The following is a 1,153,433-nucleotide window of genomic DNA, read 5'->3' on the forward strand; positions in this document are numbered from 1 at the left end:
TGGGGCGAGCCTGGGTTGGGGCCAGCCCCCCCCTCAGGCGCTGGCGTTCCGTGTGTGGCGGTGCCGTGCGTGGCGCACCCCCGCCACCCAAAGGGCGGCCGGTCGGGTCCCAGAGCAGCACAGATTTAATTTGATTTTCACAGAGCGTCTCAGGAACGAAAACACGGGCTCTGCAGCCGCCGCAGGAGGATGAGGAGGATGAGGAGGACCTCGGCGCCCCCTCGGCAGGGCCCGGCTCCCCGCCGGCACCTGAGGGCAGGGGCCGGGCGGCGCGGGCGGGGCCGGCCCTCACATGCGCGGCGCCGCGGGGGCCATTGGCCGCTGCCGGTCGGCGGGCGGCGCTCCGGGACGCGGGACCGGCCCCCGCCGGCTGCCGGTGCCGTCCGTGCCGCCGAGCCATGCGGGTGCGCGCCGCATGCGGAGAGCGCGCTGCAGGGCGCCGCTAGGAGCCGAGCTCCGCCCGGCCCGGCCCGGCCCGGCTCGGCCCGGCCGCCCCCCTCGCCGCATGGCAGCGCCGCGGGAGTGAGCGACCGCGGAGAAGGAAGGTGCGTGTGTGGCCCCTCGGCGTGCCCCGGCCCGGGGAGGGAGGGGGGGGGGGGGCGGCACGGGCAGCCGCCCCTCGCCGCCCCTGTCGCTGCGCTTCCCGGCTCCCCTCCTTCCCTCGTGCCCGCGGGCAGCCCACCCGAGGCGCTGCCGTGTCTCGGGGCCGCGGCCGCCCCCCGGCTCGTGCCCGTCTCCCCGTTTCCCCCGGTGCGCGGGGGCCGCGCGGCAGGTTGCTCCGGCTGGAAAATGGAGGGCGGCGGCGGCGAGCAGCCTGTTGTGCGGTGCGGCGGGGCTCGGCGGGACTTCCTGTAATGGTGGTGCTGAAAGCGATGTGCTGCCGGGCCCCTGCCGCCGCGGGGAGCCCCCCCCAGCCCCGGCGTGCCGGCTGCTCGGCGGCGGTGTCGGCTTTAAAAAAAAAAAAAAAAAGCGGTATTTTTTTATTTATTTCTTTTTCGACGCGTCTGCTAGCGGTGGTGGGGAAGGACCAGCTTTTCTGCCTCCCCGACCGAAGGTGGGGAATGGCTGTGCCCCCCCGGATGGGGAGGGGGGCGTTAGGATGCGAGAAATCGGCAGGAGCGGCACTGACATTTTGATCCCGCAGACCGGAGCTGCCTCCCTCAAAAGCACCCTCATCCCAGGCAGGGTAGGTAAGTCCCTTTCTGCCTCTCTCCTCCTCTTCCCCCGGAGAAAGCAGAGAAAAACACCTCTCTTCGCATTTCCTCGGCTTTAGAGTAAGGACTGGTAGTGTAGATGGTCGGTGTTATGTTATTTGCCCTTGATTGCCATCTTAAATTAATTCACCCAGCCTTGCTCCGAGGCCAGGATCGTGTTCGGTCTTTGTGATTTATAAATCCCCTGTAAACCTTTTGTTGTTAGTTGAAACTGATTTATGAGGTCCTGACCTAGGAATATGCTACTCCGGTTATATTTTCTGTGCCGTACACCATTTTCTCCTGTGCTTCTTAGGAAGCACTGCCTTTCTAGTAAACTCATTTGGTGCCGTGCCTGTATCTTGCCTAGTGTGAAAACCACTTGTCTGTCATGTCTGCTGGCTCCGGGTTCTCGCACACAATAGCGGCATCAATTTAAATATTCCCCGTTTATTTGCAAGTGAGGTTACTGTGGTAAAGATCCAAAGTTTACAAAGTCTGGATGAGGTAAGGCGGAGAAGGGAGCCGCACCAAGCAGCAATTAGCGCTGTGAGATGCAGATGTGCACAGTAGATACCCGCACCGGTCCTGGCATCTCCGGGGGACGGCAGGCAACCCGTGCGGCGTGTTCAGACCTGGGGAAGGCATTCTGGAGCAGCAGCACCAGCAGCCGAGGAAGCCTGTGAGCTGCTGTCACGGGAGGTAATTAGTAATAGGAGCAAACCGGTGTGATAGCCCTGTAAGGAGGGTGAAAGCACTTAAATGCTTGCTGTGAAGATTAACTAGCGTACGTTGCACTAATGCACGTGAACGTGTGAAATGCAGTTCCTGAGTTCCAGCTCTTTCTCAGCCCTGCCTTCTGTCACCTCAGAAAAGCCTCCCTCTCTCCTGTACCAGCAGGCAGGGAGTGCCGTGGAGATACCACGGCTGTATGTCCTGTGCGTGGGCATCTTTTCTGACAGCATGCCTGGAGAGTGAGGAAAAAGCAAATGCTGTTGGAGATAGGTTGCAATAGGTCCTGCCAGCGACAGGATGATAGGAAAATAAATGCCACGGGAGAAAACGGTACATGCGTTCCTGTGGTCAGAAGCACTTGCGACCACGTGTGCTGTGGCTTGGTGCAGCTCTGTGAGAAGTGACTGCGCTGAGGCTTCCTGTCTCAATGCCAGTTCTCGCTTCCCCAGGTCTTCCCGTTCCTTCGTGCAGTGTGTCGAGGTCCTGTTCAAAGCCAGTGGGTGTAAATGGATTTTGAATTGTGTCCTGTGTTGCTGGCTGAGGCTTTTTGCCCCTCACGCTGCCAGTTCCTCCTGCCGCTCGCTGATGGCTGCCCCGGGACCTCCGGAGGCAGAGTGCTGACTCGGTGCCTCGGCTTCTTCCTGCACCTCCGATAGTGGGGTTGGCGGGGGAACTGACTAGTGCGTGGAAACTGGCTGATCACGAAGGGTTAATTAGCGTCCTGAGGCTTAAACTTTCTTATCAGTGGGGCTGGTGATGGCTGTTTTACTGAAAAGTAGCCTGAGTCACAGATGGTGTCACGGGGAAAGCCAGTAAGCTATTTTCTCAACTGGAGGCAAACAGAAAGGAGTTCCACGTAGTTAGAGCTGCTTTTGCCAAGCAGTGAACTTGAAAGGTTTTTCTCCTCTTTTCAAAAGAACAATCTGTATCTTCCAGTGAATTCATAAAAATACCGTGGATTCCTAAATATTCATAAAACATAACTAGCAGTATTTACCTGATGTTCAAATGTTACCAGGTAAAGTAGAAAGAATAAAACACGTAAAGTTTCTGCTGTTTAAATTTCTCCTTTTTTTGTCAGCATTGAAACTAGACTGCACTAGTTCTCCTTTTTTTTTTTTTTGTCTCTTGGCTGTGGAGAGATCATAACGTGGCAAAAAAAATAATAATAATGCTATTGATATTTTAAGAAAAATGGAAATAATTTTCCCCAGAAGCTTTGCATTTAGATAAAGAGTTGTCTGTGCTTTTGCATAACTGACATTTTAAGCATTTTTTGTTCTAACAAGCAGTGAAAAGTCTGTGGACTTCACCATGCAAAGACTTGTGCATATCACTAATTTTATGCACATGTATGGTCTCGTGAGCACACATGCATGCAAAAGTCTCTCTGGGGCCACAGCAGTGGTGCTTGATTTTGCAAGTATTTATTCATGGCTGTGACGTTGAGCTGCTGTGGGCCTGTACCTGTAAGTATTTGCCAGAAAAGAGCTGAAATACAGAGGAGGATGTTTGTGAGATACGGTTTTCTAGCAGCTTCCAGCATTATATTCCTAAAAGCCAACTGTAGGTATTGTTTTAAAGCAGTTCCGCGCCTCTTACCTCGAGAACACTTTGAGCCACGTTTTTTCCAAGTTTGACTTGCCTGCGTTGGGGATGGGTTTGGCTCACGATCTTTTGGTCTAAGCAAATTGAATGCAATTTTCTTTTAACCATATAACAAAGAATAGGTACTGATTGCTTGCCAAACAATTTTTCCCCTCAGAGATTCCAAACAAATTTAGGAAAGAACAAAGCCAGCATTTCTAGTGTTTGACTTGTTGCGAATCATCTTGGGGTTTGGCACGTTAAAAAGCAAAGTGCGTCACGAGTCAAGTTGGCGCTTTGTAATACCATCAGTAATACTAATTTCCACGTCGTTAATTTTAACTGACACTGCTTCAATCTTTCTCTAGACACAAGTTTCTTTCATTAAAAGAATCGGGGTTCTTTTCAGTTATTTCTGTATTCTTTACAACTGTGCTCTTCCAGTCTTGGAAGAGTGGGTTGCTGGTCCCCTCCAGGAAGCAGATAGGGAAGGCAACTCAAAAGCCCTCATGTAGCAGCTCCCCGAGTGGTGAGGGAAACATCCTTGCAAGGAGGAAGCTTGTTTGTTTGCTTGGACTCAGCCAGCAGAATGCTTCTTTTGCCCACGCTCGGAGGAAAGCAGTGGTATGGGAAGAGAGCACGGCTGCACCAAGGACCTGTTTGTTGGCACTTCTCTAAAAGAAGTACCTCCCCTTTTCTTCCTCCTTTTTGTGTACAATCAGGCTGTGAAAGCCTGTTGTTCATGTAGTCTCAGAACTGTTGCTACCTACAATTTTCCTTCTTTCCACTCGAGCCACTTTCCTTGGAAGTGGTTCGCTCTAAGGCTGAAGTAGTTGTGATGCTCAAGATTTCAGAAACAATCACGTTACAGTGACCTTAGGAGAGGAGGAAAGTTATTTGTTGCTCAGATATTTTTCTCTTCTGAGACCCCTTTTTTGGTGAAGAAGCAGAAAAAATAACCAGGCTCAGAGCGTGTGGCGTCCAGCAGTGAGTGAGGATAGCAGTCACCTTTATTCCCCGTGGTCCTGTTTTGTGTTGTGTGATCAGCAGAGGAAATGGTCTGGTTCTTGTGACCCGTCTTGCTCCTTCGTAGTGTTAAGAACGATCACTTTCCCTATGTGGTCTCTTTGTTAAAAGTTGTGCATCTTGGCTGTTCTGCCTTACAGAGAGAGGTCTCCCTTGAAGGCCAGGAAGCTGCGGTGGAAGATTTCCCAGACCCAAGGGGCAGGCGTAACAGATAACGAAATGTTCCTGCTACCTGTTGTTGTCAAATGTCTCTTTAAACCGATTGCCAAGCATTTACATTTGAAACAGTCGCACACTTCCCAAACCAGGGTTCTAAACAGCCTTAATATAAATCCCTCTCTCTTCACTTGCTCAGGATTTTTCTGCCTGGGTCGTGTCTCCTGATTTTCCCGTGTTGAAGTTAAGGTTGGGGACTGCCTAAATGCTGTGTTGCATGTCTTACCTGCAGCTCCCATGGAGCTGGCAAGTATGAGGAGACCTGCAGCAGACTGTGTCCCTGAGCGTCTGCTGGACCCCTCCCCTATTCCATTCTGGGAAGATAGACACAGAAAGGAAAAAGCACAAATGCGGATGCTGTTCGTAGCCTTTCCAATAAAGCAGCAGGGCAGGCTCCTACCCACCCCCATGCAACCAAATGGCTGCAAAGCCCCAGCCAAGATGCTTTTTTTTTTTTTCCCCTTGGACTTCATTCTTAACAAGTTAGCACTGAGATAAGTTTCTCTATAAAAGGTGTTCTTGATTGCCCTTGGGTTCTGCAGAAGACAGGACTGCCACACCTTTGGTGTTTTCAAGCCTGGCTGATGCCACAGATACCAACATGCCTGCTAAAAGCAGTGTGGGGTTTTTTTTGGGGGGAGACTTCATTTGACAAACTTCATTCTTGCTGCAGTGATTTTTCCCAGCTTCCGATTATAGCTGTAAGGAGAAAACAAATCCATGTGGTATGTATATAAATATGGTGTCTGAATAATCTGTCTGTTCCTCAGCCATCACAGGATAGGAAAGAAAGGGAACTTCTACCCTTCCAGTTGGTGTGAGATCTTGTATGAAGAACACTGGAATAACCCTGGTGTGGGCTTGCAGGAGCTGTGTGCTAGGAACAGAGGTGGTTCTGTAACCTTGCAGTACTTAAGGTTAAGATAGGCTGGTAACACCAAGGAGATCTTTTGTGTACCTTGATATGTGTACCTACAAAGTTGATTTTGTCATCTTTTGTCAACAGAAAGTATGGGTTGTCTGTCTCGAATACGATGATTTAAAAAAAAAAAACAAAAAAAAAAACCAAAAAAAACAGGCTTATACAACAGTGATTTGCTAATCATAGAAAATAACCTTTCAGTTCAAAAGCTCCCTCTGTGAATATTAATATTTTATATAGAAGTATTATGTAATAGACATTTTGTTGCCTTTGCAGTCTTCACAGAAGAACGCGTTCTCAAGATTGTGTCGTTCTGATTGTTCTGTAGGAATTTGTGCACTAAACCAATGCAAATGTCAGTGAAAGATTTTGAAAAGTCCATCCTGCATGTCTGTACATGGTGCTCATGGAAAGGGAGGATGGGAACGAGAATCCAGGGGTCACTGCATGAAAACTTGAATAAGTGTGAAAGGCAGCACGCTGTCCTGCTCTGTTCCCCGGCTCCAATACGGTTACCGACCCTTTCCGCGTGTATTTGCAATTGCCCTCATCCAAGATGCACAGAGGAACCAGACTTCACACTTAATCTGACTGGTGTTTAAAAATACAGACTCACAAATCTACATACAGAGTTTCTCTCAGTGGCTGCCATCCAAAAACTTTCATGTGCTTGCTTTCTGTCTAATTAAATTAAGAAATAAAGCCTAAACTGCCTCAGCCTAGAAGAACTGACAAAAGGGACATGAAGCTTTTTATGCATGACTTTTTTTTTAAGTAACGTTTGCTGTTTTATAATCCGTACTAAATTTCTTCACTGTTTTACCTTGTTGGCATTGTTAGCAGAGGGAAAGGGAAGGCAGCTGATAGTTTTGCTCCCCACCTTTCCTATCCCTCTGACAACAAATCCATTGGCCCTTGGAACAAGGAAGCGGAGGAATGCAGAGACACGGGGCTCCTCGTGCTGCAGAGCCAAGCGTGCTCAGGGCGAGTCCCCCGGTGGGAAGCAGGCAGGAGGGTGTCTAATAAGAATAAGGGAAGAAGAACAGCTCTTGGAAACGAGAGTAAACTGAGAATGAGACAAAAGTGTACTGACGAAAAAAAGAACATGAGAAATGCAGCGATTTGGACAAGACTCTATTTCCAGTGGTTAAAATTCATTGTTAGATTTGGTATTTGTTTGTTTTTAGTGTAATTTGATTTAAGATGTACCTAGATTGAAAGATAAAGTTATGAGGGTCCTTATTAGCATCAATCAGTTTAAAGAAATTGCTGAGCAAGTCTTGCAGAAGAACAAAAATGGTAATGCATACAGTGAAGCCAGGAAATAAAACCGCTAAAGAGGCGTGCAAAAATATAAAAAAAAAGAGTAACAACACGGCAAAGGCAAGGAGGTAACAGGATTGTTGAGGAAAGTACGAGTAAATATAAAATAAGGTTTTAATGCACTAGGTGGTACATGCTGTTGGGCGCACAGAAAGTGCGTGCGTCGGCTAGCATGATGAGGGTGGTCTCCTCTCCAGACACAGGCTGTGCATGCTCCCTGTCCCTGTGGCCAGCTTCTCCTGGCTGAAAACCAGTTTGGAAGCACCTTGTGAAGTGATACAGACCCGTGCGTGGTCATAGGCATCTGTTACAGCGAACGTAACTGGCACCTCTAGGCTTCCAGGCTGGACTGGTAAGAGCCCAGCCTTGCAGCTGCAGAGCTGTCCGTGTGGGTGAGGCCGCAGTGCTGCTCCTCTGCGGGTGGTAGCTGCCACCGTCACCCCCTCCATCGGGGGCTTCTTCAGCCTCTGATTGTTTACCTGCTTGCTGCCTGAGTTTGTGAGATCCTGAGCTTGGCTTGCTGTCTGGTAAATCATATAATAGCAGAGCTACCACCAGCAGCTCCCGCTCTTGCTGCCTCTGGGTCAAAGAACGGGTTGCCGGTAGCACCGGGACATCCTGCCTGTGGGGAGCACCGTCGGGCCCCCGGGGCTCCGTGGAGTGGGAGCAGTGCCTAAGGCATCTTCCAGAGGTGAGGCGGTTCCAGGCCCGGCTGGGGCAGACCCGCTCTGCCCTCCTGCCTGCTTCTCCCACGCAGCTGGGGACAGGGCTGGGGCCTTTGAAGCTCCCGGGTGGCCTCCAGTCAGCTGGAGCCGATTGTGAAACCTCGCTCGGAGATAGCAGCAAAATCTGGTATTTATCTGGTTAGGTCGCATGCTGCTTTTGACAATACTTCTGTAGTAGGTTTCCATGCTGGCTTGGGGGTTTTCTTCTCTCTTGGTAGCATGACATTTTTCTTGTGTGGCGGTTTGTTGTTTGTCTTTCTCATGCAGCAACAAGGGAGGAAGATGGCATTTTAACCAAAGCGATTGTCAAATGTCGGCGGCTGGTTGGGCCCTTGGAGATGTATGTGTGTGGAACTGAGAATTACTTGGTTGTCCTGAAACTAAACCTCTTGATGAGTGACACTGGTTCATTTATAGTTATTTTTTTTAACCCCCCCGAAGATCTCTACTTCTTCGGCAAAATACTGTGATTTCTCTGCATTTTCCTCTTTTTACAGAACTCACAATAATTTGCTCTGCAAATGTCATCTGGTTTCTTTTTTATTTCATTCTGTTAGCAATGATTGCTTCCATGCTAATTGCAACAGAAATAGTATTTTTAGTAGTGGAAAAAAGGTTTGATTGCCTTCGTCGGTGCAGTCACTCAGCCACACGTAGGCTACGACATACAGGATGTGGCGTTTGGAGGCTGCATGTGTTTTGCCAGATGTGCCAAGTGCCTGGCCTGATGCCCTCACCCCAATGTACCTAGGGTGTAAGGCTTCCCCTGTGCTGAGCAGCCTGAAAGCACAGCAAAAGACTAGAGGGAACAAGAGCTGGAGGAGAGACGAGGTTATAGAAATGGTACATGTGCTCCCTATTTAACCTCCTTCACACCAGCTATCCCACATGCTGGTGCTGTGGAAGAGTGGGTGTGTAGTCTTGTATTGGAGCAGATGTTCCAGTAAATAGGACGTTGCTTTGTTTTAGTAAATTGAAGTTGTCACCTCAGAAATGAGAGGGGGGAGCAACTGGAAGAATTCTTCAAACAGGGCTTGGAACAGAATCCAGGGGAATTTCTGTGCAAGGACTGCAGGGAAAATTCCTTTGCTGGCCTTGTCTCACTCAGCACAGGCATTTCCTTACACACTGATATGATTTGTACGAGAATTTCTACTCTATTATTATTATTTTTTAACCAAAATCGTATTCTTGAGTGCTTTATTTTGTCGTTTGTTTCCCTCAGCCTCTCCTCCAGGGATGTTCCAGTTCCTGTGCTTGGTCTGCCCTGGCAAGGGGAGGGTGGTGGTGGAACTCAGCAGGCTTGCAGACTGAGATAGTGCCCTTAAAGACAAGCTGTCCTTTCCTTCCATGCCTCACCAGTGTGGTGTTGGTGTTCGGTCTCTCCTGACACCTCTCCTTAAAGGCTGATGCGTTTTCAAAAAAAAAAAAACTAGCCCTCTCGCTTTGGCAGCAGGAGCTGCCTTCGCCTTCTGTTCTCAAGCGCTGGTTGTTGACTTTGGGATGGCTGCAGGGGAGAGGCTGAGGCATGGCAAACCCTGCCCCGGGCCTTGTGCGGCTCTCTGACCTCGCAAGGGAAGGTTACGGAAACAGCCAAGGTGAACGGCCCTGCGGCTATCGGAGCGTTTTCTGTCAGCGCTCAAGTACACTCCAAAGGTCTCTCCTGAAACCTGCTCGCAGCAGACCTTTGTAAAGTACCCAGTCAGGGCTTTTTTTCCTCCCCATGCATTTAAAGACAACAAGCAGGCTCTGAAGCCTCTGATTTCAGTGCTGTGGCCTGCGAAGTGATTGAGCGCTCCCAAGAGACCTCTTGACCACTGCTTTGCAATCCCCTGACCCTTCTTAAGGAAGAAAAAGAAAAACCCCTTTACTTTAAGATGCGCTTCTTGTTTGCGTGTTCGGCGGCGCCTTCCCCATCTGCTGGCCCCGGCCTCCCCGCTGCGGAGGCGGCAGGCGCGTGGTGGCGGGCCTGGGCTGGGGGCGGCAGGGGGAGCCGCGGCCGTGCCGGGGTTCGGGCTCTGCAGCGGCATCGGCGTGCCCAGCGGCTCGCTCGGTGTTCGTTGATTGGAGGCAATTACTGTAAAATACTTGATTTATAACGAGGCGTACTTCATAAGCAGCAAACTAAAATAAATACTCGAGAGTAACCTGTCGGCACGTGGCTCTTGGCTTTGCTGAGCTGCTGCTTTCCGTCTGCGGGCTGAGCTCTGCCTGGGCGGCTGGAGGCGAGGGGAGGCGTGCGGGGCCCCGGCCGGGGGAGAGCCCCGTTTCTTCTCCGTGTTATTGTCCCAGGGATACGGGCGTGAGGTTTCCAGGCAGCCTGTGGGTTGCTTGCCCAGCACGCGGCCGTAAGGCAGCGGTCTGGGTGGGATCAGCGTGAAACTGGTCCGGGCTGGCTGCTACGGCGTTGTGGGGGGGGCAGCGTGGAACTAGCGGTGCGCTTGGTGGCGTGTGGTGGGGGAGCTAATGCGTTCAATAAAATACGGGTGAAGTGGCAAATTGCTAGTTTGAGGGATCTTGGCTCTTTAAGACAATTCGTTTAGAGTGTTTCTGAAATTATTAAAATAAGGGTGTGCTCAGCCTTCCCCCAGAGACCAGGCGCTGGTGGTAAGAGGATGACTAACTCTGCTTCCGTGTCGCAGAGCGGCGTTTCTCTGACACCCCCACAAGAGCCAATACTTCACTCGGCTGCTTTGATTCACAGCAGTTTGTTTTTACACAGGAAGCGTCCAAGGCACTTACCAAAATGAGACAGTGACCGCCAGCACCTGGCTTGGAGTTCCCTTCACCGGAGCCTCCTGGAGCCAGAGCTCAGCCCAGCTGCAGCCAGAGGAGGAAGGAGGAGAAGCACAGCCTGATCAGGTACTGAGCCGGGAGCGGGACGAGTCCTCTGGTGCTGAGTAACGTGGAATTGTGAATGACTGTTGATTTACAAAAATAAATATAGAATTCTGTTTCTTAAGAAGTGTTGTGGGCATGCATGATGTGCCTGTGGCTCAGGAATGACATCTTCATCCCCTGTGTGCCCAGCGTGGGTGTGTGCTGTAAGCTACTACTCTGGACTAGACCTGAGGCGAACATAAACGGATGCAGCTCTTGTGTTTTTTTGGGTTATTTGATGTAGACATTCAGTGTTTGATACAGCTCAGTGCTTGCCAGTACCCAGGCTCCACGTGGGTTGGAAAGAATTGGCTAAGAATACTCTTAATGAATGTTTGAGTGTTGAAGAGCAATTTGATGTGTTGAAGGACAGATATTTTTCTTTGTTCGTATTGGGAGTCCTAAGTGCCAGCTTTCAAGAAGCACGTTATGCGGTACAGAAAGGTAGCAGACTGGTGAATTTTAGGACAAAACCAACTGGCAGCTTGCTAACTGTGTTATTTGCTGAGATTCCTGTAACTGTTCCTGGAAACTGATGTTTATTCTTGTATGCACATCTTTGGTTGTTAGGCTCATTTTAGATGAAGACAGTCAGAGAAGTTCAAGGTTTTGCTTTATTGTATTAGATTTTGTTCCTTACATAACTGTACTTCTTAGTTGATGTGGAACTGCTCTGAGGACCATGTTCTGAAAAGACTTGTGCATATTTTCTATGCACCTTAAAAATTCCTTAAGAATTTACCACTGTGCTCATCCAATACTTGGGATGACAGCAGCCCACAATTTACTTCTGGAGGGAAGTCTGTTTGGAGACATACAGTATTTTTCACCTTGAGTGATACTTTGTCTCCAAAAATATCAGCATCTGTCCCTCAGGTTGTCTGAATTTATTCCAGTCACATTTTAATGCTTTTATTTATTGACCCAGGTGGAAAAAAATGAGTTTTTGTTTAGATTATCTATTATGAAAAATCTTAATGATTTGGGGGTAATTTATAGCTCAATCTGATTATATCTTTCCTCCTGTAGTTAGGAAAAGGGATGTCTTTTTCTAGCTTGCATTTGTAGCATAGCCTTCACTATTTTGCCCTGGGGAAAAAAAAAAATCAGCATTTATTTGATTCAACAACCGGCTTCCTGCTTCACAGGAAGAAGAGACAGTGGCTCATTTGCCTGCAAACATCCCTCCTGTGGAGAGTCTTTGCCAGGATGTTAGAGGAAAGCTAGTAGCGGCTGTTGAAATAGCCGCATAGCAGGATGAGGAGGGATTACTGAAGCATTACTAGAAAATGTATGGCTATGTGCGAGACCTCATGTACTCCGCAGACAGGCTGACCTAAATTCTGCAGCCAGGCCGTACTGGCTTCTGCATTGATGTGATGTGGCAGGCTGCATAACCTGCAGCAGATCTGGGTTTAAAAAAAAAAAAGGGAGGGAGGGGAACACAGAGATTTATATTTGAGTAGAAACGCAGACAGGCTGTCTTTATGACTCTGCTTAACCCGTCTAAAGCTTTTTTGTTGTTTCTTAACCAATAGTTGTCTACTCAATTTTGAGTACTTTTCATGTAGTCAGAATGAGGCTGCATTGCTTATTAGGAAGAGTGAAGATGAGATATTCTTTACTCCTGCGTGGAGAAATGTATGGATGGATTTACCCATAAGAGGCTTTTACAGGTGACTTGGAGTTGTGAGATAAGTTTTAGCAAAGAAATGTTAATATTTATCTTATCAGCAGTGAAACAGTTAATGGAACTGACACTTAATCATCTGCTGGGGGAAGTGTGGAATAAGATTAGTATCCACTTGACATAATGGAATAGCTTGCATGTATGTTTTTGGGCTCCCTTAATTTGGGAAGATTACACATTATACACAAAATATGACAAAAATCCAAATAGAAACCAAAATGAAATCCAAATCCAAATGGACACCATGTCAAAATAAAGTTGGTGATTCTGACCTGTGTGCAGACGTCTGTTGCCGTTACTTCTTGTGGCAGGATTTTGACTTTGCAGTTTAGTTTCTACTGGCACAAACCTGGTGTGATGGCAGTTACCACTTCCTCCCTTTTTCTGTGGATGTAAGCTGTGCTGATGCAATGCTCTCCTTTTCCTTCACCCCTCCCACATGCAAGCTTTTTTTACCCTGTCTCACCACTTCCTCCTGAGGTGCCCCTACAGCAATGAGAGGGATTTTTCTGCTGGTGCTGTTTAAACCAGGTGCTATGAAAGGAACAGTTTGTGCAGGCAGAAGAAAATTCGCAGCCACTAGAAAGGTTTCTACAGTAAGTTTTTGCTGGCAAGAGAGAAGACGGATTCTTGGTTGATACAGCTAAATCAGCAACATGCTAAAGTGTGGCTAGGGGCTGGTCTGGTAACTGGGGTGAAATGTGTATGCATAAATATAAATATATAAAATTTATGTCTAGAAACCCCTTTTGAATTTTTTAAGAGGAATTTCGGCAGCTGCAAACTCATGAAGTGCCAGGGGAAATAGTGATATCCTCAAACACAGCTCATTTATTTTAAATCACATTTCACTGATGTGGTTTTGATAAGTTTTAAAAACAGCTTGTCTGTATGAGCTATTTGTTTACCACGTGCATGCAGCAAGTGGCAGTGCCGACCTTCTAGAATTAGAATGAAAGGGACCTGAGGAAGGCAAAGATTTGCTTGGTTATTTTCTTCTTTGATTTCTTGTGTCCTGCTGACAGGTGTTGCAGCACGTTGCTCTTTTGGTGGTGTAAGACAAAACATTAGTTCTCAGGTTTTTCCTTCTTAAATATGCGCTCACAGAGGTGCAACCAGCGTCGCCTGTTGGCCAGCAGTGGATCCCTTTTGGCGCCAGCTGGAACGTAAATCTAATGCAAGGTGAGCCTGAGGGGGCTGCGGCCGGTGGAGGAAGCACACTGGCCCCATGTCCTGCACTGCCTCACCAGAGGAACCAGGCACAGCATGTGGTGAGGGGACTGGAGAGCAAGGGATGTTTTTCCCAAATGAGCATGTGCGTGCATTTCTTTCAATACCAGACATGGTAGTTAGAATTCAGTTAATTTGCGAGTAAATTAAATTGAAATTCATCCCAAAACAGTAAACTCTTTTATGTCTGCAACTGTGTTATTGTCAAGGTTGTCTCAAAACAGAAGAACATTTTTTTCATAGGTTTCAGCACAGATTTTATTTCAACTGCTTCTTTGCAATGAGAAGGACCTCTATGTACATCGCTCCAGGACTGCTACTTCCATGTCACGTTACCTTTTTTTTTTCTTTCCTACTGGTAGAGTTATGTTTGTCATGCAGAATTTTCAGTGCTAACATTAGACTCAGAAACTGGAAAATAACCTTACTTTGGTGTTTTTTCCGCTGTTTTTAGCTTTGATGCTGCTTTGAATAGACAAAAGGCTTGTTCATCAGTGACAACCAAGGCCAGTCCCCACAGCCAGACTGCTGCAAGCTGAGCCGCTTCTGGCCGGCTGGTTCTTCTGGGAGTCCGGACCTGGCCCCCCGCTGTGGGCAGCAGTACCAACTGCAGGACCTCCGGGAGGAAAGGGTGTGGAGTATGGATATTTGTCAGCAAACTTGCTTGTAGCATAGAGTGTGTGACAAAGGTCAAAACTTAGCAGTTCTTTAAACCTTTAATGGAGTAATGTTATGTGTAATGCTTTCATCTGTATAGACCTATATTCAACTAGACAGAAAGCAAATTCAGTAGACTTTAGTAATCTTAGCTATGTGTTTTGACACAATATGATGTCATTTTGAAATGCTTATCCTCTGAATTCTCCACTGGAATCTCAGGAGGTACGTTATGGATAGGTGGAAGGAGCTCCTCAACTTGTCACTCTCTCAAGCTTTGTCCCTCCTTTTAGGTAGGTGATGCTTTCTTGAGTAAGGCAGCACCATCACTGTGTTTGTTGTCTTGGAGGCTTCATGCTCCAAGAGCATGAAATTGGTGTAGTGAGGCTGACTATCAGGAGTAAGGTATGCCTATCCTCAGCCAGACCTTATTTAATCTTGCTGGGAAGTGAAACACTTCCAGCAGTTAAGGACAGTAGAAGGGATTGGGATGGAAGGGTGAAGTTTTCCTTTCCAAGATTTGATTTTATGTAGATCTGCTTAATATTTTGTATAGTAATGTTGTACTTCCACTTCTTGGTGGTGAAAAGGACATACTATAAAAAGTTGGTGACATTATTGTCTGGCACCTCAGACAGTAAAGATGAGGGGGGGGGAGAGGGATTTGCAGTGGAAAAGTAAACAGCTCTTTGCCCAATTATTTCAATGTTGCTGTGGTTTAGTTGTAATATCGTGTCACTCTGTTCACAGCTCTTTATGAGTCCTTTTAGATTTTTTTTACATTTGAATGAATAATACATTTCTTTTATTATTTCAAATGCTAGAGTTTGTTTGCATTTGTAACATTCTACTGCATCTGGTGATTGAATATAACAAACCTGGCTGTTGTTGTTGAGCTCCCAAACTTCTCACTTATCTGACTTTGCATTTCATGAAGTAGTTCTTGCTCAGTGTAATTGGAAGCTGTAGAAAAGTTTTTTCTGCATAATTGGAATTGATGTGATCAGTAAGGCATCAGTCTCTTTCCCATTCCCTTAACTCATATCTTCTGCAAGAGCTGTGGGAAAAAAAAATGTAATTTTCTGCTGCTAAACTGAATCTGCCACCTTTTGAAGTAAAATGTTTCTCCAAGCTGCCTGCAAAGCCCATCTTTCTGGTCAGTTCAAATTACGTAAGGAACTTAGTGATTATTAATGATGTTGTGTTTGAAATATTCAAAAAAATAACAAAAAAATTGCTGCTTGCGGAAGGACTGCAGCTCAGGGTCTGCCTGTAGTTTGCAGCTGGAGCTGGTGGTCCCCCGTGCTTTTCAGCTGCAGGGAAGTGCTCTAGGATGTGGGTGAGTGTTTGGGGTGGCAGAGTTGGGTGGGTGATGCCACAGAGAGGCATCAATAGGGGCAGCTGTGTGGAGTAAAGAGCATGGGTAACGTATTGGTCCACCTCTGGGGGCTGTGCTTTCCTGGTATGAGCATTTAGATCAAGACAATCTGGAATGACTGACAGTTAGCTTGGTGAAATAATCAGGGTGCATAGAGCTCTATCATCTTGTTAAGCATCATTTGAAATTTATAGTATGTTCATTCCTCTTTAATGCAACTGATTTAAGATATGCAAATGTGTTTCTAGCACTATGTTTGTAGTTTTTCTCCCTACAACTCCTGTAACTTCAATACTTATGTATTTCTTGGTTTCATGCAACTTCTGTCTCAACCAGTGTTCAATCTGAAAGTAACAATAGAGGAACTGTGACTTTCACTAAAACAGTATGCATAGATTGGCAGGGATGAGGCTGAGAACTGGAGCTCTCATCCATAAGCATTTAGCAAAGCTTATTTCAAGTACTTCTTCTGTCTTTGTTATAATTACTGGAGTTACGCTGAACTAAAAGCCCCAAGCATGCTTTGGTTTGACATTTAGCTAAATCGTACACTCATTTAGGTTGGAAAAGATCTCTAAGATCATCTGGTCCAACCTTTAACCTAGCACTGCCAAGTCTACCACTAAACCGTGTCACTAAGCATTACATCTACACATGTTTTGAAGACCTCCAGGGGTGGTGATTCAACCACTTCCTGGGCAGCCCATTCCAATACTTCACAACCCTTTCAGTGAAGAATTTTTTCCTAATAACTGACCTGAACCTCCCCTGACACAACTTAAGGCCGTTTCCTCTTGTCTTATCACTTAGTGCTTGGGAGAAGAGACCAATCCTCACCTCACTATAGCCGCCTTTAAGGTAATTGTAGAGCCTCTTTTTCTCTGGGCTGAACATCCCCAGCTCCTTCAGCCGTTCCTCGTAAGACTTTTCTCTAGACCATCACATGAAATATCCTAACGAGGAGAAGAATTTCTTCTGTGCACATTGAATAGCACTTGTAGCTCTTGTATGTTGGATAACACGTACGTAGTTGGTGGAATTTGTGGCTGGTGGTTTTTTTTTGCATAGTCACAAGTTTCTCTTGTTTGTGTGGGTTGCTCACATAGCTGTTAGTGGGAAGAGACAAACACTTGATATAGAAAAAGATGATGAGGCAAGGGCTGTCATGTATTATGTATATATCCTGTGCCTTGCATGCTGAGGCCCTGACCTACTTGAGGCCTCTAAGTACTTCTGCAATGTAAGTGTTTAGTAATGATAAACTGCAGCACCTGGCAGAGGGATTCAGTGTGCACAAACAGCACCTGAAACAACCTTTTATCCTTTCTCTGAAATGAGCAAGTTTAAAGGTTTCTGTTCTTCTGGGCGGGGTTGGACGAGCTGCTTCCTTGCGGTGTATGCTGACATGGTATTCAGCGGCCAGCACCTTGGTTTAGTACGTGTCAGCAAAGTAAGGTGATAGAGCTGCCTTGCCTGACCTGTGTTTTTCTGCATGTGTTGCAGTAATTCTTGGAGTGTATATTAACTTTTTAGAAGAAGTCAATATACCGAGAAAAGCCCCAGTCACTAATAACATCTGAAAACAAGGACAGCAACAGGAAAGCAAAAGACCAGAAAGCCCCCATCAACAAAGTGAGCTGTAACGCGGTCAACGGGAGAGCTGCTTGGAGCCAAGGGCACTCATCGAAGGGGAGATGGGTTAGGAAAACCTGAAAGCTGTCTTTGCTTTTTCAGTGAGGACAGGGTGGGGCTCTCCAACTAAATGCTCAGAGTAGCTGTGTAACTTAGTGTTCCTTCCAGCATCATATCAGGCTGAGTGTCACAGCTTGTCACAAAAGGCCTTGGGGCATATTCTTGGCCTTCTGGATGGTCTGATCAAAGATGACGGAACTAGGCGGGCTAAGAGGTCATGGCATTTTAGAAGGAGAGCTTCTTAAAAATAATTCAATGACCTTTTTCAGTTGGAGGTATCCCCAAGATAAGTTTTTTTTGATTGATCTGAAGCCAGGGCTTTGAGTGTTTCCTGCTTACTGGATGCATTGACCGTGGATTGATGCACACAGGGTTAAAAGGCTGTGTGGATCAGCACTTGTTGAAAATGTTTTCTGAAGTTTGAATGGGTTAAACAATCCTGCTGATGTTTCTTGATACCTTTTTGAAATATCACCTACCAAATTAAAAGCGTGTGTATGGGAAGGGCTTGTTTTCATTCTGTATAACTGGAAATCACACCAGGAATGTGCATCTTGTTTTTAGAGCAGTCATAGACCAGTCCTCAAGAGCTGACTCATTGCTGTTTTGTAAGCAGGGTTTGCCTTTCTTTCATGTGGTTCTGCATTTTTCCATTCCCCAGTCCACCGCAATTTAGATCTTCCCTGAGCATGCTGGTGTCAGAAAACCTAGCGCAGAGCGTTGTCCTGTGTACCTGGTTTGTACTCAGCCTGATTTGGCAGTGGCAAATGTAGTGTTCGGTTGTTTCATTGCTTTCTAGTTGTGCCTTTGTCAAATTGTGCTACAAGGGCACTTTCCCTGTAACTGTGTAACAAGATGGTAAATAAAAGATTTTTAATCATTTGGGGCGGGGGGGTGTTGTGTTTAGTCTGCTATTGTTATGCTGCCTTACTTTTATGGGCCTGCTTTCAGTTTTTTCCTACACGATGATTGAGACTTTCTTGAGTTTCAGATTAATCGACTTGTTCAGCTTGTGTATTTTTCCAAGCTGCTCCACTGGGATACCATGGTGGGGTAGGACTGGGAAAAATGGGCAGCTGGCAAGAATCAGGGGAAGGCCAAGGCTCTGTACAACTTGAGCTTTCAAATCACAATTTCTAGTGTGGAGTGCACCTTGTATTATTCCACTGGATTCCACTGTTGACTTTCAAGATCGCTGAAACTTATTCTTACACCTTGGTAACACGTTATTTGTGGCAGATCAGGTACCTTCCTGTGATTGATGGTAACATTTTTTTGCTTCCTTGTACTTGGATCAATGTACTTTTTTTTTTTTTTGTGGCAGCTTAGGAGGAGGTAAGGTGCCAAAAATCTGCAGCACTGTCAGCATTTTTTTTAACCAAAAGCTTTTCTGAAAATAGCTGCACAAATGTGTAAATCAAACTCTTCCAACAGGTCTGCTACCTGTAAATTTTTTTTTTTATGTAGCTTTGCTAGGGTAAAAGAAGAAGGTCTGATTGTTTTAAGTGATGTTACTGCAGAACTTGTGTGGCTGTAAAACTGACAAGTGTCGTGTGAATTTCATGTTACTTCTGTGTGATTGAAATCAAGGACAGCAGTGTGGGTTGCCAGTGGAAATATTCCCAGGGAAACTATACTTGAGACTAGGGAAGAGCACCCAGCAGAGATTTTTTTTTTTTAATTTTTTCCTTCCTATTCCACTGTGGCCACAAGGCTGAACATAGTGGAAGGGGAAAAATGGAAACCATCCTTACGGAAAAAGGGTGGAGTGATATCACTTTTCTTGATAGAAGAGAGGCTGCGGAGAAGGGAGAAACTATAGGAAGCTTTTCATTTCCTGGGAGGAGTTTCACATTTCCCACTGGAAAGTGGGACTGATAGGAAGGCATCAGGCCGGTAGAAAGGCAGCACCTTCCCCCGGAGCTGCTGGACTTCAGTCCGGGTGTTCCTGCAGCAAACTCCACCCTCTCATTCCCTATCTGTCTGGTATGTTTTCTCAGCCTTGGTGCTGTTGTCATGCTATTGCTGGCAAAAAACCCTCCATGTGTGTGGGAGATATGCAAACGTGTTGTAACGTTCTGATACAACTTTAGCGCAGGAAAAGAGCAAGCTCTGTACGTAGGTATCTCCAACTGAGCTCCAGTCTTGCAGCTGAATTCACAAAATAAAGCTGCTGACTCTGAAAAGAGGTTTAGGTGGCTGTGGGGTGTAGGATCAAGTCGTTCATTTTGTAAGCTTAAAAAGCACCTCCTTTCAAACCATGTTTCCATAAAGCTAAATTCCTTTACAGGCAGTACGAATTGTCTGCATGAATGTAAAAGCATTGGATTATTTAATGGCATTTTTATTGAGGATTTCTGGTGATGTGAATTTTCTCATTGCTTCAAGTACTTCCATCACCAGAAGAATGCTGGTTTCGCTTATTCATAACTGAGGTGGACTTTATCTTCTTTCTCTTAATGTAAAAATCCTAAATATTGTTTTTCCTTCTGTTTTTTTTTTGTGATATTCTTTTCAGGGTCAATGAGAACATAATCTTTTTTTGGGAGGGAGGAATGAACCTATTAAAATCCTTTCTCATATGCAGGGTTAAGAATTGCACTCAGGAGGGTAATGCACAAGTGGAATTGCTATCTTCTCGTAACAGTTTAGACTTTGGTAAAGAAAGTGGATGAGTCATTGCAGGGATTTGATGGCTGAAAAGATTGATTAATAATTAATTCAAAAACAAGAAGGCCTTTCCTCTGTGTCCCAGATTTCAACCACTCAAAAGATTCTCACATGTAGTTTAGCATTTGAGTGCTATGGACATATTTGTTTTGATGTCTTTGCTTAAACTGCAAATGGTGCTTTCCCTATGCTTTTGTTTTCGCATTATTTATAAAGATATAAATGTCAAATTAATTTGAAGTGTTCCTAGGAGGTTATGGCACCTTGAAGGAGTCAAATATTCCCATTATTTTGGGTGCAAATATGAAGGTTTATTATACTCGTTTCTTAACCTTTTTGGGATGTATTGGCGCACTAGGTGCGTCCTGAATAGCCATAATCCCCTCTTCAGTGTTCGTGTGCTCCTGCATACGATTTAATTTGCTTTTCCACAACAAGCACATGTCAGTCAAGGCCTTATATTTCAACAGGTTTGTGTTTCAGCTGGGGGTCTTAACGGTAAACCCGAGTGCCATGGTGCCTTTATGCATTTATGCTGGGTTAGTGGTAAAACTGAGGAACTCTGCAGGCTGCAGTGTGACCCTGACAGGATGACTCAAAACTGGCCCTTTGAGTTCAGTTAAATTAGCTTAAATAATCTCTACTTGAGTTTTTCATCTGCAGTGGGCCTAAAACAAGGGGTCGATCAAAACCAATTCATGAAAGGTGCAGCAGTTTCAGCATCCTTTTGATATCCTGTAAGATGTAAATTGATGTGCTCTGAGTGCTTCTGCCTGGGGCAAATCTTTGATATGAGGCACATCGTGTGACTCTGATCCTTGAAGAGGTAATAAACTGAGTTTTGTCTTTTTATTAATTAAAATCATGCTATGCCCTGTGCTGGGCATTTTTGATATTGAATATTGAATGTGTTTTGTGCATAGTGAATATAGCCAAAAGTGTTTGTTTGCTAACAACGTACAAAAAAAAACCCCAAACACTCTGATCTTTTTTCACTTTTACTTTATTATAACCATAAATGGTAAATGAAAATTTGTAATATTTTTAATTCGGGCTGTCACTATAATTCATAATTTTCACCTGAACTGCTTCACATTTCCAGTTCAACGGAGTGTCCCCCTTTGTAATTAAATTGTCAGTTCTGTCTAGGCTATAGCCTTCTCACCATGCTCCTCTAAAAAGGAGACGGCCGTCAGATATTTGGCACTGAGATGGAGCTACAACCTTCTGGTGCTGGTATTTATGACCGTGCATCTTGTCAGATACACAGGGTGCAGCAACTGAACCTTGCACTTCTCAAGGCCTGAGTCTGTAAAGAGTTGTCTGAATCTTCCAATGTGCAGGCTGAGATACACTTTCGCCTGCTTTAACCATGAACTTTAATTTACCTTAGTCAGAAGTTTAATTTAGTTGCAGTGCCGTGTGAATTCTTCATAATGTGTATTATGCTTGGTACGGAATTACCATGAGTAGGGTTTTTAGAGTGGAAAAGGAGAGTGCAGGACTGCTCTGCACGCATAGCGTTGGAGCTAAGCTCCAGTTTTGTCAAAGGAATCGTTTTGCCTTGGTAATAAAACAACCACTCATTGCCTTGATGTAAAATATGAAAGGGGAAGGCTTTTTTTTTTTTTAATTTGTGTTAAATATGTTGAAGGTGGGAAATGTCTAGAAGATGAAGAAATCTTAGCTGTAAGGAGGGATACTCGATTTTGTGTGTGAAACTAGACCTTGAATGCTTGTTTTCCTCTCGCACAGCCTCCTTGATAAGTGCCACGTGCTGGGCTGAGTGGGCGTTCGGCTGCCGGGCAGCAGAGGACAGAAAGCAGTTTGCTTTTCAGGGGTGCTGGGGAGAACTGGATGGCTTCCTGGCTTCATGGAGATAAAACTTGCTCTGGCAGCAGTACGGGCAGCGAAATTTGACAAGAAGTGGGAGGGGAGAAGGATGTGTGCGACAGGGCAATTTTTGCATTGTGGAAGGAAGAAGCGAGGCCTGGAATTTATATAGCCTGACATTCATGAGCATGCGAAGCAAGCCACGGAAGCCAGCGGGTGCTGGGCCGTAACGGATTCGCTCCAGTTTGTGGAGTCGGTGTGGATAAGAGGAAAGCAAGGAATTGCAGGGCTCTGTTGTAACCTCAGAAGCGACAAATGGTGTGACTGCTCTGGTCACGAGGAGAGGTCGCAAGGCGCCCCGGGCTGCTCTGGCTGCTGTTTGAGGCTGGCGCAGTGTTCGGCTCACAGCTCCAGAGCCGTTTCCCTGGATCCCTGCCGTTGGAAGCCTCCTAACGCAGAGAAGGCCCTGAGCAGGCCTAGTTGCAGTTACATTCGTTTTTCCTGTGGGATCAGCTCGGAACCCGTGGGAGGATGAGATAGGGGTCAGAGATGACCTGTGTTTCCTCCAGACCTCAATGTTTCCTACTCGCAGACTTGTGTGTGGGGAGAGATGTGTGGTTTGAGCAAGAGAGCTGCAAGGGCATTGCGTGGCAAAAGGGGATGGATCTGGCAGCTGAAACTTGCCCAGAAAAGCGGGTCCCACCAGGGTAGCTTGCCTGGTACGCGTGGTCCAGAGAGTGTAAAGCAAGAGTTAACATTACACGGTAACTGGCGAGACAGTGCTTTTTTGCTGTAAATCTTGGTAACTTTTGTAACAGTGCATCCATCTTCTTCTAATTACTTCACTTCTGAATGAGTGCTAAGGTATGTGTGGGGCTTGTTTTTAATTATGAACTGCAAATAGTTCCCATAGGTTTTCAGGCCTGGCTCCAAAAACATTACCTGTCATGTGATGTTGCATCAACCAGGAAATCCCCAGACAGTAAGCCTGCTTGGATTTTCTGACACTTGCCTTTCTTCTATTCTTGTCACGCTTCTTACAGTTATAGTGCTGAGAAACCTCCTTTGAAGATCATTCGGACTGACTCCTCTTGTGTGTCTTGGTTAGGGGGGTAACTAAGCCTGTGAAACATGACTCTATCCATGAAAAATAATTTTCTAAAATATTACTTCAGCTTTTCTAATAGAATCATTTTTCACTTGTACATTTGCATTAATAGCAGTCGGCTTCTAGTTAATAAATACAGTGCTCTATGAAAATAATTGGTTATTAGGATTGGATTGGTTCCTACGGTGCCCTTGCTGCAGCTTTTGCTGGCTAGCTGTGACTTTGCTTGTGTGCACAGCAGAGTTGTTTACATGCCTGGAATATGCTAGAGGCAAGGAGAAAGGAACGGCTTTAATGCGATGCAGCTAGATGCTCTGTGGGGGAGGCCGCAGAGTTGTTCATAACAAGATCAAATGTTGATCAATGTTTTGGGAAGAATAAGGTTACTGTTCATGAGAAATGGAAGAACAGTATATTACGTGCTTTCCAGCCATCTTTAAAACCAGGTATTTGTGATGCTGCCTAGGAAAATGTCCCTCTCCTGCTGTTGTTTTGAACTCCGAGTATCGGTGGCACCGAGGCGAAGCATCTCTCCAAACCGCTCCAGTGTGGCCCCAGCTGCATCTCAGGGCTGCCTTCGGTGAGGAAACGAGCAGTCACCGGCTTCTTTCAGCCCCCATGAAAAGCCTGATGATCGTGTTGTTGAGGTGCTGCTGGAACATTGCGGCTACTATTGAATTTGTTTTAAAGGCAGCTGTGGGGATTTACAGTCTCTGTAGAATAAGAAAACAGCTATTCTGACATTGAGCTGTGAACATGAGAAAATGGCTTATCCCATATTACAAGGTATAAAAGCTAGGAGAGGACAGAGGGAACAGCTCGAGAGGAATGGAGAAGAAAACAGCTGAAAACCTCCTCCTCTCCCTCCAGAGCTATTTTTTGTCAGTGACAAAACTGTGGGATGAGCAAAGCTGATTTGTATCTGCAGCAGGTCGTGGCTGGGATCTGAAAATGTATCCCCAGGAAAAAACAGAGCAGGCTGAGCTGCGGGGGCGGGAGCGCACGAAGCCACGTCTGCTGGCTCTGAACCCGGAGTTCCTGTTCGGTCTGCTGCTTGTTGTCTTCCAGGTGATGCCTAAAATCCCACAACAAGGGCCCGCAGTCGCTGCTGTGCTGTGTTAGGCTGCACACAGCATCGGCAGGCTGGGGTTTCAGCAGGGCAGGTTTGTGAAAGAGAAGCTGGGGGATGCAGCTCGCAGGGAACGGGAGGGAGGGTGTGGAGAAATCTTGGAAGGCTGCGTCAGAATAAGAGGCTTTAAACTAAGGCTAGGTGCCTGTCAGAAATCCTTATCTAAAGCAAACCTGGCGAATACACAGTCATGAATTTATTTACCAGAATTCAAGCTTTTATGGTTGTGTGGTTTCTTGCATTCTTAGATGTGTTTGGTGTTGAAGCAGCATCGTGATGCACTGTGGTGTCTGGGCCCGTCTCCTGAGGGGGATATTTTGAACAGTTAGTCCCGAGTAAATCCCGTGTGTGGTTCTGGAGCTAAGGGCTTGTCTTCACATGCTGTTGAGAAATGATTCGAGTCAGCCTAAGGTGTGAATTTCAAGTGGATTGCTTTACATCTCTGAGGAAGAATGATGGAGAGTTAGTCAGATTCTGGAAAAGAGTGTCTGGAGAGGGTCCCAAGCAGTTTAACCAATCCATTTTTTAAATTTGTATGGCTTTTCTCTCAAGTAATCTGAAATGCCTTATGCAGACAGAGCCTCAAAGTGGATTATGTTATATAGGAAGTCTGGTCGTAAGGATTTCGAAAGGTTTATGTGGATGCAGAAGTATTAGTAGTCAGGAATAGCACTTGCATTTTAAAATCACTCTGTACTTTTCATCTGAATTTAATATTCAAGCAACCCAGCTAACCTTAAACAGGAATTATGAGAGGAATGTGGACTGACTTCAGTGTGCAATAGACTTTTGAAGCATTGTTATGGCCTCCTAAAACTATAATTAACTGTGTGATCACTGAAAGTTTCAGTAGAAACTTCTAGGTCTCATCGAATCTTTCATAGTCAACGGAATGCACTTTTTTGGTGGGTGAAGTCTGTTTGCTGGTTTCTTGTGAGAATTGTCTAAGCTGATGGGGAAGAAGATGGAGGAAGTTGGAGGAGTACAAGCCCTCTCTGTAGGTCTTGGACTTGCAGCCCAAACTGAGATTCTTCCCATCCCACAGAAAGATTTTTAGGTATGTGTACAAAGCAGAGAACTTCAGCAAAATCTGTGTAGTAAAAAAAGGGGCTGAAAGTTTTAGGAGCTGAGGCTTTTGGTGACCTGCATGATAATGTTTACCTCCAAGCCTGAGAGCAGGGAGCAGAGGAATCCAGCCCAGGGAGTGTACACTTCACAGCCTGAACTGTCTGAGCAGAGTGATGCTTTCAAATACTTGCTGCCTAATTTAGGGGTAATTTGTTGCAGAACGTATGGGCAGGGCTCTCCCTTTTGCTTTTTGATGTACATTTACAGTCCATTTTCCCCTCCTTCGCTTTCCCTCTCATTCTGGTGCTTTAATAGGAAGAGTGAATGCCTAAAATACAGTATGTATTTTTCCTCAGTCAGTTTTGGTTGTGCAAAGTGAGTGGCAGCGTCTGTGCGGCAAGTACCTAGGTTATTTCCTTTTCAGCTACTGAATGTAGACTCTTGCTAAACATCATAATGAATTTCTGCTCTAACTAAATGCATGTACGTAGGTGCTTGTAGGTGCCATGTGGGACTCTCTTGACTGTAGGGAGAAGTCCAGGTGTGCTGAAGTGCAGAATTACATCTGTAGGCTGGTGCCAATGTGCTTCTAGGACGCTTAACAGTTCATGGCATATGAATCGTGAACATGTTTATTTAAATCAAGTTATGCTTGAGATTGGAAGGTTCTCAATATTTTTCGTACTGGTGTGGCAATTACAAAACCAAATGTTGTGGTTTTCTTGGTGAATACATCGTTTTGTTGCCCTGGGAAAGGTTTGGTCCTCGAGGCTAAGGATTGATTCTTTACTAAGGCTTAATCCACCGCATGTGCAAATCCAGGTGGAGGGCGGATGCTTCTCCCTTGGGTGGATGAGGAGTGTTGTATCTACATGCAGAGTGCGTGTGCTTTGCATTGCCTTTTTTTCTCTGATGAGACTGCAAATAGGTCTGAGGCCAGTTCCTTTCGCCTTGCCTCATTCATCCAAAAAGCAGCAGATGGCTGGTAGCATGCACAGGCTTTTAACCTGGCTGAGAGTCAGGCTGATGAGGAAGAGCCTGAATGTGTCCTTTGTCCAGTTTTGGCTGACTCATCAAATTGGTGGCTTGGTGAATGCCTTACCTTTAAAGTCAAAGAACAGGAGAAACAAATACAGATTTTTTTTTCCTAAAATGTTTTTTGTAGATGTCCCAAGTGGCTAATCAGCAAACATACAGGTTTGCCTCCCGTAGCGCACTCTTGTTGGTTTTGTTTTGTTGACTCTGGCCCAGTTATGTAAAGGATGGATAAACAGAAAGCAATCCCAAGGAAATACATACTTGATGCCTCAAAAGACCGTATTTGTCATCATGGAGAGCTTAGTGAATGTTGTTGCAGGAAGAAGAGTGTGAATGGGAAATGGTGATCTCTAAGAACATTTCAAGTAGCCAAAACACTGAAATTCTGGTTTAAATGGGGGAGGAAAAAAAAAAAAGACAACAACCAGGCTAACAGCCCTCTGGCTTGGGACACATCTAGACATTTCAAAGCAAAATACAGCAATTTAGGGGACAATGAATACATGAGAATTAATGCACATTAGAAGTAAGGAAATAAGTTAGGGAATTAACTACACATATATTTTATATCTTAAGTGTTAGGAAACAAATAATCCAAGTTATCAGATGAAGATAATGAAATAGGTCATGCAAGAAAAATAGAAATATTAATACTTTCCTGTATTTGAGAAGGTGCAGAATTTGATACCGTGCCATTCTAACAGAAGATGATGAATTTATTTGAATCTTTATTAATTAAGGATTTAATAATTTCTGGGGGTAGACATATGCAAACTAGCAGAGTTGTAACTCAGTTGTTAAGAAGAGCTTACTGTGAAAATTCTGCAGGCCTGCAGACAACAATTTTTAATAACTGTTGACATAGAGGGTTGTAGAATTAACAGTGCCAGAGAAGGGAAGGGTGGGTGACTGTTTTAGCCCTATTCCAGATGGGGTGGCATTTTTCCTCACCAAGATACTGGAAAAGTTAATGCTGTATTCAGTCGATAAAGACATTAGACAGACTAATGTCAGTGTGTTGCAGGTCATGGGAAATGCATCTTAGCAAATGCAGTGACGTGCTGGAAACCAGGTTTGACTTGGGAGAGGGATCTGCATGAGATGCAACGAAGCTATGCCTGCCAAAGGCAGCTGTGCAGCTGCAGGGGGGCAGTCCTGCCTTGCAGATGCTGCCGCTCCCTTGCTCCTTCCGTCTGCTACCTGCGGTCCCTCCCTGCCTCCAGCGGAGGCAGCCAGGTAGGACTCTGGCGTACCCTTCTGGGACTCCTGTCCGCACACGTTGGTGCTATGTGGTATTGCAAAAGCGCCTGAATTAAGAACTGAGTAACTGACGTTTACAAGTTAGTCACTGGCAGTGAATCATTATCAACTGTGAATGCTTCTAGACATCTGCTTTAAGGATTGAGGTGAGGCCAGATTCTGTTGAACATTTTCATCGGGTATCTGGAGACAGGGTCAGAATCTGAGGCGCAGTCGGCAGGCAGCGTCGTGCTAGGCAGCGCGGTAAGTGAGGGCACGGCACTGCGTACCGAACAGTCTGGGGATTCCTGTGAGCTGTATCAATCAAAAGTGTGTTTTAAATTAGTCTGATGCAAGACCACGGGGCCTGCAGATGTCGTGCTGCAGCTCAGTGACCGAACAGGAACCCAGGGAGAAAGGTCCTTAGGGGTGCGGTGAGTAAATAAGACACGACCGCTCTTGCTTCTGCAGGGCGGTGCGTGAGTGAGTAGGCGCAACGCGGACAGGAGGTGAGAGCGGTGCTGGAGTGGTGTACGGTACGGCTCTGGGGCTGGGGGCAGCCTGGTGGGAAAGGGAGCGAGCTCAGAAAAGAGACAGAGGAGATATTTGAAGGCTGGGTGGTCTTCAGCTTCTACAAGGAGAGCCTGCAGAGCTCCTTCTGCTGCTGGGTCAGCCGTTTCTTGATAGGTAAATGGGGCGATTTGATAACCGGAGGCAAGCACCTTCTGAGGGAGAGCACAGCGCGCTGGATGCTAAAAGGCTAACAGAGACAGGCATAACACAGAGCTCACGGCTGATGGCTGGGAACTGAAATTGGGCAATTAGAAATAAGGCATGCATTTGTAACGGTGAGAGAGAGTAAGCACTGGAACAAATAAATGACGAAGGGAAATGGTGGATTCTATCCAAAACATTCCCAGGGCTTGAAAGCTTCTCTGGAAGTGTTATGTTAGGCAAACAAAGGTTTGGCTTACAGTTACGTACAGTCCTCTGGGCTAAATACAGCAATAATAGCATATAGTGGTCTGCGTTGTCCCCCGGCATCAGTAATTCATAGAGAGAACTATGCAAACCTGAACTAATGTTCCTCATATGCTGAAACACTTGGGCACCAGCTGGACTCGCTGATGGAAAGTATGTAATGCATGTATGTATTTATACATGTGGAGCATATACAGGGATGGTGCCTCCTGGCCGGAGAGCTACTTCCTCTTAAGTATTCTGAGAGCGACAGAAGATGTTGGAGTCCACAAGTGATTGTGAAGAGTTTCTTAACCATGGGATTCAGCATCTCAGATACTCTTCAGCTGGAAACTGATGGACTCAGATCTGGAAACATTTCTACTTTGTTTATGCTAGGTAGTAATTCGGGTCTGCAGGGCGGATTGGCTTGTGTGCAGCACTGCTCGAACTCTGCTCTCCTGTACCTGAAACTGGTGGTCTTGGCACATAACCAGTTTGGGTATTTTTGTGCTGCTCTTCTCTTGCCGAGGTAGTAGGTCAGATCTTTCTGCTCCTCTTGTTGAAGATGCATCTGAAGAAGTGACAGGGACAAGTAGAATGGATGGAGTAAGTGCAATGGTACGCTCTTCAGTAATGAGTTTATAAGCAACATGTTTTTTTGTTTTTGTTTTTTTATAGTGGACGGTTAACCTCTGGAACTCTCTGCCACATGATATCATTATGGGTAAGAGTAAATGTGATTCTAGGAAGGATTAGAGATCTCAGGGAATTTAACTATTTAGTTTAACGTGAATCTATAAAATCCCTTGTTCTAAGGTCTAAAAGCATTTTGTAGCAATGGGGTCTAATGTAGTGGGCTGTTTATTCTATAACTGTTTACTAGGAAACGTATTTTGCTGTAACATCTGTTTCTAGCTACTTTTAACAACAGGAACTGGTGATTCAGAGGTCTGTTTCTAAATTTAATATGAGAAGGAGCGTAGCACTAGCTGGAGGAACACCGAGGGTGTGTGTATCAAGGGGAGGTGGTGATAAAGGCAGAACGCACCCTGCCTGCTAAAATGTGTCATTGTGCCTCTGATTGCAGGGCACAGATGCTGATACACAAACCGAGGATACATGCGTCAGAGTAACAAACTGGTTTTGAGCATTCAGCTTTTCAGGGATCATGCTTGTACAGTGTCACTCCATTGTATTTAAAGGAATTGACCTGCAGAGAAAATGCAAGGCCTTTATTTTGGGGATTGATGTCTTTATAAGTGGACAGAGGAAAGGGAGTGAAGCAAGGAGATTTAAGATGTGGAAGGAAGACGGCCTGGCTGTGTTTTTTCGATAAGCAAAAGTCTCCAGTTTCCTTTATTAGCTACCTCCTGACGTGTGTGTTGGAGAAAGCTTCTATCTGCTCTTACATTGAGTTTCAAGTGTTTCTAGTTTCATTACTCTATTTTTCTCCCTCCATTTTTTTCCCCTTCCCAAAGATATGTGCAAGCACACACATGCACAACCATAACTTTACGACACATGCATCTGGTAGCTCCTAATAGACAGAAATCCTTGACAGGCAGGTACGAGTACAGGCTGTAGGCAGTTAGGCAGGAGCGGCTCAGCCAGCCTTGTTGGCACCTCAGTATGCTCCTGAGGTATCACCTGGACAACAGAAAACTCCTCTGTGTTTGTTGCTGTTTGTGTCCGCACTGAAACACATGTACGCGCTCAAAGAAACCCAGTCCGTTCCTGGTCATCTCTCGTGACCCATGTATTTGCACTCTCCAAGAGTCTGTGTGGAAAAGAATCTGCTGATTTGCAGAGAGTTTTAAGCAAAACAGAGGGTTTTAACAAAAGTTTTAAAACTGGAGCAAGCGCAGGAGGTCAAGCTCTTTAGCTTCTCTGTCCTCCCAAGTACAAATGGTTATCCTGTGGTCGTTCCATTCCTGGCCCAAAGGTGGGACCAGTGAGTGGACTTCCTTTGATCTGTGCTAGGATAAAATTAGCAGCTTAGTGATACCTCCCTGGGCTGACTGTTTACCTTGATGCAGTACTATGGCAAAGCAATCAAGTAGGGATACTGGAACTTTAAATAGAGGAAAATACAGTGTTAAAGTCATAGATGCTACGAATTAGCTCTGAAGAGCTGCACCAAGACACAGGATAAGCATGATAATTTGTGGCTCTTGTATGAAGGCAGTTTCTCCCTGCATGCAGTCACTCCAACACAAATTCTTTGTTGTAGAAAACACTAAATATTTGGGAATGTTGAGCCTGAAACACAGATGATATACTGCAGCAGAAGACTCCCATGGGATTTTTTTACGAGACAGATTTTATTTGTTAAATGAGTTTTCAGTAGTTGTTCAGTACATGCTATTGTATTGCTTGCGTGATGTCTTACAGTGACACTGGTCTGATCTGGACTGTGATGACTGTGTAAATTGCATCACTTACTAACTGTGGAAAGATGGCTTGGTCCGTAAGAGACATCTGTGTATGTGTGCGTTTATATTGTAATCGTAAATCATAAATTAAAGACGTTCAGTTAATGCCACATAGAAGCTGTATTCACAGCTCTTGCTGTTCTTGTCTGCCCACAGGAGTTCCAGGAGTAAAAACTGATCACAGAGGAAACTGAAGCTGCTTTTGTACTTTGTTTGAGGGGGAGGAGTAATAAAATAAGTTATGTAGTCTAAGACATCTTGAAAATTTGGACCTTTAAGTGGTCTTTGGGCTTTTACCAAGGAACGTGCTTTGGCATTTTGGTTTTGTGTATTAGAAGACACTAGAGATCCCTTGGCTTTAATTTATAGCAGCAAAATACAGTTATTTCTCTATATTTTGGCCATATTGGTTTGTAACATATGGTTGTGGTAATTCATAGCTGTATACCCGGTGATTTTCAGTGACTTAAATTACTAAGAAGAAATAGTTTGGCCTGTGGTGATCGGTGGGATGGTGTTCTGGCTGGCAGGGGGACCTTGTCTGGGAGCTGGAGGATCGGACCTGTGGCCTGTTTGGCTCTGACGGTGACAGCCGCCTCAGAGGAGGCCAGCACAAAGCCCCAGCAGCTGGCTGCAGCAACGTGACCTGGAGATTCTCAATTTCCATCAATTGTCCCTGGCTGACCTTTGCCTTCGGTGTAGAGCTCCTAACTGTAAAGCTTGTATGCAAGTCTAACACTGAAAGTTTGAACTTTACATGTTAAGCTGCTTATGCTTTTGCTCACTGCAAAGATACTGTCATTGTAATTCTGTGTTACACAGTGAGGGGGTAGAAGAGGTTTTATTCACATCTCTGTTCAAATTGCAGCTATTCACAAACAGCAACTCAGAAGAAAAGTTATTTTATATAACTGGCTAATTTCAAGCGTGCCATTACACAATTTTTTGGTTAACGGAAGGCAGTGAAGATTCCTTAATAAAATGACTCACGGTCACGTTGTTACTCATATTCATATAACTAAGATCCTGTAGTCTAAGTCTTTTGGCCTTTACCTCCATGAGTGTTCTGACTTTTGATGGGGGGTTTGTTTTTGTTTTAAAGCCACTTCATGATTACTCATTTCATTTGTTTCTTGTACTTACGCAGCCAGTTGTATCTTCCCCCTTTAGTGTTGGAAGTACAGCTCTATTACAGTCCATTCTCTCCTAACTTGACAGAACAAGTATCAGTGACTACGACCAGCTTCAGCACGTAAGTCTCTGCAGAGGGCTAAGAAGTGTTATTATCAGATTAAGTGCAAGTAGAAACCTCCACTGTGCTCCCTACTTGGGATGCACGGCAGTAGCCTGTGAGGCCCTTGTGCTGCTGAAGACCATACACGGTGTCTCATAGCTAGATAAAGGATCCTGGTGTGGTTGGAGTGAGTGAGCCACTGTCTTAGGCTTACGTTTGAACCATGGGGAACATACAGATCTGAGGAAGAGCGCTGATAACAGAAGAGAAAAAGTGTATTTGTGAAAATTACACGTATGTGGAAACAGCAGATTTTTCTGCTATTTTATATTTTGCGATTATATCTTTGCTAAATCACTTTTTGAAACGGAATCACATGATAAGGAATAATTGCAACACACTGCTAATACTTTTAAATTCTTTGTGGATGTCTTTAATTTGTGACTCTTCCTGTGGTCAAAATGTTGCTAATATAGCAGATAAAAAGAGCTTAATTCTTGTTTCAAGTCCATGGCATAGACTTGAAGTTTTTTCCTTTTACAGTTGGTCAAGCTTGAAACTATTGCCTTCCTGAAACACTCAGCCGTGTTATGCAGTATGAAGTCTGACACAATTCAACTGAATTTTGGGGCTGTAATCTTTTTCAGACAGGGTACTTTGATTACACAATGTACGATGCAGGAAGGCCTTAATACAGAATAGGAAGTAGAATCTTTTGTGCAATATAAGTGTAAAGTGCTAGCAGAGTCTAGGTGTTTGTCCAGAAGTCACAATCTTTTTGTTTGATTAGCAAGGAACTCTGACCAAGACCCAGAGCTGAGTGCTATGCAAGGGGCTGAATGAGGAGCACAGAGCATACAGTGCAAGCGTTGTGAAAGGTGGTGGCATCTGATGCATGGTGTGATCAGACAGAGAGAGGACACCCCTAATGAGTCAGGAGCAGGATTGTCATAATGGTCTGTCATTTAAAAAAAAAAAAAGAAATTAACCCAAGGATAGTTCTGCTGCTCATATCAGAGCAGGCAGCACAGCAAGCCATTAGCCCTATTTTGGGACAAGACTGCAAGTTCCCATCAAGCCTAAAGAAAGATGCTTGTCCGACTGCCTGTCTGACAGCTGTCCTACTGGCCCTTCCCTTTCTCAGCTCCAAACCAAAACAGCCTGCTTGTGTGTGGTGAACATAGATCCAGCTCTGGTATTGGTGCGAAGTCCGTGTGGTCCAGAACCAGTTCACTGTGGACATGGATATGGCTGCGTCCACGTGCAAAAACCTGCAGCTTACAGCAGTAGCTCGTAACCTTCTTCGAGTCACCATTTGGGGTCTGTTTTGCAAGGTGAGTTGTTGCTGTGTGGGTGCCCCAAGGTTTGTGATGAGGCAGAGGGTGGTCCTTCGCTTTGGCTTCCTTAAAGGAGGGGCATTCAGTGAATGCTGAAAGGAAGGACTTAGTAAGGTTTGGTAATCCGAAGCTGGTTGCTGGTTTTACATCTAGGAGATCAGGTTTATATTATTAGCCCTTGAGGAACTTGAAACAGAGATTAGAATTGCTGTTCAGCCTAAAGGGGAACAAAAACTATGGCAGTGTTCTGGGCCTTGATAACACTTTTCTTTTTTTTTTTTTTTTTACAAAAGATATGAGACATAATTTGGCATACAAAATTTCTTGGTCAAAAACAGGCTGTTGCAAAACTTTTATTATAAATGAAATGAATGGTTTTGTTCATGTTTTGGTCTGGCCATGACAAATCCTAAGCTTTCAACTGTCAGTTTATGGGAATGTAGTCATATGTATATTATTGCTGTACGCCCACGTTCGCAGGCAGCCATCCAAGTGTTCAGATGAGATAGCAGGAACGTACAAATAAAGCAGCTGGCTAGTTGTCCTGATGTTCTTGACTAGATCCTTGTTAAGATGCTGCTAGTCAAACTAATGAGTAGATCTGGCATATCAAAGACTGTTTGCATTAAGCTATACGTGGCTGGGGTTACTGTGGGCACTTTGGCCATTTTGTGTTTTTGCTTTTTGTCAAGTCAGTAACCTCAAACACAGAGTGAGCGCTGAATTAACCCCTGCGTGTCCCTGATAGTTGCAGGTTGCCTCTAGGCTGTCTTGTACGAGGTTGGGGGCTGTGTCCCACCACCCCATCACCTGGGGAGTGCCAGGTAAGTCTGTGCATGTCTGGGGGAGAGGAGCCCGTCCTGCCTGCCGCCCTGCAGCTCCTCTTCTGGGCCCTTATGAGACGAAAGCAGTGTTGGCTCCATTGCTCCTGCTTTGCATATATGAGTAGGTGATGCCCTGTCCTATGGCACATGCTTCTAGAAATACCACTGGAAATGAAGCTATGGAGTAACTTGCCTTAGGACAAGTCCTGAGTCTTCACCTTGTTCTGCACAGGACAAGGACAGCGAGGGGCTGGCTCGCACCTCCCTTGGATTGTGCCTGGTGGAAGTCAGAGCCAGGGCTCTGAGATCAGCGGTGAGATACTTACATGAGCTCAGGCTTTTCATTTACCCTGCTTCTTGAAATCTTGGCATGCTGGGGGAAAGGCTAGAAGATGATTAAAAGGAAAGAACCCTTCTCCCGGGTCAGTCTGATGCTAATGCTTCGTTGCGAGCTTGCTTTGCTGTGTACCTGAGCTTTACTCAGAGCCTCCTGGGCCTGCTGGAGGATGTGAAAATGATCTGGTTTGACTGCGTGTGGAAACAGTGGCAACAAAACCCTGACTGATTTGTTTTCCTCCAGCGACAGGGCAACTCTCCTTTTATTTCAGAAGCAGCTGGGGAGCGGCTGTTGTGCTGTTTTACTTGCCAAAACTAGCTCAGGTGGCAAGCACGTGGGGTGAGGGGGAAGCACTGCCTGCACAAAAAGAAAAGCTTCCTCCATGGACTGGTTCACCCATTTGGCCAGCCAGGCAGATTGCACGTCAGTTGTAAAGCCCAGACGGTGAGATGGTGCATGACTGGATGTCTGTGAAGGTGGCTGCCAAAAAAGTTATTACGAGTATGTGGTCAAGGCTGTAGTAATCGTGGCGAGGCGATAAGGTCTGGAAAGGGAGCAGCAGTTGCAGTGGGCGATCTTTTCCAGGAGGCATGGATTTTATGCTCTCACGTGTGCTGAGGAGAGCATGCGGCTGGATTTCCTGCTGGAGCTGGAGTGAGATCTGTCCATAGATGAGGTGGAATATAATTTCTCTTTTCTATAATCTTATTTTGGCTATTTGAGTTAAACTGCAGTACATACTCATGAATCTTCTTTGTCAAGACAGATGTGACTGGAAAAGGTAGGTTTCAAGAGCTGTTAAATTTTGTGCCTTTTTTTTTTTGAGATAGTATCGTTCTCAAACCAATAGGAAGGAGTATATAGGAATGTTGTAACTATGAATGGATTTATCTGGACATAATGTTAAGACTTTTCAAAGATATTTCATAAAATATTAAATTTGACTATGCTTTTAACCACAATCTTATTCCACTTTTTCTGGAAGCCTGATGGTTTTTGTTTTCTTGCTGTAAGTTTTACAGCCATGAGCATGCTTATCATCACCTAACAAATAATCACGTAGATTGTAAGCCTTCTGGGGCAAGGGTTGTCTGCCCACCCTCTGCAGGAGAGCCCATGGTGCAGAGGTTACAATTCCAGCTGGAACATTTGGGTCAAATCATAATATAAACTTAACAATAGTAAATATTTAAATTGGAGGTCGTGTGGGTATGTTGGTGCTGGTGAATAGCAGCAAGCAACACAACTGAGCCTTACTGAACCTTTTTGCAGAGCTGGAAGCTCGCTTGTTAGGGCAGGTATGCTGCAGTCTCAGGAAAGATGGCAAGTCTTTTGGAGCGCTTCATTCTGTTTTTAATGCAAGATTTTGAATGGGGTTTGGGGAAAATCCAGCATAAAAACAAAGGAGATTGTCTGGATCTGAGTAAAATTTCAAAACTCCAGCCTCCAAAAGATGTGTGGTAGCATAATCCCTTTTTTATGCTTAAGTACTGAGATTGAAGTACACACCCTGAACCAGACAATTATGGGACTAAATGGACTTAAGTAAATAGCTTACCTCTTACGGAAAGGAGCTTAAGTTTAGACGAGGAAAAAGAAATAGAGTAATCTTAAATCTCTTTGAGGATAAACACTTGAGCTGCAGGCATTTTGTCCTGGCATGAAACCACTGAAGATTCAGCTATTGGAAGCCTGGCAGGAATGTGGTAACATTAATAAGTCATCCTTCATCTCTTCAGAGTTTCAGAGAAATCATCGTTGTTACCCATCTGACAGACATCTGAAGCACGGAAGATCTCCTTGCTCGATAAGGAGCAGGTAGGGTTGGGAGCAGACTGTCAGTAGGTGTCCGGTGTCTGCCTGGGGGACAGGACAGGGACACGGCGTGGCGGGAGGGGGATCAGAGGCTGCCTGGTAGTTATCCTGAGTGGTTTCTGTGATGTGGCTGTACAGCTTGAGTGAGGAAGTCGCCCCTTCTCCCGGGGGAGAGAAGAAGCTGCATGATGTTTGTGTGCGAGCTTAGTCTGAATTTTGTCCCTTTAGAAGTGTGCTTGCACATCCTGGTTCTCAGCTGCGCTGGCACACCTTCACTCTGCTCTTGCCACAGAGCAGATCTTGGCAGAAATGAGGAACTTCGATATGCAAGTAGGAGGCTGGTGTTTACATGCAGCTTTTTGTGTCGCTGGGCGCTTCTCTGTGTGTGTTTTAATTTGCCTTTGTTTTATTATTTTTTACTTAATTTGTGTGACCTCTCATACATCACTTTTAGCTGACGAAAGTGTCAGTGGGAGTACTTCAAATGCAGTATTTCATCTGTGGGCAAATCGTCTGTACGAAACTTCTGTTTAATATGTAACCCAGTGAGAGTCACTGTGTTTGCTGTTCTGTCTGCACAGATGAACCAGCGCAGGTAGGGAACAGTGGACCCTGTGCTTTAGCTAAAGGAACTTTGTCTGCTCTTGGCCCTCGATCTCCATGAAGGTGCTGTAAATGTTCCAGAGCAAGGTTGCTGGCACATCCATTACAAGTGGAAAAAAAGGAAAGTAGTCACTGAAAGTAACTGGCTTCAGTTACTCAGTAAATTTGCTTACTTCATTTCTAAACCATATTCCCATCAGAATGTAAACCTAGATTTTAAGTACCATGAGTCAGGGTGGAGGGGTAGCTCCCCTCTCAAGAGGGACTTTTAAAACCTACGGCAACGTGAACTGCAGTGATAAGTCTTGTTTTCTTTGGACACTCCTTCCTATTCTTGCTGTATGTTTAGGGTGTGTAGTTAAAGGTACTAATATCTCCTGTAGTAAGATTCATATCTTCACAGGCTGTGGCTTAAAATCACCAAATGAGCAACTCATTGCCAAGTTCAATTTCTTACAGCTTTTGAAGTTGCCCCAGTTCCAAGTGAAATTCAGAACAAGATGAGACAGAGGCTGGCAGCGTGAGTTGCTGTGTGCTGTTTCTACCCAAGATCAAGTAATTTTATATAATGATCTTCATAGCCATGTGAGCTTACTTATGTTAAAGCAAATTTAAATAACATCTCAGGGTCTAAAACCAACATTGAACCGTTCTGCTTTTCAGATTTCTGAACTAAAAAGGAAATACAGTTTTAGTTATTTTTTTCCCTTTTTGTCCTCCAGTCTGCTTAATGACTTCTTAAATTGTATCTTTTTTTGTGTGTGTGTGATTAAAAGCAGGCTGTAGGGACTGGAATTGCCAGATGTGCTTTTATTTTGGTGCAGTTTGCTTTTGCATCTTGATAAATTCCCCAAGTGCTCTGGTCAGTAGAAGCACCAGATGTTTTCTGTGTGTTCCTGCACTTCTGATAGCAGTTGTGAAAACACTGGAGAAACATCACTGGCTACAATATAGGAGAGCAGCAGATTTTGATATGGCAAAGGGATTAGATGTCTAACTCTTGAGTGCAAACAGCCGTTATAGTTTATTGTGTGGTGTAACTTCCAGTTACGTTGAATGCCCGTGTCAGCACAGGTTAAATCAGCTGCAGGAACTTTGCGTTGTGTCTGTCTTTGAGAGAGCTTTGTTGGACTGTGGGTCTTGAGCAGGCGAGGCAGGCTGCCTTGTGAGGATTACTGGTTGGGATGTGCCTTAGGAATTATCTGCAGTGGGGTCCAAAGTGTCTGCTCCCTGCCTTTTGCTTTACTCTGCTTAGGTAAAGGAGAAAACACCGCTGGGAATTTGATCACTGTGCCCCACTGTTGCTGTTTCCATCGCTGGTGGTGTGTGTCCTCGGGTGGACCAGTGTGGTGTAACGACAGTGCTCCTAGCAGCGAGCTAGGGTTCGGGGTGCCGTCATCTGCGAGGTCCATTTGTTACTCTGCTCTAAGATTTCTGTCTAGGCAGTTGTGCATTACAAGATTCATGTTCTTCCGGAGAGGAGAAATTGCCTGTCTACGTCTGTGCACTCATGGGCTATTGCTTGGAGATATGAGTAAGTTCGGTATTTAACCCTGCTGAGGTCCAGCCTCATTATTCATACGTCTGGGATTCCTGCCTGTCGCCTTGCTGGGTGGCTAGCCTCGGAATGGTAAGATCACACGTGGTTATCTGACTTGAACCGTATCGAGCCTAGTTATCGTAGCAAGCTCTTCAGCAGCCACAGAGACCTCTGCAGAGGGATGCTTGAGGACCACTCTCCTGTCCACTCTTTTCCTTCTCCTATTTCCTCTCTCACTCCCTTTATGGTCTCTGATGCTACTGACTTGCGAGGAAGGAGCACAGCGTCGCTGAATGTTCAGCTTGGGATCTCTCTGAGCTTTTCAAGGTCAAAAATTGACAAGTGGTATTCTGGAGGAGGCTGAGCCCCTGCACTACATCCTGAAACCTGGGGATAAATGTGAATAAAATCTTAAGCTTGTACTTTTGGTCAAAGCAGCACCTCTCGTAAGAAAATTGCTCTGGAATAGCGCAGCAGGCAAGCGGGAAGTGGTTCGTTTTCTGTGCTCAGTGGAAATGGAGCTCGCATGTGGCAAACACCGAGTTAATTGTGTTAATAGCCTCCGGGTGCCTTTTGGGAAGTAGTCAGAAATGCAACGTCGGACTTCTATCTTGAAAGTCATCCTTAAACAGACCTCTGGTGATTTACAGCAAGGGAAGAATGATGTATGATTTGAGAGTTTATTGTTAGGGAAATTATGGCTGCTAATACTGTTTTTTAAATACCACATTGATTACAAAACCATCTGTGTAGGAGTGATGTATAACACTAGACTTCCAAAGAGCTGATAAACAAGGAAGATTCAGTGTAAACACTTAAATAGCAGGATCCAAAAGTAGGTTAGATTGTTATACAACCTGAAAAAGACCGGTTTTGGAGGGCAGAATTTTTGAAGACTTAAAAAAATAAATAAAATTATAGAACATTTTTTGTAAACGAGTACTAATTTGACATCAGTTCTATAAAGCAAGAATCTTATTTTTGTCTCCAGCGTACTGGAGCCTAACACGTCTGTATGCAGTCTGAAAGGAACTAGGTTTTGATAGTTTTTCATTTACTGAATCACTGTCAGTCTGGTCAATATTGTTCATAAAGATGCTGACTCTCCAGTTGGGGAATTTATTTGCAGTCTATATCAGAGAGATTTTATATTCCCTTTAAGGGAATGTCCAGAATTATAGTCGTGCAATTTGAGCAGTGGGATGGAGGAGTCAAAGAGATGGGTTAGCTGCGTGTGTTGTCTTCTGTTTCTCAGTGAGTGCTAGTTAGTCCTTCTCCTTAATCGCGTAAGTATCAAATAACAGCAATGTATTTTTCCATGTGTGTGTCTGTGTACGCACGAGTTCTATGTATACTTAAAGGGCATCGTGGAACTGTTGTTCTTTAGTTGGAATGTTTTTCTCTATAGGAAATCTACTTTCAGCTTTGTTCTTGTTGCTTTCCCCTTGTTCAGTTATCACCAGTTTTGTACACAGAACATCTTGCGGTACGCCGTCTCTAAAATTCTACCTTTGAGTTGACATGCAGTTAATTTTAAGAAACCCAAATAAATATCACATCCTGTAGAAATTTGCTTAGCCTAAAATATAAAATAGGTCAACACAGTAGCAATATGCTCAGTCAAGGGGTAGCCAAACAAAAATAAACGGGCCCATGTCTTGCAAAGTGATCCACAACTGGTGGATTTGGTAGATAGTGGATGTTTTAGGCAGTGGCTTTAAGAAAGTAGTAGTGAGTAGGAATTCCTGTCATTCTAATTTGCTGGGGGGTAAAAAAAAAAAAAAGAGGATTTTTTTCCACAACAGGTTCTTTATGTGAAATCTGTCTGATCTTCCTGACACAAAAGCACTAACAGGGAAGTATCGGATACCACAAGCCACACTGTAGTCCTTGTGCTCTGATGTCACGTATATTTTGCAATACCTTCAGCTGCTAAAGGAGCAGCAAAAGATTTCAAACAGGAGGTAAATACATCTTTAAGAATATGTATGTTGTATTTTATTGTGGAATGTTTATTGGATTTTTCAGGGAACAGAGGAACTCAATGCATAAATCCATGTTTAGCTGAATTTTGGGTTTTGTTTTGCCAGGGTGCTTACAAATGGAAGAGAAGCTGTAGCCGCAGTTATACTGGTTTTGTAACTTGAGTCCTGTCACGCAGAACAAAACACAATAATCCACTGTGGAATAAAGCAGCAGAGTTAACTCCTTTTTCTAAAACGATCTGCTGCTTCTCCACAGCTATCTGGAGGCAGTGCCTCAGCAGCATACAAGGAGCAGCAAACCAGGCTGCAAAGCTGTAATATTCCGGGTTACAGTGGCAGGGACAATCTCCATCCATCGCTATTAGATCCCAAAGTCTTCTGGTGTCTTGGTTAAACCTCCTTCAGTTTGTTCTAAACTTCTTTTATCTCAGGAAATGAATAACCAATGCAGGTAATGCATGTGTCTGTGTGTTCAGGAAGCATGCATTCATTTAGTTCCTTTTGTGAATGCTTATATGCATTATTTTACATGGGCTTTGGGGCTCCTTACACTTCTTTCTGTGGGACAAAAAGAAAAAGAAAGGATGGTGTCATCTTCTTGATTGTTGCAGGTTGCCTGTGGATCCACTGATACTCACTGCGCCCGGGCTGGGATGCCGTTCTTATCACATCCAGGGCCAATTGTCTTAATAGGATATTGCAGAAGTAGAAAAACAAAGGAAGTAGAAATGGCTAGTGGAAAGAGATAATAAAATATACAGAGGAAATAAATTTAAACCTATGGTGGCTTGATCAAAAGCAGGAAAGCAAAGCCTTTCGGTTATGGGAAAACTTTTCTTCTCCTTAATTTCCTGTGGGAAGGGAGCAAATGCGTTTGGTCACAGCAGTATTTTTTTTCTTTACAACTAGAAATGTTGTGTGTGGGCTCTTTGTTGTTTTGTTTTTGTTTTTAGTTAATTCTTGACCAGTTGCAGTGACAAGGCTAACTCAAGAATCCCCTTGTTTCCCGAGACAAAGTGGGCTTGTTCAGAGTCTTGGGAACCTGAGGGTAAAACGAGAGGTTAATGTGCTGTGATTCTGGTTTTGTTTGTTTTAATTTTGAAGTTGCTTTAACTTTAAATACGATGTTAAAATAGGAGTGCCAGTGAATTACAGGGGCAGACAGATGAAGTTTTTATCAGTAAGTACAGGAAGAAGTAGGATGTAAATAAACGTTAGAGTGACATACCAATCTGCTGCTTCCTTTTCCTCTAATTTCTGTATTTAAGCTAGAATGGTTTCTTAGGAAATAATCCCAATGTACCCACTTGGTGTTTCAGCATTTATAGACTGAAATTTCTTAGAGCAATTCAACAGGTTAATCACATTCTGAGCTCTACCATAGCTTTTCCTTAAGATTAATGAAAAAATTATAATTGGATAAGAAGTGTGATTTAATAAATTTGTTATTAGCGTTGCTGACTTAACATGGACCTGTGACTTAGAACAATTGTATTGTCATCATCAGTTCTCACTGCAGTTGTTTCTTTCTATAATGCATTTATATAACTGCAGAATAAACCTTGTGGGTTTGGTTCTAGAGCTCCATAATGTTTTAGCAATGAAAAGGAAGGTAGCACTCCTCTGCTTTCAGAATTTAAGCTTTTCTACCTTTGGAGGTAGCAAGAAGCAGTTGAGCTTGGAACAGTTACATGTGCTTACATCACAGCAATTCTTTTCTCAAGAGAGAAACCACCCAATCGATAGCTGCAGGTAATGCATCTGGAGCTAGGAGAAGTTGATGTTATCCTAGAAAGTCATCTGACTTACGGGACGGGAGACAAGGGTTTGAGGGGAAAGAGGATCATTTGATCCTCGTGCTCTGTTGAGGCCCAAGGTCCACTTGGTGCCTTTTGAGCTGTAAGGGCTGAAATAAATGCATGTTTTTAACGTGAAAAATCAGATATTTTGGCTTTTCAGCTGCATAATACTTTAAGGCGGCAGCTCAGCAAACTGAAGAATACAGTTCTTTGTGTTTTTTTCACTGGTGTTGTGAATGGAGCCCACACTGGCCTCAAAGGCAGAAGACACAGGACAGTGAGTCACGGCTCGTGCCTGCCAGATATAGGCTGAAATTTCCATCTGTTTTTTTCTTGCTTAGCCGTCACTACGGCTTGTCATGAAACCCCAACCCCAATGTGGCACCCTTGAAAGGAGGTGAAAATTAGCAATGAAAATACATAATACCTAATCCAAGAAATATTCCAGACAGTGGACTTAGAAGGCAGGTTTAAAAAGTTTTAAATAGTTTAACTTTGGATAAAGTAGCCCCAAAGCATTATAACACTTTTGGATCTGTTGTTCTGAGTACCTCTTAATGTTTTGACCTCTCCTGGGCATGTGCAAGAATAAAACAAAAATCAACTTCTACGGTTAGTAATTTAGTAAAATCAAAGACCAATAAATGTAATGATGGATTTAAGGGGGAGAAATACCAATTTTATTTGCAGTTTGTCAGTCAGAGCGTGTCTTTAGACTGTGTGTAGGTTTACAGTTAGCGTTTTGGTTTTTAAGGCTCAGAGCATTTATGTATCTCAAACATGTGAGGAGGGAAACCTGCTTTCAGCTCCTGGAATTGATTTTGCTATCTAGAAGAAGGTCTGCCTCTCTTCTATGATGCACAAGGCTTTAGGCAGTAATACCACACAGGTTTTTTTTTTTAATGTGTTTTGTAACTGCTGATCTCTGCCAAAACGGCAGTTCCTTTGTGAGTACCGGTAACTTCAAGGAGAAGACATGTTCAGGGCATTGAATGTAAAGCTCCTGTTGTATCATGCTGGCTACAGCCTAACGAAGAGGATTATACCAGCTCTGTCGCATTTCCTAACTTTTTTTTTTAATTTTGTGTATGAGGAAAACAGAGGTCTGATAGAGGTGATTTGTAGTGGGTTTTTTTTGTTGTTGTTATAATTGCTCTTCCTATGTCTCTAGCTAAAACCACTTTGTGCTTTCTCATTCTTTCCCATTATTTCAGCTGCTTGGAGCAGGCAGGTTTGCAGTGCTTGGGTTTCAGTGCTTTATCCAAGTGTTCTCGTGGCAAAAGCAAAGAAAAATCACCTTCATTTTGTGAAAGGAGTTCTTGCCAGTTGTCCCAAACTGCAGCGCCATAACTTCTACCACAATTAGCTAGGGCAAAGTTTAGGAACGGGCTAGCCCAAGAGGAAGGCAGCAGCTACGGATGTGTTACAGCAGTCACCCGCCACATTGCTCGCTGCTCTCCGTCCTGCCACCTTTCCCTGCAGGTGCTGTGTATGCCGGGGCTGAGGCAGGCATGACTTGTCCTCGCTGGGTGCTCAGCTCTGCCTGCTCTCCTGCTGAGCAATTGCACGAGCAGCTGAGCGGAGGGCGGAGGGGAATTTCGTGTCGATGTCCAGGTGGGCGAGACCGCGGTGAAAACAGCCTAGAGAGCCCTGAGAGCTTGCGAGGAAAAAAAAATCCATGCAGGAAGAAGGTGCTGCCGTTTTGTGGCTCACCTCCTGGGCAGGTAGCAACTGTGCCTTAGGAGTTAGGAGGGTCCTTTGATATCCGTCCGTTATGACTAATGCTATTCTTTCGCCCACAATTGTTATAGTTGTTAAATGTCAAAGGTAGCAGTTGCAGGCCAAGCAGTCACGCCGTGACTCAGCCTAGGTAAGCACCGGGAGACATGAATGAGAATGGGGAGTTGGCAGCGAAGTGGAGCAGGGCAAGGTGAGGCTCTGACAGCTGCACTGTGCCCCTCGGCCCTGCTGCGGCAAGCGGGGAAGGTTTGGGGGCCATGCTGCGTGCAGGGAGGGCAGCGAGACCCCAGCAGCTTGTGTCGCTGGTGGGGGAAGAGTATTGCACGTTCCTTTTCCCACTGGAAAATAAGTAAAGAAAGATCTGGAAGTTCCTTCTGCCCGTTTCCTGAGGAACTGGAACTCTTACGTTTCACAACCGTGCGGAGATCACCGGTGAGCCGAGTGCTGCAGGGAGACGACAGCCTGTCCTCGGGGCTGCCCCTGCCAGGCCCCACGTCAGGCAGGTACACGGCTGGTAAGAGCTCGTGGGAGCCGAGCGGGGCTCTCCCTGTGGATCCCAGCACTGTGAGCTCTGTGCCAGGGTCTGATCACGAGAAATGTGTGCTAGAATAATCAAACCGTCACGCTGCATATTCATCGCCTGTGGCACTGTCCTTTAGGGTTGGTAAGGTGCAGGTCTGTACCAATTGGTGTGCTAGAAGTTAAATGTAATAGATCTCAGGTGTCTTTCTACCCCCTGCTGTGATCTTGTGTTCTGCTAAGCTGTTCTTCTGTCAACCAAAGGGATGCAGACTCCAAGTGATAACGTACAACCTGTCTCCTTCCCCACTCCATGTGTGCATACAAGCTGCCTGTTTTACTTCAGAAACGGCAAATTTGGGTCACAAGTTCAGCAGTTAAAATTATGATTTTACCACATCCTGCTTGCACAGGAAGCTTTAAAAAAAAGTTGAATCCTCTAGATTTTGTCAAAACAAAAAGCAAAGCTAGCTATTTAAAGCTGTAAAGAGGTTTAGATTCTCACCCAGTTCACCACTTCTGTCTCTCAGTGCATACATTCACATTAAAACATTAAAGTGAAAGCTTTATAGCCTGTTCCTGTGCTATCTTAGGCTAATCAGCTCACCATCACCAGGCTGTGATGATAATCTAAAAAATATTTTCCTTTTAAAGACATTAATTTTCTTCTTGGTTAACTCTTTTGTTGTGGGTTGTGGTGTTGTTGGTGTTGGTTTTTTTGTCTGAAGAAGGGTTACTTCATTGACTGGGGGGAAAAAAGATTTTTATGAAGTACTGGTAAGCAGGTCATAATGGTTTGTCACTGTAAAACATCCAAACACACTTTAAAAAAATGAAAATAAAACGTGTGCCAAGTTTTCACATAGTAACTGCAAGACTTTCACTTGTGTGCTGGTACTTAAAGACAGGGAGACGATCCATCTGTTAATCAACGTGGATGCTGAATTGCAAGGAGTGGGAGATGCTGACTGTTACTGTGTTAGACAAAAAGAAATGAGAGACCTTGCTCACAATGTAATGAGAGACCTAAAATGCACTGTGCAAGATGAGCAATGTGCAGAGCATCTAACAAACATCGTCTACTCTGTGTATAAATGCAAGGTAATACAAAAAAAAAGTAATGCTGGATTTCACATTTTCAAAGACTCGAGCAGTCATTTTTACAGAATCGGATTTTGTGCAGTGGATTCAGTTGTTGCTGTTCATGTTGTTAACACACATAAGCTGCGGCACTTATCTTTTAGATGCTTCAGTTGAACATAGCAGACCTTGGTGCTTGTACTGTGAGGTGGCAAAGCTACATAAATATCATCTGGCCTGAAGTGAGAAGCCTTCCTTCAGTTTTGATGCTAAAATAATGTGCTGTTTCAGTATGTATCCTTTGAGAGTACCCTGCTGAATGGAGTGATGGACAACATGTGACATGCGACAAAACCTAATGAAAACTTAAACCTTTTGAAGATTTGCATGTCGTGGTGTGATTGCTTTTTAAATAGTAAAGTAACCTGCTCACCAGTCAACAACATTGATTTTGGTTTTGTTTTCTTGTAGGAATGTTTACCCTTGCAGAAGTTGCATCGCTCAATGACATCCAGCCAACCTATCGTATCCTGAAACCATGGTGGGATGTGTTTATGGATTATCTAGCGGTTGTTATGTTAATGGTTGCCATTTTTGCTGGAACCATGCAGCTGACCAAAGACCAGGTGGTCTGCTTGCCAGTTTTGCAGTCTACTGTAAATTCAAAAGCACAACCCAGCACATCAGGGAAGGCTGACTTTACCACTGTTGAAACAACCACTGGTCAAGGAGAAGACGCGTCAATGAGAACGGTTTCCTTTGGAAGTGCCCCTACTGTAACACCAGATGTACCTCTGAGCAGAGCTACCTCTTCTCAGTATCAACCCACTGAATCAGGTCAGGAGCTGAAGAAGGAGCAGAAGGATTCTTCAGGCCGTAAAACAAATCTGGATTTTCAGCAATATGTATTTATTAACCAGATGTGCTATCATTTGGCTCTTCCTTGGTATTCAAAGTATTTTCCCTATCTTGTTCTCATCCATACCATTATTTTAATAGTCAGTAGCAATTTTTGGTTCAAGTATCCCAAGACCTGCTCAAAAATTGAGCACTTTGTGTCTATATTAGGGAAGTGCTTTGAGTCCCCCTGGACTACAAAAGCACTGTCTGAAACAGCATGTGAGGACTCTGAGGAGAACAAACAGAGGTTAACTGGTGCCCAGTCCCTGCCCAAGTATGTTTCCACTAGCAGCGATGAAGGAAGCCCAAGTGCCAGCACTCCCATGATAACAAAGTCTGGCTTCAAGTTTTCAGCTGACAAGCCGATGATCGAGGTCCCCAGTGTCACTATTTTAGACAAGAAAGATGGAGAACAAGCAAAAGCGCTCTTTGAGAAAGTCCGTAAGTTCCGGGCTCATGTGGAGGACAGCGATCTGATTTACAAGCTCTATGTTGGCCAGACTATCATCAAGACTTTCAAGTTCATATTTATTCTCTGCTATACCGCGAACTTTGTCAACACCATTAGTTTTGAACACATCTGCAACCCCAAAGTGGAACACCTGATTGGCTACACGCAGTTTGAATGTACACACAATATGGCTTACATGTTGAAGAAGCTGCTGATCAGCTATATTTCTCTCATTTGTGTCTATGGTTTTATCTGCCTCTACACGCTCTTCTGGCTGTTCCGAATACCGTTAAAAGAATATTCTTTTGAAAAGGTCAGAGAAGAGAGTAGTTTCAGTGATATTCCTGATGTGAAGAACGATTTTGCATTTCTTTTGCATATGGTAGATCAGTACGACCAGTTGTATTCTAAGCGATTTGGTGTCTTTTTGTCAGAGGTAAGTGAGAACAAACTACGTGAAATCAGTTTAAACCACGAATGGACTTTTGAAAAGCTGCGGCAACACGTGTCCCGCAACGCCCAGGATAAGCAAGAGCTGCACCTTTTCATGCTGTCGGGGGTCCCCGATGCAGTCTTTGATCTGACAGATCTGGATGTGTTAAAACTGGAGCTGATTCCTGAAGCGAAAATCCCAGCAAAAATCTCCCAGATGACAAATCTTCAGGAGCTTCATCTGTGCCACTGCCCTGCAAAGGTCGAGCAGACGGCCTTCAGCTTCCTCCGGGACCACTTGAGATGCCTTTATGTGAAGTTCACAGATGTTGCAGAAATTCCTGCGTGGGTGTATTTGCTCAAAAACCTCCGTGAATTGTACTTGATAGGCAACTTGAACTCTGAAAACAATAAAATGATAGGGCTTGAGTCTCTCAGAGAATTGAGACACCTTAAAATTCTCCATGTGAAGAGCAATTTGACCAAAATTCCCCCCAATATCACAGATGTGGCACCACATCTAACAAAACTAGTCATTCATAATGATGGCACTAAGCTCGTGGTACTGAATAGCCTTAAGAAAATGATGAATGTTGCAGAGTTGGAACTGCAGAACTGTGAACTGGAGAGAATTCCTCATGCCATCTTCAGCCTCTCTAACTTACAGGAACTGGATTTAAAGTCAAACAGCATACGCACAATTGAAGAAATCATCAGTTTCCAGCACTTAAAAAGATTGACTTGTTTAAAGCTGTGGCACAATAAAATAGTCAACATTCCTTCCTCCATTACCCACGTAAAGAACTTGGAGTCTCTTTACCTCTCCAATAACAAACTCGAATCCCTACCAGCCGCAGTGTTCAGTTTACAGAAACTTAGGTGTTTAGATGTAAGCTACAACTCAATTACAGTGATTCCAATGGAAATAGGTTTGCTTCAAAATCTGCAGCATTTTCACATCACGGGAAACAAAGTCGACGTTTTGCCAAAACAGTTATTTAAATGTGTTAAGTTGAGGACTTTGAGTCTGGGACAAAACTGTATTACCTCAATCCCAGATAAAGTTGGTCAACTGTTGCAGCTGACTCATCTGGAACTGAAGGGAAACTGCATAGACCGTCTGCCAGCCACACTGGGGCAGTGTCAGCTTCTCAGGAAAAGCGGGCTTGTCGTGGAAGATCACCTCTTTGACACTTTGCCCTCGGAAGTTAAAGAGGTATTGAACCAAGACACAAGCATTCCCTTTGCTAATGGGATTTAAGCTGAGGTGAAATGCTCGAGTAGCTGACTTCCAAACAGCAAATGTTGAAAAGTATGGCTGTTGTGAGACCATGCATTTTTAGAAAGCAGAATTCCTTGGAAGGCAGGACTACCAGCAGGATTGTAAGAGATGTAACCGAGTGTTCAATGTTTGCAGTGTTTTAAAAGATTATTTCCAAATTTTTTGAGAGGATAAAGAACCTTAATAATCTCAATTCTTTTTTCCTTAAATTGTTTGTAACTTGGATGCTGCCGCTTTTGAATGTTTACAAATTTGCTTGCCTGCTTAAAGTAAATGATTAAATTGATGACCTTTTCTTACTATGCAAGTTATTCTTTAAGGTCTGGATTGATCTTAGTGCATTACGGGAGGAAAAACAAAGATAAATGTTGTATACGGTGTGGTTCTTGCAGCACTTGAAACACGTTGGTGTGTGGTGTTAGTGTCAGCAAACGAAACCGGTTTGGCCGTGCTTCAAACTGCAGCAGAACCACCATTTCCCTGCACTAAGGTATGTGGTTTGCATGAGGCCAGGTGTTTGCCCTCATTCTTCATCCTCAAGGCCTCGTGGTTTTGGATGAGACTTGCTCTGTAATCCGGTGTGACTCCTTCAGAGCTGTGAGGCCTTGTCCCATCCCCACAGCTGATCTCCCCCAGCTTCCATAACGCTCCTCTGTCCCAAGCAGCAATGGGTGGTAGAAGAGAGAGTAGTGCCACTGGGCTTTCAGGTTGGGGATAGTTTTGACGCTTGAACTGTTCTGCATGGTGGCTTTGAGAGTCATTAAACAGCAGGTGACTTCACTGCTCATGTTTCGCTCCTCTTCAGAGTTTTCATCGGGGAAATTCAAGACATTTTACAAGAGTTGGTGATTGTTTTGTTTCACAGCCCTTGCTTAGAAACTGGGCTGTCTGCTCTATTTTCTAGACTAATGACAGAGACATAAGACTTAGAATTTACCCAAACATGATTTAGCTTCATCACCTGTTGCAGCCTATCTTCCACTTTAACTATAGGACCACCCTTCTCCCCCAGCCCCAGTAATTTGATGTCTTTGAACACTTATGCACTATTAGAAAACCCTAAATGTGTGCCAGATAAGTCATCAAATAAAGAAAAAAGCAGACAGCAGTGAGCGTGGGATTTTTTTTGTTTGTTTGTTTTTCGTGGTGTTTTTTTAACTTGAGTTTGCATTGCCAAAGCCATTAGAGAAATACAATCCATTAAATCTGCAAAATCATCAGTTGTAAATCTTGGCCATTTACATTCCATGTGTGCAGAAAAGAAGTACTATGCTGGGAGATGATTACGCGATTGCTCATAGTTTAAACACAATTCCCTATTGTAGTGTGGTCAGGACTGAACTAGTCTGTCATTCAAGAGACCGTTCTCACACAGAAATCCTCATGCACAGCGATTTCTACTGTAACTTAACCAGAGCTGCCCTGACTTACACCACTATTAACGAGGGGATAGTTTGGGCCTCGGGGCATTGAGCAGTCAGAAGCATTTTAAAAACTGCTCTTATGAATCTTGCACATTTTATTGTCAATCATTTACTGTTAGTCATGCTGGGATGACTGTTCTTAGCTGTAGGCAGCAGTCTCTGAATACATACCTGCACCATATGTTTATGTGTATCAGAAGACCAGTTTATGAACAGTGGTTTTCCCACTTCCTTTGGGGATATAGTCTGTTTTCTCCTTGCCAGCTGGTAGTAAACTTGGGATGCTGACGGTTCTGCAACACCAAGTCACAGGTTTGGCAGAGTACTCACAGTTACTGATCTCTCCTCCACTGGGAAATTTTTGTGCTAATTCTCAGATTATTATATATTTTTTTTTAAGTAGGAGTTGCTAAGGCTGCAGTGAATTTTTCTGTTTTTAAGAAACTCGTGTTTATTTTTTGCACATAGATCACTTTAAAATTGCTGGACTATTGACTCTTAGAAAAACTGTGGAATATAATATTGGTGTATGCCTTGTATTTGCTGTTGACTGTCATTTCAGCTTCCTAGAAATTTTGTGTGGGAGGGAGGAAGAGTTGGAGGATGACAGAGTTATTAATATTTAGAAAAATAGTTCCATTTTTCATCTTTTCTTATTTTAACAGCAGTGTCACACAGTACGGCCATAGATTGATCCTACTTTTTAAAGCTTTTTTTGGTGTTTCTGATGCTCCTACTGTCCCTACTGATGTTCAAAAATAAGCCCATGTTAATATGAGTATGGTATAAATAATTTAGATCACTGTTTGACTAGTTATTAGCCAATTGTACTTCTTTAGACAACTTCCTCCAAAATATGTACATTTTAAAGTTAATTTCAGGCTTGTGATGCTTACTCGGCATAAACTCCCTTCTTGTTTTTAGGAGAATTTTCTCAGAGTGGGGAGGAACTGCTCATCTTCCCCGGGTCACCTCCCTCCCCAGTCCTTCCTCCTTTTTGTGACTGTTTATAATGTTCCTGTTCCCTGCGTGTCCACTGACACAGTCTTGCTTTAAGGTCTCTGAAGTTCATCTCTTTTCCATGTAAGGCATGTGAAACATATTTTGCATTTCTATTTGATTTAATAAATAAGATGTTTATATCTTCCTCTAATCTATTTTTTTAATGGGGAAAATGTGTTTGCGTAGTAAAGTCTCTGATTTCAAGTGTCTTATGCTGAACTTGCTCTTTGGTGCCTGTAAATTTAAAGAGGAGGAGGTATGAGGAGCTGCTCCTAGTAAATCCTGTGGGTATGGTTTCTAACTAGAGCACAGTGTTACAGAATAGATGGGATTCTTTTTTCATCTACATAATGTAAATGTTCTCCCACCATTTTTACTTGACTAGTGGAGTTTTGCACAGTATCTGCACAGCCCTGGAAGAAAAATGGTTGTTCCTTTAAATGAGGGGAAGTAGGAGATGCCCATGCCGTTTGCCTCTGTCGCTGCAACTTATTTCTGTGAAGATCCTTGGGTTTTCCAATAAGTTGTCCTTTTGTAAGATGCTTCCTGTGATGCAAAACGAGCTATTGCTTTTCTGGGCAGGCATTAAGTCTCTGAGTATACAGGAGGATGCTGACACTAATGAAAGGCTTTCGGCTGCTAAATAAATGGCTTTGCAGTCCTGAACTGCTTTCTTGTAGCCAGGGGAGAAGCCCAGACACTGTAGGTCATGTCTGGTCAGGGGCAGTCCACTCTTCCCACCCGCCCCTGCTCCACCCCAAGTATCACTCACTGGACTGTATATTTTAATCTTACACAAACAGCTGTTCTGTCTAACGTGGTTCCATGTGCTCAAAAATTATTGGCGTTATAGTTGTGTGAATGCAAGGAGTTAGACTTTCTTTTACTTGAAGTCAAACAAATGAGGTGCTCCTACAGGTATAGCATTGACCATCATCCCGTTCTCTTGTAGGATTTCAAATTTCCTCCATTCTCAAGACAGGGAACTGTGTGCAGGAACATAACAATCCTGAGTAAATCTGTAGCATGTGTGAACATGCAAAAGGGAGGCTTCTGTCAGGTGTGTGCTGTGGTGTGTCTGTGGGTGCTAATGGTGAGAAAAAGCCTTGAATTTGCTGAGGCATTCCAGTGTGGATGGCAGAGCCCATAGGGTGCAGTGGCAGCTGAGGGTGGCTTCTCAGGGCTGCTATCGCTCTGTGTGGTGGGATTACTGCCCGTGCAACTACTGGCATTGAAGATAACACAGAGCATGGCACGGCTGTTCGGTCCTCGTTGAGGAGGGAGGCTAAAGTCAGAAGAGCGCACCCATGACTTGGGACCTACTTCTGGTTTTGCCCCAACCTTCACCTCGGCTGGGGGAACGGACATCAAAAAGATTCACATTTCCTGTCTATAAATTCGGGCTTCTTTAGTAAATGAGAAATACATGAATAATTGTGAAAAGCACAAGTGCTGTGTTAATGAGCCCCAGTTTTGTTACAGGTGTAATGCAAAAAGTTGCATTCTCCAGTGACAGCAAGGCCATCGGCAACCATGCTGGTTTATGGCTGGTCTGCCTCGCTGTAGGCTGAAGGCTGACGTTAGTGAGCTTCAGAGCCTGGGTGGTCTGTTCCTTCAGAAATAAATCTTAGGGAGGCACCTAAATAAAATGCTTATCGAGGTGCTTTTCTATTTTTTTTTTTTAGGAACATGCTAAAAGGGTGGTCCTTAAGGTTACCGGACTTGAAAGAATTGAGAAAAAATCTTTAGCGTTTTTAACCTTGGCATTAACCCCTTTTCTACCATGGTGAATTGTTAAAATCGTGGCATGGACTACCAATTAGTTCCCAGGGTACCCTGAATGATTGGTGATTTTATCAGAAGCATTCCCAGTCATTCCCAGTTCAGGCTGTCCACTTGTGCTTGTACAGTGTGTTCAGCACTTAAACTAAAGGCATCGAGCACTAATGTTGCAAAACCCTGAGGGCTTATGCTGTGACCAGTTTCCCAGGACAGCAAGTCATTCCTCATGCTGTTAAAGGGAGGGAAAGCTGTGTTACCGAGTACAGTTGTTTCTGTAGCAGAGATGAGGCTCTAGAATTAAGCTCAGAAACAGATTTTCCAGGCTGATTACAAACATGCACCCATTCCACGATAAAAGTCATGGGAGATGTTGCTTCTGGCAGAGAGATGATGAAAACCGCTCCTGTGATTCAGCCAGGCATGGGTGCAGAAGTGGCAGCTCTGTAACTGTACACATCCACACAATGCAGCTGATGTGGGGGGGTCGCTAAAACCACAGGCACTGGAGTTGGGCCAGGCTGCATCTCTCTCCCTTCCCTGAAGAGAACAGCCCCTAAGCTCTTTTACAATTGCTAGAGCCAGGACCTTTGTTCTGTCTTGCCTCCAACATCACGTTGCCCCTTGATGCTGGAGGTAACGTAGGGTTATTGGTTTAATAATGACTGTTTGGGAAGAATGCCATCTTCTAAATTAACACCACAGTCTCTTGCAGGAAGCCTTCCAGCACAGAGCAGGTCTGTTCCCATGAAATGAACATGTTGTGCCCATAAACAGCAGAATTGTGGATTGGGATTGGGTTGCATAGACCATTAGGAATAAATGTGTGAACACGTTGCTGTTCTGGTAACCAGTTCTGGGTAGTTCTGCTGTTTCAGGTGGTTTTTAGAAGTGGATTTTCCCTAACACCCTCCTGCCACGTCTCTGGAGCCGAGATTGCAGGCATGGGGCAGAGGGGCTGGTTGCAGGCGATGCTGCTGGAGCTGCCCCAGCAGAGCTGGGCTGGGAGAGGGCTGGGGTGCCACAGCCGCTGCCAGCGGGGCTCCTCGCTGCTGCTGGACTTACCTCGCTCCTCCCAACGCATCATCTCTGGGAGATGCCACCTGGGGTTGTGTCCCCAGCTACGACATAAAGGGAATGCTGTTGAATGCAACGTGCTGCCAAGCGATGCATTTGGTTTGGAAGATGGGGATCATGAAAACAGCAGGAAATGCACAAAAAGAAAAAAAAAGGGGGGGAGGGGTCATCAACAGTCCTTACGGAGTATCCACACACACAGAGCATGAAATTTCAGAAGTTTTGGAAAGACTGCACGAAATCCTGCCTGCTGCTCCTGCCTAAAGGCAAGCTCAGTCACTGGACAGCCTGAGATTCTGGTTTTCATTTTATCTGGGATTTTACATTTCTCTCCCCTCTGTCTCTCAGGGCCTTTGAGTGCCTATGTGACTGCTGCTTGCGTGCTTTCCTGCCCCCCTATCTGTGATAAGCTCTGCCCTGCAGAGCCCCTAGTGCTTAATGCCACACGGCCGTAACCCCACAACCAGGCCGGGGGCCACCCCCATGCCCCGCAGGGAGACCTCTGGTGCTGTCAGGGCCCAGGCCTGATGCGGGAGCTGCAGCTTCCCCTCGTGAGGGGATTGTCCCCGCCCCACCGGGCAGGCAGTGCCCTTGTGGGGCAGAGCCCTGGCACCCAGCGAGGCCGCAGCTCCCACCCCAGGGAGCGCTGCAGAAGGGCACCCACAGGGCCTGGGCGCCCACAGTTCTCACAGCCCAGGGGAGCTGCTGGGAAGAGTTCCTGTGGCATCTGTAGGCAGCAATTTCCACAGGCTCCCACTGTTCTGTGTCCTAAGGGCTTCCCCGATGCTTGTTGGAATTGGGGTTGGGCATTTCTTACCCTGTTGTTCATGACGGGTGTGGCGAGCACCTGGTGACTGACCTCGTCACAGCCCCTTCAGCAGCGAACACATCCTGCGCTCCTTGGATTTTTTCTTTGCCCTAGGTTGAACCCGTTCCTTCAGCCTTTCTTCACGTGTTGCTTGGGCGTGTTTGTTTCCTAACACTCGCCACTCCTGCTGCTCCCCTGAGCTCTGTCAGTTTATTGAGTCTGACAAATTCAGTGCTGCCTCTGGTAGGGCCTCAGCTGCGGCCTCCCTGGGGACAAGCAGTGCAGGGCCACTAAACCCCTCGTGCACCTCTGCCGCCGAGCCTTCCTGCTTACCCTGGGCTGGGCGGCCCTGCAGAGGCCCTTGCTACACCCACTGCCCGGCATCCCCGTGGGAAGGGCTCAGACCTTTTTTTTTCCATCGTGACTTTGGCCTGAAGATTTGCAGGGAAAAGAACCAGGGTGCTGCACGCCTCAGTGCCTTCGCCCAGGGGCAGGTGACCGCTACTCGGCTTTGCTCTTTTGGTTTCTCTGCAGTGCGTGGGACATTCCTGAGGGGGGTGGCCTCCAGGCTCTCTGAGCTCACCTATTGTGAGCGTTTTGTCGTGGACTTCTTTCCTCACTGCAGTTGGATATAAAATACTGTGCAAGTGGAGGCTCTGGGTATGTGCCCGGGTTTGCAGGACTGTAATGCGTGAAATAACTGGAAACCAGAATGCCTCCGAGGACCTCAGGTTTTAACCTATTAAAATTGGGAAACGTACTTAACGAAACACAAAGGCAAACTCACACGGAAATTGCTCCCTGTCACTGTAGCTATTTATGTGTATTTGAGATCTAAGAAAATCTCAGCATGCTTCTACCCCAGGAGAACAAGATACTTTCCTAGGCTTTGTCCTAAAATCTGGTTAAGAAATTGTCTTTAAAATCGAGCGTGTTAAATGTGTGTGAAGCCGTGCTGTCCCTGCTAGCCAGCACTACTGTGGGTGAATAATTCACGTGCTTACCGTTTGGGAAAGCTCCTCAAACCTTCAAAGCTATTTTTGCTCATGTGGAGACCAAGTCTGCGTCCCTCTCACCACAGCGGTCAGCCTTCACACACACAACGTGGCTGGGTTCGCCACGTGCCGGGGGTCAGAAACCGCTGTGATCCCGTGCCTCAGCTGCTGCCAGGTGAGCCCGTTCCTACCGGGCGGAAGAGGAGCACCCATAGCGAGAGGGAAGTGCACCTCCCAGGTCGCCTTCCCGCCCAGGCAAGGTCCTTGTGCCTGCGGGGCTTTGCTTAGCTTTGCGCTCCTGTTGATCAGCCTCAGCCACATGTTTAACTCTGAATGTATTCGTTTAATTAAATGCTTTTAACATTCATTACGGGGCTCCTAATTGCTGACTAACCCAGAGGAGCTCAGCAGCAGGCATGGGGTGTGAAGCACCGGTGAGCAGCCTGTGTTGAACCACACAGTGGTTTCCCAAAATGAGTGTCTTGGGAAGAACGTTCTCGCTGGTTCTGTGTCTAAAACCAGGTCTCTCCAGAGCATGGTGCACAGCAGGGCCCAAACGTGGCTCCTCCATCTTGTGCCGGGGCAGTGCTGCGGCTCCAGGCGCAGCCAGCTGGGCGCTTCGGAGCTGACTCCGAGGTGCAGGGGTGCTCCCGTGCCTGGAGCAGTCCCTGTGTCTGGGGACACGGGGCTTTGTTCCTCCTCCTCACTTCTCACACAAAAGGTAAAAGATGGGGGCTACATGGCTGTCATAGTCAGGGCTGGAAATCTCCTGTTTCTAATGTCGTAGAATTGAAGTCAGGCACAGCTTGTGAGATTAATGCTAAGGTTACAGGGAGCTTGGAATCGGTCCTAACACACCACAAAAAGCAAAGAAACCCTGCAGGTCAGCCTGCTGACTGTTCACAGGGCTGTTCAGCCTCTCCACCACTGAGTTTTTGAAGCTCTGTCGTATAAAGCGTGGGGTTAAATGAGCTCCACTGAGGCCATCCTCCAGAACACCTGGGGTGCTTCTCAGAGCCTGATCAATAGCTGGGGTGGAGGTAAGCTGCTTCTGCTCTGCCCCCTCTTAATGGATTTTTTCTGTTCCCAAGGTGTTTATTTTCCATTCCTTTGGCTTTACATCCAAAGTGATTCTGAGCCTGTTTTTTCCAGATGCCTCTTTTGAAAACTGCTCACTCGAGCCATTGTACACGGCAGCTCCTATTTCAATCCACTGTAAGTTTGACAACAGTCTCTGCTGTCTTTATTTTCTCTTCCCTGTGGCTTTTTTTTCTTTTCAGAAATTTCTTTGTCACAGTCAGGTTGACAGTGGCCTACATCTTTGTTGGTTTAAAGTACATATGGTATTTGGACTGGTCTTTTATATATTTCTGAATTTCAACTACTTCCCTTTAAGAAACTACAGGCTGTCCTGAAGCTGCTGAAATAAATCACTTGAGTAAATGCTTTTTCTTCTTTTCTGCTGCCACTTTGGAACAGTAAGGACTCTGGCTAGATCCTTCCTCCCTATTAAAATCCAATGCAAAACTTCCACTAATTTGGAGGAATCATTTTATTGCAACACCCTATTGACCCATGGGGATAATTTTTTCCTGAAAGGATTTTACTGTATGTTTATGCTAAGTTTATCAGAAAAAGGTGCCCTTTAAAATTCAGGGCTGAGACCCCCGCTGCTTTGGAGATGCTGCCGTCCTTCATTAACTAATTTACTGGTTTACTGAAACCACAGACTCGTGGGGAACATTTCCGTGCCAGGCTTTCTCAATGGGCCGTTTGTGCAAGTAGGTGCTCGGTGTTGTAAGAGTTGCACAATCCAGCCCTTCAGATCCTGTAAGAATATCCTTTTACAAGCTCTAATATCAGAAGTACCTGCAATATTTGTACCTCTGTGCAGGTCTCTGTGGAAATGAAGGACTGTGTGTATGTGATGTTTACTGGGCAAACACCACGGCTTTAAACTCCTGCAAGTGAAACTGCTGTTATTGATTTTTCACTGTCCAAGACATGCCAAGAGCAAATACAAATACCTTACAGAATCTGGTTCTTACAATGCCATTTGGGTATAAATGTTTACAAGGACATGAGTAACAGGCAAAGAAATACGCGTGTGCCCAAAAGATGTCAAAGCTCTGTGTTGTCCCTGCCTTTGCTGATCTGGTTCAGCCAGGGAAGGAGCAGCGAGAGGCTGGCCACGCAGCCCTGCCCTGGTGCCCGGATCCAGGAGTAGGAAGAAGCCGGGCGTGGGGCTGAGGAGGCAGTTTGTGCTTTGTATCCGCTCTGTGTGCTGTGCACAAGCTTCGAGAGGAGAGCCAGCTAATGCTGTTCACTGTGGTGGCATCAAGATGTGTACGCTAGCCTGCTGGGAAAAGGTCCAAGACCATCAATTCATTTTCATTTCCCATGCAGCAGTTAGATGGTGAGAGTATCGATTTAATCTGAGAGCCAGAATTGACAAAGCCATATCCCCAGCTGCTGATCTGTAGCCATGTCCTTCGTGAGACAAAAAAGCACCTGGGAACTAGCTTTAAATGCAGCTTGTGTGGCTGCTTCGAGGAGGACGACGGTGAAGGTCAGTGCAGAGACAGGTGCTCTGGCGCAGCCCTCGCTGGGCTGGATGGATCCTGGACAGGTGGGGCATTACCTTGATTGTTGGGGTCAGCATACAAGAGTCTTTAATTTGGTCAAGGAATCAGGCCTGGCAGGGCTATATGACTTCAAAAGCAACTTTGGTTTTCTTCTTCCCTATCCTTGCTCAAATCCTCAGGTTAACATGATCTGAGGAGACGTGAAGTTCTGATTCAAAGCCCCACATCCTACAGCTGACATCCTTAGCGGCCCTGTCCCACGTGGAACACCAGTCTGTTGTCTGTGACGTGAATAAACACGTGGGGATCTCTGACCTTTCACTTGAGACACGCGTATGCCAGGGGAGAGGACAATCACAAGGCAGGGTGATGTCCGGTGCTGCCTTTCATTTGGCTGGTCCGACTGGCAGCGGCACGGGCGTCAGCAAGGAGTGTTGATACTCTGGGTACTTCAAGTGTCTGTACAAACACCTTCACTAATGTGACTGCACACACAGGAACCCCACCTTCACTTGCTGGGAGGTGGCTCCCATTCCCCCTGCCAAGGGATTTTGCAATTTTTTTTGTGTAACTTGGACAGAAAATGGTATTTTGTTTATTCTGTGATTGGAGCTTTCACTTTCCTTCCCTTGGTATACATCTTGGAGAGTTTATACATCTTAATGAAATTATGCAAAAGGGAGGGAGGGGTTGCCCAGAGGAAACAAGAAAGGAAAAAAAACACAACAATATAAGCATCTAGAAATAACATGGGAAAGCAGAAGTGTGAGCTGGTTTAACCCCCATGGTTCATGGGGCAGCCATCTTACAAACAGCCCCCAAAACAGAGGGAGCTCAAGCAGGCCTTTGCACCTGGGTGCGAACGACCCAAGCGCTGGGGTCCGGTTTTGGGTTTTGCACATGGTGTGTCATCTCCAGCGACCGCAGCAGAGGTACTTCAGTGACATGGTGGCAGCAGCACGTGGTTGGTTGTGTGGAACACGCTATCTGGGGGCGTTGTTCCCTCTTATGTGCCTCTTCTTAGCAAAAGCAGGTGAGAAAAACTGCCTTTGAAGCCCCTGTCTCCCCTGGTGCTCACTTCTGCCTTTCAGGTGGCCCTTTCACGGGAGCTGATTCAGCGACCCGTGTGGCTGCGCATAAACTGCGTGACAGGGTGAGAATTTAAAAAGCCCTCCAAAAAGGCGTGTGTGCACAGAGGTGCAGAAAGCCTGGTTTGTGCATCTGTACTCCTGTCTGTGATGGCTGCTGGAGGAGGTGGGGTGCACTTAATGTGCTCCTGCATTGGGACCACAGGCAGCGACGCTGGCTCAGGAGGCACATGCCTCTGGAGCACGGAGCTGAAGGAAATCCATGTTTCACTGGGACTTTTAAGAGGCAGCCAGCACTGCTTTTTTTGTCACCTTGAATTGAATAGGAAGTGGAACGCGTGCAGCGTGAGCAACAGACTGCCGTTATCTCCTTCTCTTCCAAATTCTACAGGATTCTGCATAAGATCCATAATTTTTTGCAAAACTGTGCATTGGTTCCCCTATTGTAGCTTATTTCCAGTAACCTGGAAATAAACTGTTACACGAAGGTTTGACTTTATCCCACTGGGTACACACTATACCATAAATCCGGCAAAAGCAGATGACAATTTTCCCTTCCTGCATTATGGGAATATTCCTTCTGCAGACCAGCTCCTTCAGGGGTACTTACAAGCATAACACAATTTAATGAGAAAATGCTGAGCATTGGCATGGCGGGATATATTGAGCCACATGGAAATTGTTCTTGAAGCAGACTACATTGGAAATATGGGGAAAAAATATCTGAAATGTTATGTCAACCAGTATGTTGACATTCTGGTGATTTTATCATGGATCTTGTAATACCTAGTATTTGCTGAACACCTCTAGAATCTGACTCAAGAGAGCACAGAAACCTGAGCTTTAAATAACAATAATAATGATAAGTTGAAAGTGAGAAAAATGTCGCTCAGAGTCACAGAGAAAAGCTCAAGAATGAAACCCAAGAACAAAGCTTCAGAAAGTGACATTCGAGTACAAATAAATATACCATTAATTTTCTTCTCTTTTTTTTACTTATTTTTAAAGTTTGTGCCTTAAAGGCAGTTTTGAGGATGGAGGCACAAGAGCATGGGCAGCTCTTGGCTTTTTGAACAATTATTGGAGGGAAGCCTACATCCTAAAATCTTCTAAGCTTGTGGCAGCATGGAAGAAAAGCAGCTATGGTCTCTTCTATCCATTTCCCTACAAAACAGCAGTAACAAATATGTTATCACATGCCCCTAAATGCCCAGAGAGGGAAGACAGGGTGTCAGACTGAACACTGCAGCCTGCTGTAGGTTTTCTGCTGTTCCCATGGCAGGAACGAGTTTTCAATTTCTGAACAGATCTCTTGGGGGAGATTGCCTGGAGAAAGTCCCCACCCATCTGGTGTCCTTCTCTTCAGACTTCTCTTTTTTCTTTCTGCAACAAACCCATGGATTCGTCTATAAAACCCATTTTCACAAGGAGGACTAGAGACCAAGATCTTTGGTCTTAAACGTCTCAGCCACTTGAGCTGTATGCAAAAATCAGCCAGTTTATTTTTTTGCTAGAAGAAGACAAGTGCCTTCACGGCTCTTGTGTTCAGCCTTCTTGTCTTCAGTCACAATAGCAGTGTCTTAGTTAATGGTGACTTTTATTTTAAAGGGAAATGTATATAAGCGTGTTTTTATATTCCGAGATAAGTGTCTGACTGCTGCTGTGTGCTGCAAGTGTTATTTATCTTCATGGTTTTATCTTCTTGAAACCTCACAGTTCCTTGTACATGCTTCCATCTAAAAAGTGTTTCAAATGTATATGGTCAAACTTTCTAGGAAAACAGTGTGAATGAACTCTTGCTGTGAATGGCACATTGCTATGTCAGCTACTCTGTGTGTGAGAGAGGTAATGTGCACAAAATCTGCTTAAATGCAAAGTTTCTTGTGAGGGAAAAGTTACAGGGTTTGTGCCCTTTCTGGTACGTAAGTACATACACAGAAGGTTTGAAAAACATTTGGTATGGATATGTATGCTTGTGTTAGTTATGTCTTGCTTGTCTTTTGTTGTTGTTGTTGTTGTTTTTGAAGGGCGGGGGAAGTATAGGCAGAGGTATGGGACAGGCATCTCTAATGTGGGAGTTAATAGTCCGCTGGCTGAAGTGCTCCAGGATGTTGATGGGCTGGCTGACAGTGCACGGACAATGAGCAAGGACAAGTCTGGTTCTATCTTTGCCTAGGGTACTTATGCAGCTGTGAGTTGCCCGGTGTGGAGCATATAGGGCAAAAAGCCCAGCTGAGTCCTACCCACCTTCAGCAGCACTCTCCTGCAAGATTAGATAACACTAGAGCTGGCCTCCAGGGAGGGTAAAGGAAAAGTTGTAAACCTAAAAAGCAATAGGCATAATTGCTCATAAATATTTGTATGCAAGAAAAGTAAAGCACTTCACTGATAGTTTGCCAATTACTAATAGGTTGCTCTGCAAATATCCTGTTTCCCCTAGGGATGTATGATAATGAAGCTGGTATCCTCTTTTTCCAACCAACCAGCTGCTGGAAATTATGCCAGAATCAAACCAAAGCCTGAAGTGGGTTCTGCTACCCTCACTTCTGTGTGTCATTGTGACCCCAAAGTTGCAGCAATTGCTCTTTCTGGTGAGTGCCTGCTGCTGCTTGAGAGGCTGCCGAGGCACCGGCGGGGCCATAGCAGCACATGAGCTCCAGCAGGTCTGTGCTATGGCACATCTGAAAGTTTCTAGTCGTTCCTGTAAAGGGGCTATGCGAAGAAACTTGTTAAGTTAGCTTTTCGTCTGTATTCTGAGGTGTTTTTTGTCTGTTTGTTTGTTTGTTTTCTGTAGGTAATGAGTAACGTGATTAGGACATTTCTGGATGTTTCCGCTCCCTCCTGCTGAATTTTGGGACTTTTTTTTATGCTTGTGCTGTACGATATATATGTACAGAAGCCATAATATTTCAGCTTCGGAAATATCATAGTATGGCTCTGATTTCTGCTGTGATGACAGACATTAGAGCCCACTGAAATCAGCGTGGCTCTGGATGGTTACCATGGTTCTTCAGCTAGGCTCAGATGGAAGGATCTGCTTCTGTGTTAACATGTTAGAAGAAACAAAGGGAACTGGATTTTGTATTCTATAAAGAATCAACAGTGTTCTCATGTTCCTGTCCTGTTCCCCATTGTCCTAAAATGCAAAGAAGGCCGTCTCCTGAAAATGTCACGTGTCAGCATGTATTTTAATATGTATATAAATATATTCCACTGCTGTGAATGCTGTTGTAGCACCACTGGGTAGGTTGTAGAGATGAGTTCCTGTAGATTTAAACATTATGTCAATCACACCTCCTCAAAGCAGAGTTAAGAGACAGACAGCTTTCATCAAAGGCCAGAAGAGCATCTCCCTATACCAGTACTGCCAATAAGATTTAGATCAACTCCACTGCATTGAAATACAGTGGATTTGCTACCATGGGGTCTCCAAAATTGCGAGTACCTGTTTGCTAGCCACAGTTAGCTGCAACTGATAGGTAATTTACACAATTTCCTTAGGTTTTAGACAATACTTTAAATGAAAGGGTAGTAGAAAACAACACTTGGAAAGAGGAGGAGAGGGAGTGGGTAGTTACAGTACCGAACTACAGAAGAACTTTATTTCACAATAACCGTGCTGCTGTGTGTGGATAAATCACTGATTGTTCTCTTATCCCTGTACTGCTATGAAGAATTTACCAAAAAAAAAAAAAAAGCCACCAAACCAAACCAGAAAAACAAGGAAGCAGCAGAACATGAATTCAAGAGCAGAATGGGATTGCACAGGGAGATTCTGCACTGAACTGAAACATTCATGTTTTGGACCATCAAGAACGAATGAAGTACAATACAGTTCTGTTCCCTGTCTCTTTTTATGTCTCCATTTTGTTTGGCTTTGCTTAGCTTAGATTTTTCCTTTTTGGAGTCCTGCAGGGAGAAAAGAAGGAGCCTTTGTTTTAAAAAGACTCAGACCAACAGTGGGCCATTGATCATAATTAAGTCTAAAATAATACTCTTTTGCTGACCTGTTTGTATTGAATCCAAAGAATTGTATGTTATACCTGCTGTAGCCTCGGTCTGCCCCCAGATCCAGTTTCTTCTCCCTGAGCTGCTGGTTCTGGGACAATAACTTTAAAATCCCTAATATATCCGTGTTTGCAGGGTTGCATGTGAAAGCACCTCCTCCTCTGTCTGATGTCTGGAGTGCTAATTTGGTACTAGAACGATTTCTTCATCATCAGATGTTCTCCTTGTCATGTGCCCTCCGTGACAGACTGCAGTCCCCATAACAACCACCTCGGTTGTCAATAACTTCCTCAGATGGTGAAATGACCCATAGGATAGCAGTAATTCTCATAATAACATTTGGGGGTTGCGTACAATTTATATGTAACCGTGCCATAATGTGCATTGACCCAATTCAGAGCTTCCTGAAGTCTATATGAATGTCTGTGCTGATTTCGGTGATCACTGGTTTCTTCAGGGACTACACCTAAGCTTTCATAGCCAGATTTTTAGTATAACAAAATATAGAGGTTTAACCCTGTGACATTTGGCAGTAAGCAAAAGAGAAGTATGTGTTCTTGTAATTTGATTTTCAGTTATTACTGTTAATGTCCTGTTGAATTTTCCTTAAATGTGTTTTGCATCTCCTATTGCATTTATTTTCCAGGATGCTCTAATGAGTAAATGTGCTGATGGATTAGTCACTGAACAAATGTGCTTTAGCAGAATACTGAAGAGATTCACAAGAAGATGCCTCTTTTGGCATCAAGTCCTACAAATGGGGAGTGTTAGGTGCCTTGGTCCTACTTTTACCCATTTTCAGTCTGTCAGGACACACTTAGTGCATTCCTTAGCAGCTCATCTTGCAGCATGCACGGAATTCCTTAAGCAGAGATGAGTCTTTAGTTTTGACTGTTGCTTGTTTCAGGCCACCTGGGAGAATCAGTTTATTCCCACTGTATTTGTAGTGTATTGTTACCTAGGATAGCTTTTGGCTTCCGTGCACATATATGCATTTGTTTAATTCCTCACATTTACATTATTTTGCATAGAGCAAAATGTATACAGCTGTGCCCTTGCATTTTCTTGCATGGAGAAAAAATCTTCAAATTTCGAAGATTGTGGTAAGGGGTTTGCAGGCCTTTGGCAGGCTTACTAAGACAGACGGCCCATGGCACTCCCTGCAGGTGCCCTCCAGCAAAACTGCTTGTACTGTACATCTGTGCACAGATCTGCTCATTCCTGTTCACGAGCACAAGGCCACAGATCAGGCTGAACAGCTAGTGTCTAGTAGAGCAAGAAAGGTTGTAGAAAAGGGGCTGCTATGTTGCAAACATGAGACATACAACCGTGAATGTAAAGGAAAATTCCCACTGTGTAAACCTCATATTGAATGCAAGAAACTTGTCTGGTTTGCACAAGGGTGCACGTGTAAAGGGATGGGTGCACAAACACGTCTATATGTGGACTGTTTGGCCCTAGAAATCACTCTGCTGTGCCCAAGCATAATGTATCCTTGGCTGAGAAGTCAGCGGTGAGGCTGGACGAAAGATTTCCTTTGGCAGGGAATAACCATTTTCTCTGCGTGTATTTCTCTGGTGATACTGAGGGAGAAACAGGAGACGAGATTTAGCAGAGGAGAGCTCATCAGGGAAATCTGCAGGCTACAGTGCTTTTTGCTCAGCTGTATCCAAAGTCTGTGGCTCAAGTATATTCGCATCTGCTGCCATCCAGAGCTTGGGGAGGGAAAATGTCTGACTGCTGTGTCAGACTCAGGTTTTAGCTTAATAAAAAGCTTGGACTCTGGACCTACGTGAGTCAAACCTTCCTTTCCCAAAATGGGGCTTTTATTACTTTTCAGATGCAGAGAAATTGGCAGGTTTTGATCCAAGCCTGTTAGCTACCGAAGAATGAAGGAAGACCTGTTTCCCTGACAAAATCAAAAATCAAGAGGTAGTGACTTTGCCCACCATTACAACCAGAAAGTGTGTCTCTAGCTTGTCCTCAGAGCCAACTCCTTAGTTTTTTTGTCAGATCTGCTCTCTGCTGCTCTCTCACATAGTCCTCCCACCCCCGTTCAGGAATGTATAAAACATTAAGAAGCTACAAGGAACGAAACATTTCTCAGCATGTGAGTCTCACAAAGATCTTTGGTTTTTGTTGCATGATGTATGTATTTGTTTTTTTTCTTCTCTCAAACCTTTGGCTATGGGAGGAGAAAAGTGGTGTCTTACAACTAGCTTGAATTGAATGAAGCCTGTGTTTACATTTAGCCTGTTTCAGCGTTTCAATGCAGCCTGTAACAGAAACTACAACAGCTTGTCCTGGGATTCACGGATGAATTGGTGTTAACGGTAGGTTGATCGAAGGGGACTTTTACAGGGCGGATACTGCTTAGTTGAGTTCTGTTGCCTAAGGAAGGCTACACTTCAGCACAGGATTACTTGTGTTCGCTATTTTGGGAGGAAAGAGTGAATATCGAGGCCTATTCATAGCTATTTATGATGCTCTTCCTGGGGAGGCCTCGAGGCAGCCCAAGGGGCCACTGTGGGTGGTGCAGCCATGTCAGGAGCCAGGACGAGGGGACAGCGCAAGTACTCCTCTGTGTAACATCACCGAGCTGCTTCCCAAATACAGCCATGTAAGAGATGGGCACAGCCATATGCTCACACAAAGCAGCAGCAGCCCCTGTTGTGGGCTGGCACAGGACAAGGCTCCTCACTCCGCACCGCTGTGGAGCCGCGGGGAGTCGCTCCCGCCAAGCACTGCCTGGCTTCCAGCTCAGGGTAAGGGCACAATTTGGTCCTCGTGTACTGAGGGCAGCATTTGCTGCCGTCGCCCCTTATGTTTTCGCCGAGGCCAAAGGGCGTGTGGCAGGAAAGAAAGCGTTGGGACTACAAAAGGCGTGGCAAAGACGCGGCTGTTTCACGGCCGATAACCCCGCTGCGCCTTCAAGCCAGATAAGGCCCGCTGCCATGACGCAAAATGGCGGCTGCCAGCACCTAACATGGCCGCCGCGCAACCTCCTCCCTCGTGACCCCGCCGATCCGGGCGCCGGGCGCCGGCGGCTTCGGGCGGCCGGGGCCCCTTTCTCCCTTCGGGCCGCGCCGCTCACGTGATGCGGCGGCCGGGCCAATCGGCGCGCTCCCCGGCGGCGCGCAGGCCCCGCCTCGCCTCGTTGTGGCGGAGGGCGCCATTGCCAGCCGCGGCCGCCAGCCGCCGGGAGCGGGGCCCGCCGCCATCATGGACTACGGGGAAGGTGAGCGCGCGCCCCGCAGCGCCGGGCAGGGCCCGGCCGCGTCTCCGCACGGCCGCGGCCGCCTCGCTCCGCGCAGGGCGCTCCCCCTCCCTCCCTTCCCCGCACACACCTCCTCGCCCTCCTCCTCGCCGCCCCTCCCGGGCCGGGGGAGCTGCGGCGGCCGTCGGCGGGCGGGCTGCGCGGGAGGAGGAGGAGGGCAGAGGAGGGCTGAGGGGCCCCAGGGGCCCTCCCGGGGCCGGGCGGGCGGGCGGGCGGCGAGGGCGGGGGGCGAGCTGAGGCGCCCGGGGGGCGCGGGGCGAGCGGGGGGCGAGGGGGAGGGGTGCGGGGGGGGGGGGGCGGCGGCGGCGCGGGCAGGGCCGGGGGGAGCTCGGGGCGAGCTCCGTGAGGGGGTCGTGGCAGGAGAGCCGCCAGCAGGGAGAGCCGCCTCTCGGCGCGGCTCCCGGTGTCTCCCCTCCAGCTCTCGCTAAGCACTAAGTCATTCTCACTGACCCATCCTCTCCAGCTGAAGACAGAGATTGGAGGTTCCCAGATACCCCCATGCATTGTGGTGTGAACATGCCCAGTGGGTCAGTCTCAGGTATGAGCTATAAATACGTCTAACCTCTAAAAAGCGTTGGGGCTGAACGGTCAGTGTTGCCAAAGATGTTAAAAAGGGTTATTGAAAGTACGTAACGTGGTGTGGCTGCACATGTTGTTTTCTGGAGGAGTTGTAACTGGCGGGGAGTGAGACTCGGTTCTCGTCTTGGGCATGTCAGCATGAGCTCCTGCACATTCCGAGTCCGAACGAAGAGGTGTTGGAGGAGTGGGGATGGGAGGGAAGGCAGACGTCACTTACGATGTTGCTGTTTGCATACATCGGTATTTTATTTTCTCATGGACTACTATATTTGATTCGTGCTGCTTAGATTGAAAAGAAAGCAGCAGAAACGGGGTCAGAGAATGTTTCCCTCTCCCACGCGGGCATGGGAAAAGAACCTAGATTTTCTTTTGTAATTTACTTTAAGTAAGGGTGTGGGAAGGAATATAAAAAGCATAAAAATAAATGCGGTAGAGCAAATGTTAGCTTTTGTTTATACGCTGTTAAAATACCTGCAACTGAAAAGAATACAGATTTTATGGGTAAGGTTATAAACTTAGCAAGACTCAAGAAGTGTTTTGAAATCTCTTGTCAGCATGCAAACAAGTACCAAAAGGATGTTAATGTATCAATATAAAACTTTTACAATAAACTGTACCTAAGCTTTATTTACAGATGTCACCAAATAAGTATTTGCTATTGGATCTCTTCATACACTTGCTGGCCGTTACATGGAAATAACATGGATTACAGAAGCATCTGTGATTGCAGTATGACCGTTTTCGTGATACACTCCTTGAGTCTTAGCTCTTTTGCCAACAATAGTGTTCTGGATTTATTTTTTTCAGAGTAAAATAAATAATTAAAAACTCTGGACTTGTTTTTTTAAATCTTCTGTATTGATTTCTAATTAAATGTCCTTTACGTATTTAGTAGAAAATAGTAGATTCTTCTTAAGTTGCAATTTAAATTCTTATTGGAACGTTAACTGTAGTCAATAACCAGAACCTGCTTTTCTGATATCTGATGACAGCAGTATTAAAATGAATCTAGGCTCATCCTATGATAAGTAAATGAAACATATTGTACAGGTAAACTATTACTTTCATGTACATCTGTAAGAATCTTTGTGATAATTGTTTTATGTTATTTATATTTATTCAACAAGTTTAATTATGATGTTTGCAGGTTGAAACATTTGATATTAACGTTTGTGCATTGCATGTACGTTAGTAAGTAATGGACAAGCCTTTGTTTTACCCTGATTCTGTACAGTGGGCTAAAGGCTATTTTGTAGAGGTCCAGTAGATGGCAACAGAGGATGAATGTTGAGCGTTTTCTTCTTTGCCCAGTTCTTGGCTAAGTTCTTCCTAATGGAAATTTTTAGCCGATTTGAAGTGTGCTTTTTGTTGGACGGCTGATGGTGGCTGTGATTCCACCGTTGTCCCTTGCTGATGACTTGGTTTGAGGCACAGATGACATAGCCTGTAGAATAAACTTTGTGACAATATATTGAGGTTTTGGTTACTGTAATCATTGTTCATTTAATCTGGAAAGGAAAATGGCTTTTGCTGCAAATCCTAAAATTCATCTAGTTGTTGGATTGGTGCCTTGTTTTGCATGGGACTCAGTGTGTTAAATCTTCTGTATGTATTGACAAAGTTGGGATCTTTAGGTAGGCATAAATTTTATGAAAAATGCAATGTGTCTGGAAAAAATGCAGCTTACAGTTGCACAATGGATCCTTAAGTTTGTTGTTGTCATAAATTACAAATGAAAAATATTCTGGGCAACTATAGCTTGTTTCAAGCCTGTAATTCTGTGTTTTTTTTTTTCAATTATTTTGAGATTGATAATAAGTTTTACTAAAGTTTTAAGTTTTTTTAATTCATGATTCATTAATGTAAGATCTTTCTCCGTTCTTTCATCCTCCTAGGCTTCTTACATGTTCCATGTGGAGAATGCTATTGGAAATGATTTCGCTTCTTGTGCTGTGAATGTTTTCAATATCCTCTAATCTTTAGCTTTTTCTTTAAAAGTGTCAGTGTCTCATAGAGTCCTCTGTACCAAGGGAACCTGATTCTTATCTACTACGTTTAACTTCCTAGTTCTTTTCCTAAGGAAAACAGATTTTTCTTCACCGTATAATGAGAAGTCATCTTGCAGCAATTTTAAGTGATCTCTCCTCTAGATCAGGCTTTTTCTTTTTTCTTTTTTTTTGTTAAACTTCAGGAATGCATATATGTTAACATTTTAATTTGTAAGTTGATCGCTTCTTTAAGTGGCCTATGTTTTTTGATTTTAGGGGTAATATATTTTTTCCCCTTTGTCACAATTTTTCTCCCTTTCTCCAAGAGCATTTAGATATGGTTTAGAAATGGAAAATGGAATATTTCTGTTCTGTTTCTGTACTTTAGTTCAGCAGCTCGTTCATCAACACTGTGTGCAAGAAGCTGCAGATACCAAAACGTGATTTATTCCTTTAACAAACTCTTTGTTTCAGATACTTCAACTGTGTCAAAGATTTGGTTTATTTTAAACTTCAGGAGCAACTATGAACCATTTTTTTTCCCTCTCTGAAGTATTCATAGATACACAGGATACTTCTTCAGAGGTTTCTTTGCTGAACAGTTACTTTTTAAACTTCAATGAAACAGAAGTACCAAACTTCTCAGTTGTTTTGGGTTCGAAGCACTGCAATACAATTTCTAGCTGCTTTTTTCCTAGCATTTGAGTACACATTCTCTTAACGTGTGAAATATTTTCACATTTAGTTTGAGCAGTGTATGCAGTCATCTTCTGTGCATCTCCACCAGCAATGAGAGCCTGAGCTAACACAGAAGTGAATGGGGAGCAGGCTATAGGCTGAGAAGATTGTTCTGTACAGACACAGCTTTTTTTTTTTGTGCTCCACGTCTGTCTCTCTCGCTTTAGTGAGTAGAAGAAGAAGAATCAAAAGTGTGAAAGAGGCCAGCGCAAATAGATTTGTATGTTGGTTGTCAGGTTTGTGAACTAATAGGCTATTTGCCTTGAGACTGTAATAATTAAATCTGTGCAAGTGATTCTCATTCAGGTATATTCAGTGAACGCTTATTGCCTTCTTGTACATTTATTTTCTCTTTTCCCCTTTTAGAATAAAGCCTATCTGGAGAACAGACTGAAAGTAAAGAAAAGCTCTACTTGAAGAAATATTACACTGCTTATTTGAATGCAATATCTTTGTCAAGTGCTGGGCATGATTCATAAAGTCTGTAAATTTTTGACTAAGTTTGCAGCTGGCAAAATGATCAAGTGGGAGGCCAGTGGTTGGGACAATAGGTTACTGCTCAGCAATCTGGAACAGTCAATGAAGAAGTTGGAAGATGATGGTAAAACCAACTCGATTAGGTCAGGTTGTAGATGCTTCTGTTTCCCACCTCACCTCATGTGTGTCACACTGTCCGTTTGGGGGTGTGGAAGGAATAGTACGAGTGCCCCTTTGGTATATTTAAAAGTCTTGGCTGATTAGTTGCGTAGGGACTTTCTGAGCTGCAGTCGAAGTCTTAGTGTTTGACATCCTTTGAATGTCTTGTCAGTGGATTTATCCAAGTCCTTTCTTAAATCCACGTAGGTTTTTGATAACATCTTGTCACAGGGCAGTGCTGGGACTTGGAAATCTATTGTGAAAAAGCATCCAGTTCATTTTTTAAGCTTTTTTTTTTGGAAGTTTTGTTTGCTACCTCTAGTTTCTTGTAGTAGAAAACCACAGGTGTAATAGTTTGTCACTTTGTTCCTGTTGTATCCCCCTGTTAAACCTTTTCTAAGAGAAACATACTACAGTGTAGGTAAATGCAGTGCTGCGAGTCTGGGCAGGAGGAGTAAATTGGTCAGTTAGGGAACAGGAATTGCTGCGCTAAGGGCAGTGACTTGAAGATTAAGGGAATGGCAGCCACACTGCTGATGTTACAGGTATCCTTGCTGATCCAAGAGTAGCACGAACCTTGGATGAGTAAAGAGAGCATTGAATAGAAATAGACATCAGATGCTGTCCTGGGAAGCGTATTTTAATATTTGTTTTTGTGCTAAAATTTTTAGAAAAAAAAAACACAGCACCTTTATTTGAAGCTATGCTTCAAACCGTTTTTTGGAATAGTTCTTTTGCATGTGAATGTGAAAGTTGGTGGTGTTCCCTCCCCACACTCGTCACTCACTGTACTAGAATCAGATTGTGATGGCAGTGATCTTGACAATGCGTTTTGTTCTTCCTTGTTGAATGATGTGATTAGCCTGTTTAACCTAATTACCTTTGTGCCATCGCAGGGCCTGTAGATAATAGGGAGCAGGATAAACTGAGGTGAGTTATTGGTCCCCTTCAGGCGGTTTTCAGGATGTCAGTGTCTTTTGATTTGATAAACTGCACTTAAAAAAATACTTCGGATCTGAGATGAACATAAGATCAGCTAAACTTAATTTTTGCAAAGCTCTGGAATTCTTTCTATTGACTACTTACTCTTCTTACATGCCTGCATCTTTATGTAGGCAGTCTTTAGGGTATTGTCCTAGATTAGGTGGTAGATCACTCACACCAGAGGGGAATATTAGATACTCGTATTAGAAGGTTCAGCAAGTTCCTTAAAGAGTAACATCCTACAGCTTAGACTGATATCATGTGATGCTACATGATTACTATTTTGAGAAGTCTTTTCTACTTTGCTCAGTCTTTATTGTACATCCCAAATATGGGGTGATGCAGTGCGACTTCCAAGTTCTAGAAATACCATCCTCAACTTTTTAGAAAGTACCTATGGTCACTAAAAGGAAAACAAACAAACAAAGCAGCAAATCTTAGTTGGAGATTCTATTTGAGCTTGTTAGGGACATCTGTAACAGTGAAATACTCAGCGAAGTACCATTTGCAATTTTCTTTGCAGATGTAAGAAAGTAAATTGCAATGGCTGTCTGGTCTAACAAAATGCAGTTACAAACGGGAAATAGTGTATATACTTGCTTTCATCACTACGGTTACTTTCACAAAACTAATAGGCACACAGAATTACTATGTTTCATTAAGTGGGAAATATTTTATTACTTTGAGTGGGCTTATTGTCCTGTTCTGGAAAAGCCTTGGAAATTTTTTTTGAAATGTAGGAAATAGTGGACAAATCTTCGTGTGGTTATATTTTTATTCTTTCTGTGTTCACTGATTTTCCTTCTCTACCTTACCTTTTTAATGAGGCTTGACTTGACAGGCTTTCTTTCTATTACCCAGAAGTTAGTGTTGGTCAGTTCTGGGAAACAGTTATGGCCACTAGAATGGTGATGTGGTGCAAAGTGTGCATGTTACAGGAAGGCTGTGGGTCATGTTCCTTATGCGGATCTACGTTGTTGTCTTAGAGCTTTGATTTGTTGTGTGGTTATTTTAACCATACTTTTATATAGGACTTAGAGCGTTGAGGAGAAACTTGGTTCTTTTGGCAGACTTCCTTACTAGATACAAAGGTGTCATGAAGTGACATCAGCTCAGCTATGACGTACCACCACCTTAGTAGAGTTGGTCACCTGCAACTCAGTGGTGCTGTGGTGGTTTTTTGTTGGTGCTAGAAGGGAGAGTTTGATTGGAGCCTGTATGCAGCGTCTGCATTGCAGCGTGACATGGGTTGTAACCTTGAACCAGTGTCTCTGTCAACTTATGAACGTTTTTTTTGTGGCATTGTTATAGCCAGGTGTCTGGACTGTGTGTGTTATCAAAGGGAGGAAGTGGTCATCATTCTTGACTAACTTCTGATGCTCCGCATCAGGCTCTTTCCATTTAGTTGTCTTAACCTGCGTCTGAATTCCAGCTGACAGAACAATAATCCTGACCTGTCCATTACTGACAAAAAATGTCATCTTCATTTCAGTTAAGAGGTTCTCTGATGATGACAAAGACACACGGCTTCCCTCAGCACATTGTTGAAATTGATTCACAACTGAGAGTGCTGTATTTTGTTTGTAAGCTCTGTGGCAGGTTAAACATTTTACTTAAGAATTTAAGCTAGAATACTTAATAAGACTTCTCTCTTGCTTTCTTTATAAACATTTTTCTGCTCTTTTTTAGACATGGACCGTGATTATGGGCATGGAGGCTATGGTGGCCCACGATCCATGGACTCTTACCTTAACCAATCCTATGGGATGGAGAGTCATGGAGGTGGAGGCGGAGGAGGTGGTGGTGGTGGTAACAGGTAAAATAATCCTTCAGTTGTCCCAAGAATTGATCAAATACGATTTAAGTTTCACTCATTCTGTTTTCTAACTTAAGTGTTCCTGAGGCATGTTGTTATGATTTTGTATGAACACTTCCGTTCTGAGTCTTCATGTTCATTAACTACTGGCAAATCTTAAACTGTAAGAGCTAGATTATTGTAACAATTAGCATTTTTGTGGAAAAGTTTGACACTGAAACAATATGTCTGTGACTGAAAATGGAACAAGCTTTATTTTTTGGTAACGGTTAGTAATTTATAACTGATTGGCCTGACATACTGTTTCTGACATAGCAGACTAGACCTAATTGGTTTAGTGGCTTAGACTGAATCTATCAACATTCCGTTTTCAAGGAACATTTAGGGTATGTGCTCTTTGGTTTGAATGTGCAGTGCTTAAATGGTCTTGGTATTGAATCTGAAAGTCATGTCCAGATTATTTCTTTGGCAGGTACTGATTACACTAAAAACTGTGTGCATGTTCTGGGCTGCTTTGCAAGATGGTTTAGTCTAAAAGTAAAATTTCTGAGGCAGTGGTCTTAAAGTTGTGTATTTAATGCTAGGATGTTATTCCCGTTGCTCTTTCAGATAAAAACACTAGGGAACAGCTGATTTGATTTATCTTTTAATATCACATTTGAAATAGCATGCTTTTCAGAGTAGTGATTCTATCTTGGAGGAAATGAAACGTGAAGAAAACTTAGGTAACCTGATGGTTTTCTTGTGTGCGCCCTTGAATTCTTGTCTGGCTGTAGCCAGACTACTGTATGATTCTTCTTTGTAGTCACTGTAGCGCAAGGACAGAACTAAGTAGGGAGGCTAGAGAAATGTTGTGTTTTGCTGCATGGTTCTGTTAAACATTTTAGTTCATTATAATTTGTTTAATGATGAACATAAGATTTACTTGAAAGTCTGAGCAGAGATTGAGGAATGAGCTGTACCTACCATACAGTAATCTGCATATGATTGAGTTTCAATGACTACTTGAACATGGAAATGTCTCTTGCCATGTAATGTTAATATTGTACATGGACTCCTTTAGATAGCACTATTTTCTGTTTACTTCTCGGTCTTCCAAGACTAAACATATTTTAAAATGAAGGCATTCAATTTATTATAGATCCAGGCAGAACTTTGAGTCTGTTCTGGTTTATATTTTATCAGTCAAGGGGCTGTCTTTCCCAACTCCTGCTCAATTACCTGTTATAACCCTGTAGGAACACTAATGTGTTTCCCTTCTAACTGGGTACAAATACTGATGATTTCCAGCCTGACTCCTGCTAAAGTAAATCAGACTCATAGTAAATAGCTAAAGATTTCAGCTCCTTGTTACTATACTTAGAAACTTCAAGGACTGTTTTTGTTTCCACTGTGCGTGTATTGAGATAGACTTTCAAAATCCGGAGTTTCTAGACTTAGTGGTCTGCAAGGAAAAGATATATGTGCATCGAAGATCACAATCTCTGATTGGGTGACTGAATATTGCAGGGAAGATGATTTCCAAAAAGTATAAACATGCATGGAAGAGCACTTACGTTTTCCTTTAAAATTAGAATTCTGGGGTGTTTAAGACTCACAACTGTACCACTAAAAATTGATATTTTTTTTAACTCTCAGTTGAGAACTAAGCCGCCTTTTAACTGCTGTTTAACTGTTAAAATATGAGGGCATGATTTTGAAGAAAGGACAGTTTGACTAGCCTGTGAATGTCTGCAGGTCATTATTTTCGTGAGACTAGGGCTGGGCTCTAATAATATTTTAGTAAATGTTGCTGAAAATTTTAATTGAATGAAGTTCAGGCATACTGAACTTTAGAATTGTTTGTAGAAAAAATGGCTCAGATAGCTTTCTATCTGGTCATAGTGTCATTTGCCCAGCCCTAATCAAGATTAAACAATAACACAACTGTACCGACCAGTATAGTAATAAATTGATTTTAGTTGATAAATGTCAACTGATAACTTGTCTTTTTGAAATGTATAACATTAGTAAGCTTACTTTTTTTTCTCCTCACTGTGCAACTTTTCCAGGTTTGGACCTTATGAGTCTTACGACTCCGGGTCTTCTCTGGGTGGGCGAGATCTGTACAGATCTGGCTATGGTTATAATGAACCCGAACAAAGCCGCTTCGGAGGTAGTTATGGTGGTCGATTTGACAACTCCTACCGGAATAGCCTTGACTCTTTCGGAGGTAGAAACCAGGGCGGGTCTAGCTGGGAAGCACCTTACTCCCGTTCAAAATTGAGGCCTGGGTTTATGGAGGACAGAGGAAGAGAGAGTTACTCTTCCTACAGCAGTTTTTCTTCACCCCATATGAAGCCTGCACCTGTAGGCTCTCGGGGGAGAGGAACGCCTGCTTATCCTGAAAGTGGATTTGGAAGCAGAAACTATGATGCTTTTGGAGGACCATCAACAGGCAGAGGCCGAGGCCGAGGAGTAAGTACAGAATCTTTTCAGATTCTTTTCACTAGACACTCTTTTAAACCCTTTCAAGACCACTGCTTTAAAATTAATACACTGTTCAGTACAGTGTGGTTTTTTGTCCAAGCAAACTATCATGGTTGACAATGTTGTTTACCCCCTTGAAACTGTCTTCAAGTAGAATGCAGTCTCTCTTTCGCTCTTGAAAGTAATGAGTAATAGAAGACTAGTTGATAAGGTTTGTTAAATCTCTCCTTTTGTTTGAAAGGCGACGATCAAAGTAATAGGTTTGGTCTAAAAGGGATTAAAAGGACTTGCATTTTTCCTTGTAAGCACTAGCATCCTTGTTGCTGGTGGGGAAATTCTTGAATATTGTGAAAGTTTAATTCAAAGCCATTTGAAGTTTTTAGTAGGTTAAAGGTGCAATGTATATGCAAAAAATAAAACCCGGTTGTGAATGCCAGAGTAGCTTTCGTTTCCTGTAAAGGTAAAACTTTAGCTAATTCTTTAGTATGTTCAACACATGCTTTATCAAACATCAAGTCTTCTCTTAAACTTAGTTCTTACTCTGACTTGTGTATCGAAAGAGTGATGGGGAGGAATTTGCAAAGGTAGGTGGCTAGCAGTTACAGTGATTCTTATTTAAAATTAAAGCATGATTAAAGGGGCATCATCAACTTGAAATCGAGTTCTTTCGCAAACTTGAGATTGATTTCCAGGTAATGTGTCTAGCCCTATGACTTGTATTCATTTTGTTTACTGACATATCTTCTACCTCTTTTTCAGTGGATTCCTTTCCAGTGTAGGATGTAAAAACTGTCCATATTAGCTGGACACAAAATAGTAGATCACAGTTTGGAGAAGTTGTGCTTAATGTTTAATGAGCTAGGGAAAAATACAGCAGAAGAGAATAAAAAATAATCCTGACAGAAGTACTAACTTTAAGTTGATGGTGTCCCTTTACTTTGGTTTTATAATCCCAATACTGATTTTTTTTTAAAGTGGAAAGAGTTCAGTGAACGCTTTTCTGCCTATGCCTCTAGGTACAACTTAACTTTTAAAATTCTTAAGTGTGCCATATCTCTTTGGGAAGCAATTCTTTAATGTTAAACCATACAACTTGCTTGTAGCTTGAAGTGTAGATGAAGATCATTTTTTTTCTGGGTCTTTGAAGTGCCTAATTGTCTGGTGGTCTTGTTTCAGAAGGTCTACTTTGCAGCATTCTTGAATACTGTAGTTGTCATATTCAAATTTTAGCTCAGATTTGCACATGGCTACTAGCTAGCATGTAGCACGGTATTAGAAATAGTTTAATCTTTATATTTCTCTGCTTGTAAAGCTGAAAGTGTTTGATTCTTAAGCTTGGATGCCATCCTTTCAGAACTCATTTGGATCTGAAAGTTTCATGCAAAATGATGACCAAGCAGCCTTATTTCTGTTTTATTTTTGTTTTTGAAATCTATCTTTTTAGTCTTTTACATTATCCTTTATTACATAAAGGCTAAAGTACTTACCATACTTAAAATGCATTGCACCTTTAATAGATACTGTTTTTAAAAAAGTACTTGAAACTATTCAAGTGCCTACTTCGTTCCAAATTTGTAGACATACAATGTAAATGTACATGCTAGGTAGTTCTGTAACTGTCTCAACTAAATTAATTAACGTGGAGATCTTGTGCATGGACTTTTGATTAAGCAAAGTGCCTGTTTTGATGCATTCAGTCTGTCATATAAAATCTGCTAATAAAATGGGTATCCTTTTTGTGCAAAGTATTTTGAAGTTATTTTCATGTTCTTTGATAGTGTAGTACTAATTCTCTTCTTATGGTGACACAAATATTTCTGCTTATCCAATTCATCCATCCAGTTAGTGGGCTGTCTTCTGACCTTTGTTAATCAAATAATTGAGCTAATATTAAGAAACGTGTTGGTGCTTTGAAAAAAATGCAGCTACCTAAGTTCTCCCTCTTCAGATTACTCGTTTATTCCATGCCTTCAGAGAGGTTGCTTTCATAAACAGGTGTCCACCAATGTCTGTACAGCACTTCAGAAGTAACAGAAGGATTTAGTCTTTCAACTGAATTTTCATTCCTGTTGCTGACATGGTTTTTGTATCAGTCCCTCCAAGCCCAACTTCGGAATTCACTGCTGCGCATGGATTGATTAAGTAAAAGAAAGACTGAGCTTCCTTCAGTTAATCACTGTTTCACACTGAACAACTTTCTTTATTCAGTTTTCGAATCACTGCTAATTATTTAGCGTAAAGAAGTCTCTCTTTCTCTCTCGGCTGCTAACTAGAGTGTAGGAAAAAGTAGTTTGGTTAGCTCTGTTTTTTCAGCAAGGGAAAAGTCATTCATCATCTAGAGAATCTGAAGAGAGGAGCCAAAATGTTAGGCTGAGATTGAACTTTGACAGGCATGTTCATCATCTGGACAATGGTTCTGAATAAGCAGAAACACGGTTTATCCATGTGTGTTCTACTGGACAGCCAAAAAACCATTGCACAAAACATCAAAACTGGGAACTTAAATTTCCCCCTGCATTTTGTTCCAGAATGCAGATTTTAATATACAGTTTAATTTTAAAATAAACACTTGTGCCGAGTAATTGTTGTATTTCTATTGATGTCATATACTAATACCTTTTTCTTGATTTCCCAAATTTCCAGCATATGGGAGACTTTGGAGGAATGCACAGACCTGGAATTGTTGTTGACTATCATAACAAACCCAGTCCTGCAGCAGTTGCTGCGAGAGGAATAAAAAGAAAAATGATACCGCAGCCATACAACAAACCTGGTGGGACATTTATCAAGAAACCCAAAATGACAAAACCTATTTTGAAGCTGACTCAGAAAAAATCACCTAGTAAGTAATAAGTGCCAAAATTAAGTTAAAATTGCTATTTTTTTAAAATTAATTTGGAGTTATTTTGTTTTAATATTTAGAAAAAAGGCAGTGCTGTGTTGTAACTTTTTATTTTCTACCTTCAAAGTAGTCTATAACAGACCTTTTGAAATTACTCTTCTACTGCAAAGATAACTTGCTGAATGAATGTGGATATTTTGATGTGTTTAAATATGTACTGCTAAGGACTGCTTCATCTAGACTTCATAAAGATACTTCATGGGTGCAAATTTTTACCACTGAAAATATTACCAGATTTTGTGTACTGTTAATTGGTGATGGCTGACAAACCTTAAAATGTGCACTTGTATAAGACTAGGCCTGGTTGCCCAAAGATCTTGATGTATATGTGAAATAGAGCATCAACAGTAGTGCAGCTACAATAAAGGCATAAAGTGTGGATGAAGAGGAGAGAGAGAGGGAGGTGAAATGAGAAAACAGTGGAAAATAGTTCTTTAACAGTGGAGGGTAGACGAGAGTTGTTCTCGTAAGTGAAATTCTGTAGTGAAGGCAAGAACTTTAAAGATGATAAACTGGAAATATAAATTACAAAGCATTAGCGACACTTGACTTTTGTAGTTTCCTTGAAGATGTCCTAGAACTCTAATAATTGTTGTATTGCAGCCAAAAGTCGAAGGTAGAAAACTTGCTAATACAGTTTGAATAAGTTATTTCCTTTGAGGCAATGTAAACTTCAGTTAAAGTATTACAAACAGCATGTACAGTGGTCGAATTTTGGTTTTGTGTTTGTCGCTTTCTCAGTGATTTGTATCTGCGATGTTTTATATAGTTTTATTATAAATCACGCCTGAAAAACGTTTAAAATTACTTAAGCTCAAAGCTAGCAAGGTAAGTGTGCAGACTTGGGAGAAACTTTGATTTTTAATTCTTACTTGCTCTATTTTATATTAAAAAGCTGTTAGCTTTGAATTCAAAGCTAAGATAAAATTTTCAACAGGTGGGCGTGTAGAACACATTAATATGCATTTTGCACAGGGACTGTAATATTGGACTCACTAACTTTGGTGTCGTGAAATAGGTCCATAAAATACACATCCAAGTATCTCAAAAGACTTGCATGTCAATGGTTTCTTCTCTTAGCTCTTCTCAGTATCTTTGTAGGTTCTACTTTCCTAATCTACCTTCAGACAGAGCACTTTTAGTGTGTTACCTGTTTCCATTCATTAATTTCCACAACCCAAGGACTGTTCTATACCATGTAAGATTGAAGCTATGTTAATGGAGCAGATGGTGCCCACTAGAATGCACTTTTAATCAACTTGTTCTGTGGTTCTGAGATGGGTTTGTGCGAAGACTGAGTGGCTTAGTACAATTTTCGAAGACTTGAACTGAAAGGTGCTCTAAGCGGTATTGTGTAGTTGAAAACTAAAAAGTGGATATCAACTAACAGGAGAATGTGGATGTACACAATGTGCAATATATCTCAAAATGTTTTTTTATTGTTTTTAATGTCTCATCTATCTCAAAAAGTCATGACTGTCCTTTTAGTCATGACTTCCTTGTTTTGTGGAGTTAGATACCAGTGATTGTTTTTGAAAGACTGGTTAGTTTATATTCCTAAGAATACCTGATTTTACGTTTAGTGTTATTATTAAAATATGATAAATTGTAGATCTAGACTGTGTTAGGTGCAGAATAAGTTGACTTTTTCCCTGAATATTTTATTGCTCTAAAATTAGTAGATAGTAATATTAAACAGCATTTTTTTATTATTTCTTTCTTATTTTATCCTTATAGACATGAAGACATCTTTCCAGGATTCTACTATAGAGGTAAAGACTCTCAGAACTAGAAGATGCTTGATTCTTTCACAATTTGAATGGTATACCTTAAGACAAATAATTATTACTTTAGAGGTACAAAAACTAAGGCTTAACTATGTAAGTTTTTCCAAACTTGATTTTTTTTTCCTTTTTATTTGAAACTGTCTTATTTTAGTGGCAGTTTGAAATCTTACTGACTTCAAGTGAAAGGGGTAGCTTATGCAAATAGTCTGGAAAGGGAACTTTCAAGTGTATTTGTACACCTACCAGCTATTTTTGTAATACACGGCTGTCACGTGAATGCTTCTCACGTCATAGGCAGTCAACTTGATTTCACATACCAATAACCTCTGGCTTGGGTGGGTTGAGAAATTAAGTATAAAATGACAGAGAAATTACAGCAATGAGGGAGAATGGATAGATGAGATGTCAGTAACATTAAGGGGAGAAGGTAAATGAAAAGAGAATAATTGTTAACAGATGTTCTCTGTTAAGGTGCAAAGACTAGTTCCCACCTGCAGAAAGATTAGTTGCCAACAGCATGCAAGAATGCGATTATTAAGATAAGCGTGTATATATCCTTCTTCCATGTTAAGAGATTGAAATGTTTTTTCCTTGTCGTTGAGTGGAGGTATTAACGTATTCTCAAGGAAGTATTTAAGTCTGAATTGGCAGTCAGAAGGTTTATGTAGAAGACAATGAGAATTTTGACTTTGAAACTAATTTATAAAGATATCCTGGCATGAAAGATAAATGCATAGTTTGAGGTGATTTTACATTGAGTCTTATGTGGTTGCTCGTTTCACTTTTCGTCCATTGTCATATTTGATTAAAAATAGCAGGTAACAAATTAGTGGAAATAATTCACATTGTTTGCTGGATTTAGGATGGCATTGTTTTTTCACATGAAATTTTTGGTTTTGACTTAGGAAATTGAAGTGGACACAAGTGGTGCAGTTGTTATATATGAAGACTTTACAAGAGATGCTTATGATCTTGGGTATCAGACTTTTGGAGGTAAGTCAGTTTGCTTTGTCAGGTAAGGTTTTTTAGATACTGTATTTGTGTGACTTTGGGTGAATAGATTTAGTATGCATGTATGTATGACCTCTAATAATTATTGCACAGCGTGACTCTTACTTTTTTAACACATTTTATGAATTTAGGCAATGGAGAAGGAAATCGTTTGTAACATCCGTTGTGTTTTCTTTATTACATGGTTATTGTGTCTGCTTTGTGGTTATAGGATCTGCTTTAATTCTGAATTTCCTTTCTCTTATGCATGTAATCTAGACCACTACCTGTTTGAAACAGGTATTTAAATTTGTCATTTGTAATGGAGGAAAACGAAAGAACTTCTATGGCATTTAAATAAGCCTTAAAACAATGTTGATGTAGGATCTGCATTTTGTGACTATATAAAAGGTGTTTGTGGAGGAGACAGGGAAGACAAACGCTTTGCTTGGAGAGCCAGATTTTTGGGGAATATAACACTTTAAAATCATTCTGTGTTTTAAGATGCCAAAGGAGAAGTTAAAAGTGAAGAAGAGGAAAAGCGACGAATTGAGGCCAGAAGAGAGAAGCAAAGGCGTAGAAGGGAAAAAAACAGCGAAAAATATGGTGACGGATACAGGTTTGTGTTGTAACTTGTCTCATGTGGTGTGGTTTTCTTCTGCTTTATCCTTGCTTTGTAAGAATATACCTTCATTCCTGAAAGGCCCTTATGGACTGATTTCAAAAGAAAAATAAATGAACAAATGAGCAGAAATGAACAGCACCCTAGATGTTCAGCTCTGGGACCTGCAGCATAAAGAAGACATGGACCTGTTGGAGTGGGTCCAGAGGAGGGCAGTGAAGATCATCAGGGGATGGAGCACCTCTTCTACAAGGACAGGTTGAGAGAGTTAGGATTGGTTAGCCTAGAGAAGAGAGATCCAGGGAGACTTTATAATGACCTTACAGCAGTCTGTAGGCATTGAAGGGGGTCTACAGGAAAGGTGGGGAAGGGACTCTTTATCAGGGAGTGTAGTGATAGGACGGTGGGTAACAGATAAAAGAGTAGGCTTAGATTAGATATTTGGAAGAAGTTCACTGTAAAGGTATTGAGACACTGGAAGGGGTTGCACAGATAAATTGTGAATGTTGCATCGTTGGAAATGTTCAAGGCCAGGTTGGATGGGGTTTTGAGAAATCTGATCTAGGAGGTGTCCGTGCCCGTAGCAGGGTTGTTTGGACTATGTGATCTCTAAGGTCCCTTCCAACCCAAATCATTCTATGATTTGCATGACATTCGCTGTATCAGGAATGCACGAGTTACTTGCCTCTTCTCCCTGACAAGTGTATCAGTGCACACTTGAGAAGCAGCTTAGAAGGGTACTGCTTTTGAAACTCATATTCCAGTGAAACAAATTCATATTCAGGTTGAGCTAAGTTGTTAGCAATTGACCTGGTTCAGTTTTTTTGTATGTATGGTGAGCTATTTTGTAGTAATAGTAAGTAGATAGTTCTGTAACTAACTTCAATTTTGTCACAGCCAAGCAGGCTGTTGGCCAGGGCTGTACAAAGCTATTCTGCTTTATGCGAATGCAGTGTATGGTCGTAGCATTAGTGCCTCAGTAGTACTGAGGAGGCCATATTTCCTCGTAAGGATTTAGTTTTTATATGGAAAACGAGCTTTGGGTGAGTTCTTTTAACAGTTTGTAGTTAGTAAATCATTGGCTTGACTTTGATAAGTACTACAAAAGATAACACAAAATGGAGAGCTATGATAGATAAACACACAGAATAATATGGTTTTATGATAGCTAGCATCTGGTTTTAGTAGTTTTTCTTCTGCATAGATAATTTACTAGTCTCAGACTAGCCTTTATTTGGTTCTTGTAGCAGGTATCTTTCCTAATGGTAAAATAGATTTTTTTTTTTTCATTCAGGCTTCTTTAAAGAATGCTTTTCTTATTACTTTTCTGGTTAGGTTTGGCAAGTCCTCATTGTTTTGAGGGGAGAGGGAAGAATGTTTCTTTAATTGTAATATTATTTATTGTATTTCTCTTGGTAGAATGGCATTTACTTGCTCATTTTGTAAATTTCGAACATTTGAAGAAAAAGAGATTGAGTCCCATCTGGAGAGTGCAGCTCACCAGGAAACATTGGATCATATCCAGAAGCAAACCAAATTTGACAAAGTAGTGATGGAGTTTCTTCATGTAAGACAATGGTTTTTTAAAATTTATCTAATGTTTTTACATTAGAGTGTAATTAGAAGGTATCATTTAGTCTTCAAAATATGCTTAATTTATCATCATTCCTTTTGGAGAAGACTTCTGGTGCAGTGTGTATTGTTGAAAGTGAGACAAATACAGAGTCATTAAAATAGTGTTGCAATTGTAACTTCTCACAGTTACAATTAAAAGTAGTGCTTTAAAAATGCCCAATTAATTGCTATTTATTTTTGCTCTCTTTTCCAACAGAGCTATTCCAAGTAATAGTTTAACTACGGGTTTCTGTTGGAACATAAACGCTCAAACATCAGCCATTACAATTTATTTTTTTCTGATTCTCTGTAGGAGTGTATGGTAAATAAATTCAAGAAGACAGCTATGCGTAAGCAACAGACAAGTAACCAAACAGACAATGCTCAAGCTGTTGAAAAAGATATAATGGAAGGTGAGTAATGATAGTGCATACTATGGAGATCAGTTCCCACACCTTTTTTCTACCTGGTTTGTTTTCCTTGACTCATTTTGATGTTATGTGAAATGTAAGCAGAGATAAACTTCAGATTTCCTGCCCAGGTAGCCTTGTCGTAAAACAAGATAATGTTTTGCTAAGTACTTGACAAACAGAATTATGTAGGCCTTGCCACAGTCTTATTCAGTATAATCCATGAGGAATGGCAACAGGTGGGTGCAGTTAGATTGAAAAAGATCACTTTATTAAGTGGTAACATGATAATGATCAATGTGATGTTCAGGAGCTAGATGATATCAGTGGGATAGTTGTGTTTTTGAGGCAGACTGTGACAAAAGGAGGACTTGGAGCACTTTCTAATCCATGGCTACCCAATATGCATCTTGGCCTTGACTTACTGTTTTTTCCCCCCCTTGGCTGCTCTACAGACTGTTTTCTAAAGGCATTTGTGTCCCTCTGCCTTCTTGTGCCACATCCCTCTGCTTTATCCTTTGCTTGAGAGCTTTCAAAAATGCACTAGAGCCAGAAAATAAATCTTTGGAATCCCTTTACTTCAAACAATAAATGTATTTAAGTATTGCCTTCTTTTGAATTTAAACTTTAGAAGTTACTTAATGGATGTAACCAACATCTCACATTATTTTTATGTATTCTTCTTAAGTACTGGAGGGCCTGTTTACCTCTATGATCAGAATGCTCTGTTGGCAAGCTGGCATTTGAACTTGGAAGACATTTACATTGGATTCATACAGTTTTTCTTGGTGTTGAGAAATTGGGAGACAAGGAAATACATTAGGTGTTTTTATGAGGGGTGAAGTTAATTCAGCTACTTTGGTGAAAAACAGGGATTTAAGGTTTGTTTCTTGTATTAAAATGCATATTATTAAGAATATTGGTCATTGTAGATTTTAAATAGCAGACGTTTTGTACATTCAATTTATGATTTTTTTATCATTTTTATTTCCCTCTATTTAGGCAGGTAAGGTGTTCATATATCATAACCTCAGGCATCAAACATAATTGCTTGAATCTCATACATAGTCTGTGGAATGAAGGAATTGGAGTATCAGGTGAAAAAAAATTCTCTACCAACATTGTCTTCAGCAAGCCTAGTTCTGATGCCTGAATTTGTGTGACTATTCCCCTGCAGTTCAGTTTGACATGTTTACCAATTGAGAGCTCTAACTTCCTGGTATAAAACATCCAATCCCCTCTCCCGTTCCCCTGGTATAACACTGTGTGTGTTAATGATTTTTTGCATGTTCTTTGGCAGGGGTTACTGCTGATGACCACATGATGAAAGTTGAGACTGTTCACTGCAGTGCTTGCAGTGTGTATGTTCCTGCGTTACACAGTTCCGTTCAGCAACACTTAAAATCTCCTGATCACACAAAAGGAAAACAAGTAAGATATGGCATATTTTAAGAGATTTTTAAAAAAAAAAAAAAAAAAGGCATGGTTTCATAGTAGGTGAGAAATGTTGTGGTACTCAGTGTAAATAACTTCTAAATTCTTATCAACACTATTTATTCTGTAGATATCTAGAATGTTCTCTGTAAATAAAGTGCCAGCTAGTTCATGAGACATTATAATGCCCACAGTGAATGAAAGGTGGTGTGTTTCATAGTTGACGATAGTAAATTCTGAGAATGTTACTAGGAATAACTTCATTTTTATTTTAGGGGAATTTTGCTGCCAGTAAGTGCCAGAAAGATTGTTACTCAAATTGTAAAACATAATACATGTGTTTCCAGCAATTTAACAATACTAGTGTTCTTTTTTTGATTGGCTGTTATCCTTTTAATATGAAGAAAAGTGAGTGCAATTTAGAGTTAGAAGTAGTATGGAATTGGATCCTGTTACAATTCATGATACTCATCCAACATTTCCAGCAACATTAGAAGCATAGTATGAATGAAAAAAAATAATCCAAGTTGTCATAGTAAAAAAGAGATTTCAAAAGTAATGTTTTTTTATGAAGTTCTATAATTATGAACCATAGGCAGTTGTGGAAAAGCATGGGTATTATCTGTAGGTGAGAACAGTTAACTGTGGGAGTAGATAAGTGCATGGTTATATGTAGTTCATTATATGACCAAGACCTGAATATATATCTTAATTAAACTAAAGCAACAAACTATAAACGCTATCAAACTTAAGTCCTAGAAGTCCTAGCTGTGTAAAAAACTGAATTAAATGCCAAGAATGAGCATTTCATGCATTATTCCTTTCACAATTTTCCTTACAGAAACAGACTACGAATTCAAATATGTGACAGTCAGAATAGGTGTATAATAATTATTCACTGTTAAATCTGTTTCCTAGGCCTACAGAGAACAAATAAAAAGGGAGAGCGTTCTTACCGCTACCAGTATCTTGAATAATCCAATAGTCAAGGCACGGTATGAGCTGTATGTGAAGGTAAGATGTGAAGAGTACAAAACCCTTTACATATGAGTTAATCTTCGGTTAGAAGTGAGGGTTCCTGCAGGTGACTTTGTACTGTAAAGTACAATACATGCAACTTGTCTAATTTTATTTGATAGAATTTCTAGGATTTGTGGCAGCACACAAACAGTGGAAGCTTAAAACATTACTTCTCGTGGTCAGAGAATTTAAAAGATGTGGCAGCCTGTGTTACAAATTCACAGCTTGAGAAATATGTGAAATCATTTTGGCAAAGTATTTTTTCCTTTTCTGGGCCAGATATGTGACTTTCTGTAGTAACATTTTCCCTGTGCCTAACCAATAGATAACTTCAGAAAAAGCAATACTGTATTGCAGAAATATGACAAGGTGTCAGCCAATGCAATATTTAATTGTAATTTAAAAGGTTGAATTTAGTCATGTTCTGCAGAATTATGTACAATTGGATGCATAATTCAGTTTCAGATAGCTCTTCTATATCTGTTAAGAAAAGATGGCAAATTACCAGCTACCACAGCTTAGAATATTTGACTCTATTTTCAGCTCTCTGCTGGTATTCTCTATGGCATGACATGCATGTGCATTGTCCCTTACAGCCCCCTAGTGGGAGACTGGTGAAAGGGGATTGGAAATGTGCCGTTCACTAGTTGGAAAATTGAAGATTGTCTTCACAAGGAGGTCACTGCCATTTTCAGAATGCTTACCATTGGTATTTCCCAAACACAATACACTTTTAGCAGCACCTGCACAGTGAGATATATCTAGCTTCTTGGTTATGCAAATCCCTCTCATAATTATCTTAATGTATAATCAACTGCAGACTGAAGGAGTCCAGTAGTTTTTATGCAGCATGTGATGAACCAGTGTATGTATTTGGTGTCTGCAGTTTTTCAAGAGAGTAGAAAATCCTGCTGACAGCTGAAAATCAGTTGCTTTGAGACTATAGGCAGATTGGCTTGAGGAAACAAAAACACACACACAAAAACATTCTTTCAGAAGGCTTTGTGTATGCAGCATGTGCAGAGTGGAAAGAAGAAATTTGGAACAGGGAAGACCTGGCAGGCTGAGTCCTGGCTATGTTGACTGCCTGGCTCTGGCAAATAGCAGGCAAGCAGTTTTGGGGATATTTGCTGCCTTTTGCATTGTATAAGACTTTTCAGGGTTGAACACTCTGGCTAGTGTTTGACTGCAAATTGGGGGTGTGGACTGACTTCTGGTCTGGAGTAAGCTAACTGACAAGCAATAACTGTCTTGTGGAGTCCGTGGCTACTTTTGAGCAAAATGCCATTTTTTTCAGCAGAGGCTGAACTGTATTTTGGGGGCTCTTTGTTAGGGTTGTTTTCAGATGGGACTTGTGGGGCCTAGCTCTGTCCCCACATCACCCAGGAGAGTCAGCTGCTGTGGGATGAACAGCTTCAGGGAGCACCTTTCCACACTGAGCCACGGTCAGGGTTTGGAGTGGTGCTTGCCCTGGATGCTGACGCTGTGGCCTTGGCTTGGGAAGGCACAGGTGTGCCTGCCGCAGAGCTCTGCCCAGCAGCAGTGAGCAGGAGCTCACCGGTGGTCTGGTGACCGGGCTCAACATGGTGACAGCTCAACGTGTGACTTACTCCTTTACCTAACAATTAATGGAAAATCTTTTCTGTTCTTTGATTTAATCTTCCTTCCATGTAGAAAACTATTCCACAGGTTGCGTGCTATATGTACAAAATGAAATAAAACAAACTCAGCAGAAGGACTGTTTGTTATACATATGTATAATAATATATCATATAATATATAATAATAACTAATACATATGTATTAGTGAAGGCATTCTGAAGTTTACCTCTGAGGTAGGCAGACTGCAGTATCTTTTTGGATCAGGTTTGTTAGACCTGTTATAATTAAATACTGAGACTAGTTTCTGGGGTCAATTGAATCATGTACACATTTGCCTGTAAACACGGCTTTAGTTTCAAGCTTTCTGTGCAATTTAAATATTCTAGAGACAAGGAGCTCAAAGGATGCATCTCCTGGGAAAAAAATACTTCCCTGCTTACATTCTTATTTTCCATAGATGTGTGTGTATATATATTTAAGCCATCTGGGAAGATGGGACCAGTGTGACTGTCAAAATCAACTAGTATCAAAATTGTTTCTGTGTTGGATGTGTTAAATGCTACATCACTGGGAAAAAGAGTGCAATCATTAGGATCTTCCCTTGAGGGTAGTAACTTTTGCCTTAGTTTGAGAACTTAAAATGCTCTTTTTCTCTGAAAAAACAGTAGCGGGGGGAAATCTTTTTTTTTGTGGGGGAGGAGGGTGATTATTGTGTAGAGATCTGTTCAGCTAGAAATAGTGTGCTGAATCCAGTTCTTGTAGGTTAGTTGTAAGTTGCATACTGTTTTCACAGGAATGAACAGTAAAAATTTTCTGTAGCTTGTCCCCAGGAGTCAGGAACAGCTGAGTTGTCTGTGGGAGTGTGGAAGTAGTTCTTTCAGAAGTACATTCTTTAACTGCAATTCATCATCATACCTACCATAGACATTAGAGGATTTTAGTCTTTTCCTTTTGTATCAGATCTGTAGAAGTACTTATAACATTCTTGTGAATCTGTTACAGATACAAGCCACGTTTTTATTCTTGTACTAGGAAACAATACTATTTTCTAACAAAAAGCTAATGTTAAAAGCATTAAAAGCTTAAAGATCTTAATGTACCTACCTGTTTTCACTCTAATGTTTACTGTTGAGCGCGTATTTGAAGCTAATCAGGTGGAGTATTCTTAACTCCATTTATTTCTGTGCCCATCTTTGGAAATCCTTGTTGCTATGCCCAAATGTGAATGAAAATACTTGCTTGAGCCCAAGGAGGATAGTACCAGAGGCTTTGTAGTCAAGAGGTCTTTCTCACTTCTATCCGGAAAGGAAAGTAGATGAGTACAGTTTGGAGAGTTGCACAAATACCAGCTGAAGTAAGGTTTGGATGCTTACCTTTTTATTTCACAATGCTTTCCACTGATGCTGGAGTTAAACTGGTTCAGGCATTCTCTTTTCTTTCACAAGCCAGTTTACTGAGCTAATAGGTATCCTTGGCATTTCAGTGTTGGACAGTGTTACAGATTGGGTGAAATAGTTCTTGGTGGTCTGTAGCCTCTCAGCACTTGCATAATAGTGGTTCACCTAAAAAGTGGCCTGAATTTTAACGGTGAGATTTGGGGTTTTCTTGTTTTCATAGGTCTCTTAAGTTGTTATACCGGCTTTCTATGTACTTGGCCCTTACTTTTGAGAGTCTACTTCTAAAAAAGCGAAACGCTAGTATCTTAAATTTAAAAATCTGCCTTATTCATGGGGGTTTATATGTGGCAACTCTGGCTTTGATTAGCCAATGAGTTGATTGGGCTCAGTAGATACTACAAACTAAGAGCTTTCCAATCACTGAAATGATAAAACATTATTTTGTACTGTTTGAAAAAAATATTTAAAATGTTTGTTTTCTGTTTTTTCCTCCAGGGTGAAAATCCATTTGAAATTAATGATCAGGCTCAGGAGCAGCAGACAGAAGAAGAGGACAAGGCTGATGAGCCAGTTGAAGGTGAGGAAGAAGAGGAAGAAGAGGAAGAAGGAACTGAAGAGCAAACTGACTTCACCTTAGACCACACTGAAGATAACTAAGTGAAAGAAAACACAAATGAAAACAAATTAGGGGGGGCAAAACAGCTTTTTATTTCTGCTCAAAAGTGGCCAAGACTCTTTAATAGTCTCAAATGAGAGTTGTTGAAGATTCCCCACCCTATGCATGCATTCCATTCTGTGGAGAACTTGTTTATATAATTCCTCTGTGTTTCTGATTTTGTTTAAAATGAAATTAAGACTATTTTAGTTGAGCTTTTTATAGCAAACTGACTGTTAAAGCTGATTAAAACATCGTGTTGTATATTTTTTTAAGCATCCTATTTTTTTGGTGTGTGTACTGAAAGTTGGATATAATAGTTTTTGGTCTAATCAATTGAAAAGAAAGGCTGGTCTGTGGGGTAAATATTTTAAATGCTGTATGGCATACGCTTATCATATTTACCTCTCAATATGGAATGAGTAAACTTCAAAAATTGTGCTGTTGAGTGTGGCTGTTTTGGGGACTGCATTGCACTCTGTATAATAGAGTATGTGTAATAGTATGCCTTGTAGCTTTTTGTGATAAGATGTACCAATTTGTAGCAATAAAACACTTAAACGTTATTGTTTAAAGTGTCTATGGTTAAGTATTTCAAGTATTTCCCTCTGACTACCAAATTTGTTTTGAATCAAATCTTAATTGATGCTATGATTATTTAAAACTCATAGTTGCATCTTAGCAACTCACGTTACTTCTTTTTTGTTGTTTTTTGATATATTCAGACTACATCTACTAGGACAGACTTGAGGTACTGTAGCCTTTATGCTGTGCCTGGGAAAGCATGCTTTCAGTATATGTACATGCTGTTTACTGATGGCTGTTTTACAAATTTCTTATCAATGCAGTGTCTTTTTCAGTTCCTTCTAATCTAGCTTTTGACTAATGGGAACCGGAAATGTTTGATGTAACTTTTTCTAACTACAGCTAAGTAATTTGCATCCTTTTTCCCTAAATGTGGCAATGTTTAATAGAAGTAACTGCAGTCTCTTTCAGCAATTATGGGAAACTTTTTTCAAAATCTCATCATATGTGTAATTTGAGCACCTTTCCCTTGGAGAACATTCATGTTAATTTGTAACTATCACTGAATACAGGTGGTCTATGCAGAGAGTGGATAGAAGTTAGGGAGAACAAAGATTCTTCAAATGTAAACCAATTTTTGCTTTTTTTGGTGATCTATTGTAGAATTAGGGAAAGTGAGTGTGGGGGAGTACTTGGTTTAGATAATAGGCCATCAGAAAGACTAGTAGTGGTGGTCAGCTCTGAAAAATGTGTATTTGCAGTCTTTTAGCTGTTGTGTTTTGGTGTAGCTGGGAGAGTAGACAATACAAGATTGAGGGAGGAGATAGGAAACTAATATTTGTGCCTTGACTTCTTGTTTCATGCATAGTTTATAAGTTCGCATTAAAAAACCCCACACATATTGCATTATGTAGACTTGATTGTTATATTTGTAAGTGGATTAGCTTGAAACTAGTTAGCATGGGTTGGCTGAAAGATGTGTTGAGCCTGAAGCGGGTTGAACAATATTGTTTTTGGATATGTAAGTTTAAAATAATGAAGTACTTCCTAGATCTCTGAACGTTCATTCTCCATTTTAAGCTTAGGAATAAGGTTCTTATTTGTAATACTTTTGAAGTATAGTCTTCCTTCTGCCTTACAAAGTAGTCATTCATCTATTTGTGTTCTATTTGTAGATCTCTTGACGTACAAGAGGAGGATGCTGATCCCTTCCCAGACAGTTTAACAGGAACTGTAGCAGTGTTCTAGAAACTGACAAGTTTTAGCATGAGAATTTTTGTGATGGTTAAGAGAACCGAGATGCTGCCCAAATTTCTGCAAGTGTATTTTTTTTTAATTGCTCTGTAATCTCAGGACCTTTGAACTCTATTCATTTCTGATTTAACTGGTAACCTAAAACATAACTTGATTTCTTCTTTATACTGTCAGTTCTAACTGACGTTAAGTGATAGCTTAAATGACCTTTCTTTTAGGCAGCTGCTAACTATAATGGACATAATTGCTTTTTTCTTTAGGCTTAGAAGGAACTTTTAATGGAGCTATGGGTTCCTTTTCATCAAGTTCAGTTAAAGAAATTTCTTACATCAGTAGCAAACTGTGGAAATGATTTCAGAGGGAGAGATAGAAGGCTGCCCTATTCCAGATGTCAGATTGCTGGTAAGCCGTGGGGTCCGTGGCCTCGGCAGGAGTCGGCACCCGGGGTCCGGCACAGGATCCGGTGGCTCGGTGGGAGTCGGCTCTGGGGGTCTGTTGCGGGGTCTGGGGGCTCGGCGGGAGTCTGCACCTGGTGTCAGCAGTGGGGTCCATGGCCTTGGCGGGAGTCGGTGCACTGGGTCCGCCGTGGTGTCCTGGGCCTTGGCCAGAGTCGGTGCCTGGGGTCCGACCCGGCGTAACGGGCCACAGTGGGAGTCTGCATACAGGGTCCTCCGGGGGCTCGACTTTGCAGCTGGTACCCAGAACTAAATGTCTCTCAGGAAGAATCCCCAACATTTGCAGAAGCTTCCCTCGAGGAGGCAGTGGTAGCTACCAGGCCTGCAGCTACCTCCAAAGTAGGGCCAAAATTCTTAGAGTCCGAACCCGGAGGGATATTCATTTGGTATTTACAAGCAATTCTCTATTTGGTGCTAGCCAAAAAGTTTTGCACAACAAGATCAAGTAGAGGCAAGAGAAGCTTCAAGGCATCTAACTCCCTCCAAAATTTGCCAAAGTTCTTGGATATCTACCCTGAAGCTGTCTGAGGACAGGATCCACAACTAAATCTCCATCTGTGATTCTGTAACGTGGCTCTTACCTATAAGAAGGGTCGGAAGGAAAGTATGGGAAACTACAGTCTTCACAGCCTGACCTTACTGCTAGGGAAGTTTACGGAAGAATGTTATCTTGAATGCAGTCACACATGTGCGAGGCAGCCTGGGGATCAGGCCCAGACAGCATGGGTTCATGAAAGACAAGTCCTGCCTGACCAACCTCATCTCCTTCTATGACCAGGTAAGCCACGTGGTGGATGAGGGAAAGGCTGTTGACGTAGTCTACCTAGATTTCAGGCAAGCCTTTGACACTGTCTCTCACAGTATTCTCCTAGAGAAGCTGTCAGCCCGTAGTTTGGACAGGTACACTCTTGCTGGGCAAAAAACTGGCTGGACGGCCAGGTCTAGAGAGTGGTGGTGAGTGGAGTGAAATCCAGCTGGTGACCGGTCACCAGTGGTGTTCCCCAGGGGTCGGTGTTGGGGCCCATTCTCTTTAATATATTTATTGATGATTTGGATGGGGGCATTGAGTGCACCCTCAGTAAGTCTGCAGATGACAGCGAGTTGGGGGAAGTGATGATCTGGCAGAGGGACCTGGACAGGTTGGGTCGATGGGCAGAGGTCAATGGGATGAGGTTCAGCATGGCTAAGTGCTGGGTCCTGCACTTTGGTCACAACAACCCCATGCAACACTGCAGGTTTTGGGGCAGAGAAGCACTACAGGTTTTGGGGCAGAGTGGCTGGAAAGCTGTGCAGAAGAAAAGGATCTGGGAGTGCTGGTCGATGCTTGCCTGAACATGAGCCGGCAGTGTGCCCAGGTGGCCAAGAAGGCTAGCGGCATCCTGGCTTGTGTCAGGAATAGTGAAGCCAGCAGGACCAGGGGGGCGATGGTCCCCCTGTACTCAGCTCTGGTGAGGCCGCACCTCGAGTACTGTGTTCAGCTTTGGGCCCCCAGGTTGAGCTCATGCTGGGCTTCAGCCTTCCTGATTTTTCCTCTGCATGTGCTGGCAACTTCCTTGTACTCTCCCTGAGTTGCCTGCCCCTTCTTCCACCAGGCATAAACTCCCTTTCTCTCCTGGACACTCAGCAGAAGTGCCCTGTTCATCCATGCCGGTCTTCTTCCTTGCCAGCTCACCTTACGGCACACAAGGACAGCCTGCTCCTGAGCCTTTAAGATTTCCTTCCCGAGGAGCGTCCAGCCTCCCTGGGCCCCTCTGCCGTGCAGGACTGACTCCCAAGGGACCCTCCCTACCAGTGTCCTGAACAATAGGACACTAGTGTTTTCAGATTACTCTAAAAAATGCCAGTGCTATCCAGGCAACCTGCCACTCTGTGAGGTAAACTCTGGATTAAATCCAGTCACTGACATGCACACCCCAATACATAAGAATCTTAGAAAAGCTGTTTGGCAAATATTACCGGTGACAGGGAAGATTGTAGCATTTGCTACAAATATGAGTCAGAGTTAACTAAAACCGACCCAGGGTACAAAGACCTGCCAGCAAGGGCACAGCAGAGAGTTGGTAGAAATTAGTGAGGAAAAATTACTTTCTAGGTTTGTCTGTTTTGTCTTCTTGTAAATGAAGTACCATTAAAAAAAAAAAATAATAAAAAAAAGCTTGCTACAAGGAGAAGTTACAGAGATCCGCCACAAGGTGGAGTCTTATGTCTGTCATGAAATGCTCACCGGCTTAACATCGATGGCAGGAGAGACACCATGCTCCAGCACCATGTCCTGCGCAATTTGGGACAGTCTTCTCAACAAAGAACAAATTAGGCCTGATATCAACTATCCGCTGTACATAGTTCTTCAAGAACTCCCTTTCCTGCAGACAGAACAACGTATGGCAATTAACTAGAGCAAACCAGTCTGGAAAAAATAAAATAAAATGCTTATTATTACTTTTCTCATTTATATATTGACCTTTCCTACAGAAAAGGGAAACCAGCTCTTCAGAAAACACCATCAGTTTTCCGTTGTGCACATTTCCCCACCACCCAGTTTGTCAGTAGTTTGCTATATGCCCCAGTCAGGCATGAGGGCATGGTCCAATGACTGTCCAAATGTGGTGACTTTGCTCCGGTTGTGGACAGTGGATGGGCTCCTTTGGATGTTTACGGGTGCCTAGTGCTAGGAGATGGGCATACAAACAGGATTTTCTTTCATAACTCCAGCCACCTGCGGTGGTAAAGCTTCTGTTCTTTGCCTGTCAGTATTTGTTTCCTATCTTATTTATTTGTTTCTTTGGTGCTGCTTTGATACAGGGTTTTTATAGCTGCAAGTTGGAGGTTCTGAGGAATATGTTACTAAATTTGGGTCCAGGTCCTTGTTATTCCTGTGGGTTTCTGGCTATTGTGCCAGGTGGGTAGAAAGCTCCTGTTGTACTTCTGCTTCTGTACGCAGGCAGCAGCATGGTCCCTTCATTAAGAAGTCTTGTTATGTCCCTCAGTGAGACTGTAATTGAAGTGAGCTGTTTTGTGAGTAAGTGAAATCATGCTTGCTTTGCTTGGGCAGGGCTCCAGCTGAGTGCCAGCATGAGTTTTGTGCAGATAAACAATTTTTGACTGAAGTGCTGAGGCAGATAATTACTGTTCCTCGCTGCCACTTTCATTGAGTCACTCACCATCCCTGAATCTGGTTTAATTCTGTTACTGCTGCTCTGCTGATGTACAATATTTCCATCTGCATATTTTATTTATTACAGTTTGCTTCTACATCCCACACTGTTTTGTCCTCTGTCAGTATTTCATTTTCTTCTTAAATTACTAATGACTCATTTGCTTTGTTTTCCACTTCTCATTCTATGCCAACTTCCATGTATTTTCCTGTGCTGGAGCTCTTTCCTGGTCCAAGCCATTGTGCCGTTTTCATTCAGATTACTTCTAAAGATTGGCTTCCTGACATCAAGAATGCTGCATTTGTCATTTTTCATGTTTCTGTACATTTTTTGGTGTTGATAACCATGCATTGCAACATAATTACGTGGCAGGGGTGAGTGTGTCTCAAAAAATGAAAAGTGCATTTGCTACCTAACATAAAAAAGACCAAGTCTGAAGCAGGGAGTGTTTTTCTTGGGGGAGGCACACTATAAGAGAGTTATCACCACCTGGAGGTTGATGATATTATTAGAGACAGTTTTAAAAAGCTGTAAATTTGGGGCAAGGTTCTGATTTGTTCTGTCCCCGCTGGGGTGTCCGCGTGATGGCAGTGTCGCACGCTGGAGATGCATTGCAGTTTATATGCTTGTTGATCAGGGCAGTGGCCTGAGCTCTGCTTCAGTATGTTGAAAGGGATGCCACCAGAGAGACCTGTCATTTTACATCTCCCTCTAAAACTTGCTTTTTTTTTTTTTGGTGGTTTGGCCAGTTCCAAGCCCAGCAAATTTTCAGTCTTTTCAACTAACAGTGTCGTACCCTTACAGGATGGCACTCAAACCCTGAAGTACCCCATTTGCGGGGTGTGAGCTGCACCAGCCTTTGGCTCCTTTGCCAGTACCATCCACATGAGCCTGCTGGGGCTCATGGTGAAAGGGCTCCCCGCTCGGCCTCTGCAGGCTTCTCTGCATGCACATAGGGCAGTGTGTGCATATACATGCAGGAGAATTATGTGGCTAAAAGAAGTTCTCCTCATCCAGCTCTCAAGTAGTAAAAATTCTGTTCCCATGCACAATATTATTTGATAATATTGAACAGTGCTGTAGTATTTGTCATCTTCAAAATAGTTTATAAATCTGACCAAGTGGTTAAAATATAGACTGGTGTAAGTGGTATTTCTGCTGTTTAGTGTCACGTTGATCCTGTTCAGGGGATGCTGCTAAAGTGGCCTCTGACTTGTAGGATGCCTCATTTGTCACAGTGATCCTGATGCATTTCCAGAGATAGTGGATGCTGCAGGCTTTAGCAGAAGTTAATAGGTTTAGATATTCCTGAAATCTGGAATTTCAATGGTTTTAGGCTGTGAAATCAGAAATAAAGGTACTCCAAACTCCCTTTTGGTAGTTTTCATCTTGACTTCAGTGTTTGCAATCCTTATTTTTTTTGGGGGGGGAAGAATTTTACCAGGTCCTGGTACCTAGTTTTGTTCTGTAGCTTTCCTAGTGATTGTCTCCAGTACTTCCCATAGGCATCAAACAGCTGTAAAGTGCTTTGAGAACTCTGAAATATGTGCTAGACTGTGGTGCTGTACGTGGTGGTGTATAGCTCATTCTGTCTGAGGCTCTCTGTCCTTTAAACAGAATACACCACTGAAAGCAGGCAATGCCCATGTAAAAGCAAGATATCCAAACTATTCTTTTGCTTCATTTGGTTGTCCCACATGTCTGAGCAGAAATCTTGCTTGTATCTTCTCTAATATTAACTTTTTCAATACATAGCCCTTCGTGAGCCTATATTGCTGTTGCAGATCCTCAGAAGAAATGCTTAATTTTAAATATGCTGCATGGACCTAGGAGCAGGTCTTTTAACACTTGAGGTCCACGAGGAAAATACCATCTTCATGTTCATCTATCCATTTAATTGTGTGAAAACATTGTCCTGATACAGAAAGTCACATGACGTGGATACAGTCAGGAACTCAGAACATACGCTGAGGAAAGAAAGACACCCCTGCCCCCTGCAAAATGTAACGGGGAGATGGGAATATAATTGTCATTTTTTAAAAAATAGTTTCACTTACTGCTAAAATGCAGCCGTGTCTGGGGCAGAGGGCAGTAGCTGTTTAATAGTGCTCCTCAACATGGCATAAATGTTCGCAGGAGGAACTGGAGAGGAATGCTATATCCAGTTAAAACCCCAGGGGAAACTTACGTGGTTGGAATGTAATTACTCAGATTGGAAGTTAGCCAGATACAAGCCATATGTTGTGCTCCTAGGGGGGAAAAAAAAAAAGCATGATGATGAGGGCCATACATCTTTTTAAATCCAAATATTAGCTAAAATCTGATATTTCTTCAATATACAGAGATACTGATCCATCCCAATGTGGCCAGTTTGGAACTCAGTGGTCTGGTACAGGTTTTACTGATTTCAGCTTGGGGTACTGTGGTTTGTGAAGATGTCTTTTGGATGCAAAGTTGCATGAAGAGATTAAAGCCTAACGCAGTAGTAGGCAAAAGCTGTTTTTCTGGAGTGTGATTGTATGGAAGTGTAATCTTTCTTTCTTCCATTGACTAAAACATGATCTACTCCCGTAGTCTGATACAAGTGCAGTTCTGTTTGTGTGAAGGAATGTGGTGCTTCCCCCCAGAGCGCTGCCCTCTGTACAAGAATGGTTCCTTTTTTTGCTGCTGAAATACGAGTGTTGAAATTCTGTTGCATTTCTTAGTACGGCTTGGTTCAAAATAATCTGTGTTGGAAAGCATTTTACACATGACTTCATTCAGTAAGAAGTTTATCTGAGTTCAAAGTACAGAAGAGTCACATGGTCCTTAAACAGCCAGAGACCTGAAGTTCTTGTGCAGTTGTAAGATTTTAAAAAGAAGCAGCAGAGAAAGCAAGGGAAGAAAGAGAATGTTCTTCCAAACTGCTAACAAACACGTCCACGCGGACCGTGTAAACCTGAGCTGTTGTGGAATTACTTGGCTCTGCACTCAGCAGGCTGATGTTGATTTGACGTGTTCAGATCCCTGGTGCTGCAGGAGTGCTGACTCGCATCTCCCCAGTGGAGCCCTGGTATTTTGCGTTCTGCCACCAGTCCATAAAGATTAACAGGGATTTAGGTCCCAAGCTTGGAACGGTTCCCGCTTGAGTTTGTATGAAAATCAGAGCCCCACACAACTGTTCCACCAACTTCTCCTCACCTCTCTTGTCAAGCCTCAAAGTGATTTAAGTTATCAGCTCAGTTCCAGAGGTTTTGCAGAGTCCCAGGTGCTTGTTTCCCTTTCTCTATCTCTACATCTAAAAAATAAGTATTTTTCCCTTATTCCTCTATTCAGAAGGGAATGTGGAAAAAAAAAAAAGCAAAGTTTGGCTACATCTGAACGCTTCCATACAGGGATCAATTTGTGATGGAGGAGCAGTGGCTGGCCTTCCACGTCTGTTAGGTTGGCATGTCAGTCAGCCGAGGCGCTCATGAGCGCTACCTGCGGGGAGCGCAGTGTCCTGCTGAGCCAAACTGCCCCTCGTTCCAGGGGACGTGGTCAGAAAGCAGCTCTGAGGTTGCAAGGTACTGCTGGAGCTTGTGTCCTGTGTCCATCTTATTGATCCCCACCTCCTTGCCTGGAAACTACTGCTGGGTTTATTGGCATTCCGTATAATCTCGCCCCTAGCACCAGCCGCAGGGCAGAAAAAGGTGCTGGCTGCAGCGAGTTTCAAGCCATGCAGGTACAGCTCAGCCGGTGGGCAGCAGGTAAGCCACGCTGGCAAATTTTCCTTAGTGGGGACGCTTGCTTTGGTCTCCATTTGTTTGCTGATATTTCCAGAAGTTAGTAAGAACTCAGCACATTAGTGACCTCTGCTCATTTCTCAGGTGGGTTCCATGGGCTCACATGAGTCAATGAGTTCAGAAATCACACAGAACAGAGCAGAACTGGGGCAGGAAGACAGCAAGGCTACATATGCTTTGTTTATTTAGGATTTTAGGCTAATAACCCTGCAGAAACTGGAAAAAAAAAAAGAGGAGAAAAACTTATTTTGTATCAGCTTAGACAGAAGGTCTCAGCATGAATTGCCAGAAAGCTGAAAATAAAAAAAAAATAATGGAAGCTTTGCTGCTTCTTTTTGAAAGTACTGTTGATTTGTTGGGTACTAAAGCACTACACATTACCATCTTACTGCCAAATCATTCTTTGTAGCTAAAAATCACTTCCTATGTGCGTGAACTTTAGAAGGGATAAACGTTGTGCTAGGGGGGTGTACACTGAATGTACTGGGAAATGTAAGCTTGTGAGAGCCGAAGCGCGGAGGTGTAGCGGCCTGGGAGTGTGACCTGCAGGGGGCTGTGAATGACACCGGACAGTTAAGCATTTCAGCCATGGCATTTTTGAGGAATTAGAGGAATTGAAATTGAAAACGAAGCCCCTTCACCTTGGCATCAAGCTTGGGAAAACCTGTTGCACACTGTGGATGAGACCTTGCAACTGTAACACAGGGACCGTGATCTTGTAGCTCATATGCCCTTAGTCGGAGCAGCTACAGCAGGCAGTGGAATAGGTGTCCAAGGAAAGGAGTTCCATCTGGAAGCTGCACAGTCATGAATCAGGAAGACCAGGCAGTCTTAGCTGACATCTCCGGCACTCGTCAGACTTCTGTGCTTCTCTCCAGAATCCATTGCACCAGTTCGTGGCTGGTTTTCATTAGGTAGGTACGGGTGACCTGGAACGGCCATTTCACAGCATGGTGCTTTTGGATTAAGCCAGGATTAGCAAAAATAGATGTGCAAAATGCTAGACTGGCTCATGAGCTGCTTACTCTTTGGTTCATTTAGTTTGCTTTAACTAGTCTATGTAGATCTCTATTCAACGTGGTTATAAAAATATCAAGGCAAATGGCTGTAACTGGTATCAAAGTGTTTTCTTTTCAAAGAATTGTGCTGTTCCTCTTGGTGCTTTTCACTCCCTAGCAAATGAGCAGACATAGGGAAGAGCCCTTGAAAGACTTTCTGGGCTGGAAGGCACACATTTGAGCATAAAGCCACTTAAGAAGGCATTGTGAAAAATGGGAACCTGAAAACACAAAGTGAAGAAATGTTTATCGCATTTATTTCAGACTCTGATTTGATTTGCTTGTGAGAATTCTAGGCAATGTCCTAATTCTACTAAGTCTACACATGTGTTTAAATTAATAAGTACAAGGGCTTCTGCTAATGGCACTGGGACTGTTTATGTGCATGAAGTTAAGCAGATCTGTAAATCTTTGCAGATGAGACTGGAACAGTAACAGCTGCCGAAGATGTTTTAGTTACTGTGTGAGGGAATGTACTGGCTGCAGAGAAGGTTGGTTAATGCTGGAGGAAGCTCATCAAATTGATACCTGCTGTTAGTCTTACAGATACGAGTCTGGGTCAGTATGTGGTTGGACAAAAAATGTAAATAGTTGTTAGCAAAAAAAATATGCTAAATGACAGCTGCAGATACCACATTTCTTTGTATGTTCCTCAAATAAATTAGGATCCAGGACTTGCACTGGTACTGGTGCCTGTGTTCAGCACTTCCTGAGGCTGGGATGAAAGTTCAGCCCCTTTTCCTGAAAGAAGGGCTCATCTGCCTTCCTATACCAAATCTTTCAAACTTTGAAAAAGCTTTCAAAACTGGGAGAAGTGAAAAGCACTGGGGTGCTTTGGCAGTAACCTGATTGTTTGCCGGAGTCCTATCTCAGGGGCCAAGTGTGAGCTTTGCTATCTAAGAGGGATGATTGTTTGTACTTCATGTGTGTTCATCTCTCTTTCAGGTAGAACAAAGTTCTTAAAGCATATCCGTGGAGAAGACTAAGGTGTCCAAGGTAATTCTGCATTAATTATGCCTTGTTTTGGTGTCTTCTACCCACGTTTCCTCCTGCACAATGCTGATAGTCTTCACTTTTTCCCTTTTGTCTTGGCTTCATTTGCAGCAGTGCAAAGGATCCGGTACTCTGAAGTGCCAGGCATAATTCACTACCTTGCTTTATCTTGGAAAACCCCACAGTTTTGACTGGGTTTGGAGGAGATCCAGCTCATGAAAGTGTCAGTATCAGTTTTCTATTGAAAAGAAGAACCAGTTTCTTTCATAACATTGAACCTGTTTCCTCTTTTTGCCAACACAGGTGAGAGGAAGGATGCTAGTCATGTTGGTGAGATTTGTGTGGGGAGGTAGCAGGTGCCTCATCCTGCAGTGTGAAGCTTGATGTTACATAGTTGTCATGTGCCACCTGCTGCTCAGGGTTTTCCAGTCATCTCTCTCCTGTATAACTTTGTCTTCCTGGCCACGTCATGCTCCTCTCAACCCCTCCAAGGGCTTTGGATTACTTTAGCTTTCAAAAGAAACGAGCTGTGTTTTAAAGAGCCCTGATCCACAGTATCTTGCTGTCTTAGTCTTCTAACTTTTGTCTTTCATTCCCCCTCTTTTCAGAGAAATTATTCTTGCAGTTTCTTTCTGTAATCTAGCAGCAGTGCTCCAAGCAGGTTTCCTGGGTCTCTAGGGGGACGCTCCTGTGGCCTTTTTTGTCCCCTTCTTCAGGACTTGGTGAAGTATTTATGCTCATGACTGCTTCCAGCCCATCAGCAGGAAGGGGACATTCATATGTGCATTTGCTTTCTGACTTTTACTTCATTGGCTCTATCTGTAGGCAAGGGACGGATTTCCTAAGTTTTCACTCAGCCTTTCCTGGCTGGCCTACGGCTTGCACACTCTGACACGGGTGAATGATCAGAACCAGACATTCGTGTACTCAGGTTTCAGGGAAGCATGTGGGTACAGTGAATGAGAGTTTTTTGCCTTATTTTCCTGTATAATAATTTCCTTAAAGGCCATCATGTTTCCAGTTTATGAAGCTATGAACATATATATGTCTATCTATTGTGCTAGAAAAATACTGTCCTCAAGTCTGCATTCTTCTAGGGAACAGAAAATGCAATTGCAGAAATTGATACGAGGGGTCTCATGAAATTATGTGCAGTTCTTTAACTGGAGACTGCCGAAGAACATGTGCTATTGGCATCAAAGGCAGAGTGAAACATGACATGTTACTTATCAGTATCCTCATTTCTGGAGGATACTGGTACTCTTCTTCTGAAAAGAGTACAAAATGTCAAGTTTCACCAGACAGAAAATGGTGGTGGTTTGGCTTTGGTTCTGTTTTGTTTGTTTGTTTTCCTGGCTGTTGCTTAAGGATGGATTGCTGAAAGTTTGGTTAGTGGTTTGCCAGTTTCTGTATATAGTTTGTATGTTGCAGGAGGTTACTTCTGTGCTAGCATATGGGGAAAATCTGGCCCTGTTTTGATTGTCTTCACAGACTTAAAAAGTGTAACCAAGTAGATCATAAAAATGAAAAAAAAATATATTCCATTGTTAACTGATTAAAAACTCCATCTGTCAGATTGTTTTATATATATATTGAAAAGCAGGCAAGAATGTTATTTAGAAAGATTGCAATTGTCTGAATTGGGCAGAAGTAAAACCAGAGAAAATGAAAGACAAATGTTTTCTGTCTTTAGAATACTGGCCATCTTAAATAAAGCAGGAAACTGTTGAGTCAAGAATAAGCTATAAGCCGCAAAGCAGGAAAAGCCATTAGTCTTCCTTCACACTTCATGGACTCTTATGTAACCTTGAGATACACACCGTCGCACCCATTTGGGTAAACTAGTGAGTCGCATCCACCCTCCTGACGCCTTTCTCTGCAAGACTCATTTCAGCACTCTACCAATGCTCTTCCTGCTCACCGTCTCGGGACAGGCATGCAATGCCCTCCTGATGGCTCTTTGGCCAGCTGTTGCTCAGAAGGTGAATAACAAATAAGGGATATTTAAGTGCCATAGGGTGAATGGTTTAAATTTTAGGATAGTAAGAAACATGAGAAAAAAAATATAGGGTCTTGTTTTCTTTTTTATTATTAAATATATATATATATATATATCCCCTTCCTCTGAGTGTGGTCACAGTACAGATCCTAGGTTGAGAAATTCTTCCATACTGCTTCCTAAACTGTTACCAGTATGCTTTGATTTTCAAACAATTGGACAGGTTTCCTCAACCTGTGAACCTGTGGAAACAAACAAACAACGACAAATAAATGAACTTGCCAAGAGAGCCTCTGTAGACAGAAAAGGAACAAAATGTAAATTTAGACATAGAGAGGAGACGTCTTTTTTTTTTTTTTGTTAGAATACTTTTGAGCTTGGTTCTACTTAACTGTCAGCTTTTATAAGACTGAAAAATGAAGCAAGTCTACCGAGTTGGCTGCCACTCTTGTGAAACACATAAAGCATGTAGAAAAAAGACATTAACAGAAAATATGACTGAGAACTGCTATTGTATGGCACAACTGCTGGCACTATGCCACCTTTTGTCTTTGTTCTGTTTAAAATGAAGATGATCCTTGGACTCAAAGAGCCGTATTTCATTCTTAGAAAATACCAGTTCAGAAAATAATTTGAAATTAATCATAGAATGGTTTGGGTTGGAAGGAATCTTAAAGATCATCTAAATTCAGTGTCAAGTGGTTATCATGTATACAGATTTGCTGCAGTGAAGATCAGTAGAGCTAGGCTGGTTTTCAGAAGCATGGGGCTAGAGAAAATTTTACAAACTAGTTGGGTAAGTGTCGTAAGACAGGCAGAAACATTCATTTGTATTTTTGTATGAACGGTGTACATTTTCTAATTGCCCCAGTGTTCTGTCCTGTTCTGATCTCACTTCCACTTCTCTAGTTTAGGGCCACTTCTTTTCAAATAAATGAGCTGCACTGGCATGAAAGTGTTGTGAGTTCTGACTCTGCTCCGCTAACGCTACAAACTAGGCACATCAACATTAGGCGTGCAGTAAGCGGTGACAACACCCGTCGCCTCCCCGTCCCAAACCAGCTCAGAAGGGGCTCAGATTGTTGTTTCAGGCAGGTTGCATCTCTAATCTAGTCATTAAAACAGTAGAAGAATGGAGAAAGTCACTACTTTTTCTCTGTTTAGTTGACCTATGTTCTTTCAATGTGCAGAGATGTGCTGGCTAAATAACATGATTCAGAATCTGCTGGTCTCTAACAGAATAAGACTTTTTATAGTGTAGGAAAATCTGCTTTCAATTTCTATTGTAAGGCATTATTTTAGTCAATGAAAACAAAGTGTGCTGGGAAGCTGCCTAGAAGACGTGATTTCAAGGCATTGCAGTTTTCTTTTTGATGAGAAAAGAGCTAGCTTTTTTCTTTTATGCCTTGGCTGGATAAAGTGATGCATTCAGTGTGGATGATGGGAATTCGTTTGGATTCCTTTGATATGCGTAGGGCAGCTCTACGTGGCCACTGATTAAATAGGGGGAAGCTATTTCTGCGTACAGCATTGAGCTCTCTTATTAGGGCTAATTACAACTCACGTGAACTACCTAAATTCTGTTAGTCATTTTAAGGTCAGGTTAAAATTGCAAGGTGAATTAGTAACTTGTTCCAGATGTGTGCACTGTGTTATTTAAGCTGGTCCTTATCGGAGTCATTTAGGAGAGAACCAGGCATTTCATGGTATCATTGATGGTATTCAGACAATGGGAAGTGAAGCTTGAGTTTCATGTTATTTGCACTGCTGACAAGCTTGGGAGGCGGTGGGGAAGTAGAACAGGGAAGTGGATGAAACAAAGAGAAATGTGGGAATATTTCTGGCTGTGGAGTGCCTTCCATTCACAGGATAAAGGACTTCCTTTCTCTCCCTTTTCTACTCCCTTCTCCCTTTTGCCAGCGTTAAGCTGCAAGAATCTCATGACCTCATTTTGTTGCTTACGTGATTTCTTGACTAAATCTGTTGAGGTTTCCTATGTTCTCAACTTGGTGTCTTGTTTAGTGGTGGTGGGCGAACCTCAAAAGGTTCAGATTGCAGATGTAGATCAGATAAGCACGGAAGTTATCTATAGAAATTAAATCTCATGGGTCTGAAGTCTGGTTCTTCCTGCTTCTGGTTACATTGAAAATACCTCAAAGCCTCGGTTCTGGTATTTCTGTCCATATATTCCAGACACTGTAGAAGGTTTAATGCTTGTTAGTGTTTTAGATTGACAAACTTGTAGGTAAGGAATGTCTTTTTTTTTTTCTTTATTCTGAATGAGATTATTTCCAAAGCATTGATGTCCTCTCATGCTATAAGACCCTTGTTTCAGGACTTGTAAAACTCTTACAAATACCGATGGAATGGGCTACCCATTTCTCTGAGCTGTGTCTGTAAATCACAGTACCAGCAGCGTTCAGTGTCACTGAGAATCCCAACCCTTTACATTCACTGTGTAGAGCAAGAAACAGGTGAGTTACTGACTAAGCCAGGAAAAGAATCCATATTTTTCCAGCTTTGTGTCAGCAGCAAGACTAACTTTCCCCAGAACGGCAGTTTCTTCCATTGCCCTGATGCTCGCGTGTGCCAGCTGTTCCCATTACAAGCCAGGTGTGCTGTAGCATGAGCCAGAAGTAAACACAGTTGGTAGCCTTCTCACATCCCCCTAGATTTGGACCTTATAGAAGTACATCAGAGATCTCTGTCTGGATCGGCATCATGTCTGGGGGGAGGGGGAAAAAAGAAAAAGACCAGTTTCAGCCACTTTGGAGAATCCCAGCCTCCCATGTAACTTGCAACGTCAGGTGGCAGTTCCTGCCCCAGGTCCGACAGCCCATTTGGTTGTCCTTCTAACCTGCATACTGCAGGTTTGATTTAAATTCATATAAATGTCAGATTCTCGAACGAAGCTTACTGGTCCTGCTTGCCGCAGCTTTGCCTTTGCATGGAGTCCAACTCGGCAGCAGAAAGCATGGTGTGGGTTTTTTCCCTATGTATACACACTTGTTTGTTTGCTTTTAATCAGTATTTCTTTACACAATTTATTGTGTTTGGATGTTTGGGGTTTTTCATTCTGTGTTGCTGCTTGTGTAAAAAACAGCAGCCTACTTTTGTTTGCAGGTATTGCACTGCTGGCTCCCGGGAGTGTTTGCAATGCCCTGCGCAATGATACAGAGGTACCTCCGCCTGCTGTATACAGTGACTGTGCGTGCGGTTGATTGCTGAATGTGAAAAGACAGCCAGTGAGGCGTAAGCCCCTCACCTAGCGTACAAGGGAGCATTGGTGAGCTGGGGAGATGTGCTGCTGATTTCCTGGTCCATTCACCGCAGTCCCAAAGACTGTGGCCTTTTGGGAATCTGCCTCAAGGACTCCATTTCCTTGTGTGCGATTATTTTCTGCAGGCACTTGCCAAGGGGAGGAGCTGCATGCTTTTCCTTTCTGAGTGACACCACAGTGCTCTCCTGATCATATCCTACTCGGCTTTCAAGACTGTAGTTGGCAGAAGCTCTGCAGAAAAGAAGGCTCTGATCTTTACTGCCTTCCTTGCTGTGGCCAGCTGATGCATTAGCAAGGTGGATAATAAGTCTGTGAGTGGAGGACTCCAGCCTCTTGTTTCAGGAGGCAGGAATTCAGTTCCCAAGTTAGCATTTGGGCTTAGACCTCCCTTGACACTGCATGGCATTATGTACATGGAGCACTAGCCTGGAAAATAAAACCTCAAATTAACATTGCTTCAGCTGTTAGCTCCTAATGGCTGTTCGGGTAGGAGCATAAAGATCTGAGGCCAGAGGAGTATGACTGAACACCACCCAATGCGTGGTTTGTGTTGTGGTAGAAAAGCATGGCTCCTTGACTGAACCTCTTGGCTAGGGCAAAGAATGGCACATCAGCGTTTCTGGGATTTATTCCCAGCTCTCGCACAGAGCCAGTCTCTCCCTGTGTCTTAACTGCCAGGATTTCAGTTCCTGTGCCGTAACATTCATCCTTGCAACATTTCATTCTTGGTTCTTAGAGAATTGTGGGATGTTTAATCCAGTAAAAATCTGTAAAACGTGAGGAGACCTGATAAAGGATGTAACAAAAGTGCTAAACGTCAAGAAAAAAAAGCAAGTTCTAAGGTCCCAAACTGTGCTGGAGTTAACAGTGGGTCTTTTGTGCTCGTATGGTTTGCCTACCAAGTCAGATCATAATGGAAGGTAATCCATTGTTCTGTACAACCCTTTGAAGCACTTTAATGTGAAGTGTAAAACCATATCCCTCTAAAAGAGAAATTAAAACAGATTTGATAGAGAAAAATGTACATCCGGTATTGCTGTGCCTTTTGCAAAGAGCTGAGACTTTTATATCCCAGAGCAGGAGAAAAATCTTGCTGGGATCTAGGAAATGCTTAAATAACTGGAATTTTCTTTTTCTTTAGGATTTCAAATGTTTTAGCAGGGCTGTGTCTGGATTTCTCATCAGCGCTTAAAAATACCTTGGGTAATTCATAGCAGCACTTTCAAAGACAATGCAGAGCTGCTTGTGTGTGTCTGTTAGGTGTTGTTTTGATCCTAGATTTTATTTATATATAAAAAAATATATAAAGGTTGCAGGTAGGTTTTGACAGATGCGGATGCTACCTAAATGATCTCTTTTATCCCTATTTTAGGTACAAATGCTTGATAACTCAATCTGTAAAATGCTGCGTCTCCATTTTGATACCAGTTTCGAAAGCACTAGATGAGATATTTTGCTGCCTCTGAGCTTCTGGGCTTGCATGGTGTATTGCATTACTTGCTGTGCACAGGACACAGGCATTTTTTGGTCTGTAGAGTTGTAACTCATTGTTTCCCCTTCCATGGTTGTAGTTTCTGCTAGTACCCAGAGTACAGGGTAGCTGTATGTTAGGGAAAAAAAAATACTTATATTCTCCAATTCAAGTTTTTGGGGATGGGTGTTTTTATGGTCCTATACCGGTGATAATTTTCTCTTCTTTGTTCTGCTCTTCTAGAATGATTTTTTTCCCTTCTTAATTTAGCAGGAGAAAGGACACTCTAAATATCTGTCTACTTTTTTCACTAAGAAATACTGTTAAAATGATCTTGTTAAAATACTCAGTGAAAGTAAATTCAAAATGCCTGATGATAAAATTTGTTTTCAAAATAAAAATAAGTAGAACTCTACATGGGTGGCCTGGAGCTGTGTTCTGTTCTGGGCCAGGCACCGTACTGAGTAATCGAAAACCTAGATTTCCGCCCAATGCATGGTTTGTGTTGTGGCAGAAAAGCATAGCTCCTTGACATGGCAGAAGACCTGCTCTTTTAGTTGCTTTTAATGATTTTTAATATTTATCTCTGTAGTACCTTCAGTCTGGCAACTTCAAAGTGCTCTACAAATGGGAACTAAATTCTTGGTGGGTGAGAAAAGTATTTTTGTTTGTTTATAAAGTGTCTGACACAGGGTTGGTTTTGCTTTATGGAGTCCATTATAATAGTCATTAGAAACAAGAGTATTTTCTTGGTGAGAATGAATGAGAATGAGATTTCTTTCTTTGTGGGCTCATGGCCAAAGCTGAAGAGTGACCGTCTTGCAGGCAGAAGGATCTTTGGGAAAACAAACTTATTTTGTCTGGTTTGGAAGACAGAAAGGAAGGTGGATGACCAGACAGGATAAATATGCGCTTAACTGTGAATATAAATGGGCTGGTTCCCTATAACTGGAAGTTGCCAACAGATGGTGTGTTGGTTCGGGGCTGTAAACTGCTGTGAGTCGGCCAGTCTCAGTCTACAGCCCTGTTCTCCTGGGTAAGCCTGAATTCCAGTTCTGCAAAACCTTGAGAGTCTTTAATTTGACTTTTAGTTGTATCCAGAGTCAACAGTGTCCCATATACCCTTCGTCTGTTTTGGTCAATATTTGGTCAATCTTTTGGTCAATTAAAGTGACCAATCCTTCTTAAAGGTTTTCTAATTTTACTTTGCGCCAAAACATTGTCTCATTTTGCAACAATATTTTTGAATTCTCTCTAATCTCAAAGCAGTTTTGTTTATTGGCCTAAGCAAGTGAAGATTGAGTGTACTTTCTTTTAGCCTGCAGTTCAGCTGAATCCCAAATCACGTTCCAGGTATCAACTCAGCTTAGCAGCATGGTAGGGGTTCCCCAGGTAGTAACGCAAATGTCATAAAATCAGTGCCTGGGTAGAGAAGAGAATTTCTTTCATGATCCTGCTATGAGAATGGCTTCCTGCTGAAGCTCCAACGTTTCCTCTCCCTTTCCTCCAGCAGCTGGTGTGAGCACACTGGTGGAGCAGTGGTGGTGGCCGTGGGGCCTGGCTACAAGGCAGGGGGTTTTGGCTGGGCTGTGTGGGAAAGAGGACATGATCGGGGCCTTGGCAAGTGGGCTGGTGTCGGGGGAAGGGATGAAAGGACTTCTGCCTCAAATCAGTAGCAAACAAAGGTTCATTCATTCTTTCCATCGTAAAACTGATTTGTTTCAGTTCTTGATGGGGTTTCAAGACAATGAAAGTCTTCCTTTATCCCTCACCAAACCGTTAGTCACCTAGACTAATGTAAAAGGTTGGGTAGTATCATCTAGATGTGATTAGTGATGAGACAATCAGAAAGGTCACCTTTCCTTTAAAGGAAGAAGGGAGCAAAGCTGGGGAAAAAAAAAAAGGCAAGGCTGGAGTGTTATCCATTATCAGTAAAAAACAAATAAATATATATCATTGTCTGAATCCAGTTATCAGCCTTGCCTGACTTCCCTGGAGATTTAGCTGTTGGGTCTCTTACAGAGCCCAGCTACGATCTCAGATGCTTTGCATTTTGAGGTTTAAATGTGAGGAAGTTAGCAAGTAATGTACAGATTTTCAAATTAAAGGCCAAGAAGCAGCCTGATTTAGAATAGCAGGTCTTCATGGCTGTAATCCTTGGATTAAATGTTGGCTTTCTCTACACACATGAATAGACGCGTTTCCTGGGGTTGGGGGGAGGAAAGGATAGTCAAGACAGTCTTGAAGCCTGGGGAGATGTGGTGATGGATAGCCAGCATGGCTTTTCTACAGAGCAGAAAGGGTTTAAAGTAAATCTCTTGGTGTTCAGATTAAACTGGACAATATCCTTCTGTGTCTGAACAACAGCTGTTAGGATTACAGCCACATAATTATCAATCCCATCTGGTAAACTCCCCCTGCTCCCCTGTACAAGGGTGACATGAACACAAGACTTTGAAGATAATGAAAGTGTTATTTTTTATTTTCTAGGTGTTAATGGAGTTACTGGGGGAGCCATGTTCAGCTGTTGGAAGATAGAAAATTATTTGTCTTTAAATGAAAGTCAAGACTCTCCAGGGAATAATCAGGAGGTTCTTCAGGGAAAATGCGAACTAGGATAAAATAATGATGTATTGCAAGGGTGCTGCCTAGATAACTTCTATCAGGACACATATTTGGCCTAGAAAATGTATACTCTAGCCTCAGCACATCAATCAGGTGGTGATGCAGAACACACATTTGTTGCTTTGTGTTGCTGTTGGTATTTGTTAGTGCTGAAGGCTGGGTTCACGCTCAGACATTGTAGTAGCTGCTGCTCAAGCCCATTGCCCAGGCCATCCCTGCACAATCTTTGCAACAGGTCCACTTTTCTCATTAAAGCTGTTCTAGTTGCCACTTGATAGGAAGCTTTTTCCACAGCTTGGTGATTGTTGGCTGGGGTTGTTAACGAGTTTTGTGTTATCATGTGAGACTGGATGCATTTCTTTAAAAAATGAGCTGAAAATAACATTGTACAAAAGTCATCACACATTTCTTCGTCAATAATTCTTTGTTGGTTTCAGCCTCTGTTTGTTTTTGTGAGGAACTGTTCCTAGGCCTTAATGGAGAATAGGAAGTCACTCCAGCTGTTTTCCTCGTGTTGGCACTCTGTGCTGAACAGGAATTGCTGAGCAAAGAACATCATTTCCCCAGAGAGGTTTGCTGGGGTAGCACAAAGGCAGTCTGGATTTTTTTTAATTGAAAGTTCCTGCCAAATACTATCATCAAGGGGTGGGGGAGGGAGGAAGAGAAAGAAACACATGAAGTCTGGAGTCCACTTGGAAGAGCAAGAAACCTGCTTGGGAAAGCAAAAGAGCAATGTTTTTCCCTGCTGAGCTCTTGGTTTTTAATATATAACCACTTACCCAGAAAGGAGGGCTGTTTTTTTCTTCTCTTCTGTGAATCTTGATTCTAAATATTGCCTCTCCAACAAAGTTGGAGGGATTGTGCAACTTTGCACTTGGTTTTGGACTGGCTAGTGGAACAAAAATAAGCAGAATTCTTTCTCTTAACTGAGCGCCAAATTATCAACTGACACATCACGCACATTATGGTGACAAATGCACGTCTGGTTGTGGATTGCAGCAAGCTTAAATTCTCTTTTCTTAAAAAAAAAAAAATTAAAGATTTTAAAGCAATGGCTTTTTTTGCTTCCTTTTTGCTTTGCAAAGGAAAGGTTAAGAAAACAAGCTGTAAGGAATGCTTGACAAGTATTTTGGCAAAGAGGAAGATACAGAGTCATTTCACTCCTTACTTGCTAGATTTCATCCAGGATAAATCTGCAAAGACTGAAACATGCTGCTACCTTATACTGTCTGCTCCTGGATGGGAAATGCATCTGGTGGCTTATTCCAGTCCTCACAGTGCTGGTGACAACCTTATTAACTCCCTTATTTTATTTGATGCTTTCTGATATTCTTGCTGGCAGTGTTGCTAAAGAATTGCCTTGCAGTTTGAATAGTCATCTCTAGCAAGGCAGTTTCAGGTAAGAGATTATCTTTGGATGACAGACTGTATGTTTAAACTCATACTTTGAGGATCCTGCAAAATGCCTGTGATGTGGAAGGCAGCTGTAGCTATAGCAAGACTGACAAATTGCTTATGCAGTGCATATATTGCTCCCATTGTGGACAGCTATGCAGTAGCTATGCAGCCTTTGCGGAACAAGTTCCCCCAAATTCCAAGTCAGCGTTCATCTTTTGTTGTTGTTTTCAGTGTTTTCTAATATAAATGCCTCATCTTTAATTGTCTGTTCTAGGTTTTTATTTTCCAATTCAGTTCGTCTTCCTGAGCACAGTAACTTATTGCACAATTAATTTGCCATTTGTAATACTCCCTTGAAAAGAGTATCTTCCATCCTGTTTATTGGTGTGTTTCCAGCTGATCTGTGGAGAACAAAACAGTTGGTTTGAACTTTTGTGTTACAGTCTTCAACCTCAGCCAAGTTTGAAGTTTTTCTTTTTTTTCTTTTTTTCTTTTTTTTTTCTCCCTGTGGAGAAAGGGTGTTTGACTTCAACTGGGTCTTTGTCTATCTGAAAACTTCAACATACCTCATTTGTAATGTCATCCCAATACAACGGCTAGGGTTTGAATTTGCTAAATAATGCTCCGCTGCCAGTAAGCTGGGTGATTGTTTAGAACAGGACAAAACTTCCTGCAGTCTGGCTTGCTTGTTGGTAGGCCTTCTTACATTTTCTCTAATACAGCTGGCTTTTATGTTCATGTACTAATGATAGTAGTAGGCACGTATAAACTGAAGTACATTTCACATGTGACCCTGTGGTGGTCTCAGAAATGTGTTCAATCTGAGGCTTCATATACCTAAAACTTGTTTACTTTAAAAACACCAACGCTAAGTATCCTGTTAGTGTACCCATCACAAAGCACACAGAATAGTTTTTGTTTTTTGATTTATAATTTTACTTGGAGGCAGGCAGTGGAATTTCTCCTAGTGGAACATCGAGTCATTACATGTCTTTTTACTGTTGTGATGCTGTTCAATTCCTCTATTTATATAGATATCTTTTGTCTAACATAATATTCTAGACCTGGATTCTCTCTAAATTTTTCCACTCTGCTGGTATCTGAATGCAAGAGGATTTCCCCTTCACAGGGTTTTGTTTATGTTTTTATTTTGCTTTTTGGACTTAGCAAAGATCATCTGTAAGAGAAATGGGGGAACTTTCAAAACACAGGCTGTTTCCTCTCATTGTCTAGAGTCTTAAGCATTTTGGACTTCCATCTCCTTCCTGTCTTTTGTCTCTGGGTTGATAATGTTGTCTTTAAATAAGTTCAAATAAAAATAGATGTAATAGAGCTGGAAATAGAAACTAGTATCCCTAAATGCATGTCTTTGCTGTCTGAGCACAATGCTCCAATAATAATAAAACAACGTAGTCCCAGAGGGTACTAAAGTATTTACAGACTGTGGTTCTAGTCCTGTCACCTTTCCCTTGCAAGTAAATTCACCAACATCCCTATCAGCACTTCTTCAAGGAATTTTTATAGGTACTACAGCAGCAGCCAACCAGCCAGAACACAAGTAGCGGGGGATTTCTTTTTAGCTGAAGAAGCTTCTCCCAAAAGTTCAAAGAACTTTTTGGTAGGCATTGGTAGGCATCCAAACTTGTTTCAGTGCATTGTGCTGTAATAATCTACACCAGAGTGGCATCAACTGGCATGACTGTTGGATATTGGTCTCTCTGGATCCATGGTATATACGGTATATATGGTGTTTTGTATTGTAATAGTGCCCGAAGGTCACAGCTAGCCATATCATCTTGTCCTGGACCCTTTGCAAGTAGGTGAAAGTCTGTCTTGAAGAACATAATGAAAATGAAAAGGCAGTACAGGGGCAGAGCAAGCAATAGGAAAGATGTAGGGCAAAGTATGAAGGTAAATGCTGGCAAGAGCAAGTATTTGTAGATCACTAGTGATACGCATCAATTACAGGTCGCAAATCTTTTAATATTTGTTAATAAAAGGAAATATTGTTCCTGTCCCACATGTACTTTATGTCATTGTTTTGAAATGCAGATGCATATTTTCGGGTCAAAACAAAGGTGTGTCTTGTCTCAAAGGTGGTTTTATCAGTTTGAAATGGATACCAAGTGTTTATTAGTAACATGCAAAAGAGAATTTAAGTTTAAAAAAGCTGCTTAGCAGTGAAATTGACCATTGGGAGCTTGTGGTAGGCACTGATCTGTGAGAAGCTTCTAAAAGGCAAAAATGAGGAGAGTCAGTTATCAAATTCTGAGAGATCTTAAAAGTGGCTATCAAATAACTGAATGGGAAAGAGTGTCTTAATGCTGCAAATGCTGCATTTTGACTGATCTAGGGTGTAGGAATGTGAGCTGTGGAAAGCTGAGTTTGCAGTAGGCAGAAGAGTAGTAACAGCATAAAGTGAAAAAGGTTGAAGCTGAGATATGCTGGTAAAACAGGTCACTTTGACAAGCATGTTTAGTACCCGTTTTCTTAGTCTAGAGGTGTCCTGGTCAAGGAAGTCTTAGCATATAGCATGTGCTAAGCACGGTAATCAAAAGGGAGAAGTAGAAATGCTACATAAGAGAGCCAGGAATGGGTGTTGGGTGTACATGAACATGCCAGCAGCTGTGGGAGGCTGGCGCTGTGTCTAATGTGTCTAATGAACAGCACTGAGCATCCTCCTTTATAGATAATAATCTAATCCAACTGTTGCATTTCACAAGACAGAAACATAATGGACTTTGAAAGTAAATGCAGTTAAAAACTGCCTTTCCATTGTTTTCAAATAGGTACAGAGCTCTTCCTTCAAGTACCTGGTTCTTCACAGCTTAAGTAGAAGATAGTGTAAGAGCAACCCACTTGAGCAATGTCTGGGGCAGAAGTGTCTACTGACTGCAGAAGGCAAGTCACTGGCATGTGGACTGTTGCATCTGACTATGAGATATTTTAGAGATGGAGGAGGTAAAAACATTACAACAAAAAAAAAGCAAAAGCCCAAACCCTACCCTTCCCCAGACTGGATTTTACTGCACTGCATTATAAAGATACCCTTTCTGATTTAGGGATTTCTGTGTTTAAGACTGTGGTAGCTAATAAATCCCTCACATCTGAGTTCTTGGGAAGTGGTATGTATGGTGAAACAATGCTACGTGTTTGCCAAGGGATCAGTACATATATTTCTAACCTTAATCGTTCCATATTTATTTACTGTTCTCTTGTTCCTTGCTTCTGCCTGCAAATCTAAACAGTGCTTAAAAGAAAGTTGTGGAGTAGGAGTCAGATTTAATGGTGCCCACTTGTCTATGTTGCAGGGCTATAAGAGGGTAATAAAATCCTCACAGGGTTTGGTGAAATCTGATAGGATGAATGCAGCATTAGAAAAAACAAGGGACCCATAGATAAGCTGAATTCTTGCTTCACTTCAATTATTTCCTTTTTAATCTAATGAAGAGAAGAAAAAAGATGACAACTCTGGCTTACTGTTTTTTGAGCACTAGGAAAAAGGTAGGGTCAGTAGCCTAAGCCAACTGGAAAATTAGATTCTTTCTCACATCTTCACTACAAGCTGAATGGGAGCCTGTATTCTGTTTTCTGTTATGCCAGTGGGAATCCCTTTGTTGGATTGGATTAACAGCGTTGTGATCTGAGAGCAGAGAATTGCACAGAGTGCCTGTCTTACATGAAAGCCTGCAAGGATTTGTTTTAGATTTGGCTGAGAAACCTTTCCGTGGCGTTCAGCAGCCTTCACCATCCAGAAGAGCTCTCTTAAATGACAGGTATTCAGCAGGCTTCTTAAAATGGGGTCTGAGAAGTTCTGAGTATTTTAAAATATGTCCCACAATACAGGGGGCCGTAGTTTTTAAGTTTAATATGGGTAACTTAGATTGAAATAGAAAATAAGATAAACTACGATAATAATACAAACATTTATGATTATCGTTTTCTTATTTTAATGACCTCTTAGAGGTTAGCAGTGTTGTGTTTATGCATAACTTTCAGAAACACCAAGCTTTGTTTTGGGGTTCACTACTCACAAGACAGTTTTATGGTGATTTTTCCTCATGTTTTAATTCTAAACTATGGAGTTACTTTTCCAGGTTTGAATTGTGATGTCTAGCGTATATAATGCCTTTGAAAACATGTAATTACTGGGATTTGCTGTAGGAACAGTATTTAAATTGAAATTCTTCATTTACTGTTTCTGGAAACTATGTATGCATGAAGTGAATGAGTCAAACTTAAGACATGCCATCTGATTATAACTCAATGGGTGGGAGGGACAAAGTCCTTGTGCTTTGAACTAGTTAGATATAAATACAGAGCTAGCTGGCAAAGGTCTGTTCAGAGGAATGGGAGGCCCCAGATAGAGTGGGAAGAACTTCCAGTATCCTAGATAATAGACACTCTCATATAATTATTAAGCCTAGTGTCCTCTGGGGAGTACTTGGATTAAAGAACACCAGAGTGATGCAGACTCATAGGGGAGGAAATATTTCTTTTTAAGAGGTTAAAATGAAAAAAAAAAACAAAAAAAACTATAGAGTGAAAATTAAGAAAATCAGAAATCCCGATAGTCAACAGAGGTTTATACTGTTTAAACATACCGTTACAGGGCAATAAAAGGCATATGTGCAGTATATCTGCAATCAAAGCAAAAAGAAACAGCAGAAGGCAAAAAAAAGTTAGGTTTGTAAATGGGAAGTTCTGAGAGCTCATTTAATCAAATCATTAGATTTCTTGCTCTGGAAACTGAAGCTTGCTAGAAAAGAGCATGAAGTACAGCAAATAATTTGGGAATGAGGGGGAGGATTGCGTAACAACTAGCTAGTAGTATAAATTACAAATTTGTAAATGTATTGAAAGTAAGAAGCTTCTTATGGAGAATCAGGCCATAGATCGAGATGAGTGCAGTTAGAAAAATAAGAATTTTGCTAAATCCACCCAATATGTGTTTGTACTATGACCAGCCAAATTAATAATTAAACCTTAGGTAAAAAAAAAAAAAAAAATATGAAAGGCAGAGAAGGCAATCCTTTGAGTGATACTTTGTATGAGCAAGCCATTTGATCCCCAGTTGAGTAAAGGAGTTCTCTGTCTTTCAGCTGATGGATACACAATAATCCATTCATATCACAATGTCTGTAAGATTTTTTTCTCATATTATTTGACTTGTTTTGTGATGCGTTGTAAGAGCTGTGGCAGAAAACTCAGTATTTGCAATATTGATGATACTAAAGAGAAAAGCGTGTGTGCAAGTGTAAAAAAGATGTGAAAAACCATCTTTTCCCAAAAAAAGGATGACATCAGTGAGCTTCCCCTTAGTGTCTTCTCCTTTGCATGCACACTTACCTATTCCCCTTTGAAGTAATAAAGGAACAAGGTCCTATTATTTACAAACAGAGCAATCTCAACAGCATAAGCAACTTTTGCTTCTTAATGTGCCCTGGCAGCCAGGAGGGCCAACAATATCCTGGGATGTGTCAAGCACGGCATTGCTAGTCGGTTGTGGGAAGTGATTGTCTTGATCTACTCTGCGCTGGTGTGGCCTCACCTCGAGTACTGTGTGCAGTTCTGGGCACCACAGCACAAAAAGGACATGAAACTGTTGGAGAGTGTCCAGAGAAGGGCCATGAAGATGGTGAAGGGCCTAGAGGGGAAGACATATGAGGAGCGGCTGAGGTCACTTGGCCTGTTCAGCCTGGAAAAGAGGAGGCTGAGGGGAGACCTCATCGCGGCCTACAGCTTCCTCACGAGGGTGAACGGAGGGGCAGGTGCCGATCTCTTCTGTTCAGTGACCAGCGATAGGCCCCAAGGGAATTGTGTCAAGCTGCGACAGGGGAGGTTCAGGTTGGATATCAGTAAAAGGTTCTTCACCAAGAGGGTGGTCACACACTGGAGCAGACTCCCCAAGGGCGTACTCACGGCACCAAGCCTGTCGGAGTTTAAGAAGCGTTTGGACTGTGCTCTCAGTCATATAGTCTGAATATTTGGGTAGACCTGTGTGGTGCCAGGAGTTGGACTCGACGATCCTTGTGGGTCCTTTCCAGCTTGGGATATTCTATGATTCTACTAATACCCCTCTTTCCCTCAGGACAGTTTTGTTTCAAGCACTGTGCAGTATCTGAATTCTTCACTCATTACCTCTTCAGAGCTAAACCCTTGGCTTGGTAAAGCTGTTCTGTATCATCTTCTTTACAAAGAATCACAGAAGTGTAGAATCATCTAGGTTGGAAGAGACCTCCAAGATCACCTAGTCCAACCTCTGACCTAACACTAACAAGTCCTCCACTAAACCATATCACTAAGTGCTATGTTTAAACGTCTTTTAAGGACCTCCAGGGATGGTGACTCAACCGCTTCCCTGGGCAGCCCATTCCAATGCCTAACAACCCTTTCCGTAAAGAAGTTCTTCCTAATATCCAACCTAAACCTCCCCTGGCGCAACTTTAGCCCATTCCCCCTCGTCCTGTCACCAGGCATGGGGGAGAACAGACCAACCCCCACCTCGCTACAGCCTCCTTTAAGGTACCTATAGAGAGCGATAAGGTCGCCCCTGAGCCTCCTCTTCTCCAGGCTGAACAATCCCAGCTCCCTCAGGTGCTCCTCATAAGACTTGTTTAGTCTTATGACTCAGTTATAAATTACTGAATGAAGCATCTTACCATGTGGCATTATATTTACTTTTATTTTTATGAGATATGATTGGATTACCATGAAAGAGTGGTAATCTCAGCCAAATCATAATCAATTCAGGTATAATTCCTGTGCCTATGCTACCGGCTGAGTGTGAATGTGGGCTATGGTGATGCAGGGACTGCTGCATAATCCAGATCTCTGTCAGGCTGAAGTCACCAGCTTGTCCTGAAGCCCAGCTGCATGCCAAGATCAGCCCTGTTTGACCGTGGCTTGGGAGGGCTAGTGGGGAGCCATTGTCCTCTTGAACCTCAAATGCTTCCAGAGTGTTCCCTTTCCACCATTTTTCATATACTTTGTGCCACGAAGATTTTGTTATGAAGCTTACAGGGTTAAACATTTTGGTCTGCTGTTTTATGGTGCTGTATATTTTGTCACTGTACATACCCATATCTGATGTTTCCTGGATATATAGGCCTTCTTTTTTCAGTCTTCCATAACTTTTTGTTGGAGGAGGGAGTAATAATTTTTATTAGCTCTCTGTAGGCATTGGAGTTGATTCTGGTCACAAGACAATGTAAATTGGGAGAAATGGAATTGACGTCAGGAGAATTATCCACAGTCAATTTTGTACTTCTGCAATGTCTTTTTATATGATTAAAATATTTATTCTTCGCAGAAAGTTTTAAAATTGTTCAAATGTAGCCCTTGGACTCTGCTCAAAGGTGAATTTTTTTGGAAAGTTTGAGTGAAAACATTTCATCCATGTGTAAGTATGAGGAAAGTGGAAAACTATTTTTCCCTTCCATAAAGACTTTTTGCTGCTTTCTTTTGAACAGCTCTGCAGTAAGTGTGGCTGAGGCCCATATGCCAAAATTTGGCATTGAAATAGCCATAGCTGTGAAGTGTCTTAGTTTTGGCTTTGATTTGACTGAGTTATGGGCTTTAGAAAATCATGTACTCAGCATGAAAATCAGGGTTTTGTTTCTTCCTGCAAAGGTTGTGAAGGGTGCAGTCAAGAGGATTTGCTGTGAAGAAGCACCTGAGTGGCTACACAGCACAAAGCCAGGGAAAGATAGCGCTTAAGAGTAGCAGGGACATGCTGGACCTGAGAGAGGAGCAGAAGGATTCGTAAAGCGTTTACAGCCAAAAGTAAAGTTTTGGTGCGCTTTGTGATGTGTGTTACCGAGATTTGAGTGTTCCTGCTCCTACAGGTCATTTCAAAGAACCAGATCGGTTTCTGCATGCTAAGTAGGGGGCAGGCTTGAGATCAGACTCAGAGACGCTGCAGCACAACTTATGCTCCTCTTGAGTCAAAAAGTTCAGGGTATGTGGAATAAAATATGCCAGTGTTTCTCCATGTGGTGTTGCAAGTGGTGTTTACTGGTGATGTGACCGCAGTTTTGCAAGCAACATTGCTTTGAGTCTTAACAAATGGAACTCTATGCACTTGCTCCTCTTGAGTGGAACAGATATGCCACCAAGATCTAAGATTATACAAAAAAATCCCTACCCTATTGGGCAGCATAGCTTGTGAAACAGTGCATGCTTATCTAATCGCAATCACATGTGAAATGAGAGGTCAATGGAAGGCTGCGTGTGCTTCCTTAACAACATAATTTTTTGACTTAGCATTGTTAATTAGGCAGCCTTATGAAACATTAATGTAGTTTTATATGGGAGCTCTGCTGCATTTCCTCTGGCATTTTACAATGAAGCTGGTTAATATTTCCAATTACTTGAAGGCCTCTGTTTAGTTCTAGCGTCAATGAAGACGGAACATGATGAACTTGCATATCTGGTTCTTTACTGAGCTGCTACTACATTGTCACATCTTTTAACGCTGTGCAGGGCAAGTGTGGAACATTGTTTTTCCCTTTTTGCAGAGGAGTACGGATCACAAAGGTTGCAGACAGTGGAAGATCAGGCATTTGGTGTGTAATATAACGTTTCTTTGATTAGTCAGTGGTTTGAAATTAGAATTTAATTTTTGATCCCAATAATTTTTCTTCCTGGTTGACACATTGTAACAGCGCATGTCATTCATTTAAATAATATAAATATGCAAGTTAATTTATTTTCAAATGAGGAAGACAGAGGACCTGACTTACCTCTATTACCCTTTACATCAGCACACGGTATGCGCAAAGTACTGCTGCTGTACTGATGGAAATGACTGCGTGAGATGTATGGCAGAGAGCTGCTTTGTGATGTAAAGGACCTTTAGTGTAGGTAGGATGTAGCACATGGGATGTTAAGTGGATCCAAAGGATCCTCTGGCAAACTGTAATCGACAGGAAAGCAGGAACTCAGGTGTGCACAGTGTAAAGGAATATTATCAGGTGATTTTCATATGGAAGCTGTAGTAAAGAGCTCTCTGCAGCCAAGCTACAGGTCAGAGACCACAGTCATTACAACACAATATGAGACTGGTTTGTGTTCACATTTCTGTAGTCTCTGCATTGTGTAGCTTTTGTGGCTCACCTGCATGTGAATTTTCTTAACTTTTAAAATAGCTTCAGTCTTAAGAACTGTAGTCTGCAGCACCTATTAATTATCAAATTGAGGGTATGTGCCATAAACAGAAAGCATGGACTAAATGTGGTTATAAAGAAACTAGACCAATAATAATTAATGAAATAGCATTAATAGTATTAATAGAAGCAGTATTTATTTCCTTTTGTAGGCATGCACTTCTAAAGCACAATCCATCACAGGGGTGTCTCTTTGTACGTGCTTTATTCTATATTATAGACTCCGATACTTTCTATAGGATGAACACAAAGATTGTCTTGTGAAATCCTCTCCTCCGATTAACAGTTGCGCATGTTTAGGTAGTGCCCTTGAAGTGGTAGCCATTGCTGCCTTTTTTTTTTTTAAGGTAATATCCGAACAATGTTTAAGGGAAATATCTAGCATATCCAACATACAAACAGTTCTAGCCCTGGCACAATCAAGCACCCGGGAGTGCAAACTGCTTGAGCTGGCAGTGCCACTGACAGGAACATAGTGAAACTTATGGTTTTGTAATGCATGGGGTGTTTGCCCTTTTTTGGATGATAATTTTCCAGTGCCATTAATTTGCACGCGGTGGTCTGGTACCTGGCTTCTTTCCTTTTAGCCTACACGATGCATAGCTTTTCTCGCAGAAGCTGCCTGGTGCGATTCTTACAGCACCTGGTTACTTTGTCCTTTTCCTTTGTTCTCCTGAATGTTTTCCTTTTTTGGGTATCTCTGACTTCTGTTTCCTCTTCTCCTTCTGCTAGGCCCCTAGTAAAAGCAGTAAGACTAGCTGTTCTTTATTTCCAGCTGGTTTATAGGTCTTTTGCTTTGTCTTCTCATGAAAGCGCCTGCGTGCCAGCTGTAGCAACAGCTGAAAACAAGGAAAAATCATCACTCTGTGTGACTAACTTATTGCTCTGTGGACAGTCAGCAAGTTCTGGGCTGTAAGTGGTCAATGATCTGCAGTTTGAGAATTTTCCAAACCCCAAAGTATTTCCTTGTATAATATTTCACTGTGAGAAGCGTAAGGTTGTGTTTACAAGTGGATTTGTATTTCTTTCTTGTTGCGAGGGGGAAGGAATACATGCTCAGATCTTTGAGAGGAACAGCTCTGATTCAGTAGAAAAGGCAGACACAGGGCTTGATTATGACAGGAATGTAGCTATTGCATGCAAACATGATTTGGAAAGAACCAAATATTTAACACAATGTTGACCATGAGTGTTTTTTGTGGGTATAGATCAGTTTCAAGATTAAAGTCTGCTGAAAGAACAAAGCAGCAGTTCTAGTAACCCAAGTTGCAGGCTGTTCTTAGACTTTTTCATGCGTCCTTCTGTCCTTGAAACCTTAACAGAACATCTTTTAGATTAATCAGATCCTGCTTTGTCTTCATGTTTTCCTGTGCTTTCTGATCCCATCTCCTGGTCTAAAATAAGCTCTTGAACACTACATAATGGCCTTAGAATGCAACTAAATGAAAGTAAAGTACAATGTATGCTTCCCCCCCTTTTTAGCATTGAATAATCAGTCTTTGGATGTAAGGCACATTTTTAGGAATCTAGACTGAGCATACTCATTACTCTCTACAAGACCAAAATAAATACATATATATGCATACACAGACATGCATGTTTTGGTAAAAGCTAATGACAAAAACTTCCTAGAGTATGGAGCTAAAATGGGCCCTTCCAAATTTATAGTCAGCCAGCACAGTATGCCTCATTTACTTTGAAAGACTACCAGTCTGAGAGAACTTTCTTATATACTTCACATAAAAACATAGTTGGATCTATGAGAGCTGATGATATAACTACGGGCAAGGTCTGTAGAAGATATAGTATATTATACATACATATAATTAAAGCGTTATATATAATATGTAAAATATACATTAACTTGACCTCTTTGTTTAGCTGGAAGGTAAGTAAATGCTGTGGCATAAGAAAGGTACACCATGTTGGAAAACATTGTCCCATACCCTGTCAGTTGCTTTAATGAAGATACCACCCAAACCTACAAATATCCTTTTACCGAATGAGACAGTTATCAATAAAATCCAGACTTCCAAGGAACTAGAAAACTGCAAATATTACAGTTGGCAGATGATTTGGATAACCAGTTTTTCACTGAAAATCTGCTGAAAATGTGATTTATGGGCTTTCTGCAGTGAAATGTTTGACGTAATTCTTGTGGGGAGAAGACTCAGTCCCATGGTGGATTGAACCTACAGCTCTTTCTGAGTTCAGGGTCTAGGCTCCAGTTCATCAAAGAATCTTAAAACTTTAGTTCCTTTGATGCAAATGTTTCAGCTTATGCTAAGGTAAAGCCAGCACTGACATGCTTTTCTGAGCTGGTATATGCGATAGGGACTAAAGTAAGATGAAATGAATTTGTCAGGCTAAGTTGTGCTGTGTGATGTTCTGGTCCTCTTGCTTGCAGTTTTCCACTCCGAAATAAAGCAGTTAATGCAAACAGTTTCTAGAAGCTTAATCATGCAAATTGACTTAAGGGGATAAGTAAACAAACAAACAAAAAAACTAGATTCTGATTTCAATCAAGCAAATACTGACAGCAGTTTCCACAAAAGGCACATGATTTAAATACCAGTGTGATTTTTTTTTTTGCTTTGCCTCTTCCTCAAAGAGCAGTAACTCTTAGCGTAGACAATGATTTTTTCCTCCAAGCCAATTCCGACATTTCCCTCCCTGATCAGCTGTCTGAGGACACGACAGAACCAAATATCCCATTGTATATGTATCATCTTAAAGTCTCACTCTGAAATCTGTTGAGTTGGGAAACAGCTGCTTCTAAGATGTTTCTACTTTTATGCATGAGTTTACTGTCCATGACAGCAAAGGGTGGATGATGCTGGAAAGACCCAGATAACAACACTCTGCCTTTATTCATTTATTAGAAAGGTGTGTCTGTGCTTAATGTTACAGAGTCTGGGTTGCTAAAACTTATTTGTTGCTAAAAATTATTTAGAAAATAGTCGACTCTAAGCATGACTAATGACAAGTCTAGTTAATAAAAAAGGGTAGCTTTTTAGCTACTTGCTAAACTAGATGAGTTAATCTGGTACTCCTTGCTAAAAGAGCCTCTGTTTGTCACTTGACAGTGACCAAGAGGATTTGGAAACATCATCCGTGAGAGGGCTTATGCCCTACCTCAAATTAAAAGTGCTGAGCTTCTCTCTCCATAAGAAGGTGTTCCATAAGGACCCAGTCTGAAATTTTTAGTTCAGCAGAAGCTAAATTGGGTCAAATATGTGGGCTTTTCCCAGTGTATTAACTTGCTGCCATTTTCTTGCTTTTAGAGAAATAGTTAGAAATAGTAGCTTTTTTTTTATTGCCATCTGAAGTTATGGTTTTGGCACTAGTGCACTTACTGTGGCACCCGAACATCATACCGTGAAAGAACTTTCATTTCAGTACTGGGTAATTATTTGGCTTTGCTGTTATATTCCTTGTAGCTGGATATCCATTTTCATATGCTAACATATGCTTGTCCTATTCAATTGCAATTTGTTCTGAAACGGCTTGCATGCCTGCTGGGCTAGCTACATGAATTCAATGCAGACTCCTTTTTTGCACCTAAGAATTATTATGTGGAAAACAATTTGCAAAATCTAAAGCATTCTAAAGGCTGTGTACAGTTTTACAGAAGCCAAGGGACTTTGGAAAATCTAGACTTTAATTTGTGTGCTACAGTAAATTTTAGATTAATAAGTTTGTATCTTCCTCAGCACATTCTGGATCACTTCAGTATTAGGCAAATAAACTAAATGCACAGCCTGTAATTCAGATCTGTTCACCCGTAACAACACAGCTCAAGCTTAGTTTCATAGCTTAAAATACTGTTTCTTACTTTCATATGCTTCCTCATGTTAGCAGCTGCAAGTCTCTCTGAACCAGCATAGCTCCTGACATAATTGGTAATAACACTTATGTATAAATACGTTAATATGCTGCTTGTTGGAGCTCAGGTTGAGGAAATCTGAACTCTGGTTCAATTCTTCCCTCTTTCACTGACTTGTACAATAATTTGTGCACTTAAAATTTGTGCACTTTTCTTTGCTTTCAAGTCCAAAAAACAAACAAAAAACACACAAAAAAAAAAAAAACCAAAGATGCCAGCTCAAGAGGCATCTTAAATTAGTGTTTTTAAGTTGTTTTGAGATTCTTGTGTTACCATGCTGATGTCCGCAACTATTGCTTGTACAGGGAAGACAGTCATGTTATATGCAGGCTTGTCTGTGAACAAGGGATGCCCCATTAGAAAAATAAGGATGTTTTGATTTTAGCCTTTATCAAGATGGGAGGTGGGAAATAAATAGACAGCAGTCTGTTGATTACAGAATCAAGATAAGAAGTTTTTCTTGTTGGGTAGTTGACAGGTACCTCGGAGGGAGGCTGAATTGAAAGCATTGTTTTAGGTAGCTCGATCTTCCTTGCACTAGTAGATGACAGAAGCACCAAGGTATGGGTCTCATGCGACAGCACAACAGTCAGTGCCTTCTGCCGTGCATATTCAAGCTTAACGTTGTGCTGGTGTCCAGCGGACTTGGAGAAGGTCCAGCCAGCAGCTTCTTGGAGGGCTGTGGCTGCTGCTGTGATGGTAGGCCTCATGGCTGAGCGACGAGGAGAGGCTGCTACTGTGTGTTATTACTTTGCAGGGGCAGGAGTAGGAAGGGGTTTTTGTTTTGTTTTGGTTTTGTTGGGTTTTATTTTTTTTTTGAGGTGAGACAGGTGGAAAGAGCCAGGATTTGTTTCCCGATGTACAGGTCAAACGGGTAGGAATTCCTTCCCCCATCTCCTGTTTCCTGTCACCCTAAAACTTATCTCCCCAGACCAGGAGCTCAGTGCCATTCCCCTACATCGCTGCCCACGCAGCCCTCATCTGCTCCACGCTCCTCACGACCCCGCTGTTTATCGCAGTTTTCTTATCTTCTGTTACGCCCCTCCTGCATGTCCCCCGGCCCCTCTCCTTCGGCCTCCCTGCTGCGGGGGAGCGGCTGCAGGATGGGGGGTTGCGGAGGGCTGCGCGGGCCTCGAGCAGCTCGAAAATCCCCCTGGGGGACTGAGGCATGGCGCCGGGCCCGACCTCAGCCCTCTTCGTCTCCCACCTGCCGCCCTGTGGCCCGGACTGCCACCCCGTGCCCCCCGCCGACGGTCCCCGGTGTCCATCCCCCCCCCCGGGCCGCCCCGCTCCTGTCAGGCGGCGACCGGCGGGCAGCGGCCGTCCCGCTCGGTTCCGACGCGGCTCCCGGCCCGGCAAAGCCAAGCGGCGTCAACTTTCGGGCCGGGGCTGCCCGCGATAAACAGGAAGCCCCTCGGCGGGGCCGGGGCCGGGCTGAGGCGGGGCCTGGCGCTGCCGCCTCCCTCCCGCGCCGCGGAGCCGAGGGGCCGCACGGCTCGGCCCGGCCCGCGGCGGCGGCGGCCGCTGACAGGGCGGAGCAGGGTTGGCGCCCAGCGGCGGCAGCAGCAGCAGCAGCAGCATGCCCCGTCGAGGCGCCCGGCGAGAAACTGAGGATGAGATTTCTGTGGAGAGCTAAAATGGTAACCGGGTGCCGTTCCCCCCCCCCCCCACCCCGCGGGGTGCCGGTGTCAGGCGGGGGCGGCGGGGCTCGGGGGAGCGGGGCCCGGCCGGGCCGTGTGGCTGCGGGAGGGGGCGAGCCCCGAGCGGGGGCCGGGAGGGAGCGGCCGCTGCGGGGCCCCGCCGGACACCCAGCGCCGCGCGCTCCTTTGTACGGCTGGGAGCCCGGGGGGCGAGCAGTCGCCCCAGCACGCGTTAAACTTCGGAAGACGTTGGGCTCTTTTTTTATATTTCTTTCTCTTTTTTTTTTTTTGGTGAGTTTTAAAGCCTCGGCTCTGTAAAGTTTGCGTAGCTTGAAATAATAGGTTTTGGGAAAGCAAACCGCAAGCGCTTTAGATCCCTCCTGTCAGAAGAAATAAAGGGTTGCTGTATTTTAGGTGCTTGTTAGCTTCGAAGTTTAAAGGCTGTCTGCGTAAGTAATTCAACAGTCTTAAAAAGTGCAATTCCTTCCGTAAATGAAAGGCCAGAGAGATTAATTGCTTTAGAAAAGAGGGGGTGGGAGGGAGAGGGAAGAGAGACTGCTAATCAAAACCAAACTATTTCCTTAGAAAAGACTTTATACAACTATTTAAAATATGTGCTAGTCTAGGAAAAATAGCTGAATGGAAAGTCAGGGTATCTTGATACCACAGGAAAGGACAGCTTGCCAAGAATATCTATAGTGTTCCCTCACTCTAAAAGTATCCTGCGTTGCTTTGATTGTTGTACATACTTCGTGCAGCCCATCTTCTGCTCTGAGCTCTGTGTGAAGCAATGGAGCACCTGGTATAGATTGTGGTTAGCAGAAGAGGGGAAAATGTTCCTTTCTCTCTCTCTCTCTCTCTCCCTTTTTTCTCTCTCTCTTCCTGGCAGAGCTCAATTCAGGACTGGGGTGAAGAAGTAGAAGAGGGAGCTGTTTACCATGTCACCCTGAAAAGAGTGCAGATTCAGCAGGCTGCCAACAAAGGAGCAAGATGGCTAGGGGTAAGTAATGCTGGCGCAGTGGCATTTTGGCGTCGTGGACTTTGGAGCCTGCTCCAGGGAGCTGAATTCCACGTGAATTGCTATGATTTTAACTTTTAGCACTGACTGCTCTCACCATTTAAAATAAAAAAACAACACTGATGAAGTTGTCCATCAGGGTCATCTGAAGGAACTCTCTCCTTGTGTTGGCTCTTCCTTTTTTACTAATGTGTATAAAAACGATTTGACCAGTTGTGGCCATGGATCAGATGATACTTAATGCAGAAATAAGGATCTTAGCTTATGGTTTGATCTTAACAGTTACTTCAGAGTGGGCTATGGCTCGTTTCTGCTGCTAGGAATCTGGTTTGAGTACCCCAAACAGTCATGGTATTTTAAATAATGAGAGTCTCTCAAAAATCAGCAGAAACTTCTTCAAAATTTAAGTGAATGTGTGTTTGGGTCTTATTTCAGTGTTGCTTCTTCAGTCAGATGAGATTGTTTGTATTCCCTTTTACTGGTCAGCATTTCTGCAAGAAGTACGGATATGTGCTGTTTTTCAAAGGTATATTTTAAAGCACGAAGGTTTTGTGGTGAGTGAAATAAGCTTAAACTCACACGCAATTAATTTGGCATGCTGCTGAGTGCCTTCACCTTGTCAGGCCAAGTTCCTGGCTGATATAAAATGTCCTCACTTCATTGGAATCAGTGCGGCTGTGGCAGTTTGAGCCAGATCCTCAGGAGGTGGCTATAACTTTGGTACTATTTTATGTTAATAGATTTTCATCAGGGTCAAAGGCAGTAACGTAAGAGCTTGGTTTGTGCTAGCATCCAGGTTGGTATTGTAAAGACTTTTAAAACTACCCGGGGATTTATATTAAATAGTTTTCCCGTGAAGTTCCATGACATAAAGTGATACAGAAATGCTGAAACCACAGTCAAGAAAGATAAGCAAATTTTGTCCTGCATACAGATAGTGCTTAGATTTTCCCCTTTCCATGTCTGCAAGAAGTACACAGAGTTCTAATCAGAACAGATAATTTCAAATCTGCTTCCTTGGAGTGGCAGATTCCCCATCTCTGCCTCCTGTTTTTACCAGGAGGTGGGGGAAAATACTAGAGAGTATTTTTGAATTCCTGTAAATTTCCCAGCTAGTGGTTTTGAAAGAATCTGAGATCATTGTGAGTAAACTTGTGTCCCATAAGCATACTTTAGAAAAATAGTATTTTTTCCTGTTTCAGAGGTGGTGTTCCTTCTGTGTAGCAGGAGGTTGTGAAGTCTTGGTCATACTTGCAAAGTGAGAGCGTGTATGTGTTCCTCAGACCACCAACACAGCTGATGGTGCTCATCTTCCTAAGAAGACAAGGGACTGCAAGGTCATGGAGATGACTTTTGACTTTCTGTGTGTAGTGCTAGGTTCTTCAGGTCAGAATTGAGCCCTCTTTGTGGGGAATGGGCAGTGTGCAAGAAGTCTGCACCTGTTCTGCGCATAAATGGGTGACTTCAGTTTCTGAGCTGGCGCCTTTCATGAGCAATAATCTCATGCTCATTATTTAAAAATATTTTTAAACATATGGGCTTTTTGTTTCTCTTAAGCTCTTCAGAACATAAAATATTTTAAGCTGTTTTAGTGATCTTGTTTTATTACTGGCTTTACTGTGGTCCTAAGGTCAATAAATAGCCTATAACCCAGAACGTTATTTATGAATAGGCTTTCCCACCTCCAGCAGTTTTGCCTTGAAAAGCATAACTGTTGCTTTTATAATTGTCATCAGGTGAGTTTTTTAATCTGGAGCTTACAGGGTTTTATGGCGTTAATTTTTTTCAATGGTTTGGAATTCATAGCACTAAATTAAAAAGCTGTTGGATTTATCAATGCTGGTCTTTTTTGATGTTGCTGTAAGTCAAGCTAAGGTTGAAGATTCAAGGTCAGCTGAAGAATATGGGAATAGTGTATTTGTAGATCAGCAAGTATGGAGCCGTAATGGTGGTGAATATAGTAACTCTGTTACTGATTATGTGTATGCGTGGATTAACTTTAAAAACCAGTGACTTACTCAGTGTCAGTTTGTATCCTGCAAAGGCCTACCTAGTTTGACCTTCTTGAGTCACTGAGGTTCTGGTGGTTTACTGTAGCAGGTCAAGTGCCCTGTGACTTGAAAAGCTCAAGTTCTTCAGAAACCTCAGTGTTGCTTGCAGATATTAAATACTGTGTGGTATCAGAGCAGGGGTTTGATCCAGTGATTCCAGAGTAGATTGATCTTAGTGGTGCTGCATTTGTAAAGTGCTTGCGAGAGTTTTCAGCTGAAAAGCATTAGACGGTAAATTACCTTACATGTCTGAAAATTTCTTACAACCTTTGTTAAAGGGAATATAAAAAGTCTGATTTGTTCCAAGCGTGTTGGTGCTTATTTCCAATCTTTAATTGCATAAAGTCTTGAAATCTTCCGCAAATACATTCTTGTAGAAGCTCCAGTAAGTGAGTGACCCTAAATTTCTTACATTTCAAGAGGTCTAATAAACTTTTCATAAAATTCTCCATCCTAACAAACCATCCAGGGTTCTTGAAGCACAGGCCCTGTTTTGAGGGAATGGTCCATTTAAAAGCCAATCGTAAGGTTACAGTTTAAGCACTGCGAACACTTGCCTATTTAAATGCAAAAATGTCTATTTTCAAACTTCTATAATTAATAAAAAAAGGAAATGAACAGCTTGCGATTTACACAGTCATCAGCAGTTCCATAACTTTCGAAACTGTGAAGCTTTTGTATAAACACCGAATTTCTTAGCTTTAAATTTAATATTAGACATCAAAGGATGCCAACAATAACTACTATTTTTGTCACTAAATATTCAGTGAAGGTTAGGATTTTAGGCACTACAGTATTAAAAGAGGTTGGAAGCCCTAGTAATAGCTCAGGGCTGTGATAGATGCTGCCCAAAAGTGCTAACCTGACCAAAAAGAACTTACTAAATATCAAATAAGGCTTGTCTGTACACATATGTTATGTCATCTGATGGTTGGTATCCAAGGCAGAGCTATGAATTTCCCAGCAGTCTGATGATGTTTTTCAAGTTATTTGTAAACGTCCAGGCAGCATAGAGCCATAAGAAAATTTCCAAAGCCAAGTGTGGAGATGTTTAAAGAGAATCCCTCCCAAGCATGAACAGTTCAACAAGAGAAAGGACGAAGACATTTTTTTGAAAATGAAGTGGGTGTAGGTGTCTCCAGAATAGACCTGCAGTAGGAGGCAGGGTCTTCAGCAAGATGGCGTGGAGATTGGGAGCAGTGCATGAAGGCTGTGAAATCACATTGATTTTTTTTTTTTTTTTTGTGCGAGAGAAGGAAGTAGAAGAGGAAAGGGAAGAGAAGGGGAAGAAGAGAGTTACATAGATGGACGGCATGGTCAGGGCAGGATGCGAATGCTTCCTGCAGCAGCCTTTTGAGTTGACATTCAGCATCGTTTTGAATGGGATTACATCAGACTAGAGAAAAAGGCGTATCAGTAACTGGATTAGAAGGTTTGAGAGTGCAGTAAAGAATCTTAATGATATGGCTAGAAAGAGAAGGTTGTATTTTAAAACCATGACCCAGAAAGAACCCAAAGAATGAGATCCAGCTTATGTCTGAGGTTGTAAAGACAGCTCATAGGGAGGCTGGCACTGTGCATGTCAGACAGGCTGGTGCTCTTGTCTGTGAAGAAAAGGCAACAAAGCAGAAAAGACAGGTGAAAAGTTTAGAATTGTGTGGGGCTTTTTGATCTTGAACTGGCAGCGATGTACCCATGAAACAAGACTCAGAGAGCAGCTGAGTCATACTGTAGCCAGAAGCAGATAAGAGGAGTAGAGCAGTGGCTCTGCTGATCAGAGCCTTGGCTCTTTAGCGGTCTAAAAGTAGATCAGCTGCTGAACACCTGAATTTCTGTTGCCAAGTGCAGTATGCTGAGTATGAATGGTGTTGGAAGAGGTGAACTCCAGTCGGTGAGTTACTGTAAATCACAAACAGAAATGTAAACAGGGAGTTGAAAAGAAAGGAAAAAGCAGGGAAAGAAGTAAGTGGAGAGAGTGAGAGGGAATTTTTAAGAGGTGAGAGTCTGTAAGAAATTTTGACTGGAAAAGGAGAGTGGGGGGAATAGGGGAGGCAAAAGGTATGAGAGGTACAAGGGAGTGGGATGGGATGGGATCTGTCAGAAAAGTGACAGGATCAGAGGAGGAGCACAGGCAAGAAACTTCCGTGCTTTTCACACAGCAGAAATGAGAGTCGTTCAAGTGGTCCTTTGCAAAGAGGAACAAGGGCTGGAGAATTTGAGGGGCCAGGACTGCAGGTACTGCAGATGAGATTGAAATATTGAAGTTGCTCGACTATGGAGTGGACAAAATTGAAGAAAGGGGAGGGGAGAAAAGGCTTTTCTAGTGAAGATAATAGGCCTGGTGGTTGTGTTTGTGTTTGTGCCAGAGGCCAGTGGATGCACACAGTGAAGGTGCACCAGGGCTCAGCGAGAGCAGGACGGACCTTACAGTGATGGAAAGAGAAAGGAATGAGTGATGTAGGACAGTAAGGCAGGAAGAAAAGGAATGACTGTGTAAATAACAAAGGCGGGGTGATTTAAGGCTACCTCAGTGGATGAACATTCTTGGCACCTGACAAGAATTGAACCAAAGCAGTAGATATTATTGCTACCTGATTCCTTCATGAAATATGAGTGATCCAATAAGAGATGATGCTGCGTCAAGGGGGTTGCCTTATGTCAGTTTTCAGGTAATTCTTAGATTCAGTAGGAAGGTACGTAGAGGAGGTAGGTCTGTGAGATGCTTGGTTTTGCAGTGGCATACTTAGAAACTAGGGGAAGTATTCAGTGAAATCAGGTAGGAAGTTCAGGGAACTGAATGTGTGAGCTTGGAAGTTTGACAGTCAAAATTGCAAATGCTACACTGACTTTGAGTTTAAATGGCAGGGGGAAGCCTTTCAGAGAAATGTGTAAAAATAATCATTTAAAAGTTTTTTTTTTTTTTTTTAAGGAATTAGGTTTTGACAAACTGAGAAAAGCTCGTAAGCTGAGAAAGTTTTATCTAAGGGTTAAAATCAGAGTTGCCAAAGTCAAGCCTTGCAAGGCAAATGAAAACAAGCAGTCAAAGGTTTGTCAGGCATATAAAACCAGCAGCAATAAAAAAAGTCATCTTCACAGAGAGAATGAGATAGGAATTACAAGTAATCTACATATAACTCAAAAAACTAAAGTTTTTTTTTTGCATATTTTCTGCAAGTGTGATAAAGGTGACCCTGAAGGTTGATGGTAATGATGGCACACGAGCCTTTTACATGTCTTTAAGTTTTCTCTTTGCCTAAGAGCTTGATGTGCCTGCACTGGGCAGCTGCTGGTTTCCAGCCCAGAACTAGAAAGGAACTGACACACAAAATAATAGTTGAGCAGCAAGGAGTTTGAATTCATTTGTCAAGTCATAAATAGCATTGTATGACTGGAGAACAGGAAACGTGATAGCTGTATTTGGGGTGGGATGGGGGGAGATGTGATGCGTAGGCAGAAGATATTTGTCTCACAAAGATAACTGATCTTCTGGATTCAGAAAAGGCTCTGGGTTTAATCTGTTTTTGTTTGAAAATCTAGTATTGAAATCGCTCAAAAAAAAAAGTCTCAGGAGAGACTAAGGAATCATAAGGTCAGTAAAGGAGCTGTTGAAGAGGAGGTGCTGCAGCTCAAGCTGAAAGAGGAACTGCTGGTCTGGAGACAGGTGCCTACGGGAGTTCTGCGAGTCAGTCCTGTGGCTGAACTGTTGTGTGTTCATTAAGGCCAGTGACATAAAAGCAGAAGCATGCTGACGAAATCTGGTGGTCTGGCAGAGGAAGAAAACACCTGGAGGATGGAAATATCCTACAAGGCTGACATTTGGGATTAGTGCAACAGAAGTAGGTTGAGATTAAGCAGCACAGAATGCAAAGGCATATTTGTGAAAGAATTCAAATAACTTCTGTCATAGGCTGATACTTTTGTCCTCTTTTATCCCTTCCAACTTGGGGTGTTTTAATCAATCAAAGGACATATGACCTGCCAGCGCAATGTAAAACAGAAAAGGCAAATGAGATGCTTAAATGTTCTAGATTATTGCCAGTAGAGATGGGAAACGCAAGCCCCTTTGTATGGTGTTATGGGTCACTGTGTAATTCTGGTCGTTTTCAAGAAAAGTTGGTTTAAACTGGGAGACAGTAGAGAACTTTTGGGATCATCAAGAAAACGATGTGTGTCTGGTTATTATCTGAGCAGTACAGCATTGTTAGCTTAACAAAATGAAGACAGTGATTAATACCTATAAAAAATCACGAAATGAGCACAAGGGAGGGAGAAGAACCATTCGCACCAGGTATAAATTTACACTGGCATAGACCTTGCTAGAAATTAGAAGAAAGTTTCAAATCATCATAGCAATGAGATAATGGAGTGGCACTCCAGGAAGAGTGAAGGAAGTAAAGAACCCAGCAGCATCAACATTGGATTTGGATTAGTTGGTGAAAAGGATTATAAGGTAATTTCCTTTGGTAGCAGAACACGACATCCTCCAATTGTATGTTTCTAAGTGGAAATATAAGAGCAAGAAGGTGTGCAGCTAGGGCAAAGGTTAGGGTAGGTCATTGCTACGGAAATTTTGGGGGCAAAAGTGTGGGAGTTCATGAAAAGAGAAGAAAGGAGATCCAGGTTATGTGTAGAAGATGAAGGCGAGAGGAGAGTCCAGAGGAGAAAAATTAGTACAGCTGCCTTGCGGTAGAAGTCCCCATTGTCTTACTCGGGCTGGTGAAGAGAAGCCAGGGTTGTAAGGCCTTCCTTGATTCAAGGTAGGCAGCGGTGCTAGTCTGTCCTGGTGCTGGAGAGACTGAGATGAGAAGAGGAAGTTTTATATTTACAAAACACCAACACAATTTTACTTTGGAGGTTGTTCTAGAAGCAGTGTGAGAGGACTACTTGTGGGGAAGGCAGGAGGGGACAGCAGTGAGACGGATGAAGAGTGCCTTGGCGGTGCAGATGTCTGAATATACTCTGGCAAGCAGAATATGGGGAAGCAGATGCAGAAAAGTATCAGAGGGATGATAGAAATTGTTGGAAAATACTGGTGTGGAACTGGAGGAGTGGGAATGGTGGCATAAGAACAGAGTGGATGCACTGCTGCAGAAAATGAGCAGTGAAAGGGATGGGTGCGGCATGGGCAGACGGACAAGATTACAAAATGAAAAACAAACAGTTTTTGAAGTCCTGTGAACTCACTTTTGTAGACCTCCCTGTCAGGCAGCTGGAGTGCTTTATCTCACCCTTCCAGAGGTTAGGGAGGGGTGGGCGAACTGTGTCCAGCACTCATGGAATCAGGGGAGCAGAGCGGAATGAGTCTTTGAGACAGGAGGGGCTCCCTTATGCTTGCGAGTGTTTTTCCTGTTGGAGTGCTTTACTGTGGAAGGAGAGAGGAGGAGACCTGCGCTCTGCCTCTGGAGTTTTTACTGGGGCAGGTCACAGGAAATGCAGCCAGGAACCGGAGTTCCCCTGAGCCTCTGTGTGCTGGAGGAGCCATACAGAGCCTGTATCTCCACATCCTAAATGGCTGCTGAGCTTTGGGAGCCAGTCCTCAAGTCTTAAGTTACTTGCTGTGCTAATGGATGCCACAGACTGCTCTTCTTTTGTGTCTTAAATATCCAGATAATGGTGAAATAATAAGCTCCCTCATACCAGTGCTGCCTGATTTAGTTACCCCCTCATTATATTTCTAGAGCAGGTTTTAGATATGCATTTATTTATTTATTTATTTATTTATTTTCTGCTGACTTTTTTGGCCACAGCTGGAGTTCTGGCTCTGGGGTTTATTCAGTCAGAGATTGATTCAAAAGATTACTTGTCTCAAGGTGTCTTTAATGCTACAGCATTGGGTGTACAGCTGAACATGTTCTTCAAAAACTATAAGTGAACTTCTGTGAAAGGGTGCTTTAAATGTTTTCACAATTCTGAGACGGGGAAAAGGTGAGAAGTACCGATTCTAGCATTAAATATTTTAATGTTTTCTTTGCACTGATAGTATTGGATAATAACCTTTTCTGAGAACTGCATGTCGTTTCAAAACTGACTTTTGAATAATTGTCTTGTGTAGCACACTGCATATGACCACATGTTTGGCTTCTAAACACCTCTACAGTCACATACATTGGCAGGAAGCTGGTTTTGGAGAGTTCAGTCAGAAAAACAGTTCAAGAACTTCTAACTAATATGTATCCCAGTTAGGACCTAGGACATATTTTTCAAGTCAAAGAGAAGGCTATGTCAGGAAAGAACTTTTAACTTGGATTTCTTTTCTTTCCAACACTGACCTCCTAAATACAGGTTGCGATTTAAATGGTGCCTTGAACCATCAACATTTTAGGAACATGCAAAGCCTCAAATTTTCTCTGAGCCTGCTCTTGCCCTCCTGTATGCCCTTCTGAGCCAGCTCGGTGATTTCTTTTTATCTTACCCTTAGGTCCCAGATGTTCTTGTCATGTGTAGTTTCCTGCGCAACCAGTAGGCAAGGACTTACCGATCTTTGTCCTTGCTGCAGCTTGCTGTTTTGTCTCTTGATTTATAGCATATGTTGGTCCCTTTTGGCTAAATCAGACTCTTTCGAACCAGGTTCCTGCAGCCTGTCCTGACTACCCAGACCAAGGCCAAGGCACAGTTCTGGCCATATGCTTGGTGGAGGCAGAAGAGCAGTTCCCAAGGAGCTGACAGGCACCCTGCAGAAACCAGACTGCACTATTGTCCCACTCCAAATGCTGTATTCTGAAGAACTATCTTGGAGATGGCGAATGAAGGAAAATGGGCACTACTCATGTTGATTTGGTGGTGTAAGATACCTGCCAGCTGCTGGAGACCCGCAGGGAAGACGTATAGTAGATTTCAGAATCAAATGATTTTACCTATAGACAGGTACATAGTTTTCAAAAGAAAACCCTGGAGTCTTCTTCAGCTTGCCTTTTAGTTCTGAGTAGGCTCTTTCCTCCTGCCCTTTCCTTCAGTTGTGGGCATAATCATACCGTAGCATCATGGCCCTTATTAATGACTACTTACGGATTTTTTATTCTTTACTTCCTGGTTTGGGCACACTTCTGTGCTATAGGGATATTCCAGGTAGCATTCTTAGATGCAGTCATCAGCTGGGTAATAGATGCTGTCTTTGGAACAGACAATTGAAAATGAAACCTGAGCTGTTTATGAGTTTTAAAATTGAAGTCTGAAAAATTACCATCTTTTACTTTCCCAGTCCCAAATACAAAATGCATAAATTAGAAGGGTAACTAGCTTTGCAGCATGATGTCATGCTCTCGGTTGAGTTTAAAACCTCACATTCCAAACTGTCAAAGGGTGACAGGTTTGCAGTGCTTTAATCTTGCATGTTATTAACACTGAGTGAGGCTACAGGACACTTGCTTGGCCACAGAGAACTAGGGAGAGACACACAGGAAGCCTCTCTTCCTACAGGACTGTGCAGAGTGCATCTCCTGCTAATGATTGTTATATTAAGTGGAATAATGAGAGGTAAGGGAGGTCTCAGAAGAGCAGATGTTGCTGTGGATTGCACTGTTCTGGCTTTTTTGCACTGATTGTGTGCGACTGCGTTTTGGAAATCTTTCAGCCAGTCTACTTATGTATGAAAATCTGCTTTTGGCATGTTTCAGTTTACTGTGACACGTAGAATATAACAACGCCCCATACTATTATTCTTCTCCACTGGGAATTCCTTTCATAGCCAGGATCCATGTCTTTTTAAACTGTGCTTCTTGGATGGTAAAGATTCTCCCTTAAATATAGGATCTTAACTATCCTGCTGTTGACTTCATTTAATTTTACTTTCCTTGCTTTTCCAAGAAGAAATAAGTGAAAGGAATAACGAAAAATCAGCTTGCTCTGAAAAGAAACTGGCATTTTCTTTCTGAATGTTGGAAGATCTAGGTCACTTGTTGGGTTAAAGAAGTGTTGGCAATGAATGTGGCTATGTGTCATCGGAAAGCCTGGGAGAAGTAGCATATGAGCTGGACTGAGATGCTGTAAAGAGAATAGCCCTGGAGAAACCATTAGTTTTACAGTTTGGGTTTTGATGTTTTCATTTAAGAAACAGGCTGAAGCATTGCAAGCATGTTAGTCACGCTTGGATTTAAATTTAGCCTTGGTAAAGCTAATTAAAAATATGTTAAGTGACAGTGTGTATATGCATGCTTTGAACTTGCATCTTTTACTACTGCTGTAGGAATCTATTTTCTAAATATATAGCTTCCTGTAGCCAGTGTTGTAAGGGGGTACAGCTGTGTGCAGAAACGATCACAAAGCAATCAGCTCATGGCCTAGCTCCTAAAAGAAAAACGGGTTTACCTGGTGGGAAATGGGTAAGTGAATGCTAATGCGGTGGGATTCATATTCATTCATATTCTTGCTTGGCTTTGTATAGCTGGTGTGTAGTATCTTGCAGACCAGAGGCAAAGTAAGTGTGATGTCTTAGTGTTGTTTATTACCCCAGTAAGATAGTATCAGAGCTTGTAAAACATCTTTATGCATAAATTTTGGTGTTGTGGTTTGTTTACACCAGAAAAACAGAATGTACGTCTTGCACTGACATGGTACGTCCTTTGTGGGTTGCTCAGCCAGCAGTAAAGCTGCTCTTGCCCAGTGGATGTTGGCCAGGCTGACAGAGCATTCCTTGCACGATGGAATGGTACTTCCATACGTGCTACTTACAAGTTTTTCTGTACACTTAGCATGGATGCGCCTAGACCTCATCCGTAAAGGACCCAGTGGCTGAACGGTAGTTATCTCCAGGGAGCTGTCAGTATTCTCACCTGCATTCTACCAGAACTTCTTCTGCCTTGATTCTCACCAAAATTCAGGTTTTTTTCACGCTCAAGTGGCCATACGAGCTCTTGAGATGTGACCTGTAGTTTTCCATAAGTGCTACACCAGCAGGTAGCTCTACATTTAGGGCTGAAATATAAAGTCTGTCATCTTTTTTTCCAGGTTTTTACACTTGGAATAAGAATTTTCTTGAAATGTGTGAGAGTGGATTTTTTTATGGAAACCACTCTGTTTTGGACCAAAACGAATTCTTGCTAGTGCCTGAATACAGCTGCTTTGGAGTTCAGTACCGTGCCACTGATAATTCACCAGAAGGAAAGTAAAAATACATCCTAATGAAATGATAATGATGCATTCTTACAGCATCTTTCATCCAAATGGCTTTCAAAGCACAGCCACAAATTTTCACAAGACAGGCTATGTGAAGTATGTTGTAGTGTAACGCAGTACAAAACTATGCGTTTGGGTGGGGCTTACAACTCAGCAGCAGTGCTGTTGTTTGGATTTGGGATAGTTCTCCTTTATTTTGGGAGGTGGGGAAGAGAGGAGAAAAAAAGCATTGCTGGGATGATCTGACTTTTAAAAGGCTTTTTTTTTTTAAGGTTGTTGAAGAGTTTGAAGCATTAGCTGTCAAAGTTGCTCAGCAATATTTATATAGTGGCTTCATAGCTTTATCAGTTGGATATCTTCTCCACATGTGGCATATATGCAGCAAGGAGCAGCTGGCTAACAACGCACAGCTGCACACTGAAACAATTTAGGACCAGAAGTGAACTGATTAGAACCACCTGGGGAGAAGACCTGGCCACCTGAGAGCCCAGAGTTCTGTGGAAGCGTTCGCTCACCACCAGTTGCGAAAGCAACTTCAAATCTTAGGCTGTAGCAGGCAAGGAGGGAATGGAGTGGAGCTTAGAAAGTACTGCTATGGAAGAGATTACAGTAGTATCTTTGCTGTCCTTTATTCTTGTTCCCTTATCTCTGAGCTGTGGGAACTAGAAAAGGGATCCGCAGATGGGATACGACTGTAGGCATTTGGAAACACTGGAAAGGTGAGGGCTGTTAAATTTGAGTCTTGGTGCAACTAGGGCTGACATGCAGGTTTAACAGTAGGTGTGTTTGTTAAATGTTCACAGGCTCAGGGCCTGATACTGGAAATGAATAGGAGGATACAGCAAAGGCATTTCAAATAGTGAGTGGAGTAGGAATGCTTCGTCTCCAGGGAGTGTTTGGTGGGATAGGAAAGCAGTGTGTTGAAAATGAGGGGGAAAACGAAACTTCCTTTTAATTGTATGTAATTAACTTGAAGGGCACTCTGCTGGTAGTAACCGAGTCCAGTGAGTCCATTCAGAAAGGATTTGACATTTATGTAAATAATGAGAACAAATACATGAATACTACATGAAATTTAAAATAGAAGACATGTAACTTGTTGCGATTTAGGTTTAAAACAAACACTTCCAGCAGTTGAGCAGAGTCTTTCGTTTTAGATTGGTTGTTCTTTATGTTATGGGTGTTATTTCTTCACCTTTCTCTATGGCATCCGGTCATTGTCAGAAGGAATATACTCTAGTTTAGTTTAAAATGACAATTAGTATGTGTTGCTGTTTATAAAGTTCTGTTTTCAATTTGTTTGCAGCAAATATTTAACGAGGCAGAATAAAATTGAACACAGGCACTCATAAAAAGAATCATGAGAACTTTAATGTCCAGAAGATGTCAGGGCCATATTGCAACATAATCTGTGCCTGTTTTCCAGCAGTCCCACAATTTCATTCTGGTCAACAAGAACTTTGGGTGCTCAGATCCTGCCTTTCTTTTTGTGTGCATAAAACAAGTGTCCGCATCCTCACTGTTTTAAACTCTGTGAAGGTAGGAATCGTGCGGGTTGCCCTTTGCTTTACCCCATTCAACTTCATAATAGCTGCTTTAAAAATAAGGTATTAAGCTATTAAAAATAAGGCAGCTAGAACAGAGCATAGTACTCTACATGTGGTCTCATCAGACCTTTTATGCAGTGGAGGAATAATGTCCCTCGACTTGGTTCAGTACCCTTTATTTATACTTTGCAGAATTGTTTGCTTTTTGTTGCTGCTTCCAAGTGCTGTGCTGAAAGATTTAATGTTCTACCTCCTCTAGCCCTTCAGATCTTTTCTCTGATCTGGGTGTCACACTGTGACCTTTGAGGGTAGTACTTTCAAAAGACTTTTTTTGCTGGCTTCTTACGTTTCTCTATGTTTAGTTGCATAAGCCTCTGTTGCCCATTGGAGTGTAGCTGCCCTTAGACAGTTCTGGCAACCAAAATGAAATCTGGCAGCCTCCACCTTAGGTGTGAAGCTTTCTGCCCCTTTGCATGGTAGCAGTTTCCAGCCTTTTCCTCTGTCACACTACTGGCTTGCGGCCTGATGGAGTTTTGACTTATTCCTGTGTGCCACCCGCTTATGTCCAACTACCAACTTGCGTCCGGATTTTTGCAACCTCTTTGTGCAGCTGAGTCCTGCGTTAGTGCAGAAATTGTTGTGTTCTTCAAACACCAGTGAAATTCGTGGTGTTCCCATAACTGCTCTTGCTTCACTTGACTCCCATTACTTAAGAGTAACAAGAAATCTTCACAGAATAAACTCACTGCTGCCTATTATATTGAGCATGTTAGTTATTAAGTTATCTGCATCATACCTATTTAACGACAAGTGTGATACTGGATTTGAAAAGACACGGCAGGTCCAGAGTCCCGTTCGCAGTATTCAGTAGCTAGTGCCTCACCCTGTAATTTGAACTGACCAATTCATCTTTTGGGGGGTCAATTTTCTCTTCTGTAGCATACTTACTGCTCGTTTTGGGATCTAATGATCTGAAGACTGTAGAGGCAAACTGCTGTACTTTTATTTAACCGGATCGTATTCGAACCTGTGAGAGAGAAAACTGTGACACTGCTGGAGACGTGAGAGCTCTCTAGCCCTGCATGGTCCTCCTGATGCGCGCTCTGACCCCGCCGTGCCGCTTCTCCCTTGAAATGTGGAGAGCTCCACTCCGCTGCTTACAGACTCGGGGGCCTGGCTCTTCGGCCCTTTCTGTGCAGACGAGGGGCGTTAGCTGGGCCACCGGTGCTTCTCCTCCTCCCTGAAGCCTTCCCGCAGGACCCCAGCAGTGCGGCACGTGGAGGGGCGGGCTGCTCGGCGCTGTTTGCAGGAGCTTTCGGTGCCGCACGGGTCCCCAGCTTGTGCCCATGGGCTACAGCTGGCAGTGTCGCCACGGGGCGGCAAGAACGCTAATAAGGTGTAGGCATTTAAACTGCTTTGTCTGAGTGATCCTGTTACTATATTCTGTTCTTTCATCTGTTTTCCTCTTATGTTCTTCCCACCTTTCTTGTTCTGAAAGCAATTTAAAGGGTTGTTTTCTTTTCCCCTCCCACCCTTTCAGCTGCTTTTTACAGTTGCCTTGCTCCTTGCAGAGATTCAAGCTTTCTCCCAGTCAAGAGCTGTTTCTTGGGGAGTCCATGGGGTCTTCGTGCAAGTAGAACAACATATTTTTTATTATAAAGTGGCTTTTTCTATTCAAAGGTCTTGGAATGGTTAAACGATAGGAAGGGCTGAATGTGTTGAGACATGTTCAAATTGTCATAGCTTCAAACTGGAGACCTGTTGTATATTTTATGTGTTAGCTTAGGCTTCCTGACCTCAGTAGCTTCTTCTGACACTTAAGAAGTCAATGGCTTAAACTTCCAAGTATCTATATATCCAAAAGTAGAAAGACCATCCCATATTAAACAGTGGTGGAAGGGGTTATTTACCCCTAGACACAGGGGAAAACAGTTTATGCCCCCCCACATCTTGGCTTGTGTGCATTGAATCATACTGAGTTGCTGTTTTGGCTCAAATCTTTAAGTGCAGAATGTCCTTCAGCTGTTCATAGTACTCATGTGGATTGAATTTATTAGATGAGGTTGGTAACATTTCAAAGCTTCAGTGGTGTTGGATGCAAATGGCAAGGCACTTCAGGATTAACCATAGTCTTCAGTGCAAAAGAGATTAGTTAACCAAATGCTGCTGAGGTGCATTTGGAAGCCAGCTCATATATTACAAGCAAACAGAACAAGAAAATGATTAGGAAGATATATCTACACATCCTTTTTTTTTTTTTTTTCTGTTTGGTTTGTTTATAGTAATCTCTGGCCTTACCTGCAGTGCATTTTGTATGTTTTAGAGTTGAGTCCCTTTAGGGCAGGAATGGTGACTTACGTTTTCACATGGCAGCCATTGTGGTGCTGTTGGAAATGTTTCATAAGTAACATTAATGTACTTCATTTGGAGGTCAGGTCTTACACTTCTGTGTTCCTCCTGTTGAGTGCCACAGATTGATCCTGGCTGCGCGATCAGCCTGCTGGCTGCTCCCTGTAGCATATGAAACATAAATGAACTCTTGCACACTTACTTGAACCACGAAGCTTGCATTCTTCTTCATGGAAAAACAGTCTTCTTGTTCAGAAAACTTGAGGTGGTCATAGAGTTAGAATAGGACAGGGAAGAAGAGAGAGATGCTATTAACTCCTGGTGCGTAATTAAACAACACACACGCACAAAAGACGGACAATAATGTGGAGGACTTCTGTTTTATCTTACAGCCTGATGTTTTTTGCTTGCTCTTTCTCCTTTACTTGTAAGCTATGCTTATTTGGGTCTGACTCAATACTTCCACATAATTATGTGCGTGTGTTGATTTGTGTCCGTTGCCCAAGGATTTAAGTTCAACTGCAACAGCATTCTACAAACAAAGTACAAACGGCTGCAGCAGGTTCAGCGCCAGCTCACGCAACCAGTGCTGCTTTCTGCTATGTCAGAAGAGGTGGGTTAAGAGACAGATGTTGTAGTTACAAGAATGCAGTCATTTATACACAATATGCTTCTTTACCATAAGCTTATGCTGTTTATCTACAAAGTGCAGAATTTGTCATAGAGAATAGAGCTATATAAATGGCACAAGGATGTTGCCGTCACAGGTATGGTACAAACACATATCAGTACTCATAAACGTGTGCGTGCAAGAGAAGAATCTTAACAGACTCCGTAATCACATCCCCTGGGATATCTAGATAACATAGTAAAAATGCAGTTTGGCCTGAACTACTGATTGAACTAATATTTTTGGACTCTGTTAGTACTTCAATAAAAGTTGAAGCTAGTAACTTTCAATATTAGGTAATGTTATCTTACTATTACTGCTTTTTATGCTCAGGCCCCACCCTGAAGAGATCCCTTAGTTTCAAAACAAAGGGTAGTAAAAAGCACAGCCATTGAAATGAGGTTTGTAATACAGTTTAGGTATGTATTCATGCTGTGGCCATGAAAATGGTTTACTGCTAACCTATTTCTGTTTTAAAATATTAAAAAAGCTTGGCAATAGAGATTGCACATAGTAATTATTATGAAACATGTAACAACATTTCCTTGATTTTTTTTTTCTTCCACGAAAATACTGTATGCTTCCAGTTCAATTTATTTTAAAATCTGAATCACTCTTCTGCTAAATGCTTTCTCCTCTGTCAGAATGCACTTAATCTCCCCACACCTACGGTTTTATTTTCCATCATACTGTTAAAATCTATCACTCTTGCCTTGTTTTTTATACTGAGTGCAGTAGCAGTTTACATTTATTTCCCAAGTCAGTATAATTTTAATTTCTGCATACTGTTTGAGCAAGCTTTATAGTGTGAAAGGAAAGCCAATGATACAATCAGGATGAATAAAACCATTTGGGATTATGTAATGTTTATTCATGTTATTATGCAACAGAATTATTACTTCTGGCATCCTTAAATCCATTTTGAGTTCAGCAGTGTTGCCTGCTGTCTCATACAAGACTTTCTTTGTTTCTACTGACTCAGCAGAAAGCAATGATGAGCTCCACAATTAAATTAAATTACATTCCTGGATGAAAAAAAATGGTGCGACTTTTCACAGGAAAAGCATCACAGTCTTTGACTACCAACAATGTAGGCACTGATGAAAAATGAGCTTTACATTTCTGAGTGGTCAAAATTCATTTTTTTTCATGTTGACCTATAATTTTCATCAAATGGCGTGACTTTTGCCATATTAAGAGTCTGACTATGTAAGCGGCAATGTCAAACATTCCTTCTCTTTGCTATACTTGGTGTTTATTAAAAAATCCCAGCATGAAAGAATTGTGGCAAATTGCTTCACTGACCAGTATTTCACAAACAGAATTTGTATAATAGATTTTCTTAGGGTAAATTTAAAGTTGTTGTCATCTTTAACATCCAGGCAGTGTATAAATAAGAGGATAATTGAGAATTTTCAGTCGATGTTGGTGGTGATGTACTTGGGCTGATTCTGTAGCAACATTAAGTGGCGTCAAAATGCAGTTGTACTGGAAGTAATACTGTGCTGTCTAGCCTTGTGTCAAAGTAGTCAGGGGTCATAAAACAATAAAATAGGGAACTGGGGAGCTGGGAGGGGACACAGCTTTGACAGTGCAGTTACGCAGTAGAGCACAGGCATTGAGCTGGACAAGACCAGGAGCCAAGTTTGCGGAGACAGGGTTATGTACACAGACTGGAAGGACACACAAAGCTCTCAATCTCAAGGCAGGCTATAAGCTATTTATGGGCTTGGAAGATGATGTTAGCAGCAGTACCTTTTTTTTAATATATATATATATATATATATATATATATATATATATGGAAGGATGTTGGTGTGGGTGGAATGGGGAGAAAGATCCAATGCTGTAGGCCTTTTAAATCTAGATTAGTTTAAACTAGCAGAAAGTATTTTGTGTAGAGGCCATGTTGTTGTGGCATGTCATTGAATAATGCAACCTGACTTCTAGTTTATGCAGCCTGCCACATATGAATTTCTTAATAGTTGCATACAAAAGAAGTCCTGGAAGAACCAAAAGGGACTAAGATGTGCTTTTAGCTCGGAAATTCAGCCTAAGCTGCTAAACTTGTTAAATTAAAGGTGTGTTATTATGTGTGCATGGTTGTTAGAAATGCTCTTAGAGTTGGGAAGTTGACATAGTCGTTTGTAGCCATCTATGCAACACTTTTGCAGTTGGACTAGATGATCTTTGAAATGACATTTCAGAGTTTTTTTAGCTCCTCTGTAGGAGATTTACCCACTAAGAAATGACTGTCCTTGCCACATGCTACAATGTGTATTTGACCTGACATCTTATAACGTGTATCGGTGTGTCATGTAGTTTAATAGAAGCATCGCCATTTTTTTTACAGTGTTCTTTTTTCAAAGTGTTTGCCCATACGTGGGTTTGTACTGTTCCTTGCTTGCTGTGCCCTTAGTTGCTGGCTTGGGACGGTATTCTGCAATCGCTCTGTAACAGTGCAAGAGCTACGGCCTTATAAAGGTCTCTTTGATTGAACACTTGGGTGTCTCAGCCCTACATTAAGATCCAGACCGACTGGCATTGCATGGCACTGGCAGGAGATTCCTCCAAAGACAGGAAAATGGCTGAGGAGGTACTGGGGAGTAGTTTTCCTTATGGCAGGAGTCCATTTGCTCTCAAGGAAACCTTACGAAGAAGTGAGCTGGAATCCGGCCTGTTGAGTCGAGTGTATGGGTCTGTCACGTTTTCAGTTGTTGTTCCTAGCTTCCGCCATCTGCTCGTTGCAACAACGTGAGGTTGGATTGGTGGTCTTCTACACCGGTTGTGCGGCCTCTGCGTAGAAACGATACTGCTTAGCTCCACAGAGTATGCCCCCTGTGGGCTCCAAAGTACATCCCAGAGCAGGTCAGTGTTTATGTGCCCGTCTGTGGCTGGAAGGACTGCGGCATCTGGCAGGTACCAGCACCCCTGAGGTGGAAGGCACGGTGTACCTGGCATTGCAGTCTGTAGCCAGGATTACTGGAAGCCATTTCCGGGTCAGAGTCAGGTGAAGTATCTGAGCTGGCTGCCACCTCTTGTACTTTGTTTCCCTGCTCAACATCCCTTCCTTTCTCTTTTATGCACGCTGGTAAGCAACTCAGCCTGGCATCTGTAAGCAGGCTTTAGCGCCTACAGGCTTCCAGGACAGGTTGGAAGCAGTGTGCGTGGAGAGGGAAGGGGAGGAAGAGGAGTTAAGACAAGGGATGTTAGCAGAAGAAAGAATTACTACTTACTGCTCCTGGGGCACAGGGGAACTGCCCCAGCTGCCTGTTTCCCTCTCTCATGGACTCCCTATAATCCATGCCTGTGAAAACTTTTATTAGTTCAGACAGTTTTACGCAAGTCCAAAGACTGTGTGGAGTTCTTCCCTTGTGGAGACACTATGTAGCATTTCCTTCATCTACAGAAGTCAAAATATTTTACAGAATGTCCTGAGTTTACTGCCAAAATGAGGAATAAATCCTATTTCCTCGCCTTCGTTCTGGTGCCCTATTCACTTAGCCATCCGTTATTTCTAGTATTAATTTATTGCTCAGTTTGGTGACTGGACATTTTGGTGTTCCTATGCACTGAAGAGAGGAGGATGCCAGGTTTTATAGAAGTAATTCTTCTCATAATATGGGACAGATTTGTTTGTTGGGTTAGAAAAATATTTCTAGCAAATGTCATCTGATGACAGCTACATCTCAAACAGTATGAAACGCACATGACTAAGAGTGCTACCTGACTTACTGGTTTCTTTTTCTTGGTTTCCTATTTTAAAGTAGGAACTTGCTCAATTTCTATGTCCAATCAAAACCATCACAAGGAATACTTGTGCATCCTAACATATTATGAAAATAATGTCACTGGCCTGATGCTGTGAGAGAACCTGGCTGTGGCAAACTGCAGGTCTGTGAAATGTGTCAAAAGAAAAAAATAAAAAAAAAATAAAATAAAGAGTTGAACTAATCTGATATATCAGCTTCATTTAACTCAGTGAAGACAGATAAGAGGGTGGGAGGGCTTTTCTTGATTTTGTTAAAAGGCTTAGCAAGACGGATGAGAGCCAGAATGAGAAGGAGCTTTTTGAGTGTAGGAAGCAATGAGAAGGTACGTGTGTAAATCATACAAGATAGCTGAAGATTGGGACTACACCATTGGGGCAATTTTTAGACTCTTTAAAAAGCACGTGTACTACATAGTGAACCTGCCAGAGGACTTGATTCTCATTGAATAATGAAGCCACATTCCTTTGTGTAAGTGCCTCTAAGAAGTGGACCAAATTGTGAGGAGGAATTTATATTTTCCCTTGGCAGGGATTTTTTTACGCTGTTGTTGGACAATACCGTTTTAATATAGATCTCTTTGAAGATTCAACCGCTTTATGGGCTCGCTTAAATTCCTTTATATGCATGCAGCAAGAGGTGATATGTAAATTAGGTTTCTTTACTTTTGCTTTGATTTATTTAGAGCTAGTTCCACATCATTCTTGATAACCAAATGAGTCTGAATTTGCATAACTTCAGAAGGTGTGAGAAGCACTGCTCAGTGCCTTGGTATGCACGTTGTTTATTATTTTCCCCTGAGTGGCTTTAAGTAGCTGCAAGGTGCTTGAGTGAAAGGGTTCTAACTGAGCAACAGCATTTGTGTAAGGCTTTTTTTTTTTTTTAACCTCTGAATATGACCCACAGCTTTTGTCACTGTTAGCCAGATCTTCAGACAGATACGTGCCAGACTGTGAGCTTTAAGGATATGAGAAAATGAGAATGCCTTTTGAACAATGATCATGGAATTAATTGGTCCTGGAAACTTGGGGTTGCTGCCAAGAAAGGTTATTTATGTGGTAAGAAAGGAAGGGAAAAGGGTGGAGCTTTGGAAATCCAGGAATACCCCTAGCCGTCAGATCATAGGAAGGAGCTCAAAGTTATTTTGGCTTCTGAGTTTGGTGCAGTCAACAGACAGAATTCTGATTTTCAGCAGCATCTGCAATGAGGAAATGGGAGTTAGCAAAGGGAGAAAGCTCTGCAGAGAGCTCTGAATTCATTTTATTTCCAATTGTGCGGCATGATAAAAGCAGCCACTCTAGCGAAGGAAAGCACCATGCTGCCTGGAGCCTGCAGGCTGCAGGAGATCCTACCTCTGGCCTCCCCACTCCTGCGTTCCCAGCCGTGGTTTCCTAGAGTGGAAATTCAGCTTCAGATTCAGAGTCTTATCTCATGTGATCTATTTTCCAGGCTGACGGTTCTGCAGCACAGAGGACAAGGACAAAGAGGACAGTGGTGGGATACAAGGCTCCTACGTGCTGCCCGAACCACAAAACTGATCGCAGGAGGAAGCATAGATGTATACACCCAGGGGCCTATCCTGACAATGCTTGAAGCCTCGGGCTTCATTTGATAAACTTAGTCCAGTCACTGATCTTTGTAATGTACGCTGCTATGTGGTATTGTTAGTGCAAAAATACCATTTTTCATAGTTTTTTTTAATGATCATGTGGTCTGGACAGGGGCAGTAGGCATAATGTGCCCAAGTTTGAGTCAGTTCAGCATGATTGTCAGCTGCTGTGGATTTTATGTCTATACACACATGAGAGAGTCTTGCTTCCTTCCTTTTAAGGGGAGCAGGTCCAATTATAAAGTTCATTAGAACCAAATAAGTTGCTAATATCTTTGAAGTTGTCTTTTACAAAAATACTTGACCAAAGTGAAAAGAAGTTTTACATAGCATCTTGAAGCCTTATTGCTGCTTAAGTTCTGTGTTGTTTTTTTTTGCCAAGGAATACGGTTGTTCTTCAAACAACTCTGTTTTAGCTACTTTAAGTGATGTGTGATTGCCTGTTAAATGAAGGATGCCTCAGTATTTTCTTCTGTCAGACTAGTGTTATGGATGATTGTATTTCTGGAACTTTTGAAGCTTAATCATTCCATGATTTAAAAAAATAAAATTAAGGATGAGTATGGATATTGTAGGCTTAGGCTGGAGAGTCTAAGAAGCATTATCAAAAAATTAAGGTTAAAATTACAAAAAGCATTTTATTCCTCCTTTCAGAAGGTTAAAGCTGATTGATATTTAGGCAAACACTGAAATGAAACAGTCACTCTTTAGATTAAAGAGACTTATTTTTGCCTAACATACAAATGACTGCAATTTTGGGCAGTTTTAGTCCAGTGTAGGGTGTCTGTCCAGTAAGTTAATAAAAATAACTAGAATGGAAAACTACCCATCTGGAAAAGCTGTAAGCTTCATACGAAGTCAAAAGCATTTAGAAATCTAACTGTCAAAATCAATAAAAATGGAATTTAAGAGGCACTAGTTAGTTATGTGCTCTTGAAAATCATTTTTTTGCAGAATTTTTAAATAAAACAAGTCTTTAGTAAAGTGATAATGTTTTAAATGACTAAACCTCTAGTATTTGATATCTGATGTACTTACTGTTCATGCCATTTGTTTTCTTCAGTATTTTTTTAGTCTGCTTAATGAAAAGTGATTACATTGATTTCATTCCATGATTCTCACTTTCAGAATTGTAACAGACAACATTTTCATTGAAAAAAGCTGCAGATTAGTGGGTTTTGGGTAAAAGAGATTGTTTCCAGTGACACTTCTGAAATCACGACTAGCAGTCTCTATGTCTATTTGGGTCGCAGCTTATTTTTGCACTGTTCAGATTTTTAACTGTTCTTTACCTTGAAGAGCCTGTTGTTCCTATTGATAGGAAGTTTTACTAACTGAGGAGTTGAGGAATTTAATTTATAATGCCATTGAAGATTAACAGATAGGATTTGTACCTCTGACACACGAGGCTGTGACACCAAGAGCTGCATTTTGTCTGTTAAGCTGAATGAAATACCTGGTGACTTTGGGGCACGTGGAGGTGTTGCTTTATTTTTCTCTCCTCAGCAGACAAAATGGCAAGAAATTGGTGTATCATAGTCGGTCCTTGCAAAGGAGGCCTGATGGGAAAGAGAGGCGGCGGTTGGAAAGGCTGCTGACGGTGTGTCCGCGCGTTCAGAAAGGCCCCTTGTCTGTACTCACCTGGTCGTTAGCCTTCTTGATTACAGGATGTCGTAACCTCGGACCTGCTTGCTCAAGCCCTGTGTTGGGGCCTGCTACAGACAGACCACATCTGTCGGCTGTTAAGATGCTATGCATCTCTTCCTCATCCTGCAACAGTGTGTGCAGCTGCCTTGCACTCTCACAAAGCCTTGGTGAGTGGGACTGAGGGCGGGTTCAGGAGCCAGCCTGAAGGGGCAAGGGCAGGGCTGGAACTGCGGCCAGCTTGGAACCAAGAGACAGCTCCTTCGGCACCAGGCATCTGCAGCTGCGTTTGGAGGACCTTTTTAGCCTAAAGTGGCTTTCAGTTTGTGCAGAGCTCTCCTGTTTCAGCAGGAACTGTAAGCACGGATAATGTTTCCTGCCCTACAGCTGTAGGACAATGCCCTTAGCAGAAAGCTTCAAAACCCTCTGAAGGCACAGTGTTGCAGAGGGTCAGTGGAGGTGTTGCGGTGATGCTAGGTCAGTACCCGCACAGTCTGAAGAATAAGGAGTTGAAAGGACATACCTTAGTCCAGCCTCTCTGTGCTTGCTCTTGAAAGATGTCCTCTATGTGGTAGGAAGTTTTTTGCTCATCACTACTCTTGCAGATTATCGGGGCTGTAATTCTTTGCCTGAAAAGTCAAAGTGAGACTATTTAAATATATATATGGCATTTTATATTTGTTTGTTGATTTTCAGCCAAGAAAACTTGCTGAATCTGTGAGATGTTGGGGTCTAGGACCTTTGTTAGGCTGCTGCATGTGTTGTTGATGGAGACAAAAGGAAGGAGAGGGAAACAGAGCAAACCTTCTGGTGGCTTCAATTGGTACCACATAACAGCGATCACCGTGTGCCACTGTCAAAACTTGCAAAGAGCTTTAGGAAAATCTTTTAATAGCAATAGTTACAGTATGCCTCTGCGCAGGCAGTCAATGCAAAAACAAACACAAAAACTCTTGCCTTTGGGTAGCCTGCTTATGTCAGTGAAGAGATGGCCTCTTGATTAAATCCAGACTGAGCAGTTTCCTGTTAGCATGCTAGCTCAGCCCACAATGTCTTATTCTGAAAGTCTGCCAAGTCCTTTTTCCTTTTAAACTTACAGGCAAGCTTACTAAAGTAATACAAATACAAACAATCCCTAAAAGTGTCTTAAAAGGATTTCTAGCAGTTTCATGTCTTGCTGACAAACTTAGTTTTAGATTTTCAGGATTTGGAGGGTTTTTTGTTGTTCGTTGTTTGTGTGTAGGGTTTTTTTGTTGTTTTGTTTTATATATGTATAAAAAAAAATAACAAGCTTCTCCTAACATGATGTCTTCGGCAAGTTGCAATTAAAGGAGAATTTAAAGGAGCGTGTATCAATCTTGGAAGCAGATTCTGTCCTTGCTTAGTACACGTTCACATCAGTGAATGAGAGGGGAGGAGAAGACAGCCTTCATTCAGCCTGTCATGGAGCGGGGAAATCTGCTGGGTGAAAGACTAATGGCAAAGTGCTGTGGTGCAGACTTTATTCTGTGTTTGAAAGAGGTTATGTTGTGTAACTAGTTATTTTCAAAATGATGTTTTAATCATAAGATGAAAGGTCAGCAATAGATTTTTTTCTAAGCAATTTTTGCTTAGTGGAAATTTGAATGGAGGTGTATAGTGATAGTAACAACATATCCTTTTAGGTGTTTCTGTAATGGTGGGGTTAGATATAATAATATGCACACCTTTAAATGAGATATATAACGTTATATACCTTTAAAACAGCCACAGGACCTGTGGAACAGAATTTTGCAAGTTACTCTGGTGTAGTTTCAATCATTCCCTGTGGGGCTGCATTGACGTTGCTGTGGGTTTTGGTGCAGCAGGCTTGTGCATTGCCCTGTCTAGTTATAAAATGCATGAATCGGTTCATGACACGAGACTGTTACCCAGCCTGTAATTTTGTTGTTGCAGAGGTAAACCTGCAGCGCTTCCAGGAATTGTCTTACTCCTTGAACCCAAGCTCATTTTCACTATGCTGGCCTATGTGATGCTGCAGCCATGGGTAAAAAAGGTTGGGCAACTGGTCTGGGTTATGCTTGACCCCACCAAGAGCCATGAAGGGCTCAGCTTTAGCTGGAACACTTTTGTAGCCCAGTTCCTTGCGTGGCTGCACGAAAACCAGCTCAAAAGCATGGCAGCGGGTGGGCAGAAGAGGGCCCCCGGAACGGCTTTGTTTGGTGGCACAGACCCTCTGTGAAATGGTGCCACCTTACTGCTGAGATATGGCTGCCTCTCCTGGGACCTCAGCTTGCCAGCTGAACCAGTGGTCTTCACGCTCTGTTGAGAGGTCCTGGTGGCTTGGTCCTACAAGATGCTCCCGTATAGTCCACTGCTTCCTGCACACACACAGGCACTTTTCTACTAAAACCTAGTGTCTGGAACCATTTCTTGCTAGGAGGTCTGGAACATTGTGGGGTACTGCTAGAAATAAATAATTATCTGTAGTATTTAGAGATGCAGAAGCTATTATGCCCATTTTTTTCTTCCATTTTCTACTCTGTTTTAGTAGGTTGTATTTTAGTGTTATACCGAGAAGTTGCTGGACCTTCTAAGCTGGGAAATGTCCTAGTGCAGGAGCAGCAGAGCTTTAGACTCATTAAGGATGTCTATATTGCTGAAGAGAAGAAGGGTTATCTGTGATAAACAGTTGAAAAGCAATGGAAGTTAGTGCTATTAATGTGAAATAGGCTATCCATTCCTAATTACTTCATAAATAGCTTACTTCTTTTTCTTTTTTGTTTTGCCAGTATACCAATCCAGAGTCTTTAACACCTGTAAGTCATTAATGCGGTATCCTCAAGTCTTTAGTCTAGTACCAAGGTGTTGTTCTAACATTTAGCCTCATTTCTAACTCATCCCTTATTAGATAATTTCTGAAGCACAATCTCTGGTCAAAATGGCCTTGTGCCTGAACCTCATATTTAGCCCGGGAGGCGATTCTTCAGGGTGAATTTGAGACGTGTTGTCAAGGAGCCACACAGAAACCCAAAACATGTCTTAAATTGTTACTTGGGGGAGTATGTGGCATTGATCATTCTGCTCCCATTTGAACACGGACTCAATATTCAAAACCCAGAAGAGCTGTTAAATTGTAAAATGTTACTGTAAAGCTTCTCTGGGAAATCTGGCATGATGATATGAATCATCATCATCTTCAGGATGCAGAAGGAGCTGTTAGCTGGGTAAGGAAGGCTGTGATTCAGGAGAGCATCATCACAGCAGTCCCAGCTGAAAGCTTGCTGTGAGTGCACATATGAGAAGGAAATCTGCAGAGCAATAATGCTACGCTGAAAATGGGTTGAACTCCTTGGTTTTTGTTCTGAGACTGAAGGAGAATTGATGACACAAAGACTAAGCTTGGTTCTTGTCTGTTCTTGACAAGTAAAAGTTTATGTCTTGTAGTATTTTTCAACTGATATAATTAACCTAAACAGATTTAAGAATCGGTTTTCACAATCTTAAAATATTTCATGATGACATTATTTTGCCTTTGTAAAATCCTGTTAATCCTAGATACATACGTATTTGCTTTGAACAGAACATTTTCTGAGCTCAGTGAATGTGAACAAGTTCATGTACAAAAATCATGGTGATGTCTGGGGATCTTTGACAGGGTTTTTCTTTTCGTTTGTGATTGCAAACCCTCAGGTAGGATGAGGCCATCTTTCTCTCAAGGGAAACAGCTTTTTTTTGTTACAGTATTGGTGCTGTGTGATTACAGTGATTAAATAGTCATTATGCATGTAATTGCCATCAAGGTAGTGGAGCAGGTGCGTCACAGCATGTTCTCAAGCTGAGGACAGTTTGGTTCCTGTTAAATAACAGCAGCAGAAGGGAAGCTGTACTATTCCTGATGCTGCCTCTGTAGGGCTCAGCCATTTCTGTATCAGTGGTCTTGTTGAACATTCCTTTCCACAGATAGCCTATTCAACCGCTAAAGAGAAATTTCCTCTTTTTTTTTTGGTGTTTATTTTTGTTTGCTCGTATAATTTATAATCCTGCTTTTAAGGCTTTTCGTCAAGATAAGTATTTAAATCAGTCACAAACATAATTTTTTGAATTGTCCTCTAAGTAGGAATTCTAAGGGAATATTTCTTGTTCTTTCAGATGTGAAGCAGGCTCTAAGCAGTAAAAGCAAATGCTGACAAAAAAAACCAAAACCATCCACCCACCCCCCCGCAACAAACAACCAAGCCAAAAAGCCCAAACGTGTGATTAGTTGACAAGTACTGTGACAACCAAGAACTGTAGGAGATAACTGAAGTGTTATAATGGCACGTTTGCAAGATGTCTTTGATACTTTCTTTGCCCTCATGAAAGGCTTAGTGTCCGAATGTGCTCATGACCTTAGGTTTTGTATCAGCCCCAAGCTGGTATTTGCAGCAAAGGAATCACAAGTTCTGACGCTAGTTTAACTGTGGTCAGTTTTAGTGGTTATTCAGAAGTTAAGTGAGACTGTGAATCACCACTATTGTTTCCTCTAGCAATGTTAATCTTTGTGGGATAATGAACTTTCTTTTACATAATATATATGGTGGGATCACAAGATAACTTGATAGCAGTCAAAATATTGAATATTCTGTGGAACATGTCAGAGAAATCAACTTACTAAATAACCTCTGTTATTTGATACAGTGTTTGGTGAGCCCAAATCTACAAAATATAGTAACTAAATCTACAAAAAATAGTAACTAAAGATGGGCTACCAACTAACTGTCCCTGTGAAAAGATGAAATTTAATCTGTTTTAGTGTGATGACTGTGTGAGGGATTTGGCTTCTGTCTGATTTGTGTGTTTTGTCTTTGCTTTAACTTTGTAGGTTGAAGGGGACCAGTTACCTCCAGGACATACTGTCAGCCAGTATGAAACATGTAAGATCAGGACAATAAAAGCTGGAACTTTGGAGAAACTTGTGGAGAACCTTCTGACAGCTTTTGGGGATAATGATTTTACCTACATCAGTATCTTTCTCTCAACATACAGGGGCTTTGCTTCTACTAAGGAAGTACTAGAGCTTCTCCTTGACAGGTAAGAGCCAGTGGATGGTGGAATCTGAGCTGTCATTTATGTGACAGGGAGACGTTGTCAGAAATTTCTTCCATTACTTTCGTTGGACGTGAACTGAATAACCCAATGGACAGATGTCAAGAATACTGCAAGATTCAGAATTCCAGTGTAGATATAAAATGTGTAAATGTATGCTGCTTATATTCTAATTCTCATCAAAGCCTGGTAGGAAAATATTCCCATGTCAGGAAAATGTGCCATGTCTGGCTGCTAGGGAACCAAACTGGGACCAGCACAAGAAAATTAACCTAGATTTAATCACACACACACACACAAAAAAAAAAGTGTGCTGCAAAGTCATACCTAGCATAGATTCATATGTTTTGCTGAGCACTAGCGTTTTCATAAATAACTCTCGTTTTTTTGAGGCCTACTGATTTGAAACAGGGATTGTAAAAAAGTAGGCAAAAATGCACCATCCACTTCTGCTACTTCATATGAACATGCAGTCATGATTTTTTGGAACTCCTTGTTCCAAAAAGGAACTCCGTGATGCCTCAGTAGTTTTATGGCAAGGCTTTTAAATCACGTCTGCTATATCTGTATAAAAGCTTAGAACATTTAGCATTATTTTTCTCACCTGAAATTGTAATTGAGATGTGGCTAGGTCAGAGGTGATTTTTTTAAATTTTTTTATTTTTTGGAAGTATCGTATCTATTTCATTTTCAAAACTGAATGATGGACAGAAACAGTTATTTTGGCATATAGCAGTTGGAGGACTGGCATTAGAACTCCTAGGTTTTAATTTTCTCTCTCCCACTAGGTAGATAAGGAACAAGGCATGGATAAGTTATCTGTGCTTTTCCTTTATGTCTGAAAAGGAGCATAATACCACTTGTTTTGTAGGAATGTTATGTGGCTCAATTAATAATGTTATTGAAGTGCCTAACTGCCAGGCCTGCTGCGATTGTAATAATAACTGTGTTTGCTCAAATGCAGCAACTTCACAGCCAGATAAGAAGTCAGATGAGGAAAGAGAAGCCATCCATGGAAGCAGACTGTACAGTTAGATATACTACAGTGAGCTTTACTTCTCAGTCCATATAAATTGTGATGTAGGACATAAAAAGCAACAAAAATTGATTGGGCATATATGTAGGAATAAAAGGATGCTGAGGGATTCCTTCTTTTGAATGCGTTATTCTTTCTATACCCTCAGTTTTGGGTTTTATGTTTTGGACATATGCGTCTTTTGAAGAATAGCATGTGAAAGGCACTGAGGTTGTGCAATTCTAGTAACATTAAAGCAGAGCTGGATGGCTGAATGACAATGTGTCATGAGAATCTCTGACTCCATAAGGATGTTAATTACCAAGGAGTCTCAAATTTGTCAGAGAAACCAATAGTTGTATGCATCTACATTGTCACTTTCAACCAGTAATGTTTCCTATATAATTTAATTGAATTATTTTTTTAAAGATACGTTTTTGACAGAAGAAACTTTTTAAAATTTTGAATAAATAAAATAATAGCCTTTGCAATTATGTGTTGCCCAAAATGGCGATTTTAAATACTATTCCCGTAACAATGCCTTTTTTTTTTTTTTTCTCTGTGTTGCTGGATTGCCATACAGCTCTTTTGGGGTTCTTATGTATTGATTGATATGCATCTGGGGAAATTTTCTTTCTGTAATCAATGAGAATTTGCAACTAGCTTATATAATGTGAATTAGTCAACAAAGGTGGCTTTAAACCTGAAGCTACACACATCTTTTCAATTAAAGGCTCTTGCGTAAAACTCAAGTAACTTATTTTGTCTCTGGAAGTGTGTTCATATATCATGTTTAAGTGCTCAGAAAACATCTTTATGTGTGTTTGCCATCCAGTTCAACAGAGTTTTGTTTTGTTTTGTTTTTTTGGTGATTTCTTTTCTTACTTGTCTGTTAGTGAGGTATTTTGGTAAGGCAAATAAATATCCCACCTGAGACTGTGACTTCATTTTCCAAATCACTCTACAAACATGCCTAAAAGTGTTTGCAACAGCCCCCGCCCTGAAGCCCCTCTGCTGTCAAAAGATTATAGAGACAAAGAGGGAGAGGAGTAGACTGTTAGGCGGATGTTTAGGAGCGTACTGAGGCAAAGAGAGAAGAAGGGTTTTACCCCACATGACAGTTTTGGAGTTTGAGCTTGTTTTTTACATGTCCACATCTGGATATTTTTCACTCTGTTCAGGAGGCAGCAGCCTGCTACACAAAGAGCAGTACAAATATGGTTCTTATTTACTTGGCATAAATTATAAAAGGCCCCAATTATCTGACAAGCAAATTCAGAATCTTTCATCAAGTCTGTTAAGCTGGGTGACCACTGAAGTGATGGATTCAGGGAAACGTTCTTGGTCTGCGGAGGCTGCCTGGGCCCTTGATGGAGGGCTGGCTCTTCGGTGTGCGTGAAGCCCCTGCGCACGACTAGGAAAGGGCTCTCATGGTGCTGGCCCCGCTTGGTGTGCTGCTTGGCAGAGGACTTAGTGTAGGTAGCACTCTTATGGGACAGGTGATTGTTTCGTGCACGAGTGTTGTTTCTCTGCTGGAGGCCTGATCCTGCTGGGGTCAGTGGGCATTCTGGGTGGCTCTGCCAAAGGCCAAGCTGCTGGAGGGCTGGGCTAAGGGGTCGGTGTTGGGGCCCATGCTCTTTAATATCCTTATTGATGACTTGGATGAGGGAATTGAGTGCACCCTCAGTAAGTTTGCAGATGACACCAAGTTGAGGGGAAGTGTCGATCTGCCAGAGAGTAGGAAGGCCCTGCAGAGGGACCTGGCTTTTATCAGGAACAGTGCAGCCAGCAGGACGAGGGAGGTGATCGTCCCCCTGTACTCAGCTCTGGTGAGGCCGCACCTCGAGTGCTGTGTTCAGCTTTGGGCCCCTCACTACAAGAAGGACATCGAGGCCCTGGAACGTGTCCAGAGAAGGGCCTGGAACACAAGTCCTGTGAGGAGTGGCTGAGGGCACTGGGGTTGTTTAGTCTGGGGAAGAGGAGGCTCGGGGGAGACCTCATTGCTCTCTACAACTACCTGAAAGGAAGGTGTGGGGAGCTGGGGGTCGGCTTCTTCTCACAGGTAACTAGTGATAGGACTAGAGGGAATGGCCTCAATTTGTGCCAGGGGAGGTTCAGGTTGGAAATGAGGAGACATTTCTTCTCAGAAAGAGCGGTCAGGCATTGGAACGGGTTGCCCAGGGAGGTGGTGGAGTCACCGTCCCTGGGGGTGTTCAAGGAAAGGTGGGTGATAGTGGTAGGGTGATGGTTGGACCAGATCATCTTGGAGGTCTTTTCCAACCTTACTGATTCTGTGATTCCAAGGCACGGGAAGTGGCTATCGGCTGTGGTGCCGCTCCTCGAGCTTCTCTGCCTTTGTTTAATAGGAAGCATCACTCTCCAGAACTGTCGATTCAGCCCTTGAAAGAATACTGAAATAATTAAATAATCTCTCTGTAATTGAGGATTGAAGAATTTTAAACTTGGGATTGGGGACAAAGGGGGTGCACTGAAACAACAGTCCATCCTACAGTCAGTGAGCCTTGTTATGCTTTTGATTGTTTTGTGGTATTTCATCACTAGCCATTAAAATGTTCAAAATCTGCTAGGCTGCATGGCTATAAGGATGATGAAAAGTCTTTTGGGAATCCTGCTTTTGCACTGACATTAGTAAGTCCTCTAGATAAATGGTTCTGTTTTCTTTCTGTATTTTCCCCTAGAGAAAAGGATCATAGCAAACTAAAAATAGAAATGTACAAAATTAGTAAAACACCAAAGCCATAGAATCAGATACTCAAATATCAGGAATTTGAGCAAGGAAAGAAGTCAAGATCATTATGAAGTTCATGCATCATGTGCTTTAGTTTCTACTTCTATGTAGTTTTTTGTTTTTGCTTTTTTTTTTTTTTTTTTGGAAATGTAGGCATTAATGATAGGATTTTAAAAACAGCCTGGAGAAAGTAATTACTCATTCTCTGAGAGTCACTGGTCATGAGACACCTAAAATCTTTGGGCTCCTGTGAAATGTAGTAAAGGTAGCTGTAAATTGTATAGTTGGTGCAATTTAGCTCAGTTAACTCTGCAATTAAGTTCTTAATATTTTCATATCTGGGCATTACATCTGTAACATTACAGTTAGATTGCAGCACAAAAGAAGTGGCATGTCTAACTTAAGAGTCTTTCTTTCATGTTCTCAGGCAGGTATCAGAGGAGCAAGAAAACCAGCATTGGTTAGGAAAGAAGTTGAGCAGACAGGACTAATTTCTTCGACAGAATTCTTAGCTTTGAAATCTGTGCATGGCTATTCTGTAATGGATGTAATTTGAGCGTTCAAGCAGAGAAACAGGAAAATACGAGTCTTCTTCTGAAGATGAGGCCTTCACTATTCATAGCCTTCTTGGCTGTTGATTGAGAGGAAAGATCCTGACCCGATGTTGTGCACTGCTGTGTCCTCATGGTCTTCTGGATTTGAAGAGATTGAGCTCCTGTCCCTTCAGAGCTTTTGGTAACACACTGCTGTGGCAGCAGCTCTGCTTTAAGAGAACAACAACCCTGTGGGGTTGGCTTTGAGGGTATGAAGGGAGAATAGGGGAAGTTCAGATTGTTTGGGCAGTCAGGTTGTTTAGAGCAGCAGCAAGTCAGGAGGATAGGTGTCTGCCCTCCTCTTCCAATGTGGATTTAAAGAGGTGAAAACGTCATAAGAGGGAAGGAAAACACAGGGAAAAAAATTATCCACAGAACAGAACTTACTTTTCCGAGCCCAATTCTGATCTCTCTCTGGCTTATATACCTCTCAGAGCAAATCATAACGTAGCCATCAGAGGAGGGACATGTAGGCTGCTTGACCTTGTCAGTGTTATCCCCAGCTTTTTGTAATAAATGAAAGAATCCTCAGGAAATCCTAGGAGGTCACCACTTCCTTCCCCTCTCACAAATCTCAGGAGTATAATGTTTAAGAGTCCATGGATGTTTCTCTTGGTTTTTCAAATATCATGGATAATCCAGACTTCTATGGGTTGGGACAAAAGATAGACTCAATTTAAACTGTAAAAGTTAGAATGATTTACATGCAGCTGTGGAATATGAACCTGCAAAGAAAAACAGATGTTAAAAGGAAAAATAAAAAGAGAAATGGATAGTCATTGAATTTAACCAGCTCAGTTCTGGTCTTTATATTAGTGTAGAATAAATATCAAAGGGTTTACATTTTTGCAACTTTCTTGTTAGTAATACTTCTTAACAACAGTACAGAGACAAAGTTGGGTGTCAGTGCATAATCTTTGTTTATAAATACTTGTATTTTCTTCTCCAGTGAAGTCAAAAGGGATAACAAAGGCTCTCAGCAAAAGCAAGTAATATTTTTGGCATTAGTTGTCAATTCGAGCTTCACGTGGAGAGCTTGAGCCCCGTTTCTTATTCCTGGTGATAGAGCAGGCTTGTGGTGTAAGGGAACAACTGTGGCTGGCAGTGCTGAGCCCTTGTTTTTTGTTGGCATTAGGAAGAACAGCAACGTGGCCAACTCCAAAAAGGCCCATCCAGCTTTCTACAGGGGAGCAGCTCTGTGACACAGCGTGGGAGGGAGCAGCACCCGCATCTCCTAGCTGTGGGGTGTGCTGTCCGTGGGTATATATGCATTTACAGACTTGCCCAGAAATTCCTGTGGAAGCTGGGTAGCTCTCAGTGCAGTCAGTTCCCTTTGGATGTGCTGCAGATGCACCCCTTGCTGCGAGTGCCACAGGGGTGTCTGCACAAATTCTGATTAAACAAAGAGTCCTGGGGCTCTTGGACAGGTGTCCTGGGAAGGCTGGATGTTTTATACCCTAAGCGTGGGGAAAAATACTCATTAACCATTTGATGTGGTCTGCAGAGCATCCTGACCAAGCAGTGCAAGCATTAACTGAATTTGGGGCATGAAACATTTATTCTGTCCCATAAAGCTGAAATGCTCTTGTCTGAGTGATAGAGGTGAATAAAAAAACGTGCTATATTTTAGATAAACTTAAGTATTAGGACAGGAAAAAAAAAAAAGAGTTCCGTATAGGTGTGAATAATTCAGAATGATGTGCTTTCATTAAATAGGTTTGCACTGTGGGGATGTTTTGTGAAATCTGGGCAAGACCTTTTATCCAACTTGGGCCTTTCTGTGCTAAAGCAGTGGTCAGCTTGTAAGTATGTGAGGCTCTGCAGCCATTCGTGCTCGGGAGGAGACTTGCTGGGCTGCACACTGCTGGCTTCATTTCTGGCCCGGCTGTGGAGGAGTTGGCAGTTATCTCCCTCCCAGCACGGCAGGATGAGGTAAAGGGACACGCACGTTGCTTACAGTGCCTTAATTCCTCTTCACATGACATAGGGGGCCAGTAGGAAGCCCTCCCAAAGCCAAAAACACATGGGTTCAGTTAGTGTGCGGCAGGAGTCACACAGTTGCATGGTGCTCCTGCTTGCGGTGTCTTGGGCTCCCACATCCTGTGCTGCTGTTGTCATCACAGAAATGCACAAACCGCCTGGGCAGAGAGAAACGTTTCTAAAGGCACCGCATCCAGTGCAGTGAGTAGAGACACAGAAAATGTCAAGCAAGGCATATGAAAAGGTTTAAAATTGTTAAGAGAAAGTTCACAGTATTTTTAAGACAGATACAGTTCCCCCTGTATCGCTCAGAAGGGGCTTACTGGATTCTTAGAGCTTGTGGTAGTGGGCTTTAAATCGTGCTCTTTGGTAATTCCTGTTCTTTAATATAACCAGAGATGTGCTATTTGCTCTCTGAGTAACTTCTAGCATTTCTTGGAGACTGTGAATATATCTGTTCTTTTTTTTTTTTTTCCCTCCGCATGGCTTCAAATTAAATTTTTGCTTTTTATTAAATTTGAGACTGGAGCTCTCTTCATTATTTTGGCTTCATTCAGTCTATAAAGGTGTGTTTTTTAACGTAGAATAGAAGTCAAACTAAACAAAATCTTGGTCATTGGCAGGGATGTTGAAAAGTGAGGGGGATGACTTCTATTTTCAGACCTATTTAGGAGTAATTGGACAGCCCCATCCCTTTAGTATGCATGGAAGTTTGGCATCTAAACACACTAGACAGCTTTGAAAACCTGCCAAGTGTTTAACACTATGCATTCTGATATGGTCTCTTTGGTAGGAGTTGGTAGTAAAGTTAAAAAAAAATAAAAAAAAATCTCATCAGCATTTGGATGTGGAAATGCAGGATGGAAGTTCCTGGAAAGAGGCAAAGGGACTGGGGAGGCTGAGCCAGGAGAAGATGAGCTGCTCCGGGCACCGGGTGTAGGAATACGGCCGGGTGCCCTTGCCCCAGCCTTCAGTCTCCCCCCTGCTACTGGCTGGACTGTGGAATCCAGCGCTCTCGAGTGCGATGGAAGCCAAAGGGATTTTGCTGTCCAGATGAGAGCAGATGCAAGCCAAGTTCCTCCCTTGTGTATTTTATTTTGTCATGGTAATCCTGTTCCTTGCAGCGGTGCTTAAAAGCAGGGCTACACTGTGCTTGCACAGTAGCATATAAAGTAGCCATCGGTCCCTGTCTCAGGGGGTTGACAGAGAAGGGAATCAAGGCTGTTCGGTGGGGAGCTGGAGCTGGGTAAGCCTAGCAGTATAATGGCAGTAAGAAGTTAGTTTTACATTTTCTGATCATTTCTTTTGCTAGAGGATGGCTTAATAAGAGGGTAAACAGAGAAGAAGGTGAAGGTGGAGAGTGGAGATGGGCTTGAGGAGGACCTGGTTGGGTAGGACAGAATAAGGAGGCAAGTGTAAACTGAGGGCACTGCACAAGCTGGGGAGTGTCCTTAGGCCACTCTGCACAAGGAAGGCAGAAATGGACAGTCAATAAAGTAAGAAAAGGTAAAGAGAACTCTCCCAAAGCACCTGCTTTTGCTGTTTCTGTTTTTCCAGGCTCTGACATCTCTGGGAGGTTACTTTCCAGTTTGTACCCCCCAGCCCCTGGCCACAGGTAGGGTGAACTGATCCATTGTGCCCAGCTTTCTCTGGGGTGTTTGTGCCGTGTCTCCTGCACGATTCTCCCGAGGAGGAACAGTCTGAGCAGCTCGCCTTTCCGTTCCTTCCTCCAGCACAGCAGTCTCTGGCTATGTCCAGAGCTTCTTCCCTCCTCATGTCCACCACGGTTTAGGAGGCACGCAGGGACAGGTCCTTCACTAGCAGATCCAGGTATTTTAGGACAGTAGTTCCATGTGGCATTAGACTCACTGCTGTTGTAGCTTTTATTCTTTCCTCTGTTGTTTTCCTGTATACCAGGTGGTTTGTACCAGCTGAAGAAGCGACCTCATTTCCATGATTCTGAATGTATAATTCAAAACACTTTACAATTCTTGCTGAATATCTGTGCTTCCGGTTATTTACGGCTTGCTTTGATGCTTACAAGCATTATTTAGGGCTTTGTTGGGCACTTCTGCAGGGAATCACCTTTTCTTCTTATTTCCTAGTCGCTCAGAGTATTTTCCTCCCTCTTGTTCCCTTCCCTTCTTAACAGAGATACAGGGGTGTGCTTTCTACTGTATTTTTCAGTACTTAAATATTCAGTACTGCCCATTACATTCTGGTCTCATTTGCTTAGTCAGTTCTTTTGAGTGGAGACTATAACTTCCCAAACACCAAGCAAGGCTGAAAAGTTCTGTGCGCTACAGGATCCTTTTGTTTCTCATGTCTCTTTTTGTATGCAAAGCATTCATACGAGACTGGGTAGTGAATGGCTCTTTGTCCAGGAGCTGGTGAGAACACAGCAGTGGAAGTCTGCAGAAATACTGTTCTTTGCATCAGATGTATCATTAACTCCTCCTAACCCATATTTAATGGCCTGTTGTTCATGCAAAGCCCTTTTGGTGAGAGATAGGCAGGGGTTTACATTTGGCAAAGTGACAAAGTGTTATATACTTCTCAGGTTTTGCACAGAAAATTGCGTGCTTTCTATTACTGTGTTATAAATTTATGTTGCAAAAATCAGCGTGGGTATCTCTAGTGGGATTTAGATGCAAATGCCTAATGTTCTACAAATACATATTTTATATTTGACGCAATATTAGGATGGTGTTACTCTGAGTCATCACGATAAAGTTTGCTCAAAGAACTGATGACAAGTTTTGAAAAGAGAATATAAAAATGTAGTTGTTATTCAAGAACTGGAGCTTTCCTTGCTTGGGGGAGGGGGGGTGGGAATGTCTTTTGTATTGGCTAAGATCTCTTTTAGTCATTTTTACCTAGCACGTGGTAGTGGGGAGTGAAATCCTCTCCTTTGAGCAACAGGACAAGAGCAACTGCCCCAGTGTGTGATGCACATTGTATCAGCAGCAAGTCTCGGTTCTGTCCCGGGCAGTCGTCACTGAGAAGGTGTCAGCAGAGTTCTCTAAATGTCCCCTGCCCCTTAGCCCCCATCTTTTTGCACCTTTTTGTTAAGATAGGTCACCCAGTGTTAAAGTATTTGGAAATGCAGGGCAATCTACAGACCTACAAGTGCAAATATTGAAGTCAACAGAGTTAAATAAAAATAGGTTGAACTTTATGCTTCAGCATAGTGAATTGATGGGCTTCATGGAGGTGTTTAGCAGCATTGTTCTAAGGCTTCTCTGATTTATTTTGTCCTTGCAGTAAAGCAGTGGTACCTCAAGCAGTGAATTGCATTCACTTTGAATTGGAAAGGGTGTGACTGGGACCTGAGAGAGGCCAGGTATGGTTTAGTGGTGAATTTGGGCACAGTAGAGTCAGAAAGAAGAGGTCTGTTCAATTTTACCTTTTCAAGAGTGCTGATCTCAATAAAAGGAGCATGGATAGGGCATGATAATGCTTGGGAAACACAGAAGAAAGCGGAGAGGACATTGATGCACCAAAATAATTCAGAACAAAATTGACATTCGTTCTTCCACCAAGTAGTGATTCCTCTGTGAATGCTTCTGCTAGGCTTCACTGTGATCCTGAGGAGATCAAGGGGTTAGTCAACATGTTTAGAAGTGGATTCTTACCCCATTGTCAGTTTGGCTAAGCATGTTTTTCTTTAGATGTTTGGATTAGATGTGTAAAATCACAATGGTGAAATGGCTTATCCTGTGTGTACCTCCACGGCTGAGGACCCTTTCAATTTTTAGAAGTCCTTAAAGCCTTCTCTTGTGCTGCTGCGGTCCTACAGGATCAGCAGGATTGTTTCTTTATAACTGAGAAGAATTTGTGCCCTTCAAAACCTAAGCTTGCAAGTTTTTATGCATATGGTATGCTTTTTTACCTGGGCAGAAAAATGTTGTGATATCTGAAGTCTTCGCCTCTGGTCTAGGATCTTGCACTGCATGAGGGACAGTGTAGTGGTCAGAGTAAGCTACTGGGGTCAAGCAGCCATGGTCTTGCTCTCAGCTTTGCTACAGATACACGGTAACAACTCGAGCGAATCCTTTTCTGTTATGGCTACCTGCAGTGTAGCTGGAGATGCAGGGTCTATTTTTAAATGATGCAAGTTGTCTTACCGCAATACTCTCAAGGTTAAGTAAGCCCAAATTGGCCTTCTTACAACTGTGGCCATGCTGCTGCTATCTGAGTATTATTTGTTTATGTTCAGTAGTTTGGGTTTACGTTGTGATACGCTGGAATGAGCAGTGTATTCAGACCAGTGATCTCTGCCTCAGCTCCCCATCCGTAGTGGAATACTCCAACATTAAACCTTTGTCATAAGATTGTTGAAACTTCGCTTATTATTTTAAAGTATTGTGAAGTTTTGAGATTGAGAGGGCATGACAGGGCAGAATATCAGTATGAGGGTGGGGGATGGGGATGCTAAAACATGTTCTTTACAGTCTTCCTGTACTGATCTGCAGCTCTTACATATGAAGCCTTAGACTGATACTTTAAAGAGCATAAAACGACCATCTCTTACTTCTGTCCTTCAAGACAAAAGACCTTGGATGGATTTGTTGCAGTTCTGCCATGAACCTTCCCTATACAAACTAACAGCCCCCTGTATTTTCTTTGTCTGATGCTCCTAGAATGTTGTAGCACAAACAGTTAAAGCTGCACTTGTTCTCCTAACTAGTCAGATTAATTGCGGGTGCCTGACTAACACAGTTATTCAAGCACAGAATGTGTAAAATCAGCTCGTCTTATTCTGAACTGGGAGTAATTGTGCCTCCGCTAAAGCTGGCTGTAAGGAGTCATTAAATTCTTTATGGTGCTGTGTATCTGAAGCAATAGGTACTCCCATTGCAAATGAAGTGCATAATCCTGCCTGCAAGGCACACGCGTTACGTATGTACATAAGAGATTTTGCTTTATGCTGTTGGAGCTGCACCTCTGTTTTCTTCTTTTCCAGTGGCATTTTCACAGAGCTGTGGACCATTCCCCCTCATGGCAACTGTGTCAACATTTTTGGCACAAGTAGGCAATTGCCACCTAGAAAAACTTGCGTGAAATCACACCTGGAGTTGGAAGGAATGGCAAATACTAGAGAAACAGAAATTGAGTCAGAAAAAGTGGTTTGTACAGCCTTATTGCACACTGGCATATCACTCTGGGAACGGATGGCATGAAAACTGACAGAGAGGGTCTTGGAGCTTCGAGCAAAGAAATTGTTTTGGTTGCTTCTTCCCATGTGCAGGCTTCTTCATATGAATTAACAAGTTAGGTTTGAAAATATTGGTCGTCTCTTTAGGAACTTTCTGCTCCTTAATGAAACAAGCTTCAAGCTCCATAGTTTTGCCAACTGTTAGATCCTATGTTTGTAGTTCAAGCTAGAAACACTTTTTAGTTGTTTGTGATGATTGTGTAAGAACTATATTACTTGGGCTTTGTTTTTATTCAGTAGAAGTTCCTCTAAACACCTATCTCATTTTTCAGGTATGGTAACCTGGAGACCTTAAGCTGTGAAGAAGTTGGGAGCCAGAATTCCTCCGGATCCAAAACAGTAGTCAGGAAGTAAGTGTGGTTTTCACTGTACCGCGAGCCTCAGTCAGAAGTCAGTATTGGAGGAGGATGTGGGCAGCATAGCTGTTGTTTCATTTGAAAATTCACAGTACTGTTTGCTTGCTTAAACAAGCTTGTTTAAAAGCCAAATATCAACAGTCATATGGAGACATATCAAATGGTATAACCCAGAGATTTGTCAGTCAGGGAAATTGTCTTGTATTTGAACAAGAGAGGAATGTATCCAGGCCAACATTTTGTTGATTAAACAAACAAGGAGTGTTTGTTTTCCCTGCCTTATCTGTAGCAGTAAATGGTTATCGCTTATGACTGATTTTATTGTGCATTACAACGCAATAGTCTGCATCTGCAGACTAAAGCTGAGGTTGTTTCGAGCAACTTGTGTATGCATGCACCTTCTTCATTAGCTCCCCTATGATTTATAGGGTTGCTTTCTGAGTGAAATTTAAATTCTGATGTCACCCTATGTTGCAAGAAAAATAGCAAAGCTCTTTTGGAATGTGGTTTAAATGGAAAAAAGTGGTTTGGTTATTATCCTCCTAGCATCATATAAAACTGCATTTTATTTTTAGACATTGGGTGTTGAATTTGTACTTTGACATCTGTATAATGTGTGCTTTGCATGCGCTGTGGCAATAAAAAGTATCTAAGTGGTTATGTTTGATTACAGTATGTGGAGAAGCTTGATTCTTGTCAGCATCACTCACGATTGTTTTCCTATAATTCTGTCTCATCTTCTATTGGATTAAAAAAAAACCAACAATCTTTTCTCAGTGCACTGACTTGGTAAGGAGTAATTGAAGAAGAGGCCTCAGAACTTTAGTTTCTGTTTGTTCTGAAATAGGAGAAAATGTTGATTTGTTTATTTTTTTTATCACATGAAATACACAGTCCCGTCAAGACTGAGAAATACAGTGCAGTATTTTCATTTCTAGGATTCAGGCAGATTGTTGATTCAAATCACATCCTTTCCTAAAATACTGAGCCTGCCCTTCACACTGCTTACCTCTCTGCATTTCGGATGGCATATGTGTTTTGGACAGGGAGTTTTGAGTCTGGTGTAAAATGGTTCCAATGTCCCCAGTCCAGAAATTTTCCTTTAACATACCCAACACCTTCATGTCCTTCACTGTCTGAATGCAGTGGTCAGACAGTAGGGTGACTTTGCCTTCTGTCATCTGTGTAGAAATTGTTTTGTTTAACCACCATGAATAAATTGGTAAAAGCCCCCTTGTCTGTGAGTGTTTCAATAACTTTCTCTGAAAACACAAGCAATTATGCTTGATTGACTGCAGAAGAAATGTAGAGCTTAATTAATGTTTATAAATGATAAAGGATTCTCAAAAAAGGCTTTAGTTAGTCTAATGCAAAATATTAGTGCTTGTTACTTTATTTATTTATTTAGTATTTTTAACACTGCAGACACAAAGCTACAAGCTCTAATGGTTTGGGCTGTTCATCTTGCTCCATGAGACTCAACACCGGAGCCCAATTCTCTGATTGTTTCCTGGTTGGCATAAGAGAGAGCTGTTAACACTTTCTTCCCATTTTGCCATGAAGAACCCATCAAGGAACAGGTGATAATTAAATCTTGGTCACAAGATCCAAGAAGGCAGAATAGGGCTGTAGGTGAAGGAAATAATAGCCAGCCAGCAGGTTCCTACACTGTCATCCAAAATAAACTCTTAAGGACTCTTCCTACTTTGGGCAGGCCATTTGACTTCCCCATATTTCAGCCAGTCCATCCATAAAATATGAGCTAAAGCAGTACCTTTCTTGCAAAATAGATTAAGGATTTATACTGAAGATGTGGAAGATGCTTTCACCAATATAAACCATGTCAGGATTAATCCCCCCACCTTTCCACAGACTTGAAGGAGCTTGATTATGAGATGGAGAGAAAACAGGTGGAAGTAATCGCGATGTTAGTGTCACTCAGGCTGTGGGCAAAACATCAATTCGATGTTGTGTCTGAAGGTGAGGGCGCAACTGAAATACCATTTAGTAGGAACATATTGTCTGTGTTTGTTTGTTTGTGCTTTTATATTTTTAAAACAAAATTGTTTTTCTACTGACATGCACGTAGTCAGTCATTCACCCCGGGCCTAGCTGCTTCCTGCTGCATCCCTGCTGCCTTCCCTTTGTCATGCACCATCTTCATGCAGTCAGCAAATGACAAAAGTATGGGGTATGTCTTCCAGTTCTCACAGTAGCACAACTTCTCGTGAGTTTATCTGACCCAATTTTCATTAATATATTCATCACAGCTGATGAATCCTTTGGCCCTCATGAAAAATCTTTATCTTTTATGTCTAAATTAGATACCTGTTACCCAACTACTTGTTTATAGAAAGCTCAATAATGAAGTTATCAACAAAGTAATTTACGTGTCATGTGCACATTTTAACAGATCCTGTATAAATGTGAATTCACTTTCCTGACCTAAAAGTCTCCATTACCTGTCAGTTGCTCTGGCTACTTGTCTCTTAGCTATGATTAATGCTATCCGGAAAAGAGGCTGGCTTTGTAGTCCTGTTGTGAAACACGTAGTTCTAGTAGTTCAGGTTTTCTCTTGTCTGGGGATAATTCCAATAGAGTTGCATGATATAGGTGTGTTCTCAGTTTTATGGGAGTTGGAGAAATGTTATTTCTTGCCTTTAACTCTGCATTTCTCAGAGGAAAAATATCTCTTCGGAAGTCCCACAGTCTGTGGCCAGGGCTCTTCTCCATGCGTCAGACTCCCATTGTGACAATTCTGGTGTTTGAATGCTCCATTTGAGGCATTAGAAATCTAAATCATTTCGACTGGTTTCACACACACACACACACACACACACACAAAGCTACAGAAATGAAAAAACAATGCTGGGAAGAGAATTCGTGACTCTAAATATCTCATGGAGCTTTAAAAAACGATAGGGGTTTCTGCAAAATCTTATGTATGAGAGGATTTTTGTCATATTTGGTATACTGTAAGCCCACTGTTTACTACTTTCTGTGTTGAAACTCCCTGTTCGTTTTGTACTTGTGGTATAGAGTTATGATATATTTTGAGAAGGAAAGTGTCTGATGTATGTGAATTTCTTTTACCGTTTCATTATTCCACCCAGTGCTAATATAGCTAAGAACCTGCAAGCCCTACGCTAGGGCTTGAGCAGGCTTGTGGCACAGTACCGTTTGAGAGGCTTGTGGGAGCTATAAACTATCCTTGTGTTTCTAAATTCTGGGTCTGAGCCAGCAGTTACTTCTCACACTTGTTTCAGTGACACAGAGCTGTTACTGACCTGAGATGACTTCCGCTAGGCTCGAAACCTGCCTTCTGAGGATCCTTTCTGCCACGGGGATTTTCTCCTGTGCACATAAGCATCATTCCTATCATTTTTGGGCCACAGGAGTGCTCAAAGATTTATTTTTTTATTCAACAGGGATCTGACTTAATTATGTTTAACACACAACGTCTTTTGGGATTTTTATTATTACTGCCATTTTCTTTAAAACTGTATTCAGTAGTATGCAGTTAAAATGAAAGTACAGTAGTTCTGTAACTTTAAAAAGATCTAAACAATGTTAGAATGATGATTAAGCTTTGACCAGTGAAATATTTTGTGACCTTAATAAAACTGCCTTGCATGTATTTTTTTTAGGATCAAGTCCCAGCGTAGATTTCGTGTTCAGTAGTTTGCTTTCCACAGTTCTCACTGCTCTTAGTCAGCCAGAAAGTTTGTGATCTCAGTATGAAAGAATACAGTTCAGAAAGGTCGCATCCTCCCGTGCATTGTCTGAGTCAGACGGACTTCAGCCCATGTTCCCAGAAATCCGACGCTGTGCCTCTCTTATTTGTCTGATAAGGGAGTTGTGAGGAGTAACTTACTTGACCCTCTGTCTTCTGTTATTAGCAGTCCTTTTTGTTATTCTTCCTTGCATCATGTAAACAAAACCTCCTGGGGCTAATTCGCAGGTCAGGGTGCCTTTGTGTCGAGGTAGGACGGAGTGGCTTCCTCGTCTTTGTTGGGTGGTCCTTGTCTTTGGAGTTCCCTCTCTTCGTTGCTTGCTTTTTAGCTGAGGATTCCTGCTGACTTTCAAAAATAAATAGATATAACAAATCAGAACACACAGATCTAATACCTAGATATAACACACCCAGAGTAAAACCATGCATGTGCTACATATAAATGAAAATTTATCAGTGTGATGATGGGAAATTTAAATGAGATAATCATGTCTGAAAGATTTCAAGCCCCTTGACATGTTCTGGGAAGGGAATCAGCTAGGCAAGCAATTAAGGCCGTTTGAGGACTTCAGTCTTCATGAAACTGTTGTGCGTGTTGCATGTGAGATAGTTAGAAACAATGCTTTTGGTGATATGGCCTGATCACTGTAATCTCTGTTCCCCATAGTAGAAGAGCTCCTCAGTTAACTTTTAACTCACTGCTAAAAGGTTGAGTTTTCTGTGCAAAGTGTTCTGTGAAGAACTTGTGCCTTGTTTCCATCCCCATACTAAAAGATGGTGTTAAATTCGATTTCTGGGCAATCAGAATGCTGGCAGACGACTAACAATTCAAGGAGTTGGTGTACTATAGGAGCAGAACACTTCTTTCCCATAAGATAGGTACTAATACCCAGATGGAACTGGAGGAGGGCAGAGAAACAACCCTAAAGCCTTTGAAGTACAAAGTATTGTAGCAGCCTGTACCTCTGGGGACTTGCCTGTGCAGCGTTATAAAATTTAAAGGGGAGGATTCTTAAAGTACTCAGATCAGCTGACTGGGAAGCAGGAACAGTAAAAGAGATTTAAGGCCTCAACCTCTCTTTCTTCTACAGTCCCAGGCACTGAGGTGGCTGAGTCCTGAGGCTTTTAAATCCTGAATGAGCTCAAGTAACAGTAAAAGTCCTTTCAAGCCTCCTGTCGAAGCATAAGGTTATGGTTTCCGTTTGCTACTGGCTTCACTTGGCTTATCCGGAGTGCATTGGTTGTGAATGACAGGCCACAGAAATGAATCAAAATACTTGGGACTTTTTTGTTGTCTTGAATGTCATCTCCTAGTTGCATCTACTTTATTATCAAAATGTGGAATTTATTTGTTATTAAAACTTGGAATGTGGCATGTGACTGGAAACTACAGACAAAGCAACTCAAAGCTAAACTGAAATCTCATTGTTTTATTCCACAGCAATTGGACAAAACAGTTCAAATAAAGAAAATTAAGGAACTACTCAGTTACCACATGTTTATTTACCCTTGCATGTTTACCCTTCTGCTTCTTCATTAAAATAGCAAATACCGAAACTTAAAACGTCCTACTGCAGTATTTGGAGTTTGTCAGAGGGATAAACAAACCTTGTCCCAGGGCTTCTTGTGCATTTAGACTGTTCTGACAGAAAGCTCGTCTTTTGCTTCCTACTGAGGTTAACAGCCCTGTTGGAAAGCAGAATGCACAGTTACAGTACTGCAGAAATAAAAATGGGCCTGAAACTTTGTACTCCAGGAGAACAGACACCAAAGGAATGCGAGACAAATGGAATAAAAATCGCTGGAAGTTTCTGATGCCTTGGGAAATCCATGGTGGGAAGCAGTTAAGATTCATTTGGGAGAGCAACAGTCAGCATTCATTCCAGTAAAGCCAATTAAGCTAAAACAACAGCAGAAACCAATGCGGTTACATGAGAAGCAGTCAAATACAGGGCAGTATAAGCAAAGGAAGAGGGGGAGAGTTATGAAAACAACCAGAACCAAGCAAAAAGAATAATTAAAAGAGCAAAGAAAAATAATGATTGGCATCTCAGTTAAAACAGAGTAACTACAGAGCTGTTCCCTTAGTGACTTCATGTGTCCCACAGAAAGACCCGCAGTATGCTGTTCAGCCAGACATTCTCAGATCAAGAGAAGTGCAGAGCATTTGCTACAAGCCACTAGCAAGTTATTTGTAAACAGGCTGGGTGGGAGAAGCTACCATTACATCAGCCTTTGCATAGAGTTTACGTACATTTTACCCCTTATTCAGAGCTGAAATTTAATTCCCTGTGTTTAATTCCCTGTGTTTAACAAGCAAAACTGAGAAAATGCAGCTGGCTTAATTTAATTTCTATGAGCAAGCCTGAAAGCCATTGTATGGCGAGGGGAGGAAATCACCCTCTGTGAGATGATTCCACTGCTGGGCTTCGCTGTGCGTTTGGCAGGTCACGGGAAGTGTTGTCCGTGCTCCTGTCTGACTAACTTCATAAGGCACTCATTTAATCTCTTCTGCAGCCGAGGTTCTCTGTGTTCTCCTTAGTCATTGAGGTTCCCTTGTACTCATTCTCTAGAAATAATTGTGGTAGAAAAGAAAACACCGGTGTTCCCTTCTTGCCAAAAAGTGTTCTGTTTAATTCTGATGCAGACCTCTTCAGGCCCAGGGATACAGCTGTCTTCCCATCTGAGAAAGGGCTATGCCCAATTTCCGTGTAACCTATTGCATCCCTTGTGGCTGTGTGATATGAAGGGCTCCTTCTCCACCTCCTCCATGCCCTCCTGGCTCAGCTTAAGAGATGTTAGACCTGGAGCTGCTACAATCTCATCCCATTTCATGGCAGCTTGTGGGCAAATGTAAGTGGGTGAGTAGTTCTGTGTTTCCAGTTCATAAAGCAACAGAATCACATACGCACCTTCCAGCTTCAGTAGGTGGGTTTTAAAGGCTGAAACGTTCAGAGATGGGTTCTAAGCAAAACTGATGTGGAAACTGGAAGATTTTCTGATATGTGCAGAATTTGAAGGTATCGCTGAACAGAGCCCAGAGTCCGTGGTTGGCAGGACAGGCGTTAAACATTAAAAAGTTTTTTCCTTATAGGCTGCAAATATTGGAAAGGAAAAACTTATAGGTCATAATTGAACCATGAAAAATGTAGTCTTTTGAAAATGTTTTTCTGTCTGAGATCTTGGAAGGCTCCCATTGTTATCTGTCTCTGGGGCTATTGAGTACAGGGTGTTTCTTCTCAAGGGCAGCAAATGTAAAGCTACTGCAAGATACGGGCAGTTTTCCAGCCTGTTTTCAGAAAGCTTCCCCCCCCCCGACACACCAATTAGGAAGTCAGGCGATAGGAGGTCAGTAGGCCATAGTGTACCTTTTTACTCTTTCCTATTTCCCCTCTTGCCTGAAATTATTTTGCTAGCAAAAATCAGCATCTGTAACAGCTGTGAACTCTTCACCCTGCTCTGGGAGACTGGATCTGTGTTAAACTCTGTTTATTCTTCAGCTTATGAAAGTGGCCATCAAGCAAGCCTGTGGAAATTGAGCTTAGTATGTGAACAATATCAGTACAAGAAAGTGTCCTGTGGAGAGGCTCCTCCTGTGAAATCATTGCTGAACTGGTAAATGCTCATAAGAAAAGAATACCCAACATATTTTTGGCAGTGGAGCCAGTAGGGGTGATAGTGAGTTTGTGATGTGGGGAAAAGCAGTATACAGCAGGTTAAAACACACAGTTAGGGCCTGGAATGAGTGTTTCCCTGCCCGGGGCAGAAAAGAAATGAAATTACTGCAGGCATAGGGCAGTGGTGTTTGTGATGGGCTTGTGCAGGGCTGGAGGGGACAATGGAAAAGTGTGGGCAGACAGGAGAGTGGAGCGAGGGCTTGGGAGTGTCGTGCGGATGTCTGTGTCGTGGCCGTGCTCCCACCTTGGGAACTGGAGCGTGACACCTGTCCCAGCTGAGGGGAGCGGACCTAGAGCCCCCCAGGTAAAAAGTTTTGCACCCACTGGCCTAAACAGCAAAGCCCTGACTGGTTGCATGCGCAGTGGAAGCTTGTCGGAGCGGAGTTGTGAAAACCCAGTCCAAAATGGCTTTCAAATGTGAAGAGTCTTCCTCGCTGCACCATCTGTTCCATGTTTGCAGTGAAACCTGAAACCCAGACTGTGTTTGCATGTTAATTTTTGGTTGTAAGTACTCTTCGTGGCTCTAAAATTGTAATTGCAGAGTTTCTCCTGTCAGCTAGCCTAACCAAACAGTATTACTGACAGCTTTCCAAATACTCTCAATAATTAGAAGTTTGAAGTTGCCACAATATCAGAGAAGGAAATAGAAAAAACAACAGACTAAACTGGATGGGACTTGGAAAATGACATCTCTATGGGATTAAAAGTTAAACTGAGTTTTGAGGAAGAAACAATACGCTTGAGCTGAGACCAGGCGAGCGGGAGAGGCGATCTTTACTCTTTCTTAACTATCAGCTTGTTCTGAGTGTCACTGAGCAGCTGACTTAACCAGATGTTGTTGTAGTTCCCTTTCTGCAGAGCAAATGTACCGGCATCTGTGTGCGGCTCTGCTGCAACAGCTTTCTTGGCTGGCTTTTGGGTTCTTCATTGCACAGGAGTCTGAATGCGAAATCCATGTTCGTACTGAACTCTTCTCACAGGCTCAGAAATTGAGGAGAGATTGGTCCTCCTGGCAGGCTTGTCCCTGGGTATTTTGCAGCTGTGAACATGATAGACCCAGAGCCACTGCTTCGGTGTTCTGTGTGTTTGAGAATCTGAACTTCAGAAGCCAAGCGCCTGACTGTCGTGAGCCCAGAGCCCAGGCGCTCGCTGGGCTGACACGGGGCTGTCTCAGACTGGATACCCTAAGATAGGGGGGTTTGCTGAAAGCATAGCCCAGTGGAGCTCATGAGAGCTGCTTCCCTAAAAAGTGGCATTTCTTCTCTCCTAAACATCTTCACCCAATTTCGATGAAAGCAGGAACTGTAGCTCACCTCTCTTCCCTGCTGCAGCCCTTATGGCTGCTGGCTAGAAGAGGTTTGAAATACAGGGATGGTTTCAGTGTCCTCGAGAAAATCTCCAGGGCTTTCTTTTCTCTGGAAGCTTGATGTTAATTGCACGTTTTCTTGTGGAACGTGGTATTTTTCTCTCGTGTTACATCCTGTTCTCAGTACCACAGTAGGTGATCATAAAGCAGTGGCCTTGGCTGGTGTGTCAAGTTATGTGACTGCACCCAACGGTTATGGTCCCTTAATCCCTCTGTCAGTTCAGGTAAACTAAATTCTCTGTTAGAAGTATTTTCATATGCCATCTGTGACTCCCCAGCTTGTGGTTTGTGCTGTGGTCAGTTCTAATTGGTGCAGCAAAATATACATGCTGATCTATTGACACACTGCTATGAAGAATCAAAGATCTTGTAGTCTTATCTTTCCTAAACCACTCCTATAACTTTCAGTCATTCTTTCCTTGCACAAGAGAGATATACAGTCTTGTGTGGTATAATCTGACGGCACCTCCTTGTCTTTGGGCTAAGGGTAAAATCCAAATTCTGCTAATGTGTTTTTGTTTTGCAGTTCATACAGTTCATACAAAAACAATCTGTCTCCTGGGTTCAGCTCTCTCTGCTCTTCAAGCCTGGCACGGAGCACTGGCAACATAGCGCTGCCCAGGCTGCACATGCCACGATTAGCGTTTTATCTTCACAGACATGGTAACCTCGCTAACAGTCTGTGCCCTTGGGGCTTAGGATCAGGCTTAGGCTGCTGTTTTGCAGCATACATAAACCCCAAGACTCGATCAATGGGCAGTCTCTCTACTAAGAGAGCAGACACGTCTGAGTAATGTGGGGTGTGGGACTACACAGCTTAGGATTGAGTCCCCAGGCTGGGCGGTGGTGATAGATGAGAGGAAGGGCACTGGAGGAAGTATTTGATTTAGCACTTCCACTGGGAAGCTGCTGCCCTGAAGGAACCACGAATACCTTGCTTCCTCCCTTGTATTTTTCCACAGCATCCCAGGGAGCAGTAACTGAGCAAACATTGCAGCCGCACCAGGCCACAGCTTTTCCCACTGGCACAACAGTGAATTAAGAAATCATGTTCTGCTTTTGGTTGTGTGCATGATGTCTAGTATTATTCAAACATGGACGTAGTACAGCTAAGCAAAGATACTTCAGCTATTCAAAAAAAGCGTAACTCCAAGATAATTTGCAAGTCTTGCCTTGCTCGCTTGACAAAGGCAAATAATGAATGCCAGTGACAGAAAATTACTTTGTTGTATTCAAGGTACTGACTTTCCATGCTTGGTAGGGAGTTATTTCTATTAGTTATCTTAATTGCTTTATCTATCATTACTTGGTATCCTGAATTTAATAGAAGGGACTCCATGTAGCTTAAGTGGATTTGATTCTTCATTGCTACGCATTTTGGGGCTGTAATTGGATCCACTTGCAGTAGTGTGAATCAGCAGCAACTTCACTGAGGTCACTGGCAAAATCTGAGTGGTATCTTAATAAGATTGCATGCATAATAAAAGAACAAATGCAATTCCATGCTCATAAGCTTCTTCATAGTGCCTTGACGAGGGGTGCGAATGTCTCGGTGTTTTTATTTTAAGGATACGTGCAGTTGTATTGATACAAACTGTATGCAACCAGCGTGTTCTCTGTGTATTTGTTTTCAGTGCGATAGCATCAATCTTGCGAGCGTGGCTCGATCAGTGCTCTGAGGATTTCAGAGAGTCGCCCAACTACCCGTGCTTGCTGAAGTTGCTGGATTACCTGAAGAGGAGCATGCCTGGCTCTGACCCGGAGAGGAGGGCGCAGAACCTTTTGGAGCAGTTCCAGAAGCAAGAAGTGGAAAACGACAGTGAGCTTCCTTTCCTTCTTTCTTTCTGTTTTCCCAGGCTGTGTGATACCACAGGGATTTATGTGGAGTGCATTCATTAACGCTCATCCTAATTGTAAGCAATATTATGAGGCTCACCAATTATTATTTTTTTAATCTCTGAATGAGACTGCAGGTTCTGTGTGAACAGTACAGTGCAGTGTAGGTGCCCTTTCTTGCTCATTCAAAGGAGGACTGGGAGTTCCAGCACTTCTAATATTCAGCCAAAGTCTCAAGATTGTTACAGCAGTCAAGTAGCTAACTGTCAGCATATTCCCCGTGTCATTGACTTAAAACACACAGGTGCTCCTCAGGTTTTCTCACTTAAAACCCATCCCCAAAACAAACAAACAAATCAATTAAAAAAATAAAATGAAAAACTCATCCTACTGGGCTGCAACAAAATAAATCTTGAGTCACAAGCTGTGTTGCCATGAAGCTTTTCTTCCTAGTTACCATCATGTCAAAGGAAGTGTCTGTGGCTGTTTTTTCCTATTTGAGTGGCTGGCTGCTGGTATCCAAGGACAGAGGAAAAGCTTACGTTATTGGGGGTCGCAATCTACTGAAACAATAGTGAACTGTAGTAACACAAATACGCTGTGTGCAGTGTCAAGCCTGACACATAGCCTTATCCTGGTCAGAAAGTTTCCTGTGGCATAAGCTGAAAAGTCCTAGGAACTCACACAGTGTGTGAATGAGAACTAAAAACAACTTCCAGGTTTGGCAGAGGGGCAAGAGGGAGTAATTCATGAAATAAAGGATAAAGGAAATGACAGAAAAGAAACATTTCATCCCTGGCATAAAATCTTGTCTGCCGGATGTTCCAGAAATACCGTGTCAATGCATAATTATGGTGAATTGCCAAATTAACACTGCCATCAAAACAAACATAAAAAGGAGTACTGCACAGAGCTCAAGTGGTCTCCTTACTGAACACAGGTAAGTGAACAAGGTTGCTGATGTGTGCCTATTGATGTTCTTTCCTGGGTTTGGTTCCCACATGTCAAACAAAGAGGGCCTAAAAGAGCTATATTTAGATTCATCTGTTGTTCAAAGCGAGCACAAGTTCCCAGCAGCCCGGCTTCTGCACTTGTTTCCAGAAGTAACAGTTGAAAAGGCTCTTTTCTGAGTTATGGACAGGTCAATTTGAATGATAACATTTTCCAATTTGTGGCAGAACAGAGGCTGTTATTTAGAATAAAAGAAGAGGAGGGGAATGCAATTAACCTGAGGGTTCTACAGAGAAGAGTTTTAGAGTAGTCACTTATTTTATTGATGCTCTATCTTTGTTCATTTCAGAGATTTCTTGCAAAACTCCTTATGTGTTGCCTGCAATCAGATTTGAAGATTAGCTGATAATTATTGTTCTAAAGCATTCATATTGTACTGTAATCTTACAAACGTGGTCCTAATCCTACAGTTTGGTTTGCGTAATCAAATAATCAAACCTCCATTCAATGCTGCTATCAGCCATCCCAGTAGATTAGATTGTAGTCCCAGATGCATAGATAAAAGCTATTCCCAGCCTCGGTGCTTCCAGCCTGAGCAATACAAAGCAAGGTGAGCCACAGACTGCAGTTCTGACAGGGTGCATCGTCCCTCTCTGTGAAATCAAGAGTTCAGAAGGTCTTTGAGAGGGCTGGCTGGATCAGAGAGATCTGAAGAAGTGGAGATACTCTGGTGCAAGAGGGGTCCCAGCTTTCTAGGAAGTAGGGAGAAGACTGGTTACACATCTATGAAGGTGAAAGTGAAAGGAGAAACAGGCATGAAAAAAAAAAAGGAAAATCTTGGGTTGCACTCAAGGACCTAATTTTAAGGCAACAGTGAGTTTTTGAGTAGGATTGCAACTCAGTGGTGGGGATTTTCAGATGAATTTCATGAGCTGAAAGAAGAATGAGGAGTTACGTGGCCAAAATGTGTAACTCTTCTAACAGCTGAGTAGAAGTCCATTTAACTATTCATATTGTTATGAAACACCCACAGAAAAATAAGACTGAAACGGAGGTCTCTATTTATCACATTTAGCTCTGTCAATAAAATGTACAGTTGGAATGGACAGATGGAAATCTGGATACAGCCAGTAGTTATAACTTGCTGTATCAGAACTGTAGCAGGTTTTGATGCTCAGGTTTTGCAAATGAATGAAGAAAGGAAGAACAAGTATTTTGAAAAACAATGATGAAGAACCACTATCTGCTTTTATTGCTTTAATGTTTGTTCTGCTTTAATTGGATACGAAGTATTGCATAATGTACTGTGACATGCACTGCTTGTTTTCGTTAATGGAATTTCACTGGTAGTAAACTCAGTACTTTTGTTGTTCATCTTCAACAAGAGGGAAAGTCCCATTTTTTTCGTTCTTTGGTGCTTACTGTTGCCCTCCAGTAAAAGGGATTAAGAAGAGGATTTATTTTAAGGATTTTCTGTTTGACTTCCTCCTGTACCATGGGAAATAAGGGCATATTTATTTATTTTTTTAATGTAGCTTTGTTCCATGTGGGAGCCAAAAGGTAACATGGGAACATCTGTGAAATCCCTTCCCTTCGGCACAGGATCTGGTCCCTTGGTGAGGAGAGCTGTCCTCTTGCACCTTTTTGCTGCTGCTCAGTGCAAACTGAAAGAAACATTCAGCTAAATGCTGTAGATGCTCAGTGTATTCCCTTTGGTGGGAAAAATTCCCAGAGAGGGACGATGTCCAATGCTGGAACAGCCTCTCTTTAATATTGTCTGTGTAGTCCTGTGAAAGTGTAAATGGTGCCAGTAAAATCTTGTGTCTCCTTTTCCTTCTGTGTATGGGAGAAGTAATCTGGATATAAGAACATTCCTAATGTAATATTTTGAGTATATAATCAAGCTCTAGTCCCTTTGCCAATTGATTTTTTTCATATTATTAAAAATCCGCATAAATACTGAAAAAGAATAACAAAATTCTACAATCTTAATAAGATTTTTTTTTTCCAAGGATGGGGGCAGGGGGGTGGAGGAGTTATTTTGTTGGGTGGTTGTTTGTTTTTTCAAAAGAATGGTGGGCTGAGCCACTGCGCAGCTAACAGACCTTGGGCAGATCATTTCTTCCTAACTTTATTTCTTTTTCTTCCACCTTTTTTTTTTTTTTTGCTTAACTTACTCTTCTGGTCATCGTTTTTCTTGCTAAAATATGTAGCGCAGTGGGACATTACATCATACAGAACCTTCTGGGGGTTCTACTATTATGTATACTGTGAAGTTTGATGTTTTGAAATAAGTTAACAGTTGCTTTGATTTACTGTTTGCTTTGTAAATTTACTAAGCCATATTTTCCATCCTGAACAGATGGATTCCATAGCACTTCCCCCTGTAACCTCTATGATGAAGAGGAAATAGAGATTAGCAGTCCAGAAGAATTCTCTTTTTTCCGAGAAGATCTTGTGGCAGAGCAGCTGACTTACATGGATGCAGTATGTAGAGTATATGTACTACTTGAAATGCTAGGGGAAATAGTGCTGGGCTTCTAAATTTTTTTAAAATGATCTCAATATAAGTATAGTGTTCCAGAACAGGTTCGTTTTTGGGCCAGAGAACACAGCTCTGCTTGGTTATCCAAACTTGCTTTATTCACAGGGTTTTTTCCTTCAGTCATTCTGCAGGTTTAAAAAATTTAAAAAAAAAAAGTTTGAATGTATACTATGTAGTCTTTTTTTCAAAGTTCAACATTTGACACCAAAAAATACCACATTCCATATATATTGCTGCCTGGCCTAAAGATGTAGAGGTACTCTAATTGTAGTACTCTGATTTGGTTTGTCTGTATCATTTTGCTTCAAAATATCACTATATAATTTTTTTCCCCCTTTGTCATGCAACTTGTATAAAGACATCTCTTATTTTCCCAGGACTACTAAGCTGGCAATTCTTCTAGGGCATCAAGCCTATGAAGAGTATGCCAAAGTGTATATTTTAATCTAAGAGAAAACAAATATTTACATTGTAATACAATATTAGATCTAATTTGTACTGTGAACATGTGTTTCTTGTGGACAATAGAGATCTAGGAGAATCCTGCTGACTTAGACACCTCTATTTCACTCTAGAAACTCTTCAAGAAAGTTGTGCCCCACCACTGTTTGGGATGCATCTGGTCTCGAAGGGATAAGAAAGAAAACAAGCACCTGGCACCTACCATCAGAGCCACCATTGCTCAGTTCAATGCAGTTACCAAATGTGTTGTCAGCACTATCCTGAAGAGCAAGGAACTCAAAACACAGCAGAGAGCCAAGATCATTGAGAAGTGGATTCATATTGCACATGTAAAGCATTTATTCTAGACTGTTGATGTTCCTTGTGCAAGTGCTTTGGAGTAAGGGAATTTGTTGGGAGGGGGGAGGAAGGGGTTGTATGCGTTGGCCCCAGGCCAGTGAACATCTTAGCTCCAATTCTTTCTGGTTTGGACCAGCTTTCTCGGTAATAGGAGATGAAATATCGCCACTCCTTTCCCTAGTTCCTCCCCCTCTGTGGAAATGGGATTGATGCTGGTCTCTGCGCGGTTGGGAGTGCTAATTAATTGATGAGACAGATACTGTGCCCTGCAGATGGAGAGTGCCATCAATATAACATTGATGGTAAGACGGGTATAAATTCAACCAGTTCAATTCCCTAGGAAGAAAATACTGCTTGTATTAGTGAAAGAAGTGACGTGGTGTTTGATCCCTGTTACACTCACTTTATCAGACAGTGTAGTGACAGGACAAGAGGTAATGGTTTTAAACCATTGTTTAAATGGGATTGTTCAGCCTGGAGAAGAGATGGCTCCAGGGAGACCTTTAGTGGCCTTCCAGTGCCTAAAGGGAGCTACAGGAGAGCTGAGGAGGGACTCTTTGTCAGGGAGTGAAGTGATAGGACAAGCAGTGATGGCTTTAAATTAAAAGAGAGTAGATTTAGATTAGATATTGGGAAGACATTCTTTACTGTGAGGGAAGCGAGGCACTGGCACAGGTTGCCCAGAGAAGCTGTGCATGCCCCATCCCTGGAAGTGTAAAAGGCCAGGGGCTGTGGGCAGCATGGGCTGGTGGGAGGTGTCCCTGCCCATGGCAGGGTGTTGGAACCAGATGGTCTTTAAAGTCCCTTCTAACCCAAACCAGTCTGATTCTGTGATATCACCCAAATGTTAGGGGAAGGTTGGACAAGAATGAAGAACTGGCAGTGGTGCAGGCAGTAGGCAGTCAGAATGAGCTTTGCACTTTATTCAGCCTTTGGCCATTAATATTCAGTGAGTGAGCGTCGTGCTCCCTCCCCTGCATCTGTGAGCCCTGTTGGAGCTGAAATCAGAATGGTGGGAGATAGCACAACTGTTTGTGTTTTCATACACACACATTTATATATGTGTGTATGTTTATATGAAAGTCAAATAAATACTAGATTTTAAGTAAGTGCAGACAAAACTAACTTCGAAGAAATAGTAACCTTTTTAACATGGGAAAAATGAAATATTGTTTGGACTGAAGAAGTTTCCAGAACAAAAAAGTTCAAAAAGTCATTTACTTACTGACTTACTCACTGTTTACATTATATATACAAACGAATTGGGGGGGAAGGGGGGGAGGGGGGGGAAGGATGGAAGGAAGGGAGGGCGCAGAAAGAGGTAGAAACAGTGACCAGAAGGAACAAGTAGAGGTATACTATGGCACCAGTCTCATCTTCTTGCTTTTCTGCTTTGTCATTGTCTTGTATTTCTCTTTAACAAGTTATTACTTTTTGCTTCAATTCCTTTGTTTTATGAGAGATTCTGTGTTTCATAATCTTTGCACAAGAGTTTAGCACACCTTTACATAACTCTAGTTTGCTAAGTTTGCTAATTTCTTAGATTTTATCTCTTATATTTCACTGTAACCTTTTTAACTCCCCTTCAAAGCACTGGGCAGCTGGCACTAAACTAGGTCTCCTTTATGGAAAGAACTTTGAAGCACTTTAATATGGATGTGTGTTGACTTTGTTTTAAGAATCACATGGATTCTTTCAAAGCTATACAAAATAAGCAGTCGTAAAAAGCTCAAGCCAGACAGAGGCCTTCCAGCCTTGACAATGCACTTCTATCCTTCCAGAGGCAGCATTGTTAGTACTGGCACCTAAGCTCTGGCAACTGCATGGTTCAGGAAACTGGTATGGGGAAGTAGTCTTTCACCTCTGTTTTGGCACTTATGCTGACTCGTTTTTGTTATCATCTGATGCCTGCTTTATAGTCCGTGTGAATGGATTAGGGAGTTTGGTTCCTATTTTCTGTGTGCAGATCTCCGGCTTGCAGAGGTACCAGCTACAGGGGTCTTCTGGGGGCACGCTGGGCTGCAGTCTGGGTGAGCCAGCATGGGGCAGCTTCTTGCTCATCATGGGACATCAGGAAGGCCCAGGGAAGCCAGGCCAGGCATCACGCTCATGGTCCTTGTTCTGTGAATGGAGAACCTTGTTCTCCACCTCTGTTAAGCCAATACTTCTCCCTTTACTTAGTTCACACGCATAATTAAATTCTCCATCTTAGCTAAGCACATGAAAAACGCATGTGCATGCTATACAAAATAATTACATATGTAGAATAGCTACTTGCAGATATACTTAGCTGCCCAATTCTGAAGAAAGTTGCTTGCTTTGTGCATGCAAATGAGTGTTTTGAATAGTTAGTAGCCCAAATTAGAAAATAATCCACTCATTAAAGTGCAGTTATTCACTGACAACTGACTGTAACTTAGCAGCATGGAGTTCTACATTACTTATCTGTGACTTCTGGACTGAGTTTCTTAGATTACAAGGAAAATTGAATAAACTGCTAGCTCTCCCCGTTCCACCTACCTCTAAGGTTCCTGAGCAGAAGCAGCCAATTTTATGCACGCAATATTTTCTTTAAAAATAAAAAGTAAAAATCATTAATATCCTGTTATGCTTAACTTTTAAACTCAAGTTCTTTTTGAGCACTGTGTAGGATTCTTTCTGGTTTTCCTCTTGTGAAAGACACAGCATGAAACAAAGTTGTTCAAAGCAGTTTAAAAAAAAAATATATGAGTGGAAGTGTGGTGAAGTTTAGCAGTGAGTTAAAACATTGAGAACATGAAGTCCAATATTGAATTCCTAATGAGGTTTTAATTATACATGCATTTTAAGTCACAGTGGATCGAACTTGGAGCCTTTAGTCCAAACTCCTGTCATACTTTAAAAAAAAAAAAAAAAAAAAGAATTTGTCTCTGAATCCATTATTCTCCCCAGCCTGAATTTCAAGTTGAACATGAAGAAAGAAGGGTCTCCTTCTTGCATGTGTCTGTCACCCAGCAAGAAGAACTGTTATGTGGCTTTTTTGGCTCCAGACCATGCAAGAACAGCTTTCAGGTCTTGGGTGTCCTGCCACATGCTCTTTAAGTTGGTCTTTATCTAGCCTAACTGCAAACCTGCTTCAAATAAAGTCTACCTAGTCAGTCATCTTCTAAGCCATATTTTGTTAAATGTAACCTCGTAAGTTGCACAGAGTTTTAAAAATATATATGTATTAAGTAAATATATGAGAGTAAAAATACTTCCCTTAGTTGTTCTGTCAATTTTAATGCGACTCATGAGCAGAGTTACTGGTATATTAAGGTCTGACTTCAGTTTATATAAAGTTTGCTCTACATTTTTTCAGTCCTGTGCAGAAATTGCTCTAAAGGGAATAAATTATGTCTATTTTCACTGTAAGGACACTTGACATAATTAGTCTTATTAGTGCAAATAATCAGGCCCGTAAAAATTTGCAAAATCAGAACTGTAGTTTGAATACAGTCATTTACGTGCAGCAGGCAAGTCAGCATGTGTTTTGTCTGCTTAATTTGCATGTACAGACACCTGTTTGTGAGAGCTTATATTTGCAAGAGTTGTCTTACATCTGTGGCACCCATGCTGTGGTTCATGAACCACCGATGGATTTGCAGGAGTCCCTTGAAGAGTTACAGGCCAGACTTTCCCCCTCCTTGCTTCCATCTGTTTTAATGGGAAGCTGTGCTCTTCTTTTGGAGGACGAGGTTTTTCTGTGTCTTTTTCCACAGGAACTTTTGCCATAGAGAAGCTCTATAAGAAATGTCTATGAACCAATCTCTGTCAGGATTTGAAACTCTGGAAAAACTTGGAAGGTTTTCTCTTTAACAAGGTGCACATACTTGAATAACAGGTTATTCCTTTGCATGTCTTTTTTTTTTTAATTGACATTTAGATGATTGAAGGTTTATATTTTAAATGCAACAAACAAAGAGGCAAAGCTTGTTTTTTCTCCCTAAAGGGTAAAAGGGATTGGTAATTATAAAGGGCTTTTTGAGAAGTGTAACATTTGTGCTCTTTAGCCTGGCTTCATGGGCTCATTTCAACTTTTATTTTTTATAGAACTGGAACCCGTAACACTGCAACATCACCACAAATATGTGAAAGTGAGGAAAACAAGAAATAAGTGTCAAAGCCCATAAAGTGTTCAGTGAATGGAAGGGGGGTGATATTTTTGATGCTCAGTATTTGTGCAGCTGCCTGCTTTGGAGTAAGAATATGTAGGAAGCATGACACTGGTCAAACAGAAGAGTACTAACCTAACCGTAATACTGATATTTAACGCTCCCGTACTTCTAACCACTCCTTTCACAGGAATGTAGGATCCTGAAGAATTTTTCCTCCTTGAGGGCCATCGTTTCAGCACTGCAGTCCAACTCCATCTATCGGCTAAAGAAGACCTGGGCGTCTGTTCCAAAGTAAGCCTCCCCCTCTCCCCTTGCTCCTGTGGCTAGCCCCAGACAAAGACAAAAAGTTCAGGGCTCTTTCTTTTCATCATGTTCTTCTCAGTCTTCCCACTCTCCTTTGTGAACATCTGTTCTCTTTCAGAAGAACCTGTCATTCCTGTGAGGCTCAGAACCCTTTTTTGGGTCTGAATGCTTTGAGCTCCTCTTTGATATTGAGAGAACAGCCTGCCTTCAGGGGCAGTGGCATATAGCCACTTTATAGCATATTGGATCTTCCACAGCCTATTTTGAAAAATATGGGACTAGCTGCTTTCCCAGCTCATGCACACTGCTCTCAGGTCAGCAGAATGGCACCACGATAGCTGCCTGTTGTTTTCTCTGCCATGAAGTTGGAGGAGGTGCAGGTTCCTACAACCTCTCTCCTTATCCTGAGATTTCCTTAAAATATATCCCCAAACTACAAAATTCAGATCTGTATTTAAAATAATATTCCTTACAGTGGAATACCTTTTGGTGCAATTGGAGTATTTACTGCATGCTACCAGAAATCTCTGTGTAGGAAAGATGTTGTTCTGCTTATTCTGTTGGGAAGAATAGATTTCTCTCCTTTTTCTTCAATAAACAAAGAAAACTGTCACCCTGCCATGAAGTGTGCTTCTGCATTTCCCCAAAAGAGAGCTGTTTTTTTTCCTTCCACTGGATGTTCAAAATGTTCCACTGAAATGTTCAAAATAGTGCTGTCTTGAGTTTGTAGTGCTGGGCAATAGAAAGGGACTTACATAGTAAATTCGTATAGCTCTACTGAGGGCATGAAGCAAGGCGAAAATGAAGTATTTGGAATACAGATCTCAGCTAGTATTCTGTTCCTTTGTGTATCTATTTATCCACTTTCTTACAAGAATTTTGTATCTTAGCGTGATTGAAAATCCTGCTCAGAGTTTGAGTACCTATAGGTTTTATGACACTGTCAAATAGAGCTCAGGCTTTACTGAGAGCACCAGGTCTCAGAAAGGTTCCTAGGAGATGTGCAGCATCTCCTTGAATGCATCATGGTGTTGTTATCTTTTACACGCTTTGCTGTTACCAGTTCATGAATAAAAAGAGCTGCACAGTAATATGGTCTGATTTAAAATACTAATAATCTGAATGATTCAACTCTTTTCCTGTACAGGGACAGGATGCTGATGTTCGAAGAGCTGTCTGATATCTTCTCAGATCATGACAATTATCTGACAAGTAGGGAGCTGCTAATGAAGGTGAGAATTAGCTTGAGTTGCAGGGTTTGTAATCGCAAAGCTCAAGTTAGCCACTTTTCCAGCCAGCTGCCAAAGCTCATCTATTCCTAAGCTACTGTATGCAGTGCTTCAGGGAAGATTGGTCTGTAGCTTGTAAGTTTGGGGTTTTCTGCTTGGATAAGAAGTGATTTCATTGTCCCTGAAATAATGCTATACCAGCATTAGCCTGTTGAACTTGGATACCCACAAACAGCAGGCTGCAGCTGCACAGATCCTGTATTGATTTGTTCACAACAAAATGGGTCAGGACTGTCATCACTCTTGGAGCCCCCCAGATTGAATGTCAAGCTGCTGTGGTTCAGTGGTGGGTCATGCTCCCTTGGGCACAGCAATGTCTAGCTCAAGGACAGCTGTGTGTGCCGCTTTGTACCTGTGGATAGCACCAGAGCCACAACCAGAGTTAACAGGTGCTGCACAGTGTAATTTTATTGAGATGAGCTACAAATTAGCATGTTCGCTTTGTAGTGCTCTGTACAGAGAGACGAGCTGCTAGCTTATGCACCCTCTGAGCAGTTCTGGAAAGGCTCAAGTCTGCACTGATGAGTAGAAAGCAGCTCCAAACAACTCAACTGGGTTGCACCACTGTAGTGCCTTTTACTTCACTGGAACAACGCCACTGAGGAATTATACTAAGATGTTTATCCAACTATCCCGTACCTTTCTTGGAACTAGAAAACAGGGCTGGGAATCTCGAAGGAACAGGCTTCCTGCTCTGTGTGTGGCCAGATGGCCAACAAAGCAGGCTCTGTCTGAAACAGTGTGACTTGTATGCTACCCAGGGCAAACCCCAACAAGCTCAGGAGCTTGAAAGGGGTGAGAAATAATAGCAAGGAAAGGTTATATTATCTGGAAACTAGGGAATGTGTCAGTGGCAAAGTTTTCTTTTTACATAAAAAATTTCTGTAAACCAGTTAACTGGTTTACTTTTTGGCAGTTCTGTCCAGTCTGTTTGGCATTTGTACTTTACCCCGTTGCCTTGATATCTGAAACACTGTATTTTGCTCAGGAATGGTGAGTGAGCGCATTCAAACCTGTCAGTCTGTTGTTTATCATCCACTTATGATTGACCTGTAGCTTAATTTTAGAAATGTGTGTTTGGAACAGCTTATAGAACTAAATATTAAAAAGAGAGAATAACAGCCCAGTCCAAGCCCAGACCTTCTGACTCCCACCAAATCACTCTCTTCAGCTGCTGTAAGTAGATTTGCCAAACATTTTGAAAGCAGAGGAGGAAAATTCCACGGAATTAGCTCGCACCCCTCTCCTAGTTCTCATCTTGGACCAATTTATAATGATTGGAGGATTAATGTCCACTGTATCCTTAAAGTCTTTGTTTTGTTTCACTATAAATAGTCTCTGCAGGGAAGCTGTATTTGATCTTGCCTATCCAACCTGCAAATTAAAGTGCAGAGCAGACAAAGCACCATATGAAATGGGTTGTCCAGCACAGAGGGAGAGCTCTGTTCTCTTCTCCCCAAACAACGTCTCTGCTGCGAGCTGCAGCTGCTTCTGGGCCTGCCTGCCATTTGCTGCTGCTAGGGAATCTCATTTACCTGTCAGTATCTTCAGGACATTGATATTCCTTCTTCATTTGCTTCTGTTTTTCAGCCGAGGAAGGAAAGGCAGAGTTTAATTGATCTGTTCATTAACTGTGACTGAGAGAAGTAAGCGTAATGAGAGGCTCTTTACAAGTGCAGGCTGTTGTTTTTTGCAAGCTTAAAAAGACATTGATGATTCATGCCACATCTATCTGGCCACTGGAAAAAATAACAGTAACTCGCAGCATCCCATATGGATCCAGGGAAATAAAGGGTACAGATCTATTGTGAAATAGCTCATCCATTCATAGGAATTGTGGAGATCAAAACCTATTACTTCAATTTCCTGCATGTTTTTGGATTAGTCAATAAGCCACAGAGGTTAGTTGCTGGATCTCTGTGTTGCGGCATAAGAAAAACAACAAAGCATTACGTAAGATAGAGATGTTTACTTGTAGCAGTCCTGATTAGGAAATTAAACAGAAATCTTGAGCTTGAGTGTCAGGATGGAGTTCAGAGAAGCATCTAGACACCTGAAGTATACCTAAGCTTCTCTGATTTAAACTCTTAGGAGATTTGCAATAGCATTTAGATTTGGTCAGAGTAGAAGTATTTTGCAGAAAAGTTCCCCTATGGTCATCCTGTGGGATTTTTCCAAAATTCCCAAGCAGTGCTCGAGACACAGAAAATCATCACGTGCACATATACACACATTTACTTGCATAGCAAATAGTTTTGCTAATCTAGCTTGCCTGGTTAAATGCATTTCCAATTATTTTACACAAATGCAGTTGCCAGCTTACCACTTTGCTCCTCCATTAATTGCCTTTTACTTCCCTTACAGGAAGGAACATCCAAATTTGCAAATCTGGACAGCAGTGTGAAAGAAAATCAGAAAAGAACTCAGAGGCGACTTCAACTTCAAAAAGATATGGTGCGTCTGGTGTCCTTTTCCTCCCCTTTCTGAACTGGTAATGTGATTAACCCTAGAATTGGTGAAATGAGAGAAGCAAAATCTAGGTAGATATGAGGGAAGCAAAAATCTAGATATATGAGAAGCAAAATCTGGAAAGGTATTTAAGAAAGCGAGTGAGCAATAGGTAATGCTCTTGAATATGCCTTCTGTTGTGCAAAGCAATTGCTAAAACATCAGTACTGTTGATTAACTGATACTAAGCAAGTGAACTGAAAAGTTTAGACTGAAAAGGCAGTCAAAATGTTTGTCCCTGTAGATATATGCCCAAAGCTGTATTTCCCTTATGCCATGGATCATAGTAAGCAAGTAATACGTACTGTGTCGTGTGTGTGAGGTGTGAGCAGGTGGGCGACCTGCTCAGCCTGGTGGCAGAGCTCAAGGAGGAGGTGGAGAGGTTGAGGGCCATCAGGGAGTGCGAGCGGGAGATAGACAGGTGGAGCAACTCCCTGCAAGGCTTGAAGGAGAGGTAGCAGAGTGAGACACCCCAGACAGTGGTGGACCCCCTGACCTGTCGAGCAGAGGGAGGGGACCTAGGAGATGAGGAAGAATGGAAACAGGTCCCTGCTCGACGTTGCAGGCAACCCCCCTCCCTACCGGCCCTGCCTTCCCAGGTGCCCTTCCACAACAGGTTTGAGACCCTGGAGCTTGAGAGATGGGTGGGTGAGGATGAGGTGAAAAGTTTACCCTGGAGGATGCCTAGGGTGAGGAAGTTGACTCCACGCCTCAGGACTGCCTCCACTAAGAAAGAAAGAAGGGTGATCACTGTAGGCGACTCTCTTCTTAAGGAAACGGAGGGCCCTATTTGTCGACCTGACCCTACCCGTAGGGAAGTCTGCTGCCTCCCTGGGGCCAGGGTCAGGGACACTGCCAGAAAGCTTCCTAACTTGGTTCGCCCCTCTGACTACTATCCTCTTTTGATAGTCCAGGCTGGCAGAGATGATATTGAAGAGAGAAGCCTGAAGGCTATCAAACGCGACTTTAGGGGACTGGGGCGATTAGTAGATGGAGCAGGAGCACAGGTCGTGCTTTCCTCCATCCCTACAGTGGCAGGGAAGGGTACAGAGAGGACCTAGAAAACCCACCTGATAAACACGTGGCTCAGAGGCTGGTGCCAACACAGAAATTTTGTTTTTTTTGACCACGGGGTGCTTTACTCGGCACCTGGCCTGCTAACTGCGGATGGGTCCCACCTGTCTCTAAGGGGAAAATGGATGCTAGTGCAGGAGCTGGCGGGGCTCATTGAGAGGGCTTTAAACTAGGTAGGAAGGGGGACAGGGAGAGAATAAGGCTTGTTAGAGGTGTGCCAGGGGGAACAATGTCAGGGTCTGGGGAGCAGGCAATGGCCCAGCTGAAGTGCATCTACACTAATGCACGCAGCATGGGCAACAAACAGGAGGAGCTGGAAGCCACCATGCAGCAGGCTAGCTATGACTTGGTTGCCATCACTGAAACGTGGTGGGACCAATCCCATGACTGGAGTGCTGCAATGTCTCACTATAGGCTCTTCAGAAAGGACAGGCAACACAGAAGGGGTGGTGGTGTGGCTCTCTATATTGGAGAGTGTTTTGATGTTGTGGAACTCGAGACTGAGTCTGGGAATGATAAGGTTGAGTCTCTGTGGGTTAGGATTGGCGGGAAGGCCAACAAGGCAGCCATCCTGGTGGGGGTCTGTTACAGACTGCCAAACCAGGATGAGGAGACAGGTGGGGAATTCTACAGGCAGCTGGCAAAAGTTGTGAAATCATCGGCTCTTGTCCTCATGGGGGACTTCAACTTCCCAGACATATCCTGGAAATGCAGTACAGCTCAGAAGAAGCAGTCTAGGAGGTTTCTGGAGAGCGTGGAAGATAGCTTCCTGATGCAGCTGGTTATTGAGTCTACCAGGGGAGGTGCCCCGCTGGACCTTCTGTTCACAAACAGAGAAGGACTGGTGGGAGATGTGGTGGTCAGGAGCTGTCTTGGGCAGAGCGACCACGAAATGGTAGAGTTCTCTATTCTTGGTGAAGTCAGGAAGGGGATCAGTAAAACCGCTGTCTTGGACTTCTGGAGGGCTGACTTTGAGCTGTTCAGAACACTGGTTGGCAGAGTCCCTTGGGAGGAGGTTCTGAAGGGCAGAGTAGTCCAGGAAGGCTGGGCACTCCTCAAGAAGAAAATCTTAATGGCTCAGGAGCGGTCTGTCCCCATGTGCCCAAAGATGGGCTGGCGTGGAAGAAGACGGGCCTGGCTGAACAGAGAGTTGTGGCTAGAGTTTAGGAAAAAAAAAGAGGGTTTATGATCTTTGGAAAAGAGGACAGGCCACTCAAAAGGATTATAAGGATATTGTAAGGATGTGCAGGGACAAAATTAGAAAGGCCAAAGCTCATCTGGAGCTCCGTCTGGCTACTGCTGTTAAAGACAACAGAAAATGTTTTTATAAATACATTAACACGAAAAGGAGGACTGAGGAGAATCTCCATCCTTTACTGGATGTGGGGGGAAACTTAGTGACGAGAGATGAGGAAAGGCTGAGGTGCTTAATGCCTTCTTTGCCTCAGTCTCTAGCGGCAAGATGAGTTGTTCTCTGGATACCCAGTACCCTGAGCTGGTGGAAGGGGATGGGGAGCAGGATGTGGCCTTCACTATCCACGAGGAAATGGCTGGCGACCTGCTACAGCACTTGGATGTACGCAAGTCGATGGGGCTGGATGGGATCCACCTGAGGGTACTGAGAGAACTGGCGGAGGAGCTGGCCAAGCCGCTTTCCATCATTTATCGACAGTCCTGGCTATCAGGGGAGGTCCCAGTCGAATGGCGGCTAGCAAATGTGACGCCCATCTACAAGAAGGGTCAGAGGGTAGACCCGGGGAACTATAGGCCTGTTAGTTTGACCTCAGTGCCAGGGAAGCTCATGGAGCAGATTATCTTGAGTGTCATCACACGGCACTTGCAGGACAACCAGGTGATCAGGCCCAGTCAGCATGGGTTTATGAAAGGCAGGTCCTGCTTGATGAACCTAAGGATCTATGACCAAGTGACGCGCTTGGTGGATGAGGGAAAGGCTGTGGATGTGGTCTACTTTGATTTCAGTAATGCGTTTGACACCGTTTCCCACAGCATTCTCCTCAGGAAACTGGCTGCTCATGGCGTGGACTGGCGTACGCTTCTTTGGGTTAGAAACTGGCTGGATAGCCGGGCCCAAAGAGTTGTGGTGAATGGAGTGAAATCCAGTTGGAGGCCGGTCACTAGTGGAGTCCCCCAGGTCTCAGTACTGGGGCCAGTTCTCTTCAATATCTTTATCGATGACCTGGATGAGGGAATCGAGTGCACCCTCAGTAAGTTTGCAGACGACACCAAGTTAGGTGCGTGTGTCGATCTGCTCGAGGGCAGGAAGGCTCTGCAGGAGGATCTGGATAGGCTGGAGCGATGGGCTGAGGTCAACTGCATGAAGTTCAACAAGGCCAAGTGCCGGGTCCTGCACCTGGGGTGCAACAACCCCAAGCAGAGCTACAGGCTGGGAGATGAGTGGCTGGAAAGCTGCCTGGCCGAGAAGGACCTGGGAGTATTGGTTGGTAGTCGGCTGAATATGAGCCAGCAGTGTGCCCAGGTGGCCAAGAAGGCCAACAGCATCCTGGCCTGCACAAGAAACAGTGTGGCCAGCAGGGCTAGGGAAGTGATTGTCACCCTGTACTCAGCTCTGGTGAGGCCGCACCTCGAGTACTGTGTTCAGTTTTGGGCCCCTCGCTACAAGAAGGACATCGAGGTGCTGGAGCGAGTCCAGAGAAGTGCAACGAAGCTGGTGAGGGGTCTGGAGAACAAGTCTCATGAGGAGCTGCTGAGGGAGCTGGGATTGTTCAGCCTGGAGAAGAGGAGGCTCAGGAGCGACCTTATTGCACTCTACAGTTACCTTAAAGGAGGCTGTAGCGAGGTGGGAGTTGGTCTGTTCTCCCACATGCCTGGTGACAGGACGAGGGGGAATGGGCTAAAGTTGCACCAGGGGAGGTTTAGGTTGGATATTAGGAAGAACTTCTTTACTGAAAGGGTTGTTAGGCATTGGAATGGGCTGCCCAGGGAAGTGGTTGAGTCACCATCCCTGGAGGTCTTAAAAGACATTTAGATTTAGAGTTTGGTGATATGGTTTAGTGGAGGACTTGTTCGTGTTAGGTCAGAGGTTGGACTAGGTGATCTTGGAGGTCTCTTCCAACCTAGATGATTCTGTGATTCTGTGATATATACATAAGTGTGTGTGTGTGTATATGTATATGTATAGGCCACCTCACACATGCAAACATCTGGATGTATAAACAATTACAGAACTGCATTGGTGGTACACTGCTGCGTCCAGCACACGCTGCGTGGCCTGTGCCATGCTGCCAAGCTGTGCCAGCTGCGGGTTGCAGTGCAACCCAGCTCTCCTTTTACTGCAGTAGTGCCTGCCTGGTATTGAAGTGCTGAAGGAAATGGCTGTGCAAAGCATCAGCAGGTCCAGTGTGTTCAGTAATCTCATACTGAGAAAACTCCAAAATTTCAGGATTTGTTGGATGTATGTGGGCACCACAGTATGTTCCCTGGCACCAAGCTTCTCCTGTTCCCTGACAGGGGATAAACGGGTGCTACTCCTGTCCCGCCTGCATTTGTTTCACATCCAAACCAGCTGGTCAGGATGGATGCTGAGCCAAGGGTTGGCTTAGTTTCAGGTTGCCCTGAGATTTACTAACCTTGTCATATAAAAGAGTAACAAATGATTGATGAATATAAACATGTACTCATCACTTTCAACTGTCTTGTTTCTCTCCTACAAGCCTATCAACTACTCCTGTTATCCTTCAGAGAGTAACGGGGGAAAGCTACAGTTTTCATTTAGTAGAAGATGTAATGTAAATAATGGGATCCTTGCGATAAAGAGAATCAGCTCTGGCTAGAGCAGAAGTCTTGTTTACTTTTAAACAGACTCATGAAGCTTCTGACATGATAGTTTGAAAATTATATGGACTTTTAAAGAGATTGCTTTGTAAAATCTGCTTTCCAGTCTGCTGGTGAAAATGGCTTTTGTCTCAAAGTTGGCAAAGATTTTAAAGGACAGGGAAGAGAAATCTGGGATAGGGAGGCAAAACTGCTGAATATGATTTTTTATTTGTCTTTTAGTTTGACTGGAAAAAATACAGATTCTTTTGGATGGTAGAAACAGGCATTCCCTTCACAAGTGTAGAAACAGCCTGAACTGTACAACTGGTAGCAGACTAGAAAGTTAAAATGTGAATGCTAAGTAACTAAAATGCAGGGAATAGCAGGGGAAGAAGTTCATTTTTCTTGGACAAAAAAAAAAATCTGTGACTCCATGTGACTGGACTGTCATATGCTAAAGCAACATCATTAAAAACCCACTGGATGAAGCAAAAAGAGAAACCCTACACACAAGCTAGCCAGGACCATTCCCCGTCCCTCTCTCTTGTAGCAGGTAACTGAGGAACGCTTCCACCAGTGCTCAATGCTCCTTCCACAAGCCAGGTTTCCTCGTGATCATTAAAAATCAATGTATGGTGACAATATTGCAATAGAAAGGCACTAATGAGAGCATCCTGCTTCTCATTAGGATTTCATTTAAATTCTAGGTTTGATACCAAGGGAATTACAATGAAAGAAAACTTCATTTATAAGACCACTGTTTTGTTAAACAAACTACTTTAATTAATTAATTTATTTTTTTTATACAGTAATATTCTAGCATTCTAATTATTACCATTTCTCAGTCAATCCAACATTGCTCTGATCATTTCCAGGGAGTAATGCAAGGCACAGTGCCGTACCTGGGTACCTTTCTCACTGATCTCACCATGCTGGACACAGCCCTTCAGGACTATATTGAGGTATTTTGAGGCAATTTTTTGAATCCTAACTATTCTCCCTGCCTGCTTGGCATTGACTGCATGTATTTGTGTATCTTCTGCGGTGTTGTCTGCATGTGTTCCTGTATCTTTTACTGTGTTCTTGTGTGGTTCTCAAAACTGGAAGAATCTGGTTCCAAAAAGAGGAGGGAATATGCATTTTTATTAGCACCAAGAACCTTGCGTGAATTTAAGAATGCCATTTAATTCAACAGACAAGCTCAGCATTGCATTTTGTCTTATCATCTTAGGTTAGAAAATTTGAAGAAAGAAAGAAGGTGGCATTCCATTATTCTATTTTATTTTTCTAAAACAAGGTTTTAGGTGTAAAAATGTCTGTGAAGAATTGGTAAAGCACACAGAATCACAAATCTGATGCTTCAGAGGGATCGCTGAAGCGCTTCAGTATTTACTCAAATGTATTTGAGCCCTAAAGTGGTTAAAGACTTTTCTTTTCTCATTTCTCTTTAGCTGAACAAGCAGGGGGACACCAACTGAGCACAGGAAGGGAAAAAGGATTGCGAGGGAGTCTGGTCATTTAACAGAGGATTTAACTGAGGATGGGGCCAATTTTCAAGTGTTTGTTTCAAAGGTTTTTAGACACCTTTGAAAATTGGGCCCCAATTAATGCAGATACGTGAGGAGCCGTGTTGCAGGCACTCAGCCTTCATTGGGCTGGTAGTTATGAAAGGAATGAGCAAATACACTTCAGTCTGAGCTGGTAACTGTTGATGATTTGTTTGTTTGCAGTTTGTTTTGCAGAACTGCAGTAAGGCAGGCCTGAGTAGAGTTGCTATATATCCATTTTCTTTTTGGCAATTTCCCATTTGTCCGTGCTTTGTGTTGAGCCGGTGTTCCTCAAGCCCACTGGAACACTGCTAAACTTACAGTATAGGCAAAAGCCCAGTTTGTTTCTTGCATGCATTTTAGGCACGAGGACAGATATTGTTTGGAGACTCATATATATATATATATATGAGTGCTGTGGCTTTTACCTGATTGGGAAACAGGTATTTTTAGAAGGTCCTTGCTCAGGACAGGTCTGTGCTTTATGTTAGTGTAGCTACTTCATCCTGTTTGTGATTAAATTCAACCGAGCACGTGCTCTTCTACTCTGATCCTTTCTCTTTGCTTCCAACAGGGTGGCCTGATTAATTTTGAGAAGAGACGAAGGGTAAGTTGAATGTTCTGTGACTTTTAGTTTACTGATGCCCTCATCTAGAGAATTCTTTTGGTGAGGCCTGTTATCTTTGCTCAGGTATATACAACAGCTACTAATTTTAATGGAAGTTACTTGTACGTGAGGAAAGAATAGATCCCTGAAATGCTGTGAGCCCACACCGAGCTGTGACAGGTGGTGCAGAAAGAGAACCTTGTTTTCAGATCTGTACAGTACAAGGAAGAAGAGCTGCAGGCCACTTCCATGGTTTTAGATCTGGGGCATACACATTCCCTCAGTTTGATGTTCATTTCATGGGATTATGTTCTACGTGTATGCCTGCGCCCTATGTGTCACAAATGAATCAGACCTGGTAGCACGAGACCTTTGCTTTTCAGAAAATACAGTTTGTAAACATCTTCTGTTTACTGCAATAAACTGTTTTGTAGGTAAAAGGCTGCAGAGAGTGAACTAGGTACATGGGACTGGGAAATGCATGGTATTAGTCTTTTCTTTCAGCCTGATCCCTGTTGGTCAGAGAGAAGTAATGCTATGTAGGAGTAGAGGTACTAGGGTCACATCTGTCTGAATAAAGTTGTGCCAAATCTCCGTTCTGGGGCCTGAAAGCAGACTTGGATTTGGCTACGATGGAGTTATTTCCTTCCTTAAAGGATTCCCAGATGTTTAGACCACTTCTTGGACTTGTCTTTTACGTATAACAGCACAGCTCAGGATATCAGTGGTGCGATACATGAGCTTCTCTTTGGTCATCAGTTCAGCTTCGTTCAAACCAGCAGCAAAGCTGCCCTCTGAACCATGCTGCGTGCTCAGCTCCATTGCTGTATCCTGATCCTATAAACCCCTCTGACATGAGAAGTTTTTAAGAATTATTTTGGCAAAGTGTGTGTACAAATGGAGTTACATAAGAGTGATACATTCCATTCACACACATCAAGGGTAGCATTTTATCTTTACCTGGTGCAAGTGTGAGCGCTCAAGTTCAAAGCCAAGGACTTGACTTTCATCACAGGCACCCTAATTGTTACCCCTGCTCCCTGGCTGAGAACCACCCAAGTACAGAGCTCTTCTCTCAGCCCTGGTCCAGCCAGTGCAGGGCTGAGATGAGCAGGTGGGGTAATTTGAAGAACTTGTGACCTGTGCTACCCTTGCTCCTGGAGGACAAACTGCAGTGCTGCTGTTTGGCCAGTTTGCGCTGATGCTGCACTTGGGTTAGTACTTGGGAAAAGGTCTGTGGTGAAGTATGATTCCATGTATTTGTCTTCTAATTTGTGTGTCTTTGATAAAATGTTCATATTTCAATGCATGTTAAGGATGCTGGGAAAAAAAAAGGCAGACTTCATTGTTTGTAAACTGATTGTTGAAATAGTTACTCAACTGAAACTGAACCTGGTCATACTAAGTTTCTCCTGGATCTTGTTGTTGCATGTGTTTAGTATATGAATGAGTCTGTTTTTATCTTGTTTTCTAAATAGCATTCTTGTTTGTTTATTTCTTAGGAATTTGAAGTAATTGCCCAAATTAAGCTCTTGCAATCTGCATGTAACAGTTATTGCATGACACCAGACCAAAAATTCATACAGTGGTTCAGGAGACAGCAGCTTTTAACCGAGGAGGAGAGGTAAGGTTCCCAATCCAGCTGGCAAAGCAGGCTTTTCTTACCCCATGTCCACCTGGATGAGTTACGTCAGCTTTTAGATATCCTCATACAGGAACTTAAATATACTGCTGCTCCCAGATAGTGGAAATATGGAAATACATCTGCTTGCTGCTAAACAGTTGTAGAAAACCTGTCCAACACTTAGCAGGGTTTAGTTTTGAGATTGGAAATGTGGTTTCTGTCTTTGAAATATGAGTCTGTTGTGTCTGGCCTGTCTGTACTCCCAGACGCATACTCAGAAGGTGATCCCAAGGGATGTCGAGATGCAGTCCCCAAGCACTGGGCTGGCGGATGCAGATAGCAGGTAGCCACGGCAACACAGACCTCACTGAGCACTCACCACAGACATGGATAATGGATCCTGGGCACTTGGGCTCGCTTTTGCAGTCCTGCTGAGTTCTGTGCTATTGTACACACTGCTAGACGAACCTAATACAACTTACAGCATTTTAATACCTCCATCAAATATTTGAATACCATGCCGCTGCACTGTCTTAAAGAATAAGCACAGTCTTATGCATACTGTATTGTACTAAGAGTTGTGGTCAAAAACCAGGTCAGCTTGTCCTACATTCATGTTAAACATTTGTTTGTTTGTAAGTTTTGGTTTTTTTGTGTGTTTTTTTTTTTAATAAAATGATGAGCGTCACTCAAAAAAAGTAGATTTTTAGTTTTTAAAACTATTTTAACAGATTGAAATAGCCCCTTTACTGTGGTAAAATGTGGACAGAGCTATGTTCCTCTTTGAGGGGTTGCAGCCTTCTGTAAAGTGGAAATAACTGAAGACTTCTCAAATTTCTTGAATATTGCTACTTTGATATACCTAACTAATGGTATTAGCTGTAAAAATTAACCCATTGGCCTCTGTTCTGCAGCTACAGCCTTTCATGCGAGATTGAAGCAGCTGTTGACACCAGCACCACGTCACCAAAACCTCGGAAAAGCATGGTGAAGAGGCTCAGCCTGTGAGTATGACTGGGCTAGTGGCCTCTGGTGGGTTAATACAAACCAGAATAAATTAAGCAAGCAGTACTCATTTCACCAGCTGAAAAACCTGGTCACTGCATTACTTTAAGGAGACACCATCAGCTCTAAACTCATAGTTCTGTCTGAAGTTGTCCTTTTCTATTGCTATAACTAATCATAAGGCTTATTAATGATGAAAGAGATTAGAAACAAATAAGCCTTTTTAAAGTGTCAAAAGAAGGAACAGTTTTAATGGTGGATTATAAATTCAGTATCTGTTGTGTAATAACTTCTCTGAATGCAGTAGCAAAACAGAGTTAATGAGAATGAAGTTTGGCCTATCATTAGTCGAATTTACTACACACATGCAAAAACTTCTTGCAGGATTTTAATGTGATAATTAAGGTTGGCAAAAAGGCATTGATAATAGAAACAATCAGCCTAACTGCCTTCAGGTTAGAGAAGGAAATAATCATAGGGCCATGGTCCAATTTAGTCTAATACCTTAAAGATTCAGACAGGAGGTGGGTGAAGAACAGGGGCATGCAGCTAAGCAGACACAGGAAACAATGGACTAGCAGGAATTTAGGGAAAGCTACAGGCAATGAAAGCAGAGATCAAGAGCCAAAGGAAAAATATCTTAAAGGTGAGAATTTTGAACCTGTTGTGAGAGGAGATATAAAGAGACTCCCATGTATCAGTGGCATCATCAAAATGAGGGAGAAAATGAATTTAAGAGCACTTGGTTCTTGTACCTGGCTTCCTCATAAGAACGAGCAGCCATTCATTTCAGAGCAGCACTACTGCAGGTTAGGCTCTGAAAGAAAAAAAGCTTTTTCGATCAAGAGTTTTGTGTTCTGATCTGCAAAACAGTAAAAATGAAACGTGGGCAGCTGTTTGGAAAGTGTTTTGTTTAGTCCATGCAAGTTGGTTGTGATAAAGACCATGAGCTTTGAAAGCAGTGCCTCAACTCTCAGTGGCCTTGCACAAGTCTCTCTTTTGGTGCATGCCTAAATCGTGCGTAACAATCATCCCTGCTGATTAGGCTCTCATTTCTGACTGTGTTTCAGGGCTCTAGTATTTTAATTTACCGTACTATCAACTTTGTTTGCACTGTGCAGTCTTTGTTTAAAGAACTGTTTCATCTGCAGTCTGAATGTATTTTGCAAATAAATAGTGCAGAAAAGACTGACATAATTTATCCTGGAACTACCAAGTGACACCACTCTAAAGTGTTTTAAATAATTAACTGCTTGCTGACATAATATCCAAGTCACCTTGTTTCTCTACCTTATATATTATACAAACTTGTTTCCTTTGACACTCCTTTAAAATTACTTGACCTGCATTTAGAAATGAGTTTCGGAGAGGGCGAGCCTGTAATTTACACTTTCTTGTGATCTCCTCATTGTGTACATGTCCGTTTAGACAGAGAGAAACTGGTATCTGTGGCACCTTAATTGAGTGAAAAAAATTTGCAGCAGAGATGAACCTGCCTTTTGAAGACCTTTCTCCAGTATATGGCCTACATTACCTGTCACACGCTTTTTCAGTTACTTGCAGCATTGAGTATGTCTGGAGCTGACCTGTGTCAGAGGACCAGGGCTGTGACAGCAGCATGCACAAGTCGGTAAGGCAGAGCGAGCTGCCAAGCCTCTTAACTAGGTTTGTAAATGGACGACTTACAATCAATCATTTTCTGGCAAGCGAGTCCAAAATTTAAAAAGACTGAAAAGAAGCCTCACTTACGATATTAAGGCATTAGCTCTGATTTTGGTCTTGCAGCTGGAACTTATGGTCAAGAAAGTATTGTGTTAAACAAACTCTCTTGACAAACCATATAAACAATGTAGAGGAAATGAAAACAATAGGCCACTCAAGACAGAAAAACAAAATGGTACAAAAGATTGTGAACCAAAGGACAGCTTTGTTCAGCCCAGCTCCGTTCCACTTTTACTCACTGACTGTTATGCTTTGTTTTCTATTCTAGACTGTTCCTAGGATCCGAGGTGATCACCAATAGTACGCCCACCAAAGAGCAACCCAAATCTACTCCAAGTGGGAGCTCTGGTGAAAGCATGGACTCGGTCAGTGTTTCGTCATGCGAGTCTAATCACTCGGAGTCTGAGGAAGTTTGCATCACACCCATAGACACTCCTGATGAGCCTCAGAAAAAGGTACAGTCTGGCACTCATTGCTGGCATACATTACACCAAGACAGCCTGTCCATACTGCGGGCAGGAACTAGATGTTTTCCCAGGCCTGTTAGTCCTGACTAGAGTGCTGCTTTTAGTGGAATGGAGAGAGTCTAAAAATAAATGTGTAAAAATGGAAGCAGTCCAGTCAGTTTTTGCATGATCCCTTTTGTGTTGCCAGGATACAAGGCAGACTACAGTTTTCCTTCCCTAAAACCATATTTTTGTGTGGTTCCTGATGATGTTTTTTTGTTTTAGATGAGGCCCTGGAAGAGCATGAGGTTAATTTTTCTCTTAGACCCCCACCACAGTGTTTGAGAGGGATGGGGGCAGACTAGCAGCATTTCTACCTTGGAGCCCACAGGAATTGGGGTGAGGAGCCTGAGCATCACGCTTGCAGATGGCAGCACTTTTCGCCAGCACACAGCAGTGTGACGTTAGCAGTGGTAGGGACAGGAGGCTTTATAAGCTCAAACAAAAACAAAGGAAACACGAGCTGGGATCATCTGAATATGAGTTAAGAGCAGCAGCTGCTCATTTTCTCCTAGGATAGCTTAAGTGTGACGAGTTGCACTGTGGCTATCAGCCTGCTGCCACATTCATCATGCTGAAGCGGTTGTATCTGGGTAAGCCCACATGATTTTAGCAGCTGTGTACTCCCTGAGGAAAGCCTGCCTGCAGTACAGATCTGCCTGCGCTCTGGCAAAGGTGGTGTCTCCAGGTGGGGAGCTGGTGTGTGTCAGCAGCAGCCCTGTAACCCTGTAACCCTGGGGCAGCAGCGCAGCTGCGCTTGGCCATGTGATTGGCAGAGAGGTCACAGCTCACCAGCCTTTTTATTGTTGTTTTTTTTTAGCGGGGGGAGGTTGGCAGAGCCCCACACCCTGCACCTTGGCAGCCAGGACATCCCCCAGCAACACGCGTGTAACGATGAAGCTGTGTGTCCATGCTGACAGCAGCTGGGCCAGGCGTGCTCCATTTTATAAATTATAAAGGCAAATTATAAAGGCAGGAAAACAGCAGACAGGATCTGATGGGGGTGATCCACAACAAGGTCTCTCCTACCAGCAGATACTTCCTTTTTTGTACTAAAATGCTTTGAAGACTGTTTTAGGGGTGTTTTGGTTAAGAGTGGTATATTGGGTTTTAGCTGATGAATATTTTAAATTAAATTGCACTTACTGTTCTTAAACCAAATGGAAGATGAGGTTCCAGACATTGGCATACATCTAAACTATTCAAACAGTTTAGCTGATGAGTTGTTATGGTGGATTTGATGATCAAGTTGGAGAGGCACCATCCTGTCAGCAGGTTTTGAGCAAGGCAGATGAAGGGAAAGGTAGTGGTGGGGGGGACAGGGAGGTGGGACAGTGTTTCATACCAGTTTTGAGTCCAGTTCCCCATGTAAAGGCTGGGACTCGCTGCAAAGCAGCGGTGGCAGGGCACTCTGCTCTTCCCACATCTGTCCCCAGCTGGGAGCCCACAACTTCATTTCAGTCGTTGTTTCTGCTGCCACCTCCTGGCCTGCTCTTCCTGAGAGCAGTGGGAGAGCAAGCAGCACACAGTGCGTCCAGTACACAGACCTGGAAGCAAGTTTGCATTAAAACAGTGAAATTAATCAAGTTAATTTTTTGGAAGTGTTGAATACCCCTGCCAGCCTGGACAAAGTGCAGATCACTGAGGTTTCGTACGCACCTCCTGCTTTCTCAGCTTCTTCCTCCAGAATGACGCCCTGCACACACAATGTCAAGTTTCTGTGTTTTTTCTTTCTTTCTGTTGTACAGCTCTCAGAATCCTCCTCTTCCTGTTCCTCCATCCACTCCATGGACACATCTTCCTCAGGGGTGTCATCTTTAACCAACGTAATTTCATCCCCTCCCTTCTTGTCCTCCAACCCCAAGATCCACAAGCGCTCTATCTCCGTGACATCCATTACCTCAACAGTACTGCCTCCTGTTTACAACCAGCAGAACGAAGACACGTGCATCATCCGAATCAGTGTAGAAGACAACAACGGCAATATGTACAAGAGCATCATGGTGAGCAGTGTGAAACAGCAAACTACTCTTATCATGCATTAAGTTTTTCATTCTGGGTGACTGCTAAAACACAAAGTGTTTTTTTTAGTTTTGAAAACACCGGTTTGCTGAACCAACTAATCAGAACTGGCTTGAAAGTAAAAATGACAAATGTTAAAATTCAAAATATATGGAGCATGGTACAAACAAGAGGTTTGAATATAATAGAGTATCGTGGCACTTTCTAATCTTTAAATTAGGACTCTTCCTGGCCCAGGATGCCCCTCTGCCCCTATTGACTGACACCCTCACTACTCCCTGCTGTGAGAGGGAGGCAGTGCTGCCTGCAGCTGTGAGGAGTGGCTGAAAGGCTGCAGCTGTGGGCACACAATGCACCAGCTCCCACCTTGCCCTTGATGTGGTTCCACGGATGGACACTGCCAGGGCCGGGCCAAGAGCAGGGAGAGTGCAGGGCCTGGGGTGACATGACTTGCCCACTGCTGATCTCACCAGACAGAGATTCAGCTGCTGAGCAAATTCTCTTGTGTCCCTCAGGCCTTTGGGGAAAAAAAAAAAAACACTTTTTTTCCCACATTCAGCTATTATTTCACAATTTTAATGGTCTGACCTCTCCAAATGACAAAGAGCAGTTCCCCGGGGGCCTGACACATTCTGCCACCAAGAGCCAAATCTTCCCTTTTTGGAGCAAGCCTTGTGTCTGCTCTGGACACAATGCACCTCCACAGCAGACAGCACACTAAGTTACAAGGCCAAAATTCTTTGCAGAATGTCAAAGAAGGTATTTAGCACATGACACTCCAGATTAATTGATGTCTGCAAACAACAGATGGGACAGTTATTTATGTGGAAGTTTATGGCTAATAAGAAAAAAATCTCTCAGAGTGGTTGCTCAGAGGAGCAGACACTGTGATTTAGTGCTGTGCCTGCTAGTACGGTATCTGTTGTCTTGAATTAGAAAAAACACCACCACCAAATGTCCCACATATCACATCTCCTTCATTACTGATCCATTGTAATTTCTCAGTTCCCTAAAATCTTTTGCAAGACCAAGTGGGCTACAAAAAGACAGGCCTTTACTAATCATTAAATCGTTATATAATAAGTGAGTAAGCAGAATTTCTCATTACAAATCTATCTTTCCAGCTAACTAGCCAAGACAAAACTCCTGCTGTCATCCAGAGAGCTATGTCGAAGCACAACCTGGAAGCTGATGCAGCTGAGGAGTACGAGCTTGTACAGGTCATCTCCGAGGATAAAGGTAGGGAAGCGGAACTCTGATGCTGCTTGAAACGTTGTGCTTCATTTTGAAGCAAGGGGTAAAATGTGAAGCAACTGTGGAAATGCCACAGCCATGTTGCTATAGCTGCCAGTGAGAATAACCCCCTAGATAACTGATGCGTGGGGGTGGTTTCGCACAGCCCGTGTCAGCGCGCCACTTGCTACAGGCAGGCCCCTGTGTGTGTGTGCGGCGGTGGCAGAGCGACCTACTGAAGCGCAGCTGCTCGCGCTCCCTGAGCAGCGTGGCCAAAGGGGCTGCTGGCAGTCAGGGCAGGCCCAGATCCCTGCTGCGCTGTCAGGCCGTGCAGACAGGTAGTTTTTGGCACAGCCTCCTCTGGGAGTGCCTGCCAGGGCCTCAGCCCAGCTGGACTTGGTCTGGCCTCTGTCTCTTGTCCTCTGTAACTCTTCACCTGCTTTTTTTGTGGCACAGCTGAAGAGGGGCAGCAGAATAAGGAGGGGGGCAGCACTGCCCCAGCTGTCTGGGTGCCCATCTACTCACCGGCTTCCCTTTCTTCCCTGCCTTTCCTTCTGCAGTTTGCAATGCCACAAATTCACACTCGCTCTTGTCCCTTTTTTGCAGAGCTGGTGATACCAGACAGCGCCAACGTGTTCTATGCCATGAACAGCCAGGTGAACTTCGATTTCATCCTGCGGAAAAAAGCTTCAGTTGATGAGCAGGTGAAAATGAGGAGTCGGTCAAGCCTGACCCTCCCCAGAACTGCCAAACGGGGGTGCTGGAGTAACAGGAACAGCAAAATTACGCTCTGAGGGGGAGCAAGGCCACACTGAGGCGAACTGAATGAGGACTGTACCTTTGCTACCATCCAGTATTACAGAATTGCAGCAGATGAATGTGTCAGTATTCAACTTTGAAAATATTTGCGACAAATGCAAAGTGAGCATTTGGCAGACCTACAGCCAGAGATGTGTCTCCTCCCCTGGAGCTGGACAGACATGGATTTCTGAGACAGTCCGGACTAAGATTTTTGTTTTGTTTTGCACATTAGCCTAGGAAGGTGAGAGCCCCATTTAGAGGGGAAAACAGGACTGCAACATTTGTCTTCAGAACACCACATACGCCTAACTTTTCTTGTGAAAAAAACATTTTTGTTGTGCCAGTATTACACAGAACAAGAACGCCTACATTTATTTTTGTAAAACTGGAGAAGAAAAGCCACAATGCAGTTCTGCCAGAAGAGGTCCCAGCCAGCCTCCAGCTGCCGGAGGGGAGCACTGGTGTGCGGAATGTGTGGGTGATCTGGGTGCCACTAGCCACTGCTGCCTCCGGAGGCGTTTGCATTCATGAAAAAGCAATGTGGGTATGTCCCCAAAATACTCATCGCTGGAGAAGGAAGAAGTAACTGCAAGTGCGCATATTGCTGTCACACTGCTGGCACCCTTCTTTTTTGCACTTGTTCAAAGCCAGAAAATTACCCCCCTTCCCCCCCCCCCAAAGAACATTAAGAGAACGGACCGCACTTGCTTTCAGATGAATGTCAGGATTTGTTAATGAACAAGGCAACAAACACTACTTGTAGGGATTTTGGGCTTGTCTTAATGCCACTACGGTGCGGTTCTCCTTTTGCTTTGCTAACCCATTCAACAGAAACCGATGCCTTTTGCATGTACTCTGAAATGACTGATGTACCTCTTTGTAATGTGCAATCACTCTTCAGGAACAAAATTTTGCCTGCATTAATCCAAGTTTCATTCCATGAGAGGCAACTACAAACCCTTTATTTTAAAAGTGGCTATTGAGAGGAAATAGCCAGGTTTTTAGCATTACCAACCAAACAGAGATTTTATATAGTTGTAGCATTATTATGCATAATCTCCAGCCACCTCTCTTGCTCTTTATACACATCTATTAAATGAATTTCCTGACATGGTACATTCTTTCAGCTGGAATAAAGAATTTAAGCATCTGCTCTCTGTGAAACGTTAAGTAACATCTTTCTAGAGTCTCTTCCCAGAACACAGGCTTCCTTGAAAGGACAGAGGTTTGATTTTAAAAAGCCATAAATGAGACAATGGATTGTAAACAGCCCTTACAGAACAGGCTGTCTTTGAGATACATTAGTATGAGTTAAAATAAACTCAAATACTGAATTTTACACATGCCTGAGGCTTTTTTTCCACCAGTTCTGTAGCTGCCATTTTCAAAACTGGGCTCAGATTACTTTAAGAATCAGTGGTAAACTCATGATACAAGCAGCAGTGGGTTGTGCTGTGTTCTGCACTACACGAAGATGTGACTACACAACTGTGACCGCTAGTCACAAGCAGCACCGTACAGGTCATAGCCTGAGTAGTTCAAAAACTCAAACTATTTCTGGTGAGAGGGTGAAGATGTTGAGTTTACAACTGAGCCTTAACCTTTGCCCAGAGTTAGCACAAGTTTACAAAAGAAGTTGTTTTCTTCGCATTATTGTATAAGCGTGCATTGATGTCTGTACCGTATCCTTTGTAAATTACAGCATTGCTAACTCTGAGGTTGTGTGCCCATATTAAGCTGAAAGTGATTTTTAAATGACAGCCCCCGCCAAAAAAAAAGGTTATATATTTTTAAAAAAAATTAACTGCTTATCTGTAATCTTTATACAGTAAGTATATAAACATTTTTTCACTAATAGTTGTCTGAAGTTAATCTACTTTCTTCTCTTAGATTTTATGACTTGTGCCTTTTTTTTTTTTTTAACGTTTCACACACCACCTTCTGTCACATCTTCAACATCATCACATTTATTGTTTTAACTGTTCTCAGCTTCTTCCAGCTCCCACAACCCATCTGCCACTCACAGCCCTGGGAAGAGAGGGTTTCAGCTTATTCTTACCTTTAGCTGTAACTTTTTAGCTACAATCTTCCTTCAGCATTGTTCCACTCTTTGACATCCCCCTAAGTAGCAGTTCTATACTGTTTGTGACCACCACCAGAATCACAGCAGTGCTTTAAAAAAACCCACCACCTTACAATGACAGCTTCTGAGCCACCGTTCGCCCACCTGCGTTGCCCACTGAGTGGCAGCAGCTGCACATGAGCCCTCCATAGTCACACTGCAGGAATGCAAGGAACTTGCTGAGGGCTAAAGGTAAATGTCAGCAAAGCAAAAGCCATCCCAGCACGTCCATCACAAACACACCAATCTGCTGCTTTCTATGGAATATTTTATACTGTTTCCTGAGCTTTCTGTTTAATGTTTCTGTTGCAGCTAACTGGGGAACACCGACTATGCACAAATTTTACTTTTTCATTACCGCATTCTCTTTTGGGTCACTGAATGATTTCTGCAGCAAGTTAATACCAAAAAAAAGAATGCTTTGAGTGGTCCATCTTTGCCCCTTTTTACCACCATGTCATGTTTTCTCCTGGCCTCACGACCCTTTGTTGTTGCCGCCTGCACAACAGTACAAAAACGGGGCGTTTGCGTCACAGCTGCTTTGCCTCTTCCCCTCGTGGCCCCCCTGCAGCTGACCTGCCATTCCTCATCGGGCAAGATGCGTAAAACTACTGGCAGTCATCTGCCGCAGGCTGAGGTGGGGAAGTTGTCTTTGTCACTGAAGAGCCACTCACGTGTTGCAAAGCCAAGGCAAAAGAAGGAATACTCTCAATTTATGCTGCAGCTTTTTTCTTTTTCTCCTTAAACAACCTAGGGGTGGGGGGAGAGGGGAGATGGACGCAGGGTTAGGAACCAACAACAGCAAAGCCTGTTCGGCTTCCTTCAGGACATACACACTATATTTGTGAACTACGAATTTCGTATTGCCCTATTTTTCACTATAAACAGCACTTCTTAAACAAGCAAAGACAGAGTCGTTAGGTTATAAGCAGTCTTATTGCAGATAATCATTTTTAGGGCCTGTCATTGTAACCTTTCTTGCAAACAAGCTGCTTTTTTCAGCTGTCATGCTACCTGTTCTTTGTCAAACTTGTTTCTAGCTTCCTCTGGTCTGTCACCAGCCTCAGCACGGTAGGCACTTGCTGGGTGGTTTTCATCAGCTGGCGCCTCCTGGGGCTTAGCACAGATGTTCCCCAGCAGAGCAAAAACCCGAGGTGAGGAAGGGAGAGAAAAAAAAAAAAGCCTTCCTTGCTTCCCCAAGCTGCCTGGCAAATTCCTACCACTTAAGTTCTGCTGACAGAAACCCAGTTTCAAGATGCATAACTGGCATACAGACAACAGGGGCTGCGCTCTCCTCACCCTGCAACTTCACACGCTGCATCCCGAGTCTGACCACATCGCCTGCCTGCTCTGAGCCAGGCCTCCCAAGCCCAGGGCTGCACCACGAGGCACCCCTTGCCCATGCAAGACGCAGCAGGGACACCCCTTTCACGCGTGCGCCGTGCCGCGCCCCAGTGTCCTGCACTGCCCATAGCAAAGTAGGGTCTCAGCCAGGGCCAGGAGGCTGCTTCAAGCTGGCTCCTGCTTCCACTCGTTTTGAAGCTCAGGATATTAGGCAAAAAAATAAGTACGTGAAAAGTGGAAAAACAGCAGAAGTGTTTCGACTGGCTCCTATGTCTCCAAAACACAGCTCATTCTGAGTAGGGCAAAGCCTGAGCACCACCTCCCAAGGAACCGAGGCAAGGAAAAACAGCAGTTGTCATAGCAGGCAGAACCACTGCCATCTACCACATCTGGCACATAGAAATAAAAAATTGTGCATGTACACACACACGCAGGTGTCTATAGGTAAAATAATAATGAGCTAGAGCGAGACCAGGTCTGCTCTGAAATGGATGCATTCACTTAATTCATTAACACACATTAATTCATAACTATAACTTTCATTCTTAATTTGTTTCACTCCCCCTCAAAAATACCAAACTCCTGTGCACGCACTTCCAGAGTCGACTAAAAGAAAATACACACAAGAAATACAAAAACAAACCCAACCCAGCTGTCGTTTTTTAATAAACTGCTACTGCTCGGCTCCAGGAAATCAAAGTTAAATAAAACTAAGCTTACCTGAGCTTCCAAAGCACCTCCACCAGCAGCACCACTTCCAGACAGCACTAGCCACGCTTGCCAGCCCAGCCGCTGAGAGGCAGCCGTGCCCGAGCGGTGGCACAGCACCTACCGCTGACCGGAGCCGCCTCACCCGGGCGCACGTCCTTTCCCCCTGCACATCAGCAGGGCTTGCTGTGAAGCTGGGGAAGCCCAGTGCTCCAACACAAAAGGCTGTAGTGGTGATGCAGAGAGACCTTTTTTTTTTTTTTTTAATCATTTGAATGAGCTACAGTAAGGTTAAAAAAAGCAGAGGGGACCCAACCTCGATTTTTTTAGTCCACGATACATTTCCTGCCTGGCCAGCGCAGCAATGGCTTCACTAGCTGCCTGCTTGTGCAGACCTTCCTCAGACAACACTCCCCCTCACTATGAGCTACAGGATCAAGCCCCCACGGAGGCAAGAAACCATCCTCTCTCCCCGACACACAGTGATGCTCCTGCTGCGCGGCCCCGAGCCTGGCACCCAGGGAAGGGGCGGAAGGAAGGAGAGCTGCCAGGCTCTGCTGTCCACCCCCCCTCGAGCCCAGCAGGACCCCCGCCCAGCGAGCGGGTCTGGGAGCTGGGATGCTGCACGTGCCCCCATTGCCAGCCCCCTCCAGCCCCCACCACGGAGTGGAGAGTACCGTGAGCAGCACAAGGTATGTTTTCAGCCAAGACGTTCATGGAGCAACTGCTTCAATATGGTCATGAAAGGTCAGGAGAAGAAGGGCTGGCCAAAGCAGTGCTCACAGGGGTAAGTCACTCCCATGGCTGGGGGAAGACGGGCCTCACTCAGACACAGATGGGTCCAACACTGACCAAAAAAGCACACGAGGCTGGAGGAGATACGCAGCATAACTGTAACAAACCTTTGAGGCAGCCACAGTTAGATTAGGGAAACGGCACCAAGACACAGGCACTCACCCATCCCACACTGGCTCATCCCCACTGTTCTGCCAGTCTCAGATACGCACGCACAGTAGTTAGCAAGGCTGCAAGCCCACAGGGAGTGACACCAAGTTGGGGCCCTGCTCCTCTCGTGCACCCTTCCCAACACGGCTCCAGCAGCTACCCAGCTCTCAAAAAGCACTACCAAAGGCCTGAAGGAATCGGCCCCAGTCCCAAGGGAAGCATGACGTAACTGAAAAACTTCATAACACTGTACTCTTACACATCGCGACACGGACAACACGCTGGGTGCTCACCAGCTCAGAGATCTACTTCTGAAGGCCATGTTAAGCTTCTTACCAATGTCTCTGGGATCGCCATGGTCAACAACGCTTGAAATGGGTCGGAGTTGCTGCTGGTAAAGCAAGGCCTAAGGAAGAGGCAGGAGGGCTTGTCAAAGAGGAACAGTCCAGGCTATGCATGGTGGCACATGGCAGACCTGCCCTCCATACTCACCATGTCGCAGGGCCACCTGCTCCATCCTGAACAGCAGAAGGAACACGGCTTCAAGGCAATAGCTGCAGTACAAACAAATGGCCAACAACTCCATGGTACAGTAACATAGCTGAAAGCACTCTTGACTTCACTAGCTTGGACTTCAATGTCTTCCCAGAGCCAGAGCAGGCTTGTTGGAAACCACTTCACTTCAACACAGCTGAGCGTGAGCCAGCCCAGAGGCAGAGAACTGGCCTCCCCAGCTGGGGCCTGCTCCCACCCAATGAAGAGTACACACAGCGGCTTGTCTTGCACCAGGTTCTATGTATTATCAGACCCGCTGACAGGTAATAATAACATGTCTTCTTTAGCAGAAAGCACAACTTTGATCAGTAATTATTAAAAACAAACAACAATAAAAAACAAACAACCACACATACTCAACTGTACAGAATAGCCAGCAGGTGAGTCTCCAGTTTGCCAGTGCAGGAGAACATTGTCCCCTGCAACAAGAGCCTGCAGGTTGAGACCTGTGCCAGCTAAACCTAAGCAGTGTAGTCCACAATCACCTGGCCTCTAAGAAACCTTTAAAAAAAAAAAAATCACACTCTGCTGACATGCTAGCCAACAGCAAGTCAGTTTGCTCCTCACTTGAAAAAATATCAAGACAAGTTGCCTTTCCGTCCTGTAACACAATTCTATCAAGGCTGTTGAGAACAGTACAGTTGACAGCACTAACATTTTGGTCGGTTGTTCTATTAGGATAGTATAAGAAGTTTGTAACCAGAACTATAAAAATCAAATTTCCTAGAAGTCTTATGCTTGTTTTTGTGGCCTACTTAAACAGGCCTGCAAAAAGGTTGTCAGGCTTTCTTTTCCCGAAGGAATAAATTGAAGCAGGGAGAAAGCAAGGCATGTTCCCTTCAGACAGTGCAGAGAAAAACAGAAGGGGCAACCACCACTTTATCTGCTGGTTTCCAAGATTCCAGACATGCCAAGGTATCAATTCCAGACTGGCAGACCTACCTGGATGAGATCTAGGAAGTCTTTAAATTTAGAGGGGAGTCAGAAATGTTATTCTGCAGAAGTGCGATGAAGGAGAAGACACTACACTGGAGCACCGCTCCAGCGCACTGAACATTTTTGGAAACCATCTTGATTCTGACAGGGATTCCTTTGAAAAACAAAACCAAATAACCCGAACACTTGCCTGCAGTTTCTCTCAGCAAACAGGGTTATAAAAGCCTACAAACCTACAAGAAGTAACAGTTACACAGCAGCCCAGTTACAGCTATCCAGAAAGGTATTAACACTTGTACACCTCTATATATTAATCTTTATAAATACAGTATTCTACACAATGTACTGTAGAAAGACGTCGTTCAAGGTTTTTGTTTTGTTTGTTTGTTTACAAAAGCTTGCAAAGGCTTTTGTTCAGATCTCTGCCTTTTTTCAGCCAGTTTGGAACACTTTTTCCTCCTTCCTCTCCCTGCAGTCCTGGAAAAGCAGCCTGGTAAGTTGTAACACAACCAGGTCCAACCACCCTGCTTTGCCATTCCAGGTAGCAGGAAGGAGACCACATGAACAGCTGCTCTACAACTTTCAAGGGTGCAAAGCAGTGTGAGGCAGGTTCAGCTGTCAACAGAGCCCAGGGGAAGCAGGCAGTCATAGCTCATCCCTGGAGGATGGCGTGTTGAGAGATGACTGAGGAGGCAGGGCATCCTTGTTCTGGGCATCGCTATGGATCTTGCCCTGCTGCCGGGACTTCCAGGAGTGTGTTCGGTCCCAGTCAGTTGACACGGTCTCATTGTCCCAGATAGTAGAGGTCTCTGTGTCGCTGAGGTAGCCTGGCTGCCCTGTGTAGTGGGTGGGGTAAACAAGCAGTGGTTCTGCTGAAAAGGCTTTCAAGTCTCTGGACTCATAGTATTCCATGTACTTTGCTCTAAGGGGCGAGAAAAATCATCAGAAACAGAGTGAATGTTCATCAGTGCCACTGGTTATAACTTTGAGATGCAAGTCAATCCACTGAGCAAACAGGTCCTGGGGAAGGGAGGTAGTTGCTGGGGTGGGTCTAAAGCAGGTCTGACACTCTACAGCCTTACAACCACAGACACCTTACATAAAGCCTCTCTTGCGGACAGTCACATGTCTCAGAACCAGCCTGCAAGCCCTGCACCGGGTGGGCAAAATAACCCCTCTGCAGCAGGTCTGTCACCTCTTTTGACCTGTGTCAGCTCTGCTGCAAACAACCAAAAAGTACAAGGATTAGCCCTGTTCCCCACCGCCCAGGCTACAGAAGTGAGACACATCATCAACTGGTTTGAGATCATTCAGCAAGACCCAGCTCGTGTCAACCTGAGCAACAAAGGCATCCTACTTACACAGGGTGCTTGTTGTACATGACCGGCAGAAATTCATCTACAGGCAGCATCTTGCCGAAAGGCTCAGCTCCAATTAGTTTCTGAGCACCTTGGAAAGAGATTGCATACCCCAGGGTCCAGTAAGAGTAATCAGCTTCCACGAGGTTCATGACATTGGGAACTGCTTTTTCAGGCTGCTGCACCTGCATCCTTTTCCGTCCAATGTATCTGAAAGGGTGAAAAGAACACAGAATTTTGAGCTGAAGTGAATCTGCAGCGATTACAACCACACAACTGTTTATTTTGACCTGGACAGGGCAAAGAGTCAATTCCAAGAAGTAATCCCCGCCCACAGATTTCTGTCCAGCATCACTGTCAGACTGGGTTGCTGTGGCTGTGCTAGTTGGTAGCTTGTGGTGCAACATCAGATGGAGGGTTTCTCTAGGGGCACCATGTTACCAGTGCTCAGCCTGAAGGATATTTTCAGGCCTGTTCTCACTGGCTCTTGCAGTCTCTCCCAGCTGAGCTGTGAATTTGAGAGTGAATTTGAAAGACTCCCTGAGTCTTTCACAGCTGTGCCTTAACCCAGCGGCGGCACAGCTGTGAAAGACTCAGGGAGTTGGGCTGCCACTGCCCAAACCCCAGGACAGGGCTGTGGCAGCTCCCCTGTCACAGCAGCATCTCCGGACTGCCCACAGAGGGCAGTAACGGTACCCATTACAGTTCGGTCACTTCAGCAGTAGCCTGCCCCAGGAGGCAAATCTCTCCTTGTGGGAAGAGCCCACTGAGAAGCAACTGTGGCTGGCACTAACCTGCATCTCTACCGTGACACAGTATGTGTGCCCAGGAGTTCCCAGGTGGCTGAGGGCCAGTTACTTACATAAGCTCCCAATCTAGCTGTGCTTCTTCAATGTCATCCATCAGCTTCATGAGCTTCCTTTTAAACTGGTGTTCAAAGCGCACATCGTCCTCGATAACAAGTGTCTTCTCCAGTTCTCTGTTCACCACCTGAAATGAGAGGGTACTGAAGTGATCACAGCAACCCATTTGGGCCACTCCTTGCACCCTGACCTTGCTGGGGTCATCGTGACCTGACAGTACCTTCTAGACCTTGCCGGCAGGGAGGCAGGAGAACCACTCTCAAATTCATAGCTCAGCTGGGAGAGACTGCAAGAGCCAGTGAGAACAGGCCTGAAAATATCCTTCAGGCTGAGCACCTGTAACGTGGTGCCCCTAGAGAAACCCTCCATCTGATGCTGCACCATGAGCTACCAACTAGCACAACCACAGCCACCACCTCCTGCTGACTGGGAAGGGGGACAATCCAGCATTTCCTAACTCTGACCCTGACCAGTTAGAGAATATTGATGCAATGCATCCTGCATACTAGCTCCCGTTATTATCTGACTGTTAGTGATTTGGAAGTCTCAAGCCCAAAAGCTCAGCCTGCCTTGACTGAGGTCAAGGCAGGATGACTCCTGCTGGCCCTAGGCTTTTCAGATCAATGCCCTGCCCTGGGGAGATGTGCTATAACTAAAACCTCTGCGTGCAGAGGGTTGTCTCCTTATACATCCATATAGGACCCTGCACCAGCAGGTGCAATCCTCACTGTCAGATCTGGACAACCACTGCCACTGCCCATTCTTCTTTTATTATCAAGTCTTTCTTCCTGCCTCCACCACATCTCATTGACGCAGCGTCCCCTGTTGATGTCAGGACATGTAATTGCAGCATCTCTGACCAGTGCGGCCCGGATTTTCTCGCACATCACTCCCCAGGTGACCAGGGACAGCCAGGAGACACAGCTTTTACTACCCAAAGAAGATTCTCCTAGCTCAAGTAACAGAGGTCCCTGCTGGTAAGAATAATTATAACACATCAACTTGAAAAAGCCAGTCAGCAGAGCCATTGGAACTTGCTCCAGCACAGATGTAGAAACAAAGACAACAACATCAACAACAAAAAAGATAGAGAGGAGTTTTTTAGTATCATTTGTTCTTCAAAACCTTCCAGCCTTTCTCCTAAACAAATTTGCTTCAAGCATGCTATTGGATGGTCTGCAAAAACAGTCATGAAAGCATTTTGATAAAATCCTTCAAAGCCGTTGGCAAATAGAATACAGAGAAGGGAAAGCTGAACATGCATTCAAGAAAAACTTTGTGTATGATCCTCTATAAACTGAGGAAAACATTTCCATGCTATGCTTCCAGAAACCTATACCATATTTGATGCTCTGCCTTAAGACTAGCTGTGTACTTTCCTATTATGTCCTGCAGGAACCCTGAGCACCCAAAAACTTCTTACCTCCTTCCAGATGTAATAGTGACTAAGGAAGCAGCCGATCTCTCCCCTGGTTAGTGGCCTGGAGGAATATGGGTCACGGTAACCCGGAAGCATATCAATGCTGAGAGCTTTGAGCTGACTCGTGTTCAGTGCTCTGGGAAAGAGAGTATCTATCACCATTTAAAAAAAAAAAAAGTCAATTACAAGTCAGACACAGAAGCAACACAGGAAATGCTGCTGACGTTCAGGGAAAAGTCTTATGTTGTGGAATTCTTGTATTTGTTTTGCTAAAAAACCTGAAGAAAAAAATCTTAATTTACATTTCTAAATCTAACTGAACACTGAAAATGTCTGAAGACAAATGTCCACAGAAAGCTGCAGCCTTCCAGCAGCATTCCCCTTCAAGCTTGCCTACCACTGTGAAAGCCTTCACCCCAAACAGCCACCCTCACTTTCTGTGACCTAACTGCTTTGAGACTACCAGTGCTGAAGCTGAAATCAGATCAGTCACAACCACTTTTGCTTACAAACTGTTTCCCTAATATACCGTGTTAGAGAAATCCACAAGGCAGAGCACGACCTAAGGACAGACAAGTCATACCCTTAATGTTGCCAGTAACTTCTTGTGGGACCATTTACTTGTTAGTTGCTTGGCTTAGAATATTTTTCTAAGAGGTCTTGATGGGTACCCAAGACTCAGGACCAGTAGATGGTTCCTAACCACACCTGAACCACACTGTCCTGGTTCTCTCGTGTAGAATGACTGATTTCAAGAGAAGGAAGAAACAGCAGAACTGCCTCACTTAGACCATCAGACCCGTGAATAGAAGTGACATTCACCTCTCCCCTCAGCCCACCCTTCCTCACCAGAAGGAAGGTCAGGGCATCCAAGGAGATGGTGCAAAGCACTTAAGCACAATCCACGTTTTGCAAACTTCAGCAACCCCAGCTGAAACTCACTTTCCATCCACAGCCTCCACTATCTTGACTGCAATCTCCTGTTCATAGAGAGTCCGCAGCATCCGATCCCGTCTGTCTTTCCGACGCTTCAGATTGATCATGAAAATCTAGGTTGAAGAGAAAGACATTAGCATCCGGGTATGGGAGGGAGTAAGAACAGGAAGTCCTGATCCACTCTTTTCTAGCAGCCCCATAAGAAAAGCGGATGTTCTGAAAATACCAGCTGTGTTTTCATTCGAGACTGTTTAGAATTTGTCAAAAAATTAGGATTGGTTTTGAGCTGAAAGGTTAGAGGCTTGTTCTTTGTCCAACAACTACCTTTTATGGAACAAGGGAAAGTTGCTCTTCAGTGATGAATAAAGATGAGAGAAGGACAGCTAGAGCCAAGCCTGTATTTTCCACAGATAAAGGATGTTTTGATTTTTATTAAACACAAAGTAAAATTTGGTTTGCCAGCTCCAGTTCCAGAAGAACGTTGACCCATGTGTCTTTCCACAAAGATGCAATTGCCCATATTTAGGATTACCAGCGGGGTCACTATAAAAGTACAAAGACACAGTAAAGAGAACATTTTTGTAATTACTTCAGGCATTGAAAACGCTGTTATCCTTGCCAGACTAGAAAGCCTAGCGAAAAGCCAAGACCTGGAACAGAGATGTCTGGGTAGGGCTCAGTCCAAGCCTGGAAGAAACAGACTCCTTGGTGGAGGGCTGAGGACTGAAGCCTCACTTGCAGGTAAACTTCAGAGGGTCAGGGATATTTTTCAGTCACAGACAGACAAGTACAATCGAAGCCTTGTAGGTTGTGGAGCAAAACCTCATCCCAGTAAGAAGCAGATCAAATTCCAGCCCAGTACAAATGCAAAAATAATAAATTGGATAAATAAAGTGCAGCCACAAAGGACAACATGGAAAAAAACTATGCCAGCTGTGTTCTAAACACAGACACTCAAACACACATAGCCAAATCAGGTTCAGACTTCACTATACAAGTCATATAAACAGATGTAGCAAAATAAGCAATGAAAACAAAGGCTCCCCTGATCACCACAACTCCCTCAGTCACGGTGCCACTGCAACCCTGGCAGCTGTATACACAAGGGGGTTATGGCTCTGTGAAAAACACGGACACTAGCTAATCGCTAGCACAGCAGATCCCTGTCCAGCCCTCTCCCCTCAATGCCTACTCTCTCCACAATGTGAGAAAGAGATGTGAGAGGAATTTCTGCAAGGTCTTGGGGGCACTACCAGCGTCAGCAATGATCTTTCTAGATATTTTTTACTTAAGGCTGTAGCAGAAAAATGTGGCAATTAAACACAACCGGGGGACAGCTGCCACAGTAAGGTGGCCACGAGTGATCTTCATCTCTCATGGACATACTCAGCTTTGGCTAGAGCCTAGCTCAAGGCCTGTCTCCCTCAGCTGCTCTGGGCTCTACAACGTGTCTCTCAGGTTACAGAAATCATTCTCCTCTGTCACTTCAGAGCAGGAGAGCCTTCCTAAAAGACCATTTTTTATCACAGAATGAAGGGACTGCCAAGCTGCTCTGTAGAGTCAGATTTAGAAGAAACAGGACAAGAAACGTGGAGGTAGTAACCTGCTTTCCACCCTCGGTTCTGCCATCTTCTTTTGTCTGGATTTAAACATCCACACCATTAACAGACATGAATCCCAAAGATTTGCTGGGCACTGCCCCTGCACACAAACCAGCACTTTTAATCAGAAGCCATGCAGCGGGTGCTAAGTGCTCACAGACCTGGCTGGCCTCATGTGTGCTCAACAGAACTTCTCCCCAGATAAGAATAGCTAAGGATAGCTTTCTCCTTGCATTAAGTTTAAGTCCAAAAATGAATAATTGGGAAAGAACTAATTGTGTGAAAAGATAATATACTCCAAGAGAAACATCTGGAAGCTCAGCTACCTGGAGAACCCAGGTCCTCTAAGTAATGAATGGGAAAACAAGGACAGCAAATTAAGTTTCTTACTTCATCAAATCCCATCTTGTCAGGGTGCTTTGGAGGAACAGAGACATACTGAGAAGGTTCAATGGGAGGACGATCAACTGTAAGAGAGGAGAAATCCCAACCATCACTTTGATGTATGCGCTTAATTGATATAATGTATCTGCATATGTCTTCATCACTGGGCCTAAAGCCCCGGGAGCTGGGATGTGCAGTCAGGGCAGCAGTGGGTGCAGCAGAAAGCATCCACACTGCGCAGCAGAAGGGAGCACCTATGTGCCAAACAGACCTCATGATAAAGACGAGGTTCTGCAGCATCCTTTCCCCATTAAAGATGCAATTTTGCAATTGATCTGGGGAAGCTGAGGGGTTTTGTGAACGGAGTTGACCCAGCCATGATTACACCTCTATGTAGAAAAGCTGTGGAAATCGGAAAACCTGCATATCAAAACTGTGTGAGAACAGATCAGGATGCAAATTCTCCCAGACTCCCAAGGGGAAGAGCTGGGCCACTGGCAGGAGAGCTCTACCATCATTAACTGGGGAGCTCCATCACAGCAGGGCACAGCGACTTACTCATAGCTTCAATTAACGTGTGCACAAAGTTCTCAGCTTCTTCTTGCAGCGTCTGATGTGATTTCAGGGGCATGGGAAGGAAACCATAGTGCTCACGGTTGCAGATGTACATCTGAATTCCTGAGGATCACAGAAAAACAGAAAACAGAGTCAGGTCTTTTGTCAGCAGATTTCACTGCTCTGTTGATATATAACCATAACCAAACCTACGCCTGGACCTCAATCTCAACAGGTTCTGCTTCATCAGCAAACAATTCAAAAACATTCTGCACCTGGGATGGAGCGACCCCAGCTGTACGTACAGATGGGGGACGAGAGGCAGGAGAGCAGCCCTACAGAAAGGGATCTGGGGGTTCTGGTCGATGCCAAGCTGATCATGAGCCAGCAGCGGGCCCTGGCAGCCAAAGGGCCAACCGTGCCCTGGAGGGCCTCAGGCACGGCCCTGCCGTCTGGCTGGGGGAGGGCTGCTCTGCTCTGCTCTGCCTGGGGCGGCCTCACCTCGAGCACTGGGTGCAGCTTTGGGCACCACAACGTAAAAAGGACATAGAGCTATTAGCGTCCAAAGGGGGGCTATGAAGATGGTGAAGGGTCTAGAGGGGAAGACGTGTGAGGAGCGGCTGAGGTGCTTTGGTTTGTTCAGCCCAGAGCAGAGCAGGCTGAGGGGAGGCCTGATGGCGGCCTGCAGCTCCCTCACGAGGGGAGCAGAGGGGCAGGCACCGAACTCTGCTCTCTGGGGACAGCGACAGGACCCAAGGGAACGGCATGGGGCTGGGACAGGGGAGGGTCAGGCTGGGTGTTAGGGACAGGTTCTGCACCCAGAGGTGGTTGGGCACTGGAACAGGCTCCCCAGGGCAGTGGTCATGGCACTGAGCCTGCTGGAGTTCAGTGAGTGTTTGGACAATGCTCTCAGACACAGCGTCTGGTTTTTGGGTGGTCCTGCATGGAGCCAGGAGTTGGACTCAACAACCCTTATGGGTCCCTTCCAACTTGTGATATTTCATGAGTCAATAAAAATCACTGTGCCATTTTCTGTTGTACCGTATGACAGCAACTGGCCTCTCCTATGTAAATAATTTCTACTTGCTCCCTAACAGCAAGGGTTTTTAACTGCAATCAGTTTTCTCCTAGAAGAGACTGGGAACCCACATCTTAGACCAGAGAAAGGGCCTCTTCTGGCTGTCGCCTTCACAGCATAAAAGCAATCCTACAGCAGAGGGCAGAACTGGCCTTTAGCAAAAGCAGTGACTGATAAACTCTGTAGGACTACTGTAGAAAATTGGAGAGTACCACAGAAACCCCCATCCCCAAAACCACAACTGCACTGCTCACACCTGGTACCTCACCTAACACGATCCCCTCACAGACCCAGAGCCAGAAACAGGGTACTGGGACAGGCTTTCAACCTCTGAGTAAGCCAGCCTCAGGTGATAAAATGGCTAGCACAGAAGTCAAATGGGCTTCCGACTGCAGATGTGCTAAAGGAGAAGCAACAGCGAACACATGGCTTGGAGCCTCTCTCCCTGCACAGATCCAGGGCTCAGCAACAGCCTCCAAACCAGGAGCGGGAAAATAGGTCTCAAAGACAGGAAAAGCATGCAGGATTCAAAGCTCAGGATGAAAGCATTTCTACTCATGAGTGGGCAGGACTCCCCCTTGAAACACAGGAGGGCTGCATTTGTTACAAACCTGCACAGGGTGAAGGGGTTCAGGTGAAAGGGAAGTAGTCCTATTGGACACCCCACCTCTCTGTGGTGAGAGGAGGCCCTGCCTGGAATCATACAGGATGAAGTTGCAAAGCCCAAGCCCAAGGTATCAGTATAGCTACAGGGTTTGTTACTAGCTTAGCAAGGAAATCAGTCTGAGTTTTGCAGTCAAATATCTTCCCGCTTCTGCGTGCTTTGGCTAGAACATAAAAACAAGATACTTTCACCCGTGTTGGCAAAGAACTCTGAGGAATATGTTTGATAACCATCTTGGAAATGTCAAGTCTGCCACCACTCTCCTCTCTAGGAATACTTTTTAGAGTGGCCTGAAGATGAGAGGAAAATCATACAGAGAGGTACCAGTGAGGAGGAAAGATACTTTCAAAAAATTGATAATGTCATTTCCTTCTACCTGAAAGCTTTCACAACTGCTTGCTCAAGGAGCTGAATCTGAAGATATCCAACAAAGAGAGTGAAATCCAGCTGACGACCGGTCACAAGTGGTGTTCCCCAGGTGTCAGTGTTGGGGCGCATCCTCTTTAATATACTTATTGAAGATTTGGATGAGGGAATTGAGTGCACCCTCGGTAAGTATGCAGATGACACCAAGTTGAGGGGAAACATCGATCTGCCGGAGGGTAGGAAGGACCTTCAGAGGGACCTGGACAGGTTGGATCAATGGGCAGAGGCCAGTGGGATGAGGTTCAACATGGCTAAGTGCTGAGTCCTGCACTTTGGCCACAACCACCCCATGCAGCAGTGCTACAGGCTTGGGGGAGAGCAGCTGGAAAGCTGTGCAGAGGAAAAGGATCTGGGGGTGATGATTGATGCTCGCCTGAACATGAGCCGGCAGTGTGCCCAGGTGGCCAAGAAAGCCAGCGGCATCCTGGCTTGTATCAGGAACAGTGCAGCCAGCAGGACGAGGGAGGTGATCGTCCCCCTGTACTCGGCTCTGGTGAGGCCGCACCTCGAGTGCTGTGTTCAGCTTTGGGCCCCTCACTACAAGAAGGACATCGAGGCCCTGGAACGTGTCCAGAGAAGGGCCTGGAACACAAGTCCTGTGAGGAGCGGCTGAGGGCACTGGGGTTGTTTAGTCTGGGGAAGAGGAGGCTCGGGGGAGACCTCATTGCTCTCTACAACTACCTGAAAGGAAGGTGTGGGGAGCTGGGGGTCAGCTTCTTCTCACAGTTATCTAGTGATAGGACTAGAGGGAATGGCCTCAATTTGTGCCAGGGGAGGTTCAGGTTGGAAATGAGGAGACATTTCTTCTCAGAAAGAGTGGTCAGGCATTGGAACGGGTTGCCCAAGGAGGTGGTGGAGTCACCATCCCTGGGGGTGTTCAAGGAAAGGTTGGACGTGCTGCTGATGATCTTGGAGGTCTTTTCCAACCTTAGCGATTCTATGATTCTTAGACCAGAGCCCTTTGCAAGGGAGAGACCCACCCACTGCTGAGCTTCTTCATCGGGAATGTCCCAGCAACGCATGATCAACATTGAGCTCTGGCAAGGTCCTTTATTAATTAACCACCATCTTAAAGCTGCTAAAGCCCATTCAACTGGCCAAACAGATTTAAAATAAATAAATAAATTCAAACCTGGAAGCTTTTCTGCATTTTTTTCCCCTATTTAATGAAGCAAGCACAACCACTAACCTCTCTCTAGAAAATAAATGAAAAGCAGACACTACCTGGTGTATTGATGCTTTCATGTATTGGTCCCCTTAATCCCTGGTATTTTTAGCAGAGCAGAACTGTCTGCATTACAACTCCAATGTTTACACCATTTTAAGTTCTGCAAGTAAATTGCTGGCTGCACTACTTGCCAAAACACATTCAGCTGTCAGCTGTAGTTTAGGTAAATGGCAGAATAAAAAAGTATGACCTGCTGACATTAATGGATTTGGCACTGATCTAATCAACTCATCTTATCTGGCTCACTGATCTCTGTTCTTATCTTCCGCTGGCTTAAACACAGTTAATCTGTGTAGACTCATACCAATATTTCTGTTCCTTCTGGGATAAAGGCTACTTCAAAATAGTAAAACTGCCTTAAAACAGGGAGGGGGACTCACTCTCCAGCTCTGTTTTTTTTTTCTGATAAAAACAACTACTGCTACAAGGGACAGAAAAGCCACAGATTATTATTATAGTATTATTATTATTATAGTATTAGCCTTTGTGAGGCAGTGACCAAATCCACAGCCATACTCAGGCAACCTAAATTTCCTCCCCACCCCTGTAACTGGACCTTCCTGCTGGCTGGCTTTAGGTCCTCAGAGCCTGAAAGGAAGCTCAGGAGATATGACTGACAAAATGATATCTTGCAAGTGCAAGCAGCTCTACAGTGTCAACCTCCCTCTGTTCTCAGCTGTGCCTCTCACACCTTTGCAGGAAGAAGAAAGGAAGAAGAGAAAGATCTCTGATTGTCTCTTATTCTCAGTATGCAGGCCCATCACTCAACAAAACACCTGCACTGAGCTTTGTTGCAAGTCAGTAGTCTCATCAAGGGCCACGTCCTCTCAGCAAAAGTGGGACAGTCTCCCTGGAGCATCACGGAACAGCTGTGTCAAGCAATAGATTCACTGCTGAAAACTGCTGGTTTGATATATGGTGTTAAATGTAGTAGTTGGGCTGGACAAAACCCAACATCACTGTGACTTTAGTCAAGTAAGTGAAATTCCTCCAAAGAGAAATTTGCCTCACAGTCCATACATTTTGCACATTTCTGAACTTGGATGTTATCCGTTTATCCAGGGTGCAAAACTCAGCCCAGGACAAAAGCCAACAATCTGAACAGACTGACGGGCCAGAATACCAAAGCACTGGCTTTCATGTCATGGGTCAGTACTGGAAAAAATTAAAATGTTCTAGAATCAAAGGAAAAAATGATGGGTTTAAATCCCTGAAATATTTCTTAAACAGCCGGAGCTACTGCAATGCAGTTACCACTCTCATTGGATGGTACATCTCTGGGAAACCTGTCAGAGGGAACAAGTAGGGCAGGTAGATCTGAAGGAGCCCGCTTTGCTATTCAGACTTCTCTGGAGCCAAGGTACTGAAGTCCTGACTCTCAACATCAGGGCTCCAAAGGCCCTGCAGGTTTAACTCTCACTTCCCCTATCTTCTTCTGTCTCCCAAGGGTTGTAATTTCAGCTCTTGCTGCCACTCCTCTATCATTTGCCTTTCTCACTTCAAGCCCCTCATACCCTTTTAGCTAAGTTTTAAAAAACCCTGCTTAGTCTGCAAAGACAACACCATCTTTTGCAGTGCTGTCAAGAGCTTCAAACCAAAAGGATCACTAAAAGAAAAGCTGTAAACAGCTGGTGGATGCTGTGCTGGTGGGAAAAGTGGCCTGCTCACCCTGTCTGTTCTTCAGAGGTCACTACCAACAACACGCTATTCTTCTTCACTTTCTCTCCACTTGTCTGTCCCACAAGAACAGCCCTTTCTTCTCACCGTAACTTTGCCTCTTTTGCAAAATAAATAAATAAATAAAGGTAACACCAGCTGCATGCCCATCACTCAGAGGACCCACAAACAACTTTTCTCTTTTTTAAAGCCCCATGCTGTGATGAGGGAGAGGGCTGACAATACTATTTCACCTCAGCAAGCCAGCAAAACTAGTCATGAAGCTCTGGATAGAAGTGCATTTCACTGGTGCTGCTGAAGTTTCTTCAGTCCCTTTTATCTTACAAAGCCTTAAACTTTCTCCTTCCAACACAACAAGGCAAAGAAAAGTACAAATAGCCTTTAAAGACATAGGCTTTCCAGGAGCAACCCTCAGCTCTGACACTGCTACATATAGGCCTGCTGCTACCCAGGACATTGCTGGAGGCAGAATACTCATCAGATCCATTCTCCGAGAATAAATGGGACTTAACATCCTCACCACAAGTACAAGCAGCAGTAGCATCTTGCATTTTAGAGACACAACATTTCCTCTGAGACACCTGGAGCTCTTTGCTAACACCAACAGCCATTCCTGAACAAGGATGAGGACACCAAGGTTGTGGCTCAGCCTAAAAGGACTCCTGTATTTCAGGTCCAACTGACAACCTCCCACCGTCAAAGACCCCAGTATCAGCCAGAGTGGTGCACATTCTCTCTCCACTGTGCTCCAAGGGTTTCAAGACAGCTCAGCGCTTGACTGGTTCTCCTCATATACCAAAGGAACAGTGCCAACTATGCAAAGATTTTACTACTCACGAATCAGCTCCAACCCACCGTTGCCTGGCTATGATTTCCTCTCAACACAGCCTGAAAGTTGCACTGGCTTTGCTTTAAGACAAAAAAATCCAACAACTCATGTACAACTGCTGAGCTGCCATGAACCAAGGCCTCATGAGCACTGTGGGTAAGCAACTTGTTTTTTTGTTTGTTTTCCACAATGACTGCTACATCTATAGAGTCTCTTGCCAAGTCTCCCTTCCTCAGGAGTCTCCTGAAGTGGTGACTTTAGATACCTTACCAACAGACTTCCACTTTCACAGCACTCACCTGTGTTCTCTACTGCCTTGCTGCAACACAAATCAAGGACAGATGCCACACATTTAGACTCTGAAACACTGCCCCCATCCCAAGAGTTGCTCCCATGGCCTTTGAAACTAGCTGTGGTTTGACACTGCATTGCCAATCACTTGTTGGTTATCCTTGAGTAGATTCAAAAGAGCAAAGGAACAGGGTACAGACTCACCACTGAAGTCAACACATGGCTTTTGGCCTCTAAACTCCAAGAAGAGATCTGCATGTCTACTAGTGAATCCTCCCCAGCAAAGGTTCCAGACATACCTGCTTGGCGACTGGAGAAGGCAAAGACCATGATATCATCAAAGCTCCAGGTGTAGTCCTGGTGGGGCGGGTAGAACATCAGCTTGGTAGAGGCCTCTTTCCTCAAGTCAATGAGGAATGTGGAATGAATCATTGGGACAGCAAAACAGCCTGTCCTCTTCCATTCCCGAATCAGGGGATAATCCAGGGTCCTTTTGTAATAGCCCTGCAAACACAATGAGCAGGCTGCTTGTTACAAGAGATTTGTTTCATAGATGCTCCCCAGCAAAAGCTCTCACCGTTAGCCCTCCCCAGCAGGGATGAATCAGTGCCCAATTCTCAGATTTTGAAGTATACCCCATTTGAAAAGGGCTCAGTCAAGTATTTATAAAGAATTCCCATCTCAGAAGGTAAAGCTTGACCCTGTCTTTTAGTAGTTAATGGAAATCCGAGCCTCTCCACTGCAAAATCACCTTGTAATAGAGCTTCAAACCCGGGACTATTTTACCCCAGCTCTCCAAAAACATTTTTTGCACTCAGACTCTCAGGTCTGATCCTGGAGGCTGCTGAGCATGTGTGGCATCCCCCAGGTTCAACACACACAAAGGGCATTCACAGTCTCTCAAAATAGGACCTACAAATTATTTCTGACTATGACTTCAAAAAACGTTTACTTGACTTCTGGGAAGACATCATCTGTGTCTCCATCAGCTGTGTAATAATCCCTGCTTCCTCCATCCCAAGGCAAACAGGCTTAATACCAACTCCTGAGCTCTCCCCACAGAGTCATTCTGGGGAGGCACTTCAGTCAGCTCCTTTCTCTGGACCCACAAGCTTTGCTAGCCTTCCAGCCCTGTGGGTGCATCACCCATAGTGTGCAGCTCACAGCTGGTTTTGCAGGTGCAATATATCTAAAGCTATCAGTTTTGGAAATAAATACACAGAATTCCTTCAGAAAGAAAGTCCTAAGGCACCAGTTAGACATATGAACACGTCCGACAGTTGAATCCAGAGTAGACACTGGTCTTTACAGAAATGATGAGTCACTAAAATAAGTTGATGTTATTTCTACGTTACATTTTCCATGAGGATTCTAGAAACAGCAGCCAAGCAGATCGCTGCAAAACCACTTTACCCTGGTATTGTGTAGGACAGTGGTGCATCTGTTTGTTTATGCGTCTGTGGTCCCCCGTCTCCCCTTCAAATACCTTCTGACCACATTGTGAGGACCAGGTATCTCAAACACAGCCAGCCTGATTTGAAAAGCGAGCAGGTACAGACCTTACTAGCATTCTCACCGAAGGAAAGATTAAGACACTGAACCTTTAACAGACATTGGAGACTGTCCACTGGTAAAAGATGCTGGAAACTGACCTTTCTTCCTCCAATCACTCACTACAGGGTTTTAGGGCTTTTCACTGATTGTAAATCATGTGTAATCAAGACAGACTCCAACTTGTCAGCACCGTTGCCCTGCTTTCTTAAGGTTAGCTTCATGACAACTAAACATTAAGCTGTCTGGAGCTGGGTTTGGCTTGTTGTTGCTCAGTGCTGCAGGCCATGGTGCAGGGCGTGTTCCAGCTGTTATTCCCTCCCCAGCTCCCCAGGGAGAGCAAGGCTGAGAGAGAAGAGCGAAGATGTGGGACTGCAAGCACAGAAGCAAGCCAGCAGCAACTAAAAGAATAAGAATGAGAGAATGAGAGGAGAATGAGAGAATGAGAGGAGAATGAGAGAATGAGAGGAGAATGAGAGAATGAGAGGAGAATGAGAATAAAAGTGGGAACTTTCCTTTTCATTTGAGCAGCTTTTTCTCCTCAAATTCTGCAAGATGCTTTTGCTGCTACTTTTTTTTCCCCTTCTTCTCTTTGCAGCTAATTCAATTAGCTAATGCTAATTGATGGAAACTTACTATTGAACAGGTGACACTAGGGGCCAGGGCTGAGGCTGGTGTACACAGGCAGGGATCCACTTCAGTCTGTGAAGCAAAGCTGATTTACATATTGTACAAGCAATGCAAGCAACCCATTTTCTGATTTACAGAACAGTTGCTATGTTTTCACTTTGCTTGTAACACCAGAAACAATTATGTTTTACATCAGGTAAATGCAAGAGGGGAGCGTGCTTCATTCCAGGAATAATGACAATTAGTATCCAATTAGCTCTCCAGAATAAAGCAAGAGGAAAGGGAAGGTTAGGACTGTGGATCCCCTCTGAAGTACTCATATTCACATGCCCCAGGGTTGTTTAAAGATATATCTGCAGCTCTGGCTTAAGCACATTTGTCTACTGTATTTACAATGAAGGAAAGACAAAATTTGGGGACGGAAGGAAAATGCAAATCCTGAAACTTTCCAGGGCAAACATGAGCAGAAAAAATTCTCGCTAGGTTAGGAGATACACAGATCCCATCTCCCCAAAACATGACAAAATATATGATGGCAGCCGACTGGAGAACAGATCAAAGAAATCATCTCGTTATTGAGGTTTACCTGTGGCCTGGGAGAAAAAAAGCACTAACTACATTCCTTATCTCAGCTTCAATGTCTTGGAAAGCCCATCTAGAGCTTAGTCAAAAACATTGCAAAAGAAAACAGTAGGGAAAAAAAATTTAAAATGACTGTGGTGATAGATCTGCCCCTCTATATAACTGATTCTCTTATTAAAATCCTTTGATAAACAAGGTGACTGTACTGGGTTTGACTGGGATGCAGATTATTTTCTTCACAGAAGCCCATATACTGCTATGTTTTAGACTGGTGACCAAACCAACGTTGACAGCGCACCAACGTGTGCTTTGGAAAAAATCTCCCGGGGGGAGATTTTCCAAAGTTTATCCAAAATTGCTCAGGGACCGGCTGGGCACTGTTTTGCTGGTGGTGAGTTACTGTTTGTGCATCGTTTGTTTTATTTCCTTCGCCACTTATAAAACTGTCTGTATCTCAACCCATGTTTTATTCCCCTCACTTTTGCCCTTCCAGTTCTCTTCTCCATCCTGCCTTGGGGGGAGTGACTGCAGGGGGACTTTCCTGCCAGCTGTAGTCAGCCCACCACAATACTGCACAAGCAACTTACAGGTGACAGCTTCACCTCATTCTGTCTCTAAAGAAAGAATGCTATTTCTACTAACACATTTTTGTATCTTATTCTTCATGTAGTACATGTGATTTGAAAAGGTAACACAAAACTCTTATTTCTAGGCTAGGCACTTCTGTCCTTTACATATGCACTTCAGCACATACACACTCCATTCAAAGCAAAGGGTGTTGGTCCACCACATAAATTTCGTTCACATGTGAGAAAAATAACCTATATAAAACAGAGAGCTGTAGTAAGAAAAGCATATTCCTCTCAGATTAGCATCAATATACAGGAAAGCTGGTCTAAAATTATGTACCAAGAGTTTTAAGGCCATTACACAAACATATGGAACCACCTCATATAAATACTGGTGCGATTGTGGGTATCGTGGCTTTTTTTCTTTTTTTTTTTTTTTTAAACATAATTAGTGTGATTGTATCACATCCCCAGACTTTTGGTTAGGAACAACATCACTCAGATCAAGCTCAGCTTCCTCCAGATACGGCTTTTTAAAAGTGAGGAATCTCAGAGCAGGAGGCAAACTTGTCTGCACACCCAATGCAGAACATGTATTGCTTTGCTCATACATACAGCTCAGTTAGAAAACAAAGCGTGAAAAACAATTATAGACTGCAGTGTCCCCTCTACTTGTATTCCCAGACTCCCCATAAACGTACGGTCCTTTCCCAAAGATACCCACACCCAAGGTTTGGGTCCCACCACTGAGAGAGGTGCAAGCTTAGATGACTGTGTGACACCGCTATCCTCATGACATGCCTCATAGCAACAGCAGCTGCTTTTCAGAAGAGGGAGCGGTCTATATTACAAACACAGGTGGTAAATTCTACAAAACAGAAACTATGCCCACTGCTTCACAGACACAGCACAGGAGCCTCTGAAAGCACAGCTTACACCGTCACCTGTCACCATTCATGAGGTCACTTGCCTGGGGGGTGATGCCACACCAGAAGTTAGAATAGAGAAAGCGAGACTCGAGCATTGGTGCCACCAATGTCTTGTTCTCTGCTATCATCAGGTTCAGGGTTTGTGGGTTGGTCAGTAAGTTATCTGTATCAACAAACTAAAGAAGAAGAGGGGAAGAGAAAAAGAAATTTGTTATTAGATGAAACAATATGCTTCCCATGACATTTTCTTGGGAATTAGGTGACCAGAGGCATGAGGTATTGGCAAAAACCACTGAGCTGGTGGTTTTGATACCACAGTACATGTCTGTTATAGGTAAACGCAGGAGTAGCTGCCCCTGGGACAGAAATATGGGATGGGAAAAGATGTGGAGCTTTCAGAGGACTCCACAGAACTACTCCAGCAGAGGGCACGGGAGATGCAAGGGAAAATAACAATGCTGAAAAGTCAGCTAAGTCTATTCTGTGAAGAGGATCAGGAAGAACTCTTGAAAAAACAGGCCCCACACCCTCACCTTCTTCAGAGGCTGCAGAAACACCACCATTAATTGCTGCTGTAGTGACCAAAAGGCACACATCTTTCCACAGCTTTTCTGCTCATCTATTCCCCTTATATTTCACCAGAAACAGGCAACGTTTCAGTCTGTGGGACTCTTTGCAGGTACTTACCCACCACCCAGACTATATTCAGTCCTGACAAACACAGCTTAGCCTGCACCCCTAACCCTGTGGATAAAGCCTTTGGCTTACCCAGGGACCTGTCCCTCTAACTGCAAAGTCTTGCTCATCAGAACATGAAATGATACAAGGCATCTCACTGCATAGAGCTTTTACTTTACTTGGGGCTGTCTGAAGGTTTCCTCTCCACGTATCAGAGTGACTGACTACCTCAAAAGCTTTTGCCTGAGGACAGTTAATAAATCAAACACTGTATTTACCAGGATGTAGTCTGACCACTTCTCTCGCGCGGCACGCAGGGCAGCCTGTCGGAGTTTCATCACATGGGTGAACCGGGAGCTTGGCCAATGCTTTGGCCCAATTTCTTCTGGGTAAGACCTAGCAGAGAAAGCAATCAAAAAAGTCTAGTTCCCTTACTGCCTTCTGTGAAAAAGAAAAGCAGCATCAGAGTCACCTCAGGCAACTCAGGAGAGGTCAAAACAAAACAAAACAAACAAGCAAAAAGTGGTTCTGAGGGAAAATGATTCCAAGTTTCACGCTGGCATGTGTACACAAGACAGCAGAAAACAAGCAGCATTACAGCATTTCCTGCTGACCAAGTGGCCACAAGCAAAACTGCACTATGAAAACCAGCAGTTTCTCCTGCAGCAGGCAGGCCCTCACCTGAGGTAAGCAGAGGTTACCCTCCTAAAATGAACTGAAGCTAATTTACCTCATCTGACCCTCTGGTAGAAAGTCTCTGTCCTCTGCTAGGCTTTAAGTCTATAAAGACAGCAGAATCAACACAGCTGAGGATGTGAATATGAAGAGCACTTTAGATTCCCTCAGGCTCTGGGTATTATTAGTAACTGTTAACATATTCTGGTAACACCTCTTAAACCAACAAACACCCAACACCCAAGCCCAGGGGCCCAATCATGGGAACAAAGTTATGTGAATCTCTCTGTTTTCAGGATCAGGTCCAAAAGCACAATCTTTGCAACAGAGATGGAAGGAAACTTAGAGACAAATCCTTATGTGAGATATAATTCATGGCTTTGAAACAGTGCCAGCATAAGCCACTGAAGGAGCTAAGAATTGCAGAATTTTTTTTACAGAACTTAAAAAGAAAAAAAAAATCGACAAGATTAAGAAACATCAATTGCAATGCAAGGATTAAAAAAAAATAAAAAATAAAAAATAAATCAGTAAAACAACCAGTTCCTGTAGGTTTGCACAACAAATGTCACACCACCACACTAAAGACCTTGAAAGTAAAAGCAAGCTTAAACCAAAGGGAAAGTATAATAAATAATATTATAAATAGAATAAATAGAAAATAGAACAAGACCAAGGAACAGCTGATCTTAATAATAAAAACCTAAACATGTTTCTTCTACTTCAAAATCATGTATTTAAGTAGGTGTAGTCCTTAATTCCCTGAAAGAGGATTGTCTTTAAACCTAACAGTATATTTCAGAGGAATAATCCTGCAAGTCATATGCAAAGGCATAATATGCTGAATTAAACATAGTTCCCTGGCTCAGAATTTATTGAGTGTTTGATGCCAGGGACAGAACTTTCACAGAAACTATGGGAATAGGCTATGATTTCTCTGCTCCCTTGCAGATAAAGAATAGCAGTTTTTAATCCCTGTAGCTTTTGATGTGATTTCTTTACCATGCAAAGCGAGCAACTGCAGATGCTGTATAAGTGAATGGAAAATGCTTTTTTCTCCAAAGTTCTGCATGAATTGCTTCACTGAAATCAAAGACCTTTTTGTGTGTTCCACCAGAACAGTTTCAATAGAACAGACCCCACCAAAAAAAAAAAAAAAAAAAGAAAAAACCTACAAAATTTGATATATAGTTTAAACAGCTTCAGCCAGCCCCTCACTGCAGTACTCACTGCGGGTCTTCCATTGGCCTCCACTCCACATCATGGTAGAGGTTCTGCACATTCTTCAGCCACTCTCTAAGGATTGCTGTGGTGTTATCAGCATTGTGGTCAGTGGCTGCCCTAGAAAAATAAAAAACACAAATACCACTGTTCATACAAGATTTAGGCACGAAGAGTAGTTAAATCCCTGAGTCTGCCTGTTTGCAGTGGCCTAGGATGGTACGAGGAAGGTTATGCTCACAACCTTTTCCCAGGTGGTAAATGAGTTGAACAGAGAAAGAACCTATTTCTTACAAGCACTTCCAGCTCCCGGTAAAACTCATTGCAGCTCCACAGATGTTAAGGCACACAGCAGAGCCCCACTCCTGCAAAAACACTCCTCCCTTGACGAAGGCAACCTTGCACACCACTCCGCTCTCACTGGTCCCCTGCCTCCCTGGAACCCCAGCAGCTTTGTCATTAAGCTGGCACAGGTCTGAACTCTGCTGGTAATGCCCACGTGCTGAACTCCCCTTGCTGACTGTCAGGATCACATCCCTTCAACTGCATTCAGTTCATCCTCTGGAAAAGACAGGACGGCATCGCATGACGAATGAACGGCCCGTGGTGAGCCAGCCACAAAGGTCGCAACTTTGGAAGCCCCAGGATTTTAGTCTGCATGCTGTACTGCCCTGCAAGTACACCACTTAAGCTGCACGGCATGCTCCGCTGCCTCCCACCTCAGGAATCACTCTTGTCAAGATGGAGGCTCTGCTGAGACACACAGCAAGTGAGGAGAAGGAACGCCTTGCCTGCTGCTCAGCAGCACAGGGAATGATGGCCTAGAAATCCACTTGCCTCCGGCCTGCAACCTGCCCAGCCGCTCACAACTGTCCCCTGCGTGGTCAAGCTGACACGGAGGTGGTGGGGGAAGGCAAGAATGCCTGACCTGATGTACAGCAGGATCAGGAGCTTCACCCCCAGCTATAGCCAGCAAGCAGCAACACTGAGGCTCAGAGAGGTATCTCGCTTTCTTACTGTGACACAGAGGTCATGAATTTGTACAAAACACCCAGAGGAGCTTTGTGCAGACACCACGTTAAAAGCCAGTAACAGCACTCCATCTCAAACTACGGGATAGGAGAAACCTGCCTGCTTACCCTCTAGCCTCTGCACCCTCCCAGAAAGCAGCATCCAAAGGATGTTATTTCCGAGGGGTTGGGTAGTATAGCTTCACAAACCGAACAGGATGCTCAGAGACACATCCTTGAAGGTCATCGCATGGAAAGGAGCCCTAGGAGCCCCAAGCTCATCTCTGCCTGGGAGCCTCAGGGTCACAGGGGGAGCGAGCCTAGTCACCTCCCAGCTGCTCCCTCCCAGTATGTGCTTCCCGGGGAATGGGACCTCTGCCACAGGACATCCAGCAACTCCCACGGGCACAGCCACTCCCACAGCTAACTCCCTTTAGCTGAAGGGCTGCTCATTTTTCCTGGCCGGGAGGCAGGAAAGCACAGCTCCATGGCAGGATACAGCCGGTTCGGCCACAGCTCTGCAAACTCCATGGGGAATTCACAGTCCCTTTATATTCCTTTGGGAGTACAAATACTGGTTTAAATTCAAAAACACAACCAAGAACTCAGATTTAAAGCTTATTTATAATCAGAAGAACACAATAACTTAAGGACAGGAAGCTTATTTATTGACCATTGATTCCTGTTTATTAAAACAATAAATAAGGAAAGTTCAGCAAGCGAATGGATGTTGGTTTCTTGCTCCTATCAACTGTTCTCTCCTGACAGAGGAAGGCTGGGTTTAGTTATAACTGTGGGATTTGCTTTTTACCAAAATCTTACTTAGACCCCACTGCAAATCTAGTTTTCATGGATGTTTAACCAGATGAAAACTGCCAGTCACTGCTGACTGAGTAGAACAGACTACCCAAACTTGTCCCGTGTATTGTATGGATTTCGGATCACTGACTCAGACCCCTGGCTGAGGACACTTGCTTGGGCGTCCCACAGCTACTGCTCACTTCATCAGTCTTATTCTGCTTTCCTCCTACACTCCAGCTGCACAGGCACTGAACAACAGCTCCAAAACTCCTCAAATTCCACAGAGAACTGAGAAAAGGGCTTTTTGTTCATGGCTATCATGGGAGCGGCAGTGCATCAAGAAGCTCCTGTTATACAGTGGGACCACAAAGCAACTGGGCATCATGCAAACCGAGTGAAGATGACAGGAGCCATCCTGAAGAATGATGGAGCCCAGCTCACTCCATGCTTTTTGCCACATCCAGGCTAGTCCCTTAAAATAATCACACAGCTCAGCATGCGCACATTTCCCTCAGCAAACCCCATCCCAGTCTCTCTAGCTCAAAGAAGCTGAGGTGGGAGATATGGAGGGGTTTGCTAAAGCCTGGAGAGGAAAAGGAGAAGGTGGATGGATGGGTGAGTCATGTTAGTCCTGGCATTGTGCTGGCTGCTTCTCTGTCTTGGCCTGGAGATTTGTCTTCATTCAGCACTGTACATGCAGCTGGGACTCTCCATCCTGCCCCTGGTGGGGCAGCGTGCCCTTGACTAAGCTGTCCCCCGAAGACCCCAAGAGCTCACAGCCTCCAGCCAGAAGTGAGACATGTGAATGGCAACCCAGAGGAATCTCTAGAGCTGCCTACGAGGGAACTGCTAGAAGGAAAATGGCATTTCACTGCCCAGGCCATAATGGTGGTGTTAGCTAGAAGGTAAATTCCCAGCCCAGCAGACCTTTACAAAGAAACAGATGAGAGAAAGCTCTGACAAATAAAGGACTGTTGCCTTCAGGGCTATCCACCCAGCAGCGTTTCTAAGCCCAGAGTTCTCAAAGGCAATACAGTTTGTCACACCCTAGATAAAACATGCCCTATGACTAGCAATTTGGCAAATGTTTGTTTTTCCAGCTTTAAGGAAGAAACAAAGAAGAAAAGAAAACCCACCCACATTCGAAAAGGCAATTATTACTATTAATTTCAGGACAATTCACATTTAACTTGAAAAGAAAATCAGCACTTATGGCTACTGTAGTACCTGAGCCACTACAGTCCACCTAGTCCCCCAGAAAAAGTAGCTACTATGGTGCTTGCAATACCACTGCATGGGGAAAAACAAGCAAATTTATTTATTTATTTATTTTTAATGACAACCTCCACACGAGGAAAACAGGCCAATAAAAATATGAGCAGGACTTCCCACTGGCAGCAACAGCTTCTCAATCTGTAAGAGGCTCAACAGGATATTCTGTCAATAAACACTTCTGTAATGGATGATCCGTAGGACTTGAAGTGGCTGAGTATCACAGTCAAAGCTCCAGTGCTCTGGCTTGGTTGGACGGACCAGTTGGATCCTGTTCATTCTTAAACTCTTTTGATGACACTAAGGCCACCTCTGCTGTAGATATCACCACCACCACCACCAGCCTATTGTCCACGGTGCATACCTCCCCAGTTCTGGAAACGCATACCTCTCCAGTTCTGGAAAACTGGCTGTCCTTTCCATGGGTGATGACAGTCAGGAAGGACTGAGACACAGAGAGAGCAGCCAACACTTTGCTGCATCTAGTACAGCAAGACAGGGCCACAAGATTGGTCTGTTCTTGTGAAAAATCAATGGTAAGAAAGCATCGCAGAGCTGTGCTGGAAGTGTTTGAAACGTCTGTGCAGTTGAGACCAAGCAGGAGCTACAAGAGAGTCAGAGGAAGAGAAGATACAGAGCTGGCTGGCAAGGAAGGAGCAGTACGATCCGTACCAACCATCCTCCAACCCCTCGCCATCTTCATGGCTCTCTGCTGGACTTGTTCACACCCGTCAACACCTTTTTTGCATCAAGAGGGGCTTGAAGCCAGACACAGTGTCACAGATGTGGTCAAACAATCACATCTAGCAAAAGGGGAGCAATCCTTCCCCTTGACCTCCTGGCTGTGCTTCTGTTCAGCCCGCCCAGGCCGCAGCTGGCCTTTGCCTGCAGGGCACACAACTGGAACATGTTCAGGGGTACACCATAGCCCACAGAGCCCGAGGCCTCCCAGCAGAGTCCCCTGCCCACATGGTTGCAAAGGGTTCTTTCATCCCAGGAACAGGACTTGATGAAGTTCAAGAGATTCCCCGCAGGCTACTCAATTGAAAGCCAATGCACTCTGCCTGCAACTATTAACTGAAGATTTTAAAAGTGAATTTCAGTAAAGATGGACAAGTTACATCAGTGACCTTTGCACTAAAAGAGAGGCAACTTCATGTTCAAGAGCTGATTAAAAATAAGTCAAATTTGATTAAAAAAAAAGGCCTCCTGTAGGATTTACAACCTAAAGCCTGTGTGACGTAAACAGGAAAATCTGGCAGAACGACACGAAAAAAAATAAAAATCTCCTGCCACACTTTTCAGAATAAGAAAAGAGTAGTAAAGGTAGAGTAGACCTCCAGAAGAACACTTCTATTCAAGTAAGACGGTAGCTTTTCCACTCAGATTTAAACCCATTTCCAATAAAAAAGTTTAAAAAAAAAAGTTTGAGGAAGAATTTTCGTATAGGGGCATATGTCGGCATAACTATAACCACTTCAATATTTATTTTGGCTTTTAACAGGAGTCTTACCATGGGCACAAGCCCTCATTGTCCACACACAGCAAAGTAGCCCCTCCCCAAAAAACTCAAGTACCATAAAGAGTGGAAAAGTAAGCGCAACATTAAGCGCCTACCGTTTTAATTAAGTAAAACGTGAGTAGCAGCATATGAGGAAAAATGTGCCTTTTACAGACTGCTTGTATTTTTAGCCTGGTAATGTCTCTTCAAACTCTATGTTTACAAGAGGGAGTTAATTTAGGCTCTGATGGTTCTCCTATTTTCATCCCCAAAATAAAAATAAAAAAATCACCATTTTTTCACTTCTTCACGTCCCAGTGTGCCCTCCCAAGCTATTTACAGTTTATTTACACCTCAGGCACTGGGTCAGAGATTTTTTTAACCTTCACCATCACTAGAGGAAAAGTACTACAGGACAAAAACAACACTGTGCCCCTAGCTCAAGAGTACGGGTCACATTGTGACACAAGTTTTGGGAAACTCCATAGCCAGAGGCTTGCAGTAATTTTCCTACTGAGCTTAACATTAACAACTCTACCCTCTGGCAAACAGCTAGGGGAGAAGCACTTTGAACACTGGTAAGTATTTCATATTCAAAATCTGCACACCACAAAGCAGAGTTAAGACTGGAGGCAGCTGGTTTGCAAACATTGAAGCTATGAGGATCCCTCTCCTTCCCTCAGTGCTTTGAGGACTGCAGGATTTGAGGGTATGGGGTTCTCCACCCATCCCAGTGTGAAGTAATACAGAAGAGAGAAGCGATCAAGCATTCAGAGAGAGGTTACACAGCAAAACAAACAGTGATGGAGGTTCCCTTCTGTCAGCTGCAGAGCCCCTCCCTCCATAGCCTCTCACATCTGAAGCACTGAGAAAGGATGGGAAGCAGGTTCACCGTGGTCATAGAATCATAAGGGTTGGAAAAGACCTCCAAGATCATCTGGTCCAGCCATCACCCTACTACCAACGTCACCCACTAAACCACGTCCCTAAGCACCAGGTCCAACCTTTCCTTGAACACTCCCAGGGATGGTGACTCCACTACTTCGCCAGGCAACCTGTTCCAATGCCTGACCACTCTTTCTGAGAAGAAATGTCTCCTCATTTCCTCCCCTGGCACAACTTGAGGCCATTCCCTCTAGTCCTATCACCTCCTAGGCTGCTTCCTCAGGGCTGTATCGTATTTCCAGCATATGTCTGGGAAGTTAAAGTTGCCCATGAATACAAGCTCTGGCAATTGAGCGATTTCTACCAGCTGCTTACAGAACACCTCATCTGTCTCTTTATCCTGGTCTGGCGGTCTATATCAGACCCCCATCAGATGTCTGCCTTGTTGGCCAACCCCCTGATCCTTATCCACAAGAACCTTTTCATTCCCAACCCCAATCTCAATGGCATCAAAACACGCTCTAATATAGACAGCCACGCCACCGCCACTCCTTAGCTTCCTGTCCCTTCTGAAGAGCTTGTAGCCATCCATTGCAGCACTCCAGTCATGGGAGTGGTCCCACCACCACATTTCAGTGATGGCGACTAGGCCACAGTTTGCCTGCTGCACAATGGCTTCCAGCTCCTCCTGTTTGTTGCGCATGCTGCACGCATTGGTGTAGATGCACTTGAGTCACACCATTGCCCTCACCCTTAACCCTGAGACTGCTCCCCCAGGCTCATCTCTATTGAGTCTTATTTCCCCCCGTCCTCCTTCGTACCTAATTTAAAGCCCTCTCAATGAGCCCTGCCAGCTCCCAAGCTAGAGTCCGTTTCCCCCTTTGGGACAGGTGGGTCCCATCAGTAGCCATCAGGCCAGGTGCTGAGTAAACCTCCCCATGATCAAAAAAAAAAAAAATAAAATCCTGCAACAGCACCAGCCTCTCAGCCATGTATTGATCAGCTGGGCCTTCCAGGTCTGCTCAATGCCCCCCCCAACCACTGAAGGGATAGAGGAAAACACCACCTGCACACTCATTCCATCCAGTAACCACCCCAGTCCCCTGAAGTCCCTTTTGATAGCCTTCAGTCTTCTCTCTGATATTTCATCACTGCCAGCCAGGGGTAATAATCGGAGGGGTGAACAAGGTCAGAAAGTTTCCTGGTAACATCCCTGACCGGGCCCCATGGAGGCAGCAGACTTCCGTATGGGTAGGGTCCAGCTGACATATGGGGCCCTCTGTTCCCCTCAGAAGTGAGTCACCTATGACCATTACTCTTCTTTCCTTCTTGTTGGAGGAAGTCTTGAGGCATGGTCCCCTACTTCTGTTTCATTGCAGGCAATTACACACCCGCAAGGAATGTGACACCTCAGGCACGGCTCTCTTTCTGCTTAGATTAAAGACCGGCATGGCCACTTAGCCTGCTACCTTCCAGCATATTAAGAAACGTGGAGTTCTACGGTCATCCAGAACGAAGCCACCTCCCACCAGCACAAACCCTCATCAGGAATCTGGCTAGTCTCTGGAGAAGCCTGAGAGACCCAAGTGCCGCTGCCGAATGGCTTGCTCCAAGCCAGCAGAGCCACATGCCAACAGGCCTGAAGGCTGTGGCCAAAGACACCTAGGAGATGCTCTGAGAGGGCCTTAATGCACAGCCCTTGCAGCAGGGTTCGGCGTGCTCATGACGGTTTCTGCCCTGGGAAATAACCCTGTAATTCAAACCCTGCAGAATTAGAAAGGCCATGCAACTTCAACAAGCCGTAGCCATTGCTAATGAGGTGCTACAATGGTTCACACGTGGAGAATGGAGCAGGGGGCATGAATTTAACAGTTTAAGCTGAACTAAAGGGAAAGCAGAGCTAGGGAAGACAGCAAGGTCCTTGAGTTTGTAAGACTTGTTGAGTCTCTGACTTGTTTGGATCTTGCAGCAAAAGCCCACTGCAGCTTCCAGTCACCTTTGGCAGCTCAGAAAGAGCTCCCTGGTCTGAGCAGAGAACGGAGCTCAGTGTCAAAGAGGCTATCCTGACTGATGACAGAGCTTATTCTGGGCGGGAATTCAGCCCTGCCAAAAGTAACTGAAGAAACAAAATCCAGCAGTAGAGTCCTAATGTGAGTCAAATACAAATATGAACACAGATTTCCCAAAACAAATGGTAAATAAAGTAACAGAAGAGTCATTTCTCCCTGTCTTTTTGTTTGAACACTGCCAGACTTAGAAAATGAATTCAAAAATACAAAAACCACTGAACTGGCAATTTCCACTGTGAAGTGGAGATGAATTACCTTGACTAGGAGGCAGTGCAGCTGAGAGAGACCAGAAGAGAAGGTATGGATCCTAAAGGGGAGGAAAAAAACATTCAACACAAAACTGAGGCAAAACACTTTGGAAACCCAGTGAAAAAGCAGTCTCCCTCCCACCCCAGTGCAGGTGGCTTCCACTGCCTCTTGTACAACTTCATGTGTAGGGAAAGAGCTGTTCAACATCCAGTTAGGCAACTCTAATGCTTCATTTCAGCTGTGAAAACATCTTTATCTACCAAAGAGAAGAAAGTGGAGTTGTTACTATCAACTACTTTGACAGTCTCCTGCGCAGGATCTTCTCAACAGCACAGTGAGCCAAACAGGACTCACTACACCTTTCAGATACTGCCCCATTTACAGAAAAGTATGGCTCTCATTCACTCAGCATCGAGGGGACTCCGCTAATTTTTGTTTCATTAGAAATGCTCTGTTGCTTTGTAGACAGTGGCACTGCTCGGTGGACTGCCAGCCCTACCTTGCAGCGATTAACCTGCAACAGATACCTCAAGTCCCTCTGACACCAGTGGGATCAGATAATAACACAGCCTGGGACCCAGCCAAGCCAGCTCACAACAATGCAGTTCAGAGACTGAACAGATGTAAACTTTTCTTGCCACTGCTAAATTTTGTACAATTATGCTCACAACACTTCATTAGTAAGGACTCAACATTCAGGCCCACATTCAAAGAACTGTTTAAGCATTTAATGAGGTTGCTAAAAATTCAACTGTGTTCATAAGACTTCTTGGCTCTACAGGGAATCACCATATGTTCCAGGGTTTTCCTTAATTAAGGACAGGCTTTTTGGCATACCTTGTTTTTTGATCTTGGATTTTTTGTATTTTGTTTATGGTTTATATTCTTCTTTTCTTTTTTTTTTTCCCTCATTTGAACTGGGTCCTCAGATGTGAGTTCCCAGTGGAGAGGCAGCTGGGGCCTGGAGCCGTGGCAGGGAATGGTGGGAGCGTAAAGCCAGTCACAAGAGCAGTGAGGCTCTCCAGGCTGGGCAGCTGTACAAGAACAGGACCTCACAGTACAAGAATGCAACAAATGTGTCTCCCCTCTAACTCATTCTCCTTGCCCCTCAGCAAACTGTGGATAACAGATTTTGCTGGCAGCAGCAGTGATTCCTTCAGTGATGTTCCAAGCCTAAGTGAGAGAATGATTCGCAGATGTGTATAAATGTACACATATGAAAAGGCACCAGGGTCTTTGCTCTTTCCACACTACCTCAATAAATCTCCCAGACATTCTCGGCTCTCAACCCAGAGCAATACAACCACAGAGAGGCATGACACAGCTCTACGGCTGGATTTAGCATATAAAGAAAGAAGAGATTAAGTACCTGGAGACTGACCTCTGAAGTGCAGTTTCCCAGTCACACTAATGTAGTCACACTGTAGGACATAGTAGTAGTGTCTCCCTCCCCCAAATTCTGGGGTTGCTGCTAATAGCACAGTGCCATGACAGATACACGCTTAAGCCCAGCGGACACAGTCAACAGCCTCTAGAAAGCACATGAGGGAATCAACATCTCCACAGAAAAGCCATCAGACTAGGGCTGCTCACAGCTGCCTCAGAGTCAGAAATCCATGTGTAATGGCTTCTCTGACATCCATACACGAGGGATTCTTCTGCAGTGCAACAGAAGTTCCAGCTACTTCATTCCCAAGTCCCTTCTTTGTCTTGCTTTAGTTCTCCCCATGATAGCTTCAGCATGGACAAAGCTTTCAAGCATACAAAAAGAACATCTGCATCTGGCCTTGGAAGTGTTTAAACCAAGCAGACCCAGCTTCAAAGGAACAATTCCCATGAAGAAAGCCCAGGAAATCCCATATGCACAGGATCAGGGCTGTGACTGGCCTCTGAAATCAATTTGCTCAAATAAGGAATTAATTGCAACAGTTCCATAATTTCTGAAGGGATCGCTTGTTCCCTAGCTAGTTAGATAGCTTGCTCCTCAATGCTAGTTGAGGCCCCAGCTAACCCAAGATTAATGAAAGTGTGTAAACACCTGGGAAGGAACAGTGATATTTAGAAATATTTTGGTTCTGATAACAACAACAAGATAGATTTTGAAAGTCAGAATCTGCTCAAATGCCCAGTACTGATTTTTCAATAAGCATGTTGAGCCCATACCCCCTTACCAAGGGTTCCCCAAAACAGGAACATCTGAAAAGTTCTCAGTCCCTGTACCAAGCTTGCTTAAGAATGACTGCTAGGCTCCCACTGACTGCCTTGACTCCAGCAAAAAGCCTCAGACCAGGCACCACCAGATGCCTAGAACAGGAGGGAGAGGCAGACCCAAGTCACTGCACTCAGCAGTTTACTTTCATATTTTTTCCCCCTTACCATCCCCAAGTTATAAGCTGGTCCTACGTATAGGAGAAAGTATGCAGTGCCTGCCCCCAGCTCCTGTACAACCCCATTAGGGCTTTCATCTGGAGGTACGTCTTACACTCTTCATAATTCTACATATACATTATTCAGACTTAAAAAAATGTAGAAGTGGGTTTCGCAGTGTGCCAGGAAAGAAAACCAAGTATCCCTCTCCACCAAGGTGTGTGGTGTGGTCGACACTGGAGGGAAGGGATGCCATCCAAAGGGACCTGGACAGGCTTGAGAGGTGGGCCTGTGCGAACCTCATGAGGTTCAATAAGGCCAAGCGCAATGTCCTGCATCTGGGCCCGGGCAATCCCAAGCACAGACAACTGAAGGAGCCACCAAGCAAACATGATGATGAGAATCCCTGATGCTCTTGAACTGGAGGGACATGCATTCCCTGCCACCAGGTCATCTTCTAGCCTTGTTTAAATAAACAAGGCCTGCTCTGCAGCAAAGCAGCTACTTTGTCTTAGCTGTCTTTCAACAATCCTAATGGAGATGAAGCAACAGTAACCATCACCCCAACATACTTGTCTGAAGCTAGAACACCAGCCAGACCCTGCACCTCTCTGGCGGACCCAGGAAATCCTTCGCTATCGCTGCAGACCGAACAGTACTGTCAATAGAAAAATAGCACCAAGCCCTCCGGGCCTCATCTCCAGCAAGCTGCTACCTGCCTACATACTCAGGTGCACAGAGACATGACAAAGAAAATCCCAACAGTAAGCCTTTCATGTCTGTGCAGTGATTTCTGGAAAACGTGGCACAAGTACTAAGAGAAATCTTCCAGTTCAGCAGGTTTGGAGAACTTCATGGATTCACGTACACGCTTGCTGTGCTACAGCCTGCAAAATATCACCTCTTCAGTCTTTTGGACAGCAGTCATGTTGCTCTGTACTAAACCTGCACAGCTGAATGGAGGACCTGTTCTGCAACCAGCCCCACATACTGGGAAGGCTTCCTTGATCGGCAGCCGCACGGAGCTGGAAGAAGCTGAGACAGACACATGCCCCATGGGCGCACATCCATTCTGCCAGGCACAGCCATCCAGCTTTGCCTGCAAAGGCTTGGAATAGGGCAGAGACAGGCAGGAAAGAAGGCTGGACTTGGTCACCACACCAAGTTCAGGGCTGGCCAAGAGCAGCACCCTGAGCGAGCAGCCGCCCAGTGGCAATGCAGCCACCGGAGAAGTATCCCATCTAGCTCCTGAGGAGTGGGCTGTTGGAACATCCTGTTCCTGGGGCATGCAGGCTGACCAAGGAAAGTATTCTACTTCAGTTGCACCATACTATGTAGCATCTGATCAAGACAGATGCCGAGACAAAGCAGAGCACACAGCGTTTGGCTGAAGGAGGACAGGCTCCAGGAGGTGAGGAGCAGCCCGGGGCTGCTCTGCCCACCAGCCACACACACACAGCTGCTCACCGGCTCTCTCCCCCTTCCAGCTCCACAGAGCTCTCTCCCTCGGTAGCTGCTGAAAGGAAGGAGCTTGGCAGAGCCTGCACTACAAATACACCCCCTGGCCAATTTACGCTCAGAAATATGACTCTGCATTTCTCCTTCATGAAAGGACGCACTGTTTGGGGAGGGAGCGGGCTGTGGTAGGAGCAGGCACCAGCTGAACAGATCACTAGAGTCACAGAGAAATCTTAGCCCTGCTGTCAGAGCGCAAAGTATTGTTGTCAAAGGCAAAGCTCTCTTTTTGCCATGCTCTCCCACGGATAATTTTGCCAAGTTTAAAAGTTTAGACTTTGATGTAGAGCTCCAGATTTGCTTTGCACAGGCAAAAGCACTTCCAACAATTAAATTAACATTTATTTCCTCTTATTATTTATGCACAGGAGTCTTTTTCCACTCTGATGATCTGCAATGGACCAGGAGTGGAATAAAAATACAAACTTGAACCCAGTCAGGAAGGGTAATTCCTTCCTGATTCTTAGAGCAGATCAGTATGAGGTACCTGGCTGTACTATATCAGGCATTAGACTTACAGAAACAGCCAAAGTCAGTAAGACTTTTTCAAAGGAATACATCTTCACTATTGCTCCAGAGCAGCAGTTTTCAGACTGTGATCAGCAGACACCTGGAAATTATTTCTTATGTGTTTCTGAAAAGTAACTTAAGAGAAAAGCATGTCTAGTGTACATAAGTCAAAGTTTGCTCTACAGGGGTCTGCAATCCCACAGGAAAAATGCAATGGGTTTGCACTCAGCCCACAAACTATCATTCCTCTTTCACTTGCTCTAGAAGAATCAGTATCAAGACCCTTATCATAATCAATGCCTTTATTTAATCTTCATTATGTGATCCACAGTGTAATCTAAGCAGGCAGCAAAATTAATCCGTGTACCTAGAAACTCATATAACTTCTGTCACTACCAGTAATGCAAGTTTATTCTTACAGTGCCAGATAACTGGATTAATGCTGGCATGGGCATGTAGTAAACACTCCTGCTTTCCTGGGAGGTCAGGGAATTACTCTCTGCCTACAGGCAATCTAGGCAAGCAGAAGGAAGATAAAACCCCAGGTGCTTATAACATTTAGTACAAAGGAATAAAAACAGAAATAAATTTCTTGGCTGTTTCCCCTGTACTAGCAAGTCAGCATCCTGTGGGATGTTAAGTGTTGTCAGAGAATATGCTTTTAAAATGGAGGTACAGCAAGTAAAAGTCAATTAGGGGGCTCTAACAAACTCCTGGCAGGAAGGAAACTTGCCACAGCTTTGTCTTCCCTTCACACGAGGCCCAGCCACAGACGTAGAAGGCTCTCGTCTGCACAGTGCCCCATCCACAGAGAACCAGAGGCAGAGGCATCAGCAGGCAGGCCTTATCACCCTCCCACAGGGCAGAACTGCCGGGGAACTTGCCACAGGGGCCTAGAAGCTCCTGATGCCAGCTTAACACTGGACACAGCACTGCTCCACAGCTCGGCCAAGAGCTTGGGATGCCCCACGCATCAGAACTGATTGAGGATTTGTGTTGTTTATCCATCATGTGGAAACATCTGGCATTGCTGTGTGCTGAGGCGCATCCTTAGCCATTCGGGTACACGGCTAGTGGGAAACAGCACAGCCAGCTGTGAAATCACAGAGCTAACACCTCCCTCCACCGAAGGAAAAGTTTCTGCTTTTTACAACAGGTCTGAATCTGACTCACAACATCAAAAATAAGCTTCAAAACAAAATAGAAAAATATTAGCAGTGTATTGGATGCCCCTTCACAGTAGGAAGGGAAGACTGAAGCATGAAATCCACCCACCACCATCTCCAGATACTTCCAAAGACATCCAAGGTGTCCGTGACAGCTGCTGCTGCTGGAGAAGGCAGAAAACACAAGTAGGAGGCCAGCCACAGCACGAGGCTGCTCCTGGGCAGCTGCTCCTAAGATGTCGCTGCCTGCCACATGGTGAGGAAATGAGAAGGGCCCAACATGTGCAGGCCAGGGCAATCTGTCTTCAAAGCAAGGCATGTGCACTGCCTTTACTGCTTGCATGAACATTATAAAGGGCCATACAGTGAAGGTAGTACAAGAAAATTAAAAATAATTCAAGCATTCAGCAGAACTCCAACTCATTAGTTACTGTCTCCAAAGGGTAAGGCAGAGAATGGCTACAGAGCTGCCCTCTCTGCAACATGGAAGAGGTTTTCCTGGTCAGCAGAGCAGCCCCAGAAGGGCAGGTTTGCTCTTTAGCTATTGCTCAGTACCCACCCGTAGATAAGCCTGCACCTTATGTTATATTGCACTCCCCATTCACACCCCCCTTCATGGGCTTTACTCCCTGCTTTGAGGCACTCCACTGGCTCCAAGAAGCTCAGTGTCTGCCGTACAACATCTTCATGTGCTATCAACACAGTAAGACCGGCAATCTAGGCCTGACTCAGTCCCTGGGGGACACCACTTGTAACAGGATGCCAGCTGGACTTAGCTCCATTAACCAATACCGGGAGGGCACGGCCCTCCAGCCAGTTCTTCACCCAGAGAAGAGTGTACCTGTCCAGGCCACAAGCAGCCAGTTTCCCCAGGAGAATACTGTGGGAGACCATGTCAAAGGCTTTGCTGAAGTCTAAGAAGACTACATCAACAGCCTTTCCCTCATCTACCAGCCTGATCATAGAAGGAGATGAGGTTGGACAAGCATGACCTGCCTTTCGTTAACCCATGCTGGCTAGGCCTGATCTCCTGGATGCCACACAAGTGCCGTCTGATCTCACCCAAGATGATTTGCTCCATAACTTTCCGTGGAACCAAGGTCAGGCTGACAGGCCTGTAGTTCCCCTGGTCCTCCCTATGGCCCTTCTTGTAGATGGGAGTCAGCAAGCCTCTAATCCTCTGGGACCTCTCCAGACAATCATGAACACTGATAGATGGTGTAAAGTGGCCTGGCAATTACCTCCGCCAGCTCCCTCAGCACCCTGGGGTGGAGCTCCTCTGGTCCCATGGACTTGTGACATTCCAGATGGAGGAGCAGGTCTCTGTCTCTTCCTGGATCGCAGCAGGTGATTCTCTACCTGAATTACAGGGGACGCCCAGGTCAGGGAGTAAAGTACCCTGAGGATAACTGATCTGACTATTAAAGACAGATGACAGATGTAAAGAAAGCGTTGAGAACCTCAGCCTTATCCTTATCCTCAGTGATCACATTCCCTGCTGCATCAAGTAAAGGACGGAAATTTTCCTTGGTTCTTCTCTTGCTGTTAAGATATTTGTAAAAGGATTTCTTGTTCTCTTTTACTGCAGTGGCCAATCTGAGTTCAAGCTGGGCTTTTGCCTTTCTAACTTCCTCTCTGCATATCTCAGCAACTTCCTTGTAGTTGCCCCAAGTAGCCTGTCCTTTCTTCCAGCAGATGTAGACTCTCTTTTTCTCCCGGAGTCTCAATAAAAGTTCCCGGTTCATCCATACCAGTCTTCTTCCCCTCCAGCTCGCCTTACAGGACACAGGAACAGCCTGCTCCTGTGTCTTTAAGATTTCTTTCTTGAGGAGCGTCCAGGCTTCCTGGACCCCTTTGCCCTTTGGGAGTGACTCCCAAGGGACCCCTGCAACAAGTGTCCTAAATAGGTCAAAGCCCGCCCTCCGGAAGTTCAAGACAGCAGTTTTGCTACTTACCCTTCTGACATCACCAAGAATAGAAAACTCTGCAATTTCATGGTCACTCTGCCCAAGACAGTCCCCAACTTTCACATCTCCCACCAGTCCTTCCCTGTTAGTGAAGAGCAGGTCTAGTGGGGCACCTCCCCTGGCAGGCTCTTGAACCAGCTGTGTCAGGAAGCTATCTTCTACACACTCTAAAATCCTCCTGGACTGGTTCCTCTGCGCAGTATTATACTTCCAGCATATATCAGGGAAGTTGAAGTCTCCCATGAGAATGAGTGCTGATGATCATGTAATTTTTGCAAGCTGCTCATAGAATGCCTCATCCACCTCTTCATCCTGATGAGGCAGTCTATAACAGACCCCCCCCAACATGTCACCCCTACAGGCCTTCCCCCTGATCCTTATCCATAGACACTCAACTTTATCATTCCCAACCGCAAGCTCTTCAACACCAAAACACTCTTTAACATAAAGAGCCACACTACCTTGTCTATCCCTTCTGAAGAGCTTGTAGCCATCCATCACAGTACTCCAGTTGTAGAAGTAATCCCACCATGTTTCAGTTATTTCAACTAGGCCATAGTTAGTCTATCTCACAATCGCTTCTAGCTCCTCCTGTTTGCTGCCCGTGCTGCATGCATTGGTGTAGATGCACTTCAGATGAGACATCTGCCTCACCCCCAGCTTCAGCACTGTTCCCCTAGGCACCTCTCTGGTGAGCCCTGTTTTATCCCCCTCCCCATCATAGCTAGTTCAAAGCTCTCTCCACAAGTCCTGCTAGCTCCTGCACTAGCTCCTGATTTTCTGGGATTATCAGAGCCTTGGAGAGTGCCCTTGAAGAGAACACAATGAGAAATAACTCATTTAATCTCCTATACTCCAGGATCAAGGAACGCACAATAAAAAATCAAACCCAAAGCATTAATGCTGGAGATAAAACTAGCCCATCCCACCCAGCAAGGCCAATCCCCGCCCTCCAGCAGCCCAAGCAATGCATAATTCCCATGAACATACAAGATAAGGTTAACCACACACAGTATCTAATGACATCAGACTGTACTTTTGTCTTGATCTATCGCAAATTCTCAGCAAACTAAAACATAGTGCACTTCATTATCCTCTCACTGGCACAGGTTTCACTTGGTAAAAAGTACTTTACACCAAATTTTGGTTTCACCAACATTAAGCAGTCATGACTAAGTTATTTTACAGTTGCACTTTGCAGAAGCCAGCATGGAACTTGGGACTTCATAATTTTGGCCTAACCTTTAAGTAGCCAGTTAGACTGGAAAAACAGAACTTTTCTGAACTACAGGGAATGGTACAGGGCTTCAAAATGAATGGATTATGTCATATTTGCTGGCAACTGGCTGAAAATTATTTATATATAATTAAGAGATTAGGAAAACAACCACTTCTGCCAAGCTGGAAAAAAATATTCAACGCTTGTGTATGAAAAAGTTTTGGTGGATGTCATCTGTAATTTTGTCCATCATGTTTTAGATGAAGAAACAGCTGGAAAGGCGACACCTTCTATACTGAGAGGGTTATGAATATAAAAAAAAGGCACAGCACTGTGTGAACAAGAAATAGTCAATGTATCAATTCAAAACTTTCTGAATTTCTACCAGAGACAGATTTTTACAGTTTCTCACTTTGATGTCTGGGTGTACTCATCTTCTAGGTGCCTCTGGGAATTAGGCAACACGAATCAGGTGGGTTAGAGGGCATGCCTAGAGGCCCCTGAAACCTCCAGCAAAGGTCACAGCCTCCATGGGCACGGCACTGAGGCAGCATTAGAGCTCCATTTTGCAGAGAGGGAAACAAAAGCAAAGAGATTAATGGATTTTTACAAGTCACAAAAGATGAGTGGGTGTCAGGGCTGGGAATGATAAACCAAGCCTACCCTCCCTTCTGGTATATACACAAATAAATTACAAACATTCAGCTTCTGTAGGGCTGTTTACTTAACACATTCACAGAGTATTTGTCATTCTAGTGGTAAATTTGCAGCCATGGCAATCTCAAGAGCAAATTTTCCTCCATGTAGCTTTCACGAATCTCACAGAAGCTCTAAGGCAAAGCCCCCCTACCTGCTCAAGTATTTTGCTTTCATCACTGAAAAGAGCTCTAGGTTTTTGGAGATGTACTTCTAGATTTATTTTTTAAAGCAGTGAAGCGCTTGCACTTAGAGTCCAGCACCCGCAGTGGCATTACTCAACATGACTTACTACTCTCTTAGCATCTCAGTAGGGCACCCGTATCTGCCGAGTTCATTGGTCACAAGACCGCTCCCCTTGCCGACCTTGTGATCTGGCCCTGGTTCCATCCTCACAGGCTGAAAAGACGCAGTGGGCTGCAGCTGTGAGGTGGTTCATTAACTGCCTCACGTCTTTTTGTGCTTTGAAGGTCTTGTCTCTAAGCAAGCTGTCCAAGTGGGCAGCGAAACCTGTTTTTAGTTTTGCCACTTGAGTTTGCCCAGCTGGGCAGGACTGTTTGTCACCTCAGACACACACCGCAGCACAGAACATGCTCTGAGAGCAGATCCTCCAAACTACGGCTAGATAATCCACAACCTCATCGTGTAACAGGCCAGTGTGCAAGCAAGGCACTTCTACTTTAAAATTTTAAATACTTTGGGGTAGCTAAAACTTCTGAGTCTGAATCTCTTTTATTTGTCATCTCATATTTTGCTCACACATATAGGAATCCATATGGCCTCTCCTATGGAGGGAGGCACAGACACACACATTTGCATGATACATGGCTACACCACGTGTGCCATACTATGGATTTCTGAGTTATAACCTGTTTTCTCTGGGAAAGGTCCAATTCTGCACTCAAACTGATGGAAGGTGATGCTACACTGATGGCTAACTTAACTCTAAAGAGTGAAAGAAACACAAACAAGCTCACGGCATTTCTCTAGTCTCATACATAAAAAGGAATGCAGAGTAATATGAGAAAAGCTGTGTCTTTCTCATTCCCAATAAGGAAATGGGATTGTTTAAATTAAGTGGCATTTAAACAAAGCATGGGATTGTTCCCATTATACTACAGGACCTTACTCCATGTGGCCATTCTCACTCTGCTGGTCTGCCCTCTCTGTGCAGGTTTGAGAGTAGAAGAATGTGCATGCCCCATTTAGTCTGACTTCTTAAGGCTTAATCCTGACCACAGAGACACATTCTGAGGATAAATATTTTTTTCCCCTTCATTGTGGGGTTGTAAATAAAGAAAGGAAATGAGCACTTAATCTCAGCAGCCACTTATTACTGAATTTATTGGATAATTGGAAGCTCCATAAAATACACATTTACCTTTATTTTGCCGAGTGTGCTTTCCATCTGTGCCGCCACCAGTGTGAGGCATTCACAGCATTAAAATAGCTATAGCCAGGGAATGAACTGCACAAGATAAGGGCAAAGACAGAGCTTTCTACCATCACTGGAGAGACTCCCACACACATCTGCAGGCATCAGATCCAACAAGGACATGCACTGACCCAAATAGCCCTTGCTTGTATCACGGTACTTGTTCAGCAGCGTCCTTATGCCTAGACATTTGAGTTCCCTAGGGCTCTGAGGCAATTTCAAAGGCTAGAAGTCTAAATTTTTGGAACATCTGACAAGCTGATCACAAGGCACTGCTGGGGTTGGGATGAAAACAAGGAGAAGCGTCAGCTGAGTGTGTAGGAAGCCAATCCCAAGCTCGCCCTTTTAGTGAAAAACACCATCCACACCATGATTCCAGTACTGCAATACAGAACGGCAGACAGCATAAAACAATAAAACAGTAAAAACAGACAAATCAAGTATCCTCTTAATGTAAAATAACATAGGGTGCTTTGGGTTTTAAATAGCAATGTGATATATAAGGAGACATAAACTGAAACCTAATTCCTTATTCAGCTTTTCTTTACCAAGTTGCTTAGAAGTTACACTCCAAGGTATCCCACAGAACATTTAACCTGCCATATACCGCAGGCAAAGCATCACTTAGTGTCACCTTAAGTAATTTGAAAATTTTAGCATCACCTGCTTGCCACTCAAAAAAAAAAAAAAAAGGTTTCATCTGAAACCGGCTCAGGCTCTTTTTCTGAAGGCTTTCATATAAGCCATCAAGAGTTTCACCTGAAATCCATGCAACAACAGCAACTGATGTGTCACATGGTCTGCAAACTGCCAACGTGTCATGTAAGTAACTGGCCACTAGAGGGATTTCTTAAATAAATGAAACAGAAGTAATCAGTTAATTTCTTCATGGAAAAACTGAGACAAGTTTTGTCTCAGTTGAAAAATCATTTGGTCTCTCCTAAACATCTGCCAAGTTTCTCGCTCGGCCTCTGTCTGGGAGAACCCAAAGAACAGATAACAGGTTTCTGAGCTATCAGTCTGCTGAGGATGTTTTCCAGTCTGTAGCCCTTTTTTCTCATGCTCCAAACTTAGCATCTGAGGCAGACAGCAGACACCTTGCAAGACCATTTCAGCATAAACTGTTTCTGCCCTGTCACGATTAAGTAGACCGTTTGTGCTAAAGAGTTTCATTAGCCCATTCAGATTGAGTAACCTGATATAAGATCTAACAAGCTGAAAACTCAGTTTCTTTGGCTGCTTAGTTGGTCTCTTCCAAGCGTATTCATAACTTCCATGCCAGAGTTAGCGCTGCTTTATTGCTCCATTTGTGCTGTCAGTTCAGGAGACCTGGAGGAAATGTATCTTTGTTGGTCGAGTAGATCTGGAAGAAATATGTCTACCAGAGCAGAAAATGCTGGGGTTTTGGTCTATGTGCTGTGTGGTTGAAAGCTATGTGCCCAAGCTCTTATAACCAGATGTTTTTCTTTATCTGCAGGCTGTCCCAAATCATATGTGTAGTAACCAACTTGGCCACGCACTCTGCAGCCGCAACAGGAGCTGGTCAGATTTGTCAGGCGGGCGATAACTGCTCTAATACGTAATTGCTTTCCCTCAGAGTTCTCACTCAACTGGAGAGGTAAAAAAATAACTGAAAAAGACTTGAACCAGGTTTCCCCTCAGCAAGCCTCCTCCATGGTACATTGAATTTATGCTTGCTAGCATTTGTGATTTATATCCACCTGCTCTGCAGGGGCTGGGCAGTCTGCATTCAAAGATGCAGTCTGCAGCCCGAGTGAGTGCAGCAAGAGATGACAGTCCACGCAGCACCCACCTTGCAACAGACAATCGAGCAAACTCGAAGGTGAGTGAAGCTATCTGCAGGTTGAGTATGTGATCTTTGCTACCAACGTGGATGCACCAGGTTTGCAGCTGGCTAAGTGTAGGAAAGAAGTGGCTGCTTTACTTAGCTCTAGCCTAGCTCTGAACACCCTTTCTTTATCCTTTAAACCTGTATCTATATTTATGAAGACTGGCTGGTCCAAAAAGGCAGGTGTGATGTTTGTAGTCACAACATGAGGAAACCCCACCGATAGCAGTTTGATTCTTGTTCTGTAAAACAGAGCTCCCTTCAAGGCCCAGGTATTCAACAAAAAATCCTGGCAACAGCCTTAGTTTGTGTGAAGAAGTCAGAGCAGTGTTCTGCCAGCAGACAGCTATGAGCTCACTAGTCTGAAATAACAACTCATTGACAAGACTTTTTGTGGACACAACTCACTTGTTTGTGAGAGAAATAAGGATGGGGGGAGGCGAAGGGGTGAGTGCATCGGTGCTATGAGAGATTAAATGTGTAACATAAGCCCACTCCATGGTTTAACGATGATAATTTATATTTAAATCCTGCTTTACATTCAGAAAATAATAAATTAAGATATTTAGCAGCAGTGACATTTTCAAATTCCATTCACACACACTGAACTCATTTCAGATTAATGTTTTGAAAAATAGTGTAACCAAAGCCTCCAACAGCCAGAGCTGGAGGAAAAAAATATCTGAAGAGGCAGAAGACCCAAAAGCAATTATTATTCTCTGCTAACCTATTTAGAAGAGTCGGGGTAGGCTCCTCCAGAGCCCTGAGGCCAGTCATAGATGACAACTAAGTGGAAACTTCACCCAGAACTTCCTACTGACAACGCATGCATCATTTGGAGCACACCGGCTGTATCCAGAAACTGATTTATGCCAGTGAGTCAAGTAAATCTAATGGCACATTACTGGGAAAAAGAAGCATGGTTCTGGTCTACCACCCTGCTGTTAGGGTGGTACCACCCTTGCTTAGGGTCTTAGGGTACCACCCCTGCTTAGGTCTACCACCCTTGCTTAGTTACAAGAACTGGCTGTGCTGCTGCCTCTTCCCAGCAGTCACTAGGACTGCCTGTTTCATTTCAGGTCCAAAGAAATTTCTTTTGCTTTGTCAAGAGAACATCAGCCCTCAGCCCATACCAGCCTCTTCCTAATTTTGTCAGCTCTACAACATTCTGGGGCCTGGAAGCTCTGGGCTCCCCAGCCTTGCCCTGAAAGCAGATCACAAACAGGGTACATACACATCAGGAGCTGAGTGCATCATGCTTGTCTGTGCTATCAGCAACAGGCCTCTTTCTGAACCTCTGGGACGTGAATATCTGCTGGTACCTCAGCCTGCAGCAGCCTGCAACTCCCAGAACCCAATCCTGACCCGAGCTGTTCCACGTAGCAAGTGAAAATAGAAGGAACTCACCTCTTCCAACATCCCACCTGACAGCACCGAGTAACGCAACCAAGACAAATCACAGAAGCTACAGAGTTCCAGGCACATGCACAGTCAATGCCAACCTTCTTCCTAACTCTACTGGCCACAGAAAAATCCAGCAGTAAATTACAATTTCCAAGTCTTACCCCTAACCATACTGCCCCTCCCCCAAACCTCAGTTCACTCAAAAACATAAGATCATAACGCAAGTGCTCCACCAATACAAGCTCCTCTACATCTATAGGTTCTGCACGGGTGAGAAGTAACTGGAGTTCAAAGTCCCAAGACAAACTCAGCTCTAACCCTAACCAAGTAAGGGATGATATCCACAGCAAAAAAAAAAATAAATATCTATCAGACTTTGGCCCCTCACTGACAACTCCCTGACTTTTTAAGCCTGTGCAACCCATCAATAAAGCAGGTCCTTGAATATTCAGATTTCAAAACCCGAAAGCTAACCTCCAATCTATTCCAGCTGTGCCACACAGAGGTCCCTTGTATACATCAAACCAAAAAACACTGCTACCTGCTGACACCAACTCTCTTCCCATCTCTTCCTGCCGGGTTTTGCAGGATCTGTGCCCATATCTAACACTAGCCTCAATTATAACTAGTAGATCCATTCAAAACAAAAAGAACACATGGCACTGACAAAGAGGGAGCTAAAATAATTAGAAAGGCTATTGCTTGTAGAATCCAGCAGCAAGACAAGGCTTTTCAACTAGGATTTGTTTGGAGTTTGTAATAGAAATATTCTAGAACTAGAAAACCCCACCAAACTATAAAAGAACAGCATACAGCTTTGGTTTTCCTGGACAAAGCTCTCAACTTTGCAGAAGCAGCAGAACCCAGCAGTGACCTGAGTGTCTGAACTTCCAAATTTCTCAGCCATACTATGAACTACATCATAAAAGAGAGTAAGGTATTACCCTCTTGCTGACCACAGACAAGAACAACCTTAGAACTCTACACTCCTCAGTCATAAATCTAATCCCCAGACCTACTCCCAATCCTACTCGTACAGAGACCAATCTCTCAAGTAAAATAGAGCGTAAGGTACCATGCCCACAAGGCAACTGCCTCCTCCTGAAAACTGTGGGCCCTGCACGATTAGCAATAAACATGCTTCTGAAATAAAAAAAAACTTCTACATCCAAGTCCCATTACATCTCACAGTAAGAGAATTCAAGCTCCTCACCCCACTGCTCATTAGCAGCAGAGATCTCTGCATAAAATCTGAACTTTACCCCCCTCTGTTTTTGTGACTTCTCCAGTTATGCATAGAGAATCAATCCTATATTAACATAAGACAAATACTTTGGTCCTTCACAGCAGCAGTTTTCTAAAACAGTGACTGCTCGGACCTTTTTCTCCCAAGCGCTAACTGCAACCTCAGCTCCAACCCCTTGTGATCACTGTGGTTGATCTAAAATGATGGAACAACCACAGCCTTTCATGTCATCTTTCTAGCCAATCCTAGACAAGAATTAATGGAAAATAAAACATGGGCCATCGGTTCCTGAAGACACCAGTACTCATTTTAACTTCCCAGTGTACAGAAAAGAGCAATAGTGCAGCTTCTGTTGTTTTCCAAACCACAGACGCCTTTGCCCTAGACATGCAGTTCCCACCCCGACCCTTCATCCTTCATTATTCCCCTTTTGTTAGCATCCCTGCAGTGACTCGTGCACATAACTGCTGTGCTTCTCGCTTCTCTTTAGATCGTTTTTGTCACTGCCTTTACGGGTTATAGCATCTGTTACAAATTCTTGTTAGACTACAGGAACGGACACTAATAATTTAAGAATTTTTGAGAGCAAACACACATTCCTCATTAAACCTCTTGGGAAGTTAATAGCATTAATATGCATCCCAATGCTGAAACTCCCTTGAGCAGCTAATCTGCAGCTAAATGTCAGGATCGTGGGATTTCATACCTGAAACAGCTCTGAAAGCAGGCACCCCGGTGTATTACTGTATCAGTACACCTGCCTGTGCCTCCATCATGCCTCTCCGGGGGCTGTGTCGCTGCTGAAGAATTTATTTATCTTCTCACACAGAGCTGCAGCTGGGAGACATAACTCCCCCAAACAGTCACTTCCCTGCTGGCAGGACACGAGATGAGGCAGCCAAGGACCACACTCCAGCACTCATCAGGGAAAACAGCTAACTAGCTACAGCAGCCCAAGTCAGTGCAGCTGAGGTCAATGCTCTGCACCTGTGCTCCTCTTCTCTGCCACAAACATTTTTAAAAAAATGAACCAAAAAACCCACATTGGCTCCTCTCCAAAGAGTTTTTAATCTCACTTAAACACACTGATTTTTTTTTGATGCAATGCTGACTTAATATCCCTGCATCCTTCCATAAACTGGTTAAGTGCTGATAATTAAAGGAGAGAGAAAAGCCCTGCTGCTGCCATTAACATTAGCAAGACTTCCTATTTCATGTTTCTCAGAGCAACTAGAGGAACAAAAAATTTCTCACTACTCCTTCTGGTTGCCTAAAACTCAAGCTTCCTAGTTAACCTCGTTCTAGGACTGCGACAAGGTGGCTTTTGACTAACAACACAATTCACTTACTAGTCTGACTACAGGAACTTAGGTTTGTTTGGCTGAAGTCTGGTGGGGAATAATTCATGGCTTCAAACTAATACACGGGGAAAAAAAAAAATCGGTGCTTGCATTTGGCAGAGTTTAACATCCACGTCATAATTAGCAGTTCAAAATATAAGTGCTGGAAACCAGCCTTTTCCTCCAATTTTGTTAAGTACCTTTTAAGGACAGGAATGATTGAAAACACTGAGGAAATAACGCAAACAACAGCTCTGAATTCCTGGGCTACTCCCAAAGGCTCAGTGCAGTTCTCTCTTTCAGGAGCAGCTGTTGAGCCACAAGAAGATTCTGATCTGCTAACAAAAGAGAGCCACCTGCTATCAGCTTCAAGACAAACCAACACATCACACTTAATGCAACCTAGTTTGCCAGTGGGAAAAATTCAAACCATTCTGCAGCCATACATAACCCTTCCCCTGCAGAGGGATCAAAGAGCAAAAATAAGTAAACAATCCTTTAATAATGAAGGGAGATTGAAAAATCCATTTCTTTTGGAACTAAAGACTTTCAAAACTAACATGAAAGAGTTTTTGTGAGCCCTGCCAGCGCATTTCGGTTTCCACGGACTCCCCCCCGTTTTCTGCTTCAGCATGAGTTTAGATCCTCCTAAGTCCTAGGGAGCATGTGGGACAGTTCCAAGCTTAATGTATTTTCTGGTCCAGTTCAGGATCTGCTTATGCTTATGAAGAGATATATTATTCCTACCAGCACATGCAGGCAGAACAAAAAGTTAAGTTAGAAACTTGTTCAATTTCATGTACCACATCCACATGGGCAATAGGAACAACACTGAAGCAGACACCTTCAGCACTTCCAGCATTTGAAAAGTCCCTGGAAAAGAGCATGGACAGATTTTGGCAAAAACATATTCCAATCCCAAAATAACACTCATTTTTTATGCTGTTTTACCTGATTGCAGAGTTACGTATTAGTAAGTGGGGAAGACATACTGATCATGTAAATAACTGGTGACACACCAGCTTTCATTCCTGAATCCCCTCTCAAAGAAAGTGCTTGAGCACAACTCAGGCCCTCTGCAGTGAAACTCCTATTGCAGTCTCATTAAGCCATTTATTCGGCAGTGCCACATCTGTCCAGATGGAGATCAACATGTTACATTACATTATCAAACATTATCACAACCAAGGTGGTTCTCAGAAAACAGGGGCAACTAAACCCCATGTGAAAGCAGGTATCAATTCTAGTCAGCCAGCAAAAGTTCAAATCGCCACTTATTTGCTAGGCCCCCTGTTAGCTTCCCAAGAAGAAAACCAGAGTCATTCTACAGTAACAGTGGTACTCTGGTCCCATTACTTCAAGCTTGGGAACTTTTATTTTATTTATATACATAAACGAACACACAAACTCCAAAAGCAATTATTTCAGTGTTTAAAAACTGGATTCTTGTGCTATATGAAGCAAATAGTGCATTTCCATTTTTAAAAATGTCCTTTTTCTTTACTGATGGGCCTGTTAGCCGTGCCACATGATTGTCTGGAGAAGCTGGGCATTTTGGCAGATGTGGAAAATACTAACATTTTTTCTTCCTTTCTTTAGCCTGAAATTTTGATGCATGTGGGCCCCATTAGCCCTAATCCACCTTTGAAGATGAAGCTAAAAACATCATCAGCATAAGCTATGCATCATTAAAATAAAGGAAATGAAATGCACACAAATAGGTTGAAATAACACTAAGTCTGAGACATCATCCCACAGGAAGGAAATACCAGGTTCTGACAGACACAGTACCCTGCACTCACTCGTCTCGGTCCTGCCTCGCTGCTACAGCCCATATGGCCTTTCTGGGGGTCCCAAGCGACTGAAGGACGACAGCGAGTGCTGGCAACGGGCAGCTCCCAGTGCTCTGCACACCATGTGTATCACTGATCTATTTTTAGAAAATCCTGACACAGTACATGAAGGCTTTCAGTCTCAGGGGATTCAGATAAATAACTGCAGGTGCTGTGGTACTTTACATAAAAGTTAAAAAATGCCTTAAATAGAGAGTTCATCCTGATGAGCAACAGCGTAGCTGCCCTGCTGCCCCCTCTCAGACTTCTGAAGAAGAGATCTGGCACCGTTCTGAAAAGTAGGCATGCTTAATGGAGCAGAAAGAGTAAGCAAAAGGGGGAAAAAATCCACTGGAGCAACAGTCTTCATGCAAGTTTGTCTTTCCCCCAAGGTCTGCCACCCTCCTAGACTCACGCTCAGCTGATAAAAATTTCCAAGACGCTTCTTGCTAGTGCTTGGCTCCCTGGAACAGGTTGCCCACAGACTGTGGAGTCTCCCTCCCTGGGGATACTCAGCACTTGAAATGAAATGCTACTGGGCAGCCTGCTCCAGCTGAGCCTGCTTTGAGCAGGAGTTGGGACTAGATGACCTCCACAGGCACCTTCCAACCTTAACTGCACATCAGCCTAGGGAGCAGGCTCCAGCTGGCGGAGCAATGCAGAAGGGAAGAGGTGTTTGTCCTCGTAGTTGGAGGAGGACAGCAGGAACGGGGCAGACTTCGTCTGGATCATTCCTAACTGATCCATACTTCCAGATTCACCAGAAGTTAAGGAGCTGAAATAGCTTGCACGCCAGAAATACACAAATGAAACTTTTTTTTTCTTTTTTTCTAAAGAATTAACTCCAGTACTTTACAGCCAACATTGGTTGCAGGTGGTTCACCAACACTCCCACAGCTGCCTCCCACTTCTCCCACACTGCACAGACTTCAGAAGACATGACGGTACAAAACCCTGACAGTCTGCAGCCTTGCCTAGACAAAAAATCCCCACTACGGGGAACTTCAGAGCCAGCTTGACAGACAAGGCATAATGTGAGATCCTGCCCTGGGCAGCAATGAACTAGATGACTCCTTGAGGTCTTTTCATCCCTACCTTGTACCTATTAAAAAATATATATCCCTGACCTTTGAAAGCATGCAAAAGCTTATAATAAAAAGCAACAGCTGATAACAAACTCTCATTTTCAAAGACACAAAGTATGCAGAATTTAGACCAAAACCAAAAACAAACACACTGTATTGTATTAACTAGTTTCACAGAACATTTATGCATTTCAAGATGTCATTTTTGTGTTATAATTCCCTCCCTCTTTCCCAAGAGGACTCATTATTAATTTTTATGTAAAATCCCGGTATTCAAATTCATGTCTAGCAGACCCTAATAAAAGATGTGGTTCACAATGTTCTTTAACACAATCAGAGGCATCATAATCTGGCAATTTAAGAGCACAGTGGGAAAAAAATAATACAGAAACTGCTGCTACCCAGCAAATGTTTGCCATCATACAGCTGATGCTTATTGTAACATTTCTCTGCAGCACTGCAAAGTGTTTAGCTGAAGAGTAGATAAGTCTTGCTGTGCAGACCTCGGTTAGGCACAGCAGTCACTTTCAGCTTCCCTTCACATGCTTCCATTGAAGGATTTTACGATGTCATTTGCGTAAGTTTGCCAAGACTTATATGAGGGAGGCAGACCCAAAAGACAAAAAAAGTTTCTGTGGATATTGGGATAGGATCATTTCTTTAGTCTTCCCTGATTTTCCATTTCTTACATAAATTTACAGGACTGAAGCGTAAAAATGACCTCACTAAGAAAGAAGTTTCAAAAAATGTCAATTTTGAATATTGTCTCTGGTCCTCACAGATCCAAGAATCTTGTATAGGTTACCTAACCTTTCTTCCCTCATTTCCCCAGCTAGGAATTAAAAGCATTTTACTCCCAGTCTTTCTTTTGATGTTGTAACTTAAGTGCAAGTTCTTTGGAGGAAAGACTCGACGTCCTGCACAACAAGATAATCGCCCTCTATGACTATGCTATTAAAGCTAACTAAAGCTATCTAATTTTTTAAAAATCTACAAACATGAATGGGAAACTAAATCCAGTAGGTTTAAATTGCAAACCAAGTGAAAAGTCAATTTGATTTCTAAAACTTCAGTTTTAATATTGTGATGTGCAAGTCACAGCACAGGTGAGCGATTTGTAAACAGGTACCAGACATGGGTGGACAGAAGGAACGCACACAGAGCCGGGGACCAAAACTTCAGCATTCCTGAGGGATTGATACTGACCGTAAAGATAAGTGTGGCCTCGTTGCACAAACAGACACAAGCACAGAAAACACAGCACATTTGAAAGCCAATGCTTCCCAGTGAGTAATAACGCCATTAAGGTCTCAAATGATCTCTGCATCTTACCAGAAAGTGGCTTCACGTAGAACTTCTCACATGTAAAAGTAAATTGTTGAAGAACAAGAAAATATGTAGCTATAGTATCATGAGCTAGTTGTAGACTAATGATGTATAATTATGAAAGTTATCATTACTGTACTGATCTCATCAGTTTCTATTTTTGGCTACAACTAGCTCCTTTAAGTCTAAACCATTCACTCACTGGGAACAGTTACAGAACATCCAGCGCTCTATCATCCAGGATCTCTCCCAGCTCCCACCATCTGAACTATGGCTCTTGTTTTCATTTCTGAAGTGTAAGCATGTTCTAATCAGCAAGACAGGCACAGATTTTTCAAGCACAAAAGAACCTAATTATTGCTTCCAAGTACCAACTCATTTAGGTAGGTACTTAAATCCCCAGGTTAGAAGGCCCAAAATGAACAGGTATTTAAAGACGGAATTACAGACAACTTTCTTTGCTACACTGTCACCTAATCTGGGGGTAAGGAAAAGTGTAAACTGACATGATAAACTGCTAAATACACACACTTTTAATTTGCTTACTACAGCTGAGGTGCTCCTTAACTGAGTGGAGCTCAATAATTAAATAAACAAATCTCTGCACTGCTACTCTTCAAAACGGGAAAAACACCCCAAACCAGCTAAAAGAGGGGTTGGGGCATGCTCACTGTGTAGCTCCTTGGTCATTCTTGTCCAAGACAGAGGAACACACTTCCCTCCCTCTGCAGCTCTCCTCTGACCCCAGCGCAAGATTGCAGCAAGTCTCCAGAACGTGCCCCAGTCTCCTGCTCGGCTAGGCTGGGTTCACAGCACAACGCCGCTGACTCGGCCCTGAGAAAAGCTCAGCCCACCCCAGTAAACATGCCAACTGCACACACACCGGGAGCACATTAGAACACCCCCCAGCCAAAAAACAGACTGATTTGGATCCAAGAGCCTTGTTTTCCTGAGTGCTCTCCAGTGTCGCAGGTCTCTGGCCTGCCTCTCGCAGTGCCACGCACTGGGGAGCCCAGCACCGGAGGGCTGCAGGAGGCCCCCGCTGCCACCCCCAGGGTGAGCCTGAGGCAGCCTCACGGCTTTGGCCTGCCTGGGGAGCGGGCTTCTGCTGCTAAGGCGGGGACTTGGCAGGTCCCAGGCCGGGTGGTCAGCACCAGGGCTCCAGACAGGCTGCGGGCAGTGCAGACTAAGCGAGGCCTGGTCAAAGACCTGAGTAGTTCACAGAGGTCCCCGCCACTGCAGCATTAAGGCAGCCCTGGCTGGTGCCAACCAGGCTCCAGAAGACAAGGACAGCTGGGGTTAAGGCAGGCTAGGGGCCATTCCCAACAGACCTCCTGACTCTTGGAGGGGGAAGGAAGGAAGCATTTAACTGAACGGACCCGGGACACGACATGCCAGTTGGCCCCAGACCAAATGGCCTGCTCAATGCATTAGGATGCATGTGGCCAGCAAGTCCTTCCTCACAACTACAGACGCTGAACAAGTCAGAATTAAGACCAAAGGGAAGAAGGGAGTACAGGACTGTCCAGCATGCACCCTTCATTTGGTATCAGGCTAACAAGGATTGAGACTTACTGACGCAGGATGCTTACAGAAAATTCAGTGTCTGCTTCAAACTCATTCACTGTCTCTTGACCCATCTTTGCTGTCAGTAATAAAACTTCCTCCAAGAGATCTGTCTGAGAAATCCACTATAGAATTTAAGCCCTCAAGCAATACAGAGACCATATGGAAGTTAAAGAGATTATATATCTTTTTAATTTTCACTCTCAAGACCTGCATTTGCGCATTTTTAAATGCTGACTTACTCAAGAAACTGTTAAGTGGAATACAAGTGGCAGTGAAGGAATGCAGCTCTTTAACAGCCACCACTTCACTGCCACTCCAACCAAAGTAGCCCCACAAGCCATGGCACATGGACACAGGTAAATCTGGAATTCAGCTATTGAAAGCACTGTCGGGTACGGAGGCTGAAACACAATATGCTTCCAGAAATTGATTTTATTGTTTCATTCGTTCTCAAGAGACTTGACAGATACAATCTGTAAGCCTTCTCTCGGTGGGTGCTTGTGTCCCGAATGTCCGCAGGTCTGAAAAAGCCTGTCACTGGGGAGCTGAAGTGACCAGGACTAACGTTCACCCAGGAACTGGTGCCGCCTGGCATGTGCTGCTCCCTCTCCCTCTGATGCAACTCACAGGGTCTACAGAAGTCCCTTTTCAGGTGCCATGACATTTTAGTCATTCTGATTTTCAAAAGCCTGCCATGTTCAACAGCAGTTTTTCTAGTTTATCCACTCCTTGTGTTTGCACACAATCCTCCTAGGGATACCACTCCATTTTAAAAGCTGTAGAGGCAGTTAATGCTTTGCAGGACTTAAATACGAAATCAAAGAAAACACAAAACCAAACACTTCTGCACTTCTACAGTGAGAAGCATTCCAGGATCTGCCTTGCTCTAGTGAACAGGTCTATGCTTACAGACATTCAGGCAAGCACACTTTGCTCAATCACAGGCTGTATATGTAGGGTCTGACAATACCTACTCATATATATCTTACAGAAGCACAGAATCATTTAGGTTGGAAAAGACTTCCAAAATCATCCAGTCCAACCTTTAGTTCAACATTTTCATGTTCACCACTAGACCCTAAGCACCACATCTACACATTTTTTGAAGACCTCCAGGAATGGTGACTTTACCACTTCCCTGGGCAGGCTGTGTCAATGCCTCACAACTCTTTCAGTGAAGAAATTTTTCCTAATATCCAACCTAAACCTCCCCTGGCGCAACTTAAGGCCATTTCCTCTTGTCTTAGTACTTAGTGCTTGGGAGAAGAAAGCGACCCACATCTCACCATCACCTCCTTTAAGGTAATTGTAAAGTGTGATGAGGCCTCCCCGAGCCTCCTTTTCTCCGGGATAAACAACCAAAGTTCCCCATAAGACTTGTCCTCTAGACCCTTCACCAGCTATGTTGCCCCTCATCTGGTACAATGAAATCCAAACCAGCAAAACTCCTACTGACAGAAATGAAAGCAGGGTCACATACCTACACACAGGTGAGTCTTGCATTCACCCACTACTAAACATCCACTTGTAACTGCACAGCCACCTTGTCTGTGCAGCACACCATGTCTGTGCTGCTATCATGACATTTTTTTGTGCGCACTAAACTTAAAATAACTAAATAAATAAAGCTGTCGCTAATTCTCTGTAAAGACCCACAGAGGACCTGAGGACAAGTAACAAGCACGTTCCTGGAATACAGGCAGAAACATCTAGTCCTGCGGACTTAATGCTACTTCAGCGTCAATGAATGACCAGGGGGTGTATGGAGGGTACGTATCCTCCCTACATCCCTTTATGCAAAGACACGCTTTACTTTATCAACTCCAAGTTAACAGGAGTCTCCCCACTGACTTCAGTGATTTGTGATCACGCCCTACACCAGCATTTCCTATTTTTTACACAATTTCCACGATTTCCATGCCTAAAATAATGAGACTATTTTGGACCCATCCAGGCAGGTCCCGTTGCTCCCCTCATTTATGTCAAGTTGAGAGGGAAAGAATTTTTTTTTAATCCCTACAGATAATGACTGACCAATTTCCAAATTGGTCTAATTCCTCCGTCCCGACACACGCTTCATTGCCACAGCTGCCCCCATGCTGTGATTTCTGAATACATCTTTGAATGCGTCTTTCAGAGGACAGCCTTGCAACAATGCTCCTTTTCAATGCCCCCCAGCACCTCCTCAGCACATCCACCCTGCAGCCCTGGCAGACCCCGGCAGCCTCCCCAGGCAGCCTGGCATTTAGCAGCCAGCAAGCAGAACTAGCTCTAGCAGCCCGGCTCTCCGTACTGAGTACCTGGTGTCTGCGGGTTTGGACAAACGCTAAGCGCTGAAAGAAACACAGGATCATTAAGGTTGGAAAAGACCTCCAAGATCATCTGGTCCAACCGCCACCCTACCACTACCTTCACCCACTAAACCGTGTCCCTAAGCGCCAGGTCCAACCTTTCCTTAAACACCCCCAGGGACGGTGACTCCACTACTTCCCTGGGCAACCCGTTCCACTCTTTCTGAGCACAAACGTCTCCTCATTTCCAGCCTAAACCTCCCCTGGCATAACCTGAGGCAACCTGAAAGCTCCCCGGCTTCAGCCAGCTTCACCCCCAAGCCCCGGGGGCTCGGCGGGGCGGCCGGGGGGGGCTGAGCCGAGTCCCTCGCCCCTTCCCAGGCACGGCCCCGCCGCCAGCCCCCCGACCCCTCTCGCCCCACATCCCAGCGGGGGGGACGCTCGCAGCCCGCGCGGCCCCGGCCCCCCGCAGCCCCTTACCAGAGGGCGATCCGGCTCTTGGGGTAGCGCAGCCTCTCGATGCAGCCGAGGAAGTGGGGCAGCGTGTGCGCCGCGTTGCGGGCGATGATGGCCAGGAGCACGGTGGGCTCCTGCGGAGCCGACTCGGGCAGGGGCTCGGGCTGCAGCTGCGGGCTCGGCGGCGGCGGCGGCTCCGGGGGCAGGCCGGCCCCGCAGCCGCCCGGCAGCAGCAGGAGGACGAGGAGGAGAGGACGGGGGGCGCGCGGAGCCATGATGGGTGCCGGAGCAGAGCCGCGGGGAGGAGCGGTGCCGGCCCGGCGCCCCCAAAGCCGGCCTTTGTGGGCAGCACGGCTCGGCACGGCTCGGCACGCCCCCGGCAGGCCGCCGGGCGGAGCGGAGAAAGGCGCCGGTATCGGGCAGCGGGGGCTCGGCGGGGAGCCTGGGCTGGAGCCGAAGGCAGCGCCCGGGCGGGAGGCTCACCCCCGCCGTGCCTGAGGTGCTCGGGGCTCTGGCCGGCGCCCTCCAGCTGCAGGAGGGGCAAGGAGCGCGGCTGCCCGGGCTGCAGCCGGGAAGGTGAAGGTGTTCCCCGCACCGCACCGACACCCGCCACGCAGCCGCTCCCATGCGCGGGGAGAGCGTTGCTGCTAAGGGGCAGGTGACGGTTTAACAACGAAACATATAAAACACGTTACGGTAATTAAAATCATTGGGCCGTCATCTTAAAAGAGGCATAATAATCACAGCGCTCTTAGAAGTTAATAGGATTTGGGCATGTTAAACCCTTTTTGAGACGAAATCCTTCATTAACTCTAAGGGCCCCAGCACGGTGTCTCTGGGCCCTGCTGTGAGCAGCCAGTGCCCCCGAGCCGAACAGAGCCAGCCCAGGCGGGCAGCGCTGCTGCCTGTGTGCCGGCAAGACTCAAACGGGAGGAAACGTCCAGCAACCCAATAACTGTCCGTTAATTATCCATTGTCTCGTTGTGCATGGTCTGCGGCTCAGGCAGCATACAGCTAACTCATGTCTGCACTGCTCTTGGTTTATGGAATGTTATTTATCACCCACACGCAAAAAGGATCACCCTGAAGCTGAACTTCAATCAAGAATCTCCAGAGGTCGCATCAATGGCACTAAAATTCAGGAAGCTTCTGCAATTTGTACGTGTCCTCCTGACCAATTAAGGAGAATATATTCTACCTGCTTGTCCTTTACAACACCTTTATAATTGTCCTTCTAGAGCAATACATTAATGAGGCTTTCATGGCTCACTTGCCACATGTTGCTTTTATGCTCTGATTCATTAATCGAATAGAAGGAACAGTGCTGTAGTCTGCACAAAGTGATTAGGGTTTTTCAGGAGCCAGGCGATTCCACACGCATATAATACCACTGTCACCCGCAGGACCACTTGCATTCGGAAGATGGGGACATTTGGGAAGGCAGGGTCAGCCATGCCCCCATACTGCAGAGCCAGCGTGGCCAGGTTAGCGCAGGATCAGGGCCAAGCACAGACAGTTTTCGCCCAGAAACAAGGGAAGACGTGGGAAGCAGACTGCAGAGCCACAGCTCTGTCTGATGTGCAGAGCTGAGCACAAAGGTACAATCCAGCACAGCCTTAGTGCAGTTAGCATGCTTGTAGAAGGAGGAGTGTACTGTCTAGCCTGTGCCTACTCTTGCTGTCTTCAGTGAAATCTAAAGTGGTGTCAACGCTTTTCAGATTGCTCCTTTCTTTTTGTTTTGTGAACAGCATCAGAACCTTAACAATTTGCTGGAGGCAAATAAAATGCCCCCAGCAGCATCCTACAACAAGTAATTTTCTCTGCAAAATGACTTTCTCCTCACTCGTACCAGTCACTTTGCTGACTTCCTCATGTTGGTACACAAAGGAAAAAAGTCCTTCCATACCCTGGAGAGGGGGCAGCAGATGCCTGAAACATTAGCTGTTTCTCAGCGCATAAGAGAAAGGAGTCAACTCAGCTTAATTTTCTACTCCCAACCAGGTGAAAGTTTGGAAAGTTCAGGTCAACAGTAAGCCTTACAATGCATATAATTCTTACATCTATAAATGCATATATCTTTACAAATATATATATAAAAATATGTATACACTTTTAAGTTATTAGTAGCCAAAGTTGTATCCTGTGTTTTTTTATAAACCAAGACCCAGTCTTGCTGTGACAGAACAATTAACCGCCCTGTGGTGAACTATTCTAGCTTCTGGGGAAGAAACAGCTTTTTGTAGAAGTCTCACCGAAATACTTTTTAGGACATTTGTCTCAGCCTCCTCTAAATATCCAGACCAAACAAGAATAGTCCAGCTGTGGAAACTGTCTCCAGCAGCAGCATACTCCCTCAGCGAGGCAGGTAACAAATTCTCTGAGGCAACTTTCTTCTGATTCAGACTTTTTTTTTCCACCCAGCACTAAAAAGAGGATCCATCTTTCTAACAAAGCACAGCATGTATATGCCTAGAAGAATCTACAGACAAGTCTATTTTCTTTCACTTGCATTTTCACCTCTGAGGTCTCAAATCCATCCAATTCTTTTCCAAGCAGCCAACTATGCCACCATTGCCAACCCTTCCATGAAAGTCTCAGAGATTGGAATTTCTATTTTTAATTTTGTGCCCAGGGAACTGAATGCTGGCTAAAACTATGCTGCTTTTTGAAGAGGCCAACCTACTCAAAACTTCTTGAGTAAGATTGGTTCCAATATGCCTCTGTGTAGCTACAAGCCACACACCAGCTCAGGTACTTGATACATATTGATTTCTTTTCATTGATGCTTTACTTCTAGGCTTAATGATTATAATATACTAAGATGGGTTAAAGACTGTTCATTTAGGCCCTGCATCAATTTGATCATCTCAAGATCATACTCAGCGCTTCCTCTCATCAGTGTAGTTGTTGGCCTGTTTTCAATGTCAGCCAGATTTTCCTTGGTGTAGCCTGATTAAGAACAAGCACAGTGCACTAGGAGGGGCTTTGCAGTTTCTCATCTGCTGTGACAACAAAATGCTCTAGGTATCTGTTAAAAGCGCATAGCTTTTTCCTGCGTGGACACCAGCTTGAAGCTATTCATAATGCTGTAAGACACAGGCCTGACTTCATTTAAACTGGTGTCTGAATTTACCAAAAGAGGCACCAAGACAGATAGAGCCGATAAGCCAGACCAGCAGTTGTATGTATGCATGTATGCTTGTACCAGCAGTCTGAGACATTCCTAAATAAAGCAGTCTGAGATGCTTTTAACAACAATACCTTGAATCTAAATGTCTTAACCAGTCTATAAAAACTTTGGACGCCATACATTAATAATATAGTATTTGCTTTTGTTCCTGTTTTGCTCCCTGTCGTGCTCCCCTAAAACTTCCCCAGGCTCCACATCTCTGCGGCCTCCTCTCGCCTCGGGCACCGCTTCTGCGCTCCCCCCACCGCCGGGGGCCGGAGCCGGTTACTCGAAATCCCCTGCCTCCCTTCTCAGTATCAGGCCTCGCGAGCGGAAAACCGGGCCGCGAGAGGCCGGCCGAGGTAGGCGCCAGCCCGGCAGCGGGCGAGGCTGCTTGCGGCGCCCCCCGCGGCAGGGGCCCGGCCCCGGCGGAACGCGGCGGCGGCGGAACTGCGGCGGCTGCCGGGGAGAGCGCGGCGCTGCGGCGCCGCCCGGAGCCGAGTCGCGTTGCACCGGGGGCAGCATGGAGCTGGAGCCGGAGCCGGAGCCGGAGCCGGAGCCGCAGCCCGGCCGGGCGGAGGGGGGCTGCGGCCCGCCGGGGGGTTCCTCTGCCGGCGGCCGGCGCTGGACGGGAGGGGCCGGCGGCAACTGGATGGCGGCGCACCCCGTGGTAGGGCCCGCGCTGAGCTCCGCGGCCGGGGGGGCCCGGGGGGGCCCGGGGTGGGGGTGGGTTACAGCCCCCTGCCGGGGGGAGGCGCCTCCCGCGGCGCTGGGCCGCCCCCAGCCCCATCCAGCCCGGCCTGGGGCACCCCCGGGACGGGGCAGCCGCGGCTTCTCTGGGCAGTGGGTTCCAGCCCCTCACCTCTCTCTGAGTGAAGGATTTCCTCCTAACACCTCATCTAAATCTCCCCTCTTTTAGTTTAAAGTCATTCCCCCTTGTCCTGTTGTCATCTGCCCAAGCAAAATGTTGCTCTCCATCTTTTTTATAAGCCCCCTTTAAGTACTGAAAAGATGCAGTGAGGTCACCCCGGAGCCTTATTTTCTTCAGGCCAAACAGCCCCAGCCCTCTCAGCCTTTCTTCCTAAGAGAGGTGCTCCAGCCTCTGAGCATCCTCGTGGCGTCCTCTGGACCCGCTCTAACAGCCCCACATCCTTCTTGTGCTGGGGGCCCCAGACCTGGATGCAGGACTCCAGGTGGGGCCTCACAAGGGCAGAGCAGAGGGGGACAGTCACCTCCCTCGACCTGCTGGTCACACCTCTGTTGGTGCAGCCCAGGATGCAGTTGCCCTTGCAGGCTCATGTTGAGCTTTTCATCCACCAGAACCCCCAAGTCCTTCCCTGCAGGGCTGCTCTCAGTGAGTTCTTCTCACAGCCTGTGCTTGTGCCTGGGATTGCCCTGACACAGGTGCAGCACCTTGCACTTGGACTTGTTGAACCTCATTAGGTTCACATGGGCCCACTTCTCAAGCTTGTCCAGGTTCCTCTGGATGGCATTTTCTGTTACCTTGGGCCACCGTTGCTCTGAGGAGCATCTTGGGTACATCTTCATGGCCCTGGGGCCAGTGAAGCTGCCAGGTTACCCTTCCCTCACCAAGAATTTGTGCTCAGGGAGGGGGGTTTAGTCTAACATGCTTTGGGGGGTTTGGGTCAGTTGGGGGAGCTTATCTCCTGGCCTGTGATGAAAGCCAGTGGGGTTGTGGGGGAATGCTGGCTTTAGCAGGGGGTGAAGTTTTAGATGCTGAAACTGTAGCTGGAAAATGCAAATGTAAACTTTTAAATCCATCTGAATTTTTAGCATGCTGAAAACATGGAGGTATTTAATTTGGCCGTCATCTTGTGTTGATGTGCTGCAGCAAAAATAGGTAAAATTCATAGGTGTCCACAAAGCCAGTTCTGTTCCAGATATAGTTGCATTTCCTCTGTTGCTTATTTATTTGGCTTGCTTTCTTAAGTGCTGAAATAGGGGGGATGTGGCAAAAAACTCTTAAGATATTGTCAGAAAACCGCTCCTGTCTTTTAATTCCCTGTTAGTCCTTAAAGCTGGTTTCAGACTCAACAGGTTAGACAGCTGTATAGATTCTGGATCAGGTCTTTGTGTTTTTAATGTAACTTCATTTTCCTTTGACCAATGTTGTCTTTTTGGTTTCAGTTCACAGAAATGATGTCCCTTGATATATCTGACAGTAGTCAAATCTATGCTGCGTTTCTGGTATACCTGGACCTCTTAGAAGGTAATTCGATGAAGTGACTGGACAGATGTACCAAAAATGTATTAACATGTTAGGCGTTAGCTAAGGTTTGTGTACTATCAGAGCCTTTCCTGCAAAAGTCCTTGGCATTTGCTTTAAAACTTCGTGCAGCGATGGTTACCTAAGAAACATGGTATTTTAGAACCAAAGTTTTCTATCGTGTGCCTACCCAGAGCCTTTACAAAGATTAGGGCCCACTTCAGCCAGCAGTCACAGTTACAGGTGCAGGCCTTCCAGAGCAAAGACACTTGGCATGGAAAAAAGTAGAAGAGGAGTAGGGGAAGAAAAGGGGATATAGAAAGGCAAAGTTATAAGTTCAGTGGTTGTACTGGTAATAGAATCCTCTTTTGTAGGTTAATGTCAAAGCTACTAAGTCATAGCATCTCCCTAAGATTACAGTTTAGAAAATGCCTGAAGTGTGCCAGTCTGATTAGGATGCTGGTTTCTGGAAGGGGCAAGGATTCCTGTAGGAAAGAAGACTGCTTAGAAATCTGGTGACAGTAATTATGACAAACTTAGCATAGTCTTCTGATGCCTTACAAGAGTGGAATAGTGTTATGTGATAATAAACCTCTGCTTGCAATTCTCCCAGATGGGCCCTATTTAGAAGGGACTGCACATAGGCAGGCAGCCAGCCCAGTAACAATAATGAATTTCTCTTGGAGGCTGGTGATTCTCAGTGTCAGGGTATGGGGGAATATTACAGGCCAGAAAGCACCACATCTGTTATAATTATTGTTAAACCCCTTAAAGAAAATGTCTTAATAAGCTCTAAGAGAATGCTCCTATAGTTACGCAATGAAAACTTTTAGCCTCATCTCTTCAAGCAGAAGGGAAGAACTGTGTGTCATCAATAACCATGCCTGTAGCACCTGTTTCACACAGTTTTGGGTACTGATAAATTTCAGATTTGGTTTACAGTTTTATGCAGCAGGTGACTAAAGATAAGTTTTTGTCTTCTTTTTACCTTTTTGAAACAAAGTCTTGTCAAACAGATCCCCAGCCACCATCCATCAGTGTAGCTCTGAACTCAACACAGTAGTAGTGCTCCCACAGGTTTCTTTAGCAGGTTTGTTTCTCAGAAAACTTGCCAGTTGTATAGGGTAGTTGTCTCCCCTGTAAGGAGAGGAAGGGATAACAACAGAAGATGTTAAATTGAATTTGAAACTTGATACTTGAACGATTGGAACTTGTGTTTTGTGTTCTGGTCCATCTCATCGATGACAAACCTTTCTAGGGAGAAACTGGCATGAAGTGAAGCATGTTGGATTAGCAGAACTGCAGCTCATATGCTTACACGCACGTGAGAGAGAGCAGGACAGTCTCCAAGTGATGGTGCCAGTACCTGTGGACATATCATTAAGCCACGAAAGGTGAGGCTGTGGTCAGTGTTTGGATCCCACTACTAATAAGACAAAAAGAAGAGCAGGCTGCTGATAATTTGCTTAAGGGGGAAGTGGGAGAAAACAAGGAATATCACAAGAAAAGTAATATCTCAGCCCGTAAGCAGAATTATTTTGGATGCTGCAAACATATATTTAAAGGTGAGATTTCTTTCTTTTTCTAAGCTGCATCAGTCTCTGCTTCTTCTTCTCTGGAAATGGTAAGCTTTTGATGTCAGCTTCCCACAGCAATCGACTCCTTCTGTTGATAAACACTTCATATTGTTTAGAAGTTGCATTTGCTCTAGCAGGTAACAATGGATATCAAAGTATGCATTTGAGGGACAAGGTTAGAACTCAGGACCTTCACAGGTTATGTTTTGAACATTCTTGTGTTGCATATTTGTAGTCTGGGAAATCTAATGGTGCTTCTTTATGTCAATGGGCTTTCAAATACCAAATAGGAAAAGAAATCCCCCCAGACCTGTCTAAGAATGATTTTTTTTTTTAATTGTTGAATCTCAGGGATAAGCCTGGTGGTGTGTTTCATTTGTTTAGCTTTTTTGGTTTGAAAATATGATTTGGCTGCTTTCAAACGGAAATGCCTCTTACTTCCCCAGAATCCAACATATAACTCTCCTTTGAACTGTGATTGTGATATAGCACGTTTTAGACATGCTATGTTTGTTTGCTTTTTCTTAGGTTTTAGAAGTGACAAGTCTCTTGCAAATAGACTTCCACCTTAATTCTGCTATGTGTTTTCCCAAGAGCTTATGTTCAGAAGCAATTCATTTGTGAGGGAGAAGAAAATGACTTACTACATATCGATGGATTCACATACTATCTAGTTGCTGAAAAATCTTCCATTTGCAAATACTGGCGGTCAGTCATTCCTGTGGGCTTAGTTTTACAGAGAAATACAGTGTGATAGAGTAAATCTGCTGACAGGTCTTCCAGGATGAAATACTGAGCATCATTCAGCATCTCTGTGAGCAGCTGATTGCTGTATGCGTGTGACAGGGACACGCTGCTGTTCACACTGTTAAGAGTTCAAACTGGATTTTGGATGGGAAAAGACAGCAGCAAATTAGGATATGGGACCTTTGAGAAGTAACTCCTACATGATGAATTGTGCTTGTTTAATGTAGTAGGTTTCCATCTAGGCTGGAAACTTTGATTCCTGGTGTTGGGTCAGTGCCAGCAACTATGTTCTAATCGGTTTTTAATGACAGGGAGATACTGCACTGCATGTATGTCCTATCTTTTACTGTTTCATTGGGGCTTTTCATTTGGAGCCTCTGATCTTGTTTGTACTGTGGTGATACTGTTTGCTCTGTTTCTGGCACCAGGTGTGGATGGAATCCATTACTGGAAGGATGTGTGTTAGAGAAGCACAGACTGAATGCATCACATTGATTAAAAGTACAGTCTGTGACTAGGTTTTGCTATAGAGCAAGTACATAGAGCATGTTGTCACTAAAATGAGCTGAATACAGTGCTGTGATGCCAGGTGAGTCCGTTAAAGCCTGTATGTGCTTGACACAAGCGTATACTATCCTTGTGCCTCACAACAGCTTTGGGAATTTGTGTTGTTGTATGTGCATGTGCATATGCATGCTTGGAATTTCATTAGTAGGGCAGTGCTGATCAGAGAGGCCTGGTCTATCTTATAGAGAAAGAATCAACTCAGCTCCTTTGCTGGAACAGGAGGCAATAAAGGGGGTAGGGACGATAACCGTGCCTCAGCCATAGGCAGTGCAGAAGGGAGTTCATTAAAAAGGCATCCTAAAGAAGGAGTAGAAAACACAGTGTCACAGTGCTACTGCCTCTTTGTTCTGACAGCTGTGAATATTTTGTTGTTGCAATTGTTGGTAGCAGGAGGCTTTGTTAGGTATCTGATGTCTTAATGTTTTCTCATTTGACTTACCAAGTTGTAGGCAGACAGGAAAGCATTCATACTTAGTTACTTTGCTATTCTGTTCAAAAGCAGTGTGCTGGGTTTTTGTGTTACTTGCTCTAAGTAAGAAGTATGAAGAAATGCAGCTCAATTAACATTGAAACATAAGCCATTGGAGGTGGTTGGGAACGTGAAAATATTTTGTCCTCATTGCTGGGCCTGGAAATGATGTGCAGCGGTTGGCAGCATTTATGGGCAGCATTTCCTTGCTTAAACAGTAAGGCCTGGGTAGGAGCTGCAGGGGTGGTTTTCCTCTCGAAGCCACTTCAGCAAAGACCTGCCACGCGCTGCCTTCCCAGGTGTCTTGTGAAGGTTCATGTTTGGCCGACACTCAGAGGAAAGTGTCCGTAAAAGGCCATAATAAAGTTGATATGGAAATTACCAGCAAGGTACTAGAGCAAAAGATAAATCAGAGTGCCATAAAAAAAACAATCCGCTCTATGTTTTTTAGCCTGTTATAAGATTTCATTGTGTCCAACTTACACATTACAGTTAACTGCTTAAGGCAGAAGCTGTTGTACTTACTAAGCTCAGTGCCTTCCATAAAAAGCGTGATGGAAGCTGATCATCCTGAGCTGCTGGCACGCATGGTAGTTCACTGAATCACAGAATTATGGGGTCTGGAGCAAAGTGACCACTAATGCAAATGATAGTCTTGTGCTTTGTGTACCTGCTCTTAAAATGAAGATTGGTGAATCTTCTGTGAGTAAAGACCTGGAGAATAAGATGCAACTTCTTCCTCTCTTGGACCGCTCTCCCAACACACGAGGTTCAGAGAACCTTGTGCACGTATTCCCTTGAATTCAGTGACACATACTTGCAGGAGGAATCCAGAGGTCCATTGGGTGGGAGGTGTTTCCTGTTCCTACCAGAGACGACATCTTAGTGCACAGGGATTATCTAATTGTCGGTACGTTCCAGAATTGAGGCTCCCCAAAGGGGTTGAAGCAGTTAAATACAGGTAGCCCTGTTTCAAAGCCAGCAGAAATTACTTGGATAAACCTAGCTCAGAGAGTGTATGAGAGCTTGTAGCGTTGACAGCTAGATTTGCTAGATAGCGTTAAAAGCCTTGAGCCTTCCAGGATCAAGGAATTAGGTGCTGGATCTAATGGAATTAGGTGCTGTCTATCCTGGACAAATAACATTGTCCAAGCAAAATGTCTGTTACTAATACACCATTAGATTAAATGATACGTCACTGTCCTGTTTGTTCTTTGTGTGCAAGAGTTGGAACTGAAGAATGAAGTTGGTTACATCAAGATTGTGAAGTTTGTTTCAGGCTAAGAGGGAAAGGATTATTTCATTAAAATGGTAACTTAATTTTGGGGAAAAAATGTTTCATTTTAGAGCTAATAAGCATCCTTAGAAACAAATCTGGCAGTTGGAAGTGGTTTATCCTCTTCTAAGTCTGTACTTTGTATGAAATAGATGTTCCTCTAATCTGAAGTGATTTTGCTTATAAGCAGCACTGTTATTATAAATGCACTGGGAGTGTGACGTGCTCTTCATCTTGCAGCCTTTTCACAGTTTTGTCAGTAGTTCTGCTGTTAGCATTATTTGAGTTTTAATGTGTGGTTTACTGTACAAATAAAATGGCTTCTAAGTACAAATTCTTTATCAATAGTTTAAAAGTGATTGATGTGGCTTACAGAACTGAGTTAGGCACGCAGTACTACCTTTGAACTTCCTATAGCTTGTGTACCATGTAGAATTTTGCTGAACTCCAGTTCCTCCCTTTTGCATAATTCATCTTGTTTTCTTTTTCAACTTCCGTGGAAAAAAACGACTTTATATTCCTTGGGGTTTCAATTTCCTTTTCTGACCAGTGAGGCACGTGGTGTTTTCTTTGGTTCTATTTTATTTCCCATTACAAAAACATGATTTTTTTCTAGCATCTCATGTTCCTGTAGTTAGGAAGCAAATCACAAGAAACAATGGTGTCCATTTACACACCGTCTCCCCTGCCCCACACCACATGTTTCTTCCCCTATATTTCAAGGCCCTAGCTTCATCTAACTTCGGGGCAGGCAGCAGCGTCTGGAGCAGTGTTTTCCTGATGGTGAGCAAGAGACTGTACTGCTCTGTTTGCATACTGCTGGCAAAATTCAAGGTATTGTGCTTTATAGGAGGCTTCCTCTGCTTTGATTCTCTTGTCAGGGGGCCTATCTGAGCTGGTCTGGCACAATGGTGCGCACCCGATGCAGAATACAGAGACCAACTTGTATTGACTCTTCAGCCCTGCCTTGCATGGAGGGGAGGGAGCTATTCAGGCCGGCCAAGCCTGCAATGAATTATTCATCCCGGTACAAAGGGCAGATTGAAAGCCTTTGGCTTTTATGGTAAGGAGGGCAGCAGTTCCATTTCAGCTAAATGGAGCACTATGCAACCTCCATAAAACTACTCAGAGCTTCCAGTATTTCCTCTGCTTCTCAGCAGTACTTGCATGGGATACATCACTGAAATACTTTTGTTCAGCACAAAACTTCCTGCACATTTTCTTTCCTTTATGATTCTGTTCCCTTCCAGGTTTTGGACAGTCAGTTGAAGATTCAAGCCACAGTTGCCCGAAGTTCTCCAGTCGTATACTGGTTTCTTTCTCTGGAACAAAAAGGGCACTATCACTTTGTTAGGAGCAAGTCATTAGGAAATACACTGTGGATTTCTAATATGTGTCCAAAGGCCTGATACAAAAGCCTCCTGGTCAGAACAAGATGGGGGAAGAGTAGAAAAATCCCCTCTTCTTTTGTGTGTGTGTGTGTTGCTTTTGTTTTTGTGGGTGAGGGGTTGTTGTTTTTATTTTGTTTTGTTTTTTAAGGTGTTAGTTACAACAGTAATAGAAGACCAGGTGAGTTCCCTGTTGCAATTTAGTTTGAAGGCAGCAGTAAGGGCAGATGCAGGCTGACATTAGTAGTGATGTTACCTCGGCTGCAGTGGTCCTTGCATGATGTTAAGTAAGTTGTCTGCTCTTTCAATTAATTCTCTTGTAGAAAAATAGCAATTATTGCTGAATGTAGCTTGTAGGTATCTGGAAAGCCCCTTTAAAGTTTTCTGAAGCGAAAGACTTCAGCAATGCCAAAAATTTACTTTTGTATAATAGTGTCTCTTTCGTATGATTGAAATTAAATCCCTTTCATCTTCTGAAATGTGAGGTGAATATGAGGTTGCTTCCTCAGTGGAAACTGAGGACTTCATCCTACTTGGATTTGTCTTGGTGGGAACAGATCTTGGCTTCCACTGGACGTGCAGACGCCATCAGTGTTAGCGATGGGTTTCCAAGCCATTCTGAGAATTTCTTACTGTGTGATCTACAACTGAGAATTCATATTTTCAAAAAAATGTTTAACCTTACTCTATTTACGGGACTTAGATAAAGCTTTCCAGTGCTTCTTGGGGTGCCTAGCTTTACATATGTTATTTTCCTTTCATAAGGCCTTTGTTCAAACGTACCTTTTTGTGGGGGAAATGTAAAGCTTCAGTGTTGCCTCTTTTAACATTCAATGGCTTTTCTTCCTGGAGAGGGGGAGAGGAGGGAAAGGAGTGGCTGCAGAATATTTTGACTTCTAGACTTCCCACTGTGTATGCAGCAGCACACGTGCTTGATCTTTGAGCTCTCTTGGGACTCCAGATGCCTTTTAATTTTTACCAGATAGACACTGGTGTAAATCCCAAGAAGGTGGCAACATGTACAGAGTATCTGTCCCTGATCTTCCTAACGAGGCTGAGCCTGTGGGTGAGCTAATCTGAGGTGATGAACAAGCACATGCATTGCTTTTAATTTCAGGAGGCCAAGAACACGTCTTGCCCTTTTTTTCCCCCTCCATATAGAGCATTAGACACATCAAAAAGAATTTTAAAAATAAACTTTTCCTGCAATATTTCATCTTTGTATTTGTGGCAGGTAGCAAGTGCAGTGAAATCAGGGCAAACCCAGATGTTCTTCCCTGACTCCTTTGAGAGGTCTGATGCTGCAAAGAAGCTTTGTGAGCACACTGGATGCAGAGGCTAACAAGGATGCCTTCAGGGGAGGGGAGAAAATGCAGGCGTCTGATACAGACTTCCTGAATTCCAAAGCTTATTCTTTTAAAAGATACCTTCCACTAATCTGCAGATGTGCTGGTTGCATTATGGCTCATTGTGGTCTGTACGAACAGGAGCTCTTGCTTTGGTGCTGCTTGTATCTAGAAAAGCGGGTAGCGGAGAATCTTGCATTTGCAGTTCTAATTCTGTAAGCTGATAGAGGCTGATCCTCTGTTTGCAGTGGAGAGCACTGGGCTCCGTGGCCAGCAGTGTTAGCAGATCATCCTGAAGCAACGGAATGTCCTTGTGCTCTCTACTTAAAGCCTGAAACTCAGTCCCATGAAAAGTAGGCCAGGGACTTGAAGAAGTCTCATTGATCCGTTGTGAGGACCTGACTGCTTTTGTGATCATGGCGCATCTTCTAAGCCGAAGTGCTAAATGGCAAGAGGAATAAAGGTTCATGTGTCTGTGCTTGGCATTGTAAGAAGAGATCACAAGTGATGGGAAACATAGATCTGAGGCCTCGCTGTATCTCCATTCCCTGAACAGAGTAGGGAGAGAAATGGTGATAGTTATGAAGGAAATTGTGAAGGAGCTTCTGTCCTGGCTGACAGGTAAGCGCAGACCACACTCAACACAGGTTTGGTTTCTTTGGGTCCAAGAATCTCTCTCCCAGGTAGCTGTACCCTTTGTTATTTGACTTTTTAATGATAGTTCTGTTTCTCATTCCCAGGCTGGGGAAGAGATTAACCTCCACCGCTACACAAAACCAATAACTAGCTCTTTCTTAATGGTATCTCTGCCAGGAGACTGGCCCCACCACCAACTTTTATTCAGAAAGGCAGAAGATGCGAGGTGTGATGGGTGGGTTCTTGCTCCGTACATGTGTGGCGCGTCCGGAAGGACGCCTGCAGTCCTTTCCCAGGTCCTTGTCAACCACAGGTGCATGCCCCTCTTACCAGGTAGCGCACCACTGGCAGGCCTTGGTGTATTTGAGGCATTGCTCATATGGGGATGCATTTCCTTGCTCTTCCAGAGCACCTCAACCCACGGCTTGCCTACAGCTTTGGAAGGCAGGCTTGCATCTGCGCTCTCCTGGCTACGCACAGCGCTGTTGGTGTTCCCACAGCACAGCTGCAGGCTGAGGCACCAGCCAAAGAAACGTGCCAGGACGGCAGGGAGCAGAGCAGTTAGTGTCACACTGCTTGAAGCAGGAATCTTTTGCAGATGCCTCTCTTCTGACGGTGGCCAATGCAGTATCTTTCCTTATTTTCTTGTTACAAAATCTGACAGTAGGGGGACCAGAATATGGCTTTTCACAGCCTCAGTATCTCTGCTACATAGTCTGACTGACTGCACTGGATGTCTTGCCTTGCATTATACATGGGCCAGCAATGAAAGGAAAAGGAAAGGCACTACTGACTTCAGCAAGTTGAGTTATGACCAGTTCAGAACACAGATGGGTACATAAGAGGGCCATGGGATAACTGCATGGGCTTTCCAGGCTGCTGCTGCTTCTCTGCCACTTCCCATTTGGCTTTTATTAAGGGATCAAAGTGGTTTGGAAGGGAAGGTGATGATTAAAGTTTGAAAGCTGATGCATTTAGAAAGAGCCTTATTTTCAACTACAGTGCCCAGCTTCAGAAATGCATTTCTGGGGGAAGAGAGCTCATGGGCACGTGATGTGAGGGGTGATGTTTTTTTCGCAGTGCAGAGCTGATCTCTCCCCACTGCATACCCTCTCTGGCAGTCCTGGGAGAACCCTGCAGTACCTGGACTCCGGGTGAAGGAGGAAGCTCCCCGTGGTGATGTTTGCTGTGGGGAGTGCTGCTTTCTGCCCCTGGGCACCACGCTCCTTCAGTGCTTGTGCCCTGCTCAGAACAGTAACATGCCAAGACTCGATGTTGTTCTCAGCTCTGAACTAAAAAGCAACTAGCCTGTTATTCTTAAAATGAACTGCACAGGAAAAATTGCGTAACTTTGTTGTGAATTTTTAAGGAAGACATTATTTATGCAGACTTTCCTGAGGAAGATCGTTAGTCTTGTGGCTTCTAGTCTAGACGGGGAGGTAGAGAAACCTGGCTTTGGTTCCTGAGTATTCCACAGACTCACAGAGAACTGTAGCACACAGACTGGAAGACTTATCTCTACAAATGGAAGATATCTCTTTTTTTTTTTTTTCCCCCTCACACATGGTGTTCAATTAGATTATTTTATTCTAATGAAAACAATGGCCGTTAGAGATCACCATGCTCTGATTCTGGTGGTGAAAGGATGATCGAGGTATGTGCATAGTAGTACAGCTAAGGAAAGATTAGAAGCTCATGTTGAACTATTTGCAGCAGAGATGTATGCATCCAAATGAATTTTTTAGGAAAAACTAAGCTTCACTGTTATTTAAGAGATTGCTGCTTGATTATAGGACTTTGGATTTTTATTAGAACAGATGTTACACTTTCTTTATCCAATAAAAAGCCTGTTTTTGTCTTCACTAATCTCTTCTTCTTGCAGCTTTTTAAATAGCAGTTGTGCTAAAGCCCTCTTGAAAGGCTCAAATACAAGTTTCTAATTACTCCTCCATCCTTCCAAGCTTTGCATGAATTTTCTTGTGCTTTCTGGGAGCAAGCATGTTTTTTATAGGCATGGTATTAAAGATCAGAAAATAAAATAGTATGTAAAAACATCTCTCAAGTTAGAGAATCCTACATGACAGTATGAAAAACTGTTTTCTGCTTTGAATGTCATCAGTGTCAAAACCTACAAAACCCATCAATACTGCACTTGTTCCTTTGTGCCATCAGTAGGGTGTTACGGAGTCCTTGCTAACTGTTTTTCTCTTCTAGGTTAAGAGAAATCATGAAGAAAGCTTCTCTCTCATGTGACAATCCTGACACCCCAATGTCAGTTACCTTGGCCATAGTTGAGTCAGATTCTACAGTAGTCTACTACAAAATGACTGATGGCTTTGTAATACCAGAGCCTCCTGACAGTACTCAAGATGTGGACAATAAACACTGGAAGAAGAAAAGAAAGAAGCTTTCCAAATAATTAAGACAAACAGACATTCCTTGAACTACTGTCCTCAAACCAAAACAAATCCAGGAACTTACGTATGTAAATAAGTAGTGTGTAAAACTCTGTGTTCTGCGTATCAAGTGTATGTTCATGGGGAATTGAGTTTTGTGCAGCTGCACTGTAATAAAACACCATTTGAAATATGAAATGGGTCATGCTTTTGAGACAGATTGCTCCTAACTAATAATTATACCTGTGAGAAATTTGCAGTGCTAGTCTCTGATTGATACCTGTTTGGGTACATAACAGAATAAACACATCCTTACCTATATTATAAATAATTATTAAAGGTAAATATTAATGGCTTCCGGCAGAAATACTGTTACTGATTTAAGGGCTTTGTAGTTTACAGAGTTCCTACATCTTAACACTGTTGAAAACGCTTGTGCTACCTCCCAGGTTACATTTTTGAACACTTAACCCTCTCTCCCCTGCTTTTTGGAGAAGAGATTTTTCTCCAGAAATACCTTATTTGAAATTTTTATCTGTAGAGGGAAAACTGACTACTGCAATACTAGAGGCTACTAGAACAAAGTGTAGACTAGTAAAGAGGAGGCCCCAGGTCTGCCTCAAGAACCTGTGAGCAGAGAGGCTGGCCCTTCCTGGGGAGGTAAGTTGTGACTGGATCAACCACGCCTGGAAGCGTTGACCCATGTAGTTGAATGCACACAAGGTAAAGGTCACGATCCCAAAGCACAGGCAGGCTCTTATTCCCAATACAATGTTGGACAGCTGTCCAAGAACTGCAAGTGCCTTGTGTGCATCCCAGTGCGATGAAGTTGGCTAAATGATGCCCTGCCCTCTCCTTGGGATTCCTGACTGAAATAGCTTCAGCACACTTTTAGTGCTTCACTTTAAGGTAGTGCTTAAAATCTCTGAAGAGGAGCATGACAATGGGGCACGTTTTTTGCCATCACTAAAGCATGTCACCACCTACGCTATGAGTGGATGCTAGCTGTTATCTGCATAACGTAGCAAGCAGGTTTCAAAACCCATTGTTATTTCTAAATTATTTTTTTTAAAACATAGCTTCTGGTAGTTAAACGGGCTGCTCGAGATGATTCAGCTAGGAGTAGCTGAATGGCTTTCAGTTTCTTCTGCAGGAATTTTCCACGTCTTTCACATAACAGTCTTCTTCAGGTTAAACTTAGCATTTCTTGGCAATCAAATGCCATCCCAGAAGGAGCTTCTTGAATACAAAAATGTCCATATGACATTTATGTGGCCAAGGACCACACATTCAAAATTTGAAGCACAAGAGTTCTTTTTTTTTTTTTTTTTTGCATGGGTTATAAGAATGGGAGAGAATCCAAAAAATCAGGCTGGACGTGAAAGGTCATTAAAGCATTGGTATCCTTACAACAAGAGTGGATGTTTTTACAGTTGTGGAGCTTGAATCTATTTAGGCCAAATATGCTGGGAGGCAGGGAGAGCTCAGGGCAGGAAGGCCCTCATACCACGTGTGACATTTCGGTGTAGATTCTGCAAGTGTCTTGCAGCCGCCTAGTCTGGGCCAGGGACGTAACTCCTTCACTGACTCGCTTCGCCTTCAGCCCTCTTGGGGTGTTCCTCTGCTTGCAGCACATGTTGAGCCCTCCCAGCTTTGCCAGCAAAAGTAGAGGAGGGGAGAAGGGTGTGCTGACATCCAGAGCCCTGCATGGCGCCCTTGGACGGAGAGGAAAAACATTTTTCTCCACTTCGCCACCAGCACCAACGTCCAGGGGGACCATGCAGTGCTGACTGGGGGAATTTGCTTTTCTGATCTTTTTATTGGTAATACTTCTTGCTGTTGTAAGTTATGACCATACAATCTTAATGATTAGCTCTTCACATTTGGGCTGTGGTGCACTGAGGTAAGAGCTTTGGCAGCTAATACCGGCTCAGAAAGGTTTGCTTCCTGCAGTTTTTGTTTTCAGCTATTAATCTGATCCTGCACAGGCTGAGTTTGGATGGGATACAACGGTACCGATATGTACCCTGACCTGGTAATTGGACAAACCATACATGAGGCTGTGTATATTCTGATGCAGTCAGAAACAAAATGGTGGTTGTTTTTTGTTTTGTTTTGTTTTGTTTTGTTTTCCAGAGATCAAGGGGAGACCATACCTCTGTGGGCTTTGGCCTTCGAGAAGTGCAAAGAAAAAAATCTCTTCTTCTCAGTTTTGCTCCCTTCATGGAGGAAAAATGTAATTTTATTTTGGTCCAATGCCACGCTGCCTTAAAAGGGTACCTGTGTGTTGACTCCTGGCATGCTCTGTTTGACCTTACCATCTATATTTCATGTACTCTACTACTTATTCCATAAAGCAAATCTTAACACTTTGCTAGGCTACATACCATCAGGTAAATCATCCTTGTTATAAGCTGTTATGCTTCAACCCCAGCATGAGTGTGTGCAGGAAAAGAGTATTTTTTTTTGTGAAGAAGGCTGTAACATACACGTTGAAGAATTTTAAGCAACACATGCTTAACTCCACAAGCAACGTGCTTTCATTTCTAGAAAATATTGACATTTTGTAGTTTGCTGTGTGACTGATGCTAGCTTTCCTCCCTTCATTTTATAATTTCTAGTCACAGAAAGAGGAGCATAATTTGAGCCTTCTTTTTTATATACTGAAAACTGCTTACCCAGTCTTCAGGAGCTTTGTTGGAGAAACTGTCTGAAGGCTTTGATTTCTGCCATGTGTCCCACAGAAGAATGATGATATAGGCCTTTCTCCAGCCTCCTTAGATTGCAGTGGTTCTTTATTTCTGAGGGAAAAAAAAAAAGAAGAGGTAGTATCATTTCACTGTTTGTCCCATAGGTATTACAATGTGAACGTGGGGATTTTTATTAAATTCAGAGCCAGCTGTGCTGTTCCTTTACTGAAGTCTGGTATTATTTCTCTGTGTCAACTCAGAAGCACACAAAGCAGAGCTTCTGTTGTCCCAGGCACTGAATGAAGATAGGAAGAGACTTCCCTTGGTAGTGTATCAGTTCAGAACAGTAGCGCATTAAAATTCCTAAATCCATAGGATCTTGGTGCTGTGCCTAAAGTATTCAAGTGTTACTCTATGACCTGTGACATCCGGCCTCAAAGCTTTCGCAAATTCAATCTCTCCTTTCAGTCCACAAGATTTTACAGGCTACATCTTGCCATCCTTTCATATTTTTTTTCAAGTTTTATTTGCTAAGCACAGCTTGATTTGTTTTACTGATCCCCCTGACCAACAGAAGGCATGTTTTAAAATCATACAATGAGAGTATCACATTCTGGTAGATTATTGTTTCAAGTATTTTTTCTCTTCAAGGGAGATATTTGCATTGAAACTTCCTCACCAAGTAAAGAAAGATAGAAAAGCACAGTGATGTTTTTGCGTGGATTTGATGGTGAGACTTGATGCCCAGTTATATAAGTGTCTGCTTTTGTTTATGCAAGCTTCGTTTCCTTGAGGCATTACTGGCATCATTACCCTAGCTGTCCTGTACTCAGTCTAACCATATGCAATGCACACATAGCATTTTGTGCAAAAAAACACTGGTCAGGAAGCAGGAAGCCTCATCAGATGCAGAAGGAGGGGCTGTGGCTGCAAGAAGCGGCCAGGAACACGCACTGCAGCAGAGGGCTGCTGAAAGTCAATAACTACCACAACTCTCCACATCTGCGTGCTGAATAAGCAGAGGCATGTGCGTGTGTTTGGGCGGTGGGCTCCTCCCTACGTGCCCGTGGCTGCGTGTGGTGTGTGCAACCTCAGCATGGAGCAGCCAGGCGAGCGAAGGATGGCTCGCGATCCAACCCTGCTCGAAACGCCCTTACACAGCAGCGGCGCAGTGCCTGGCAGTGCTGCTCGGCACGCGGTGAGCAGGTGAAGGCTTGTTGCTTCCAAACCACACCCTGGGCAGGATCCCGTGCCCTCCAGATTGGGCCTCAGCTTTCCTACAAAACAGTTCTGTTTTTCAGAAATCATTAGAAGAAAGACACGGTCTCCTCTTGTAACTCAAGCTGGGCAAGGTTTTCCACAGGATCTTTTGCTTGCACACAACATGGAAACATCAGTTACATTGCTAACACCAAATGAGTTTAATCTTTCCCGTTTCTTGGTCAGCAACCCAGCAAAGATGCTTCTTTGTTTAATTTATATATTTTTTTTCCCCTAATAAACAGCCATATGAATTTACTAAGCATCCTACTAGTATTGCAGATCTGTAGGAATTAGCTGTTTAATAGGTTGTCTCAGTAGTTTTCAGGAATCTAAACTCCATCAGCTATCCTGTAAGTCCTGGTTGATATAAATGGGCTTACTATTAACCCCCTCTGGTCCCCAGGGATGTTCCCGTCTTCCATTACAGTCCAATAGTTTTAAACTTCCTTAAGTCATTATCCAAAGCAAATAAACTGGGATGAATTCAAGCCCTACTAACTGAAATTTCTCAGACTGAATAGCCTTTCACCTCTACTTTTCTCATTCCAATTCTACTTCCATTTTAATCATCCCACCAATAAACCTTACTTTGCAGGGCTGAAGCAATTACACCAAACTCCAGTCCTTCCCACCCCTTCTGTTAAGAGTTGTCCACTTTCTTCACCTCCCTCCTGTTTTGCTTTTTAAACAGCTTTCTTACCACCGTTCATATCACTGTCACAGCTCAGCACTCCCTGATTTCGCAGGACACCGAGCACTTTGGTGCACCACTGGTTTGTATCCTGCCTCAGCAGACCCAGCTACAGCAGGTACCAGCCCGCGAGGCACTGCTGAAGATCTCCGACCACTCCAGCTGACAGCAAATTGCCACACCAACAGGCAATCCTCATCCAGAAATTAAATTATGAGCAACTAGGTTTGCCTAACTCCTCAAAAATAGCTGCAGCTGCACCTCATTTTTCAGAGTATCCCAGGGAGGTGATCTCTTTTTCATTTTCCTTCCATATTTCTCAGATGCTCCCACTTCCATTGCGCAATGAGCCTGTGGAGACCTGGACTTGGCCACTACCGTCAGCAAACCTGACTGACAGCCCATCTGCTTGGGCGAACTAACGAACGCTCCAACTCCTTGTTAGCTACGTGCTGTCTGTTGTCTTCTCTGCACCTAACTGACGTAATTTATAGCCCTGATGCTTTATCTCTCATTAATCACCCTTTGCATCCACACCCAGCTACCAGCTTCTCCCCACATTTCTTGTCTGGCCACCAAGCTTTTTTTGCCAAACCTGAGTGGCTCTTCTGAGCCTTTTTTTGCAGCTTTTTCCCTTTTCTGGCACATGTTTCATAAGTAACACTTCTGCCCTTTGTTACCCTCAAATTGATCTTTTGATGCTGTTTGCCCTATCCAGACACTCCCCTTTCTTTCCAACCTTCCTGCTTCCACTGTCTTCTGCTGGGGTGCCCGCACTTTTTCTAAAAAGCCATCTACGCCACTTCCTTGTCCTAATCCAGGTACCAACCAGGCATCTCGATTCCACCAGACCAACCCCAAAACCTCAGCACAACTGGAAGCCAGCTCTCACCAGCAGCATGCCGATGTCCAGCCTGCAGAGGAGGCCCTCTCTCTTGCAGAGTGTTGCCTCCATGGTCCAGGGTGGCTGTGACGCCCATCTGCTCTCCGAAACACCCAAACAGACGCCCTGTTTGGAGGCTTTCAGGCCAGCTGCTGGGTGAAGCTGTGGCGTGGAGTGGGTTGAAGCCAGCCAGCTGTATTTGCACCAGAGGGCGCTTACAGACTACTGAGCTGGAGCCCTCCTCTTCTGGGTGCTCTGCAAAAGGCCCTGCGCTGCTGCTCGGTTCCTGCAAACAAAAGGAGGAAACAAAAACACCCCGTAAGCACACATCCTTGGCAGGGAATGGGTTCGCGTCCCTTCCCCAGTGCAGCGCTTGTTCGCAAGGTGAAATTCTGCACCCTGAGCTATGCAGTCCACAATACCTCAGTTATTCTTATGACTTTAGAGGCATTCCTGTAATATTTTTGTATTCCCAGACAGATGCATTGAAAATTGTGGAAACCAAATGCTTCCCGAGGTATCTGCCTGTGCTACCCATCAGCACAGGAAGCCTGTGCCCAACCTGCTCGTGGCCTGTGCCCCCCCCAGCCCTCCCCATGCCGGCTGGTATTACCTTCTTGTGGTACCACCAGCCAGCTGGTGGATGCGGTTTTCTGTCACGTCTGACTTTTACATAATGGAGTGAAAGAGAACATGATTTTGGTACTCTCTGGAGGCTCAGCTAAGCCTCCCTAGTTATTAATTGCATTACACAACTTAGTTATGTTGAATGGTACAGGGTTCAGGACACTGACTTTTGCCCAGTCCTCTATCTCTTAGACAATACAAGAACAAGTCCCTGCGGTGTTCAGATCCCTCCCTACTGTCTGGATCCTCTGCAGCTGATCCTCCCACCCTGGTGCCTCAGCAAGGGAGGCAGGGTGCGAAGCAAGGGCAGCTTTGCCAAGCTTTACAGCAAAACACCAGGAAAGGGTCTTTAAGCCAGCCAGCACACTTTGCCTCCTCTGTTTGCGTGTTAGATACTGTAGTATCCTCTAAGTAAACAGTCAGCATGGTGAGCTTCTCAAAACCCGCCCCAGTCCTCACTCTTTCCCATCTCATCCCCCCTTCCAGCAAATATGAGCTACTTCTGTCCTTCTCTCTGGTTGTGGAGAGATTCAGGACCAAATTTTCAGGACGTAAGCACTGCATTGATCATCATGATTAAAAGTTTCTCTCCACAAGTGAATATCCTCAAGAATGACACAACATAAAGTGTTATCAGTTGTGACAGCAAGTTGATGCTAGCAAGAGAGTAATCCCAGCTGCCCACCTCCTGTGTAGAGCTATAGGAACACTTCTAGGTTTGTGCATGCGTCTTTTGAAAGCTTTGAATAGATATCCGGAGGGAAAATCCAGCTTGAATCCTGTCACAAAAGATCATATTTAATGTAAAAGACTATAATGCAACATAAATAATATACTGCCTTATAAAATAAGTGGCTGAGAATAGAAACGCACTGTTCTTAGAAATACGGTACATTTTGCAGAAAAACAGCAGAGCAAAAGAAAAAGTGGTCATTCTCCCAATAAAATTTAGTTTACTGAAAAACAAAACAAAACAACAACAAAATTGAAAATAGAAAGAAAGTAATAAATCAAAGATTAGGAACTCCAGCACTGAAAACATGTTGCTTATTTTCCTTAGAGCCAGCTTGCTACTAGTTATAAACATCAGTGTCCTAAAAAGGGATGGGCTCAGCTGATACTCTGACTAGCCTATTGCTAAAGCAAAATTACAAAACAGAGAGCAATCATAATTACTGGCTAAATGGGTTTGGAGCTGAGATAGAAAGCTAGAAGAGAAACTGTTTAGGAAATAAATCATGAGTTGCACGCATGTATCGTGGTAGAAGGAAGTTACTCACGGATTTGTCCAAGGGCTGACCTTGGATCTGGTATTGTTCATTCTTACTGATGGTCTTAGACTAAACCCAAGGACAATGCCAATTAAGTGACAAGGCAGCAAAAGATACAAAAGAGGAGGGAGAGTATCATGTGAGGAGGAGAACATGACACTGAAAGACAGAAGAAAATACCTCTGTCCATCTGGCAGCATTGCACGTCCAGGTACAAACCTATGCTGTATATTTTGGTTTACCAACAGGCTGATGGAAACCAGGATCTGAATGTGTTAGCCAGACTCAGCGAAATGCCACCAAATAGCATGGCTATGAAAAGAGAAATGCATTTTCTAGGAGCTCTCAGGCAAACTATTTGAGCAGCGACATGTAACCCAGTAGTTACCAGCACCGATGCCACTGAACAAGACACCTGCCCTATCTCTGGGATGCTGTAGGCACTGTTGGGCATCCACGCCCCATCAGCCAAGCTGGGTGCTGGTGGATCCCTCCTGGAAGAGACGTGTGAAGGAGCTGCGATGGGGATCAGCGAGCGCAAAATGGGTGCTTAGACAGGAGGCTGAATGTGCTCAAAGGCTTATTTCCCATCTGATCAGAACCAGTTCTCATGGAAACATAGAACTCTTCTCCACCAGGAATATTTGATTCTGTGCTAAGTTCCATGCTTATATTATTTTCTCCACCAAGCCTTTAACATTTCATCTGACCAGGACTTCTGCTGCTGTGAGGACCCTTGCGGATGGAAAAAATCAAACTTGCGAATCACTTGCAGGTCATGGCATCTTCCAACACATTTACTGTCCAGAGAGTCAGACCCATCCTTGCACAGGAGCCCAGGAAGGAGCCCACCTGAAGCACGTTATTACGCTGCAGCGAGGGCGTCGCGTCAGCCAACATTCAGCTGGCCCCTGCTGCTGCTGGAGAAGGAGAAGGTGCCTGGAGGATTACACACACACAGACCTTTGTCATGGTGGCAGAGGCCAGAGAAAACAGCTCCTGCATGCACACCACTTCACACAGTGTGGGTGTTATGTTGGGATTACGAGTTTGTTTTCACAGGAAGGGAAATGGCTGGCGTACATGAATGAGCAGGCGAGAGGTTTCTCCTCTTGGCTCCCGCATCTCGGTTGGGCTGTATGGGCCTGGTGAGGGGAGCTTGCTAGGGAAGAGGCTCAGGAGGGTGTCTGCATTGCAAGACCACTGGGAGAAACACAGGCTAGAATCAGAGCTGGCTGCAAACATTTTAGAATTTTTTTTTGTTGTTGTTTTTTAAAACCAGCTGTTAAAACGTGTTGTCAAAGCAATGTATTTGGTTAAAAGAGCTTACACTGAGCAAAGGGAATTTACACAGCAGCACAAACCCCCCCAAAACCTCTGGGTGGTAATTTCCCCCTGTCAAAGTAATTCCCATCTAGCTTGTTCCCCAGCATCATCTTTAATTGCTAGGGCCTCACAGAGAGGCCTGTGTAAGGGAAGGAAAATAATAATTAGCCTAGCTTTTCTCTCATCTTTGCTGTCAGTCTGCAGGGACTGGCCTTTTAAACATTTATTTGCTTAAATAATGTTGCTCTGGTGGATTGTTAGAAGGAAGAACCCAGAGGGAAGAAGTGTTTGCATTGCACAGTGCAGGCACAGGGGGGAATCACGCTTCTCTTGCTGCCTTCAGGGAGCTGAATTTTGTTGGCATGTGTCAAAGAAAGGCTTCTCTCCTGTTCCACGAAATCATGGGTTTTAGGAGTATGAGAGGAGACAGAAAAATCCTGGTGTTACAATTGGGCACACTGGGAAAAGGGCTGGGGAGAAGACCTGGAACAGAACTAATCAATCAGAAAGGCAGAGCAGAGCAGTGGATGGAGTGCTCTTCAGTCACAGCCGTTCTCCCTCTACACCACCCATTCAGTCCTCCAGAGGTGCTCATTAAACAACAAAAAAAATGGGGAAAACCTCAGTAACTTGGGTATTTTTTGACTCGGTTGTGAGACAGAAAGCACTAAGGAGAGCCAGGACTGCAGCCTGCACAGGAAAGAAGTGCCAGAGGCTTTGGGGAAGCCTGCAGCTCTTTTGCAGGAGCCATCCCAGTGATCACGAGCAGTAAAAATCAAACTTCCTCTGAATCCTTTCAATGTGGGGGCATTAAATTATCTCCCTGACCTGTCAGATCGGCAAAGCAGTAGATCTGTAGCACAATACAGCCATCAAGGCTGGAGGAGACCTCAGGAAGTCCCTATCCTTCGGGAGTGTCTGAGTGGGATCAATGCACACAAATCCATGGGCCCTGACGGGATGCATCCATGTGTGCTAAGGGAGTTGGGAGAGGTGATCGCCAAACCGCTCTCTATCATCTCTGCAAGGTCCTGGAGAACAGGAGAGGTGCCTGAAGACTGGAGGATAGCCACTGTCACTCCAGTCTTCAAGAAGGGCAAGAAAGAGGATCCGGGAAACTACAGGCCAGTCAGTCTCACCTCTGTCCCTGGAAAGGTGTTGGAACAGCTTGTTCTGGATGCCATCTCCAAGCAACGTGAAGAGAAGAAGGTTATGAGGAGTAGTCAGCATGGATTCACCAAGGGGAAGTTGTGCTCGACCAACCTCGTTGCCTTCTGTGATGGCATCACCAGCTGGATAGATGGGGGGAGAGCAGTGGATGTCATCTACCTTGACTTTAGCAAGGCTTTTGACACTGTCTCCCACGACATCCTGCTAGCAAAGCTGAGAAAGTGTGGGATAGATGAGTGGGCAGTAAGGTGGGTTGAGAACTGGCTGACTTGGCCAAGCTCAGAGGGTGGTGATTGGCGGCGCAGAGTCCGGCTGGAGACCTGTGACAAGCAGTGTTCCCCAGGGGTCGGTGCTGGGTCCAGTCCTGTTCAACATCTTCATCAACGACCTTGATGAGGGAATAGTGTCTGCCCTCAGCAAGTATGCCGATGACACGAAGCTGGGAGGAGTGGCTGACACACCAGAAGGCTGTGCTGCCATTCAGCGAGACCTGGACAGGCTGGAGAGCTGGGCAGGAAGAAACCAAATGAGGTTTAACAAGATCAAGTGTAGAGTCCTGCACCTGGGAAGGAACAACCACATGTATCAGTACAGGCTGGGGTGCGACCTGCTGGAGAGGAGCTCTGTGGAGAAGGACCTGGGGGTCCTGGTGGACGACAGGTTGACCATGAGCCAGCAGTGTGCCCTGGTGGCCAAGAGGGCCAATGGGATCCTGGCGTGCATTAAAAAAGGAGCGTGGCCAGCAGGTCAAGGGAGGTGATCCTCCCCCTCTACTCTGCCCTGGTCAGGCCTCACCTGGAGTACTGTGTGCAGTTCTGGGCTCCCCAGTACAAGAAAGACAGGGATCTCCTGGAAAGAGGCCAGCGGAGGGCCACAAAGATGATACGGGGCCTGGAGCATCTTCCCTGTGAGGAAAGACTGAGAGACCTGGGTCTGTTCAGCCTGGAGAAAAGAAGACTGAGAGGGGATCTTATCAATGTTTATAAATACCTGAGGTGTGGGAGACAGAGGGATTTGGCCAACCTCTTTTCAGTGGTTTGTGGGGATATGACAAGGGGCAATGGCCACAAAATGGATCACAGGAAGTTCTGCACCAACATGCGAAAGAACTTCTTCACGGTGAGGGTGACGGAGCACTGGAACAGGCTGCCCAGGGAGGTTGTGGAGTCTCCTTCTCTGGAGATATTCAAGGCCTGTCTGGATGCCTACCCGGGCAGCCTGCTCTAAGGAGCCTGCTTTGGCAGGGGAGTTGGACCCGATGATCTCTTGAGGTCCCTTCCAACCCCTACAATTCTGTGATTCTGTGATCCTGTCCACCCTCCTGCTCAAAGCAGCTCAGCTCTGGGGTTAGACCAAGCTGCTCGGGGCTTGAGCCAGTTGGGTACTGAAAACCCCCAAGGCTGGGGATGGCAGAGCCTCTCTGGGTGACCTGTGCCACTGCACAGATGAGCACAGCTTGGATCAGCACAGCTTGGATCAGCACAGCCCGAGCACCCAAGCACTGGCTTTCATTTCTGGAGACCTCCTGGAGGGACAGATGCTCACCTGGTGCCAGCACCTCCTTCCTTACCAGGATCTGCCCAGGCTTCACAATATCTCTGTGGCACAGCGCTGCAGGTAAAATGCCCTTTTTCGCTAAACATAACAAAATAGTTGGATATCCAGGGTTATTTCTGCAGCAGCACAGATGGATTGTTGGCAACCCAGAGCACTTCAGTGACCATAATATTTTGGATTGCTGAGAAAGCCGCACTTCCAATTGTAGTGGGTTTACACGGCAAGGTTTTGGTAGCAGGGGGCCACAGAGGTGGCTTCTGTGAGAAGAATCTAGAAGCTGCCCCATGTTAGGTAAGGGCCCCGCTGCTGACCAGAGCCGAGCCAATAAGCGATGTTGTTTGCGCCTCTGTGAGAGCACATTTAAGAAAGGGGAAAAAAAAAAAAAAAAGTGAGAGGAGTGAGAAACAGCCTTGCAGGTGCCAAGGTCAGTGAAGAAGGAGGGGGAGAGGTGCTCCAGGCACCGGAGCAGAAGTCCCCTGCGGCCTGTGGTGAGGACCATGGTGAAGCAGGCTGTCCCCCTGCAGCCCATGGAGTACCACGGTGGAGCAGGTGGACCTGCACTGATGGAGGCTGCGACCTGTGGAGGGTCCCCGCCAGAGCAGGCCCCAGGCCGGAGCTGCAGCCTGTGGAGAGGAGCCCACGCAGGAGCAGGTGACCTGGCAGGAGCTGCTGCCCGTGGGGGACCCAGGTTGGAGCAGTTTGCTCCTGACGGATGGGCCCCGGGGTACGGACCCATATCTGGAGCAGTTCTTGAAGAGCTGCTGCCTGTGGGAAGCCTACGCCAGATCAGTTCGACAAGGATGGCATCCCGTGGGAGGGACCCCACAGCACAGGGGACGAGAGTGACCCAGAAGAGGCGGCAGAGACAAAGTGCTATTGACTGACCATAACCCCCATTCCCCCATTGCCCTGTGCCACTCAGGGAGAGGAGGTGGAAGAGGGTGGATGGGGGGGGAAGGCGTTTTTGGTTTCTTTCCTTTGTTTCTCGCTTCTCTAGCTTGTTTGTAATAGGCAATAAATCTCACTATCTCCCTGCTCTGAGTCTGTTTTGCCCGTCATGATAATTGTTGAGTGATCTCCCCATCCTTATCTCAACCCTTGAGCCCTTTGCATCGCATTTTTCTCCCCCTTTCCCTTTGAGGAGGGGGGGAGTGAGAGAGTGGTTGTGGTGGAGCTCAGCCACCCATCCGAGTAAAACCACCACACCAGTCTTGTCAGCATGGTGCGGTGGTTTGGACTGTTAACCACCAGCATTGAAAGCGGCAAGCAAAAACCAGCTTATTGCTTGTAGGTGGCTGGCTTCTCCACCAGTTAGCAGCATCAATAACAATAAAATTAAAATTAAAACAGGAGCAGTATAATCTGAAGGTCAGCTCACAAATTGAAAATTATGCAAGAGCAAATGAGGCTAGTGCTTTGCTAACAGGAAGAACTGGTTATCAGACTGCTTCTGCAGAGGCAACCTTAAAGAAAATTTGGGGGATGACATGCCACAAAGGTATTTATTGTTGTATATTATTACAGCTATATCCCAAAGGAGGTGATGTAACTAAAGTATGGCAAAAGCTTTTATGGGGCATGCAAAAAAATAAAGGGAATATAACAAAAAAAAAAAGAATCAAAAGGATGAGGGGTTGTGATTTCTTGTCTCTTTTTAACAACTAAGAAGCATTACTTACTTTTCTTACTTCTACAAGAAAAAGGAAGGTCCACTGCAAACCTGAAAGGTAGCTGATCCAAAAGGAAGTTTTGAGGAAAGCAACCAGGAAGAGTCTTTATCTCAGCTGCACTTGGAGAAGCTGCAGGGCAGCTGGGATTGGGCCTGGGATTGAAATCCATTCCCCCATCCCAAAACCCATCCCGAGTGCAGAGGTGGGATCCACTTAGTTCTAGAGACCACAAATGAGACTCAGCAATTTGGGGTTATACTTTGAACAAAAACAAACAAACAAACAAAAACACTCTTCTTTTGTTTTTCAATAGCCAAGCCTCAAGGTGCCTGCAGCAGCGGGGACAGTGCGTCGGGCTAAGCCCTGCTCATGCTGCTGAAAAGGCATGCTGCTGAAAACCCACATGGAGACCGGGGCTGGATCCTGTGTGTAGGTAAGCAAATAACTAAGATCACAACACAGGAAGAAAAAGAAGGCAAAATTGCAAATTTTGGAGAACAACAGAGAATTAGAAAATGAACGTTGGCACCAACGCGCATAATAAAACATGACAGTTCATCGTAGACCTGTCTGGGAAGGAAGCCGTCAGTGAGGATAAAAACTGAACTAAAATCAAGACTTTTGGTAAATGGAAAGACTGAGGCATCCTGATGAGAGCCTTTAGAAGTTACCTAAAAATAAACAAACAAATAAACCCCTAAAGATCTGAAGATTTCAGCACCATCTGGAGACGCTGGGAAAAGAGAAACAGCTTGCTGCTGTAGGAGGTATTAAAGAACGGGGTTTACATATATATGTGGAGATGTATATCAGAGTTCTACACGTTGGCAGCAGAGATGAAGCCAAGGCTCAGAAGTCGAATCCAATGGGAGATGTCTGAAGCTACCATTCATTTGGATCAGCTCGCTGCAACACACACCTGCGGCAAAACTGGGCTTTGCCTTCTGCCTCCCCTCCATCAGTGCTGGGAAGGTCTTATGGAAGGAGAGGGGAAAGCAAGCGGCATTTATCTCACTGCGACACTATAGGGTGATTTGGGGTGCATGGGGGATTTTTCGGTGTAGAAGCAATAACAGACCTGAGCAAAACTGCATGCAGACCCCAGAGCAGCCACCATCTGAGCCAGGTACAGACAATCCAATACAAACCCAGCAGAGCTGGAAAGGTCTTGAGAAGCCCATCAAGATTTGAATATACTGACAGAACAACAACCCTATGAAAAAACAGATGTTTATGCCAGGTTGGGTGCTGAGAGAGGCAACGCTCTGCCGGAGCCCAGCGCCCCTGCCCACACACAGTGAGTGCCAAGCCCAGGCAGGAGACCATGACCTGTCGCTAACTTTACATCGCTTAATGCACACGGTTTGTCTCGGAGATGAAAAGATAATAACAGAGGGCTTTACCAGTGTGCTGCACTTATTTCAAAGTGGCCTTAATGACGCTGGAGTCTTCAGGAGAAGAACCACATTACATCCCAAAGCGGTGGGAGCGCGTATGAGCCACGAATAATTCCCCTGCCTCTGTATCTTGGTTCAGCTCCCTAAAATGAGGATTACTTCAAGGTACAGAGAGTTTCAGCTTAGCTATTGCTTCCATGGCAGGTTGAACAAGTGAGGTACAGTTTAATTGCTAGGCATGAGCAATTAAATTAAATTAAATTAAATTAAATTAAAAAGTTAAGCTCTCATTATCTGAAACTGAACGCTGGAAATTAATAGACACTTACAGCCTTAATCTCTGTTCCTCAGATCTCTAGCTGCAAAAGGGAGCAGTATCACCCCTGTCTAATTTCCTCAGCTAATTATATAGGATTACAATGCTTGCAGCTCACTAATGCTTGTGCATTGTTTTGATATTCTGGTGAAACACCCCAAAGGCAAGAGTTCTGTATTCAGTGCTGCTGCGTCCCGACACTGTTTGATGGATAATCCATAAGGTGACACACCGATGGGAAGGATAAGAAGGATGATTGAGTGACTCTCCATTCACCAAGTGGAACGAAATAGTATTGAAACCTATAAAAAAAGACTGTTTTAACACTTATCCACAAGAAAATCAAACTTAGGACATGCACACGGCCTCAGTTCTGGGATTTCCTAGTGCTGGGCTTTGCAATCCTTAAACTTCCCATCACAGACTCAAATTCTCTCTTGTGGCATGAGCACCTTGCGTGGACCTTGTGGAGGAGAGGGCAGAGCTCTTACGGCTGCCACAGCTGACTTACAGCTGCCTGTTAATAGCCAGCAGACGTGGTGAACCCCAGCCCAGCTCTACCACCCGTGGCTTTGTTGGGGCCATGGAATGCCCACTGGCTACCCCATGTCCACCCTCCTTTGCCTCTGTGCCTTGGCCTGGGGAACCAGCCCCTGCAGCTGGAGTTTGGCAAACATACTTCTGTAGGGAAGGCTTTTTTCGAGGGTATCGCTGAGAATCTCTTTAGATAGCAAAATTATCCATTTTCCTGGTAAGCAGACCCAGCCACAGCAGCATTAAAGGCACTTTTGCCTTTGGTGTGGCAATTTCTTCTCAGATACTAACTACAACAACAGAATTTTCCTGTGTTTTCTTCAGTGTGAAGAGCCATTTTGTGACCTTGTTAACCTAGTGCAGCCCTGAAATACAAAGCATGGCAGCACACTTGGCTAGGATTTCAGGTTGCAAACAGGATCTAAATCTCCTATTTCTTTCCACATCTTTCATGCAAAGCCCTTCAAAGACTTTGCTGTGAGAGGTATTGAGGAAGATGCACACCCTGCAAGACTCCTGCAGCAAGTGAAGCTGAGAGAGGAAAAGCAGAGAAGTGACATCTGAAACACCAGCATGCTTCTGGGGTTCAACGTGGTCCTTCTCAACAGAATATCAGAGGAATAACAGGATATCAGAGCATATCAGAGATATCAGAGCATATCAGTATGGAGACACATTTTAGTTTTTTTTGTTGGTTTTTTTTTTTGCCATGAAGAAGGAAAATACCACGTGGGGCAGAATTTGCTTGCTGCCTCCATTATTTCAAAGCCAACCTCCAGGCCCATGGCAGCACAATTCGTACCAGACAGCGCAGTGAGTCACCCGACATATACAAATGGTGCAGTGCCATCAGGCTTGGGCACGAGAACCAGAGAAACCTGAAGCTAAAAATACAGCCCAGCACTTCCTCCAGGCCCTCGCACACGCCTGCCATGTTGCCAGTATCCTGGCTGAGCCAAACCGAAGGCTCGAAGTGGAAGAGCTGCGTTCAGACACACAGTCTATTTTTAAAAGCTAATTCACTTTTTGTAGCTCGCAGTGTAAGTTCATTGATATATAAAGCACATGGATGTCTCTGAAGATGATACATTTAACCCAGTGTCGTCTGGAAGCTTTATTTAATTCTTAGTGTTTTTACATGGGGACTTGCTCATGAGAACCAGCAGCTTACTCAGGAAGTCATCCTCCTCCTGCTGCACTTGTGCTGCCGGCAGGACACCAACTTCCACCTGGTCACTGATGGCTTGTTGCACTTTCCCTCTTGCCATCTGGCTTACCTGCAGCCTGGTCTAAAAATCGGAGATGAGGAGGAGCAAGCAAATTCTGCCCTGCACAGACTTTTCTTCCTTTTTTGCAATAAACTCTAAATTCTGTCACAATATCTTTTTCAATCTCTCTCTGAGATCAGCCCTCTGTGAGGTACACCCTCTTTAAGTATTCCTGAATCTCATCACTTATTTGCTTCAATGGCTTTCTCCTCCCTAAATTATCCCTCAGGCCTAGGACCATTTCTGTCACCCCCTGCTCCTTGCAGGGCCCAGGGCGCACACAGGCCGACCACAGGGTGAACACCCTGGGCGTGCAGTGCTTTCCAGCATCCCCATGACCAGCACGTGGCAGACAGCCAGGTCCTGTGTCTGCTGCAGCCGCACTGGGGACCTCTTCTCAGGGCATCAACAGGCTGTGCTGGCCTGGAGGAGCCCTGTCCATAGCCTCATTCCCCGCCCCCCCCCTTTTTTTTGTTTTTTTTTTGTGCACAGGGGTCCATCAGCACGCCGCAGAACCAGCACAGTGGGCTGATGGCAGCAGACCATTATCATACAAGGGTAGAGCAGACACAAGCGTAGTTACCTCAGCCTATGCTTGAGATAGAAAATTGAGGCCATACAGACTTGATACATTTTTTCAGATTTCCTGCCCCTGCCATGAAGGCTGCTGAGCCACTTCTCCCACACCCAACAGAAAGAAACTCTACTTTATTTGAGCTTGGTGAGCAAAATATGGAAAAGCCAGAAAACACCTCATAATATAACACTGGAGAGTCCATTATACCTTTTCCTCCCAAATAAATGTCTTTCACCCCCTTACTTCTTTTCTTCAGAAAACATTTCTTCTGATGCTATTCCAGGACTGATACCAGGCTCCTTTGATGCACTGAAATTCCCCAAAGAACAACACTCAACTTTTGCAAGCAACCCTTATCTACATGTATATATTCCTCCTCTCCGCCTCCAAGGAATAGTTTCCTATGATCTTCCAATATTTATTTAGGTCATTTTTGTCTTCATCCAATTTTATCTTTGGAGAAGAAAGTCTGCATATGTTTCTTCAGATGTCACTCTCCCTCCTGCGCAGTCACGGTAAATACACAGCTATGAAGTCTTTCCTCCATGTAAACAGATCTGGAGCAAGCACCCTAGTTATCTTCAAGATTTACCCTTGGCGTAGCAGCTCCCCTTGAAGTCTGTATTAGTTTTAGCGTTCTCTGCAATTAGCAGCATTAGGCCAACACTGAGACAATTTCCAAAGCCTCCACCTAAGTTTCTGGTATTGGGATTTCTTCTCCCAAAGCCTCTGAAGACAAATTCTGCACAAGAACCACAAGCACAACAATTCACGGTATCCACTGGAACTTGAACAACGCTTTTTACAGATCTGATTTCTCCTCAGCTGAATTCAGCCCTCTGGATATGAAACCATTTGGGCGCAAGAGCTCCCTGCATGGGGCAGCATCCCCTCGCTTAGACTGCACCAGCCACTACAAGACTGCAATGGAGGAAAACAAGGTCGTGTTTTGCCTAATTACCAGACAGTGAAAGCTATTCTGAGGCTGCCAAGCCAGTGCTATAGAGCGCAATGAATTTCGTATGGTTTCTGCAATTTGTCACGGCACAGGTATCGCTCCCTCACACACACAGCTGGCTTGTTCTTCAGTGGAACAGCCTGCAGCAGCACCCGGCTCCGGGGAAGGCTTGCTTGCTGCCTTCCCAGCTCTGAAAGCCGCAGGACCTGCAGGGGGGTGGGCTCAGGCCGACTTTCCCCACGTGGGATGAAGAGGACAAATAAACGTCTTTAGGATTCAGCTCACAGGCATGGGAGACGGGATGCTAAATTCCTGCCCAGTATTTGCTGCTCTTTTGTAGGCACTAATCTGCTGACATGGCAACTGGATCCCCTTGGGTGGATCCTTGAATACAAATTTCCATGGCAGGAGTCTGCGTGGGCAAAAAAGCCCCTTCATGCCAAGGGAGCCAGGTGCCAAATTTTTCTTGCTGTAATCTCCTACAAGCTCAGTGAAACCACTTATCTGTAAAGGCAGGAGGAAGCTGGCTCCAGTTCCTTCCATAATTAAAGGGCTGGTGCTCTGGGCACGTACCCTTGTAGTAGGAATATTATTCTCCCACTTCTCAGCTCCCAAGGAACCATGACTTGGGTAGGGTAGCTTGGAGAGGTGTAGATCCAAGAACTACTCATCCCTTGCTTGCCATCTGAGAGATCAAGTACGAAGATGCACAAAACAGCAAGAGAAGTTGCTCAGCTAAATACATCCAGCTCTGCAGGAAAAGAAAACTCTGTGATCATTTACAAGAGATAAGTAAGTCTCTGGCTGTCCCCGGGGACGCATACAGGCTCTGCTCATAACCCAGTTTGTCCCAGGTCCCTAGCATGGCATTGCATCTCTAAAATGTAATTAACAAAACAAAACAAAATAAAAGCAATGAAGATGACAAACTAGAAGGTAACAAGGTCGCATCTGAAACTTTTCTGTTTTCCTGCACAATTGCTCCCACAGCCCAGGAGACACATTTCCCATTGCTAATACCAGCACCAGGCTCTCACAAACCCTTTTCCCCGCCAGCACCATTCCCTACAAACAGGCTGGCTTTCAGGGTTAGACCAGTCCACCCCCAAAGTACAAAGGCAGCTCACCCTCTGCCAAAATTAGCCCAGACCAGTTGGTCCCAGGTGGACGAAGGTACCTATGTAGTGGAACTATGCAACAGCCCCAGCCCCAGGGACATTATACATTTTGATGTTCACAGCCATGCTAGCGGGGGCAGACCTGCTTTTCCAGCCATTGCTATGAGCCCATGAACGAGTACTTACTTATCATGTGTTTTAAAAACAGTTTTAAATTTTAGGAATAAATAGATCTATATTCATGTATATATCTGTGTGTGGGTGTGCATAAAAACATGCAGGTAGAGATGAGAGAAAGGGGTTATTTATATCAAAAGCAGACTTTTAATACGCAAAACAAAAGTACATCTGAATATCTCATGTTTCATTAAGGCTGCTCAGTGGCTTGCTGACAGATTTTGCTGTATAAGTTATTTTTTTTCAGCTGGAGAAAAGCATTTATCTAACCAAATCCCTGGACAGAATAAAGGTTGTTCTGTCTTGCTCACAAAAAATGACTTAAAAAATATTTTTTATTCCTCGAGATCACGTTTGATACTCTTTTTTTCTTAACCTCCCATTTGTAACTTCTCACAACAATGAGAAAAAATTTATTTTTGCTCTGCATTGGAAAGAAAGGCAAACTGTTTAAGCTTAAATAATAAAAGCTGGCCCTAGCATTGTGTTATAGCCCTGCTCAGCTTCACGTCATGGGCTCTTAACCTGTTCTCATCATTCTGCTTTGCTATTCATACTCCCTCTTTTTTGCACTTACTCCCCCTGTGAGGGACATTCCTGCACTTTTTACCCAGTTTCTTTAATTTTCTGCCCAGAAGCTTTTCCAAGAGCAGTTCCGGAACCCTGGGTTTCTACCAGCCTCTGAACGGGGCTGAAGAAATCAACTTCCACTTCTGCTCACTCAAAGCAAACCAAGCCCTGAAGAAGTCGATGGAGAGAGGATGTTAAGCCTCTGTCTTGAGAGCAAACCTGAGAAAAGGCTGCTGGGCATCCTCTTTCACCTCCCCCAGGAGAGTTCAACTAGAAAGAGGAGGAAGGAATGCACTCCCTTCTCCTAAAAGGACTTACATGCTGGTCTTTCAGCCTTGCTCTGCTGCCTCAACACTTCTTCTTTCTTGTGGTTCTTCCTCAATTTTATCTCCTGCACTGTTTCCTTGCTGCATGTCACACACTTCTGTATGTGTCCAAAGGAAAACCCTGACCTACAAACCGCCGCAAGTTCAGAATGGAGGACTGAGCAGCTGAGAAGTATGAGCAGCCACTGACGTGTGCCAAAATTCACAGTGCCTTTAGAGAGCCATGTTGTCTAGGCATCTTTTGGCTCGGTCTCACTGGAGCAGGTCCGCACACCCACCGTAGATTCAGAGTGAGGACCTGACCAAGCTGAGCCAGCGTCGCCTGTGGAAAATGGGGCAAATGCTCAGGCCCATTCTCATCTCCCTGAGCTCAGCAAGAAGTTCCCTGTAAGCTGGGTTTATACAGCTCTGAAAGGAGAGCTGCTCCACAGTTCCTGGCCACTGCAAACACAAGTGCTTATGCTTCTGCCTATGGTGCTGATGAACAGCCCACATAAACTCACTCAAGCAGACAAGCTATTTTTTCATCAGTAACGCTCAAACTCTTGACAGGACTGAAAGTCTGACTCTGCATCCAAATTGGGTCATAATTTTACTCCTGTTTAGCTTATGTTTGGACACAGCTGCTTAAGGATGTAGCTATAGGATCGATGTTCAGAAAGCAGCAAGTTAACCAACAATTCATTTATAATGTCAGTTCTGTCTTGAAAAAATCCTATTATTGTCAGCGCTGGAACAAGTCTGATGGATCAAGTGTGCGGAAATGCATCTTCTGTGATGTTTGATCCAAGCTGAGGCACTACTGGTAGCAGTACCAAAAAAGCACTATCACACCCAGTGACTGACTTCTCCTGGATGATTTTCCCTTCACAGCATGGTATCAGCATATCTGTGCCAGTGGTGGGGGATGGTGTGAGTCCTTGACTCAAGAGTCAAATTCAGCTTTTTAATAAACACGGCATTTCCATCCCCGCGGCTGCCAGCACACAGGGATATGCTGGCATCACATATACAGGACTGGGAATCGGAATCGGACGGGGCAACCTGCAGCAAATTACTTGTGTCATACCTCACATACCTGCAAATAGACTTCAGGTCGCAGCAGAAACACAAGACTTGGCGATGGTTGGTGGAGAGATCACATTAACAAATGCAAAAGTGTTTGAGACCTTGTGCTTGCACTCTCTAATCATAGACCTGCGGGTGCTGGCCTTTCACTGACCTACACCAAATTACTCAGGGCAAGGCTTGAAACCTCATCTTCTTGGGCCACTTTGTGGAGAATGGAGAGCATGTCCCTGGTGTTAGTGCAGGTGTAGGTGGTTGCAAATGAGCTGAATCAGTCGAGTTATCAGCAGGGAATGGCCAGCAAACAGAGACATCAACTCAACTGACAGTCAATCTTGCTTTACACAACCTAGTCTTCTTGACTGGTGGCTCACCTTTGGACTCTGTAGTCAGTTTGGGGTCTTCGCCTGCATTTACCATTGTGTTTATTAACAGATGCTGATTGCAATGAACTAATTCAAGCTCCAGCACAACTCATCTAGGTGATACACCAGCCTGGAGCGGGAAAGCATCTGTTTTATGAACTATCAGCAGATCTAGGTCGTGCTGTCCTTTCCCTCGCTCACTCTGCCATTTCTTGGTCCCGTTGATACAATTCTTTGGGAGAGCATGCTCTCTGGCAGCATGGGGCTTCCTTGTTTAGGTCTGGATCACTTCAAAAACACCAGCTGCACAGAAGGGTCAGGACAAGGATCCTGGCTCTTTGTTTGCAACGCCTTAACTATAAATCCTGGGGCAGACTGGTTGGCAAAGCAAGGCTGGGCTAGGAAAGGCCATGTCTCACTGAGGGCAAAGCGCTCCTTGTCAGGTGTGCCACCACTCACTTTGCCTGCCAAGACACTACAGACCAAGCATGAACTTCTAAGCTGTATTTTGCATGGGACTCGCACGAATGCTTGCATGGTTACACTTTCTATTGACACACACCTATTAGGGGTGCTCAAACACGGTCTTAACTGTCTGAGCAGAGGAAACGGTAGTCCCAGCTGAAAAGCACTTACAAACACAAAAGACCAAAAGAACATGACAGTACTGGCCAGCAGAAGAGGCTGCTGAGCACTGACAACATTGCAGGCAGCACTGTGAAAGGGGCAATGGCTAGAAAGACCTCTGTGTTACAACATCCCCTCAAAGCCCCACAAAGGTGAGAAGGAAAGATATGTTCAGCATGGAGATAAGGTCATGGCAAAACAGGCCAGGGTGGCCAGGCAGGCCTGCACAACTGCATGAGGTGGGAATCCCTCCATATTAATAGCGAATATGCAGTTTCCAATACCCCTCAATACTCTCCTAATTAAACCTGGCTGCCTCTGTGGTGGCTTGCAAGGTTTCACCCCACGTATCCTTTTCTTTGTAAAAGGTTTTCTGTAAAACCAGCAGGTCTGGGAGGTACCACCGGCACATACAGCAGGGTAGTTCAGATCCTGTTGTAAATCCGCAGTGCTGCCTGTTTACCAAGACTAAGTATTCGTATGTCAAAATCAACACTCTGTGCATGGATATAATATATATATATATGTATTTAAGGTTATTCTGAGACAAATATAAGAAAAATCTTATAGTATAACAGGTCAGCTCCTATTGACTTCAGAGGGAGCATGGATGCAATAGGCACTTAGCAGGGAACTCAAGATCATCCCAATAGTATTTCAAGCCTATAAAGCACCTTCCCTCTGACTCCAATAGCCTTTACAACCTTTGCTGGTTAATGCAATGTGGTGCATTACAAATTATTTCTGTCTTCCTGTTTGGTAATAAAGGAGCCCTAAAGCACTTTGAGCTGCTTATCTCCAGCTGTATAGCTTGTGAGCTGCAAGGTGGTGAGAAGCAGCCCAGGAGAGATGACAATCTCAGCATAAGAGCTCAAACTGGCAAGTAACTTTCTCAGCTCTGGGATGCCATTACTGGATGGAGGAAGAACCAGCAGAAAGGCCCTTACAGCCGTCAGCATGGGAATGGCTCCAAAAGGGGATACTTAGCTGATAAAAGATGTTTGTTTTCATCGTTGTCTAACTTGGACATGCTAATCCACTTTGTCATCCCTCAGACTTAGACATGACCATATAATAAGGTCTGACAGGGAAACTGTTAGAAAAACAGGCTAGCAGACCTCTGCTGTCAAGCAGATGGCTTCCAAGTCCCCTTAGGTCTCCATTAATTCATTATTATGCACTTTTGCAATCAGTCCTTTAATCCAAAGAATGGATGACATGAGCTTACACCACGTGAACAGGTTTGGTTCAGTCTAGTGCAGCCATCCTCTGTCAGCTCAAAAATCACACACTGCATACGTGCATACCTTCATGAATAAATCTAAAGGGGTGGCCATGTGTAGGCAGTAGACACACAGTAGTGTGCATTACAGCACAGACTCCCTGGAGGCAGTGGAACAAACGGCGGTTTTACTCCAAGAAAATAGATAGAAGCCCTGGCAGCTTTTCAGGGCAGGTATACTCCCTTTTCTTGTACTGAATTACAGAGAAGTCCCCAGATGAAACACAATCAATGACAAAGGTTTTGCCTACCTGTATTCCAATTAATTCTACCCACGAACAAGATGAGTTTGGCCTGATGAGTTCCCATGGTTATTTCACTACTACTTGACCTGTCAGTCTAGAAAGGTCTGTCTCAAGGTGACATATTCCTCTGCTTCTTTTGGTCTTCATAATGGCCTACTTCTTGGTTATTTACTGTGCTAGGGCCAGAAAAAGAGAGACATTCCCAAAGTTGCCCACAAAAGGTAGAGCAACACCCCTTGGATCTGCCCCTCAGATCTCCCTTTCCAATGTCTCACCCATTCGCAAGTGACATCAGTTTGGACCAAATTTAGTCAGTTCTATTACCCTGAGAAGTTCATGGATGGAGCTAGAAGTTGACATAAAATGTCAATACTGTTATTTAGAAATAAAATTTTAAGAAAAAAAAAGAATGCAAATTTAAGATTTTCATTAGTCCACTTCCCTGTTACATCATGGCAGTAGGGTACAACTGCCACCTGTCCATTTTTTTTCCTCTAGTAGACATTCCAGTGGGAACTCTGAGCAAGCTACAGTGAAAAAAATAAATATCTTACATCTGGCAGTGATATTTATGTTATGTTAGAGATTGGTGCACAAACATGTTTTAGAGAAAGCAGTCACCTTTGATTCACCCTTACTTCAGGGTGACTTTGCCTCTATAGTGAAGATGAAGCTTGGAACAGGCCAAAACTATGTTTCAGAAGTGGGAAGACATCCCTACCACGCTGTTGTTAGCATGAGTTTGAAGGTGCTTCTATCCACAAGTTGAAAACACAACAGAGAAGTAGGTCAAGTCTAATGAGCCCTGTGAAAGCTTTGTAGCACCACTCAGGGCTTTCACATATGCTACACCAGCTGTGGAGAAACACCTCCATAAGAAGTGTGCATTTTTACTTTGAATTTGTTTTGTTTTACATAGCATTTGAGTACTTAGTTTGCATGCTGTAAAGTCTGAGCCAAGTATTCGCAAGGGTTCAGTAAAACCACCTGCAAAGAAAGAAATGTCCCAAACAGCTTCTGAATAGGACTTCAGAGATTCCCAATTCGTTAAGAATCAATGAAAAGTAAAACAAACTTACAAAAACCCACTTCTGATATTGAAGTGTAATGTTTCTGTGATTTAATATCTCTTTTTCTGGTGTCAGATAAGAAAGCTCCCCAATGGCATTGAGCATTATCTCATTAACAGTGATGACTGGGGATGTACATGACACCTTACAGGTGATTTTGTTTTCAGCTCTTTCAAATGCAGATGTTGGCAACACAAGGATTTGGGGCCAGGCTGGCTTTGGAGGAAATTTGTGTTCTTCAGCACAGTACTTTACAAATATGGAATACACATTTTGAGAACCCAGAAAATTTGTAAAGTCAGACTGTGCCCCACTGAGGATATGCAAGAGATGAAAATCAATTCTGTGAAAATCAAAGGTGGTGATATGTGCATTATTCATCATATGGATTGATACGTCCCAGTGCACACGGCATACAGATGCAAGTGATCATCTACATTTCATTACAACCTCCTTTCAGCTCAAAAAAACTCACCAAAGCCCATGAGATCACGGCTGGAACCTAAACACTAAAAAGCTTTCAGAAATGATAACACTTAAAGAATGAACTTTTAAAGAGCAAATCAGGAGAATGGAAATTAGACAAGGTTTCCTTCTCACCACTGCTTTGATGGGCAGCATTAGCTTGGAACATGCCTCATTTCCGTATCTTTCAAAGCAGAGCTTGTGGAAAAAGCAGGGTTTGTGATCTGAATTCTCGGCAGCTGTTCTGTTCAGCCATGCTCAAACCTCTCGCTTATTCTTTGCAAGTCATCTGTAAACAGTCAGGAAAAGGGCTTTTTGTTCTCACAAAATGTTTGGGAAGTGCCTCCAGAATTGCGCATGTACAAAAATGTATTTATTCTTAAGTTTGCAGAACCTTCCAAACATCATTAATAGACAGCAACCAGGGTGACTCTGTGCTTTGAAAAATGTCACTACTGAAAATGGCTTTTAGTTGTTACTACCTGCATCCTTACAGGAAGGTACATTTCAAGAAACTAAAAGGAGATCTGTAAACTAAGTTGGTTTATTTTGGTCATTTGCATAACTGCTTGATATTACTTCTATAAAAAACATAATTTAAGGTTCCCTGAGAGTGTAATGCGGAGTTCATCTGCTTGCAGGAGCATTTCAATAAATTCATCAACTAATGTTCAGGTCAAACAGGTGCTCTCATCACTGTACCCATGCCTGCTAACATTACTGCTGCATCTGATTAGCGGTGTGTCACGTTATAACACACTGGTCGTCATCATCATCATCACTGGAAGTGATGCTGTGTCCATTTAGAAATCCGAGCCTATTTTTTAAATCCAGTCATTTAGGACATCCTTCTCTACAGATGTTTTACTAATTGTGGTGTATGTCACCAAAGCAATTGTTCAGTGAAACCTGGCTGAAGTTGCCAGTGGTGTTACTGACCCACTACTTCTGCACCTCATCTGTGCAGAGCAGTTTGAATGTTGCAAATGGGATATGAAAACCCAGAGTAGATGCAGGAGAAAAACGCAGCTCATCTACATTTGTGCCTCCTTTATTCTTCTTTGTGAGCATAGGTACCCTTCTCCCCCGCCTTTAGGGAGTGCTGCTGCACAGCCTGATCTATTCTCATGCAAATAACAGTGCTCCATGGATGAATAAGCAGAGATGTTTGGGTTTTCCTCCCTTTTTAAAGGATTCAACCCATCTGGAAACAGAAATGATGTTACTTAGATGATCACACAGGGCAGGAAGAAGGAATAGCAATAGAGATGTGTGTGAAAGCTGAAGGAATGCGTCCAAACTATTCCACATGTACTTAAAATACTAATTAGCAAGTCAAGATGTAACAAGGACAGCAGTTAAAATTAAACAAATAATCTGGCTGCTAATGCTGCTGGGCTTGCTGTAATACAAGCAGAGCCTTTGTATTGCACCAGACGAGAAATCTACATTCACATCCATGCTCTCTCCCCATCCCAGTTCTTATATTTTTCTGCAACGTGATCCTGTTGGCTAATTGTTAGAACAAGGGGAAAGATGTATCCTCTCCAAAAAAGCACAGCTCTATTTAAATAATACATAGCCCTTCTTTTTCCTTTACCAGGGCACAGAAGGCACAGAAGCAGCAAGAAACTTGCACCATGAAATCCTGGAGCAGTGAGCTGCCTTACCTGTGCCTCATCATTGCCTTTCTGATGTGTTTCCTGGAGTTTCAGAAGAAAAGCAAAATAAAAATTTCCACTAATAACATTTTGTTTGTATTGCCTTTTTCTCTATTTGAGGGGGAAAAAAAGGGGAAGACTCCAAAACAGTAGAAAGTTACTTTTTTCCCAATCCATCGAACACAACATTGGAATAGTCTTTGCTCACTCACAGCGTGATGAATCCCATCATGCAAACAGCACAGGCTGAACAACAACTTTGCCACAAGTTCACCAAAAGCCCCAGGTTAGATCAGCCACTTGAACCACCTCAGCCTGTGGTCTCACAAAAGGCTGTCATTCCTCTCTCCTATGGGCTGGCCACATTGTCCTACAAAACTGCACCAAAATGGCAAAAAAGACCTGTAAAGATATTCAGAAATTCACTTATCCCCTATTTGTGTTTGGGGTTGGTGGGAACTCCTGTGCATGTTACCCACAGCTGCTGCTACTGTGCACCTCTAATTTGGAGATACCTCGTCTCACTCACTACAGCCAAAAGGATTTTAGAGCAGGAAGAGTGCTGGTCTGATTCAATGGGGGGAAGTTTCCAGTTTTGTGTAAGGGTTTGTTTTTCTTGTCGTTGTTCTTTTATATATACATCTTCAAAAAGAGCTGTCACACCCAACGCAGCTTCTCTAATGAGGTCAGGGTAGAGGAAAAAGTGAGCATTGTCAGTGGGTTAGTTGAACCATTTTCTGCACCTAAAATCACCAGTGAGCAGCATATGACGGGTGAAACCATACCATGTAAAGAATAAACAAAGGCTTGAACTTGTGTCAGGCACTGACTAGCCACGCTGGGAAACAGAAGATGTTTGCCATGTCAACAGATGTTGCAAAAGAACAGACACACTATGCAAGGGGAAAAATCCTTCTTCCTAAGCCAGAGCCCACCTCAAAGTGCCCCACTATTCTCAGCCAGTGCCCTCCACTGTAGTATGTGGGTCTCATACAGCAAACCTGGACTTCCAGTTTCCTCTGTGCCATGTGAGCAACATTTCCCCTGCAGTATTTTCTGCCTTTTTCTGTACGGAAAAGGGAGGAAGCCTGCATGTGGGTTGGGCTGCAACCCATCTCGGCTCTGCTCCAAGATACTGTATGCACCAAGGTGCTGCCCCATGGAGCGCAGCCACTGGAATCAGTGAAGATGTAGTTACAAGACTAGTCGCACCCAACCTTGCTGCTGCTGCTCTCTTATGAGAGGCCTTGGAGGAGGCAATTGTTCCCCTTCTGCATATGTCTCTTTCTCCAGTTCTATCTGATCTTACAAATAAGGTCAACAAGGACAGTAGTTAGCTTTACTTCTGAGCAGAGAACCTCTTTTAGCAGTTTTTTTGTTCAGATTTCAAGGATACCCATGGTCCTGGTAGCTTTCCTTCATAGGAGACCAGCTTCTTGGTAGTAAAATTCAGACATTTGGCAGCTCCTGTACTTGTTTCTGGGGTGAATCCCGCCTACCTCCTTCGTTATGGCATCAACAGTCCTGTTCTCCAGTTCTCTCTCCTTGGTTTCCCTCTAAATAATGAGCACTGGTATAACATGGTGACCTGCATCACTAGATGCAATAAAACTTCTGAGTGACATCTGAATAATGAACAGTTTCTGATAGCTGGTTCCCTCCTCATCCTCACGAAGGTGAGGAGATGTGCTGGACACGCTACCCCTGAGCCACATGCCATCCCTGGTACCTGCACAACGGGAGCAAATCTGGAGTCTCAGGAACTGAGTGAACATCTCTGCTTGGTATTTAAGGACGGCACTTTGACAACTGAACTTGCAATAGCCACCCGGTTCCAGGAGATGTTGCTGTGCTTTCAGCTAAAGGCCTGGAAGAGATGCAGAGCATGGGAATTGTGAATAATTAGTGGAAAATTGTGAGTGATCTTGGAGCAAGTAGCATCAGGGAGTGTGTGAGTATGGGAACCTGAGCAACACCCTCCTCACAGCTCTCAGCTGCATGGCAAGGAAGCAGGATTTGACCAGCTTCACAACACCGAAATCTTTCAAAGAAGGACTCCACCGCAAACCAATTGCTCCCCACAGGGCAGCATTATCTGGAGCTCAGCTCTTTCAGCATTCAGTCTGAAATTTAACCCTAAGTGCTAAAATAAGTACATTTTCCCTGTCGGTTTTTCAAAGTGGGAGAGAAACCAAATTCTTCCTCCTCTCTTACTCCAGCAGGAAATCTTCCAACCTCCTTACTCACTCTGACTCAAGCACGTAAATCCCAGTTACCTTGATCATCTCTCAAAAGAGCAAGGACTGCATGGCCTGGTTCCCAGGTCACAAAGAGCTGTGGGACACTAGCTAACTATTGCTTAAAAAAGGCAAGCGTAGAAAAAAATCCCCAAAATATTTACTGCTGCCTTTCCCATCATTGAAGCACCTTCCATCTGTAGATGGGGTAGTTCTGCATTTTACAGACTGTGAAGCAGAGACCCAGGAGGCCTCTACCAAAATGCAAATGGGCAGTAGTGCCAAGAATTGGACCCCCCTTTCCAGACATCTGACATTCCTCAGACTGCGTTGTCTCTTCATGCTTGCTGATCTGATGCCACGCAGAAGGCAGGGCACTGCTCTGAATAAAAATTCAGTTCCTCTCAACTGTTTTCTGAACTATGTTAAGAAAAGCCTCCCAAGCCCATCTCATGGGCAATTAAAGCATAAGCCTCTAGAGAAGAAGACAGCAGGAGGTATATACACTTCTTCTAAGAAGGATAATAAATCCCTCAAGGCTAGGAGTGAAGTCCCCAGGAGCTCACAGCAAAGGACAAGGCTCAAGTGCTGTGTGAGGGGAGGAATCACTGACTTGCCCAGATTTCCTGGTTTAACTGGGTCCATCCCAACATGTCAGTAAGCTTAGTCAGAGCGCTGCCTTAGGGCTTACTCAGGGCACAGGGCTTGTACTGTCTTCCATCACCCCCACCCAGGCTGCAGCCCTGGGAACCAGCTGGTTCCCAGCTCCCCAGCAGGACCGCAGGATCGCAGGGTCATTACCCATGCATGGGGTCACACGGCACGACCCAGCCTGGGGGGCCTTCCTCCTACATTTGTTTTTAAAGACTGGCCACCCTACAGGGAGAAATGAGGACAATCAGAAGGAAAACAGGAGCATGTCGGGTTACTTTGTTCCCATGTCTACTCTGCATGCACCGAAGAAGCTCCAGCATTGCATTGTCAATACCCAAAAAGATGTGCAGCCGCAGGCCAGTTCACACTGGCAGTTCACACTGGCTCTGTTGGCAGACAGGAGCATCGTAGTGAGCAGTTTGATGCTTGTTTGTCCTTTCTGTCTACCATAGCATTTCTTATGCTCTTTTTCCTTCCAGGACCATGCAGGACGGTACCTGCAGTCCTCCTGATGGTGAGGAGCAGCAGCGGAGCTCAGCACTGCTGCAGGTGCTTTCTTCAGCCCAGACACACGATCTGTTGGTAGAGCTGTTCCCCTGAGCCACAGCTTCATCCATCATGAGCTGTGGAAGCCAAAATTCCTCTGAGAGCAATGAAGAGGGTGTTCGGGGTAATTAAACTCTTCTGGGTGAATTGCTTATTTTATCCACTTATGTTACAGCCACGCCAGCAAAACAAATAGGATTGTTTGATCCAGGGCACTCCAGACAAAATGCGCTCCCTGCCCCAAGGAGATTGCCGTATCACCGAGGGACAAACAGAAGAAGTTAAGACAACATGATGATAACAGACACGGACACATGGGTTGCTCAGAGGGTTGAGTCAGCACTCATGTGCCCACAGCACAGGGGATGGGTACACTGAAATAGCTCTTTGAGAAGCCAACTGCACTCCAATGCCTAATCCCTTTTAAACTCTACTTAATTTGTTGCTTGTTTTCCTCCTCTCTCGGAGCAATGAGTTGTGCAGCTTAGAGCTAAGGAAAATTCACGCAGGATTTTCCCAGCTAAAGAGGGATCCAGGCTGTCTGCTTCCTCTTCATCCAACCACTTGTGTGTGAAGTTATTTATACACATGGCCAGGGTCATTGCTATACAGCCAAGTACCTGAAGCATACATTGAACATTATTGTTACAAAGCATCTGAGTGCACAACTAATAATATATAAAAAAAAAATGTCTAGACATAAGTCTGACAACAGCAATTCAAGACTGCCACAGAGAGGAAGCAACATGTCAGGAGCACAAGATCCTGATCAGTGCCCAGTATAATTGCTTACTGCAATTAAGAAGTCTGGGCACCTATATGCTTTGCACTGAGCTTTGATCCCTGAGAGGTAAGCACTCCTCAAGACAAAGCTTTACTGCTGCTGCTGCTTTTCTAGCCAGCCGTCAAGCTTCTGGTTTGTACTATGAATATGTCAAAAATAGACCAGAAATACAACTTGAATATGTCAAAAATAATGGAGAGCAGGGAGGAAATGAACTCAGTTTTCAAAGCACTCCATTTTTGTGACTGAAGCTGATTGTGGGCACAAGGAATTAGATGCCTGCCAATCTAGTTTATGATTGCAAAGGCTTGAAGTGTTCCTTTGCTGTTATTTCTGCCCCTTCCGAATGGCCACATCTCAGGACGCGGACTGGTGCCTAAGTAGAGGCTGGCTCCAAAAGCATGGCATTGGAAGTATTGATGGAAATAAATACTTTGTGGTGACCTCTGCATTTGCGTGCTCTGAAACATCAGCTAGAAAAGCATGACATAGAGGAGGTGGGCAAACACCAGGGCAGCCTCTACTGCCCTGGTGTTGAAAACTGGGGTACGACTGAAGGCAACTTGACTGGGGAGGCCATTTAAAAAGCGTCTGTATGCACCAAAGTGCCTTAAAATACAAAACAGCTTTCAGGACATTTCAGAACTGGAGCTGCACCTCCAGAAGCTCTGAGTCTGTACCAAACCACATAGTTCTAATGAAATATGTTCACAGCAGGGGCTGTTTAGTCTTAGTGAGCTCCTTGGTAAGGTTTCGTCAGGCACCAGCTAACACTCTTCCGAGCAACACCTGGTTGCTGGGAGCACACAACCCTGGACTAACCCCAGAAGGCAGTATGAATAAAGTCTCCATGTTTGGGGCAAGAAAGGCAGGAAACAGAGCAAGGAAGGAAAGTTTAATGTGGCAGACATGGCCTGCACAAAACCACTTGTCTTCAGGATTGTCCAACAAGCCCCGGGCTGTCTCATTGAGCAGCATACATGTGGCCGGAGAAACTGCAGATCCCCCCCAAAGTCTGGAGAATGAGTTTTTGCAGACACACAACTGCGTATATCAAGCTTGGCCAAGGCACAGCCTAATACCTGTTTTTCAACAGAACAGCTCCAGTCAATACAAATCTTGCGGATAAAGTGAGAAAAATCACCACTTTCCAGGGCTTGGCTCCACTTTCAAAAAGAACTATCACAGCTATATAAAACAGTGCTCATTTTTACACTTTTGTGTAAACTTTTCCAATTTTCCCAGCGTCATGTTATGGCACTGGGAAAAGGCTACCTCAGATTCCTGGAAAGGCGTCTGCGCAAGCACCACGTGCCTCTGAACAAGCTTGACAGCCCCATACTGAAACACAGATGGGCAGAGCAGAGTTTAATGTTTAAGATGTAGCCCCCGTGAACATCTTCGATTTGCTCTTCAGAGAGCTGTGCTGGGTGCAGTTACAGTCCCTCCTACGGAGAGGTTTCTCTGCTCCGAGGTTCTCTACGAGTCTCAGTCATGTGGCCTCTGTGCACGGGTCTCTTCCATCACTTTGTTCTTTTCCCTCCGGCCTTTATCTTCTAACACTGTGGCAAGATCACAGCATAAATCTGCTTACTTGCACTGAGTCACAACAGAGATATATTTGGGCAGTCAGATTGTCAGACCCTCCATCACTGCCGAGAATACTAAAATGCCTAACTTGAATGGACAGCTTGAAAGCACCTTCCTAACCTGCTGATGTCTCTTTGCATGCACGTGGGCACCTATACATGTAAGAGACATTTTTCTCCTTCATTTGTGAACAAGTGAGACAATTCATGCAAAAGCATTCACTGCTGCATACATATGGAGGCTTACAGACATGGATTACACCATCAACACACAGTAAAGGTCTGAAACAGATCTGAGGCTAGAGACTACTTACATTTCTGATAATCATTAAAAACTGGGCAGTTTACACCAGAGTCTGGCCCATGACATTTAACTTACATGACAGAAATGGAAGTGAAGCATCAACTATTGAGAATAGATCCTGATGTCATAGAGTTTCAAATTAGAAACACAGACAAAAGGGATGAGGATTTTCTCTGAAATCATATCTACCTCACAGCTCACTCCTATTTTGTTTCTTCAGACTCTCTAATAGCTACTATTTTGAATTGCATATTTATACCACAAACTATTTTTCTCTTTTTAAGCAGACAGAAGTGAAATCAACTTGTAATATCTCTACATCCTTTTGTGAAGGTGTTGAAGTAGCTGCCTGCTCATTTTTTACTGTTTTTAAAAAATGTATTTTAGGGCTGCCAGGAAAAAAAAGAAAAGAAAGAAAAAAGAAAGACTTGATAAATACCAGAGAACTGATAAGCCTGTGTCTGTTCCCAGCTGGGAGATCTCAATGTGGATAAGAGAAGAAGCCCAGCTTGCAAGCAAGGAACAGAGCTCAAGGTCCTGACCCATATGAGCCCATGATCACTCTTGCTTTCAATCCTTCATAAATTTGTTTTAAAACCCTGCTTTGGCCCAAGTTCTAGGGACTCTTCCAAGTCACACTGGACTGCTATTTGGATTTATTAAGGTTATATACAAGAATACGTATTTGTAAAATTTTACAATATGCTGGGCTTAATGAAAAGCCTTCTCTACATCCACAGAAAGCAAGAAAAAACAGTTTTAACACAACAGTGTCTCATCTTCTGCTGTTTGACTCAGCACCAGCCTTTTTCCCTCCTTTAGGAGGAAGTTCTCCTGGGGTGAGGACACAGGTCCATCCCTTCGTGTTACTCAAAGCAGACCCATCTCTGCTTGCACTTGGTGAAGCTCAGGAGTCCCCGTCTGACCTGTGCAGGTACAGATGCACCTCTCATTAAGACAAGGATGAATCAGATCTCTTTTTTGGCTTTCGCGTAAGTCCCTTGAGAAAGAGTTAGGTTAGAAATCCCCTTGTACCATATGATATCACAGGTGCAGGTAAAAATGCAATCAAGTATAATTCATATTCTGATCAGTAAGAACCGTTACATGTAATGGTAAAAGACTCTCAGCTTGTTTTGGCTGATTAAAGTGTTTTTTTTTTAAATCAACTAATGTATCACTGCTTCAGAAATATATATATATATCTCCTTGAATGCCCAGAAGGCTCCTGTTATAGCCTGGGACCAGCTGTAATACTGACTTTAGGAGCCCACATTTACAGAACTGCTGGGAAACTAAAATCCATCTAGCAGGACAGTTCAACAGGGAATTTTGGCCTTCGACAATTAATAAACCAGCTTTGGAGCTGCCTGGGTTTATGTATCATGGTTTAAATAAGCCGGGTACTTCCAGGTCAGAGGTTTTCTTGAGAAAGCTAGAACAAGTTTTGCTATGCTTGGAAGTTCAATGATGATGGTATGGCAATATTGGTTGTACTGCTTTTTTCAGGCTTGCAAGAGCTGAAGCCCCTATCTTCACCTACCAGATCTTCAAGGTAGATCTGGGATGATGGAGGAGAAGAAAGCAAGGCAGGAGGAAGCATCCTCCCTCTCATAACCCTCAGTGATGAGGGAGAAATGAAAAAGAATGACAAAAAAGAACAAACAAAAAAAAACCCTACTACATTAGTTTCCAAATTCCAGTTTTGTTCAATTAAAAATCCAGAAAGCACAAGTTTTTGCCATATTCCCCACAAGTTATAAACCTTATTCAATTATCTTAAGTCAGATTATTACACTGGAGACTTCTGTTATACACTGAAAGGAAAAAAAAAGAAAGAAAAAAAAGAAAAACCAATTTGAAGGAATGTTTTAAGGCAGTGATAAGACTCTTTCTGGAGGTGTTTTTTTGGGGAATTAGCTAATTAATAACAAAATATCCAATGTAAACACAACATACTTGCAGAGCTGCAGGTAGCTGTAGAGCAAATGGAGAAACACTTCTTTTTTAAAATGCCCTGTAGGCTCGGAACTTCAGGAAATAAATCTCAGAGGCACTATTTGGATACCACAGAGCAGTGCAAAAAATTAAGTATGTAGAGCCTGAAAATCAAGGAATAGTGGAAATGCAAATCCCAGATTACCTGGCTGTGGGCTCACTTCTCATCCTTTCCAAACTGTTTGCTTTAAAGCAGTCATTCAGCTTCAGAGAGAATCCAAATTATTCCCTAGCTTTTTTCAATGGAAATGAGTGTGCAGAAGCCAGCTGACGGCTATTTTCTCTTCATCCCTCCTGTGCATACTGAAGCAGATGCTACTCTCTTCTTGGTTGTGAATAAGAAGAGGTAGTCTGTTGGGAGGGCTGTGTACTGCAGGTTATTGTTCCTGCTCAAACTCTAGGTATGGCTGCAAAACTCAGCACTTTTTCACTAAGCAATAAGAGCAAAGTCTGTATGTAATTTGTGTGCACCAAATGTATTTTAGAAATGGACGAGGATGCTAGTACAGAAAAACCCTGTCAGCGCATCTTCCATCGTCAAAGTCCTCCTTTCAATGATAGAGGTGGCTAGAGAATCAGCCTATCTCCATCCCTTCAACAGAAAAACAACTGGACTTGTAAGCAAAAACAGTTGTATATAATAGGCTGTTGGCACTGTCTCCTCTGTACCGAACTCCCCTATTTCATGGTCACTTCAGGCAAGGCTGCTGTAGCTCACCACACCTCCAACCTGTTCTTCCTTGTTAGGGAACAGCAGATCCAGCTGTGCATCTTCTCATTGCAGCCTCGTGCTAAGATGTTGCCCAATGCCTTACAGAAACCTCCTGGACTGCTTGTGTACTGCTGTGAGGAGCCAAGGGGTTAAAGTGCCTAGAAAGAACCAGCCTCTGACTTGGAGGGTTTCTCAAGTTGCTTAAGACTTTGTGCTCTGCCCGACACGGTCGTCTGTCTTGTGAAGTCCCACCATGCTCTCCACCAGCTCCTCCTGTAAAAGGGCTCCCTGCACTTGAGCTGCTCCATCATCAGCTTGATGAGACTTTTGGCAAAAACGCTCTCCCCCAGTGTGACCAAATGGATGATTTCTGAGCCCAGCAGCCCTTGTTCTTTCATGGCAGACCAAAGCCATAGCATTACACACAACTTCATGCAGTCAGCTGTGTACGCAGAGGATGCATTCAACCCTACCGAAGCCCCGCTCCTTTGCTTATAGAATCAGGGAGAATAAATACTACCTCGCCACCCTCATCCTTCACTGTTGGCCACAGGGCTCTGCAGTCACCCGCTTCACTCCAGGTCTCTCTCAGTGGTGACACTGGTGCCCACGTGGAGAAAAAACAAAGGCTAATGATTGAAGAAGTGGGTAAGCTTCAGTCTCCAGGATGCACCCTCCAGCGCCAGCTGGGCAGGGACTGATCCACGTGGCTTTGTCACCACTCTTGCTGCATTGTACCCTGTGGTGCAAGCAGTTTCTGGTCTCTTTCACACCCTAGCCCTGCTGAGAAGGGAAGTCGGTGGTGACCACGTTCCCCAGCTGAGACCAGCACACATCTGCACAGAAGCCCCACACTCCCTGACCAGGGGGCAGACTAGGACCAAAGGCCACGGCCTTTTTAGGTTGTATGTCTGACAAGAAAGAGCTACAGAAGATAGCAGCCACAGAAGCCACTTGGAAGCTACCAAGAACAAGCTGACATTAAGAATAACAAAAGCTGAACAAAAACAAAAATACCCTCATATATAGCAAACCCTACAAAGAAACACACACACACACAAAACAAACAAACAAATCTCACTCCCACAAAAACTTGCCTGTTCAAATAATTTACAAGTGGTCAAAAAAACAAACCAAACCAAAAAACAACAAAAACAGAGAACCACCCACTTGCCCAGACTGCCAAAAATGTAGCGGAACGACAACAATAACAAAACCAACAACCATCCAAACAAACTGCCCAAACCCAGACACAGTAACCCCCTCCCGCAAACATGCTGAAAAGGCCAACAGCAGTACTGTTCCCTGCTGAAGAAACTCCCTCTCAAGAAAATGTAAAAAAAAGCACCAAACAGTTGTTTGCTGGTTTCTTGGAAATATTTATGAACAATATTCATAGGAAATGTTCTCAAGGGGAAGTCACATAAATGAGTACAGACATGGGACATAGATGGGAAAATGGATGGATCAATCTGGCTCTCCAGAGAGGAATTCTGGTGCCTAACGAGTCCAAAGTCATCAGTTCATTCCCACCCAGCACATACATCAAACCTCTAACAAAGAGCAACCTTGTCGAACAACCTTGTGTGTTAACTACTGACACTCCTGATGAGACACTTTAACTGGCAAGGGTTTGATTTATTAACTTAGGAGCTGACTGATGCTAGTAAGGATAAATTCACTCAGTTTTCAGAGGGTTTCCTAACCCATTCTTTGGTTTAGTTGAACATTGAAAATGGTTAAGTAAATGCACATAAGATGGTTTGCTGTTAATTGTCCTTTCATTTTTTTGCTTACAAATGAGAAATTTGCACCAAAGGATCATTTTTGCACACAAAATTACAGATTATCAAGGCAGATATAGATAGGTTAGAATAAACTTTTTTTTAAAAGCAATAGTTATGATTTCTGCTATATGTAGAACTGTGTTACTCTAATGTTTTATTTCTTACAGGTGAGAAATATTTATTTGCCTCATAAGAGGATACTACAAGTAGAGAATCTCCTTCATGCATACACCAAATACACCTTCTATTGCGTTACTAAACAATACTGACACTAAAAAACTCACTGGGAGCTTCTGAACAAGCACAGCCCTTACCCATAATGTGCACAAGGGACACAGTATGTGATCAAGAATAAAACGTTCACCTCAAGTAGTTCTTCAAAGTCTGTATTGACACCCATAAGGTTTTCTGCAACAGGCTACTGTTAGTAATTAGTGGTGCTGCTCAGCATCTCCATTACTTTTTTTTTTTTTTTGGAGGACTAATCAGCATCTTTAGCGCTTACAACCAATTCTTCAGTCTGAGTTTTGGAGGCTGAGATAGCAAGTGGTACATGTTCTGCAGTCCCTCCAGGATGGCACAGTTGCTGGGGCCATGCAGCTGGAACATCCAGCATGGTTTTCACACCAGACAAGGGCAGCAAGGTGTTTCATTACACAAACAAGCTCTTTCTGAAATAACTTGTGCCCAGCTGGTAGAAATAAAGCTGAGACTGTCTTTAGGCATCTCTAATTTCTGTGCCAGCAAAGTGAAGCTCTAATAATGTGAATACTCAGCATCCGATGGCATCTTCCTAGCTCTGCTCAGAGCAAATGCAGGTAACATCTATTTTTGCAACTGGATCTGAAAGCTCTTGCTAGTTTTTCTGAAAAGTTAATTGCCAGCGAGCATCAGGACTAGCTGCCTTTGCCCCCAGGACAGCTCAGCATCCTCCTGCAAGCAGAGGTCAGGTACCGTGGTTCACAAGACACTGGCACACATTGAATATAACATTTTCCAATATGAAAGAACTGCTTAAGGGATATACCAGCTTGCGTCACATGAATTTGTAGACTTGTTTACAACTAGTAAACCCAGTAGACCTGTTATGGACATTTATAATACATGTCACTGTACTGTGCTATGCCAGCCCAGTCCAAGAGCAGGGACGCAGCAAGTCCTGCTCAGCAGAACATGCTGTCCTCTGCCCTTCTCAGTGTGCTACCAAAGCCCTTAATTGGAATATGATATCATTGCTTTGCCCTACTCTACATTTATCTTTAGCAGAAGAATAGCACAATTACATGGGTCATGAATGCATCTAGACAAATGTGCTGTTTATCACTGGAAATATTTGATTCAGGACTTCATGCCTCACATATACCCTCCGAGGAAATTTAAAAAAAAAATCCAGGCAAATCTCCATGGCCCCTCCATATGCAGCCAGCCAGTATTTATTAATCTTAGGAGCCGTTTAAAGTTTCTTCAAGAATAAAAAAACGGTTTTATATACAATTTAAATACTCTGTATGTTTGATAACCTACATAAAGTTTGTAGGCGACATTTGCACTATGCTAATAATCTATTATCACTAAGTAATTCCCATTTTTCATTCACAATTTATAGTACTATTGAGTCTCCCACAGCATTTTTTTAAAGTTCACCAAGTGTTTAAGCCAAGGAAGAAAGGAAGGTCAAAAGAACATAAGCAACTTGCTGAAGATCTCTACAAAAGGCAGTAAAACGCAGGTGTCTTTGCATCGGCCCAGCACTCTTATAAATATAGACTCATTTTACAGTCATTCAAAGATCAAAGACACAAAGAGTTTGCAAAGAGAAAATAAAAATATATGTACACAGAAAACTTCACACACCAAACCCAAAGACACATGTATCTTTAAAAGGTCTGAATAAAAGCAATATCACTTGCTGACTATCAGAACCTGAGAAATGAACCGTTACTCCACTGAGAAAAGTAGCACCAAACCCCTTGTCTCTGAATCCCACATTAACTTTTGACCAAGACTGATGGGAAGAGAAGTCCATGACCCCAGCAAATTTCGAGCCCCCCAACAGAATGCTCCTCTAACTGTGATCTCTACTAGTGGCGCACCTCTACCATCTGCCTTGCACCTTGAGAGCTAGGAACTTCAGAGCTTTATTGGGATTGCACCCTGCATTATACAAAACTATTAGCTATTTTTCTCACTAGTTGAGATGAGATAGGAAATGTTTTGCTACATCAGCCCAATAAAAAGAGATGTCACAAATCATTATTCTAAGCTGGAAGAATTTAAGGCCCTTCAGCACTGAAATGAGGTGGTCTTTGAAATAAAATCCTCACCAGAGGGTAAGAATACAGATCTCATTTTCTTAATGTCAGAAGGGTAATATCACGAGGGAACAAATAATTTTGTTTCTCACTGATATGCACATACGGAAAATGACTGCCTTCTCACTGGATAATCAAATATTTTTCGTTTAGAGAAACAGAAGTTACCACTGCAATGTGATTTTGGATTCCAGCTTGCTCTTAACCTGATGTTCATTATGTGTACTAACACTGAAGGATTTGTCTAAGATACCTCAAGAGTTGTCTGCACAGACGTTTCCTAGTGTATTTATACATTTAACCTCTAGTACTGAGGTATTCAGTGCTGAAATATTTAACAGATTGTCAAAATCCGGGTAAAAAATGGGTTAAAATGTACTAGCAAACATCTTTGTGAACACAAACACTTACTGCTTCTCAGTCTTCAACTCTTCCAGTACCGTCGCACCTGGTTATGTCTCTGGCAGATTCTCTCTGCTGGCTCTTCATTTTCTTTCCAGATGTGAAACCACGGAACTTCAGTGTTCATTACTGTAAGAGTTAACAAATACACATGCTTTGTTTCTCCACAGGTGAGATCAGAGTGATCTTGTCTTGAGAAACACATACACAGATCATTGCCATTTTAGATACCTCTGGAGCATCTGGAACTTTACAGGTGTTACACCACAGGTCAAACATTGACTGGATGAGCCACTACAGGTGAATGAGGAAACTCAGCACTTCTGAAGCCATCTTAATGATTGCTACTATGTTTGAGTAGTTGTCTTAAAAAAAAAAAAAGAGAGAGAGAGAGAGAGAGAAAGAGAGAGAGAGAGAAGTGTGGCTCCTTTGTTGGTGAAAACAAAAACAACCACAAATGAAAGAAGTCAAAAAACCCACCTTACCTTTGAGTCACAAACCAACTGTAACTACACTCTGGAGAGAACCCAAGCAGCACAAATATCCCTGTTCACCTCGAGGGGCAATACCTGACAACGCCTGTGAAGCAGCCAGGCACAGGAACAGAGGTGAGGAAGGAAAGGCAGAGTGCTTTTAGAACTCAACAGTCAGTGGCTCAACCTGCTGTCAGACAGCAGCAGCGTAAAAGCTCTGGATATCCAAGAGTCCAACAGATGAGGGCTAGGACAGTTTTCATCCCAGATGATGTGTATCTTGGCCCAAATCTCCTGAATCCTCATGAACTTCATCCAATTTTATTTTAATTTTTTTTAGCACTTCAGGAAAGACTAACAGAGTTTTTGTTTTTGTTTTCCCTCCTTGTCCTTTCCCCATCTCTTCTCCCATTCACCCTGAGCTGGAAGAGAACATCTCCCAGCTGAGGCAGCATCCCCAGCCATGGCGAACACCCACGGTCAGCAACAAGAGGAGGTCAGTGCACAAAGTCATTGCAGCTGCTTGAGTCAGCTCTTGGTTTTCCAAATGAAAGCTTTCTCCAGACATTAATAATGCTTCTCTCGGCCCAGCTGCTCACAATCACACAGTCTAATGATGCTGCTGTTGTCACACATCACATTCACTTAATCCTTCCTAAAAGCTGCACAAATATTTGAGAGCAGGGAACCTGCTGCCCTGATGAGTTCCCATGAGCCCTGAGCTGTAGTACCAAGACCAGCTCTGAAAGTGGTGGCTCTCCTGATCCTCTCACCCTTTACTCTCCAAAAGCTATTTCGTCACTGAGGAACATTAAAGCTGAATGTTGAGGTGCGTCAATTCTGGAAGAAGGTAAATGCAGCTCCTGGTATTTGACAACACAACCGCTGCCCTGTATGGTTAAGCATGGTTAGTGTTTGGTGCAGAGATTTAGCTCCAACTCCATTTTTCAGTCAACTGTCCCCATCCCACCAGGCTGCCCAAGAGGGACATGCCCCAGGAAGGGGCACACAGTTTGCACTGATAAATAGCAACAGTTGCCAGTGGGAGAGATTAAGTGTTAAGGTGCTAGGGCAGTTCACCAAAGCACTGTTAAGTGTGTTTGATGAAATCTGAAACCTTGGTTTCAGCACCTCAGTACTGAACACCAAACCCTGGCGAGAGCAGGAAGAAGCACAGCTCACGCTGGTTTAGAGATGCACAGTTTCCTCAACATAGAGAAAGTTCCAAGAGATCAGCTTTGAAACAGTGATTGATGGTTAAATGCAACTGCGACAGCTGATGAACATGGTTCAACATCAGGTCTAGATGAGTGCAATGTACCTTCTCCAGAAGGCTCTTTGCAACCCGAAATTTTCCATAATTAAGGACATTTAAGGGCAGCATCTCACAGAAACAGATGAATTTTGAAACACTTCTTTTCTTGATGTTGCCTTGCAGAGTGAAGGGAAGAACAGAAGCCTGGATGGTTTCTGTTCAGCAACTTTCACTGCATTTGAAGTCTTGAAACCCGTGTGTGTGCTGGCACCTGCTTTCCCCTGCTACAGCTAATCCAACGCCTCACTCAACACACCAGTAAAGCACGGTCCCTGTGTTCCTGCATTCAACGTGCTTGCTGTGGCTGTTCCCCACCACTCTTGTGACAGAGCAGAGGGATAAGTCAGAAGTATCAGGTTTGAGGAATGGAGGAGTGAATTGTAAACGGAAACACATGTAGCATTACTAACATGGCTAAAATGTACCCGGAAGTTTCCCATGACTTGCATGCTTGCCTTCCCTTATATATATTTTTAAATAAAGTTTGGCAGCAGTTCAGCCCTAGGATTAAAATAACCACTTAGTGTCATCCCAAGGAAAAAGCAGAGGACAACTCTATGCAGGGGCAGCTGCTCTGCCCCTACTGAAGGCACAGTTTTGTGCAAGATCTGGAAAGAAATAATCTTTTTTATAGCCATCATTCAGAGACATTCATGCAGCTCCTCCTTTGGACATGCTGGCCTTGGTTTGGAAAGCTCAGTTTGGGAAGATTTTAAAAACTGCGATCAGTGCCTAATGTCAGCGCTGATAACCTGTATTATGCACAAGTCCAAATAAGAAGCAACATTTTAGGTGGTAGCATAAGAGTGCGGAAATGTTCAGTTCAAAAAAAAAAACACAAAACAAAACAACAAAAAAAACCTTGCAGTTAAAAATTGGCTTCTATTATGCTGCTATTGCAAGAGAATCTGGCTTTTCATTTAGAAATAGATTTCCTTCCACAACTATGAGGGCCTGAATGTTTGAGAACAAGAACTCAGTGTTCAGAAGCCAGTAAGCAAATAAAGACCCTGAGGTTTCTCTGTATTTAAAAAAAAAGTTATGACTGAGGCCTGACTCATGATTTTTGAATTCTTGGAGGTAGCAAAGTTAGTAATTCTGTAGTCTCTTGTGGGTTGGGACTTTCATGAGCTTCTTTGCGCATAGCTAACATAAGCTTCACACAAGCTTTTCAACCCCTTAGCCATACTACACTTAAATCTGTTTCATTGAATGTCGTCCAGGAAAAGCTGGTCTGTGACTTTTACAGGAGATATTAATGAATAATACATCTAGCTGTTTTCAGCAAATTCAGTTCTCTAATGAAAACCAAAGGCATACTTCCAGTCTGAGCTCCACTGAGCATCAGTCAGATCTCAGTGATGTAAATCCATGTCCAGAAACAGTGTAGGCCTTCAGCCTGACTTAGCCTGAAGCACATAAAAAGACAAAAGCTTTGCATAAAATGTGATCCCTCACCTTTTTAAAAAGTGATTTCAATGGATTGCCTTACACTATTGGATACTATCTTCCAGTTCAATCACAGCACCTCTGTAAACTTTGCGCTGTATAAGTAATATTTGTGTACCACTTCAAATATCCAAGGTCATTCAGTGCACAAGCAGCAAGAGTCTGAAAGAGTTTCAGACCTACCCCACATGGTCGAACACACTAGGCTGGGAGTGGCTGAGCCTCCAGGACTCACACAAACCATTAACCACGTATAATGGTCACCGCTTTCTACGCTACACTGTCAGCCAGGGCAAACAGATAAGCCTTGCAGTGTGATCCCAAAAGCAGGGACTTGTGTCATGTGGTGCCGACAGTGGCAGCATGGAGTAGGCTGGGCTGCAAGGCCTCTCTCACGAGAGAAAGCAAGAAGCAGGGTTGGTAGATTTGCTCTGCAGTAAATGCCAAAGCTCCTTGCCTACGCTTAGGTATTACCATTCGTGCTGTGGGCCATCTCCATTTCCCACAGTCCGGCGCTCTCTGGAGCATGGCATGCTGCGCCTGCGAGTTGATAAGACTGCTTTATGATCTATGGCAGTTGGTTTTAATTAAAGCTACCTCCTCTGCATTGCTTTTAGTCTTGTGCAGACAGGAACACAAATGATTTCATCTTTGCTGATCTACCAGCTGCCAAGCTCACAATTATGAGCTGTAATTAATAAGGAAGGTTCTTCCACTGCTCCTGCTGGCTCAAGTGAAGTCAGAGGAGGAAAACTAAGGTAAAGATACAGAAGCGACAGCAAACGAAACCTCCATGTTACTACACAGACTGAGCAGAAAACTGATTAAGCACATTACCTTCAAACCTCCCCACTTTGAGAGCTCCTGGAAGGCTGCAGCAGAGCATAACGAGAAGCCAGCCCAATGAAGCCACTCTCGTGTCTGTCTGTCTGTCTGTCTGTGTGTGTGTGCACGCGCGAGCACGTCTGTAGCTTAGGAGTCCCGTTACACTTGGGAGTTATCCTCTGCTCCTCCACAGGTGGGAGGGAGCAATTAGCAGGGCACAGAGGGCATTAACGAACCTCGCTTGCCCTGATCAGCCTCACCTGGGCCATGTACCATCTGCTAAGAGCCATGCTTTGGCTCAGGCTTCAGCTCCCAAGCCATGGCTGAGCTATGCCATGGGTTGTGCCTGGTTCCTGCTACTCCTGACACACTGTCTGACCCTCTTGCGTTGATCTCAGCCTGCACCTGCTGCTCCGAATGATGGTGGGGCTCTCAGGCACCTGCTGCTGTGGCCACCCAGCCCTGTCACCTCGCCTAGGTGCAATGGGTCAGCATAGGTGCCCTCACCTCCTGCCTTGTGCCCCTTCCCGCTGCCCTCTGGTGAGCAGCTGAGGCCGTGTCAGGCACTGCGAAGCCTGGGCCCACCGTGACTGGTCTGAGCTTCAGGGGAGCCCCCGGGCCTGCAGGCAGGGGGAGCATGGAGTCCAGCTGGAGCTGGCCTAGGGCTGCCCTGCAGCACCTCGAGTCTGTCTTGCCTTGGGTACCCCTGCAGGATTTCCTGGTCCAAGCAGCCTGGGAACCTCATCTCCGTACCTTCCATCTCAGCCAGCTCCATCTCCTACACGGCACACAAGGTGGGAAAGCCCCAAGAGGGCTGGTGGATGTTGGGGGTCTGTGGCACGTGCTGTTGAGGCAAAAGTGACATATTGCCTCATGTCAAGATAACCTGAAGAAGTTAGAAAAATACACAGTTTTTGCAAAAAGCCAGGCTTAAACCATAGCTTTTGGTGGGCACAGAACTCCTACGTCACGTTCTCCTCACCCTTACAATATTTTTGAAGTATGCAAAGTTCAAGCAAGCTAGTTTATCTTCAAGGCTACCTTATGGAGAAAAAAAGAAAAAGCATGAAACTTCTGACTCCATATTCCAGGTGAGAAAGTCAAGCAGTCAGACCTTAGTTGTAGGACCATATTTGGCAGAGACACTATTTAAACTCTGTTGCACCAGACCACTGATAAGTAATACTCTCGTCAGAATGGAAGATTGTCTTCCCCATGCAACTAGAACAGCAAGAGACAGGGCTGCTTCCAGCCCTCCTCAGCTGCCAGGTCACTTCTCCCAGCCTCCCTATATTTGAGGGCTCTTAAAATGTAGATTGGAGGCACCACAGCTACAGTCACCTCAAGACTCCCTATGGAGGGTGATGGTGGCAGACATTAGTCTGCCACAGAAGTTACAGCAGGCTCAGTGTGCCAGTTCCTGAACAGTCTATGCTCTGCACCAAGAAACCTTAGTCACGCAAACACACAAACAAGGAACATTAAACCTTTAGGTCCCAGAGAATTTTTTATGGTCACTTCAGGATAGCAGGGACTTTCATCTCTTTAATGTGTGGGATGCATAGTGTGTTATTTCTTGTACATCTCCAGTGTTGTCATAGAAGCAAGTAGCATATTTTTTTTTGATACAAACCTAATTTGGTACATCCCAAGCTGGTACATTTTGTGCTGAGTTTCTGTCTCCAGAAGACAAGAACAGCAATCTCAAGCCTATTTAAACTTTTAGGGAATCACAGCAAGCTGTGTTTTGAAAAGGACCTGCGGTATCCATCTAAAGTCAACACACTTAAATTGCAGGGGGCGGGTGGTTGTACCAGACAAGGACACTGCTCAATAGTTTTTGACTGTTAATGCAGAACTTGGTTATTTATTTGAAAATATCAGGTATTTTTAGAAATTTGTATATTCAGCCTTTAATTTGGGTACCTTTCAACCTTTCAAGAGTACCATTGACTTAGAATTTGACTCTAATGAAAAAACTGAGCAGGCTCAATTCCACGGCTGATTTTTTTTTTTTTTCAGGAATCAAACCCTCCAGCCTTTGCTCAAAGCTTAATTTTGTGATGACTCAAAAGTGCATTTCTGCTGGCAGTCTAGCAGGAATTGCATATCATGCTTTCTGTGTATTGTAGGTGAGGGCTCAGAGCAGGGAGCATTTCCATAACATATGAAACTTCAATCCATGTTTATAATGATGCATGCCATTTATGAGAACAGAACTCCCTCCTATCTAAAAAAAAAAAAAAAAAAAAAAAAAAAAAAAGACAACAAAAAACCACCACTCAGGAGATAAAGTACTATTCAAAGGTATTGCAGAACCAAATGTTTTTCTTCCCACAGAAATTGAAGTCCAGAATAAACAGGACTGCCAGCCTGAACACAGGAATCCATTCAAAATCCATACAAATTGAACTTCCTGGCTACCTTCCTTCTTTCTCACCCAGGTTCCTTGTGTGAAAGCATCAAAGCGAAGAGTGAAAGCATCAAAGCAGTACCCAGCTGGTCCAATCTCCTTCACCAGGAACATCCCCCCATTTTGCACAGCCACCTCGAAAGGTGATGGATGGCGACACTGTCCCTCTCTGAAGGTAAAAGGACACTGTATGCATGTAGCATATGCTCCAGGCTGTGCATGACCAGATATGTGCAGTCTAGCACCAGTCTTCCTTCTGGTACCCTCAAGAAGACTCTTGTTCCCCTCCCACATCACTGCCTACACTTGATGGTGTCTCAGCAGGCATCTACTAAGCTGCAAAGTCCCCTCGTGGGCACATCCTGGGAAAAATCAGTAGTTCTTATTGCTTTCTCTGACAAGAGTCCCTGAATAGTTCTGGTTTCCACTGTCTGTCCTCATACATCTCTGCACCTTCCTGACCTGCTGAGGCTGTGCTGGCAGCTCCACACACTGCTGAGAGCACCAGCTCCCCCAAACCTCCTTATTCCTGCTGAAAAGCAAAACAGGATGCACCGGCCCTTGGAGGTGGACCAGGGGCCTCCTGTGTCCGGCTGCAGCCCAGGATCATGTATGTCTGGGCCAAGTTCTCTGCAGCAGCTTTGGGGTGAATCCAAAGTCAGGTAAAACTGCTCTTGCTTTTTCCAGGGGAAACAGAAGCAGATTTTGCCTTGCAAGTAAAATTATTTCAGATGATCTGGCAAATACACTTTGTGCTTCCCTCTGTGTAAAAGATTATGACCAGGGCTCTTGTGGAGTCATAAATTAAATCTAAAGCTCCAGGACATCACAGTGCTCTCTGACAACAGTGCCTTTGAGGTACTGCTACAGGCAAGGCAGCCTAACAAGACTCCCACCATGTGATTAGCAGGAGTTACCCAGAGGGGCAGCAAACAGCCGTTCAGTAGCAAAGCTGCCTTTTGCTTATATGAACTAGCAGTAATTGCATGCTAAAAGCAAAAGCCATGCACCTCAGTGCAACTAAAGGTTACAGTTCCCATTTTATAAAACAAAAGTACTAAAACTATTGTAAGAGACAAATGCGATAAAAAGCAGACAAAGAGTAAATCTGATGTACAGTGAACATGATTGCTGTTCTCTCCTCCTCGACAAGACAGCCTAGCAGGAATGCAGGTTAATTTGGACTTGCCCCCGGGGAAAGACTGTCAGAGGCTACGAGTGGTTTTCAGGTGCCAAACCAAGAGTACACCATGGGTAAAACTCAATTGCATACTTCAGCACATCAATCCTGTCCTACCAAAAAATGCCTGATGGCAAGCAGAGGTTGCGGAGTCTCCATCCGTGGAGGTATTCAAGCACTGTCTGGACATGGTCTGGGCAACCTGCTCCAGCTGATCGTGATTTGAACAGCAGGGCTGGATCTCCAGAACCTCCTGGAGGTATCTCCAACCTCAACTGCTCTGTGACCTGGTGATCTTTATTGGTTTTATTTCATCCTTCTACTCCTGAATACATCATTGTAACTTTCTTGAAAGGAGTTACCAAACTTTTCAGTAGCACATGGACATGCTTTCAGATCTTTCTTGACTGAGGTTAAGGGAAAAGCTTGACCCTCCAAGAAGCCATTGTAAGTGTGCTCCACCACTCTCTGACCCTTAAGCAAAGTCCTTCCTAAGTCTAGTTTGCAGTTTAATTTTCCATTTTTTGTGTGTGTGTTTTTTTTTTTCCATAAACTGATGTCCCAGTATATTTGTTTTCATTCTTCCGTGTGTAAGGCTGACGGCACGGGTGGCAGAAGGCAGAAATTGGAGAGGACAAAAGCCAAGCATGGGAGAGCTGGGAAGCAGCTTCAGAGTCATTGAGTTACCTCAGGTTGCTGTCACATCCATTATTATTCATTACAATAACCTCCTGCAGACTAACGAACACGTGTCCTATTAGTTCTGCAGTCACCCCAGGGAAAATAAAAAGCTTTGGACAGTGCTAGGAAGGGTTTCAATTTCGAGCCAATTTTATATCATGGACTATTTTCGGTCAGTACTTCTCATTCAGGTCCTTCTCAGAGCTGCTGTTACGGGAAAAATAATTCTTATAGATGACCATCTCTCCTTGTTGCCTGTGGCTTACATCTTGGGTGATAAAAGCACAGTTCATGCCTCTGTTTTCCTTCACTTGATTTGCTCTACAACAGCACCCGCGCAGCCTGATCAGAGCCCTGTCAGGCTGGGTGCTGTACACATCAATAAGAAGTAGCAGACTTTTGATTTTCACCTGCTAAAGAAAGTGTCTCTGAGAAACTGAACCCGCATCTGTTGTGCAATTATTTAAAAATACAATCTAAACTCATTATACTCATAAAGGAAAAATATTAAATATTGTACCAGGGACCTGCACAGTCTAGCTGTTTCCATCCCTCTACCTGTGTCAAACCTTACGAAGGAGCAGGTTCTGTGAAACCATCATCGCAGCCTGGCTGCCTGCGTGGCCTCTCCACAAAAATTTCATAGATTTCATGAAAGCACAAAAAGCTGCTCCTTCCAGTCAGTTGAAATTGAAAAAATAAGGCCACCTGGTTCACTGCAAAGCCGCTCTCTGCCCACAGTTTGACTCCTCTCTGATAAAACACACAACTGACAGCAATCCTTGGTATGGATGCTCCCTTCACAAGGGTTGCTGCAGCACCACTGGAGGAACTGTATAAGATTAAGATCCTTTTGCTATCTTGTGGACCCTCCTTCCATAACCCCTTTCTGGATTTGCAGCCCTGGAGACCAGCTCTTTCCCTTTCCCCACCATCCCCAAGTTCACTTCTGTGGTCCCAGCTTTGCTCATGCTCCCTTTACTGGGCCAGCCTTCATAACCCTGAGCACTGTTTTGTTTCACAAAACACATTTTAGCAAGCATTTCTGTACATTTCAGGCCTGATTCTGACCTGCTGGGAGTTATATCAGTGTCACAGTAAAAGCTGACACTGAACTCCAGCAAGGTCAATAGGGCCAGAATTAGTTAGCATCCCTTTAAACAAAAATACGTATTTGGGAAACCTTATTAAAGACTATATTCAGTCATGTTTTAACATACTTTTTTTTTTTTTTTTAGAACAGAGGTTTTTTAGGGAAGTTAAGGCTTCTGTCATTGTTCTGCAAAGGTAGCTGACCTAGTGTTAATTAACTATGCTTGTGTCACACAACATCACCTCATGCTAAGCAATACAATGACCAGTCTATAAATAAAATAAGAGCTACTGCTAAAATTCACATTCTCGGCTTTAAACTCAAAGATTTCCATGGGACTAAGAGGTCACTTCACTGGCTATATTTATCTCCTTAAAATTAACAGAAAGGAAAAAATAGGCCCTTTCACCCTCAAACTAGAACATAAGGTCAGGATCACAAGCGGTGTTGGCAGGGCTGGGGGTGTCTGGCCGTGTCCGCAGCTCCTCAGAGCTCAAGCGATCTCCATCAAACTATTGGCACCGCCCTTGGCTCCGATACGCTGCACTGAGTGGGATGGAAAACAGTATTCCTCTCATGTCCTGAGCCATCTCCCTGGTGTAGACAAAGTCTTGATGAGACTCAAAAAAAATTAGTCAGTCTTTCCTGTCACTTCCTGGCATGTGAAAGTCAAAAACATCAGGAGAAAAATACTCACCATTTGTTTCCAGAAACCCTGGGGAGCCAGGACGTGAAATCTGGGAATGACTCAGTGGCTCTCCCAGAAAATGGCACTTGTCGCACTTCCAAATATTTCACTGATCTTAGAAGCTGCTACCAGCAAAGGGGTGAACTATCATTTAAGGCATTTACCTACCAAGGGATTTGGCCTGACCTCTCTTTGCAGGCATAACTACTATTAATAGCCATGACGGGAGCTGTGTTGTGCTGAAAGGAAAATAGATGCTGTGCTATTTTGGTATTCATGCTCTCCTCTAGCAGGGCTGGTGCTAGCCCACTTCTCCAGGGAAACTGGTACGATGTCCACTGAAACAAAACCTCCCCTGTGCTCTGTCCTCCTGTGTGAGCCTCCCTTCAGGTGCTCTGCCTGTGCGTGGCAGCAGCGTCGTGCTGTAACAACAGTCGGGTTGGTGCTGGAGGGCCAGTGCTTGTGGAAAAGGCAACAACGAGCTCATTCACCATTTTTCCATGTAGCCAAAGACTCCAAAGGGTCTGGCAAACTAACCAGAAATCATCACGGGAGCCCACATCCACAAAGCAGCCTTCTGTTTTCGGTGAGCACTTTGAAATCTCTCAGAGGGCTGCGGGTGGTGCCTGCAGACGACTCTGGGGTTCGTCTTTTTGCTGCTCCCGTGGCCTGTTTTTCTGTGCTGGGATCATGCACCAGCTAAACCATCAAAGCGGACTTAGCTGGAGAGCAAATAGCAACTTAGATGTTGCACCCCAAGCCAGCACTTGACAAAAGGCTACTTTTTTACTAATTGGAGTCTTTGTTTAGGCAGTTCAAGCATCCTCAATGCTAGAACTGACAATGAAATTATTAGAAAGAAAATCTTGCTTTTCTTGTAATCTGAATGTCCAGTTAAATTATTTCTATAGCTGGAAGATAAATGGAATATGATTTTCTCACATGAACACCTGAAACAGTTAATGAAGATGAGGTTTATGTTCCGCCGGCATAATATAATCCCAAAGGCACAGATAATCCCAAAGAGTAAAACAAGTCAAAAGGCCTACTACACCATTTAGAAAGAGACTTAAATGCCAAGGCAAAAGACCATACTTATTCTGAAGCAAGAACAGCATTTGGTATAGCTGCTTTTGGTGCTATAATCCTCCTCTACCTGTAAACCTTGACTGAATATCAGATGAAATATCAGATGAATATCAGATGAAAACCCAAAGTGATTGGGAAACAGCCAAGGGAAACAGAAAAGATGTGGCCTCAGAAGTCTTTGACACCAGTTATAAATACAAGTGAAAGCAAATCCGAAAACCAGATAAATCTCATCCTTAAGAAACAGGGACCCTGAATACAACCCTTTCACCCCTCTCTAGAAGCTGCGCGGTTGGATTTTCAGAAACACTCCTGCTTAATTCGTCCTCACTAATTCATCCTGGGAGCCTGCCAGCACCCTGCTCAAGTCCGCAGCCATGCTGAGCGGGCTGCAAATTCCCCATCAAGCAAGCGGTCAGTTCTCGCCTGGCTGTGCTCAGCAGCTGCAGTGCAAGGGGGGAGCTGAGGAGGCTGAAGCCACCCTGTGTGCTTTCTCCTCCAGCAAGTCCAGCAAGTGCCCCTGCTAACCAACACCTTTGCCTCCAGCCTTCAGCCAGCAAAAAGGACCATATTTGTACCAACAAACAAGAACCGTCAACTACGGTCTTTGATCATCCTCAGACTAACTCCCACAGAATAATTTTAATTGCAAAAGTCAGTCATGCAGACACACTGCTTGGATTTGTCCCAAGGCCTATGAAATTTGAGGACACTTATTTTTTTCCTTTTTCTTCTTTCTCGTGAAGAAAAACTTGCCATGCTGGTCAGATATACAACATACCTGCGATGCCTCGGGCACTCGGGGCAAGCCGAAAAACCCAGGAAGCGCATACACACACAGTGCTGAGCTTCATCAGCCTGTAAATAGCAGCCATGGTTCTGAAGCTCCCAGAGGAGCAGAGGAAATAAATACCCCTGAGTACCACTAGGCTAAAACAAAACTGGGCTGCCCACAAACTCTTTTGTTTCCAGAGCTGATGATCTCCCAGTGCTATGCCCATACAAAGCCAACGTCCCCAGCTAATTGCACTCTCAACCAGGGTTTGCACCACATCAAATCCACGCAGCAGCATGTGTCAGCAAACCAGTGAAAAAACAGCAAAACCAGTAGCCACAAGACTATTTCTAAAGCTTTTCCCACCCAAAGCAGAGAGAGCTGTGCTGCCCAGATGGGACACAGCCTCTGCGGCCAAGGCAGTGGCAGAAGCCAAAGCTCCTGCTGTGGGGTGCGGTGCGGCCGTGGTTCCCCACGGGGCTGTGGAAGAGGCTGCTGAGTTTGAGGCTGCTCAGTGGAATCTGGAAGGATTTTTTTTTCCGCCTACGGAAACTTCTGTGGCAAAAGGAGTTAGAGAGGGAAAAGCCAGTTAAACTTCAGCCATCCTCTATGGATGGTAAACTTAGAAACAGGAGTAAGACACATAATTTAGAAAACCAGGATAAAAAACAAGCCAGCTGCTTCCCCCAGAGTGCAGCCCTTCCCCGACAGCTCAGTGTAACTCTCCTATTTACTTTTCATCCTCTCCCAATATTTATTTTTATGATTATTGCTTACCAGGACAGCCACATGGACTAATTGCCATGTTTTGAGCACAGTCTTTTATGGCTAAGCCATGAAACTCACTGAGTGTAACTTCTGACCCTGCAATGTGTCTTTCCAAAACCAAATTTGAGGGCTCAAAAACTAGCAAAGCGGGAAAGAATGGGATGTGAGTTGCCAAGTATTCGTGTGCAGACAGACTTTGGTGACTAGTAGTATCTACATTGTGGTGTGAAGAGACCTTTGACAAATATTTCACCAAGGTTTTTGGGACAAGAGCGCACCAGGACCTGGTGAAATTGAAGGTCCTGACGTACCAAAGGAGCTATGATTGCCTATGCAACAGTGAAAATTAATATACCCCTAATTTGGTCTCAGTCTAAACTAAACTGAAATGAATGCTGCAGTCTCATCTCACCCTAGACTGGCTTCTAGTTGACAGCTCTGAATAATTCAGTAGAAAGCCTCTCCTGACAGTTACTGCTGCAGACAGCTCCCTGTGAGACCGGCCCATGCGATACGCACACTGCAGATCCTCACCCGGCCCGGCAGCTGCTGCCTACGCAGGGCAGCGGGGAGGGCAGCGCTGCTATGGGAAGAGAGGGGCTCGCATGGTTGCCTTGCCTAGTAAAAAAAAAAAAAAAAAAAAAGAGTTCTGTTTTTCACGTTGATTAGGCACTTCCATGTGATAAAGGGAAAAGGCAACAAGCCACATCTACACGTGCATCCTTCTTCACTGTCTTAAGAATAAACCCTGTCAGTCAGTGCAATGTGTAGCTTTAACAAATTAATTGCTGTGGTTAAAAATCTCTCCTACTGAGCAAGGTTTTGGTTAATAAGAACAATAGAAATCAATACATTTAGGAAGATGCTCTCCTGTTTCTTACAGCATCTCTTCCAAAGAAGACGTTTCCTGTAAACAGAGTTGCAAGAACGTACTGGGGTGTACTGAAATAGCTCGGGTCTTCAGTCACGTTTTGTTCTGGGGTCTGACAACAACCAAGTTCTCCAGGCACTTCCATCATACTGTTACACACTGTCCCAGCTTCAGGAATAGCTGAGACCAAGCAACGAGCTAGGGGAGATCTTGGTCTAATGAAGGAAAAACCATGGGGACCAGTGGAGCAGGAGAAGCAGGGGAAGGAGGAGATGTATCAAGGAGTGGGGCAAGGGAGTTGGGCTGGCATGGGGTGGAAAAGTTTCGCAGCAAAGAATAGCTGATATACGGCCTCCATGGTGTGCAGAGAGTGAAGGGTATTTGCAGGGGTGTTCAGTCTAATAAAAGAAAACTAGAATTAAGTGGGCAAGAAAAATGATCCAGACTGAATGGTCCCAGCTCTCTCAGTCTCCTCATATGTCAGATGCTCCAAACTCTCAGTCGTCTCTGCAGCCCTTCACCGGACTCACTCCAGCATGTCCAGGTTGCTCTTGTACTGGGAGCCCAGCACTGGACCCAGCACCAGTGCTGAGCAGAGGGGAAGAATCACCTCCCTTGACCTTGCAACACTCTGCCTAACACACCCCAATTGGACTTCATGTTCAAGTTGTTGTGCACCAGGAACTCGAGGTCCTCTTCTGGCAAGCTGCTCTCCAGCTGTTTTGCCCCCAGCAGGTGCTGGTGCAATGGGCTTGGTTCTTTCCCAGGTGCAGGACTTTGCATTTCCCATTGCTGAATGTCATGAGGTTCCTGTCTGCTCAGGTCTCCAGCCTGCCCAGGTTCCTCTGGATGCCCGCACACCCACCTGCTCTGTCAACTGCTTCTTCCTGCTTTGTGCCATCTGCAGACTTGCTGAGGGTGCTCTCTGCCCCATCATCTGGGTTATTAATGAGAGTGTTAAACAGCATCATCCCCAGCGATGACCCCTTGGGTACACCACCTGGCCTCCAGCTGGACTTCATGCCACTGATCACAACCCTTTGACACTCATGACAAAATCACCCGTGTTGGTCTGCCCACCCATTCTGACCCCTAAGTTCCCAGCTGGCTTATCTCCCATTTGCAGGCAGAACTCCATGCTTTCCCCCTGCTCTCTCGCTGCCCTTCCTGAGCATCACGTACCCATCCACCACAGCATGTCGACTGTGTGAGCTATCTTACCATTCCTCTGTGATGCCGACGAGCTCACAGCACTGCAGTTCATGCAGGCTGCTAATTCCTCCTGTTTGTTCCCAAGCTGTGTCCATGCCTGGATGAGCAGGTTCCCCTCCCCTACATCTCTTCATCCATGACCTCTTCATTGCTTTGCTGCCAGCAAGCAGCTGTGAGGGCCAACGTCCAAGTCCCTCTCCTCTGAGAGCTGCTTGACACCGACTGCAATCAGCTACTCCGTGAGCACAAGTGCAGAGGTTTAGGCACATGCTGAAAGGTTGCAGCCTTGGTGATGGTCCAGGAAGGTACTGATCAGCATGGAATGGGATTTCATGGTATGGCAGGGAGCTTGTCTTGAATTCCCAAATAACGGAAAGATCAATGTTATACTGGTGCTGTTAGATTTCCAAATTCAAGTGCTCATATATCCAGAAGTGCCAGCATTAAAGTTTCATATCCAACTTAAATCTGTTCTCTCAGCCATTGATCACAAGTTCACACTCACATTTTTTTCCCCGAGGAGACAAAATTCTTTCAGAAATGTGGTTAATGTGTGGTTTGATGGGACATTGGCTTCGGCTGCAAGAGTACTTAAAGGTCCCAAATCCTTCTACGACCAGCTGCTAATCAAGAACCGCATCTCTGCAACAGTTTTTTTTTATTCCCAAATTGTGTCAGGACAATGTTTTTGCGACCAGGTTGTCAACCCAGTAATGAAATTGGTTTGAAAATGAACATATTTGTCCTGAAATGCAGTATTTCATCGGGTGTACTGGATGGGTGAGCTTAGTGTTAATGTTTGAATAAAAAGGGTTGCATAGGGATAGAAACTGTTCTGTGGGACCTATTCTTTGCTGTAGAGTGAGACAGAGCCCACAGGAAGATAAAGAGTAACCTTACAGTCCAGGCAATGGAAAGCATCTCTGGGAGAACAGCAATTTGGTCCTACAGCTGCCATCACTGCCACTCTTACTTAGGTTTCTTACAACACCTTTTTCAGAGACAGCAGCTAGCTAATCACTCCCTAGATTTCTGCTTACTGACTGGAGATCCTCCTTGGTCAAGTTACAGATATGTCCATCATTTGTTACTGCAACTACAGCATGAGAGCTTTGTCAGTACTACTGACAGTAACGTAGGATTTTTCTGGAGAGTCAGAACCTGGGCAGATGGACATTCAAAACCAACAGAGAGTTGTGACTTTAATTTTAGGAGCTATAGTTCCTTATCCATAAGGCAATCACAATCCCAGTCCCCAGCTTCATGGGGGGTAGTGAGGATTAATGCTGGTGCAGCACGAGGCAGTGGACTGAGCAATGCCATTCACCAGAACGTGAAGGAATGAATAGCTCTGTCTCAGATCAGCCTTTCAATCTTGGGCTGAAAACAGAGAATGGGATCAGTCACCAAATAATTAGAAAGAAGCAGGCTGTCACGTTGACTTGGCATTAAGTGCTCATCTAAAGATTAAAGAAAGGGTTCTGTTTAAAAACTGGATGAACTTGCAAGGGAGCTGGAACGAAGTTGTGATATGCCATCCTAATACCCTTTTCTAACTTCTGAGTGGCTGACTTTTTCAGAGTGACTAATTAAAATAAGTCAAATGGCCTGTAGCTAAGTTTTGGTGACTCCTCTTCACTTAGGGACCAGTTAGTACCAGATCAGTGTAATGAGCAGTCAGTGTGTGTCATTCCTGTACACTTCATCCCCACAGAGATTTCCTGCCACTGCTGCAAATATGTTGTTTGCAGGGAGATCAATGGCCTTAACAGTTCGCCTTTAGGCTCCATGGGAAAGCAATTGCAAGGGGAAACACAGAGAGGTCTTCTTTTGTCAGACAGACTCTGGCAGCTTTTCAAACTGGCAGCTTCCAATTACAGGCAAGGAGAAATCTTTTAACCTGTTTTCCTGGGGAAACAAGGCTGATATGATCACATTGTGTGCCAGTCCTCCTGCAAGACCTTTAGCACCCCTAATAGCTTCAACCAAAGCTAGCTAGCAAGCTGGCATAAAGATCTTCAAAAAACGAAGCTTCTCTAATTTTCATAAAAATAGAGCAGCATGTAGAGAAAATTAACACTATGAATGCTCCTGCAGGAGAAAAGGCAGGAAGAACTTACCTCCTAGCTATTGTCTTCAGCAGATGCCGCTGGCCATGGATGTACTCGCCAACTAATCCGCAGGTATGAGGCTCCAGGGAACAGCATGTGCTGTCTTCTGCCTGGGTGGCACTAAAAAAAAAGAGACGTGATTACAGTGGGGGCCACAGGTGACATGAAAGAGTAACTGCACAAGGAAAGGTTCAGGATATGATAAGAGGAGAGTTCGATCTATTTTGCACAGAACTTTGTATCTGGGAGCCCTGTGATTGTGTATCGTGGAAGGTTTGCTGTGGTATGGCAGTGTAAGCGGTGTAGTAGTGTAAGACAGTCTGAAGGAAACCAAGTTTCCACCATTCATCAAACAGCTTGGATTTTAGTTTGGTTGTTCTTGTTGTTTTCATTGTAGGAATTCATAATACTCCTTCCTGTAATTTTCAGCTGTTATTTTCTTTTTCCTTTCTGAGGGAGAATTAGATCATATGGTTTCAATCTAAGATTTAAATCACTCTAACATAAATTTGGGCTGTCTGATTATTAAGCAGAAGAAAAAAGATATGCAAGAGTTCTTGCCCACCGTGCACAGAGTGTTGCAGCTTCTTTCTCAGACCGTCCTGAAGGTAGACAATAAGCCTAGCAACACCGAGAACCAAACTGGATCCCACTGGTTTAGTTTCCATGCTGACAACCAAAACCATACAGTTATACCTATCCAACAGATTTCAAGGGAAAAAAAAAGTCTTCCTAGTATAGTACATGCTTTGAGAAATTTTTTCTCAGGACAGGTGTGGAAGGACACAGCCTTGTAACAAACATTTCTGCACAGTGAGTACAGCTCCCCTATTCATTCAGAGGAGGTCTTGAAATCTTTGGATTATGATAGCAAATACAACTTTACCAAAGCTTTAGAGCCAGTACCGTTCTTCCCATACCTGTGTCACAACCTCAGCTGCAACTGATTATCTAGGTGCATTGGCCTCAGTAATGATCCAGTACATCTATGGCATTGCCGTGACCACAGCATGAGGAAGGGCCGTTTTCTGTCCCTGGCTCTCAGCGCTGGCAAGTGCGGATTCACTGCTGAAGGCTACCTTCTCAGTAAGCAGACGGGATTCACATGAAGTTATGGTTGTTGTCTGCCTGAAGAGAAGATAGCAAAGACTTTCTCTGCTTTCTCTTGTTGTCCCAGCACATTTAGTACCAAGGGTTGGCAGCTAAGAGGCATCAAACTGGATTTTCTCCTGCTCTGAACCTTCTCAATGGTACTGAAGCTAATGGGCTGGAGCAGGTAGAATTGATCTTGCAGATACAATCTTTGTAATGGAGAGGGTGACTGAGAAGCAGTAAGTTGACTTTTTAAGCTAGCGGCTAGAGAACAGCATCAAAGCTTTTTACTTTTAGCTGAGCATGTTTAGTACAGCATGGCAGACAGGCCAGGGAAGAGCCCGTGTTCATTAATCAGAGAAGGACAGCACTTAAATAATGGCCTCTCACACAGAAAAAAATAGTGTTTAACAGCTTCTGCAGTAATTTTTGTGCCACAGATTAGTGTTTTTGCAGAGAAAAGGGACAGAGAGCTGAGCAAGCTGTTCATTGGTCTTCCTGTTTCAGCATAAATATGTTCTCACATTCAGCTGCACTTGGCAAACCAAGTCGTATTTAGCCTGTAGCTAGAAATGTTTATAATTTGCTCCTGAAAACAGCCCTGAGCATGTCATTGCACAGGAAAGAGTTCAGCTGGTGCCAGCTGAAGTATGGGAAGTGTGCAATTCTCTTGTAAGGAGTTTGCAGATTCAGGTACATTTTGTATTAAAATACCCACCACTTGGTTCAGACTGGCCCATGTGACAGGCTGAGCTGCTTTGCAATTTATTTTTACACATGCTTGGGGTCAAATCATCTCTGTAAAGGAAGATTTAATGACAAGTACTGACAGAGACCTGTCTTGCTCCTCCAGCTATTTTACGATGAAATTTCAACCAGCATCTCCACGGCAGACAAACTCACTGGTCAGCCCAATTTAGTATAATCAATATTTCTATTAGGTTTACATTAAAACCACTTGGGATTTCAAAAGAACTGGAGGATTTGGACTGGCACTTGAATACCCTGGCTAGCAAGCATTGTCCCATAATGGCATCCCCTAAAGCCACTGGTGCAACCAAGTCAGCAGTTAAGAGTTCTTTGCTTCAGGAATTGTGCCAGGTGAGGAGTACAGAAATAGTTTTCTGAATAAAAGAGGTCAAGCCCAAGAAATTCACCAGAGAAACATTTACCTGTAGCTGGGCTTGCAGCAGAAACTAACCAGAAAACCTGCTTTGAAGACCTGACCATCTTAATGCCTGGGAGGAGGCAGGAGCATGCAGGCATAGTCATCTGTCTGCACTAAGCCATGGCCGTGGGCTCTTTAGCTCTAGTTACGGCCAATAATTTTGTAGGCATCACAGAAGAGGGATGGGGAGAAAAAAGTTGTAATTCCAGCAAACCTGTGAAATTCTCCAGCCAACTACATTTAGAAGCATCTTTAACTTAAATCTCTGAGCCTTTAAGGTGGTACCCCATCCCTCTTCTACCAGGAGATAGATAACATGTTCTTACTAAAAATGAGGGCTGGGATGGAAACTTCCAGCCTCTCAGGACACGTGCCATTGAAACTCAGATTTGAAGTTCAAACCCATCTTGAGTTAAAAGGATAATGACCAGCACATGCCTTAAAACAACTTGTCCTGGGCTCTATCTTTTGTCTCAAACAGTGAGCAGCATTTTTTGCAACTTTAACAGGTGTCAGATTATGACATAACAGATTATGATGGCAGCTTTCCATTTCAAATGGTTAATTTTAATTGAAGAGATCAATCTCTACAGAAATTTCTTCTTTCCAGGTGCTGCAGATAGTAATGATTAGAATTATTAAAATATTAGACTGCAGCTTTTCTGTAACAGCAAAAAAAATATATATATATATATATACATATATATATATGGAGTATCAGAAGATAATGCCAAGGTGGCTGGGTGTTAGAGGCTTTTCCTGACATGCAGAATTCATATTCCTAGCCAGGTCTTCATTTAAATTAGGTAGAGAAATTGAAATTCTATTTTATTTGAAGAAGAACTTGTAGGCCTGAAAGCATGAAAGCTTCTTCTCCCTCTACCTACCCTAATAAAGACATTGCTTCTACCCAGAGCCCTTGTCTTGCATTGTCTAGCCAAGTAGATAATTCTGAAAAGCCATCCAGACCATGACTGCTTTTACTGTTCATGACAGGAGTTTGTGGCCTGAAAGAAACACTCACCCAGGGTGATATACCTGAATGTTTCCATTTTCTTTGATACTATTCTTACCTCGTGAAATCATTTATTCTCACCTATTTTTCCATTTACAGCTTAATATGGCACAGGTTTACATTGTTTGACTTATTATCAGTGTGCAGGATTTTCACTCTGTTCTGGGCAGACATTTTAATTTCTATCAGCTGTCATACCCTGGGAAAGATAATTAAGCACTTTTCATTTTCCATTTAAAATGGTACACAAAAGCTGGACATTAAAACCAGAGAGATTTCCAAATCAGAACATACGAGTAGCTTCAAACTTTCCTTTGGCAGAGAGCCAACAGCAAGGTTCAGCAGAAGTTCACCATTTCCCATTGTGTAAGGCTATTTGTTTAACATTTCTTTTGTCTGAAGTGGCCTTGTCAAATGAAATCTCCACATAATTTTCATTTGGCCCTTCACTCACATCTGAGCTGTCACTCCCACAGCAGCAGTTTGACTTTGGGCTTAACAAGAATGTAAGCATAAGTAGATACAGTTTTTAAAAATTTACATAACTTTTCAGCTAAATCGTAAAGTCAACTTTCAAAAACAAAGGACCAGGCAGCCTCAGAATCTTATGGCGTAAAAACCCAAAGACATTTCCAAGGACCAGGATTCAACAGCTTGGCTCACTTCACGTTTTTAGGCAGGCTAGCCCAAGTATCGCAGCCAAACTCAAATCTCTGTAATTATATTTTGACTAGATAAAAAAAAGAGCCTCACATTGTTTTGAGTGAGGAACATATCCTTCTTAACATCCTGTTCTGTGCTGTGTAGCAATGCAGCTTGTCACCTTCCCCTCCTTCAGCATGAAGCCATCCATGCGTTGTAGGAACACAACATCTGCAATGCCCTACAGGGTCCCTCTGACACGGTGCTTTCTCATGAACATAGTTCACGTTTGCTCTATGTACGTGATACAATGACATTCATTTAACAAATTAATGTCATCTCCTGGCAGGTGTATGTTTCAGAGTTTAACTTGGGGCTGAAATCTGAGCTGCTGTTACTGTTTCAGTGCTGTGCCATGGTTGTACACACAACTACCAAGATCAGGGTTTTCAGCTAGGGCATGTACCTGTCTGTGTAACCACTGACCTAGCTAACGTTGAACCAGTATAACAGTATTTTCTCTCTCTTTTTTTTTAAGACTATAATAAAAATAATATGGAAAGAGATCTTGCTGAAACCTTTTAAAGTGTTATCAGTGGATATGGAATGGGCTCGATGGCTGCACCCAGAGAGCAGTGGTCAGTGGTTCTATGTACAGGTGGAGGCCGGTGACGAGCGGTGTCCCTCAGGGGTCTGTCTTGGAACTGGTGCTTTTCAATGTCTTCATCAGTGACATAGACGATGGGATTGAGTGCACCCTCAGCAAGTTTGCAGATGACACCAAGCTGAGTGGTACGGTTGATACCAAACAAAGAAGAGATGCCATCCAAAGGGATGTGGGCAGGCTGGAGAAGTGGGCCCATGTGAACCTAATGAAGTTCAACAAGTCCAAGTGCAAGGTGCTGCACCTGGGTCAGGGCAATCCCAGACAGGAACACAGGCTGTGGGGAGAACTCACTGACAGCAGCCCTGCAGGGAAGGACTTGGGGGTTCTGGTGGATGAAAAGCTCAACATGAGCCTGCAAGGGCAACTGCATCCTGGGCTGCACCAACAGAGGTGTGACCAGCAGGTCGAGGGAGGTGACTGTCCCCCTCTGCTCTGCCCTTGTGAGGCCCCACCTGGAGTCCTGCATCCAGGTCTGGGGCCCCCAGCACAAGAAGGATGTGGGGCTGTTAGAGTGGGTCCAGAGGAGGGCCACAAAGATGATCAGAGGCTGGAGCACCTCTCCTATGAAGAAACGCTAAGAGAGCTGGGGACGTTCAGCCTGGAGAAGAGAAGGCTCTGGGGTGACTTCATTGAGGCCTTTCAGTTCTTACAGGAGTCTTACAAAAAAGATGGAGAAGGACTCCTTGCTTAGGTAGATAATGATAGAACAAGGGGGAATGGTCTTAAACTAAAAGAGGATAGATTTAGACTAGACATTAGGAGGAAATTCTTCACTGTAAGGGTAGTGAAGCACTCGAACAGGTTGCCAAGAAAAGTTGTGGATGCCCCATCCCTGGAGGTGTTCAAGGCCAGGCTGGATGGGGCCTTGGCCAAACTGATCTGGTGGGTGGGATCTATAGTAGGGGGGTTGCAGTTGGACGATCTTTAAGGTCCTTTCCAACCTGATCCATTCTATGATTCTGTGATTATATTAATAGGTAACATCAATAAACATTGTACAGAACAATCTCTACTAGTATTTGATATAGAAATGAAAAAAACAAATCCAAAACATGATTGCTGGTACAGAATCACGCAGGTTGGAAGGGAACTCCAGAGGTCTCCAACCTCCTGCTCAAGGCTGGTCCATCTCTTTGGGCAATCTATGACAGTATTTCTCCATCATCATGGCAGAAAATTCTTTTCTTCTATTGAATTGCAATTATCGGAAAGTCTTATACAATCAAAAGGAAAAAAAGTTCAGTCCCAGCTAGTTCAAGAAGGCACACACATTTCTGGCATGGTTTTTTCAGCTCTCAAAATTTCTCCTTCCTCCTTAGCATTTTTGAGCTGCAAATAAAATTACATTTCTCACCAATCTACTCAATTGTCTATATACTGCATTTGTGTTCTAGAAGCTGCCAAGGCCACATCACATTTTAATTCCCTGATGGCCTTGCTCAAAGGCCTGCTGTCACTGTATGGAAGTCCAGTATACTTAAAAAATTAATTACAGAAAATTACACAGTTACTGAAGACTTCCAGACAGCTTCTTTGGATTCATTACTAAAGAGTTAAATGGCTGCAGCAATAGCAGCTGCAATCAGCAGAGTTGTCTTTTTAAGGGTCTGCAACACAGCACACTGCAAAGATCACTGCCCTCCTAGGGATGCATTGCCCCCTGGCCCCAAGAAGTCACTGCTACTTCCCTTTTGCTGATCTCCTGTGGAAGCAGGGAGGAAATGAGTTCAGCTAATGCCCTTGCTAACCAGGAACAACAGAGCATACTCCTTATGTGATGGCGTATTTCATAATTTGCATATCTTTAATTCGGAGATGCATGTCTCATTATTAATAGGACTGGGACTCTGGCTGGTGCAACATGCCAACAGCTAGCACTGTACTGCAAAACCGCATGCGAAAGGGAGCCTCAGCTCAGCCTGATACTCCTGGCAAAAATCTCTTTGATTTTTTCGGTTGCATTCACCAGACTAGCCCTCACTGCTGACACGCAGCACTGCAGCAACATCTTCCTGATGCTTCATCTAATCTACTGCACTTTTCCTTTGCTGTCTGAGATACAACAATACTAATACATTACACATGAAATGTCAGCTGAGAGATGGGCTGTCCCCGGAAGGAGAGCCATTTGAACTGATAAAAGATGAATGACTTGATGTGATCAGAAGAATTAACAATACTAAATATGTCTCTGTGAGGCTTTTGACAAGCTCCTGACTGTCACATATGTTTGACTAGCTGCTCTTTGCCACAATATTGTGTTTTTTGATATCCTTGGATGATACAATACAATGCAAGGTACTTGTATGTTTGCCTTACATTGGGGATGCTTCAGCTTTTCCCTCTCTTCATCATTGACTGATACATACCTAACCACAGAGTATTAATCAGAAAATTTATATCCACAATTAGAAAGATTTCTCCACTAACAAAATCAAATGCTCCTGAAAAGTTGCTCTATGATGTCAAAGAGTTGCTGCTTACCATCTCATGAGAACCTGTAGCTCTGCAGCAGGAGACATCTAGAAGTTTGTAAATTAATAGGTATTAACAATTTTAGAATTAATTCAGAAAAAAACTATTATGAGATTAAAAAATATTTTTTTTCAATTACTCAAGACATTGTAAGAGAGTTTTGCCTAATCCCTTCCCCACACCAAACCTCAGCAGCCACGTTCCAAAAAGCTGTGGTGGCATGGCAATAAGGAGGATTCAGATTTCAGAAAGAATGTGGAAATGTTATTGAAAATGGTGGAGTTTAGTCTTCAGTTTTCCAATCAGGAAAACAAAAATTAGGAAAAATGCAAAGACCTATCTTTGACATAGCACATTTTTAATTTAACAGTGAAAATAATGAAATCATTTTCAGCCCAATGGAAGGAAATGCAGCTATTTGCACGGTATACTCATTTAGGCTCCCTCTGTGTTAACATGCACCACAAGCTGCAACTATTTTAATGGTTTTTAGCTACTGCATTCTTATATGTCATTGAAAACATCTGGCTTTCTATGAAACAAATTTGTGTTCTAATGAGGTATTTGTCTGGAGTATCTGTTCCTTTACACATTATCAGATAGGAAGTTTGAAAATGAAACAATGGAATACACACAAGCCAGAATTCTTTTCTGGGTATCAAGATTTATAAATGTCACCTCATTTGCCCCAAAGCAGTTTACTCTTTTACAGCTTTAGAACTGGAAGAACTGAATATGTGCATTATGAATTTATTTAACGTCCTTCTGCTTTGACCTTCACCACACTTTCTTCCCAGAACTGATTTTCTTGTTTATGGCTGGTTCTATTTTCACTTGACTTCCTACTAGGTCATAACTTTATGTGTATTTTTGCTCTCAGAAAGCAAAAAATCCCACCTGTGGTTACCAGGAGGTGCGGGCACCCCTGCACACTTCTCAGCCAGCCAGCCAGCCAGCCTTACCTCCCCTGGGCACAGAGAGAGCTCAAAGCACAGTCGCTTCTCAGATCGCCTACAAAATGGTTGGAAATTTAGTCATTGTACTGCTCTCTCCATGATCAGAGTTTTCAGTTATCTATGAAACCTCACACAAACTGTCCCTGTTATGTATTTGCTGCATGTCGCCAGAGCAGTCTGCAACCCCTTCTTCCTTATTTGTACACTACCTGAACTCACCCTCTCAGCTGCATTAGATGCACTTTCAGTGCTATCTCCTTTGATGTCTAGTGTGTTGTTTTGCTCTTCTAAAATATCACTTCCCATATCACCTCTCCATTATACCCAATAAAAGGTCAAGCTACTAGTTGCATTTTCTCTTCTAGCCCCAGATGATTCTTCTATTCGTAACATGCTTCAGAAAGTAAAATTACAGAAAAAGGGCATTTTTACTCACCTACTTACTCCTGCAAATTGCCACAGCATTTGGTTAAAAAGCTATAGCTGACAGGTATGTTTGCAACCCGCCTCACCACATTTGCAAGGACTACTCCAGGCTGTTGTGAGAGAAACTCTTGGTCTCACGTAGAAGCACAGTGTACCAATAGTAAGGGCTGAGTATAGAATCCACAGGACTTTTTATTTTAAAACCTAGTTAATTCCCAGTTAGCAAGCTGCTTTTCAGCTGCCTTCAGCCCTTACCCCATTCCTGGATATATGCTTTCTTCTAAAACCTCCTCCTCCTCTGTGCTCACTGACTTCTCCATTCTCATGTCTCACTCCTGTGGGACTGTCCCAAGTCTGTACTCACCTGAAGAGCATAACTCCAGTCCCACGTCCCTTTCTGGAGAGCCTGGTGTCATAGCTTTGTTCTTGATGCAAAGCACCTGTCTTCCTTGGGGATGTTTGTCATGCTGCCTGGTTTCATGCATCCAACTTTGGTGCCTAAGGAGACATTAAAAAAGGAGAGGGAGAAGTCTTCACCAGAGAGCACAACTCAGATGGACTGAACCAGGCTTGAACGAGTCTCCAGTGACTCTAAGTAGAGCCAAGGTGAGTCAGCTTTCTAATGTGCACATTTAAATTGGGCAGTAACTGCCTGCACTGTCACTCTAATGAATTTCCATCACCTGTCCAGCACTCATTCCAAGTTTGCCATTTGGCTTTGATACAAACCTCAGTGTGATGATGTGGGAATTACAGCTCATCTCCACGTAGGGAAGTACAGAACTTCATCATGCTCGAGATGAATGCAACTGCTTGGTTGTTGTAAACCAACATCATGGTACTGCTAACAACTTCTTAGGACAAAAATGACATTATGGACTTTTACTTTGTGTTGTCTGAGGAACTAAAGGAACTAAACTGTATTAAAACATTTAGTTTTGGTGACAGCCTTGTAATTAACCCAAAATGTAGTTTAGCGAGGAACTGCAACAAATACACACTGACATTTACAATATCATTCAAGACCTTTTTGCATGCTGAAGCAATAAAGCTAATTCAACGTGCATTTATTTTTCTGAAGCGATTCTTTCTTTAGCTCTCAAAATATTTATGACTGCCAGTCCTTCTTTCCTTTTTTTTTTTTTTTTTATATCTATGCAGATCATCAGTTTCTCCCTGAAACTAGCTGAAGCTAGCTTGGGTATTTGCCAGCTTCAAAGCATCAAGTTCGCTATATATCAGACTGCTTTGAAGGATGCCTTTCATTTAAAATATTCTGTCCTTTAACACTACATTTAACCTACATTTTATTGGACTAGCTACATGAAGGGTCTTTATTTCTAAAAGTTTATTTCACCTCCCATTGGCATCAAGAGGAAATTTTATGGCAGGGCTGAGGTAAATTAACTGACTCTTAAAGGGGAGGGTTATTTTTGTTAATAAAATCAGTAAATGTCTCTGTCAGAAAGTTATGAATACCAGAAAGGACAGTTGTTTCATGTCAAGTAGAAATAGTGTGTTACACGTATTTATTTAGATAGCACATTTCAATCCACATTCTGGGCAGTGGTCATCAGAGATGTCAGGGCACAAACAAGGCACTGAGAGTGCTCAGGAAATGGTCTGGCTTGCACAGAAAAGGTACAGCTTCATGAAGATGAGGGAAGCAAGCAATTCTCCTCTACACTTTTAGCAGAAGATAAAGAACAGCAGCAAACTGCTGCACCAAGACCTGCACTCTGGACTAAAACACATAGAAATACAAGTTCCAAAACCACAAGTGGCTACCTTATGCACAAAAATAACCTAGCTTAGATCTAATGCAAGGTTGACAAGGAAGTTCTTTAAGTCAAGCAACCTTCCCTGCACGACATGACCTGAAAATGAGTAAGAAATACTTTCCAAACACAGAATCGCTGAGTTCCCTTTTCCATATGACTATTACACTTCCCTTCTTCTTTGCTCTGGGATTCAGGCAAAGAGCAGAAAAGATGCTGTGTAACTACATCTCTTCTCACAATCTGTAGCCCACATAGAAATAGGAGCTATCCGAAACGTCCCAAGGAAAAACATACTGGTTCAAATTTCACTTGGCTTTACTCATTCCTATTGAGCCATTGTACTTTTGGGTACTTATCTGCACCAATGTACTGTAGCTCAACCAGTGGCAGAAAAGGAAGACACGGGTAACTTCCTTGGATACTGGAAGATAAATGCCTGGAGATTTACTCATACAGTGCAATATTTCTTTACCAAGTGTACCATGAAACCCCAGTCCCAGTTAGATAACAGTTGCTCAGTTAAGTTGCTGCTAACAGGGAATTTTCTTCCTTTCACTAAGACACACTTTGTTCTTGGTTTTACACATAGTTTTCCCACTAGCAGCACCAACAAGTGTATCCCCTGAAAAACTGAGAGTAAGCATCAAGTGATGCAGAGGTACATGTGTGTTTTGGTGGCTGAATAGAAGGTTTGGAGCTAAGAAGTTAAATCATCATCTTGGGACTTATTTGCTACTCTCAACACGTGAAAAACTATCTTAGATGAATTACAGACTTGACCCAGTATAGATTAACTTTACTAAATTCATAGGAATAGTCTAATTCCTTTTGCAGCTCTGACCACCTAAACCTCTGCTATAACATCACTATGCAAAACACTGAATAATAAGAACTCTTAGGAGCATGCTGGGAGGACTATTTAGCCATCACTTTTAGAGATAAAAAATATTAAATCATGCACGGTATTACAAGAAATAGCAATAGTTTAAGCAGAGTAGTAACTTCGAGTACAGCAATGATGGAAAACAGCAATGGTTACTAGCTAGAAATTGAGATTTTTCAGTAGCAAAGCAACTACTACTTTCCAGTGACCCTGTCTTGCAACCTCTGCCGTGAACAGAACTATTGATCCAAGAGAGGTTGTTTTGCTCTGAGGTTTGAATTCAGATTCCCTGTAAGCAGGCAGCTCTCCTCCAAGTGTGCTGCCCAGCAGTGCACTCAAGCCAAGCAGAGATGACCTTGTAACACACAGTCTATTTTCTCACAGATATGTCCCAGCCCAGCCCAGGTACTGGTTACCCTCTTGGCCGCATATGGGCTGATAACTTCCTGTGAGTCATTTCAGCAAATACAGTTCCTCTCTCTCTTGCATTCATCCAGAGTTCTGGGAAGCTTTCACTTGCCTTCTGATTTTTTTTTATCATCTGCAACTGAGTCATCTTCCATGTTTTCTGCAGTCTGGATTAATTCCTTCTTTGGCATATGGGATTTCCCCTCCCACTCTTCTTCCACAAACTCTTTGAGCAAGTCATCTTGCTTCCCTGCCTTAGATTTTCCACCTCTAACACAGGAATCAGTACACCTCCCTTCCTCAAAGCTCTTTTAAGAAAAAATCCACTTCTATCGGCAAGATACTGTGATGACTACCGCAGAAACTATGTAAGCAGTATGACCCGTAGTGTGCTTTCACAGGAGTGTCAATGAATGAATAAATGTGCTTCTCTTTTCAGCTAACCACATCTTTGGAACAGAAAATTGTAGTCACAGCAAGCAGATGCTGTCAAACAAATAGGAGCTGTTCTACAGACAGGGCTGGTGTGGAAGGTAAGGGGCAAAAACTGGGGTTTCTCACATGGAGTTAAGGATTTAAAGGTGGAGCAGAAGGAGGAAGAGAAGGTGCTTAATGGACAAAGGACAGGCAAGCTGGTTTCTGGAACAGAGACAACCATGATGAAGAGTAAAGGTTGGAGGCACTTCCAGCACCTAATTCAGGAATCAGCCTGAGGTTTTAGCAGGCAGCCCTACTGACTGCTCTTCCTCTGCAGCCCTGGTCTCGCTACAGTGACAGAAAACACAGTCTCCGAAGAAAAACTGCAGCAGTATATACAGTGCTGAGGTTAATGAAAACATCATCCAACTTTCCACTCGGCGCTGGAACTGTGCCAATACTGACCAAATCGCTGATGTTGTTAAATAGACTCCCTTTCATTTGAAATGCCAACAAGTAAATACTAGTGCTACCTCTAATGAGACTTTGAGAATGCACATACCAAAATAAAAATGTTCATTACCCCTACATACTGCTTAGATTGTACAAAGCGTTTGGGGATGATGTACTACTACAGCTCAGACAGACTAGACTCAATGATACGAAAGCTAAAAGCAGAAACAGCTTGCAGTCTACGCTGGACACTGGTGTGTGAGTTGAAAATGATACCTAAATATTCTGTATTCAGGCTTCTTCTGTATTTTTTTCAGCTCAGAGTTAAGGTCTAACAAGCTCCCCACACATCACAAGCGTGCGAGCATACTGCAGAGCTCTCAGGACAGCCTTTTCTGAGAAACCTCACAGGACCAAAAGACACCTGAACGCTCAGCTTCCAGAGATGCTTTAATTTATTTTCACAGTCACACAAAACCAAGGAGGATCCAACCCTGCCCACTTTATGCTCATTCTTTGCAACAAGTGTGGACTCCTTCCTTGGATAGTAAATAAAATACTTGTAGTCTATAAATCTTGGGAAATAGCTGTCTCTTTCAGCATCAGATCTACTTTCCTGGCTTGCTCCAGGGCAGATTGGGTAACAGTCTCCGACTCATCTCTCAGCCCAGAAGGTTTATGCATTTATAGAGCATCCTGGAAAAAGATTTTGTAATTTATCTGCTGCCGGAGAGGATATAGAGCGCTTCTCCTACAACAGAAATAATATTCTGCATATATTGTTAAGAGAGTCCTTTGTAATACTGCTTTGTAGTACACAGTGGGGTTTTTTTGTTTGTTGGTTTGGTTTGGTTTGGTTTGGTTTGGTTTGCTTCACTTACATCTGGTATGTTTTATGGGCTTTGGACCACTCACATTTCTGAATCATTTGCATTATTCTTAATACCATCGTGACTGAGATGAGAGTTTGGCTTTTATACTGCAGTTTACTAGCAGGACATGCATGTTGAAACAACTCGTAATGCTAGGGATTTGTATCTTCAAATGCTGTTCAAATACAGCATAATAAAACTTTGCACTGCTCAGATGAGGAACCAAGAAGTATTCTTTCTCTTTCAATCAGGACTGAGAAACTGAGGCACTAAAGTTGATGCCGTGCACAACCAAGGCCAGCGCAGAGCTCAGGCTGGGTTCCCAGCTCTCCACCCAAAGCTGATTCTCATCTAACTGCCCTGATCATGCCAAGCGAAGAGAAGGCTCCTTGTTCTTCGCAAACAGTCACAATCAAAGAAGCCCTAATCCTCTTTTGACCCTTAGGACCTTGGTGCATGGCAGGGGAGGGGGTATTCCCACTCTGTATCGAAGTTACCAGGCTAGATTGCTCTTCATCCAACACCGCGGAGTTTGGCCGAGAGGGAACCTCCTCCAGCACTTCTTCAATTGTACAGGTAAACATCTAACAGGCTCATGTATGGCATTCAGGCTCCCTTCTGGTCACAAGATAACAAGAATAGATAACACTTAATATAGTAAAATGGGTAAGATTAATGGAGGTAGCTGTTTTCTGGAAGGAACACAGATGGTGGCTATGAAACTAAAATGAATATTCCTGTTCCCCAATTACCGTGATGTACATCGAGACATTTAGGAGCCTGATTTGGTCCTCACTGAAACAGAAAAAAGAAAAACACTCATTTTATATTATGATCCTCTCCTTGATAACTAGGATTTGCTCAGTTTCTTGTTTACTGTTTTTTTGTTCACTTAATTGTTCCACCTCCAGATAGAGGTGTCCGCTGAAGAGAGTACAAATTGGTCAGTCTTTTCCCTCCACCTTCATCACATTAAATGAGCTAATAAAATATCTAGTCCTGCTCATCCAGATACCTCAAAGCCTGCTGTGGAGCAGGTCAACATAATTATGTATATTTGAAGACAGAGCAACAAGAAGAAGGAACTGAGATGACATCCGTACAGATCACACAGCAACACAAACAAGAGGTGAACAAGGCCTGCTACTGAAGTATGCCTTCAGACACACTGCTTTCAGTCAATGATCAAGCTTCAGATTTAATCAGATTTTTCAGACCTTTCAAAGATTATCTAGGGAAAAGAGTTACGGAGATGTACAGGGACAAGATGAAAAGTACTGAACAAAACTGATGCCGCAATTTTTGTTAATTTTTGAAATGTTTTTCTAGGCTGACACAGAGTCTCTTCTCTTCATGACACAAATTCCTTTAAGACATCAGACCACTCACTTTCAAGTTTCAAGCAGTAGACAATTAGGAGGAAACCACATCTACAGCTAATCCACTTGAGTTCAGCGGGGTAAAACTTCCTGGCTGATCTGATAATGAAAAGTACAGCCCCCTTTTTGGTCAATGGTAGAAGTCACAGGTAACACAGAGGTTTGGGTTTGCTCCATACCTTTTAGCTACCAATAGCAGCTCATGGGAGGGAGAACACAGTCCCCCTGTAACTGAGGGAGGAAATAACATTTTCTATTTCTTTATCGTTGCAGTGCAAAGTGAGGAAATTGCACATGACCATTGCAAAGACAATGAAAAGCGAGGTTTTAAAACTGGATGGAGAGCTCTACTTCTGAATACTAACAGACACTTGTTTAAGTACCTTTAAAGATCTATCTATCTTTAAAACTGTCGAAATCAAACTTTCCTTTAGCTTTGCACCTGGAACTCTGAGTCACATTGAACTTCAGAGACTGGCAGGTATTCCCTTCTGCCCCTCCTCACCCTTCTCAGAAGAGCACATATACACACACAGACACGTACACAAAACAAAAAGCAAACCAAGTAACAGATGTTTGCAACATGTCAGGCACAGTATGTCATAAAAAAAATTACACTGCTATGATGCTTGGAGGTAAGTTAATATTTAGTTTGGCTTATAGTTTCTTCAGGAGCAGAACCCACCTTAGGGGAGATTGCTACTTCTTTTTGGAAGCCTGGATCACCCCATCCTACAAACAGCAGGCTGCAGATCTTGGAGCTGATGTAGAAAGGCTGCAGCTTTCCCTTCCTTTCCTTTATCATGGGGGGTAAGACCTTCATCTCCTGCCTCCTGCTCAGAAAAGGATGCATTATCTCTATATTTAGCTCGATCAACTGGGTGGGTATTAATACCACATACTTCACACAGTAATGTGCCTGACTTCTGCCTCTGCTGTGGCTTCACAAACTATAGAAGCTGCTAGTGAACCTCAGCTAGTTTTGCAAAACTGTAACAACGTCCACCAACATCTGTTTGTAGAAGAAATTCTCTTTTTTTTCCCCTCAGGTCAGATTGCCTTCCAGCCCCAAGGCCAACAGTGACAGACTTTCTTGTGGCCTCACATTGGGATGTGTAAAATTTTTTAGCTGAACATTGAATCAGAATTTCTATATCCAATCCAGTCCCCATTGTTTGGACATTAGCTCAAAATGATGGAGAGACCAGTTTTTCGTTCTGGTTAAACATGAGTAAATAACAGCCAAACTGTGTCACATCTTAACACAGTTCAATGGAAACACTAATTCTGATTTGGCCTCAAACCAAACTCAACTTATCTAGAGTGAACTCTGTAGCAATTTTCTATTTTTAATCACCACAATTTTCTATTTTGACTTTGTTGCAGATTTTTTTGAAGTGTAGTCTCAGATACCTGCCTTTTAATTCCCCCCTTTTCCTACCATAATCAATTAAAGCAGAACTAGGTACAGAACGTGCTGATTAATGGGACTCCAAGAATAAATCAAGTCCTTTATGTCACTTCTTACAACCCTGCAAACATGACATATACAAAGCATTATTTCTACTAAGCTGTATGATTAATTGGTTCTGTTAGGAAGTACGCTAATACCTCTCTGTTCCACAACAGATACCGTGTAAAGTCGGCAATAACCCACTGCTCCAATTCCTCTCCCTGCCTCGAAGCTACAAAGATCACTAAGAAAAGACTGCTGGCAACACTCTCCCTGTCTTTTTTTGGAAAGAACATCCTTCTTTCTACCGACTGTTTTTCTTCTTTCTCCAAGAGAGAAACTTTTGGGCAGCCTAGGGAGCAAACAAGTGTGTTTTGATAAAGAACTGAAAGCACTTCTTCTTCGAGTAATTACTGCTGAAGGGGTAGCATTTCCACGTATCTCTGCGTTGAACATATTCCTCCTCTGGAGCAGGAAAAACAAACAAACTCTAACAAAGCAGGCAAGCAAAAACGGCAAAACAGTTTACTTGTCTATTTAGAGAAAGCTGCCTAAAATTACAATGGAATGATTGCCTTAATAAAAATTATAGAATTGATCCCTGAGGATGGGATTCACCTCATTCAGGTGAGACATCACAAGTTAGATGCCCGTGTTCAAGCTAGCTACCTGAACACAATGCAAGCCTCCATGAGGTCATTCACTTCATCTCAAGATACTCACCCAAGAAAGTCAGACAAATCAGCCTTTGGAGGTCTTTATTTCTGTCCCTTACTATTTCTCTCCATTGGCTACAAAAGGAGCCATGGATGACTAGCTGTAACATGGACATCTAACTTTGAAATGCCTAAGATGAGGGAGACAAATACTACACTATAGTTCCCTATCGTAACTTATATGTAAAAACTATAATCAAAACACAATTGTGATTAACCATATATCCTTATAAGTTGTGAAATTCAAAGTAATAGTTCCCTTATTGATTATAATACATACATTCCATCAGTTTAATATTTTCTGTAAAGGTGCATAGTAACAATCATTCCAAAATAGCTCAGTGTTTTGGACCAAGTTACAATTTCTAAGGGAATCATAACTTTGCCTTGATTTGAATTCAATTAAATTCTCTGCCATAATAGCTGCATAATGGCATAGAATATTTTTTCTTTATTTCCTCGGCTTGGAAATTAAAAAAGAATAACATGCAATGTTGCACAATGAAATAGACCTTCTCTCCCATATGGACAGCACTATTCTAAAGTCAGTATAGTTTCCTTTTGGTACAAAAATTAAACAGACAAATCCATTTATATATTTCCTTATAATATCCATTTATATATTTCTTTACAACACCCACTTTCAGTGCATAAAAAGGAGGAACTCATGCTAGCTCTTAAAACATGTCCTATTAGCCACAGCTGGTAGCTTTTCTTCCCCAAGTCTGTGTTCTGTAGGCTACTCACTGACTCATTGTTTGTCCCTGCTTTTCCATCTGTGTAAGAGATGTTGGAACCTGAGACTCTGATCTAATAAAAGTTGTGTACATGTTCAACTTTGCACATGGTGCACAGTTCCTTACTGAAATGCTAATAAATGTCTGGGGTAATACACAAATGATAACTTCACCCATCTTGGCTTTTACTGTATGAAGCAATTTTTCATCTGGTTAAAAACATGGAATTTTATTTTATTTTTTGTCTAGCACATTAAAATACATGAAAAATCCTCTAATTCTACACTATTATTATAACCACTAGTTTTTGCTTTATGTTCTTGCTAAGATTATCTTTATGGGCCCTGAAAGATTGATTTGCGTAAAACTTAACAATGCGTATCTCCTAAAATAGCGGTCTCAATATTCAACATCAACAGTTAAAAGATCTTATCATAACAAGTAAACTGCTACTGTTGTATTACAGTTGTCCCACCAAGGAATCATTACATAGCAACTCTTATCTCCCATCATACCAACCCAACTATTTTCCAAATACTCAGACAGGAAACTCAAAATAAAGTACCCTGTATGAAGGATGGCTTCCAAATAACCCTTCTCATTTAAGCCACAGTCTTGGGAGCCTCCTCCATGACATTTGCCACAATAGCACGTCTGAATGCGACCTACAGTCTGTATGAGCAGGCAGTGCAGATCCCAAAGTACTTCTGGACGGGGTCTCCTTGTGGGACAATCTCTCTTTTTCTAACTAATGGGGTCTGATTTCTAATGCAGACAAAACTGTGTACATTCCTGATGGAGAGGGGAGGAGTGGGAGTGGATGTGTGCCTTGCAAAAACCTGTGCCAGAAGGAGAACTCACTGGTGAGCAGAGTGTCCCTCAGTGCTCCCAACAGGAGAGTGCCACCTTTCCAGATCGGGAGATGGAGCTGCTCACCTAAGTGCTATTTAAGAATTTAGTGTCAAAATGAGCTATGTTAGCTTAGGAGGAATAAACAGAAGACATGCTAGCCTGTCAAAGCAGAAGTGAGAAGCAAGTGTAGACTAGAAGAAAATGTTCTCCACTTTTGGTGCTAACTCAGGAACTAGCATTACTCAGCATGAGCTTTGGATCCAGTTCTGCACAATAAAATCAAATGGCTTTTCTGCTGGTGTCTTAAGCAGGAGCACAGCATCCAGTCCTCGGTTGTCACTAAATTCCTGTATCTTCAGATCATGTACTACCTTGTTAGAGGATTATCTTATTGCAGTATAAGCACACAGCCTATAACTCCCATCCCAGGGTGAAACACATTTTAGGCTAACAATCTCAATGTATTAACTTCAGCTGTATCCGTGCTGTGCCAACAAAGTTGAACAACTGAACACTACAGTTCTTGCTTGCTTTTTCCTCTCTGCCTTCACCTGCAACTAACAAACAGCTTTCCTAATTCATTAATCTGGAATCAGGACCTCGGAATTGGATGCTCTGACACTGACCTTTATTTTCATTTATACAGCATCCAAAATGTTCATGGCTTATCTGAGAACTTATCTACCTATTTTGTCTTGTCTTATCTTGCCTAATTGCAAGGCCAGGTATAAACAGAATAATTTAATCTGAAGAGTAAAGAAACAAACATTGCACATAAAACTGTGATCAGTAAAGCTTTTCTGAAAATTCCCAGGAGTACCTATAGGTACCTCCTACAGCTGGGCTTGCTTTCGGTCCCAAGTTTTTAATGCAGGCCCTATTCTGTGATGACAAAAACGTAGACAAGAAACTTCAGGAGTATTACTCAGCTTTAAGTAATGCAGATTAATCTTTGACTCTTTTTAAATATTTCCGTTGCCATCCTGCCCTCCGAACAGGTGTACTACCCAGTGAGGTGAATAAGAGCAATCCACATTTCCAAGGGCATTATTTACTCTAAAATAATTATTTATTTGTTAAAATGCATTCTCTAATACGCTGAGAATTTGCAATCCATTTTTTTCTTTATTGCAGATTAACACTATTTCCATTTTAATGACAGTGAATGCAATGAGCAGGGCCAGATTGTGCAAAACAAACATGCACTAATTTGTAATCATTTAAATATGTAAAGCTAGACTTTGATGTTAATGCACCATTAAAAAGAAGCCGGGGAGTTCACGCGTCTGTTCCTGCATGGCTTGTCAAACAGCAGAACAGCTCAAAGAGCAGCTCCTTGATTTACAACATCAAACCCACTTCAGCAAGTTTGCCATCTTGTACAAATTTTTGTAAGTGACATCTGTAAATTTTACAGGGCATGGAAAATCCATGAAAGGAGACTAAATCTAGATAGCCTGTGCATTTCTGTCCTCTCTTCCTTATCAAGCAGCACCAGCAATCTCATCCAAGTGAGCCTGGCTCTGATTCTCCTCCTGTCCTTAGGGACAGAGGAATGGCTTAATCATCCTGGCTGTCAGAATCCTTTCACGGTAATTGTATTTTCCAACCTTAAAGATTATGTTTACAAAGACCTTTGAATATCAGCATGTTTAGGTAATAGTGCCATGTTTTGCAACTATTATTCTTAAAGGGAAAATGAATGTGCTGTGGTTGAGGTTTACATTAGCATCTCCCAGGCAGGTTCTAGACACCTATCGGTTAGAACCTTTAAGACCAACAACAACTTACACACATTTTAGTTTTCCTCTCAACTATCATTAATTAGGAAAATTGTGTAGCAATTTCACCTATTTATCTGTAAGCTGGGCCATGACTTCTCTAATTTTTCCTATTTCTGAAATACAGAGCTTCATTAAAGTATCAGGAAATACTGACATTTCGATGCCAAATACTTTTTTTTTCTATAAATGGGCTAACTCAGTGTTTCTAAACCACCGTTTTAATTACCCTCTTGCCTTTTCCAACACTCCCTTTTACATTTTATATCTTTGAGGCTTGTTCAGCACATATACCAGCTGCAACACTTAAATCTCCCTACATACTTAGTGACAGTGTACTGAAAATGCTCGTTTGTGAATGTAAGCATGCTATAATGTGAGTATGAGCATAAGAAAACAGGCACATAATCCTGCCACAACTGCATCCACACTGGAGGTAATATATAGCAGCCAGGGTAAAAACCATACTCCACTAAAGCAGATTTATCAGAATAGAAAAAACATGTCGATCAAGCCAACAAATAATCTATCATAGTGTAAAATTTCAATCTGAGACACAAATTCACCAATTTGTGCACAACTTTAAAGCCTGCTGACTTTGTTGGAAATTAAATTGCACACATCCCTGTCTGCTCCAGCTAGTTCATTGCTGTGTCAGGGTCAATATGAACAAACCTCCCACTTACGTCAGACGTAGCCTCACTTGGTAACAGCTTCCCGATTACAATCCTATTGATTTCAGTGGCACACAAGCTATTGTCTTAGAGAAGAAAGGGTTCTAAAATCTAGCACGGGAGAATTTAGCCCGGAGTTGGAGCTTCTTTCAAAAGAAGACTATCAGTTGCAGTCTGGAGCTATCGACTCTCTTGATATTCATTTCTACCCTCGTTCCTCTCCTTTCAAAGATTTTTGAGTGTCTTGCAAGTTTTTTTTTTCTTTTTCTTACATTAATCCTCTAACCAGAAAAGGCTGGAAAGAGTTTTTGTCATTGCAAATTTTATCTCTGGCTACTCTTTAAGTCCCTGGATACCGCACTCGAAGTCAATTCATTCCCACAGCACCAGGAGCACTGAATCGAGAAAGCTGGTTTCTTTTTCTTTCAAGATGAAAGCTGTTGTCTTCTTGCAGAAACAACCCCCTGCCCTGCCCTTGGTTTTGATATTAAAATCATAATTTGTTCTCAGGGTAATGAGCTAATAATCGGGTTCAGGCACCGCTAGGCAGGGGCAGAGAATCAGGTTCAGCTGACACTTGGTACTAAATACGTTCTGGAGATCAGAAATTGTTTACACTACTTATCATCTTCCAGCTTCTAAAAACAACTGCCCAGTATGCTGTGTCAAAAAATGAGTAAATCAAGCATGAGAAAATAGGGAAATAAGTATTTTCTTCTTTTAGAAGTAACATTGACTACACTACAGTAGTATACAGAGTTGATCAACAAATTTGTGCATGGGGAAGTAGATATACATGTAAGTAATTCTATTATGAACGTTAACTAGCAGCATGCATCACAAGGAAAACATCAGAGAGGTTTGTTCATGGAAGCTAAACAAAATATGTTTGCTTTATGCTGCTCTTTTTTGGTCATTTTTATTGGAAGCACAGTTACAGCAGCATAGCAATCATGTATTTTTCACTGTGAAAGCTCCATGTGTCTTAGGATACACTATCAGGCACTCTATAGCAAACAGGGTAAAAAGCTAAGTTGGCCAACTTCAAACTTGTCAACCTAGAGTTGAAAATATTCCCTCTTCTGGAATCTCTTGATGTTGCTTATGTCCACCTTTCTGGTAGTAATTTCCAATTCGGAGAAAAATAATTAGATTGCTAGAAAGAGGAAGGTAGCAGTGACTGCAAATGGGATCTTGCCAATGATTTGGCAAACAAACTGTTATTTATCTTAACATTTTCATAATGGTGAAGGAGAAATGTCCTTAGATATAAACATCTCTGCCTGGTTTACTGGAAGATACTAAAACTGTAAATGATAAGAAAAAGTATGCTTACTAAAGTCTTTCTAGTTCACATGGTAGCACTTCTTGGCAGAAACAACCTGAAAAAGCTATATAAGCCTCACCCCAGCCTCCATTTTTTCAGTCGACAGTCATTTTCATGAAAAACTATGCCTCCATACCCACAGACTGCTTCTGTGAATACAAAAAAAAAAGTTTTGCCTGTGAAATTTTGAGCACATGCTGCAAAAAAGCTAAAAAGGATTGAATTTTGGGGAAAAAAATTCACAATAAGGTAGAGAACCGCTGTGGTGTCCCATTGCTGAGTGGGAGAAGGACACCAAAGGCAGAGGAGTCTCTGCTTCTGCATCTCTTACCCTATGTAGATGTCTGGTGTATTCTCACCCCAACACACTGAGACTCCTGCCCTGAGATGCTCTGGGTGCTGGGACGTTCTCCAGAGCATGCCAAGAAGTCCATCCACAGAGATTTCTTCTCTGTCACAAGACTTTTAGGTCAAGGAGTGAGAATGAAACAAATCCCTGCCCTTGTGCTCACAGGCACCCTTTCAAAGTATTGAACTGCTCACACAAACACTGCACATAAAATCAGAGAGCATGTAACGACAGCTTGACCTGATAAAGTCCTATCGCTGCATGACTGCCATCCCTGGTGTGCAAACAAGATTTCAGTGAAGTAATTAAAAAGCAGAGAGTAGATAATAACTGTAATTTTATTTGTAACAGTCAATGGAACAGGACAAACTGGCTAGCGGGAAAATTTTTAAAGGATTTTCAAAATGACTATAAAAATGACACAAGTACTTTACATTACCCTGTCTGATTACTTGTGTTTGACACAAAGCATTAGAAAGGGGGCATTTTTAATACTAACTTACTACTGTTAAATGGGCTCTTATGAGGCTCTTCACTTTAATTAACGATATGTTCCTATTTTAAACATCTTCAGAATCTTAAGTGTGATGCATCTGTTTCAAAATTACAATATAGCCAAGACAGAGAAGACAATGAGTCTGTGCAGCATTCGTATGCCTTCGGGTTAGGGTACTTCTGCAAACAAACCTGTACTCTTATGCAATGTAAATAATACCCATCACCAGATGATTTATCTGTGAGATCTTTGGAGGCAGGAAGCTATGCAGAAATGTCTCAAAGCCATAGTGTGAAGTAGAGAAAGTGTAATGAGATATTTAGCTAATGTTATCGATAATCCTACAAAACAAGGAGGAAAGAATGGCGGGGATACAGTTGCAGAAGGGAATGGTGTTTAAACTTAATGCCAAAAGGACCCGAGCTTAAAGGGGTGGGGAAAGGATTTCCAGGGTTCAGCCTTACTGATAAATCTTTGCCCGGTCCAGCCCAATTGCCTTCATTTAAGCAGAAACGGGGACGTATTTCTGTATATTTACATGGCCCCGGTGTGTCCTTACCCAACATCAGGGTGACAGAGACGGCCACCAGGCCTCCAGCCCCCCGTCCCTGCCAGGGCAGAAGGTGAGGCCAGGTCACTGCCGGTTCAGCACTTCTGTAACGAGAGCCCACGCACAAATTCTCATTAATTTTAAAAGCACGAAGCGCTGAGCCCAGCCCGTGCAGCAAACCGCCCCTGCGTGAGTCAGGGCCCTGTCCGACCCTACTCAGCACATTTAGGCATTGCTGCTTTACTGGGAGCTTACCAGAGAAACTGGGAGGACAGGTTACGCTAGCGCATCTGCCTTTCTCATCCCATTAGAGTTTGGGCAACTCCGAGTCAGGGATTTTCGCCGAAGCGCGACAAACTGATACTTTGGATTCGGGAGGATGTGAGGCGCTGCAGGAGGAGACGCGGCCGCGCAAGGCCTTGCACCCTGCCATCCCTCTGCCCTGAAATTTCGGCGGGCCTGGTGGCGGCCAGCCATTGCCGAGGTGCGGGTCGCTGCCTTCGCCTCCGCCAGAGCTCGCAGCGCAGGAAGGTGCCGGTAAGAGGCTGCCGCCAGCACCGCGCCTCGCCCCGAGCCGCCACCCGCAACGCGCGCCTCGGGGGGGGCAGGCGGCGGGGCCGGGCAGGAAGGAGCCGCTGCCCCGGCTCCTCGGAGGAGCCTCGAGGGCGACCGTGAACGGCCGGAGCAGGACAGGCCGCCCCCCGAGCCCGGCGTCACCCGGGGGGGCCGGGGTTCGGCCCCAGCGGCGGGAGGAGCGGGCGGGCGGCTCCTCCTCGGCTCCGTCCGCCCCCCGCTCCGCTCCGCACCGCCCCGGCCCCGCCTCGGCCCGCCCCGGCTGCCCGGAGAGGCCGCTCCGCGCCCGGCTGCCGCCGCCTTCGCGCTCGCACGCTTCGCCGGAGCCGCCCGCTTCGCCCCGCGCCTCCCCGTCCCTTCTCCAGCCCGCGGCCGGCGCCCGCTGACGGCTCTCGGCGGCGGGGGAGCCGCTGCGGGGCGGCGGCGGTGCCTGAGGTGAGCGCCCCCGGGGCGGCCGCGGGAGGGGGGCGCCGCTTCCCCGGCGGAGGCCCGGGCCTGGGCTGCCGGGAGCGGGGCCCAGCGTCGCCCCCCGGGGCGGGAGCCGGGCCGTGCAGCCTCGGATTGCCTCGTTCCGCCGGGGGCCGACCGCCGAGGCTCTGCGGGCGAGCCTTTATTCACGGCCGGGCTTTGTGCGGGCAGCGGCGCCGGGCACGGAGCGGGGCCGGGGCCCTCCCCTCAGCCGCAGGGCTTCCCGGCGGGGGGAGCAGCGCGTTTTTCGTGTCAAAAAAAAAAAAAGAAAAAAAAAAAAAAAGCAACGCCACGTTCTCTTTGAAGGGGCTAGCGCCGGGCGGCCGAAGCCGGGCGGCACGCCCGCCGCTGCCCGGTAGGTGTCAGGCTGGCGGTGCGGCTGAGCCCGAGGGAGGCGACTCCCCGCTCGCCCCCCGCTCGCCCCTGCTCGCCCCGGTCCTGCCCTGCCCGGCGCGGCGCTGCCCTGCCGGCCCCCAGTGCTCCTGGGGCGGCCGGGGCCGTCGGGGGCCGCGGGGCAGGGCAGGGCAGGGCCGCCCGCTGGCCGACGCCCGGCGGGGTGAGTGGGGGAGCCTGGCGGTGAGGCCTGCGGGGAGCCGGCCGCGACCCTCGGGCGGGTTTTGTTCGTGCTGCCTCTTCGTTCCTCGGGGGCTGGTGGGAGGTGAGGTGCCCGAACGCGCTCCTTGCCCTCTTTGCTTTCCCTTTCGCCAGACCTTTTCCGTCCACATGCCCCGTTCGCTTGGATCCTGATGCAAGGATCCTGGCCCCAGCCTGCTGGGAGTGATCCGTGCGGTTCGGTTTTGCTTTCTGAACTTGCTAACCAGCAGGTTTCTGAGCATCTGCCACATATAGGGGCCGGAGGTGTTTGCCCTTCAGTACAAGCTGAGCACATTGACGCTGCCTGACGCTCCTTAACCTTACGTTAGCCCAAGTGTTGTATAATGGGGCGGCAGGATTGGTGTAAGACTTGGTGGCAATGTAATACAACGCAACTACAAATCTTCCCGTCGTCTAAAGACCCTTGAAATGTTACTCTGTCTCGGGAGGTGCCGTGTCTGTGTGTGTTTCCGGAGGGGTGCGAGGCCTGGGGAGGGCAGGGCCAGCTTGCCACTGCTGACTGGAGATCTCACGTCTAGGCGGCAGAGAGGCTTTTGTGGGACCCGCCATGAAAATGATGCCCTTTGTTTGTGTACACGCGATCGCTTGTTTTGGAAATCCGCTGTATACACGCTGCATAGTTTGCTTAATAGCCTATGTGATAGCTGCGAATAAGACATAACAGGGTGTGCTTTAATTGCGCAACATTGTTTTCTGGTTGCAAACGTTTCACATTAGCTTGTGCTAGCAGCTTGGACCAGGTGTGAAGTTATTACGCCGCATCTGCACGCTGCGATACATCTCATACTGTAGCCAGCTCTGAAAGCAGTAGCCAGGTGCTTGGATTTTCTTCTTTCTGCATTATCTATTTCACTTTGGTTTTTGTTTTTTTCAAAAAGCAGGGTGCTGAAATGAGTGATTTTGACCAATCTGTCCTGGAGACTGCAGCCTAGTTACTTAAGGCTGCTGTAGTTTGTTACGCAATCAGATTAACAAAGTTGAAATGATCATTCAACTTCGGGTAAACAAATGATATTTATAACATCATAGGTTAGGTTGACTGTAGCCGAGAGAGGTGCTGCAGTTAGCGCATTGCATATATTTGACCAAAACGCAAGGGATGGACACAGTGACGTAGTAAATATGTCTTGGTAAACTTCTCAGTATTATAATGTGCTTACTATTGATTGTCTGTATTCCAGGAGCTTCTGCAGTGCATTAGGCGCAGCCCGCGTGCGTGGGCAAAGTTGCTTGCAGCTTCATTTAGGTGACGAGCAAACGTCTTTGTGCCCAGCCCGACGCTGCCTGGGGTGCTGCGTGGGCTCTGCTTGTTGCGGCACAGGTGTTGCGTCCAAGATGACCAACGCTCAACTGGAAGCTGTGTAAGAAAAAAGTCGTTCCAGACGTCTTTGCTGAAGCTGGCAAGCCCCTCAACCAGTCCATTATTAGTTGGCTGTTTCTCCTTGTTGTCGTGGAAGCAGCGTTGCGGCAGGAGAGATTTTAAGGCTCGTCTCCCTGAATCCACTCGGAGAGGAGGCGATGGGGCGCGGCTGGGGTGGGATGGGCTGTGTGACGCAGGCATCAGCAGCGCCGGCACAGCAAAGGTGAGACCGTGCCGGCGGGTCTGAGAGCTGGGAGGCAGGAGAGGGAAGCGTGCGATGTGGGGGAAGAAGCTGGAGAGGAGGGAGGCGTTTATCCGTGTTACGGCAAGGACCGCTTGTCTGAGTCTGTCTGTGCAGGGCCTAGCTGGGGACCCCTATCTGTGGTCGCAGCTCGTAGTGCAGCCATCTCGTGTGGGCTGCGGTGCCGTGGAAGCGCACCTCGCTCTAAAAATACTGTAGTGTGAAATATGCCCACTGGTATGACGGTGTGCAGTGGCGTAGGGCGTTTGGGGGCAAGAAGGAATAACTGACTCATGTCAGTCAGATGGCCGGAGGCCTTTGCATTGACGTGGAGCTTGAGCCCTTCCAATCTGCCTCTTGTTCAGGGAAAGGTAAGGTGCTGCTCCTCCGTCTTTCTGCAGAAGATGATAGAACAGCACTGTATTTTGTATAATCATTCAAAAAATATTCTGGAAAGTTTTTTTTTGTTTTTAATTGTTGTTACTTATTTCCTTGTTGCCTCTGTTTAAGCAGGCATCTTAATTGCAAAGGGATTTCATAGGCACTTGCAAATTCATATTACTATGCTACCGGCTTATCCTTGTGCTATATTACATATTTGCAACTAAATGTATGCAAGCACATTTTGGGTGTACTGGAGTCTAAAAAGGTACTTTTGGCAACTGGAAATACCGTTCAGGCCATATTATTGTAGGACGCTCAGAGAAGAGGTGGTGTGTAATGTGATGAGCAGTCAGTAACTTTAAGACCATGTCTTCTACTGGTACTAGTCTACTTCAACTCCAATTTATTGACAGGTCGGTGTCTTCTTCAGCTTCGTGAGCTGAACAAGATCAGTTGCTCTCGGGGAGACCAGAGCTCTGTCTAGCTCAGTGTCTGTCCTCTGACGGCGCTGCCTAACTGCAGTGTTGTCGCTGTCCTGGTGCAGTCTTCCAGCAGTCCCTGCTCTGCGAGGACTTTGGGCTGGCAGTTCCAGTTGTGTGTAAGAGCTGCTGATGGACGGGCTTCTCTGGAACAGTTGATTGCGTTTTGAAAACCTGTTAGTGTTCACAGCGTTAGTATTCACGGTGTCCTGTGCTGGTGAACTTCCAGTGCAGCTGTGCACTCTGAAAAGTATTTAAAATCTTTTTGTTTGTTTGTTTTACGGCCAGCCATTTGAAGCACCCGTCTTGTGATTTTATCTGAGGTTTGGGAGAATATCTTCCTTTTTAGATTTTTACATGGAAAATACTATGTTTGGAGATGTTGACAAGCCTTAGAATGTATGTGAAGATAACTGCCACGTGTTTGCAGTAAGGTATGTTCCCAGCAACACTTTCAGTCACCTTTCCTAGTTATGTACCATTGCAGCTGTCACATTTAGGTGACTGTATGCAAAAAAATATGTTAAAACCCAAGAAGTAATGAGATTTCTGCAGCTATACATCCTGTACATAGATGTCAGTAAGTCTCAGTTCACGAACCATGCAGACTACAAAAGAGTTGCTGTATGCCAAGCAGTGACTTCAGCAATGTTGTTTGAAGTTCCTGCCAAAGTAAATCTTTGCAAGGTATTTGGTGCAGCAGTTTAGGGGATGTGGAAGGATGCGGGAAACAGCATTGAAAAATAGTATGAAACAGCTTGAAGTTAAGAAATACAGCTTCCAAGAAGCGTGGCATCACACAGCAAAACCAAGGACTGGCTCCCTACGTTGGTCTTCTGGTTAGCTTTCACCACACCATCCCAGACCACTTAGTGAATGGGTGGGTGTTGAGAAGTTGCCTTTTAAATCCACAATTTCTTTGTGTAGCGGGCAAGTGGGGTCTTTGGACTGTGAATCAACCTACGGTAATTGCTTTTGTACTGGTGGTCCAGGCGTCTGTGTGGGTTATAGTGGTAATGGCAGTTAGGTTTGGTTTATTAAAAGAGGCCCTCCAGCGGTCCGTTCATTTGTTCTTTATTATTCTGGCAGTTTCTGAGATCCTGTTGTTTAAAGTGGGTCAGACTTTCACTTTTTAAAGCAAACAGAAAGTGTTTGTCTTGTCACTTTATACTGCTATTGCACCCTCGAGCCGGTGAATTTAGGATTAAAGTGGGTGGAATTTCAGTTTACCGGTTTACGGATGGGATAAGAGTAGAGAGTGACCTGGCAAACACTTTCTGTTTGTTTTAAAAATAGAGACACTTACATAGCGATGCTATACAAAACAACTGGGCGTGCATATGGGGAAGATCTCCACAACAGAGTATTAATCCAACAGCATCTCCTGCATGGGTGTCTGCTGTAGCGTGCCTCTGAGGGAGGTAGCTGTGGAGTGAAGAGAAGAGATGCCAGTGCCAAGTGACTTCACTGGAATATTGGGCAGCCCCTGGACAGGGCTCTTCTAAGCTCGTTGAGCTCTTAATGCATTATCTAAACCAGGGAAAAGCATTTGTTCTGCCTGCCTCTTCTGTGGAGCACTGTCTGCTTTAGGTACGTGAGCTGTGAGTTGTTTGCAGAGGCTCCTCCTGACGGGTGGGTTGTGCTTAGGATGACGGGCCCCGCGTTTGGGAGGGGAGCTCAAGTGCTGCTGGTACTGAAAAACCTAAACCACTGAGCATGCCTGAAGGAGCCTCAGGATCACGGAAGGGTCTTTCCTCTTACTAGCAAGTGGCCTCTGTTTTTCTTCTATCTGCGTATCTTTAACGGGAAGCTGTAGACATGATCTTTTTCCAAAACCGGTGGGTAAAAAGCAAGTTTGCTTGCAATGCGTATTTAATAGGAGGAGCGTGGCAGGATCTATATATACAGGTGGGCATTTTCCCAGAAGGGTGTGTTGGGCGGTTCGGGCCATAGCTATGTTGTTGCTGACCAAAATTCTAGCCCTGAGCGTATCTATAAATACCATCGCCTCACCCCTTGGACTCCGTGAAATGATATTTAGCTGGAGCCCAGGCATACGTCAGAACATAAAAGGACCTTGGTGATCGTCTGCTTTTATAATAAACAAGGAAAAATGTATCCAAGTTGCCCAATATCTGCACTGTCCACACAAAGACAGCTTTCTATTTGGTGAAGGGGAGGCACTTACCTTTTAAACTTTTCTCCTTTGTATTTGTATCTCATCTCATCTCTTTCCAAGTTTTTATTAATAAAAGCATGACAACTTTAATGTAATTGTGCATATTTGACAAATAGACCTGTACGTTTTCGACTTGTGGCTAATTAGATTTGTGGAGCCTGTGCAGTTTAGGATATTGGGCGGGCAGATTGTTTTAGCAGGAAGGCAGGGTCAGGAGCACATTATTATTCTTGCCTTTCTTATGGTGGCGCAGCACTTTCCGTGAACCCGGCAGGTTTCTAGATGGCATGCTGGTGTTGATGCCCTGATCCTGGGGAAAAGGGGTTGAAGTTTGCCTATGGGGAGAATTCCCACTACATTTCTGTGAACGGTTAAATAAAGTTCTAAGTATCGGGTATTTGCACGTCTTTGCTAGAAGCAGTCAGAGGAAAGAATCGCTTGGTAAAACAAAGCCAAGGCTGCCTTTGTAGGGCTGGCAGTGGGCTGTAAGCCCATTTCATCTTTCGCTTTGAGGGCTGACTAAGATGTTTCTCTCTTCTGGCAATACCCAGCTTGGGCCCTGCTGCTTCATTCTGCCCATGGGCCTCCTCCTCTCAGCCACGCTGTCGCGTGAAGGCAGCGGAGGCGCAGTAAGCGTGGCGAGGGTCTCTCTGCGGGGCTGGAGGTGCGCAGCACTGCCGCCCCGGGAAGCCGCCCGCGGCAGCCGGGTGCCCTCTGGAGCCGGCGCGAGCGGTGCTTGAAGGTGTGGTTGTGATGCTGAAGGACCGAAGGACCGGGTGCTGTTCTTTGCCTTCCAGGGCAGTCGCGCTCCTTACGTACGCACGTGGCAGCTGTGGTCTGGTGGATGCCCGGGGGCTCAGCTTTCTCTCCTGAGCTTTTATTTTTGCGCGAATCTGAAGTGGCAGAACCGAAGCTGCTGAATGAGCCAGGCCAAAGCCGGGGGAGCAGATATGGCTGCTCTCCCCTCCACCCACTGCATAAATGCACAGAGCAGCAACTGGTACGAGTATTTTGGGGGTGAAAGAGAAAGCAGCCGGGGTTTTCTAACGTTGTCTCTGTTATTTTTTCCACTCGGGGTTCTTATGAAGATAGCTTTTCCTTATGATACATGTTTTTAATTACTCCCTAGTTGTCAGGTATGGGGCCCTATCATTTAGAAGTGGCTGGCCTGCACTAGCCAAACGAAAATCAAAACCTCCCAATGAACAAGCTTCTGAAATAATTTCTGTCGGGTTTTCTCTGTTTAAAAAAAAAAAAAAAAGTCGTATCCTTTCTGCTTTGGTCATGTCATACGTGTATCTTTGAGGTTGAAACTTCCCTGATGCTTGTGGGAGAGGGAGCATTTATTTCTTTTGTCTCATACGCTGCAGTGGTGGATACTAATTAAAATCCAAACAAACTGGGTTTAGGAGGCAGTCTTCCTTTGCCCTCACAGTGAAAATCATTTGTTTGGAAGAGCTGTGAGAATTACACCTGCAGGCGTTCATATAGAGATAAATTAGCCCCTGGCTGCCCCAAATCTTGCTGTTTCAGTCGGCAGAAATCTGCCAGGAAGGCTTTTGAAATGGCAACAGCCTGTCTGCGTGTTCTGGAGCAGATTGTGTACCGGGGACCACGGCACAGCCCTGAGCAAGGACGTCAGCAGCGACTGGCGTCCCCAGCACGAACAGACAGACTCCATCAGCCTGACAGACCGGTGAGGAGTGGCGCAACCCGAATGGACAGATCGTGATGATTGCCAGCTGAGAGTAGAGGGTTTGTTTGTTGTTCTCCCCCAACGACAGGAGCTGACGCTGAGGTGGATTTTCCTATGACTAGCGTTCTGCATCTCTGATGTTTTGGCAAGAGTGAGAGTATTTCCTAAAGAGAAAAAGAAAAAGAAAAAAAGGAACAAGAGGCCTCAGACTTAGTAACAGCATTTAGGAGAACAACAAATGCTCGGCCTTGTCAAGCAATGTTTCACTGTGCATTTATTTGGGGATCTTTACAAGCATAATGGAAAATTATGAGCTTGATGCTTCACTGAGTTGCGATGGGATTTGGAGGATGTAATTTCTCTAAGATTTTAAAATCCTAGGCTTCGTGATGCAGTTTTTGTTTGCCTTTTCGTTTCTGTGCTAGTCTCCGAGCCTTTTTTCTTCCACAAGAGATGCTTGGGCGCTTTCAGGGAAAGAGCTTAAAGGAGAATGAATAGAGTGCAAACCAGTCAGAGCTTCCTAGCAGGTGTGTGGGGACTGGGGCGGGCTGGGTTTGGCCTTAGGGAGAAGCCTGTGGCAGAAACCAGCTCGAGCGGCTGGCTGGAGGGAGGGCTGCACAGCGTGTCCTGCTCGGCGGCGTCTGTGGCACCGCAGTCCCTTCTTCGGCTGAAGCCCAGGGGTCAGGCCGACGTCCTGGTGATGGTGTTCGCCTGTGCTTCTTGCCTTGCTTGTCCTGCTGTGAGCCAGTGCCTTAAAAGAACCTCTTGAGGTGAGCAGCTTCCCAGAAAGTTGTTAGAAGCTTAATACTGCCGTTTAACGAGGTTTGCGAGTCACCTGTGGCACAGCAGTGCTGACGACTGCTTTTCAATTATTAATTTTCGTACAGCCTGTTTTGGCCATTAAGATTGGTTGGCTATGCAAAGTGGCTCCATAAAATGGAAATTATTAGCTTCTATGTGGGTCAGAAAACATTGCGTGCTTAGCGTAACTCTTGTAGTTAAATGGCCTCCTTTGTTAACCAAATGATTTAAGCACCGGTTGACTCTCAGCAGTGTCAAAACCATACAGTAATTCTTGCTGAGTGTAAATAAAGCGTTTCAGCTTGGAGTGATGACTGCGGGATTGGCTTGAAAGCTATTTTCGGGCCAGAGGTGCAGCCCAGAGCAGGGGGACGGCCGTGGCTCCGCTCCTGGAACGGCGTCAGGACGGGGGATGACTCAGTCACCGCTGCAACTTCCTTGTTGCTCCAGAAAGGTAGCGATTTATTGCAGGTCTGTGTCAGCAGTCAGCAGCCACCCGCCCGCTGCTGAGTCAGCTCCCGAAGCGGTGGGTAAGGCTGCGCGCCCGGTCTCTGCCCGCCGCCTCCTTCCCAGCTCCCTTCCCTCCCGCGCCGAGGGTGCCGAGGTTGAAGCAAGAGCAAACGCGGTCAGGTCAGATCATCACAGAGAGCTCTTGCTGGTGGGCGGGAAACGCGTCCAAACCCAACCAGGCCCTTCCTTTGTAGGCAGAACAGGTTGGGCAGCAGCAGGGCACCGGAGGAGACGCAAAGCAGAAGGCGGAGCTTGCTGAGGACGTTCACTAGGTGCTGCAGTTTGAGGGCTCACGTTTTCTGGGGTTTTAGGTTGGCTTGCAGTAGCCAACCTAAAGGAGGAGGAATTTCTTAGCTCCTGATGTTATCAGATGATTAACTGGAGTAAGGCAAATAGTTGTATTGCTGTCTTTCCCCTCCGGCCTTCCCCCTCCAACGACAGGTACAGTACTGCCTGGCTGTGAAATAAAGCTCTTGGTGTCAGGTATAGGAGCGATCTTGTGCATATCAAGGGTAAGGGTTGTGATGGAGAACACCATCATAACGGGCACATCTCATCCTCTCCTCCACCCTGGGGAAAGCACATAAAGAACCCGCTTGCTATTTCTTGCCATTGCAGCCCTTTTCTTTCTAGAGGAAGGCAAATAGTGGAATAACTGTTGTGTTCCTCTATTTTTTTGCCTGAAACAAAATGCAGAAGAAACAAATCTCTTGTTGGGCTTTTTTGCTTTTGGCGCGTGCTTGGGAAAGGCATGTTAGAGTGGTGCCAGTCGTGGTCAGTGTTGCCCACTTTCCGAGACATGACCTTTCACAAGGAGGCGGTACGGTTTTTGTATGGCAGGGCTAGGGCTGAAGGTCACGGGCGAATTAGCCATGCCAAGGAAGCTATCCAAGACCAAATCTGCAACGGGTTTTCTGAGCGTGTGAGATGAGCCCTGCTTTTGATCTTGGTTGTGACTCTGAATATCCTGAGGAATAAAAGCCACAAGTAAGGAAGGAGGTGGCCCTGAAGACTCTTTGTTTCTCCTTTGATGGCTCCTACCGGGTGAATCGCAGTGTCAGAGAAGCCGGCAGTCAACAGGAACGAGCAGATCGGTGACCTCTGTGCTTTCCCAGGCATCCAACGCCCTGTTCTTCTCTTCCCTCGCTGTAATCTTCTCGTTCTTTCTCTGTTCCTTCTTCCAGTCCCGGTGATGGCTCATGAACTTGCTTGAAATGGGACCAGGTTTTGTTGCTCTGACAATGCTGAGGGTGCCTGGGTATGAAAAAGTCACCTGTGAGCTTCATGGTCTGCTGCTTTGTGCCAGGACCGCCAGAGCTGCGTGGGTATCGGAGAACGCCGAGGGAGCTGGGGCACGCTGCCCGTGGGAACGCCAGCCTGGCCCCGGATCCAAGGAGACACCAGCACCCTCCTGTAGCATCAGACTGCCCGACTGGTTTTGTAACTCAATTTGAATGCTGAGGAGATGTAAAACAGGAGGCAGGGGTTACTTTCGCCCGTGAGGTAGCGTGTGCCTCCTGGCGCTAGGGGTTGCGGGCTGGATTACCCGCCTCTGTCTACTCGTTGCCTCCCAGTGATCAGCCAGCACGTCTGGTAGGTTTGGCTGGTCACTGGAGATAAGCTGGGACAAAGTTTAATACTGGTTAAAATTAGAGTGCTGTTTTTGCTGTACTTACCTGGCAATGTCACCCCCCTGGTGCTGCGTGCAGCTGCCTTAAACAGTTCCCCTGGGTTTTATCCCATTTGCTACTGGGTTATAGATCTGTTCCAGAAAGGCTTGGACGAAATGAGCGCCCGCAAGGAAAGGTTTAGAGAATGTTGGGAAGAAATATAAAGGAGAACAAGCACGCACCAGAAAATCAGCTTAAAAGTATGCAGTAAGGAGGCAGAAACGCACACGCTTACGGACACAGCTGGAAGGGTGGCGTGGTAGCAAGCGGTGCTCCGGGGGGGAGCTGGGGAACTCAGCTGGAGCTGCTGTGCTCGGGGCCCTCTGGGTGCCTGTGTGGTGCCAAGCATAGTAGGACTGTGGTCTGTTTTGTGCCTTGAGGATGTCAGAAGAATAAAAACAGGTCCCTCTGCTTAGTGCGGAAACATTTCTTTTATTAAATGGAGTGAAATGTGGATTATATTTCTAGATCCCTTGATGAGCTTGAACCTCAGTGTCTTAATTCAGTTCTCCTAACAGATTTGCTTTCCAAATACTATTTCTAAGTTCAGTTGTGAAGAAGAGCATTTCCTCTTCCCGCCATGGCCAACACTGATGCTCCCGACGCTGTCCCGGGGCTGGGGTGGCTGCTGCTGTTTCCTGGGGGCTCCTGGAGCTGCTCTCTGCAGGGCAAAGGCAGTGCTACCTGGTGGAGGGTTAATGCTGCTGCTAACTGTAACCGAGCAAATCTGACTCATCGGTCATGGAAGACAGGAGTACAATCAAATATTGTGGCTATATTGATTTGTTTACATATAGCAGAATTATGTAAATATCAATGCAGATTAGGTTTAGGCCCTTTGTTTGCTTGTATTCGGTACCCTGGAGCCAAAACCCGGTACTGCTGAAGTCACGGAGAATTTTACTGCTGAGCTTAGTAAGTATGGGATTTAGTTTCCGAGCATTTAGAGATACAATGGTTTTTAATACTGTTAAGTGCTTTAGAAGAAGGATTTTTGGTGTTTTTTTGTGGCTACTACTATGAAAGCCATATATGCAGGCATATGAAAGGACATCTGAAAGGTTGGTTTCTCTTCGTTTCTGGGGTAGGAGCAGAGCCTGGGCCTGTTTCTGGGTTGTCGTCGTCAGGAGTCGGTATCAATGAGCAGAGAAATGGTGTGGAGAGGGGGAACTCTACAACTGTGCATAAATGCATTAAAGAAGGAGGTGACAAGGTGGACATCTGGAGATGAAATGCGAAGAGCTAAACAGCTGATGGCACGAGGCTGGAAACGTGAAAAGGAGAAGATAAGATGCTGACTAAATAAAACCAGGATGCACTTGCTGTTGGAAGGAAATTGTGTTACAGCCCACACATGGTTTGCGTTACTATCTCAAGGTGTGTGGTACCCAAGCAGGTAGAAATGATAAAAGGCTTCCTTTGCTGTTCTTTATACAGTGTGTAGTATGGATAAACGTTTTCTGAGTGAGAGGCTCAGAACCAGAAGAGTTTTTGGTAGGCTGTGATGGCAGGGTGCTGGCCTTCATGGTACTTCTTCTTGTCAAAGTGGCAATGCAAGAAACGAGCCTGCCCAAATGACGAGGATAGAGGCCGTTCCCGGGCGGTGGGCTGCAGCCAAGGGCAGCGGTGTCGCGTCCTGAAGCTTGGTCTTGGGCGGTCACCTCCTGCTGCGTATCTGTTTCCATACGTCCCCAGCTGAGCTTATAGGAGAACAATGATTCTGGAAAGCTCAGGATCGTAGTGAAAGGTTGCTGTTAACTTTTTTATTTTTTTATTTTTTAAAAAAGGCTTATTTATGTGGCACAGTTAAGACCAGAGGGCTGGAAAGGCGAAGCCTTCTTTTGCCTGTGCAGTTCCGCTTGTCCTTTGGTTTCATGTATGTGAGATAATATAAAAATGCAAACCACCTGTACAGAGCACACGGTGGTTGAGGAGTAAAAGCTCAGAGAAATTGCAAGGTATTTCCCCTGTCCGTAACCAGAAGAAACCGCTCAGTTGTGTTGCGGGGTGTGGAGGGGGTGTCATCTGTCTTTCATTTTTTACAGGGTTTTCTAGTCTGCCTCTCAGATGGGTGCTAAAAGAAGTGCTTGCATGTCTTCATTCTCCAAAGGGATGATGGATTATCATCCGATAAGGAGTTGAATGTCCAATTTAAATAGTGAATTTTGAGCACTGTGAGACTGCTCTCGCTCCCTGCATGTTGTTGTTCAGGGACTGTGGCATATGAATGCATGCTAGTGTAAAAACTCTTTCTCGTGTTTATACTCTCAATGGTTTATTTTGGTAACAAACTTATTTTTAGATTCTCTTAAGCCAGCAGAAAAATGAACCTGTGGAGTTGGTCATTTTTGTTTAAGATTGCACTTTTTCCCCCCCCCAGAAGTCTTCATAAAGCACTTCTCCCCAAGTTTTCTGCCTGCCCACCTTATGAAATCAGGATACAGTTGTTGTGTCTTTTTTCCCCCCACGTTTAAACTTTCACCATAAACTTGCACTGTATTCTTCGGTTCTCTTTCCTTAGCTGAGGACAGCATGCAGGGACAGAAGTGATGAGCCAGCAGCACTTTAAGCACCCAGGGTTTGTAATGCCCAGCCAGCTGAAATGCCTCTGTTCTGGAGGTGAGTGGGGGCACCGCAAGCTGTTACTGGTTCCATCTTTCAGTGTCTCCTCATAAGCTGTAATTGCTACTAGGCCTGGCTGAGGTTTTATTTCAGTTTATATGACAAAAATGAACGTAGGATTTGGAGATTTGGGGTTATGCCTTTGTGTTGGGTGCGTGGTTGAACTAGTGTGAGCCTCATGCAGCATTAGGGCTGTGCTGTTTCTTCTCTGTTTTTGTTTTTCAAGCAAGTTCACATCAGCTTTTTTTTTTTTTTAGTGAGTTAATGCTTTGTAAGCTAAGTACAATGTCTTTTTATTAATTCAGTGTGGATACGAGCAAAAATACTGAACAAAAGACGAATGCAAACATTTAAGAAAATACCTATAATAAAGGTTCTTCTGACAAGAATTGTGTTTAAGCGAATTGATAACACTCATTTTCTGTGTGTGTGTGTCTGTGGGTAGACGCATATATATTTTTTGCATCTCAGAAACTATCCCATGTCGTTTGGTAGTAATACAACATGGTATTTGACTGGGTATAAAAGGCAGCAGTGGAGGGCCATCTGTTGTGCACCACTTAGTAGATGCAGGCTGGTGGCTGCAGGCTCCCATCTGCGGCTTCCAGCCATCTTGCTGCTCACCCGGTGCCACGGGACTGTGCAAAATCCAGCGGGTAAGAAGACTTGCACAAAGCATTGATTGCTGCAATACCAATTTCTCTCTTACTCTACTTAGTCATGGTATCCGCTGACGCAAAAGAAATTCCATACTCTGTGCAGATGTGAGAGCAGTGATAACAGAAATGCATGCACTTCTGAAAAGTAACGCTGCAGAAAGGCATGTGTCCCTACATGAGGTGTATGTGGTAACTGGCAGTATATTTACAACACCCGTAACTTTGTTTATTGTAGCTTTTAAGTAACCAGCAGGAGGCATGACAACGCGGAAGGGCAGACTGCAGAAGAGGCCCGCTCCCAAACAAATAGCCAGCGTCCCCAGACTTCCCGGAGGTTCATGGTGGTGGCAGGCGGAGCCGCGACCTGGGATTCCAGGGTTGGTGCCTTTTGCACCTCATGCGATAACTAGCAACGTACGTGCAGTTGGAGTGGATCACAGCGGTTACTGCGGTATATGTCCTTAAGGAGCCGCGTACAAGCAAGTAAAGATTTCTGGAGAAACAGGTCAGGAAAGTGCAAATAGAGCATGGCAGCAGCACACACCCAGGCCGTGGAAGCAGCGCACACCAAGCGGTGCGTTTGTTTCTCTGTTGGCTCCTCTTGCTTCGCCATGTGTACTGAAGACTCCCTTTCCCTTAACTCACTCTTCCCCCCTTTAAATTTGTTAATTGGCCTTTAGTGAAAAGATGTTGCTGCTGAGGGCTTCAGAAGTGAAAGCCAATCTAAACATTCAAGCATTGTGTATAGTTATGCAGCACTTTGGGTGATCTTAAGAAGTGTGAAGTAGCTACAGCAGTGGATCTGCCTGAGCATCTCATGTGGGCTGGGTTTTTGGAAACCTGTTTGAGTTGTGTTTTCAGTGTCAGCAGCTGCACAGCTCCTGGTGGCTATCCACTTTCATTTCTCCTTTGCCAGCTTCGGGGGGGAGCAAACTGGAGGCAGAATGAACAGATAAGTGGGGGCTGAAATGAATATTTAAGCGCTTCTAGATTTATTTCACTGACAAATAAACTCACTGCTTGATTTCTGCGGGAGGAGTGTTTGCCAAAGCCTTGCCAAATGCTCCAAAAAAGGAGCTGCAGAATGTTAAACACAAACCCCACAGCATTTGATGAGAGTTTATTCGGTTGTTTCGGTAGTGACTCATCTCCAGAATGATCCATCCGTTTCCCTCTTTGCATGTATATGTGGGAAAAGAAATCTGGCAAAGGTCTTGGAGCCACCTACGGAATCCAGCGTCCTCTTCAATTATTACTTAAAGCAACTGAGCACCTTAAGCCTTTCGGCAATTTTGAGAGTTGTGCTGGCAAAAGGTGTTTACAGTCAAATCTCGTTCACTTTTGTGCAGCGTATCCTATATTTTTAAGAGTGTGGGGGACAGAGCAGAGGAAGAAACAGTACGTATGGCTTTCTTTTTCTGTTCTCATTCAGCCACGAGTTTTTCCGCCTGTGGACAGGATTGGTTTTGAAGCTGTGGTTGTTAGGACATCACTTTTTCCTTTCTGTGCATCACGTCTTTGGCTATCTGACCTGCAAATTAAAGGTCAGCAGTCAGCGTGTGTGTTACTCTGCTTCCTGACGCGGCTGTTCAGAAAGCCCAGCGCTCTGTCTGAATCCTTCTCCTTCCTCCACTCCTCTGAAGGCAGCAGCGAGCACAAAAACAGGAAATGGGGATGATAAAGTGTGGGATAATGGAAGTGCTGAGCTAGGGATGGCAGAAGGAAACAGCTTTCTGGTGGCAGCGTTGCTTGTTGTAAAAAATAAACCGGGGATGAACTGACTGCAAAAACTTAGGAAAAGGGAGTTCTCTTTTTTTTTTTCCTCTGACTTCTTTCTACAGTTTTTTAAGGCTGTGTAGTGGAAAGAATTCCTGTTGTCTTGAATGGATGCTGGTGCTGGCATGTTAGTGAACACTTAGGCAGTGTATGTGGACTACAGTAGCTAAAGGATTTGGTAATGCGTTGCCTGCATGCAGAAGAAAGTGATGATTGGGATGGAGGTTTCTTAAGAACTGAGTGGACTTGGATCCTGTATGTTTTACTTCTACATGCAAGAGCTGCTGCTTTTGCCTTCAGCCTTGTTTTTTCCTGTTTTTCATTCCCCAGATATTTTGCAAATTGATTTCTTCCCTAATGTTCTTCCCCCATGGAATTGCTAGAAAAGCAGTAGAGCATCATATGGCAAAACGTACCGCAGGCCGGGAAAGCACGTTATGGCTTTTCTGCCCTGCCAGAGCTGCAGGCCTGCCCCGAGGGTCTGGTGGGGCTGGCTGCATCCGTCACCCTCACACGTCTGCCCCTATCCTGCTCATGGCGGCCAGCACAGATGCGCTTTTGGCACTTCCGTACGGCACTGACGTTTCTCTCCTCAGGAAGAGCGTGATGCCGTGGAGGAGTGGTGTCCGTCGGCTCTTCATCTGGGATTGGTTGGGTCAGCTCAGCGGCACCACCGTTAATGAGTTTTGGGGGCAGGAGGGAGTCTTGCAAGATGCAGGGTTTTTTTCCTTCTTGTTGCCTTTTTTTTTTTTTTTTTTGCTGTTTCTGGTTTCACATCTCAAATAGGGGAGAAACAAACAAAAGCCTAGGGCACGGAATTCCCAAACTTTTCAGAAAGGTTGTTTGTGTTGGATGTCAGTGTGAGGAGAAGCTGTGCACCAATTCCTTTGTAAAGGGAAGTTTCCTAGAAATCCTGTCCCAGATCCTGTTCCAGGCTCGGTGAGTACCAGCGATCGGGCATGGACAGTGCAGCAGTTTTACAGGCTTGTTCCAAGCCAGGAGAGAGCGATCCTGAGGCACGGACGCTCGCATCTCAAAGTCCTCAAAGTTCAGAGCTTGCGATGGAGCAACGGGCAGTGTGCTCCCGAGGGCAGCGGTGTTTGAGCAAAAGACTTCGAAAGCAAACCGCTCAGTCTGTACCCGTTCTGCCTTTCAGTGTTGGCCTGGTCCCGTGCGGAAGATTTCCTGGAGGTCTGCACGGTGATACAGGCAGGGCTTGTTTTAGAAGCAGGATGGAAGAAATGGGGTGAAGTGTTGTATTTGACTACAGTTTGTCATGTATCAAAGAAAGTATGTCCTAACTAAGGATAGTTTTCTACGAAAAGGAAATGAACTGTCAGGAATTACAGTAAACATTTGGGAAGCTTTGAAATTATTTATTAGGAGCAGCGTATCCTCTGGGTTTGCAAAAAGGCTCTGCTTTTAGCAGGAGAAAGTTATATTTACCTGAAGATCAACGTGATTTAATGGTAACCAACTGATTACAAGGATCTTTCCTTAATAAAAGAGCTGCCGGTGAAAATGCAGAAGATTAGGATTGCCTCATGGAGGATTTACATTACTTGAATATAAATAAGTGTATCCTACTTCTTGCAGAAAGTGCAAGGAGTAATTTGTGCCATGTCCCCGCCATCAGCAGTGGAGCAGATTGCCTGAGCAGTTGGAGGCAGATTCGGTGCTTTCCTTTCTGTCTCCGGGTGTGCTTTTCCTGGCCCGGAGACCAGAACAGAGCTTGTCCAGCTTCTGCTTGTCCAGTTGTGGACATAAAGAAAAGCTCCAAAGCCAGTCCCTTCCCCAGATGCCAGTGGAAGTTATGCTTTAGAAAAGGATTAGGTCATTGTTACTTTTTCCCCTCTCTCTTTGTTTTTTCCTCCACAAAGAATGTTCATTGTTCATGAGCAGGTCCTTTTCTCTCTGTCAGCTGCCGTGTGTGTTTTTTGTTCGGAGGGACTTAACATCTTTTTTTTTTTGCCTATGTTATTTACAAGGGACTTAGGAAAATGTATAGAGATGCTTGCCCAATGCTTTTTGTGAAGTTTATAATGCAAATAAAATAGTGATGGAGTAAAAAGCCACCTGTGAAAAGACATTGTTAAGAAACAAGTTGTTTTGGAGAAAAGTTAAGCAATACTTTATTTGATTTTGTTTTGCTTTTCTTTGCTTCCTTGGCTTCCAAATCAGCATTGAAAAATACCTGCCAGCTGTAATTATCTTACTGGAAGCTTAATTCAAGGTCTAATTTTACTGGAAGCCTGAAGGACAGGAGGAGGCCAGAGCTGGAGAATGGCATCTTACGTTGACTGATGGCTGTGTCAGACGTACTTAAGGTAAACTTAATAAAATAAACACGCCGTGCTGCTTCTGGCCCAAAGTGGGCAAACTGCACTGAAGCACTCATAGCAAGTCGTCAGTTTTTGTGTCCGGTCCAAAAGCCTTTGCTGGTGGTTTTGATTATCTTTGACCCAAACCTCTTGGTGTGCCTATAACTTTGACTGTTCAGTTGATAGTGACTGAAGTGTGTTTAAGTACTTTAGCTGAAGAGAAGATTAGAACTGTTTTGAGGCCAAATGATAAGGAGATTGAAAGTAATAAATTGCTTTAAGTGCTAGCCTTCCGTAGTGGGGCTCAGGTTCACTGTTTCCTATTGTTAAAAACTCACTATCCTGCCAGTATTTCTCCATTAGGGAACCTCCTGAAGCACTTCCAGCGTTTCCAGACGGGTCTGTTAACACCTTCATTGTCCGGGTTTTCTCTTAAGAAAGAGAGAAAGGAGAGGGAGCGAAAAGAGCAAAGTTTCTGAGTGAGTAAACCCAAAGGGCAGAGAAGCATTACATTTTGTCCACATTCTTGACTTGCTTCCATGGCTGGGGCATCACAGATGTGCAGGCACAAAGAGGGAGCTTGTGATGAGCCAGGTGAGTTCTGCCTGATGGCTTTGTGTCAGGCCAAAAAAATGCAGTGATTTATCTCCATGCCTTAGAGGAAGGATCTCTTCCTTGTTCTTGCAATCATACATTTGTTGATACGATTCTGGTCACTCGTCTAAAATTCTTCCCCCTGGATTCAGATCCCCAAATCTTTTGGGTAGCCTTCATCAAGAGTTCACATGGCGTGTGTGCCTTTCTGGTTTTGCTATCCATTGCAAAAGCATGTGAGGAGTTGTAATGCAATTCTGATATTTGCAAAATATTTCAGTAAGTAAACAGATTGTAATAAATTGATGTTTCAGATTTGCTATGTGTGAAGTGTTTACTGAGCAGAAGGGTTGTGGCAGGAGCAGTTAACTATGCATTCTAACAGTTTAGGCAAAAGTGCTTTGAAACAACACAGTGGGAGATTATTTTCCTGTTTTCAGGGGAAAAAAACAGCCATCCGGTGTGCACTGGGCTGTACAGCGATAGCACTGCGCACGACTTCGGTTTTGGAGCGTGCCATGAGTGTGAAGAAGGATGGATGGGCTACATGGGGAAGGGGACTCTCTTCTCCCTTGCCTGCTCTTAATTTAGGAAAAAAAAAATTCTCTCTTTACCTGAGAATTGAATAAATAATAACTTAAAATAACTTCAAAAGTTATTATAAACCACTGGGTTTATCTGCTTTGTCCGGTTAGGCAAATCAGCAGAATTTATTTGGGGAAGGAGCCAGGGAGGGTATCTGAGCCTCACTTTTAAACTTAAATTAGAGTCTTGGAATTAGAGGTTGCTGCACATCCCCTCCAGCATGTTTCATGCCATTTGGTATTTACATAGTGAAAACCTGTCTGGACTCTTACCAGCGGTGTTTATTGTGTGCAGTGTCAATCACTGCGTGTCTGCCTGTGTCAGTTTGTACACAGAGGATTTATTCTGGTCTTTTTGCATCTCCCTCACTGTTCATTGCCTCACCCCTTGGCCCCACAAAGGTGCTTGTGCTGGGATCCAGCATCGTGAGCAGCAGCTTTGCCTCTTGTGGCAGGGTGTCTTCAGCTCTGCAGGCATGCTGCACAGAGCTTGGGCTGCTGGGTCAGGGTTTATGCACCCGTCCACTGAGCCCAGAGTAATTCATTGCGTGCCAGGACTGAAGCCCGGTCTGTTTTAATCCGGAACCTGCTGCACTCATAGGCCTGATGCACTTTCAGGTTGTTGTCGGCATGCCTGGATGCGAAGTGGGATTTGTAGTACTCTCCATCTTCTGAAAAACAGCCCCAGTGCCTGCTACGAGCAGCGTTTTGTAAGGACTGGATGATAGCAATAGTAATGTTTATTGTTAAGCTTTGTTTTCATTTATTTATTTTTAGTTTTCTGGTGGGTTCAACCAAAGCAAAATGATTTTCAATAGGAATTTTAATTCGTCTTCTGTTTGACTTTGTGCTAATGTTTGTCTTCTATCTTACACTTAAACACAGGCTTTTTGGAGGAGGCTGCTCTTGCTCTGTTTGCAGTGTCCAGCACAGTGGGAATCTTTTCCATGCTACTCCTACATGCTACAGATATTTAAGTAATAATGAAATTGCAGGCAGCTCTCTCTCCTCTCCTGCCCACACTGCTTTAAACCATTCAGCTCGTTCTTTTGCCTGTCTCATTTCAAACCCTGTGATTTGTGACTAGAATTGTACTGAGCTTGTCAGAGCTCTCTGCTGCCTGTTTGGTAACAAGCAGCACTGTTTACTTACGTGCTGGTAAATCCTGTGCATTAAACAGGAGCAGAAGCTGTTTCTGTGTTCTGAGGACTTCAAGAAAACTTGAACAACAAACAGTTTTCCCCTTTTCTTTTCTAAACACTGAAATATTTACTTCCAGTCTTGATCTTGCAGAGACATTCCTCACAGAACATGTGTTTAAGAAAGAGGTGAATACAAAATCTGTAGGCAAGGGATTAGAAAGTCAAATCCCAGTTTAGAAGGTAGATATATTTATTCTCTGTGTTCACATTGTTTACAGCAGATTACAGCATTTGGTTTTGTCTGTCTGTTGCTTCTTCTGTAAGCGCTTTGCATATTTAATTAACGGTTTCACATTTGAATTATCCCACAAGAAATTCTTGCTTCCCATTATCATTTGCTTTTCTTCTGCTGTCATCTGAAACTATTCCTTTAAGATACAAGAATTAAGCAAACACCAGAGATCTTGTTTCTGCGGATGTTTGTGAATGCAGCTTTCACAGTATTAAAAGGCTGAAAACCGCAGCTGGTTTCTTAATAATTGTACAGGTGCCTTGCCTGTCCTTCTGGGACTGAGCCCTGTGAAATGCGGCGTGTTAACCTGTGCATCCCTGGCGAGGCTTGAGAAAGCGCTTGCTTAATTTCAGATATCATTGGCCTGTCTGAAAGTGCTCTTCAGACGGCAGCGTGTAGTACTGCAAGGAAGTCTCATGTTGCCAGTGCATCTGAATTGCACAAGATGCTGCTTTTTATGACTGGCTGAATGTAAAGGCTGCCCGCAAGGACTGTGTGTGTGTGTGGTGGGGTATGTATAAGGAAGAGTCGCTCTTCCCTTGCTTATAAATAAAATGTATGCACATGCGCATGGAAGGAGGGGGTGTTTATTTGTTTGATGGGACTGAAAGCCTACCAAAGCAGTAATAATTGGTTTATTGGCTTTTTTTTCCATTTTTTTTTCCTTTGCTTGTGTTCAGGTTGTTCTGCTCTGATAAATTACGCTACCTTTCTCTTCCCGCCCTGCTTCCCCGTCGTTGGGTGCTTTCCCTCTTTTCCCTGTCCCGCGCTGCCTTTCCCTACCAGCCTTGGCTGTGGTTTTCTTGATCCATGGCTTCATAGTTTCTTCTGATAGGAAGAGGCAGACCGTAGGGCTAAGGTTTTGTTTTCCTCATTTAGATATTGTAGCCTGTGGTCATTTGGCTTCACTGAATTCCATACTTTTAGAAAAGATATAAATGCACTATTGACATTAATGATATGAGTGGTCTCCTAAATACCTTCGTACGCTGTTTTTGTATGTCGAAAATGCTTAACCTTCATTTCAGAGGTCTGATGTTCCTCTAGCATTGAACTGAAGTGCATGGGAATATGCTCCCTGTAAATACTGAGGGGTGCCCTGTTGTAACAGAAACTCAAGTGCTTGTTCAGGCAGATGTATTTTTTTAACTTTAAAGGAGAGTTCACCTGAATGTTCTCCCGAGGGAATGCCAGTTCAGTGAGCAAGTTGGTTGACTTGTAAGAATTAAAACATATCTATCAAAAAGGCAGCCCTGCAGGATGTAATGTTAAGGGAGGATGCCGAAAAGGGTGTACAGGTTTTAGGATTTTTTGAATAGGCGTTCGCTCATATAGGAAAGTTTGGTCTGAGGCAGAAAACTAAGGTAATCCTTGATCAGGTAAATGAAAGTACAGTAATGGGTGCTTATGTAGTCTAGACCATAGGTTGTTTTTCCTTTTTTTTAAAGAAGTTTGAAAAAAATGAAGGTGATTCTGTTTTGCTTTGCATTTCTTACAGTTTCCTTTGCCAAATAAACATTTAAGAAGCTATTAAATAGGTTAATCTTCATCATTATTATCCTGTTTTCCGAATTTTGTAATCTTTGGTACTTCAGGACCTCCATTTTCAAGTTAGTCTGAGTCTTGTGCTTCTGTGAGCATTTGGGATGAGGAAATACTAAATCCCAAAATGATAAAATAAAAAAAAAAGTTAGGAATTGAGTAGCATTTCACTCCCTGCCCTTTTGTTCACCAGCTGCCATTACCGCTCGCAGCGAGCGCGCCGGGCCTGTGCGTAGAATCCAAATGCAGCCGTTGCGGTGCCTGAATGGGCTCCTGCCCTGGCCCTTGAGATAGCTGCAGGAATTTCAGGACGCTTTCAATTTGCAATTTCAATTTGCCATTGCCTATGCAGAGCTTTTATTCTTTGGTCTCTCTTCCTGGTACGTTTACTTTTCCTAACTTAAGTGCCTCTGGCTGTCTGGTTAGACCTTATGGCTGTTTGGGGGGTGATTTTTTTTTTTCTTCTGAAATGCAAACTATTTTAGAAAGTGGATAATATGCTGAAAAATTCTTCTGTGCACCTCATATACAATTATACATGTTTGTGGGGGCAGACTAATAATCTTTGCAGATTCACAGCTCTGTCCCTGTCTTTTCTGAAATCGTTATTTCCAGTAGAAGTATTTTCTTACTAACTGCCTTGCTCATGATATTCATGGTAATGGAAATAAGGGGAATCCTAAATTATGTTGTGCTTTCTGGCTCCTGTCCGGTTATTTATAAAACACGGTGAATAAACTCTCCCGGGATGCCTGGTAGGTATCATTTTTTAAGATGCTGTGTTAAACTGTGTTTTACTTAGTCTAACACCTCTAACTATTGCTCCTCACCTCTTTGCTCACCTTGAAGAATACTTGGGATTTTACAAGCTGACCAGGACATGATACTTTCCCTGAAGAATTCCTACTCCCAGCTGCTGCTTGGCAGAAAATCAGCTGTTCCTTAAAAATGAGATCTCCTATACAATGAAAAAAGCAACGAGTTTTTCTTTACCTTTCTGTGCAATTACTAATGAGTTAATTTGTATGAAAACATCACACTTCACATAGTGCCAGTTTAAAGGATAAACCCAGTGAACTAAGTTTTAAAATGCCATTTAAAAAAAGTGATAAGCAAAGAGGTCTAACATACACAGAATCCTGTAAGAAAATCACTCCTAGGAGAGCCAAATCCCTAAAGCTTTAAGCCTCTTTTTGATCCATGGGATTAGTGGAGATTTCCATTTTTGCATGGCAAATTTGGGGACTGTTAAGGCTGCCCAGAAGAACCATGTTTGCATGGAAGAGATGTTCCAGAGGGGTGTGCTGCTCCAACCGTGCTTGCTCCGCACTGGTTTGCGTGAACTCGTGGTCTGAACATTGCTCTTGAACCCAAAGAGAGTCCTTTCGTTATTTAGTTGCCGAAGGAGATAAAAGCCCATCTGTTTGATGACCCAGGCTGTCACCTGCAAAGCGAGCTAAGCTTTGAAGCAGCTTCATTAACGTGGAGGATTTATGAGGCAGCATTTATAGGGGTCTGCGCTGGTCAAATGGGCGGGTGGCACTGCAGGAAAACGTGTCTCGCATCACAAGTTGGGTTGGAAGCTCCCTGATGAAGGCAATGTTTTTCTTCACCTTCAGTGAAATATTTACAGTATTTCTGGCTGACATTATAGAAATCCCTCTAAGGGGAATCCTTAGGTGCTCATGGAGTTGCGCTCTTGCCCATGCTGTGTTAGAAGAGGGAAGGGGTAGGCATGGGATTGGCTATATAAGCAGCACTAGAGCTGGCTTGTATCGAGCCCATCTTTCCTTCTGTTTTGATCAAGAAAGGAAGTGAGATGACTTTTACATGGTATAACATTTTATGGAAAAAGTCTACCATGTTCTAACCCATGCTGAACGTGGTTGGTCTCCGTGAGGCACCTTCCCGCAAGGAGGCTTTGAGGAGGACCATTGGCTACAGTGGGAAAGGCTGCTGAAACCCCAAGAAGGGCATTTTCCTGTGCAAGGAAGAAAATCATATGCAAAATGAGAAGCAATAAAGGATGGTGGTATTTAGAAGAATAACAGATAAGTATTCTGTAAGCTGACACTATCTGTGTGTATCTGCTGCCCAGGCTGACCTCTTGTGCTCCGTTGAGACAGGGCGGGCGCAGCAGCTGGGATTAGCTTTATCTCATTCACTGCCAGCGGTGTGCTCTGTTGTACGGCCCCGAGTCAGTGGGATTGTTAGAAAGTAGTTGGTACCGTACTTGGTGAAACAAGACAAAGTACATTTGCGGTTGTTAAAACCCAGTTTTGTAATTAATCTGCTCCCAGTAGGCCGTTAGAGTCTGAGCAGCTGCAGTTCCCCATCTGCAGGTAGGAGCCAAGAAGGTCCTTGATGAATGCTGCTTCGCTAATGAGCATCTTTCAGAAGGGTTGTCCCTGGTAGGGACCAGAGATGCTTGGCAAAGAAACTCAAGATTGAGAAATATACAAGTGCTCTGCGACACATAGCTTAACATGCGGAAAGAAGCCATGCGAATGCTTCCCGTCAGACTCCACTCATTCTGTTATTCTCTAAAGCAAAAGAACAAGATTCTGCTAAGCAGATAACAGCAACATTTAAAGTGGTGGTAAAAATAAACAGGCAAAAACTTGTAATACCTTCTTTATGATTTCAAGTGGAACAGCTCTCCCACTGTTTTGCTTGAGGTAATTGCTTGGTGGTTTATTTTCTGCAGGGAATAGGGTAGATAATATTTATGAATGGCGTGGGCACATTTTTTTTTTAATTTATGTTTTTTCCATCCATTGTAATGTGAGGCTCTAACAGTAGAAGCCTACAATTATGTAAAGATATTAATAGTAGCTGAAAATGTCTGTGAAATAGTTCTTTGCTGTAAGTTTCTCAGCATGTATACTTTGTGCTCATCTCTTCCTTTAAACTCCTTAATAGTGTTCAGTGTGAAAAGTTCTGCTTTGCATAATGAGCATATTGTCAGTGCATAACAAATGCTTAGCTTTTAATGAAAAACTTTCCAAGCTAAAAATAGCACTCTTTGTAGCAGATACCCAACTGATGCTCCTGGACAACTGTGTTTTAATTAAAACATGTATGGTTATTAGTTGCAAGCAAAGATACTTGCCCTGTTGCAAGACATGTCTTGTCGCTTGAATCTGATACTCACCCAGCCTGTTAAATATATTAACAATGCTTTATATGTTTAATCTGATGTTTGAAAACACTGTGGCAAGCATAACCCGAGCAGGGTACAGCTATTTCTTCGCTTCTCATTGTGCATCTGGAATTTTGCTGTGATTTCCTGGCTTCCCCTTAACCCCAAACATCAGAACAAAACTTGGCAGAGGCTGCTGGCTGTTGCCTGGCATCAAGAATTTACATAAATCCAAAGGCTTGGGTTGTTTCTATCAAAAATGAAGTGTCCCAGATTTACTAAGATTTATCCTGAGTCACTTTGGATTAGGCACTTTGACACCTGTTCACACATCCTGAGAGGAAAACTGCAGAATAGTAGAGTAGGCTGCTTACTTGAATTTCAAAGTGCCTTACGGTATTATTATTGAGAGTGGTCTCATTTGGATTAATATTTAATCAAGGTCACTTGAGGGTGAAGTTAAGGGCAATAAATACAAGTAGCTTTCTATAATCATAAGAAATCATTTTCAAGCTTGTTGCATTTTTTATTTTTTTTTTAAACAAATTAAAAGAAAAGTGTTTTTAAAGCTTGCCTTGCATCAACGCTGAAATTCAGTCTTGCTGTTTGGGGATATTTCTTCCCAGCGCAGGGTGCTGGGAAGTCTGGTTGAACTGGGAGAGCCTGGCACCACAAGAGGAGGAGGAAATGCGGTGAGGACAGGCGTTTTGAGGAGTCTCGTTCTTGCAATACACAGATGGGTGCTTGTGCCTTTGGAATGTTTCGCTTGGCTCTATAGGAGATGCACGCACACACGGAGTTTCGCGTCAGAGGGAAGGGTGTAGGTGAGAACACCAACACGTGTGCAGAGGTGCACAAGGATGCGGCGTACGAGCAGTGGTGTCGCCTTGCTGCGTTGCTTTCACTGAGCATCCTCATCCACAATGTGATGCTTATTTACAGGGAAAACACCTACTGACAGGGCATCTTATGGAATGGGAAGCTTAGCTTCGAGAATGGATGGTGGAGAGGAGCTGCCTGGTAGCGTAAGCCGCTGCATTACTGTTGAGGAGTACAAAATTCTCCCCTCTTTGAAGGAATAAATTCGGTTGTGCGTATGGAGTTTCTCATGCTAAACACGAAGGATTAATCTAGCCGGGTTGCTCCAGCCTGTGGAGCTTGGGGAACAGCTCGTGGGTAGGCGCTGTGCACAGCAGCAAGGTGTTTTGGGGCTTTAATCGGGGCTTATATAACAGGCCAGGAGAGTATGCGGGAGCACTCGTGCGTATTATTAAGGCGCATCACGACAGCTCTTCTGGATGTTTCACACTGACTGAGACTTGCTCCAAAGTGGTGCTGTGCCTTGAAGAGGGTAGTTCAGAAATTGTGAGGTCCGAATGGCAGTGCATCGGGGTGAAGCCTTCCGGTGGTAAAACCGGTTGGCTGTTCATGGGTATAAACAAAATGTGTGTGAGGATGGTTATGAAATATAGTCCTGATCACTAAAAAATGTGCACGTCTGTTACACCCCCTCTTGCTCTCTCCTTGCAATACAAATCAATCCAAATTAATCTTTCTGCTGTTTTGATTTGTTGTGGTTTTATTTTCCTTCAGTATACAGAACTTCCTGTGGGAAGTAACGAGGTGAAGGCAAGAAATACAATATTATGGATTTGCCATGCCTTTAAGTATTATTTTCTGTCACACTTTTGCAGTGTTTCGCTTGCTTAATCCCAACTGTACGCTGTCACTGAGCTGTCTGCAGCGGAGCCCGGGTCGCAGTTGTGCATTATTCCTTCTAATCTGGGTTACCTTGCGCTTGTCAAGATAAGTTTATTCCCCTGTCAGCTTAATTGTCTGGCTTTTCTCTGGCCCTTTGGGGTTTGGCACTTTCCTCCAGTCTTGATTAACTTGCATCGTTTGGTGCCACCCATCGTGTATGGCTCTTCCCTGGCTCTCTTCTGGAGGTGTGATAGCCCATGTCTCTGTGAAATAAAGGACACTGATGTGGGGTTTGGGCGGGTTTCTTCAGTACTGAAGTTTTTTAGTACGTGGTTGGGGGAGGTTAGCGGGGAGTGAATGAAGGAAGATGGGCTCTAGGACCACTCAGCTCTCCTCAGGTAGGTTCTGGCTTTGATGCACCCCTGGAGGAACCATTTGCTTCTGCTGGCATTACCAGAAACCTGCTGAGGGTAAATTTGCCCTCTTTTCACCATCACAGCAGGCTGGGTGGCTTTTTAGGGTCCCTTCCAAGCTGCCTCTCCAGGCTCCTGTAGCGGGGTCCCTCTGAGATGCTGTCACTGTCTCTGGAGCATTCATGTAACAGTGATTTTTTTCTTTGCCTGGACAAAGACAGCAAATGCATTGACTTCAGTGACTGTCAGGTTAAATCTTTTCGATTCAGTGTGCTTCTCTGGTTCTTTTTAAACACTTTCATTAATTCTGATTTCAAGCAGCTTGTAAGGCGGACTGAGCTGTAATTTTCAAGATCGTGCCTGAGCATTTCCCACTCCTCTCTTTAGCTGGCTTGGATGGAAAATTGAGTATTTTTGCCTGGTAAATTTTGAATAACTCAAAGATTGAATGTTCTTGCAAATTGGAGGTCTGGAAAATGGCAGAGACAAGCTACACATCTCGAGTGCTGAGCCCGGATCATGCTGCCTGTAATATCCCCATTAGCTACCAGCTGCACAGTGGGTGAGAAGTTATTGGGGCAGTGAATTTATTTTTGTGTGTTCCGTTTGGGATTTGTTCCTTTTGAACAAACGGGATTTGTTCCTTTTGAAAGCAGGGTTCCTGCCTGCAAGCTGCTGGTGTGTTTCGGAGTCCCTCGTCCGGCTTCCCAGATGTGTCGTCCCTTTTCATTGGTATTCCACAAGGGTGTGTGGCCGCTCGCAGGGAATGCCAGCCGCAGGGCTCGGGCCCCCCGGAAGAGACGAGAGCCAGCACAAAAGTGCTGCATTTTAGCATGAGCTGAACGTAAAAATTAGATTACCTGCACCCTTCCTTGTGAAAAAGGCTGCTGTGCTCTGAAGTAATTAAAAAAAAAAAGAAAAACAAGTAAAAGATCCATTTTGTGGAAGGACATAGAAATGTCCTTCCATGAACCTGTCCTTAGGCTTGCACAAAATCAGATCCTTTTTCTCTAATAAGGCACTTAAGTAACCTTAAATGAAGGTTAATGCTCCATTAGACTTTTATCAGTTATGTTAGAGATAGAAATGCTTTGGCCACAGGCATATTGATCTTCTATGTAAAATAATAGGAAAAATGGGTTACTTTTTACTAGTCCAGCTGCAAAAATGCATATTTGAATCAAGTAAATCCTTGTTTTATTGAGTCTGTCTTGGGGATCTCTGCGCACAGGTGGATTGTCCAAAGCGAATACGTTAAGTCAGCCATAAACCCTGCGGTATGTGAGAATCCACATCACTCCTCGCGTCCCGTTTTAGTATAATATTATCACCTGTTCTTCGAATTCAGATGTCTGTGTAAGATCCTTTTATTGCCTAAAAACAGAAGAGAAGCCAAGCTGGTAGGGTGTCAGCTTCTGTTCTAGCAAGTACTGCCTAGCAAGCGCCTGAGGAGTTGTTGTCCCTGTTGGGCTATCTTGGCAGTATTTATAGTTAGATCCCTGGTACTGGCTCAGAAACGCATTTCAGGGAGGTTGGGGCAGCTGTTGGCATTGGGTTAATGAAATCCAAGTGGCTGCTTTGTGTAAGAGGTTTGCTATGTATAAATATACATAATGTTTGTATAATTCCTTTGCCCGTATACTTTCAGTTTCTTTCACCCAGCTCAGCTGTGGGAATAACAGAGCTGCTTAGCAACTTCTGCGCTTCTCTGACTGGTGCGGTGACATTTCTCTCCTTCCCCTCTGCTTTCGGGTCTCTTCTGCCCCGGCAAGCTGTCAAGCCTTTCTATTGCCTTGCCACATGCAGTTGCCGAAGCGGGGGCCAGGGTGGTGTTGGTGACACAAAGCCTTCCGATTCCGTACCAAAATGGCATACGTTTTGGTACAGTCTCTTACACAAATCTCTTACCTTGGGGGGGGGGGGTGTGTCCTTGATGAGGGGTGCCCGTGATGGCCTTAGCAGCAGTCAGCGTTGCCGATAAGCTTATGCAAAGTTGAAGTTATCTGGTTTTATACTGAAAATATACACACATAAAATTTATGTTGCTCTAACCAAAGTTCTTTCACATACTTAGATGACGTTCCGGTTTGGCCAGAGGTGCTGGCTGACAGGAAAGCTGCTTTTCCAGCAGCGTGCACGCGTGGTTTCCAGCCGGGCGGCTCTGGTCGGGCCATGCAGGTGCAGAGTCCCGACCCCGGTGCGGGTCTCAGACCCCCGCCAGGAGTTGCGTGCAGTGATCCTGGGCTGGCCGGTGTTACAGAGGAACTCCTATGGGGATGGGGATGGCCGTGTCGTAAATGGGAAAGACTAACGTTTATTGCACGACAAAAGAACATGGTGAGGGAGTGTCATGTTATGGTACAGTATTTATTAGGAAGGAAGCAGAACTTTCCAGGCAGAACATGCTAACCTTTTTTGGTTTTATGCTTTACAGCGTATTTTTGAAGCCTGTACATTGAGGCTGCTTCTCTTTTAGCAAAGGGATGAAAAATGGAAACCCTGTCAATTCCAGAGTTGATTTTTATCCATATACTGTCATTCTTACAACCAGATGATGGTCTCTGGGAAGATGCTCCACACTTCGTTCCCTGGTGCTGGTATCTTCTCATCCCATTGTAGGATGAGGTGCAGCTGTGGGTTCACAGAAGCCCTTTGTGTGCAGAATGGCACTTCTCTGCAGGTCATCCTTCACCAAGCCTCAGTGAAACAAATGTTGTATCCGTCCCTGCTCTTTTTTAGCCCTCATGTTGATGTTCTGGACTTAGTCTTTCAAGTTTCAAAGATCCGAATTTCATCGTGATGAAGTAGGGTTTATTTATTAGCATCCAGCACATGCTGGATGATTCACTGTACATGACAAAACAGTGGCTATTCTTTATATCATTTCCTAATTATCAAAAGTGTGATTGAAGATAAACAAGGTGAAAAGAGAAGAATCCTGTTTGTTAGCTTCTGGGGTTTTCTGCTGTCTATCCTAATGACACTTCTGCAGTAGGCACTTTCAATTAGTCTGTTTAAAATAACAATTGGAAATGCTCACCTACATTATTGTAATTCAGTTGCTCAGAATATGCATGTAATGTGGTGATGGAAAAATACAGTAACACTGACTGAAGACTTTATGGTGATTGGTGCATATCGCTCTTGAAGCTGATTTTCATGAGACTGTTTATCAGTTGTCTGGCATCGTATAATTTACAGGTGCTATAAATGACGCCAGCATTTACAATTCCCTTGTTTTGAGGGCAGGATCTGCCAGAAGTTAATGCCATGCTAAGAAACTAGGCTCAGTTATATGGTGTTTCTTACAAATGATATCAAATTGACTTCCAGTTACAAGCTCCTTGCTCAGCCATGGCCATCCATGTTCACTTGCTTGTCAGGAAGGTGCACGATCAGCTGTTGGAGGAGCGGAGCAGAGGGCAGTAGTTAGATTTCCCCCTCCCTCCCCCCCATCCCACTGCCATTTTTCTTAAAAAATAAAAAGTCCAAATTCAATGCATTTTGAATTTAGACTCAAAATTGCTTTCCTAACATAATAAAAACATATCTAAGATAGCCTGTCTGCTGTGAGAATTCACAAATTTGTTTCCTTTTCTAATTTTAAAAAGAAATCCTTCTCACCCAGGAAGCTAAAAGGGAGAGAGGAAGACTATAAAGATATTGCAGGATTTATTCCCAGGAAAGCAGCTGCTATTTTCATGTGCAAAAAAAGCTAAGTGGGGGAGTAAGGGACCAATGAGCTTAACATTTTACAGCTGTTGGTCGGCTACATTTTAATGCTGGCTCCAGGTGCTTTGAAGTTTCACTGTCGTGGGGAGCCACAGAGCCTGGCCCCACAATGTGGTCCTGCACCGAGACCCCCTGGGCACGGTGAGGGTGGAGGAGATTCAGCTTGCTGAGTGATTGCCCTTAATCCTTTCTGGGCATAAAGTGGGAAATAACAACAAAAGGAAGAATTAGCAAAGATATAAATGAAATTTAACCAACACAACATGACTTTTGCAACATAGTGAAGTTGCCAGGGCTAAATGCTTTGAGATGGGTCCCTAAGGAAGATAAGACAGCTTTGGGGAGGGCTATACAGCACCCTTTTAGAGCGGGTATCAAAATAATCCCAAAGCAATGCTATGCTTTTGAGTCCAAGCACTGTTTAAATGCAACAGTTTTCTGAAGTTTCTGCACCAGTATTGACAGTAAGTCAAAATACTTTTAGTGAAGGTGATGTCTGCTAAGGCAGTGTTAGAAGTTCTTTGGGGCTCATGTGGAGAGCACACGTTGTTCCTTGCGCTGGCAGCAGTATATAACAACTAATGTCCTGCAGGTCCTGATGCATTGGCCATTGAGCTGGACGAGGAGCAGTAGTTGAGCATTTGTATAACAAAGGAATCAAAAGCAAAGCTCAGTATGGGCCGAAGGAAAAGGAGCCCAGTAGGCCCATGAGAAGGGAGGCCTACAAGGAGGGTGGCAGAAGAAATAGGAAAATATTCCTGAATCAGGGTTGTCCTTGTGGTGTCGAGATGGAGAAGGAGGTGCAGCAGGTGAGATTTCCCCATGTCTTGGGTGTGAACGGGAGGCACTGCTTTGCCTTTTCTTCCCATCAACTTTCTCTGCCTGGGTGAGTGCTTTCTGGCACTCTGCAGAGCTTCAGTGCTCTCAGGTGTCCATGCTGCGATATTTTGGCATGGGTTATCCACCAGCGTTACAGTCCTGTATTTTTCTGGCAGCTCAATTCATACAAAAAGCTCTCTTACGCATCAGTTCCTACTGATTGCACTTACGGTATAGGGAACCTTTTTCAAGAATTTATTACACTTTTCTTCTCTGCTCCTGCAGGTCAGCAGAATGTATGATGTCATACAGTCTGTATGACTTTCTCTCCTTGCTTCAACTCCTGTGAGGCTCTAATGTTTTCAGCTGTTTTTTTCCTTCCTATTCATATACAAGTTTGGCAGAAAAATCACTGTAAGAGCTCAAATGTGTGGCCGGGTGAGTGTGAGGGGGCGTGGGAGAACACTTCATTTGCCGTTTGCTTTCAGGATTATTTCCTCTAATTTGTTCATGCTCTGTTATATACCTTTCACAACTGCAGGCATCATGCCAGCAATTCAGCTCCCTGCCTTTGAAAACTTCATGGTCTTGCAGCCAGACAGCTACTGCTGCTCCTCCTTAGATGCGCTGTGCTCCATCTGCCATGTGGAGGGGGTCAGGAGCGTTACTCGAAATGCCTTTGAATGGGTCTCGGTCCTCGAGTCATTTCCAGTTTTAGTTTTCAGTAGCGAATAGCAGTGATTAATTTATTTAAAAATCAAAACCACAGAGTCGCTGCTGTGTGCATGCAGGAGTCACTGCCATGGCATACGCATGCATCGATGCTTCCCTGAAGATCTGCTGACCTGGAGGGTTGCAACGCTGTTACACAGAAGTGGTTTCAGACCAGCTCTGCATCAGCTGCTGGTTAATCCTAAATCCTGCCTGGCTGCATTTCAAAGCAGCAGCTAGATCAATTGCTTTTAAAAACTTTTGATTGGATCAACTGCAAATAGCTTTGAATTCAGCCAAAATGAGCCATTGCAAAGAGGAGTCGAGTCTAGGCGCAGAGTGATGTGACCTTGATGTCCTGGTAAGCTGGAGTGGCAGAAGTTCTGCTCACGCTGCTGGGACCAAGCGTCCCTTAAAGAGGGGATGACGCGGGCAGCTGGGAGCAGGCGTGCATTAGGAGTTGGAAGCTGCTGGGCGACAGCACCCAAACCAAACCGGACTTTCTCAAAGGGGTATGGTGCCCTTGCCCTAGCTGCCCTTCTCCTCAGGGCTGCGGGTGTTTTGCCAAGCTGGCGTTCATGGGCAAAGTGTAAATGCTGGCACAGTCGTTCTTAAACCTCCTCTGTAGTCAGTGCTGCTCCGTAAGTAATGTTCTGCATGGGCTTTGGTTTAAGGAAATACAAGCAACATCTAGAGAACGTTTATGTGACTAAGTAGAAAATTGTGTGTGACACGTTTTCCCTAAAATTTCTAATGGTAAGAATTGAATTTGTTTGAAACAATTTTTCTGAGGTAAAATAGATCCCTAGGCTGCGGGTGAAGGCACAGGAGCACCGAGTGGTGTATGAGATTCTGAGTAGGAGACAGCTGCCTATACGCGGAAATTTAATGCGGTCACTTTAGCGGGAACATAACATCAGACCAGAGTACAGGGTAGGTTGGCAGCAACCTGAATAAGATGCAAGTTGGGGCAGAGTGGCTGGAAAGCTGTGCAGAGGAAAAGGATCTGGGGGTGCTGGTCAATGCTCGCCTGAACATGAGCCGGCAGTGTGCCCAGGTGGCCAAGAAGGCCAGCGGCATCCTGGCTTGTGTCAGGAATAGTGCAGCCAGCAGGACAAGGGAGGTGATCGTCCCCCTGTACTGGGCTCTGGTGAGGCTGCACCTCGAGTGCTGTGTTCAGCTTTGGGCCCCTCACTACGAGAAGGACATCGAGGCCCTGGAACGTGTCCAGAGAAGGGCCTGGAACACAAGTCCTGTGAGGAGTGGCTGAGGGCACTGGGGTTGCTTAGTCTGGGGAAGAGAGAGGAGGCTCGGGGGAGACATCATTGCTCTCTACCTGAAAGGAAGGTGTGGGGAGCTTCTTCTCACAGTTATCTAGTGATAGGACTAGAGGGAATGGCCTCAAGTTGCACCAGGGGAGGTTCAGGTTGGAAATGCGGAGACATTTCTTCTCAGAAAGAGTGGTCAGGCATTGGAACGGGTTGCCCAGGGAGGTGGTGGAGTCACCGTCCCTGGGGGTGTTCAAGGAAAGGTTGGACGTGGTGCTTAGGGACATGGTTTAGCAGGTGACATTGGTAGTAGGGTGATGGTTGGACCAGATGATCTTGAAGGTCTCTTCTAGCCTTAATGATTCTATATGCATTTTCGGGGATTTTTGAGGGAACACCCAATTACTGAACACCAGTTAACTGACTCAAGGGGACTTTTTCTTGTGGAGCTGTTAGGATACCAACAGATCAAGGGGTCCAAAGGAGGGCAAGACCCTGAAAGCGTGCGGTTACAGCTAATTGAATCAGAAATCCTTGTGCTTAAAAAAATGCACCCTGGTCCATGGGAACTACTTTTTATCTAAAGCAAGAATGCGTGCAAGTATCAAATCTGCCATTATCAGTTAATGGCAAGATTCCTCTGACGCTATGCTGGAGAGCGCTGCGGCATTAACCACGGCTTGCCAGCAACGCGTGCAGCTAGACGTGCATCCCCAGCAACTGGTGGGAAGAGGGCAGAGGGAATTTAGGAGGGCAAAGTGGCTTTTTCCCTGTGTGGTTACTATCCCTCAAGGTTTTTCTCCAAACCAAGCATTTTGGTTGCTGCTGCTGCTACAGATATAGTATCATTTTATTTTAGTTTAATCCTAAATGATGTGGTTGATTGGCTAGGTGTAATAGTTGCATCTTTAAATTGTTTTTAATTAGGCAAAGCAAGAGGAATTTTCAAAAGTGAAATGATGTTCAGACCGTGCTTAGATGTGTACAGAACATCGCATAAATCACTGTTCCCATACCTCAGGGCTTTCTCTTATATCTTGCTCAGTAAACCGTATCTTGCTTTTAAGCCATGAAGACAGAAATGAAATTAAATAGGAGAGCTGAGCTTATTCTTGGTTTTCTTTATACTTTAGAGGCGCTTGGGCACCCTACCCATTACAGTGGAGATGATGCTTAGATATCAGGAAACTCACGTAATAAGAAGAATTGAAACTGTTTTTTCCGTAGTCCTGCTTAGTATCTCCCATTGCACGTGCGCGCTTAGCTGGAATGAGATCACTAGCAGTCTGTTTCTGAAATCCCTTTGGAAGTAAATTACAAAACAACCTTTCTTCCCTGAAACTTGAGTTTTAGAAAGTGACCTCAGGCCATCAACTGTCAATGGAAAAGGTCTTGTTGCCTTTCATCAGGTGCCTCAAGCTGTGTTGTATTGGTTTTTCAATCAGCTAGCTCTGACTGTAACCTGAAGGAAGTACTGTGTAACGGACTGAGATACTGCAGAAACCCACCAGCTCTGAAATAGGCTCTGAATGTGTTTGATAGCAAAACGCCATACCTGAATGCGTTCTCTGTTGTGGAAGGGTCTCCACTGCAATTCTGTAATGTCTTCATAGCAGATGTAGCAATTGCTCACAGAGAAGTGGGAAATGCAGCTTAATTTTCATGTACTCCTTCTTTTAATGAAAAGGGTTTGTTTTCTGCGGAGGACAAGAACGTAGGAGAAAAGTCCTGATTCTTTGCAAATCCTGGGAGAGTAACAGCATCTACTGCGGTAAAGAGAGCTGTAGCACTGGGACAGATGTGGAAAAGGAAACAGCTGTACAGGTGAAATATGCTGTATGACACGCTTACTTTCTCACTAGAAACATACTGTCTCCTGGGTGTTTTTCCCAGCCCATAGTCTTGCAAAGTCTCGTCTGTCTTCAATATTTTGTGTGTTATTTTTTTCCCTTGCTTTCTAGGAGAATTATTTAGATGTTTGAACCGCATTTTGTAATGGTGGTAATCTTCCTGTTGCTTCTCCTAAGGTATTTGGGGTTTCGAAAAACAACAGAAAAAAATTAATTTTACATAGAAAAAGCAAAAGCTGTAGGTCCTGTGACTTGCTCTTGGGTAGCAGGGCTTTTCCCGCTGCTGCCACTTGAACCCACCCCATATGAACTCAGAGCAAGATTGCGATGCGATTCCCCTTTCCTTTCTTGTTTCTATTTTACTGTGCATGAAATCTCATCCCAGGGGCTCACTACTACTATTTGCCCTTATGAGACTGAATGGGGAGCAAACACTCCCACAAGTACCACATTGCTGTCGAGAGCTGCTCTGTATGGAAAACACTTGTTGCTTTCACACATCAGAACTGTGCATTGGAGAAATGCCGATTGCCAAAAAAAAAAAAAAAAAAAAAAAACCAACAAACAAACCAAAAAAACACTAATTTTTCACACAAAAGTGGTAATATTAGCCTCAGTGGTACAAAGTCTGTCTTATAATAACCTGGCGATGCTAATTATTAGCATTCATTCAAGCCAGGACCTCCCTGCTAGGAAAAGCCAGGTAAGTGAGCTTATGTGATTTTTCTGCCCAGTCTCTTCAGCTGTCAAGTCACAGTCTTCTTGTTTGTCCTTTGCAATGTGACTGGTTAAACTATCATTTCTGCTGAGCATGGCTTCGCAAGAGAGAATACATGCCAAGTGTATTTCAAATGTCAGTTCCACCTCCGTCCCACTGACTGGCTGCGTCTGGTTAGTTTGTTGATGGTATTTTTAGTGCAGGTCGAGTAAAATGCTGTACAAACATGGTGCGCTTTCTCTTTGTTTCCTTGTGCATTATTAATTTTATAGCACTGCACTCATTCTTTTTCTTTTCAGCAAGATTACCGCTGCATTCACCCAGCTGGCCAGAACAGCATGTTTCCAGTATGGTACTAAAATGCAGGAATAAGCACAGGAATTTTGCATCATGGGGCAAACAGTTCATGGAAGGGACGAAATGTTTAATTTCATGGCTAGTAATATCAGCAGGCAGAGCGAGTACGTTGTGGCCATGTGCTCAAAGCAACAGAGCATCACTACTCACTCTTCCTTTTTTCCTGACTTTTCTTTTTCCCCTCCTGCCTCTGCAAGGCGTTGCTCCAGCATCTGCCACCCTTGTTCTGCTGTAGCCTTACCCCTCTCATTTAGTAATTCATCGGCTTAATTTTCAATGTTGCTTTGCTATCCACCAGCAATGCTGGCTTGAATAATTTGAAGAAGGAGGAAGAGAGCTTCTGTGTGTTTTTTTTCTTCTTCCTCCCTTAGGCCATTGGTGCACTTCAAAGGCAAAAGTTCTCTCTCTTTGGCTCAAAATGTCTTTTGGCAGTTGAAAAACAATTATAAAAAGCCATCGTTTCTGGCACAGGTGGGTGAGGTGAAGAAGAGGGATATGGTAGTGGAGGGACTGTGGTACTAACCTCCAACGACCCTTGTGGAATGCAAATCCAGAAGACGGTGCTGCTCTCTTTGATTAGAAAAAATAACTTGAAAGCCAAGTAGACCTATTTCTTATAAGAAATACATATAATTAAGAGCAGTAAGTTAAATCCTTGGGTTCTGCCTGGACTCGGCTGTGTTATAGGAAAAGTTAGGGTGGTTTTCCTGTGTAGCTTAGGGGTTTTTTTCACAGCTGCACAAAGCTCATTGCTTTGATCTCTTTGGTTTTGTGAAATTTTAACCCAATTTCCTGTGTGGTCAGCACAGAAAGAAGCTTGTAGATGTATCTGCAACCTGAAGAAGACGAAAGATTGGTTATCTCAATGCAAAAAAAAAAACAACAAAAAACAAAAAACAAATACACCTCTGGTAATTGAAGAATAAACGTTCATTTACTGCGAAACACTGGACATCCTCCATCTGATATCAGGGAATTGCTTAAGGTTTCCAATGGCAGTATCTACCCTAATAATGAGCTCCCCTTTTGAAAGCACTCAGATGAAACTTGGGGGACCAAATGCAGCATCTGAGAGTCAGTACAGCCACCTTCTCTTGACCTGCACCGAAGATGTTAATAGTAAAGCCGCCACATTTTGTTTGGGGGTGGTGTAGACGCTTTTGATCTAAGAGGTTTTTCTCACTAGCATTTTGCAGATCAGAGCTTGTAAATTGCCTCTCAAATCTTGATAATTAATGATGGTGGGTGGTGAACATGAGTGGCAAATGGTTGGAGGTTTTCTTGCGCTTTTTATTCTAAAATCTGTGTGCCCCCAAAACGCTTGGGAAGACAAAAGGGAAAATTATGTTTGAGAAGAAGTGGGGGAGGAGGCCACGTGGACGCGTTATTCTGCTGCCATTTCAAGTCCTGCATCTCCAAAAGGATCAGCGGGCAGCCCACTGGGTGGGGACCAGCACCTCATTTTGGAGCAATTCCCGAACCTTGCCACTGCTGGGACTGGAAAGGCTGAAGAGAGCTAGAGTGTCACGGATTTTCTCTCTCTTCTGTAGAATTAATGCTGATTTTCTTTGCAGTGTCATCTGTCTTGCTGCACTGTATTAATGCTTGTCCCAGCAACGCACCCGGATATGTGTGTGGGAGATCGTTTCGGAAGAGCTTTCTTAGCCCTATTTATTGGCACCAGAAGTTGCCGCCCAGTATCCAAGTGTTAGTTACGTGTATTTCTTTTCAGACACTGTTGTGATTACTGTTAATGCAAAAGATAAAAACTATCAGTTCCTGTATTTGTGATGCTTCTCTTCCATCGCAGCCTGCCTTCCAACGGGGCCGTATTTTTAGGAAGGCAGGTGTGTGCTACCAAGGTACCGCAGGAGATGTAGCTGGGGTCGGTTTTTCCTTCCTTCCCCGAAGAGCTTTAGCCTGAGATGTTCTTGTTCTGCGCTGCTTTGCTCCCTTTCACTTCTGCAGCACCTGGTCGTGGGTGACAGGGCCATCGCCCTCCTGGGCACTAATCAGTGATTAAGGCAAAACCTGTTCTAACATTTTTCACTGTTTTCCCTTATCTGCCCTTTTGCAGAGGCAAAGCCCTGGAGCTGAATAATCCCTGCTGTAACTGAGATGTCTGCACAGTGCTGCAGCTTGCTCTGTGCTCTTCAATTTTCTGCGCGCTTGGTGTTTATGTAGCCCCCCCCAAACATCCCCTGCCCAAAACCAGCGCAGCAGCACGTGGTGAAGCGCGCATGGTTTAAGTCGCCGAGCGGCTGCTCGCCCTGGTGGATGTCAGGGCACGGGGGGAACAGACAGAGGAGGTGGGACCCGCGTGGCTGAATGAGCGTTTCGGTAACTCCGCTCCAATGTTCCCTGGTAGGGGCGCTGGCTTTACAGCGTGATGTTTAGCTGCTCCCTTAAAAACTCTCTTCTTCAAGTAAATTTGCATCGTCTAAGAAAATGAGCACTGCATGTGGCTTTGCAGATCAGGTAGCTGTTCCCCTTCCCAGTCTGCTGTTTCTCCTCCGTCTCCCACACCTGCACACACCTCCTCAGCAGGAGCTCAAATCCCACACGCGGCAGTGCGGTTTGACAGCCCCGCTCCATGCGCCGACTGCTCGGGGACACGCGGGGCGATGCTGAGAACTAGCTGGCTCTTAGCAGGGCCGTGGCTCTGTCTGTGCCTCTGCCAAGCGGACTGCAGGCAGCTCGGAGAAGGGCCTCGGCCACTGCCTGAGCAAGCAGAGAGCTTCCCTAGGCTAATCCTGGCTGCTCCTGCGAAACCTAGGTTTTCGCTGAAAAAACATACGTAACCTTATAGGGCAAAACGATACGTACATTTCTTGCGGGAGGGAAGGCAGCTCCTCGAGGAGGTCTGCTCGCTCCCTCCCACGGATGCCAGCGGGGTGCCGCTGAGCACTGGGAGCTGAGGGAGGAGAGAAGGATGGGAGAACGGGAAGGTTGTGCTCAGGGCATATATATATCTGGGAGGAAGGGTGGAAAAAAAAGGATGAGAGGCAGGATGCTGTCACACAGAGCAATGTGCGTGGAGGGCTGGCTGCAGGGAACAGGGACTGGGTGCGTCGGAGCAGCTGTAAACTAGCTTTTTTTCTCCTCCCTTTTATTTTATGTGACATCTGGGTTCTTTAGGGAGCGTTATTCTGTCTTAAAATGGGCATCGTTGCCTTTTTGAGCAGTAGAGGTTTTACGGATCTGGTAGAGTAATGATCACATAGGAAAAAGATAATACAGCTGGCTGTCCTCTTTCACATCTATTAACATAAGATCTTTAATTGATTTAGGGGGTTATTTTCTCTGAACACTTGCAATTAGCAGCTCTTAATCACCAAAACACTTTCTTAGGAATCTGGCTTAATGGGTAGATTGTTTAAAAGGGTAGGAGAAGCAGATATTGCCAGTTTCTTATCATCTTCTCTCAAAAAAGAGGAAAAAAAAAAGAAAAGCACTCTGTGGGAATAGCTGGGTGGGTGGGAAACATATCTGTGTGTGGCTTGCTTTCTTCTGGCCCCAGGTTAAAGAGAAGGGCTGGAAGGGACTTGAGGATTGACTCCACCCATATGGTACTGATAGGTATTACTGAGTATATTTTAAAAATGTAAGAGAATGAAGACAGCCTGTGCTTTCATACTCCTCAAACCCCGTTATTTTGCTTTCTTGAAGCACTGCATTTATCGGTTCCATGTTGTCAATATGTGTAGTTCAATATTTTTCTCTCTTATGCTGTCTTTTAGGTAAAAGTCTCTTGACAACCACGCAGGAAGGTGGATTATTTTTAAAACAATGAGCATGCGTCTCTAGACATGATTTGTGGTTCAGTCCAGCTGGAGCTGTCTGAATGAAGCTATGGGCTGTGCGTCAGCCAAGCATGTTTCTACTGTTCAAAATGAAGAGGAAACTCAGAAGGGGAAAAACTATCAGAACGGCGATGTGTTTGGTGGTAAGTGGTGTGGGATTTTACCTTTCTCCAACATCACAAATGGTCTGGAAGGTATTCTGGGGAGTCTTAACCTTTCACAAAATAGAAAGGGAAATGTTAGACTAAATCACGATAATAATGCACTTGGACCCTTCAAGGGATAGTGCCATGATAGCTGAAATAGAGGTTGGGGTGAAATCCTTAGTGGCAGATTAACCTTCTGAGTGACGTACAGTACTGCCCTGCCTTTAACTTCTCAAGTACTAGGATAGTTCAAAGACAGCCGATTGCACAACCCCCCTATGTTTATATATATGTCTGCGTGTATATATTTGTCATTAGGTGCCAAAATGCTTGACTCATCTACTAAAAACAAAGTAAAAAAAAAAAATTAGAGAATTCCCTAGTACTATTGTTCTGTAAAGCAATAAAACACTAATGCTGGAATCCTGTAGCAAACAAGGTTTGAAGGTACAGAGAGACTGGAAATACCCTTCTGGGAAGGAGTCAGTGGTACTGCGAGGCTGGGAGCGTGGCACGGAAACTGCCCGGCACTGTGTGGGCAGAGGTCTCTGGTCAGGGTCTTATCACAGGCACTTACGCATCGGGAAAGGAAAAGTCGTCTGTAGATAAAATGTATGGTCAACTGCAGGATTATTTCTCCAGATTCTGATAGTACAGGCTAAGTAGTTTTTAGATAATGATCTAAATAGTAATGTAGTTTTTAAAATATTAGGAACTGTCTGGAAGATTATTCAGAAATGAGAGTTCTAGTTCTGCCCAGATATTTATCTGAAAACTCCTTACTGTGACTACAGCAACTTGGTACTGTTCTTAAAATAGGTGCATTGCTACTGAGTATGCCAAAGTTCTCTTCTCTGGTGTTTTTTATAGCAATTGTTTGTGCAGAAGTGGGTATGACACATCTAGCAGCAAAAAATACCTCCCCTTAATTTCAAAAGCAATGATATTTTACTTTTTCAACCTTTCTGGGGGCTGGCTTGCTCCCAGCAATAGATCCCAAAGTAAGAATACCCGAAGTATTATTCTGAAGAGAAACAAATTGTTCAGGAAGCTTCAAGCCTAAACTGCATGTTATTTTCCCACGTGTGCTCCTTCATGAGCCTGAAAGATGCCAGTTTTGGAAATGAGTTCGTTATGTTAGTTTTATTTAACACAGGCTTTAAGTGCTGTCATGAACAAAAAGCTCTCTTAGTTTCTGAAAGGAATTTGAGTCGATATTTTATTTAATATTTAGCAATGGAGCAGTTTTGGCAATATGTGTCTCAGCATTATTATTAGTATTTTTAAACTGCCAGAAGATCCAAACTTTAATGACAAGAAACCTAAAATAACTTCTGGAGGCAGAAGATCAAGAAGACTGAAGGGATTTAAAGAATTGCCACTTTGCAGAGCTGGACTGGTGTCAGCGGTATCATTTAGCTGTTCTGGGATCCTTCTGAGGACTGTTAATCTTCCCTACTTTACAGAAATCTGCCAATACCAGAAATACTGCCTGCAGTTGTCTATTTTCTGGTACATGTTTTAGTTTAGGTACGCAGTTTGTGATAGTTAAAGATCCAGTTGAGCGACGGATCCTCTTTTAGCAGAGTTTACTTACCATTGGTGTCTGGGACTCGTTGATTTGTCGAGTGGCAACCAAAGTGGGCACAGAAGCCGCGTTTCGTCCTTGCTGCTGAGGGACAGACTCCAGCTCAGGAGCTGGGTGAATAAGAAAGGTGAGCTGGAGGTGCCTGGCTTTACTGCTATCCTTTTGGGACCTATAAATGATCACCAGGAAGCTTAGATGCCCGTCTGGAAGCGGCATGTTTCATGTGTATCATGCCTTGCATAGTTCCCAAACAGGACTTTTGATATAAAGATAGAGGCAAGAAAATTACACCTTAAGATTGTTTTTATCATACTTGTTAACAATCTTCTGGACTTGCCAAATGCCTAGAGATTTATCGTAGGAGACAGTACTGTTCCTAATCCCCAGCAGTGGGGAAATTGTAGTGGCTAATTGCATTGTTTGGTATAAGGTAGGTCTGACAGCCCAGAGTATTCTGCCTGCTTCATTTTCTATTAAACTTTCCTGTCGTGAGACCTGAATTCCACGTAACATATCTGCAGTTATTCTGTAAGTCATCAAGGAGGAAGTCACTCAGCGCTGTGTCAGAGGGCTCTCACAACCATCTCCCTGCAAGGAGAGAGCGTAGTCGTGCTGGATTTGAACAGGTGATTGCAGCTAGGATGATAGAGCTCAGCAGAATAAGTTCCCAGATATATGGGAGGATGCAGAGGGTCAACAAAGGGTAGAGAACACTGCAATACTTCCATCATGCTTTTCCCCATCCACTGCCAGGTGCCAAGATCTACTGAATGTTTCCTTGCTTACTGCTTGGAAGGGACAGAAGTGTCTCATCCAGCCAGTGGCCAAGAGCAGAGCATCTCTACAGCCTGTAGGGATTAAATTTTAACTGCGGAACAACTGAGCAAGACCGAGGTGAGTGGCAGAGAACTCAGATGGAACAAGAAGGTAACAGAAAGGGAATTAATTAGTCAGTTGGTAAGAAAAGTAGTTTTGTGGTAGGAGTCAGTGAAGTAAAAGAAATAGAGATAGCAGGTGAGGGGGGAAGGTGGTTGACGTAGTGACAGTGTTGATAAAGTCCTGCAAAATTAGTATGCATGTCATCTGCAGTGCTAACATCTGGGGACTAATCTGTCACAAAGCACCTATGCAAAAGTGGCAAGTATGAGCCTTGTGCTCGCAGTAGCAAGGGGTGCTTCAGATGACTTGTAACTGGAGGAAATCCTGAAGCACTTGGAACAGCAAGGATGGGGTTCAAGGAAAATACCTTGGTGCTGGTGCTACCTTCCCTCATCTGAAAGACGTGGCGTACAGCGTATTGCCCCTCGCTGCTTGCCTCGCATCTGAGATGGAACTGGTACTCTTCTTTCTTCTTTGAACATCATCTGCAGACAAGTTGCAAAAAGAATCAGTAGGAAGGACTGTGCTTTCCACCCTGCTTTTGCATTAAGTAGGTCATTTTGAATGAGGAGAGAGATGAAAATACTTGATTTGGTTATCACCAGTTCTGCTCTTACCTTTGCCTTAGGCTGCTGGGAGTGTTTTTGCCACTTAAGGATTTTTGTAATGCATGGTTGAAAGAAAGCAAGAGCCACAAAGCTGGAAAAACTTCTAGCTTTTACACACACCATCCTTTTCCACAAGTGGGTGCTCTGACAAGCAGATGCTCCTGTGATCTTCTGTGAGCTCTGTCTCCTCTGGTTCTCAAGAGCTTTCTCACTTTGCTCCGCTGCTATAACTGTGGCTTCACAATAGCAAGAAGACCTACCTACCAAGGAATGAAGGAGATGGCCGTCACTGCCATCGCAGCTGTTTTTCAGGTAGGCAATGAGAACTGCTGGTGCCAGCCTACAGCGATGCCAAGCGTGTGGCTGCTCCGTACCATCTCTGCTGCCAAGGTTGAATATGGTGGAAGTTTCAGAGGTCAGAGAAGAAGGGGGTTAGTCATAGCCTGGGGTTAGTAGGTTCCAGCTTGTTACTGATGGAAAAGAGACGTAGCAAGAATGAGGACGTTTGCTGGGGTAAGTGGAGAAGACCTGTGTGGCTGTAGCTAAAGATGGATTCTTGCTGAGAACAAGGTCTGCTGTGTGTGTAGTGGAGGCTGCGAAATATCCTTCATTGTCTGAACTGAAGAAGGCGTTGAGGCAGTCTCAGAGCTGTGTAAGTGGTGATGTCTCCAGGCTTCTCATTTTAGGTAAGCTCTAAGTCATGGAACAGGATTTCATGGGAAAGGAAGGGTGGAAAGGACATCAGTAACTGCTATGCAGCTTTTTGCCCTCTGTGCCGTGGATAACAATCCTCTCCTCACATTGCAGAACTTCCCAGAAGAGCATCGTTACTGTGTAGGCAGTTTTGCCTTCCTTTGCTGTGAACATACTTCCAGTCCTTCCACGCTTTCTCCTTTTCCTTTCAGGGCAGAAGCAGGCAGAGAAGCCATGCAGGCATTACTAGTGCCAGCGAGGCTGCAGCTTTGCCCTCTGCCTTTTTGTTGCCACTCAACTTGCATGCCGTGAGCCTTGTATTTGCTCTGCAGCCCTCCCTCCGAGCCCTCCGAAGGTGGCCTGTCTAGAAGATCACTTAACATTTCCAAAGCTGTCCTCAGGGGTTGGAATGTTTGTCTTACGGTTAATCCAACCTTCTGCAGAAGAAAAGGAGACGGTTACCAGGTGTACTATGCCTGGATTTTCATTTTTTCCTGGCCAGTGGGTTTTGCTTGACTGTAGGTGACACTGGATCCAGGGAACATTTTCTGAGCTGCTCAGAGTGGTGCAGTTTACAGCTTTTGCTCTTCCTCAGAGCCTCTGAATGCTTTTTCCTTTTTTCACTGCTGGTGGTTGGTTGTAGCCAAGTCTGATGACTATTGGAGAGATCAACACTTCCGTGAGGGCTTTTTTTGGACTTCCGAAAGTCACTGCAGGTTATGATTGTGCTCCGGTGCCTTATTTCTTCCCCAGCTTTTAACGTTCTTTTCAATTGAGGAGACACTTTGAGCCAGGTGTTCACTGTACGTTTGAATCCCTCATGTTCAAAACCAAGAAACGCACCACGAAACCCATGAATTCTGTAAGAACAAATTCTGGTTAACAGCAAACAAAACATTAAAATTTCTGTTTCATCCCAAACTGTAGAAGGCACCCTGCATTTTGTTGTAATGTATATTTAAATAATTGAGTTAGTAGGCCTATCAAAGGAGATGTTCTAGAGAAGATTGAATATAATATGATTATTATGCCTTGTTGGTCTCTAATGACTTTAAAATCCCTCTAATAAGGATAGTAATAATAAATCTTCATTTATTCATCATTTTACTTCAAAGCTGATTTCCAGAGCAATACATAAGAACTGTAATACTGTAAATACCAGTGAAGAGCAAAATGTCATGATAGAGCTTTGAGCGTTGTTGATTTCAGGATATGTTTTAATAATGTAACATCTCTTGTAGATTAGATTTTATGTGCTCCTTTTTAAAAAAAAATCATGTGATGTTCATTAGGAGAGGAGTAATTATTGACATAATTTTTGTGTAAGAAAATAACTGGTAATGTGATGTGTTGTGGTAAAAACTACTTTAGAATCTGTTCATTAATCTGGGAGTCTAATCCAGATGTTTATGTGGAGCTCCTGGGCACTTTGCAGAAGTGAGAGTAAACATGGCAGGGAAGAATCTTATGGCAAATTGGTGATATCAGTGCTGCAATTGCCAGATAGGATTTCTATTACTAGCAGCAGCTCCAATTGCTAAACCAGTCTAAATAAAGCTGAACGCAAAGCACAACAGTATTTAAACCAATTTATCTCAGAACAACAGGGACGTTGCAAGAACAGGAAATCTTTAGCACTGAGGTATGATAGTGAGATTTGAAAAACTGATTGATGAACATATGCCCTGAATGGTGGCAGTCAGTCTGCGGTGTCAGGAAAGCAGTGACCCACCTGGCAGGGAGGGCTCCCTCCTCTCCCCAGATGGAGGAGTTCAGCTCAGCCACCCGGAGGTGCTGCTCTGAGCTGCTCTAACTGAGCTGGAAGGAGGTATCTTTGCTTAGGTTCTTGTTCACCTATGCCACAGAGTAAAACCCAAAGACTTTTTCAACTCATCATGATTTTTTCTTGCTACCTGTGTGTTTTACAGCTTTGTCGCACTCCTGATAACCTCTGCTTTGCTTGTTTCCGTCCTCGTGTCTGCCCTGTCTCATCCGTGTGGGCATCTCTGCACACTGCCGCATACAGCAGAGCTCTGACTTAATTATTAAGTTTGAATGGAGTGGTCAAAGATGGTAAAATAACTGAAACTTCTAAAACATACCCACTGTGCACAGGAAGAGAAACTTGAGGCTGGACTTACCTTTCCTAAATATGCATCATTTCCCCCCAGAATCTTGTGCCTGAACTTCTGTAGAGATTAGTTTGTTTTGAAGGCTCTTTCCTTGATTGGCAGGACTAGAAGCATCATCTTACTCAAAGCTTAGGCTCAGATTGTTGTTTGGGACGCTTGTTGTTTGCTGGCCTGTGAGCCCAGCAGACTGTTCAGATGTCCTTAATTAATGCGAGAGAACTTCCCATGCCTGTCTTTCTCCATCCAGCTCTTGTGCGTACAGTTCTGCAGATGGTCTTCCACACATTGGAAGCTCTTAAGTAGTGAAGCTTTTAGATAAAAACTGCAGTGAGAAAAATGTATTAGAAGCATTTTCGGTGAATAATACCTTCCTATTACGTCTTTCTTTCCCTCGTCTGTCAGAAAAAAATGGTAAAGTTGAGAATGAGATTTTTTTTTTTTCTGGCCAAGCTGTCTTTTATTGTGGCTGCCCATACTGAACTGAAACTGCCTAGAAAGAAGTAGCTTAAGGAACATAACTTCTGTCATTTTAGCCATGAATGCATGCCATGATCATGAGGTCCTTCTGCACTAGGCTTCACGCAGGCCCATAGCTCACTCTGCCTGGCAGCATTTATTTTATTGACTATCTTGATCAGCTGATTAGCACTCAGTGAGTAATTGCTGCAGCTCATTTGTCTGTCCTGACATGCTTCTGCAATCTCAGACCTTACTTGTTTTACGAACAGTAGTGATTATACATAAAGGGACCAGCACCATGCGGTGTCCTAATACCGAAGTAGATATTTTGAGACAATAACTTCTAAAGACATTTTCAAACATGAACAAGTGCATCTGGTACAACCACAGGTGCTCACTCCAGCGGCGCTGAATTCTGCACTGCATGGAGGTGAGTGGCACGTTCTCTGAAAACCCGGTCTCAGGGGCCAGAGGTGCAAAACCTTAAATATCACTGTGCATTTTAAAGGAGGAGTTTTTCATTGCTTAAATTCAAATTCCAGCTGAGCTCCCAAAAGGGTAACTTTCATGTTGTTTGTGATTTCAGCAGCTCGTGTTGTAAAGTAGTTCTTGCTTACATGTTTGAAAGACCAGGAAAAGCAGCTGAGTGTATTTCAGCGAAGGGCTGAGGCACATTGCAGTATGTGAGCATCTTCCAGAATTACACTGGACTTTTTTTTTTTATTATTAATTTTAAAAGAACTGTTGCTGAAGAACAAATCCCAAACACGTGGTAAGGTAGAGTGTCTCTTTAGAATAAAATTGTATTTATTAGTTTAACAACAACTTTGTTTTTATCCACACTGTTCTAACCTGATTTCATGACAGTCTGGTTTCTTATCTAAGTAAACATGGGTCAGTATTAAACACATCTGTTTCAGGAAGTGAGCGAGAAAAATAAAACAAGAAAATCTTTCAGTGGGAAATGCAATAACATATTTATCTAGACTTATGGTGTATTTGTTTAACTAGGACAACACCCTTAACAAGTCAATAATTTACTATTTTATTTCTACAAGGAAGCAACAAGGTTTAAAAAAAATTCAAAACAAAACCAAATCCTGCCATCATATTTTTTTCTAGAGACCTATTAGTGATCACCGCTTGCAAAGAAAGCATTTTCCCCGTCAATTCAATCTGTGTTTTCTTCTTTTGTGAATAAAGCTGGCTCACCTTTATAGCCCTTTTGTAATGGGCACTGCTTTTGCAACGTGAGGAAGAAGTTCTTCTGCGCTTTGGGTATCACAATAGCTAGTAGCAAAACAAGCTCTTCGTCCTGCTCCAGGAAGTAAAGGTAGAGAGAAATGTGTAAAGAATATATAAAGAGCCTTCCGTGGAAGGTGTAATGGGCCAGCATCTCCCTGGGAGCTTCCCTTCCACTCTTCCAGCGGGAGCTCTGTGAGGGGCTACTTGGGGGAAGTTTTTTTGGTTTATTTTGTGGAAGTCTCCTAAGTTGTATTCCTGGTTGTGTTCATTGAAATTACATGCATTTTATCTCTTGTTTTTTGACTTCAAATATATATTGAATTTCTAACTGTAGGAATTGGGAGGATCTTGAGATATTTTTAGGGTGAAAGTGTTTGACTAATATGAGCACTCTAAGCACACATTTCCTATTTTGATTTTTTTTAAGCGATTATTTAAAAACTCCCTTTCCTTATGCTTTTTTTTCCCTACCCAATCATTTGCACTTCCAGCATCCCCTAAATGTGTGTGCTTATGTATTATTGGCATGTAGCAGCTTCCAATTTGATTTTAAGGAAGCAGGCAGCAGAGCAGCGAATGGGACCAGTGCTTCCAGTCTCACCAGCAGGTTACGTGCAAGCAGTGGTGGTAAGGACAAGGGAGGAGATCAGTAACAGCACAAGCTGGTGTGGAAGAGCACTTGCAGCTTGGTATGGAGAACTGAGAGCTGATTTGTGACTTGGCACGTGTGGTGTTACACAAGCCCGTGGGACTGTATGTCTCCTGCGACTGCACGGTTGGTCCCTTGTGCTACTGCAGCTTCCTTAGGATGGCCCCTTTGTTATCATCACCTGTTGAAGGTTGCACCTCCTTTGGTGGTGGTACATGATTGCTTTTGGGGCTTTAGATAAAACCTTGCAAGGTGGATGCTGCTGGGGAGAGTGGACATCTTTCAGAGATAACAGATTATCTCTGAACACTGCAACAAGGATAAAATATTAATCTCTGCGACAGGTTAATTTCGTAGCTCATCAGATGGCCTGCAATAAAGTAATGTAATTAACTTTTGTATCTTTTGCATCTGGAAATGTGTGCTGTATTTTATAAATTAAGTTTTCATTGGTTCCCCCTCCCCTTTTGGTTTACAGAAGTACCAGCGATGAGGAGACATTGGTGCTCCTCGTGAATCTTCAGGACCTGGCTGGTCCTGGATAATCATTCTGGCCTTTTCATAATGCAATTAGTAAAATTAAATAGCCGTGGATTTACAAATACTCTTTCTGAGGTACATGAGCAGTGAGAATATGATAGACTAATATTAATAGAAGAAAGCTCTAAGCCAGGATGGACGTGAAAATAGATTCTAAGCCATACGTTGTGGGACAACAATCTCGTCTAATAGCTGACTGATTGAGAATGACATTACCTGTTAAGAAAAGACAAACCAACGCTTTATTGACAAGGAAACTGAAGACGCTTTGTCATGTATTTGCAATGACAGGAAATGTGTAATTTTGCATGGTTTTATTCCTATTTTTTCAAGGAAGTCTTGGGGCCGCACAGTTCAGGAAAGGTTTTTGGTATGCAACAGTGGAGGCTCCAGGAGGGCTGTAAGGAGCCGGTACCTCCATTGCTGTACAGCATCTGCATCTCCCCCAAGACACAGGTTTTGTCACTGCCACCTACAGATTTGCTTGTCTTGTGTCTCATAGTTGGATTGCTGCTCACCAAGTATATTGTGAACTCAGAAACTTTCCTAAGGCTTACAGTAGTTACCGTAGCGCAATTAAATTTGTGATGTCTGGAAGTCGCCCAGTTGTGTCCCCTTGTTTCTGAACTGCTGTGACCTCCAAGTTGTTTAATCACCAAGGTTTTTTTGTTTTTGTTTTTTTTTTCACCTATAAAATGAAAGCAGTGCCCACCTGGCAGGAGTTTGAGGCTTTGCTTAGTGTTCACAAAGGGCTTTGAAAACCTCCTGTGAGAGGTGCTCTGGAAAACCTGTTGACAGATTCGAGGGTTTCTCTGTGCTCTGTACATCTGAGCTGTGGGTCTCAATATCACGGTAGGAAGTTTTAGCCCTTCTTTTATTGTAGTTTGTTATATTCCAAGTCAAAGTTTACTCCTTGCCCACTCATATTCCCTTTTTTCTCTCCCTTCCTCTGCTCCATAACTAAGAAGTTTATCAAAGTGAAGCCAATTCCTGAATCTTCTGCAGTTTGAGTGGTGCAGAGTTTTTTCTTCAGGGCAGGGCCACACAATTTACTTGGTCTTGGCAACCACCAAATCCATTTATGGTTTTTAAATGTAATGAGTGATTGGAAGTGAATTGCTGAACTTTCAGCTCCTGTAAGATGCACCAAGACCTTTCCTGGGTTGTCCCTGCGCTGCAACAGGGCTGTGGTCTGGTGGTGCCCGAGCAGAAAGTTGCAACCTCTATCTGAAAACCCGTCTACTGATTTCACCTGGATAGCAGTGTTTTTCAAGGCACCAACCCTTTGTTTTCCAGACGGCTGTTCCTTTAACATCTTTCCGCTTCTTGTTTCCTCTTCTGCTTTCATTTCTCAATTTGATCTTTTTAGTGGGCTAGATAATTGCATTTACTGCTTATCCTTCCTGCAGAGCACCGTAGTTATAATCTCTTTCACCTGAGAAATGGTTTCCTTTGAACAACCTTGCATCTGGCACAAGTTACAAATGAATTAAATATATATATATATAAAAAATATCTGTGTGAACGTACATATGTATATATGAGTTGTACAGTTTAAGCATACAAAAACTGCATAGCTGCTAGATAGTTATGCATGCAGAACATCAGAGATGGTTTTTGGCTGATTAATTATGCTCAAGTGCACGAAAGTCTTTAATTATATTATCACATGGCTGTTTTTTCAATGCCATCTTATGTATAGAGCTTCCTCAGATCTAAAACACAAATGGGTATTTAAAAGATTTGGAGATTGTGTAATTAAAGACTGGAAATTGCTTGTTTGGTAACCGGACAAGTTCTGCGGTTGGCCATTTGTGCAAGTTTAACTTCCTAGAAAAAATATGTCCTAGAAATTGTTAAAAAGATGCAGAGAGCTGGCTTCTGGATGTTGTTTGTCTCTCTGGGGGAACGGGTCAGGAGCATCTCTGACATTTTCACCTGGGAGCCTTCATGAAGCAGAGCAGAAGCAGAGTGTTTCTTTTCTCCACAGCGTCCAGGAGATGTTCAGATGTCTTATCCTCCCCTGGCCACACACACGCCCCCCCTCGAGATCACTTGTCCCCAGGAGTTGGTTTTCACCTAGTTTTGGAGTACTCCGTGTCTTCTTCTTGTCCGTGCATTTTCCCAGCAGCCCTGTGAAGCAGCAAAGGATACTTTCTAGCTAGCGGTCTGTGGTGTAAGGAGAATTAACCCCGAGGAACATGGAGGAAGGCTGAGCTAGAGCTTTTGGTCATACCCTGACCGGTGATTGTCGTCCCTCGCATCCTGTTAACGTGGGGCGGATGACCAACATGCGTGGAGGCCAGCCATGCAAACCATGGTTGGTTGCCATTTGTCTTCCATGTGATGTTAATAGAGAGATTGCATTACTTCTCACAAAAAAACTCAAGTGCTTGCATATCAATGCATATATATATTATCTTTTTCCCTGCCAAAGTTCTTTTCTGACCTGCTGCTGACGGAGACCTAGCTGGCATGAGGCACTGCAGCGGGCCAGTGCCCTTGGTAAAAGGTTGTTTAGCATGATCCTTTATGCATGGTGTGATAGAAAGTTATGCATACCACTGTAGACGTTTATAGTACTTGGATTGCGTGTTAGTCCAAATAGAGAGTAAGCCTAGGAGCTTTTTGGCCAAGAAGAAACATAAGTGGTAGAAAAAAAACATGTAATGAATTCCTTGGAGACGTTGTGGACTCTGCTGAGGGTGGAAAGCCCTTACAGAGAGATCTGGACAGATCACCAACCGCATGAAGTTTAACAAGAGCAAGTGCCAGGTCCTGCACCTGGGACGGGGCAACCCTGGCTATACGTACAGACTGGGCGACGAGATGCTGGAGAGCAGCCCCGCAGAGAGGGATCTGGGGGTTGTGGTTGACAGCAAGCTGAATATGAGCCAGCAGTGTGCCCTGGCAGCCAGGAGGGCCAACCGTATCCTGGGGTGCACCAAGCACGGCATCGCTAGTCGGTCGAGGGAAGGGATTGTCCCGCTCTGCTCTGCACTGGTGCGGCCTCACCTCGAGCACTGTGTGCAGTTCTGGGCACCACAGCACAAAAAGGACGTGAAACTGTTGGAGAGTGTCCAGAGGAGGGCGACGAAGATCGTGAAGGGCCTAGAGGGGAAGACGTATGAGGAGTGGCTGAGGGCACTGGGCCTGTTCAGCCTGGAGAAGAGGAGGCCGAGGGGAGACCTCGTTGTGGTCTACAACTTCCTTGCAAGGGGGAGAGGAGAGGCAGGCACCGAACTCTTCTCTTTAGTCACCAGTGATAGGACCCAAGGGAATGGTGTTAAGCCGAGGCAGGGGAGGTTTAGGCTGAACATCAGGAAGAGGTTCTTCACCGAGAGGGTGGTCGCACACTGGAACAGGCTCCCCAGTGAAGTAGTCACTGCGCCTGCACACACTGTTGGAGTTTAAAAAGCGATTGGACTGTGCACTTAGTCACATGGTCTAAAATTTTGGTAGACCTGTGTGGTGCCAGGAGTTGGACTTGATGATCCTTATGGGTCCCTTCCAACTGGGGATATTCTACGATTCTATGATTCCTTGGTTCAGCTGCACGTGTTCTGCATACAGCAATGTTTCTCTTTGCAAGTCGTGTACTGAATTCGAAAATTAGCCTGATGGAAACAAGGGAGCTAAATTATGGCTTCATCATTAGCTGTCACTCTATTAGATCAGGGGAGAAAAGAAACCAGAAAACCCAAGGTACAAGCACCAGCATCACAGGCGGCAGGACATCAAGTTCTCCCCCAGGCAGGAGTCAGCCTATGCTGTTCGTGTCAGAGCACAGAGATAACAAAAGGATTAAGAGGTGCAAGCAGTTTGCAGCACTGGGAACTCCTGACAGTGTTATAATGAAGGGTGGGTTGATATGGCAGTGAAGTTTTTTGTGCTTTTACACAAGCAAAAATCAAGATGAAGTCATTTGAGTTAACGGAACTGTGCTACTGTCAAACTTGTTGGCCCAGGAGGAGCGTGTTGAAAGCAGTCATGATTGGGGTCTGGAAAAGGATAGTCTGATAAAGCAGAAGGGAATTTGCTGAAATTTTCCCTTGTGGTTTCAAGCAGGTTTTCCTCAAGCAGGTTTCGAGGTGGTTTCCACCCTTGAGGGAGCTGATGTTCCATGAAGCATCATGAAGTGGGGATGTAGGAGGAACTGCTCGAAAAAGCTTAGCAAAGAGTGGCCCCTGTCTCGCCTTGCTTCAGGGCAAATGTCCTTCCTGCACACATGGGGTCTGCTTTTCTGATTGTTTGTCTTGGCCCCTTTTTTCTCTCCCCCCAGAATAACGGTAGCAGCCACATCTGCTTTGTGCAGAAGCAGCATTTGGCATTCCTCGGGTCCATGTTAGGATGGTGTAGGATGAAGAAAATACTTCATGGTGATCTTTTCAGACGTGCTGAAATCTGTGCAGTACATTCAGGTTTTTAAGTAGCTTTTCTGTCTGATGATTAATATTTCGCTGGCAATATTGGTGTGTTGCTTGTGCACCTGGACTGTGTTCAGTATCTGGTGTGCACCACCTCAGCTTCCTGAAGCGGCTTATATCAGGTTGGATTAAGGTACAGGTAACTTCATTTGGGAAATCCGAATTAGCATTTTCAGATAGACCTTTGAGAGAACTGGATTGGCATACTTCCTAAGCTATTTTTTCCATTTAGTTCACATTAGTACAAACAGCTCAATCACCAGGATGACGAATTGCCCAGGAGTGGATAGATCTGAGGGCTGACGACAGAGGACGACAACGGGCCACTCGCCCACTGCTGCTCTATCTCCAGTGAAGTTTCACTCTCAGCCCACGTCCAGGTGGATCAGAAATCCACCCCCACAGCTGCAAATATCAGCAACTATGTCAGAACCAAATTAACAATGTCGAGTTGAAATAACCATTTAGATCCTTCTTTCTTTAAGTTTGGTGAAGCTGAAGCTAAATAGGTAACTGGGATATCCTACGTTATCTAGTAGTTACTTTGAGAAACATTCATGTACAGAATTTTTGTAACTTTTCTCTAACTGTTGACTTGTTTTTGATCTTTGACGTCACTTCAGCTGACATTCATGCAGCTGATATCCACATACAGTAATAGAGCTGGAATATTCTGATGAGCCCATCTCATCCATCTCGTGCAACCAAACTGAACAAACTTCTACCTGTAGCGCTCAAGGCTGATGAACTAAATGGTCTTTAAAAACCTCTGATTATGGAAACCGCAACCACCCAAGCTACCTAATTCCAGTGCTTTGTTCTCCTTCCAGCTAATGATCTTTCCTAATGTCTGTTTTTTAAGCCATAGCTGCTTGTCCAACCAGTGTAGGAGTATTCCTCCTCCTTTGCAGCGGCACTGTAGGTGATGTTTGGCATGGTTTGTATTTAGCATCTAAGTGTCTTGCTTATTGCACAGTACAGAGAAATTTGTTGGACAAAAAGTTTGTATTTTACAGAACATGCACGTTTCATTATGGATGAAGGATGAATCTTGGTACATCCTTCATTTCAAAGGCTGAAGATGCTTCAGAGATGCTGAAGAACACTATGTAGCAGAGGAAAATGAAGGTGTAGTTAGAAACTTTCTTCTTGGTGGTGTGACTTAAGTACCACATATCTGCTGTGCTACTTGGTATGTCACTGAGAAGAGAGGCTCACCCGTCATCCCTTTTGACAACAGCACAGACAGATCTGTCCATCTGAGATGAAATGGGAATGGATATGAGTGTAAATCAGTCTTCCTCTTTTTTTAAGACTGGATGTTCAACAAAAGATTCCTCCAAAGGTCTCAGTGAGTCCAGATATATGTGTTGGAGTTGTGCTTGTTTTTTGTGTTTTTTGTGGTTCATGTTCTGGTTTTTATTTTTTTAACTGGGCCAGAAATAGCATCATAACTGATGTTGCTGTGGTAATGGCACAGCAATGTGTGGAGGTGCCGAAGAAACATTTTTCATTGGAACAACCACAAGGTTTATTTCTTTTTTTTTTCCTCCCCCCTCTAGTAATTGTTTTAATATTATAAGTTGCTATGCTCATTTATCACTGAAATCATTATTAATGAGTGCTGTTTTTCTTTGTCACGTCTCCATGGCAACCGGGTGACATGTTTGAGTAGAATTATCTGTCTCCAGATGGAGATCTTCATTCATAAGATTTGCTTACTGAGAATTTTTCCAGCACATTCAACTTAAAAATTCTTCTTTCATCACCCTTCTAAAGAGTTGTGTCAGAGGTGTTGCTGCTTTCTAGTTTATATCCCGTGATGGTTTTTATGGTGGACGTTATGCTGGAAAATATTTCTGGTTTTAATTTGTGGTTCATTTATGTTGATTTTCTTTTGACTCAATTGGGCTGCATTTCTTCAATGTAGTATTTGTCTTGGCAGCCCTGTAAGCCTGTTCCTCTCCCATTTGAATTATTGCTACTCCACTTTTTTGTATAATAAACCACACACTGGTAGACAGTACTCGATTTTTACTTCTGTACGTGAAAGAAGCATAAAGATTTATTTCCCTTTATACGTGATGTACTACACTCTGAATGATAGTGTCCTAAATTTTTGTTCATGTTCACTGCTTGATGTTTAGTTTTGAACATGAAAGAAGCATAAAGATACTGCATTTTGTCCGTTTTAATGTAAAACTGTATTTAGGAAAAAGAAAAAGATATGGCTGGTTAGCAAGATTAAGCAAGGTAAATATGCACAGAACTCTATAATTTCATTTATTGTGAACTTCATACAATTTTAAAGGTCTTGTTCATTGTCAGATTTGATTGAGATCAGGTAGGGCTTAATTAACGTTTCAGGATGTCTCTGGATTGGCTTCTGATCACTCAGACCAACATATCTCAAAATGCTGTATTTACTGTAGCTGAAGTCAAAAAGTAAAAAATCAGAAGGTGAGTTTAGCATCCTTTACTTCTTCAATTGCAGATGCACCCTTACCTGATCAAGCAAAACCTGGTGAGCATTTTTCACAGAATCACAGAATGCTTGAGTTTGGAAGGGACCTTCAGAGATCATCTCGTCCAAACCCCCTGCTCAAGCAGGGTTGCCTAGAGATACAGGATGGCATGCAGGCGGGTTTTGAATATCTCCAAAGAAGGAGACTCCACAACCTCTCTCTCTGGGCAGCCTGTTACAGTGCTCTGTCACCCAAATCGTAAAGTTCTTCCTCATATGGCAATGAAACCTTCTGTGGTTCAATTTATACCCATTACCCCTTGTCCTATGACTGGCCACCACTGAGAAGAAATTGGGCCCATCCACTTTACATTGTCCCCTCAGGTGTTTGTAGAGGCTGATGAGATCCCCTCTCAATCTCCTCTTCTCTAGGCTAAACAGGCCCAGCTCGCTTAGTCTTTCCTCACAGGACAGATGCTTCAATCCCGTAATCATCTTTGTGGCTCTACGATGGATCCTCTCTGGAAGTTCTGCATCCCTCTTGTACTGGGGAGCCCAGGACTGCACACAGTGCTCCAGGTGTGGCCTCACCAGAGCTGAGTAGAGAGAGAGGATCACCTCTCTTGACTTGCTGTCCACACTCCTCCTGATGCAGGCTAGGATCCCATTGTCCTTGGCCACAAGGGCACACTGCTGGCTTATGGTTAACTTGTTGTCCACCAAGACCCCCAGGTCCTTTTCCTCAAAGCTGCTCTCCAGCAGGTCAGCCCCCAACCTGAACTGGTGCCTGGGGCTGTTCCTCCCCAGGTGCAGGACCCTGCACTTGCCCTCGTTGAACCTCATGAGGTTCCCCTCCACCCAACTATCCAGTCTGCCCACATCCCTCTGAATGGCCAAATTTTTACTAAATACTGAAGGCAATACTGAAAGTGCTGCCGTTAGGAAAAGCATCAAAGGCCATTTCTCCAACCTGTCTTTTATCTAATTTTCATATTCATTTAAAGCCATTAATGATGTATACCCCGTGACACACTTCTGGGTGCTTTGTCAGTTGCTTAAACGTCCAATCTTTAGCATTTACTCTGCTCTCATCCTGACAGTAACTTCAGAGCAAGAACAGTCTCCTAAATACATCAGGATTCATGGCTTCTGAACACCCCATCTTATATACATATATCTTATGTAGAGAAGATAAATGTAATTGTCACCTGGTCTAAAAGTTTATACGTAGCTCTGTCCTCCTAATAATAATATGATGCAAGACTTGTCTTCTCCAACTGCGTAATTGAATTTTATTGGTCTATTTAGTGTATGTGAAGTAGGGGATGTTGTCCCATCTGCAGTGTTAGGTGTCAGACTCATTTCTTCTCTGTTTCACCAACTAGCGATGTCCCACCTAGCTAAGCCGCTTAGTACCACCTTCTCCTCCTCCTTTGCACCTCTTTGGTTGCCAAAAGACTCATTACAATCAGTGTTAAAGGGCTGGGAGAGTGCAAAATATTGACCAGTCCCCTTTCTTTCAGGGCTTGTTCTGCATTTCCCATGTCAGATCCCTGCTTGAATAGATTTGTGAAGGGCTCATAAAAATGAAGAGGTTTTATCGGTTAGCTTGATCCAGGAAAAAGAAGGAAGTTCAACATGAACATGAAGGACGAAGCTTCTGTCAGTGAGCTCTATAAATGCCAAAGGGAGACCTGCAAGCAAAATTTAGTGTTTCTCATCAGATAGCAGGAAGGTTTCAGATATAGACGTCAGCATTTTAGCTGGGGTTCAGGCAGTTCTGGCATTGAAGCAGCCTAGTTCAAAGGCCATTGGAATTAATTAGAGATGGGTATTTTCATAGAATCATTAAAGTTGGAAAAGACCTCCAAGATCATCTGGTCCAACCGTACCCCTGCCACCAATATCACTCACTAAACCATGTCCCTAAACATTTTTCCTTGGTGAATTGGGTGGTTTGGCAAGTGGATGTTTCTAGCAGTCCCTCACCATACCTAGGAAGCTGTAGGGTTTATAGTCAGCTGGATAGTCCTCCTTTTTCTTTCACTGGCAGTATAATTACTTAGCTGTTTTTTCCCTTTGAAAGTGGAATCATAGCTATTTATACCTACCTCCAACAAGTGACTACTCAGTATGAGAAAATGATGCCAATATATTGTATTTATGCTCACTATTTTGAGGAAAATATTTTGCCTGTGATAGGAAATTACGATAGCTTATGAGTAATGATACTGCTTCAAACTTAACATTGCTGATCATTTCATGTGTTCGTGATGCAGCACTTGTTCATGGTCCTGGCCTTGCTTCTTGCGTTATTCCTGAAGTTAAGTTGATCGCTTGCTTTCTGCAGGCCGCTGTTGTGTTTGCCTGTCATTGGTGCGTGCACCTCTCTCTCAAAACTCGTGGGTTTGATGGTGTTGCTAGCTGCTTGGCGCTCCTGCCTGTTAATCATTTATTTAGGCACTGAGGTATAAGTGTTGGACATTCAGCCTGCCGCTTCCTTCATGTGCCTCATCCTTCCAGAGGTTGCCTTTTGGCTTTTAAGGTAGGTTGTCAGCTTAGATTTTGGCAAATTTACATTGCTTTTGGAGATACGGGTAGAGATTTCTAATGCCCCAATCCATACTACGTAGTAGAGCTATGGCATTAAGTTCGTAAGACACTTTCTATTAAAAGACTAACTTTACTAATGTTCACAGAGGCAGGTGTCTTCCACTTTGACCTCCTGATTATTTTTAGTTGTACTGGGGCTTGGAGCAACCTGGTCTAGTGGGAGATGTCCCTGCCCATGGCAGGGGGTTGGAACCAGATGGTCTGTAAGGTCCCTTCCAACCCAGGCCAGTCTGTGATCCTCCTAACGGGAAGGCAGATTTCTCTGAAGTAAGACTTCCTAGCTGACATGTTTTTTTCAAGTTATCCCAAAAAATGTAATGAAAAATGACTTATTTTTGGAAGCTTTCTTGCTGCTGAGTGTGTCAGGCCTTAATTGTACCAGGCATATGCACTTCTCCTGCCGGTCCCAAGGAAGGAGGAAGAGTCACGCTGTCTGCACTGCACCACGCGGATAATTGAGTAGCTGTTGTATTGATAAGTAAAGTACTGGGGAAAAACACTTTTACTGACTAACGCTGTTAGTCAGCTGTGGAAATTATACAAGAAATTCTTTAAATGTCCTGTGTCTACCTCATAATCCTCCCCCTTGCCTGGCCTAACTTTGTCCACAGTTTCTCTAACATCTGGCCTCTTTACAAGCCCGAGACGATTCAGGAAGTTCTGTGCTGAAGAACTTCATTAGCCCATTAAAAGCAGCCTGGATTTGTAAGTAGCAATACTGCAATAATTACAAGAGTGTGGCCAAGATGGTGGGGATGAATATTTGGAGGCCAGGTTGCAGCATGCCTGCTGCTCAGGTACCTGAACAGCAGTGCCCCTCGGGACTGGTGGCAGTCAGCTAGAGAAGAAATCCAGAATTAGCTGCCAGCCAGAGCTTCCTTCCCACCTTACCTCCATCCTACAGAACTGCATCAAATTTTCATACAAAAAGCTGATTATACCAGTTATCAAACGTGGCCTCATCGGTGCCCTTGCTGCGTGCACCAAGAAAGAACGTGCTTCATGTGGCCCCATACGTGCAGTCTGCACAGGGTGGTCTGCTGCCCAGCAGGCGCTCAGTGTTCGGTTGCAGTAAGTCACTTGGGATAGGCAGGAGACACCTCGCAGAAGTTATTTTTGCCCCTGAACATCAGGACCTCCATGCCTTGCTTATTCTTTACAAGGCTGGGTTGCTCGTTCCTCTCAGCATGTCTTTTTGAGTTGATGTGGACGAGCCGCAGGTTGTGCAAACTTCCTTCGTTCCATTTTCTCTGTCTCATCTGTTCCCGTATTCAAATCCATAAATGCCACTGTGGGAGCTGTGTGCTTTTTCTACGTGTGGGTTTCATTGCTAATCACAACAGAGATCGCTGAAGGAGTGAGGAGAATATAAGTTAGATATTGCAGTCAATCAAGGACTTCTAATTCTCGGGCTTTATTGTGTTCAGCCTTTTAGGTTTCATGAATTGTCATCTCCTGACTACCTAAATTCCATTTAAAAAAAAGAAAAAAAGTTCAGCAAACAAGTTCACATTTACCAATCTAATGATTCTTAATTCTTAGTTAATATTCTTCTAATATGTTTTAAGTTCTTGCATCTGTTTTGAGTCTCTGCATCTGAGTTGCTACTATTTGATAAATGTGCAATTTTATTTAAACTCTGTAATAATCTTAAAAAAATAGATATGTACTAGGCCAAATGCAGCTTTTATCTTTAAAAAAATAAAAAAATAAATAAAAAGGCTTATATAACGTCTACTACCTAATTAATAGTTTCCTCAAAACAAGCTTCCTTCTAAATTATTTCATTTTTTTGTTTGTTTATTTAAATACAATAGACCCAGGAAAATCCATTTGTGTTTTGTTTTTCCCTTAGCAAGTAAGATAAATTGCTTGAAAACCCAAAGAAAAATAATTAAGTTTGGATGGTTTCTTTTCATTTGCCCAGGTTTCACCTTTTATTCCCCGTGCATTCTCATTTCATTTTGCATTAATATGTTTACATATGGTAAAATGCCAGTTTCCTTTCTGCATAGTATATCCTGGTGGGAGGAATGGGGCTCCAGAGCTCTGGACGTCTTTCCTATGGGCTCGCTTGCTCCAGAGGTAACCAGAGCAAAAAGCTGTCAGAGCAGCTGAGAAACAGTGCTGTTGGTGCAGCAAGCTCGAGGGAAAGGAAGAGAAGAATTTCTTTTCCCCAAAATCCTTGGGGATTTGGGAATGTCATGTCCTACTAAAGAAAAACCCGTTGTTCCAGCTTTGAGTGATGCTGTTTGCATCCTATGGCGTAGCATCCATATGTAAAATAGCATTACAGGACTGACACCAGAGCTGGAATTCACTATTTGAAAAGCTGCAATGTCTAGCTGATAAATAGTAAGGGCAAGCGGGGAGTCTTACTTTTCTTATTCCTTATTTTCATGCTGGATTTCTCTCTGGGTAACGTTCACGTGCAGAAGAAATGGTTGTGGTGGGGAGTGGGGAGACGAGGATGGTCAGCATGCTGCCTCTTCTCCAGAAATCCTCGTGTGACTGGCACTGGGTACCTTTTGCTTTAACTCTATTAAAATAGTGCAGGAAAAAGAATGAAAAAAGATGCTGTGTTTGGGGGTGTTTTTTTCTTTTTTTTTTTCCAGATTATAACCTATTTTTTAAATTGCCTTCATCAGCATTGCTTGATTTATCAATGCAAAGAACATACGTGAGCAGCCTCCTCTGCGTAGTCACTACCGTACATTGCTTGCTTGCCCACTGATAGTAAAAAACTAGGGAGGCTGCAGTAGCAGAGAGTTTGCTTGTATTAAGACATATTATACAGAAAACTAGGGAGGTTGAAAAGAGTTTGTCCTGCCATATTCCCAGTACCCGCTGTTCACAGTACCGAGGCTATTCCAGCCGAGAGAGCTGCCCACCCATTTCCGGAGGCTAGAACAACTTTCTTGGTATCAGTCCCATTTAAGCCTTTGAAACTGTATACCTGTGGTTTTTTGTTGCCTTGTTGAATTAGGGTCTTTTCTAGTCAGCTGTTTTGGGTTTAGTTTCTTTTTTTTATTTTTTATTTTTCCCCAGCTGCTGAACTACACTGGTTCAAAACTTTTTTTTTTCTTTTTTTTTTTTCTTGGTGCTCAGATGAGTATAGGATCAAACCAGTGGAAGAGGTCAAATACATGAAAAATGGGGGAGAAGATGATCAGAAAATAGCAGCCAGGAACCAAGAAAACTTGGTAAGGATTGAACTTATCACTTCTTTAATGAAATAACATGGCTCTGCTTTTGTAATGAAATATGCAACATGCAGCACATTGAGACTGCAGCTTACACACAGCAAGAGGATTTTCCTGAAAATGTCATACCTGCCTGTGAAGCTCACATAGACAGCGCGAAATACTACTTTTTCTCATGCTTGTCTTTCTGAATTAGGCTCTACTTGATCTTGGAGGGAGTGCTTCCAAGATTATACTCACCTCCTTTGCAGATATAAATATACCCGGTTTGAAATGTCTGTGTCTATATTGCAAACGAGCTGGTAGTAAAACAGCAGTGCCCTGCCGTTAATAAAATGACCTACTTAAGTAGATATTATTTGCTCTGTGCCTCGTGGTTTTACATATTTTAAAATTCACAGTTCACGATAGCAAAAGCAATATATTCATAACAGAGCAGTCACAAAAATCATTTTGCACATTTTGTGTCTTCCCTGACTTGAGCAACTTGCTGGCTCACAGTTCTGCTGTCAGGGAGGAAATCTCAGGTAAACTCAGTGCAGCTAGAAATAGCTAGGGTGCTGTTGAGGTGGCTCAAATTGTGGCTGAGTCACGTGAAAGGACTTCTGAGAAACGCCACCTCTATTCTAAAACTGGAGGAATGTAGATTTTGTAATTGGTTAGCTGGGGCTTCACCCAGTTTAATTTTTTGAGGACACTTCACAGTGATAATAGTTGTGTGTGAAGTTTCAGATCTGGTTCCCCTCACTCATCACAGCTTTCTTCATATAGGATTGTTTTTCTTCCTCCCCCTGTCAGTAGGACCAAAGGGGGAATGTAATTAGCAACCACTGAACATAATTCAGTGGACCTATGACCATTATCATCAGCTCAAGATTAGCTTTTGCTATGACTGGGCAGTTGTACAAAAATCCACCATGAATTTGTCTTTTGTTGAAGGTGTGTGGAGGAGCGTAATAGAGCTGCGGGCAACCTGGATGTGCTTTCCTTCCCTCTTCTAGATGCAGGTGCCTGCAGTACAAAACAACCACACATGCCTTCCTGCTCTAAACAGCAGAGTTTACTTGCTGTGTGCTGTCCCAGCCTAGGTGCTGGAGCGAAGGTTGGGCAGCACACAGCGCCATTTCTGCTTTGCTTTCCATGTGCCTTGGCTACTTGCAGTTTTGCATTGTTGATGCTCCAGTGAGGACACACCTTCAGCTTGCAGCAGGATGCTGGGGATATTTTAGTGAAACACTGCTGAGAACATCGCCTTTTCTAGCAGCATCCGCAGTGCCCTCAGCATTACTGCAGTTTAAGCATGTTTGTTTTGAACTGGGAGAAGTGGGACTGCAAGAATTTTTGCTCGTTTTAGAGACCCCAGTGCTTTGTTGGTAAACAGGAGAGAAAAAAAAAAAGAAAAAAAAAAAAGGAAAAATGATCACAATACATATTTTTGATAAAAGTAGAAGAAGCCTAGCGATTTAATTTTTCTTTTTCTTTTTTCTTTTTTCTTTTTTTTTTTACTTTCTGCTGCACTTAGAGTACTGGCAGAAGGTAAAATGCCACTTGCATGAGAACCAGGAAGAGTTCGGGAAAGCATAGGTCTGCTGAAGTGACACAGCAGATACAGATATTTTGCACTTTGATTGGTTTCTGCATTCTTGCAGCACTTAAGTGTTAGTCTGATTCAATTTAGCAAGAGACATTGCTACAGCACAGTGCTTATTGTTTTATTATTGATGGGTCATGCTTGATGGGAGCAGGGGGTTGGTGGAAAGTATAACTTAATGTAGGGCTGGAGGGCTAATATAGCTCTCTTGTCTGTCATATCTGTTGGGAGAAAAAGCAACAGTAATGCAAGAAAGCCTTCAATCAGACTGCTTGTATATACTTTAAAACAAAAACCCTCTTGCACGCCAAAAAGACTTTATTTTCCTTTTCCTCATCTTACTATAGGGAGATTACACTGGCTGTAAATGTATGCAGCTTAATCCTGGGAATTGTCAGGTCCTCGTCATTCCTGGATTTTTAAGTGGGTTTCACTGCTCGAGTTCTCCCAAGTAAGCACGTTTAGCTCACTGCTTAGAGGATGGGTTAAGCTACCCATCACTCAGGCTTTACTTTTCTTAACGTGAAAAGTTGGCAAGCACTTACATAATCCTGTCTTCTCATCAGACATTTCCAGGCAACAGAAATTGTCAGAACAAGAAAAGGCGGTGGGAGAATCATCCAGCCCTTTTCCCTCCTCCCTCGTTCCTTAATCCCAAGTTTTGTTTATTGTCGCAGGGCTGCTAATTCACATCTCCTTCAAAGATGGGGCCAGGATGAAATGCATAACCCACATGTTGTTACAGTCTTCAGTCGGTTCCCTGGGAACTGCTTCTCTCAGGGTTATCGTACCCTCTGGTACTTTGTCCTTGAATGTCCTTGAATCCGAATGTTATTCAGATGACAGCAAATTTTTGGCCCTGTTACAAGCATGTCTCAGAATTACCAATCCTTTTTGAAGTGTTTTAAAGGCTGGCTTGAAAAAAAAAATCTGTGCTTAGGTGAAAATAAAACTGCTTCCCTTACACCTGAGGCTCTTTGGTGAGGTGCTGTCCCGTGGGGAGCTGGCACCGCTGTGGGTATCGCTGGGAGAGATGAAGCCCCATCACTGGTCGCTGTCTTCTCAGCGTCCACCTGAGGTTAATCAGGGCTCAAAACTGGCGCAACGCTGACACTAAAGCAGAAATACTCCAAAAACATACCGACAGCAGGAATGGCTGTGCTAGGGCTGTGTGCCAGGCGAAGCAGAAGATGCTCCATGTGAAGAAATTCTCTGGCAGACTGAAAGGCCTCATGGAATTTTAATGTAGGCTCTTGGCAGAAGAAAAACTAAAAGAATAAGAAAAGCCAAGCTTGTTTCAGATTCTGTCAAATAATGATTCACTGCTTTACGCAGGTTGGTTTTGCTGTTCTGTGCTTGCTGTCAGATGTTTCAGCTCCTGGTTTTAGTCCTGGTGTCTCTAGACACAGGAGGGCTGCCCGTGGTACTTCATGGGGCCAAGGACCACTGGGGCCAGGGGACGGTGGCTGTCTCTTCGCTTGCCAGAGTTAAGCTCCAGCTCCAGCATCTTCCCTGACCTGCATGCATTTCCCCCCTGGGAGCCCCGATAGGTTGCTTATGCAGTACTGAAAAGGGTTGCAGGCTTTTAGGATCACTATAATCCAAACCGAAGGGTTTTACCAGCTGATGAGTGTCTTGTCTTACTCAGCAGAACCGGGGTGGGTTTTTTTTTTTTTGTTTGTTTGTTTTTTTTTTGTTTTTTTTTTTTGCTTTTTTTTTTTTGCTTTACCAGCAAGCAAAAGCTGATCATGGCTAGTAACATACATCACATGCCTGGGCGAAGAACACTTTGAAGAAAAACACTTTGAAGAACTAAAATGCAAAAAATCAGTAATATTAATATTTTAAAAGGCTCAATCTATTCTAAAAGATACCTGCTACAAGCAGGAATAAGTAATAAATTTTTACCTTCTCTAAAGACCTATTAATTTTTGTTTAGAAGGGACTTACTGTTTAGCTCTTCGACATCATGTTAAATATACAAAGCACAATCACAATAGCCTATTTAACATTCATCACAGGACTAATTTCATTGTCCTCATTTCCATCCCCTCAGAACACTGTTGGTTTTCCACTGTAAAATCTTATTGCCGAAAAAGGTAAGATAAGGTGTGTTGTATTCATGCAGTGCTGGAAACTCGATGAGCTGTATCAATTTTCCTTTGAGATGGTTTGCAATAGTACAGATGCCTCTGAAAAATTAAAATATAACATTTTTTTGTTAAATGGTTAACTAAATATTTATTCACAGAATCACAGAATCATCTAGGTTGGAAGAGACCTCCAAGATCACCTAGTCCAACCTCTGACCTAACACTAACAAGTCCTCCACTAAACCATATCGCTAAGCTCTGCATCTAAACGTCTTTTAAAGACCTTCAGGGATGCCCACTTCCCTGGGCAGCCTATTCCAATGCCTAACAACCATTTTAGTAAAGAACTGTATTGTAGCTCAGTTCTTGGATGTATTTGTAACTTTTACTAATGGAAATCATTTTCTGGTCTGCAATGCTGCAAAAGGCTACCTATTGGAATTTTTATGCTTTGTTATCCAAACCCTCAAAACAGTTGGGCATAATCCTCTGTTTCGTCTTGGAGCTCAGTAGTGAAATTGCATGTTGGAGCTTGAGATGAATTCCTGCTGGAGCTGAAAGAAAATTACCTCTTTGTGTTTTTCTTGCTATCTCTCACTCCGCCTTTAATAATATGAACAATATTTTGTGTTTTCTTTTCCAATAAGTATAAATTTCCACTCCACTTACCTGCAAATGTCATTTTTGTCAGCTTTGCGTGCACTGTTATTTCCTATGTCTCAAGCTTCTCCAACCAGCTGCTGTTCTGCATTTATCATTCAGCTTGGTAGTACTTAATATTGCACAACCTCAGTAGCCATCGTTTTGTATTCAGCAGCAGTTGTCATTTTCTGCAGTGGTACATTAGAAGTAGACAGTAGTAACCGATAGATGAAGTGTATGAAATTAAAAGCCTGGCAGAAAGGGATTAATGAAGCAACTTTAATAACTATATAAAATGTAACACATGAAATACTGTGTCTAATATCAATATTTAAATAGATATGCAAAATATATATTATAGATCCATCAATCAGATAAACATTTTGTGATGTTTGATGCAAATCTGGACAGATGCTTGAATTTCTGATTGATTTAGGAAAATATCTTTTTAATTCTATTGCCAAGACCACCGGTCTATATACGTAAAAGAAAGAAGCTAACCATGACTCGCTGTGGTTAAATTTACTGGGGATATTTCTGGTGTTTTCCTTTCTACAAAAGTAAAATACCACAAATAGCTCTGGAAATTTAAGAGTGGTAATCCAATTAATTTAGTATTTTAAAGTGTTTAAATCCACTGCTGCTTATTGTTTCTAGATAAGCTTTGAATTGCTGTGTTTTAAAAGTCTAAGTGTGTATGTTAATCACGGTGCTGTTTTAGTACATTGGTAAAGAGCTTTGTAGAAATGAAAGTTAGTATCATATTAATGTATACTGTAGTATTAAGATTTCAAGCTGTAAGTTCCCTAATTATTTATTTTAAACCACTTTACAACAAGAGCAGTTCAAAGTACACTATTTCAGGGTGGAATTTGCTCACACTCTGCCTGCCAGGGGAAGGAAACCAGAAATGCCCAGGACCATAGCCCTCCATCCTTAGCAAGAAGAGGATTTTTTGTTTGTTTGTTTTTAAATTTCATCTGCCCTGAAGAGTTAGGCCCTGTGTTCAGCCCCAGGTTACTTGGCTACAGGAGACCCCGTCGTTCTGCGCTGGTGAGGGCAGTTGCATGGGCTTGGTTCATTGTCTGCTGCCAGGGATGGATTCTCGGTGTCCGTCTGCCCGGACAGGAGAGGCCGCTAACCGCTCTGCCTCTTGCTGCCCTATTTTCCCTTCTCCTGTTTGCAGATGTAAAGCCTCAGTTCAACAAAACTCCTGAAGTTGTTTGTGGCTATTGAGTTGAGACCTGGGCAGGGAGTGAACTGCAAAAGCAGGCTGCAAAGTACAGCTTGGGTTGTTCTGGGGGGGGAATGAAATTTTATCATTATTTTTTTGGTTCCTGAGGCATAATAATAATAAAAGTGGGTAGTGCTGGATGACTTGGTAACATGGCAGGGTTGCTCACAGGCTGCTATACCACTCACCCTTGCTTTGTCAGCATCTCTTATATCCTGGGAGCTGGAAAAGAGAGCAGGGAAGTTGTGGGGTACAAAACAGGGCTACTCCTCTCCCCCTCTCCCCCTCTCCCCCCCCCCCCCCCCCTCCGTTTTCCCACAAGTAGAGACATCCACTTTGCCTGGCTGCTGCTGCAGCCAAATCCTCCTATCCCAAGGGAGGTCTGCGCAAACAGGTCAAGCAGGCTGCTCGGAGATGCTCCCATCTGGACTCTTCCTGCCTTGAGTTTAAGCAAAAAAACACAGAACAAAAGAAGCTGCTACAAAATAAGTAAATGAAAGGCACGGATTAAAATTTAAAAGTCACTAAATGACGGAGTGATGAGCATAAATCCAAGCTCCTTTCTGCTGTAGGTGGCAGGGTTCACACTAGGATAAAGGAGGCAGCATCCGCCAAGCAAAGTGTCCTTTCCTCCAGGCAGAGCCGCTCCGAGCAGTACCTGGACAAAGCAAGTGATGTGCACCACCAAGCAAGAGGAATTTTCCTTTTCACTTTTATGAGGTGATACCCCCTAAATTCCTGTGGGAGTACATAGTTGCTTATTGGATATGTTTTTCTGCAGTCTTCATTGGTAGAGTCTGGACTGGGGCATTTTGTGCTGCACGTGCTCCCAGTCTGCCTTCTGTTTTCCCCAGGGAAATTAAAATCTTGAAATCACCCTTCAGACTTTTTCAGAGTTTGAAACTCTAAATGAGTGCTGCACTATTGGTACTAAAGAAGAAAGTAATTACACATTTCAATTTTAATGAGTCAGCCTCTCCCAATATTTCTGGAAGAAATACATTTGAAGCTGATTTAGAAGTGCACAGAAAGGATATTGTTACTAGAGTCTGTTATTTTAAACACCATGCAATTAGCTTTTTTCCGTAATGCTTATTTCAGTTAAAATTTGCAGTGATATCCTTCAAAGAATGGTTTCTCATAATGAATTTATGTCACTTAGCGCATTTCACTTATGGGTCACTGCATATTATATAGAGATCAAAGTTAAGTGATTGCACTAAGTATTAATATTCTTTTTCCTCTGGATCCCATAACAAATTTGATGTAAGAAGTATTAATTTTTCCTCTAATACCTAACTTCTGAAAATCTAGAAAGCAAGTGGATACTATTAATATTTTAGCAAGTCAGAAATAATATAAAAGCTAAATATGATCCGAATATGTTGTTTCAGACTAGTCTATTTCAGTCTTCACCCTCCAGTAAGTAAACCTGCAGAGTGCTCTGTTGAGAGGTAGAATGAAACATATTCAGAAAGTGATTTTAAAGTAGAAAGCTTAAAAAATGTAATGGTATTTCTTTCTAAGCATATTAAAATAACAGTGTCCAGAAGCAACATGTAATTGCAGTCTTACTGATGTTTGCCAGGAAGAAAAATGTGTTAGTCAAGGTCTAATGCCCAAGTGTATGTTTTGCTCCAGCTGGGTCAAATATAAATCTCCAGCTCTATGTGATCCATACGCCATTATTTCCTGCAGCGTTTTCCATAGCCATTCGAAAATAAAGTAGTTAAAAAATAAATAAAGACTGCAACAGAAACCAAACAACTAATGGCTACGATCCACTTCATATTTTCAGCATTTCAGACCACTCTAGTTCAAGCATCTAGGTAAGAAAAGAGGAAATACTTACCTAGTGAAACTTTTATCTCCTTTTTATTTTATAATGCCTTGGAATACAAAAATCGCTTGTGAAAGGCTTGTTCTAAACACAAGCAGTCTGGGTGCCCAAGCTGCCCTGGCCATTATGTGCAGCCTTGGGCAGGTGTCAGGAAGGAGCACGGTTTCAGGACCAGCTGTGGAGGGGTGTGAATAGAAACATTCACATTAGTTGCGGGAGTTGATCATTTTCTATATGGGTTGTGTTTTTCCATATTTGTATTATTTCAGTGGGTGGGTTCCTGCCAAGGATGGGTTTTTCTGCTCTGGAGAAGCCGATGCCTTTGCGAGGGCAGATGGGCGCAGAGCTGTTTGCTGGCCGGAGCAATTGGCTGCACTCATCAGAAGTCATCTTGGCCAAGGAAGCCCCTTCTCGTGGGAGTCTGACCTGGGAGCTCAGCTGAAGGGCTGAAGAGCTGCAGCTCTTTGGCTGAAACACGTCCGTGTGGATGACCACCTTGTCCAGAACTTGTAAACATCAGTGCCTGAAGCCCAAACTGGATGTCTGCTGCGGTGAGCTCTGGCAGCGGCAGCAAGTGGGCACGGTGACATTTATCTGTAGCCTGGAGCATCCTGGCCCACCAGCAACACCAAGGATGTGACTGTTTCTCCTGTCCTTTCATTATCGTTATCCTTGTGCTGGAGATAATCTACTATATCAAGGCTGTGGATGTGGCTTGTATGTTTTGGACACAAAAATTCAAAGATAATCTCCAGGAGGAGGTGTAGAAATGCATACTGCTCTCTGCAACAGCTTACTGTGCACTTTGCGGCAAGCCTGCCTGCGTCACAGTGCTGCCAACACCAGCCATTTGGAGATGAGTCAGCTGACCAAAATATATAGATTATATATGAAGTTTGCTATTTAAAAGCATCATACAAAACTCTGGAAGCCTTTGGTTCCAGTGTGTCTTCCATGATCATAACAGCTAACGCCCCTTTTTTTCTGTTTTTTGGTGTTGTTTTTTTTTAGAGCTGAGGTTCTTTTTCTTTGAAAGCTTGAGAGTCTCTAAACATAACTTGAAGAACTGAAGCTTTAAGAGAGTTGAGCAATAAGATTTTGAAAGCTGTCAGCAATAGAAGTTCTCCACATCTGTTTTGGTACTAGTTTTTCAGTGATTGCCTGGTAAACATTAATTACTAATTCTGCTGTTCTGGAACAGAAGGTAAGACAAGACCAGGCAGAAACAAACACAGAGAAATGCCTGAAATCATAAAAAGTCACTAGTGGAGAATAAAGCTGGCAAGTCCAGGCACTGAGGCAATCTTAGCAGCTGTGCCTTCTGCTAGCCCGAGACACACGGGACATTCGCAGTTAGGTGTTAGGCAGGTTTGCTCAAACTTTCTGTTCAGGCATAGCACCCCTTCAGTTGAGGCAGTTGTGGAAGAAAATATAGGCCCAGGATTTCTGTATCTGGTGAGATGCTGATTTAATGCTGTTTAAATACATGGAGACAATGGGGAAATATACACATCGATGCTTCATTAGGTACTTAACCATGCAACCTTAGTAATCTTTACATTTTAGTTTGAACACCATACCACACCCCCTGAAAAGAAAGTTTCAGGTGGCTGAGAGATGGCATGGGCTTTTTAGACTCAAACTTGAAATTGAATATATTAATTTTGCTTTGAAGCAAAAATGTCCACTTTTGAATTTTGACAGAGCTTTCCTTCTCTCTGTGTTTTTCCTCCTTTTACTTTTCTCCTGTGTTTCTCTGACTAGTGTCATCGCCTGGATCTTCTGGCCTGGAATGCATCTTTAAAGTATTTTCCAGTAGGTGGGAGCTCAGGTTGTTCACACTGAATTATGATGGCTTCACAGAGATACTGAGCTCAAATTTAAAGGCGAGGACGGACCGTCGCGAAAGGATGGGATTTGTTTGTGTTTTTAGAGAAGAGATTGCTTATGCTGTCTTCTGAGGTTGATGACAGCTAGTTTTATCTGAAACACAGCGAAGCAGATGACACTTGACAGCTCTCTAGTGTGAAGTGGACCTCACATCCCTGTTAGATGTCTCTCTTGGGAAGAATTTAATGCATGTTCTTGAGTCGCAGGCAAGAACTGTGGTGTCTTCTGGGTCCGGCAGAGCTGCTGGGGTAAGTGCGGTCCAGAGCTCCGAAGAGTCCCTCTGCAGCCTTCAGCTTACCTGCTGGCAGTGGTTGAGCAGAAGCACCCTTCCCGTAAGCAGCAAGGCACCCTGAGGTAGAAGGATGGCGTGTGATTACGGGACGTGCACCATAACAGTCATGGGTAGGAACATGGGAGGGTTTCACCCAGCAAAGGTAGCATGCCACGAGTCAGCGTTGTATTCAGCGGTAAATCTGTACAGCATAGCCAACCACACTCGTCCTCTTGTGGGCCTTGAACACCAGTTTCGTTGTGGTGCTTTTGACATCGCTGAGAGCCTGTTTGCCTGCACCCATCAGGGACGGGGCTGTTCTCAGGTGTCCGTGCTCGGCTTCTCCCTTGGGGTGGCCCTGCTGGCCCTAGCAGTGTAGAGCCGTCAGCCAGGCAGGTCAGAGCTTTTGTCACTAACTGTATGTTACAGCGATGAGATCCATAATCTAGAGAGCAGTTATTTGGAAAAAAAATATCTAACATCTTTTTTTCAAATGAGCATTTTCAGTTTTGAATTTGTGCTTTCTGTAACAATGCCGTTGCTCCTGTGTTAAGAGACTAGAAGGTCCCCATCCGCTTTGCACCATGATAGTTTTGAAACACTTGTGTTTTGTCTCCTTTTTTAGGAAAATGATGCAAGTGTTTTCCCATATCCAGTCCACACGAGACTTCCTTCATCACCCAAATTATTTTTGGTTTGTTCCCTTTCCACTCTTCTGGATTATTTAGTAAGAAAAGCAGTCTACAGTAGAAGATCCAAGAGTGAGGAGTGCTTGCAGGAATAGAAATTGTAGCAGGAGAACACTAATTATTTAACTAATCTTCAAAAAGATAATGGCTATTGCACTGAATGAGAATGAACTGATATTGTGTATATTTTAAACATTCACAGCTTTTGCCACTGAGAGAGCAAGCTTTTCCACTGTACCTGACAGGCAAATGTACGCTCACGCTGAGCAGGCACATTTTTCACTGCTTCAGCCATTGTTTTATGTTGTCTTGCTTGATATTTTGGTTGTGCTCCATCATGATATGTGAGTGACATCGGTAAATCTTTAAAATCTAAATAGGAGTTTTGCAGAGGAGAAACTAATGGTATTTTAGATTAAATCATTTAAAACCATAGTGGACATTTTTTAGTGTTGGGTAGGGAGTTTTCTTGTATTCTTTGACAGTAACGTGGAGACCATGCAGATAATGGCCTGCCCAGGCATTTTGTCAGCATGGGCTTGCTGCAATGGTGCTGCAGTGGAGGGGTGTTTGCGCCAACAGTGGGCAGAAAACACCCTGATTTAATGATGCCTCCTCTACAGAAAGTGAAGGGGAACTGGAGAGAGCTGCTGGGGAAGCTCGTTAGCTGTATGACATCGCTCCGGTTAGCTTTAGGTCTTTCACCGTAATTACTGCATGCCTGGGCTGACACTGTGGCAAGTCCAGGTCTCCCTGAAACTGGGAGTGAAATAGTAACTCGCTCCCCCGACTGCAGCAGGAACACAGTGCTTTTTGGGGCCACAGGGAAGGAAAAAACGTTCCTCAACCTGCTTCGGTCCGCCCCATGCTCAGGGTTTGCTCAAAGCTGTGCTGATGCTCACGCTGAGACCGTCACCGTGGAGGCTGCTGGGGCTGCATGAAGCCTCAGGCGGAGAGTTGGGGAGCAGGGAATGGGGAGGAGGGGGGTTGCGAAGGGGGAATTTTCAGCCTTCCGTGGCCGAAGGTGTGGGCTTGTGGTCCTCTTTTCATGGGACTGGCACCGGTCTCCTCGCTGCCGGCACCAGTTGGAGCAAAACTTCCTGCGTCAGGTCTCAGTCTCAAGTCGAACTATGAATGCTTCAGCCACACCTGAGAATTAAATGAAGAGCGTCTCCATCTGTACCATACCATGCATGCTTATACTAGCAATAGAAGGGGGTCAGCCTGATTTTTTCACTAGTTACGCTTTTTACCTTCAGTTTCACCCCTTTGCTTTTGTGAGTAACCAAACCAAGCTAGCTGTACTGCTGCTGGGGCGCAGGCTTATGAAGATCTGTGTTGGGGGGGTTCTGCCTTTCAACCAGTGGGCAGGGTGGCACTGCATGGCAGAGGAGGAACAGACTGGATTGGGAGGAGGGGAATCACTATAGGATGATAACCTTCAAGGGCTTAGTTTTTTTTCAGTAAAAAGGAACAAAAAAAGTCAAGAAAAAAATGGTGAAATACATTCTTGTAAAAGCAAACCCTTTTGATATTAAGGAAATGCTGGGCAGATAATTCAGGCTGTTGTGTATAGGGAGGATGATGCAGTTTGGGATTATACATAGGCACATTATAAAATGAAGCTCCTATGAGGACTCCCACACGAGTACTTTCTAGTGTAAGTTACTAACTTAGCAAGGCGACAGTGAACTAAGCTAATACACAGCTTACGAAGTTTGTTCTCACCGGGCAGAAAACCTTTTTTGGCTTGAAATTATTTGCTCATTGCTCTTGCAAGAAAACGTATTCGAGTTCCAATACAGCTCTGCGGTGCTCCGTTTTCATCTCCCACACTCACTCTGCGCTCACCCTGCTTGCTGCGTGCTTCTTCTCACTACTTTATCTGAGACGTAATCTTTCTGTGGGATACCATCAAAGGCAGGCAGCTTTAAGTAAATAAACAAGCTGCCTGATAGTCTATGCATGGGAACGCAAAACCAATGATTTTTAATAATGTAATAATATTCTGTTTGTGTGTATGTATACGTTTAAATAGCAAATGCAGTTTGTATTGCAGCAACACCTGAAGGCAGTAGTCAGGAATCAGAATCGGCTTCTCTGCCTCCAAACACAGCATAAAGGAGCCTGACCCCTAAAAGCCCATACACTACCAGTTCTTCCAAACAATTTCAAAATGTAATAAAAGTGCAGGTTTGCATGTGCTTCCAGGGAAGCAACTCGGGGGTGAGTTTCCAATTCCCAAGGTATAAAATCAAAGGCAAACATTGGAGAGAGTGAGGGCACAGATACAGCAGAGCTTGGTGCACTGCCCTCCTTTCCCCGGTGTGTGGATGTACGACCCCACAACGTGGGGGACAATTTGGAGGAGCATGGGTGGGAGCAAGCCTGTCAAGCTGCTGTTTTCCCTTGCTTTTCTTTCCTTTAGCCATTCGGAGAAAGGAGGCTGCTGTGATGGAGAGGAGACTGTCAGAGGGACAGGTAGTGGCAGCAGGAGGATGGTTTCAGGATTTGAGAGATGCTTGGAATATCCTTCTGCCAGTAAAATGCTGCCTGTTTTCTGGATCTTCCTCTTCTTAGACCTGGGGAGCACGCAGTGCTTTGTTGTTTTAGCAGGTCTACCTGAGTTACACATGGAAAATCCTGACCTTTCAGGTGACTGGGCTCTGAAATGACTGGCTTTACTGGAGTCATTTCATAGTTTTTAGGAATCAAAGGCAAATCATGCTTTATTTTTTATAAGGCCTTGACTGGATGCAGAAATTTAGCAGCTTGTGTATTCATGGGATTTGGTGCTCCCATCCCCATAAGTCACTCTGTCCTGCCCAGCCAAAAGATTAACATCTGCATGGGAACACTGAAGTAATGCTTACACTGATTTCCTTCCTGGTGAAAACATTTAGCAAGGAAACAGGACTTCAGCCACGCCAGGGAATTACTGACAGCAGATGTGAGAAGATGGCGGCACCTCTTTCCAAAGCACGGTTTGTTCGCAGCATGTTGTGCATTGAGCTGCTTTTCTGCATCCTCTTTTTTAAAAAAACAAAAGCAACAAAACCAAAAAAAGCAGAAATCTTTTGCTGAGCTTATGCTGTGGCACCACATCAGCTAGCATTGCTCAGCCTTGCAGCAATCCCAGCCAGGGCTGGCCGCTGGCCAAGCATTTGCTAGCTGCAGCCTGCCCACGACACGTCCTCTAAGAATAGCCCCAGTGCTCTTTTTTTTTTTTAAAAAAAAAAAAAGTAAATAATTAAATGTTTTAGCAATTGTTGTCTGTATCTGTGCTATAGACATGTGGAGTTTTTCCCCCTGACAGTCCCTTCATTAGGTTGTGTCTGCAGCGAGCCATTGCTAATGCTGAGAAATTTTCGGACTTAGTGGGGTGAGTCAGGGCTCAGCTGTAAATTGGTCATGGGGCAGCAAGGATGCAGATTGTCTGTTAGCAAGCGTCTAGTTTCAGCAATTTCAGGAACATGAGCAATTTCTCAGCTAATGTTAATTAGACTCATAACTCTTTCTGAGATGATCTAAGGCAAGGATTAATTATAAAAGTTTCTCAGTGTTAGAACATGTTTCTTTAAAGTTTGGCATGCTTTCATTTTACGATTACCATGAAAGAATTTTCCTCTACTTCAAATACGTAAAATACCATTCTATCTTTATATGTAAATAACCACATTTATGAGTTTATTTAAACAAATCTAACTGTTAAATGGGAAAAACACATAAAAGGCCCATGCACTGCCGGCCCATTCAAAGGCTCAACCAAGTGGACTCGCATATTCCTCGTGGGCTCAGTAGCATTTTGGAAGCTGTTCTTCTGGCTGTACTTGTTTTCTCTCTTAAATAAAACACATCATGGATTATTTTTCTATCTTCATTTAAATAATAAGTGGCCTAACAAGGCGTCCTTATGTGTTCCTCCTTTTGTCTCCATATGTAGGGGCTCTTCCGGGTCAGCTCAGTGGAGTTCCAATGGAGACGTGGATCCAGTGGGTCCCCTGTTAGACCATCCTGTTTGCTGTGCCAGACTCCTGCCTCAGAGCCTGTAGCCTGAGCTTTGGCTTGTGCACCTACTAAATCTAAGTGTTATTAATGCCATGGCTGCATGTCCTTAGAGGAGGAAGGAAGTAGATCTCGATCAGAGTCCATAAAGTAGTCTCAGAGTGAAAATACCCGATTTACATCAACCTCATTTGTTCAATTTTGAGAAAACCACCATAAAAATGGTTAAATGGGTATATGAAAGGCTTGTTTTGGCTTGGTATACAATCACAGAAGTCCAGATGAAACAATATGTCTTCTCTATGTCTTCTCTGTCTTCTGTGCTGCTTATTTTCCTGGGGGTAAATTTTAGCAGATTCTCACAGTATGATATCAGAGTGTTCCCTGTTGGGAATCCCTGTACCGGTTTGGAAAGCTTGGCCAAGTTTCCATTTTGTTTTCTTTTTTACTTTAAAAAGCTCTTTTCTTATGATTAAGTCATGCAGCCAAATAGTGATGTCATTTTTTTCATACCCTGCTTCTGTGAGTGCCTTAAAACAGAAAAGATTCAAATCTAGTTCCTGTGGCTGCTGTTTTTGAATTTTTTTTCTAGAAAAGCATTGTGCTAGCCTGTTCAGGAAATTGAGTTCAGGAAATGCAATAGAAAATCATTGGGGATTTTTGCCTAATTTAGCTCTTAATTTTGCTTTAAATTTAGACTGTAGGTTCTTCTCAGATGTTTATGTTTTTAATAATCTGACACTATAGATCTCCCTGGTCTTAAGGCCCATACTTAGGAGTCATGGCTTATGTATGGTGATTACTATGTGCATGTAAGTTATTGAGCTTGGTTTTAACACGGTGGCATAGGCCATAAAGCTGAGTTAACTTAAGGAAGTAAAAATCATGCAAATGCAAAGCACTTAAGTAATAACTAAGCCTTTGGCATCATGTTGGGTGACGAACTGCAGTGGGATTTGTCATTCAGCTTTTCACTGAAACCCTTTTGTGAAGCGATGCTCCAGCCCTCGGTCTCCCTGAACTTCTGGCCCAGCTGCAAGTGAGACAAAATGCATTGGATCAGCTCTGAGTTTACAAATGCTGACAGATTAATTTGGAAAGACAGATTGCAAACGCACATCATGGCCACAGTCTGAGTTCTATAAAAGTGATGTATGGCTGGTGCAGAATGATAAAAATTTGTATCAAGGGAACAGCTTAATTAACTATTCTTGATTAAAGTAGTACAGTATGTGAATTTAATAGCTCGTCTTCAAAAGCAGAATGTGAAATCACTTATTACTGTGGCGCATCTTGCTGGCAAATTGTGGGCTGCCAGAGGTTCTTGTGATTAATTGAGTTTAGAGGAGCTTAACGCTGGGGCGGGGGTTAGTGAATAGTTTTTTCTGCTCTTGCTTCAAGCCCAGTGCCTTGTGCAAGAAGAGGAGCTGTCAGGAACAGTCACTGGGGGGCACATAGGGGCTGGTGGAGCTGCAAGGACAGGGCAGGCAAGGGGGCTGCGAAGCAGGGGCTGCAGCAGAATACCTCTAGCAATGTCGGGCAATTGCTAACAGCACTGCCATTCCAGCCTCCACATCGGTGGGCAGTTTGTGCATCGTGGTTGGCGGGGGCCTCGGGGGTGTGGAGAATGGCCTGCTTCAGAGCAGCATGATGTTCTTGAAGTTTGGTGTGTCTTGCTTCTGTCATCCTTTAGGTTGGGCAGCTCTTGCTCATGCAGAGTTTTCCTGATGGTCCCGTTTTGTGGAGCTCCAGTCGTTTTGTGGTTCTCGTAGACTTCAGAGCATGGAGCTGAAGGAGGTGATGTGTTCTGCAGCCCATTACGGCCTTTACATCCATCAGTACAATGTTGGGCCTTTTTACAAGAGCAAGATAAAGATAGCTAGTGTCCGGCAGGCTTCTGGATCCTGTTCAGGAAATTGCTATATAAGTTGGGGCTTCCATTTTGTATACATCCAGTTGATTATTCCTGCAGAAATGTAGTACCTTGCACTTAGGCCCCTGCTTACATCATCTCCTGTCTCTTTCAGTACATCCCTCCAAGTTGTCAGCATAACTTGGAAACCTGCAAAATTCAGTCCTTCCTGGCTTGATGCTCTTTGTGGTTTTGGAAAGCTGACGTAGTCTCTAGTTCATTGTTATTCATCATCCCAGTCCCTAATGAAAATTCAGCTCCTGGACAGATACCAACAAAAGCCTACGCAATACATTCCTCCATTTTGACAGTGTTCAACTGCAAAACTACCTGGCGTGTGGCTTCCCAGCCAGCATTGCACTTACCCTGCAGTGCTTTTATCTAGCAGGTCTAGAAAAACAGACGTGGTTTTCCAAACTTGTTTATGAAAATGTCAGGAGAGATGGTGACAAAAGCCTTATGAAAATCAAGGGGTATCACATGTTTGTTGCAACCAATATAACTGAAATATGGTATTTACATAAATATGAGTTTGTTTTTTTTTTAATAGGTTTCAAGTATTGTTACTTTACAATATCTTGCCATTATATTTTGTCTAAAAATAGTAATACCACAAGATGGATGTTTGCTTTAAAATAGAAGCTTAGATTGTGAAGCATAATTTAAAGCCCAAGGGTGAATTTTGGGAGCGAGTTTATTGCTGTGACATGAAGGGTGCTGACTGCTTTCATTATATAACACTTCAGTATTAGTCAAAGCTCAGATTCAGTCAGTCTGATCAATTAGCACAGATGTGTAAGTAGTGTACTTTATCATTAGATTATGTCAAAACTGAGCTTAAAAAGTGTTTCCTTGTCTTCTTTAAGATAACATAAAACTCATGCTTAACCTTTCTTTCAGAATCAAGTATTTATACTTGATCTCCTCTGAAGGATCCTCCTGATTCCAATCAGAGAGTGTCTTCTGTGCATTTTTTCACTGTGAATAGGCAAATACGCTAGATGGGTGAGCATTATGGCCTCTTGCAAGCAAGGTGGGTGAAAAACACGAACTTACAGCAGGCATACTGGCTTTTAGACTGGGCAAATGCACACCTACCACTAATCCAAGATAAAGAATTAGTTTTTGTTCCTAGTTTACACAATATCTCACCTTGACCGTGATGACTATGATTAGCGAAGGTCTGAGTCCTGAATAAAACAGCAGAGGTACGTATGGTCTTTCTGAGAGATGCTCGCTCCTCCGGGTACCCTTTTCCTGGGAGCAGGGCTTGCTGCGTTACGTAGGCTCACTGAGATGAGTAGGACTGTCTGTGCCTGCAGATACTCTAATCTACAGTAAGTAAATACAAAAACCAAACTTCTTAGGGACATATCTGTGGCAACACATTTATCTCGGAGATGTATTTATTTCGGAAGCTGCCTGTGCTGTGACACCTAATTGTAAGACATTGTTGTTTTGTATTTTATGAGTGCTTTGAAAAAAATTAGCAAAATCCATTAATATTGTGGTCAGTGAATTCATCTGAAATTGCCTGACAACGCTGTTCTATATACAAAGTAGAAAAATCAATAAATTTAATCCAAGGTAAAACAGTCTAGCTCTCTAAAGGAGAAGGCTGCCTTGTTTGCTCAGTGCTGGAAATGATTGCCTCATGCTAATTGAATAACATCCAGCAGTTGCGTGGCTGAATCTTTCAGACTAATTTGACTCATGGGGACCAAAGACTCTAAATGAAGTATATTTGTCATGCCACAGTCCTACAGGATTATGAGCACTTGGATTCATTTGATCTGATGCATTCCAACAATATTAAGTAAGTCCATTTTTTATTGTCCTTTTGCACCTTATATTTTCCTGGCTGTGGAAGTCCAGCTTCTTACTTTTTGGAAACTGAGCTGTGATATGACAAATATTTCTTGGCCAGTATTTCTGGCTCTGGCATGGTTTGAAGAATTCTTGGCTGGCTTTTACAGTAGGCTGACAGCTTAGACCAAATATAACGAGAGGGAGAGTACGGCATGTAGAATTTAATTATGGTATTTGTTATATTATTTTTCTTGTCTTAAAATTATTTGCTGTATTCTGGGTTTTGTGCTAAATAAGCAGTCATTCTAAAATGTTTTAATGGATACTTAGATACTAAATAATTTTAAACAAAATGTCTGAAAGATCCTTTTGTCTTTTAGCAAGATAATTGCACTGTGAAACTTGCTTTCAGAAGTCATTCGTGAAGTCGGGTTTACTGAGTGCTTGGCAGGCAGGACTTACTCCTGGAATGTATGGGTTCTCTTCTAGAACCTTCCTTGCAGCCATGGTCATGGGCACTGTTCATAATCATGCAAAGATATGAGTTGCATAAATTGGAAGACTTCGCAAAGGTAGCTAGTGGATGTGAGTAAAGTGAAGGAAATAATGTGAACGCAAAGCCATTAACTAGTTACAGCAGAGGCATCGTGTTTCTTCTCACGGTAGCATTTGTACATAAGTAAATGACAGCTGATGAGGTAGGAGTGGGTACAGAGGAGAGCTACTGATGTTCTGCAGCTTTTCACAGAAGCAAGCTTTGAGGTGGGAACCGAGAGAGAAAATGTTTCCCTCGGATGTATTGCTTCCCTGGTGTGTTTGGCTTTGGCAAAAGTTCATTTTCAGGCAGATCAGTGGGTTGAAAGGACTCCTTACAGGGCCAGACAGATCCTATACCTGCAGGAGCATACCGAAAGTACATGGCTGGGACCCTCCTGGTGGCAGACCTCAGTAAAATGGCCATAAACTGAGCGTGCAACCGCAGTCTTAAGGAGAGAAGGACCTACCAAGAGGTAAATGCCTTTCTGCACTGAAAAAAGTCTCCGCACGAGCATTATTAGCCGCTATTAATGTTGGCCAGAGTTTCTGCTTGGTCCAAGAGAGCATATGCCAAGTGTCAGTGCAGCTCCCCTGGGTCCCTTGGGAGCCTGTGGAGACAAAAATTTGCTTACCCAGCAAGCTCGCAGTGATGCAGCTAAAATTAATTGGAAGTGATTTTAAGCCTCAGGAATTTGGGGCTTAAACTAAACTCTGGATTTGAGGATTAGGAGGAGACCACCTAATCATCTAAGTGTTTGTCTTCCCAGATAATCCTTGATAACATGGTGAGCCTTCATATAACTCCTACTGAGTTAACAAGTTAACGTGCCCTTGTGGAAGCGAACAGACGAGGGTTATGGCTGTGCGCTGGGTCCAAGGTGAGAGGCTGGAGTAGTCACAGCCCTTGGTGCTGCCTGAGCAGGTGGAGAGCATGTCGATGGGCTGGAGGAGAGAAGCCATGGAAGTCTCATGGCACAGCAGCCTGCAGGTTTGACGCGAGCACCTCCGTACAGGTACTTTTACAGGAGGCCACTCCGAGGCAGAAGAGCCAGCTCTGGCAACGCTGAGGCATCAAATTGTCATAGTACCAGAAAGGCTTTAATGATCCTGGACCGTTAATAGGACAGTGCCATGTTACTACCCGCGTATTTATAGCTGCGAGTTTGAGGCAGTGCGTGACTGCCCGTGTTTCATTTGGAAGATGTGGATAGAGGAGCCTTGGCTGAAAGGAGCGTGTTTCCTTCTGCTCATTGCACTCAGCTGATCTCTGATGCTTACGTGGGGCTTAAACATCACAAAATGGGCCTCTTGTGCTCCCCCATCTGCTGTGTGCCCTTCCTTTCTCCTCTGAAGGTTATTTTGGAAATCCTGCCCATACGCAGCTGTGGCTCCTTGTGCTGGCCTCCGTGCCTGTCCTGTAGCTGGTTGTTTGCCCACCTTCCCTCTTGGCTCTCTTTCCCTGCTCGCCTTTCCCAGACATTTGGAACATACAGAGCAGTATCACAAAGAGCCCCAAAAACTGTTAGCCGTGATTCTAAGCATGTGATTCCTCAGGGACCTGCTTCATCGCGTGCAGTAGCCTCAGCGGTGGGAGAGGCTGCGCCCTCCACCAGCAGCCAGCGAGAGCCACCCTGCGTTCCTCTGGCCGGGAGGAAGGTGATCCTGACACGAGGTTCACGTCTCTGCGTTTCAAAACTGCTCCTGCAGTCCTTCAGATTGAGAAGTTTGGGGTGAATGTTGTCAGAATTGGTTGCTAAGCGCCAAGCTTAGAAAGGGTGGCGTTTTAAACGTCTTGGTAAAAGTTGCATGATCCATTCACTGGGACTGATAAGCCTGCCTCTTGAAGGCCAGGTGTGCTGCTTGCTTGGTCTTGAGGTATGAATTCTTGTCTGTTCTTGGCAGTTTGCAGCATGTGCCTTCTTCCAGGGCTTCCCTTCCTAAAGAAAGGCCAAGGAAGGATTATACATCATTTCTGCTTAGGGTTGTTCAGAAGTTGCGAGTTCATTGCACAGAACAGAAAACCTGCTGTGGTGTTTGGCAGAACGCATATATAAGATCTGTAGAGCCCTGATAGCCATGTCTTGGCTGCTTTTCGCTTTGCCAGAGATATGAACAAGCAAGAAATATTGATTACAGCATACTCACATTGTGATTTCAAGGTACATGTTGGTTATTAATGTTCTTAGCAGCAATCAGGGAAGGTTCTTCGCCTGTTGCAGCTGCTCTGCTTTTATGTGGCTCATACTGTTATAAAAAGGCAGAGGGATCGTGGGGCTTCGGTGACTTTAATAAAATCTATTTTTGCTGTTAGGATCACTGATGTAGTATATGGCTTGAATTAAAGTTCTCATCACATTGAGATTAAGCAAGTAGTTAATTAAGTGTAGGGAAGCAATTGATAATACTGCAACAACTGTAGTGAAAAATGGGACTATTTTCATACCAAACTCTTGTTTTCTCCTACTTTTCATTACCATTCCTGTGAAACGTGCATTGGAGTATGCTTCTGACTCAGGCAGATAACTTTCATGTTTGGCAGTATTGCACCTCTTGGTAGTAACGTGGCAGTACATAATTTTCTGAACATTCCTGGGATGGGAAAACCCTATTAAATTTTAGAGGTGCTTTTATTATCATTGTACTTTCCTGGCTTGAAAAGAAAATAGAGTGTGTGTTAAAACTTGGCATCTGCAAGCAGCTGAAAGTCAAATTGCAGAATTGAAAGCTGGTTTTGATTAGAAATAGGAAAATTGAAGATGGTGTAAGAGTGCATGCTTTGGTTGCATGTGATTTTTGTTAATTTTAGGAAGACCTGTTGGGCTGTGAGTCATGGAACACACAGATATTTTACATCATAATCATGTGTTTGTACTAAAGCATTGTGGCTGTTTGTTTGTTTGTTTGTTTTAGTAATCCAGTGGTTGAGGCAGGAAGACAGATCATCCCTTACAGCTCTTTGGCTTGAGAGAGATCTTGAGCACCGTACCACAAATTTTAGGTACCCATTAGAGAAGTTGAGCTCAGTTTATTTCTCCTGCAGCATTTATTTGCCTCGTTTTTTTCTGAAGTATGAATGCACAGTGTATAGGTGTCCCCTGCATATGTGGTAATAAAACATGTCAGCTGTAAACCATGCTTTCCAGTAACAAAATGAGTACATCCTGAGAAGACTTACAGAAGTCCTGAACCAGTGCTGCCTCTGTTTTTGAAAGAGTTGGGCTCACAAACCCAAAATATGTGATCTGCCCTGTTTTTCAAAGCTAAGCATATTTTCTATTTTTAGGGAAACCTCGAAAGTAAAAATAGTTGGTGGAGCCACATGCAGCTTCCGTCCGTTTGCTTAAGAGTCTCAGATAGGGCTGCTGCTAGCAGAGATACGCCATCTCTGGATGCGCTGGGTTAACCTCACTGGTTTGAGATGCCACATAAAAACAGGAGCTTGTCTTGCTCTCACATGTGGCAAAACACGTGATACGGCCTGACTTCAGTAAGGCTTTAAATACTGTGACTGAAATTGGAAGCACACTCTGTAGGAAAGATGTAGGCAGAAGGGAAAGAGCCCAAAGGGGAGTGACAAGAATAGGAGGTTTAGCAAGCGTAAGCTGTAATGGAAGATGGAATTAATTGATTTGTTTAGCCTAAAATACAGAAGGAAATGCAAGTCACCCGATATATAAAAGGTTACTTTAAAAGGCATGACAGTCAGCTTTCCTCTGTGATCGCAGGAATACAAGAAGACATTGGACAAAGATTTAAGCTAGATAGTAGGAAAATGTCTGAACTTTCAGGGAAGTGGCACAATGACAGGCTGTTGAGAAAACCTGCAGTATTGGGGTTTGGAGAATGAGTTAGACAGAAATCCTTTGATGTGGTTTAGATATGTGCCCTCGGGTTATTCATGCTCTGAAATGTCTTCCTTTAGTGCTGTTTGGTACCCTGGGAGGCTTTCAGGTGACTGATCGCTCTGTTTCACAATGCTATCTCACATTTTGATCAAGGGACTGCTGACATTCGGTGGGCGCGTGGAGGATCCATCCCTGGCCAGGCTGATCTCGTATGGCGTGCCAGACCTCCTCTCATGCTGCCGGTCTCTCCTGAGGGAGCAGATGCCATCCCATGGCCATGCCACTGCTGGGACTGATGCATAGCAACCGCGCTGTCAGCGCTACTGTTTTACTAGACAAAACAAGATTTGCTGCTTTCCAGCAAAAGAGGGCAGAGCTCATTTTGAGTCTTTTCTGTGCCCTCCCCTACCTGTGAGGCTTTGGGAAGAGGCAGTACAGAAGGTGAGCTGACGGGCACTTTAAAATCAACGTGGATAATGAAGGGCTTACCAGGCACACAGTCACTTAGTGACTCTTAAATATATGTTGGACATCAGTATTTTCAGGCCTGCAATTGGATTTTAAGGTAGCTCTTCACCCAGTATTGGTTTGGTTATCTGCCTCTAATCTGCAACATCTCAAGCATCCAAAGCTATTTTTGTTCATCCTGGATGGAATGTGTTGACTCTGTTGGTGCCCTGTTTTGCTAACACTGAGGAGACACACTTATTTATCTGCTCTTTTTCCAAGGAAGCTTAGAGGAGATAAACACTTAAAAACCCAGCTTCTGTTACTGAATGAAATAGCTTATAGCATTTGTAAATGGCTTTTGATTTCTTTCATTCTGCTGTATATCAAATCTGTTCTCAGTATTACTCTGAGATAAATTTGTTTGGAAAATCCGGGGAAAATCCATTCCTATACACCTGCGGACTGGAAGCTCAGTAATTGAGCAGGCTGCTGTATTCATTGGGAAATGATAATTTTTTTTCTATTATTCAGAAGCAACAGCTAAACAAAACAATGAAAAGATTGTACAAAACATATGCATCAGTTTAAGGTTCCTCCTGCAGCCTTAATACTGCACATGTACATCATAGTACATTTGTCACACTTAATAATATTCAAACTGTTATGCCTATGTAACGAGAACTGTAACTCTGCTCTCTTGGGCCTTAAATTTTGCACCACTTACAAATTTTAGAATTAATGCAAATAATACAGACACTGCGAGGAGCACAATGCAGACATTGAAAATGTGTTCCAGTGGTGGCATTTACATAACTGCAATCTACCAAAAATTTTAAAATTTTCACCTTGGACAGCGCTGGTAGTATGAGAGCTTATTGTGGGGAACTCTTGCTGTTTTGGAACATACATTAATGTGATTTTATTCCCTTTGTCAGACACACAGCAAGTGGAAGATGTGGTTAGCAGCAGTGTCCATTCTGCATCAGCCTGCCACATGCAGCATACAGTTTTCACATGTTTAGGAGCTGTGTTTGTCAGCGGTCTTGGCTGGCTTTGGCAGTGCAGGAAGATCTCAGGGTGCTGTGCGTGTGTGTGCCTGACTTGGAGGCACCTCTCAGGGAACTGCTTCTCCAGTGGGGGGTGTAGAGCATGTTCTGCAAACAGGCTGTTGAAGCTCAGTCTTGCCTCTGATGAAATTTTAGGTCCAGCTATTTAAAAATCCATGAAACAGCACATCTGGTTCTCTAGATATTTCTCTTTTATATCTTTGAAGGGCATAAAGTTCTTCAAAGCCATCCCAATAAAAAGCTCTGCAAAAATTGTAGTAGCAATAACCTGCTTGCCATTCCAGCAAAGTGCTTTATCCAAGAAATACTGGATACATACCCTGCTGCAGACAGGCTGCATAATACTCCAAGTTACTTCTAAGACTGTCTACACTGTTTATTCCCGGCTATAAATGTTTTACAGACTTCACGCCATACCCTTGTTTCATAGTTAATGCCAGCTCTTTCCACATTATTACACTTGATGGCAAACTACTTTTGGGAGACATACATGAAAAATACGAGGGTATGAGTACTATATACATTTACTGTAAATAAGTGTATTTCTGTGAAAGCTTGTTGAGAGAGAGAATAATTGATGACACAGGCTTAATAAGCAGTAAGTTAATTTTGAGCCAGTTTTTGTTATCCAGGGTGGCTGTACAATCCAGAAGACTGACATACCCAGAAAAGAGCAAGGTTGATTGTGCTTTTTGTTGCTAAGTACCCTAAAAACCTCTAAAGTTTTCTCAGGAGTCAATTTAATCTTGTAATTTGTCGACGATGTAGTTTTTAACTTTTATCCATCTATTTTTAATTTGCTAGATAAAACTTTCAACCATGCTGATGTACCAAAGCCATTAAAGGTCTGATACATTAGGAGAGTTGGTGAGCAGGTCTCCTTCCTGCCTACAGCATTTTTTTCACAATAATTCCGGATATGTTTCAATGTAAGCAAATGTTCGTGATGCCCTGAAGCAATCCCATATCACCTTGATATCTGTTGTACACAACTGTGAGGGCCAATTTTCAGCCCCTTCCAAAGCTTAACAGGGGACGTTCCTCAACTTAATTTTGCAGACTCTTGCCCCCTGGAAATGGAGAACCAGGAAACCCTGACGTTTAGGGTGGTGTAAACCTCTTGTAACAGAACAGAGGCACTTTTCAAGTGATCACACTTCTGATCTTCTGTAAGGGACACCTTGAAGTTTGAAGCTTGGCAATCTATCTGCAGAAAAGAACTTTGAGATAGAAATAAAAGTTCTTATTTTTCTGGACATTTGTGTCACAAGCTGAGTAGAAAGGAGAGGATTCAAATGTGTAATCCCTGTGGAGGGGTGATATGACTGTGAAAGAGGACAGGATGGCAAGGTTCAGGTAAGAGTTCTCAGGGGATTTACTGGTCATATTTATTTATTTATGTTCCTTATCAGTAATTTTATGTAAATTTATGTATCCTTATCAGTAATTTCATCTGTTTACCTCTCTTCATTTCCTGTCTTCATGCCAGCTCTTCCCATGTCTGCATTTCAGTTTGTCTTTAGCCTTCCTGGTATATGGTTACCTTACAAAATTCGTTGGAATTCCCATGACCAAACAGCCTCATGTTCATAGTGAGGGATGAGGAGTTGAAAAGCTGATGGGTAAGTTTAAAAACTTGTAGGTGTTAGATGTAGTAAATATTAATGCCCTTTGAAAACCCTTTAGTGATAGGAATTTCCCCTTTCTTTTTTTTTTTTTTTTGTTCCTGCTCTTCAGTGATGCTATTCATCAAAGTTCAAAGAACAGTAACTTTGTCTGAGAGTTAACTGTATTGAGATATTGCAGAAGTCCTTCATCTTTCTCCAGAGAGACCTCTTTGCTTTCTTTTTTTGTTTTTTTTTTTTTTGTTTTTTCTTTTCAACTTTACATTTCTGGTTGGACTTTTCAGATTTGTTGCTATCCTGCAACCTGAGCTAAGCGTAAGAGGCACAGTAGGCTTTTCTCTAATAATCACCCCCTGGTTTTAACCTCTATAGGCATTTAAAAAAGCAACTACAAATTACTTACTTCACTAGTTGATCTTGCTTTCAATATGCAAACAACTGATCCAAGAAAAAAAGCAGGAGGGTGGCAGCCAGAGCAGAAAGCAGGCAACGTCAGGTAAGTTATCCTTGAAGAAGGAGATTAATACAGGGGAGCCAGTGGGGTGAGAACTGAAATGAGTCCAAACCTGCAGATAGAGCATGTTTGTTACCCTGTCTCCAGCCAGAACCACACTCTGCAAGTGCTTTGTTTGCTTACTCTCTTGGAGGGTTAAATTAGGCTTAGTTCAAACTGCTCTCAGAGGTTGGAGCAAGGTCTTGTATTTATTTCATTTTTTTCTTTCTTCTATCTGGTCTCCAGATTCATCCAGCCCTTGTAACCAATACTCTTCTGTAGCCTCGTTTTATTCTTCCAAGTCACGCTTGCCGTGAATTGCTGTGTTGGCTTCTGCAGTAGGTTATCTAGTGATAGTATCTCCACGTGGATTGTATTTATTTTGTACAGGCACAACAACTGTTTCTCTTCTGTGCTTTGAAGGCCTGGGCTGAAAGCCACCAGCACTCAATGGAACAACTCTTGTTGACTTTAAATCAGACCTTGCTGAGCAAGATGAATAGGTGTATGCGTGCTTATAGGGTATCACTGACTGGTAAATAAAAACTAAAAGAAGCATTTCTCAGATTACAGCATATGGACGACTTTCTGGTGGGCTGTAGAAAGCTGCTCAGGATTCACCCCATTTTTACCTGCTTTTATCACTTTTCAAGTAATTCTAAAATTTTTTGTGTTTTCAGAACCCCTTTCTTCCATTTTACATTTCAGGAGCTAGAGTCACTATAGTAAAATTTGCCCATAGTACCTGGCAAGGAGCAGCATGTTTCAGGATGAGGCCTCTGGAACGAATTTGAGGAAACCATAGACTGCTGATAAAAGCACAGGATTTCTCTCTGCCAAATACGAGTTGTGCTCCTGGCATCTGTGCAGGCTCCCTGCGTGTTGTTGGCTGGGCTCGTGGAATCATATTCTTTTCCAAAATAAATGCCCAGCTGTGTGTCTGTTTCTCTCTCCCCTGTCCATGCTTGAATGGCCACAATTTCAGCCTGAAGTCTTCAGCCTTCAGTTTCTCCCATTTTGTTAACTGGGAATAAAACTTAACAAACCTACTCAAAAAAAAATGTTCTGATGTCCAGTTTATTAAGAAAGACCTTTTACAAGAGTAAGGCATCATGGGCAAGTCCCTCATTCTTAGTCGGGGAAATTTTGGCCTAACACTCAGTACAAGGTGCTCCCCAAAACTGGGCTCCCTTGGCAGACAGAGTTTTCTAGAAGCCTGGGGCAAGACGTGCGTCAGTAGTGGAGTCCAGCACCCATTGACTTGTGTCATGGTTGTGCCTTCAGGAGTCTACGTGACTGAGTCCACGTTGTGAAATATCAGCAGTCACAGGCACCTGGGAGGTGTTTTGGAGATCAGGGGAGTTTGTGCCAATGTTTGCTTTTCTCATAACCAGTGTTGATAGCCTTACCGTGGAAAGGTATGAGGTCCTTCTAATGATGGGGATGATAACAGCTTTTTGAAGCATCTCCTCAACGTGAACATTGTCCCTTGTGACTTGGATAGGATCCCGAGAGGAGGAGGAGGGTGGGCTTTGTGTGTTAGCACTATCCGATGTACACACTCCATGCCATGCCCTGACTTACTGTGGGTGTCCCCAGGACTCCCTTCTGGACCACACAGTGAATGTATGTACACACATTATGGTAGGGATAATGTGATTCGTCTGGTGAATGGGATTAAAGAACAATTTTCTTCCCCTTTCACCAGCGTCAGAGATTTTTCAATGTTCAGTTTGCCCCTGCACTATAAAGTTAGCAAGTTATCCTAAATAACATTTTCAGACGGCTTTGCTTCCAAGTAACAGGAGAAAGAAGGAGGAGGCTCTGTTAGGCCCGTACAGACTTCCTGCAAATGGGGATATAAAAAGTCAATGCTTGCGTATGTAGAGGGCAAGGAAACTCTTTGTAAAATCAGTAAAGTCTGTCCTTCTCCCATGTTCCCCCTCATTTATCAAGATAGTCCATGTAAAATATCACTACCTGAGGCTGGTTCTCGTAACTGAGGGACGCAAAAAGTGCTGAGCTGCCAGACTGAAATTTTACATCTCATCTTTCAGACTGTTTCTAACTGAGCCATTTGTTCTTTCTTTTCAACTACAATTATTTTGAAGAATAGTACATGTTATAAAAATAGAAAAAAATAAATAAATCATTTTTTCCCTAAGTGATTTTAATGGTAAATTAAATAGCCCCAGAAACTAGTTTGAAAGCTGCTGCAGGCTGCTTTGAAGGAAAACATAATCTTGATATAAATCAGGAATGTTGTTTATAAGTATTTGAATAATTGTAAACTACCAATATTGAGTAAAATATGATCACTGTCTGTACCCTTTATGTTTCTATGGACTGTGTTTTAGTAGCAAAACATATGTTTACAGACGTAAGTGTATCTTAAAAACAGTACTAATTTTGGTGAATGTGCCATTTTCAGACATTGGTGACTCCATGGTACAGCTGCAAGTTGGCTACTTCAGCCTTTTCCGAGTTGCAAAAATAATAGTGTTGAAACAAAGAAGCTCATTTTTCTTGCACTAAGTTTTACTATTCTGTGTTTTTTCCCCGTTTGGTTGCATATTTGTTCAGTTATTGCAACATTGGAGAAAAACAGCTAAAGACCAAAATGTGATTGCTGGTTAATGAAAATCAGCCATTAGGTGGCGGAATTGCTAATTGCATCTTTAATTATTTCTTTCTGGACAATTTCATCAATTAAGGAAAAAAAAAGCACATAAAATGATATGTAGTCTCTTCACTAAATATCTGAGAGCATCTCTGTATCAGCCCTACGTTATTAAGCCCTGTGCTTGGTCATGGGTGTTCGAGTCAAGCAGAAAGACTGTTTGCAGCTTACTTGTGTCCATCTGTGGCAATCTGAGGAAGAAAAGAAAATGCCTAAAATGAAGCTCCCATGGCTTTGTAAGAGGGCAAGCATCAAGGGGAATGCTGACAGATACATAATTATAATGGCGGTAGTGGCTGGTGCTGTGTTAATAGCATCTGGCAGTGGAATCACTGCCATCTGTTAACACCCTGAAATTCTGAAATGGCACATTCTTTATGTAGAGATTAACAATAATTAACGAATCTATCAGATGAAATCACCTTGATTTGATGACAGCTTTACCCTGATAATGATTAATTGCGAAATAATGGGGAGTAAAATGTCCACTATTAGCATTCTTACCACAGACTAGCTAATGCCCCTATCCAAGTACAGCATTCTGCAGGGCTTATTTTTAAAGTTGTGCTGAGAGGCAATATTTAACGCGTTTCCTTCAAATAATCCTTATAAGCAGAGCTAGATTAAAAGCTAAATTTTGCATATTAATTTCTACTTGCAGCAGATTAGGACTCTGAAAATACTTGCAGTTCTGCCGATGCATGGTAACTTATTCAATGTTAATCACTGACTCACGTGCCTCAAAGACAGAGAAAATGAGTTTGAACTGAGAGGAGTGACACTTCAGCCCAGGTCAGGTCAGCCTCAAAGAGCAATCCGACTGCCTTAAACCATTTCGGGTTTGTCAGCTGGGTGTCATCGTGTTGTCTGTCAGATGTAACCTGTGGTTAATGTTGCTAAAACCCATCGGTGCCTGATGCTGCCATTAAACAGCTTACTTGTGCAGGTGAATTACTTCAAAAAGTATTTTGAATTAAGCAGTGGGTTGGGCCTGGAAACATGGGGGGGATGAGGAAGACTTTGGTAGTAATTGTGAATGTGTGAGCTAGCCGAGCGCATGGCTCGTGGCTAACAAACCGGCGCGTTTTGCTCGAAATTAGAATCCAAAGCATTAATTTCTGATGAATCAGTTTCTCTTCAAAAGCAATAGGAAAAAATATTCCATTTGTTTGTATTTTGAAGAATTATTTTTGAATATCTGTTTTTGTCAAAGTCCATATTTTGGTCAACGTAATGACGTATCAGTGCTGTAAATGAGAGCTATGAGCAAAGTACTGAGCCAGTTCAGGGGCTGGTTGGATTTCATTTTTCTCCTAATTCCTCTTCTTCTATTTACTCCTGCTGAGGAGCAGATGGAAAAGGTGACATGTTCTCTGATTAAACAGAAGAATTGTAAGAAATAAATAATTGAGGTCTGTTAATTATCAGAAGCAATAGGAGGGGAAAGAATACTTTGCACTCTTGAAGTCAAGTAAACTCAAATTTTATTTCTATCTCCATGTGTAAGTCTGATAATATGGTAAATAACATTCTGGGCTCCACAGAGAGACGGCAATATGTATTTTTCTTGTGTCTGTCCTAAGTGACAGGAGTTTCTTTATACTGGGATTTGTGCTGATGCCAGCTACTGATAGAGCTGCGCTGATGCCAAACCACAAGTGGAGGTGTGGAAAGCTGGGTTTGTGTCACCCTGATTTATCGCAGCTCCAGATGCAGGAGCTGTAAATCAGAGCTTCCCTTGCCTTTTAATGGAAGCAATGGATTCACAGTAGTCTTTTGGTGGAGAACAAATGAGCTGGCCGAGCAGACTTGCGGATAAAGACTGGGCTCGCCTGGTGCATGAGGCTGGAGTTCATCTGGCTCCTGGGTTTCATGTCCTCTTCCCCATGCTACCTACTTCTCTTATTTTGCCTGACAATGAGTTCGCTGTGCGTATAGAGAGTCATTCACAGCTAAAATTCAGAGATGCTTTGAAAGCAAATGGTTTCATCTTCTGTTCTGCTGTGTTGACTTTCCGTCACAGGATGCTGGGAAGGCAGTGGCTGAGGGAAGCAGGGATGTTTGGTAGGGCTGGGAAGGAAGGCTTGTTTCTCTCTCACTGTTATTTTCATGCAAGACACTGTTTTCTGTTTGGGAGGATTAGAAGATATCCATTGAACAGTGTTAAATATGCTGAGGCAGTTGATGTTTACATCCCTTGTAGAATTATTCATTAAAATATTAACTGCTAGGCAGCCTTTCTTTTTTTTTTTTTAATTCAGTGATTTAGTAGCCCTCTTATAAATCATGTTGTGTGATTCAGATATTCAAAGACTAAATAAGACAAAACAAAACTGTCAAAATTACCCACAAAAGCGCTAATTCTTGGTTTTACATTTCTTAAACTGTCACGGGCTTGATGCACTGAAGAAACGAAGAAGGATTTGTTTGGCGGGTGGGCTGTAAAGTTTAACTCAGCTCTCTTCCATCTGCACCGTCAGCTTTCCCTAACACACTGTGCTGATGTGAAAGGGGCTATATCCTGCTCCAAGTCTTCGCAGACAACAGAAGCATATGCACTTTGGTTCACAGCAACTTTTGGCACAAGAGCAAGGGGTACCTTGAAATGCTGGCTCTGGACTCAACTCTTTTCCCTCCCCACCGTTTTGTTTTGTTGTGTTTTTAATGGTTCTGGTTCTCCACAAAGGACTCGATTGTGTGCTTGTCGATAAACATGTTCTGGTGGCCTTGCTTGGGCCCCTTGTGTTCAGTTTCACGGCTGAGCCAGTAAAATCTGCCACTGATGTTCTCCTCTTTGCTAGAACATTTAACATGTGGTTTCTCCCGTATTTAATATATGCTTTCTCCCATACATCGTTCTCCACGCAATGCTCACATCTCACCTTCATTCTGAGCAAACTACAGGTCTGGGTGACTCTGGGGCTCTGCCTGGCTACCTTCAGGTGCTAATTAGTGGTGGTGTTCATACAGCTCTGTGAGGAGCATCCCCCGGTGCACGTGGACTGCAGGAGGGCCATTAGCCAGCGCAGCATTTGATGGCTGCAAATCCCCCAGGGACTCGCCCCATGACCCGGGGCTGTGCAGCAGTGAGCCCCCGTTTCACAAGATTGTAGCATCAATGTTTTGCCTTTAATTTTGTTTTTTTTGGTGAGCTTTTCTCATTCAGTTGCACAGGTGGCTGGACCCAGCAGCGTGTGATGCAGTGATGCCAAATGCCTGTCGTGCTTTGCTGCTTGATAAATACTGATGGTACCTCTACTGTGTTTTCTGTGTATTTCAGGAAAAAAGTGCCAGTTCAAATGTAAGACTTAAATCTAATAAAGAGATCCCAGGATTAGTACATCAACCCAGAGCAAAGTAAGTTCTCTCTCTTTTTTTTTTTTTTTTTCAATTTAATACAAATAAGTGCAAAATTAAAGAGGTATCTGTGAAATTCCCAGTTATTGCCAAGCACAAATCAATTGGTGGTTCCAACAGCCCTAAATCCATACCCACTTTAAATAAAACAGGTAAGAGCAAGGACACAGCTGGGTAGCATTGGTGCCGACATCCCTGCAGTGTCCTGTCCTTTGCATGGCCGAGATGTACCATACTGTGTTACTTCTCACCTTTCCATACAACTTAAGCATAAACAAAATTATATATGCACTAATGTTCGTAAATACTAGCAGTTAAGTTCCCAGGGAAGTTTTTGCTGTCTCTTGGCTTCGGTTATCAGATGTACAGCCTGACAAACCCCGGGATAAGTAATGGCAAACTTTTCCATTTACAATAGTGAAGTTGTTTCTCTAAAATGAGGGTTGATGTGCAGTTGAGGGTTTATCCAGTCCCTAGCCAGAGTTCTGTGCTGTGCCCTGGCTGAGATCAGTACACGTCGCATATGCCATGAAATATTTAGCTCCTGGGGTAATAGTAGCTCCTTTCTTATCTAAATCACTGTTACATTTTAATCACTAATTGGGTTGAAAATAACATTACGTGGAGCCATATATCAGGTTCTTAACGAAGAGATGATAAAGCTTTGCTGTTGAGTTTTGAACAATAGCAGAAGTGCTGTTCTTTATGCTCTGCCTTCAGGGCACTTATTAACTTAAACTTGCTGCATACCAAGTGCATTGTGTGCAGTTTCAAATCTGGAAACTTCAGTAATTTCCTAATGAACTGACAGTGTAATTCAGCCTCCTTTCAAACAGAAGAAATGAGTGCTTCAGTTGTAATTGCAAAGAAGTTCACAGCAAGGAGGTGGAGGTAAAATCACCCTTCAGCAAAACTGTGTTTCATTACTGTCACCTGATTCTTCCCAGCAGGGTCAGAGGTGCATTTAAGTGCTTTGATACTGAGGCACAGTCATCTTCCTCTGTGACTGCCAGTGTAAATCAGCCTGGGCCAAAAGAAGAGACATTTCTTTTCATGGGTCGCCTTCTCTGGTGCACCCAAGGCAGAAGGATTGTGTGGGTTCAGGGACACCATTCTATCCTCAGACTCCAATCTTAAAAGTTCCTGCAGAAAACAGAACTGACTTCCATTCACCAAAAAGCACCTTCCTAAAAATTATACTTTGGCAAAGGTAAATAATCCGTAACATTCCTGCAAAAGCAAAGGAAGCTTCTAGGAGAATTGCAGAATTTAACGTTAGGTTGTTGGGTAAAACACTCACTGTTTGCCCAAGCCTCTGCTGTTTACCCAATACACTGTTCATGTGTACCATTGGATTTCTCTTTGTGAAGTAGGTACATGTGTTTGAGTTCCTAATCACCAAGTCAGCAAATATCTGTTACCATGTGCACATTTGGTTTTTTTAGGTTTATAATCTGAAAACCAGAAAAATTCGGACTGCAAAGGGGAAGGTAGCATTGTGTGGGAAAGGGCTATTTAGCTAAAAGAGCAGAAATAAACGCAGAAATGATGTTTCTTGGAGGACCCTTCTTGCAGAATGGGTGTTATTTCAAGACAAAAAGTAGACCATGTACCAAAGGAAGATTGCAAGGGCTCTTCCCATACATAGGAGGATTCAGATTTCTACATATGGAGCCCTGGACTCAAAAAGCAACGTGTAGGGAACCCGTAGACCAAGGCCGAGGAGCTGGTCCTCCCTCTTCGTGATGGGTGCCAATACCTGCCGGAACCTCCTTCATCCCTGCACCATGCCTTGAGCTCTCAGGCACTTGCTCATCCTCAAAAACGACTCTGCTGACATCTTTGGCAAGCTACATGATAAAGTACGTTTCATTGAGGACTCTTGAGATGTGTTAGAAACTGATGGAGTAACGGTGCCTGAAGCATAAAATGAAGGAAGTGGTATTTCATACCATTTTTACCCTGCTAGGAATCCCGTGTTTTCGTAAAATGTGTTCCATCAGCCTGCCATGAAACATCTGAAGAAGCACTCACATGCCTTCTGATGTGCTTGTTAGAAGATAATGATTTCCACATTTCTATTTGGGGAAATTATTTTCTTCTGAAGGAATGCCCAAAAATTCTGCTTACATTCAGTGGTTTTCTGTCTCTTAAAGTTATTCATTAACACTGTCAGTTCCCTGCTAAAGATTTTATAATTTCACACAGCTCCTCAAAACAAACACACTGTCAGCATTTGTGTGTTGCATCTCTAAAATAGCACGGCAGTCTTACCGCCCAGCTAAACTTTTCAGAAGATCATGGCCTACCCCCAGTGGGACTTCTGATGTATATGGCAGTGCAATACTTTTTTTGCCCCCTCCATTTAATTTCCTTTCAAATTATGGTTGATGTGAGTTGCAACAGTATCATCTCATTTCACTAGAAACTGGGCTTGTGCTGTTGCAAAGGCAAGAGTATGTTTCCAGTGCTCTCTCCATCTCATGAAGTGCAGCAAGTGCTGTGCTAAGAGGTGGGTGCTTTCCCTCCCTGCCATACTCTGCAGGTCCTGCAGGGTCTCTGCTGGGGCTAAATTCCTGCATCTTCTTATAAATTGGATATACCAGAGTCACACCTGGGCTCATGCTAACGCTGCCTTCTATCTGCTTAGAAATCTTTGTGTTTCAGTCGTCAGACCAAGAAGTCGCTACAGAGCAGCAGCCTTTGCCAACAACTGTTTCTGTCCAATGGTAATGCTTGGAGGACTGAATTCTGCAATCTGATGGGTTTTCTAAATGTAGGGTTTTTTTCAACTGCTTCTAAGAATTAATTTATCATCTATAAAGTGAGTGGGTCTCCAGGGCGGAGAGCTTGCCTGCCCTGGGAGAGGTGGACTTTCCCTCTCTGAGTCACCCGAATGTGCAAGTGACAGGGTCTGCTGCCCCATACAAGCACTTTTTCCCTATCTCAGGTGGAGGGAAATGCAGATAGCTGAAGACAAAAACTCCAACAGCCACTGAAAGGTGAATTGTTCCCTCTCCTGAATCAGCAGCTTTTGGTTTTAATGCAACTTCTGAGACCTTCTCTTGTGAACTGAGCCTCTGTTTATGTCCAGCGTAGGTATATCATTGTATATGTTCATCCTGATAGTGAGTGAAGTATGAATGCTGAGCTTTTTAGGAAAGTGCAGTGAGCTGTTGGTCATTTGGGAGAAGTATTAACTCATTACAGCTGAAAGGATCATACAAAAGGAGAGGAGTCTGAGATGGGACTTCAGCAAGCTGAACCAGCTTTTAGTTTTGAAGAAAAGCTCCAAAAGCTGTGTGTCTTTCTGACCATTTGGCAGCACTGCTATCACGGGCATCAGTCTGCCATCCTTCCTTTTTTCTCCTCCTTTTGCATCCTGCATTCAGTACCTGGCATTTCTCTGCAGACCCTATGTGCCAGGCACCCCAGACTCTCTTTGCTGCATTTACAGAGGATGCTCCACCTTCACATTGCAGAAGGGATATCGTTATTTCAGGCAGGAGGCTCTTATCACCCTGTAACTTAAATAGAGCAGACACACACCAAATCCCATCTGTTCGACATCCTTGTCTTTGTCTTTCTCATTCTTTCCTTTGTGTCTGACCTTCCTCTATTTTGGGATTGCAGGTCCCATTTGGGGAAGGGTTTATTGTCCTGTGCCACCATCAGCATTTTACAGACCACCAGAAATAGTCTTTTGCAGCCAATCACTAATGCAAAACCCCATCTCTAACCCCTAAACCTCTTGGTGCTGCAAAATTAATTGAAGTGAATGATCTGCTGGGTCTGCAGGGTCACCCAGTCTGAGCTTGAAGCCACACATGGGTACTTGAAGCAAGAGCCCAGCTGTAGCAGTGCAGGAAGGTCTTCAAGAGCAAGGCTGTAATTTAGACCTTAATTTCACATTGCAGACATCTAATTTTGTGCTGGTGAAGCTGGTAGTCTGCAAAACTTTGTCTTGACGCAAAGGGACAAGCCCAAGGAAAGGTAGCAGGCTGGTAAGTTTCTGTAATCAGCCTGAAAAAGGGAATAGTTTCCTCTGGATGCACACAGGTCCTAGTTACCATCCCAAGTCTAGCACACATACACAGAACCAAATGCAGTAATTTTTCGGTAGGCAAACCTTAGATTAACCCGAGAAAAGAGGAGGGGGGATGGGAAGATTAAAAAATTGTCATTGTAGACCAAAGTATAAAGTGATTTATTTTCCACAGTGGTAAAAACTTACGGTGAGGTTCCTTGACAGTTCTGGACTACAGTGTCAGCATTTTAAATTGGGAAAAGTCCTGTTGGTACTGATACTCTGCCTTTGTCTTTCAGCATGCACATCTCTGAAAGCCAACAAGAATTCTTCAGAATGCTTGATGAAAAAATTGAAAAGGTAAGGAACAATACAGTAAACATCCATTTTCTTGCTTGCTGTCCCAAGCGGTGGACAGGCAGGTTTCCCAGCTCCACGGGGAGGAGAAGTGGACAGCATCCACGTCCTCCAGTACTTGAAGAGACTCTGGTCTGAGATCCCCCATACCACTCGTTGTTTATAAAGTTCTAAGTCTTTTAAATGAAAATCCCAGCTTCTTTATTTATTGTTAGAGAATCATTATACCACAACACAGATGGGAAACGGAGACTTTGGGAATTAAATGGGCTATTTGGATCATGTTGCATGTCTAAAACAGAAGTCAGAAGTGAGATTTCAGCTCTAGTTTACACCTTCAGCTGATGTTGTACTCTTTACACTTCATATTTTGGAGTGGCATACATTATTTAATACGTGGTATGAAATATTTGATTCCCCAGTTCGATTGAAGTAATTTGTACTACTGAATTGTAAAGAAGGAGGGAAATTTTTACTTGGATGACTCTGAATTTCTGCCATTTTTGCCCACACTCCTGATCTTAGGAGCTGGAGTGCTACGGTGGGCGAATCCCTTCTTTGTCTTAAGCAACTAATTTGTTATGCTACTCTAAAAAAAATACTTACAAAAGTAAAAAATGAGATTAAAAAGAAAGCGTATGTGATGAGAAGTTAGGAGTTTGTAGATTCCTGAGAAGAATATATACTAGTATAAATATATATACCAGTATTTCACAGGAGAAGGATTTTGCTTGTGACATTTCTATAAATGCATTTAAAAATAAAATTTATACATATCTGCAATAGAGCTACATCTCCTATGAACAAATGCATTCACCCTATAAATACTTAGTTGCTTTTTCTGTACATCATCACCTTCCATAATGTCAAACACAGAATCTCCAGTGAAATGGATTTTCCAAAGATGTGTCTTATCTACAGACCAGACCATCTGATGACTGTATCTAATTATGAATTCAGGTTAGTTTTGTTTTCTAGATTTGTTTCAGGGCAGTAATACCATTCATTTGCCAGCTGCCACTTTTGAGATGCAGTTGACTGTGTCTCCTTGCTGTTTGGATCATGCTCTCAGATCCTTGCAGGTGTTCTCCAGGGCTCTTATACTGATTTATCATATAGATCCGGAGACTGTCTATTAAGATGAAATATATAGTGTTATCTGTGAAAGAGACAAGACAGCTCCTTTGCATTTCAAGCTTCTGACATCTGATGAGATTGGCAGGGGTTAATGCACAGCTGAACATGGGATCTGCTGCGTATGGGGTCCTCCTGTGCCTGAGGAAATTGTCTTCATAAGAGAAGTTTGTTTTCTAATTAGTCTTTGCCAGCAATATATTGTTTTTGTAGGTATCTGCCACAAGTGCCAAAAAGATCAGAAAATACTAGTTTTGTTTGATTCCTAAACAGCTTTCTGAGCCCCTTCCCATGGAAATGAAGGACAGCAGTGGAACAATTAAAAGAATTAAATCACTGAGCAACTCACTAATTTCAGCTGAAATTGGCAGCAGAAGTGGGGGGGCTGCCTGTGGTTGACGAGGGCCCAAACCACTTTGTAATGTTAATTTGGTAACCGTGGCCGTGTGTAGCACTATTTGTAACGGAGACACACTGTCAGTCGCTGACGCTGCAGGCTGTGTCTGCAGAAACCTTACGGTCGGAAGGAGAATATCCCTCAACTTGCATTGAAAACCTGAGGGGTGCTGGGTCAGTTAATAGAAATGAGTTACAACAATTGTAACATGCACAATAAGAATTATAGGGAAGATTAAAAGTGCGTTTTGGATTTAGCAAAGGGAAGGCTGGCTGAAATAAATTTTTTTTAATCCAAGTGTGAATTCCAAAGGACACAAGCTGATGTTTTAGCAACTGAAAACAAAGTGTTTATGAGTCCTGGAGGTCAAAATATCCTTAAGGAAATGATCTGAAGAATTTCTCTGAGACAAAGTTCATCTCCTGTCGGTACTCCACATGTGCTGTTTTGCTGGCTGCACGTATTGGCATGGCAAAGCTGAATACACTTCTGCAAACGTAACCCAAAGGTAAAAATCGGACTGTCACACCCAGTGCATGAAGCTTCTGCCTACCAAAAGTCAATGTCAAAACACTGTGAAACATTCGTGGGGAGACGCCTGTTAGCATCTCTGTTTGAGTGTCTGTCCTTGAGAGAAGAGCTAGGACTGAACTTGCATTATGGAACTTCATGTAATTGTGATAATTAAAGCCATAGGATTTGTGGGGAAAAAAGAAATACAAAAGTAAAGTTTGGTGCTGAATGCTGAGCTATGAATACATTCAGCTACATTTTGGTTCTGCCTGAGTCAACTGGACCTTTTTCCGATAATCTCAGGGGTGCCAGAATTTGGAAAACTAAAACCAAACAAACAAACAAAAAAAAACAACAATGGAAGAAAGCCTGATGAGAAAGGCAGGATTATAAAGTGGGAGGATCGGAGTAGCTGGGTAGAGTTAAGGAGTTGATAGCTCAGGAAACAGTAGTTCTGGAATTCATTTAATCCCCGACAGACCACGGAGCGCTTCTCATGGCAGTGTTCCAGTGGCATAGCAACATGCATCCAAACAGGCAATTAAAAAGCTGAATGAATAAATGGCGAGGGGCTGTGCGGCTCTGTGTTTTCAGCCAATGGACATGGTGAGGGTCTGGTGGCAGACGGTGAACGCGGCTTCTGCTTGACCAAAAGCTGGGCGTGCAAAGCATCAGGAGAGAAGAGGAGAAGGAATTAACAGGTCACCTGTGAGCAGCACCAGAGCTGGGACCTAGGGTGAAAGCTGGCTTACGTAGGAATGCTGCCAGCATCTGCCAGGAGCTGCATCAAGACCTCATGGGGTTTTCATGTTGTCTGAAACTCATGTTGCTGTGAGTATAGTCATGGGCTTTACTTGCGGATATGGAATGGCACACCATACAAAGAGTTCAGGAAGAAAACAAAGCAGGGACAGGCAGCGGTAAGGAGGCAGCTTATCTGGGGACAGCTTTATTGTCATTTTTTGAAAATTTGGCTTGCCCAAAATCACGTTCCAGCAGAGGACAACAGCAAGGCGAGAGGCTCCCCGATTAAGTGGGAAAGGTAAAGATCAGAAGTAGAAGTGGTTCGCCTGAGCTGAGCCATCAAGGCACAGCCGCCACACCAGAGACCCAAGGAGGTGCAGAGCAGCCTCCAGGTCCCTCGCAAAGCCACAGCAGCCACCGGACCTCCTCCTCCTCTTCTTCCTTCTCCTCTGAGAGGGGAGAGCAGAGGGTGAAGCATTTGCCCTGGTTTTGCAGGAAGGAAGTGTAAGGACTTTTTTTTTAATTACCTAAATTCACACACTTGTCTTAAGATGCTTAAGGTCATCCTCCAAAACTGAAAGTTGGATTGTGGAACCGCAGGGGAGGAAGACTGGATTTCTCAGGAATTACCTGGACTTGGATGCATATGCTGCTATCTCGTCTTCCTTGATATAGTTCATTTACACCCTGAATCATTAAAACTTCTTTAATGGCCTGTACTAGTTAGAATGATGGCCCATCCATCCCAGTTATTAGCCGGCGTTCAGGGTAGGAAGAGAAATTGCCGAAGGGCTCAAGTGGGTTTGTGCACTGGGATGTGTCTGCCCAACCACAATGTTGCTGCTTTTCGGGGGGCTGTTGCCTTCCCCTGTTTCTTCTCCTCCTTCCTAACACGCAGCTGCTCCCCCAGAAGCACACCGTCCCTTAGGTCTGCACTCAGGTGCTGCCTGTGCCCTTTGTTTCTGCTGCAGAACTCATCTCCCAACTGCTCCTTCTTGGTCTCTGTTTCGGTTTCTCCAGAGGACCTTTGGAGCTTTGCAGGCCAGCTCACCATTTCGAGTCGTTTCACCAGCCCCACCACAGTAATTTCCCATCTCAAGCACAGCAGGCCTCTAACTGATCGCAGGTGCCAACACTCCAGGTATCATCAACTCCAGCATCTATCAAACGTCCTCCAAAACAATGGGGCCAAGAAGGCAAAATGGACATTTTTTTACATGTTTTGCTGGACTGGGGCCACAGTGCTCAGCAGGACCAAAGCGCTGCCAGGCAGGAGCTGGAGGCCTCTCCTGGCTTTCTTCTGAGGAGCACCAAGAGGAGTCCCTGTGCATCACATCTACAGTGCAACAACGGAAGGCGGCAGCATCAAGATGCCTTCTTCTTCCTCTGATCTTCTTAGGAACACAGACTTTGTTGTTACTGATAAAAAAAAAAATACTAGGGAATAAGCTTTAGACAAAAACTTTTACCCTAAAAACAAAACAGAAGTCCTCTTAAAACAAAACCCACGTGCAAGTAAAATCGCTGATTCTGTATGCAAGCTGCCAGGCTGCCTTGCCCTCACTCTGGTGTTGTTCTTGGCTGCCATAAACCAAAAGTGCCTTTTTTTCCACTTGGCTTTTAAGCAGAGCTTTGCTCCACCTCAAGCCATGGGAAGAGCACAGCGATTGGGGTGGCTGCAGGAGCTGTTTTGGTTCCTCCGTCCTGCACTGAGTCCTCTGCCTTCCCACCAGCTGGTGCGTCAGCTGGAGGCCGGCCTGGCACCTGCCGGCCGTGCCGGAGCAAGCGAAACGTGCCAACGGCAGCCTTGAGGCATTTCTCTGCAACAAAAATGCAATTTTAGTCCGTAGCGTAGCACTGCGTTGTGGGCGGTGGGGGGGAGCTCTCCGTTCTGCCTTCGGACACCGCCGTAACGTGGGCACTGAGTTAGGTGGTTGGGGTCCCTCCGTGCAGAGCCTGGGGGGTGCGAGGCCTGCACCTCACACTTCAGGAAGGCCCAGGAGGTGCCGCTGGTGTTTCAACCCAGCGTTTTCCTCTCCTCCCCTTTTGGGCTGTGCCACGCTGCCCACATGCGTTAGGTGGAAGGAGCTGGCTGGCGGCAGGCTCGGCGGCAGCCCAGCGACCACCGAGGGACATGGCCTTGAAGGCCGCCTCCTAGACATCGACATGGCTCCTTCCCCAAGGGTGCAGAAATGGGACTGGAGCATCTGGTGGCAGCAGCCTGGCTTTTGCCAGCACCCAAGGAGAGGCGGCATCTCTGCAGCGCGGCGGGGCCTTGCTCAGCACCCTGGGCTTCAGCTTCTTTCCTTCCTCTTCTGGAGCAGCGTGCTTCATTGTCAGGGTCTGAACCGGAAAGCAGAACAGCGGGAGGAATGGGAAGGAAGAAAAGTAAGACGGCTCTCGGTAGTTCGGGCCTGCTTGAGCACTGGTGGCCGTTCATGCAGGGCGTGCGGGGGAGTGATGGGCAGCAGGGGACCAGATGGGTGAATCTGCCGGACACACCCCAAGCGGCAGCCATTCATCGCCTCTAATGGCCTTCACCACTCTGAAGCGTGTTGGACACAGCCTTCGTCGTCACCAGATTAGTATCCAAATGCATCGTGGTCCCCAGCACAGAGAAAACCAATGGATTTGGCCACTCTGAAGTATTTCTGCATCCCATCAGCAACTCTTTTTTCCTGAATCAAACCTTCTACTTAAAAAATGCATTTCTTTGTTTCTTCCTGCATCAGTGACTGCTGAATTGGAATTAGGGCTGATTAGTCTCCTAGGATTTTTTTGTCATACTCAGAATGCCCTTTGACTAATCGTGCTGAGCTGTGTGGGTGCTGGAGACATGAGCAGGACACGGAGTGAGATGAAGGGGGGGACCCTCCAGCAAGGTGAGCTCTGCAACCCCACCATCGTCAGTGGTATTTTTCATTGCAGAGGATTTTAATTACCAACCTTTGTTCCTGGCTGGTACCCTACATCAGTTGTGCATCCCAGGCAAATTGCATCAAGATGCATTTTTCCCTTTTCATTTTTCCTTCTTTTCTTTTGTCTTCCTCTTTCCAGACAGCACAGTCAACCATTTTAATTTGTGGGTCGGCTTGGTATCCCTGGTATTAGTAGAGTTTCACCTGTTTTACCAGGGTTGAATTGGTCCCTTCTGCTTACAGAGAATTGAGCTTTTACACTTTTGGCAGGTCTGAGACTCTCACATTTGTCCTCTCCTTCTTTGCCTGTCCGTTGCTCGGCCTCTGGAATGTTTCACACAGGCACTAGGGTGACCCAACCCAGCACACAGGACCAAAGGGAAGCCAGATGTTGAGACTTTCAATACCAGATTTTGAAGCCGTTGTTTTACTCAGGCTATCTTGGGTGGTTTGTGCATTCAAAAGCTCAGCTCCAGCTGTGCAGAGCAATGAGGACAGCAGGTGCCGTCATCCCCTGTTTTTATCGCTTTGCAAGAAACAGCTTGTGCAGGACAAAATACATCTGCCAGCCTTCCAAGGGTGATGCCCAGGTAGATGCTGCCGCAAGTCTTGCATTTTGAATGAGACAGAAAATGTAGCACACCTAGTCTCTACAAAACCCATGGTTTTTGAAGCTTAGCCTGTTTTCCTCCATTTTGCAAGCATAATTTCAGTATGAATTGTGTCTTTTGCTCTTATGTTAAGGTCTTGCTCAGGTTATCAGATGAAGTATCCTTCTTCACAGCAGCTGACAGCCGCTTCACAGCATCCTTCTTCACAGCAGCATATGATTATGCACTTTGGTGCTTCTGCATAGGAGATTATGTTCTAGTGATGACGCTATAAGGTTGTATACATCAAGGTGTGTTTTTACATAAAATAGTTCTGTAAATCAGTGTGTTGGACTCCCCTGAGCTTCAGTATGGGGAATGAAAATAATGAGATTCACGGTGACAGAAAGGGAGTGACTTCCTATCCTGGTTTTGTGCAGATCTTCCAGAAATGGTTGTAGGAGTTCTGCAAACTCCATTGCCTGTTTTTCAATTTCTCCCTAGCTCTGAACTTAAGTGTCCTTGTTTCACAGACCTGAAATATATTATTTGTAAGTATTATTTGCTATTTTTATCTTCAGTTAGTGATTTACAGAATACCTGGCTTTTTTCCTTACAGGGTCGTGATTATTGTTCAGAAGAGGAAGATGTCACATAGTGCCAATTCTGCCAATCAAACCAGGAATACTACTGTGTAAATAGATTACAACCCAGTTGACACCTTTTGGAAGTCTTCTAGAGCGAACAGCACTACATAACAGAAGAAGATCATTTCCACATTATATGCTCCATTCAGTTACAGTGTTTCTTAATGAACAGATGAGGAATATTGCTAAGAACTCGTAAGGAACTGTTTTTGTTGCTGCTAGTTAAAACTTGTTGCAACTTTTCACTTTCTCTGTGTCCAGATACGCAGCAAATCCTTAAAGTTAATCTGAAAGACGTTGTTGATTTTATTAAGGCTTCTGGCCTGTTTTCTATCTAATAAGGTAGTGTTATACAAAGCTTCCATAAGTGAACATTCGAGCATCTGAGAACACCCTTAAGCTGTCTGTCAGTCCGCGTACGGGCTGGAGTGCTAATTAATGCTGGTGATTTCAAGCTTTGGAGATGGGATGTTTTGCCATGGCAGGCCTTGTTTCTCTGCTCAGAAGAAAGCTGAGAAACTATTATCCATTAAAAGCATGTTATCACTGAAATACTGGAAGTGATGCAGGAGCGGGAATTTGTATTTTAAGAGGAAAAGAGTTTCATTTAATAGGTATCTTAATCAAGGACTAAGCTTGCAGTATTGGCTTTGCTGAGCACGAATGGGAGTGTGATCACAATCATTTTGAATCTCTTTTTTTCTAAGAAAATAAACATTTTACTGTTTTTATGTATTCTTGTCTTTTACCATTCATGCAACACAATGTTCTAAGATTCTGGGAACAGGCGAGGCAAAACCAACCCTTCACATTTCTGACTCTGTGGATCTGATCTTTTAAAGCAGCTCTGTGTCAATTGGGGGTATCTGTTGCATGTCCTGTAGAGTTTATTTTTCCATATTATACAGAGAGGATGCTATCTTCTCAAAAGCAGATGTAATATTTTTAACAAATACTGTCATGAGTAAAAAAAAAAAAAAACCTCAAGGAAAAAAAGACACCTTTTGTATTTATTCTTTAAGAAGAGATTGTTACCTGTGCCGATGTTTATTCTCCATACTATGGCACCGTGTGAGTGCCAGGTCTGCCCTGCATCCCTAGCAGAAACTCTCAGTGAATCTTCGGGGTGTAGGTTTCAGTAGCGTATTGATGTCAGTGCACTGTGCGGGACTGTGTATGTCGAAGAGACCATGAGACTGCATTTATAGCGGCATTTCTGATGCGGCAGATGTCAGCTTTGGGCACGCAACCCAAAACCCTTTAAAGTACTCCATTTTTCACTGGCCTAGTTCTCAGGGTCTTTTGCAAACCAGATTCTCTTAAAGTATTTCAACTGAGTCTCTCAAAGATCCCTTCTGACTTCTAAAAATCTCTAAAATATTAGGGAGTTTCGTCACCAAAGAGATTTCCTCCACCATCCACTCTGAGTGGGTTTGGGCAGTCCATGGCAAAAGATTTTGTGTGAGTTCCCCCCAGCAATGCCATTAGTGCTGTGCCACACCTAGAATATGTCAAAAAACACCGTTTGCTTATGCTTCCTTCCCCACACTGGGCTTTCCTTTTGCTTTTGGCCACAGCAGGGGCAGCGTGGTAGGCAGGACGTGTCAGCCTCGATTTGAGCTGAGTGATTGCTCCATCACAGGACTGGGACAACTCAAGTGCTCCGTAGTGTCAGTAGTTTTCCATGTAGATGCTCAGCATCAGGGTCCTCGCTGGCACATTCCACCACATGCATCTTTAACTTGTTAATGGTCAAAGGTTGCTGGCCAGACCCTGAATCTTTGCTCCATTTTGGCAGCAGTTTTGGCAATGCAGCTATCCCAGAGATCTTGACCTCAGTGAAGATGATTTTTCACTGCCTTCCTCCCATCACATCATCCTTGGGTAGGGCTCCTGGGGTCTTGATGCTATAGAGCCATTTAACCTGTTACAAAGTTTTCCAGGTGATAACTGCAGTCTTGCATATGATATATATATGTATTTTTTTTCCATGATTTACATCAGCTCTTGAGCAGGTAGCCATGCTAAGGAGAGTCAAGAGATTGTGCATTTGAATTATTTAAACACTTTAATTAATAAATGGTCCTGGGGCTTGGCCCTGCAAATCCATCTCTCAAAAGTCCTTTATAAAGCCTTTGCAAGTTGTGCAGGAGTGATTGAATTGGGTCCTTTCTTCTAAAACATTTCATTTTCTAAACACCAAACATCTCCTATATAAATTTTGCATACAAATCCTGTGTTACGGATACTCCATGGTCTGTCAATACACCAGCCTCCTTCTACACAGAGTTTCTTTCAGCCAGCTAATAGTTTTAACTTTTTGTTGTTGTTTTTTTCCTTGATGATGGCATGCTTATTGTGGAAGCTTTGTGAGAGCGGAAACGCTCTTCCCATCTTTCCTAAGCACTTAATGTGTTTGTGACGTTAAGCAGCAAGTACTTCAGTCTCCCGTACAGATCGTGATGTGGCTGGTGTGCCTTTGGAGGACCACGTTTGCTGATGCCTGGGTAGCCCATCCTGCTGCTGGGCCTGGAGGTACGAGGACGGGTGGGAGGTTTGGAGGGAAGCAGCGGGTACCTCGGACGTTGATGTGGGGCCAGCACCTCCCCAGGAGGCTGGTGGGACTGGGGTGAGGGTTGGCAGACTTAGATTTGCTCTAACCTTCTGCAGAAGATGGGGGCAGACTTGAATTGGGGGGGGGAGGAGCAGAGAGGAGCGGGTTGGGGGCGTGGGAGGCGGCACCTATTCGCATCAAGTCAGCAAATCCTTGGCCATGGCTCTTCAACCATCTCTGTGTGCTGGGCAGAAGCTGGCTGATGGCTTTCTGCTGACCCAGCATCCTGGTCAGGCTGGAGACTTGCTCTTAAACTCTTAGGGATATGGAAAACCAAAGATCAGTGCTGGTAATTTACTGTAAGCAGGGTAACTGTTTCCTCAAGCCTTGAACTACAGCTTGCTGAAAAAATAAGTCCAGAGCAAGCACAGTGCAGCAGGTGGAAGGAAGGAAAAAATGGACCTCCCTGTGGGGCCACAAAAACCGCCTGAGAGTGAGGTCATGGCCCTGCCGGGGCTGAAAACCAGCGTTTGGCTTATCCCCAGGTTTTGTAAGAACTTGCGCATAGCACAGGCAGCCCCACAGGGTTGCGCAGGTGGATGTTGCTCTTTAATCTATGTCTTCTGCCTTTGCAGAAGTCCCAGCAAATTCTATTAGAAGTCTGCATACATGTCTCCGCTAAGGATCTATAATAATATAAGCTGATTACTGTAGCTTAAAATGCATCTCTCTTTGGAACCATGCCTCAGATACATTCAGGGTGGAAAAGAGGGTGGGCAGAGGAGAACTGCTTGCATCTGATGTGCTGTGCTTATTAGTAAATGGGATTTTCAATGTTTCTTATAAAAGAAGTATCGAGAAAATTATCCCAGGCCAAATTTCTCTTTAGGAGTCTGACATACTGTTAAATTAGCTGCAAGCTATAGTCGGGGATCTTGGACAAGGTCGTGGTGAAGGCATTTTGTAGTTCTGTAGGGGGCCCCTAGGGACCGTCTGGTTCCAGCTCCTGCTGGACCACGCTGCCAGGCCCCATCCAGCCTGGCCATGAGCACCTCGGGGGTGCTCAGCCTGCATGCAAGACCCTGTTATAACGCATGCACTTCGACCTAAAAGTCAGGTGCTTTTATTTCTGTTTTATTACTGAGAGTTTTTCTTCACCTGTGGCCCCTCCCCAGCCCTTCCGCCCCTCCATGCAGCGCCCAGCTCATCCAAGGGGCAGGGCTGGTCGTGGTGGGCAGGAGGCCGCGAAGGCTTTGCCTTCACATCTAAATTGGGGATTAAAAAAAATAAAATAAACAAAAAAAACCATATTGTTACTTTTTTCACCTTGGAAGGCTGCAGGGTGTCATCTTGCATCATTCAGATGTGGACACAGGCAGTGCACTTTTTTTTTTTTTTTTCTTCTTTTTTTTTTTCCCCTTCTCCTCTGGGCCTGGCAGCGCGGGGTAAGGCAGAGGCGCACCCAGTTCAGCTGCTCCTCTCCCATGCCCTTGGGTTGAGACCCACAGCAGCGGCAGGGGCCGCCCCAGTCCCCTTGCAGCTTGGTGGGGCCAAAGCTGAGCCAAAACGCCTCCCTCCAGAAGACGACCACTGGGGCGCCTCCAGGAGCCACGGGCTGCGCGGCTGGCAGGCTCGCTGAGCTGCCCTGGGATTTTCTGCGATGGCCACATCAACTCAGCTCTGTAGAAACCACCAGAAAGCTCTGGGCATCTCTAAATTCTTTTTTTTTTAATGGAGCCTCATGCTTTACCATGAAGAACCAGGCTTTTGCTGGTGGGAGGCAGTGTATTTTAAGAAGTTTTCTTGGACTCTCTGGAAACGTTTAGAAAAATCCCCTTTCCGCTAACTCTTCACATCTGCTTGGCAGTACCCTGCCAAAACACCTGGTCGTGCAGGCGCGGGAGCCACACTGACACCACGCAAAGGACTCGGGGGCCCCAGCTGGGTTTGCCTGGTGCTGGTGTGGGGCTCGGGCACTGACACGATGTGGAGCAATGGTGGGCAATGGGTGGCCTGGAAAACCCCAGGGCAGACGGTGGATGGACGGGTGAATTGCTACAACCGAGAAATCAGAAGCTTTTACGCTTTAAAAGGCCCATCAAAGCGGCTGGTTAATTATCTGACAACTACCACTGCTGTTCACATCAAAGCAGAATTAGGGCAGGCTCCTGAAATGGCAGCTAATCCCACCAGGTGCACGTCCCCACTGTATTAATGGGGAAACCCCAACGCGATTATTGCAGGTACAAGGCTTAGTGACTTTGGTGGGCTTGAGACCGCACTGCTGGTGGGAGCTCGGCCTTGGACGCTTTGTGAGCGTCACCACCACTGCCAATATAGCTTGGGGGCACTTTCCCATCTGCTGGGGAAGTCATTCCGGAGGTGAAGGGTTTGCTTTTGCTGTATGCCAGGAGGAGGCCCACGCCATGCAGGCTGTCCCCCAGCCACCACCCGAGTCAGCTCAGCGCTCCTTACCGTGCCCCGCGGAGCCTCGCCGCAGGGCTGCACCCCCCCCGCCCTGCAGACCCGGAGCGCACGGAGCACCTCCTCAGCACACTGCCCACAGGCACCTCTGTGGCTCACGCCATCCCTGCAGCTGCAGGTTGGCTCCAAAAATGTTGCCACCACGGCATGAAAATCAGAATGAAGGCAAATAGATCTCAGCTAGTTCAGCTTTGGCAAGGCTGTAACATGATGGATAGCTGTCACTTTGATTTTGGACTTAGCGTTGGCTCCACTCCGAACTGTCCTGGCTGACACACCAGCCCTTCAGGTTGGAGAGGCTTCCAGCTGCTTCAGGTGTGCATCCACTGAGCAATGAATTTAAGACGAGCCTTAAACCAAAGTTAGTGAAGTCCAATGGCTGTTGGCATTTCTGCCCACCAGCAGCTCCGGCAGGCTTTGCCACTTCTCAGAGCACCGAGCATGACTCCACACAGGCTCCACGTCCAACATGCGTGATTTACACGTCCATTTTACCCTGACCATTTTGCCTTTGTCCCCTAAACTGAGAGGCAGCGGACCTGGGTTCTGGCCGCCTGCCAAGTGAACCCATCCCTCTGGGCATGCCCTCCTCATTCCCTGGCTGGCACCGGGCACCACGTGCTCGGTGTAACCACCTCTAAGCTGACGTGGTCCAACCCAACAAATTTTGAACATCTTCCAAAGCCAATGCCACCTACTGAGCTGTGTGAATGCAAGCATATGTGCAGCAAGAAGGCCCTGTGGCGGGATGGGGAGACACGAGGTGCAGGCAGGCTGTTTGCTTTGCTGTTGGGGAGGAAACCTGGAGGTCAAACGTTACCTAAGAAGTTGGGTAGGTACAGAGTGAAAAAATCCATATATAAGTTATTGTGCTGCTTCAGGCACAGTGTTCAGTGAAGGGAGCTGAATCCCAGTTCAGGGGAACTTTAAAATGTGGAAGTTCGTAAAATAAAAGTCGGACATAGAAGTACCAGAGCGAGTTCAGAGGAGGGCTCCTAAGATGATCAGAGGCCTGGAGCACCTGTTGTACAAGGACAGGCTGAGAGGTGGGCCTGTTTAGCCTGGACAAGAGAAGACTGAGGGGAGACCTCATTAATGTATATAAATACCTGAGGGGAAGGTGTTGAGAGGATAGAACCAGTCTCTTTTCAGTTGTGCCCAGCGACAGGACGAGAGGCACAAACTGAAGCACAGGAGGTTCAATATGAGGGGGCACTTCTTTGCTGTGAGGGTGACAGAGCACTGGAGGGTTGTGCAGTCGCCTCCAGAGATGTTCAAAACTCACCTGGTTGCCATCCTGCGCAATGTGCTCTAGGTGAGCCTGCTCTGCCGGGGGGGGGTAGATGATCTGCAGAGGTCCCTTCCAACCTTGGCCATTCTGTAGTTCCGTGATAGAATTTTTTAAAAAGTCACATTTTTCTTTTGTATTTATTTATTTATTTAAAAAGGGGGTGCATACCTCTACCCACCAAACAGGTACATGCTCTCTTTGAGCTTGATATTGGCACAGTCATCATCAGCATCTTCCTCTTCTTCAGCATCATCAGGAGCACACATGGAACTGGGAACCTGTCACCTGCTTTGTAAAAGCCAGCACAAGATAACTGCATGGATGCACTCCCTGCGCCCCTGGCAGGGTTGTGAATGCTGACAGAATCTTTTAGGGGCTGAAAACCTGCCTTTTTTTTCTTTTTTTTTTTATTTAAAGGGTTGCCAGTGCTGTCAAAGACAACATCCTTGGAGCATGGCCATTCAACGTGGTGGGGCTGGGACGATGCGTCCTGTTGTGTGGGAGACCCCCACTGATGAGCTTCACCCCAATCACTGAAAAGCCGTTTGAATGACTGAACCCCCTCTAGGGCTGCACGCTCCAAAGCTAAGCCTGTCTCAGGCGGCTGCTGCTCGTCGACTGCTACAGGGCAAAGCGCTGCTCTGCAATCCTGAATGCTTTCTGCTTAAATCAGGCAAAGAGGAACTCGAGCTTTCATTTCAAGATTTGAAGAGAGCAGCAGCCTCACCTTAATGGGCCCCTGGAAAGGTGGCTTTTCCTGACAGGTATTAGCTCTGCGTGCAGTGTGGGTGGTGTGTGCGCTGCCCTGCAGGCACCGGGCTGAGGCACCAAGCTCCCTGCGTCACCGCGGGCTACCCCCAGCCTTCAGAAGTCAGGAAATGTGTTCCTTTTCTCTCTAAATAATAATAATAATAATAATCCTGAGACAAAAAGTTCTCAAGTGCTGCAAGGAACTAGAAAGATAGGTGTGGGAACAGAGATATTCTCGGGTTTTGGCATTCTGATTTTGTGTCTATTAATAAACCCCCAGAGTGAGTCATATGGAGACGTATTTATTCACTGAGTCGGAGAGAGCTGCTACCCAAAATAGCAGCTATGTAATTTTTTATGATGCTGTAATGCCGGTGCAGTGAAGATTGACATCATTTAACAGAGATGCTCTCTGGCTGGCAATCAGCTCGCCTGTGTCGAGCCCTAAAATAAACATGAGAGCCACGTGCTTCGTTACATAAAACAGCCGTGGAAGCCATCACTTGTGGGAAATGCCTTTTTCACATTTCCTGCAGATCCTGTTCCTTTTTTTCCTTTATGCCTTGCTAAGACTTGTTCACAAATTTTCTTAAACTGGAACGTGAGGAGCAGAGAAAGTGGCTTTTGCCATGTAAGCAGGGATGATGCACATGCCTAAACCATCAACATTTACTCTGTCATTGCCACAGAAGAGGTCCATAGAGGAAATCCTAAAACACATCAAGTTCAGCACGTCCATCTCTGAATTTCTCAGTATTTCATCTCTGCTGTAGCACAAACCCCAGCACTCGTAGCCTGGAGCGAAGCAGAGATGATGGCTGAACCCAGTAAAGGTCCTGAAGGCAGAGAAATAGCCGGGTAGGGTTTTTAAGGAACGGTGTCACTGTTTTTCTGCATTTTCTCTCATTCTCGGACTTGCACTGCTGCCCTCAGGTCTGTCCGGGTTTCGCAGCCAGTGGGGCTCTGAAGGGGCTCGGGATGGTCCTGGTGCTGCCCAGCTGCAGGGGCTGGTGCTCAGCATCCGTCCCTCCTCCCCTGCACCCACAGATTGCTAAAGATGGACTCACTTTGTGCTGGTGTTTTAAAGTCCCAGGCAAATGGTATCTTATAGGTACCATGCCTGCTAGAAATGTTGATCAACACTACCTTTTTATGGAGCACTTAGAAAGAAAGCAGGACTCCTGACCAGGCACCTTCTGGCCACCATGAATGATGGTTTTTAGGATGAGCAGCAGCTGAGTATGAATTTTTTGGCGGAGCCACCAAATTCCCCCGGGGCTGGGTGATGCAAAAAGCTGAAATGCAAAAATTGAGTTGGCAACACTGAATCTCTCATGCTTGAGAAATTCCCATGAGAAGCCAATTACAGACCTGCACGTTACATCCCATCACTACAACCACTGCCATAAAGTAATTATTAAAGCTGGTTTTACTATGGGGTGTGCAGGAGGGATAGCAGCATCACTTCACAGCTGTAGCCTCACCCCTGCTGCATTTTCTCTTACTTAGCACACATCAGAAGAGAGACTAGCACTGGTCACATCATCGCATTAAGTAGGCAATTAAAAGTTGCTTCAAAGGATGGGATTGTGAAAAGCCTTCCTCATGGCTTTCTCTGCCTTTGCACACCTGTGCCCTTGGTGTGCTGACCCCAAATGCCCCTGTGCTGTCCCCATCGCAGCATCTCCTGTGCACCCACCACCAGCCCTGGAAAGGCAACTCCTCACTTTACAAGCCCAGCACCAAATAACTTCTCTCATTCCTTGGTTTTCAGACCCTTTTTCCTTCTACACTTTTCTTCCAGTGCAAGCTTTTCCCCACCTCCTTCTCCATGCAGCCCTGCAACACGTGCCCCCAAGGAGGATAACCGCGGGGCGAGGGGAATTACACCAAAATGCTTTTTGAACATCCTGCTCTAAGGAGCCTTCAAGGGATGAGGAAGGCAGAAGGTACCTTGCTCTCAAACGCTCTGAGGCCTGAAGTCCCGCTGCAAAGCCTCACAGGAGCAGAGGTCATAGAATCATAAAATATCCCAAGTTGGCGCCATAAGAACCCAGGACCCACTCCTGGCACCACACGTCTAGACCAAGAATTCAGACCATATGACTGAGAGCACAGTCCAAATGCTTCTTAAACTCCAACAGGCTTGGTGCTGTGACTGCGTCTCTGGGGAGCCTGTTCCAGTGTGTAACCACACTCAGTGAAGAACCTCTTCCTGATGTCCAGCCTGAACCTCCCCTGTCGCAGCTCGACTCCATTCCCTCGGGTCCTATCACTGGTCACTAAAGAGAAGAGATCAGTGCCTGTCCTCCGCTCCCCCTCGTGAGGAAGCTGTAGGCCGCGATGAGGTCCCCCCTCAGCCTCCTCTTCTCCAGGCTGAACAGGCCCAGTGCCCTCAGCCACTCCTCATACGTCTTCCCCTCTAGGCCCTTCACCATCTTCGTGGCCCTTCTCTGGACACTGAGGTGTCACAGAGCAGCTAGTAACGCAGTAATGGAAAAATCTCTCCTTTGAGACTTACCAGACCAGACCCTCTAAACAACAAATTTGAAGTATAAAATTTGATGTATATTTATACATAACAGCGCCATGTACCTGTCCCTGTGCTTGGCCACCCTCATGAAACACCACCCCCTTTCCAAGCTCCTGGCAGGGTGAGGTGCCTGCTGCTTCCTCCATCCCCGCCTCCCTGTGCCCCATCCGGCCCTGTCCATGCCGAGAGTCAGCACCAGCCCCTCATTAAGGGGCATTGTTAATGAAGAACCCAAGCAGTATTGGTGTCCCTACCACAGGCCTTGCTAAAAAGGATAATTAAAAAATCAAGGTAAACACAGCTGGCCAGGCCATTCAGAAGCTAGTGTCAGTTTAGAACAGCTTGACCAGAATATTTACATTTTATTAAATCTTTACAATCAGCAATTATAATAAGTACACAATTATGTACACAGATTATATACACTTTAGCCCAGACTTTTACATCACAGTACATAGTTGCCCTTAGAAATATTGTATACATTTACCACCAGACAGTAAAACCCAACAATAGTGTTACAGCACCTGTTATTAGACATCTTTCATAAGAAAATATACGGCTGTAAATTGGGCTGGCTAAAAAAAAAATCTTATAAAATCTGAACATACAATATTTCATTCACAGAATGTTTTTTTTTTTTTCCTATGTTCTGAGTGATGCCTTTTGCATAAGATGGCCCGTTTTCAACTTCTCAACATACTCATGACTGATGTTAACGCCTTCAGGTATGCTGGCAGTAGGAGGAGAAACAAAGCTGGGCTTGTTTTAGAACTTCATTAACAAACAATAAATGTAAACAATTGAGAATATTCCTCTAATATCAAATGAGAAATTAATTGGCTAATCTGAATTACATGGCATGGAGCAAGTGCTAGTTCCATCTCAGATTCCTGAATTCTTCAGTGTTCAATACTATACAAATTAATGTACAATACCAGACAAATAATCCATTAGTGATGCACGAGCAATATTCCACGTGGAGCAGACTTAAAAATTTGGAAAGAACGCTTACTCCCCATCTCCAAAAGATTAAAAAAAGATTAATACATTCTTTTTGCTTTTTAAGATGACAGTGACAGGAAATTGAACTACTTTCAGCATGATATGAAAAGGTTAAATACAGCTTATTTCCTCATAAGGAAACACAAAGTAAAAATAACCTGAACAAAACTGTCCCCTCTTTCCCCCCAATTTACTCTTCTTTCCCAAAAGGCCAACTTTACCCAATTCAGTTCCGTAAACCAAGCATGAACCCCACCTGTGAAACATGGCTATGGTCTCAAGATCATTTCCAAGTAAAACAAACTTAAACAACAACGACAAAAATCAATCCAGAAGGGAGGGGGCAACAGTTATCTGAGGTAGGCCACCGCCAAACCCATGCTTCAAACCTACACTGAGCTCCGGGATTACACAGAATCCCTTGAAACGAGAGAGGTTTCCCTCCTTAACCGCTTCATCCACATCTGTGATTAACCACGAGCTTGTGGTGGCAAGGAGAAGTTAATCTTTTAGTAAAATTTTACAACTACACTTAAATTTTCTGCAGGTTAAAAAAAAAAGATAAGCTTCAGTTGCAATATTGACAGTCTTAACATAATGACTGGAGGACCTCTATGCCTATAAAAAATAATTTTATATTCACCAAAAGAACTAATGAGGACATAGTCCACACCGAAGAGCACGAGAACTCAAGGGCTCCTTTGTGGCACCAAGCACTGGCAGACCGAAGGAGTCACAGCCGGGCAAAGGCCCGTGGCCGGCACCAGGCGGTCTCAGTGCCGTAGCTGCCTGCCCCGGGCCGTGTGGCTTCGAGCCCCGGCGCTGCCAGGGGAGCGCTGCGTCTGGCGCAGAGCGGGGCTCTGAGTAACAAAGGACACTTAACAGGCTCCCATGGTCAAACTCCCTACATGAAGAAACCCACATAAAAAAAGAAAAAAAAATACCTCAACTGAAAAACCTCAGCTGCTGCAAACCCTACTCGCTCAGTTCAAGCCTCCATAGATAGCTGTGCAAAGGAATAACTACATTTGAAAGCTAATTTATTTTAAAAGGACACTTATTCACTACTCTGCTACTGCTTCATTTCCTCCTCCAAATTACCTCCTACTCTAATGATTTAAAGTTATTGTTCAATTTACAGATAGTATTCCAACTGACTGTCATGCTCTCAAAAGGTGCCTGTGCATCTCGAACCTGTTGAAAGCAAGTGTCAAGTATACATGTATACAACATTTGCCTGGGATTTCTCCATTCATACTGTACATTAGTATACATAAATAAATACAGTATGGCTGTACTAATTAACAGTTGCATATTCAGCACGCATAATTTCACCAGCTAAATGAAAGGCGCACTTCAGATTTGGGCAGTTTTAAAAAAATCCATTGTAAAGATTAATATAAACTTCATTTCTAGCCTGGTGCAGCATACAGGCAGTGTTAATTTATTCTTTGATATAAAACAATTCTTTGAGCCATGATTTTCTAACAAGCAGTTTATCTAAATCAACTTAATTAGCTTTTGGCAGTTTCTTTGGACGCAGTCAAAACATCTCAGCTGTTTAAGCATCCCCATTTTTATTTAAATAATGCTTTTCATAATAGGGATAACAAATTAGGACCCACACTTATCTGTAACAAACTCCCAAAGCCCACAGTAACATACCAGTCATTCTCACAATTCACACCACTATACTTTGAACTATGGACCCAACAGCCAGAACTGTCGCACTTCACCACTGGTACTGGCCTCATTGCCTTAAGTATCACACATATCGAAGTTGCATATAAAAATGACAATGAAGTCAAGCTGTTAGAATAAAAATTGTAGAAAAAGGAAGTTTTTGTTATAGCTGATCTAATTCTGTCTAGTATCCTTTCAGAGACTATTGCCAGTTTAAACTGTCTCAGGGTAGACTGGGTTTTTCAACCTGGAAGGCCAAAGGAAATGCCTGTATTCAACATCTGCCCCATCCACCTTACCTCCATCTCAAACATAGCTTTTATAGCACACTTTGAACCTTTACCTGTTAGATCCCAAATGAGCAGGGCTGTCTTCGTTTCCCTGATGGAACCTGCTCACAAAGCACACGCTGCCTTCAGTTTATATAGTTTCACTAGTTGAAAGTAAAGCAGAAGGAAAAACTCACAAGTCATCTTGGTCATTCTTCATGGTAACAGATGGAAGGAGCGATGAGCAACACTACTGTGTCTCAGTATGATATGTCAGAACAAAATCCAACTGCTTCTACCAGTGTCTTAAAGACAACAACCGGAAATGATTTCACCCGCTGCTAGCAATGAAGGCTTTCAACGGAGTAGCGATCAGTGAAACTGCACCTTCACTCCGACCAGAACAGTTGCTGGCCTACGGAAGTGCTCCCGCCCAAACCGTTGATGTGGTATGTTAGCCCCACTGCGTTTAACTTTTGCTTTCCAGAGGCCAAAGAGTGTGACCCCTTGGCACCTGGAAGGCAGAAGATGGGCTCGTTTCCTGACGAGCCCCCCGGGGTAACAGCACCACGCAGTGGAGCCATACGAATGCTTCGATTGCACGTTCCCATTTTTAAACAGGAAAAAATCAAAACAAAAGAGTGTGTGCTGGATTTATATGATAATTTCCAGGTGACACCTGGTTGCTCATCACAATACTGAATGTTTTCTAGTTCTCAGACATCAGGGCCTCACTTCTACCCAAAGAGTTCTCCATTTGTTTACTAACAAGTCATTATTACAAGTCATAGTTCATCCTTTTCCATCATTTCAAATGCTTCTATATCTTCATTCCAGTCTGCTAATATGGATTCCATAGGTTGTACTTTATTATCCCAGTTAACTTTGGAGTTTGACTCTGTCTCGGTCTTTTGTTCCTGAGGCTGGTTATCCCCTTGCATACATGCTGGCTCTGGAGTACTAGCCTCATCAGTTCCAGGGGTGTAGGAGTCCTGATCTGAAATGGAAACGCTGTCACTGTCTGCATGAGCAGGAGACAAAGAATCAGGGTCAGTAACATCGGAGCTTTCTCCTTCCGGTTCTTCACTGACCGCAACAACATCCTGAGATGCTGAAGAAGCTTCTTCAGAATTTTGTTTATGTGAATCATTTTCAGATAATTTCTGGTCCATATTCTCCATTTCCAAGTCTTTGAGAGGGGAAGAGAAAGAAAAGGTATTTTGAAAAAAATAGAAAGGTAGCATTTTATTATATAATTCAAAAGCAAGATCACTTCCTTTGACCTTATTACTTAAGGAAGCACAAACTTTCCATTGATATGAAAACTTAATGCTACTAAGGAATGTATTTTACAGAGGGAAGGGAGGGAAAACATTTAATCATTAGAAAGGGCAAGCAGTCTAGTAAGATTAGTTTTGGTTTCCAAAACCTGAATCGTGATTTCTGCGCCAGTGCTAGTTGCCTAGACTAGCACTTCGTAGTTCCCTTCCAGACTTCAGCAGATACTTTAGCATCCACTGTGTGCGCTGAACTTTAATGATGGGTTTTAAAGTACTCCCAGATCCACCACAATGCCACATGTGAGGAAGTGGGAGATGCAGAGTTATACCAGCTTACTAACCTACAAACTAAAGAGAGTGAAAGCCTCCCTCCTCATAGTTTCACTCAAAACAACACTGATGTGTCTAGCACTGATTTAGTTTATAAATTTCCAGCAGCTGTCTGAATTTAACCACACAAATTTCTTGTAACTAGTGTACAAGATGCTATTATTTCAAGACCTCTAGGGAGTTAAACTGTATATGCTATTTTTAATACAGGATACTTACTGCTATCAATAATGTAGTTTGGAATCGTTTTACCTTTAAAGATTGTTGCTGGGATTCCAAACGAAAGCACGAAGAGGGAAGAAACACATATGCATTACAAATTCTCAAATGCAGAACTATCTTCTGTGTTTAGTAGTTTGTTAGACCAGCTTAACCATAGTTACAGACAATAAGAATTTGTAAGCAGCTATGAAAAAATAGTATTGGAGCTTTCAGAATATCACCTTTGCAAATGGGCAGAAAATAAATGCTGTCACTAGTTTACTAGCGATACTAACTCTTCACATACTCTGCTCAGATAAAGCAATGCTACCAGGAAAGCTTGCAAAAGGAAAACCTAGAAATTTCTGCCGTACGCAAATGTTTTAATTTGATATGTACTAGCTTGCAATTTTCTTGTATTATAAATGCAAAAACTGAAAAGCACCTGAGGTCAGCAACCTTATTTTGCATGATAACCACTTTTGCTTTGACAGGCAAAGCAGTTATAATAGCTGTCTCTTTCCTTTTGGGCACCAAGAATGTCACTGGGGAGCTACACTTACAATGTAGGGCACTGAAAACACTTCTGCTATTTCTGATACTACTTCAAAGCAGATCATGACAAAAAGGGTTCAAAAGGAATCCAAAGGACTGTATTGTCTCCTTAGTTAAACTTACATTTAACTTATGAACAGCATTTCTGGATGTTAATGTTAACTTGGGGGTGCAGGGAGGGAGGCCCTCAGATAATGGCTTTCATATAACAAAACTAATACTAAGGTCGAACAGAAAGCTAACATTACCAAATAACCTTTGCACCTTTAATATTGCACCTCTGGGTAGCAACAGAAATCACTCTCGGACATTTCACATCATGCCATGGCACAGCTAGAAGTTACTTCTGTATAAAAACACCTTTCAACTTACCTCTGTCTTTTGCTTTGTCAGAAAGGAGCACCTCCACTGCCTCGTATTCCCGGATTGCATCCAGTATAATATTTCCTTCCTTGTTGAACAGGAAGAGCATGGGGATTGTGATATCATCTGTATTCTTTCCATCACCGGCCATTTGGAAGAGAGGAGCTGTGTCACTGCTGCTTCCTTCATTGTCATCTAGCCAGACACACAGAAGAAAAAGCTAGCAAACCCTTCTGGTAGATAAACAGACTACAACTTCAAACTTCAGCAGACTTTTTGAGCAACTTCCTACTGCCCAGTCAGTTAAGGACTCCTCATAGATAATAGTAAATCAGGTACAAAAAGCCAAAAGACCCAACAACTTGTGTACTTGTACTCCTTACCATTTTTTCATTTACTTTGTACCTTAAGTCTGCCTCAACAGTCACTAGATAGCATTATTCCAACACTCAGTGATCCTTACAATAACAACTTTACTCTGTAAAACCAGAGACAATCACCCATCATGCTTTGTTTGGTTACACTTCATGCACAAACAGACATAAGCAAAACATTTCTTTGTCTTCTGAAAGCACAGTTTGTGTTGGAATACCGTCATTTCAGCAAGTTTAGCAGCTTCTTGTCAGCTTTCCAATATAATCAACTCTGTAAAATACAGGTTACATTTATACAAATGAATTAAAATCTTATTTACCAATAACAATGCCTCCTATTGCTCCAGCTTTTTGAATGTTTCGTGCCTTTTCAGCAAACATACACTGGCCTCTTTGCATCAAGGCAATTTTTTCTTTCACTGCCTCAGGATTAGTGATCTCTGAACAACCATTATATGGCTTAATGGTCACAACAAATCCTCTTGTCTGTGTGGAAAAACAAAACCAAGAACAAAGAGAGAATTAGAGCAGTACATTCAAGCTTGCAAAAGATTCCTGAGCTTTTTAGTTTTTTTTTTCTTCCAGTTAATATAATGCATTTAGTATCTTCTGTCAGCACAGGTAATCTTTACACCCTGGACCTTGAAATAAGCAGCAAAGAATTGCCATGTGAAAACCTAATTCTTATATTCGTATTTTGTCTGTACCCGTGAACTATAGTCTCTGGAAAATTTTCTTCTGTGAACTGGCAGTCTGGGACTCATCTGTTGGGCTGTATCTTGCCCAACAAAGTCATGCGGTTTTCCTGCTGCTTCTAATACGAACCACTGACTCTGGTATTTTCTTCTTCCATCTAGATACAGGCCTTTATGAAAGCTTATGAAAACAATAGCCTACTCTAAAAGGGCTTCCGTAAAATCACGGCTGACATAGTAGGAAAACCATCCCTTATAACTGAACACCTCTTGAGAAATGCACTGCGAATTATATGAATTTGTTTCAAAGTCATACTATGCATGGTCCTCAATCATGACTGACGGCCCAAGAGCAGAGCATAGGCTACAGACCGATAAGCCACTCATCTAAAAAGACTGCGTTCTGTCTTGCTGCACCCTTGTCATTTTAACCCCTGTAATTAATCAATCACACTCTACCTAGCTATCCTGAAACAGTATCAACATTGTAAAATTTAGGCTTCAGCAATATGGAAAGTAACAGAAAGCACTGTAAAACAGATCCCAGATACATCTTACACACCCCTGATTTGTGTTTGGATAAATCCATCCCAAATTGTGCTGGTCCCGCAGTCAAGACCACCCTGCCAAAGAATGGATGGGAAACAATCTGAACAGCACGAGGAGGTAGCTGTTGCTCTTTCTGTTGCTGACTGGAGAGTTCAATCATTTCCTGCATGAACCGTAAGCCATCTTCAGCATCAAGTGAGCTTGCTGCCTGAAGAGTAAAGATATAATAAAGTTTTGAAATAATAAAGTTTCATCTTAAATGTCTGACAAACTTGGAGAAAAAAAAAAATGAAGTTAGCTTTGCTTGGGCCACCATTTACATCACATATGTTAGTACTTTAATGGTTCAGAATAATGCTCTGTTTTCATATCAATTTCCTCACAAAACAGTACCGTTAGCAAACATTCAATGCTACAAAGATTTTAAGATACAGAGTGGATGCTCTTGGCACTTATTCACCATTTCAAAAGTGGAATTTAACTTTTTAGCAATTTTACCACACTGCAGACTAAAAATATGTGAATAATTAGAACTCCTAAATGAATAGAAATACCTCACATTGAAAACTTCGTATTTTCAGATAAGACCCTATTAACTACATTACTTGGACATGAAAAGCCTCCATCTAATTTAATGGATGATTAGTTAAAAGTGTTACTCACAAAATATTAACAGCATATAAACCTGCTAAATACAGCTGCACATCCACCTCATGCGCTCCCTCCCCTTTCCAGTCAGTCTGTCCCTCCTGAACCCCAAAATGTTAAATATCATAGCTAGTACGATTTTACTAGAAGTTTTCAAAAGAGGTACTGTTGGGCCTTACTTGCACTGCATGCTGTACTAATTGTACTCTTCCATCTTTGAGATGAATCAAGCTGACTCCCATCTTCTTCAGTATCTCCAAATGCTCAGGATTACTGGCCATGAAATCTCTGGCTCTCAGTGGTGGTTTTGGTCCACTTCCCAAACTCTCCTCTCTGACAAAAGATATCAGAAATGAAAGCTTTATAAAAAGAAAAAAGATTATTCTTGAAACTTAACTCTCACATAACTTCCACAGGTTATTCCTACCACCACAAGATTACAATTTTTTGGAATAAAGTTGAGCACACGTTTCAACAGAGAACTTCTCAGCCTTTTTTAGAAGCTGCCTACATTCTCGCTGATTTTGTACTGCGACAAAGAACACAAAATGTTGATAACATGAACCTATCACATGCTGCCTCTCATTTCTAAGTAGTCTGTATAATTGTAAGACCGATTAAAAACATTTTTCCTAACAATTGCTACTCAGTTTTTTACTCATGAAACACAAATATCACAGAGATGGTCAGAAGGATAAACAACTTCAATTTCAGACTGACCTAAGCCCTTCAAAATATCTGAAATTATGTACAGCAACACTATTTTCTTACTACAGAAAAGAGTTGCAGGACTGTTCAAGAAACCACAGGAATTAATTTTACAAATTCAGAAGATGTATTTCCTGTAATACGTGGGCTACAATTTCCATTTGGAGTATATGGCTCATTAAACTCCTTTTGCTCTGAAACATTCACTAATTCCTGATGGAAATGAACAAAGCATTGCCGATGAGGCCAGACAAAACTAGTTTTTCCCAAAGCTAGCCTCTCCATTCCAAAAAGACTACAAGCTCAAGGTCAGCAAGCTCCAGTAGACCTCCTATTTCTCCTCCCACGCATAACAGACACTATTCCTGTCACTCCTACAGTAACAAAAGACAGAAGATATTCATCTTACGCTCTGGAAATACCCCTAGGACAGCTCTTATCCACCACATTTTTCAAAGGTTCACGAATACTCTGAGCAAACATTGGGTCATTTGGGAAAAGGATCTGGGTGTTCGGACAGGTCCAGTCAAAATTACTGTCATCCAGCTCTGTGTATTCTGTAGTCTAAAATGAAAGATACAGATCACCTATTAAAAGCGCAGGTTACATTATTATAAGAAGAAAATCAACAAACAGGCCTACCCTTAAGTCATCAGTGTGCTCAGGACATGCAGCAGTTGAATGCAATAGATGTCCTACAACCACACAGTTTCCAGAAATGAGAAATGCATAATTCTTCTGTGCCTCACCATGCAATGATAAAAAGTAATCAGTGCACCACAACCCCTTTTTAGGCATAAAGGCATTGTTTCCAATTTGTAATCTGCCAATCTTGCATTCGGTTTCTAGAACGGTTTTGCAGTTACTTGTCTACCAGCACACAGTATTTCTCAAGCCTGCTCATGACATATCTAGTGTCCCCGTACCTTCACAAGCTTGACAACTTGAGGAAGTAATTACAATTTCTTTGTTACTGCCTTGATGCCATCTGAAGCAGCTGCAGGCTTTAAGCAATTCTTATTTGAGATTACTAATAATGTCACATCTTTCCTTTGGGTAAAAAAAAATCTACAAAACATTGTAGGAGATCAGCTTCGTTCATAAAATACCACAATAGCCATGCATCGTAAAGTTAAACGCATGTTTATAAAGAATATTACAAAAGGAAAAACAAGTGGCTTCTTGAAAACTTTTTTATGAACAAAAGATTCTCCTCATCAGGAATTACACAGACTTGTAAGCTTGTGAAGGGGCAAGGATGTATCTATATATAATTCTAACATTCTATATTTTCAGAAAAGATGACAGTTAATGTTTGCACAAATCACTGTTTTGTTACACGAAATCATGTGGAGCGGGTGTACAGTGGAAAAAGTGGAGCCATATTTAGTCTCCACTTTGTTTCTTTGCACTGTTTGCAAATAACACATTGGATAACTGGCAAGTTAATTTTCCCACCTATAAAAATTAAGGTAGTATTTATTTACTTACAAAAACCAACACTGTTTACAATGTATTAGCTAATTAAAAACATCTATTTAAAGGCTTCCTAAAATTAAAAAAAAAAAAGATCTAAAAGGCTATTAGCTTACTGGAATCAACACTTTCAAGTATCTCTGCTCTTGGTGTGACCAACGGTAGTCACGTCACTTCAGAAAGGTTTACAGTACATTGCATGTTCCAGCATAGTACGGTACGACCTTTCCTGTTTACAAGAATAAATACAAACAGGATGTTGGCTTGCTACTACCAACTATCTCATAGACATTTCAGCTCACTGTGTTTACATTAAAAATATGTTTACACATTCTATTTTTCCTATCCATTTTTTTCCACGTTAGCTGAATTCCATTAAAAAGTAACACAGCTTCACAGCCTTTTAGCCCCTTCACGGAGTTGTTGAGGCCAGCAGGGCCCCCCCAGCTGGTGCCCAGCCCCACGTCCAGGTGGCTCTGGAAGCCCCCCAGGAGGAGTCCCCACAGCCCCTGTGGGCAGCCTGTGACAGGACTCCAGCACCCACCCAGCCCTGATACGCTGCCTGAGGGGCTCCAGGCTGGGCCCTGTCTCTGGGCACCGCTGGCAGCAGCCTGGCTCCATCCTCTCCGCAGCTCCCTGCAGGTAGTTAGAGACATGGACGTCAGGAAGAGGTTCTTCACTGAGAGGGTGGTCGCGCACTGGAACAGGCTCCCCAGGGACGCAGTCACAGCACCGAGCCTGTCAGAGTTTAAGAAGCGTTTGGACTGTGCTCTCAGTCATATGGTCTGAATTTTTGGGTAAGCCTGTGTGGTGCCTGGAGTTGGACTCAATGCTCCTTATGGGTCCCTTCCAACTTGGGATATTTTATGATTCTATGGATGAGCTCCCCCAGAGCCTCCACTTCTCCAGGCTGGGCAATCCCAGCTCCCTCAGCCTCTCCTCACTGGACAGTCTTCATCATCTTGGTGGCCCTACATCTGACTCTTCCCAGAGTGTCCAGGTCTCTCTTGCACAGAACTGGGCAGGGTACTCCAGGTGCAGCCTCACCAGTGCTATGCAGAGCAGATCACCTCTCTTAACCTGCTGGCAATACTCTGCCTAATACAGCCAAGAATACCGTTAGCTTGCTTGGCAGCAAGGGCACACTGCTGAGTCGTTCAACCTGGTGTCACAGCCGGGACCCTTAGGTCCATTTCTGCAGCACTACCTTCCAGCTCGGTGGCCACAGCATGTCCTGGTACCCGGGGCTGTTCCTCCCCAGGTGCAGGACACTGGAATTCTCCTTGCTGAACTTCAGGAGGTTCTTGTCAGCCCACCTTTCCAGCCTGTTACGGTCCCTCTGGATGGCAGCATGGCCCTTGGCGAGTCAGCCACTCTCCCCAGTTTTGCATCATCTACAGATTTGCTGCGGATGCACCCCAACCATCATCCAGATTGTTAATGAAAATGCTAAACAGGACTGGACCCATGGTGTACTCTGCTTGCACTGACCTCCAACTAGACTGTACCACCCTCCGGGTCCAGCCATTTAGACAATTTTTGATCCTGGTCTGCTCATCTAGCCCATACTTCAACAGCTTCTCTATGAGGATCTTATGGAGGACAGTGTCAAAGGCCTTACTGAAGTCCAGGAAAACAATACCCACTGCTCTCTCCTCAGGCTGGTGATTTCAGCCTGACCCTCATCAGGTTGATGATTTCATTATAAAAGCTTATCAGGTTGGTCAAGCATGACTTCCTCTTGGTGAAACCATGCTGGCTCCCAAGGTTTTTCTTTTCCTTCATATGCCTGGAAATAGTTTCCATGATGAGCTGTTCTATCACCTCCTCAGGGTTCGAGGTGAGGCTGACCAGCCTATAGTTCCCTGGGTCCTCCTTCCTGCCCTTCTGGAAGGCAAGAGTGACAATTGCTTTCCTCCAGTCTTTGTGCAGTTCTCCCAGTTGCCAGGATCAATTAAAGATTATACAGAGTGGCCTCGCAATCACATCTACCAGCTCCCTCAGTGCTCATGGGTGCATCCCATCAGGGCCCATGAACTTTATGAACGTTCAGTTTGCTTAAGAATTCCCTGACCTGATCCTCTTCCACCAAGGGTACATTTCATGCATGTTGTCAACAACATACTAAATGGAAACTTTCTTTGATTTGTGTTAAGCACGTTTGTAATTCAGACTTAACAACGCTTAAGATAATTACATTCAAATAAATTACTCTATCCTCTTCTTTGGGTTTTTACTGAACATTTGATATTGTCAAGAAGACCACATACATTAGACCAGCACTTCATAAAAGCATCAGCTGTGGGAATCCTGAGCATCTCAGAAGTAATCACCTTCTCATATTGGGAATGAAAATTATATAAAATGATCTTTAAAAACCTTTGAAGAACTTTGTGCATAATTTGAAAAACGTTGATCACACCACCGACAAAAAAGCAGCAAAAAAACGGTTACATTACAGGTGTTGAAAAAGTTCGGTAATACATGCTGTCCATTTTAAATCCATTTGCAATTCCTTCACAATCCCTGTTTCCAAAACTCAAAGACAAAAGATGATGTTCAAGAAAAGAACACTTCAAAGAGTGCAGGATATCCACCATCAGGAAACAAACAAACAAAAAAAATCAACCTCATGACATTCATTTATAAATAAACTATACCATGTTATTGAACATAAATAAGAGAAGCGTTTCTATGCTTCAAGACACAGCTGTAGTAACATAAGGTATTTTGGAAGGTGAAGATAATTTATAAACACATTTATAGTCTTAAATTTACATAACAGATGCGTATCACACAAACTAGAACAATTGAACATCTCAAAAGCTATAACTATCTTGTCAAATTAACCTTGCAGAAGTCTCAAAAACCTTTGAAAATCTGCAAATGGCCTGTGTAGTAAAATAACCAACAAAAAGACTTAGGAATGTTGTTGCAAATGTTTTAGAAAAATAAGAGAAAATAAATGTGAAGATAAAAATATCAAAGCATGTGATTTTAAAATTTATACAACCCGAGACAGAGAATGATCCTTTTTAAATATCGCTAATAATCCACAACCTTTTTCTCAAGACTGAGTGGTGCAGAATCTGATTATGGAAACATTATTCAGATGCACGTGACTGTCAGCGTTAATATGATGAAACAGTTCAGACAAAACAGACTGTCAAAACTAGCATACTACAAACTACGATTTTTCTTCCATTTCCTCTCAAAAAAGGAACTGATCTACAGCACCATTAAACCTGAGGTTACTTACTGTATTTTTTTTAGATATGGTTTGGTTTGTAGTGGAAAGCCAAAGTGGTAATAGATGAGCTTCTGTAGTGAATATATAATCTTCTATGTCAAAAATCATGTCTTCCTTATCAGCAAACAGCAGGTAAAGATATTTAAACATTTCAGCCAGAAAGAAAGAGTCCATTCTATGGAAAAAACAAAAACAAAAACAGATGCCCTTTAAGATACACATTGTTCTAAAATGTCAGTAAAAGAAATACTCACATTGCTCCATCTCTGAAGTCTTCATGACTATTATTATTGAACTTTACTCCATTAGAAGAAAACTACATTTGGAATGAAATGATTCAGCATATTCAATACAAAACAGCATTACATGAAAGCAAATATTATTATTATATTTTTAGAAACTTCTAGATTTGAAGTATATTTTGTTTGAAAGTAACCAATCTATTGCTCTGAATCTCATGAAAGTGTGCTATAAAATTAAGGGTTATTAAACTAAAAACATTCTTATGTAAAAGAATCTGTAAAACTATGGAAATAGTTCACAGACTATGACAAGTATGGATAATTTCAGACCTGGTTATCAACCTGAAGACAGCTACAAGAGTCAATTAACTCAATTTTATCAACAGGGTAAATAGACTTTTTTTCCCCATACAATTTCATAGAAAAAAAATACTGCAAAAGCTTTCACCTGTCCTCATGGCTTCCTGTACGAACATCCTTCATTGCTGCAAACCCACAAGGTACTCTTGCATACTTGTTTAAGTTTTCAATGAGTGTTTTTCCTACTTCTAGATAGTAAGGGTCTCCAGTAGCCTATTAAAAAAAAACAAAAAACCAACCTTTAGGCATACTCAGACTTCACAATTAGCTGCTTTCATTTCTCTGTTGTAATATATTGTTTTCATAGCTTCTTAGATGCCAGTAAGGCCTAATTTATCAATAGGAGCTAAACAGTCACAAATAGGACCTCTGAGGTACAACACTGTCACCTTTTGCAGAAACACAGATAAGCACATGAAAGTATTTACAGAAACCCAAGACATTAGGCATTACTCTGCAAGGTACAAGTAGCTTTTGTTCTTAAGTCTCTACACAATCTAAGAGATCAGCAAATCCTAAATATCTTTGAAAATATGGGCTTTTGTCACTTAATGACTTTTTTTTTTTATTCTAGGCATATAAAATTCCTAGAACAATTTTTGATACCAATAATACTTCTGTCCTCTCTATATACAGAACTGGTTCCGGTAGATAAAATAAGCTGGAGATAGGCTACTCATTCTGTAACTGAATTACAATGCCAACAAAATTCTAGGTGCAAGAAAAAGCAAACAAAAAAGGAATGAAACTGATCTTACCTTATACAAGAAATAAGTGCTTTCGGCAAATTCAGGCCTTAAAGGATGCTGAGCCCAATGAACTCTGAAGTCTGTTGTGAAAGCCTGAGGAAGAAGAAAAAAACAATGCGAGATAAAAACAAACATGGATTTACTTTGAATTCTGTGTTAACCATATTACAACAGCTGAAGTATACCAGTGGAGGACTGATGCCCAACATCAATCTCAGAAGGCCACAAGAACCTCGTTTTAGTTAGTTCAACTTGAGACCAAAACCTAAAACAGTGCTGTAGCACATTTAGTACAAGAAAGATTTAAGCTGTGTCAGCACAGTAGTCCTGACACCATCCAGCCTCTTAGAAATGTCCAGCAAGTGGAGTCCCGCAGGGCTTTCAGGAGGCAAAAGGTGCCAGATGAGAATTTGTGCTCCAGCCCCAGGAGGGAGCACACAGCCACCCAGTGCTCCCACCTGCACCAGCACACTGCTACAAGCCAACCACAGTAGCCTGGTGCAGGGTTGCTATGAAGAGACCAACCAGAGCTTCAAGAAGTACCATTTCTGCAAACATACATACCACCTGACACTTCCAGTGCATTAAATTGTCATTTCAGACTGACAGATTGTAAGCAGCTGTTTGACATAAAAAATACCACAGACCAGAAGTCAGTTATCTAAAAATTTCCTAGTCTGTGTATTCGCTCTCAACATGCACTGGCAGAAGTCGCTTCTGTGATGACTTACACACACTACTAGTCTCTGATAGAGTTTAAATCAAGTCTTTGCTGAAGGGGATACAATATCGGCTTAAATACCACTAAAAGATCTTTCAAAATCTCCTTTGTGAATACAAAGCACTAAAGAAAAAAAAAAAAAACGAACCACAAAAACCTAAGGAAGAAAATCATATCATTTCAAAAGTACTCAAAAAAATCATTCCAGTGACTGGAGAGCATCTTCTGGTCTCTGTTTCCACAGTAACGTTAACTAAAATATCCTCTCAAAGAAGTAAACTAGCACCAGATGAAAGTCAAAATTACCAAGAGTCAGAAGCTCTCTCATACGTTCTGGGTCATCACAGAATGACATACTTCAACAGGTAAGCAAGATTTTCTGTGCAGAATTAAATCACTCAGACTGCACTTGCAGTATCTACAGACAAGTTCTTGTTCCTACTTTCAGGAACATTATGAGATTTCAGAACACTCTCTGAACAATTCAGCCTTCAATTTCCTTCTTTGGGTTAATGAAGATGACTGATTTTTAGTATTAATGCTACTATGTTACTAAGCAGCTACAACCACATGTGTTTATATAAACTTTGCATATTGAAATGAGTCAAAATCAATTTTGAAAGGCTGAAATATAAAGTCTAAGCAACTGTTACTTATTATTACTGTACTAATTACAGCCTAACTGAAGGAAAAATTTCGTATCCCTATTGTCATACATATAGAACTGTAAACTGTGTAAGAATGCTGTGGAAGCGTGCCTTTGGTTTTAGCGACACATAACCTACTATTTTTTCAAATGTATGTCTGATACTGCTCAATGTAAGGTAAGAATCAATTTACATGATTAAAAAAAAAAAACTACCTTACCTCAGGAAGGAAGTTATGCTTTTTTATAACCTGATACAGCATCTCATGAGTTTCAATAGCAGGTCGAATATCACCCTTCAACACCTAAAATTCAATAATAAAATTAACACAAACTTACCATGCATGCAAATAATACTCAAAGTTAGGCACACTTGCTGTGTAAAGCCACACACAAATTTCTACATTCCCAGCAGATACACATTGTATTACCTTATTTCAGAGTACGTCACAGATATTTCATAAGAGCTTTTTAAGCAAAATCAGTGAGGTCATTAAGACTACTGCCTGTGTAGAGAAACAATCACTACCATTTACAGATAAGCTTGGTGGAAACATGATTTAGTTCATCTTAAAGGTGTAACTTGCACACAAGCTAGAAAACTTGTCTCTAGATTATTGAAAAGGCAGCTTAATTCAAGTGTTTTCATGACTAGGAGTGAAGGAAGTGAATCATATGAACATACTTTTCTGGATGCAAGTCAACCTGCATCATAGCATATAAATAAAAGGAGTGAGTACAGAAATTCCAAATGATTTTTTTTGAAAACCAAGTTACTAAGCTTGACTTGTCGATTACATATCCAGTCTATTTAACGGCCTATTACTTATAAAAATTAATCTGCACATGGGTTTTAAACCTTACCTGCAATCCTGGAAAGAAAGCTAACAAAGAGTCCATCCAGGTCCTAGCATTTAGCATTGGTTTATGAATATGAACATCAAGAAGGAGAGGTGGTTGGCTAATGTATCTCATTATGGCATCGTAGTGCTGACAAATAAAATAAATTTGTTACTTTTCTGTTATCAATGTGTTTTACAAGACAGATTTAGATCACGAGCCTATGGCATTCTATTTCAACGGAAGGACCAGTACTACACACTCAATCGTTATTGCATTTGGCAATACAGAGTAGTTTCTAGCTTGGCAAACCAAAAGGATATCAGCTACCACAATGCTCCACAGTACTGTACATGCTATACAAGTCACATTTTCCAAGTAACACACATAAAAAGGTATACTCAAAAGCCATGAGTATACTCAACAAGGAACTATCAGAGTTAAAGATTCAGTCTAAACAACTGCACCTTAAGTGCATGCTAAACAAAGCTGAAATTGCTTTCTCTGAATAAAAGAGAATTCTAAGGCAAGTACAACTCAGGAGGAGAAGGGGAAAAGCAGGCTTAAAAAAACAAAACCAAAGCAACTGGACTTAATTGCTGAAAACAACTTAAAAAACCCCTAGCTCACTTGACAGCTTTCTGATTTCCAATCCTATTCTTTTCAAGATAGCTGTCTTACTTGTTTACAGAAGCACAGAGGGTAAATCATGAGCATGAGCCAAAACAATAGAAAGCACAGTTAACAGATATAATTGAAGATAAATATAATAATGGCGGCTTTAAAAGGTGAGTATAAAATAAGCATTACACCTCAAGCTTTGCAACAGACCTTTAGCTACTGATTTTATCCAATTTAAGTACTGTGTATGATATAAAAGTCATGCTGTATAAATCATTTTATGATATAAAATGTTTTATTGGACATTGCTATTTTCAAAAGAAAGAATAATCTTTTATGAAAGAATAACAATGCTGACAAAATTACTTAGTAATCTTACAAAATAATGTAATCTAATCTTCAGTTTATAAGCATACATAAATGTATACTAGGCCTTGGGATCTGCAAATGCAATGCAAGATTGATCTTGATTTTCAGATCTCCATTGCTTCAGGACAGTTCTTAACAAGAAACTCTTTTGTTGTTTTTCAGAAATCTTTGCAGCACTACACTCTCAAGGTGATCTTGAAATACAGCTCTCCTCTACTAGAAACACGGTAAAAGGTCCAGGAGAAGATTCCAGCCTTCACTGAATGGTGTTAAAATAGCTGCTGAGGTGATAGTTCACCCAAGTTTAGCAAAAACTCACATCAAAAAGAAGTTGCATTGCAGACATCCAAAATCTCAGATTCTGCTAAAGATCTCTTCCTAGGCTTCACAGGCTAACAGCTGACTGACAATACAATTAGTCCTACATTAGTCTTACAGGAGGAACAAATCCGAGCAAGGTGTTAACTTACTGTGTTAAATCTTTCCAGGAAACTGTCATCTCCCAGCAAGACATAGGCTTTTAATAAATATTCATAATATGAATCTATTCCTGCTCCAACTCCACTATCTAGAAACAACAGAAAATGAAATGGTGATTTTTGTTTAAGTAACTACATAGGTGTTTTCACATGACTTCATTTTGATTTTAAAGGCTCTTTCAGTAAAAGGAAAAATGGGCTCTAACTAGAATTAAAGCACAGATGGATGCAGATACACAATACTGTTCATCTATACTAAAGGTTTTGCAATATCAATGCACATAATAATATGAACAAACATGCATTTAAGCCAGCTGCACTTTTCTCATATGAAAATATTCCTACTGACAGCCATATACAAACACAGTCTTATTTATATTTTCACTTTGTATTTATAGTAGAATCTCTCGGAATTTATCCCAAGGCATTCCACTCTCGGTATTAAAGTGAATCAGCGAATGCTTTCTTTACACTGAAAAAAAATAGTTTCTCAACAAAAATACTCTTTTAGAGGAAAGCCAGGCTTCATTTGTTTCTCCAGCTCTCAAGTACGTAATACCACTTGCCTATCCTATTAACGTTTTAAAAATAGTCTACATAAAGGCAGAAGGGGAAAGAAACATTAAGATTTTTTCCTTGCCCCAAACCACCTGTAATCACTGATTCTTGAGTAAGAATATCACACACCTTTGCGAACCCAGTCTCCAGTGTGAATATTAATAGTAACGCCCACTAAATTACTGCTGCGCTGCCTCTTTTCCCAAATGAAGTCAAGTGCTTTCCGTGCATACTCCTGTAAAAACAAAAAAAACTCATTAAAGGAAATTGTAACTCATTGAAGGAAACTATAAAGACTGTTTATTCTTTTGTCTGTTAAAATTAAGATGTTATGAAGTAGTTTCATGTCTAACAAAATTGTAAAACTCTGTATTAGATTACACACACTTAAGTAGAAGAATGTTTAGTCCACACTTCACATAAATAATTATTCTACTGCTGATTAGAAAGAGCGGTGCTTGTGTATGCAACTATTTGCCAGTATGTTCTTAGGCAAGTCACAAACAATCTTCTACACATTTACTACTGTGAAATGGTGCCTACAGACAGGACAGTGTAACCTCATTCAAAAATATTTCAAGAAACATAATGGCCTTCTAATCAAAATTGTTATGTCTTTTCAGACACAAATTATACGCATTAGTACACAAATTATACGCATTCTTTACATACATGCAAAGTAATTTGAAGATAACAACACACCCTACAAAAATGGCTCTAGATCACCAACCCCATACACTGGATTTTGGGGGGGGGAGTACGACCAAAACACTAAACAGAGGCTCAGCTTTGCTTTCATGAAATCAAATGCCATATTGAAAGATCACAAAAAAATTCTAACCTGAAAGAGCTTGCTTTATTTAGTATCTTAAAATATATATATATATACACACACACACACACATATATACACTATATATATATATACACACACATACACACAAACATTTTCATTTATCTTTCTGTTGTCCTTATACCCCTGGACAGGTGTTGTACAACTTCAGTGGGGCTACACTAATTGAGGCACTTTTGAAAATATACTCTTCAATGTACAGCAGAATGCCATGGTACTGATAGTTTTATGATTTTCTCTCTTTATAAAAGGGAGTTATAATAGTTTTACTATTTTAATCTTTCCTGCTTTGTGACAAAGAAAATGGAAAAAATGTCATGAAGACCAGGTTCACCCTAAAAATCCAAAGTAGAATTTTCTTCCCATATTAAAAGCTTCGGTATTATCTAATAGCAACTGCCATATATTGTCATTGCTTAGTATTCTTCAACTCACTGAATTTCTAAAGAGACTACAAACTAAACTGAGCAAGAGATGCTAAGCAGTAGACAGTAAGTCTCAAAAAAAATGGAAAAAAATTAAAATCAGTGAGCACACTATCTATACAGGCACTGGGAGATAGTTTTAAGAGTGTCAGTAGAATATTTATTACTAGCAGAGATACATGGCAAAATAATTACAAGCATGATTTATTTTTCTTCCTTAAGTTGCATATTGAGGTACAAATATCTCTTGGACCTCAAGGAAAAGGACCACTTTTCCTTTTTCTAGTCCTGACCCCTCTACCCAAAAACTATGCAAATGATATGCTTTAGCTAGAGTCTTCAACATATTTGTTTACTTCTGTATTACTGAAATTGCTTTCAAACAAAATCGGTTCCTGTATGTTCAAAAAAAAAAAAGGGAACGCTTTTAGAAAAAGCGCACAAACAAATCTGAACACATGCAAACTTCTTGTGCAAAACAGTCAGGATATGCATCCATTCAAAATTATTTTTTCAAAATTACAGAAAACTAATGAATACCTAATATGAAAAAAGACGATACAAAACAAACCTCAAATATAGATGTTCCCGTGAATCGGCTTAATGCAGCAAACTCAAGGATCAAGGTACCAGCACAAGCCGTACAGGTGTCAGTTTCTGTTCCTGTTCGTGCTTCTGGATGTCTTACACCAAATTTTAAGTTAACCTAGAGAAAAGTAGAGGTTATTACCTTTATTTTTACTAGCTGTAAGAATTTATACTCCCATGTAGAGAAAATTCATACTCCCATCTGTACAGCAACTAGATCATCTGTGCTTTTTCCAAGACAGAAAGATCACTCCCTCCCCTCCTCGACCAATTCGGTTTTGCTCTGCTTCACCATATACTGTCACCTCAAACACGCATATAAAATTTCCAGAATTACCTAAGGCAAAACTAGGACTGGCCCCAAAACCTGTTGCTTGGTTCACTAGACATTTGAATAAAAAGAATACCACCCCGAAAATAAAATTCTAGCATCTTATTAACCTTCAAACCAGAAACTCAACAACGTCGGAAGTGCTCGTGGAAATTAAGCTTTGTAGACATCTCAATATTCCTGGCTCCAGGGAATATACCAGGCAGATGGACCTGCTTTTGTACCAGGCACAACATAGCTTTCTGCACTCTAGAGAGGGCCATCTCACCAGAAGATGGAGAAACACTGAACATTTTGAATTAGACATTTTCAGTAGAGCCTGAGTCTTTAACTCACAGGAAAGTTTCCAATCAAAGCTACATGCCACAGTATGTAGCAGGAGTATGTGGTGTCAAAGCTACATACTGAATGAATGATACACACAGAATATTTTCCTGTCATTCAGAGAATATGTACCACACTTTGTTTGAATACGACGACAGACTTTATTTTAAATGAATATTTTTAGATTACAGCTTTCCAGTTACATTTGCCCTCTTTAAAAAAAAATTCGGATGTAGCCCATGAAGATTAATCAGTTCTGTGCTATGCTGCATGTGCTTGCAAGTTGATCTTTCACTGACTGAGAGATATGTACCAAAACAAAAATTACTCTCAGATACTTGATAGTGCCTGTAGGAGCAAGAGATCAGCAGACAGTGATTAGCCAAGATTTCTGCTGTTATTATTTACCCATGACAATGTGTATAAGAATTGGCAGAGCTGGAAATGCAGGGATTCAGAGCATTAAAAGCTGTATTTTAAAAATAGTAGGTAGCATGTATTGGAAACAAGCAATTTACAAGTTTCTGATTTTCAGTACGCTTAAATATACACGTGAAGTCAGAAACTGAGATTAAAACGCAACAACAAAAATTTTCTTCATGGAAATACTTCTCAATTGCAGAAACCACAGAACTTACTCTTGGATAAGGGAGACCACTAGTGGTGTTAAAAGCAGGTAGAAGCTTGTAGCCTAGTTCCTTCGCCATGTGCAGAAGTTCACCATTGTACCACTGCATATGTTCACCTTTTTCTTTCAGCATAATTGCCACCGAATGCCCACCTAGGAGACCTCTAAACACAAGAGAAAATATCCACAGCTCGACAGATATCTCAACAGATATATCTATCTCACCAGCAATGCAAAAATTTCTATCATGTAAATGACCATATGTAAATAACTGTGCTATGTTCACATCGCTGTAGTTTTCAGAAATGCTTAGCAGATGCAACTCCAACCAAAATCAAGATGAGGTGTTGGTAATTTGGAAGCAATTCTTATTGCTGAGGACTCAGCCCCACGTTACAGACAAATCATGGATTCATAAAGAAAAACAGCTTTTTCTGACCATCAAAATTTGGTAAGAGAAACAAATAGCACTTCTAAAACTGCATATAATAGCTTAAAATTAACCTGCTCTGACGCTGCTATGAGCAGGAAGTTGGACTGGAGACCTCCAGAGGTCCCTTCCAACCTGAAATAATTTACTACTCTTAAGTGTTGAAATATTCTCTCTCTTAAATCAAGTATTGAGCAGTGCAACCTTTAAGACTATTTCCATTAAAAAACACTGCTACCTCAGCACACACAGGCTTTTTTTAATTACAGAAGCTGCATCTGCAGAAGTCAGATGGGGTCGACTTGATTCAGAACCACTGCATCAATTCCTGCCTAGCATTTTAAAACCTTTTTTAGGGCAAGTGTTGAATTATGCTAACTGACAAAGGACCAACTGTTTTAAATGAAGTGAAATAGCACATAAAGGTATGCCTTCAGGATATTTAGCTAAAATGGGGTTTTAAAGAATTTTGAAGACATGAAAGTTACTCACCCAAGGACTCTTATGTTGGTTTCAAAGACAGATACAACTATGTCGTTATCTAAGTTAACATCCTTTATTACTTTTTTTACAGCCTCTTCAAACTCTTTGGTTTTATTTAACACCTGGAATACAAACATAACCAAACATTTAGGTTCCACCACAGCTAATACAGTCACACTCAGGTGTGGAAGAACAAGAGCAACAGTTTAAAAAAAAATTTCCAATGTCTTAGACTGATATTCTGGTCCTGCAGGGACATACTCTGATACACTGTGAACAGACATTAGTAATATTTTTCTCGTGAGATGCGTGGAAGAGAATCAAAGGTCTACGTAAAGAAAAAGTCACCAACAGTACACCTCAACAAATAGCCAGGGATTTGTTTGTTCCTTCCCCTACTCCCACCCCACAACTTCAGCGCAACAGGCTCAGCAGGCTGGATCTGCACTAGCAGGGTAAGCGGTGGCCGGACTGCTGCGGTGCCTCCGATTTCACAGAAGTCTCCTACCCATGGTGTAAGGAGCCATGTCCTGAGCTCAGTGAACGGCCCCAGCAGCCTTCCTCCTCCCAGCAGTTTTCTTCTTTTGCCTGAAGAACAGTCCCAGCATTTCGTACAGATTTTCTTTCACACTGACTTTCTTTTAATCGATCTTCCAGAACTTATGTACCTTTTCCAATTTGTTACCGTAAGTACCTTTAAATCCCACATGTATTAATCCTGCCCTAAGAAAATAATAAATAAACCCTAACAATCCATCTGGGTGTTCATGTAGAGACTGGGAGTAACAGATTCCACATTTTTAACATTTGTGATTCAAAACCAGTCAAGGGTCATCTCACAGCACATCGTAAAAAGAGAACAGCTGTCAGAGGAAGAACATTATATGATTCACACAACAAAGAAGTGCAGTTAAGATTTTCAAAGCTTTAGTGCTGTTTACCAGGAGATATGAATGGCTGAATTTCTAATTTCCAAAATTTATTTTATCATGACAATATATTCCAAAAAGGGATTGAAAACTAATGGAAAGTAGTTTATTAACAACCGGCATCTCTTAAGAGATTCTGGCAACTTTTCCTGGCAAATACGTTAAGGGCTGAATTTCTTAAATATACATTTAAATATCTGCAAATTCATCCATGAAACAAGCACACGCAATTTAAAAATAAATAATTCAGTAGATACTAAGAGGTGTTCACTTATATGTCAGCATGTTGCCATAGATTATAACTGAAAAAATCTCACATACATTTTTGTTAAATTAGAGCACAAGAAAAGACAAAGCATCAGTGAAATACAGAAGTGTTCCAACATTCTTCTTGCAATGAATTCTGAACACCATCGTCACAGCACTTGGAAGTTCTTAGAAGCAATAGCCACTTCCAACAGATGGCTAAAGATTAAAAAGGTGATGAATGATATACATTTTTTAGATTCCTTTTTTGCTTAAAAAATGTAAGTCTGAACAGCTGAAGATCATTTTTTGTTTTATAAAAGTTTACCAATAAATTAAACCTACCACAAGAGTGTCCAAGGTATCAATTAAGGTCAGTGAAAACCTATAAAATAAAATTTAAAACAGATTCATTATAGACCTGTATGTTTCAAAATTAAATCATATAATCATATTTAATAGTAACTAAGACCATGGAAGAAACTGAATTGTCACCAGCTACTAAAAAACTGTGCATGTTTAACATCAAAATTAATATCCTGCTGATACTAAGTTTCTTCCCTTTTCAGTGACCAGAATGACTGAAACAAAACTATGATTATAAAGATTCCTTTATTTACTGCAAAACTTTCAAAGGTATTGTAAGCAAATTAAGTTTTTATTTCTAGTCTCCAATCAAATCTACTGAGAAGAGACCCAACAGAACATTCAAGTCTCTTTCATCACCTTTCAAGTCCCCATCCCCCCTTTTTAAATGAAGAATGTTGACTTATTAAATGCAATAACAGAGTTTGTTTATTTACGAAAATCAAAAAGCCAGTCCAAGCTGAATTTCTCCTATCAGAAATTGTTCCAAATTTCTATTTCAGGAAAAGCTGCAATTTATTGCAATCAAATTCAGTGTTACAACTTACTGATGAAAGAATAAAGAAAGTGCTGTTATTTTGTTACGAAACTTCTGCATGGGATGTAACGGAACAGGAAAAGGTACAAAATGGAGCAGCAAGGGCTGAAAGTACATAGCAACTTCTGTACCACAAACAAGGACACAGATTCCCACTCTTCAGCCTGCAGAAGCGTCATTATACAAAGATTTCAAAATTGCACATGGTATGAAAGTGAGAAAAAGCAAGCATCAAGTCACTGAACTTGTTGCCAAAGGTAGCTTCAGGAAAGCCAAATACTTCCACAGATCCAAAAAGTGATTAGACAAAATCTGTGGGATAAATACCTACACATGTCATTACGAGACAACACCTGGTGCCCAGCTACAGTTGGATGCATACAGTTTGAACAGCAGTATTGCAGTAAGGTTTGTCCCAATCACGTATTGTTCTCTATGACTGTTCTAGTGCATACTAAGATGGATGAGCACTTGGCCTAACCCAATAAAATCGCTCTTATGTTAACTAATTCGTAACATGCGTGGAAAAGAATACGCAGAGTAAGCAGCACTAAAATTGAAAACTTGGGAAACAATCACAACTGCCTATTGAAGAACACATGTAAAGAATTTAAGCACAGTGCCTCAAATTTTGGGCACTGTAGGCAACACATGACTGTGCATGAGGATAATTAGCATTGCAGTTAAGTGGTCGTATACTGTCACTTTTTCAGTTTAATTCATAAAGATATAATGACATTTCACGGGTGTCATTCTACAAGAGAAAGAGACTAACTAGTGGCTATGCAGAACTGAGTAACAAATACGGAACCTTTTCCACAAAAAAAAAAAAAGGGGGAAAGTTGTGTATTACACAGCTGTAGAGAAGGCTGCTGTACAAGTACACTCCCCAGCCCTACAGCAAAGTACAACTGACCTAGCTGTCTCATCCTGTAATTTATTTTTTTAAACTACATTCTGATTGCAAAGAATGGTGTAGAACATGACTGATGAGCCAGCTGGCAAGAAAAAGTGTTATATATCAAATCTGAAATACAAACACTGCTGATTATTAGGACCATAAAAAACATGCATACAGAAAAATAAGTACCCAAGCTATTCAACGCACCGATGAGGCTGAAAGGTATTTTCACTCAAACAATAGTATGTTACTATATAAATAAAGGTCATTAAAAAATGGATGACCAGATTAAAAATACAATTTCTTGACATTTCTTTCTTATCAGTCATCTCTCTCAATACCTCCAAGGTCAATCTTTTTAATTTTAAACAGATGGCGAGATTATACAGGAATCTCTAGATTAATGAAGTTTTCTACATTACCAAAAATAACATGCTCAATATCATATAATGTATTAGATGAGGTACTTAAGACAAGCACTTCACCTTTGATTAATGCTATTCTGCTCAGGGACACTAAGCAGTGACATCAATAAAATCAGTGTCTGCTATTTTTTTTTTTAATTATTTGCTCTAGGAACATGAAGTGCACACATACAGACATTTGTAGAAAAAAATACATTCAGAGTCATTCAATTTTGGCTTTGCCCAATTTAAATTGGAGAAAAACTGTACCTTAAATCTACATGTTGTTTGACAAAGGATTAGTAATTTATATTACAAGTTATCTTAAGAGAAAAATTGTGAAGAATTTCTAGGTCTGAAATAACGGTTTATACTCAGGCCAGGGCCTCAGGCTACCATGCATGTGATGATCATTTGACTAATTAAGTTTTCAGAGAGCTTTCTGCGTAAAAAAAGCATTTTATATATCACTTATAAGGCCAGCAGAGTGGATAACATTCTACTGCTCTGTGCAGCTGATAACTAAACCTTATAAACCCTATTTAGGGGTCAAGTTCACTAACACCATAGATGGGAGCTCACTTTAGAAGGCTCTGCTACAGAAAATACTTGCAGAATGAATTTTAAAAGTTATCTTTGTATCTTATTCCCCTGTCAATGCTCTCTTCCTGACTAAGATAACGTTTCACATCAGTTAACATCATAGGAGAAAATAAAAAAATGTAATTATTTCTGCCTAACTGGGAAGAAAGGTAAACAATTACAGTTTTCTAATATTTTTTTTCCTCCCCTTCAAAGCAGAACTTTTGAGACAAATTACTGATTTATGTGCACCCACAGAATTGTTTTCAATAATACTAAGCTTCTGGATGTGTCAACTGAAGAGACAAGTTTTACAAGCTGCAAATTGTACGTAGATTCCTAGCTGTTTACATATGACAGTAAGTGTTTCAAATACTGACTTTCCCAAGGCATCGTCCACGTCCCCTCGACTTGGTTCCTGACCCCGTACTCGTCCACGACAAGTTAAAGGCATGAGTTCATCAGCTGGATATGCATGCTCCTGTAGGGAAACAAAACAACCGAATTAAGTTATAACTGTTACAGCCATTCCTGGAAATTTTCAGAGCTTGTTAAAAGGAAGCCCAATGCGGCTGTGCTTCAGTAAAACCTGCACGACTAGCCAAAAATGATTAAACCGAACAGTGCAGTAGGACCTCTCTACAACCTCCCATAGAAGTCTGGAACAAATAATGGCACATCAAAAAAAAAAAAACAACCCCAAAAGCCATAGCCCCACCAATTACGAGTAATAATGCAGATGTTATTGAGTGACTGATATTTCATGGAAAAATCAGGAGAATTAGACCTTAAATCACTTTGGAAACTTTGCCAAGTGAACACCAGTGATTCAGGGTCACAATCAGTACCTGATATGAGAACTCACTTGGAAGGTAAAACAGTAATTTGGTAAATCACTACACAAATCAGAACAAGAGATAACATTCACAAAAAAGCTTACCAAAACTAACCCATTTACAAATTCAGCGAAGTTTAAGAGCGAGGCATTGCTAGATTTTTGGGAAAAACAATGGTTTCCCTCGTGCTTCTAGAAAAGCACAAGCAAGCTGTATTGTAACCTGATTTCTTGTCTCTAAGGCAGAAATAACAGCAGTGGCACTGTTGCCAAAGTCAGGCCCACTGAATAAAACCAATTTCTACTTTCAGTCAAGTCAGTGCAAGTTTTGTAGGTTTAAACTGCCACCAAAATGGGGTATCAGCTGAAATAAACACAAACGTGTACAACTCATCATTGTGCAATAGATGTTTACTGAAAAATCACAAAAGTGGACAATGACATTCAGAAAGATGAAACTTAAATATATGTAAATCCAAAAACATGCATGGAAATGCTTCTCCATTAGAAGCCCAACACAAGCGAATCGGGACAGAGCTTCTCCCTCTTGATTCCATCAGGAAGCTGGATGGGGTACCGTGCTGTGCTATTTTACTTTCAGCATGGCTAATTAACATGTGGCAGGTTAAAAAAGTTCAATTACTGCAGCTGAAACTGCAAGTAAACACATTGCAAGTCTTTCCAAATATACAGTACAAAAAATAATCTATATTCAAACACGAAATAGGCAAAGAAGGAACATTCTTCTATAAATAAACAGCTCTTACAGCAACTTCTTTTGAAACTGATGGTTTGTTTCCCCATCTACCACCCGGGTATTTCGGTCTTTGCATGACTTTGTTCTCCTCAAGTTCAACTGCAAAAGCCAGAATCTGGATCATTTTAATACAGCTCAGACGTTTCTACATATCTGTGCGAAGTATTCAGATAAACAGATTAAAGAAGTACACGACAAGAGCCATGTCAAAACTAAGATCTCTGGCTTAAATTACGGAGAGAAAAGGTGGCAGAAAAAGAAGAAAACAGACTTTTTATCTTACAGTATCATAATGAACTAGAACAGTTTTGAAAAAATAAAAGCTTGTGTAGTCTCTATCTAGAGCAGGAAAGGCTAATACAACAAGTGGTTTCCCAACTTTTAACTTCTCCCCTTCAGGTAACCTCAAAGGAAACAGAAAGACATATTTAATATAAAATATGGCACATGTTACATACCGTAAACATGCCTCAGACAAATATTATATGAATGTAGCTTGAGGGATACTCTGGAATTCCTACACATTCTGATAGAAGCACTGATCAGATTTCTCACTATCTGGACTGTAAATTCAGTACAGCATGGTACTTGAACAAAGCAAGAAGACGCACTGCTACTAGTGCTGCAAAGCAAGAAATACCTCCACACCTGAAGTGACTGACATTTTCACATTTTCTTTCTGACAGTCAAGAAGAAAACATCCCAATTATTATAAATATTGTTGAAGGACTGAAAATAACAGCAGCTTTTTATTCAAAGCTCCTGTTCATATCTGAAAAAAAACAACCAACTGGGCAAGGGGGTTTCCCCTTTGCACGCAAGCATAAATTTTCAGTCTTTTAGCTGTTCAATTCTAAAATAAGTATTAATAGAAACAGAAAATCAGAACTTTTCACCTGGCTGTTTCAAAAGCAGCTGCAAAACCACTTTATTTTCTTGCTGTCAGAATCGAGCCTCATACCCTAATCTTTTCTTCAGCATTGAACAAACAAGCCACATCTCTGTTTGTTCAGTGTTCCAGCATACGTGGCAAATAAATATCCTTCTGGCTTCAAAGTTTCCAGGATAGCCAAAGTCATTCTTCTTCTGAACCCAGAATTTTCTTGTGTCAGATGCAGCAAGACACCTACCTGTTTCTAGTCGATCACAACGAACAATAGGAGCACAGATCCTTTATACAGCCAACTTTTTATCCGATTTTGCCAAATCCTTAACAGTTTTTACTTCTGAATGTCATGAGAAAACCAAGCCAAGTGGTTTTAACAGAACCAGGTCTCAAGTAACTAGTTACAAATCAACACCAAAATGCCAGATGTTTAACTACTGAGGTGTCAAAAGCAGGAGCTCAGAAGTTCAGAAGGAAACTGTACCCGTTTTGAAAATACTCTTGGCGTTCATTAATTCTGTACCACTCATGCAGTGTATAAATTTGTAACTCACAAGCTCCCCCCCCCCCCCCCCCCTTTGTTTTAAATGGCAAAATCATGATATAGAAGTTGGGACACGTGGCAAGATACTGTCAAAAAACTGTCGAGTTTGTCCTGCAGGAACTGGTGCAACTTAAAAGAGAGGTTTCTGTAACAGCCACAAAGAACATACAAAAAGATTGTTTCGTAAAACTATGCAAGAATACATATTTTATATTACTCACATTTGCAGCTTCTCCTCAGAATTATTTAGAGTATATTTGAAAGTAACTATCACTTGAGGAGTCAGTCCACTGAGTAATTCTTTATTCTGCAACACATCTAGCCTAAGCTAACCTACTTCAAAGTTGATTAGATTGCAAAATGGCTTCACATACCCAGAACGTGAGGACACCTAAACAGAAAAATTACGAGCCATATTAGAAGAAACCACGGTAAGCGTGGCTCGCTGCCGTATGACGGCCACATACCCAGAAGAGGGTACAATGCACAAACAAGACACCTAATCCTCTTTTTGTTCTGCTATGTTCTACAAAACGTACTTGTTTGTAAAAAACAAAACCTACCAAACTGTATCTAGCATGTCTTCCTGCAAGAAAAATACTTTAATTAATTTTACCCACAAAATAAATAGGATCGTTTTGTATTCTCCAGAATCAGATGATAACAGATTTTCTCAAGCTTCCTGTTTTCACTGTTTTTAAGAGTCTGGAATTACAGACCCAAGAGTTTAATGAAGATGAAAACTGCTCATAACCTGATGGGAGAGAAACCAGTCTGAGGAAGCATCAGGCAGAGATTGACAGAGTTACAGCTAGCAATTCCTAGCTACCATTCTGAAATCCATTGTAACTCTCCTGACACCGCTCCTCCTGAAAGTAAGATTTGTTCAATTCCTGTTCAAGGGTACACAGATGCTCTTATTTATTTTAGCTTTATTTTCCCCCAATACCTTCCTGCTATTTCTCTAGAACGTCAAGTACTGTACCCTGCTTTCTCTTCCAGGTCAGCAATAACAATTCCAAGAACAATTCAACAAACAGGTATTTTCCTTACCATATAATTGCTGTACGCATGATCAAACATTTCCAGCACTTGGTTTCTAAAAAACAAAAACAAAAATTAAAAAGAACAGCATTGGGGGTCTGCATCACAACGCCCTTTACCATGCTATCTTAGAACACCAAGATGTGCTACCGTAATCTCAGTCTCAGGAACAGCTCCTCTACTAGCGTACTCTACTCAAGTAAATGAAATAAGGCAAAACAGTTTTCCCTGATCTGGCTGCTATTTGGCTTTTCCTTTGCCTAACACAAAATTAAGTATTTGGCATGTGGGGACTCTCTTTCAGCCTCCTGTGCTTCCTCTTCGATAGCTGTAGATGTCACTAACATGTTAAAGCCAGAGGCAGGACACGTTCCTTGCTCAGCAAAAACCAGCACATAGAGTTATGTTCATCTTCTAATCACCCCCACTAAAACCAACTGACACAGCGTTAAATTCCGATCTGTGATTCAGATAAGTGATGAGATACACATCTTCCTTGAATTAGGAGTCTTGGCAAGCACACAGTAAAGAAAATCCTCACAGATACATTTATTGTACGTGTTTGAGAAGCAGTCAAGGTGAGCAGCACTGCCACATAAAACAGTGCTGTCTTCCCAAGAGCGCACCGCTTCCATTTCTACCTAACTGTTTTACTGAGTTGAGTACCTAGCCACGCTTACAACAGAGCATGCTAATTTCTAAGCTAACAGCTATATAACTCACAGTCTCCGATGATAAAACCAAACCCAAGAGACAGGAACAGCACAATTATACTCCAAATAACTGATTTAGTTCAATGACTTGAAACTAAGCAGTAGTTTTCACTCATCTGGTGTACCAAGCCATCAAAAGAAAGGACAGGATACTTTTTCCTGGTACTTAGGAGGCTTCATCCAGCCCGCAGTGCCCGCACCTGCGGCTGCACTCAAGCACCAGCTCCAGCTGCACCAGGCACACCATGCTGACCTGCGATTTAGCACACACGAAGCTTCTCACAGCCTTTAGTTCTCTACATGCAACTTGCTTTTACAGGACACTTTCAGAAAGGACTTCTGTGACTGACACGACCTTGTCCTGGAACAGAGGCACAGCTTACCTGCAGTAAGCCACCCAGCTGAGAGCCCCCAGACACAAACGGTGGCGAGACCGCTTGCACACACCGGGGGCAGCAGGTGCGCGGAGTTGAATTTATGAACACAAAAAATTTAAACCAAAGGGGGAAGTTTAAACCCATTAAGTGGTGACACAAGGAAAGCACACAACGTATGTACCCTGACAACCCAAGATGCAAAGCCCAACTAACTATAAGCGTTACTGAAGTTAAATATCAGCTTACGTCCAGTGATTAATAACTGGAAGTCTCCACAGTGCTTTCCCCGCACATTTTGCATCATTATTCTCTGCAAGTGACCAGCTGATGTGAACACGATGACGATGAAGCTGCCCTGGCAATAAGATCATGCTGAGCTTGATTAAAGGTCTGTCTAAAAAAACCAACTACTTCATGCAGTGCAATACATTGCCACCTACATTGTAGTCTTTATCATACAACTGAAAACCATATTAAAAGCAAATCAGCTTCTTACACGTATACAAAAAGAATCTATGATTCTACTGTAGAATGTCAAGGTTCACAGGACGAGATGACCCATCTAAACTTACTGTGCCTTACTAAAGGACTCATACAAATATAAACGTGAAGACGAGTTTCCAGTTGTGATTTCCTTTGGTTTCGTTATCTGCGCTTTGATTGAGACACGTTCTGGGCCTCTTGCACAGAGTTTTATTAAGGTTGCTTTGCAGCACTGACTAGTGCGGGCTGGGCACCGGCACAGGCTGCCCAGAGCAGCGGTCACAGCCCCCGAGCCCGCGGGAGCTCGGGAAGCGTTTGGGCACGGCTCTCAGACACAGCGTCTGTTTGTGAGGGGCCCCAAGTGGAGCCAGGAGTTGGGCTCGGCGACCCCCCTCGGGGGTCCTTCCTAACCTGGGCTACGCTAGGGAACAGGGAGCGCTGCGATTCGCCTTCAGCAACGGAAGCGGGCAGAAACACGCGCCGAGGTCTCCTTTTTATTACCCCCCCCCCCCCCCAGCCGCGTTCCCCAGGTGCGGCCGCGAGGCGCCCGCCCGCCGGCCCGCGGAGGGACGCTCACCTCCGCCCGCCTGGACCCGCGGCACCCGGGCGGCGGCCGCAACGCCCGAGGCCGCGGCTCCAGCGCCCGGCGGAGGGCCGGAGCCGGCCAGGGGCCGCCGGCAGGACCCGCCAGAGGCCGCAGCCCCGTCCCCGCCGCCCCCTCCCCGCCCCGCCCCGGCTCACCCCAGCCGCCGCTTCTCCTCCTTGCTCATGGCCCCGGCTCCCGGCGCGGCCGCCAGCACGGAGGAGGCGGAGAGGAGGCCGAGCGCCAGCAGCCTCCACGGCCTCCTCCAGCGAGGCCCCCGCTCGCCGCCGCCGCCGCCGCCCCGGCAGCCCGCAGCTCCGCTCATGGCCGCGGCCGCCCGCCCGCTGCCGCTAGGCCCAGGCCCGGCCCCGGCCCATCCCGCCCCTGGCGGCGCGGCGGCCGCGGCTCCCGGCGGCGGGGCCCGGCCCGGCCCGGCCCTCCCGCGGCGTAGCCAAGGGAACGGCCTCGCGCCGCCGCTTCCGGGTTCGGCCCCGCCCCGGCGGGCCAATGGGAGCGGGCCGCGGCGGCGCGAGGGCGCTGGGGGCCACGTGACCGCGGCAGGCGCGAGAGGCGACGTGGACAAAAGGATGGGGGGAGGCGGGGGCGCGGCGCGGCGCGGCCGGACTACAGCTCCCGGCGTGCCTCGCGCGCGCTCCGCCGCCGCTCCGCAGCGGGCGTCTGCCGCGCGCTCGCCGGGAGGTGTAGTTCGGCGCCGTCGCGCGGAGCCGGCGGTACGCCCGCTGCCGCCGCTCCTTCGCTCGCTTCGCGTTCGAGTCCGGCGGCGCCCGCGGACGCCGGGCGTAAAGGCGCGGGGCGGGCCCGCGGCGCAGCCCTCAGCCCGCGGAGCCGCCCAGAGCCCCCGTGTTTGACCCGGCAGCGCCCCGCGCTGTGACCCGGCCCCGAACCGGCCCCGCTGGCCGCGGAAGGGCGGGGCGGGATTTGTTCCCGTCACCGGCGTCGCGCAGAGCGGCGTGCCCGCTGCCGCCGTGCCGGGCCCGGCAGGGCTCCCCACAGCCGCCGGGCCCGGCACGGGCAGCAGCTCCTTGCAGACACGGGCCAGAAGCACCGACCGGTGGCTTCTTGTACCCGCAGCGGCCCGGTGAAACCGTGCGGGTCGCGGGCCTCGGCGTTCCTGTCACCGCGACCCGATCCCCACACCCCGTTGTTATCCCAAGGCCTCGTTAGAGGCGTGAAGAACTCCACTCTCCGTCCGTCCCTCTGCAAGCACCACGGCGTGTCAGAAAACATACGCAAAGACAAAAGATGCCCGTGAAGTGCTGAATTTCAGTACAAATCTGCCGACAGGGAGATGCTGGGGACAAGTCTTTGCTGCCGTTTCGCATCCTACTTGTGAAGAACAAGCGCGCTGAGCGCCTGCATTCAACACCACTGTGCTCAAATACCTCCAGGAAAACATGACCCTGATCTAAGCCTGCCATAGGAATAACTCAAAAATGGCTTTGATGGGAGTGTTAATGCCAAGTATATTTTTTGTACTGTGTATGTACAGATGTCTCTAATCCATGTTAGTCATAAACAGCTTTTGTACAACACAGCCGTTTTTGCAGAGTAACCGTCGCCATCTTGCCATCCTCTTTTGTACGCATCTTCGTAGAAAAACTTCGTGTCCCCTATTCCATGACATTGCTAAAAGAGACTGCCACTGCCCAACTCTAAAGCACGTTATAAATTTGAAGTCACTTAATGTTTAGTACCAATTAGAAATAGCTAATGATTTGTTACCAAAAGAAAAAAAAACAGAAAAAGCTGACAGGGAAATAACTAAGCAATTTTGCATGAAGGAGGAAACTATTCAAAAGTACTTTTGCAAGGAAAACATATGTGACATTAATGTTTGTACACCGCACTACAGCTTCTGGAATAAATAGGAGTTGCATTTATTTTACAACAGTGACACTCCACTCTGTCAAGTTACTCAACATGTTCCATACTTAGGCAGTAATATTTGCCTATTCCTCTAGTATCCATTCTCTGTTAGTATTATAGCAGATTTTGATAGCATTAAATAACAGACTTTACACAGGTTGTTAAATGCCAACAAATATTATGCTCTCTGGAGTTTGTTATTTCTTCCCATGTCTTTATCAATGCAGATCCCTCAGTCCTTTACTTACTGTGATTATTATTAATCTTGCTGTCCTGTACAGTCTTACATTTATTCAGAAAGAGTCAGAAACCCCAGATCAAATTTTTTAAGGTGCCCTAAAGTGACCTCTGAAGTGCAGTCTTTATCTCTAAAGCCCAATTTGTTAAAATGCTGTTTTTCATTTCCAAGCTTTTCTGTGCACAGTCTTTATATTGTGTGTGCAAACAATGCTTATAAGCCACTTTGTGCATAGATCACAATTTGCTGTGGATGATAGTATGCTGGCTATGAAAGCAATAAGTCTCATTTTAATTACTGCTTTTGAAACTTGATTCTGCCGTCCAAAATCTAAGCACAAGTGAATAGCCCTTAGCTGATTTTTGCTTCACTTAACTCTTCTAGTAGAAATTATATGCAATCATCATAATATTTCACAATTATTGCAATTTATGATGTAATTTACGCACCTAGAAAGCCCTACAAAAGTGAGTATCTCAAGTCAGTAAGAATGTGAATGGCAGGACTCTTAATATTCGGTATTAGATAGCTGTAAGTGAATATGTTTTATGGTGGGAAGTAAAACATAAGGATGCTGCCTTATGGTTATAGTTATTGTAAACATTCTCATCTTTCCTGTCTATAAAATAAAATAACCGTAAAGTGCTCTGGAAGGCTAAATAACCCAGAAGTGCAGAGTGGGACTGAGAAACCTGCTCCCATTTTTTCCCCCTTTTTAAATATAGCAATAAGAAAAAGATCAGAAAAGTTGCTTGACTTTAATACCTGTCAAAACTTCATAATAATTACGTTATCAGTTTGCAGAATTTGCACAAAGTGTGGCTTTTGAGCAGCCTACTAAATTAACTATCGTGTTCTGTTTAACTACTAACGGTTTTATTTATTTCCCATATACTGCATGCAAATACTAAAAGCATCCGTGAATAGCAACGTATGTACCAATCATCTAAGAATCATAAGAGTACTGTCAAATCCATGCATTTTAAAATCATGAGCCACTCCCCAGTTAAAACACCTAAGAAGTTAAGTCTTAAGTTGTTAAAATAACTCTATAGACAGGGGTGAATTGCTTTTGAAGCATTCCGTGGTGACATTTTCAAACTTTTCTATAACCATAATAGGCAGCAAATTTTAAGTGAAAGATGAGGTTTCCTGACAGCGATCCGATTTTAAGCAGTGAGGGCTTTAAATGAAAGGAAACCTATCACCTATCACTCAGGAAGAGATCTGTGACAAAACTGCAAGCTGGTAATACCACAGTACAGCCCGTTTCCTCTAGCTCCAATTCAAGTAAGTATTCACGATTAAACAGGGATTACTGAAGCAAATAAATCCTAAAGGGCTGGGCTGAAAAACACTTCTTACTCTTCAGGGTTTTGCTGTACATAACTACCTTCCCTGTTTTCTTCTGTGAAAATACCTTGTACTTCTGAGCTTGTTATTTCCGTATGTGAGGATGATTCATCTTCTGGCTTCCCTTTGCCCTCGCCAGGCTCAGCACCTCCTGTGACCTGTGTGGCACTAACCTCTCCCTGATCCACCTCCAAAGAAACCGGCACATCTATCAGTCCCGTTCTTGGCTTTTCTGTATTCAAAATAGGCACTTGTGCTATGTCTGGATTTTCAGCAGGGTTATGAAAAAAGCTCTCAGTCCCTACCTCCACTGGGACAGCATGACTATCCCCTGCTCCTCCTCCCTCCCCATCTAATCTTTTGTCTTCAGATGCATTTTCAGTGTGTTCTTCTGGCTGCAATCTGTCACTGTCACAGCTTTCTGCACCCGTGTACCGAACACTTTGCTTCGTCTCGACTTCTGATTTTACCACTTGAGGTGTATCTGAGATTTCCACCAGCCATTCTGCTTGAGCCATGTTGCAGCCCGCCTTGGACACATTCACTAAATTCTTACCACCTGTCCCCAAACTAGATGAAGATGGTCGGTCCTCCTTGAACTCCATGCTTTCCGCTGCATCTTTATTCATCATCGTCTGTCTTACTTCAATTTCTGCTGCAGCTATTTTGCTTATCTCGTTCCCTTCATGCTCTTGCAACTTTAAAATCTCACCTTCACAGATCTCTTTTATATTCTCAGGTGGAGTATCTGCTGGTAATTCAACTGCTACCATCAGCAAATTCCTTATCTCATTCACATCATCAGGGGATTTACAACTCTTTTCTTCTGACTTGCTTTCTTTCTCGGAATTCTCCCCAAAACCTCCTTTCCCTGTGTTTTCATCCTGACAAGTAACCCTCATGTCAATACTCACTCCTTGGCCTTTATTTTCTTTTTTACTTTCTTCTTCAAGCCCTGTTCCTACTGCATTTTCACTCTGTAATAATTGTTCTGTAAACCCTTTTTCTACCTTGATTTTCATTTCATCATTTCCTAAAATCTCTGCTTCTACTACATTATCATGTGGGGAAGTCAGCTTGATCTCAACAACTTCTTCCTGTACTTTGCTTTCTTTTTCAGTGCCACCATCAAACGCTGCATCCGTTGCTGTTTTGTTCTCAGAAGTTACCTTCTCCTCTACTACTTCTTCATGTACCTTAAGTTCTTTTTCAGGGCTGACTCCAAAATCTCTGAATGCATTTTCAGTCCCCGAAGCTACTTTTTCCTTCACGACTTCTTCTTTTGTAGTAAGCTCCGTCTCAGTGTCCCCTACAAAGTCTCTTTTCACCATGTCTTCATTCTCCAAAGCAGTATTTTCCTCTGGAACTTTTTGTTTTGTAAGGGTAGCTGCAAGGGACTCCTGTTTCTCACTGATGTCTGTAATCACTTCTTCATTTTTGCTTGCCTGATTACCAGCCGTATTAACAGAAATGACTGCCTCTTTGTCTGATGGCTTGCTATCATCATGATCCTTCTCCCAAGAAATCTTTTCGGTCACAATGAGTGTCTCCTCACTTTGAGTGTCAGTATCTGACATCTCTACTCTGGCAGTGGAAGGCTTCTTAGCGGGAGTGGTTTGTGCTGATCCTGAAGGGGTCTTCAGGTCAGTTAAACTGGACACACTTTCACAGGGCAAGTTCAAGTTATCTTCAAAGAGGTTGTGCTTCTTCAGAATTGCAGCTTCTTTTATCACTAAATAAAACAGAAAACGGTTTGGAAAGACTGACAGAGGTACACCGAAGAAGGTACACTATTTCCCTGAGTTTCTAATGTCATATATATTGACATTACAAACAATAGTAATTTTCATTTTCAACTTGTTTTCAGTTTATCTTTATTGGGGAGTTAATCTGTTTTCATTAATAGAACTCCAATACTGACCTAAACTTGTAATTGCAGTAATACAAAAGTACCAGAGGGCCTGCAGTGCACAAAGGTAATGTTTAAATGCGGAAGTGATTACACTGAATACATGAACGAAAGTGTGCTTATTACATTAATTACTATACTGATATTTTGGAACAGTTGTGCCACAAAAGGCCGTTGGGCAACACAGAAGCTTGTCTTTATCTAGCATATAGATAGGCAGACAGATCCGGAGAGATACAAATATTTTATGTATCTTTATATACCACCTGGCATGGTTTCATTTTCTGGCACACAAGCAGAGACATCTGCCTGGTGTACTGCACTGGCATCAATGATGTATGGGAAACTGCACCTGGCAGTACATTTCATTTGGGGAAATTCATTTTCACTGCCATTAGATGTCAGCAGGCCTTTACAAATAAGAGCATAATTTCACTCCTGGGCCCAGGAAATCAAGATAAAATGAAGGTTACGTTTTGTCAGAAATACGCTGACGCCACGCTGTAATTTTGACTTTCCCAAGCTCTGTAATGTCACTACATGAATTTAAATTTCAGGGCTTGCCACACATCTTCAGTGACCTGAATCCAAACAGTAGCACTGTAATCCCTGGTCTTTGGGAAAGCTGGGACCTGGCTCAGAGACAGCCAGGAGCAATAGCTCACCACTGGCCAATGGCCAAAATGCTATTACTGTCACCTCTAGAGTATCCTCACCTTTCAGGGTTTCTTCAAGCAGTGTCTGATATAAAATCTCTTCATACACATTCTCTACTTGGATCACGCTAGTGTAATCAGCAAAAATGAACTGCTCGTATTTCTGCAGCTCCTGTGCAGACACAGAAGAAAGGAACAGATGCATAAAAACACAGCAATTTCAGAGATTTTGAACATCCTACTTCAGTTGAGCACCTGTATCTACCAGGTCTTGCAATGCTTCTTTTGAACTAGGAGTAAACAAAGTATATATTTTCACCATTCATTATGCACTTACCAAACACCGTTCTTACACTACAATTACATTTAGAAGCGCTATAGATCATTGTCATCTGCACTGTAATAAACAATTCTGAAATAAAGAGTTGGTGAGGAAGTGCCTCACTCACTGTTTGTCCAAGGAGGCAAATCCACAGTGAGCATGGGAGATCCAGGGTTTTGTTTTGTTTTTTTTAATAGGTGTGTAACATGTTCAGCTTACTGAATTATAAGTAACAGGCTATATCTATGCACTAAGTGAGTCATGATCACTAGGAAGCAGCTTGGTGGTCCATAAAAAGAAAATGAAGTGACTGCTGCCTGTTTCTAAAAGGGATATCTACAGACTAACATCTGGTGGATTTAAGTCTTTAAGGTCAAGTGTTTAAGGCCAGGCTGGATGGGGCTTTAAGAAACCTGGTCCAGTGGAAGGTGTCCTTGCCTATGGCAGGGGGAGTGGCCTTAGATGATCTTTAAGGCTCTGTTAGAAGGTCAAGACTTGACTGGGCCTGTCAGCTATGCTACACACATCTGCTTCCAGAGCCAGCTGCTCACTTCTGCAGAGGCACAAACTCAAAAGGTTTCTGGGATGTTTGCACCGCCACTGCTTCCTCTGGCCCTGTATGGCAGAGACACTAGATAGGACTCCACACTCTGTATTTAAGGGGGTGAAATAGTTTTGCTTCCTTGCTCACCCCTGTGCATGAACACCATGTCTTGAAGGCACTGCTGACACTCAGCAAAGAGTTACTACAACTTTTACTCTGGGGATATGATAGTATGTAGAATGACATAGAGAGGAGAGTGATTTTAAATACATTTTTCAAAGTCCTGAGTTTGAATGATCTGTACTCAAAGATTTACAAGCATAACTTGAATAAACACTTGGTTTTAGACTTGTTTTTTAAACCAAAACAAGCTAGAGGCTCAGCAAGAGTCTCAGGGAACTGATGAACATCACGGAAACAGAAGGGCAGGGATGGGTTAGGGCAGTCATCTCCCAGCAGCTACAAAGAGAATGCAAGTGAATGTGCGTGGTCTGCAAGAAAGGGAAAGACTATTTCATCTGAGCCAAAGTGAACAGTGTTCCAGCTGGCCCCTCATGCAGCCACACTGATAACATCTGCATGAAACTCTGGCAGCTGGTGTTTGCAGAGTACTACCCTACCAGTATGATTAAGGACAACAGAGACAGTCCCTGTATGTTTGTTTCCTGGCTGCTGACACAATTACTTCAATTTAAAATCACTGAATACCAGCCCATGGCCTGTCTGCTTACTGCTCCTGCTGCCCAAGCAAGCGCTTGGTTTTGAAGGAGGTTGTGAGTAGAGGCTGTGTATGGTCACAGTGGTGCCTCTGGGTGCTGTCCTCTCCGAATGACCCAATTTCAGCTTGCAGCAGGGATGCTGAACACAGGGACAAGCTCATAACCTAAACTTGCAACTGTCAGATAGAGAGAGGAGTTCAGTTCGAGGGGACTTCAGATATCTAGGGAAGAAGCGAAATGGGGATGGGCAATGGTCTGCAGCTATCTCTGAGGAAGCAAGCTGCATATGCAGCTTCCATGTATCCCGAAATCTTCACTCCATTCCACACCTTGTACCATGCTGCTACATCAATCCACAAATGGCAAATATAAACATATTTTGTCCAAATAGGCATGAGAGAAAACAGCTTTACACAGTTTAGGATTTATAGTCAAGGTGTTAAAACTTTCCTGCCTTTTGCTACTGTTGTTTTGTTGTTTTTTTTTTACTCACAGAGCAGTAATGTAACCTACTGGTTTGCATGTTGAAGCCAGTGTCTTCTGCATTGTGGGTAAAGTAATCTGTACTAGTGCTTCTTGAAATATCTTCTTCCGGATAGTGCTGCTGTCATAATCATATTGCTGTTAAAGACAGACAAGAAGAGAAGCAAGTCCACACGTGTTTGGTGTTATTAATCATTCACAGGAGGAACTGGCTCTTGTTAACCTGTAACTGGTGACAGGGAAATACCAAAGGATGCTGTATCACTGGTACACGCAGGGCTTTCAATTCCCATGCAGGCTATTCCAGCTTTTGGAAAAATACTCTGAGATCAGGGAGATTCTGGTATCTCTTTCCCTTCATTTTTTTTTTTGGTCTGAGCTAGAAACAGCCTCATGTTTGCTCTCTCCAGGTATTTTAGCACTGAGGGAAATGAATTCTAGGGGCAGGCTGATTATAAACTAATAAAATTATTTACTCAGATCCACAGCATCATTTCCAGTTGATTTAATTGTAATTAAAAGGACTGCACACGTAAATACTCTTATAATTGTCTGCCCAGAACTAGGTTTTACCCCCAAAATGAGCAGCTTTGCTAAGTGCCACCAAATCAGCATTTCCCACCAGACGGTAAGAGGTATCTTCTTTCAAATACTAAGGTAAATTCACGTAAGAGATGCTCTCTTTAGGTTTCTTAAAAGACAGAACATGAGATCTTACTGTACAAAAGCTGTAGCATTTACCTTCAGTACTCTCAGTTTGACTTTTTCAATGGTTGTTGCAACTTTCGCTGAGTCTGCCTGGCGACTTGGAGAGAACAACTGCTCAAAAGTATAAACTGCATTTTCCATTAGCTAAGAATAATAAGAAGAAATATATTTTAAAGACCAGTAACACAAAATGTCTACATACATAAAGAAACCTGATAAATGTAACCATTAACTTAAATTGTGTTTCTGAGAGGTGAAACAGAGAAAGAATAATCAAAAAATCAATACATATTTTCAAGTGCTTCAAATGATTGTGGAAGGGGAAGAAAAGCCTTGCCCAGTTTAGATTTCAACACTCAGCTTTGTAATTGGAAAACAAAAGGAATAATCTCTTACATTAATGCAAGAGCACAGGAAAATGAAACTACCTCAACTTCTACCTTGAGCACAAAAACCAGGGTCACCAGAAGGTCTGCGAAACAGTTGTATTCGCAAACTTATTCAGAGTAGATTCACTTATAGTCCCAAAATTGTGTTTCTCTTGTTACTCTCTATTTTAGTACTCTAAAGGCTAACATGCATAGAAATGTTGCAGTAAATAAAAGAAATTAAGCCTTAGTATCTTTAATCTAATATAATAGCTTTGCTGTACGGATTTAATCTCTTGTCACTATCCAAACAGGTGGTGACAAATACAAGAAGTAGAATCAAGTGGCTATATATACAGGCCACAGATAAAATTCATCCCGAATAAGAAGACTATCATCGACTGCTATCAGATCCTATTGGTCTTAGTAAGTAATACTGTAGATGAGACTTTTTTAAAAAAGCCATTAATTAGTAGCTTTTCTTATAACACAAATAGTTATCAGCAAAAATCTCAGATAAAGCAATATTTTCTCAAGAATTATGTTAGGCTGGTACTTGCCATCTTTTCAAGTTATCCAAAGATTCATTAAAAATATTAAAACCCTTACTACAAAAAGATATTTCAGAAAAAAAAAATGTTCTGCAAGTGGTAATTATTTCTACTTAGAGATGCTTTGCCTCTTTTAAGTAGCGTTTCCATTCCAGTTTTAATTTACTCTTATTGGAGGGGGATGGGGACATCCACAGGGAAGCGATCATTACTGCTGGGTCTTCCTTCACATCTCATGGGAATGTACCAGTTGATTTTCATCATACAGTAAAGAGGACTTTGTAGTAAAGAGGTAGTTTGTAAATGAGTATGTAGATACTTATGGATAAGACACACTTTCAGTTCCTTCTAGACTAGTAACATTTTCATTAATGAAAATAAGCAGTGAAAAACTTTGAAAGGGTGATCTTTATAACTGACTTTGCAGAAAACTTGAAATTAGACTATATAGACTATATTTTAGATAAAAATGGAGAAGATAGAGGTCTACTCAATCTGTGCATGTATCAGGAGGCCATACATTAAAGGCATTGCAAGACCTCCCATACAATACAAAGACAGGAACAATGTATAGTTAAGTTTGAGACTAATTCCAAGATGAATGACTCACTTTTTATTTGTGTTATTATTTGGAGCAAATCATAAACTGGCGTGGATTTGCTGAAGATACTGGAGCTGGTTTATTTACACTAGTTGAGTGTTTCTCTCCTAAATTCTCTAAACTTGACCACTAGAGGATGCCAAGTTCCCAAGCCTGTAACTGTGCACTGAAAGAACGAATACTCCACCCAAGTTAGACTTAAGCCAAATTATACTTTTATATTAAAAATACATGAGCACAGACACATCTGACCTTACTTGTTGATAAAATAAATGTCCATGGACACAAAGTGAAGCTACTTACTATTTTTATGAGAAAAATAATATCCTTTTAAAGAGAGATAAACAGTAACAGAGAGATAAACAATAACAGAGAGATAAACAATAACAGCATTTTCAGAATAACTTTTGCTCTCACTTAACTTATTTATTGTGAATTTTGCTTCCTTACATTAAAAAAAAAAAAAAAAAAACTTGGTTTGTACAGGATATATTTTCTGTCTAGTTCTTCGTCTTGGTTCATGGTCTTCACTACTGAAAGACATTTTATTTGAGCAGCATTTTGGAATGGTTTCCTTGAAAGACTGAGACATGAAATCAGAATTTTATTTCTGATTAATTCTTTGGCTGCTGATCATTGCTGTAATTAGAAAAACTGTTTTTAGGAAAACCCTATCCAAGCACTGTGCTAGAAACTTATTTTCCATGTTCATAACTCCCACTTCACAGGAGGGAACCACTTCCATTTCACAAGATGACCAACTAGATTACTTAATTTCTCAACTACGGATTATAATCACAGGACTCAACATATTGTTATAAGGCCAAATCTGCCCTGCATTCTGGCAATGGAAAGAAGTCTACTGGCCAGGTCTTAATAGATTTCTGGCCAGGGATCCAGAAGAAATAAAAGCAAAGCAACATTACAGCTTATACCAATACACACTGGAGGGGGAAAAGAGGCAACATTCCTTTTTCATCTCAAATGATGAAATGATTTCACTTCAACCATCTCCATGAGAAGTAAAGTTGGTTAAAATAGCTTCATCCTGAGACATCATTTATGTCAAAGAAATTGGCAATTTTTAACATTAATTGCCTTGTTTTATATTCATGAGAAAATAAACTATCAAGAAGGAGAAGGAGACACTCTATTTTGTTAAAATTATTTAGGACTCTTCCTGAAAAATAAACACTCGAGAATGAAAATCAGGTGGATTTTAGCTACCCTGTTGGCATAAGCACAACCTTCCTGGGTGCTAAGACACCAAGAATTCAGAATGTCAAGGTTCATAGGAAGAGTTGATCCATCCAAAATTCTTGTAACTCACTGAAAGACTCTCACGCATGCAATGTCACAAATATAAATGTGAAAATGAGTTTCTAGCTGCAATTTTCTTATTTTTTTTAATCTGCATTTTGCTTGGTATATATTTGGGGCCTCTTGCCTTCATCAAGAATCAGCTCTTCATCAAGATTACTTTGAAGCAGCTTAGAAGAACAAACCTAACCTGTTCTCTGAAGAGGAAAAACTGGATTTTACAGTACCTCTTGCATGAAGTTCTGCGTCCTCTGAACCACAAAGTCAATGTGGTAGACTTTGAAGCGACTCTTGAGGTCTTGAAGGAGCTCCTGGAGGAGGTTTACTTTCAGATAGCAAGGCTCCATCTTCACAGAACTGAATGGTAGGTTCATCAGCTGATCCACATTCTGCATTCCAGTGGAGGAAAAACAGGCTTTGAGAAAAAGCAGCTGGAAACCAATTTTAAGTAGAGAATATAAGAGTGGCCCTAAAACAAATTCTGGTATCTACACTCTGGTTGCGCAACTGCCACAAGACTTTCTAGACCACAAACAAAGCAATAATATAGTACCACTTTGGGAAGCAAGTACTGCTGTCACTCAAGTTCTAGGTAGAAAAGTGCTAATGTAAAAGGCTCCAGTTATATTTTTGTCTTACCTCCTTTAGCTTTGTGATATCATTTGTCTTCTGGAAGTTCTGGATGATTTCATTAACTTCTTTATCAAAAAGTGAGCGAACTTCAGTGAATCCAGAACTCACGGGACCCATGAGCTCCTCCAATATGGATGTGAGAAATGGCTGGACATTTTCTGTGCAGCATTTCTGAGCAGGCTCAGAAACAGTGGCTGGAGCATAAGACAATACAATGGATGCATTTTAGGCTACTAAAATATACAGTGAAAAATGTAATCTGAACAGATATACTTTACAATGGATTAAATGCCCCCGTATTTTTTTCTGGAGTCACACCTCCTCAGAGATGACAAGGGTGATGAAAGGAGAGTTTATAGTTTTTTGAGTAGCAATGAAACATCTTTTGCTATGCCCCACCTAAGCAAACGAGCAGCATGGTAGCACTGTGAGAGGAGAGGAAAGGGAAGCTGTAAGTATTGGTAAATACTGGGGAGTTTGCACAAAGCTTAGTCATGGTGCTTATATAAGATTTATCTGACATTGGTACTCCACAGTTCACTGAAAGCATCCTAGGCTGTTATCTGAGAATATCAATGTAACATCCTGAGTTTTATCAAAACAGCTCCTAAGTGATCAGCTATTTATTTATTTGCTAACTTAAGCAACATCAATTGATGTTTGCCTACTTTTAACACTCATTTTTACATTCATAGCAAATATATAATTTTTCATATTAGTTTGACATCATTTAAAAAGCTCTTTGGTTTAATCATGCTTTGGTATCCTATGAACTTGTCACTTAACCAGAACCTATTTTTGTGGAGCATTTCTTGACATAAGGTCAAAACCACCACACTTTTAATTATGCTCATGTAATCTATACCTTCATTTCACAAAGCTGTCCAAGCAAATATCAAATATGCAACTCTAATCAGGATACTCATAACCTGCCAGCTCTAGCTCCAACTTGAGAAGACTTTGTATTTTCACAGATGCAGCTGCCCCAGGTGTCAGTTCCCATCAAAGGCAGCAGGGGCTCAAAGCATTTATTTTCTGAAAATGAGCATCTCCGGATGGAGTTTCAAAACACATAAGGATTTCAAAACAACAACATCTGGTAATTTGAGCAGCACAATGGGAAACATTAAGGATTGCTCCAAAACACATTTGTTTTCCTACTAACCTTTGATTTTTCCAGCTAAGAAGTTCTTGGAGTTCAGAATCTGATCCATGTCTGAGCGAATGGTTCCTTCAAGAGATTTTGCAAAATCTCTGCACTCTTCTTTCAAGGTACTCAGTCCTTCTGAAACCTGCTGCTGGACTAAGCCATATGTTTCTTCTACAAACTAAATTCAAATTAAATTAAAAAGCAAAGATTAGAATCAGCACATTCAGACAATTAGCATGAGAAACAACTACTCTGGAAATATTCATACTTACACCAAACCAGGCCCGCTTCCTGTCATTCCTCTTTCCTTTCATTTTAGGCAGGATCATCGTCTGAAGGTTAGGAAGGAGTTCCTCCATCACAAGGTTGCTCAAGATCTATATGGTTAAGAGATTAAAATGACCTGTTCATACATTGTTTGTCATCTAAAAACTGAGCACTTGCATCACAGAATGACAGGTAAATATAAGCAACCCCAAACACACAACAGCTTAGCTGTCCCAGGTTGCCAGGAGGACTGTTTTCAAAATATCAGGTATGTCTGAGAGAAACTCTATGAATTCCATCTGAAGAATCTTTCACTGAAAGGCTTTGAAAGACCATCAACTAACAGAAGATGAACCAAGATGACAAAGATGTCTATTAAAATTTACTGTATGCTGTTAGAAAGATTGCCATGTGGAAAACAATGGAGCTAAAATGATTGATGTCAGCTAAACAACTGTATCAAAAACATTTGAAAAGCTGTTATAATGACTATTGCTTCTCGAAGCTGACCTTGTTCTGAGACACTGATGCCCTCCCAGAGGCATCATTGAGGAGAAGTTGTTCTGAAGACTCATCAGCCAAAGGACACTTCTAATAGGAAAATACCTTGCAGCAACAGTGGTGTAGTGGTATCATGCAAAATTCCCATTCTTGTGACCCGCGTTCGATTCCCAGCTGGTGCAAGTAAGTTCTGCAGCTGTTCCCTGAACCTCTAAGCAATTGCTGGGGCAAAACAGTGACTTTTCCTGTTTTTAAGAAGGGTAGAAAGGAAGACTCACTGAACTGCAGATCGGTGAGCCTCACCTCTGTGGTTGGAAAAATCATGGAACAGATTCTCCTGGAAGCAATGTCAGGATACATGCAGGAGGTGATCCAAGGCAGGCAGCATGGCTTCACCAAGAGCAAATCATGCCTGACCAATCTGGTGGTCTTCTCTGATGGAGTGACTGCATCAGTTGACAAGGGAAGACCGACCGATGTCATCTACCTGGACTTCTGCAAGGCCTTTGACATGGTCCCACACGACATCATAATCACTACATTGGAAAGATATGAAGGGTGGACCATCCAGTGGATAAGGAATGGGCTCAACGTCCACACCCAGAGAGTGGTGGTCAATGGTTCTATGTACAGGTGGAGGCTGGTGACGAGCGGTGTCCCTCAGGGGTCTGTCTTGGAACTGGTGCTTTTCAATATCTTCATCAATGACATAGACGATGGGATTGAGTGCACCCTCAGTAAGTTTGCTGATGACACCAAGCTGAGTGGTACGGTTGATACCAAAGAAAGAAGAGATGCCATCCAAAGGGATGTGGGCAGGCTGGGGAAGTGGGCCCATGTGAACCTAATGAGGTTCAACAAGTCCAAGTGCAAGGTGCTGCACCTGGGTCAGGGCAATCCCAGACATGAACACAGGCTGTGAGAAGAACTCACTGAGAGCAGCCCCGCAGGGAAGGACTTGGGGGTTCTGGTGGATGAAAAGCTCAACATGAGCCTGCAAGGGCAACGGCATCCTGGGCTGCACCAACAGAGGTGTGACCAGCAGGTCGAGGGAGGTGACTGTCCCCCTCTGCTCTGCCCTTGTGAGGCCCCACCTGGAGTCCTGCATCCAGGTCTGGGGCCCCCAGCACAAGAAGGATGTGGGGCTGTTAGAGCGGGTCCAGAGGATGCCACGAGGATGCTCAGAGGCTGGAGCACCTCTCTTAGGAAGAAAGGCTGAGAGAGCTGGGGCTGTTTGGCCTGGAGAAGACTCTGGGGAGACCTCACTGCATCTTTTCAGTACTTAAAGGGGGCTTATAAAAAAGATGGAGAGCAACATTTTGCTTGGGCAGATGACAATAGGACAAGGGGGAATGGCTTTAAACTGAAAGAGGGGAGATTTAGATGAGGTGTTAGGAGGAAATTCTTCACTCAGAGGGTGGTGAGGCGCTGGAACAGGTTGACCAGAGAGGCTGTGGATGCCCCATCTCTGGAGGTGTTCAAGACCAGGTTGGATGAGGCCCTGGGCAACTTGATGTAGTGGGTGGCATGGGAGGGTTGGAACAAAATGATCTTTAGGGTCCCTTCCAACCCAATTCCAACCCTTCCAATCCATTCTATGATTCTATGACTCTTGACCCAAAAAAGCAAGATAGAATGACACTGATGTGGATCTTTATGAGTATTTCTTGTGAACACCAATTTCACAATTCACACAAGGATGGGAGGTCCCAGTAAAACAGGATATGGGACAGAAAGGGAATCCAGAAATTGGGGTAATCTGTAGATCAAATAATTCTACTCTTTTTTTTTTCCAAGAAGTGTAGAACAATCCAAAAGATTGATTAGCTCCAAGGCTATCCTGAGGCAAAAGGGATAAAATGAATAGCTGATGGAGTTTGTGAAAAACTTTTCAAACAATTACTTCTGTCAGTAAAACTGGTACAAATACAGTAAAATTTTCACATTGTAGAATTTATATACATTAAAATCTCCATTCAAGCATTTGTGCTGGCATGTAGAAAAACTAAGGAAAAGTTATCATTGCCCCACTTTTTATTATTTAAGTATATTGTCTGTTTTTCATTGCTCTATTTTTCTAAATCGACACTGAGTACTTTTTTCCCTTTCAGTAACTTTCTCAGTTTGCAGCAGGGTTCAGCTGTAGAAGGGATGCATCACCCTTTCTGAACCCAGCTACTAAGTGGCAACTCAGGCTTGCAGCTGGTTCCAATCAGAAATAAAAGACATCAGACTGGGAACACAGATGCTCACAATTTGGGGGAGCAGTCAATATGCTGGCGGGCAAGGCTGCTATTCAGAGAGACCTAGACAGGCTGAAGAAAGGGGTGGACAAAAACCTCATAAAGTTCAGGAAAAGCAAATGCACAGTCCAACATTTGAGATGGAACAATCCCAGGCGCCAGTACAGGCTGGCAACAACTGGCTGGAAAGCAGCTTTGCAGAAAAGGATTTGAGCATCCTTGTAGACAGCAAATTCAGCATCTGTCTGCACGGTGCTCTTGCAGCAAAGGGCAACAGCAGGTCAATGGAGGAGAATGTTGCCCTCTGTTCAGCACTCGTCACACCACGTATGGAGCAGTGTCCAGTGTTGGGCTCCCATTACAAGACATGACACACAGGAATGAGTCCAGTGGAGGCCACCAAGACAGTCAGGGGATGGAGCGCATGACATGTGGGTAGAGGTGGAGTTGCCCAGACTTAAGAATGGAACGCTCAGGGAAGGCCTTACTGCTGTCCACAGCACATATGGGGAGACACCGTGCAGACAGACCCAGACTCTGCTGGGAGGTGCACAGGGAAAGGACGAAGATGACGGCCACAAGCAGAAACAAGGGAAATTTTAATTAGAATCATAGAATCATTGAGGTTGGAAAAGACCTTCAACGTCATCTGGTCCAACCATACACCTACCACCAATGTCACCCACTAAACCATGTCCCTAAGCACCACGTCCAACCTTTCCTTGAACACCCCCAGGGACGGTGACTGCACCACCTCCCTGGGCAACCTGTTCCAATGCCTGACCACTCTTTTTGAGGAGAAATGTCTCCTAATGTCCAACCTAAAGGTAATGTCTCCTAATTTCCAACCTATTAGTTATTAAAAAAGATTTTCCCAAAAGGCATCTACTGGTGCTGGGGATATGCTGGATTCTTAAATTTCTCTAAGCAAGGTGTCTTAATTTTGACCTCAAGACCGCAGTCCCATGTTTGGTTCAGTCATTACTTGTACTCATGAATCAGAGGAGGGGCATCTTGTTTTTTCTGGACATGTTCATTTCCTGTTCATAGATGTTGCCCAGGTATATTTGTACTGTCTCTTAGTTATGGAGGCACACCTGCTCATTTATGATGACAGAGGCAGTACTATTGTGCATGTGCTATACTGAATGGCACATAAACCTTTAATCAAGGTTTTTCATTTCTGCTGACTGTACAGCACGTGTAAGGTTGTTCACAGCACCCTGAATGCTTTGAAGTGCAGTGGAAATCTTGTAAATCAAAGAGAGACATAGTAACCCTACAAAAAAAAGCAGAAAAATACATCTTAAGGTTCTGCACATTTCTCATTTAATCTGAGTGGAGGATTACTTGTTTGCTCAACAGTTTCAATGAAGTCTCACAGACAAAGTATGTAGTCCTCCTTCACCTCCAGTGGGACTTGAACAGGGTTTTTGTTAAATGAATGTGTATTTAAATCCATCTTGTCATGCTTCAGCTGTGGCCCAGCTCAGCCCTCATTCAAGGATCCCTGCCCTGATGCACCCAGCCACTGGCTGAGCCCACACAGAGTGCAAAACACTGTGCAATTTTTTATTTTCATTATGTATAGAGTGCCAGTGTTTCTTGACATGCAACCTCACGTATTACATCTGCTCAAGCAGGTTTTAGATACAGTTGATACTGAAGTCAGTGAGCAACACTGCTTCCTCCAGCTGTTATACCAAAGGGCTCTATGGATGCAAGAAAGACTCCCTTTGTGGTGACGTGCTCCTCCTTTACTGCTATCAAGAGTCCAACGATGCACCAAGAACACGATAGGGAAATGGCAGAAATGTAGACAGCAAGAGTAAGCAAGAAGGGGCTCTGACTGGATGCCACATAGCATAACACAAAGTATTTCATTAGCATAAAGCAACCCTTACAGAAATTTAACACAATGGCCTACTTATTAATATACCTATATCTGTAATATGCAATATCCTATTGTACTTAAGTACTTACAGATTATGCTACAGCACCATTTGGATTCAGCTACACTGACTCAAATATACCTATGAAAACCAATGGACTAATTCAGGTCCTAAACTACTGAGTCACTTAAAAAAGATAATCTCATGTATAACCCAAACCGGAGCACCACAGATCGAATAATAAATGTGACAACTGATCAAACACATTCTGAAGAATCTGAGCTCTCTGGCAACATTTTTAAGAAGTGCTAGACTGAGTTTATATTCCTCTACTGAAAGGTGCACCATAGGGGTTTTAGGTTTTTTTAATGCCTTATCCATCTGTATTTGATTTACATTTGATTGGATTTTGATTTTGATTTGATTGGATTGGATTTTAAGTTATTCTACATTGGTGTAGTACTGATCAATGGAGTCATGCTAGAATAAAATAGTGGTGTTGTAGTGCTCTCACTGTGTGGCTGTTCTGTGGCTTGTAACAAGTGTTCTCAAAAATTCCCTAGTTTTAACCCTCTCTTTCAGCACTTACCTACAGAAAGAGCACCTGCAATTCAATATATCCTTTGTTAGTAATAAAATATTAAAAATGAAAAAGAACAAAAACAAAACAAGGGAAAGAAATGTTTACAACCCCCCAAAAACCTAGTAGGTCTTCAGCTGAGTTACTGTATCCTTGCTTTGCTACCTTCATGTTGCAGTACCAAGGCAGAACTGCATGAGCTAATGAAATGACTGCTTCAGAAAATACTGTGGAGAGTCTGCCATTATAAATAAATGTCAGTAGATATATTTATTGGCATTCTGCAGAAATTTTTACAGCAACAAATTGTAGCCTGCTTGTTCCAAACCATTCACTTAGCTTGGATATTTGCCTAAAACAATTATTATACTGGATCGAAATAGGCATGACAACATACTCTACGTAAAGAATGAATTATTGTTAAGAAGATAGTGGCATAACTACTCTGGCTGTCTTCTGATTACAGTTCTCTTGAGGTGTATGGGTTATGAATAAGGAGTTGGCAAGAAACAGGCAAAATAAAGCACAAAATGAAACTAGCACTATAATAGCTCCATAACTTCTTGGAGGAGGGGAAAAGAGAAAAACCCTCAGTCCTTCCACTGGAATGATGAAACTCCTTACTTTGTGGTATTTATTATCACATGGTAGCAGGGAACTTTGGTCCCTGACATGACAGCACCAGGAAAGACACTGCTTATAAATTCTTTTCCTGTTTCCATATTTTTCAGCATTTCCAAAGTATACTTTTCCTAAATAAACAATCTGGTTTCTCAAAACAAAACCTTGTATCATGAACACTATCAGACTTTTCTCCATTTTCCCAAAGGGATGCCAGACTTCATCAAGGAAAACACCCAGCAGCTGGTACTAAAGTAATATTTACTACTGGGCGCTCAGTGCTTTGGAAAAAAATGTATGTATAAGTCAGGGCACAAATAATGTCTTAATTGCACTAAAATACACCTGGAGTGATGCCAGAAGGACTGGCAGAGTTACTTCATCTGCCATCAGTGCTCCAAAGCTGCTCACTCAGGTATGGATCACTCAGTATGGATCTCGCCCTAAGCTTTGCATCTCATTTCTGAAGTACTGAAACACACAAATTTTTGTGTTCCCAGTGTAATTGTTACTACGCAAGACTCCGTTTCAGAAGGCTGGCACAAGAAGTAGGTCTACCAGTTTATCTGCTCAGATCTAAAAGCTTCACTCTCAAAGAACGGGGAAAAACAAAATGATGAGATTCTTCAAAACATGTGCATTGGTGCCTTTCTGTTCTTCATAAAGCCTCATCTCCTACAATGGCATCTGGAGGCATTCGACCACAAGTTACTGGAAACTGCTGTGTTTAGTATCAAAGGTAATAGCAACAGAAGAAAATACGTTTCTTATCTACAGAAGATCTCAGAAGGTAGAAAAACAGAGCACAGTCCAATGCAGCAGACAGCAAGTATTTGCTGCGCACAAACCGTGTGTTCTGAGTTTGGCGTATAGTACTTTTGGCCTCACTGATTTACCAGAACTATCAACATACCAAATGTGGGAGGGAGATGTTAGAAAGTACCTTGTTTTAGAGACAGCATTTATTCACCCACTGACCATGTGGTAACTGCAGCTCATACAAATAAAGTAGATGCATGAGCCTTTTGTGGAAATGTGGCCATCCCGATATTCCAGCATGAGCACCACAACTTTAGTTCACTGCACACTTTCTTTCACTTTTTAGTTTAAAAAAATACAGAACAGTTTATTTAGATATAAATGTTTCTTACTTATCAATAAGAAGTGTCTTGAAATCTTGGGAACTTCTACCTACTAGATTTTTTTTAAAATAGAATTTTTTTTCCCAAGAGTCTTTACAACCTTCACTATCCTCAGAGTTGCTATAGCCAAAGCCTCCCCAAATTAGGATGATATTCTTTTACCTCTTTTTCATTGCCAGTTATCATTTCCCATGTCCCATAGTGGCCTTTCTCCTGCCGGAAGAACTGAACGGCTTCTAAGAACGCCTCAACTTCATACGTGGTCTGCTTGAGAAAATCTGAAGGGAAAAAAAAAAAGGTAGTACAAAGGATTTACCCATATATAACCTTTAAAATAAACATCCTTTTTAAATCCATTTTCTTATTCCATGTGCGTCCAGCAAAAATATTTTCCAATCATTTACTAAGCCTGAGTGTCTGAAGACCTCTGGGGTTTCATTAAGATTCAGAAGCTTAATGTTGCCACATATAAACTATCACAAGCCAGCCCATCTAAGCTGATAAGTAAAACCAACATCAGCAGGTATTAACATGGACCACACAGTAAAAGATAAGTTTTACAGCAAGCTTTGTATGTGGGAGACTTCAACAAGGTAGTCATTAACACATGAAAGCTCATCCCTTACTTTTATACCTATGAGCTATGTATGATGGTACGTGGGCAGACTTTGACAGCAGGTCCTAATGCCAAGAGTTGGGAGTTTCCACTTCTTAAATTTAAAATAAAATTTTACAAATTTAAGATACTGATAATCATCTGAGTGGCAGCACATTACAGCATGTTGCATGCCCTTGAGAAACTGCTAAACCCTGACTTACTGCTTCCCAGTAATCTTCTATTTCATTGTTTTATTATGGAATTGATGATCAGCATGATTTTTTCATGGGCATATAATAACACAGACCTGGACAAAGTAAGCTCTGTGCTCATACCAATTAAGAACAACATTTCTGACAAAATTGCGTTGCTTTTCCCCGATATTTCAGATCGAGTACCTGGTTACCACCCACAGCTACTACAGCTAGATGGCAGCTTGTCCCAAGAACACGAAGATAGCCTGGGTGCACTATGCTGTACAAATGGGACTACAGCATGGAAAAAAAAATGAAAACAAGTGGCTAAACTAGTTTGCTCTTATAAATACCGGATAACCAGCCATGCAGCAGAAAGTATATCTCAGGCAATTTCTTCTTTCCAATCCACAAGACTTTTGAGATAGTTGCAGTCAACAGTCTCCTTCACATTAAAGCACACAAAACCACATCTAATGAAGGCTGCAATAGCAGTCACACATTAGAACTAGTTTGTCATGATCTGGGGAGAAATAGTCCCTCTGTCTCAAAATGTGGAAAAGCTCCTGAGAGCCATGAGGCCATTTGGCTAACCTGAGTAAGAATTTCAGGCTGAGAAACCACAGCTGAAATACTTCAGGAATTTAAGTGCTGCCTTTGCTGAGTCAGAGCTTCAGGACTACTGTGAGGATTATTATCTTAAGGGAAAAACAAACTGATGGCAGTCTATTGTCACCTCTTCAAGGTTAACTACTTGCAGCCTTGATCAGCTGAAGTCCTATTGTGTGCATGTTAGCAGGGAAGGGGAATGTTAATTCTATCAAAGGTAAGTATACTGCTTTTCAAGATACTGATACGTATAAGCAATTGTTATGTGAAGTCAGAGAGTAAATTCTCAAGCCTTGCCTGTCAAGCAAGACATATCTTTGACTTGTTTGTGAAACCTTCTAATGACAAAAGCTTTATAGAAGGCTTGTATGCACACCAAGGGCAATACAGGGATTATACAAATTATGGGGAATACAGATTAACACTACAGTAATTCCCAAAATGTCTCCTCCATGCATTTTACACAAAAAGGAAAGCAGGAGAAACGTACAGCTATTTTACCAATGCTTCATTACTTGAAAACAGCTTTGTATCAGTTACATCTGCATGGTGGGCAATGAGGTTTAAGATCTCTGTCAGAATGTGCTCTTTCAGAGTTTCCCCTGAAAGCAGTAACTGCTACAGAAAAGTATGCTATACATACTAAGGCACAGTGAACGTTCTCACGCTGCCACTTCGTAGATACCATTCCTGTTTAGTAGATATTTGTATGAGATCAATTTCTTCACCCCCACACGTTGATCAATCAAGAACAGCAGGCACGTAAAATCCCAACCATTTATTCACTGCTATCTCCATGATTTGTAGCATTTTTAATAGCAAGTCACAAACCAGGATGTTAAAATACCAGTTTAGGAGTTGTAGAATCAGGCTGTTCACTGCCAAGAGAAGAATGTCCTCTGACAGCAGCTTTGATGAAAGAACAGCACTCCACCTGAAAAACTGTGTTGCATCTAAAAACTTCTGTCCTCCCAAAACTAAACTCTGAATATTTTGACCAGAAGAGAGCCAGGCTTGGCTGGAGGAAGGGAGATTGCAGCTCCTGCAGCCCTCCCATCGTGACTCACATGTTTTCCTTCTTCGCAGCTGTGCTCCCTCCTAACCAAAAGGGACAACAGACCATCCAAAGGGCTGGATCTTGGACCTGCTGAGGTGACGATTTGCCAAGGCTGACAAGTCTCCCCTCTAAGATCATCAAGTTTCGAACTCTGTACTCAAGGGAGTATTTTCTCTATTATGACTGTCCCTGACCCTTAGAAAAGTGGGAGGAAGATGCTAAAAGAACAAGAGCAATTCATTTGAATAGTTCTTGGGAACAACATCAAGCTGTAAATTGCATAGAATCCCAAATCATACATTCTTTCCTATACCAGTAAACACAGGAGAACAACACAATTATGGTAGTCTTACTACAAAAACAGCTCAAAGTAGAAAGGCGGCTTTATCCTTCAAGGCCTACTGTAATTGTTTTAAGCATTTTTTTCTCACTTTCCATAGGAGGAAAGGATTGCATCAGAGATAAGACACTGAACAACTAGATCCATCCATCGTTGGCCCGTGCAGAAGCTGTTGGTGATGGACACAAGACAGAGGCGCATTCATGGGATATGGCTTGAGAAAAGGGAATTGTACCCAAGCTGAAAGGAGCTGCAGAGCACATCCTCAGGGAATTCAGCAGGGAAGAACCAGGGCTTCTGTAAATCAGATCTAGTGGTTTATGACAAGGCTAGAGGACTGAAGACAGATTGGCAGCCAGCTCCATTATACAACGGCAAAGTAAGGAAAACAATGAAGAAGCTGTTGGGGTAGCCTTGCTTACGTGCAAGAGAGAGGACGGTGCGTGGGAGACGGAAGCAGAAACTACAGCTGCGTACAGGGCAGGTGGTAAACCCTTGTGGTATCAGGAACGATTGTTCATCAGCAGAAAGGACAACGTGTGCTTCACTGTGAGGCTTCCCTTCAAGTGATCTGGCTGGCACCTATTGCCAGTGATGGGTCTGCCCCTGCTGCTTGCAGAAACTGGAGTGTGCCAGGGGAGCTGGGTGCAAAGGCGGTTGTGGGTCATCCCTGTCCGACTCCCACAAAACGCATGGGAGTCATCTGGTGGCACAGTGTTTTATTTCCACCAGTTCAGGCTCCTTAGAAGCTAATCTGAGATACAGCACGGCGTTATGTATTTCACAGGTAAAGGCATACGTTAACACACATCACTATTCTTTCCATGGAGCAGTACTGGACTATCACAATCCACTTTCTTCCTTGTGCCATCTATACAGCTTTCAAAACCAGAAAAAGCTGGAAACATCTGCTCTGCATGCGTGATGTACCTTATTCTCCTCTGCTCAGGCCAGCTGCTGCCTCCCTCAAAATGGAAAAATGTACTTTTCTTTTGGGTAGCCTGGGCAAGACTGAATACGCTTAGTCTCATTTCTGAAGTGCACATGTATAGCCTTCTTGCTCTACCTTCCTGTTACATCTCATTATGAAAGGAAAAGCCAGGGACAGAAACATTTAATTGTCATTGGACAAGAAGCAGTTAGCAAGCAAATCTTCCACAACAACACTGCAAGCCATAAAGTTTACTGAATGTCTGCCAGCACAAGACTGGAGAGGCTTTACGGGTACCAGACTCATGCTACGTGCTTAATCCAGGCTCGTCTGCACTTGGAAAGTTACCCAAACAGCTTCTCCAGCTGCTAATGGATATAACATCTGCATATTTGTGGAGAGCAAAACAAAATTCTCTTTGGTCTATTTGATTTTAAAACAAGAAAAGACACATAGAGACTGTGTTTTAATACCCAAGTGTGAAGCCTAATTTAAATAACAAACACAGATAAGATACCACTAACAATACATTCCTTTTATAAACATAGAATGAAAGCAGTTCATTCATAGAGTAACTGCTGTAAAGCTCCTATTGAAAAGATGGAAGGACAACTGGAAACGCACTGGCTTCATAAATCTCCCCACATTTGCATGTCTGACGAAGACACAGCTGAGTTTGTTCAGTACCGCATAAAGGTGTCTAAGGTGTCCTGTAGACATGAGCTTCCCTGCAGTGTATAAATAGATTAAAACCTTCCCCCTCACCAAAAAAAATCTCAAACTTTAATTCATCAAAACAGTACACAAAAGACCAGGCTCCTCAACACCCACTAAAGAGTGCAGTGGGCACTGATGAATTCTTGGTGCCGAACCCTTAACTTAGAAGGCCCCATGCCCAATTTCAGCTACATCTGATGTTTCTGCCACTGTCGGATTTGCTGTCTTTTAGCGAGGATCTCCAGGCTATATGCTTCAGGTCCTGCTCATCATTTGGCAGATGTCTGGTTGTATGGGCAAGTAACAGAGGAAATCTTCAGTCTCAAGTTCCTATGTGCTCTCCCATCCCATGACAGGCCAGCTGCGCCTCTGTTTGAAGATAGACGTCTTGCTGGCACATCATTTACAAGCCCTTTGGGACAAAGGATGGGCTACCAGTACAATTTTTCTGGCTTACAAACACTTCTCGTGTGTCTAAAGGCAGCAGTGAGAATTAATTGCCCTGGTGGACACAGTCTCGCCGACAGCCATAGATCGATCAGTCTTGCACCACGGCCAAAACACTGACTGTGTGCAAAAACTTCTAAAAATAGACCTTGTTATCAGAGATGAGTACCTTAGACCTCCCTGCCTCTAGATAAAATTGTGGATTTTCAGCAGATCTGGACAATAGGAAATCTGTGTTCGACCATTCCTGTTCAAATTTGTTACTTGTATGTATTACAGGCTGTTGCATCAGGTCTCTCGCTGATGATTAATCACTCAGATGCTCATTTTCTTAGTTACGCTTGAGGGGAGGTGCCTCTTTAACATTACATATCCTAACCTGCCATGCTAGCTGTTAAAAAGTGTTTCAATACCCATTTTTATCTGAAAAGTAATAGTTACTAGTAAAACTGTTCAAACTCATTACTGCAGCATGAAAAAGGAGACTAAAATGGTCATGCAACAACTAGAATGGGAATAAGTGTCTGTAGACACATGGCATATCATCTACTCACTTAATAAACATGAAGCCAACAAATAGTCTTCTGATAAGCAGCAGCACAGCTCATTTCTGTACCTCTCATACAACCACATGGAAAAGGCCATGTTTGGGAAGCTCAGGCAACGTTTCTGCAGCTCCTGGTGGGACTGCAGTCAGATGTGATAACCAGACAGCAAGAATTTTCCACCTCCCACAATTTATGGGGTGGTTTGCTCTGCTGGGACACCAAGAGTTCACAGTTCCCTTCTGCATCCTGACTAATCCTGCAAACTGGGACTCGCTCATTTTTGGACGCAGCAGCAGCATTACAGCATGAAGCTGTTCAGAGAGCCAAGGAGCTGCAGTCAGGATATTTTACGATGTGTAAAAACTGAGTATGTCATTCTTCAAAACAAATGCAGTGCCCATATAGCAATCCTGCAAATGCCCTTCTCCCTTATGGGTTTCTCTTACAGTAAATTTATTACTTTTATTGTTAATAATAATGAAGGAGGATATTGACTGTGGACAAAGTGCTTCACCAAATCTTGCTAAAGCACTGAGAGTAATCTAAGCTTTACAGCTGACATTTTGCAAAAAGCTGAGGCCCAAAGAAGACATAGATGAGCCAATGCTAAAACAGAATCCAGAAACCTCAGCTCACAGAGCACAGGTTTTAATTAAAGAAAAGCTGATTCTGACATAATGCCCATCATCTGACTACCAAAACTCAGAAGAAATTCACCCTGCTACCTGCAGCACTGACATCGATGTGTATGTTCCCAGGCTGGAGAACTGTGTACAGTTTGGTGTGAGATTCTGCATTCAGAGAGCATTACTTTCCATATGGTTCCTGAATTCTGCCTGCAGGTAGCTGTTTGATAATAGGAGCAATCTGGCATCCAGCAATGGCAGTATTTATACACGATGATCACAGATAGGCCCACAGGTAGGAAGGTTGCCTTGCCTGGCTCCTCCCTACCATCCTCAGTAACTGCAGCTTTGGTCAGATGTCTCTTCCTCACTTATGGGAAGTGCTAACAACTTGTTATACTTCTTATTTCCCTCCCATAACACCACAGGAGCCATGAATACCTCAAATCTTCAAAGTGACAGACTGACCTCAGCTAAGGAGTGGGGAAGTCAAGGCAGGAGGGTGCTCACTGGAAGGTCGTAAAGATGGCAGAGGAGTCGAGTTTGGTGGATTTTCACTGACTGGGAGAGTATTTGGCACTTACTATAATTTTGGGGATATGAGAAATTAGTAGAAATTGTGTTTAATTTTATATGACCTTACAGAAACATATTCTTGCTTCCTCATCTATTTGGTCAAAGTCTGGCTTAGATGAAGGTAGTGCCAAAACATCTATTTTGTAGCTGTTTCTTGCTGATCCCCTTATGTAGCATTTTCCTGGGACAAGAAATATCTCTGATTGTACAGTAATGGCGAAGGGTTGTGCTTCTTGTGATGCTATGAACAGAATAGTAGGAGGTGGATAAAGCTCAAAAATATTTGGGATTTTCAGTGTTCTACCTTTGGTTTTAGCAGTCTCAAAAGATGGTGCTTCCACCACTTACTATTTCCACTGGACATTACCCTCAACAGGACAAATTTTATGCTAAGAAATGCAAATTAAACTTTTCTCAGTTCTCTTACTCTTCCGAGTCATCTCCCTCTCCCCTGGCATCTGTTTCTTTCAAATATATTTAGATTGTTGTGTTTCCTCTGCTTTGCATTAAACATGCTCTTTAATTAAAAAAAAATAAAAAATCTAATTGAATTTCTTTTAAAATTCAGCTCTTTTTAAACAAAGACTGGTAAAAAAGAAAAAACACAGCCCAAAACCAGAGGGAGGCTGCTGAAAAAAACCATCTCTTAGCCATCTCACTAAGATGATCTCACATCACACAGGACATTTCTATCTCTTGTACTGGTACTTGAAGAAAAGCTATTGCACAGTGCCAAACACCAACAGATTTGGGTGAAGGCATCTGGAGAACATTAGGGAATAAGAGATGTTCCTGCAGTTAAAGAATCATTCTGCCAACTTCCCACCACCACAACTAGGGGATGCCCATCAGAGGAAAGTAAATGAACATGACAAAGAACAGTTTCCCTTTCTAAGAGTGATCTATTTAGCCCAGGTTTCCTATAATAGCATTTTTTCAAGTATTTCTGGTAATACTTGCCTGGGGTTTATTTGCTGTGGGTAGGGACTGCAGTGGTTAATGTCTGTTGCTCACACAGTTTCTGTTAATGATGAGCAGTTTTCTACTAGGAGGTGTGTGAGCGATACCATCACGCAGACGACGACGGACAAGACACAGAGAATTGCCAAAGAGAGAGCCCAGACCCAGTCTGTTATGCACAAGTAAGCAAGACCAACCTATCATCCTGTTACCAGATGGCAAAAAGCAACCATCCAAGTTCTTAGCACATTTCAAGAGTTGTTGCTTGTAAGATATTACAAAAAATTGGTAAGAAAGGTAGTGGCCATCATCTCCAAAAGGCTGAAGTTATGAAAAACTCTGTCTCCCAAGAAACAAACATATGGTCCCAACCCAAAGAGAAAATCGAAGTGAATCTATCTGTCTGAACAAGGGGAGATGAGAAGAGCTAAGGCACTGGACGTCAGGAAAAGACAGCTTGCCCAGGGCTTGTAATGCAGCTACAGCCCCTCCAGAAATAATTATATGAATAAAAGGACATATCGTTTAACTTTACAAAATGGAGTCCTGTCATATTATTACCCCAAATTGAGATCGAAGTGAAGTATAATGTCCTGGGTCTAAGAAGCATCAACCTCACAGCTCTGATGTTTTCCTGAGAGCAATGTAGTACCGTATGATTCATAGACCATGTGGTATAAAACTGCTAACCACTAACAGAAGCTAAATGAGGTCATTTCCAAGCAGGATACAACCCTGCAATAATACACTGTATTTATAGCAAATAAAGTTTTGCAGCGCAAGTTCCCTCCTAAACATTAAACCAGCATTTCAGATGATTGCTTTGCAGCATGCAATGCCTGTATTAAAGCTGTTCAACGCAGCACAAGACAGATTACATGGCACCTCCCTCTGCCGGGAACATCAGGCTGGTGTTTTATAGCCTAAACCACAGATTCACTCATCTCTGATAATCTCCAAGTGCTTTACAAACCATCTCCTGTATTCCTGGTAAAGATGAGAATTCTTTTGCCACTGACCTTTGAAGCTGCAGCCCAAATAGAGCCTTACACCTGCACAAATGGGTATCTTCACAGCTACTAAAACAAGCTCAGGTGGTGGGCGCAAGGCAGCCTCTCCTCTGCACCACCCCCTGCTTTGTAACACACAAGAGAAGAAAGATAAAACCAGGGTGTGGAGGTGACAGAGGTAGGAAGAACACAATCGCAATTAGGATTTTACACACGTTAATCATCTTGTCATTTCAGAATGAATACACCTCCCACAGACTGAAAATCCCAACTACAGTACAAGCTAGAGGGGCTTACTGGAAAAGTCAATCACTCAACAAAGGAAATAGTGTTGCAGAGTAAAAGCATCCCACAAGTAGGAAAAATAGTCTCACTTTAAGCAAATTATACATAAAATTCTATATTGCGTCCTAAAACATTTCATGGGTTTTGTAGCACCCCACAGGCCATGTCAAACGTATTTACAGGAAAATGGTTTTGAATGTTAAGACAGTGTTAATACTTCTGTGGCAGTTTACACACCTCTTTTGAATGCATATTTAGATTTGCAGATAAGGTGAGAGACATGGCGCAGACCAGCCATCACCTCAGCCACTCATGTGGAGTACAGGAGATCTGATCTTGTTAATCATAAAGTGATTTAATTGATTAAAGTGCAGCAGCTGCAGTGAGAGAAGTCAAGATGCAAGTCCCAGGTTTGGGTCATACAGGTGGAAGGCAGAATACTGCTTATGTTATACCTTTGCCCAGACCCAAAATATTATGCAAACCTTCAGAAAGGTCTTGCTTTCATCCCAGAGAAAAGCTATTTTCCTTTAACATAAAAAAAAAATACTGTAGGGTATCAAAGCAATTTCCTACTCCTTTCTACTTTAATTGGTCATTCTGCACAGTTTCTGAAAAAGATAATCCTGAATAAGATACCTGAACAAGAAAATTCTTTCCTTCAGCTGCCCTCTCCAGAAAAGAAAAGCCAACCTGTCTGTAAAATGAAGACTCAAAAATCTTTCCAAAGTTCTGTTTGGACTCATGACATGTGCCTTGCTCTGTACAGGGATAAAGACAAGCAGTACAGAATCAGGTTCAGAGGCAGGGAGCTGCACGTAGCTAGTAAAGAGGATGACAAGGAGAAGGAAGTATCTAACAAAGACAGTATTTCTCCTGATACAGCCAACCTTTCCTTCAGCTTGAATATGAAATGTCCTTTTCTCAACCTTTACCAACACTTCAATAATTATTTTGCATTACAGTCCAAGAGTTGGTAAGTCCTGTATGTACTATACACATGTACATGTAGGAAAGCTACAAATAATTATGAGAAAAACAACTGCCAGCTAAGCTTAGAGTTGAAATAGGAAATATGGACAGAGCTAGTGGCAATCCAAAACATTACATACAGAGATAGTAAATCTGATGCTGTCTCAGTTCTCCTATCGTAGCCAAGCTGTGCCAGAATGTCCTGCATAAGGTTAAAATGACATTTTGTATTTCTCTCTTGCCTAATACATTTCCATGTTGTACTTCTTTAATATATTTTTTCTCTACTTTTTTAGTTATGGTGAAATTGGAGATGGCAGGATATGGTTTTGAAAGTCCCCTAGCTTCCTGTGTCATGAGGGTGTTTATCAAGATACGGATGTGAAATCAAACCAGATGAAAGAATATAAAAATAAGAAGTGAAACTCTGCATCTCCCAGAATTAGCTAGTTATATTTTCCTTCCCATTACGCAGACTTCCCTACATTCCAGCACCAACTGGTTGGCCTTCTCTTTTAACAGCAAATACCAAGTGAAACACAATAGCTGGTAATCTTGTATAGGAAAGGAGAAGCCTGCCTAAAATGATGGATGGATGGATGGATGGATGGATGGATGGATGGAAGGAAGGAAGGAAGGAAGGAAGGAAGGAAGGAAGGAAGGAAGGAAGGAAGGAAGGAAGGAAGGAAGGAAGAGAAAGGAAGGAAGAAATATTCGAACGAAAATTCTGTCTGATTTAAAGGGCATGCAAATGTAAAGGATTAAAAAATGGAGGATGCTAAATATTAGAGCACTGTGAATATTTTGAGTATTTCCCTCATTACTGTGCTTCACCATTGGGGGTTAGGTGGCCATTTCAGCAGCAAACTGCCCCCAAAATGTGAGGTTTGCAGTTCTCACCACTTCTCTATTTTCCACAAAGAAAATAGGGATGGGGACGGAATCAGAGTTAGTTCAAACTGCTGGTGAAAGTGGAAAGAGATAAAGGAAAAGAGATGAATCACATGCTGTAGCCCACATCTCAACTGGGAATAGCAGGTCAGGAGAAGAGAAGAAAAGCTGAAGCCACTTCCTTCCACAATCCACTTCGACTCAAGCATAGCTTCTTTTTAAAGTTTTTGACAAGTTTTTAAAACTACTTTTTAAAAAATACTAATAAGTATTTTAATACTTACTTTTATGTAAGTATTATATGAAATGTTACACTGTTGAAGGTCTGAACTCCACAGAAACCTGAAAACAGGCATTCTGGAAGTAACAGTGAAAGGTCAGCAGCTCCCCCCTGTCAACCTAAAAATAAGTCAAGGCAAAACTTGGCGAGAGAAAGTTAAAAAACAGTATTATGGGCAGAAAACTCCCCTTCGTGCCGTCCCTTCTATTGGGAAGTTGATATGAAAACAGTATTAGGATATATATATTTTAGTCACATGCTGTTATTCTCCTGAATTACCTATGAATCATGAAAACTGAAACAAATATAGCAAAATATTTGACACAATGATGCAGTAAAGGGTCTTTAAATATAAAAAATTCTACTGTGGTCAACAATGCTAATTATTTACTAAAATCAATAACCCCACACTTGCTACATTGTGAATGTGTCCCAACTAAGATCACATCATGTTTTCCAGTAGCCCTTGAACCTGCATCTTCTTCTGACAGCTCTCTTTTGTCTTGACACATTTGCCATTTTAAACATTTATTTTTCAGTTTTGCTGAAACACTGAAGGCTTTATGATCACCCTGGGAAAATACTGCAAGTCTTGTACAGCACAAGGACAGACAAACAAATGTTGAAAGCTTAATTGTGTAGCACTGTGCCCAGAGAACTGTGCTTTCTTCTTTGCATGTGGAATTATCTCTAGGAAGAGTCATCACTAAATCCTATTACTCTTCACCACATTTTATGATTGACTCCTCTGTATTTGCTGGCTTAGAAAAAGCCTCTTCTGCCATGAACATTTTTTTTGGCTCACCCATGTTCTCTATTTAGAGACCTCCCCTGAAAATTATCTTTCTGTATGCGCATTCAAGTCATTTAACTAATTTAGCTCACCCTTTCATTCATAATAGACAAAAAGCTTTGAAAGCAGCAAATATGCCCATTATAATGTTTTATATCCTATGCCTTAGGATAAATTCAATGAGAAATGAATCATGGCATTTCAGAGCTGCATGCAATGTTCTCTAAAGCAGCCACTGAAATCCTTAATTACAAAGGTGTTAGTAAAGAACTGGACAATGTGGAGGGAAGGAAGCTTTTTGATGGAGCTTTTGTAAAGCAGTTTTGAGATAACAGCCAAGATTAGATAGCAGCACCTCTGTACTGAGAGTGCAAATTTACAGTTAGCTTTTTTTTTTCCCTAGAAGCAAAGTTTCATAACTATTAATTTTAACAGGAGAAGGGCCACACACTGAATGGTGAAAACAAGTTTTGAAATTTATTTGACTTGAACTCTGCTGGAAAAGAGTATCAAACGCAAACACAGCTTATGTTAGGGTTGCCAAATCTGGCAGCCCAGTAGCTGCAGCTCTCGTGACATCCTTCCCTACCTGCCCCACAGATAGCCGGTCCATGCTTTGGTCCCACGGCAGTAACTCTCAGGCCCCTACTTCTCTTCACTAGCTGGCTTAGACCTATGGTCCCTCCAGCCCTGCTCCCAATCCTGTGGTCTGTCCGGTCGCTGCCTCCCACATCTCCTCTCCTACTTGCCAAATACTCTGGATTGATTTTTGCTGGCGAGCGAAGACTATGTATGCGCACACCAGGTAAAATTCCACGAATCATGGCACTTCAGAACTGCAGGCAATGTTCGTTAATGCAGCCCACTGAAATCCTTAATTCCACCTGGTATACACGTACATAGGCTTCACTCACCAGCAAATAACAGAGTGTGGGGCTTGACTGGACTCACCACCCTCCTGTTTACACCTAATTGGCCCCTTTTATCTCCTTTTTCCTCTGTTATTCTCTGTCAGGGTTCCTCTGCTGCTCCCTGGGTATTTGTGTTTTCAGCAATGAGCCCTGAACCACACATCCTCACAGCTGAAAACCCCCAAAGTATTTGGATCTCCTCTCCAAATCCTGAGGCATCACAAAAGCCAACTTGCAAAGAGCAGAAGGGGAGGTGCCCAGATGAATCACTGAACTTGGATGATTTCTGTACTTAGTAATCCATCACTCAACTTTCAAAATCAGGCTAATTCACAGAATCTTGGTGTACACATCCTGTTCAGCTAGAATATTTATGGTACCATGGCCAATCTGGTCCTGGTTTGTTTAGGCACATTTTAAAGGTTTTTAATATGTTTTATCTGAATTGTACTCAAGAAGGGTGTAAAATATTGCTCCTTTGAACTACAAACCCTCATCAATTAATATAAAGGAAAGTTGAACACAATAGAAAATTTGAGGGGGAAGGAAAATCCCATAGTCCATACACCTGAATCATACCTGCAAGCAGTAATCCCTAAATCCAAATGTGTTTGTAATTATTCTTCTGACCATGAGTTCTGACATGAAAACCCAGAAACACAGGACGGACCAGTTATTTAAGATGAGAGACTCTAAAGAGAGTAAATAGCTGAATCCCAGAGTAGCTCCCATGTCAAAACCACATGCTGATTCACTCAAGGTTTGTGTTCAGTGAGAGACGGTATTTAATTCTGCTTCCTGGGAGAAAACTGATTTTAACTACAAACTCCTCTGAATTTTTGGCTGAAACCCAGTAAGATACATTCCTTTCCAGAACTCCTAGTGCTATTTTATAGAAAAGACAGAAAGGCAGCCTCTGATCAGACATTACATCTGTTTTTCTCCTGCCCTTGCCAAATCTGCCCTGGCAATGAAAAGATGGGGAGAGTGCTGCCTTGGCCAGTGCTCCTCATCCCACTAAATTCTATTCCCTAATCAAACTTAAAGGATTTTTCACATTTCTTCTCACTTTTCACTTTTTCTTTAATATAAGAACACAGCTGATTTTTGTATCACGAGCTTTATTAATCTGTAGTATTGCTGCAGGTATATGTAACATTGTCAAGTTGTTCAGATGCCTGTTTTTTGTGGATGGAACTGGTTGCAAAAAAAGCTTAAAAAAACTATTAATAAAGTAATCTTTCAGTCACACAGGAACTAATATAAATCAATATAATATGAAGTCCTTTAAAAAAAGAACACTGAAGAAGTTCACTCCAAGGGCAGAGCGAAAGTTACTGAGGTGCAGGTCAGTGATAATTTTTCCACTGATGACACTTTGGTTTCTAGGAGATGGTACAACTGCAAGAAATCAAGAAAATACTGGGTCCCATTTACTTAGCTATAAAAACCTGTTCGTGTTTACCATTGTAACAGTAGGTCTTAATCCAGACTGTCTTTATCTCCCAGTCTGTCAAGCAGAAATAATGTGACAGAAAGGATGAGCCTTGATAAAGGTACTCTGGTGTCACTAAAAATCTTCTGTTGGATAATAACTTGACCACAGAAAAAGCTGAGAAGAATAAATCCTGGAACAGATGCATAAATGAGCAACAGCTGAGCCATATGAAATATAATAAAACACAGACTTGCAGGCACTGAAGATGGAAAAGACCTGTTAGGTCATCTAGTCCCAGCTTTTGCCAATTCAGAATTGTGCCCTAGAGTGATGTGCTGAACTTTAAGGGAAAAAAAAAAAAAAAAGCTGCCAAAATCTTTTCAAGCCTATTACACTTGCTCCAGAATAGGGAAACAAAAAACCCAAACCTAATGAACAGGCTTCAAGTCATGGAGGACTCACAGTGCCAGGAAAACTTGATTGTATCCCCATCTCCTTACCAAACCCTGGTGAGGAAAAAAGGGCTAGCTTTCCAAAGTCTGGAGCATTTTCATACTGGATGACCACAGCTAAAAGCAGGCTAATCAGAACCGTAAATCACAGAGGCAGGCTTTGCCTTCAGGCACACTATGGGAATGTGGGTTCCTCTGCCAGCTATAAAAGGAATATTTATTGAGACTATAGACTTGAACTATCTGGAAGTGCCAAGTGAAGGTGTGTTCCTTCTAGACTGTTGCCTCTAGCGTATGCTAATCTAGTAATGAAACAGTCTTTATGGTCCCCATGACTGGGTATTTGCTTACCACAGTGTTTTAGCCCTCAGCCTCCCCACGCCTACACAGATTTGTATCAGAGATGCTTTGTCTGGTTTGTACGACACTGGTAGTGCTAGAACAGCATGCTGTGTCTCTCCACCTTCAGCACAAGCTTGGAAACAAGCTGGCAATGGAGACCCCAGCATGCTGGGGGAGTGTACATGACCTGGTTAGCATCGGGACTGGGAGTCCTGCATGTCCTGCAAAGAAGGTGCCTGGCACCAGCCACCACCCAGCCCTAGGCACATAACTGTGCATCTTAGGGGACTGCCTAGAAATAGAATTATGTGTGTTGTCATCAGGGAATGGAGTCTTAAAGTGGATCAGGAATAACTTTGGCAGTGGAGACAAGAGAGAAGAGGTAGCAATTGAGAAGAATCTGGGGAGGACAGCGTGAGACAACTGTCTGAGGGTAATAGGGTGAAACTGACGACCAGCAGACAAAAGCAACAGCTAAAAAAACATTGGCAGCAACTGCTGTAAGCAAAACAGACCATCTACACATTGCGCTCTCAATTCATCTATCTACAAGCATGGGCTTCAGGCCCAAGTAGATGAAATTGTTGGAGAAGTTTCTCTGTTTCCACCTCCCATGGAGGGCGGCAGGAGTAAATGGGACCTGAAAGCAACACTAAAGGCATGGAAGAGCCTGGACATCAATGGGGGAATCAGGTCAGCTTGATGAAAAAAGAGAAAAATCACATCAACTCACTCATCTTAAAAAGTGAAAAGCACTTCTTTTTCTGAAGGATCCAACTCATAAATGCTCTTCTACTTTCATGGGTGCAAGGTTATTTTTATATTCCTAGCAAGTCACAAGTTTGTGTGTTTTTTTCAAATTTTATACTCTAATGTACTCAGAAAGTGATATTTAAAATGCGCCCTTGTGCGAACGATCAATACCATGTCTGACATGTTTCAAGTTCCACCCACAAGGCTCTACCCTGGCTGAGGACTTGAGCTGCCATCTCAACACCCAACAAAAAGAGAAAATGTTTGACCATTGGAGATGTACGTACAAGACTTCAAATGTGTACTGGAGGACTGCATTCCCTCAACACTGTACACACATGGCTACTAGATTTATGCTGCATTTGCTAAGCTTGCAAACACAGGTGAGAGTTTGACATGCATTGTTCGGTAAACAACTCATATGATTTTGTATCAAGATACTGGCTTCACATGAACTGATAGAAAGCAGAGTGCCACTTTCAAAGTCATTCCCATGTCATCTATTCCATGCTTACTACATTGCAGCTCAAATCCAATTTAACAGCTCTCAGCAAAGCAAGAAAAAGGGGTATGTTAATGCATTCTCTCAGGCACTGAAAAATGAACAGCTTTCATAAGTGACTTTCATTTTCATACCGTTTTTTCTTTTTTTTACTATTACAAGCTACTTAAATTTTCACCGGTGTAAATGATGTACAGGCAGAAATCCTTTTTGCACTCACCATGATTTGAATGTCTCACACAGTCATTCAGCACTGCGCTGAACTGTCTCTGAGCCTCTGGCTCCTGGAAGCAAAAGTAGCTGTGTCGGGCGAATGGCTGCCACAGGTACACTGGGAACTCTCTAGGCAGCTGAACGAAGGCTTGAGCAACCTCCTTCTCGCTTGACCCTACACAAAACACATCTCAACTTAGAATTTTCTGGTGTCTTGGGGGTTGGCTCTTTTTCTCTTCTATGACAGCACAGACAGAACTGTTAAAACAAGAGACCTTTGCTAGAGTTGGGCAATGAATGTGACACATCAAAATCAAAATTTAGAATCAGAGGTCCTGTCATGATCCAAGTGGTTTGGGAGTTTTCAGTGGGACACAGCTAGGACCAGCAAACTCAGCTGGCACCAGCCACCTACCTCCCTGTTATACTGTAGCAGCTTGATGTCCTCTTGTTTTATATTCAAGGTAGACATAAACCACATATTTTTGGTAAAATTTCAAGGAAACTATGTCATTGGACTGTAACTGTTAGGGAAAAGGTTTTCATGGCAAATAAGTAAGACACTGGGCAACTCTGTTGTCTTCCACACAGAGACCGTAAAGGAGCATACAGTCTTCCATGCAGAAACAAACTGCATTAAATTGTGCAGGAACATCAGCAGTTTCCCTGTGTCCAAGATTTTCAGAGCTGCAACATGGCCTGACGGACTGTCACTTCAAGCCCTTGGTGGTGAAGCAAAGAAAGCATAAAGTACCTGCAGTTGCAGCCTGACCTGAGTCATTGTGTGCAGGGGATACTGTACAACACCATTTAGAGATGAACGAATATAACTAATCTTGTCTCAGTGCTGTGCATCGAGAGCCAAAAGATCTTCATCTCAGCATTGCACAAAAGGGCAGAGAGGCTGTAAAAGAGTAACTGAGCCACTCTTTGCAGAGGGAGAGCCATGGGAAGGCCAAAGTGGTGTGGCTTTGGGCTGCTCCACGTTGCTCATCCCTGACTCCTCTGGAGCCGTGGTGACACGCTGAGGACACCTCCAGGCTCTGCTGCCCCATGTCAGCCTTTGACCATCCTATGCCAGTGGTACCATCTTGGGAAAGGGTGTACTGGGGACACCTCCCAGAACTCATAAGTCAAGTAGTATGAGACAGGACATCAAAAAAAAACCCAACAACTTATCTACTTGTTGCCCCTATCCCTTTCCAAATTTGACTCTACAACATGGAGAGACTTGGTCCCTCAAACACTGAACTTTCTTCATCTTCAAGGGCTGGAGAGGGGGCAGGCAGAATCCCAGCAGTTCCTGTCGCAGAAACAACAAATCCAGCAACAGCAACCTTCCTGCCGTCTCTGTGGGACATATTATCAACTGTGAATCAACACAGGCAGCTGGCATCTAAAAATGGAAACAAATAAACCAGGAATATGAACAAAGCCTGGGAACAATGGTAGTGTGGTTCCTGCTCCGCTTCTGCACAGCTTCCAAAGGGTTTGTGTAGGGATACTGGAAAAAAAACACAGCCAGCATTTCTTTGAACTTTAGTTTGTGGCCTCTTCTGTGCATGTCCACTTTGAAATTAGGATTTGACTCTGTGCATCTTTTGTTAATCTACTTTAAAGTCTAGCCTCAATGTCTGCCCAGAAGTGGCTTGTGTAAGAAAAAGAGCCTGAGGTTTGGCAGTTAAACTTTTACCAGGGCTTACCAACAGGATCTGGAAAATGTTTATCAGACAGTAAATTGTAATCTTCTTCTGAAGTCAGCACTTTGCCCCCTGCAGGAACAATATGATATTTAGGGCTGAGTCCTTTCAGGTAGGCCTGGAAAATCAAGACAGAGGGAGTCAAAACTGAGATTTAAGGAGAGGGAAAACATAAAATAATCATACCATTTACAAAGCTAATGCATGCATTCCCCAAATGAAAAAGGTTTTGTCAGACTGAATTTCAGATATATTCATTGCGCATGTCAAATCTAAAACATCTTTAAGTAAAAAACATATTTAAAAATATTCTCTCAGTGCTTATCAGCCATGGTGAAGAGTCAGGGACTGAAAGGAGGGGAAAAGGATGGGATTTTCTGCTAAGCCATATTTGTTTGATTTGTCAGCCAGGGCTGGTTTGACTACAGCAGACACAAAACAAAAAGCCTCACTATACTCAGGCTTGAAGCAACCCAAAAATTTCTACTTAAAACCCAACCTGGTGACATGTTATAATGACATACAAAAAAGTCTTCTGTGATATTCAAAGGAAGGTTCAAAGTGCTGTGTAAGCGATTTGCAAATTTATGCAAATGTCTATGGCCAATGAAAGGTACTTCGTTGTACCCTCAGGCATCTCTATCAAGTTCCAGCCAACTCCACAAGGCTGGAGCAGCCTTTCTGGAGACAGCATCTCATCTATTACTGCTTAAAACAAAGACAGTAGCAGCAACAAATTCATCAGATCTTGGTCTCTTTGGGAGCGCAGAAGAACGTAACAGGAAGAAGCGTTTACCTCTTTGGTCTCAAAGCAATCCACAGTATAGTCATTTTTGATAACGACATATCTGTCCTTCCACTTCTTCAGGTCCTCAACAAAATGCAGCAACTCTGTTTCATATAAGACTGTCCCAGCTTCTGCCTTTGGCTGCAAAGACAATTTTCCAGATTTGAAATGACTCTGTACTCCTGGCCATTTTGAAGCTTTTATTTCTGTAAGACTGCTACGAGGGCTTTTCAACCTTCAAATGAAATCTGGAGTAATGCACATCAGTTTGAACCAGGCAGATCCTACACACACAATCAGATTATTGTAGTTTGTGGTGATGAAGCAGCAGAGAAGCTCTGCCTTGCAACACCACTTTCAGATTTCTGAGGCAGAGATGTTCTTATGTACCTTTCAGTTGATATGCTGAATGTAAGATGACATAGGTCACTATTGCCTACTTTCCAATATGCACTAAAATATTTCTTTGATGCAGCAAAGTTTTATTACAAAATAGTCAATTATTTCACATTTCTTTGTAATGCTTTTGCACCTGTGCTCTTATAATTGGCACACACATTTTTGAAAGATGCTGCTTTTCTATCACTGCACCCTCTACATCACATCTTTTCCCTACTCATTTCTAGAGCATCAAAAATCCATGATTTTGAACACAGCCAAAAAAATTAGATTTATACCTTCTTTATATTAAAGGTTGGTTCTCCACATTTTCCTCTAATAAGGAGACTTTTGTCTCTCTTTTTCTCTTGTGCTCTAACAAAAAATCACCTCTCTGTAGCTTATTTCACAGAGGGGATTATTATCATCTTCTTTAAAGAATCCTTTAACCACGGCTGAAGGGATTAATTGAGTGTCCTACCTAAATTTCTGCCCTAAACATAAAATTTCTCTCCCAACATCCTTGCAAAACCTTGCAACCATTGGGAAACAACTAGTTTTGCCCAAGTGTACAACTCTACATTGATGAAATGCATACTTTGTACCAGAAACACGTTAAGGTTCTTCTCCTATGATGCCCTCCCAAAAGATGTAGATTGTAAAACAGGCAAAACTAAGAAAAATTTTCAGAAGTAAACTTTAAACCCACACCCAAATACATCTTTTCCACCTAAAACTGAACCAAACCAAATCCAGCATCCACACTTGCAAATTTATTGCGTAAACTTGGGTGATACATAAGAAAGTACACGTACAAAATGTCCTAGATACCCATTTATTAGGTATTTAAAGTCTGTGTTTTTACATATAGAAACATCTAAATAACTTTGCAAGAATTTTGGACTTGATTTTTAGAAGCTTCGAGTATCTGTACCGCCTATTAACATTACTTGAGGGCATTCAACACTGGGAAAACAAGAAAACCGAGCCCAGTTGGCAGCTAATACACTTCCAGATCATGTTTTCCATACATTACAACTACTAAATGGGTTATTTAAATAGTTAATGCATTAATTATTTCATGCAAGAGAGCAGAGCTGTATGGCAGCTTCAGGATGGGGCCAGGCCCACGTGTCCTCCTACCTTGGTTTTCAGGAACTGCGACTGGGAGTCACGGTGCTGCTCCAGCTCATCCTGCACGTGCTTGCAGAAAGCCACGGTGTACTGGCGTTTGTAGTGTGGGCTGAAGTTTTTTATGACAGCTTCTGTTTTTCCTGAAGCAGAAATAAAGATTAATTACAATTAATATACATTAGCTCAGGAACTGTAATGCAGAACCAAAGCAGTTATCACCACCAACCTAAAATATTGCCCAACTGCACCAATGGTCACTTGCAGCACAGAAGGTCAGGAAACCCTGATGGATGCACTCAGCTGTTGTGATAACACATGCACAGATTTTTTTGATTTTTTTTTTCATTCTAGGAGTGACAGAAGTAGGCAAAACATACCCCAAATCCATTACTTTAAGTAAAGATGCTCTCTGTCTCTCCCAGGAACATATTGCCACGGAGTCGTATGTTTGATAGCTGATAAGGTTTCCAAAGAAACACACACAATTGGTACTGGATAGTGTTTAGACACCTTACCGAATTTTATCACACAATCAGGTTGTAAAGCCAACTCATAGCTCTGACAAAGTATGGTTTCTAGGCTTGGGCACTAAAGCCCCTTCTTTGTTTTAATGTAAACAGATACTCAGTCACATCGCATGAAACATTAATCTTGTATTGTCTTCCTAACATCGAGATCTCAGCAGCAGCAGTAGCAGCAGTAAACACATTGAGGGTCTAATTTCTGGAAATCTTACAGCAATTTACAAGTAATTAACTCATTAACCCTGCCAAAGACATAATAATGCTTTACAGGGAAGTGAAGCTAAAAGTTAAAGTCACGTGTACTTATGTGACTCTGAAGCAATGCAAAATCCCAAACCTGGACTATGATCTAGATTTCTGGAAGAGCATCCTGGGTACTGGAGACAGCCCATTTTTCTTTGTTTTAAGGAGGCCCGTGACAAAGATTTCTTCTGAGCACAGGACACAGAAACATAATTTCACACCTCAAACGATTTTGACGCTTTCAAAATTACATTTTATCCCACTTGGGGGAAAAAAAAAATATGTAAGACAAAAATAGGTAGTTCCCAAACTGTGATTTTTTCGAAGCCTTTCATATGCATGGGTTTCCAAACCAGGACCGACATTCAGCACTCCTGAAGGGTGAAACGGGAACCAGCAAGAAGCAATGCAGTGCTCAGGGTCTGGACCACCTGCCCCCTACGGTGATGTACCCAGACAGACAAACGCTCCCAGCCACCCACCAGGCAGCCACCTAAAAGGATGCCTTGCGGGGGGGGGGGGGGGGGTTCACGATGTTCCTGTATTTTATACAACAGGCTGTAAGTATGGAGCAGCTATGATGAACTCATAGAAAGGTCTTGTCATATTCGCTGTTTCAAGCATATAACCACGGTCCTTCTAAAGTAATCATGAAAAATTTCCAGTATTACCATGGATTTTATTGCCACTTCCCCCACACACAAACACATATACATACAGGGAGTTTATATACCGCCACAGTTCCCGGGATGTCCATGCATTTTGTCATCTCAAATAATTTTAAAGATCAAAACAAATACAGTTAAAGAAAGAGGAAAGCTGTGGATGACCGTAAGTGCACGGAATGTTCCGGTGCACGGGATGTTATGGTCCAAGATCTAACAATTCTGGCCCCATTATTTCCATTTACAAATCAAACCTGTGTGGCTGAGACTGCCAAGGAAAAATAGCTAGTTTGCTAAGGAGTTCACAGAGACAGGCAGTAACAAAAGAATTACGGAAGTATAATCCAGTAAGTGAATCTCTTATAAAGTCTGCCCATTCCGTAACTTCCAGACAGTTGCAATTGCATCCGTGTTGTAAAATCTCCAGGTTATCTCCGAGCCCCACAGCCCTCTTGCCTGCAGCCTTTGCAGGATCCTTACACAAAGCAGGGGGGACGTGAGGAGGCCTCTGCGGGGACGTGCTAAATTGTCAGGTATGTGAGTTTCTCACAAATTCAGCTGTGGGACAGACCTAAATCAGAATCTAGACTCCAACCCTCCAGCTTTAAGCGACCAGATTTGTTGAGATCAGTAATTATAGGATGTTCTCACGTATAATAGCAGGATATCAGTGCTGCTGAAGCACAATATCCCTGCCCATCTGACAGCCTTTTAAAACCAGCCTGCTTTGGGCAGAGGCATAAACTTATTCTCCAAATAAGGACAAGGCTTCCCAAAACCTTCTTTACAGCATTTTTTTTTGATTCACAAAGTGGCCAGTCCCTGCCAGCAGTAGGATGTTGTAGGATGTTGTTGGCCCCAGCCCCAGTGGAGTTTCCTGCTCAGGCCACTGGCAGGGTTTGCCCCTGTTTTCCACCCTGGCTTTTTCTCCTCCAGCTTTTAGTGGCCTCTTAATCTGTTACAGGGGGCTCTGGGACGCTGGACATCACTTGACTCTGTAAGTGCCTACTGCCTGCATCCTGCAGTAAAAATTTTTAGAGGAAATGAGACAAGGACAAAATTCTGGTGTTAGAATAACACCCAACAATCACAGGAAATACCTGTAATTTTGGCAAAGTCTTTCAATTATGGCTAAATCGATGCAGAAGGGTGATTCCTCAGCATAAATATGTCTTAGATTAGCTTAAAGTATCATGGCCCAAAAGAAAGGAACTAAGCAATTCACAATATATATACTAAGAAGTATGACATTAATGCAATTTTTCTGTGCAGAATATTATCAAAATAATGACTCAAGGAGCAAATGTTTCATGCTGTTTCTTCTAGTCCTGGCACCACTATTTGCAAAGGATTGCAGTATTAAAAATGCTCTTGAGACTACAAGGAAAGTTTTTCAATGAGATTGTGAATATCACTTGAACTGTTGGGGACCTGACCCTACAGCGTTCGGATCCACAGGAGCTGCAACACAAGCTGCAGGCGGGAAGAGCAGCAGACCCTTGATCCACTGTTTGCCAGTGGATCTTTAAATGTTTTGGTTTACAGAAGATAAAAATATGCTATCTGAAAATAAACATGATGGAAACAGCAATGAGTAATAGAATCTCTTCCCATGAGATGATAACATGGGGCAACTCAAGATAAAATACTCCAGGACAGCTGAAAAATGAGTTCCCCTCATTCTTTTCCAAATTTAGTGTGGCTTTCTTAGTCTGAGCTGTTTATATGAAGCAAGGCCAACTTTCCCAGTTGGCTGGGCTGGCAACGGCACAGCTCCAGCCCGTGTAAACGCGTTCTGTATCCAGCAGCAAAATGGGCATTTATCCTCAGAGAACACGAAATTAGACCACCTCCAGTAGAAGCCTGCATGCAACCAGAACTACGAGCAGGAGAAGACAACAGCGATGGGGGATGAAGGATTTCTGTCAAAGGGCTGTACTCGCAGATGCTCACCCTCTACTGAGGGTTTAGATCTTGCTACAGAACAAACCCTCCTATCGCTTCACGCCGCACCTCCTGCTTTACAGTACCGTGCCTGCACTCAATCCCAGTAATTTAGCCCAAATTACGTTGCGTCTTCGAAGCACAGAAACAGATGTTGTTGCACTCGGAAGCAAGAAGCACTGCTGGTTGCCCCCCTGGAAGCGGTAACCTCCGTGCCGGCTCAGAGGAGTCGCTCCCAGCCACAGGGCTGTGGCCATTTGGGAGCCAGGAAGGGGCAGAGACAAGGGCTGGCCGCCAGGGCTGCCACTGCCCCTCAGCGCTGGCGTCCGGCACCAGGGTGCTGCCAGGACCCTTCTTTGCAGCATGACTGCTTCTGAGCGGGGCTTTCAAAAAATACAACTATCAGTGATACGAGTCCCTCTGGAGGGCGGGGAGATTTATCTTCTTACACCATTTAAGCCCTCTGGAAAATATACTTTGTGCCCCACGGGACAGGGACCGTAAAAATCCTTAGCTTATTTGCTGTATAAAAGCAAACCCTAGACAAAATAAAACATAAAAGAAACAATAACTACTGTACTTGGTGAGTGCCCAGCACTTCAAACTACTGTGAGGTGCTGAGACAGATTGGGAACGACTGACACTCTCCTTGCGCTTCTTCCACAAACTTGCAAGCAGAGCTGCCAGAAGGAAACCTAAAAGGATGAGTTGAACATACCCACATTCACTGTCCAGGAGTGCAAACCACAGCCGGGGATGTGCTGGCTCTTCCTACCACGTACCTTAATGATACTCAGTGAGTTCAGTAGTGAGCTTAAAAATTACTTCTATACATACATATACAAACCTATATAAGAAAATAGAAAATCTTTTCCTAGCCCATCAGGGTAGCAGTGAAATGAGTTTAGAAAATAATTTCTGACTTCACCTCAAGGGACAATTCCATGCTACATCCAAGATAAACACAACCTTTGACTGAGATAATGTCTAAAATTTGTGATGCTTTACTTGAGCTCTGTGACTTGGCAAAGCTGGATTTCAGTATTGGCAGCTCTGAAACATGTCAGATGCTCGCTGTGAAGAGGGAGAAACAGCCTCGGCTTCTCCTGCCCCCGCAATACCATACTTACCATCACCTGTTAAATACATCTGGGAACCAGAAAACCCATGAAAGTGATCAGGATATCTTCTTTAACAGTGCCTACCAGCTTCCAGTGCTCTGGGACTTGTAATAGTGTAGTGGAAATTACCACAGATTCCTTCTTTTCTATGGTCTTTCTCATGCAGTACTTACAGCACCACCTAGAAGTTACATCTGACTAACTCCAAATGCTCCTAGGCTTCGTCCTACATGTAAAGGGAGGCAACACAAAATATTCTCTTTGTTGCTGAAAGCATTCCTCAGTTTGATCTTTATTTATAGAAATAGTATTCCGATTAGTCGTGAGTCATTTACTACCTGTTACGAAAAAAGAGATGACAGACACAAATACCATGTTCTGCTTTGGGTGAATCACATCTCTGCAGGTTTGTTTGTGCCTGTGCAGCCAAACCAAGAAGCTCCCTAGCGGAGCCACCCCATCCCCGATGCAGACACACTGTAAAGTGCCGTTTGCACCTGATAAAATATTGAAACCCATTATTTATGGTCAGCCTTGTTTTGTATTTATGGAGTCTACTCTCATAAAAAATGAATAATGCTGCAACCACACCAGTGTGCACACAGACCCCCGAACTATCCATCTGGAATGCAGATGCTGAATTGCAACGGTAGAATTCCAGCTAGTCACCCAAAACTAAAGCCATAGGATGGAATAATACCTCAGATTATCCTCTTCCTAAATCTCAGCACATAAGCACTCTGGGTGCTTAACCCATGTTCTCTATGCAAAGGTGTGAAAGCCGATGTGGTCTTTTGAAAGAAAAAAAAAGAAAAACAGATTTCTTCGCAGCTCTGCCTGTTTAGGCTGTGGGTGTGGAATTTGTGCTCCACCAAAAGTTAAGCTCCTCTCTCTGGGCAAGCTAAACAAACACATTTGTAAGTTCATGATCCACGGCAAAGGAGGAGCCAAACATAACAGGCTCTGTTCCAGCCTCGCTGGTCTCCCTTTCTACAGCTCGAGTACATAGCTCTTTACTGAGCGCTCTGTAAAGCAAGGCTGGATTTTATACCGAGTTGCATAATGATGACAGATTTCAATAGGTTTATATACCTGTAATGTTCTTCTTATGCAACTGCATGAGCATCTTGTATTCCAGAGAGACAGAGCTGAGTGAGTCAGACCCCACAGACTCTACAAAAAAGGCTCGTTTTCCCAATAGCAAGAGCAGCTTGTGATTTAATTATGGATTCTCCTATTTCTGAATACTGTCTCCTCATTGTTAAAAATACAGAAAAAAATACAGAGCACTAATCCTGCTTAAAGGTGTTTCATCTACCAAGTCACACTGAAAGGTTGATTCCTACAGACATGTTTCCCTCCCAGGCCTGGATCAAGAAAATTCTTTTCCGGAAATTCACAGACAGGACTATCACACATTTGATCTGCTGCTACCCATCATTAACAGCCCGTCTTCCACGCCTTCACAAGCGTCTGCTAAAACCTGAAATTTTCTTGAAGGTATTTCCATTGCAATCACATTGTTTCCACATTATGCCTTTCTCAAGAAGCACGCAAGTCCCTCCTTCACGTGCTGCAAGTGTATTTTCTTTGAGGCCAGCTGCTGTAAGATGGAAAAGCCCAGGGAAATGGATTTTAGCATCAATCTGCAATGGCAGAACAACAGGCTGTTTCCGTGAGGCGTACAAGACACGGACATCAGCTTCTCCAGAACTGCTGAACAGCAAGTGGTGGGGTGGTCTGGGAGCTCTGCATCACCCCTAGCATCAAATCATCATTTAGGGGATAAACGACAGTTCATGAGCTGCCCTTGAATTTCTGTCAGATTCAGAAAAAAAAAAAACACAATAGGCATAAATCACATAAAGGCCAAGGCTTGTGGCTAATCAGGCAGAAATGAGCTCAACGTGAACCAAAGTTTGATTAACACCGTGTCAGAGAAGCTTATCATTAAAGTTGCTGAAATTTATCCTTTATTGGTAATGGGGTTAGAAGCAGCAAAGCTATGTCTAGAAACAGTTACGCATGGTCAAATTCAACAGGAGTAAGGTCTGACAATCCTTTATTTAGAGGCTTATTTCGCAGCACCAGAAGAACTAGGGATTTAACAAAACAAATGAACCTCATCTAGTTCCTGGGGGCCACAAGAAGCTAAAATATGTCCTGTATTAAGCTAATTTGGTGAAGGTCAATGGTTTTAAAGCTTTGTTTTGTTTGTTTGTTTGTTTGTGTGTGTGTTTTTAACCTCCATGAGACACAGGCTGAACCACTAAATGGACACCAAAGGCATCTTGAACGGCTTTCTTCAGCCTGGATCTCAGCATCACATTACATGTTACAGCAGTTGTACAAGAATGTTTTTTGGGAACATTTAAACAGCTTTCCGAAAACATAAGCCAGTGCCACATCACCCTTTAAAGCAGGACGCTGTATTCCCTCTTCCCTCCCCTGCGGGTGACAGGCGTTGCAGCCACTTACTTCACTGCCCAGCCATCCACAAGATAAAATAATGAAAAACTTGCTCATGTCAGAGATACAGATAACAGAAGTAACCATCTCCACAAAATACTAATTGAAGGGTTTTCCAAATATATGGACATTGACGTAGACACACAGGCCTGCACAAGGTTAATCCCGTGCAATGCAACATGCTCATACAGATCAAGGAGATGCTAGCACTCACGTCTTAATGATTTTGCCAAAAATGTGCCATAGCAGCCAGCTCTATTCAAAATTATTCAGAGGCCTATAGGACATTCTGAGTGCACAAACAAGTCTTACCATGCAGCTTCTTGTTTATGGTGAGATTACTTTATGTGACTCTTAAAGTTCCCTTTATTCCCTCTATTCACCGTAGTTCTGCTCACCACTAGTCCAGTCTGAGTCAACCCAAATGGCCTTCTCAGGATACTGGGTCTTCCATTCATGCATCGCTTTTTAAGTGCTGTAGCGAAAGGCCATTATCCCAAATTAATATTTTATTCCATTACATGTGGATTTCGAGAGGAGAATCATGGTACCAGTGGTTCCCCTCTCCTTGCTGTTTTTCTCACTGAATTGCAAGGCCGTTTGTTCTCTTTTGTTTCCGTGTACACTGAAAATGAATGAATGTCATGGATTGCAAAGAACAATATCTCAGATAGCCTATGTGCGAAAAAAAAAAAGTAAAAATATTTCAGCATTCACCTCTGAACTAAATTACACATAGGCCTCAAAGAACAGGCATTTATTTTTTGACGGCTTTTGAAACGTCACCGCCCAGCCTCTTAATTTTACCACAGGAAATAAGCGCAGCCGTAGAGCAGCTCCTTGCCATTCCGAACCCCAAAAGACCAACGGGTTCAACACACTGATTCCTGAAGCCACTGACCTACAGCCCAAGCCACATACATTTTAGGTCAGTGGTGCGCCAGCTGGGACCCGTTTCCAGCTTTGTGTGGTGTCCTTAGCTTGTGCCAACAGCTTGCCAGTGGGCCTTTCTGCTCAGAGAGAAGATGGGATGTGAAACGGCGACGGCTCAAGCTTCAGGCGTGAACCAGAAGGATGCCCCATTACTGAAACCTGCCCCGAGGATGTCCCCCACAGCCGGCAGCCCCGCAACACACAGGATGGTCAGCAAAACATGAGGCTGTGCAACTGGAAAAAGCACCTTTGTGGTGCAGAGTGGGTGCCGCAGACTGCCTCCTTCCCACTTCCAGCGTAGAGGCTTGCAGAAGTCCTCCTGTTGCAACCTCTCAAGCATCCTCCTCTTGTGGTCTTTCAACACATTGCTTTCTCAGTAAACACGTATTTTTAAAATTGGATCTCTGCTAGAGCTCTCCAGGAAGTTCTTCTAAGTCGAAACCACAGTGATAGTTGTGCTGCAGACTTTATTAACCAGAGAGGGGAAAAATAACAGATGTGTATTTCAAACAGCAAGGGAGATAGAAGTATTCATCCCTACTAGCTGATAACACAGGCTGTTATACGGACAAAGAGGCAACCTCCTGTGAAAAGCAAGAATCATCTTAGTGCTCTGCTCCCTTTCTTAAAATGGACAAACATATATATATATATATATATATGTATATATATATATAATCAATCATGACACCACACTGATTGTGCTGGCAATAAAGATGCTACAGCAGGAATTATCCATGGCTGGCACAACCTACAAAAAACCAAATGCTTCACAGCACTACGCTGTAAGGTGTAGTTACATAATCCCAGAAGATATTCTGTGTGCTTGCCGGAATTACTTACTCTGACTTTGAGTAACCTGTTTTGTATCTGCATTAAACATATTGAGAAAGGTATTTTCATCATATCATACATACATATGCACACTCAGCGCTGCAGAATAGTGCCCAGTGTGGACTAGTGGTTTTCAGCTGGAGAAATGAATCAGCAGAGAAATGTTTCTTAGTTCTGGCATTTTTAAGTGATTTTCCCCAATATCTGATTAATCTTTCTGTGCCTCATCTAACCCAAACTAAACAAATTCTCCTTGCTGATAGTCTGTTGTCATGTTTAGAAAAACAATGTCCTTAAACACATTTGCTAAATCCTGAGAAATAAATGGATAAAAAAGTGATGCCATGAAAAATATTGCATTCACTCTGAAAGAAAAACTTTCAAGTATTATAGCAAGCACCTTTCATGCGACTAAAAGCCTCCGCTTTTACAAACAAACCCTTCTCTGCTTCTCTGCACAAGATAATATTGTCCACTCAGGTCAACCGCAAGATTCACTGCATTTTTATTTCTGCAAAAGAGACGGGAGGAAGTGTTGGAGCCTCGTCTGGTGCTCAGAGGGAAGGAGGCTCCTTCCCACTGCTGTAAGATAGCATCAGTTCAGGTTAAGAGTCTAGGAAAAAGATGTGCAATTATTACACAAACCTGCTCACCAAACCCCATGTACAACAGCCTCTTTTTCTCTGCATATTACAGACACGAGAGGGAAATTACAGCTCTGCAATGCGAAAAGGCTTCCAAACAAGCTTTACAGTTCAAGTTAGTTTAGAAACACCAAGAATACTATTTATTACTGTGGTACCAGAGCATTAACCACCCAGACTCAGGGTTCTTCAGAGCTAAGGAAATGTCTGGTTAGATGTGAGCTTGTGCCGATGCTCAGCTAAAAATGGAGACCATGAACAAGTCTCCTCTTACACTTCAAAACACCCTCTGTGTGAATGAGTATTTCTGTTTTTCTCTTTTGCTCACATTTTACTCAACAGGCTCTGCTCAGCTGCAGCAGCTGCTCACTGCTAGCCCTGCTCCGGTCTCAGTTTGGGTTAGGTCCATCTGTGAAATGGGTGCAAAAGCAACAGAATTGGCTGCAGTGGAGCCAAGCAAGTTTTCCCTTCCCCTATAAAACCAATACAGCTGCTCTAAAAGCCCCTGCTAAATAAAGTCCAGGGACAATCCATTGGCAGAAGCAGACAAAATAAGACAAAAGGATTTGAAAAGAAAATAACGGAGTACAAGCAAAGAGAAGACAGGAGATGGCCCTCTGGCTGTCTGGGGCTTCTGAACATGGGAGACCTGCCAGTGGCCTCCTTTTGCCTTTTTTCTCCCACACAAAGTTGAGCAAGATCCCAGTATTTCCAAAGCACTGTAAGAGAAGGAATCAAAATGATCGAAATATTTAGTGGGTTTTGTTTGTTTTCTTTTTTCTTTTTTCCCCAAAGCTAAAAGGACTCATTAAATTTAATTTGCTGTTCCTTACTTGGCAGAGTTTATGCCTCTGATTCTTCTGGATTAAAATTGGGATCCGATTAATAAACATACACCTTCTGCTGTCAAATTCAGAATTAATTCCAGAAGAAGGATTCGAGTAAAAATGAAAGCAACCCATAACTTTCCATAGTTGCAGAAGTATCAAAGATAAAAGATTGCCTTCATGTTCACCAGATCTGTTCTTCCTATAACCAGCCACTGCCAGCAATCCAGACCATCACAGGTAGAAGAAATGCTCCCAGGTTACAAGGCCATACATTAGGGGAATGTAACAAAAAAGGAAAAGGACTGTGTTCAGAAAGATTTTGATGGAAAAATAACAGAGGAAAAATACAAAGCCACACCTTTATCTTAGAGTCACTCTTGTGCAAATGCTGGGCTTTAAGGTCTAACTACTCCTTGCCCCGGCAAACTGTTGAAGAGTATTTATTTTCTTTCTCAGACTTCTTTTTTTAGCTGTGATTCAGAGAAACACCAGAACCCCACAGAGCGTGTGACTGCGACTCGCAGGAGGACATCGCTCTGCTGTTGCTGGCTGTGAAGGGATGGCGGTGGCATGCAGCTCCACAGGTAGTCTCCGAGTCATCTCGTCTCCTCCGTGCAGCTGATTTCACAAAATCCCCACTTACATACGTGGAAGCAAGCTTGGAGCGGTTACAGCCCAGCCACTTGACATTCTGCCAAGTGGTACACATTATTTTTTTCGGCCTGGACACGTTTCAGTTTCTCAAGTGTTCATGAAAGGATCACTGGGAAGACAATGGGGTTAGTGCTGGTGTTTGTTTGGTTTCTTTTTCCATTTCTAAGAAGACTTCCTGGGAAGAAGCGACAGTCAGCTATTGTATCTCTCACTTAACATGTGTTTAAGTCTCCTTGGCTGCTCAGTTCTTTCGCCTCAAAGTTTCAATGCTCCTTCCTTTTTTTTTTTTAAAAAAAAAAAAGTTCCCTCATTTCCTCTCCATTTATCTTTTACATTCAGAAGTGCTTGTGACAACTCAACACAACTTGAAAGGAAAAAAACAAACCAAAACCACCTTCTTCCAGCACTATGTTTGTACAGTAGGACCACGTGAGCTTCTAGGCTTAGAAAAACAGCTGGTCAGATTATTATTAGGAAGAGGAAATTCACTCCCAAGGATATATTTGGAAATGGTTTGGCAGGTGAGAGCTCTCCTGCAGGTTCATAGTAACCCTGCACCCCTTGAGATCTTCAGCGGGACCTCCATGCACAGACATACCAAAGTACTTGCCCACGTGCCACAGCCTGGAGCAACCCATGTATCTAAATGTTCAACATTTTCAGGCCAGGCAGCAAAACTAGAACATGTTAAAATGGCCTGCTTTTATACCTACAGGTGTCTTTGGTGGTGATACCTCAATTAGTGCACTAGCAGTCTACCTTTGGTGTTCTTGCCTTTGTATGATCAATTTTACAGCTCTGGCTTTGTAAGTCACAGTTCTCCCATCATGTCTCTGTAAAGTTCTCCCCCATCGACCCTATCTGAGCTACTATCAACAGGGATACTTCTCTTGGAGGGGAACATGGTCCTCTGTTTTGTTTGTCCACATCAATCTTTCTGTGCTTTGTAAAGTGTTTTACTTAGGGGACTAAGGAACAAAAAAAAGCCCCAAAAATGCGACGTGCAAGAGTTGTTAAGGATAAAGAAAATATCTTTTTGTGTGATAAGAGTTTTATCTGGCAAATTTAAGTACATCAGATTAGATTTTAGTTATCTGAATGCAGAAGTAATCATTAGTAATGCTACATGAAACAGATTTAGCTCCTATCTACTGAATTGCATTTTAAGCACACTAACACAGCTCATTTCACCGGGGAGGCAGTCAGGCAGCAGTGTCACTTACAGACACACAGCGGGGCAGAAAGATGCTGAAGGCACAAGGGGTCACAAAATGTTTATGTTAATGCACATCTTCAAAACAAGGAGTGGATTCAGAGTAATAAACAACTATGGTTATGTGGATTTGCTTTGAAATTTCAAAATTATACATTTTTTGCTGTCCCTTTCCCCAAACTCTTCGGTGAAGTGACCGCAGAACACAAAGGAGAGCCTATGGGAAGGTCTAGCTTTTCCCTGACGCTGCAGGGCTACTCTGCAATAACTGGCCATGAGCCCACGGCAGTGCCCAATATCCACAAACAGCTTCCAACAGAGTAAAACCAATTTTGATTCTCATCCAAACCTGAATTCCTCCAATGGCTGCCTGCATTTACCGACTACAACCAGATTTCAAGCCAGGTTTGCATTCTTTGCAAAGCGGCTTAAAGTCAGGCTGCATCCTCCCAAGAAACAAATGCAGGGAAAGCTGCATAAATCCATTTTCTGTCTTCATTTGGGCTGATGGCATTCACCAGCCTGATGACGCTGCTCATCACAGGATGAGCAAGGAATTTCTACAGCGTCTAACAGCATCCAGTGCAACTTCAAAACACCCCAAGAGTTTCTGAATGTTCAACACCTCTTGGAGACTCTCCTACTCCTTACCATTACTCCTAAAGATCTCTTCATTTCTCTACTAGACAGTGCAATCCTCTCTTCTGATCAGTCACGTAGTAGCAAATCTTTGTACACCGGGACATTACTTCTTCACTCTTTACCCTTTCAAGCCCTGCTAAGTGATTATTCCACCAACAGTCTCACCACAGGTTTTACATAAAGCCAGCAGCTTCATGCAAATGAGCCAGCTCTCGGTTAACTAAAAAGCAGAACAGTGAAAAGGAATACTGAATAAGAGCAACAGGCCAAGAATTTTGGAAAGCTTTTTCACAAAAAAAACCCACCAATATGACTCAAGAATTCTTCATAATTTCCAATGCAAAAACATGGCCGTTAGGAAAAGACAGTGTTGAAAAAGTGCATGTTATGGTCTCTGCTTTAAATGGAGCTCGATGAGCAAAGTCAGGCTGAATCTTCTGGCTTCAAAAATTTGCTTTTACAGTGGGTCAACGACTTTTTCTTTCCTGTTTCAGAAATTCAGAAGTCAGGACAACACAAGCCTCAGATTTAACATAAGCATTTCCGCTTTTGAACGCAGGATGTCCCTCACAAAACGTGTGCCCCAGCTAACAACCACTAACTACAGTCTAGGAGACTTCTTACAAGTTCCTTTGAACCAGTAACAAGTTCAGGTCCTTATAATTATTTCATTTTTAGAATTACCCCTGTCACGAACAGGATACTACTATATGTGATTGAAGATTCAAATGTATTTCTGGAAAATTACTTTTGGTGTCACTGGTGTGAAGCAACTCCTCGTGTTTTCAGAACTGCTGGATATCAGCGACCTCCGGAGAGGTGGGTGCTCAGCACCTCCAGAACCACATGTTTAAATGCCAAAGGAAGTTCTAAAATTTTAAATTTTGCACGGATCTATTAAAAATATCTGCTTAGTGTATTTCAGAAGAACCTTCTGTGAGAAAAAATGCATGCATCAAATCTTGTCTCATTCAAGAACAACCAGTACAGAGCAATGGGAAGAAAGTTGGAGGAGATAATCCAGCCCTGCCATTAAGACCGAACAAATAGCTAACATGCCTTTTCCATTCTTCATTTCCTAGGGTTCCTCTTATTTGTAGAATGCTGTATCTTGAAATCAATCAAACAAACAAAGAAAAACATAGAATTATAGGACGTAAAGAAACACATAAGATCCAAAAAAGTAAAACTGTTTCACTAGCCTGCACTTCACTGTGTTTTTTTTTCTTAAGTTATTTAAATAAAAATAAAAGTCTTTTAAATGCATTAGAACTATCATTTTTGCAAAACTGCTCTGGAAAGCTCATTTTTTAAACATACACTCTACTTTGCTTGTCTACTGCATATAAATTACATATCTTCTGGTTAACATATTATTCAGCCCAGAATAATTACACATCTGAGAGATGCCTAATAAGCTAATCTTTAAACTCTACACATCTAAAAAAAGATCTCTAGGCATGTTATGTGAATATAGAATAGCGTCAGCTGACAAATAGATGGCACAGTCCATATTACTGTGGTTGCAACCAGCAACCACATGAATCAATGTTATGGCCTGGTTTTTGCATTATTCACAATGACAGGACTTCTGAAGGAAAGTAAGAGCATGTTCTGAGATCATGAGAATCCACTCTAAAGATAAAAGAAAATTAGCCACACTATATGGCAAAGAAAATACTATACAAGAGAATATAAGCAATACTCCCATTTTATCAGCAGCATGCACTTTACTGGAAGACTATATAAGATTTTAAAAATCAAACAGTTGCTATGAGAAGCAACAATGAACAAAAATACTTGGATTTACAACTAAAACTAAGATGGGACAGAACCGACAAAGAAATATTTTCAGTTACCATAACCATATTGTTTTAGCCTTACATCAGACAAAAGCTATTTCAACAGGAAAACCTGTCTTAGCCAACAGCTGGAAAACTCATAGTCTTACTCTGGAAGGAAAGGGGACATTACTTTTTACAGATGTCTCCATTCTCATCATCCAAAAGAAGTTTAAACTATGAATAGAGAGATGGGCCCCATCTGAAATATGGATTTCACATCCTTCCAAGACTGTGCACGCTCACATCTCTGGCATCAATTCAGTCTATGCTATTGCATGCAATGATCACAGAAAGTCACCCTGACATTTTGTATAGCATCTTCAAATTCAGCATTCGATTTACATTTGGTTTGGTCTCTCAGAAAATTGTGTGTCTCTTCCAACAGCAGAACTCCAGACACCTCAGCGATCAGAGGGGCTGGATTTTATTTTAAAAATGTTCCTTTGCAGCTAGCAACCATGAAACCCCCGACAGTGTTCAGCTATACCACCCGATATGCAAGAGCAGCCTCCCAGGCAAGTCTGATTTCGGTTTGTGTTCATGAAACCAGCACCTGCTAATGCCAAGCGCTAGGGAACAAGCACAGCAGCTCAGCAGCTTTTCAGTTGACCACACTTCCTGCTGCCTAAATATTTAAGGCACCCTAAGGAAAAGCCATGTAGCAAGATTAATAACTAACAAACCACAAGCTCTTGCTCATTACCACACGGTATCTTACACCCTTACCAGCTCACTCACTTTGTATGCTTGCTTATGTTGGTAACTCCCCTGCATCTCTGAGCATCGTCAGCTTTAGACGTCCCCACTCTGGTACAAGATGTGCTGGGCAACTTCGTGTTTTCCACGCGCACGGGAAGCCAGTGACAAACTCACATCGGGGCCTTCCTTCTTCTTTCGTCGCAGATCTTGGGTGTGTTTCACTGCAATGCAGCCTCAGCTGCGGGTCTGGGGCGCTCCCCCTGGGTTCGGTGGGACGTGGTGGTACCCAGCTAGACACCAGGCTCTCAGCAGCCGCACCCCGATGCCAGCAGGAAGGAACCGGGGCAGTGGTAGAGAACGATGAACTACACCTGACAGCAAGGACAGATTTCTACAGCTTCTAAGAAAGCCAGTAATAAGGACAAGTGAATTTGCAAAAGCAACTGCTGTCCTAACGAAATACCATGGTCATTGCTCAGGCTGCTCAGCAGCTACGTTACCACGAAACCACGCGTGCATGCTGCAGCCATTCCATAAGGAAAACATACACCACATAATTAAAATACTTATCTCAAAAGGAATGAAAGAAACAAGAGCCAAATCCTAACAGTGGCCAAAAAAATGCAGTGTGGCCAATGTAACAGACTGCAAAGCGCTGGGAGTGTTTATGCTGAATGCACAACAGGAACTGAGACATCTGAAATGGCTTTGTATTTCCTTCCCTACTCTATTTGTAGGCACTTACAACTTAAATCATTTCTTGTATCCATTACTATTATATCAAAAAGGATGTAATTCCCTAAAATAAATGCCTTTTTAAACTGAAATAATTTATTAAGTTCCAACAATTTTAATAGTTGGGACTGATGGGGATTTTGACCTGAGGTATCCTAATGACCTCAATTTCTAAAAAGCGTTATGTATCTTGAAGTAAAGTGAAATTAGAATTCAAGTTTTCATGATGCCTTGATTTTTGGATGCCAAACTGCATCAAATCCCATGCCAGTCCACACTGACCCCCATGTCCTTCCACAATCCCTCAGCCTGTTTTTGACCAACAGGCTGACAGAAGCAGCCATTAACACCACTTTCTACTTAGCACATGATTTGCTTCTATGGCTCAAAATGTTTTCGAACTTTTTAGAGATCAATTTCTTCTATTAAATACTCTGTGATGGCTGAATTGAGACTTTGGCATGAGATACCAACATCAAATACCTTCCACATATAGGTCAAATGCAAGAAAACTCATGGATGCTGGGAGCGATGCCTATCCTGTGGCCTTCCACCAGTAGACTCCAGTGCCCTCTCCAAATTGTGATGTTTGATTTATACCACAAGCTGAGTGAATGGACAAGGAGGCTATCCTAGCTTGCCAGCCTGCTTGGATACTGTATTTTTTTATATTCGAGGTAAACAGAACATTCCTTACATTTGATATTCAAACAGACATGTCCATCCTTCACAGAATGCAAACTTGGCTTAATCTGTTCAATTCTCCTGGACCTAATCCTCTGTGCAGCACGTATAAGGTCACTTCATGGAATCTCTGACTGTTTACCTTTTTTAAACCAAAACATGCTTGAACAACCCCTGGCTCCATTCTCGCAAGGCTCCCGTAGAGGGCATAGGAAGATACACCAGGTGTGCACCCACCTGCCGCTCATTTTGGTACGCTTCAGCACAATGTCTCAAAGGTCTGCTCCACGAAATGCCAAGGATAGCTTTCTTTTGTGGGTTGTATAAAACACAAATCCTCGTGAGCAATCCAGCAGCTGTGTCACTTTTGCATGTAGGCTTTTCCAGGGATATACAGCTTTGTTTTCAACAGCACATCATCCCTTCCTCCACACACAACTGGTCTGCTAACCCCAACCAGCACAGGAGGTGGATGTGCCTTCCCCACGCTGGCTGACATTTGCTGCTTTCAGTTTTGGTTTTGGAATGACTTTTTCAACATCACTCTGCAGGAGATGGTATAGATGGTATAGTCTCTGTCTAAGCCTTCCCCGCTCTGTCAAAAGTGGGGCAGTGTAACAGACCTGCACTTGGCACTACTTCATAACTCGGTTGTTTTGTCTTCTGCAAATGAGGGTCTCCACACCTCTGTGGGCCACGGTGCCACGGAGAAATATCTTCAGCCTGTTGACTATAATAAATGATCTCCACTTCTGGCTCATGACTATTTTAAAGGACACGTGAAAATCAAGAACTTGTGTCTCCTCTGTGCCCTTAATTCAGTCAGTCCCCTCTTCTATGTGCATTTGAAACACTTTTAAATGCATCATTAAATATTTGTCTCTTTCTCTCTCTCTCTCTTTTTTTTTTTATTTAATTATAGTGCTGCCTCCCTAAGTGCAAAGGATGAAAGGTGCTTTGGGAATAAATCAGGTTTACAAGCAAAAATCAGGTCAGCCGTACCATAAAATACTGACTGCAAACAGGCTTCTTTTCCCCACCTAAAGCACCCGTGAAAACCACCATAAGCTTGGATCAGCTGACAACCTGGATGATTTGGGGGTTGACCCCTGGGGACACATCAAACGCAACCCTCACATCTGGGTATCTCCTTCCAGGTGTGCTCGTGAATCTCCACAACCACAGACACTCCTTGTGTCACTCATTTTGCTGCTGCTTCCTGGGCGCAGACTAACGGAGCACAAGCAGCAGTGGCTGAAGCTGCTTTTCTTCACAATCGCATCTAAAATCACATCATATAATCATCCCAGTACGGTTGCCCCTATCATCATGGAGCTCTTTAAGTTTGTGGAGAGCTGGAAATCGCAGGGACTTGGTTTGTATTTAAGGCAAGTAAATACCACCCTTGAGGACTAGATCCTACCTCTCTGCTGCAAGACGTGAAGCTGGACAAGATGGGTGTCACTTAGGGCAGACGCTCCCAGGTGGCCCCTGCTGCCTCCTTGTTCTGATCTACCGAAGTGCCACAGCTGAGCACTGCGGAAATCCAGGGAGAGCTTTAAAATGGACAATTCCCTGAAAAGTGAAGGACTGGGCTTGTCAAGCTGCCTGCCCAAAATGAACAGCCACAGCTCCTGCCACGTGAAACGTAACGCCACCAGCCAACAGAGCAGCTCAGTGGGATGAGCAGCGGACCGGTGCCCGCAGCATGCTTTGCAGTGCATCAGGTGTGCTGCAGGGAACCTCAGAAGGAAAAAAAAAAAACAAAAAAAAAATCAAAGAAAACTACCAAATCTGGGGCCTTCTACTGAATAATGCCAATAGAAAAAAAATACCAAACAGCTGCCTTCGAATCCTGATCTCCCTCAGGCATCCGTGGTGAGGTGAGGACTTCAGATCCGTGGACCTTTTCTCCTAATACAGTAAACAGCAGAAAGCTGTGTTTGTTTTGTGGCTTCGCTTTTGTCTACAAGGGTGAACAAGCTGTTAGCTGTGGGTTTTGCAGCTATTTGCTAGACTGCACAGAGGGCAAACTTAGAAACAATGGGGTTTAGGTGGGCAGGTAAACATTGGCAGTGCTCAGAAATACTTCCTGTGCTGTCCCTTTTCCACGTCAGCAGCCCCAACACCTTCCCTCCTAGCCCAGGGTACACCTGAGATGCTCAACAGAGCATCTGAATTGAGGAAAAACATGTTTTCTTTAGCTTAATCCTAAAAGGAAAAAAAAAAAAAAGAAAGCTCATCCATTTTAGCTGAAGTTCTCTCAAAATTGCAACTGGAGGCAGACACTCAGCATGGAAACTTCAGTCTGAACAGCTGAAGACTGGCAAAGCCTCATTTGCAATTGAAAACAGTGGAAAGTGTCTGGCAGACTAAATGCCGGACAGTCATATTACTTTATAGAATACTCCTAAGAGCAAAAAAGCCTTTTGTTTTTTTCATTTGTACAGACCCTGCCATTAAATTTTTGCCCAGGGATGATAATAGCTTGCTTTCCCTCTACTGTGACCACTAGAAAATACTTGAGAATGTTCAAGGATCCACTATATCACATCCAGCAAACGCAGGTCTGCCTTTAGACAATGTTCATCTAATATATTTCATGTCCCCAGTGCTCCTTCAAGAATCTGGTCGTGGGTCATCAGCACCACCAAAAACCTCTGTAGAGGAGAATCAAAGCACAAACAGCAGCTGTGGTTTCATGCAAAGGAAGGCAAGTATCCCATAAAGCTTTAAAGATTACCGCGCTGGATAACAAATGAAAGGGGCTAAAGATGAGTGCTACTCAGTAGCTGCATGCGGAGTGCCAGGCTGATGGTGGCACCTTTTGTAAACTCAAAGAAATGATGCCCAAATGTCTCTGAAGAGTAGGGAAAAGCTCTCTGGCAACAGCAGGTTTCCAGATTCATCACAGGAGGCCAGTTTTTTCAGCTGGGATCTCAAGTGCACAAAACTCAAACCAGCAGCAGCTCCAGGCAGGCACGGGTCCTGCAAAGGAGCCGGCCCCAACAGTGAGCAGGGGGTGTTCAGAAACAGCAGGCGCAGCCAGAGCTCCGCAAAACCTGCCACTTCATTGACGTGGGGAAACCAAACCTCAGTGGGAAACCCCAGATGTTTTTATAACAAAAAGAAGTCACTGCCAGTTCTTCCTATGGCTGGCTGTGGAAGTACTTAGTGATCACTAGCGCCTGACGGTCCAGCCGATCCCTGCCTCATGTTGCAGATGTAACCCTGCAGGGGCCTGACCCTGCACCAGGTTCCTCCTCGTTCTGGCACTCCCTGCTCTCACGCCTTCATTTCTGCCTTGCATATTTTGCCTGTGTAAGCAATAAGCAACCAGGAACAAGGATTGTCTTACATGGTTTGTACCATGAATGCTCTTTGTGAGGATCAAGGCATCCCACATACAACAGCGAACATGAAATTTGGGCACAGATCTGCTGGAGGGTAGGAAGGCCCTGCAGAGGGACCTGGACAGGATGGGTCGATGGGCAGAGGCCAGTGGGATGAGGTTCAACATGGCCAAGTGCTGGGTCCTGCACTTTGGCCACAACCACCCCATGCAGCAGTGCTACAGGCTTGGGGAAGAGTAGCTGGAAAGCTTTGCAGAGGAAAAGGATCTGGGGGTGCTGGTCGATGCTCGTGAGAACATGAACTGGCAGTGTGCCCACGTGGCCAAGAAGGCCAGCGGCATCCTGGCTTTTATCAGGAACAGTGCAGCCAGCAGGACCAGGGAGGTGATCGTTCCCCTGTACTCAGCTCTGGTGAGGCCGCACCTCGAGTGCTGTGTTCAGCTTTGGGCCCCTCACTACAAGAAGGACATCGAGGCCCTGGAACGTGTCCAGAGAAGGGCCTGGAACACAAGTCCTGTGAGGAGCGGCTGAGGGCACTGGGGTTGCTTAGTCTGGAGAAGAGGAGGCTCAGGGAAGACCTTATTGCTCTATGCAACTACCTGAAAGGAAGGTGTGGAGAGCTTCTTCTCACAGTTAACTAGTGATAGGACTAGAGGGAATGGCCTGAAGTTGTATCAGGGGAGGTTCAGGTTGGAAATGAGGAGACATTTCTTCTCAGAAAGAGCGGTCAGGCATTGCAATGGGTTGCCCAGGGAGGTGGTGGAGTCACCGTCCCTGGGGGTGTTTAACAAAAGGTTGGACGTGGTGCTTAGGGACATGGTTTAGTGGGTGATATTGGTGGTAGGGTGGTGGTTGGACCAGATGATGTTGAAGGTCTTTGCCAGCCTTAATGGTTCTGTGATTCTAATGCACGGGATCTGCATTCAACCTGAGTGATGACCTCAGAATGATGACACAGAATGTACCTCCAAAAACAGGCATTTTCAGGGAGAATAGGAATTAATTGCCTTACACCATTGCCAATGGTATCCTTACAAGTCTGCTATCATTTGGAAAGGCACCACTGCCACTGGTGGTGTCAGCAGAGAGCATAGAGTAAAAACCTCATAGCCTGAAGCTCAGCTAAACATATTGACCACTTTAATTTCAAAAGCAGAGTTTACCCTGAAGGACAGCACGCAGTTCGCACCTGGGAAGATGCATAAATTGGGTAGCGAGCCAGAAACCTCTGCTGCTGCTGCTGTGCACCCAGGCATCACGGCGATGCTGCGCCCCGCTGCTGCGGCCATCCCGGTGCGTCGTGTGGCACGGGCCGGCAGCAAAGCTGCTGCAGCCCCATGGGCTGGCACATGGGCACCCCCACAGATCCCAGAGCATGCCCGGGTGCCTGCAACAGCCAGCAGCCAACATCTACCAGCCACCGTGGCCAGGCTCTGACACACAAGGCGATGCCTCCCCTGTTCAGTGTCCAGCTACCTGACGGACACCGTGGGGCTGCTCTGGAGGTGAGCAGGGACCACGTTAACACCCAACAGCATCCACGACAGCCTCCATGGCACCTGCGTCCTCCCTGGGAAACACGATGCTCAGGGCAAGACAGAAGAACAGGATTAAGACAATCGCAAACATCAGAAGGTTCAGAGAGTTGTTTCTAACAATTGGTTTTGGATTGGTAAATGTATTCTGAAAATAAGTTGGACTAGCTTGTTTCTTATTTCTCTTGTGTCTTGGAAGAACTGAACCATACAAAAGTAACCTACAGATTTTTAAAACTTAAAAGTGTTTTAACTTTTTAACCAACTAATGAGAAAAAAAACCTAGAGGCAGCCTTGCATTTGCTTTCTAATTCCTGATATCGCTAACTCAGACATTTATCTAGTTAAAAAAATGGTGCAATAACGGAATAGTAGGATTGGTAGCACTACACTGGCCTACTCTGTAAGCTTAACACTTACTGCTATCTGAAACAGAGAGCAACTGACGGTGCCTGATGTTGTAACTAATATCACAGAAGCATGGTTTCAACTAATGCTCAGGATTTCAAAACTTAAAATTAAGTTAAATACCTGGAGAAATTAATTCATCAATATCTTAGGTTAGGCATATCAAGTTAAGCACTAGCACAGAATCATCACCATGGTTTCCTAACGTGTAAGACTAATCAAAAAGTACACAATAAATCTTTAGAAAACCCAAACATGCTAATCCTTTCTTCACACAAGTCTCAGCCATTTCAACAAGCTTTAATCTTGCTTTTATGTAAGAGTCAGTCTTCGTGTTCCATCACCGTCCTTCAAGTGCAAAGGCAACTAAAATGCTTGCATGCATGTTCAAAAGCTTGAAGCTACTTTTTATTGTTCATTAAGTGAGAAGAGAACAGCATGTTTATTATATGCGAGGGAAAAAGCTGGAAAAAGAAATGCTGCTGTACTTTACAAGCAGCCATGACCACATCGCTTATGAATATCACCGTTCTCGATCCAGACACTGGCTTTTCAGCTGTTACTGCCTAAAGGCATCAACAACAAAGCTGCTTTAATCATCTGAAAGACTATCTTGTAGTTTTCTTTTTCTGCTCTCAATATCTGTAAAATTTCTATCAAATGTAAAGACTGTCTTATAATTTCTGGCCAAGCTGCGCTAATTAAAGATCCTCAAATCTTCAAGATTTTGGAGAACATCGAGCACAGAAGAGCAGCAGGCACCACACTTATAGTGCGACTTTCAGTTACAGTTTTAGGGCCAATGTGAGCACTTTTCTCACCTTCCCTGTTAAGAAGCTCTTTCCATTAGTGCCCAGTGCTTAATTCAACATCACACACAGCTTCTACACAGAGAGCAGGAATGTATGTGCCTTCCTCTCCACACTGAGCTTCACCTTCACCTTCAGTACCACAAAGAGACTTTATTTCCCAGCAAGAAGCCACCCTCCAGTTTGTGAAGCCAGCTTCCGCAGCAAGTGTTACATAGCACAGGGTTCATTCTTCTGTGAGCAACACGGATTGCTTTGGTGGCAGAGAGCTTGGGCCAACCAGGCCAGCCAGGGCGGGCACCAAAACCGCCTCTCCACCTGCCATAGCAGAAGCGGGATCCGTGCCATGAAAATGGATACCTGACATTTCTGGCTTTGTGAAAACCTCCGGCCACCTGCAGAAGGGGAACGGGGTGTGAGCACAGACAACCTTTTTATTGACAAATTGAAGAACAAAATTTTAGCTCCCACTTGATGAGGGAAATTCTCATTTGTACCATGCTGGTTGCAAAACAACCTGACTGCAGACTTCCAAAACTGCTAGCAGTACTTTTCAAAGAAGTTAGTAAATGGGACTATGCGAGCAATGGAAACCGAATAGAAAAGGTGTCTCCTGCCTTATTCTCCCAAAGCTGAAATCAGGAAGTTACCCAGTTCAGTAAATTCTTTTCAAGTTGGGTAGCAAATACCTCTCCCATCATTCATGCCCCTTGACTGCCTTTGCTTGCATTCAGTCAAAAGCTAAGATAAGGTGTCCATCCCCAAGAATTAAAGGGTGTAAGAACCAAAGAGAAGCCAGCTCTCCTTTCCAATACAGGCAGGCTCCAGTTTTTAAAACTATGGGATGACAATCTGCCACTGGCTCCTGCGGCAATACCCTCTCTGAGGGCTAAAACTTCTCAGAAATCAAGTAAAGGCAAAAGGATTTTTCTTCAAAATCTCACTTCTTAAGATCTGCAAGAAGTTGGTAGGCTTAGCAAGGTGAACATAATGAAGAATAGAAACTCATATTCATATTGCAATTTGAATTTCCTACCCATTTCCCTTCCTTTTCCTCATTCTGCATGACTATTTACACCTACTGTGCATGCTCTTACAGTTATGCTAACCTGCAGAAAACGAGAGAGAGGATTTCCAAAAAACAGCGAAACATAACTTGTAACAGGCTGAGAAAAAAGGCAGTAAATACAGCTAGATTTTCTCAAAATTCTGTTGTACTTGCAGCCGTCCACCAAATTAAAACCAGAAGGACTACGCGACAGTTTAAAGCAGAAAATCAAATATACAGGCTGAGTGCCTGTCCAAAAAAGGCCAACTTTTCCACAATTAATTCCAAGTTATTCTCCCATCCTCCAGCACCCCTGCCTATGACTATGTGCACACCGGCTGGCTGTTGGCAGGGATTTGCTTCCAGAGCTGTGTCAGGCACTTGGGTTATCTCTCTCCGAGTCTGCAGGACTTTTCTCCGTAACGCTGACGGTATTTGTGCACATGGCTTCCTCTAAAGCAGCCAATTTCCCTATCTTGCTTTCTAAGTGAAGGGTACACCAGGCTCCTCTTCAGCCTCTAAAACTCGACAGAACTGGAGGAGTCCGTCCACATTCTCTAGCTACGCTGCATCTTGCAGGAACACACCAAAAGTGTTTTATCCTTGGGCAAAAAAATTCCCATCTTAATTAGTACCACGCTGAAACTCATAGGCAAAGCAAATGACCAGAAAGAAATCTGTTGCAGACATTAACTAATAGCTCTCACTGTCAGATGAAAAGATGAATGGCTGGAAGGTCTGCGAGGAAAGAAGTCCTGAACAATGAGGAAACCCTCAGGAGTCGCAGCACCATCACTGAGCCCCTTGGCCAGAGCTGCCCCATCTGCCTGGGCAAGAAAAGAAACGACGGAAAAGAAGGAAAGGAAGGAAGAAAAACTGCTTTTAAACACACAAACAAATCAAAAGCAGTTGACTACAAAGCCTTGTCCTCCAGACAGCTTTACTTTTACAGCATTGGATAGATCAGATATGGTCAAGCATAAAAAAACAACCTTTGGAGAAGCTCAATTTTTGTACGCTACACTTTTTTGAGGATGTACCTGCTGACATTGAGTCCTTGAAATCTCTCTGCCTCTCCAAATTTAAAAAGTTTGGTCACAACCGACCACATGTGACAGAGCAGAGCTTGGCCCACCACTGCCCCACTGAGATTACAGAGATGGAAAACCACGAAGCCCCCAGGGCTGTCCCTCCTCCTCCCCGCTGTGCGACTGTCCCCCTCGGCTGTGCCTGGGCTAACAGCAGAGACCCAAACCAAAACATTTCTACCAGCTCCCTTTGAAATCTCCAGCACGGTCTCTCAGGGCATACTGAGAGCTGTTTCTCCTGGCACTTTCATCTTTTTCCCCAGTTGCATAATTGCACCCTGAGTCCATAACTCCCCGCTACCAGCCCGTACTGCTCCCTGTTGGGTGTAACGCTCATTAAACATCATTAGACAAATCACGCAACAAACACCTCCCATCACAGGTTCAGCCCATGCCTCATCAAACTGGGAGAATGAATTTTTTTAATAAAATCCTTTCACATGACCAACTGCCAGTCTGTGAATTATTACTGTCAATTTTTAATCTCTATTTCACTTGCATCTTTCCATCCTGAATAATTCTAATGCAGTCCCACCAAAATCCTACAAAGAATCTATTTTAATTTCAGAGAGACAAAAATCAGACATTTTACTGCTTATAACGTGTACATTAAAATATCTTCAGGATCCTAAATAAGCGGAAAAAATTACCATAGGTATGGTTAGAAAAGCAGGCTGCACAGAACAGAGGACACCTTTGAAGCAGCTGAGGTTTCGGCACGGGTAACCCCGCAGCGTGTGTGGCCTGCCTGCCTGCCCCCTTGCTGGCACTACGCAGCACCCCACTCTCCCCAAACTCCCCTCCACCTCATACCCAGCAGCAAACCCCGCAAGCCCCCTGTTCAAACACGGGCAGCGCTCTGCGACTCCCAGTCGGGCTGGTTCAACGCCACCACTTCTTCCTTGGGAAGAGAGAAGCTGGAGCAGGCTGAAGGGGAAGTCGCAGCCTCTGCAGGCAGTAAGCACAACTTGGCGTCGGATGCTCCCATCATGTTCTCCAGACTCATGTCTCCAACTGGTCTGATGAGGCTGGTGTTTCCCCGAGCCTGACGTCTCACAGCCTCCCTCACCAGAGCTGTCCTTGCTACGGACCAGCCGTTTTACTGACAAAGAGCAGGTATCTCCCTTCCCTTTTTATTACAGACCCCCCAGCATCACATTTGGAGTGGAAAAATAAAACAAAAACCCAACCTCCCAGCCCCCTGCTGAAACCCACCTAACCTTTAAAAAGCTAAAGATGTGTTGTTGTTTTTTTTCTCAACCTACAGCACCAGCAACTTGGTGAGCTTCCTCCCTGATGGAGGACAGCTCACTGCGGCGCCAGCTCCTGCCATGCGTCAGCCCAGAACACGGCGGGATGATAAGCGGGGTCTGCATCACACCGACACCAGCCCCGACGTGAGCGGCAGGCTTGGCGAGCTGCGCTCTCGAGACACGTTTCGATTTAAGATGCTCTTCCTGATTGCTTTTCCTTCTGGAAGTAATAATTTATGGGCTGCCTCTGCACAAAGCGCCTCATTATTTTTCAAAGCAAGAGCTGTGAGCGGGGCACTCTCACTTCCAGCAAGGACGGCAGGCTTGAGCCAACACGTTAAGTGTGGTTTTCACAATGATTTTGCTTTATCATTTGGCTCTGCAGAGATGTGCTAGGCAAGCTTCGGCTGTGTGCGACATGCTCTCGGCACAGCGGTGGCACCCTTGCTGTGAGATATCCACATCCAGCCCAGCCTCACACCCAACTAAAAGACAAGAGCTCCCCAGCCCTCTGACACGAGTTCTCCATTCTAAGTGTGGCGATGCCCAGGCCAAGGATCAGCATGATTTCCTCTTGTACAACTGTGAAAAGCTAATAAGCTCCCTGAATCTTTTTTTTTTTTTCTTTTTTCTTTTCTTTTTTTTTTTTTTTCCCAGTAATTTCACTTCAGGCTTTTCAGGCACTCCCAACTGCCTTCATTCAGACACGGAGCAGAAAACTTGAAAGACTCCAGCGTCTAAGTGCTGTTTTGGCTGCAACATGGGAGTGAGTGCCAACGAAAACGGAGTCCACGGAGATTACTCCCTCGTGGCTCGGCTCAGATGAACCCGAGACAACCCTCAACGGGGCAGGAAAAAATGACAGTACTGAGTGGACACCGCAGCAAAATCTCTGCGTGTGAGGCCCGCAGCTTTGCCAATTGTTTTTTGGGTCAGAGCCATCTAACGCTTGGAAGTCCTCCCTGCTCTGGGAACCTCTTGAAAGATCTGCTGTGATATCAAGAGAAGCGGCCACGGCTGGGATCCCCACGCCGCACGCACCGCACTGGAACAGGTCTGCCCCAGCGCGTGCAAAGTTTTTACTTTGCTTGCTCCAGCCTTAAAATGTTTTTGGTTTTTTTTTTCAGTGTCCTACTGCTCTGCGTGGTGAGGAGCGTAGGTAGCCAGGTGGGAGCAAAACGCATTTTATTTTGTCTTTCAGTTGCTGGTGCTCAAGCAACGCGCACACACCCCCAAACGGAGCGCTGCGCTCTTTCCTTTCGTAGTTTAACAGCAACACGCACGCATTTAAAGCAAGCCTGGTTTTCACTTCGCCTCTCCTAACCCCTCGGTGGGACAAAACATTGTTCTGACAGCCTCAGTTGCCCACCCAGACGCCACCCTCGCCGTTCTTCCACCGCCTTCAGTGGGCTTTGCAAAAGAAAAGGACCAGTCCCACCGACCCCGGCCAGACCTCGCCCCGACCCCGGCCAAACCTCAGCCCCGGCCCCGGCCCCGGTCCCGGCCCCGCGGGGAGCTCCGGGCACCGCTCCCCCAGCCCCGCGCTGCCGTCGGGGGCCGCCCGCCGGGGGTTTAAAGCCTCCGGGGCCCTACCTCGGATGTAGGCGCACTTGCTGTCGTCCAGCGGGCTGGAGGCAGAGCCGCCCATGCTGGCGGCGGAGCGCGGAGCGGCTGGGGGCTGCCGGGCAGCGCGGCCTCGGAGCTCCGCCGCCGCCCGCCCCGCGCCGCGCCCGCAGGCGCCGCCTCCGCCCGCCGCCGGCAGCGGGAGGCCGGGCCCCGGCGGCCGGAGCCGCCCCCAGCCCCCCTCGGGGCCGCCCGGGAGCGGTGCCTGCCCGCGGGGGGGCCGGCAGCACCGGGGGGCGGTGGGTTTGGGGAGGTGCCGGAGCGGGGTCTGAGCAGGCGGGGGGGCCGGTGGAGGGCCTGGGGAGCAAGTCCCGTGAGGAGCCGTTATGCGGCAGTCACTGAGGAGAAGAGGAGGCTCAGGGGAGGCCTCGTCGCTCACCGCAACTCCCCCAAAGGAGGCTGTAGCGTGGAGGGGGTCGGCCTCTTCTCGCAAGCGCTAAGTGCTAAGACAAGAGGATGTGGCCTCAAGTTGTGCCGGGGGAGGTTCAGGTGGGATGCTAGGAAAAATTTCTTCGCTGGGAGGGTGGTGAGGCATTGGCACGGGCTGCCCAGGGAAGCGGTTGAGTCGCCATCCCTGGAGGTCTCCAGAAGACAGGCAGCTGTGGTGCGCAGTGTAAGGCACTGCAGATCGGCTAGCTGGATTTCCTTGCCCCTGAACCATAATTTCAGTGCGGCTTTTTACCATATGCGACTTTCTCAGATTTGTAGTGACTGGAAGTTCTGTATCTTACACTTAAATACTTTTAATTCTACTTGCCCACATCTGTCACCTCCTGCGAAATTTTTTTAACATAAGTTTTGCTTAAGCTCATTGTGCATTAAGTACATTCAAAAATTTACCACTTGGTTGATCACAGGATGATTAAAAACTTTCAGATCAAAGCTTACAGTTTTTAAACAAACACTGAACTCAATCGGATTTAAAATACTGAAGACAGTGTGGAAGCCTTTATGTGATATCAAGTTCAGTGTTCTGCTAAACAGCGTCTTCCTTAAAGCTGATGGAAAGCAACTTCAATGTAAGTGCTCGCTATTCGATGTTCCCTCTAGGCACATGCGAGTTGTACGGCAGTGTGACAGAGCGATTGCTTAACTCCCCCAAGGAGACTGGCTTCATCCAGAGCATCAGTAAAACAGTGTTTCCCAAGTCTATAAATATCTCAGCTGAGAATTGAGCCTAATACTAAAAGAACCGCGCTTCTAGAGGTGTGATGTGAACAGGAGTCTTTCATCAATGTATTTCATCGTTACGCTCTGCTTGAAGCAGAAAGGGGGCTGCTGTGGTTTGCTCATTGTGCATCTGTGTGAGTAGGTGACAGAGGAAACATGCTGTGTGCTGTTGTGCGTTTTAAAGGCTTTAACTCAGAGGAGAATTTGGCCTCCAGTGGGTGTGGCATATCTTTTATCAAATGTATTTGAGAAGCCTTTCATAATGTACAGTCACATGAAAGATGCAAGCCATCTCCATGAGTGGAGAGGGAACCTATGGAAAATTCATGAGCCTTAAAGTGGATTGTTCTGTCTCGCCATTCAGCAGATGAAAATATGCCAAATCCCAAAAGCTTAATACTCAAGAATAGAAGTCAGCATGCGTACAGAATGGGAAACCTCCCTGTCTAATTACAATGAAGGTAAAAACAAAATTAAAACTGAACAGCTTTTTTAATTACATTTTACACTTTGGTAGTACCTGATCCCCAAGCATTTCACAAATGCTAGCTAATTAAAGACCATAATTTTCCTTTTAACATAAGGAAATGCTGTGTTTTAATATCAAAGTTTGTACCTTAAACATCTTAAAAAATACCATGAGAAATGTGAGCAAAGTCTGGAACAGATATCCAGATAACAGATCCTACTCCTCTACTGTTTAATAACATACCCATCTTTCTCTAAGATGAGAAATTGGCCCTGTTAGATTTTAATCTGATGTAGCACAACCATACAGCAACTATCAATGATAAAGTGACAATACCAAAACAAAAATACCACCAGCAAAAACAAAGCAAGCATTTTCCCTCATTTTTTTTTTCCCTGTGAAATCCTGATCTTTGAGGGGGAAAAAATCAGTTTCACTTATCTCCTAAATAGTTACTTCTCTAAATAGCTGTTTCGTATTATATCCTAAAGGGCAATGTGGTAGAGCTCTTCCATTTTACAGAGAAAGTGAACGAGGGAACCAGGTGAAGAATACCCTGCTGGCATCTCCTCCCAAACAAAGGAGTGAAGATCCCTCTCTGGTGGCTGTTGTGACTTCACTTGTGGCAGCATGACATCAGGAGAGAGGTGGTTTCTTATATCACCAGAGCCCAACCTTCACTACATGGTCTGGACCCATGAGGCAGCCAGTGAACATACTGGGAGCACTCATACTCAAAAAAGTGCACTGCATAGTTACTAGGTTGCCTTATTTTGTATCAGCCTCCAGCTTTATTTTGAGAGAGGAAGCAGAAGGAGGTTTTCTCTGTGCTCATTTTCTTACTTCTTTATTATCTCCCTGTAGAGGGACCTGTAATGTAACCCTGATGTGACTAAGACATAAACATGACAACAAGATCCATCGCAACGCGGGTAGTTACACCATACGTTGAGTGGTTTTTAGTCACGCAGTCCTTACCATGACCACAAGGCTGTTTAACTGCAGATGGCTCATCAGAGAAACCGATAAAATCTGTGCCACATTTCTGGTTACTTCCCCTGCGTACCAACTCTTTTCTAATTGTAAAGCGTGCAAGGAACCAGTTGCTTTGACATGGTGCAAAATAGCACTTGACTGCAGCCTTTGCTTAAGAGGGAACTGCAGGGTTCATCCTGTGTGTACTCTCCCACAACTTTTTGGTTCCCTCAAAAGCACAGTACCTTATCAGAACCATTTAAGTGAAATGCATATGACATCCTTTGGGAGAGAGAAGTAATTATCCAAATCTACCTTGTAAGATTTCTCCAAGAGAAAGTAGCCATTTAAGAATGCTGACTTCTGTAAGTAAGATAACAATGTGCTCTTGACAAAGAGAGCAGCAATAATAAAATCATCAAGGATATGTAATAATTATGTATTGCTAGAGAAAATTGTTAATCATTACTGTCTGCAAGTCAAAACCAGGCTGCATATAATAAATACTAGGAAGACACATCAAAAAATAAAAGGAGCCCTTTTCTCAGGTCAGGCTGTTGGGTGAAATATATTCTCAATCCCTTCCATATAAGTAACAGAAAAATGTTACTCTTACAAGCTATTTTCAACGGGCTAGAAGGAGATTTTAAAATCTAGCTGGGGAAGATACTCTAACAAAATTACAGTTGGTTGGGGATCCAAAAAACAGTATTTTGATAAAATAACCTTTAAAAAGGTAAGAGTTGGACGTGCTTTAGCTACTACTCTAATTCTGAGAGACTGGCAAGAAGCACTGAAAGCCCACAGACAGACAGAAGAAGAACAGATTTTGATTGACTCTTAAGGGAAAGGTGTGACGTGGAGACAGCATATGAAATGCTACTATATTCTATTTCTATTTCTTTTTGTTTCATAGGAATAAAAACTCTGGAAGGGTGTGTTAACGTGTACATTATATTTATGTTGTCTGAGTAGCTGTATTATAAAAGAAGACTACGTTCATACAAGGGTCATGCTGTATGGTTGTTTTTCAGTCATTCTCTTATCTTGACACGCAAAGTTTCTTGAAAGCTTTTAAACAGTATCATAGAATCATTGAGGATGTAAACTGATAAGAACAGATATTACATATGATCTTAGCCAAAAGGACGAGAAGTGGGATATTCTATGATTCTAGGGAAGAGAGAAAAATGGTGCATACGGTCATTATTCAAGGAAAGAAAACAGACAAACCCCCCTATTTTTGTTCCTTCAGGAGGTATGGATGGCAGTATGAATGACTCATCAAGGAAGAAAAGCAAGGCAAAGGTATATTTCAAATGCAGAAGTTATCTTGGTAGTGAAATTATGTTATTTTTAAGGGTATGTCTGTCTTTTGGTAGTTCTGTGAAAGAACGTAGTGTAAAAAGCCATGCAGGATGAAATGTGATCAGGCCAATGGGTGCATAACATAATGCAGGAGTAGGCTTTGTTACCTTGCTTCCTTACCTCTTATTTTCTTCCCAGTTCTGTTTTCTTGCCATTCAACATGTAAAGAACATTCATTTGAATACTCACTGACTACCAGTGCTCATAAAATAACAAATTATAAATGTCATATATGTCAGTTTAGTCCACACAGTTGAATCTGATTCACAATCCATGAGATTATTTTTTTTTTTCAGCAATGAAATGTTTTTATAATGCATTAATGGTGACATGTCAGAGTTCAGTGGTTCTCCTCTCACTATTACTAAATATATACACCTAGCTCACAGTGAGGCTCAACTAGACGTTTGCATTGCTACAAATCTAAAATTTCCAGCCTTAGTATCCAAACAGCACACATCTTATTCTTCAGAAATACGTACTTTTAGTGCAAAGGCAGAACACTTGGGGGAAAAAACTTTTTCTTCTTAGTCTTTACTTGAAGAGTAAAATAGGGTCATGAATGCTACATCGTAAATGATGGCTAGGACCTTTCTGCTTTTTGATACCTGAAATTCCTGAGGACTTAAGTACCTGGGCCTTAAAGACACTAGGTAAGCAGAACATAAGCATGCTGCTTAAGAATTGCTTCTCCAAAATTAGGAGAGTGGCAGCCTGCTAACTGTGTACACTCAAGAGAAGGTATGTGCTTTTCTGTATCTGTAAAGGCCCTACACTGTCTTGGTTCCCAGTTCACTTGAAATGCAAACAAAAACCGGTAAACATATTCTGAGTAGGTTATACTTTTTTATAACTGAATACACAAGTTCTTAGTATGTACGACATTTTACTAACTTGCACACTGAGATTGCTTTTTAAAAACACATTCTAAAATTGATCTATTACAAATAAACATTCTGTTGAGTACAGCTCTAGACACTCTGGTCATGGAGAAGGAAGAGCAGTCTGGACACCGTGTGGACTTAAATAGAAAAATCCTCTGAAACCAGTAACCTCACAAAAACAAGAGACTGCACCATACCTTAACTTTGAAATAATTTATCCTCCAGCCCTGTGGTGAACAGCTCCCCTGTTCTTCTCTCCTTCTCTCTCTCTTTTTACTGTAGGAGCTGCTGGCCCTTTCTCCTGCCGTGTCAAGAACTTAACGAGAGCTCTATTTTAATCTTGTTCTTTTGATACCAGCCTTACAACTCTTTGAAGCTGGAGTCTGCCTTTGGAAGGCTGGAGAGGCAATGCTGTATCTAGAAGAACAGGAAAAGTAAAGAGGTTCAGTAAGCCAAATACAAATGGGAATCAGTAAGGAGGAAACTCAGTTTGTTAGGATAATATGACAATGGAGTAAGGGTATCTGGGAAAGGAATGAAGTCTCTGAACAGGGCTGTGAAATTCAGAATTCTTAACATGTGATTCTCGATCTTCTTTCCTATAAATTAAAGAATGCTGGAGCTGAGAATTGCCTCTGGCTGCTGTCTAGAAATGTCTCCATTTGCCTGTCCTAGTGGCCAAGTAATTATGGTTGTTTTTTTTTTTTGTATATGCACAAATTAAAATAAATTATATGTTGAAATGTTCTTGTTTGCTAAACACACAAATCATATCTGGTAAATTCAAACACCATTTCCTCCTCTTCTTAGTCACTAGGTTATGAAATCTGTCAAATGACAATGCTAGAGGTGATCCTTCCTGCTCAGCTGCCAATAGAGGCTATATTTTAATTTGTTACGACATTCTTGTCAAAACAGCTAACAGAGTCCTTTGCAAATTCATTGTTGAGGCAAGCTTCCTCGTTGTCAGACAAAATGCATGGATTTGTTCCCTCACCTTGAAACAGGGATGCCACACAGAAACCAGTAAATAAAACGACAGCTAACTGCACTTTCCACAGCTGTAGAAGGGCAAACTAGAACGCACAGCTTAACCTGTAGATCTCAGTGGAAAGTTCACAATAAAATCTATCTGTTGTAGATCCGTTGGATTCTTTACTTCCTCAAAAGGGCACCCACATCTGCCTGGGAAGACAAAAAGAAAAACTGTGTAAGTGGTGAAAATGCATTTACTGGGTGGTATTTGCAGGAGGCTTTCAGCACAGGCAACGGGAAGGCTCAAGTACGGTGCTGTTTGGTAGATGGAGACAGGCTGAGCGACTTCCACTGCTGCCTGGCTTTGTAAAGAGGAGGGAAACTTCTCATTCTGTTGCTGTTATGTAGGTCGCTCTACCCTGTTCAGGATGTTTGGAAATTAAAAGCCAGTATGAAATCTTATATCCAAGTTACTCCATGTCCTGGCTGGCAGAGAGCATGATCAAACCGTACACCTCAACTGGTCCTACAGGAGTTAAAGAGCAAAACCAAATACTTCTTGTTTGAATAAAAGATGTGCCACTGTATGCATTAGACAAAAGAGGCATTCCACTGTCTTTAAACAGACTTTATTGAGGCAAGACATCAAAAATTAAAAATTAGACCTGTCATTTTTCATCCTAATTAGGTAAATCATAGCATGATTCTACTTGGAGCAGAAATTGCCTCCATTTGATTAACAAAGATGTGACCAAAACTTTCTTCCCAAGTGAGCTGATGTTCGCGTATTATTAACTATCCTTCAAAAATACAGCAGGTATGTGCTGCAGAAGCTGAATGATCCTGCAGATATGATTAATGAAGGAGAGGACTAAATCCCCATGACATCTGGGTTTGCTTCTTCTGGGCACAGATGGTTTCGGTTGCCTTTCCTCCTCCCCTTCCCTCCCCCCTCACCAATATATTCATTAAGACTAAGCACAGGGTTTAAATGTACTCTTCCTGTTCCAAGTCTCCATTTTCCATGGAGAAGCTTCTTATTGGGAGCCTATCCAAGACAGCATACATAGTGATTGAAATGGGATTTGCTAAACCATCTTGCACACTGAATGTGTTGCAAGAGTTCAAAAGCATTGCTGATACGCAAAGAAGAGCTGAATAGTTTGGTTTCTTTTTTTTTTTTTTTTCCCCTATCTCTTGGAAGTTATTGTCTTGTCTGTTTAATTTACTCTGTAGATAAGTTATGAAAACCTTAGCACTCCTAGGTTTCTAACTGTAGTAAATGGATTCCAAAATGTTTACAGGTTCTTCTGCTCATTAAGGTTAGATTCTCAGAGCATTTACTTTCTCATAAATCCATCCATACAAGCCTAGCTTCTGACATGGGAAAGCCATGCAGTGATAAGCCTTCACAACAAAGGGCACAATGTACTAATCATGTCAGTGGGTGAGGTGCCTGCTGATCCTTGTAATCCTGTTAGCTTCATGCTCCTCTCCAGCTCATCTGCAGTCATGCAAGAAGTTGCCCAGGCAAGAGAAGCAGGTCCAGAGGGCAGTTCCCTCATTCCAGCACTCACTGTGGTGCATTTTCTTGTCAATGGCACAGAATCTGCTACAGTATCGCTAACTGGTATATTAATTGTAACTAGCACCTTATGCTGAAGCTGGAACCAAGAATCTTAGCAAATAATTATAACCAAGATTTATTTGGGTAGTAAGATTTGGACACATAGTTCTTCATTGCTAGCTAAGAGAGTAAATGTAATTGACCAGCATATTATTTACCTCTGCAGTGATTTTCTTACACTTACTGTGTTGCTCTTCTGGTTGTTAATGTGGGTAACAAGTAATCCATTTCTTTATCTTGTTATCTGGCTTGTGTTTGCTCTAGCCATCATTACAGCAGTTGCTGCATCTTTCAAAATGCATATGTCTGTGTGTAATACAATGGGTTACATAAACTTTGCTTTATCTTCTTCTATGGTAACTAAGTCTAAAAAAAATAGAAAAGAGAAAGAAAAAGAAGAGTAAACTCCTGTATTACTGCTGTGCAATTTATGTACACATGTAAAGTGCATGGCCAAGCTGGCAATGTTGTTTATGTCTCTTATAATGCTAATTTGTATAGTACCAAACACAATGGTTTGCTGTAGTAGCAGTGAAACATACAGCTTTGATCTGCAGAATTCAGAAAGTATCTAATATTTCCTTTTGGTATAAATTGTGCGTTTCTATATGATAGTGATCTATTTACAGTGGATAAGCTCTATCAAATCACTAGTAAGACTTTTTTTTTTTTTAAATAAGCAGTTTAGATGTCTCCATTTATTCTGCTTTTATTGGAAAGAATAATACTTAAAATTTGCTTGTTTTCATACACATCCATCATTGCAACTCCAGTATTTTTGCTGTACTGGGTTGAACATACTGGCACATTTACTGCAATAAAGCTGCGCTCCTCAGGAAAAAAAAAATTATGACTTTTTTTGATGGTGCATTGCAGAAACCTCTGTTCTCCTGTTTATCTATGCAGTGTAGCTTTACCAGATTGGTTATGATCACAGTTGGTTGCAATAATGTTTGTAAATGCAATGCAACCATTGCTTTTCCTTCCTTTACCATTTCACAATAAAGTTAGTATTTCTGTAGGCACTGGAATCCTCACTGTCTGACATGAGAGAAAATAAAAACCTTCTTCTGTTATTCCAGCTTACTTTGAAACATGATGATTAGGAGTATTATCATAGATCAGAGAAGAATCTAGGTTGGAAGGGACTTCTGGAGACCATCTGGTCCAACCTTCTGTTGGCAACATGGCTGTTGTGTTAGGTTGTCCAGGGCCCTGCTAAGCCAAATCTTCAATATTTCCAGTGAGGAAAATTCTACCACTTCCCTGGGCAACCTATTCCAACCTTTAATTGTTCTCACCATGTAACTTTATTTTACTCATATCCAGACAGAATTTCTCCTAGAAGCAACTTGTTTGTATTAGACTTAATGTGTTTTCTCTTGATGTGGTCAGATAAGCAGATTAGCACTTGCCTGTCTAAATAACCAATAAAAGAAACAGCAGTGGCCTTGTTTTATTTCTGATGATGTCATGCCAAATATATAGTAACTGAACTACCTCACGGCTAGTTTTTGTCCAAGTCAAAAACAAACAAACAAACAAACAAAAAAACTTAAAATGCAGCCATAAACCCTCTTCTTGCCCCTTTGCACAGCCTCCGTAAGTACTGGGTAGTCTTGAAGTACTCTGTCAAGTACTGGGGAATGAAGGAATTAGGCAGGAGGCCACCCCATTTTAAAAGTTTTTCTAGGACTTTGCTTACACATTATAATCACGCTGTAAGGGTCCCAGCTGCTGCCTGAAGGACTCTATTTGACTCTCATTTTGTGCACTGCTGTAGACTCACAGCAGAATGCAAATCTAATCTTGTAGTTCTGCCAACAATTACCTGGTACTTGGTGCACTGCCCAGAATAAAATCTTGCAAAATTTTAGACTCCAGTGTCCATTACTCTGGCATACTACTATAGCTACTTAAACAATTGCCAGAGAGAGAGAGAGGATAAAAATGTTTAGATTATGGAATGAACATGTATAATGGTTTGGCTACAGTTCCCTTCTCTTCCCCCAAATATGTGAAAGAATAACAAGAGGAAACACTAAAAAGGAGCAGCCATCTAAACAAAGCTTGTGAGGTCAAACTCTCACTTGTGCCTCTTTCTTCTCGTTATCACTGCTAGCCACTTTGCTGCTTGCTCCCAGCTGAGGGCATTAGTAGCATTGTTAATCCATGGACAAAAACAAACGGCAAGGAGAGATTTCATGGGTAATATCCTGGTAATATCTTGAGTCATTCGTAGCCTTGCATTGTGCAAAACGAAAATCCTCTGAAAACGAGGAAACAGAAACTGAAGTACCTGCTAGGCAGCCTTAACTCTGGTCCCCATCATGGGCAGTTATCACTAGAGTGAGCTGCACAGGTGACAACTGTGCTGGCTATGTTTAGGTGTAGCTGCAAGGAATGGTGAGGAAAAGTATTGCATTAGCTTGGCAAGACTGTAATTGCAGCTGTGAGGGAGCCAGTGGTGAAAAAGATTCAAAGAAATGAATTCTGAAGATTTTTACTAGTGGAGCACAAAAGTCTTCTTGCCAGTAGGTTTTCATAGCAATGAAATAGGAGAGATGTTTGAGTATATAAACTTAAAGATAGCCCAGTGAAAGCTTTACATCAAATGCAACCTATATAAACACTTGAAGGACTGTGAAAGTCCACCAAGCATGAAGAAGTTTCTAGGAAGCATGCTGTGTTTGAGGACAGGTAGAAGCAATTGCCGTTCAGCCCAGTTCATGCATTCTGGATTTGCCATTGCAAAAGGAGTCGGTAGCCCTGTCTGACAGTGCTCCAGTGTCCTCTTTCCTGAATGGTTCTGCTGTCTGCTGAGTGCAGGCACCTCATGCTGGTTACAGCTCTGAAAATGAACAGAGCCAAAGCTGTAACCTAGCTGCATACAGCCTAATTCAATATCCTGGGAGCACAGAGAGCCAACTCTGACTGTGCTGATCTAAGTCTTTGCAAACAGAAGTCTGGGATTTTTCTAGTTTAACAAGGAACTAATTCAGGGTAGAGACTGGTATCGCATGGTTGTAATTGAAGTACCAGAGTGACAGTAAAAAATAAAGGAAGCTGTAGAGTTCCTACCAAGTTTGCTCTCACACTTCTATTTAAAGTGGAGTGACAAAGGCCATTCTTCTGACTGAACAAAGGCTGGAGCGGTTGGCATGAATGCAAGAAATCATGCTTTATGGTCAATGCTCATATGTCTTGACTGTTGCAATGAATGTTGCATGCAGTAGCTACCAAGTGTGGATGTTTGGCTGTCCACCCTACCCCATTGAAAGTATAACTATGCCTAGACTTCAAACGAGCTGTTCCCTTCCCCATTTTATTAAGATGTTAGCACGCTAAAAGTACTCCTTGCTATCTGGCGCCCTCTCTCGTTTACTTGTGCAGGCTGTTCTGGTTGGAGAGAGTATCTGCCCACGTCCTCCCACTCCTCTGGTAAGGCCCTTCAGTACAATAGTCACTCTTGACCCAGCAAACCTTACCTTCCTATTTTTCAGATACTTAAGTTGTGCCTTCTCATTACACTCTGAAAGGCTTCCAGGCAACCTTGACTTTGTTAATGAATAGTTATCAGGCAGTTGTCTTTACAAAGCAAAATTATACCTAGCATCATCAACCTACCATGGCCCAGCTCCCTGCTGGTTGTCTTTGGTTTATTGACAATAGTTATCCTTGCCACAAAACGCCATGACTAGTATTAGTGTCTTTACCTCCTCAACGTAATTCTTTTACCTCTTCTACCTTTTCCCTCATAGAGTCGACTTCATCTGAAGTCGAAGCCAATCGATTTGAGTCTCACTGCATCCTCACCACCATTGTACCGCCATCAGTCTTTTTGCTACTCCATTTCCGTGGCAAGGCAGCAATAGCTAAGCAGCAGTGATTGTCCCTGCGCTCAGCAGAGGCAATGAAGAGACATTTTGTGTCACTGTTCCGAACTGAGAAATTTTGTACAGAGGGACGATTGTATCTTCAGTAGAAGACATTCAGAGATGTGACTTGACTTCTGCCTCCTAATAGCAGATCATCAGGTCATCCAGCTGAGATTATAGCTATGTGAAACAGTAGCTCTGAAATGGAAAACTTGCTCCATGTATGTGTCCTCTGCCCCTGGTGTAAGTGACACTGAACCCATCTCTTCATCTGGAGATGCAAATGCATGGTCCCAAATCCCACAAAAAGCAAGGTAGGGCACAAACTCTGAGGAGTTTAGGAATTCATGTAAAAGGAAACAATATGGGGGTAGTACTTAATCACCACATTTCTACATCCTCCTCTCATGGGTTGATTGCCAAATCACTTTCTCTTCCACTTCCTTCCTCCTCCTTGCCTTTTGTTTACTCTGTCAAGTTGCTTACACTGCTTCCTCATCCCTGTTCAGTGTTCCAAAATTTCTCTTTAGCATATTTTTCTAGTTTTTCACAAAAAGCTGCAAGAAACTAAAAAGGAGAGAAATTGTGTGTTAGAGAACAACACAGAGAATGCTTTGATTCTTGGGTAATGTTCTGCTATAATTCTTACTGTATTTGATCTTGACATTTTTGAAGGCTTTTTCATTGTAGGTTTTGGATGAGAAGTAGATGCCTGCCTTCAGTAAAAATTCATAGGTACTGGCTGTTCATTCTCTCTAGGCATCTTTGAAAAATATTTCTGCAGGGTGGTCTGTTCGATTATTCTCTGATCAATAGCTACATAATACTACAGTAAATTCTTTCACAAGAAAATACATTAAAAACTTGTTCTCAGCTGCTTTGGGGAAAAATCTGCTCTGCAGTTTCATTGTTCAAGAACTCAGCATCACAGACTTCTTTGGACTCTTTTTTTTTTTTTTCTGTAGACTTCCCGGGCCAGTGGTGAGTGACAGAATGAAGCCTCCTAAAAAGGCACTTGCAATTTCTGTTTGTCTGACTAACCTATGACGTGATGTTACATTATATCTCCTAGGGAAAGAGGAGAATGTGGCTCTAAATGTTCCTGCTGGAGTTAAGCATTTAAGGCCAGGATATATGCTGAGCGTCGAAATTTGTGAAAGCTATTTCTATAATTGCGTTGTGGATTTAGGTCATCCCTCCCCTCAAGACCTCCTGATGCACAACAACCCACTTGAATTCTGCAAAATAAATTATTGAAAGTAGTGGAAAAGGAAGCCACAAAAATTTTAGAAATTGAAACCACCTACTCTCTGATATACTTCAGTAAATCTGTTCCTGAAACACAGTAGTCAGTTCAGTAAAGAATACAGAAGAACAAAACAAAGCTTCCAGTAACGCTTACTTTTTTATGGAAGCAAATATTTTGGTATCTATTCATGGTTTCCTTTCATGACAACTTAGTTTATCACTAGTGATGCCTGGAACTCCTTTCAAACAGCATTCTGTTTAAAGACAATTCATTAAATCGTTTCCAGGGTTTGAAGTAGGCTTGCTCTAACTTTTCTTCATAAGGTGTTCTCCATTTGCTGCTAAATTATTACAAAAAAAGCCTGATTTTTGTGGTTCATGGAAAAAAAAAGTCAATTTTCTCCCACCTGCTTCCACTAACTTCAAGGTATTTCAGAATCTCTAGCTTTGACCCTTGAGAAAATGTAAAGTTCTCAAATCAACACATGTTCTTTTTAAAAATAGGTACGGCTTACGCACCTTAGTCCTGTAGATGTGTAGGAATCATTACCTAAAGAGAATCGCTACTTCCTTTTTTCCTCCTTCCTTCCTTTCCTTCTTTCCCTTCAATTATTATATTCCAAAGTTGTGGTGGAAACACACCACAGATTTTTTTTTAAAACAAACCAAACAAAAAAAACTAATGAAATCTGCTTTTAAGAACTTAGTTGGATTTTTGTTTTCATGATGGAATCTGTCAATCATACCTTCTGCGATTTCTCTTGCTTAACTTTCGAAGCTCAACTTCAAATTGTATTGGAGCTTACTTTTACATGTTTGAACCTGAACAGAAACTTCAGCTTTAGCTCATTCTATACATCTAACTTCGGTATGATTCAGAAGACCAAAGCTATTTTGCTAGTTGAGTCAATTCAAAGGCATGTAGACAGAGAGAGGCCAATTCAGAATACCTTAAACTGGTGCTTGGAGTACACTGTGTGAAAAAAATCCCAACTTTTATGAGTACAAAAAAAAAAAAAAGCTTCTCTGATCTATGAGTCATCCTCAAGCATTCTCTTGTTCTGCATTCATCACGTCTCTCTTTTCCAGTCAGACACCGGCTACATAATAGAAGAGTTCTTTAGTCCTTCTAATTTTTATTGTCATTGTGTTGCCGCTGTTATGTTAATTAGATTAAACCAGACTCCCACTGAGACTGTAACAATGATAATCATTGTAGTAATCTGTCAGCTCTCTTCAAAACCACTTTCAATGGCTTTGTAAACTTGCTGCCCCCACAGACCACACTGCTAGATGTTCTGTTCTGACCATCGTTGCTCATGTACATTGCAGTAATCGATACAGAAAAATAGATTCAGAACGACTGGGAGCCTGAGGCATTTCACTGATCTTTCTATTCAACTAATCATGAAGAAGTTATTGGAAACAGAATAAACTTTAACTTATTTAACATGCACTAATATTGACAATTTTAAACTATAAAATGCAAATATTATGGGGAGTTATCTCCTGCCAGAATTTTAAAATGTCTGTACATTAATACTCATCAGTTCCTTTGTCTGAAAAGATTGGCTTATTCTGTTTTTCCCTCCTATTTGGCCTTTAATAGTTTTTAGCCTTTCCACTGCATGTTTTAAAGATACTAATAAATTCTGACAACTTTTAACACGGCACCACAGATCTATGGGATTTCACTTCCACACCACTAATTTCTAAATCCATTTTCTGACAGATTTCATCTGAGGAAAAAAGGACAATGGAAGAGTAAGTGCTGAGCTGTCCTTCTTGACTTACTGCACGAAGACATTCAGCAACAAGGCACTCCTCATTATCAGACTTCTTACGGTGGACTTCATAAATACGGGTTCTTTACAAGTGACACGGAAACCACTACAGCAAATAGTCAGGTACTTCTTGCTAGCCTTATGCCTCATTTAACTGAATCCAAAAGGTTCAGTACTTCTGTATCCAACATACATGTGCGTGTGTGCAGGTACAAGCACACATCTGGTTCATTCATAAACCTGTATTAGTCATCTCATTTCTCTTCTTACTACAAATCTGAACCAGATGTGCAAGGCTGCAGAGAAGAGGGGTAGGCTATTTTCCTCTAAATTCTGTTCTTGCTGGTCATTTGGAAAGCAAAACTGTTCCAAATAGTGGAGCCAGGTGCTTTAAAAACAGCTAACGTACAATGAAAATCTCCCTCCCATAACTTAACTTCAAAATGAGGAAAAGACAGTGGAGGTGGAACCTAAAAAGGGAAATTTCTTCTTTAGACCTCTACCCTAATGCCTAATGCCTGCTCCCAGCACCTATCAAAGGTCACTACAGAAGCCTAATTTATAATGGTGTTTAGAAGATTACCTGACAATCGCTATCTTTGTCATCAGGTGTAGGAGCCTATTCACAGGCCCTAAGTGACTTGACTGGGTTCACATTCACAATTTGTAGTACAAGTGGAAATTGAGCTGGGCCTCCTCCCTGCACAGTAACTCTAACTGCAAAATCCTATTTATTATGTTGGACTGAAATGTAAGGGTGTGCAATATGTACTACCGCCCCAAAATAAATTAGATCTCAGATCTACGTGCCCCAAACTCAAGGGTTGTCCAGAGTATAGCAGCAGACCTGTCTTTGAGTTAAACAACTCTTGACATTTATGAGGAAAGAGCTGTGTTATGAAGTGGACAGAACTGCTTTGGTAGGTCACATGCTCACAGAAACAACACAACTGGCACACACCTATTTTTCACACTTTCTTGAGGTCACTGCTGAAGATGAAATAATGGAAACGACAGATGAGTTAAAAGAAAAACCCCTTAAACTATATTTGAAACGCACAGCTCTAGAGATAGTCTTGCAAAATTTACCCAGCCTCTGAAGAGCATGGCACAATAATCTGTTGTGCTTCTCCAGTGGCAAAGATTAGCCCGCGCTTGATGCAATCCTGCATAAAGTTAACTTTTTTTTTTTATTGACCAGCTGCAAAGCAACGTAAATCTGCGCTATGGCAAATACTTTAAAATAAGGTATAAAAAGAGGGAATAAGGAGTCATTTATTTGCTATAACTGATGTGTATGCCAGGTTTGCCTAAACCTGTGCCTGTTCGCCTCCCCCTCCCCACCCCCCTGGATTTTTGCCCTCTCCTCTTTTTTACCTACTTCTGTCTTTATCCTGGACTGCCTATTTTTAAACATCCTCTTGTTCACTAGTTTTATAATGGCCTCGTAGAGATAAACACAATAAACCAAGGCATCTTTATATTTATTTACCTCCTGTATACATTTTTAATATAAGCAGAAAACTTCAGCAACTTCAGAAAAGATGCTCTTGGTTGGGGTATTCATTGGCAGGATTGTAGTAATAATTGCAGAGAAAGCTTTGAGTTTTCTTCATTTGGTTTCATATTGCTTCACTTACAAACGTGACTAACTGAACTTATTAGTGTCCTACTTTAATGAGATCTCTGCTGACGCTGTAAGGTACTTCAATCCTACTGCTGTGTGATGTGAAAAACTCCACAAGAGGGCACCAGATAGTTACCTAAAATACCATCCAGGAGGCCACTGTGAAAAAGCAGCTCCTTGCAACTAGAGCTCTGCAGTGGTATTAACCAACTGCAAGTCAGGCCTTCAGTATACAAACGTTCAAAGGCAAGTTCAGTGTTTCTGTTGACACTTAGTTTGAAGTTTGCTGCTTCTGTTTCAAATCTCAAGGAGAGCTTGGAAGCAGGTTTTGCTTCTACAGTTAGATTCTACAATGGTCTACAAATGTGGCCCCACTTCCAATCTTACTACCATGCAGTCTTGTGGCGCACCCCTAAATCATTGCCTAGAGCTCTATGATGAGAGCTATGGTCGTCAAATTTGTTTTCCAGGGCACGATGCAATTTTAATTTTATTTATTTATTTTACTGCAAATGAAAAGCTCATCTGTGCAAGAGACATCTTTATTATGAGGTAGTCTCAGTTTGTAGAGCTTTTCCCCCAAACACTACCACCTTCCAAGCTTCAGAGGACTTTGACCTTGTCTTTGCAAAGTATATATAGTTATTTAAAAAAAAAACTATTTCAAAATGTTTGCACAGAACTTCCCCTATGGGAAACCACATATGATAGGTGTTAATGTTTCCTTACTGCAGAGGACATGACATTACAAACATGTTTGCTGAATAACCCATTACAACCAAAGTTGATTTGCATTTCTCTCTGCCCTGAGAATAATTAGATTCTTCTGAAAGTATGTGGAAAATCTCCAGTTATTTGGGGGAAATAAGAAGATAAATATATATAATATATCTTTCCTCTCAACCCACTTGTTATAATGCAAAAGGTAAGTTAAGTAGTAAAAAAGGACTTATAGAAAAACCAGATACCACTTGACACTTAGTCTGGTTTCTGTCCTCTTTACTGCCGTTTTGCAGAGAAAGGTGGCTGACTGCAGGAATACCTACAGCCTCACTAAAGCATTTCAAAACGTCATCCAAAGCAAATTTACAAGACTCACTTGTAACTATTTTGAAGCAATTGCTTAAAAGCAGAAGCCCCTACAAAGAGAATTAGGAAAACAGAAATTATGTCTGTTGGTTAAACCCTAAAAAAAAAAAAAAAAAAAAAAAAATGAGTTAATGGCAGCATGAAACACAAACATGGTTGGAGATCCAAGTCCCACTAAGTTCTGGCTTGCTCCAGAACTTCCTGGATATATTACTAGTGACTTGCTCTAAATATCTTAGGGGAGCACCTTTGCAAACACCAAACTCTACCTGTGTTTTCTCTTTGCTGCCAACCCACACTGTGGAGTTCAGACCTCATAATTTGGCACACTGGAAAGTAAGGTGGGCCTGAGTCATTCCATCCATGAGTGGGAGTAGAACAATCCCGAGTCCTGTATCCCCACTAAAATTCTCTCTCTTGTGGGGGTGTTTTTCTCCTGTTCTCTCCTGCCCTTACTTAGAAGCTGACTCATTGCTGCTGCTTTCTGGCTTCCAGCTTCCTCCCTATCATGGTTCATGTAGCACAAGTACTTTTGGGTGGTAACACACACTTTGCACCTTTGAAATTTGTCTTCCAGATTTTGCCTTTCATTCATGTCTTTGCAAGCAAAAACTGTGCTAGCACAAACTAGCCCTGGCCCCTGGCTGTGACACTAGTGGGAAATGTGGTGTGGAATGGCAGGATGTTGTCCCCTAGGAAGAGAAGAAAAGATTACAAATCTTTATTGCATGTGCCTACAGGGGTACAGAAGAAGGTCAGTGGTAGTTTGTCAGCCACACACATTCTGTAATTTCCTTCTAAAGGGAACAAATGTGCTTGGTGGGAAAGTGAAGAACTCTCCCTGCCTAGAATTAATTCTTAGAATAGTTACAATAGAGTGGGATTCTTCTGTTTTTGTTTCTAGATGCATTCCTAACAGAAGATTTGATTTAGCATTCAAGAGGAGCAGCATCTTTCTCCTAGTTACTTATAATAATTTATCACTTTTTTGTCCTTATCTCCTGGCCTGGGATTTCTGGGAATGGAAGGGTATCTATTAACACTTCACCTTTCAGAGCCTGGATTTTGAATGTCCATTTAGCTACATGGAACAGGGCAGCCTGCACAACATCCCAGAAGTAGAAGAAAACCACATGTGTTCAGCACATTGCTCTCACCGCTTGAAATAAGCTGAGCAAAGGGAATACTCTGCTATCAGAGTTGATATCACTAGTGAATCAAAGCCAAAATGTTTACTGTACTCTGAAAATACCAGGCGTCTCCATTCACTTGTTAGAGTCTATACCAGAACGCAATGTGTTGGCAACAGTAAAGTCACACCTGTTAGAGCACCTGAATGGCTGCAAGTACTGTCAGAAAGGTACTACTTTGGGCAGCACATTTGATTTTTGTTGGCAGCACATGCCAGAAAAAACACTTATTGCCTTTGTAGTGGCTAAACAATATGTTTCGGATAAAATCAATTAATTATCTTTTCTTACCATATTTAAGGGATAAAGGAAATGCCTAGATAGAGTTCCCAGAAAAAGAAAATTTCTTTAATAAGCTAATTACATGATTAAATAATTACTTTGTCTCCGTGAATTTCTACACCTGTTAACATACTGTCTTAAATATCAAGTTCAGAATTAATACCTGCCATTAAGCACATGCTACCCCACCCCAGAAGTCCAGATTAGGCAAGTCTTTACAAAGAATACTTTTCGTTATCCAGCTTTGTTATTTCAGACAAACATCTTCATCTGTCTTAAAGACATTTCACAAACTAAGGAGACATAAAATGTCTACTCAAATTATGAATATTATGAAAGCACTGTATATTTACAAGCACCAGCCCTAAGGCTACAGATTTTATAAATATATCTTTTTCAGTTCAAGCAAGTTTGGGATTTTGCCTTTTGAAATATTTAAGAATCTGAATTTCATGTAGTAACTTTCTTGCTTATATGCCATTTCTGTAATTTGGAGGTTTGCTATTTTGAACTATTTTTCTATTTTTTTAATTAATTAATTATTTTAATTAATTTAACTTAATTTTATGAAGTAGGAAACATCTTTCCTTTCTGACGCTGCTGCTGAAGTTCTTGGCTAGTTGTTACTTCTGATTTTACTTTGCTGATATGATTACTTTCAGAAGCACGCAGTTCAATCATGTTATGAAAACAGTGGCTGAAAAATACTAAATATTGCTGAATTACTACCAGTTACTGATACTACTGTACTACTGTTATTCCAGGGTTGCATGATTGTTTGCCTTGTACCTACACTGGAATGGTTCACGCCTGTACCAAAGCTATTAGGCTACACTGTCCATTAAGAATTGAGGTAATTTCTTCCTATTAAGAATTAAGATGATTTTTTTTCCCTACACTCTCATCTTTGCCTTCTTATAAGTAATCTGCATTAGATAGTTTGGCCTGATACTCACCATCAAAGCTGGCAAAAAATTTGACGCTCCTGATTGCTCCAAGTGTGTTGCCATTCTGAACACTGCATAAGAAGTGCATTGCAGTCCTGAGTTGATTAAGAATGTGTTAGGGTCAGATGCCTCAACATATTCAGGAAGTATTGAAGAGGAAGACAAATGGTTCATCCTAAACAAGATCCACTGTATTACTATCTGCTCCCTTCTCGGCTACCTCTAGCTTATTCAGGACTTACAAACCACTGTTTTTAGAGATCACTTTTCCTCTGATTGCCACTGAGTCACCACTGATTGACCAAATGCTGGCTATGTACTGGTCTTGAGTGACCTTTTTTGAAAGCAAGAGCTATATAATAGTGGGGCCTGAATAGTGAAGATCCTGCAGTGCCTCACACAGAACTTCTTTTCCAAAAGAATAAAACAGATAGAATCCGTGATTTGTGCAATTTGATCCTTGAGTAATATGGATTCTGCTACAATTCCCATTTATGCACATTACTTCTGTGAGTAGATAATGTGCCATGTTTTTTTCCTTCACATGTATTTTTGTCTACAAGTCTCAAAATAAAGTCACTGTCTTTTCAAAGTTCTGAGAAATACTTTAGTGGGATATTATGTTTCCTGTGAATCATGGAAATTAATCTAGATTACAGCAGAGCTGACCTTTTCCGTCACACAATGAATTATTTTTGAGGCATACACAAACAAGTGTCTAGAACACGTGACCTACTACTGAAACAGATATAAAGTCTGTGGCTCTGGATGTTTAGTACTGCTCAGCATAACCTACCACACTGTTAGCAAGTATATCCAAAGTAACTCCTTACACTTATCTTCAAGATATTCATCCAAATGTTGCATAAAGTGACATAACTTCAGTCTTGCTATGAAAGATACCCCCAATCACTGATTACTCTGGGTCTATTAAACCCATATACAGCCACAGAGCCCTACTTCGGACACAATGTCTGTATGAAAGCAAATTGTTATTTAACGAGAGGGCGTAATTCCTTCCTTTACCATACATTTGTGATGCTCTTATGTCCAGTGAAGGGTCTTTACTCTGGATTGCTACTGGATGTTTTCACTGAATCCTTACAGCCCTAGCAAGAGGAGAAGCCACACTGCGACAATGTCACATCATTGGCACACGTGGATCTAGTTGTGTTTGTCAGTTCAAGATATCATTGTCAAGTAAATGTTTATTCTTTAGGTATTTTAATTTAGCGTTGAAGCTGGAACACAGCTTCATGTGCAAGTATACAGAGTTTTCTTGTATCCTGAACTTTCTCTAGAACATGGTCTGTCACAACACAACCTGTGCTGAGCAATCTTCTTTAATGTCACTCTTTTATCATTCATAGTATCAAGCATTTTTCATTGTTAACTAAGATCAAACAACTTGTTTGCCTCTGCTTTTATTGCAATGAAACTAAATTTTAAATTGTAGCAAAATGATGATTCTGTTCCTCTGAACCAACACTGGCTGAACCTGAGCCCTTTCTTCATTCCTCCCTTCTTTCTGATTCGATCCTCTGTATACAATCTGCAACGAGCACAAAGGGTAAATGTGTCGGAAATTTCTCTTGCCCTGTTTAGCAGGGGCAGCCAGCAAGGGAGAAAGGCTGATTTTACCAATGCTAGGGCAGAGAAGGCTCTCAGCCTACCTGGGGCACCACCAACTACCTTACCTCATTTTACCAATCCACCACCTGTGTATTTTTTCCTCATTGTCATTTAGTTATACACTCATTTTTCCCTAGTGTAATGCACCAGCAAAGTAACACACCAACGTGGACATTTCCTACCTTCTTCCACATTTTATGTGTTACTTACAGTTCTCTGCCTCCAGACTTTGAAAATGGGAGTACTTTATTTTCCATTTTCTTCTCTATTTATACTAGTTTCTAAAAGGTAGTGAATGGGTGACCTTCAATCACTTTAACAGGTAATAAATATTTTACCTGGAAGGAGGACATGGAAACTGCATGTCTCAGTTGACTGGGGTAATTTTCTCTACTATTATTTTGCTGCTACAAGGAGCATGAGAAAAGTTTCCATTACACGAGGAACACTGGAAGTCACAAGCTGATGAAAGCTATCTCAGCTATCATGCAGCATGTTTTTTCTACCTACTACAGAGAAAGTTGCAAAGAACAAAAGTGATCACAAAGACAAGGCTTGAAATACAATATTGTTCACATCCTAGGCTTCCTTGTCTGCACTGTGAGAACAGAATCACTGAATGATGGGATAATGTGGGCTGGAGGGGACCTCAGGAAGTCCCCGTCCACCCTCCTGCCCAAAGAAGCTCAGCTCTGGGGTCAGACTGGGCCGTTCAGGGCTTGAGCCAGTTGGGTCCTGAAAACCCCTAAGGCAGGGGATGGCGGAGCCTCTCAGGGCAGCCTGTGCACTGCTTTTGTGTCTCTCATATTCTGTCCAACCTTTCTTGTTTTAATTTTTTTGCAATGGCATTCCAGTTTAGTCATGCCTTTCTTGTACTGTGGCCCCAAAACTGGACACAGTACCTGGATGCGATCTAATGACTGCTAAACAGAGGGGGAAAAAATCCCCTCCAAATGTCTTGCTCACACCACCCAAGGTGCTGCTGCCCTCAGTGCTGCCAAGACTCTGCAGGCTCCCCACTCCCACACTAAGCAGGGTATTTGGTATGGAGCAGAACTGTGCATCTGCACCACGTATTTCCTCTGAACAGGAAACCTCTTCATGTCAATGTCTTGGCAGACTGACAGCCTGCACTTGAAAAGTATACAGTGGCCTTTTTTTTTTTTTAATATCCTTAAAAGTACTGACAACACTGTGTTGCAGAGAAGATCCAATGTACTGTTATGAACTGGTAAATACAACAAATATAAACCAAAATCAAATAAATATTCTTATAAATATGGTGACCTGGATACCGCTGACATAACTGATTAACTGTGCTGAATTTCTTTTTGTCCCTCTTTATGCCAATTGCTTTTAAAAATGCTTAGGTTTTTTTTTTTTTGTTGTTGTTGTTTTTTTTTAAATTTACGTGCCACTGTATACTCCTGGATTTTACCAGATGCTTCCAACATACCTCACACTCCATCTTCCTTTGGAGATCTGCCTTCCTTGAAACTGTGTGCTTTAATTTTGCCAAGCTTATTTTTCCAACATTCATTTGGCTTTTTTCATCTCAGAACAGTTTTACTAATGGCCGCACATTAAGATATGAACTATTTCACTCACCCAAGTACTGAAGACCCTAAGCGAGGGAGGCAGTTTCTATGAATGATGCTTTCTGGTGCAGCTTCACTGAAGTCTTCCCTTCTTCACTGCTGATGAACAGCTAAAACATAAGAAAAACTTCAGTTATTGATTCTGACCAGTTTCATTCTAAATAGAACTGATCAAGATCTCTCTCTCTTTTTTTTTAAATCTTTCTATACAGCTTTTGAATTTTAACGTTTAAAAAGCCCAACCTAGCTCACTTAATAAGAAAAAAAAATCCGAAAACATGTCAGGAGCAAAGACAACTTGCCTGTGAGATTTAGTGGAGAGATTCGATCACACTTGGAAAACAGAGAGGTTCTTGCTGGCCACCTTGCCAAGCAAGCCCTTGTGAGGCTTTAGTTATAAAGGCTGCTGTGCAGGTCACAAGGAGCGTGGGGGAGCAAGAGCTGCTAGGTAAAAACGTTTGTTTAGAACCACCAGGAGTAACCTGGTTTGTGACAGAATTTCTTAAAAATAAGAAGTTTTGCAAAGAGAGAAAAAATCCAAACCGGGACTTTACCTGTTCATACGCCAGTTGTGCAACTGCTAACTGTAAAACTCAAGGAAAACTTAAAACGTTTGAAATACCCCATATTGAGCAATTCTACGTTATTTTGTAGCATCGTTAAAGACTGAAGTATGAGTTTATGTCTCACGAGACGATCTCTGCTCGCTTTTTGCCTTCACCAGGCTCAGGTACGCTACACGAGGTGCGACCCTTTGCTTTTGCCTTCGAGGAGCTTAACGATGAGACGGGTGGAGGCGCGGTGAAAGACCGCGAGCTCATGAGAGCCGTCCCCTTAATTTACCAGACGCCGAAACGCCGACCCCCGAAGACAAATGCCTGTTCTCGCCTCGCTGCCGCAGAGCGGGTCCGGGCCCCGAGGAGCACTTCGTGGGCGCTGTGAAGCCCACCAGGGAGCAGCGAGAGCTCCCTCGGCGCCCGGCTACCCCCGTCCCAGGTCCTGAGGGGGCGGCGGCAGCGCCCCACGGGCACCGAGCCGCCGGCAGCCCGGACCCGCTCCCCGTCCGGGGTGGGGGGGCTGAGGGCCGCGGCTCGCCCCCAGGGCTTCGCACGGCCGCAGGGCGGGAGGGCTACGGGCTGAGGTAAGGGAGGGCGGGGACGGTGGGCGCCCCGCCGGGCTCGGCGCCCGCCGGGCTCGGCGCCCTCCGGGACCGGCGCTGGCGGGCAGCCGGGGCCGGGCGGCCGGCGCTGAGGCGCGGGGAAGGAACCAGCGGCCCCCGGCCGCTGCCGCGTCTCGGTGGGGGTAGGCGGGCGCTGCGCGGCTCGGTGTCGGCAGCCTCATCCGCGCTACCCCTGCCCAGCCCCAGCCATGAATATGTAACTCCCCTCTCTTTCCCGAGCTCCATTGCGGAGGCTGCTGCTCGCCATATTGTGCTTCTGGGGCTGCGGCTGCTCCGCCGGCGAGAGAGGGCGACGGGAGCGCGGCGGGAGGTGAGCGCAGGGCGGGGACCGGGACCGGGGCCGCAACCAGGGCTGCCACCAGGGCTGCCACCGCCGCCGCCGGGTCTCTCCCCCTAGTGGGGCTGCGGAGGGGCGTCTGGCGCCGGCAGCGGTGCCCGAGCCCTCAGCCGCGGGGCTGGGTCCTCTCTGTGGGGCGACCCGTGCCGGGGGTCCCGTGGCGGGCTCTTGGAGGGGAGTTGGGGGGGGGGGGGGGGGGATCGGGGGTCGGGCTCTTCCTTCCCCACCGCCCTCTCCTGAGGTAAAATGGGGGCACCAGAGCCGTTCCCGCGGGGGCTGTGGAACGAGCCTGGGGCTGAGCCCCCCCCCCCCCCCCTCGGCCGCCCCCAGCCCTCCCAGGGCCCGGGGGGTGACTGGGGCCACGGCCGCCCCCCTGACGAGGCTGGGGTGCTGTGACTCCAGCCCTGAGGGGGGCACTGCCCGACGCCTTCTTGGGCGAGAGGGAGCCGATTAGCGGAGTCATGAGCCTTTGCCGTTAGTTTATGAATCGTCGCTGCTCAAAGATGGGGTGCGCTTCGTTGCGCCGCGTGTGTCCTCTCCGCCAGTCTTTTGTCTCTCCCAGAGCCGGAGCGCATCGCCCACCGGGCACGGCCGCTGAGGACCGGCGTGAGGAGCGCCCGGCAGCCCCCCTGGGAATGCCAGCGGGTGGCAGTGGGAGGAAGGCGCCGTGGACGCGTCTCCATCCGCTGCTTGCAGAACAAATGTGGCACCTGTTCCTTGCCAACTTCACGCTCTGCGTTAGCTGGCCCTTCGGAGTCATTTGCCTCCCGTGGCCCCATCCCGCAGCATACTGCGTGCATGAAACAAATGCTCTAAGCAGTATTCTTCTTTGGGGGATTTTAGTTAAGCTGTTTGCTTTTCAGACCCTCTGCTATGGAAAATAACCAGATCAAGTGCCTAACTGCCTAGAAATCCAGACCATAACTAATGGAGAAAGATGATTTCCAGGCGGATAAACCATAATCCAGTCCTGCTTGGAAGTGGCTATAACTCCGTTTGTGCAATAACTATGCATTGCACGCAGGCTTTTAAGGATTAAAGGAAATCGCTTGCATATGAAAAAAACGTGATTGGTGTGCGAGTGAAATCATTTTTGCATGGGGAAAATTCTTTAATCAAATATGTCACTCATTCAGTGACAAAGACTTGATTTGTTACAGGAGTTCCCTGAAGAGGTATGCTCATTTGTATTCATCTATGTTTTCATTAGAAACTTTTGTAATGAGATAATTTGACATTTTTCTACATCGTGTCAAGCTCAGAGCTGGCGTTCAGATTGTCAGCTAAGACAGAGGCACTCGCTTTGAGAGTAGCAGGTATCGATAAGCGGTACCTTTAACGTTTAAAAATATCATGATTTGAAGGATTAGCAGTGCCAGTTGTTTGGAGATGGGAGGAATTTTCACTGGACAGACGTTAGCATTATCCGTGCTTTCAGGTAGCAAGCTTTGTGGCTCTGTCACGCCTCAGTGATGAGATTTAAATAAACTTAGAACTTCTTTAGAGGTTACTGGCTCTGTGAGTTATGGTTTATCATGTTTAATAAATGCCTCATTCAGCCTCATAATAACAATGGGACATGGATTTTGCCTTGGAGGAGGTTTTTAACTTCTTCGGTGGCTACAATTATGACCTTTGGCGTTGCAGCTTTGAAACACCAGCACTGCTGCAGCTGCCAAGAAAAGCACTGCCTGGCATGTCTTACAGTTTGAGCAGCACACAAGCACCAGTGAAATGAATTGCATGGGGCTGCCTTTATCAATGACGCTGTGTGTTTTAGGATTGATGTATGGTAATATGTTGAGTGGAAAAACTCACTTGGGCATCTTGGGTGACAAGAGCAGAATGCTGGCATCTTCAGGGCTGTTTTATCAGGAACTAGAAATACAATTGGCACCTGTAGCACAGCTGTCAGTTTAAAATGTGTCATAGATGTCGAGGTATGTGAATTTCTTTTACTTCCTTTAAATTTTCTCTTTATCTTGCTGAATAATAAGAACACGAAGCAAAAAATGTTGTGGGGAAAAGGGAGCCTCAACAATGAGGCATGAGCCTGCAACGGTTCAGTTGTCTTTTTCTTAAAAGCAGTGCTGGATCTGTTCTTAGTGAAGCACCAATTTAAAGGACATGCATGAAGAAAATATCAGAGTAATACTTAAATACCCTATAATTATTTTTACTGACGGGAACAGCAGTTTGGTAATGATGCAAACAGAGATGAAGGAGATTGGAGAAGGGATGTTGCTGAGCCTAAACTGGGTTCTGTTTGTTGGTGAAAATAACTGGCCTCTGAAGCTGACCTTAAATTCTTAATTTTCTGAGGAATGAGCAGAGTTCAGTATTATGGAGCTGTTTGGACTTGTTGCAGTGGAGAAGTATTTTAGGAATTATCCCTGTCTGCCTTCCCCCCCTTCTGGATCATGGAATTGGCTTGCAAACAGCTGGGAGCTAGCAGCAGTGTTCTGCTAACTAATTAAAAACCTAATCCATTCTTTACTCTTCACCTCTCAGGGATAAAATTAAACTATTTGGGATGGTTACTGGCTTTAAACTGTGTAAGTATTGCTCCTGTCGTACTATTTGTAAAATACAGAGTTTTATTTGAGAGAGATGCAAGTTGTTGTTAGCTGTTGCCCAGCTTTAGAGGAAAGCTGCACGCTCACCTAACAGCTTTGTTTCTGTATATTTATTGGAGGTGTTAAGTCAGTCATGGGTACGATTCCTGGAGTCTTTCCTTTTGTCTCTCTAATTTTGTGTTTATTTTCCGTTCATTAGTAGCCAGGTAGAGGAGGCCATCTTTTGTTCTTACTAATAAAATGATATCACTGTTATTTGTGATCTGGTGAGACCACAAGCGGATGAGAACTTTTTGTGGCTAGCGAATATATCCCTGGAAAAATTAGAAAAACAAGCATCTTTCTTGACCTGATATTCTCAAAACTTCTCCCACAATCTATACACGTTGGAAAACTGCTGCTTGCTGCCCTTTATATTGGTAAATGTGGTGGATAGTAGGTATGTTGCATGCAGAAGAGGAGGATAACAAAGTGGCTGGCTTGGTGTGAGCCCAGTGGCTCGGGGAGAGCAGCACACCTGACTGAGGTGTGCTCACCTGTTGGCTTGGGGCTGCACGATGTTTCTTCAAGAAGCAGCTTGGATGCTGTGGCACTGTAACAAAGCAGACTGGTAATCCAAGAAGCGGGTGTGCAGGCTTTTGTGTTTGCTGCTGACGAAGTTTAAAAACCAAACCACAGTGGCTGCCCAGTGGATGTGGGAGCAGATCTGTGCTGGCTTCTAAAGCACCGCAGTTTGGGGTGGTGCGGCAGCTCCCTGCATGAGCCCAGCCTCGACACCCTGCTGGTGAAGGAGCTGCTCCCCCTCGACCCCGAGGGGCGTCCAAAGTCTGGGGCAGCTGCAGTGGGAGGGAGCGGGAGGTAGAGCCCCTGGGGTCTTCTAAGAAATGTAGCCTGGAGGTAATAGATGGGCCCTGTACTCCTGGTTGTTAACGCCATTTAAAGGTTCCCCTCGTGTCTGCAGGTTTTGATGTTGACAGCGCCTGATGCCACCGCAGCTGTCAGGAAGGAACCTGGAAGCTCTGGCAGGAGTGTTTTCCTCTGGGTGAGCACAGCGCTGCGCTAAATCTGCGCGGTCTGGAGGGTGCAGTTCAGTCACTGTCGCCAGCTAAACTGGGATCACCTATCGGGCAGAAAACCGCTGAGTGTGTGTTTTTTTTTTTTTTTCCTGGTGTGGCTGTAGCTATAGAAGGGTTTTCTTTCAGCATACTCATCAGTCAAGGACTGCGTATCGCTGTGCTTCCAACTGTTAAAAAAAAAAAAATAAAAAAATAGTGTTCTAGAGACCTTATCTTTGCTGCTGAGCTTATGGAGGTGGAAAGCTTTGTTTGAATTGTGGTGTAAGTATGTTCGTAGGATTTCTTTTAAAATGTACAGCAAGCTAAAAGGCTAATGACAGTGCTATTGGAATCATCAAACTTAATCTTTAGTGAATGGGGTGGTCAATTCTCATCTTCTTCAGCTGTTATTTCGGGGAGTTAGCAAGAAATTGGTTAGCCTCAAAAAATGTGCCAGCAGTGCTGTGTGGCTTAGAAGGCACTGCAAAAAGGAAAGCGCTGGCTCTGAAGCATAATTCTGTGGCTAGGGGGTGCGCTCCACGATAGCAGGGTGTGGTGTTTTCACACAGTCGCATGCATGTAAAGCTTGTCTTTTACTGCGGACTGTGAGTTATACGACACTATAACCATAAATCATAATACACGTTCTTATCACTGCTTTGGTGTGAAAGTAATGGAGTGCTTTTATTGCAAAGATTTACTCTATCCATAGTTCTGCTCGTACATCATGCTTATTTATTTGGTAAAGCTAGGTGATGCACTTAGTCAAGGGGAGGAAAAAAGTCTGATCCTAAGGCAGTGTGCATCATTCCTGTCTGTATGTGTTTAGTTTCTGTGACGGATTCAACTTCTCCAGGGTTTGAAAGTTCACTTTTGTTTTCCTTCAATCCTTTATCCTTCCTGTTCTGATCTGATACAGCACTGAAATTAATTCTAGGCAGGGAAAGATTCGCTTGGCCTTTCTCCTTTACAGCTGGCTGTTAATTTTGAAGGCTCTTAGAGATAAATCAACCCTAGAATAAGAACTTCATTTTTGAAGCTCATGTGGGCAGCCATAGGCACTATGTACAGTAGCATGCTTGATAATGTGAGAAACTGCATAAAAGTTAACGAATAACAGAGAAAGTGGTAACTCTACTCTCCCTCCCAGAGTTCTATGTAGTAGTGTTACTTCACAGGGCTAAATTGGTCGTGGCTATTTTTCTTTTATATCAATTGTTGGCAAAGGTCTTTGGCACATACGATGTTTTTGATGTCAAGTTCTTGTTCGATTTATTGGCCCACATCAGCAGTGAACAGGTACCGTTCCTGTAACAGCTTCGTTTTCACTCCCAGCAGAATTGTAGTACTCACTTTGGACAGGATACAGATGGTGTGTGGAGGGTAAGTACCAGTTTGTTTTAGTTGTAACGATTAAAATAATCGTACTACTTGCTGCATTAGAACAGTGGGCAATGTTGGTTTTGGTGGTTTTTTTCTTTCTCCTGTTTGTATGAAAATTGAAAAGTTTTCTACTTATCCCTCTAATATTTAAAACAAAACCAGCAAACAAAAACCCACAGCCTTTTAGTTTAGAATAGCCCGGTTTTGAAATGTGATGTATCTGAGCATTTGTAGGTATGGCAACCAGGGGAAGATGGGTGTCCCTGTGAGTTCTGGACTACCTGGAGGCAACTAATGTGGTGCAGAGAGACTTCTCTGGAAGTGGGGTGGTGATTGTGTGTGCTGCAGTGTTTGTACCTCAGAGAAGTTCAGGAGGGTGTGAAGCAGAACTGAGTAACATTAACAATAAGGATTTCGGCTATGACCAATAAAGCAGTGATCTGGGAGGCAGCAGAAATGGCCACTGATGCCCTTGGCAGGGAATATAGAAGCCATTAGAATAAATCGGAATTTGAGTGTCGTCTATGGACGTTACTCTCATATAGCTATGCGGTGCCTATACTTTATTTTACTCTACTGCTGGAAACACACAGAAACATCAGCTGAAAACCATATGCTTCCGTCATACCCAAAAGTGTGTGGCTGTTCTTAAGACTGCGATAAAGCAGCCTTGAGAATGACCAAAACACTAACTTGTTACTTTTTTTTTTTTGACACTCCTGGCATCTAATGTAGGAGGATTGTCTCTCATTTTTGGTCACTTCTACCAGCGTTAGGTTCACCAGATTATTCCCTAGGTGTAAATGTGTGCAGCAGATGGTTTGTATGAGGTCATAGCACAAATGTTTCCTAAGGCCAGGATGAGCAGCTTGACGGCCAGATTGGAAATGCTGCTAAACTCCGTGGATCAATCCACTTCAGAGCCAGTAAATTGTGAATGGCAATTAACTGGAAGGTTCCGTGTCTTAAGGCACCAGGCAAATCACTTCCTTCTGTAGGAGAATAAATACAGTGAAGAAGCTGTGAAAGATCACACGCGAGCAAGCTACTGGATTTCAGAAATTTCCCGTACTCAGGCAGATGTCATCTGACAGGGAGCCTGCTGCAGGTTTCGTAGGGACAGTATTGGGTGTTTAGGGATTTTAAGGAGGGATTTTTTTTAATGTTAAAGAGAAATGCTTACTGACTTTATGGGGCAGGTTATGGGAGAACGGAGGCTTGGGACTAGTTATCCAGAAAAGTAAAAAATCAGAACTAGTGTGGCTGTGGGCAACAGTCATATTGGGAAAACTTCTGTAGTGCTGCTGAGCTGTGCCTGTGCCTCCGGTTTCTTTCTCTGCATTCTTTGACTTTACCAGCTGCTTTGGTACATTTTTGAGTGTGGGGTCTTGAATGAATTATACAGCTTTTTCTTTTTTTTTTTTTTTTTTTTTTTCTCCTGGATAGCAGTGCTGTGCAGCAGAAATGAAGTGTCTGCTAGATTCTCTGCACAGACTGACAAACTTTTTTTTTCTTCAGTACAACCATCTAAAAATGTAGAGCTTCATAATGCTTTGGGAATGAACGTAGCTTCCCTAAACATGTTCAGTGCCATAAAACAACTTCTCATGTGGTCCAATCTCTTCCTAATTAAAACTTTGTTATTGAAAGTAATGGGATAAGAGGAAAAAGTATGAATCTTTCTAGGGTGACCTTTCAAGTAAATTCCAATGAACTTTGCATTTTGAGAAATCCAGGTTCAATTTTAAGTGGCAATTGAGAGATCTGAGAAAATGTCTTAAAGATCATGTGCTTTCTTTCAAGCAAACTGTAGAAATGTATACTTCAAACTTCTTAGGAAATGTATTGTGTCCCCACTGTGTTATAAATAAAAGGAGAATATGATATATTTTCCATACAGAACAGGCTGGTTTTGTATTTTGAATGTAGAATTCAGCAAAACCTTGAGTTTGGGGAACATCTGACACTCGTGTATGTACAATTCATTTTATTATAATAGTAACTTCTTCATTGTATCAGCTGATTGCTATCTAACATCAATGGGAGCTGGATGTACCCATCTGAAAGTAAAATTTGGTATTTATTTTATTTATATTTTTTTCTCGGTTATGGTGGGGCATGATTGATGCAATTGATGAAAACACTTGAATGTTAATCTTTTAATTTACTTCTGTAAATAAATTAAGAAAATAGGATGGCAAGGAACCAGATGCAAGCATTGTTAAAATGGGATTGTCAGGATGGTTGTCACATTGTTTGTGTTTATTTCTCAGCGTGTATCATGTTATCCTTCAAGTGTAACTGAAACTGGAATGATTTAAAGTAACGAAAGGGTAGGCTGCCTTCCAGTTGTTTCATCACACCTAGCATTGGCTTGGATGTGTACCGAGTCAGATTGCTTGCATTAATATACGTGATTATTGATGGTAATGCGTGGCCTCCGGGTAGTCCCAGCCATTTTTCATTTTAATACATTTCTATTCACATTTAGCTTCTGTTTAGTTTTTGTTTAGCTCAAAAAAAAGGAGTGCGGAGGTTTCCAGATTTGTTCCTGAAGAGTGACTTGCAGAACCCCTTAAAAATGAATTAGGGAAAGAGAGTGACACCAAGGAGAGCATTTAACTATGTGAGTGCCTGGAGGCTGGTAGCTTTCCTAAGGTGCAGGTTTTATCATCTGCCTTTGAGCACTTTAACTGTGGTCTTTGTGCTGTCCTTCAGTTGTCTGGGGTGGGGTGTAGGGGCAGCAGTGGGATGCGCAGTGGAGGTGGTGAGGTTTTGTTCTGGGCTGACACCATCTTGGCTCCTGCAGTAAGGTTCGAAGGGAGGTGGAAGAGCGGAGGTGCTGGGCAGGGCTGTAGTGATGCAAGTGGCTTTAACACAAGTGGCTGAAGTCCGGTTCAGGATCCAAGGATGATGGTCTGACAAAAATCTGATTGCTTTCTTATTTCCCAGCAGTGCTGTTGCCCATTGCATTACTGGTGTGCTGCTTTCACCCCTTTCATGGAGCATATAAAAATGAGCTATAGCTTCTCTTTTCCCTTGCTTTTTTCTAATCCAGCGTTTCTGTCCCCCAAGTAGAGTGCAAAGATGTGCTTGTTTGCAAGCTGGTGCATCTTAAGGGTGGAAAGCATGGTGTAAGTACTTGTTATTTGTTATCAGATCTGACTTCTGGAGCATGTAATTACTATTTGAAGTTTCAGCTTCATAGTTAGTATTAATTTGGCATCTTTAATAGCATTTTAATTGGCTCTGTGCTTTGCAGATGATAGAATTCTAGTTAATGTCTACAAAAGTATTTTTTTTAAACAGTGGCTTTGTGTAAGTGTTGCTAACCACTCGTTTTTAAATGTCTTAGGCGTTTTCAAAGGAGCTCACTTACAGGACTGTAGAGTATTAACTGATAAAGGGTCTGGTAATAATTCTGAAATTAGCCTGTGAATAATATTTTTAGGTGTTCTCTGATAGTAGCTAAAATATTCACTTGATAACATTCATTTTGTAATCTGTATGTGTCATTTTTAATTTTTTTTCAAATTCTGATCCTCATGAATTTGCAGATTGACTACTGATCCATCACCATTTACAGCTCTGTTCTAACAGTTACAGATTTAAATTCTGGCAGATACCATCAGCTCTCAAGGAGAGGGCTGCTTTTGCCAAAAAACAAGGTGTTTTTGCATGCTGTTGTCTAGATTAAATGTATGTACAGGGGAGAGAAACTATTCTTGGAAAATATTTGTATGGTGGTTTAGGGCTTATTCTTCATGTCAGACAAAAACATCTCAATATAAATTTTACTGCTGATTTATTCTCCAGGGTCTCAGGAAGCATTTAAGGAAAGTGTTCTTTTGCTTAAAATTGCAGTTTTGTCATGTTTGCAGAGGAAATGCCAGTGTTTAGAAGACTCGGTGGTTATTTTTTATAACATATCAGCATCTGAAGGCTCAGTGCCCACGTTGCTGTTTTTATAAGAAGTGTAACCCCTCGGTTTGAGCTGTGTGGAGGCAGTGTAGTCCCAGAAAAGCCTTCTGATACTGCTTGGTTTCCTTGTGGAAGGGATGTGAGGCAGGATGGGGCAGGAGAGGCCCCTGCTGCGGCTTCCTCCGCTCTCGGAGGGTCGTGTGTGACTGGCGGCACCTGCCATCCGCTTCTGCTGGCCGTGGCACTTTCTGTACAAAAAAATATGTGTGAATTTCTCTGGTAGTGAGATACATATATCTCACTGTATAAATGGAAGCATGTGGGTTGGAAGGGACCTCCAGAGGCCATCTAGGACAGCCTCCTGCTGAAAGCAGGGCCAGTTAGGTCAGATGACCTGTCTATTCAGAATGACGTCCAGTTGAGTGATCCAGGCAACCCCAGCTGTACGTACAGATGGGGGACGAGAGGCAGGAGAGCAGCCCTACAGAAAGGGATCTGGGGGTTCTGGTCGATGCCAAGCTGATCATGAGCCAGCAGCGGGCCCTGGCAGCCAAAGGGCCAACCGTGCCCTGGAGGGCCTCAGGCACGGCCCTGCCGTCTGGCTGGGGGAGGGCTGCTCTGCTCTGCTCTGCCTGGGGCGGCCTCACCTCGAGCACTGGGTGCAGCTTTGGGCACCACAACATAAAAAGGACATAGAGCTATTAGCGTCCAAAGGGGGGCTATGAAGATGGTGAAGGGTCTAGAGGGGAAGACGTGTGAGGAGCGGCTGAGGTGCTTTGGTTTGTTCAGCCCAGAGCAGAGCAGGCTGAGGGCAGGCCTCATGGCGGCCTGCAGCTCCCTCACGAGGGGAGCGGGGGGGCTGATCGTGTCAAGAGAAGATGACAGTGCGCGTAGCTGCTGTAATATTGAATGCAGTTTGCAACTAGAAAGAAGTTGCAGTCTTCCCAGTAAGGGAGGTTGTGACACTGAAGCTTGGTATTGAGAGGACAAGGACTGATAGCTGAATGAACTAAACATGCTTCAGTAAGACATTCCTCTCTTAAGCTTACCCCCTTTGGAGATCAGCACAGAATTATAGCGAATGCAGTATAAACATTAGGAGAAACACTTGCAGGAGTGGTGACAGTGTGAATAAACAAGCAGAAGGGGAAGAGGGGGCACAGATGAATGCAGTGACATACTTGTTCAGGATCATCAAGCAGTTCATTTCAGAGCTGGGAACAAAATGACCTCCAGGCCAGAGCCTGATTTGGCTGTCTCCTAGGGATTTTGAGATCGAGGGGGGGGGGGGGGGGAGGCACTTCAGAAAAGAATGAACACTTATATACCTCAAATCTTACTTAAAATCAGATTTTTGTTGTGTGCTTTTTTTTTTTTTTTTGAAAATATATACTGGATTGTACTCAAGGACTAGTTGTCGTTGTCCTAGATTACAGCTGAGTGTAAAGCAACCTGAGCTGACAGTGAACTCTAGAGAAGACTAATTCTGTGAAATAGTGTGTCTTTCCAGAAATATATATATATGTATTTCAAATCAAGCTCCTAGCCAGGAATTAAAAACAAACAAAAAAAAAAGAAAGAAAGAAAGAAAAAGACTGCCTTAATTGATTAAATGAATATAAACAAATGAACTTCTTGCATAGAATATTTTGTCCAAACAGGCAATTTGTCTCTAATACTAGTTACAGTATCAGAAAGAGTAAAATGTAAAATTCTAAATCCATTAAGCTTGTAAAGTAACTGGACTATGATATATCTTTATTTAAATATATATATATATATATAGTCCTTGTTTAAAAAAAAAATAAAATCAGAAGAGTTGAAAATGCTGTTGAACTTGGCGTGCTGAAAAGTTGTCTGAGTCTCTTACTTTTTAAGTCTAAATATTTAACTTCTGATGTTTGGAACAGAAATTAGTGGATTTTTTAACATGTTTAATACTACTATGTGTATATTTATTTAAAAGAGCCTGGTATATTTTCTTTTCTTTTTTTTTTTCCCTCTCAAAAGTGTTTGCTGATGGAAGTTTTGGAAATGAATGCGCAGGTTTGTGTAAAGTAGCAGCCGGCACCGCTATGGCCACACCTGAGACAGCTCTGTGGGTTGTGGCTCCAGCTGCTTGGTACTATTCCACCCCTTCTCACACCTCGAGGTGTGCTGGCACGACCACATGCGCAGTTGCTTTCCAACCTCTGCCTGGACTAAAATAGGCACTGGTACATGTTTCAGGGAAGGTTCAGCCCTGGAGGGAATCTCTGAATGTCATCCTGTAGCAAGTGCCTCAGTCCTTGCTTCAAGCAGGACCAGTGCCAAGGTTAGTTCCGAGCTGCAGCCAATGTATTCTTAAATTCTCACAAATGAGAAACGTTGTCAGTTTGAGAAATAAGGGCAAGGACTTGCTGGTGAGCCCTTTGGCTCCCCTGTGGCCAGAACAGCATGTCTGGTGGCAGCTCTGGGGTGTCTGAAATGCACGTTTTGCCAGTTGGATTTGGTTGTGCTGGGCAGTTTCAGGAATGGGATACCTGAATGTCTGACCTACTGTGACTCATGACCATGTTTGAGCAAATAATTAAGTGTATTTCAGCCTAGGAGCTTGTACAGTGTGTGTGGCAAGCAAGGATGTTGCTCTACTGGAGTTATTTCTGAGTGCGTTGTAATGACTTTCTGGCACAAATTGTCTGGTCAGTAAGCAGGCAGGAGATGAGTGAGTGGCTTTTCGTACGGGTTTTTCATGTTGTGGTGGATTTTTTGTTCTTTTTGCTATAACTCTCTGCCTGGTTTTCAGCACTGCAGGAAGACTTGTTGTGTTTTTAAGCCCCAGCCATTTGTCTTCAAATTAGTTGTGGAAAATAGTCTGCAAATGGATGAGCGCAAAGAACAAGATTGCATAAGCCCCCTTTTCCAAGGACGTCAGGCTTAAATAGCCAGTCTTTCGGATGAAATGATGCAGTGCTTTTTGCTGGCACCGGCAGGCTCATCTTCTGGCTCTGGTAAGGAAGCCATTCAACTTGGAGGTTGACCCTGGTTGTAGAAAATCGACAGAAACTTTTTGAAACAGACTAAGAATAGCACAGGTGGGTTTTGTTTTGTTTTTAATGCTATGGCAACGTGGGGAATGGAGAAACCCTTTGGGTACAAATGAATTAAAATGTATATATATTCTGTAATGTTCATCAATCTCCCTGACTTATCTTCCAGTTTTCTTCTGTAAAAGACATGAAGCAACTAGGCAAATTTTATGATGGAATGGAATAATATTTACTAGATCTTAACTCGTTTTCTTTTTTTTCAAATGCTGTTAGGAACAGGAGGGTGACAGGAAATCAAACCCAAGGAGATTTATAGCGTTTGTGGTTCTCATGTTTTTCTCATGTCTTTTGGTTCTTTTGGGTGTCTCCAGCTTTGATAGTGGCAGGTGTGCATACTCCAGCTCCATAATTGCAAAATTTGTGCCTTGGAGTTTTCCTGTGCCTGTAGTGAGTCAGTCTGAAAGATTGCAGGTGTCCTTGTAATCCTGTGTTTTCTTTGAGTGGCTGGCAAGAGCAGCCCTCTGGCTACAGCATAAATCGCACAACTGGCACTCATTAGTGGAAGTGAGAAAGGTGTTTGATCTGCCTGCACGGGCTGGGCTTCTCCCCTTCGTAGCGCCCATTGTCATGGGACTGGTTGCTTTCCTCTTGTAGCCAGAGGGAGTAGAAAAGTCACAAAGGTAAAAAATGGTAAAAAGTATAAAGTCATGGTGTGTTAGATTTTTTTTTTCAAAAACTAATGATGAAAAAAAGGCTCACAGGGGGTTTCTGTCTGCACTTTGTTCCCAGCGCCCGACCTCCAAAGATCCCATCTTCCTTGCTGATAAAGTGGAAAAGATCTGAAGTACTGAATAGCTGAAAACTGAAGTAGATATTATTATGATGAAATCTGCCTAATATTTTGAGTTGGAAAAATGAGCACAAGAGCATTGTTCTGTAAGACTTAATTTAAAAAAAATGCTGTGAGGGATGCAGATGGATAGTGAACTTTGTCAGCAAAGATCTGACTGATCTTAACAGGTTGAGATTTCAGTGAAATAAATGTCCAGACTGATGAATAAATATGAGTTTTATATTTATTCTGTATCTTTTCTCCCTTTGCCAGCAGCAGTTAATAGAAAGTCTGTTGTTCCTTCTCTCTAGAAACTTTCCACTTTGTTTTTCACTCTCTACAAAGTGTCAACACAAAAGCAAACTTTCTTTGGCTCGCCAAAGCCGTTTTTCTTGGCTTTGTAGCTTTAGGAAGGATCCTGACTGGTGCAGACCAGACCAGTTGATTTCTTTTAGTTTTGTCGCTGCATCAAATCCTGATGGAGAAGGGCTGCCTTAAAAGAAAGCCAAACTGAGGAGCAATCTCTGCGCTGCCGCTGAGGCTGTGAACGTCTTGGTGCCGTCAGAACAGCCAGAAGGAGCCTTTCTGTGGGACTCACCTCCGTGCCAGGCGAGGAGAGCCGGAGATAGTCAGTCTGCAGCCAGCCGCTCAGCTGCACAGCCAGCGCAAGAGCCACAAGAGCAGCGAAGTGCAGGGCAGCCGTGCCTTGTCGTGAGCCTTGTCTGTCAAAATGTTCTGTGTCTGTCAAAAAAAAAAAGTGCTGTCAAAATGACTACTGGCACAGTGCTCGCTTGGTTAAAGCAGATGTCAGTATAGCTGTCCGACTGCTTGCTGCCGATCCCAACGGCAAGGGGCTGGTGCAGGCTCCTCCTGCTTGGTTATAATGCTTGACTTGAGAGTCAGCTAATGGAGAGGTTTTTCCTCCCTCCCTCCCCCAAGGTGAGGAGAGGAGATGAGTCAGCAGTGAGCATAACCAGGGGGCTATCACTTTAGAGATGATTTGGAGGCTGCTACTTAATGGCTATTACATGGTCAGTGCAATTTTAGGTCAGAATGTGGAGTTTGATCCTTGACATTGGTTCCAGCTGTTGATACTGCTGTGTTAGATTTTAGATTGCATTACATTTCTTCTCATAGCTGGTGTCCAACAGTGTTATCAGGAAAAGAAGTTAAACCTCATTCGCATGCATTTTTCAGGCCCAGTACATATCTGGAAATGGTTATAAAAAGTATGGAAGCAGGAAAATGCTAAGTAAGCTCCTCTGTTCATCATCAAACAGATGGAAAAACTCCATATAGTGTGATGTGATTGTTGATTGATTTTGCTTTCCAGCCTGTTTGAATTGACCACGTTTCCACTGTTCCTCTGATTTAGACTTTTTATGTAGCAGTGACAGCGGAGGTGTTTGCTGGTGACCAAGAGGAGTGTGTGGCTCTCTCGCACTTTCAGCTAGCTTTAAGGCCAGTGGTTTTCCTCTTTAAGTCTGAAAGTGCTATCACTGCAGACCTTAGGGTGAGAATTAAGCACTCTCCATCTCAAATTAGAAGCTTTTAAAAGAAAGCTAATCAATTATTTATCGTGACACTTGTACCATGTCTTCTGCAGTGTAGCCTCAGGCATGTTGCAGTGCTGCAATACAAGTGATGATGTTAATATACTTGTTCTTCGGGCTGAGGGTTTTGCTGACGGTCTGGCACCAGAACAGCTGCCCTTGTGTTAGCAAGCGTGAGCATGCACATTTAGGCAAGATGGTACCTGCACGTGATGATCTCTGCAGTGGGCCGCTTCAATGAGCTTTTTACGGTGGTGGAGCTGCGTAACGTTGGAAGCAGGCCTTTCTGCTAAGTCCCAGTAAGTCCAAGATCTCTTACGTGTCTTAATCTGCTGCAGTCTGATCGTGTGCTTGAGCAGATTTTGGGAGGGGTGTGTGCTTAGCAGCTTCATGCATTTCAGTAGTTGAGATGATAGTTAATTAAATATCTCAGCTCCAAAAGCACTCAAGAGTGCTTAATTCAAGGCAAACACAGAATAATAATGTTGGATCTCTGTTAGAACAACTGACTGATAACAGCACACAACAGAAATCCTTGTCTGAAGGACCTGACTTCTTGTATACCTGGAATTACTCTAAATAATAGTGAAAATTAGGTCGCAGAGAAAAATTTCCTTTATTTTCTACTGGCACACTTTTCAACATTGCTTCCTTGTTGAGATGTGTTACTTAATACATAATTAAATTCGTATCTCAGAATGTTTTAAGTAAAATGCCCAGACAGGATGGTGCAGTGCTTGGCAGACGTGGAGCTGACAGTCTGCGGCGGGGTCATGGTGGCTTCTCCCTGCTAGCGTGGGGGCGAGGTACTTGCTGCTGCTCTCGTCCTTCTGATCCATGCGGAGCAACATGTCTCTTGTGACAAGTAAACTGAATTTTTAGGGCACAGTATATACATAGTAAAAACTGGAATTGGAAGTCTGTCATCTTTTTTTTTAACACCTTCAGACCCTTGTTACTTATTAGACATAATGATCATGTCTACTTTTTATCAGACTTTTTTCCTTTTTTTTTTTTTTAATTAAGGTGGGAGATCTAATCTCTGGTCCTGAAGAAGAACAAATGCAATAATCTTCACTGCACTGCTTTTCTTGCTCTCCCCCTAACAATTAATTAAAGCTTATAAAGTAACCTTGTTCTCTTGAGAGGTTGACTCTTTTCATGTAGAACTCGATGAATTTGGGACTAGATGTAACATACCTGGTGGATGCAGATAGAATCTGTATTTGGCTGCCAATTTGAAGGGTCTGGAAATACAAACAGATTTAAAATATATATATGCATACATATATATATATATGTAAAGGAAGAAATCATTTCTGCTTTTTCCACCTCATAGAAATGTCAGCTACTACAATCTTGCCTCTTCTATGGTTACTTTTTGTTTTTTCCAAATGTACAACACCATCCAGGATAAGCTTTCCTGATGTAAGTCAGGCATTTTTAGAGAGACAGGGATGACTGTCCCCTCTCCAACATGAAAATATTTTCTGTTTGGAAATATCATTTGCTGTCGGTTTAACCTGACTTCCTTTGGCATGAGTGCAATCAACATGTGTATTAGTTTTGCTTCATTTCTTAACAGTGATCCCAGAATTTGGGGGGAAACGTTCAGTTTTCTCTGAATTTGGCTGGGAAACCTTAGGGATGTGTATCCAAGAAGAAAAAGAGGCATTATAGGGTGCTTCCAATGAACGTGTTCAGCTGTTTTTCCTGTGTGGTTGCATGATTTTGACCTTCCACTGGTTAGGAGCTAAACCTGTTTGACCCATACACACGTGTGAGTGTGGGTCTCCGGAGAGCTGCAAATGCCACCCGCTGTGCAAAATGTTCACGTAGCCCAAAGTTCATGGCCTTCAGGTCCGTGTCACTTTTGTTTAACGCCCTTAACTGATATTTGTGAAGTGTTCATGGCTGAGTGACTCCTTCGATTTTTCTGGAGTGGTGCAGTGCATGGGGTTATCTGTGTCCACCACCGAGCAGTCTCCTAGCAGGGTGCATTCCAGCTTGCACTGTATTTCTGCTTTGTTGGCACTTGGGCAGAAGGGACCCTGGAAGAAAGTCTGCTTGGGGGAGGAAGAGCTGCCCTTGGAGTCAGGTGTACCTGACCATGCAATGTGTACTTTTCTGTTCCCAGCCATGTCTCAAGCTGTGCAGACCAACGGAACGCAGCCCTTAAGCAAAACCTGGGAGCTCAGTTTGTACGAGTTGCAAAGAACGCCTCAGGTAATACATGCTGAAGAGCTGGCCTTCGTGGCAGGACTTTTTCTTCATTTTAAACCCGTTACAACTTGATGTTTAAGATTTTCCTTTAAGAGTGCTAACTGCCTGTTTTAATTTACAGCATATTTTTAAAAACTCCACCCAAAACTCCTCCTCTCTCATAGTATTAGAAAACTACACTGATGTTTGATCTGTCTGTCTTTTTCATTCCTTTAGCAATAGGGGTGTGTGTGCTTGATGTGGCTGTGTATGTCTCTTGCTTCATCTATTTTTTTTAATGTAAAAGAATAGTAAAACATGCAATCTCTGTGAGAAAGTCACTAAATTTCATTAAAGAACTTTTACTTTATTTTACATTAGGAAGCAATCACTGATGGCTTGGAGATAGTGGTGTCACCCAGGAGCCTGCACAGTGAACTGATGTGTCCCATTTGTTTGGATATGTTAAAAAACACCATGACGACAAAAGAGTGTTTGCATCGTTTCTGTGCTGACTGTATCATTACAGCCCTCAGGAGCGGGTATGAAAATATCATTACAGGGAAAAGGGATTTCACTTCAGATGAAAATATGATCAAGAAAATCCTGTAAATCTTGGGTGTTGATGAGTAAGAGTTATGTGCCTGTGTACTGCACGTTTCTGAACGGGTAGCACACCTTTCGTGTTTCATTCCCTTGTGTTCAGCCACTTGTGGCAGACCAGATCAGGCCTTAAAAAAACATTCAAGCTTAACTGAAACAACCTATGCTGAAGTACAAATCATTTCTCTTGTATACCTCAATTACAAGTTCATATTTTCTCAAAAAGCAATAGAATTCTGAAGTAATCAACAGCAGCTTAGCCAGTGATTTACATATCTATTTCTGTCTTCAGAGGGCACACTTAATTTGCTGTGCCTGTGGAAATTCTGATGAGGGGTTAGGAAAAATACTCTTGTCATTAGAGAGAAACAAGAAAACTGTCCTCAAGACAGTCCGCATTTCCATTATTGAGGCCTCTTCCTTTTACAGGGGAAAAAAGAAGCCATACAAACCTAATGCATTAGTTAAATGAGACCAAAATGGTAGGAAGGATAAGACCGTGTTTTAGTTTTCCCAGTAATTAGTGCTTGAACTTCAGAATGGGTTCCTCAACCTTTGTTTCATCCTCCTGTTACATCCTTTCAGAGTCCTCTGAAAGACCATGCCTTCGATATAACTTCCATGCAAAATGCATCTTTTCTAGGTGAGAATCCAGGCAGAGGGTTAAGGGAAGAAACAATTTGCAGCATAGAACTTTTGAATTCTTCAGTCTAAATACAGTTTGCTTAAACACACTCTAAGTAAACACACTTTAAAAATTGAAGCAAGCAGATGCGTGGTTTATTTTGTTTAAATATTTTGAATTACTTGATCTGTCAAAGGATAGAAGCCCTCTTCCAGATTTACTGTAAACATTGCGTCTAAGAAATGCAGCATTGGGGCGGACTTCTGTTATTGCCATAGACTTAGTATTGTTTTCTCTCTTTCCTCGTGTCTAGCAACAAAGAATGTCCCACTTGTCGTAAGAAGCTAGTGTCAAAACGATCACTGCGACCAGATCCCAATTTTGATGCTCTCATCAGTAAAATTTATCCAAGCCGTGATGAATATGAAGCTCATCAGGAGAGAGTGCTAGCAAGAATCAGCAAGCACAATAACCAGCAAGCTTTAAGTCACAGCATTGAGGAAGGATTAAAGATTCAGGCTATGAACAGGTACGCGATGGCGTAGTTTGTCCTCATGTCAGTCCGTCTGCCTTAATGCTAGAAGTGCACCACCTGTCCTTGCTCCCTGTGTAGCAAGAGATTCCTCTCTGCTTCTGTGAAGGCTGCTAAAATATCTTTTATCAGTTGTCTATGAAGAGAAAACTTTGTATCACTCCCTGTAACATCTGTGGCAGCTAGATGCTGTTTTATGAAATCACGTATTGTGTCGTTAATAATAGACTGTAATGCAATAAATCCTGTACCAGTATTGCCATTACGTGTGAACAAATGCATGTAATGCCAGGATGAAAGTACTAGTTGCAGCTTACCTCCCAAGACTGGAATATGTGGTGTTTACACAGTCTTGGAATTGTGTGTGTGCATTTAAACGTGAGAACTAGCTGGGAAGGAGACCCCAGACGCTGTTGTAGTGAAGAGTGAAAACTGAGTGACATTAAAAACAATCTTAAAACATGCCTAAAATACGTTTGAGGGATAGGGAAAAATCCTAAGTCTTGTATATGGTTATCTTTATATAAGAATGATTTTTAAAATTTCTTTTTTAAACTCGGTCTCAGAAATGTTTAGTGCTTGTGCATGTATATACTTTGCAGTATGTTAGCCACGTCCAACTTCTGGCATGACTGAGATGGGGAGAGGGAGGAGCTGTGTGAGTAGGCTGGGCGTGTATATTGGGTGAGTTCCGAGTGCGGATTAGCTTCATTTCTACATACTTATCATCAGGTTACAGAGGGGCAAGAAGCAGCAGATTGAGAATGGCAGTGGAGCAGAAGATAATGGTGACAGTTCACACTGCAGCAATGCCTCAACACACAGCAATCAGGAAGCAGGGCCTAGTAATAAGAGGACCAAAACATCAGATGATTCTGGGCTAGAACTGGACAATAACAACACAACTGTGGCCATAGACCCTGTAATGGATGGTGCTAGTGAAATAGAATTAGTCTTCAGGCCTCATCCTACCCTCATGGAGAACGATGACAGTGCACAGACGAGGTAAATGTCTTCTGTTCCTTCTCGTGTGCTCTGCTGTTATCTTTTGTCGCTTTTGTTTTCTTGTCTATCGCTTTTTGGGGCTTTTTAAAATTAATTTGCTTCGGCCGTACCACCTCCTTTTTAACTATGTGCATGTGTGGTTGATGGTACTGCTCAACTACTATCAAAAATAGTGTTACAGTAGCCATCTGTTTTAAGCTTTTGATCAGAGATAAAGGTGGTTTTAAGGGTTTCTAGCAATTCACAGTAGATATTGGGATAATAGTATAATATCACGATGGTATAATATTTACTTCTTATAAGATTATTTGGGAATAAACAAACTTTGCATAAGTGTCAGCAGTGTTTGGAGCAGCTTCGTGTCAGCATGATTTGTAGGCTAGAAGCTTTACCTGACATTTTTTTTATAATCCAGTGTGAGCAGAGACTGCAAATTTTGGATCAGAGCAATGAGCAGTCTTGTGGAGTTTCCTCAGATCTCTTCCTGGCATTTTCTTCTGATGAGACATTTCTCTGTGGTGTCTAAAAATATAGTATAAGATTCAGCCAGCTTTTCTTTTTGGTTTGGAGTTGCAAGGGAGTTTTGGGGGTTGTTCTGAAAGGCAAAGAGAAAGCAAAGCTTTTGGGAGAGGCCTCTGCAGCATTTGTGTCAGACTTCAATTCTTGCATAAAGAATTAAAGAGGAATTGATAACGAGGCAGTAAGGAAGAGTACCTTGTACAAGGGGCAGAGGTGCAGAGAGTGGTGTCGCTCTCACACCTTATGGATTCATGTCTGGGCACTTCATACTGCACGTATGTGCAGATTTCAGCAGTTGTGAGCAGTTCTCAAAAACCCTTAGCAGCCTGCTATTAGGCTTTTCATTTCAAGCAGATGACAGGGCAGCCCTGTTTTTGCCCTACAAAGAGCTCAAGGCCTGTGGGAGGAGTGTCAAAAAGATGTAAGGACTCTTTGGAACAATGTTATTTGGTAAGCTGCATGCATGTCTCGGGTGAAAGCAATTAGTACTCTTATTTGTGAACTCTCTTTAAAGGCCTTTTCACACTCGATGCTTAATGTTTGGGGGTGTTCCAGATGTCTTTTTCCCATACCGATAACATGAGTGTCTGATTAACTTTGTGGTTGTTGGTGCAGATACATCAAGACCTCAGGCAATGCCACCGTTGATCACCTGTCCAAGTACCTAGCTGTGAGATTGGCTCTGGAAGAGCTTCGTAGCAAGGGAGAGTCAAACCAGATGAACCTTGACACGGCCAGTGAGAAGCAGTATACCATTTACATAGCTACTGCCAACGGGCAGTTCACTGTAAGTAGAAGTGATAAGAGTGATACTGAGCATCAGTACGTTTTTGATAAAGATTTGATTAAAATCCACACAGTTGGACTTTTCCTGAGTTGACGTAGGGATAAAATTCATAGCACCAGGTTGCTTATTCAGAAGCAGATAGTTTGCTTTGTAGGAAAGCGTATATCGCCAAAGCTTGGCATATACGTTATTTGGGAGAAATATGGTGTGGCCAGCAACTACTGACTTCTTCCAGGTGAGGACCTGAACTTTTATTTCACAGTTATAATTGAAGAGGGAAAACATCCTTTCATCTGAGAATCTTCTTTGAAGAGCAGATGGCACTTCCTAGAAGCAGGAAGTGTCTCTTGAAGGGTGGCATTTCTCCGCCTTAGCGTAATCTTATACTCCAGTATGAAAGAGCTGCTCTGAGCACAGTTAGGGAAGAATCCCTCCTCTCAGCTGCTGACTTCAGAGAATACAGATACAACAACAATCCAATTGCAGTATTGCCCTGAACTCTGAGCCTGGTCTTATACTTGGGCATTTGAATAAAGTAAGTCTTCTGGTTAAGAGATACACAGATGCTTCACAATAAGAATCTATTTTGAACAGCTTTCAAATGTGACTGCGGAGTGTCCCTTAGAAAAAAGTAGATGTTTCTGGTGTAAATACACACCTATTACTCTCTTTGTTTACAGACGCAGGAAACCTGAAATTCACTTCATTTACAACTATATTCACTTTGTATATAAATTAGCAAAACAGTTTTCCTGCACTATTTTAGTGAGATAGTCAGGAGTCCAAAATAGCTTGCATTGCTGCTTTTTGACACCGAGTGTTTAGCCATAACTTGTTCCACCTCACCAGTGACTTCTTTAAGTCAGTGCGCTGCTCTAATGTAAGCGGTTTTCTAGTGATACCGTACTACGTGTGCAAGCTATCAGGTCTTCTCTTTTCTGTTCTGGTGTTCTCTTCCAGGTTTTAAATGGGTCATTCTCCTTGGAACTGGTCAGTGAGAAGTATTGGAAAGTGAACAAACCCATGGAACTGTACTATGCACCAACAAAGGAACATAAATAAGCTGTGCTGGAAAACTGAGATGGGACTGTTTTTATAGCTGACTTCTTCAATATTAAGAGCAGGCACCACCATCATCTTCATGGACAATACATGCGATGCCTTCAAGCTCTCTCGGTATACTTATTAATATGATTAGACAGTATTCTTGGTTGTATTTAATTTAGACTTTTTTTCTCTAAGAGACTAAATGACCTTCTCCAGTGCATTCCAGTGTTTGACATGCTTTTTTGTTCCCGATGCATGATAACTGAATGAGTGTTCCAGTTTGGAATGTCTTAATTTTGTCCAGGTAAATCTGGATTTCTACTACATTTGACACAGTTATAGTAGCCTCTGTGAAGTATTGAGCATTGGATGGCTAAGTAAGTCTATTCAATAGTAACATATGCCAAGGAATGTGTTAAACGTTGTAATTTGCTAATGGTTATCCATATAAAAGATGGTAGAGAATTGATTTCTGATGGTCTTGCAGCTAGAGATGATCAGATTCCTGAGGAAAGACTTATTATTCAGACAATTTCTTGTGAGCAAATACAGCTATAGTGAGAAAACTGACACTTTAAAACCTTGCTGTTTACTGGGCTTCAGTGCAAGGTGATTCGTGAGATCGATCTGCTTTCTAACACATAGTTCAAACAAAACCAGAAAAAAGCAAACCCAGAGCCCTTCCCTGTGTAGAACATCCCAGTCTTGATTCACGCTGCAGTTTCCCATCTGGCCCTCGTTGCAGTGATGATCCTGTCCTCACAAGCTTAATTAAATGAAATCTTCTGGAAGTTTTACAGCCCTACTCTGTTCCCTGTTGTAACAGATTTTTATTGTGAATGTATCAGTCTTCTGTAAAGAACTGTCTTGAAAACTTCTGTTGAACATAAATCCTCTAAATTCCAGCACACTGACAAAATGCACCATCAAAATGCTTTTGCTTTATAGAATTCTTGCCACCCCAGCTGTGAGCTTATCTAGGCTTCAGTTTGAGTAGGGAGGACTTCAACCACAAGCTGCTCTAAGATTACTTTTTTTTTTTTTTTTTTTTGCACCATAGCTTTAACAAATGTGGCATAGCACTTTGGAAGAAAATTTTAGTACTTGACAAAGTTTACCGTTTAGTGTCTTAAATTTAGGTTCAAGTTTTAAAACTTGGCAGTAGGCTGTTGCGTGAAGTCCAGTAGCTGCTGTTCATGTGCATGTTAAGCTCCTCTTCCCTGGCACTGGACCTTGCTGTCACTTCATGGGGGCTGCTGTACCTATTAGCATCCCGTCTGAGGGGAATGGTGTTACTGCGAGATTCCCGTTGCTCTAAGACTTGCTGATGAAGCCTTCATGTGCTTGCATCTGAAGCTAGAGGCAAAAGAGTTGCTGTAATAGGTGAGAAGCAATATACCTGAACCCATGTGGTATTGCTCCTTTGTCTTGTGTGTAGTTAGACTGAGCTTTTGGCATGTGGTACGTAAGTATCCAACTGCTCGGGGACTCTCTCAGGAAGGAACTACCCTTCCATTCCTTCTGTCTTTCAAGCTTAGCACTTGTAAATACGTGTCTGTTCTGACTGCTGTCATAGTTCAGCTTTATCCCGATGTGAAAACTACACAGGCTTCTTTGAATAATTATTTTCTCTGACTGGAAACACCTGTTTCTTTGTGACAATGAAACTGAAGTTTTCAGGCCCCAGATCACAGGGGGTTAGTTTTTAATTAAATACTTTACTCATTCCTTTCTGGTGAAGTGTTGCATTGTATAGACTATTAGTGCATGTCCACTGAATATAATCCGGGGGGCTGGGGGTGTTGTGATTATAAACGCTTTAAAATTTATGGGGAAACGTCTAGTTTAGTTGCAGCATACCTGCCCATTGTGATAGCTAAGGTAATGTCCAGTCCCTTAAGCAAGAGAGGTGTTCGTGAAGCTGAGCAGTCTGTTTAGGAACCGTCTGTCACTTTGTCCCCAGTTCTTAAAAAAGTATGGGGGAATGTGAAGCTTTTATTTTTCATGTTCATGTTGTAGTGAATTTACTGAATATTTATGTTCTTTAAATATTATATATAATGTAGTTGTTTGATTAAACCATTGATTGCACTGTGACTCATTAGTGCTATAAACTATTTTATTTTCAAGATGACTTTACTATTCCATCTTTTTAAGCCATGTTACTTTAAGTACATGATGCGTGTTAGGTACGGGTAAGCTCTAGTATCCAACTACAATCACGCTGAAGTTCTTCTAATAAATTAACAATAAAAGCAAAAGTTATAAATGAACTAATGGAAATTCCAATGCTGCTTCCTCTTAAAAACAAAAAAAAACATTTAACTAGTTTTTGGTTGTGTGAGGGCTAGTGCTACCGTATATGGGATTTTCCAGAGGGAAGGTTGAGTAGATGTAGCTGACCTCCACGCATATTGATCCTGGCTAGCAGAATGCAATTCGAGTTTGGCCTTTAGCACTGTTACAGTCCACTGAAACCAGCTGAACTCCCATGCACATCGCACACCGTGAATGAGAAATAGAGGTGATGTGGAGCACGTGTGCGTGGCAAGTAAAGGCTAACGGCTCTTCCACCACTTTGCCACAACCTGTCGCAGAGGTCTGCATCCTGAGAAGCGCAAGGATTTTCACAGCACTTGAGTTAAATGCAACAACTTTGGTTGTGTTTAATTGTAGACTGAGTAGGTTCAACAGAAAACAAAACAAAAACAGTACCTATAGGATAGCTCTAACAAATCACGTAGGTTGAGGTACGTTATCTAAAAAAAAAATTAAAAAAACTTCCATGTTCTTGTCTTCATATTGATGTTGTCATATATAATTGTAATAATTGTACTTATTACACAGAACTATAAAACAACTCAGATTGCAGTTTTCTGGTTTAAGAAGTTGAAGACAAAATTCTTGCATATGCTAAAGGTGTGGTATACCGAGATGGACTGAGCTTAACTTCTCTCTGGCAGGGGAAGAGGGAGGTCCCTTTCAGGCTGTACTCAGGCTGCTTGCTGTGCTGACACCGATTTTCAAAGCTGCCTCTGAAGAGATTTATCTCCATTAAAGTTGCCCTCAATCTCAGCTGAACTGGGAAGACCCAGAGAATGCTGGAGAGCTTGCATGCAGCTATTCTGCTGCATTTCAAACACGTATTTCTTCATAGTTTGGATGAACATCAAACCAGTTTCTGAAAACATTTTCAGCGAAGAAGCCGATGCTTGAGGTAATACAGTAGCAGCCCTGAATGTGTGATGCAACACAAAGGTAACTATTTTGGGAATCACCTTTACTCTTCCAGAATACTGAAGAGCATTAATAACAGCATGTTGTGAATGATGGGACTTTAATGATACTGACCGTCTAAAGCTCATTACAAACAGCTGCATTTCAGTTCCCTACACATGTATTTATTTTTGCAGACCACTGGTTTCCCTCTAACTTGAAAGGTTAGAGGAATGTTGAAGAATGATCAAATGAGTTGATGTTGAAGACCTTGCTTTTTCAGGGGTTAGAAAATGGGGAAAGTAATGCTCTTTTTTTTTTTGGTAGAGTCTATTACCAACTTCCTGCTCTGCAAACTGAGAGGCAGAGTATCGGATATAGTTCGTGCTGCAGCCCTGTTGCAAGGTGTGCCAGCTGCATCTGCCACTGGCTCTTTGTGTCAAACATACTTGAGAGTGGAAGTTTGCTCAGGTTCGTACTACCCTGAGGGAGGTTCGTACTAGGGGCCAGTGCCCCACTTCCTCCACAGCTCTCCAACCCAGGTCTTGCTTCTGTCCTTCGTGCTGTGTGCCAGCACCACCCCCAGCATGCCAGGAAAGGAAGCAGGAGTTGTGCTACACCTGTGCAGTAGCCCTCAAGGGGTAGATAGACACATGCCTCAGCTAAAAGGCATGCGAAGTGCCACTATAACCAACCACATCCTATAGGAACTTCATTTTCCATCATCCTTTGGTGTTTGTTTGGTAGGTGAGCTGATAACCTAATACTGACTTCAGTACCTTAAAGGTTTCAACAGTCAAATCACTCCTGAGCTTATCTCAAGCCCCTGACAAGGATTTGTGGTGTGCTGGTGGCACAGGCGCCTGGCAAAGTGCTCCTGACCCAACACGTGGTGGCTGAAGGAACGTGAAGGGAAGCAGCAGGGAGCCTGCCAACAGCTCCTCCTCACTTAGGCTCTGCACAGGCAACTGTGGCACCGTGGATAGCCCAGGCTCACCAGAACAGCTCTGGGTCCTGCTGGTGGTGGTTTCAGGTGCAGCCGAGCAGGCTGGGGAGCTTCCCCAGAGCCAAGTCCCTGCAGCAGGAGGCCACCATGTTGGCCATGCCTTCTAACAGAGACAAGGAACAGGAAGCCCCCAGCCAACAACCCTGAATAAACACTAGCGATTAATTATCGCCAGAGCGATCCTAGCTGATCAACAAGCAACGTGGCAGGTCTAGCAACATGAATAATGAACAGAAAGGGAAGGCCAACAGGCCTGAGTCACAAACTCCTTGCTGCTAGGCTCCTGGAACAGGTGGTCCTCCATGGGCCAGGTTACAGATGCTTCTCCCCATTTGACAAGAGGAAAGAGCCTGAACTGCGTGGATGAGCTGGAAGTTTGCTTTCTCTGTCACTTCTGACGTCCATCTAAGAATATAGAAATAACTGCCTCAAAGAGGACAGATGTGCAACACCTTGTTACTTAGGAGAAGCCAAAAATAATCAAAAACAACTCCCTGCAAAGGCATGAGTTACATTTTCTTGTCAGCCTACTTCATTGTAATTAGAGCACGCTCCTCTGCTCCTGTTAAGTGATCTTGCGACTGATTACATCTCACGCTAATACTAAAGGGAGCAGTGCATTACCTGCAAGTGAAACCTTTTAACCATCCTCTCCACTTAAAAAATATACTTAGTTCAGAACAATTGTGGAACACTGAAAACTATTCTTTTTCTTCAGACTCACCTTTCCAAGTTGATCTCAAGTTATCCTTGGTAAAGCACTACGTTTTTGAAGGCAATAAATGAAAATAACAACTCTTATAGAAGCAGCCATGAATTTAAGATGGTTATAAAAGGCAGTAACAATTCTGGACTGAGAGGAGCTTATTAAGTTTTGCACTATCAGGATTGTATCTGTCATAATACTCCTATTCAGCACTCAGTTGTCAATGAGACAATTAATGCTCTTAATGAAAGCTTCTGGGATGGGAAAATAAGAATAATCCCTCACCACCATCTCTTCAGAGAACCTGGCACTGGGCTAGGCTGCACACGAAGCCTGTGAAAAACTGGAATTACTACTTCAAATGTGATAAGTCAAGTGAAACATATGCAGGTATCTGAGAAAAAGGTTTTTTTTTGGGGTGGGGGAAAAAAGGACAAAGTCAAGCTTATTTGGCTGGAATGCTGCCATATATTTAAGGAAATCAGAAATGACTACCAACACACTGCGTCTTTGCTCATTCACTGAAGAGATCTTGTAACAGCAAAGATTGTATTATGAACATATTTTTCCAGAACTTCAACTTGTGTCTGGTCACTGTTCCTTCTTGTGGTATACAACCAAATTTAATCTCTGACAATTACCTAGTGTGACTAAACACAAATCACTGAAGTTTGGTTAAGAACTGAAGTTTATGTAACAGTTTTGTAACCATTCCTTTCTGTTCTCACTTGTGTTAGGATCTTGCCTGTAGGTAGAACTACAAAATTGGAACTGAAGGCCGAATTACATGAGCAATGTGGAGCTAGAAGGGCACTGAGTTAGCAATTTCTTGCTTGCTTCAGTTCACATCACATTTCATTCTGTACTGTTTTACCATCTTAACATGACCTCCCTCTGATTTCTAACAGGTCAGGGTTTAGGAATGGTAGTCCATTTCATACTAAGCTTATGTTCAGAAACACTTAAGACTTTAGGCCCCATCCACTCTTCCGGATTCTGTTCTAGCAGTTTGAATAAGGCTGTACAAAGATCTGGGGGTAACCACAATGCCTTGGTGTAAAAGTGGATGTGAGCGTGAAAGAACTGTCTAGAGACTTTCCCACAGCAAGAGTACCTTGACCACACACGCCGTGTTCAGTGGTAAATTCTGCTACATAATTCTAAACTGTCTTCTCAAATGAAAATAGCAGGTGCTTCAAACTGTCAAAATGCAGTTCTTTCTGTAAGAAGTACGGGTGTACTCAAACAGGGTGTAGTTGCCAAGTCCTGACCAAGACGATTTGCATTAATCAGCTGCACAGTGAGTAGGGCAGTCGTTTGTGAACATGGTGGCAGTGTCTCCAGATTTATCATCTTCCAGAAATTCAGCATCTCCTGCTTTGCCATCTGCAGCAGCTGGAACCCAGTCTCCCATGTGGACATCTTCAGTGAGATGGAGAGGGCCTTCCGCCTGCCCCCCGGTGTATGTGGGAGTGCTGTACTTCACAAGGATAGTCTTAAATTGCGCCAAGGGCGCATTCGTGCGAACTCCCATGGGATCAAAGTGGGTCCTACTGACTCTGTATCCAGCTTCAGAGAGATAGTTTAAGAACTTATTTAACCTGAAAAAGCCATTTAAAAAGGAGTTAACACCAGTAAGGCTGATTCAATACAAGCTACATATTAGTTGTCACAGTAATATAAGGGTGGAACTTAAAGCCTTACTTTGGCATGTTCATTCCTTTAATACTGTGTCTGTGGATATTGTAGTAGAATGCAGGGTGCTCAGCACTGTTGTCAGATTTTTGTCGCTTGGCTGCATTTCGCACCACTTCATTATTTTTTCTTTTTCCTGGACCACAAAAAATGCCAGTGAAATTGTTGAATATTCAGTGAAGTCCACAAAAAATGCCAGTGAAGCCAAAGACAGGAAGTACAAAAAAGCCACATAGCAACCGCACACCTTTATGTATGTTTATATGAGATAACATTTTGCAGAGTTAAAATCTAGCCAGAATTTAATTACACACCATTTTCAGTAATAACAAGTGAGGCCAGGTATGCATAATTCAGTATTTAGCATTTGGCTTGTACCAGAAAATATGATTCTGGAAAAAGTAAAATCATTATTCAGTGGGAAAATAACTTTTACTTAAGTATCATTGAATGTAGAAAAATTGTATGTGAACACTAGGTTGGTTTAGCCATCACTGAAACTGTACTTTAATTTGAAGCTGCTGGAGTTGCACCAAATGATCTACTTACCATGTAACACGCAGGATTCTGCTGAAGTATCTGGTGTTTTAATATATACGCCACACTCTTCTAGAATACAATTAAAGATCAAAGTTAAGTCTTATTGTAAAACAGTAGGATGGCAAAATACCTTAGGTAAACAGAAAGAATGTCTACCACATCGCAGCCTAAAGAAGCACATACACGGGTAACTTACCTACCAGCTCAGTAACTGAATTTAGAGGGGATCAGGGGATCACAGAATGGTTTGGGTTGGAAGGGACCTCAAAGATCATCTAGTTCTAACCCCCCTGCCATAGGCAGGAACACCTCCCACCACACCAGGTTGCCCAGAGCCGCATCCAGCCTGGTCCTGAACACCTCCAGGGATGGGGCATCCACAGCTTCTCTGGGCAACTGTACAGGGTCTGCCTGGGATGGAGTTAACTTTCCGTGCAGCAGCCCATACAGTGCTGTGCTCTGCACTTGTAGCTAGAACAGCACTGGTATCACCCCAGTGTTGTGTCTGCTGCTGAGCAGTGCCGGCACAGTATCAGGACTCTCTCTAACCCCCCCAGAACCAGCAGGCTGGGGGTGGGCAAGAGGTGAGGAAGGAACATCACCAGGGCAGCTGACCTAAACCAACCAAAGGGATATTCCATACCATACGATGTCACACTCAGCAATAAAAGGTGCAAAAAGGAAGAATAGGGGAGAGGGGGGCTCTCGTTGTGAAAACATCTGTCCTCCCAAACAATGGCTATGTGCATTGAGGCCCTGCTTCAAGGACGTGTTCAAGAATCGCTCGTTGGTGGGAAGTAGAGAGTAATTTCTTTCCTCTGTGCTTCCACACAGCCTTTGCTTGGTTTTGGTTTTTCCCTTTAGGTAAATTATTTAATTAATAATAATTTTCCCTTAATAATTATTTTTCCTTTAATTAAATTATCCTTATCTCAACCTGTGAGTTGTTTCTTTCCTTTTGTTCTTCCCCTCCTCTTCTGAGGAGGGGGAGTGAGATAGCGGTTGTGGTGGAGTTCAGCAGCCTAGCAAGGTAAAACCACCACAGCAACCTGTGCCAGTGCCTCACCACCCTCTGAACGGAAGAATTTCCTCCTAACCTCTAATCTAAATCTCCCCTCTTTTATTTTAAAACCATTCCCCCTTGTCCTGTCATTATCTGATTGAGCAATCAGCATTGGGATAGTCAAAGCAATTTCATTTTATGGTAAAACAGCATTCCCCTAGGGAAGACTATTTCTTTTGGTGCAGTGATTTGCAATTCCTGCAGAGAACGCAGAGCAGGCCAGCCGAGTTCTCTTCCTAATGGCACGGGCTCCCAGGTCTGCAGCAGGGTACACAGAGGACGGACAGACACGTGCTGTTTCCGGCTCCTGTGGGGAACGTGCTGGATTTCACGGTGGTCAGTCTGCCTGCATGATATTCACTTGTTTCACAATCTGCTGTACTGACTGAAGATGTTTAAATCCAGCACTCTGGCTCTGACAGACCATGCTCTTTTTACAGCATAGACAACTCCTGCACTGGATTCAAAGCAACAAATATTTTCTTGACCTAACGTGTACCTACCTAATGCTCACACTGCTGTTAGCATTAAGTTATCAGAGAGCATTCTCTCTCTAAAATCACCACCAGGTCAGACTTTTTGCAAAACAACTGCTGGTTTTCTTACCTTGTTTGTTCTCATCATAAGGACTATGGGTAGAAAAATTCTTTAAAGTTGTACACTCAGCTTCACAAACTAACGTCTTCAAAAGCGGCTGAGTTTCATCTAAGCCATACTGGACCGCCTCAAACAGCATTCTTCTGAGGAATCCAGTATTAAAAAGGGCTCCTGACCTAAGAAACACAAGACAAGTGAGAAGTTTAGACCTATTAATGAAAGCAAAAAAAGTTTCCTTAAAAAAATCTCTCACCCAAATTGTTTAGCAATGACATTACACCAATGCGCTGCACCTGACTGTGTTCTTGCTGCAGCAATACAGCATTGCTTTGTTTCCAAGGACAGCAGCATTGATCTCACATTAAAAACCATCTCAGGAATTTTATTTCTGCCACTGACTTGCCCAACTATGTTGAGAAAGTCATCTTACCCTATTTTTTGTCTGGAAGAAAGGTACTGGCAATTGTCAACTATTTTTAATTTGCTTTGAAGCCATTAAAAGACTTAGTGAAGGATTTAAAATTTTCTCCTGTGAGAAATCAGAGTAAGTATTAAGTATCAAGTAGTGTATTATTTGCTACTGTCAGCACATGTAAGGATTTACTACATACATTTTCTGCAAGTACCAAGTAATAGAGCTGCTTGACATTTGGCAACTAGAAGAACACAGAGCCAGGTTCTCCTGTGCAGGATGTATTAAAACAGTCACAGTAAACATGAAATTTAGAGTGAATTTGTTATATATTAACCGGTTTGAACTCTATGACCATAACCAAAAACTGAACAACCTATACTAAATTCAGAAACTGCCATACATTAACTCTTTCTTGAATGACTCCTGATTGCTACACTTCCTTTAGTAATGCTAAAATATCCAACAGACTTGCATTTCTATTAAGTGAGTGAACGTGACCTCCAGATGTCCTCCCAGCCTCAATTATTCTGATTCCTCACTGTGTTCTGTACTTACCAGAGGGGACCAAGAACTACTGCTGTCTTCCCAGGCATACTGCCGTGACAATCACAAGGCAGCTGCTGATAAGGGTTTTCTACAACAGAAAAACAGAATTTAAGCTGTTTTGAAATAGCCAGCAATGCTCACTTTGCTGAAGAGAGACGATACAGATATGAAGTACTAGTTTACTTAAATGGATGTATTTGAAAGGGTAAACGAGCAGAAGTGCAACACCACTCCCAATTCTGACAAGCAGTGCTGCAGTACTTGTGAAAATTTAGTGATTGATGGCTTGATCTCTAATCACTGTTGAAATGACACTGAAGGGGAAAAAACACCAAAAAGCCACCTAATGCGCTATATTTTTTGGCAGATTTCAAATCATGTGGAAATTACTAGCTTTCTTTCCCATGACTATATAAGCAGCTGTCAAGGATAGTATCAACAACAACAAAAAAATGCAACCATCTGTCAGTTACATATACAAAATACAGCCGCCTACAGGGTTTCTAAGCCGTAAGTCAGCCTGCTTGCAGGTAAGGCATTAAGTAAACAATTCATTTCCTAATTAAGATCTCTACCACAACACTGTTCTTATCAGTTACCCTTTTCTGTTCTTAAAACAGGACCAAATCTTTTTAATAAGAAGGTCATTGCACACTGTTGCACCTGACTTTGTTCAAAGACACCATCAGCTGAGTAGTTGGTATCCAAGAACCCGCAACATTGAAGCCAAGGTTTTTCCTTTGGATTTATTCAAGCTACCATCTGGCTAGGAGCTACTCCTTAGCTTAACTTTTGCCTCCCACCTCTAACTTGTGTATAGAGACCGCACATGAACAGCTGGCTTTTAACGTAGAGGCTGCCTTGATTTATCGCCAAGCATTAGATAAATCACAGGAATGCTGCATACCTTGCCTACCACACCTACAGGGATTATCTCCATCAGGCATTTACTGATACTGCCCAAGGTCAAGCAGAACAGACCCTAACCTGGGGGGAATGTGATATTGTAGAAGAGCAACCTGACACCTAAATTCATCAAGCTGCCCCTGTATGGAGGAACAACACAGCAGCCACAGGTGTCCCACTCTTCATGCCCTTCACTGAAAGGACAGATCCAAGGGCCTATCGGGCACCCTTCAGCAGCTAAAGCTAGCTGGAGAACACCCCACCTACAAACGAATCCAGTACATTTATGGCGAAATCCACGCACACAATGGATCTAACCTGGTACCATAAAACAGGTATTTTGCATTGGAAATACTTTTTCCACTTCATGCAATACTCTAGTTACATTAAACAGAAATACTACAGAATACTACTTTGCCAAAAGCATGTAAACATAAACAAGGCCTAAACAAGCAAAAAAAACCCAGCCACCCAAACATCCAGGAATCAGACCTTTTATAATATCAGTGGAAGGTCTATTTACCTTCTACCATATTACTCTCTTTCTGAAAAATTCTCTCTTCACACCACTGGCAGTGGATGAGGTATCTTACTTTCTTTGCTGAATCATCTGCAGGAGATGGTCCCCGTAAAACTCTGACGACTACTAGAACAAAGTGCTCTAGAGCTACCGCAAGTAAAACTTCAATGCCTTTGTTACAGCGAGCTGCAGCTCTGCGAAGGAAGAACAAACACAGACACACATTGTACTGAATTCAGCAGACTAACGTTTCCGCAGACACCTAAACCTGTTCAAAGATTCTTGACCTCATCCACTTTCTAGAAAGTGATACTGAAGATCTCAGAAAGTGATATGGAGAGAGTCGTTTCTTAAATGTGCAGTGTTCTCTACTTCCTGTAAGGCTATGGAAGTCACGTTTAACTTTTTATCACGCTTGGAAACAGCAGTCTGTCCTCTGCATCATCTTTCTATACAAATACCTGCTTAATGACAGGGTGTTGTAACAAAAAAATTAACAAGCTACATGAAAATCTGAGAAAGTAGAGATTTAGAGGGACACACATGATGTTAAACCATCAAGTGTTAATTAAATAAGGGCTGTGGGAAGGTAAGTGAGAAGTTCCTTGGTAGGTAAGCACTGACAAGGAAGAAGAAACCTTTACGGGAGTTGGAGCATGTAACCCAAAGCACAGTTAAAACTTTGCTTCAACAGCCAAGAAGTTCACCCCCCTTGCCAAAATCTCAGTTCATCACATAGTTTCATAGGAAGGTCACATTTAATTAGATACAGAATATCTGTGTCTAAAAACATTCCCCAAGGGACAACCTAACACATGCAGGGATATAAAGAAGAAAAATCTAAAAGAATTCAGGTGAGCATTTTAGCTCCAGCATGCTTAAGACCTCTGCACACTTTATTTTCTCCCCATCTTCCCAAGCAGTTGTCCAATCCTCTTGCCTTTATCCTTCTTCCTCAATTAAAAACTAGTTTTACTACCTTCATTCAATTATCAGTCTGAAGTTTGTAAGAATGTCTATATGCAAAAGACTTATTTCACAAGTTAATAATTACATGCATCATTTCAACCTCAAGCACAAGGACCTTAAGTGAACACCAGTTTCCGTTAACTCCAGTTTTCATTGAAGCAAGTGTAACTGTAATGCTTAGCTAGAAGCCACTTCAGTAGTTTAATTAACATTTGCAAAGTCCTATGCAGCACTGAAATGACCACAAAGTTGAGAAAAGAACAAAAGAACTTGCAGATATGCAAGTCTGGCTATTACTTTTTAGATTACCACCTTCCCACCCCTCCCCCAAAAAGCCAAAGCCAAATCGAACAAACAAAAAACCAGAACAACAACAACAAAAAACCTGCCGCCATCCCAACCCCCTACCCCATTTATGCATTTTTACCTTCCCCGGTCTTTTAGTTTAAGATTTACATTGTCCCATAGCAGCACACATAACATATGAAACATAACTTCTGTATCGAGAAGTCTGCTTTTTAGAATTAAAGAATTCTGGAAACTCAACATGCACAACCTACAGCAGCACTCTGAAGTTTTGTATCAAAAACAATTTTCTCCCAGAATTTGAGCCGATTTGTTTTAACAGAACCTTGCCACAGCAGCAATTACTATTCTGGCCGCCAGCTCCTTGTAGTACTCTGTTCGGACAATGTTACATCCGTAATGACGCAGGGCAACATGCTGAGCCTTTGCATACAGAGAACTGATGTCTGTGGATGTCAGGGACACGATTCCAAGATTTCTCACATTTCTAAAGGCAGAATCCAGGTAATTCACAGAAGTTCCGAATGGGTCCAAATGTCTGAAATGAAAACAAGTCTCACTCTGCATCTATAGATGCTCAACCGTCTAACCTTTGTTAAAATAATAAAAACTTTGAGAATCTTTATCTATGCTCAGGTTTAAAACAAGATGAGAAAGCAGGATTAAAACTGACAGCACATCTCTCATGAATTAGTCTGGAATACCAGAGGATTAAGTGTCAAATTGCAAGAACCAAGGCAGAACTGTACTGGAAAATACACATCACCACAAAAACTGACAGTTATTTGTTGGGTTTTTTTTGGCATCCTGACCCCCTGACTAGTTCATGTTACAAGAACATTGGCCTGATACCTATCCTTGTCCTTAAAAGAAAAGGAAACTTATAAAAACAAGTTTGCTTTTCAAACATATGCATTCCAGTTTGTGTACTAAATTGCGTAATTTTCACTCTGAATACATGCTGCTTAATTAGCTACAAACTGGATGTTAATCAATACCAAAAGAAATCCAATAATTTATTCTGATGTCTGTAGGGGTTTTGAATGTATTCGTCTGTAAGTCCAACTTGAAAGCAGTAGACTGCTTCAATTGAAGATGAACATGCTGCAGAACGGATCAAAACAAGCGATGCAACAAACATGCAGTCCTATACAACAGCATGCAAATGAATGAATTTTTAACTAATTAAAAGCCTCAAGGGAAGAAAAGGACAAATTTAACATTTCTCTTTATCAAACAGGCAATGAAGTTATACGAAAAATAGTTTGGCTTAAAATTTTCATGCATATTTATATTCCATTCTGGATGTTGAAGGCTTTGCCAATATTTTCCCAGTAATCTCTAAAACATTTGATGTTCCATTTCCACACCTGTCCTGGGACAATACAATTACTTTTGAATTATCAACTGACTGTTGGTTACTTCTTTCATTCCAACTTCCCTATCATACGGTGGGGCCTGGGGTGGGTTATGGGGTGTTATTAGCAAAACAGAAAGTTTATTAAGATAAACTTTTAACACTTACATAAAATCAAATGATCTCATATGCATTATAACATTGGCATCCATTTTTGTCACCTCAATGGTGTCAGTATTTTGTTCTCCACCTCCCAAAGCTTCGTCATTGTCTTCTTCCTTAGCGTTCAGTTTCACCTTCATTTTGTTTAAATGGCAGTTTTCCTGAATCATTGTCACAGAATTTTCATTACAATCATTAATTGTAACCTTCACGGAACTTCTGAGATGCTTTGCCCATTGTAATCCCATTATACCTAGGGAAAGACAGAATTGTAACTCCGTGACAAAACCGCGAGTTGTTTTCTGGTTCACTGAAATCAGTGAGAAAAAAATCCATCCTTTTAAATGCTTATAATATGGAAGTGTGAGGCAAGTTTTGGTGTGTTCCATAAAAAACTGTGTTGGTGACCTTCTGCATCAGCACACAGTGCTGTAATAGTAACAACAATAAGTTTTAAGTGCAGTAGTCAATTTGTCACCTTCTTGAAGATACTTAGGCCGTCTCCAAACTATTGCTGACTTTCATAGTAAACTCTGTAACAATGAGGAAGTGCAGGACAGGCTGCAGTTGTGATATCTGGCCTGGCTCGGAACAGTGATAAATTCATTACCAAGAATTTTTATGAAAAATGCTAAGCAGCTACTGCTGTTCTCAACTATAACCCTGGGTTTACAACAGCAGACTGATAATAAGGCAGCAGAGGTCAGATTTCTTTAGATTTTTGTTCTAGATGGTTAGTGGACACTGACCAAATGACTTCACGTTTAGTTCACATTCAGAATTTTTGAAATCAATTACAGATGAATCTGTAGAGAATGCTTGGGTTCATTTCAATTTTTTAACCAGAGGTTGATTTTACAAAGTCACAAAAGATTTGGGACCCTGGTCACATGTTTAGTAAGGTGGTATTTCAACGACATTTTAAGGCAACTAATTTTTAAGCAGATCACTCAACTTTGATTTATTATTTACAATCTTTTTGAAGGACTTGTAGGCTCTTGAAGACTGTGTTTTTTGTATGGAAGCCAATGATTGCCTGCCTAAGGAGGAAAACTGCATAGTCGAACACAGTCTGAGGAACACAACAGTATCAGTTACTACTGATTTCTGCAGTCTCATAGTATTGGATAATAGCTAAAGATTAAAGAAATTGACTTTACCAGTGGCACCAAATGCATCCAAACATTCTATTGGTTTACGCTCTTCAGCTAAAACAGCTAGTGCACAGAATATCAATTGCCTAGGGGGAAAAAAAAGCCACAGTAAGATGAGAAATATTTTTTTCTTCCTCTTGGTTATTTGTTCCCCTTGAACATCTTCCTAGAACTTCTAAGCTAGATCATTTTTTAAATACAGTAATTGTTTACTTTTAAGCTTTTCAATTGATATGACAGTATTTCATACTCAATTTAGTGACTCAACACATCAGAATATTCATAAAGTAGGATCCTGAATCATCTTACAGTTACTCTAGCACTGGAAAAAGTGGTAAGCATTTAGAAGTAAGTAGTGTTTCTCTTCCGTTCCCAGCACAATCAGATGTTACCCAATTAACAGCTCTGTGTTTGAAAGGAAATCAGAAACGACTGTGAAACAAAAAATTCCACTGTTTTGAACAGGCATTGTTCACATAGGAATAGCCGCAAACTTAGTTGCAATGGCATTCTTCAGAGGCAAGTTTTGACAAATGTATCTGAGCTAACTTTAAACCTGGAAGCTGAAATATTTACAGCACTGAACACATGAGCAGTCTGCACAGGCTGAAGCCTACTGCTATGCTTTGGTGTTAATGCTTGCACATTTTAGTTGTGGTATAGAAATAATTTATGAGTCTCCTTAAAAAACAAAACAAAACAAATAAACAAAAAAACTGTCCTTCCTTCATCTTTTTTAATGCAAATATGAGAAGGAACTTTTGAGAATTTGGCACCCAAGAGAGAAAAGCCTATATAAACAAGGCTTGCAATATGAAAGCTGTAAATTATAGGCATGCTGCTGTTCAGTTAAAGGAGAGAGAGCAGTCACCAACCACTGTATCTTGTGGAGACACACAAAAACATATAAAGTGTGTACAAGGAAATGAGTTTTCAAGTGTGCTCTTCTTTTAAAATCCTGTTCTTTTGCATAAACTAATTATGTAAACATCCTTAATTGCTTCAGAGACAACAGTATTTCCCACACAGTGTTTTCGGTTTCACATGTTATTTGTCAAGAAGAGTTTTTGCTGGAGAACTTTCCAAAATTAACAAAAATTATCTTAGCAGACAAATACAATGGAACACATCTAAATGGAATTTTATCCCAAGAACCATCTTGTTACTGAAAAAGCTATTTCTCCTTCCCTCTGAACAAAGGGTTCACAGGGTTTGTTTTTCAAAATGTATGAACATTCTTCACTACAAAGTCACCATCCCTTTTGTGTATCTTCCCACTCCCTGTTCTCTCACCTGTTGAGTTTCATTTTGGGGTTAAAATAGGAATCTGTTTTTTGCGGTGTGGAGTAGTTGGGAAGAACCTGCACATCTGTGTCTGACTCTTTCAGCACTTCATGAGATGACTTGGGAGCAGGAGCTAAAAAGAAAGTAATTGTGTGGGAAGGAGAGTGAGAATTGAAATTAACGTTAGCACATTTGATACATGAAATTGAAAATGTGCTCCCAGGTAGCAAAAGGACTAAACTTTGCAGTAATCCAGCTGGCGCACATGGATCAGTTAACTCATACACCGGGGAAAAAAAGAAGCAACAATTTATCTTCTAGTCTTAAGAGTGGCTGACTAGGCTCAAGCTCTACCACAATTTTCTTCCAATAGAACGCCAGATCCATTTCTCAGTTGGGCTCGCACATGTATCCACTCCAGTTTTAGAAGGGAAGCCCCTGAGCCTGAGGCTTACCACATTTGTTCTGCACATTCAAATGTAGTATGTTGCTAAGTAATTAAAACCCTATCAACAAAGTGCTGAATTTATACCATTGAACTCCTTGATTCAATCTCTGTAAGTTACCAAACAGCTTCATGAAATGTGTACAGAGAGCACAAGCATAGGGACAATTTCAGCACTTAGGCTTTGTATAAAAAAGTTTGTGGCAAAACAAGCTTTCTTGATTTGACAACTGTAAACGCACATTGTCATTCCCCTGAGAAATTTATCTCCAGTCTAAGAGTAGCAAAATTTACCCAGAAACAACCAGGCAAAATTTGTTAGCTTTCAACCAGATACCTTTCTGTGCATGGCCCGCCTATCCCTCTGTGCTTTCAAGTAATTATTTCAACTGCTCTACCACCTGCTCCACATTTACAGCCTTCAACTTTTGTTCAAGTACCTCCTAAGTATTAAACATGTCATCTGTAGCTTTCACCTCTCTCCATGAGGGAAAATAACCACGGGCATTTCACGTAAAAAAGACAAATCAGCCATTCTGTACTAACTGCTCTGGAGGGAATGATGCACAGATTAATGTATTTCACATCACAAACTATTTAAGTTAAAGGCATGGAAATATGTCCTACTATTGCTTCTTAGCCATGAAAACCGATCCCCAGACACTGAGCTACTACTCCCTAAACCGCAGACTGATAACAGAACTAAGTATGATCCTCAATAGCTTCCAGTCCTGTCTTTACTATAACTAGGTAAAATCCATACATCTATACAGAGATGGAGAGGGGTAAAAAAAAAAACCACCACCACCACCAAAAAAAGACAAATTTGCAAAGTAAACAGTCTGGGCCATTACAAAAAAAGTTTTTACACACCAGGTAATCGATAATGAAATTTTTAAATTGGTATCTGCAGAGAACAGAAATCTTACAAAAATAAAGGAAATAAAATTAATTTTAAACACTTGATATTCTAGTTATTCAAAATACTTTCAATTTAGTTTATCCAAGTTTGGAAACAGAATTCTAATTCTTGAGAGAGTCAGACAAGGATTATAATTTACCAAAGAAACACTGATGCCTCTATCATGATTCTCCAGTACTGGATGAAAGTCATCTTGTTTTGTAAATTCATGTTGATGCAGTTTGGTTAAAAAGAGCAAAACATTTTCTGTATTCTAGAGAGATTTACTGAAGACTGATAAAAGAACAAATACAGCCAAAGAAAGGCATGAAATTCTCTGGACAGATTTTGTGTTACAGATACCATGTCCTCCATTATTTTGCAGAAGCCTGCATTTACAACTTTAAACTGCTTTTGAAGTGAATATTATTTATCAGTAAGAATACAGAAACTAGTTAATGCAGAGAAAAAAATCACAACACTCCTACGTCTTTGAGGAAAAAAAACAAGTTCTGAAAGATTAAGGGCAGATTTCTCTTTAGTAAACCTAAATAATTTTCTTCTGGAATTTTTCTTACACTTGTCACTCAGGTATCATAGCTAACCCAAGTACTACATGGTATAAAAGAATTGATCATTTTACAGAAGTGAGAACCTACCTGTAATAAACCTTGATTCAGTTTCTCCTTTATTCACGTGACGATTAATATGCCCTATCATGTCAGTTCTCCGAGCGATAGTTGCCGAACAGATAATGCAATGGTAATGGGCTCCCATCTTTGAAAATGTCTGTGAAATAAACCATACGCAGTTTCAGAATACACAAATACAGTTCAAGTAAAACTATCCCTAAATATGGGGAGATGAAGAAGTCATCTGTCTGTAACTCTACAACATACAAAATATCCTGCGTCTATAGTTACCGGGACTGAAATAATCATTCCCACAGAGGCAGCACAGCTGTCCTGTCGCAGCACCACGACATTCAGCTGCCTGCCAATACTCCGTATACTCAGCACACAGGAAAGGGACTGAGATGCACCCATTGCGGGGCACTCTGATCCCTTCACCTCTTCCACACAAAGCTGCTGTCTACATGATAGGCAGCTACCCACAAAAATAAGAGGGATAGACAACTACATTCAACTACTTGAAGGTTACACGAAAGCTTTATATTCTCAACTGATGCACGTTTGCCAGAATGGATAGCACGCCATACTTTGAGACTAAGAATGGGTTGCAGAAGTTCCTCCAAATCACCCACTTCCCCCATGATGTAGGGCAACAAATATTTCTCTGATTCGGCATTTTACCTGGTCTCCAATGAGGTTTGGCTTTACTAGACGACAAGGTAAGTGGCAGATGCACATTCTGTACCCTGGAGAACAAGTGCATGTCACAACACAGTACAGTAAGCAAACAGAATTGCTTATGTCCTATACCAGAAACTCTTTGATTTAGTATGTTTTAGATTTTTTTTTATTGCATGATCTCAACTAAGATTACCAAATATTGCCACAAGACAATGGCGAGAGACATTCAACCAATGGACAGAGACATTCATCAGCTAGGTATACACTGAATTTTTGAAGTGTTCAAAAATCATACAAAGACAATTCATTTTGATAAGTCTCTTAGCTTCCTACAGTGCTACAGCGAGTATTCAGGCTGTAGAGTATATAACTTTCAAAAATACAATACAAACACTTATAAGGGTTGCTACCTGGCTAACAGACTTGTGTGAAGACTCCTGTAAAAACTTGTCTTGTGGTTTAAAGAAAAACAAAGAGAAGACACATGCTGATGCATGCAAAAACAGAACTTCAGTTGGATCATTTTTAAATTTAACTTGAATGTTGTCTATATTCTGGTTGGTTACTTTATTTCTTGCAAACCCATACTTCTAGTTCTTAAAAAAAAAAACAAACAACAGATGTTGCTCACTCTCTTTTCCTTCTTAAATTTCTAGTAGGGATTTTAATGCATTTTATAAACAGATCACAGAGTTTGGCTGTATGAGAGAAAAAGCTACTAAATACTGATATTAAATAAATACTTTAAGTAGTTATCTGAAACTATGTAATCTTTATGACAAGCCAAAAATTTTGGCGGGGTGTGGTAGTAGTGATGGTGGAAATCGCTCTGATTATTAATGATATGACAAAAACTTTTATTAAAGTCGTTTTCATAAAATAAATATATAAGTTTTATTTCATTATCATGAAACGCCAAGCATTTGCTGTTCTTTTAATGAGAAAATGCACAATTGGGACTATTTTGTCATGTAGAAAATACAGAGCTATTTTACATTTACATTTTATATCCCAGGGCAAAATTCATCTTATCAAAATATGGTTCTAGTTGAGAGCTGATAACAAGATGCATGAAATTCATGCTTAAGTCAACAAGAACTTAACAAGACAAAATGCAGAATAATGTCCTACACGTCCTACACTACTCCGTCTGGTATTTACTGTTGAAATACGACTTCCTTTACCTTCAAATTCAACAGAAATTTTCCAGTGCAAATTCTGGAGGTGACGATGGAGTTTATGACCATAGCAAGCTTTGAATTTCTCCTCAGGACACAATGGACAAGGCTTCTTTTCATCTAAAAACACAAACACAAAGTATGAGAAACATGTAAGATGCAGTGACCATGCATTTCAAAAGAGATGCAGATACATCTGCTGATGGGTCTTACAATGCTGAAAATCAAACAACCGCTCATGCAGAATTTAGCAGACAGGCTTGTGTTTGAATAGTACAGGATGAATACTGAAACACGCCACACAACGTGGGCAATGTGTAATAATTACTTAGGCTCACACGACAGTAAAATTGCTTTGATATGGCCTTTTTATGAGTGGACTACCTTGTCTGTGAAGAATCTCATGCCACTGAAACCAGCGACGGCGGCCTACAGCTCACATAAATCATCACTGCTCTCTAATGTTGATCAGACTCTGCTACTGTCACACATTACTGAGTCTCAAATACATGAGGTGATGGTAATAAATACAAGTCAGTCCATTAACGCACACAGCAGAAGAATGTCACGTTCTCAGCAGAAGAAAGAAATGACTATTGAGAATAGGCAAGGGAATATTTATTTATTTATTAATCGCTACTGTGGATTTACATCTAATTCAATTCAATAATGGCTAAAAACCATAAATATCAGACCTAAGAACTATTTATGACCCAACTCCTCATTAAATAACAAACAAGCTAACTTCTGTAGGTTTACTCTTGGCATATTTGTTAGTAAAATTAAACAGCCATGGAAGCAGGCTATTATTTCTGTCAGTGGATATTCTAAAAGATGATTAAGGTGCAAGAGCTCTACGATGCAGTACCTGTGTGCACTCTGATGTTTTTCTTGTTCTGTGAATAAAAACTAGTTTCAGTTGCAAGGGCTGCCACTATTAGCACTAAATACATACCTGCGATCTGAGAAAAACTAAGAGTTGTAATAAAAACACTTAGCACTCTTAAGCAACTCTCCGATATACCACTGAATGCAGAGAAAAAAAGGGAACAACCAAAACAGAATACATACCTGTTTAAAATGATATTCAAACACCACAAAGACAAAAATTAGCTTCCCTATTCGTGTGGCACTTGAAGTAAAACATAACTGAGACTAAACTGATGACGTATAGCTAGAATTAACGTTTTGCTATTCCATGCACACTGCCAACATCAGAAGTGCTACAACGCAGAGGAAAGTTGATGGAAAGGAATCGTTAAAGCCCTAAATTTACTGAAGGAAATACAACATTTGATAAACAAGGAGGGGGAAGATGACACTATTTTTTTTTATGAAACCTTTAATCTTTCAGCACCACAAATGAATCAAGAAATAAAAGTGATGTCATGTTTTAAAAATAAAAACTAAGGAAGAATGTAAATACCTGTAACATGAAGATCTGTGTTCTGGGATACTGCCAAGGTAAACTCACCTTCATTCAGGTCAGCTAGTTTCTCTAGTTCAGCAAGCTGTCTTTGAATGGAAATATGTTTCTCTAAAAATCAAGAGATATTTAGAAGTTAAACATACTTCATTAAAAACTCTTTTTTCTAGCTTACTACTATTTTTCAAACCATCAATTCAAACCTACCACTAGGGAAGGCCTATTGTACCAATTAGAACACTTGTCTGCATCCTTTAGCTTACATGCAAAACTATAGTAGAAGGTACAACTTCCAAAGTTTATCCTCAGAATGTTTATTTAATAAGATACAAATATTTCTACTTGCTTTTTTCATGCTGACAACACATCACAATTCTCAAACTGGAATGATCTTTATTTGAAAAAACAAGCAGAAGCGAGCAAGTCACATACCATTTACTTCTGACTTTACTGCATGGCGGTTACAGAATGCGAGCCACACACAAAGCGGTATAAAATCATAAAATCATCCCGTGAACTACCTGGCAAAACTGTAGTATTGGCCAGAAGCAGACCCGTTGCAACTAGCAATTATTCACTGTGCAGGCAGGATACATTAAATTCTATCACTTTTTTTTTTTTCCTTAGGAGCGTTTGAGAACCTTTAAAACTACCTTCCCATTTTTCAACTTATCTATGCGAATAGCATAGAATATGCTAAAAACAAGAAAATTAGTTTACCTGATCAATTTTGTTGGTTATAGCACACTGAACATCTCAGTTTCTAGCGATACTGATACTGTAGTCATTTTAAACCTTCACACAATGTTTTTACAAGATTAGTCTTTCAGACTTTCTTATGTGAAACAAATAAAGCAATTGATTGATGTATGAAGATACAGCAGTTGGTTTTAAAGCTAAGGTTAAAATCAATTCCTAATTCCCAGTTTCTGCACTGGGATACAATTTTCGCTGCTCTCTGTGGTGCTTCTAGCATCAGCCCCTGACGCAGATTATACCTCATCCGACATAACGGTTTCTCTTTTGCCACTGTATTATGCACAAATTCTGAAGTGGCATCTACAAATTTTAGTATGCATCTGCACGGGAAAAAGCATTGATACCTACCAGATGTATTAAAAATGAAATTTCACACATTCCCTTTACCTTTCTTTCCCGCTATTTTTACTTTTTTCCTCCTTTGCTCAAGCACACAACACAAATATTCTTATCGTTTGTTAGCAAACCTCTTGGATAATCCGACGAAACATCCAAAATGTTACTTTCAGACTCCCTTGTGGATTCTTCCTCAGTTCCTTTTTCTTTGGTTTCCACTTCTGACTCAGCAACTTTCACACCCAGGTTGTTGCTTTTCACCATTCCAGGGTCGATCACACCATCTTAAGAAAATCAAGCAAACAAAACAAAAAAACAACAGTAAAATTGTCATTGATATGCTTGAATTATACAACTGAGTTCATTTGCTTGCAGTAATTTGGCGCTTCTACCAGCAAATGTGACTAACAACCGTGAAGGAGAAAAGTTGTATAATCACTACTGAGAATAACATCAGAATGATTATTGCTTATCCTTGGAATCCACGGAAGAAACCATTCACCCATCTGTATTATCAGATGTTTAAAGTTAATAAAATAATATTTGCATGTTATTTTCTGGCAAAATGCAACACAAGACAAGGCAGGCAAGCAGGAAGTCCAAATATGTTTAACCATAGAGTAGTGATAAATAAAGTTTAAAAGCAGAAGTTTAGAACTGTTTATGACTAGTTGAACAATCTGGAAAAAGGCGTTTGAGTGGGCAATGAAACAAACAAAGAGAAGTGGTGGACATGGGAGAAAAATAATCTTCATTTCACATATGAATGGAACGAATGGATGGGCTCTGAGCTGAGCATCATCAGGATTACAATCTTAGGGTTTTAAAACAATTTTGATTGAAAGAACAGGTATAAATCCCCTCCTAAACCCAGCATAAGGAAGTTCTAGGAAAAAATGCAGAAAGCCTGCGTATTGAACAGTATTGCCACATATCCCCCAAGCTCAAAAGGGACACAGAACCAGCGAAGTTCCAAAAAAGGGTGACAAGAAACAACAGATTTATGGCATAGGATTTTAGCCATGGAGAAACTACAGAACAGGCTATGACTTTTCAGCCCGTACATAACATCCATAAAGTCGTGAGACACAGGGGGAACACAGACATCAGCAGTGCTCCAGCAGAACCTGGGATGGACCAAATGGAAAGAGCAGATGGAAAATCAGAGCAGAAGTTTTCTGTATAACCTATTGCTATGCTGCAGACCTCCCTGCCACTGGCTGCTGCAAGTCTGTGAGTGCCAAAGAAAGAATTATACTGCAGAGAAATCCATAACAGGCTTTTAAACCCCAAAGCGCTACCTTTGGCTCAAGAAAATGATGAGCCACAAGGTGTTTTGTGTTTGAAAGTATTTCTGGAGAATGCGTTAATGGTCGGCTGGTTGCTCTGTTCTTCCCCCAGTCATCTACTTCTGGCCACTACTACAGACAGGATAAGGCCTGAATAGATCTTACAGCAGTTCTTAAGGCTCCCTTGCTTTGTCTTGTCTGTTTGCTTTTAAACATTGCAGTTTGACACGGATCTTGCCTATTACAAAGAAATAAAAAGAGGAATGAACACCTGAAGACAGAGATCAGAGAAAAATAGTTTAGAAAAATGGAGAAAGCGCAGAGCAAAATTCTTCCAAGTACCTTGAATCAGATCCAGACCAGCCCTGCAACTCAGAGTATCGCTGTATTTCTCACAGATCTATTTTTAAAGCTGAAAACTCACCTGAGACATACTTCGATGTCCTGCCTACTCATCTATTAAAGAGTTACGTGGTGCCTGGTGACGGTTTCTACGCAGCTTATTAACGGAAGAGACAAAACTAAGATTTTTTTGGTGAGAGAGCTGTAAGAAGAAACAGGCCTGCACGCGGCCGCACGTGCTGCGAGGCGGCTGCTAACGCTACCACAGGAGAAGAGCCCGCACCGCCGGTGACCGGGCACCCCGCAGCCCGTTTCTCGCACCTTCAGCGGCTGCCCGGGGCGGCGGGCTGGCACGGCCGAGCGCCGCTCTTTGTTACCGGCCCCGGCTCGGCGCTGCGGCCGCGCTCCGCAGCGATCGCCCCTCACGCCGCGGCGCCACATGGCGGCCGCCCCCTCAGCGCCCGCCGGGAGCCGCTGCCCGCGCCCTCCCCCCGCGCGGCCCTTACTGAGCGCCGCGGCCTCGCCGCCGCCCCCGGGGCTCCGCTCCTCGTCCTCCTCCTCTTCCTCCTCTTCCTCCTCGTCCTCCTCCTCCTCGTCCCGCTCCCGCTCGGGGGGCAGCTGAGCCAGCGCGGCCTCCGCGGCCTCCTCCGCTGCCATCTTCTCCGGGGGCGTGCGGCAGGCGAGCAGAGGCCGGACCGAGATCCCCGCGCCTCGCAGGGAGGCAGGGACGGAGGCGGGCGGGGGGCGCGGCGATGGCGGGGCGGGCGGGGAGGTGCCGAGCGCCGCCTACACTTCCCAGAGCGCCGCTGGGCCGCGGGCCGGGCCCTGCGCGGCGGGGGAAGGACGGGGGGAGGAGGAGCGAGGAGCAGGGAGCGGTCGCTTTCTGGGCCGGAGCGGGGCGAGGGGCTGAGGCGCCCCGCGCCGAGACGAGCCGTTGCGACGCCGGCGGGGCGGTGGGTGCGAGGCGGGGCCGGGGCCGGGGCCGGGGCCGGGGCCGGGGCCGGGGCCGGGGGGAGGCCGCTCGGTTCGTGCCCCGAGGGCCGGGGCAGGCGCTGCTGGGACTTGTTGGGCCTCGGCTAAGGGGAGGCTCCGGCCGCGGTTACTTCAACAGTTGCTGCGGCACCGCTCCGCCGGCGGCTGGCTGGTGCTTCGGGAAGCCGGCTGCGGGGTCTGGGAGCGGGCGGTGAAGCTTTCCTACGGCCCTCCACGCCCGCCGCTGGCCTCGTCGGCGGGGGTGAGCGGCTTGTGCCCCCAGAGCGCCGCGCCAGGCACGAGGCTCGTCCAGCTCCTCGCTGCGCTGCTCGCATGGGGCGCGTCGAGCTGGGGCGAGGCACGGTCGGAGAGGCAGCACGTCCAGGTTTGGGGCAGAAGTAAGGAGGTGACAAGCTCACCAGGGAGCAGGGAGGTCTCCCAGGCTCAGCCTGTGTTAAATACACGGTTTGAGGGAGCACTAATTGTGTTCCTTGGGCGGCTGGACCAGGGGGGCAGCCTGGCGAAGGCATTGTCCTGGTGTGACAGCAGGGTGAGACTTGTTTGTGGAGCAGATTTCCCTGTTAGTCTCTTTACAGTGAGAGACCTAACTGACTTGAGCTTTAGCAACTGTTTACTGTTCCTCTCTGTCATCCAGTTCTGCTCTTTGCTTATCATTGGCAAAAACTAGTATTTCAATTCTGTAGTAAGTCATGGCAAATTTGGTATTGCTTCGCGTGTAGTTCTGTCGCTCAGCATCCAAAGGGCCCTGTGTCATATAACATCTTCCTTCCTGGGAAGGGGGGAGTCTAAGGCAAGAATTAGAGTTGGAACTGCTTTAAAAGTTCACTGTTATAATAAAGGCTATAAAAGGGTGTTAGCCTCTGCTCGTCTGGTATGTTTACTAGTAGAAAATCTACATCTCGGAAGCAGATAGTAGAGTAAGGAATGGCCACCCTTTCTTCTGGGTAGTTTTGTCAGTGAGATATGGATTGTCAACACTGTTCAAATTTGCTGTGGCTCGTACTTGGAAGAGAAAACAAAGTTGTTTTTTTTTCATAATGAAGTTAAATTATTTCTATACCAGTAAGGGTTAAAATTTGAAGTAAATAATAATACTAACACTTATTTTTTTTTCCCTTAGGGTTTGAAGATGCCTAAAAAGAAACTGAAGAAATTAACTGGAAAGGAGGACAGTTTGGATGGCCAGGATGACAAAGTAGGAATAGTTGTATTAATTTTTTTTTTTAATCATATGCCCATGTTCAAGGGAGGAACACGAATTATTTAGCAGTTTTGTTATGGAAGGATGAATCAAACTTTACAATGAAAGGTAGGACCACTAAAAACAGCAGGAGGACTGAATTTGTCAGATAATTACTAAGTTCTAGTCAGGTAGCTGGTATATGTTTTTCTCTAGAGCCTCTGGGTGGAATACGTGTCGGAAGTTGTGAGTTGTTTTTTTTTAAGTGTAACTTCCTGGTGAGGAATGCAGAGCTGAAATCTGTAACCAAAACTACTACCATTTTCCTGGGTTGTTCATTATCTTGGCTCATATATATATATAACTTATGATTAGTTGCAATATTTTAACAAGTGACTCTTGGGTATTTCCTCTTAACCAATGAGATTCAAAGCAATGACTAAAATTGTATGTAGATTCTTAGTATATTGTAGGGTGTGTTGTGTGTGTGTAAAATAATCATTGATAATCATTTTGGTTATGCTTGTATGTAGCTTCCCATTGATCTTTTGATTGTTCATTTGAACTTCTGGAAAGATTTCCTACTACTAGTGTAATATATAGCCAATAAACCAGTAATTTAATAAATCCATGCTTCAGTTTGCTAGATTTTTCCTTTGGTTTTCGTAAAGCATATATGAAAGGCGAGTGCTTTTGTCTTATCATACTGTCTTATCTTTCAACAAATATTTACAAGTGTTTGTTGATGAATGTGATATTGTGGCCTTATAAACTGAGTTATACACATTAGAAACCTTTTGCCCATGTAGAAATTACAGTTCAAAGCCAAATGTCTGTTTTTTCTTCCAAATTCCTTATTATTCCATTTGTCTTTTAATATTAGCTTACTCTAAGGCTTTGCCGTTTTTATTTTTTCTTCTATAGTACAAAGGTTAAAGATTTTGCTTGAAACCTCCTACTACAGCTGTATTGCCTTTACTAATGCCTATACCAATTCAAAGAGTACCGAGTTCACTATTGCATGTCTGCAGTCTATTTGGGCCAAAGTTAAATATTGCTACATGCAAGCATTGACCTAGTGCAAAGAACAGTGGGAACCTAATCTATTAATAGCAAAATGATAAGGAAACTTCTGAATAGTAGCAAGTGGATCTTTAGTGTGATCATAGTACGGATAAGAGATCTTTGGCTCATACAGATGAAAGGGTAAGCTATTTCTATGGCGTCATATTTGGGTACAATTGTAGGGTGTTTGTGGTTTTTTTGTTTGTTTTTGTGTGGTGTAACTATGACTGCGGATTACAAAAGATTTTATGCCTTTTGGCATTTAATAGTTTGGCATATAATTCAGGAAGTATGAATGAAAGGACACTTGTTACAGGATAATTTAGAACGGCTTTAAATAGAGCTGTCTGGAAGAGTCAGCACTGCCACCTCTTGGTAATGTGGCTTGCATAACAACAGACGATATGATTGATATGATTGCCATGTGATTGTAAATTGTGTGTAAATACAACATCTAAAACAGTCTGTTCTAAGAGGACATTTACCCAAGACTAGTAATGCTAAGAGGAAAGTCATAGTAGGAAAGTTTGCTTAAGATGACCAAATTAAATGAAAATCAGGGAATGATCAAGAGACTTCTGAGAAAAGAAGGGTTTAAGTTGAAAGGAAGTATTTAAAAAAAAATCTCAAGAACTTGTAGGTGAAGGGGAAGAGACCTGAAGTGAGAAAGCAGTAACAGATAAGCTGTAGAACTTACTACTGATTTTGTGGCCCCACCAGCATCGCAGCCTCCACCTAGCCTTGATGGAGCACCCTCCGGGTCAGATGCCCAGTGACCTTCATTCCAGCTGGTGGGATGATGGTATGGGGTGCAACCCGTAGGGCTGCACACCGTGGGGGTGTGTGCGTGAGCTCACGGGGGCCCTTCTCACCCCTGTGTACATTAGGGGGTTGTAAGAAGTGGCACGGCTGTGCGCAGGGCTGGAGCTCCTGCATCTCCAGCAGCATGCGTGTGTAAATAACTGTGCCACTGTATGTCATGTAGGTCTGTGAGATTAAAACTTTTTGGTACCAAATCATTTAATCTTGTATCATTTTGTAATTTTATTATGGTTTGACTTTGTTGGTATTGATTCTGAGCATTTAGCTCACTGATTGCCAGTTAATCAAATTGTTAATAAACCAATGAAACACTTTGATTCCTATTTGATTATAATCGGGTGAGCTGAGTAGCACTTCCAGCAGCAAGTTACATGACATGATTCTGCATGGCAGCAGCCTGTAACAGCCTTTTACTTTATGATGTCTTTGCTTTTTCTGCTGTTGGAACTCTAGAATCAGCCACAGTCAGAAGTTCTCAAGATTTCTTTAATTTCCTTAGGGCTCCACTGGTTTCTGTAACCCTTTTATTTTTTAAGTGCTTTCTAATGTACAAGCAAACTAGCTAATGCCTCCTAGGCCTTTGCAAGCCTCTCTGCTTAGGAAAATGTCTGCAGCAGTGACCTAATGGCCTTGCCAAGTCATCATGACCCAATAGCTGAAGGATTGAATTATTTGTAAAAGGATGTACCGTCTACAGCTTCCTTATCTGAAGTATTCTGTATGTTACCCTTCCCTGTTGTAACTTACTACATTCTGCTGTAGTTCTGCAAAAACTGAGTCGTATAACCCAAAGGTATATAAACTAACTGGTCAGAAGTCATATCAGCGGAGGGCAGAGTTTGTATCAGTAGAGCCTGTCATTCGGCTGCTCTGTGTTCTCTTCTGTAGCTGCAGTAGCGAACTGCTTCTGTTCTGACCTGATCAAATTGCATTCCAGTTGATCTCTGACACTAATGTGACACAGCTGACAATACGGATATGCCAAGCAGTAGTATAACTGCCTTCTAACCGAGAACTGTTCAATTTTTTTGTTTGGGGACTATCTGTATTCCTAACCAAGCCTGTGCAACTGGTTTCAAAATGTTCCCCCTAACTGGTAACCGAACAGTTCTACCTGAACTCAGTGTTGTGATCTCTGTATACCCGTGGGCTGGGTGGCTCCACACCTTGGACCTTAATTGGTGTCAGAAAGGGGATTTTGTGAAATACACAAGTCATGGATACGTGGGGGGAGGCTGTGGAAAAAATAGCAAAGTGGGATAGAATATAAGGGAAAGAAAGTGTCTAGGGGATGGGAGTTCAGTAGGTGAGAATTGTAATTGGGAAATCCTGCAAGAAGGATTTCAGAGGTGTCAAGAAAGTCATAAATGTAAAAGGAGCAGAAGGGACCTTTCATTGGGCTTTTTGCAGAGCCAATTGCTACTGTAGGCACTTTTTTTTGTGATAACTAGAAACTAAAGTTTCTAGAAGAAAAGAAACAGACTCGTGGGCTGCTTTACAGTGATCTGAAGATGGCAAAACACAAGCAGCTGCCATTTGAATCCCGTAGTCATATGAAAAACAACTAAGAAACTAATCTCAGACCTCTGGCTTTATGCTGGTTAGAACAAGAGCATACATGTCCAGTTTCAGAGAGTGAAATCCTTGAAAGAATATGCATGTGCTGATGAGGAGGATCGTGCTGATGAGGAGGATCATGCTGACTCTGAGGCTGAATTGTCTGCCCCCGCATCCTTATTTGAACTAACCAAGATAACATAGTCTCTGATCCCTGTCATTAAAACTTGCATGGTACAACTCCCTCCTGTCAACAGAGGTGCTCCCCCACCACCTCAGGTCACAGTGACTGCTGCCAGTTACACTGCATATCAGCTAAGGCGGATATCCCTACGATATTCCAAATATTCAGTGGAGGACTAGTTAGGATAGGTGGGACAGTTCTGCAAATTGGGAGCAGGGGCTCTCATGCTTCATCAGGATAAAGCTGGACAGAAATTCCTAGGAAACAGAATAGTTCTTTAAAATCCCAATGCAGGGGTCGGTCGAAATGTGTTCTCTTTATTAAATTCAATATCGTGTGCTCTAAGGCAAATAAATGCATGTTACATAGTGGAGCCCAGACTTGGAGTAATATAACGTCTTGAGAGCTGCAAAACGACATCTTTCATCAAAAATAATCCTGACTCAGCTACTTGCCACAGGGAAAAAAAGGCTAGGGCTGTCCAAATGTCAAAAGGAAATCCCCATAAGGGACAAAATGTTCCTAAATTCCATGTTGAAATTAATTGGCGTTATAGTAGACTCTCTGATAGATGGGATGGAGACCTAGACTGAGGTCTTCATGTGGTCTTCTGTGAAGGTAGGTCTTACATCAGGTCATTTAGATAAAATGCCTACATTTCTCTTACTGAGATTATGGGATAAGCACAGGAGGGGTTGCAGTTGTGCTCAGACCCCTGGTGTGAATGCTGAAAGGGTGCCAGACAGCCTTGTTCCATCTGCTTCCTCTTTTCTGACCCCAGATAATATTCTACCTGATTCCCTGGCCTTTCTGTCTTGAAACTGACAGAAGAACTCCTCAACTCAAGCCCCTGGAGTTCCCATGAACTGTCCCAAGTGGCTGAAATTGTTGGAATTAATATTAGCAACAGTCCTTCTATATTGCTAAAGGTAAATGATAATTATATTGTCTCTTTTCTCATGGATATGGGGGCCTCAATACCAATCCAGGGTGGAGAATGCTCTTGGATTAATTGTGAAAACTCAAGAATTTCTGTCACAGGAATTGTTGGGAAAAGGCAAGAGCTTCCCGTAGCCAGGATAAAACTGACTCTGCCCAATTAAAGACCTGTTGTTGCAGTAGGACCTTTAAGCGTATTAGGTACAGATACACTAAAATCTCAGAGCATTGAGGCTCCTTTAGGTACTTGGGTGCCAAACCCTCTAACTCAAAACTTAGTAATCTCCATGGGTGAAATATCAGATGAAGGGTCTACTGCTTTTCTGTTGCAGGCCGCAAGTAAATTGTCGCAAAGTACCTTAACTCATGTACAACGGTATCATGTTTGGGATTTAGAATGATGCGGTATTATTCAGAAAACTCATTCCCCATGTTATTCCCCTGTCTGGCCTGTTCATAAGCCTAATAGCACCTGGCATTTGACAATAGATTATTATAAATTGAATGAAAATACCAGACCGTTACATACTGCTGTCACCTCTGTTACTGTCTATAACAAGTGGCTCATCCTTAGATGGTGCCTGTCATGGAATTAGATTTTGCACAACTCTAATGTAGCAGCAATTGAAGATTTATTATATACCATTAAAACAAATAAAGTTAGATTTAATCATGGAATGGTTTGGGTTGGAAGGGACCCCATCTAATTCCAACCCACCTGCCATGGGCAGGGATGTGATTTTGACAGCACTTGATCAGTATCTAAGTAGTAGTTAGTTAACACAATGATCTAAAGACATTTGCTACAGTAGAAACACCAACTTAAAGATTTGCGAATGGCAAGGTTCACCTGGGACTTACCACAGGGTCCAGGGAGGGGGGTTAAAAATGCAGTCACATGCTTCCCAAATATCCCCTTGAGTGAATTACTCAGCCTTCCTCTTGGTCTGCGGAGAGCTTGTTCCTCAAGTTCAGCCCTGAGATGTACATCCCCTCAGGGGTATCCCTACTCCCTTGCTGGGAGTGAATTACTCAGCCTCCTTCTTGCTTTGTCCCACAGAGGAGCTTGTTCCTCAAAGGGTCAGCCCTGCGATGCGCGTCTCCTCAGGGGTGTCCTGAAGTCCCCACAGCTCAGGGGGAGATGGAGGGTGCAGACCACTGCAGTCCCTGGAGAGTTCCAGGAGTTCTTGTTTGGGATCACTATTTGTGTGATTGCGAGGCCGTTGTCTTTTAGTCAGTAATTTTCCAGGATTTAGTTTTTTTGCCGATTTGTTTAGGATTGAAGTTGTGCAATTCACCACCACCACCACCCTTAGTCCTCAACAGGGGGGTGAAACAGTGTCAGACTTCACCAAATTCTGGAGGTAACAGAGGAATGATGCCATGATGGCTTTTCCTTTCATATTCATTGAATGAAGTGATTGACTCCAGTCCATCTCAGATTCCTTATCAGGTTGTGCCCTGGCATGAGCTCTGCCTGGGGCTCAATTGCTAACGAGCTATCCCTTCAAGGAGCGATTTCATTGAGGCCTACTGCCGCTCATAAGCCTGAGCAGGACTTATGCCAAGTACAGGAGTGGAGTGTACCCACCACAGTGCCTTAGGCACCAAGGATATGTTTTCATGGTCCCATTACAACCTGAGGACCAGGAAAGGTTTGCTTTTACCTGGGGTGGAATACAATATACGTTTATTAGATTGCCGTAAGGATTCAAACAGCCCTACATTGTCATGTTATCAGGCTTTAGCTAAAGAAATAGAACAAGTTCCACTCAAACCAAGAGTTATCGGGGATTTTCCTGTTAAGGAACAAGTAATGTGAGTGGATATCAGCAGGGGCTGTGGTAATGAGCTCTTGAGAAAAGCCAGTTAACTGCTCTACAATTTGGTTCAAAGTGATGGCATGATACCTTGGGAAAAAAATTGCTACTAACCACCTATACAGCCCTTTTAGATACAGAACCTATTATATTAGCTGCACCTTTAGAAATACAAACTCTGGTTCCTGTTCTTAAGGGAATTAGAAAATCTAATCCAACTCCATAGGGAATCACATACTGTAGAACAATTCAAAAGATGATAGTGTATATAGCACATCGTGACTAGGTTGAAGGAAAACACCTTCTTTGGATCTGGACAGGTATGGATCTGCCTTTTTCAAGGTTAACTTACTTGAAATCGTAATGAATCTAGCATGAAATAATAGCTTGTTCCATCTTGTGAAGGTTTTGTTATGGCTGTTTTCTCTATAAACCCTTGTTTTTTTTCTCCCTTCTTTCAGAACTCTGAAGACACAGGATCTTATAATCTTACTGTGAAAGGAGAGAGAGAATTTCACAGGTAAGTTTTTGCTCTGTCATTAAATAGAACTGCTAAAAAAAAATCAGATTGTTTTAAATTGAATTTGAATTTAAGATTTGTATTTGACTTGTTCAGGTAAAATCTGGCATTTTAACGGATGAAGTATTGGCATTGCATTTATGAGTGGATTCTGTCTAAGATGGTCATATTGAGATAGTGGAGAAAACAGGGTTCAAACATTTTTTAAACTCTAATAAGATAGGACTAATATCCTTCCAACACTACTGTCATAAAAAATCTTTTTTTTTTTTTCTGTCTTGAGTATTACTTTCTTGATCTGTACTGCATATTACATGTTCTGTTAGCAAAAAAAAAAAAAAAAGGCTACAGTGAAGTCTGGAGGATAATTCTGCAGTGAAATTAGCACTTTTAATAGATGCTCTGTAGTCCTGAAATCATTGATTTCTCCAGATGTGTGAAGTAGCTGATTCCAAGGCAAAGAAAGCAATCTTTCACCTTAATAGCATGTGTAAACAGCGTTCAAAAACTATTTGATGCAAGGTAAGAATGGTCTCATGAGTCCTGAGATGGTAAAGCTTTGGATTGTTTCTTAATTGTGGCAAAATCTTGTTGCATGCTTGTCAGTGCATTTAAGTAACCTGTCCTACACAAGTTGCCTAAACAGCCTTTGCTGCTCCAGTACTTTTGATAACACTGTTATAGAGTAGGGCAGAAACTTTTTGGGTATTTTAAACCTAGTGTATCATAAATTCATTGAGTATTTTCTCTGCTCTTACAAGAAATAGATTCTTATTCAGTCTTCCTGTCATAATTCCTGTAGAATGTTAATGTATTTCCCTCAGTCATTCGTTTTCCAAGTTACTCAGCCTGTTTAACCTGCACTGTTTGAAAGCCATTAAGTGCTTGGCACTGTGTGACCAAGACTGCTGCATACTTGAATTTTAGGGTGACACACCTTATGCATCACTAAAACACCATTAAAACTTGCCAATGTGGTAAGATGGAACTAGACTGCATTAGGGCAACTCTCAAACCAAGAGGTAGTAAAATGCAAAAAAATCTTTTCTCAATTTGGTAAATTGAAACTGCTGTACAGCTGATAAAGATGTATATACCAAAAGTGCTGTATGAAGTTATTTTAAAGGACAGATGTTGCTCATGGTTAAGGACACACCAATGTGCTACTCATAAATTCGTAGTTGTAACTGCCAAAATCAAGCACAGTTGTGCTTGTTTGTTTCTTTGATTTTTGTTCTATTATATCAACTGAGCTTTTTTTTTTTTTTGGTAACATTTCTGTAGATTCAAAACAGAGGAAGATGGGCAAGGGAAGAAACGATACCAAAGTTCTAAGAGTGGTGCTGATGGAAGATCCCAAGGAAAATCTCCAAACAGAAGCAGAACTACAGACAGTTCTTTAATCCAATCTGAAAAGCGAAAGAGAATAGTTATACAATTTAAATCCAAAGAAATTAAATGTGGAAAAAGTGCAAGCACCGCTGATGTAGTGACTACTAGCAGGGAAAATCACAACAAAGGTCCTTTTGATGGAACAGAAGGAAAAAGACTCTGGCATAGCTTTGCAGTTCAGAGGGACAAGGTGGTGAAGAAAAGGAAAGAGAAAGTTGAACTCTGCAAACTAAAGGCAAAAGCTGAACAAACTATGTTGGAAAAATTTAAGTCATCTGTATATGATTTGCATGTTCCCCATAAAAAGGCAGACAGAGACAAAAAATGGAGTGAATATGTCAGAATTCCAAAAAAGTCACCTAGCACATCCACAGATGTGCATGATGACAGGCCTTTCACTCAGAAGTCAAATAAATTATCTAGGACTTGTGAAGAAGAGTATGAAGAACGATATGAGGAGTTTTCTAAGAAAAATCGGCAAGCTAATAAATGTACACCATCAACTGAAACACCTCAACGATGGGACTGTTGTAAATGGAAAAAACAGGATGCTGATTCTCATCAAGCTGCTGGTAATTCAAGGACTGAGGAAACAGACTTTGAAGCCCCAGCAGTATGTTTTAAGCAGGTAACAAGAACACAGTTATTTCTGTTACTATGCAGATAGTTGTTCCAGGCAGGTTTTCTGAATGGCTGGTGGTTTTTATGTAGGCTGACTGTCCTGCAGAATTCAAACAGGCTTCCATAGCCAACTAGATGGATTTTTCTGATCACACCGTAAACCACATTAAAATGCTTCTCTGCTCTGCTAAATGGTTAGATAAACTGGAAGAATAAATGTCGTGTGTGTTAGGACTGCGTTTGCACATATGCTTCCGTAGCTTTACCTTACTGCCAGGTGTTTGGGTTACTTCGATTTAGGTGTAAGTCAACGGAATATTTTTCTGAGCTGACAGGGCTGTATGCACAAATTGAGTCAATGAAACTCCCTGCCAAACAGGTGCTTATTGCCAGCAAAGTGATGCCAGGAGAACTTGTTCTTGTGGATCTAGGACTGAATTCATATGTTTCCTGCATAAATTCTTGTTTGGCACTGATACGGTTTGTTTGTGAGTTCTAGTTGTGTTTGTTTCTGCACCTCTAATTACATATCTTCTTATCTTGAGCATCCTTACTTTTTGTTGTCGTTGTTTAACATGCCTAGCATTAACTTTTAGAAATTTCAGTTCATGTAGTAGTGCAATCGTTTTGTGCACATGGGAAGATTATATTCACATACAGAGTAATGGGAATCATTGAGGTTGGAAGGTGCTTTGAGATCATCTAGTCCAACCTCTCTACTTAAGCAAGGTCAGCTAGAGCAGGTTATCCAGGACTGTGTCCAGTATCTCTGTTTTGGGTATCTCTAAGAATAGCAGCTCCACAGCCCCTCTGGGCAACCTGTTCAAGCACCTTCAAAGAAAAACAAACAAACAAACAAACAAAAAACTTTAATGTTCAGATGGAATTTCCTTTGTTTTGATGCCCATCCGATTCATGCCCATTGCCTCTTGGGCTGTGTCTGTAGTCCACTAAGGTCCTGGCCCCTTCTTCTTTACACCATCCCATCAGATATTTATATATATTGATAAGAGCCCCCTCAGCCTTCCCTTTCCAGGCTGAACAGTCTCTGCTCTTTCAGCCTCCCTTACATGACACAGTCCAGACCTTTAATTATCTTAATAACCTTTTGTGCAACTCCATTAATGTGTCTTTCTTGTACTGTGAAGCCCAGATCAAGAAAACACCGGTTTACTGGAGTTAATTTAGTTGCTAAAATTGTAATACAAACTCTAAAGGATTTTTTAAAAAAAAAAAAAAAAACTTTTAAAGCCATTGGATACTTCAGTAATAGTTTTAAGTGTTTGTTGTAAAAAAATATTTTAAGGAGTTCATAATCAGAAACCCACAAGAGATCGGAAAAATAAATTTACTGTGTAAACCACTACGTTTATTTTAAAGGAAAGCCAACCTTATAAGCCCTTTAAAATGCTGTTGTAGATGCTTTATCATGGATATCAAAAACATGCTTTACGTTACCTGTTAATTTCACTTGGCAATATTCAGTGTTCTCTAAAAATAATTCTTTTTGAAAGACGGTTACGTATCCTACTTCTGTTATTATTTGTTTCTAGAATTTTGAGGTCCCATGCACATCTGACTCCTACCAAGTCAGAGAGAATATAAAATCTATCCAAAAGGTAAGTGATATACTTGTTTAATACTAAAGAGCTATATTCTGAAACTCCTGATAAGGGGATCACTTGTTCCTCAGTCTTCCTTGATATTTTGTGGTGTTGGTATGTTTTTGTAATTCTTCCTACAGAGCTTTGAAGTCTTTCCACCCCCTCAAGGCAGTGAGAACCTAGAAGGAGACCAAGAGGTTAGTAATGCTTCATTTAACACTTCTTAGTTATATTAAAAAATGGAGTTTTGTGGCTAGACAACTCCGTGGATTTCCCTAGTATTCTTCATTGATGGTTTATGATCTACACTTCTAAATATGTGGAGCATTTTTTTCAAATACTAAAGTGAAGTATTGCCAGTCAGGAACTTTCTGAGATAGAAAGGTATATTTCTGAGAAAGAAAGGTATAATATTTCTATTATTCTCTGCAGCACTGGGGGCCTTCGTAGTTGCTTGCATACTCTAGCTATCACATTTGCCTACCTGTAACTTTCCAGAAGGAAGAGAGATACTTTTTGAGAAACATCTGATAGGTGAATTGCAGTCTGTGTAGCAAGAAAATGGAAGAAAAATTTTGGGTACTAGGTCACAAACAAAGGTTTCTAGGCCATATTTTGGATGTCTTTTTGTGGACTTCTTACAGTGGAGGATGGGCAGAAGATTCTCACAGCTTTACGTTTGCTGTACCAACTTAAATTTTTTTGTTCCAGTTTTAGTCAGTTTCAACATAAAACCATTAATGCAAATATATCTCTTTTGGAAACAATTCAAAAGTGATAACTTATACATAATTAAGTTCATATGTTTACATATTTTTCATTGTAGATGCAGATAGTTGAAGATTTGCATGTTGCTCGTATTGAAAAGAGGATGTCTCTGTCTGTAGCACAGACCTGTGGAGAACTTACAAGTATGGAAATAGATCTTCCAGAACAGGATTTAAATATTTCCGCTGGTATGTCATGATCTTATGTTCTTTGGTATCTACTTGAATCTGGTCATTAAAATCAGTGACCTGAGTAAAGAGTATACAACTGATTTTCTCATAACTGTTTTTTTTGTTTGTTTGTTTGTTTTTTTTCCGCAGGGGCTTCTACTTCTGGTCTGAACATATTAGTGGTGATTGACACAAACATAATGATCAGTCACCTTGAGTTTGTCAAGTCCCTGAAATCTGAGGATATACCAGGTATGTGAATACATGGTGGCCAACAAGAAATTTTAAGAAAAAACAGATGTAAGAATATCAGACTATATGAAACAAACAAAAACCAAAACAAAAATACAGAAAAAAAAAGGGCTCCTTGAAAAGACATCAGGTTTCATGCAGAGACAAGAGGCTCACACTGTTTCTGTGGCTGGTTCTGTGAACCCAAACAGGCTACCTCTTAAGGAAAGTTCAGATATGAAGTAGTACCTACCATGCTTATACTTGTGTACTTACATTCCCAGGAATGTGTATGAATTTTTAGAAGTAAATAAGTCTTACATATTGCAAGAATATACTTTGAAACATTTAATCTGTTACAAGTGGTAGTGACGTTTTAGCGACTTACTGTTAGCAGAAGTAGGATGGTGCGTGTTAGCTGTTGTTAGACGTGTTTTGAATTTATCAGAGTGCTTGTGGTGCTTTGATTCTCTTAGCTAATGAATACACCTATTCCAGCCAAATGGAAAATAACTTTAATAAGGGTCCAAGTAATTTTCAAGAGTGTGTCAGACTGTATTTCTCTTTCCCAAGTTATGAATGGTGTTGCGTTGTGTAAACTGGGAGCTGCTGGCTCAGATGCATTTTTTTAAGAATATTGCAGCTCCCAGTTTCTGGTCATGCACCAGACCCATTACGCAAAAGGTTCAGAAGGTTACTGACCTATTTACTGCAATGCAGATGGATGTTAATGGATATCTTAAATATTGTATTCTTATCATGTGAATGGGAAAGAAAACAGTTGAAGTACTTGTTTTGGGTGGACCAACAAAACAATCATAAAATTTCTGAATTAGTTACAAATAAAACCATGGTCCAATATCCATACTTCCCCTTCCTATCTTAGGAATGCTGGTTGGCAGTTAGTGCAAACCATTACTCTTTTATTTCATGTTTGTGTTTGCATAGTGACTATCATGCTCATTCCAGTACTTTCAGCTACTGTCACCTTGCTTTAACGTTTTACGGTGAGTGTGATGGAGTGTTAATCACTGTAAATATGTTTTACAATATTGCTACACACTGTTTTCAAGGTATTCATTTGATTAAAATTGTTTATTCCTTTTGTTTGCCTAATATTGTTATTTTTACATGTAATTGGTACATTTCCAGTTTGAAGTTAGATTAGAAAGAGGGAACTTTAGCTGTTCATTTTTTAATGCTAGGTGTTCCTGAGCACTGAAAATGAAAACTATTGGGAAAAAAAAAGGGGGGGAGGGGTGAGCTTACATAAATATGGTGTTTGGATTCAAATTTAACTGTATTATCAGTTGATCTTTCAAAATGTCTTTGTTTTTTTCCTTGTAGGTGTCGGTAGACTTGCACTGATAATTCCCTGGGTTGTTTTACAAGAGTTGGACCATTTGAAGAAGGGGAAAATGTTGCAGCATGTTCGGGACAAAGCTATCCCTGCAGTCCAGTTTATCTACATGTGTCTCAAAAAACAAGATTCAAAATTGTGGGGGCAATCCATGCAGCTTGCTTCTCAAAAAACATGTAAGATATGCAGTTTATTTGGTTTTGGGTTCTTAAATCCTTGTGGTTCACCTAGTGTGAACCTCAGCAGCAAATTTTGAGTTTAATACAGTCTTCACTCTGACTTCTCACTTTGCTAATAAAAATTCGCTAATGGCTTACAGCAGCCTTCAGAGCGTATCGAAGGCTATAGTGTGCAAATAACTTATTCGTGTTAGTGCTTTGTGCGCTGTTGTTTTATTGGTCGTTTCTCGCTTTAAGCTGCACCTATTATGTTGCTAAGTGAGGGATTACTTAATGAAAATTCATCTGGTTACTCCTTTTTTTTTATCTACAGGCTAAGGATATGTTTTATGCTTTTGCTTTTGAGGAAGTTGTTGCAAAATCTAACATATTCAGAAACTTATGCATGTTTCACTTTGAGGTTTCCTGGCAAAACTGTAGTGTTTCTGAGTGGAGCAGTACCTCAGAATTCAAAACTCATGTTTGTGCTTTGATTACTTCTCTGTCCTTGTTTAGGGACTTTTACATTTAAAAACAGTACCATGACTACACTGAAGTATTTCTTATGTTTAGTTACAAGTCAGCACTGTCTTAACTAAATTTACAGATGGCCTGAGTGACGAGAATAATGATGATCGTGTTTTACAATGTTGTCTGCAGTATCAGAGCCTCTTTCCTCAAGCTGTTGTCATACTGTGCACGTGAGTTCCTGTGTTTCTAGACTTCTTATGAAGTTTAAGGTAGTCTCATGCCAAATACAGCATTTTCAAGTCATACCTTAAAGTGAAGAACTGCTTCAGCAGTAAGGTTTTTGAGGAGTAGTCACCCTCTTAAAAGCTGGAGTAGAAGGGTACAATAAAACACAGAGGTTGTAGGCTTAATCACCTCCATGTGCAGGAGGCCTGAAGTAGGACAAAGTTTATTCAGTGTTCAATTTTAAAACTTTTGAAAGCGTAGCTTTCTCAGATTTTATTCCGATTTCTCACAAAAATATTAGAGTTATGAAATTGGAAAAAAAAATGTCTTAATGATTGAGATCCAGTTAGGTACTTGCTTCTGCCCACCTGGTTGGACATAATAATAAACATTGACAAGGGCAATCATAGAAAGATGGAAGACAGAGACAGATTTGCCTCTTGTTCTGTGATGGTAACAGCTGAGTTTCGAGTATTGATTCTCGGTTTGATATAAGTCATGTAAAGCAAGTTTTTAAAAGGTTTATACTACTTGACAGGTACTGTATATAGTTTGGTCTTTGCTAAAACTGTTTGCTGTGTAGCTTCAGGAAGTGGGGTTAAGTTCATAGGTTTGCGTAAGTTGATGTGTGAAACTGGGATGTTGCTGGAAATACTATTTCAGTCACAGTATCGGTATGATTTTAGATTTATCAGAGTAAAGAACAGGAGATGTTGAAGGTGACTTCAGAGGCGCTTTTCATCTGAAAATGCATTTATCAATAGCAGCAATGGGAATTTGTGGGAAACTATTAGAATCCAAGTCTGTGTTGCATGTCTGTAGTATGTCTGTAGCTGGAGTATGTATGCCTCAAGGTAGCATCTGTGACAATTTGGCCAGCAGAACAGTAGAAATGGGTGTAAAAAATGAGGATTTGTTATATTAATCTAATTAGATATGTCTTCGAATCATTGCTTTGTTTGCATTCTAAGTTGATAACAACTGGGTGTCACTACTACAGTATTTATGGTTGTTTTCAGTAAAGCAAGCCTGGAGCCTGGAACATATTTTTTCACAATAGCTGCTTTAGTTAATATTCTGGTTTAATTCATTGCACTGGTTCTACTTGCTTGAGATAGAAAACTGTGTATATAATGAAGCTTACAAAATTAACTTACAGAAGACAAATCGTTCAGTGTGTTACTTTTATTACTTAATACGTAGGAATGTCAGTTTTATGTCAGAAATTAATTCTCTTCTAGGGATGATAAAAATTTATGCAGTAAAGCCATTGTGAGTGAGGTCAAGGCATTTTGCAAAGCAGATTTGGTTACTGCTCTACGGAATCTGAATGTAAACAGGCATCAGAACTGTGTTGAGCTGCAACAGTCAAAATATGGTAAGTTTGTTTAATGTGTACATAAATGTGCTGACTTTTGAGACAGTAATCACTGTAGGGGCAGGAGAAGAGTTTCTACTCTAAGCTCAGTTTTTATGCGCTTTGAATGGATAAAAATACTTCTTGTTTTGGACAGGTTTTCTGTTTTCAAAGGTAAACAGTTCCCTGAAAGTTTGAGACCTTTATTAAAACATCTGTCTCGTAGGGTTTGAGGAAATTCATGAGACATATTTTTATTTGACAGAAAAAAGAAACAAACCCACAGCATGGATTACCTGCGTTTATAGTCATTTAAAAGGTGTCCTGAAATTTTTAGGACTGAAAATAGATTTTTCCAGTTGAACCAGTTTGGGTTCTATTCATATTTAGTTGTAAAATTTTGTACGTTTAGATCACTCCTTTACATTTAATAATAATGGCTTTACCTGCATCCCAACCAGTAAGTCTTGATTCTTGGGTTGCCTGTTCATGTTTCTAAAAATGCAAATACAATAGCTTACACAGCTTACAATAGTAAGTAGTGTTCTGCTCATATTGCTGATAACCCCACTGGCTGTATATGATCTAAGTTATTTGAGGAAAAAAGTAACGTGGAATGCTATCACAAATTAATAATGCTTTGGAGAAATAAGATTTTCTTGTTTAGTAGCTCATAATTAAAAATACTTGCAATACAAGTAGGTATAAGTAAAAATGTTTGATACTTAATTAGCTCATCTGCTTTGTAACATAAATATGAAATGCAGTCTGCCTTTTATTTATGGGAACAAGTGATTTGTGTGCTATCAACCTAAATTAGCTATAGAAGCAGTTGCAATAAGTACCTCTAATTGCCATTGGTTTTACAGATGCGGAATTCCAGAAAACAGAAAGAAGCGAAGCTCATCGTTCTGCTCGATTCCCAAATATACTTCCAGATCTTGAAAAGAACTTAGGAGAAGCTTTATCATGTATTTTGGAGACTGAAATGAAAATTGCATTTGGAAACCTATGGATGGAGGTAGTTTCATATGACATCTTTCTTAATATTTCAAGTATTAAGAGGTTTAAGTGTCATTGGTATTTTAATGGTATTAGCACCTATGCTAAACCAAATAGCTAATTCATATAATTCACTAACGTAACAGTTCACTTAACAAGTGTTCCATTTTACAGTTTCACTTTCTAACAAGATTGTTGTATTTAACCAGTATTTAACCAGTAATGACCGTGCAGTGTTTTAGTAATATGGGCAGTCTTTTAATAATACAGTGATAGAAATGCTGGCTGTGAAGTGTGAGTTTTCAGACCTCTTTGTATTAATTTCATTAGATTTAGATTTCTGCTTTTCCAATGTGGTTAAATCACTGCATTGTAAATATGTCCTTCAAGAAATACTTTCATCATGTTTTAAATATATTTTATATAATATTGCACTTGTTGCAAACACCTCCCATCGGAGCTGATGCTTTTATATACTACTTGCATAAGGTTATTCACACGTTATACTTCAGATGCAGAATTAAAGGGATGTTAACCAGGACGTCCAAACACTCACTTTTTCAAAAGTACTGTTAGCAAAAAATAAGTACTCAGGTACAACACATTTTCCAATTATCCATGCTTTGGTTCAGGTTCCACTTTATAGCTGGTAGGGGTTAGTCAGAAGTTTAAATTGAAGATATACCTCTGTAGCTTTAAAAAAAATGGTTTGCATAGGATGAATGTTGTTTCACTGGAGAGAGCTTTGATTAGGTGTTAAGTGTTTAGGCATTTACAATTAACTTAACTGATACTTGTCAACGTCTTTCCAATTTCTGGTTTCACTTTGTAGCAATAAATTAAAATTTCATTGCAATATGCGCATATTACTTCATGTATGTATAGTCGCAGGTAGGAAACATGTTTCTTTTTACTTTTTCAATAATTGTAGATAATCAAAGGCATGTTTACTGTTATTCCGGCATTTCTACAATAAACAATGCATTAAATCTCTTTAGAGTTTACTTGAGGACATTTTCAGTATTTGAGAAAAGGAGAACAAAGCCTCATGCAAATGTAGAAAGGTTATTATTGTACACTGGACACTTCTACATGAGCATCTCTGCGTAACCCATGATGTTACCGAATCACATTTTTTAGATAGATAAATTTGTTAAATCTGAGTATAACTATTTCTGAGGAATCATTGAAATTATACTTGAGCAAGCACAAATCATAACGTTATTGTTCTGAAATGTATACGACTACGTCTATGGATTTTTAAATGTATTCTCTTTCAGATACTGTATCTGAAGCCACCATGGACATTAGCAAACTTGCTGCAGTGTTTTAAAAAACACTGGGTGGCTGTTTTTGGTTATGTTGTGCCAAGGAGCTTACTTGCAACTGTTGAATGTCTCTATAAACACCTTTGTACAGGTAAGAATCTCTGAGAAAGTTAATTATAAACTTGTAAATAAACTCATTGTTCTGGTTTTAGTAGTTAAGACACTTTGAAAAGGCACATAGTCTGTACGATTAAATCACAGAATCATAGAATCACACAGAATCACAGAATTGTAGGGGTTGGAAGGGGCCTCAGGAGATCATCGGGTCCAACCCCCCTACCAAAGCAGGTTCCCTAGAGCAGGTTGCCCAGGTAGGCGTCCAGATGGGCCTTGAATATCTCCAGAGAAGGAGACTCCACAACCTCCCTGGGCAGCCTGTTCCCGTGCTCCGTCACCCTCACCGTGAAGGAATTCTTTTGCATGTTGGTGCAGAACTTCCTGTGATCCATTTTGTGGCCATTGCCCCTTGTCCTATCCCCACAAACCACTGAAAAGAGATTGGCCAAATCCCTCTGTCTCCCACACCTCAGGTATTTATAAACATTGATAAGATCCCCTCTCAGTCTTCTCTTCTCCAGGCTGAACAGACCCAGGTCTCTCAGCCTTTCCTCATAGGGAAGATGCTCCAGGCCCCGTATCATTTTTGTTGCCCTCCACTGGCCTCTTTCCAGGAGATCCCTGTCTTTCTTGTACTGGGGAGCCCAGAACTGCACACAGTACTCCAGGTAAGGCCTGACCAGGGCAGAGTAGAGGGGGAGGATCACCTCCCTTGACCTGCTGGCCACGCTCCTTTTAATGCACGCCAGGATCCCATTGGCCCTCTTGGCCACCAGGGCACACTGCTGGCTCATGGCCAGGCCGTCGTCCACCAGGACCCCCAGGTCCTTCTCCGCAGAGCTCCTCTCCAGCAGGTCATCCCCAGCCTGTACTGATACATGTGGTTGTTCCTTCCCAGGTGCAGGACTCTACACTTGCTCTTATTAAACCTCATTTGATTTCTTCCTGCCCAGCTCTCCAGCCTCTCCAAGTCTCGCTGAATGGCAGCACAGCCTTCTGGTGTGTCAGCCACTCCTCCCAGCTTTGTGTCATCGGCGTACTTGCTGAGGGTGGACACTATAAATAGTATAAATATTATATTTATATTATATATAAATAGCATATAATATATAAACACTATAAATTTATAATATATATTATATATAAATAAATTCAATCAAATATATAATATAATTATATATAATTATATTGTTATATATAAATATATATAAATATATTAAAACAATAAGTAAATATTAATATTTACATTGTATATAATTATATATTTTATATAGCATGATATTGCATTATATATTATATATATTTATATATTTTAATATTTAAATAAATATATTAAAATATATAATGTATATATTATAATTAAATTATATGCATATAAATATACATTTATGATATATTTATAATATGTTATAAATATAATATATAAATAGTATATATAAATAGTATATATAGTAATGTAGTCCATCTCCTTCTGCTTTTTTTTTTTTTTAAATTTAAGGTTATTTATTTCACACGTCTCTATGTATCTGCAAAAACCAAGGAAAAAACATTTTAATGGACATATGCAGCAGTGGTCACTGAAGTTTCTGAACTATTTTTAAAAAGCAAATAATCCTTCTCCCTTAATTTGCCACCAGATTATGTGTGGCCAAATGATCTACATTTGCTAAATAAATGGGGGAGGGGTAAAGTTTACATTATGTGACAGATGAGGACAGGGAGGTTTGTTTTTTAAAAAGCAAAACCAACCAAACAAAAAATCCCTTTCATTTATTTAATGTCATTTTTACAGATTTGTTTATAACAGATAAAGATCCTCTGGGATATTGCTGTTCTTCAGTTGCGTTAAATATGCCAGTTGAGCCTCTTGCCAGACTGTGGATAAGTTGGGAAGACTTGGTTAACAAGGGAGAAGTCTTAACCCTATACACTGTTGTTAATATTTCTCTTGAGGCTGTTTAATGTTTCTGAACCATTTTCAATGCTTTATATGCGCTTCAGTTAATTCAGATATGAGTATTAGATTTGCCTCCTAAGAGTAGTATCTCCTAACATCTAGTTTATTTCTTTTTAATTTCCCATATAAATGTCTAAATATCAGGTAAAACAGTGAACTCCTCAACAGCTGGTATCTTGCTCCAGGAATCCAAGAAATTATTGCATGCTTTCAGTTCAAGGTCTGACTATAATGGTGTACTTCCCCAGGCTTATGCCGAAGTGAATAAGCTGTACCAAACATTTACAGAGGTAAGAGGAGTTTCAGTGTTCATTCACTTAACAGGTTCTTGGAGATGCTCTATATTTGTATTAAAAACCCATCTTACGCTTCTAAATTATTCCCATAAATTCAACGAATTATTGCAGGAAATGTTGTTGCTAGGTTATTTTTTAAATTAATAGACCCCAATTTTAACATTTACTTTCTTGTAGCAAATACCTGTCTCTATGTTTGTGCTTGGTAGGCCTTTTTTCTAATATAAATGTGCTGGTATCAGAAGGGTGACCGAAAAACATTGCTTAGTTACCTTCAAGAAAAACATCTTAGTTTTCTATTGCATTTGTAACTGATAAAAAAGGGCCTTAAAGATTAAAAATAAAAATGTAATTTCTACTTTTGACATTATTCCTGGGTATGTTATTTCAGCTTCATTGTCTTGGTAGCTCTGTTCCTACACATGCATCAGGGACTTTTTTATACCATGCGCTTTGTGGTAGTTGAGAGTGTGCTGATACATCTTGTGTTCTGAGAAATATGCATGTGCACCCAGCTCATCTCTGAGTTGCTGGGGGAGAAATTTTGGTGTCTTGGTTTGTGGTAATTGTTAGTCCCAAATGTGATGGCATAAAAAAGGGAGTAGTGAGCATGGATGAGTTCAAGTATTTCTACGTGTGGAAAAAAGTACAGGTCAGAACTCTAAAAAGTTCTTTTCACATCTGGAGAAAGCTGAAGGGGAAAGGATGAAGAGGAAGATCAAGGAGAGGATGGATGATTCAGTAGCTTTTGCTAGGGAGTCTTGATTCTCTGCTCTGCTGTACCTTCTGCATGCACTGCAGTTGGCCACTTATCCTACAGTTCTGTGAACAGTGCTGCCATAAGAAGCAGCCTTTCTGTTGGAAAACTTGTTTTCCTCCCATCCTTGTCTGACATTTGACTTTGCAAAGAACTGCCATGACACAGACTAGATTGTCAGATCAGTTTTACCTGGATAAATTTCCTGAACCAGTTTATCATGAGTATGTGAATACTTTATGCCATTCCAGAGGAGTGTGCCAACAGTCAAGGGACAGGGAGCAATGTTGTCTCTTCATGTGTGCAAGTAAGAGGCAGCTCTGGTTTATACCAGCTTACTGTACGTGTTAAGCTTTAGTGTAGGGTTCCCTTTGCTTCAGTTTCCTGATCTATACATGTAGCAGAAAGACTTGGTAAAAGACTGAGAGATGCGTTAGATACAGAGTGTAATAAAGATAGTTACAATTAGAACAGATATGCCTTGGTTCTTTGAACATTACTTTTAAAACAAAAACAAAACAAAACAAAACATTTAGAAGCGTTCAGGTTTTCTTAAGTTAGGAATTAAATACATTCATTGTTTGTTTGCTAAACTTTTATAAGGTGAGGTCAGACAGTGAGCAGGATTTATCAGAAGACATCATGGTTCTTTCAGAAAGTGTTCCATGTGAAAGAATGGAAGCAACAACACCAAATCCGCAAAATTGTGAAGAAAAAAAGTTACCTGCAAGCATTCATGTGTCTCAAGAAAACAGGCACCAGGAAATCTGGTCAGTCCTTGAAGGTGTATGGAATACAATGAACTTATACAGGTACAGTGTGCTAAATAGATTCTGAAGTCCTACATAATCTTCCATAATTTTTAAGCAAACATACCATAGGAACTGCTTGTTACTTCTCATTTTAGAGAAAAACCTGTTAGTAATTAGTTCAGATTGACAAAAACATCACACAGCTTGTCACACAAAGAAGTTAGGAAGATACAACTTATAACATAGATGCAGTCTGTGAGCTGTCTGTCTAGCTTGCTGCTCTTTTTCATGACAGTGGCTAGAACAAGTAGTTTCAGAGGATAGCGTTGAAAGCCCTTTAAGAAACACAAATGGGAGACATCCATGAAAATCTCACCTTTGTCCATAAAAAAGAGGCGTCGAAGCTCTAGATTTTCTTGTGGTTATTTTCTTTTCAAACCCTGTGGATGTGTACTAGCCTAAGCAAAAGCACTTACTTGTTTTTAATTATTATTTCAATTGGTTTACAACATAGACAATTTTCTTGTTAAGCAAAATCCTTCATATTAAAGGTGAAGTATCCAAATGCAGAATCTAGCGATGAATTTCCTTTCTCACATAAACTTAAAATTGCATGAAATGAAAAACCCCTCCACCTAGATGTGTTACCACTGTTTTTATTTTGGTTGTTTTTAAAAAATCTGCTTGAAAATCGTTGAAGCGCCATGCTTTTGCATGCTGTAAAAATCAGAATAAATACTGTTTTCTTTTTGTAGTCTTAATCTAAAATCTTTTTAAAGGAAGGATTCTGAGCTATGTCAAGCACAAAGGAACACCATTTTTGGTGGTCTGTAAAGGACTCATGTAATGATAGTAACCCTACCAATGCCATTTCTACTCTAGCATTTCAATATACTATAGATTTGTACCAGCGTAACTCCTCTTAACACCAGTGCAAATTAATCTGCATTTAAGCTTGTGAGGAGTTGGCTTGGTGTGGTGTTCAAGTCAAATGAGAATTTGCACCAGAGGACGGTGTCAGCATATAACAGTTTAGCCTCCAAAATGGAGATAATTGGTTCTCTTACTGGGATATTTGTGAACTTCAAAATTTCATGTAGGCATTGTTTCAAGAGGAAGACCTCTTTCAAATGTATCCCTTAATAATGAAATTGCAACTGAGGTGTTGGTTCTTGCCAGCTGTTAACAACCTTGCTGTGAAAAGAAGATACAATTTTAGAATTATAGTTCATTTCACACTCATCTTGTCAAGAAAATACTACTTGTCTCCCACCAGTGGAGATTATTCTTCACAAGTGCAATGCAGCTTATCCCAATGCAACTATTGAAGGAAAGGTGTCAATCCTGTTCTAAATCTGGAGAACGAAACTGCTTGGAAAAATGCAAAGGAGGCAGTTTACTTTGCTTCTTCAGCCTAGCAGTTCTTCTCTTCTGAGAGGTTTACTCAGGTTGTGTACGAGGAATTGGTTTCACCGTCAAATGAAGTTTAATGATAAATCTATATAAGTCAAAGTCAGTGAAATACTGTTATAGAGTACAATTACCAAGGAAAAATTTCAACAGAGAAGTACAGCTCTAGGGCATAGTCTTTCCACTGTTTATTCCAAGACTGCTTTAGATAACATGGTAGTAGTATAGATTTACATTTGACCTTGGCTTTTTAATAGTCAAAATACAATGCATGCAGTAGGTACTGAGTTTCTCTTAATTTTGAGGATTTTTATTAACTGTTTTGTCTTTTTTTTTTTTTTTTTTTGGTAATATTAGTCTTGAAATTTTCCAAAAGTTGGACCCCAGCACAGTAACTGCAAAGTCTTCATTTGAAGAAGCTTTTTTAGGTCTGCAGAAACTGTTGGCAGCTGTGAATGACATCCTTGAAGGAATTCGTAGGTAAGCGTTTAAGCTAGTCTTAAAACCTAGTGAGAACAGTATCACAGAATGGCTTGGGTTAGAAGGGACCTCAGAGATTATCTGGTTCCAACCCCCCTGCCATAGGCAGGGACGCCACCCACTAGATCAGTTTGCCCAGGGCCTCATCCAACCTCGTCTTGAACACCTCCAGGGATGGGGCATCCACAGCCTCTCTGGGCAGCCTGTGCCAGTGCCTCACCACCCTCTGAGAAGAATTTCCTCCTAACCTCTAATCTAAATCTCCCCTCTTTTATCTTAACACGATTCCCCCTTCTCCTGTTATTATCCAATTGAGTAAAGAGTTGCCCCCCATCTTTTTTATGTCTCCTTTAAGTACTGAAAAGAGGCAGTGAGGTCTCCCCAGAGTTTTCTCCAGGCTGAACATCCCCAGCTCTCGCTCAGCCTTTCTTCATAGGAGAGGTGCTCCAGTCTCTGAGCCTCCTTTAACAGCCCCACATCCTTCTTGTGCTGGGGGCCCCAGACCTGGATGCAGGTGGGGCCTCACAAGGGCAGAGCAGAGAGGGACAGTCACCTCCCTTGACCTGCTGGTCACACCTCTGTTGGTGCAGCCCAGGATGCAGTTGCCCTTCTGGGCTGCAGGCGCACACTGCTAGCTCATGCCTGGCTTGTGTCTGGGATTGCCCCAACCCAGATGCAGCACCTTGCACTTGGACTTGTTGAACTTTATTAGGTTCACATGGGCCCACTTCTCAAGCTTGTCCAGGTTCCCTTAATAGCAGTCAGTTAAAGCTATAAAAATCACTAAGCTGTTGATGCTAAACTACAAGTTAAGTGTGCGTGCTTAGTTTTAAAGTTTTCAGTAAAATATCAGTACTATGTGTATCTAGAACCATTTCTTTGTAACAAGAGAACAAGAAACTGTTGTGGACATTCAAATCCCTTTTAGTGAATTTTCTTGTTTATGACTTGGGATTTGTTTTCCAGTACTTGATGACAAACCACTGACATCTGCTTATAGTGAAACAGCAGCTGTGACATGATTAAATGATACATTAGCTCTGATGGCAAGAGCTGAGGATAATTTAGAACATTTATTTTTCAAATGTGAGGCCCACTGGATTTGGGGCAAAATTCCAATATAGCCATACATTTGGAGGATGTCACTGTTACCAATTCTACAGCATATTTCTTTAGTCAAAACCTCTATCACAGCAGCTGATAATCAGTTGAACTCTCAGATTTGGCAGGGTATTCCCTCTCTCTTCCTCATCCCCCACCTTGTTTTTTCTAAAGCGTGCAGAGTAATAAAAGTGAAGCTTCAAAAAGATTAAGGTATTTCCTGTGTAGTCTTAGCTTAGTCCTTATTTTGTAGCAGTAAAGTTTATTCACCAGCAGGAACAGCTACAGAAAGTGCTTTAAATTCTTTTGATAGTAGAGTTCCCTCAGTTTCTTACTGACTTTAAAGGGTGTTTGTAGGAAATGGTTTGTAATGGTGGCTGAAGTTCTAGTAACTGCTGTGAGCATCCTAAATTGTTACAGGCTTTGAATCTAAGAGTCTAGAGGTATGTCAGTTAGGAAAACAATATCACTTTGCACAATTCTTTGCATTGTACTGGTGCACATAGATTAGAAAACTGTCCAAAAAGATGCATCCAAACAATTGGGCTTGCCCTGTACATTAATAGTGCCTTATGGAAGAACTCTTTAAAAATAATAAGGTGTACTATTATATCAGAGAAATCTATTTTTCAAAAGATGTGCTTTTTGATTAGAGGAATATCTGTAGCAAGATTCAGGATTCAGTCCTTTGACTTTATTTGAAATGGAGAGGCTGTCTTCTGTTTCATGTGATTACACTGACAATGCAGTAGTTTCACTGACAATAGTTACACTGACAATGTAATGAAATAGTTTCAAAAATTAATTTTGTACTCCTTAAAATTTTCTTTTCTACCACTAAACTGGAATACCCTACGATTCTATGAATGAATTTTCTTGGAAAGATTTCATTCTGAAATGCTTACTCTGTGTTGGTTCTTCAGAGTTGCAGTAGGGGGCATCGTGGAGCAAGAAATTCAGAAAGTGTGTAGTCTGTTTTAATCTTAGTTTGAGGATTTTGAGTAGGTTTTCCAAAGTCAGAAGTCATGTTTATAAATCATCATAGGTTTATATGTATTACAGGGTGCCAAACAAAAAATGAAGTTTGCAAAAGTGAGGATGCTCATTTTACCTGGGTTGCTCAGCCTTTCTAAGACTGTACTTAGAATATATTTATTTATTTTTTTTGAAAAAAATACCTTTCAGAGACTTAAAGTTAACCTAATGGTTTGATTACAGCAAAGGAAACATCTGGAGAAAACTTAGTGAAAAAAACTTGAATATTTGGAGGCAATACAGCATTTAGTGATAAAATGTAAGCCTTTTCTACGGTATTTTCTATTCCTTGCTTTGTAGAACAAAGAAGAAAGAAACTGTCTTGTGAAAGTTTGGAAGTTCTATAGATTGTACTGAAAGTACAACTGCATTAGAAGTTCAGATTTTCAGATTGTTAAAAACAATTAGAAAAGCACAATCACACTTTTTCAGATAAGTATGTGATGATGTACTGCCTCACAAACAAATATATTCTGTGTCAGTACTAGGGCTATTCAGACTGATAACCGGAACATACATACGACAAATACAGATATTAAAAAAGAAAAAAAAATCACAGCTGTTTGATAGAAGAGTTCTTACTAATCGGTGTTTGCATCATACACTGTTTTGAAACTTTTGTCATACAGTACAGATGTTTAATTTTATCTTTGCTTCTTCCTATGATGACATTGACGGCAGAATAGAATGTGTGCTGTAAAGTGCTGCATGCCATAAATGTTTTACAATAATTCAGCACTACAATAAAGACAATAGCTAGTATGGCTTAGCAACTGTAGATGACCTACCTGTTTCTTTTGGCAGCAGGATTCTTATTTAAACAAATACGTGTTACTTTATAGTTCTCTCTCAAATATTGCTGATCCTGGCAGCTCTTGTTTTATCACTGTGTTTTTGAGATTTGCTCACTTAAAAAATGGCTCCTTTCCACTTTTGATTGCAGAAGGCATTATATCTGTTCCACGTATATTACATTGACCAAGAATGAACAAACATTCTTAAACCTCTGAAATTTATACTTGAAGTTATGAAGCCATGAAACGTTTCTTAGGTGTACAACAGTGCCAAAAATCAGCACCTCATCTATCACACTCAATGTCTTGGAATTTACCTGGGTGTTTCTCTGGCATGTTTAAAGCAATTTTACTAAGTTATTTATAAAATTTCAGACAGGAGAGGAGAAAGAAGGCTTGACTGATTCGGAAAATCTTTTGGCATCCTTCAATTGTTCCAAAGTGATGATGGTCCATAAGTCATTTTACGTAACTAAAATATTTTTTAAAAATAATTTTTGCATGGAACAATATTTATGCATGTTTTCAGTGATCGTTCACGCTTGTATATTTATTGTGGATTATTTATGTTGGATAGTATTTGGAACTAATTTACAAAGGGGCCTAATTGAAGTCCTGATCCATGAAATATTTTCTTGGTTTTCAAGTAACTCTCTGAGGCAACAGAAGTATTCCTGCAACTAGGGATTTTAAGGATTGTGCCAAGTCTTTCATCACTTGTAGAAACATTCTTCCACTGATTCTGGTGGAAGACATTTGGGCCCTCCTTATTTGGAGAGAAGAAAAGGTTTGGAGAAGAAAGAAGGAAAGTATTTATCACAGATTATTAGCTCTTAATAAATTTTGTTCTAAGAAGTGCAGAATGCCTCGCAAGAGACCACTGCTAGCAGGTGTATATACTTGGGATGTATTTGACGCTCTCCTAAAGTTGCATCATAACGTCCCTCCACTTTCTGCATGCAGGATATGTTTCATCACCTGTTGAAGTTAAGGCGTGTGCCAGTGCTAGCCGAAGATTGGAAGCACTTGGAGCTTTTCATGATCAGTCTTCTGAAATATATTTTTATGTCTTGTTGCTTTTCAAACATCCCCTTAACATACTGTTTGGAATGTTAGATACCTTTCTTACACCTTCAAAGGCTTCAACAGCAGCATATAAATGTGTCTGTAGGGCTCACTTTCCCTCAGCTGAGTATAACTTGTGATTCAAGGGTTTGTATGCAAAATTCCTCTGGGGAATTTTACATGGGAACCTTCTTGTGCCTTCGTGTTTCCTGCCCAAGTTTTAGATAAGAAATTCTTTTTAACAACAACAAAAAAAATCCTAGTCTTTTGTGAACTGATTTAGTTATTCGTTTTGTTATTTTTTTCATCAGTATGCTAAGAAAAAATGTTTTGTTTACATGCAAACTTGAAAATTGCTCACAATTTACAGCAAATACTCTTAGATACAATAGTCAGACATTTACGCTAGGATAGTGTCAGGTATAAATATAGTTATCTGTGACTGCAGTAAGTAACCTGACTTCTCCTTTTTCTACCTGAATGGAATTTCTGGTCAAATTTCTAATATTTTTGCTTGTTTGGGAAGCACTGATTTAGATAAGGAATCCATAAATATTTGTAATTTTAAAGTATAATTTTTTTAAGATCTCAGTAAAACAGTAGTCTTCTAAGTAAAACATCACTGTATCAGATCTGGTCACTGAATTGAATGTTTTGGGATTAACTAACTTTACAGTTCTGCTAATTTAAAAACAATTCTATGGGTTCAGAGAAACTCAGTGAGGGAATTGAGATTTCTTTTTCTTGATGTCTAGTTAGGAAATTGTCTTTCTTCCCTTAGGCTGCCAAGATATTTAGTCAGTTTTGTCATAAAGTCTTTGTATTAAGAGCTCTACTTTTAATCTTCCTCCGCATGCTGTCTCCTTCTGCAGGTAAAACAGCGAGTAGTTCCTAGTTCAAAAATTGTTGGACCTTCCTAGCACTAGCTGTTTGGTTCTTTTATTGTTAATTTAGGTGAAACATGAAACATTCTAGACCCACTAAAGAAGAGCAGCTAAATTAAATGTAAATTTCAGCCTCAGAGTGCTGGGCTCTGTGCAGTTTTCCAGCGTAAACCGAATTGGGATGGATGAGAAACGGTTGTTTGAAATACAGCACCTAGACATTGCATGGACGTGGGGCACGGGTCCACGTGCAGTTTGTCAGACCTGGCTGACGGCACTGCCTGAGGCTAACGCTGCTTCAGCGTGTGCTACGTGTGATCAGTCTTGTGATCTCTGAACAAGCTGCATTAACGTAATTGGAGTAACCTGCAAACAGTGAGCAGGGAGGGGATTTGTAGCCCCTTCTGTGGGGCGTGTTACACCCGCGCCAGGCTGGGCCGGCAGGGCTGCGGGCAGGGTTGTGGCTGGAGGGAGCTCGCAGTGCGGGGTTGCCTGTAGAAATGGCCCTCCCCTGGGGTCAGCACTAATGTGGAAACAGCCTGTGGTTACTAAGAAAAAAATTACCATATGTCAGTAATAACATTTATGAAGCTTATCTTTCTGTAGTATCGTGTCCTTTAATTGTTGTCTGATATTGTTGAAAACAATAATGTTGAAGCCAGTGTCTGGCAAACAGTTTTCTTCCAGTGGTAACGTTTTCTTTCATAAGTAAGTCTTTGTAATCTTCTGTTCCATTTGAATTTACCTACAGCCTTCTCTGTTGCCAGAGTCCAAATCTGGTCCTTTATCCAGCTGTCTGGTTGATGGGAGCTGTAAGAAATTAAAATGTTTCAAGGCCTCTGCCTCTGTCGAGTGAAGCTGAAATGGGTCAGCACTTCACATGATGTGGGGCCAAGGTGATGCTGTGCCTACACCTTGCTGCCTTTAACCCAGTCTGAAAAGTTTGGAAGAAATAACTAGAAATAACTGAATTAAAGCTTTAAAAGCCATGGTCCTTTCTGGCCTTGTAAAGCTACAGAACAGGCATCATCTAGACAAAGTGGCCCTGAGACCTAACATTTGAAATACTTCCACTATAGAAGACAGCATGAGCTTAACTTTATTTTGGGAAAAATCCCCATAACTCCTCAAAAGGCAGTGAAACAAAATCCTGAAATGTGTTGACTATTATACCAACATCTGCTTGAGTCCCTTATTGCAGCATAGCGTCATGAGGAATTGTTAAATTACCAAGATTTTAAGCAACATAGTAGTTTTGTTTTTCCAGTTGTCATCTCTTCTGCTTTCTTGATCTTCTGTCATTGAGGTTCAATGGGGCTTTTAATGGGTTAAGTTGACTTTATACAGTTAAGTCACATATGCCTTTGTGGTGAAGCCCATGGATTCATCGAATTGGCCAGTGCTGCATGATGGCTCCCTCAGGCTTACACCACAGGCGATTACATGTATCCCTTGAAGAGAGGTATCAGCTTAGGGTAACAAATACTGAGCTATGGACAGATCTGGGGATGCTTGCCACGTATTCTCATGCAGCTTTGTAGCCGTATGCTTTGCTTGTCATTGCCCAGGACTGCAGTGTTTGTGAGTGGGTGGCAGGCAGACCCGCTTTCCCTGCCAAATTATTCTTTATTTGCTAATTTAATTTTCTGATCCCTTCCAGATAGGCTTTGCTCATTTCCCAGGTCTTGTGCATGCACAAGTGAGGAACCACGTTGTGAGCTGTCTCCCACCCATTTCCATTCTTGATTATCATATATTTCACTCTGTGTGCATTTGTCCTGTCACTTGTCTGATGCCAGCAGGTAAACAAACATTCAGAGGGGTGGGGAAAGCCCTTGTGCTTATGAGGTAGCAATTGTTAAGTCTGGTTCTCTCCTTTCTCTCCCCAAAACAAGAGTTAACCCCCATTTTGTGGCTGGTACCCATACTGGCATTGTGTTTTTTTGTAGCATGCCCTTCTGTACCTCACGCACTAAATATTCTCATAAAACTGCACAGAACCATACTACAGCTCAATGCCTGAACTAATTTAATTTTAATGACAATCGAACTTTGCCAACACCTGCTTAGAGCAGGGTGTTTGGAATAATTAAAAGTCAAAGTGCATGACATAGAGTAATATAAGTAAAATAAGACTAAAGTGAGTCAGTGGATTTGCCTTTGAAGTATGTTTGATGTTGAGAGAGAAGAAAAAGCAGTGGTTAAATACTGCAGCGGTCACTATACTGAAATTGCTCATTAGGAGAGTTTTTCATAAGAGTCCACTTCTTGCATTACTGATTTAGAGGTTGGTTTCTAGTTATATTTGTGTAGCTGCAGTAGATTTTTTTTCATTGGGAAACTTTGATCAGTGTGATTTAATGAGGAAGTAGATGCAGAGTAGGTGTACATGCAAACATGTCTGGATTTCCAAATGTACATCTCATAAAGTTTCTGTTTTCCATAACACAGAATAGTGGCTACAGGAGATGAAAGGAATGTGAAATGATTTAAATCAGCAGACAGCAGCAGCAGTGTAAAATCCCTGCCCATGTATTCCAAGCCTGGAGCTTGTATTCAAGCTCCTATTTAGTTGAAAACAACAATAAGCGTTTTTATGGATGTTGACCTATTAAGAATTTGTGGGGGAAGTCGCTGTGTAGGCTCCTCTCTCGATAAATTCTTTTCAGAACTCCCCATATAGCGATGTTTCCTCCTTAAAGACAACAAATGCCTTCCATTTGAAGATATCGTAGTGCTTTGGGCCAAATGTTAGTCATGTTACAAACCCAGAAGTAACGGTTGTGACTGTCCAGTCTGCCTCCATAAAATAAGCTGCAGGACTGAACAGTAAGTTACTTATATACTTATTAACATGTTTCATTTGGATTTTTTGAAGAACTGGAAACACAGCCAGACTGTGCATCCACCTGGGGTCTGGTGAGCTGAACTGATTGTGTTAGCAGTTTGCTAGTACCATTTGGCACCAGTACAGAAATACGTGTGCTTTCCAACTTGGTCCCCTCACCAGAAATTAATAGGAGGAGTAGTGAGGGTCATCTTGGTCGGTGCCTGGAGTGCACGGTCTGGGAGGTGTCAGTTTAAGTCCACAGTTAATATTGTGCTCAAAGCTAGAGGTCTAAAAATGAACCTGGAACGAAGGCCTGATAGGGCTTGGGGAGTGACTTTCAGACGGGTTCTCTGTAAAGGTAGCCTTGCTGAGAAGGGCTGCGGGACACGCAAGGTCTCAGGCCCTGGGGAGAGGGACGTGGTGAGTCGGGTGGCCAGAAGTCCCCGCGCCAGGTGCAGTACGGTCAGGAGACGGAGCGTGGTTTCACCCTGCGCCTGCTCTGCCCTCGGTCTCTCCCTCTTCCACGTGCTTCTCTTCCGCTGGGCCCAGAAGCCTGTAATTCCTGCAGCTCTTCTTTCTCTCCCCAGCTGCCCTTTCCCCCAGGTGAAGAGCTTACTTGGCTGGTTTCCCACCCCAGCACTCTTCCTTCCCTGTGTGTCCTTGTCAGAGCAGGAGGATACATGGATGGGCGAATTTTGCCCCAGCGCGTTGCGTGGCGGCATGCGATGGCCTTCGGGGGAAGTGCTCTAGTGCCTCACCTTCTGGGCACTGCAGCACTCTGCCTTCCGTTTTGTGAAAACAGTTCAATATCCAGGCTCTCCTCTTGGCACAAAGCAGAAGGCAGAACGGTACAAAAATCAGCAGCAGTGGAAGCCACACTTTCCCAGGCTTCGGTAGGCTCGTTTATTTGTGCCGTGGCTGAGGGCTGTGATAGCCAAAGCTGATGCATTGTCCCATGCAGACAGGGCTGCTGGCTCCGGCTGCGCGTAGCTCGGCGGTGGGAATCGTAGCGGCGATGCACTTCAAGCTGCCAAGATTCCCAGCACTTACGAGGATGTTTGCCAGGTTGTCTGTGCAGGGGTTTTATGCTGTCAAAGTTGATGGCTTTCTCACTGAGGTAGCTGTTGAGGATTTCGAGGTATTTTTAGGAAGGCTAGCCAGTGGGTTCTCTTGCTGACTTCTATTTGGCAGGTCTAAATATTCCACTTCAAGGAACAAATCCTGGGTGCATCTTCTTATGAAGGGGGTAAGAATGTGTGACTAATTTTTGTGAACAGTGGTAATTCCTGTGTAAAATCATGATGAAAATAAGCAGCAGACTTACAAGTTACGATAAATCCTGGAGTATGTCACTGTCTTCCAGCGTGTTTAGAATACGGTGTCGTTTTTATCTGGGATTTTTAACTGATTCTGTTAGTTTTGTTTGTTTTTTCTTTTCAGTTCCTAATTAATTCATTTATAAAGGCTTATGACTATGACTTGCAAGGGGAGGGAGGGGGGAAGAGAATTGGGGCACTTTCCCATGGGAAAGCAAATACAGTTTCCCAAAAGCACAGTTTTTTTCACATTAAATCACTTTCTTAATCTATTTACATACTTGGAATGTAACATAAAGCAGAATTTTATCAGGATTTCTTAATATATGTAAAGTGCTACATGATGTTTAATGTAATACAAGAATGTTCTGGTTTCTTTCCTTGTGAATGCAAATGAAGTTACACTGAGGTATAACTGGATTATATCTGCTTAACTAGATTAGGAGAAGTAATTTTTTTTTGAGCGAATCACTTCCTTACTGGATCATTTTTGGAGCCTTGTGGAAAAGGGCTTACGTCCCTCAGCCTCACAGCTCTGTCTGGAGACACTGAAGCGACGGGTTTCTTCAGGTGGCATCCCTGAACGTAGTGTGTAGGACAGGGATGAGACTTGGGGAAGGACAAGAACGTTGCTGGCTGCTCTGCGCCTTCTGGGGCTAAATAAAAGAACAGTACTTCTGTTAAAATAGCACCTCTCCGGCTGTCAAATCCTAGTTTCAGTTTTCAGTATTGGGTGTGAATTGGTTATTCTTAGAAGTAGCAAAAATGGTATGGAAAATGTAAAATTTGGGCTGTATGTTAACGTACTGGAGGGAGTGAGATACAACGTTAACTAGTGAGGGAAGGTTTTTTTTAAGCGTGTCGGTTTTCTCTTGCTCCACATTAATACAACATGCTTTGCTTATCTGAAACAAAAGGCTTTTAAATATTGCTGGTTTTCAGAGGAATTGTTCATAAAAATATCAGTTGAATTTTTAATTATGAAAAGCCTTCATAGAAGGTCCTTGCAGACATAATAAGCTCATTTTTAGTTCTTGTAGAGGAGTGGAAAAGGATGGGTGGAAGGGAAAATTTTTCAAAAATAATAAGATTTTTTCATGAAGCATTTCTGATTGCTATTTTTTTAATTGTTCCATAGAATCATTTTACACTTTAAAAAAATAAATAAATAAAAATTTCTTTTTCAGAATTTTGACCCCAACCAGTAGTTTCCAAGACATTTGGACACTCTATAACTTCCTCATAAGCAATGAGGTATGAAGTTTTCATTATTGTTTTGTCAGATACACTTCTATTGCAGTTTTCTGATTATTTAAAATAGTCAGGAGGTTAGCTGTCTCATCATTATATTTCCATTAAACTAGAATTTTGAGGATTATATTTTGTTTATTAGACATTAGACATAAGAATATTTTTTTAGTTGATACCTACCAAAAATTATTAGAATCTGTACCAGTATTTGAGTTGCTTGCCTGACTCTTGGAGCACTCATTTGTTAAGAAGGACTTGTTGTAGAGAGTAAAACATTGAAGCTGAAGTCTCCAAACCATCCCTGACGTAGTCATTTTAAGAAGATAGAGTTTTGCTAGGTTAAAGGTTGGGTCAGATGATCTTAGAGGTCTTTTCCAACGTAAATGCTGCTATGATTCTGTGATTCATTGCGCTGGGTAATTCTATGGAGAATCCTGTGTGTAGTTGAGAGAAAAGAAGATAGATTGAAATTATCAGTTATTCATGAATTTTAACTCATTTGTGCTGAAGGACTTTAAGAAGAAATAGAAATAAGTGTTTGCAGTATAATAGAGGTGTTTTTCCGTTTAGTGTACTGCATTTTTCAGATTTGCAGTCCTATACAGGAAAATATATTTATTGTTTTTCAGACCTGTACATATGGGGTGACTGTATTTATGGAATTAAAGCAAATCAGAACTTTCTTTGGTTGCTATAGGTTTACAGGGTAAATTGAGAGGGGAGGAAGAACAATTGAAGGTCTTCTACATTTTTGCAGAAATGGTTCAAAAATGGAGCTGGGGTGGTATCTGTCCCTCCCATCATGTACAATCGTGACTGTTAATTGGTAATATTTAATATTATAGCACATAGCACGATTTTATTCATTTATGTACTGTCTGAACTTGAGAGCCTGTTAGATAATACATTAATAATATCTGTTACACCAGCTGTATAATTTTAATTGATATGCGATACTTGGTAATTTACTTTGGTAATTCTTTGCTCTTTGTTCTTTGTTTTAGATATATAACAGTATAAAATTTACTGCTGAGGAGCTTTATGAGTGTGTTTCACAGGAGTTGTATCGGTAAGCCAATTACTGACCACATCAAATAGGTTTTGGGACAGCATTTTACTATATACCAGAGTAATGTAAGAGAAATTGTTCTGTTAAATAAAATAATTGCCATCCTGAGAAGGGGCTAGGGATGAAGAATGGAGATTTTTTTCTTACGATATACTGTTACAACAGAATGTGAGAGGACAGAATATAAATTAGAGATGAGCCAACAGCACCCAGAAGGAGATTTTCAGCTGTTTGACCCCAGGGCAAGGTGCTGGTCCCGCTACCCCGTACCGGTTGTGGATTCATGGTTTAGTGGCAGACAGAGCCATTATAGGTCAGCATCTGTTATAAGGTAGGATAGAATGTGAGACTGCATTTAAATTGATTTGATTATAACTGCAGTTCTGTTTGTAGCAGAACTTGTCATTACTATGAGAACTTGAAGTCATAAATTAAGCCATTGTGTGTAGTAAAGTACAGTTAGAAAAAAAGGAGAACCAAACTTAAGGTTCCGAGTTCTGTTTCCATTTTATTTTATTTCTTACAGTTCAGTCAGAGGGAAATAAACGATCTGTTGTACAGCTGAGTTAAAGACCTTGGAAACATTAGTCTAAAAATAACTGTCATACAAGTCTTAGTTCTTTACTGGAAATTTTCTGGCTCATAAGAAGGTTTTTTTCTGAATTTGTGTAATTGAGGGCTTGTAAAACCAGGTTCAATGGAGTTTTTAAAATGCCATGAATTTATATAAATAATTTTTTTTAAATAAATCGTGAGTGGATAATAAAAGGTAGGTAAATATTTTCTTTGAAGTTCCTGTTAAAGCATACATATAATATATATATGAGTTAGCTGTAACTTACCAGAATATGAAGTGTGGTTCCATGAGCTGTGTAAAAGGCTTGCAGATTATTTTAACCCAAGTAGGAAAATTGTTCTGGAAACCTTCCACTTGCCTGCCTGGATTGATACTGATTTCCTAATTCTTCTGTGAATTTAAAAGTGCTCGTTGCTGGGTGGTGGGAGAAGAGTTAGGCAGGGAAGGGAGAGATTCCATCCATGTGTCAGCAGAGACAAGTGGTCTGCGAGCTCAGCAGGCTTCAGCTGGTGACCACAGCTCCCAAACAGCAGTTTTCAGACATTTGTGGACATCGTTGTCATTGTCTGTGTAAAATCTACAGTGTTACTGCCTTGGGTGTTGTGCTACGGGTATCGAGGAAACTCCAGTCTCTTGATGTTTGAAAGGTGTCCCCAGGTCCGTACTTTGTCAGAGGGCCCAAAAACGTGGAGTGTTTTTGTGATTTCTGTCTGCCACAGGAGGTTTCATGGCCAAAAAGATGTTCTCAGCAGAACTTTGGTTTCTGTGATGAGTGGTGCTACAGGGTGAGGGGGATGTTTTTGTTATCTAGAGGTTACAAGCTTTGAAAACATACAGAGTTAATCCACAGGATTTTAGAATCCCTCTTATGCCTAACTCTTGTTGTCAGTTACTGCAGGAATGAAGCTAGGTGCTATTACAGACGGGAAATAAAACGTAACTCCACCCAATAAACGTGGGATGGTAAATGAACTTTTAAAAGGACTCAGTTAAAAGGAGGTGTTCCAAGAGCAAAAGCACAGGATGGAGGCTGCTTTAAGGCAGGCTGAATTACTCGGGCTTCAGCAGAAGTTCCTGAACAAAGTGTTTCCCCAGCATCAATTACCAGTGAGCATTTTTACTTCAGCCTGGCCCCTGAAGGAGGTGGCTTAGTGCAGGATACTTGTACTGTGACTGTTCCTTTCTCGGGATAAACCAAAGATGCTCTCTTCTTGAGATTTTGACCCAAAGTATTTCTTCTTATCTGGAGAAGAAAAGGGCTTGTTAGATAGCCACAGCTACATGCACAGGTCTCACTGCTTCCCTGTCTCTGCGTGGTGCTACAGGCTTTGGTATCACAGCAGCCTTTAGAAGATGCCAGCCCAGGTCTTTACGATATAAAGATCCGGATCTTAAAGACATAAATGTAACAAAGGTCTGACCCTTCCCCAGACATCTAGTTGTTGCCATTTTTTGCGTTTTCAACAAATCAACAGTACAGGTTTTTCCAGTAAGACACCAGGAACCTCTATGTAACTTTTTTTTTTTTTTGACTGAGCCTCCCTACCAGTTGCCTAATAGATTCCAGTCTTCCTCTTACAGATCTGAGCAGTGCTGACGCGAGAGCTCTGCTGTTCTGTTTGTTTTTCCTGTTGCTGCTTCACTTATAGTGGTAGAGATGTGGTGAAAGCCGGGTGGGGGGGGCAGAGAGAGAAAGCAAAGCTTTTCGTAACATGACAAAAATCCCATTGGAGTGAAGCTTTTTCCCTCCGAATAGTGGGAACATAGCACAGCCCTGAGCTGCTTCAGCAGAAGAACCGGGTAGATGGAGAGGAGTTTATGCAAAGCCCTTATTCTTCCTCCCTCCCTTCCGGCTCAGCTGTGCCCTGGGGGGAGCAGAGGTGCTGGGTGGCAGGAAGATTTCAGAGGGGACACTCGTTTCTGTGGCAAGCAGCTAATGCGGAGACTCAGAGTCTCTAGGTTGCTCCCTAAGGCTTTGGAGTTTTCCCTGCGGAGGGGCTGGTAGCAGTTCATGTCGACAGACAATGAATCGTGTGGAGGCGTTCCTTCGCACGATGAAGGCGTACCCAGACTCATCAAATGTCCCCAGCTACCGCGGGCTCTGCAAACCACGGCCCCAGCTGTCCCAGTGAAACTTCCCCCGCCTCCTGAACGTTGGTCCCGGTCCTGCGGGCGCCCTGCCACGTTCGCCGCCCTCACGCTGCCATCGCCACGCCGAGCGGGGTCTCACGGCGCCTCCAGCAGTTCCGTGCCCTGCTGCATTCGCCACCCCTCGGGACGGGCCCGGTGGTCTGCTGGAAGGTATTTGCTGTCCGCCATCCACCACTGTGTTTTGGAAGGCGCAGAAACACCCTCTCTCGACCCACTTAAAATTATTTCAGGCGGGAACTGCGGTAATTACATGTGGGCTAAAATGCTGCACTGTTCTGCGGTGTAAATCCTGTGCTAGTATCATGCAATTTACCATTTTAGCCATTGCACAGCGGCTGCTAGAATAACGTAGGGGAGATTTTAATTAGATACGGGTGACTTATTACCCATGTCTCAGCTGAGGTGTTTCTCCGTCCCAGTTTTTAAGAACTCCTCTCTAAAGACTGTTGAGGCGCTTGCAGCATTGGAGAGGTTGGGCCTGGCGATGGAGCTCCTTTGGCTGGAGGATGGGTGGTCGTCAGCGCGGCTCTGCCAGTGCTGGGCGTTATGTCCAGAGAAATGCCCTTTGTTTTAACCGCTCTTCAGTCGTCTGCGCTGGCGGGCTGATCCTCCAGCCTTAAGTGACCTGTGAGAATGAAAAGTGCCGGGGGTATGGTGCGTATCCTTCTAACTGCATCCCTTAGTTTGAATTGTATTTTTTATATATATATATATATATATATATATATACACATACACATACACATACACGTGTATGTGTTTTATAAGTTGATCAAGTGAAAGAAAACCTACCAGATCTAGCTGATGGGAATAAAATCTGCATGGATACAGCCATGGAGAAAAGTAAAGTGTGTAAATTTGTGCTTGGCATGGTTTAAAAAGGAAAAAGATTTAAGAGGCTGGTCTGGTAGCCCTCAGGCTGCACTCGTGATTTAACCCTGCTTTTAAGGAGAGTCTTTTAAATGTTCTTTCCAGCAAGTATCTTGGAAAACCAAAGCTGCAGAATATTTTTTGTGTAAGCAGGTTTAGGTTTCTCTTTCGAAACAAAGGTCTATTAAATAATCAGTCTCTGTAGTCAAGAGATTTATTGCGTGTGTAAATATGCAAACATAAGAGCGATGGTTTGAATTGTACCTACCATTATAAAATCCCTGTTCTGTCAAGAAAGCTGATGTAAGTGGCCTTTCAACTGATTATTTTTTTAAACTACCTTTGTGTATTACAATGAAAAGCAAAACATCCAAAGCAGCTCTGCCACTTTGCTGTGTTGCTGTTTGGCTTTTTAAAGGTATTTGTGTAAAATCCTTGTTTTTAGCAGCTTTAAGGCAAAAGTTACAGCTGTTCCTTGCATTTTATGGAAATTGCCTCTACATTTATATAGATCACAACTGCGTAGTTTGTCTTTTGCAATATCCTTTTCTAGTTAAAAATGGTAGTAAATTGTATTTCCTTTGAGTCAGGACAGCAGGTTTCAAGCTGTGCAGCCACTGTCTTGGTAGGCAAGCAGCACCTTGCGGTGGCTGCTCTGGCTCAGAAGTTACATTTGTCTGCAAATACTGGCAGTTACCCAGCAGATAATGTGGGGGAGTGGCTGCATCAGTAATTTGTGTGTAGACGCGTGGATATTTTTTTTTTACCAACTAATTCCAAGTTTGGAGACAGAAACAAGAACAGGTATTTTGGCAAGTTTACAGCTTAGAGAAAAGGCAAAGTGTGCAGGAAAAAACCCTCAAACCATGTGAGGAGGTACAAATGCTGCAGACCTGTGGTGGTTCGGTGTCTGCAGGTTGACTTTTAGGAAGTGAGACATGGGGAAAGAATGTCCTCGCTCCGGTCATTTTGCCAGTGCTTACTTAAGCACTCTGAAGATGGAAGGTTTGTTGTGCTTTCTTTCAGAGGAACCACTGACATTGGAAAGGTTTTCACGTGCCGAGCTACTATTTCAAAATCCATCACTGTCTGCCAGCCTGCCCTGTGTTCCAAACCAGACTTTGGGCTTTTCAGACTCCAGAAAATATTTCTTATATTTAACTTCTACGAGCACAAGCTTATAAAAGTGTCTCTTCTTCTATGTTGGTGGCGCTCCAGGGATTAGCAGAAAAAATACAGATGTCAGGCAAGTGCGAGAGCGACAGGACCTTCTGTACCCACTAGAGATTGAAGTTAAATTTTCCACATGCCTAAAATGCGGATCTCTGTAACATAACTGTGGGTGGAACTTGGTTCTGTCTGCGGGCCAGAGATGTACAGGAACTGCAGAGCTGAACTGCAGCTAAACACCTTCTGTGAAAAGTGGCAAAATTTGGTGTTAGTTGAAGGCTTGGTTTGTGTTGAGGTTGAAATAGTGTTTGCTGTGTGCCTTTTAGGCTGTTGCATTTTGAAGGTTTCATTGCAGGATACAGCTGGGAGCATGTAATGGTTAGCTGGCTCTGCAATAAGCTTACTTTATTTTTACAGCAAAAGATTAACATCTGGATTTCCAGAGGTACAGAACGTTCTCTGCTTTTGACAGTGTTAACGCACAGTATTAGAATCCGTTGGAATTCTGTTTTAAAGCAATATGCTGAAATGTTCCTGTCTATAAAATGGGATCCACTGTGTCCCGATAACCTGGGTTTGTATCTTTTCATCTCTAGAGAAAGACTGGAAGTTGGATGTTGCCAACTGGCCCAGCTGGAGCACACTATTAAGCAGTGCAACGCATCTGCTCACATGGAAGCAAAGAACAGGGGCTGGCTGTGACACTTGACTCAAGGTGTGGAGCTGTGCTTCTCACCCCCCTTTGTTTGCTTTGCCCACATGAAGTCCTGCTCCTCAGGGGCGTGGTGGGAGGGAAGGGAATATTCATGGAGCCAAAAAAACCTGCCGCCTTCTTTCTCAATGGTGCCGTTTTATATTTGAGTTGAAGGGAAAACAAAAACAAGTTATACATGTATAACATTAAATGTCAGAATTTCTGCCAGTTGCAAGCTAGTAGAATTTTCTGGCTCAAGTGAGGGTCTCTGGATTGATACAACAAAATTTTGGGACACACCAAGATGTGCTGGACTGGTGTGCTAAATGCTAGAAGTTTGTGTTGGAAGTCAGAGCTGTTACTAATGGTTATATGGTTATACAGAAAAATAAGGGTAAGGTTTTTATTTCTCCTGACACTCTGGAAGTGAACAGTGTGGGGAAAAAAGGGTTTTGTGATATCTAGGCTCTGAAAAGACTGAAGGACAGCAGTTGACTACAAAGCCAGATGCCCATGATGCTTGCACTCCTACAGACATGAAGGACTAAAACACAGATGCAGTATGCGTCCTATGTACTGCACTACATAAGGCTGAAAGGAGGATATAGAATGAGGAAAGAAATGGATTAATGCTTGTTTTATTTAAAAACAAACAGACAAAACACACACACCACAACTCATCTAAGTGTTTGTCCTGAACCTCTTTTTAAGTACTTTTGTCAGAATACTCAGTATGACCTTTTCCAATGAAAACTCCGGGCTGTTAACAGCAGTGAAACCAGGATCATTTGTAATTAAGCATGTGAAATATGCTTTAAAAAAAAAGTATTCAGAAGACAGTGGCATTTTTCCTTTGTTAAAATAGCCACTTAAATCTTGATGCAGTGGAAACTTGCTAGAAAAAAATCTTCTGGTAAATTCCTCATCCTTCTGTCATCTTTTCTTGTAAAGACGCAAGCATTTTTTCCTCTGTGTTACACACAGTGACTTGCCTCTGCTCTTCAGGTGACATCTCTCGTTGAATGTGTTGTATGTTGCTTTCTAAAACTGCTTTAAGTCAACAAAACTTTCTAACAGCCATTTTCAATGCTGCTGTGGCCTTTAAAGCTACCTCTTTTATGTATGTATTTGTATAGAGATGAGATGACCAGTAAAGTTCTAGAAGTGTTTATTTTGATATTAACTTTTGGATGTATTTGTAAAAAATCTTTATTGTAAGAAAAAAAATCTAATTTATTGTTATAATAAATGACAGTTAATTCTGATAATGTTGCTTTGACGAGCTTTATTTTCACTCTATTTGCTTAGCTGCTGTGGATGCAAGTTTAATGCAGTTCTCTTCCCTGATTTGAAGTGCCTAGTGCTAAGTAGCTTGCAAAAGTAACTATCAGAGCAAAATTCTTATTGGGGATATTTCCATTGACGCTGTTATCCCACAGTTGTGGGTAAGATGCTGTGTTCAGATAATCTTATTTTGCAGTTTGTACCATATACATAGGAAATTAGACCCACTTACGCACATCACATTTTTCTGCCTTAGCTCATGTCTACTTTTGATAAACTTTAGGGGAGAGAGTTGACAGATTAAGACACTATTCAGCTTTTTTCTTATAAAGACTCTTCCTGTGAGAACACACCCAGTTTTACAGCTTGGCCTAATCAGTAACTCCTGGGTCTTGTTTTTCTGCTCTGCTGTCCAGCTGTAGTATGCTGCTGATGCATTACACGGTGTCAAGTAGAAACACGCTGTAGCAGACGCCTGTTCCTAGTGGTAGCATCAGTCAGCTGTTACCTTGTTGAGAGGTGAATCAAATCATCGAGTTCAGAATGGCATGGGGACAGAAACGAGCACCACCATGGGTGCAGCTTTATTTCCTATACCTGTGCTTAGGAACACACCTAAATGAAGTTTCTTGAAATGATTCAGACACGGGCCCAGTTTCTCATCTCACCTTCAGTACCCCCCCACTTCAATTCGCATGGCCCCTAGGAGCAACACTTTCTCCAACCCAGGGGTGGTAGCTGGATGTGGTGAGCCAGGCATTGGTGTCTGCACCACGAGCTTAGGGATCTCAGACCACAGGCAGGTGGGGTACACAGCCCTTCACCCCCCTAAGGCTGAGCTGCAGCAGTTCAGTTAAATGTCCTAGGTTGCTTGCCTGACGCCTATATCCATCTGAAACTCCCCTTTCAGTGGCGTACGTTGTTTGTAAACTGTTTCGTTAAAGAAAGGAACACCAAGACACAGCACACGAAGCCTGTGGTGCAAGGATTTCCCAAAAGGTACCTTTAATGTGTTTGCACGAGCAGCAAGCAGTTAAGTGCTAGTTTTGGCACCAGGAGTTTAGATGTGCAGCACTACACCTTCGACACCAAGTCATCCAAACCAACATTTTATCCATATGAATAGAGAAAGTGAACTAAAACATAGCACTATGAGTACATATGAAGTCAAGTTATCGGTGTTCTATCACATTTTCAGTTTGTAATATTAGAAAAATAAAACAGTTACTAGTCAGATGAATACATTTTCGTTGCCAACTTGGAAGAGTTTAAAAAACATGAGAAAAACCCCACACTTAAGTTTGTTTTACAAATGTTAGGTCAACCCTAGTAACAAAACTGCTGTACAGAAAGCACCCTCTACATTTTTGTCAAAATATTTGGAGCCAAAATAATTTTCCCATGCTAGAAAGTCACAGCTATGTTATGTTCAGAAACTCCATTTGGATCTAATGAAAGTGTTGCATACTAAGTTGCAATATTGTAGCAGAGGCAAAAGCTCAGAAGCTCAACTACAGTGGTAAATCGCAGTCCCACTCAGTCTCTATGAACTCCAAGGTTGTCTTTTTGCTTCAATAACCATTTATCTGCCGTTTTCATTTCAACAGATAAAATACTCCGTTGAGTATATAAAAACTGTTATAAAAAGGCAATCATAAAAGATAAGGTATTGGCAGGCATGTCAGCTTTTTTTAATAAAAAAAATAGCCATTATATCTATTTAAATAAGGCTTCTTGTTACAGATTGTTCCAGTTACTGAAGAAAACAAGGCCTGATGAAAAAACGATCCCCCATAAGCCTTACACTTCCTGCCCCAAGAACACATTGTACAGAAAAGAAAACATCATTTAATGTGCAAAGTGACAAAAACAAACACTGGGGGAAGCTCCTGAAATGATACGCTCCATCTAGTTTCTCTTGCAATATCGTCAAAGTCTTAAAAAAAAACAAAACAAAAAAACCCCACCACCCTGAAACAAAGTTCTAAAATACACAAAAAACCCTTCATCTTGATATTCTTTCCAAAACAAATATGTACAGCACATTAATATGCAATATGCAAAAGCTCTGTGTTGCTGTTGGCAACATCTATGCCCTCCCCAACCCTATTCACAAGTGTACCTCTACTAAAACACAATTACATCACTAAGCCTGTTAGTTTGAAAAGGGAATTTAATTCACCTAAAACTTGTAAAGTTTTGTGTAGGGGCTCCATTCATTTGATTCTGGATTGTAGACTTCAATTGTGTTCAGGAATTCGTTGCCATCAAATCCCCCAACTGCATAAATAGTGTTTGCCACCGTCGTGATGCCGGCATTGCTTCTCGGAGTAGTCATATTTCCCATCATCTTCCACTCATTTTTAGCAGGGTCATACATCTCCACACAGCTCACCGCATGAGAGCCATCAAAGCCTCCACCAACAAAGAGTTTTCCTATGAAAAAGAGATAAAATGGGTGTTTCACTGCTAAGCACCCTCCATACTTCCAAACACAGCCTTCCTTTCCCGGAAGACCAAGCCAGAGCGAAGGAATGTAAGGGTTTCCTGGCAGAAACTTGCTTTTTTTAGGTTCTGGAGTCACAGCACAGACCTGCTGAGCTCTTCTGATCATTAGGGCTGATTGGTCTGGAATAATTTCCAAAGCCCAAATTCAAACAGGTGCAGTTCTGGAAGCTGCAAGGGTGATGTTGGGGGGGGTGGGGGGTGCGGGGGAGGAAGAAAAAAAAAGAGAAAAGAAAAAAGAGAAAAAAAGAAAAAAGGGCTGGGGGAGATGCTCCCAAAGTCAGAGCTTTTCATTTTTCTGGTTAGTTTTTAAGTAATTGAAGGCATAAACCAAGTTCTTCCAGTATTTTTCCCTCCCTTTATTAGAATACAAAGGAATAGACACCTTTGTGTTCTACTTTCACTGTAGCTCAACATGAAAAATTCATTAAGCATAAGAGGCTGCATAAGACTGCAGGAGCCTACCATCGTGAACAGCCACTCCAGCTCCCCGTCGAGCCATGTTCATGGGTGCGATCAGAGTCCAGGTATTGTTCTCTGGATTGTAACGCTCCACGCTGCTCAGGCAGTTCCACGATTCTGCTCCCCCAATTATGTACAAATACCCGCCGAGCTCGCACACTGCAGACTGATGTCTCCCTGCAACCAAACACCACGAGTTACAGAGCAGCACGGAAGCAGTGCACTAACAGCTTGCCACAGCAGCTGAAACTTAATCAGCTTTTTTGTTTAAAATCCATGGTTTTGCAACTGCCCTTTTTCCCCCTCCCTCCCAAATTGCACAGCAGACTTACGGACGTTAAGTGGAGCACAACTTGTCCACAATTTTGTCAGAGGATCAAACACATCACAGTTCTTAAGTCCCTTTTGGCCATAAGGATCTGAACCACCAACAATGTAAAGTTTTCCATTCAGGGCACATACTCCTATTCATATAGGAAAGAATAATAAGTAAGGTAATAAATTAATAAAGAAAATAACAGTTGATCAGCTGCAGAGGTGTTACCTGCATTGCAACGATTGGTTCTCAGTTCTGGAACAGGAGTCCAGTCATCTATTTCTGGCTCATACATTTCTCCACAGCTCAAGTCATCCGAGTGGCCATTCGACCCACCCACGACATACAGCTGCCCCTAAATGGAAAAAATGAGTACCTTTCACATACAAGTGGTCAACTCAAAACGTTACCACTTTAGTAACCTTCTAAATTCAATTAAGCAACTTGTATTACTGTTTTATAGGTTTCCAATATTCATCCCACCTATGTTTACATAATCTCAACATATCATCTGATCTCCACACACCATTAAAACTGCCATCTGGAACCGAGCTCTCGGCGTTCTCATAGGTGCAATGAAAGTCCAAGCGTCCTTCTGCGGATCATAGCATTCCACTGTGCGCAAGCATTCCTCTCTGTTATATCCACCTAAAATCAAAAGGTGGAATGGTATCAAACTTCCAAAGACCAACTGCACCCCTTCCAAACTGAGCAAGCTGTTTTAAAGAACTGTTACTACTTCTCTTACCTGCAGCGATCAGCTTGCCGTTAAGTTCAGCTGTGCCCAATCCAGACCGAGCATACTGCATGGGAGACATGGGCTTCTCTATTACATCATTTGGCTGAAGCTCAAAGCTCAGACTCTTCAGCAGTCGCGGCGTGCTGGTGGGAGAGCTCTGAGGGCTGTTGCGGCCATGCAGGAATATCACGCACAGCACGCCATCCAGAACAGCGAGACACAGGTAGGTATTACCTGTAAGTCAGGAGAACAGGAGAGAAGACTGATACGAATGACTTAGGACTTTCTGGGTCAAATTATACACACCACAGGATTTCTAATGGCCCTGTGGACACGGGATCGAAACATCGGTGATCCCAGCTTGGCCCCAGTTATTTTAGAAACACCCCACAAATTAGCGTATCATCAGTAAGAAAAAGTGCTGCTTAGAGATGTTGAAGGGAACCCTTGAGTGTGAGAGGTGGTAGGTACATAACACCAGATGCATCTTTTAGACAACTCCCCTGCCTCCTCAGATACTCACTGGAAGTTTTCTCTGAAGCAATGATTTTCCATTCATGTTTAGGACTCTGAACAGTAGCACTTGGAGAAAGACTTCCAGAGGAGCTGCTACTTATCTGCTTGTGATCATTCTCACGTGGTGGCTTCTTCTGCAAAATCAAAAGGCAGCTACAGAAACCTAGCCAGAGACTGCTCCTCTTTCTACCTTTGCTTCCCTGAGCTAATACATAACTATTCAAGAGAACACTTCAGCTACCACCTGCACAGAGCATCGTGTATAGCCCACCTACTGTTGCATACTCAACAACAGTTGCCAACACCACCCTACATCTTAGCTTGGTACTCATTTCATCCTCTGATTGCACCTTTGTACTGCTGGTGTATGACTAGAAATCATTTCAAATTCCTGGATGAGAATATGCATTACTAGCAGGTTTTTCAAGGCTAAGGAAAAACCTCCATCTACTTGGAAAAAAAATGATTCACAAAGTAGAAGCCACACTTGAACTCTGCTTCTGGAACTTGAGTTAATTGTATAAAGCTGTTGGAAGTGAATTAACTATTCTCTTCATTCCCTGAAGACGAATTAATTTCAGTTCAGTTCCTCTCTGTGTTCAGATTAGCCGTTTCTTGGATTTTACTCCCTTGATACTTCCCACTAACAGGAGATTACTGCTCTCTTTTCTTCTTCAATTAAATTTATACTGTAGTTTACATTATTTTGCCAAACTAAGAAAAGCCAAAAATTCACATTTCAGACACAGCTGGTCGGATTATGCAGGCTTTTTCTGAATCTGAAGAACCAAAAGGGAGGTTAAAATTCTGTCTATTTTTTTAAGAAGAGACATTATAACCACAGGACCAAAATTTACAGTGCCTGCACAGTTCCCTGGAGTCTGATTTCTATGGAAACTGTCATAAGATTTCCAGAACACATCATCTAACTCATAGATAACCTTACACAGAGTTTGACAGCTACACTCAGCTTTGCATGAAAACCAATTTATTTGTGGATAGCATTTTTGTTTCTGAATCTTCATTCAGTTAAGAGCTTATTCTTCTATCCTTAAACTACCTCAACAGTCACTGACATTGCAAACATCTGTAATTCAGAAATTTTAAAGTTACTGACCCATTTTCTAGACCCATTGTCTGTGGGCTTTTGGTGTTCTCTCGACTGCCTGACATTTCCAAAGGCTGGATGCAAATTTCTGAAATTGTTAATTCCAATTATCAAAAAGGATTTAAAAAAGAAAAAGTTGAGGACTCTTTGGCCTCATTTCTGAAGAAGAAATTTTTGAAAGTACACCTCTTAGCTTTTAACTACTATAAGGAATAGCATCCAAAGGTAGTGAAATCTGTGAAGGTTTACTAAGATGCATTACAACAAGAGGAATATTAGCTGGCTTCATTTTCATCTCTCTTCACTTCTAAAATCCACATGCCAAGATGGAAGTATTTTACGTAATCATTTGCTAAAAAATTTCAAGAAATGTATACTTGCACACATCACTTATGAATTAAAATACACATACTTTTAGCTCAATGAATTTAAATTATATTTGGATAAAGCAACTGACAATTTACATTTATTAGCTTTTGTTTATTTTTTGTTTGTTTGTTTCTTACATAGTCTCTATTGTCCTAAGCCACGTGTTTTTCAGGAGGTGAGATTCAGTACCATATTTGGCTGGCAGTTAAAAAAAAAAAAAACAACTCAAAAAACACAAGACAGTCAAAGCATCAGCCCTCTCTGGCTCAGAAATTATGTACTGATGCTTTTTTAAATCTCTCTTGCACGCTACCAATACAGCTGAACAAAAGAAATGGATGCTGGCAGCTAAAAGCTTAGAACTTATGTCTGGAATCTTTTTCTGTGCCAAAATCTTATGCATCTGTTAAGTCAGTCTCAAGAACAGGAAAACTGCAAGCCAAGCAGTCGGTCCACAATTCTTTTCAGTCTCTTGGAGATGATTTCCTGGACATTTCTACTAAGCTACAACTAACCTGCTACAGCTGACCGCTTCTCTACCTTTTCCTCCTTCTAACAGCCCAAGATTTATTTAAAAGTCAAACCTAAAGCACTTAATTTTGCAAAGGCTCACTTTGAGTCAGCCTGCTGATAAACTGACAGTAGAGTCTAAATCATTGTGTCCAGCAGTTTTGAGAAAGATATGCTTTCTTGTCATGTATTTCACCATTAAAGCTACTGCTGCTTCCTCTGCTACAGTATGCAAGACTTCAGGTTGCTGTGAACTGCTCCAGTCTACCTGAGGTTACCTCGGACTCTCTGCAAGTTGTACCTGCACAAACTGAATGTGGTCATCATCACTGCCATACACCTCAGCCTGTCCATCTAGCAGATTTCCATCAAGCAGCTTGTGATCAGCTGAGTAGTACAGCGTTTGAACCTGCAAAAACAACAACAGAATACCCATGTGGCTACTGTCTCCATTATTACTTAGCTACAGGCAGATTACAAAAGGCAGTCGCCAGCATACTTCTCGTCATCTCATCTCAATCTAGCGGAATGACAAAACTAAAAGGAAGCAGATGTCATGGTGGCAATCTTCAAACATTGGATGAAGGTTCCTTACTTTCTCAGCTTGAAAGAAATCTTCGGTTTCCAAGGACTTCTACTGTTTTTTCCAGCACAGAAACATTAGACAAGCAAGAGGTACATTAATTTGCGGAATTACACAAATTCACAATCTCATGCAAGCATTTTTGTTATCCCCGCAAACAAGTTTTCTGCTCTGAAAAATACACATATTTATGTTGACCAGAAAGAGTTAAGGGAAGCCAACAGTGGACTCTAAAAGAAAGGTATGGGGATGAGGGGAGACAACACAAATTTAAGCTCTGGAAGAAACTGTTGTCCACGTCTAAACATCAGATGCAAATGCTTCAATGAAATGCATCTGAATTTCAACATGATCAAAGCTTAAAATTAGTTATTCCAAGAGGAAATATACACTCAAGAAGGTATGACAGTTATCAACATGTACTTTTGCCTATACAAGTGTTTCTGAAGATCTACCGTGCCTGTAGTAACAAACTGGGAAAATTTTGATGTTTGGTGTCTATTTCTAAAGCCCATTTTTTCCAGCCAATTAGAAATTTCGATTCCCCACCAATTTTTCCATTAAAAACTGCCCAGGCTACATCTAGCATTATTATTCATGAGTAAAGCCATTTAATAACACACAACTTTTAAAATAATATATCCTGTAAAGGAGTAAGTAAACACCATTAAATCATCATCATCGTTCTCTGCCCACAGCGGATTTTCTTAGGAGAACTGGGGCAGGACTGCTGCTTCTGTACGTGTCAATACACTTGAGGTTTCTTCTTGGTTCTTCAGCCTTGGTATCCTAGTTTTGTTAATAAACCTATGGGGAGATAAATCAATGGGGAGGAACAACCATTAGAAGCTTTTACCTACTTTGCATTTACAAGTAAAACCTGCAAAGGAAAACATCAAGAATCTACAACAAGTTTCAGTACCACCTCCCCAGTTCTAAAGCAAGATACATGCCACTTTTGAGATTACTATACAGCACATAGTGAGCAAAAAAGGAAAGCGGAAGACCAGACTGAACAGTTCATTCAGCTCACCTGAACACCCCCCCAGTTTCTCAGCTTAGGGGTACCTACAGTAAAATTTAAATTCTTTAGGGTCATAGTTAAAAAAGTGGAAAAAAAAAAGAAAAAGGGATCATCCTTCATATTGATTTTTTCTATATTAAAAAAAAAAAAGAAAAAGATGTTTAATCCCATTTTCTTAAAGACTAACCTCTTCCATTAGATCTTCCAGGCTGTCTCCATTCTCCCAGATGCTGCGCTGTACCCAGTTGATTACCTTTGTGTACAATTTGCCATTGCTAGGTAGGCCAACATTGTCTTCAAGCATTACTTCAAGCTTGAAATAGAAGAAGAAGGGAAGTGAATTACTGGATGATTTACTCCACAGGTTTTACCCTTTTATTTGCAGCATACCGTACTTTACAGAGTGAGCATTACTCCTGCTTTTCACTGGAGCTAGAAGACAGCAGGAGCTTTCTACTGCACAAGCTCAAACTAGTAAGCCCATTGAAGTACAACTGCAGTTACGTTTTATTCTAGACAAGGATGACAGTGCACAGGCTCTACAGTCACGTTGCACATTAGCATGAATATTATACAGAATGTTCATGTTGTTTTCTAAAACTCAGCATACTATGGCTTCCCTTTTGGGAGCAGGAAAACTTTACCTTTGTTCCTTGGATTACTTTTTGTAAAGGTGATTTTGTAACTCCCTTCACATTGCCTGCAGTCCCATAACAAAAGTAAGTCTACAAACTTCAGCTAACCTTTAACCGTGGAAGTTTGAGAAATTCCTCCTGTTCTGAAATCTGCAAAAGATGTTCCTGAATGTAGCCATCAATCTTGTTCAACAAACGTGAGTCTCCCATACAACTTGCAAAATTTCGGTAACAGATGCAGCTCTGAATGTCCATCTTGGAGAGCAAGTAGTCACCACAAACCTTTTAAAAAAGGAAGCTGCATCTTAATTTACATGATTCTTATATGTACAAATTATCCACCCCAACACACAGAAACAAATTTTTTTTAACTGCAGAACAGTGACTGTTTGTCTGTTGTCATCTCCCCGCACTAGCTGCTGTAAATGAAATGTCGCCTTCCATAAGAATATGCATACATTAGAAGAACGTCCTACACATACAAAAGCTACTTACATATATGCGTTTCTTTGCAAACCTGCTCAAAACTGCCTACCTGCAATTAAGTGAAGATACAAATCCCAATTCCCTTGTCAAAGGTATCCCCATTTTCAGCAAGAGCAAGTATTTTGGAAACCAAGCTCAAAACTTACATTCCGCAGTGTGTGGGTTATTCCTTTTTCACATACCACTGCCACAGAGTTACAGAGCCAATTATGCCTCCCCCAAAACAACCAAGCACATCAGTGCTCCCATGAACCTTAAGGTAATTAACCAGCTAAGATTCATAAGCCATTTTACTTACACATGTGCACAAATAAAAACTTAGCTTCAGAGAGCCTTCAGCACAAAGATAACACAAACCGAAGCAATACATCCTGATGTCACTCAAATTAACACTATGCAAAAGCTTACCCGCTAAGCACTTTTTCCACAGAATCATTTTTTAGTCCCATTACCACCAAAAAGCATAACACTGTCTGACTGAGAAAACAGAACAGACCTCTGGAAGAGCTGAGAACTGTACCTGCTTAACTCTCTCCATCTTCAACTTCTTTGCTGCTGAGTATACATCTTTCACCAGTTCTTTATCAGCTTTTAACCTATTGAAGAAAGAAACATAACTTCATTACTTTGATTCTTTATAATTAAAACTTGCCCTCTCTCATTTCTCAGAAAAGTACTTACTGAGCAGTATAGGCATAGTTCAACAGAACTTCAACAGCATCTGGATTGAGATCATCGAATTTGACATGGGAAATTCCATGAGAATCACTATCACTATTGAAGATTTCAAACAGGTAGGGACTGCAGCAAGCCAGCACAGCTCTGTGCGCCAACATCTCATGTCCACACACCTTTATTTAAAAAACAGATAAAAAATCCACAGGGTTGTAAGATTTTCTTAAAAAATAGATTTATATTGTAACGCAGTATAAAGACCTTCCCAAGTGAATGGCCCCATTCAAATCAATTTATTAATCAATAAATTAATCAATACTGCCTTCAACTTACATCACCTGAAAAAACTCATTAGTGTTGTATGGTGCTTCTCTCAAAGTAGTATCTGCTTTCTTCTTTTAAATATGGATTTTCCAGAAAAAAAATATATAGTACTACAAAACAATGAAAAAACACATTCAACCATAATACTTGAGAGGAAAAAAGTTACCTGGAGTCGGACATCGCAGAACTGACCACTTTTACGTAAGGCATTTAGCTTGGCAACAGATGACTCGATGAAATTTTCATCTTCAAACATCAAATATCCATTAGGAATCATTTTGGAGTTGGTCTGGCTGAGAACAGAATGTGTATCATTTTCAGATATAACATTTTGCTTCCGTATAGAAGTACAATTAACACATCACTTGCAAACATTCATAAGAACTTTTTCAAAAAAACATCCACCTCAAAAAAAAAAAAAAAGAAAGAAAGAAACTACAAGAGTACTACTGCTGGTGACTATGTGTTAACAACAATACTTCGGATTGACCATATTAATGATTTTTCAAAGTGAGATGCTCCACAACTTTTTTTTCCTCCCTTTCAACTTCTCCACATCACTTCCGCAGGTACCAGCTCCAAAAACAGATGCTGAACCTGTGCTTGCTCTCTGTAAGCAAGTTGGAAACCTCTGGATTAGGCAAGAAGCCTTATCTCCCTCCACTTAAGATCAGATCTGGAAGATTCATTGCTATTTTCTGCTCACTGCATAAAATGTCATATTGACCAGATTTATTTCTGCACCGACCTAAAAAGCAGCTGCATCGAAAACTAAGAACTGAGAATTTAAAGTAAAAAGGGAAGTCAAATAGCCAGAGAAATTAAAAAAAAAATTGCTTGATTTTATGAGTGTAATGGCTGACATATTTCAGAATAGCTGAAAACTATAAAAGAAAACAGACAGATTGAAATATATTCTGTATCACCACCATGTATTTTAAGTCCTCATGAAGCTAAAGCAACTTCCCCTGAACATCTTACCCATATACAAACATGTCACCTCATGCAACTTGGACCAAGACTGGAAAAATAACTTCAGGAAACTATCTATCTTTTGAATTTGAAAGCTATTTTGTAAGTCATTTAACTGTCTTTTTTTTTATTTTTTTATTTTTTTTAATCTAAGCACTTTAGAAAAAGTTCTCTTAAGAAATAGGAAGCTAACTAGGAGTACTAAAATATGACCCTGAGATGACATACTGAATTTGTCTCTCTCTCAAATCTTTAAGTTTGAGTTGCCAACATACGCAAAAGTAAAATTTCCTCAACAATTTTTGAGGAAATATGTGGAATGCTAGTAACATTATCAGCAATAAATTATATTTCCTTCTGAAATTTAAAAAAAAAGCAAAAGATTAAACAACCCCCCCCAATAAAATACAAAATTGGAAATAAAGAAACAGTACAAAAATAATAGCAAGCTCCACACAAATAATTCTAGCTTTATTCCACTTGTTTTGCCTTCACTTAATACAGAAAGTATTTGACTGTAAACTGGCAACAGTCTTACTTCCAGATGTTTCTATTTGCATAGATTTTCAATTGTTACAATTTAAAATTAAAAAAAAAAAAAGAGGACAGGAAGTTTTTAAAGTCACAGAATTTCAGCAAAACTATTAATTATTGAATACACACCTACCAGTATTAACTTACCTAGCAAATATATTACTGTAAATTTTTAACTGGGAGGTCTTAAATTATTCCAATGGTATCCCTGTGTCAAAACAGAGCACTTCAGTTTCAGTATCCTCTGATAGGGAAGATGTTTGTTGAAATGCAAAAACAGACGTGTCTTTGCAGCCGCAATATGGATTCCAAAACTATCAGGCTTGAAGATGATGTAATCAAGTCCTTAAGAGCTATAGACATGAATTTCTTCTGTGATAGTCGTGCATCATAATCTGCAATAAAGAAATTATCAAGTAAGGACAATATATAATGCTACCACATATTTCTGGTGAAATTTAGTCTCCTAAAGTAGAAGTTCCTGACCCCTCAAAAACAAGTGTTCTAGACAAAGAGGGAACAACCTGAGAAATTCCATATTGACACCACTACATCCTCATGTCTAACAACAGGTGCACCATACCAATTCCTATCCACACAGAGACAAGATAGTAGCTACAGCAGTATTTAGAAAAAAAAAAAGTTAAAACAGCTGAATCCAATTTTCAGACACTTCCTTACCAATCCTGACTTTCAGCACTTCCTACCTATATCTAGATATTACTGCTTGCTTACACAAGACAAACTCTTAAGTAACAAAACAAAAACTACTAAACATATATAAAAAAAGAAGCCACTCCACATGCCTCCTACCTTTTGCTTTCCCTGTACTTGTCTACTTGTATCCTTCTTCTCCTAAATGCCTAAAATGGACCGAAGATGGATTAAGGACACGTCTGAAAGGACTGGGCATGTCTCCAGTCTTAGGTACTTCCAAAAAAACAACTATAAAGTCAGAAATTGTTGTTTTCTACGACAACCTCTTGGATAACAAGTCTCTTCACTACCCCCGAGCAGAACCTGTCAGCTGCAGCCAAGCCCCACGCTGGCACTGCAGCCCGGGGTAGCTTTGGTGGGATCCTTCGTGCGGGGGCTGTTTATGCCGGCCTTTTCGGGGAGGGGAGAAGAGGAGGAGGAGCAGCAGCGGGGAGGGAGCAGGCAACAACCACCCACTCTGGAACTTTCCATGACCCTGCTGCCGCCTCGGGAAAACATCGATCACTTCATCCACTTGAGTTCCCCGCTGCAGTTCCCAAGTGATATTTGTAGCTACAGGTTAAATGCCGTGCTGGGAATCAGGTTTCCTCAAAATAGGTGCAGCCCATTTCTCCTTGTCAAAACTTAAAAGTCACCTACAGAGCAGGCAGAAGAGCCCCGTGGCTCTCCTGCCCGGCCACAGCCAGGATCATTTTGTCAGGAATTGGCCCTCCTTCGGACTCCAAGCAGATCAGCAGCAGCTCAAGCACGGGACCGATTCTCCCGGGCAGCAGGGGGCATTATCCCACAGCACAGCAGCTCCCCAGGGGAAGAAACTGCTTCCATCCACCCCTATCAGCTTCCCGCAACCCTGAGGAGAGGCCGTGGCAGTCAGCAGACAGCCAGGTAGCCAGAATTAGTGTTAACTACATGTGGCCACTAGCAAAGGCACGAGCACGAGCACCCGCGCTCAAGCAGCAGCGGTGCCTGTCTGCCAAGCAGGGCCCCCAGCACGGGGGGCACCACGGCACCCCTACAGCTTCCCACAGCACGCTCTTGTCCCAGCACACTTTGCTGGGAGAAGAACCTCTGCACATTAAATGTATGCTGTTTTAAAATGATCCTACAGGCATGTTACAAAACTGAAACCAAACTCTATTTACCAAATATTATTCAACTGTAAGCATTTGGAAGTCAATGCTTCTTGCCTTATTGGTACAGCAGGGAAAACATCTCCAGTTTCTAAAGCAAACAAGGAGTTTCACTTCTCAAAAACAAAGCAAACAACCTGGTGTCCACACTTCCCACGGAGATTCATCTCATTTGAAACATTCTCTTGTTCAAAGATGCAGAGATGCTATTTCAACACAAGCGTGGCAGTGAACTAGTTCAAAAAGAAGTTCTAAGAAAGTACCAGAAGTTGGGCTTCATCAAGACTATTTTCAAATGTACAAGAGTTACAGCCATGAGACCTCCGAGTTTGCAATTTCAGGTTTTAAACCTGCCTTCTCCCTCCCAGGGACCACCATCCAGCCACTGCTCACCTGCTCTGAGCTCCACAATTACCAAAGCAAATTAAATGTACATTGCTGCCACATCCAGACAAACAGGCTTCCAGCCTGCTTGCGCATCGCATTATGTACTCCCCTGTTCAATATTCACTGGAGTTGCTGCTAATTACCAGTGTCAAGGCTTTGGGTAGATTTCAAGTTACACGACAACTATTCAAATAATTTAAATTAAACGCCAGAACCATCCCCATTCTGTCTGCATCTCCAGGCATGTTCTGCCACATTCTGTTCTAACAGAACAACTTAATTTCATGGGCAGCGTTTCAACTTCGTCCTGCGTGCTCGCTTACAACCTTCAAGACCTATAAAGGGCATCCAAAATAACTCTGGACTTAAACAAAAGATCTGTCCTTCAAAGTGTTCCTTTGCACATGAATGAAAACTCTGCATTTATGCACCTAGCAGTATTTTCTAATGTTTTCTAAGAGTTTGAACATCTAACTACTGCCACTAAGTTTTAGTACTGTTGTATGCAAACCACGGCTAATATTAGTATTCAAAAGTAGCATTAATGAATATGCTTGTGTTATTTGCATTCTGCATCCTTTCCGTTTTGGTACGCCAATGGCAGAACAATTGTTTTCATCAGTTAAAAATCAACAAAAAGCCAAGAATGACAACATTTGCTACTTCAAAAGTTATAAAAAGGTACTGCAAACAAATTCCTTTCTATGGTCACTTTGAAATTTAAGTAGCCCTTTAATTACCATTTCTTCTGATTTTTGCTTATATTCCCTTCTAGCTCACCATCAAGAACTGTCACCAGAACTATCAGCATTTTTTTTAATTATTATTTTAATTCTCCAGGATTTTTAATTTTTTTTAATCAAGTGCGACAGTCACAGATCACTGTAAGCTAGGTAAAGCATGAGGTCTCATACCACTGAAATTACTTTTCAAGCTCCATCAAAATGGAATCATTTTAAGACTTTAAAGCCACAGAACCAGCATTCCTGAGCAGGAACTGGGTATCTCCATTTGAGAAATTTTTTTCTTGAGAGAAGGCCTATTTCCTGCACACAGTTTTAAACCAAAGCAAGAAGCGAATGATCTGGGTTTGCATTGTAGTTTTTGCCTTAAGGATTCTGACTGGTGCTGAGCCTGGAGGCATCACCCCGCAGCCAGGAGCCAGCTCGAGGGCGCTAAGCACTCCCGTCGTGCTGCTGCAGCTGGGCAGAGGAACGCCACGACTCAGGTGCCTGCTTCTCGCTCGACTGAAACGTCACTGGGTTCCCGTAGCTGCAGTGCCAGAACACTTACCCACATGCACAGGCTGAGATCTCCATTTCCAGTGGTATATCTTCTTATGGAAGATTCACAGCTCAGATAAAATTTTCCACGATAAGTTCACTGCACTTAGCTGACTCCCAGAAGAGAAATTTTCTCCTCTTAAACTCATCTTGTCATTTCACTGCATATACACTTTAAGGTGCATTTTCGAAGAAGACTCATTTAAATAACAATGTCTTCTCATCTTTCACTACGCTCTCCTCTTACACCTATCTTGCAATGCAAACACTACTGAAATATGATTAGGTCAGGCAGTTAGAAGAGCAATTAAATGTCGTAATACATTTTACATTGTTGGTTGTGTTTAGTACTTACAATCCCCTCACGCAGAAAACATTCCAACATCAAAAATATTTTTAAAAGCCATTAAAGAAAACCTGCATTAAGATTACTGTTGAATTTCTCTGAGGTCTTAAACCCGTTGCCATGACCTAGGACTGTCCTCTACAAAGCCACTTTTGGGGACAGCACGTGCTGCAGCCTCGGGTGAGGTACCAGGCCGGCAGGTCCCAGCGCTGAGGCTGCCCACGGCCAAACGCCACACGTGCTATTTATTTTTCCTCCCAGCTGAGAACTTGGGTCTAGTCCGGTGGTACTTCCATGTGCAGTACTTCAGTAAAAAATTAAAGTCGATGCTTTATGCCAATTTTGCACAAGATTTTTACCATATTAAGGTATTACCTCTTCAACTCAACACTAAACCAATGATTTTTCAGTTAATGTTTTAGTTTAGGAGATACTTTTAAAACTTTTGATTACAAGTTGATGCCTGTTGATAGAATGATTGACACTTGTTGATACAGTGGAACATAAATGGAATTTAACACCACATTTGGTGTTCCTAAATGTTTTCTGCTCACTGAAGGCTTTCCTACTTTTCACAGCCTAGTTTAGAAGAAATGTAGGTCAGACCTATGAGTACTCGCAGTCCCTTACCCATATCATAATATAATATATTTTCATGTCTGGGTTTGCATTTGGGTAAAATACTATGGGCTAAAACATATACCAACATAATTTGCACCACCGAACAGACTCAACTTCTTTACACCAGTGATTTAATACAAGTAAAGACTCATAGATTATGTATCAACGTTGGTTTGCATATTTACTTTTTGGTTATTTTCCACTACACATTTAGTCTGGTTGGTAGATAACCTGTAAATGAAATTGTTGTGTTTTGCTGCAAATCAACCCACGCCATGCCCCATGTCCCCACAGTGAGGAGAAAGGGATAGAGCATTTGCTACCACCAGTTAGGGACTGAAGGGAAAGGAGAAAGTACTATGGACGTTTTCCAACACCTTTTACATGTAGTCCAAGAAAATGCAATACTTGGACTGCATTACAGAGAGCAAGGCTACAGAGCTCTGTATACACAAACGTGTCCTTGAAGACCTAGAAAAATTTACAAGAAGCAGGTTTTGTGCTAGAATGTTACTGCTCCTTTGACTACAACTCAGCTGCAACACACCAGCTGCCCAGTTAGGACTCATTTCCAGTGCTTTTCCGCCATGCTTCTGACATGCTCTCTTTCACTGTCTCATGTTCCTTTTTCCATACCGGTTCTGCACTTCCTCTTCTCCTTTTCCACCTCGTTAAAACTTTTTTGTTGTTGTTTTCATTGTCTTTGTCTACTTTCTGCCTCATACATAGTCTCTTAAAACCTGAACATTTCTCTCCCACCCCCCACCCCCATGGATTTCTACTAACACACTTCCTACAGTTCTTCAAATGTTTATCACACAACCAGCAAACTGTTTGGGTTTGTTTGTTTGTTGTCTCATCCCTCCCAGCTGGGCAGTTTTTGCCTTTAACACTCCCCACTTCTTAAACACTCAAACTGAGGAAAGAAATTATACCTATTTACAGTAGCTAAAGTACCATTTCCTAATTGGCATGTATTTGCTGACTGCTGCATCCTGTCTGTGCTCCAGGAGCTGGGTTTGTGGTGACAAAATCCACCTTCTAAAATTAAACCGATCTCACCATCGCAGCGGTACATCCTGCTTAGTTCCTTACTTTGTAGATCCCTGACGGAAAAGAATAAATGTGATGTCTACACACCCATCACTGAAGAAAAAAAAAAATTCCCCTTCGCAAACTGTGACGAATACGGAGAGAGTGATATGATACTGAATTTCCACTAGTCTGTCACCACTCGGCCTTGCTATCCTTCTTCCTTCGTAAGTAACTCGGATGCCTCGCCTCTCACTTTGTCAACATTTTTTCACCCTTCACAGAACTGCAACCAGTTCGCTTTTTATGTTTCTGGGAGTCTTGGGAGCAGCACTGAAACTGCCGAGGCCGGGGTGTTCTCCGTCGTGAAAAGCCTCTGAGGCGTTCCGAGAGGCCGCCGGCCAGGCGGGCTTGCAGGCACACAGCCCTGCCGTGGCTCTCCCCCTCCCCTCCAGCGTTAACGCCCAGAGGGCCTCTGATTTATCGCCGGCCTCCAGCAGCACCGACGGGCCCGCAGCCCGCTCCCAGAAGCGATGCGGGTGTCGGGGGGGCCGTGCCCGTGCCAGCACCCCGCCCTCGGCCCTCGGCCCCGGCCGCGACCCGCCGCGCGCCAGGCCCGGCTCCGGGCGCTCTCCTCGGGCGGCCGGGCTGAGGCTGAGGCGCGGGCCGGCGGCCTGACCTTGGGGCGCCGCCTGAGGGCGGATCACGCCTCTTCTCCTCGGCGCAACTTCGGGATCTGAGAAACGTTTCGAAAAAAGCAGAACGCCCCGGCCCCGGCCCCGGCCCCGGCCCCGCGGAGAGGCGCAGGGCTCCGCTCGCCCTGCCGGTCCGACGGCGCTGCCCGCCCCGCCCGCCGCCATGCCCCGCGCCGGGAACAAAGAGCCGCGGCCCCCCGCCGCCCCACCTGGTGCCTCTGAGCGCAGACGACGCCGTTCATATTGGGAGGCTCCAGGCTGCGGGGGAAGCCGAGGCGGAGACGCAGCCCCAGCCAGCCGGGAAGAGGGAGCGGAGCGAGGCGGCGGCGGAGGGACGGAGGGAGAAAGCGAGGGAGAAGGAAGGAGGCAGGCGGAGCGGAGCGGGAGCGCGGGCACAGCGCCGAAGACCCGCCGCCGGAGCAGGAAGAGCCCGCGGCGCCCTCCGCCTCCTGCGGGGCGGGCGGGAGGCGGTGCTGGGGCGGGCGGCATCGCGCCCTCCCGGCCTCCGCCCTCCTTCCTGCCCTCCATCCCTCCGTCCTTCCCAGCCTCCCGAGGGGGTTAGGGCGAGGTGGCCGGCGGGAGGACGGGGGCGCTGCCGCCGCCCGAGGGGAGCGGGAGCCGGTGGCGGCCGGCGGGCCGTGAGGGGAGGCGGGAGGCGGGAGGCCTTCCCCCGGCCAAGCGCCCCCGGGCCTGGGAGAGCGCCGGGCACGCAGGGCAAGGGGAAGGAGGCGGCGGCGTGAGAGAAGGCAGAGGCTGGCCCTGGGCCGTGTCTGAGCGGATGCCCTCGCGCCCTTACTGGTAGCTCTTAGCTCAAGCACGCCCAGCTCGATGATTTTGTTTCTCACACCTAGTCACGCCTTTCCTCCCCAGCTATGGTGGCCTCCCTTCACCTGGGCCTGTAGCTGAGGACAGCCAGATACGTGGACAGGCATAACCCGAGGGCAGCTGGCGGAGTGCCGGACGCTCCCCGTGGCAGCCTGCCCTGTGTGGCAGCCGGCTCTGGCCTCAGCCTCTGTGAGCCGCTCGGATAAAGGCGTTTTCCCATCCGAATGTGAAATATGCCCCTGCTTTTCGAGATAAATCATATCTTCCTAGGCAAAGGAGTTTTCAAACATCGCTGCTGATAAATGAGGGGTGTTTGAAGTCTTGTCTGTTTATTATGTGTTTGCATGGGAGATAGCGTAATGGGTTTCTGATTCATGGCTGGAGCCCTGAGTGCTACTGCAATATCATAATAAATAAAACATGTAGTTGGATGAAGTCTGAGGTTCCTTGCTTATTTCCTAATTTAAAGCATCAAGGTCACCTGGAAGGCAGTGGTATGGCTTCCAGGCTTCCCCACACTATTTCCCCCTGTACTTTCTCGTGATTCTGAGGCCACTTTGTTCAGAAACTAGGGAATTTATAGGAGGTTATGTTAGATGCAACTTCAGAATCTAAGCTGTCAAATATATAAGACATATATGATAATATTTCCCCATTTACCTAATATTCTTCAAGAGTCTCAGTAGAAAAGCATATTTTGAAACACTGGAGTTGGATGGTTATGAGGTTACAAGAAGAAAGCGCTTCAGTGTGCTGAAAGTAATTGTCTTGTCTAATGAGAGGTGAACAGAGGCATTAAGCCACAGGTACAGTGCTCAGGGGTACATATCTAACCACTCTCTGGAACTGTGTGTGGTAACGCAGCACCCATGCTGGGCCCTCTTTCCAGATTCTCATGCTGCCTGCAGCAAACAGAACTGTCTTGGCTTCTCACCTCTCTCTGATATATTTCCAGTCCCTGCTCCTTTCAATTTTTAAATTACTAGCCACACCTCAGTGCCTACCTTCCCACTCTTCGTTTTCTTTTTGAAGGAAGCTTATTAAGGACATGCTAATCAAAGGCAGTTGTGGTAAAGCTGGGAAGGAGAGGGAGGTGAAGACAAGGCACAAGTACTGTGATCAAATGAAACAGTTCTGGGGATGTTCCTTAATTAAGTAAATCTCGGTATTACTCAAGCTGCTGTTACAGTATTCTTAGGAAAGGACACGTCTTTATGAATCACCATTAATTTTCATTATCAGCTACTCTTAGTGATGTCAAAGAGCAAGCATAGCATCTTCTTTACAGCACAGTTAACAGGTGGGTATTTCCAGTTCTTTTCACATAGATACTTGTGGCAAAGGAACATGTTTGTGCTTTTTGAGACTGGCTAGACTCTGATCTCGGGCATTGTCTTCTTGGGACCAGTTGCATTATGATCACCCAAACTCACAACCCCAGAAAGGTGCTTCTTGCTTTGTGATTCACATGAAATCAGTATACATTATTAAAACACCATTGTTACAGCTGATACATGACTGTTTCCTGTGATGATGGAAAAGCCTTCTGTAACATGCAAATAAGTTTATTTAAATTTGCTAAATACTCTGGTATCTGTCTCTATGAAACTTACGCTAAATGTTAGACACAAGTATCACTCTTTTTATAAGAGAGAGCAGTGAAAGTGAGATACAAGTGTGCTCTCCTCAGCTGTCACTTTTGCTCAAGAAAGCAAGATCTCTCAGAAATACTCAGGTATTACTCTCTTGCTTTGTTTGTTCTTTCATATATAACAATCCAACAGTAGATTTAACATCGCACATATGAGTACATTTTCTGCTTGAGTTTCACCTAGGCTGCCCAATGGCTTAGCCAAAAGTGTATCTTGAGATCTTGAGCAGCTTTACATAAATATCTAATAATTTAAATGACCAAGCTCAGATAGCAGCTGCACCATTCCCCATGTTACTGAACTGTGGATGATACACGTTAAAAACTGGTAGTCAAAACTTGGCCACTGGCAAGCACTGAACGTCAGGAGATCACTCTGTCTAGATGAGGTCTCTGGATGGGAAAAATCTGCTCGGTGGAACAGAAGAGGCAAGTAGGCAGTATTGCTTAGTTCTTGAAGCATGTCAACGAGTAGAATGCAGAAAGCTGTGACTGCAATTTTTTGTTTTCTAAGCGAGGTTGGTTGATTCATAAAGAACACTTTATTGAAAGGGGCTGGTGGGATCAAGTTGATACCAGACAATTAAGTTACTGGGAGCTGAAGCGGAAGAACTAGTTAGCACAGGTGCAAACATCAGAGCAGCATCGATGGTGATGTTCATTAGAGTCCTAGAGCTCCTACTTTGACAGCTGTCCTGTGCTGTAACAGTGATATTAAGATGTTGAGAACTCTTCTTTAACAATACCGTGTCTTTAATAACACTGTATTTCAAGAAGAAAAAAAAAAGACTAAAGTTATGCTTGTGGAGGCTGAATTTGTAAATTTGTGGTACCAGGAAGGCTTATTGTCATAACATTAAACTCTGTTTCCTCCACAGCTTAGTCACAAAGACCACCTGACACGTGAAAATATTTCATTTGGTGAGAGCAAAATATGTGGCTTGGATTGCTGCATTAAAAATGGAGAAAATGAAGAAAAAATACTTAAGTCCTAGAAGTAACAACAAATCCTGTTTTCAGGTAAGCAACTGAACAATATATCTTTAAATCTAGCATCATGGAGCTTTTCTTTTTTGACACATACTAGTATAGCTCAGTGACATACACAGCCTTAGTGAGGCACATTACCAAGGTCAGGTCCATGATATTTAAGTTGTCTTCCTTTAAAAATACAAATAGCTTTTATGAATGAACAGAATGTTTTGTTAAGCTGAATAAAATCTAGTGAAACCTCACTTAATATCTATATATATTTAAAATAGAGATAGATAGGTATTGCAATTAAAGGTCTCTCGTGTTCTCTCACATTATTATGTATACCAATTTACTGTTCCATAAGTTTTCCCTGCTACATTTTGGAAGGATTTTCAGCAATTCATTATAGTTGTAGAAATCCTTGTGTAGAACATGTTTTGTTGGTGTCTTGGCTCTTAGAATCCTTAACAGTGACATCTTTAATGGTGTTTGGGGTGTAGAGGCTGTGTTGGAATTAATGGTCTGTGTTGGACTGTTTCCTGTAAATTCTGGCACGTCGTTTGCCACCTGTCTGTCTGATAACAGCTACTCTGAGAAGTGCAGTTCATTTCCTTTCCTTATTTATTCTTAGGCAAAACATGATAATCTTGGATGAATTCTTTACTTAGGAGCAAAGATTATCAGAAATTTAGACACAGTATGGAAGAATAGTGTTAATAACTGTGTCCTTACATTTTAAATGCCAGTTTTCTATCAAGTCTCTGTTCATCTTTCCTAAGGGGCGTAAACAACTTTGTTCCTTAATTTTAGGAGACACCACAATGAACTTCCTTGATTTCAAATAGTTTTGTCTTGGATGGAAAACCAGAGACTCTCTTCAAGAAATGTGTAGATGTAGATCTTAGTAACATGGTTTAGTGGTGGACTTGCCAGTACTAGGTTAAAGGCTGGACTAGAGGATCTTAGAGGTCTTTTCCAACCTGAATGATTCTATGATTCCTCCACACCAAGATTATAAATTGTGTCTCATCCAATTTACATTAAATAAACTGAATTATTTTTAATTAATTACATTGGATTAAGCCAATAAGAAACGTGCACAGGATTCTGACAGAGCCACTAGTTAGTGTCTTAAAAAAAAATAGCTTCATCTACCTACCCGTCCTTGAAGGATCATTCCTGCAGTCTCAGAAACACAGCTTTTATCATGAAGCATCATGGGAGCGCCAATCTGCAGATGTATCTTGCATAGAGAAAATAGCTACAATTTTTGAAAAAGTATAGCTCTTATAGCTCTTTCAAGACAATTCTTACCTGGTGACTGTCAGTGTATCCATTCAGTGCACGGAGATACCACCTTTATTTATGTTACAAGTCATCTTTATTTGGCCTGCAACATTTTTAATGGTATTTAACTAAGGTGTAGCGCCAATCTGAAAGACTGGATTTGCATATGTAAACTGCGTAATAGTGTTCACAAAGCAGTATCTGCTATGCCATTGCTGTCTGGGGAAACAAATCAAAATTTGATACTGAAATCTGATTCCCCAGCAAATGTGGTGAGACACATAAGGGAGACTTGCTTTAAGTTCAGTCCTTTGGACTATGCATGTTCAAGAGCTTCTCAAGAGCTGGATCAGGAATCCTCCTTTAAAGAAAAAATCTCCAGTTTATGGCTTTCCTGTAGAACATGGAATTTTGTTATTGGTTAAAATGAACCAATAACATTTCCTGAACTCTTTCCTGATTTCAAGCTATACTAATTTATGGTTGCTGGGCAATGATATTTGCAAATATATTGTACTTGTTCATTATAAAAATGATGACTTGTTCCATATACCTGTACGTCTTTCTTGGTTCCATAAGGACAATAGTTTCTTTGGCAGAAACATCCTGTTCAGAGTGTTACAATAAAAGGCTGTAAAACTGTTTGCTCTTAAATTGTTTGCCTTCATGACCCTTAAACTTTCTGCCAGCTTCTGACTGTGCATGCAAGTAAGAGCTTTGTACTATTTGTTCTTCGTGTTGCTTTCACAAAATATGTTTGTTGGCTGTACTGCAGCATGGTAGCTCCCAATTAGCTTTTTCCTTCTCTCTCACTCTCTTTTTTTTTTTTTTTTCCCACCACATAAACTACATCATTACTTTCAGTCAGGGATCTAATGAAAAATATCTAAAAAAGAAATCAGAAATCTTCAACTATGCAAATTTCTTCAAGCATTAGGATAGTAGCATTTGGAAATCTCTGGAAAACAAACAAAGAAGCACCGAATTGCCTCTAACCAGATGAAAAGTTACATTATTGTGAGATCACACAGGCAAAAGAAAGTGAGACGTGCAAATCCGGCAGCTGCCTCTTGTGCCAAGAACTGGTGAATCCCATTAGGGCACGGCAGCTAGAAAAGGCTGCTTCTTGCCAGTGGTGTCACGTGCACTTCTGCAGAATTTTACATCCCTAATCTGGTCTTTAACTGATGACTGTAATTAGAAGCACTAGCATACAACTTTGGTAGCAGGCATAGCACCCTCTTAACAGATTGGGAGATCATTCCTGTGCTGAGGACTGGGCTTCCAGACAGATTGCAGAATCACAGAATCACAGAATTATCTAGGTTGGAAGAGACCTCCAAGATCACCTAGTCCAACCTCTGACCTAACACGAACAAGTCCTCCACTAAACCATATCACTAAGTTCTACATCTAAACATCTTTTAAAGACCTCCAGGGATGGTGACTCAACCACTTCCCTGGGCAGCCCATTCCAATGCCTAACAACCCTTTCAGTAAAGAAGTTTTTCCTAATATCCAACCTAAACCTCCCCTGGTGCAACTTTAGCCCATTCTCCCTCGTCCTGTCACCAGGCACGTGGGAGAACAGACCAACCCCCACCTTGCTACAGCCTCCTTTAAGGTATCTAGATTATTTTCATTCCAATGGTTGTGAGGAATACACTGTCCATCATCGCCATCTCGGGCTGGCTTTTAAAATAACACAAAGGCTGTAAGTTCACAAATAATCAGGTCATTTTATCTGCTTTTCTCGTAAGATAAAAGAGAATTAAGCATCCTCCTCCATTAAGGAACTGTTAATTAAGCTCAGCAACTGTTCCAGGCAGCAGTGAGCAAAGATTTGTACTAGTAGGTCTAACGCTCCCATTTTGGTGCTTTTTTTCAAGCAAAGCTCCTTTTTCAGTGTTTCTACAATCTTGAAGAAGAACCTATTGCCTTTATTTATTTATTTTTTTAACATAGTGCTAACTTCTAAAGCTAATGTGAATAGAATTGATTTAAAACCCAGACTATGCATATATAATCTCTGCACAAGTAGAAGAGTAGCATTATTTCTAAAGTTTAACTTGGCTTATATGCATTAGCCACAGTAATGCTCTGAGAGATTTCATTTCAAAAAAGAAGAAAAATATAAATATCATTTTAGACCTGCAAAAGGAAAGCTATTCTCATTGTAGATCATCCTAAGAGGAAAGCAAAAGGTTAATGAGAGAGCCTCCTTTCAGGCTGTTTTTCAGATGTGCACAGGAACAAGCCAAAGATGAGCTATATTGTTTCTTGATCAATAGCAATGAATTAAACCTAAAAACTCATAATTTATTCCCTCTGTGGAATACAAAGAACACAGTTATTAGAACTGTGTCTTCATGCTGTATTATGCTGCAGCTTGGTAGTATCTGAAAAAATAACTCTCTTATACATAGACTTAGATCCGCTTTGACTTCATCCATGTCGGGAGTTCATAAAACGTGGTTTTTGTTTGTTTGTTTGTTTGTTCATTTAACATTTGTGAAATGTCTCTTTTACTGGTATGGTTTTCCAAAAACATTGATGACTGCTACAACTGCACTATATTGTGGATTTCAATATGCCTGAGCAATGCTTTCACAGAAATGAGCTGTCTTTGAACCAAAGGTAGAGTTTAGCCAGCAGAGTATCTGTTGGAATGATCTCTTTCATGAGTCCTGATACTTTGCAATTCTGGAATGCTTTCTGTTTGAAGACCTCAGAATGGTATGTAAATTAATTCAGCAGCATAGAAATGCATTGGAGAAGATAATTATTTTATATTTATTCTCTGCTTTTTTTTTTCTTCACAGATGAGTAGACTCCTTGAAGAGAACTGTCTGATTTGTGTGAGATCACAAAAGGAATCTGTGCAACTGGCAACACTAAAAAGAGTAGGTTGCCCAACTCCTGAATCTAGAGAGAATGCAAGAAAATGAAGATTGGGGCAGTCTCCACTAATCAGGAGTTTTGTGGGACTTCTGCAAGCGCGGGGCATGGCATTTGTCAGATGCATAGTGCTTCATGCTAGGGATGACCCAAAATTCCTGGGAGGGAGCAATGAGAGGGAGATGCAGCAGAAGGCAAATGATGGAAATGATTTTTAAGAGGAGGTTGGAGAACTGCCTGTGATTTTCACAGCTGGTTGTACTGAGCTGTACCGAACCACTTCCAGCATAGCCTTGATTATAGCATTGTTAATTCCAGCATATCAACTGAAGGGTTCCCTCCTGAGATCTGTGTGGGGGCTGGATCTTTGCTGCCTGGATCTCATCTGCTCTGCAGAGGTGGTAACTCCCTGTTTCTTTAGCAGCTCTGTTCTTTCTCAGGAGCTTGGAAGAGGCCAGGGCTCATCTTGAAGGATATGGCAGACAGGGGACGTGTAAGGAAAGCTACAAAAACTTGGTGCTATAAGGATGTCATTGTATTTATTGCAGTAGGAATCTCTTCAGTGGTTGGGCTAAAAGGATAACTGAGGCACCTGAGGCTCCTTCTGCTTACATACTTCCTTTTCAAAACCGTGAAGGTTGCTATTCTCAGTTCTGATTTTTTTAATATTAGGCTGGTAGCTTCTGATTGCAATGCTAGTATGAGGATATATCTCACAATTTTAACGGGAGATGTTCATATTTAATGTCTGTAGTGTGACCTGATAATACCTAAGGAAACTGTCACCATTAAAATTAAAGGACACTGGTAGCTCCAAGTTTCTCCTTAGTGAGAGCTGTTAATTTAAATACAAGTAAACGGGAAGAAAGCAGGCTGATTTTACATTTAGTTTACCCACATATTGATTTAATCAAGGATCAGTTCATGCACAGAAGCAACTTTATGTTGCCAACACTATGTAATGCAGTCACAGAAAAAATGTGTAATGAAAATACCATGTACTTTGAAGGCTTGCACACAAATGTAAATAGGAGTAGTTCTTAAAGGTTTATGGAAGATAGAGCAGCACATGTGTAAAGGCACATGTCTGGAGCAAAAAAACAATTGTCCTGCAGCACCAGTGTCCCTCCAAAAAGATGCATTACAGCACAGACTTGAGAGAAGACAAAAAGGTTGCAGAAATTTAAAATTCCAGCATGCTGGCTGCCAATGGGAGTGAACTAAATGCAACACTCCGTGTCATGTATATCTGCTCTACTGAGGACTGCAAATTCCATTATAAGGTCATACATCTCACTTTTTGGCAATGTCCTTTCATCACAGAGAATGGTAACTGCTACAGGCTGCCTCATGTTTCACTGGAGTATTTGTAGTGTTGTTACCTGGCCAAACACATTGCAGTGAAATGATCAGTTTATTTCTTTAAATATATAATTTTATATAAATATATAAGTACATTTATATATGACATACTGCTGTTCTTAGGTGTTGTATATTAGCATACCAGCATGCTCAGGAGAGGAATTTAATTAATTCAGTCTTTATTAAGAAGAAATACCACATTATGACCTTCATGTTAAGGACTGTTATGTTATTATCATACCTAAGATTAAGTGTTTGCAATGTGATGGTATAAAAATGTGTCTGGTGCCAAGATAATTATTGATGTGTGATAGCTATGTATATCTTGTTCCAGCTTTAAAGCTCATCAGCCATCCCAGCCTGGCAACGTCAAGTTTCTACTCCTGTGATAGCTGAAAGCATGTTTACCTTTGAACTCTGCCGGACCAAGAACTGGCCTCTTGGGTAATTGCGTGAAATAATAGACTTTAGTAACACTTACTTCACCCATCCGATCAGTCTTACACATTGATTTTAGCCAATTTACTAAAGTAATTGCAGCATGATTTACATTTTTAATTATCTTGTAAGTATCTAATATTAGAAAGGAAAAGATATATATTTAGGAAAAGGAGAGAAAGTTATTAGTGTTTTTCTACCAGCAGTCTTCAGATAATGCATGGAGACCAAACATAACATACAGCCTCTCCAAAATATACAGTGTGTATTCAGCCTTTGTGAATTCTAGTGGTCACTACAGCAAACAAGGCAGATGCTCATTTTATATCAGTCCACAGAGACATTTTCACTTTGTATGGTTGGGGCCTGAATTCCAAAGAGAAACTGAGAATGTTCTCTTGTTTTTCTCCAAAGAAGTTAATGAAGATCATGTATCTTCATCTATTAATTTTTGTCTCTTGTTCATTTCTCTTGTTTTGTCTTGTTCATTTATGGTCTGTCTTCTGAATGTTCTTCAGAAATTTTCATTGTCTTCTTTTATGTCACTTGGCAAAAAGCAAAGTGATATATTACAAATTCTCTGTTAAAGATATCCAGTGGCTTTACTGTTGTAGTACTTTTATGGGATGTCTTTTCCTTTCGCTTACAAATGACAGCAAGAATGAGATGTGAAAATGTGCTTGATAGGAAAAGGGAAGTGGCGTAACTATAAGTTGCAGCCACAATGTATAGAAGGAAAACACATTTCAAATCTTTAAGTGAAAGTTCGATCTCTTTCAGTTTTGTAATCGTTCCCTTTTTATGAGCTGATCAGGATTATGCCCTGTCATTACTTGGAATTCTACTATACTGTATAGTATATTATATTTTATACAGTAACCACAGTTACTTTTCTTAAAGTTTTCCCCACTGTAGTTTCTGATCCCATAACCATGATTAATGACTGTAGTCTCAAAATGACTCAGATTTATAGACTCATTTTACATTTTAAGCAACTGAGGCTTAACAAAGCTAAGCCATTGGTTTAAATCACAAGGGAATTACATAGCAAAATTATGAATTAAATTCAGATTACCCAATTCCTCTATCAACACCTTCACCATACAACTATTGTTCTGTTGTGAAGAAGAATAAAGCAAATGACTCATGCATGCATGCTTCTTTTTCTCTTCTGTGTAACTATAACCAGAAGAGCACCACCTTAAAATCTGAATAACTCAGCCTGATCTTAAGGAGGAAATACCCAGAAATCAGTTTGGCTAAGATTAAAAACCTGAGATTTTTTTAAAGTCATCAGTGAAGGCTGATGGCCAAAATAACTGGCTACCTGCAGGTATTGTGCAGTATTCCTAGCCACCACTTTGAAAAATAAAACATTGGGACTGGGAAAGTGTATGTTTGGTGAAAGAATCCTGGTAACAGCAGGATCGTAGCAAAAAGGCTGGGGGAGGAGGGAAAGAAAGAAACATTCTGAAGCTTTCCAGGATTTCTGCATTAAACAAACAAACAAAAACAGACAACAAACTGGAATGGACGTGGTATTATTTGACATTTTGTGGTGTTTTTCCTTTTTCAGATGCAGTCCTTATATCACTTTCCTTTACCCTTCTCCACCTACAGACTCAATTCATCTTCATCCTAAAATTAACTCTCTTCATGAATTTGACTTTGCCAGTTCTGACTCCACCTTAGCTTAGGACTTGTTTAGCTCATCGTGGTCCCCAGTCATTTTCTCCAGTCTCCCTTTACGTTCCCAGGCACACATCTAGGTCTGCTGCCTGAAAACCCTTCATTTATTGTCGAACTTCTTGTCACCTCTCACTTCTGAACGCTCTCTGCTTGCTCCCAAGCTCATTGTTTTCTCCCTCCCTTACCCAGAATTTAGGTTAGAGAAGCAGGTGGTGAAGTGGTGAAGTGAGATCCATTCCTTCACAAACCCCCTGACAGATGCAGAAACACTTGCTTTCATATCTCAGACCACTGGTACACTGTGCATGCAGCTGCTGCTGTATCCAAAGGAACAGGAGATCAGACAGCAAGAGAACTATTCCTAGATATGGAAAACATGTCCTGAGTTTATGTGGCAGAAGAAAGTCAGCTCTGCACAGAGTCCTGCCTACTTAGCCTTTGCCTCCTCTCAGTGCTGTGGTACTAGAAATACTGGATGAGAATCAGGTGTGCTGCAGATTTCAGGGACTACAGCAACTCTGGTACACCACCAAAAGGAGTTGCAAGGCACAAAGTGAAGACAGAAACAGACCTGTAGGATTGCCTGCCCCACAGCAACTTGTCTCCAAGTTTTGTGATGTTAGGCACAGCATCGCCATGAGCTTTTGGATAGGTGCTTCACTATCTTGGGGTTATAAGTTTGGTGGTGGATATATGATTCAAATGGATAAAATACAGAAAATGAGCTACAGAGGAAGACATACCAGCTGCAGCTGTACTCACTTTCTGTTCAGGAGAATGGGAAAGGATAAGAATATGAGCTGTTCCATGAAGGGATCCATCTCTTGCTGCTGTACAGGACTGCAGGTTCTCCTGCAGTGGAGATAATCTACAACAGTTTATTGCACAGCCCACTGGATTACTTGGAATGTCTTTTTATTCTCCAGGAGCAGATCCGAAAACAGCAGTAAAGGAACAGTTTTGAGAGATTTGATAGGACAAGCACATCAGCCCACACCTCCAGTAGACATGGAGTTATAGGGTTCTGCAAATTAGGGTGAAAAAAAGGACCAAAGGGGATGTATTCTACGCGAAATCTCTGTGAGTCCATTCATAAGGAAGAGGTTATTTTCACAAGGATCTGGATCTGCTTCTAACAGAAAATCGGAATATGATAAACGTGTTCCTTCATTATATGTTACCAACATTGCTGTAGTTCTGCAAATCCAGCTGAAGAAATAAGCTACTGGGAAGAGTAACCCCAGTGGTTTTTATTCCCCCCTGTGTTGCGCCAAGGCAATTGTTTGCTGGGACATGCTGTAACGTAGGATAAGGAAATTACCTAGGCCAAGAAACAAGTTTTTTTAGGGAGATTTTTCTGTTTTTCAACCTGAGTTATTTCAGAGATAGAGTTTGCAGGGGTATGGACAGCTGACTGGCATTTCTTGCACCTACTTTTGCCACTACAGCTGGCACACAAGGGGATCCAATGTGAGGAGAGCAGTACTGCGTGCAGTGTAGCCCTAGGTGTCACTGACCTGATATTTAAGAAGACCAGTAGAAGGCAGAGGCAGTGCCTTATCATAAAGCAGCTGGTTGTATTTGTTTTGTACGTTGTATGGCAAAATGAGTAAAAAGTAATGGCGGCTAGATGAATACAGAACTGCTAGTCACTAAATCCTTCAATAGAAGGGGGCATGTGTTGAAACTAGTAAGAAGCAGTTAAAACTAAAGAAAGTACTTCTTGTAAAGAGTGTAACAAATGTCTGGAATTGGTATCCACAGGAGGTGATGAAGGTAAATAGTAAGTGCAAATCTCAAATGGAATTAGACAAATTGATGGATGAATTTGCATTTCCTGTTGTCACTGTTGGAGGTAGAAACCTGGTCTAAGGAAATTCCTTATACCACTTATATAAGTAGGCCTGGGGTAGCTAAATATATATCTCAGATACATGGATTTGCTTTAGTTTTTAGTACAGTGCTCAATAGAATCTGATCAGAATACCATAGCAATAAAAACAAGATTAAAAATTGTTAGGGGTACTGGGCAACAAAATACAGCCAGGTACAAAGATAACCATTTGAAATACATACTGAAGAAAAAGTTATTCGTTCACGACCCAGCACTTTTGGTATCAGATAGAATCTGTGCCTAAGAGAGTCAAGCAGCATTCCTGCTCTGATTTTCAGAGTACTTGGGAAGTGTGGAAATGAGCGGTTTTGAGAACCCTGTACAGAGATCTCTGGAGATTGAAGTCCAGAGAAAGGTAGGTGCTGTACAGATGCATTTGCCTGGTGGTTCCATATAACCCTTTTTATCTCTATGAAGATATCTGCAGTTAGACTAGGTACAACTTGGTGTTTTGTCATTTTTTTTTATTGATCAACAAGCCTTATGTTCTTAAACAATCCTGATGTAGCAGTGATTAACCCTGAACCCATCCTCATCTGTGGTGTTCCCCAGTGACCCAATCTACCACAAACACGTCACTCATTCTTTTCTCTGGAAACGATAGTAAGATATTTGGAGAGACAAGAGCCCTCTTTTAAAGATATAAGATTGGACAGCTTGTATTATTTTTAAAATTTGGGGTCAAATTCCTTTCTGGCTCAGTACGTTTGCAGCATATTGATTTTGCCGAAGTTACATAAGGCATAAAAACAGCCCTTTGTTACCAAAAGCAGTACAGCTGTTTCCAGGACCATGAGTCATGTGTATGACTTCTCTTTTTAACTTCCCACTGGCTTTTTAAAAATATACTTTAAATCAGTTTTGCTTTTCGACATTGAAGAGAAACAGCAATAAATTCTTTCAAGAACTGGAGATTTGGCCAAAGCATTAAGTTTTCATGTGCTAAGAACGCAAAGTCGTTTTAAACCCTGACATTTACACAATGCTATAGAATATGAGAGAAGTATATATGATTGCATATATCTAAAATTCAGATTGGAGGTACTAGGGGTATCTTATTTAATCAATGGTGGAACACAGCTACTGAGTCGCTGCTGAAGTTATTTTAGATAAGCAAGCAGTCTAGACCATGTCGGACCAAGATAGCATCAGACTGGTTAAAATGTTGGTTGCTGAAATACCTTGTAAAAGTGAATTAATGTTAGCAGCAGTGGAAAAAATATGAGAAGTTTAGGCTACAGTCCCACTCTAGTGGCAATGTATTCATATATCGTTAATTAACTATTAAAGCTTAGTAAGGTGGGTAGTCTGAAAAAATAATAAACACAGATAAAGGGGAATACTGCAATGCTCACTGAAGTATATTGTATAATCCTGTCTGGATTAATGAGACAACCCCTGATGATTTACCCTAGCTTTTCCTTGTCCTCTTTCTATAGTACTTCAAACAGAGTTTTAACAACCTGGCCTTAGTACCACAACAATGTGAGAGTGTTTGCTTCTGAAGCTTGTTTCATTTTGCTCCAACTTTTGTACCAGGGATCTAACCTGAGCTAAGTGCTACTGGCATGTACCTCCAAATTAATCATGCTCTTCTGAAGTAATATCATCCCATTCTTCTGTGTCCATGGGATTGCATACAGGGGCTCATTTCAACAAAACTGTGGCCCCAGCCTTTGTTTGATGCCGAAAGATTCTCCAGTTGTACAAAGAAGCTGCGGTCATAGAATAGAATCATAGAATCATTAAGGTTGGAAAAGACCTCTAAGTTCATCTAGTCCTTGTTAGTGTTAGGTCAGAGGTTGGACTAGGTGATCTTGGAGGTCTCTTCCAACCTAGATGATTCTGTGATTCTGAGATTCTGTGGTCTTCTACAGTCTCCTGTTTCTTATAAAAGTAACAGGGAAAGAGTGAGGCAGAAGCCTGTTTAAAAAAAAAAAAAAAAGAAAAACCTTGTTCCTTGTCAGACGTGACTACACTTTAAAATGTTCACATCCATGTCATTTAATACTCATGACTGCATGATTTGCCACAAAAATGCAGATGCTGGTGGAGGAAAGAGAGAACACGGCGATCTGCAGACAGTTATCTAAACACGTGCATGTGTGTAGCCCCGTAATGATCCAGAGCTGTCCGGCACGTGTATGTCGCCTGGTTTGCTACAACACTATCTCCCCTGTGCCACAACGCTGAGCCAGAGCAGTGCATTATACACACAAAGAAAACAACATGTGGATAAACTATGTGGTTTGCCCCAAGTCACCTGGCAGCCTGTGCCAGATCTGGGGATTTTATGAGTTTATTTTATGGATTGCAGTCCAGCCTATTTACCACAAGGCTCACGAAGCAAGGAATTTATGACACCTCTGCTCAATCCAACCCACTGTTTAACACAGTCACTGCAATGCTTTGGCTCCCCTAGTTCTGCACAAGCACCCAGATACCTGACTCACCTCTCAAGGGCACTACTGAGAATTAGGTAAAGCATACAAACCGGCCTGAAGATTAAAAACACACCAGTTCTCAGTACTATATGGAATGGTGGCTTTCCAGTGTTTTAGGTTACATTTGGTAAAGTTACTTCACCTGCACATCTAAAATTAATTCATGTATTTGCGCTCATCTCTCTAAGGCTTTTGGTCTGTTTTATGAGATGAAAATAACAGCATGAATTTTCCTGACTGCTGTGTTCAAGACCAAATGTAAAAACTCAGTGAAGAATTAATGAGTGAAATCTCCAAATGCTATTACTGAGTCATGCATCTTGCACACTTGCATAAATTTCAGGAAATTAGAGAAATTTCCAAACGATATTACACTTGTGCATCTTGCACACTTGCATAAATTTCAACAGATGAGTGATTTTTAGTAAAAATAATGTCAGAGACACGACCATGCACTAATGGCTGAGATATTACTCGATAGTTCTCGTATATGTTATGAACCTCGTTTGTTTGCTTCAAAGGTTTTCAGTTCTGTGTTTGAAGTCTGGCAAGAAGCTCACAAGAAAAAGCTGATGCAAGGCTTTTGTGATGGATCGTTTGAAAGCACAAGTCAGTGGATCTGCTGCATACCACCACCACAATTACAGGCAATTAGTTATTCATTTAATAGCACAGCTACTAGGTTTTAAGTCAAATTGTACCAATGCACCCAGAAATGCATATCACACAAACACCATTTCTTTTTCTCTGTCTGGGTACATATATATACACGCATGTACACACCCGTGTCAGTTGTACAGAGACATACATTAGTGTGTAGGCGGGAAGTATGCATAAGCTACTTTTTTCCCATTCCTTGGGCACAAGCCTGTGAATAAGCACATGTACGAGTTGGTGCAGGATCAGGCCCTGGGTCTGCCTTTTCAAAAGCAATGCTGCTGCTTAGCAACCACTTTCTGCCCAGATGAAAGCAGCAACCTTGCAAATCAGAAGCAAGTATGTAGGTCCATGCAAAGGCCAAGTGAAATAAAGCGGTATCCCTTACCCTAACTCAGCCTGCTCCTCTTTTGTCATGGTAAAAATTTCCAGGAAGAAGAAGAGGCAGTATAGGGCAAAGAACTTTAAAGGAGGGATTTAAATTAAAAAAAAAAAAAAAAGAAAAAGAAAAAAAAATGATGCATGGAGAGTTTTCAGCCACTATGGAAAATAAAAGCAGACATCCAGATGAGGTAAAAATAAATTAATTTGCACTTTTAAAGCCAAAAACTAAAGTGGATTTTTTCTTTCTCTTTAGAGTACAAATATCTGTTCTTTTTCCCATAAAACTTAATGTGGAATGGACAGGACATGGAATTACTTTTGATGTCTTTACAGTTATTTGTATCCATGTCAGTCAGACATACTCATGCACTGAAATTTCATTAATGCTTAAGGCTTCAAAAAGAGAGCCACAATCACTAGGCTGCAGAGCTAGTGCTCTTCAGTTTGCTCACTGACATACTAGGTGCTCACTGGCAAACTGCTAGCAGTCAAATTTGCAAAGATTGTTGGATTTCCAGAAATGCAGCTGGCACCCAGACATCACATTTTCAAATGAAGATCTGATGAAAAAAAATGAGGTGCATAAATCTCAGGGCAACTAGATGCCTAATCTATTAAGGTACTTTTGAAAATCCCATTAGACATCTAAATATCTTTGGAAAATCTGGTGCTCTGAGGTTGAGCAAAATCCCCTTGAAATCTTTGGGTGTCACTCCACAAACAAAAAAGAAGGTTTTGCATTAGGCTGTTGTATTTTACCAGTTTTGTATCTCTCAACAGCAAATACTAATCCTACAGCTGCTGCGTGGAAGTGGTGTGCCTACCCTTGATTATCAGCTCAAACCAGAGAGAACAGCGAGATACGTAACCAGGTAATTTCTTACTCTACGTTAGTTTATATGATATAGAAATAACGTGAGTCCTTGAACATAAGTGGCTACAGAAGAGTGGATGAGCCTCTTGGTTTGTGATCTGTGGGATGGAGAGCTTGCAGGGAAGAGGTCTCAGCCACCTTTTCTCAAAGTGATGCCTGAGCACCCCAGCCTGGCACAGGCTGACTCCCGTTACACACGCAGCTGTTTCTCCACTTTCATTCACCACCCCACTTACGTGTCATCCCCTGTATGGAGAAAATCCCTGGTTCTGATCTGATCACCTATGAATGCGTACTACCCATACTTATATATCATTTTCAGTGTCTGTTTTGTAATGTGGAAGTTTAAAGCCTGCAGAAAAAAAAGTTTCATTGTACAAATGCTCCCCCTTCACATCCTGTTTCCCGATCAGGCTGTAGAGTAGATCTGTATGTGTCTCTGTATTCATCTCTCTCTATTTCTCTAACTGCAGCACACAATCATGGCCCAATACCTGTCTAAAGAAGCAGAATTTCTGCCCAGATGATGAATGAGACAGAAAAGCCCCACTGTTTTCTACATCTCTTCATCGAGAGATGCTGGGGTGAAGAGACTAACCCCTGTGTCTCTTCCAACAGAAAAGGCTGCTGCTTAAGCATGTGAAAAATACAGAGGCCTGATGATATTTTCAAAAGCACCTGAAGCTTTTCATTTTCTTCAGGACTTAGGTACTGCCAAAAAACTAGTATTGGGGATTTAATGTTAAAGAAAACCAAATTTGAATGCTAAAACTGTGGCCTTACTTTGAAAATCCAATCAGCAGGGAGTGGATTATTTTGCTATACCATTCCAGTAACAAATAAAAAAATAAAAATAAAAATATAAAAATAAAATCATTTTAGAATGCCACAGAATGCCTCAGTGCTGATTTTTTTATCGTTTGGTCACGGGTTACCTTCAAGCAATGAGCCCAGCTTTCCAAGGTGTCCAGATACCTTAGTTCCCATAGCAGGAGGATCTCAGCAGGGATTAGAGAGGTGAGAGCTGAGATCAGATGGGATTGAATGCGCAAATTTTCTTGACATTCTTTGACTCTGTCCATTCCTTGGCAGAGAAATCTCTTGTCTGATTAACTCTGCATGGTCTTGTTCTTGGAACCCAAAGGCAAGCAGGTTGGCTCCTGCAACTACAGCGAAAAGGAAGACGGGAGAACTGCCCGGCAAGTGGAAGGGAAGTCAGAATTTGTTGTGGAGAAGCTTTAGAAAATTGCTAAAACTCAGGAATCTTTAGGAACATGGTAACAACATTCCCCTAAAAAAGAAGGGAACCAAAAATATTTGCAAATTCTTAATATAATGATATTTTATAGCTTATAGTAAGAATAAAGTGACACACTCATAACTGTAAGACCTTTTAGCACAGAATTGCAAACCTTACTAGCATCACATTTTGGTGCTGGAGGCTGCTTTTGTACTAACTGATGTTGACATGTTCACTAATATTTGGAGGGCTTTGAGCAAGGAAATAATACATAAGCTGGAGGCATGTCTGAAGAAAGCATTCTGTGTACATAATGACATCATAAACAAAATTAAATGTTACAAAAATACATTTATTTTCTCTGGTTATCTTCCTATTTTGAAACCTTAATATGAAATGGTATAAAAATCTTCAGGAATGCAGCAACTGGTGCTGTTATTTTTAAGAAAGAGTAGTTGGTATTGTCACTAAATATTTGGTGGACTTTGGTTAGAGACAAATGAGTGCTATGAATACTGTTTAGGAAACACTGCCAAACAATGTTTTTGATATCATGGCTCTCAGAGAAGAAGTAAATCTCTAAAGAAAAGCAAACTCTTAACTACTTTCTGGTTAAAACAGAGCTAGAAAATCTATTTCCTGGGATGTATCTCTTCAGGGAGAAGTTATGGGGCTGTGTGGAAGGGAAGGAGTGCTTCTTGATTTCTAACAGTGACAACAGTTTTCAGTTTTATAAGGATTTTCCACAAGATTAATGCTATCTTTGGGTATGAAAATGACTGGCAAAAGACTTATGGACATGCCTGTGGAAAAATGTTATGATTAACAGGGATCTTTCTCTCTCAGGCAGAGTAAGTCCATCTCTGAGACAACTGATCCTTGACATGTGCAAACAGGGTAGAACTGAGAGCAACTGCACTCAGAATAAAAATGGGAAATTGTGTCAATTAACTTTGCTTGCATTTTCATGAATGTTTATCAAGGGAAATCACTCCAAGATGAAAGAGGACGTAAAGTACAGGACACTCAGTAAATCACCACCAAAGTTCAATATTTATGAAAATTTAATAGGACTTGTAAATTACAATGGTGTCTTTCAGGGCTGCCTACCATGGAATAGAAAGAGAAGTCATATGATGGGAAATAAAGTTTACAACCCTGGTCCATGTGAGTTGATTGCAGCCAGATAACAAAATTTTATCTCTCTCAGCCTTCCTGTATATTATACTCTCACTACAATTAATAGCTCTGTGTGCATAAGGTCTCTTTGCAATTAGCTTGTTCTCCTTAAGCTTGAAACCAAGAGTGTAATTTGGAGATAATTGTTAATCTGGGAAAGGTCTATGAGTCAAAAGCAATCTGAGAATAAACAAACACACCTCCTTTGCTGAAAGCAACATGCTTGTAAAGTCTTGTGCAAATACTTCCTGAAAATTAATATTAAAAAAAAAATCTGTAAAGCCTGAGAAACATCACACTAGCAAGGCTTTCACATTCAGAGTTGTGACAGAGTGAGAAAAGTCATCTGTAACAGCAAAACTCAGAAAAGAGCTGGGCTGCCTCGTGTGTGGTGCATTATGGAGTGCACAAGCTAAAATTCATGGGAGCTACTTAACTTGGCATCAGTTTTTCCTTTGGAGTACAGGTTTTGAAGTTTGAATGCTCAGGTACATCCTACTAATTGTACCTTTGTGTCTGAGTGAATCAGTGGGTCACTAAAGCCCAACAACCCCTCCTTTGGACTGCAAAACATGAGTCTTACGCTGGTCAGTGGTGCAGGAGGATAATTTACAAGAAGCAGCAAAACCTCCCTCACTTCACAAAGTCAATGTCCTTCACTCAACGAACTTTACAAAAAGCTAATAAACCTTGTCCCATCTTTGCATGAAGGAGGCAGATGTTAGCAATCTCATCTCATGAAAGCTGACATCTTGGGGAGATATGAAGTGACTTGACCAGTTGAGCTGAATCCCTGTCTTAATCATTAGGTAACAACCTTAATATGAGATAATATTAGTTTTAAATATTAAAGCTTCAAAACAGGAAATCTGTCTCCAGATGAAAAATAAGCTCCTTAAAAGGGAATAAATATAGTGCAAATTCCTTTGAAGTGCAAAAATGGCTTTAGTTATAGCACATACATTAGTAAATATTAAAAGTGCTTCTTATTAATAAACCTCAGATATTCACTGACCAAAACTGGATGCACAGCTGTTGATGGGCTCAACACATCACGCTGACACTGTTGTACCTGGAACATTGTCTTTGTAATCTAAACTATGTAGAATCATGGAATATCTCCAGCTGGAAGGGATGCACAAGGATCACAGCATCCAACTTCTGCCTCTACACAGGACAACCTAAAAAGTAAGCCACATTTCTGAGAGCATTGTCCAAACGCTTGAACTCCGGCAGGATTGGGGCTGTGACCACTGCCCTGGGCAGCCTGTCCCAGTGCCCAGCCACCTCTTGGTGCAGAACCTTTCCCTAACCCCCAGCCTGACCCTCCCCTGTCCCAGCTCCATGCCGTTCCCTCGGGTCCTGTCGCTGTCCCCAGAGAGCAGAGCTCAGCACCTGCCCCTCCGCTCCCCTTGTGAGGGAGCTACAGGCCGCCATGAGGCCTAGAAAAGCAGTCTAGGGATTCATCGTTTTTACATTTCCTCTCTGCTTTGAGTGTTGTGGTACAGGACATAGTATTCACACTTTGCAGACAAAAAAACAACTTGAAAATTATAGGAATTCTCTCAGGAGAGCTTCTGCGCCCACATACCGCTCCCCTACTGTGTACTGCTGTATCTGAAAGCAGGAGAATTGAATTGGAGGGATGGTGGGGTAAGCAGAGGGAAAGACGGTCGCCTTCCTCAACCTTTCTCCCTCCTCTTTTCCACCATCTTTCCCCATACATTTCCCCATACCATCAGCAATCATACCTAGAACATGAGTCATGGAGTACTTTAGGATAAATATAGCTACAGGTAAGAAGAAACTGGTATTTGTATAATACATGCTCCAGAGGGGTACTATAAACCCCCACTACAAACCTCTTTACCTCTGTAGAAATGTTTTTGCATGTCTTTGCAGAATGTCCATAACAGAAGATAAGCTGTTGTTTAATGGTGAGCTCATTGTGTTTGACATTAAAATCATTCCTCAAGGTAGTGAGACTTACTTCTGTAACATTTGAAATTCGAAATTTACATTTTAATTTGGCAAGTATTTAACATACAACATAATAATAAAGTGGGGACTGAAAAAGTCGATTATTATGTGCAGTGTTTTGTGGAAAGACATTATTCACTTGTTTGCTTCATTCCAATATTTACCATTCTAAATGTCAGCACTGTGGGGTTCAACGGCCTCTCTCATAATTTAGATAATTTTATGTTTTTCAGGAGTCGTTCTTATTTCACAGTAATAACACATGCTGCCACATTTATAAACAGCTATTATCTCTCTTCACAAATCATTTTCACTGAGAAAAATATATAAAAAGGGGTGAATTCGTGAACAGGAGAATATGGTTTCAAATGTTTCATGTTAACTCTTACCTTGTCCCTCTTTGTCCTTTAACAGTTCATCTAGGGCTTGGGTCTTCAGTCAACTGGCAGCATCTAGCTACTAAAGAGAGATGGCAGACGCTTGCCAATGCACAGAGTCAGTCTGGCCATGCTTCACCCCTCGAAAGGGGAAAAGATGCAGCTGGGAAGCACCAGTGGGGTCCATGGCTCCACCACACACAACGTTCATGGCCACTAAATTAATTTCTGGCCTTATGCAAATGGAAGAGCTGGGAGCAATCTGCCCTTGCTTCATGTTTTGCTGAGTCTGGGCTGCTGAGGATCGGGTAGCAGCAAATCTTTCCTGGTAACCGCTGCTCTCCACAACCTCCTAGCAATGCAGTGCTGTAAAACCTGGTAGAGAGCTTGAGTCATAATTTTGATACTCAGTTTCTCACCTACAGAAAGGTGGTAAATACAGTATTTCTGTGAGTGGCAGATAGGTCAGAGAGCAATTACACGCCCCAGAATGAAACACTTCACATTAATAAGGCTCAGTTTAATGCTGGGGATTCAGTGGAAGACAGGCTATAGAACAGACCCTAAATCCAAAATGTTATTACTTTATTTTTTGCTTCTTAAAATATGCTGCTGTTACTGAGAATTATGTAAATAAAAGTATATTTTTCAACGCAATAGAAGGCTGCAGCAAGCATATATTTTTGTATTAGAGAAGTAGAATTTAATATGGTTACTTAACACTGGGAAGCTTAACATTACCTGGGTTATTTTGTTACTCATAATGTATTAATCAAATGAACCTTAGCTAGGTTTCCTTATTCTCTGTCTTTACTAATAGTATTCCCTTTTCTTCTAAAATTTGTTTTTATATTCTTTGCTTAATGTATAGCCTTTTTTAATGAAGAACCTCAATGTTACCACAAACGTGATTTCTTACTCTTTGTAGTTATGGGAACTGTCGTGCAGAGGAACGGCTGGGCCTAACATCTGATACCCTTCTTCACTTGAGGAAACAGATCAAGTTCAGCCACTAAAAAAAGCTGATAATCTGACTCTAGCCTAAGCAACATAATTTTCTCTAATGGTGGCTCCACTTCAGATGTTGCTAGTTTTAAACATTATTTTCTAAAAATCCACGTTTCGGGTAAGTTACTGCTGTCTTTTAAGTAAATATAAAAGCATGTAGAACTTTAACAGATTCTACTTCAGCATGTCATTGATGACGACTATTTTAAGGACCAGCCTTGTTACGGGGTGGTTCTAGATACACAGTGATAGTTCTATTAGGTAGTAACGCTGCAGAGAGTTTTATATAAGGAGGAAACAAATGGGTGCTACCGTGTTTCACACTCACCAAGTGGTAACAGCTTCAGTCTGACCCATGCTATATGGAAGCTATCAGAAAGGGCTTCATAGCAATTACATGTATCCCCAAATGCCAGTCACACACAGTCTTAACAGCACAGAATAATTAAACTTTTTCAGCTGCTATGCTTCCTTCTGGAAGATCTGAGGAAGAAACAACATAAACTTCGGGAAGACTATTTTTTCCATAGTATGCAGAACACAGGAAGACCTCAGGACTTCTGCTGATGTGGCCAAGGTTTATTTTTCAGGAAACTTATCCCTACATGAAATACCATTTGCAAATATGAAATCTGTAGCATGTGAGTTAAAAAACCAGCTTATAGTGCTGAGGCAGTGCTCTGTGGGGATTGAAATATATACTCTCCAAGCAGAATCCGTAATAGCTCACAAAGTCCCTAAGTAAAGAGTGTAGCAGGTTTACAACTGCTAAGAAAACAAGAGCAGGAAATCTAGAGGAGATCATAAATGCAAGCATAAAATGAAAAAGATGAAAATGCTGAGAGGAATATATCTTCTTATGTTCATAAATGCAGTAGAGTCTCTATCATGCAAATCATTTTTATTCTGTGTCTTGATTTTTACCTGGGGCTTTAACATCTACTGCAGTTTTGCATCATTTGTCAGAATGGAACAATTTATCTGAAATAATTTATATCACATTATCTCTGCTGACTCCACTGGTATTATGTCTTTATCTCTCCTTCTCTCAAATAAGAGGTTCATGAATTTTCATTCTTACTTAAAACACTGAAAGAAATACCATATTCTCCTCTCTGTTCATGTAAGCACAGTTATACACTTTTAGAGTCAAATCCAATTTTCAAGTCAATACAAGGTTTTTCATTTCTTTCTGTGGGAACTGGATCAGAATTTCATAGCATAAACTATATTAGGTATCACATCATAGTATATAAGTTGTAAATTTCTGGAAGATTTCATGCATTGAGGCAGTTTGAAAGCCGAAGCTAACATAAAACATATTTAATAGATGGAGTAAGAGCTTCTTATTTAAATTTCATTAAAAATAATTTAACATGAAAATGGCCTGGCTCCAGATTATACCCAGAACATATCAGGCAGTTAGTGATACACAGTCAGATCTCATATGACACCATGGGGGAGGGAGAAAAAATGGAAGATAAAGACAAATTGTAAAATTTTTTAAGGCTATAATTATTCAAGACGTAAGAAACATTAGCTGTTAACAAAATCAGTAGAAAGTATTATCTATAGTGAGCGAGTGTTGTTTTCTGGATTCTGGAAAGAATTTAGCCTGTATGTTTCTTCCGGATAGCTTGTGAATCTGCAGGGCAACAGTAATTAATTGGAGGCACTTAAAACCAAGAAATCCCTAGTGTGAGATAAGTTTTTTTCAAAATTTTAAGGAAGAACTTGGTAGGCTCTGCATCCCTCTTGGGTGATAGCAATTATTCATGTTGCAACCATCATAAATGCTGTTACCATTTGTGAAACTGAGAGCTTGTATGAATATATGAAAATACCACTAGCCTCCAGAGGCAAAACTTGTAAGCAAAGAAAAGAAAAATAAACTATTATAGTGTGTAAGGAATGGCTGATGAAGCATTACTGAATTTGCAGAAGTATTTTCTGATCATTGTGTATCACAAAAAGAATGACTTTTTGACAAAAGTCACTATAACTCTGTTATGTGGTACATACAATTTAGTGCCCACGGTTAAAGACCAAAGGTATCTAACTATCAGTATCATTCTACGTTGAAAAAAGGAAACTGTGCTAGGATGAAGGGGCCATACTTGAGGACAAACAAAAATTGTGAACATAGCTTGGGATACAGAATAGTTAGCCAAATGTTGTTTTTTTTTTGAATAGAAGCTACCTCATACCGATGAAGCAAAAACCTGCTGCGTCTTTCTAGCAGAAGAAAATTTCTGCCTTGTTACTACAGCCTTTTCTTTTCATTCCTTGAATGTAGTGGGTTTTGACAAAGATATCACAGAATCACAGAATGATTGAGGTTGGAAGGAACCTCCAGAGATCATCTAGTCCAACTCCCTTGCTCAAGCAGGGTCATGTATGCATGATGAAAAATGAAATGAAAGCATATGTTAGAAAACAGCCTTGGTATATGGCAGACTCAAAATAAGCTTGAGGCTTCCTTATTTTATACAAAGGAGTGGACAAGTGACTGAATCTGAAGACAAAAGGCAGGGAAATAAGTGTTTTATCTCAGTGTTTGCTTCCCACATAGATCTCTGCACTGACCTGTGGCAGACCAAATCTTTTTTAAGGCAAACCATATGGGGTATATGAATTAAGATCGCATATGATTAGCTTTGCATCTTTGTGCTTCTAAGTTTATAAGTTCATACTCTTGTAAGTTTATAAGTACAATATTTATTTATTACAACATAGACAGTAAGTGGGCTGGGAGACCCCATGACTGTTAGGACTGCATACTTTAAGAGATGCATTTGTGTTTCGAAAGACATGACAAATCCCTATCCTGTGAACTTCCTTTAGTGATTTTTTAAGAATAGTGAAGCAAAGTAAAACCAATTCAAAAAGATGTTTAATAGAAAAACATTATTCAGGATGACATGATGAAGTACAACAGGGTAAGGAAGTTGGAAATTTAAATTTTAACATCTAGTGTTAACTTAACTTAGTGTTAGCTTAAGACATTTACTGAGTGACAAAGTTTTCAGAATATTTTCACTCCATGTATAATAAAGCTGTAATGTAAATACTGTCCATGTATTTGGGAAATAGCAGATCTAATTGTGAAGTGGTTATCCAGTAATAAGTACAATGTGTTAGTCCTTCTGTATTTACTCTGCTTTGTTTCAGTAGTAGCTACCAAATATTTCTTTTTTCCTTGAAATAACAACACTTATGGTTTTTTTTTTGTTTGTTTGTTTTTTGTTTTTTGTTTGGTTTTTTTTTCATCTACAAGGGCATGTTTGGTTTGGAAATTCTGGAATCATATAATGGAAGATTTCTGTCATTTTGACTTGCGAAACAGGATTTGATCACTGAAGTCATAGATCAGCACTAGTACTTAAAACTTGTAATTCCTGTGGGAGAAATGTGCAAAACTCAATGATATAATCATATTGAGTAGCTGAAAATGTAATGTCCAGTGGTAAAGAATCAGTTTGGTTTGAAGAATGGGATTTTATTACTTTCATCTAGGAAGTTATCAGTTCACGTCAAGGTTGGCATGGCCTAAAAACTGTACAATTTGTGCTGGCTGGCTAGAAATGTGATGTTTCTTCTATTCCAGAGGGAGAAATATTTCTATTACCCAATGTTTCAGTCAAAAGGACAAGGATTGAAGAGATTTGAAGACCGAACTCTTTCTTTCCTTCCATGGCCACTCAATCAACTATTTTTATGTCAAAATTGTGGCTGACAGACTGCTCTAGTGTAAGTACTGCTCAGTTCTAGCCAGGCTGCCACTCTTCTGGGGTTAGAGAAATGACAACATGAATGGTACCTAACCTGATACCTGTGAACAAATAAAACAGCACTGGAGACTGTATGTTGAAGAAGAACGAGTCTGTTATAGGAGGTTATTTAAGAAAACAAAGCATAAATTATAACACCTATATGCATGCTAAAGGAGAAAACTACTCAAACGCCTTCATGGACAAACAAAGCAAGAAGGTGAAAATAGTAGGAGTGTCTGTCTGAATAATGAGAGGTTTGGATATATGGACAAACAAGACTACTCAGGAGCAATGAAGAGATTTCAGAGCCGATGTATTTTCTCTTGCCCTCTCCAGCATGCAGATAGTGCAAGTAACAGTGGAAAATGCAAATTGTGCTGCAAGATCTGTTCTTCATTTTTATTCTACTTGATGTTTTTAAGGAAGGGAACATCTTCTACTCTCCTGGCTGGCTCAGTTTCAGTTTCTGTGACAGTTTTTAAACTGCTCTTCCTAAAAAACATCACCTTATTAAATGGAGATGAGCAAGATACAGTAGTATTAAAAACAAAATATCAGAGATGAACAGCAACATAATTATCTGACTTAAAAGTAATTTCTAGGTAGTCAGTGCATAACTAATAAACTAAAATTCAAGTGTCATTATACCAGAGTTGACATGCAAATGCCCACCCCACCTTCTCCTGAATTTCAAGATCTGCTTCAGCTATCTGGCTAGCCAAGGCTTTTCTGTGCAAATTTACATCTGGTGTTAGCGTGTAGAGGTGATGGCCAGCACAACTGCCTGCAAATGGGATATTTCTATATGATCTTCTGCATTTAGGGAAAATTAAGTCATTAAAAAAAAAAAAGAAAAAAATCACCCTAACCCCTCCCCCCGCCAATTTGAAAAGGAAGGAGCACCATAAACAAGTTGTCAAGATAGAAAAAAAGACAAAGTACCCTCTCACTTTGGCTTTATCCAGGGCTTCTTTTGCCTTTGTTCTGCTCTAGCTCTGGAATACCAAGGCCAGTGTTTACTAATTACCAGGAAATGAAAAGTGTTTGCTGAATAGTGCTAAGAGCAGATTCTCACATTTAAAGCCTACGTTGACTTAACATGTTCCAGAAAAAGCTCGCCCAGAACTGTAAGAAAATATTGCATTACTAGATAATTGGAGCTCAAGGTGGGTGCATTATGTAATAGCACTTTGAGATCCAGCTGCATTTTACCTATTTACCCATCCCTCTAAGCACAAGAGACAGTAATTCTTACCACACCTTAGAAACTTGCCATTGAAAGGTGTGGCCTATTGTTGTCGGAATTACATCAGATCTCAAACTTGCATGCACGCAGTGAAGAAGTAGCTAGAGCCTGCCAGTTAAAGCAGAAAGAAAGAAGAAATTTGTAAAAAGAATCTGGGAGAAATGCAGCTTAAAGTTTACCATAAATAACCTTCCCCCTCCACCCTTCCCCCCTTCAGCTTACTAAAAACTTAACTGCCTAAAAATTTATTTGGAGAACTGGAAATAGGTGAGGATAAGGGTGCTGGCATACCACCAGCTATCCAGAATGTATGTCTAAAATGAAGATTTACTAATGCTTCAGGCAAAACTATATAGGAAAGGAAAGTCTATGGGAGCTGGAGCTAACTCATATTACTGGCGGTGAGTGGTATGCAGTCTTCTGAAAACTGATCACCAGTTTAAATCCTAGCCAGGCAGGGTTAGAGATCGCTGCTGTCAACAAAGATGTCAATTGATTTGGGCAAGATATTATTAGTTGGACATTTGATAAATTAATGCCTATATAGAATATTAACTTTACTTCTCTAGCTGACAGATTGAGCTCAAATGTATGAATTAGCATTGTTAAGTTCATGTCTGTTTTCTGAGATGGTTGTCGAATTAGGAAGTGTTAGAGTGCATTGAAACTATGTTGTTTTCCTAAAGATACTTTTAAAAAGATTTAAAATGAGAAGTACTCTGAGTATATTTGAATTTTCTAAAGGCGAAAAAATTGCTAAGTAGTCTGCAGAAGTTATTGTACTGCTAGTTTTATCGGTAGGTTTGCAATAAATCCATGTTTTATATATAGAAACAGAACTGTATTAGCATTCAGTGAGAAAAAGGCTATTTTAGTCTGTTCATCCACTAAGGAGATAAAGCAGAATGTTATGTCAGCTTTGACAGCAACTGAGTTTTCCTGGATATGTCTAAGAAAAAGGTTTTATAACTATCACCATATGGAAGTATAACATGCGTTGCAGCCTAAAGCTATTTCCTTTGAAAGCAGAGCTTTAGATTTCTGTAATAAAACCACAGATATAAAAGCCTGTTGTTAACTTGACAAAACAAGGTATCTGACATGGTTAAGTTATAGCATTTTTCACCAGAATAAATTTGCAATTTCCTGTTAGTACCTGCAGCGGGATATAGACTAAGCACACATTTTAATTTTCCAGTGATTTTTTTGGCCAAGGGCCTCTGAAAAGGGCTTTAGGTAGTAACTCCGGTCCTTTGGGTATCTGCTTAGTTCAGAGCCACATAGGACCTTATCCTTCCAGGTAGAAAAACCCACCCAAACAGACACTGTAGCTGTGTGACTATTTCAAGCCATTATGGGGAGAGAAAGGACAGAGGTCTGGTAAACTGTCTAAATCAAACAAGGTTTGTTGAGTTCATGGGATTTTTTTTGAGCAGAAAAATATGGTGTGCTGTGGTGCCCTGGAGCTTGTCCAGCTCCTTTAGGCACATAAATTCTTCAGACAAGAAGGTAACGTATACTCCAAAGGAGTGCAGAATTTCTGTTGCTTCTATGCTACTGTTCATTAAAACAATATATAAAGACCAGGTGGGTAGTTTTAATGGAGAAGATATCTGCTGCCTTTTATCTTTTCCACATCTTTTTCCTATGAGGGATAGCTGAGAGAACAGGCTTCAACTGTCTTTGTCATGAGTGCACAGATAGTTCCACTGCTTCTTTTTGCTATATCTTTGTTTCCCATCCAGGAAAGAAAACTGCTCTGAGAAGTCTTTTTCTGCTTTCTGTCAAACTGCCTGAGTGGGGATGCAGCAGCACAAAGGTTATCTTTTACGTTGCATGAGCAACATAAAAAATTTTCCTTTCTCTACAACCTGGCATATGTGCTCCTTTGTCTGCTTTTCTTACATCTCACCACAGAAGATGATGCAGTGTGTAGGGCAACATGCACCCACTAGTACAGGTGAACTCCCTCTCTGTTTTGAACCACTTTTAACTAGTGAGCAGAAGGGAAAATATTCATAAAAGCAAACATTAAAGCAGCCTGTTGGAAAGTATGGTGATTGTTACAGGTTACAACAAGACCTAGAATCTTAGTTGTTTGTTACATGTTCTAGCCAGATCTCTGTTTGTTTAAAATATAATACATCTATACTTATTTAGAATAAAAGACCATAGCCATACTGATGTTTAACGTGAGTGTGTTCACATGTCAGGGCTTAAATTCAAGAATGAGTAAAATAGTTGTTGGCCCTCTTTTTTTTGACGAGAAGTCAGCATCTTATTAACTGTCGGATGCAGGTTTATACAAGGTGTTCTGAGTAATGGCAGAGGTAATCACCGATGTTATGCAAAATAATGCTGTGATGTTAATGAAAAGATTTTTTAAATTAACAGTCTTTAGGGAATAAGAATAACGGTCATAACTCTGAAGGCATTTGCAAATAAATAAATGTACTGTATATAACCAAAGTAAATCTAAACCTCTGGAGCACAGCAGAGAGTAACAAGTGTTAGGAATTCAACTAGTGATAGAATATTGCCATAAAAGGGTAATCCTCCCTATGTAGAATGCTATTTCCGTCAGCACCTCAGGAAAATCATAGATGTTAGATCACCATACATCAGTAGGTTAACAGCATTTTACCAGATAAAACTATTGCCAGCAAGACTCAAACTGTTTGGCCCAGGCTTTCTACAGCACTGGTTGAAACAGTGTTGATGGAAAACCAGTTCTTGTGATTATCTGCAATGTGATTATTTGCTACTTTCAGTTTTTATTTATAGGCTTAGAGTATATGTCTGCATAAGCATATTCACATGAATAAAATAAGTTGACAACGATTGACATTATGAATGATTAAACTAGAGGTAGTAGGTAACTAATATCTGTTGTACAACTGTTAAGATTTGGAAATACTTTGATTCATAGATTAGATATAACTCTCCCTACTGTTGACACTGAGCAAATCCCCTCTTCTCTGTCATTCATTGGAATAAGGGGAAAAGTGCATTCATCTTAGGACAGGTTTGTACCACCACCCACCAGTCAGTAGTAAGCATACTGTCTGTGTATCAAGACAAGCATGTGATGGAAGATTTTGGGGACATGGCATGGAAACTGAGGGGAACAGAACAGTCATCAATCGCCTTGCTGTGTTTGTGTTGTGTCTGTTTAGGTAATGTCCCTCCTGTCAACTGGTACACAATCAACACCTCACTCGCATAAAATGTGAAAGGAAGACATTGTTAATTAAAACTCAGTGGATAGGGCAAGCTGAAGCATCTGCTTTGTTGCAAAATTCACCGAGGACTGAATATGAATTTTCTCGCTTAAAAAAAAAAATCCAGAAAAAATCCTGAAAATATTTCTGTAGTTTCTTTCATAAGAAACTAGTCCAGCAGCTACATTAAATGTCAGATGTGCTGACAAGCAAGAGGGAAAGGGAGAATGTGAAGAATGGCTTCTTTTGGCCCACAGGAGGAGAAAACCATTATCTGAGTCAGTATCCAAGAACATGTTACCTCCTCCTCCCACCTACCCTCAAGGGCCTGCATCTTCATCTGAACAAAATGTCTGTGGTTTTAGACTTTAAGTTGCTGTGTGAATGCTTTGCATAGCTGCCTTGATGCCAGGAATGCATTTCCCTTCTCCAGAGAAGCTTGTCCTCCTTTGCCTGACACCAGGATGGAGCCCCTGCCGTGCCATGGCCAGTGTTTAGGTCCTGCTGAGGTGAGGGGATAATGGTGGGTGCCCTCATGGTGGCAGTGGTGAACCCCCAAAAGGGACTTTTTCTCCTCAGATTGGGGAATTTGGAAAGGGGACAAAGTCACTCTACCTTCCTTCCGGTCACAGTCTCCAGTTGCTCTCCATGGTGCGCTGAATGGTCTTTCAGTAATGGTCACTCCAGTCCTTTTTGGCTTATTTTTCCTTATCCATTTTTAGGTCACTTTAGTATCTGCATAATGGCAAAGCTTCTTCCTCCCCCAGCACTGGCTGCAGTATGATGCCATGCTTGCTCTTTGCCTTAGTGGCATCCATTTTGTGTTCAGCCCCAGCCTCTCCTCACCTCAGGGGACAGGCTGGTGGGCGCCATTTTGGCTATTCAAAGGGGCTGACATCTCCCCTGCCCTATATCTGGCCATACAGATGCCTCAGGGAGGAAGCAGAGAGGTGGCCACATGCCCAGGTGACCAAAGAAAAGCAAATCTTTGGCAAATCTGCAGTTTGGTTGACCCTGGATGGATGGGAATGCAAGAACAGTGTGGCCTCAGGGCCAGAGGTGGGTTTAACCCCTTCACTGAGGGCTGCGGTACTGGGGAGTGTCACCACAGCTGGGTTTTCTGGCAGCCCCCACACTTGACAATGGCTTATTGTCATATTTTTCCTCATTGTCATGCTTTCATTATGTGTAAGCTTGAGCCAAACTGAATTTCCAGGTGTGTGAGAAGAAGCAGTACTGTGACTGCCATTTATGTCTCCACTGGGAGGAGAAGGGGAGATTGTAAAAAATTGGAGCCCCCCCCCAGCCTCGCCGAGTAAGATTGCGTTTAATTTCTCAATGTATACTTTCAAGTTTTAGGAGAAAGGGATTGGTAATATGAAAGAATGGGTAGTGTTTGTGATTCATGAGTTTGTATGTCTCATGCTGACAACAGAGACTTACCGTAACTGTGTGAATAATCATTTTGCTTTAGGGGAGGGGCTACTTAGGCGTTGGAAATCAGTCATAGAGCTGAACTTTGCTGAACTGAGACACTTGCAAACACTGTGTGCTCACTAAAAAAAGGCCCTTGAACCAAAATCTAAGATGGGGGAGACAATTCCTGACTTTAAGCAAACTTTCTGTTATGTGAGAGAGGAAAAAGGGATTTGGGACCTAAACTTTTCTATCCTTAATATTTACAAACTCATCCAAAGCCCAACAAAATTGGTCTCAGCATCTTATCATAAAGAATTTTCAGAATAGAGTAGCAGGAGGGAAAAAAAGTCAGTCCAAGCTAAAAGTACATGACGCACTTCTCTGTGATGAAAAAATGAATAATAAAAGCTGTTCTAGCATACTAAGTCTCCCCCCAGTTTGTAATTGCATTACATTTTTATCTTCTAGTATTGCTATTCAAGATTATACTTAAAAATAATTATGTTATATAAATTCAGGAGACATGATCCACACAGTTTGGTTGAATAGTTGTGCTTGTTTTCTCCTTGGTGAAAGGAGCGAGAGACCAGAGCTCAGGCATTGCAGTGGGATAGAAATGTGGTCCTGTTAAAGTAGGGTATAAAAAGAAGGAATATGTAATGTGTATAAACATGAGGAGAGGTAGGAGAGGCTGCTGGAAATTATACACATCTAGAAATATAAATATAAGCTAAACCCTAATACCGGAAGCTGGTCATACCAGCTGCAGGTTTGCTGCAGTTTCCATTATAACAACATGTTTACATGTGCATCATTTTGGGGCAGAAGTCCTGCATGACCTGTTGCTGCCTGAAGATTAGTGTTTTGCAAAAACTAAGGGGAAATCCTTTTGCTTCTTCATGAAAACATTGAAGGAAAGTAGAATAAATATACGTTTCTATTGTAAAAACACTTTGGTTGTGCTCCTTAAAGTGTTAGTGCAAAAAAAAAAATTAAAAATACTGAGAAAAAAAGATAAAATTGGAAATGTGAATGACTTGTTCAGGATCCCAGCTGTAACTAAAGAAGGCTTATATTCTCTTCTGAAATTACTCATTCAGTATACGAAAATGTTTACTTAAACACTTCATCATGCAAACACTTAAAGGTATTAATTTCATACTTGTGAATGGTTATTAAATTCAATTGATGTGAGATCACAGTCTAAATTCTGCTAAATTACTGCATGTTTCTTTACTAAAACTAGGAGGTCTAGAGTTGTCTGGTTGCCGTTGAGGGAATTTACCTAGGAAAGATTACAAGCCTAACAATCAAAAAATTTGCAAAAAATAAAACATAAAATTAAAAAATCAAATACAATTGCTTTAACATCTGGAAGTGGGAGACTGCCCATTTTTGCTGAAAAGATTTTGTCACAGTAAAACAGATCTGATGCTGTGTTGTTTAAAATATTTCCTCCAAAAGATGGCTTCTGATTTTATCATAATAGCCAAAACCATTTCTCTGTTATGCTTAGCTTTCCTGCAAAGACAGCAGGAAGATTGACCCTGAATAATCATCCTATTTATATATAGATGCTTTCCAGACTGCTCTCTGTAACAGAAACACTATGCTCTGCAGAAGGAGCTTAAATGTTTTCTGGAGGCAAGGTTTACCACAGAGGCGCTACATCAGTGGCAAAGATGCTTCTTCTGACACCTTTTTTTTTCCCCTTGTATATTAGCTTCTGTTGATAAACAAATGACAAACATTACCATCTCCTACAAAATTTTAAATGCCTGCCAGATGATACAGATTTACTGAAAGCACTGCCTTCCCCAAGGGACAATGGGAAGAGAAAAGTAAGAGTCTGTCAATCGAGTAGTTGGATTCTAAGTCATGTGGTAGAAAGGTCAGCGTAAATTGGGCATGTGCTTAATAATTAGTTTCCAGAGATTAGTGATGTGCTAATGACCCAGATTCCAAGAGTTGTTCTTAACGCACACAGAGGGCATGCAGGTGTATGGGATTTTTAGTCTCAGCAGTACAGTGGTGCATATAGACTATAGAACGAAAGAAAACAGAACTAAGGCTATTTTAAAGTAGACTGTAGTTTTGAAAATTGAAAAGGGAATATATTAAAACATGAAAAAGAAAACTAAGTGTGAACAACACAAACTAGCCTGAGTACACTAAAAAGGGACAAGCCAAATGTGCAAAATTTTACATGTTTACTGGCTTCTGCTTCTCATATAAGTGGTTAAATTGCTCAGTTTTCCTATGGTAGAAAAAGCTCTTTCCCAGTTGCTTGCATTTGCCATAAGAAAGTACCTGGTGGGTACTGTACCATTGTAGAAATGGAGCACATTTTTCTCCCTCAGCTCAACACCACAAGGATTCTCCTCCCTCCCAAAAAGGCATGGTAGGGGCAGAAGGGAAAGAAATCCCACAGGATTAGATCAGTGTCAGAGCATTAACACTTACTTGATGACAACTGTAAGGATTAATTCAAGCTGGTTAAATCCTTCTTAGCTAGAATAGGAACTAGCAAACCATCTGGTGGAAAGAGCAGTATGACAGGGCTAAAAGGAAATACTGTCTGAGTTGTCAAAGGAAAAATAAACCTCTCTGCAGACTTTTGGGAACTGCTATGTCTCCAAAGCGTCTGGCCACAGCAAGGGACAGTTTTGCTCACAGTAGTTTAAATAAATAGTGGGGAAAAATATTGTGTTTCCATCTCAGAAAAAAAATACATATTTTATGCTTTTGAATTATTGTAGTAATGCACAACCCTTGTGTAGAAAGGCTACTTGAAAAGTCATACATTCTGTGAAAAAATATGCTAACGTCTGTTCTGCTGTCAGACTGCATTATTATATTCCTTCATTGTATGCATTTTCAAATGATTTTTATAGGTAAATCCCTTTTCGCCCATGTTGTTCTCAGCCACCCTTTCCTGCTTTCTTCCTTTGGGGAGGTGCTGTTGGTCTCTGTGCACACTTTGATTTTCTGTGAGGTAGAGTAAATGAAGTGTGTGTAATCACAAAGACAAAATACAAGTGACCCAAATTGACAGGTGAGTGTAGGAGCACAATTCTTGGGGCTAGTAAAGAAGGCCTGGCCTACAAAGACAAGGTGATCAGCCTGATAAACTGCTTTCAGGTTACCTCTCCTGGAATTAAGAGTGTTTGTCTCTGGAGAAGATCAGACAATGTAAATTGGATTTATGGTGAAGTCTCTTTCCCCTTTGCGATGTCACTTCACTGATGTTTGTACTAGGAATAAGGTCTTCCTTCTGATAAGCTTAAGCTTGGTTCACTTGTTTTAGTCTTATTCTAAATGAAGGAATCTGGAGAAACCTTGTAAGAATTAAATTTACAGCCTGTATTTTATGAGGTGCATGCTGCCATTGACTTGTACATAACAGTAATTGGCTTACAGTGAATTATTGGTAGTGACTGCATGCAGTCTCACAGGAAGGCAGTTTTGAAAGCGCATTTAGTAAATACATTTTTCATCCATTTTGATTTGATTATTTTTGCCTTTTTAATTCTAGAAATTCTCTTGCTTACTTATCACAGTCTTGAAATGGAAAAATATTTATGCAGCTTATGTTGTTGTTCTACAGCAAGGTTTTACAACTTGGTTATTCAGAACTCGTTTGTCTGTGGAAAAGCTTTCTTTGTGCTTCTCCCTAAATATTGCTGTGTGAAAGAATTTATAAATGCAGCAGACTGGCATGTAAGCTAATTTAGCAAATGCTTTGCAAATACAAGAACTGAGCAAAACTGTTTGATTTCCAATGGAAAAACACTGAAGCATTGGTCCACACTCTTCTTTTGAATATGAAAATTCTCAGTGTGTAAATGGCAAGGTAAATCTGAACAGGAGAGCCCAAGATCTGTAAGGCTTCTCTGGTATTGTGGATCCAGTTTTGAAATAAGAGGATCAAAGGAATCAAAATATCAGCACAGAGAAGAGAGTTTGTTTGCCAGTGTCAGGTCTTACTGCTGGATGTAATGGGCTCTTTAGATCACAGCAATATCAAGGGAAGCAACTGCATGTGCTTATCAGCTATCTTACAACACAGAATCACACATTTCTGGCCTTAGCATTATCAAAGATTGGGAGTAAGGTACCACTTAACAACTTCTGTGTGTCAGAATGTCGGACATACCCCAAAGTCTGGAGTGATGTGGTTTGTGTCTTTTAGATCAGTTTATAAGCGATCTGTCTCATAACATTAGAATTGTGTGAAAGGTTGAAGCTGTCCATTCCCCTTTGTTTTGATCATGATGACAATCCATCAGTCTGGTCAGTGATCCTCACAAAATAGCCATGCCCTTAGCAGAAAGAATAAATAACAGGAATGAGTCACCAGGGCAAGCTTACAGGAGTCCTGAAGGGAAAAAATATCCTGGAAAAATGAGTCATGAAAAAGTATCTTGGCAAAGCATCTTGATAAATCATGAACTGTACAGCAATATTCCGGATGCTATCAATATTTTTTTATTAATTTCTATTTATTAATTATTGTTACTTCTAAGCACAGTGATGTGGCACACTACTTTGACTCCAGTGTTTGCCAGAAGTAGATGTATGGCATGAGGACAGTAAAAACAGTGTAAGTGTACATGACACCTCTCCCTCTCCCTTCCTTCTTCCTATCTACCCCCATGTTCTCTCCCACCCCCAGCTGTTTTCAAATAAGGGATTTCTGGAGTCTGATGTGTCATCAATTTTGTAAAGCCAGCTGCAGCTATTTCCTAGGCATTTGTCCAGTTGCTTGCGATCTTATGTAAGCTCGTTGCGTATTAAAACTGGAAACGGCAATGAATGGAAAGGGCAGCAAAGGTATGGAACAACTTCCATATGACGTTTCATTGAGGAGAACTCTACAGCCAAAACACAAAAGGAGACAGTTCTTCACACAATTTGTGGTAGATCTGCACAACTCTTCACCAAAGGATGCTGTAGCTGCAGATTACAGGACCTTGAAATACAGCTGAACACGTGCTTTGGAAAGAGCCAACAAGCTTAGTTTGTTCTAAACCTGTGTCCTGCAAGATTTCCTTTCTTTTGCAGTGCAAGAACTAGCTCATGAGATGAAGCTGATTCTTATTCACCTGCTCCAGGCTATTAAAGTGTACATAAACCTCCTTTAAGACAAGTCGTTTCTGTACTGTAGAGTTTCCACTCAATCATTCCTCATACGGGAGTTGTTTCATACATCTGATCATCCTCATTGTTCTCTCATGAACCTTTTCAATTTTTTTATGTTTTATGTTTTACATGTGACCAAAGCTTCACAAGGTATGTGGTGTGAAAGAGTCATGGATGTGTATAATGTTCTTAATAATTCCTGAGGTTTGTCTATTCTTTTTGGCAGCTACCAAGCACTGAGTCGATGATTTCATGAAAGTTTTTGTTTTAACCCTAGTTCCTGCTGTGTCCATTTTTCTCTAGCTGATGTTACTTTAGCAATTCCAAAACTAGTCAGTAATATTTTTCATAATAGGTATTTGCGAGATCATACTTGTATATGCATACTGAATTTAATTAGCATTAGTAGTTTGAGTTATTTCAATCTGCATCTTTAGGCATATTATTATCTTTTTTACATTTGGCCTGAAATGAGTGTTAAATATCTTGTGGTGGCAGTTTGAGGTCACCATAATCATAGTTGTGTAACAAAAATATGGGAGACAGCTATTCCATCTGCAATTACACATGCTTTGTAATGGATAATTAATGAGATACCTTCAAGTTACTGAAAATATTCTCATATGGGTATGATTAATTATAGAAATCTGAAACTGAAATGCAATATTAGTGTTTCCTTTTTTGTCATTCTGTCACTAAAGGATTGATCGTAACTTCCTTTTCCTAGTCTGACTACCAAGGTCTGGGATTCTTCCTACAGCAAAAACTTACTGGTTTTAAAGGAGAAGCTTTTGTCTTTGCATAAGTCAAAAGAGATATTCTGTTTGCAGTGTTTGAGGAATGCATTTTGAGAATACGGTAGATCTTTTGCAAACAGTCCAGACGAGAGTGATGTGAGTTATCTGGGATATGGAAAATAAGGTGTATGAGGGAATGTGAAAGCATGAAGATTGTGTAGCTTAAGGAAGAGGAGACTGAAGAAGGATGTAGAGTTTCGTGGAATATAAAGCTGCTATAAAGGCAAAAGGACTAATTTGTTTTCCATGTCTATGAAATCTCTAGTACACAACCTCAAGAAAAATTGAGTTTGCAGAAGTTTCTCTAGGAAAGTGCCATACTTCCACACTGAGACCTTCAATTAAAGGCCTGTTGCTCCGGTTACAAAGCCAGCCAGCAGCTGAGGAGAGGGGGATGTAGTTACAACCTCAGCAGGACCTGGGAGTCAGGAACAGCTGCCTCTTGAGAAGTGAGACCAAATAAGACCCCGTCAATCCTCACACTCAGCAGGAACTTGTGCATTCACTCAGTCCTGGCAGCTGAGGGAAGCGGGGGGTCCCTTGCTGCTATTGCCACTACTTATCTGTTATGTCTTGTTTGTGTGAAAGGTAAGGGATATGCTGATTGCAAGGAGTTCCTTGCAGCTTGGAGAGCTATATGCTCATCTGTAGTGCCTGAAGGAACTCTGTGGAAATGATGGCTCGAGGACTGCTGCTGCTGGTCCTTTAGGGAAGCTCTGGCTGTAGAAGAGCTTTGGGGTGCTCTTCTTAGTGAGAGAGTGGTAGTTTTAATGTGCGTCTGATATTATGGCATGCTTCTGCAGACTTCCAGTGTTGAAAGCTAGGTGAAGTTGAATATATTTTGAGTATGAAAGTGTCCTTCCTTAGATTCTTCCCAGCCCTACCTGTAGCTGGCAAAAGTAGTCAAGTAATAGTTTACAAAAACATTTTTACACAGAAAAATCAACTATATACCTAGGCTTACTGTCTGGTAAGAACACCACTATTTTGGGCAGGTTTTTCTATTTAGTTGTTTGCACTGTAATTCCTTTATTTCAAACAGGTCTAATTCCCTGAAATTTCATTATCTATGAGATTTACAAATTGTTCTACAAATCTCGTCATACTTTGTTCTTTACCAGCTTAATATTGTTTCTTTTAAATCCAGTAGCAAAATCTCTTGAGAAGCTGGAAAAAAAATTTAGCACAAGCCAGCTCAAATTAATTTCACTGTCTAGAGCACAGTGCTTTTACGGATGTAAATAATTAAATGCTTAGAAAATCTATGAAATCTTAACAGTTTGTCAGCCTCTATTAAAATACTCTCATGGAAAAGTTATCCAGAATTTAATAAAGATGAACCAGTTGGAAATTCTGTGATAATCAAAGCTGTTAAAAGAGTTTAATGGAAAGTGATATGCTTTTAAATAGGCTCTTTAATGAACCTATTTAGTTCTATAGCGGATACATATACCAGAAAACACATAGCAGTATCATGTTATGTTAGGTTGTAATAATGCAAAGACTTATGCATGTGTTAATTGGCTATCTTGTTGCAAGGAATGTAAAAATATATGCATAAATCTTAAGACAACATTCTCTGAAATGCATACTGAAAAAAAAACATACTGTAAGAACCTGTGTAAGCCAACAAAGTTTTTCCCTGATGCAGCTCTTATATTAATTGTTGAAATGAGATATTTCTGAAGTTTGTACAGGTGGTGCAGCCAGGAGGACTATTCCAAAAATGTAAGTAGATTGACAATAACAGCATACAGCTTAACTACAAAAAAAAAAAAGGTACTCATGAGTAACCTGATTTTTATACTTATTTTTAGAGCCACATTATTTGATTTTTTATCATATTCATTTTTACATCTTTGCTAGAGTCCAGAGGAGTAACAACTTTTTGGAGTTGTAGTGTTGGGTCATAGTTAATTTCAGCATTTATAGCCACGTGCACCCCATAAAATTCTTTGGGACTTCAGAATAGGCTGAAGCCTATGCAGGAGTTATGCCTGTGGGAATGTATGGGGCCAAGGGGAAGGTACCATTAAGAAAAAAATAATCTGAGGGAAAGGCTGGCAGTGGCAGGAGCTTGGAGCAGCAATGGCAGCTGGTGCAGGGGAAGTGGATAGGTGGAGGAATGGTCCTTTTCCTGGGAATTTCAGCAAAGATGGAACTGGGGGGGAATTCATCTCACATCCTGAATGGTGCAACAACACAGAAAGAGGAGCCATGGGGCTGTTCTGGTGGGACAGGCGAAGTCCTAGGATATCAGTGCTGATGGCCTTTTTATCCTACAGCTGTTTTGTTGAGAGAAATGGGTATAACAAGGAAAGAATTTAATTTTAGGGACATGGTTTAGTGGGTGATATTGGTGGTAGGGGGGTGGTTGGACCAGATGGTCTTGGAGGTCTTTTCTAACCTTAATGATTCTGTGATTCTTGCTGCCATCTGGGTGAGCTTGCAGGCAAAGAGCTTGCTCCTGTTGGTACAGATGAGGAATAAGCTGATTTTGATCTGTTGCAAAGGTTTTTGGCAAGCTGGTTATCACTGCAGGCAGGAAGCTATTCTAATTTACCACTGTGGTTTTGAACCTTTTTAGTTTCTTTAATTGCCTTATTTTGAAGAGCTGTGTCTTCCATTATTAAATAGTCATGGATATCAAGCATTGCATTCCCTTGTCCTTTCCCATTTTTGCTTTTTTTTGGGGTGGGTCTTTTTTTTTTTTTTTCTCTGTATAAAAATCAGCACCAGAGACTCAATGGCACTAATTAGATGGTTCAGTGACCTGAGAATAGAACCAAAGCTAGATATGTGTTGAGTTTTGATCCTGCTGCTGGCCTAAACTTATATGACATTGTCTGTTCACGTCATAGTTAAAATGGTTTGTGGAGCATGGGACCGAGCCATGGCTTATCTGTGGTGCTTCAGTGTGGGTAAACTTTAGTCCTTATGTCTGCATTTGTTTTCCACGTCTGTACTACATGGTCAGTAATGCTCCCTACCCCTTGGGGTATGACTGTATGTGCTATTTAAAGCATATGTAACACTTCAAACAGCCAAAACGTTGCTTACCTGTTGCATACAAAGGATGTTCAGGCTGGTCATGACATAGTTTTAAGCTCCTGATTCTGATCTTGTGCTTTGTGTAAGACAGTTGCAGTTCTTCTGCACTTATTAGCAGTAAGGAACTATCACAAGGGTGAACTGACACCAGAACCAGGCTCCAGGACTTCTTTCTATACAGTGTGATTCTGTATTTGATTTCCAAACAACCATTATTGCCATTTCTTGAAAATGCGAATGCTGCCAAGAAATCAGTGCTTTATGCTTGAAGTATGTCTGTAAGAGGACTACGGAAATAGAGTTTGCCAGCTTGTGATTAAGGCAAAGTTTCTGACAGTGGCTGCAGTTGCAGTAGCTACAGAGAAATGCAAGTTGGCATGTTTAGCACACCTCAGAGCTGTGGAAGAGATAAACAGCACTTCCAGACTAAAGAAAAATAATTGGAAGAAAAGGATGAATTGCAGCATGAACACAGCTTCATTTCTCAGCTGTAAGATACTGTTTATTTTTTAACCAAAGGCAGCAGAAATTATTTCTGTAGCTGTTTTTTTCTAAGACTATTGCAGTGTGGTTACAGAAGAGTTCAATACACTGTTTATTTTCCATAGTCATGTGGCTTAATTCTGTCTCTAAATGTTTGCTTTAAAACTCTGCTTTAAAGCACTGGTAGCGTTCCTTGCAAGTTTGGAAAAATGAGTAGCAATAGTGTCTTTTAATACATGCAGTGGAAATGTTTCATCCCCTGCTGTGTCTTCGTGACTTATGGCTGTAGTTCACAATCGGACATACCTTAAGCTTTGTGCTTGAGGTGAAACGTGGCCACTGTGGTGAGACTCATTGATGGGTGAGTCAGAAGGGATGTCAGCAAAAATGCACCTCCCACCAAAAGGGCCTAAGCTTTGGGAAATATGAGGGAGAAGAATGCTTTAAAGAAAGGTGATAGTCAGCTTCCCCAAAGAATTCCTAAGCAAGGTGAAAAGTGAAGTTCTCTCCAGATCCAGATGCAGAACAAAAAAGTACTTCTCTCATGTGAGACGTGTTTTGTCTTTCACAAATGAAGACAACATATGCGCAAGTACACAGAAATCAAGGGTAATTTATCTGTCAGGTTCAGCAAGTCTGCTGCATTTCAAATTTCTGCTTGGTTTACAACCTCTGTTGCTCTCTACAAGAGCAAAACCCAGCCTCTGCTTCCCCCTTCCTGCTGGAGCTGCCTGGTTAGCGTCTCTCCCATGTTTGCTTTAGGTGTAAACTAGTTTGTCTGCTTGCATGCGTGGCTGATCAAACAGACTGTGTGCCAACTGATGTGCTCCTGCTCAATTTCCTCACCAGCAGGGGATAATGCGCAGCACTGTTTTTTGTAACTCTTTCAGCAGACGTTTTCAAATATCTCCCCTACTTTCAGCAAAGTGCTGGTTGCAGCTAGTCAGAAATTGTTCCCCTTAGTCTGTAAGGCACCAGCAGTGGCTCTTCCAAACTCCACTGGCTGGCCTGCATGTTAAGTTTTTCTCTGGAATAGCTTTTACTGCCACTATCTAGAATAGTAAACATCACCACCATTTCTGCTCTTGTCTTTTCAGTAATATTTGGCCATATGAGAGTCCTAAGGACAGTTTGGCATGCTTTTTCACAGGTACACAGAATCATCTAGGTTGGAAGAGACCTCCAAGATCACCTAGTCCAACCTCTGACCTAACACTAACAAGTCCTCCACTAAACCATATCACTAAGCTCTACATCTAAATGTCTTTTAAAGACCTCCAGGGATGGTGACTGAACCACTTCCCTGGGCAGCCCATTCCAATGCCTAACAACCCTTTCGGTAAAGAAGTTCTTCCTAATATCCAACCTAAACCTCCCCTGGCACAACTTTAGCCCATTTCCCCTTGTCCTGTCACCAGGCATGGGGGAGAACAGACCAACCCCCACCTCGCTACAGCCTCCTTTAAGGCACCTGTAGAGTGCGATAAGGTTGCTCCTGAGCCGCCTCTTCTCCAGGCTGAACAATCCCAGCTCCCTCAGCCGCTCCTCGCAAGACTTTTTGATCAACAAACATTCTCTTGGTATACAACATGAATTGGTTGTCTCTGTACTGGTCATAAAACTTGCTTCTCAGAAAACTAATGATGAGTCTAGCATCTTAATCTGTGTTTACCTCTCCTCTTGTGCCATTTTTAATTGGGAGTGTTGGCCTCTTCTTAAACAAATACCCATCTATAAACTCAGTATTTATTTAGAGCTTTTTTGCTAGTCTCCTGTTGAAGGAGACTGAAGGAGACTGAAGGAAATGCCTCTTATACCATACAGAACTGCTTAGAAATGCCGTTTCATTGCTAGCAAAATTGGTGATAGACTCTAGCTTTGGTAAGCTTAATTAAGGTAAAAAAATAGGCTTTGCATTTGAAAACATGGTAGAAGCTGATAAAAACTCTTCTCCTGAGATTAGTTTTTTGAGTATATATTGGTAATTTTCTTCCCCAGAAATCACTCATCCCTGCGCCCAGGCTATTAATCAGCTATTCCCTAGGCTTGGTTTGTTTTCCTAGGGTGTTAAGGCTGGCCCAGTGCTGTGCAGCTCATGTACCTAGGACGTGATATTCTTGGCACCTCTGCTCCCTGTGAAATTTTGGAAAACAGACAAAGAAAAAATGCAGCTAGCACCTCACTGTGATGTTGCTACCTGGTCAGTTTAAGCAACATGGTCAATAAAAGCTAATTAAGATAGGCTTTTTGTTGCCCTGCTTTTCTTATTTTTTTCCATGTATCCCTTGTCAGATGTAGGTCATGTTCATCTCTACTTGTCAATGCTGGTTTGCCACTGCTGTCTCTAAATCAATGAAAATGCACTGGTATTTTCTGTGTCTGTATCTCCTGGGGCATTGTTGGGCTTGGTGATACCATCATGTCAGTAACTGTACTGGGAGATGGTATGAAGAGTGTGGCATGTTCAGTGTATGAATATCATCCTGTGTTTCACAAAGTGCCTCACTGCATTCATAGAAAACCTGTTTGTATTATTAAAGTCCTGTTTGCCTGAAATGCTCCACATCTGCCTTGTGTGCCATTACAGTTAAACATTAGTTACAATTAAACAGATGTTACACAGTGCTTTTTTTTTTTTTAATCACATAGGTTAAAATTGGGTTGCATTTAATGACCTCACATTATTTTCTTTCCTTTTTTTTTTTTTTTTCAAATTTTGAGTGCATTATTTCCTAGTGACAGGTTAATCAACTTCCCAGTCACCTTGGTTCACTGAGAGTCTCTGCTTAAATGTTCCTAAGGTATGACTGAAGAGCAAGAAGCAAACACAAATATCTACATCACTAACGTTTCCCACTGAATTATCATTTGTTGCATTAGAAATGGTCAACACTGATAAAACTTTACTTGGAATAACGTCTCTTACTGTTTTATGCTGAGCAGTTAAAAATAGGTGAGTGGCTTTGTACTTCTTGAGTTCTGCTCCTGTGCTTACAGCTGGCGTTTTACAGGACTATAGATATGGATTTGCAGTGGTGGCTCTATTTCTGTGTGCTCTGCTTCTCCTAGTGCTTCCAGGTGTCCCTTGTCAGATGTAAGGTACATACACTTGATGCAATACTCTCCCAGAATCAATAGCAAAGAGTCTGTATTTTGTTTCTGTGTTCCCCGTGCATACTGTGGTCCTATATAGCTAAATCTCAGTGATTCTCCTAGTGCCTTTTTTTTTTCCTTTTTAGTCCTTAGTTTTTAATATGGACATATAATACATGGAATTCTTGATTCATCATTGCAAGTCCTAATACTAGCCATGAAACTGAAGATGTCATCTTTGGGACAAATTCAGCTTCAGTGCAAATTTTTGGTTAACTCCGTCGACTTAAATGGCATTGGTCATTCTAGGGCTGGTGAGGTACAGGTTCTGATCTTGCTTGTACTGTTTTATGGAGACCTGATGCAGAGGCTCGTCTTACTCCTGTTTTATGTCTGTAACCTTCTACATTGAACAGACAACTTGCAAATCCATTTTAGGGAAATTGACAGAAGATAGACAGTAGAGATCATGGTTTCTGAAACAAAGCATTTTGGAATGAGTCTTAGGCTGTTCCTCAGTCATGCTTACTAAAAACAGAGAATATGCTCTTGTTTGGAACCACTTAAGAAACTAAAGATGTTGACATTTTTTCAGGGTTTTCGTTCTTTCTGCTCCAAGTAGAAATACAATCAGCATCATCCACAAATTGCTCTCATGGGCTGGGTCAGATTCAGCATCCAATTCAAAGTCAAACCAGTGTGAAAATCTGTGAAGCTGCTGTACACCAAAATTAAAAGTGTGATTTTCTGATTATCAATGTTCATAAGGTTATAAACAGGGAGGAAGGGACAGCACAAAAGGCAAGTAAAATATGAAACAGCAAAAAGCACTTGCTGGATCAAGCAGTTGAAAATTGCCAACTTTCTTCGTTCCCAAAACTGATCTCTGAAGATTTGGATGTGCATGTTTGTCATATTTTCTGTGTTAGATTTCAAGCGTGGATGAAATATAGGAATGAAAGAATCGTATCAGTTGCACCTCCTGATACCAACAGTTCTGACAACATGAAAGCAAGCTTGTGGTTTCATTGGAGCAAAACTCTTGCAGCTGTGCTTATAATATACTGTGAGTATATAAGGAAGAGGAAATCAATGGCCTGGTTAAGAAAATTAATCTTTGCCTGTGTTTCCAAGGCAACACAGACAGGGGAAGTGGTAGCTTCCATGCTTAGAAAGCAAGTTCATCATATTCAAGGGGAAATTTGCTCTAGCAAAATCAAGAGATACCTGTTGTCTTTTTTAAACCCTGGTGAAATTACCCATATAAAGAAAAGTAAACACAGTGAAACTCAACACTTACCCAAGTGGGAAAATTATTCTGGAGTTAAATTATTTACCATGGGGATACTCTTAATCACGTGTGAGTTAGTTTACATTTAGTACAGAGGATAAATACGGTGTCTTGTATTTACCGTGGTCAAAGACTATGTCCTCATGGAAATTTAGGTGAATTCACCAGCATATAAGTTTTGTTGTTTGAGTATAATCTTAAAAATTAAAACATCTACAAAAATATTTGCTCATCTTTTTACAGGTTCACAGTATTTTAGGATCTAACTGAAATAGGCAATATCAAAAGGGAAGGGAAGATCTTTCTGTTGTAGCTCAATAATAAGGGTCAGTAATAAGGGTCCTTCCTGCTAAGATGATTTGTTTAGTGTACATAGATACTTACAAATCTTGGTCAGCAGGTTGGCTTTCATATGAAAAAGAGTGTATTTGGGAAAAGCTGCTCTGTTGCTAACATCAGCACATCTGCTTGGTTAGTGGGAAATTAGTGGAAATACCACAAGCTAATATAGTAATTGTTACCACTGATGCAGTGCTGCTGCTAGCAGCAGTTCACCACTCAAAGTCCCACTGGTAAACTCTTGCTAATCTGTTTTTTAAGGTAAGCTCATTGTTTCATTCTGTTTTCATTGTGTTTTTGTTTGTTTGTTTGTTTTTGACCTTCCTGTGCTTATTTTATTTTTGTTGGTGTATATTTCTAGACCAAGATAAGCTTCTGATCTTAATTTTTTTAAAAGGTCTGTTCCAAAGCAGTACCATAAAATCGGTGACAGCAGGATCCAATGCCTAAAGTTTTAAGTATAAGTGAAAGGTTCTAAGGGGAAAGGAAGTTGTTATAAATTTAGTTGTATTTGTGCTTATAGACTACTAGTCTATAACTAGTTGTTACTAGTCTAGTTACTATTAAGTTACTAGTTACTATTAAGTTACTAGTTATATTAAGTTACTATTAGTTACTAGTTACTATACTAGTCTATAACTAGTTGTTATAAATTTAGTTGTATTTGTGCTTATAGACTACTCACCTTGTTCTTCAGTAGTTTCTTCAACAGATACTATCTGAGCCAATGTCCCTTGCTTTTTCAGATTTTTTGAATTGGACCATTCTACTGTATCAATTTCTCAAGGTTATACTTTTGCATGATTTCCTGCAACAGAAAGATAAAGAAAGCTAATAGCGATTCTGCTTGTTACCTGTTGATTTAAGATTGTGCAATGGAACACTAGCAATAGCAGTGATGAGTGATTTTGAAGCTTAAAAAGAAAAAATAAATGATTTTTTCTTGTGTCTGATGGAGTAAGTTGGGCGAATATAACAGGTTCTGTTATATGTACTCTTTTCTTGGGCATTGCAGTTTGTGGCTATTAGTCCCTGAAAATTTATTTTTCTTCTGCTGAGGTAAGAATGAAGGATTCTTGGTGGAAACTTCTACTCTCCCATGTGAATTTTTATGATAAAACAATGGTCTGAAAGTGAATTGGATGTGTTTATGTTTGTAAAATCAAATGATTATCTTTTTTATTAACAAGATGATATTTAGGACCCTTACATGTTTTCCTTTTGACATTATTACTTTTCCAGATTTCAAAAGGCAATTGGAAAAGTTTTTGGGAAAAGAGTGGTGGGTGAAGAAGTGAGGAACCGACACTTTCATTATACTTTAGGGCAAAAAAGATTTAAATGGAAATCTGAATATCTTTCAGGTTTTGCTTGATGCAAAGCTTAGTGTATTTTGAAATGTCTGGACGTGTTAGTATGATGATGTTAGTCCAGTGGAGGTCGACAGTGGATTCCTAGAAAGCTGTCATTCCAGCCTTCCATCTCCTGCACTATTAGCACTCCATTTTGTGCTCTCACTGACAAATTGTCAGCCTCCTGGAGCTGACAGCAGCTGAATTGCTCTTTTACCTGTAAAAGGCTGGACCATAACAACAGAGCGATGTGGAAATGCTTATGTTCGTATACAACACCCTTCTGTAGATAAATATAAGATCAGGGTCGTGTGTGGTCTCATTCTGAAAGCACCTTTAATAGCAAAAATCGATTTTAAGCAGGAAGGGTGAGAAATGAAAGCCTGACTTGGGATGTGGAGGTGTTGGGCTATTTTGCGTGCTTGTTTATTTTTAATTGAAATCCCATCTGTAATGGGATTATAGTATTTCCCAAGATTTCCTGTGGGCTTTTAAAACGTTGACTTTTTGACGTCACTGAAAATGGGATGCTAGCTTTCTGTGGTTTGTGGAACCTAAGGCTGAATAATTGAGTCTTTAATGAGGCTTATTATTATCTGTCGCTAGTAAGATACATGGTGGAGATGGAAGGGAGAAGGAAGAGACAGAGAAAGAGGAGGAGAGTGCAAGAGAGAAATAGAGAAAAGAAAGAATGAAAGTTAAGAAAGGAAGGAGGTGAGGGGAAAAAAAAAAAAAAGTAATTTTGTGCATTTTCTTGCATGTTTAAGACCAGGCAAGGGGAGGAAATCTCTTGGCCAATGCAGTTTAATGCCTTGTAAGGGACTCCAAACAATACTCTTTGAAACAACAGCAAGGTAATAGATCTAAAGATTCAGATTACCTTACTTGACCCGGATGACATAGCTGTTTTGCCAAGAGCTTAGGGATCAAAGGAGAAGCCAGCTGTACAAAGGTCTTCCTGAAAGACCGGAGGGGAGAGGTTGTTGGCTCCAGTGAGATGACACGTACTGATTGAATAAAGTTCCTTGGTAAGCAGGGTGTCACTTTGATTCAAAAAAGATCAGGATTAGTCAGGTTTATGCAGGTGCTTGAAGGAAATGTCACTCACACGGAAGATGCTGTGAGTATGCCTCTTGGTGTTGCATTAATCTTTCTGAGCACTATCTTCATTTTGGTAGGCTAACTCCGTGTTGCAATGATGAAACCCCTGGGGTAAATCTGCAAACTCCTTCTGCCTACAACAGTATTTAAATTCCGGCAAACTGTCACAACTATACCACTGACTAAAGCTTATAACCACCTGTGTCATTTGGCCTTCCCCCGGAAAAGTGGAGGTGTGGGCTTCTGACTTCAGAGCCCTCAATGTCTAGTTTGATTTCAAGAGGTCATTTTGTGTGCATGGAGGAAGCTGTTGCACCGAGGAAGCTGCAGCAAAGAAATGGAGGCCAGCAGAAGGAATCACAGATCAAATGCTAAGCAGCAATGGTCTGCTGCTATGGAGAAGGTAATATTGTAACAGAGTGTGAAATGAGGAGCCTTATTTGAAGAAGAGTAGTAATGTGTCTACTCTGCTCAGCATTAGTAAGACCTTGACTGGAGAGCTGGGTCCGGCTTTGGACGCTGCCGATCAGAGAGCATCAGGAGGAAAGCAGAGAGTGTGTTCAAAGATCTAATATAATATAAATATAATTTTTAGGGAAAAAGTAAAACAACCCCAGTTCTTCCAATTTAAAGACAGCCAAAGGAAGGACTGTGGGACATAAATCTGTAAACCCTTAAAAAAACCCTCAGATTGTAGTAAAGGAGGTTTTGTTTATTTTTTTGGAAAGCTCTTCTAGCAGTAAGTGTAGTAAAGCCCTGGGGGAAAAATAAGTACAGAGTACGTGGAAATTTGACCACTAGAGGATTTTAAGAATTAGTGTGACAGAAAAATTGAAGTAGTTGTGTTGGTAGAACCGATCCTGTGGGTCAGACAGGGTAGATAAGCTCTTTGGGGTCCTGTTTCTTTTCTTTTTGACCTCCTTTTAAATTTGTTGTGCCAACTTTCAGTTCTTATCCTGTCCTCCAAAGCATCTGCAATTGCGTCGCAAATTTTATAAGCACACTTCCTCTATTCTCACCCAAGTTATTGCATTAAGATATGAGTTCTAGACTTGCCCTAAACGTGATATGGTCCCACTTGCAATACCCTCCAGGTCTGATATTAATCTTTCATTGATGGCTGCATTTGGAGAGGAATTTGTTTCAGCGTGTTGCACATCCATGATTTGGTAGCTATACTCTGGTGGCAGTTCCTTGTGAGAATGTCCTGTGGCAATGTCCCTTTCTACCTCGAGGAAAGAAACCTTTAGCCACTAGAGCACTTGCCCCATCCAGGCAGGAAGGTATACTGCTTTGACAACTTGTTGCCTTATTTTAATTAGCCTGTATTCTTGGTTCACATTTGTTTAAGCATGACTTTTCAAAGGGTTAAAGGTTGGCTGGCTGACACACTACTCAGATTCTCTTTTCACCTTTAAGACAGTGGTATATTTGCTCAACATACTGCAGATCAAATCCTGTTTTAGCAAGCTTAGGTAAACAGCCCATACCTCTGCAAGGACACAGCACATACTGTGTTTTATTGGAGAGGTCCAATCTAGTGATCTGTGTAAAATAAGGGAACAGTTTAGCCCAGCTCTTTGTAGAAAGCACTGCATAAAGCAATTTCCTGGGTGGGTGTGAGGCAAGTGTAAGACTGCACTAGTGTTGTAACTACACAGTAGTCATACATACTCCTGCGGCAAAGTGACCAAAACTTGTCCTGTTTTCTTTCTGCTGTAAATATTTAAAAGAGAATATGATTGTTTACAGGTTTGTGGAGTGGATCTGACGCTTTCAAGAGTGCAATCTTGATTCAAACTGAAAACAACATACGAGGAGGAAGGGCAGTTCTAGCTGTCCTCCCGACTGTGGGAAAAATAACCTTTCCAGATGACGGGTCTCTGCCTCCTTGCCCATTTCCCAGGCAGGTAGCCCACTTTGACAGCAGGCTTTCAAGTACTCCTGGCAGGAAGGGGTTGTCTGCTCGGCCTTGTGTAAACAAGATGCAACCATTGTTCCCTGGAAGCTGGCCAGCATGACCCTAAACCAGGCAAAACAGAAATGCCTGCCTTTGAACTTGTACCTTCTATTTCCCAGTACTTTTATGAACTTATTTTTGTGGCCAGGTTGACATCAGGATATGGGTCATTAAAACAAATATATTTCAGGTGGTTAAAAACATCAACACAATGTTAGCACAAGGAGTAGGTTAAGTGTGAACCTGAGGGAACGCTCTGTGCAGCTTTGAGAAGGGAAACAGAAATAAACTATTCCCAGAGTAACACCACAAAACTACTTGTACTATTTACCTATTGTATACAAAACAAAGGGTGGCAGGTAGCACAGTTCAATTAGTGCTAAAGTAAATCCAATTTTATTTAATACTACAGATTATTGCTGTGTTTGGGACACTTTGAAAGTAGCTAAAGTAAATTAAAGTAGCTGGCTAAAAACATGGAATTCAAGATTTCCATCCATCTTGCCGGTTAGCTGTATAAAGGCGCCTTGTATGAACTCCTAGAGAACAAAACAAACCTGCTAGTGAGTTTGAGAAATTTTTCCAATAGACAGGATAAAACACATTTCTGCTCAGTTTTCATTCAAGACAGAAATATTACAGCAGTGTCCAGGAACAGGATGATCTATGATAGCTGCACAAAGAGCAAACTTCTGATTTACTCTGAGGAGTCTGTGTTCATATTTTCCCTTGCCTGTTGTAGATCCTTTTATGCTTGTGTAACTCATTTTAATAACACTTCTTGCTGTAATATGTAGGTGTTTTGATGGTACGGTTTTGGTATGCCCAGATCCTTTTCCCTTTCTGCTCAGAGCTCAATCACGTAAGAACAAGCCAGACAAGCTGTATCCCCACAAGGTGCATAGAGTGTCCTTAGGGCCACTCAGTTTTAGCTCCAAGGTTGCTGAAGGAAGCACACTGCAAGTGTTGTGGAAACTTCCTGATGCTCCCGGCCTGGGAGATGGTGCTGCGTATCCCTGCTGCCTGGCATACCCTCTGCCCTGCTTACTGTCCTTCAGTGCTGCACCCTCACTGCATTTCCTCAGTGTTCCCTACATCTCAGGATGGTGGGGAGTGAGGATGACTCTCTGTTGAGAGTTTTATGTGTATTGGGTACATCAGTTGATTGCCTGCTTTGACGCTCACAGTAGTTCCCACTGGTATTGAGGATACCATCTGCTGCCAGTTGCCTGAAGAGCTAAGCAGCATTTTGGGGGAGTGTGTGGAACTGTACAACTGGGTCCCTGTTTTTTGGAAAGTGAAACCAACTACAGATATGCATCTCTACAGAAAGCACTGGGACAAGAGGTGAGTGCAGGCATGCCTGAAAGACCTCTTAGGAGAAACAGGGACTGAATTCAGCCTGGATCCAGAGGAAATCATGCGAGACACAGCTAGATATACCTGCAACAGAGTGATGACTGTCTGGAGGGAGACTGGACCACGCTCAGCTAGAAAAGGTAGTTACCATGCATGCTCAGGATGGCTTTCAGTACGGTCAGCTGTTGGCAGAGTATGCTGTTGGCTGAATTTCATATGAAATGCTTCCATGGATCACTGATCTTGTTCTGGAGTGACCTATCAATATGTAAACCAAACCTGGACTGTACTTTGAATGCTCCAGAGGAGGTCACTAAGACTGCAGTTGATTAAAAATTGACTTTTAGAAAACACATAATACGTTATAAGGCCATGTGTATTGGCCAGATAAGGCAGAAAACCAAAACACACGGGGCTTTCAGACTTAGGAAATATATCAATATTTGGGTTTGTTGTTGTTGCTGTTGATTTCATGAACTGAACTGTTGCAAAACATATGAATGTAATCAGGTATATATAGGTTTTTTTTTTTTTTTTACTACATCAGTACAAATCTAAAGCAAACTGAGGATTATAGAGCAAGCCTTAATTTGCAAATGGAACCTTTGGCATGCTGCTTCATTTAGATGTTATACAAATATATTGGTCAGTAGATGAATGTTAACACCACCTTTTGAATTTTTTTCTTCCCTGCTTGCCCTTCTTTGACAGAGTTTGATATAAGAGTTTGAAAACATGCCAGTAGGTACTTCCTGATAGACAGTGGCTTGACAAAAGAAAAAGCCTGGGTGTCAATTTCTTCCGTGTTTGTAAATCGGATGCCTTAAAAGGCTTGTGTCCTGTTGCCTAAATTCCAGTTCATCCTCTCCACCTGCTATTTCCTATTTGCTGGCTCTGAGCCTATTAGGTGCTGATAATGAACAGTAGATTGGTGACTGGAGTGGCAAGCAGGCACAGACAGCTCACAGCTTGATTTCTATCAAGTCACTGATAATCCCAAACTGGTTTCTCTGCAAACTGACTTCTCGGGGTGGAAGTGGCCCCACTGGAACTGTATTTTTTGTAAAAACAGGAGTGAAGTGTTATGGAGCTCACGCTGACTTGGATTCCTTGAGACTGAAAATCGCGCCTGAGGCTGGCAGTAGCTCCCGAAATGGTACTGCTTGGTGGTATTTGTGCATCTACTTTCTGCAGAGACAGATGATAATCTCATTAAAAACCCTGCATTTGCTGTGAAAGGGACAAAGAGATGTGGATGTAGATCTGAATTCAATATCAAAACTACCACTGACTTGAATCATGTTAGGAGCTTTACCTTAACTTCTTAAGATTTGTCTGTCACTAAAGAGCCTGATAATGGGAGGAAGGCCCATACCAAAAGCCCTGCACTGGGCACTCCTGATATTAGGGGCAGTTCAAATCTCACTCTTCAGTTGGTAACTCAGGCCCCTTTTCTGTTTACAGTGGGTAAATAGAAAGAGGTATGTGTGGGAGTTTTTGGTCTTAATGCATTAATGTCCTCAGAGGAAGAACAAATCATTAGAGTTCAGACAAATTAAATGTTTGTGGATTTATTTTAGTGGCCTAAATGAGGCTAGAATTCCAAAGGGCCAGTTTTAATTTATTATGTTCATAATACAGTGAAGGCTTTTTCTCACAGCAAATGCTTTCTTTGTTATATTGATATAAACGAGTGCGTTGAAACCAGAAGGAAAATATCTTTGAAGTTTGATGCTTTCTTTTAGAATACTGCATTGAAATCTCTCATGGGATTACTCTGCTGATAAGCCATGCTGTGTTTGGGAAGGAATTATTAGTTCAGGTGAAGCACGAGTCCAGACAGTCTATGAACAGTTTCTTTGAACCAATTTTAGCTGAATTTAAATATTATTGACAGAGGAAGGGAAAGAACATGGTGGTCAGATTTCCACCAACTATTTTGAGCTGAAATGATACAGGCATCACAGATTTCGGGAGATCTGTTGTCTTGCTCTTGTCCCGCTTCCTACAGTGAAGATGTTTGCAATTTTCAGAGAAATTTAGGCTTGGAAAGATGATCTTTTTCAGGGAAACCTTTTCATTCTGGATCACATTTTCCTAACTGGAAATACAAACGACTTGATTTAGAAAGAATTTAATGTGCAAAGCTTGTGGTTTTTACAAAATGTTTGGTTTTTGTCCTGTTAAGATCTCTCTGTTTAGCTGTTGATGATTAATTTTATTATGGATGGATGACAGTGTTAATACGTTGCAAGATTACCTGATGACTGGAATAGATATTTCAGCTTAACATATTGAAAAGAAAACAACACAAATCAACATTAGAGACTTTGATATATAGGGTCATTGATTCATTTGTCAATAAACAAGTGACTCATGCAAAAATGCAATAGCTCGCTTCAAACATTTGGCCAGTTTGGCCAACTGCTCAAGCAGTGGTGGTCTGCATGCAAGTGTCCCTAGATGGATGGTGGACCTGCTGCGCTGCTTCTTGAGTCCCAAATACATCACCAAAGGTATTGTTTTAAGCCATGATCCTTCAAAAGAGGGTACTTTCCCATTTGTGCTATGAAATATTTTTCCACATTTACTTTGTTTTATTTTTTTCTCTCATTTACATGTAAAATATTGCCATTAGGGGCTGAGTTACAGCTTTTAAATCTTTAAACAAATCACAAAAATAAAATCAAATGCTGAGTAGTTGAGAAAAGAAACTCCCGAGTACTTGTTCTTGACCCTTTTGCAGGCGCATTCTGTGGCACTGATCAGTTGCCTAAATGACTGTGTTCATTTAGGGGCTCACAGTGGTTTGTGCAAACATAAACCATGGCTTATCACTAAAATGGTCCTTGGAGAACACGGGAGAAATAGGAATTGTTCATTCTCCTACTTTCCCCCTTTAAGAAGCTGGACAATGAGCAAAATCCAAGAGCAAAGTGCATTTCCTAGCAAGGCTCAGCTGGGGTGATTTGTTAGAAGGCCTCCAGCTCTTACTATCAACCTGTTTCTGGAATGAAAAGCTTCAGGGGAAGATGATGGTGGTAGCGCTTTGAACTTCTCAGGAGAAGGGTGTTCTGAAGCACACCGTGAATCTGAGCCTCAGCACAGATGCTTATTTTGCAGGAGTCTGCATCCTCTGTCTGTCATCTGTCTGTGACGTGTTTCATGATACTGGATGATGCATTCTGTGAAAGATGAGACTTTTCCCCCTTCTAAACCCATTAAAAATCTTGGCATTTTTAGTTATGCTTTCATCATTCTCACACACATATACCTTCATTTTAGCTTTAATACTGTGGCCCACTGTTCAACAGTCTTAAATAAGTAGGGTGTAAGTACATGCAACTTTGACCTAAAGTCTAATCTCAATTTAGCAATGACTTTTTAATGAAAATCAGGGCCTGAGCATGAGGACATCTAGCTTGCATCTAGCTTTGGATTCCAATTTCAGTCAGGTTCCGTTTGTGTTTTCTTGAGCTGTTAGAAAGTAAAACCCTTGTATCTGGTTAGGGTTAGCTCTAAGCAACCCTGTTATCACATGAAATGTGTTAAGTATTATCTGGAACAGTAGACTGTGTGCTGAATGCTCCTTTCTACACATGCACATTTTTAACAGAGAAGTCGATGTGTTTGGTTGCAGGTGCAAGGATGAAGCCTTGCTACATTTTACTCCCACCGAATTAGCCAACATTTACATTGTTTGCTATTATATACCAATGCTACACCAGAAGTCACTCCTCCTGCAGGTCAAAAAAATGGCCCTATGTGCTTCTGGTTTAAGAACAACAAGTAAACCTGAAGCAGCACAGGGAACCCAGCTGATGTGGAAAAGGGCCCCTAAATGAGAATGGTTTTCCTCCTGCTTGTACTGAAGCTAGGATCCAGTGTTGCAGTGGTGGAGACTTTTATAACAGAAGATCATGTTAGGAGGGGTAAGGATTTGTGCCAGCTGAGTTCCTTCTAGATAGGAACTGGGAAAAAAAAAAAAGAAACAAACAAACAAGATGCTAAATACCTTGTTGTTGCTCTTCTGTCTTGCTCTTAGCTTGGATTGTGTATGTCTCTTCACTTAGCAAAGGAGTTACCACATTTGACACAAAACTAAAAAGAATATTAACTCAAGCAGAAAACTTAAATTGTTGTGCAGTTCATTCTTTTTGTAAAAACAACATTGTGATTGAAGTTTCCTTTATATTTATTCCGGACTTGTAAATATGGAAGGGAATGCCAAGTTCCATGGGGCATTGCAGAGGGACAGGACCAAGGAAGGGTGAAGGGGATGGGAGAAGTACAGCACTGTGCTGCAGGCTGCTTCACTTCCAAGGGGTGGTTTACTTTCAGCTCCATCCCCCATGAGCTGCCATCCTCAAATCTGTTTGCAATTCAGGTTCCAAAATCTTTGGTTATTGGAAGAAAAGGCTCTTTCACCTTCATTCTGCACCTCATTTCCCCATCTCTTCCCCAGGAGGAAGACAACCCAAACCCTAATAACGCAGAAGCAATGTAACTATAATCTCTGTAGTGTTGCTTTTTGATAATGCATGGTTTATTGATACATGTGAAAGATTGCCCTGCTGACAGTGCTTGGTGTGCTTGGTGCTCTGGCTACTGTGTTCACCTATTCTTGCAGGAAACTTTGGCAAATTAACATTGAAAAATGTCACAGCTAAATTCAGAGATCAAGTAAACTAGTAATAGTACAGCAGCTGTCTGGAGCAGGACCATAATCCTAGGAAAGTGACTGTTTTTCAGAAATAATGTTTCTCAGATGGTAGATATAATGTTTTTTGTTTGTCTTTTCTCTGTCTTGATACGAGGCAAAAATAAGTTTATTTTTTAAAAGTGTGGCTTTGGATTTCTTGATTTCACTTATAATGGGAGAACGAAAGAGGTTGTCTGTTGTTTTTTTTGTTTTTTTTTTTTTTTTTTTTTTGGTCTTGTTAGCTTCCTGTCTGGATATTTTTTCTCAGCATCATTTCCTTCCACCAAGTAAGATTGAAATAAAGGAAGGAGTGAGGAAAAGGATACTACTAGGAAGATGTTCAGGTAAACATCCACAGAAATTACTTCCGTGCACCACCAAGGAAAGATCTGATTTTTTTCAACAGACATCTTTGAAGTTTTCATATCCACTGAAAAAAGGAATTTTCACCAGGGAATTGTTCTGATGGACTGACAGCCTGCCTTGGTGTTGTAAACCTTAGTATTGTTGTTTCTGTTTAGGTATAAAAGCTGTATTTGAAGCATCTACTGCCTTTTTTTTTTTTGGTCATTGTGGAAATGGTTGATTACCTAAACCCACAGAACAAATTCTGTACCTTCAAAATAAAAAATCTGGAGTCTGAATCCTCTTCAGCTTAATACTTCCAAAACAGCAGAATTTTCCTGCAGCTCAGTGTCTGCTTATATGTTAGGTCTGGAAACAGCGTTAGGTATGGTATAACTGAGAGTATTTCTAACTGCAAGTCTGGGGTACAGATCTCTGTTTGTCACTTTGATCAGAGTTTCTCTGTTGTAGGCCTAAATTGTATCAATCCTGTAGTCAGTGCTAATCTGGAAAGCTGAGTTGTGTCTGTCTTGAACTTGATCAACAATTTTTTGTGTGTGGCCGTGGGCAATAATGGAGTTCAGATGATGACCTAACTAGTAAGAGATGCTTTTATCTTTGTATGCTTTTTTCTTTGCATCTAGATTAAAACAAAACAGCCCTCAAGAGGCCATTTTCCCCTGCCCCATGTACAGCGTATTGTGGAAGATCCACCAGAGCAGATGTTTTCTTCTGCATGCTTTAAAATTGGCTCTGGCAACACTTCTTCTCTTTCTTACTAGTGTGAGGTCTGGGTTTCTCTCTAGTATCTTAAACTTGGCAGTGGGAAATTAAGTGCTGGGATTACAGAAAGAGACAAAACAGTGAAACTAAAAACTGCCCCATTTCTGGGTAAACTGGTGCATTTGAGGGCACAGCACAGAGGCACATAAACTTGTGCATATCCTCATGTGCTTTTATTGCTTAAGATAAAGCAATAAAGGTTCAAGGTTTGAATAACCTTAAATAAGGTTTGAATAAGGTTCAAGGTGCCATAGTGTAAACACTTTAATATTGCTCACTCTGTTATAGTATTCTGGTAGATGAATAATTTAATACACTCAATTTTAAGGGCCAACACTATTTCAACAATTGTCCAAGAAGGTAGTTTCTAAATTAAAAACCCTACTTTCTCTTTTCCATTGTGCATAATGTGAATCATTTATACTTGAGCTGATACTGTGGTAATGATCTTCTAAATATACTGCTTTATAATTCATAATAAAATAGTGTAAGGTTGGACAAGGTTAAAAATTCAGTAGAAACAAGTGTTGATATGATACGTGACTTTATTATGATAATACATTACTGAAATATGTTAAATGCTGTTACAATACAGCCTTTTTGTACTATAGAGGCATAATATAATCGAAATTATATGGGAAAGGGAGACTTTCTTTTTTGTCATTTATATATTAAAAGCTTTAAAGCCTTCTGCAAGTTGGATTTCTTGATTTCTAATGTAATAATTTGACACAAATCTTGTATCAAATAATTCTAATGGAAATAGAGATACTGGCATTTTCTGAAATCAGTGAGTGGCAGTATATAAACTCTGATCCTAGGTAATGCTGAACTAAAGCCAGACTTGCATTATTTTACTGTAAACTAATCTTGCAATGAGTTTACCTTTTGCTGCCAAATTAAACCTCAGGTTCAAATCATTATGTCTGCAAGAAAGTAACCAAAACCCCATAGAAAGGTAATAGGAAACACAGAGGATAAATTGAATTTATCAGAGGGAATTTCAGATGAATGACTGCTTTACAAAGGGTAAAATAATTAAAATAATCTTGAAGACATAATCTTTCTGAAAAAATGTTTGGATGTAATCCTGCAAGCCCTCGGTCACATAAGTAATCCTGCCTCACAGAAGGAGCATATCTTGATGTCAGTAAAACTGTTTACAGGGGAAAGGTTTACTCACGTGACTAAGGGTTTATATGTTTGTACCGTAATTAGTCTCCCTCACTCCCTCTCTCTCTCCCTCTTTTTTTTTTTTTTTTAATGTCAGGAGTAACTTCCACAGTATTTATCTTCCCACACCCCTTTTCTTTGAAATAGCAGATGAGATATATACAGTCACAAACACAATTATAGTGCATTTTCATTCTGTGTAATTATAACAGCTATTAAAATTGTTTACACACAGTCACAGGGAAGACTATAAAAGGACCCAGGTGCTCTCAACATCCTGGATGTAGCCACACAGCTCTTCTGTTGAACAAGTTCATACTTCTCCCATAACAGATTGCAGTTCATACACTTAAAATCAAGAAAACTCAAGTATAACTCGGCAGCATAGATGAGCATGTTTTCATATTGATATCTAGCATCTTCCAATAGGGAAGAGAAAAATATAAATTGACCTGTCTTCATGGATCAAGCCTATTATGAATTTTAAATTGGGCAACAGAGAAAGACTTGATTAAGTGTCATTGAACTCTGTTGTCCTAGATTCTGACTTAGAAAGCAAGCCTACGTCATCTTGGGTCCATATCTAACTACTCAAATGTTTGCAGTGTAGCTACTGAATGGACTTGTTTCCACCTCTTTCTTATCCGTGTGAGCATATGTCTAATTCTGTGCAACAGTCATGCAGATGAATACTTTCACCCAGCAACAGTAAGAGTTAACTTTGAATGTTCTTCCTGGATGATTACAGCAATCAGGGCTGGAACAAAGTGCAAAAGGAGAATTGGTGCTTTGTTATAACTTGTGGGGATCAGACTCCAATCAGAGTGAATTAAATATGAAATATATTGGTTAAGTGCGTGTAATTATCCTACACATAATGTGAAGGGGGGCAGCCACCACAGAGGAGAGGTATGCAAGAGCCGTGTGATCACAGGGACCTACACCTTACACCGAGTTAATCAGACTTCGGTTTCTCTGGAAGATCTTAGTCCTGAAATCAAATCTTTAGTGTCTCTCCAACCAACCATATTTATCTAAGTATTCACTAACTGTATCTTTTACAGCAGATGAAAATTGCCTAATTTAGATACCAGGTTTCCTGGTCTGTAGTTTTCCAGACTTCTCTTAATACTTGTATTAAAAGTTGGTTAAGTTACTTGCCACTTCCCAAACTTCCAGTTTCAAGACAGCCTTTCCATGGCATAGGTAGTAACCCATCGGTCACGTCACTGAAGTCCTGCAGAATCCATCACCAGTCTTTTAGAAACTCTTGGATCTGATCCCAATGTTCACTTCTGCCTTTGCGCAGTAACCTTTCTACTGACAATTTAGTTGAAGCGGGTCCTCATAAGAGTTCCTCAAAAAGGAGGATCCCAGCACCAGAACCTCATCAATCTCTTTTGGAATGAATACATTAACATTTCAGTTGTTCTCCCATATAAATTTGATCTTAGAGAGTACGTTTTATAGACACTTATCTTAACAGACACCCTGTTCTTGATGTTTGCAAAAGTATTAGTATTATTTTTGTCTTTTATGGATTGCTCCTCAAAAATTTTGTTTTGGCCTGCCTTACTATTTTCTCTGCTTGTAAGTGTTGTTTTTTTTTTTAATTACCTTTTTTTTTTGGTTTAACCTGTCAGAGTTTTGCAGTCTTTCCTGTCTTCATTTGTACTTCAGCTTTTTGAAGGGTGTCTGCTTAATAACTTCTGTCATTCTGTTTGGCCATGCCTCTTTCTTTTTGCTTTTTCTCAAATCTTTTTGATGAACATTTGCTTTCTGCTTCCAGTGTGGGACTCTTAAGAAGTCGGAAAACTTGCAAGGATTTCTCTTAGCTGCTGTCTCTTACTATTTTTACCAAGTTTACACACTTTTATGTAGCTTTCTTACTTCAAGCTGCAGTGATTACTTTGGCATTTGCTCCTGGCAGGATGCTGGCTGTGCGTATGCTGCTGCTGCTGCTGCTGCTGCAGAGCAGCTCTCAGGTGAAACACACTCAATGGGGCTTACTCATTACAGGGGAAAAAAAATCCCAACACCTTCCCATGGGCCCCCTATGCTGCTGCTCCACAGATACGTTAATATTTGGCAGTGTCAGGTTGATCATTGGACTTGATGATCTTAAGGGTCTTCTCCAACATAAATGATTCTGTGATTCTGTGAGTCTATTGCTGAACTGGTAGTTTGAGGAGATTTGCAATGAGAGAAGATTTTCTCTAAAATCTAAGACTGAAATCAAAGACCTGCTGCAGAACTGGAATAATAAAATTGCTTGGAGAACTGAATTGCTAGTTGGTCTGTTTCATTACACTGGTGCCTAAACTTTGTGGGTAAGGCACAGATCTTTTGTTGAATGTCTTGTGTCATTCTGGAAATGGCAAATTAGCAAATGAACTGTTTAAAATGAATTTTAAAAAAAGGCTCCCCCAAAACCAGACAAATACAAATTTTTGTGTGTGGAGTCCCTGCTGTGAGCTTGTAAAGCTGTGGCCTCCTTAAAACAAACAAACAAAAAAAAAGGGAAAAAAAACAAAAGCAAAAAACAGAACCCACCCAAACCCTCTCCAGAAACAATAGCACATCTGATGTTTGTGATCTTTCCAAGCATGTGAGATGGGGATGTGCATCAACCAAACACCAGGAATTTCTGTTGATTTTCTTTCTTATCTTTTAGTGGAATAACCTTTCTCTGTGCTGTTTATTTGGAGACTATGAAGGAAAAGGGACATTGAAGTCCGATAGTTATTTCTTCAAACATACACCTGGGACCTCAAATATGCTACGAATCTCTATAGAAGCATTACGTTTACTTGACAACTTCTTAAAAAGAAAGCTGAAATACAGACTGTCAGTGTTAGTATCTTCTTGGCTTTAAGTCAGGGGCCCAGGGCTTACGAACATTTCATTATCTTTGGCTACTTTGCTGGCATCCTGAATTTCTATTTAAAAATAAAAATCCTACTATGACAGGAAATTAATTTTCTTATCAGACCAGACAGGTAAATAGATTGCCCTGCTTTTAATATGTGTATGCAAATCCCTGCAAAAACTTAAGGAATAAAGAAACTGAAGGAGGTCAAACTGAAAGGTATTCCAAAAAACTACTTTATGTGGAAGGCATTGCTGTAACCTACGAACCAAGATACCCTTTCTCAGTGGAAGGAGAGAGGTCTTTAAGATGTTTTGAGAAGCTCTGGAGACTGCAATGGTTATACAGAGACCTTCAGCTCCTAAGTTAATCTTAATGAATGCGTGGTTTGTGTAACAAGGAGATATTTATTCTGTAGCCTTTTGTTCTTTCTGTAATTTAGTCCAGAATTTTGGTCAGCAAGAAAGGACTTATTTTCTCCTCATGGGAAACTGCTATAGAAAAGCTTGCCCTGGATTCTACCACGGAGTAGATTTTATTTTATTTTTTTTTCCCCAGCTGTACTCTAGCTCAACCATTAAGTAGAATAACAACTGGTTCTTTTTAGAAACAGATGCAGCTTCTAGCAGATTAGCAAACCACTCCTTGGGGCAGGTGGTAAAAGAAACAACATACCCTTGTCTTTTGATGAAATGAAAGTTAGGTGAGGGTAATTCGTTGCTCTACACCAGGCTCTCAGCTGTGTGCCACACAGTTCTAGTTCTGTCGTCATTTTCCACTTTCCATGACTGTTCTTATTGACACTAGTAATTCAACAGGTGTCACCTACTGCCATTACCTTCTTTTGTTTGAATAAGGAATATGTATTAGCGAAGGAGGGGCTGTTTTGTTTTTTTTTTTAGCCTTTGTTAGCAGCAAGCCTTTGAAGTTCCATCCCATTCACAGCTACTGTAGCAGAGGGTTGATTCAGTTGACAAAACTGATAAGCTGAATGTAGGTAGGTAATTTTACTATAGGTTTGAATGCAGACTATTATGTGGTTTATTAGTCCTTAGGATGCCATTTAACAAAAGCTACTCTCTTTGCCAAGCATTGTGGTGTAAGTAGCCATGTGTGCCCAGTCCTTCTTGTGCTGGGGCTTCATGGAAACAGTTCAGAATGACTTTGTCTGCAAAGGAAAATGAAATCTGTTGCTTGCTGTCTCCTGAAAAGCTCTTTGGAAGATCTCTTCTTTCAATGCTAGTGCCTTAGTAGCATTAGGCAGTAGCTACTGCTTTAGGCCTATAAAAAGGGAAAATGCATAGATTGGGATTTATATGTACTCTCCAGATGTCCGTAGTTATTCTGCTAGTTCTTGCCTGGGACAGCAGCTGTTAAATCACTGTTGAATGATGCCTTTTCCCTTATTGCTTAGGGCTCACCCGTGTCCTCGGCACCGGCATGCTCTGGATGTGATTATTGCCCTGAACAGCCTCTGGGAGTCGGAAGACCTTCAAGTTCCCAGTTGGCAGGCACGACCTTGCTGTCAGACACTCGGCCGGGAATTGCAACGCGGGCCAGTCTACATGCACAGCGAGAAAACTACCCACTGCACTGGGGGCAGGTGAAAGGAGAAGACACGGAGCCTCTTCTCTCAGTCTTCTAAGGAAGTAATTTGCTCAATGAGAGCAATTGTGAGGGATATCCCTACTTTGCAGCTGCCCTACAGATACACCTGTGCTGTCCTCAGGCTTCCACTGCTCTGCTGTGTAATCGCAGATCAGGTGAAACTGGTCAGGACCTGGGCCTTCAACTTTCAGGGCTTGATAACAGAGCTGAAACAATGCTCATATGTTGCAAGTTACTGCTGGTGACATCCTCAGTTTTTTAACTTGCTGAAGATAGCAGGAGTTGTTACCTGAACCTGCTATTTTGGTTTTTGCTTTTGTAGAAAAAGAGTGCCTGTTGAGCAAGATAAAGCAGTATATTATACTGATAACTTAAATTACAGTGCTGACTTTGTTTTTAACCCACTTAGATAGAATTGTTCAATTCCAGCACTGTCAGGAGCTCCGTTTCATTTTTTTTCCTCTTCAAAATTTGATTCACTGAACTACATAAGAAGTTACTTATTTTCAAAACCATAATAACAAAATATGTTGTAAAAGCTGCAATGACCTTGAAGTTCATTTTTTAACGAGTAACAAAAGTCAACAAAATACTAGCTCTTAATAATCTGAAGAAGTCATCAAAAAAAAAAGTGTATGGTAATGGAGGCACATAAAAATGGGTAATAATCACTTAAAGACTCCTGTTACTAATTATACTATTACTAGAAGCTAAACAAAATTAATGTAGCCATTCAGTCCTTTCAAAATGAAGGTATGCGTTCTTTTTTTGTTGTTGTTTTTTTTTCTTCTTAGCTACAGAGAAGGACAAAGATAAGCAAAATGAAGAAAGTCAAATCAAGGTCAGAGATTTAATCCAATATAAAGAGAACATCACTGCGCAGGATATTGAATAGCATGTGCTAAGAAGGGAGAGGATATGTGTCCATGTAGATATTAAGAAAAACATGAAAACGTAAGCAGAATTGTTTTCTTTATAAACTTGCTTTAATATGCATGCCCATTTCTTGCTTCCTTTTCATACTCTGGGTTTAACTGGTTAAGTACTGTACATGCTGGTTGCCTGTGGCTTTGCTCTTGTGGTCGACTGCATTTCTAATTGTCAAGGGCACCTACAACACTGTCCAGGTACAGTTTTGCTCTGGTTTTTGTTGTTGTTTTAAATAAATAACCTAAGTGGATGTTGTACTTGAGAAAACTGCTGTATACAGAAAATGAATTTACAAACTTTATTCTTGAATAAGTCTGAGAAATTAAGTCTGAATTTGCATTCTGCAACATTTCTTGTGAATTACTTCTATCAGGAAACAAGGGTGATCGTAAAAGACTTGTAACCAAACTTACTTAAATTGTTGCTTGAGAATAGCTTGATTAGCAAGACATTATATAAGGCAAGCTTATCAGAAAGCAAAAAAATGATATATATATATATATATTTAAAACGTCCAAGAAAATCTCCGACTGCAAGCACCCAGCAGAGAGGAGTGATGTTGTTGGATGAGCTGTGCAGTAGGTATTTTGCTGAGCTGTGTGTAGCGCTGGGCATGTGGCTGAGTCTGATATCAGGCTGGACGTTTGCTGAGCCCCCATGATCTGCACTGAGTTTGAGGACAGTGTAGCAACATACCGATTTACATGTACATATGCTATGCACTCCCTCTTCTGGATAATTTTGTAGTGGCTGTGCTGGTGGAATTTTCTCCCTACAGGGCTGAGCCTTAAAAACTAATCGGGGCTGAAATTACTGCTGCATGTGGGCTATTACTGCACTGTGCCTGTTCAAAATAGGTCTGGGACGTCTCACGACCAGCTCCCAGACATATGGGTTGTTACCCCTTGTTTGGAATGATTGAAGGCAATGGTGGCACAAAGGGGACCTCACTGCCTCTGGGCAGGCGCTGTCAGAGCCAGAGGTTCAGTACTGACCACTTCAAAAATTAAGAATTTATATTTGAGTGAGGTGGCCTCATCCTTCGTAATGAATCACACTGAAGGAATGGTTTGAATGCCTTAGATACCAGACATCCACAGCTTTGGTTACAATTTGGACACTGCAGCTCAGACTCATCAGTATGAAAATATGATTTTCATTTTTAGGAAAGGAACTGTGGTATTGCAGTTACAGCATCTAAAAGAGAGAGACGTCTGGCTCATTCCCACCTGCACCAGAGACATGCTGGCTGATCTGGGGCACATCATCCGGTCTCTCTCTTTTTTGCTGTTGTTTTTCCCAATAATTCCCTTTCTGTAAAACAAGGATTATATTTCTGCTTGTCTTGTGAAGAAAACAAGCCACGTTGAGGTGATTTGATCTATGACGTTACTGTGAGACATAAACACTCTTGAATAGACTAAATTAGGCAAAATTATTGCCTAATTAATTCCTTAGTGCTGGACAATATGCAAACCAGATTCTTCTGCATCCAGATGTTTTTTACTTCCTGTCTCAGCACCTTTAGCTTCTTCCACTCTGAGACCTCTGGAAAAGTTAGTCTTAACATTAATTACTTAATTAGTTAGTCTTAATATTAAGTTAATATTAGTCTTAATATTAGTTAGTTATACCTGAAAAAGAACAGAATTTGGTGGTCATCTGGTGTCTTATTTGGTGTCTTGCTTCCCACACCCCTTACGTGATGTGGAGGTATTAAGGCTCTTGTATCTCATATACCTCTCCCCCCCAATAACAAAAATTATTAATAACAATCTATTTTTAAACTATGATTGAGGTCTCAAAATCCTGTTTGGGCCATGGAATTTCATTGCTAAGCAATGTGCTGCTGGCAGAAAAGAATGCATCAATTTGAAGCCAGTGAGATTTACAGGAATAAAGTAAAGCTTTGCTTTAGGTTTTCAAAAGCTCAAACTGTGCCTGTGCATCCATTATACATGACAGAATGATTATACTACAAAAAAAAAAATACATATCCAATCTTTTGTATTTTGGCTGCAGGCAGTTCGGCTCTGTCTGGTTGAGTGCACATTGTGTGTTCTTCCTTTTGATGCACAAACATCTCTAGGTTAGCGACGAAAGGGGCAGGGGTCCGAAATCACATTAGATTGTTCTCTCATTGTATTTAGACCAAACAAGACCACGTACTGCATAAAGGGGAATCTCTGTGGATCACCAGTTCCTGTAGGCAAACTCAGCCTCCTATTGTTCTGATGCGAAATTAAAAATATTGGTCCATAATATGTTGGAAAGGTTCCATACATCCTGAAAAGAATGAGTGATACATCCGATATGCCTCGGTTAAAAGCGAATCCACATATATCCATCCCCTGCAGTTGTGTATCAGCCCCAGCTAAACCCATCCAATCTCCAGCATAAAGTGCTCATAGTTTGGTGAGGGTTATGCTGATGAAATCGAACTGTTATTACCTGCCTGCTGTGTGTTTTTACCTGGGACAAGTCTTTATATTTGAGTAAGTGAATTGCTCGATACTTTTAGCACAATGGGACTAGCAATTAAAACACAAGCCTTGGAAGAACCAGCCACCTCTTTCTATCCATTTCAATGGAGATGTTCTGGTGTTTGAAAAGTTATAGCTGGTACAGCTGAGGATGTATCCCAGACAGACACTCTGGGATCTTACAGGTCGGCAGATTTGAAAGAAGTTTGTGATCAAGTCAGTGACATCCTTGTGAAGTAGCAAGGTGGCACTCAGCTATGCAGGTCCATTTTCCAGAGTGCAGGAAGATCACTTCCTTTTTTATTCTTTCAGCTGGTCCTACTGATCCATAACACACTGCTGAGCCATTCCAAGGTCTTCCCAAAGTTCTTCTTCACTCTCAGCCCTCACACATACCAGCCTTGCACACAAATGTGCATAGGTGACGTGTTTATTTACTGTATCTTCTACCTGTGTCCCCAGCAATGCTGCTCATCTGCAAGATTTAAAGTCCCAAATGGGACATGTAGGGTTTTCTGCTATTTATTTCAACCAGCTGCTTCTGTAAAAGTATTTAATGGTGTCTTGCACCTATGGTAAATGAAGGGCAAGGGTAACACTTGGTAGCCTTGATAGGGCTTGAAATGTTTTACAAGGGAAAGCTGGTTTTATTCCACATTTACTGTTATCTCTTGCTTATGTTGTAGCACATCTTTAAAGTGTTTCAAAATACACTAACAAAAGTAAAGAAGAAGAATAACTGCAGTTACTGTTAGTTGAATCACAGAATGTAGCATGTATGCTACAAATCACACCGCTGTAGTCGCAGCTGCACAGGTAATATAGTGAACTGCTTTCCCCTTGTCTATTTTGTTACCTGGAATATGATTTTTTCCCCTTCTTCCTTTTTCCACCCTTCCACACACCCCTGCCCCAAAGCATTTTGACTTACTTAGCTCTGCTCTGTCTCTGGGGGTCTACCCCATTTTCTGTTGAGGAACAGGATACCTTGGCTACAGGATACCAAACCATTCCTCACCCAAGGAAATGCTGGAAAACACAAAACCTTTCTGAATACGGTCTTTGCCCTCTGAAGTCAATTGGAGGTTAGCTACTGACACCCATAGGACCAAGTCTCGACCTCTTCAGGCCCTCAGCATCTTGTCAGGAGTTACTCCTTCAGCTGCCTGAGAGCTCAGGGCATGGATAGCTGCCTTTCTGACCTCCCAGAACATAACAGTGGTGGAGGGAAAAACAAAGCCCTGTGCTAAGGAAGGGGGAGGAAGTTCAGGCTGTTTATGTGTGGTTACGATTTCCTTTGTTTTTTCCTATTTTGCATTAGTGTGATTTTTTTTTTTTTCAAGTTGCAGAAAGCAGACTTCACGGTGCTGGCAATAATATTCACCAAATATGCCAGGAAATATTTGTATCTTATTTTCTAGGGGTGCAGGGCTGTACTCACCTGTTTTTGAAATCCGGGCTTCTCTAATATGTACTAAGGCCTATTATAGCATAGAAATAGAAGAGAAGAGAATTTTATACAATACAAAATATGTTTTGGTGGCTTAAGTGGATAATTTCAGTGCTCAACAGGTAAAGACCCATTTCAAACTGAATTAGATGTTCTCAAGCAGTGAATAAATCAACTGGTGGCTGTGTGGGAAGGGTGAGGTGCACCCTTACATGGACACTGCTTTTCTGTCCAGCTTGCTCTTTCTTTGCTGGGTCCAACTTTAGATGTTTTTCTCTCCTGGTACACTCTCTTTATAGCTCTTTCATGCCTGTGGTCAAAGGCCTCTTCTCCCACTTTGCTGTCAAGTCCATGACATGTTTAGTCTAATTTCCAGATACTTCCTGGATCTGCATCTCCAAAAGAGAAGTATAATACTGCAAACAATATGCTGGTCTTCATTAATATGTCTTTTTTTTTTTCTGGGTTCCTCTTTAGGGGAGGGAGACCAAGGGTTTCTTTTTGGACTCTTCAAGCAAAGCTCAAGCAAAATAAGTCACTGTTATCTTCTGAGACACAATTAGGTACATTTTTATCATTGACTTTAGATCTGGAATTTGCTTTCTCTAAAAATGCTAGTCATGCCTCTCCTTGTGTCAGCAGCAGTAATGATTATATGAGTTCATTGCCAGCCAGATGAGTGACTGGAAAGCAATTTATATACATTTTTTTCCTCTGTTAATTACCAGATGGATCTACTGACTTGCCCTACTCGGAGGGCAGGAATTGGGAAAAGTGGGTGCATGCGTTTTTGCAGCACAGAATTTGAATTGGCTTAAGCCATTTTTAAAAACTTACCTTTCTCATTCATAAATTTCCCCTTTTTAAAGAAAAGGATGGAAAATTGGTTGCAGGTGCAATCACAGTGCCTTACCCAGAAATCAGCTCATGTTCTTTCCCTTCATGGAGGAGAGGGATTTCTGCATTCCATTGCTGAAGGTTAATAGGTTATGACTGTCAAGTCAACGATTAAGTGAGTCCTTTATCTTTTCATGTTCTCTCTTCAATCTCATATTTTGAGAAGTGAGGCTACGGTATACATTTTTCAATGTAAATGGAGATTCTGTGTTGTTCCAAAAGCTGGGAGCAGGTGAAAAGCAGGGTAGACTGCTGTAGCTAGAACATGTAGTAACACTGAGGTATTGTGATGCTATTTGTAGTCTATGAGGAGGATGGTGATGTGATACTCAAGCAGAAGAGACGGACTTGATTTGTCTGAAACCAAGAGAGATGGGCCAGGTAGATAGTATAGCCAGCACTTCTGATCAGCCTTGTCAGGGTGGCACAAGGCTGCATCTTTCAATCTCTTGTAATTACACATGTGCATCATATTTTGCTGCAGCCTGGTTTTTAGAAGGAGAGTTAAAGAAGAGCTTAGCACCTATGTGAGCAAGCTGATCACTTTTAAAAAATAATTTAATTTCAAAATTTGCCATATGTGTTAAATACATGAAACCTGGGGAGATACACTTGGGTCTTTTTGCCTCTCACAATACTTGTCTTGAGAAATTCACTCTGTTTTGCTACTGTTTTCTGATGTTTTGCACACCAAAAGCTGGGTAGAGATGGCTTAAGGCATGGCTTGGAGCCCTTGCACGCTGGCATGACATCAGTGGGGAGGAGTGTGGTATGCAGGTTTGCAAAGGTCTCAAAAGAGCTCTCTCTTCTTGCAGTGCTTTTGGCTTTCTGATGACCTAAAGCCATTCTCCACCCATCTATGAAGTAATCTGTCTCTGAGTTATTTGCTTGGATGCCAGTTAAAGTCAGTAATACCCTGGTGGTCTAATTGTTTAGGAGATTTGTTGAGATAACTCAGACAGATTTTATTAGCATGGTGCTCGTAATAAAGCATTTTAACAGAAGTGGAAGGAACTAAGTTAAGTCAGAGCTGTACCGGGATCACCTAACTCATTTTCTCTTGAGGTTACAATGTGCAGTGTGTGTTTTCTGCCTAAGGATATTAGACCCATTTTTCATGTTTTAGGGTATTGTTTTCTTAAGGTGAAATAGGGATGTGCCTGGATAAGTATTTCCAGTGGGTCTAGGCATCTTCTAGGCATCTGGGCATATTTAGAGCATCTTCTAATAATAATGCCTGTCCCTTTGGTTTGGGAGCGAGCTTAACACACACTTCATCCCTTTTGTCTGTATGTTTGCAGTGTCTTCCTAGGCAGTGCTGGTTAGATGTTTGCCACCAACTGTGCAATTAAAACAGACTATGTGTTTGTATAAAAAGTCAATGACCTAGAGCATTACAGAGCATTATTGTGCTCTTTAAAATTAATCTGTATGCTCTGAAGACTATTTCTATAGCACAAATTGTCATCCTTGTATTATCTGTGCATGCTCTAAAGCAGTGCCAGTCTTCAGTGTTGTAGCTACAAAGCAATCTCTCATTATTTTGAGGCGTTCTGTAATTGTACCGTTGTTAGTGTAAGTCATGAATGAAAATCCCAGCAAAAGTAAAGCTGTAACTCTTAAAATTGTGCAATGGCCAAACTGTTATTTTTCCCTGGGGATAATCTGAAAGAAAAGAAATGTTTATATTGGCTTTGAAATGTTTCAGTCTGGTCCCAAACCACTGACCTCCTAAAAACAAAATGGAAATATGCCAACACCACCTTGAAAAAAGGCCGTTCCCCAAGCATGTGCTATCACCAGCCAGTTTGCCTGAATATTCACAAATAATAAATAAAAAGAGCCACACGTCTAGCTGAACCAGAGAGCAATTAGGAACCTTGAATGAAAGTTTGCAGTTGCTGGCTTTGCATCTTACGGCTTGTACGTTCCTGTCCCAACATTTCTAAAAGACTAAACAAGAGTGCTAGATCAGTGAGGGCTGTCAGCATAACCTAGTTGTCCTAACATCCCTACTTTTAGCTGTTAATGTTATTCTCCATGAGTTCTATGTTAAGTATGTTTAAACACTGAAGAAGAAAAATTTCATGCCTTCTTGCTGAATCAGCAAACCTTGAAATCTGTTGCTTCTCTTTCCCAGTTATTTGTGGGTAGAGTTGTCTCCTCCCCAACACTTCACTCATGGATCCTGTAAATCCAGCAAAGAATCATGCAAGACAAAATGAGTCTTGATTACTTACAAAAGCCCCTGATGGAGGCAGAAACTTCTGGTTTTAGACTTCTATTGTCTATATTATTTTGTTACCTTTTCCCTTTTCCTCTTGCTCCAGTTGCCTTAGTTCTCCTCTGCCTGACCTAACCTAATATCTTTCCTCTTTCCCTCTGTTCTGAAGGCTGCCGGACAGCAGATATGCTCTTGTATAGTAGAAGTGTCCCGCATTCAAGTGTTGCAGCCCATGGCTGCTTTTCCTGTAAGTTTACATGTTTTAAGTAACAATCAGCCATGAATCTTTGTTCTGCCCTAACAGACTGGGGTAAATAGTGGCCTAATAAAATGTTAATTGGAGTAGTGACGGCTTATTGAACAGAGTTAAAATGCAAACGGAGGAGTGTTCTCTAAAATTTGCATTCTCTTAGTATGTGTGTAAGGGATTTGAGGATGTCTGGTGTCTACAGCATGTAATGGTTACTGGTGTGTTGAGGAAGGCAGGGAGGACTTTGAATTGGGCTTTCAATTGGATGCCTTCCTTCTGTAGGCTGAAGGAGATGTCAAACCAAGGAGCAAGAAAAATAACACAATCCTGAGAAGTATGTGGCTTTTGTCCAGCCACAGAATTCTGTATCACTTCTATTGTATCAAAATGGCACAAAATAAAAATGCAAAGATGCAATAATGTGAAAATGGACCCTGATGTTTAACAACTAAATAAATATCTGCATGTACAAAGTTATATTTTTCCCTCAGATATTAATAATAGAAATATTTTAATTCAGCTTAGTATCATGAGCCTCAGAAGCTTTACTGTGATAGAAAGAATTCCATCCAGGTTTCTTTCCACATGAAAACACAGGCAGCTTTAGGCATGGGCAAAGTATTTCAGCATTTAGGGCAGCAGCTAACTAAATAGCATGTTTGCTGTGCTCTTGCTTGTAACTTTACAGGATTGTTGCTGCGCTGCTAAGGGAGGGAGTGGAGTGGGTAGGGCAGGATCTTGCTGTCAGTGGGAATCAAACTGGCCCATGCAGGATGTGCAATGTAAAAAGAATAAGCGAAAGGAAATAACTGTGAGTGTGAAGTAGAAAGCATTAGCACTGCCCAAGAAGCCCAATTTAATGCTACAGGAGAAAAATTTCCACCCTTAAAGAAATGTTCATTGTATTACTTTAGCAGATCTCCTGCCTCCTGACACTGTAAGAATACATTGTGTTTTTATTTTTTAATATTGCACTGACCTGCACTAAATCATAAAACCTCTCTCTTTTATTTTTATTTTTATTTTTATTTTTATTTTTATTTTTATTTTTATTTTTATTTTTATTTTTATTTTTATTTTTATTTTTATTTTTATTTTTATTTTTATTTTTATTTTTATTTTTATTTTTATTTTTATTTTTATTTTTATTTTTATTTTTATTTTTATTTTTATTTTTATTTTTATTTTTATTTTTATTATTTTTTTCTTACCCTGAGTAATTAAATCCCTGTCTATGATTTACACTTGATGAATGTGGGCAGGAGGTGGAAAGAAAGCTTCCAGCAAAGGCTGGGAAAAAGGGCCTCAAGCACAAGGAACTCCCAGCAGGAATGGAGGCAAATCTGCTAAGTGTGGCTCCAAGCCCTGGAGTGATCCAGCGTGTGTATTGCACAAGAGTTCTGCTGCTGGAAATTAAGTCAGCTCTTCAGCTGGTGTGGATTTGCATGTGTGAATTGTTCAGGTGTACTCTTCTTGCATACTCTCACAGGTGCTTCTAAAAGAAGAGAGAAAAGTTCACTTGTGGGTGTAGGAGTTTTCTTTAAGTCCCTGATCTTTTTCTACCTGCAAATCGAAGTTTCAGATCTTGTTTTCTTATCTACTCACAGGGTTGTTCCCTAACACAATGTTTAACATACTTTCAGGGTGATCCAGCAATACGCAAATATTTTACTTTAATCCACTAAACTACTAATTTAAAGGTAGAAAGGCACCAGCTTCTGGCGTTTTGTTGCTGCAATTTTCCACCTATTGTCAGCTGTAATTGCAAGCCACCTAGGATTTAGTTGGCAAGTGCAAGATGTTGCTTGCACATTCTGTTTCTTATGTAACAGAAATTAGGTCAGCTTGCATTTGTGTATCAAATTTGTGATCACCCAACTATGGCGTAGTGTCAACCTCTTGAGCTTTCCTGGCTGGTGTAGAACACTTTTAAGAAGTGCTAGATAATGTGGTTGTCTCTGCACTACGTGAAATCAGGCTTCGCCTTGCAATAGTGCTGCATGTAACCTGTGGTGCCCACTAGCTATACAGGAGGCTACTAAGACACTCTAGTAGATCTGTCTTCTCTTGGCAGTGAGAGTGCATTTGTAACCATTCCTATCAGTAATATGCTGCATACATATCCTGTTAAAAATATAATTTGAAACCAGGTAGGTGAATTGGGAAATGCTTACCAAATATGGGCAAGCTGTTTGGGTTTCAAAACTCATCTTCCATTGAAATTAAACTCATCTGCCATTGAAAATCCCTTCAAAACAGATGTCAGCACATAAAATTATTTTTGGATTTGTCTGGTGTATTTGCAATTGCAGCAAAATGAGATAAGATTTAATGAGTTGTTTTGAAATGGAAATACATTTATGTTTAAACAAAACAACCAAAATACTACTCCAGAAAAGTCTGAGTAGCCTCATTTACTCATTAAGAATACTTTGGTTCTAAGGATGAGATGACTTGTACCTGACTTTAAACATCTAAAACTTGTTTGCCTAAGGAAGGTAAGTACCTTTTCAAAGAGTATATCATAAACTTGCACAACATCATTCTGCTTGTTTGGAAGCAAGGTGGTTCTGTGCAGTAAGCTACATGTATTTGTTACAGTGTTATATCACATGTATTTGAATAACTCCTGTTGTGTTCACCTAATCAAATGCATTAGGAAACAAGGGAGATGAGGTTTTCCCTTCCCACAGTGCATCACCAGTCTGCTACCTGACAGGGTGGGCCAAAGAATCTGGTTTTTCTAGTCTGATATTGTGATGAAAATAAACAGGCCTTGGGGTAAGTGACTGCTGAAACATTTTCTACCCTTTTTTTCACAACTCAGCAAACCTGAAAAAAGTTTATAAACCAGATTATGTGGGTATAGGCAGTCCTGACGCAGACTTTTCCTCAAACTTTTCCTTTAGTTAAAACCACCAATTGTGCAGGCAGTGATTACTCTATTAATGGCTGATGTTAAAATTAGTTGCGAGTTATTTTCTCAGGCAAATAATTTTTCATCATAATTTCTTGATCTCTTCTGTATCACTATAGTGATAAAATCAGCTGTGTACATTGTACTAAATATTCTCTAGAAACCAGTACTGAGATTTTTGACTTCACTGAATGTGCACGCTGAGGACATTTTCACATCTGAGTGATTCCAACATCCTTTGGCTGGCATCTTCCAGAACATATTGCAAAAGGAAACGAAAACCTTTTTTGTGTTACATTGAAAAATAAATTGCTCATTGGAACACAGAATAGGAGTCACAGTCTATGCATCTGGCTGTCCATCCATTTAAAGAAACTAGTTAGAAGGTCAGGCTCAGAGGAATTCTGTTAAGTGTTGGTTCTCTACCAGGGGGCTGATCAACGGTGGAGTACTGCAGGTGTCTGTAGATGGACCTGTCCTGCTTAACAACTTTGTCAATGTCCTGCAGGAAGCTATGGAGAGCAGTCTCATCGAGTTTTCAGTGACATAAAACTGGCAGAAGCAGGTGACAGCCTGAGAGTGGAGCTGCCACTCAGAGTGTCCTAGACAGGCTGGAGGGGTGGGCTGAGGTGAGTGAACCTTATGAAATTCAATTCAGTGCAAAGCCCTGCCCCTGGGAAGGCAGAGTCTCTGGCAGTGATCCAGCCTGGGTCTGCCTGGCTGGGGGGCAGCTCTACAGGAAAGTTCCTTGGGTCTGTTGGCAGCGAGCGGAGAGGAGCCCACAACGCCCTGGCAGCAGCAACCTGGGCAGCACAGACCAGGGAAGGGCCAGGAGATCAAAATGTGGATTATCCCCTTCTGCTCAGCACTTGTTAGGTCACATCCAGATACTGTATCCTGTTTTGGGGTCCCAGTACAGGAAAGATTGTAAACTGAGGTGAATTCAGTGGAGGACCACCAGGATGCTTGCTCCTGGAGCACTTGCCAAGGGAGGAGAAGCTGAGGAGATGGAAGTTGTTCGGCCTTGAGAAGAGACAGCTTTGAGGGGATATCCCAGCAGCCTCACAGTACCTACAAGGAGATTATTGAGAAGATGGAGCTCTTCACTGTAGTGCAGGGTAGGAGGGATGTAAGTTTAAACATAAGTTCAACTGGATATGAGAAGTCATTTTTCCACTGTGAGGACAATGAAACCTGGGAGACTGTGCAGTCTTCATCCTTTCATATCTTCAAGACCCTATGGGATGAAGCCCTGAGCAGTCTGGTCTGATCTCAGAGTAACCCAGCACAGAACAGAAGCTTGGAACCAGAGACATCCTGAAGTCCTTTCCAACCTGAATGGTCTTATGAAAATTAGATTGGAAGCAGTCTCTGGAGGTCATCTGGTCAAAGCAAGGCCAGCTTAGATAAAGCTCAGTCGAGTTCTGAATATCTCCATGCATGGAGACTCCAAAATCTTTTCAGGCAACTTGTGCCATTGTTTGATTACTCTCGAGCGTGACAAGACTGCAGGTAATTGGGATTTGACAAGTTTCATGTCTCTAAACAAAAGTTTTGGTAAAGTAGGTCAAGATGGAGTCAATTTAGATAGAGTAGGTAGAATCAGTATAGATGATGTGGCATGAAACTTCAAGGTACTCTTAAGAACTCAAATAAGATAAATTTGCATGTTGTTGATGTTATTGCTGACCTGACAAATTAAATTGTCTTTCTTTCATGTGTTTAGATGTATTATCATTGTACACTCATTTTGTTTTCTCTCTGTTTTCTACCATCTCCATGGTTATATAAAACTGTTGACACAATGGATTCATGGTAGATCTTCAGCTCAAGAGAGGCTGGAAGTGAGTAAAGTCTGTGCAAATGTTTTCCTCAAGCAGTGCCAATTAAGTGCCAGTAGTTGCACCTCATGTTAGAGTTGATTTATATTTATTGGGTATGGGGAAACACCAGGGGGGTTTTTAATACCTCAGTGTCCAGGACAGTAGGTCCAAGTGCCAGGGGTGTTGGACTGGCACTTCAAAAAAGGTTTCACAGTGGAAGCAGTATGTACATCTGGAAGATTGTATTGACTGAGCTGCATTGCACTAAAAATGTCTTTTCTGCAGTAAAACTAACACGTAGTTTAACAAGTCATTATGTGGTGTCTGGGAGAAAAACAGTGGAAATGCAGAGATTGAGAATCATTTCCATAATATTCATTAATCCTTTCCTTTGAAGTAAAAATATTCCAAATGGTAGTAAATGTCCTTAAATTGTTTTGGCACTAGCAGCCAGCCTGTGGTGTCTTGAAAGTCATTGCTGCATATGAATAGATATGAGCTGATAATTTAAAGCAGGGGTTTATAGCTCCATAGGGATAACAAATAAGAAAGCAAAACAATGGCTTTGCGTAAGAGCCTGTTAAAATCCTGTAAGAGTTTTTCTATAAATAGCGTGTTGTTTCTCTCAGTCATCTTTGAGGAAAATATTAAATCCAGAAGGGCTGGCATAAAAAATCCAGACTTATGAGGACTATATATAGTTTTTTTTTTTTTTTTTTCTTCCCTAAAGTGATGCTGGGCATGATCAGCAATTAGGTTTGTTTAAGGGTGGTCATTGATCTGGGAGATAGGAAAGGTAATGCTTTGTGATGGATAGTTTGCATATTTTGAGTGACCCTATGAGAGTCCAGCATGGGAGAGAAAGCACAGCAGAAGGAAAGGGAGTATCAGCCTTTTTGCAGCAGCTGGCTGTGTTCACGATTTAATGGTAATGCTGTCACGCCTGCAAGGACAAGCAAGCAAGGTGCGAAGGTAAATTCAGTATCCCCTAGGAGACCAATTACTGTAACTGGGGAAAAATTGACAAAGGTTTGGTGAGATACGCTGTTCTTGAGGTTTTAATGAGGCAGAGCTGCTGATTGCTTTTAGCTCATTAAAAGGATTAGCTGGCAATAGGTGCTCCAGGGTTGAACTATTTTGTTTCAGGTTTGACAATCTGGGCTTCTAAAAAGTATCTGGAAAGTGCCAAAGGCCTTATTTGAAGCACATGAAAAAAGTGGGAATAAATAGATATGTCGGTATACCTACGGTTTTGTGGGTAGTATGTGAGGTTTATGAGTGCTGGTAAGCTGGAAGAGACAAGAAGGTTCTTGGAGACAAGGTTGGGATCCCTTGCTAATAAAGTTAACCCAAGAAGACTTGAATTTGTATGAGCACCTAGACGTCTGCCCTCTAAAGACAAAAAATAAAAATAATTATATAAATCAGTTGCTGAGACTGGAAATCAGTTTGTTTTGTTTTCTTTGTTTTTGTTTTTCAGTAAGAAGCTGCAGAAGGGGCAGAAGATATTAAATTTTCCTTCATTCTCTCATTACAGATCAGAATTGGTCCATTTGTGTGTACCCTCAACTCTGCACAGATCCTTCAATGAGATGTGTGTACCAACAGCATCTGAAAATACTTTATATTGTTTTGAGCAACTTTACCAAAAACAACATTTTTTTTGCCCATTGCAGCCTAAAATCTTTCTGTGCTGCTTTAATGCACTAAGTTGAACAGACTCCAAGGTTAAGGTGTTATAAAACAAATGGAGAAAGACAGCTGTAATGAAAGGACTCCCTTCCTTTGGCCAATTAACATTGCTGAGGTTTAGGACTTGCCTTTGCAGGAACTCTCAAGCAATAATCTGAATTAACTAAAGATGTGAATTTAACGTGGATTAGTCAAACTGCAGTAAGTCTTCGGATGGTTAGTCACAGTCAGAATTAAAGTGGCCTAATTTGATATAGCTAGCTTCATTCCCAAAGTCAAATTAACATTACCTGACTTCTGAGTAGAGATTTTATTTACTCTGATTTAAAAGTTAATTTCTTGACTGTCCTTGTTTACAGAAGCTCTTGATAAATACAGCAGCTTTAATAAGTTATTTCTGTCCTAAGCTGATTGAATCACCAGCAGTGGTTATTCCCAGCTTCTGAGGTGTGCTGCCTGGTTTTCAAGATGTACAGCCATCAACCATCTCCTTTGAGGGGGAAGGAGAGAGGATTTCCATAGGCAAATTTTCCCCATTTGCTAGAAATTTCTTTCACAGGCAGGTGCTCAAAGCATTTTCTTTCTTGTCATAGAGATCCTGCATTTTCTGGGACTGTGAATAATTACTGGTATTTGTACTCTGAAGATATTTATAAACTCTGATTTATTTCTCCTGAGTCACTTGGCAGTCTCTACAGCATCACTTGTTTCATAACTTCCTACCAACATGATTTAGTTAATGCTTTTGTATTTGCCTTTGGAAAAGCATAGCGTTATCGCTGCTCTCTTCAAGGTGCAGGCTGCTTCCAGGATGTATTCAAGGCAGTGTTAATGAGTGAACCTCAAAACTTGCAGATTGTCAAAGAATTTTGGATAATCATCAGAAAGTCTGGATGTTTATCTGAACCTTATTTAAACCATTCGAGCCTCTTGGGGCTGCAAATTTAGGTTAGAAACATTTTAAGTAAGGCTCCTGGTATTTCCTGTTTCTGACAAGGCCAGATATGCTCAAGTGTCTCTTTGAGGTGATATTTGTCTCCTGTTTTTACTACTGTTATGGGGTTATCAGGTCACCAGTTCTTGGATTCTGGTTCAGGAAAGGATTTAAACATGTTCTTGGTCTCAAGTATAAAGCAAAACAACAAAGACTAGAGAATGTGCTTTTAAGGAATGAGATAGACAATAGGAAAAAAATTCAGAGACAGAAAAGTTATGACAGCTGGTGTGCATGTGACTGATCTGAGGCAGCAAACATCTGTAGATCATGAACCCTTGATTAGTTTGTGGGGGAAGAGGAAAGTTGCTTATAAAAGACAAGTTAAATGAGAAGATAAATTAAGAGTGCAAATGAAAATGAGAAAGTGCCTTTATGTTCAACTAATGGTTTACATTAAGATTTACCAAGAAAGGGGGAATGCAAATGTTGTGTACAAAAGTATGGAGACTGATTAAAAAAATGCGTTCACCCATGTCAAAGATCAGAATGTAGTAAATCTAACCTTAAAATACAAAAATGTGCAAACTGTAAGGGCTACATATCACTTTTTCTTTTTTTTTTCTCTGAAATGAGTTTGTCTTCTTAATCAGGCCTCAGAATTCAGGACAAGTTATTCAGATTTTAGGAAGTGCCTTGAGCAAGGACACTGGTATCTCCTGAGCTCCTAATGCAACCATCCTGGCTGAGGCTTTGTGGAAGAAATATGCAGGTGTAGGGCAAAATATTCATCTCAGCCAAACAGAGAGCAAAACCTTTGGTAAAGAAAGAAGTTTTCTTTGTAAATCTAATCAAATCTGAAAAGCAAGTTAACCATTGAAGTATCTGAAAGTTGCCTTTGAACTAGAATAGCTTTCATGTAAACTCAACTTGTCTTCTATGTGATAAAGTAAATAACTTTTTACCGAATGCATATTATTTTAATCTTTGTCCTTGAAGTTAACAAATTAACTTTCTCTGTGATTTCCCCATTTGTGACAGCCTCTGGCTGTGTTTTTACTGTCGTAATAGCTTCTGGCAGACTGCGTGTCTCTCACATTCACTACAAAGTAAACAGGAATTCTTTCCAAGGGTAACTGGCCAGGCTCCAGTGGAAGAATGCAAGTTATTCATAAGTTCTGGTAGGCTCATTTCTGCTTAATATGGTCTGTTTTTATTGTGGATTTTATGAAGGAAAAAAAAAGTTGTGAAATTTTTTAAATCCCCATAGATTATTTTCTTCAAATGTGTGGGAAATTACACCCTCCCCAGCACATAGCTACATTGCCATTTGTCCTGCCTGTGTTAATCTCTTTTCCACCTTCAGTCACAAGAGGCTGAGCAGGCAGAAGGTTACGAAGATGTGGCTAAGACATGTCATACTATTTTGAGAACATAATTGATGTTGCAGACATGCACAGCAATCCATAGTGGTTCTGCTGAAGGTCTGCTGGAGTGTCAACGCCATTGTCTGCCCTGCAGATTCCCCTTCTCAAGCACAGGCAGCAGCAGTAGGAATTTCTTTATGCCTAGCATAACCCTGGTAGAAAGGGAAGAAAAGTACTTCAGGGGTTCACGCAGATTCAATATTATCAAGACAGACCATGGTCAGGGGAATCATGCTCAGTGCCTGTGTCTCTCATGGCATGTGGCACCAACAGGCCTCGTGTACCCGTGCAGCAAATCTCGGTTATTGTGCTTTTCCTGCTTTTGTCTGTTTTGGTCTCCTGGGCTTCTGGGTTTACTTTGTGGTTCTTTCTGTTCAAATGAGCTGAGCAGCCATTCAGTGTTTTCCCAGGGACTTGTGGGAGTATGTGGGATCGTTCCTGTCTACAAATGGAGCTGGGGGGTATGTATCAGCAGGGGAAGAGCTGTAAAGCTGAAGGCAGATGTTGACATAAGAACAAAAGGATATGCGTTGTCCAAACATAAGCTGGAAATTGGATGGAGGCTTCTAAACAGAGTAATGAGGTTCTTAGAAGAATTAGGAGGAGAAGCGAGGTTTTTAAGAGGAACTGAATGCATTATGAAAGGGATTATATAATAATTATACAAAAAAACTGTTTGTGGCAAAAAGAGACTGGATTTGATGGCTCTGAAGCAATGAAATAACATTCAGAGCCTAATTTCCTCATCTTTCCTGGGTAAACAGGAACAACTATAGAACTAGGCTATAGTTGAGGACTATCAGCACTTCACTTTGCAGAATGAGTGGATTGTTAAGCCAAGTAAAAGTGTTTTCATGCCTGTAGCCAACATATGGGATAAATCAGCTGGTTGTAACTGGAAACAGTGCTACACTCAAGTCAATAGATTTGCATGGGTATGGGTGTAGAATTTAGGACAACATTTCATCAAAACCATTAGTAATTTGTGTATTTTGTTTTAATATCGCTATTCTTAAATTCGCTATTAAATGAATATTCATTTTTAAGTGCTCTTCACTTACAAGTGAACATTCCTGGCTGAAGTAAATAATGTTTTATAATAACTTTTAGTATGAAATTCTAAGCTTCTTTGCCATCAACACTGACTTAAATATAGCAAAATTCATTATATAAGTTGTATCTTTCTGTTTTTCTGTATAGGCAATACAGAAAACGTGGATTTCTCCAAGGTCACACCAGCAGACCTATGTTAAGGTGAGCAAGCAGAACCCTTTTAACATTGGATTTTTAAGTGGAAGACACTCTGTAGCAATGAACGATGGGTATCAAAATTAGTGTGCTATTAGTCAGGACCTGTTGGTAAGCCTCATGGGATATTTTATGACTAACATGGATAGCAGCTGAGCAGATAATTTTTTTTCCTTTTTTTTTTTTTTTCCAGCTGCCCTTTGGTTAGGGTTGAATAGACAGGTTAACTCAGTTCAATTTGTTCCAATCACATCTCTTCCCATTTTCTGTTTTTCTTTTGACTGTTCAAGTGCCCATCTTTTGTTTCCACTAATGCTTGAAGAGGAGGTTTTAATTTCACATGAAAGAGCATATTGATGTGTGATGCCAGGGATTTACACCAGAATTGCTGGCATACTCAACTCTGTTTTGGCTGCCTGTATGTATTTGGAAATAAGGGTATTAAAAAGGAAGGGGAGGCTATTCATCCTAATGCTTAGCTTTATGTGGCTCTTTTAAAAGTTCAAAGCACTGTCCAGACATCATCTAAATAATCTCATGATCTTTTCAGGAATGTAAACAGAGTTTATCTCTGACACTGAAGCAAATTGCTCAAGGGCAGGAGTGGGAAGCTCCACTTCTCTTAGCGCTGCTTACTTTCTAAAGTTACTGGTAGAAATCCATCTCTTCAGCTATGATATGGACAGCAGAATGAATGAGGAAGGGATGCTAAGCGAGAAGGCAAGGTGAAAGCAACTCAGAGATTATTAGATAACAAAAGCATTCCCTGTGGGTAAACATTAATACATATAAAACACTGTTAATTCATGCTAAGCAAGCCTCCTTTTTGACACATTTGTTTATCAGGAGGTGAGTTTAAAGAAAATAATGTAGACTGATGTTTCCATTTCACTGAATGACAAGAGTGTAACCAAGTATGTAAAATGCTTATGATATACAGCTGGAGAAAAGAAGAGGTAGCCAAGAGACAGGAGGAGTACTCCTCCCGTTCTACTAAAGGAAGGGCAATATTTCATTGCTTTTCAAGGAGAAAACCAGAGAAGCCAATGTTGTGGCACCAATGCATTATTTTTAAATATCATTGCAAATGCAGTATCCCACAAAGCTGACAGGATTCATTATACTAGGACATTTTGAGAAGCCTGCGTTATTTATTTATTTATTTTTAATTCAAGAACATATATGGAACTCAAAATGTATCAATAGTGTCCTCAGTCCACCCTGGAAGCAATTCTGCATCATTTCCGCTCCTACAGCACTAACTCAGCAGTGCCTGTGCCAGAGAGCAGTGGAGATCATGTCTTTAGACATAAGATTTTTGTGTCAGAAAGTTTTATCCAAAAGTGGTCACAGGTCAAGCAATGTTTTTATTCTTCTCCCCCACCTCCCTCATTTTGCAAAGAACAGCAGATAGGGGTAACTTTATACATGGAGGATATTCTCTTTCTAAAGTTTTGGGAATCAAAAATATTTCTGAGTCATCAAGCTGCACCAAAGATGTGCTTAATTAAGGATTGGAACTAAACTTCTTTTGTTAAACTGAATGAAATACATTTCTAATAATTTCAGTAAAAAAGGGGGTTGCAGTGTGTACCATCTGACAAGACTCTGACTCAAAGGGGCTCGACGAGTAGAAATGTAATGCTTTTTCAACCTACACGTTTGAGACAGAATCAGTGGTTAAATTTTGAAGTTCAGTTTGGCTTAAATTTTCAGGTGAGTTTGGACTGAGAGTCTTGAAGCAGTTGGCTGGGAAAATTGTCAAGCCATCAAGATTGACTCTTCCATCAGTCTGTTTTTGACCTGTCTCACTTCTGCATGTCCCCAGACAGTGCTGTTTGTTGATCCTGACAGATGTGTAAGCCCGAGGAGATGCTGGTGTCGATTCAGTGCTGCCACTACTCTGTGATGTTCTCTGAAGGGTTTTTTTTCCCCCTTTTCTCTTGACTTATTTATCTTTTCCTTCCACAGATCGTCACTCTTTTGCTCTCCTACTAGAGATGAACTAATAGTCAAATATGTGACAGGCCGTCCTGTTGCTTGGATAGGTCCTATCTCATTTTTCTTTAAAAAAAATGAAAAAATTAATTTCCACAGAACTAACGCAAAAGGTCACTGGATTGCTCCTTTATAAGTGCTTTGCTCTCCCTCTCTCTGCTTCTGTTTCTCCCCCCATGACTTTCTTTTCAAAGGATAATCAATTCCTTTCCTTGTTCTGGGTGTTTTCATCCACTTATAAAATTGACTAATGAATCCTTTGTATAAGTATTAACCTGATCTTTCAAGCAATAAATGGGAATAGAAAAAGTGACAAAGCCTTAGTCCAGGTTCCTGTATTTCATACAAAACAGTTAATAGCATAATATTTAAAGCACGGGATTTTCCTGTCTCAGCTGTGTTGTTACTTTAGGTGTTGCCTATCAGCTCTTTGAAACCAGAGCTTTGAATTAAACTGTTGGCAGACATGGGTCTCCCTGGCAAGAGGTTCCGAAAGGAGGGAGGTGTAATCTAATAAATGTAATGGCTCATTTTTAACCGTTTAACCATCTCAAAACCTTGGTGTTATTTTGATGGTCTGTCCAATTCTGTGAGAAAGGAGTCAGCTCTTCTGCTGTCTTGTGTTCTTCCATTCAAATCATGCAGCATAAACACATTTCCAACTTGCATGGATTTTTAAATGTAAGATTTGATGAAGTAATCCTTTTCTTACCGGATGGATACTGTAACAGGATCCTGTTATATAGATGGTAAAGTGTTGTCATAGTTACAAAATTTTCAGTCACAGCAGATTTAAAGAAAGATTTTTAAAAAGTGGCTTCTTCCAGATACCTTTAAAAGGTATCTGGAAGGTATCCCATTCTGCAAGTGGCCATTCTCTCAAAATGAGAACCTTGGAACTTAATCATTTTGATAAACACTTTAGAAATAAAACAAACAGAACAAAAAACATTTCCCCTTCAGGAAGCTTTTCTGATAAATGACTTTCAATCCCTAGAAAGCACATATTTTTCCTGTTTGAGGTATGGGAAATGAAGTCCTTTCTAAATAATCTTTGTGTTTTCATACAGCTGTTGCCTTTGCAGCATAATATGTTTGAGAGAAGACCTAGTGCCCAAGACAGACCTGGACACCAAAGGCAAGTATATGCGCTCCTGTGTTTTCTTAGCTGTTAGTACCAGAGAGTGCCTAAGAACAGATCAGTTATGTTTATGCATGCAACAGTTGTACCACTGTTTCTAGGACAGATATAGGCTGAAGATAGGAAATGGGTGTAAATGATATACCAGCACAAAGTGGAGGAGTTTGGCATAGCTGTCATCAGAGTGGTAAAAATCCTGTCATTTTGGAGCTCCAAGAACTGTTTAAAACAAATTACAAATGATAATAAATAAAAATTAACGTAGTCTTAAAGTGGTATTTTGATCTGTCTTATTATACAGCAGAACAAATAGCTTTCCCCTGTAAATACTGTCTGTTGATATGTGTTGTTTCTCCTTAAGAAAGTCATTAGAAGACTAGGTTTCTTCTGCAGTACAAAAAGCTTATATGGTTGCTTTATATATTTCCCAAATACTTTCTAAAAAGCGTAAATTGTACTAGAGAATTTGCTCGGCATTGATATGCAATTTTCCTTTGTAAGTTTCTCAATAAGAATGATTTTTGGACTGTTCCTGTTATTTAAATCAAATTAGTTTAAAACAAAACAAAAACAACAAGAAACCTCACTCGAGAGGAACATAAACATGCTTGTTTAGTTTCTCAGAGTTATTTTTATGCCGAAGGTAGCCACAATAGAAGATAGCGGTGTTTGTTTTTCGGCAGTTTTTGCACAGTTGCTGGACGTTTCATTCCCTGCTTCCCTGGGTATGCCATGAAGGAGCAGTTCCCAGAGAGAGTTCAGTTCCTGTTTGGCCTTTATTTCATTAATATTTATGTACACAAACATACTGACATGCCAAACAATGGATCTTCATACAGTGCACCAACACACACAGGCATACATGCTGCCAACATATTGTTTTCTTCGTGGCAGGAAACGATTTCTGAGCTTACTTTGCAGTTAGCTGGGAAGGAACGAAAAGCTGTATATTCTTCTGCTTCAAATCTCATTCCTAGGTGGAGTCAGGAAGATATTTCTAACTTGTTTAATTGGATAAGTTCATCACTGAATATGGGGATTGTAGGAGGAGTGGTAGGACTTGCCTGGTTTTAATATTGGCTCCTAAAAGAAACAGGTTTTCTAATAGGATTGAAGACTGACCTATTTCCCTGTTTTGACAGGAACGCTTCCTCCTGTTAAAACCTTCTCACTTGAGGAAGAAAGGGAGTGACAGCAGCCAGGTTTCCCTCTTGTTTCCTCCCAGTGGTGTAAGTGCAGCTTTTCATAAGCAAGTATTCTCATTTTTAATGCAAAAGTTAAATTCAGAGTTGTGATGACTAACTGTCATTTTGTCTTCGAGCTATTAAAGTTTGAAGTTTCTCAGATGAAACAGTGTGGCCAGCTTCTGTTAGGACTGATGTGGTTGCCCTGCCTCTGCTTTCTGCACCTTTCCAAAAATGTTTATTCAGAAACTTTGTTCCAGGTGTCTTCCTGCAAGTGGAAAAGCTCTTGTAGCCCCACACCACATTGCTCTTCCTGAGCGCTGGGCCCTGGGTTCTGCTCAGTGTTGGTGTTACTTCCCAAAGAGCAAGAGAAAGGCTTTGTCTCTGTCCTTCATAGTAGATATGAGTTTAACCCTCAATTCCTTATATCTTGATTTGTTCATTGTTCAAGAAAATTTAAAAAGACCATAGAGTTTTTCTAGAAGTGTGATTAGGGGAGATGTGATTAGGGGAGGAAAGAAAGCAGTATGTTTGACTGCCAGGGTCTCTGCTAACATGACAGTGATCAGTTCAGCTTGCAAGCAAGCTGGTGCTTCGTGTACAGGAGCTTTAAACTGAGAGATGCAATAGAAAATGAAATTTTGAGGGCTTTGAAAGAACAACAAGGTTAGTTAAATCTGTGAGGGCAGTGAGAGGAGGCCCCGCTTGAGAGGTAGGTAGGAGGTTTTTAGAAAGAGACCTTCCATCATTGTTAGACTTGTTGAAGTCAGCAGTGCATAAGGACTGGCAAACTCTATGAAGATGTTTCTCGTGCTGAGAAACTCGCCCATCAGTTGACCAGTTTTTGGCACTCTTGTTAGTATTCATGGCACATTGTGTACGTGAGGCATCACAACACTAATCATTCCACCTTGGTGAAAGGGGGAGTGTGGCTCTGGAGGTGGATACAGACCCACTCTGAATGGGGAGAGCTATGGGCTGTCTCATGTGATTGGAAGTTCACTCTGTGCTGTGGTGTGACTCAAGTTCTCTAGAAGGGTGGGTGCTTCCTGCATCCACTAGAGAGACTCCATTTTCTCAAGACAAGTGCTGTGGGTGTGCACCATAACCATTCTTCTGGGACTTCTGGAAAAGATGGCCAGATAGAGAAAGATGGTTGAAAACTTAGTGCTGAAGCGGCCAGTTTTATTCGAAGACCCCTTTTTTTCTCTCCTCTCCCTCCATTCCTCATTCTGCTTCATTAAAGCCATGCCTGGTTCATTCATCTCAGGGTGGATGTACTGTAGCACCAGTGTGGAGAAAGTCTTTGTTTAAGCTTGCCCTGCTGCATCAATTGACAGCTTTATCATCTGGAGCCATCAAGCTAGTACCTTTTAAATGAAGCTCTGATGTAATTGAAAGCTAAAAAAAAAAAAAGTAGTAAAACTGTGTCACCGTGTTGTGAGACCATCTTTCTATAAAACTAATTAAGTTATTCAAATATCCTCCAACCTCAGGCAAAGTAGCTCTAACTGCAGAATGAGCTTGCAAGGACAGAGAAGCACAGAAATTGAAGAGAGATCTCTCTATTAAGTCCCCCAGTCTTTGTCGTCAACGTTTTTTGTCTTGTTTCAGTGACCTGGCACAAATGGAAAGAAAAAAAATATAGTAGGCACGTTGATGATCATGGAAAGCAGAGCTGTGTCCTTTCTGTATACAGAGCTCATGATGGAGATATGCATGAGAAATGTATCTTGTTTTGGAATGAAAAGGATTTAGTGAACTGTTGGGAATAGTCCCAGTTCTATCTCTTCCCTGATACTCATAATGCTGCTGTGAATACAGAAGTGCAGATAATCTAATTGTCTTTACTAGCTGCTGGTGATGGGCTCTTTATTTTCACAGTCATTTGAATTTCACTGAGTTTCTCTTGTTTAAGCAAGAACTATCTACTACTTTACAATATTTCTCTCTATATAGTATTTTTCAGTGTACAGTACACTTTACTGTTGTAAAAGAGAAATTTTGACCTTAGCAGCTGGAGTGGCATAGGCAGGCTGTGAAAGGATGCCTGCCTGGGGACAGTTTGTGGAAATGTTCTACCTGCACACAAGAAGAGATGGCAAGAACACTTCTGGAGGAGCACGTGCAGGAGCAAAGTTGCTCTGCTGTTGGAATAATACTAACATTTTCTGAGATTGCAGTCTGGAAAGCTGCATGACGCCTTGCAAATTGAGCAAATTTGCTCATATTCCATTCCCCTTCCACATCTGGTTAACAACAGCCATCCAAAAGTTTTCCCTGACTGTTGAGGTGGGTACTTGTATAAGATGAGTGGGCTGAGTAGCAGGGAATTGGATGTATGAAGCTCTGTTTTAACAATGAACTGCAGATTGTGACTTTGGCAAGTTCTTTGACTGCTTTTTTGTTCAATATCTTCATGAATAAAATGTGCTTTGAGATCTCTAAATGAAGTAGCTTATGTAATAGATAAAACTTCTAGAAAGGGGGAGACAATAGAGGTTATTTTAATGTAAATGCCTCATTGGAAAGCAGTGAAACTGTTAGAAAATTAAATGAACAGTATGCTTTGATCCAAGCTAATGAACAAGTCTGTCTTCTCTTATGTTTAATGAACTGAGTCTTGATTATTTTTGTTGTTGTTTAACCAGGTTCAAAAGGTAATTAAAACATCTCTACTGGAAAATAACGCCCACAATGCATACAGTAATAGTGGGTGAGTTGGGACTTACCAGAAATTAGCATAAATCCAATGTAAGGACACAGAATAGCCCAGCTATGAAATATTTGTACTACATTTGGTTATCACCAGAGTATGAACATCTTTGAGCCTATGGTTTTCATTTGGGCACATTGGGGAAAAAAAAAAAAAAAGGTCTGGGTTTCCTCTAAACTTTATATTTGGAGTGCCACCTGATGAGATGAAATGGGAAAATAAAATTATGCTATTCCAAAGTTAAGAATTAATCACAGAGTAAAATAGTTGAAGTTACCTTGGGGGTGTTTCTGGAGAAGGTTAAGAGTTTGGAATTTGGCAAAAATACAGGAAAAAGGCTTGGGGAAAGGGGAGAGATTTTCTGTTGGCAGAAGATACCTTTTCCTTCTCTTTTGGTTCCTGGAATATTAGTCTAAGAATAAAGAAATAATTGTCATCACAGAATAATTGTATCACAGAACAGTTTAGACTGGAAGGGACCTCTGGAAGCCATCTAGATCCAACCTTCTGCTTGAAGCAGATCCAATTAGATCTGGGTTAAATTAGATCTGCTTACTTGAGGCCTCATCCAGCCCAGGTGTGATTGTCTCCAGTAAAGGGGCTTTCACACACTCTGGGCCTGTGCCATTTTGTGAAAAAGTGACTTCATTGTGAAAAAGATTTTGTTTGCATGTGACTGGGATTTCCCACATTCCAACTTGTGTCTGTTGCCTCTTGCAGTTTCACAGTGCACTTCCAAGGCTGGCTCTGTCTCCTCCACACTTTTTCGTAAGGTGGTTGTAGGCATCTGCCCTTAGACTTCTCCTCCTGGAGCTGAACAAACCCAGTAGTTTCGACCTCTCATATGCCATGGGTTCTGTTCAAGGGAATATGACAACTGGAAACTCATTGTTGAATTGCTTCATTGCCATTTACTCAGAGATGTAGACTTGGTTTTTGAGATACCTTGAAAATACTAATTAAAATTTTAAGTTTCTTTTGTTATCCTCAGCAAAGCAATAAAGAACCTGGGACATGAAGGGGCTAAATATCTTGCTCAAGGTCTGGGGCTGAGAACAGTATGCAGAAATCTGGAATTGCAGCCATTGTCCTGTAGCCTGTCCTGGGAACTGCTTTGCAAAATAAATTTTTATTTTAACAGAAAAGGCCACTTGTTTTTACAGCGCTGGATCAGTTTTTAGGCCTGTCCCCACCAAAAAAATGTCTATGTCGATTGAGAACGTTAACATTAAATCATATGCTTTGCTTTGCAGAGAAAGGCAAAGCAACCAAAATTACAGAAGTACATGATATGCAGAGGCTGACTACAGCGGAACATGCGAGTAGCAGCGGGGCCGGTGACCACGTACCTTGTTACCTTAAACACATCCTTTGGCTAGAGCAGTGTGGTGCTCCTGCTTTGACAGAGCAGCAGTGTATCCACTCTTAATCAGTGTGCACCATGAAAAGAACTGCTACGTTGTGTAATAAGCTTTTGTAACAAGATGAGCCCTGCAAAAATTCAGAAGCTTTATAGATTTAACAGCCTCTATGGGTATTAAAGTGGGTTGACTGACAAAGCAGAGGAACAAAAGGTAGCTCTGAATGGAATTATTAAAGTCTGAACAATGGGGTTACATACCATCAGGTTTAGTGCACAGTAGATGGGTATGAGTCACTGTTTTCAGATTTATTTAGATTTGTGTTGCATAAGGGAGATAAAGAGGAAAGTTGTATGGTTGCAATTATTCATACTTAATATCTAATCCCAGTGATGCTTAAGTCATATGGCAGGGCATTGCTCTTGCCAGGATATTTAATTTTTTCAGGTAATCCCTGGCATAATTTTTTTTTCTACTGAAATCTCTTGAGAATAAAAAGATATCCTTTCTTTCAAACCAGGGGATGCTGTTTTACTCTGTGCCCTTTGTGTTTAAGCTGATAAACTCATAGTGAGAAGAGTTCATGCTTCTTGCTTTAAAGTTGAAAATGCCTTAAATGTTGTAACTGGCAGAACCTAGCAAAGGAGAATGAAGGGGGAAAAATCAACTCTTTTTTTTTTTTTTTTTTTAAATGTCACAGTGTCTGTGCAAGGAAAGCTTTCTCATCTGAATGTGGTCTCCTAATACTGATTCTGAGTGAGTGGGAGGATTCCTCCTTCTGGTCTCTCAGGTACATTGGCATGCTATTTACAACTATGCTGTAAAAATTCTTCTTTTGCTGAAATGGTTGGAGTCTACAGTTTTCAGTTGTTTGCATGCCTTTCCTTCCAGTCCATGTTTCCATGATGTGAGACCTGACACATCTCTTGTTCAAGGTATATAGGTCCCTTTTGAAAGGAACTTCACAAGGGATGATTCTGAAGCATGGATATTTTGGTAGCCGTAACTGCTGATTCACAAAGAAATCAAATGTCCATTGCAGTTTTAGGCAGAAACATACCATGGCCTTGCCAAGACTCTTTTTAGATGGATCTTTTTTTAACACTCTTCAGTACCTGTTGGTACTCTTATTGTTCTGTATGCTAAAGAAATTTTTTTATCCTTCAGTCCAGTATTTCTGCATCTGGCAATATGCTAGAGCAAGCTGTGGACTTTTCAGATCAATTATGTCTTACAAGTTGGAACATAAGCTTTTAAAACATTATGCCACAGATTATCTGCAGAGCTAAGAAGTCCATTGAATGACCATCTTAGAGTCACGTTTAGTACCCCCTCATATTAAACTGGGACCAGCTGGTTGGCTCCCTACTAATTTTTCCAATGTAAATAAGCTGACTCCTTTTGTGATCTTTCTTGAAGTCGCCTTCTGCACTTGCTTTCATGTTTTGTGAGTTTAGATGATAAAATTATACACAAATGAAGTCTCACAGTGTCAGTACAACGGTACTAGTGCTTGCATGGTTTTAACGGGAAGCTTTTGATGTGCCAAAGGTTGGGTTTGCTTTTTTATTTGTTCATTGCATCACATTATCAGTTCATAGACATCTTGTTTCAGATTAATACATTCAATATCTTTATTGCTAACTGAGGCAAAATATTCATTTATGTTTGGGGGCTATATCTCTATAACATAACCTCAATTCCATTCTTGTTACACAGTAGAAAGAAACTCTCACAATTTTAAAATGAACTGCTTAGCCTTTTGGGGGAAACAGGCAACAAAAAACAAACATGAATGCAGTTCATGCAGGTTTTTTGCATTTACGGTCAGCTAACAATTAACATCAGTGGTTCCATTTGTTCCCCTCTTTACCTCCCTTTTACTTGTTTGTTTGCTTACAATGTAGGAATGTGCTTGATAGGTTGTTTTCCTGTGTAGTTGCTTTGAGACTAATTGCTGATATCCTGGGGATCACTGGACCACTGGTTAAGAAGCAGTGATAGAACAGGTTTGTATTTCCTCTAACAAATATTATAATGTGTTTATTTTTATGGATTTTTATTTTAAAACTTTTAACTTTCCATTTTTGTTTTATTTTGCAAGATCTAACTCAACCTCAGCTAAGCAACTTGTAGTTTACCATACATCTGGCCTGCAAGACGTGTTTGTCATCCGTGTTCCTTCTCCTTTATGCTTCCATCTAGTATTAAGCAGTCTTTTGCTCCTTTGATTAAAAGAAACCCTAAGCTTTGTATGTACTAAAGCTCCTGGCTTTATCAGTTTCTGATTTCAATATGTGGAGTGTGTATGAAAGCAGAAATTGAGAAAGCTGTGTTTAGAACACAAGAGTATGTCATAGATAAAACTACTTGTAAAGAAAAGTGAATTAGATGTGTGGAAACACGTGCCTTGCTGCTGCTATATAGCAGGCTCTTGCACAGTAAGGTTTGCCTTTGGATTATTAAGTGTATACACTCAGCATTCAAGAAAATAATACTCTACCCAGTGCAGCAGACCACCAGCCTACTGGTACAAGCAGCTTTGTCTATGGCCATCCATCATTTCCTTATTAACAATTTCCCTGCTCTTTTTTTTAATAGTATTTATGTAAGAAAAGAAGACATTGTACATGGGAGCAGATGTACAAAACCCACAAGTGAGCTCATGAATCCAAAAACTATACAGCATCAACACATCTTATTTTGTAAAATGTCAAAAGGCAGCACTAGAAACTGAAGTCCTTTCTCAGCGGGGTATATTCAGCCTAGGCAACATGCATAAGCAGATTGCTCGTTGGCTTGCTCTGTTTCAGACAGCTTTAGTGTCTTTCAAGCTGTTTCTGTAGAGGCATCCACAAAACTGAGATATTCCAGATCAGCCAGTCATTGAGTACTTTATGAAGGCTATGCCTCAACTTTAGCCATATACAGTGTTTGGTTTTTGATGCAAAACATGTCCATCTGGAGCTAAGCTGAATTTATGCATTCCTTTTCTGCTTGCTAGGGAAACAGTCATGAGATAATCCCTGCTTTCTAGAGCAAGTAGCACAGGTAAGCCTTGTGCATTCATGAACATAGATCTAATGCAACCTCTGTTAAGAGTCTGATCCTTTGCAATTGTTACAATAATGCTGTAGTGAAGTAGAAAAGATAATTAGAGAAGTTAATGTAAAAAAAAAAAGTTGGCAATGCCTTGCTTTTCCTATGGATATCTTGTTTTCAAGTCATTCTTAAAGTGAAAATACCATTTTCATATCCCTCTCAAGGTCTGCGGATGCACTTATTTGGAGGTCAGTGAAAGCTAAGCTGATTTATAAAAAAGAATACTCTGTGCTGAAAAATATATAAGCTAAGTTAACACAAGACATAAATCCAAAATTGCTTCTGTAAGGAGCTGAGTAACTGTTTCTTGCAGTTATTTTTATCACAATACCCAGCATTATGGAAGTGTTTGTGTGTTTTAATAATACAAGAGATTTTCTGTCAATTAAGTGTGTATTATTATAGTTCTAGTGCAAGATTTTATATGTGAAACTTTAGAATCTTGTGACTACTGTTTATGAGCATGTTTGGCCTGATTTAAAAAAAATAGAAATTTCAGCCTTTGATTCATCTGCTGGGGAAAAAAAAAAAGAACAGAAATGAGCATACTCTCTGCTGCAGGTGCTTTCGAGATGACTGGGAAGGACTGTGTCTCAGAGGGGGAGCAGTTGCATTTATGTCCGTGATTTATCATTTTTAAGTATTCAAGAAACTCGTGAAAGATGCAAATGTTAAAATTGTTTTAAAAGTGATTAGCTGGGTTGGGGGGGATGCTTATGTAGACTGGCCTTTTTTGGAGCCACACAGATATTCTTGGGCTGGGTGGTCTTCACAATTTTGACTTTTTTATTTATGAAAGTTCTGACTCTTATACGATCAGCTAAATCTGAAATCTTGGACTGGTTATAAAATATAGTGAGATTTGGTAACTATGTGAGTGCTTGCTCAGCATGGCCAGGCATGTTAAATAGCACCAGGTCATGCAGGGTATACTTATGAAGAACAGTGGGTTGTTCTCGAAAGAATGGGTCATGGACAGGAGATTGCCTTTTTGGATAAGGTGACTGAAATGCCAGTAGATGGCAATGAAGAATCCGCAGCATTTAGAATTTATAGCATAATAATGCCTCCTGTGTTTTACACACAGTGTATATTTCATAGACCTTTACATTCAGCTTGTAGTAGTTGCATATTTTGAAAGCCTATTTGTAGACCACTGCATAGTAAACATTATTTTTACTAATTTCATGTATTTAATCAGACTGCCACAAAGATCTTCAGCCCTGTATTTTTTCAAAACTCTGGGAAAAAATATTAATTCCCACTGCATGAATATACTTAATACTAGAGCTTGTGGTTCAACCCATGGCCTGCTACTTCCTGTGTACAGATTATTTATAATCCCAGTTAGTGACATTACAGTTGCTTCACTGTCAAAGCAAAAAATTAAACACAATGTATCAAGTGCAATTTTTTGCATTTCATGTAGAGCTCTTTGCTAATATCAAAATACAATGTAACTGGGAATACAGGCAAAAACGCAGAGCAAATCCAAACAATTCAGAGTCTAACTCTGCTGCTTTTAATTTCACCAACTGCCTTTTTAAAATCCTCAGAGCCGTTGGTGTTAGTGTTTAACAAAACCCAAAGAAAATGGGAAGGCTATTAACGGTTTGGAGGTTTGCCAATATACTTTCAATATTTAAAAAGGGTAAAAAGGTGACCCAGAAAGTTACTGGACTGTTTGCTTGGTGTCAGTTCTGGTAAAAGTCATAGGACAGCTACTTAAGACTCTCTCCTCAAAGAATTAGAGGCTAAAAATGTATTCAGTGCCCATCAGTAGGTTTTCATGGAAGGTAGGTTTTGTTAAACAAACAGCATGTCTGTTTTTGGTTGAATGATGGAACTGGCTGAGTTAATGTCACGTGGCATTGTGATTGAGAAAACCTGCACTTGGTGGAATGAAGAGGTGGAATATTAGATGAACGAACAGGTCGGCTTACTGACAGCGTTTGATGATTGAGGCAGTGACCAAGGCAGTTTCTGGTAGAGTTCCTTGGGATCTCATTTCTTTCCTACGTTCTGCAATTGTGTGCAAACCTGGTCAAAATTCAAATGCATCTCTACAGCTTCTACCCCAAGCAAAGACCTGGGTAGAGTTTCCTCAGATTCTCTCTTGACCTGTGAGGATAACAACTCAGAACCCAAACACCAGGCATCTAGCTGCTTGCTTAGCCCTTCCACCCGTCCCAAGGAGTCAGGAATCACCAATATGAGCCGCTGGTGGGGCCTGAAGGGGCTGTGCTAATCTCTGCTGTAGGATCAAGAGGGGCATGCGTGCCAGTCTAGTGTCTTCCATAAGTGTTAAATTTATATTTGTCTATACAATGTTGCTAATATTGCTTCCATATTTTGTAATGCTGGTCTTCCTGTTAGGTTTCTGTAAACAGGCATGGTCAAATTCGTAACTGTCGGTAGTTATACTGAATATTTTTGCCAGTTTTTGATTACGAACAGTAAAATCATAATACCTTCCACAAAACTTGTTCCGCTCGTAGGCAGGTGATACTACCCTAGAGACTTCAAGGGGAGCAGAAGAAAGGAAGTTTGGACAGAGAGAGGGGACATATTGCTGTATGTCCTATTGTTTCTATTTAAGAGTGGGCAAAGGAAATAGCAATATTAATAATTGTTAATCCGTGAAAGAGAAAATTAAACTCCTTCAAAATAATCTGTAAAGCAGCAAAGTAAAAGCATCATCTCTGTTTTACTGCTGGAAAAACATAGGTTTATACATATTTTTTTTCCAAGGTCACAAGAAGTATCTGTTTTGGAAACAGGCGTTTCTGGCCAACAGTTCTGTTTCATGTTAATTTACACCTTTCCCTGTTCCTATTTTAATTAAGGGAAAAGAATAGGTATAAGAACCTACAAAATAGTATATAAATGCATATTTTCAAAAGCAAGTCTTTCAGCCCCAAGACACCAATCGTAGGTTAAGGAACTTTATCAAAAAGAATAAGTGGATTGCAGCTACACAGGTATGTTTCTGAACACAAAAGAAACGTTTCTCTTCCACGGTTATGATCACTTTTAGTAACAGTGGATGTCCTTTTTAATGTGACACTTGGCAGGAAAGTGCCGTTCTCGCATGCTTTGCGTACTGCAAGTGGTTCTTAAATGCAGAAAGCAGCGCCAGATGCAGCATTTCCCTATGCTAACCTCTGACGGCGGCGATGCAGCAGAAATAGCTTGTACATACAGGTGCTAACAACCCGACCTTGGATAAGCAGGTGTGCGTGTTCCCAGCAGCCCTTACTTTTTGGGTTAATCTGTTGTAAAGGCCTCCACCTTGTGGCTAGCAGTGTAAAACGTGCAGCTTTCTCGAGTTACAAGCATCATCAATTTCCTGTAACTTCAGCACTTCAGAAGTCAAGCTGCACATTTTACGGTTGCCTCCTGACTTTGCTAGATAGCCTTTGTGAATCCTTAAAGACGTGCATACATGTGAAAGATGGTCGTCTGCCAGGCTCTTCTGAGACTCAGTCCCAGGATTCGTCTGAGTGACAAAAATGTGGTGTCCAGTGTAAGTGAGAAGAGATGTGCTAAAGCTCAACACCACTCTGTGCAGCAAAGCCAAATTTTCAGGTTATGCTGCAGTGCAGGGCCAATTAGTTTCACATCTGCTGATTACCCTAAAACAGCAGAGTGTAACTGAGATGCTGTGAGACTTGTGAGCCCTTATCTCTAGGATGACATGCACAAAGAAAAGATCCTGTGTTTAAGTTTGAGCTGGTAATTAGAAAAGCTGTTTGTAAGCATATTGGATCCAGTAAAAGACAATACACAAGCTGTTTATAAAGTATATCGATGAATTCACTTTTCATAGTGGGTCCTGAGTGAAAAATTTTGCACAAAATGAGAACTCATCTATACAGAAATTGTCACCAACATAGCTAACCCTGTTTCACATTAATTCCCTTAGGGTGTCTATGTGGCTGCAGCAGGTGGGCACAGATGCATGCATTCGCACTGAGAGGATGCTGAAGCAGAGGTTATTTCCAGGTTGGTGTGTGTGAAGCTGTGCGTAGAGAACTCTGTCTTCAAGGAACCTGGTGTTAGGGACAAAATCTGCCATCACGTGCATGTTCTGCAGAGATCAGGATAGGAAAGAGTTCAGGTAGGGCAATACCACTTTGCTTAATGGCAAGCCATGTCACTGTACAAGAGTGTACAGAGTTGGCAGGTCATTCACCCTTGTAAGAAAATAAAAATACCCACCATATCACATGAAGCAACCTCCTTTTGACTTTCTGTTTGGTGGCACAGGTCACTTACAACTAGTAGGATTTAGAAGCCATTATTGTGACACTTGGATTTTTATTTTGTCACTCAATGCCATGGAGGATACCATAAAAGACAATATTTTCAGATAGACATAGGCTTTTATCTCTGTCTGTGTCATATGGAATACCTTATTTGTGCTGGTAGGCTTTTGTTCAAGATCGCCTTGTACTGATCTTTGCTAGTCTTTAAAGGGTGCCTTTTAGGGGCTAAGAAATCAGCGGCCGTAAGAGAGAGGCTCTGTCTTCAAAGGCAGAATATCATTTCACATCAGCCTTTGCTGTGGTCATTTCTACAGAGCACCAAAAGATGCACTGCAGTGTTGGTGCCTGTTGCACACCTGCGAACAGGAAGAAATTCTTGTGTTTAATGGACAAGGCAGTGCTGTTCATAAGCACTGGATTGCCATAGCACTCAGTGTGCAATGAAATGGCACTGCCTGGAAGCTCAGCTGAACTTTTTGCTGAAAAATGTCACTGATATTTCTAGAGCTTGACATTTGGAGTCTCCAGACACAATGTGCACATCTAGCAGGGATTCAGTTCTCTGTCTTGTTTCTAAATGAGATTAAAATGAATAGGAGGATGCTGTTTGCATTCCTGTGCATTGTCGTGTGAGCATTCCTTCTTCTTTGGCAGAACTTTCTCTCTGGGGCCAGCAACAGGACCCGAAGGAATGGCATGGAGCTGTGACGGGAGTGTCAGGCCGGGAGTTAGGGAAAGGTTCTGCACCGAGAGGTGATCTGTCAATGTATTCAGAAAATCTCATGATGGAAATTCAGTACATGGTTAGGAGACATGAAGAAGTTTAGCTGGCTACATCTAATCTGCCAGGTAGACTCATGCACTCCCTCACACTGAGTCGCAGCTTATTCTGATTATGATCACACTGGCTGTATAAAAGGCAACGGTCTGATCCGAAGATGGCTGAAAAGCAAATAGAAGAAGCCCATTCATCTCAGTGAGCATCAGTCCAGGCCAGTGATGAGTTACGATTTCTATTTAGCTGTGATCAGGGTTATTTCTGAACCCTTTCTGCATAGCAGACAATCTTTGGTTTTCAGATGCTTAGTCCTAGGAACTTGAAGCCAGTAGGTAAATCTTACCTGAGAGACACGTGGCAAGAAAGGAGCATTTAAATATGAATTTGTCTTTCTAAGTGTAGCCATGGTAATTTGCTTACAAGCACTCAGAAAAATTTCTTGGGTATAGGCCAGCAGCTGTCGTTGCAGGAACAATTAGTTCTCCAGCTCAGCCAATGTTAGTTATTCATGATGTAAACTTATAAAGATCTGCTGGGGTTCTTTAGAAAGGGCTTGTCATCAAGTTATACAAAATAAGGAGAAAACACAGCTAACTCTTTTGGACCAGAGACAAACCACAGGCAATGACCAAATGACTTGATGCTCTGCTGAGCTAGAGTAGAACGGGCTTGCTTCTCTCACATGCCGCTGTGTTTTGGCTTCAAACCAAATTTCTCTCTCACAAGTTAGTCTTCATAAAAGAAGTTGAGCCTGTGACATGGCACCTTCAAATCTTATCTTAAACCATGGTCTTGAAGCAGTGACAGCAACCACTGCCATGCTATGATAGCAGCTGAGGGATCCAGCAACTGTATTAAAAGTGTTGCTGCTGCTTTCTGTGCTGCTGTCTTGTGGTTTCATTTGCCATGCTGCTCCAGAGGCATCCCAGCACCCATGTAGGACCTCATTTTATGCCCGCTGTGGTTGCAGACAAGCCACTTGGCTGTGGTACACTTTTTGTAAGGTAAAGCCAAAGAGCCTGCAAGGGCTGTGTAGAAGTCCAGCTGTGTTTGTGGGTATTTGTGCATACAATTAGATTTTATTGAGTCTCAGTATATGAGCCTGAAATCTTGCCATCAAAAATCAGTTTATAACTCCTCAGATAACTTCTGCTTTTAGTTAGCATGGAAGCGCTGTACGGACAGAGCTTTTTAGGGGCACCAGGTCCGAGTTCAGTCCTGTCAGACGCAGGAGCTGGCAAAGCACGTGGAGAGTGGAAGAAATGGAGGGAAGAGCTGACCCATGACAGCTCTTGGCTGCTCTGAGAAATTTGGCTCCTCGCTCCCACACGTAGCATCCTTGCGAGTAGCTATGGCTGGAACCCAAAGGCAGGGTGTGGCAGCTAAGCAACCCTCATTCTGAGGGAGCTTTACGTGAGGCCCACTCTTTCAGTTCTTACCAAGGCAATACCACCTCCCCTCTCTCCAAATCCTTCCCATAGTCTCTCTGAAGGACTACCAGTCCCACAGTGGGACAGACTTTTGCGTCCTTATCTCTGGAGTGGCAAAAAGAGGAAAAACAAAACACCACCAGCAAAACGCTTTCTCATACTGACAGGTTTTATGGATTTACATAGAATCATAGAGTCATAGAATATCCCAAATTGGAAGGGACCCACAAGGATCATCAAGTCCAACTCCTGGCACCACACAGGTCTACCTAAAAGTTCAGACCTTCAGTTATGACTGAGAGCACAGTCCAAACTCTTCTTAAACTCCAACAGGCTTGGTGCCATGACTCTGTCCCTGGGGAGCCTGTTCCAGTGTACGACCACCCTCTTGGTGAAGAACCGTTTTCTGATATCCAGCCTGAACACCGCCCCCCCCCCCCCCCCCCCACTGCAGCTTGACACAATTCCCTCGGGTCCTATCACTGGTCACTGAAAAGAAAAGATCGGCGCTTGCCCTTCCACTCCCCCTCGTGAGGAAGCTGTAGGCCGCGATGAGGTCTCCCCTCAGCCTCCTCTTTTCCAGGCTGAACAGGCCTAGTGACCTCAGCCACTCCTCATACGTCTTCCCCCCTAGGCCCTTCACCATCTTTGTAGCCCTTCTCTGGACACTCTCCAGTAGTTTCACATCTTTTTTGTGCTGTGGTACCCAGAACTGCACACAGTACTCGAGGTGAGGCCGCACCAGAGCAGACCAGGACAATCACTTCCCTCGACCGACTATTGATGCTGCGCTTGATGGCTTTTTACATGTTTAGTTACTAAACACAGTATGTGATACCCTGCTTTCTTTTCTGTCCTTGCTTCTTCAAAGAATTGTGTTGTGAAAAAACACTAGATTCTTCTACAGTTGCGTATGGGTGAAAACTATATTTTTAAATCAGAGTAGGAGACTGTTAAGTTGCTACTAAATAATGTAGTCTGATCTTCAATATGTCATTGATTATTCATATTAAATTAGATGCCCAATTTTTTTTTGTTTGAATCTGTTGCCCATAATGAATATGTATTTCAACTAATTGAATCAGATTTGATAAACTAGCCAGGAGAAATAGGATGGTTTTTAGTTTAAGTGTAGTTAGTTCAACTTTTGCTGGAACACTTGTTTAAATGGCTCTTGAAAACTGAAATAGCATGGATCTAACAAGGACAGTTGTGTATATATGTTGTAGCACCCCAGTAAAGATATTGTACCTGTACTGTACTGTACCTGTAGTGCATGAACAATCAAGAACATGAAATGATACCTGAAAATATGTCAGAAAATGGGTTGTATATAGGGAAACCTGTGGCTTGTGGTCTCCAGCTTTTGTAGCTGGAGGGCTGTACATGGCTTTTTTGCTCAGCCAGACATTTCTCCTTCTTCTTGTAGTGCCTGAAGAAGTGAAACTCTGAGTGGTAGGACATATTTGTGGTTGGAGACACCAGAGTACCTGGCCAGTGGCATATACAGAGACTTGTAGGAAATATTAAAATTGAAGATTTTTAACTGACAGTGGAAAATAAATAATAATCCTAATAACAGGGACCCAACTGCTCAGCTTGCTCAGTGGATTCAAGGAGGTGAGTTGAAGGGCTGTGTGCTCAGATGTCCCACCACGCTCTGGATGGTGCTGTCAGCGCTGGGCCAAGTGCCTCACTCCATGTTTACCTCAGCATCCCTGGGTGTGGGCCAGGCTCGTCTGGTGTCCGCTCCTCAGTGACCAAACAGCAGCTGGGAGCAGAGCGGAATCTGTCCCTGTGCTGGTGCGGGACGTTACGCTCTTCTCGCCTGGTGCCAGCAGCTCCTTGTGCTGTGGCTGCTACGTGGCCCACTGCGCCCTGCTCTGCCCGGGTCTGCTTCTTGAATCTCCTCAGGAAAGAATGGAGATGGTCTTTTCTAGAGCAGTGAGTGCTCTCGGAAATGCCCAAGCTGTTTTGGTTGAGCAGCGACAAAATTAAGCTCAAAGTGGACGTTTTATATGGAAAGTTTTGGACCAGGCCATTCGTTGAACAAAAATGTGGAGGCCCGGAAACAGGGTTGTAATGGGAACTGCCAAGTAACTTGATGATAAACGATGAATTATCTCTGCCACTTTTGTGTAACAACTCTATTTTATAAGGGGAAGCCTTTTTATCCCCTTTACTATGAAAGGCTTTTTATTCTTATTATGGATAAAATTCTTATATGTCATCTCCGAAATGATCTGCCTGACAGAAGTCTCCCATTTCTCAGTAGAAGGAGCACCAGACTATAAGGAGAGAAGTGCTGTGAAAAACACTCCAAATGTTAAGAATATCTCCGTTACGCCAATAAAGTGTGACTGTGGAGAACAGAGTCCATCTTGGTAGTAAAACTAGCTCTCCGGCTATTTAGAGGTTTTGGAAAGTTATACTTGGTAACTATTGGTGAGGTGCTAACTTATAGTCTGGCAGGATTTTAAAGGGCACATTGGTCTTTATGGGCTTAAATGTAAAGACTGAAACTACAGACTAAAAAAAACACTAAAAAATGATGAACTTATAAACTGGGTGAACTTGGTTTCTTCAAATGCCAGGAAAACACACTTCACATGCCTGATGTTAGTTAGTGCTGTCTTGGTGGAGAAATTTAAAGCAGGATATTTAATAATGTGAGAAATACTTAAATCAGCCAAGTCTATACAAAAATAAAATAAATTGAGATCGGAACTGTGAGCTAATTCTTGTAACACTTTCATGGGGATGAGGATAGGTGGTGGGAGAAATGCCACACAGCTTTCATCATAGGCTTATCCTGCATAGACAGATGCAGGAAATTTGGACTTTTTTTCTAAGCAAAATACATTCTTTATAAGCTTAAGTGGAGCAAAGTATATACTTCGCAGTCAGGTAAAGTCCTTGGTGACTGGAAAAAAGGAAACATCACTTCCATTTTAAAAAATTGTAGAAAGGAAGACCTGGGGAACTACAGACCAGCGAGCCTTAGCTCTGCGCCTGGAAAGATCATGGAACAGGTCCTCCTGGAAGCAGTGTCAAAGCTCATGCAGAATGAGGAGGTGATCTTAGATAGCCAGCATGGAGCAGCCCTCCTAGGAAGAAAGGCTGAGAGAGCTGGGGATGTTCACTCAGGAGAAGAGGAGGCTTTGTGGTGACCTAGTTGCAGCTTTTCAGTACTTAAAGGGGGCTTATAAAAAAGATGGAGAGCGACTTTCAGCTTGGGCGGATGATGATAGGACAAGGGGGATTGGCTTTAAACTAAAAGAAGTGAGATTTAAATTAGAGGTTAGGAGGAAATTCTTCACTGTAAGGGTGGTGAGGCGCTGGCACAGGCTGCCCAGAGAGGCTGTGGATGCCCCATCCCTGGAGGTGTTCAAGGCCACATTGGATGAGGCCTTGGGAAGCCTGATCCAGTGTGTGGCATCCCTGCCTATGGCAGAGGGATTGGAACAAGATTATCTTTAACGTCTCTTCCAACCCAAACTGTTCTGTGATATGATAATGATTCTATAAACTCTGGAGAACTAAACATTTATTTTCTTGTTGTCTTTGTTAAGCAAATGACATGAATTCCCAAACTCATTTTTTGATTAAGGGAGTAGTTTTATTTCATAATTTATGCTCGAGGAACACTGTCTCTCTTTCAGTACAGCTTTGTTAGAATACACCTACAGGGCAGCTCTGTGAACTGGGAGGCCTTTCTGCCAGCAAGTGTTAATATGACGCTGTATGCTAATTAGCTCCTCTGAGAAATTAAGAATAGAAGACCATTTAGAGGCATGAGGTGCAGTAATTAAGCTCGTGGGCTGCAAGACTGCAAACTGCATTCCATAGTATAGCTCCTGGTATGAGAGGAATGGGATGTTTTTTGATGTTATCCATTATTTAAGTATCTATCAGTGACTCCAAAATGAGCTTGAGTCCATAGACCAAAGTGGCCATGCAGCCGCCCTTTGTAACACGGGATGATGGTACCTGAAATAATTTCCTCTTCTTTCAGGAGCTTATTTTAGTTGTCAACCAGAACGTATCACTGCTTGTCTGACAGATAAGAGATTGCAAAGCTATATTGCCACATTGCATAAAGTATTAGAACTGCATAAAATACCTCATCTAAGATATTTTTCTTCAGTGTGTATGAATTGCTTGTAATATTAAGATAATCAAGAATAGTTCTTCATACTGATAGTTGCTGTTTGCACACTATAGACTATAGTGTAATGGAAGTTTTGTATTTGTTCAGAATTTCAAAAGTCCACTGTAATTAACCCAAAAGTATTAATAAGACAACATAAAACTACTCATAACTGCTAGGTTTGCTCTGGTCAAATTAATTAAATGTATCATTTCTGGTCCAGTGTTGAAAAAGTATGCTCTAAAAATTTTTTTTTTCTAAAATGTAAAAAGTACACTTTTTGAATTCTCTTATGATTAGAATCAGTCTGTCCAACTAATTCTCCAGAAAACTCTTCCTGTGGAAGAGACCAGCGTAACTGCTATGTACAAAACATTTGTTCCTGTGTGTTTGTGGGAAATTCTGCTTATAATTTAAGGTTGATTTCAACCTTAACTATGAAAAAAATCATACATTATTCTCTATCTTTATTAAAAATAAGAATAAAAATGTATACTTTTCTGTAATCCAGGTTTGAAACATTTCATTCTGATTTACCAGTAGAGGGAGATGGTGTTCTTGAAGCTCAATCTAAACTTGCTACTGTTATTTTCATAATACAATGTGGTTGCCTAATTGTTTGTAAACTCTTTTGAAAATCCTGACTTGAAATTCTTGAGGATAAACTAACTTTCAATGATTTAAAAAAAGAAAACAAAACAAAAAAAAAACAACCTTTATAATAGTGCTGTAGGAGCTCTGTGAAAATTCCTGCGTCTAGCAGGCAATTACTCGAGTGGTGAAAGCAGTCAAAGTGTTGTAACATGATCACCTCTAGCCGGTTCCATCGCGTCAGCTCTCTACGCATGTGAGCTAATGGAAGGTTTGTGAGTGTGATTTAATGTACACATGGGCATTTCCTGGGGGAATGAAATGAGTGACTTGGAAGGTGATTCTTCTCATTGACACACAGGCATCTGTACAGAATTATATTGCATACCTCTCATGTGGTGGTCTCTGCTTTCTCTTACAGCTGCAGAGCAACAACCCCGTAGTTCTGTACAGAAACCTAGCGCCTATATTGCCAGAAAGGTTGTTTCAAATAGGACCTTCAGGCAGCAGTTTTGAAATCCTTTCTGAAATCCCAACTCGGAAGCTTAGAAGGGAAGAGATGCGCATATGAAGCAGTGGTCATGCACGCAGTTGCGCAGGACTCGCTGTACGGGCAGCAGTCACCAGGCTTAGTGCCAGTACTTGTTGTCTCTGAACCCGTCACCTCCAGCTCCTTTCCTTAGCAGTCAGCCGAGGCCCAGCCGCCACTCACGATACTGATCTGATCTCGAATATAGGTTAGAAGGAAGTATATTCCCTAGTAGCTCTTCAGATGCAGTGTATGTGACTCTATACCTGACAACATTTAGCCTGCAATTATAAAACAGAAGTGGTTGTGAGAATGGGTTCTTTTTAGTCAAGGGAATGCCAACAACATGTCTTGTAAATGACAAGAAAAAGTTTATTATTTGGTGGTAGAAACTAAGCTATAATACCTTTTAAAAGATACTAGCAAAACTGATGCAACTTTGCAATAGGAAAAAAATTACTGAAATACAGAGTATTTGCACTTTCAAGGCTCTCTCTACAGCAAATAATGTGTGTTTTGTATTTCCTGGCGTTTCCCTTCCTGCAAATATTCAGGGGAGAAAGAGATGCATAATCCTCTTTTAGTGCCAAGGAATCTTGAGGAACGGAGGAAGGGAAAAAATGCTCTTATGTGAAATTTAAAGCTCTTTGCTCACTATTTCTGCTACAGATCTCCTGCATGGCCTTCAGCAAGCCAATTAGTCATTCTCTGCTTTCGCTCCTCATTTGTAAGATGGGGACTTAACAGTTCAAAGTTACAGATTTTAATAAGGACATGTTGATTAGTTATGCATTTGTACTTTGTGCTCATAAGTGCTTAGGCTGTAGTGCAGGAAGTAAAGATGGATAAGTAGATCAAGACTGCCTTGCCCACTAGGTACAGGCCCCATATTTGATTAATCTGTTTCTCCATCCTTCATTTCATTTACTCTTTTTTTCTTTTCCAAGGAAGTAGCACAGCAGGTCCTAGCTTGGTCCTACTCTTGATACGTTATCATATTAATAAAAGCAGCAAGCCAGAGACAAAACTTTTGGCCCCCTCACTTCTATGTCTTGATCACAGGATGACCTGTTTTATAGAACAAATGTTTTATAACCAAAAGGAAAGTGATTTCATCTTGCAGATGAGAGATAATTCAGTGCTCTAGAAGTGTGAAATGACCCTTTGGCTGAAGCACACGGTTTATTAAACAAACTACTCCGGTTGCTACAGCTACTTACTGCTTGTGTGTAGCTCTTTTTCACTACTATGTGATATTTTGAAATGTGTTGAGTTGTGAATCAAACTGACATTTGAGCAAACTTCTGTGGAGCAGAGAAAGGAGATTGAAAATGGCAAAAGATTATCTCTATGTAGCCTCTAGTTTCTTTACAATATAAAACAGCATCTTAAAAATCTGATTTTTGCTACTGTCTAGAAATGTTTGCAGAATGCATAGGATTGCTAGCATTCACCTGTCTGCTCTGATGTTGCTTAAAGTGTTAATTGTCCAAGCCATGAAAAATTCCAACGTTGCTGAATGCAGGTTCAGTTTTAAAAGGCAGCAGTAACCGTAAGATACGGAATGTAGCCAGATGTATGTGTGAACAGTTCAAAATACAGTTCTGCACCAAATTTCTCTTTTTCTGCTGATACCTGCAGGGTAAGAGTAGGGAATACAGCCTGTAGCTTGATTTCACATTCAGACAAACATTTTGGAAAAGTGAAGGTTAGAAACTTGCAGTTCTTCAAACTCTGGAATTATCTAATAGTCCATTCAAAGGCATCAGTTCCTACAGACAGGTGATCCTTCGAGAATCCCAGGGTTTGTTTTCTTGACAAAAGCAGGTGGTTTCTAGTCACTTTTTTTTTTTTTTTGAGAAAACCTACAATATATGATCCCTCTGAATATTCAGAAGCCAGAAGTCAAACAAAATTACACAAGTGCCATTTTTATATTGTGGCAGGCTTTGTATTGCTGGCGAATGTAACGCATCTTACAGGAAGATGTGAATCTACTGTGACTAAAACAATAAAGCATCAGGGTTGTTGGGTATAAATGCTACCTTGTTCAGTCTGGAGAAGAGCCTTTAACTGTCGGACAAAATGCCTTGGTCACCCAGAAGAAAGAGAAGATGAGTGCTTAAAGTGTACTGTCTTCATATGAGGCCAGCCGTGTGGCTTACAAAATAGAAGTCACTAGCTGGAAGGGGTCAGTGTTTATTTAATCACTTCTGAGTTTGAACCTGAGTTTGAACCTGATCCTGTAATGGCATTCACACAACAAAATCTCCCCCCAAAAGCAGTGCTAGGTTCTTTGTACGTAAATGTGAAGATGTCGCCACATATAACCACAGGTTCATCTGTCTGTCCTTCCTCTTTTCTGCTCCTTGTTTATCTTTTGTTGCAGAGCTGTTAGCAGCAGCCTTACCTGGTTTCAGGCTCCTTGGCATACCTGCTAACTCCTTTTCCTCTTCTAGGATAGCATCTTAACCTTGTCCCTCCCAAATGAAGCATAAGTTCTGCCTGCATGCTACTTCAAAGCTCAGAATTTGAGACCTAAAACATTGTTTTCAGTTTTGGAGTAGTGAATGTGTTTGACAAGTATGAAGTTACACTTCTCATGTGCATGACTGGAGCGTGAATATATATAAAATAGAAAGACAGGACTAAAGACTGGCTGAGAAAACACTGTCTATGAACTGGAGAGCTCTCGCTATACAATACGTATACTTCTCACAGAGATAGCCAAAGCGAGATATACCCAAAACAAACAGCAAAGATTCCCTCCTTTTCCACAACAATTAGTGAAGTCCAAACAAAGCAAAAATAAAATAAAAAACCGGGGTGGGGGAGCGGGACGACTTGAAGGAGGAGTGGGAGTAAAACTTTTTAATGTGCATGGAGATGCAGAGGAACTTTTGTCAAATGTCTGTGACAAAACAGCTCAGAGTATCTGGTATACGTGCAGAGTCTGCTGACCAGCAAAGAGGTGTCGTGAGAAAGAGCTCTGTAGGCGCAGCCTGCTGAGAGTGGTCCATGGGATCCAAGGAGGAGAATCTGTTTTGGTATCAGCAGTTTGCTGTGTAATTAGAGAGTAGCACCAGCTTTAAAAACAATCATTCTGATATTCTCCTTCAGATGGAAACTTCAGTTTTTGCAGTGGATGGTTGTTTACTGTGGACTGGACTGAAACCAGCAACTCCGTCTTTGTTAGCAGCCGTTAGACAGTAACATATTTTAGCTGCATATTACAAAATGGGGCAGATTAAGACAAAGGCCCAAAGGGTGAAATGTACTTTATTTCCTTCCCAGTCTTCTGAACTAGTATATTTTCCCCACAGTGTACAAATTTTATACTTTTTATATTTGAGACAAGCTAGGAAGAAAGGAGTTAAATTGCTTAACTCTTTATTCCACTTCTCGTAACAATTTACAGCCATTCATGGCAATTATGTAGCCACCTATCAGTCCAGGTGGGTAACGCTTTGCTCACACTCAGAGTGATGTAAGTGCAGGGGGGAGGAACGGGGCAGTCATGCTCAGCAGAGCCAGGCTGCAGCAGGGTCTCGCTGCGCCAGGGGCACGGGCCTGGGCCCCGCTCAGCCGTGGCTCTGCCACACCGTCACAGCTTTACAGAGGAGCATGGAGATTTTTTTCAATAGATGATTCTTTGGCAAACTATGAAAATAATTCTGTTGGAGAAGGAAAAAAAAAATCATTTCTCTTGCTACAGGGCTTTCTTCCTGCAAATTTCAAAGGTCTGCTGTGAATAATAGTGTTAGAGCTTCCAAGCTACAAGAATATTTTATAGTGGAAAGTGTTAGGCAACCAAAATAAATATCAGTTCCCACTGTTACAAAGTAAGATTTATTATTCTTTATGTTGTACCTTAAAACCTGCATTAAATGACATTTTTTTGAGAAGCGGCACAATGTATCAAAGAGTTGCGTTTTTCATAGGGACACTGCCTTGGTTTGTTCTAGCTTGTTTACATTTAAATGAGAAATAATTTAAGACAGAAAGAACATGAGAGCTTTCTTTGTCAGGAAAAATGTAACAGGAATTCATCTTCACAAAGGACTAAACAAAATCCTTAAATCCAAGTGCTTCCAGTCTCCAGGGTGTTCAAAATACATATTCCTACTTTATGGCTTGAATGTGTCTCTACTTACAAGATTTGTGAATATTTTGACAAACCTGGTCCGAGTTTTCTGGTAGGAAAGTTACAGATGAGGCAAGTTTTCCATGGTTTGGGGTTTTATGGCGAATGCGTTGCACGGCTCTGGTTATGTGCTTCCTTCTCATGACATCAGTGCTGAAGGGGAGAAAGAATGTAAACATCTGTTTTTTATAATTCAATTCCAGACTTATAACTTGATTAGGATAAGCAATGTTTCAACGTGATTAATTTTCCAGTCACAATATGATGGTTTGAGCGCGCAGTTTTAGCACCAATGTCAAGATGCGTAGAGGCAGATTCTGCTAATGAGGCCGATTCTGCTGCATCGCCCAACCTTCCCAGCCGCATCAAACGCAGCTGACAAGAACCCGCTTGCCTCATGCCACCAAAAACCAAGGATGCGATTTTCCTCCCTCTTGGCAACTACAACCAGGTGATGCCGCTCACCTGGGAGCGTGATGGCCTCCACCGGTGGGTGGTGAGGCCGGGACCCCAGCACTGAGCGGGGCTGTGGCCACCTTGCCCCAGCCCCGCTCCTCTTTCAGGCGGCACTGGGTTGGATCAGATTTTCAAGAGGTATTAAAGGCACTTAGGATCAGATTTTCAATAGGTATTTATGTGTCTGCTGGGACGCAGCTAAATATCTCTTAAAAACCTGGCCTTAAATCGAGCCTGTGGGCTGCAGAGCAGGCGGGAAGCACCGCGCCGCCCGCTTGCTTTCCCTTGCTGCCTGCTCTCCGGGCTGCAGGCAAACGGTGCCCGCAGCTTCTCCGTCCCCTTCAGCAGGGACCTCAGCACCGCTTCACAGGAGCAGGGGAAGATTCGGTCTGGGAGGGACCGGGGCTCCGGCCCGCACCTTTCAGGTAGCGCTTGTGGAGGCGAGAGGCGGCGGCGCAGGAGGAGCGGCCCCAGGTGCCCAGCGCCCCGGGGCTCCCCTCCCCTCCCCGGCAGGTGCCGGAGCGGCCCCGGCCCCTCAGCCTCTGCCGCCGGCGGTCGCCCCGCGCGGGGGCCCTGGGCTGAGGGAGGCGGGGCCGGGCGGCGCCGCAGCCGGGGCTCCCTGCGGCGCGGCAGCTCCCGCAGCCCGCGGCATGGCCGGGGCTCTGCCTTCTCCCTCGGGGCGGCGCTGCCCCGGCCCCGGCCCCAGCCCCAGCCCCGGCCCTGCCCGATAAGAAAGGCGGAGCGGGGCCGCGGCGGCGCGCAGACAAAAGCCGCGGCGTTTCCTGCGCTCCGCGCTGAGGGGAGCCGGGCGGGCGGCGGAACATGGCTCTCGGCGGGGCGCGGGCGGCGGGGCCGGGCTCCCTCCTGCTGCTGCCGCTGCTGCTGCTCGCCCTCTGCCCCCGCGCTAAGCCCGAGCCCGGCGCCGAGGCGGTTCCCGAGGGAGCCTCCACCCTGACCTTCGTGTTCGATGTCACCGGCTCCATGTACGACGACTTGGTGCAAGTCATCGAAGGGGCGTCGAAGATCCTGGAGACGTCGCTGAAGCGACCCAAGAGGCCGCTGTACAACTTCGCCCTGGTGCCCTTCCACGACCCAGGTGAGGGCTCGTCCCGGGCTCCGCTGAGGGAGGGACGCGGCGCCCCGGAGCGGGGAGCCGGGAGCGGGGCGGCCGCCGGGGGGCTCCTCTCGGCCGCCCCCGGGACGCGGCCGGGCGCCTCCTGCGGGCCCCCTGCCCCTCGTCCCTCGCACGGCGCCCGCGGGCCCACCTTTGTCTCCCCGCCGCAGCTGTTTCCCGTTGCTCTCCTTCTCCCCGGCCGGCTGCCTCCCTCCTTGTCACAGCCCTGGTGGCGACTGCAAGGGGAAACCAGAACGGGATGCCCCAGCCCGGTGATGCCTGCGCTACCCGGCGCCGCAAACGCCTGCTTTTTCTTAGGAAAAGAGATCAGAGGAGGATGGGGCGTAAAGGCCCCTGAAAGTAGCCTTTCTGGTGCTAGTTTCTATGGGATTCTGCAGGGTGTTCCCGAGGTCGGTGCTTAAGAGTTTGTTTTTTTGCAGGAATGTCATCGAACAAAACTAGGCACCCCTCCTGTTTCTCCCCAGCCATGGACACTTCTGCCTGCAAAGCATATGCTTGCCATTGTTACCAATATCTTAATCGAATTGCTTGGAAAACTAGGGAAAAACTTTCCGTTTTTTCTGTTTTGTTATCCATAAGCTTGCATAGGTTCTCTCTCTTTTAATGAAGAGCCTGTCTTTGTTGTATCAGAAAAACATCCATTTACGTATCTTACTATGTTTGCCTTTGATATCACATCTTTTTCTTCTACTTCTGTGTTTTTGTTATGAGACAAACCTGTGTGGAACGTAAAGCATGCCATACCACAGATGCGAGCAAGAGGGGAGAGGATTTGCGGCAGTCGCACGCAGAACTCTTTTCTGCCCCGCTGGAAAGCCAAGCTAGCGGTTCTCTCTGGAGCTCTTTCTCCTTGGGATGGGGCAGAAGACCACCATGGTGGTTGGGGTGGTTTTGTTTTTTCTCTCCATGATTTTACATCTTTACATTTACATTTTATCACTTTACATTTACTCTTTACATCTTCCCTTTGTGCTCACTGAAGCGGTTCATTATGAGGGTTGCCAACCCACTTTTTCAGAGGGCTTGGATATCTGCACCAACCCTGAGAGCCAGAAGATGGCCTTGTGTGATGTGATTTTAGTTTGTGAGCCTATTTGCGTGGTTCTTTCTTCTCAACTCTTGTGTGTTTGTGTAGAAAAAAACTTGCAGCCTTGGTGTCACTGGTACTTCCAGTACTTAGCTGTCATCACAGGTCAGCTTCAAATCCCTTGTTTCAGTCACTGCTTTTTTTTTTTTTCTTTTTTTTTTTTTTTCTCCTCATCCCACACGTGTTTGTTTCCTCATTTGGTCCTCCCTTTGGCCGGTTTCTCCATTTTATTCCATTCTTCCCTGACCCCCTTGCTTCCACTGGCTCTCTGGGTCTTGGTGTCTGTTACAGCCAGAGCCCTGTAACCACGCTTTGCTGTGCCACCAAGACCTTGCTCCCTGCATCCCTTGCTGCCACTTCCTCTCCTTGTTTCACGTCTCTTCCCCTTGCAGGCTCCTTGTTCTCCTGCCCCGTTTGCTCTCTTTCCCCAGGAGATCCCTTTCCTTGGCAGATTGCATCCAGCAGAGTAGCTGAGACTTTGGTCCGCGGGGAGCTGAGTGAAGAGAAAGACCGTTCTTGTCAGCGATCTGCGTTGGTGTCTCCTGTTAGGGAAGTCCAGCTTCCTCACGCAGCTGGGCGGGCCATGCTTCTCACTGTCACGGGTGGCTTGTTAGGTCTTAATGTGGTTTGAGAGGTGCTTAAGTTTAAACATTACTTTGTCTTGACTTCTGAAAATTATTTCTGTGTGTCTTTCTTAGAGTTACTAGGACACAGCGCAGGCTGGTGTCTTGAACTTTATGGACGTAGCTGCTGATAATCTGTTATCTTACATCTACTGATGACCAAATCTAGATTCTTCAAAAGAAAATGAAGGAAATAGTGTTGTGACCAGCTCCCTAACACCTTCTATGAACCTAGAGGAAGTAAATTTTCAGAAAAATCTTTTTAAAAAATATAAAATAAAAATTTAAAACTGAAGTTGCTTGGCTTGCATTTCAGTATCCAATTCACTTACCTAGTGTGGTTCTGTCTGATGGCAGCTCAACTAAACTGATGAACATGAGATTTCTTTCTTTTTTCCCTCCAAGTTTTCTGCTTATTTGCACAACTGGATGATTTCTTTTTGCTTCTTCAGAAAAAAGCTTTGTACACAGCTGTCCCGCAGACAAGCTTTGTTGATCTTTCTGTGAGGTAGCGTGGCCCAGAGGCGAATGGGACGCTAGGAGGAGCACAACATGCAGCCGAACCTCAGCTCCATGGAGCTTCTGGTTTGTACAAGGCTATCCTGATCCAGACACGCTGTTTGTTGATGGGTAATTACAAATGTAACTCCATTAGTCTCGTCATTGGTGTTGCACCCCGTGCCCTGTTCAGGGCCAGGGGCAGTCACTCTGCAGCACTGCTTGGTTGCTGCTGGCTGGTGGCACAGCTCAAGTGCTTTCAGACCAGCCTCAGGACAGACAGATTTCTGGTGAAAAGAGAAGAGTATTCATCAAAACCTGCATTAATCTGTCCTGAAAGAGTATTTGACATTGCACAAGGTACATCCGGATTACAAATAATTTGAGTTATGCAGTAGGATATAGCAGGATTTTCAAATGTGTTGTTACTAAAATGCTGCGTATTGATGCTGCATAGTGATGTGCCAATGCACTGTGGTGGCCTTTGATGGTAGATTTAAATGTAGTGTCATGACCACTGCTGTGGTACTTTGCTAGCACTGTGGTGTTTTGGTAAAGCAGTAATAACTGACAAGTTTATTTTGTTGAACTGAACCTGAGGTTTTTGGCACAGTGCAGAATTACAGTCTACAGAAAAGACTTGTAATGGGTTTCACGTGCTGATGCCACTGAGCCATCTGGTGGTATGCTGAGATCTCCATTTTGGAAAAGCCTTTTGGTTTTGGTTTTGTCTTGAGTAAGTCAGAGTGCACAATGCCAACAGATCACAGGAATTCTTCTGTTGTGGTTTTTCAATGCCTAAACACTATCACAGAAGTTTTGTAGGTAGTGAAAATGGTTCTTGACAAAGAAATCTCTTGCCAGACTTGTATTCAATGGGAAAAAATGAAAAAATATCTCCCAAATCAAGGAGAGTTGGCAAAGGAAAATACTGTATTGGAGCTAAGGCTTAAGATCACTGAATGCTTTTGTAGTTGCGTGTTGTGGGTGCTGATCTCCTACTAACTAACTCCCATTGTATCCTGTGGAAACAGAACTGGGCTTGGAACATCTCTATTTAACATCTGTGGCCAGCTTTTCTGTTTTTTCTTTATGCCATTAAGGAATTTTGGAATGGAAAACAAGCCCAAGAGGACACATTCATCCCTAGCATTTTTCTGTAAAGCTAATGGAATTATCCCAGTAATAACTTTGACTCTGCATGATTCAATCAAGCATTCTTCTAGTGTGAATGACTATCTTAAAGACCAAACTCCAGCAGTTTGTTTTAATTACAAGTATAATGAAGAGAATAGGGTTGCTTTACACATTTTTTATGTATGTAACGTTATGTGATATCATTTAAGTTTTGAGGAAACCCACTCCTATAAATGTTGTTTTAATGGGTTAGCCAGAATTTAAATACCTTTTTTTTTTTTTCCCCTGGAACAGAAATATACAGGAAAACTCTGACTCTTCACTTGTCCCCTTCATCTTGAAGAAAGGTCTTGTTTGAGTTGTTGTATTCTGAATATAAGGTTTTTGGAGACCTGGACTAAGCTGCCAGAGTTTGTTGTGCCACGCACACAGCAATATTTAATAGAATCACAGAACCATTAAGGTTGGAAAAGACCTTCAAGATCATCTGGTCTAACCATTACCCTACTACCAATGTCACCCGCTAAACCATGTCCCTAAGCACCACGTCCAACCTTTCCTTGAACACCCCCAGGGACAGTGACTCCAACAGCTCCCTGGGCAACCAGTTCCAATGCCTGACTATTCTTTCTGAGAAGAAATTTCTCTTGATTTCCAACCTAAACCTCCCCTAGCACAACTTGAGGCTATTCCCTCTTGTTCTATAGCTATCTGTGAGAAGAGGTTGACCCCCAGCTCCCCACAACTCCCTTTCAGGGAATTTAACCGTTCTCGCAGTAGTGTAGCGATGTGGTTATGTAGGCTCTGGGCTTCTAAGTGCACAGGATGATGTTAATGCCATTTAATACTCCTAATGTCTACAGATGTCTGACAGGAGCATCTCTTAGCCCTTCTTACAAATCAGACAGGCAATGTATTGCCTATGTGACAAGCAGGAAAACCTTCATGCTGCTTTGTTCAGATCAGAACAGAGTATTGAACTTAAGTTATCCACTTAGGGCCACACAATAAATGTACAGGAGAGCTAGAAATAAAACGTTTTTTTTTTTTCTCCTTGGTCTCACTTTGCTTTTCTGAGAGCAAAGCTCTGACTAAAATGGAGTAAGGGCTCATAATTGTGTTTAACTTCATAACCTGTAGTCTCCTTTATTTAGCAGACTTGCAGTGCCATAGCTGTAAAAAAGGTTAGGTTGCTGGACCATGTCCTAACTTGGGAGAAGTTCAGAAGACCATAGGAAGGTCCCGAGAGCTTTGGTTTTTGTACATTTGATGGTTTTTTAGAAGTTATGAAGAAGAAGAAATATATTTTTTTTCCCCCAGAGGAGAAAAAGAAGACATTAAAACCAGGCCATTAGAGGTATTAAGATATTCCATACTTTCTGATACAAAAAGTAAGGCTGTTAGATCAGATGGGCAACAGAGGGAGATGAGAGGCTGTGGGTGAAAACAGAGGAGGACAGGCTTTCCTTCACGGCTTCCCTTCTGCCCTGAGGAAGATGCGTGTGAGTGATGGAGAGCAAATTACTCTGGCTGTAGCCTCTGCCCCTGCCCAGCTGGAGCTGCTCCTGTGCCTTCCCTGTGACCTGTCTGGCCTCAGCCAGCACGGTGCAGCTCCACGTCTTGGGGCGAGCAGCATCCTCCAGCCCCGTGGGCCTCCTGCAGCAAGCTTCTGAGAGTCTCGCCAGCCGCCCAGCCCTCGCCTGTGGCTGCTCTCCTGCCCCTTGTGTCAGCCTTGGGGTTGATGGGTGGCCGTTAACATTTTCAAGCAAAGCCCGAATGTATAGAAATCCGTTGTAGAAAAACTCCTCCCGTTCAGGAAGAGTTGATTTGTCAATCTGGAACAGCCTGAAGAAGGAAGAGGTCATCTGTGGGGTTCCCTCTGTTGGTGGTGAGTGGAGTACGTGGCAAAACCCCGTAGGTTATATAGGACACGAAGACATTGCCTCAGCTGTGTTTGGTAAGAAGAAGGTCAGAGACAAAGAAAAGGATTCTCTCCACTCAGTTCCGGTCCTCTTTTTCTTTTGAGAGCTGGGTGGGTTTCATCGTGTTGCTGGAATCCCCGAAGTGGGCCAGTTGGCAGGTCTGGCCTCCCGCTTTGGGCAGGGCAGCTGTCGGCGCTTTGCAGTGCAGCAGGTTGGAGGTGCCAGACTGATCTTTCAGAGCAGTGCTCTTCACTCAAACTTCTGGAAATCCTACCTGAAAAAAATTCAAGGTTGTGTAAATTTTTTGGGAATTTGGTTTATTTTGGACCTGCTTAAATATATAATGACAGAAATAATGCTTGTGCTTCCAAGGTTTGAATATTTTCTCCTTCGTGTTTTAGGAGATGCAGTGTAAATGTCCAGCTGTTCTGGGCTGTCTTGGCATGTCCAAAAACGAACAACAACCAGAACGGGGCATAATAATTGTTAACCTGTCCTTCTGTGCTGGAACTGCTCTTACTATTGCCTCTCATTTCACCATTGGCAATTCCAGCAGGAAATACTCTGTTTCCTGAAGGCTCTAATGCTGTCTCTTTATTGTTGTTACCACTCCTGAGTGTTTTGTTGTTGCTGTCATCCCAGGAATGATGGCGGCAGCGCCACGTGGCAGCGACCCCCTCCCAGCTGGGAGGGAAGAAGCCAGGGGCACCTCCTGATCGATACTTTTATCTGAGCCTTCTGTGGTAACCGTCCTGAGCATGTGTGAAATGGCTGTTTTGAAACCTGATTGTTGTCCTTGATGGAGTTGCTGTGGTATCTATAAAATCGTTTGTATGTAACTGTATGGATGTTTTCTTCATCTTCTGGAGGGACTTATCGGGGTCCCTCTAGAAGTAGCTAGTTATGTAGATTGCCAGTGCCAGAAGCTCCCGAGTCTGAGACAGCTGAAATACGGTGCCATCATCCTAAGACTGATGAGAACATCACTTTAAATTCTGTTTTTCTACCACCTTAAGTCTGTGTATGCACATCAGCAAGTTTTACCCTCAGTTCTTGAATCCTTTTTTTGAAGGGAAGGGATTTTTATCTCTATTTTTGCCGAAAGATATAAAGGATTTCATTCTCTTCTGCTTTGCGTTATGAATTATTTTTCATGTTGCATCTGAAATTGTTGCATACTGAATTGCACAGAAGTTACTTGTTCTGTTTTGCTTTCCTATCCCCAGCTCCAAGTGGTGGCAATAAGTGAAAAGCTCTGTAGCTCATTAGTAACGCGTCCCAGTGTTATTCTGTCCCAATAATTATGACTGATGTAGTTGTGCAAATGAGCCTTGCTGTTTAGTAGTGCGTGCCTGTTCTCTGTAGCTTCCTGAATTTATGTAGAGTATGACGCTTACTCCAGACAAATACCTCATATGTTCCTGTTTCTCACGCAGACATCACTGTAAGTGCCATTACAGCTCAACCATTCCGTGTGCAACCAGGTAATTGTGTGGGCTTTAAAATTCACTCCTGAATACCGTGATTTTTGTTGCGAAAGCTTTTTATTGTTTGTCTTAAAATCTTTACCCTCACTACTATCCCCGCATGCGCTTGAAGACTCATTCACTTCCAGCTCTAGTGGGCTTTTCTTTGTGTCACTTACAACTCTGACACTTGCCAAAGAGCAGCCAATGGCAAAAGAAAGGCTCTTTGCAGGGTCCTGCGTGTTGGGCGGAGCAGGAGGGTGACGCGTGGCTGCTGGCAAGAGTGTATCGGTCACTCGCAGCAGGCAGAGCCTGTTCAGAAGCCACTTGTTGCTGTTCTCACTAACATCAATGTAGACGTGTAGGCACGCATCGCAAAACACAAACATAGGGAGCAGCATGTGTCTGTTGAGTGACCCTGTGAAGCTGTGGTCAACGTTTAGGCTGCTGCTGTTTGCACAGAAAGTCTTACCCCTGCCTTCCTGCTTGAGGCGGCTGCCCTGTGATTCCTCACCCTTTCCTGGTTGATCTTGAGGTAGGCATTACGCAGTACTGACCCAGGCCAGAGGGCAGTTGAGATGGTGTGGGTAAAGAACAGCAAACCCTTGCCCCAGGTAACAAGTGGCTGGCACAGCATTTCACCTTGTCCTGAGCTGTAGCGATAGGACAAGGGGGAATGGCTTTAAACTAAAAGAGGGGAGATTTAGGTGAGATGTTAGGAGGACATTCTTCACTCAGCGCGGTGAGGCACTGTCACAGGCTGCCCACAGAGGCCCGATCCCTGGAGGTGTTTGAGGCCAGGCTGGATGGGGCCCTGGGCAGCCTGATGTAGTGGGCAGCCCCCATGGCGGGGGGTTGGAACCAGGTGATCCTTAAGGTCCCTTCCAACCCAAACTGTTTTGTGATTCTGTGAATGACCCAGGCAGCAACTATGGTACAATTCCTTTAAAAGGCAGGGTGGAAGGAGCGTCTGCTGAAGCAGTCTTCTCTGCCTGCCTGAGGCAGCTGAGGAAGGCACTTGTAAAACAGGGAACGACAGTCCCTGCTGTACAAGAGCTGATTTCATAGCCGTCCAGCTTACCGGTCTGTTCTCCTGCTCCTTCTTCCTCCACTTTGACTTCAGTTCTCCAGAGTTGCAGCACTGTGTGTTTCCACGTGAAGTCTCACATGGAAGCCAAGCCAATCCTGTTCGTGGCAGTGGCTGTCTAGGAGGAGAACGAAGAAGAAAACACCTGAGAGGCCGCTCAGGCACTCCATGCTCTGTGTGCTTCTTTACCATCCAGCAATACAAACTGGATTTGGATCACGTCCCCGTGCCCCCCTGAATGCCCTGCCTGGTGACACAGAGCTGGGCTAGCTGCAGGAGGAGAAGCACGAGGTGATGGGGCTGGATCCAGCCGGCTGGGACAGGCTGTGCCTGAACGTCTCTGAACCAGCTATGAGCAGAGCAAATTTTTGTTGGGTCGGAGCCGCGTGCTGTGGCTGTGGCTGTCTTTGTCCTGCCCTGCCCGCTCCTTAGCAGCCTCGGAGCTGCTTGTAGGGTGCTGTGTCGGCTTGAGGTGTGAGCTTCTGCAGTGTCCTGGCTCATGCTTGACGCTGTGTGCGTGTGTGTTGGAGGCTGCTTGGAATTGTTGCTAGAGTGGATTCCGCTTGGTCTGTGGGGATCTGGACAAGCTGGATTCCTGGAAAAGGAGCAGGTTCTTTATTTAGTTAATGGATTTTGAATGTGGCCTAAGGAATGCCAGGAGGAACCCTTCAGATGGTGAAAGCCCTCAGATGCCAGTTAGCGTATATTTTCTAATCAGTGCTTTGATTTCTGGCATATTCTGTGGGCTTTGGTTTCAAGGAGATGCATACTGTGGAGAAAAAATTGGGAACATATGTTTTTGAGTTTGCAAATGGCAAAACAATTTCTGTGTTGAAAGAGACTGATGGTGTTACTTGATTGCCTTGCCGTGCCTTGATAATCAACAGTTTTGTCAGAAGAAATAGGATGGCTTTAACAAAATGTGCTCTGGGCTGGCTGCTTCATACGCTTTCTTTACTACTGGCAGGGTGGATGGGTTTTACCCCTCAATTACATTGTAGAACACAATTCAGTTTGTGCAATACAACCAGTGGTTAGGTTTTCCTGTGTCAGGTGCGTTGCTTTTAAACCTGATTTGCGAGCTCCTTCAGCTCTGCCTACTGCGAATCCATGTTAGGCCGTTGCTGTGGGTCAGACTCGAGGCCCAAGGTTTGCGTGTTGTATAGGGTCAGTTTGCCTCGTTGTATTTTGAAGTGGGGTCAGAGGGGTTTAGATCACACGTATCCCCTTGTGGTCTATTTTTGAACTTCTCTTGTTGCCTCTCAAAGAACACGTGCAACCTGTTCTTTGGTGACTGCAGATTTGTGCCAAGCTTCTCCCTGTTTTTCCAAAGGAGAGGTGCAGTGACTCCATGCTCCTGAAGCACTCGAACGGGATCGCATTATGTCAGGGTGCAGGAAGCCACCCAGTGCACAGGTCTCATCTGCTTTCACTGACTGCAGAAAATTTGACTGTAGAGGATTTAAAGCCATTGTAGATGTAGATGTAGAGAATCTGACTGCAGAGGATTTAAAGCCATTCCTTTCACTGGTGCAAAAGTTAGTTCAGCTGAAGCCCTGAATTGAGGAGCAATGAAGTCAAGTGAGAGGCTTTCTGCTTGCTGCCTTCCTCCTGCTCTGGGGCTGGCTGTCCAGCTCATTGTCCTTTGGGCTTGTTCTGTCCTGGCATTGCCCTGCCATAGCATGTGGAATACCCAGGTGAGCCCAGCTCCCATGGGGAACGGGTTACACCCCTCTGTGCCGTCCTCCCTGGTGCTGCTCTGGGGCACCCTCGTGCCCCTCGGAGCGGGGTATGGCTGTGGGGAGGTGCTGAAGGACTGCCAGTATCTCAGTGACTATTAGTCATTTTTTAAATTATTTTTTTTGCTACTGATGGGGTGCTACCACCACCCCATCCCCGTGAAGATCCTCTTCTGGCTGGGCATTTCGAGCTAAAGCTGAGTGACACTCAGCTCTGGTGAGGGGCCTCCAGCTCCTGCGAGTCTACTCTGCCAAGGGTGGCGGGGACGACTGTCGCCGGAGGATGTGGCTCATCAGTGCGCCTCGTTTGCCCTTCACACGGGTTGTCAGCACAGTCTGAACCCTGGGTGTTGACCAGAGCCCCTCTCTGTGCAAGCTGACGGGGTAACTGGCAGCTCTGAGACTGATGGGGATCGGCCACAGGTGGGGGCTACGATGCACTTTGGTAATGTGTATTACAAATGTCACCAGGCTGTGTGTGTGGTTCTGAGGAGATGTTAACTTATTGTTCTGTGTCCCATGTACTCTTCCATGTTGGTTTTCTTTGGCATCCTCAGCTCTCCTCTTTGCAGAGACATTGTGTGCAGTTTTCCAGCTCTATGTGAGTTGTAGCCATCTTCCTAAAATATACTGAACCGCAGAGTTCAGTCTGCAACACATTACTGGTAAAATATTTGCATATTTGAATATGACATGTTCCCAGACACCAAGCCAATAAGCTGCATACATCGCACACAATGAAAGAGAATTGAAAGTGCTGAAGTTACTGTCAGTAATGCATTCCCATTAAGCTCTCTTAGCAGCCTGCTGTGAAGTGGAGGCTTCCTGTGGCACCATATGCTCCAGTAGTACTGAAGTTCGTGCATGATACCAGGTACGATGGATCAAGCACAAATGTGTTCAGGGTGTGGGTGCAATACGGTGGGACTCCCAAAGTAATCATGGGTGTGCCAGCGCTGTGCGGAGAGGATTTAAAGCCATTCCTTAGAGCGTGTGATGGCTCTTGGGGCAGACAGCTGCCCCCTTACAATGCCAGGCCTGCTGCAGGGTTGAAATGGAGAGGGACTGAGCTTTCACTCTGTACTTCTGCACTTCAGTGTTTTCACGGGAGCTGTAATGCTTCCTGTCTCTGCTGTTGCTCCAGCCACAGGAGTGCAAAGTACGAAGCCAGCTTTGAAAGACTTCATGCAGCCTGATGCACAGTGGAGCCAAATCCTCAGCATCAGCTTTATAATTAGAGGAGAAATTGCAGTCAGTAGAGCTCTCCCACAACCTCACTGGTATGCAATTAGGTGTAGCTGAGAGCAGAATGGGACCCCACGTTTTCAGCCTGGAAAATCCCTGCTGAAGTGCCGGGAGTGGGGGTGGGTTTGCGTAATTAAGTGAAAATGAAGGAATGTCTTGGGTAGCTGCAGTCTTAGCCAAATGCCTCCTGTGTTTGCTTGGGATAGCAGCTCTAATCTGCAACCACAGGTTACTGCTGGATTCCTGCCATCTTGTTTAAATTACGTTCATGGCCTAGGGGGGTATAAGCAGGAAGCCATTGTAATTTTCATGCTGTGGACACCAGTGTATTTTCATGAGCTGAAGTTAAGTGTCTCTAGGGATGCTGAATATCACTGAAACATTTCCTGAGTTCTCTTAAGCTGCACAATGGTATGTCCGAGTCTGTTTTCCAAAGGACAGAGCCTTTTGTTTAGTTAGTGAGGTCTCGGTGTAGTTCACTGAACTAGTAAGCTTTTCCACTTATAATTTATTGAGGAACAGAAAAAGAGGAGAAAGTTGTGCAAGAAAAATAAGGAGCCTTAGAACAGCTTGGAATACTCTGAGTTCTCTCATGTCCCCATACTAACTTACATTGTAACTAAACTTTAACTCGTGTCCCAGCTAGCTCTTTAGGCTGTAAGTAGGTGAGCGGGTTGGGTGTGCACGTGGCTTCAGGCAAGCATGCGAGGGCTGGTTGGGCAAATGGCTCTGCGTTTGGTTTCATTCTGTGTGTTACTTGGCCTGTATGGCACCAAGACAGTGGCAGCGTGGTTTACATCGGAGATCTCCAGCATCGCTGTGCTGACGCTTGCCGGAGTTGGAGCCCCAGGAGCGCTGCTCGGCCCCGGGAGGCAGCGGCAGAGGCCGAGGCAGGCGGCTGGGGGAGGTCGCATGGGGCGAGGTGCCGGCAGCGCTGCTGCGGCCTGCGAGAGCGCGGTGCTTGTGCGGGAGCGCGGCCTCCCGGCCTCCCGGCGTGCTGCCTGAGAGCCTGCATCGGGGCTTGGAAAGGGAAGGCGGCCTTGCTGCTGTAACACTTGAGTATTGTTCTGCTACCACAGCGTACGAAGGTGACAACAGCGCATGCTGGCTCTGTTGCATTTTAAAGCACTAAGCAATTTTATCGTGGAAGGAGCGACTCCCTGGGAAGAGTGTGGTAGCTGCATGTGGAGTAAAGCAGCTGCAGGAAGCTGCACGTCCCAGGGAAGGGGGCCGGCAGTAGGGCTGCTCCTCTTTGGCCTCCAGCTCTGCCCTTGTCTTGCGGCGGCGCTTTGAAGTGGGTCGCTCCAGCCCCTTGGGCTTCAGCATAGCCACCGATGTGGGTGCGTGCGTGCCCCGGTTTTAACTGGGAGCACAGAAATTCTCGCAGGGTAGATGTGGGAAGGGCACGAGGGAGGCGTCTTAGGAGACCCTGTTGCACGCTTACTTCGTGGGGATGGGTCTTGTTTTGTGATGGGTATGATTTGAGATGAAACAAAATATGAAGCCCTAAGTAAGTGAAGTGCATTTTGAGTTAACTCTCTTATCTGTATAAAACTTGTTCAGAGATTGAAAGGTTTTATGCACTTGAAGTCTAACATCACAAATGTCCACAGCCAAAATTTGTGGTCTCTCAAGTGCATCTCACCTTTTGTGCTGTGGCTGCACAGCCTTAAAACAGGCCCTTAGTTACTGGCAATGAAATGTCCCATTGTCTAGATATAAAAGCCAGTTTTTCCACTTTGATCCTCTGTCTCATTGAGCAGGTTTTGATCTCAGTTACCGTGGAGTAAATGCAGAGTAATTCCCTTACAGGAAATGATATTAGTCTGGATTTACACCAGTATAACTGAGGTCAGAGTCTGGCTTGGGTTGTCCACTTTCCTATCTTCCTAAATACTGCATATTTCCCAAATAGCCTTTTTAACCTCCTCTTCAGCCCTTGCGGTCTCCTCCTGCTTTCCCAAATTCCAAGAGTAACAATGTAGGTAAAATGTACTTGCTGAAAGATTATTTACCCAGGGTCTGCTTTTTATTAGCTCAGCTGTTTCTTATTTTTTCAGCCCTGTTTGAAGCTTCATTGTACTTGAGATAGGATCTGCATTCATCCTGCTTTTCCTACTTGATTCAATTTTGTCAATTAGAAGTGCGGTGTTTTAAATTATAGGCTGCCCTTCGATGTTATCATTGAGAAAGAACCGTATGCCTCAGTGACATTTCAAAGGCATCGTTAACTCTGAAGTTCCGCAAAAGGTTGTGCCTGAAGGCATTCCTCTTAATCAGCACCATAATGCCTCTGGAAGAGCTTAGCAAATGCTAGATGTGACTTTGGAGAACAGGATGAATTAAATTGTTCCTGTTTTTATTTCCTGACATTACATTAGCTCTGTACAAGTGTACTCTGAGCTCTGTGACAGAGTGTTTTAACTTGGGATGTGTGAGAGACATCTGAGCTTTATCAGGGTTGTTCTGTTGCTTAAGTTGGGTTTGCTATTAAGATTGCATGCTTGGGTGGTTTTTATCAGTGTGTATGTAGCTTGTCTGGTCCACTGGGGTCTTGGTCCATGTGATCATAGCACTGGTACGAATGGCTTTACAGTTGGGCTTCTACTGGAACTAAACTGCTCTACGTTTTAGATGTAGAGCTTAGTGGTATGGTTTAGTGGAGGACTTGTTTGTGTTAGGTCAGAGGTTGGACTAGGTGATCTTGGAGGTCTCTTCCAACCTAGATGATTCTGTGGTACTGTTGCAGTGTCTTGACCTTCATTTGATCATGTATAGTCCTGTCCAGAGTATCCTGCTCTTACTATGTTGGTAAAGCAAGGACAGGAGAAGAGCAGCACCCCTTCTTTCATGGCTTGGAGACTGTGGGCAGAAAGGAGCTAAGTCTGTGTCAAAACACATACAAATGGTTTTGGATGTATTCTGTTGATTTTAATGCACTTTTTTCATATGCTTAAGTGTTTTCCTGAATGGGGCCCTAAGGATTTGCCTCAGGATACAGAGAGAATCTTTGGCAGAGCTAGCGATTGAACTTGAATGGTGCGATCTTAATCGTTTGCATGGCATTTTACACTGCAAAAACCTGAACCTGAGCTTCATGCAAAGCCTGAATCAATATTCATGCCTGTACCTGAATCTCTCCTGCATTCCAGGTAGCTGCAGTCTGCGCCATCAGCATACAGGTGGGCAGTTCGTAGAAACAGACAGCTCCTCGATTCTGTACGTAGACAGTAACTTAAAGAGAGTTCGTCAGGCACTTTAGCCTGACTGTTAATGTGCGTGGGACCTCTGGGTTGCTTTGGGAGTGCCATTCATAGCTGTGTTTTTTTCTCGTGATTTTGAATTTTCACCTGATTTCAAACCTTCTTTTGGAGGCAAGAGATAAGGTGTAAGGGAGAAGCCCAGAGCAGCGGTAGCGCAGCCATCAGCTCGGATAGCTGTGCTTTCTCCCTAGAAAGGTCAGCGGTGTGGGCCAGATGTTGACTCCCATTTCTCAGGCCCTTGGTGGTGGAAGCCTCGTGGCTGGAATGAGAAAATTCCAGAGGGTGACAGAAATCTTAGGCTGCACTGAGAGCACTCTGCTACTTGCCAGTGGCACCGCCAGTCCTGGTACTTGGCAGCTGTGGTTTGGAAGCCAGCACCCGCCTTTCCCTTGGGCTGACTCGAGCATTGGAGTGGATCCTACTTAAAGTATCCCGGCCTGAATTGTCAGAGGGTATATTAGAGCACCCTCCCACTCACAGAGTGAGGCTTTCTCAGTGTTGTGTTGTGTCTGGAAGAGGATCAGCTTTTGTTGCCCTACGCAGGGTGCTTGATGGCATCCCCAAATCTAAATTCTCGCAAAGGAAGAACGCTTTGTGCTCTGTGTCATTTAAACAGTCCAAACAATTTATTGTAAACAATATAAGTGGTAAATGCTTCCAGTTTTAAAATTCAGTAACTCTCTAAGAGTAACTGTTACTTACTGGTGATTTATCATTTTGCTTCCACGCGCAAGTTCTGTGTTTCTCCAGCAGTGTGCTGAATACTTCCCGGTCTTGTTGGGCTGAGTCAGACAGGAGATGGAACTGGCAAATACCAGGATTGAGGCAATTGAGAAGTCTGAGCTGATTTCTGTGTTTTAGCTGATGCCAGCAGCCTGAGCATAAATAGTGGAATTATTTAGAACAAATTATAAAAGATGAGAAAACAGAAAACAATGTTTTTGCATGAAGTATTCCTGTTTAGCTCGTTGAAGTAATCCTTATGTGTAGTGGAAAAAGAGTATTTTGTTTGGGGTAAAAAAGTTAATGTTCCCATATCCTCCTCCTCCCTCCTTCACCACATCTGCTTTTTGAATTAGTTTGGAGTGCGCTTGCATTTTTAACGTGGTAAAACTCAGTGGAATTTTATAATCCACAGATAACATTTAATTGAATAAAAATGTTTCCCTCTCGTCCCCAGCTTCCTATAAACTGATGAGCACTCAAACCTGCATTGAGAGCAAATGTATTCTCACTATCTTCCCTTTCTTCTCCCAAAGCCGGGCAACAGCTCCCCTACAGGCATCAACCCCCTGCTCTGCTGGGGCATCCCACCCCTGGATGTGCCGCGTCCCGTTCTTGTGGTCAGGGCACTGAGCCACTGTGAAGGGGCGACAGAAATCTGTGCAGAACGCGAGTGGGATCCTGCCGGCGTGGTGAGCCGCGCTGCGTGGATAAGCATGGTAAATGTGGATGGATTCGTAGCCAACCAGTTAACTGCTCATGAATCTTTCTGTAATGAGCTGCCCAGAGTTACTGCGTGTGTAGGAGAGCCAGCAGAAAAGGAAGCGCGCTTGCAAGCGAGCCACCAGTGCGAATGAAACAAATGCTGCTTCGGGGACTCGTAGGTGGCACCTGGGTGGAACTGCTGGCCAGGTGGCAGCGCCAGGCCCCGCCATCTGGTTGGTATTTTTGTGACCTTAAAACAAGTTTCTTGTGAAACACTTGGGTGGCTTAGTTCTGAGTTAACGCTGAGCCAGGCCTGTGGGTTTGGCTGCCTTCTCGAGGTGGGAGCTGCACACAGGGAGTGAGGATGCTGCACTGTGGCACTGAGAGTACTTAGCAAGGGCTCTCGCTTTGCCTGCTGAGAAGTAACTAACTGGTAGTGCTGCGTGTTTGGCAGTGGAGTCCCAGACCTGATTCAGCTTTAACCCATACAACATACAGAATCGTTGTGCTCGTGTCTTCTCCACGGAGATGCCAGTGGTGTCCTTTGGCTTCGCAGGGCAGCATCATCTGCTTCAAAAGCTGCTCAAGCCCAAAAGATTTTAGGTAGAGCCTGGAGGATGGAAAAGAAAGTGACAAATCAAGTTTTAGGATAGGGACTGCTGAGTGGGGCTTTCTCACCCTGAGGTGGCTTGCAAGTGCAGTTTGCACTGCACACATGCCCGAGCAGTTGGTGATGAAACTGCTGTGTTCCACAGCTGGCGAAGCAAGCTGAAACAGCTTTCTGACAAATGCACGAGACTCTTCTGGGTTTGGTTCTTTTCTAGCCTTATTAGGTTTTTAAAATTATGTTGTTACACGATAGTGTTTTACTGTCTGAGGTCTCAATTCAATAGCCCAAACAACTGTCAGCAGAGAATTGGATTTGAAGTGGAAGACTGTTTACGTGCCATGGCACATACGTAAGGTCAGGGAATTTACAGGTTTTCTTTCCCAAATAATCAGTAAACATGAATGACCTGAAAGAGGACTGTAGGGATAGACCACTGAGAGGTGGTGGGGCACTGGGACAGGCTTCTCAGGGCAGTGGTCATGGCACCAAGCTGCTGGAGTCGAGGAGCATTTGGGCAGTGCATTCAGGCACAGGGTCTGGTTTTTGGGTGGTCCTTTGGGGACCCGTGAGTTGGACTTGACGATCCTTGTGGGTTTCTTCTAACTCAGATATTCTATGATTCTGTGGTCAGGATGAGAGACTTCTGCACAACAGGATATATTTAACAAATACTCTCAGACACTAATTGCATGACTACTCGGGGGACAAGCTCTGCTTTTTTGATTCCTCCCCCAGATTAAAAGGATTACGTAAATGCTCTTCCATGGAGGTGCCAGAAGTTTCACTACTTTCTGCGCAGCTGCGAAATGGCTCCCAGCAGCTAAAGCGAGGAGGATTGCGGGTGCCAGGATGTGGCTGGTCAGCCGCTCTGAGTGTGAGCGGTGGAAGGAAGCAGAAGCCGCACCACGAGGCACCTTTGGCAGTTTGTACCCAGAAAGGAAGGAGCTGCGTAAGGCTGTTGTCACCACCCAGCTGTTCTGGCAGCCCTGGAGGAACTCCGCAGCCTGGCTGAGCAAATCCTTCCCTGGGTTTGTGGTGGCTGTTAAGGTTTCTCAGGCTTCCTTCTGTGTAATTCTGCAATAAGTTTATTCCTTCCTGAATGATTTCTGCTGCTTAAAATGGTTTTTGTTGGTGCTTTTTAGAAAGTTACACAACTGCAAATGATACGGGCAAAAGCGAAGGGATGAGAGAACTGCTTCCATCTGACTTGTCAGCTACCAAAATAAACAGTGCTCTAGTAAGGGTTTTGAGAGGTTTAGCTGGCCTTCAAAAACTCGCTATATCTTTCTTTTCAAATCACCACTTCAATCCAAACCTCATCTTTTCAAAAATAGAGCTAAAATGTTTCAGAATCCTTTTTTTGCACAGATTGGCTCTGTCAGATGAGCAATTTTGCAGGTGTTTTCTGCAGCTTTTTCCCGTCACTTTCTTGTGCAATAGAGCCTTGCCAGGGATAATGAGTGTCTGTAAAGTAGGAATAGAAATAAAATATCTACAACGTCCTCCATCTTAATAGTAGATTTTAAAAAGGACAAAAAAGTTGCTTTTAATGGGATACACCAGTTACTGGCCCTTATCAAACATCTTTAAATAGATGCTTTAACTTAAGCAAATTGTCGCTTCTTTGTTGCTTCTTTGTTCGCAGCTGTTTTTGAGGCAGCACTGAACCATCCTTAGAGCCCCGGGGTAGCGCTAACAACTGGGTGTTGTCAGAGTGAACGAGCAGTGTATACAGACAACGTTATTTGCCATAAAATTCCATGTTCTGCCAGCTGCAGCTGGATTAGTTTTGTGAAGAGGACATTTACTTAGAATGAGGTATGAGGATTTGAGTTTACAGTTCTAATGGCTGAAAGGAAACAGTTTGGGTTTCTAATGGTTTTACGTTGGTAATCCTTTAGCAATTAATTATCTGGTGTAAGACTTATTGGGAGCTTGGGTCAGTTCTAATTGAAATCAAGAAAAACTTTCTCATTGACTTGAATACAGATGCTTTTTGATAGTATATAAAAAAAAAAAAAAGAACTCTTTTGGTACAGAGCAAATCCATATGCAGAATACAAGGAGCCGTGTACCGAGTGTAGCAACTTCTTTCCTAGCAGCTGGTCTCAGAGTACTTTATTTTTGTTATGCTTGGAAATATCCATTCTCAAAAGATGGCAATTGGATACACCATAAAACATTTTATAGCACAGAAATGCACATATACGCATGTGCACGGCCTCACGGCATGGAACCTTGTTTTCATTCTCCTAGAATTTTCTGTCAGAAATCTTCCGTGTGTTCTTTTGAGAAACCGGTGGCTTGGTATGAAAACTGAGGAAAACTTATTTAGTTCTGTTTTAATTATGCAAGTATAATTAGGTCTGTGGTTATAGTCTCATTATCTTTTCTCTTTAGGGCTGATTGGCTAATTGTGTGGCTTGCTGATAATTGCCAAGAGTGCAAGAAAACAAAATTATTTAAATAACTTTTCAAGGACTGTTTCTGGCATCTGAATGTATTTTAGGTCAGTCGTATGCTGTTCTGCCTTGTCCCACATCACTTAACCTTCTGTGGGCAAAGAAACCCCAATGGAGCCGTTTAAATATGGCACTGTGTTACATCTGTGGTATCTTTTTAATCTATAGTTTTTTAACCATATAGAATCATTAAGGTTGATAGTTATCTCGTATCCTTCATGAAAGCCATGTGACTGCAGTTCCAGCGTGAGCCAGTTGTTTGGTTCTGGTTGTGTGTCTGATCAAAAAGCTGACCTGGCCTTGAGTAAGGTAGCGCTCTCCAAGGATCTTCCAAGTCTCTTTGAGCAAACTAATTGGTGAATATAATTCTTCAAGCAGCACAGGCTCTTAATTAAGACCTTGTAATTGAATTAATTGACTTGGAAAAATAAGCCATGGCTTTCTTTTTTGCCAGTCAGCCTACGGACTCCTACTGTCCTGGGATGTGTTCAGGAGATGTGGTGGGAAGCAGAGGTGAGTGCAGACAGAGCCATTGGGGAAGCCCACGGAGCCTGCCGGCCTGGAGCTCGGTGGGTCCCAGCCAGCAGCTGCGTGGGCAGCAGCTCGACACAGAGTTTTGTGGGATGCTGCAGCAAATAAGCGAGCCCCGTAACCTAGCGCCAAGTGTAAAATGAGATTTAAAAGTTGAGTTTTAAAGACCGTTTGATTTGACTTCAACACATTAAGATTGTTAATCACAAAATAGGACTGTAAAATTTGTAGTTACATTCATTCCTGCCTTATCCTTCAGTGTAAGCTCTTTATCCAGCACTGTTACAAGTGCTGAAGGAGTATTGCCAAAATACACAGACTCAGAGATGAGACAGAAATAGACCTGGACTGAACTGGAGTTCAGTCTGGAGAAAGAATTTAAAGAGCGTTATGAACTGAATTTTACTTGGTTCAGATTGTTGTTAACAAGGGGAAATAAACAAAAGCAGAAAGTAATCTGATGACCTTCTCAGATGTTCCCTGGGAGCTACAAGCGTGGGCCAGCTTCAGTAAATGCTTGCTGCTCCCCTGCCGCACAATAAGGAAGCGGCGGTTGCGGCTCTTATCAGCTGTTTATCCCTTACTGTAGGGCTGAAGGAAGCAAAGCAGCCGGGCAATGCTTGCGTGCTGTATAGAGTCAACAAATGCATTTTCTTCTTGTCTGCTGGCGATTTGTTATTAGACAAGAAAAGAAGCGTCACAAACTTGTGTATTCTTGGCAGCAGTAGGCTAAGAAGCCTCAAACCAAGACTTCCTGCACGGAGGAGATGCGTATGAGCACGGGCAGCAGTTGTGTACGGGCTTGGGTCCCTGGGGTGGCCACAGGCCTGCACGCGGAGGACCACCTGGCTAGGGCTCTGTAATCCCCGTGGCTCTTCCTGTCCCTCGGCTTCTCCTAGGGGCTGCCAGCTGGGTTGCCAGCTGTGGCTGTGTGTTCTGTAGCGTGGGCAATTGTCCAGTGAGAGCTGGCTGGAGATGGCCAGAGTTGCTTCAGAAATGCTGGCTGACGGCCCCGGTGAGGAGGGACCTGGGGGGCCGTTGGAGCCGCCAGGGGACGGGGGAGGAAGGTGAGTCCCCTGCAGGTGCCAGCACTCAGAAGGGTCTGTTGTCCCCAGAATGAAAAAACTTGCCTTGTTTCAATCTCCTCACGTTTGGGAGGGGTAACGGCCTCTGGCATTGCTTTGAATTTTAACCACACAGCGCCAAGGTTTCTGGTCTCCTCGCATGGTATTTGTGCGCCAGCAGTAGACAAAATCTTCTCCCCTAACAGTGGAACCAGAGGGGATGTTCAAGTGAATTATTTTCTCGGAACAAAAATCATCCTGGAGACCTACTTAATTCAGGCGTTCTTTTTCTTATTTCCAGCCTGAGGAAATAGGTCTTCTGTGGGTGGTTCCATAATGAGTGTGATGTGGTGCCACCCGTGCTAGGGGCTGGAGAAGCTGTAAGGCTGTTTTGTGCATCAGCCAATTAACAGGGAATTTGTAGCAAACATTTATTTTAACTGTCTCTGTAGACAATGAGGCTATTCTGCATATCCTATTTTGTTACTGTAGTTCTTAGAGAAGTTAACAATGGGCTTGTTATTGTGCTAGGCAAACTAGCACCTAATTTTTATTATTGGTTATTGCATTTAGTAAATAACTTGTAGAAAATGACACTCGAGACCCGTAGGCTGAATTTAGTGCTGGTTGTAGTAGATGAAAGATATTAGATTTTCTTCACTGGAAATCCCCAAGCTGACTTTCCTTTCCCAAGAAATATAAGCGTGTATAGTGTCATTTTTTACCATTGTTATTTTTCTTTATCAAAGAAAAACCAACATAAGGCTCTTAGGTGTTATAAGAATGAGAAATAATAATAGATATATAGATAATAATAATAGATAATAATTAATAACTTGTTAAGGCAGATTTTTAGCAAAATCTCTCCTATATCTTTGCTCTCTAGGATTCATACTTGCTTTGGCCACTTGCACCTGAGGTAGCTGCTGGAGAATTAGATGGATGAGGGTGGTGACTGTGTCCAGCAGTGAGCTGAGGATGGACCTTTGGCAATCCTTCATGCTAGGCTGCTTGGCAGTGATTTACTCTTTGCCTGGATGGTCTGCATGGGTTTTGTCTGGATGGCCAGCGACAGGAGGAAAGGCTGTATGTGTAGACTGACCCCTTCCAGTCTTCTGAAGTTGAAGTTGCATGTTAAAGTCAATAGTCATAAGTCATGAGGCTGAAAGCTATTAAAAAAAAAAAAAGTGTATTAAAGGAACATGAGGTTGTTGGGTTGGTTTGGCTTCTTTTCTCTTTGGTTAAGAATCTGGCAGAAGTTGCTCACTGCAGTTCTTGGTCTTTCTAAACATTAATATAATTATACCCAGGTTAGAGCCTGAAAGCTAAAAGCGACGGAGTCATGAGGGAATATCATTAGGAAGAAACTAAATAGCCAGTAGCACGTACTAGGGCTGAGCGTCTTGGCTGACTCCAGCACCTCTCAAGTTCCCTGGGAGGATGCTGCCAGTGGGGCTTGCTTTCGCCTGGGGGAGTGGGTGGTGGTGGTGGTGGAGGTGGGCAGCACCCCCGGAGTTGTTGCTTGTGCTGCAGGAAGGCTTCAGCAAGGTGTCCGTCTGCACAGCTCCCAGCTTTACTGTGAGTTGAGGGGTCCTTTGCTACAGAGGATGAAGCACAGGGCTGTAAGGCTTTTGTTTTTTTATTATTTTTTCCTCTAGGTGGTGGTTAGCAATGCTTAGCCTAGCTTAGGTTTTTGGTCAGATACTTCAAGCATTGAGTGGTCTACTACGGAAATTTGGAATTGGTTAAAACTGGAGCAGTGTTTTAATTGCAGTAATGTTGAAAACAATAATTCATCTGGTTCTGTGTCATAACGCAGCTCTTTGAGAAATAAGAAGGTTCACTGTAATTTGAAAGATTGCAATGAGAAGTATTTTATCTGTAGTTGCAGCTGTGACATCTTGCTCCAGTGTTGGAAAAGAGAAGAAACTTGCTGTGAAAGATTTCTGAAGACATCTCACGAGTGGTCAGTAGCTGGGCGAAGCCCTGACATGTAGCACCCAACTTGCTGTTAGGAAATTAAGGGTTTCTGCTTGCGAGCCCCTAGGACAGGCAGCTGGCTGGAGGCTTGCTAAGAGTAACTCTACCATTACTATTCTTTTCTTAATCGCCTTTCGGAAGAATTGTAGGCAGAGCTTTAAATCCACTGGATACAGAAAAGTAAGCTTGAAGGAGAGAGTTATTTTCTTTCATCAAATAAAGCTTGATGTTCAGCACTGCTGGAGAACAGCTCTTAAGGAATAATTGCACACCAGTTTCTTCCAGCAACTGTCCTGACTTAGGCATCTTAGCTGTCCCAAATGGCTGTTCCCAGTCCTATGTCACCTCATCACTTGTGGTGGCACAAGTGCTTGAGGGTCTGTACAGGAAGACAAGACTGGGAGATGGAGCTGAGGCAACACTTGCACCCATTCCCCCCAAATATATATCTATACGGGTATGTGTTTGTATATATATGTATGTAGTTTGTATGTGTATATTTGAAACCTGTATTAGTCTTCTGATCTCAAAAACTGTCAACATTGCCATAACTGAGAAGCAGCACTCAGATGGAAAGGCAGGATGGAAAGTGCTTAAATTGTCAATACCCATGAGATGGGTGTATGGTAACTGTGCCCCCGCATGATTTCCTCCCTCCCCTAATTTTTTCCCCTTTTCTGTTCATGGATACTCTGCATGCTTATTTGTGATCCAGCCTCACCCCAGAGCTTTTGAAGGAGAATTGGCAAGAATGAGCCAGAAGAATACGTAGACCTGGCATGAATTCAGCAGTGCTGGGTGTCCGAGTGGTGTGACAGGTATCTTTCAGGAGCCCAGTACTTCAGACTCTCCTGCTTTTTTTTTTTTTTAATAGGATATTTAGGTGACAATCTGAAGATACTAATAACTCACTGGCATAGTTTGACCCTTAAGTTCTTACTCATACTATTTTGTTTGAATCGTCATACTTAATGTACAGTGAATGGTGAAACCAGTGGTTGCTTTGTGAATGCAACTTTCTGATGAAGATGCAGTGATTTTGTGTACAGCAGTTCTGAAAATATTTTTCATGGGGATATCAAAGTTTTTTAAATGCATACCTTAAGCAATGAAACTTATAACTTGAAAAAAATGTGTGTTTTATTGAGTACAGGTGTCTACTTTGCAGTTGCCTGGTGCTAAACTTGTCAGTTCACCGTATAAATACAAAAGAATGTGGGAGATAATTGCTGCTCATGTTATTTTTAAAGGACCATCTAATCTTCAGGTATTCTTTGTGCTCAAAGGTGGAGAAAGCTATATATTTCTTTAGCTACATAGTACATAATGAAGAAATAGACAAATGTACTTTGATCTGGCAGAATCACAGAATCGTCTAGGTTGGAAGAGACCTCCAAGATCACCTAGTCCAACCTCTGACCTAACACTAACAAGTCCTCCACTAAACCATATCACTAAGTGCTATGTTTAAATGTCTTTTAAGACCTCCAGGGATGGTGACTCAACCACTTCCCTGGGCAGCCCATTCCAATGCCTAACAACCCTTTTGGTAAAGAAGCTCTTCCTAATATCCAACCTAAACCTCCCCTGCTGCAACTTTAGCCCATTCCCCCTCGTCCTGTCACCAGGCATGGGGGAGAACAGACCAACCCCCACCTCGCTACAGCCTCCTTTAAGGTACCTATAGAGAGTGATAAGGTCGCCCCTGAGCCTCCTCTTCTCCAGACTGAACAATCCCAGCTCTCTCAGTTGCTCCTTGTAAGACTTGTTCTCCAGACCTCTCACCAGCACTTGCCCTTCTCTGGACTCTCTTGAGCACCTCGATGTCCTGCTTGTAGCGAGGGGCCTAAAACTGAACACAGTACTCGAGGTGCGGCCTCACCAAAGCTGAGTACAAGGGGACAATCACTTCCCTAGCCCTGCTGGCCACACTGTTTCTTGTGCAAGCCAGGATGCTGTTGGCCTTCTTGGCCACCTGAGCACACTGCTGGCTCATATTCAGCCGACTACCAACCAATACTCCCAGGTCCTTCTCTGCCAGGCAGCTTTCCAGCCACTCATCTCCCAGCCTGTAGCGCTGCTTGGGGTTGTTGCGCCCCAGGTGCAGGACCCGGCACTTGGCCTTGTTGAACTTCATACAGTTGGCCTCAGCCCATGGGTCCGGCCTATCCAGATCCTCCTGCAGAGCCTTCCTACCCTCGAGCAGATTGACACACGCACCTAACTTGGTGTCATCTGCAAACTTACTGAGGGTGCACTCGATCTCCTCATCCAGATCATTGATAAAGATATTGAAGAGGACTGGCCCTAGTACTGAGCACTGGGGGACTCCACTAGTGACCGGCCTCCAACTGGATTTAACTCCATTCACCACAACTCTTTGGGCCCGGCTACCCAGCCAGTCTCTAACCCAACAAGGCGTACACCAGTCCAAGCCATGAGCAGCCAGTTTCCTGAGGAGAATGCTGTGGGAAACGGTGTCAAAAGCCTTACTGAAGTCAAGGTAGACCACATCCACAGCCTTTCCCTCATCCACTAAACATGTCACTTTGTCATAGAAGGAGATCAGGTTTGTCAAGCAGGACCTGCCTTTCATAAACCCATGCTGACTGGACCTAATCACCTGGTTGCCCTGCAAGTGCCGTGTGATGACACTCAAGATAATCTGCTCCATGAGCTTCCCTGGCACTGAGGTCAAACTGACAGGCCTATAGTTTCCCGGGTCTACCCTTCGACCCTTCTTGTAGATGGGCGTCACATTTGCTGGCCGCCAGTCGACTGGGACCTCCCCTGATAGCCAGGACTGCTGATAAATGATGGAAAGCGGCTCGGCCAGCTCCTCCGCCAGTTCGCTCAGTACCCTCGGGTGGATCCCATCCAGCCCCATCGACTTGCGTACATCCAAGTGCTGTAGCAGGTCGCCAGCCATTTCCTCGTGGATAGTGAGGGCCACATCCTGCTCCCCATCCCCTTCCACCAGCTCAGGGTACTGGGTATCCAGAGAACAACTCATCTTGCCGCTAAAGACTGAGGCAAAGAAGGCATTAAGCACCTCAGCCTTTTCCTCATCTCTCGTCGCTAAGTTTCCCCCTGCATCCACTAAAGGATGGAGATTCTCCTTAGTCCTCCTTTTCGTGTTAATGTATTTATGAGAACTTTTTCTGTTGTCTTTAACAGCAGTAGCCAGATTGAGCTCCAGATGAGCTTTGGCCTTTCTAATTTTGTCCCTGCACATCCTTACAACATCCTTATAGTCCTCCTGAGCGGCCAGCCCTCTTTTCCAAAAATCATAAACCCTCTTTTTTTTTCCTAAGCTCTAGCCACAACTCTCTGTTCAGCCAGGCTGATCTTCTTCCGCGCCGGCTCGTCTTTGCGCACGTAGGGACGGATCGCTCCTGAGCCATTAAGATTTCCTTCTTGAAGAGTGCCCAGCCTTCCTGTACAATTCTAGGCCATGGAGGGCTACTCTTTGACTCCATTGCAAAGATACAGCTAAACAGGAATGATGTAGCCAAACATGTAGTAAAAGGCTGTCTTAATTATATTGGTTGTTAAAAATATCAGGTTGTTGTTGCTTGTGTGTGTGCTTGGTCCTCCTCCATGGGGTACTAGTTCTGAAGTTTATTTCCTTTTTGGAAGGTATCCACAGGTTTGGGGTTGTGTTTGCTTGTTTTGGGTGCTTATTTACTTGTTTTTAACCCTGGATATATAAGAACAATGTCCTTGCTCTGAATTAGAAGAAGGAATTCTGTGGGTGAAGGAGCTCTGCAGGATTTGGCTTCTCTGCCAAAGTCCTTTTGGCTGCTAAGCACCAATTACAGGTGGTGGTTGTGTTTTTTTCCTTCTAGAACCAACAAATTCAGTATTCTGAATGGATTAGAGGTAGGCAAATGGCTCCAGTTTTTCTCTGCTAGATTCTAATACATCCAGCTCTCCAAACCAGCTATTTAGGGCAGATGTCTTGCATGGTCAGGATTAAGGGAGAGCCAAATTTGCAAACACCCTCAGCAATAATTATGAGCGACTGTGTGTCTGTGGGTAGTTTGTGGCTTTCCAAACGTGCTTGCTGTTTGGCATGTATATAAACAAGCAGTCATTTGAGGTGTTGCAGAAAGTCATGGAAGAGCATCAGAGCCTTTCAGAATGGCCAGTTCCTTGGCGTTACTGGGGACCTCTCTGCTTATTTCTAAAGGAGAGGACTTTTATCAATTTTGGCACAAAAACCCAGCATTGAGATTTGTAATGTCTATCCAATGGACAGGTACTCAGTTTTATGCTGTTGTATTTTTTTGGTTGCTTAGGTACAAGCTCCAACACTGTATTGGTTGCGTAGAGTTTGGTGATGTTGATTTAAAGACCAGTCTTTGTTTAATAACATGCAACCGTTCCTTTAAAATGTTTCCTTTCCTACGTTATCAGTTCTCTGTGCGATGTTAAGCCTTAGATCACCATGTCGATTTGAAAGAACTGTCATTTATGTTGTACTTTCAAGACAAGAGAACTTAGTTAATATCTAATGAAGGTAAGCTGTTTTGCTGTATCTGTATTGGGTTTTCACCTTTCCCATAATCACTGCTGAAGGACCAGGGAGAGCTTTGTGGTAATAAGCAGTGTCGAAAACCTCTGTAGCAAACTAGTCCTAAATGTTCCAATGTCAGCACCTAAACATGGACTTGCATCGCAACACCGGTCTGTATGTATTATTCTGTTGGAGTATTTCAGGTATCAATCTAGTGAAGAACTAGTGAAGTAACTATAAATACATGTACGTGTGTGCGTGTTGTTTTTTCTTGGCATGTTTGCAGGACCTAGTGTAAGTGTAAATGTTCTGTATTTAGAGTTTCACGTTTGTATGTATGCTTGATTTGAGGAATGCGTGACTTGTGTGCTTGATTTCTGCATGTAGCTGTTGAGACTTCAGGCAGTTTTGGATGTGGGTGAATGTGCAGTTAGATCTCTGAGTTGGCTAGATGTGTGCTATTACTGATGCGCAAAGGAACAGCATTGTGCTTTCGCTGCTGTTCTCAGGGCACTAAAAAGTGTTCTGAATGCAGATATGTTCCTCTTTTTCTATAATATTGACTATTTTCTGTAACTCGACTATATGTTTTTTCATGTCTTATCTTAGTTTAATTCTACAAAGTGTTTCCATGTTGTTTGGGTGGAAGTCCTTATACAAGGTGAACCTGTACAGTGTGGGACGGTAGCTGCTAAACCCTCTAAATTCCTTCAGGAGCTCTGCCCGCCCACTCGTGCTTCACAGGCAGCATCTTTTGAAGTGCCAGGAACAATTCCCCACTGTGGCCTGTCATTCTTTTACATCACCGTACTTTAGCAGTAGTGTCTTGATTGCATTGCCTCTCTGACCTGCCCCTGCTCATTTGTTCCACGGAGCCATGTCTGGCCTGACAGCCGTAACTTGATTTGGACTTCAGGTTCCAGAGACCTTACTGTCTTGCTCCTTTGACAGTCTGTAAGAGTTTTATGGCACTATGTGAGAGGAGTTACCATTCTTTCTTCAAGTCCTTTTTGGAAGTCGTTCCTCTTTGGAGTGTGTTGAAGGCCTATCTTCATCTGCACTGGGGAAACGGTCCTGTTGGGTTGCAGCTGGGGAGTAGCAGAACAAGGGTAAGGAAAGCTCGGTGGAGGCTGTTTCAGCCCTTAGGGCAGGCATGTCCCACACACTCGACAGAGGCATGGTAGTGTTTGGAAAACAGTTGGTGCTGTGTTTTTGGTACAGGTCAGTGGGCATTCAGGTGGTGAGAGCCAGTCACAGCACCTGTTATACCTAGAGCAGTGGTCCCGTAAGTTATGTGTGAGGGGCACTGAATAACCTCCCCGTAACTGTGCCATCAGATTGTGAGGACAGTGAGGTGACACCGGGCCAGAGATGAGTGGTGTTGCCTTTCCAAATGCCTTCTGGGCCTGTGACCGCTTGGTCTTGTATTGGCCTGTGGCTGCCGGCCTGCCTGGAGTACCTGCCTGCAGACGGAGGTATTGTGACGTCCCTCGTAATGGCTGGTGCTGGGAGGCTCGGTTGCTGTCTTGCTCTGGGGCTCTGTCACTTGTGTTGCTGCCGTTCCTCCCTCAGAGGAGCCCAGCATCTCTCCAGGCATGAAGGAGCCCATTCACTTGCTCCTGGGGTCTTGTCTGCCCCCGCTGCGGAGCTGCTCGGAGAGATCTGTGCTCTGTCCAGCTCTCAAGAGCGTCTTGGGTCTTTCCTGACAAAGCTCCCTGCTCGATGCTGCCTAGCTTGGGTTCCCTTCCTGACCTCCTATCCCGAGGTCCCGTTCTGAGCTCGGAGCTAGGTGCCATCCCAAAGATCTGCTCTTTGCTGAGAGCAGACCAGAGGGCAGCCAGCGCCTTGCCGTGATCCTGCGGCATGCTGACCAGGGCCCCGCTTGGCACCCGCACGCTGCTGGAGCGAGCCCTGGCTGCCTGCGGAGCAAGAGGCAATGTTCTCCTCCCATCTAAGCTGGATGGGCTGTTTTAACTTAGCTGAAATAACGTTACTTTTCAGATCTTTATTTTATAGGGAAAGAAAGCCTTTCCAAAGGATTTACTGCTCTAGAATTGAAAAATGTAATCCCTAGACTGCTGGGGCATAATGGAGCTTGTGGTTTTACTACATGTATAAAACCCACTCTACTCTGTGCTTTAGAACAATGGCTGGCAGGGGACAGATGCTAACCAAAACACTTCGGAGATAGCTTTAGTACAGGCGTATGCCTGTAATGCGGTACCAGGCTAAGCAGCAGAAGGAGGAGGATGGCAGGAGGAGCTTGTTGTGTTAAGGGGTGTAGCTGTTATGGGTCCGGTCAAATTCGGGGTACTGAACTATCACAGTCACGGATTCACCAGCAATGTAGCACACCCTCACTCTAGTCGCATTCAAGGAGAACTGTCATGGCTAGGAACAATGCAGTGAAGTGCACTTTATTACAGCTACAAGTACACAGGTTCTTTGGATTGCCAGCAATAAATCCACTGTCTGCAAAAGCAAGCTAGCATGCATGAAATACACAGGTACACAGCCTGGCTATTAACTCGTTAAAAGGCACAAAGACTAGAAATTTCTAAGTTTCTGTGGAAACACCTGATATAACCAAGTGCTCAAACCTTATCCCATGGTGTCCCAATGTGGGGGAAGAGAGGCTCAGCCCATCGACTGATCCCAGAAGTCACGATGGTGTCTTCCCCAACATGCCTTCTCTCTTAAGCCAGCTTATATTGTTTTCTATCTTTTAGGTGGAGCTTGAGTGACTCTAGTCGCGCATATCTTGCCTATGATTGGTAAAAAGTTTTCTCGCTTTCATTTAAAGGTGCAGGCTCTGAGAAATTCAGAGCGCGTGCGCAATGAGGGGTGGTCACACCTTGGAGGCGGGTAGCTTTTGGGATGGAGGTGTGTTTTGGTATTGTAATAATATTATAATGAGCAAAGTTCACTAGAGCACAGCATTTTGTCAAAAACATGACAGGCCGTTGTCTCAGGGTAGCAAATGTGCAGCCTACCAATCCCAGTGAGCACAAGAAAAATTGATTCCCCCTCTTGTCACAGAGCTTAGCCATGGTGTCTCCACTCCGCTCTACACTCCATGCTGTTCCTTAGAGTCAGCACCCAGGTGCCCCCAGTTGCGGTAACATCTAAGGTTGGAGGCCTAGGGAATGCTTAGGTAGTGCAGCTACACTCCATCCTGTAAGCTTCTTCAGTGCTATACATTTTCTTTAATATGTGAATATTAGTTTAATTTTCCTAGTCACTTTAGGCAATTACTTCACAGAGCTCGGTGCATGAGTCCTTGGAACGGCTCTTCTGGTGGTAGCGTAGCATTTTGACTCGGGTGATAAGTAACACTCACAGAGAAATGGCTCAAATCAGAGCCATACAAGAAACCCTCAAGACACTTTAATATTCTAGGAGAGCTTTTCTGTGATCTCGTGAGTGACTTTTAACCAAATTAAAAGCCTGCACTCAGCTAAGGCATGCATAGATACAGCCCCTCAAGCAAACTCAAGTGTGATTGTAGTCGACTTTAGGGACGGCTGTTGTTGAAACTCCAGTGAAATAAAACTTTGGACTGTTCAAAAAAAGGCAAATGTCTCGATTACATGGATGATAAGTACATGTTAACGTTTATAGAGCTTGGAAAGCGCTGCATGGTCTGCTGAGGCTGCACTTCCATGCAAGCTGCAGCTGAATTAAATTGGCACCATGGCAGTCTCATGCTTTTCTTTCATCCTGACTGTGTAATCGTATCCCGCTTTGTGTGCTGGTACTCAGCTGATCTCTTTATGAGGTGGCTTGGGGCACTAAGCTAGTGGAAATCAATTTTTGTCTCTTGCCGATGTGCATACTTATTTGTGCTTGGCTCAGTGCCGTGAACCAGCTTGCCGAGCTAGATGAGTGCCCTGTCTCTGTGCTGGGAGCAGCAGGAATGCGGGCCTGGGGCAGGCAGCGCACGGAGCGTGGGGATGCCAAGTTAGATTGAGGTAAACTGTCCGGAAATAGCAGCCTCAGGAAAACAGCTGCCTAGAATCACATTTGATACCAATTAGGAAGGCAATTGTTGAGCAGCAGAGGGAGGCTCGTGGTGCAGCTAGTGTGCTCGTGGAGCTCTCGGACACATTATGTGCCGACACGGCTGGCTTCATTTGGATGGTGCCGTGCCATTGCTCAGCATACAATGACATGGCAAACACCATGGATAAAGCTGATGCTTCCACAGTTCTTTCTGGCAACTGCTGCTGGGTAGTTTTTTCAAGTAGCCTCTCCTTCGTGTTTTTCAGGAAGAGTTGTATAGGTAAAGTACACGATTTTCTGGTGCAGCCAATTTTGTTTTGTGGGGTTTTGTTCCCTTGTGTTTCCTGAGAGCAGTGAAATGATGGGTCAAAAATAAATGTATGTGAGAGAAACAACACAGTACATCTTATGTGCCTATAAATCCTTAAGACACTTACAAGTAGTAATGCTGGAATGATGGTAACATGACTAGGTTTGGATTTACAGATTGCAGCACGGGATATATCTTTCTAAAGTCCTCCTTTCTGCTGTTAAATACTCTTTCTTTTCTTATCAAATTTTATCAATTTGAAAAACCATTTACTCTTCAGCTGAAATTCTTTTGATAGCTTTCTGTCTTCTTCATATTATGTTTTCCTTTTTTTATTTTTTATATCCCAGAAATTGGTCCGGTGACGATAACCACAGATCCCAAGAAATTTCAGTTTGAACTCAGGGAGCTTTACGTTCAGGTGAGTAACGTGTTTGTTCTCTGTGTGGTTCTAGCACCAGGCCCAGTTCCCCCCACTAATCCTTCCTCTCTTGTTAGTGTTCCTGCTGTAGTGCTTCATCTGGAGGTAGGCTGTCTATCTCGGTCATTTTACCTGCACAAACTGTCATCTGCCTGTTCTCTGGTCATCTTAATTTATGATTACAATTTACTTTGTGATTACAATTCACTTTGTCTTAGTTTTCATCGTTATACAGAGACTTGGTTAATTGATCAGTAATACAAGAAAGACTAGTTACTTAATGCAGTGTTTATTTTACATTTTATTAGTCCTGCCACTTGTTCACAGACACTTTTATGAACTGTTTTACTGTTTTCTGGAAGTTATTTCCTTAGTTCCAATTAGCGAACTAATTCATGTACAGGACTCTAAGACCCATCAAATGTGACATATGCACTTCCTCCGCTGCCCTGTGTTAATCAGCACCTCCTGATTCAAAAGCAACAGGTTTGTTTAGGTTCTCTGGTCTTATCCAAGCTCTATGAATTGCTTCCCCAGCCATGCTTTGGAGATGAGCAGTTTTTTTTTTGTTTGTTTTGTTTTTTGAGCCAGTATACCAGTATGTTTCCCTTGGTAGAGTTTCTTTGATGTGAGAATGAACTGCAAGTGAGACCTGGATCAGGTGCTGGAAGGAAAGAGAGGTATGGGAGTGGAGTTACCTTTACTGAAAGATCCTACTGTCTTACCTTCTTCAATCAAGCAAAATGCATCTGTTTTGGGAAGAGCCTTGCCTGAGTCAGTAGTGCTGGACAGACTTCTGACTTAAAGAACCATGTTTTAGAAATGGGCATATGGTTTAATCCCTGTAATAAAAGATTGTTTGGAAGTTGATGGTGCTAGTTGGGGTAGAATGAGTAGATTAAAATTTGGCAGAAAGATTGAAATTCTGAGAAAACCGTAGTAAATTTATAAGGAGAGAGAAAATGCCAGTCATTGTTGTGCTTTTCCCTTTTGTAGGGAAATTAAAAATCCTTCTAGTGTTTATTTTTTGTTTTCATAATAGCTATTCTGGAAAATAACTGTAACTGTTTCGAAAAAGGGTATGGATCAGATGAAGCTTTTGGGAATTTAAGACTCTTAATTTGCTAGCAAGTTGTTTAAAAGTCACTGTCTAATGAATTTAAGATTTGTCTTTAATCCTGGTTGATTGCATATTTCATAATTACTTTGAAGATGTGCTCATTCCACTGAATTAAGACATTAACTGATTTACTATTATTCTTTATATTGATGAAGGACCAAAGTAAAAATTAAAAAAGTGTTTAGGTCAGGACTGATAGGATATCTTGCAGTAGTTCTCCCAGAAAATGTGAGCATTTCCATAAAGTCCATTATGGGTATTTTTCCTAGAGAGGTGGTGAAAAGATGCAAGAATGAACAACGTGCAGGAAGGGGAAATTCTGAGATAGATGCATTTTGAAAAAGATTGTAAAACAAATCTTAGTGAACAAGGCTAAAATTAAGGTGAAGTTAAATTATTTTAGTTGTATGTATATGTAAAACAAGCTAGTCTTCCCAGCACATTTCTATCTGTGAAACTTGCCCTCCCGAGATATCAGGACAAACCCAGCTCTTACTTTCCAACAAAATCCATCTGGGTGCAGAACAATTTGAGTGTTTGGATATGACTTTGGAAATAGGCTTGGAAATTGTGTTGGCACTTGACAACAGTAAAGATTAGTCTGTGTACATCTCACTGAAGAAAGGACGTCCTGTTCTTTTTATGTTTAAATTGATGAAGAAAGTACCCCGTTGACACTGGGTAAGGTGTTAGTATTTTGCATGTTTTATCTGTAATTAACAGATGAACAGATGTGTGAATCATTCTTATGGGCAGCATGACAATAACTTGTACTTGCATTCTTAGTGTCACTTCTTTTTTAAGAGGGAACCAGATTTTTTTGTGTATCCTTATACTAAATGCAGTTTTTACAATGGTTTTTACAGTTTTTTACAGTTTTTATCGCTTATTTGCATAAGCCGTATAATGAAATCTTGTCTATATAAAGTCTTTTAAAGCATAGGGAGTGCTGCATGATCCCACGGTACAGATGCCTATAAAGTTGTATGAGTAGTTATGAAAAGGTCTTATTTGGGTGTTCCTGAAAATAAAAATGACAAATTACTTACCAAAATCAGTCTTCTTTAAGAGTTTTTGATAACACCTTTCAAATTAGATACTAAAGTTATTTTTTTGTAAGTGGACACAATGCCATTTAAATAAATAGTTATATCAATATTAAATTCAGACCCAAGAAAGGGAATAATACAGTTGAGCTGAGCTAACAACCCAAATATCTGTGTGCATGTCCAAACTGAGAGGAAAATAAAACTTTCTGAGCTTTAGTTGTCACCCCTGTTCTTTTTCAGAAAACTTCACAAGGCAATTGTAATCATATTTAATTGGAATTTGGAAAGAAAGGCAGGAAATGTTGAAAGGAAAACTGTTGGTAATAAAGCTGATATATTTTTGTTTACTAGTTCTGCCTAGCTGCCTTTTGAGTAAACTTCTCTTCCACATTATAAAAATAACATGTTCATGCTTATTGTCAGAACAACCATTTAGCCTGATGGTGTTTCTCCTATCAGCAGATGCTGCCGCATAAAACACTTAAAATATTATGTGAAACAGTAACCTAGCAGACCAAAAGTGGGATAGTTTACAGCCACCTTCTCAGTACCTGAGAAATTAGATATCTTGATTTTGCCTACAAATTAAAGCTTTACGTAGGAGAGTCTTTTGCTGAAGATGACATTTGCTTTGCAAGAGGAGGAAAAAAAATCATTTGGGTGTATTGCTTTGTCCCATAGGATTGTATAAGCATTGCCTAAATGAAGGTCTCCAAAAATGTTTTTAGCACATCGGAATTATCTCTTGACTTTCAGGCACTCTGGAGTTTGCCACTTGCTTCTCCCATTAAAGTAGGGCTACATTTAGAAAGGGCCGACATACAAAAAAGAAAAATGACCAAGTACCTATTCTTTAACATAAATGAGAGGTTTGGAGATATTTTTGTTTTTAAATTAGGTCAGAGACACTGACAGATTAAAAATTGTTACTGATGTGAACGTTGTTGGGGTCAGCTGAAATTCTTAAAGTCTGGGGGACTGTGGGAGGCAGATTTTTCTTTTTATCCCCCTCTCCCCCCCCATGTGAGTGTTTAATCTCAAAGCATAATTTCTGATTGCATCTGAAGAACTAAAAACTGATGCAACAATTGTGTTATCTTTTTTCTTCTTCCTTCCCAGCCTATGAAGTTTTGTGTGTAAAATGTGTGAAGTCATGATGATTATAGAAACACAAGAAATGACTTCTGTATTTAATCTTGAAAGCGCAGAGATCTGTTGCTGTGTGCAGGGCTGGGTTTTATAGTTTGTGTTCAGCTGTTTGGAAAATTCTGTCTTCCATCAGTCAAGTTAACTTTTACGTAAGTGAAAGTGAACTTTTATTTAAACAGTATTTTTCTCTAACTCTTGATTTCTGAAAGGGTCAACTTCTCTTCCCATAAAGTTAAATACAGTCATACTTGGAAGCATTTTGTTTAAATCCATGGTCTGAAAAGTCTCCAGCTGTGCAGCTGTCTACGCAGCAGTGCAGGTCACTGGGAACATCACCTGCTGAGCACTGGCACTGCCCGCCCCAGGGTGTCTAGGTCGAGTTCCTGCTGTCCTGGAATTGGAGTGTCCTCCCGGAGAGCAGCGCTGCTGGGCTGAGGTCACTTCCCATCTGCACCTCTGACTGTGACCTCCCGGGGCTGCTGCGCACTACTGGAGCCATTAACTTGCCAGTCAGTAAGGGAGCGTGTGAGTATAGGAAATGGAGCTGTCGCAGGAGCTGGATGCTCCCAGAAGAGATAAGAGACACCAGCCATTTTCAGTGCTAACCACAATTTCCTCCTTTGACTTTATTTTCCCTAAGGAATTATTGTAGTTGCTGCTTGTCTGTGAATTTGTGACTGCACTTTGCAGAAACCGTACAGTGCTTTGGAAAAAAATAAGTGAATAAATTATTAGAAGCTGAGAAAGTATCTGCCTTGAATGTTCGAAAAGAAGAATAATTTTGTTAGTATGTTCTTTTTCTTAGAATTTCTTTTTCTTCTAATTGTGAACAGGGTGGTGGAGACTGTCCAGAGATGAGCATTGGGGCAATTAAAATTGCTCTAGAAATTTCTCTTCCTGGTTCTTTCATCTATGTATTTACTGATGCACGATCCAAAGATTATAGACTTGCACATGAAGTACTTCAGCTCATTCAACAGAAACAATCACAGGTACAGAGGGGATTTACATTCTGAGCTGGTTTATGTCTTTAGTGCCCTGTTTTTGCCGTACTGAAGGGCAAAATTCCACTATGCGAGACTTAATGAGATCTCTATTTATGGAAGGGATCGTAATACTGCTGTTCTTGGAACTTTTTTTTTTTTTTAAATAAAGAGATATCTGATCTGATTAATAAGAACTTAATTGACAACATTAAAAAGAAGCGTTCCTTTTATTAATTTAAATAGTGCAAGTGAAACTTCTGCCAGTATATGGTCAGCATTCCAGTTATGTGGATGTCCTTATATTGTTCTGAAATGAGTGTTCTGTGAAGTCTGAGTGCTGATAGATGAGTGTGACTTATAAAGTTATTCTTGTTTGTTCCTTTCTGCATTGTTCTTTTCACCAGCAATGAATACAGTATGTCTGTCCTTGTATGTAAAGTAATATGAACCCTTGCTGAGTGATACAGTTCTTTTCTTGTCAGGCCTACATACTAGCTGTAAAATGTTTTCCTACAAAAGCTTTCACCATGTACTATGTGACTTGGATTTGATTTCTTTATTTTTTAATACAGGTAGTATTTGTGCTAACTGGAGACTGTGATGACAGGGATCATATTGGTTACAAAGTCTACGAAGAAATTGCCTCGACGAGCTCTGGTCAAGTTTTTCACTTGGACAAAAAGCAAGTTAATGAGGTAAATTTGCCCAAATTCTGCTATATAGAACAAGGCAGGGGTTTATTCTCTAAATCTTTAAAGGACCTGATTGTGGGCTAGTGTGATTAAGGAGAAATTCTAAATGTTCTCGAATTCATATATGGACTTTGTTCCATCTTTCCATCTGCTATATCAGGATTCAATTCTATGAATTTTATTTATGTTAGGGAAGTCTGAACTGCCATATCTAACCAGAGCTTCTCCAAGTTCCCTCTGCCTGTGTTGGAAAGCTTCCAGGAGGAGAGCCTTTAATATAAGGGACAATTCTGTGCTGTGTGAGTGTCAAACCAGTGGCTTTACTCTTCTGAATGCAAGTGCAATATCAGCTTTAAATGAACACTTTGTTAGCAAGCAAAGGATGACTAATAAGCCAGGATATAAGGTTATGAACAGGTAAGCTAGCAGGCTTCCATTGTTCACAAAGCAACTGTGATATGTTTTAATTGAGGTTGTTTTTTCAACACTTTTGACACTTTTGCTGTCAAATGGTAATTTTGAGTCATGGTGAAATGCTTTGTTGTAATTGTTGACTCACAGCCTTGAATGAATATTTTCTTTGAAAATTCCAGTGATTCTTAGACAGAAATGAAATTTCAATAGTGCATGAGAAAATAATTTGGAGAGAGATGAAATCACACATTAGTTATTTGGGGAGCTGCAGTTGTTTATACATGTTGTAAATGTTTCCTTTTGACTTCTTGGTATAGGCCATAACTGGATGAGGTTTTTAAATAAAACTTTAGTTTCAGTTTGTTCCTTTTCTTTTTATTTCTAAAACTTTGACAGTGACAAACGTTGGACATGTATTGCAGTTTTCTTCTGCTGTTGGTTAGTGAGATTGAAATTCTTACTGGGGATGTAATAAGGTACTGGCAATGATGTGAAAGTGATCAAAAGTAAGAATTTCCCTGAAGGGTTCATCCACCCAGAATTAGATAGGTTAAAAGTTAGAGGAAAAGAAATCGTCAGTTGGGACTGTGCAGTTTCCGATCTGCATTTTGCAATTTTTTGTTTAAGAAGGGTAAAACTTCTGTCTGTGAGACTCCATAAAATCCCTTTATACTGAAAGAGTCACGATACTGCCAATGGGAAATGCTCTTTGTCAGGTCTGCAGACTGAGGATAAAGTATTTTTGTTTTGTTTTGCTTCTGGTTTTGGGAGGTAAGTGAGCAAAAGCGGCTTGTATGTAATAGGCAGTACAATATTGTTAAGAAGAGCTGACATGCACTGTACTGTTGGCTGTCTGCTTCTGCTTTTTGAACTTAGCACTTTTCCATTTCTAAGAATACCAGCTTCTGTTTGAACTGTTGGTCTGTCTGTGAATTTTGAGTAAGGTTTCAAGCAGGGAGTTTCAGTAGCCACTTCTACCTCTTTCCTGCTTCATCTCAGCATTTTCTTTGAAAAAAGAATGGGGCTTCTGATCTCTGGGGTAGACAACCCACAGCCTGTACAAGAGCCAGAGGGTGATACTGACAAGTGATGATATCATTAGGTGCTATTCTTGCAGGTTGTGGTTGTGTTTTTTTTTGGGTGGGAGTGTGGGGGTGGTGGTGGAAAAATGCATTGCATTATATAATTACACCTCCTTTCAGTGATCATAGGCTGCAAATGGTCCCCTTGGTAAAACTCTACAACACTTTTGGAAGTCCTACACCGTAACTGCTGAACAAATTGCATTTAAAAAGAAAATACAAACAAACAAACAAAAAAAAACCACACCACCTTAGTGAGCTTACATACAGCTACTTCTGGGATAGGGGACTGTGAAAATGAGCTCACCAAAAGTCTACAGTCTCAAATAAAACCTTTGCTGCAGATTTCGGTTCTGGATCAGAAATACTACTTTTCAAGGAACATATGCCCTACTGTGCAGATGCAAATGAACAGGAGTTGTAGTAGTAATCAGCATTAGCTGTTAATGGTATATATTTCAGATTCATCAGACACAGAACTCTCTCTCCTTTTTATCTGAATAGTCAATGATGTGTGAAGAATGAAGTTTATAAATGTTAAAGTACAGTCACTGTATTGGGCCTAGAGACGACTAATGCTGAATTGTAGATTAGGAAAGAACCAAGACTGTGAATACCCTGCCAAACCAATGTCTTGTTTTCTTCAACATTTTTGATTATTCTACCCCCCCACACACACCCCCCAAATAAACAAAGCTATTTTTAGTGCATAAAGTTTCAAACCATTGCTCTCATCCTTGCCCTTTGCGCTTTAAGTTCAGAATGAACAGAATTAAGCAATATTATAACTAGCTACAAGGAAACACAACAAAACAGTACTTGATACTTTTCCAATGCTTGTGTTGTCAAGAAGACTAAGAAAGCTTTTTGCCTTTTTTCCACCTCTGCAAAAAGATTTTTATGATAATACTACAGTTAAGTTGGTCACAATTATTGTCGATTGGCCAAGCTGCGTTGGCTTCAGGCCAGAAAAGTGTGAAATAAGAGAGCTAAGTGGAGCTACTCATGTACTTGCTGAATGAAGCTCTTCAAAACATGACCTTCTTCTCTTACGGTTAGAAGAAATTGGAAAAGTTTCTGTGCATGGATAAATAAGAATATTATCAATGTCCAAAATACAAGTTGTGGTTTTATTACCTAAACCTTCTTCTAGATTTCTTGTAGGTTTGGGTTATAATGTCTACCATCATCTGCAGAGGTAACTCTGTCCAAGAAAGAAAACATTGCAGGTTTCAAATAGTATGAGTCCAAATAAGTTTTTATCATATTTGGTAAAATATGATGGGTTATATGGTTCCAGGTCTGTCAGAGAGGAAAAGTATTTCATAATTCTTAAAAGCGAAAGATTTACTATTCAAATTTTGGTTTTGAAGTTCTACTTTTATTAATGATTTGTGAATGTGATTGTACTTACGTACAGATTCATTAAGTAGTCTTCAGTTTGAAGTTTTACAGCTGGTCCCTAGTCTTCAGAGGTTTATCTCAGTGAGTCAGTTTGAAAGTGAAGTTTCTTCTAGATGAAAGAACAGTAGCTTTCTTGTTTTTGCCTCTGTCTTAGGAAGATGGTTATGCTTGTCGTATCAAAACATTTAAGTCCTGATCTTGAAAGGTGTTTCAGTAGTCTGAGGTTTCCTTGGCTGCAGTAAAGTTCCATGGCTGCAAATTAAGGCCTACAAAATCAGTAATTGCTCCAAATTAAAATGCACTGAGTATCCTCATTAAACATGGGTTAGACTCTCCCTTGCTTAGAGTTAGACTCTCCTGCTTAAAAATACAGCTTTCCTAATGATTTTTAAAATAAGTAGAAGTGGATGTTTCATATACAGGCCTCAGAACATTGATGGGAGGAGAACTGAAAGTGACCGTGAAGGTGGCTGGAGACATCATATTGACTTTGGTGTAAAAGAGGGTGTTACTGAGTGACTGGAGAGGGAAATGGGACTAGATTTAAAAATCAAAATAAAAAGGTTGGAATTCGAGTGAGTGAATATAAGCGATGATGTGAGTGAGAGGAGGTAAGAAGGGAGCTGAGGACAGAGGTTGGACGAGCAGTAACAGAACATGTTAAAAGAAGTGGTACAAAAGGAGTCATGTTTGTGGGCAGGGCACAGAAGGCGAATGCCTGTAGGTTCACACGGATCTGGCATGGAGCCCAGTGTTCTTCACAGTGATGAATTCTTTGCTCTGAACAGAAGTCTCAAACCTGCTGGAAAGCATCCTACTTCTCTTGGCTGCTAGTCCTGACTGAGGACAGCTACTCTGAGTTACACCTACATGGCCCGGGTCGGCGTTAAAGGTCTGCAGTGGGGATGAACACCAGGTGTATGTTTAGATGTCGCTGCACGAGGAAATCATTTTAAGTTTTGTCTCACTTTGCTAAAAATGTAAAAGGCCCCTCCAGTGTTTTACAAGAATAACACAAAGGCAATGAAGTCAAAGCACAAAACTGCAGCATATCGTTAAGGTCGCTTGCTTAGCCCTGTTTCTTGTTGCCTTCGTGCTCCCTCCCTCCTTCCCTCCCTAGCAGTCAGCGTGCATTATCACAGAAAAAGTGAATGGTTTCATGGCTGAGGCAGCTGAATGCTGCCTGGGAGAGTATGCTTCTACCCTGGAGATACGGATTGTACAGTAAATGCCAAGCAAGAGAAGAAGTAGTTACAGCTGTTCTTTCTTTGGTTTATGTGGAACTTGGATTCTCTGGAAGAAATAGACTGTGATCATGTACAAAAGGGCTGTCACAAAGCAACTGCAAAGAGGATGTTTTAAGGATAGTTGAAAGCAGGCAGACTTAATTCCTGTGTTTCCTAATTTTGAAGTGCTCGAGGTTCAGTACTAATACATTTCTTTCAGTAATGTTTTTTGATCTATATAACGTATAGTTTTATGTACAACCTAGGACATATTTTCATAGTATAATTTTCACATGCAGTGTCTTGGTCATATTTTTCTACATCCATTACTAAAATATTTTCTCTTTGGATGGAAGTAAGAGCCTACATATAGTTAAGCAATGAAACAGTTAACTTCAAATCCTGTTGCTTTGACTGTTTGAGAAATATTCTTGAGACTAAGAATAAACAAATGGGAATAGAGACCATTCTCCATATATTTTCCAGGTTTCAGTATGCATTCCAAGAAATGACCTGATAGCAGGGCAGGTTGCAAGAGCAAATTCTCTGGAGAAGTGTTATAAATTTCTGCATTTGCCCTTCCCCCCCTAATAATATTCATCGAGTCAGATTTTGGCAGAACAACAAAAGTTGCAGTTGTTTTGGGGGCTTTCTGTAAGCGTCCCAAAGGAAAAAAAGCTACTTCAAAACCAGTGTTACAGCAGTATTGCAAACCTTATTGGAATGACAGGGTTGGGAAATGCGTCTTCCAGAATTGCCTGTTGAACTTCAGGGGGAAAAAAGTTAACTTCACAAGCAAGTTATTGCCAGACTAACGACAGCTGGGTAATTCTCTTGGCTTCCATTTTCACTTTTGAACTTGAAAAATTCTCAGAAACATTTGCTTAAAAACTGAGATTAGGTTCTGCTCTGAATTTAAGCTACTCACAGTAGCTTCCAGTTCTGATGTATATTTGTGTTAAAAACAAAGGTGGTTTTGCTCTCTTTTTTTCTGTGATGTCAGTTGCATAACACAAAATGCATCATCCCAGGGAAAAGTTACTTTAAGGGCAAATTCTGCTATAAGAGAATTGAAATAGCTTCATGGTCATCAGCCAGCCTGCATACAATTCATAAACTGGAATTTTAGCTAAGGTTTACTGTAGTATCAGAGTACTTCCTAAGCATTGCTCTATCTTTTCCCATAACAATTCTGAGAGATACAAAGGTATTGCTCTTCTTCTTCTGGTAAAAGAGTACCAAAGGGATTAAGGTGGTGTGGCTAATGTGATAGCTTGGCAGTTACACAAGGTGACTGCACAAACTAAAATTAAAGGAATGAAGACAGAACCCTTGTCAATTTAGTGAATATAAAATATAGAGAAGGAACTAGAGGGTCTAAAGATTATACTTTATATATATTTATATAAGGTAATACACTTCCATGTGCCTAACGTCAGACTACATTAGCATAATATGTGCTTGAGAGCCTATGCCTGATGTTTACTGTTTGTTGGATTTTCCTGAAACTCTCAAGCCAACACTACTTTACTGTGTATTCACAATAGGTCAAAATAGGTCAAAGAATAATCCTCAGGGTATCTGGAAAACTCTTACATAGTGGAAGACGGTTTTCGTTTAAAACAGAAAGCAAATAGGTAAAGATTTACAGTTTGAGCTAAATCTCTGTTCTGGACTTGGACTGGACCTTGGTAAATGTTGAAGTATTTTTACCTCCTCAGAATTTATTTTTATGCCTGAAACTATCTAGTTATAGTAGAGACTCCAAAATTTAGTATGTACTCATCCATCCAGTTGAAGATTCCCTTAATTTTAACTCAGCTGGCTTAAATTGATCTAAAAATACAAGACTTTTTTTTCTTTTTTTTTTTTTCTCTCTGAAGCTGTCATTTTGAATCTTTCTGAAAGCAAAGGGATATTAAAAAGGTATTTCTGGGGGCCTCTCAGTGTGTTTTACTGTTTTAAAAAAATAAGTTTAAGTGCTTTATGATCACGTTTATGTGCTAACTTAAACCTTGCAACGGATTAGTGGGCATGAATAGTTTTTGAATGAACATTCTTAATTGTAAAGTGAGAGTTGAAGAGGGGAGAAGGGTAGAGATGGAGAAAAAGTCACCTTCCATTCTCATGGAAAGAGAACATAACTAATTCTCTGTGTTGAGATTTCCTGCAGGATCTAGTCATATCAATTTTGGTCATCTGCTGTTAGATCAATGCTATTTTTATTGTGTGCTGGTGGCGGTATGTTCAAAATGTTCTGTGTCAGACATGTCATCTCTCTCTCACTTCGTTAGGTTAAGTTTATTACCAAACTTTTCCAGATGTACTGAGAAATGCCATAACCAATCACATTCAGCATACAACTTTGGAAATCAATCAAATCATTGTGATTTACAACTTCTGAAATGTGTTGTCTTGCAAATATGTATAAACTTATTTCTGTTTTTATGCAGACATCTGGGATCATATACTAGTAGTTCAATCATATGAAATTTGACAAAGCAATGCAGAAACTAACCTGTGGACCTGTATTTTTGCATCACTAATAGACTCATAGATAATTATATGCCCTTCAGATTAGACTTCTGATCTAGTTTGATTATGTATTAATGAACTATTTACTGGATTTTATCAAGGATGCTCAGCTCCCATTTCTGGTAAGATGCGTCATTCCCTTTCCAAAATCAGCATGGCTTAATGCAGTGAGTACTATGCTGGATTGTCTTAACAGGAAAGCCAAAAGCTAAAGAGTTGGTTCCCTTCCACAGACAGAAATAGTTGATAGCTGGTCTTTGCAGAACATGCTCAAGAGGTGCTGTCTGACTGTTGTTTGAAGAAGGATGGCTCAGAAGAAGCTGAAACAGAACCATTTTAATGCTAGATATGTTTATTTTATCCAAAGACCAGCAGCTTTCCTTAGAATAACCAGAGTAGCATCACAGTTACAAGTATACTAGCTTTTTCAGCAATGGACATGCATTGAGCTGGGCTGATGGGTAGGTTCTTTTCTGTGTTGTTTGAATCGGTGTTGGTATTTTGTGGCAGAATGTTGTCTGAATTGACTTGATGGTTAACTGAAATTGCTTTTTTGTCAGATAGCAGGGGAGTAGAAGAGGATTGGATTCACTTAACTGTGTTTACTGAAAACACCTTTTCTAATTTAAGTGTTCTTTGTTCTTCTAATACTTTTATAGGCTACAAGGCCTCATATAATTTACCTTTGGAAAAAAAAGTGAGCTTTTGGAATGATTTCCATGGCTCAGCACTCCTCTCTGCCAAAAAGGATATCTGGGGCTCATAAAAGTATTTGTTTTGATTAGATTTTTGTTTTGAAATAAACGGTTGCATGCTGCTGATAAATTTCCCACTGGAGAGCCTTCCCACTTGCCCCCCATAATTTTACAAGCTGTAACATAGTACTGTAGTGGCTTGAAGCAAGCTGTGCTGTATAAAAGTGAGATCTTTTCTAAAGGGAATTAATATGATGTAGTAGTCTAAGAGAAATAATGGGAGGGGAAAAAACCCACAGGCTCTTTGTTTTAAATCTGGATGGATATGGCTTTCCTTAAACTCTTTTGTTGAAGCTATTTGCTATGGAGTTTTGGTGACTGCAGCTTAAGATGTCCCCGTCTTTGGGTTGTTTTAAATCCAGATCCTTCAACTATCTGTGTTGCAGCATGACCGCAGCAATAGCTAAGTCAAAGATCAGCAAAGTGCTTTGGGATCACTGGAATCATGTATGTTCTCCATTAGTAATTTTATCATTGTAATCCCAACAAACTTAAATCACTTATTTGGTGCAGAAGTGGTTTAGAGCAATCCTGGCCAGGTATCTTGTGTTGGTTTATAATGCAGAGATATGGTTTGTCAAGCTTTAGTAGTGTTTCCAGAATGATCTAGGTAGAATTGCGTTCTTTCCATTTGCTTTCTAATACAGGTAGCTATGTCTGTAAAAGGAAAAAAAAAAACACAGTTTCAATTAATACAACCAAAAATTAATTATGATTAATTAGTAATACAAAAAAGTTGGTTGTTTGTGTTTTTTGGGAGATGTGGAAGGTGGGGCAAGGGGAGGAAGGGAAGGGAGAATTGCTGACTAAAGGCAATTCAGGGTTCATCCCAGCAAGTAAAATTGTCACAAAGCAGCCTGTTGGGAAAGCCTGATAGTTATTGCTATGCTGCACTGGGGAGAAATCAAATTCTAGTTTATTTTTATTGTGAAATAATGATTTTATTAGAAAACTGAACAAGTTGCAGAGAATCATCTCTCACAAGGCTAGTGAATGGGATTGAGCTAAGCTGCTGACGGCTTGGACCTTCTGATTCTTTACAAATGTGAGAACTAAGCGCAGGACCTGGTCCAGGAGCACTCAATGGGTGGGTTGCCATTTTGGCATTGTGGGTTGAGTTTTGAAAGAATTTTGTGTCTAAATAACAGTGTGACTTACCTATTGGTAAAACTTCTAAAAGGATGCAGAAGTTTACCTTGTGACCTGATTTATTTTGCTTAATATGAAACACATTTAAGCTAGACTGGAAAATTCCTTTCTTCTGAAAATTCATGTAGGATAATTAAATTTTACAATTTGTTTAAAAGCTTTCCTGCAAAGGTAAGATCCTGGAATTAACTAGAAACCTTTCCATATACCTACCACAATTGAAATCACTTTGGGAAGCATTTTTGGAGCCAAACGTATAATTTTAAAAAGTAAAATGTAAAATTAGCTGGATCTTTTTGAAGCCTTGTTGTTTCTGTTTCAGCATTCAACAGCTCATCTAAAGTAAACAGTTGCTGAATAGCTGGTATCACTAGCTGTTACAGAAATGGTCTTTCTCTCTCGGGTACTATTACTTCAGAGGCCTTGAGTAGCATAGTTGATTTTACTCTGATTTTTGCATGTTCTTTTTAAAATACACTTAAGTTCCTTGCTAACACAGACCCTTGTGTGGCGTATACACAGCTCTTTTGTTACATGGCCAATGCTGTTTTGCTTCACGTTGCACTGGGAGCATTCAGCATGTCTTAGGTGAGGCATCCCTGGTAGTACAGGGATAATAATTTATGAAAACACGCCTCCACCACTTCACATGTTTTTTGGATGATGACCTTTATTTAAAATTCTTTTACATATGTGCAAAGATGCAAAGGTTCCTGGGCATTTGTAGTATAAAATGTATGAGCAAATACACTGCTGAGAGCCCTCCATTGCTGGTAGATGACACATCCAGGTTAGCTTATTGTTCGGTTCAAAATCTTGTGCAGTCACCGTGGTGCTGCAGGGCTGCTTCTCACTTTCTTTTCCTCACCACCATGCAGCATTCTCCCTTCCAAAGCAGGCCTTCACAGAGGCGCCGCCATCTTGGCTGGCGGGCCTGCTGTGGAACCAGCTTTCCTCACAGAGGGGTTAGGTGATGATGTACATCTGTTTTGAATTTTTATTTGATAATTGTTGATTAAAAACAGTACAGTTAAGGATTAAAATTCTGTAAAGCACAAATTCAATGTTAGTCACAGAACTTTATTTTCCACAGCATTGTTCTCCATTCTGTCCTGCATTCTGTGTCTAACAGTACTCTGTATTAGGTGCTTTAGATTTAAAAACAAACAAAAAACCAAAAAACAACAAAGTCCATGGTTGGCGATTAGTCAACACACCTGAATAAGGGAACTTTCATTCTTGCTTCAGGTATTTAGTAGTGTATGACCAGAAATACGCATGCATTTGTATTCCTAATTTCTATTTGAAAGTATAATGCTACAGTGTAAGTGTGGATGCTCTATAGAGATCTTTCTTTACTCCTTTCAACACCATGCTGATCTTGGCTGTAGTAATATCTTCTGTGAAGATTGTGTGGTATTTGGGGATTGAGTGCACCCTCAGTAAGTTTGCAGACGACACCAAGTTAGGTGCGTGTGTCGATCTGCTCGAGGGAAGGAAGGCTCTGCAGGAGGATCTGGATAGGCCGGACCCATGGGCTGAGGCCAACTGTACGAAGTTCAACAAGGCCAAGTGCCGGGTCCTGCACCTGGGGCGCAACAACCCCAAGCAGCACTACAGGCTGGGAGATGAGTGGCTGGAAAGCTGCCTGGTGGAGAAGGACCTGGGAGTATTGGTTGATAGTCGGCTGAATATGAGCCAGCAGTGTGCCCAGGTGGCCAAGAAGGCCAACAGCATCCTGGCTTGCACAAGAAACAGTGTGGCCAGCAGGGCTAGGGAAGTGATTGTCCCCCTGTACTCAGCTCTGGTGAGGCCACACCTTGAGTACTGTGTTTGGTTTTGGGCCCCTCGCTACAAGCAGGACATCGAGGTGCTCGAGCGAGTCTAGAGAAGGGCAACAAAGCTGGTGAGGGGTCTGGAGAACAAGTCTTACGAGGAGCGGCTGAGGGAGCTGGGATTGTTCAGCCTGGAGAAGAGGAGGCTCAGGGGCGACCTTATCACTCTCTATAGGTACCTTAAAGGAGGCTGTAGAGAGGTGGGGGTTGGTCTATTCTCCCACGTGCCTGGTGACAGGATGAGGGGGAATGGGCTAAAGTTGCGCCAGGGGATGTTTAGGTTGGATATTAGGAAGAACGTCTTTACCGAAAGGGTTGTTAGGCATTGGAATGGGCTGCCCAGGGAAGCGGTTGAGTCACCATCCCTGGAGGTCTTTAAAAGACGTTTAGATGTAGAGCTTAGTGATGTGGTTTAGTGGTTTAGTGGAGGACTTGTTCGTGTTAGGTCAGAGGTTGGACTAGGTGATCTTGGAGGTCTCTTCCAACCTAGATGATTCTGTGATTCTATTTAATAAGCCTGTTCACTTCAGAATGGATAATGCCACAGATAAGACAATATAGTTTTGGTCCTTGTTATTTTTCCAGGTGATCTGTTTTGTCATGTTGTGTGTGTGTATTCTTGATGTGAACAGTTGAAGTAGAAACAGAAGCGTGTCTTCACTTGGTGTTGGTGCTTTTTCCTATGTATTCGAAGTGCAGAGGTGATATAATGTCAGTTCTTTTTGTATTCCTGTGCTATAGCGTCCTGCTGATATGAGTGCAAATTCTGTTTACACTGTCTGTAGAATATCTTCATTGAAATTAATGTATTGTCACTGTATTAGGCAAGTCCTTTACCAGCCTGTTTGCTCAGTGTGATGTGGTAGCTGTGTGATGTATAATGATTTAAAAAACAAAACAACAAACAACCTAGGCGAAAGTTGGGGTCTTGTATTACAACAAATTAACATGGAATCTCTACAAGACAGTAGGAACAGTACTTCAACAGAAAACAATAACAAATATTATTGACAGTACAAATATTATTAATTATATTGACAAATTAATTGTTAATAATAATATTAACAAATATTATTGACAGTACTGGACGAGAAGCTAGACATGAGCCGGCAGTGCACTCTTGCAGCACGGAAGGCCAACTATGTCCTGGGCTGCATTAAAAAAGGGGTGGCCAGGAGGGAGAGGGAGGTGATTGTCCCCCTCTACTCTGAGCTTATGAGACCCCACCTGGAATACTGTGTGCAGGCCTGGGACCCCCAGCACAAGAAGGATGTGGAGCTCGTGGAATGGGTCCAGAGGAGGGCCACCAAGATGATCAAAGGCTGGAGAACCTCTCCTATGAAGAAAGGTTGAGGGAACTGGGCTTGTTTAGCTTGGAGAAGAGAAGGCTCTGGGGAGACCTAATTGCAGCCTTCCAGTACTTGAAGGGAGCGTATGAACAGGAGGGTGAATGCCTGTTTACATGTGTTGGTAGGGATAGGACAAGGGGGATTGGTTTTAAACTAAGACAAGGGAGATTTAGGTTAGATATTAGGAGAAAGTTTTTCACTCAGAGGGTGGTGAGGCACTAGAACAGGTTGCCCAGAGAGGTTGTGGATGCCCCATCCCTGGAAGCATTCAAGGCCAGGCTGGATGCAGCTCTGGGCAGCCTGCTCTATTGGTTGGCAACCCTGCCCAGAGCAGGGGGTTTGAAACTAGATGATCTTTAAGGTCCTTTTCAACCCAGGCCATTCTATGATACTTCAACAGAATAATGACGGTTACTTTCTTTCGTAGGTGTTGAAATGGGTCGAAGAAGCGGTTCAAGCCTCCAAAGTGCATCTCTTGTCTACAGACCATTTGACCATGGCTGTAAATACTTGGCAGATCCCTTTTGATCCAAGTCTAAAAGAGGTTACAGTGTCCCTGAGTGGTCCTTCACCAGCAATTGAGATTCGTGATCCATTAGGTGAAGTAGTTTGTGATTTTTTTTATGATACCATTAAAGTGAATGAAAAAGACAAATAATCTCTACTGTCTTCAAACAGGGAAGACCATACTTATGTGATCCATGAATGTGTTTCCAATTTTGAAAAGCAGTACCAAGATTTCAGGATTTTTTTTATTTTTTATTTTTTGTTTCAAATACAGGATCTCTGGATATATGCACTTGGAACCTGGAAATCCTCCCTATTCTGACCACTTCTCACCTCCTTCTGCTTTCTTGGTATTTGTCCTTCCATTCCAAATTTCTGGATACTTTTCTTTTGCTTTTCATATCCTATATTTGTGTACTCATTGAACCATTGTTAATGGATTGCACATGATGGTTGTTTTTATGTGGTGAGTGCTAAACCAAGCTCCACATTCATTGAACTGAGAGAGCTTTCAGAATCAAATCCTCTCTCATGCACCCATCTGTAGCTGAACAGTGTGTAGTGGGGAAGGAGAATCACATATTTGGATGCTAATTTGTAGTTGAAAGTATTTTCAACAAATCTACTGTTTATTGTTATTGTTTGTTTTTATGTTGATGTCTTAGGAACCTGGAGCCAGCCCTCTAGAAATAAATTCAAATCATACTTTGTATTCCTTGAATGATTTTTGGCTGAGGATATAGCATAAGTTATAGTATCTTGAAAATATTCTATGCACATGATTATTTCCCAGCAATACAATCTGGGTGTCCTCCACTGAGGCATTCTTCTTTCTTTACAGGAAAGAGATTTTCTCAGTGTCCCTTCAAACCACAATAACACACAGTCCTGGGTGCAACTCTCAGGCTCAGCTGAAGCTTTGACCCCATCTGTCTGCTTTTCTTTCTTGTAGGTTAGCTCCATGCATCTAAATCTATGTAGTTTAACTGAAGTTAGTGGAGGCTTGTCTGGTAAGCTCTTAAAAATTGACACTGGAACATCCCATCTGTAACTTAAGCTTTCCATTCAGTGCTCTGAAACATCCAGACCTGTTTTGATTGATGATGGTACTCCTCAGTCAGCCTTGGGGGAGAAAAATTCCTCTACAGGGAACCTGTTCCTACATAGAACCATCCATATATTTGTATGGAAAGGTGTACACATGAAGTGTGGTATGGTCCGTTATGAAAACTTAACTTCTGTCAAGGTCTATGATGTCTAACAGGCTAAATCTTCTGTGAGGATCTTGTAAGCGTTCCTGCTGTTGTTAGTCACAGGCTAATTCTTGTCTGCCAAGAGAACCTTGCTTATCAATATTTTTACTTGTGGATTTTATCCATTGTGGGGTTTATCCAGCTTGGAACAGGTCTGCAGGATGGAACAGTGGGAGGGCTGGTAGCTGCCATGTGGGTTAGGCTAAGTGTCTTCTAGGATCCCCTTTGAGGGAGTTTGCTTCTGTGCTGCCTTCTTTCACTGAGAGCTGTGTATTGTCTGTGAAGAGAACTTGCTTTACTTACAGCTGTAAGGAAACCCAACAACTGTAATGCTGAAGGCTATATTAAAGCTCCCACATGAATGAAAAGAGTGAAAATTAAGGAGCATTTTTAGTGTTCTATTCCCTGCAAGAACTTACAGGGGATTTTGAGTGTTGCAAATGTCATTGACTCAACTGAGTAGTGAGTAAGTCAAATATCAACTGTACATCAGACACGAAGAAAAATATTACATTTACTATTTTTTAGATAGTACTGTATTTACTCTCTGTTTGTTTCTTTTTGTTTGTTTGTTTTTTAGGTAAGCAGATCAGTAAAGGATCAGGACTGAATGAACTGCTAAATATCCACAACTCTGCAAAGGTAGTAAATGTCAAAGACCCAGAGCCTGGAACATGGACAATTAAGGTATAGTTATTGTAGAAATTGTGTATGAATTTCCCCAGAGTTTACAAGAGGGTTGTGTAATGATTTACTGTATTTTCTTATCATAGATACCCACAGATGAGTTTGTGTTATACTAAATGTCCTTTTTGAACTATATGTGATATATTTTGAAGGCAGTATCATAAAATTCTTAATGAGATGTTAACATATTAAAAGTTACTGGTTTAGGTCAAATTCTTTGGATGGACAAAAGATGAAGTGAACACTGAATTTTTTGATGTCTAGTGAGCAGAGACTGTAGAGATCAGGGGCATTGAGAGGCTTTGCTGTGCACAGAAAGTCTGGAAGGCTGGAAGGGGGAGATGATATGTACTTTGTAGGCCAAAGATTTTTGCTAGTGGGTTCACAAAGTCAGCAAATCTACATTTAATTCAAACTCATTCTCAGTAAATTATTTGAGTCCTACATTATTGTAAATCAGTTTGTTCATGTGAGTGGTATCCTGGCACATTCAGTTACAGAATGAATCCAAAAAGATGTGGAAACATTAAGAAGGTAAGATCAACATGACTAGCAGTAATACTCAAATGTTGAGTTATATAGAGAACTCATTGAATGTTTGTATGCTGCCAGGACTGGAAATGCTGAAAAAAATGGTATGGAGACACCCTGGTGATCTGCAAAAAAAATGGTTTGGGTCCTGCTGGACTTTGTAACATCAGGCATACTGAGTACTGAGCAAACTTCAGCAGTCGGAGCCTTAGGTCTCACAGCTCAGCTCTATAGCTTGTAGTCTTTTGGGAGAAACGTGCAATTTAATAAACATTCCATGCCCTGCAGAGAAGCAGAGTGCAGAGCGCTCTGTGGTCTCTCCCTGGCCGTGGCTGGCCATTGCGGCTCTGAGGCCTCTTTGGGAGCTGAGCCAAGTCACAGAATCACAGAATCATCTAGGTTGGAAGAGACCTCCAACTTGTGTGTGTCTGCACAGTGCTGCCCAAATTTCTGGGTTCTAGAAGCTGCTGAGAGAAGAGCATGCCACATTTAAAGGCTCACTGTGTAACATTGAGACAAGCTGGTCATACTGCTGAATTACCTACCATCAGATGGCCCTGAATAGAACAGTCTGACTCATTTAATACAAGAGGGAGCATCAGTTTATTTTTGCTAAATCCCTCCCACAAAGGCCTGTCTGCTGACTCAAAAGATTCTTTGAAGTAGGTTGGGAAGGTGTTTCCAGTTGAAAAGGCAAGGGGATGATGCAGGTGAGTCTGGGGAGGAGAGGCAGAAGTGAGAAGCCACCAGCTGCTGTTGGAGTCTGTTGTTAAGCAGTAGGACGCGACTCTTCCAGATGAGCCATGCCACAAAATCTTCCCTCCTGGTTATGGTTAAATGATCATCTGTGTGATTGAGAAAGGAAGAGAAAAAGCAATGAGAAATCAGCAGAAAAAACTTGTGATCAAGTCAGCCTTGCAGCCAAATGCAACTGGTTCAAAGGAGTGTAATGACAAATGAGTCCAGAAAATTTCTGCTTAATGAGTGCATTCCTTAAAGCCTAATTCAGCTGCATATCTCCATCATTGTAAATATAAATACATAAATATAACTATGCAATTAAAAATTATTTAGCCATTGTAGCTTGATTTTTTCAGTTGTGTGAAACAAATTGTATAAAAATTAGTACTTTTTTGTTAGTTTTTTTTTTTTTTTTAAGCAAAACCTCTGCACTTTTCAAACATGTTTATAGATGCATTTTGGGCAATTTTTATTTTCTGTTGTTTGCCAGACAAGAAAGCATTTTTTTCTGACTCATTTGACAAATATGTGTTTGCTTTTTGTATTGTGCTGGAACTGTTCTTATATCTGTTTATTCTTATTTCAGTCATCCAGACTGGGAGGAGAAACACTAATGTACAATTCCAGCGATCCTTGATAAACTACATATACTGAAAATAGAAAATTACTAATTGGAAAGCAGTCCTCTGGGATGAAGTTTATTCTTAGGTGTTTGCATAGCACTGCATAGCTTTTAGTTACGACTGTGCTAGATGCATTTATTGTTAATAAATGGTAATATTTTATAAGGTTATTGCCTTAAAACTTCACAAGTATCCAAAAGTCTGAATAATTCCTAAAGAGAAATAATTTCCCAATGGATTATTTTTCCTTGGGTTGTTTACATTGGCTTTTTTTCATTTGCCCTAAGATTTTAAGGGTGCAAGGAAAAGCCTTATGAAAAGTTTAATCGTACTGTAAACTCCTCATACAGATGCATAAGGCTATAAAAAAGAATTTTGTCACCATATCTAACAAAATTTTAACTGCTAATTAATGCTTGCTAACATGAGTTTGACACACTTCACTTAAATATTTCTTTGTATTGTTAACAGCTGGTTTGTATAGAAGAAGGCCTTAATGGTAGTTTTTTCTGAGGTGAAAGACCGAGCAAATAGAAGCAAATAGGTTGTTTTAATCACATAGACAGCAATTTGTCATAGTGTCTGACAGTTAGTTATAAGAAACAACTGCTTGATTTAATAGTCACCTGTGGCTGTGTTGGAGATGCTTACTAACTGAAGGAATTATGTATTTTTAGATTGGATCAGATAATGCTCTAGATAGATAAATCTAAATGGAAGGATGTCACTTCGATACTGATTTTCTTTACATTGTGTGTCGCACAGGTTGCATTGTCTCAGAAGAAAAAATCAGAGTAGGTTCTACTAAATTCAGATGAGATCTTGGCATCGTAGATATCACTCTTCACAGCCTTTCAAGTCTTTTATTTTTTCCTACTGTTCTGGTTGAAATTATCCATGGGTTTGTCAGTGTTAGGTGTCTGTAGAGTCTAACAGTGTGCTCAGTGCAGTACAGCGGTTTTTCCCTAACACCCAAATGACGTGGAAGTAGGGGAGGACAAATGCCCCCGGGCTTCTGGGCACTCTGGGCAGGCAGCAAGCAGCCTTTTCCTTCTCAGCATGCAGTGACAGAAGGTAGCTCAAAGAAGGCGAATCAAAAGAATTGCAGGATTGAGGACTTGCGTGGAAGTTGCTGTACCTCCAAACAACATCAAACAAAGGCTTTTCACAAAGTGGTCGGCACTGTGCAAGAGTGGCTGGCTGGGGCTGCTTTGCGCTCTGGGGTTTTGCTGATACGAGTGGAATGAGCTTAAGGCAGGGTGGGGACAAGCAGGATGAGGAGCATCCTCTGCTTTCCAATGGAGACCTTGACCAGGAAGGAGAAGAACTTTAATGTGCAGTATTGAATGAGGCTGGTCTGTACATGCAGCTTATCTCAGGATATGCAATGCCTGCAATGTTTGCATATGCCTCACAGATAAGATTGATTATGTGTATGTTTTAAAAAAAATGATCTTTTTATTAAATAGAAAAGGTGGTATAAATTATTGTAGCACTGGACATAAATTGTTATTTCTGTACATCAGCGAAAAATTTACACTGACTTTTCCTGTTGACTTCCGTTTCATTTCCTATTTTGTAATATACTTTTAAAGTAGCCAAAATGTTAACTTCCAGACATGTTCGCCAATTACAATCACTGACATGTTACAAGTAATTGTTGGACTTGTGTACCTCGGAGACAAATCAATTGGCTCTTTTTGCAGACACTACAGCTGTCGGGTGCAGTATCTAAAAGTAAAGCATTATTAAGGCCTTCTTATGTATAACTTCTGATGTAGGCCTCCTTTCTGTCTTGTTTTTAATGAAAGCTGAGTTCTGTCTACTGAACTTGGTGGATGGTTCAGAAACTTGGAAATCCTGAAATGCTCATGGTGCCCGTGATCTTCAACTTGCTTTTTCAGACATCGAGCAGTGGAAGGCACTCTGTTCGGATCACAGGTCTCAGCACTATTGATTTTCGAGCTGGGTTTTCTAAGAAGCCGACATTAGACTTTAAGAAAACATCCAGCAGGCCAGTGCAAGGTTTGTTTCCATTTTATTCCATGCTAAGCAGTAACCTCTTTTGAGAGTATGTTGGGGTCCCCAGGATCAAGTAGAACTCTAGGATGATCTCTGTGGCGAACTTTGTGATAATTTTCAGGCCACTGTCTTCTTGTTCTTAGGGCTTTGAATGTGTGACAGCAGCCAATGTTCTTCTCTCATCATATTGCCATGTATTTTTGTGTTAGCTCTGTGGCTTTTATTTTTAATGTCCCATAAATTCTGACATTTTTTGCTATGAAATGCCTCAAAATTGCAACTCTGTTTCTGTTACTTTTGGAGACTAAGAAAAAGCTTTTCTCTTTGGGGCTTGGCGGGGAGTTAATAAAGCGGCTGCTATTTCAGAAACACGTGTTGGAAGTCAGTAATTTCAGCCCTAATCAGTGCTGTGTCTCCTGACAGCTAATATGCAGAGCACAATTTAGAACAGTTTAGTTCCCTAGTACTTGGTAAGTAAAGGTTGAAACTGAATGGTGCATTCATGGGATGGTGGGCCAAACATATGGAATTTAATCTTTTTTTTTTTTTAAACAACACACACTTGAAATAGCATGTTTCTGTTTTTCTAGGGATTCCTACCTTCGTGCTACTAAATACCACAGGGATCCTTCTTCCAGCTAGAGTAGATCGACTGGAACTTCTGAGTATTACAGGGGAACTTCTTAAGACCTTGCCTGTGAAATACTATCCTGACAGAAAGCCGTATGGATTATGGAATATTTCTGACTTTATTCCACCAGATGAAGCTTTTTTTGTTAAAATAATGGGCTATGACAAGGATGATTATCTTTTTCAGAGAGTTTCAAGCGTTTCATTTTCTAGTATTACTCCTGGTAAGAGATGTTAATTTCAATGTAATGTAAATTTGTCATATCTGATTTAGTTAAAATTGATATCTCATCATTTTTTTCTGTTTTATACAAGTACTTTCTGTGTGTTCCATTTTCTTCCAAAGTGATTATTCAGAGTTTTGAAGAACAAGTTAATTGTTATACTTAACAGATAATAAAAACAGAAATTGATTTTCCTTTTAATAAAAGGAAAAGACGAAGTATATTAATAGCTGTTAATAATCTGTTGGGAAATGTTTCCTTTCTTCAGATGCTCCAAAAGTTACAATGCCCAGTAAGACTCCAGGGTATTACTTACAGCCAGGATCTGTTCCTTGCCATGTAGAAAGTCTTATACCTTTCACTCAGCGTTTTACTAAAAATGGAGTAAAACTAGGAGAGGATCAGTTCTTCAAGTAAGTAGAGACTTTTTTTTTTTTCCAATCCCATTTATATCCTATGATTTCTATTTACTGTTATACTTTATATCCTATTACTTATGTTCTTTTATTTTTGGTGATAATTGTTAGGGAATCTATATTCTATGGAGAGATTTATAACAAATATGCATGTTTCACTAGGGAGCACACCATCTGTATAAATGGTGAGATCATATGGTTTTGGTCAAAAATCCCCTCAAATGTGTGCTCTTAAATTACCATAAGCTGTATTTAGAAGTCTAGAAGGCAAATGCTTTTTAATTTATATATTTACAAGTTCTGTAAAATAGATCAGTAACTACCTTGCTCCCAATACACCTCTGCAATTATATATAGATGACTACGTAGCATGAAGGAATTTGCTTTTCATTTCAATTTGTCTTTCATGGATCCCTTAGACATGTGATCTATGACCTATCCTAGGAAATTATCCTCTTTAGAAAATCCCCCAAAAGAGGAAAACTTACACTGAATCTATCACAAATCTCTTCAGATTACTGTATGGAAAATGGACTACTCTTTCTCTGTAGAATGCAGTAGAAATAAAAAATAAATAAAATCAAGTGAATAGACTCAAAGTCTTCTTTATGATTCTGCTAGTTGAAAACAAAGGGAAATATATACTAGAAAAAAACATCAGCAGCCTACATTAGCCTCTTGTGAAGCCTGAAGCATTTCAGGAGAAAACTGAAGTTCTAACATTCAATAACAAGCACATGATGACTAAATAGATAAACTCTGAAACTTCCTTGTATGCCGTTGGCAGTGTAAAATGCTGCAGCTCTCTGCTTTTGTTTTGTTTAATGATGTACCATTTACGTTTACTCAACTCTGGCACATACTTTGGTAGCTCTGTAAATTTTTCCATTCTTTAGTTATCAAACCACCCACATCTGCTCCCTGCTTTTCACATATCCAGCACCTTCATGATCAGGACTCATTTTTCTTTCTCTTATTACAGAACAGACGAATGAATAGATTACTTGAGTTAATTTAACAAAATATATCTCAAGCCAAATATTATTGATTACAGGCCAACAGGATATAATTTGAGTTGTCTTGTCTGCATTTTATTAGTAGTGAGGTTCTGTATGGGATTTGTCCAGTTTACTAGTTGGACTCAGAACTGAGTTGTATTATTGCTCTGCACTGGATGAATTTGAGTTTTTTGTTTTGGTGACAAGGTGTCATTTTTGCTCATTTTTTTTTTCTACTTATTTCAAAAAGACAATTGTTTCTAAGTTGGATATTGTAGTTCTAGCATGACAGTTGTCCCTGTGAAAGTGCTGTTAGAATGAGTTTATGTTAAGGGTTTTTGAAACGAGCAGACTTTTTGCATTGTGATTCCAGACGTGCTGTCAACTCTACAATTCCTAATTTTAAATGAGTAATAATATCTGTAGGAAAATAAATTTCCTTAAAATTGAAAAAGCTTTGTTTTCCTACATTTCCGCATCCTGTGGTGGTCTGGTAAGGAAATTGGGATTTTGATTAACGTTCTTGTAGGCTTCTGACCAGTCTGATTTAGGAGACCAAAAACAATAATTGAGCACCTTATTCCAGTGGTAAATGAGCATTAATTTCTTAAAAACCTATCCTGTATTACAAATGGCAACACCAACCCTGCAAAGGACACAAACAGCAAAACTAGTATGTGTAACACTGACATGAAAGGCAACACATGTATTTTTAAAAAAGAAATAAAAATAACTCTGGTGGTATTTGTGGTTGTTAGTCAAGTTTGGTATTTGATTTGCTTAAGCCATGCAGAATATATTCTGCCTAGCTACGTGGTAAGTAGCACAGTATGAGCAGAGAAAGCTTGTTTGGTTTTGGTTCAGTCATGCAAGCCATAGCCTGCTGCTGACCACACTCTGAGTGAAAAAGGTGATACAGCGTGCGGAGGTTTGGGGTGACCAAGAGCTGAAGTTCTCAATATGATGTGAATTATCACTGTGCTCCCTGCCAATGGTTTTTACAGTAACCAAAAACCAGGATGTGATTTGGTCTTCAGACTCTGCAGCTTGGCTAGGTTGTGTTTTCTGAAAGATAAGCAGCTTGATCAGCTAATTGTATATACTGTGTATGTGGAGAAAATAAAACGGTTTGGGTATATAAATGACTTGATGCTGTGAAAGGTGCTGACTTATCGCCGTAAGACATACGGCAAGGAGTTGTGCATAGTATCCGCTGAACTGTGCAGCAGAAACATTGAGGTGTACGTTACTCGTCGCTGCTGTTGTATTTCTGTATGTATTTATTAACAGACCCCCTGGCCTGTGTTCACCAAGCTTCTCCACTCTGGACTCCTTGTATGCTTCCATTCTCAGGGTTTCCATGTTCTACATCTGGTATATAGCAAAAGTTGGGAATAAAGAAGGATAGGATCGCATAACTTCACTTTTAATATACTTTCCTTGAAGAAGTTTCTCACTTTTCACTTGGAAGAAATACTATTTTAATCCTTAGTGTTGGCAGTTGCTGCCATTTCCATTTGCCAGCATAGCACTGTTAAATGTCATAGATTTGACATATGATATATTAGGTTATCTAGAATCAATATAAAGGAAGTAGAATAACCAGGAAGCCATTTAAGGTCACCACTGTTTTCCTTAGGTTTTCCAAGTCGCTTTCTCTTTCTTTCTGTATCTATTAAGGGATGATAAATCACCATATTCTGACAAGCAAAATGGAGACCAAGGGGTCACTAATTTAGTGTTTTCCCATAACATGGAAATTACTTGCCAAGCCGTGGTGGATATATTTGTGTTCCTTGGTTTTGTTTGTAAACCATAGCAACTGGCCCCAGGGAGTGCTGGGGCACCGCGCAAACCCCCGCTTTTCTCCGTTATGTCATTGTCCATGTGCTTGTTGCACCATTTCTTATAAAACAAAACAATGTGGTTTTCAATCTTAAGAAGCTGTAAAAGTGTTTGCTTTTAAGCACGTGACCCTACCAGTCAATGCAGTCATGTTTTTATTTTCTTCTCCACTTTAACGTTACATGTGACAGATGCATGATATTAATTACCTCTCAGCTTTACCTTGCACAACTTGTAGGAAAAAACTGCAGGTATTTCTCTGAATTCATGTTCTGTTATTTTGCTCATCTCTCTTCTGTATTTCGCTCTCCGTTTTTAGTCCTGGATCTGTCAATTCAGTCTTTATAGTTGTTGCACTGTTTATTTTTGTGTGGGTAGGCAATCAATGTGCAGATTATTGAGTTAATGTAGTTAGTGCTTGTCATAACTTCTGCTCTCCTGGCTGTACCTCTGTTGTTGTCATCTTCATGTGGATACTTCTTTGTTGGATTTTAAATATTTAGGGTGGAGGTAGTCCCTGCAGTTTGAAAAGCAGGAAGAGCTGCCTGGATGTAGTCCCCTTGAAACAGGTAGTAGGGTAGGTGCTACCCTCCCCACCCCATGAGCCTAAGAGTGGGTTTACAAATAGATTTGGTGAGAAGCTCTTCACTGGGAAGATGAACCCTCATTAGCCTTTCTAGTAAGAGCCGTGGGTTCAGTACTGTGACTGGCGCTGTGTAGAAACTGGTGGGTGTTAAGGAGAGAGAAGAACTACTGCTTCTCGAGTAGTAAATGCAACAATGAGGTATGATCAGCTGAGTGAATGACTGCAACTGCTGTGGTGTTAGTTACTGTATGGCACATGTTCACGTATGTTAGTCACCTTTGTAGAAGTTTAACTGAAACATTCTGCAAAAGCTTGCATTTCTTAATACTTAGAAGAAGACTGACAATGTATTTATCTGTTCTTTAACTGAAGTTCATAGATAAATCCAGTTTGATTCAGCAGAGAATCTGTTTTTCCTCTAACCTAACCTATTGTGAAAATCTTTGCCTGCAGTCAGGAAACCAAGTCCTTTTACCTCTTTATTCCTTCAGAAATTTAGTGAAATGTGCCTTTTCCTTTCTTCAGAGAATCATCTAGCATGAGCTGGGAAATAGACCAAGTCTCCTTGTCTGATGAAGGCTTCTATGAATGTATTGCAACTAGCAGTGCAGGGACTGGACGTGCGCAGACATTTCTGGATGTATCAGGTGGGTACTAATTCATCCTTCCATGCTGAAATATGGTAACATGTTGTACTGGGATGTTTAACAAAAAGAAATGACACTTGGTACCAATAAAAGGTATTTCCAGTTCTAAGTATATGTTTAGTTAATATGTTTTTTCTCGCTGATGTACACAAATGTGTTGATGTATACTCAGGAAACCTGTTTTGAATATTAGCATGGGATTTGTTTTAGTTAATTCCTGCAAGCAGTTGGACTTACAGAATAGATGTGGCCCACAGAAGCAGAAATTGAAATCTGAGATGTCAGTTGTTCTCATTTTTATTTCAAGCTGTAGAAATTATGTTTGCTCCCTTAATTGTAGGTATTATCCTGTAGAGGAGGAATTAGAAAAGTTATGTTCAAAATTGTTCTGATTCAGTAAATTGTTGGAAGTCTTTTTTCTTATCTATTATTTTGAATTTTTAAAAATGTGAATAACTTGGATGAAGGAAGTGAAAATAAGTGAATAAATCAGGCTAATCACAAAGATACTTTTGAATAACTGTTATTAGTTGATTGCTGGCCCAAAAATGTGACTGTAGACAATTGACTTGTACAATGTTAAGGGCAATCAGTGTGTCTTGACAGGTGGATTAACTGGATTATCCAATTGATTATTCTAATTACTGTTTCTCTTCATTTTCTATTTAATTTAAAATGATCCTGACTTCACCAGGAAGATAAGGTGTAAACCTGGTCATTCTTTCAGTAATAGTTGGTGTGCCTATGTGTTAAAGCGGTTCCAAAGCATAAAGCACAGAGTGTCACACTTCCTGAGGGTGTTTTCCTCGTGTTAGTTTAGACTCAGTGCACTTAAATGATTATGCCCAAGAAACATTATTAGTATTATTAGTGAAAGTTAGTTGTGATGAGAGAGAATCCTTCCTGTGAAGTGAATACTGGCATCCTGGTCAAGTATAGGGTGTAGGCATCTGGGGTGGAAGAAGAGGAGAGAATAAAGTTGGTCTTCTGTGAAGGCAAATGTAAAGCTATACTGTTTGTGTCCCGTCAGGCTGGCATCTGGGATGTGTGGGTACTGGTTACTGCCTGCAGAATATGATTTTAAGAGTTTCAGCTTCATATCAGCTAGAAATGTTTCTCAAAGGAAAACAGCAGGCTTTACTTCCCTGAGAATCCTTTGCTGTATCTGAAAAATTCTGCTTCAGTTACTTTAAGCCTAGGGACACCCCAAGCACAGATGGAGAAGACATAAAACCAGGTGTGGTACTTCAGCAGACACTGAGAGGGCTTCTGGGCGAAGTCACTGAGTTCAGTAGGTGAAGAGAATGGACAGAACAACTCCAGTGATTGCACTGAATGATCATGTCCCTCCCTGACTATTTAGTTAGAGCAGAACTGTGTGTATTCAGTAATTACCTTCCAGTTAAACACTGATCTGCTAGTGTTCATGAGGTTCATGAAACCTTTGCAAAACATCTTATGTTGGAAAAATTAAAGAAGAAAAGCTTGCTTATATACATGGGTAGGTGAGTGAAAACCCTATCCATACTGTAGCAAACTTTGTCGCTCACTTTTCAAAACTGTGGTGCAGTCTGAAGGAAAGGAAAAATCATTTCTGTTTTGAAATAAAAATCTGTTGCAGATGTCTGATACACCCAAACAGAAGGCCAGATGGCATGTAGAAGTGTAAATCAGTGCCCTTGAATAAGGAAGACACTGGAGCTGAGTCAAAGTGGCAGTGATGATAGCAGAGCTTGGCACAGCAGTTTGAATTCAGCCTCAGGTTTTCATATAACTGCTTGAAATAAAGGTTGTCCTTTATCTCTCACATTAGCTAATTCAGAATGGTTAACCTGAATCATGATTTGCAGAATCACAAAACTGTTTGGGTTGGAGAGACCTCTGGAATTTACCTAGTTCAGCTTTCAGCTCATAGCAGAGCTAACTTCCAAGCTCGATCACATTTCCCAGGGACTTGTCCAATCAAACACTGAATGGCTCCAAGGACAGAGATTTCACAAGCTCCATGGGCAGCCTGTTCAGTGGTTAATTGCCCTCACTAGGAAAATATTTTGCGTAATGATCTAGTTGGAATTTCCCATGCTGGATATTACAACCACGGATTCTCATCCTTTGTGCTCAGAGATCGTATTCTCTAAAACGTCCCTCTCAGTAGTTGAAGACTGTGCCTATATACCCCTCCATCTTCTTTTTTACAGACGTGCACATTCCTCTCACTGCAGGATAAGCATGTTAAAAACAAACAAAAAAACCAACAGCCTGACATCACTGATTCTGTGCAAGGCAAAGTTTGCAGAGAAACAGCCTTCTTATAGTGAGTGGTAAATTTGAGATGAGGAACATCCTTTTAGTCACACAGTGTACTCAAGTAACATCAATACTTATTCAAGTCCTAGCTGAGCACTGTTTCATATTTTATCTACCAAAATGCTTCTGGTGAATAAGATATCTCATTTGCTTCGTTCAGTCTGTGCTTTGGAGTACGAGTACCAGCAGCTGTTATATTCCACCCCCAGAAACTGTGTGCACAAGGATTCTTGGTTAGGATGTTGCAACCATCCTCTTCCTTACAGAGAGAACTGAAAGAGATTCCTAACCTTTTTCCTGTGATACTGGTGGTAGCACTTGAGAGTAAAGGGGGAGTGTGTGGGGGAAATTGCAGTATTGTCTCATTTACAAAGCGCTGTAAGATCCACCAAGACTTGACACACTGTGTCAACATGAGCAGCTAGTTCTGTTTTGAGCCATACAGAGGAGTAATGTGAGGGAGATGCTTTGAAAGCCTTGTATGCAAACATTTGTAAGAAAAGTATCTGAAATTTCTTCTTTAAGCAAAATAAACAATCTTTTCAAGTATTCTTAGTTTGACTAGCTGACAGACAGTATATCACAGATTATCCCTTTTGTCAGCTGCTGTGTGAAAGGTATTGGAACTGTGTCAACATTTTCCAGTTTCAAGAAAAGCAAACACTTGAGTTTGACTTCGTCTCACTAGTATTAAATCTTTAAAATGTCAACTGGCTTGTTAGCTTGTACAGGCACATTAACTGAAGTGCTCTGAATACCAGAAATTCAGTTTAGAGTTTGACCAGGGGATTGCTATGTGCTCACTGTTGTTCTAAGAGTCTAGAGGTGTGCCCCAAGGACTGACAGTCAAATAATGGTGGGGTTTTAGTCCTGTACTGGCCTTCATCTCTTTCTATTCTTAGCTTTCCAAGTTTAAGTATCGTGCTCTTAGGGATAGTCCCATGGAAAACATGAGAAGATTCATCTTTTCTTCCAAAATAACCCCCCCAGCCTGAAGTGCAAAACTGGAACTCCAGTCTCAGTAAGCAAGTCCGGCTTTTCTTGATACTGCTCTGTGTTGAAATGCACTGCTTTGGTAGTGAGAGCGAGAGGTGTTAGGGGCTGTGCTCCGTGGGAAGCAGAGCTGCACGCCCAGCGTGCGGCATGTATGAGGGAGTCACTGGTATGCAGAGAGCTGGCCTAAAGCTGGCCTAAAGCCTAAAGTGCACCTCATCTGAGACCCCACAGGAGACTTAAATGAGGAAGAGTTACGGCTGGCTCTGAGTTTAGGAGCAACGTTCACCCTTAATAAATACAGATAGTTTTTTTTTTTTTTTCTCTTAGGCTTGCTTTGCTTAGGATAATTGATTTTTGGTGTGTGCTGATAAAGATTTGGTCTTGCTCTTACAGCTGTCTTACTTCTGCTGAAGCGTCCTGGTCAGAATATTATTCACTGCAGATTTTTCGTAGCAAGAAACAGTCGGGGTAGTGGTGGGGAAACCAGCAAATGGAATATATAAATATATCATTTATGTAACATCTTATGCATACCATGTACGTGGAATGCATACGGAATGCACAGCGTTACATAATTTATGTTCTCCAGCATTTAAACGTTTTCTCCTTTGTCAGTGATATCTTAAGAAGTATCGAGACAACTGCTCCTATTTTTAGCATTTGTGGCTTCAAAGCTAAATTCCAGTGCTCAATTGTTGCAGCTGCATCCTTCTAGGAATGCAATTAAAAACGTACAGATGAGTAGAGCAGAAAGCAAACAATAACAACTAGCGGAAGCTGAAACATAAAATATGTACAGATAGGAAGAAGGAGCTTGAAATTATCTGAAACGTTGTGAGCGGCTGCTGCCCCCAGCAGCTCCATGCCCACAGCTCCTGCCCAGTGCTGTGCCTGGGGCCTGGGGCTCTGTTGCAGCCCCACAGCAGTGCTGCTGCCTTCCCCTTCGCATCGACCGCAGGTGCACTCGGGGGACGCCGACATGGGCCCTGACCCTCGGTCTTGCTGCAGCCCCTGGTGCTGAGCCCTGCGTTCACTCCGCTGGTGCCAGCCCCTTCCAGGGGCAGGTTCTAGGGACGCACACCATTCCCGTTCCAGTGCCTGGTGGCTCAGACCATCGCCCCCTCCAGCAGCTGGTGCTGGAGCCCAGGCTCCCCAGCAGGTGATGCCCAGGCAGCGGGCGCCCCTGCCCCTGCTGTGACTCCAGTGGCTGGCACCCAGCCCTCTCACGCTGGTTTCAGCAGCAGCTGGCAGCTGGCACTTGCAGCGTGTGTGCATCAGGGTGAGGGAGAGCATGGAGCTGAGAAGAGATCTAGCAGGAGGATAGGACAGGCCGTGGTGAGCAGGCACAGGGCTCTGTCCAGCAAGTGCACTGACTGGTAATACTTTGTGTGGCAGGACCCTTTTGTACCCCTTTCTGTCTACTCCCACCTTTCTTCTTCCCCTGAATCCTTTTCTGTAGTTCTGCTGCCGGGGTAAGAGCTCCAGGTATATCCAAGACCCCAGGTTTGCACCCCTATCAGTTTCCAAAGCCAGATTGGTCCCTCTTTGAAGTGATGGCAGAAGCTACTTGATTGCCCATCAGTTAGCATGACTGAGTTTTCTCGTCACTGTTTCTGATACTGTTTGTCTATCAAGTGTGTGCCTCTGCGTACTGTTTACTGCCTTGCCTTTCCTTCACTGTGCTCAGTAACACCCTTGATCAGGGAGACTTAAAGGAGCAGACAGTGTCTTCTTCCACATATCCTTAGAAATAAACTAATCAAGTAAAGAACATAATGATGATGCTTGCAGCAGCTGGTGACTTGGTTTCATTGTCTCTGTTAGAAGAGCTTTGTAGTAGCATTTTTTCCCTTTTTTTTCTTCATATACAAGCCTGCAAAACTCTAGAGCAGAACTCAGATTGTACCATGCATGGTCATACCTCAGAGCACTCACAGACCTGGTTGTGGGGCTGTGATTTTGTGTTGGCCTTTCCCTGTGCAAGATTAACTCAAAGAACAGCACAACATCTCATAGAAGATGTGGTATTTCATCCTGTGTGATGCAGTATTTGTTTCACGTAAATCAGGTGTATTCTTGTCAGGTAGCTTTGTGTCAGGGAGCGAGGATGCTGGCCTGGGATCTCTGTTCCATGGGTTGAGCAATGTGAAATGAAACTAAAATATTAACCAATATTACAATTGTTTTGCACTATAGCATACTTCAAGTTATTTACCAAGAATCCACCAGTGAAGCAAAGGTCCCCAAATCTTTTTTCTCCTCATTTTTTTTTTTGTTCTGTTCTTTCTACGCAGAGCCTCCACCCATGATTCAGGTTCCTAACAATGTCACGGCTGTCCCTGGTGAAGCAGCCATCTTGACCTGCCTAACATTAAGCACCGTGCGTTACAATCTCACCTGGCAGAGGAATGGCAGAGATGTGAGGCTGAAGGAGCCCCTGCGGATAACGGTGCTGAGCAACCTGTCTTTAGAAGTGAAGACTGTAAAGTTCACAGATGCTGGCAAGTACAACTGCATTGCCTCTAACGAGGGTGGATCTACCACAGCATCTGTCTTCCTTACTGTACAAGGTAACAAGAAAACTGCCTGTTAAGCTTCCTCTGACATGGTTTTAACTTGCTTCATCTTTTTTGTGAACTGTCTCTCATAGGAACTTTTGCCGTTTATGCCTGTTGATGAAACAACTTAGAGACTGGTAGAAAGTAATGTAGTTTTCCCTTGTTTTAAAATATCGGTGCAAGTCACCAGACAGCACTTGTGCTCAGTTTGTGACACTGCCTCATGCTGTGGGCCTCTACAAACCATGGTTTGATACTGATACTTCTGAAACTGCCAGCTTAATTCTGCTGTATGTCTGTATAGAGCCTCAGGTATCTTTGTTTTTAGTGTCTCCTAAAATGTAGAGCACAAAGAGGTAGCTGCAGACAGACTTTGTTCTTGTTTGTGTATGTGCACGCACATGTTCTTAGCAGCATCAGTCCCCAATATTTGTAGCTGAGCCTGACTTTGAGAAAAGTTAAGGACTGCATGTGTGATTTTTTTTTCCCTTTCAGTGAAACTACAGTTACACAAGTGCACTTAAATTGGTAAGAGTTTCTGTGTTCTTCTGGATTATTTTATATCTCATTAGAATAATACTTCTAAGTGTTCCTGTGTATTATTGTATCCGTCATCGTGTGCCATTTAATCCAAGCTAAGAACTAATCAAGGTTTTATGAAGGGCTAGATAAAATAAGGACTTTCAGACTATGTCAGGACTGAAGAAGAGGCCATGGGTTGAGACCAAGCAAGCTCTAGGTCCATGTTGTTGCTTCAAATCAAGAATAAACTTGAGAAAAGAAAAAAAAAAAGTAAAAATGCAGTAATTTGAATTGGGGCTAATTCAGTTGAAATCTGAAAGTACTTCAGATTTGGTTTTGACTGCCTTGGTCATGTGGAGGTTTGAACCTTGGTTTCCCAGCATGCAGTCTGTGGCTAAGAAGAGTCAGAACTGCAAAATGTTACAGAAAACTATTCTGTCTTTTATTTTTAGGTTTTGGCTGTCTTGATAAGCTACTTGTTGGTGACTCTGACAGGATTTCTGCTTGCTAATGATGTTCTGAGCAGAGAGGGTACCTTACTAACTTTGTTGCTGTAATCCTACTTCATTAGCTAATGGAAAATGTAAAATTATGGGGCGGGGGGGGGGGGGGGGGGAGAATTGCCTGCATCAAGGTGCTCTGAAAGAAAGAGGTCAAAAATGGAATTGTAACTCTTACTGACGGGATGCAGCTCTTCGTGATCTGCCAAGGCAGAATAAATAGGTGTGTAATCAATTATGTAGGACCTGTTACAAAATGTAGTGGTGAGGTGTTTCTTCACTGCTCTGTCTGAATTACCATTTGGATATCTATGTTTGAGTTATAACTGTTAAATTTATAGTAAGTTAAAGGGGAGAGGGGGAAAGCCATGAAAAAAACTCAGCCCATACACGTTTGGAAAACTGTTTTGAATTCCACAGGATTTTTCCATCAAGACGATCGTTGAAGCATGTCAAAGGCAAGAAAAGTGCCCCCTCCCTCATTCCTCTCTTCCAGGGATTTAGATTCTGTCCCTGAGGTCTGTAGACCAGCTGGGAGATTTAACACGATGAGCAAATTACATCTGGCAGGTTTTTACAGTAGAGATAGAGAAGTTTAGTGCTGCCACAGCAGAATATTTAGTTTCAAATCATTTATATGTGTAGAATGATTATATCAAATAGTTGAGAATTACGTTTTGGCTGGTACTGGTATTGCTAACAGGTTTAAAACGTGCCTGAGATAACCTTCTTGGACAGTTTATACAGGGTTAGTTGGCAGTCTGAGAAGCATTTTCTTCTATTTCTGATGAAAGATGCTTGGAATAGAATAAAGGTAGTAGCAAATGTAGCAAACACTGAGCTGCAGCTGAACTCAGAATCCTGCAGCAGTATCTGTCTTGTGGTGTTTGGAAAATGTAATCTCCAGCCAACCTTTTGAATGGCTGTATGCAGGAACTGAGTGGTGTCAGGATGGTTGTATGTGTATTGTTTTACTTTGCTTGAACCAAATGATTTTAACCAAATTTCTGGAGGTACACTGATGTATGATTAACTGTGTTGTGCACAGCCCATACTGTTTGTTAGGGTTCAGAAGAATATTGAAAAGAATGGTTTATATTTGACAGCAAAAGAGTCAAGGATGGCTTATTGTAAGAAGAAAAAGCTTAAAGGGGTTGTAATGTTTTCCTTCTGAAAGAAGGCAATTTGTGGTCTTATTAATAGATAGAGATGGGTTCATGCTTTATGTAGCTGCACGTAATTCCAAATGTCATATTAAATTCATATCAGAACCCTTTATTATTGTTGGCACAGATCCAATACAGACCTCTGAATTTTGGGTCATAAGAGAACAAACAATGCTTTCATCCCCATTTTCTTTCTGCAGTAGGAGTTAAGGCAGAGAACAAATGTTTGTAGCTCTAAAAATAATCCAGCGTCTGCTTTACAAGTGGGTTGTAGTAAACCCTTGTTCTGAATAGAATTGTTTTGAAATTTTTTTGGTTTGATAGCTCTTCTGAAAGGGAATGTTCATCTGATTTTTAATTTTTTATGTTCCTTTTAGACCAGCAGCTGTACAAATACAGCCTGATACTTGAATGGGAGTTGACTTTTTTCCCTGGTTGCATGTTCTGTGTTAGCTGCTATACTGAGCCATGACTTGTTCGTCACCAGCACCGAGCCCAGCTGGCCGAACGTCCCGTTTAAAAACTGTGCCTGCCTTGGCATGGCGCTGTGCTGCTCGCAGCAGGCTGAAAGGTCTCGGAACTTGTGGCCTTTGAGATACTGAGGAGTACAGTCTCCTGGGCCTCCTAGGGTTGTGTTGGTGTTGAGTCAGTGCTCTGACTTCTAAAGTGCACCCTCAGTTTTGGACGTTATTACAAGGTGGATCCATAGTGTGAATGGCTCAACTCCTCTCAACAGGTTGGACTTGTAACCTGTTCCCACCGTAGCACTTCCTGCTCTAAAAGGAAAGGAAGTAAAATGCAGTTAAACTTTCAGCACTTCTTTGATGCAAAAGACAATGTTGTCTGAAAGAAAAAGAGCTGAATCAGTAGGTGTCCCTCTGCTAGGTGCTGATTGCCACTCACAGCAGGCTCAGAGGTGGTCAGTGAGCTGCCCTTCAGAAGCAAGCTTCCTGTGCAGGAGAAGCAAGTTAGCGGCAGGGTCAGGAACTGCCCGAGCAGCCCCTCTCGAGTTCTCTGTAGCTCAGGAAAATCAGTGAGAGTCCCAAAGTTTGCTCATCTGCTCCCCGTACTGTGGTTCCTAAGAGGTTCTTGTCTGCATTCAGAGAAAGGGAGCTGATGGGGCAAAAAGGTTTGCGTTATAAGACCAGTCGCTGACAGCTTGTTTTTATGACTTGGCCTGACTTTATTATTCTAGGCGTTTCTTTTGTTAAAATTCCTTTGTGATATCCTCTACAGATCAGTGCAGAAGTGGGACAAACAAAGCTTTCTCATCCAGCTGAAAATATCTTTTGGTTTTCCAAGTCTCTTCTGTATCATTTATCACAAATTCAGCTAAATAAGTGATGATTAATCTCTTGTAATTTTTGTAATATTCAGATTATGCATAGTAGGGAGAGTACTTACTGCAATGAATTTGAGTTCAGACTTGATGAAGGATGAAAAATTAGGGCATTAAGTAAAACAGGATGTGTTAAGTGTCATGCATCTTAATGAGCAAGCGCATGACATCAAATGAGAGACATTATTTTCTAGTTGCTTTCTCATGGAAAGTCTAGCTCTTTAGAAGAATTTTTAAGAGGAGACTTGAAGGAGCAGAACCAAATTTAGAAGTCAGCTTTTCTAGATGTATGCTGACCCACCCAAACCTGTGGCTCATTGCATTCCCTCCAAATCCCATGGGAACTAGCTTCTTGCAGGGTATTTGGCCTCTGTTACTGCCGTAGTTGTAAAAAGCACAAGCAAATGATTAGTTAAGCTGTTAAGTATTGTACCCGCAGCTGTAAGAAAAGTGTTGGATTGGCACCCCTTCCAGGAGGGCTGCGTGCAGTCCTTGGTACAGATTGCTCACAGGAGCATGAACAAATTCAGTCCATCATTTGATGGAAATCAAACCCATGTATAAATAAATAAATAAATAAAAATTCTGCAGCAAGTGTATGCAAACTTCTGAAGTGATTGCGTTATTACATGGTTGGTTTTGATCAAAATATATTTAAATAGTTAATCAGCCTTGTTAGGACATTACTTGTCAGGTTAACAGTTGGAATCCTTCAGCTTTTCAAAGATGCTCTTAGCAAAAATGGCAAGAAATAAGCTTGAGGGTGCTGCACAAAAAATATTGATACAAGTAATGGTTCAGTCAAATATCCTCTACAGCGTGGCTTGGGGAAAAAGCTTCTGTTGGAAAAAAGATGCAGAAAGTAATGACAAATATTGTCAGCGAGACTGTTTGTTTTTTGCTAATAAATGGTGATAAATATTTTTTTAATGTTGAATAAAAGAAAAATTTGGCATTTACTGTCCTCTTATTCATGTTAAGTTAAATTTCTTCTAGTGATTTAAATGGACCAAGGAAAGGTGCAAGTGTGAGTGTTTCAGAGCCTGGAGTCTCCACACCAATCTTCACTATCTTCAGAAGAATCACATGTGATCTTTGTTTAAAAGGCTATATGTATATATATTATTTTTTTTTTTCCTACAGACTTGAATGGGATGAGTATGGTAAGGAGCTTGTGCTCCTGCCCATGCACAAATCTCGCCCCTTCTGGTACAAACAACAAAGCAAAAGAAATCAAGTTGTCCTGCCATACAAGAAAGCCAATTCTGTGCCCCCGGCTGGCTTTTGAGCAAGAAAACGAGATGGTTAATTAGTGCTGACTGTGGCCTTGGGGGGCCTTGGTGGTAGCTTGAGTATTACAGCTGTGTCTGTTGACTTCTTTTAATTAATTTAATAGCTTGCGTGTTAAATATTACTTGCGCCTTCTTTTGCTCACCTGGTGCTATTGCAGTGTGACAATAACTGTGTGGGTGACAGTGTCACAGCACAGTGTGTAACTGCTGTCTGAAACAAAGAGCTTCCTAATATCAACAGGAGCGCAGGCCTCCCCTAAGACCAAAGCATGCAGAATATCTCCCAGTGTTTCTTGGCAGGATTTAAAACAAAACAAAAATAGCTGAGAAAGCTGTGCACGTCCTCAATCACTTGAGGACAGTCCTGTAGCCTGCATCCATTTCTTGCCTCTCCCTACCCCCTCGTGTCTGGATTTGATCCCGGTATTACTGACGCTGCGGCTTTGCCTTCCTCTGGTGCCTTTCATTCAGGGTTCTGGAGGATTCAGACCCTCACGAGATGCTAGAGGGGCTTTTCAGGACCCTGCGGAATCCCCTCTAGAAGTGAAAATGAAACTGGGGGGAGGTTAACACCATGAATTTAAGAAAGAAAAGGATGAGGCAGTATGTAGATGCATCTGTGTTTAGTTTTGCAAATCTGTGTGCAAATTAGATGCTGTTTATTACTTATTTTTTTCCTTGCCTTTGGCAGTGTGGCCGTGTGGTTTTGCATGCATTCTTACAAGGATCGCAGGATCCTTGACACGCTGACACGTTCCCTCAGTGACTGAAAGCGGAGGCCACGGATCCTGGCACTGGCTTTGCTCCCCCACGGCACCCGCTGCCAGACCGCGGCCAAAAGCCTTCCTCAGCACAGCTCCTGCCTTCTCTCGACAGAGGGGCTTTATGTGTGGGACGGGGGCCTGCAGATAGGTTTTCATGAAATACTAACAGACGTGAATTTATCATGAAATCCAAAGCACAAAGCGTGTTGCAATTGTTTTAAATGAAAGCATACTACAGAGGTTAAATAACAGCATGTTCGGGGCTTGTATGCTGATGCTACCACTAATATATTTTAAAACTATAGATGTATGTTTGATAAATTTTAAAACTATTTTTGTGTTCCTTGGCAAACTTGCTTTCAGACACAGTGACATGCCCTGTGGGGACAAATCAGCCTATAGCAACTGGGATCGAGGTCTTCTGCTGTTCTTGTCTGTGCCCTGAATTTGATGTTTAATTTCTCATTGTCTCCATTGCTCCATCAGCACCGGAGGCACTAATCCCCTCTTCCTTAGTGTGCTGAGGCTGCTGGGGGCTCCAAGTTCTGCGTGGCGATGCGCAGACCTCGCAGAAGCAGCACGGGTGGGCAGCAGCAAGGCAGGCTGTGCCATGGGACGGGAGCCCTGTGGTTGTGTCAGCAGCTTTTTAAGCACCTGCCATTGCACCACAGAGCTTAGACAACAGTCTTCCCCCTGCAGTGATTGTCCGAAGGGCATGCTGTTAATTGTTTCAGGGAAAGGAGCTGCTTTGTTTCTGTTTGCATGGTGACAGACTGAACAAGGAAAGATCATGCTATTAACCTGGAAGTTGCCTAGCATGACACCTTTATGTTGTCCTTGATGGATTATGCCACACATAAACACATTGTGGGTGTCCTGGCTGTTGCACGTGTTTTTCTTAGCAGCAACAAAAATGTCAGATGTGTCACCTGAGTCTGTAGGAGGCTGTAATTCCCACAGACACTAATGAAAAAGAGCTATGGAGAGCAGCCCTAGATTCAAGGTACCTCTGTGTATGTGTATTCAGTGTCTTTTACTCTCCAAAAAGAGTTAAGCTTAGGATTTTCTGTCTAAACTTGCTAGTAAGAATCATCTGCAGAGGAACACACAGTAAAACTCCAGCAGTGCCTGATGAAGGAACAGGAAAGCTCCCCAAAGGTCTAGCAGCCAGTGTCATGCCTGAGTAAGGTGAAGGAGCAGCAGTTCCTACTACAGGGTGCTACTTTTTCTTACACTGAGTGGTGTAGATCTTTTCCTCGCTGCTAGCAGGCAAAATCATAAGTACCACAGAAGAAAATGTCAGTTATCACAGTGAATTGTTTTGGTGGTCTTTATTGAGACAATCTGTCTAAGGATATAAGTGGATGAATTTGATGAAGCTCACCAGTCTCTCTTCCTGAGAAAATACAGCTGAAATCCATTCTTATTTCAGCCTGGCTTCATGATCTTGGTGGGTTGTGTTGGTGAACTTTGCTCATTTCTGGTGGGTTTTTGACAGAATTCATGCCCACATATAAGAGCTCCAGATTCTGTATCTCAGAATGAAGCAAAGTGTGTAGACATGTGAACCCATGTAGCTTGAATCCTGAATTAGTAACTTCTTTGTAAAAGCATGTGTGTTTTATGTGGAGGAAGTGGTACACTGTGGTACAGAAAAAGAAGAAGGGAGTGGTCTGAAAAAGGATTGCTAATTCAAGAAGAAACTCTTTGAATAATGTTATAGGTAGAAGAGACTTTAAAAAAACATGTTATCACCAGACTGGTTATATTTTAGTACAGTAATTGACCTTATGAGTCAGTTCATGTGTGTCTGATGGTCATTATTTGTGCTAAGTGGAGGCAGTTGTAGGGAAACAATCATGTGACCTTTATCAGGACTCATTTTCTCACTATAGAACTGTTTGGAAACAGAAATAAAATGATTGTCATAATGTGTAAGCGCTATATTATATATATTCATAATGTATACATGTATATATAATTATAATGTGTAATCAATCTTCTTAATTGCTGCTTTTCTTCTAATAGAACCACCTAGGGTTGTCATTTCGCCTAAGAATCAGACTTTTACAGAAGGCTCTGAAGTGTCCATCAGATGTTCTGCAACAGGTTATCCAAAGCCAACAGTAGTATGGACACACAATGAAATGTTTATTATTGGTTCATACAGGTAGGAATTAAATTTTCTCTCTCTCTCTCTCTCTCTCTCTCTCTCTCTCTCTCTCCCTCCCTCCCTCTCCCCCTTTTTTATGTATGAGAAAGAAGTTGTGAAGATTGCTGAAATACTCTGACTTTCTTCCACAGGATCCTGCAAGTTTAGGAAATAGTACCTCAACTTTCATCTTTATAATTCTTTAATTTCAATTACCTCATCTCTAAACTAGAAATACTGTGATTAGCACCTCCATGTTCTTCTCGTAGTGAGGGGCCCAAAACTGAACGCACAATTCAAGGTACGGCCTCACCAGAGCCGAGTACAGAGGGACAATCACTTTCCTGGTCCTGCTGGCTGCACTATTCCTGATCCAAGCCAGGATGCCATTGGCCTTCTTGGCCACCTGAGCACACCACCCGCTCATATTCAGCCAGCTATCAACCAATATTCCCAGGTCCCTTTCTGACGGGCAGCTTTCCAGCCACTCCTCCCCCAGCCTGTAGTGCTGCTTGGGGTTGTTGTGCCCCAGGTGCAGGACTCGGCACTTGGCCTTGTTGAACCTCATAGAGTTGGCCTCGGCCCATGGGTCCAGCCTGTCCAGACCCCTCTGCAGAGCCCTCCTGCCCTCGAGCAGATCAACACTCACTCCTAACTTGGTGTTGTCTGCAAACTTACTGAGGGTGCACTCGATCCCGTCATCCAGATCATCGATAAAGATATTGAAGAGAACTGGCCCCACTACTCAGCCCTGGGGGATTCCACTAGTGACCGGCCTCCAGCTGGACTTAACTCCATTAACCATGACTCTTTGGGCCCGGACACACAGCCAGATTTTAGCCCAATCAAGCGTATACCCGTCCAAGCCTTGAGCAGCCAGTTTCTCCAGGAGAATGCTGTGGGAATGTTTTTTACAAGATTTAACTCAATTGTCTTCATAACATGCATTGATTTCCTCTAATAGAAATAATAATACCAAGTTGTTTATGTTGTTTATCATGAGAAAAAGCAATACCTGTTTGTAAACCATCTGGTCATGCTGCTGTTCTTGCTTGGAGTGTAGATCTAACACCTTTTTCTTTAACTAGCCATTTTGGTTGGTCCCCTATGTATTTCCAGGTACAGGCTGACCCCAGAAGGCACCTTGATCATAAGAAAGGCAATTCCAAAAGATGAGGGAGTTTATGGTTGCTTGGCAAGTAACTCAGCTGGGACAGCGAAACAGACATCCACCCTTACATACATTGGTAAGTAAAAGAAGTGATGTAGTGAAACTAAAAAAGCAAACTAATACAACATCAGGGTGGTGCAGTTAAAATTTGTGGTACTATGCAGCTCATATTTGTAGAAATTTACCAAAGCTCTGGAGAGATTCATCCCTTTTGTTTTCTGTTAAAATCTGAACAGTATTGTTAGTATGCATTAGTAGCTTTCTGTTTCTTATGCTGTTTAAAAAAAAAAAAAAGATTGAATACTAATGTAGGGTAGGCATGCAAAACTCAGTAGGTTTTTGGAGAAGGAATCATGTTTCTATAAATTCCTGTAGTGTGCTTAGCCATGTGGAGTCCTAGTCCAAATCATATCCTCTAAATACTATCCTATATTTTAATAGAGTACTAAAATTCTTAGTGACCAAACTTTGGCTGAAGAGGGGGAGAGAAAGGCTTTGAAGCTTTTTACTTTCTAAATGGTCAAACTCTTCCAATTCTTTCCTTCTATTCCTGCATATTCTATATAAGGTCCAGGTGTTCTGACATTCCAAACTCTACTTTTTTTTCTGTTACCTAGTATTTATCTGTCAACTCACATGATTTTAAAGCCTGTTTGAATTTTAGTGCAAATATTTTTTGTATACCAAGAGAAAGTTAAGTCTTTCATCTTAAAAATGGTGAATGCTTTAGATGAGGAACTCATTTTCTCTCTGTTGTTTCTTTATAGAGGGCCCAACATTGACTGTAGTTCAGAGTGAAATTCTGGTTGCTCTTGGAGACACAACTATTATGGAATGTAAAACAACTGGAATCCCACATCCCCAAGTTAAATGGTTTAAAGGTGCACTTCTTTGATTTATTTACTTTAACAGCAATATTTAGAACAATGATCTTGAAGGGACTTCATTTTTCTCAAAAGCTTATGTAGTATTCAACCAGTGACTGACCTGTGAAATTCTCTAAATCTAGAAGATATGACACAACCTCTCGCTCCTGTTTAAATACAGTGAATGAACTTACCCTAGAATAATTAAAAAGAAAAAGCTGTGCCTCTTTTGTGCTTAACTAAGCTTCATGCCTTATGCTTCATGCTTAGCTATATGCTACAAAAGTCATAAAACGTCTTTCAATGCGTGGGCCAATTCTTAATGTTACGCAGCAGTATTACGGCTCCTGCTGAGCTTGAGATGTAGCAGAGCTGTTCTCTAGGTTTTACAGAGTTCCCAACTTGGCATGGAGCTGGCAGACAAGTGGCTGCCATAAATAGTCTCTAATTAAGTGGCTGCCACAAATAGTCTCTAATACAGCCTGGCATACTGTCCTAATGCTGATCTCTGTCCAAAGCTACTTCAGTTTATATTTCCCTTGTAAAGTAAATATAAATAAAATGGGATTGTGTCTAATGCAGGAATAAATTTTCCCACTGAGTTGAATGAAAATCAGAGTATTTATCTACTGAATGAATACAGTCAAGTTGTGAACTAATCTCAAACTTGGACACAGTTCTGTAGGAGTAATTATGGTAAATACCCTGTTATATTTCATTTTATTTTTTTTCTGTCTGAACTTAGGTGACTTAGAGTTGAGGCCATCAGCATTTCTCATTATTGATTCTCATCGGGGTCTTTTGAAGATCCAGGAAACACAAGATCTGGATGCAGGTGATTATACCTGTGTGGCTACCAATGATGCAGGGACAGCTTCTGGAAAGATAACTCTGGATGTTGGCTGTAAGTAGCTTGCTATAGTGCCTTATTTACGTGAGCTTTTCTCACAAATACGTGTGTACAAGTCTTTGAATAATTGTGTGTACTGGGAACTCCTATTTGGTGGTGTTCACTGAGCTAAGTTGCCCTGTCCTATTTGGATTCCCAACTTCCCCTCACTCATCTTTTGCAAAGAATAAAAGTTTTGAGGAGGAAGACAGAGCCAGAGAAGGGGGAAACTGTTCAAACCTCAACCTAACATAGTTCTCGTGTAGAGAATACATTATACTAACTTGAGTTACTATGTAAGTTTATTGTAACTTAGTTCTTTCTGTCCTCTTTTCCAAAATCTTTCTAACTGCCTGGGGCCTGACATGTCATGCCCCATTAAATGGATGTTCCTGTCAGTCATGTATACTTTCTGAACCAAGGGGCAAAGCTGTTTGAAGGAGAGGAGGAACTTGGTGTTAACTCTTGAGCATTCACATTCATATGAAAGGGGTGGCTGTATTTTCATTATTTTGAGATGTTTAGCCCGTTTCTGACCTCCTCAATATTGCTAAGCAGCATGCAAGGCTGCTTTTGTGTGCTGTTGCTAAAGTTGGGAATCTGTTCCTAGGATCTGATGTACATAAATGGTAGATAAATGTGGGTCTGCACAAGCAGAACTTTACTGTCATGTTACAACCTTGATTCACTTTCCGTACTCCTCTTTCTTCTTTCCCAGCTCCCCCAGTTTTTACGCAAGAACCCAGTGATGAATCTGCTAATATTGGCTCAAATATCACACTGCCATGCTATGTTCAGGGTTACCCAGAGCCAAAGGTTAAATGGAGGCGGCTGAATGGTGCTTCTCTTTTTTCAAGACCGTTTGCTGTTAGTTCCATCAGTCAATTAAGAACAGGAGCTCTATCAATTAATAGTAAGTAGACTAAACCTTATGAAGAAAAGGTGCCAAAAGGAAATACGATGTATACAATGCATTTAAGTTGTTATGCTACTATATAAATGTGTTATCCCTGTAAAAATACTGTATATTGTCAGAGATTGTGTTTCTGATACTGATTCCATTGCTGTTGAGATGTATCATTTTCCCATGAGTCTGTGAATTCTGTTGTGAGTGGTCATTGGCTTCACTCTTCTTCACAGAAACAATTGCACTTTTATTTAAATAAATGTGGGTCATTGTCTGTGTTGATACTGAGGAGCCACAGATGATGATGATGATATTATTATTATTATTAGTTTGTTTTAAGAATTGTTTTTAAACTTACTGTTTTAGACAAGTCCTAATTTGTGTAATAATTAAGTATTCTGCAAGTGTCTTTGCAATTTCAGTCATCTGGAGCATTTCAGTCAGCCATAGACTAAATGATGTTATTCTGTTTTCTTAATCATCTCTTTTATTCCTCTCTAGACATAATCAGGATGGGTGAACTAATTCCTGTATTCTATCTGTACAGTATAGTAATTCATGTGTTATGTGGGTATCTAGTCAAATACAGACACACAATGCTGTATGTAGTAAGCAGTATACCACAGAAAATGCACTGTGCGATAGTGTATGTATGTGTGGATATGTAAATAACTACTATATATTATTTATACGCAGTAGTGTATACTGTATTAAAGTATATGCAATATATAAGTGATAAAAAGTATCTTATTTGTGCCATGCTTTTTCACTGAAGCACTCATATAGTCATTGTTTCCCTACTTGGTGACAGAAGGAAAGGAATGATCTAGCAAAAAGAATATTTAAAAGTGAAAGGTAAAAGGATAAGGTATTCATGTATTGCAAACTTCTCAGTATCATTTCAACTGCTGGAATCTCATCTTTCGTTTTTGTTTGTTTGTTTTCCCCTCTAGATTTGTGGGTCAGTGATGAAGGGACTTATATCTGTGAGGCTGAAAACCAGTTCGGAAGGATTCAGTCACAGCCAGCCACGATCACAGTAACTGGACTGGGTAAGACAGCTTGGTGTCAGTGACATCCGTGAAAGGAAAGAGTGGCAGCATTTCCGTACTGTGAATATACTGGAGTAGGTGGCAGTCAGTGGTGTTTTTACGATACGTAGGATGTCTATGGGTTATGTACATACACAGGCATATATCTATATATTTGCATCTGTAGCTGCATTTACATGTGTAGTCGGCCACACCAACTGAATCAGAAAACATTTGCGTGGAAGATTGTAATTAAATTCAGTGAATTTTGCACATTAGAACATTGTCTTTTTACTGGCTACAATAATTTGAATGAATTCCAACTACGTATTATAGCATAGACCTTAACAATTATTTATCTTGTGTCCTGTTTCTTACTGCTAAGTAAATAGATTAAGGAATGAAAAATCACCATAATGCTGAATGCTATTGATTGGTTTTCTGACATTTAATTCGTATTAAAAAAAAAAAAAAAGGAAAAAAAAAAAGGAAAAAAAAAAGGCAGCAATGAACTTTCTTAGGGCAATGCATTGATATAACTGGAAAGGAATCTTAGTGATCCAAGAAGACAATAAATGTCCAACTTTGACAAGAGTTGCGCTATTAAGGAGTTGTTTATTATCTCTGTTGGGCAATTGGCAATAAAAGCAAAAATAATGCAATGGAATGTACACATTTGTGGGTGGGTTAGAATGGATCTGTCTGCCATCAAAGAAAACATTCGTTAACTTAAAACATGTGGTAGAAATCTGTGATGCTAATAATCTTTGATAGATGAGATGTTTTTACCTATTTAAAATTGTTAATTAATTCCCATTATTTAAAAGTAATTTATGAAGCACATGCACAGGATTTTGTTCTGTTGCATCACACAGAATTTTCTGCTGTGCTATTGACCTCAATTCTAAGCCTTTAAAATTTTACGCCCAGAGGAAATTACTGCGTATTTATTGTGCTCACCAAAACTGCTACTTTTGTTCTTCAGTGTTTTGCCCAGGTAAGGAAAAATGGTATATCAACTTGGTATCCACAGGAACATGATTTTCCAGGAAAATGCTGGACTGGATCCAATTTCAACTGGACAATGTCTTCTCTTTGCTGCCATTCCTTAATCTTAGGATCACTGTATGTGTATTCCTTCAGCTTCCTTTTCTCTCCTATGCTATTCCATCCCTTCCTTTGCGTGTTTTTTTTTTCCCTGCCTTCATCATTGACATTTCAGATACCAGAACCTTATCTGGTATGTTTTGTCCTAAGATTAAGTATGTCGGTACTTACCATGCTGTTTGTTGACTGCTACATTTTTTTTCTTTCTAACTTTTTTTCCCCTCTCTGTGTAAATCATATGGTTTTCATTGCAGAAAATTTTCCTGCTCTGTATTTGCATAGTGTCTTGCACAAGGAGACCTTTTTCTGATGCTGCTGCATCACTAGTGCATCACTAGGAGCATTACTGACAGGACATGAATATATATTTAAAAAATAAAATAATCCTATTATTTCTTCTAATTCTTCTTTTTTTTTTTTTTTTTCCCAAGTTACACCTCTGATTGGAATAAGTCCAGACACAGCCAATGTAATCGAGGGGCAGCAGCTCACTTTGCCATGTGTACTGCTTGCTGGAAACCCCATTCCAGACCGGAGGTGGATTAGGAACAGTATGGTGGTAAGACTGTTTTGTTTCTTGTAAGATTTGTTGGCATAGAAAATCAAAAATTGATGTTTTAAGCCATGGTGACAACTGGGTTTAATTTCCAAAAATTGATGTTCAAATATAGTGACAGGTGTTATGCTTACAATAAAGATGCTTCGTGAGATTTGTCTGGCTCACTGGAAACAAGGACGTGGTGTCAATGAGGTGAGTTACAGCTGACCACCACCATGCAGCAGAAGCTGCTGCTTCCCCAGGAGACGCCAGGTGGCCGTATCTGTAAGGCAGTAGCTGCTTCTGAGTTTCCGCAGGTGCTGTCATTTGGGGTGCAGCCATTCCCCTTGAGAAATGACAGTTTATTAGTGTTTGAAATACAAAAGTGGAAGTGTGGCATGCTGACCATTATGCCTCACTGTGATCTCTGCCTACTGTAGGAAATTTATAACTCTGAAGCATGGATAAGGGAATGGAAGATGGTCGTGGGGGATAGGAGTGTCTATACGTGAACTTGGAACCAAAGTATTTGTGAATTGTCCTTTTATCTTCTATTTTACGTACTGTTAAAACTGTTTCATGCATTCTTGTTAGCTCCTGCCTGGTAGCCTTTGACTCTAAAGATAGGAATGCTAGTGGAAAATACCCACCAGAATAACAAAAGCGTTGGAATTTAAACCCTGCTGACTGAAAAGTATTTCTTTTTCCCTAATTTCTTAAAATAAAGATACTAGAAAATCTCTGTAGATTTAGTTTTTTGACATGAGGTAAACATCCCTGTACCGTGCACTCCTTTCTTAGTGATGCAGTGCTCAGAGCATGAAACCTTGTATATTTTCTCTCTCCTTTGAGAGCACACCGTTGCCGGTTTATAACTTCTGCAGACAGAAAGGTTACACAGACTCTGCGCCTGGGCTGGTTGTCTGAGTGAAGTTTCGTTTCTTTAGTAGCAGCTGAATTGCTGAATTTGAGATCCCCAATTTTTAATCTTGCTTGCTAATTGCTCCCTAACGCCCTTTCTTCATGGCTGTAATTAAAAAATTGGTAGCAAAAATGTCTGTATGTGGGTTTTCGTATTTTCCATTAGATATGCTTTCTGTGATTTTTTTTTCCTCAAACAGCCTGCTGTGCAATCCTGCCTTCATAATTGTGGCTGCAGGGAGACCTTGCTCAATTTTTTTTTATTGCCACCAAGCAGAACCCTGGCACTACTTGACCCTCTACTTGCTAGAGTTTTCTGCTGAATTTTTGTATCATTGTGAATCACCAGCCTTTTCTTTAGACTGTGAAGGTGCAAATAACACAGGCTGTAACTTCTGTGAGAAATACTGGCAGGATCCTCCTTGTTGAGTTGCTAATTCTTCTGTACAGTAGTACTAGTTTCCTGTAATTGTAAGCACGCGACAAAAGCTCCACTCCAAGGAAAGTGTTGGAGCAAGTTGCATTCAGAAAAGAATGTCGTTTTCTCTGACCAGAGCAGGACTGGAACAATTTCTCATTCTGACAGCCTCTGTGTAAGGCAAGTCTGTGTTGCTGAGCTTATTCTAGGCAGAGCTCTTCCAGTTGATTGGTAAAGATCTCTGTGAATTTTTAATGTTGCTAGAGGGCAGGTAGTTTTTAATAATTGCTGTCTTTTGGTGAAAGGTACAAGTTTTCATTATCTTTTGCAATAGATACTTTTTAAATGTTGCTGCTGCCAATTAAATTCTATACAACATGCTCAGAGTGTGAAGGTATGCTTAGAGATGATCCCTTTTACATGATGGTTATGCCAAGAGTTTTTAGAAGGTTCTGATAAGTGTAAAAAAAACAAAAACGAACAAGTCATCTATTTGTAGAAGAAGAAGAAGATGTGAAGAAGTCATTGCACTCATCAGAGGTGATCTATAATGACACTGGGTTACTGGTATAACTACAAAGTGCAGTAAAATAGTTCAACTAAGTTTGTTCTTGCTTTAATGCATGACTATAAGCACCAGTGGCAGTTGCATATGTGCTGTGACAGAGCAGAGTTGCTGCTCTATATGTTAATCTCACTCCAGCATTATATACAAGGTGCTACTAAAATTCTAATTTAAAATTAACTTTTTATGAAAGATGGAAAGTAGGAAAAGCTCTAGTAAAATTCTCCAAGATCACATAATTTTTTTAAATTATGTGCTGCATCCCAAGGTAAATATTATCAAGCAAGTATTTTCTTTAGTAAAATGTTACATCATTATTTTGGCAGCTGGTTCCCAATCCCTACATTAATGTTCGCAGTGATGGAAGCCTGCACCTTGAAAGAGTTCGGCTGCAGGATGGAGGCGATTATACCTGCATGGCCAGTAATGTTGCTGGGACAAACAACAAAACTACTACTGTTAATGTGTATGGTAAGGAACACTGTCTTGTTTTGTGCTGGCTGGAAGATAAAAGTGTGTATCTTACTAACAGGAGCTCTCACTAGCGCTTTCTCATTATAGCTATACTAATTCCTCAATTTTCCTCTTTATAGTAATGTTGCTTTGTAAAGTAGCATGGTCCACTGCACAGGAGAGAATGGAGCAATTGAGACTTGTTTTAAAATTAAACAAAAATAACACCATTTTATGATTGTAAAAAATCTTCATTTTGAAACATCTAGAAAGGTCAAGCTGTGCAAACTCGATCTTTAGCTTTATTAACAAAACAGATGCGAGTTTATTGAAAACCATGAAAAGCAATGTCTGAGGGGTTTCATAACTGATAAAAGGATGCACAACTCATGGGAGAATTGCAATTAAAATAAATTAGAACTTTTGCAAAACCTTTTTTTTTTTTTTTCTTTTCCTGGCCCTATCAGAAATTACATTGCCAGCAAGACAAGTGTTAGGATCGTGGTAACCCATCTGTATTTCTGCTATAAATTCTTGCATTAACTCTGTGTGGGATCCCATCTACTTCATGGATTACAGCCTGAAAGTTTCTCATGTGTTAAATTAATCATGGAAGATTTATTCTAAGCTTCACTGAAGATGCTGGAACACTGTTCTGTGTTAACAATAGCTGTTGCTTGTTAATTCAGACAAGTATGCAGTCTGATAAGGTCTTCTGTGTGCACAGTAGGTTTTGGAATTTTTCAGAACCTGAGGACAGAAGGGAATATATTTGTATGGTTTTTGAAAGATCTAGTTGTTGGTATTACAACCTTAAGTCTGACCATATCTTAAATCTGTTCTTCTTTCTGTTGTTAATTGAGCACCAGCTCAGTTAGGGAGGGGTACTGAGGTTCTTGTTACCTCTTATTAGTGATTTAATAAAGTAATCTGGTGGTTTTATTCAAGTTCCTCTCTCAGTCTGTCCAGTCCTTGCAGAAACCATCAGTGCAGTTATTACAACTTTGTAGCATTTATAACAAAGATTAAATGAACTTGTAAAGGGATTGTTTCTTCACTTTCAAATCTGCTCTTCTCAAAGTGTTGTCCAGCAATAGAAAGTGATTCAGCACCAGAAATGCTGAGCCCATTCTCATGAAAGGTGCTATATAGGATAGATCCTGTATAGTACTGTTTCAGGCATCTAGCCTAAAATGTCATCAGTGAATGGTGTGATAAAGACTGCCTAAAATGACTGCAATCAGCTGAAATACCTACATTTAGTTTAAAGCTGCATGTACCTGATCTACCAGTCAACCTGTGACTGACATGCTTTGATATGAACAGGTACATGTTCTGTCATAAACGACTGGCGAGCGGAGGAGGAGAAGGTGGCAGGTCAATATCAATTAGAGGGTTCGGAGAACAGGCTGAAAATTCCCAACCCTTGCTGTCTGTAGGAATTAGTAGTTGAGTATAGAGACTGTATTGCAAGAGTTGTGCTGTGGTTTGAAATATTTTGCACGTGTTTAATACTTGCATTTATTTTTAGTTCTGCCTGTTATTCAGCATGGACAGCAGATATTCAGCACCATTGAAGGAATCCCAGTAACATTGCCATGCAAAGCAAGTGGAGTTCCTAAGCCGTCTATTGTCTGGTCCAAGGTACCGTCTCATCTTTGAGCTGTTCGTGGTGGAAAATGAATTGAAGACATCTTTTACTTGTCATAAAACTCTAGGCAAGAGATGCAGCCAAAAAACTGCATTGTGAGGGATCTGGAAATCTCTATTTGTAACTGCTTTTGTTTCTTAGAGTAGTACTTCCTGGCCATGGTCCAGACATAGATCAAGGTTCTGTTCTTTGGAAAGATTTATTTGGGTTTATCCCTGTATCTTTATACTTTCTAATACTTCAGAAATTGTTGATATTCCTGTTATGAGTTGATAATTTCAGATTAGGCAACCTGCCACAGATCAAAAGTTCATTTTTGTTTAAGAGGCTTGCTCTAAGATGATTTTTAGTCATGGAAGTTCAATATGGAAAAGGAGCGGTCTGCTGGGAAATTTTTTATGCTATGTGTACAAGATCTGTTCTGACATTGGAAACCAATATCAAAATTAATTAAGTTGAAATGTTGACCTTTTTTTTTTTAAGAACTAGGTCCTGCATTTTTTTTTATATATATTTTTGAATATATAGCAAAATAACAGGTTTTCTAGATATGAATCCTTGTGTTTCTGCTGTTCTAACTGCTCAGACAGTGACCCTGAAACAGTGCAAAAAGTTAGTTAATTTCAATGGATAGAATTTTGGGGCTAAACTTCTTAGTTAATTCAAAATATTTTGTCCATCTCAGCCATAAACAATAGGAGCCATAAACAAAAGAAGTGGTACTGTAATGTATATTACATATTGCTTAGTTTAGTCAGACTGCCTGCAAGTTGTTTTGTCTACAGAACTGTGAAAAATTGGACCCAGCATTATATTGAAAATACAGCAGTCTTCATACAAATGGGTTGCAACAATGAATTAAGCTGCTACAGGCACTAACAAATTTTATATTCCTGTAATAGTTTTTATGTTTTCATTAGATTTTCTTTCTGTAAGGCTTAGCTTTTATTGAATTAAATATTTGTAACTTGCTATATTTTTAAACATCCAGGCACTATGGACTTTTTTTTTTCTTTCTACAGAAAGGAGAAGTAATTCTTCCCAGCAATGGGAAGTTTTCTGCAGGGTCTGATGGAAGTCTGTATGTAGTTTCACCAGGGGGTGAAGAGACTGGGGAATATGTGTGCACTGCAACAAATGCTGCTGGTTATGCTACGCGGAAAGTCCAGCTGACTGTCTATGGTATATACGAGCTAAAATCTAATGTCATTTTTCAATCCACTCATTGAGTTCTAGTTTAGACTGCAATCCCCCTCCAGGTAGATAGTGAAGTAAGATACCCACAGTGCAAATAGGATTTAAACTGATCTCTAATTAGTGCTTTTGGCTCTGTCCTAGATTACTGGATCCACATACTAGGCAATTTTACAAATGGCAGATATTGAAAAGCCAATTCTTCGGCCTCTGTGATTCCCTTAACACCTCCCGATGCCTGTTACCTTGTGGTCATGGACCTAGGAACTTGGGCTGATTTAATTTCATCCTTTATAGAAGTGGGTAGGAAGTACCTCTATAGAAATATAATTTCTTGCTGATAAGAGAATGAAGATCCATTAATCTCATTGTTCCTAAGGCTTCATACCATCTCCCAGTATAGTAAAAAAATTTGATTTATTAGATTTGTGTTGCAAGATGTTTATGGCTTGTAGTTATTGATGCTGCAGTATAAGTTTGTTCAGGTATTGGTTGCAAACTACTTATGCAATACAGAGCTCAGCATGTACATGAACAGCATATGTTGTTCGCTGTCCAGCTTTTTAGGCAGACAGTGCAGTCTTGCTGATATTTGTGGTGTTGCAGGTAGGCATCAGCCAGTGTCTGAGCTAACCAGGCACTGTACATCAGCATTACAGTGATTTACAACAGCGAGTCCAACGCAGACACATCTTTAAAAAAAAAATAGGATTGCAATGTTATATACCCGATACAAGAAATAAACGTTTAATTTCATAGACAAGCTCAGGAAGTGCGGCCTAGATGAGTGGACAGTGAGGTGGATTGATAGTTTGCTGGATGGCAGAGCTCAGAGGGTTGTGCTTATTGGTGCAGTCCAGTTGGAGGCCTGTAGCTAGTGGTATCCCCCAGGGGATCAGTACTGGGTCCAGTGTTGTTCAACTTATTCATCAACGACCTGGACGATGGACCGGAGTGCACCCTCAGCAGGTTTGCTGACGACACCAAGCTGGGAGGAGTGGCTGATACCCCAGGGGGCTGTGCTGCCATTCAGAGGGACCTCGACAGGCTGGAGGGGTGGGCTGTGAGGAACCTCATGAAGTTCAACAACAGCAAGTGCAGGGTCCTGTACCTAGGGAGGAATAACCCCAAGCACCAGTACAGGCTGGGCGCTGACCTGCTGGAGAGCAGCTCTGCAGAGAGGGACCTGGGAGTCTTGGTGGACAGCAGGCTGACCATGAGTCAGCAATGTGCCCTCATGGCCAAGAAGGCCAACGGTATCCTGGGCTGCATTTGGAAGAGTGTTGCCAGCAGGTCAAGGGAGGTGATCCTCCCCCTCTACTCAGCCCTGGTGAGGCCACACCTGGAGTATTGTGTCCAGTTCTGGGCTCCCCAGTACCAGAGGGACATAGAACTACTGGAGGGAGTTCAGAGGAGGGCTACTGAGATGATTAGAGAACTGGGGCACCTGTCATATGAGGGCAGGCTGAGAGAACTGGGCCTGTTTAGCCTGGACAAGAGAAGACTGGGGGGAGACCTCATTAATGTATATAAATATCTGAAGGGAGGGTGTTGGGAGGATGGAACCAATCTCTTTTCAGTTGTGCCCAGTGACAGGATGAGAGGCAATGGGTTCAAACTGAAGCGCAGGAGGTTCCAGCTGAATATGAGGGGGCATTCCTTTTCTGTGAGGGTGACAGAGCACTGGAACAGGTTGCCCAGAGAGGTTATGGAGTCTCCTTCTCTGGAGATATTCAAAACCTGCCTGGGTGCCATCCTGTGTAATGTGCTCTAGGTGATCCTGCCCAGCAGGGGGGTTGGACTAGATGATCTTCAGAGGTCTCTTCCAACCTTGGCCGTTCTGTGATTCTGTAATCTGAAGTAAAATGGTATAGCGTTACATTTGTACAAATATGTATATTCATTTCATCTACTTAACATGTTCCATATTATAGTGAAACCTAGAGTATCCAGGCCTGGAGACCAGCAAGGAAATGCATATGACAAACCCATAGATATCACAGTAACTGCAGGGGAAGATGTCACCCTTCCATGTGAAGTAAAGAGCTTGCCACCTCCCATAATTACCTGGGCCAAAGAGATGCAGCTCATATCTCCGTTCTCTCCAAGGTAACAATGTTTGATGAAAACAAAAGAAAAAGGAAGTTGCGTCTAAGATACCAAGATTTTGGAAGGGTATATAATTTCCAATTGCTTAACAATCAATTGGAAAGTATTAAGTTATTTTCCAAGAGGACCCCGCTTTAGTAAGTTTAAGAAAACTTTCCCAAACTGAGTGTATGTCTTTCTGAAAGATGCTAAGACTGTACGTGATTGTATGGCTTCCATTCCAGTATGTGTTTGTATACAGAACTTCAGCATTTGCTCTGAAGTTTGCAATTTCAGGAGGCCAGGACAAACGAGGATCCTGTAGTATGTGTGCTGTGGTGGTGTCCAGGGACCCACATAATCTATGCCTGATCTTATGTCTTTAAAAATCTGTTTTTCTTTTCTTAAAAACTTCAAATCTATGCTCAGGACAACAGTGTCTCTTATTAATTTTAAGTCTGGTCTCTTACTAATGTAAAGTCTGGGCCCCCAGCAGAGTAGAGATGATAAATGTTTGGGAGTACTTACAAGGTCTTATTGTTCTCTGTGCTTTGAATCCCGAACCCTTCATGTATTCTTGAAAATGTGAAAGCTTAGTCAAATGCTTGTAAAAACATTGAGTTTTTACACACAGCCTTAGAAACTGTGGCTTTGGGGATTGTCTAGTATATGTTGTGGGCTACGATGTTGGAGTTCTACCATACTATTTTAGTACGGTAAAAAAAAAGAGAGGGAAAAGGGGAATTATCAGCTGTACGCACTCATTTGCAGTGCCAGGCGCTCTCACAGGGTGTGCTAGTGCTTGCTAGTTTCCAAGATACCTCAGAAGGTGTAAAGGCTACATCTGTGTTCGGAAACGAGGATATGGTAATGTTGCCAGGTGCACACTATAGCAATTGCAGTGCCTATTTCCCAGTGTCTCTCAGTGATCCGAATGAAATGTTAAGGAATTGTACAGACCTGAAAGTGAGCCAGACCTTGGCTTCGGATCCACCCATTCCAGTGAGTCTGTAACAGCCTTAGCAACTGATAACTGCTGGGCAAGCAATTTATGTGGAAGAGGCTTGTGCACAGGGAGTTAATTTGGTGTTAATACTCCGTGTGGAATTTTCTGCTTAGTCCTATGAGCAAATTGCTTGAATTAATGAATCTGCATTCTTGGTCCATTACTTGTCCTCATTTTACCTCAGGAGACATAGATAAATTAGGCTACTTGCTCACTGTGGAGAGATCCAAGTTGTCCAGAGTAGCAGCAGTCCAGCTCAGCCCGTTCCATAAAATTGTTTACAAATGTCAGCAAAAGTTAAAGAATTAGTACAAACAAAATTGTTTGAGACCACCCAAAGTTGATGTTAGAAATGTGACCAGTAAACAAAAGAAGAATGAAAGCAGAAATAAAGGAACTTCTATCAGAAAGCAAATATAACAAATGGGCAAAGTGATGGGAGCAAAGTTACCCCCGTAATGGTATCTTTTGGGGTTATTAAAAAAAAGTATTGGAAAAATAGGGACAATAGAGGAGGAATCATAATATCAGACAGATACGGGTGGCCTGAATGAAGTGCATTTCACTTTCCATTCATCTCTACAGCTTGTTACAATCTCCAAATTCACCATGTATACCCATATAATAACATTGTCCTGATTAGAGAGTTGCCAGAGAAGGGAAGATGGGTGATACCACGTATTCCCACCAACTTTGCCTACATTCTGCATATAACTTTGAGTGCTAATTACTTCCTGTTAATTCTTAGCTGTCATTTTTTCTTCCCTCCTTATTTTTTTTCCTCTATTGCTTTTAACTTCTGCAGAAGACGACTTTGGCTTAGCTGGCCAAGACTGTATTTTGTAATGTTGCAAGCCTGTGACCACAGCTGTAGTAAAAATCACTGCTATGTGGTTAATTATTTAGTCAAGAATAGTGACAAATTCTATGAACACCAGAACTGGCAGTTTTGAGTCAGAATACTCTCTCCAGAACACACACACATGTTCTCACCCCCCACCCCCTGTCTTTAACACCATAACATCTTTTAGACCTTGATGAAGTAGAATCAAGCTGTTTAACCCAAACATTCTGACCCTGCTAACATGGGATGAGCATAAATTTGTGATGGGGGGCTGAAGAGCTCCAATTCTCTACCTGATTTTTTTTTCTATTTCTAGAGATAAGGCAGGTTTGAATATCTCCTCTAAGTAGCTAGAACCAAATTTTGTAATTTGGATCTTATATTTTAGATATTTGCTGTGTATTCTAAATGTGATGGCTCAGTAAAGAGTTAGAATAAATGAATAAGTCACAGTTTAGTAATATGGCACAGCTCAGTGTGCTCTGTAGAATGGTGTTATTATAGCTCATAGCAATCAGTTATGTGTAAGTAGAGGTCATTCATCTTTCAGTACATGTTTATACAGCGTATCTGCTTCTTATTTTTCCAGACACACTTTCCTTCCCTCAGGGTCAATGAAGATCAGTGAGACACAAATTTCAGACGGTGGAATGTATTTCTGTGTAGCCACAAATATTGCTGGGAATGTGACTCAGTCAGTGAAGTTAAGTATACATGGTAAGTTTTAAGTTAAAGGATGATCATCTGCAATTTTCCACATGGAATTTAGCATCATGTGGAGATTTTGAAACATTTTTCCCTTATGTACATTAAATGCTATTGACCTGTATATCTTCTGGTCATATTATCTTCATATGCAAATTGTTGGTATTGATTATATGAAATGGAATTATCGTATACACACATACTACCTAAGAATATGTATATATATACATGTATGTACACCTTCCTTTAATGTTACTTAGACTCAAGGAAGAATTATAGCTATACAGGACATTTGACTCTTCTTACGTCAGCCAGAGGAGCTTTAAGAACTGAAAACTTTTGTTCTAATGAACTTGCGTGTTCTCTGTGCAAGAAGTTTCTCAGAAGTAAGTCTGCAAACAATGGCTGAGAATAGCAAAGCTGCCCGTGGCTTGCAGATGCCAAGTTCCCACCAACTTGATAGGAATTACATATCCAAACTCTGTTGGCAGTGCATGTCTAAGTTTGCTTGCACGCTGGCTTTAGTGGTAGATAAACCAGTGTGCAGCTGTATCTCCTATGGGTAGGCAGTTGCTGCTGTCTCCTGCTGTGTGCATATGCATTCTGTACCCGCCTTTGCAGACTAATACCTTAGCCCATCTTACTATCCTTTCTCTGTTCAAACAAGACCTTGTGCTCACCTTCCTGCCCCTCAGTGAAGGTTTCTAGTGTCTCTTACTCAAGCCAGGACCTGTGTCCTCTTCACTCCCCTTCTTACCATAAATCATCAAATTCTCACACCCTTGTCTCCTGCTCTCACTGTGCTGGGGCTCCAGCCACAGTCTCTTAACCACCTACATAGTCACATATTGTTAGCTCTGTGCTCTCCTATTTATTCCTCCTCACCTGCATCCGACAGAAGTACAGGTTGTGCATGTATACCTGCTGCAAATGCTAACATACAGAGGAGAGTGGGTGCCAGAACCATGGCCTGGCACAGCCCAGACGAAGCTGATCTATCATTGTGCTTCATGTAGAGTTTGGAAGTGTTGTTGCCAGTGCCTGCTGCCAGCACACATCTTTGAAGTGGATCACATACCACAAATGTACCAGCTTGGAACTCGTGCCCTCAGCAGTTCTGAAAACATCAACTACACTAATTCAGTTACAATGACTGTAACAGACTACTGTCTGGTTTCCTGTAGAGAGAGGTCTCATATCAGTGCACATCTTGGTTTATCTGTAACTGTACATTAACAGACAGTCTGAAAAAATGGTACTTGTTATTGTTTCAGACATTCTTTATAAGTCTTTTTATTGTCAGTGATCCTTAGAAAGAAAAACATTGCAGCAAAAGAGTTAAGTCAGACTTGTATTATTCTTTGGGACCAAAAAAGTCATCTCCAGTCATACTTTATCTCCTTGTCTGAACTTGTGTTTGGAAGCATACAGAGATTAGGGATTAGGGGAAGGAAATTAGAATGTCAGAGGGGAACTGTAATTAACTTTATCATAAAAGCTTTTGATTTTTGTTGTTGTTGTTGTGAAGAGTCAGTACCCATAGCTTTTCAAATGTGCTCAATATAATGAGCTTAAACTACTCATGCAAGTAATGCAGTAGAATTTGAAATGTAGCTTCTCCAGATAAGTTTAGCAATAGGTGATTGTACATCCTATCTGTAGAGGACATGCAGTTCTGTTTTTTTTAGTCACTTGAGGGAATTGTGTTTCATTGAATAAGAACGGATGTTGTCTAAAATGACAAAGAGAATAATTTCCTTCAAGAATGATCTCATACATCATTTTCTTCACGTTACTGTGGACTTAACTTGTCTTCTTGCATAGTTCCTCCAAAGATACAGCGTGGGCCTCGGGTTATGAAAGTCCAAGCTGGCCACAGAGTTGACATACCCTGCAGTGCCCAGGGGATCCCTCCGCCAACAGTCACCTGGTTCAGAGGCAGAAGTGCTGTGCTGATAGATGGCAGGCAGTTCATCCGTGGCCTGGATGGATCTCTGAGCATCAGCAACGTCCAGCTTCCTGATGCTGGAATCTACAAGTGTGTTGCTAGTAATGCAGTGGGCAGCGACGCATCAGAGATAACAATACAAGTTCAAGGTATTTCTGCTAGGGTCATGACCTTGCCTCCTGCCCTGGCTGAGTATAATTTCATGCCAGTGCTGTCTGGTTTATGTTTTGGAGGACAGTACCCTTTGCTGTTGACAGTTAAATAATGTAAAATCTAAACCTGTTTTAGATGTTGTTATGTTCTGATATTAATTAAGGAAAATTAGAGTTGACACACAATCTTTGCAGAGTTAGCAGAAATAAGAAACTCAAAATATATTGCTTTTTAAAAAAAAAACTTGAAGGTACTTACAATTTGTTTGTTTGTTTTGTACTAGATAATTAAAACCAGATTCCAGTATGGGAAACCTCCTTTTAAAATATTCTCTCTGTGTTCACATCTCACATTTTCACAGACTATTTCTGAATATCAGAGCCTGATGGCATAGCTTTAAATGGAATTAGAATTTTGCTGAAATAATCTGAAAGAAGAGCTCTGTCAGTCAGTATGCTATTAAAATGGTGATGGGGCAACAATGGTTATGCGCCAATTTAAATATATAGTATAACTCCTCACTTGATCGGCTGACATACAGCAGTGTAGCATGACTGACTGAAGCAGGCAGTATTTCTTCTTTGTAATAGTTTAAAGGCAACATTCTGGTTCATTGGATTAGAGCTGCTGAGAACTGCTCATTACGAACAACAAAGAACTGCCAGTAATTTTATTTAATTGTAAACAATATTCTTTGTGTAGTCTTAGTCCACACACAAGTTTAAAATGAGATGCCAGAACAAAGGATGAAAGGAATACTAAGAAGTGGTATGGGAAAGAATTTATCTAATATTTTTCAGAATTTGTAGGAATGCTGTCTCTGCCTTTGAAACAAATATAGTGGATTTTAGAACCAATTTCAGTCAAACTGGAAAGTTTCTTTGTACTGCTTGCTTCCTAAATATTCCTCTTGAAGTCAAAACTGCTTGTAGTATTTGTCACTGCAGGTTATTGGAATCTGACCTTGTGTGACTGAGACTTAAAAGTTAGGAATTGCCAGACTGTATTTTCACACCTGGAAGCAGAGTTCAAAAAATTTTAAGCATCTAATTTTCTTTCAGAGTCACCTACTATAGATGATCTTGACCCTCCATACAATAGTCCTTTTCAAGAAAGAGTGGCAAATCAACGCATTGCATTCCCGTGTCCAGCAAGAGGTGTGTATCATTATTACCTCTTCCAGTGACAAAAGTATACTTTTCTGCTGACCACTGATAATTGCTAAGTTTCTCTGTATTCCCTGTCATGGTAAAAATGTACAATATACACAGTGTTTTGCATAGGTACTTTATGTGGAAAATTCAAACTAACAGTGATTAAAACAACCACTGCATATAGAAACTCTGTAAAAAGTCCTTAGTAGCTAACATGGATGTTAGAATGTTTAGCACTAAGATTTTTTATGTTACCATCATACTGTAACAGTAGCTGCTTCCTGTAAATCAGAAGGCTCATGGCCTTCCTCTGGATTGTGCTTGCCAGCAAGACTTCCAGCAAGCAATAGTAATTATTTGAATCCCTCTTATTCTGAGCTAAGTGAACTGTTGAAGTTTCTCGTATTTCTCATTAGGTATTCCAAAGCCTGTCATCAAATGGCTACGTAACGGAAGAGAGCTGACAGGCAGCGAACCAGGAATTTCAATTCTGGAGGATGGCACACTGCTGGTCATAGCTTCTGTTACACCTTCTGATAATGGAGAGTATATCTGTGTGGCAACCAATGAAGCTGGAAACACAGAAAGAAAATATAACCTGAAAGTTCATGGTAAATAATAAGTACAACTAGTGGGGAACTGTTTTGGAAGAGCATCTTCTGTTTCATTGTTGGGAATTGTGTGTCCCAAACCTGCCCATGTGTAGTTAATTCATAAAAAAAAAAAGATTCTAAGTACTTGTATTTCTACAATTCTGTTACAATTCATGTATTTTCTATTATTTCTCTTTACTGTAACATTGTATCCAAACATGTTTGTTTTGCTCAAAGAGTCAGGTGAGTCTCATTTGTAAAGAGCTCTGGTTATAGTTGATAACTTTAATGCAAGTAAAAAGTGAAGACTTTTTGCACTGTAAAAATTAAAGTTTGGGTGATAGATAGGTCTGCATTTTCAAGCATAAATACAAGAGAAGTTATTTGTCAGAATGAGTGTAGAATAGGAGAAGACTTGTTCCTGACATTCTTCTTTCCTAATCGTAATTGCAAAATAGAAAATCTATAGATGGCTGCGAGGTATGTTTTGATATGGTACACTTTGCTTCTTACAGAGTATTTTTTTTCCCAGCCCTGTCACTTCCCTTGTGAGCTCTGATGCCCAAGCAGGATTATATCTTTTTCTGAGAAATGTAGGAATTCCATCACGTGCCAGCAGGGCCTTGTCAGTGGGGTTTGAATTTTCTAATCTACCACATGGGACCATTCTCTTTGTACTCATAGTGAGATAAGTGATATGCAAATACTGTTGGAGATGACTGGAGCAATGAAGAGGAAGGACGACTCTAGAGAGTCCAACTTCCTTTATATGTTGAGCAAATAACTAGAGAGTCCAACTTCCTTTATATGTTGAGCAAATAACGTGACATCTTACAGATTATTATCTTAAAATGCTGCTGATGATTGTGTTTCAGTGGATTTCGCTGGGAGTCTGTTATAGGACAAGAGAAGAGTCTGTTCTTTGAGAAAGAGAAGAAAGAACATAGGGAGCTATGTCCAGAGCCAAAAGGGAAACAGAAACATCAGGGAGGGAGTGAAAAGTGTATGAGAAATGTAGAAGATAGAAGTCCATGACTTGGGGAAGGGATGAAGTGGGAAATCACTGGATTAAAAGACTTAATGCATGATTTTGAACTTCCTTGTAGTTCCTCCTGAAATTAGAGATCAAGAAAAGGTGACAAATACATCTGTAGTTGTTAATCATCCTGTAAGTCTCTTTTGTGAAGTGTCTGGTAACCCCTTCCCAATCATCTCCTGGTATAAAGAAGACACCCAGGTAGGTACTGTTAAGCTAATTGAAGTAACCATAGCCATTAGCAGTTCCAGAATATTTTGTGTTGATTTTGATTTTGAGTGCTTGGTATTAGATCTCATTTAAAGTAAATACATGTACATACCTGTATGTATATTTAAACTGCACTAAGAACACCCACACAAAGACAGATGAATATGACTAATCCATTAATTCATCTATTCAACAAGTCAAAAGTAAACTCTTTTTCATGATTAACTTTATGATTTTTTCATGATTTTTTCATGATTAACTTTAGCAATTTCCCAGTACTATTGATGACAGAAGACTTGCAGGGGGGACCAGTAATAGTATTTTCTTCATACTGTAGCTGGAGAAATGAGAATTCTTGGAGGTGATTTGAATTCTTCAGGATTATCCTAGGGTCCTATGCTTCTACTCATAGCTGATAAGTGAGTTTAAATGAAGAGAGACGTCTTTATGCAACTTTATAACTAAACATTACTGATAAACAAAGAATTTCTTTGGTTTTCTCACCCTCTATTCTATGTTGAGCTACAAGTCATATTGGTTAGATTGCATAACCTGAGGAGATTAGTGCTGTAACTAAAAAGGGAAATAGGCTATCCTTAGATTGAAACTACCATTCTCTTGTAAAAAAAAAAATCCATCTGTGATATTTGGCCGATGTAACTTGGATCACATAATATCTTGGGTTCTTTTAAGGTTGTGGAAAGCAGTGCTCTCCAGATTTTGCACAACGGGAAGATACTGAAGCTCCTTAAAGCTGCTACTGATGATGCTGGACAATATTCATGCAAAGCCATAAATGTAGCAGGAAGTTCTGAGAAACTCTTCAACCTAGATATACTCGGTTAGTTTTTTTGTTTGTTTGTTTGTTTTTAAGATGGTGATCTGAAAAACAGTTGATATTTAAGAAGCCAGTAAATTTCAACTTACTATAAAAAGGTTCTCCCTCTCACTGTCCATTAAGTATTGGCTGCTGAAGCACTCTTCATGATGGCTTATGAATACTTAAAATTTGCCATTTTCATAATAGCAGAGACAAAATGCTGTTTTTCATTTCTGGATTTTGGTATTTGATACTTTGTTTTGTATTTTGGGGGACTGTGCTCTATGATACAAAGGAGTTTTCTTCTGTGCAGTTCAGCAGCACAAGTGTGGAAATGCTTGTGGTGGTAGAATTGATGTTGTGAACTAGCAGGAGTAGTTTTGCAGTGAAAACTAAAGTTGTTTCAAGGGACTAATATGACTCACTACTACTCCATTTCTTCCAGTTTCATAGCTTACCTTCCCTGTTTAAATGTTCTTACTGTAACATTTTGTCTTTTTAAAGTTCCACCAAGTATAATAGGTGCTGACACCCCCAGTGAAATTGCAGTCATCCTCAACCAGGAAATCAGCCTGGAATGTAGAGCCAAAGGCTTTCCTTTTCCTGACATTCACTGGTTCAAAGATGGCAAGTAAGTATATCATTGCTTTTGTGGTCTATGTCTAAGTTACTCCTTCCTTAGAACACAGAGGAAAAAGGTGCACAGTATCAGCAAGCCCTGCTTTTAACTACATAATGTTGAGTTGTTATGACTGGATACAATTTTTGGTAGTGACATGGCAAGTCTTTTAATCAAAAGTTAGCATCCTGCTTTTCTTTGTGAACTGTCCCATTACGCAGGCACTTGCAGAGCATATTTGCAGTATAGGAAACTGGACAATGCATGAACCAAGATAGGTGTAACCATTACTTTGAGTTTATGCTATCTGGATTATTTGAAATGTAGTATTAGTTAAAATATGTTTGCTTTGCTGGCATGATTTTTTTAATTGGTAGACAGTAACAATGTCAAACAGTTTTCTAGCTGGTGCCTTGTGCCACTAAAGGTTTTAGAACAGTTTTTGCCTGCATGTTTCAATTCTTCATCTCATCTTCCAGGATGAATTTAAAACAATATAGTTCAGTATAGACATTGGCTAATACTCATTCTGATATGAAATGAGATTAATATGTTGATACTTTGATCTAGTAAACATGGACATTTTGTTATCAGCAAAGGACCGTCATGACCTAGTAATTAGAAAAGGACACTGAGATCAGGAGTAGGACTCTGGCTCTGATGCTAGTATTCTGGATGACCTGCATAAAGTGCCTTTGTGTTTTGGTTTATTCTGAAAACTAGGCATCAAAATAATTATAATAGTTTGTCTCTTTACAGTGGTTCTTCAGATTTATGCTGTTGCTAATGCTAAATGATACTCTTTAATACAATTACTGCCATTAAAGGACCGCTTGTTATTATTGTCAGTTTAAATTGATGTTGAAAGGATGGGGTCAGAGTTCTGTGAAGTGAAATAATCTCTATTCCAGGCCCTTGTTCTTGGGCGATCCGAATGTTGAGCTTCTGGACAAAGATCAAGTTCTACACATACGGAGTGCTCGAAGAATTGACAAAGGTCGTTACCAGTGTAGTGCCACTAATACTGCTGGCAAACAAGTGAAGGAGATAAAGCTGATCATCCATGGTAAGTTTACAGAATCCATGATCCTAGAAGATATTTCAATTTTGCACATAAGATTTCTATTTTGAATGGAGATGCTGAAACAAATATAAATTAATTATCCAGGAATAAACTAAACTCAGTGCAAAAATACATGGCAAAGTGCAAAACCAGTAAGAATCAGACCCAATAGTCTTTGAAATAGAATGGTCCAGAAGATCTTCAGGTAGTGTGGTATGTCATCTCTCTCTAGCTGGTGTAAACTGAATAATAAAGGAAGAATAAGGGAAGAAGCATTAGCAGTGGGTAACTATGTTAACATTATTTTAAGAACTTTAAAGCGCACTGAGGGTGCTTTTTTATTCTTACTAGTAGTCGAGTCTTTGCAAATTGCATGGGGAACAGGCTTGTGATTAATTCCTGTGATCAATATACAAAAGTTTTAGGTAAATGCGGAAATAAAAAGTTGGGAGAAAAGGAAGGGAAAAATTCATGAAAGCAGAAAGGAGCTTTTGAAAGAAGACTTGAAGGAGAAGTGAAAGGAGGCAAGAAGAGTTTTTCCACTTGGAAGACAAAGAGCATTTGAAAGCCCCGTCATACCTGAAAACTGCAAGCATACAGTGCTTGCAGAAATGATGGGGGAAACAAATGCAGGAATCCATAGGTAGGATAAGACTATTAAGTCCAGAGTGTAAATGGTGGGAATCTGCATGAGCCCTCAAGCTGATGGATGATTCCTTGTTAGCTATGGATTTGCTTCTGAAGCTGTTGCCTCTTTTGTGCTGATAACTGAAATTGTTACATTATTTCCCTCATTTGGACATTTTTGAAGCATGGGGTAAACACATGCATGGAAGTATGCCTGTACATCAATCACAGTGAAGTCTGTTTCTGTTGGGAGCAAAGGAAATGCTGTGAGGACTCTCTGGTGATCGGGGTTGTGGCAGTCATGAGATTAGAGGCATAAAAACCACTCAGATCTCCCCTAGATGAGTAGACCTTACTTTAGGCTCTTCAGCAAGGAGAGATGATTTTGTGGTAGTAGAATGGAATCTGTCTTTACTTTCCAATTTCTTAAGCCCGGCCAGACAAACGGAAGCCCACAGAGTAAGTGAGGAACCTAGATGCTAATTCCCACAAGTTCTTACTTTGTTTTGTATCTTTAACCCTACTTTTGGCTTTTATATTTTCCCACAACACTGTGTTAAAACCATTCCCCATCTCTGTGAATGAAAGCATTCATTGATAGAGAAATGCATTCACCTTTGAACTGGGTATATTTTAGCATATTTTATAGGTTTTAATATTTTTGCACACATAATATTAAGAAAATATCTCATCATGGTTTGATAACTGGCAAGATCCATCTCATAGGTGTAGGTCCCTTCACTGACACTTTACATTTCTATAGTGGCATTTTAAATGAGCCCTATGAAAGTCAGTGGAAGTCAAGGATATACTGAGCATGTTTGGCAGCAGAGGAGTTAATGTGTTTGCCAGATGTGTCTGGTACTTTCAGCAGTCATAAATTTAGTTGTTGCCAATTGCACTGTGTTTTTATTACTTCTACGGAGATTTACGAACTCTTTATATTGGCTGATTTACACGAGAGCTTGTTTGCTAGAAAAAATGTGAGTACTGCTGCCTAGTAAGCAAGTGAAATGACTATGGGCCAAAAGCTTCGAAAATAGGAGCATAAAGCTAGACTGCTAAGCTCATATTTAGTCTCAAAGTAAGTGATTTCATCTTCAGAAGTTCTGAGTACCGAGCAGTTCCCATTCCAGTCACAGAGGTTCTTGGATGTATTTGGTATTTTAAATAGCAGGTTTCTGTTCCTGGGAGGGTGCAGCTCCCAAGACATACAGGCATTGCTATTTATTTACCCCTCAGAGACTGGGAAGGGACAAAGCCCTGCTCAAATGGTTTGCAGGTGTCACAGAGGCCCAGATGACCTCACTTGGCACATGTTGGAGCCTAGAAGGTAGAAATGGTCCCAAGTACCTACAGTGGGGCAGCAATGCTTTCCAGTGCCCCATGCTGTGGCACTTGTTTCTTAAATCTAGGGTGGCCTTTTGACATTAGATTCCATTTGTGTTGTGCTGTCTTCATGGTTCCAAATTTGTGTGCTGTAGAGAGTTGTACAGACAAGGTGTAACTGTGTGGGGAGAAAGACAGATAACACCAGCAAGGGTTGGAAGTCTGATTAAGCTAAAAATCTTCAATTCTTACAACATTCTAATGTTTATTTGATTTAAAGTTGCACAGACGTGTATACTAAGGCTTTAATGCTGTTGTTTTGTTTTCTGAAATAGTCCCTCCTAGTATTAAAGGAGGAAATATTACCACAGAGGTATCAGCACTTCTTAACAATCTTATAAATTTGGAATGTGAAACTAAGGGAATCCCAGTTCCTACCATTACATGGTACAAAGAAGGTCGTCCGATGATTTCCAACCCCCAAGCTCTATATGTGGATAGAGGGCAGTTCCTGCAAATACCTCGGGCCCAAGTGTCAGATTCTGCAAAGTACACTTGCCATGTGACTAATGCTGCTGGAGTTGCTGAAAAAATATATGAGGTGGATGTATATGGTAAGTGAGAGTTTATTGAGTTTGGTTGTTTGCCATGTTACAGGAAGTGTGTACTGAAAGCTTTTCTGCCTTCATACTGTAAGCAGCCTTTGCAGGCCTGTCAAGGGTTGAACAGCAGTCAGTGGTTGCATTTAAACACTGACCTGTTTAGCAAGTCTTTGTAGAGGGAGCTTTACACCATGTGCTTTAAGTGACTCCTAAAAAGCTCTTGACTTCAAGGACCATGATACTTTGCTTTAGTGATGTATCAGTACAATTTATTTTCCGTGCATCCTTTCTCCTTCCACATGTGTATGCTGAACGATGTTTACCTGAAATAGACACTGTGGGCAGGATCTCTGGTGTACTGTTTTAAGACCTTCAAATTCAGTTCTTCCATCTCAAAGCCTCAAATATCCTCTCTCTTTTATACAACTGGTCAATATTAAACTACATCGTTTGACTTCTCTGTTTCCTTTTTGTCTTGGCTTGCCACAGCAGCAAATTCTCACATGAAATTGTGCGTGACATAATGGCATGTAGAGCCAAAGTGGGTGGGGAGGAACTAACCCATTTGCTCTTAATACATTTCCTGGCTACAGAATTAATCATTTGCAATATATTTTTTCCTTTCTACAGTTCCTCCAGTAATTGAGGGCGATGCTGAAACAGCCCAGAGCAGGCAGGTGGTTGCTGGCAATTCTCTGACGTTAGAGTGTAAAGCTGCTGGCAACCCTCCGCCTCTCCTTACCTGGTTAAAGGATGGTGTGCCTGTGAAAGCAAGCAGCAACCTCCGCATCGTATCTGGTGGGAAGAAACTGGAGATTCTCAATGCTATTGAGGCTGACCGGGGCCAGTATTTGTGTGTGGCCACAAGCATAGCTGGAGAAAAAGAAATCAAATATGAAGTTGAAATCTTAGGTATGTGAGCAACAGAAATAGTGATTTATCATATTGATATAAACCTGATTAAGCAGGTTTTTATTTCTGTTGATATCATTATATAATCTGCTGCTTATTTAGTTAAAGCTGGGCACTGCACAGTTTTTCTGCACAGGGTTGCAGGACAGTTCTAAGACACTTAGTTTCGGGTTAGTTCTTAGAGAATTTTCATGCATGTGGTTAGGTAAATATTATTCTCAGGAACGTTTAAAATTCTTCTAGCTTCTCTTCCTAGAGAAAGATTGTAAATGTGAAAGGAATCAGATACAAAAGATCACTGAGTAGTTGCCTTTGGGAGGGGAGAACATCTTTCTCTTGAGTTTGAATTGTGTTTTGCAAATTTTGAACATTTTCCTGAGAAGGATTTTCTCCACTTCATTCTATTGAATATTTTACCATGGTCTGAATCTCAGCAGTCCCTTCTGTCTGTCTCTAGGTAAATGAATTGTACAAATTTTAATTGTTGAAGAGACCTTCTTGACATGGAAGGATTTATTTCAGGCCTTCAAAAAGACTTGATTTTTTCCTGTCTTAGACACTTTTAGGCTTTGAAGTATCCTCTTGAAGAGTGCTGCCACTGTACTGCATGCACATGTAGAGCATCCATTCCCAGGTTTATCTTGCTGATCTTGGTAGACAGTGAAGGAGCTGGGAGAAGCCATATCGCAGTGCTTCCTTCCCAGCCCACCCACCCCTGCAGGAGGATGAGACAGAGCAAAGAGGACCTGGAGGAGTGGCACAGGTTCTCTATGCCTTTCCTTTCTCCGTTTACTGACAGAGGGTGCTAAAAGACTCTCCCCACTAGCTTGCACACACTTTCACAAGAGAGCTCAGACAAATCTGGAAAAAAATAAAGAAACTTGAAAAATGGAGAATAGTGAGTTGAATTCAGAAAATATCATTGTCTACGTGTTTTGCTTCAAAAAGGAACAGTGATTCCTAATGAACTCCAAATCTGTCCATGTCCCAAAGTGAGATGGATGTCACGATTTTTTTTAACATTACTACTTCTGATAAGCTTTTATGACATTTCTGATACTTAAACATTTCTGCTGATGGATGTTTCTCTCCTACAGTCCCGCCATTTGTGGAAGGTGGGGATGAGCTCTTGGACTACTTTGTGATTCTCCATAGCCCTTTGGAGTTGGATTGTTCAGCAACAGGGACACCCTCACCAACTATCTTGTAAGGGGATTGGTATGACAGTAAAATAAAAAAAAATCTGCTATTTGATGAAGTGAGCTTAGAGGCAGTGTTTCTAAACTGCCTATATTATGTAGTGATAGTTAATATATGGAGGATGAACTCTTATCTCCACTGAAGACAGTGGCAGGCACGTACATTGCCGGATTTCAGTCCCATTTTGTTTTGAAGTAGTTGGGTAGGTTGTGCCAAAATATATCTCCTAGGAGTTAGGGTAGATAACAAGAGTTGACCAAATTCTTCTTCCATGGCTAATGCAAGCATGTATTTATCATCTACCGGCAACAATTGACTTTGCTTTGGAGGTTTGTATCTGCCTCCTTTGGTGGTATCTGCTCTCTGTACTACTTCCCAGCTGTCACCTTTCTGATGACTTCTTTAGTGCCTGTTCCCCTATATTCCCTTCTCATGATAACCACTTCAGACCATGACACTTGGAAAAGCAAAATATAACCTGAGATCTCCAAACCTTCCTAGAAATGCAAATAAGAGTTATTGACATGTTCTGTTTAATAGAAATGTGCATATTTTAGGACTGTTGTCACTCTTACTGTAATAGAGGTCTGAGTTTATACTTTCTTTTTGGTAGGTGGTTAAAAGATGGTCAGCCAGTTGAAGAGGGAGCTGGACATAAGATCTTATTAAATGGACAAAAACTTCTCATCTCTCGAGCTCAAGTGTCAGACACTGGCCGCTATAAATGTGTGGCTGCAAATACGGCAGGAGAACATGAAAAGGAATTTGATGTTACTGTGCATGGTAGGTTACTCAAGGGGCAAAAAGGCAGCAGATTGCCACTACTGTACATGGCTGGCAAGAAGATACTCAAATTTTCTGTTTTTTTTTTTTTTTTGTTTGTTTTTGTATTAGTGGGTTGAAAAGTAGGATATGAGAGTAGATGAAGTCAAAATAGAGCTACTCTTATTGGAAGGTTATTGCCACTGTGTATGTAAAGGTATATGTTCAAATGATATTTTATTTTTGTTTCTGGTGCTTCTTGCAGTTCCTCCAACCATCAAATCAGCTGGCACTTCCGAGAGAGCTGTTGTGATACACAAACCTGTAACGCTGCAGTGTGTAGCCAATGGCATTCCCAGCCCTTCCATAACTTGGTTAAAAGATGGCCAACCAGTAAACACAGCCAGAGGAAATACTAGAGTAAGCACTACTTTTACGGAATTCAAACCATGAAAAATAGTTACAATAAGTTAAATGTGTTAGTGCTTCTTTCCTTTTGCTTTCCTCATGCTGCGATATAAAGATGCTAAAAGATCCATCCCGGAGAATGATGGGCTTTTTACCTGAATAGGATGGTATATCAGATTGAGTAGCACTGTTAAGTAGACTGAATCCCATTAGATACCTCTGTACCAGAAGAGTTTGTGACTTTAAATTCAGTATCTGGCTCCTTTCAGTTATACTTTAGCCTTCAAGGTATGGTCATCTGTCAGTCAGAAGGTACCTCTCCCCGCCTGCCACCATGATGTGGGATTAGATGAGTTTTTCTATAAGCATTGCTCTTGCAGCACCTACTTGTACATTCCCTTCTCATTGCAAGATTCTGACTTTCAGTGAACAGCCCTTCCTAGTGCTTTCATGCTCCAGGGGATGAAGTGCTTGTAATGGCTTTGATTTACTTCAGGCTGCAGCAGTTTCTGACATCATGCCAGAGGCAGCTCTCTCTGCTTGCAGCCCCATCTTCACCCTGCTTGCCTGCCCCGCTGCCATCTAAGTCTTCTCACAGCTGTACAGATAATAAATAATCCCATTGTCCCAGGAACACGGAGGTCTCTGAATTAGCAAGGACACCTCTTGCATGAATATCAGCGCCAGGTTAGGACAAAGATGAGACTGGCTGTATTCAGCACACGTCTACTGTGCTATTACAGAGAATCACAGAATCATCTAGGTTGGAAGAGACCTCCAAGATCATCTAGTCCAACCTCTGACCTAACACTAACAAGTCCTCCACTAAACCATATCACTAAGTTCTACACCTAAACGTCTTTTAAAGACCTCCAGGGATGGTGACTCAACCACTTCCCTGGGCAGCCCATTCCAATGCCTGACAACCCTTTCGGTAAAGAATTTCTTCCTAATATCCAACCTAAACCTCCCCTGGCGCAACTTTAGCCCATTCCCCCTCGTCCTGTCACCAGGCACGGGGGAGAGCAGACCAACTCCCACCTCGCTACAGCCTCCTTTAAGGTACCTGTAGAGTGTGATAAGGTCACCCCTGAGCCTCCTCTTCTCCAGGCTGAACAACCCCAGCTCCCTCAACCGCTCTTCATGAGACTTGTTCTCCAGACCCCTCACCAGCTTCGTTGCACTTCTCTGGACTCGCTCAAGCATCTCGATGTCCTTCTTGTAGTGAGGGGCCTAAAACTGAACACAGTACTCGAGGTGCTTAGTGACTCTGCCTGGGATCATTGTGTAAAGTGGTTCCCTGCTCTCTGTTTTGGTACAGCTGGAGTCTTCAGGCCGTATTCTACAAGTTGTCAAGGCCCTGCTCGAGGATGCTGGCCGATACACTTGTGTGGCAACAAATGCTGCAGGAGAAGCCCAACAGCACATTCGGCTTCATGTGCACGGTAATGATGTTTCTGCCTCTAGTTAGAAGCTAAATATGGTGGTTTTAAGGCAGCTTTTTTACATCTGTATTCCTTTCTCTTTTAAACTTTCTGGCATTTTTGTTACCTGTGCACATCCATCTTTCAGTTTTCATTCTTTGTCTCACTCCGTTAGTAAGAAGCTAGGGCAAAAGCTGTCTTTCTTGGGATTTGGCCTTTCTTGTGTGGTACTGAGGGCCACCGAAAGAGAAACCTTCCAGTTAACTTTTCTATTATCCCAAGAACCTTTCTGACCAAGACAGTCAGAAGTGTACTCGGTGTTTCTGAATCAAGACCTGATGTACCACTGTTGGCATTATTAATTTAATCAAAATCTCCTGGAGAAAATGGCGTTGCCCGTGAACTTGCAATGGGGAAATTCTACATAAATTTCTCTGAGAAAGAGATATTCTCTCACGTGACGACTCTTTAGACTGTCTAAAAACAATTTTATTTTTCAGCTAAAAACAAGTCAAAAGAAATCAGGGAAACTTTGGAAGCTGTTGTTTGCACATGAATTTGGTAAATGCTCTCACCATGATTTACCTCAGAAAAGGTCATGAAGTCATATTTACCTCAGAAGTGGTCATGAAGTATTGTGCATTCTTGATGTGACCCAGTCCTCAAAGGATACGGGAGGTGTGATGATGGACTGTGACAAAGTGTTCATGAGTGTGATTATGTGGACTTTAAGTGTCGAACAGAGTCAGTAACTGGGAAATGTTAAATTGAAACAGAAATAAGATTTCCCTGAATGAGACTTGGAAAGAGAAGCTGCACTCATCTTATACTGTGGTAATTGCACCGTAGTTGATTTTGGTGTCAGTCCCATGCTCACAAATTTTGCTTGTGATCTTCATGTTCAGAGTGTCATTATCTGGTGTTTATGGCACATTCCAAATTTATAGATACCAGTAATACAGTCTTGCCTTGTTAAAGCACTGTACAACATTCAGTTTAATATTACCAGTTCAAGTGACCTTGCCACCTTAGAAGAACTGCTGTTCTGTGTTGTGCACCCATTTCTTACAAGTCCATTTTTAAGAATCACTTTCCCTGCCCTCCCTCCCTGCCCCCCCTCCCTGACCCCACCCAAAAAACACCCACATTTTACACATTTTATTCCTCTTAACACTAATGAGGCTATATAATGAAAGTAGTCCAGTTCCAAAGGTGCAGTTTCTTGAGAAATTTCTTAGTCACCCAGTAGTTAGTTAAAGCTTGGGCAATTCATTGCCTAGAGTTTCTCAGAAGGCAGATTACTTTGCGATTGGAAGTTTTGCCAACTGGGTGGCTGAACTAATGAAAACCTAATGCTTTTGTTTTTTCCCAGAACCACCCAGTCTGGAGGATGCAGGGAAAATGTTAAATGAAACAGTAGTTGTGAATAATCCAATCCATCTTGAATGCAGAGCATCTGGGAACCCTCTGCCAGGTATGCACATGTACCTTTGAGAACATGAAGAAAGTCTGATAGCATGTATTCGCTTTTATATGTCTTTTGAAAATAATGGGTATTCTGAATATGAAGTTAATTTTGTGGTATTGAAGCTAACTATGAAGTATTAAACGCTGTTTGATGGGAAATGCCAATATATTGAGTGATGTGAAATAAATATTGGGGAATTCACTATTTTTAGTAAAATAAATCAAAACCAGAAGGATAAACTACACCCTTACGCATACATCAGTGCCTGGTCCATAGGCAATAATATGGTTAGTCTTCTACAAAATCCGCTTTAAACAGCTACTCATCAGGTCAATATTTTATAGTGTAGAGCAAACTTAAAACAATAACTTTAGTATTGAGTGTGCCTGTCAAGTGGGGCCATATCTAGAACCTTATCTAAAGTCTGTTGAAATCTACAGGAATCTGTTTGGTTTGGGCCCCTGGCATGCATAAATGCAAATGTTTTGTGTGTGTGTGCCATGCTTTCTGTGGCTTACCCAGATGATAAGATTATACTTATGATTTTCAGGGTTCTCCTTATACTCTCAGTTTTGAAAACCAGCCCCTATATATGTGTTCATGGTTTATTTTATTCATGCTTTGTGTAGTTATAACCTTGCACACAGCCTTGTTCATCAGTCAGGCCAGACTACTTCTTGAATGAGAGTCTTTCACAGAAAACTTGTGTTACAAAAAATGATTCAGTAAGCAGCAGTTTCATGTAACTGCAGAGTGAAGCGATGCCAGTAAAGCATTGGTTAGCACCAGCACTGTGCTGATAGAGGGTGCCATCTTTTGGCTGAGATGCAAAAAATCCTCATTTTTTTGTTAGGTTCCTATAATATATTGCTTTGAAATAATACTGGTTTTCCAGTTTTTGTTTTCATTTTTTTAGCCTCCAAGATGACCTTTGTTTTGACTGTTCACGTTTTGACTCCATAAAATTTTCCAGGTGGTTTGGTTTAGTGTAGCAGTACTTTAGGGTAAAAGGTTAAAATGATATTATTATGTATTTTTAAACAGCTTCTGTTGACCTTAGCATGAGATGAGTAGATCCCTTTAAGTATGCTTTGTGTTATATTTTTTTTAACTTCAGAATATTTTTTCGTAAGTACGTGGTGTGCATGTATGATAGTTTCAAGTTTGCTATTGAGACCTGTAGGCATACTTAGTATTTTGCACAGATGTTTTGTGCTGATTTTCTCATTTCCTAGCTACTTTTTACTTTTATTAATTATAATAAGTATATATTGATTTGTAAATGTTGGTTTTATGTATCTGAAAATTCAGATGGAAAATTTGAAGAATCTTTGGTCCTGTTGTTTGTAATGGGGAATACTTGTGACAAATTTCCCATTTCATTTTGCAGCTATCACATGGTACAAAGACAATCGTCCACTTACCAGTGCTACAAGTGCCACTTTCCGGAACAGAGGGCAGGTTCTGCAGATTGAGGGTGCTCAGATCTCTGACACCGGCATTTATAAGTGTGTGACTGTCAATGCTGCAGGCTCAGCTGAGTTGTTTTACAATCTTCAGGTTCATGGTAAGTACTGCAAAACTTGTGAAAAATACCTATGTGCACCACTTTTACTCTTTTCAAGTTTCAAGTCTGCTTAGGAGTCTTACCATCATTCAGCACACCATTGTACTGGAAGAGATATGGCAGGGGTCAATGTGAGAAAATTTGCTCTTCTTTTGTTTGTTTGTTTGTTTTACCAATACTAAGAATGCGTGCTTTTAATATTAGGAAGATATGGTAAGGGAATTCAATTTTAGGAAGAAAGAGCAGAGGCACCGTATTGGTGGAAAAGGTATTTATATTACCACTTGAGATAATGTAAATAAAATATTTATAAAATACAAACATAAATATGATATATTTATATGTAAATATAAATCCAATATAAGTATATATATATAAAGGTATTTATATTCCACTTAATTTGGAAGGACTTGCAATTGCTGCGTTTTGCTGGGGATGACTTCAAAGCCTACAGTAGATAAAGACAGGACACAAATCAAGTGTTCTTTCATAATCCAACAGTCTTAAAGAAAAATATACTGTGTCTAGTAAGATGAAGTGAAAGTGTGGGTGTTTATAGACATGAGACACCTGGTCAAAAGCCAAATTGGAGCTTTTCCACTGATTTCAGTGGATTTAGGATCAGGCCCCGATCCAAATTCTTATCTTTGATACGTGCATATGCATGTAACTGGTTTTCAGTGGGAGTCTTCCATGCAAAACTGCGGCCCAAATTTGGCCCAGTTTCCCCAACTCATATGCATACCCAGTGTGTAGTTCCTATTAAAGTTAATTAACAAATAAGGAGTTGGGCAGTACATTTCCATGGGATTAATGACCATCATGGGAAAAACTGATGGCTCAAGACATGGTCAAAGGCAATTAACTCCACCCAGTGATTAATTCCCAGGAAATACTTAGAGCCAAGGTCATTATTCTGGTTAGACCAAGAAATGAAAAATAACTCCCAAGTATATGCGTGTCTTCTTATGGGTGGTGGAATTTCAGCAGATATGTACAGAGTTTTCTGGGGAGCTCATACTCTCTGACTTAGTTGTATAGACAGGACAAATAAAATCGTATCCCCTTCCACAATAGGATATATGCAGTTCCAGCCAGTGCTAATTGCATCAAAGGAAGCTGAAAGTTATCCATGAACCTACTTTATTCAGCTTGTGTGGTACAGGGCTTAAAATGGAGTGCTTCTTGGATTTCACAGAAACAAGGTTCTCATCCAGTTTATTTAGAGTTTGATTTTGATAAGAGAAAGCTTTCTTTTCTGTTAATAGTAGAAGCAAGAATGACTTTCAGAGAACAAACTCTGAAGTGTCAGCCACAGAAAGTCGCACTGCGTTTACTGAAAGCCTGCTCTAGATTTTTGTGTGGCAGCTGGCATTGTGAGTAAGCAACTATCTTGGTCGATTGTTGGTTGCATTCAACAGCTTCTCTTATTAATGGACTGTTGTGGGTGCAGTAGCTATGGTAGAAATTATCAACTGATTTTTGCATTAAAACAAAGCCTGATACTGCAGGCTTAACACTGAATGAAACTAGGCAGGCCTGTTTAAAGGAAGCAGGTTGAATTCCAGCTTAGTTTATTCTTATAAAGCCATTGTATTAAGATTTTCGCACTCCTTTCTCACCACTAGAAATTTTTCAGGCATTAGAGAACAATGAATGCTATTGAAATGAAATGGGGAAACTGTGCGTATATATGGAAAAAAGATTGTAAAATCACACTTGTGTTTTTCCTACCTTTTCTGCTATTACTGGAATTTATCTAAGGATAGGTAGTCTGAGTTACAGGCTGTCACAGATTGCTGAACTTATTAACACATCTTATTTTCATTAAAGAATTTCTGAACTTTTTTTTTTTCTTGCATAGGATATGTATGAGTAGAACACACCAGTCTAATGTTTTTTCTCAGAGTTCAAGTATTATGTTTTTTGACTGACAGTGAAAGTAAAGTTATATCACTAAGTTTTAAGTGGTAGGAGCAAATAATAGCTTTAATTCTCCTGATGAATGAAACATCTTCCTTTACCAACACTTACACATTAAAATGAAAATGTTGATCGCATGTTGAAAACAGCTTTTTGATTTTAAAGTTGTTTTCCTTCCATAACCATGCATCAGTGCTACACCCACACTTGCTTACTGATGAACAGCCTGAATGAAAGAAGCATAGAAATAACAAAAGAAATATACTGGAAATCTTAGATATGTTCCTGTCTCCTGTTTCAACATAGTGCTGCAAAATGTGCTAGACCTTATACCTAAAGTAATTGTTTTGAGATGTTCCATTAAGATGATTTTTATCATCAGGCAGATGTTATACAGGTTGATCTGGTAAATGTTCACATAAGTTCTGCAAGGCTGATTTATTACTCTGTGCATGTATTTGCTTTATTCAGTTTATCTTATATACTTCCCTCTTTAATCTCCACCACTGTTAATGCCTTTCACGAGGTCTAAATGGAATGTTATAAAAGTCTGAAGGAATATTTTCAGGTTTTATGTTCTGGTTCCTGGGTTTCACAGCTGTCCTCTGGGCTGTGGGCCCAGTCATGCTTACCGTTGCTCACAGTAGTTTCATTGAAATTATCTGACTTTTTAGGTCAATAAAGAGCAGGATTTGGCAAAGAGCAAACAAATGACAGTAGTGGTAACATTAGAAATCTTTCCAACAATAGAGTGCCTTGCAGGAAGAGAAACAATGTCCAAAAGTAAGCATCCCATTTAATTTCATTGTGATTTATGCTCCTACATAGCAGCTCCAGATTTATTTTCTTTTTCCAGTCCCACCATCAATCTCTGGCAGCAATGACATGGTGGCAGTGGTGGTTAATAATCTAGTGCGACTGGAGTGTGAAGCAAGAGGCATCCCCGCGCCTATTCTGACGTGGCTGAAAGATGGTAGCCCTGTTTCCAGTTTTAGCGATGGACTCCAGGTACTGGGTTCAAATCCTGCCATCTGTGTTGTTTCCTGTTTTGGTATGAGACTTTAAAACTTGTGCAGTTTAATGAAACAGAAAAACTTGGAGGTTTTGGAATGAGCGTATAAGGCTTTTTGCTCTGGGATATTGTTGCATGTTTACAGTAATTATTGTGTGAAGTGTGCTCATTATGGATATATCGAAATATGGTGGTTCTTTCAGCTGATGTCATACTGAGTAAAGGTATGGATAAGCAAGTTTTTCACTTTTACAAGAGAAAATTGGACCTCATTTCTATCCTGAAGAGATCCATAGAGTCCAAGATTGGGTAATATCTCATTACAAAAAATAATAATTTGGGAGGAAAAAGAAGACTATGATGCAAGGAGATGCTTCTGAGTTAAAAGGAGGAAGCATGGCTGCTCTTTGAAAGCCAGTTTTATGATCTGAAAGGAGAGAGGGGAAATTTCTGTAAGTCTGTGGGTCATTTGGAGCACAAACAGAAGATGTGACAAAGTTTGAAACTAATGAGAGGGAGGAATGTCCAGATCCTACAAAGACTTGCATAAAGTTAGACTTTTGCTTTTGCATGTCTTGATGAAAAAAAGAACAATGGAGTGCAGGGAAGAGTGTAGGTAAAAATACAGATTGTGGGAAGCAGTGGCAAAACAAGTATTTTCTTTTGAAATGAAACCCAATGGTTCTTTCTGCTTCTGTTTTACTTTGAGGCATGTATACTGAATGTGTTGTGCTTCTATTGCAGGTTCTGTCTGGGGGCCGAGTCCTGGCACTGACCAGTGCTCAGATCAGTGACACAGGAAAATACACTTGTGTTGCAGTGAATGCTGCAGGCGAGAGTCAAAGAGATATTGATCTCAGAGTTTATGGTGAGGTTTTCTGACAATCTTTTTTGAATAATGAAAGCCGCTAATGGAGCTTTAGTTAAACACAATGTGGCCCAGATGGTTAACAACGTTAAAGAAAAATGGTTCCAACTCATAATGAAAGACAAAGGGATCAGGAGGTGTTTGTATGTGCATGTATGTAAGTTTATATATGCATACAGACATGTATTAAAGTATGGGTATCTGTTCTTTTTTGTATCCTTGAAGAAACATAGTTGCAGTGCATTTATATGTTTCATACACACAGGCTCATTTATAAATGTTAGGAGAAAATATGTCTGTGTGAATAACATGTAAATCACATGGACAAAAGATGTTATTGTGGCCAGAGCTCAGTTGTCTTTACCAGAATGAGTTGGTGTGAATTTGCCGTATGCATCTCAAGTTTCCATTCTGTTTTCAGGCCCTTACTACACCTGCCAAAAGGGTGGTGACTTTTTTAGTGCTAACAATGATGCTGTATTGAGCTATACTGAGCCCGACCAGTCAACTTTGTCTCTTTCAAGAAGCAGGACACGTATCTCTTTAGCCATTGCGCTTTGCTAATTTTCCAGATTGTGTCAAGCAGTTAATTCTGAATTCTTTTTGACTGAACTCATGTAAATTAATCCTTCCTCCTCATTTTGTGTAACATTTACAGCTTCCTCCTTATTCTTGAGACTGGTTTTAAATGCCTTTTCATATTTTGTTCTTAGAGATCACTGGTGATGTACACACATGAAAGAGCGTAAAGTACTGCCAGGAGGGAAGCCAGGGAGCTTGATGGTAGCAAGTCTTAAGTTTCCCTGGACAGCTGAGTGAGGACGAACAATGATCTGCCACTTATTTTAGAAATCTTACGGTACCAGATATGGAGAGAAGGTTTTGGAACAAAAGAATCTTTGTGGGTTCTCTTTTACTTTTTATAGATCAGCTGGGAGAAAACTGTTCTTGGTCTGCCAGTCTCTAGCTTAATTGCAACTGTAAGCAGACTCTCTGGAAAATCTTGCAAGAGTAGTTAGAAGTTTGGATGTTTCCTTAGGCAAATAGGAACAGTTTGTCTGGTTGTTTGTTTTCAAGTTTGGCTTTCAGAATAGACTTGTAAAGGCATTGTGGTTAGGATACTCACTCGTGACTTGAGTCATGGCTACTTTTTTCATCTGCAAGAGGCAGTTCAGAAAGTCAGGATTCTGGCACAGCAAGTTCAAGTTTAAAGTGGGCTAGAACATTTTAATCTAGAACAAGGAATATTAAAGTACATTTTGGAGTTTGAGGACAGGTGTGTATGTATACATAACTGCAGAAATGGCATGGATCTTCTTATTGTTCCTCCTTTATTTTTGGAACCTCTGTCCCTTTTAGCTAGATGAAATGAAAAGAGTTAGAAGTTGTGTATGTTTGCAATTACTGTTGTAACAGAAGCTGGCCAGGCTTGAGCTCAGCTGCAGGGCTGTCTTGAGTGAGGCTGTCACCAAAAAGTAATATCACTCTTGGGATTTAACCTCATATGGGTAGTCTAATTAAGAAGTCACAGGAGGAAAATAATTTGGAATGCTTTTGGTGCTGAGGTAGTTAGAAATGAGTGGTGCACTAAGCCAGTCTAGGAGTTGGAACAACCTGGATAATGTATAGTTGCCATGAGCATAATTAGATTGATTTTAAACCTTATTTCTTCAGAAACAAATGATATAGTATCTGTCTTTCTATGTTTCATAAACTCAGTTTCCTTTTGAACACATTTCAATTCATTTAGCTGAGAGGAAAAGTAATTGGTGGAAAAATATTTGGAAATAAATTTGCCTTCTGCAGTAATGGATCAGCTTCCAATTTTCAGTTCCACAACACTCATAAAGAATCTAGGCCTTTGTGAATTCTACAAAGAAAGTAAGATAAACAGATTTTTTTTTTTCAATTACTCTATTTCTTATCCACAGAGACCAGACTTTTCCCTAAATTATTTCCAAACTGTGAAATCAGCTACTCTGCTGAGTACTTCCTGCGCAAGAAAAACAAAGCTTTATTGTTAGTGTTATTTTTCAGGACATCTTGAGAACTGTATTGCTGGTTTACTGAGTACCGCTTTGGGACATTTTATAATCTCATGCGTGCTAATTAATTCAGTATCTTTTTTGTTCAAATTGAAGCCCAGAGTATTTCTCATGGACAGTCCCACTGCTTCCCTCCTTCATACCCATATATTTTGGGCAATCAGACATGCAATTTTTGGACTAACGGATTGCAAAGATAAAAAGTAAAGGAAACGTGACTATAAGGGCTCTTATATCTGGCCCTGGTCAACATTTTATTGGGTGAACTGAACAGTCTTAGTACACTGCAAGTATAAAAATCTCACCAGATATATGTAACTAGATGAATTAATTCTTGCTAGAAGTTTATATTTTGTAAATCTTAAATTACAAACCTAATGTTGCCTTAATGTCAGGAGTCTGTAATGAGCGTGCCTTAGATTTTTAAATTGCAAGAAATGAAAGGTGATCCCTATTGGTTGCTGTAAGGATTTAAGAACATACATGCCATTAAGAGCACAAATAGGAGTTCTCTTCTGGATCATGTTTGAGCAGCCCAGTTAAAGCACTTCTGCTCTTAGTTTGCTGTTAGTGATGTACTGAATTTATTATGAGCACTCCCAGATATTGTCCCACTGGCTCTGATCTGGGAAAGGGAACTTCCAGTGGAGAGCTGCTAGTAAGCAGCAACAACGCAGAGCATGATGGCCTACTGCACTCTCACCGTTTTCTAAGTGTGTGTGTGTATCTCAGGCTGAAATACTTTAAAACTCTTGCTGTGGCAATGTTTTGTCAATGACTCAAAGCTGCCTGGGAGTCTGAAAATCTGTGATCAGTGATGCAGGGTGCTGTTACCAAAGAACATTTGGTTGAGCTGTGAATACTGATACAAAGCCATGGACGGCGAAGAGTTTTCAGTCATTAATCTTTTAATTTAACCTCATCTTGTCAGTGTAATATTTCCTCCTTGATTTAGGGAGTTCTTTTCAACTCCAGCCATGAATACTTTCTCAATGGAAAATTGCTCACATGCTGTGTTCCAAGGTTTAGTTCTCAATTGCTTCTCAGTTGCTTTGTTTTTTGGAAAAAACAGCTAATTTTTAAAATGAGGGAAAAGTATTCACTTTCTTGAATCTTTATACCACTTGAGAACAGCTAATGGGCTGCAATTTCAATGTCCACAAGCGTTTTTGCCTTCTACATGGACAACTTTTGTTCCAAAAGCTGATATTCCTACCCTGTAATTTGGAAACGTGTGATAATTTTTTGCTGTCACTGCAACTGTTGCACAAATTTAAATATAGTGCTCAGTGCCAACAATCACAATAATTAGCTAGCAGACACCACAGAAAACAAATAGACAATAATGTAATAATGAATTATGACTCACTGATGATTAATTTCTTAACCCATTCACTTGGCTGGAAACGTGTAAATTCTCATTCTGTCTTCTGTATTTGGCCATCTCTGGACAAAATTCTTCTTAGAGTTCTCCTTAGAGCCAACTATGCATGCTGGCATCGTCTGGAACAGTTTAAGACATTTTAACCTTCTTGGTTTGAGTATTATCTTGTAAACCTCTATGCTCATTAACTCTATTTTTTGTGTGTGTGTGTGTGTGATTTTAGCAGGGGTGTATTTCTCCAATATTTATATAATGGCAATTTTCCCTTCTAAATATATTTTTCTGCAAGTCTTGGCTTACCTACACAATTTCTCTATCGTTTATATTTTACTAGCATGTATCTTGTGTAGAGGATATTCTGTCAGTAACAAAATTATTTTGGTGCTTGTTGAGATCTAAAGGAAACTTAAGTTCTATGTCAAAAAGGTAGTAACTGCCATTTTGTTTTCATTAAATGAAGACTTGTTAGCTCTACAGTATGTCTTACTCTGGGAAGTCTGCAATGCTCAAAGGTCCTTTGTTTTGATTTATTGCTATAGTTCCACCAAACATCATGGGAGAGGAACAAAATGTCTCTGTGCTCATCAGCGAAGCAGTGGAGCTGCTCTGCCAGAGCAATGCTGTTCCCCCACCTGTGCTGACATGGCTCAAAGATGGACGACCCTTGCTGAAGAAACCAGGTCTTAGCATCTCTGAAGATGGAAGTGTACTGAAGGTAAATTGGGTGGTCAGGCTCCAGCAGCGAGTGCTTCCTGGGGAGTATCCCCATCGTGAGGATGCTAGATATGTGTTAGAGGCTGGGTAACATCAGGCCCTCTGGTGCAACAGAGAGCTGTAGATAAGGACTGAGAGATCACAGACAACTAGATGTTTGTATAGAGATTTTGCAGGAGTGCTCCTCTGTTACTAATATTTAGGGAGATAGATGTAAACATAAAAATTGAAACTTAGAATCATAGAATATCCCGAGTTGGACCCACAAGAATCATCGAGTCCAACTCCTGGCATCACACAGGTCTACCCAAAAATTCAGACCATATGACTAAGTACACAGTCCAAACCCTTCTTAAACTCCGACAGGCTTGGTGCTGTGACTGCGTCCTTGGGGAGCCTGTTCCAGTGCGTGACCACCCTCTTGGTGAAGAACCTTTTCCTGATATCCAGCCTGAACCTCCCCTGTCACAGCTTGACTCCATTCCCTCGGGTCCTGTCACTGGTCACTAAAGAGAAGAGATCGGTGCCTGCCCCTCGATTCCCCCTCGCGAGGAAGCTGTAGGCCGCGATGAGGTCTCCCCTTGGCGTCCTCTTTTCCAGGCTGAACAGGCCAAGTGACCTCAGCCACTCCTCATACGTCTTCCCCCCTAGGCCCTTCACCATCTTTGTAGGCCTTCTCTGGACACTCTCCAACAGTTTAACATCCTTTTTGTACTGTGGTGCCCAGAACTGCATACAGTACTCAAGGTGAGGCCACACCAGCGCAGAGTAGAGTGGGACAATCACTTCCCTCGACCGACTAGCGATGCCATGCTTGGTGCACCCCAGGATACGGTTGGCCCTCCTGGCTGCCAGGGCACACTGCTGGCTCATATTCAGCTTGTTATCCACCACAGCCCCCAGATCCCTCTCTGTGGGGCTGCTCTCCAGCGCCTCATTGCCCAGCCTTTATGTATAGCCAGGGTTGCCCCGTCCCAGGTGCAGGACCCGGCTCTTGCTCTTGTTAAACTTCGTGTGGTTGGTGATTGCCCAGCTCTCCAATCTGTCCAGATCTCTCTGCAAGGCCTTTCCACCCTCAACAGAGTCAACAACTCCTCCCAGTTTAGTATCATAAGCAAATTTGCTCAAAACACCTTCTAGTCCTACATCCAAATCGTTTATGAAAACATTGAAAAGAACTGGCTCTAAAATGGAGTCCTGGAGGACCCCACTGGTGACTGGCCGCCAACCTGTAACCCCATTTACTATAACTCTTTGAGCCCTACCCATCAGCCAATTGTTTACCCATTGTATGATGTTTTTATCTAGCTGTATGCTGGACATTTTGTCCAGTAGGATCCTATGGGAAACCATATCGAAAGCTTTACTGAAACCCAAAAAGATTACATCAGCTGGCTTCACTTGATCGACCAGATGGGTGATCTTATCATAAAAGGAAATTAAATTTGTTAAACAGGACCTACCCCCTGTGAACCCGTGTTGGCTGTGACCTATAGCAACACAAAAAACCTGAGCAACCTCTCCCTGTAACTTCCCTGTACAACAATGTAAGAAGAAAAAACCCAGATTTTTATTTTCTTCCTAGATTGAAGGAGCTCAAGTACAGGACACTGGCCGTTACACTTGTGAAGCGACAAATGTTGCTGGAAAAACTGAAAAGAACTATAATGTTAATATTTGGGGTAAGATTTAAGCTTATTCCAGGAATGGGAATGGAGCTCAGAGTGGAGTTATGATGTGAGACACTGAAATTTTCTGTAGTTCATAAATACATAAATGCTGAGGTTCGTGCAGGGTGACATTATTATATTTGCTGCAGTTAACAGTCTAAAGAAAGTGCACGCATTTTCCAAATTGCTTTGGTTAGATTCTAAATTAATACCAGCTACTTTGTAGGCCTTTGTCAGATTGGGTTTGCATGCATGATGATACTTTAGAGCAGAAACTAACTGGCTTTGTATCCAGCTCCTATTTGTGCACTCATATAGAGTAACTTAACAACCTCCAACTTTTCTAAATGCTGAAGCATGGAGAGTCAGATCTAAAAAGAAAACCAAACTATTTTACCTAGCTTTGTTTGCTTGGCAAAATTACTAGGACTAAATCATAGTAATAGCATTAGTACAATGTTTCTATGACTAGATGACCAATGTAGCATATGATGTTTATTTAAACCATTGATTTTGGTTAGCTTTTCCTGCACCATTACTTTCTCCCTGTATACCAGTTGAAATACACCTTATTTGCTATTGCAAATTAATTTCTTGCTTTTAAGTCACGAAACTAGAATTAGCTAGCAGGGTTTGTAATGATGAAACTAAAATTCTTAGTACTGAACAATGTCATTATTTATTTGGTGTTTAAATTAGGGGGTCAATATTGTAGTATCATACAAGGCCATGTGATATTCCCATGCTAAAGCATATGTCCATATACTGAGCTTGTCATCATCATCTCAGATCTCTTCCTTCCTCAGATTTGTAAGATTTGTACTGTTGCAAAGGACCTTTAGTGCAGGAGGGAAAAGGGTTTATTCTTTTGTGCAGTGAGACCATTTCTGTAGGGTTTTGAGAGGGGGGATAATTCTTTGCTAGTTAGCAGCTTTGATGGACTAAACTTAATAGAAACCAAAAGTTGCCTGTGAAAGTCATCTGTGGGTAACTGTTTAGAATTATAGTCTTTGTTTACACCCGGGGACCAAAAGTCCTGCCTGCCATATTTCCAAGTTTTAAATCCAGGAAACGTATCCTACTTGAGGACTGATGAGATCCTGAGGGCTAACTCTGGTTCCAGAACTAGAAGAAACAGCTCATGTGTTAACTGTAAGATGTACCTCCTCAGAGAATGGCACAAACTTTGTGACTTGAAGCAGGACAAAATAAAAGGTTGAAGCCAGTCCAGTACAATAAAGTTCTTTGCTTGCAGTCAGTCATTCTGAAACCCATACATCTGGTTGCTGCTGAAAAAAAGAGTTAGTCTGAAGTATCAGAAGGAGAAGCTGTCTACTGTCATGTGCATTTTAAATGCACTGGATAAGTTGCTCACTAGCGAGCTTTTACTCTATTTTCAGCCTACGTTCTCTTCTGTTTTTTTTGGTCTCTTTTCAAGTATTCCCTACACTATTTTCATCTAAAGAGAATGGTTCCTCCATTTCAAGAAGGCAATTATCCCTTCCCTAGTGGGAAGAACCAAAGTCCTTGAGAATGACACTGAAAACAGTGGTCCCTTTCGTCTGCAACTGGCTTACAATCACAGAGCTGTTGAACAAAACTGGCAGTCTGCAATAGTAGGACAGTTGAAGGGTTGGGGCCCTTCGTGTTGCATGTGGCAGCCAGTGTATTGCCACATAAATTCAAGGGAGAAACTGTGGCTGAATTTTAAAAGTTACTTTCTGACATATGATTTAGGTTTATGAGCTAAGGCTATGAGCTAGGCAGCCTTTTAAAGTCAGTCTACATAATTCACAGAAATGGCTCTGTACTGGGAAGTCCATTCAAAAGCCAGTGAGAAATAGAGCCTATGCATACACCAGATCTCAGAGGCTGGAAAGATAGATGCAGTTGTTCATAAGTATATTCCCTACTCAGGCAGGGTCTGGTTTGCATGGCGAGGAAGAGAATGCAATCATTGTAATTTCTTCAGAACACAATGGGACACTTTTGTGGTAAGGTCAGTTTGGTTATATTGTTGGCCGATACCATTTTATTTAAAAACGATGAACTGATTTGGTATTTCTTTTCAGTGTCACCAAGTATTTTTGGCTCAGATGACATCTCTCAGCTGACAGCGATTGAAGGGAGCCTGGTAAGCCTGATATGTGAGTCCAGTGGCATCCCACCACCTAGTCTTACCTGGAAAAAGAGTGGTGAGTAACCATCCATTACCCTTTTTGTAAAGCAAATGTGATAGTTCTGACTTGGCATTTTTTTTCTTTTTTTTCCTGTGGATGTTTTAGGTGGTGTGTTCTGAGGAGTACAAACATGTAGCCAGCTAAACAATCCCGATATTGAGTAAAATAAACTACAGAAGTAGATTGTGCCATTCTCTAACTCACGTGTGCTTAGCCTAGATGCCATTATTCCTAAAGGTGTTCAGGGAGGGGGAGGGGGAGGGAAAACACAGTGCAGTGCAGAGATTCCTGAGCTGACTTAAAACTGGACAGTTTATATATGTTAGTGGAGCACTTAACCCCTCTTAATACACTTACTTGTTACACAGTGCAGTGGGACAGCTTCAAGAGTTATTCATGTATCCCAGCTGGCGTGGCTGTGAGTCACAGTGCTGTACTGTGGGGCTGAGCTGGGGGTCTCTACTTGTGATCCACTTGCGTAGCATAGATGTCTCCTCAAAATTTACTTTGAATTTTGCAGCTGTAGCACACAGCCAAGTGATGAAAATGCATCTAGCATAGCAGTTGCTTTGGGGGCTTACTGAACCTTTCTCTCATCCCATCTTAATATTTAAGAGTAGTCTGCACACCTTTTTGCTTTAGGGTTTGAAGTAATCATCAACAAATGTGTTCTTATAAAAGTAGGTATTTTTAGCACCTTCTTTTAAGCACGGGCACTGTTGAAGACAGAATAATAGACAAAGTAAAATGATGAATTCTTCCAGTATGGTAATTTTTGTGTTATTAATCAATCTTATCTTATTTATCTGTGTTTTTTTTTTTTTTCCAGAAGGTACATTTCAGTGTTGTGTGTGCCTACTTTAATTAATTATGACTTGTAGAAAGAGCAGTTTTTAATTACAAACCACTTTTTTTACTGCTTAAAATTTTCAGAGAAAATTAAGTTTATCAAGCTCTTTCTAAACCCTCTCTACTGGAAGCCAAAATGGGACACTATGAGATGTTATAATAATGTATTTCAGTGCTGAAATATGTACGCTTAAATTGCAGAAAGTAAACTTGAAACTGTTTGAAAGTCTTGAAGGGCAGTGAGAAAGTAGTGCAATTTTGGGTGTTATGCAGGAGCCAGATTTATCATCACCTTTGAAATGTAATGCACATTTTCAGAGGGAGGATTTAAAATGCGTGACTGAGAAATGGAAATTCAGCTTGTAAGAATAATCAGTGGGAGGAGTATTCTTTCTGTCACAAAATCTCCCTGCATTTTATAAAGCTGATGATAGTTGCCCAATCTTAGGTCTCCAAGAGTGAAAATTCTGCTCAGAAAATGTCATATCATTTTGCTGAGCTGTGACTGTACCATTTCTGCTGAGCAGAATTGTATTCACATGTGCCACGTGACACAATACGCAGATGGTCCATGAGTGCAGACTACATCACATAGGTGTAAGATGTGCTGTTCTGGTTGGGCTGGCTGAGACGGTCATACACTGTATGTCCAACAAGTCAGGTTTTACTGAAAATACTGAATTTGTGGAAGTGTCCAAGACACTTTGGATGTATGTGAGCATGGCGAGAGTTATTGTGCTTTAGCTCAGGTTGCTCTGTGTCATAAAGTCAGGAATTAATATGGGAAGTCCTCAGAATCTGCTTACACAGTTTCTGATGTCCAGGGAAACTCTGATACTGCAGTTCTAAAATGGACAATTGTGCAGCTCTGTAATTTTTAAATGAGCCAGTGGACTTTACACCACCTGAGCAAGCTCATTACTATTCTCTGTGTTTTTATCTGAAAGAATGTCTCTTGCAGGCTCTCCAATTGTGGCTGACCTTTCAGGAAGAGTACGGATATTATCTGGAGGCAGGCAGTTGCAGATTTCAATTGCTGAAAAGTCTGACGCTGCATCTTACACTTGTATTGCTTCAAACATAGCTGGAAGTGCAAAGAAAGAATACAGCTTGCAAGTATACAGTAAGTTACCGTGAAATACTCTGTTCTGAAAAAGGTACATTATGAAAGCGTCATCTGTGTAGTGATGTTAAACTGCAAAATGTCTAGTCTGGAACAACTGCAAGATACTCAGAGGAGATAAGTAAATATAATTTTTATGATTTGGACTTGGAGTTTGAACAAGAAATTATATATATCTGTTTAAAACGCATTTGACCAGAGATGATTACAGGGATATAGACCCCTTTACGTAGTGCACTGTTTCTTGTCACTGAACTGTAGTAGTGATGACAACTAGTTGAGCTTAGATCTTACAGTTTTACTGCTAATTCTGTATTTCAGTCAGAAATAAAGTGAGGTATTTTTAAACAAACCCATGAAGAAGAAAATCTCCAAAAATATGGAGGGATTGACAGAATTTTGAGCAGTCTTTTTTAAAATTTCAAGTTATTTTCCTCTTTTTATTTTTATAATCGCCTGTAAGTTACTTTAACAACATTTTTATTTTGTGGGCTGGAGGAAAGAGAGGTTATTTGTCGTTTCTCAGCCCTGTGGAAAATGTTATGAATTGCAGAGTGCCCCTAACTGGGTTGGCAGCAGTGGCCTGCAATAACTGTCTTCATTAAAATGCTCATCCGGCAAGCTTGATTGCTGTTCTTTTCAGAAGCAGGTGAATATTCTGAAATGTAGCTTCTAGTTGACTTGTAAATTGTGTTTCTTTTTCTTTTACAGCTCGCCCAACTGTATTCAACAGTGGTAGCCACCCATCAGAGGTGGTTGTCACCCAGGGAAATGAAATTTCCTTGGAGTGCAAGGTTCAGGGTATTCCAGAACCAGCAGTAACATGGATGAAGGATGGCCATCCGCTGGTCAGTGGAAGGGACATAAGAATACTTCATGATGGTCGCTTTCTTCAACTGAGAAATGCCCAGGTGTCAGACACAGGCCGCTATGTCTGTGTCGCTGTCAATGTGGCAGGGCTGTCTGACAGAAAATATGATCTAAATGTTCATGGTGAGTATGCAAAAAGTTGGGCATACATAACAAACAAAGTAGGCCTTTAAGTTCACCCAAGGATATCCAAGAAATAGTTGTGTAGCTAAATTTGCCACCTATGTTTATTGCAGGCATTATACATAATGCAGTTTCAATTGCAGATGTATTACAAAAATCCAAATCCAATTAAAATCTTACCTCTGTCCCTGTTAATATCAGTCCACCCCCCAGCTACTGTATCTCCCAAGAGGAGAAAACCAAGATACAGTACAATTTCATATGATATTAGGGTGAGTTTCATGGTAGGAAATATTCTGTTGGATTCTGTTTTGGGAGATAGAAGTTAAGGTTTAACCAAGAACACCTTATGTGTGGCCCCTGCCAGAAGACAGTCATGAATATAGACAGTATTCCAAGTATCTAATAGACAAGTTCTCTTGTTTTTTACTCTCAGAAGAATTTAAGATGGTACCTCCAACTATGATTCATTGCCATAATTTTACTTGAAAATTACTTAAAATTACTTGATGGCATGGATTATAGCATCATGCTATGGTACAGCCACTATAACTTGAATGGGACATTTTTTGCATGTGTTTTTTTTATGCCTCATATAACTGAATATTTATGTTTTGAAAGGATAAAGCCAAGAAAGAAAGGGAGTTCTATTGCTAAGAAAGGGAGATACTCCTTTCAGGCGTTACTATGCCGCTGAATCAGGACATCAGATTACAGGGGTTTAGCTGCAATATTCCTCTGCAAATCACACTGTATCACAGAGGCTTTCAAGTGTCTACAGTGGGGGCTGCAGGTTGTGTCTTGCACTGAGGTGGGAAAGGCTTTTACAACAACCAGGGGTAGTGGGAGAGAGAAAAACAAAAGGTAGGGTGAAAGTGAACGCAGGAATTCTCATTATTGAAAATGAGAGGCCAGAATTATTTACCCAGATGCATTTATTGTTTTCTTACTTGGAGTATTTGCTGTACTGTATTATCAAGGTTCTGGGTAGTAAAAAGAAACTTTAAACCTCCTCAGGCTACTCAGAGGCTGGAAGATATTGTTCAATTCTTGAACCCCTTTTTTTTTTTTTGTCTTATAATATGAACTGTAGAACTGCTTCCAAAGTGGAATTATTCTTACTGATGTAATTTTGACAGTGTTAGAATTTTCCATATTGTTTTGTTAGATACTGGAAATTATAATTAATGTAGAATGGACAGAACTACTGTTACTTGTTAGGTGTCTTAAGTCATTAGATAAAGGTAATAGTACTGGTAGAATTAAATTTTAATTTTTCCATGCAGATGCACCGTTTAAAAAAAAAAGTCATTATTGTAATAAATCTCAGTTTTGTGCTGCTCCTCACTTGCCAAGCTTATCTTAGCTTCAGTGAATTATTATTTGGTTGACAGAATGTTTTGAGAGCAAAAATGTTTTTATTTGTTTTGAAGTAACTTTTCTTTTCTCTTATTCTGTAGTTCCCCCAAGTATTGCTGGTGACCTGCAGGTGCCTGAGAACATCAGCACTGTGGAGAAGAATCCCGTCTCTCTGGTTTGTGAAGCTTCAGGAATTCCCCTGCCATCGATAACATGGCTCAAGAATGGCTGGCCTGTCACTTTGAACAGCACGGTGCGCATCCTCTCAGGTACGGCACATATTTAAAGCTTTAGTTATTTTTGAAAAAGGGAATGGAGTGAAGGGCCTTGTGAATCTATAGTGCATGTATTTCACATGGAAGAAAGTTTCATTTAATAATCTGTAAAGACATGGAGAGAAAAGAAACTGTTATTCAAGCTATTCAGTAAATGGTATCAGATCAGGCTGGAGTGCTTATCAAATAGCTAAAGTAAACTGTGTAAATTGTTACCAGACTTTACATGTGTGGGTCAAAGGTGTGGTAACTGTTCAGTCTTTGACATGGAATAAGCCATAGTTCTAGCTGTATGTCAGTCCAGTATCTGTGTTTCCAGAAATACGTCAGATAGAGATGTCTTTGTCAGTGCTGATACATAGAAAGCTATAATACGACGTTTCCTCTCCCCTCAGATGAATACAGATGACCATAAACAAAATACATCTTTCATTTCTCTGTGTCTGTATATAAAAACAAATGGAAATCTATTCATGAGCCTCATCAATTAATGCATGTAAATACTTACTGGCCCTGCAGCAAATTGAATCTGACCTTCAGAATGTCATTTTGTAAAAGCTGGAATTGCGTGATCAGTCAAGGACAGCACAGAACGTTTCATTAGCAAGTCTAGTATGAAACCCAAGGGATTGGGAGAAATGTATGACAGGTGGTCAGAATGACACACCCAATTCACTGGGGTCTCGTTTTTCAAGCTGGCATAACCTACAAAGAACTAGTTCAAGCATCTTTTTATGACAGTAGCAATTGGCAGAGGCATCTGAAATAAGAGGGCTCGGCACCTGTTTCTGTAAACCATCTTGCAATACTGTAGGGAAGTGAGAGTATTTGACTAGCAGCTGCAGTTGTGTTTTTTTGTTTACAATAGGAAATTGAGTTAGCAACCCTTGATATTAAAATGGAAGTTATGTACCAAGCAGGCAACATGTTTTGCTTTGGCTTCTTGTGTCTGGAAATCAGCTTTGTGGACTGTGTAGAAGTAATAAAGTCTTTGGCTAAGAACTGATACATACAGACAACAACAGAGATGTTTCTTTGATCTTGGGTTTGCCACCAGAAATCTCATGAAAGTAAGTTTTCACAAAGTTTCTAATACTCTAATGTAGCCGCCATGCAAAGACAAGCCATCCTACAGCATGAACATCAGAAAACTATCAGAAAGGTAACGAAACTAGAAGTTCAGCTAAGACTGCATTTCAAGCTGGAATTTGTCAGGAATTTTTTCCATCAGTGTAGCTTTTGACGTTGCATGTAGCCCTGTTTTCTTCTTTCCTATTTTTAATTATGGCACATGGAAAAAGGGGTGGTGGTATCTGATTATTATGCAGTATCTGAGTTGGCGTGCATTCCTTTTGGTGCGTAGTTGCCATCAACAAAAACAATGTCTTCTGGGCTTGATTGTTCCTGTTCTGTCTGTTGATTTCTACACCCACACTAATATCACCACCCGGATTGCAGTGTCAGGAAGGGTGAGACACAAGAAGATGTTTATTGTCTCTGAATGTTAGCCTCAGTGGGAGGGGGGAAGCAAGCCAGAACTCAGTGCTTTTTTTTCCAGCAAACTTTGTGCTTTTATATAGTTCTTCAGAAAACTACATATTGTGGTAGTGAACTGTGACCAACATGGCATTTGAGACTCCCTTTGTGCTTGTATAGCTGTAAGAAAAAGAACAACAAAAAAACCTCTTTGACTAATATTTAAGAGGTAAAATACTCTGCCAAAGCAATATTTCAGTTCTGTTGATTGAAAACATACTTGGCATTGCAAATGATTGAAATGTGTGGACGCACTGCTGGCAACTGTCTGTTAATTCAGATACTATGCTGCTGCTTCCTTTTGAAGATACTTGATATAGTTCCTTTAGGAAAAAAAAAAGTTTTCACTATGCCACCACATCCTCCATTTTTGCAGACCATGCATTAAGCTGCATACTAGCTTTAGAAAGGAGAGACGGTTTTATTAAATTGTAGCTGAATGTGGAGAATCGTACCGCAGCACTGGAGCTCTGGGTATGCAAGTGTGTGAAATCATGGAAAGTTAGTCTCCTACAGGCAGGTGTCTGCTTCATTTTGAGTCTTACATAGCTTTGTTCAGGGTATGGGTGGGAGAAGGGATCAGGGTGACATGAGACTGCAAGAACAGAGCCTTCCTCAGTCTAGCAGGTGTGATTTCTTTGGTGAAAGAAATCTATCCATCAGGCGGGTTAAGTTTTTTCCTTCAAAGCACATGACTAGGAACATAAATTTGTGGGATACATCCTGGTAATGAGACCCAGTAGAGATCCAGAGACAAACAGTTTATATGTAGTGTCCTGTGTGGTAATGATTGTTAATGTGAGAGCAGCTGATGAGAAACTGGAAGAGGTTAAGGGATGGCCACCACATTTGTTTTTACACTTAAATGCTCACTGATGCTTGTTTTGCTGTTCCTCTGCCAGAAGGATGCAATGAGAAGTTTTGCTGCTAGGCCTAAGTGGGAATATTCTTGGTCCTCTGGTCAACCATACAAGTGTATGCACGTGTTTATAAAAAAGAGACTTATTTTTCTGTGTACATCACTCTCTCTTTCTCGCTCTGCTTTATTATTTTTCCTGTACAGTCATGTAGATTCCAGTACAGCACTTATGTAAGCAAAAGTCCTGCTGTCTTAGACACTCTATCCTGTCACAATTTCCTGCTTAGAAGGACTGTGCACAAATCCTGCATATTGCAGACACAGTGTGCCTGCTACATCCAGTGTCTGCACTGATCCAGTGAATTTCGTGTGGGCTGTACCTCTGATGTGTTTGTATGCAGCTTGTGACCTGTCTGGAACAGGTTGCATTTTCTCTCCATGCTCTTTCTCTGCAAGTTTTCAGTAATTTCAGTTTGATCTGTTGATTTCTTCCAGAAAACAATTGATTGAAGAAAAAAAAATAAAGGTGTGGGAGTGGAGGGAGAAGGGATGTGTCAGGGTAATTCGGCAATTACTGGATAGGAAGAGTAGCATAATCAATGGAAAACACAGGTCTAAAAATACTGGGAAGCTGAGGAGCTGCACAGACACACAACAATTATGGGAGTAGGAGTAAGGTCAGTTTACGTTATTCCTTGTTCAACAAAACTAAGCACATTAAAAAGAGGAAAATACTCCTGTAAATTTAAGTAAAACGTAAGAAATCGGAGCTAACGATTTGGGAGCATGTTGGTTGGAGCAGAAATTTAATAATTCTACATTTTCTTCACTCTCTTCTCAGGGGGTAGAACGCTCCGTTTGACACACACAACTGTATCAGATGAAGGGCAGTATACTTGTGTAGTGACCAATGCTGCAGGAGAAGCGAGGAAGGATTTTGACCTTTCTGTTCTAGGTAGGTACATGATAATTTCTGTTACAATAGAAGAAGAAAAGATACGGGGCTATAGTGTATACTTTGCTGGTATTTAAAAAATCATTATGCCAAAATAAACGTCCTTAGGGGAAAGAAAGAAGCATCTGATAACATGGTCGGAAAATCAGGTTTTAAAGAGAAGTTGCTTCTACATGTGAATTTGCTGTACTCTTCGTTTTTAAAAACTAAGATTCTTCAGGCATAATTTAGAATAACTGCCAGTTACTTACATTTTGCGGTTTATTGGTCCTTTTCTGAAAAGGATCTGTGTCAATGTACCTCTGGCTTCAGTTACGTTGTTATTTCAGTCTCATGGAAGTTGGGATGCTGACAGCCAGATTCCCACCCTCCCTTCAGTTGCTTGTTGCTCATAGCTTCTCTATGCCTTGGATACGATGAACAATGTGAATCAGATTATAGGTGATCTGGAAAAGTGGGGAGGTTGTTTTTTCCTGGTCTGGTTAGTTTTCAGCCAGGTCAGTTCCCTGCTTGTTCACCACATTGCCTGTGAATGCCAGTGTTGGTGAAAGGAAGATGACAAGAGTGAGTGGTCAGGGAAGTAGCACTGTTTCCTTTGGCACCAGCCTGAATTTAAGGTGTTTTAAAGTTGAAAGAAAACTACAGCCTCAGAAAACCATGTGTAACTTGTTCTGTGTGTCTGTTGCACCTAATGCTTGAAGGCAGAAGGGTGCAACCCTGTATGATGATGCTCATGAATTAAAATCAGCACTGGGTGTAATGTGTATAGCTGACTTGCATGATGATAATTTGTTGCAACAAGGATGTGAATGCAAAGCCAGGACCTACAGGGAGATTAAACACGAGATGGAATCAATTTTGAAAAACAGATCTCTGATCCAGCAGAAATTTTCAATTCTTCGAGCTTTTGGTATTGTAAAGCAAATAGCTAAGTGTGGTAGTAGTGGGAGACCCTGCTAGCGTATTATACAAGCACAGCAGGCTTATTAATGGCTGTTTGGAACTCTTAATGTGTATTTGTGTCACATTACTTACTTAATTTCCCTCCCACTTCCTGCTTTTTGGTTTAGTAGCTATTTATTATTTCTATCAATGATTAGCAGGCCTGATGGAAGTTGTCTTGCAGCATTACTGTATATAAATTGCCTTAAGTTTCCAAGTGCCTTAAGCTGCTGAGTGCTATCAGTTTCCCTTGCCTTCAGCTGACTTATGCATATTCAGTCTGTAAATGATAACTTATGTTCATGTCAGTTCATGTTTATTTGATGAGCTCATGGAAGTGTAAGTCTGGTAGAATGGAAGAGATGTATAAACACTGAAAAGCATTCATTGTTTTACTGTTTTCTTTGGAGGGTGTTAGTAGCAGGGTGTTCATGAGGCTTCTGGGAATCTCTCTTGCATAGGCTTTGTTTGCCTTGAAGACAAATGCTCAGTGAAGCTGATTTCAAGTGGGCTAAGTGGAAAATTCCTTTGTTCAGTCTCTTCTTCCCTCCCCCCAGTAATTTCTTTGTCCTTCTAGAGGAAAGTTACAGGAATGTGGCCTGATGGTGACACAGACTATATTCACCAGCTCATTGTAAATAGGAACCATACAGAGACATCCTGGTGTTTCTCTAAATTGGAGTAGGAGGTGCAACAGGAGAGCCAGTTTGCATGGAGAGCTTGGTGTAACAAGCCTAGTACTTACATATTTGCAAAACATTTGGTGTGGCTTTGTCTTAGTTCTGAAATGTGTTGACATCTTACTGTGTTATTTTGGGGCCAAAGTGGTGAGTTGCTCTGTTTATTTATGCGTACTAACTTCTGGCCAGACTTATGTCCTGACCTTTATGATCATAGGTTATATTTTATCCCATCTAATTCCTCCAGTTGATGCATCTTTGTCTTGTCATATTTGAACACTAGAACACGTATCAAAGTCTGTTTTGCATTGCTTGTACAGTCACACTAGGGAATGTGATCATAACTGCACCACAAGGGGGTAAAAGTGCCAGTGCTGGCCACATCTTCCTGCATACTAAATTCTGCTAACCCTCATCTTGCCATGTGTCTTGTTCAGAAACCAACTTCTCGATGTGCTGAAGCAGCATCTTTGCCATTCCAGTCATCAAGTGAAATTTGAATCTCTTTTAACTTTTTATTTTCCCTTACTCTAGTTTGCACTCTTCATTAGTATGGAAGATCACATGTATCATATTATTTTTCTCTGTTAACAATGAATTCTGCATATTATCGTGGTTGTTATTTTAATAAAACTTTCGATTCCAACTTACTGGTAGGTCACAAGTAAGCTGTTGAATATATTTTACTTCCTCTTTTTTTAGACCTTCCATATAGGCTGAAAGTTTGCATTTTATAGGATTATTAAAGAGAAGTATCTGGCCCCTTAGTCCAGCTTTTTTGTTATAAAATTTCCCCAAATCTCTTGGAGATTGAGCTGCTTTCTTATAATTGCAGGCCTCCTTTTAAATATGTAATACTCCATGCCTACTTTGATTTTCTTTTTTCCTGAATCTACAACTGCCTCTACTTTGCGAGAAACAGTCCATCAGTGCTCTGGAAGTTTGTGGGCCTGAGAGGCTCCTCACCAACACATTGACAGCTTGGCCTCCCTCATCCAGTAACGTGTTAGTCTCTGTGGTCCTGTTGACCAGGATTAGTTGGAAACATGTCATCAAGTAGTCAGTTATACAGTACGAGTTTTCTTGTACAGAGTTAGCTATTCAGGATGTGGATAGGTATTTTAATGGTATGGTTTTATCTTTTCTTTCCCCAGAGAAACATGATTTGTACCACAGCAAGATGTGTAATTTGTTCAGCTGCCTCTCTGGCAGCTGTAATTGCATAAAACACATTTATGTCTTTACACAGAACCTACTTGTTGGTAATCTATTGTATTGCTTTGAGTGTGCTTGTAAGAAAAAAAACCACACATAGTATGTGAACAAGCGAGCTTTTTCTGTCCAACTGCTTTTGTTGTTGTTTTGTTTTAAATCTGTTCTTTCCCTAGACTTCTAGATGGATGCTTTCAATTAATGCTGGAAAATAACTCTTAAACTTAAGCACGTTGTTTGAGCAAATGAATCACTTGCCGCTTAATGTGAGTGAAGGAATTTGTTTGCAAACTTATAAAACTTAGTGGTGCATACAATCAAACCTGGCCTTACTAGTAACTCAAGTGTTCATCCATGTTGCCCTGATAACCATACTCAGAAATGTGGGGAATATGCCTCAGCACTCTGAATCTCTAGCTGTGAAAACAGTGAGGTGATACACTCAGTCTGTGGCCCTCTCTTGTCCTCGTCATGGACCAGCATGTTTAAGGGATGCAGAACAGAGGTATAGCTGTTGTCCAGGCAGGGTAGCTCTACACTGACTCTCATCTGGAGCTGTTTCTGTCAGAGCGGAGCCATTTATTGATTTCTGTGACTAAGGGAAGTACACCCCGACACACATGGCCTCAATAAGTCTTTGCTGTATTTAAATTGTTTGTAAGTAATAGTTGCTGGTATTGTCTCCTTGTCTGATTGCAGTGCCTCCAGGGATTGTGGGTGAAAATAAGCTGGAAGATATGAAAGTGAAAGAGAAGCACAGAGTTACCCTGACATGTGAAGTGATAGGTAAAAGTATACAGTATTTATACCTTTACTGATCTGATCTCATAGTGTTGATCTTCACTTGTTCTGAACAGGGTGTTTTAAATGGAATTTTCACTTCAGTGGAATTTTTAAATTTCAGATTTAACCTTAGTGCATGTGGCAGGACTAGCACCCCTTGTTTAAAGGTAGTATAAAATGTAACCAAGAGGTTAGGTGCTGCGGTATTTCTTCGCTAAAGTCCTGTAGAATTTAAGAGGAGGTATATATTACTTCAGGATGTTCAAAGACTATAGAATATGTATTCCAAAGCATCTTCCTAACGAATATATTGTAAGGTGGCATCAAAATTGAATTTTTCTATTATTCAGAAATCTTGCAATATCCTGGAGGCTATACAACAGCTAATATTTGCAATTCTCTTAACTCCATTAAGGGAATCCTGTACCACAGATCACCTGGGTAAAGGATGGGCGACCTCTAACTGAGGATGAAGATCACAAGTTTTTGTCCAGTGGGCGTTTCCTGCAAATTACCAATGCTCAAGTCACTGACACGGGGAGATACACATGTATTGCATCCAATACAGCTGGAGATAAGAGCAAAAGTTACAGTCTTAATGTACTTGGTAAGACAGCTGGGCTGGCTCTTAGAGAAAAAATATTAATCTCAGGAAAAAAACAGATAATCACATTGGAATTTTGTAGTCTTTTAATTATAGCAAGGTTTAAGTTGCCTGGCTATGATTAAAGTTTAATGGCTATGTAACTGATAAATGACAGTAGTTCAACAGAAACAGCAGTTCCGTGCTTTAAACAATATAGACGTAGAAAATGCAGAACTATAAGAGGATCTTATCTGTGGGGAATAAACAAGTCAGTATGTTGGCTTACTGTGATTCAAGGAAGGAGTATCAGATTGTAATCTTTTTGTAAAAGCTGAAACCATCTGCAGTTTGCTTTTTCCATAATAGTTATTGCATAACCAAATACAAACAATGGCGAGTTTGTTTTCCACATCCTCATTTCCTAGGCTCATACCTCCTACCAGTTTGCTGTGCACAGGATCATCAGGCAGCGGGTCTGCCAGCTGCTGTGCAAGAAGTGGCTGGCTTCCTGCTGACCTGTGTTTGACAAGGGCTAAGGGCGGATGGATTCCACCAACAGGGGCTGACCTTTGCAGTACAAAACATAAAACCAAATGAATGTTGTCCGGTTCTGGGTTTCAGTATGCCTACTAGGAATGCCTCCCAGCTATTTGAGGCTGGAACCAGATTCTGAGGCTGAACACTGAACACAATAATGGCTTTTCAGAGCGGTCTTTTCTCTGTTTGATGATTTTCTTGCTCCTAGTGTCTCCAGTCATTGTGGGTGCAGACAGCTATGGCAATGCAGAAGAGATCACTGTTATCCTCAACAGCCCGACGTCACTGGTTTGTGAGGCTTATTCCTATCCACCAGCTACAATCACCTGGCTGAAAGATGGTAATCCTTTAGAATCAAACAGAAATATCCGCATTTTGCCAGGTAAATTTTTTGTTCTGGTTGAGAACTAATATAATGCTTTGTTCTTCTATTGTTTGGTTACTGCTATATTTTTTTTAATAAATCAAAGAATGTATTTCTGTGAAGTGCAATATTTGTACCATTTTAGCACTGGCAATTCCATTATTTTTAAGTGCTTCACAACTAACTGACTAATTACATGTATTTTATTTGTATTCAAGTATTTATCCTTTTGTTCCATAGAGCTAAATGATGGCAAACAAGTTCATTGGAGTTACTAATGAATGGAAGTATCTTGAAATTAAGTGTGGGAATGAACTTGATGGAGAGAGAAAAACCACAAAGCTAGTGATGAAGAATGAGGTGTCATTTTTCTATGCATTTAGTAGTTTGCAATTTCTAATTTGTGGAGTAACTGTTACCTAAAACATCTATGGAGGTGGAAAACAGGAAAAAGCTTTACTTGTAACACTGAAGTAATGTACGTGAACCAGTACTTCAGCATTATTAACTGCAGCTGTTCAGAGAAGGAATGAGTCTTGATATTGACAGCGAGGAAGTGAATTATTACATGGGGGGACAATTCTTAGGAATAGAGTCTGAAAAGAGCTGCAGCCAAATTAGACAGTGACTCATCTCTGAGAATGCAGACAATATAAATCATAAACAAGATAGTATGGGAAGGAAATTGATGGATATCAAAGTTTTAGAGGCCACCTGAAGTCTTAAATCCGACTGATTCATTCATATTTAAATTTCATTTCACATTGTAGCTGTTGCTGCTATCCATTCTCTGGAGAGGGAGTTGGGGGCCTATTTCATATGAAATACTGCACTGAAAATGAAATGCAGTTCAGAGGCTCCCATCCACCAATTTATGTCGGATATTCTGGTTTTGCTTAGTTTCAGTGGTAATACCTAATTTTCCATTTTCTGTGAATGAAGTGCAGAAACCTAAGTCACTTCTTTCTAACTATCTTCAAGAAATTTCTAATAAAAGCTATGTTAACAGATTTTCCAAGAATCCAAGATTTTCCAAGATTTTTCCAAGCAACAGGTGTTGTGATCCAAAGCACTGCTGCAAATTATGCACTCATTTATTGCAGGGTATACATGGTGGTAAGCATTCAGTTTCTTAAGCTCATCTAAGGGCAGAATTGAGACCAAAGGATTGAAAATATGCTGCAGAAATCGTTTAAATAATCAGAAAGAAAGATTGTAACTTAGACACTATTAAGGAATGATCTTTTTTGGCAGGTGGTCGGACCCTGCAGATCCTAAGTGCACAGGAGGACAATGCTGGGAGATACACCTGCATAGCCACAAATGAGGCTGGAGAAACTTTGAAACACTATGAAGTGAAAGTATACAGTAAGGAGACACTTCCAATATAATTTTTTTTGTTTGCATTCTTCCATTTTTTTCAGTGTGTTACCTATCCTGGTGCACAAAGGGATTTCTGTTAGTGGTTTTGTTTACCAAACATCTGCATTAGCTCATGACATTGCTTGAAGACAGGTACTGGAAAAGTTTGCTGTTGCATCCTTTACAAGGGCTGGTGTAGGGCCAAGAATCTTTGTACCACACAGGGGAAGACATTTAAGAAATGATGAACTTCAGTTTCTTTTGAAATGTTTTTGGTCATGATTTTCAAATCAGGCAAATGCAGCACAGTAGATGTGAGCAGAGAATCTCGTGAGTACTGAAACTCTTTTAGAAGAAAAGGAGGGGAGGGGAGCCCTAACATCTAATGGAAAACTTTCTTGAGTAAGGTAAAACAGGAGGATACTATTTTTATATCTTCCCGTAAAAGACCATATGCACAAAAGCTTTCCCATTCAAGCTTTCCTGTCAGCACATTGTCCTTTGGGCATCTGTGCCTAATATTCTATTTTAATGCTCAAACTCTTCATTATGGGCTCAGTCAAGCATAGTTTCTCATCTCTCTCTCTTTTTTAATTTGCTAACCTTTCAGTCTGAATTGGAGTTTGGTTTGCTCCTTCACAGTAACCATACTGTTATTTTAATTACACAAAGTTCTTAATAAGGCCCCATTGGACTAGGAATAACGAGAAGAGAGTTCGTAATTGAAGTATGACTATATAGCACCCCCCTGACCCAGCCCCCCGTCACTGCCATTGCAACTGTCAGCTATTATGGTACTGTAAGCATCAGGGAGAATTTAAGATATCACATTAAAAAATAAAATAGAAAAATTTTGAAAGCATTTAAAATAATTTCAGAGGTATTATGAGACCAGGCTGGGGGGTTGTTTAAGAATTTTGAAATGTTCTGTTTTCATTCTGATTCAGAAGGAAACAAGATTTTGCAACGTTGGGGTTTCAATGGAATGGAAATTTTGAGTTTTAACCAGCTACTCTGAGAGTGGACTTTGGTTCAGACATATGGTTCTGAGAATATTGGTTTCCATTAAAATGCTTTTTAATGACTGCAGTACACTGAACTTTGTAGAATTTAAGCCAAATGCATAATAAAGTGCTATAGCTAGGTAAGGCTATAGTAGGTTTGCATGTCTACAAATGTTGAACACGGCTGAACTATATTAGCTGAGCTGTGGGAAAGAGCCAGATTATATGGGGAATGCACTTGGTGTTCCCAGGGTTATTGTCTGGGTTTTCCCTTTGTCCAGCTAGTTTTGAAATTCTGCATAAGACAGTATCTCAGGAAGGTCTCTCTCACTCCCTTTGTTTTTGTGTGCAGTTCCACCCACCATTAACAAGGGGGATAGCTCAGGGATGGGTCTCTCCCCTAAAGAAGTGAAGATCAAAGTAAACCACAGCCTTACCCTGGAGTGTGAAGCGCATGCCATTCCTGCTGCTGCAATCAGCTGGTACAAGGATGGACAGGCCAGTGACTACTTTAATTCCTTCTAATGGGTGGATTTCCTACAGAAACAACTGCATATTCATTACCGCTACTAATGAACATTCATGTAGTGCAGCAGGCTCGCTTGCACTGCTAAAGTCAGTAGGAAGTCATCTTCCCCTGTCTCCTGCTGGCAGAATCACCCCTTGAATCTCTTAGGATGCTTGCTGCAGGTCAGATCTCTGCAAATTGACCCTCGTTTCTTTGTGGGTGCCCGGCAGTACAACTGAGACATCAGCCATGGGGTTTCCAGGGCCTACTGCTGGCCTGTGCTTTAAAGAGGGAGGGCTCTACCTAGAAGTAGCGTCCCGTGGTATTACCACATCGCTTTGCCATCATTTGCATTCCCCAAAGGCCTTTGTGCAGAATGGCCCCATGCTTGGTTCCTCTAACTGCTGCCCTTGCAGAAGTTGCAGAGAGCCTCCCACTTGGTTCTGGCAGAGTGTGCAAAGCCACAAAAGCATCTGGATCCTCTGCGAGGGGGAATGAGGCGTGGTTCCTGCCACACGCAGCCTTTGCAGCAGCATCGGTCTGGAGGAGAAGCAGTTTTGAAGGGCGATGCCACAGAATCGTACTGATGTGTAACCTACTGGGAGTTGCTATAAATAACAAAGAAACAGTGCAACTCTTGTGTAAGGAAGGAGAACATAACAGCTCTCGCTTTAACTGTTGTTGGCAGGGCACATATGTGGCAGACTTCTGCATCTCTGCAGCTGGACAAGCTCTTGCTGGATTTATGGAGCATGCAGAAACAACCTGGAGTCACAAGAGAGACTGTGTATACACTCTCTGCTTGCTTTGAGCATATGCTGTAATTCTAGGCCCTCCTGGGCATACTGATTATATTGCCAATGAGAATTGAAAGGGCCTCAAAGAAGGACAGTGGCTATAAGCAGCTTACTGCCATTGTCAGAGCACTGACATCCAGCAGCTTTTTCTTGCTGTGCCCCTGGGAAAATGGCTTTCATTCACATCCGTGGACTGAACTGTCCCTTGAAGGCCATGAATTAGGTCACTCCCTAATGTGTTCCATTTTTGTTATTGAGAGATGTAGGTTATATTGCTGTAGTCTGTGTTGTCATGTGTGATGTAACTTGTAGGTACAGTAACATCTAATCCTGTGCATGTCTACTACATCAGTTTTATGTTCACACCATGTCCTTGCTGGGCAGCAGATCGTAGTGGTTGTGTGACTGTAGGATGAGTTAGATCAGGTTGTAAAACTCACAGAGAACTGTTCTCCAAGTGTAGGTTTTCGATCAGCTCATCAGCTTGGCCAGTGACTTCATGGGTTGAGTCAGCCTGCTTTAATCAGATGCCGTAAGAGCACTTGCCAGACAAGGGTGGCATTGCTCCTTTCAGCAGCAGCTAGCAGACAGGGTTAGGTGTGATGTAAAACAACATCCTCTTGGGAGACCAGCTACCAATATCAGAAAGGTGGAAATACACAGTGTCTGACAAAGATGAAAAGCAAAACTGTCTTCAGTGTTACGGGCTTGGGGCTTGAGTAGAGTTACTCCGGGAGGAAGAGCTTTTGGGCTGAGGGAATGAAGGAGGAGAGCTGGGCTTGCCGCTGTCACGCAAAGCATTCCTTCCCCTGCACCACCTGTGGCCAGGGATGCCAGCCCAGGAGCACCTGGCTCAGGACTGCACCCCAAGCGGTGTCCTAAGCTACTGCTTCCCTTGCAAGAATTGAAAGTGGGCCTTGCTGGCAGCATGACCAAAAATTGAAGGATGTTCGGTTGTCAGTGCTATCAAAACAGAGGAAATATTTAAAAAAAAAAAAAAAAAAGAAGTTCTTATTCCCAGTATACTGCCTTAGGAAGGATTTTGAAACAATCAGAATTTGACCAAGAGAGATGATGTCATACTGCTACCACAAGTATGGCTATTCCTAATTTATGATTTCCATATTATTAATTTACGTGTTAAAAATACATTACAGCCTCTTAAACCAGATGATCATGTCATTATCCAAGCCAGTGGCCATTTTCTGCAGATTAAAGAGGCTCAAGTATCAGACACTGGTCGTTACACTTGTTTGGCATCCAACATTGCTGGAGAGGATGAAGTGGAATTTGATGTAAATATACAAGGTAAACAGAATTCAAATAATAAAATTCCTATTTTTTGGTAGTCTAAGCCTCCTTATTTATGTTCTGGAATGTTGGAATTCTTTATAATTTTTGTATCATTTAGCCCTTCTTGGTCTATTCTAATACTCTTGTGTTCTGTGTGATTTCTATTGCATATATATTTAGTTCATCTTTAAGAAATACAGTATTTGATTCTTCTTTCTTTCACATGTTGTGACATGGAGTGTGTCTAAAATCAGTGGAATGCTGTCATAGATCTACTCTTCCTCTACCTTACATGAAAAAGTTTTAATTTAGCTTAAACTAAGAGGTCGTATTTTATTAACTGTATCAGGTAGTACTTGGAGGCTCCAGGCATAAGCACCCAGTTGGCCTACACGTTGTGTAAATACAAGAAGACATTCATTAGTCATTTCTGAAATTTTAAACAAAATTAGAATTTGATTGAAAGCAGATAGTTTGCTATTTAAATAATTATTGTTAATCAATACCCTCTGTGTCTTGTTATCAGGTCCTCTTACATTGTTATTTATTAGCCTCCAGAAAACATTCAGTAGATTGGTCAATTTTTTGTTCTGTTGAAAAGTACTAGAATTATCCTGGCTAATCTAAATGGGGGGAGGTTAATTTAATAAACTTAATTTTACTTACTGCTATTTAACAATTACAGTATGTTTTGTATCTCTTGACTTCATAACTAGTTGTTTCCACTGTAAAATTATCTTTTTTTTTTCCTTCTCAATCATAGTTCCTCCTAGTTTCCAAAAGCCTTATAAAGGATGGGAAACTGGTAACATGGTGGATACAGGAAGAGGTGGAGAAAATAAAGATGTGATTGTCAACAATCCCCTGTCACTGTACTGTGAGACTAATGCTGTTCCTCCTCCAGTTCTTACATGGTATAAAGATGGCTATCCTCTGAGCTCTAGTGATAAAGTACTAATACTACCTGGTGAGTATTAAAATATGTCATACTAGGACCTTAAGAAATGGTGTTTGGTACTACCATACAAATGCTACTACTAACTTTTCTCCTTGAAAACATTGCATTAATTTTCTTTTCAGGCTTTCTCGACTGGAGAAATTTCTTTCCAGTGATCAGATTTAAGCAAACTGTTACCTTTTTTGATTTAAAATGCAGAAATGGTGAGGATGTGAGCACTGTTGAAAAATGAAATACAACAATATCTACTTTCTGATGTATTTCTGATTTATTTCCTTAATATGTTTTGCTTTGACAAAATTACAATTAAAGTAGAAAAGCCTCTCAGCCAGGGATAGAGACATGGAAATATTACAGTAGCAAAATCACCATGAGCTTCTACTTAGGCAAAAGAGAGAGAGGAGCTAATAATTGGAAGCAGGGACATGTGGCCTGGGAAGAGTACAGGGATGCTGTCTGGATGTGCAGGGATGGGATCAGGAAAGCCAAGGCACAGATGGACCTGAACTTGGCAAGGGATGTGAAGAACAAGAAGGGATTCTATAGGTACATCGTCCAGAAATGAAAGGACAAGGAGAGTGTACCCCCTCTGATAAAAGAGAAGGGAGAACTGGTAACAAAAGACATGGAGAAGGCTGAAGTACTCAACACCTTCTTTGCCTCAGTCTTCCCTGCCAGTCAGGCTTCCCATGTCTCTTGTTTCCCTGAACCTCTATGCACGGGCTAGGGGAGCACAGTCCCTCCCACTGTAAGCAAAGAGCAGGTTCGAGACCACCTGATGAAAATGAACAACTACAAGTCCATGGAGCCCAGTGCCATGCACCCCAGGGTCCTAAGGGAATTGGCTGATGGAGTTGCCAAGCCTCTCTCCATCCTATTTGAAAAGTCCTGGCAGTCAGGGGAAGTCCCTGCTGACTGGAGAAATCACTCCTGTTTTTAAAAAGAGTAGAAAGGAAGACCACTGAGCTTCACCTCTGTGCCTGGGAAGATCGTGGAACAGATCCTCCTGGAAGCAGTGTCAAGGCACATGGAGGGCAAGGAGGTGATCCGGAACAGCCAGCATGGCTTCACCAAGAGCAAATCATGCCTGACCAGTCTGGTGGCCTTCTCTGATGGAGTGACTGCATCAGTTGACAAGGGAAGATCGACCGATGTCATCTACCTGGACATCTGCAAGGCTTTTGACATGGCCCAACATGACATCCTGGTCTCCAAATTGGATAGAGATGGACTTGATGGGTGGGCCATTCAGTGGGCAAGAAATTGGCTTGAAGGTCACACCCAGAGAGTGGTGGCCAATGGCTCCATGTCCAGGTAGAGGCCAGTGGTGAATGGTGTCCCTCAGGGGTCTGTCTTGAGACCAGTACTGTTTAATATCTTTATCAATGACATAGACAGTGGGATCGAGTGCACCCTCAGCAAGTTTGCAGACGACACTAAGCTGAGTGGTACGGTTGATACAACAGAAGAAAGAAATGCCATCCAGAGGAACCTGAACAAGCTTGAGAAGTGGGCCCACATGAACCTGATGAGGTTCTAAAAGTCCAAGTGCAAGGTGCTGCACCTGGGTCAGGGCAATCCTGAACATGAACACAGGCTGTGAGAAGAACTCACTGAGAGCAGCCCTGCAGAGAAGGACTTGGGGGTTCTGGTGGATGAAAAGCTCGACATGAGCCAGCAGTGCATGCCTGCAGCCCAGAAGGGCAACTGCATCCTGGGCTGCACCAACAGAGGTGTGACCAGCAGGTCGAGGGAGGTGACTGTCCCCCTCTGCTCTGCCCTTGTGAGTCCCCACCTGGAGTCCTGCATCCACGTCTGGGGCCCCCAGCACAAGAAGGATGTGGGGCTGTTAAAGCGTGTCCGAAGGAGGCCACAGGGATGCTCAGAGGACGGAGCAGCTCTCCTACAAAGAAAGGCTGAGAGAGCTGGGGATGTTCGGCCTGGAGAAGAGAAGACTCTGGGGTGACCTCATTGCAGCTTTTCAGTACTTGAAGTGGGCTTATAAAAAAGATGGAGAGTAACTCTTTGCTCAGGCAGATAATGACAGGACAAGGGGGAATGATTTTAAAGTGGAAGAGGAGAGATTTAGGTGAAGTGTTAGGAGGAAATTCTTTACTCAGAGGGTGGTGAGGCACTGGAACAGGTTGACCAGAGAGGCTGTGGATGCCCCATCCCTGGAGGTGTTCAAGGCCAGGCTGGATGGGGCTTTGAGCAACCTGATCTAGTGGGTGGTATCCCTGCCCATGGCAGGGGGGTTAAAACGAGATGATCTTTAAGGTCCCTTCCAACCTGAGCCATTCTGTGATATAATTCCATGATATGATAATGCTGAGTACAAAAAGGAAGGTCTTTCTGTGCAGAGGATGATTTTGGGTAGTGTCTGTGAAGAAGCGCAGTGCTAGAGATAACGTCTGGCTGTGAGTTACGGAAGAACATTATTCTTTCCTGTGGAATTAATTACTCTTTTCTAACATATCAGTATGAACATTCCTGAATTTAAAGTATCTGCCAGTACAGAAAGTAGCTCGGAAATAAAAGTCTTTAGTTACTTATAATCCAGAACAAATGCTGACCATTCATAATTTTGCCTGCTCAGGTCTCTAGTGAAATGTGGTGTGGAAATGATGGAAATGGCATGATTTTACATTTAAATCTTAAGTGTATTTATCTTCCAGGAGGCCGAGTGTTACAGATTCCACGGGTACAGGCTGAAGATGCAGGAAGATACATGTGTGTGGCAGTAAATGAAGCTGGGGAGGATTCCATTCATTACGATGTCCGCGTGCTCTGTGAGCTTTCCTGCTTTTCTTTTTTTAAAATGTTTACATAAGTTTCTAGAGTTTTGTAGAAATATACAGAATTAGATGAAAACAGTGGTCATATTGTTAGTTCTGGATGTTTTTCGATTATTGTTACAGGAACTCAATTGCATTAGGCCAAGCATGCTTCACTTCACTGTAAAGAAAAGTGTATGTAGAAGTCCTGGTTTTATCTTGGTATCTCTTATTTTCTATCCAGTTTCCAGTTCAAAAATCTGACTTGTTCTAGACTTTTCTCTCCCCTGATTTTCATCATGATTTTCTAAAATATCTGCAAAACTCCCAAAGTCAGAAGGGAATTGATGATTCAGATCCACCATTGCATTCCTGTAGAGTCCATTTGTATGATTGATTTACAAATATTACACAAAAATCTTGTGTAATATTTATATGTTGCTTGTATTGCCTCTTGATGTAATCAAGGTTTTTGTCTTTATTTCTATTTCTATATCTATCACTGAAAGCACTGAGTTATTGTTAGGAAGAGGGGCCTGCCTTGGGAATCCTGCTTTGTTCTGGCAGCAAAGAACTTAACAGATTGGCTGGAAAATGAGTTTCCCCTCCTCTTTATGGTTGCTCTGAATAAGTGTAGCTCTCCTGCAGTCCCTTGAGTTATACTGATTCTTTCGAGCTGAACTACTCTTGGGATTTTATTATCTTTCACTGTAGTCACTGAAGATTTACCTGTTTCCTTCTGCAAACCAATTCTCTGACGTCTTAAGAAAAATACCTGTGGGACATGCTAAGTCACAGTATTCTTACAATGTTTTGCTCTTTTCCAGTACCACCATCCATCAGTGGAGCTGATGGTGATCTGCCTGAAGAAGTGACGGTACTTGTGAACAAGGTTGCAGTGATGGACTGTGTCGCAAGTGGCAGCCCTTCTCCAAGTATTACCTGGGAGAAGGATGGCCACCTTCTGGCAGAAGATGACAAACCCACATTTTTATCCAATGGAAGAAGATTGCAGGTAGCTCTAAGTGAAGAACGTGGAGAACTTTTTTAGCATCACAAACAAAAATCACCTGTAAAGACAAATCTGTTCAGATTTGTTGAATATGTGATTATGGATTATTTTTTTTTTAATGAGGTGCTGAAAACCTAAGGAATTTCTTTCCCTTGTCCCTGTCCCTGAGCTGCTTATTCCCATTCCTCTGTAGCTCCCTCAGTTGTACTGACCCAACTGTTTGTGGTGTCATGCTGTGAACCACATCAATGAAATCACTTGGTTTAAAATAACATTGATTTTTGTGGAGAACAACATAGTGCTGTCATCTTTATCCAAGTGTTTGTGTTAAACAATTAACACGTGTTAAACTAATTAATAATTGTGTTAAATTAATGGTGTTTAATTATTGTAAAATTTACTGTTTTTTTAAAGTGTATTCTGAAGAACCGCTCCCTTCCTATCAGTAGATGAAATTGAATCAAACTATTAAAACAGTTAGAAAGCTGAGCTTAATTCTCTCTATTTTCATAGCATGATCTAGGAATGTAATATAAAATGTAAAAGCCATATGGAATATTAAGATTTTTACTTAAATTATTTTGTCAATATTAGTTTTGTTATTAATTTTGAACAAACTTAATGGGAAAGGTACCTCAGTGACCTTTCTGGAAGTTTGAGATGCACAGTTTTGCAGAAGAGATTCTGAAAGGAGTAGCATCAGTGGAAGTATCATCAGTTTTCAGATAGACTTCTTCATAACACTACAAAGGCATTAGCCAAAAAATACAAATCAAACAAACAAACCTGTAGACTTGTAAGCCCCAAAGACCCTTGGGGTCTCTGGGGAGACCCCAAAACTTGATGTTCTGACAATAAGTTGTCTTATATATATTATTTCAACAACAGTCTTTTTCTTTCTCTTAGATTTTGAATTCCCAAATAACAGATACTGGCAGGTATGTCTGTGTTGTGGAAAACATAGCTGGAAGTGCCAAGAAGTATTTTAACCTAAATGTTCATGGTAAGTATAATAATCCATAATTTGATTATTATTTTTTTTTTTCCAAATGTTAGTTCAGTCTGAATGTTTTAGCAGAGCATTTAGGTACATTCTTAGCTTTGTGTGTATAAGTCACCATATTGGGTGTAATGGAAATTCTCATGTACTAGAAATTAAATACAAGTTTGTAGTACCTTGGCAGTGCATGGCTTTTGCTACCCCATCTTTATAGGTGGAAATTGTTATTGTGTGTGTACATTATGTAGGTGTTGCTAAGCCCTGTGATCATGAATTACAAACAGGTTGAATAACAGCCTGTTTTCATTTGTTTAAGAAGAGCATTTTTCAAGAAAGTTATGATTAGAAACATTAACCAAAGAGATAAAGCATTGTAAAACCTTACGTATTCTTCTGTTTCCTCTTTTAAGATTCCTTTATATTCTTTTTTATTGCTGTTGAGTTAGAGCAAGGTTAAAATAAATTTATGCCTTTGGTGTCACTGGTCTAAAACAAATATAATCAAGAAATTAAAACATTTTCCATTATTTTAAAAATGTTTCTCTACCACCTTCCCTAACCTTTTCTGATAAGTCCAGAAAATCATGTTAGTTCTAATTAACATTTCAGAGTTAACCGTAACTTCCCCTTTTATTTCTGCTCACTCTTCATCCCACCACTTTAACGTCTCCATTCCAAACTGAAGATCAAATAACCATTACTCCCACAAAGTCAGCAGCACAATTGCATTTTGAAACCTACCAGGGAATACTGGCAACTAAATTTTTTATCTGCTTTCACAGTACACTTTAGAGACATAGAATCATAGCATGTTCTGAGTTGGAATGGACTTTTAAAGATCATCTATTCTAGCCTCTGGAGTCTTCTACATATGATAAGGATCATTTCGTGTATCTTTGTTAGCTAGCTAATCTTACAGTTACATACTAGATAGAAGACAAGTGCAGTCTTCTCTGTCTTATTTGAGTGTAGTCCCATAATCCAAGACATCTGATGATTTAGGTTATAACGTACAGAAGATAAAAATCTTGCAGCAAATTTACATACTAAATGAAACAAATTATAGTGCTTTTTTCAATTCAGTGATTCAATTAGCCAAAAAATAGTGTTATCATGGAAAGAATTTGCCCCTATTCTCTGAGAGGTTCTTTTCTTTCAGTGGAGTATACCCAGATTTCCTGATGCTTGAGCTTTGTTTTTAAATTAAAAAAATTTGCTTTTCTTGACATTTGTGTTCTAACTTAAACTTCTTGTTTTTAAAATATTTGTTTATAATGACCATAGTCTAATAGTGTAGTTTTAAAATAAATATTTGTATGAAGCTTCTTTGCATTCTAGCTCAGCAATATTACTAATTTGGGGCTATTAATCTTGAATGCAATTTCATTTGAAAAATTAGACTAATGCTGTTAAGAAAGGACCACCCAAGGTGAAGCACTGATGAAAGTGTATTATCGTTAAGCAGCATGATCTTTGTTTTGCCAGCATCAGAAAAAAAGTGATTTTTCTAGCATTTTTATGTTTTTAATATAACTGCTTTTATAAAATTAAATAAAGTGTTAAAAATCATCTTTAATAAGTTGAAAAATTCTTTTCTTACCTCCAAGATGAGTAATAAAACCTTAAAAATAAAATTAAACCTTAACAACCCTGAAAATAAGCATCTGCTTTTAAAAATCTCTATCTCTAACAAATGATAAACAGGTCATTTTTTACGCTGAATGCTACAATTGAGCCCATTACTGCATCTTTATACACACAAAAATACTTCTGCATATGTGCATTACCTACGGTGCATTTATGGGTGCTTTGCTCACACAGTAGAAGCCTGCAGAATTTGAAGTGCAGTTTAAGCAAAATTCATTAAAAGATAACTTAGATTTGGCCCTTTTTATTTAGTTGTCCACTGTCTTGCACTGCCAATAATCACATCTGTGGGAAAGTAACTGTAAAAGGAAATAAATGTAAATATCTATAAAATGTCATCAGATCAGAATTCTCCACTAATTTTAGTGAACTGTTTTATACTCATTATCAGGGAAATAACCCTCAGATATTCCATGCTGAAAAATATGGAATGAACTCTCCCATTTCCATCGACTCCTCTTGTTTCTGTTGTGCCACAGAGGAGCAATAAACTTGGCTTAATGACTGCTTTGTGTCATTCAAATGACAGAAAGCAGCTGGAGTATTTCTGGTGGGTATGGTCCAAAATACTTTAACATTTCTGTCTTTGAAGAAGAGGATTCCATGTGTACTTTGGAATGATTTTTCCACCCAATTGAGCCAAGAACATGCTTTTGCTTTCCTCTTAAGTGTTTTATATATCCACACTGCAAAAACGTGGAAACTAAAACTTGGGGTTTATTAAAAGGAAAAGATTTACAGTTATTTCTTTTTAAATAGTTATTGTAGAAAGGTCAAATGTCTAAATAGTCTTCTCTTTAAAAGCACTGGGACTTGGAAGCTTAAAAATGCACCCCTATGAGCAATGCATGTGTGTCAGAATTTTAAACTGCTTAGCTCACTATTACACAACAGGTTTGTCTGGTTAAAAAAAGTGCTCTGGTTCTCTAGAATGGGAAAATAGTCTATTTTGGAAAGAACAGGAAAAATACAATATCAGCAAGAAATGATGCTTAACCCTCTTAGATATCCTGACAAAGTAAAATTTGTCCTGCCTTACGTAACAAACGTTCTGTGAGTACAGTCTTTTAAAAATTCAGAATACTTTGATCAGGAATTGTAGGATCTTTTAGAGGTCACTGAACTTTACCAAATTCCACGCAGAGAAGAATTGTAGATGAAATTGTTTCCAGATACTTCCAAAAAGCAGAGGATCCATTCACAAAGTGTGAAAGATTTTTGCTACTTTGCCCTTTGGCAAAGCTCAGCAATTCAGCTTTATTTTAGTAGATCAGGATCTTGCAGAATATTGTTTGCTGATGCTGTGAAAGACACTATTAATGTATTTCTCTCTGCAGTTCCTCCAAATGTTGTTGGTACTAATCCTGAGAATTTGACCGTGGTCGTGAATAATTTCATCTCTCTGACTTGTGAGGTCACTGGCTTTCCACCTCCTGATCTCAGCTGGCTCAAGAATGGAAAACCTATCAATTTGAATGCTAACACTTTTATTGTGCCTGGTGAGGAATCTCAGATATTTCTACAGCCTTTGTACTGGACTTCTGTCTGTTTTGTGTTGATAAGGGTGACAGCCACTTATGGAGCTAGTATATTCTTAGTATTGCTCCAGTGAGTAGAGAAGACACTTGGCCTATTGTGTTTTTAAAGTATTTAATAATGTCTTGGCTGTTGGATGGGTTCACTTCTAAGGAGAACTAGCTCTGACTGAAAGCACTGAAATAAGCTGTGTGAAAAAGACTGTTGGGCAAGTCACGTAAAACAGAGGTCCTCTGATAGAGGTATTGATTAAAATTGAGTCACTTTGATTCACCTTGCAAAGAAATGATCAGAAATAGTGATGGAGGCTGGGATTAGTTCTGCTGGCTTAGATGACAAAAATTAGCAACCCTCCCATTACTTCCATGGGAAACAGGGTGAACCCTTAGTGATTGCTGAATCAAGGAAGAAATCCTTGTATCTGCTATCTCCTTACCCATTCAAAGTTCCTCACTCAATGAGATGAGTGAGTGTCTGTGTCGTTTCTGCTCCTGCTGCTTATCTTCAGTCCAGAATATCTAGTGCAGATCACTTGCTGTGGTGCTCAGTCCTGTCCTGCAGCTATTACTTGGCTGGGGGCTGTGTTAACAGCATAGACTAAAGTGCAGACTTGGAACTTGTTTAATGGCAGCAGAGGCATATATGCAGTTTAGTAATCCAGGTGCAGGCAGTAGCTTCACAAATGGAGACGATATATAGGGGATAAAGGGTAGGATAGTGACAGAGCTTGGGGAAAAGAGTATAGTCAAGTTAGCAGAGAGGGTTTAGCAACCATGAAATAAAGAGGCCTTAAAGGTGTGTTAGTGGTCCAAACTTACAGTTAACAGCACCAGTGAAAGACCCTAAAATTTTCTTTGATTTTTTTATGGATTAATGAACCACAAAAAACAGTGGCAATTGCATACATTTTTGAATCTGAGGTTAATTTGGTGCCTGTGCTCAGTCTGTCGGACACAGTCTGTTGTCAATTCTGTTGTATTTGAAATTGATACCATAACGGCAGAATAAATATCAACACTTCTCTTTTTACTTCAGGTGCTCGGACTCTGCAGATCCCTCGAGCCAAACTATCAGATGATGGTGAATATACTTGTGTTGCCAGAAACCAAGCTGGGGAAAGTCAGAAGAGGAGCTTCCTAACTGTCCTTGGTTTGTTTTCAGTTTTACTATTTTCCTAAGATAATATCTATTGCTTAGAAAATGCAGGTTTTTCTTAGGTTGTTTTTTGCCCTCTCACAAAACAAAGACAGAAATAACTCTGAGCTTCTTCTACAGTCCCCCCAAGCATCAAAGACCATAGTGGAACCTCACTGACAGTGCTCAACGTGAGAGTGGGCACCCCGGTGATGTTAGAGTGTGAATCCAATGCTATCCCACCACCAGTCATCACCTGGTACAAGAACAGGCGTATAATTTCAGAGTCTGCAAATGTGGAGATCTTAGCAGATGGGCAAACATTACGAATCAAGGGTGCGGAGGTAGGTCAGGCTTGTGGGATGCTGCATCTGCCACTACTCCGCTACTGTTAAGCAATTATTTTGTTCTTTATGGGTGTGTTTTACTAGATGAATGTAGGAGATACATTTGCTGGAGGCCTTTAATTCTGTGAAAAAGATTTTGAGTTGGCAAAAGCTGTTAATATCTCTATACTGTAGCATTAATATAAGATCTACATAATAAGCTGTTTTTGTTTTAAATTATTTTTAAATTTGTTTAAATCTTTATTCTAGGTTTCTGACACTGGCCAGTATGTGTGCAAAGCCATAAATATTGCAGGACAAGATGATAAAAATTTCCATCTTAATGTTTATGGTGAGCATACTCCACACTATCTGCAGTAGTCATTATTATAACGTCATAGATATTGTAGAGCAGATAATTCAAAATCAATTTACAAAAATATTTGGTAAGCAAACTATTCAGACTTCCATTCGATTTGTAGTGCCACCACATATAGAAGGCCCCGAACAAGAGTGGATGAATGAAACAATCGGTAATCCCGTTACCTTTGTGTGTGATGCTACTGGAATTCCTCCACCGAAACTAGCCTGGTTTAAGAATGGAAAACCACTAGGTAACATTCCTTCATGCTCTTTTCTGCTCTTTTTCTCCCTTTGGAGTACTGTTGTGCAATTTGTAGTCTTTTTTGTTTTTGTTCATCTGTCTCTAGGCTGCCTCTTACGTTAAGCGATTGGAATCTTTTTATTTTGTTCTGAAATTTTGATGAAAAATTTTCTCAGGATGTGTTTACTCTTTGTGGCCTGCTTTGGAATGACTACCTGTTTACATATTTTCAGAAAATTCTGATTCTCTTGAAGTTCATATTTTGTCTGGTGGAAGCAAGCTTCAGATTGCTCGCTCTCAGCTTCTGGACAGTGGGACCTACACATGTATTGCCTCAAATATAGAGGGAAAAGCTCAGAAAATTTATATTCTTTCCATTCAAGGTAAGTCATATGAGTGCAGTGGGCAGAATTGGTTAGTAATTTTTGAGTATGACGCTGTATCTGTACTAGAGACACTGAGGTAACATATACGGAGAAGTGGAGAATTTGGACCAGTATTTTTATCATTTGCAACCAGTGGGAAAAAATGGTTAGAAGATTATATAGTTAGTGAGAAATTTGCATGAAAAAGAATATTCTTTACCTCTCATAGTAGGAGAACTTGAAAACTGTCAGGAACTGACACACTCTGTGTTTGCAGCTGATCACATCCTTCCTTCTGCTGAACATTGAAGCTTCACTGGTTAAGTGTGGAACAACACATATACATGGTGTTCCAGAAGCAATAATACCTGTTGCCTTTTTTCCTCATAGCAAACAGAAGGAGATAGAAGAGAAGTACTGGAAGAATTTTCTTATTAAAAAAAATAAAATTATTTCCTCAGTCAAATAAGAAACCCTTATTTGTTAGGGAATTGTATATTTCTTGCCTCCCTATACATCACTCTTATGCTGCAAGCACCTCTGCTTTCCTCTGTTCTTAATGACTCATCCCCATTAATTTCACTAGCCTCCCATGTTCAGTAACACACTGCTTGTACAGCATCTGCAGCTTTCTGCGGTGGTCCCTTCGCAGGCTAGCAGTTGCTGGTTGGGGAAGAGGCACAGGAGCTGTGAGCTGGGTGTGCCAGCAGGTACAGATGTGACAGCTAGCCATTAGCAGGCCACACAGATCCAGTGACTGTTCAAAAGAGCAGTTGTTCTGTGGGGGTGCTAGTTCTTGTGTATCCCTGCCTACATGCCAGTTTACCTCAAGTTTAGGAACTGAATATCAAGTTACTTGGTTGATCTAATTTGACTTAAATTTATTGAAATGCTCAGAACTGACAAGTGGGACTAGACGTGATGGATAGCATGATTGTCATTCGTGTTCTTTAGGAGAACAGACTGAAAATGGCTTGCTGGTTAGGGCGGAGCAAGTGTGTGTCTGTTGATGGGAGTATGATTGTCTTGATGCAGTAGGGCGTTTGACTGTGTACTAAGCATATGCTCAAGAGTTAAGCTGGCGTTTTGTTGTTACAGTGTATTGTGATGTTGTGTGAACTGGGATTGTCATAATGTTATTGTTCATGTTAGCCAGAGTTGTTTGAGCAGGTAGCTAGATGTTAAATAAATGGCAAGTATTACATGATTTCTGTAATATTGTAAATGAGTGGGTTTCAGAAATGATTAAAAGGGCTTTGAATTTATCTTCACAGAACTCCCTCTGGAAACAAAGTAATCATATACTTTCTAAACTAATTTTGTGTTGGAGGTACTACAATAATTAGTAATACTACTAAGCTACTGTAGCATTACTTTTTATAGCTTAGATTATGTCTCTTGCTGATGAATGTTCTCTTCCTACCATCCTACATTCCTAGTTCCTCCTAATATTGTTGGCTCTGAAATGCCTAGTGAGGTCGGTGTCCTCCTGGGAGAAAGAATCCAGCTTGTCTGCGATGCTAATGGTGTGCCCATGCCCGTTATGCAATGGCTTAAAGATGGAAAAACAGTTGCCAGTGATGATTTACAAAGAATAAGGCAAGTAAAAATTAACAGGCACTGAATTATCTTCTTGTATAATTTAAAATATGAAGAGTGTAAAGAGGACCGGAAAGAGGAACCATTCTTTAATTCTAGGTTCCTAAAGTGTGCCTAAAGAGGGTCTGAGTCTTGGTTAGCCAGGTTAAGAACATCATCTCCCTCTTCATCTTTTATCATTCTAGTATACTTTGTTACTACTTTGATTTTTAAAAAATAAAATATAATTATACTGAGATAGATATATGATACCTGTTTTTTTTTTTTCTCCATTAATAAGTTCCCTGAAAGTTCATCAGATTAATTCAATTTTGTAAAGCTCTGTAAGTTCCATTAAGTTCTTTTGGAGGGGAAAGATCTTGATGCTTTTCATTATGGATTCTTGAAAAACCTGTTTGGAATTAAATCTTACTGCAAGGTTAAACAGGACATCTCTAAAAAAAGCTTCCTAGCCTATCTCTAATAAATAATAATTTACAGAAAACAGTGGTTCTCTAGTGAAATTCCCAAGAGGATAGAGGGAATTGATTTAAATGTACAAAACTGAATGTTTATTTGCCAGGTCATAGTAATATATAAACAAATTCACTGTGTTTTATGACCTTCCTTGTAGAGTAACTCCAGATGGCAGCACATTAACCATTTTCAGAGCTCTCACTTCTGATACAGGAAAATACACTTGTGTGGCTACTAATCCTGCAGGAGAAGAAGACCAAATTTTCAACTTGAATGTATATGGTGAGTTTTCACAGATGTGAAACTAAAATCTGGTCCATAATCCTATCTTTGTAAGTGCGCTCAAGAGAGGGCCAAGAAATGAATGCCTGTCTTCAGGGTAATACTACATGCACATGTTTCCAATTTCATGTACTGTAGATATCACAGTATGTTACACAGGATGTTCTGTCAATGACAAGATTATTTAACTTGCTGTTAAATGTGTTTTGGGATAAACAGAAATTAGTTCCTTTGGTGTATTTTATAATAGAGGAATTCTGCTTTTGGTGATTTTTTTCTTAAGATTCACTGGGGCCTTATTTACCATGGTGTTTTTTTTTTCTCTTAATCGATCTGCATTAATTCTTGTCAAAGTACATCAGTAAAACCAAAGTAATATGGTAGAACACTAGTTGTTAAAGGTTCCCTCTTCCCTGAGAAATAGATTATTTAGAGTTTAAAAGAAATATGATATAGTTTGGGATGAAATTATTGTTTTCTTACACAAAATGATATAAAGAAGACAGCATGATTCTTCTTTACCATTGTAGTATGTGGACGTTTTATTTTTTGAAAAATAAGATCCTGATGTGCTGTGAGTAGTGTGAAAAAGTTCTGCATAGGAAGCATTTCACAGAGGTGTAAGCATCTGTCCCAGTTATACACTGAGACTCAAAATTAGTTGGAATATGAGTGTGAGAAGAGTAACAAGATGACCTTTAATATAATAAAAAATAATACTGAAAAAAGCACCACATCACATCACTATACAACAGTGGAGACTGTTTTGGTCAATTTGTATTGCCTGAGGCTTGAGCAATAACCAACTTAAGTCATCTTACCATGCAACTGTAATGGTGTGCAATGGGATCCTAAGTCAGCCAGAGCTTGGAGCTGCATGTGCCTGGACCTTCTTTATAAAGTGAGTCCCTTTTTGCCCCCAAGACTTAAAAGGCTTTCAAACTATAAAACCAAACAAAAAGACAGCTAAAAACAATGTTCTGTTAGAATCATGATCCAGAATACTTAACCAGTCATTTTGAAGTTTTCTGTATGTTTTAAAATTGTCAGCCTATACATCTAAAAGTTAATAAGCTAACTTTCCTCCTTCGTGATTCTAGCTTTCATGTTATTTAAGGTTCATTGAAGTAGATACCTTTGGCACTAAACTGCAAAGTCCCATTTGGCCCTGAAGAGGTTCAACCCATTCCCTCTAATGCTTGACCACTTGCTCCCCCCTGCAATGCCATTTTTTCCCCATGAGCTTCAGGCTCTGAGCCCAAAGATCTCGTTTGCCACAGCCAGCACAAATAAGAGGGAGTGTTATAATCATTCTACTGTGCATCTGGTTTTAAATATGCAAGTGAATATTTATTAATGCTCAATATTATTGTTAGAGGTTTTACTGTCAAAAAAATGGGGCCTCTTCTTTCTTAAATGCCTGTGGGACATTAGGTGCAAGATTTCATAGGATTCCAAGTATGGCAAGATTACATATATGGAATGATTTTAAGAACCAGTCTTAACATCTTCCTTTTCAACATTCACAAAATGTAGTTCCTCCAACAATAACCAATAATAAAGATGAACCAGAGGACCTCACTGCTCTTTTGGACACCTCCATAAATATTGAATGTACTGCTACTGGAACTCCATCTCCACAGATAAACTGGTTAAAGAATGGCCTTCCTCTGTCTGTCTCCTCCCAGATCAGGTTGCTGTCAGCTGGGCAAATTCTAAGGTTGGTTTTCTTTTATTTTAACTTAGCTAGCCGGGTTTTCTGTCTTTTGCTAGCTAGCATTGTTGGAAGCAAGAGTAAAATTTGATCCAAACCACGCCATAATAAAAGTGTGATACTGTATTCCATTTACAGCTCAACTAAAATGATTTTCTCCTTAGGCTTGCCCGAGTGCAGATATCTGATGCTGGTGTGTACACTTGTGTAGCATCTAGCAGAGCTGGAGTGGACAACAAGCATTACAGCCTTCAAATTTTTGGTAAACTTCTCTCAAAAGCTATATGTAAAAAATCTATTGCTCAGTTAATTCCTTAAACCTAATCTTCATTTTTCCTTCTAATCAACACAAAGTTGCAGACATCCACAAGTGTTTCATACTTAGATAATCATTCGAAATACATTCACTTTTTTTTTCTTGTTTGTTTGTTTGTTTTGTTTTAATGCAGAGCGTTTTAACCCTAGAAGAGTCCTTACTTGAATTGGCACCCCTGATGTGTCACAGGTGTTTTTTAGAATGAGTAATAATGTATAATTTTCAAGTGAATTTTAACTCAGTTACTTAACATAAAATAAGGAGTGCAGGTGAGGAGATGCAAAAGGGTAGCTGCATTGCAATTATTTTATATTCAGAATTAACTATTGTTTGTACTCTGTGTGAATCAGCTCTTTGTTTCTCTGCAGTACCACCAAGCTTGGATAACGCTGGAGGAACAGAGGACATGACTGTAGTAAAAGGCAGTTCAACTTCAATGAAGTGTTTTACTGATGGCACTCCTGCCCCTACTATGTCCTGGTTTAAAAATGGACATCCTTTAAGCCTTGGAGCGCACCTAATTTCAAGTGACCAAGGAATGGTCCTTCATTTTGTAAAAGCAGAAATTGGTGACACAGGCAAATACACTTGTGTAGCGTCCAATGAAGCTGGAGATATCAGCAAGCACTTTTCCCTGAAAGTGCTGGGTAAGGTTAACCTGTCAGCTGAACAAAATGCAAGCAGTAAATGAGTGTCTACTCAGGGCAACAATTCAAAAATTGTCTAATGATAAGGGAGTGTTTTCAAGAAACATCTTCTGTATTTAATAAGACAAACAGGATATGGAACATACCTAAAGATGTTTGTGTAATATATGTATTTTTACTCAAGATTTCAGGAGTACTGAAATATGCCAACTAGCAGTAAAGTGATTTGCAAAGTAATTTCGTATAAACAAACAAATTGGGTTAGTGGAAATTCAGCTTGACGGGTTGATAGCACAGCTGAAGGTACAACAGCTAAAGAGATAATAAAAATCTTCACTGATACTATGTAATATTTTTTTTTCCTGGGATTATGAAAATTTTGACTACTAAATTAATTTCACAAAATGTGCAAATTTCTAGACAGAGGCAGATGGAAATCATGATATAGCCAGTTGTACAGCCAGGCATAATACTGATGCAGACTAATTCTACGAAGTCTGAACACAAGTTGGTGAATTAGGCTGAGTCAGTAAACAACGTGAATGTTTCTCCTTCCATAGAGCCTCCTCACATCAATGGTTCTGATCAACCAGAGGAGCTCTCTGTGATTGTCGACAACCCCCTTGAACTTCTTTGCACATCTACTGGCATTCCAGTCCCCAAAATCTCATGGATGAAGGATGGGCGTCCACTTCTGCAGAATGACAATGTTCATGTCCTAAGAGAAGTGCTTCGAATAACCAGTGCTCAGGTAAAGCATTTATTTCAAAACAGTCTCAAATGTTTTGAAAACACTTTGTTTCAAAACAGCCAACCCTAGAGGAGTGTACAGAATTGTCTGTTCTTAGGGCCATCCTGAGAGAGGTCCTCAAAAACCTCTATAAAATCATCCGCTTGCATGTGCAGTTGGAGAATATATTTTTCCAGCCTTGCCTTGGAATTTTCCGTACAGAACAAGCAGTAATATTATGGGTTAAGAGTAACCAAGTACTTCTGCCTCTTCTGAGCATTATTCAAGTTCATTTTTTATTTATTGCTGCTTTTTCACACGAAGCAGAACAATCAAGTCTAGGGACTTGTGCCTTTTTCTGGGTTTATTTCTCTTTTTAGTCTGTGTCTGTAATCTTATATTGTTGATTTCCTGCCTATTTGACGCTTGTTACTGTCACTTGTTTTTCTTCTTCCGTATTTTATAGTTCCTCCTCAGCCTTTCTTCTTTTTCAGAGAACTGAGATTTTCCTAATATTTATTTGCTTCTCACATGTATAGGCCATAGACTGCAGGGAAAAAAATGCCTTTGCAGTCACCTGTGTGAAAGTTAAATAAAAATAAATAAAGACAATACAAAGGCTTTCAGATTAATTCAGACAATAAAAGAGTCCATGGAAAAGTAACTTGTACAGAACTAGACCACTAAACTAAAGCTGTATTCAGCTACACTCAGCTAGGCTGAAGGTCCCCAAACACAAGTGGGACGGGGCTCAGGAAGAGGGACAAGCAGTTTGATTCATTTGAGCTGGTTTTGTTTCTAAAGCAAACACTTTTCATCTTTACAATGAGGAGTTTACAGGACAGAGAAAGCATAAAGATATTTGAGGATTAGTGCATAAAAAAACCTTCCTTAGTACCCAGAACTGACCTTTGCTTAGATGGATACTTATAGCCGCTTCCTTCTTCATTGATCACCTATTGCAGAAAGCATCACAAAGAGAAGAGGTTCTTCCTGGAAGCAAATTACCCAGAGAGATTATTTAGAGCCCTGCGGCTCCTAAGCAATCCCTGTACAATCCTACTATGGTAAAAGAAGCAAGTTTCCAAGAACTAGAGAAGACGAGTCTCCAGGGAGACCTTATAGCAACCTTCCAGTGTTTAAAGGGTGCCTATAGGAAAAATGGGTAACCTACAGGATAGACTCTTTATCAAGAAATTTAGTGAAAGAACAAGGAATAACGGTTTTAAACTAAGCAAGGGTAGGTTTAGATGAGATATAAGGAAGAAATTCTTCACTCAGAGGGTCATGAGGCACTGGTACAGGCTGCCCAGAGAAGCTGTGGATGCCCTGTCCCTGGAGGTGTTCAAGACCAGTTTGGGTGGGGCTTTGAGCAACCTGATGTAGTGGGAGGTGTCCCTGTCTACAGAAGGGAGGTTGGAACTAGATGATCTTTAAGGTCCTTTCCAACCCAAACCATTCTATGATTCTAAGAACTCTTTCATTTCTTTTCAGACAGTTCTTATCTGTTGTCTTTACTTTTAAGTGCTGCCCTTTAAATTTTGCTGTCAATGTTTATATTTCACTGTTTTTCTGAATTGTTCCCAGATACTGCAATTCTTGCTGAAGTTGTCCATGTGTTTCTAGGTGGAGGACACAGGAAGATACACATGTTTGGCATCTAGCCCAGCAGGAGATGATGATAAGGAATATTTAGTAAGAGTGCATGGTAAGTTTAATTTAGGCAAAAAATGCTCCTCAAACTGTAAACTCCTAAGGCATGTAACAGTATCTCAATTTAACAGCTTATGTATTACTAAAGAAGAAATATGTGTTTTGAGAAAGTGATGTTACATCATATGATAACTAACATTTCTGTATAAGATTAACTATTCTAAACCTTACGAGCAATTAAAAGGGAAAGTTCTACCTGATGCAATCCAAGTCTTGTATTTTGAATAAATAGGAAGGTTACAGATATCAGTAATCAACATCAGTGTTCATTTGAACTGAGTTTATTGTGCATATTAAAAAGAGTATAAAGTGTAAGGACGTCTATGATCTTAGTTTTTCAGTAGAAAAACTTAAGAAATCTATTTACAAATGAATACATAAAATGTAATGTCAGTTAAGGTAGTATAAACACCAGGACTTACGCAGTTCTACAATATGCCTCAGGTTTCTTCTTGAAGGTTATAGCTCCCCTGTTTCTTGATGGAGAATTCATGGAAATTCTGTGATTCCCCACTCTGTTTGGCTTAAATGCTGGTGACTTCACTGAGAATGGACTTTTAAATTAATTTGTCACAGTAGTTTCCAGTGTGTGACTTAAGAAACAGGTTCACCAGTTATACGAACGTGGTGTATTTAACACAAGTATTGAAAAGCAGAACTAATCAGTGGCACTGTAGCTTTGTCTTTATCTTAAATATTGAGAAATAAAATGGAATTTTTCAATTAATAGTTTTAATGGTGGCTCATATCTGTGGTGTTTATTTTTCTTCTTAATTTTTGTAACAGTTCCTCCTAATATTGCTGGTACCAGTGGTCCACAGGACCTCACTGTGTTGCAGAACAGACAAGTTATACTGGAATGCAAGTCAGATGCTGTACCACCTCCGACAATCTCATGGCTTAAAAATGGAGAACTTTTAGAGGTACAGCAGTTACATTATTTGTATTAGTTTGTTGCTCCCTTTAGTTTTTACACACAATGCTTGAGATTTCTTACTCTATTCACTTGCTCCTTCAGTGCAGTCAAGTTACAGTGCCTTGAATTCAAGCTGAGTTGCCCCAGCACAAATGCAGTTAGTCCTAAATGAGTACCTGAAGCTAGCAAGCATGTGAAGTGGCCATCCCGCTGTTACTTGTTCTCTTTTCCTTTAGGGGGATCCCTTGCTCCTCCTGGATCCTCTGAACAATCCTAGAAGCCTTCGGTATACTCCTGAATGGCTTCCCAGGAAAGGTAGCTGAGAGAAGACTACACTATATGTTTCCTTTGGGTATATTATGCATCCTCATATTCTAGTAGCATTTAGGAAGGAATTAAAATTCTTTACATTGGGAAAAAACAAACCGCGGGTTGCTAACCACCACGGTTTTGTATCAAATGCATCTTTTTCATTCATGGTTCCGTGTAGTGTCATATAAGGCATTGAGTCCCTGGTGGTTGAGAGACAATTAGCAAGATGAGGATAGTTTAAACAGAATGGTGTGGTGTTGTTTTTTTTTTTTAATTTCTCATCATTTTATGATGACTCAGAAGCCAGATGATTTACAACCGAACAATTTAAATTAAGTTATTAACTAAACTTAATAATTTTCCCTATATTGATCCTTATTTGTGAATAAAGAGGAAACATTTATCTTATGAATTTTGTCTCCCTTAGTTGTAGCCCATCAGTAGTCTTCATACAAAGTTATGCTTCTTTGTTTTACTTGTGTCAGCCTGTTCTTCAGGCTCTTTTTCTATTGTAAGTTTAGAAGAATGAAATATCTGTGGTAGAAGTAAGAATATGGGGAGTGATTGTGTCTTACTAAGTGCAGGTACGGAACGTTACCTTGAATATTGCATAAGAACTAGCTAGAAATGAGTGTAAGAGAAACAATTCTTCCTCTGAATACTCAGTTCTTTAATTGGGTAGCTATTTATGAAACAAGTTGGAACAAGGCTTGGAGGTTAAAAATGAATACTTTTTACATGAGTCTACCTTGGAAAGCTAGTGTTTTAAGCAGTACTTGAGATTTTTCCTTTTTCTACATCTTAACTTAAAAAAAAAAAAAAAAAAGGAAAGAAGACTCTATTACAAATATTTACCAGAAATCAGAACAATATAGAGGAATGCTATGATTGACATAGATACTCAGCTGAACACCTAGGAATTAACTGTAATATTAGCTCTTTTTGCTTTTAGGAATTCATGTCTGTATGTGAGGATTGATGCATCTTGATTGTGCAATATGGTCAATCTTCTGCCTTCTGATTTATAGCAGAGTAAGGAAGTTCAGTCTCTAGAGTTGGTTCTCCTCTAACATGAATTTATAAATTAACGCTGTTATAAATTTAGTCCAGATGTGGGCCTCTTAATTCATCAGGTGTACTTTAAGTAGCAGATTTAGGTTTATTATGTTCTATAGCATCCTTTTCATTCTTCATCTTAGCTTAGATAAATATGTACTCCAGGTATCAGGACAACATCAGTGTCCCCCTGAATTGTTTCCCCTCCCAAGTTTCTTTCTCAACCTGGAAAAAGTATAATAGTCTATTAATAGTAAGCAGCTGGGAAGGAGCTTTCTCTTCATGTGGAAAGAGAGGTGCCCTATGGCTCAGAGGGTGGTGATCAGTGGCACAGAGTCTGGTTGGAGACCTGTGACTAGCAGTGTTCCACAGGGGTCAGTGCTGGGTCTGGTCTTGTTCAACATCTTCATCGACGACCTTGATAAGGGAATAGTGTCCACCCTCAGCAATACACCAATGATACAAAGCTGGGAGGAGTGGCCGACACTCCAGAAGTCTGTGCTGCCATTCAGCGAGCCCTGGAGAGGCTGGAGAGCTGGGCAGGAAGAAACCAAATGAGGTTTAACAAGAGCAAGTGTAGAGTCCTGCACCTGGGAAGGAACAACCGGATGTATCAGTACAGGCTGGGGATGACCTGCTGGAGAGGAGCTCTGTGGAGAAGGACCTGGGGGTCCTGGTGAACGACAGGTTGACCATGAGCCAGCAGCGTGCCCTGGTGGCCAAGAGGGCCAATGGGATCCTGGCGTGCATTAAAAGGAGCGTGGCCAGCAGGTCAAGGGAGGTGATCCTCCCCCTCTACTCTGCCCTGGTCAGGCCTCACCTGGAGTACTGTGTGCAGTTCTGGGCTCCCCAGTACAAGAAAGACAGGGATCTCCTGGAAAGAGGCCAGTGGAGGGCAACAAAAATGATACGGGGCCTGGAGCATCTTCCCTGTGAGGAAAGACTGAGAGACCTGGGTCTGTTCAGCCTTGAGAAAAGAAGACTGAGAGGGGATCTTACCAATGTTTACAAATATCTTAAGCGTGGGAGACAGAGGGATTTGGCCAACCTCTTTTCACTGGTTCGTGGGGACAGGACAAGGGGCAATGGCCACAAAATGGATCACAGGAAGTTCTGCACCAACATGCAAAAGAGCTTCTTCACGGTGAGGGTGACGGAGCACTGGAACAGGCTGCCCAGGGAGGTTGTGGAGTCTCCTTCTCTGGAGGTATTCAAGGCCTGTCTGGAGGCCATCCTGTTCAACCTGCTCTAGGGAACCTGCTTTGGCAGGGGGTTTGGACCCGATGATTTCCTGAGGTCCCTTCCAACCCTTACAATTCTGTGGTTCTGTGATATGGATCTCCTTGTCTTGGGAACATTGAGGTTTCACGATGACAGGAGATGACTGGAGAAGTCAGATTTTCAGATTGCAGTGCTACTTTGGTTTAAGTCATCTCTGCTTTTTGAAATGGCCTTGTAATGGAGGGTGTCATTCCTCCTCATTTTGTTGTCTTCCACTGTGCAGATTTTGAACTCACTAGACTTCTCTGTGTTTAGCGATGTAATTGTGCAACACCACCACTTTCCGTAGCAGAACTATAGGAAGACCTAGCCTGGAACGGCTTTGGCAGTCATAGTCTTGGCACTCTTCCTTTGCTTTTGGGAGATACACATCGAGTGTTACCAAAATAAGTAGATATGAGTGTCTGGACCTAGTCCATCTTTATTTAGACACTAAAAGAATTGCTGAATTTGTATTTTTTAAAAGTTTTTGTTTCTGACATGCCTTGAGTATAGTGAAAGATTTAAACAATAGCTTCATTGCCTGTGTTTTGTCTTCTATATGCTATTTTGTTTAGAAGCACAGGCTATGTACTCAACAGGAAATATCAGTTTTGACCCAAAATCTGTGTCTGTAATCCATCCTGGTGGTGAATCATTTCACCTGTGAGGCTCCGTCACTGTTGTCTGTTTTGCGTCCTTAGACTTGCTCTGTTGGTGCCTAGTGTTAGACCAGAGTACTTGAGTGGTAGTGCGGAGGGGTGAGGAACCAGAAGTGTTTCACATACCTGTTGTAGTTGCTATCCACAGACCTTCTAACCAAAAGAGCAAATGGGAATGTCAGCTTCGAATGTTATCCAAAGTATGCATAGCGCATACTGTAAAGGTTTGTGGTTGGTTTTTTTTGTTTTTTTTTTTTGGGGGGTGGGGGGGGGTGTTACTGCTTTTTTATCCAGTCAGCTTTTTGAACACCTGTAGTTGGCATTACTGTCATTCAGTTGTTCCGTTCCGATCCAGACTAGCTGTGGTAAAAAAAAAAAAAAAAAAAAAAAAGCCTTGACTTAAAATGGCTGCTGAGCAGGTGCTGTACAATCACAGAGCTGAAAAGAGTGGTTTCCTCATATCCAGAAATGCTGGCTAGCAAACTTAATAGGCTAAGTTTGTTGGATCCTGTCTGGTCAAGACTTGTAATGTTTGAAGAACAGTCTAGAGAAACTAGTATTTCTTCTGCCGGTGGTGTGCATGGATTTTTGGGGAAAAAATAATATCGTGTGCTAATGGCTGCCCCTTTTCTGTAAAAACTCAAAAGCCCTTTGGCTATACATTGTGGATTAGTTAACCCAAAAAGTCACCTTATTCAGGCACAAGCTCCAGAAGGAGTTTCAAGGTGGAATCACTACTCAATGATAACTTATTAAAACCTTGTTTATCCTATTATCTTCATGGCTATAAATAAAGTTAAGCTAGCAGTTAATTCAGTCCTTTGTTTATCTTTGTCTCTCTTTCATGGCTGTTCATACTCTGCAACAAAAGAATGCTCTATCTGTAGAAAGAGAACAATCATAAAATTAAATCCATCAAACTCTCTCTCTTTCCCCTTAGGGAACTCCTCGAGTTCGAATCCTATCCAGTGGGCGATACCTGCAAATCAATAATGCTGACCTCAGTGATACAGCAAGCTATACATGTGTGGCAAGTAATATTGCAGGAAAAATGACCAGGGAGTTCGTTCTGACAGTGCATGGTAAAATAATGAAACTGTTCTTGTTGGTTTTGATCTTTGCATGGTATTTCTGCTGGATTTCAAATGGCAAGAAAGAAGCATTAATAGTCCCTTTGTAGCCAGATGCAGGCCACTTAGGCTGCATCTGAACTGTGAAACCAGGTGTATTACCTCATGTGTGTCACCATCACAGTTCACAGTTGTCCCCCATGCTAGAAGACCTGCTGGGGACTCACCATGGCTCCCTCTCTGTCTCTCTGTGCTTCCTGCTGACAGAGGGTGCTGTGCATCCCGCCTTCATCCTGATACAGAGTCAAGATACATCCAGACTGAACACACAGATCCAAGACAGAGAAATGCTCTTGGGCAAATTTATGCAAGTTGTTAAAGCAATTCACTGGTATCTTGGGGGACTTGGTTTGCATTGCTGTTTTGGCCACTGGTTTTGCAAGTTACTTGAAAACTGGGGCTTCTCTGCAGCTAGAAGCAGGAGATGGTAGGAACATGTTTGGAGGGCCCTGTACATCCTGATACCTGCCCTCTAATACCATCGGCCCACTGGTACTTTCTGAATTTCATTTTAAACCCCCCCTTTTTTTTTTTCCTCAACTGTAAGCTGATTAGAAACTATTCTATTCTCACACTCTTATGATGCTGAAAAACTTTCCTTTTTCTGTTCTTTTAACAACTCACTCATAAGTACCTGCATTATGCTGTGCCCCCCACAGTGGCTGTCCTTAGCTGTCCATTTAAAATTCTTGTTCCTCCTTAATTATAGCAAGGATATCATTTCACAGCCTTATTTTGCTGAGTTAAATATGCTAAACTCTTCTGCTGATTTAGCTATGTGGTAGTTTTTACAGTAACTAACAAAGGTGGTCTTCACAGTGCATTTAAGACAGACTTTGTTTTTCATTCCTTACTGCATCGTGGCAATTATGTACTGCTCAAAGTGGTAAGAAACTTAGTTCCGCCATTGTAATCATCCCTGTACCTGTTACTGCATGTGTTTTCATGTGTAGAGTTTCAGTCAGAGCAGAATTCTTTTTTTTTTTTCTGATACCTCTTGTAATTTTTCCTTTACAGTGGCTCCGACAATCCGAAGTAGCCCTCAGACTACTGTTGTCCATATAAATGCGTCTGCTGTTCTGGAGTGTATTGCAGAAGGAGTACCAACCCCCAGAATAACATGGAGGAAAGATGGGGTTGTTTTTACTGGAAACAATACGAGGTATTGTGCAATAGTCAGAATAAATATTCTCCATAGTATTTTTTTTGTTTTGTTTGTTTGTTTTTGTTTTTAGCAATGTATTAGTTACAGAAAGCTTGATTTGACTTCTAGGACTCATAAATGAGTTTTTTTTCACAGATCAGATCTGCTATTAGTACTATCATCTCAAATAGACCCAAATGTAGAAAATACTGTGACAAAAATAGATATCTAAAGAAGTTGTTCTTCAGAAAAGTAGCAGTAGCAAAGATTTCACCCTTTTATTGCTAAGAAAGACAAAAAACAAAACAACAACAACAAAAAAGCCTCCTTTGACAACCTCAGAGTAATGATTTTTTTTTGATATTGAAGATTTTGAACAATAAATCTGGGAGATATTTACAATTTTTGATAGGTTTGAAGATTTAGGATGAAGCCAAGCGATTTCATGCAGATCAAAAGCTCCTTGAGTGTACTCTGTAGCTTCAAATATATTATACTTTATATACATGTTCTAGTATTAACTTTTATTATAATGAATGTTTTCTGTCTTCTGATTGCTTTAGGGGAAATTAGCTAGGCATTTTCTAGAACTGGGCAAACGCTTAAGAATTCAGTTATGTTTCAAAGAAAAATATACAAGCATTAACTTTTTTTTTGAGGTTAAGTAGGAATTCATAAAAATGAGTTTTGGATATCTGCAAATCTGTCACCATTTATGTAGAAGTGCTACGTCAGTTAGATTTCATAATTTCTTAAGAAAATGGATGTGCTGGGAAAAAATGAAGTCATAATAATTGCAATAAATGAGAAAACTGTATGTACCCAAATTAAGACACCAAGTGTTGAAGGTTATTTGTTGTGCAGACAGTCATCTCTTCCGTCCGTACTATCAGAATGGCCTATCGTTCTGTTGATTGGACAGTAGGAAAAATTGTGTGGCTTTGTTTCAGATATTCCGTATTAGAGGATGGATCTCTACACATCCATTCAGCACATGTTACTGACACAGGAAGATACATGTGTATGGCAACTAATACAGCTGGCACTGAGCGCAAACGAATCGATCTGCAGGTCCTTGGTAAAAGTTTTGGTTTTAGATAAATATACTTATTTTTACAAGTCTAAAGTCCAGATATATCATTTTTCTTGTTCAGCCTGATCCAATATTAAGTTTAGCCCCTTTTCAGTTTCTCTGTTTAAAAAATAAAATTTAAAAAAATGAATTGACAGCTTTAGGAATACAACCAAATATAAGTGAAAAGAAAATATTTATTCTTTGTTATCTGTTGTGTGCACACCGACTGGAAATAGAAAGACCTGACACATCCAATACTACACATTTAGTAGGTTCATTACTGCCAAGTCACTCTTTATAATAATCAAGTGAATGTGCTCAGGCAGTGCAGCTCTGTGTATATGGAGGGGGGGGGGGGGGGGGGGAGGACGTGTGTATAATGATTCTGAATAATTAGGCTTTGTTTGTCCTTAGTTCCTCCGACTATTGCTCCTGGACATACTAATATTACAGTTACTGTAAATGTGCAGACCACTTTGCCCTGTGAAACCGCTGGAATTCCCAGGCCAGCAATTAGCTGGAAAAAGAATGGCCATCTACTTAGTGTTGACCAGAACCAGAATACTTACAGGTGAGGGATGTTTTCACTTCTTTGTGGGTTTAAAATGTTCAGGGATGAATTTGGCACTTTAAAAACCAGCCATACATAAATGTAATCTTGTATAGCCTGTAAAATCAGTCGTCTGATTACCTGAGAAGAAAAGAAGTATTTCAATGTCTTTTACTTTCTTCTCTTTTTTCAGACTTCTGTCTTCTGGTTCCTTAGTTATCATTTCTCCTACTGTGGATGACACAGCTGTCTATGAGTGCTCTGTGTCAAACGATGCAGGAGAAGATCAAAGAGCAGTTGAACTCACTGTTCAAGGTAGAGGGGATATTGCTATTACATGTGTATGTGTAGCATTTCACTGGATTATTCCAATCTTAAGATGAGATTTGTATATGGTTCTTTTATGATACTGATATCCTTAAGTCTCTGGTATTCCCAAGAAAGACAATAAGTTAATTCCAAGAATTAACAGCAAATAAAAATGAGCAAGTAACACTGATCTTTGTTTTTAGTGCCCCCATCCATAGCAGATGAAGCCACAGATGTGTTGGTAACAAAGCTGTCTCCAGTAGTAATTTCCTGCACCGCATCAGGGGTTCCTATTCCTTCAGTTCATTGGACCAAAAATGGCATAAAGTTGCTTCCCAGAGGAGATGGCTACAGAATACTCTCTTCAGGTACTGTGCATGGATGGGGTTCAGATGCAGAAAATTAGTGAAGGGTTTGGGGGGGATGATTGTGCATATCTGGAAGTAATAAATTAAATACAGTCTGTCAAAAAAAAAAAAGCACAACTGTCTAATTTTTTTTAGAATAAGAGTATAGACCTCGTAAGAGGAATGCTTTAAGAGAGTTCACCACGAATATAGGGTATTGCTGTATGTCATAATGCTCTCTATCTCTGCTGTAGGCGCTGTTGAAATACCTGCCGCTCAGTTAGTGCACGCAGGTCGGTATACCTGTGTGGCCCGCAATGCAGCTGGCTCTGCTCATAGACACGCCACTCTTCACGTTCAGGGTAAGATGGGAAGCCGAGGAGAAAATGCATTCTGTCAGAAAGCATTGCCTGTATAAGTACAAGTGCTGTAGAGTAATGGTAAGCACAGATTGGACTGTCGGTAGAAGAGCACTTCCACTGAGCTCTTCAAAAGGATGGCAGAATCAAGCTGTTGCTAATTCAGCCTTCTCAGACTCCTCATGTTACATGATTTCTAATATCCTCTGTATTTTCTAGCCTTGAAAATTTACCAGTTGCATTTTGCCTTGCATTTTGTTGCACAGAACCACCAGTTATCCAAACTCAACCAGGGATGCTGGATGTCATTGTGAACAATCCCATCCTATTACCGTGCGAAGCCATGGGTACACCTCAACCCATAATAATGTGGCAAAAGGAGGGCATCAATATAATCACAGCAGGTATCCTCTTGAAGCCTGTAATTCCAGCCTATTTACTGGAACTCAGAAACTTTCTCTCTCTCCTATGAATGTTCAAATTTATGTCTAAGAAAGCCATTCATTTAAATAAAAGAAAGTCATACTTTGCTTATATTTGTTTTAGGCAATGGTTATATGGTTCTTCCCAGTGGCAGTTTACAGATTGCAAAATCAACTGTTGAAGATGCTGGCACTTACACATGTGTTGCTCAAAATCCAGCTGGCACTGCTCTGGGGAAGATCAAACTGAAAGTTCAAGGTAGATTTTCTTCTAAACTATTGTGATTTACGGACAGGAAATTCGTGCACATTTTCTGTTAGTCAAAGCCTAAATATGAGCAACACAAAAAGACCTAATGCTTCCCTATTTGATGTGACACTGAGCAGAGCCTAGGAGGTTTATTCCCTTTATTTGTCTGTCTACTTTAGGATCAAAGGTTGCTTTTAGGGTTGTTTTCACTAAGAATTGAAGTGTTTCCTGCTTCTTACATCATTTGATTATTTTCTAAATATTTTTAACTCTTTTGCAGTTCCTCCTGTCATCAAGTCGCACCTGAAGGAGCATGTTGTTCCTATAGATCAATCTGTCAATCTGCAGTGTGAAGCTGAAGGCTACCCTGGGCCAGAGATCAGTTGGCATAAAGATGGACAGCAGATAACTGAGTCAATGAGAAGAAGAGTTCTTAGCAGTGGCACTCTGCAGATTGTGTTTGTGCAGCCTGCTGACACGGGTCGATACACATGCATAGCAGCAAACCTGGCAGGGTCCAGCAGTTCCAGCATGGAGCTCATTGTGCACAGTAAGTGGGACTGTGTGGAAACAGTGTAGAGTATGACAGCATGAACCCATGGAGGGTGAGGAGCTAGGATGTAAGGGAGAAGTCATGCTCCTTAATGTGTGAATTTTATTGGTTTGTAGCATCAACCAGATGCTTGAATTAAGGAAGAGTATTACATTCCCTGAGCTCAATTTCTACTTTGCTGCATGTATTTCACACATTCGGCTGGCATGTTTAATGGGAGGTCACTGGTTGAGACAAGAAACAATACAGAAGATCCAAGTTTCTTCAATCCAGTATTGTATGTTTTCACAGTAAAGCTTGGATAACACATAGAGGTAACTTTATTTAAATAAACCTTTTCACAGTTCCCCCCAAGATTCGCAGTACGGAGGTGGAGTACACTGTCATGGAGGACTCCAGGGCTGTTCTGGCTTGTGTGGCTGATGGGATTCCAACACCAACAATAAACTGGAAGAAGGACAATACACTGTTAACAGAGATAGTGGGAAAATACAGGGCCATGCCAGATGGAGACCTCATTTTGGACAATGTTGTTGTAAGTTCACTGAATTTAAGATCTGACTTGACTAGTTTGCACATAATACAACCCTACTTCTCTTCATTTTCACTCATTTCTGGATTAGTTTTTTTGTTGTTTGTTTGTTTGCTTCTTTTCTCATTGTTAATATTCCAAAGTCCTCATAAACATTTCATTTTCAACTGAGGAGTAAAATGTCTGTGAAAAACTTGTAGTGATAAATTCTCAGAAAGGGCAAAAGCAAGTGTAGGTCATCTTTCAAATTTAGAGGAAGGAAGAGTACAGATGAGCAATTCTACTGAATGCTGTTTTGAGCTTCTCTTGTCATTACATGTGATAATGTTGTTTAGGATATATCACAACTGAGATTTCCCTAATATGCTTTCTTTCAGCCTGAAGATTCTGGCAATTACACCTGTATTGCTAACAATGCTGCTGGAGAAGACACACATACTGTCATTCTCATTGTCCACGTACTCCCAGCGTTTACTGAACTGCCTGGAGATGTAGCTTTGACTAAAGGAGAACAACTCAGATTAACTTGCAAAGCAACTGGGATACCTATACCCAAAATAACATGGACCTTTAACAATAACATCATTCCAGGTGGGAAACACTGGATCTTACTGGTCATTCTGCTCTAGATTTTTTCCCCACACAGCATTGCAATTAGTTTGGCATAAGGAAGAAAAAGAATCCAGAGAGAAACTTGTTAGGCAGCAGTTGTGTGAGAAATATCTTCAGTATTCTGCAGTCATGTGTTAAATTGCCTGAGACACAGCTGTAAGAAAGACAATGAAGAAATTGTCCCTGTTCTGTAGCCAATAATGTAACACATTAAAAACTTTTAGTAACTGATGACATTTATCCAACAGCTAAAGCTATTTCTCTCAAATATGAAGAAAACCTCAGCAGTTTATAGAATACAGATGCACAAAGCGTGAAATTAAGGGACAACTTAAGCGAATACATGCATGTGGGCAAATGTTGTAGCTGTGACTTTTCTGTGTGTTTCTGAGGTATCTCAGAAATGAAATGGCACGATGCCATTGTGCTGCTTAATAGCACTGTAATTCAAACAATCATAAGAAATGTATGTTTAAAATCATTGAAGTAATCTTGTGCTGTGTGTTCTCCTTTCAGCACAGTATGATGATGTAAATGGACACAGTGAACTTGTTATTGATAGAGTATCTAAAGATGACTCTGGTACATATGTTTGCACAGCAGAAAACACAGTTGGCTCAGTCAAAGCTATTGGTTTTGTGTATGTCAAAGGTATGTATAAATAACAGCAGTTGTGATCACTGTCACAGTTTTATGCAGATGTCTTCATATTATTTGGTACCTTGTCTATGGTTAAGTGGAAAAAAATAGAAACAGGTTGAAATTCACATTTCAGAATGTCTTAGCCATGGAAGAATGATTCCACTCAGGGCATTTTATTTTGATTCTGCTACTTGTTTGCTATCACTTGGAATTTCAGAGCCTCCAGTCTTCAAAGGGGATTACCATCCTAGCCGAATTGAGCCCTTGGGTGGCAATGCTATGTTGAATTGTGAAGTCAGAGGAGATCCACCTCCAACCATACAGTGGAGCAAAAAAGGAGTGGATGTTCAGATCAGCAACAGGATCCAACAGCTTAACAATGGTTCTCTTGCTATTTATGGCACTGTGGTGAGTAACTGGACTGTTACAATGTGTTTGTGCATTGCAGTTAATTAATAAAGGCATTCTAGATCATATCATTTTGAAAGACTGAGGCTACACATTTAATCCAGTTTTGCTTTTACCTTTCACAAATGTTGGTTTAATTCAGGCTAGAATACAGTTGAGTTATTGTGACAAAAAATCCAGAGAGCCATCATTCTCTTTAATTGTAAGAAGGACTGCATCTACATACTAATCTTGGGTGTGTGAAATGCTGGTGATGCACAATTACATGGGAATTTTTCTTTGGACCTTAAAAGAGCCCAAGTTCTACCCAGTCAGGTCAGCTGAAAAGCAATTGTGTTCTCCAAGTGCAAACCTCGTAGCATCCAAATTCCTAATATGAATGACAAGATCCTCCCCACCCACCCCTCGCCATAACCTCATGCCTGTATTTTGAAGTAAGGTTAAAAATAGCTCCCTGGAGTTGATTTAGGAGAAAAAAATATATACCTCAAAGTTTAAAAATTCAAGGAAATAAGAAATAGAACAATCACAGTAAAAATAATTCACAGTATTGCTGTTAATAAAGGCAAAATGTTTGAATACTGTCAAATGTGACAGTGTGCCTCTTAGGATCCAGTGCATGCCATGTTGCAGAAAATTCACTTACATGAGGTGCACTATAAACTGAAACCCTCATTACAAACATGTTGACGAGTTATATGATTGCTTGCTATTTTCTCTTTAGAATGAAGATGCTGGTGACTACAAGTGTGTTGCTACCAATGACGCTGGTGTGGTGGAACGCAGTCTGACACTAACACTTCAGAGTAAGACTCAAAATGAAAAGTCCAATACCTCTAGATTGGAGCAGTAATCTACCTTTGGATAGGTATATGCAGCTCCTGTTGAAGTTTTGGAGGTTGGGCACCTCACTGCACTTAAGGTTAAGATTCACCTCATCTTTCATCATTAGTAGTTAAGCTAGTGACTGAGGTCAATGAAGGAAAGAATGCAGAGAGTGATTTAGCCCATTTGTCTTAGAAACCAGCTTAGACAAGGAAGAATCACCCTCTGAAAGGGTCCATTTCTCTTAGCTGACTTAGAGTCTGTACAACTGGATTAAAGTAGAACTAACTTTTACATTGAGAAAGTTACATGAGATGAATTCCAGCCTTCACTGACAATATTTTATGCTTTGTGGAAATAATATTTTAGAATTATTTTTTCACTGGTGGTAGTTTCTAAACATCCCTTTTCTATTATAGCCTTAACCCATATGGATGTATTACTTATGTCTCAGTTGTCTTGGGGTATCACAGAATCACAGAATGGCTGAGGTTGGAAGGGACCTCTGAAGATCATCATGATTAATAGCGTCTGATTAATACAATAATAGTGTGTGATTTAATATATAATTTAATGTATAGTAGGTTTAATATATATATAGTAGGTTTAATATATATATAGTAGGTTTAATGTGTATATAATAGGTATAATGCATAATTTAATATGATTTATAATTTATATAATAGCTATTTTAATTTTAATATACTATGCATAATTTAATATATAATAGGTATGATTAATAGCGTCTTCCTGCAGGTTTTATAAAAAGCAACAGATTTTTAGCAATATAGGAAGACTGTATGCTCATACAGTTAGGCCTCAGTCCCAACCTTGGCCCTCAGGTTGCTACACATTAAAAGCAGCCTATCAGTGTTGTTTTAACTTGCGTGTAGCCTACCATTTGACAGTGGAAGACCGAAATAATAATTGTAGTCAAAATAAACAGACTAGGTTGTTGTGCCCTCTTTCTGACCAGACCTTTAATATTTAACACAATGAAAAAATGTACCCGTGTGCTGTTTCTCTTCAAGGTCCTCCAGTCATCACCATTGAACCTGCAGAGACTGTTATTGAAGCTGGTGCCACAGCAATGCTGAACTGCCAGGCAAATGGAGAACCTCCTCCAACCATCAAATGGTCCCGCCAAGGTCATCCAGTTGTGAGTGAGGATAGAGTGACTGTCCTGTCTAATGGCTCCTTGCGTATTGTTGCAGCACGGAAGGAAGATACGTCTGAATATGAGTGTGTAGCAAGGAATCTAATGGGATCTGTTCTTGTCAGAGTACCACTGATCGTCCAGGGTAGGTGCACAAAATATAGGACTGTGATTGTCAAACTGGTAGATTCCAGAATTAATTCAGTATAAGAGCAAGATTTTATTTTATCCCTTCCATATATGCATTAGGTGCATGTTAAACCTAGTCTGAGATGTCAGTGGGTTTGTGCTTCATGTAATTTTGCTCCTTGTGTTATACTCACACAGCTTTGTGAGACAGATGAATGTGAAGGACTGGGAGATATAAATAATAATGAAAGGATCTTGATCCCATTCTCAGAACATAAGCCATTACTTCATCATATCTCTAAAGAAAAGCATTTAGAAACAAACCGTAACTATTTCAGAGCAGCTGAGGTGTTCTCTGAACCTGTAGAAAGATATTTCTGCAGTAATGAAGATATGAAGTGAGTTGGGTTTCCAAGTATGTCTTCACAAATGTATTTTTCTCTCTGCTCTGTCAATCTAAGAGTTATTACCACAAGCACATGTTCCAAACAGAGCATCATTTTTCCTACTGCAGTGCATGGTGGATTTTCTGAATGGCTTGAATGGCAACCTTGCAGTGTAACATGTGGTCAAGGTGTTCAGGAGCGGATTCGTCAGTGCAACAACCCTCTTCCAGCAAATGGTGGGAAGATGTGCGAGGGGCCTGATACAGAAGTACGCAGCTGCCACAATAAGCTGTGTCCAGGTATTTCTTTAATGAATTGATGCATATGCCTTATGTTGAGTGCCCTAGTAATAAACGATTATCACTATGGATCTTCATGACAGCTGGATTTTTCTAACAAGGTGGAATTCATCTTGACTTTTGTGGAAAGGAAATTTCAGCATATACTGTTTAAAAAAAAAATGAAAAAAAAATTAAAGCTGGGGTTTTCTCTTTCGTAGTGGATGGCAACTGGTCAGAGTGGGGGCTTTGGGAAGAGTGTTCAAAGAGCTGTGGACAAGGTAACAGGACCAGAACCAGAATCTGCAGTAATCCACCAGCTCAGCACGGTGGGAAGCCATGTGATGGTAGCGCTGTGGATTCAGTCATGTGTAATATTAGGCCTTGCCCAGGTAAGGGAAAATTGGTTTAGAATTAGCTGTTTAAGGCACTTTCTCTGTAGATTTCTTGTTTTTCTGCAAACCTAAATTCTTCCCATTTGTTTCAAGTGATTAGCTTATAAAAGAATTAAATGCCCATTTTTTATTTTTTTTTTAACATTATTTGTAATGTATTGAATGGGAGCACTTTTTGGAAATAGAAATCATAAAACTAAATGCAAGGAGAAATTTCAGCACTTTCTCTTTTTTTTTCACATACCCAATTAAAATGCTGATTTTGTATTTTTATGTTTTTCAGTGTTTATTACACATGTGATCACAGAGTAAAACTTGCTACTCTAAACCTATTCTGCAAAGCCTATTAAAATTGAAAAAAATGATAAAAAGGCCATGTAACGCACGCTAATTAATACTTTAAGACATTATCAGTTTTTTTCTCTATTTTTTAAATTTTCAGCCATGTCTTTCTCCTCATTAACTGAATGTTAAGGTTTCCTTTCTGCCTTGGTACTACCTACTCCGTTTTACAGGATGTAGTTTATTCATAGCCTGTAACCACTGGCATGTTTCCTTCTGTACATTTTTTATTATATTGATTTTTCCCTTTTCCCTGATGTTCGTCCCACCACAAAGCCAAATGTTCATCCGCAGCCTGAGATTCATTTCTCTGGATCCTGGCAACAAAGTCAGTTCTGGCTCCTGCTTACTGGTAGCCCCTGAAGCTAGTGTGCCAGCTTTTAGCTGGCATGCCCCTTCTTCTGCTGAGACCTTCAGCCTAGCTAGCACATAACATTCAGATCCAGGTAATTTATGAAAACACCAGACTTGATCAAGCATTCAGCTCTGTTGTTTAAAGATTGTAATCAGGTGAAGTGATTCAGGAAACAAAAAGGAAAAAATCTCTCCTTTGGAAACTTCTGATCTGTTTCAGCTGTTGCTCGAGGTGAATTTTTTTTTTAATAAGGGGCTTATTCAGAGTATTTCATTTATTGATATTAAAGAAGGTAGTGTGGTTTTTTTATTTTTATTTTTATTTTCTTTTTGCCTTAGGCTGTGGAACTATAATTTCAAGTTAAAGTAGCTGTATGGTTTAAACAGTTTTATGGCTGTGCTGTCTTTGCAGTTGATGGTGAGTGGAGTTCTTGGCTGCCATGGGGTCCTTGCAGTGAGACTTGTGGGAAAGGTACTCAGACACGATTGAGGCTCTGCAATAACCCTCCTCCTTCACATGACGGATCATACTGCGAGGGATCTGATGCACAGATGCAGGTTTGCAACAAGAAACGCTGCCCAGGTAAGATACATCAGATACGAAGAGAAACATGACAAACTTCTTGTTTCCATACTCTACTTAATTTGTACTTAATTTAATGCTTTTCAGTTCTAAAAATGAAATCCCTGAAAAAATTCCATTGAAGCCTTTTGTTTTCAGTGGCCCCCTCTCACCATCTTCAACATCCCTCTAGAGACCTAACATGGGATTTTTTCTCCAGTCCTTATGTCCCTTCCTTTACCCTTCCACTGTGCAAAAGCAGCATTTTGAATCCTTGGCAATTAAATTACAGGTTTCCTAAACTTGTTTTTTAATTTAAATTTTCCGAGGTTCTGTTACTCATTTATCCTTTTCTTCCACATTTCTATGACTGGACAGGAAAGCTCATTTTTGAAATATGACCTTTGTATTTGGCTGAGTGCAGGGATAATGAAGGGAAATTTAATGAAGTGGAATATGCAGCAGTTCAGATTAGATTCCTCTGGCTTCACACTCTATTTTGCTCATGCCAGATCCTAAGCTGTGTCCCCTGTAACTATTAAGCGGTAGAAGAGAGAACTGTCTGTGTAATAGTTGAGCAACTGAGGGCTTGATGTTGCACATTTATCTGGCTAGAGGTACCTCTGCAGAGGATGCTATTGCTCACAGCTGATTTGTGATGAACCTGCCTCTTCTCAGCTACTAGCTCAAGTGTTCACATGGATGTATGCATAACAGTTTGTGCCACCATATGGTGGGAGAGCAAAGACCCTACTATTCAAATGCTTAGACCTCCTCATGTGAGATAATTTAGCAATAACTCATATAAACAGCTGAGCCTGTAAGTCAAAGGAAGCAGTAAGCGTGGCTAAGAAGGAGCAGGGAGATGGTGGTAATGGTCACATCTTCAGACAGTGCAGCTGCAACCAGGGAGGACACACAACTAAAAACTGGGTTTTTAGGATGGCACAAGTACCATGAGTGCAGTAATTTTGGGCATTACTTTATATGTGGATACCTAAAAATAGGAGAGTGACTGAGCACAAGGACTCAGCGATCCCTCACTGTGGATCTAGTCAGGCTCACAGCTTATCTAAAAGACGTGCTTTTCTCCAGCTTTCGCTCCTGGAAATCCCTTTGTAGAAATCCCTGCATAGCTGAGATACTCTATAGAGACTGTCAATAACATCCTGCAGTAAGCTTTACCCTGGTGTAGCCCTGACTTTGTTGTTTCTAACATCAGTGACTATAACTGTACCCTGCTTTGCCTTTCTAACCAGTGGACGGGAAGTGGGCCACGTGGAGCAGCTGGAGCGCCTGCACTGTATCTTGTGGAGGAGGCAGCAGGCAGAGAACACGCCACTGCTCAGACCCAGCCCCACAGTTTGGGGGTCACAAATGTGAAGGATCCGACATACAGACTGATTTTTGCAACAGTGATCCTTGTCCCAGTAAGTGCTTCAGGTTAAGCTGCTTATCCACCTACTGGGTTTGTAGGGATGGATAAGAGGACAGAAGCTCTCTACAAATCACACACTCGTTTGTACTCCCTTTCCGTGTGCACAGAAAAATTAGAGGATCTGAACAGAGGTAAGTGGTACTAGATGTCTTCATCAGCAAAACTGTGGCATTTTAAACACCAGCTGGTAGGAACACAAACCGGTGGCAGCTGGTGCATAAGCTCCTGCCAGACTGTCAGAAGTCACAGAACATCTAGAGGGAGAAAGACCTTCAAGATCATCAAGTCCAACCATCAAGATGACCTGGTTGTGCACTTCTGTAAAGTTACACTGTCCAGTCACAAAATACTGCAAATCAAATCTCTCAGTATCTCACACCATAATCTAGTGATTCCCTTTGTTAACAATATGTGCTTCATGCTTTCCTATATTAGTCAGTTAATGAGCTACAGTGTTCCAAAGCTGGTTAATACACACCGAGAAATCACTGAATGCTGGACAAGATAACTTTCATAGATCTTTCAGTTGATTATTTTGCTTTTTATTTTAGGAAAAAAGTATTTTAAAATTACTGTCCAATAGGAATATTTTCCTAGCTTGAGTGTCTGTTTTTAGTATCTGTTATTAAGGAGAAGATAGATAAAATCTAACATTTATTTTCACAGTTCATGGCAACTGGGGCCCATGGAGTAGTTGGGGAACTTGTAGTCGCACGTGCAACGGAGGGCAGATGAGGCGATACCGGACCTGTGACAATCCTCGCCCTGTCAGTGGTGGAAGGGCATGTGCAGGGGCTGATATGCAAATACAGAGATGCAGCACCGAACTGTGCCCTGGTGAGTCCTCAGCCTAACAGAGAAATTAAATGCAGCTTTCTCTGGAATACTGCAGGTCACATAACGTATGCAATATTTTCATGTTATGAGAGGAATGTAGAACATTCCTGTAATTTACATTTTCATACAGCCTAATAATCTACTCTCACCTTTTTTTTTTTTTTTCTTTACATGACTGTCACCTTACCATGCTTTCCCCTTTCACATGTTAGGTTTTACCAAAATGAGGTGGAATAATCCTAAACAGGAAATAGCATATGAAAATCTCTCCTACACCTAGTAATTCTACTTTTGTTTTACGGTAAATATAGTTTATGAGGCTCCCAGCAAAATTTCATAATGTATTCCAGGAGCAAGGAAGAATGCTAAGCTCATGTGGTTTAAATCAAGCCATGATAAAAGCAGTAAACTGATTTATTAACAACACAAAATCAAAGGGCAGTCAATGAACTTACGCATTCAAAATCAATATCAGCAATATTTGAGATAAACCATGATGCTAGAGACTTACTAAACACCTACAAAGTTCTAAACTTCCTTCCATAATTCATCCCAGAAAAGCGTTGTTATTAAATTACTAGTATTCCTGATATAATAAGAAATTATGAAAACCCTGCTCTGTGCACACTCCTTTACATACCTTTCTTTTGTGGGAGTTGCAGCAGCTTTTTGTGTACCTTTGCCACTTTTGACACCATGCTGACCCACACATTGGTGACAAAGCCCCTGCCAAGGACACATCTACACTCATGGGCTGTGGGCCTCTGCTTCTTGCACCCCATACAGTCAGCCCTTCTATCTTGGATCCCAGCTGCTCATGGTGTGCGAGGGGGACAGTGCTCCATCAGGTCTTGATGGAGGTTGCAGTGTTGGTGGGACAACTTCTGGCAAGGCAGTGCCAAGCACAGTTTGACTTGATTGTTTACCCTCCTCGTATTCGGGTTTCTCCCCCCAGTCACAGATTTGCATGCTGCTTCTATACTTGTGTGGTGGTTTAACACCAGTAGGTAGCTAACTATCACCACACTGCTATCTCAGTCTCCCACCTCAGAAGGACAGAGCGAGAAAATATGATGTAAAAAAAAACAAAAACCCTCATGAGATAAGGACAGGGAGATCACTCATCAATACTGTCATGGGCAAAACAGACTTAGTGTAGGGAAGATTAATGTAATTTATTGCCAATTAATATCAAAGTAGAGCAGTGAGAACTAAAAGCAAACTAAAACCACCTTCTCCCATCCTCCCTCTTTTACTTTCTCCCCCTGAGCAGCGCAGTGGAACAGGGGCTGCGTCAGTCCACGTTGCTTTCTTATCTGCCTCTCATTCATGGTCACTCCCTTCCCCTGCTCCAGTGTGGAGCCCCTCCCACGGGATGCCGTCCTTCCTGATCTGATCCTGTGTGGGCTTCTCACAGAGTGCAGTTTGAGAACTGCTCCCATATTGTTCTGTACCAAGTGGTGTGTCCTTCAGCAGCAAATGGCTCCATCACAGGCCTCCCCCAGGGCAGCAGTTCTCCACAGACTCCCTGCTCCTGCGTGGGCTCCTCTCCACAGGCTGCAGCTCCAACATGGGGCCTGCTCCTGTGGGGGCTCTCCATGGGCCGCAGGCCAGATCCACCTGCTCCTCCACAGGCTGCAGCATGGAGATGTGGTCTGACATGGTACACCATGGGCGGCAGGAAGACAGCCTGCTTTACCGTGGGACTCCATGGGCTGCGGGGGAACTTCTGTTCTGGTGCTTGGAGCACCGCCTGCCCTCCTTCTGCACTGACCTCGGTGTCTGTGGGATTCATTCTCTCTCATTTTGTCACTCTTCTCTGCCAGCTGCTGTTAATTCCCTTTCTTAACTCTGCTCTCCCAGAGGCCCTCCTGGCTCAGCTCTGGCCAGCAGCGGGTCCCTTTGGAGCTGGCTGAAGCTGGCTTTGATCTGCCATGGGGCAGCTGTTGGGCTCTGCTCACAGAGGACATCCCTGCAGCTCCCCTGCTACCAACCCCTTGCCATGTAAACCTAATATTACTTTTCAAACCGTTTCCCCCTTTACTAGAAAGTCTCCTGGTATTTCCCCAGTTATTGTTTAATTTGGCCGATGGTTGTGTTAAGCAAACTTTTCATTGTTACCTTCTCCTTACCATTGTCAGTTTTGGGCAACTGTCAGCTCTGATAAGGCATTTCCAGATACTCTGTTCACGTTGTATACAGCCACATTCTTATAGTTACATCTGTTGTTATTGAGGCCATGCTACCAAGAGGAGGCAATGTAGACTCCCCCTCCATGTAATTTGAGCCAAATCTAATTGAGCTCTTACATGTGTTCTTTATTTGCAAAATGTATGGTTTGTTTGGTTTCTTGTAATCTTCCATCAATTTTATCCTCATGCAATTTCAGATAACTTCTTTTTAGGAGGAAAAGCACTCAGAGCTCTGAACAGATAAGTTGCTTCTCTAGTGAGAGACTACCAAAAAGGATGATAGGAGATTGTGAATATTGACAGCTGTTCTTTACAAACTGGTTTCTGATGGATCTGTGTATATTCAACACTGCTTCTTAGTTTTGAAATCAGTTTCTGTGTAGCTTGATATTCTCAGGACAGATGCAGAGAGACTGATGAAAGGAATCTCGACAGAAGCTCTTGGAGAGGGCAGCTCGCAGAAGTTAGGCAGCAGCTGATTACGTGGTTATGATTATCTTCACCCCACAGAGCATGATGCATAGGCACACCCAGAGGCAGCCTGAGATAATTCTGTGCACAGTGGGCCTCTCAACACGCTGCCCTTGGTGCGGTCGTACAGGGCTGTGCAGAGGGACTTGCATAGTTCACACTGTTCAAAACTTTCCTGGCCAGCCATGAAGAAGTAGCTATTCGATGTGACACAGGGAAGAATTTCGCCCAGTTCTTGCCAAATCCCCAACCATTACACAGGAAACATTTCCTCGAGGAGCCTCCTCATTTCCTGTATAGCCAATATACAAACAATTTTGAAGGTGGTGTGTTTCTTGAAGGAAGAAGTGTTCACCCCTACCCATTAAGGTCTTTTTGTCATCCTTTTAGCTATCTTTTCTTTATCACATTGTTTCCATCAAGAAGGAATGACACAACAGCATGACTGATGCAGTCTAAAGTATTTTAAATGAGATGTTGTTTTCCTCATTCTTTCTTTCTTCAAGTGGATGGAAACTGGGGGCAGTGGCAAACATGGAGCCAATGCTCTGCCTCATGTGGAGGAGGAGAGCAGACCCGAATACGGCTGTGCAGCAATCCAGCCCCGTTAAATCGTGGACGTCCTTGTCCTGGAGACTCCTCCCAGATCTCCAGGTGCAATAACCAACCATGTCCTGGTGAGTTAATTTACAGCACTACGCAGTGAGAATGTCATGAAAGCGTGTGGTTCTCCTCATCTAACTGGTACGTTTTTTTGGCTTACATCTCCCCTGCAACTGCAGGTGGATAAATATGTTGTTGTAACTTGTTATGTAGCACTACAGTATGCTCCTAAAGAATAGCTGCTTTTCAGACAGAGGTGGGTGTATAATGTGATTACTGTGTTATTGTGCGTATATCTTAGATCATATATAAACAGCATCCTCTTATTTTCAGGTTGTAAGCTATACTGTTGCAATTATTGTAGTAATAATATATGCAGAAATACCTTTATTTCTTAATATGACAGGCAATATTTCTGGATTTTCTTTCCCCCCAAAATATCAGACGACTGAGTCTGATATGGCACTTTTTTTTTCCTTCCTCCCTTCCCTCCCCTGCACAGGTGGGCCTTCTCGTGCCAAAGGCAGTATCATTGGAAACATTAACAATATTGAATTTGGAATTGCTTTCCTGAATGCCACAGTAGTAGACAGCCTTGACTCTGAAAACAGAGTAATACAAGCGAAGATTACCAACATCCCTCAGAGCCTTGGTAGGCTTTTTGCTACTTTTTATATTTTTTTTTTCTTGAACTAGATTGAATTCTGTGCAATGTTAGTTTTCACTACTTCATTTCCTTAATATCACTGGAGAAACTGACCTAAACTTTTCATAGACAGAGGGGGGAAAAGGGAATCTTCACTATTTATTTCCAGTATATGAATATTTGTAAAATGTTTCCTCTGAATATATATATATTTTGTGGTTTAAATCTTAAGGCTATATACTAGTTTCAGGCACTTGTCTTTTTTCAGCACCTACTGATGTGGGACATACAGTTAGGAAAAAACCCTCAAAGGTTATATTGGATTTCTTTCAGGTCCAGCCCTTAGAAAGCTTGTTTCTATTCTGAGCCCAGTTTATTGGACAACTGCAAAAGAAATTGGAGAAGCAATGAATGGGTTTACACTCACTGATGCGGTCTTCAAGAGAGAAACTCAAGTGGAGTTTGCAACTGGTTAGCTACCTGTGATATACCATCTCTTTCCAATAAGCTTAATAGATACCACATTCCTTTAAAAACACCACCTCACCATTGCTGAATTTTGTCTTGTGCTCATGACACTGTTTTCTGAGTATCTATGGCTTAAATATTGCCCTTAGGGCTTTAATTTGGAACATGTAATGTTTATATTATAGGTATGGTATGCCTTATAAAAATACTAGTGTAAAATAAGTGGTCAAGGGATCTGGTTCAGATATTGTGTGGCTTATAGGAATCCCTAGTTAGGATGTTTTATAAATCAGCATGCTCTTAAAATTCATAGGAGAGATTCTGCGAATGACTCATATTGCCCGAGGCTTAGATTCAGATGGAGCCTTAATGCTGGATGTCGTTGTGAGTGGCCATGTTCTGCAGCTCCAGTCATTAGCCGATGTTAATGTGAAGGTAAAGCTGCCCTCAGATGCCGCCCTCTCCTCTCCAACTGATACATATTTCCTCACCTGTTTATATTAAAGTGGTAGACATTAAGTCCTGAAAAATGTTTTACTGTATGTAACTTATTTCATGCCTGGTTTAACTGACAGATGTTAACACTGCCTTTGAAAACTAGAAGATGTTGTCAGAAAGGTAGTAATGGTCACTCAAAATTCTGAGATGTTAGAAGGGAGCATTGAAGTGTCTGGGGCTAGGTACTGCAGAGAGGCATGTGTGGCTTTTAATAGAGCTATGAAGTGTGTCTTAAGGCTCTCTGATTTTACAGTTTTTCATCAGTTTTTCTATGCCATGGCACCCTGCAAAAACTTTGGAATGTTATTGATGATTTGTTTGCAGCTACAATTATACATAGTCTGGCAGAGAAACATTTCTTTGGCTGAGAAAATTGCAATGACAGCATTAACAGATTCCAAATCAGATTACATCACAGGCCGTTTTATGCATTCGTGTCATGCATGCTGTCATGATGCAGTTAATGATACGCTTCTTTCTCTGCCATAACATCAAAATTTGGTCTTGTGCAGGTATCTAATATGGCAAACAGTCCTGTTACACAATGCCTCTGAAACATTTTCCAGTGTTTTCCTTTCCAAAGAATGAAATCTCTCAAACTTTTTCAAGAATGATTAGAGAGGGTGGTTTGCATGACAGTATGGTAAGAAGTTATAATCTCTGTCTGTTTTTTCCAGGATATGCTAGTAGAAAGAAAGCAAGATTCTGTCACTGGCCCTGTACACTTAATAGAATGATGAAGTTCAAAGGAATTGTTTTTCTACCTTTTGGGTTTAGTGTAAGCCATGAAAAACATTTTACTTAATATAATTCATGGTATTAAAATTTGGGTTAGAATCAGGTGCTTGATAACTGATTTTACTCTGCAAGAAAGAGCATTCTTTAAAGTTGTTTTTACATAGGTGATACTTAGTTGGTGGTAGGTAACTTGTACAAACATATATTAATCCCACAATACAATACATATTTATGAAGTTCTCAGTATTTTGATACATTTCCATAAGTAGCATCCCCAATATTTATACCCTTTTTCAGTAGCATAATTCTTCTCTACTGACTGTTTATTTAGTGCATGTTGTCAGAATATGACTTAGAAGACTAAAAATATTTAGGCCTCAAAATATTGTTATAGAACAATATGGCCAGGTTTGTTTTTTGTAGGATATTCTCTGCTGTAGTCCCAATCATCAGGATCAACATCCTACTTCTTATTAAAAGAAACATACAGAGGCTGTTAAGATTCAACAGACAAATTAAGAGTAAAGAAGACATATTATGTGAAATACAATTTGTTCATCTATTATATTCTGAAAAAGCGTTGTGGTTTTTTGTTTTGTTTTGGTTTTTGTTTATCTTTTAACATGAAGACCCCAGTGGTGTTAACTGTACTCAGTGGCTGATGTTTGCTGTTTCAGGATTACACAGAGGACTATATTCAAACTGGCCCTGGGCAGCTGTATGCCCATTCTACTCGTCTTTTCACTATAGATGGAGTTAGTGTTCCCTATACATGGAACCACACTATTACCTATGATTACACTAAAGGAAAAATGCCTTTCTTGGTGGAAACACTCCATGCTTCCTCTATCACAACAGAATACAACCCCCTGGAAGAAACTGTGGCTTTTAAAATTCATGCTTCCATTGCAAAAGGTATTGTTCAATTCTTTAACAAAAATAAAGCAATGGAAAAATAATATCCTATTTTACTAGGATTCATTACCTATATTCTGAAAGCTGTTTATGGTCTTGAAAGAGAAATTGCTGTTAAACTCGAGTAACTTCATTGTAGATCCTGGAACCTGTATGCCTTGTTAATACATCAACAGAATAATATGTAAAAGCTGCTGCAGTTTACACTTCCTGTTACCCTGCAGTTCCCCTCAATGATCTCAGTCTGCATTTGCTGACACTACTAATAGCGTAACCAGTAGCTTCAGATAGGCAACCTCAAATATTTCTCCATTTCCTTGCATGTACCATTCGCTCTCCAAAGTGTTCCTCTACTGTCCCTTTTGGGTGGGGTAAGGTGTTTGGTAGGGTTTTATTTTGCATAGCTATTAAGAAAACAGAGGATTTTCTTCTTAAACCAAAATTCACAATGACATAACTTGGTAATGAGGCTGTAGAGACAGAAGAATATGCAAAATTCAGCACTTAAATGGCTAAAACATCCCAAGTCATTCTTCAGACTGTTTTTCTCCAGAATTATTTAAGGTATACAGAAAATATAACGACCGGTGTGCAGTTATGCAGCACTGGGTGGACAAATGCTTGTAAATCTGCCAAGTCCTAACTAAGAGGTAGCGAACTGGTAGATCCTAGACCTGGTGCACTGTGTCTTGTTGCTCTGCTCCATTACTAACATTATATATAATGTTAGTAATATTATAACTTATAATATAACTTATAGTATATTATAACTTTTATTATTCTTTTACTTACATGAATTGAGGGAACAGAGCGTATATTCATGCAGGTGAGTTTCCTTAGTGAGGAAGTCATAATTAGTCAGTGGAATGATCCATTTTCTTCCTGTATACTAATTGGGCTTCTTTTTTCCCCTGTCCCATCCCGTCCCACCCCTTTCTACACACAATGAGGCTTGACATCATTGCTCTCACAGGAAGCAGTATTTTTCAAATGAAATAACTCAGGTTTGAAAGCAAATGAAGCAGTGGGACTACCTATCTGAGTCTTTCAACAACAGCATTCTAACTGAAGTAAAATAATGTTTTTTCCCCACTTGTCAGACTATGGACTCCCCGAGCAATTTGAAAGCCAAATGAGATTTTTTTTCCATTTAAAAACCAGGTCTGATTAAAGGAGATCTCCAAAGCAAATTATGCCTATGCATAAACCCCTCCATGCTTTTAAAAACTGAACTTGCATTTATTTCCTCCAACAATAATTATACTACTTTTTACAGTTGTCATCTTTATTGAATCATTTTTCAGAGTACAAGTGTACAGCAAAATATATGTGGATTTTCATTAGGGTCTACCAGAATTTTCCAGTGTAGTTGATGAGTACGAAGTGGTGTTCTACACTGAATTCCTACAAACTGTGACATGATGATATTTTTGGTTTGTTTTTATTTCCTTCCTCTGACATGGAGTGGAACTGGCCTTCCTTCTTTTAACAATGAAATAATGGAAGCTTTAAGGAGGACCTTTGCAGGATGTATTAGGCTGGGATGTAACTTACAGTCGCCACACCTGTGTAATGTTTTTTCGAAACAGCAAGAAATGCATGCCGACTTGTAGTGCCCAAGCAGAAAAAGCACTAAAATCTGGATTTTAAAAGTTTCTATTTTAATGTCCAAGTAGAACAAGTCTTTATAAAAGATATGATAATCTTTTATTTGTAATAGCTGGGCTGCTGTTAAATGTTAAAGGCTTTTCTTAATAATATAGCAATATTTTCATCCACAAGTAACATGATTCCTTTACCATGTAGGAGATCGTAGCAATCAGTGTCCTGCTGGGTTTGGTTTGGACTCAATCGGACCTTACTGTACAGGTAATGATGTAACAAATGTAATATGTAATCAACCAGCAGCAGCTTCATCACCTTTATTTACAGTTTCAAAGCACGCAGTACATACTTCAAAAAGTGAAAATTACTGTTGATTACGGGGTGTGGATCCAGAGGTGGCTGAGGACTTCACTTCTGTATTCATCTAGAACAGAAGCAGTGCCCAGGCAGCCTTTCTTCAGATGTGAGCTGGGGATGCTGAACTATGCTATCTGCTGAGCCTGCAAAGCAGTGAAGCACTTACATGATCTGTGGGGAGGAAGGATGAGGGTTGCCAACCTAGACAACAGCCCACTAAAAAAAACAACTGTTGCCTGGGGAGTGAGTGTGAAAAGAAACTCACAAGCATTTTAGCTGTCTCCTCTAGATGACTGAGTCATGTTTGTTTTAGGAAACAATCATTTGATATACTTTTGTGGACTTAGCTCATTGCCCCTGGTAAGTTTAAAAATTAAGGAAATTAAAAACAAAATGCTATGCCATCAGAAAAATTTAAAACCAGGAAAGCCGAAAATAATAAAGCTGCTTAAAAGTTTTCCACTTGCAGATTTTCTGTAAATGAGTTCTAAAATTTTAATACATAAAATGTAATAATCTTTGCAAGTCTACGTGGGGATGCTAAGAATAACACTGAACTCTATCTTTTCTGTTGTAAAGAGATTATCTGTAATAGATTGTATCAAACATTCATTACTGCAGTAGTGGCCCAGGCCTGCAGATCTAACACAGGTGAGATTTCTGGGAGCCTTAGTGTAGGTCTGGTAGCAGTAAAGAGTAGGATCTTAAATTAGACATAGAGAATGTACTGTGTGCAAATTCTAGTCTTCTCAATGTATAGCAGTGGACATTTCACACCAGTAACGTGAAAAGGAGGCTTCAGGGGGGTTTGTTACTAAGATTTTAACTAGAACTTCAGTCACAGCATTTTTATGCTCCGGTTTGTGCCTTGCTAATTGCCTCTGCTCACTTTCCTAAAGCACCCCAAGGATGACTGCACGTGGTTACCTGGTGTAGTTCTGCTGACCACAGCGGCCTTTTGCTTTAGCTGAGCAGGGCCAAACAAGCAGAGACTGGAGTTTGTGAGATTTGTTGATGTGATTTGGGAGCTCCGTGAAGGGGTGTTCTGAGTGACGCAGAGAGCAAGGCAGGTGCTCTTTACCATGGGAACACAATGGGGATGGGAAGGAAGGAGCATGCATTGCTGAACTGTTTCTGTGAAGCTGCTCAATTGCTAGATTAGTCTTGACCTGGGATCTGTACCAGACACATACCTCCTATGAAGGTTATTTTGGTGTAGTTTCTTTTGAAGTCCTGTAAAGTCTGACTGTTTTTTTTCTAATATTTCCATCTTCCAGATGAAGATGAATGTGTTGTGCGAAATCCTTGTTCCCATACCTGTCATAACGCCATAGGAACTTACCACTGCTCCTGTCCAAAAGGCCTCACCATCTCTGCAGATGGTAGAACATGCCAAGGTAAGATGAGTGTTGTTATTGACAGAAAAAGCCCCATGGCAAATAAATTGCTTGGTAAATGCTTTGTTCAGGCTGGGCAGTTTTGTCATTGTACAAAATGTGTTCTAGTTATTTTGAGTATGTTTGCAATAAAGTATTTCCTAATTCATCATGTTCAAGGTGCTACTTAATCTGTGTCATTTTGCCATGGTGAGGTTTACAGCTTCTTTTTAATTACAGATATTGATGAGTGTGCATTAGGTGGACATACCTGCCACGCTGGCCAAGACTGCGAAAACATCATTGGTTCATACCGTTGCGTAGTTAGATGTGGGAATGGTTTTAGAAGGACAGCTGATGGATTTAGCTGCCAAGGTTTGGAGTTACCTTTTGGTTGTTGGTGTTAGTTTTCATGAACTGAAAATGTCTTTCACACAATAAAAAGTAACTTTTAAAGAGATACATCTCCAACTAAGGTGTCTATAAATCTTCAATATTATCCTAGCAAGATTTTTTTTAAACCTTTTGCTTTTTCCATCTTTAGAAATGAATTAAAATCTTGCGTTTGTGTCCCATGTGCATTTTCTTCTATGAAGAACTGATAAAAGTAAACACTTCCGAACGTATGTCAGTAGTGTAATGAATAGAGCTCAAAGCAGAGCCCAAAATGTTGTCTAAACCAAAACACTGTTCATCTAAATGATGACAAGGTGATTCACAGTTGTGATATTGACAGTCTGTTTTGTCCAACAGATATTAATGAGTGTCAAGAGCCCAACTCCTGTCACCACCGTTGCTTCAATACTATAGGAAGTTTCCAGTGTGGTTGTGATCCAGGATTCCAGCTAAAGGGCAGAAAATGCATGGGTATGAATCATTTTTGAATTTTCATTCTCTCTTTACAAAGGAAATAGTTCAATATGTATTTGTTACTATATGCAATCTTAGCTGAAACCTTATGAATGAAACTCCTACTACGAATGATACCAGGATGTATTTTTGAATTTGTTTGTGAAGCAGTACTAAAATCTAGAGTGGAAACTGGGCTGACCAATAAGTGTACATGAAATGCATTCAAATGTATGCACACAGCGTAATTACAGATGGATTATTCTGCTCTTTAGGAATTGAACATAAGGAAGTATATTCATTTCCATTCTTGCTTTCTTTGTGTTTTTTTTTTTCTTTTTTAATAAGATGTAAATGAATGCAGGCAGAATGTATGCAGGCCTGATCAACTTTGCAAAAACACCCGTGGTGGCTATAAGTGCATTGATCTGTGCCCAAATGGAATGACCAAAGCAGAAAATGGAACTTGCATTGGTGAGTAGAAACATTAGTGTACTGTATGGTGATGGTAAACACAGGGACAATGATTAATATATTTTGAAAGAAAGGTCTTTGAGGCGGTCCACTTTCAGTTATTAAGATTCACACATATCAAGGCACTGACTTGTTTAATTTATGGGAACATATATATTTAACTTCTTTTAATACCAATTAATTAACCCCCCTCCCCCAAAAAAAAACCACGATAGATATATCCTTACCACTTCCAGTTTTCCTCTTCTCTTAAGTAAGAACAGGGAAGTTCTCATCGGCATCTCTTCTGCATTGTCACCTTCAATTCTAGAAATCGTTCATTGACTGAAATGTTTTGCCCCATGTGTGAGTTCTTTCTAACGAGTTTGTCTCAGGAGCTCTAAATCAAGACTGCCGGTCCTTTCTGCTACTCAGGGCTGTTTCTAACACCAACATCACATAGGTTACCAAATATAATGGGATATGAGAGAAGGATGGATTATGTCTATTTGGACAGCATAACTGTTAGAACTGGAATCCTCAATTCAAAGTTTTGAAAGTTAATGGAAAGAGTAAATGCAGTGCAGTTGAAAAATCTGTGTATCTGTTCAAAATCTACTTTCAGATTGTGAAACAAAGATTGTTTCACAGATTTGTAACAAACTGTTAAAGATTAACTCTTGATCATGGTGAGAAAAGTGTATTCAGAAGCCAAATCTCTCTAAAGAGCCAAATTTGCTTGTGGTTTAGCTGCATTCATTACATGTAAAAAATTTAAAGCTGTAAGAACTTTCAAGAAAAAATCTGGCTCTTGCCCTATTGCTTGCAGACATTGATGAATGCCGGGATGGAACCCATCAGTGCCGCTATAACCAGATTTGTGAGAACACACGAGGAAGTTACCGCTGTGTTTGTCCAAGAGGATATCGGTCCCAGGGAATTGGAAGACCTTGTGTGGGTAAGCTGTCCAATCATGCTAGTATTGCATATTTTCTGCTACTGGTTTTGTCTGTGCTTTCCACAGTTACATCCAGCAATTCTATTCTATTTGAAGACTGTTTTATGTAGATAAATCTGCTTCGAATTTGAAGTTACCCACATAAAACAAAGTGTCCCAGTCAAAACAAGTAGTCAAAACTCAGTGATTCCAAGCTGAGATTGCTACAGACCTGTACCTTGAAAACAAAGTGTACAAGGGCTGAGGACCTCAAAGGTACTGATGGATGGATGCAACAACCTACCACTCAACAACAGGCTTAATTTATAAAATTCAGATCAGATTTGTGAGTTGATTGGACAGTGACACGTGTTTGGCTCTACACTGCACTGCATCCATTCGCATCTGAAGCCAGTCAAGCAGGGAGCGATGTGGACTCTACTAAAGGAGAACACCCAAAGGAAGTGTGTTGCAAGCGGCGCGGTACACCCAGAACCTGCATCTGCAAGCAAATGTCACAAACACCCTTATCTACCCTCTGGAATTGCAGAGGGTTTTCCCCATACGGGAGGAAGCTGCACTTATCAGTTAACACTCCTTTTTCTGATTTGGTTGGATCACACCAGGGAAGGAGGAATCCCCACAGACACAGGAATGCTGACCATGTAGTTACTCCCCTATGCTATCTATGTAGAACCCTTTGGCAAAAATGTGCAGACCTTCTGCCCATGCAAACACACATAGCGTTTCACAGATACTCTCGTAATTCTAATGTGGATAGCAAGAGAGTTTATTTAATGTATGATGTCAGTGCAAGTGTGTAAAAAAAAATTCCCTTGCCATTTCACAGACCTCAGCATGGCACTAGGATTATTTATATTCACAACTTATATATGTGGAATATTTAAAATTCAATAGCTGATCCACCCTGATTATAATCAGAGAGTTATAGAATCATAGAATGGCTTGGGTTGGAAGGGCCATTAAAGATCATCTTGTTTTAACCCCCCTGCCATAGGCAGGGATACCACCCACTAGATCAGGTTGCCCAAAGCCCCATCCGACCTGGCCTTGAACACCTCCAGGGATGGGGCATCCACAACTTTTCTTGGCAACCTGTTCCAGTGCCTCACTACCCTTACAGTGAAGAATTTCCTCCTAAAATATAATCATTTATAACTGTTGGTATGTGACACTAAGTGAAGTCAGTTTCCATTGCTCTGACATATCATATCAGAGAAGCTTTCCTCCATGATGACTTCTTCAATATTAGGCTTCATAAGTGATAAATAACTGCTTTGGAGGATAGGATTTTTTGTTTGTTTTTAAAGTGCCTAAGTTTTTGGACTGCCAAAAGCCAGGCTGAAATGCTTTTTTAAAGATTAAATCGCGGTAAGAAACTGTTTGGCTGCAGACCAAGAAATTTCTTCCACCAGCTTCCTCTCTACTAAAATAAAATCAGTCCCAGACTCCTTAACATATCTTAAAAACATTTAAATTTCTTACAGTAATAAGAGGGATGAAGTTTAGGACTACAGATTTTCAGAAAACACCAGCAGCTGCCCTAAAACTGTTTTTGGGGCAATGACCACTGAAAGTTCCCTCTTTAAATTAAATGAAGTATGACTTTTATGCTCCTTTGATTTTTTTTTATCTGTTTAAAATATGTTTGAAACATATATGCAAAAATATTAGTTCACCTGTTAATAAAAATAGGTTTTAGTGTTAATGTTTCCAGTGAGCACATGGGAGAGTTGAAAAGTAAGTAGGAACCCTGACTGAAACAGAAGAGTCGAACTTTGTTCCTACCTGTGCCACTGCTGCCCTGTGTAAAATGATTTGTGCCACAGTTCACTGACTGTTAGATTTAGATGGGGTAAGGTATTTGTCATCAAAACATGCATAGATATGTTGTGTGTGCCCATTCAACTAAACTATAACATTTCTGTGAACTATGTCCCATCTCAACATGCCATGCTGTAGATGGAAGGGCATTGTCAAAAGCTGTTGTAAAGCATTTTTGCATCCAACACACGTAAGGTTATCTAGAATTTAAAATCAAATAATATTCTTAAAGTACAAGAAAGCCCGAGAATTTAACTATTTTAGTTTCAAAGTCATTTCACTTTATTCTTGTAAATATTTAGTATTTATGGTGCATGATCAAAGGGATACTGTCCAGGGAAACTTTGGCTTACCAGTCTGTAAGTGATCAAATTTCACAAGGATGGCAATGGTGTAAATGCAGTGGCTTGTTGTATTCAGTTTTGTTGATACTGCATAGGTTGCTCCTTGCAAAAGAAATTGCTCTGATTTTCTTAAAAATCATACTAGTTGTTATTTTATTAAAAATAAAGTTCATTTGTTTACAACACCTGACAATATTACACCAATGATAACTGACATATATCTGTTAAATTATGTGTTTGTGAAGTAACAATTGGATAATACTGCAATACTCTACAATAAATTACCCCTGGATTTCTGATTCTCAAAGCATTAAATTGCTAATACCAAAAAAATCTTTAAAAGTTTCTAAACAGCATTACTCTCAAAATACCATTAGTATGCATGCATACTATACATTAGTATGCATAGGTTTACACACTATGCTCAAAATACGTTCAAATGAAACCGTAATGCTAGTTTAATGGCATTTTTACAGTAATAATTTAGAAATACACACTTTCCACTAATACGAAATAAACCCTTAGTGAGTCACCATTAAAATAACCTTTAAATTGTAGTTTAAAAAGTTGCGGGATATATGTCAATTAATAGACATGTCATGTATCTTAATAATATCTTAGTAATATCAGCTTATTTCTGGTCATTCCAGAATTGCACATTCCTGGTTGGAATTGGCCGTCTTTTGCCTTTTTCTAGTACTGGATGTATGCAAGTTTGGAATTGAATACTGTGTATGTCAAATTTTCACTTGGGCCAGAGAAACTCAGTGAAAACTTTGGTAAATTTTTTCTGCTAGTGCCAGAGAGACTGGGGGTCCTACAATATCCAGCACTCATCCTGAATTTATTTTCAGTGAAGGACACTCATTGTGTTACATCCTTAAACCTGCTGCCATACTCTGTATGCTCACTTCTGTGTTTTGGTTTTAAGGATGACAGTTTACTGCTAGGGTTGGTCTAGTTATTTGGGATTACAGTTTAAAGGGAAACTGAAGTGTACTGAGAACAGGATTCCCTAAGCAAACAGAAATAACTCCGTTTTTAAATTGTATGAAAGAGAATTAATATGTACTGATAAGTGTTAAAACTTTCATAACTGGAATGACCAATAACAATGTCAAAGGTTAGAACATACCCAGCCTCCTTCCCTTGCAGCCCTGCAACATGTCCTCGAGACGGGATTTTTCCCCTGACAGAGTGCATCAACCGTGTCAGTGCATTTCGAGCTTACCTCAGTACCAGCTTGAAGGACCTGGAAGACTAATTGTACTTCTCGAGAGTGCTTTGTGCTGTGTCCTCCTTTAAGAAGGAGCCCCACAGCTTCCCCCGATCATCTGCAGAGCACTAAAGAAAGTAAAAAACTAAAAAATTCTGTAGTAGCAGTGAACAGCTTATAGGGAAACAATGAATGGCTTGGGTACTAGGGGTCGCTTATTTCTTTTTGGGTAAGCAACAGGAATTGCTCACTACAGTCAGCAGTAGTCAGGCTATCACACAGCTCTGCTGCTGCAAAAGCAGGGGAAGAGATTTGGTTCCCTGTTTTTTAGTCACATCTTACCTTCAGTAGCGCTCAAGGCAAGACCTTCAACAGATTTTTTGTCCTATATGAGAAGTTTTATGTCACAGGTAGCCTTACAAGAAGAATAAAGGTATATTACTGTACAGGATAGAAGAAAGACTGCCTACTTGGCATTTGTGTTCTTTGTATTTTACTGCCTTCAAGATCTCACTTTTGTCTTCAGTTTGTTACACAGACTGAGTTAAGTATATATGTATATATATATATATACACATATAGTTATGCATTGTTTTTTTGTTTTTGTTTTTTTTTTTCCTTTCCACATGGTTTGTTGCTCTGGATCATGTCACATGAGCAGACATTAATGAATGTGAACAAGTGCCTAAACCCTGTGCATTTCAATGCACCAACACCCCCGGCAGCTTCAAGTGTATCTGTCCACCTGGACAACATTTATTAGGTGATGGGAAATCTTGCGCTGGATTGGAGAGATTGCCAAATAACGGTGCCTATTACAATAGCTATAACTATGCTCAATTCTCCCCTGTGAGAGACAACTATCAACCTCAACAATATTACAGGCACTCCTCAAATCTCTACAGCTCCTTCTCAGAGTATAGGAACAGCAGAATACCTTTCTCCAGGACTAGAAGGAACATTAGAGAAACTTGTCCTGAAGGCTATGAGGCAAGAAATGACAGATGTGTAGGTAAATGTCAGTCATATCTATGCAATTCTTTTGTTTTAGACCTTATTTTTAAGTTACTGTTACATATATGTTAGGGGCCTATGGTTTGTGGTGCTGTATTTTTTTCATATTACCATGATGAATATTCAGCGAGTTATGCATGTTTTTATTTCCCAAGCAAGCATAGCAAAAATATTTTCAAACCTCCTTAGGTTTTAATTATGCTGCTTACTGTGTTTTAGTAAAATATTTCCCTCCATTGATCACTTTCCTCTGATTATGGTAGCTCACCTTTGCAAATTTTCTCACACCAAAAAAACAGAAGACCACCATTCCAGTCCTGGCAATGTTGCTTATGTCAGACTTTGATGGTAGTAATAACCTGGTAGTAACCTGGTTCAGAAGGGTTTTAAATAAGGATTTTAGAATGGAACACGCTGGGGCAGTGACAGCACAGAGACAAGAGCCAAGTCACTGCCATATGAGCAGTATAAACAGAGGCTTTGAAGTTCTCTGTAGTTATGGTATACAGCCAGCTGTAACGTAATTCACTGAGCAGTGGAGATGGATTACATGGAAACAAATTGGTGTTTGTTGCAAGTTGTGACAACGATAGCATTGCCATTTCCTCTTCCATGATGAGGAGAGCAGGGTAGTTACGCTAACTGGCAAGCTCTGTCCCAGGTTTTATTTTTGTTTTTCAAGAGGTGCGAAGGCTCAGAGCCCACTCTTTTGACCAACAGGAAACAAAGGTGTCTGGCACGTCTATCAAGCATTTAGCTCACTTGTTCCTTACTGTGTGAGCTTTTCTGAGGTTTTTCAACAAAATTCTGTTCTTTTCACAAATACTGAAAAGGTAATTCAGCTCTTCATGAAAAACAAAAGGAGCAGTCGCCTGCACAGCTCATTAACTGATTTGCGCTAAATGTTAAGAAATGAAGTTCAAGCCAAAACAAAAAAACATGTTTCTCAAAAGTTAGAAATCTCAGGTCTTTCCCATGAGGCAGCCGCTCGTGGCAGCGGGCCCAGACCCTCTGGAACTGCAGGTCTGGAGCCAGGAGCGTGCAGCTTACCTTCAGCTCCCTGCCTGCCCACGAAAGATGACGGCCACACACCCAGCCTGCACTCGCTTCATGCTTCACGAGGGTGCACCAGCGGTGCTGTTTTACCAAAGGAAACATGGAATATCAAAGCATGAGTTAATTGTTCTGAAATAAGCTTCTCTTAGGCCAGGTTTTTGCCACCTTAACTCATGTTTTGAGTATCGTAAAATATATATATATATACAGTCAATTATTTTTTGATAATACTGCTGAGTTTAAGACCAAGGGTACTGCAGTAGCTACTATGAGCTACTAGCTCTTGAGCTACTAGTACTAGCTTCTAGCTCTTTTGAGAACTTTTCCCAGCACGTTTAACATAGCAGTTTGTAATGTTTTAGGTACGTGCCTCAACCTAATATATATACCAATGACACATCATAGGAGGAGCAATATACCTCTAGGATAAATAGTGATCTACAGCTAGATTCTAGCCACCAGAGTTATTGCTACAATTATATAGCAATATATATTGAAAAATATGAATGTTTTTTAATCAGTGATAAGTTATAGATAAGTAGACATCACATTAACCTTGTATTTACATTATAATGACATTTCAGTAGTCTCATAGATACAGTTTGTTATGGGTGTAGCTATTTTAATTGAAAGAACTAGAACTGTATGATCCATACCCCAGTTCCAGGTAGTTAATATTCCTGTACTTCTGTTTCAAAGGAATAAATATGTAGATTTAAAATTTACTGTTTAATATGAAAAACACATCCCAATAATGTTCCTTTTTTTTTAAGAGGGTCCTTTGAGTAGACAACCATCAGGATTTGATAACAACACATATTAAATATTTAGTGTCACATTTGTTTCTCTTTTGTGTTTGCATTTTTATCTAATGCAAGACCTGTAAATCAGACAAAGAGAGGGGAAGCAAAGACCTTCCTTCCACTGCTTTAATCAAGTCTTAATTCCTGCACATGAGAGTAACGAGTAGGAGCTCTGTTACCCTCCTGAAGCAGGCAGAAATTTCAAAAGAAGTAGTAATTATATATGATCTAAATTACATTAGTCTGCTTTGAAAATTTTAAATGAAGTGGTCTGCTATTTCTGTATTTGAGAGGGAGATTTAAAAAAAATAATAAAATAGTTTGAGAACATTTATTGGTAGTCTTTCCAGATACTGAGATTCGTTCCCATGGCATGAGAGAGATTGGTTTGGAGAGGAAACAGCTTTGCCAGAGGAGGGATTAACTGTAAGAACAACTCCCTGGAGTGAAGGCTTTCTCTGAAAAGAAAACTGTTATATGCATATGCTAAGCATACTGCCTAAAACCTTATCGTCAGGCAGCTTGGCTTGCTTTCTGGGACAAGACTATATCTGTAACCTTTGTGGATTTATGTAGCTTGTGTATCCCCTTTTCTTCCCAGAACTCTGTATCAGACTGGTCTCTCCAGCTAGTAGAGACCTGTTATAGCTGCTGTCAAATAGAGTCTCTTCAAAGGTGGTGGTGTGGTTTAACCCAGCTGGCAGCTCAGCACCACACAGCTGTTTGCTCACCCTTCCCCTTCCCTCCCTGGGACAAGGGAGAGAATGAGAAAAAATGAAGCCTGTGGGTTGAGATAAAGACAGTTTATTAGGACAGAAAAGAAGGGAACATAATAATAATAATGATAATATTACTACTAATAATAATGTGTACAAACAAGTGATGCACAGTGCAATTGCTCACCACCCGCTGACCGATGCCCAGCCTATCCCCGAGCAGCCAGTCCCCCCACCTGGCCGGCCCCCCCATATTAATTGCTCAGCATGACGCCAGATGGTATGGAATACCCCTTTGGCCAGTTTGGGTCAGCTGTCCTAGGTCTGTCCCCTCCCAGCTCCCGCTGCACCCCCAGCCTGCTCACTGGCAGGACAGAGCGAGAAGCTGAAAAGTCCTTGGCTTAGTGTAAGTGCTGCTCTGCAACAATTAAAACATCAGGGTGTTATCAACATTCTTCTCATCCCAAATCCCAAACACAGCACCATAACAGCTACTAGGAGGAAAATCAACTCTATCCTAGCCGAAACCAGGACAGGTGGCTTTAAAAGCCATAAAAGCTATAAGGCTTTAAAAGCTATAGGGAAAAAAAGTATAAGGCTTTAAAAGCTATAGGGAATGGAAGCAGGTAAGTTGGGAAGGAATTTGCTATGCTTAGTCTTTCAACCCCCTTAGAAAACAAGATCCCCGTAACTTCCAACTCTGCCCATATGTTTGTACATAAATAGAACAAGAAATATCTATGTTCTGGCAAGCCTGACTTTTATCTTTCCATCTTTCTACGTTTCTTTTCCACAGACATTGATGAATGTGAAACCAGGGATACCTGTCAGCATGAATGCAGAAATACCCTAGGAAGTTACCAGTGTACTTGTCCACCTGGTTATCGTCTTACACCCAATGGCAAAACCTGCCAAGGTACAGAAGTCTCTTGAAGTGTTCAGAAACGTGTTCGTAAATCATAAGATACAGATCATATTCAGAGCATGTATAAGCACTTGTTGAACTTGCTTTGAGATACAGCATTCAAAATGGCAAGTATTTTACATTATAACACTTTCTATAATACTGGCAAATTAGACAACCACAACTTCTTATTCTCTGAAGTTACCTCTTGTACATTACATGTTTACACATTACACGTTTAACTCATGCAAGTACACAGCAACTCTAGGGTCAAAGCCAATAAAATCCTTAACCTGTCTCTGTCAAAAAAAAAAAAAGAGAGAAAATGAGAAGGACAGAAAAAAATAAAAGGTGGCCAGATTTTCTGTTCCACAAAAAAAAAAAAAAAACTAATTAGCCTCCATTGACAAAACAACTATGGTTTATGAAATATAATAAATGCATATTATTGGAACCAGTAATTCCAGTGCCTCAGATAGCAAGACAGGGTTCTGAAAGATCTCACTTGTGGGTACAGGTGCCCTCTGTCTTCTGTTCAGCCTTTACTGATCCAACTAGTTTCTAATTCTGTTAAATTCGTCACGGTACCAGCAACTAATTTGCCTATTTTTTTGTAACCTTCAGATATTGATGAGTGTCTCGAACAGAACATTGATTGTGGATCAAATCAAATGTGTTTCAACATGAGAGGCAGCTACCAGTGCATAGACACACCTTGTCCACCGAACTATCAGCGAGAGCCTCTTTCTGGGTATGTTTTATTTGCAGCACCTTTTAGGTCTTGTTTTCCTGCCCACTCCAAGCTCAAATACTTAACCTTTAATCATCAGAATAAACTTTATCTAAGTTTAACTGACATAAATAAAGCTTATTCTAGCAAAAGGTGAAGCATTAAAACTCAAGATTATCAGTAGTAGCAGTATCAGTATAGAGCAGCAGAACAAGAAAGTTTGAGGTCCAGGCAGCTGGCTGGCTCTCAGTATCCAAGCAGAATGTTACTATTAATTCACATGGAAATAGCATCAGAATGTCTTTTTCTTAAATGAACCCTGGCAGGCAGTGTGCTTTAATCCTTTCTCCTGATTCAGCATCATTCATTTGTCATTTACAGGGCTACCTTTGCATCTAAGTTTTCTGACTTACTTCTGTGAAGTCCTAATTTGCCATCATTTTCAAAGTTTTAAAAGTATTATTTTCATTGTGAAAATAACACTACAGTTCATAGGCAGTTTTTCTTTAAGTTACTCTGTGTTTTTCCTCTTCTGGAAAATAAACAACACGTTAACTATTTTTAATCTTAAAATGTAAGCAGGGAAATAGCTTGGTTCAGCCTGATCACAAAAGATGGTTTCTGAGTACGAACTAGAATGACATTTAAGTTGAAATGGATAAATGTTCACTGATGAACAGAATTAAGGGACCAGGGACCTTCTATTTTGACTACAGATTAGTAGAAGTAAAATTAATTCTGCCCTTCTTTATTCCAAATTCTTTATTTTATGATTTAACACACAGACACATCGCATGGAGCTGCCAGTATGCTTTACACAAATATTCTCTACTCTATTTTTTAAGAGCAGGGCCACTAAAACATGCACCATTCACTTCAATGGCAAATACTGCCTTCATTGTTGTTTCTTTTATATATCCTCTTGGTGTTTTCTGAGATGATCCTGTTGAGGAAAATGCGATGTTAAACTGGGATGCAACTTTAAGGAAGAATGGATAAAGAGCGCATGAGTTTAGCTCTCTCGGGAAGTTTGAATCTGTGTATCACAACAGGATCAATGAGAAGATCTTTAGCCAAGGGATTAGGCACTACATGGCAGGTACTGGAGTAGGACTTACAGTGCTCTGTTTATTCCCAGGTTCTGTCTCAAAAACTGCCCAGCCAATGATCTGGAATGTGCCCTGAGTACCTACGCCTTGGAATACAAACTCCTTTCCCTCCCCTTTGGCATAGCTGCTGGTCAGGATCTAATCCGGCTGGTTGCCTATACACAAGATCAAGTCATGCATCCAAGGACAACATTTTTAATGGCAGATGAGGACCCCACAATCCCATTTGCCCTGAGAGATGAGAATTTGAAAGGAGTCGTGTTCACCATCAGACCACTGCGAGAGCCAAAGACATACCGCATGAGAGTCAGAGCCTTATCCTACAGCATTGATGGAAACATTGAGTATCAGACAACTTTCATTGTTTATATAGCCGTGTCAGCCTATCCCTATTAAACACCCAAACTACTTGACAGTAATCACAGTATTTTAACCACATTCATAAATGCCAGTGGGTAGTACCACTTCCAGACTGATTCTACTGCCTGCCAAACAGTTGTGAACCATGTAACTTGAAAACGGTGCTATGCTCTTTTCTTTTTCCTACCCCAAGGCTGCCTATACAGTCCCATTATTCCAAGTCAGGAGGAAAATCCATGGCTTTGAGGACCCGTTACCGCTTCCTGTATTTATTACACAACTGGCTACATTAGTAGTCATCTGCCACAGTTTGTTCTGAAAACTCGGAGAACAAATCAAAGTATGAGCTGAAGTATGTGGTCAAAAGCAGTAAGCAAGGAGCAGCCTCTGTTAAAAGCAACTAAAGAAATGCCTAACCAGAAGAAGAAATGGCAATTTCAAATGGTCTGCATATGTTAAAGGTTGCTAAGTGTGATAAATTTTAGATCTGTTAGATTTTTTTTTCTTATCAAATACCTGATAGAACTAGGCCTGTACATATACTATGTCATGTGCTCAAAAAAATAAAACAAATACCACTGTACTTAGTGATTGCAAGTGCTGAAACATGACATTAGTAAAGTTTGTTTTCAGCTAAAGAATCTACCGTAGAATTTGGAATTGGTACATTTGTTTTCTGTGCAAGTTTAGGAACATCACTATTGTTTGGAAGAAAAAAACAACATGGCTACTTCTACTTTATACAGCAAGTATTTTATAATTTTTTTTAGTTGACATTTGACATTCTGGTATAGCCATTTATTTAGCTCAAAACCATATCCATTTCAGTACTCCCACCTCAGTTTAAATGTTTTGTTTTTTGTTTTCTTTCAAATAGAACATTTTTCTCCAAAGATGTAGTAAGTTTGGTTCAATAATGTCAATACACTGTACACAAGTAATTTTGCCAAGATGTATTCTATTTTTATGAAAGTGTATATATGTTTTTTCCTATTTGTATTTTCTATGCAGTATCTCAAGAGTGTTCTACAGTTAAGTTTTCATAAGAGGACAATGTCAGTACATTGGAAATAATCAAAATAAAAGTCCCCATTGCCTTTGAGATTGCTGCAAATTTTATCATTGTAAAAAAAAATAATAAAATCTTTCCCATGTGTAAGGCACTTGCCTTTAGTACCAGTGAAGAATGCGAAAGGTACTGCGCCCAGCAAACCAGGGAGCTGCTTACACAAATGCAGCCACATCTCCTGCTTAGTGATCTGCTGGCTTCCTGCATCCTCCAGTTTTTCAGAAAAAGTCACAGAGGCTGTTGCACTTACCATAAGCCCTCTTACTTACACCAAGTCCTCTTAGTTTAGCCAGCATCTACTGTCTAGGAGACATGTCATTTCCTCTGAGAAAATGGATTTTGCTAAAAGTTAAATTTTTGTTGCATGTATAGGAAGTGTCTATTTGTAAAGATTCTTGCCAAACATTAAATACATTGCTCTAATTCCAATGCACATAAAGAAAACGGGAAAAAAATCCACAAAGGGCATTGAGATTAAAACCTACTGGCAACTATCAGTTTTCCCTGTGAAAGTTCTGCAGTTTTTCAATGTGAGAACAAGATGTCAACAGAACCCCTGCTGCTGAGACAGCCTCAGATTCTTGCAGCATGATTGGGCTACAAGGAATAGCCCAAGAATAATTCCTGCTACTGATAACCCACCTGACTTCTGCCGTCTTCCCTCCACCTGACACTAAGGCAAAGTGAGTGATTATCACCAGCATTCAAGAGCATTTTTTCACAACAGGGCCAAAAGGCTCCTTAATGGAACTTTGAATCTATGCTTCCCTTAATAATCGTCCCTAGTGAAAGCCCTACCAGTTTTCCTCAACTGCTTTTTGTTCAGTATCCATTGCAAGAAGTGAGACAGTCCTGAAAAATAAGGATGATTTAACATCATTTTGCTCTTTGTACAAATTATTTATACAAGTGACAGATTTCAAATGAAACAGGTTGGTTTCTTGTAAGCCTGACTTGAAAAGTAAAAGCAATTCAAGAAGGAGATAACTTTCATGGTAACGCTGAGAAGGAACAACAAATGAGAGTAAGTGCTAAGAAGTACAGCCATTCAATTTCTTTTAAGGCTGATAAGCACACTGAAAACTATTCCCTTGAAGGAATTTATTTCCACTGTGAGGCATGAAGGAAAAGAACCAGTCTCTATTATACGCTGCTTGGGAGGGGAAATAAAGAAATAATGGGATTCAAATGCTTTATGGCAACCTTATTACTTAGTTTAGGGTTAGGAACTTACTTACCAGACAGAAATCAATGACATTCCCAGACAGATCCACGTAATTGTCTCTACTGGTTGGTTTCCTGTGCTGTGTTTTTCAGGTGTCCAGCTGCAGCTCGAACAGGAGGAGCCGCTTGCCCATGTGGGCATGAGATGCTTATGCTGAGGTGGTGCCACAGGACTGCAGGCCTGAGGAAAGAGCAAAATTAGGTTTATTGTATGGGGTAAGTTGTATGGTTTTCAGTCATTTACTGGCTGAAGGGAACTTTTGAATTAGAAAGGAGGATATGGGCCATGCCCTTGTCTTCCTTGGACATCTCATTCTATGTTACAAAACGCCAATCCCGTGTGCTTTAAGACTCACAAATGTTGGATTAACTGGCAAAGCAAATAGATCTGCTCAGTTCTACCTCCAAAAACTATTTGACCCTAGTCATAACAGGCCAGAATGTCAGCTGTGTCATTAGTTAGTTTGTAAACTAACTTGAATTGTAAGAGGCAGGTTGGTTTGTGTGCATGTGCACATGCCCACATCAAATCGTGCAGTTGTTAATTGTTAGCGTTTAAAAACAAAATCTTTATAAATCCTAATGAACAATAAATATTCTACTGTATTTATATTTACTTTAGGTAATGTTAGCAAAATCCTGTGTGTGGAGTTTTATCTTTTGCATTAAAATAAAGTAACTGCATGGGGTTTTCAGTGTCTAAGGACTGCAGCTGTAGGCTCGAGCCTGCAGCCCTGTTGGCCAGTACCCCTCTACAGAACTGGGGCTGGTCCAGCGAATAATATGGGATCTCCTAGGGAGCCTCACTTACATTGGCATCAGTGCTGAAAACAAACTGCTGGCTCCCCATTGGCCTTACCCAGTCATCACCCTATATTTTAATTAAATAATGCATCAAGGAATGGTAGAAATTAATTACTTCCTCTGTCCATCATGTGGCTTAAAGATTAGAAGCAGCCCAGTGACTGACTTTCTCTTTGCAGCCAGCAGGACACAGCCACAGGTGCACAGCAGGGCCAAAGCCCTGGTGCTGAAGCCACTGTGCTTGGTGCGAGGCGCCATGCAAAGAGTTGGGAACACAGAGTTCAGCTAGAGACATGGCCTCTTTCTCAGAAAGAAATACCTTTCATTACCTTCTGGCTACCTAATTGCAGAGCAAACACCCTTTCTAGCATGTTAGTGTGGTGTGTAGGACAACCTAAAGCTTTGTTAAAAACAAAGAACAGCCACCCCACCGCCAGGACAACAAGGGAAGTACGTAGCCATTAAAAGATGCAAAGAGAAGTATGTAAAGGAAATGTTCTGATCTTTACTGCATGTAACTGACTGGTTCCTGCTGTTTGTCCCAGTGCACTATCACCATTCCTGCTCGCATCCTGGAATTGTTAGGGGACACGGTCAGTATATGCTGGTGGCTGTTTCACGCTGTACAATAGCTGTATGAAGAGCACTGAATGACCTTAGAACAACAACAAATAAGCAGGTGGTCCCAGTGAGAGCAACTGCTCTCGAATCTTTCAGACAGGCCAAAAAAACAAGCCGGTAACACTTCATGCTACCTGGAGGCTGTGTGATCACCATTTTGTACGAGCCTACTCCCACTGCCATTTGGTTCTCAGGGAAGGGACACGGCTTTTCCTCCTGACCCTCGTCCTGACCCACACCCATGACACCTGCTGCATCCCTGGGCCTCCCCTAGGCACTAACAGGGCAGCATCTAACTGTGCTACAGAGATGAAGCAGACCCTACAAAAGATGGCAAAGGTGTTTTATACGTTGAAGAGATGAATTTATATATGCTGGTGGTTTAAGTGTGACATCTTGTGGCTTTCCAGTGGCACACAGCTGGTCACACAAGTCTCCCTGCATGCACACGTTGGGTACCGGCCCTGTGCACCACGTGGCCCTGTGTTACACCGCCCAGGACACCATGCTGCTAGGGCACAGCCGGTCCCACTTTTCCTCCCACAAATGACTTGCTTAGACAACCCATGCAGAGATGCAGCACTTTGCGCAATTCTTCCGGATCTAAGTCCTCCAGAGGAGTACAGCACAAAAAGGAGGGCAGGGAGGATCCCTGGGCCAGGAGCCAGAGGCAGGCCGGGAAGCTGCAATGATCCCACTGACTACGTAGGACGTGTTCGGGAACCGGAGATGGGTAAGGGGTCCCCCCACACCTTCTGTACAAGGCTGGCTTGCCAAGGCTTTGAGCCAGGAATTCACCACTGTTTGTTTTCCTGCACTGGCTGAATATAAAAGCTATTAAATGTTTACAGCAATGGATCGGTGCAGGGCACACACCACTATGGACCGAAGGGAAAACAGTTACCAGAAGAGAACGATGCTCGGAAAATGCGGGAGTAACAGTGCCTGACAGGTTATGTCCCCCTGCCAAGTACAGGGCAGACAGTTAATGCTAAACGAAGCAGAAGGATAATGAGTAAAGCGAGCGTCATCACTCCCACGGCAGCATGGTGATTCCAGCAGGACTATGTTCTCAGGGTACAAGTGGGAGCTCTGGCACCCTTTGACTTCAGAGGCATTTCTACTTCTGGCAGCTCCACTCTAAGACCACTGCCAGCACGTTATGACCTTTGAAATACACGGATTAGTTTATGAGGCTGGAATCCAACCATCCGCCCCCAAGCTGCATGCAGGCCGTAGCCAGGATGGGTGGGACGGTGCAGGGAGGGACGTGTCGCCACCGCCATGCTGCCCATGGCCGCTCACCGAGGCACGGCGCTGCAGCAGTCTGGCACGTTTCCGTTCCGTGCTCACCTGCCAAGGTGTGTTGACGTATGGAGGTGTGGGGCTGAGCGCTGCCGGGAAGGGCTGCTTCATCCCTGGGGAAAACCTGTGGGCAGATGGAGGCTCCTCCAGGCTTCTGGGCTTGAACCTGTTCTTCACACATGGTTTGGTCACCGTCCGGAGAATCAGCACAAACCCAGACAGACTAGCGCCTGTAGTTATTCAACAACGAACTGAGAAATCAAGTGAAGTCCAGAAAGCTAAAACACGTTCTTACACCAATGGTCATAAATGGTAAAAAGCCTGAGCAGCCACTGCCTTGCTCAAGCACAGCCAGATTTCTTGCTGGGAAGCCTGAGGGGGGTTCCAGCTCCTGCACTTGTGGCAGTGCTCTGGGAGCTCAGCTTGTCGGGCCCTGCTGCTCCACATGGGATGTGAGACACCCTTAGCAGATGACCTTATCTGTTTAGATGTAGAGCTTAGTGATATGGTTTAGTGGAGGACTTGTTAGTGTTAGGTCAGAGGTTGGACTAGGTGATCTTGGAGGTCTCTTCCAACCTAGATGATTCTGTGATTCTGTCTTTTCTGTCCCTGCACGGACTTTCTGAAACAGAAAGGGGAAAGCCAGGCCCAGGGTAGCTCTGGGTGTGAGTTGGGAAAGACAAGAAACACTAGAGAGCGTCAGCAGATTAACAGAACTAAAAGGGGCTGTTGTACATACAACAGCCAGCAGCGCTGCACCAATAAACTTAACAACCAAGCACAATTTATCCAGTTGTTGCCTCTTAAACAACATTAGATGTAATTCCTACTGTGCAAGCAGATGTTTTTATAAGCACATTTGCATGCACGGATGCAATGAACACAACTCCAATTACTTTTTTAGGTCATTGAGTTCAGCTCTCCAGTACCTTCAGCACGCAACTGGTGCCAGACAGCATGCACTGCTGCTTTGTCACCTGCTTTGATGAATTTTATACGAGGAATAAAAATGAAGAATACCTGCTTACAGACGAAGGCACAGAGATACAAAAAGAAAAAAAGCTTTACTCTTTTACACAAGTAGAGGTTCACCTGATAATTTATGAATTGCCAGATGACAAAGGTATCAGGAGAACAATCATGCCAGGACCCAATCATGCTCAGCACCCAGAGCAGCGGTTTGGGCGTGCTCTGAAGCAGCACTGTGCCATGACCATGTGTCCGGGGGAATCCCTTCCCTACCCTCCGTCGACAGCAAGGCCGGGGAGTGCTGCAAAGCTTAGTGGCAGCGATCGCCCCGGGGAGCACTCCCAGGGCACCCTCTGGGAGAGCAGGAGGCTGCCAGCACAGACAGTGTACACACATGGGTACAGAACGAAGGAAATCCAACAGCCACAGAAAAACCTTTGTATTTCACACCAGGTTACTCCTCTGCCCTTAGTCTCAGTGACAGCCGCAGCAATGCAGCTCCGTGTTTCCAGTGAAAATACCGACATCACATAAAGCACAGAAAGGGACGGCGTGCAAAAAGAAAAGACAACGCCACTCACATTGCCTCAGTGAGAGCACGGCGCACCCACAGTGCTGCAGCCCGCCTTGTTCTCGCAGCCGAATGATGAGTCCGAGTGATGAGCTTAGGGTCCCAGACACTAAGGAGGAAGTTTCCATACACATCTTCTTTGTCATCATGTCACAGATAACAAGAACAGAGAAGTGAAAAAGATGCGTACAATTTTTGGCATGCAGTAGCTATCTACTGTAACAGTGAACACTACTGATCTCACCCACCGCTGCTTTTTGTCTCATACTTCTCCATACCAAGCGCTGACCATTACAACATCGAGGACAACACTTACACTATCTGGTATCAGGTGAACGAGCAGGCTGAAGGTGGCACCCCCGCAGCCTACAGCACATGCGAAGCGCTGCACTCAGTCGTGCCCTGCCCTAAGTCAAGGACATCACTGGGCAGAGCGGCTTGGCTGGACAAGTGGGCAGAGGGGAAACGTGAGGTTCGACATGGGGAAAGACCAGGTCCCGGGGAGGAACAACCCCAGCTGCTGGAAAGCAGTCTGGCAGAAGGGACCTGGGGGTCCTGGTGGGCACCACGCTGAGCATGAGCCAGCCGTGTGCCCTGCTGCCAAAGGCCACCACTGGGAGGAGAGCTGCCAGCTGGCCGAGGGGGTTCCCCACTGCTCAGCACTGGTGAGACATCAACAGTGCTGTGGCCAGTGCTGGGCTCCCAGTACGAGACCAACACGGACATACTGGAGGAAGCCCAGCCATGGTTAAGGGACTGGAGCATCTGACGTATGAGGAGAGCCCGAGAGAGCTGGGACAGTTCAGCCTGGAGGGAGAACTCAGGGGAGCCTTACCCACATGTCTAGTCACCTGGCGGAGGAAAGACGTTAAAAAACACGTGCTGATGGAGCCTTAGTGATAAATGGCAGAGGCAAGGCATTCTTGTACCGGAGTAGTATGGTTTCTGCATAAATGGGCTGGCATGTCACCACCCGATGAAAACTCTTAAATGGCAGAGAGCATATGAGTAGGAGATGGGCTGAAAAGACACACGAATCTGCAACTGAACTGTCACATCTTTGATTCCTCTTCCACTGAAAGGAACTGGACTTTGAATACGAACCTCATAAATAACGCAGATTACATCAAATTTATTCATCCCTCCTCATCACTGTCTGCTAACGGAATTAGCTCACAAATCTTCAAATATTTACTAACCATACCGGTCAGACTGTGTTCTGTGTTTTCTGCGGTCTGGCCTTTTTTGAAAGAATATTTGTCGTTTGCCTACTGGTTCATTTGCGATGCTCTCAGCTATGTGGAGGCTGATAGGGAACCTCAAATTGGGTGTAACCCTGTAAAGCCTTTGCCAAAGTATTACTGCTAACATTTTGCAGCTCATGTTTTGAAAAGTTTTGGGATGCAAAAATGATGTCCTTTAGTAGATGAGGCTGTATCACAAAAGTGATTTGTGTTCACCAGCTGAACTGCACAGGAAGGGAATGCCAAGGTACCTTTACCATCTATAAGCTTTACTCTGGACAAACAAAAAAAGACACCAGTGATTTCCAGAGTGGCATCAAGTGAAAGCCAGGTACAACCTTTCTAGACAACCCCAAGGCTCCTTGAATTGGAAATCTTGCCTAATCCAATCTCTCTTAATCATAAAACCAGCTTTCAGCAGAAAATAACAACAGCAAAACATTGCCTTAAGATACTTAGAACAGAGCAGTGAGTCAAAATCCTCTGTATGTTGCTGGGAACTAGCTTTTTGGAGCAGTAAGATTGTTATTTGAGTAGTGAAGTTCAGCCTTTGCCAAATTAGTCACCGTTTATAAAGCCCTGTTGATTACCTAAATAAATCACATAGCACTGGTTTTGCTTCTACTTTGTGTGCTACAAATGAATTAACAGAGAATAATCACCTTTAATCTAAACCAGTTGTGATACGATCTGAGACATTTTCAGGATCTAAAGAAATCTGAAGAAATTAACTATTGGTAGATGTTTACGTGTATTTGTATGAGGGAAAACATCAGTGGCTAGCATATAATTTGTATAACACTTTGCAATACGCACTTGTCTTTGACAAGTTTACCTTGGGGCTACCTGCCCTGTTACACAGCTTATCACCATCTGTCTCTAAACTGATTTATTTCATGATCTCTCGGTGCCATAATTTGATAGCTAATTTTCCAGTCATAAAAGTCGAAGGAGGACTGGTTCAGGTGGAAACATTGATAGCACTTTGCCAAAGATCTCTAAGCACTTAAAGATGAGCTGAGAAATTCCCATCCCTTTTTCTTCTGGCTAAAATAAATCTCAGCTTCTATGACATCCCCAAATGGGTAGATGCATGTCTTTTCAACCTGGCAAAACCAAAATTGTTTCCTCAGTGGCATTTCTCCCAGCTTTTGCCTTTTTCAAGAAATATTTCTGATATTCTGCACAACCTGGACATCATCTTCAAATGAGATACTTAGTTTGAATTACTATGAAGTCAAAATGTTATGTTTTGTTTTTTATTGACCATAACAACATGGCTATCTACGAAAAGCCATAATGACCACTGCAGCATGACAATAAGCGTTAAGTGTCTGAGCACCCAGACTTCCCAGCTGTCTCTCATTAGTAGCAATAACCTTTTCTCTGACCACAGCAAATCCTTTTCTTGCTATTCACCATAACATGGATCGCTGCTACCAAGACTTTTACCTTAGCCACATAACACGAGCTGCTGCTTCTTTGCTTTCATGCTCTCTGCAGTCTTTCCTTACTGTCAAGAAACAGACTCACTAGACAAGAAGTTTGCTCTTCCCCTCAAATTGCTCTTTGTATGTAGCAGAAGTGCCCCTCATGCACACAAAAGCACTTCATTTCGCTCCTCCAAAGCTTCCTCCAGAGTGCTCCTCTGTTAGGATGCCATTAGAGACAGTGGAAAACAAAGGTACAGGGAAACACATACCTACGAGAAAGAAAAGTAATGATAAGGAGGAAATAATCTTTTTTCCAATAAAAATTATTGCAGCTTTGGAAGACATACATTTTCCAGTGTAATGTCATGTTTGTAAACAGTACTTTTTAGCCAGTTTATCCAACACGCTGGTATCAAGTGATCGTTACTGGGGAAAAAAAAAAAAAAGCATGGATCAGTGAGCATCAATGAACATGAGTGTCTCTTACCAACACCAAAAAAAAGCCCAAACCAAAGACCATCTCTACATTTAAATCCGAAAAGGTGTAAACGAGCACTGGATCCCATTGTATATTACACGGTGGATTTACAGAACGATGCCTGTCCTAGTGAGAGCCATCACCAATTCCCCACAGCATCTGGAGCAACTACTGACGGAGTATTTGAGTGCTTATAAATGCAACCGTATTTCTATGCAAGTTGCAATACAACCATACAACCACTGGAACAATTTCAATTCAAAAAAGAGAATTTCAGTCCATATTTGCTGAAACAATGGATGGGATTATTTTTTGTATGCTTGGGAATGCTTTTGATGACAACAGAATAAACACAGTATTAAAAAGCTTTGTTAAGTGGCAGGCATGTCTGTAGTGATAGGGCTTGACCTTGGTTCTGAACTTCAAAGATGAAATACTGGGTTTTGAAACGTTGTGCCGTGTGTGGAAGGAACATCAATTTCCAAATTTGTAAGATTGTCAACAGAAATAAGCACTTGGCATTTCTTGTGTTCAGGCTTCTAAGGGTAGAGAAAAATATGGAATTACAATACAGTGCAAGGAAAGCAACCATGGACTGCACACGTTGTACTCTACGCAACCAGACTTCCTTCAACTGCTTATTTGTTTACTGTCCAGTCTGAAGGAGACATTCAGTGGGATTTTTCAAGAGCTGGTTTTGGTAGCCGCATTATATGTTTCTATGAATGACTGGGGCAGGGTGAATATTAGCGGACGACCCAAGAGGAAGAGAGTAGAATTAGGATTTGAATTACAAAGCTGATCAGTTGAAGATGTCTCTTGTAAAAACAGTGTGCTGGTTGAAGATCAAAAACGATGTGTTGCGCATTAGACGAGAAAAGGCAATTGCACAAAAATAACGTACAGTGCCTGGTGACGGCTGCGTTTCAAGGTATTACTACTCAGGATCACAAGCTAAACGGGATTTAATGTTCATACACTGAGGTGGAAAAGGCTTCCTACTGATATTTGAACAAAGCACAGCATACAAGATATGCAATGTATTCTTGCTTTATTTTCTATTATTTATTATACAATTTAATCTGGAGTATCGTATCCAGTTTTGGGCCCCATGTTCCAAGACAGCAGCAGATCATTTCTGAGACTCTGATGAGAAGATGAATTAACAGAAGCTTGAAAAATGCGATGTAGGAATTAAAACCAAAAGGATAGCTGAAAGGTGGTAAATTAAGGCTAGACATGGGAACAGCCTGCAGGTAACCATAAAGTTGTTGCAAAACAGAGGGAATGATCTACTTTTCACATCTTCAGTGGCTAGGACAGGAGCGGGTAACACAGGCTCCTCCCACAGATCCAGATGGAAAAAGTAGAAAGCTGACTGTGCCCCATCCCTGATTTCGGAGTGCTCTTGAAGCACTGAAATAAACTGATTTGGGTGCAAGGAATGTAGCTTCAGTTTGGCAAAATAATCATTGTTATTACCTGAATTATCCACGGCAAAGGAAAAGGATCTTTCCTCTTGCTGGATGTTCTCAGAAGACATTAATTAACATTTTTTACATTAAATCTGGACAGCAGAACAACACAAGGAACACAAAACTCAAACATCATAAAAAATGTCAGCTCTGCTGGCAGCAGCAACATTAATATGACAGTTATTCAGTGAATTTTCTTCAGGAGGTTTCAACAGATTTTGTAGGTAAATAAAATATTAGTTTGCATCCACATATTATGCAATGGAGTTTTTGGTCCTATTTAAAATAATTTTGCTTTGAAAGACAAGCAACAGTATTTGTAGATCAGAACATCTGGTAAAAAATCTGTAATCTGCCAGACAGTCTTGTGAAAGAGCAATTTCTCCAAATAAATGTTATTTGCAATTTTACTCCAGACACAGCAATTGCAATAAATGTAAAAACCTTAAAAGGACAGAAGTAACATCACATCCCCCAAATCATCAGTAAGTGCTCATATTTTCTGAGGATCACATATGAATCACAAATGAACTACCATCCTGGCACAAGTCTGAGATCCCAGAGAGTGAACATACACGATGATCACAAAGAAGGACAAAAACAGGAGAGAAAACAACAGCTTTTTATCATGCTCTGTGGATGTCCTCATTCTCCAGAGGACTGCTGTTTATAAATGAAGTGAGACAGCTAAGTTTGAGACTCATGAATTAAACTAATTTCCCCAAAAAGTAATGTTGGAATGGACTTCAAAAGCCATAACCTTATTTTACAGCTGGGCTAATACAACTATTTCCTTTTGTTTGACAGTAACACAGAGGGAATAATGCCTAACACACACTTTCTCTCCGCTATTTACTGATGTGATTTTGTTATAAAATACATGAACAGGGAAAGCTGCATTTAAATGCTTTTGTATTATCCTAACCTGGTATTTCAAAGAAATACTAGTGCATAACATTGGAGGTTATCATCTTCGTCACTAAGAAGATATGTTTAAATTTAGCTTTAGATCCAAGATTGGATTAAAAACTGGCCTTATACTGTGCTCAGGAAGCTCTAACAACATCATCTTCAACAATAACACAATGAACTTCAACATTCCTTCTAACATAAAAAAAAAAAAAAAAAAACCTGGATAGGAACTGGTGTTGAACAGCAAGAATTAATATTCTATAAAATTTTATATGACACAAAAAGCTGCAGACACTACATGCCTGATCTTTTAGGACTACTGTGGTACACATGGTTTTTGTGACTCTTGCTCTCATAAAAATTTATACTGCTTGAATTTCATGGTTAGCAAGAGAAAGGCAGTAAGAGAAGCAGGGAGTGCACAGAAGTAGAACCAAGTTCAGAGGAACGATGGAGTTCTTGCTCCCTCTCCCCAGACGCCCAAATCCTCTCAGAAGGAAACTGCCCTCAGCAGAAAAGGGATACAAGCAAAATATTAGTGCCACCGGAGTTTGAGTTCCAGAACCAGGGAACTGGAGACAATGAGGTTGTTGCCTCTCCATGTAGCTACGTAATGGCAAAGCTTTCCTGGCTGCCCAAACAGGCCTTTGCTGCAGATGGTCACGATAAACGACTTAGTAAGTGGAAACGAGTCACATCCACTTACAGTGAAGTAATGTCTCTAAAGTAACCGTCACCACTCCGCCGTCTGACAGCAGCAGCCTCGCAGAGTGGCAGCAGGTGACCGGCACGGCCCCGGCTCCACGGCCACCCTCGGGTGATGCTGCCCAAGGGGAGCGCGGGCAGGAGCAGCATCGCGCGCACCCTTCCCCACGCAGCTGCATTCCAAAAATACCCCGCTCGAAAATGCATCGGGCTCCATCTTGAAACTTATTTGATGGGAAGGCTGTTTCAAACCCTCAGTGATACAATGCTTAAGAACCTTATTTTAATTTTCTGCCTCATTTACTTGCACACTGCATAGAACTACTTGACTTTTTAGCTCTTAGTTCCCTTTAGCTTAAAAAAAAACTCTTCCACTCAGTCCCTCCAATCCTTATTGCCTGAAGGTACTAAGGCATAAAACTCAAAGCCCTTCTTTGCTAGAATTAAACCAAACCCTCCTAGAGTTTTCTCTTGCATCTTTCCATTACCTAATTTATTGCTTTAGCCCCTTTTTTCACCTGTCTCAGTCTCGGTAACTTGTGCATAAGTAGCCCAACCTGCTCACAGTACCCGGTATGGTGTTGGGTTAATATTTTTAAGTAACCCATGGTGTTGGGTTAATATTTTTAAGTTATGTTCTCCACTTTCGCTGAACCTAGGACACCGGACCTCTACGATGTTCTGGTTTAAATGTCATCAGAAAATCTCAACAACATGTCACAATAACCGCAAAGTTTTATCTGGCCAAATAATGAACTTCGCTGAGTAATCCGAGCCCTCAGGAGCAGGACGTTAGGGCGTTACCATGAAGTAAGGCAGAGTCATCAGCCCAAGCCGGAGCCTTGGAACAGGACGTAACATCACCCCTGAAACTCTGCCAGGCTCCTGCAACCTCTGCACATTCCGCAGCCTTCTCATACAGCCCCCATAGGATTGCCAAGGACAAAAACATAAACCTATCTGCTGGCAGAGGGCATGTTCCTGCTTCCTTCATGACTGTATATTCCAGCCAGTCTCTGCTGCTTACAGCGTGGTGGCCGATTCCTGACACTGAGTTCTTCTTCTTCTCACACGTCCTGTGTCTGCGACCCAGCCCTTTAACATCAACGCCACGCTGGCCAAACAAACCAATACCTCATCTCCACCAGTACTGAAGTATTCATTTATGCTTTCAGTGCCATTCAGTCTTTACTTATGTCCTCTAAGGTCTCCTTACACTTTCCTGCCCGGAATTCAAGCTTGCCTGTAATGCTGCTGCTAAACTTCACATTAGGATTTGAAATTTTACATCTTAATTGTTTAAATTTTTAAAGTTTACCTTAATTGGCCCAATTTGTCACTGGATCACTGGATCTAATAATGCAGCTAGTCAAGACAGAAGGCAACTATCAACACTGAATACCATCTATTTCACCACCTGTTTCAGTAATTTTGAAGTGAAACAAAAGGGCTTATCACAAACCCACACCACCTAGAAAAGGAACAACCAGACAGTAGTGCCAGTCTGTCCTTCAGGTTTTCCTCACCAAAACCAATAATTTCAAAACATCAGTAATCTCAATAAAGCGTCAAAACAATATTCAGGTTTCATACGTACTGCAAAACTGTTTTAGAATGGAAGATGACTTACCTTTTACATAACTCCTGGGAATTTAAAAGCATTCTAATGCTTAAAATCTATTCCATGTAGGGAAAAAAGAAAAAAAAAAGGCTCGGATTCTTTGTAGTATTTTTATTAGGAGGTAGAAGACAGGAATGCATTACCATGCCATCTATTATTTTATGTGCATGTTTAGATATTAGATATTTCTTTTTTAAACATGTCTCATAAGCTCACATTAGAACAGATTTTTTTAAAATAAATACAGTACTTTCAGAGGAGCTCTTTCTTTACCTGTAAACACAAGCCATGCACTGTTGTTAAGTTCTAAGGTGAATTTCAGAATGCCCAGACTGTCTGTAGTCCACCTGCTTTAGCTTCTCCATCCTTACACCTTTCCTAATAATTTATCCTAGTAATTGAGGTCAAACTTTAGGATTCAAAAGGCCATTTTGAAAAGTGTGGAGCTCACCTTACACTTTCCTAAAAATACTTTAATCTAAAAATTAAGCAAAATATTTTGAAGGAACTGCTCTTCAGAAAAAGATGGTAGATTTGGGGCATATCCTTAACTGAAACACTTGTTATATTCTTACACACTTGATATGTCTATTCCTTGCATACTCAAAGAATCAAGGAAAAAAAAGAGGAATCAAAACATCAAGAGATCTGAATTTCTATTGAGCTTGGTATGAAAGGCTAAGGAAGCTGTCTGAATGAAGTCCCATCTTCCAGATACATCTCCCATGATGTACTAAAATCAGGTTGTTAGATCTACACGGTGAGAACTTTTTCTTGTTCTGAAAAGCACTTAATAGATTCTGAATTTTGTGAAAATATTTCTGTGAAACAGTGTTAATAAAAAAGCAAACTGCCATGACTCAGGATCACTCACCGACACACAGCTGAAGACCAGAAGATATTGGCTGCCAAATTAGAGAGCCCAGCAGAGGGAATTCCTGCAAGGGAATATGCGCACCGTGGTTTAAGTGCTAAGGACGAGATTTTCTTTTGAAGAGCAGAAGCTTATAAAGACGGCCTGCTACTTACCTGAAATACCTTCTCAGGGCATCCCAATTCAAAGGGCACCTCCTTCCTCACTGCAGAACCTCACATCCAAAACTTGTTCCAACTTTGAGGGGAAAAAAATGGAGATGAATTCCTACAGTCTACACTAAAAAAGGGAATTGTCACAGTCCAGCCAAGGAAAGATGCCATATTCACACCTAACTTCTATTGCAGGTTTTTTTTTTGAATGACAGGTTTTATCCATAAAACTTCTGTCCCACTCAGAATGATGCAAACTCCAGAATTCTCTACCAACTACAGACCAGTACTGACTCTTGTGACCCTTTTCAACTCATCAACAAATAAGGCTCCTGGAGTGCTGTTTTCTCAGTCTCTAGTGTAACCCTATGGCTAAATTAACTTAATAAAAATCTAAAGTATTATTTGCATCCCAAGCCAGCATATAAGGCACTAGACCTTCTGACGAAAAAATCTCTTCTTTATGTCTCTGGTTAACATGAGGTTTACAGACTTCTGGCCTTTGGGTTTTGAACTCTCTACCATAAGTATGGGATTCATATATGCAAAAACACCCCCTAACATGAAACATTATCTCCTACTAACATCAAACCAATGCTTAGATGTCCAGTCCCTGTGAAATACAGCAAGCAGATGAAATCACTCTAAAATTAAATGGTTACTAATCTAAGCATAATTTTACACCCCTTTCCCCTGCCCCTTGTTTTTCAGAGATAAAACAGGCATTTCAAAATTCTCATACTCCAGCCCTAAGCCACTGTAACTTAGTTACAGGACTCGTTCTTATGGGCTTCACCCAAACACTGAAAGAAAACCTAAGTCACTAGCAATTGCTGGTAGCAGACTACCTCTGGAGAGCCCTTAACAGTGGAAGCTCTTGAACATTTACAATCACAAACCTTTACTACACTCCAACACGAATCCAGTGTATAACTCTAACCTTACCTCTGTAGGTCCTTGATAACGTATATATTGGTGTATTGAATTTTTGGATCTTTGCAACCTAAATTTAATCTTTTTTAATATTCAGAGATCATTCCCTTTAGAAAAGTAAAATACATGTCTGTGGTGCATGTCTGCCCATGCTTCTTGGTTCTTAAAGCTGAAAAAGCCTAAATATTAGCTGCAGCCCACATCCTTACACTAGCCTCAGTTATAAGAATGTGGCCAATGTTTACAGTAAGCAACATGGCAAGTAATCTGAAAATGTATACTGAAGCTGAACCATAAATCAAACATTACTGTAACACTATTGCTGAGCTTATACTGAGCAATGTAGCCACATACTAGGGTCTTAACAGTGCAAACTACAAAAACTGTATTTTACTTTGAAGATCAGTTCCTACAGTGAAACAGATCTTCATCAATCCCCAGCCCTCCTTTTAACCTTTTAGTTAAGCTTTAGTACCTGAGTACTAAACTGGGTGTTCTGAGCCAATATACATACTTAATAACATCAACATATTGATCAATCTCTGTGGTAAATGGGAGTAAACAGGGTCTGCCTGACACACTCCTAAAATCAAAAGCCATGAAGCTGAATCACTAGATTCCTATAATCTAACTTTAATACAAATCATAACCTTAATTTGAAGTCTAGAAGGGGAATGAATCATTAAGACACATGCATACAAAACCCCACATGCCTCATCTGTGCTGCTGCCAGCTGTCTTTAACTCGTGGGGCTTTTAAAATCTGCCGACAGATCCCTTCAAGTTTTCATCTTTCCAAAGCTTGACCAAGCCCCAGCCTCAAGCACAGGTACACCTGTGGAGAGATTTGAGGACTAACTCAGACTCCCCCCCAACCCTAAGGCTGGCTTCTCATTACGGTCGTCCACACAGTGAAAGAGGGCTGCGTAGGGGAGGTAAAGAGCTGAGCTCTGTCAGGACCATTCATGCTCCACCTGCCCCTGTCCTTGACAATCAGGTATTAAGTGGACCTTATGTTTTAGATTTCTAACACCTAATACTTATTTCAGTTCTAACCCCAGACTTAATCATAGGCAAATAGAGACCAATGACTAGAAATTTTCCTGATACAGCAGAAAGATATATGAGTTACAAACAACTAAATCCAGTTATTTTCCTCATTTTGCCCTGATATTTCCTCTGTAGGCAAACTATGAATCCTGCCTGTGCTGCAGATAATTCCTTTTTCAAGTCAGACTTGGATCAGCATTGCACCAGCTGTGCTGTGCTATAGCCTCGCTGGATAATTTACATTTTTGCAATAATTGTATTTGTTACAAAAAATCTTGCTGTTATATGTAAACTGCAAATGGGCTGTTGTGTTCTGCGTGCCCTGGTTTGAGTTGCTGCAATCGTGGTGAGTGCACAGCTCCTGTGAGTTTGATTTCTCAGAGGCAGAGTTCACTTTGAAGGCACTTAAAAGAGAACACAACTTGTTCAAAGATCTTTGAAACTGAAGGGAAAACAATTTTTTATTTATTTTTTTAAATCTTTACCTTTGACAAAGGAAAAGGGATTTGTCATACTGAGACAATCTTCTCTGCCAAATACCCAGCTGGCTCTTGTTCATGGTGGGTGTCTTTTACATAACAGCAAAGAGAAAAACCACAGTGCAGCAGAAGTGCATGAAATAACTTTATCTTGAAAGAAATTTCAGTGTCAGAAAGAAATCAGTGGACTGACATCCCTTTTGAAATACAGATTTTGGATATCTATATAAAAAAAGTATCTCGTGTGTACTGTTTTCAACTTTACTGAAGATAATCTCCATTAAATTAACTCTTCTTTGTCCACAAGTATCGATAGTGTATTTTGACTTACAATGCCTTATATTTTCTCTTCAGCTGAAAGAATGGCCTCTTTTCCTCTCTACCTTTCCCTACCCAAAACCACATCTGGAGCCCTGAAAAATAATATTGCCAGAATTTAAATTGTCTTCTATCAGCTACTGCTTTCCAAACTGCAGTGGGTTTATGTGGCAAGGTTTTGGTAGCAGGGGGCCATAGGGGTGGCTTCTGTGAGAAGAATCTAGAAGCTGCCCCATGTTAGTTAAGGGCCCCACTGTTGACCAGGGCCAAGCCAATAAGTAATGTTGTTTGCACCTCTGTGAGAGCACATTTAAGAAAGGAATAGCTCCCAGCTGTGGGGCAGCTGGGAGAGTGAGAGGAGTGAGGAACAGCCTTGCAGGTGCCAAGGTCAGCGAAGAAGGAGGGGGAGAGGTGCTCCAGGTGCTGGAACAGAAGTCCCCTGCGGCCTGTGGTGAGGACCATGGTGAAGCAGGCTGTCCCCCTGCAGCCCATGGAGTACCACGGTGGAGCAGGGTTCCACGCTGCATCCTGTGGAAGAGACCACGGTGGAGCAGGTGGACCTGCACTGACAGAGGCTGCAGCCTGTGGAGGACCCCTGCAGGAGCAGGCCCCGGGCCGGAGCTGCAGCCTGTGGAGAGGAACCCACGCAGGAGCAGGTGACCTGGCAGGAGCTGCTGCCCATGGGGGACCCAGGTTGGAGCAGTTTGCTCCTGAGGGATGGACCCTGGGGTACAGAGCCATATCTAGAGCAGTTCTTGAAGAGCTGCTGCCTGTGGGAAGCCCGCGCAGGATCAGTTTGGCAAGGACTGCATCCTGTGGGAGGGACCCCATGGCACAGGGGACAAGAGTGACCGAGGAGTGGTGGAGACAAAGTGCTAGAGACTGACTGCAACCCCCATTCCCCCATTGCCCTGTGCCGCCTGGGGGGAGGAGGTGGAAGAGGGTGGATGGGGGGGAAGGCATTTTTGGTTTCTTTCCTTTGTTTCTCACTTCTCTAGCTTGTTTGTAATAGGCAATAAATCGTACTATCTCCCTATGCTGAGTCTGTTTTGCCCATCACGATAATTGTTGAGTGATCTCCCCATCCTTATCTCAGCCCTTGAGCTCTTTGTGTCTTGAGCTCTTTGTGTCTTTCTCTCCCCCTTCCTCTTTGAGGAGGGGGAGTGAGAGAGTGGCTGTGGTGGTACTCGGCCACCCACCCGAGTAAAACCACCACACAAGCACGTCCTCAAGTCCTGCCCGGAAAAGTGGGTTTCTGTGCGTTAGTTAGTGTGTCATCGTTCAGTACCCAAGTGTTGTTCCCCTCCAAAAACATTAAGCTTTCCTCCAGCTTGTGTTACACTTTGAGCAGGTTTCTGTGATGCTCACACCATCAAATTGTTAGATCTTCCTTAAGCTAGTTACTCTTGTTGATAAATCATGTTGTATTATAATTTACAGAAATCAGACTTGATCGTGAGGTTATAAGCCACCTATGCAAAGTCTGTCTCAGAAGCCTTCTTTATTGAGCCTATGCTGTTTCTTGTACTCTGTGCTATATTTTTCTGCTTGGCAAAATCCCAGTCCATTAAATTTGTTCACAAATGTAATGAAGAACTCTGCCTCATTCTGCAAAATCTTTTCAAGTGCTGTACTTTGCATCAGTTTTCAACGACCATACAGAACTACAAGGGTGATTGAAAGTGAAGAGACTAGACATGACAAGATTGCCCCTATCCTCTAAGAACTCCATTAAGCAGAAGCTAAGTGCTGATCATTTCAGTTGAAGATCTCAGACTGTTGTAAAACTAAGAATGATCAAAATCAGGTGTTTACTCTAGAGAAAAGACAAAGGCAACTTCCTCAAGCCTTTGGCAGCTTCAATGATAGCTCTCTCCACTAGTATTAATACATAGAATTCAGTATTGCCAAGGGAGGTTTTTTTGTACATGAACTTATTTGTCCTACAAGACCTTCCTGTTGAATACACCTCAAAAGTTCCAAACAAGAAAAAAAATAAACCCTCTCCAAGAAGTATAAATTAACTACTTGTTCTTGTATAGTTATGCTGATCCAGCTAGTCTTTCCACTTGAATACAGACATTCGAACAGACCATTTTTGCTTGAATGCATGAGACGTGAAAGCTTGAGCATGACTAAAGAGGATTATTTATAGTAGCCTAAGCGCAATGTTTAAGAAAGATGATTCTTCATGTTACAAGAAAATTACTTCATACTACGTCTGAAAATAAAATAAAGCTTGCAATGATGTCTCACACTTTTTCACTGGTATTTTGCCAAAGCAGGGGTTTTATTTGTCAGTCACTTAAAGAGTGGTGGCTGTTTCTGGGAATCTTTATTAACGGTCCTGTAGGTGGTAATGAAATAACTGTGTTCTGAAAGAGTTTGCTGCATCTTTCATTCACAAGTTAACCAGGAGCCACTGCTAATTCCACTCCTACTGCTTAATTGGGAATTCCCTGTTTAACTCTTCTAGATTTACCTCTTTTTCTACCCCAGGTACCTTTCTTGTGTTCATTTTCCCTATTCTTCTTATCATTTGATATCCTTCATATGAACCAAAGCTTCCGTTATTTTTTCTTCCTATAATTGAACATCTTGCTTTTTCCTGCTATTATTCACTAGAAGAATTAGTCCATATACTATATTGATTAAAAAAAGAACAATGTGAAATACAATTCATTTTGAGAGACATTTTTTATGAGACAATAGTCACTTTTTAGCCTGTATGGATTGAAATCAATAAATGGAACCAAATTAAGGGGGAGGAAAAATTAGTGTACTTGGAAAGAAAGACAAATATTTCTGATTTAGTAACATCCCGCTCTGTCAGACCTTTTCGATGGAAGATTTCTCCCTGTAACTTTCTGCTTCTAAAAGCCTGCTCTGTTTTATGACTCAGTGTGCGTATTCCACACAGCGTGAGATTCTAGCCTAGTTTAAGTAAACACTTGTTCTAGCTTTGAGGCTTTCTTCTTTTAGAAGAAATTGATAGGACCCACAGAGAAGGATTGTAATAGCCATTGAATGATGATCTTAGGGTCAAGGCTCCAGAGGAATTGTAGCTATGCATATCTATAGGTGTAAATGGCCAGCAGACCTGCTCCTCCTCTTCCTGCTCTTCAAGGTGTTCAGTAATGTCTGCAGTTGTGCCGAGTATAGAGAGGCTTCTGGAATAAAAAGCTTTCTCCTACTGATCTCGATAATACTACAAAAATAACACAAACACCATGCAGATTTTATCCTTCATCTTCCACCTGTCATTATTGCCTCATCTGTTATCTCTATGTGGACATATACAATTTTTAAGTCATATTCTTCTCTCTACTTCTTAGTTTTAAACCATTCTGTCAACTTTTTAGGTATTGGAACTGTAGTAAGTCTATATTGACATCAAATGGATGACGTACGTGTCCATCTGACCCTTATTACAGCAGCGTGCTAGAGCAGAATTCATTGCAATATTACTGCTACTCAAAATACTCAAAGATCACAGAAAAGCCATAGTACTAATACTACTTTGTCTTAAAAGTCAGCATATTTAAATTCTCTTCAAAATTATTATTATTTTTTTTCCCCCTAGAATCTAGTTAAATATGGAAATAAAATGTAGCCAGTTCTGGTATGGAAGGTGCATGATCATTGAAGGAAATGCAGGGAAGTGTCCTTTGGTCAGTTATCAGATGCCCCAAAAGAATTAATTGTAACTCTGTGCCCTCCCACATTAGGGCTTCTGCCTCCCCTGCATCATTCTCCTTCCTTGTCCCTGCAAGACAGAAAGCCTGGAAGATCATTAGCAAGAGTGTTTCCACTACATGGATTTAAAGGTGCTTAAAGTATGTTTTACATTCTGTTAATCCACTTACTGAATTATCCCATACAACACACAGGGAAGATAAACCTGCCTGCAAAAGCAGCTTAGTGATGAATTTGTTATGAAAAAAGAGAAAAAAAGTTTTATTTTATTCTGAATATACGATTTTGTAGAGGCTAGACCACTTCACATTGTGTATCTTCACATTCTTCACATGAACGTATGTTTCTTCACAGAAAGCTTCACATTCTTTTTTCTCTAAAAAAGAATTTATGATATTTAAAGGTGCAACCCCACAGTTCTGGAAATCCTAATTTAACTTTCAGGATAAGTGACTTGACCAAGCTTGCCTCAGAACTGCAAACCAACCTGAACCGATCCTCATTGACTTCCTTAATCTGCAAAGGAAAAAAAAAAAAAAAACACAAAAAAAATACCTTCCCATTTAACCTTCAACCAGTCTTTCAGAAAGTATGCTCTTCTAAATTAGTTTTTAATGCTGTAGAGAAAAGTACTACAAAGAAGATTCATTGGAGATTTTCAAATATGATTTTTTTTCAGCACAGGTAACAGAGCAAATGTGTAACAGCCTCAGTTTCCATGCATCACAAAAGTAAATGGAACCCACACAGGTTGCATACTGTCAGATGCTGCTAGCTAAAATTGCATTGACCAGAAAGAAAGGAAAAACTACATTATCAGTTTCTATTTGAAGTTCATATGACTAATGATAAGGAATTAGTAGTCATCAATGGTCACCTAGCAGTCATTCAACTATAGCAAATACAAATGCTCTAGATGAGGATAACTGCAATTGAAATCACGTCACAGCAGGTTAGGAAATCATCTCCCCATTCATACTTTGCAACCCCACATACATCTTGCCAATCCAATTACTTAATTCATAAGAGAAGTGAAACAATACAGCCCTACCAAAACGAACATATCTGTAAAACAAAATACTTGTAGCAGCCAGTCATGACTATCCATATTTTCAAGCTGTGTATGTACCTAATTGGCTTTTGATTTATTCATACTGCCATATTAGCAGATCACGATTAAACATTTAGAGCTTATTTTTGTTTACTTTTTTATATATATTTTTTCACCTCATGTAGCTGGACACTATTAACTGGCACTCAGAGCTGTACTGACTGAAATGATAGAAGTCATCAAATCTCCTTTAAAACAAGGATATCAAAATATACTTTACAATGTAGTCTTAAATGTTTAGCTTGATCTAACTATAAATTATTTAAGTTATGAGTATTTTAGTATTTTTCTAGGGAATCTAGAAAATGAAGTTGATTATTTTTAACTACCCTAACTTCTTTCCTGGGTTCTAAGTATCTACAGGGTTGTACCTTTCATCTCAATTCACAGAGTTTCTGTGTCAAGTGTATAGTCAGCTCCACTAAAGGCTGAATCAAACCTCTTATTATGACAAAGAAAGGTAATGTACTTCCTCCAGTGTATTACCTTGAATATACTCCATGAAATCTCAGGGCCTCATGTTTCTTTTTTCGTATAGTATAGTAATAGCAGAAAATTATTGGCAGTGGGCAGAAGAGCTCGAATAGCAGACTGATACTGTAAGTGCTCCCATTTAATACTTTTGTAAATAACTCCAGAAACTTTTGCAAAGACCATGTATGTTCCTAGAGCAATGAAAAAGCACTCTTTTATTGATCAGAATTAATTAATGGAAGTGTTGCAGTGACATGAAATCTATTAGAAATGTCCACAATGCAGAAAGATTGAATGAAACTGCTTCTATAGTGAAAACATATAAATTACAAAGAAATTCTAGCATAAAAAAGCTATTCAGTCATTGGACTAAGCATGGAAAACATTTGAACCCAGGTCTAAACCCATTCTTTTTCAGGGATACCTACATTTTTTCTTTAAGTGACTTAAGCCTAATGGTTAAGTGCTTTCCTCAGGTGGGATCAGTGTGAATTGCAGATATTTGTTATTCTGGGATATTGAAGTTGCTCTGGGATTCAAGTAATAGCATAAGACAGGAGTACCAAAGTTCCCTGCCTCTATTTAAGTTAGTTTCTCTGTAAAGAGGCAGCCCCCAAGTCCTGAGAGTCAGCACGACTGAAGTTTCAAAGGGAGTCGCCTTTTGCTCTGGGAGTGCCAAGCAGCCATTTCCAGTACTCTGAATAGTGAATGGAGAAATGCAAAGACCATTAAAATAATGTAATTGTCTTCCGTTCATTTCTGATGTTTTGCATAGAATAGATACAATAAATTTGAGACTTGACTAAATTGTTTGATTTCTAGCCAACACCTTGGCAACATCCCCATTCAGCTTAGGGGAAAGTAACATATATTCAGTGCAGAACTGGAAAATTATTTATGACTGAGTGAACTGGATCTCAAAAGTTTTTGGAGAAGAAACGCCATCAGTAGTGGATAGTACTACGTAATTTTAGGCTACTGTCACCTAAGCTTTATTTGACAGGAAAGAAAATATACTCTGCATTTGCCTATAATGACTTCTTATTGCTATGCAATAACGTCTAATGCCTTCCAGATGCATTCAGGACAATTTGTTCATTTCACTCAGTGATCAAAATGTGTTTTGACTAGTAAGTCTCTATTTATTTTTTTCTGTAATCATTTTTCTTAATGGGAGTATTTTCCAGATGTTGCGTTAGTCTAGTCATCTGGGACCTCTTCCAATTCATGTGGAAAGTTTGCTGTCATAGGCTGTCATTGGCAGTTTTGTTTAACAAGCAGTCTAATTAGTTAACCCCAGGATAGTTACAAAGAGATATATAAGGCATCTGAACCATCCCTAAGGGCAGACATATTCTCTGTTAGGTAAGTGTAATGCCTCTCTCTACTCAGAGTGTTCTGATCAAAGTGCTCTTCCTCAAAAGGAAAATGATGGGCTGGAAAAAAAAATAGTTTTCCTTTTGAAAGAAGATTTGCTTTTATCCTACATTTCCATTGACTTGCTTAAACACTAATATTTTGATGATAGATTATGGTTTATAAAAGTATGCTGCTTAATAATTGTTTTGACAGAGTAATAATTGACAGTTTAATAATTGTTTTTGACAATTTAAAAATATAATAGATCTATATTTATCAGTATTATAGCCCTAGGGACTGGTGTACTAAACTCCATCAAGGTTAAAATAAAAGGAGTAGACTGTGACTGTAGATTTCACCTAATACAGTTCTGCAAAAAATACTTCCATTATTTGTTAATAGTGAATTTTCCAAGTCCTACTACAAAACTTAACAGCTGATCAACTAATAACCATGAGAGAATTTATGGAATAATTCTAAATTACTAACTCTCCTTGAATAATTTTAATATGAATTTTATGTTGCTATGAAACTCATATTATGTATAAAGATATGCATTTCAAGTTTAATTGGTTCATTATTTAAAAAAATGAATTGCATGTAGTGATGTGAAATTATTCTTTTTAGGGATGATGTCGTACCTGAAAGTAATGATCATATGGAATGTACTTTGTGTATCCTTGGTGATCCTTTCCTTATCCCTGATTCAAGAAGTGTCTTCTCAAGGTATCGTAACATACAAAGTTGAGGGGAGGGTGTCTAAGATATCTGATAAATAGTAAGAAAGCTCCAAATGTATCCTCATAAAAATACTAAATTCTAGAACGTAGTATTTATTTGCCTGTCTATTTATTCAGACAGGCATTGTGGTTCAGCTTTATCATCACTGATTACTTTCATACCTAAATTTTGGTACAACGTGGTCCTCTTTATTTATTTTATTTTTTTTTTGAGGAATAACATAAATATGAATATTATACAAGATGCATATAAGCCTATTTCTTTTTCTGTAGACATAGTCTACAGATCCTGTTGTTCTTAGGTTGACATATTTAACCAAAGTGATTGGCAATATGCTTCAAAGAGAATCTTGAATTATAACACCCATATACTTCAGTTAGAAATGTTTGAATGGAAGAATGGGCTGAGGGAAAGGAATGTGCACACCGTGCTAAGTTCTTTGCCATTAAATACACTGTTACTATCACTGCCAAGGCTGATTTCGGCATTTAGGTATCTAATACTACAGAATTTAATTTACTCTCAAGCTCTGTAGTTGACCTCTGATGAAAGTAGCACCGTTACAAAGAAATGAAAGAACCTACAGCCCGGCAAGTCATGTGCTGTCATGGTTCTCAAGTGATAACATGGTGTACCACTTGCTAGTAAAATAAAGTTTATTACTGTTTGAGCGTAGAACCGTAACATCTGTCCATCTGAGCAGCTCATCACAGCGCAGAGGTGTCAGGCTTTACCTGCAGGGCAGAGCCATCTGGTGCTGCGCCTTCCACAGCCAGGGGAACCCTCCCGCTAGCTTAACAGAAACCAGACTCGTGCCAACAGCAGCTAGAACCATTTGGGCATTTTCTTTACAAGTACCTTCACAACTTCCAAGTCATAAATTAAAAAAAATAAATGGATGAAAAGGCATTATTTTCTGGATTTATCTATATTTTCTTCCCCCAAGGCAAGGAAGGTGCAACATGCTGAGCACATACCCAGGAAGGAAGATGTCTAGCTTCCCTCTTCAGCTCCCCTATTACGAGCCCATTAACTCACACCCACTGACTTCTCGATTTACTCCCCAGCTCCCCTGTGCTGATGACTTGTTATCAGGGCCCCAGCAGTCCTCTTAAGAATGGTAGCACTTATTATTTGTAAAGAAATGGTAAAAAATGTTATACCTAACTGCTGAAAAATCACAATATAGATTCACAGGCTTAATTATTTGTTGTCTTAGGGTCTTCCTTAATACACACATGAAGAATGTGTGCTGTTAGAAATTATTGTCTTTGGTGTTGTGTTGTGTTACATGTTATTCCTTGTTATTTTCTTGTTGTTCCTCAGTGTTTCAGCTAATTATCCAAAGTCTGTTTTAGCTTGCTGATTGTTCAGCTTCTTTGTTTGTATTTAGGGGCACTCCACTTGTGGTCCTGCATGTTTCATTTCCAGAAGAAGCTGTTAGTGCGTTAACGTTAGCAGAGATTTCACATAGGAGGGGGAGTTGTTTCAGGCGATTATCTGATATGGCAGATATTGAAAACTGACAATAAAAATGGCTCCAGGGACCTGTATTTATTATGACAATGCTCACCAGTTTAAAAACTAAGCTGGTTTTGATATGAATAACTTTACCAAAAGTAAAATTCTGACAGACCTAATCTGTCCGTCAGGTATGCTGGCGCAGGCGCACTTCTATCACCATGCGTAGGGTCTTAAGACAGAAAATAAATCAGCAAAACAACATAGTGTTGGCTGATATGTTGCCTAAGTTAAGCCCAAGTCTGTCCGGATGCCAGAAGTGGTGCAGCCCCTCTCTCACCCGGAGGGGCCGCTGAGCAGCCTGGGGCTGGGCTCTCTCTGCAGGACACTGGGCGGCACCGGGCCTGCAGCTCCATGGCTCCCAGAGAAGAAACAGCCTTCTTTAGGAGAGCGTGAATCTTCCCACCTTGCCATTCAGTGTTTCCTTGCATAGCATTTTGGTTTGGCAATGTTCACACTGCTGTCGTGTGATTTTAGATTTATGGAGCTGTACAGGGAGATGTGGGGAAGGGTATTCTAGAGAGCATGGCTGCCACTGTGATTATAACTGCCAATACTACATGGAGTGCTGCGCTGACTTCAAGAAAGTCTGCACGGTGGGTAAGTTCCCAAACACAGCCAGCTCCTGTCAGCAAAGGCTTCTCCTCCTGCTTGCACCAGTGTCTCTCCTCCAAATGCTTAAATGTTTCTTCTGCTTCACTGCATCCTTGTTCTCCTCTCATATGTGTGGTTCCCCCCTCAAAAAGCCTCAGCGATAACCTCTCATGGACCATTCAATGAAAATTCTGTATCTGCAGTTTATCACCAAGAAAAGGGTTTTGCTTTTTGGAAGAGCAGAGCAAGAGGGGGATTTTCCCAACTGCTTGCTTGCTCTTTCTTCGTGCATTTGTACTGTCTCTGTTTGTCTTCTATGCAACAAAACTGTTCAAAGCAAATTCAGGTAGGAAGGAAAGTTTCAGGGTTTTCCAGAGAGAAATTCTGGGACAATCCCATTCAAATGTAACAGATGTGGAGACTGTACGGTCTAATCCAAAGTCAGAGGGAATCCTTCCACTGACAGAAATTAACTCTGGGTCTGAACCATGTCCGGAGTGTGACAGAAAAGATGGCTGGACAAGTATTATTTATATGCAATATAAAACTGTATAGTGTAAATAAGCACAGGTATTCCAAACTGTTCTACTGAAGAATTTATCAAATATATGATATTCTTATAAATTATCAATATGTCAAAAATACCAGTGATTTAGATAACTGTAGTTTGTTACACTACATTGTAGTTCTAATAAGATTGATGGCGTAAGAAAAGACTTCTTAGATCTAGCAATACAGGCTGAGTATTAAAACTCAAAAGCAACATGACCTAAAATGCTAATTCTTTAAAAAATAAAAACAATTCTCACATAGGCATGTGGAATGAATACACTGGCATCAACAGATCACACCTTCTCCACACTGGTCAGAAACTCTTCAAAATCTGCCTACACAGTGATGCTAACTTTCATAGATAATTACTTAATTGTAAAATAGGATTTTATGCCCTGAGTGCCAGCAAGACGTTGACTTCAAAGGGACTCATGCACAGTAAAGATACAGGACAACAATAGATCACATGATAATTCTGGAAATACCAAGTGATAGTTAATTCTCAGCTCAATTCTATGAGATGCTAAGCATCTTAAAAAAATACCCACTTCAGGTCTAATGTACTCCAATTTAGCTATCAACTAAATACCTATTAAAGATATTACCGAATTTCAAAAATAGTTTGTAATGTAAACATTTAAGGACAAACTTAATTCTTGACAAATACAGCAAGCATGTTTTGCTCTAGTCTGTAATAGCTGCACACACACTTTCCAAAACAATCTGGTCATTATTTAGTACAAAACAGACATACCGTGGTCACTAAGGTTATCAGATGTTAACCACTACTGTAATATTAAAAACGTGGTTATTAGTCATCTGTCAAAACATGGCAGGTACTCCTCTAGTATTAATAATTTAAGAACTGTAATAGACCGGGTAAAACCTAAAAAATAGTGACTTTGTGTAACTTTGTATAGTCATTCATATAACTAAATTACAGTATTTGCCTGTGGACACCAGGTACACTTAGTCATAACTTATACAGGCCAATTCTTTTTCAGAAATACTTTGGTAGACACATCTGTGTTGCTGCAGAGTGGTGCTCTGAAGCACCATCTTTTTGAAAATGTGGCCCAGAATTACTTTCTTACTGAATTTAAACATTATTGAGATAGCTGCTATTTGATTAGGGAAATGGCACGGGCTACCCACAGAGGCTGTGGGGCTCCTCCTTGGGGAGCTTCCAGAGCTGCCTGGATATGGGGCTGGGCACCAGCTGGGGGGGCCCTGCTGGGGCAGGCCTGGGGCCAGGTGACCTCCAGAGGTCTCAGCCTCAGCCAGTCTGGGAACCCTTCTGTGATGGGGCCTATCTAAAGTGAACTCCGAGGCTGTTTCATTCCACTATGAATTCTAAACAGTCTCACTACACCATGGCAAAGTGCTGTTCTGGTTACATGATTTGATCCAAAACTCGCTGGACTCAACTAGTTAAACAAGTTTTGGATCAGACCAGAGTGACCACCTCGGCAGCTGTTCTTTAAATCAGCTTAAGCAAGTGACTTCACTGTAGAAAGGTCCCAATGTTAAATGTGAGCTAGACAAAAATACTAACTCCCTTGTTCTGCCTTAATGTAGCAGTCTCCTGCAAAGGACGTTGCTTTGAAGCCTTTGAAAGAGGAAGAGAGTGTGACTGTGACGCGGACTGTGAAAGATATGGCAAATGCTGCCCCGACTATGCGAAACACTGTAAAGAAGGTAAGAAATTTCTGTATTGCAAAATTTTTCCTACATATATTTATACCTTATATTGCCATAAAATATAAACCACATAGACTTTGTTCTTGGTATGATCCACATTAGTTCTCAAGTGAACCTTTCCATAAAATTCAGCCATGCTAGTACACCCACAGCATGACAGCCCAATAAACAGGAACCAGGAGGCAGAGACTACGTAAATGTTTGCTAACAATTCCGTACTACAGAGATCCTGCACAACTTACTGGCCTTTTCGAAAATCACTGGCACTCAGCATCAGCTATACATAGCATTAGCTATACAAAAACCGAACAGAACAAAACAAAACAAAAATCATAAAACCTAATTTCAGAAATAAATTGGCCATTTTCTGAAGTGTGAACACTGAAGCATATAGGTAGATGTACTGGCATCCATCACATGGTATGAATTCCAAGGGGAAAGTTTTATTTTGTCTTAGCCTCTTTAGCACTCCATACCGTAATTCACTATCAGAACCATTACTCAGAACAATACATGTAAGGCCAGGTTTGACACGTGTATTTCCACTCATGCTACTAAAATTATATCAATAACAAAATTCAAAGACAGAGGCTGGGCAAAAATGAATGATGCTTTGCAGTAAAAAGTCTAGGTCATATACGGAGAAGTAGTAAGGTAGGTCCAACTCCCTTAAATTGCCCTGCAACCCACCCAGACATGCGTAATAGCCAGTCCCTGCACTGGGGATCGCACTACTTGAACCTTCAGACCATTTGCTTTTGGTTGCTGCAATCACTGGAAGCACACGGGCAAATCGCCCAGATCTTTCCCACCCTGAATCCAAAACAGGAAGAGCAGCCCAACGTAGAACCCCCTCCTGGGGGTCAAGGAGGCCCTCCCTGATGAGATGTGATTGCACATTCACACTGCAAGTGAGACATTTTAGGAAAGTCCACGTTTAGCCTTCAGGCTGTGAATTCAGTTCAGGGAATGCTTGTACTGCCCCACAGTCAAGTCACATTTGTTTATCCAGCCCTTCACAGACCAGACAACCTACAAGGCAGCCAATTTTCAAAGCCTGTCCTTTAGCAGACAGGAGAAGTGTTAGGGATTATCATTTGGTTCACATTACCAACCACTCCCAGTCCCCAAGCCCTGGTATAGCTGCTTGGTTTTGCTACTCAGTTGCATAGTAATTTATACTGAAATAGACTCTGTATTGAGCACTTTTGACTGGATGCCTACAAGATAAATGTCTTAAAAGTGTCATGAGGTGAATTTGCTACCTTTGAGGTTGCTTCTTTCTGCTGGATCTACCAGGATGCCACTTGATTTAAATGACATTATCTACTATTTTATCAGTGATTACATTCCATCTTCTTTTTCTTCTTGCTTTTTAATCCCTGCTGTGAAACTCCTTCAGTTAGAGCAAGATTCCCAAAAAGATGTACAAGTGTAACACTGGGACTGCAATGGACAAAGATGACACTAGATCACCCTTCTCAGAGCTGCCTGATTGACCAAGTATCTCCTTTTGGCTCAGAAAGTCCCCAGGGACTTGCAGCTCTGCCTTCAGGGAATGCATAGACCCATCCCAGCTTGGTACCTGGCTCTGTCTCAGCTTCAGGGATGCCCAGAGATCATTGCCATTACATTACATAGCATAACATTAGAAAAGAAAAAAGAAAAATTCTGCTGGAAATCTTAGACACACGTGTGATTTATCTGATGTTTTTCAAAAAAAAATCTCAGAGAACAGTAGCAGTGGCATTCCAGGCTCACGAAATTTCCATTGCACTAGTGCAACCAATTTGGAAATTCAGGAGTTTAAGATGCATGAACACCCACAGGACATACTTAGCTGTTTCACTTGTTCTTCAGTTCAAGCATAATGAAAAATTATCCAACTGCTCATGGTCTTAGAAAGTTTCTTCTAGGATTTTGGTTTCTTAGTTTCGCTATTAATGTTTGTCAAAACATACACAAAACCTGACACCCCAAATTCACCCTACTCAGTACCCAGTATTTCAGTATTTTTGCTATCTCCGAGTAATTAAGAAACATTTTAAACTTTTTGGAATAATGTAATAACTTAAGGCATGCAATGAACTTTCACTTTGCTCTGTCTATATATCGTGACCACTTTTTTCTGGACAATGGAGCTAAGTTCATCTAGAGATCATTTTTATCTTTCCATTCCTCCAAAAGCCCTCTACCCCAGAACATATACACATAGTTAAGGACTGATCAAATATCCCCACATTGACTCATCTGAAAGCTGATTCAGCTCCCAGAGTAATTTTATTCAACAATTGAATTTTCTCTCTCTTTCCTAATAAAAACTTCAGGATATATGTGCAGAATTATCCCATGTCTGAAGAGCTACATCATAACTAAATCTTCAAGGGATTATCAAAGTAATACACCATCTCTCAGATACCCACTATAAAAAACACTCACAAGTTAGCCCCAAGCTATCTGTATTCAAAAACAAAACAAAAAAAGAGAGAAATTCTCAGAGTATAAAACTCCACTCAGAATTCTTCTTTTTCCCAGCTGAAAATTCCTGTTAGCTAGGAATGCCTCACCTCACACTTCTGGGAAAAATATTTCTCTGATCTATGACAAACACTTAGGGATCCAAAGGATATTTTTCTCTTTTTTTCACAAATAGTATTCTAAAGAATATTATAGATGGGAAAAAAATAAAAGATTTATGTGGAAAAGGGATACTGAAATTCTGTATCACTTTCTTCTTACACCAAACACCTAAAAACACTCCCATTAACAGATTGTTTCATTTCTTTCAGCACACACAGAAAAGACAACACCCAAGACTCCTCCACCAAATAAATCAACATCTAAGAGGTCATCTGCAAATGAAGAAAAGAAGCCAGAGGAAGTAACACAGCCCCATGAAGTTACAGAAGGTAGGAAAGAACACAAATGAAACAGGATGGGTGTTACTTGAAGGAATATTAGAGACCATTTTCCTGCTCTGGAAACAGAAGGGCAATGTGAGACATTACCAGACAGTTACCAAGCTTGGAACCACTCAGTTTATAAACTCATTACCTCACCTAGTTCTCAAGAAAGACTGTACTGATTTTGCAGCGCTCACTTCAGACAGATGTTAGATTGTGGTGATGTCTCCCGCGTCTCTATTTGATTTCCACATGTATCTTCAAAAACTATGTTACATGCCATTGTCAGTTTTGGATAAAATCCATGGCTAGAACAGGAAGGGTGTTGTATTTTGGGACAGTGAAAACTGGCAGAACCAGGACAGGAAAATCTCCTAACAGGCTTCTCTAGCTTTAATCAAGCCCAGCCTCATGCAGCTTCAGAAAACACAAACAATTTATTTTTATTTTTCAGAATGGAAAACATGTTGCATTTCTGTGTTCTTTGATATTCTATTCCAGCATTTTAAATGATAATTTGGGAGATCAATTTGAACTTGAAACCTGAAGTAACAACAATGAAACAAGGCTAGAAGTCAATACTGGCCAATACTTTAACCCCTTTGGTATTATTATTATTGCTATTATTATTATCAATAATAATAAAATATAATAATAATAATAACAATAATAATAATTTGGAGTACTTACCTTTCTGCTGTGGCAGTTTCCTTTTACGAAATCAATACAGCAGATCAAATGAAACAGAATTAAGGAAATTCAAACAAGATCCCACTTGATTTACAGAATTACATACACTTTGGGAAGGAGGAATACTATTCTGTAATGCTGTGCTCATACTACACTGTTTCTACAATACATTTACACAGGAATTATTCCTCATACTGCAAGATACTAAGTGTTTCCAGTCTGCTGAGAGAGGCATTGCATCAGTACATTCATCAGGCCATGACTGTCAGAAATCGCTCAGATCTTGAAAGATTTTTTCAGAATACTTGTTCAAAAGATGAACAACATGACCCGAAATCACATGATGCTGCACTTGATTTTCTCAGGTTTTCAAGAATCAAGTGTCAACTCGGTGATAACAGTAGATAGTAAGGAATCATAGAAGTAAGAAGCAAACAAACAAACAAAAAACTTTGAAAACAGAACTAAATGGCAAAACATCACAAAGGTAACACTGAGAGATCAAAAGACTAAATGCAGAAACATTTAATGTTAGTTTCTGCTGAATATATCTATAATTTGACTCAAGTTCATGTAACTACATATAAAAGTAGAGTCTTAAAGCTGTAAATCACAAAGAGGAAAAATACCAAGGATATAGAGTAGGACATGTATGCAGGTGTCTGTACTCAAAAAGTTTGTTTTCCTCCTGTTTCATTAATCCTCTCCTTCAAGTCCAGGTCACAGGTGCAGGCTTTATTATAATTATGGCCAAAGGAACAAATCAAAAGTACAAACTGGGAAGGGAAGTGTCCTATTAGAAGAACTATATAAGGTGGTTCCCCTTCCATGAAAAAGATAGAAACACTATGTGGTCTCACATACAAACACTGAATTAAAATCTGCTCTGCTGCGTTCATAGGTGCTACAGGTTAATCAAAGGTATTAGTTAAAATTTATTAGGCTGCTGTGAAGTCCCAGGAAGGCAAAGGAAATATACAGTCCAAGTTAGTCTGGATCTCTAATGTTTATATCTTTTGGCAGTTACATAAGTCCATAACTGGTATTTATCTAATTGAACTTGGGTTTCCATGTATTTATATACACACACACACAAAAAATTAAAAAAAATGCAACTTTACACGTAAGGCTTTTTCTTTTTTTAAGCAAAGACACAAAAACAAGATAATACTGCTGTTCAAAAGATAAGTAGCTACTTCTAATCGGCATACTAAAAAAAAAAACAAACCCAAAAAATAGGTGCATGCATTTAAATTTTAATGTCTTAACGTGTTTTTTTCTCATAGATATGGGCAGTGAAAAAATGGTGACCAGTCCTCCTCCAACTACAAAACAGCCTGATACAACATCACCAGTCATAGCAACCACAATTAAACCATCTACTCCAAAACCTAGTTTAACACCTACCACGATTATTACCACAAAACCAACAACTTCCAAAGTTGAAGAGACAACCCCTGAAGACACAGAGGCTCCAACAACTGACGCAGACCCTACCATCACACCCATAGAGGAAGAGATAACCCCTGAAGGCACGGAGGAACCCACGACTGAGGCAGACTCTCCCGCCAGTCCCAAAGCTGAAGAAACAACCCCTGAAGCTACAGAAGAACCAATGACAACAGCAGACCCTCCAGCCACACCCAAAGTTGAAGAGATGACGCCTGAGGCCACCGAAGCACCAATGACTGACGCAGACTCTCTCACCACCCCCAAAGCTGAAGAGACAACCCCTGAAGCCACCGAGGTTCCAATGACTCCGAAAGCCGAGGAGACAACCCCAGAAGCCACCGAGGCTCCAACGACCCCCAAAGCCGAGGAGACAACCCCTGAAGCCACCGAGGCTCCAACGACTCCGAAAGCTGAGGAGACAACCCCTGAAGCCACTGAGGCTCCAACGACACCCAAAGCCGAGGAGACAACCCTTGAGGCCACCGAGGCTCCAACGACTCCCAAAGCCGAGGAGACAACCCCTGAAGCCACCGAGGCTCCAACGACCCCCAAAGCTGAGGAGACAACCCCTGAGGCCACAGAGGCTCCAACGACCCCCAAAGCCGAGGAGACAACCCCTGAAGCCACCGAGGCTCCAACGACCCCCAAAGCCGAGGAGACAACCCCTGAAGCCACCGAGGCACCAGCGACCCCCAAAGCTGAGGAGACAACCCCTGAAGCCACCGAGGCTCCAACGACTCCCAAAGCCGAGGAGACAACCCCTGAAGCCACCGAGGCTCCAACGACTCCCAAAGCCGAGGAGACAACCCCTGAAGCCACCGAGGCTCCAACGACTCCGAAAGCCGAGGAGACAACCCCTGAAGCCACCGAGGCTCCAACGACTCCCAAAGCCGAGGAGACAACCCCTGAAGCCACCGAGGCTCCAACGACTCCAAACGCCGAGGAGACAACCCCTGAAGCCACCGAGGCTCCAATGACTCCGAAAGCCGAGGAGACAACCCCTGAAGCCACCGAGGCTCCAACGACCCCCAAAGCCGAGGAGACAACCCCTGAAGCCACCGAGGCTCCAACGACTCCGAACGCCAAGGAGACAACCCCTGAAGCCACCGAGGCTCCAACGACTCCCAAAGCCGTGGAGACAACCCCTGAAGCCACCGAGGCTCCAACGACCCCCAAAGCCGAGGAGACAACCCCTGAAGCCACCGAGGCTCCAACGACTCCGAAAGCCGAGGAGACAACCCCTGAAGCCACCGAGGCTCCAACGACTCCGAAAGCCGAGGAGACAACCCCTGAGGCCACCGAGGCTCCAACGACCCCCAAAGCCGAGGAGACAACCCCTGAAGCCACCGAGGCTCCAACGACCCCCAAAGCCGAGGAGACAACCCCTGAAGCCACCAAGGCTCCAACGACTCCCAAAGCCGAGGAGACAACCCCTGAAGCCACCGAGGCTCCAATGACCCCCAAAGCCGAGGAGACAACCCCTGAAGCCACAGAGGCTCCAACGACTCCGAAAGCCGAGGAGACAACCCCTGAGGCCACCGAGGCTCCAACGACCCCCAAAGCCGAGGAGACAACCCCTGAAGCCACCGAGGCTCCAACGACCCCCAAAGCCGAGGAGACAACCCCTGAAGCCACCGAGGCACCAACGACCCCCAAAGCCGAGGAGACAACCCCTGAAGCCACCAAGGCTCCAACGACTCCCAAAGCCGAGGAGACAACCCCTGAAGCCACCGAGGCTCCAACGACCCCCAAAGCCGAGGAGACAACCCCTGAAGCCACAGAGGCACCAACGACCCCCAAAGCCGAGGAGACAACCCCTGAAGCCACCGAGGCTCCAACGACTCCCAAAGCCGAGGAGACAACCCCTGAAGCCACCGAGGCTCCAACGACCCCCAAAGCCGAGGAGACAACCCCTGAAGCCACAGAGGCACCAACGACCCCCAAAGCCGAGGAGACAACCCCTGAAGCCACCGAGGCTCCAACGACTCCCAAAGCCGAGGAGACAACCCCTGAAGCCACCGAGGCTCCAACAACTCCCAAACCCAAAGAGACAACCCCTGAATCCACTGAGGCTCCAATGACCCCCAAAGCTAAGGAGACAACTACAAAAGCCACCAAGGCTCTAACCACCCCTAAAGCTGAGGAGACATCTCCAAAACCCACTGAGGCTCCAACAACCAAGGCTGATTCTCCCACAACCCCCAAAGCCAAGGAGACAATCCCTGAAGCCCCTGAGGCTCCAATGACCCCCAAAGTTGAACAGACAACCCCTGAAGCCACTGAGGCTCCAACAACCCCGAAAGCCAAGGAGACAACCCCAAAAGTTACCAAGGCTCCAATGACCCCAAAAGCCACGGAGGCTCCAACAACCAAGGCTGACTCTTCCACCACCCCTCAAGCCACTGAGGCTCCAACGACCCCCAAAGCTGCGAAGAAAACCCCAAAAGCCACCAAGGCACCAATGACTGAGGCTGAGTCTCCCACCACCCCTAAAACAAAAGAGACAACTCCTCTGGCCACAAAGTCACCAACAAAGTCTCCCACCATCCCTGAAGTCGAATTCAGTACCCCTGCACCCCTCAACGTTAAATCAGACACAACTACATCAGGTGAGAAGTCTGCAACTACACCTGTTAAAAATGACAAAACGACAGCTAAACCTGTAACAACTCCTGTAACCAAAGAGACAACAACTAAAAAGGAAACAACCACAGTGAACAAAGAGATAACAACACCCAAGAAAGACAAAACTACTGTGCTTAAAGACATTTTAACAGCAGGTAGGAAAGACAAAACCACTGTAACCAAGAAGCCTACCATGGCTGATGACTCTCCTGAAGGTACAGACAATACTCCAAGTATAACTCCTGCAGCCAAACAAGTTGTAACTACAGCAGCTGAATTAGAAGCAACTACTGTAGACAAAAAGACTGCAGTGGCTACAGAAAAAGAAGCAATCCCAGCTACCCAAGACAAAACTCCCAAACCGAGAGAGATTTTAGCACCAACAGCTAAGGAAGAAGAACGTCCGGTGGGTACCGTGATTGTAACAACACCAGCAGCTACAACTCCCATGCGCAAGCCCACCATGCTGCCAACAACTGCCAAAACAGATTCAGCTCCTAAAACCAGGGAGATTGTGACAACAACTAAAAGTGATACAACTACAGAGAATAAACAGACTGTAGCAGCGGCACCTAATGAGTGCGTAATTACCACTAAAGAGACAACAACAGCTGGTAAAAAAGAGGTAACTACCCTCACTGATGAAACTAGCTACACAACTGAAAAAGAACTAGAAGATGCCACTGAAAAGGCCCCTAGTCTTGACAAGAAAGAGGAAACTACAGTTATCAGAGAGAGAACTACAACAGATAAAAAAGATACAATAGAAGAAATGTTTATTGTTTCTAGAGGGACATCCAAGCCAGATATACATTTCCAGGAGGTTACTGACACACGTGATGAGCCTCATCCAGCCAACCCTGAAACCGTGCCAGTAAAAGAAGAGCCTGAGATAAACAAGCCTTTAATACAAACTGTGGACATGCCAGTTCTACCTGGAGAAACACAAGGTAAGTGTATTCCAGTAGGTACAAAAACTGGGAGCACAACAAAACCTCAAGTGAAGGATGTGCAAGACCTTTCTATCCAGCGTCAGAAGGAGGCGCACCTATCTTGGTGGTTAACTGTGACTGTGGTGATGCAGCCGTCAGCATCCCGAACACTGGTACCTTAATTTTCAGTTGTGTTGTTACTGAAATTCTCCACCTCATTTATAGCATGATCTCATTTCAGCAACTGGTCCTGCTGAAAAATGTTTGCTGTAAATACCATGGCAGATGCAAACAAAAACAACAGAAAAAGGAAAAATAAGATAAATTTCTAAGTCTCATGAAAACACCATTAGAGCATCAGGCTGAATACCCACTATTAGTTATAGTACCTAACCTGGGATTTTGTGAGCTCATAAGAAAAACAAGAAAGCTTTTCCTTATATTCTTTCTCTGTGCTTTTTGCCACAACTTTTTTCATGTCCTCACCATTGATTATATATTAAGATACAGCCCACGAGGTTCTTGGGCATTTTTTCATTCATGTTTTGACAGATGATTTGCAAAAACAAAAAAGGGGTCTTCTAGATAGATTGAAAATATTTGGATTTTTATCAGAAACATATCCTTCCTTTACATTCAACTGAAAATAAATGTAAATCCATTAAGAATGAAGGAGGGGAAACCTGCTACAGAAGCTTGGAGGAATGAGTAAACATCCGTAAGCATGAAGAAATTAAATATGAGACAGCAGATGATGCATTTATAGATATTTTTATGAATTACATAAGGTAAACAATAAATGACAATAGCTGTACCTAGTTATATAAACAGCTAGTCTTATGCTCCTCAGAACAAATCATGAGAGTTAAACTTTTTAACAATATATCTTGAATGAACAATTAAGCCTTTTGTATGAAAAACCTCAGACAGACCTGAGGAGAGCCCTGAACACCATCCTACACACGAAAATCCCATTTAAATGCGGCCAGTGCTGCTTCATGTGGGCAGGGGGAGGCAATGCCCTTTTTGTTTAAAACAAACAAAAACTAATCTGAACTACGCTATTTTGCAGTGGACAAGACCAACGAGAAGGACCTGTGCAGCGGGAAGCCGGCGGACAGCATGGTAGCCCTGCCCAATGGTACCCTGGCTGTCTTCCGAGGTATGTCGGTCCCGCAGCCCTCTGCCCCGGCCTTCACTGGTCCCGGCCTGCCTCCCAGGCTGCCACATGGCGGCCTCAGGGTGGAGGCGTGAGGAACAAGGTCCTCAGGCAGGACCGTGAGGAGAGGCAACACAGGGGCATCCTGCTTTCCAACGCTTTTCTCCGCTTTTCTCCCTGTGTCCGTCGGTCTGTCCGCCCACATGTCTCACTGTGTGGGCTGCTGTCCCCTCCCGCCCGCAGGTCACTACTACTGGCTGCTGAATGGCAGGAGTCCGCCGACCACCAACCCCCGCCGGATCAGCGAGGGCTGGGGCATCCCGTCCCCCATCGACACCGTCTTCTCCCGGTGCAACTGCGACGGGAAGACCTTCTTCATCAAGGTGGGGAAGAGCAGAGAGGCTTTGAAATGTCATCCTGCTGCATAGCAGCTCAGTGCAGCCCTGTGCTCCGAGGCCACATTGCTCGTTTTATAGAATAAGCAGCATTTTCACACTTAGAATTGAGTGAGTGAACTGAAACATATCCCTTCCCCAGCCCCACCTCCACTGCCTTGGCATTGTGCTTCTCAAATAGACTTAATCCAGTGTTTTCTCCCTGTAATTGGTTACTGACAGACTAACTGATCATATCAGTATGAGCAATAGTTAAAAAAAAAACACAACAAAACCTTTAAAATCTGATTATTGCTTTGTTTAGTAACCGTTATTACAGTTCATTTCCAAGACTCTTCCCGTACTCAAAGGCACAGTTAAAAGACTGAAGAAGATATTTTGTGATGTTGTTATAGCTTGTTTTTAGTGGACATAGGAACAGTTCCAGCCAGTTCTACGTGGTAGTTATCAAAATGCTAGCATTACAATTAATTTTAATGTCTGTATTGAAGCTCAGCTACCATGAATGAATTTCCTCTGAAGCTCGTCTTTTGCTTAAACCACTAGGGTAACCTATACTGGCGTTTCACGAATGGTGTGATGGACAAAGGCTATCCCAAACCTCTTGCAAATGGATTCGCAGGGTTAAGTGGGAAAATGGTAGCAGCGCTCCCTGTGGCAAGATACAACAGCAGACCAGAATCAGTTTATTTTATCAAAAGAGGTATGTCTTGTAATTCAAAAGTTCACAGATGATCAAAAGGTGCTTGAATTGCATTAGTGAGGAATAAAACACTGTTTCTCTTGACTGATAGGTGTCTGTTTTGAACAAAATATGTCTAAGTGATGTAATAGGACACTAGGTAGTCAAAACATAGCCTGAAGCTTTAAAAAAATGTATTAGAATGTTAAAGTGCTTTTTAAAATAGACCAGACTATAAGGGACATGATCTTAGCAAACAAACATTAAGGTAAGTTTTATCTGGTGGTAATTTTTTTTCAATCTCAAATTAATCTGAGATGGAAAGACTTTAAATAACCTTATTAGTTCAGAACTATGCATGGAAGTCTCCCTCTGTTCTTTCTATTGCTAACTATTTCTCATTTCATGCTTAAAGTGAATGTAATTTCCTTACCTAATATGAATGATGCACTGTCAACATAAGAATGATCTAAATCAAAAAAAGCTGAGGTTAATGAAATGCAAATCTTTTTCTGGACTCTAGCCTTTCCCTTGTGTACCCCAAAGCTATGGTCTTAGCCTCCTCCTTGATAAATAAGTGTGACAGCAGTAAAAGCAGTTCCACGGGAATTGTACTTACTGCAGGAAATGTAATGAGGCTGCAGGAGTTATTGCTACATTTAGAAGCATATATTGGATTTAGAGAGCAACGCTTTTGCATCGCAAAATGTAGGAATGCATAGAAAAAGCTGCAGGTTGCAACAGCATTAGACAGCTGTAGGCATATTAAAATGATGTTATTGACTTCCTGCCTGTGATATTGATGATACTGTGATCTCGGATTTAGCTTTTTTATTTTGTTTAATTACACTAATGTCTCTTTTAGATGGTAACATGCAACAGTATGTATACAGACAAGAGCCAGCCAAGAAGTGCCAAAGGAAAGCCCGCATTACCATAAGATACCCAGCTTTTGTCCCAAGACTTGTAATAAGGAGACGCTTTCAACGTGCAGTAGGATTGCCAACTGTTATTCAGACTGTCAGAATCAATCCATATCAATCCGGTATCTTATGTTTATTAAGTTTCTTTTATACAATTATTTTAATCTGAGTAGTCTCTGAATCACAACTTTGTTACATTTTTATTTCCCTAACATCGTACTTTACTTTTTTTCAAGCTGATGATTCTTGCTTGCTGTAGATTGTATAAGCAGATGACAGCTTTTGTCAGTCATGCTGTGACACTTTCTAAATGTGACACTTTCTTTTGCTTGCAGGAGTTCTGCGTAAGGAAGTCAAAATGACTGCCTACTGGAGAGGGCTCCCCAAAGTAATTCATTCAACTATATCAGTACCCAACTACAATAAGCCAGATGGCTATGATTATTACGCCTTCTCTTACAGTAAGTTAGAGCTAATGAAAGTTACTCTGTATTCCAAAAGGCTCAGTGATAAGAAAGAAAGAAGGCCAAGTACCTATGAGATTTCTAAAGCAAAGTTACCACTTGTGAGTCTGCAATGCTAATTTTAAGCAAGTACTATTAAGCAGTTCTGAGAAATAAACTGTTGCCTGTAATGGAGATGTTTCTGTTCAAAATCGAGTTACAGGACAGCTAGTAGCAGAGCAGTACAATCATTCAGACTAGCCCTTTATGGAATGCATTGCCATAAGAGTACAGGTTTATAAAATGACAAAAAAAAAGCTGACAACTACATACGCAATCATATTAATGATAGAAGGAGATCCTTGGACCATTATACATCAAAAGATTTTTCACTGGCTTCCACAGAACTACATTTCTGACCAAACAACAACAACAAAAATATAGGGAGCAACACAAACCATGTAATTTCCCAGGAAATAACTATTTCTAATTCCACATTAGGTAGATCCTTTCCCTCTAGCCAGGCCCAGCTAAAAGCATTTATCAGAATTTTCTTGATTATTCAGGGAAAAAAAAGCTCAAATACTAGACTATCCAAATACAGGATACTAAAGTAAGTCTCTGCCAGTATGATAATTGTATAACCTTAACATTGGCTACTTATGGACCACGGCATTCTTGTGTTTACAGTAGTGCAGGATTGTTTTTAGTTTGTTTGATTTCTAAATTCTTGAAACTATTTGTGTTGTAGCAGTAGAAGTGTAATCTTCTCTACTCCCTGTTCTTGCAGCAGATTTATTTATTAACAGTATTGTAAAACTAAGCTGAACACAAAGAACAGATCAAACAGTTGAGGCCAAAAATGGATTTTTATAGCCTCTCAATTCCATATATACATGTGGAATGAAAATCTGCTATTAATCCATAAATGAAATTAAAAGGCAGGCTTTAATTTCAAGATTCTTTCTGTATACTAAATGTAGCTTCTGGAATTTAATTTTGACATATCTTCATTTCAGATCGGTACTACAGTTTGGACGTGGGCAAAAGAATAGCAAGACCTGTTACCGCTCTCACAGGAAAGACTGTATCCAAAGACTGGTATAACTGTCCTGAAAAGTGATGCAGAGCAGAGGATTTTTTAAAAAAAGATGCCATTTGACTTTTGACAGTTTGTCTGATTTTATTAATAAAGACAGTGAAGTGTGTGCACACAAATCTAAGTATAAAATGCTGCTTTAAGCTCTGGCTTCATTACACTAAAGCAACCACAGGCAAACTGGCACATTCGTATACACAGCTGTAATTACTTTACAGATCATTTAACTAATATTGCCTCTGTTCAGGCCTCCTCTGCCTCCCATTGCATGAGTTACACCTGTGTTGGGAAAGAAAACAAATGCATTAAGAGAAATCCTTTTCACCCTTTTAATCAAACATTAGTACACATGATACTCATCCATCTGTAAAGAATTTCTACTGCAGTGGAACACTTCCTTTCTGGTAAAATTCAATCTCCTTCTTCCTCCCCTAGACCCTAGTGATATGGATACCTTATGCTTCTGTCATTTAACAGAATGTTGTTGACTTGTGATCCTGTCTCAGGCTCTGCGCCAAAAGAACACGTACAGGGCTCATGCCCTATTTGAAATCAGTTAACCGCCTCCTTGTACTTAATAAAGAAATGGTGATACAACATAGTGGAACTCTATCCTAGGTCGTCATCCTCACTGTTTTTTCTTTCACTTTTTAGTTTAACAAATACATATATTTCAATACTCATGTCAAGTCTTATGGAATGTTAAGATAATGCTAAACTGATTACCATTGATATAAAGATTTTTCTGAATACAGGAATTGCAAACAATTTATTTTCCTGGTTTAACACTACATTGATTAAAAAAGTAACTGTAATGCTTACTTAAATTCCTTTTAAAAAAAAATAATTAAAAAAAATAAAATCAGCATAAAACATGGTGAGATAACTGGAACTCCTTGTGTGCCAAACAGGAAACTGACATATAAGCTTAAAAACAAAGATTTATAATCTTATATCCTAGTATTTATTTTTAAAGCTTCTTTTAAAATTTTGGTAAGGTCTAATAAGTTAAATTTGTAAGGTCTATAGTGCCATTCACTTTCTTTCCATTGATAAAGCAAGTGCCACAGGAAAAGTTTGCCTATGACAAAAATGCTCAGACTAATATACTAAAAAAAACCTACAGAGCTTTTAGGGCAACATACTGAAAGCTAGGGCACGGATGCTGTATTATTCAGTGTCTTACAAGCAAACACAAGCATATAAGGTACTGCATATATGGTCAGCAAAGAAGAAAGCAATAAAAATTGGTTTGAAAGAAAAAAGGAGCCTGAATTTGAGCAACCATGCTTACCCCTCTGTCTGTTGAACTGACGGCCACGAACTCCGGTTCTTAATGTTGGTGGCTGAAGTCTAACACGTCGAAATGGCTTAGGCTGGTTACTACTTGTGTCTGTGAAGAGGTGGAAATACAGAAAAGAACGTCTTTTTCTGGCGTGGTTTTGCACTGTTAATGTTTACATGACTTGATACATGTTATGGGCTTGAATTTACCTTAAAATTATGAAGGTGAGCACTATTTCATTGACACTTCTGATATAAATAAAAGCCTCAGAACAAATGAAGTGTGGCATTTCATTCATTATCTGCACTAGCTGGTAAATCGGTAACTGAACAGTCATTTACTTATTGAACAGTCATTTACTTATATTCTCTGACAATTTAATTGAAAACTATTTTAAATCTGACATCAAATGTAACAGTTGATAGACTGATGAGACTCATGCATCATTGAGGTATCAGCAGTAACTCTTGCTCCTTGAAGCATTATTCTTACTATGGATTACTGTAGTTACTGTGGTCCAAGTAAAAATGATTTGCCATCAAGACTAAAGGCATCTAAACATGTTCTTATTCTAAGTAAGAGTTGATAGCTTGTGTTGTATATGTGCAGCAGCAGCTAGTCCAAAGAAGTTCCTACACTTAATGAAATAGTTGTTTACAGCAATTAACCAGTACCTGCAGATGAACTAGAGGGAGGATCTTGACTAGTAGAAGGAAGATCTGACTCATCAGATGCTTGAACAGATTCTTCTTCTTGCTGGCTATCAATTTCTAGGCCAGCTTCTGAAGTAATTCTAGAAGGGAGCAGGGGGTTAGGATGGGGAGAAGAGAGATGATTGTATTCACACTGACAAAAAAACTCAGGGAAAGAAAGCATTATTTTAGAGCAGAAAGATTCCTTTCCAAACATCCTTTCCCAGAAATTTTCATGTTTTCTTCAGCTTTCCCTGCCCCACTTAATTATAACAGGTTTATCTGGCTTTTAGAAAAACAGTGATATAATTTCCTTGTTAGCCCAACTCCACATGCACATCTAACATATTAATCACCTCTCAGAGAAAGTTATAGAAACTATTTAATAACAACGACTAAAACCAGAACATGATAGTTGTATGCACGTTTAGATGGGGGAAGGGTAAGGCTGATGGACATCCACTCAGTGGTGCAATATCTAAATTTTTTGGACTCTGTCTTCAAAAGACAAAAAAAAAAAGCAATATGAGGATGGAAGAGAAAAGGATAATTAAACATTCCATTTAGTTTAAATACAGCTTGCATTTTGGTATACATTTAATTTAATAATCAACTTAAATGTAAACATATATAAATAAAATGTTAGAAGACAACTGAAACGCCTAAGATGCGGAAAATGCCTTTTCTGAACTACAAGCACTATCCTGTGAACCATTTAATTCCTACATGGATTTATGTGTAACATGTCTATGTTTTGTAGGAAACAATGTGATCTTAACATCAAAAAATCCATCCTCAGCCCTTGCTACTCAAACACGCAGACAGACTATGGTGATGCAGGTTGGTGCTGCATCAAGAAAAAGTAAAATATACATTAAAATATAGCCTTTGCCCTTTTAGATTTATAATATATTTGGTCATAACACATAATACAGTAATTATTATAAATACAAAAACTGCAATGGCAAGGTAGGAGACAAAGACATTTGTCTGTCCCATTTTTAAAAACCACTAATTCCTCTCCCTTGTGCGCTGGCTTTAATACTTGCACTGGCTTAACTGAACAGCTTCTGAACTCCTTGTTAGGAGTGATTTTATCTACTGACAACTAGCAATGCTTTAACCTTTATTCATTCAAACTGGGGCCTTTACCATCTGTATTTGACTACAATGGAGCCCTCTGTATTCTGAACAAATGGGGAAAATATCTTTAAAGTGACAAGTATTAGCTATGTTAAATTAGCAGAAGAAAAGCTCTGTTTTCACATGAAAAGGTCACAGTACTTTACTAAGCAAAATTACTAAAGCCTGGTGGACTGACCTTTGTACCGGAACAGGTTAAATGGAAACTTAATGGATCATAGGCATAGTTAAAATTAAATGATCGTTAGAATTAAAACTAATATGAATTCAAGTCAAACAATGAAGGTACAGCTTACCCTTCAGATTCTGCCTCTGCAAAAACTTCATCCCCATCATCACCAGCTCCAGCCTCTGTAGTAGTGGACAGATTGCCAGTAGATGTTGTAACCATTGGAACAGACTGAGAAGCATGCTCTGAAGCATCAGCTGAGGTACTTTCAGTAAAAACTGTAACTGTACAGGAAAGGTAGTTCAGTAAACACAGAGTTAGCTTCGACTTCCTAAAGAAAATCTATGGAAATCTTAAGCCCATAAAGAATAGAGCTCCTGAAATGCTCCTGACAGTATATAACTAATTATAATTCCCACAAAAATGATCAGAGGCTGGAGCACCTCTCCTAGCAAGAAAGTCTGAGAGAGATGGGGCTGTTTGGCCTGGAAAAGAGAAAGCTCCAGGTGACCTTACTGGAGCTTTTCAATACTTAAATGGGGCTTATAAGAAAGACGGAGGGTGACTTTTTGCTTACTCAGATGATAGGACAAGTGGGAATGGTTTTAAACTAAAAGGGCAGATTTAGATGAGGTGTTAGGAGGAAATTCTTCACTCAGAGGGTGGTGAGGCACTGGCACAGGTTGCCCAGAGAGGCTGTAGATGCCCCATCCCTGGAGGTGTTCAAGGCCAGGCTGGACGAGGCCCTGGGCAGCCTGATCTAGTGGTGGCATCCCTGCCCGTGGCAGGGGGTTGGAACAAGATGATCTTTAGGGTCCCTTCCAACCCAAGCCATTCTACAATTCTATGGTAATTTCCTTCTGGAAAACTGAAATTTCTAACCTTTACTTCAGCTTGCCAATTTCCTGCCACTTACCTGGTGCTGCTACTTGTAAAGGTGTTGTTGGAACGCTACGACCACCTGATTCTTCCTCGTGAGCAAGGAAGAGTGGGGTTTCATACATTCCTAAACCTGCAATACACAAAGTTGTAGTGACAACTTATATAGCCAGATAAAGAACAGATTAGCTGCTTTCTTCTCTCTGTACACCTGACAGAATCCAGTGATAGGTTCTTAAGAATGGAGATTTTTGTTATTACAGATGGTTTTGACTTACTGTCATAACTAATTACAATTTCTTGAAAGGTATAAGCTTGATGAAAATACTACTACTAATTTTGATTTAGTCTTTTTCCTTACACCATTATTTTGCTGTCAGCTTTCTTCAAACAATAGCATATTGTTCCATGCTAACAGGGATGCAGGGGAAAGAAACTGAGTCAGGACAATAATAAAGACAATACAGACTGCCTGGCCATCTCTCAACAAGTAAGAATATATCTCAAAGATTTCTTTGCATTTGCTGATTTCCCCTATTATTTATATCCTTCTGGACAAAACATCCAGCAAACAGCTAGACAAATACATAATATGATGGGCAAACAACTGGCTGACAGGTCAGGCTCAAAGAGTTATAGTAAGTGGAGTTGCATCAGGCTGGCAGACAGTCACTAGTGGGGTTCTGCAGGGCTCCATTTTAGTGCCAGTTCTCTAATGGTTTTAAAAAAACGGTCAGTATGTATTCAAGTCCTGCATCCAAATTAAGTTTACAGATGATATTAAATTTGGAGGAGCTGCTGAGGGTGGAGAGATCTTGCAAAAAGATCTTGACAAATTAGGAGACTGGGCAATCACCAACCATATGACATTTAACAAGAACAAGTGCTGGCTTCTGCACTGGGGCTGAGGCAACCCTGGGTAGGTACAGACTGTGGGACAAGAAGCTGGAGAGCAGCCCTGCAGAAAGGGAAGGGGGTTCTGGTTGACACCAAGCTGAATACATGTCAAGTGCGCCCTGGCAGTCGGAAGGTCCAGTTGCATGCTGGGGTGCCTCAGGCATGGCACCGCCAGCTGGTCAAGGGAAGGAATCAACCCCTCTGCCCTGCACTGGTACAGCCTCAGTTTGAGCACTGGGTGCAGCTTTGGGCACCACAACATCAGAATGACCTGAAACCGTTAGAATATCCACAGGAGGGCTGCAAAGATGATGAAGGATCTAGAGGGCAAGACAGCTGAGGAGTAGTAAGGTCATTTGTTTTTTACAGCCCAGAGCAGAGCAGGCTGAGGGCAGGCCTGATGGCGGCCTGCAGCTCCCTCACAAGGGGAGCAGAGGGGCAGGCGCTGAGCTCTGCTCTCTGGGGACAGCGACAGGACCCGAGGGAACGGCATGGGGCTGGGACAGGGGAGGGTCAGGCCGGGTGTTAGGGAAAGGTTCTGCACCGAGAGGTGGTCAGGCACTGGAACAGGCTCCCCAGTTCCAGTAGTCTGGGAACCGAGCTGCTGGAGCTCAAGAAGCGTTTGGACAACGCTCTCAGACACAGTGTCTGGTTTTTGGGTGGTCCTGTGTGGAGCCAGGAGTTAGACTCAATTACCCTTGTGGGTCCCCTCCAACTCAGGATATTCTGATTATGTGATTTTACTGAAAAAAAAAAGCTTATGTCAACAGGAAAAGTACAGTAAAAAGCCAGTCCTGCAATATTTCAGTTCTCGTTAAAATAAGTGTCTGGTGACCAGCAGGCAATTTGTTCTGCGTAAAACTGCAGCTATGTTTCTTCAGTTCACAAGCCTGTCTCTCAGCCACAGAAGTATTCTACTTTTTAAACCATAATAAAAATAGAAGTCTAGCATCTTGAAGGAAACACCTTTTCATTTTACCATTAATCTTTCTGCTGACAATTATTTAGGAGTCAGAGGTTCCCACATTCCACATGCACCCAAAGGAGAATTGCGTTTTAAATGGCTGAACTTTTTTTTTTTTTTAAACTCAAACAACCATGGAGGAAGAAGTATAGAAATTATTTACCTCCTTGTGATGCAAGCTGACCAAGGTCAGAGTGACTTGAACTAGTTTGTGGCATATCTTCAGGGGGTCCAAATCTGAATCGAGGAACTCCAGCTACCTGAGGGGAACTATGAAAATAAAGATTTTAATTTAAAAGAATTCTGCAGCTTCCAATGATCAGGAAAAAAAAAGAATTTTCTAAACAAAACAAGAGAACAACTTATGCGTGAGACAAAATGAATTAATAGTAATCATCAAAAGAAAGCTAAACTACTACTAATTCAATAGTGATTAGTTTCTCAAACTTATCTGGACTGCATCCAAAAGCAATAAAAAGCAGTAAAAGAGTCCTGAACAGAATATTATTTCCTTATTCATGTGATGAATGCTCACAATTTTAAGTGGATTAGTAGACATGTGCAGAACCATCCCAAATCCAAAAATGGAGGTGAACTTGTGCTACTTTTACTGGTCAGTAGCACATGTAACACAAAATTATCCACCATTTGTTACTAATTGTTAGAATATTAGTATGGGGGCTGAGGGAAACAAATATTGGAGGTGACCTGCCTCCTAATTTGCTGTTAAGTTTCATAATACATGCTTCAATGTTTACTTAATCAAGATGAGATTAGTCATCTTGTATACATCATAGCATGTTACTCCCATTAGAAATTCATTTTGCTTGAATTTATTTTCATTTCAACGACAAGAGGAAAAACTATATGTCATAATTCTACTCATTTTTTTACATCTACTTACTGAATTGCTTCAGCAAACCCATCTGTACGATGTGGAACTACTAGAGTTGGTGTGCTTGGAACTGTTCTGTCTTCATCATCAAAGAAATGCTGCTGCTGGAAAAAAAGAGACTGATATGAGAGCCTACAATGTACTTCCAGTTCCTACCAAGCCAAGTTAAGGGTTTGTTTGCTTTTTCCCACATTGTTGAGCAAAACAAAGACAGATTTAACTGTAACACAAGTTTTATGTCACTTCAGACATCTAAATCTGGGCCGCTTATATAGGTTGCCCTTACAAGTGACACACACACACAAAAAAAACCCACCACATATCCATGACACCCAACATTTAAAGGATTTGTAGACATCTGCTTCAAGAGAAAACCCTGCCAAAGTGTCGACTACAAAGGAATCCTGAGGTGACTCATTCATAAATACATAGGAATTATGTGTCTTAGTTAATATACCTGGATTATGGGATTTTTCACAATGCGAATCAATTTGTATCTTTTGTTCCTACACTACCTACAAAGCCAGACACCTCCACTCCCTCTTCCCTCATCCGTTCCCAATCCATGAAGCGTTCTCTTCATCTCCTTGTCCGTATCTTTTCAAACCTTTCTGAAATACCCAAGCTCCCTTCCATATGCTCAATTATTGTCTAGGCGAAAAAACAGGTGGTTAGGCCAGTTCCAAGCAGAAATTGAATGCCTGGTACATGCAATGCAAGCAGAATAAAAATATACTGAGCTGATGCCTTTGATCGCAGAAAGTATACTTTTTCATCACAGTCAATCTCTCCCCACCCTCAAAGAACTTGTATTTGTTCTGTCAAATATGGTTGAAATTAGATAAAGGGGTCAAAATTAGTTGAAAGAGACAGTCAGAAGTCATATGTGAATTAGCATTGCTCCTTTAGTATGAGGCTGAAAACACTTTTCAAATAATATATCCACTTAAGACTGATTCTAAAAACAAGTAATTAAATCTGACATGGACAAAATCAGTTCAACACCTTTTTTCTCAACCAAACTTTTCTAGTACTTGCATTCCATAATTAATATATAAACTAACAGCGCTGAGATATTACTTGCAAGAATCCATCTCACTCCTGACCCCAGTAGCTACATTTTTTTTTTCCTGAAGATGTCTAAGAGTTATGAATTCCCTCAAAAAGGTTAGTAGTAGTAGACTTTCATACACTTACCATCCCACCTATACCAGGAGTTAGCTGAAGTCCACGTCCCACTGACTGTCTTCGAGTCATCTGGATTCTCTTTACAGTAAAGAGAAAAAACGTACTGTGAATGCTTCCCTGGAATTCTAACAGCACAGAGTTGTTCAATCAGAGCCAAGTACAGTGGCTACATAATAAGAGCATAACAATTGTATTTCAGTATAGAACACTGCTCAGTACACCATCATACCTTTTTAAAGAATAGATCGTGGCAGCAGATACCCAACAGCTCACATATGCTGCCTGGCCTAACCATGAAAGAGAAGCATGTAGGTTTAAATCCTGGGTAAGCAACGTTACTATTTTATTTTACTTTCTACTGAGGACAAAAAATTTCAGCACAGAAATTTCATGGCCCTGAGCCACAGAACAAGTTAATGGTAAAGTACAGTTCCATAGTTAGATTATTTTTATTTTTATTTTTTTTTTGCAAAATTCAGGTTGTGACATTTTCATTTACAAAATCTATAGGTCTATGTCAAAACATAATCATCAGTCAGATACTCTTGTTGAAAGGTTTAGCTTAGAAAACGAATAGCAATTTTCCTTTGCCCGGTCTGCATTGGGGCAGAGACTAATAAAAATCCCTACTAGTCTGAGTTACAAGGTGTTTAAGAACAGGTTTTTTTAAATAGTGGAAATATCAGCCCGCATTAATAAATAACATTGGTATAATCATTTCAAGATACAAGTGCTTTACCGCTTTCAATGTCCCCTCTCCAGTGATAATCTGTAGAATGAGACATTCTAAGTCATTTTGATCAGCTTCCATTTTCAGGATGCTAAATAGATGTGATCTATTTTTACAATATGCAGAATACTTAGACTTCATTTAGAAGAAATCATACAGTTCTTCTGAACTGCTAGGGCTATTTTATACCTGTACTGGAGGACCCAGTTCTTGAGGAGGAGCATGAATAGTTAATCGTGGAGGCAATGGATGTGGTGGTCTGCGTGGTGACTGGGGGGGTCGAGGGGCCTGTCTCTCTGAGGCAGATGATGGTTGCTGTTCTCTTGAACTTTCATGAGGAAAAGTGGACTCCGCAGCACTTGTACTCCCCTCACCTAAAACATACGGAAATATGGAGCAGTAAATTTATGCCCTCCAAATATTTTTAATTGAGAAAAAAATTAAGGTAGATCTTCAAATTCTGTTACCACATTAAAATGGACATTTTTACTCTTGCAGAAGTGGGGACAGCACAATACTGTTACTTCAAATCCTTTGAAAGGGGACTTGTGCCAGCTAAGCCAACACTAGCACCAAAACAAGCTATTGACTATTCAAACACTGATTCGGATTGAAGGGATTAATCTCCTGAGCCATCCACAGCAGTTTCCACAGCAACCAGAGGCTGCAGGGTTATCAAAGGAATGCAGAATGTATCTGGAAGAGAACATTTCAATGGAATCTACATTTCAGGTTAAAATGGTCATTAGCACTTTGCCGTACATCCTTAAGAGCAATTTTTAACACATGCAAAACGATTTCTACATTTTCCCCTTTACAGACAGATTTTGAATAAACATGAATCAACCATACCACTATTTTGAGAATCTGCTGCCCTCTGGTTGCTTTCACCTCCTCCCAGGCTCTCCTCAGTTTCTGTTCCAGGATCTGTACCATCAGCACCCTAAAACCAACAAACATAATGTGATCTAGCACCAAACACCCTCTGGCTGTAAAAAGAATATATAAGCATTCAGAAAGTAAAAAAAGTCACATATATGAAATCTTAAAATATTCCTGTATATACCTATGAAGTTACGTACATGTATGCAACTGTACGAAATTTCAAAATTTTTGAGTATCTGTGCATACACAAATGTGAACAACATGGTCATCATCATTTAATAACAGACAATGAAATATCCAGCTTTTGAAGAAACTGCCTCACTAACTTGGCATCCACATTTTTTGATGCTGGCTCTTACACTTTGCATTTTCATTCTGTCTTACACATTCAAAGTTGATTTTTCTTGTGAAAAGTTCAGTTATAACAGAAATTACTACACCTCCTAGCAACCTCAATTTTCTGGGATAAATGACTTTCAAGTATTCAAATACTTCCAAATGCATTACACCACCAATTTCTTCCAAGTAATTTAGCAGACTATAAAAAGGCATAAATCTCACCTCAGCATCATCTGCTTCGTACCCATCATTCCCATCAGCACTACCAGTTCCTTCATTACTATCATCACCTTCATCCCCCATTCCTGTGTCTTCATCATCATCCTCATCTTCCTCTTCCTCATCTTCATAATCCTGCAATAGTACCGTAAAAATCCCTTAGGGAAACACTGAAAGAGCAGCAGAAACACTTCACATAGCCCAGCGGTAAGCTTCACTTCATGGTACAGAGACCCCCTTTGTTTGTGGAACTCCTTCTGAAGATATTTAGTGTTCATTGTTCATAGAGTGGATGTATGTATTTTTCAATTGCTGTTGTAGGCTGACCTCAGCTGGCTGCCATATACCCGCCCAGCTGCTCTCTCACTCCCTCTCTTCAACAGGAGAGAGGCACAAAATAAGATAGAAAAGCTCAAGGAGCAAGACAAAGACAGGAAGTTCACTTACTGATTACAGTCACAAGCAAAATAGACTCAACTTGGAGGGGAAAAAAGACTTGGTGGGAAGAGTCCTGTGGCTGGTATACCATGATGGACAGTTACAGACACTTCAGGAGAGACAGACAGGGCAGGTGAGGTGGAGGAGCAGCACTCTATGGAATGGGTTGGACTGTACAGCATTTGTAGTTGGGGATGACATGGTTGAGATCCACTGGTCAGGATTAGGGGGAAAGCTAATAGAGCAGATGATGGGTGTCTGCTATAGATGACCCAGTCACGATGACAACATCAATAAAAGGTATTAGGGAAAATCTTTTAATCAGTTGCCCTTGTCCTTACAAGTTATTTCAACTTCCCAGATATTAACTGGGATTATCATAGAGCAGACATCAACAGGGCCAGGAAATTCCTAAAGCACACTGAAGATAAATTTGACAGAGGGACTCAAGGAGCCAACTATGAAAGCTGCCTACCTCAATCTGTTGTTTGTGAATAGAGATGATCTTGTGGGTGAAGTGATGATTGGTGGCTGCCTTAGCCACAGCAATCATGAAATGGTTGAATTTAAAATCCTTTGGTGATTCAAGAAAAACTATCAGCAAAGCTACTACCCTGGATTTGGGGAGAGCAGACTGTAGATTGCTCAAGGAACTAGTTAGTGAGATCTGCTGAGGTCCACAAATGCTAGCCACCTGTAAGCAATGCAGGAGCAGGCAATTCCCATGTGTCTGAAGTGAAGCAAAGAGGGCATGAGGCTGGCTTGGCTAAGGGCAGGGCGGGGGTGGGATCTCATTTTGGAACTCAGAGGCATTGTGGAATTTTACAACTTCAAAAAATCAAGTGGAATTAGCAAGTGTCTTTGAGACACTAAGTCCAGGCTACAGAAGTCCAGACAATACTTATACAGCCAAAAGGATGTTCTTAATTATACTGATTGTGCAAGATGAGCTTTACAATTTTATCTTTCATCAAATGTAAGTACAGCAAATAAATAAATATTAAATAAATAAAGTTATTCTATGGTATACATACTTCCTGCTCGCCTTCATTTTCTTCATCATCATCATCTTCATCATCACTGTCAATCACAATTACATCATCTCTCTTGGACTGACCATCCTGAGATGAAGAAGTATTTTGTTGATCTGACTGAAGAGGTCCAAGATCTATTGGGATAGACTGAGAAGTTTCTTCACTATCCTCCATGGGAGTGTACTCTCCCTGTGTAACACCCTGTAAAAGATAAAAGCAAATAATAAAAAGAAAACAAAATGTAGCATATGACAATCAAATACAGACAACTAAAAGTCTCCCCAGGATCAAGGAATAACCATTTCTCTTCTGAGCATCAACTCTGAGCTGCTGTTTTAGAGTTCTTTCAGTCTGGAGGAACAGTAAAGCAACTCGCATGATAGCCAGAGTTATCAAATTGTTCTCTTTTCATTCAGCACAAATGTATGTTCAAAACAGTTGAACTGAATCAGACAAAAATGACCAGAAATGCTATTAAAAAAAAATGCATCAAGGAAAAAAAGCCTCTCAAAAAATGAAAGAGAAATTAGGACTCTAACATATACTTTTTGTAGCATTCAGGACTTCTGGTTCAGGTAAGGTAACTAGATTTTGCTATTTTCCAAACAATGTGTCACTATAATATTGCAAATTCTGCTGTAAAGCAGCAGAATTTAAAATAAGCACATCAAGTACTAGAACTTTTAAAGGAAGTTTAAAGATACTTGTGGAACAGACGGCACACAGCCAGGACTTAGTGGGGGGATAAACATCTAAATATATAAAGGTTATTGAGGGAAAATGCCTCACTAAAGACTCAATATCCACTACTACTTATATGAAATAGATTCTACAACTCTATATGAGGCTTTTCTAAGTTAGAAAATTACCATAATTTGTACATGTTTCTGAAGAGAAAGGAGATTAAATACACGTTTTTCACTCGTATTTGGCTTTGCTAACTCTGCTACAACGTGCATTTTAAGTTGCTTTTATTTTAGTATTTTTGTTTGTTGTTTAACACACCGTGACCCATCTAACGCTAAGCTTGCTCAAGGATTTGCGAAATCTTTCTCTAAAATTAAAGCCAGAAAGCAAAGGAGTAAATGAAGAAATGAAAATTCAAATTCTGTTTTAAGACTGTGACACATTTAATCTCTACGTCTCAGTTTCACAACATCGAATTGGTATAAAGATACTCGGATTTCTAAACCACATTAAATTACATTCAAAATTGCAAAGCTCCATTAACATTCCCACAGCTACTTATATAGGTATATGCTGAGTGCAATAAAAATTTAATATCTATCCTTGAACGTAGGAAGTTTAAACTTAAAATGGTTTTAACTGCTTTCTATTGAAAATCTGCAAGACCTGATTTGAAATTTCTTTCAAAAACATTGTTTGAAAAAAAAAAGCTTATTTTTGCTGAAATTATAACTTTCTTCTTTTCAAATATGCTTACTTCTCCAATTGAGTCCTGTGAGTCTTGATTGTATGTTTGAGCTTCTACCTCACCATCGGTGCTCTCTTCTGCTGTCACTTCCTCCTGAAAGACCATATATTTTTCACATTTAAAACACATCATTAATCCTAAAGTTTGATTCTTTAACATAGCAGAGATCATTATTATTATTTTATATAAAGTTTATCTTTTCCCACAAAGATAATGGATAACGCTTATTGTTCTCCTTTAGCTCTGTTTTTATCTAGCACCTGAAGAAATACAGTTTTCCCATTCCAGTCTACTGGACCTATTCTCTTCTACATCTCTAAAACTTTTCAGAACCAGGAAAGAAACCTTGAAGTCTCCCACTCCGTCTTCATCCTCTGAGCAAATTCAGTGATAATCTTCTTACAATCTTGCCCTTCTACATTATGCAACATCTGTTTCCTACACAGTTAATGAAGTGCCTTTGTCTTCCTTAATATTTTTCATGAGTTGTCTGCTGTGAGGTATCTCAAGTTCAATCCATTTTTCCAGGATATCCCGACTCCCTCACGCAGGATATCCCGACTCCCTCACGCAGTATTTCACATGCATCTTCTCTAAGCTTTTCCATGAAACTTCTCGTCTTTGCTTCCTTGGCAGAATGACTGTAGATAATGACCTTCTAGACCACATTTAAAAATATTCTAAATTCTTCCTCTTCAATGCTAGAATATGGCCTCCTCTCTCCATACACACTACAGCCAAGATTTGAATCTGCCATTGCAACCGCAACAACCTCTGCCTTTTATGATACCCAAACGTACTTGCTTTCTTTTTTGACAGAAGAAAGAGTCATGTCAAAAATTAAATGACTTGCTTTGAAGTAACACACTTCCTCTTCCCATTAAAATCAACCAAAGTGGCAGATTAAGTAGTAGCATTTTATGTTCCTACAAACCTCAGGACCAACTCTCTGCATGTTTCTCATTTTCTTTGGAAGAGGTACATCCACTGTCTCCTCCGAAATTTGTTCAGAGTTTTCCACAGTGTTATCCTCCTCTTCCTCTCGTGGACGTTTAGACAGAGAAGAACTCGGGGTAGCTGAAACTTAGAAGAACCTCTCAGTTACTTGAAGGAGAACTACAAATGTAGGAAGCAGAAAATCAAAAGGTTTGGTATTTTACTCTGGAAGACCACCTCTTTTTCTGCACTGAATGATAACAGAATCAATTTCATTTTGCTGTCTCCTACATCGTGAAAATATCAGCCTCTGTGGTTACAAGCCTTATGTTTTTGGATCCATATTCACTCCCTAATTGAACCCCAATATAAGATTCTCAGGATTATAGTTAAAATACTTTTTCCAACATTTTTGCTTCTGACAAGGGCACCTAAGAGTTAACAGAGTATCAGCCTGGAAAATAAAAAAAGCAGTTTACAGAAGTCTGTTTTGTGAAATATGTATTCTAAACCAAATTCTACACTGTGTGCAGCAAACAGACACACAACGCGCCACACTGAGTAGCATTAGTGTTCTCTATATTTCATATTCCAGCTTACATAGTTTACTAATGACTCCTAAAATTAACCTTGCTCCAACAGCATGGTGGAAACAGGAGCAGAAGGGTTTAATGTGTTAAACCCCAACACCACTCTGGATAGATAAATACATGAATTTTTATCTTTAAGGAATGTGGTGACATCAGAATTTCAGGAGTAGCATTTTGGAATGTTCAAGAAAGGAGCCTACTTGTAAAAATTTGTAAAATTTGCAGTAAACTAAGAGGAAAAAAAATCACAAGCAAATTCTTTTTCTGAAGCTAGGCCTGTTTTGACAGTAGAGCTACTTAAAATCAATGATTCAAAAAGGTAGGCCTATAAAATGAAACCAACCTGTGCCAAACACTGCTGTAGAAGTGGAGGGCCTCTCTATTTGAGAGCTCTGTACAACTTCTACAATGGTAGGGGATGGCTCCTGATTAGCGGGCTCAATCTGAGGATGACTTTGCTGAGTGGGCTGCACAAAAGCAGTCGCTTGAGTCTGCTGCTGAACAGTCAAGATGGGCTGAGAGAGAGATGTCTGAACATTAGGGCTGGTGGAACGCACAGACCCACTAGTGCTTCCAAAGACAGGAACGTGCTCCACGGGTCCTTCTGATTGCATAGCTGAAAGGCAAACAGTAGCACATTCAACTGACTTCGTATTATCTAGCACAGTTCACATTCTCCACTTCAGAATGCCCTGAACAGTCAAACTCAATGTTTCCTAGATTCAGTTAACATTGCTTCTCACACCTGTCTTCAGGAATTGAGAACTTATGAACATTTCTGTTGCCTTAAAAAGGACAGTATTTAAAGAGATGCAGGGACAATGAAAGTACCTTCAAGTATCTTTAAACTAATAATTAATGAGATTTCAAGGGAAAAGTACCATTTATGTTTACTGTAGAACCCTGTACTACCCTAAAATGCTCACCTTCCTGAGTCTCCACCTGTGTTGTAGGCATAACTGTGGCAGTTGGAGTAGTGGTAGGATTAGTGACTGTAGCAGGAGTAACCATTGGACGGATACTAGCTCTTGGAGTAGACTTATTCCCAGCTATTGCTGCAGCAGTCACTTTACTTGGAGTTGACACAACTGGTGTTGGCTTAATATTCGCTGTTGGTGGATCTGAAGTGCTAGCACTGAAAGACAGGATTCGTGATAGTAGCACACATTTAAAAGCAGATTTTAAAATATCAAGTTTAAATACATTATCATAACCATAGTCATTTTTAAAGGTTTTGAATTTAAAAACCTGCAAAGACATAATGATATGTCTTCCAAAATTTGCTAATAGTTTAAAAAAAGTGACCCACTATACCATTAGCAGCATTTTGTCCAGCTTAAAGGTTTGACAGATTTCTTCAAGGTTAATCAACTACAAAACCGTAAGCAGATCAAAAGGAGCAGTGCATAGCTCATAACATAAGCTGCGCTGGGTCTTTTGTATAGTTAGTAATATATCTTAAACTAAAACTAACTGGCTCACTCAATACAGAGCAACATAAAGTCTTGGTTGAGACAAAGATCAGCCAAATTTTAAAATGGCATTTTTAAACATCACAGCCTTGGTTTAAATGAATGCTGTTATAAAAATTAAAAGGGAACTGGTTCTCTAAACTTAGTAATACAGTAATAATCTCCATTTTAGAGGTTGGTTGCTTTTTCATTTGACAATTTTATCTGTTAGTTGCCATCTATTTAGCGCATTTCTCAAGCCTGAGCTCTTTGCACAAGGAAGATCCCCTCACTCAACAGGGGAAAGGTAATAATCAACTGTACTACTTAAAGATTCTTGAAGTCTAAAAACACTTTAAAAATATTTTATATTCCCCAAAAATCATGTTCCTGGTGGTTAATATGACAATTCAACACCTGACAGGATTGATTAAATCAATCAATTTATTGATTAAATATTTTTTTTTTTCTTTATTGATTAAATGGGTCTGAGAAATCAGGAGGAACATCATGTCTCAACCAGCATCTCTCAAGTTGCTAAAGAAAATTTGTGAAAATCAGTAGTTTACTAAAAAGAAGAGCAAATAGATGAAGACAAAACCAAAAATTCCCAAATACAGAAACTGCAAAATCCCCAAACCCTTTAACTCACATTCCTCTTTCACCTGAAGCTGGAGTAGACTTGAGTGAGATCTGCCTCTGCTGTTCTGGGACCTACAATGTAAGATGTAAAAGTATCATGCCATGTAAATATGAAACAGACTGAGTGACTTGGTGAAACACTTCAGCTGACAGATCTCTTCACTAAACATTGATAACATTAGTTAGCATACCTAGTCAGATTTTGTGATTACTGCAAGTTCTCCAAAATAAATCAAACCAGTCATACCAAATATATCAACCAATTCAGTAATTTCTCAGATCTTTTCAGATATTTTTTGAAGCTATTGAGACATTCAGTAATGTCAAAACCTGCTGAACAGATGTATGAAAATAGAAAAATAGAAAACAGTGCAGTTTATTGGCTGGTTCATGGTGAACAATGCAACTGTATGCTTGCTAACACTGGGTATTTTGACTGGAAAGAAAAAAAAGGTTTTAAATTAAGTTCTGCATCTTTACTAAAGCCACCTTACATATTTTCAAAGCAAGTAATCTGGGGATAGCAGAACTTGAAGAGCGTACAGTTTGTTGGGTCATTGATGTTTTTTTAATTTGATTTATTTATTAACAAGAATTTCCATCTGTTATTTAGGATGTTTAGAAAAAACACCTTCATATAAATATTCCCAAGAAATTAATTACTATATAGATAAAAAACAAACCAATGGTGCTAGTACTAAGAGCTGTTGTTGTAGTTCGGTCATGGAACATAAAAGCAGTTTATTTCCTCTCACACAGCTTTCTAGAAGGATTTTGTACCTTATTTGTAGATTCTGGTGGCTCATCTCGCTGTTCATGGTGTCGCTCTTGCTGCTCTCTAAGCTCTCTTTCAAGACGGCAGATTCGACCTTCATACTGTGACTTGAGTGCACTCATCCGCACTTCCAGTTCAGTCTTCTGCTCTTCTAATGAACTGCTCTTTTGCTTCCACTCTTCGTTTTCTTTCGTTAGCTGTTCTTTTGTACCTAATTGAATAGGAAAGAATCCAGTCTTGCCACTGTAAAACTGCCTACTCTGCATACTGGATGTCTGTCAGTTTTAAAAGGTTACCGAAGTATTTTGAAATCCCAAAAACGTTAAGCTTTAGAAAGAGATCTTAAAGCCAATTAAGTAAAAATAAACACAAAATAGACAACAAATATATCCGACAAATAAAAAAATGAGCAGTTATAGAATGCCAAGATGTTTCCAGCAAGTTCTTCCACCACTGTTCCTCTCAACATCAATTAAAAATAGAATTGGTATGTTTTGCACCTGTACATTATAGAAAGGTAGGAAAGGAGGGAAGAATTACCAAAGTAGTCAGTCTAATCAACCAGACTGCCAAAAAAATGGCTGGCCAAACTACGGCAAAATTTTAATTCCCCCAACGTACAGCTAGTTGTTCACTTGTATCATCTCCCTAAGGAATTTAAATTTCTCATTTTTAGAAAGGTTCTGTAACATCCAGTCAAGAAAATATTTTAGGAATTCTGTCTAAATACTTTCCACAGGAATAATTAAAAAACAAACAAAAACAACAAACAAAAGATGACACTTTAAGAACATCAAAAAAATACAATACCAGCTAACTGTGCAATTTTCTGCTTGGCTGCAAGCAAGGTTTTCCTAGTTTTCTCTTCCTTCTCAGTGATCTGCTGCCTAAGCTGTTCTTCCTGTGTAGCCTTCTCTTGCAGATCTTGATGGAAACGAGCAAGTTCTGATTGCAGCTGTGATATCTGCTCCTGAAGATTTCTAGCTTCAGTTTCCTTTTCTGATATACTCTATAGAGAAAGATTGGCCACAATGAGCTACTCCAGCACATACAGTCTAACATGCTCCACAGTCCTATTATTAGCTGGCCATTGTATAAAAAACTTTTAATCAACAACAACAAAAAGAGTCCAGTCCTCTCTGAATGCAATAGCTGAGAGAAGAGCATTTTTTTTCCGCACTTACTTAGTCCAAGAAACAATGAGAGACACTAGACACAGGATTTAAACCAGGTTTAAGGTCCATCTTTCCTGGCAAGACAGACGCATAGCTTGGTCGTTTCACGTTTGTGTACACACAGATGTATGTGTACACACAAACACACACAATAACAGCCTCATAGTCTTCAGTTACTTATTTAAGATTCCAGTAGAACACAGTGCTTTGAAATTGCTCACTCTGATCTTACCTTTTGTAAACTTTCAACCTGATTCTCCAAAGACTTTGTCTTCCCTTCAGCTTGGCTGAGAGAGTCTTTCAGCTCTTGTACTTCCTGGGCAGAAACTTGTTCTTCTTGTTGTTCTACCAAAGACTGAGTTGCTGCTTCGGCAACCATCTGAAATATGTCAAGTGGTATAAGGCTAAAGGGTACTATCCAATTAGAATGTTATTGCTTTCACAAGCTGCTTCTGCATGCAAACGAATCAGTTAAGTTCTGGGCAAAACATGCTCATGGAGCAGATCCTCCTGGAAACTCTGCCAAGGCAGAGAATAAGGAGGTGACTGGTGACAGCCAACATGGCTTCGCTAAGGGCAGATTGCGCCTGTCAAATCTGGTGGCCTTCCACAATGGGGTTACAGCACTGGTGGTTAGGGGAAAAGCAACTGTCATCATCTGCCTGGACTTGTACAAAGCATTTGACACTGTCCCCATGCCCCCATGACATTCCTGTCTCTATATTGGAGAGGATGGACCACACAGCAGGCAAGGAGTCATCTGGATGGTCACACTCAGAGTTGTGGTCAATGGCTCAGTGTCCAGGTGGAGACCAGTGACGACAGGTGTTCCTCAGGGGTCACTGGGACCAGTACTGTTTAACATTTTTGTCGGTGATGAGGACAGTGAGATTGAGCACACCCCCAGCCAGTCTGCCAATGGCACCAAGCTGTGTGGTGCGGTTGACATGCTGGAGGGAAGCGACGCCATGCAGAGGGACCTGGACCTTCACTCAGAGGTTGGTGAGGCACTGAACAGGTTGCCCAGAGAGGCTGTGGATGCCTCATCCCTTGAGGTGTTCAAGACCAGGTTAGATGATGCCCTGAGCAACCTAACTAGTGGGTGGTGTCCCTGCCTATGGTGGGGGGGGGTGGAACCTTTGAGGTCCTTTCCAACCCAAACTGTTCTGTGATTCTATGACAGCCTTGAGAGGTGGGCCTGTGCGAACCTCACAAGCTTCCACAAGGCCAAGTGCAAGGTCCTGCATTTGCTCTAGGGCAATCCTAAGCACACGTACAGGCTGGACGAAGAATGGACTGAGAGCAGCCCTGAGGAGAAGGACCTGGGGGTGCTGGTGGACAAGAAACTTGACATAAGCTGGCAACATGCTTTTTCAGCCCAGAAAGCCAACCGCATGCTGGGCTGCACCAAAAGCAGCAAGGCCAGCAGGGCACAGAGCTCTGCTCTCGTCAGACCCCACCTGGAGCACTGTGTGCATCCCTGGGGCCCTCAACTGAAAAAGGACATGGAAGTATTAGAACGAATCCAGAGGAGGGCCACAGAGATGATCCAGGGGCTGGAGCACCTCTCCTACAAAGACAGGCTGAGGGAGTTGGGGTTGTTCAGCCTGGAGAAGAGAAGGCTCCAGGGAAACCTTATAGCTGAACTTCTAATACGTAAAGGGGGCCCTACAGGAAAGCTGCGGAGGGACTCATTGTCAGGGAGCGTAGTGAAAGGACAATGAGTAATGGCTTTAAACTAAACAAGGGTATATTTGCATTAGATATAAGGAGGAAATTCTTCACTCAGAGGGTGGTGAGGCACTGGCACAGGCTGCCCAGAGAAGCTGTGGATGCCCCATCCCTTGAAGTGTTTGACACCAGGCTGGATGGGGCTTTGAGCAACCTGGTCTGGTGGAAGGTATCCCTGCCCATGGCAGGGGGTTGGAACCAGATGATCTTTAAGATCCTCTCCAACCCAAACCATCCTACAATTCTATGAAAACACAGGTATTTTAATGAACTCCAATGTTCTATTAACAATGCTGCTAATTATTAAATGATATACAGCTTATGATTTGTGGCAGTTTCTGAGCCTACAGCAGAATAAATGACGTAATTTTCTACTTTTGTCTTTGCAGATAAGTGTTCCTGTAGTGTTATACTAAGGGAATGTGAAAATCATTAGCCAGATTATACTTAACTCTAGATGAATTTCTTTGCAAGCAAACAAGAAGTTTATCTACCTTATCATGCTGTGCTTTCAGCTCCTCATACTGAGTTTTATATCTGCGCCCAATTTTCTTGACCTGTGTTATAGTTTTCACTTTTTCTTGTATGTCAGCCACTTTAGCATCCAGTTCTTTCTGCAAGGTGTCCTTCTCTGTTCTTATTTTAGTTACTTCCTCCTTCAGGTTCTGAACAAGATTCTGGCTTGTAGTCAAGGATGCATTCGTTCTAAATAGCAAAAGATTGGAAGGAGATGCAAATGAGATATTTGAAACAATACATTTCAATACTGCTTATTTATGTAATAGCATGTGTATCATCTGTAGTGAACTGTGTTCTCTAGGACTTCGCAGTACAAACGGATAATGCACATTCATGTTCAGTTAAGAGAGAACTTCAAAACAATTCATGTTTCATTTGCATATTATCAAGTTACAGTAAGAATATGAAACAGCTACATTGAGATAGTTAAGAAAGTAAATTTCCAATCGGCGCTTCATTATAAATGAAGCTTTGCACAAAATGAGGTTTTGCACAGAAGTTTTTACTAATTTGATTAAGTACCATACCTGGCTATTTCTGCTTTAAGCCTGCCCGTTTCTTCACTCATTTGTTGTATACGCTTGGTGTTTGCCTCCTTCTCTGAAAGTAGCTTGCGATATTCTTCAAGATCAGTGTCCTTCTGTTGACTCAATAAATGCTGAAAGGTTGACAAAACATTTTGCATTTTCAGAAGATGATTACACAGTTACACATATAAATTCGTTTTTAATTAGCATTGCTGCTTTTGTATTTTGACTTGGACTGCCAATGAACTAGAATAGCCTATTTTAAAACTGAATTAAAAAGCATTGCTTATGCAAATACATTTCCTCGTTTTTGACCACTTTTTGCAATATAGCTTACATTTTTTGTTTCAAAAGAGCTTTTAGAACTTTTTTTTTTTTTCCCAAGGGTTGATAACTTATTCTCCCCATCCTGTCCTTCCCCCAGAACACCTTGTTTTAAAAGATGCATTTCCCACCTGTGTCCGGGCTTTCCAGCGTTTGACATCTTCTTCCAACAACTTTTTCTCTGCCTGCAACATTCCACTTTTCTCACTCAATTCAGCATTAGACTCCTGTAGAGGTAGAATGTCTGCCTCAAGCTTGCGTACCTGAAAAAAAGGATAGTTGGGGATTAAACTATCTGGATCTTTTAAGACTGAAGAAAATGGAATATGGTAGGCCTTGAATAATGGTGGTAAGACGGACGGAGAGATCAAAAAAACCGAAACCCAGCACAAAACCACCCTCAAGAAGTCATGATATAGCTTCTTCTCCCACTCGCTGCCCTTCAGTAGCCAACTGTGCACAGGGAAACCAACAAGGAGCAAAAGCGGAGTACAAGCCTACAGGGAAAAAATTATAAACACACCTTCACAATCTCAAGATTCTCACTTTGTACCTTGCTTCAGGAAACAGATTATCAATTATGTATTAGAAGTCAAGCAACGCTGCACTGGATTCTATCAAAGCAACTGGTATGCAGAAATGGGAAGAGGCAAGTATCTCCCTTTTAAATTCTTAATAAGGCTATGGACTGCTTTGTATCTATTTCTGTGCCATTTTTCATTTACCTGTTGATATTGTTGTTATAACTTTAGCCAGTAAAAAATGCTGATTTTCTCTTCCATTTAAACAGAACTGAACTTCTGACTTTCCAATACTCTAGGTGAAGCAGCGTCTTATAAAATTCTCAATGGAACATTTCCTCATTTGTGTATGATGTAAAGGAATAACCCCAGTTTAAATAACTAGCAATGATATATCCAGACATTAACTGTCTGACTTGAATACATGGAAACAAGTGAAACACAGTACTAACCTTTGCTTGCATTTGTTGTAGCTCTTGTTCTAGCCTCTCCTTCTCTTCTCTTAGCATCTTGTTGGTTTCTATCAGTACGTTCATGGTCTCTGTTTTTTTCATTAATTCTTCATGCTGTGCAATGGTTTTTGCTGTTACCTTTTAAAAAGATTGAACTTACTCATTTACCTTGCTTGCGTATGTTTACATACTTACTGGGATCTGGCATAACACTGTCTTACATAGCTATGGTGGCATTCCTTGTGTCACACACGTTCAAAACAAGTAAGTATCACTAACAAAAACGGACAGGGGAAAAACTCAAGAGAAAAGATCTTTATTTTCCCTATTTATGTGTTTTTGGGATTGCCATACTGCTTCACAGGACCCAGAACAAGACCCTCCATTTGGCTATACACCAACCCCAGCTCAGCAAAGGCAGCAAATGAGAGAAAGTAGAACACAGAGAACAGCCCTCTACTTACTGAAATCATAAGCAATAATATCCAACCATACCTGCACCTTCTCTCTCTCAGCATTGAGACTGTCTTGTAGTTCCTGGAGTTCCCTTTCAAGGTGTTCCACTCTCTGACGATAACGTAAACTCTCCACCTGTGCCACCTCAAATCTAGTTTCTGCTATCTCCTTTTCTCGACGTATAAATCTGCAGTAAGAAAATGAACAAAGCATTATGTCAATGAAAATGCAAGACAAAGCATTTTAAGTTGAAGCATCTTCTATCTGAAAAACTACTGAGTTCAGAAAGATCAAAAAGAAAATCCTAGAAAACATATTCTAGAATAATTTAGATAAAACTAAAAACCACAAGAAAATAATCCCTATGAAACTTGCTTGCCAATCATATTTTTCTAAAATATGCTTTAGCTTCTTGTCAAAATTGACTCTCAGTTTCTTTCTAGGAGTAGAAAGAAGTCTCCTTTATTAGTTAGTGATGAAGGACAATCTCTACCAAGTTAAAGGGTACTTGCATTTTACACATTGTGCTTGAAATATAAAGCAAGAGAGAACTATTTAATTTGGCAACTGAATTTATAATCACCACCAGAGGGAGCTTGGAGCTAAGTTTACCTAAGAATTTCTAAGATTTGTTCCTGGGATTTCCCTTCCTCATTCAGAGAAACATTCAATGCAGATGGCATGGCTTCTTTCATAGAGGTCACCATCTTGTCACTCAGACTTTCCAGTTGTTCATGTAATAATCGATTTTGTTTTTCCAAGTCCTCGCAGCGGGATGCAAGTGTTGAAGCTTCATCCTACAACAAAATGGTTCAATGACTGAAACCTGTATAGACTGGTAAATGAAAACACCTACTAGAACCATAAAAATGATCGTACCTTCATCATTCTCTCTCTCTCTTCCCAGGAGGCTTTGCACTCTAGCAATGCAGACTCAGCTTTCTGAGCAGCTTCCTCAAGCTGCTGCCGTACTGCTGTATTCTTGGCAACTTGCTCTTTAATAGCCTGTAACGCTTCAACGTCAGCAGCGTGAAGCATTAATTCCCGTTCATATTTATTTTGAGCTTCAGAAGCCATCTTTGCCTGCAGAAAAAAGTAACAGATTCTGATATCCTTAATGTTACATTTAATATGTACACAGAGATTCTCAAAATGCTAGACAAAATTAGTGACCACTAATGAAAACCACTGGCCAAAACCTCTGTCATTCTCAAGTACAAAAGAAATGGATATTCTTAGAATGGTTCCCTTAAAGGAATTATTATTTTTAAGAAAAGTTAGAATTTGTAATTATTTCCTTTAGAGGCTGGGAGGAGCTAGTCTACAATCAATCCTCTTGCTGTAGATTTTGCATGGATGCGATGCAGGAATTCTTCCAAGAACATCCACCGAATAGGCAAAGATATTTACCACATGATTGTAAAAAGCTAAAGACAGACTGTGGTTATAGTATTAGGTGAAAAAATGGAAACGCCTGCCTATTAAATTTTGGGTTAGATGAACCGACAGCTAGAAGTTTTTCTCTATTCTTTACACTAATCAGTGTTGCTGGAGTTCTCACCTACAGAAAAGTAGATTCACTGTAAAAACATGGTTAGCAAGACAATCTTATCAGGTGCTGCTAAATGTCATATTGCCTGCAGTTTTAAAATGACAATTATGTTTTGGGTTAAAAAGGTATTTTCCCCATTGTTTTGTTGTGTTCGTTTTCTTTTTCCTTCCCGCCTCAGGAGAGGGAAGTAGGAATTCATTAAAAGCAGTGAATTACTTTCCACAATCTATCTTTTCATAACGAACTAGACCTTAGAAACAGCAAGTGGGTGGCATCCCTGCCCATGGCAGGGGGGTTGGAACTCGATCTTTAAAATCCCTTCAAGCCATTGTGTGATTCTCTCATAGCACCTTCTGTTTTATTTTTTTTTCCTTCCTTTTTTTTTTATTTTTAATATGACAAAAACTATGCCTGCAACACTATGTTATGTTCAACATCAGTTTACTCTAACACCACAATGTTTGATAAGGTGAAACAACAAAGCATTAAATAAGCAGATGTTCACAAAATAGGAAAAGAATTGTAAGAACATCTTTATCTGTCAGTCACTGATTGGAAACACAACCTTAGAAAATGTTTTGAGTTTAGTCTAAAAACGATGAAAAGCTTACATTAATTTTACTACCATTGGCTAAAGTTGGCAAACATTACAAACATACTTGTTCCTGGCAGTCACGCCTGGCTTGCTGTTCATTATTTAGAGCTGTGCTGGCTCTCTGAAGGGCTTCCTGAACTTCTGACTGCACAGTTGTAAGACTCTTCTTTAGTTCCAATAACTGTAGTGAAAAAAACACAACCAAACAAAACAAAACTTTAAGACTAAATAGTAAAGTATTTTACAGAACGTTGAACTCTGCAAGGCTATGAATGTAGAGACTTACGAATAATTTAAAGCTTAAGTATAATTATTTTGTAACAAGTTGAAATGTAAAATGAAATACTTCCATGGCTTTGACTTATAAACACTCAGAACTCTTTCTTGGCAGAAAAATATTACTGTTCTTTCAGAGTCACGCTTGAAGCAATAGTAGCTGCAGTCATAATGTTTCTTTCAAGACCAGTAAGAGCCCAAACACAGAAAAAATAAATAAGGGCAAAGACTGCTCCAGTTTTAGGGTATGTGAACATTACAAATGTGGTTTTGGCTCATGTTGCAAAAACGTTTTTCTGAAACCTTTCTCAAAGGTTTTTACTTGTGTTTTTTCTGCAACTAGTGCTCAAAGTTCAAGAGGACGGTGACAGTTTTAAATATACCACCACCCTAATGAAGCGAGAAACTTAATGTACTACTCATGTTTGGTCATCTCTCAAATTTAGTTAGGCTTTTGTATATCCTAAAAGATTTATTTTTGGACACTACTATACTGTATTGCCTCTACAGAAGGGAGCGAGAATAAATCTATGTTTAGGAAGTTAAGTAAAAGCATAGTCTTTCAGACTCTCTGGAAAGGAGTTTAAGGGAGGTGGTATTCGATGCATACCTGTTGTTCCATATTCTCCACAGCTTTACGTTTCTCCTCTTGAAGTTCCTGCTTTTCTTTCTCTGACTCCATCAACTTCTTTTCCAGCTGTGCTTGATACTCTGAAGATTCCTTCAGACGAGCTTCAACAGCTGCACGAACTTCCTCTGTCACCTTCATCAAAATCCATCATAAGAGGTCAATATTTTTTGTCTTATTTTGCTTTAAATATGGTATTCCAATGTGAAACCAACATTTTAGTAACATTTTAAAGCCAGAGCAGGTATTCTCAAGATCTAATTTAGAACATCACTAAAAATGTTGAAGACCACATATAGCACAGAAGAAAAAAAATATTTGTTTTTTCAAAACTGCAATACAGCAGGAAGTACATCTAAAAAAAGTTTTAGGTGACTACATTCAAATACACAGAAGCCAGCATATCTTCTTATTACACACTAAAGTCTGCAATACTCAAAGCAAATGAAGCTACGATGAGATTTTTACAGAAACAGAACACAGACCAGAAGAGAACTGGATACTAGACTAAAAACATTCTGTCATCTTCTGATGCTGTAACTTAAGTAGAAAATGAGAATTCCGTTTTCCCGACTCTTATTTTGACGTGCTGAATAGCTTAGAAGGGGCCTTGTTCACCATTAACATGGTGAAGTATTTGACAGAATGGAGACCACATAAAGAATGTTCTCTTGCATCACTGAAGACCGTAACATTTTGATGGAAAAGGTAGTGATTTAACTGCTTTTGACTGAGAGTTTATTAAATTTTTTAATCACTGATCACAGTGTTATAGGAAGAATTTTTAAAAGATAATTCCCCTCTTTAGAAGAAAGACATTGGCAGAGTACAGCTGAGTCAAACTTATGATTCAACATTCTAAAAATATGCTGCAAAAAGTTTTCTCATCACTAGAAGTATTTTTAATCAAGTTATCAAAAATATAGTCTTACTCCTTTATTTTGCAACGCCTTCTAAACTAGCTTGAGTTTCTTTGCAATGCGCCCCATAATTCTACAGACTACAATACAAACGAAAAAATAACATCTTTCATTTTGCTTTATTCAAGAACGTTAGATGTTAACTACTTACTTGTTTTTCCTTATTAAGGGATTCCTCTAGGCTAAGAACCATGGCCCTGTACTGTTCCACATTATTAGAACTAGTCTTGAGTCTTTCTCTCAGGTCATTAACTTGTTCGTCAGCTTGTCTTAGTCGACTTAGAAGATCATCCACATCTTCACTTGTACTAGGCTGACCTATAATATCAGAACATACTGTTAACTGTGGAAGCCTAAAGCAGCTTTTAAACCACTGTTCTATTTAAAAACTGAAGTCTTTTGAGGATAACAACAAGGAAGAAAACAATAATAATAATAAAAAAAAGATTCTCACAAAGCTTCCCTACAGAAAATTGTCATCCGTAATCAAAATAGAAACTTACAGTAAATAATTGTTTCACAAAAAAATGGCTTTTTAAGAATAGGTAACATTATAGATGGAAGAGCCTTAAAACAAAAATAAAAGGGATCCTTTAATAAGTTTGGCTTTATTATTTTTTCCTTTGTTAAAATTGGTCTGGACTTAGATTTTACTTTAAAAACTTATCCTGGTTACCTTTTGCTCGAATCTGTGGTTGCAATAATGAAGAGGTTTATTATTTAAAGTACTGATCTCCTAACTCTAAACGATGATTTTTCTCATTCTGCAGAGAGCAGCGTTTAACATAAAAAGAAATTCAATGTAGGAAAACACCCTACCTTTCCCTAAAGCCCTCTGTGATGACTGAGATGCTAGCTGAGCCTCTGTATTATTAAGCTGTTGTTTCAATACTGTAGCTTCTTTCTGGGCATTCTTCAGAAGTTCCTTTGTGTTAATGTGACGGTTTGTCTCAGTCTCTAGTTGCCTCTTAAGATCCAGGATATGAACCTGAAAACACAAGATTTTTAGACTTGTATTTAATTCACACATGACATGAAGCCCCAACATGTTTGTAAATTTCACATATGAAAAACAATGCACTGTAGGCTAGCAGAAGCCATGCAACTCAGGCTTTATTTTCACTAAAGCAATTATAACATATTTATAATTATACTTGCCTCTTGATTTTTGGAAAGGGCATGTCTTTGTTCCACCTCATTTTCTAGTTTCTTCTTTAGCTGAGATATCTCACGCTCTAGCTTTTCTATCTGATTATTGAGTCTTTGTTTTGTTTCTGTCTCAGACCTCTCCAGTATTCCCTGATAAAAAAGCATCACACAGTATGCTTACAACACATTTCAAAAAATTTCTTCTGAATTACTGCAGTTCATAAAAGGTTATTGTCACAACAATTCTCCTATCCACAACATAATTACTGCACAGAACAAGAAATAGTAGGTAAACACAGAATATTATGAAAAGTCACACTTAAAATTTATGACTTAGTTTTGAAACATTCTTTAATAACATCAATACAACAACTACTATTAGAAGAAAATCCATTATCTAAGCAGTCCAATATTGGGGATTAAAAAACCAAAAACCTACTACAGAAATAGGAGTCAGTCACATGACAAAATGTGCAGCCTTCAATATTTAAGCTGTATATAACTAAATACACTTTAAAATAGAAAACAGAATTATAAAAAAATAGGTAACTTAATATAAAAAACTACCAAGGTGGGCATTGGTCAATTTTATTGTTATAAAAATGAATATGCCTTGTTTTCTTTGTACTTTTTTCCCCCTCTCTATTTTACTGTGAAAACCCTGCTCCTTATCTCAAAATTCTCCTTTTTGTACGTGGATAAAGTCCTGAGTATCGTAATTCAGGACAGGAATGACAAACTTGCTTAAACAAGTTACTCGAGTAATTTACGTTCAGTGTCAAACTTGTAACCAAAAAGAAATATCCTCTTTCAGAACAAATTCCATTAATGTTGAAGTCAATTTCAATTGGTATTCATTGCTAACTCTGATAGATAGACCAGATTTAACATATCAATAATACCACATACCTGAATAGTTCGCAAATTAGTAAGTAGAAGGTTCTGTCCTCTTTGTTCAACCAGTAAAGACTCACGTTGCTGAGTCAAACGTGCATCTGACAACTTCAAGATATCCTTCTCTTTTTTTAAGTTTTCTGCTCTCACCTTTAAGATAACAAATAACAAGAACTTTGTTATCAATCCCAAATCTGTTTGTTAATTTTAATTTGGACAATACTAGTTTTATAATCTGTTAATACTCATGAAAAAAACAAGCGTTGTATGTAAGATTACAGATTGTAAATTAAGATTTATGCAAATAGGCCAAGAACATTAAGACCATAACTGTTTTACTAATCACTTTGTTTTCTCTGTAAATATGAGTTTTGAAACAACCTTGTACATTTCACTCCATCTTTAGTCAGTACTTGAGATTTTTTCTGGAATGTTACAAAGGCACCCATAAATACAATGACATACATGTACACAAACTGGTACAAATGTAAAGCTGGTGCATTTCAAAAATCCACACATTCAATTTTGACAGTTTTTAATTGTATGAAAAATTCTTCTTCAAACTCAGAATATCTGAGGCTATAATACAATATACTGCTCACCTCCGCCACAGCCAGTTTTTCATTAGCTCCCCTCAGGTCTTGAGTCATAGTGTTAATAATCTGCTCTTGCTTCTGAGTTGTTGCTGTGAGTTTCTGGGTTCTTTCATGCAGAGATGTTATTTCTCGACGATAGCCTTCAACATTATCCTGTAGCATCTCATAACTTGGAACAAAGCACAGTGTGTTTGTGACCGTATTTTGTTTTTAATTTATTTTTAAGAGGTGTAAGTACACAGCCATGTTTCATTTTCACGTGTGTGAGTTTTCTGATAGCCTTATGTGGCACACTCATCTAGAAAGTAGGTTCTTGATCCCACCTTCATGATTTTGTGTTCTTAACAGAATAGACAACACTTAACATTTAATTGACAACTCTCCCAGAGCAACTTACATCAAGCAGTCAACGTGACTCTATTGACAAAGAACATGCACATATGGTAATGCAATTGAATAACTGATTTACCGTTTGGAGGCAAATTCCAGCTGTGTGGATATCTTTGCATTTTGTGACCTTAATTCTGTGACCTGCTCTTGAAGCTTTTCATTTTGTTCATTCAGCAGCTTGTCATTCTCTGCTTTTTCTTTTTTATAGTTCTCAAAAACTTCCTGCAACTACATCACAGAATAGATGTTGAAGTGCTTACAAAAGTGAAAACCATGATAGTGTTTACTGAAAAGAATACCTGCTTAAGTGCAGCCTTAGCCTCCACTGTCTCCACTGACTCATTCATTGACACTGGAGCAGGAGTTGACATGGCCTGAGGTATGCTTGAGCGCTTTGGAGTAGATGTAAGAGAAATCTCCTCTGGTAGCATGCCTGATGCTAAAAAATAGAATAAAATAGAAAGGGTAGAAATGGGAAGGGCTTTTAAAGGCAACAATTGAATGAATGCTTGCCAAAGGATCCTATAACCATATTTAAACATGGCTAAGAACAATACCACATTTCCTAGGAAAGCCTTGGGCACTACTGAGAAAGCAACTGGTTGTCCATTCTTTATAGGACAACATGCTACCAGATCACATATGTAATCACCACTACAGCTCAGTCATTGTGTGGTAAGTTATTACACTGCACAAATAGAATCAGGTGCCTAAATCTAAAGTCATGGGTTTTCTAGTAAGTAAAAGTTGAACACCAGATTAACAAGTTACTGGTAACATTTTAGCATCATCACTGGAAGCTCATAACAAATTACAATTTTATTTCTATTTATTTTTTGAGTGGTACAGAAACGTGAAGCTTACCTTGCAAAGGAATGACAGCTCCTGTGGTCTGTGCCAACAATATGCGAAACATGTCACGCTGACGAACTATAGACTCGACAAGCTGCAGCTGATGATGACGTGATTCACGCAGTTTTTCTAGCTCATTGAGAGCTTCCTCAAGCTGACTCTGAAGCTCAGAAATTCTGAAACCAAGACCAGTTCTTTTTAGTAGTATACACAGCAAGGTTTACCAAGATTACACATAATCCTTATATTTTGCCTTCCAGTGTACACGTACTGCATCTTTGAAAGCTAAGCATCCCTGAGAATTTTGAGAAAACTTATGGGAAGATTGGCCTTTGGTCTTGTCATTTTGTAGATGACTAAAAGAGTGTAGGTCTCTTCCATGAAAAAGCAGAATAGAGGTAATTCTGCTCATGTAAGTAACTTCAAACAGTAGTGTGAACAGAAAATCATATTACAAGCTTTTAATACAGAATTATTTTATCTGTGGGCTTTATAGCTAGTGAAACAGATGTGCACACTCAAATTTTTCTAAGCTAACAAGAATGGAAACTTAATCTTCCTTGTTTGAAAAACAGCTCAGTGTGTAACTACATTTGCTGAAATGAATATTCAGTGAAGTTTTTCAATGACAAATATTTTTCTTGAACAACACATTTTCACACAAATCTTTTTTCAAGGTTTTTCACACAAATCTACTCCTATTATAAAAGACTAGCATTTCAGCGTGTGTTCTTGCATCTCTGGATTGAAAAAACAATGTTTAGGAAGAATTTTTGGAAGAAATATTACTTATCATTCCTTTTCATCAGTTTTTTATTTGGCTAAGATATAAATCTATAAAGCAATTTTAATCTAAAAACCAAGACAATGTTGCTTAATTGCCGTTACAGATTACATAGTTGTTCATGGCATATATGCACTTAAATATACATAATCAGTAACAATAAGAAGCAAAATGTACGTGAATAAATCCCTGTTACTACTTAGTATAAGCACTTTACTAGAAAGAACAGATAATTTACTTAGATGATGTTGTTTCTTGCTCTTCTTTTTCTCTAGCTTCTCCCAGCTCCCTAAGAGCCACCAAGAGACGCTGATTCTGCTGCTGAAGTTCTTCAATATTTCTGTAAGACACTAGATGTTGAGATATTACTTCAGAAGAGCTACTGATGTCAGCAGAGCTCACTTCTTCATCACGAATCACATGATTGCCTCTAGCTTCTTCAAGTTCCATTAAAAGGACACGAATCTGGAAGAGAACATTCTAGCATAAGACTTGCACACAGCTTTAGAAGTTTGCTCTGAAAAACGGTATTAAAAAGTACTTGAAATTATATTTTTCTACAACACATGAACTATTACTATTAACACATCCTTGTAAGATAATTGCATTATAGAAATGTTTGGCAAAAGAAAACCACATCAAAATTGGAACTATTCTTGGTGTTCTGTTCTTTGAAAATATCACAAGACACTCCAATTAAACAAACAGAACAAGTTATACTTTAGTTTTCCAGACAGATGTTGAACAGTACTATGCTAAAGCTGCATCCCTTCCATCCATAAACTTATTCTAATTTAGCAGAAATATAAATACTGCATTGTCCCAAGAAGATTTTTTTTTAATAGCACTAGGGCTCTCAAACACAACTCTTCCAAGAAGACTTCAGAAATACAGTATCATATTAATAAAAACTGTAAAGGGTACATTTTAAAGCCATTGCAACAGTTGTTCTACCTGCTGTGAAAGGTCTTTTACTTGTATTCCCAGTCTCTGGTTTTCTCTTTCAAGCGTGGAAGCCTGCTTATTGGCTTTATCAGCAGCCTCCTGCAATCGCTGGATTTCCTGCAATTCAGAAATACAAAGCAATCATCCATTTCTTTCCAGAAAGATATGTCAATAGCTCTCTTCAGCTAAAGTGTGTTACTTGAAGAAGTAAAGCTTTGGAGTTGCACTCCAAAGGTTAAACTCCACTTATTTAGGAATCAAAAGCCATGATGTTTTATGCTCTATTAGTGTGCGTATTAAAACTAATAGGAACTGAATTAATAGGAAATGGGCACCACAGTGGTTTGTTTTTTTTTGACAAATACTGATATTTACTTATAAAGAATTCTACTTTCACAAAGAATTACAGATAAGTCACTGCATTTAAGCCTTCAATGTAATAATTACTGAAGAATGCTGTTTCTGTGAAATACAGCGTATAGGAAAATAAATCTCAAGCTAGAAAGTTCAATGGACATTTCCCCACAGCAACAGCTGACCAAAAGATCTATTTTATACATATAGGATTAAGGAAGGATTATACTCAGGATTAAGGAAGTACAAATCAATTTTTTCAATATTTTTACATGCTCTTTTCTCCTTCTTTTATACTAACCTTCATAGCTTGTTCAAGCTTTGCAGACAGACTAGCAACAGCTTTTTGGGAACGCTCAAATTCTTCACGCTGACGTTTTAAGATTGGTGCTTTGGCTTCCACCTCCTGCACTATTTCATCCAAATATTTATTAATTCTCTTATTCTCCAGCTTTTCCAAAAGCAACTGATCCTGAGTTTCTACATATGCATTGTACAGCTGCAAAAAAAGATTTTTTTTAGACATCTGTCCAGATGTGTCAAAGAACCATTGGTAATTACACTATTAGAGCAGTCAAACTTTATACAGCAATAAACTAATTTCTTCGAAGAAATGAGTATGACAAGTAAAATGTGCTTATGAGTCATACCATGGCAAAGCAGTTATCCCTATTAATTTTAAAACTGCAAACATTTATAGTACAACTGTATATAATAAAAGAATAAGAATAATAATTATAATAAAAGATATGCAACTGTATATAATAAGAGAATAAGAATATCCCATAATAGGGATAAATCTCAAGCAAGGTTAAGACAAAAGAAGTATAAAAAAAGCAGCAAGAACAGAAAATTATTTAATGGATGGACAGAATGAGCAATAACAAAAGGAAAATAATAGTTCCATGGATATGTTCATTTTTTCTGCAAGAATAAGTCAGTGCCACAGCAAAACAAACCTAAATTATGCAAATATGCATAAAAAAAGGAAAAGAAAAAACAAAATAGAAGAAAAGCTCCTATCAAAAATCCATACAGAAAAAAGTCGATGTGCTCAAAACACAAACGAACAAACAAACAAACAACCCTGCGAATGTTTTGATATACCAGGGAAAATCTGTCATTTATGCCACATAAACATCCCAAAATCATAGCTAATAAAGCTAATAAAATCCTCAAACACAGGATTTCATTGGCTTCATTCAGGCATTACACCAAACCCTAGACTGTGCATGAAAGTCTATATAATTTTGTTATTAGTGCATCTCTGTTGGCTATTCAAGGGCCTTGAAACTTGAGTAATTTCTTCTCACTTACCTCTGTTAATTTCATTCCAGGTTTGACTACTTTAGCTACTGCTGCAGCAGTGGGAGACATAGCTGCCAGTTCTTCCTCAGACAAGATAGCTCCTGAATAAATAATCCCACCAATTACATTAAAAAGTTGCAGTAATTCCCATCTTAAATATTCTTTATTGATATAAAGAGTGTCCTCATACACCTTTGCACTTTCTTAACTACTATACATTAAGTGACCATATTTTAACTTCTTAAGCTTACTGGTGCAAGAGTTTTCTGCATTTTGTATTATACATACACATGTGCAAGTGATTGATATTATACTTAATATTCCTTTTCATATATTATCAAGCTCTTTGACCAGTTTAATTTGAAATGATGAACAGTTTTTACTATTAGACTCTTAAGACTTCGATCATGCCAGAAGGTAAATAAATTGAGATAGCTGAAGCAGAGCTTAACATCATATTTCTTGGCAAACTGCAGGAGGTTTAGAGTGGCAGAGTGCTTGTTGACTTTCACTACATTAACATATGGAGACAGCAAACGCACTTAATGCCTCTGTGTTCCTTTCTACTCTATTCTCTCTTGCCCATAATTACCTTCAATATTACAAACATTCAACAAACAGACTATTCTTTACAACTAGAGTAGTTAACACTGAGCAAGACTTAATGGTAAACAAATTTAAAGACAGGTATGTCTGGTGTTTTTTTGTTTGTAAAGAGGAAAATAAGAATAGTTTACCATCCCCACTCCACTCTCCAGGAAACCGTTACAAGCAGCATGATTCAGCCTTAAGGAAAATATTTTCCTTTCCACTTTCTTTGAAAAGGTATGTCAGATTAACAAAAGAACTTGAGAAAACATTTTGACAGAAATGCACTTTTCTACTGGGGGAAAAATACTATATATATTATAAAATATAAATATATATATAGATAGATATAAAAGCATAGTAATTTCATGGTAGACTGGTAAGGATAACATGCCTGAGGCTTCGTGTATTTTAGCTCTTAATATTACCTTTACGTTTCGTTGCAGATAGAAGATCGTTAGCATTCTCTAGCTCCTTTTCCAGCTTACTGATCTTCTCTCCCAGTTCTTTTTCCATTACAGCTTTTGACTCTTCCAACTCAGCCAAATGCTCTTGGGTTGCTTTATTAGCTAAAATTAACAAGCAATTTGCAGTGTTTTTTTTTTTTTTCTTTAGAAAGACCAAAGTTGACATATGAACCTTAAACTCCACTTTGACTTTTATACAGTCTGCAGAAGATCATGCTGAGAAGAAAACTCAGTAGTGTGACAGAAGTTAGAACTGCTGCCTATCACCTCTGCACTGAAGTGGGATAAAATAATAACTGCCCATGTATCAATGAAATCTAAAACTAAAACTAAGAAACTAAAATGAAGAGATATGCTTCTCTCTCCTAAAAATCCAAAGTAAAATTCCAGGTATGTTTGAAGATCCCCCTGCCCATACACACCTTCAAGTAAATTCAAATAGTAACGTAGTAAAATGGTAAAAATTTTGTTACAAAATTTGATCTCTCTATCCCTAGAGATTCCTAGAGATTGTCCCTTCAGAATTGCTCAATATCTGTATTTCAATACATCAGCTTAGTTATGAAGAAGGAGAAAAGTTCTGTTCCTCCCATTTGCCATTTCTCACTCACAGCTTACCTTCACCTGCTTCCTTCAGAAGCTTGTGCAGCTCTTCTACCGCTCCTGTCAGTTCATTGCTCTTTGCCTCCGAGTCATCAGCAGCACTCTAAATAAAAGCATTTTATTTAACCTTTTATTACATAGTAAGAGCAACTATAGAACAAAGCTTGAACTGACCAAAAATTATAAACATACAGATTTTTGAATAAAATATTAAGAGATTCAGCTGAACTGGCCAAATGTTTCCACTTGAATTAACTTTCACTTGATGCAAACTGTCTGAGAGCAAGAAGTGTCAAGACACTGATACAATAGTACAAAACCAACTAATACGTATGCTTCTATGCCCTTTAGCTGCTTAGGTGGTGCTAGCTTTTTCTTTATTGAAGAGCAGGAACAATTTGTAGAAATTTTCAATGTTCAATTTTGATCATTCTTAAAAATTTTAATTTTTCAAAAATCTTATATAAACAGTTTATGTTTCTTTGCTACCAATTAAAGATCTCATGAGTGCATGACTTCACAATACTTCAGCAGTTCTGCAAATCCATTGGAAATAACTGAAATAAAATTGAGAAAAGTCTCAGAGTAGGCTCTCATGTGAGGACACTAAATCTGGATGCCTTCAGTACCAAGTCAGCAATTCCAAACATACAGCGAACCTTATGTTTAGTAGAAGCCCCTTCAACCCAGTGTTTCTGTAATTCAAAGAAAGCAGTAAAAAACAACAACCACTACCAAACGAAAAGGTAAATGGTGATGCATGGAAAAGTTAGCTATTGACTGTTAGCTGAAGGGTCATCAGCTAACATCTGATCAGACACAATATTAATGCAGAATTCAAGCATTCTATCGCACTTAATTCTAGGTGGGTATTTATGCATGAAAACTCTGGAAACAGAACTAATTAGCCTGTGAACCTGACATGCAAACTAAAGACCGTTCAGTTGGCCTCTTTACCTATCTTTGTCTTATTCAACATACTATGGAATATTTTTCACTTTGAGCTGACAAAACAATCAAAAATTACGTGCTTAGATACTGCTTGACACAATGCATGACATTCAGCTTTCTCAACTGGATCGCTAACACTTGCAGTGTTCGCTGAAGTAAACTTTTACTAAACATAAAAGAATGCTTCCACCCATCTTTTATGTAACAACATTTAACTCCTAATACATCATAAAATATAGCTACACTGATACAAATACGAAGCACCAAAACAGTGAGCATAAAGTTACTATTTTAACCAGTTTTGTTTAAACTAAAAAATGATGCAAACATGTTGCCTAAGACAGGATGTTTTACAATGTTTTGTAATGGAAGGTAGTCTTCCTCACATCCTCTACTTCGCAGGAGGAAAAAAAAAACAACCACCAAAAAAATCACAAAAATTGGCCTGCATTACACTTAAGCCTAAGATCAGCCACAAGTAATACTAATATACTCTTATTTCTGAATCGTTAAACTTACCTTATACAAATTAGATAATTTTATGTGGGCATTCAGTTCATTGTGGAATCTTTCCTCCATACCAGCTTGTTGTTCTTTTGCCTAGTAAATGAGACACAGGGCGAGGGAGCATTCAATCATTTCTATTTCACACTTTTTTTTATTTTATACAATCAACTGTAATGCTGTTGCGCATGTATTTCGAGTTACCTTACCTCCTTCAGTTTATTCAAAAGGTCTTCCACATGTTTCTGAAGATTTTCGTTTGACTGTTTTAAACTGTTAACCTGTTCCTCCATTCTGGAAACCTGTTCAAACAGTAAATGAGGACACTATGTATAAATTTGTCTTTATTTTAGACAAATTAGTAATTTGTTTTGAAAATACCTATCCCATTGTTAGAAAATGTAAACTTTTATGCTCTTTCTGGTACCTTTGTTGGTTTATAAGTAGAAAACAGTCTTGGCTCCAACACATTCAGCTAAATGAAATAGTGAGAATCCTTGCTCATATTATGTATACCCAAATAGCTGCATAATCCTCAATGCAGGTAAGCTCTACAGAAAGCCTGACCAATTGACCCGGTTAAAACAACTGTTTAGGTACCTAAACAGAAGCTCACTAAAGTTGAATATTTGCAAAATACAGCCACTGATTCTGGCACGTATTTTGATTCAGGAAAACAAAAATATCAGCAATCCACCTCCAAAAGAAAGTTAAATCGAATTCTTCTGCCCCTTGCACAATCAAGAATTATATTCCCGTACATTTCAATAACATTATATTGTTTTATCCTTTTGTTATCAGTGATTCCAAAATTTCTAGCTTACCATTAAAAGTTTGACAGTCATAACCATTTGTATTCCTTATAATTCTCAAATTAAAAGAAAGAACTCCTTACTAATTGCATAACGCACACTATTTTTTTCCTTTAATACAGCTATTACTTATTTTTGTTAAATTCAGGTAATCAGGAAATATAACTTAAAAAAACAATTGGCAAAAGCACTCAGAAATTACATTACCTCCTCCTTCTTGTTCTCCAGATTACATCTAAGCTCCAAGATTTCATTGCCTTTCTCCCTGGCAGTATGTAGAAGTTCATCTGTTTTGGCTTTCAACTCGGTGTTCAGCCAAGTGTTTTGACTCTGTAGCAGTTCTTTTTCTTGCTCCAACCTTTTCTCACGGTACTAAAAAGAAAATCACACATTGTAATTGTACTGGTTCCCTAGAAAATAAAGAAGCTAACGAAGTACTATGATCAGAGTAAAAATGATATATTTTAATTTGGTAAATAACACCAAATGAAAGGTAATACATCGGTAATACTGAGTTACCAATCTCAGACTAAGAACTTCCTGACACATAAGTTAGTTTCCTCAACGGTTATGTCAGTTGGGAACATTAACTAGGGTAATATCTAGTTCAAAGAAATGAATTAAGGTATCAAAGTTTTTTCTCCACTCTTTTCCTTTCACCCTTTCAATTCTTTACGGAGTTATTTCTGCCCACAGAGAAACATTTACAAATAATCATTTCTCTCCCTTCTACCTGCCTTTGTGGAGCCCTTCCTCCTAGCTGGCAGAAGCAGCCACTGTTGCTACTGATGAGGCTTGGATAAGCTTGCCTAACTCGACGCTCCCCTCTCCTGCTTGTCTTCCATGAGTATATTTCCCACTTCCAGGCCCAACCATCAATTTTAAACTAAAATCATTCATCATAAGTAACAGGAGTAGGCTTGACCTACTTTCAAAGTCAATAATGACAAAATGATTACATCACATATAAACAACTACTTACTGGTAACATTACAACATTAACAGATACCACGCACATAGGAACTTCTCACCTTCACAGTAATATCTGATGTTTGAAGTTCATCCAATTTTAGCTGAAGTTTCACCTTTTCTGTGTTTGCTTCTGTTAGCTTTTCATTTAAACGTTTAACATCCTCTGGGGGAAGGAGAAGTGAAACCATTGTTAAAATCAAAAGGTAATTGTAGAACTAAATGTAGAACTCAGTTTTCATTACTGACCAAGTTTAAATGAATTGTAAAGAATGAGAACAAACAACATATAATGTATAAATTGTACACTGTGTAATGAAATACTGTATATTTTATGATTTTATATATAGAAAACCAAACATCAGTTATCAAACTACTGTAGTTTTGTGCAACTGGCATAAAAATTCCTGCCTTGCTTGCTTCCTTTTCTCTAAATAGCTTCCTGATAATCCATTATTTGGAGCTGCCTATATAAACTGGATATTCCATAGTGGTCCAATCATTCAGGGAAATGTTCTACTTAGCATAATCATATGAACCAATTTGGTAATATATTCTTGGTTATACCATTTAAATGTTCAACTTCCTGAGATCGTCTTTCACTTGTTCGAACCAAATCTCTCTTTTCAGCTTCCAGTTCTTCTTTTTCTCTACTTAATTGGTTCTGAAAAAAAAAAAAAAAGAGCAATAAAGACAGAGAAAGCTTATTGCATTTAAGACAGTTCAGCCAGTATTTACACTTACCATCACAGGGAAGCGTGCTAAATGCTATCCCACCCAACTCCAGAGAATGAAAACTGGGATAAGAAGCTTCTACAGTGGACAACGGAAACAGTCTAAACTACAGAGGATGAAACTATGGCTGAAGTCCATTGTTTCTGTCGTGTTGGGAACAAGTCAAACAATTTCAAGTTAACACACCCTTCTAGAGCCTAAGAGACAACAGGTTTCAGCTCTTTTTTTTTTCTCCCCATAAATCATTCTGATATTGTATTTGAATGAAGAGTAAAATGAAAAATTTTGTACATACAGCAGATGAAATGAACTGAAGGCCTAAAAGAAATGCAAATCAAATAACAAGAACTGTTCAAAACTACATCTAATTATAACATGCTTTGAAACACAGCTTTTTTAGATAAGGTGATCATTGAAACTGTTTTATTTGGTTAAATAAAAGATAACTGAGTAACCGAGGAATGAACACACATAAAAAAACAAAAACAAAACAAAACAAAACCAAAGTCAATAGCCTTGGATTATTTACAGGCCATAGTATTGCCTTTGTCTTCTAAGGTGGCAATACAAACCACTTCAGGCAGACCCATGTAAGGCCCTCTGGCAAAACAATCATGTCCGCCTTCTCACTGTGGAAGAATCAATATAATGATAACGTTTTTCTTTCCTGCTGCAAAATTAGTGTTCTGCTGGATCAGTCATCCAAAGTGACTCATCCTTTAACCCCATGACTTCTCAGTGTAATGCAAGGAAAACTGTACCAGGATAGGGGAAAGAACGGAAGAAAAACAGATCTCCTCTTTAATTTGCAGCTCAGCTTTAGATTAACTGTAACATGAATTTTGTCTGATTTTTCAGGTTCAGCTTAAAGTCACTTTGGAACAGGTTTCAGACGGGATGAAACAAATCTATTCAAAATGAAAAAAAACATCTGCTTTGACAGACGTTCACCTGTAATTTCAATTGCTAGAACATAAACTTCTACTCAAATAAACCAACACGAGAAGCACATGCAATTTTCCTGTACACACGTCCATCTGGACGTGTACATCAATACAAAGTTGTGCTGATATCAACACAGCCCAGCTTGGAATTTGAGTGTGTTCTTCACTGGCATCAGATAAGCTAAAGTCTTACTGCCTAGTTCTTCCAGTACCTGGATGGATGCATTACGATCCTGAGCATCTTCAAGCTGTCTGTTTTTCTCATTCAGTGACTTCAACTGCTCATCTGTTGGGTAAGAACACACAGTAGTGAGGTGTCTGTAATAAAAATCCAGTAAGTGGACTGGGTGGACTAGGCAGTATTGCAGCAGCCTCAAATAGTCACTGGGGTCAGAGGCGTTTATTGTGAAGAGAAATATGTAAACCACCATATTACTATTATAATTTTTTCCCCATTAGAACAGAAAATTCCATTAAAAATGCAGACATACATAAGCACAAAACCTCCCTGTTTGCAGAAGTAATAATTGCATTTGATGGTTGAGTATTCAACTCCTATTTAAAACTTAATGTATTTCAACATAACATTGGACTAAAGAATTAAAATCCCGTCAAGTCTTAAGAATGCGCGGTTATACTCACGAAGCTTTTTAACCTCCTCACGGAGAGTTTGACATTCTTGCGTCTCAGTTACAAGCCTCTCCTGACTTTGAGCCAGTCGCTTTTCTACTTCAAAGTACTGTTGTTCTGAAAAATAACAATATTGCCTCAATTCTGCTTCAAAACTGTTATTCTTCTTTCTTCTATTTATCAAGGATCCACATTTACAGACTTTAGACAAAAACAGTATTTGTCAATAAAATATTTTTAAAATACTAAAATAGAATTTGAATAAAAATGTCTTTTTGAAGTTAAAAGATAAATTTTCACACCTAATTAGCATTGTTTAATGCATTTTTAATATGGAAAAATATGTTTCCAGAAATGATCCACAAAATAACAGTTTGATTAATTTTTATACTTCTTGAAAATTTTTATGTAGCTAGAGAGTTATATTAGCACAATCATGCAGTGCACTCAGTTGTGTCAACATAAAGCTTCTTATGTCTTTAGATTTAAGAAAACAGGCTACCTCTACACATATACAATGAAAGCCATGTAAGTCTAGGTGTTGAGATTTAATTTAGAAAACGTTTAACAGTTCTTAAAAAAATAACTCTCAAGCTCTATGCTGCATTTCTCATAGCACTAAAAAAAAAAAGAGATCTGAACTTTGATTCATCACCTGAAACACTGTATCACAGAGCTTAACTGTTAAATGCTTTGTTAAACCAGAGTTAATCTATCAGGCACAGTGGACTTCTAGGGAAGTATTGAGAGATTTTTTTATGTATTTTATACTTCCTACCACATTCTAAAATTCCAAATAATGCTGCCTTCCAGCTACATGAGAAAAGCCAGTACATGAAAGAGACTAACGTGCTAGAACTTGTGACTTACCTTAATTTACAGTACGTTTTAATCACTTACTGTAGCCAGACTTTTATTGTGAAACAGACAGAAAAGTTGAAGGAAAAATAGAATGTTTATGCCTACTAAGTAAACTAACTTATTTTGTCAGCAATGTCCAGGGCTTACACTCATCTACCCTCCTCCCACTTTACTCCAGCTCTCCACAGCCATCAGTTTCTCCGTGACCATGTAATCTCCAAACCAACACAAAGACTTTGTTTGGATTAGGAGCACTTTATCCGGAAAGGCTGCAGTCTCCGGCGTAGAATTTAAAGGAAAAACTTGGGGAGTCGAGTGAACAAATCAGTACTGCTCCTCCACGAGGATCGAAGCTGACCGAAGCGAGGCACTACCTCTGCAAACATAACGAAAAACGCCCTGTGCGCCCATTTTGGAGGAGCTCTGACCCTGTAGGAGACCTCGAGGGAGCAGCACCACACTCCCCTCGCCGCCCCACGCCGAGCGACCCCACCGGTCCCGCTCCTCCCGTCAGGGGGCCACGACGCTCCCGGCCCGGCCCCCGCTGCCCCTCGCCCCGCGCTCACCGCTGTCCACCTTGAAGCGCTCGTGCCTGGCCCGCAGCCCGTCGATCTCGCTCTGCTGGTCGCCCAGGAAGCGCTCCAGCTTGCCCTGCACCGCCTTGGGCAGCTTGGCGAGCTCGGCCCGCTCCAGGACCTGCTGCAGCACGGCCGCCATCTTGGCGCCGCGCGCGCCGCACCTCCCCGCCCAGCCACCGCCGGGCGCCAGGGAACACGCAGCTTTCCTGCGCGGCGGCCGGCGCGCTGACGGCTGCTTCCGCTTCTGGTCAGGCAGCTCCGTCCGCCATGTTGGGTGAGGCCGCGCCTCCGGTCGCCCGCCGAGCACGGCTAAAATGGCGCCGCGAGGCGTTAAGGCTTTGCGGCTGGGCCTGCCGGGGAACGCTTCGCTTCCACGGGGCGCCCCGCGCGGCCGGGCGCTGCGGCGGCGGCGGTGGGGGGGGGGGGGGGGGGAACGGCGCTGGGGCTTCTGCCGCACACAGCATGGTGGCCAGCCCTCCCGCTGCGCGCCCCCGTCGGCGGGAGGCGGTGAGGGGGTGGCCGGGGCGGTCCCGGGCAGCGGAGCGGAGCGGAGCGGAGCCGCTCTTGGCCCGGCGGCGTGGGCTGAGGTGCGGTGCGGTGAGGTGCCGTGAGGAGCGGTTCTGTGCCTGCTGTGTGCATCGGCCTGGCCTGGCCTGACCCGCAGCTGCAGCCCCGCCGGCCCCGGGCTGCTTTCGGCCGCAGGCGCTGCCCCCCCTCCCCGCCCCCCGGTGCCCGCCGACCTCAGCCGCTCCCCGGCAGCTGCTGGGCCAGCCGCGGCGCCTCGGGCCCTTCCCGGCACAGGTCTGCGTGTACGGGCGCGGTGAGTCCCCTTGTCCCCGTGCCCTCCTGTGGTCCCCGTAAAGACGGCCGCTTGGAGAGTCCACAGCCGCCCTGCTTTTAATTCATAATGATTAGCGTTACACTTGTTCAGGGCAAACGTGCAGCGTAGCAGCTCCCTCCCGGGGGGGCTGGATGTGAAAGCAAACGCCCTGCTTACCTCTGATGCAATGTGATGCAGCAAGAAACTGTTACTTAGAAGCATGTTTTTCCTAGCATTTTCCTCCAGGGTTTTAAAATAGGTTTCTTTCAAGTAAGGCTCGTGTGTACTTTTCCTTCCGTTTAGAGATTTATATTTTTAAGTTAAAAGGAACTTGAAGATCACAAAGATAGTTAATCTTTGCTACATAAAAATTAATGCATTCAGGATTTTTTATCTGAGACTTACTTTCATGTAACAGATATAGTTGCCAGCATATACTCTGACTTTATGTGCCCTTTGTTTTGTAGGCTGAAAATGCAATACTGAGTCTTAAACGTGCAGCAATGGGTAGAACTTACTTTGTTGAGGAAGCTGTTGGGCAGTATCTTTCAGACCTCAGCACGAAATTTAAACCTTATGTCACTGGCCTGTTAATAGGGCAGGTAAGTTTGTGAAGCTTGTAGCATACCTTTGTGTTAGTAGGAGAAATTCCCCTTAGCTTTAATCATTGTTGTTAAGTCTATTAATGTAATACTGAGCTTGTATAACGCTGCAGGGTCGTGCTATAACTGGAAAGGATGCTATAAAGTGTTTGCAGTGTCAGTGGAGTACTCAAGTCTCCTAAAACTTTTTTCTTTTTTTTTTTCTTTCTGAAAGATATGACACGAAGAAAAGAAACTAAAAATCTCAGTCGTAAAACTTTGCATTAAAACCTTGTTTAGAGTTAAGGCAAATGAATAACGTGAAGGAAGTAGTTTTGTGGCAGGTTATTACAGAGTTTAATGCTACATGCTGTAAGGCAGCTTTTACAGGTATTGTGTTACATAGTATATTGCCAGACTTCATATAACCCTAATGCTGTATTTGTTCATATTGATATTCTTGAAAGTGTTCATCACAAAGAGACTACGTTATTCGGGCTGTTCGAACACCTCCAAAGGAAGAGCAGAAGGAAGGCAACACCAGCCCTTCAAAACTGGAGTCCATTGATGAAGAATGGATCACTGCACATGCAAGTCAGGTAGCACAGTGAGTTACTGAAGGGGATGAGAGAAACAAATTTCTATCACTTCAGTAATCTCTAGCCCCTTTCTCAAAGTAAAGGAACCTTTTTAGGCACACGGTCTGGTATATTAATTAAACCAAAATACTTGTATTTATTGTTTTCAGAGTTTATGATGAAACAGTGACTTGATAGGGCTGAAATGAGAAAATTTGCAAGATACTCTCTTTTCCATTTCAGAGGATGCTGTATGGGAAAAACAGCCTTGCTTATTTTATTTCTGCTCTGTGCATACTTCTCTCACTAGGAATTTTTGGTATATATAGTTACACCTCTGTTGGATATCTGATTTCTATTAATACATGTTCTTTGCTATTTTTAAGGTTTCTAGAATGCTTCCTGGAGGTTTACTAGTTCTTGGTGTGTTTATTATTGCAACTCCAGAACTGTCAAAAGACAGTCAAAATGCTTTGCGCAAGGTAAGTAGAGGAAAGAGGAGGAAAGACAAGCATAATTTTAGGTGTGTAGCTGGGTAATTTTTTATTACTGTCTTTAGTAATCGTGGTTGTTTGCTACTTTTAGAAATAAAGCGGCAAAACCTTCAGTTTTGATTTCTGGTTTTGAGATTGAAAGCTCAGAAACTGCTGTACTTTGGGACTGTACGGCAGCCTTCATTTGCTAGCTTTCTGTGTCTTAGGGTGTTACTGCAATAGCAATTCTTCAAATATGCTATCTTAAGGTGTTTACTAAAAGTGGGCATTCTATGTTAAAGAGAATACTTTTAAAGTTGCTTATATTAAGCTAAATCTTTGTAGCACAATCATTAGTAACGGTAGCATATTAGCTTTGTGACTGATTGAATTGTTTAGAGGTACTTATAATAGTGCAGGATCGATAGTTCCGGTTTCTTTAAAAGGAATATTTTGTGTATAAATGTTGACTTAGTTGTGTGGGGGATTATATTTGAAAACTACTTGCTACCATGTCTAGTAACATGCCTTATTGTTACAGGATCAGAGCATCTAGTGCTACATTCACTTTTGTTCCCTAGATATAGCTTCATTTTCTTCTTTTCATACGGCAAGCATAAGTGATTTTAACATGAGTAAGATTTCAAGCCTTGGGTCCAAGACTGAACGTTGGCAGTAGAATATATTTATAGTGCAGCATAATCAGGTCTCAATATTGATTATTGAAACTAGAAACCAGCATGAGAAGATGATTTGTGTACAGGTGATCAGTGACTGCTGAATTCAAATTTGTTTATTGACTTAATAGCTGTTTTGCACAACTGCCTTTCCTGATCCTTAACCCTTAAGAATAAAGCTCTAATATTTTTTCTAAGGAGAAAAGCATACAAGTTAAATATGTGCTTGGTTCAGTTTAAGAGGAACCTGAATTAAGTTTGCACAAGCAATTTTTTCTTTGGAGTATTAGCCTATGAATCTTTGCTGAAGTTCTTTTAATGTGATAATTTGGTGATGTATAAGCTGTGTTTTAAGTTTATCTATAGTCATGATACTGTTGGGTTTACAACTTCAGTGCAAGGCTATTTACCGGGACTTGTAATGCATTATTTGCGTGGAAAAATCCATAATACTTTTTCTTTTTTTTTTTTTAATCTTTAGGTAATCTTCTCAATAGAAAAGTCTTTGACTAAAAGAAGGCTCTGGAAACCTGCTGAGGAGGAAGTCTCAGACAGAGCAGCCCTTCAAGTTTGTTCTGCTACAAAGAAGTATCCTTTATTAGCAAGCTTTGACTGAGGCCACTACCCCCAATCTGGTTTTTGTAGTTATTTTTGAATGTAAGATTGTATTAAGATTCCGAGGGTTCGTTTGGCACACAAACCTTAAAAAGCAGTGTGTCTTCTGGTTTGCTCTGTTAACTGCACCATGTCCATTTAACATATGTTGTCTGTGCCTAGTGTAACCAGTCACAAGGTTTGGTATGGCATGGGTAGCTCTCTTTTTCTGGGTATTCTGTATGAGTACCTAGGATAGGGTATCAGACTGCTCATACTAGAAACTATATTTTTCTCTGGATTAAAAGGAAAGAGTGTGCTATGTTTGGTACTTTTAATATAGAAACTGCCAGGTGAAACTGTGTGTTCTGTCACCGATAGACATAACTGTTCTTTTTTTTCTTCAGAACTGGAATAGAGAGCAAAGTTTTAGACTGGTAGATGAATTGGGAAGGGAAATTTGTTTGAGTTTGGATAGACCAGTAAGTTGCAATCATAGAGTTTTCTGATTAGCCATAAGTAAGGCTGCTGGTCTTCTCATTGCTGCAAAATTTCCGTGATTTGTTACTATTAGGTTTGTGTGTGGTGGCATCAAACTATGCCTTTCACCAGTTTTCTTGATTTGTATAAAATAAGGGGAGCATCTGAAATACTGTACAACTTAAGACTGCGGTTAAGTGGTGCTCTAATGGTAGTGGGGAAGTGCCAAGCATGTGGACACGAGTGCTGCAGAAGAATGTTACGTCTGTTGATAACAGGATAAGCACAATAAAAAGCAAGGTTTTCCAGAGAAAAGTGAGAGAAACTAGGACAGATTGCAAATGTGTACATCAGTGGTTGTAAAAACCCGTTGATCTTAGTACTTGTAAGAGATGGGACAGCATCACTATGGTAGTTTGAATTTACAGTCAAATTTATTTGTACTTTTTTTTTTTTACACTAATGAAAGATGCGAACTTTCTTCAAAGCATATATTGGAGAAGAATTTACTATATAAAGCATAGAGTAATTGTTCTTATTTGCTTTTTACTTTTCACTGAATCTTTTTCTTTAAGTAGTGAAGAATAGTTTGCCGAACCTACGATGTACAAGATCCAAAGGTAAGTTTGACTTGTGTTTTTGCGCAGCTTTTAATGCATGACAATGTTCAAAAAAGAACAACAAACAAAAAAACCATTGTTAGTTATATACTGTTTTGTATAGACACTTTCTTGCTTATTTCTTTTCTCAGAGTTCAGCTAAACCAGCAGATTGGAAATATCAGAGTGCTCTGTCTGCTTCCTGGTTGTCTTTGGACTGCACAGTAAATGTTAATATCCACATTCCACTTCTTGCTACTTCACCCAACCATGACTTGGAGAAGAATACCAAGGTAACTAACTGGCTGCACCAGTCTTGTATTTAATTTCTACAGTACTTTTTCTGCTGGAAATCACATGAGACAAAGATTTGAATACACAGTGTGAGTAGATGAGTAGGACTAGTAAGCAGGGGATGTTTGACACTATTATTTCATCTTTTAAATGTTATCTGAAGTTACTGTAAGCATTCCTAGTATAAAAAATGCTGACACATTTTTTTCTGCTGTGCTTAGTGTTGGCAGATCCCTTTTTTCAGAATTATTGGCAATGTCATGAGGATCCCAATTAAAATCTCTTCTGTTTCACCTGGTGGAAGGTTGCACCCAGTTAAAATGGGGGGGGTGGGGTGCTTTTAATACAAATTAACTTTCAATAGAATTTACAAAAATATAATTGTGTGTCGCATCTCTGGGGTAGCACTTATCCATTAAGAAATGAATATTTCAATATATTCTGAATACTTTGTTTTTAAGATTTGGCATAGAAAAATATATAAACATATTTTCAGAGATGAAAATATGATATTCTCACAGATTTCAGAGACTTTAAAACCTTCTCAGAGTAACTTTTGAAACATGTATTTCTGTAGTCTTCAGCATGATACTGTCCAACTCCTTTAGTGAAGTTCTTTTTATGAGATTTTTGCCTTTGCTTTTTTTAAAGAATGGATTAAATCGATGGTCAAAACAGATAGAGGACAGTGTTTTTCTGATCAATGGACAAGTTAAAGATGATGATACAGAACTGCTGGAAGGGCAGGTGAGTGCTGTACAACAAGGAATTAAACTCTAATAGATTTGTAGTTAAAACTCCTGGTGTAATAAAACAGTGAATGGGAGGTCTTCTGTACAATGTTGGTTGATGTATTTGGCCTCTTTCAAATAAGTAATGCACAGGACTCCTTGTTTTCCCATCCTCACTGCAGTAAATTGCCTCTTCTTCCTCTACTACAGTGAAAGCAATTACTATATGTGAAGCCTGACTAAAAAAATTTCTGTATGTTGTCTCTGGTTTTGTTGCCTCATTAAACAACCTGAGTCAGGTGTAAATGTAGGTGATGAGATTTCTAAGACCTACGTGTGTCAAAATGCTCAATAAAGAGTGGCTGCCATGTTCATATCTCCTTTTAGTTTTGTAATTATGTTCTCATGGCTGTTTTCCATAAGTTTTTGTCTCTTAAAAGCTATAAACTAGGGCACACTTTATGCTATTGTGAAGGTAACTGTAAAGTAGCTTGACATAACTGATTCAGGGAGATTTTTCCTATTTCATCTGATGTATTCATTTTCTCTCAGAAAAAGTTAAGAGGAAATACTCAATACAGCACTCAGATTTCTGATGTCAAGGTTCTGACACAGCTGGTAAGTAGTGCACTCTGATAAAATACAATAAAAAATGAAAGATCGTTCTTCATGTTGTCTAGAAATCCAACTTAATTTATCTTAAGATATTTTCAGCCTTGGATATTGGCTGTGAAATTGGCTATGGACAGATTGGAATGCTTTTTGTCTTTGAAATTTTCGTAGTGTGATAGTCATGTTGTTAAGAGTTGCACAATATAGTTGTGAGGAAAATTTGAACCGCTGGTTAGAGAAATGAAGTCCTACGAACTAATTCAGTTGGTAGTAGGACACCTGTACCTCCCTGCATACATTATGTTCACAGTGACTGCATTCTGATGTTCAGAACGAACCCTGTGCTTTAGTTTGTCATGGCTATCTTTGGACATTTACTTGAATACTTTCAGCAGAAACTCAGTCACTGGATTGGGGTTAAGAAGCAGATCCTGTGAGCTGAATCATAATCTGGAGCTGTCGGGTCTGTGTTAGTTTCCACTCCAGCAGAGCTTATGTTGTGTATGACATTTGAATTAGGTGCCCCAGCCATGTTTGTAAAGTCCAATGTATAGGCATTGTTTTGTAGGCTTCCTTTTGTAAACAGGCCAACCTGTTTTGTCACATAGGATTCTCTAAAGTTGCATCTAGCAAAGCATTTATACATTTATAAAGTGTCATTTTTAAGAATTGAGAGAAACTCATCTACTTTTGTTGTTACATTGCTCCAATGGTTAATTGCTTCAGAGTAAGGAAAGCTTTTTATTTTGACATTATCATAGACTCATAGAATGGTTTGGGTTGGAGGGGACCTTAAGAATTATCTGGTTCCAACCCCCTGCCATGGGCAGGGACACCTCCCACTACACCTGTGTTCTCAAAGCTACATCAAACCTGGTCTCCACTTCCAAGGATGGAGCATCTGCAGCTTCTCTGGGCAACCTGTTCCAGTGCCTCACCATCCCTATAGTAAAGAATTTCCTCTTCGTATCTAGTCTAAATTTACACTCTTTTAATTTAAAACCATTACGCTTTTTAAAAGGGTTTCCAGTCATGACATGAGTCAGTTAAGCAGTTCATGTGGAAGTTACAAATCCACTTGTTTCCTTAAAATGTTTTCTTAAAATGCTTTCTAGAATGTACTCATTGTTTTGGTAATCAGGGGAACTATTTGTATGCAGCAGCAGTTCGATACAGTTCTGAACATGACCAGATTTATGATTTATTGCTGACTGATGGGATGGCTTTCAGGATACCCTACGTTATGCTTACTACGTAGTAAATATATAAACCTCTGAATTATAATAAAAAAACTCACAAGCCACTTCCCTGGAAGGTTTGAGAAATCCTATAGACACAAATATTTAAATCACAAAAAATGGAATGTCTGGCAAAGTAAATACATCATACATAATGGAAAAGGAGAGAGATTCTCAGTCGTAGCTAACAAAACAAACAAAAACTGACAAATTATGAGGGAAGACAGATTATGTGTAAACATCTTAAGGTATGCTATTAATTTCCTAGTTCTGTTTTTTCTTAATCATGCTGCAAGTGCCTAGGTAACAAGATAAAATTGAAACATTTATTTTTCAGTCCCAGGGTTCAAGCCATAGATCAACAGCAACAGTCCAAGTCTGCAGTGGTTCCATAAATCTCAAAGGTGCTGTGAAATGCAGAGCCTATGTACATAACAACAAGCCAAAAGTTAAAGAAGCTGTTCAGGTAGTGAAAAAATGAACTAGCAGTTCATCAGAATTTTTTTCTAAAATATTTGAAGTTTATCATACTGCTTTTTTCTTTGCCAAAATGGTGAGGTCTAAACTGGTGTTGAAACATTCACCTCTTGAACTTACAGATTTGTTTCTGAAATCATCTGTGTGTGTGTGATGGATTCAATTCCTTTCTTGCTTTTAGCAGATATGTCTTCTGTTAATACTGTTCTCTGGTGAGTCTTTGTACAATTTATAAACACGATTAGGCTGTGACAAGTTTTTTTAATTAAGAAAATATTTCAGACTGTATATTTATGTACACATAAATGAGAAAATCCAGTTTTGTTCAGCGTTTTTTCTTGTTTCTTATTAAATCAATGCCTTGTGATTGTCTTTTGTTTGTTTTTAGTAGTAATGCTCAGAAATTTTTAGTTCTAACAGTACTAATTTTTTGTCTGCTTTCATCTTTGCTTTGTTGTTTTCTGGTTTATATTCTTGTGATGTTAGCTGGTCTTTATTGGACTTTTAATTCTCTTTAGAGCTTTTATTGTCTGGAAAACTAATCTTTCAACAAGGGTTTGACCCATGAGGGACTTCTTTTGTTGTTTCTTACTAGTCAAAAGGTTTGCAGATGTCTCTTATATTGCTCATGCTTTGTCTTTTTCTTTGCAGGCTTTGAAAAGAGACATAATAAACACATTGAATGATCGTTGTGAAATCCTGTTTGAGGATCTCATTATAAATGAAGGACCTCACAAAAAAAGTAGGAATTCATGGAAAAATCCATTTACATTTGCAGTGATTTTTGTGTTTTTATAGAAAAATCAGCTGGCGTACTGAATTTCCACTATACTTAGAGCAGAGTTAAAAGCAAATGGCACAGTTTCTATTTGGCAGCACTGACTTCTTCTTAAATCTGGAGAATTTTGGTTAAGTTTATATATGTTCATTGGTATCACAGTTTTCAAACAGATTTTTGTTCAGTTCTTCTAACCACAAAATGCAATTTCAGCCTCTTTCTCAATGATTGTGAATTTTGTAACTTTTTTTATAAATCTGTAGTTGAAGCTCCTGTTATTGAGCTTCTAATTGTAACTAGCACATTTGTGCTGTGTGTTTTTTTTAAATCTCTCTATGGTATTCCTATTAATATTGAAATTAAAGATATAAAATTTTTCAAGATTAAAGAACTAGCCGGACGTGGCCTTGGATGTTCTTACATCACCTGTATTATGAACGCTAGTGGGACATGATCTTTGAAGTCCAGTACTTCATCTCTGTTAAATTAAATATGGCATTGTATCTGGTCATTATGGTGTGAAAAAGTATCCTAACTCTCATTTTCAAATTAACTATGCAAATATATCATCCATGTTGGCTCTTCCCACAGAACTTCTAATCACTTCAAATTTCATTTTACAGGCTTGGTATCATTTAAAGAAATAGATCTTACTTCAACACCACTAATAGTTGCTAAATTGCATTGGTTTGAATTTATCAGAGCATCCTAACAGAAGCCAGAACACAATGCAAGTTGATCTCATGAAAATAAAAGTTCTTATCCTGAACATATTAAAAACCGATGGGATATATACAGAGACCAAATCTGCTAGCTCATGCTGGATGATTCTTTAAACTTTTTTGAGACAGTGTAATGATACTGTGTTATCTACTTTTTTAAAAAAAGCAAATATTAGTTGAAATATCTGTTTGAAGATCATATATAGAGGAAAACCTTGTAGAAGATACCATCTTTTGTAGTGATTTTAGAAAAAATGGAAAAGAAATGGAAACAGGTTGATCATATAAGGAAAAAGAACTTGTGTTCAGAATTATCATTTACTTTAGGGTAACAGTTCTTTTTGGTGTGCTATACCGTTCTACATTACTGTTAGCTAACTTTTATCTAAACTCCGTGCTTTAAAATTGATGCTTTTATTTGCATGCAGTTTTCAGTTTCCTCTTTAGATGGCACCCATGCTTTGTGGCTGTAAGCATGCAATAAAGCAGCCAAGTGTTTGCAAATCCTCTGTGTTGAAATTATATGCTGTCCTGTGTACACTCTTATCTTCAGTCTTTCCCAGAGTTCTTTTGCTAGTTATTGTAAACATGATAAAAGGTCTGTTTAACATTTTATAGTCTGTTTTGGAGGTCTCTCAGATATTTCTGGAGAGAGTAATGTGAAAACATAAATCAGTATAATAGCAGCCAAAACTTTCATAAAATAGTAACAACTAAACAAACCATGCTTGAAATCAGGATTTTTACATGGAAACCTTGAGCAGTTCTTTTGCAATAGCTTTGTTTTACTGTCAGATTAATTAGGAATCTTATCATAACTGGCAAGGCTTTTATTTGGATGGTATTTTTCCCCATTTTCTTTTAGGCTTTGAGAGGGTATATCATGTCTTACCTCAGAGACTGTTTGTCCCTTTTGCTGGATCCAGTGTGATGCTCAGTGATTATAAGTTCGGTGATGAGGCTGCTGGAGAAATTCAGGAACGTTTTGTTGAGATGTTGGACCAATCTGTGCAAGCTGAAGATATCCATATAGCAGAGGAACTTAACACAGGTAAACAAAGTATCTGAGAACTAGGATAGAAGGCATCTGTGATTACTGAAATGTTGACTAATATCATAGGCCAGTTTTATCCAGATATGGAATGTAGTATGTTTAAGGTTGGTTTACTTGTCAAGCTTAAACATTTTTTTTATATCAATCTAATTACATTTTGTACATATTTCTGAAAAATGGTAAGGGTTCTTGCAGCTTCTGAGTTTGGCTTGTAAAAGAACGCTTGCCCTCCAGAAAAAAATATGCTGTTTCATTGCTTGCATTATTTGTGCAACTATGGTTGCAGCTCGTGAAGTTCAGATAGATAGTAGAGGATGAAGCTATTAGCAAAAATAAAATAGTCTTATGTCTTTCAAGAAGTTCTCATGACAAGACCCCTTCAAAAATATCAAGTTCCTTCTTTGTTCTGAGTGTTGTATTTTATGTGCCAAATACAGTGCTTCAAAACTGAAGTTTTGTGGTTCATTCGAAAGGGAAAGAAAATCAACAGAGCTTTTCATCTACTGAGTGTCTTATAAGTTTATGATCTGTCTATGAGACATATTTTTTAATACAGATATTGTTATAATCTAATTATTGATTTTTTTTTCTGAATAATCTGACTTAAATTGTTTCATATTTTTTCCATATGAGTTTTATTTCAATGTTGAAGCCAAATCTGTGAAATGGATCCAGTAATACTTCCTGTCACCTCTTGGAAGAGATTCCTCCCACATGTCATCATGAGCTGCTGCTTAGAGTTTTGTAATCTGAATACAAAAAAAGTCCCGCTGATTCTCAGATAATAGAAGTAAACACTTTTCTTTATATTGATACTTGTGGGCAAAAAAAGGAGATGTTTAGCCAACATGCTCTCAAAGTTCAACTGTGATTACTGATATTCTGTTTGACCTGCTTGTGTACTCAGAGGGTTTTTTGTATTTCTTAATTTGAGAACTAACCATAAATTCGTATGTCTTTCTGAATAAATCAGTATTTCTAGGTGTTAACTAAACCTGTTAGCAGTGAATCTGACTCATCAAGTTGAGAAGTAAAAGATGTGCACAGCTCAAGAGCCTAAAGAAAAAACAGTAAAGCCAATAAAAATCTGCCTTGTATTATAAGAGTAACTTTAGTAATCTTAAAGCTAATTGTTAGTGATCATTAAACAATTAGTGTAACTTAGGGAAGTAAATTAACGATGTTGTAGCAGCGCTACAGGTAGGTGTGTGGGGGGAAACATGATGACTCAGTTTGGTTTTATTGCTTATGTAAGGATGTATGATTTGGAGGTAGGAGGAAAGCATAATTTAGAGTAACAGTAATGCATCACAAAGATTTGATGCCACTAATGTGTCTAAAGTGATGTCCAGATACCCAAACTCACTTTGTCAGCTGTTCTCGTAACTTGCTGGTTATAGAGCTAGGCACATGGTATTTTTTTTAATGCGAATTAAAGTAAACGTATAGAAGAAGAAAGTGGAAAAGCATACTAAAAGGATTTCAGAAAAAAATGAGAGACTGGCCTTGCCCCAGTGAACACCAAAATCTTTGTCTATAAGAATGAGTTCTGTTAATAGTGGTGGTGGCAATAATGCTATGAATGCCATGCTGTTTGATTCTGATGATTATTGTGAAATTATTAGCTTGTCATTTATTAAAATGCCTCTTCACTTTTATTAATGCTAGGAGGCCATTTTAAAAATTAGACCTGTTAGCCGCCTGCTCTTTTCTTTTTCCCCCCCCAAATATTATCAATTGTAAAGAAAAGCATTCATTTTGCAGTTTGACTTTTATTGGTACTTTGAGATGAAGTTGCTATAGATTGCTTTTGTGGCATTAGAGTTTGGGGTTTCCCTTGTGCGTTCACAGTGCATCATTCTAATATGGGTGGGATTTGTTGTTTCTCAGAGCTTAGAGCTGGCTTTAGTAATGACAGTCAATATTCACTAATGGATATAAAAATTGTTTTGCTGTGAATTTTGACATCTTTATGTTTGTATCCCAATTAATGTGGTTTTAGACACCAACCTTTAATTAACTGTGGAAATTATATCCATTACAAAATTGTGGGGAACCTTTGCTTTTAAAAAGTACTGTTTAAAATTCAAAAAAATGACCAGGCTTTTTAAACGGTGCTCTTTAAAACAGGAAACTTGTAAAGAAGAGCATCCAATCAACGCTGTGAAAAGATTATTTCTTAAGCAGCATTTAGTCAGCACACATGACAAAGATATTTTTGAGAGGGTCAGGTGTGCTTTCTTAATACGGCCTGCTGCTGTATCCTGCAGTTTTATTCTCTCAATTCTTTGAACAGCTCTCTAGTGAGGTCACTATGGGCCATGCTTTAAAATTGTTACTTGGAAAAGAGAAGAAAATGACCTATTTATAATTGAAAGTTATAAACGGCTCTAACACTGTGGTTTCAAGCTATTTAGTACTTTAATACATGCAATTGAAAGCTCTGCATTTATTATTGGCTTTACTAAATCCCTGTTCCTTCTCGGGGTGGGGGATGTTAAATACACTGGGTAGATGAGGTGGTGGTGGTAATCTCCCCCATCTTTGTTAGAAAATTGAAGAATTAATGAAGAATTAAGGATTCATATAACTGGTAATGGAAAGCTTCTGCTTTCAAAAACTCCTTGTGATTTATACCACAGCTGCTTCAAATACAGGCCTTCCATAACTTAATGGCATAAATACCTTCAGTAACTAAATAGCTCGAGGGTTTTCTTTACTGCTTCTTTCCTTTTTTTTTTCCCTGAACAAGTGAGCTTTGCTGCCTTCATGTGCAGCTTCAACAGTTTCTTTCAGAGAGGTGTAACTGTCCTTAAAACAGTAGGTAAAAAAAGTAAAGGTAGAGGGCACAAACTATCCTACTTGCTCATCAGAAATAAAGCAGAAGGTAACCTGCTGGATCTAGGCTTCAGCAGGGACCCAAGAAATATGGTCAGCTTCTCTAAAAGTAAGATGCTATTTAGGGAATTGAAAACTATTAAGCACTTTGGAGAGAATATGATGCTCTTATTTTGCTGGTTAAGGTACTTACTTGAAAAGCTATTTTGTAACAGTTAATCACTTATTTAATGTATGCTAGTTGCAGATTTCTGCCTCATATTTTAGGCAGGTGAGGGCGTGTTTTCCTTTGCACAGAAAAAATAATGATGAAACAACATCCTCAAATGGACTTTGAAGTGATGATAATTCCCGTTCAAAAACTCACTTCCATACATTGAAATTTTTTGCCATTATTTTATGTATTTTGTGCAGGTTGCAGAGATGTTTTAAAGCTGTGTTTATGCTTGGTGTGTATGTATGTATGTATATCCTGTTAAGTTTCATATCATACAGCATAGCAGTTAAGAACTGTCTATCCTATACAAAGCTGGTCAATTCAGGGGTAGAAATGGCTAAAGACAGCTTGTAAAAGACTAGTTTGAGTGCTTTTTTGAAACTCAAGATCTTGTGCAAGTTAGACTTAAGATTCTGAAGATACATATACATGATTCATCTTAGATGACAGAAACAGCGTATCTGATCACACATTTGGTTTATACATTCCCCAGTGTTTTATGATAAAGTACTTTTCCATGAATCATTAGCACATGAATCATAATGGGATGTGCCTTGTATTACTCAGCTATGTAATTTTTTATTAAAGCAGATTGACAACCTCACTCTGGAAATGGGAGATCCATTTATTATTTAGATCAATATTTTGTAGACTTGATATTTGGCACTGCTGTATTTTTTTTTTCCTCTTTGTCTTCGTTTTCAGAACGGGAGCAGTTTGTTAGTCTCTCTCATATGTCTGGGGGAGCTGCTGTACCATTTCTACTAGAATAAAACTGTTTTTTCTAACATAAATGTACTTTGTGAAGTTGATATGAAGTTGATAGTATTTTGCATTAACATAAGTATGAAATGCAGATGTTAGCTTTTCACCTGGTATTGTTCACTTGATTTCCATGCAGTTGATATTTGTCCAGTTACTGAAAACACAGATGACACACAACAGAAACAACTGACAAAAGCAACGTTGCTGTTGAAACTGCAACAAAACATAGGTATGTTACTTCACTGTTTCAGCTGTGGCAATCCAGAAATTCTAATGGGTTCCTTTCACTAAAATTTGCTTCCACAGTGGTGGTGTTATTCTCACAGCTGGCAAGATTAATTAAAAAATGTCTTAATCCCTCCTGCTGTCCTAATGCAACAGCTTTTTTAAGATGTGTCCTGATTTCACAGCTGTAGAAGCAGGGTGTTTTGGGGGAGGAAAGAACTGCAAGCTGATATTTGAACAAAACCAGTGCTTGCAGTTTGTTCAGCCTACAAGTTGATACAGAAAGCTTAAGTAGATTTCTTTCTTTGTTGGAGAGCCATCACTTCTATAATTCTGTAGTTGGAAAAACAAAACCACAGTTGAGTGGCTTGTTCAAATAGGCATCCTGAAATTGGCTAGTGACTCATTAAGCTTCTTCTGATGCTGACAAATATGTATGGGCTTGGGTGGTAATTGTCAGACTCAGAAACTGGGGGAAGTGCAGTCACAGAACTCCTCCAACTACAACATCTCCATGATATCCCTTGGTCCAGCTCTCATACATCTGTCTATACTTACTGGAGTTCCCTTTGGTGTGAACTTTGACTGCCTTTTTGTCTTATAATAATTACACTTCAGTCAACAAAACAATATCATTTGCTTTCCATTAATTCTTAAGCCTAGAACATGGCAACTGGAATGGTTAAAGCAGAAGAGTATTAATTTCTGTTTGTTTTGCATATAACCATGTTTTCCTGTGAATCATCAGTCTTTTTTCCTAGTACGTTCTACTCAACTGCATCAGTAACAAACTATTAATAAGAAAATGACTGTTGTTGTACAAAAAGACTTAAGGAGTAGGTGCCACACAGGAAAGGAAAAACTTAGTAACTTTTGTTTCTTAAAGCTTTTTTTTTTTTGCTAGTCTTCTTCCTTGAATTAAGCAGTAGTGTGGAGTCATAGCATGATTTTATGGGCCAGGACATGGCCAAGTTACTGCAGAATACGCAGCTGGAGTTCTGGAAGGAGCCTGCTCTGATCAGAAATGTTATGTGGTACTTCTATAATTTAATTAACTGAGATTGTAGGTTTTGATTTAGGCTTAGCAGTCGTGTATTTAGCTTTTGGGGTGGCTTTTACTGTTTTTCCTCTTGCTTGTCATTCACATTGACCCTGCCCTCCACACCCTAACTGCTGATGACTGTGCTGCCATTGCCACTCATTGAATTCATTTCTTTTGTTGTTTTTAGGTGTGGTAATAGCAGCTGCTGTTGCAGTCTTTGCATCAATCTTCTCTTTCAATTACTTCAGCGACTGAAGTCAAGAAAAAGAAGCCTCATTGACATATTGATCAGTAATCACACTTACACAAGACTGAAACATCTGGGTTTAATACTTAGTAACTGAGAATTGTTACCTAAATGACACCAGTTAGATATGCAATATAAATTGTAATGATACATTCAGTTACCTTGTTCCAGCACGTAGTTACTATATCAAGTAGCCAGTGAATCAAGTTCTTAAGAAGCTAGATTTGTTACTATGTATAAATTAATAGTACTGTGCTCTAGAAATAGCCCCTAAACCAATACAGAACCTCCATTTTTCTCTAACTTGTTATTTTAATGTAAAATGCTTCTGCTGGTGTTTTTCAGGCTATTGGTAATACTAGCAGAGTTACCCAGTATGGCAATTCTTGCTTTAGAGCTTAAGATTGTTAAGAGAAATCTTATCTCATTAAACTTAATCAGGGAAAAATTAGGTTTTATGAAGCCAACATCTTACCACGTGCATTTTTAGTTAATATTAGTTAACTGTCTTACTAGGTATACAAATAGTTTCTGGTAGACCAATTCAGACTGTAAATACCTTAGTTCAAGACCTGGAGAACTCAGAAATCAGTAAAATATATTGAGCTTCTGGGATATAGATAATGCTGCCTTTTACTTGCTGACTTCTGATGACAATTTCTTTGTCCAGCCCTGATTCAGTCAGCTTTGTCTTAAAATGTTAACTATTTCATCAACAGCTTCATCTAGGCAGCTCTAATTATCCTGTAGATAACTAAGTTGTCAAAATTTGTTTGCTAATCATGATTTTTAGAATATAAGCAGATAATTTTTCGTTATAAGATATTCTCCTGGGTATGTTAGGCAATAACGTTATTGTAAACTTGCCATGAGGAAAGCAGGAGGAAGGAAAAACTCTAGTAAAGATTTGTAAAGGCAATGCATATATGAAATATGATGTTTGTTTGGATCTGAATTAGAATTCCAGATTTTAGGGCATTTTAATACCACTGCGAATTTCTTTTTAGTGTAAAGGTTCTGGAGCACTATGATAAATAAACATTTATGTTCTAAAGCATAATAAAGTATGTATTGATACTTTTATTAAAAGACAACAATGAAAAAGATGCATTTTAAATCCTCTTGTCTCGTCAGTGTATTCTGTTTTCACGTGTTTGTTAAAATTATCTGCTTTGAGTGTTGAACTGTGTTTTGGAACACAGTGCTGATCTTTTGTGCTCAGTATTGCTCAAGTAGAGCCTCTCAGTGAGAAGTGAGTGTTATAATTGGAAACATTGCTTTCAAGTAAGTCCTTCAACTGCTGCATATTTTATAGATGCGTGTTATTCTGTGCAAATGAGTGGAATCAGTATACAAAGTGACATTATGCAAAAGCAGTCAATTCCAGCACTCCTGTGGTAGAAGTTGGGTGCTGTCCAGGAAATGAGACGTTTTGAAGCACATTGGTAAATTCACGCTTGGTCTAAAAATTGCTCTACTACAGCCTATATAAGAAGGTAGGGCAGGGTAATAATGGGAAGAAAAAGTTGTTGTTTTTTCCCTACCCATTGTTCTATTTGTCTCATTCTTATCTGGGTCTCTGGAGGACCAGGGCTTGATTTCATAGAAGTTCCCTCTTGATTTTTTAAACAAGCATGCTCTTAAACTTGTATCCACTTGATATTTTCTTGCCCAAGTGTGACTGTTGTCTGGCTTAATGGTTAAATCATTCGGTATGAGATTAGAAAACAAAGCGTGATCTTTGTACCCTAAACAACAACAACACAGTCACTAAATTGCACCCCTCTTGCTAGCCTCCAAGTGGAGGTTGCATGCAGTTTCTGTGTACAGCGCCATGAAAGAAATGCAAGAAACTGTCTGCTTCTGTAATGCTTTTTAAAGTTTTCTACTTCAGTCTCAAAATGCCTAGCTTCTCTGTAAAGAGAAACACTCAACTGCAAAGTGCTTCAGTGTCCACCTCAGTGCGTGTTTTTCTGTAGGTGTCTCTTACTCAAAACTAAGCCAAGGAAGGGGGAAGTACAACATTTGAGACACTCGCACCCGAAAGGAAAATTGTCATGAAATGCTCTTCCTATAGATCTTCATTGTGTTTGGCAGCTGTGGTATAAAAAGTACAGCTTGTTTAGACGTTCCATGGATCCCCTTGCAAAGAACTCTCTCTGTTCTCCCTTCCACATGCAGACATATTTCAAAATGTACTAAATGATCTTTATGATGTTATCACATTAATTGTCAAATTAAGCCTTCAGTTTATAATTTACTAGGCATCGAGGATCTATGATAGTTCAGTATTGTAGTCTGAGGTTGGAAGAAGGCAAAGAAAGAAATTGCCCTTGATGAGCTTTCTGCTTTAATAAAGGAGACTGCATTTTGTAACCATCTGTGCAGTAAGAAAACAATTTAACCCTGTCAAAGCAAAAATGAGTAATTTGACTTGTATCTACAGATTGAGCCTTCCAGTCATCTTGCTGTGAGGAAATAATGGTTGTAGAAGAAAGCAGGTTCTCGCTTGTTTAAGAATTACGGAAGGGATTTCATTGTCTTCTTGCTTCCCATCCCCTTTGCACTGTTAGGCCATTGACAACCTGAGATAATGATTTATTTTAAGGAAAATTAAAAGGTACGTGTTAGAAAAAGGAAAAGCAAACTTCTAAATGTCTATTTATTGACTTATTTAACTTCTGTTCAGGTCTTATGTAGGCACATCCATTTCCTGACGATTAGACAATCTAAAGCTTTCAATTTGTGAAAATCCCATTGTGATTGAAATAGACCTTAATTAACTCATATCCATGTCTGCAAACAGGTTTTTACTTTAATATGCAAGAGTCTAGAGGAGCTGTTGGAACTTCCATGTCAGGAAATCTGGCTCCTCTAAATGTAGTTCTAAAATTGAAGTTGTGGAGTATTTTAAACAAACTTTATTCTCTCTGCTTGTCCCTTTAATTCATTAGTATTTCTTTTGCTGTGTTTACATCTAGAAGCTTCAATTCTAAGGGCTATCTTTCAGCATGGCAATAACTGACATGCACCTACTAGAGCTTCTACTCTCAGTCTGATCAGCAGTGACACCACCGATAATTAGGCTCCCCACCTTCATTTTTGTATGTGTTGGTGTGCCTGAAGACGTGCAGGGTCTCTGCCACTTTGAGTCAAACAGAAGAATAACTGTAGATTAGGGTAGCAGGAAGGCTGCTCCCATGTGCTTGTTAAAACATTTACTACTTGTTATTCAAGAATCTTCTGTACAGTAAGATGATATTTGAGTGAAGTCTTGCTTTTTGTTTTTAAGTTTCTAGTGTGTGTGTTTTCTTTTCTTGCAGAAATAGGGATGACTGCTGTGATCAGAGCTTTATATGAAACTTAGTCATGAGGTTCTGTTGAGGCTTGGTGTCACATTTCTTCTTTTTTCTTTCTTTTTTTTTTTTTTTAAATTACAGGTTGAAGGAAATCCTGCTTAAGCATGCTTAATCTGTCTTTTAAATTGGAGTGTCAGCTTGTTTTTTACAACTAGCTATTAATGTAGTTTCTGGGCTGGTTATTGTTTGTAAGGGTTTTTTGCTTTCAGTCTGGTTTCTCAAAGAAATGAGACTTATGTGATTAGACTGCTGGTGTGTATCTCCTCCTAACTTTTGAACCAAGTTTGATAAAGAGGGAGAGTTCTCAAGAGTGTTAAGCTCCAGCCAGTTATGTGGAGGTTTTCTGGTGTGAAGAGGACAAACTTTTCATACCTCCTGTTTCAAACATTTCATGCAGGACAAATGTCCTGCTATTCAGGGAGCTAGTTGTTTTTCTGATGAACAGAAGGTAATTCGTTATTTTTTGTATAACCTGCTATATTAATATGAGATTTTCATAATGTTAGGTGTACCTGTGAAGAGGAGCTTTTTGAAAATTTGACATGCTGATGCAAATGAAATACTAAGATGCAGGTGCTTTTAGCTGAGGGGTAAGCATCATGCTTGTTGAAGGGGGAAAAGGTCTGCTGTAAGAGAAGAGAGTGGCGCCAGCTTTATTCCATCAGGACGTCCACCTGAAAAAAACCCTATATCACTCTTGTATTCATTGGTATAAAAAGAACTTTATAACACTGAAATTGTGGAATTTTGGGAAGGTACTGTTTGACACTTCTTGGTGAAATGAAACCATGAATTGCTTTACAGATTGAAAGAGATTGTGTTGCTGAGATATGAAACTTCGTATTGCTTTATTTAAGTGATGTGGGGTTTTGAATGCTCCATTAAAACATTAATCCATAGCAAAACAAAAATAGAAATTCAGGTCAGTAGTATTTTGATGGCCATTAAAATTGGACAAATGAAAAACTGGATTTTTTGTCATTTTTCAAAAATGAGGCATAAGTTGGGTCTTAATCATTTTGTTTAAAAGGTTCTCTGGTGAGTCCTACAGTAACTTTTTACAAGGTTATATTTTTCAGAAATGTTTAGAGCATTATTATTTTGTTGTGCAGATCTTTTGGAAAGTAGTGTGACTTTTGGTTATCCTGTGAATTTTCCATGCAAAGGAAAAGTAGAGGAAAAAAATGTTTAAAAGAGTAATCAGGAGCCTGCTTTTAATGTGGTCATGGAAGTTGAGCTATATGAGTCGTATCACTGCAGCAATAGTTCCTTGATGCTAGTCACTGAATTCCAGCTTGATCCATGTTCAGACTTTTCAATGGTGGGATCCTGACATGAAGCAGAACCGGAAGCTCTTGCTCTAAAGTGATCAAAATTTGAAACTACCAAATCCAATAAAAATCAGTAAGTGAATCAGTTGAGTGTCAAAACTCATCTTTTAAGATTTTGGTTTGGTAATCTCAAATGTTATCAGCAAAACTGTGATCAAGACGTAGATATTTTTATCTTCAGAGCAAGATACAGATACTTCAGTCTTCAAAGTAAAGTTTAGCCTTCAGATTTGCCACAGTGCGAAAGTCACTGAAACATTACTAACGTTTTGCTGTTTTGTATCAGAACTGGAGGAGCTGGATGTCTTTATGCCAACAGGGAGGGGGAGAACCAGTGAATTTATAGTGAATTTACCATGTATCTTCCTCAAACAGGTTTATAAACTGTAGTTCTCTGCAGCATCCCTTTCACTAAAGCTAAAACTTTGAATAAATGTTTACTAATATTTCCCATATTTTTAAGGTTAGGGGTATGTATTGCAAGCATATTTCACGCACCTGATGGCAGGTTTTGAGAGATGTTAAGTTTTATTCAGAGTTATTACATAAGCACAATATACTTTTTCAGTAACTTGCAAATATTTTAAATATTACAGTTCAAAACATACAGCAATGATAAACTGAAATTACCAGCTAATTTGTTTGTGTTAGTGGTTTGGATGACAAAGTTAATAAAAGCGATGAGCTAACTTCCATATTTTCACAATTACTGAAAGTTAAATGCAGAAGCATAAAATAATGTCCTGCCCATGGCAGGGGGTTGAAATTAGATGACCTTTAAGGCCATTCCAACCCGAACCATTCTGTGGTTCTATGAGATACCTAAGCCATTTAGGAACGCAAGGACTTCAGGCTATTTGTTTGTCCTTAAAACTGCTGGATGAGGTCTTGTTCCTACTGAAGGTGTGGTTGGAGAAGTGAATCTCTTGAGCCAGGCCCCTCCATAATTTCAGAGCCCGGGGATGGCTTTTCTTCTGTGAAGAGGGGTAGGTCAGTTCTGTTCCTGTTGAAATGCAGTAGGTCTTTTGCATGGCTGGGCCCTTAATTTTGTGTGTCCCTGATTTCTTAGAGATCACCAATGTTATCCCCTGTTCTTCCTATTGCTTGTGGCAGGTATAGAAATAAGTATGTACAGGACTGGCTATTGTATGTGTTTTCGGCAAAATTCACGTGCTAACAGTTAAGGAATATTTATATGTGTATCTTACAAATAAGTTAGGAAGCAAAGAGATCCTTCTCTAAATGAGATGGGTGTTACTGAGATGGATTTACGACATACTGAGGGGAGAGAGTGAGGATTGTGACTCTCTAATTATTCAACATCTTGCTCATCAGTGTTACCATTTCCCAGTGCTGGAAGCTCCCTTTCAGGTAGCAACCCATACTCATTTAGGAAAGACTCCACATCCACAGCAAAGAATTCCTCGTTGAATTGTTCAGAAACGCTAATGAAATTGCTCAGGAGCTCCCCACCCTTGTAGACGAGCAGGGTGGGAAGCACTTCATCAGAGAAGCGGTCTCCAGCCCCAGTGTTGGAGGCCTTGATCTTGCAGAACTTCACAGTGGCGTACTCGGCAGCAAGGCAGGTTAAGCTGCTGTTCAGAGCGTCACAGCCCTTGATGCCGTCTTCGTAAATGTGGACGATGACGGTGGTAGTCTTCCGTTCTTTTTCAATGGCTTCCAGGAACTGTTCTCCGTTTTGCAGCTCACACAGATAACCATATTTAGGCCCAAAACTTAGCCTCTGGTGCATATCCTGCATGCAGCGTTTGCGGTATTTTTGTAGGCAGCTTTCATCTTCTTTGTCATCTTGAATTAATTCATACTCTTGCATACTCATCTGTGAATATTGAGAGAATGCTATATAAATCAGTGGTCATTTGTTGACACTCAAACAGGAAAAGAATAAGTTGCTGTCTAAAGAATGCTGCATAGAAAGCTTAGCAAGAAGAACAAAATCTTAGTGTTTCTTTATTGTCCCTTGAGACAGACAGGAAGATCACATATCAAGGTTTTTAAGCACATTAAAAAAACTTTCAATTTCCTTAACCAAGTGTTGACCATTGAGGCAGGGAAGGGAGCATGAAAGGCCAAACTCGCAGGATTGTGAGGTATGTTGTTGTGAAGTATTCTGCTTATTTTACAGAAGTTAGTCCCTGCTGGAGAGAGGACTAGGTACAGTTGGATCTGTATTTTAGGTCAGGTGTTGCTATTTTCACAGTAAGCAAGTCTTCATTCTTTGGATATACTCTTGTTCTTCAATGACACTATGTAGCTGCATGCCACTTAGTGTTAGTAGTATAATCTGTGCCCAAGAGGATGTTTTATATTAAATTTACATTATAAATACCAAGTAAAATTACTGTCAGTAGTTCTGATTTGTTCTGTCCATATGACAAGACCTCTCCCAAACTGCCAAGGAATTGAGTCTGGCAAATTCAGGATTTTCATGTTTATAGACTTATGCATTTTATATGGAATCAAAATGTATTTATTTTGCTTTTTTTTTTTTTCCCTCTTACCTTACGACAGAATCTATCTCTGGTGTCTTTATCATCTTTACTGAAAGACCTGTGTGGTGAAGACATTTGTCGAAGAATTTCTTTCTTGCTCAAGGGTAAGGAGTCTCTGTCTTCGCTTTCTAATTTAAACTTTCTCCAGTCATTGATCACACCTTTGGGCCCTGAGAGAGAAGAAGTTAAATGAAAAACTGGCTGCAACGAGAATCTGTCTTAAGTTCCTGCCCGTTGTTGGCTTGTCCTTCTGTGCTGCAATTTATCCACCCCTTTTCATTTCAGAGTGCTCTCCAGGAGTGCTGAAAGCCAGAGTTTTGGAACCAATGTGTTACATGGACTGCCGCCCCCCCCCCCCCCACACACACCCCCCCCCCCCAAAAAAAAAAAGTTTTATTTCTAACCTGCATCACTTCGGTCGTCTGGTACATGTCATGTACCTATAAAAGGATTTTGGTGAACTACATGAATAGTTAATGGCAAAGTGGAAGCCTGTTAAAATTGGTGTCTTGGCGAAGGCCAATGTTTTGTAACTGTACATTTGTCCATCTTTATGACCAGGGTCTTTGAATACATACCATGCATAAGGAGTGGATGTTGATAGTAAAGCTAAGAACACAGGACACTCAAGATTTTATTTATTTTTTTAAAGCTATATCAGTTCCCCTTGAAGAGTAACCTGTAAGGCATTGGTATGATAATTCTGATTGTAATGCAGATCTTGCTCTTTGGAGCTGACTGATTGGCTAAATTTTTTTGAGGGGGGTGGGGGAAGACATTTCCAGCTCAAAATTCCAGTGTTGTTTTTCAAAACAAAACATTTAAATCTGCACCTTAGATTATAAAGCAAAAACAAGGAGTATTTCAGTGTTTTCAGAGGTGAATGGAGGATTTAGAAAAGGCTAGGTAAGAAGCTCACCCTCTCATGAGAGAGAGGAGAGTACTGCTGCCAGTTGCTACGAGTCTGTTTTGGATTAAATTTCAACATCTCAAAGAGACAGCTAAAAGCACTACACCCCTAGGTGGAAAGGGAAGGTGAATTATCTTTTGCAAATAAGATTCCAAGACAGGAATTAACCTGAAAGTCTTGGCATAGTAATAATGATTTAAGTATACAGTGACCTGATTTTCCAAATTATTTAGAAGCCTAAGCGTGGATGTTGTGCCTACGTTTAGGTCTCTGGAGGAGGAAAAAAAAAATCTTAGCCAACAGCAGCAAGGCTGCTTGGGAAACTTGGGAAAGAACCCTAAAAACAGTTGTTATAAGAGGTACAAGAGTTACAGCACAAGAAAAAGAAGCTGTTGGAGCACAGAGAGGGATGATTGTCTTAAAGCATACAGTTACCTGTTAGGGTGATAGGATGAAGTGATAACTGTAGAACTGAGTACAATGTGAGTACTCATAAAAATTCATGACGATTGAGGGCTGGTTTAAAAAGAATTGTGGTCTGAGCAAGGATGCTTTTAAAGCTTTTAAATGCTATGCTGTATTTGCCAAAAGGATTTATAGATATATTTTTAACACTGAATGTTCCTTCCATAAGAAGGATTTTTTTTTTTAAAGTGAAACCTTGTAACCTAATTCTAGTGCATTGTGATTCTTGTTCCCACTCCCGCCTCATTCCCCCCCAAAGAAGAAGCCATTTTGTTTGTGACTGAAACGATAAACTAATAAGGTTGGCATTGGGCAGTTGCTGTCCTCAGGTGTCTGAATTTGTCATTTATTTGGAGTACAAGGAGGATCGGTGTCAAAATCAGTTTGATGTTACCTGCCCTTCTATGAGGGGCATCACTTAATCCAAAATATCATAGAGTCATAGAATATCCCAAGTTGGAAGAGACCCACAAGGATCATCGAGTCCAACTCCTGGCACCACACAGGTCTACCCAAAAATTCAGACCATTTGACTAAGAGCACAGTCCAAACACTTCTTAAACTCCGACAGGCTTGGTGCCATGACTGTGTACCTGGGGAGCCTGTTCCAGCGCGTGACCACCCTCTCGGTGAAGAACCTTTTCCTGATATCTAACCCGAACCTCCCCTGTCGCAGCTTGACACCATTCCCTCGGGTCCTATCGCTGGTCACTAGAGAGAAGAAATTGGCGAATATTCTCACTGGATTTGCAGCATACATTTCTATGCAAGGATTTTGGCAACCCAGTGAATATACCGGGATTCTAGGCTTTCCCAGTGAGCAGAGACAGTTTAGCTTTCTTTTAGAAAACAAGTATAGTCAGTTTTCTTGCCTGTGTGTGTAGCTTGTCCTTCAAAATCTTCTTCCAAGCTAGTGTTTGCATTTTCTTCCATTTTGGTCACTGGCCCAGGAGATGCTGCAGGTTCAAAAAGGAAAGCAATTAATAACAGGATGGAAAAGGAAATAAGTATCCTTACAGCAGGATACTGTGCAGTGTGTAATTTTCTGTAGCAGTTAGGTATCAGCGAAGATCAAAACACGTGATAATTGTAGAGCTTCTCAGCAGCTTGTAAAAAGCAATTAGGATGATATGTCAATCTCTTCTTAAAGATCTCTGGCCAAACCCTTACTGAAAATGCCTGTGCAAGGGTTTCTTCATTCTACTGTTTCTTCTCAGTCATCAGAGAATATTCAGAACTTAGTGTTCTGAACACAGCATAGAAATAGTGCTAGTAAAGCTTTGTGCAAGGGGAATGGTTTCCCCATGAAAGTGGGAACGTATTGTCCAAGTCCTGCATGTGTGTCTATTTTTAAGGAATGCCCAAATAGCTCATTTCTCATACGGAGGATGGAGCTGAGTATTTGTACTTGTTGGGCAAAGAACCTCTGAATATCCTGGAGCTAGACTGCTTGAACTGGTTTTATTTATTTATTTATTACAAAACTGAAAAAAAAATGTAGGGATTATAAATCATTTTCTTCTTCCACCTGTTCTATAAAAAGGCAACCCCAGGAGCCAGTCCCCACCCAGGGGATACTGTGATACAGCAGTGCTCAAGTAACATCCTTTTTCTGTCATTTATAATGAAGTTTTTGATGGGTGAAGTAGAACCACTGATCTTTAAGGGAAGAGAGAGGTTTCTGTGTGTGAAGAATTCAGAAGATAAGCTGAGTTTTGTGTAATGCCAGAGCATTACAAAGCAGCAGGATTTGACCAGAGCGTTTGGTCTCAAACTCAGCTGGTCAGGCTGATGTTCTGCTGCACCATGAAAGTTCTTGAGGTCCTGCAACTTTCACAAGCAGATCAATTTCCTATGTCAGAAGTATATACTGGGAGAGAAAAGTACTGATACTTCAAATCCATGTTTGGTATCCTACATATTCCTCTGTATGAGCTCAGCCACCACCTAGTAATGAGTCTTTTCTCGCATTACATGTCAATCAGAAGTTTCCTTTTTAGTTTAAATTTTTAATTATAATTTCACGAAGTGTCACTGTCCACAGGAGTCTTAAGGTAGAAAATTTGAGTACTTCCATTCAGCTTAGACTAGTTTTTAGCTTTAGGTGTTCAGATGTTAGGATTTATTTGACTTCATGGCAAATCCTATCTTGAAGCAAATACTTAGATGTTATTATGCTGTGAATGTCATGTTTAAAAGTTGGTGGTGAGTTAGACCTGTATGACTTCAGTGTTGTAGTATGTATACACAAGAGGAAATGGACCTTCATTTTTTACCTATCAGCATCAAGGGATGAAGAGGAATAATGGCTGAGCAAGGCACAAAGAATCTGATGCTTGTGTGTATTGGGACTAATTCTAATTAGTAAACATGGATATGTCATTCCATACCTATATTGGTGGCAACTAATCAAACTTGTGGGAAGTCTTGCAAATTAGTTTTGGATAAAAGTAGGTAATGAATTGGTAGAAATTCTATCTGTAGATAACTATAGATAATATAGATCCCAATTACTGCGTCAATTGCTATTCAGTCAATTCTGAAATAGAAATATGGAGCTAATCCCTTTTCACATGTGCAAAAGTAAAAATTGTCATGTCAGTGATATACTGCTACATGGATAAGCTGGGCCTTGTAAGGCATTCCCATCATTTACACTGGTGTCTACAGAAAACTCTACTGTGTGCTGATGCTGAGGATTGTTTTTTAGTTCATGGGGAAAGAGAAGGATTAATTCTATGTATGCTTTGCTTTTTCATATCTTTTAGCCCTGAAAAACACTAAAAACACAGGATATGATGCTAAGCAGTCTGTTGCAGGCTTGAACCAGAAAACTGGCCACAGTTTAGGTGAACATTAATGATGGAAACTGATTGCTTAATGAATGAAAACCCTCTTTAAAATTTGTGTTACTGATCTGTTGTACCTAATAAATCTGAAAAGATTAGGTGACTCATAATAACACAACGTTGCATTTCACCACTGTTCTGAAGTGTGACATGAGGCAATAATCTTGGCAATACACAGACCAGTAAGCTGACCATAGGCCTGGGAGTGGGGAACTCCTCAGATTTAATCCTGGCCCTCAGCTGAGTCAGTCTGTGAGCCTGGAGCAAGTCACGCAAATTGTTCTCTGTTCCTCTCAGTGGAGTTATAAATATTTATAGTTTTTAGCTCAGCGCTGCGGGCACTGGGTTGTCCAAGCCAGGTGTTTCCCAATTAGACACCTGAGGATAAGGGCACATGAACATGTAACTGCAAGGTGATCCGTGGGAAGCTCAGCTAATAGCATGAGTTGGCTCTCCTCTATACATACTCTTCCATCCAAAGAAGCACAGTGAAAAAAGGCGTAAGCTGTTGCATTTACTGTTTTGTGTGGGCGATTTCCTACCCTAATGAGGGTTGGAGATTCTCCTATGTCCTAGTGAAGGATATAGATGTGGTCTTCCTTCCTTCCTTCCTTCCTTCCTTCCTTCCTTCCTTCCTTCCTTCCTTCCTTCCTTCCTTCCTTCCTTCCTTCCTTCCTTCCTTCCTTCCTTCCTTCCTTCCTTCCTTCCTTCCTTCTTTCTGTGTAATGAGACAATCATACAGCATTTTCCAAAGAAAAAAATAAATCCCTAATATTTGGGTATTTGGGTGCTACCAGGTCTGGAGCATGTTGTGTAAGTGCCTCCAGGTAGAAAATATGTCCAGCCATTACTTGTGCAAAGTTTTAAAACCATGCAGTCAGCCTAATGCTGAGATAGTAAAGCAGGTTGTGTAAAAGAACAGTTTGTAACGACCCAGCACAAGGTGCCTTGGACCTGAAGTTGCAACTTCCCCTGCTGTGTAGGTGCACCGAGCTCTGGTGTGCCTGGGAGCAGGGGCAACTAAAGCTGTCTTCTGAATGTGTCAGCAGCTTTCCGAGGAGTGACTACATCATGCAACCCCATGGATGGACCAGTGTGCGTTCACACTCCCATCTGCCAGTGGACCCTAATTAGTTGTCTGACTCTACTGTCTTTCAGAAATGTAAGGTCATCTTTTAGCACAGTGCTATTAAACCTGAGTCAGCCGTACAGCCTGGTGGACTGCAGAGCCTGGAGGCAGCAGTTAGTTGTAAAGGGGTGGCACAGGTGAGGATTATATGACCATTGGGGAATTCCTTCTCTTGTCACTCTTCGGTGCAGCTGTACACAGTGACACAGCTTCTGTTCAAAACTCTCTGGGTTGCTTTGCAACAGTTTAATTCTTCAGGCTTTTCAGTGATGATGCAGGAGTGATTTCTGAGCGGAAGCTGACAAATGCACTCTACAGTGTAGCTTTGTGTGTGGGAAATAAAGACTATGAACTCAATTTCACTTATCCTATATTACAATATTTAGATTGATGTTATCCTGTAAGCCCACAGAAGTACCTAGCTTCTCCATTTTTGCTTCTTATTTTTGGGTCACAGGGTATCCAGAACCTCTCAGGAATCCAGGAATTGACACAGCATAGCCTATCAAGTTAAGTATCCTCTGTTTGATGGAGGCTTCTGTGAAAGGCATCAAAACCAACTATAAGAAAGTGTGTGTATCAGATGGTAATAGGACAATATATTTCTGGAGAAAGCTTTTTCCTATTTGCATTTATAGGGTTGGACTTGCACACTGGAGAACTTAAGTCCCTGCCCAGTTGCAACCATCTCATATAAAATGTTTTGTGCTTTAAACCTGATTTTTTTCATGGAAATGTGCCATCTTGGATTTCTGCTAAATATTTGTTCTATGTTGGAGCACATGGTGAGAGCCAGAAAATCCTGAGATGATGGTCAAATAAAGTGATATAAAAATCTTGGGAAAGGGGGGCATTTATTTAGAAGATATATTGCATTTTCATTGATTTTTATCATTGCTTTTGACAACTGAAAACTGTTCCTTATGTTTTTATTTGAAAAATGCTGGGGCGGGGGGAGTTCCTAATCAGTTCTGCTGATCATCAGTGCTTTAGACCATACTCTGTAACATGGATGGTGACTTCCCGTATATATTTTAGGAGACTGACAATTCTATAACTTCTTTACTTCCCTGCCTTACTGTCAAACTTTCTGAGTGAACAAAGCAGAAAGTAGCATTTCTTGCTAGAGGGTATTTGGGACCTTTCTATGTCTCCACAGCTACATCTTCAGCAAAAGCAAAGCCCAACCCCATAGCATATGCTTGAAGCTACAAATTAATTTCTGTGAGCTTTGGAGCTGTCATTCAAGGATATGTAGTTCCTGGCCATTTATATTGCTGGTGCTTATCCTTCTCATGATAAGACCAGGCAGGCCTGTCTTACTACAGTACAGAAATGACCATTTATTAAAGTGTTTCCTTTTAACCAGTATGAAATAATCCTTCCTACTTATATAGTAAAAATATCTTGTATTTTTGACCTTCACAGAGTAGTTTCCTGTTTTTACTATTCCTGCGCATGTTGAGATTTCAACGTAGCTCAGCAAGAAAGCATGTTACCTTTGCATTTGTAATAATGGATTATTTAATCCTTGTAAGATATTGCAGCTGCAAATGCAAAAATAGTATCTTTTAGTAGTAAATTATGGTTACAGGAGAGCGGAAAATAAAAAAAAATAAATCTATAAACAAACTGTAAAAGGCAAGATGTGTTCTGTAAAGGACAAAGCCAATAAATAGAAATTGCTTCCTAAAAAAAAAGTTTTGCTAGTTGTCCAATAAGTAAACACAAGAAATATTTTTCTCAAAATGTAAACAAGCTCTAGGCACAAATTTGCTGCTCTCCATATGTGCAAATCCCACTCAAAATGCTGTTCTGTTTACATAAAGTTATAAATCAGCATCATGCTAATCCCCAGCAATCAGTGGAAAATTGCCTATGAACTATGAAATTTAGAGACTTGTGGAAATGGAAGAATGAAAAGTAAACGATGTCTCAAAGCCATCTTCGTCAGTGAGATGCAATTGCAGGTTCATATTGAGCTGTGTGTGGGTGGTTGGCTAGCCAGTGTGTGCACCCGGATTGTCCAGTTGTCTCCTGCCTCATGGAAAACGTGATTCAATATTAACAGCATTTCCCTCTCTCCAAGCACCCATTTACATCTCTCCTCTCTACTGTTTTTTCCTGTTTTCTATTTGTGGAATTTCTTCCCCATGAGGCTTGTCCCCTCTATCATTTGATGATCAACTTGGAACTTACCAAGAGGATGGAGAGTTGCTTAAGCAAGCCAAGAGGAGTAGCTATGGACTTAAATGCTTAGGTTGCTAGAAATTGGAAGAAGCAGGTGAAGTCAGATACTCTGAATGGTATGTTAAGTGTCAGTCTACATACTACTCCAGATAGACTGGAAGTAATACTGTAGCAGCTATTCTGACTTCAGTTTCTGAAGTCAGTGTGTATTTTCCTGCAGGTGCTTGTGTTTTCCTATGGGCTTTGTCCATGAGAGAGTTGTGGAAATGCAGATACAGCTGTGAAAATCTCGCGTTGGGAGATCTGAAGGACTGCTCCCTGTAGGTTCTGCGTGATCCAGTAATGAGATGTCAAGTTCCTCTTGCAGGCTGTGTTCAGTCCTTGCTCCCAGTCACTGGAACGTGGCGTTGTCCACCCCTATGTAGGTAGAGGTAATTTTCCAATATAGCAGAATCAAGAGCCCTTCACGTGCGAGACCCTGCACCTTCTGTGCTAGCAACAGTGACAAATTTCTGAGGAGCCTAATCTAAAGCTTATCAATGTCATTGAAGCCTTGTCAGTAAATAAGTGCACTTTGTGTGCACCACAGGGTGTGATCTGCACCAATGAACACAATTTGTGTGTTTGAGGTTGTTTGCACAGTTTGGTTAGTTAGGATATATGTGCATCAGACCCAGACGTGATCTGTCGCATCGCTGCTATAGTGGCTCTGTAGTCACTACATTTGTGACAGATTTTTCATTCCATGTTCATGTTGTGTTGTTCTTGCTGTTAGCTAAAACGCATGTTTGCTGAATAAGAGACATAGGGGTGAGGGTGAAGCCCATCAGTACCGAGTATTGTACCATCAGTACCATCAGCTGGTCCCTTTTAGAAAAATAAATAAAAATTCAGTCCTTGGTCATGTATGCATTTAGATTTGCAAATGGCATTAACGTCATTACATAAGCAAAACCAATGTCAATGTCTGAGGTCAGAATTTCAGACCCATTGCCAAAGCACTGCAGAGGCAACTGAAAGCCTTAAGCGCCTTTAATCATGCAGAGCAGATCACTGACGCCGGGCACCAAACCAGGTAGCTGCTAGTCAAAGTACCTGCAGCTCCTGTGACCTTCAGCAGTGAGTGGCTCACTCCCATTTGTTGTGCTAAACACCAGTTTCAGAGCCAGCGTTCACAACCTTGGTCACCCCATTTGACCATTTGCACCAGCGTAGCGTTGCTGAGATTTCTGAATGCAGACTTAGGTGGGTAGGTGAACGTTTTGTGGGTTTACCTAGAAGATAACTTTGCTGGGGTATTACCTAGTGATTAGATCACTGTGTTTGGAGAGGAAAAGAAATCTCAAAAAGCTGGAATGGGACAATATTAGCTTAAAGAATAGGTCTTACGATAGGAAGAGAGTATAAACCAGGACGGGTTGACGCAGAAAGCTGTCAGCTTCACTGCAGATCACTGTGACGGATGAGAGCGTTACTGGATTGGATTATTTGGTCTATCCGCTTTAGGAGAGTTATGCTGTTCTTTATTTGTAAGATGGAAACATTTCAAATAGATGCAGTTCAATGTTTCATTTATCTTTAAGGCTTTGCCAATTAGGAAATTCCATAAATTCCTTATGTGATCACCCCTGGTTTCATGTCTTTGTATTAGGTTAAATGCCATAGGATAAACAAAATACTTTTTCCTTTTTCTTTCTTTTTAAGAGTACTTCAAAATTTGACCTATAATTATACATGAGAAATAATTCATATGTTATGGATTATGTTTTATGGGTTGCCAATTTCTTTTGTTATTCACTTATACAAGTGCAAAATCAGATTGCCTTTTAGTATTTAAACATTTTATTTCTGGATTTCACTCTGAAATGGAGAACTAGCTCCACTTCTTTTACATCAAATAACACTTCTACCACAGTGTCACTGTGTCTTGTATGGAGAGGCAGAATGAAAACATTTTAAAACAGGACTTGTTCTGTTGTTTCAGGAAAATAAAAAATTAACCTTAATGATGTCAAATTACAGTTAACATTAACCAGATTTAAAACAAGCAAACAAAACATCTAAGTTTTGTGTATTAAATGGTAAATGTCTTTTGAAATTCAGGATTTGACTCAGGGTTTGAATTTTTGGAATGTGTGCAGTTACATATTTGTTAGTATGGTGATGCATATTTTTACTCTTATTTATCTTGCTTTTAGTAAATGTGGATTTTATCAAATGGGATACAAGGGGAGGATGGTTGGATGCCAAGAAAACATCTATTTGCGGCAAAAGCAGAGCAGCCAACATTTTCAAATGCAGATATCTGAGGCCACAGACCTCAATCCATGTTTAACCTCAATGCCTGACCTGATTTGTCCTTCGAAAGTCAGGACAGATGTTCCAGTTGATGTTTAAGTATGTATTTAGTTTCTGAACTCTAAGTAAACATCTGTACACCTGCTAGAATTGCATTGTCCTTGGGAGACTTGGTTGGAGCTTTATGCAGGTTAGCAAATGCCTGCTGAATAGCACAAAGCCACAGAGAGTTTTTTTTTTTTCAAGCCTGGTGGATGTTTGGCAGTACCTCTCATCCCAGTAAGTTGTCAAAAATCACCTATGATAGAGCTGTAACTCTGACAGTGACCAGAGAGAGATGTTTAGAAAGGTTGATGGCCATTTTGTAATGAAATTATTGTGGAGTTAATTGAAAAGCTAGAGGAAGAAGTACCTTGAAGGGACTCTTACTGCTCCTTTCTGGCAAGAATAAAGGGCCCTGCAGGGAGGGCTGGGGGAATCAAAACTTGTGAAGTTGGGAGAACATCCACCGACTGTTTGGGGGTAGGGTTTCATCATGAGGGCTCTGGATGTGCAAAACATTGCCTGCAGAAAACAGCAAAATAAGTTTGGCTGTGAAACAGTAATATTTAATTCTGCTGGTCTTTCTTAGTTTGGTTGAAAGTTTTTAAAGTGTATACTTGTATTTGTAAAAGTATATCAGTAGGCATTCTTGTTTTTGCTTTCTTCATATCTGCAGTTTCTTATCATTATCTGCAAAAGGCAGGCTTGACTGAGCCATCAGGCTCAGTATAAATGCAGTCTACATAAACAGTTTTACTGTCAGATTTGATAGAATAGGGCAATTTATCAGAGGTTGTTTATGACAACTTTTGAATTCATGTATTCCTCATTCCTGGCTTTCTCTGACTGTTAATATACATCTTCTGAGATGTGTGAAGATTTTGTTTGCCATGTTCCCGTCATTTGAAAAGTTGTGTTAGCTTCCAGTTCTGATGCTTGATAACACTGGATTAGTACCTCTCTCTGCAGCTGGACTTGCTCACCCCAGTTGGGTGTCCCTGTGCAACTTCTAATGCTTTGGGCAAGCTAGGGCAGTCACTCTTGACAGGGAGTATTTTTTAACTTCTCGGTTGCTGTATTAGATTTACATATGTCTTGTGGTGATGATTCTAGGGTAAGGTAAGTCAGAGCAGACTGCTCTGGTAAGGAGCAGGGTTTTGATGTGTCTTTGACCTGTGCTCTTAAGAAGCTCTTGGGTCTTGCAGCTTGCTGCCTTGGAATTGTTCCTTTAGGACTGACAGAAGCAAGCAGACAGGGCTTGCTTGTAGTTGTGAGGTACTTGCTATTCTTCTATTCCCCTTCCCTCCCCCCCCCCCCCTTTTTTTTTATCATTTTGGTAGACAAATAAAGCTGGCTACATATCCTTAGACTCTACCAAGTACATCTACATGTTTTAGAAGGGTTGAAGTTGTTAAACAAGTGTAACAAGATATGAACTTAAGGCACCAACAATGGGAAGCCATTTTTTTCTCAACATGATCTAGTCAACACGTGGGGTTGCTTTACAGAAAACAAGCCTGCTGCCTTTTTCAGGTGTCTTTCTGTTTTGTCGACCCTTCTAGGAAGCTGAAGAGACTAGCTGTGTAACACAGATCAGGCTGGGCTGGTATGAACCTCTCATCTTCCTTGCTGTTACATTGTTAAGCAGATACTCTTTCTGCGTTAATAGCTTTCACTCACTCTATTAATATAGGAAGAGCCACCACCTAAAGGTAGGTTGGGTTCACGGTTCTGTTCTCTCTTCCCAACTGTCCACTAAAGTTTCTTAGGCATGTGGAAAGAAGAATGGAAAAACATTTTTCTTCTGTCCTTAACATTTATGCTAACACAGTAGCTACATCTGCCAGTATTGGATGCAGAAATGTTTTCCCCTCACAGAACAAAAAGTGAAACTTGCTAGTTTTGGGATTCATTTTCATATTTATCTTAAATGAGAAGATCTGCATGTAAAAGTGATATATCCTTGATTTGTCAAAAGGCAAAAAAGACACTGAGGAGAACACAGGTAATCTTGAATAAGATCAGCACATTTTAAGTGGGAGGAAAGAAAGTTTTCTCTCTTGAGCTGTAGGGCTGTGCCAGTTGGATGTATTACAACAGCATGATTTTTACTTGACTATTTACATAAAAAAAAAAGGTTATAATGTTTTAAAAGGTATTTGATTAAATGACGGATGTCCAAGTCCCATTCCAACCAGCTGCAACTTTACAGTGTATATGGCGGGATTGCCTGGCCTTATTACTCACGTTATCAGGAATAACATCTCCTCTGTATGATCCTGACATTCCTGTGGCAACTACAATTGAGTGAAACAAAAGCAGTAATAGGAATGTGTTCCTCATGTTACTTTTATTAATGAGAAGATGAAAGCCAAAGCAGACAATAGCATGTGGCCACAGAGAACCCTGGAGAGCTGTAATTTCTACAGAGTTTACATTGCTTCTTGGTTTATTCCTTTCCTGTGTAGCTCTTTTATAACATTGGTATAATTCCAGAGGTTTTATATTTTTCTTCAGCTCCTGTGATTTATTCTTAACTATAAACAGTGAACTTTTGCCAGCTAAGTTGTAAACAACTTTACACGTGGCTTGTAAAAATGCAGGAGATTAGAATTAACATTTGTGCTTCCTTTACAGACCAAAACTATAAGTACACCTCCAGTTTTCCTATAACAACTGATGCATTTACACAGGTTTTCTGTGAACATGAAAATAAATGTCACAACTTGGAGAAAAGGCCGTTGACTTAAAAGACATGCCTTCCCTGTCCTGCTCCAAAAACATAGCTCAGATAAACAGCATAGTAAGTCCTTTTCCTGGGACTTATATTTATTTATGTAGAAACTGGGGTGTAAATTCTGAGCCAAATTTTCTGTGTAGATCTAGTTGTTCCTAATACTCTTTACAAGGGCTGCCACAGCTCTGTCATGAGATTCTGAATATTTTACCCTTTCCCACGGTCAGGCTGCAGTTGCATCAACTCGTAATAAGCCAGTCTTGTTTGTTGCGGTGATCTAGTAGTGGTTTTTTTTTTTTTTTTCTTGAAGGTTTCCAACATGCATCTCAACACAAGAATAGAACATTAACATCAAAAGAAAATGGCTTGTTGTAACAAGAAGTACAAGATACAAGGAAGCTTATTTGCTTAGGGAAAGTGGGGGAAAAGAAGGGAAAGGGGAAAAGGAAAATGAAGGGAACAAAATAACCTTATCTGAAAAAGATCTTACTGTGAATGCCTCTGATTCATTTCAGGTGCTTCTTTTTTGCACAGCAGCACAGTGTGTACACCAATACAGTATTCAAATACCAATTTACCTCCCAGTGACAGGATTTGGAACAAAGCCCAAGTTCAGCATTACTTATCATCTGCGTGATACGAAAAGAAGAACTGCTTATGCAAAACAGAAGAAATAACAGTATCGCAGTCCCAGGTATGGGCAAAGATGTCTGAATTCCTTCAGCTTTCACTGCTAATTTCAAGGGTAAACTGACAGTGTACTCAACAGCATGAATTTCTGGTGAATAAAATAGGAAGTGAATGGCAAGTGTCTGAAAAGAGTGTTCTTTGCCATAAAACGTGTGTGGGCATCTTGTGCTACATCCCCCACCAACTCTGCAACAGCACTACTGAGAGGTTAGGTGCAGCTGTTATAGAAACTTGATGCAGAATTGAGGTACATTCTGTAAAGGGACTAGCTCTGTCTCATCGCTGTTGTGGCTGAAGTGATAAAATAAGCCAGGTCTTGACCTCTTCTCTTTGCAGCAGCAGGTCATATAATCAAAGATGTAAGATCAAGAAGTCCTAAAGGTGTTCTGGTGATGTTTTTTCATCTCCTTCCAGTTGTGATTATGCAGCAGAGCATAACACTTGGTTAAACACAAGCTGCTGTAGGTACCCAACTCTGCAGCTTCGGAGTTAACTGCAACAGACACGCGAAGTGGATAGAACAGCAGCCATATAGAGTGCCGTATGCATGACAGGTGAGGAGTTCTGTGAGCCCTAGAAGAAATGAAATCTGATTTCCTAGCATATTTTTCTAGTGGGTTTGGTGTCTAAAAGTTTTTTGACAGGTTCAGCATTTAAAGTGTTTCTAATTGTAGATTCTCCTGCGTTAAAGCTATGAGTGCATGATAGAGCACTTTCCCTTTGGGAAAAGTAAGCTCAGATACAAAAACACAGAGTACCATAAACCAGAAAAAAACATAATAGTATTATGACAGATTATCATGATGTCAGTTAATTGAATTAATGAAAAATGATTGCTACAGCATTAACTGTCCCAACAGAACACTTCGGATGTTCAATTTGTTAGAGCATCATTTATTAATGTTACAACACAATCTCTGAAGAAAATCAAATCATAATTCATTTAACTATTTAACATTCAGTAAACACCATGTTGGTCTGTCTGACAGCAAATCTATGTTAATCCTTCCATTTTAAATATTGTAGGAGAGTCTTAGGTGGCATATCAATATTTATACTAAGTGAAAGAATACCTTCAAATTAAGTTCTAAAATTACTGACATCTCCAAGACGACTTGGTTCAGTGGCCTGAAACCCTTTTTGGACAAACTCAATTTTTGTATACAGAACTTCATGCTAACTAATCTTGAGAGGAGACAGGCATGGATAACGCTAACAGAATTTTGTATTCGTTGGGAGGGGAGACATGCTGGAAAGCAAATGGTGCCCGGACATGGCTGTAGCATGGACACCGAGGAAATCCCCAAGGCACTTTTAGAACTTGGATAAATGGCCAGTATATTTCCTCATCTGATACAGCCTGATTTCTCCTAACTCTTTCTGATGGTTTACTTCATACTGTTTGGCTTAAGTCTTAGAAACCAGGCTGTATTTTCAAATGTACTTCTTCTCTGTGACCAAATGCGATACATAAAAAAATAAACCTAGACTGCATCCAGCATACATGAGAATGAATACGAACTGCTGCCAAATGCTGCCTTCTGGGATTTTTTTTTTCAAGAAAGAAATGAGGTTTCTCCAAGTCCATGTCCAATTTTGCATGTCATGAGGTTTCAAAGGGCAACACTGCAGAACTTAATAGTCAGCAGCACTGATATGTTTGGACTTAAAATTGGTAATGAAGGCATCGGTGAGATCCAAGGCCTTATCTCATAATTCCTTTCTTTCTTTGCAAACAGTCTCAGTTTGCTTTATTTAAAAGTTTTGAAGGCCTTCCTTAAGGGATTTCTGTGAAAAGGAATAATTATTATCTTCACTGCTTTAAGCACAGACAGCATCCCTGCTATAAGAAGAAATGGTAATCTGTGGTTATCTTTGAGTACTGCTGAAGGCACAGCTATTTTAATAGGATTTCAGCAATTATGAAGGATAGGGCTCAGCAAAGGAATTACTTTGTTTGATCCTTTGTGTCAAAAGTGACAAGACTTTATTATGATATGCTTTCATTTCAAATTAAGATAAAACATTTACTTCCATGCAAAACAACTGTCCTTAAGATATTGCACAAATGGAATCATTTAAGAGTATTTTAACTGTGATGTCATATTATGAATTACTGTTATATTAGTGAAATGGCAAGAATATGCAATTATAAACCAATTTAATTTTAAGATGCCATTTTAATTTATTACTTTAATGTGTTCAAAACAAAGATACTGGTTTTGTGGAAATTCTCATCAACACTGAAGCAATTACAAAAACAAATCAATTAAATGATATTTCTTAAGAACCTTTTGAATAACACATTTTCAGCTGGCTTTATGCAAGTCCAACAGTTCTGTGTGAGGCTGAGAAAAAACAAGACCTGAACCTGACACTTAGCATGGTTGAGTTTACTTTGAAGTTGCTGCTGCTCTTACAATTTATAGAGCCTTATTCAGATGGCTGCCTTGGATAACAAGAGCAGTAGTTTGAAAATTGCTTGGGGAAGCTTTGACCATGTAGAGATTGGTAATGCTGTAGGTATTTTGTTAGGAGCATCTGAGATAGCTCATTAAAACCCAGTGTAGCTCTCTGCAGGAATCACAGTTCCCACAAAGTTTCTATCCATTCTTTTGACTGAATGCAGTGAGAAAAACTAATTGGCATTTGCTCAGTGGAGTTTCTGGTATTTTTCTTCTTTCTCTTCTATTATCTGTGGCAGTTACAATGGAAAGGGTTCTGGGTCATCAGATAGATTCTGTTGTTATGTCAGGCAAGTATATAGAGTTATTTTTTAGGGTTATCCTACTTCCTCTACTTCTTGCCCCCATCTTGCATGCCTATTTGAAATGAAAATACCAATGAAAAACTGAATTGTTTCATTTCAGCTTGAAGGACTTAATTCAAGAGTTGACACGAATTCACAAAGTCTTTCACTTTTGAAGTAGATAGAAAGGGCGACTTTGGGTTTCAATTTTTGTTCTTTTACCCAGGAAGTGCTATTCCCCTAGCCTTGGCCAGCTCTACTCATACATGGCATTGGGTAAACCCCATTGCTCATTTGTTTTACGTTCTTCTACTCATAGTTCTTGGATATCTTCTTTCCAGTAAGCAGCAGAGTAGGAATTGCTCTGTATCTAAATGCTGATTGTGAGAATTCCTCTCCAGCTCTCAGCTCAACTGAGTATGCATTGAGCATTAACATTTAAAGGCAAGAGCTGTGGTGTATGCTCATTGCAATATAATGGAGTGCTGTGTGTTGATTTATAGCAGTTCCAGCTTGTGTTTAACATTTCCCTGTATTGAGACTCAAGCTAAATCCTTCTGCTCATTCAGGAAACTCAGAGCTGAGGTTATAATTCAGTCTAACTGTGATTACCTGTATACCCTAAAATGAAGTCTATTATGTATCTTAATGTATGTTAGCACTGAAAGCCAGTTACTGCACTCTCCAGCTGGGTTCGCTGGATCCAGTCACCACATTAAACAGACCAAATCATGGAGGTAACCCGATTTTTCTTTCCTTTCTTTGCTCACCAGTATCTAACCAGAATGCTGTATGGTCTTTGGAGGGTTTTCTATCCATAGGTGGCTTGCGGAATATGAGTTTGTTATTCTGGTTGTATACCACTGGCTATCTGAAAGTGGTCTAAGAAGATAATAGGTCTGTAAAATGGGGTGGAAATTTAAGGCTGACAGAGATTTTTTTATAAGTCCTTCTGTCTTCTGCATTTAAAACAATTCTGAATTTGCAAAGTCTTTGCATATAGTGATATACAGCCTCGTATATCTGCAATTAGTTGCACAACTGAACTAATCTCTGTAATCCAGTCCAGTATCTGGTGCAATATTTATTGAAAGTTATTTCCCCATTGAGGTGGGGGTTCTGATTGTATTGGAGTCAGGCCCTTTTTTTTTCTGAACCGATGCTCTCTCTCTCTTTTTTTTTTTTTTTTTTTTTTTTTGAGTTCTGGGAGGGGGCAGGAATGTCCTTTAATAATAGGAAAAAAAAAAAACAATGGATGAACAGATAGCATCATGAGAAATTTCAAGCTGTGAAATATCTGTAGGGTTTTTGCACTTTGTAAATTAGGAATAAGTAATGCTCTTTGACAACACTGAGGCAGAGAACCTTATGATGGTTTCAAGATCCATTGGTGCTAGTGATGAGTTTCCTTTATCACTGAGATCCAGTAGTTACATACGCTGGTGTAGAGCAATCATCTTTAGCTCTGTAATTTGCTCTCAAGTTATATTATTTTTTAACTATCTTTCTTTCCCTAATGCATTTCCCTGTGATTTGAGCTGTGCTGCAATTGGAATTGGTAGGTTTAGACATTAATATTTATAACAAAGATCAGCTTAAAATCCCATTTTGAAACAGGATGAAGTATTCATGTATAATTCTAACAATCTGGGAGATAACAGCCACAGAAGAATGACTGTTCAAACTGTTCTCTCCTGTCAAAATTTTTTCAAGTACTTTCACAGAGCTTTTAAAGCTGTTGATTGTGAAGATCATATTGCTTGTGTAAGCAGATGGGAAACAAGAATCCAAAATGTGATTTTGCCCTGAGGTTTCTTGACCACTTAGCATACAAATCACAACTGCTCATCTTCTGGGGTTCTCAGCTGTAGAGTATCAAAAAATGGGGACATAATGAACTGTTATATATACTAAGTTTTCTGTTTGCGCTTGTTATAGTGATTTTGTGAGGATTGACATGCATATAAAATATATCCTTTCTTGTTAAGTCCATTACCAAATCCAAGTCTGAGTACAAATGACAAAGATGTGCCATTGAAAACAGCAAAATACTAATCTGTAAGTGGAGCAGTCTCTGCATCGTCACTGAGTTGTGAACCTGACATTTTTCCATTGAGGTCAGTGACAGTGGCCTCAATGTAGGTAGGCTCAGCATCCTTGTCAGGGAGGTATTTTCATGTAACAGGTCATTTATACCTTTAGTTACATACTTGCAACCTGCATAAAATTAATGCTGCTATACCATCTACATTCTTACCCAATGCATTTTTAAAATTCTTTTACGTCAATATTTATATTTAACAAAATGCTCTTTGGCAACAAAACAATTCTGAGCCTGAAATTAGATACTTGATTAAGGAGGATTTATTCTAAAGTTAGAATTTAGAGTATCCTGGAGGTTGTGAAAATGAGGAACCCAGATTCGAACATTTTGATGTGAAAATATCGTGTGGATTATCCCAAACATTTGAGCCCTTCACTCACCTTTCACCAGTGTGTAAAACTCAATCCAAGTACAGGTGATAGAAATGTCATGTTTATATTCTTTTTCACATTCTTATATATAGGTTAATATTCAAAGATTGATTTCATTCAAACCAAATTGCTTTTTTGTAACCTATGACAAAATCAAATAAACAGAGAGAGGATTCCATGCAATGAATATGAAAGCTCTGTTAAATTAGACATAGGTGTCAGTTCCAATAGTCTGGATGCCGTCAGCAGCTCAGGGGTCAGATTTCTAATGCATTTCCTCTTTGCCAAAATTACCCCCACCTGGAGCAATGCACCTTTCACTATAAAACTAGAGTAAAGCCTGCATTTATTTAAAGCATGAATAATGACAGCTCTTGTAGCTTTTTATTCTCACCTTATTCAAAACAGCCTGCCAGATGCATAACTGAAAATCTGGCGTTAGTTTTTATCTCAGTTACATTTCAGTCTGATGCCAAAGGTGAGGTTTTCTGACAGACCATATCAGTGAAACTTAACTGCTAGAATGTTTAATATGTTACTAATAAATGTCTGCAGCTCTGGCAAACTTCAAAAACCATATTTTATTCCTCTCCTAAAGTAAAACTTGAAAGGCAATCAACATACAAATCACTCTACCTGAGATGTTCAGTCGCTCAGCTCCACTTTTTTCAAGCGTTGACAAATGCCCTTGATGGTTTCCAGGAGGGGAGCTGGATTACAACTGAACATAGATAGACCCGGTCTCAGATTTACGTCTCTGTATAATGATGACCCTTGCAGAAATAGCTTTGGACAGATAATAGGATTATCATAAGGGAATTAGAAAATTCTGTTCATTAGTTTGAGCCAATGAAGTTGCAGGCTGGGTAGAGATTTAAAGGATTTAGTGCATAGATATTATTGGGAAGGGAGAAAAACAACTGAGCCTAAAGAAGAGATACAGATGGGCACCTTGGTATTACAGAGCAAGGTGTCTTGAAAATGGTCAAGATGTAGAGATAGATTATAAGCACAGTATGATAACCCATTGCTGCATACAGGAAAGCTGCCATTACAACCCTGATTGCCTTTTAAAGAATTCTGAATTGTGATAGGACTCCTGTTTAAAGAAAAGCATAAAACTAATTCTGGAAATCATGCTAATAATTAATTGAACAGCCCAGTCATACCCATCCACTCATGAATTTAAAAAATATACAAAAGAAGAGGGAGAGAGATGTTTACTCTGTGGAAAACTGTAAATATAGTGTCTTATGTGGCTGTAAGAAACAGTTAAATTTGGAGCAGCTTTCAGTGGAAGACTTGTGTTTAAACATTTTGTGACTGCGGCTTTTTCTCATAATTGGAGGTCTTGCAACCAAGAAGGTCCAGTTCTCGCCCACAGTGCTGCTCAGACAAGCTTAAGGAGTGGGGCCCTGTTGAAATATGGACAAGTAGTGACAGCAGCAGAGAGCTGGGAAGGGACAGGGACCCTGACTTCCATGTCCATGCCCAGGTGTCTCCTGGAAGCACCTGGCTGGGCAGCGCGGAAGTGAGCTGAGCACAGTGCAGTACCTTACCTGCACCTTACCTGCGAGTCGTCCTGCACCCCTTGAGCTCATGTCTCACTTTTTTTATGCAGTAAAGGAGAACTGTAGCACCCAGATATCCAGCAGGCTATCACCTGCCAAGCTCTACTCGGTCAATGCTAAGTATATTCATATATTACTCTGTTTGAAAGTATATTGTAATAATACACTAAGTTCAGAGAAACCCTGTGAACTACATTTGAAAGAACAAGGCCTACAGCACCATGCACAAGCTTTGCTGTGCTCTGCAGTACCTGGCTTTGGGTTGCTTCTGTGCACAGAGCACATAGCTTGGGCTGCTATGTTTGTGCTCTTGGGCACCTTTGGAGGTCACAAAGCAGGTAGGGGACTGGGGAAGTGCTGCCATCAATGTCCTGTCAGAGAGTGGAAACTGCTGTGTTTTGAGCTGTTTTGCTCTATCACATGGAGCATTTTTGTTGAGAGTTCTTCCTCCCAAACTGTACCCTGAATTAGCTGGCAGGCTTACCCCTCTGTAAGTTCCATAACTTCTGCTTGGATAAAGCTAATCCAAAAAATTAATGCGAACTGAATTTCTTTAATGGTCAGGAAAGTTTCAGTCCATCAGCTCCAAGCAGGCCCCACGCCACTGCCTTTCCCCCTCCAGTTCCTTCCCCACCATTCAAGCCATATGCGCTCTCGTGCTTTTCCACAGCACTGTCTGCCTCCTCCTCCTTTTTTAACTGCCCTCTTTTTCTTTAAGCCCACAGTCTGTAAATTGTTCTGAGAGAGCAACAATTGTATGAAGGCCTCAGCTGCTTTCAGCTCATTCAAAGTGCCTATGCAACAGTATGGAAGTAATTAATTTGTTGCACCAAAATAAGCAAAATTCACTTGGTAAAAAGCAAAATATGTGCAGAGAGAACATGCTACAGAGGTGCGATGTGGGGTTTACTGCTCTATTTGCAGAGTGAGCAGGACTTAGGATGTGGGGAGCTTTCAGAAACCTGGCTCTGAAGGAGTTTCTGGAGAGGCCGTCTGATAGCTCAGGTTAACTTTGATATTGTGTGATTTGTGACTAATGTTAGAGATAAAGTAATGACCAACTTTTAGTCAGTTTTTGATTTTGCTTTTATCCACCTGGAACTTTTATAAAACTGAAAGTTTTATGAAGAACTGAGCTCTAATTAGGAGGAACCCTAGGTCCCTGAGCCCAGAAAGTCTGGCACAGGGAAGACTCCTCCTCCTTGCAGTGATGGAGGATCAGATTAGGGA

At 41.8% G+C, this 1,153,433-nt stretch overlaps 20 protein-coding genes and 6 long non-coding RNA genes across 83 annotated transcripts in view; 14 read left to right on the top strand and 12 right to left on the bottom strand.

Annotated features, from left to right (window-relative positions):
• The first annotated feature begins 389 nt into the window (after positions 1 to 389).
• Positions 390 to 49,720, top strand: LRRC8D (leucine rich repeat containing 8 VRAC subunit D). Of its 10 annotated transcripts, none has more exons than XM_080603035.1 (4): positions 390 to 545; positions 10,450 to 10,589; positions 28,981 to 29,026; positions 46,019 to 49,720. In XM_080603035.1, exons 3-4 carry the CDS (start codon positions 29,023 to 29,025, stop codon positions 48,589 to 48,591), a joined length of 2,577 nt encoding a protein of 858 aa, XP_080459161.1. In that variant the 5' UTR covers positions 390 to 545; positions 10,450 to 10,589; positions 28,981 to 29,022; the 3' UTR covers positions 48,592 to 49,720. The 10 variants fall into 10 exon arrangements, with proteins under 10 accessions (XP_080459161.1, XP_080459159.1, XP_080459160.1 ...); XM_080603033.1 differs by lacking the exon at positions 390 to 545 and adding an exon at positions 1,012 to 1,190; XM_080603036.1 differs by lacking the exons at positions 390 to 545; positions 10,450 to 10,589 and adding an exon at positions 27,482 to 27,603.
• Positions 10,450 to 90,864, top strand: ZNF326 (zinc finger protein 326). 3 transcript variants are annotated; one of them, XM_080603056.1, is made up of 13 exons: positions 66,463 to 66,616; positions 67,119 to 67,193; positions 73,270 to 73,396; positions 75,448 to 75,853; positions 78,509 to 78,707; positions 80,505 to 80,539; positions 81,460 to 81,547; positions 82,049 to 82,163; positions 83,586 to 83,733; positions 84,094 to 84,193; positions 85,491 to 85,621; positions 86,543 to 86,638; positions 90,139 to 90,864. In XM_080603056.1, exons 1-13 carry the CDS (start codon positions 66,601 to 66,603, stop codon positions 90,298 to 90,300), a joined length of 1,698 nt encoding a protein of 565 aa, XP_080459182.1. In that variant the 5' UTR covers positions 66,463 to 66,600; the 3' UTR covers positions 90,301 to 90,864. The 3 variants fall into 3 exon arrangements, with proteins under 3 accessions (XP_080459181.1, XP_080459182.1, XP_080459180.1); XM_080603055.1 differs by lacking the exons at positions 66,463 to 66,616; positions 67,119 to 67,193 and adding an exon at positions 10,450 to 10,589; XM_080603054.1 differs by lacking the exon at positions 67,119 to 67,193 and having other exon boundaries at positions 66,474 to 66,616.
• Positions 90,865 to 126,761: 35,897 nt separating this feature from the next.
• Positions 126,762 to 208,648, top strand: RGL1 (ral guanine nucleotide dissociation stimulator like 1). 3 transcript variants are annotated; one of them, XM_080602326.1, is made up of 19 exons: positions 126,762 to 126,968; positions 127,858 to 127,968; positions 155,581 to 155,789; positions 167,632 to 167,709; positions 178,126 to 178,310; positions 181,641 to 181,765; positions 182,399 to 182,614; positions 186,948 to 187,051; positions 188,211 to 188,295; positions 190,717 to 190,806; positions 196,605 to 196,691; positions 197,851 to 197,883; positions 199,386 to 199,507; positions 200,422 to 200,511; positions 202,503 to 202,689; positions 204,489 to 204,566; positions 204,675 to 204,743; positions 205,887 to 206,001; positions 206,602 to 208,648. In XM_080602326.1, exons 1-19 carry the CDS (start codon positions 126,942 to 126,944, stop codon positions 206,787 to 206,789), a joined length of 2,199 nt encoding a protein of 732 aa, XP_080458452.1. In that variant the 5' UTR covers positions 126,762 to 126,941; the 3' UTR covers positions 206,790 to 208,648. The 3 variants fall into 3 exon arrangements, with proteins under 3 accessions (XP_080458452.1, XP_080458451.1, XP_080458453.1); XM_080602327.1 differs by having other exon boundaries at positions 126,837 to 126,968; positions 155,581 to 155,632; positions 155,745 to 155,789; positions 204,489 to 204,743; XM_080602325.1 differs by having other exon boundaries at positions 126,770 to 126,968; positions 204,489 to 204,743.
• Positions 208,649 to 212,690: 4,042 nt separating this feature from the next.
• On the bottom strand, positions 212,691 to 270,021 carry COLGALT2 (collagen beta(1-O)galactosyltransferase 2). Of its 5 annotated transcripts, none has more exons than XM_080602341.1 (12): positions 266,636 to 270,021; positions 233,561 to 233,671; positions 231,934 to 232,051; positions 231,019 to 231,153; positions 227,016 to 227,220; positions 220,527 to 220,646; positions 219,975 to 220,051; positions 217,990 to 218,096; positions 217,051 to 217,183; positions 215,627 to 215,754; positions 214,876 to 214,974; positions 212,691 to 214,328 (listed from the first exon to the last, which is right to left on the bottom strand). In XM_080602341.1, exons 1-12 carry the CDS (start codon positions 266,884 to 266,886, stop codon positions 214,052 to 214,054), a joined length of 1,761 nt encoding a protein of 586 aa, XP_080458467.1. In that variant the 5' UTR covers positions 266,887 to 270,021; the 3' UTR covers positions 212,691 to 214,051. The 5 variants fall into 5 exon arrangements, with proteins under 5 accessions (XP_080458467.1, XP_080458466.1, XP_080458468.1 ...); XM_080602340.1 differs by having other exon boundaries at positions 214,768 to 214,974; positions 266,636 to 270,016; XM_080602342.1 differs by lacking the exon at positions 266,636 to 270,021 and adding an exon at positions 257,419 to 257,556 and having other exon boundaries at positions 214,768 to 214,974.
• On the bottom strand, positions 217,606 to 217,983 carry LOC308199010. Its single transcript, XR_013954330.1, has 2 exons — positions 217,756 to 217,983; positions 217,606 to 217,724 (listed from the first exon to the last, which is right to left on the bottom strand). It is a non-coding gene; the product is annotated as an uncharacterized lncRNA (long non-coding RNA).
• On the bottom strand, positions 235,401 to 363,810 carry LOC308199001 (uncharacterized protein). Of its 6 annotated transcripts, none has more exons than XR_013954318.1 (6): positions 363,674 to 363,810; positions 363,428 to 363,522; positions 348,655 to 348,788; positions 339,859 to 339,969; positions 322,916 to 323,035; positions 311,807 to 313,095 (listed from the first exon to the last, which is right to left on the bottom strand). XR_013954318.1 is itself a non-coding variant. In XM_080602362.1 (5 exons), exons 1-4 carry the CDS (start codon positions 327,027 to 327,029, stop codon positions 285,095 to 285,097), a joined length of 525 nt encoding a protein of 174 aa, XP_080458488.1. In that variant the 5' UTR covers positions 327,030 to 339,852; the 3' UTR covers positions 235,401 to 236,208; positions 285,088 to 285,094. The 6 variants fall into 6 exon arrangements, 1 of the variants encoding a protein (XP_080458488.1); XR_013954319.1 differs by lacking the exon at positions 311,807 to 313,095 and adding an exon at positions 313,373 to 313,638 and having other exon boundaries at positions 322,953 to 323,035; XR_013954320.1 differs by lacking the exon at positions 311,807 to 313,095 and adding an exon at positions 313,373 to 313,638.
• Positions 270,150 to 282,607, top strand: TSEN15 (tRNA splicing endonuclease subunit 15). The gene is made up of 4 exons (XM_080602361.1): positions 270,150 to 270,450; positions 271,929 to 272,010; positions 273,266 to 273,401; positions 282,228 to 282,607. The coding sequence occupies exons 1-4, from the start codon at positions 270,304 to 270,306 to the stop codon at positions 282,430 to 282,432; spliced, it is 570 nt and encodes a 189-aa protein (XP_080458487.1). The 5' UTR covers positions 270,150 to 270,303; the 3' UTR covers positions 282,433 to 282,607.
• Positions 339,858 to 363,558, top strand: LOC308199004 (uncharacterized protein). Its single transcript, XM_080602366.1, has 4 exons — positions 339,858 to 339,921; positions 351,802 to 351,895; positions 353,550 to 353,680; positions 356,113 to 363,558. The coding sequence occupies exons 1-4, from the start codon at positions 339,898 to 339,900 to the stop codon at positions 356,182 to 356,184; spliced, it is 321 nt and encodes a 106-aa protein (XP_080458492.1). The 5' UTR covers positions 339,858 to 339,897; the 3' UTR covers positions 356,185 to 363,558.
• Positions 363,811 to 363,814: 4 nt separating the features above from the next.
• LOC308199002 (uncharacterized protein C1orf21) lies at positions 363,815 to 470,178 on the top strand. 2 transcript variants are annotated; one of them, XM_080602364.1, is made up of 6 exons: positions 363,815 to 363,955; positions 404,378 to 404,583; positions 425,992 to 426,086; positions 458,040 to 458,116; positions 462,443 to 462,503; positions 469,416 to 470,178. In XM_080602364.1, exons 2-6 carry the CDS (start codon positions 404,490 to 404,492, stop codon positions 469,452 to 469,454), a joined length of 366 nt encoding a protein of 121 aa, XP_080458490.1. In that variant the 5' UTR covers positions 363,815 to 363,955; positions 404,378 to 404,489; the 3' UTR covers positions 469,455 to 470,178. The 2 variants fall into 2 exon arrangements, with proteins under 2 accessions (XP_080458490.1, XP_080458489.1); XM_080602363.1 differs by lacking the exon at positions 363,815 to 363,955 and adding an exon at positions 364,201 to 364,426.
• A 9,219-nt stretch (positions 470,179 to 479,397) lies between these two features.
• EDEM3 (ER degradation enhancing alpha-mannosidase like protein 3) lies at positions 479,398 to 512,695 on the bottom strand. Its single transcript, XM_080602320.1, has 20 exons — positions 512,432 to 512,695; positions 510,127 to 510,172; positions 506,432 to 506,532; positions 503,606 to 503,645; positions 502,095 to 502,207; positions 501,183 to 501,336; positions 499,873 to 500,007; positions 498,153 to 498,258; positions 497,457 to 497,554; positions 496,021 to 496,146; positions 495,378 to 495,461; positions 493,799 to 493,882; positions 493,129 to 493,253; positions 492,448 to 492,613; positions 488,122 to 488,276; positions 487,184 to 487,337; positions 486,370 to 486,564; positions 485,433 to 485,598; positions 484,748 to 484,933; positions 479,398 to 483,198 (listed from the first exon to the last, which is right to left on the bottom strand). Exons 1-20 carry the CDS (start codon positions 512,596 to 512,598, stop codon positions 482,795 to 482,797), a joined length of 2,805 nt encoding a protein of 934 aa, XP_080458446.1. The 5' UTR covers positions 512,599 to 512,695; the 3' UTR covers positions 479,398 to 482,794.
• Positions 512,696 to 514,147: 1,452 nt separating this feature from the next.
• Positions 514,148 to 581,333, bottom strand: NIBAN1 (niban apoptosis regulator 1). The gene is made up of 14 exons (XM_080602319.1): positions 581,171 to 581,333; positions 553,415 to 553,545; positions 551,903 to 552,034; positions 551,110 to 551,224; positions 549,414 to 549,581; positions 533,124 to 533,239; positions 525,988 to 526,092; positions 525,731 to 525,893; positions 524,572 to 524,759; positions 524,160 to 524,321; positions 521,126 to 521,236; positions 520,415 to 520,522; positions 518,377 to 518,488; positions 514,148 to 517,483 (listed from the first exon to the last, which is right to left on the bottom strand). The coding sequence occupies exons 1-14, from the start codon at positions 581,223 to 581,225 to the stop codon at positions 515,760 to 515,762; spliced, it is 3,390 nt and encodes a 1,129-aa protein (XP_080458445.1). The 5' UTR covers positions 581,226 to 581,333; the 3' UTR covers positions 514,148 to 515,759.
• Positions 581,334 to 586,262: 4,929 nt separating this feature from the next.
• Positions 586,263 to 605,065, bottom strand: LOC308199005. The gene is made up of 5 exons (XR_013954323.1): positions 604,498 to 605,065; positions 603,954 to 604,053; positions 588,853 to 589,034; positions 587,064 to 587,251; positions 586,263 to 586,483 (listed from the first exon to the last, which is right to left on the bottom strand). It is a non-coding gene; the product is annotated as an uncharacterized lncRNA (long non-coding RNA).
• On the top strand, positions 604,804 to 629,402 carry RNF2 (ring finger protein 2). Of its 7 annotated transcripts, none has more exons than XM_080602353.1 (9): positions 604,945 to 605,084; positions 605,343 to 605,433; positions 608,998 to 609,078; positions 621,947 to 622,035; positions 622,393 to 622,553; positions 623,553 to 623,768; positions 624,504 to 624,776; positions 625,911 to 626,082; positions 627,043 to 629,402. In XM_080602353.1, the coding sequence occupies exons 4-9, from the start codon at positions 621,949 to 621,951 to the stop codon at positions 627,142 to 627,144; spliced, it is 1,011 nt and encodes a 336-aa protein (XP_080458479.1). In that variant the 5' UTR covers positions 604,945 to 605,084; positions 605,343 to 605,433; positions 608,998 to 609,078; positions 621,947 to 621,948; the 3' UTR covers positions 627,145 to 629,402. The 7 variants fall into 7 exon arrangements, with proteins under 7 accessions (XP_080458483.1, XP_080458479.1, XP_080458478.1 ...); XM_080602354.1 differs by lacking the exon at positions 604,945 to 605,084 and adding an exon at positions 619,863 to 620,108 and having other exon boundaries at positions 605,144 to 605,433; XM_080602352.1 differs by lacking the exon at positions 608,998 to 609,078.
• Positions 629,403 to 632,505: 3,103 nt separating this feature from the next.
• On the bottom strand, positions 632,506 to 652,307 carry TRMT1L (tRNA methyltransferase 1L). 3 transcript variants are annotated; one of them, XM_080602333.1, is made up of 16 exons: positions 652,067 to 652,307; positions 650,061 to 650,213; positions 648,883 to 648,945; positions 647,415 to 647,528; positions 646,231 to 646,295; positions 645,577 to 645,706; positions 643,581 to 643,704; positions 642,294 to 642,373; positions 641,140 to 641,386; positions 639,940 to 640,152; positions 638,343 to 638,533; positions 636,923 to 637,001; positions 635,962 to 636,128; positions 634,302 to 634,361; positions 633,762 to 633,888; positions 632,506 to 633,658 (listed from the first exon to the last, which is right to left on the bottom strand). In XM_080602333.1, the coding sequence occupies exons 1-16, from the start codon at positions 652,215 to 652,217 to the stop codon at positions 633,343 to 633,345; spliced, it is 2,280 nt and encodes a 759-aa protein (XP_080458459.1). In that variant the 5' UTR covers positions 652,218 to 652,307; the 3' UTR covers positions 632,506 to 633,342. The 3 variants fall into 3 exon arrangements, with proteins under 3 accessions (XP_080458459.1, XP_080458458.1, XP_080458460.1); XM_080602332.1 differs by having other exon boundaries at positions 648,835 to 648,945; XM_080602334.1 differs by lacking the exon at positions 652,067 to 652,307 and adding an exon at positions 651,643 to 651,965 and having other exon boundaries at positions 648,835 to 648,945.
• SWT1 (SWT1 RNA endoribonuclease homolog) lies at positions 652,216 to 695,108 on the top strand. Of its 5 annotated transcripts, none has more exons than XM_080602321.1 (19): positions 652,216 to 652,513; positions 653,674 to 653,748; positions 660,582 to 660,640; positions 661,925 to 662,660; positions 664,207 to 664,272; positions 664,398 to 664,454; positions 665,084 to 665,213; positions 665,346 to 665,447; positions 666,774 to 666,962; positions 667,552 to 667,645; positions 668,882 to 669,018; positions 669,867 to 670,018; positions 671,280 to 671,418; positions 673,486 to 673,631; positions 674,998 to 675,206; positions 676,914 to 677,036; positions 687,249 to 687,315; positions 688,317 to 688,381; positions 693,006 to 693,739. In XM_080602321.1, the coding sequence occupies exons 1-19, from the start codon at positions 652,313 to 652,315 to the stop codon at positions 693,202 to 693,204; spliced, it is 2,946 nt and encodes a 981-aa protein (XP_080458447.1). In that variant the 5' UTR covers positions 652,216 to 652,312; the 3' UTR covers positions 693,205 to 693,739. The 5 variants fall into 5 exon arrangements, 4 of the variants coding, with proteins under 4 accessions (XP_080458447.1, XP_080458448.1, XP_080458449.1 ...); XR_013954317.1 differs by lacking the exon at positions 693,006 to 693,739 and adding an exon at positions 693,746 to 695,108 and having other exon boundaries at positions 652,217 to 652,513; positions 675,050 to 675,206; XM_080602322.1 differs by lacking the exon at positions 693,006 to 693,739 and adding an exon at positions 693,746 to 695,108 and having other exon boundaries at positions 652,221 to 652,513.
• Positions 695,109 to 696,102: 994 nt separating this feature from the next.
• On the bottom strand, positions 696,103 to 713,553 carry IVNS1ABP (influenza virus NS1A binding protein). Of its 5 annotated transcripts, none has more exons than XM_080602335.1 (15): positions 713,306 to 713,553; positions 707,033 to 707,280; positions 705,546 to 705,672; positions 705,062 to 705,231; positions 704,901 to 704,976; positions 704,003 to 704,176; positions 703,447 to 703,572; positions 701,954 to 702,061; positions 699,673 to 699,799; positions 699,159 to 699,383; positions 698,937 to 699,058; positions 698,639 to 698,765; positions 698,427 to 698,558; positions 698,098 to 698,271; positions 696,103 to 697,563 (listed from the first exon to the last, which is right to left on the bottom strand). In XM_080602335.1, exons 3-15 carry the CDS (start codon positions 705,654 to 705,656, stop codon positions 697,310 to 697,312), a joined length of 1,926 nt encoding a protein of 641 aa, XP_080458461.1. In that variant the 5' UTR covers positions 705,657 to 705,672; positions 707,033 to 707,280; positions 713,306 to 713,553; the 3' UTR covers positions 696,103 to 697,309. The 5 variants fall into 5 exon arrangements, with proteins under 5 accessions (XP_080458461.1, XP_080458463.1, XP_080458464.1 ...); XM_080602337.1 differs by having other exon boundaries at positions 705,546 to 705,668; positions 713,306 to 713,552; XM_080602338.1 differs by lacking the exon at positions 713,306 to 713,553 and adding an exon at positions 713,081 to 713,272.
• Positions 713,554 to 713,702: 149 nt separating this feature from the next.
• LOC308199007 lies at positions 713,703 to 731,393 on the top strand. Of its 3 annotated transcripts, XR_013954324.1 has the most exons (7): positions 713,703 to 715,221; positions 716,451 to 716,592; positions 720,657 to 720,737; positions 722,429 to 722,538; positions 729,081 to 729,168; positions 730,381 to 730,472; positions 730,948 to 731,393. It is a non-coding gene; the product is annotated as an uncharacterized lncRNA (long non-coding RNA). The 3 variants fall into 3 exon arrangements; XR_013954325.1 differs by having other exon boundaries at positions 713,703 to 716,592; positions 730,948 to 731,390; XR_013954326.1 differs by lacking the exons at positions 713,703 to 715,221; positions 716,451 to 716,592; positions 720,657 to 720,737; positions 722,429 to 722,538 and adding an exon at positions 725,531 to 726,470 and having other exon boundaries at positions 730,948 to 731,383.
• Positions 731,394 to 731,409: 16 nt separating this feature from the next.
• On the top strand, positions 731,410 to 745,396 carry LOC308199008. Its single transcript, XR_013954327.1, has 3 exons — positions 731,410 to 734,830; positions 736,179 to 736,376; positions 739,866 to 745,396. It is a non-coding gene; the product is annotated as an uncharacterized lncRNA (long non-coding RNA).
• A 31,301-nt stretch (positions 745,397 to 776,697) lies between these two features.
• On the top strand, positions 776,698 to 1,023,491 carry HMCN1 (hemicentin 1). Of its 7 annotated transcripts, none has more exons than XM_080602312.1 (110): positions 776,698 to 778,319; positions 795,593 to 795,646; positions 798,709 to 798,776; positions 799,922 to 800,008; positions 855,947 to 856,017; positions 860,169 to 860,327; positions 860,894 to 861,016; positions 873,190 to 873,361; positions 875,103 to 875,209; positions 879,009 to 879,129; positions 879,717 to 879,980; positions 880,249 to 880,393; positions 884,351 to 884,472; positions 890,070 to 890,345; positions 897,945 to 898,086; positions 899,188 to 899,315; positions 900,007 to 900,120; positions 900,851 to 901,009; positions 901,713 to 901,907; positions 902,855 to 902,953; positions 904,471 to 904,598; positions 906,808 to 906,952; positions 908,466 to 908,578; positions 909,608 to 909,767; positions 911,714 to 911,888; positions 914,307 to 914,434; positions 916,247 to 916,519; positions 917,585 to 917,680; positions 918,094 to 918,288; positions 919,377 to 919,507; positions 920,210 to 920,357; positions 920,841 to 920,967; positions 921,867 to 922,021; positions 924,310 to 924,588; positions 925,207 to 925,488; positions 926,586 to 926,694; positions 927,302 to 927,471; positions 927,716 to 927,870; positions 929,180 to 929,303; positions 930,655 to 930,756; positions 932,141 to 932,317; positions 935,097 to 935,248; positions 935,997 to 936,120; positions 940,089 to 940,264; positions 941,849 to 941,945; positions 944,006 to 944,128; positions 945,924 to 946,085; positions 946,797 to 947,078; positions 948,539 to 948,706; positions 951,949 to 952,062; positions 955,596 to 955,682; positions 956,095 to 956,286; positions 957,011 to 957,184; positions 958,421 to 958,534; positions 959,885 to 960,030; positions 961,995 to 962,145; positions 962,894 to 963,097; positions 965,764 to 965,877; positions 966,690 to 966,877; positions 967,781 to 967,877; positions 970,859 to 971,020; positions 972,093 to 972,206; positions 972,333 to 972,535; positions 972,788 to 972,869; positions 973,000 to 973,131; positions 973,355 to 973,504; positions 974,926 to 975,085; positions 975,699 to 975,823; positions 977,360 to 977,543; positions 977,702 to 977,799; positions 978,222 to 978,500; positions 979,061 to 979,251; positions 980,857 to 980,938; positions 981,730 to 981,866; positions 986,090 to 986,231; positions 987,297 to 987,441; positions 988,374 to 988,501; positions 988,913 to 989,069; positions 989,242 to 989,363; positions 989,561 to 989,725; positions 989,959 to 990,066; positions 990,330 to 990,467; positions 990,610 to 990,744; positions 991,016 to 991,285; positions 991,633 to 991,823; positions 992,198 to 992,411; positions 992,949 to 993,083; positions 993,292 to 993,482; positions 994,207 to 994,288; positions 995,339 to 995,608; positions 996,107 to 996,277; positions 996,478 to 996,648; positions 997,760 to 997,930; positions 999,169 to 999,339; positions 1,000,014 to 1,000,184; positions 1,003,354 to 1,003,524; positions 1,003,953 to 1,004,102; positions 1,004,430 to 1,004,567; positions 1,004,878 to 1,004,999; positions 1,006,478 to 1,006,715; positions 1,008,522 to 1,008,584; positions 1,009,955 to 1,010,074; positions 1,010,294 to 1,010,428; positions 1,010,807 to 1,010,920; positions 1,011,251 to 1,011,376; positions 1,012,185 to 1,012,313; positions 1,016,359 to 1,016,709; positions 1,020,083 to 1,020,202; positions 1,020,815 to 1,020,941; positions 1,022,059 to 1,023,491. In XM_080602312.1, the coding sequence occupies exons 6-110, from the start codon at positions 860,190 to 860,192 to the stop codon at positions 1,022,423 to 1,022,425; spliced, it is 16,560 nt and encodes a 5,519-aa protein (XP_080458438.1). In that variant the 5' UTR covers positions 776,698 to 778,319; positions 795,593 to 795,646; positions 798,709 to 798,776; positions 799,922 to 800,008; positions 855,947 to 856,017; positions 860,169 to 860,189; the 3' UTR covers positions 1,022,426 to 1,023,491. The 7 variants fall into 7 exon arrangements, 6 of the variants coding, with proteins under 6 accessions (XP_080458438.1, XP_080458437.1, XP_080458435.1 ...); XM_080602311.1 differs by lacking the exon at positions 776,698 to 778,319 and adding an exon at positions 787,153 to 787,174; XM_080602309.1 differs by lacking the exons at positions 776,698 to 778,319; positions 795,593 to 795,646; positions 798,709 to 798,776; positions 799,922 to 800,008 and adding an exon at positions 823,252 to 824,584.
• Positions 820,878 to 824,583, bottom strand: LOC308199009. 2 transcript variants are annotated; one of them, XR_013954328.1, is made up of 3 exons: positions 824,445 to 824,583; positions 823,068 to 823,185; positions 820,878 to 821,949 (listed from the first exon to the last, which is right to left on the bottom strand). It is a non-coding gene; the product is annotated as an uncharacterized lncRNA (long non-coding RNA). The 2 variants fall into 2 exon arrangements; XR_013954329.1 differs by lacking the exon at positions 820,878 to 821,949 and adding an exon at positions 821,985 to 822,548.
• LOC308199003 (uncharacterized protein) lies at positions 1,020,952 to 1,044,501 on the bottom strand. The gene is made up of 4 exons (XM_080602365.1): positions 1,027,461 to 1,044,501; positions 1,025,996 to 1,026,058; positions 1,024,697 to 1,024,863; positions 1,020,952 to 1,021,863 (listed from the first exon to the last, which is right to left on the bottom strand). The coding sequence occupies exons 1-4, from the start codon at positions 1,027,521 to 1,027,523 to the stop codon at positions 1,021,797 to 1,021,799; spliced, it is 360 nt and encodes a 119-aa protein (XP_080458491.1). The 5' UTR covers positions 1,027,524 to 1,044,501; the 3' UTR covers positions 1,020,952 to 1,021,796.
• PRG4 (proteoglycan 4) lies at positions 1,024,775 to 1,065,713 on the top strand. Its single transcript, XM_080601772.1, has 12 exons — positions 1,024,775 to 1,024,898; positions 1,047,893 to 1,047,991; positions 1,050,005 to 1,050,127; positions 1,052,252 to 1,052,371; positions 1,055,164 to 1,055,283; positions 1,057,254 to 1,060,994; positions 1,062,049 to 1,062,138; positions 1,062,379 to 1,062,518; positions 1,063,077 to 1,063,233; positions 1,064,078 to 1,064,257; positions 1,064,471 to 1,064,713; positions 1,065,586 to 1,065,713. The coding sequence occupies exons 2-12, from the start codon at positions 1,047,895 to 1,047,897 to the stop codon at positions 1,065,699 to 1,065,701; spliced, it is 5,127 nt and encodes a 1,708-aa protein (XP_080457898.1). The 5' UTR covers positions 1,024,775 to 1,024,898; positions 1,047,893 to 1,047,894; the 3' UTR covers positions 1,065,702 to 1,065,713.
• On the bottom strand, positions 1,064,263 to 1,109,077 carry TPR (translocated promoter region, nuclear basket protein). 3 transcript variants are annotated; one of them, XM_080602318.1, is made up of 51 exons: positions 1,108,842 to 1,109,077; positions 1,107,427 to 1,107,531; positions 1,106,997 to 1,107,070; positions 1,105,673 to 1,105,769; positions 1,105,168 to 1,105,271; positions 1,104,344 to 1,104,508; positions 1,103,534 to 1,103,626; positions 1,103,340 to 1,103,420; positions 1,101,885 to 1,101,972; positions 1,101,228 to 1,101,368; positions 1,100,221 to 1,100,312; positions 1,099,205 to 1,099,402; positions 1,098,559 to 1,098,666; positions 1,097,843 to 1,098,069; positions 1,096,833 to 1,096,996; positions 1,096,268 to 1,096,407; positions 1,096,048 to 1,096,196; positions 1,095,585 to 1,095,747; positions 1,094,998 to 1,095,132; positions 1,094,098 to 1,094,238; positions 1,093,759 to 1,093,927; positions 1,093,091 to 1,093,257; positions 1,092,002 to 1,092,154; positions 1,091,180 to 1,091,296; positions 1,089,848 to 1,090,051; positions 1,089,581 to 1,089,765; positions 1,089,008 to 1,089,155; positions 1,088,513 to 1,088,650; positions 1,087,671 to 1,087,802; positions 1,087,216 to 1,087,346; positions 1,086,664 to 1,086,874; positions 1,084,671 to 1,084,817; positions 1,084,074 to 1,084,272; positions 1,083,269 to 1,083,474; positions 1,082,499 to 1,082,560; positions 1,081,322 to 1,081,530; positions 1,080,739 to 1,081,011; positions 1,079,804 to 1,079,946; positions 1,078,879 to 1,078,962; positions 1,077,435 to 1,077,635; positions 1,075,966 to 1,076,097; positions 1,075,372 to 1,075,462; positions 1,074,709 to 1,074,893; positions 1,073,799 to 1,073,867; positions 1,072,611 to 1,072,705; positions 1,071,870 to 1,071,976; positions 1,069,883 to 1,069,978; positions 1,069,094 to 1,069,250; positions 1,067,637 to 1,067,755; positions 1,066,972 to 1,067,070; positions 1,064,263 to 1,065,956 (listed from the first exon to the last, which is right to left on the bottom strand). In XM_080602318.1, exons 1-51 carry the CDS (start codon positions 1,108,990 to 1,108,992, stop codon positions 1,065,901 to 1,065,903), a joined length of 7,101 nt encoding a protein of 2,366 aa, XP_080458444.1. In that variant the 5' UTR covers positions 1,108,993 to 1,109,077; the 3' UTR covers positions 1,064,263 to 1,065,900. The 3 variants fall into 3 exon arrangements, with proteins under 3 accessions (XP_080458444.1, XP_080458443.1, XP_080458442.1); XM_080602317.1 differs by having other exon boundaries at positions 1,072,611 to 1,072,702; positions 1,079,804 to 1,079,952; positions 1,108,842 to 1,109,076; XM_080602316.1 differs by having other exon boundaries at positions 1,079,804 to 1,079,952; positions 1,108,842 to 1,109,076.
• On the top strand, positions 1,109,006 to 1,126,012 carry ODR4 (odr-4 GPCR localization factor homolog). 6 transcript variants are annotated; one of them, XM_080602347.1, is made up of 14 exons: positions 1,109,006 to 1,109,127; positions 1,110,141 to 1,110,275; positions 1,110,722 to 1,110,853; positions 1,111,219 to 1,111,314; positions 1,112,464 to 1,112,570; positions 1,113,640 to 1,113,676; positions 1,113,808 to 1,113,948; positions 1,114,601 to 1,114,696; positions 1,115,233 to 1,115,298; positions 1,116,868 to 1,116,996; positions 1,117,659 to 1,117,749; positions 1,119,373 to 1,119,558; positions 1,123,518 to 1,123,610; positions 1,124,836 to 1,126,012. In XM_080602347.1, the coding sequence occupies exons 2-14, from the start codon at positions 1,110,177 to 1,110,179 to the stop codon at positions 1,124,901 to 1,124,903; spliced, it is 1,341 nt and encodes a 446-aa protein (XP_080458473.1). In that variant the 5' UTR covers positions 1,109,006 to 1,109,127; positions 1,110,141 to 1,110,176; the 3' UTR covers positions 1,124,904 to 1,126,012. The 6 variants fall into 6 exon arrangements, with proteins under 6 accessions (XP_080458473.1, XP_080458476.1, XP_080458471.1 ...); XM_080602350.1 differs by having other exon boundaries at positions 1,109,048 to 1,109,127; positions 1,110,722 to 1,110,861; XM_080602345.1 differs by lacking the exon at positions 1,109,006 to 1,109,127 and adding an exon at positions 1,109,153 to 1,109,188.
• A 1,513-nt stretch (positions 1,126,013 to 1,127,525) lies between these two features.
• Positions 1,127,526 to 1,145,244, bottom strand: PDC (phosducin). Of its 3 annotated transcripts, none has more exons than XM_080602359.1 (4): positions 1,145,209 to 1,145,244; positions 1,134,346 to 1,134,429; positions 1,132,108 to 1,132,268; positions 1,127,526 to 1,131,425 (listed from the first exon to the last, which is right to left on the bottom strand). In XM_080602359.1, exons 2-4 carry the CDS (start codon positions 1,134,404 to 1,134,406, stop codon positions 1,130,898 to 1,130,900), a joined length of 750 nt encoding a protein of 249 aa, XP_080458485.1. In that variant the 5' UTR covers positions 1,134,407 to 1,134,429; positions 1,145,209 to 1,145,244; the 3' UTR covers positions 1,127,526 to 1,130,897. The 3 variants fall into 3 exon arrangements, with proteins under 3 accessions (XP_080458485.1, XP_080458486.1, XP_080458484.1); XM_080602360.1 differs by lacking the exon at positions 1,145,209 to 1,145,244 and adding an exon at positions 1,134,644 to 1,134,995; XM_080602358.1 differs by lacking the exon at positions 1,145,209 to 1,145,244 and having other exon boundaries at positions 1,134,346 to 1,134,994.
• LOC308199011 overlaps positions 1,131,439 to 1,153,433 on the top strand; it is a 34,650-nt gene continuing 12,655 nt past the window's right edge. The window contains exon 1 of the long non-coding RNA XR_013954331.1: positions 1,131,439 to 1,132,202. This is a non-coding gene — a long non-coding RNA (uncharacterized lncRNA). The remainder of the gene's footprint in view (positions 1,132,203 to 1,153,433) is intronic.

The sequence above is a fragment of the Anser brachyrhynchus genome, assembly GCF_964034855.1.
Source record: "Anser brachyrhynchus genome assembly, chromosome: 8".
Taxonomy (NCBI): Eukaryota; Metazoa; Chordata; class Aves; order Anseriformes; family Anatidae; genus Anser; species Anser brachyrhynchus.

Coding starts and splice junctions, on each gene's coding strand:
- LRRC8D (XM_080603033.1), top strand. CDS start 1,100: ATGCGAGAAATCGGCAGGAGCGGCACTGACATTTTGATCCCGCAGACC. Junction 10,590..28,980: donor GAGAAGCACAGCCTGATCAG/GTACTGAGCCGG, acceptor GTTTTTTTATAG/TGGACGGTTAACCTCTGGAA. Junction 29,027..46,018: donor GCCACATGATATCATTATGG/GTAAGAGTAAAT, acceptor GTTTTCTTGTAG/GAATGTTTACCCTTGCAGAA.
- ZNF326 (XM_080603056.1), top strand. Junction 67,194..73,269: donor GCCCAGTGGGTCAGTCTCAG/GTATGAGCTATA, acceptor GCTCTTTTTTAG/ACATGGACCGTGATTATGGG. Junction 81,548..82,048: donor TGGGTATCAGACTTTTGGAG/GTAAGTCAGTTT, acceptor CTGTGTTTTAAG/ATGCCAAAGGAGAAGTTAAA.
- RGL1 (XM_080602325.1), top strand. CDS start 126,942: ATGAGATTTCTGTGGAGAGCTAAAATG. Junction 126,969..127,857: donor TTCTGTGGAGAGCTAAAATG/GTAACCGGGTGC, acceptor TCTTCCTGGCAG/AGCTCAATTCAGGACTGGGG. Junction 178,311..181,640: donor GCAAGAAGTGGAAAACGACA/GTGAGCTTCCTT, acceptor CATCCTGAACAG/ATGGATTCCATAGCACTTCC.
- COLGALT2 (XM_080602340.1), bottom strand. CDS start 266,886: ATGGCTCCGCGCGCCCCCCGTCCTCTCCTCCTCGTCCTCCTGCTGCTG. Junction 220,647..227,015: donor CTTCTCCAGTCGCCAAGCAG/GTATGTCTGGAA, acceptor TGTGATCCTCAG/GAATTCAGATGTACATCTGC. Junction 215,755..217,050: donor ACTATTACATCTGGAAGGAG/GTAAGAAGTTTT, acceptor CTCTCATTTCAG/GTGGTGAACAGAGAACTGGA.
- TSEN15 (XM_080602361.1), top strand. CDS start 270,304: ATGGAGCTGGAGCCGGAGCCGGAGCCGGAGCCGGAGCCGCAGCCCGGC. Junction 270,451..271,928: donor GGATGGCGGCGCACCCCGTG/GTAGGGCCCGCG, acceptor TTTTGGTTTCAG/TTCACAGAAATGATGTCCCT. Junction 272,011..273,265: donor ATACCTGGACCTCTTAGAAG/GTAATTCGATGA, acceptor AAACCTTTCTAG/GGAGAAACTGGCATGAAGTG.
- LOC308199001 (XM_080602362.1), bottom strand. CDS start 327,029: ATGCTCTGCTGCAGCCTTCCAGGAGCTCTCAAAGTGGGGAGGTTTGAA. Junction 323,036..326,980: donor CAAAGTGGGGAGGTTTGAAG/GTAATGTGCTTA, acceptor TAACTCTTACAG/TAATGAACACTGAAGTTCCG. Junction 288,223..322,952: donor TCTGCCAGAGACATAACCAG/GTGCGACGGTAC, acceptor TTTTGTTTGCAG/GAACCGAGCAGCAGCGCAGG.
- LOC308199004 (XM_080602366.1), top strand. CDS start 339,898: ATGTACTCGCCAACTAATCCGCAG. Junction 351,896..353,549: donor AGACAGGGCTGGTGTGGAAG/GTAAGGGGCAAA, acceptor TTTGACCCTTAG/GACCTTGGTGCATGGCAGGG. Junction 353,681..356,112: donor GCACTTCTTCAATTGTACAG/GTAAACATCTAA, acceptor GTTCCACAACAG/ATACCGTGTAAAGTCGGCAA.
- LOC308199002 (XM_080602364.1), top strand. CDS start 404,490: ATGGGCTGTGCGTCAGCCAAGCATGTTTCTACTGTTCAAAATGAAGAG. Junction 404,584..425,991: donor GAACGGCGATGTGTTTGGTG/GTAAGTGGTGTG, acceptor CTTGGTGCTCAG/ATGAGTATAGGATCAAACCA. Junction 462,504..469,415: donor TTGATGAAAAAATTGAAAAG/GTAAGGAACAAT, acceptor TTTTCCTTACAG/GGTCGTGATTATTGTTCAGA.
- EDEM3 (XM_080602320.1), bottom strand. CDS start 512,598: ATGAGCGGAGCTGCGGGCTGCCGGGGCGGCGGCGGCGGCGGCGAGCGG. Junction 503,646..506,431: donor GTGGACGATGCCTTGGGAAA/GTCAGTATTTGA, acceptor TTTATTTTATAG/GTTTTCACTGACCTTAATTG. Junction 486,565..487,183: donor TAGTACAGCATGCAGTGCAA/GTAAGGCCCAAC, acceptor TTTACTCTTCAG/GCAGCAAGCTCACTTGATGC.
- NIBAN1 (XM_080602319.1), bottom strand. CDS start 581,225: ATGGGCGGCTCTGCCTCCAGCCCGCTGGACGACAGCAAGTGCGCCTAC. Junction 552,035..553,414: donor CGCAGTTCCTGAAAACCAAG/GTAGGAGGACAC, acceptor TTGTCTTTGCAG/CCAAAGGCAGAAGCTGGGAC. Junction 549,582..551,109: donor ACATTTTCCAGATCCTGTTG/GTAAGCCCTGGT, acceptor TGTTTTGTGTAG/GGTCAAGCGAGAAGGAGGTT.
- RNF2 (XM_080602357.1), top strand. CDS start 621,949: ATGTCTCAAGCTGTGCAGACCAACGGAACGCAGCCCTTAAGCAAAACC. Junction 622,554..623,552: donor ATTACAGCCCTCAGGAGCGG/GTATGAAAATAT, acceptor CCTCGTGTCTAG/CAACAAAGAATGTCCCACTT. Junction 623,769..624,503: donor AAGATTCAGGCTATGAACAG/GTACGCGATGGC, acceptor ACTTATCATCAG/GTTACAGAGGGGCAAGAAGC.
- TRMT1L (XM_080602332.1), bottom strand. CDS start 652,217: ATGGCAGCGGAGGAGGCCGCGGAGGCCGCGCTGGCTCAGCTGCCCCCC. Junction 647,529..648,834: donor CACAGATCTTCATGTTACAG/GTATTTACATTC, acceptor TTGTGTTTTTAG/ATGAAAAGAAGCCTTGTCCA. Junction 634,362..635,961: donor TTATGATGAGAACAAACAAG/GTAAGAAAACCA, acceptor ATTGTATTCTAG/AAGAGTGTGGCGTATATATT.
- SWT1 (XM_080602321.1), top strand. CDS start 652,313: ATGGCGGGGCGGGCGGGGAGGTGCCGAGCGCCGCCTACACTTCCCAGA. Junction 652,514..653,673: donor GTTGCGACGCCGGCGGGGCG/GTGGGTGCGAGG, acceptor TTTTTCCCTTAG/GGTTTGAAGATGCCTAAAAA. Junction 664,273..664,397: donor ATATAAAATCTATCCAAAAG/GTAAGTGATATA, acceptor TTCTTCCTACAG/AGCTTTGAAGTCTTTCCACC.
- IVNS1ABP (XM_080602335.1), bottom strand. CDS start 705,656: ATGATTCCTAATGGATATTTGATGTTTGAAGATGAAAATTTCATCGAG. Junction 703,573..704,002: donor TCAAACTTCCACGGTTAAAG/GTTAGCTGAAGT, acceptor TTCTATTTCAAG/CTTGAAGTAATGCTTGAAGA. Junction 698,766..698,936: donor TCCAGATGGCAGTTTTAATG/GTGTGTGGAGAT, acceptor TTTTCCATTTAG/GGGCAGCTGTATGTCGTGGG.
- HMCN1 (XM_080602309.1), top strand. CDS start 824,311: ATGGCTCTCGGCGGGGCGCGGGCGGCGGGGCCGGGCTCCCTCCTGCTG. Junction 1,004,568..1,004,877: donor TCAAGTGGAGTTTGCAACTG/GTTAGCTACCTG, acceptor TAAAATTCATAG/GAGAGATTCTGCGAATGACT. Junction 1,008,585..1,009,954: donor AATCGGACCTTACTGTACAG/GTAATGATGTAA, acceptor TCCATCTTCCAG/ATGAAGATGAATGTGTTGTG.
- LOC308199003 (XM_080602365.1), bottom strand. CDS start 1,027,523: ATGAAGCAGCCCTTCCCGGCAGCGCTCAGCCCCACACCTCCATACGTC. Junction 1,024,864..1,025,995: donor GAACCAGTCAGTTACATGCA/GTAAAGATCAGA, acceptor CTCTTTCCTCAG/GCCTGCAGTCCTGTGGCACC. Junction 1,021,864..1,024,696: donor ATGTCATTGATTTCTGTCTG/GTAAGTAAGTTC, acceptor TTTCCTCAACAG/GATCATCTCAGAAAACACCA.
- PRG4 (XM_080601772.1), top strand. CDS start 1,047,895: ATGATGTCGTACCTGAAAGTAATGATCATATGGAATGTACTTTGTGTA. Junction 1,055,284..1,057,253: donor GCCCCATGAAGTTACAGAAG/GTAGGAAAGAAC, acceptor TTTTTCTCATAG/ATATGGGCAGTGAAAAAATG. Junction 1,062,139..1,062,378: donor TACCCTGGCTGTCTTCCGAG/GTATGTCGGTCC, acceptor TCCCGCCCGCAG/GTCACTACTACTGGCTGCTG.
- TPR (XM_080602316.1), bottom strand. CDS start 1,108,992: ATGGCGGCCGTGCTGCAGCAGGTCCTGGAGCGGGCCGAGCTCGCCAAG. Junction 1,098,070..1,098,558: donor TAAAAGACCTTTCACAGCAG/GTAGAACAACTG, acceptor GTTCTCTTCCAG/ATTCGTGTCCTTTTAATGGA. Junction 1,086,875..1,087,215: donor CTTAAAGCAGAAATAGCCAG/GTATGGTACTTA, acceptor TTTGCTATTTAG/AACGAATGCATCCTTGACTA.
- ODR4 (XM_080602345.1), top strand. CDS start 1,109,168: ATGGCGCCGCGAGGCGTTAAG. Junction 1,110,854..1,111,218: donor TCACTGCACATGCAAGTCAG/GTAGCACAGTGA, acceptor GCTATTTTTAAG/GTTTCTAGAATGCTTCCTGG. Junction 1,115,299..1,116,867: donor TCAAGGTTCTGACACAGCTG/GTAAGTAGTGCA, acceptor TTTATTTTTCAG/TCCCAGGGTTCAAGCCATAG.
- PDC (XM_080602359.1), bottom strand. CDS start 1,134,406: ATGGAAGAAAATGCAAACACTAGCTTGGAAGAAGATTTTGAAGGACAA. Junction 1,132,269..1,134,345: donor AGGACAAGCTACACACACAG/GCAAGAAAACTG, acceptor CTTCTCTCTCAG/GGCCCAAAGGTGTGATCAAT. Junction 1,131,426..1,132,107: donor GAGATAGATTCTGTCGTAAG/GTAAGAGGGAAA, acceptor CAATATTCACAG/ATGAGTATGCAAGAGTATGA.